The sequence below is a fragment of the Schistocerca nitens genome, chromosome 4 (assembly GCF_023898315.1).
Source record: "Schistocerca nitens isolate TAMUIC-IGC-003100 chromosome 4, iqSchNite1.1, whole genome shotgun sequence".
Taxonomy (NCBI): domain Eukaryota; kingdom Metazoa; phylum Arthropoda; class Insecta; order Orthoptera; family Acrididae; genus Schistocerca; species Schistocerca nitens.
In genome coordinates, this window is record NC_064617.1 from 220,582,439 (window position 1) to 221,619,436 (window position 1,036,998).

The window sequence follows — 1,036,998 nt, forward strand, 5'->3', positions numbered from 1 at the left end:
GGAGGAAGGTTTTGTGTAGACTGATAAAGGACAGGGCAAACAGGAGAAAATAAACAAAATTTGCTGACCTATAGAAATGACAGATACTGAGACAAAGAAATGATATACTAAAAATATGGGGGGAATACTTCTCAAAATTGCTGAATGGTAAATGCAGTGGGCTGGTAGATGAGAAGGAAGAAGAAGACAAAACCGAAGAAAAAGAACAAGAAAAGGAATCACCTTGCCATACAGAGAAAGAAGATTGGCAAAGCAGGAGGAGTGAATGAGGTTACCACACAAGTGATAAAAGTAGCAGGTATGATAGGGGTTACAGTGACTGTATAGAATATGTACCATAATTGTAAAGAAGAAAGAAATCTTAAAACAGTGAGGAAAGCGTAAAATTTTCCTCATATTTAGGAATGTTAATAAAGAAGGAATGTAAGAACTACAGAGAGTTCACCCATACTGCGCATGTAGTTATGATTTCAGGAAAGAGAGCTCAACGTTTGACATGATCTTTACTTTAAAACATTTGATGGAGAAAACATGAAAATTTGGAAAAGTCATGGTGATGTGACTTATATATTTTGTTAAAGTCCACGACAGTCTGCCTGCTCATTATTGTTAGCGGGTGCTAGTTCATTAAGATCCACAATGTCCAAATTTGAGTAAGTTCCGTCAGTTAAGACGCTTCACAATCGTTAGAACTATTCATTGTAAATTCGTTACTTGAGATGCGCAAATCAAAAATTAAAATTGCTTCTTTCATAATAGTTATACCCTATCATTCATAGTCCACTAATATAAAGTCGTCCCACGGAATTACGAAATGCCGCTGAAAATATTGAAATACGGACATTATATTTCAGTAATACCAAGAACCAGAACGACATTTATACGCACTTTCAGTAGTAAAAAAAATTTATATTTCAATAAATCAATGTTTTTAAGAGAATCATTTACCAACAGAGATGTTTATTTAAAAACATCGAAGCAACGGGATATTATTGCTTTTGTGCATGATGTTTGCCACGTACTACTAATGTTGACAGCCCTAACACTGTTTTGACTGACAGGGATATACATTTATTATCATTTCTACAGCTGGGTATTACGTGACCTGCTATGACGTCTCTGTCACGGGTAGCCAGGCAGACTCCATACGAAAGAATATATAACAATAACTACAAAAAATTAAAATAATATATGCACAGAAATAGTAGGTACGCATTGCTCAAAAGCTTCGCAAGCTATGGCAGTCGTTTTATGCACTTATAATAAAATTGTCGCCTTGTCCGCCAAGTATTTATTATATTCCTCTAATCCTTACGCGTTTCACTATTAAGTCATTCCCAACAGAACTAAATGAAAAGAAAAAGCGCTCATTTAGAAACATACGAGCAACACCAATGGAATACAATATCTACACACCAGAACTTGCACCTACGAAAATCTACGTGTAAGAAAAAACGACGCTTACAAACAGTACGTTTCGACTTCCGTAAATTTCAGTCAAATAGAGCGACATAAGGTTCGCAAATGCTAGAGGAGACACTTTTTCTCTTACGTGAGAAGTAACAAAGGGTCCGTTTCACGATATTGCCGTAGCGGACAAAAGGCACCACGCAAGTTATGTAAACAGTAAGAAGTGCTGTTTTCTGATGTGACGCTGGTGGCACAGTCACTGTTAAACAGCACCAAGTCGTTTACGTCAACTGCTCGACTAATATTGGGTTTAGTACTTACTACCTCGCCGCTATGTCGTGAAGGTTCTGACAGCTGCCAGTCTGGAAATAGTATCCAACTCTGAAAGACATGAATAAGCTCGTTGAGGCGTAGACACAGTTCTTTTCAAATGCCAAAGCGTCCGAAAGAGCATCTTCACTGATTTTATTGTTTCAGAGTGGAGGATGGTAGTTAACTAAGTGGGTACTCCTAACATCTTCTGGTATACATAAGGAGAACTACTGTCGATTGCTGGTTCTCTGGAACATTTGGGGTTGAGCGCGCGTTTTCCAGCAGGGCGCAATTACTGTTACGTTCAACGATGCCCAAGAGCTACCGGTCACGCGCCGGAATACGAGGTGGGACAAGGGATGCAAACATTATTATGACAAACATCGATATATCGATATGTCGGTGTACTTAGGAAATTATCGATGTTATAGAGAGAGCCTAGAAAACATCGATGTATTGCGAACATCGAAGTTTTTTCAAATCCTTAAACCGAGCAGAAACTATTAGTTTCTCTGTTTTTAGCGTAGTATGAAGTGTGCGTCTGAACGAAAGTAATTAAGTGCTGATAAAAATTTTGATAAAGTGACATTCGACTAGCTTTTTATTTGTATTATAAACTTTCAACTAACACAAGTCTCAACACAAGTACAGTACATAACAAGGTACATAATCGCTGAAATTCTTTTTTTTTAGTATTCTAAGTTGTATTTTACTGTTACGACCGTTTTGAAAGCCGTTTCCCGACAAACGATTATGCTGTTGAGTTATTGTCGTTCGCTTGGATGTGACGTTCCTAAAATATGTAAATATTTCAAGGTGTACTAATACAGTCCTGGGAACACAGGGTTCATGCCCTCCCTCGTTTCAGTAGGATACCGAGTAATCAGAGCAACAGCTGAACCAATGTTCATTTGAACTACAGTCTCCTTTGTAGCAGTAGATGACGACTGCTTAAACTTTACACTTCCATGTATCAGTAGTCTTCTCTTCTTTTTATGACTCGTCGGAAGAATCGGATTCCTTGCTGATTTTGTTGGCGTTTTCCGCGAATCTGTTTACGTATGTGAGCACTATACGCTTGACCAAAGGATCTTTAAAATGTAATAAATTAAACCTTGGGTCCAACGTCGTGGCCAGTGCCATAATCGAGTTGTATTCGATTCTCAAATCATCTTGCCGTTTGTTTCCATAATTCACTTTTTAACTTAAGTACTGTCGTGTCTTTTGGTAAATTACTATTAAGGGTTGCATTCACGCAACTTACTAGCGGTATTTGGTACAAAGGTATACCATAATCTATATTAACCTTTTATAGATAACTTTATTCAGTTGCTCTTGGCAATCGGAAATAATCCCAGGGAAATCCATTACCGAGATAAGGAGCAACCAATGTGTTAATCAAGCTCATAGTCTCCCTGTGTGCCAAACTTCATCCAAATACGTTCAGCATTTTTAGTAATTTTTTTAAAGACAATTCGAATATATAATTCACACATCAGTGTACCGCTTATGTGACACAATACAACAAAATATTCCATGAAGTAAATGAGGAACACACTGGGATTTAGCACATAATTGAGTAATTTCATTGACATTAAGGATCCAAACACCAACAACAACTCAGATATAATGAGCAACAGAAGAGTTATGTGCTTACCCTTCAAGAATTAACATTACACCAGGAATTCACGGTTTTTTAAAAATTTAACAGTTCAAATTATTGTTAATAAATCAATCTATCACAGCATACCTCTTTCTAATATTACTAATTTCACAACAAATCTATAAAAACAGCTAGGAGACAAGTAAACTGTGAATGGCCGCTGACGAACAAGAGCATTGTTTCAAACCTCACACATAAAGATGGTAGAAACCACCGTTCAAAATGACATGGATATATCGATGATTTGTACCTTGAAACATCGTTGGCAGACATCAATATTTTTCTGTTAAAACATTGGTTTCTAAAACATCGATATATTGTTTGTATCCCTAGATGGGGTTCGTGTAGTGTTGCCATATCTAGCTGGGACCTCGTCGGGACACTCTGAGATGGGGATGTAGAAATGAAGTAAAAAATGTATTTAATTGATTACTTTTTATTTAGAACACAGTTACATGGAACTTGTTGCGGGAGAAGTAGTTGGTACATCACATTTTCTGGAAGCTTTCACTTTTTTGGTCAGTCTTTTTTCCCTTTTACGTATTTATAAATTTACATGCAAGTCAGCTTGTAGTTACACTGGCACTGTAAGATTGATGTCCCTGGCAGCAGTCGATATCTTTCATCACTACACTGGGCCGACGTCAGTGAAAATACTTCCTACAGTGACGTTGTGTGCGGGAGAAAACAAATACTTGTATAATTTTGGCACCAGGTATCTGCTTTCAGGATTTTCGGTTTTCTTAGGAAAGTAAATCCATCTTTCTTTCACGGAGTGTTTAGACTTACATTCTTCCCAGTCATGCTTGGTTTCTAAAAAGCTCTTCAGACACATATATTCCTGAAAACAACTGTCGTTTAGTCAGGTATACAATAACGTCTTCAGCCATCGCCCATTCTGGGGATTCAGATAACGTCATCCATTTGTTAAAAGAAGTAGCCCGTTTCTCTAAGTAATCAAATGCTATGCTACAGAAAGCCATTGTCTCTTCCTCTAATTCCGAAATCAAAATAATTATTTCTTGGTTTGGCTTCTCATTCTTTAATTTGTTCAAATTCATCTTGGTCTGCATGCTTATAAAATTTCCAGTCTTCTTTGCATTCAGACGTCTTTCAGTGTCGTTTTACATATTTCTTATTTCAGTTATCGAGACTTTATTCTTCTCCACGATTTTTATATATTTTGTTTCAAACTGAGCGTAGTATGAATGCGGAAGCATGAACGCTCTTCTGAAATTATTTTACGTGGCCTGTCTTCGGCAACAAAAAATTGTTTTACTGGAATCCAAAGCTTAAGAATTCTCTTATTAGCGGGCAGTAACGACAGGCATCTTGTTTTTGAGTGAGAAAGAAGCATCAGAAGATTGACATCAACGTATAAGCAGAACTCTTTCAGCTTCTCTGTCCTTACCGTGTCTATAGAAAAATAATAAAATATTTTCACGACTATTATTTCAATATCAACAGCTAAGACTCCAGTAGCGCTTGATACGTTATTGTAGAGAATATGGGTAGGGCTTCCGAATCCTTCTACATTTTTTCCTAGTTCTTCCTTAACTTGCTGAAACGCATTCCGCTGGCCGCGTCGATGATCCCCTCCAAAGTTGTTGTTGGTATTGGCATTGTCTCCACAAAAAGCGATTAATTTATCTAATGGAATCTGCAATATCTTTAAGTGTCTAGACAACACTTCGTAACTGTTTCCGATGTTTCATTATTCAGAGAATCAAACTTCAGCAGCTTCCGTTGGATTCCGTCAGTTTCAGTAAATTTACTTTGACTCTCCGTAAAGACACGAAAAGTGGTAAAGTGTTTGAACTAGCAACTTATCTTACAGATCTGCTCCTCGCCTTTATCACTCCTATCATAAGCGTTTATTTTGGTAGATGTTAAAATAAAAATAGCAGTGGATGTGTGATTAATCGACTTCTAAGAATAATCTTACTACTTAGGGCTTCCTTTTGTTTATTCATTTAATCCTCGGGAGCATTGCACAGATCAAATCTCATGTAGCGTTGGTTTCTAATTATTAATGAATGCATTCAAACTCGCAGACAACACCCTAATAAATAATGAAAGTTAATGACATAACTCACCCGCTCAATGTGATCAGTCTAAACATTATGACAGATGTTGTAATTCACGCTTTCATTTGTGTGTCGTGCACTGGAAACGCTCTTTGGAGAGGATGGCGCAGTTAACCATCGGGGAAAAGAACAGATCTTTAGAAAGAGCCTCAAGAGACAAAGCACTAAATCCGCCCGCCTAATCTCAGCGCATTGTGAACTCAGGGTCCCCCTCCCTCTCCGCTATTGTGCCTACTTCGCCATAAATTTCTTTTCCCCGCATTTTCATGGGATAGCGCGTTCTCCTTATATTAATCAGAAGAGTGCCTTAGGCACTACGTTTCGCAGAGCAGATATCACGTTCTCTCTTTTGAGGCTAGTGGCAAAATCAAGAGTTTTCATAGTTTAAACTGCAGAAGTTTGTTGTTTTTTTTTTTTTTTTATTTCGTTTATTTAATTTATAGCCTTCGACGTGATTCATTCAGCCAACCTTTGATAATGGTATTTGCTGTAAATGCTAGCCAGTCATGAAACACGAGGTCATCAAGACAGAAAGTACGAAAATGCGTTTCATGAGAAAAACAGTTCGATACTTCAGAAGCGAAGAGAAAAAAGGAGTTACGGGGTCAGGAAATAAGTAAAGATAATAATTTGAATAGGGAAGTAGTAAAATACGATATTAACAAAAGCTTTTGAAAAAAATAAACAGTCGAAGTTTTTTTGTGAAGTGATTTGTATGTTGTTGTCGTTGCTGTCGTTGTGGTCTTCAATCCGAAAACAGGTTTGATGCATCTATCCCCCCCTACTCTGTCCTACAGAATTTGCCTCGATCCAAGAAATAAAATAGGTTAAACAAACATTTGAGGAAGCTTTGAATGATGCTTGAAATCATATACAATAACTGAGATGCTCATACATTAGTAACATAATGAGAAAACTGACAAGGGAATGGTCCAGTTCGACATGATGAAAACTATCCTGAATTTTTTTTTACATAGGAAAGAAATGCACTCTTATAATTTTAGCTTTAAGGCGCTCTAAAGTATTTTTTTTTTTAATGTTAGAGCTAAGCGTCGCCATAACTAGGGGTTTTGATTGGAACCATGTAGGTCTTCGGCCTTTATGAACGTACACAATCTGATGAAAAGTATCCGGACCCCTAGCTGAAAATGACTTACAAGTTCGTGGCGCCCTACATCGATAATGCTGGCCCCTGGCCTTGATGACAGCTTCCACTCTCGCAGGCATACGTTTAATCAGGTGCTGGAAGGTTTCTTGGGGAATGGCAACCCACTCTTCACGGAGTGCTGCACTGACGGGAGGTATCGATGTCGGTCTGTGAGGCCTGGCACGAAGTCGACGTTCCAAAAAATCCAAAAGATGTTCTATAGGATTCAAGTCAGGACTCTGTATAGGCCAGTCCGTTACAGAGATGTTATTGTCGTGTAACCACTCCTCCACAGGCCGTGCATTATGAACAGGTGCTCGAAAGTGTTGAAAGATGCAGTCGCCATCGCCGAATTGCTCTTCGACAGTGGGAAGCAATAAGTTGCTTAAAAGGTCAATGTAGGCCTGTGCTGTGATAGTGCCACGCTAAACAACAACGGATGCAAGCCCACCCCATGAAAAACACGACCACACCGTAACACCACCGCCTCCGAATTTTACCGTTGACACTACACACGCTGGCAGATGACGTTCACTCGGCATTTACCATACCCACACGCTGCCATCGGATCGTCACATTGTGTACCGTGATTGGTCGCTCCACACAACGCTTTTCCACTGTTCAATCGTCCAAGCGAGGCGTCGTTTGGCATTTACCGGCGTGGTGTGTGGATTATGAGCAGCCGCTCGACATGTAATACAAGTTTTATCACCCCCCGCCTAACTGTCGTAGTACTTGCAGTGGGTCGTGATGCAGTTTGGAATTCCTGTGTGATGGTCGGGATCGATGTCTACCTATTACACATTACGACCCTTCTCAACTGTCGGCGGTCTCTGTCAGTCAACAGACGAGGTCGACCTGTACGTTTTCGTGCTGTATGTGTCCCTTCACGTTTCTACTTCACTATCACATCGGAAACAGTGGACCTAGGGATGTTTAAGAGCGTGAAAATATTAGGTACAGACTTATGACACGAGTGACACCCCATCGCCTGACCACATTCGAAGTCCGTAGGGTTCCGCGGAGCGCCCCATTCTTCTCTCTCACGATGTCTAATGACTACTGAGGTCGCTGATATGGAGTACCTGGCAGTAGGTGGCGGCACACTGCACCTAATATGAAAAACGTATGTTTTTGGAGGTGTCCTGATACTTTTGATCGCATAGTGTATAACCGCTCATCGGCTCATGTACAGGGAAGGTGCGCATTAGGGAGCCGGTCCTAGTTTGCCCTGACTCCTGGGGCTTCAACAGTCCGGTAGCAATGCCGGTTTCAATTTACTCACTTTTTGCCGCACGAAAACCTCTTACAACAGCGGTAAGTACAGCCCTTGCTGCCTGACGCGCGAATCGGCGAATAAGCAGACACAGCTGTCACAAGAGAACGTAGCATCCTGTAGCAAATACACATACGCGAATTTTGAGCACTTAAACCATAGCATATATGCCTAAAATCGTTAATTTTTTGAATAACTTGCAGTTCGTATCGTTAGCCAAACTGTTGCAGATGTGTAACACAAGTAACTAGCAGAGGAAATAAAATCAAGGCAGCGTATGATGTTGCATCACAGACGACTTCCATCAATTAGAACACTGAGATGTTGACATGAAGTATTTTACAACAATTCCTGTAGCACAGTTATTGTGATAATTTTTGAATAATGTATATTTTACTAACAACGAATCAGTTCATTGATTATTTCCAGTAGTCATCACCAAAACTCGAAATGTCTGTTAGATGACGAAAAGAAACGTTTTCTTTACACCTGGAACACCTGATAAAAGAAAAAAATTGATGTATTTACGCATGTAAATCTCTACTTTTATTTATACAGAACTGGAATGGAGAAAGAAATGGTCGTGTCTATTGTTCTACATATTGTGTTGCGTATCAGGCATACTTGATCAGATTCGTAAAACCTGGTGATGCCAATTGAAATTCCACAAATGAGTGAAGTTTAACAATACTATACCTCTGATAAACCTGAAATAAGAAAGGACTATCAGAAATTGTACTCTTCCACAATTTTCTGGAAAATCATTTACAGTGTCGAACGAATCTTTTCGTCGTCCTCCTAAAGGCAGACGTGATGTTAAGTCCAGGCCAAGAGTGCAAAAAAAGAAGTAAATTATTTGTCGTAACTGCAAAGAAAACGTTCCAGATGTAATATTGGCTATTATTCTCTTCCATTTTTCCAAATTTTGCTACGTCCAAGACAAACAAACAGCCCTTGTTTTTAAATTTTTGGTCGCATAAAGCAGCGCAAACAGTAATTCACTGAATCTTATCACTGGCGTTGTTGTGTAGGCATGCTTCAGAACATTCATTTACTACACAATCGAATTTGTCTTCCTTTCGCTCAAAATGGTAAATTGTAGTTTGCAGTTCTTGCACGAAATCCGACTAACAAGAATCTTCGTCTTTACGTCAGCCACAAATTTCCCTGCAGTATTGCCTATTAATCACATCTCTACACGTTTCCTTGATGTAAACTCTGGTAATTTTCCGATGTATTTTCCATGTAATTTCCTGAATCTGTTTAACTAGGCCGAAGAAACATATAAATCAGTAATGTTAATTTCACTTGCAATTCAGAGGATTCTGTCACGTAGATCTCACTCGGTAACGGTGTATTGACTTTCATTCTTTCGAATAGTTTTTCTTTCACAATTTTATGATTTTCATTTGGCGTTGTTTCTTGCTTTATACAAATCTTTATTCCATTTATACAACTTATATTCAGATTTTATGAAATGGGACCAGCTTTGCACACTGCTTAACTTTCGTTTTGTTCCACCTTTGTTTAACCAAAAAATGTACAGCCTTTTCTTTCACATTGAAAGCTATTACCCTACATGTTTCTTCGGGCTAGTTTTTGTTCTGGTCTGTGATTAGCACAACAGTCATCGTTAGAACCACAATTCTGGTAATCTTCAGTTATTTCCTGTTTCTTCTCATGTTTCCAGAATTGCTAACGAAATGTCGACATCATTCGAATGAATGTCCAAAACATTAATGAATAAATGACACATCTGGAGAAGTAGATGATTTTGACTGCACACTACTTTCTTCATATTTCAACTTTGCGACGTTAACAGGCTTCCACATCACTGTGAAACTCTAGAACCACTACAGAGACAAATACTATTAGCTAACATATAAGAAGAAAACATAAAGAAAATTAATTCAGTTTTATCTATATTTCTAACAGTTAGCGATACTGCAAAAGCAACTGCTAATTATTATGAGTATTAAATGAGTTGCAAATTCAAGAGAATAGTAACTTCGAACAACGGTGTCAGAGAAATTATCAACGGAAACTGAAATTCAGTTTACAAATTACGATCGCGTTTGCCGTGTTATTTGTTTACTGATTTGGCGTGAACTAAGGCTATGCAAGCCCCCCTCCTCCCCCCCCCCCCCCACCAGCACCGCCACGTGGTGCTTGCTCTGTCTGCTGGTGTATTCTTCCCGTGTAAAAAATTTCAGGGCGAGTTTCGACATATCGGGTTGGAAAGCTCCCTCCTGAGTAAAATTCTACCAGACAGATATGCTCTAGTGCTCTTTCAAATTCATAAGATTCTAAGTTAAACATTTAACTTTAACTTCTCAATAGGCACTTCATTTGCTGTATGTGGTTTCAAGCATCATTCAAACGCGTGTCAGATCTTTCTTTAGTGCATTTGTCTGGGCATACAGCCCACAAAAATAATAAGACAGTACCACTGGTAGCCGATGCACGAGCTCGTAGGGGCAAAGGCAAAGAAAGCCGTAACAATGTGAGGTCAGTTTTTTTTTTTTTACAAAAAAGACATAATGTCTTATGGGATAACAGCAATCAGTGATCTTATAATGTTACTTAAAATCCGTCTTGATTGCAATTTTTTTTTTTTTTTTTTTTTGTTCATATGACCGGTTTCGGTTCATTCAGAACCATCTTCAGATCTGATATTTCAGTTACAGGAGTAACCCGTCCAAAACCAGCATCTTTCACATGCTACGTCACACGTGACGTAGCATGTGAAAGTTGCTGGATTTGGACGGGTTACTCCTGTAACTAAAATATCAGATCTGAAGATGGTTCTGAATGAACCGAAACCGGTCATATGAATAAAAAAAAATAAAAAATTGCAATCAAGACGGATTTTAAGTACCATTATAATGTGAGGTCATCATGACAACCACCACCACGGCTTGTTGTCAAGGGCAACTCGGAACGCGACCGCTGCGCCCCGAAGTACTCGCCGACATGCGGCAGCCGCATCCCTGCGATTTCCATCATCATTCGACTCCGCTTTAACCACGCTTCGCTTCCTGTACATCTGTTCAGAATCAGGATATACTGTTCCGTTGCATGTGAGTGTGATTCCGAGTCAGAAGCTGATGTAAAACACATCATGTTTCCGTGTTCCAAATTTAACAATGAATCATCAGGATTTCTGAAGACTTTGATGAGTATAGGTTACTTCAGCGTCTCCACTTTTGGTTTCTAAAGATATTCGCTTGTATATAAAGACATTCGCCGGCATAAAGTAATTGTCAGTTTACTTAAGAGCATAGGGAAGAATCTGTAGAACTCATATTTTCATTTGTCTGTATCACTTATTATTCAGTTTAAGAAGCAGTGTGAATTCATAACATATATATATTCAATTTACTTATTATTCTATTTGTTAAACATTTGTTGTGGAAAAACTTGACAAATTGAGCTTTCAGTTCTGTAAATATGCATTTTTGTATTTTCACTGTACAATTATGTATTCTACGTAAACTTGTGTTCTCGATGGTTAAATGAACTATAAACTCCGAACGCCAAATAAACCTCCCAATTCAGATGACACAGTTGCTGAAAGATTTAAAGAAGACTTGAGTTTGATTTCAAACACGTACCCAACTCATACGATAATAGTTGGTGGTGACTTTAATTTACCCTCGATATGTTGGCGAAAATACATGTTTAATGCCGGAGGCAGGCATAAATGTCATTCGAAATTGTGCTAAACGCATTCTCTGAAAATTATTTCGAGCAATTAGTTCATGACCCCACGCGAATAGTAAACGGTTGTGAAAACACACTTGACCTATTAGCAACAAATAATCCTGAGTTAATAAAGAGCATCAAGGATTAAAGAACACAGGGTTGTCGTAGCGAGACTGAATATTGTAATCCCCAAATCCTAGAAAAATAAGTGAAAAATATGCGTTTTCAAAAAAGTTTATAAAAATTCACTTGACGCCTTCCTGAGAGACAACTCCACACATTCCAGATTAATAATGTAAGTGTAGACCAGATGTGGCTTACATTCAAAGAAATAGTATCGGCAGCAACTGAAAGATTTATACCAAATAAATTAACAAACGACGGAGCTGATCCTCCTTGGTACATAAAACGGGTTAGAACACCGTTGCAGAAACAACGAAACAAACATGCCAAATTTAAACAGACGCAATATCCACAAGATTGGCTATCTTTTACTAAAGCTCGAAATTTAGCGCGGACTTAAATGCGAGATGTTTATAACATTTTCCATAACGAAACTTTGTCTCGAAACCTGGCAGAAAATCCAAAGAGATTCTGGTCGTATGTGAAGCATGTTAGCGGCAAGAAACAATCAATGCCTTCTCTGCGCGATAGCAATGGAGATACTATCGAAAACAATGCTGCCAAAGCAGTTACTAAACACAGCCCACCGAAATGATGAAGATGAAGTAAATATTCCAGAATTCGAATCGAGAACAGCTGGCAACATGGGTAACGTAGAAGTAAATATCCTCAGAGTAGTGAAGCAGCTTAAATCACTTAATAAAAGCAAGTCTTCTGGTCCAAACTGTATACCATTTAGGTTCCTTTCGGAGTATGCTGATGCATTAGCTCCATACTTAACAATCATATACAACCATTCGCTCGACGAAAGTTCTGTACCCAAAGACTGGAAAGTTGCACAGGTCACACCAATATTTAAGAAAGGTAGGAGGAGTAATCCACTAAATTACAGGCCCACATCGTTAACGTCGATATGCAGCAGGATTCTGGAACATATATTGTGTTCGAACATTATGAATTAACTCGAAGAAAACGGTCTACTGACACACAGTCAACATGGGTTTAGAAAACATCGTTCCTGTGAAACACAACTAGCTCTTTATTCCACGAAGTGTTGGGTGCTATTGACAAGGGATTTCAGATCGATTCCGTATTTCTGGATTTCCGGAAGGCTTTTGACACTGTACCACACAAGCGGCTCGTAGTGAAATTGCATCCTTATGGAATATCGTCTCAGTTATGTGACTGTTATTTCCCGTCAGAAAGGTAATAGTTCGTAGTATAATTGACGTAAAGTCATGGACTAAAACAGAAGTGATTGCTGGCGTTCCCCAAGGTAGTGTTATAGGCCTTAGCTGTTCCTTATCTAAATAAACGATTTGGGAGAAAATCTCAGCAGCCGTCTTCGATTGTTTGCAGATGACGCTGTCGTTTATTGACTAATAAAGTCATCAGAAGATCAAAACAAACTGCAAAACGATTTAGAAAAGATATCTGAATGGTGCGAAAAGTGGCAGTTGACCGTAAATAACGAAAAGTGTGAGGTCATCCACATGAGTGCTAAAAGGAACTCGTTAAACTTCGTTTACGCGATAAATCAGTCTAATCTAAAAGCCATAAATTCAACTAAATACCTAGGTGTTATAATTACGAACAACTTAAATTGGAAGAAACAAGCGTACTGTAACCTACTTCCTTTGTTTTCGGATTGCATTTCCTTAGGATTCTTCCAATGAATCTCAGTCTGGCATCCGCTTTACCGACGATCAACTTTATATGATCATTCCATTTTAAATCATTCCAAATGCGTACTCCCAGATAATTTATGGAATTAACTGCTTCCAGTTGCTGACCTGCTATTTTGTAGTTAAATGATAAGGGAACTATCTTTCTATGTATTCGCAGCACATTACACTTGTCTACATTGAGACTCAATTGCCACTCCCTGCACCATGCGTCTATTCGCCGCAGATCCTCCTGCATTTCAGTACAATTTTCCATTGTTACAGAGCACGCACGGATTGATATAGGTGTTCATTCTTTCCGTGCGCTATACGAGATTGGAATAATGGAGGATTGCGAAGAACTCTCTGCCAGGCACTTAAATGTGATTTTCAGAGTCTACATGTAGATATAGATGGAGATGTGTGCGGCCGGCTGGCACGTGGGAGATCGGATAGGTTTGCGCGACCTTGTTGCCAAGATCAGAGACGACTCGTCCAACGACTCACTGTGCTTTTGTTCACTGTCATACCTCTGTAGACATTCTGAAAGCGCCTATGAATATGTGCGACGCTCTGGTTTCCCGCCAAAAGAAACTCTCTGCCTGGAACCACAGACGTACATTACTAGAATGGCAATACCATAGACCAAAGATAACTCCAAAGATAACATAGACTGCACGTGGCGTCATTAGGCTGACACAAACATCAACGTCACATGACTCGGGGCAGGACGCCGATTTTCTGTTATTACGCACTGTATGGAATAGAGCTGAAGGAGATTTCCCATTTATAGTTGAAATCAAGCATTGATTTTAACAGGAAAACAACTTCCGTTATTGCTACTACAGATGTAGTAATGTAGTTAACCTGATTTAGTTAACCTGATTTCTCGGAAATTTCTAATATTAATGCGATCGTTATCGATTTTTACATATGGTCACGTGAAGCGTACTGACATTTCTTTTTACAAGCAACAAAAGTACTGTTCTTCAGTGAATATTCGTTTTTGTTGCACTGTGAGTCTTTTAGCTCACCATTTCCACAGGAGTAGAACACAAATCAGCAGTTTGGCAGGCAACACGACTTTTCTGACGATTCCTCAACGAAACGTGTGAAATGTTTTGTTATGCTTTTATAAGATATGAAATCCATTTATGATCGTAAGATCCGCATTTTAGTCAAAATAAGCGTTTATGTTTTATGTCTTTGCCACTTAGTGATGTCGGTATGTGAAGCAAGTAAAAGATTTCCAGTTTACGTCAAAAGAATCTCCTGATGGAACTTGACTGATTCACTCAACAAGAACAGATTTTGTAGGTATAATGAACAGTCTGCGTTCATCTTTCGTTGCGTATGACGCTGTCAGAGGCAAATCTGCACACGAAAGACTTTCGTACTGGCAAATTAACCAATACCTTCGGGAAGTGTTGTTTTAAATACAGTGATAAGTGGTGGAGTAGCAGAATATCAGTCCAGGAGTCTGTAGCTGCCATATTTGGCAAATTTCACCATGTTTTCAAATTTCTAGTACCAGTATCTTGAACATAAAAAACAGAGGTGGCTCGCTATTATATGCAATGATTTAGTTTATTGTGCAAAATTGGTCAGAAAGTATTAGACAAATGTCCATTTTTTACGTGAAAACCCCTTTTAGGAAATTAGTTACCTTAGTTTTGCAGGACATAAGGAATGATGTTTTCCTTCATCTGAATAAACATGATTGAAACCGCCCTCCTCTTGATAATCACATTCTTCAACTGAAAAAAAGCTTTACACGTTGTGTATTGTAAACTAAGGTTACATGATGGAGTGAAACTTCACAGGAGGAAGCTACACCATGCTCTGACTAAAAGTGTCCACAAAAAATAGTATTGTTTAATAATCAGTGCTTTTGTGTTTGTTTTTAAAACAGAATTACATACACATATGGCGGCACCTACAGCTGCAGAAGTCAAGTCACCTACTGCTGAACTATAGTTTTGTGTTTGTGTGAAATAAATTAATGAATTTGAATCCCATTCTGTAAATCTTCTCTGTGTTTTTCTTAAACTCTGTTGCTGACAAGTGTGAAATTATAGCTTTATATTTGTTTCAGTGTGTAGCTCAGAATATCAGTTTCCAAATTTCTATGCCTTAAAACTGTATTATCATTTTAATTTTTAAGATGACTGAACTACTCGTATTTTTTTTTTCATCTTCCCCTCATACAGAGTTTCCACTACAACGAAAATTGGATTAAATAACGCAGATCCTGAAAGATCATTGTTGAGTGACATAGTAATAAACTTCCACAGTGCATGGATATAAGTTTTGCATAAGTGCTGTTTTTCTGTAATAAATTAAGTATTATTACCACCAGTACTTTGATTTTTCTTTTGTGTTAGTTGCTGATTTTAGAATTCTGTTCACCTTTTGGCACGAGGTCAGGAAGAAAACGTTTCCATCAGAAATGTGCTCCCCCTGACACTTTACCAGAAAAAGCTGCAATCTTAACATACATAATATAGACTATTGCAGATACTAAAGAAGTTACGAAACTGATAATGATCCTGTTAAAAACAGGCTGCTTACCTTATTCTTCCGAGAGAGCAGTTCATCTGTAGGAAATATACAATAAAATTGAGGTAAACCACAGTGACATCAAGCTTGATTAATGTCTGTGCAAAATGGATAGGATGTACATTGTCCATGTAATATTTTTCTTGGAGGGGGGGGGGGGGGAGGGCGGGGGCATCGATGTTCGCAGATTTTCACTCTGCTTTAAATGAATCCTCAAGGGCACGCCACATTCAGTGAATAAAGTGTTTGGGCGCGTGTAGAAAATAGTATCTATTCATCAGAAGTGATCAGCAAGATTATTGTGTAAAGCAGATAACCACACATTGAGCAGAATGCTTTTTAAGCCTCTTGGAATTATTACTCCCGGTAACTGTACACCTTAACGGTTTTTCTTACTGACAACAAAAACAAGTTTCATCTGAGCTGTAATGTACTTAACACAATACAGGGCAATCAAAATCATTTTCATGTGCATTTTACATTCTTGTCCAGTGTTCCGAGACGACTGATGTATTCTGTAGCAGAGGTATGGTATTCAGCAGTCTCCCATTTAGCATAAAGCAAGAAACTGGGAATTTCTGTTAATTCAAGAGGAAACTATACATAAATTAGCCACTGTTTTTATTACTTGAAGATCTAGATTCAATAATTAAAAAGGTTCTGTTGGTTACTTGGTAGGTACGAATGCATGTTGTATAGCCATATGTTAAATAGTAAGACTCAGTTTTCGAAGATATAAGTAACTATTTTTTTTAAAAAAAAATCAAGTGTAATAAGGTTAATATTAAGCAGCCAGTGAGAGACAAATAGATAGTATTTAGTATAATTGTGGATGCAGGAGCTTTTTTCAAAGTAGTAACTTCCTTTTTACTTAAATTAATTAGCTGCTGTAGGTATAACTATGCAGTATACAGATAGGTACATTAATGTTAGTACAGATTGTTTACAATTTGTTTGTTGTTACTGTAGATCTTGACTCATTCCACATCCCTGAGGGTTCTCCATCTACAGTGTAGTTTAGTTAGAGATCAATTTTAGTATTTTGAATTAGCAGCATAATTCATATACTCCCAGAGAAGTCTTCTTTTGTCCTCACACACTTCACAGACGGATGAAAATGTCAGTTGTGAAAGGAAACTAGTTCAGAATCCTTGGAGAGGTATTTCCATGAGTTGAAAGTTAGGGTGCATGTCTGTCCTTGAATGTAAAACTTGATAAATGACTAAGATTTTGAGACAACATATCGTTAATATCTAGCTCAATACACAAATATAACCAACGTTTTGTAATATATTACGCTTCCTATCTTGACGTCGTTTCGGTATCTGTACTGGATTAAGGAAAAGTCAGAAAATAAATGACCTAGCTTTGTGTAAATACCTGACATTACGCACATAAACGAAGTTCCTTTCTTACAAAAGCATACTAAAACATTTCACACATATTCTTGTGGAATCGTCAGAAAACTAATGCTGCGAGACAGACTGTTATTTTGTCTTCCACTCCTGTGGAAGCGGTGAACTACAGGAGTTCAAAGTCCAAAAAAATGTATTCAGAAAAGAACAGTGTGTCTGTCGCTTGTTAAAAGGAACTGCCAATTAGTTTAAAGTTGACCTCACGTAACAACAATAACCATTGATTTATAATCAAGAATTTCGGATAAAGTGGGTTAACTGGACTGCTACGTGTGCAGCAGAAGCATTATAGTTCGTTGAACTGTCAAAATCAGTGCTTCATTTTAGCTGTATTTGAGGAAAACTGTAACGGTCAGCTCCACTCTACACAAAATGGTTCAAACGGCTCTGAGCACTATAGGACTTAACATCTGAGGTCATCAGTCCCCTAGAACTTAGAACTACTTAAACCTAACTAACCTAAGGACATCACACACATCCATGCCCGAGATAGGATTCGAACCTGCGACCGTAGCGGTCGCGCGGTTCCAGATTGAAGCGCCTAGAAGCGCTCGGTCACACCGGCCGGCCCACTCTACACAGCTGGTAATGATAGGAGCTTGACTTTCTGCCTTGGTTACAAGCCTTAACACGGCAGAGAGCCATACACGCACAGTCTATGTTCTATGAGGTGCATTCAAGTTCTAAGGCCTCCGATTTTTTTTTCTCTGGACTGGAAAGAGATAGAAACATGCGCATTGTTTTAAAATGAGGCCGCGTTCATTGTCAATACGTCCCAGAGATGGCAGCACCGTACGGCAGATGGAATTTTACCGCCAGCGGCGAGAATGAGAACTGTTTTAAATACTTAAAATGGCGACGTTTTCCTTACTTGAACAACGTGCAATAATTCGTTTTCTGAATTTGCGTGGTGCGAAACCAATTGAAATTCATCGACAGTTGAAGGAGACATGTGGTGATGGAGTTATGGATGTGTCGAAAGTGTGTTCGTGGGTGCGACAGTTTAATGAAGGCAGAACATCGTGTGACAACAAACCGAAACCACCTCGGGCTCGCACAAGCCAGTCTGACGACATGATCGAGAAAGTGGAGAGAATTGTTTTGAGGGATCGCCGAATGACTGTTGAACAGATCGCCTCCAGAGTTGGCATTTCTGTGGGTTCTGTGCACACAATCCTGCATGACGACCTGAAAACGCGAAAAATGTCGTCCAGGTGGGTGCCACGAATGCTGACGGACGACCACATGGCTGCCCGTGTGGCATGTTGCCAAGCAATGTTGACACGCAACGACAGCATGAATGGGACTTTGTTTTCGTCGGTTGTGACAATGGATGAGACGTGGATGCCATTTTTCAATCCAGAAACAAAGCGCCAGTCAGCTCAATGGAAGCACACAGATTCACCCCCACCAAAAAAATTTCGGGTAACCGCCAGTCCATGTTCTGGGACAGCGAGGGCGTAATCCTTACCCATTGCGTCCCAAAGGGCACTACGGTAACAGGTGCATCCTACGAAAATGTTTTGAAGAACAAATTCCTTCCTGCACTGCAACAAAAACGTCCGGGAAGGGCTGCGCGTGTGCTGTTTCACCAAGACAACGCACCCGCACATCGAGCTAACGTTACGCAACAGTTTCTTCGTGATAACAACTTTGAAGTGATTCCTCATGCTCCCTAATCACCTGACCTGGCTCCTAGTGACTTTTGGCTTTTTCCAACAATGAAAGACACTCTCCGTGGGCGCACATTCACCAGCCGTGCTGCTATTGCCTCAGCGATTTTCCAGTGGTCAAAACAGACTTCTAAAGAAGCCTTCGCCGCTGCCATGGAATCATGGCGTCAGCGTTGTGAAAAATGTGTAGTCTGCAGGGCGATTACGTCGAGAAGTAACGTCAGTTTCATCGATTTCGGGTGAGTAGTGAATTAGAAAAAAAATCGGAGGCCTTAGAACTTGAATGCACCTCGTATATGGACTATGGCAACACCGTATATAGCGTCACAGATGTCACTGAAACCAGTGTAATGTTCGTTTCGCAATAATTCCCGCAAATTTGACGTCATTTACACGTTACGCGCAATATTGACGACGGCATGATCGGCTATCGACTTTGTGAGAAGGAAGTGTATTAAAATTATTAATCCTCAAGTCAGGCAGCAATTTGGTCTGTCCTCTTAGGTTCCTGCCTACCTACACACTCGGAAGTAGCTCCATTTTCGGAAATGAAGAGACAAATATTTGTGAGAAGAAAAAATATAAATTTTATTGCAGCTTGTTTTAGCCGTAGCATTTAAAGCTGCACTCTTAGGTTCCAGCCTAACCACACATTCGGAAATCGCCACGCATTCGGAAATAAAGAGCCAAATATTAGTGGAAAGGCAGAATATGAATTTTATTGCTGCTTTTTTCTGTCGCAGGAATTGATGCTGTCCTCTTTCGTAAATAAACAGCGAAATACTTGCGACAAGGAAGAAGATGAATGTTAATGCTCCTCGTTTCACCCGCAGCAATTTAAACTGTCCTGTTAAGTTCCTGCATAACCACACATTCTAAAGGCGGCACATATTCGGAAATAAAGAACGAGGCATTTGTGAGAAGGAAGAATAGGAATTTTATTGTTGCTAGTTTCAGTTGCAGCAGTTTAAGCTGTCCTCTTAGGTTCCTGCATAACCACGTACTCGGAAATCGCTAAATATTTATTTCATCCTTCATTCTCAGATCAAACCGAATGCAAATAATGTCCAATATTACAGACGATACTTGTCTTACATTCATAATAAAGTAACAGAACGTGTTAACAACGTTCACATGAAAGAAAAATTGCCTGTAACAGGATGCGGACCAACCACTTTCGGCTCCAGAAATGACGACGTTATTCATTACGCTTGCACTTAACCGTGGAAAGTTTACCGCAGGTCTTGGTTATCACATTCTTTCTTGAAGACTTGTATCGTAGATCTGTTATTAACTGATAATTAATGATACTTGTGATATGTTTGCGATAAATTTTCAGTGCTTCTTTACACTGAAATGGCATACTGATTAATTACTGTTAAAACTGTAAATAATTGGGATAAGCTGATATAACTACGTGATCTTATAATTTAATCATAGTGAACAATATGTGCCTCGTGTTCGGCTGTAACTTTTCGTACAGCTGACGGAAGACACAAGAAAAGAACATGTCTCAAGACAAGCGTATCTAGAAACATCTTACAAAATTTTTACTTTTGCACTGTAGTAAGCGTAGAGTTTGCACTATCTGAAATACCGGTAGGGTTTAAATAGTTTATTTTTACTAAATGTAGTTTTAAGAAACGTAGCTTAATCATGTGTTATTCATCAGTTTTGATCAACTTCGGCTTTTCTTCAAATAGTACGCTTGTTATGAAAGCGTTGATACCAAGTATGTCATTATTCATTTGAGTGTGCTTACGAAAACTACAGTCTGCTTTAAACGTGTGTGTATGTAACTTAAATGTTCTTCTCTTAATACGATTCTACAATGTATGTGTTATACTCAACTAGTACCCAAATATTTGCTCAACTTCAGAACTTGTTTCCACCACTACATAAAACTTACGTCATTTCGCTTCAGAAAATCGTGGTAGTGCCATACACAAACTTCCCGACACCGCTATCTTACCTCGCCAAACGTCAGGCTGCAGTAAAAGATGAGCCTTTGCCAGTCTAGTAATGTATGTCTGTGCTTGGGGCACAACTCCGCTACAGTTACCACTTTGAAGGCTACGTATAGCGCGGCCACGTATCAGAACTTCATGAAGCTATAGGGGCTGAAACGGGAATATATATATATATATATATATATATATATATATATATATATATATATATATATATATATATATATATATATATATATATGATAATTTTTATTTGTGTGTTTAATAATAAATATATTGTTCTTTGTCTACCTGGGTGTAATTTCTTGAGTGCCAAGGGCAGTACAATTCACATCAGGCTTTATTTCTTACTTTGAGGCAAACGTTTCAAAATATTCGATGTTTTTTTTCGCAAAAATCTCTGTTGTTTTCAATTGCTGTTCAGAAAGTATGAAATATGATATATTTAAATATCGATCGGTATTTTGTTGTTATTGAGAGTATAAAGGTCAACAGAAGGCAGAGAAACTTCACTTTATGCTGTGATTTGATATTTTTCACATTTCATTTGCATAGCTGGCAGCAGCTATTCGTGAAGTACCGTAAAATGGGGTGAATGGAAACGATGGGGAGAACAGAAACGAAACTTTCAAACAAGTTCTATTCTTTCATATCGAATGACAAATGGGAATACAAAGATTTGTTCATATAGCTTGGTAATGGACCAATCTAACAGTGAAATTGGGAATTTCAATGTTGGTGATGCTATCAGTTGATGTTTTACGAGCCGGCCGCGGTGGTCTCGCGGTTCTAGGCGCGCAGTCCGGAACCGTGCGACTGCTACGGTCGCAGGTTCGAATCCTGCCTCGGGCATGGATGTGTGTGATGTCCTTAGGTTAGTTAGGTTTAAGTAGTTCTAAGTTCTAGGGGACTGATAACCACAGCAGTTGAGTCCCATAGTGCTCAGAGCCATTTTTGATGTTTTACGTATTTACTTTATGACAGCCATCGGATGCAGTGCTGAATTTCTTTACTTCGAACTTTATCTGTAAATATCAGTCTAAATTGTTTTAATTTTCGTACCTGGAAAGCAAACTTATAATTTCGTTTCATTAAACAGAAAAGTTTGGTTCTAAAGTAGAGGATTTCCATAAAAGAATGTCCTTGTTTCAATGTTATATTATAAAAGTTTAATTTAGCCTATTTACAACAAATCGTACGTCAAATTGAAGGTAAAATCACCTAGTTTTTCTTATAAATGTTCAATAGTTAGTTGTATGGCACACATCCAGCATCAAATCCAATTCTTTGCACACTTTGGTTAACAATGGAAGCAATAGCCTCTTCAGTTCTGGGTCTCAGCTCCGGTGGATCATTAGATAGTGGCGGAATGGATATATCATCTTTTATAAGGCCCAAAGTAAAAAATCATGTGGCGTGAGATCAGGTGAACGTGGAGGTCATCTGAAAATAACTCTGTCGTATCAAGCACTACAATCAATCCACTGATCAGGGACTTCGACATCCAACAACTCTGGTACAAGGATATATCTACGGGGAAAGGCTCCATCATGTCAATTAAAGGTTCACCTTCTAATTGCAGAAGAAGCCATTCTTGTAACATATCCGGCTAGGCCATCCCTGTTACGGTAACTCCAGCGAAAGTTGATGTTAGGACAAAGCGCAGGAAACATTTAATTCTGGGGAAACCCTTTGATATTCTACAAGTTCACGAGGATGTTATGACCCCCATACGAACAGTATTTACTTACTTTCCCGCTTATATGGAAAGTTGCCCCACCTCTGAACACCACACGATCAACAAAATCATTGAGCCGTGGCCGCGTTGTGCTATCTTTGGATCCTCTGGTTGACTGGCGTCCCGGTAGGAGGCCCGAGTGCCGCACGGTTTCGTTCGTCTTATCACTGCGAGTGAGGAGAAGGCGGGACCAGTGCCGTGGTTGAGGAGTTAGTGCTGGTAGAGCCGGCAGCAGGTAGGAGCCAGTCTGTCGACATGGTGGTCGTTGCGGCCTCTTGCTGTATTCGGAGCCGTATGCACGTAGTGGCTGATTTCTGGGTTTTGGAGAGAGAGAGTGAACCAGCAATTTGCTTTATGGAATGTTCTCACCGTGTGGAGTTTGGATGTTGGCGGCCGAAATAGTGCTCTGAATGATGACATATAGAGTACTAAAGAAATTATGATGCGTATTGTGTTGATTCCCTCAGTGAACCTCGCCTGTGGAGTTTGAAAGTGAGGTTTTCTTTCAGTTACTGTAGCCAATTTGAAGCCACGAGTGTCAACTTTGCTGTTTTGCTTAGTGCTTACGGGCAGGTCATCTATGAGAATATCCGAGTTAGTCTCGGGTTACATTAATGTTTCCTTAGATGAGCCATGACTGAAGTGATACGTTCGTCTTTGAACTTTTCTGCTCCGATTCAGCCGGCGGTACTTAATGTGCACTGGTGTTTACATTTGTTGTTTCTCAGCTTGAAGTCATTCCTAATCTGTTGTAACTTTTGAGCAATGATGAATCAGCTTTTGATATTTTGAACTAATGTTCTTTTAAATTTGTTTTAGATGGGTTTAAATCTTGAAGGTCTGCAACCTCGATCTTATAGTAAATGTTGACCCTAAAATCCTTGCCAGGTGGGAAAGCTTGTATCTGTTATTCTAGTATAGTAATTGAAATTTCTACTTACAATTAAAATGTTTAAGCCTTATTCACTTAACTTAAGTGTTAAGTAATTGCTTAGCGAACGTTACGTTACTTTCAGGCCTTTATTAAGTCTTGAAAGACCTGCCGGCCGAAGTGGCCGTGCGGTTAAAGGCGCTGCAGTCTGGAACCGCAAGACCGCTACGGTCGCAGGTTCGAATCCTGCTTCGGGCATGGATGTTTGTGATGTCCTTAGGTTAGTTAGGTTTAACTAGTTCTAAGTTCTAGGGGACTAATGACCTCAGCAGTTGAGTCCCATAGTGCTCAGAGCCATTTGAACCATTTCTTGAAAGACCTGAAGACCTTATTGCGCAGCTTTTGACTTTAGTGTCGTAATTTGTTGACAGCCTTGGCTTCTGAGCCGTGACATTGTAATTGACGCGGAGCTTCTCCGCGCGTACGTATTCCTGTATTTCAGCCTTTGCCTATTACTGGACTGCTTTCCTGGCGGCCGTGAGCTCTCGCTGGAGTTTTGGTTCCAGCTGTAGCTGCTAAAGTTTTCCCGATATTCTATTTAGTGGGTAGTTTTAAGTAACTGCCAGTCTTGTTTACTGCTACAGTAACGTTGTTAGAAAAATAACATTGTTTATTTGCAAAACAATAAAAAGTCACAATCAGTGCAATATTCCTAGTTCTGAATTGGATAAAACTTCTCTTGAATCAGATGATACTTATTCCCTTAACACCAAAGCAGAAGTTGACGTGTCCCTGTTCGCTAAATGCACCAATAAATAGAAATAACCAAAAAGATTAACACTATTGTATCTGTTGACCTCCCTTTTATTATTTATGTTATAAGATCGTGAGATAGATCCCAAAACTAATTGTAAGTTTACAGTTAGGCATATAACTCATACTATTGCGATATTAAGTTTCCTCCATTGAACCACGAACCTTGCCGTTGGTGGGGAAGCTTGCGTGCCTCTGCGATAAAGATAGCCGTACCGTAGAAGCAACCACAACGGAGGGGTATCTGTTGAGAGGACAGACAAACGTGTGGCTCCTGAAGAGGGGCAGCAGCCTTTTCAGTAGTTGCAGGGGCAACAGTCTGGATGATTGACTGATCTCGCCTTTTAACACTAACCAAAACGGCCTTGCTGTGCTGGTACTGCGAACGGTTGAAAGCAAGGGGAAACAACAGCCGTAATTTTTCCCGAGGGCATGCAGCTCTACTGTATGGTTAATGATGATGGCGTCCTCTTGGGTAAAATATTCCGGAGGTAAAATAGTCCCTCATTCGGATCTCCTGGCGGGGACTACTCAAGAGGATGTCGTTATCAGGAGAAAGAAACTGACGTTCTACGGATCGGAGCATGGAATGTCAGATCCCTTAATCGGGCAGGTAGGTTAAAAAATTTGAAAAGGGAAATGGAAAGGTTAAAGTTAGATATAGTGGGAATTAGTGAAGTTCGGTGGCAGGAGGAACAAGACTTTTGGTCAGGCGAATACAGGGTTATAAATACAAAGTCAAATACGGGAAATGCAGGAGTAGGTTTAATAATGAATAAAAAATAGGAATGCGGGTAAGCTACTACAAACAGCATAGTGAACGCATTATTGTGGCCAAGAGAGACACGAAGCCCACGCCGACTACAGTAGTACACGTTTATATGCCAACTAGCTCTGCAGATGAGGAAGAAATTGAAGAAATGTATTATGAAATAAAAGAAATTATTCAGATAGTGAAGGGAGACGAAAATTTAATAGTCATGGGTGACTGGAATTCGGTAGTAGGGGTAAGAAATGAAAGAGGAAGCCGCCTGGTAGAATTTTGCACAGAGCACAACTTAATCATAGCTAACACTTGGTTCAAGAATCATAAAAGAAAGTTGTATACATGGAAGAAGCTTGGAGATACTGACAGATTTCAGATAGATTATATAATGGTAAGACAGAGATTTAGGCACCAGGTTTTAAATTGTAAGACATTTCCAGGGGCAGATGTGGACTCTGACCACAATCTATTGGTTATGAACTGTAGATTAAAACTGAAGAAACTGCAAAAAGGTGGGAATTTAAGGAGATGGCAACTGGATAAACTGGCTAAACCAGAGGTTGTGCAGAGTTTCAGGGAGAGCATGAAGGAACAATTGACAGGAATGGGTGAAAGAAATACAGTAGAAGAAGAATGGGTAGCTTTCAGGGATGAAGTAGTGAAGGCAGCAGAGGATCAAGTACGTAAAAAGACGAGGGCTAGTAGAAATTCTTGGGTAACAGAAGAAATATTGAATTTAATTGATGAAAGGAGAAAATATAAAAATGCAGTAAATGAAGCAGGCAAAAAGGAATACAAACGTCTCAAAAATGAGATAGACAGGAAGTGCAAAATGGCTAAGCAGGGATGGGTAGAGGACAAATGTAAGGATGAAGAGGCTTATCTCACGATGGGTAAGATAGATACTGCCTACAGGAAAATTAAATGGAGAAAAGAGAACCACTTGTATGCATATCAAGAACTCAGATGGAAACCCAGTTCTAAGCAAAGAAGGGAAAGCAGAAAGGTGGAAGGAGTATATAGAGGGTCTATACAAGGGCGATGTTCTTGAGGACAATATTATGAAAATGGAAGAAGATGTAGGTGAAGATGAAATGGGAGATATGATACTGCGTGAAGAGTTTGACAGAGCACTGAAAGACCTGAGTCGAAACAAGGCCCCGGGAGTAGATAACATTCCATTAGAACTACTGACAACCTTGGGAGAGCCAGTCCTCTCAAAACTCTACCATCTGATGAGCAAGATGTATGAGGCAGGGGAAATATCCTCAGACTTCAAGAAGAATATAATAATTCCAATCCCAAAGAAAGCAGGCGTTGACAGATGTGAAAATTACCGAACTATCAGTTTAATAAGTCACGGCTGCAAAAATACTGCTGCGAATTCTTTACAGACGAATGGAAAAACTGGTAGAAGCTGACCTCGGGGAAGATCAGTTTGGATTCCGTAGAAATATTGGAACACGTGAGGCAATACTGACCCTACGACTTATCTTGGAAGCTAGATTAAGGAAAGGCAAACCCATGTTTCTGGCATTTGTAGACTCAGAGAAAGCTTTTGACAATGTTGACTAGAATACTCTCTTTCAGATTCTGAAAGTGGCAGGGGTAAAATACAGGGAACGAAAGGCTATTTACAATTTGTACAGAAACCAAATGGCAGTTATAAGAGTTGAGCGGCATGAAAGGGAAGCAGTGGTTGGGAAGGGAGTGAGACAGGGTTGTAGCCTCTCCCCGATGTTATTCAATCTGTATATTGAGCAAGCAGTGAAGGAAACAAAAGAAAAATTCGGAGTAGGTATTAAAATCCATGGAGAAGAAATAAAAATTTTGAGGTTCGCCGATGACATTGTAATTGTATCAGAGACAGCAAAGGACTTGGAAGAGCAGTTGAACGGAATGGATAGTGTCTTGAAAGGAGGATATAAGATGAACATCAACAAAAGCAAAACGAGGATAATGGAATGTAGTCGAATTAAGTCGGGAGTTGCTGAGGGTATTAGATTAGGAAATGAGACACTTAAAGTAGTAGATGGGTTTTGCTATTGGGGAGCAAACTAACTAATGATGCCCGAAGTGGAGAGAATATAAAATGTAGATTGGCAGTGGCAAGGGAAGCGTTTCTGAATAAGAGAAATTTGTTAACATCGAGTATAGATTTAAGTGTCAGAAAGTCATTTCTGAAAGTATTTGTGTGGAGTATAGCCATGTATGGAAGTGAAACATGGACGATAAGTAGTTTGGACAAGAAGAGAATAGAAGCTTTCGAAATGTGGTGCTACAGAAGAATGCTAAAGGTTAGATGGGTAGATCAGAATAATAATCAGGAAGTATTGAATAGGATTGGGGAGAAGAGAAGTTTGTGGCACAACTTGACTAGAAGAAGGGATCGATTGGTAGGACATGTTCTGAGGCATCAAGGGATCACCAATTTAGCATTGGAGGGCAGCGTGGAGGGTAAAAATCGTAGAGGGAGACCAAGAGATGAATACACCAAGCAGATTGAGAAGGATGTAGGTTGCAGTAGGTACTGGGAGATGAAGAAGCTTGCACAGGATAGAGTAGCATGGAGAGCTGCATCAAACCAGTCTCAGGACTGAAGACCACAACAACAACAACATGTTCTCCCTCAATCACTAAGTTTGTCTTACTTACGCTGATTACTTTCAAGCAGTTGATGCTAAACCCAACGCTGGTCAGTTTGATACCGCATTTGTCCATTTCCCACTCTTTGTTTGGCGATGAAAATTCGGACAATAATCCACTGAATAATTTGCAGAGTCTTGTTGTCGCTCCGCTTCGACATTTGACCAAAAAGGTAGAACATGAGACAATACTCAAACTGTCAAGACCACCAAAGACGCTACTCGACTACATTAACGTAGATTTCGGCCACGTCGGTGTCGACCGACCGCCAGTGGTGTCTTTGGATGCGGTATGGAGGGGCGTGGGATCAGCGCACCGCTCTCCCGGCTGATGCCGGTTTTCGTGACCTGGAGCCGCTACTACTCGGTCAAGCTGCTTCTCATTGGCATCACGAAGCGGAGTGACCTCAGAAGAAATCCCTGGCACTGTCAGGAATCGAAACTAGACCTTCCCCCATGGCAGTCGCCCGTGCTGATCACTCAGCTAAGGAAGCGAACCGTGACCCACACTGCTGGCTGTTAAAATTTCATCACCATAAAGTCGACTTCCTAAAATTGGTATGAAGTCTGGCCCTACCACATGGTAGGCTATGCGATTGATTAGCATTTTAGTGCAAGCACACAAAACAAGTAGGAGTAATGCCACCTAAATTCTGTATAGAAGGAGAGACACTTGAATTGTTCTCCTTTGTGCGAAGATCGTGATATGCCTCGTATAAGAAGTGAAAACTTCTGCCAGCATATGTCGGAATTACATATCAGCAGGATCATGGGCTATCCAGACTGGTTTATGGTTCCGCGATATTCCTGCTAGTTATGGTTGGCATCCCACGTCTGTCATACGAATATGGAATTTATGTGCTTAGGAGAGCAGCACTCAGCACCATGCAGCGTCTCAACGGTCCCATGCGCCTGAGAGGACAGACAAAGAACCTATTATTCTGTCGGTGGTGGAGGGCACTAATTTTGCAAAGAGGCTTCTTTGCAACAAGGTAAGAATCCACACAGACAGTGTGACAACGTGTGAAGGACTACGGATTGTTAGAACGGCGGATTCCCTTGACGTGGACACAGAAATGGCTCCAAGTCATCCTGAAGGGTCTTGGTTATGCGTAATGCATCACGATGGACATATCCGTTATGGATACCTGAAACAAAATTAAAGCTGCCAGACTACATTCTTCATTATAACTTTTTTTTAGTCATCAGTCTTCTGACTGGTTTGATGCGGCCCGCCACAAATTCCTCTCCTGTGCCAACCTCTTCATCTCAGAGTAGCACTTGCAAACGACGCCCTCTGTTATTTTCTGATGTATACCTATCCCTGTCTTCCTATACAGTTATTACCCTCTACAGATCCCTCTAGTAGCATGGAAGTTATTCCGTGTTGTCTTAACAGTTGTCCTACTATCCTGTCCCTTCTTCTAGTCAGTTTTTTCCACACATTCCTTTCCTCGCCGATTCTGCGGGAAAACTCATTCCTTACCACCTCAATCCACCTGATTTTCAACATTCTTCTGCAGCACTACATCTCAAATGCTTCGATTCTCTTCTGTTTTGGTTTTCCCACAGTCCATGTTTCACCACCGTAAATGTCGTGCTCCAAAAGCTCATTCTCAGATATTTCTTCATCAAATTAAGGCCTATGTTGGATACTAATAGACGTCTCTTGATCAGGAATGTCCTAATCTGCTTTCTGTGTCCTTGCTCCGTCCGTCATGTGTCATTTTGCTGCCTACGTAGCATAATTCATTAACTTCATCTGCTTCGTAATTACAATTCCTGATGTGAAGTTTCTCGCTGTTCTCAGTTCAACTACATCTCATTTCTTTCGTCTTTCTTCGTTTTACTCTCGATCCATATTCTGTCTTCATTAGACTGTTCATTCCTTTCAGCAGATCCCGTAATTCTTCTTCACTTTCATGGTGATAACAACATCAGCAAGTCTTGTCATTAATATCCTTTCACCTTGAATTTAAATTCCGATCTTGAACCTTCCTTTTATTTCAGTTCTTACTTCTTCGTTGTAAAGGTTGAACAGTACGGGCAAAAGGATACATCACTATCTTACACCCTTTTTAATCCGTGCACTTCCTTCTTGGTCCGCCAGTCTTATTTTCGCCTCTTGGTTCTTGAGGATATTGTATATTACCCGTATTCCCCTACCCTACTCCTACTTTTCTCAGAATTTCAAACAGCTTGCACTATTTTACGTTGTAGAACGCTTTTTACAGGTCGACAAATCCTGTTACTGTGTCTTGATTTTTCTTTAGTCTTGCCTCTCTGGCACGTTTTCCTTTCTTGAACCCAAACTGATCGTCATCCCCAATTTTCTTTTTCATTCTTATCAGCAATTTGGATGCAAGAGCTATTACCCTGATCGTGCGACAATTCTCGCACTTGTCGGTTCTTGCAGTCTTCATTGTCATATAGGCCCATTACCTGGCGATATGGTATGAGGTTCCACTGGGCACGCAGCAGTCACCTTTGGATTTTACAGCTGGCCTCGGATGTCATAGTAATTTGGATGTCATCCGTTACGTTTATGAAGAGTTATGGCAGGTGAGCCAACGGCCATACCAGGTTGAATACACCGGTTTTCGTCCGATCACCGAAGTTAAGAAATGTGTGAGGAGATAAAAGAAATTATTCAGATAGTGAAAGGAAACGGAAATTTAATAGTCATTGGTGACTGGAATTCGCTAGTAGGCAAAGGAAGAGAAGGAAACGTTGTTGTTGTTGTTGTGGTCTTCAGTCCTGAGACTGGTTTGATGCAGCTCTCCATGCTACTCTATCCTGTGCAAGCTTCTTCATCTCCCAGTACCTACTACAACCTACATCCTTCTGAATCTGCTTAGTGTATTCATCTCTTGGTCTCCCTCTACGATTTTTACCCTCCACGCTGCCCTCCAATACTAAATTGGTGATCCCCTGATGCCTCAGAACATGTCCTACCAACCGGTCCCGTCTTCTGGTCAAGTTGTGCCACAAACTTCTCTTCTCCCCAATCCTATTCAGTACTTCCTCATTAGTTATGTGATCTACCCATCTGATCTTCAGCATTCTTCTGTAGCACAACATTTCGAAAGCTTCTATTCTCTTCTTGTCCAAACTATTTATCATCCATGTTTCACTTCCATACATGGCTACACTCCATACAAATACTTTCAGAAAAGACTTCCTAACACTTAAATCTATATTCGACGTTAACAAATTTCTCTTCTTCAGAAACGCTTTACTTGCCATTGCCAGTCTACATTTTATATCCTCTCTACTTCGACCATCCTCAGTTATTTTGCTCCCCAAATAGCAAAACTCCTTTACTACTTTAAGTGTCTTATTTCCTAATCTAATTCCCTCAGCATCACCCGACTTAATTCGACTACATTCCATTATCCTCGTTTTGCTTTTGTTGATGTTCATCTTATATCCTCCTTTCAAGACACTTTCCATTCCATTCAACTGCTCTTCCAAGTCCTTTGCTGTCTCTGACAGAATTACAATGTCATCGGCGAACCTCAAAGTTTTTACTTGTTCTCCATGAATTTTAATACCTACTCCAAATTTTTCTTTTGTTTCCTTTACTGCTTGTTCAATATACAGATTGAATAACATCGGGGAAAGGCTACAACCCTGTCTCACACCTTTCCCAACCACTGCTTCCCTTTCATGCCCATCGACTCTTATAACTGCCATCTGGTTTCTGTACAAATTGTAAATAGCCTTTCGCTCCCTGTATTTTACCCCTGCCACCTTTAGAATTTGAAAGAGAGTATTCCAGTCAACATTGTCAAAAGCTTTCTCTAAGTCTACAAATGCTAGAAACGTAGGTTTGCCTTTCCTTAATCTTTCTTCTAAGATAAGTCGTAAGGTCAGTATTGCCTCACGTGTTCCAGTGTTTCTACGGAATCCAAACTGATCTTCCCCGAGGTTGGCTTCTATTAGTTTTTCCATTCGTCTGTAAAGAATTCGTGTTAGTATTTTGCAGCCGTGACTTATTAAACTGATAGTTCGGTAATTTTCACATCTGTCAACACCTGCTTTCTTTGGGATTGGAATTATTATATTCTTCTTGAAGTCTGAGGATATTTCGCCTGTTTCATACATCTTGCTCACCAGACGGTAGAGTTTTGTCAGGACTGGCTCTCCCAAGGCCGTCAGTAGTTCCAATGGAATGTTATCTACTCCGGGGGCCTCGTTTCGACTCAGGTCTTTCAGTGCTCTGTCAAACTCTTCACGCAGTATCGTATCTCCCATTTCATCTTCATCTACATCCTCTTCCATATCCATAATATTGTCCTCAAGTACATCGCCCTTGTATAGACCCTCTACATACTCCTTCCACCTTTCTGCTTTCCCTTCCTTGCTTAGAACTGGGTTTCCATCTGAGCTCTTGATATTCATACAAGTCGTTCTCTTATCCCCAAAGGTCTCTCTAATTTTCCTGTAGGCAGTATCTATCTTACCCCTAGTGAGATAAGCCTCTAAATCCTTACATTTGTCCTCTAGCCATCCCTGCTTAGCCATTTTGCACTTCCTGTCGATCTCATTTTTGAGACGTTTGTATTCCTTTTTGCCTGCTTCATCTACTGCATTTTTATATTTTCTCCTTTCATCAATTAAATTCAATATTTCTTCTGTTACCCAAGTATTTCTAGTAGACCTTGTCTTTTTACGTACTTGATCCTCTGCTGCCTTCACTACTCCATCCCTCAAAGCTACCCATTCTTCTTCTACTGCATTTCTTTCCCCGATTCCTGTCAATTGTTCCCTTATGCTCCCCCTGAAACTCTGTACAACCTCTGGTTCTTTCAGTTTATCCAGGTCCCATCTCATTAAATTCCCACCTTTTTGCAGTTTCTTCAGTTTTAATCTACAGGTCATAACCAATAGATTGTGGTCAGAGTCCACATCTGCTCCTGGAAATGTCTTACAATTTAAAACCTGGTTCCTAAATCTCTGTCTTACCATTATATAATCTATCTGATACCTTTTACTATCTCCAGGGTTCTTCCATGTATACAACCTTCTTTCATGATTCTTAAACCAAGTGTTAGCTATGATTAAGTTATGCTCTGTGAAAATTCTACCAGGCGGCTTCCTCTTTCATTTCTTAGCCCCAATCCATATTCACGTACTATGTTTCCTTCTCTCCCTTTTCCTACACTCGAATTCCAGTCACCCATGACTATTAAATTTTCGTCTCCCTTCACTATCTGAATAATTTCTTTTATTTCATCATACATTTCTTCAATTTCTTCCTCATCTGCAGAGCTAGTTGGCATATAAACTTGTACTGCTGTAGTAGGTGTGGGCTTCGTATCTATCTTGGCCACAATAATGCGTTCACTATGCTGTTTGTAGTAGCTTACCCGCGTTCCTATTTTCCTATTCATTATTAAACCTACTCCTGCATTACCCCTATTTGATTTTGTATTTATAACCCTGTAGCCACCTGACCAGAAGTGTTGTTCCTCCTGCCACCGAACTTCACTAATTCCCACTATATCTAACTTTAACCTATCCATTTCCCTTTTTAAATTTTCTAACCTACCTGCCCGATTAAGGGATCTGACATTCCACGCTCCGACCCGTAGAACGACAGTTTTCTTTCTCCTGATAACGACATCCTCTTGAGTAGTCCCCGCCCGGAGATCCGAATGGGGGACTATTTTACCTCCGGAATATTTTACCCAAGAGGACGCCATCATCATTTAATCATACAGTAAAGCTGCATGAACTCGGGAAAAATTACGGCCGTAGTTTCCCCTTGCTTTCAGCCGTTCGCAGTACCAGCACAGCAAGGCCGTTTTGGTTATTGTTACAAGGCCAGATCAGTCAATCATCCAGACTGTTGCCCTTGCAACTACTGGAAAGGCTGCTGCCCCTCTTCAGGAACCACACGTTTGTCAGGCCTCTGAACAGATACCCCTCCGTTGTGGTTGCACCTACGGTACGGCTATCTGTAACGCTGAGGCACGCAAGCCTCCCCACCAACAGCAAGGACCATGGTTCATTGGGGGGGGGGGGGGGGGGAAGGAAACGTAGTAGGTGAATATGGATTGGGGGGAAGAAATGAAAGAGGAAGCCGCCTGGTAGAATTCTGCAAAGAGCATAACTTAATCATAGCTAACACTTGGTTCAAGAATCATAAAAGAAGGTTTTATACATGGAAGAAGCTTGGAGATACTGACAGGTTTCAGACAGATTATATAATGGAAAGACAGTGATTCAGGAACCAGGTTTTAAATTGTAAGACATTTCCAGGGGCAGATGTGGACTCTGACCACAATCTATTGGTTATGAACTGCAGATTAAAACTGAAGAAATTGCAAAAAGGTGGGAATTTGAGGAGATGGGACCTGGATAAACTGAGAGAACCAGAGGTTGTAGAGAACTACAGGAAGAGCATTACTGAACGATCGACAAGAATGGGGGAAACAAATACAGTAGAAGAAGAATGGGTAGCTCTGAGGGATGAAGTAGTGAAGGCAGCAGAGGATCAAGTACGTAAAAAGACGAGGGCTAATAGATATCCTTGGGTAACAGAAGACATATTGAATTTAATTGGTGAAAGGAGAAAATATAAAAATGCAGTAAATGAAGCAGGTAAAGGAATACAAACGTCTCAAAAATGAGGTCGACAGGAAGTGCAAAATGGCTAAGCAGGGATGGCTAGAGGACAAATGTAAGGATGTAGAGGCTTATCTCACTAGAGGTAAGATAGATACTGCCTACAGGAAAATTAAAGAGACCTTTGGTGAAAGGAGAACCACTTGCACGAATATCAAGAGCTCAGATGGAAACCCAGTTCTAAGCAAAGAAGGGAAAGCAGAAAGGTGGAAGGAGTCTATAGAAGGTCTATACAAGGGCGATGTTCTTGAGGACAATATCATAGAAATGGAGGAGAATGTAGATGAAGATGAAATAGGAGATATAATACTTCGTGAAGAATTTGACAAAGCACTGAAAGACCTGAGTCGAAACAAGGCCCCGGGGGTAGACAACATTCCATTAGAACTACTGACAGCCTTGGGAGAGCAAGTCCTCACAAAACTACCATCTGGAGAGCAAGAGGTATGAGACCGGCGAAATACCATCAGACTTCAAGAAGAATATAATATGGTTCAAATGGCTTTGAGCACTATGGGACTTAACATCTGTGGTCATCAGTCCCCTAGAACTTAGAACTACTTAAACCTAACTAACCTAAGGACATCACACACACCCATGCCCGAGGCAAGATTCGAACCTGCGACCGTAGCAGTCGCGCGGTTCCGGACTGAGCGCCTAGAACCGCTAGACCACCGCGGCCGGCAAGAATATAATAATTCCAATCCCAAAGAAAGCAGGTGTTGACAGATGTGAAAGTTACCGAACTATCAGTGAAACTTCCCCTTAGAAAAATTATACATGACTGTGCTTAAACTGACACAATATTTTTTAGCGCAACGCAATTTGACTTTCAAATATCTCTACAAATGAATGGCCCTCACTAACATTAACCTATACCTTTCACAAGTCACTTACCTCACCAAAATCTTCGTTACTCGAACTACTGCAATACAGCGAGCGCCACTACTGCCAGCTAAATAAAAGATTCAAACTACTTAAGGCACTAACTACTGATAGGCATAGTTAGCAAATGAAAGATTTTGATAGAGAACAAACAATGTATTTACCTTAATAGTCATAATATATATAGCAGTTCATGACATCCAGTCTACAAATTTCAAAACTCCGCCATCTCTCCCCCTACATCCATCACTGCTGGCGGCTCACCTCCAACTGCGCAACGCTACGCGCTGTTAACATCCAGCTGCCGCTGCCCAACACTACAATGGCAGACAACAATGCAAACTAGCCACAGACTGCACACAGCACAGCCAGTGATTTTCATACAGAGCGCTACGTGGCGTTACCAATATAAGAACCTAAACAGCCTACTTACATCAGTTTAATAAGTCACGGCTGCAAAATATTAACACGAATTCTTTACATACGAATGGAAAACTGGTAGAAGCCGACCTCGGGGAAGATCAGTTTGGATTCCGTAGAAATGCTGGAAGGCGTGAGGCAATACTGACCTTACGACTCACCTTAGAAAAAAGATTAAGGAAAGGCAAACCTACGTTCCTAGCTTAGAGAAAGCTTTTGACTTTGTGGCACAACTTGACTAGAAGAATAGATCAGTTGGCAGATCATATTCTTAGGCATCAAGGGATCACCAATTTAGTATTGGAAGGCAGCGTGGAGGGTAAAAATCGTAGAGGGAGACCAAGAGATGATTACACTAAGCATATTCAGAAGGATATAGGTTGCAGTAGGTACTGGGAGATGAAGAAGCTTGCACAGGATAGAGTAGCATGGAGAGCTGCATCACACCAGTCTCAGGACTGAAGACCACGACAACAACAACATTGCAGGTGAGGGTGCCAGTCTTGTAATTCTTCGAGACGTCTTTCAACAACATAACGCAAGACCACATATTGGTCGTTCACTCCTCACCTACTACTAAAGAGAGGATGTTCGCTTCTTGTCATGGCCAGCACGTTATCCAGATCGCTGACGGATGCGAAGTATCTGGTCATAGCTTACCGAGAGAGTGACACACCACCACTCGCCGTCTACGACTATCGATCTTTTCTGACGCAGAGTTAGAACAAAACGGAATGACGTGTTCGTGTCTGTCATTCGAGCGTATTTCGACTCGATATCCAGTCGTGTTAAAGCCATTGCTGCCGCTACAGATGGCATCTCTACGATCTAAATTTTTCATCCCATGTACCTCTAAATTACCTACAAATTTAATCTGTATTTTTCCTACTATACTGTACATGCACAGTCAGTACGATTTCGTTATTTGCTACTTTTTATAGTGTTGCAGTATTAATGGCCAGCAGTGTACAAAGAAATAACAAAAAATAAGAAACGCTGAGCGGCTGTACGCTTGTACAGGATGTTTAAAAGAGTGTCGCATATTCGGACAGTAGGTAGTAATGGTGAAACCGAAGAAGAGTTCCTATAATGATAATCCGTAAACCAGTACCAGTCGAGGTATGGACAGTTTTACACTGCGCAGCACAGTTACCAACGTTTCTTTATCGAAACGCCGTATATGACCCCCATTGCGATGCCGAAATTTGAAATTTCGCTCAAAGGCACCTAGAACCTTCCTTTGCAACAGCGCAGAATCGTGGCTCCCTATGATGTTGCTCTCGGCGGGACTTCTATCATCATGGTGTCGACACATGCGGATAAAGGCCAGAGCTCTAAAGCTCATGCCAGCTGTAAGGTGTGTTAATGAAGTCTCATTGGCACCAAATTTCACCATAATTCTTCCCAACGCCGTCGTGGACGTTTCACTGGATGGGGAGAGGATCACACACCCTCTCTTACTCACATACCACATCTTCTTTTGACGCCTCTGCCTTGGAGGTCAGAAACGCGAAGGCCAGTTTAGAAATTACCGTTCAAAATCATTCGGAGAAATTTGGCCATCATCCGAATAAGGAAAGGGTTTTTTAAGCTTTTTCAGCTCTACTGTTTCGCACCCTGTAGTGACCTGACAATCTGGGGGATTGGGATCGGGGTTGCGAGATACGTGACTAAAAAGGTAAAGCTGCATCTAAGACTCCCCAGTTCGGCAAAACCCTTAGAGCCACACGCGCACCTTTGATAGGCACTTTAAAAATGTGCAGTCGTGCTCAGAAGTATCCGAACGACCTGAATTGCATTTCGCCTGATTCGCATGCAACCGGCATAACGCAGCTGTCTAGCAGGTCCTCTAGTTGCTCCTTGGTACAGTCGTTTGACTATTTAAAATGGTTCCAACAAGTCACCACTAGAAAACACTGCTCTGTCTCGCAATAACTCAAGATGTAAAGTTATACCACGATACTACAAATATTAGGGAACACCTTATCACAGATAAGACTGTGCTTAAGGCTTGTAAGCTCACATTTATTACAATAAATGACATACCTGAAATGTTACCACTCTCATTATTACGCCAGATACGTAATGCACGTAGTAAGTTCGTCGTATACATGATTTACTCTTGGAAGTAACATACCGAACTTATTATTTAACACCAAATGACATTATAAATTTAAGTTATTCACGAGCAGCTAGTTGAGAATATGTATGAACTTCAAATGACACGACGAACCGTCTCGTTCTGCATATGGATTCAAACCCAGGTCATGCAGACTAAGCAAAGATTTCGTGACTGACGGAAACTGTCATTCCTGATTAGGCATACAGAGAGTGATATACCCCGATTTTAGACAGTATCAGTTAACAAATATCAACTTTAAATTACATAACGCAGACAGTTTTAACGGACGCGGATACCTACCCAGCATCTACTGCCCCTGTTAACGAACTACGAGAGATGTTAAATATTGCTTCTTCACATGTAACTTACTTGAAATGCCATGAGGTAAAGCTTTGTGTTGGGCAGAGATTCGAACCCAGAACCTAATCGGATTGATATCGAAGCACAATCAACTGTGACATATCGGATTTTCTCGGCAGTAGCTAGATGTTTTAACTGAAATGACGAGACGGAACATTAATTTTTTCCTTCCCAGGACTCCAACCCGGCACCTATCGCTGTTATATTCTATAGAAAACGAACGTTAAATATGGGTTTGTTGCAACAGCAGCGACATGTGAGCATGTTTGAACTACAAATAATATGACGAAGAGTTCAGTGCTGACTGGGAATAGAGCCCCACACATATCGTTGTTGATTACACACAAAGAGACGTCAGCTACCGAATTTTTCTCCACCAGCAGCTCGGAATAACATCTTGAACTTACAGTGATCTCGCAAATAGTTCTGTGTCTCACTGGGAGTCAAAAATGTCAAATGTCGTTAGTGTTGACAACGAATGAAAATACATTAAACATCAAAATTATTATCCACCAGCAGATAAGTGTTCTCATGCTAGAGCTTCATAATACATAATGAAATCTTTAGTGCCGGACCAGGATTCGAACCCATACACGCACAATATGTGGAGATGTTGAGGAATCTGCAGTTTTGAACAAACAACAAATTGTAGCCGAGCTGTATTGTCACGTAGGGATCAAATTCCGCGTTAAGGGCGGTCTGAGTTGCATTCCCAGTTCAGAACCAATTTTATCGACATTCAGAAGCTCAAATAAAAGATGGAATAAGTGTCCTGTGACCCTACATAACGTTTGTTTTGTCACTAGAAATAAATAACTAGTATAAGAAAGGTTACTGGTGATACAGTTTCTACATGTCGCCACTCCAGACTTAATTGTGGTTCAAACTAACGTCTACTTGGTAGAGAAGGAATATCATTTTTAATGTGAATTTCAGACCACAGTGCCATTATATCTTCTTCACTTGATGTAGCCAGAAGAGAATGGAATCTGTCTCTCCCTATATAAAATCATTGACAGAAGTTGGAATCGAACCCAGACTGTAGGTATATGAACCTATCATCAGTCCAACAGACCACCAAATCCTCTTCTCTGTGACTCATTTTCCTATCGTAACGCCGTTGCGCCACACTGGATGAGAATTCTGAAACACAGGCTCCCTGTAGTAATTTGCAGCATGTTCAGTAAATTCATTTACTTGGTTGACCGAATCACCATGAACTAGCTGCCTCGGCTACCCAGTGCATACATTCGACTCTATTTTGTAATCACCGAAATAAAATCACGTAACTGCCACCTACACAGAGTAGCCAACAGTGTAGGATGCAGAAATTTAAATAGGAAGTGTTCCTTTCCACTTGAGCTACTCTATTGCGCTTTCTGTTTGTTGAAAACGTCGTGCAGTGGAAAAGAAAAGCTGTAACTGTTTGTCTCTCAGAAGTCTAGACCCGGCCATATGCATTATCTCACAGCGCAGTGGAACGCAGAAGTTCAGGAGGAATTGTTGAGTTCATGGTAAGTGTCGCGCACTGTAGATAAGATGTCGCGAGCCCGAATACATTCACTGCTACGTTTTTTAAAACGCAATTCTGTTGTCTGCTAAAGTTATAAATCTAATGGAACTTTGAACATAATTCCCTTCAGTTCTCAACCCAAAATAGTCGATGTCAAAAAAGGGCTAACTTCTGTGACATTTTGTTCTTTTCAGGTTTAATAGACAGCCAGGCAGCAGATGCATCTCGAAACTTTTGTATTATGTATGGGGAGAGCGCCTCGTGCCAAAATACGTCAGAAAAGTCGTGTCGTGTGGTAGTGGCATTTTATTCTTCTTCAAATCTTGTTTGACAGCTTTAACTCAGAAAAAGTTTTCTACATGCATGTAATCAATAAACTGCATGTGCATCGTCAGACTGTTATAGATAACATCAGAGAATTCGCATATATCCTTGATGATTAATATCTCTCTCATGTTTACTCATGTTGTTACAACACTAAAGGAAAACTTACGAAAAGTGTGCACTGTTTTATAAGAAATGGAATAAAACTACCCACGATAACCTTACGACGAAAGTCTGTTTTAATAAAACTGAGTATCTGTACACAAGCGTGCCTCTATGGACACGAATTAGTAAAATACTACTCATTTAGATTTTGATTGGGTCTGTGTTTAATTGGTATGCTGTGATATACTCAAGGGGTATACAAATATGGCATTTCATAAATACAGTTACATATCCCTAGAACCCAAAATTTGCTTGCCAGCAGCGGAAATGGGCGTTACCTGTTGTGCAGCATTGTAAGTTTTTCACCATTGCACTATGAGCCGAAAGCATTTTCTTGCGATTTCCTTATCGATGTGTGATCTGGCTGCTTGTAGCTCTTCCACAGAAGGGATAAAAACGTTACAGTTAGTGAGACTGGAACTGCGAACCATAACAGACGCTTTTTCACAGGTCAGCACGTTACCAAAGAGCTGGCGAAGAGGTATGTGTCTTACCATCGTCTTACGAGGCTAATGGTTGCTAGAACTCGTAAACCGCTATTTAAAGGACGAGATTAGTTGCGATTTCCACGGGCAAAGACTTTCCTGGGCTGAAAACCGTAAATTTTCAATCTTTTATTACACCTCAAGCGATAATAACTCAGATTATTCAATGGAAATGACAGGTAAAATGAAGTGAACTTTGAGGCTTATTTCCGTGCACACCAGGAAGTAACTCCTCGATCACAGAGTTGCCAAACATATCCTGCCTTGTTGCCAAATCTCAGTTACAGTACCAGCAGGAAGAAGACGAACAGATGTGATCCTACAGCGGGCTGGGAAGTGACCATAGCTGGCGTCTCCAAGTCGCGGCTGCTACGGCCTGGAATACGTAATGCGTCTGATTCGCATTTCTGTAACTGGGTTTAGGGACTGGAGCGTAGTTACTAATAATACTCAGAACTGACTGCAAACTAAGCATCATAAATCAGTAACTCACATAGTTGTTTTTATATTTCTTTCGTAAGTGTCCTCAAAACCAAGAACTCATTCACACATATTTTCGTGCCTCGCTGATAGTCGAGCACAACAAACAAATAAAAAAAAAGTGTGTTTGTGTGTGTGTGTGTGTGCGTGTGTGTGTGACATAGAGTGAGAGACAGAGAGATAAAAATCAAAAAGAATGAGAGAGAGAGTAAAAAATTGTTGTAAAGAAATTGAATCATGGTATGTAAAGAAATCTTTCATTAAAATAACACGTTCCACATCATTACGAAATGTCGTATTCATGATCTATGGAACAAGAATTAATCTAATGTTATCTAATCTAATCATATCATATTGAGAAATAGCAATGAAGAGTCATGAATTACCTAAACTTTTGCCAATTCCAGTAACCAAATCTAGACTTGACAATAAAAGACGACAATTTTTGTAATAAACCGGGACTCTTATCAAGACCCTTCGTTCCTGTTAACTAACCACGAAAGATGTCTGATACACCTCCATTCTGAAGTAACAAGGTGAGCATGCATTTAAAGATGAACTGCATGATGTGGAGTTCTGTGACGGAGATACGAACCCAATACATAATCGGATTGTTAACTAAGTAAAATCAAATGTTACGTATCGGTTTTTCTTACCAGCTGCTAGGTGATTGAACCTAAAATAAGGATACAAACTTTCGAGCCTAAGCGACAGTCGAACTGCACACCTTAAGTATCAGCTGCTTACTCACCAACAGTAAGATGTGTGCATGTTTGACCAGAAATAACGGCACCTAATGCGATTGTTGTCAACACATGAACAGACATTAAAAATGCACGTTAATTTTCACTAGCAGGCTGGTAAGCACGTGATAGGGCTTGAAATGATATTATGAATATTTTTGTACCAGATCAGGATTCGACCCACATGCTTACCTTTGGAGGAGACCTAAAGAAGATTGCAGTCTTGGGAAAAGGACCGAAATGATTGAACTATAGTGTTCCGAGAGATTCAGATCCTCGAAACAGGAGATACGGATTCGAATCACAGTCCAGCACCAAATTTTTCAACGTGTCTAGTTCAATCAAGTACCAGTAAAATAAGAGCCATGTTCCTTTAAATGGCTATCGGTTCATCAAATGAAATAAAATTTTCTAATGTAAGTAAGTTTACTGGCGACTGTATTTCTGTTTACCATGACTTCCGCTATGTCATTTCCCAACGTAAACCGGCTCTGCCGAGTTGGTAATGAAGGAACGTGATGTTTAATGCGGATTCTGGATTATAACGTCTTTCTCTTGAGGTTACCAGAGGTAAAGCAAATCTGTTTGTGCCTCTTAAAAGTAAATGCCTGAACCCATGCACTGCACCTGTGATAGTTCGTTCCACCAGACCATTGTGGCCACATTTCCCAGCCCCAGGAGTGTGCTGTAACGGATGATGTGCTTAGCTTACAAAATTAGTCACGGTGGAAAAACTGCGAGACTGTTCAATGGTTAAGTAGAAGCAAGCTTCTGACGCGGAGATTATGCTATTCTCATGTCAGCAGGATGTAAAGACACTTCCAGGCATCATAGGTTAGCCATTTTGAAATTTCCACAAATTCAGCAAATTTCTTAGAGAAAATCCACTGTGAAGTGTGAAGTTACCAGATAATTCGATTATTACCGTCATTATTACTATCATTTTCTTCATACCGCTGCTGGAACACATGTGCTTGAAGATCATTTAATGCCTTTTGGTCATTATAGAAGTAGTTTCCCAAGAACAGGTTCTTTCCCTGTCTGCGGAATCCTTTTCATGTTAATATCAAACATCAGCAATTACTCGAAGATTACATTAAAACTAAAATAACTGATGAAGACGTTGCTTGATAACAAAAACGCACTGCCTTTCTTCATTTACTTGCGCCTAGAAATGGCTATCTAGTACTGCCACTGTGCTGCTGATCCCGGCGGAGGTTCGAGTCCTCTCACGGGCATGGGTGTGTGTGTTTGTCCTTAGGATAATTTATGTTAAGTAGTGTGTAAGCTTAGGGACTGATGACCTTAGCAGTTAAGTCCCATAAGATTTCACACACATTTGAACGTGTGAAGTACTGCCAAACCAAAAGGCAAGAAATCTTACTGCCTTCAGATAGACGTCGCTGTCAGTTCTTCCATACGATTAGGTCGACATGACCTGTTTCAAGTTGTGTATGACAGACAATGTTTTAGAAAATCAATTGTTTTCCTTTGCAAAAAACAGAAAGATTTTCATTCTAATCCATCCAAGTACAAAATTTTAGCAATATTAGTTCAAATTTAATATTCGCTTCTATAATGTAGGAAAGTATTTCACAGTTGCAAAACTCGCATCCAACTCATTGACCTTTCACTTAGTCGCTGACCATAAATTCTAGCTCAGAGTGACTCCGGTTTAAGTAACCTAATGTAGCGAAGACTGTTTGCCAGTGCTCTCTCTCTCACTGGAAAATACGCAATTCACTCATTTGGCTCCATAAGTACACTGTAACAGTAATTTCTGTGTGTATGCAATGCATACAGGTTATAGAATTTAGTGGTGCTCTCTCTTCCACTTCTGTATACAATATGCCTGACCTAAACGGGCCCCTTATCATTACAGGCCCTGGGCAGTGCAACAGCATACTGACAATAGTAATGTGATTATACTGACAGCCTGACTTTCCGTTTTACCTGATTTTGTAATCATTTAAATAAAGCAACATGACCTTCCAGTGGGAGGCATTTCGTCCCCCTTTCCTTCTGTGAAATTTGTCAGTAAGCGTTTTGCTTTTCAACCAGCGAAATGCGGCAGAGTACGGCCGGTAAACGATTCACAAACCACGATTTAGTGCCGTTAAGACGATTTCTTTAAACATTGTCGTAGCTGAAGGAATTTAGTTTCTTCTTAAATCGTCTTAAGCAGCAACGTTCACAGATATCTCAAATAGGAAAAAGCTCATTATCCAGGTACGAAGGTTGTAAAACAAACTTCCCACTGTTTGTGTCATGTTGATGTTTTCGTCTGATAGCACTGCGTAAGTATTTTGTCTAAGAGGATTCACAAGTAGTGTTCCTGTAGCTGTGGGAATCATTGGTTGAAAACAAGTTTAACACCAGTGGGTACAGCACTGCTAAATATTCAAAATGATGATCAACTTAAGTCTGAGTTCATCCACAAACTGAGGCGTATTTACAATATTGAAGCTAGACTAGCCGGCCGAAGTGGCCGTGCGGTTAAAGGCGCTGCAGTCTGGAACCGCAGGACCGCAACGGTCGCAGGTTCGAATCCTGCCTCGGGCATGGATGTTTGTGATGTCCTTAGGTTAGTTAGGTTTAACTAGTTCTAAGTTCTAGGGGACTAATGACCTCAGCAGTTGAGTCCCATAGTGCTCAGAGCCATTTTTGAAGCTAGACTGTGTATCCTTGTCTTCCTTGAACAGTGTTTTCTAGTGGTGAATTGTTGGAACCATTTTCAATAGTCAAACGACTGTACCGAGGAGCGACTAGAGGACCTGCTAGACAGCTGCGTTATGCCGGTTGCATGCGAATCAGGCGAAATGCAATTCAGGTCGTTCGGATACTTTTGAGCACGACTGTACCTGCACAGAGAGAGTCAGTCACTGATTACTGGGCCCCAGTGTGAAATGCTACCATTCCTTCACCCCGGATCTGAGTGGCACTATGTCGCTAAAATAGCGCCTGCTGGCCGCATGCACACTCTAAGGAAAGTCGACTGGGAAGCCTGACACACCAGCGTCAGTAATCAGTGACAGGCTGTCTCTGTATAGGTACATTTTTAAAGTGCTCAACGAAGGTGTGCAGGCGGAATCGAGCATCTTAGCATGTTGGAAGGACTTTTTGCCGTTTTGTTCACGCATGTCTCATGTCTCTTTGCTGCATCGGATCACTTTCAGATTTCGTCGAATAGCTCTAAACGGTAATTTCAACGCTAACTATCGTGGTACTGACCAGGGCTGTTGACATAATATCAATATATCGACCTTTTTTCAATAAAAAAATCTATATATAACGACGATAATTTTTTCACCAGTGTTTCTGTTGTGGTCTTTGATACAGCTCTCCATACTACTCTACCCTGTGCAAGGTTCTTCATCTCCCAGTACCTGCTACAACCTACATCCTTCTGAATCTGTTTAGTGTATTCATATCTTGGTCTCCCTCTACGATTTTTACACTCCACGCTGCCTTCCATGCCTAAGAATATGCCCTGCCAACTGATCTATTCTTCTAGTCAAGTTGTGCCACAAATTTCTCTTCTCTCCAATTCTATTCAACATCTCCTCATTAGTTATGTCATCTACCCATCTAATCTTCAGCAATCTTCTGTTGCACCATATTTCGGAAGCTTCTATTCTCTTCTTGTCTAAACGATTTATCGTCCACGTTTCACTTCCATACATGGCTACACTCCATACAAATACTTTCATAAACGACTCCCTGACACTTAAATCTATACTTGATGTTAACAAATTTCTCTTCTTCAGAAACGCTTTCCTTGCCATTGCCAGTCTACATTTTATGTCATCTCCACTTCGACCATCATCAGTTATTGTGCTCCCCAAATAGCAAAACTCATTTACTACTTTAAGCGTCTCATTTCCTAATCTAATTCCCGCAGCATCACCCGATTTAATTCGACTACATTCCATTATCGTCGTTTTGCTTTTGTTGATGTTCATCTTATATCCTCCTTTCAATACACTGTCCATTCCGTTCAGCTGCTCTTCCTGGTCCTTTGCTGTCTCTGACAGAATTACAATGTCATCGGCAAACCTCAAAGTTTGTATTTCTTCTCCATGGATAATTCCAAATCCGAATTTTTCTTTTGTTTCCTTTACTGCTTGCTCAGTATACAGACTGAATAACATCGGGGATAGGCTACAACCCAGTCTCACTCCCTAACCACTGCTTCACTTTCATGTCCCTCGACTCTTATAACTGCCATCTGGTTCCAGTACAAATTGTAAATAGCCTTTCGCTCCCTGCATTTTACCCCTGCCACCTTCAGAATTTGAAAGAGAGTATTCCAGTCAACATCTCTAAGTCTATAAATGCTAGAAACGTAGGTTTGCATACCCTTAATCTATCTGCTAAGATACGTCGTAAGGTCAGTATTGCCTCATGTGTTCCAACTTTTCTACGGAATCCAAACTGATCTTTCCCGAGGTCGGATTCTACCATTTTTTCCATTCGTCTGTAAAGAATTCGTGTTAGTATTTTGCAGCCGTGACTTATTAAACTGATAGTTCGGTAATTTTCACATCTGTCAACACCTGCTTTCTTTGGGATTGGAATTATTATATTCTTCTTGAAGTCTGAGGGTATTTCGCCTGTCTCATACATCTTGCTCACCAGATGGTAGAGTTTTGTTAGGTCTGGCTCTCCAAAGGCTGTCAGTAGTTCTAATGGAATGTTGTCTACTCCCGGAGCCTTGTTCCGACTTGGATCTTTCAGTGCTCTGTCAAATTCTTCACGAAGAATTATATCTCCTATTTCATCTTCATCTACATTCTCTTCCATTTCTATGATATTGTCCTCAAGAACATCACCCTTGTATAGACCTTCTATATACTCCTTTCACCTTTCTGCTTTCCCTTCTTTGCTTAGAACTGGTTTTCCATCTGAGCTCTTGATATGCATACAAGTGGTTCTCTTTTCTCCAAAGGTCTCTATAATTTTCCTGTAGGCAGTATCTATCTTACCCGTAGTGAGATAAGCCTCTAAATCCTTACATTTGTCCTCTAGCCATCCCTGCTTAGCCATTTTGCACTTCCTGTCGATCTCATTTTTGAGACGTTTGTATTCCCGTTTCGTTTATTGCATTTTTATATTTTCTCCTTTCGTCAATTAAATTCAGTATCTCTTCTGTTACCCAAGGATATCTATTAGCCCTCGTCTTTTTACGTACTTGATCCTCTGCTACCTTCACTATTTCGTCTCTCAAGGCTACCCATTCTTCTTCTACTGTATTTGTTTCCCCCATTCTTGTCGAACGTTCCCTAATGCTCCTCCTGTAGTTCTCTACAACCTCTGGTTCTCCCAGTTTAAAACCTGGTTCATGAATCTCTGTCTTTCCATTATATAATCTATCTGATCCCTTCTAGTATCTCAAGGCTTCTTCCATGTATACAACCTTCTTTCATGATTCTTAAACCAAGTGTTAGCAATGATTAAGTTATGCTCTGTGCAAAATTCTACCAGGCGGCTTCCTCTTTCATTTCTTCCCCCCAATCCATATTCACCTACTACGTTTCCTTCTCTCTCTTGTCCTACTATCGAATTCCAGTCACCCATGACTATTAAATTTTCGTCTCCCTTCACTATCTAAATAACATCTTTTATTTCATCATACATTTCATCAATCTCTTCGTCATCTGTGGAGCTAGTTGGCGTATAAACTTGTACTAATGTGGTAGGCGTGGGCTTCGTATCTATCTTGGCCACAATAATTCGTTCACTATGCTGTTTGTAGTAGCTGGCCGGAATCCTATTATCCTATTCATTATTAAACCTAATCCTGCATTACTCCTATTTGATTTTGTATTTATAACCCTGTATTCACCTGACCAGAAATCTGGTTCCTCCTGCCACCGAACTTCACTAATTCCCACTATATCTAACTTTAAACTATCCATTTCCCTTTTTATATTTTCTAACCTGCCTGCCCGACTAAGGGATCTGACATTCCACGCTCCGATCCGTAGAACGCCAGTTTTCTTTCTTCTTATAAGAACGTCCTCCTGAGTAGTCCCCACCCGGAGATCCGAATGGGAGACTATTTTACCTCCGGAATATTTTACCTAAGAGGACGCCATCATCATTTAACCAACAGTAAAGCTGGATGCCCTCGGGAAAAATTACGGCCGTAATTGCCCCTTGTTTCAGCCGTTCGCAGTACCAGCACAGCAAGGCTGTTTTTGCCAGTGTTATACGGCCAGATCAGTCAATCATCCAGACTTTTGCCCCTGCAATTACTCAAATGTATCGATATCGAAATGGCAATATCAAGTGCCGATATTTTTATTTTATGTTATACACGACTGGCTATTAAAATTGCTACACCAAGAAGAAATGCAGATGATAAACGGGTAATCATTGGACAAATATGTTATACTAGAACTGACATGTGATTACATTTTCACACAATTTGGCTGCATAGATCCTGAGAATATGCCGGCCGAAGTGGCCGTGCGGTTAAAGGCGCTGCAGTCTGGAACCGCAAGACCGCTACGGTCGCAGGTTCGAATCCTGCCTCGGGCATGGATGTTTGTGATGTCCTTAGGTTAGTTAGGTTTAACTAGTTCTAAGTTCTAGGGGACTAATGACCTCAGCAGTTGAGTCCCATAGTGCTCAGAGCCATTTGAACCATTTGAACCTGAGAATATCAGTACCCAGAACAACCACCTCTGGCCGTAATAGCTGCCTTGATACGCCTGGGCATTGAGTCAAACAGAGCCTGGATGTACAGGTACATCTGCCCATGCAGCTTCAACACGATACCACAGTTCATCAAGAGTAGTGACTGGCGTATTGTGACGAGCCAGTTGCTCGGCCACCATTGACCGGACGTTTTCAGTCGGTGAGAGATCTGGAGAATGTCGAACATTTTCTGTGTCCAGAAAGGCCCGTACAGGACCTGCAACATGCGGTCGTGCATTATCCTGCTGAATTGTAGGGTTTCGCAGGGATCAAATGAAGGTTAGAGCCACGGGTCGTAACACATCTGAAATGTAACGTCCACTGTTCAAAGTGCCGTCAATGCGAATAAGAGGGGACGGAGACGTGTAACCAATGGGACCCCATACCATCACGCCGGGTGATACGCCAGTATGGCGATGACGAATACACGCTTCCAATGTGCGTTCACCGCGATGTCTGCAACACGGATGCGACCATCATGATGCTGTAAACAGAACCAGGATTCGTCCGAAAAGTGACGTTTAGCCATTCGTGCAGCCAGGTTCGCCGTTGAGTAAACCATCACAGGCGCTCCTGTCTGTAATGCAGGGTCAAGGGTAACAGCAACCATGGACTCCGAGCTGATTCCATGTTGCTGCAAACGTCGTCGAACTGTTCGTGCAGATGGTTTTCGTCTTGGAAACGTCCCCATCTGTTGACTCAGGGATCGAGACGTGACTGCACGATCCGTAACAGCCATGCGGATAAGATGCCTGTCATCTCGACTGCTAGTGATACGAGGCCGTTGGGATCCAGCACGGCGTTCCGTATTACCCTTCTGAACCCACCGATTCCATATTCTGCTAACAGTCATTGGATTCGACCAACGCGAGCAGCAGTGTCGCGATACGATAAACCGCAATCGCGATAGGTTACAATCCGACCTTTGTCGAAGTCGGAAAAGTGATGGTACGCATTTCTCCCTCTTACACGAGGTATCACAACAACATTTCACCAGGCAACGCCGGTCAACTGCTGTTTGTGTATGAGAAATCGGTTGGAAACTTTCCTCATGTCAGCATGTTGTAGGTGTCGCCACCGGCGCCAACCTTGTGTGAATGCTCTGAAAAGCTAATCAATTGCATATCACAGCATCGTCTTCCTGTCGGTTAAATTTCGCGTCTGTAGCACGTCATCTTCGTGGTATAGCAATTTTAATGCCAGTAGTGTATGTTTCTCGTAATTTTCGATAAATATTTGAAGTAGTAGAATGTAGCAGAACGTAATTTTACTTTCTCTGTGTAAGGGAGTCTTACTACTTTTTGAGCTTTCATGATGTCAAGTCTTTCTCTTTGACTGTGAGAACCAAGTATAGCCGGCCCAAAGAAGAAGTCCGATTGCACTGGGGTGGGGGGCGGTGTCAATGGAATGAGATATCCGATGTGAAGAAATAGCACACCAGTTGCGCTGAAAAACAATTTTTAACGCAACTAGAGTGTTATTTCGTCACATCGGCATTCTTCAAAAACAGTTGCTGAAACTGATGAACAAAAATCTAAATGACAGGATTGGTCTTTGCAGTTGGCGGAGACGTTTGAGGGCAAATGCTGACGTAACTGGCGCCCGGTGCTACCAACAGAAACTGCAACATTTAACTTCACCTCGCAATTTTGACACAAATACCACTGATGACTTTCCAGCTCTCGAAGAATGAAATTGCAATGAAATCCAGACCTTTAGCTGCTTACAGGCATTGATAAATATCAATGGGGACAGTTGAAAATGTGTTCCCCAACTGGGACCCGAACCCGGGATCTCCTGCTTACATGGGAGACGCTCTACCCGTCTGAGCCATCGAGGACACGGAGTATAGTGCGGCTGCAGGGATTTATCTCTGGTACACTCCCCGCGAGACCCACATTCCCAACTTACTGTCCATACACTACATTTGTAGTGTCCCTACCCACTATACGCATTACTCGCGGCAGTCACATTTTCAGCTCTCCCCATTGATATTTATCAATGCCTGTAAGCAGCTAAAGGTCTGAATATCATTGTAATTTTATTCGTTGATAACTGAAAGATCACATGTCCAAAAGAACAGATACCACCTTCATATACACTCCTGGAAATGGAAAAAAGAACACATTGACACCGGTGTGTCAGACCCACCATACTTGCTCCGGACACTGCGAGAGGGCTGTACAAGCAATGATCACACGCACGGCACAGCGGACACACCAGGAACCGCGGTGTTGGCCGTCGAATGGCGCTAGCTGCGCAGCATTTGTGCACTGCCGCCGTCAGTGTCAGCCAGTTTGCCGTGGCATACGGAGCTCCATCGCAGTCTTTAACACGGGTAGCATGCCGCGACAGCGTGGACGTGAACCGTATGTGCAGTTGACGGACTTTGAGCGAGGGCGTGTAGTGGGCATGCGGGAGGCCGGGTGGACGTACCGCCGAATTGCTCAACACGTGGGGCGTGGGGTCTCCACAGTACATCGATGTTGTCGCCAGTGGTCGGCGGAAGGTGCACGTGCCCGTCGACCTGGGACCGGACCGCAGCGACGCACGGATGCACGCCAAGACCGTAGGATCCTACGCAGTGCCGTAGGGGACCGCACCGCCACTTCCCAGCAAATTAGGGACACTGTTGCTCCTGGGGTATCGGCGAGGACCATTCGCAACCGCCTCCATGAAGCTGGGCTACGGTCCCGCACACCGTTAGGCCGTCTTCCGCTCACGCCCCAACATCGTGCAGCCCGCCTCCAGTGGTGTCGCGACAGGCGTGAATGGAGGGACGAATGGAGACGTGTCGTCTTCAGCGATGAGAGTCGCTTCTGCCTTGGGGCCAATGATGGTCGTATGCGTGTTTGGCGCCGTGCAGGTGAGCGCCACAATCAGGACTGCATACGACCGAGGCACACAGGGCCAACACCCGGCATCATGGTGTGGGGAGCGATCTCCTACACTGGCCGTACACCACTGGTGATCGTCGAGGGGACACTGAATAGTGCACGGTACATCCAAACCGTCATCGAACCCATCGTTCTACCATTCCTAGACCGGCAAGGGAACTTGCTGTTCCAACAGGACAATGCACGTCCGCATGTATCCCGTGCCACCCAACGTGCTCTAGAAGGTGTAAGTCAACTACCCTGGCCAGCAAGATCTCCGGATCTGTCCCCCATTGAGCATGTTTGGGACTGGATGAAGCGTCGTCTCACGCGGTCTGCACGTCCAGCACGAACGCTGGTCCAACTGAGGCGCCAGGTGGAAATGGCATGGCAAGCCGTTCCACAGGACTACATCCAGCATCTCTACGATCGTCTCCATGGGAGAATAGCAGCCTGCATTGCTGCGAAAGGTGGATATACACTGTACTAGTGCCGACATTGTGCATGCTCTGTTGCCTGTGTCTATGTGCCTGTGGTTCTGTCAGTGTGATCATGTGATGTATCTGACCCCAGGAATGTGTCAATAAAGTTTCCCCTTCCTGGGACAATGAATTCACGGTGTTCTTATTTCAATTTCCAGGAGTGTAGATAAAGCTTACCGGCCAATGATCTTCTTCAGTGCAGATGCACTCACATTGCCCGAACTCTTACGGGAATCGGTAGAATGACTGCCACGAGTAGTGAGTATAGTGGGCACGGGCACTACAAATGTACCCGCTGGACAGTAAGTTGTGAATGTAGGTCTTACGGGGAGCGTGCCAGAGATAAGTTCCTGCAGTCACACTGTCCTCTGTGTCCTGGGGGACTCAGACGGGTAGAGCGTCTGCCATGTAAGCAGGAGATCCTGGGTTCGAGTCCCGGTTGGGGCACACATTTACAACTGTCCCCGTTGATATTTATCAACGACTGTAAGCAGCTAAAGGTCTGGAAGGAAGGATGTATTTACCTGTGAGCCAAATTTCACATTTAAGCGCCAAATGGGAGACGAATACGGCGTTTCGAAAAAGTGATCCTGTTAATCGTGTTGCGCAGTGAAGTTGGTACGGGTAATGTGTAGAATTCCGTCGTGTATAACGTTCATCCTGCTTTGAGTCACCAGCTCTATTGGAGCACGTAACCCTAGCAGAAAGACAACGACTGTGGTTTGGGTACCACAGGGCACCTCCTCGTTTTCTGCGGATTGTGCCACGGTACATTATCCCAACGTTTCATGGGCGCTATATTTGTCGGATAGGTACGACAGCATGGCCACCCCGTTCATCGTACCTGAAACCGTTGGAGTTCTGGCTGTGGGGGGCATTTAAATCCATTAATGGATGCCCAACATATCGTCCATGTGTAGACGTTACAAGAACGTGTGACCAGTGCATGTGACCTAACCCGTGTGTAGCCTGGTGTATTTGGAAGAGTGCGTTTTCACTGTGGAGAAGGGCCAGCACTGCATACACTGTCTACTTCTACACAATAGACAGATGGGAATGAGAGGACAGATTGGCCCATATCTCCACAGATGTTGGTTTCTGGACTTATTAGTATAGAAACTTTTCTTCTAGTATCGACCAATACTACTTCCTGAAAGAATATGTGGTGCTTTTCTTTAAACACCATGTGTATAAATTAAGAAGTATCAGGGCGGAACACTGATGATGATTTCTCGTAATAACTTTGTATAACCACTGATGAAAAGATTATTGGAAACCAAGGAAGTGAATGACTACGATCTTTAGGTACATTCTTGAATGATATTCGTCGATAAATTTGCAGTAAGAAAGAAAAGGCCCTCATTTTTTGGAAGTCCGGAGGAAATGTTCCTGTGCTATTGCGATTTTAGCTCCTTTTGGAAGATACGGCCGGAGCGTGCTGCAGAGAACTTCCTCACTGCTATAGTGGAGAGAGAGAGAGAGAGAGAGAGAGAGAGAGAGAGAGAGAGAGTCTGAAACAGAGAGGAAGGAACGGTAAGGGGCGGGAGGGGAATGCTGAAAGGACTTCTCTTTTTAAAAACTTCTCCAACTTCGTGGCACAGCTCCAGGTTCTCGTGCACCAGAGCACAGACCCAGGCGGCACCGCTGTAAATCTTAAGGTTTAGTGCTGCTGCGAAATCTTAGACGTCGCTGATCTTACCGAACGAAGTAAGGAAAAGACGATAGATCCGTGGCAGTAAAGTGGGGATCACGAGGCTAAATCTCTTTCACCGGAAGAAAATAAGTTCTAAAATGTCGGCTCGTATTTTTCCTTAATACTTCACTAGTGAAAAATAAAATTCCTGATTTCAAAGCTCCAACAATAACAAACAGTGAGTATATCTTGCTGCAAAACTCTGTGTGGGGAGCAAACATATCCATAATTGGGCTAACCGTATGGTGCAGTGATACTTTATTCAGTTGGTCGTACAAATTTCAACGCTAAAAGGATGCAAAAGATTTAGACATCATTATTGGAACATCTCTCCAGCCTTGGTTTGGAGATTTCCAGGAAAAGTCACAGAATTGTCAGTTGTGTCAGATATCGTCTCTTCTGTGGACTCACATAGCATTTGTATTCAGCAGTGTTCAGAAAATTATTGCCGATAGACGTTCAATCCATTAACGCGCTATAGTCATTTAAATTCGGTAACCAAGTACATGTTCCATTTGGGAAACTTTCGGATGCCGTGTTGATCTATAAACGACTGGAAAGGCTGCAACAACGAAGAAAATTGTGCAGTCTAGCTACATGTGAAATAGTCCATGACAACACTGCGCAGAGAACGTCAACGTTGCGTGTGGTGGCGCGTCTTGACTACTGAGTTATTAATAGTTATGGTTTTCTTATTGAATATAATGTAAATGCGATTCTCTGTACAAGAGCGGTAACAGCAGAAATGCAGAAAAAATAACGTGCCTTCATAAAAAACGTCTGCCTACTGCAGAATCCGAGAACATAAATGGGGTGAGGCTGCTAAGATAATCCACCCCATATACGGGGTGTCCCTCAAATGTTGCGACAAACTTCAAGGGGTTGTAGAGATTGTCTTGAGGAAAAAATCTAGGATAGAAATCCGAGTCTGGAAACGCCATCCAGCGACGCTACAGAGTGTCGAACTTATAGGCGCTGGCGCCTGACACCAGACCACCCCTTCGACAGCAAACGAGACTTTGCACACTGACAGACAGTTTGTTATGTTATTCAGTTGTTATTTGTTGTTTCTTATTCGGTGATCCCGACTGATTTCCACGATTGCCAGTGGAAAAGATGGAACTAGCTGGTATGTAGATTAGTCTTGTCTCCAATAATGCATTGGTCTGTTGTCTTAGTGGATGATGGTTTCAGGTATCGATTTCTATCTGCAGTTTATTTTTCTTTTGTACGTCGAAAACCACTGGAGATTTTAGAGGATTCCAGGAGAAAAATAAAATGCAGATAGAAACCCGTATCCAACACCGTTATCTACTGAGGCAACAGGGCATTCCATTTATAGGAGACAAAGTCTTTGTACGCAGCAGCTATCTCCATCTTCTATACTGGTGATTGTGATAACCTGTTGCGATCACTCAAAAACGAAAAGACATAGAGAGACTATCCGCCTACGGTCCGACAGTATACAAAGCCACGTTTGCAGCCGATTCGGTAACCTTGTGAAAAGCGCCAGCATCCATAACTTCGACGCACTGTAGTGTCGTTGGGTGACGTTTCTGGACACAGGTTCCTATACTCAATTTATTCCTCAATGCACCCTCTACAACCCCTCGAAGTCTGCCTCAACATTTCTGGGACACCCTATATATCCAAAAGTAGTAAGTAAATCGAAGTGAGGTTTTTCCGAAGTTACAAGGACAACGTGGCGAATTTTCTAAGACAAACGATTTTTAATATTTGTAGCTGCCGAATTGCGCCACCACATTCGCTTTTTTAAAATCAAATGATATGCTTCCTTTGTGGCATTGGAAAGAGACCATAGAGGACTACAACAACGTAACACTTTTCTTCTTCTTCGTCTTCCTGTGTGTAGTAGGCATTTGGCTGTTATGCCCTCTTGGTCGAAGTTCCTGATTTTTCCGCCTTATCCACGGTCTTCCTAAAGATCTGCTGCCCACTGGGTAATAATTCGTTATTATTTCTGGTATTCCAGTCGTCCTCCATTTCTGTGACATTGTCCTTCCAATTGTTTCTGTATCCTTCGTCTGCTCATTTAGGCTCTTCATTCCCTGTTCTTCTGTGTTGTCAGCATTCCTCCTCTTTTTGGACAGTATCCACCCAACCACTCTACTGAGAAATCGCATCTCCGATTCTTGTTTTCTTTGTTCATTTCTTTTTCTTTTTGTTACGATCCACGACACAGTTTCATATGTCTTGGATGCTAATGGCATCGTTTTTAGCACTTGAGTAAATTTTCCTTTCGACTGTAGTTCTGATACCTTTTCCGCTAACGTAATTAAGTCTTTCCACTTTCTTTTGTATGTCCATTTCTATCCTAAATGCTATAGTATTTCCTATGAAATTGAACGAGTATTCTATGTTTGTTTGATTCTTGATGGTTTATTTTTATTTTGTTGGGGACTGGAGCTTAACCCCCGAAAGTCATTACTTTTGTTTTCTATGAATATACTAGTACATTATATAACTTAGCTGTTGTCGATAAAATATGAATAGCTCTTCGGAGTGAGTTTTCTCTGTCATCAGTAACAATTTGATCATCAGAAAAGCGCAGTGTCACAGAGAAATTACTTTCGTTGAAGTCACAAAAAAAATCTTAATCTACTTATCCGTTGCCTCAGTGTGTCGTCAGTATACATATTAAAAATCAGAGACAGAACTGCCTTACAACCAAATTTGTCTTTATCATAGATTTTCGATTTTCCGCAATGATCCATCGTACCTGGTTTCTATCTCGTTTATTACGTGCAGAGATGTTCCTCGTTTGCCCATTATCTCCAACAGCTTTTCTCTGTTTACTTTTTCGAAAACTTTCACATGATCTATGAATCGTAAACGTTGCATGTGAAATATCTACCTTTCCTAAAGCCCGTTTTATCTTCTAGCAGAATATATTAAACAATTACTCCTAATCTCTGTGTTACTATCTTTAGAATATATTTTATACCCCGTGTTTAGCAGAGAGATGCTGCTACGTGTTTTCGTAGTTACTTCTGTCTCCATTCATGCAAGTAGGTATTATTGTAGCTAATTCCGAGTCCTCTACAATTTCCTTATTTATCCAGCATCTTTTAACATAGTTGAAAAATCCCAGTTTCAGTATGGGAGATGCATGTTTCATCAGTTTTGTGTTAATTTTATTACTGCCCGATGATTTTTTATTTCTCAGTTTGCATCTTCTTATTTCTTAATTTCTATTCTGTGTACTGTTGTTGCTTCCTCTTCTTCCAAATTTTTATTTACCTACATCGTATCCGGTTGTCCAAAGTTTCTTACAGTAGTCTAACCACTGTGTCTTACATATCACTTCTATTCTTGCATCATGTTTTATATTTTTATTCAATTTTTTCGCCATATCGCTGTACAGGCACGTGTTATGGGACATTTTGCGTCCACGGGAGACGTGGGTGTTTCTTTGCAGAGCTGTTGTTTTAATATTCCCCACAGACAAAATTCCAGAGGTGAACTTGTAGGCAATTTTGCTCCCCGAACGACAGATCCGTCGAACCGCAAATATTCTCGGAAGAAGGTCAATAATGCTCTGCGCAGAAAGGATGGGGCATCCGTCACGTTGGTACCACATGAATTACCGCATGTCCAGTGGGATATATTTGGGCTGATGGAGGATGTACTCAATGGGAAGCCGTACGTGGATGATGTAGAGGTTACTGAAGCAGCAAGATGTTGTCTCCGACGTCGACCAATCAACTGTTACCATGTGGGCATACAGACCTTCCCAGTATGATGGCGTAAGGCCGTCGCACTGAACAGAGATTATGTTGAAAAATAGGATTTTGTAACCAAACGAGGGGAAGGGGGGAATAATATAGTGCACTGGAATCCTGAATAAAACCAACCTGTTTTCAGAAAAAATGAGTTGCATTACGTATTGAACATCCTTCGTCAATAGCTTTGAAACTGCCAGATAAGTTGAAAAACTAGTTCCCTTCTTTTACATCGATAACTTTGCCCAGGAATTATTCGTCTTTTTTGTCTTGTTATATTATCACTTTTCATTCAGGTATTTCTGTTACCTCACTTTGGGTCCTTGTAGTGCTCCGAAAGCTCTTCACAATGACTCTCGCACCTGTGTCCTAGCTAAACTCGTTTCCATGCTACAACAGTTAATAGCTTTACACAAAGCTACTTTGTAACTAAACTACCACGCTCATTAGCCTACAGTGGCACGTTGATGTAACAGGCAAAAAAAAAAAGAAAGTACTGCCCGATAAACACGTGCAGGCACGATCTATCCTGTGTGGACCCAACCACCGTTTACGCTTTATTAGTCTCGTAGTTATTAGCGATTCAAATGTGACGGTATTTCGTCACGTAATGAAGTTTGACCGACGAGCTAATACAAGTTCTCATGCGAAAAAAAGTCACTTTGCTGCATTAAAAAGTCACAGACATAATTGGGCATGAACAAACGTTAAAAATTTCGTATGTTTCTGAGGCTGCCTGTATTAACTGCTTCATACTGCGGGGGACTTTGTGGTGTGATTCCGCATTAATGGACAAAATTTCCATGCTGATCTGAAGCCATATACCAAAATGGAACACGACTCGATAGAAGAGCAACGAAATTCTGGTTCCTGGAACCGGGATGGAGGGCGACAGAAGGTGTAGGAGGCGCTTCTCGGCCAGAACAGGTATCTCGCGGCTGCAGTATCCTGAAAGCGGGCTATAATTTACTTACTCCAAATAAAAACAGTCACGGTTAGTTAAAAAGGACTACCGCAAAAACTTACAGCATTTACTGAAATGTCAAGGGTACCAACAAAAATATACTTTGAGTGGCTGACGCAAGCATTACACAGAACTTTATTTAGAATACGAAACACTGAGACCTTTCAGTGAAGTGCGAACTTCATTAAACACTAAATTATTCAAATAATGGCCACACAGATCAAATTAGGTTCAATGACAAGTCATTCAATTTAGAAATGTCATCATGTAACACCTTAAGCCGCTGTTCATTTTATTCTTAGTTGTGTGACCGGTTTCGGACAAAGACCATTATTCAGCACAGAGTTCCATTCATACACAATGTCAAAAATTTAATGCCGGGTCATTCAGAGAGAAAGAACACATATCAGTTGTTTGTTACAGACAGACTATAAAAACACTTCACATATCATAGGGTAGAGGAAGGTTCAAAGTTTTGATTCAGGTGCGTTGTTGTCTGTAGAAAATGGCGATTACACCATGACAGTCATCATTGTGTGTTGGAATTTGCGCGACATCAATCTATCGTTCTAGTGCAACGTGCACTCCACCGTCGATGCTGCAAAAAGCTGCGTCTGCACATTCAGACTAATAATTGACATACAAAATTCTTGGAAGTTGGCTGCTTATGCAAAGCGAGGAGTACTAGTGAGCCAAGCACGTCCGATGAAAACGTCGAGCGTATCCGAGATGCGTTCGCACGGGGCTCTCAGAAGTCCACAAGACGGGCTATCCAGAAACTTCAGTTTCCTCAAACATTTGTGTGGCGTGTTCTGAAGCGACGCATGCTATGAAGCCTTACAAGTTGCAGTTGTTGCACAAGTTGCGTCCTGGCGACCAGAACAGAAGGCACGAATTTTACTTTTCAGTTCTCCAGGATATGGCAGGGGACACTCTTTCCGAACGACACATTTTTTTCGGACGAATCGCCGTTTTAGTTGTTGGTTAAGTAAACCGCCATAACGTAAGAATTTGGAGATCACAAAATCCTGGTGTCGTCGTCGACGTAAAAGAAAGAACTGGTTCAAATGGCTCTGAGCACTATGGGACTTAACATATGAAGTCATCAGCCCCCTAGAACTCAGAACTACTCAAACCTAACTAACCTAAGGACACCACACAAATCCATGCCCGAGGCAGGATTCGAACCTGCGACCGTAGCAGTCACGCGGTTCGGGACAGAAGCGCCTAGAACCGCTTGCCCACCGCGGCAGGCACGTGAAAGAGACTCACCGAAACAGAACGTGTTTTGTGCCAGTTCTGTTCACAAAGTTTATGGTCTCTTCTTTTCTGTTTAGGATATGCTGCAAACTGGTTGTTTCCTTCACGAAGATTCCAATGATTTCATTTTCATGCATGACAAGAGCCCCGCTTCGCTTTCACATTGAGGTGCTGCGTAATCTCACCATCATCCCACAACGGTGGATTGCAAGAGATGAACAACAAGATCTTATCCATTGCTTCTGTCCTCCCAGGTCACCAGATCTCACAATTTGCGTTTTTTTTTTTCTGTGGTGGTTCATTAAAAGCTAGAGTCTTTGTCCCACCTATGGCAGCTACTCTTTAAGAGCTGAGAAATCCAGTTGTTAAATCTGTCTGTTCTATAATCAGGGACCTGTTGATTCGTCTGTAGAATGTAATGAACTACGGCTCCGATGTTCCTCGAGAAACTCATGATACTCTTGTTGAGTATATGGTATAGTGTCTGTGCAAACATAAAACTTTCAACCTTCTTATATCCAGAGACATGCGCAAGGTGTTTCGAGTGTAATTTGTCTGTAGTAAACAAGCGAGATCTGCTCTTTCTTTTTTAATCATCCCATACTTATAAATACTGTTTAGTCATGCATAGGAGATGAATGGAGTGTATGGAGGTCGCCGGCGCGAAATTAAGCAAGGGCGCACAAGAAAACGAAGTGTGGCAAAAAAGTCAGACGATTCTGTAATAAACAGGCAAGTAAACAACGATCAGAGTTGCAAGACGAAGACTTGCTGGGGGAGAATATCCGAATACTGCAGACATCGATGGTATTGCCTATCAAGAAACCGAACAACCAGATTATCACCTTGAATCATAAAGAGTAATCAGTCCACTCTCATGGTGCTCAAAAACTATTTGAATGAATGATAAAAAGCAGGTTACAATGGTGGCTCAGCACTAAGCTCGGATGCCGACCATTCAGTTTGGTCTGAGATATTGTATGGTCACAAGTTAGTTCAACAAACTACCAACATCTAACGATATTTCAGCATAATACCACTTGTAGCATAGTTACAGATCCGCATTTCCCCTTCCCTTCCAAGATCACTTCCAAAAGGTCAAGAACCACCCCTCCACTTTTGAGGTCACCACCTCCCCTTTCTCCAACCCCATGCAGCTTTGTCACATTTCTGGTGGGTGAAAATCTAAGATGTCGGATGAAGCGCACTTATGTTACATAAAATTCAAGATAGTGGAATAGGTGACTTTTCCTAAATTGAAACAGTGGAATATTGTTGGTGCGAAAAAATCCAAGATGTCGGAGATGGAGTTTTACATCTACTATTATGTTGGGGAGATAGCCCACTCGAGTTACTTAAAAATCCTATACAGTGGTACAACATTAATAATTTTTAATAATATCCTGATTTGGGCACTCCCTATCTCACAGTGTAAATTAAAATCTTAGTAATACCTGTGGAATCATATATCTGATGAAATACGTTTATTGTACTGAAGAGCATCAGTGAATTAGAGATAAAAAAGTCAAATATAATGCAAATAGCACATATACGCTAAGTTCAAATGGATGAAAAAGTTCAATATGTGGAACCTAAATTCCTCAGCTTGTTTGTAACAGTATTTCCAGCAGTCATAGTGCTGACTACCTCAGCAAGAAGTTTGAATAACCCTCAACAGGTTTCGACATTTTCATCGCTCCCACCACCACCACCATAACCACTTCTCAGCTGGCTGTCTTGAACAGGCTCCCTCAAGTTTTAAATTCTTCACCCACTCCCACAACTGCCATCACACCTAAACTGTCGGATTTGAACAACCTCTGTGAAAATTTCAAGTTGTTCACACCCACCTACCCACCACCACCACCACTCCTTTGTGTCAGGTTTCAGAATACGCATCTACCATAAAAGTGGGCAACTATGTGACACTTTTAGCAATTCTTGTAACATAAACTTATAAAAACATGTCATGAAACATGTTGAAGACATTATGCTTTAATTTGAACAGCAATAAAGTTCTTTTGTGCAGTGAGCTACTTAGAAAACGGGATATTAACTGTCACAAGGTTAACCCCGCCCCCCCAGCTTAGGACGATGTTGTGACATGAAGTCTAAGACAAGTAAAGTAGAGGTAAATTAATCTTTGACGAAGCTGAACTCACCTAGTATTTCTTTTCAACACACAGCTATAACTCTGTTGAAAATTTGCAGAAAAACTTTTTTCACGAAGTTTGGCAGTTTGTTGAGATTTATTTTGCACATATTCTTCAAATCCATGTAATTATAGGCCTATACTCATTGAAACAAAATAAGAATAAAAAAATAACTAACCTGAATGAAGGCAGATTATTAAACAAAACTGTCACAAACTTATTTATGTATCTGTTTAGTGGAAGTGAATGAGGAAAAAACCTGGCCACAACATCTGCATCTAACACAATATTCTGTGAGGAACGTAGTTAAATCAAACTGTTAAACAATTGCTTTCAAGTTTAGTGGTATCAGAGAAACAAAATCAAACATTTCATACGATATTCTGAGTAAATTTATGCTACATTTAAATACAAACATCCAATGCAAAGTAAAGCATAGTCTTTTTTAGTAAACTATTTATAAATGCCTCTAATTTCAGTTTCAATTTTACACATGTTTCTACAGGTTATGTGCTGTCACAAAGTTACTTCTTTAATCTATGGGAAGAAACTGTTTATAAAATTTAACCCTTTCACAGAAACTTATAACTTATTTATATCGACACCCGTTCATCAGTCAGCCCTTCAAAGTTATGGGCAGTAGAAAAAAGTTTCTAAAAAAAAATCCGCAAACATGTTTCTCCACCTACAAACAGACTAGCCTTGTGACCAGTTCAGGTGGAATGCACCTACACGGAACTTCGACCACTACTGACAGCATTATGCAAGAACACACTGAGCTATCTGTTGCATATTATCCCAGGTTAGTTTAAGAATAAAAGGCTGTTGTTTACTGTTGTCACAAATTATTACCTTAGTCACAAAGTTGCCCACATTTTCAGTATATTCTACATATATCATGGAAGTGTCATATGAGTTTTCATTTAATAACGATACTTCTTGCCGCGCGGGATTAGCCGAGCGGTCTGACGCGCTGCAGTCATGGACTGTGTGGCTGGTCCCGGCGGAGGTTCGAGTCCTCCCTCGGGCATGGGTGTGTGTGTTTGTCCTTAGGATAATTTAGGTTATGTAGTGTGTAAGCTTAGGGACTGATAACCTTAGCAGTTAAGTCCCATAAGATTTCACACACGAAACGAGAAACGAAAAACAATAGTTCTTCCTCTATAGTACCAAGACCTATAATTCACCTGAAATATTTGTTTTACCCTCATAACTGCTCCAGTACTAGTGACCAGAATACCAACGATCAATTTCAACAGTTGTGAGTCACCAATGAAGGATAACTTATACGGCGTATGTATTTTTTCACCTTTTTCGTAAATTTTAAAGATACATTTCATGTTATTCAGAGGAAAGTAGGTTTAATTCACAGAATGTATATAGCGAAAACCAGCAAATACTATATCTAAATGTTTTTCCTTTTTTTTAAAACTGAAGGAAGTGTGGTCTTCCTCCTCTGCTCTTCACTTCTTCTTGTGTTTCCTTAGCGAGAATAGGTAAGTGTAACTGCTCTGTGTAATTTGTAATTATTATTGAATAATAATTGTTAACTTCATACTTAAAAGGTGTTTGCAGACCGTCTAAAGGATCATTTAGTTGGTCACATTAATTTACTATATCAGTTTCTTTATGTTTCAGAGGAATACATGTCAGGATTACGCACTCATTACTTGCGAGAAGAACGACCGAATGCCATGTTATATCGTTTCGTTTAAATAATGCTAACATACGAAGTCGAACCTGCACATGTTTTCTTGAAGCGTGAACTGATACTTGTCACCACGTTTTTTACGCAGAAATTAATGCAGTATCCCCACGGTCACAGATTGCTCTCGAACAATGAAGAGTGCAACAGCGGCCATGGTCTGAGACACCAAGTGAAGGCAGTACTATGATACAGAGTAATGCAGTAATACAATAATTCAACTTTCGTGTGATGTATATTACACTGATAATTGCATCGTGCCATCGCACTTGTAATGTACTTTTTCTGAGGAAAATTATTCTTAAACGCATTGCTTATGTTTTTAACATGTTCAGATATTTTTTTCGAAATTTTATTCTACCAGCAACGAAAAGTTACATGACACCTTGTCTCAGGAGTGGATCGAACGTATTCATCGCAACCTTACCAACAGAAACAGTGCACGCATTCAGCCAGAGGGTGTGGAATGTCATACTGATAAGTGGGCTCTTTCTGCGACATCACACATCCTCTGAACCTGTGAAGTTTCATTTCGTTTCTTCCTTTCATTCCGAATTATTCACGTTTTTGTCATACAGTGTTATTGTAGGTCAAGTCATATGAACATGCAACCTTATACACAGCAGCAAGTGCTACATGCCATTCTCTGAGGGTTATATGTGAGATAGTGGGATTATCCCTACAGCCTGCCACAGAAACGAGAAGGCATTCGAAGTCTGCGTACACTACAAATGGTACAGGCTTCTTGCACGAAATTTTCCTAAACTTTAAAAACTTTTGCACTTCAGTTGGCATCTCTGCACGTATCAGGCCCTGCGTACAGAAATACCTCTTGTGCTCTGTTAATTGATGTTTAATATAAAATATATTGTGTGTAATTGCTTGCAATCACTTGATAGGAGACAAGGCACGACAAGTTTTTGATCCAGCATTAATGTTGCTTAGTATCATCAGAGATGACCCAACTTAATAGCACTTTTACAACATCAGCTTTATGTGTATAAAGCTTGGAGCACAATCACTACAATTCTTCTTCTTCTTCAAGTACGGTGTTGTGGAGTGTTTGTTAATATTGCACATCCACAAAGCTTTCTCATAACCTTTTATGTGTACAGTTATAACTGTGTGGTCAAAGGTTCTGAGATACACTGACATATCCACATAGGTCATCCCAGATCGTTCCAACGTTTTCTGTGATAGTTGTATGTTAACCATAAGGCTGCTTCTGTGATAGCAGAATGTTAACCATTAGACTTTTTTGCAGCTTGCTGAATTTCCCATCTCTGAACGGTTTCTGAAATGCAGCGTTTGCCATTCGTGAATGCAACGAACGCTGTTTTAAATATGAATTCTCTGGATTCATCATAGAAGCCTTAAGCAACAATAAAGATATTTCCGATTTGAGGTACCATTGCGAAATGCTTTGGAGGTGCTGCTCCCCTTTGCACAATTCCTGGGAGCTGTGTATAATTGGCTCTGAGCACTATGGGACTCAACTGCTGAGGTCATAAGTCCCCTAGAACTTAGAACTACTTAAACCTAACTAACCCAAGGACATCACAAACATCCATGCCCGAGGCAGGATTCGAACCTGCGACCGTAGCAGTCGCGCGGCTCCGGACTGAGCGCCTAGAACCGCTAGACCACCGCGGCCGAGTGTGTAATTAACCACGTCGTCATATAGTATTAATGTATACACTGCTGTATTTCATGAGAAATTTTCTGAATAATTCGGATTTCACAGGAACATAGACAGGACTCGAATTTTCAGATGCAGTCTGTTTCAAGCAGTCTATCACAGCAGTGAGTGCTAACTTCTTATATTCCCATGGATTAAGCATGCACCTAAATCATCTTCTATCAGCCCATCATAGTATGAAGAGTGAAACCCTTGTATATATACAAAACAGCAAGCTGTTAACGATATTACTTGAAGTCCTGTTGTAAATTATCATATGGGTAGAACTCTGAATTATGTTAAACATTGGTGTAAGTTTACAGGTGTCGAATTCATTCAAATTAGGTTTCAGTTCATCTTTCTGTCAGTTTGCAGTCTGAGGATAATGAATAAAGGCGTTCCTAGTTTAGTTTTAGTATAGTTTTAGTAGTCCATGTTTATTGGGAGACATTCGGTAGCATGAGGTATTCAAACAGTTCCCATGAAAGGAAATTGAACCCTTACACCCAATATCTGTAAAATCTTTAAGCATTCCTCATGAATTGCTTATATATGAGGTATCTTCCACACATGTCTACCAGTTATAATGTTGACTGTAGGAAGTGCCATCTGTCGCACATGAAACCAGAATAAGTTCTTTTTTTACATTGATGACAAGATGACAACACGTATCATATCTTTGAAATATCGATGATCCTGACATTGTTATGTCAGGTGAGGGTTTCAGGTTTCACTTAATTGTTGATCACTCTGGAGGTAAACTTCTCAGGACCAGTATATCGGTCCATATGTGTGTGTACATCGTGGCACATGGTACCTATGCCATGATTGTGGGATGGTTCTTGTGGCTGACGGCACCTCGCATTTGATCGATTTTTCTCTACAGTTTGCTTCATTTTCCAAAAGCTTCTGAGAATTTTCCCATTCGTAATTCCACCCACACGTCTGCAGTCCCTCTATATATATTGGCACGAAGTATTCAACTCAGCACCATGTTTTGGAGAAGCTATATCTGGGGTTTTCGCATCTTGCTGGCTAGTACCCAAATTGAGATGCCATGACCGTAGGTCGGATACCACTGTTGCCTGATGCAGTCGGATTTTTGTCCTTGCGCTTAATTCTGTGATAATAGAAAAGAGCATAAATTATTTAGCAATGCAAGTGACTTATTTGTGAGGCTTTCGGTATGTTTGTGGAGGAGTAGCTATTTGTCTAATTTGATACCCAAGTAAGTTGCTGTTGAGCTCCAGTGATTTCTTGTACCTTCAGTCCCAGAGTCATAGGTAAAGTTCATTGTATATAGATTGGCAGCGGACCGGATACAGAACGATTGTTGATTTTCACTACTTGCACAGACTCCATAATAGTCCAGCGCTCGCATAATGAAACATTAAATCACTCCCTGCCACCCCATTCAGACAGCTACCAAGTCCCTGAATTTTTCCTAAAAAGGAGACTGCTAGCTTTCTACTCAAGGAGATGGATATCTTCCTGGATATGGGACTGTACGCGTAGGAATTTTTCAAACTAACTATATTTTATTTCTATAACATCTTTGCGATCTTTCAAAAATTCCTACACGCACAGTTGTCGGTCTGAAGGGCCTCAAACTCGGCGCACTTTTTCAGTTAAACTAACACGCAATCTCATTAATGACACTGACACTCAACCAAAGTTTATACTAGATAATCTACAGTTATACGACTATAAAATGGAAACAAAGACGAATAACTGAAAAACCGAAAAACTTAACTAAAGCCTCATACCAAATTTGATCACAGCTTTGATCTACAGCGGGGCTCAGTTTCAATCAAACATCGGTAAAATGCTAATAACGAGCGATCTGTTTCTCACAAAAGTATGAAACTCCAGCTCTTGTAGTATTAATACATTCTGAACACAAATCCGTAAACAAAATCATCACAGAACGTAGTCTGAATAATCAAAATGTTTTTTAACAAGAGTGGGGCCGCGAGTAACTTATCGCTGCTGGGTTGCAACGGCCGGACAATCCGTACTAATGGCCAAATAGACGTCGTATTCCAACAATAGAACATGTCTTTACCTGTTAGGGAATAGCTTCTGTTGTGTCTAGACAAGACAGCCTAGACACAATGAGAGGAAGCCGAAAGGCACGCGCTTAAACTCACGCAGGCTGGCGTGAGGTCTGAAACAGGATACGTAATGAATGCTATAAAGAAAAGTACGTAGCTTCTGGAATACTTAACTTTAATCCACATTTGTAGAACATCGCTCTTGATGATACATTAATAGAATCTCAATATCAATTGAATACGGCGCCTTGCTAGGTCGTAGCAAATGTAGCTGAAGGCTATGCTAACTATCGTCTCGGCAAATGAGAGCGTATTTGTCAGTGAACCATTGCTATGAACGTCGGCTGTACAACTGGGGCGAGTGCTAGTACGTCTCTCTAGACCTGCCGTGTGGTGGCGCTCGGTCTGCAATTACTGACAGTGGCGACACGCGGGTCCGGCGTATACTAATGGACCGCGGCCGATTTAAAGGCTACCACCTAGCAAGTGTGGTGTCTGGCGGTGACACCACAGCTTCTATGGCACTAGAGGGACCGCAAAATTGTAGGGGAAAACAGAGACTGGAATATTTGCGACAGATAATACAGGACGTTAGGTGTAGGTGCTGCTCTCAGATGAAACGGGTGGTACAGGAGAGAAAATAACTTGCAAACATATTCAGCTTCCAAAAAACAATTCTAATGAACTAAATTATTTTACTCCCTAAACTGAAATTTGGTAGGAAGAAGTGTTCACAAATTGAGGAAGTAACCGCCTGTCTAACAATCTACTTGAAAAGGCACTAGATCAGTTGCTATAAATTGTTGAAAAACAGAAAAGAAAGACTGCATGCCTAAGGAAATTAAGTTGTCATATATAGAATTTAAAAATTGAAGCTATTAATTCCAAAATAGCACAGGTCATCCTTTTGTCACTACACGAATTATTGGTATTACACGATAGGCAACTCAATGTCAGTCAGAAAAGTACAAAATTCTGAACGTAGGGGTATTTTATTGAAGCAATGATATTCATAAAAGCGCACGTCTTGTTGCTTGAGGCTTTCCCGACCGACTAGCTGTAAATATTGTTGGTGGACTTGTGCTGTCTGGAATTCACAGCTTCAATTCTTTTTTTTTCAGTGTTATCCGTCTACCATCGTCTAATAGTTTCTAAACTGAATTTTTCAGCAGCGCTGAAATATTAGCACTAACAGGATCAGAAGAGGGATTAAAATTCTGGGTGAAGTATATCAACAATAAGTTTCGCCGATGACATAGCTGTTCTCAGTAAAGGTGAGGAACAATGACGGGGCATATTGAAAGGAGCGATGATGACAGGGAAACTACAGTCTGGAACCGCGCGACCACTACGGTTGCAGGTTCGAATGCTGCCTCGGACATGGATGTGTGTGGTTAGGTTTAAGTAGTTCTAAGTTCTAGGAGACTGATGACCTCAGAAGTTAAGTTCCATAGTGCTCAGAGCCATTTGAACCATTTGAACCATTGTTTTGATGACAGGGAAAGGTGTAACTCTGAAGAACGACGGAAGAGAGATTAGCGAGAAACTGAAAATCAAAATTGCGGACGAAGTAGTATATAACGTCTCAGAATTCTGCTAGTTTGTAAGTGAAGTAATGCTTGACTGATTACGAAAGGAAGAAATAAGAAGAGCACTAAGGCAAACAAGGAGGCAGTACTCTTTTTAAGAAGTCTACTAGTTTCATAGGCCTTAATTTTAGGAAGCAAATTCTACGACTCTATGGACGGAGCTGGGCACTGAACGGAAATTTATCATGGACGATGGGCAAAAGCAGAAAAAGCGTCTCAGTTGTTGTGTCACAGAAGGATGCTGAAAATTAAATAGATTGATAAGGCAAGAAAACAGAAAGTTCTTCGCATATTTAGTAAGGAATGAAATATGTGGATTAAATGGACCAAAAGAAGCGTCAAAATGACGTGTCATGTTTTAAGACGTCAGGCAGTAGCCTATACCAGTACACGCACTTAATTCGTTAAATAACTGAACTCGCCACGCATAAAACAGTTTCAAACGTCTGATTACTCTTCAAATGATTCAAAAAATGGTTCAAATGGCTCTGAGCACTATGGGACTTAACATATGTGGTCATCAGTCCCCTAGAACTTACAACTATTTAAACCTAACTAACCTAAGGACATCACACCCATCCATGCCCGAGGCAGGATTCGAACCTGCGACCGTAGCAGTCGTGCGGTTCCGGACTGAGCGCCTAGAACCGCTAGACCACCGCGGCCGGCTCAAATGATTCAATGCGTTAAAAATTTTATAATAAGCATGTAAGCAAGAAAAGTTTCTAATAGTTTTAAATTTGTGTGTAAAAGTTCTTGGAGCCCGCAAATTGTTCTCAGTCTCAAATGGTGTATGAATACAGAGTCGCTATTTTCCGTGCCGTGATTTACGCTACCTCAAGACAGATACAATTTTTCTAACTCTAATATTTGTATTACTACGTTAAATCTTTGACAGGTCCGCCCACGATGGCTGAGTGGTCAGAGCGACAGAATGTCAATCCTAAGGGCCCGGGTTCGATTCCTGTCTGGGTCGAAGACTTTCTCCAGTCAGGGACTGGGTGTTGTGTTGTCCTAATCATCATAATTTCATCCCCATCGACGCGCACGTCGCCGAAGTGGCGTTAAATCGAAAGACTTGCACACGGCGAACGGTCTACCCGACGGGAGGCCCTAGCCACACGACATTTCCATTTACACTTACCTTTCACATACACTGAGATGACAAAAGTCATGGGACAGCGATATGCACATATGTAGATGGCGGAAGTATCGCGTACACAAGGTATAAAAGGACAGTGCATTGGCAGAACTTGCCATATCGATTTTCATGAAGTTTTGGCCATAATTGTGACGGAAGTTGTGAAATTCATGAATGTTCTCAACCCCTATGGAATCGATATGATCATATTCTGTTTTTGAGACCACAATGTCTATCAGAGAGGATACTTCTGTTAAAGAGAATAGCAGCCTGTGTGGGACGGTCTGGCAATGTACTCTGTTTGAAAAGGATAGAAACTGGCCTGCCGTGTAGTAGAGGCAGCGTTAATTAACGTTTTGGTAATTATATGTTTTGAGGTAAAATATTGAGGAAATGAGGTGATATGAATGGAAGAATGACAAAAACGCAATTTTTAAGGGAACCCAGTCTTTTACAGTGTTGTACTAATGATAGAACATTGCGTATGGGTCGAGTTCACTGTAGAAATCTTATAATACAACATATGGATTTGTTTTAAACTTGTTTGGAAGGTCACTGGCCGGCCGAAGTGGCCGTGCGGTTAAAGGCGCTGCAGTCTGGAACCGCGAGACCGCTACGGTCGCAGGTTCGAATCCTGCCTCGGGCATGGATGTTTGTGATGTCCTTAGGTTAGTTAGGTTTAACTAGTTCTAAGTTCTAGGGGACTAATGACCTCAGCAGGTGAGTCCCATAGTGCTCAGAGCCATTTTGGAAGGTCACTGTCAACAGCCGTTAAGTAACGTATAAAATGCGTATTTGAATCATCAACAGTTTTTATTTTACACCCAAACATCTACCGGTTTCGGTCTTGGACCATCTTCACGGATGAAGCGCTAAAATGATGTAAGCGACCATACTGCTTTAGACATTACTTAAAATGTGTAGTGCATACCATGAATGTAAATATATGACATAGGACTTTAAAGACAAACATACGTATATTAAATGTTTACAGAGCAATACTGCTCTGTGTGCACTTAGTATTCTTTTGTTTACTTTCAAAGTACAGTGTCATACACTATGTAATCAAAAGTATGAAAATGACTTACATATTCGTGGCGCCCTCCGTCGGTAATGCTGGAATTCAATATGGTGTTGGCCCACCCTTAGCCTTGGTAGCAGTTTCCACTCCCGTGGGCATACGGTGCTGGAAAGTTTCTTGGGAAATGGCAGCCCATTCTTCACGGAGTGCTGCACTGGCGAGAGGTATCGATGTCGGTCGGTGAGGCCTGGCACGAAGTCGGCGTTCCATAACATCCCAAAGGCGTTCTATAGGATTCAGGTCAGGACTCTGTGCAGGCCAGTCCATTACAGTGTAACCACTCCGCCACAGGCTGTGCATTATGAACAGGTGCTCAATCGTGTTGAAAGATGCAATCGCCTTTCCCGAATTTCTCTTCAACAGTGGAAAGCAAGAAGGTGCTTCAAACATCAATGTAGGTCTGTGCTGTGACACTGCCCCGCAAAACAACAAGAGGTGCAAGCCCCTCCATGAAAAAAACGACCACACCATAATACTACCGCCTCCGAATTTTACTGTTGGCACTACACACTCTGGCAGACGACGTCCACTGGGCATTCGCAATACCCACATCTTGCCATCGCATCACCACATTGTACGAGTTGCGTTCAAGTTCTAAGGCCTCCGATTTTTTTTCTCCGGACTGGAAAGAGATAGAAACATGCGCATTGTTTTAAAATGAGGCCGCGTTCATAGTCAATACGTCCCAGAGATGGCAGCACTGTACGGCAGATGGAATTTTATCGCCAGCGGCGAGAATGAGAACTGTTTTAAATACTTAAAATGGCGACGTTTTCCTTACTTGAACAGTGTGCAATCATTCGTTTTCTGAATTTGCGTGGTGTGAAACCAATTGAAATTCATCGACAGTTGAAGGAGACATGTGGTGATGGAGTTATGGATGTGTCGAAAGCGCGTTCGTGGGTGCGACAGTTTAATGAAGGCAGAACATCGTGTGACAACAAACCGAAGCAACCTCGGGCTCGCACAAGCCGGTCTGACGACATGATCGAGAAAGTGGAGAGAATTGTTTTGGGGGATCGCCGAATGACTGTTGAACAGATCGCCTCCAGAGTTGGCATTTCTGTGGGTTCTGTGCACACAATCCTGCATGACGACCTGAAAATACGAAAAGTGTCATCCAGGTGGGTGCCACGAATGCTGACGGACGACCACATAGCTGCCCGTGTGGCATGTTGCCAAGCAATGTTGACGTGCAACGACAGCATGAATGGGACTTTCTTTTCGTCAGTTGTGACAATGGATGAGACGTGGATGCCACTTTTCAATCCAGAAACAAAGGGCCAGTCGGCTCAATGGAAGCACACACATTCACCGCCACCAAAAAAATTTCGGGTAACCGCCAGTGCTGAAAAAATGATGGTGTCCATGTTCTGGGACAGCGAGGGCGTAATCCTTACCCATTGCGTCCCAAAGGGCACTACGGTAACAGGTGCATCCTACGAAAATGTTTTGAAGAACAAATTCCTTCCTGCACTGCAACAAAAACGTCCGGGAAGGGCTGCGCGTGTGCTGTTTCACCAAGACAACGCACCCGCACCTCGAGCTAACGTTACGCAACAGTTTCTTCGTGATAACAACTTTGAAGTGATTCCTCATGCTCCCTACTCACCTGACCTGGCTCCTAGTGACTTTTGGCTTTTTCCAGCAATGAAAGACACTCTTCGTGGCCGCACATTCACCAGCCGTGCTGCTATTGCCTCAGCGATTTTCTAGTGGTCAAAACAGACTCCTAAAGAAGCCTTCGCCGCTGCCATGGAATCATGGCGTCAGCGTTGTGAAAAATGTGTACGTATGCAGGGCGATTACGTCGAGAAATAACGCCAGGTTCATCGATTTCGGGTGAGTAGTTAATTAGAAAAAAAATCGGAGGCCTTAGAACTTGAATGCACCTCGTATACCTGATTCGTCACTCCACACAACGTTTTTCCACTGTTTACGCTCCTTACACCAAGCGTTTGGCATTTAGCGGCGTGATGTGTGGCTTATGAGCAGCCGCTCGACCATGAAATCCAAGTTTTCTCACCTCCTGCCTAACTGTCATAGTGCTTGCAGTGGATCCTGATGCAGGCCCTCCTCAATTGTCGGCGGTCTCTGTCAGTCAACAAACGAGGTCGGCCTGTACGCTTTTGTGCTGTAACCGGCCGTGGTGGCCGTGCGGTTCTAGGCGCTGCAGTCCGGAACCGCGGAACTGCTACGGTCGCAGGTTCGAATCCTGCCTCGGGCATGGATGTGTGTGATGTCCTTAGGTTAGTTAGGTTTAAGTAGTTCTAAGTTCTAGGGGACTGATGACCTACGATGTTAAGTCCCATAATGCTCAGAGCCATTTTTTTCTTTTGTGCTGTACGTGTCCCTTCACGTTTCCACTTCACTATCACATCAGAAACAGTGGACCTAGGGATGTTTAGGAGTGTGACAATATCGCGTACAGACGTATGACACAAGTGACACCCAATCACCTGATTACGTTCGAAGTCCGTGAGTTCCGCGGGGCAGCCCAATCATCTCTCTCTCACGACGTCAAATGACTACCGAGGTCGCTGATATGGAGTACCTGGTCGTAGGTGGCAGCAAAATGCACTTGATACGAAAAACTTATGTTTCTGGTGGTGTGCGGAAACTTTTGATCATATAGTGTATATCTAAATTCATGGTAGGCACTACACATTTAAAGTAATGACTAATGCAATATGGTGGCTTAAACCAATTTTCCCCTTTATCCGTAAAGATGGTCCAACACCGAAACCGTTAGATGTTTGGGTGTAAAATGAAAACAGCTGGTGGTTCAAATATGCATTTTATAAATACGGTTTTGTCTTATTTTGGAAACAAGTATGAAGAAAAGTAATAGTACACATGAAAGTTTTTAAGAAATATTTTGCTAATTTGTTATGTGTTAGAACTTTATGAAAAGGTGTATTGTTTTCATGGTTTAATGAAGCATCATTGAATGTTGTTGTTTGTGAAATCTTATGGGACTTAACTGCTAAGGTCATCAGTCCCTAAGCTTACACACTACTTAACCTAAATTATCCTAAGGACAAATACACACACCCATGCCCGAGGGAGGACTGGAACCTCCGCCGGGACCAGCAGCACAGTCCATGACTGCAGCGCCCTAGACCGCTCGGCTAATCCCACACGGCAAGCATCATTGAACTTGAAGTCTTGTTCTCATTTGCCAGTCGTTAAGTTCAGTTCCTCATTTTTCATTCTCTACTTTCATGAATATGTTTGCATACTGGCATTGCACGTGGCAAGTTATGTACTGAGAAGCGTTTTATGAAAAGTGGTAAGATACCGTCTTGCGTTGCACATCGCAAGTACGTCAAATGTAATTTGATTTTTGACAATCTCAATATGTTCGTCATAGTGGCAGGTTGTAGGGCAGACGAGCGTGCCTTGTGCACAGGTAGGACAAAAAATTTAATTACCATCAAGGTCCATGTCCATTGTAAGACACAGTGATTGTCAGAGTGTATTTGTGAAAATAATATCATGTCATTTGAGAGGAATAATGTCATTAGATTTCAGTAAAGTGCTGTCTTGTAAATTTTCAGGCAGTTTTAACAGAAAGTAGGATGCGTTAATTTTTATGTTCATTTACTCAGTAAGTACAGTAATAGCTTTTGAACAGTGATTGTTTGCGAGACTAAAGATAAAGATTAGCTATATTCAGGGCCAACATTTTAATCTCAGTCATTTGTTTTTCAGTCTGGTGATAGATGTAAATTTATTTGAAAATGGACTTCTTTCTCGCAGGCGAATTGTTTAATTTACCGGCTAATATTGATTTCGCATCGTGGTTCATTTGGTTCTATCACCGTTAAAGGGTGTTACCACCGCCACACCTCAAATGTGAATTGCAGTGACTCAGCCACTGCCCTGTGAAAGCCTACTGATTCACCAATACAGTTAAAACGCAATAGACCGGTGATGCTGTATTGTAACATATCACAAAATAAAATAAAAATTCAGTGTAGAGCGTAAATATTTATGAAATCCCTATTAAACACAAATATTTATGAAATTCTACATAAACACTTACTGACATGAATTTAGATGTTTAAAACCATACTTTCAAGTTGTCAGTGTTGACAGACAAGCAACTTTGCGTGAACTAACACCAGAAATCAATGTGAGACGTACGACGAACGTATCCGTTACGACAGTGCGGCGAATTTGGGCGTTAATGGGCTATGGCAGGAGACGACCTAGCGAGTGCCTCTACTAAAAAGCACGACATCGCCTGCGGCGGCTCTCCTCTGCTCGCTGCTCGCAACCATATCGGGTGGAAAACCGTGGTCTGGTCAGATGGGTCCCGATTTCAGGTGGTAAGAGCTGATAGTAGGGTTCGAGTGTGGCGTGGACACCAAAAAGCATGGACCCAAGCTGTCAACATCGCACTGTGCAAGCTGGTGGTGGCTCCATAATGATGTGGGCTGTGTATACAGGAATGGATTGGATCCTATGGTCCAACTGAATCGATCGTTGAATGAAAATGGTTACGTTCGGCTACTTGGAGGCCATTTATAGCCATTCTTGGACTTCATGTACCCAAACAACGATATCATGTCACAGAGACACAGTTTTTCGCGACTGGTTTGAAAAACATTCGCCGGCCGCGGTGGCCGTGCGGTTCTAGGCACTTCAGTCCGGAACCGCGCGACTGCTACCGTCGCAGGTTCGAATCCTGCCTCGGGCATGGATGTGTGTGATGTTCTTAGGTTAGTTAGGTTTAAGTAGTTCTAAGTTCTAGGGGACTGATGATCTCAGATGTTGAGTCCCATAGTGCTCAGAGCCATTTGAACCATTTTATTTGAAAAACATTCTGACAATTCGAGCAGATGATCTGATCACTCAGATCACCCGACATGAATCCTATCGGACATTTATAGGACATAATCGAGAGATCAGTTCGTGTACAAAATTCCGCACTGGCAACACTTTCGCATTTATGGACGGCTGTAGAGGCAGCATGGCTCAATATTTCTGCGGGGGACCCCTAACGACTCGTTGACGGCTGGTCCAAATGGCTGGTTCAAATGGCTCTGAGCTCTATGCGACTTAACTTCTGAGGTCATCAGTCGCCTAGAACTTAGAACTAATTAAACCTAACTAACGTAAGGACATCACACACATCCATGCCCGAGGCAGGATTCGAACCTGCGACCGTAGTGGTCACCCGGCTCCACACTGTAGCGCCTAGAACTGCACGGCCACTCCGGCCGGCCGGCTGGTCCCGGCAGAGTTTTGAGTCCTCCCTCGGGCATGGATGTGTCTGTTTGTCCTTAGGATAATTTAGGTTAAGTAGTGTGTAGGCTTAGGGACTTATGACCTTAGCAGTTAAGCCCCATACGATTTCACACACATTTAAACATTTGAACGACTCGTTGAGTCCATGACACTTAGAGTTGCTGCACTGCGCCGGGCGAAATGATGTCCGACACAATATCAAGAGGTATCCCATGACTTTTGTCATCTCACTGTACATAAAACAATTCTCATTTATTTTCAGTTCAGTTGTACCTTTTTTTATTTCATGATATGTTTCGATCACTCTGGATTATCTTCAGATCGAAGTAGTTGTGACAGCAGCCCGTCTTGTCTATTCAGAACATCACGTCAGAGTACTGAAGACTAACACAAGCGAACGGCAGTACTCTGGCATGACGTTCTCAATAGACAAGACTCCTTGCCGACGCAACTACTTAGGGTCCGAAGACGATCTAGAATGATCGAAATATGTTTTCAACTGTGCAACTGAGACTAAAAAATTAATGGGAAGTGTTTTAAATTTCATAAAAGTTATTGATTCTGTCAGGGTAAATATGTCGGCAGTAGCTTTAACATAATATTATAGAGTGTGCCCGCGACGTTTCTCCGCAACGGCGGGCTCCACGTGTCTCGCCTTGCTTAGGCAGCAAATTCATGTCGCTGTGTAAGTTGGGGGTCTGGATTATTGCTAGTGGCTGCAGCTATGTCGGGAGATTGGATTCAACATTATTACAATCAAAACAATGAAATTAATTAATTATATTAATTACAATTGAATACACTGTACTCACCAATATCACAGTAGGTGCTGGAAATGTTTTCCTCTTTCTTGAAGACATAGTTCAACACGTTTACATTTATTTTCGATCACATTTACCAATATTTCATGTGTAATCGAATGCAGATGATCAATTGTAGCTGTCTTCAGTGCATCTATTATCTCTGAGTTACTGTGACACACAAATACTTAAGCCGCACCCTAAAGGAAATAGGCGGGCAGAGACAGATCCGGTGAGCGCGGTGGCCAGAAACTTTTCGTAATTACTCTGTCTCCAAAGATTTCATCTACAAGTCGTAGGGACTGGTGTTCCGTATGATACGAGAGACTTCAGTTGTTGGAGTCCACAACATGGTGTCTAAAATGTTGTCAAGCTTCCGTTCTGTTAAATTTGTGGGCCTACCAATTTGTGGTGCATCATGAACAGAGCCTGGTGTCTGTAATTTGTGAATAAATCACGAACAGTGTCACCATATTAACTCCTCGAAGCAGGAGAACGCAATCTTAATTGCCGTCTCATACGCTTCGTAAAGTTTTCTACTGCACAGAAAACCTCTTTCAATACTAAGCATTCTCACTATAGTCAGCTTACACAGGAACTACATAGACACTAACACAACTAACAGCTGGAAAGCACACACAATACTATGCTCCCCCTACCCCCCCCCCCACCATGCCACCCACCCCTTAACCACATTTTTAATTGAGAACAATATTATCAGGCTTATTCACATATAGGAGAGAGGTGGTCGATAATATCGGAATAATTAATAGCACTGAAAAAGTTTTAATTAAAATTATCGATATATAATCTCGTCAGAAAAACGCCCGCAGCAAATTAGAGCTTTAGGGAAAACAAAGAGGGTTCAACGCGACTATTTTTCTTTCTAAATTCTACTATATTCTACTACACACATCAAAAAAGTTTTGCATCACCTCGGCTTCGAGAGTTCCGGAACGTGTATAGAAAATTGGAATAGAGATCAACATGCTCATGAAAACCACACATTGCGTGTTGTACCACCATACAGCGAGACCTTCAGAGGTGGTGGTCCAGACTGCTGTACACACCGGTGCTTCTCATACCCAGTAGCACGTCCTCTTGCATTGCTGCATTCCTGTATTCGTCGTGGCATACTATCCACATATTCATCAACGCATTGTTGGTCCAGGTTGTCCCACTCCTCAACGGCGATTCGGCGTAGATCCCTTATAGCGATTGGTGGATCACGCTGTCCATAAAAAGCCCTTTGCAATCTACCCCAGGCATGTTCGACGGGGTTCATGTCTGGAGAACATGATGGCCACTCTAGTCGAGCAATGTCGTTATCCTGAAGGAAGTTATTCACAAGATGTGCACGATGGGGGCGTGAATTGCCGTCCATGAGGACGAATGCCTCGGCTATATGCTGCCGACATGGTTGCACTTTCGGTCGGAGGATGGCATACGTACCGTACAGCCGTTACTGCACCTTCCATGACCACCAGCGGCGTACGTCGGCACCACATAATGCCGCCCCAAAATAGCAGGGAATCTCCACCGCACTCGCTGGACAGTGTGTTTAAGGCGTTCAGCCTGACCGGGTTGCCTCCAAACACGTCTCCGACCCTGACGGGGTTGCCTCCAAACACGTCTCCGACGATTGTCTGCTTGAAGGCATATGCGACACTCATCGGTGAAGAGAACGTGATGCCAACCCTGAGCGCCCATTCGGCATCTGTACTGCGCTGCATGGTGTTGTGGCTGCAAAGATGGACCTCGCTATGGACGTCGGGAGTGAAGTTGCGCATCATGCAGCCTATTGCGCACAGTTTGAGTCGTAACACGACGTGTTGTGGCTGCATAAAAAGCATTGTTCAACGTGGTGGCGTTGCTGTTCAGGGTTCCTCCGAGCCATAATCCGTAGGTAGCGGTCATCCACTGAAGTAGTAGCTCTTGGGCGGCCTGAGCGAGGCATGTCATCGACAGTTCCTGTCTCTCTGTATCTCCTCCATGTCTGTACAACATCGCTTTGGTTCACTCCGACACGCCTGGACACTCCCCTTGTTGAGAGCCCTACGTGGCGCAAAGCAAAAATGCGAACGCGATCGAACCGCGCTATTGACCATGTGGGCATGGTTGAACTACAGACAACACGAGCCGTGTGCTTCCTTCCTGATGGAATGATTGGAACTGTTCGGCTGTCGGACCGCCTTAGTCTAATAGGCGCTGCTCATGCATGGTTGTATACATCTTTGGCGGGTTTAGTGACTTCTCTGAACAGTCAAAGGGACTGTGTCTGTGATACAACATCCACAGTCAACGTCTATCTTGAGGAGTTCTTGGAACCGGGGTGACGCAAAAATTTTTTTGGTGTGTGTATTTAAACCACGCGCGGGTATTGTCAGTTCTCTTATTTTCTGCGCTCTGCATAAGACTACGAAGCTGCGGCGTGCTATATAGCTGGCATTTCCGTGTGAAACACTAAGAAGAGATCAGGGCGCTTCTGTTAAACTACAAGAAAAATGATTATAGTTAATTTATACAGCATAGACTTACGTTGAAATTTATACTGAGGTCTAGATAGATCCTTGCCGTAAGGTCACGGACTAAGAATATCTGAGGAATTGCGTGCGCGAGAGAAAGTAACGCTCAGTATTAAACTTATTACATGTCGAATAACCGATAATAGGATCTGTGGACTATACGAAGGGACATTAAATTGAAGATAAGAACGGAACTGGACACTTAGCTTTGCGAAAGTAAAAGTGTTCGAAGTTTGAATGACTGTATCGAAGTATAGTAATGGACCATGGCCCTTGTATAATATCTTTGACTGACGAACTGTAAAAATCACGGACATTTTACTTACTTAGTTACTTTACGCGATCAGGCTCAGAGGACCGCGCACTGCTACAAGGTTCCTCCTCCACTAGGTTGTTTTGTGTCTCGTGGCGCCAATCATTCTCTATTCCAAACTGCAGCAAGTCCTCGTGGATGCCACCCCTCCATCTTTTCTTTGGTCTTCCTAGTGGGCGTCTTCCACAGGGAGTATAACCCATAGCTTTCAGAGGCCATTTTTCCGCGCGGGATTAGCCGGGCGGTCTCAGGCGCTGCAGTCATGGACTGTGCGGCTGGTCCAGGCGGAGACTCGAGTCCTCCCTCGGGCATGGGTGTGTGTGTTTGTCCCTAGGATAATTTAGGTTAAGTAGTGTGTAAGCTTAGGGACTGATGACAGCAGTTAAGTCCCATAAGATTTCACATACATTTGAACATTTTTGAACAAAGGCCATTTTAGTTGCCGTAATTGCTGAGAGTAATTGTAGGATGAACCCTCCTTTTCTCTATATACAAAACGCAATCATTCATGATAATTTAATTATTATTAAATGTTGTTAACAAAAAACAATGTGATTTCCACAATACCGTGTGTATTAGTCAACGATAATCATAGGAAAGCTGCAAACAGTATCTCTGGTTGATGGAAGTTTCAATTATGAAATATTACGAAGTGTAAATTGTGACTTAAAAGCTATTTAACATTTCACTTCCAATCTGACAGAAATAATACAAAATCAGAAACAGTCCGGATAACTAGACATCGGAAATAGGAAGTGGAAATAATAACTAACATCGAAAGGTGTTATCAACTATCTTGTCTTCGGTAACGCAGCAACACATGAAGGGTGGCCCACTGTGCAAAAAGTCAACATTAATTATTATTATGAAAAACCGAAATTCAGTCGCCGCTACAGTGAAGATGTTTGTGGCTGCTTAATCTGATGTGTAGATATAACGACAAGTCGGGTACATAGAGCAGATAACCACATCAGTATCTCATGTCAGAGAAGTCGACGACAGTAGATCGAAGGCGGGCGGTGACATCCCTCAATACCACTGCAGGTCCACAAGACAAGAACAGTCGAGACTCGAATGTAGTGCTGCTAACCTTACGCGCCCCACAAGTCGAGATACGCAAGACTTGCCGCTGCGGAGAGACTGTGCGGACGCACGGTACCTCTTAATAGGTAGACTGACAATACTTTAAATTGTTAAATTCGGTCAATAATTATATCACATATTGAAAACCAAGCGTTACAGCCCCTGGAAGCCGTTAGACAGGCAACGCATAATGACGTTTGGGTAACTGCGCCCCGGGTTAGACTCTTAGTAATGTTGATTGTATTAGAGGCAGTTGTTGCGGGCAGAAACTATAGGGAAAGGCTCAGATTGGAATATATCCATCAGAGAATTGAAGACGTCGGGTTTCAGTCCGACTCTGAAATGAAGAGCCTAGTTCAGAAGATAAAGTCGTAGCACACCGCAACAAACCGGTGTTCACAGCAGGTGCGAAAGCGTGTTTGCACATATCTCAGTGTCACGGCGTTAATGTTAGAAATAACAAGGTTGTCGCGAGTTCCGCTCCTCAGCACACTTTTGGTCTGTGCACAGGCTTGACCCAGTGGCTCACCCAACGCGAAAAGTCCTTGAGTGGGATGACGCAGCTGTAAGTGACGCGAGGAAGGTGCGAAAAGGGCACATCCTGGTCGGGTCCAGCGCTGAGGAGCATCCAGCTACAACCTAACAGCTTCAGCTGCTCCCGTAACTTAATTTTGAACTTCATAACCGGTGTTTTTAAAGTCTACTACTGTGTCAATTATGGTTTAAATAAAAAAGTTACTACACCTGTTACGTGAATTTCTTCAGTTGTTTTCTTTATCTACATCTATACTTCGCAAGACTCCTTATGGTGTGCGGTAGAGAGTACTTCTGGTGTCAGTGTCTTTCTCTATCTTTCAACTCCTCCTTTCCCCACTTCCATTCATGGGAAAAATTAGGCTCGGTAAAGCTAAGTATGACACCCAGTTTCTATGATTTTGCATCGCGGTCACCTCACGACGCCTGTTCGGAGGAATTAAGATTTTGCGAGAATCTTCTTGGAACATTCGACAACGAAATTTCGACAGTAAGTCTCTGCGTGGTACTCGACGCCTCTCTGGTAACATCTGCCGCCGGGATTTGCTGAGAATTTCCGTAACGCTTTCCAGCCGAGTAAACTATCCCGCGACGAAACTTTCCGCTCTTCGACGGATCCTCGCTATCTCTTCAATTAATCTTACTTCGTACGCGCCGCAGACTAATGAACAAATCTAAAGAATGGTTCGCTCGAGTGTTTTGTATGCCACTTCCTTCGTGAATGAATTAGATTTTCTTGTGATTCTCCGAATGAGTCTCAATCTGACATCTGCTTTTCCTATTGTTTGTTTTAGGCTGTCATTCCCCTACAGCTATCTCAGAATGGTATACTCTAAGCCAAAAACGGTGATGCACCACAAAGGAATTATCCAATTGGGAATAAAATTGGATGATAAATGATCACAGTTACAGAAAGATTGGATGATTTATTCAAGAGAAAGAGCTTCACAGAATGAAGATGTCAGTTACGCGTTGTTCCGCATCTGTCCTTATGCAAGCAATTATTCGGTTTGGCAATGATGGACAGTGTTAGTGGCAAGAAACAATCAAAGACTTCTCTGCGCGATAGCAATGGAGATACTATCGAAGACAGTGCTCCAAAAGCAGAGTAACAAAGGGCAGCCTTACGAAATCCCTTCACAAAAGAAGACGAATTAAATGTTCCAGAATTCGAATCGAGAACAGTTGCCGAGGCGAGTAACGCAGAGGTAAATGTCCTCGGGGTAGTGAAGCAACTTAAATGAATTAACAAAATCAAGTCTTCTGGTCAAGACTGTGTACCAATTAGGTACCTTACGGAATATGCTGATGCCTTTGCTCCACACTTAACAATCATATACAACCGTTCGCGCGACGAAAGATCAGTACCCAAAGATCGGAAAATTGCACAGGTCACACCATTATTAAAGCTTTTGACACCGTTCCTCACAAGCGACTTCCAATAAAGCTGCGGGCCTATGGGGTATTGTCTCAGTTGTGCGATTGGATTCGTGATTTTCTGTCTGGAAGGTCGCAGTTCGTAGTAATAGACGGCAAATCATCGAGTAAAACTGAAGTGATATCAGGTGTTCCCCAGGGAAGCGTCCTGGGACCTCTGCTGTTCCTGATCTATGTAAATGACCTGGGTGACAATCTGAGCAGTTCTCTTAGATTGTTCGCAGATGATGCTGTAATTTACCGTCTAGTAAGGTCATCCGAAGACCAGTATCAGTTGCAAAGCGATTTAGAACAGATTGCTGTATGGTATGGTAGGTGGCAGTTGACGCTAAATAACGAAAAGTGTGAGGTGATCCACATGAGTTCCAAAAGAAATCCGTTGGAATTCGATTACTCGATAAATAGTACAATTCTCAAGGCTGTCAATTCAACTAAGTACCTGGGTGTTAAAATTACGAACAACTTCAGTTGGAAAGACCACATAGATAATATTGTGGGGAAGGCGATCCAAAGGTTGCGTTTCATTGGCAGGACACTTAGAAGATGCAACAAGTCCACTAAAGAGACAGCTTACACTACACTCGTTCGTCCTCTGTTAGAATATTGCTGCGCGGTGTGGGATCCTTACCAGGTGGGATTGACGGAGGACATCGAAAGGGTGCAAAAAGAAGGGCAGCTCGTTTTGTATTATCACGTAATAAGGGAGTGTGGCAGATATGATACGCGAGTTGGGATGGAAGTCATTAAAGCAAAGACGTTTTTCGTCGCGGCGAGATCTATTTACGAAATTTCAGTCATCAACTATCTCTTCCGAATGCGAAAATATTTTGTTGAGCCCAACCTACATAGGTAGGAATGATCATCAAAAAGAAAAAGAAGAAAAAAAAAGAGAAATTAGAGCTCGAACAGAAAGGTTTAGGTGTTCGTTTTTCCCGCGCGCTGTTCGGGAGTGGAATGGTAGGGAGATAGTATGATTGTGGTTCGATGAACCCTCTGCCAAGCACTTAAATGTGAATTGCAGAGTAATCATGTAGATGTAGATGTAGATATACTCCTCAGGGATAGCGCACCAAATTCCATCCAATTCGCACATTCGATCGTCAAAATCCCGAGATGGGTGGAGGGCCTTACCTATAATGTTTCAAATGTTCTCAATCTGGGAGAGGTCCGGTGACCTTTCTGGTCAAGGTAGGCTTCAGCAAGCACGAAGACAAACAGTAGAAACTCTCGGCGTGTGTGGGCGGGCATTATCTTGCTGAAATATCAGCCCAGAATGGTTTGCCATAAACGCGACAAAACAGGGCGTAAAATATTGTCGACGTAACACCGTGCTGTAAGGGTGTTTCGCATGACAACCAAAGGGGTCTTGCTATGAAATGAAATGGCATCCCAAACGATCATCTTGGTTCTTGGACGGTATGGCATGCGACAGTCAGTTTGGTATCCCACCACTACTCGAGGGGGGACTCCGGACACGTCTTCGGACTGGAATCTTATTGACTGGAGCAGAATTGTCTTCAGTGATCAGTCCCGCTTTGACCTGAGCCCCGATGACCTGCAAAGACGTGCCTGGAGGCGCCCCAGGCAGCTGTGGGAGGCTAAATGAATGTCGCCCAACATACGTCCTGACCTGACGAACATGAGTGATAGACCAGGATGCCATTTCGTTTCGTAGCAGGATCTGTTTGGTTGTCATCCGCGGCATGCTTACACCACAGCGGTGCTTCGACTATGCTCTACGCCCCGTTTTGTTGTCCATCACGGCAAGCTATCGAGCGCTCACATTTCAGCAAGATAACGCCCACGCGCACACGGCAAGAGTTTCTGCCTTGGCCAACAAGGTCGCCAGCTCTCCCCAATTGAGAAAGTATGTAGCATTATGGGTAGGGCCTTCGAACCAGCTGACATCCCTCAGGGGGACCTCCAACAATATTAATCTATGCTCTGCCGAATAACTGCTTGTATAGGGGCCAGAGACGGAACATCACGTTACTGACTTGCTCAATCACGGAGCGAGGTGGCGCAGTGGTTATCACATGTTCCGGAGGACGACATTTCAAACCCTCGTCTGGCCATACTGATTTAAGCTTCCCGAGTTGTCCCTGAATCGCTTCAGGTAAATGCCAGGATGGTTCCTTTGAAAGGGCACAGCCAACTTCCTTCCCCATCCCTCCCTAATCCAATGGGATCGATGACCTCGCTGTCTGGCCCCTCCCCCCAAACCAACCATCTAATCAACTTGCTCAATTTATGAAACTCTTTCTGCTGAATAAATCATCAAATTGTTATGAAATTGTAGTAATTTGTTTGTTTGTACATGTACATCGCATACACCGATTTCAGTCACATTCGGATAATTCCTTAGTTGTGTGTCTTTCTTTGCCGTAGTGTGTATTTTAAGGAGGTTACTGTTTCCAGTGATTTCTTGGCAATAGTGTAATCGAACAGTGGTAGACCTCTTCATCTATTTATGCGCACTACGCTACATCTGATTATCTGAGAGTACCAATCGTCGACTGTCTCCAGGTCTTCCTGCATTTCGTTATAGTCTTCTGACGTTCCAACCTTCCTGTAGGTCAAATGAGCGAGCGCAAATAGTCTCCAACCCAATTCACTAGATGTTAAATGTAGCGGTACTGTAAAGCTACCTCTGACACTTCTGAAATTATCTTTACTCTTGTCAATTTTATTCTGTTAAGAACGACATTTAGAAATCGATTCAATCACAGATCTTGTCCGATACTCAGGTAGCACGCATTTTACTCACTGAAGTGCGGGACTGTATCGACCGCATTCCAGGCGTTGTACCCCACACGTGAGGACCTTTGTCTACGGTCTCCCTGTCTCATGAACGAAGAGTGTGAGCTGAGTTCCGATGATCTGTCTTTACGGAGTTCATGTTCATTTAAATACATGAGATTTTCGTTCTCGTAATGAATGAACATAAAACATTTTCCGTAATTGTGCGCCCTGTGTGATGGCTTGTCTTGAAAACAGGAATATCCTGCACATTTTTTTCCAATCGACGCTCCAGTGACCTACGATAAAGTAGGCCTACTGTTATAAGCGGAGCAAGTTCTTTCGCATAACCTTTGCGGAATCTACAGGTATTTCATCTAGTCCAATTGCCTTAACACTGACGAGCAGTTTCACTTAATTGTTTTCCACAACTGCTTGTCTTAGTATCTACCACTTCGGCATTAGTGCTCTGATTGAAAGGAGAAACCATATTACGACAAGCAAGTTCGGGAGAAGGAATTCAGTATTTTGGTGTTACCTATAATCAGTCACTGATCGACACAACAGATGATTCCCATCCGCTTGCTGACTTTACAAAATACCAAGAATTTTTACGATTTTTAGTCATTTGGCAATATATTACTTTGACATTCATTCTATGCGTTTCACACCACTCTCCTCAAGCTCATTTTGGTTTCAACCAACATCTGTTTATCTTCCAGGTTTTGATTTCACTTACTTCGAAGCTGAAGCTCTCTCTGCAGTAACTTTCTAACACAGCTATTGAACCACGGTGGGTCTTGCTAGGTACGTATTCGCCTAAGGAATATTGCACAATGTTTCATAGTTTTAACAAACTGTTCTCCACATCGTCCTCAAAGCTAAACGTTTGATGATGACTATTTAGATACTTTGCAATTTGTCTCCCGTCGGTTTTGCTAACCAAAAATACTTTTATACCTTAACATTCCTTATAATACCCCTAGTCATTGATACTATGACAGCCTTACGATCACTTAATCCGTCCTCGGCATTATCTTATACGATGTCTGTGAAAAACTGTAAAACGAAAATGCAAAAGCCTTTATTGTATTATTGAACATAGGGCAAATGGAAGAGTAAGAGAGAGAGAGAGAGAGAGAGAGAGAGAGAGAGAGAGAGAGAGACCAGTAATAAGAGGGATTTACGTGCGTATGATGAACCCCTTCCCTCGAAAATTTTTCTCCTTCATCCCTCCTCTGTGTTATCACAGATGACGTGTCAATGATCTCATTTATACTACGACTGCAGTACACGCAAGGTGCTTAGTTGCTTCCACCGCTCTGTGTGGAATGAATAAGTTCTAATTAATGTTCATCAACCTGCAGTCTTCTATAGTTATTGTCCCCTGCGCAGAAAACAGCACGTAGGTCGAGAATCCGTTATCTTGAGGCTGTAATAAACTCTTATCGAGGAACTGATATTGTGTAAATAATTAATTTTTCACTCAGTTTATTTATACGGGATGCCAATTACTTTTTATCAGCAGAATACGAGAAACTGCACAATTATATTCCACTTTATGAATCACAAATGATTTCCATTCTTCACACTTTCATAGAAAATAAACAAAACAATGAACTGCATATTTTCGCAATCACTATAAAACTGTTCTCAGTTACATGTTCACATAACCAGAGATTGCTGATTAAGTTCTTAACCGATACCGACCACGACAGACAAACTTTCTGCTTCCGAGAATGCCGAACCACCTCTGATCTTACAGCCGAACAGCTTCGCCCACCACCCAAATTAGGCGCGATACGAAAATCTCTGAAATGCTTCGTCTGCCTTTTTTGTTTATCTATAATTATTCTGTTCGTAACTACTATTTTTGAAATAATGGAATGACAACCTGCTGTTGCGAGATGTTTTTATATGAAATGCAAGTTAATTCGCAGTTTAGTTTGTCTAATATTAATAACAGAAATTTATCATTTACGTGTGCTACTTTAGAACGCAGCAGTCAACCGCGGAGGACCACAACTTAGGCGGTCTTTCTCACGAAATCCGTACCCAACAAACCATCTGTCATTGGTACCTCATAGCACATTACGTCATCTTCCCACTGCTTCCTTCTCAATTGATCTAAGAAGAGTTTACGTGTAGCGGAATATGGCGACTGTGAAGCCAGAAATGTTACAAACATTAAAGTTCCAGTTGAAATTTCCCTGGTTAAAGATGCCCTCTTTATGAAGTGAAAAAAGCCCAAAAGAAAATAATTTCATTGCGCGATTTAACTGCTGTGGAACATGGTTCGCCACAGATAGACATACTTAGCACAACGGACACTTTATGAGGCTGAAATGATTTACTATCGATAACCACTCGTAAGTAACTTTCCCATTTTAAACCTAAGTTTGGATCCCGTAAGCACATCTAGATTTAACTTAATGAGCAGGGTATATATCAAAATCGAGAATTCAGTCACGTATCTACAACACTCAGTTGTTGAGAGTTGGTAATGTAACGTTATCATAAAACATAGTATCAATATGTTGAGGTAGCATCTGCCCTGAAGTTAGAGACAATATTACGTTCAGCTACCTGAAAATAATTGACTAAAGTGAATGAATTCTTTGGTATGTGAATAATTCATATGAGAGAAGTGCTTCTGATTGAACTATTGATGGAATCAAAGATTCGAGATCATTTATTTCATTACTTCTGCACTTATTGCAATTAATATTCGATCCTATGAACATAAAACTTTTACACAAAACGATATAATTAAAGTTAATTGACTCATGTGGTGCCCTAGGAACAGTCATAAAGAATAGATCCTTATTGTAGATTTGAAAAACACGCAAGATACAAAATCATTTGGTGAATGTAATACCGGGTTGCTAAATCCAATTAAAAATTAAATACAACATTTAAACAGAATAGAATCTGTTCCACATTAATCGTAGCTGCGGATATCACTCTGCTATTCTTTCAACATCAGTTCCTAAGAAATCGCACTATTCCAATGCGGCTAATCAAGAATGAAGTTTTAATAAAATGTTACCTTGTATCCCAAAGTAAATGCGTGGATAACAGCTGTATATAATTGTATATAATTCCGATTATAACATCACCAATGCAGACCCACGGCTGCTTTTATGCACAGCTCTCTCTCTCCTCCTCGGTATAATGACACTCAGCCAAACCCATTAGCGTACCGCATCCCACCCAGGAAATGCACACCTTAACTCAAGAACAGTGTCGAGCAAAATAACACGAAGAAGAACGCTCTGCTTCTGTCCAAAATTTAGAAGTCATGTGGAGCGTCTCAGCACCCTTGCTTCTCATTGGCCAAGGCCTTTCTCGTCTCGTAGATCTTACGCAGACAAACTAGCATAGCAGAAGCTGCAGTGAATCTACGGAAATCGGTCGGTGAGACCAGATATGACAGCAAAGTTTGCTCGCCAGTAGGACACACGTTATAAACATAATGTATGTAAGTTGGCAAATATAACACAGAACCTTTAAACTTCGTGTTTGTTAGTTTCTAGAAGATCTACACATTGTCTCAATACTTTGGTTCTTTACCTGTCTATTCGAAGAAGTTTTCAGGCCAGACATCCACAACAATGATCACATGAATCACTTTCTGTGGCATCAGTTTTAATTGCGTTACTCTCCTATTCTATTTCATTTGTTTGAATGTGTAGCACAGCAGGTTTTCTGGAAGTTACTCTGACTTTTGAGTTCTGTGAAACTTAACACAAAATATATCCAATATCCATAAAAACATACATGACTGTGGAACAGAAAGATCCCACCTCCAAGAAAAATTAAAGAAATTAAACCTCTGTGCAGAATCAGGATTCGAAGCTGGAATTCTGATTTTCAAGGGCGACAGGCATTGCTTTCACGACTGTTCTATTTTTTATACTGTTTCGAAAAACACTGAAGTAAAACATTATACAAATTTGTGATTGATTGTAACTCCTCCTTGAAAACATTTTCTCTGTGATTGTTTATATATTTTTTGAACTGATTTTAGACGTAGATTAAATAAATTGAACAGCAGAAATGCAGAGGTATTGTCACAGAATATTATTATTTGTTATCCTAAAATCATAATTTCACGTGTAGTTTACGAAAATGGACATATGATATTTATGTTAATGAAATAAATGATTTGTTCAGATTTTTTGTAGAGGGAAGTAGTTTGTCCAAATGTTTGTTTAACTAAGTTTTATACTTACCAAAATTAAGACATGAAATATGTTATTTTCTTCGCTATCTTATAAAAATTTTTAATTTTTTACCAAATAATACTAAATATAAGACTCCAATAGAGATATATCTCTTATATTTAGTCTTAAAAAAAAAAAGACTGCAACAGAGCCTGAACTCTTATATTCAGTCTAAAAAAGACTGCATTTCTAAGTCTATTTCCTTTGTAGTTGTTTACAAGTCTTTTCTTTAATGTCTTATTCCATCAGTTGTTTATGTTACGAGTTTGAATGTCAGTCTTCAACATCATTTTAAGTTCTTAACCTGTGTCGAGAGTCACAAGCAGATAACTGTGCACTGACGTTCCATATCAGGCTCCTAATCACATTTATGACTCTAATGTTGCAATGACAAAAAAACTTGTTAATTCATGTGTGTCAGTGCCCTTGAGTTTGCAAGGAAACATTTCAAATTACCTACATGCCAGGCAAAGGCACTGTGTTTAGCATCAGGGAAAAATGCCCAATCTCACAAGGAAATTTGGTGGACGTTTATCCGGTAATCTTTTTCTTGCGTATATACATGTGTGCCGCAGACGCTTCAGTTTTAAAAACTTGTAACCTCCCAAGAAAAATGTTAAATGAAAAAGTTCCAAATGTAACCTCCCCACAAAATTTAAGGAATGATTATTGACCAAAAACCACACAATAATATTAATTAAATAATGAACCATGAACCAAATGGAACCTCTCAACAAAAATAATAATATCTGGTAAATATTATAAGGACAGCAGCGCTGACCTTCGGCCCTGTGAAATAATTAAACCTGATAAATTTTATAAGGACAGCAGCGCTGACCTTCGGCCCTGTATTCTGAATAAAAAAACAAAAGCTCTTACCTCAATAAAAAAACTGCATCTATATCTGCTCTTATGTTGCAATTTTTTTGACACAGCTTCGTGCAATGCTGGCGTATATTTTTTTTGATTCTTGGAGGAAATGCATAGGAAATATTCTTTAAATTGAAATGATTGTTTTTGTTTAAATGAGTTACTTTATGAAAGAAATTATTATTGGGGCATTTTGTGAACAAATTAATTACAATTAACATACATTATTCGATATGCGCAAGCCTGCTTCTTTACCTTCTACAAAAATACTCATCGTCCTGAATCGTGACCAGAGTCACTGGCAGAGCACACCGCGGACGCATACTGACTCGCTACACACTACTACACCAGACTGAGTACTACTACAGACAGTACAACTGTTCCTGCCGACTCGCCACACGCGACTCCTAGCGTCTCGCGCGGTCAAGTGCAGACTAGTAACGATAAATAACTTTCTGGTCAGAGATTCTGACATGCCTCGCCATCGCTGGTAATGAATACATACGTGTTTCATAACCCTCCACTGGGGGGCAAAAATTTGGCAGCGATGGTGAGTCATTTGGACTTGCCATGAGCAACAAATTTTTCATAATTAATTAACTTTACAATCACAGAATATATACAGATATATAGGTGCAGAACATGAAGTAAATATAGTGCACATGCACTGAGTACAGAACATATCAGGCAATGACGAAATATATATACAATGAGTACAAAACAAATTAACAAATGACATAAGTGCACATGCACTGTAGTTCAGAACATATCAGCAAATCACAAAAATGTATAGGTCATGAATACAAATCATGTTAGCAAAAATGATTTTCACTATGTTACGAGAATTAGGATAGGAAAGGGAAGGATTGCATCATGGTTGTAGCACTTTAGGTTGCACGCAGCTACAATGAAAGTCCATATCTTTCTACAGAAGCACAACACGAAGTGAGACAATCTGAAGTTCTTTTCCCAGAAGTATTAATCAGCGTAACCAAAACACTGAAATGTCGTAGTAATATTCCATGTTATCATTTTGGTAGTAAATTAGGTACACCAAACACTGGGACCATAATAACATCTCCATCGCTCACGGTAGTGGACAGCATGTCGTGTCAACACCACGCTCTTGCAAGGTACACCAACGTAGAATTAGTGCAAAAACCAAATATAGTGCTCCATGATCATGAGGATATACAGGACAAGCGGATATTGCAGTAATTCCAGGTAATTAGGTCAGAAGGTGAAGGACATTAAGTCACATATTAGTCTTCATTGAGAATTACACTAATATTTGGTGGCACTCATTGCCTAGTTATTGAACATTTCTGTACCATGTATGTAGTATTACAGAATAATGTTCATGAGTTGTTTTACAGAGAACATTTGCACTCAGTGCCTAATTATAAACCATCAGAAGTCATCATTGAAAACAAGAGCTAATAAATGACATTGTATTACAGAATAATGTACATAAATCGTTTTACAGAGAACATTGGCACCCATTGCCTAATTGCAAACCATCAGAAGTCATCATTAAAAACAGGAGTTAATAAGTGACATAGTATTACAGAATAATGCACGTAATTAATCTAATTACAGTAATCATTGGCAGACATTGGCCAGTTACAAAACATTATATTATTTTTTTTGCTAGCAATGCATTGCGTTGGGTAATTACTGGGAAATGAAAATATTTGCTTTTCAGTTATCGCTGCAAATGAAGATGTGTAACGTCATTTGTCATGAGTCAGCTGTAGCAAGATTATGAAACAAGTAGAGTATATGTAATCACATTCATAAATGACATAGGTTTAATGAACAACTGCTTATAGCACATTAATTTCATGAATAGCTTCTCCTGGAAAAATACAAAATGGATTATTAAGCTGAAAGAAGAAACGCATATTATGCAGAAAAGTAGTGAACTGCGAATTAACAGTTAGTGAAATGTGTATAAAAAATATGTGTGTTCCCTAGCTGTCCTTTCCAAAACCTTCAGTCATCATACTATGCAATATAACACATACTGTCAAAACGAACTGCAACAAATACTTAAATAACTACATAGCATAAATACATAAACTTCATCATCATCCTCATCTGTAAAGAAAGAACTTCATTATCCATAGTATCATAATGCCATTATCATCATCACCTGTAAAGAAAAACTTCATTATCCATAGTAGCATATTCTTCATCATTATTCATCATCATTCATTATCATCTGCAAAAAAGTCACTTCATTATTCATTATACAACTATTCCTTATTTCTAGCATATTTCATCACTAAAACTAAGATGTGTAGTTCTGTCTGACAGCCTGCATCAATCGCCTCGTATTCTGAAAGAAAAAAATTAGTTACGACTGCTATTCTTCGATGTGTATAGTATATTCTTGTTAATGCTTGTTAATTCTGATCCAGTTACTCTTCCTCACGAGGTATTGCATCTTCTTTCGTTCATTCCGAAGGTGAAATTCCCATTTCTGTTTAATTTATTTCATTTACACGTTATTTCTTTCTGAAAATGATGAACAAAGATTAATGTCTTGCATTTAAATCTTATATCCATTGAATAAAAACTGGTTTATAGTAACATAATTTGAGCATACAGCATAGCATGACAGAAAACGTAATATGTGAAAAACAGACAGTGTTCAGAGGCAAAAATGTACCCAGTGTATCACAATGTAGCAGCAAAAAAAAAAAAAAGTAAAATAGTCATGATGTTGAGATATCATAAGGCAAAAATGTCAAAGTCGACTGGTGTTTGCTATATCTTAACTATTTCATAGTGCATACAAACAAAACATGAAACAATCGTACATATATAAAAAATAATGACAAGAAATGTGACCTTCTTTGTGTTGAGCTTGTATGTTGTGTAGTTAATAGAGGCGAGAATTAAAGACTTTAATGGAGAGAGAATTTAATAAAATTAATATGTCACTAGATAGAATTGCATAATTATTCACAAGTCGTAAGTTTATCTGGAAAAATGTGCACGGTCTGATGTGTAACGACAAGAAGAGCGACCTGCTAACCTTACCTTGCCGGGCACTTGCCAAGAAAAAATACGATAATCATCAGTAAGTATTCATGTGAAAATATTGCATAAGTGGTCATAAAAATTAGGAAATGGCATTACAGTGCGATAAATCATAAAGTAAGTTCATTCAATAAAAGGTTTGACGTTCGATATGTGGTGGTTTCCTTAGGATTTTCTGGTTCTCAAGGTTTCGACGTGTACAACATTGGGGTGAGGAATGCTGCGAATCCGATATGGACCTGCGTATAGAAGTTCAAATTTACTGCACCTACCTTTTCCTTTATTCGATAAATAGTGTGTACATACTAAAATCTTCTGTCCAATGTGAAAGTCATGGCGTGTACAAACCTGTTTTTGCTGTCTTCTCCGGCGCTCTGCGGCACGTTTGATGTTGTTCAGCGCAATGTCAATTATTTCATGGTGTCGTAGTCGACGAGATGTAGGAAAGTTTACTAATTCTTTAATTTTGTTAGGTGGTTCAACATTTTTCAGTATAACAGACGGAGATAGCATAGTAGATTCATTTGGTATGGAATTAATTACATCTTGGAATGAGAGTATGTGTGTGTCCCAATCAATGTCTTTTATGGCAGTATATTCTACACAGTTTACCAATTTCTTTCATTAATCGTTCACAAGGGTTCGAAGAAGCATGGTACCTGGATATATAGATGGGAGAAATGTTTCTAGCTCGTAACATACGTGTCCATATAGCAGATCGAAACTGTGATCCATTGTCAGAAATTACTTTCAATACATACCCTACATGAAATAGAAAATGTTTCACAGATGCTTTCGAAACAGTTTTAGCAATATCTTTGCGTAACGGAGTAAAGGTAACAAATTTTGAAGTGAGTTCATCAGCGACAAAGATGTAGTTCTGGGAATCGGACCAAAAAATGTCTACAGCGGCCATATGTCTCAATTTAACAGCTACAATGGGATGTATACTAACCTTACGACTTATCTTAGAAGAAAGATTAAGGAAAGGCAAACCTACGTTTCTAGCATTTGTAGACTTAGAGAAAGCTTTTGACAACGTTAACTGGAATACTCTCTTTCAAATTCTGAAGGTGGCAGGGGTAAAATACAGGGAGCGAAAGGCTATTTACAATTTGTACAGAAACCAGATGGCAGTTATAAGAGTCGAGGGGCATGAAAGGGAAGCAGTGGTTGGGAAGGGAGTGAGACAGGGTTGTAGCCTCTCCCCGATGTTATTCAATCTGTATATTGAGCAAGCAGTAAAGGAAACAAAAGAAAAATTCGGAGTAGGTATTAAAATTCATGGAGATGAAGTAAAAACTTTGAGGTTCGCCGATGACATTGTAATTCTGTCAGAGACAGCAAAGGACTTGGAAGAGCAGTTGAACGGAATGGTCAGTGTCTTGAAAGGAGGATATAAGATGAACATCAACAAAAGCAAAACGAGGATAATGGAATGTAGTCAAATTAAATCGGGTGATGCTGAGGGGATTAGATTAGGAAATGAGACACTTAAAGTAGTAAAGGAGTTTTGCTATTTAGGGAGCAAAATAACTGATGATGGTCGAAGTAGAGAGGATATAAAATGTAGACTGGCAATGGCAAGGAAATCGTTTCTGAAGAAGAGAAATTTGTTAACATCGAGTATAGATTTAAGTGTCAGGAAGTCGTTTCTGAAAGTATTTGTATGGAGTGTAGCCATGTATGGAAGTGAAACATGGACGATAACCAGTTTGGACAAGAAGAGAATAGAAGCTTTCGAAATGTGGTGCTACAGAAGAATGCTGAAGATAAGGTGGGTAGATCACGTAACTAATGAGGAGGTATTGAATAGGATTGGGGAGAAGAGAAGTTTGTGGCTCAACTTGACTAGAAGAAGGGATCGGTTGGTAGGACATGTTTTGAGGCATCAAGGGATCACAAATTTAGCATTGGAGGGCAGCGTGGAGGGTAAAAATCGTAGAGGGAGACCAAGAGATCAATACACTAAGCAGATTCAGAAGGATGTAGGTTGCAGTAGATACTGGGAGATGAAAAAGCTTGCACAGGATAGAGTAGCATGGAGAGCTGCATCAAACCAGTCTCAGGACTGAAGACCACAACAACTACAACAACAACATGGGATGTAATGGAGGAATATGTGAAGTTGTGTCTGACTTAGTTTTCTGGCAGATTTTACATGACGCTAAAACTCGTCGTATACGTTTCTCCATGACGTTAAAATAGCAGTTCTGTCTAAGTATAAGAAAACATTTTCTGGCTCCGTAATGTGCGTAACTTAAATGAGTATACCAGATTAATTTGTTAACAAGTTCACCAGGAATGCATAATAACCAATTGTTGCTGTCAGGATGAGAGCGGCGAAACAGAATATTATTGCGTACAGTGTAATGGTTTCTAATGGTAACCTTATTCCTATCTTGCCAAAGGTGTTTAATTTCTTTCCATACGTTGTCTTTACTTTGCTCTTGTGCTATGTCCTGTAATGACGACGAAATGAAATTTTCAAATGCAACTTGTTGAATGTACATGACGCTGAAATTTGCTTTGCAGAAGTTGGTTGCGATGTCTTGCTGATTGTTGCTGAGAGAACGAGATAGTGCGTCTGCTACAACATTTTGTGTGCCGGGAATGTGAACAATTGTGAAATTAAATTCCTGCAAATAAAGTTTCCATCTACTTAATCTGTCTTGTGTGAATTTAGCCGAAAGTAAAACTGTATAGCTCTATGGTCTGTGTAAACGGTGGCATGTCTTCCATAAAGAAAATGCCGAAATCTCGTAAATTCCCAAACAACACATATTGTTTCCAGTTCTGTAACAGAATAATTTCGTTCAGCAGGTGACAGAATGAGACTTGCAAAAGCGATGTTTTTAATTACTGTACAACCATCTTCAATTTCCTGAAAAATATGAACGCCTAAAGCGGTGTTAGAACTGTCGGTGGCAATGGAAAAATTTCTGGTAAGATCTGAGTGCGATAAAAGTGGTGCATTCAACAAAGCATGTTTCAAATAACATTCTCGTGAACAAGATTCTGCGTGTCAAAATTATTGCTTACGTTACTGGAATATGCAACCTGTACTGTATCTAGTCTAATTCTTTCTGACGTGTTATTATTTTCGGGAGGATGCTGTGGCATTTCGACTATTTGAACTGTTCTGTTATTTCTTCCTGACGTATTACGCTATGGATGACACCTATTGTCTGGTTCATTTATGATAATATGTTGTTGCTGATGTTCTTGCTGCTGATGAGATCGACTATTATTAAATGTACGCTGAAAATTGTGCTCATTATTTTTACGTCTGTCATGATAGTCATTTCTATATGGTGCATTGCGATAGGAGTTGAAATAGTGTGTTTTCTGTACGTACTGATTTCCTTGTTGCTGTGCGTTACTATTTGCTGGAGCTGAGACTATACGTGCACGCGGTGAAACATTAAAGCTAGGTTGACCTTGTACATTACATTGTTGGTTAGATATGCTAACCGGCTGACTTTCATGCTGTTGCGGTGAAAAACCTGTATTGTTACCAAAATGCGTTCGCTGTTGCTTAAAATTTTGTATACTGATGATTAAAATTTTCTCTGATATTAAAATTCTCGTAGTTGTCATTTCTGGAGCGTCTAATGAAAACTGTCACTTTCGGTAAAATTTGTCATATCGGGTTTTCTTTACACTTTCTTAATCCTAGATAGAGCGATAGTTAAAGAGCTGTTTTGATAGATATAAAGGATAGTAGAAGAGAAGGCAGTAGTGCAGAAAACTAAAGACGAAACAGCACTACTACGGCTCGGGGCCCTGTGCACGCTACGGCACATATTCATTAAAGCGTAATGAACCCCCCGAGGTTAATTACACGCTGCAAACAAATTTTAGCTTTTGCGTTACAGGCAATGCCGGTGAAAATTCAAAAGCAAGTTGTTGTATCCAGGCCAATGCTAGTTTCTGCGTTACAGGTAATAGCGGTGAAAGTACAAAAATAAATGGACGTATCCAGTTCAAAGCGCGTACCTGTGTTCTCTCATTTCCAAATACCTTAGATTTTCTTACGGATAAAAATTGCTTATAATCAATGTCATCGTCTCTGAATTTGAGAACAGGTTCACGATTACATAACAATCTGTTTGTCTGTATCTTTTCGGATTTTAAGTCGCGTATCTTTTCGGATTTTAAGTCGCGTATCTTTTCGGATTTTAAGTCGCGTATCTTTTCGGATTTTAAGTCGCGTATCTTTTCGGATTTTAAGTCGCGTACTCTCTGTAAATTATCCAAATTATACTGGCTGTGTGAGTGTGAGAAATGTTCGGAATGGCGCGTATGCTGTGCTGTGTTATTGAGTGAAACATTTTTCATTTCTGTCACTTTAATACGTTCGTCAATTTTGCTGATCTGTTGTTCAAATTTCTTATCGACTTCCGTATTCAGAGTGCGTAAAAGTTCTGGTGACTTTAAATTAAACTCGTCGCGTATCTGTGCTGTGTTGTTAGGACATTGTTCAGCGACTGCACTAATTTCGTCTCTATGTGATTCTGTTGTGGCTGCATGTCTATTATCTAATTCTTGTGCAACAGATCTAGTTTTTTCACTACTATTACTAGCACAAGCCTTAATTTCGTCACGTAATTGTTCTTTAGTATCATCACGTTGCACGGTAACGGCTGTAATCTGTTCACTAAGTTGTTTGTTCTGTTCGTTAAGGTTGTCGTGTTTTTCATTCGACAGTTTGAAACTTTCATTAGGTTGTTCATTAAGTTGTTTGAAATGGTTGTCGAAATTTTCATTCCGCTGTTTGAAACTTTCATTTAATTGTTTGCACGATTCAATAAGTTTGTCGTATTTTTCATTAATTTCATTAAGTTGTTGTTTATTCTGTTCACTAAATTGTTTGAGATTGTTGTCCTGTTTTTCATACATTTGTCGTAAAAATGCCATAACTTGATCCCAGCCAAAATTATCGGCTCTATTCTCCGTGCTGTGTGATGACGTACCTGCAATCGTCACGTTTTGTGTGACCATTTGGTCATTCTGTGATTCACAAGAAAGTTTGCCCATCGGATGCGCACTGTTAGTCACTACCTCGGAATTAAATAAATCCGACGCATTCTGATTACACTGTTCGTTTTCATTAAAAATATCTGTCCGTTCGTCACGAAAATCCTGCAAACCGGGTGTGTTAAGCTGGGCAGCGCTCATTGCTACAGAACGCCCCTCGTCATCAATTGACGTCAAATTAACAGAGGACACAATTGAATTCGTTTGTTCATCATCAGGATAACAATCATTATTAGTGGTCGGTACGCACTGATTGTCCGTAAATGGAGGATTGTCATCATTACACTGCGTGTCGCAAGTACTATCGGTCAAGTTGTTTAAGTCGGCTATTTTACTCATTATACTTCGCGATGTACTGTTAACAGTTTTTCGCGGCATTTTTACACAAATCAGAATTATTCACAAATCAAACAAAGACAATACAAAATGCAACAAACACAAATACAACAGAGAGCAACGAATTGCTGATGATCTGTGAAAGAAAGTAACAAAATTAATAAATGCGTTGCGCCAAATGCTAATTATATTAAGTAAGTAAGAGCAGATATATGACTACTTCTCAGAAGATTCTAAAAAAAAAAAAAAAAAAAAGAAACACGATCCTGGCCGGATGTCACCAAGTGTAACCTCCCAAGAAAAATGTTAAATGAAAAAGTTCCAAATGTAACCTCCCCACAAAATTTAAGGAATGATTATTGGCCAAAAACCACACAATAATATTAATTAAATAATGAACCATGAACCAAATGGAACCTCTCAACAAAAATAATAATATCTGGTAAATATTATAAGCACAGCAGCGCTGACCTTCGGCCCTGTGAAATAATTAAACCTGATAAATTTTATAAGGACAGCAGCGTTGACCTTCGGCCCTGTATTCTGAATAAAAAAACAAAAGCTCTTACCTCAATAAAAAAAACTGCATCTATATCTGCTCTTATGTTGCAATTTTTTTGACACAGCTTTGTGCAATGCTGGCGTATATTTTTTTTTGATTCTTGGAGGAAATGCATAGGAAATGTCTTTAAATTGAAATGATTGTTTTTGTTTAAATGAGTTACTTTATGAAAGAAATTATTATTGGGGCATTTTGTGAACAAATTAATTACAATTAACATACATTATTCGATATGCGCAAGCCTGCTTCTTTACCTTCTACAAAAATACTCATCGTCCTGAATCGTGACCAGAGTCACTGGCAGAGCACACCGCGGACGCATGCCGACTCGCTACACACTACTACACCAGACTGAGTACTACTACAGACAGAGTACAACTGTTCCTGCCGACTCGCTACACGCGACTCCTAGCGTCTCGCGCGGTCAAGCGCAGACTACTAACGATAAATAACTCTCTGGTCAGAGATTCTGACATGCCTCGCCATCGCTGGCGATGAATACATATGTGTTTCAAACTTCAAATAAAGCGGAGTGGTGTAGTTTAATTTTTTAGTTCTTAGCCAGAGGTCGATAGTTTTTCGTAATGACGTCTAGTCAAAGAAGCTCTGTTGCTTATGAGAAAATCTTCGCTTGGATGTCTCTCCAAAGTTGCGAGCAATTTTGTGTAAGGATATTTCATTGCAATGGATTGCTTAGGAGCACATTCTTTTCGTTGTGGAGACAATTGCTGAGGCTTACCTTAGTGTGTCCTCTCCTACGCAGCTTGGTTATATGTAGCAGATGCGGACATCCACGTAAATTTTATTTAACGGCGGCCTTAAAATGAGCGCCAACACGTTCGGAAGATTTTTTTCTGTGAAGCTTCTTGGGTCTTCTCTGTGTACCTTGATAGTTTGGTTGAGGAATATTGTCCTGAAATGCTGGTACGGATTATTCGACACCAATCTCTCTTTGATACATGAAGTGACTGCGTTGAACAAAGGTAGTCTGAACAAACTGAACCTCAAGAGACGGCACGCCACCATGGGATGTATTAGACTCGCATTCATTTCAGGTGCCGGTACGACTTAACCGGCACGACTCACAACCCGCCCTCAAAGGTTTAATCCCATTATCTCTGTCCTATCTTTCAAACTTCAGAGAAGATCTCCAAAATGCAGCGGTTGGGGGCAGGTTAAAAATCTGTACTAGGAACAATTCATTATAAAATCTGTCAGTCATAACATCCCATCAGCTGTAAAATGAAAAATACACTACTGGCCATTAAAATTGCTACACCAAGAAGAAATACATATGATAAACAGGTATTCATTGGACAAATATATTACACTAGAACTGACATGTGATTACATTTTCATGCAATTTCGGTGCATAGATCCTCAGAAATCTGTACCCAGAACAACCACCTCTGGCCGTAATAACGGCCATGATATGCCTGGTCATTGAGTCAAACAGAGCTTGGATGGTGTGTACAGGTACAGCTTCCCATGCAGTTTCTACACGATACCACAGTTCATCAAGAGTAGTGACTGGCTAATTGTGACCAGCCAGTTGCTCGGCCACCATGGACCAGACTTTTCACTTGATGAGAGATCTGGAGAATGTGCTGGCCAGGGCAGCAGTCGAACATTTTCTGTATCCAGAAAGGTCCGTACAGGACCTGCAACATGCGGTCGTGCATTATCTTGCTCAAATGTAAGGCTTCGCAGGGATCGAATGAGAGGTAGAGCCATGGATCGTAACACATCTGAAATGTAACGTCCACTGTTCAAAGTGCCGTCAATGTGAACAAGAGGTGACCGAGACGTGTAACCAATGGCACCCCATACCATCACGCCTGGCGATACGCCAGTATGGCGATGACGAATACACGCTTCCAATGTGCGTTCACCGCGGTTTCGCCAAACACGGATGCGACCATCATGATGCTGTAAACAGAACCTGGATTCATCCGAAAAAATGAGGTTTTGCCATTCGTGCACCCAGGTTCGTCGTTGAGTACACCATCGCAGGCGCTCCTGTCTGTAATGCAGCGTCAGCGGTAACCGCAGCCATGGTCTCCGAGCTGATAGTCCATGCTGCTGCAAACGTCGTCGAACTGTTCGTGCAGATGGTAGTTGTCTTGCAATTGTCCCCATCTGTTGACTCAGGAATCGAGACGTGGCTGCACGATCCGTTACAGCCATGCGGATAAGATGCCTGTCATCTCGACTGCTAGTGATACGAGGCCGTTGGGATCCAGCACGGCGTTCAGTATTACCCTCCTGAACCCACCGATTCCATATTCTGCTAACAGTCATTGGATCTCGACCAACGCGACCAGCAATGTCGCGATACGATAAACCGCAATCGCGATAGGCTACAATCCGACCTTTATCAAAGTCAGGAACGTGATGGTACGAATTTCTCCTCCTTACACGAGGCATCCCAGCAACGTTTCACCAGGCAACGCCGGTCAACTGCTGTTTGTGTATGAGAAATCGGTTGGAAACTTTCCTCATGTCAGCACGTTGTAGGTGTCGACACCGGCGCCAACTTTTGTGAATGCTCTGAAAAGCTAATTATTTGCATATCACAGCATCTTCTTCCTGTCGGTTAAATTTCGCGTCTGTAGCACGTCATATTCGTGGTATAGCAATTTTAATGGCCAGTAGTGTATTTCTGCAGAGTAAAACCATTCTCGCTATAATTCCCCTGCACCAGGATTTATTGAGAAAAATATGGAACGGGACAACAAGTTCCGTTTCAGGAGTACTGGCTATTCTGCGTGTTTTACCGTCTCTGTTAACACACATCGATGAAACTAATATCAGACTAGACTAATTTAGGAGCGCCCTATCCAATGGGCACGTAAAATTCCGATAAAAAAATAGTTTTGTTTGTAATGAGAAACAAACCGATCTTTCTATTGACAATGGGCGTCGCATTAAACATGAGACGAGCAGTAATTCTTTGTGCTGTCTCCAGCTACACAGTGCAGAAACGAAATAGTAAATTTCTGCTGAAACACCAGGAGACACACCCGATGTAACAAAGGACATTTTTCTTTATCTGAATAATTTCGAAATTTGGATTAGTTTCGCTGCAAAGTTTTCTTCTTGCGCACTGCAACGGTAATATGATACTGCAAGAAGGACTCTAATATGTTCACAGTCATCGAATCTTCTGATACCTGATTATGCGTATTACAGTAACATAAAACAGGGAAAATTATCTGACTATATCCTACGTCCTCAATAAACGTAGCCTATACAGTTTTTATAATGCTGTGGAAATTATGTTTTGTGAATTCTGAACCACCGGCCTTTGTGTCCGAGCGGTTCTAGGCGCTTCAGTCCGGAACCGTACGACCGCTACGGTCTCAGGTTCGAATTCTGCCTCGGGCATGGATGTGTGTGGTGTCCTTAGGTTATTTAGGTTTAAGTAGTTCTAAGTTCTAGGGGACTGATGACCTCAGATGTTAAGTCCCGCCGGCCGGAGTGGCCGTGCGGTTCTAGGCGCTACAGTTTGGAACCAAGCAAACACTACGGTCGCAAGGTTCGAATCCTGCCTCGGGCGTGGATGTGTGTGATATCCTTAGGTTAGTTAGGTTTAATTAGTTCTAAGTTCTAGGCGACTGATGACCTCAGAAGTTAAGTCCCATAGTGCTCAGAGCCATTTGAACCATTTGAACTCTGAACTCAAGGGAAGACCTCGTTTCATTGACGCTCTTTTCGTGTCCGTTCTGATCGGCGATCTCCGAAATGTTTTTTCTCGGCCACTCATTAGAAAACAGCGCGATGTCAACCCTGGGTGTCACGGTTCTCACCTCCATTGCAGAGGTGTCAAGAGAAGTGGTTAGATTTGGCTAAGGAGGGCAATGTGACTACCTTCCCATCGTGTGACGCGTCCACAGCGGTGTTGTGCATTACTGTGGCGAAATTTGGTGACAATGTGACCTCATTAACCCACCTTACACTTCACATGAACCTCTGAGCACTGGCCTTCTTTCAGCACGTGTCGACACCTTGCTGTTTGAAGCTAAGTCAAGTCCGAGGCTGACATCGAAGGATGCCGTGCTTCTGCATCTTTGCAGGGGAAGGTTGTAGGCACCTTTTTGCCAAATTTCACATTTCTGTGTCGCAGTGGCGGAAAATCATGGGGTTTCAAAAAAGTGAAGCTTTAATTTCTTTTGCGCAGTGTATATAACTTTGTCTCCCTGCGCTCAGTTATACAGAAAGATACCAGTTCTACAGAGGAAATATGGATAGTGATGGTGCTCCTCTCGGACTGTGATTTCGAAAGATCGAGCCGTAACCAGACTTGCCCGCCCGGTTAGCCGTGCGGACCAACGCGCGGCTTTCCGGGCGGAAAGGAGCGCCTGGTCCCTGGCACGAATCCGCCCGGCGGACTTGTGTCGGGGTTCGGTGAGCCGGCCAGTTAAAATGTTCAAATGTGTGTGAAATCTTATGGTACTTAACTGCTGAGGTCATCAGTCCCTAAGCTTACACACTATGTAACCTAAATAATCCTAAGGACAAACACACACACCCATGCCCGAGGGAGGACTCTGAACTCCGCCGGGACCATCCGGCCAGAGGCGGTTTTCTACCTGCCTCGGTGAATGCGGGCTGGTTCCCCTTTTCCGCCTCAGTTACACTCTAACATTCTGCGTGGTGTCTGTTGTTCTATATCGTGTCTCCCTAACACTTTCGCGCAACGACGCTCTGAGCGTGTTTTTTAGGGAATTGTCTAGTTTGAACCTGGGACCTGTTGCTGGTAAGGAGACGTCAGACCACACATGACATGTAGAGTTCAGAAGAGTTCAGTGAGACTAGCGATGATATAACCAAATACTTAATGATTTCAGCGTCAGCTCCACCGCACTCCCCGTAAAAGAATCTTAATACTAACTAAATTCAGTGGAAGGGGTTCAAGGCTTTCCTATTTTTAGTTAGCTGGTAAAATAACGTCGAAAAAGCAATTAAGTTTACCATTGGAAATTTTATTCTACTCACAAAACATTGTTTATAAATTGCACTATTGATAAAAGGAAATGTTTTAATACAGGATGGTAAAAACCAACTGCGTTCAACAAAAATGTGAACGAATATTCCCTGAATGGGTTTCCAAGTTCTACAATGGATCGAAGGATGACCTATGCCGTATCACATCTATAATCTAGGTTTGAATTAAGTTTCACAAAAGAGAAAACTATCAAAATGGTCTACAGTGACCCTCAATTATCTTTAATTACTTATCTAACTTATCGTAAATTACAGTGGCTGATGTGGCTTCTCAATAACTATATAACAGAAAAATCATCGCGTTTCAGAATTTTACTTCAAGTGGCAAATGTGAACACCATGAGCTTTAATTGACGATCGACACTAGTATTACGCAAAAAGGGGGTGTAACAGATGAGACTTCTGCAGTTCTGAGTGAAGCTTTATGCGCTGTTATGCGGCATCGCGTGCGTTCATTACCTTGTCGGTGTTCGTCAGGGGGCGTCGGGCAGCACAGCTCCGCTCACCTCGCCGTCTCTGAAGCAACCGTCTCCTTACTACAATTTACCGAAGTTGGTATAAAAAAACTATCTGGCTATGTTTTCATCTGACCAATCAGGGTCTCAATGTTAACCTTAAGCTCCGCCTACAAAAATTCTGCCTATCCAATGAGAAACGTTATACTTTTCGTGGTCTCGTGATGGCTGGGTGTTGTGTGATGTCCTTAGGTTAGTTAGGTTTAAGTAGTTCTAAGTTCTAGGGGACTGATGACCATAGATGTTAAGTCCCATAGTGCTCAGAGCCACTTTTCGTGGTGGGGCAATGTAACAGAGACGCGAAAAAGTCTCACGCTAAAACTTGCAGCTGGTGTGGTCCTTTTAGTGTTATCGTAAGATCTATACTGTTCTTCTGGAGGGCTCTATCTTTTAACATGGGCTGGGGGGTGGTCCTGACGTAACAGAGACGCGAAAAAGTCTCCCGCTAAAACTTGCGGCTGGGATGGCCCTTTTAGTGTTATTGTAAGATCTATACTGTTCTTCTGGAGGGCTCTAGCTTTTAACATGGGCTGGGGGGTGGTCCTAGCGGTTAGCTGGCGACGTGGGTGTCCGTCCCTTATCGTAGGGCCTTCTAGCTTAACACGGTTCTGCTCTCGGCTTCTGTTCTCGTTTCTTCCCTCGGAACTGCTTCTGACTCACGGTGGAAAGGTATGACATGCACTTAGGCATTCTTGTGTTAGTCTGTGGTATTCCATTTGCTCACTCGTTACTCGTAATACTTTGGTTAATTTAATGTAACGATTTATTTGGAGCTATGTGACATACTACTGGATTTGCTTATCATGTCAGGGTTTTCATGGAAGGTGTTGGATTTGCCTGACACCTTACAACACTATATCGACGATTGCTGCGCAAAAAGGTTCTCCACGTTCGCGCACACCACCATTACTCTACCACGCAAACATAGGGGTTTACACCCGTCTGGTGTGTTACGTTCCGTGGGGGGGGGGGGGGGGGCGGGAGGGGGGATGGGGGTCCATAGGGGTCGAACCTCACAATAATGCTGAAAGAGTGGTTCGGTGTGGGGCGGCGGTGAGGTGGACTTCGGTAATCGTCGTGGGGTTGTGGACCACTGCGGCTGCGGCGGGGACGGAGCCTCTCCGTCGTTTCTTAAGCCCCCATTAACATACAGTACGATACGTACAATACAGACTTACTAAATTGAGTGCGCTGAAATCTGTGGTCTTTCTAGTTTTTCTTTATGACAGAAACTGACAGGGATCACAAAAGAATTGTGGACATACAAGAGGTTGGTGAAAATATCATAAACGATCCAATAAATCAATTCTTCAAGAACGAAGGGCAAAGAATTGATTGTGCTGTATTTATTTCCATCAAGCACATAATTGGAACGTTACGAGGGTAACATAGAAAGACGACCATCCAAGGAAAAGCTGAAGGGAAAGGGTTACAGGGGAGATCACTGACGATGAACGCACTACACAAACCAAAGATTGCGCCAACTACTCCGAGATGGAGAAGACCGGGATCAATGGAGACAGACTGTAAAAGATGCACTATTGATGATGTATTTTCTGAAAGACAAACAAGTGGTTAAGGCACGTCACACCCGAAGTGAGCGATAGAGCAGTTCTACACTGAGGTGAGAATAGTCATGGGAAACCTCCTAATATCGTGTCGGACCTCCTTTTGTCTGGCTTAGTGCATCAGCTCGACGTGCCATCGACTCAATAGGTTGTTGGAAGTCTTGTGCTGAAATATTGAGTCATTGTGCCTCTATAGTTTACCATAATCGCGAAAGTGTTACCGACGCAGAGTTTTGTGCAGGAACTGACATCTCGTTTATGTCCCAAGTTGTTCGACGGGATTCATGTGGGACGATTTGGGTGGTCAAATCATTCGCTCGAATTGTCCAGAGTGTTCTTCAAACCAATCGCGAAAAACTGTGACCCAGTGACATGGCGCATTGTTTGTCATACATAAAAATTCCATCATTGTTTGAAGACGAAGTCCACGAATGGCTGCAAATGATCACCATGTAGCGGAATATAACCGTTTCCAGTCAACGATCGGCTCATTTGTACCAGAGGACCCAGTCCATTCCATGTAAACACAGCCACCACCAGCTTGCACAGTGCCTTGTTGACAATCTGGATTCATGGCTTAGTGGGGTCTGCGCCACACTCGAACCCTACCATCAAAAAATGGTTCAAATGGCTCTGAGCACTATGGGACTTAACTTCTGAGGTCATCAGTCCCCTAGAACTTGGAACTACTTAAACCTAACTAACCTAAGGACATCACACAGATCCATACCCGAGGCAGGATTCGAACCTGCGATTGTAGCGGTCGCCCGGCTCCAGACTGTAGCGCCTAGAACTGCTCGCCACTTCGGCCAGCGAACCCTACCATCAGCACTTACGAACTGAAACTGGGAGTCGTCTGACCAGCGCACGGTTTACCAGTGCTATAGTCTCTAACCGATATGATCACGAGCCCAGGAAAGGTGCTGTAGCCGATGTCGTGCTGTTAGCAAACCCACTTGCATCGGTCGTCTGCTGGCATAGCCCACTAATGCCAAATTTCGCCACACTGTCCTACCGGATACGTTCGTCGTTCGTCCCGCACTGATTTCTGGGGTTATTTCAAGCAGTGAGAATACGGAAATGCCGCTGCTCTCGATTGTTAAGTGAAGTCCGTCGGCCACTGCGTTGTCTGTGGTGAGAGGTAATGCGTGAAATTTGGTATTCTCGGTGTACTCCTGACACTGTGGATCTCAGACTATTGAATAACGATTTCCGAAATGGAATCTCCCATGCGTCTAACTCCTACTACCATTCCGCGTTCAAAGTCTGTTACTTCCGATGTGCGGCCACAATCACGTCGAAAACCTTTTCACATGAATCACCTGAGTACAAATAACAGTTCCGCCAATTCACAACCCTTTTATACCATGTATACAACGTTGCCCGCAGCTCGTGGTCGTGCGGTAGCGTTCTCGCTTCCCACGCCCGGGTCCCTGGTTCGATTCCCGGCGGGGTCAGGGATTTTCTCTGCCTCGTGATGACTGGGTGTTGTGTGATGTCCTTAGGTTAGTTAGGTTTAAGTAGTTCTAAGTTCTAGGGGACTGATGACCATAGCTGTTAAGTCCCATAGTGCTCAGAGCCATTTGAAGCCATTTTGTACGAGGTAACACCGCCATCTGTATATATGCTTATCGCTATCACATGACTTATGTGACCTCAGCGTGTAATTCGATACGTTGGCAGAGAAACTCAGCAATTCGAATGCACGGGCCAGCTAGCGTAGCAGTTTAAGTCTTTGGAGCAGGGTGGTCAGTCGCTCAGTGTTTGTTTACTTCTGAGCGACGCGAAGTGCGCGCCCCACGGCCGCCGCAGGGTGGCGACGCTAGTGGGCGCTGCGGCCGGGGATCGATGCCCCCTCCCCCTCCGGCTCCTACTGTGCGCCGCCCCTCCCGCGGCTACCCCAGCCACCTGCGCGCCGCGACTCCGCCGCCGCCTCCGCCGCCGCCGCCGCCGGCGCCAGCTCAGTGCAGCCGGACGCTCGACACAGCCTGCCAGCCCTGTGCGATGTGGCCGCGCGGCCCACGGCCACACGCTGCGCGGGTCGCCAAGCCAGCCCGCGGGCACTCCGTCTGACTGCGCCCGCCGCAGATCTCAAGCGTTAATTGGATACGGCGATCGCGCGACGCGACTCCTGCCACGGTCGCCGCCGGCGTCGCTGTGACACGTCGCGGTCGCACTTGTCACGAGTGAAACGGACCGTGCGCGTAAACCAGTCAGCCGACTGACCCGATTACACCACGCCGGCTGCTGCGGCTTTCGACCGGCGAGTCCAGCGGATTCCCGCGCCACGTACCCTGTCCCCCCTCCTCCACGCCCCTCCCAACCCTTCGCGGCCGTACCCCCTCCTACGGCTCCCCTCCACTGCCAGAGTGGTGCTGGAGCACGTGGCGCGCGAGTTGCAGAAGCACCGCCGCTTCGCGAAGCGCAGTGTCTACACGGCTGCCGCAACACGCAGCGGCAGGTGTTAGTAAACCCCGACGCTTCCACTGCAATTCCTAAAATGCACGTTTTGGACTGCACACTGCTGACAGGAGCATCATACTTTGTTTCACTGTAAGAGAAGGCGAAGTGATCCAATTTAATTCCTGGCGATTTTGAACAAATGGGTGTGCACAGTATGTTGGCAGCAACTGAACGTTATTTTGATAAGCTGTAGATCTCTCTCTTGCTTTGTCATCGAAAACGACTGCAGACTGAAATGCCTAGGAGACAATTCTTAACACCGAGCAACTACTACGTCAGTAGCTTTTTTTGCTGGTATTACTAGCTCTGCGATACATCTCCACCTGGCAATGTGCTAGATTAACAATAGTGACGACGCTAGACGCTTGCAGCATATATTGGGTAGCAGACCTGTTTCAGTGATGCTGGAGAGATAGCTAGGAGGGAAATAGCTACAAAGAAAAGACCTCCGCACAGTTGTATTACTGTCGAATAGAAGCGAAAAAGTGCTAAGCTGTTTACAACGCACAATGCGTCGGAGTTGATCATGGGAAGGGCAGAGACAGTATACAGAGTTCTGCAGCGTAGTTTGAGATAGGTGTGAACCCCTGGAATGCTGGGAACTCGGCGAAGAGCGTGCTGAGCGGTGTGCCATGGAGGACGCCAAGCGTTCCTCCGCCAACAATGGTTTTCTGCGCGACGCGGAGAAAGAGACACTGCTGAGGGACGGTGGGTCGAGGCCTGCGGCCGGCGGAGGCGGCGCGCCTGCCCCCGCAGTCAAGTACGCTCCCGCGGGGGCGGTTGGAGCGGCAAGCGTCGTAGTGGTGACGGCGGGAGGCGGCGCCGGCGCCGGCGGAAGCGGAGGCGGCGGCCACACGGTGCTGGAGCGTTGCCTCGCGGCTGCCGTGTTAGCGCTGTTCGTCGCCTGCCTCGCCTTCTTGGCGCTCGCCGCGCTATCTTGGTCCTCCTGCCAGCGCACAGGTAGGCCTAGCATTGCCTAGCCTAATCTATGTTAGTCTAGCCTTTACACGCTGCATGCCCGCACCCGACACCTGCCCGCTGATGGTGCAGTCACCTCTGGCACTGCGAGCTCAAGGTCAAAGTCGTGTCACGTGATCTTTGGGGAGACACGTTATTTCTTGTGCAACTGGTGGAGCGAAGGAGAAGTGGTTGTAATAGAATATTCTTCTTTTATAACTGTCTTTTTGGTTTATTTAACCATACAAGCAACAGCTTTATTCGAGTTGAAAACTATTTGCAAATAATAATCAATAAAACTGTTAAATATATTACGTACTGGCTATTGCAATTACTGAGTATGGATATTCCTGGAAATTGTGTTAGGATGCATATTTCGGCTTCTCATTGCCACTTCGCCCACGTTTAAGGTGTGAAACATGAAATTATAATAAATAATATGGAATGTAGTCGAATTAAATCAGATGGTGCTGAGGGGATTAGAATAGGAAATGAGACACTTAAAGTAGTATATGAGGTTTGCTATTTGGGGAACAAAATAATTGATGATGGTCGAAGTAGAGAGGATATAAAATGTAGGCTTGCAATGGCAAGGAAAGCGTTTCTGAAGAAGAGAAATTTGTTAACATCGAGTATAGATATAAGTTCAGGAAGTCATTTCTGAAAGTATTGGTGTGGAGTGTAGTCCGTGACACCAGCGAAACATAGATCATAAATAGTTTAGATAAGAAGAGAATAGAAGCTTTCGAAAGGTAGTGCTATAGAAGAATGCTGAAGATTAGGTGGGTGGATGACGTAATTAGTGAGGAGGTACTGAATAGAATTGGGGAAAAGAGGACTCCTTGGCACAACCTGACTAAAAGAAGGTATCGGTTGGTAGGACACGTTCTGAGGCATCAGATCACCAATTTAACATTGGAACGGTTTTCTATTAAAACGGACTCTGAGAAAGAAAACAAAACATCACATTGTTGCCCATACAACTTTTTAAAAATTATACATGTACGGAAATTGTGTGTGTGTGTGTGTGTGTGTGTGTGTGTGAATTCCTAAGGGACCAGACAGCTAAGGTCATCGGTCCGTAGACTTACAATACTTAAACTAAATTACGCTAAGAACAACACACAGACACACACAGGCCCGAGGGAGGACTCGAACCTCCAGTAGGAGGGGCCGCGCAATCCGTGACATGGCGCCTCAAACCACGCGGACACACAGCGCGGTGAAACTGTTGTCTAAATGTTTGAAAGCCCAGCTATGGTAGTTAGCACCGACTGCGAGAAAGGATACGGAGACGTACATTTTCACAGCACAGCTGAGGGCAACATAACATTTTATTTCTCGCGCTCGGTTTTAACAGAAAACCTGTACGTTGGGGGATATATGATGATGATGATGATGATGATGATGATGATGATGATGTCCCATACTCTGAGGAGAGTAGGGGGACGATGCGGGAGACCCGCACCGCCGACTAGGCAAGGCCCTAGCGGAGGTGGTTTGCCATTGCCTTACTCCGACCGTAATGGGAATGAATGATGATGACGATGATGATGATGATCACACAACAACAACCAGTCATCTCGAGGCAGAGAAAATCCCTGGCCCCGCCGGGAAGCGAGAACGCTACCGCAAGACCACGAACTGCGGACTGGGGGATATTCAGCCGGACGTAGGATATATACACTACTGGCCATTAAAATTGCTACACCACGAAGATGACGAGCTACAGACGCGAAATTTAACAGACAGGAAGAAGATGCTGTGACATGCAAATGATTAGCATTTCAGAGCATTCACACAAGGTTGGCGCCGGTGGCGACACCTACAACTTGTTGACATGAGGAAAGTTTCCAACCGATTTCTCATACACAAACAGCAGTTGACCGGCGTTGCCTGGTGAAACGTTATTGTGATGCCTCGTGTAAGGAGGAGAAATGCGTTCCATCACGTTTCCGACTTTGATAAAGATCGGATTGTAGCCTATCGCGATTGCGGTTTATCGTATCGCGACATTGCTGCTCGCGTTGGTCGAGAGCCAATGACTGTTAGCAGAATATGCAATCGGTGGGTTCAGGAGGGTAATACGGAACGCCGTGCTGGATCCCAACGGCCTCGTATCACTAGCAGTCGAGATGACAGGCATCTTATCCGCATGGCTGTAACGGATCGTGCAGCCACGTCTCGATCCCTGAGTCAACAGATGGGGACGTTTGCAAGACAACAACCATCTGCACGAACAGATCGACGACGTTTGCAGCAGCATGAACTATCAGCTCGGAGACCGTGGCTGCGGTTACACTTCACGCTGCATCACAGACAGGAGCGCCTGCGATAGTGTACTGAACGACGAACCTGGGTGCACGAGTGGCAAAACGTCATTTTTTCGGATGAATCCAGGTAATGTTTACCGCATCATGATGATCGCATCCGTGTTTGGCGACATCGCGGTGAACGCACATTAAAAGCGTGTATTCGTCATCGCCATACTGGCGTATCACGCGGCGTGATGGTATGGGGTGCCATTGGTTACACGTCTCGGTCACCTCTTGTTCGCATTGACGGCACTTTGAACAGTGGACGTTACATTTCAGATGTGTTACGACCCGTGGCTCTACCTCTCATTCGATCCCTGCGAAGTCTTACATTTGAGCAAGATAATGCACGACCGCATGTTGCAGGTCCTGTACGGGCCTTTCTGGATACATAAAATGTTCGACTGCTGCCCTGGCCAGCACATTCTCCAGATCTCTCATGAACTGAAAAGTCTGGTCCATGGTGGCCGAGCAACTGGCTCGTCACAATGCGCCAGTCACTACTCTTGATGAACTGTTGTACCGTGTTGAAGATGCATGGGCAGCTATACCTGTACACACCATCCAAACTCTGTTAATGCCCAGGCGTATCAAGGCCGTTATTACGTCCAGAGGTGCGTTTTGGGTACTGATTTCTCAGGATCTATTGCCGGCCGGTGTGGCCGTGCGGTCTAGGCGCTTCAGTCCGGGGCCGCGTGACCGCTCCGGTCGCAGGTTCGAATCCTGCCTCGGGCGTGGATGTGTGTGATGTCCTTAGGTTAGTTAGGTTTAATTAGTTCTAAGTTCTAGGGGACTGATGACCACAGATGTTAAGTTCCATAGTGCTCAGAGCCATTTGAATCATTTCTCAGGATCTATGTACCCAAATTGCGTGAAAATGTAATTACATGTCAGTTCTAGTATAATATCTTTGTCCAATGAATACCGTTTATCATCTGCATTTCTTCTTGGTGTAGCAATTTTAATGGCCAGTAGTGTATATATCTCTTACGTCCGCCCGAAACTCCTTAGTAGTGTATTCTATAAAAATATGAGCAAATCGATTAAGAGCCTCTTGTGGTTTTGCTAGCAATGTTCCCAGGATGTCCGTTCCAAGTATCAGGTGTGTTTTCTCAGATATATTTGCAATGTCGTTTTGCTTTGTGTAGCTGGCTCAGCACATCTTTCATGCAACGCCCAGTGTCGATGGAAGGCGTCGGTTTGTTTCCCGTTCGATAGAGTGGCCCCACGTTAGTCTAGTGCGATATTTGTTTTATCGTTATCTATAACGGGGACAGTAGATTCCGAAGAATAAGTAGCACCGTAGCAGCGACAGGATAGCTTTGGCCAGCGCGGGCTGCTACAGCCATGCAAACAGTGCTACTGAGTTGCTACTGGATTGCTGTTTATTCTATGTGTTTTACTGTCTCTATGGTACATATCGATAAAAGAAATATCGCACTGGACTAATCTGGGATCGTAAAAGTCCTCTTTAAAAATCATTTTATTGGTAACGGAAAAGACATGGCACTTCCCGTTGACACTGAACGTCGCGTGAAAGATTTGTTGAGCGCTATTTGTTTGGCTGACGCCTGCTACACAATGTAAGAAGGAAATTGCAAATAACTGCTGAAACACCAGAGAAAAAGCGCCTGAAGACTCTTGGGGGAGACGCTCTGTATAACCTACGGCCATCTGAATTTTAATTAGAGTATCTTGTATAAATTTGAAGTAAATCGCTTGCCAAGACTACTCTGCAGAAGTTTCGCTGGGAAGCCCTTACACATCTTCCATTCGGTCCCAATCTCTCCATACACGTTTTCCATATTTTTGGATCCGTGAAGAAACACATTCGAGGCCGTCGATTTGCTACAGATGAAGAGGTGCATATCTTTGTAGAATCACGGTTCCGTAGGTAGCCGTAAACATATTTCTGTTAAGACAGTGACCGTCTTGCCATACAATAGGATAAATGTATCAACAGCTATTTCGATTACGTTTGAGGTAGTGCACAGTTTACTTTCGTTTTCTCTGTTTGTCTCGTTTTCATTTGACTGTCCGTTAATAGATGAACAAAAGATGGGAGATATGATACTGGGAGAAGAATTGAACCAAGCCCTGGAAGACCTCCATCCAAAAAACGCCCCCTCGGGTAGATGACATTCCTTCTGTGTTATTGGTATCCTTGGCGCAGACAGCCATGAGAAAACTATTCAACATGGTGTGCAAGATCTTTGACACAGATGAAGTACCCTCAGAGTTCAAGAAGAACGTAATACACTCCTGGAAATGGAAAAAAGAACACATTGACACCGGTGTGTCAGACCCACCATACTTGCTCCGGACACTGCGAGAGGGCTGTACAAGCAATGATCACACGCACGGCACAGCGGACACACCAGGAACCGCGGTGTTGGCCGTCGAATGGCGCTAGCTGCGCAGCATTTGTGCACCGCCGCCGTCAGTGTCAGTCAGTTTGCCGTGGCATACGGAGCTCCATCGCAGTCTTTAACACTGGTAGCATGCCGCGACAGCGTGGACATGAACCGTATGTGCAGTTGACGGACTTTGAGCGAGGGCGTATAGTGGGCATGCGGGAGGCCGGGTGGACGTACCGCCGAATTGCTCAACACGTGGGGCGTGAGGTCTCCACAGTACATCGATGTTGTCGCCAGTGGTCGGCGGAAGGTGCACGTGCCCGTCGACCTGGGACCGGACCGCAGCGACGCACGGATGCACGCCAAGACCGTAGGATCGTACGCAGTGCCGTAGGGGACCGCACCGCCACTTCCCAGCAAATTAGGGACACTGTTGCTCCTGGGGTATCGGCGAGGACCATTCGCAACCGTCTCCATGAAGCTGGGCTACGGTCCCGCACACCGTTAGGCCGTCTTCCGCTCACGCCCCAACATCGTGCAGCCCGCCTCCAGTGGTGTCGCGACAGGCGTGAATGGAGGGACGAATGGAGACGTGTCGTCTTCAGCGATGAGAGTCGCTTCTGCCTTGGTGCCAATGATGGTCGTATGCGTGTTTGGCGCCGTGCAGGTGAGCGCCACAATCAGGACTGCATACGACCGAGGCACACAGGGCCAACACCCGGCATCATGGTGTGGGGAGCGATCTCCTACACTGGCCGTACACCACTGGTGATCGTCGAGGGGACACTGAATAGTGCACGGTACATCCAAACCGTCATCGAACCCATCGTTCTACCATTCCTAGACCGGCAAGGGAACTTGCTGTTCCAACAGGACAATGCACGTCCGCATGTATCCCGTGCCACCCAACGTGCTGTAGAAGGTGTAAGTCAACTACCCTGGCCAGCAAGATCTCCGGATCTGTCCCCCATTGAGCATGTTTGGGACTGGATGAAGCGTCGTCTCACGCGGTCTGCACGTCCAGCACGAACGCTGGTCCAACTGAGGCGCCAGGTGGAAATGGCATGGCAAGCCGTTCCACAGGACTACATCCAGCATCTCTACGATCGTCTCCATGGGAGAATAGCAGCCTGCATTGCTGCGAAAGGTGGATATACACTGTACTAGTGCCGACATTGTGCATGCTCTGTTGCCTGTGTCTATGTGCCTGTGGTTCTGTCAGTGTGATCATGTGATGTATCTGACCCCAGGAATGTGTCAATAAAGTTTCCCCTTCCTGGGACAATGAATTCACGGTGTTCTTATTTCAATTTACAGGAGTGTAATTCCAATATCAAAGAAAGAAGATGCTGACAGATGTGAATGCTACCGAACTATAAGTTTAGTAAATATTTTTTGGAAATACTGAGTTGAAATATTTACAGAACAATTGAAAAAACAGGCAGAAGCCGACCTCGCAGAAGATCAGTTTCGGTTCCTCAGAAAAGTAGGAACACGCGAGGCCATTCTACATCTGCGACTTATTTTAGAAGATAGTGTAAAGAAACTCAAACATCCACCTTTAGCGTTTGTGAATCGAGGGAAATTGTTTGACAATATCGACTTAAATATATTCTTTGAAATTTTAAAGTGAAAGAGATAAAAGACAGGGAGCGGAACGTTATTTACAAACTGTACAGAAACCTCGCTGCAGCTATAGTAGCTGAAGGACTTGAATAGGAAGGAGTTGTTGAGAAGAGGGTGAGACAGAATTGTAGCCAATCCGCTGTATTACTCAATCTGTGTATCGAACAAGAAGTAAAGGAAACCAAAGATAAATGCAGAGAGTGAATTAAAGTTGAGGGGGAAGAAAACAAACTTTGAGGTTTGCCGACTACATCGTAATTATGTCAAAAACAGCAAAGCACTTGGAAGAACAGTTGAAGAGAATGCGTAATGTTTTGAAAAGTAGTTTTAAGACGAACATCAGCAAAAGGAAAAATGAATCAATCGATGCTGAGGGAATTAATTAGGAAATGATACATTCAGATTAGTAGATAGGTTTTGTAATGTGGACAGAAAAATAACGGATGATGCTCAAGAAGAGAGGATATAAAATGCACAGGTCCGAACAGCAGAATACAACACTCAAGTGAAAAATGAGTTGGAGAATAGCGCCAAAAAATTGCGACTATGATTAACTGTGGAAGTGGGACTTAAAAGAGATTGTCGCGTTAGAACAATATCAAAAATAAATCTGCATTTTTATGCTCACATATTTTCTGTGGTGTACGGTTTATAGCCTCTAGTCTAGCTTGCGCATGTTCAGTTATACGGGTGGTTGCTGAATGAAGTAAAGGGATATTTGGATACTCAGACAAGCAGTACTTTAGATGGAGCCTGATTCACCTATTCTGAGTATGTAAACTGTAAACTTCTGAATATTCATTGTTATACATCAGAAAATCCACATCAATGCGTTGAGCAGACTTTGCATGGTGAAAAGGTTGGTGATTTGTTCGCAATTTCAGGGGCAGTTTTATTTTGGCTGCCCTGTACTAGCAATAAATAATATGTACGAGATTCAGTGTTTCTCTGAAAGTTTTACTAAGGTTGTCTTCTTGGGTTAGCTCTCCAATAAAAACATTGGTTTGCAGCAACGTGTGGACAAGATTCCAGCTCATCATTTTGAGCTGATATTAGAGTCAGGCATCACATAAAAATGACTTGACGCTTCGTAATTCTCCACTAAGGATTAAAAGGATTACAAATATTTGTGATCATGCGGTAGCGTTCTCGCTTCCCACGCCCGGGTTCCCGGGTTCGATTCCCGGCGGGGTCAGGGATTTTCTCTGCCTCGTGATGGCTGGGTGTTGTGTGGTGTCCTTAGGTTAGTTAGGTTTAAGTAGTTCTAAGCTCTAGGGGACTGATGACCATAGATGTTAAGTCCCATAGTGCTCAGAGACATTTGATTACAAATATTTAATTTATTTGTAATTAGCAGTTCTTTCCACACATCACGTAGTTTTCTTACTCTTGACTTATAACTTACAGCCAGTGTTACTACACTGCACTTGACTAAATACATTTTCGAATTACGTGAGGTCATGGTTAGAATTAAAGGTTCTGTGTTAGAGTCCCGGTTCGGCACGCAGCTTTACTCCCCCTGGATGTTTCAAAATAGCGCACACTCTGCTTCAGAGCGAAAGATGAACTCATCTGCAGGAGCAGCCTGAGAACATAGCCTGATCTTTCCCTAATCCTCCTAAATGGATGGCAGTCGGAACTGACTAAGATGATTTCAAGGGCGAGTAATTTTCTTATTATGGCTGGTGCTTTCCAGCGCCCACTGCAGAGAAATTTTTAAAAATCCTGGCAGAAGCAACAGCTATTTATGGGCCGTCTTCAGACAGGTTTCATGTGGCCGGCGTGGACTTCCTCTCCTATGCCAGCCTCTTCATCTCAGAGTAGCACTTACATCCAACATCCTAAGTTATGTGTTGGTATATTCCAGACTCTGTCTTCCCCTATAGTTTTTACTCTCTATAACTCCCTCTAGTATCATGGTGTTATTCGCTGATGTCTTATCATCCTGTCTCTTCTTCTTCTTCTTCTTCTTCTTCTTCTTCTTCTTCTTGTCGGTTTTATACATATATTCCTCTCCCCGCCGGCTCTGCAGAGAATGTAGTCATTCCTTACTTTCAATAGTCCCGTTAATTTACAAATTCGTCGATTCTTTTCTTTTCTTGCTTTCTCACAGACCATGATTCACTCCCATACAGTGTGTAAGAAGACTTTAGATTTTATGTTAGTAACGCCACGTAGTGCTCTGTATGAAAATCGCTGACTGCGCTGTGTACAGTCTGTGGCTGGTTGGACTCATTGTTGGAATATTCGCTAGTGTAGCGTTGGGCAGTTGGATGTGAACAGCGCGTAGCGTTGGGCAGTTGGATGTGAGCCATCAGCAGTGGTGGATGTGGGGAGAGAGATGCCACAGTTTTGAGAGGTTACTATGAGCGGACGATCTGGACGTGTGGTGGGAGCAGTATTACGCCATGTGAGACATTCTCCTGCGCTTGTATGGGACCTGTGATAGTAACTGAAGACACGCCGACAGCTTCATGCTTGAGGTCTTCTCCGACGGCGATGTCATCCTTCAGCAGTATAATTGTCCGTGTCGCGGAGTCAGAAGCGTTCTACTATGGTTTGACGAGCATTCTAACACACGTTGATGTCTCGGCGATCAAATTCGCCTGATGTAAATCCTATGGAACCCAACTGGGTCACTATCGGGCACCATCACCGCATAAGCAAATCAGCGGCCCGTTATTTACGCGAATTACATGACTAGTGCGTACACGTCTAATGCCACTTGTCTCCTCAAATCTACCAACAAACTGTCGGATGCCTAATATGTAGAATCAGTGATATATTTCGTTCCAAAGACGAACAAAGAAGCTACTAAGCAGGTGGTCATAATATTTTGGCTCATCAGTGCACATTGATCTGATAGTATAGCAGAGGAGAGACTTAATCCGGGCCCGCCAATGAATGTTTCCGGTAAAATCCGCGGAGCCGTAAGAAGTGTAATTGGTCTTGCAAGACTCATAACGATACAAGTGTGCGTGAGTTCTGGCCGCGACCCCGAGAGAAATTTCGCGCGACGTCACGTAGGCTCCAGCTTACACACTAAATTAATCTCCAGGTTGCTAAAGGAATGCTTCAATGTGAGAAAAAAAAAAACACAGTAATCATTGGAACATGGACATGTCCCATACTATCCAAATCCGGATGTGAAGGCTTTCACTGATCATCGATCGAACTTAAGCGTATAACATGGGTGATCAGCAAGAGTCCGATTAAAATTACTTGACAGGTGACGTCTGTCAGTTGCCGGTACAGTGTTGCCACATCGGCTGCCACATAGGTTACACACAAATGCTGTTAATGTATAACGCGGAGCCACGTTCGAAGCGCCCGCCGCACAGTACGATGGAAATTCGAGGGCGCTGTCGATAGCTGATTTTAAGTGACCAATGACTGAACTGCGGTAGACGACGAGTATTGTAACCCCCAGTTGAAACATATGCCCTAACCTCAACACAACCTCGTGACGTGCAACACCTTCGAGAAAACGGCGATCAACAATCTGCGGCAGAAGTAAAATCGCGAACGCTTTGTTCACGGCGATTAAAGCTAATCTCCACGAGCAAACTAAAAAAAAGGAAAAAAAAACCGGTTTCAATGCTAAAGGCAGGGTGAAATTTCTCACCATCATTGGTTACTTGAAACTATCCTCACATGGTTACAAGAGTTGCCACATTACCAAACGATGAATATTCCTGGTCAGCATTTGATTGCAGGTTACAGGCGACACAGGCAGATTCCAAACGCAAACAGAATGATAGGAAGAAAAATAACAGCAAATAAAAAGGCAATATGATGATTAAGATGATGCGGAAAAGTATTAGAAATAAAGAAACGTATTTAAACCAGTTAATTGAATGAAAATAATAATCAAAGTCTTTTGATTAAATTCAGAAGTAAAAATAATTTCGCTGTATGTGACGAGATTTGAATCTACGACCTTCTACACGTCAGGGGTATATGCTAACCACTGCACTGTGCCACTACATTGAATAAAACTCTTGTATTAATACTCTGGTGCCGGCCGCTGTGGACGAGTGGTTCTAGGCGCTTCAGTCCCGAACCGCGCAGCTGCTACGCTCGCAGGTTCGAATCCTGCCTCGGGCATGGATGTGTGTGATGTCCTTAGGTTACTTAGGTTTAAGTAGTTCTAAGTCCAGGGGACTGATGACCTCAGATGTTAAGTCCCATTGTGCTTAGGGCCATTTGAACCATTTTAATACTCTGGTGATCCAGTCGCAATGATGAATTGCAGCCTTCAAAAATTCGGCCTATTGCAGCCTTCAAAAACTCGGCTTCACACAATGTCGTGCGAATCTTATCTAATTCAATCCGATCTCTGTGATTATGACTGTATATGTGACGCTGAATTGCATCTTGTGGGGAAGGACCCAGTATTTTGTAGTTAGTGCTCTGTATGAAACATGTGTATTTCGTTAGCATCGTTCAGTGTGTGTGTATGTATGTTTTTGGTGTGGTTATCATGTGTGATGAAATACGAAATAAAATATCCAGACCCACTATTCATAGTCCAAGGACGTCAAGAAAGAAAGCTGGACAAGGAATTGTAAATGTACTGACCTGTTTTTGTGGCAGTTTGGCAACGGCGAACGGTTGAAGCGCGAAGTTGAGCGCTTTAACTGGAGGAAACCAACTGCAACACGCCAAGTGTCAACTAACCAGTAGTTTTACGGACTGTAATAATATATACATGGGGTACCTTAACGTGATCTCTAATGACAATACGAAATGTAAAACAAGATTTTTTTTTATTTTTTTTTATTTTTTTTTTTTTTTTGGAAGTACAGCCCTATGCCGGCCCGGTGGCCGAGCGGTTCTAGGCGCTACAGTCTGGAACCGCACGACCGCTACGGTCGCAGGTCCGAATCCTGCCTCGGGTATGGATGTGTGTGATGTCCTAGGTTAGTTAGGTTTACGTAGTTCTGAGTTCTAGGGGACTGATGACCTCAGAAGTTAAGTACCATAGCGCTCAGAGCCATTTGCACCATTTGAACAGCCCTATGGCTACAGATTGCGCCTAATACTTACGTCTTTGATTTCATCAAACGGCTTATAAACGAGGCAGTGCTGAGTGGTACATGCAGCGAAACTGTTGATTGCTGTAGCCGCTATGTGAAATGTAAAGCTGCGATATTCCTCTATAATATGTTTCGGCGCTCCTCGCAAACAATAAGGTTATGATCGCGACTGAATTTGACGTAAGAGAGTTAGTCAATAGTGTTAGTGCGATTCCGATTCTCTTCTCTGTGTTATCACAGACGGCGCTTAACTGTCTTCACTTGTACAGGAGCAGCGGAACATGTAATGGGCGCGGTTGTGACTTGCTGTATCAAAGCAAAACACAGAATTTCTAAAAGTGTCCACTAACTTCGAACGTTACGTTATTTATCTTTTCAGAAAGTCGCCAAATAAAAGTTTTCTGTTGAATCCATTACCCTAGAAGGAAGTCACTAAATGAAACACCTTCCTTAACTTTGAAATATCTCTTTCCTTTTGTTTTACTCCCTCACGTTAGCTTTCTCGCCTGTTGCCTCAGTGGTTAGATGAAAAAACTAAACGCCAAAAGAAATGGTAATCTAATTTCGCACAACGGAATAACGACTTTCAAGCACAAAGGTGTTGAAAAGTTATTTGGTGGAGCGCATATAGTACTCGGACATATTGCGCCATATTCAATTGCACTATGTGACCTATCCTACTCTTTCTGCTAATGCAAGTTGAGATGTGGGAAAAATCTCGAGAATGTTCGGGATCCGTTTCCATAAATGGTGAAATGCGCCATTAATTTACAATAATAGTGTGTGTGTGTGTGTGTGTGTGTGTGTGTGTGTGTGTGTGTGTGTGAATCCCTAAGTGACCGAACTGCTGAGGTCATCGGTCCCTAGACTTACACACTACTTAAACTAACTTATGCTAAGAACAACACACGAGGGAGGACTCGAACCACTGGCGGGAGGGGCCGCACAGTCAGTGACATGGCGCCTCAAATCGCGCGGCTACAATGATAGTCTTCTATTTCTTTAGACAATGTCAAATCGTCCAAGCACATTTTATAATTCAATCCACATCATTTACAACTACGACGAAGATACAATCATAATTCAGTTCGAAATGTCAAAAATACACTCGTTGAAGGGTATCTCAGGTAGTCGTTTGTCATAGGGGAAATATTTTACTTCCTCGCATTCATCGCAGATACGCATGGACAATATTCCTTCCTATTAATTACTGTTCATTATGGCGAAGCAATAGTGACAGAGTAAGGAAGGAGCGATGCCTAAGACGGAATGAAAAAACCTACGACACTCTTATTTAATCCAGTATCACACAAAACAACCATAATAACCATATCCTAAGATGACGGAGATAAAGTAAATGTAATCAAAAACGATAAATCACAAAACTGACATAGTCTAACACTTTCCTCGCAAGACCAGACAAAAGCACTTGACTAACACGTCCGCACACTTACCCGGTTTGCCGGCCGGGTTGGCCGAGCGGTTCTAGGCGCTACAGTCTGGAACCGGGTGACCGCTATGGACGCAGGTTCGAATCCTGCCTCGGGCATGGATGTGTGCGATGTCCTCAGGTTAGTTAGGTTTAAGTAGTTCTAAGTTCTAGGGGACTGATGACCTCAGAAGTTAAGTTCCATAGTGCTCAAAGCCATTTGAATCATTTTGAACTTACCCGATTTAGCCAGACGTGCTTGGAAAACAGCATCGCTAGCGAAACGATTCCCTGTCTTCAAGAGTGGGGTGGAGAGATTACTTTTACATCCTCGTCCACGCCTGTCTCCTTCCCTATTGTGTCGACCACCCTGCAACACAGGGAGCTGTTCCTCTGCTCTCAAAGTAGAGCGGAGAGATTCGTTGGATTAGAAATGTCAACCAATCTGTCGCTTCAGGGTTCCCGTGTTTATATCCTTCTCATGTCCTGTTCCTTTCTCTGTCGTGTCTAAAACGACGTTGCCTAGTGAACGGTCTCTGTTTAAAAGAGTTGCCGGGAAAAAGATTCGTTGGCTCTGAAACGTCCAACAAACTCTCTCGCTGCCTGTTATGCGTCCTTTCCCTTTTCTACCTCTATGCTACGTTAATTTTCAAATACATGCACATCATTTCATGACGATCACTCGTGGGATACGGGGAAGTGAAAATAGCATCCATAGGAATAAATAAAATAAAACACTTACCAGTTGTAGAAGCGTGAAACCGGAATTTCCCTATAGACGGTGCTATCCGTCAGTGTAGGGTCCGTGAGACCACGTCTGCAGCGCCGTCTGCTTCTTGTAACGGCTGACGACGAATGACTCCCAAGTTCCATACATCGATATCTGTTTCAAACCCGTAAACATGTGGAGTTTTGTGTCTACGAACTACGATTTGAGGACAGCATTGGTTTTTTTGTTACCGTTTGAAGAAAACTGCTGCAGAATCACATCGAATGATTGTGAAGCTTTCGGCAAACATGCTCTTGAGAAAACACAGTGTTTCGAGTGGTTCAGAAAATTCAGAAGTGGGTATTTTGACGTGAGAAACGATGAGCGCGAGAAACCACGGAAAAAGTTTGAAGACAACGAATTGCAGGCCTTATTGGATGACAATGACTCTCAAACTCAACAGGAACTCGCGAGATAATTGAATGAGACGCAATAGCCGTTTCTCTTCGGTTGAAAGCTATGGGAGAAGTGCAGATAGTGGGAAAATGGGTTTTGCATGAACTGAATAAAAGAAATCGAAAGACCACTTGTGAAATGCTGCTCGCCAGATACGAAACAAAGTCGTTTCTCCATCGAATAGTGACAGGTTATGCGAAATAGAGACTCCTAAGCGTCGTAAATCATGGGTGAATCCAGGCAAACCATCGAATTCCACTGCAAGACCAAATTGCTTTGGAAAGAAGACAATGCTCTGTGTTTGCTAGGATCAGAAGGGTGTCATCTATTATGAGCTGCTAAAACTTCGTGAAACCGTTAACACTGATTACTGCCAATAGCAAATGATCGATTGAAATCGAGCGTTACGACCGGAATATGAAAAAAGGCAACACAATGTCATATTGCTCCATGATAACGCCCCATCACACGCAGCAAAACGGGTCAGGGACACGACTGAGGCATTCATTTGGGAAGTACGAGGGCATGCAGCTTATTCTCCAGACCTGGCTCCGTCCGATTATCATCCATTTGCATGACTGGGACACGCTCTCGATGAACAACGCTTCAGTTTAATTTTTTTTATTTTGCCGTGGCATTCCTAGCCTTCCGGAGAGGTGGGAGAATGGGTGAAATGTATAAATAGCAATAGAGATTATTTTTAATAAAACACTGTTTATCAGCTTCAAACAACAAACGTGTAACTATTGCAAACCAAATTCCGGTTTCATACTTCTACACCTGGTAGTTTGGTCTATCATCTCTCCAGAGGTTTATTGTCAACGGGGCGTTAAACATTAATCTCCTCCTCCCCCTCCACCAACAGAGGTTTAGTGCAGTCTTGCCAGGGTAAAATTTGGTGTGGCAGGCTCTATAACAGGGAATCAAACGTATCGCTCAGGTGACAAGTCAGGTTACACGAAACGAACCGATGGGCACGTTTCAATCTGCCGTCTTCAAGTGATATCATCTCAGCACAGACATACCACAAAGATCTTGAGTCCACTCGGTCTGATGTGAGGCTTTAGGCCTAATGGAATTACTAATGGTTCAAATGGCTCTGAGCACTATGGGACTTAACTTCTGAGGTCATCAGTCCCCTAGAACTTAGAACTACTTAAACCTAACTAACCTAAGAACATCACACGCATCCATGCCCGAGGCAGGATTCGAACCTGCGACTGTAGCGGTCGCGCGGTGCCAGACTGTAGCGCCTAGAACCGCTCGGCCACCCCGGCCGGTGGAATTACTAATAAACAGGCAAATGCTCACTTACTGAAATAATAAATTCCAAAGTTTATAGGGATGTCATCCATTTATTATTATGCACATTGCGTGAATAATATGGTATGGGTATCGCACGCCTACGAGAAACGCACGCTAAGTTACAAATCATTCTTATTATACGAAAATATAATTCATTCTCACTCGTAAACATAGTAGCAAATATTGTTAACATTTCACAAATCAGATTACACTTCCTATAATCAGTTATTCTTTGCGCTGTTTGCAGATTTTCGATCTTAAGACACATGCGGCAACACATCCAACCTAGTACTTCGGTCCCGCCTTCCACCGTTTAGCACGAATGCGAATAATAGAGAATTTTGAATGTTGTTTGATGAACCCTCTGCCAGGCACTTAAATGTGATTTGCAGAGTATCCATGTGGATGTAGATATAGAATCGCTTCGCTAGTTGGTAATTCGCAGCGAAGCCGATAATACACGAAGTCATTCGGCTTCTTTTGGTTGCTCAAATACTCCTAAAATACGTTAATATAATGATGACATGATCATGTAATTATAGGTCAACATTAACAGGTTCTCCCTTACTATTACAAACAAAACCTGAACAATAATTTAGTCATAAATTAATGAACAAAATATGAAATCTGGCGCGTAGGGTAGGGAGTATTTCCTCCATATTTTATCACAGCACCAAACCAGATCGCAAGACGGTTCAGTTTCCTCGTAGGTGTAACTGTAGTAGCATCTGTCATTCGTACCTCAGTCAACTTTACGACGTCACGCGTCAGCTACTGCATCTTTGCTCAGCTGTAGTGTAAAACGTGGTATTAAAGCTTATGCTTCCGAGAGCCTGAAATGTCACAATGTGCGTCATCTCTGCCGTATGTTGCCAGTGTTGTTACACAACACTGCTTCATGACTGACGTTTTGCTCGTACAGAAGACCACAGACGGGTCATCTGGTGACACAGCAGGTTGCTGTCAAGGTCTGGTTTCAAGGCCCCTCTTCCGGAGGACCAATCCTCAATTGTACCACGAGAGGATGAGACAAGTCTCCCAAAATGTCTCGCAGTGTGAGAGTGGTGTCACCCAGCGTCTTCGAAAGACCTTTTTCTCTGGAGCTATTTTAATGGCTTTGATATGTACAATCATATACAGGGGATAGGTAAAGTAATGTGAACACCTATACTTACTTGGGAATGGTTTATTAATAAGGGGTTGGGCCCCCATTTGCCCGTAATACAGCTGCGATTCTTCTTGGAATAGTGGCATTTAATGATTGCATAGTCTCCAGTGGAATGTTATGCCACACTTTGATCAGAACCTCTGCTAACTCCTGTAGAGACGAGGGAGGCAGAAATATGCTCCTGAGTCTGTGTTCCAATACCGCCCACAAGGGTTCGATAACGTCCAAGTCTGGGGACTGTGCTGCATTTCAGTTACATCCTCCTTATAGCGCGATTGTACCGTCCTGGCTGTGTGAATGAGTGCATTATCGTCCTGAAATATGGAATCATTGTTGGGGAGAAACATTTGAATCGTGGGGCACACCTGATCACCTAAAATGTTCACATAATCATTGGCTGTAACTCAGCCTTTGAGAGTAATGGTAGGACCAGTAGAATACCATGATATGGTTGCCCACGCCATCACACTTCCACCTCCGTGCTTAACCTTGGAATCAAGCAATCAGGATTGTAGGTTTCTTTTGGCGTTCTTCAGACGTAAATCCGGCCCGATGTTGGAAATAACGAAAACGTTGACTCGTCGGACCATATGACGTGTTTCCACAGATCAGCCGTCCAGGATTTATGCTCCTGTCGCCATGTTTTATGCTTCTTTGCGTTGGTTGTCGTCACTAATGGTTTCGGTCTAGCAGCTCGTCCATGAATATTCGCTTTATGGTGTTCTCGGCGGAGAGTATCGATAGATACGGGGTCTCGAATATTGATGTTGAGCTCTGCAGTCACTTTAGCCGCCGTAGTTTTGTGTTGCTTTGACAATTCGTGTACGACGATCTCTATCACTTAGTTTCAATTTGCGCCTACTATAACGTTTACACAATGATGTCTTCCCCTGTTTTGTATAGGCTGTCATGAGTGTTGAAACAATTTGCTCTTGAAACATTGTATAACTAGGCTGCCTTGTTACTAATGATACAGCTAATCGGGCCCTCATAAACTGCCCTCTTTGGAACTCTATGATGTCTTTCATTGCACGTCAACCTCGTGTACTACTCGTAAACAACCTGCACTGATGCCTTGTCCGTTCTGAACACACACAGTCCAGCGCGACATGTGCCTTACCTGCGTTGTTGACTGTCAAACAACCAACCCATTACTACCACTGTTCACATTATTTTGCCTATCCCCTATAGTTATCTGCAAAATATGAAACACGCTCTGGTTTACTCACACAATCACAGCATCATGTATTCATGTCATATGCATCATTCCATTCACAAATGCACTTAGTCCATTTGTGACGATGCCCTTGAATAACACTGGCTAAGATTGTGATTTCTCATACAAACACGATAGCACATACATATAATAAAACATACTATACACGCATATCATACGAGGGTTGGAACTTAAACAGTGGCAACTATTTATTCACAACCGGTACAAAAGAGTTACATGTTTGCACCTGTTACTGTCCTTCAAAGTAGTCACCATCGTTGTGTAGAATCCGTTGCCAGCGATGTGGAAGGCGTAATATACCGTTCGTTAGCGGAGACTGTTTTGTCGATGGTGTGAATGGAGCGGTGTAATGCCTGTCGAATCTCTGGAACAGTTCTGAAGCGAATGTCACGAAGTGGTTCCTTCATCTTCGGAGTCAAATCAAAGTCACGAGGACTCAAGTTCGGGGAGTATGATGGATGGTACAGTACTTCCCAGTCCCATCCACCGAACAGAGCAGCCACAGCTTGCGCTGTATGCGTCGGCGCATTGTCGTGCAAAATGATGGGTGGATTGTGCAGAAAGTGTCGCCGCTTCTTTCACAAAGCTGGTCGAAGGTGATGCTCCAAAAACGAACGGCAATACTGTGCAATGACAGTCTGCCGTGGAGGAACGTAATGCGTTAGGATATCATCATCACAGTCGTACACGAGAATCACCATCACTTCCACCATACTGGGGCTCTGACGCACTTTCGACTTTCGCGGCGACCCGTAGTGACGTCATTCGTTGTACTGGCGTTTCAGTTTTGGCTCGTACGATGAGGCTCATGGCTCGTACAATGTGGCCCATGTCTCATCCAGTGTTACGATACGGCGTAAGAAAGCCTCTCCTTCGCGCTCATAGCGCTCCAAGTGCGTCTGAGCAGCGTCGTAACGCATCCATTTCTGCATTTCCGTCGAGTCATGCGGAACCCATCGTGATGCAATTTTTCGCATGCTCAGGCGTTCCTTCAGGATGCGAAGCACAGTCATATTCGTTAATCCGGTTTCGTGGGCGACCTGACGAATCGTATGGCGTCGATCACTGTCCACTAACGCGGCAACATCATGCACGTCTTCTTCAGAGACGCTAGGACGACCTGCCCGATGCATGTCTGCCACAGTTTGGCGACCTTCGTTGAAGGCTTTTACCCAACGTGCCACTGTTCTGTACGGCAATGCCGATTCCCCGCACGCGTCTTGAAGACCTTGATGACACTGTCGTGCTGTACGACCTCTGGCACATTCAATCTTGATCCAACTCCGTTTCTCCTGTTTCGAAAAGATAGTGACACCGTTACGTTAGACCGCTCGCTCACAAGTGACTGTGTTTCCCTCGATCGTGCGCATGCCGGTGACGTGGGACGGGCGAGTCCATTTGCTCGGAGGTAAGGTAGGTATGTCAACAACGTGTGCTATCAGCGACAATAGTAGATTCCATTGCATAGTGTCTCCACAGCAGTGTTGCCACTATTTAAGTTCCAAACTACGTACATTAAAGACTCTTGCCGCGTTTTTGTTTCTATATGTGAAAGCTAATCACATGCACTACTGTTTCGGGGGCAGCGTCGACAGCGGAAGTGTTCATGTCCATGTCATTCCTTTATAGCCACTGGGCCGCAGACACCTAAGCGTGGGCCCAACAGGTGAGCCAATCGAATGGCTCTGGATGACATGTTGCGCCCGGTGGTAAGGGGGAGGGGGTAGGGAGGTGAATGGTGGGGTTTGGGCATCGAGTCGTGGTGCTGACTGTCCGTTCCGCACGCTGCCTCTGCTGCTTCCACATCAGAGCATTGTCCGCAGCTCGTGATCGTGCGGTAACGTTCTCGCTCCAGGGTTCCCGGGTTCCCGGGTTCGATTCCCGGCGGGGTCAGGGATTTTCTCTGCCTCGTGATGACTGGGTGTTGTGTGATGTCCTTAGGTTAGTTAGGTTTAAGTAGTTCTAAGTTCTAGGGGACTGATGACCATCGATGTTAAGTCCCATAGTGCTCAGAGCCATTTGAACCATTTTTTTGAACATCAGAGCATTCCTGACGAGAAGATCTGCATGGTCCTTGACAAATGCAAAATGCCGAAGACTAATGTTTTGGCGGCAGATCGCAGGTTTATATAAGCCTTCCGTAAGGTCTATGACAAGAAAATGTGTATGGACTAGGATGACTGTCCCACTCCTCAACTCAGGACTGGACAAGGATACGGACAGATGCTGCACCTCAGAGCACTGGCACCATCATCACGGATTTATGTCAATCCGATTCCTCTGCGTCCGATAGTGGGCGTTATAGATTTGCCAACATATGGCATGTCCGAATACCTAACACAGCTATTAAAACCTATCGTGGATCACTGTCCACACTAGATCAAAAGATCTACAGAGTGTGTGAAAGAGCTTCAAGAGATACATCCAGACAAGAGATATATCCAGAGGTCTCTTTTCGTGTGGGTGTCACTATAAGATTCCATGAAATTACTAGATAGTCACTTTGACAGCGATATTGTTTCGACATAGCTCCTCCAGCTACTCCCAGTGTTATGGAAAATTCTATGATCAGTCGCCATGGGATCCTCTCTAGCGCCAGGTATCAGTAGCCTGTATGTGGAACACTTCGAGGAAACAGCTCTCGAAACTGTGCGCCTGAAACCAAAAGTGTTGTACAGATATGCGGACGACATATTTGTGGTTTGTCTGTATGGTGTAAAAAATCTATTGCAATTCCTGTTTCATCTTAACAACATGAACGACAACGTCAGACTCACCATGGAGATGGAAGAAAACGGATGTATATCATCCCAAGACAGTATGATAAACGAGAACCCTGATTTCACTCTGTGACATTCCATGCACAGGAAGGAGACACACATGAACCCGCACCAAAATGCTTATAGCTGCCACCATCTAGTGTAAGGTGAATCTGTGCACAGTGCCGTGGAACACGTAGCTCGAACCGCAAGCGACAAGGAAAATCTGCCTAGCGAGCTATAGCCCCTGCACGAAATCTTTCGCAAGAACGCCTACTCGAAAAAACAAATAATAGCGAACAAGAATAAGAAGCCAAGCGTCTGGCGTTCCTTCCGTATGATAAACGGGACAGTAGTTCCAGCTGAGCTCCGGATGGGATGTGGCGTTTGCAACGAAGCGCCAGGAACGCTGTGACGTTAAAGCGGCGAAAACAGTGGGCGGAATAAACAGGTAGAACCAGGACTCGACATCTGAACCCTTCTCCACGACAACTGATCTTGAAGAATGTACATAATTATGTTTTCACTTGTAATATGTCATGTCGTGGCGCATTAACGACAATCTCAATTTAGCTGTTTCGTACCCAAAAAATCAGACAAATCATTACACATTTACTTCCGTACTAAAGTTTGAATATACACTCCTGGAAATGGAAAAAAGAACACATTGACACCGGTGTGTCAGACCCACCATACTTGCTCCGGACACTGCGAGAGGGCTGTGCAAGCAATGATCACACGCACGGCACAGCGGACACACCAGGACCCGCGGTGTTGGCCGTCGAATGGCGCTAGCTGCGCAGCATTTGTGCACCGCCGCCGTCAGTGTCAGCCAGTTTGCCGTGGCATACGGAGCTCCATCGCAGTCTTTAACACTGGTAGCATGCCGCGACAGCGTGGACGTGAACCGTATGTGCAGTTGACGGACTTTGAGCGAGGGCGTATAGTGGGCATGCGGGAGGCCGGGTGGACGTACCGCCGAATTGCTCAACACGTGGGGCGTGAGGTCTCCACAGTACATCGATGTTGTCGCCAGTGGTCGGCGGAAGGTGTACGTGCCCGTCGACCTGGGACCGGACCGCAGCGACGCACGGATGCACGCCAAGACCGTAGGATCGTACGCAGTGCCGTAGGGGACCGCACCGCCACTTCCCAGCAAATTAGGGACACTGTTGCTCCTGGGGTATCGGCGAGGACCATTCGCAACCGTCTCCATGAAGCTGGGCTACGGTCCCGCACACCGTTAGGCCGTCTTCCGCTCACGCCCCAACATCGTGCAGCCCGCCTCCAGTGGTGTCGCGACAGGCGTGAATGGAGGGACGAATGGAGACGTGTCGTCTTCAGCGATGAGAGTCGCTTCTGCCTTGGTGCCAATGATGGTCGTATGCGTGTTTGGCGCCGTGCAGGTGAGCGCCACAATCAGGACTGCATACGACCGAGGCACACAGGGCCAACACCCGGCATCATGGTGTGGGGAGCGATCTCCTACACTGGCCGTACACCACTGGTGATCGTCGAGGGGACACTGAATAGTGCACGGTACATCCAAACCGTCATCGAACCATTCCTAGACCGGCAAGGGAACTTGCTGTTCCAACAGGACAATGCACGTCCGCATGTATCCCGTGCCACCCAACGTGCTCTAGAAGGTGTAAGTCAACTACCCTGGCCAGCAAGATCTCCGGATCTGTCCCCCATTGAGAATGTTTGGGACTGGATGAAGCGTCGTCTCACGCGGTCTGCACGTCCGGCACGAACGCTGGTCCAACTGAGGCGCCAGGTGGAAATGGCATGGCAAGCCGTTCCACAGGACTACATCCAGCATCTCTACGATCGTCTCCATGGGAGAATAGCAGCCTGCATTGCTGCGAAAGGTGGATATACACTGTACTAGTGCCGACATTGTGCATGCTCTGTTGCCTGTGTCTATGTGCCTGTGGTTCTGTCAGTGTGATCATGTGATGTATCTGACCCCAGGAATGTGTCAATAAAGTTTCCCCTTCCTGGGACAATGAATTCACGGTGTTCTTATTTCAATTTCCAGGAGTGTATAACGTTTATGTGCGTGACCCTGGCCAGCTATTAGTAACTTTTATTTACTTTTCTAATCACTGTATCAAAATTAAAATGTTTTAAAACAATTAGTTTATTTTACGAAATTAACTTCTGTAAATATAAGCTGTTGTAATAAGCATATAGAAGAAACGCCTTAAAACAAAATTAGTCCCTGTCAACTTACAAAAATCATGTTCAACTACCTTAGAAGTACGTAAATTGTACGTTCGATTGTCTTTGTGTCGAGAATTTGGACGGGATTGGTTATTACAGTTTTATCACAGTCTGACATATACAGTCATTCACTGCTGTGCAATTTGTTACTCTCTGACAGCTGAAGACACACTAGCGCTCCTAGTAGCAAGAATGCCTTTCGTCACCTGACTTCATATGTACCTTAACAACGCTGTTCGTTTTGTTCTTTTTCTATCAAATTTAGGGAACAGTTGTATTTTTGCGTGGAAAGCGCTAGTAAAATTTCAAGAGATCTGATCTTTATAATCGCAAAATAATCGAAAACAGAGGCAAAACACATGAACTACTGTTTTTGTATGAATAAATTCTCTCGAAATTGAATAAAACTGTGCTTAACCCAATGAAACCGAAAGGATATAAGCAAAGAATTTCACCCACAAGAAGCGTATATTTCTGTTGTTGACTGTTTTTATGATTTCTTTAACACGCAACCACTTCGCACTAAATCTAAAGATTTGCACGTTGTTGCATTACACTCGAATTTCTAATTCACGAATATTTCTTTAGTATAATTACTTCTTCTTCTTCTTCAAAGGACGACTGTGTTGAAAAATTCTCACATCTGTGGCTTGATTTAGTGACAACTGCAGAATTGGTTTATTTTGAGTCGGGAAACAGTTTTATTGTTTTTTTCGTTTTAGAATCACGCTTGTGTGGATATAATGTAGGCACAGCATTCCAAACTAATTTCCTATTTTATGCTTTCATAAATTAGCTTAATTGGAAGTGGTGTGAATAAAACTTTACGTTATTACGTAGACGTTGTTCTGCTAATCATTGTGTCTCCTGCTATTTACCATCTACTTCTTATTCTGGGAAAGGAAATGTTATTCATCAGTAAATATCTCTAGGATACGAGAAAATCGTAGCTAAATAGTCCTGTAATGTGCTGTTTAGCATCGCTTTTCGCCCTTAGGATTTGATGGTAACAATTTGTTATTGCTACAGTTTATTACGGTACGAATTCTCCTTCTTGTACAATCAATGTTACAAATCATTATAAACATTGCCTTTCACATTCATCTGACATCGTTTTCAACCGTACGGTTTGCTGGTCGTTAGCTGGGCTGTTGTCGCAATGTATAACAAAAATGAGCAGGAGTGTTGCGACAGTACACTTTATCTGATCGAAGGTATCCGGACACCTATTAGTAGATGGTGGGTTGTTTCTATCCTTCACTTTTATTTAACAAGGAAAATCGCCAAACAGCCATGCAATTTGAGAAGTTATTTTATTTTATTTTCACACCAAGTTTCGGCTATTCAACATGCTATATTCAGGCCCTATATGCACCTCATTTATAGACACTCAAACGATCGAAATCGGCATACTGAAGCCATCAGTTTCTGGAAGTCGTGAAAATAATATAAAATAACTTCTCAAACTGCACTGTTGTTTGGTCATTTTCCTCGTTAAACTTTTGACCACCCGCTGTCCCTCGTCCAGAATGGATCAACAGAGATCTTAACTTTCATGGCTGCTTGAACTCTGCTTCTCGAAAGGCCTTGAAAATAAATAATTGTGAGGTAATGCGCGTTAATAGACGAAAACATCCTACATCATTTCACTGCGTGGTCGGTGATCACTCGTTGGAACCAGCCACAGTAATCAAGTTTCTAGTATTTAAGGTGATCCAACCACATGGAACTTTGGATTCTACATATTTTTTGGTGTGAATCTTATCTTTCGAGTTATTCTGGTTTGGCAACTTAAAATTTACACCCTGTATAATGTGGAATAGACCAGTAGGTGTGACGAGGAGCACATCCGCCGGTGTAAAAGGTGGCACGAAGAGTATTTTGTTGTCAGTAGAGAAGCAATAACAGCAGTATGGGTCGGTCAGGAGAGCTCAGTGATTCAGGATGTGCGCTAGTCATCGAATGTCACCTAGCTAAAAAATTCGTCAGGGACATTTCAACTGTTCTAAAGCTGACCGAGTCGAGTGTTGGTGATGTGATTGTGAAGCGGAAACGCAAAGGGACAACCACGGCTAAACCAAGACCAGCCAGACCTCATGTACTGTCGCACAAGGACCATCGAGCATTGCGGAGAGTAGTTGTAAAAAGTCACGTTAAGTTAGCATAATGAATGGTTCGTGAGTTCCAAGGGCTACCAGCAGTCCGTTTAAAATGAATGTGGCACAATGGTCGAACAGCTCCTCATAAGCCACATCTTTTTGTAGTCAGTGCTAAGCGAGGCTTGAGGTGATGGAAAATGTCTCTGAGCACTATGGGACTTAACATCTATGGTCATCAGTCCCCTAGAACTTAGAACTACTTAAACCTAACTAACCTAAGGACATCACACAACACCCAGTCATCACGAGCCAGAGAAAATCCCTGACCCCGCCGGGAATCGAACCCGGGAACCAGGGCGCGGGAAGCGAGAACGCTACCGCACAACCACGAGCTGCGGACCTGAGGTGATGGACAGTAGGAAACAAGAAACGAGTGTTTTGGAGTGATAAATCACTGTAGATCCTGTGGCAAACCGGAGGCAGTATTTGATTTCGGCGAAAGCATAGAGGACGTTACCTGCCATCATATGTAGTGCCAACAGTGAAGTACGGAGGAGGTAGTGTTGCGCTCTCATATAAATCTATAAGCTATACCCGTCGACCCTCGAATGTCAGAAGTGTGCTGGGAAGTATTAAAGAGTGTTTAAATTTCCTGTAAACGTGCTGCAATTTTAACGTTGAACCTGGAGATTTTGTGTAAGAAGATATATAAATGGATCTCCCTTTGACTGGATGGTCAGATCGTGCAATTACAGATTTATGGGTCTTCGGACGCGAACTTCATGGTAACGACAGGGCAGACATACACGTTTTGAAGGTTCTGGTTGATCATGTGCCTATACGTTATGGGAGAATCGTAGTAACTGCGCCAAGCGCATCGTAACCACATCTGCGCGTGCCGTCCGAGAACAAGTACTGAACTCTCAAAACATCCTGTGTCATTCTGTACCACTAGCTAGTCGGAGACTAGCAGCAGCCGGACTAGGGAGTTACCGTTCCAAGCGTAGGTTGGGATTAACACCACTATAAGGACGGCTGCGTATCGAGTGATGCCGTGAATGGGAAGGGTAGACTGTTGATGCACTGTCCTTGATGATCATCGTTGTTGAGTATGGTGACGACCTGGGGAGATGTCTCTCTTCGAAAGAGTTGGAGAGGCACTGGGGTGTTACTATTGGCGCCATAGAGTGGGGATCCATCGGGTGTGACTTCAGGTCACCGCTGGTAGTGACTGAGGGAACTGTTGACGGTCCAATGGTACGTCACGGACATCATGCGTCCTCATGTGTAGCCTCTCTTGCGACAATATGCTGGTGACATTTTTCAACAGGACAATCCTCGTCCACACATGACACTTGTCTGACTGAATTGTCTGAGTGATGCTGATGTACTCCCGTGGCCGGCAGGATCCTCAGATATGTCCCATACAAAGTAGGAGTGCGGCACGTCTCACGTCAATTCTGCCCCAGGACAGCAAGGACCAGTTAAAACAGATGTGGGCTAGCATGCGTAGGAGAGGATACAACGTCTTTGGCATATTTTCCCCCCAAAAAAATCAGTAGATATACCCAGGCCAGAGATGGTGCTACGTCATACTGATAAGTGGGCTCATACTACCAAGTTCTTGGTAAATTTGTCTCCAGTTTCCAGTCACCAAAATAACGTGACATATCCTCTCAAACCATTAAATTCATTTTCTCTTCCCTTTCTGACTGCTCCACGTTTTTATCAGGTTATATATATATACCGGGTGATCAAAAAGTCAGTATAAATTTGAAAACTTAATAAAACACGGAGTAATGTAGATAGAGAGGTAAAAATTGACACACATGCTTGGAATGATATGGGGTTTTATTAGAACAAGGAAAACACCCCATTTTGCTAGACGCGTGAAAAATTTCTTGCGCGCGTCGTTTGGTGATGATCGTGTGATCAGCCGCCACTTTCGTCATGCTTGGCCTCCCAGGTCCCCAGACCTCAGTCCGTGCGATTACTGGTTTTGGGGTTACCTGAAGTCGCATGTGTATCGTGATCGACCGACATATCTAGGGATGCTGAAAGACAACATCCGACGCCAGCGCCTCACCATAACTCCGGACATGCTTTACAGTGCTGTTCACAGTATTATTCCTCGACTACAGCTATTGTTGAGGAATGATGGTCAAAATATTGAGCATTTCCTGTAAAGAACATCTTTGCTTTGTCTTACTTTGTTATGCTAATTATTGCTATTCTGATCAGATGAAGCGCCATCTGTTGGACATTTTTTGAAGGTTTGTTTGTTTTTGGTTCTAATAAAAACCCATGTCATTCCAAGCATGTGTGTCAATTTGTACCTCTCTATCTACATTATTCCGTAATTTATTCAGTTTTCAAATTTATACTGACTTTTTGATCACCCGGTATATATATATATATATATATATATATATATATATATATATATATATGTATATATAATGTGTGTGTGTGTGTGTACGCCAGTGCAGCTGTGAGCTGTGAAATGCCTTGACCAATTTCAGACAAACTTGGTATACAGGTGAATCACCTGAAACTTGCACTGCAGATATTGCGGTACTGGAAAATGCTAATGTGTAGTTTTCGTAAAATGGATTGGTATTCAGGAGCTCGTATTGTTAGCCAATAAAAATATTGTAATAATACTTAGAAAGTGTGTTTTTTGTGTAGTTATAACCTTTTTTACATGGAACAATGTCTATTGACGCTAACAAACTAAAAGTAAGCTAGATAAGAAAGTCAGTGGTGTTTGTTGTAGGAGCCTAGTTCGAGTCGTTTACGAGCTATCGTATTTTGAAAAGTTAACACGCCGACACTGGTTCGTGCCATTAAACCTATGTAGTTGCCAGTTATGAGGTTGTTATGTTTGCTTGCAGTGTGCTTGTGTGTTCCTTGACTGCATTGCGACCTGCTAGTCAGTGTGTGACGCTCCAAGCAGTAGGTCGTGAAAAAACCGACATGCTCATGGTGTGTGGACAGTGTAGGAAGCATGCAGTCCCTTCTTGTACGGTGTATGCGGCAAGATATGCCAACAGCCGTCAACATCTCGGCAATTATTTATCAGTCTCTTAAACTAGTTACGTTAAAGTGGTAGTGTAACACCTAGACAAAATAACAGAAGGAGACAAGTGACGACAGAAGAGGAGGAAATTGCTGTTCTTCCTCTTGTTGCTGCTGGTGCGCATGTTAGCACCAGCAGAATCGCACGAGGGAGTAGCACCGGTCAGGCAAGTGTCCTATGCATTCTCCATTGGCGTGGGTTCTATCCCTATCACATCTCTCTTAATCGAGAGAGGCGTGGAAACTATTATGAGAATCGTGTTATTTTCTGTACATGGTCATTAACACAGGATACTCCAGATGTATCATATATCTTGTTTAGAAGTGAAGCCACGTTTAACAATCATGGCCAGGTAAATCGCCGATGCAAGACTTCGTCAGTTGGAACGTCAACGTCTAAGGAGTGTAAACTTGTGGTGTGAGATAGTGCACACAGTTCATAGGCCCGTTTTTCGTAGACGGAACACCGAACGTAGGTAAGAATCGTAGACTCCTAATAGGCCATCTTCCACGCATGCCTGAATATGTTCTCCTGCAGACTAGGAGGAACATGTGTTGCCAATATTATGGCTGTCCAGACCGTAGCGCACGAAGCACTACAGAAAATCTTCACGAATTATTTTCAAATCGCTGAGTTGGACGTAGGGGACCTGCACCTTGGCCGGCCTGTTCGTCGGACCTGACGCCCGTAGATTTTTTTCCTGTGGGGAAAGCTAAATAACGCTGCCTACGAGAACACAGCAACTACCGCTGATGATATGAAACGACGTATTACTGAAGCCTGCTTGCATAGAAACTCTACTGGGTTCATATGTCCTGTGGCCTCTCAGGGACACAATCAATAATAAAAAAAGATCTTGTGTTCCAGCGATGCTACGCGTCCATTATTATTAATTAACCCACGAGAGGTGACAGTACGAAGGCGCTCTGTGGCTCCGTAACGAATGTATATTGCCTATAATTTAGTCATATATTCTGCATGAAAGGGACCAGGCCGAGCAAAGTTAAAGTTCCTGATATGATCCAAAATATCTTTCTGCAGTCAGAGACTCTCGTTCTTAAGGTTTTCTTGTTGAAAATCACTATCAGTTCACTGTGGTACGTAGTATGCAGATGTTGCACACGTTATTAGTAGGCCCTGCTAATTCGGTGAAATATCGTCTTCCCAGGGCTGCAGAATTCAGCAAAATGATACCTAGCGTTGCCGGGAAGCATTAGTGACCATTTCGTCTCGAACAAAAACTATTCCCTATGATGTGGTCTATCACCCATACACATTTGAAGCGGAGTCTTTAAAGCACCCTTCATAAATACACGGTCTCCTAGGAGGAATGGTCAGTATCTAGGGATACGACACGAACGATCATTTGAAGCAAAAAACTGCAATAAACACGGACTCTGGAGTGTATATCTTAAGAGTTAGGAGCACTTCATCTCCGATAGAGTGAAATATATCCCTTCTACTGAATAAGGGTTCACTACTCTTAAAGTATGTACACTCCTGGAAATTGAAATAAGAACACCGTGAATTCATTGTCCCAGGAAGGGGAAACTTTAATTGACACATTCCTGGGGTCAGATACATCACATGATCACACTGACAGAACCACAGGCACATAGACACAGGCAACAGAGCATGCACAATGTCGGCACTAGTACAGTGTATATCCACCTTTCGCAGCAATGCAGGCTGCTATTCTCCCATGGAGACGATCGTAGAGATGCTGGATGTAGTCCTGTGGAACGGCTTGCCATGCCATTTCCACCTGGCGCCTCAGTTGGACCAGCGTTCGTGCTGGACGTGCAGACCGCATGAGACGACGCTTCATCCAGTCCCAAACATGCTCAATGGGGGACAGATCCGGAGATCTTGCTGGCCAGGGTAGTTGACTTACACCTTCTAGAGCACGTTGGGTGGCACGGGATACATGCGGACGTGCATTGTCCTGTTGGAACAGCAAGTTCCCTTGCCGGTCTAGGAATGGTAGAACGATGGGTTCGATGACGGTTTGGATGTACCGTGCACTATTCAGTGTCCCCTCGACGATCACCAGTGGTGTACGGCCAGTGTAGGAGATCGCTCCCCACACCATGATGCCGGGTGTTGGCCCTGTGTGCCTCGGTCGTATGCAGTCCTGATTGTGGCGCTCACCTGCACGGCGCCAAACACGCATACGACCATCATTGGCACCAAGGCAGAAGCGACTCTCATCGCTGAAGACGACACGTCTCCATTCGTCCCTCCATTCACGCCTGTCGCGACACCACTGGAGGCGGGCTGCACGATGTTGGGGCGTGAGCGGAAGACGGCCTAACGGTGTGCGGGACCGTAGCCCAGCTTCATGGAGACGGTTGCGAATGGTCCTCGCCGATACCCCAAGAGCAACAGTGTCCCTAATTTGCTGGGAAGTGGCGGTGCGGTCCCCTACGGCACTGCGTACGATCCTACGGTCTTGGCGTGCATCCGTGCGTCGCTGCGGTCCGGTCTCAGGTCGACGGGCACGTGCACCTTCCGCCGACCACTGGCGACAACATCGATGTACTGTGGAGACCTCACGCCCCACTTGTTGAGCAATTCGGCGGTACGTCCACCCGGCCTCCCGCATGCCCACTATACGCCCTCGCTCAAAGTCCGTCAACTGCACATACGGTTCACGTCCACGCTGTCGCGGCATGCTACCAGTGTTAAAGACTGCGATGGAGCTCCGTATGCCACGGCAAACTGACTGACACTGACGGCGGCGGTGCACAAATGCTGCGCAGCTAGCGCCATTCGACGGCCAACACCGCGGTTCCTGGTGTGTCCGCTGTGCCGTGCGTGTGATCATTGCTTGTACAGCCCTCTCGCAGTGTCCGGAGCAAGTATGGTGGGTCTGACACACCGGTGTCAATGTGTTCATTTTTCCATTTCCAGGAGTGTGTAACGCCGGAAATGCATATCCTCCTATTTCCATTTATTGTACTGTAAGTTTTTTCCTTAATTTGTTACCTGAATATATGACATTTCTGTGCCTTTATATATTGTAATTGGTTTACTATATATATATATATATATATATATATATATATATATATATATATATATATATATATGCATTTATGTCGATGTATAATTGATTTGTTTCGTAAATATTATTTGTATTTTTACGCTGGGTCTTGCCTAGGGAAAACTGCTATCGAACGATTACATCGATAGGTCGTGTGAAGAATCAAAGTGTGTAGGATCTTTGGTAGGGTTAACTCTGCCGCGTGGAGCGCGGGCAGAGCAGTTGGAGTCTGGCTGGAGTAGCGAGTGGAGCAGGTGTGTGGTGTGACGCTCCCGCGAGTTGCCGCGCTTTCGGGGTTTAGCAGCATGTAATTGCGCTCGACTTGCGATGATAGTTTCTGACATGGTGTCGCGGACGGGAAGCCTTAGCTGGCGCACATCAAGAGCCCGTTTCGTCTGGTGACCGTGTTGAGAAGAAGGCGCGCCAACATCCAACTTCTGCAACAGCGACGGCCGACAATGAGTGACTGTCGCCACCTCCTCGATCGACGGCTTCAAACCTTCAATCAACTAACAAGGAAGACTAAAAGCACGTAAAGTTTCAGAACTGTATGGCAGACCTCAGCTTTTCAAATTTTTCCATTTGCCTCGCAAAATTACAGCAACTCAGCATGAACCTTTGTTGCTCATTGTCCCAATTGCATTACCAAGCAGGGTCCCTTCCTTTTCCGAAATGAAACCGAGTGTCGTTGAAATTCAGACGCCAGCATTAAAGTACTATAATTGCATTTCATTACTTTAGTTTCCAAGTGCAGTTAAAGCATAGCTGGCTACAATAGTTAGATTACACAAGCACAAATTAAGAGTGCGAGTTTTGTTAGCATATTTTAGCTTACCTGTGACTGCAGCTCAGCTTGGTACGTACTAAATTTTATTATTGTTAATTATTCAGAATCATTTAATTCAAGTTCAAAGTTAAATCTCTTGTTTCTAAATTGCGTAGAGTTAAGTTGCTTTTGAAATGATTGTTGAGGTAGTCCAAGACTAAACGTATTCTGCTGGATTTCGATGTGCTTCAGAAAGAAAGCTCACTATTAACTTCAGTCATTAAATTAACTTTCGATTTTCCGGTTTTATTAATTCTTTTGCTAAATTAAGTCAGAGTGTAGCGAAATTTATTACTTCTGACAAACTTTCAGTTTTCACACTACACGTGTCAACCTTCAGTTGCCACGCTTCTAGTGCTAATTATATGTGTAATAACCTTTCTTTTTCAGTTACTATAGTAATTGTCCTTAGGACTGGCGACCGTGATTTCCCACAAATCTCAAATATCTAATTACCGCTAGTTAATTGTTGACGTAACGGCCGCACATTTACTTTCTTTATTAACTTTACCCCTTTTCAAAATTAATTTCCACCAGTTTCATTTGCATTTTTCCTTTCATTTAGATGTAACCCTTTCCTCCCTCTTTACCGACAGATTAACTTCGGTGACGATTGCTTTCCCAAATTTCCCATTAGGTACACGCGGTTTAATTTTTCACTGTCATTAAGGTCGATAAGTGAGGGGGAGGTTACAAGTGTATTTTAGAGCCCATGTTTACGACTTTTTTTGCTTCGAGTGATCGTTCCTGTCATGTCCCTGAATATGACCTTTCCATCTGGATGACCCTGTGTATTAATAATTGAAAGCCCCTAGTTGCTTTCTCAAGAGTTGGTTCGCCCTAGAATTTCCTTCTCGGGGGAAAACTAGAAATATTGTATATAATCAGGTTCTGTTTTAATTAATATTTACTAATTTCCGGGATTCTGCAATGTGTGACGTCAGCAATTGTGTGGTTCACCAGGTTGCTGAGAATCGTCCAAGTTGCAATATTAATTTTCTTTATTACTTGATGGCTAGTTTCGAGCCCAAGCTCATTATCAAACCACCAACTAGGCAATGCAGTAACATCCATTGCGACAGCTATGTGACTGTTCATTCCAGTTAAACACATCTCGTAAATTAGTGCAGGGCTGAACGTCATTCACCTAACTAGTCAGGGTAAATGAAGTTCAACCCTGTTTTCATTCATAAGGTGCGTTTAACTACAATGAATATTCATGTAGCTGTCGTAATGGATGTTACTGCATAGCTTGGTGGATGATTTGATGATTTGCTTAGGCTCAAATCTGATCAAGTAATAAAGAAAATTAGTACTGCAACTTGGACAGTTCTATGCAATTTATTGCACAAGATGGTTAATTAACACTTTTTATGACTTTGATACTGTGTTAAAAACTATAAAATAAACAATAGAAAGATTGTATTAAGTTTCCTAAAGAATAAACATTGGAGTAACAAGTCAAGGCCTTGGTCTCAATGTGTGTGCGTGGGCGAGTGGTTGACGGGATGATCACCCAAGTGTACGACTCTGTTTCGAACAGCTAACATGTTCTGTAGATATCAGCTTCTTTGGCTTATTACGATCAACATGAGCCTAATGAAGTTGTTTTTCACTTGGAAGCGCCTTGTGTCTTCTAATGAACTGATTGCTTAGATATTCGTTTTTGCCCACGAAAAGGCGTGTGACCAGCTTACTTGCTGACAAAAACAAGTGTGTGTGTGTGTGTGTGTGTGTGTGTGTGTGTGTGTGTGTGTGTGTGCGCGCGAGCGCGTGCGTGTGCGGTATTAGATCGCAGATCAGAGAGCGCGCAGTGGACTATCAGTCGGGTTGTCAGGCAAACCCTACGTGTCGTGCAGCCAAATGGGAATTCATTAATTCCCAGCGGCGGGGCCACCGTGAGGAAACAGACAAGAGTCATTTAGGGCGCCGTCCACACCATTTATTTGCCTAGCAGCACTTGTGAAACCGCTCCGAATTTAGTTCAACGACTCGTTTAATGAACTGGCTTTACTCCTACATTGTGTTGTGCTACCCTGATCACAACGAAATCCCTAAATATTCTTTCGAAACTGCGATAACGATCAGCTAGTCTGGAAGCAGGAGACAAAAAGCTAAGCTACGTTTTTGTTCGACTGAGGTCATAAGAGACAGAGCACAACGTCGACCAAAACACTATTACCACACACTATTGCCTCACAGATTCTGTTGATAGGGTGTTTAGTTATGCTGATAAACAATCATCGTCTGCAAACTGTTCCTCCACTGAACGCAGTGGAGAATGCAGAAACGAGATTGCGAATATCAGCTGAAATGTCAGCGAAAATGCGCCTGACCGGCCGTAGGAGAGACGCCCGATATAAGGCAATGTACGAAAACTGGTATTTGGTTTCTCAGTCAGAAAATAAAAAATTCCTACGTGTTCCATCGTTTTTGGAAATCCAACCTCTAGGGGGTAAAATAGAGGGTGAATGTTTCTTGAAAATAAATAACTACTAAAGGAATTTTGAGGGTACATCTACGACAATTGGCATTTGACTCCTCGGTTAGAAATAAAAAAAAAAAAAATGTGTTTCAGTGTTCCTGGAAATACAGTCCTAAGGGAGTGCAATAAGGGATGAAAATTTTTAAGAAACTATTTCGTTACATTAAAAACTAAAGCTAAATTTATGAAAATTGTTATTTTACTTCTCGGTGAGATATAAAGGAATTTTTGTTAGGAGGTGAAAGTTGCTATGGGAATATCTCCACAAGAACGCAAAGGCCATGATTAACAAAAAGTTTGGACTCCAGTACCACAATCGCTATTTGGTCAGAAGTGGTAGAAGCAGTTCAATAGTCCGAGATCCACAGTGTCAAGGGTGCGCCTCTCACCGTGGACAACGCAGCGGCCGACGGCCTTCGCTTAACGACCGAGAGCAACGGCATTTGTGTAGAGTTGTAAATGCTAACAGATAAGCAACACTCCGTGAAATAACCGCAGAAATCAATGTGGGGCGTACGACGAACGTATCCGTTAGGACAGTGTGACGAAATGTGGCGTTAATGGGCAATAGCAAAAGACGATCGAAGCGAGTGTCTTTGTTAACAGCAAGACATCGCCTGCAGCGCTTCTGGGCTCGTGACCATATCGGTTGCATCCTAGACGACTGAATAACCGTGGGCTGATCGGATGAGTCACTATTACAGTTGGTAACCGCTGACGGTAGGGTTGGAGTGTGGCGCAAAGCCCAAGGCGCCATGGACCCAAGTTGTAAACAAGGCATCGTGCAAGCTCATGGTGACTCCATAATGCTGTGGGCTGTTTCACATGGAATGGACACGGTCCTCACACTATGCTTGCTACTTAGAGACTCTTTGCAGCCATTCATGGGCTTCATGTTCCCAAACAACGATGGAATTTTTATGGATGACAATGGACCATGTCACTAGGCCACAGTTGTTCGTTCTGAGCAAGTCGAGCGAATGATCTGGCCACACAGATCGCCCAGTCTGAATCCAATCGAACATTTATGGAACATAATCGAGAAGTCAATTCATACACAAAATCCTGCGGGTGAAACACTTTCGCAACTGTTGACGGCTATAGAGGCAGCATGGGTCAATATTTCTGCAGGAACATCCAACGACTTGTTGAGTCCATGCCACGTCGAACTGCTGCTCTACGCCGGGCAAAAGGAGGCCTGACACGATATCCCATGATTTTTGTTGCCTCAGTGCACATCCATCTTTCAATATCTCCTAAAATTTTAAATTTAAATTGTGTGCCTTTCTCAGTTGAAATGTGTTTGTCGTTTTACCATCGACATCGAACTCTTCGAGCGTAATTCATTTATATGGTATTACCTGGCTTTATTTTTGCCGGGTTTTTGGCGCCTTCCCCCCTGCCAAATAGCGTGCACTCCAGCACTCACGACCCGTACGTCGAAGCGCCGGCGTCCGCCCCTTTTATTGGCGCGGCTGGATTGGGCCGCTTCGGAATGTAAAGCCCGAGCACAATAAGCGACCTCTGAATGGGAGTGCCGGCCGGCGCCCCTTCTGACCCCGCGCTTCGTGATCGGCAGCTAAAAGCAGTCAGCGCCTGTTTGAAGAGTGGAAGTGCTCGATGCCGCACCGCCAGAATACTGCTCTCCAATATAGAGCGCACCGCCATTTGCGCCGTCTGTTCTGCACGTGCAATTCGAGACAATCTCTAGCGCTCGAACAGTAAAAATATCTGGGATAAACGTAGAGCGAAGGAGGGATGGCTTCATGAGCGAACACACTGCAGGGAGAGAAACAACCGCCGTCGAGTGCGGCCAAATCTGTCGCCTCGACTGAAAGAGGAATATGAGGCACACTGCTTGGCACCGAAAATTGCATCAAAATGTTACTACACAAAAAATTATTCCCCCCCCCCCCCCCCCTCCGCAGCCCACTACCGAGAGAGGTGGCGCACTGGTTAGCATATTGGACTCGCTTTCGGGAGGAAGACGTTCAAAGCCGCATCCGTCAATCCAGATTTAGGTTTTCCGTGATTTCCTTAAATCGCTCCAGTCAAATGCCAGGATGGTATCTTCGAAAGGGCACGTCCGATTTCCTTCCGCGTCCTTTACACAATCCGCAATTGTTCTCCATCTCTAGTGTCCTCGATGTCGACGGGGCGTTAAACCCAATGTCCTTCTTTCCTTCCCCCGCCCACTGCTGGGAGACATCACAGCTTCCAGTCTTGACAATGGTCTCAATACGGTGGGAAAAGAGTCCACAATCTTCTTCACGTATGCCATACCCCCTTACAGCTACCCATTGGTGATTAGATGCCGTAGATTCCGTAGAGTAAGGAAAATACGAGAGAGGTAGTGATGGAAATGAAGTTGTGACTGTGGGTCGTGAGTCGTGCTTGGATAGCTCAGTCCGTAGAGGTCTTGGCCCCGAAATGCAACAGTCCGAGATAAGACTTCAGAAGAGCACACAAATCTAATCTGCCAGAAAGTTTCAAATCAGCGCTGAAGGAAAATTCAATGTGGAAACAATCTTCTAGTCTGTGGCTAAGCCATTTCTCCGCTACCAGCAACCACTCTACTCCTGATTTCTTAAAGAATAGAATTCCCGTTTACGAAGACGTGCTGAAAAGTAATGCCTCCGAATTTTTTTACGTGAAAACTCTTAAGGGTTTTCAAATAAAACAAACGTTATTAACATTATAAATTATTATTTGTCAAATCTGCATATTTGCAGTCCTCTGCCACCAGAGAGCTCCGAACCGTAGCTTGTAACCTGCCGGTGTGTAACGTAACTATGTCGGTGTGTGAGAAACAGCGTGCACCCTCTGTATCAGCATAACAATGGCAGACCACACACGGGCGCTGCAACATCTGCAACAAACCGACGCATTGGCTTCACTGTCATCGATCATCCTTCATACAGTTACGATTTGGTTCCATCCGATTTTCAAATGGTTCAAATGGCTCTGAGCACTATGGGTCTTAACATCTATGGTTATCAGTCCCCTAGAACTTAGAACTACTTAAACCTAACTAACCTAAGGACAGCACACAACACCCAGTCATCACGAGGCAGAGAAAATCCCTGACCCCGCCGGGAATCGAACTCGGGTCCGATTTTCATCTGTGTCCAAAACTTAAAGGACACCTTTGAGGACTCCACTATGATAGTGATGAACCGGTGCAAGCACTGATGTGGCATATGGCCGGGAGAGCGGTGCGCTGACCACATGCCGCTCTATATACGCATGACACGGCGGCCGATCGGTACCTTTGAGCCTTGATGGCCTGTTCGAGGGTAGTCTAGTTTAGTTTTAGAAGGTATCAATAAGCTGGTCGCTCGTTGGGAAAAATGTGTTCGTCGTCAGGGTGACTATGTTGAGAAATGAGTACGAGGGTAATCCCGAAAGTAAGGTCTCCTATTTTTTTATAACTACATAGACCTGTTTATTTCTACAATGGTTGACATCAGTTTACAGCTTGAACATTTAGCTATTTTTCGACATAATCACCATTTCTGCCGCGCGGGATTAGCCGAGCGGTCTCAGGCGCTGCAGTCATGGACTCTGCGGCTGGTCCCGGCGGAGGTTCGAGTCCGCCCTCGGGCATGGGCGCATGTGTTTGTCCTTAGGATAATTTAGGTTAAGTAGTGTGTAAGCTTAGGGACTGATGACCTTAGCAGTTAAGTCCCATAAGATTACACACACATTTGAACATTTTCACCATTTCTTTCGATGCATTTTTGTAGACGCTGTGGCAGTTTTTGTATGCCCATGCTGTTCAGAAAGTTATGAACCTCTTCTTTCACCTCGTCGTCGGAGCTGAATCGCTGGGACCACAGTTAACGCTGACAGGTACTGTGAGACTCTGAAGAAACTCATACGGACAATTCAGAACCGGAGAAGAGGAATGCTGAGCAAGGGCGTACACATTCTCCATGACAACACTCGCCCACACATCGCTCAGCAAACCGTTGCTCTCCTGCAACAATTTCAGTGGAACATAATCACCCACCCACCCTATAGTCCTGACTTGGCACCCAGTGACTATCACCTGTTCCCTAAGTTAAAAGAACATTTGGCCGGAAAGCGATTCAGCTCCGACGACGAGGTGAAAGAAGAGGTTCATAACTTTCTGAACAGCATGGCGACGAGCTGGTATGACATGGGCATACAAAAACTGCCACAGCATCTACAAAGATGCATCGACAGAAGTGATAATTATGTCGAAAAATAACTAAATGTTCAAACTGGAAACTGATGTAAACCATTGTAGAAATAAACAGGTGTATGTACTTACAAAAAAAATAGGAGACCTTACTTTTGGGGTTGCCCTCGTAGACACGAAGAATAATGATGTGGAATGTTAATAAGGTTTGTTTTATTTAAAAAATTTAAGAGTTTTCTCATAAAAATTTTCACCACACCACCGTATAACGGAACTTCAGACGTCTGGTTACTTTGATGTGTTAAATATTTGACGTTAAGTATGTTCCAGCTTTGTGGTTGAAGACGCAAAATTCTAAGTATAAAGAACTACACCAGAATATTCTCCATAATTTTCGCTCCCTTTTTAGCACAAGCTAGTTTTTCGCTCGCACCTCACAGAGTTTATGGTACCATATGGTACCATATAATCTTGCAGGTACATTCAGCGGTGTATATTAATACTGTCTGTCAAACGAGTCTGGGATAGAGTTGAAAGTAAGGAAGTAACAAATTAAACCGCTATGCCTGATGCTGGAGGTGTACTGTATAAATAGCGAAAATATAATAAGCGGTACACTTTTTTTTCCTTCCGTTATTTTGTGGGAGAGACGGGTGACGCGTCAGCGAGGAAGAGTTTCGAAAAGTTTGAAATTGTGTATGAAGTTTCTTGGAAATCGCTAAGCGTTCTCATTCCCAAATACTGGATGGATATAGCTTGGGAAATTTGGGCGCACTAAGTTAACGCATACCCAATACATACACACATACATACAAACACACACACCGGTTGTTACTTTAATACTTGAATTAATGTGCTAAGACCTTAAGCGCATTATTATATGTCTTAATGAGTAACAAAGTTCTGAATTTTTACATTCGGTAGTATGTGAAATATTGAAAATAAAATTCTCCTTGCCCCTGGGAGCCATTATATAGGCGTACTGCGACCGATTGATAGATTTAGCCCTATAGATACCGCACAGTATGTTCTACTAGTGCTAGTCCCACAAGATATGCAGGACAACTTCAGTGAAGTGTGGAAGGTGCGAGAGGCATTGGCGGCAGTAGAGCTTGAAGGCGGGTCGTGAGTCCTGCTTGGATAGCTCAGTCGGCGGGGCTCTCAACAGCGAAATGCGAAAAGTCAGAGTTTGATTTCGGGTCGTGCAAACAGTTTTAATCTGCCACGAAGTTTCACATCCCACAGATGTACCAGACCGCGAGGATGATCATTTCTACGTCTCTTACATTTTTCCAAACGGTCTAAATATATGCATACTTATTTTGATCCGCTGTGCCTTCCAGAAAGACGAGATCACAGAGCGAATGTCACGAAATATGAGATTACGAGAGGTGCTTTAGCAGGCAGTGGAGTTGGGATGGGGTGTCTGAGTGGTCGTGATACCAAGAATGTATGCGTGCAGCCCTGTGACCATGGATGTCGTTAGCTTGTAAGATACGAGTGTCCACAGCATCCTCAATATGAATGTAGAAGGAGGGGCGACACATGGCCACCGATAATGTTGGAATAAAAATCATGGTTCATGATCGCATAAAATTGAATGAGTGAGCCTAGTCATGGAACGAAATACACTTCACAGTAGCATAGAACCACCTACAGCCTGAACTAAACCCTCTACACTCTAAGGCAAAAAAAGGACGCATCACGAAGGAATTACCCGAATGAGACGGAAATCGGCAGATGTGAAATACATATAGAGACAAACAAATGATTACAATTTTAGAATAATTGGATATTCATTTAAGAGAAAGAGCTTCATAAACTGAGCAAGTCAATAATGTGTTGATCCACGTCTGGCCCTTATGAAAGCAGTTTTTCGGTTTGGTATTGGTTGATAGGTTTACTGGGTGCCCTCTTTAGGGATATCGTGCCAGATTCTGCCTAACTGGCGTATTAGATCACTAGAATCCCGAAGTGGCTGGAGGGACCTGCCCTCATGCTCCAAAAACTTTCTCAATTGAGGAGAGATCCGCCGACCTTGCTGGCCAAGGTGGCGCTTGGCAAGCACGAAGACAAGCAGCAGAAATTCTCGCCTTAGGGGCGGGCATTATCTTGCTGAAATGTGAGCCCAGGATGGCTTGCAGTGAGGGGCAGAAAAAGGGGCGTAGAACATCGAAGCACCGCTGTACTGTAAGGATGCCGCAGATGACAACCAAACGAGTCCTACTATGAAATGAAATGGCATTCCAGTCTGTCACTCCTGTTTGTCAGGCCGTATGTTGGACGACAGACACCTCTTCGCTGGTCGTCGGGGCTCAAGTCGAAACGGGACTCATCGCTGAAGACAATTCTACCTCAGTCAATGAGATTCAAGGCCGAATACGTGTCTGAAGACGCCCTAGACTATTGTGGGATACCGACCTGACCGTCGCCCGCCACACTGCCCGACAATCAGGACTGGTGGTCTGGGGTGCCATTTCTTTTCATAGCAGGATCCCTTTGGTTGCCAACTACGGCACATTTATTTACAGCACCATGGTACGCCCGTTTTGTTGCCCTTCATAGCAAGCCATTCTGGTCTTACATTTCACCAAAATAATACCCATCTACACACGGCAAATGTTTCTACACCCTGTCTTCGTGCTTGTCAAACCCTTCCTCGGTCAGCAAGGTCGCCAGTTCTGTCCCCAATTGATAACATTTGGTGCATTGTGGGAAGGCCCCTCCAACTAGCTAGGGAATTTGAAAATCTAACGCTCCAATTGGACAGAATTTGGTATAATATCCCACAGGAGGGTATTCAATAAGTCTGTCAATCACTGTCAAGCATTACTGTTTGCATGAGGGACAGTGGTGGACCAACCCGTTACTGACTTGATTAGTCTGTGAAAATCTTTCTCGTGAATAAAAAATTTTTTGTGGAATTATGTTCATTTGTTTGTCTGTACATGTACACCACATCTTTCGATTTCCATACCGTTCGGATAATTACTTTATGATGTGTTGCTTTTTTATGTCTTACAGTGTATAATTTCCATTTCATTTATAACAGTAATTTGTAAATTGCACTTGTAGAGCTGTGGTCACATGGCAGTTTTTGTTATAAAAAATGAATATTTTTTACCAATCTCAACATGTTCTTCCGGTTGATGTTCTTCATCCTTCTATATAATTTGCGAATAGTGCACTCAAGAGCAAATTTAAGACATTGTGATTCCCTTTATACTGGGTGGTCCATTGATCGTGACCGGGCCAAATATCTCACGAAATAAGCGTCAGACGAAAAAACTACAAAGAACGAAACTTGTCTCGCTTGAAGGGGGAAACCAGATGGCGCTATGGTTGGCCCGCTAGATGGCGCTTCCATAGGTCAAACGGATATCAACAGCGTTTTTTTTAAAAATAGGAACCCCCATTTTTATTACATATTCGTGTAGTACGTAAAGAAATATGAATGTTTTAGCTGGACCACTCTTTTCGCTTTGTGATAGATGGCGCTGTAATAGTCACAAACATATGGCTCACAATTTTAGACGAACAGTTGGTAACAGGTAGGTTTTTTAAATTAAAATACAGAAAGTAGGTATGTTTGAACATTTTATTTCGGTTTTACCTTTGTGAACGTATCATTTCTGAGAATGCATGCTGTTACAGCGTGATTACCTGTCAATACCACATTAATGCAAAAAATGCTCAAAATGATGTACGTCAACCTCAATGCATTTGGCAATACGTGTAACGACATTCCTCTCAACAGCGAATAATCCGCCTTCCGTAATGTTCGCACATGCATTGACAATGCGCTGACGCATGTTGTCAGGAGTTGTCGGTGGATCACGATAGCAAATATCCTTCGACATTCTTCACAGAAAGAAATCCGGGGACGTCAGATCCGGTGAACGTGCGGGCCATGGTATGGTGCTTCGACGACCAATCCACCTGTCATGAAATATGCTATTCAATACCGCTTCAACCGCACGCGAGCTATGTGCCGGACATCCATCATGTTGGAAGTATATCGCCATTCTGTCATGCAGTGAAACATCTTGTAGTAACATCGGTAGAACATTACGTAGGAAATCAGCATACATTGCACCATTTAGATTGCCATCGATAAAATGGGGGCGAATTATCCTCCCTCCCATAATGTCGCACCATACATTAACCCGCCAATATCGCTGATGTTCAACTTGTCGCAGCCATCGTGGATTTTCCGTTGCCCAATAGTGCATATTATGCCGATTTACGTTACAGCTGTTGGTGAATGACGCTTCGTAGCTAAATAGAATACGTGAAAAAAATCTGTCATCGTCCCGCAATTTCCCTTGTGCCCAGTGGCAGAACTGTACACGACCTACAAAGTCCTTGCCATGTAATTCCTGGTACATAGAAATATGGTACGGGTGCAATCGATGTTGATGTAGCATTCTCAACACCGACATTTTTGAGATTCCCAATTGTCGGGCAATTTGTCTGCTACTGATGTGCGGATTAGCCGCGAGAGCAGCTAAAACACCTACTTGGGCATCATCATTTGCTGCAGGTCGTGACTGATGTTTCACATATGGCTGAACGCTTCCTGTTTCCTTAAATAACGTAACTATCCGGCGAACGGTCCGTACACTTGGATGATGTCGTCCAGGATACCGAGCAGCATACATAGCACACGCCCGTTGGGCATTTTGATCACAATAGCCATACATCAACACGATATCGACATTTTCCTTAATTGATAAACGGTCCATTTTAACACGCGTAATGTATCACGATGCAAATACCGTCCGCACTGGCGGAATGTTACGTGATACCACGTACTTATACGTTTGTGATTATTACAGCGCCATCTATCTCAAAGCGAAAACGGTGGTCCAACTAAAACATTCATATTTCTTTACGTACTACACGAATATGTAATAAAAATGGGGGTTCCTATTTAAAAAAAAAACAATTGATATCCGTTTGACCTATGGCAGCGCCATCTAGCGGGCCAACCATAGCGCCATCTGGTTTCCCCCTTCAAGCTAGACGAGTTTCGTTCTTTGTAGTTTTTTCGTTTGATGGTTATTTCGTGAGATATTTGGCCCGGTCACTATCAATCGACCACTCTGTATAATAAGTAAACGCCGCACTCAAGTGCTGTTTAAGATACTATTATTTATTTATTTAATATGCTAATGCTACCTTAACTGCAGATTTATTTAATTGTCAAATGCCAAAAAAGTGGACCACTAGAATATTTTGTCCGATCTAATGTACTCAAGCCAATGATATATTAGGAATTCTTCGATACCAGTGGTATAGGTTCAGGGTTTAAAAAAATGATTCCATAAATATCTATTATCATAAAAATTAATTATTTCATGCTTAAATATTTATATTCCACATATTTAAAATAATGTTGATACATTTTACTTGAAATTTTGTGATTATGTTTCTATTAAGTGTGCTACACGTGTACTGGCGAAGATGTGAACTCTTTGTTTCGTATAGTATCTGTGTTCTTCTCTATTGCAGACAGATTTGGCCAGAAGTGGTTGTGAATGGAAGTTGAATCCTTTGTGAGGCTACAAAAGGCAGATGTATTACCGGTTGCCCTCGCCCAAACTGTGCCGTTATAACATGCCAAATGCTTCAGAATACAGACATTGGAAGTTCAAATGCTTTAATTCATTCATTACGTCGAGAATTACCAGATTTTCACAATCCTGTCATTGGTGAATTTTCTCCTCACTAGAAAAGGACATGCGCACATATCATACCTCCAAAGGCCGTGCTGTTCTAGGCGCTTCAGTCTGGAACCGCGTGGCCGCTACGGTCGCAGGTTCGAATCCTGCACGGACATGGATGTATGTAATGTCCTTAGGTTAGTTAGGTTTAAGTAGTTCTGTGTTCTAGGGGACTGATGACCACAGATGTCAAGTCCCATAGTGCTCAGAGCCATTTGAACCACGCCTCCAAAGAAGCCAACATCAACACAATCAGCTAAGTAAAATATCATCTTTCCATATGAGGATGTGTCTTTCGTTGCAGCTCACTTCAAAATAATGACTGGCGTCTGATTTGAAGTTTTGTTTTGTTACTTTTGGGACGCAAGAACAAATAATGTCATAAGTGCCCACACCATAGCCTTAGATCATCAAGAAGCAAAAGAACTTAAAAGCGACTATACGTTAAGCCTAATAGACGGAAGCAAAGCGAGCTAAGAACAAGGACTTCGTCGTAGAGGAAGGTCCACAAAATACACTGTAGAGGCAGTGGAGGTCCCGAACCAAAGATTAAATGTCCTACACCTTGCTGCTACGACGGTAAAAAGTAAAAAGAGGTCGGCAGTCCGCGATTCGTTCGCTAAAACGGCCGCTAACAGACGGCAAACGTACATGAGGAAGTAAGTGGTTAAAAAAAGGGCATTCCGTCTCAAAATGGCGGACCGTCAAAGGTTGACGACAACGAGCACAAAGTGACGGGGGATCACCACCTAACAATGGCAATGGCTATAACGACAATGCCCAATACACAAACTGGCTAACGATCTCCAGAGGGTCGAGATGTGTTCGACCAAGCCGCTGGGAGAAGTTCCCAGGAGCTTGTTACCGTAAAGAGAAGACCTGTGGTGACGCCAAAGTGACACCACCTATTGACAGACAGAACAACGTAGATCATCCGAAGGGACGGAAAAAGCCAGCGAACCGAGGTAGGAGGACTGCAGCCTTGGCAGCAGCGTCAGTAGCCTCATACCCCGTCAGACCGATGTGACCAGGAACCCACATGAACATCACAGTGGCTCCGTCAACAGCGAGAGAATGGGAGCTTTCTTGGACGCGTTGCACTAAGGAATAGATTCTGTACAGCACACAGAGGCTATGAAGGGCACTGAGAGAATCGGAGTTTATGACAATGAAAAAGCCTATCTCGCCGGATGTACTTGGTGGCCTGATATAGGGCAAAGAGCTCTGCTGTAAATATTGAGCAATGTTCTGAAAGCAGACACCGAAAATGGTCGGTGCCAATGAGGAAGGCACACCCGACATCACAGTCAGTCTTAGAGCCAGCAGCGTACAGTACTATCGCTAAGTTCCGTGCGGAGGTCTAGTAACTTACAGCGATGGGTGGAATCCGGTTTCCTTAGAAGTGAATGAAGTCTAAGATGAATACGGCCCGCCGAACGAAGCCAAGGTGGTGAAGGATTCACACCTATCGGTAACTTGGCAGGTAGCGTGAAGGTGCTGGAGCAACAGCCGAAAGCGGAGGTAACAGAGAGGAAGGACGCGCCTCATACTGGCGGATCTGATTTGAAGTCAGGTCATTGAATATTCAGCATTCAAGAGGCATATTGCACCGGTGAGATTAGAAAAGACTTCTACAAACACTAAGGTATCACCAAAAAGAATACACCAGTAACCCCACCGGCCGATTGTTTGAAGAATCGAACGCCCGTGTATAAAATAGCTTCAAAGATCTAAGTGCAAATGAGTTAATTTGTTAAATATATCGCTGAGTACTCTCATTACCTGCGTGAGTAAAATCTCGGTGATTTGCACTCTTTTTTAAGACAAACTCGTTTCGGACGCATCTCAATATTTATGACGTCATATCTCTCGAAGAAGGAAGATTATGGTTTAACATCCCGACGACATTGAGGTCATCAGAGATAGAGCACGAGCTCGGAATAATTCAAGGATAGGGAGGAAATCGGCAGTGTCATTTCAAAGGAAACACCTCGGCATTTGCCTGAAGCGATTTAGTGAAACAACGGAAAACCTAAATCTGGGTGATCGTACGCCGATTTAAAACATCGTCCTCCCAAATGCGAGTCCAGTGAGCTAACCACTCCACCACCTTGCTCGTTTTGAACTACGTTTCGTACAAAGATATATTTTTGTAGGTACATTCAGCGGCACATGTGCATACTGTGTGCAAAATATGTTGCCAATACAGTTAGTAGTGTATAAGTAAAAAATTTAAAACTTCACGCCTAATGCTGAAGTCTTACTGCATAAACAACAAAATTATACCAAACAATGAAGCTTTTTAACTTTGAATATTTAGTGAGCGAGAGTGGAGGAGAAAAAGTTTCGGTAAAGTCTAAAATTGTGTGTGAAGTTTATCAGGAGTCACTAAGTGCTCTATTTCTTAAATACTGAATGAGTGTAGTCTGGGCAATTTGAACGTCATTTTCATTGGCTCTGGTTTCTAACTTCAATACCTGACATGTTTTGTTAATCATCTGACGTAAGATTATAGCTCTTAAAGAGCGGATTATGACAGCATTTGAAATGTTTCATTTCAATCAATAATTTGATGAAATACTGAAAATCAAACATTTGTTGTCCCTGCAGGCCGTTAGATAGATATCCTGCACCTGGGCTGGCAATTTTACAAAGAGAATTTTCGGGGGTTATCGATGTGCTTGGGCTGACTAATACGAGTTGTGAACTTCATGTACCACACACAAAACAAATACAGTAATCCGATTGGCGTGTTTTTCCTTGTTAGCGTTTAGTAATAAATGTTACAGAGAACACAACATTCATGCCGTCATAATCAAACATCTTTTGAGATTTGTGTTGAGTACTACATTTGTAGAAAATTACGGATACCGATGAACTGAAAACCCACCAAGCGAGATGGCGCACTGGTGAGATACTGAACTCGCGCTTCGGAGGTCGACATTTCAGTCCTTCCTCAATCAGGACGAGTGCCTGGTCCCTAATTACCTGGTCATCAGCGGAATGTTAATCCGTAATCTTCCTATCTTCCTTCGTTCCAGCATCAGACACACTGCTATGCTTATAATCAGGAGCAATTTAACTACGCATGGCTGCTGTGTCGGAGAACGAAAAAACCGGAAAGGAGATTAGGGTTTAACACATCGTCGACAAGGAGGCCATTAGAATGAAACACAAGCTCGGGATAAGGGAAGTCGGGGGAGTAAATCGGCCGCAGCTTTTCAAAGCAACGATCCCGGCATTCGCTTTAAGGAGTTGGGAAAACCACGGTAAACCGAAATCTGGATGTCAGGACAGGGACTTGAACAGTCGTCGTGCCCTTTACAATTCCTATATCATAACACTATGGCATCTCGCTTGGTTTGTAAAAGGAGAGGAGGAGGGACACGGAGACAGTGTGTGAGAGAGAAAGAGAGAGAGAAAGAGAGAGAGAGAGAGAGAGAGAGAGAGAAAGAGGATGAACGCTTCTGTCGTCGTGGCAGATGGAATATTCTGGTACGTCACATCGTTATATAATTTCAAAACCAATTATCGAATGTCGATCGCGGAAACCTCAGCAAAAATCTCTTTGACCCTAATCCAAATTTATATCACGTGAGTTCTTTTTTTTTTCTTATACATAAGACATATTTATGTCAACAGAACATCATTCAACATTGACGATTGCTTGTTGATTTCACAGATACTAAAAATCGTTCTGAAACTGTATTTTAGGATCCTTATAAGAAATCTATATTTCGAATGTTGAAACTAGTTTAATTCATCACTCCATATTTTGCTAGTGTGAACTGAGGATCCGTAACAACTAAGGACCATAATAGGATGGCAGGTTTCACGGGAGACCTGCTCATTTGGCCAATTCCATAAGTGTATCATGTATTTACAAAGAAAGCTATGGTGTAGTATTAAAATTCAGTTAAACGAGTGTTTTGAAATATAACGTTCGTTCAACTGATGCTCGAGGCCAAACGATCATGTTTAAAACATACAAATGTAGCCCAAACGCATCAACCGAATTAATATTATTGAAATATGAATCATAATATTAAATTACGCTTACCTTTTAAAATGTTACAAACTTGACCATTATAAGTCTAGTTTTGAAAGCAGCACGAAAATTCCTTTAAGGTAAGGCACTACACTTTACGTATCGTTCCCCAGTTTGAGGACATGAAGATGCTGTGTAGCCTGAATGCTACTCAGCAGAGGCAGGATACAATCGTGCGAGATTTGTGCACTTTCCAGTCATCTATGTGAGTTGACCGATCTGCGTGAGTTGGGTGCTGCTGTTGAGTGATCATTAATCAGTGTGGCACCCCCCCCCCCCCCCCCCCCCCCCACGCTTTCGGCGTCTCGGGGCGCCTGTGACATCGGGGCGATAAGAAAGCTATACACGACCAGATAATGTCTCTATATGACAGCCTGTAAAAGAAGATCTCTCACAGCTGCAAGCGCTGTTGGCAGCTTCCAACTGTGAAGCGCAAACAGCCGCAGGCAAAAGCAATAGTCGTCTGTACGCTATGGCGTAGTCATAGAAACTTACAGAAAATCGCGTTGCGTGACTGGTTGAGAAACACAAACAAAGCAGCCGCACCAACCCCACTGCAACTAATATGGATCTTTCTCCGCCGACTACACTGTAGTTCAGTTGTTCATGGGTGTTTTTATGATACATCCAAAAATCACGAGATACTCAGTAATATATGGTAGAACTGTATTCTCTATTAGTAGTGTAAATAAATCACAATGCCTGTCTGATAGGTCAGTTAAGAAAGAAAATTGAATATAAAATGAATAAAATTATTTAGAAGATCATAATAGACAGGAAAACAAACTGGACTCTCTACAAGTAACAGTAGTTATAAAAGGGCTCAACAATGATTTTGTCATTTTCAGAAAAGCTACAACTGCATTAGATTACCTGCATAACTAAAAGATACAACTAAAGATATATATTCCATTGATTAAACACAGCCACAACGAAAAACTGACACTACAAAAGGGAACGACGCACAATGACACAAAGAGCTATTGATATGATGACGTCCTAGTAAAACGACAAACGAAACATTAAACAAAACAGCCAGAATAACACGACTAAACTACAACAATCTCTTTTATTTAAACCCACAAATAACATAAAAACAGTACAGAATGTGGAGGGGAGGAGTACAAATAGACCACGAAAATGTCACACGCTAAAATATGAACATATCCTCACCCACGAAGCAGGAAACATCCCCGCAACATGCGGTTTTTCTATAGCTTTCAAGACAAATACGAAATGATGAATTACACTTGCCTATCTACAGGGTCCAAAACATAAAACAAAGATAGACTTGTCATTACTTAATTGTAATAATTCTGAGAGAGTATTGTTGTGACTTGGCAAGACAGCCAAGTCACTATGAGGTGAAGCCGAAAGGCACGCGTTAAGCTCACGCAGGCTGGCGTGAGGTCTGGAAAATGACAAGGTCTTTATAGTAGCAAAAATAGTACGTAGCTTCTGGAATACTTAACTTTAATCCATAATTAGTGAACATAGGTCTGACGGTACATGCATCACAAGATAAATAGCAAATGATAATGGCGCCTTGCTAGGTCGTAGCAAATGACGTAGCTGAAGGCTATACTAACTATCGTCTCGGCAAATGAGAGCGTAATTTGTCAGTGAACCATCGCTAGCAAAGTCGGCTGTACAACTCGGGCGAGTGCTAGCACGTCTCTCTAGACTTGCCGTGTGGCGGCGCTCGATCTGCAATCACTGATAGTGGCGACACGCGGGTCCGACGTATACTACCGGACCGCGGCCGATTTAAACGCTACCACCTAGCAAGTGTGGTGTCTGGCGGTGACACCACAAGTATGCTCCGGGTGGAGTTGGGAAACATAGTACTTATATGTGAAGACATGTCCGTTCTTTCGGACATGTCCGAAAGAACAGATACCATCTTCACATATCACCGGCCATTTGACCTTCTTCTCTGCGGATGCACAAACAGTGCCCGAACTCTTACGGGAATCGGCAGTAAAGCCACGAGTAATGAGTATAATGGGCAGAGGCACTATGAATATAGTGCGGGACAGTAAGTTGCGAATGTGGATCTCACGGGAGGCGTGCCAGAGATAAGCCCTGCAATCGCCCTATCCTCTGTGTCCTCGGTGGCTCAGATGGACCTAATTGTTATTTACGCCAGCACGGTACCTCAGCGTGTTCGGTCAAGGAGCTGGTTGGCCTCTGTAGTAATAAAAAAACTGAGTGGAATGATCAACAAACGAAATTAACGGATGTCATGTGTCGTAAGCAACGACCAAACCCAACGATAAAAAAAAAAAAATAGATAAAGCGTCTGCCATATAATCAGGAGACCCCGTGTTCGAGTCCCGGTCGGGTCACACATTTTCAACTGTCCCAGTTGCCTTATATCAACGCCTGTATGCAGCTAGGGGTATTCATTTCATTGTAAGCATACTACTTTCTCACTCATATATCTCGCGAAATGACCACAACGAGACAGACCGAGAAATTTGAGCTAATACGAAGATTTACCGACTATTAATTTTTTAACGTGCCATTCGCGAATGGATCAAGGAAACGGGAACAAATAGTGGTACGTGAAGCACTGTTCGTCACACACCGTAAGATTGCTTGCGTAGTATATATGTGGAATAATAATAATACCTAATAATTACCGTTATTATTATTAATACTTATAAAGCGCCCATCAACCAGGTTTCATGACTGTGAAAAAGCATACAAGAGTGTAAAGGTCACGTAAAACAGTGTGTAAAGAAAAGTAACTACATAAAGGCAAATCAGAGCCGTAGCGTCGTTTCTAGAATAGCGATCGAATACAATTTGTTAAATGTACTATCACCTGCTTAAGTCAGACAACATCAGGGGATATATGGTGTAGATACCTCTTCTAATTACTTCTAGAAACAGAACAGTACAAAGTTGCTATTGAAATTTACAGCCAGTGATCATGCCTTAGCAACGTCAGCTGCAGAGGTATGTTCTCAGGTAAACGAAGTTAATAGGTTGTAAAATCAGCACGTGTCCTCTTAGAATTCATTGCGGTTGTAAAATCAGCACGTGTCCTCTTAGAATTCATTGCTGACGTTGCAAGGCAGCGAAGACTGACGATTGACACACCAAACGTTTTCGCATTAGCAACAACAGGCCTTGATAAAATGTATCTACTTACTTAAAAATTGCTTTCTTATTTGCCAGTATATCAGTTTCATCCGACAGTTCCATGTTCTCATACTGTTCCCTCTTTACACCCAGCACCCAGCAGTCTTAATGACGAAACCTATCTCAAGCGACTGACGTGAGCAAATGTGTCGGTATAACACAGGTTAATCCTTACAGGGACTAAGAAACAGCAACTAGGAACTAGCCACTGTCAAAAATAGTATTTATTAAAAACAAATAGCACCCTTATAGGTGTCGAACTGACACCTTCGCTGTCAGACGCCTGTTAACGTTTGTAATTTATTTAGCTCCTGCTGAACATAAGATGTCGGCTGTTTTTGGTTATGGCAAACGTGATAGTGCGCTACAGCACAAACAGATACTAGAATATGTGTATTTCATATAACAAACAACACAAATCAGAACTGAGTTAATTTCGTGCTACTTACATCGAAAAGACTGTGTTCTGTGGCACTGTCGACAGTTTTTGAAGACTTTTGCGTTTTTTCTATCACGAATGTGCAGTGTGATCGTATTTCATTCAAAGCTCATTTATACTGCGTGAAGGAGGCATCACTTTTGATAGGAATGCTCATCGGACTCAAAGTACACTGTTCAAATATTAGTTTTCACACGTAGTTAAGAAGTATAAAGTTTGTTTGCTTCACAGTAATTACTAGATGTACCTGAAAAATATGAGTGAATATCATTTAACAGTTATTACTAACAAGCAAGATAGCATTTTTTACAATTTTCATATGTAAGACAATAAAATAAAAATAGGAATCAGTTATCACAACATATTACCCGTTGACTGTTCCAGTCAACGTTTCTTCAGTCTTTTCTACAATACTCATAACTCTAAAAGTCCAGTTCTGACTATAACTAAACAACAATATATGATTTACAAAAATTTCAGGAGTCCATCTTTGATCTAAAAATCAAAAATTCGTATTACACGATTGTCTCTGGTTCCGCTGCTGCTCTCTGCTGGCAATTGTTTTTAACTTCTCGTCTGTGCTGTTTCATCACATTGTCCATAGAGCGCGACACCATCGTCTAATCAAAACATCTTTCAGCAGTCCATGACCACATACTTAGATACCGAAGAAAAAAATATACTTTTAGAATCTTATTTATAATATTTTAGAATATTCATTCGTAACTCATTTCCATTGCGCTACAGTATACACTGGATAAAAAAAAGAGAGTAATTGCGTTTTGTCCGGTTACGTCAGACGAAATATGTCCTGACAATCTCCTACAAAAATCGCGTAAAAATGTGAATCTCACTTATGATGCAGATCTGCATAGTGTCTAAGCGTGGCAAGAAAATGATCTTAATATTAATTACTCCCAAACTTATATTAAATTTTCGGAACGGGTCAATTTTTTCCGCCCGAGAAACATCTTCAAACTTAACACGTCATATCTAGTAAAATTAAGCTCATTTAAAATCTTTTTATTTCGTTGATTACCAAACTACCTATGTCACCAACGGATCATTCCAAAGTTTTCGTATCACATTGCATTTGATCTCTTTTAGCTTCGGAAAATGGCATTTTATCAATTTTAACCTTATTAAACAAGTACATAGTTTTTACAGAAATCCTATAAAAGTTATGAAATTTACTTACGGTATAGATCTCTACCAGTTACACATCACCTGCGCCTCAAATTCTTTAAAGAATCTAACTCCCAATCTATAAAACAACTTCAAACGTCTAATTAATTTACGAATCAGTCAATATGTTAAACATTTTACTCAAGTACCCTCATTATAAAACACTAGCTGAGTGTAGTTTGAATAATTTGCGATCTGTTTTTAGGAGATCTGGTGTTTCACTCATCTCGATGTTTATCTGTATGTGTATAAAAGACAATGTCCTCACTGACCGACTCATTATCGACCAACCCAAACATCTGAGAATGGAAACTTTAAATTTGGAGAGGGTGTTAACCATATTCTGCAACCGTCGTTTCAGAAGCGGATTATTCGAGATTCCAACCCTAAAGGGTTAAAATAGGGGATGAAAGGCTTTTTCAAAATATTTCGCCATTAACGCAATTATGAAGGTAAAACAATGAAAATTGGTTTCTCAGACATAAAAAAATAATGCGCTCTAGCATTTTTGGAAATTCAACTACTATGCGAGTAAAATAGTGGGTGAAACGTGTTTTGAAAATAACTCGTTATTAACGAACCACTAAGGCACTTTTAAGGCTTACGTCTATGAAAATTGGTGTTTGACTTCTTTCAGTGTTTTTGGAAATTCAGTCACTAAGGGGTGAAATAGGGGACGAAAATTTTTAAGAAAATATTTCCTTATATTAAATATTATTAAAGGTAAATCTATGAAAATTGGTATTACACTTCTCTGTTGGATATAAAAAAATATGAGTTAGTGGATGAAAGTTACTATGGGAATATCACAACAAGAAAGCAAATCCCATGATTCAATAAAACCTTGGACTCCAGTTACCAGAATCGGTTTTTGAACAGGCGTATATTCGGAAAAGTCCATGCTCTTGGCCCTTTAGAAGGTGTTGCAATTTGTAAGGAACATAAAAATTCGATTAAAGAAAAACCAAAACAATCCGTGCAGACCATACAGTGTACGCGAGCAAAGCAACTAGCGCCAAGCTAGTGACGAGATATGTGTATTACAATGACATAATTTTTCAGGTATATTCAGTGGTGTATGTAGATACTGTCAACCAAACGTGTTGAGAATATGGTGCTAAAGAAGTCCTAAATTAAAAAGTCATGCCTGATGCCGAACTTTTATTGCCTGATCAGCGAAAAGCGGAGTAAGCGATAAACTGGTTTCCTTTCATTGTTTTGTGGCGGGGATTAGCGAGAAGAAGATCCGAAAGTATTTGAAAATACGTGTAAAGTTTGTCGAAGTCGCTAAGTGCTCGCACCCTCAAATACTGTATGAGTGTAGTCTCGGTAAACTGTGCGCCGTGCATTATGCTGCCTCAAAACATATACGAGGTGTGTGAGAAAAGTAATGAGACTGACAACATGGCAGGAGATCTGGCAGCGTTGTGTTGTTCTGCTCGTATAGACCTGTGTGTTCATCCCATACAGACGCTCACTCCGAGTTTCGGCTCCGTACAGCCATGAAGTAGTTTTCGGAATGCCATCAATCAAGTTCTGTTTTTTTTTTGTGTGTGTGTTACGAAAATGGAACATTGGAATTTTGAGCAATGTAGTGCCGTCAAGTTTTATGTTAAACTTGGAGAATCTGCTAGTGTGACGTTTGAAAAGTTGAAAAAGGCCTGTGGTGAACATTCCTGATCAAGAGTACAAGTTATTCGCAGGCATAAAGACATTTCTGGAAGGCCGAAAAACACATTGAAGACGTACCTCGCTCAGGGAGATATTCAACTTCAAAAACGGACGAACTTGGGAGTTCTCTTGTGAGATCAGACTTATGTTAAACAATAAGGATGATAGGTGATCTACTACATTTAAACACTTTCACTGCACATCAAATTTAGACAGGTTTTTTTTTTCACATTGGAGACTGGGAATAACGACTCCGCCGCAGGAAACTACGTGAGAGGGATTAACATCGTTGTTTGAAAAAAATAAAAACTTTGCTAGCACATTGACTGCCTTGGTATAGTTGGATTACCGACCCCTTGCGGCCGTTTACTTTTTTTTCAATATCCTGCTTTAGTTTGCTCCAAGTAAACTTGTTAAGTGAAAATAAAGTGAAAATATGGCATTTTAGTACCTTTTTAAAAACTTTTTTGTGTAAGTTACATATGATTCACACGGCACCAGAGAAAAGGTACCAGGTGTGTCATTTGCTATGTCACTAATAATTTTAGGTTTGTACTCCTGTCAGTTTTACATTCCACAGCATTATTTGTGTACAGTTCCATTATTGCTTTTCTTCATTGTTGCTACAGTCTTTATTCAGTGTTGTTTGCTCCGTAACAAAGTGATATTGTGGCAGAAGAAAATATCTCGTAGGGGTTACGAAGATGAACAACGGCATGTACAGCAGCTTTTAGATGAAGTTACGGACATATGTGATGGAGATTCTGTGTCTTTATTTGGTGATAGCTCAGACGAATTTTTACCAGAGGAGACCAGAAGCGAAACCGGAAGTTCTGATGATGAAATCACATCAGTGAAGGTAGGAAGAAGAGTTTTATGTCCAAATTTAGTCAAATAACCAGACTTAACAGCTGTAAAAACCAGGCAACGAAGCACCTCTAACCGTGTTAGTGCAATAACTACTAAGTTGATTCAGGTTCAGTTGAACTACATGTAATATCGGAAAGTTCTGAAGAGAAGATGACACACTTAGAAAAAATTGTAATGAGATTGTCTGGGGGCCAGTTACGTATAAAAATATGAAAAACTTTACATTTATTCATTCCAGTTCTGGTGTAAATGCTTCTGTTGCACTAACTTTCAAAGGCAAGGCACCATACGATTTCTTCAAATATTTTGTAACTGATGAAATTTTAGAATATGTGACTAAACAAACTAATTTGTACATGTAATTTGTACATGGGAGCAGCCAGACGTAGGTGTACAGTGTGCTACGAAAAAATGAAGAATGAATTTGGACGAGAGCAAGCTGTCAAGAAATGCAAACAAACTGCATGGAAATGTAAGACTTGTGACTCATATTTTCGCGTAGAGTGTTTTTTCATTAAGCACAGTGCATACAGGTGTTAGAGAAACAAAGCGGAATGACCCAAATTTTTCAGTTTCATTGTTGTTGCAATTAGAGTTGAAGAATGTAAATAAAACTGTATGTGATTTGCAATGTACTGTGTAAGTAATATGTGAAACTAAATAATAAATAAATAATAAAAAGAAGAAAAGTCCAAATACGACTGAGCCCTGTGAGTTATATATAACTCACGAATTCAAATGTCAGTAACTACTCTTGAGCTCTTGAAAACCGTAGGCCACCAACATGATTTGTTACTGTGGCCATAACATATTATAACACCGAGTCACAGCACCCTCCTGTCAGTTACAACTGCACCACGGAGCTTTAAATGGAAAAAAATGTTCGTGAGTTGTATTTGCTTCACGTGGCCCGAAGAGAACCCTTCCTGTGAGTTATATTTAATTCTCGTGGCAGTCAATGTGCTGGATAAAAACAGTTTCATTACTTTCCGACTCACCGCGCACGCAGTTTCTGACGTCGATACTTGACGTATTGTGTTAAACTTTTAATGTACAGTTATAAACAGATTGTGTATGCATTTTAAATTTTTAAATTATTTCAAATATTACGCGAAATATGCAAAATCTATTTTTTGTTGCCCCTAGAAGCCGTTAGGTAGGGAACCGGATGATTGGGTTATGGGGAGACAGTTTCAGCGTTATGGTAGAGGCGATAGCGTTATGCGTCCTATGCAGAGAGGGTGGCGCCAGGCTGTTCTTTGTCTCTGTGCAACACTTTAGGCTCCAGTATATTCCTGTAACTGCCAACGCAGGAGTGAACACTACACCCAGTTTTTGATTCTGCCTAGTAGAATTTATACGCGCGAAAAACTATCGCTGGAGCTTCGTAACGCAACACTCGTCGTCATTGCTTTGTACCGCTCATGATGAACCTTATGGTCCCTCAGTAACCTCACCGTGCCTAGAGCCGCCCTCTCACTGGGCGTAAAAAACAACGTGGACGAGGAACTGATGACGTCACACCGTGGAATTCCATATTTCACCTCATAGCGAAGCGTCAAATGATGAATGTGACATATCAGATTATCATCTCATGGAGAGAAACGTGGGAGATGAGATGCAGCATTTGTTTTATGTCACAAGCAAAACGTAGCAGCCGCCATATTCTACAGAGATAAACTCTGTGGCTTTTTTAAACCGCCATCACACTGGACGAGCCGGCTAACGTTTACGTGGACGCAAGCGACACATTCTATCTCAGCCGGCCGAAGTGGCCGTGCGGTTAAAGGCGCTGCAGTCTGGAACCGCAAGACCGCTACGGTCGCAGGTTCGAATCCTGCCTCGGGCATGGATGTTTGTGATGTCCTTAGGTTAGTTAGGTTTAACTAGTTCTAAGTTCTAGGGGACTAATGACCTCAGCAGTTGAGTCCCATAGTGCTCAGAGCCATTTGAACCATTTGAGCCATTCTATCTCAGGAGAGACAGCGGAGCCGGTACACGTGACAAGCTGGTTAACGTCAACACCGATCTCCAGCGGCCGTTGTCCACTTTATTTGGCTTGCAGACTACACACCTTCTTTACGAAAATGGACGCGCGTAAAATAGCTGCGTTAACTCAGCTAGCGCTCTTCGAAGAAGAGTGGTTTGAACAGCGAATTGCTGGTAGAGGAACACTACATAATGCTGTACAACGGTCTGAGACACATACCTGTAGAAGTTACTCGCTCAGTCAGCTAAATTTTTATGTCGTTTTCTGATTTAAATTGAATATAGTTAAGGTATAGTCTCTAGTGTCACTTCACACGTGCATACTATCTATATTCTCGACGTTGCATTTACTATTAACACTATGAAGTAACTTATTCATCACATAGATTTCGATATAGAGGTTCGTTTTGTTGGTTGATTTTGGAGGAGGGGACCAAACAGCGAGGTTATCAGTCCCATCGGATTAGGGAAGGACGGGGAAGGAATTCGGCGTGCCCTTTAAAAGAAACATTTGCCTGAAGCGATTTAGGGAAATCAGGTAAAACCTAAATCAGGATGGCCGGATGCGAGTTTGAACCGTCGTCTTCCCGAATGCGAGTCTAGTGTGCTAACCTCTGCACTACCTCGTTCGGCCGATTCGTTTTACAATTTCATTCGATGGAAGAGGAGATTTTTTCTAAGCTGCTCGCCACCACTGAAGAAGAAGTAGCTAAAACGACGCGTTTTCGACAGATCCTTAATTTGCTAATGCACTGAAACAGCTTATATTCAGACCATATTTCATGCTTTCAGTGTTAGGGCGTATAACTTGTGTGCAGTGAAAGTATACCATTTCAGTGCTACGGCGCAATGATGATCTATCAAAGGCGTGTCGTTTTCGGTTAAATCTATCATAATTAAACATCAACTAATGACATTTGTAGGTACAGCCATTACACACATCTTATTACTAAGACCCTAGAAATTAAAGCTGTAGTGTAGCTTATAACGAGGTGAACTTTAAAGTGGAACGTAGCAGGTTCACTTATGGCTACTTCCAAATTCATATTTTTCCATTTTCGTTTCTTATTTTTCGCAGCTCGATGTCTAGTGGCTAGTGTTGCTGCCTATGGATCACGGGGACCCGGGTTCGATTCCCGGCCGGGCTGGGGATTGTCTCTGCCCAGGGACTGGGTGTTTGTGTTGTCCTCATCCTTTCATCATCATCATTTGTGACAGTGACTAGTTTGTATTGTGAAAAAAATGGACTGTGTAAAAATTGGGACTTAGCACGGGCGCTGATGACCGCGCAGTTGAGCGCCGCACAAACGAAACATCATCATCATCTTTCATGTTAATTCAATAGAAGTATTATCTGCAACAGTCGATACTAATTATTTAAATAATCCATTTGCTGCAATTCGTGTTGCATACGCCAACGACGGAAATGTGTTCCCAGTAGCCAGATGCCATAACGTGACTGCCGTCTGTGCCAGAAAGTAAACACGCATTGCACGCTGGAAGTTTTTGTTATTTTGAATCTTTTTGTAAATGTATATACCTTTATCTCGGTTTTATTAACTGCCTCATTTTTGTATCTTAGTTGTAAATATCTTTTTCAGTGACCGTGACCACCTTAAAAAAAAATCTTCTATTCCATTCGAATGAAATTACGAAGCGAATCCCTCTCTTGAAAGCTATATGAGTAATGGTAGTCAATACAACCTTGAAAATATGGGTAATACGTACGCGCAAACTAACATTACACACTATACTTAAATTACATTCAGTTTGAACCCGAAAATGCTACCGAGATTCACTTGAGTTAATGAGTAATTTCTATTAGCTTGTATCTCACGTCGTTTTACAGCACTACGTAATGTTTCTCTATTAGCAGTTCACTGTTAAGCCATCGAGGAGTCCAGCGCAATTTTCTTTACTCTTCTTCGACAATCGCCGATAGAGTTAACGTAGCTGCTTTATGGGTGTCCACTTTCGTAAAGAAGCTGCGTGTTTTACTCATCAGATGCTAATAAGAACAGTGATATCCATAACTACAACACACCGTCATCAGTCGTTTGGAAAAATATATTGCTTAGAAAGGTGAATACTCGATTCTATCAAAAGTATCCGGTCACCTATTAATGGAGATTAATATCTGCTGTGTTCATCCTTCACCTTTAGGACGCCTTGAAATCTGCTGGAGACACTTTCAGTGAGGCGTCTGAATGTCTGTAGGGGAATGACAGTTCCATTATTTCTCAAGATACGAAAGCTGGGAAGGCATTGATGTTGGAACAAAGAGGACGTTCCAAGCCAGTGCAAAGGTGTGCCATTGAGTTCAGATCGAGGACTTTGGGCACTTGAGTGCATTTCAAGTGTGTTGTGCTTGACACATGATGCTGTTTGCTAGGGTGCATTATCGTGCTGATAGATACAATAATCGTCTCCGAACTGTTCCTCTACTCTATGCAGCACACAGTGCTGTAAAGTGTTTTCATATCCTTCCACATTTAACGTTTTGTTAAGCGCCATGAGGGGACCACGCCCTAACCATGACAACAACCCACATACCATATCAGCACCTCCTCCGCACTTCACTGTTGGCCTACACATGATGGCATGTAACTTTCTCCAAACATTCGCCACACCCAAAGGCTTCCATAACATTGCCCCAGGCTGCAGTGTGACTCATCACTCCAATCACTTGTTCCCAACCATCACTATCAGTGGCGTCGCTCGTTGCACTACTTCAAGCACTGCTTAACAGTGATTACATAAATGTGCAGGTTATGAGGAGCTGCTCGACCAGTGTAACCCATTCTTTGCACTTTGAAAATCAAGAGTGATTCCTTCAGTTGATTTCATGAATTTTTTAAAGCCACCGTCCGTGATGCTCGACGGTCCCTCTCTGATGCCGGCCGGTGTGGCTGAGCGGTTCTAGGTGCTTCAATCCAGAACCGCGCTGCTGCTACGGTCGCAGGTTCGAATCCTGCCTCAGGCGTGGCTGTGTGTGTGATGTCCTTAGGTTAGTTAGGTTTGAGTAGTTCTAAGTTGTAGGAGACTGATGACCTCAGATGTTAAGTCCCATAGTGCTCAGAGCCATTTGAACCCTCTCTGATAGTACGTGAGGTCTGTCTGGAGTTGGTTCAGCTGTGCGTGATCGTTCGGGCTTACATTCCAAATGGTTCAAATGGCTCTGAGCACTATGGGACTGAACATCTGAGGTCATCAGTCCACTAGACTTAGAACTACTTAAACCTAACTAACCTAAGGACATCACACACATCCATGCCCGAGGAAGGATTCGAACCTGCGACCGGAGCAGCAGCGTGGTTCCGGGCTGAAGCTCCTAGAGCCGCTCGGCCACAACGGCCGGCGCTTGCATTCCAGAATCACATCAGCAACAGTTCACTTGGGCAGCAATAAAAAGGTGAAATGTTCGTGATTTATGATTTTATGTTGTATGTTAACCGGGGACCTAGAAACGACGGAGAGGCTCTGTCCCCGCCGCAGTGGTCCACAACCCCACGACGACTACCGCAGTCCACTTCACCCCTCCGCCGCCCCACACCGAACCCAGGGTTATTGTGCGGTTCAGCCTCCAGTGGACTTCCCCAGGGAACGTCTCACACGAGCCGGTGTAACCCCTATGTTTGCATGATAGAGTAATGGTGGTGTACACGTATGTGGAGTACTTGTTTGTGCAGCAATCGCCGACATAGTGTAGCTGAGACAGAACAAGGGGATCCAGCCCGCATTCGCCGAGGCAGATAGAAAACTGCTTAAAAACCATCCACAGACTGGCGGGCTCACCGGACCTCGACACAAGTCAGCTGGGCGGATTCGAGCTGGGAACCAGGTGCTCCTTCCCGCTCCGGAAAGCCGTGCGTTAGACCGCTCCGGAAATCGGGCAGGCTGATTAACGGTTACTCGGGTGATATCCAATGGCTAGACCGTGTTCTAAGTCACTGAGTTTTCTTGAATGAGCCATACAGCTCCTATTGGTTCTCTATTGACAACACAATACTCTCTGCCTGCTTTTACTCTGGCGGGTCCACCTCACGTGACATCGGCATGTTAGTTCTGCTTACATAGGGGTGTCCGGATACTTTTGATCATGTAGTGTATGTAGAGAAGGGCCAAAACCGTCACCAGTTCAGTGGTCGCAGGTTGACTTTTTTCTTAGGGATGGGACTACCCAACGTGACTGTGAAGCGTACCCCGCCCTGAGAACAGGGCGCAGTGGGAGATTTCGCGGGACGCCAGCTGGTGGTGCAGCCTGTGGGAATGCCGCAGCTGACAGCGCTGGTGACGCTGCCCGTAGCTCTACGCTACGCCCTACGCTACGCTACGCTGCATCGCATCGCATCGCTCGCGGCGGGCGGAAATCGAAATCCAGCGCCGCTGGCGGTGCGCGATGGACGGCGCGCTCGCCTCCCGCCCTGTCTGCAGCCGGTGTCGCGCTCGACCGTAAATTCCGCCCCCTGCACACAGCACTCACACACCTCCCAGTGAGAATCCCGCCACAGGGCACTCGGCAAACGTTCGCACCACCCACTGAAATGGAAGAACGCGACTGCAAACGCTGCTCTTTACGACCTCTGCTGCTGGGTATTTCGTAGAACTGCTTCGATATGGAACTCTTCATAATAAGGAAACTTCATCAAGTTCCCAATTGTCCTGTTCTCTGTTCAACTGCATAAATGTAACGATTTGAAATAAAAAAATGAAAAAGAAGCCTGAAGGATTCTGTTATAAGGACAAGGGTTGCTCAGAAAGAAATGCACCGCAAACTTTTTTCTTCCACAATTATTTATTGAACATAATGAGAATTACCATTTGCCGCGTGGGATTAGCCGAGTGGTCTAGGGCGCTGCAGTCGTGGACTGTGCAGCTGGTCCCGGCGGAGGTTCGAGTCCTCCCTCTGGCATGGGTGTGTGTGTTTGTCCTTAGGATAATTTAGGTTAAGTAGTGTGTAAGCTTAGGGACTGATGACCTAAGCAGTTAAGTCCTATAAGATTTCACACACATTTGAACATTTTTTTGAGAATTACACACAGGGAAGAATTGTATTTTATCTACATACCCTATTTTTCCACATACTCTCCATCCCGTTCTGTGGCCTTCCTCCAGCGCGAAAAAAGGACCTGTATGTCCTGTCGGTACCATTCCTAGTCCTGGTGGCGGAACGAGTGCCTCACTGTGTGAATTGCGTCCACACCTCCTTTGCCAACTGACAGATGTAGCGCCAACTGCCGAGTCGTAATGCGTTCGTCTTCGCGACTGACATCAGCTCGCTACAACACGTCAGGTGTGACAGCCGTGGATGGTCTCCCCGACCGCTGCAAATGGTGGAGCTCCGCCGTACCGCATTCTGATGACCTCACCCTCCGTGCCCAGCGACCAACGGTACTTCTGTCGACAGCAGATGCTCCGTAGACTTGCACAACCGTTTGTGAATATTCCTCACAGTTTCTTTCTCTGCAGTGAGAAATTCAATGACGACACGTTGCGTGTAACATACAGCACCTACAGACGCCATTTTGAAACTGTCCTGCAGCTACGCTATCTGTCGGAAGTGACGCAAACTTGGCGCGCTCACTCAGGAGCTTCAAATAATACATACGGAACGTTTCGCTGTCGTAGCTTTGTTTTCGGCTGAGAAAAAAATGCGGTGCACTACTTTCTGGGCAGCTCTCGTAGTACGAACACTTACGAGGGCTGTTCGGAAAGTAAGGAACGATCGGTCGCGAAATGGAAACCACAGTGAAAATCAAAACTGTTGTATTTGTAATATTTAGCTACACCTTCAAGCTACTTCTCCACATTGTACCGCTCCGTCTGGACATCTGCCTCAGCGTTGTACCAAACTCCCAATATTCTCGTCAGAGAAGGCAGCCTGCTGTGCTTTCCTGCAATTTTCTACGCTGGACTGCAACACAATGTTGTTTTCACAGCTAGCGGCTCGTTTGAGCAGAAATAAAAATCAGAGAGAGCGAAGTTCGGGCTATGTGGTGTCGTTGCCCCTGTAGTGTGTGGCCGACAACTGTCATGAAGGAGGAACTGCATGACAGTTACCTGATGTGGGACTGCATGAAATCAGATGAAATCTCACGGCAGGTACCCATTCTTGGCGGGAGACACTACTTTCTAGGCATCTTTACGCGCTCACTGTGCGCTCAGAACTGAGAACAGCGACGTGACTCTGTGTACGGGCATACTAGAGACACTGCCCAACATATTTGTGAACTGTAGATTAAAATTGAAGAAACTGCGAAAAGGTGGGAATTTAAGGAGATAGGAACTGGATAAACTGACAGAACCAAAGGTTGTAGAGAGTTTCAGGGAGACCATTAGGGAACGATTGACAAGAATGGGGGAAAGAAATACAGCAGAAGAAGAATGGGTAACTTTGGGAGATGAAATAGTGAAGGGAGCAGAGGATCAAGTAGGTAAAAAGACGATGACTAATAGAAATCCTTGTGAAACAGAAGAGATATTAAATTTAATTGATGAAAGGAGAAAATACAAAAATGCAGTTAATGAAGCAGGCAAAAAGGAATACAAACGTCTCAAAAATGAGATCGACAGGAAGTGCAAAATGGCTAAGCAGGGATGGCTAGAGGACAAATGTAATGATGTAGAGGCGTATATCACTTGAGGTGAGATAGATACTGCCTACAGGAAAATTAAAGAGAACTTTGGAGAAAAAAAACCACTTGCATGAGTATCAAGAGCTCAGATGGAAACCCAGTTCTAAGCAAAAAAGGGAAATCAGGAAGGTAGAAAGAGTGTATACAGGGTCTATACAAGGGCGATGTTCTTGAGGACAATATTATGGAAATAGAAGAGGATGTAGATGAAGATGAAATGGGAGATATGATACTGCGTGAAGAGTTTGACAGAGCACTGAAAGACCTAAGTCGAAACAAGGCCCCGGGAGTAGACAACATTCCATTAGAACTGATAGCCTTGGGACAGCCAACCCTGATAAAACTCTACCATCTGGTGAGCAAGATGTATGAGACAGGCTAAATACCATCAGACTTCAAGACGAAAATAGGTGTTGATAGATGTGAAAAGTACCAAACTATCAGTTTAATAAGTCACGGCTGCAAAATACTAACACGAATTCTTTACAGACGAATGGAAAAACTGGTAGAAGCCGACCTCGGGGAAGATCAGTTTGGATTCCGTAGAAATGTTGGAACACGTGAGGCAATACTGACCCTGCGACTTATCTTAGAAAATAGATTAAGGAAAGGCAAATCTACGTTTCTAGCATTTGTAGACTTAGAGAAAGCTTTTGACAATGTTGATTAGCATACTCTCTTTCAAATTCTGAAGGTGGCACGGATAAAATACAGGGAGCGAAAGGCTATTTACAATTTGTACAGAAACAAGATGGCAGTTATAAGAGTTGAGGGGTATGAAAGGGAAGCAGTGGTTGGGAAGGGAGTGAGACAGGGTTGTAGCCTATCGCCGATGTTATTCAATCCGTATATTGAGCAAGCAGTAAAGGAAACAAAAGAAAAATTCGGAGTAGGAATTAAAATACATGGAAAAGAAATAAAAACTTTGAGGTTCGACGATGACATTGTAATTCTGTCAGTGACGGGAAAGCAACCGGATGAGCACCTGAACGGAATGGACATAGTGTTGAAAGGAGGATATAAGATGAACATCGACTAAAGCAAAACGAGGATAATGGAATGTAATCGAATTAAATCGGGTAATGCTGAGGGAATTAGATTAGGAAATGAGATACTTAAAGTAGTAAAGGAGATTTGCTATTTGGAGAGCAAAATAACTGATGATGGTCGAAGTAGAGAGGATATAAAATGTAGACTGGCAATGGCAAGGAAAGCATTTCTGAAGTAGGGAAATTTGTTAACATCGAGTATAGATTTAAGTGTCAGGAAGTCGTTTCTGAAAGTATTTGTATGGAGTGTAGCCATGTATGGAAGTGAACCGTGGACGATAAGTAGTTTAGACAAGAAGAGAATAGAAGCTTTCGAAATTTGGTGCTACAGAAGAATGCTGAAGACTAGATGTGTAGATCACATAACTAATGAGGAGGTACTAAACAGAATTGGGGAGAAGTGGAGTTTGTGGCACAACTTGACTAGAAGAAGGCATCGCTTGGTAGGCCATTTTCTGAGGCATTAAGGGATCACAAATTTAGTATTGGAGGGCAGCGTGGAGGGTAAAAATCGTAGAGGGAGACCAAGAGATGACAACACTAAACAGATTGAGAAGGATGTAGGTTGCAGTAGGTATTGGGAGATGAAGAAGCTTGTATAAGATAGAGTAGCATGGAGAGCTGCATCAAACCAGTCTCTGGACTGAAGACCACCACCACAACAACAACAACAACAGAAGGCAGTCTGCTGTGCATTCCTGCAACTTTCTACGCTGGAATGCAACTCGTTGTCTTGGCTACAATGTTGTTTTCACAGCTAGCGGTTCATTTGAGCAGAAATAAAAGTCAGAGGGAGCCAAGTTCGGGCTATATGGTGTGTGATCGAACACTTCCCATCGAAAACACTGCAGGACGTCGTCGTTGCCCCTGCAGTGTGGGTCCGAGAACTGACATGAACAAGGAACTGCATGACAGTTACCTTATCTGGGACTGCATGAAATCAGATGAAATATCACGGCAGACATCCATACTTGGCGGGAGACACTATGTAGGTATCTGTACGCGCTGTGTGCTCAGAACTGAGAACAGTGACGTGACGCTGTGTACGGGCATACTAGAGACACTGTCCAACACATTTGTGCAAAGCTTCATTGGATTTTCACTGTGGTTTCCATATCGCGACCAATAGTTCCTTAATTTCCGAACAGCCCTCCTACGCTTAGAAGATATTGTTGCAGATCTGACTCATATTTAACCACCAGAAGTTGCTGCGGCTATCCTGAGAGTCGAAACCTTTTTTTTTTTGAATTTATTATTCATTTTTCATAGTCCAGCTTCATCATGAAAACGATGTGCCGTTACACTTTTTTGTGTACTTCATTTTCCGTGCATCTGGTCACAGTCTTTAACCTTCTTAAGTATGATTACCTACGATCTCTTTGTGAATATGAACTGCTTTATTTTTAAAGTGTTGATTATACATTCTGTAAGTTGTGTTTTAACCGATTTTTAGGTCTTACTTCCAGCTGTGTGTATTACATATTTCCATTAGCTGTCGAAGATTGTATGGGATTGAGCAGAATGATGTCGGATGAGATATTCTCGAGGGATACATTTTCCGTCTCCATTTATCCAGTCTAAACCAACCGAAACATCTTCTCTGCCACTCTGTCTTTTCATGACATAGAATTTCCTTGTCTGAGTGCTGTTTTATTTCTATATTTCTCACTACATTGATCAATTCTAATGGAAGCTGCAGCACTGAATTATTACGCTTCATTACACTAACCCTCATTAGTCTTCTTTCTCAAGGTCTATCAGTAGATATCTTGTTGAAAATGTCTCAGAAGATTTTTCAAAATCTGTTAGTGCGAGTCAGATATTTCCTATTAACTTCCCTGTTCTACGATTTCCTTCACTGCTTGCACGTCATCTTTCGTGCGCTATTAACTTCTACAGCCAGCTTGTCCAATTGCTTGGCTGAAAATTCAGTTACATTCTATGAAGATGGCGATAATTTTATTGAAATGCGGAGAGCAGCCAGCTTTATACTTTTTGTCTTATCTTCTTAAGTAAAGCAGCTACAATTTCGTTCTAATTCTGGAGAATAGTTTTCCATCTCGGACATTTTGTAACGTATTTAGCAAGTTCGTTTTATATTAGTTTGCGTCCTCCTTTAATCATCTTCAAGTGCCTTTCTTTTCTTCGTCCTCCTCCGACTTTATAAACAGAACATGATATTACTTTCACAACATCATTATTTTCATTAGCAACTATCTGTGTGAAAATGTCTACTGTGTTTTACCGTGCATAACGTCATTCCTATATTCCCACCGTATAAACTTTTAAGCATGATCTATGAAAGCTTGCACAATTTTGTGTGTCATATTGGTGTGCTTTTTATTAATTACTTCCCCAGCTCCAATCTCAAATGATAATGTATCATGTCTGCCCAAGGCAATTTCCGCTTTAAATGTTATACTATAATTGTTGTCAATTGTCTCCCCATTAGTTTTACATCATGCCATTTTCTAATAGCTTTGTTTAATGCAGTATACTCTGTTATGTTCTTATTCTCATTCACTACAAACTCTTATTTCCTCTTTTTCAGTTTGCTTGTTAAATTTGAAATTTCATTTTCTTTAGCCTTCTTTGTACCTGCGACATCTTGTGCTGCTTTCAAATTGTCTTGCTGCACTCTATAATACCTCCTATATCTTTTATAAATTATCATAATATACATTTTTACCTGATAACTGATGAGTCTGCTCCTTGGCAGCTTTCAATCTACTTTTACTCTGCATACTACGAATCTATGATTACTGGAAATTGTTAAGTGGTTTAAGACCATTACATCCTGTGCAATCACTTTATTGTTCGATAAGATATTACCAGTATCCATTTTAGTTCTGTATGTCCTTCCAGAGCTACAGTTTCTATATTTAATCTTCTAGAAGAAAATGTGAAGATAAGATACTTTGTTTCTCGCAAACTCACTGATTTCTATTATATCTTCTAACACATTCGAAGTTTTTTGCTGAAGTATCATTCTTTAGTTTTCGTCCTTCGTCCGCATAAAAATCGCACATTATCTCATTGTGGTGGATTTGTCGTCATTCAACACCTCCGTTATCTTTGTAAATGTCATCTAACTTCTCATCAGTACATGAACATGTAGGGTGGATATATCTGAACGATTTCCATGTGATATATTTTGTTTAGGTTTAAAGTAAGCATGATATACTATATGAGATTCCATAAACATCTGTAATATTGTTTTTAATTTTTTTTTGCTTTCAATATAGCTTAAAACTGAATTCCCTCTTTGCTCTTTTCCTCTCTCTGAAGACATATTTCTCAATTTAAATTCTATTTCACCTTTGCTGATGCATTAACTGTATCCCATTTCATTTAACTTCTCTACCAACGCCAGTACACCTACCTTCTGATACTAAAGGTCCACAATTTATTATTCCTAAAGAGAATTTGGTTGGTCTGTGTTATTTTCTAAGGACTGCAAAAAAATTACTCTACTAAGAGCTGGGACATGAGCACTTGATTACGACACCTTCAAAACTGGTCATCTTAGATTTTCTTAATACAGGGTTAGCCAGTGAAACGGGCAGATTGGAGATAACCTCGACAGCTGGAATGTGAGTAGTGGGGGTAATGGTGGCCGGCTCCGTTCTACCTGCATGTCCCGCCATTTAGTTGCGATGGATCGTTGGACGGGTGAACATCGCGGCTACGCGGTTAAAGCGTATTATACGAATTGTGAGAGTTTGGTGAAAACGCGACGTGCTTTTCGACGCCATTTCAACATACCGCGCAACAGGCCTGTTCCCTCGGGTAACGCAATTCGTTCGTGGGTAAACAACCTTGAACAAACTGGATCAACGTCTAAAAAACGAGGTGAGAGTGCAAAAACCGTTCGAACCCCTCAAAACATCGCCGCTGTTCAACAGACAATGCTCAGAAGTCCATGCCGATCTGCCAAACAACATGCTCTACGTCTTGGAATAAGTAACACTTCGGTGAGAAGAATTCTTCGTCAAGATTTACATTTTCATCGATACAAAATACAGATTGTGCAATCTCTCAAACCAAGTGACTATCAGAAACGATAACTATTTTGTGAGGAAATGGCCAGAAGACTTGAAGAAAATGACGACCAAGTAAACCACTTGTGGATGAGCGATGAGGCGCATTTCCACCTCTCTGGTTTTGTTAATAAACAAAACTTCAGATACTGGTCGGAGGAAGTGAAGGTTTGGTGCGCAGTGTTGGCAAGAGGAATCATAGGCCCATTTTTCTTCGAGGATATCAACAGAAGTGCTGTGACTGTTAACTCTGTGAGTTACATTGCAATGATCCAGAACTTTCTTACGCCAGAACTCGCCCATTTTCCAGTGAATGAACACACAATGTTCCAAGAAGATGGGGCAACAAGCCACACTGCAAGAGTTGCCATGAATGCTGTGAATGCTTTGTTTCCAGGTGGCGTCATTTCCCGAAATGGGGATATCCCTTGGCCCCCTCGCTCTCCAGATTTGACTGTAGCAGCAGCGCGGTTCCGAACTGAAGCGCCTAGAATCGCTCGGCCACAACGGCCGGCACACATCTTTCACCGTTAGTACATTGTGTATTTTACACCATAAGTTGCACTGTATAAGTAATAGAAATTAGTTGATCGTGTAACTTTGGCGCTTTTAAGTAACCAAAGCAATTACGTCTCACGGAAGTACAGTTTACATGCACAAACATAGGAACTATATACAACTATTTTTGTTATTTTGTACTCAACAAAACGTTCTTGATCTGGATCAAAGGAAAGAGTGTGCTGTTATTGTAGACAAATGTGAAATTACTTATCAATAACAGACACATGTTTATATAAGTTCGACGACAAACTGAAGCGATGTTTGTTTTATTGTTGTTTGGCGCTTTCTGTGTATTTTCACTTTTTACCGAGGACATTGCGTTTTCTAATGCTGTATGATTAATCTGTATTGTTTTCTTTATCTTTACTACAACCTCCGTCTTGTTTCACATTTCAAATCAACAAGTTTCGAATAAAACCTGATTTCGAAATTGAGAGTTTCGGTTTTGCTATAAATACTGTGCGTTTGTAAATAACAGACAGTGCGATAACTATGTTGAATAAAAGCTGTCCTTGGGTTAGGCGGCCCTTTATACACCGAAGAGCCAAAGAAACTTGTACACCTGTCTTAAATACCGCGTAGGGCTCCCGAGAGCACGTAGAAGTGCCTCAACACGATGTGGCTCAATCAATGTCTGAAGTAGCGCTGGAGGGAATTGATACCATGAACCCTGTAGGGCTGTCCATAAATCCATAAGAGTACGAGTTGGTGGAAATCTCGTCTGAACAACACGTTGCAAGGTATCCCAGATATGCTCAATAATGTTCAAGTCTTGGGAGCTTGGTTACCATCGGAAGTGTTTAAACACAGAACAGTGTTTCTGAAGCCACTCTGTAGCAGTTCTGGACTAATGGGGCGTGGCATTGTCCTTCTGGAATTGCCCACGTCCGTCGGAATGCACAATGGACATGAATGGATACAGGTGATCAGACTGGATGCTTACGTACGTGTCACTTGCCAGAGTCTTATCTAGACGTATCACGGGTCCCATATCACTCCAACTGCACACGCCTCACACCATTAGAGAGTTTCCACCAGCTTGAACAGTCCCCTGCTGACATGCAGGATCCATGAATTCATGAGGTTATCTCCATACCCCTACACGTCCATCCGCTCGATACAATTTGAAACGAGACTCGCCCGACCAGGCAACATGTTTCCAATCATCAACAGTCCAATATCGGTGTCAATGGGCCCAGGCGAGGCGTAAAGCTTTGTGTTGTGCAGGTGTCAAGGGTACATGAGTGGGCCTCCGGCTCCGTAAGCCCATACCGATGATGTTTTGTTGAATGGTTCGCATGGTGACACTTGTTGATGGCCCAGCATTGAAATCTGCAGCAATTTGCGGAAGGGTTGCACTTGTGTGTCGTTGAACTCTTCTCAGTCGTCGTTGGTTCCGTTCTTGCTGGATCTTTCTCCGACCGCAGCGATGTCGGAGATGCGATGTTTTACCGGATTCCTCATATTCACGGTACACTCGTGAAACGGTCGTAAGGGGAACATTCCCATTTCATCGCTACCTCGGAGGTAGCCCCATCGCTCGTGCGCCGACTGTAGCAAAATGTTCAAACTCACTTAAATCTTTATAACATGCCGTTGTAGTGATAACATGCCATTGTAGCAGCGGTAATCGATCCAACAACTGCGACAGACGCTTGTTGTCTTACACAGGCATTGCCGACCGCAGTGCCGTATTCTGCCTGTTTACATATCCCTGATTTGAATACGCATGCCTGCTTTGGCGCTTCAGTGTACTGAGACTACCTTAGTCGTTGTTTACTTACGATAGTCTACGGTAGCCTACGGTACTTTTATAACTATAGTTACCACACAGTCAGAAAATATGCTTACATGTGTGGCGTTACGTTCCGCCCACAACGGCGTCATTTCAGAGCAGCTGCATCCGCCAGCAGTTTGTTTCAGAATCTAATGGGCGCCGTCCTAGCTACCGACCGCCGACTTCTGAGAAGTTGTTGCTGGGACACGGCGTGCGTGGCCTTATTCCAGGCAGGCCAGCTGGTCAGCTGCTCGTTAAAGCCCTTCATTAGCTGGCGTCTCCGCACATATTTCCACGGCCCGCTTGCCTCATTGATTTACCGCCATGTGTGCGGTTTCTCGTCGAGAATGCCGGTTCTGCTGCATATTTCATAGCGCACGCTTCACGTGACGAAGTCTGGTAATAAGTCAATTCACCGGCCGCACACTGAGCTCGCCAGGACGATTGGCGTGTCCTTGAAATTTTGTTTGTCATGCCACGTCATTATTTGGAACTTTCTGGCCGTAGTATGTGCGACGATGGTTGCAAATAATTAGTCGCATTGAATCTTGCTGTAATTCCCAGTAGAAAAAGTACTTTATGCTTACTAATTTCCATTCTAACCAGTAATTACCAGCATACTGCCATTTCCGTCGTATATTTTCCAGTTCTATAAATATGAAAGTGTACCTCTAATTGATCTGCTACCTGTGAAATGTCGAATTGGTCCCATCCTGTCTGACGACTTTGTTCCCATTTCGGGTAGATGAAGACAACAGCGAGTATTTGCATTAAGGTGACAAAAGCCTTGGGATGCCTCCTAATATCGTGTCGAACCTCCTTTTGTCCAGCGTAGTGGAGCAACAATACGTGGCATATACTCAAAACGTCGTTGGAAATTCCCTGCAGAATTACTGAGCCACCTTGTCTCTGTAGCCATCCGTAATTGTGAAAGTGTTGCCGATGCAGGATTTTGTGCACTTAATGGCCTCTCGATTATTTCCGGTAAATGTTCGATGGGACTCTCGTCGGGCATCTGGGTGGCCAAATCATTTCCTCGAATTGTCCAGAACGTTCTTCGAACCAATCTCGAACAATCGTGGCCCAGTGACATGGTGAATAGTCATCCATAAAAATTCCATCGTTGTTTGGAAACATGAAGTCCACGAACTCAATGAGTGGTGTCCACGTGGCGAAACATAACCATTTCCAGTCAGTGGTCGGTTCATTTGGATCAGAGGACCCAATCTATTCCACGTAAACACAACCGTTCACCGTTACAGAGCCACCACTAGCTTGCGCAGTGCCTACTTGTCAATCTGGGTCCATGGCTTCGTGGGGACTGCATCACTCACGAAACATACCAAGCCAAGGCTTACCAGGTGTGTAGGGAACAACTGATATAGTCAGGAGATCAGGAGAGGCGCTGCAGGCGACGTCGCCCTGTTAGCAAAGGCACTTCCGTCGGTCGTCTGCTGCCATAGCTTATTAACGCCAAATTTCACCACACTGTCCTAACAGATATGTTCGTGGTACGCTCCACATTGATTTCTGCGTTTATTTCACACAGTGTTGCTTGTGTGTTAGCACCGACAACACTACCCAACCGCCGCTGTTCTCGGTCGTTAAGTGAAGGCCGCCGGCCACTGTGTTTTTTGTGGGGAGAGGTAATGCCTGAAATATGGTATTCACGGCACATCCTTGACACTGTAGATCTCGGAGTATTGAATTCCCTAACGATTTCCGAAATGTAGTGTCCTATGCATCTAAGTCCAACTACCATTCCTCGTTCAGTCTGTTAATTCCCGTCGTGCGGCCATAATCATGTCAGAAACATTTTCATATGAATCACCTGAGTACAAAAAGTGCATCATCTATCTGACCGTAGATGAGGAATTTTAGTAACGACACACTAAGAAACCAATAACGCTATTCACTCCCTCTGCATTTGCTGTAGAAAATATTATGAAAAGTCATAAACTGGATAAATGTTAATGACCAAAAAATTTGCATCCGATTTGTCGATTATAAAACTGACAGATTCTTGGTATCCTGGCTAAGCTAGTAGGATGGCTTCAAGTGTACTTTACTGTTCACTGGTATTTTGAGTAAACTCGCAATGTACTCGTATTGAATCGATTGTAACCAGAAAAATTCCTCCTGTGGTTTTGAAGACATAGCTGTCTAAAGAAAAAATGATAAAGCATTGTGACAGAAAACAAGGCTTAATTGTTGCAGTGAATATTGCTATGTAGAGATAGAAATGCTTTTTTATTTTATTTTACTTTTTTTTAAAAAAAAGAGCATCCTTTGCTATCACACTTCCAGTAAGTCTTGAGAAATTTATTCTTTATTTCTACATTTAGGTAATTATTTCTTAATAATTTTTGAACGCATGTCTAACTACATTTCCTATTCACAATATCTGCTTTTCTAGTTGCTCTCGAGCATTGATGGTCGGAAGTTAGTAAATAACAAAGTTGTGGGAAGTGAACAAATGTTATGACACCCGCTATCAGTTTCCCCCTAACCAGATGACATGCTTACGTCATAAATCAATTGTCGTTTCAAATTTAGTGTCTCTAAGGAGACATCCACTAATAACGTGAGTTTTACTTTTTTTAAATTTGGCCCCCCTCCTTCCTTTGTGAGATTTGCTGAGATGTTGTGGGAATACACACCTACTCACGTGAGGTTTACCCCATAGTCGTGTAAAAATAGTAAACATGAATTTTTAAAATTTGTTTTAAATATTGATTAAAAACCGCATGTTATTTAGAAAGCGTATCACACATTGTTTTAACACTGTTTTAAACATGCCAACTGTGAGTAGTATACGGACAGACAGACAGACAGACAAACAAAAAGTCTCCACGAAAATGGCATTTACCTTTTCGACAAATCTCTAAAAAAGTGACTTTTTATTGACGTATTATATACTTTAAATGTCACTGAACGTTTTGCAGATGAAATTTTACAAAATGCGTTACACTGTGCTGTCTGTGATAATGATATTTATTTTGCTACCGATTTTGGTCTTAAACCATCTTCAGCGAAAGCTGTACGACATACAAAAGTGGACAATGTGACAAAGCAAAAGGAAATAAGATCAAACCAGAAAAAACCGTTGAATCAGTGGAAATACAACATTATCGTAGATTTATCACATGTCATACATGCTTTGACATACGTTTCTACAGAAAACTATAATTGAAAATAGAATTGAAAAATCGTAGTAAGATTACAATACGATGGCCTAGTGACAAAAGACTTGTGATACATAGCAATACAAGTCAAAGAACTTCAGAGTCAAAGCTGACAGTTTGTGATGTATAGCAATATAAGTCAAGGAATTTCAAAGTCAAAGATAACAGTCTTGACCAAATCCAAAGAAGCTGCCATTGAATACTTCTGTGGTAATCAGATTACAAATTTGAAATATATACAATTGTACACTGATTAATAAAATATAAAACCATAAATAAAATACACATAAAGTAAAAGAGTAACAGTATAGATGAATGTAACAATATATAATATTTTATAATTCAGTCAAAAATCTAAGCATGTAAAACACAAGTCCATGAAATTACAATCAGTCAGGTAATATCTGACGATAATACACATTAAAGTAAATTAGTATCAATGAAATACAATTTTTAGGAGTGAAGAAAAACAAAACGTATGTACACTTTCTAAGTGTAAAACATCTAAATATTTTTTTTTTCTGTGAGGAAACATGGTTTGCATCTAAACTCTTACACATTTGTTACAAGAATATGTCATCCAATGTCCATACAATCACGAAATGTAATTGAATTTCCGTTTATCAGCCCTGCAGCCAGGCGACTAGCGCGAGTTTTGGTGTTCTCGTAAAGATAAGTCATTTTAGATTATAAAACATATAGATTAGTACTGAATACGTGGTAAATAAGTGTATTAGTGTGCCGTTTAAGTCTACCATTAAAGGTTTCATTTTTCTTTACGTAATATAGCAGAAAACACGAAAAGACCGTACAGTTGTATTTTCTGTTTACGTTCTGCTGAAGCAAATCTATAGAATTTCGTTTAGTTGTTCCTTGCTCTCTCCAGCAATTTAACTTAGCGTACCTCTTCATTATTTAACTAGCATTTCTGGAAAGTAGCGTAAAGTTTAAGTTGTTGTTTCAGAAACTTTGCACTTTTGTTTTTGTTTACACACAGTTGCGTAAACAGTTGCGTATAGGCCAAATTTGTGTAACCATATTTTCGTGTTTATCTGTAATTTAACTGACTTATTCTTAATAAACTATTACGTTTATCATGAGTGAAAAGTGCTTGACTTGCCGTAGAATTGTTAGGGCGGGGCTTTGGTGTGATGGGTGCTGTAGTTTTTTCCATGTGGGTGACTGTAGTGGCGTGGGAATAGGGGAAGTAAATGAGACTCATCAGTGGTTTTGTAGGATTTGTAGTAGAGATAGGAAGATACTAGAACAGGAGGGGAAAATTGCCGCCCTTCAGGCTGAGTTAGACAAGGCCAGGGGAGATCTTGACAGGTTAAGGAGGGAGAAGGGTAAAGAGAGGTGGGAAGTGGCAACAGGCAACAGGAGGAACAGGCCTAGAACTTTGTCTGACAGCTTTATGGTGAATGTGGAAAATAGATTTGACCTGTTGCTTCAGTTAGAAGCTGGTGAGCCTCAAGCAGTTGCAGGTGTAGACAGGGCACAACAAACTTTCAGCAGCAAATTGAAAAGTAAGAATGCAGGGAAATCAGTAAAGAGAAAGAAAGTGTTGTTGTTAGGTAGTTCCCATGGAAGAGGTGTTGGCCAACTTTTGCAGGATGAACTAGGATCAGAATACCAGGTCACCAATTTTTTTAAACCTAGTGCTGGTCTGGAGCAGGTGACAGAGGATTAAGGATCACTTTGCAAAGATTTCACTAAGGAAGACACCGTGGTTATAGTGGGTGGGGCAGGTAACAGTATTGACAGAGATCCTGGGTACAGTATAGAGTGTGACCTGGCGAAGATTGCGTCAGCATCGAAGCATACTAGTGTTGAGTTTGTATCTGTTCTTGGGCGCCATGACCGACCTCATTTGAACTCTTCTGTCAAGAGAGTTAATTTGGAGCTGGAACGGCTGCTCATGTCGGGTGCGGGGTCACACATTGGTGTGGTTCCTGTTGATTCTCTCAGTAGGTGGGATTATACTAGGCATGGCCTTCACCTCAACAGGAAGGGGAAGGGTAAATTGGCTGGGGAAATAGCAGGAAAGTTAAAGGGGGGAGGCACTATCATGAGTGGTAAAATACCAGTGGTTATAGGATTCAGAAAAGACCCTTTTTTAGGGTAGGGAGGACAGAAAGAAAGCAAATTTTAAGAGAGGTTAGAACTGAGACAAATCTTCAGTTTGAGAAAGAAATCAAAAAACATAATTCCAGCTTATTACATCAGCATAAACAGCCATTGGTTAAGAATTTTCAACTGTCAGCAGATATTTTAACTCCATGCAATCTTAACTCAGTCAATGAGAAATGTCAGCTATCTTTATTGCATCAAAATATTCGAGGACTGAGAAATAAAATTAATGAATTAACTATCTGCATAGATGAATTAGAGTCTTCAAACCCAGCTGACATAATCTGCCTCTCTGAACATCATGTGACCACTGGTATAGAACTTTTAAGTGTTACAGGGTTTATGTTAGCATCTCACTTTTGTAGATCAGAAATGGAGAAAGGAGGAGTTGCCACATTCATCAGGAACTGTCATAAATTTAAGAACATAGACATTCATAAATTTTGCCTAGAACAGCATATGGAAGCATGTGCAACAGAATTAGAATTTCACAAAAAATCCTTCATAATATTAAGTGTATATCGAGCACCTGCAGGTAACTTTAATCTGTTTGTCAACCACCTTGAAGCTGTACTGGCCCATTTAACAACCAAAAACAAAGAAATAGTGGTTGCTGGTGATTTCAATGTAGATTTCCTTAAAGACTCTCCCAATAAGAACTTGTTTGAGTTAGTAACACTATCATTCAACTTAATTCCCACAGTAAAGTTCCCCACTAGGATAGCCACTTGCTCACAAACAGCCATTGATAATATCTTTATAGAAAAGTCCAATGAACAAAATTATATTACAAAACCAATAGTCAATGGCCTCTCAGACCATGACATGCAGTTCCTTCTGTTAAATGTTAATACTGAACAGGATATAAAATCTGTTAAATCTGAGCTCAAAAGGGTAATCAGTAAGCCAAAAATTGATTATTTTAGGACACTCCTCAGAGACATTCACTGGACTGATGTTTACAGCGTTCATGGCATGAATGAAAAATATAACATTTTTGCTAATAAAGTGCTTACCTTATTCGAACACTGCTTTCCCCCAAAACTTACCAAGGTTAGAGCAAAGTCTACAAAGAAGCCATGGATTACTCGAGGAATAGGGGTATCTTGTAAAACAAAAAGAAAACTGTATCTGTCACTCCGAAACATTTCCAATGTTGATGCTATAGCACATTATAAGAAATACTGCAAAATATTAAAGACTGTAATACGGATGTCAAAGCAAATATATTACAAGGAAAAGATAGTCATATCAGATAACAAAATAAAGACAATATGGGATATAGTGAAGGAGGAGACCGGTAGAACCAGGCATGAAGAGGAACAAATAGCATTAAGAGTAAATGATACATTGGTGACAGATGTGTATAGTGTTGCAGAACTTTTTAACAAACATTTTATAACTGTTACTGACAAGATGGGGTTGTCAGGTTCGGTAGATGCTGCTATGGATTACCTTAGACCAGACATTTCAAGTAGCTTCCTTAATATGAATTTGACCCTCACTACCCCAACAGAAATAATGTCCATCATAAAATCTTTAAAATCAAAAACATCTAGTGGGTATGATGAAATATCAACAAAGTTAATTAAAGAATGTGATTCTGAGCTAAGTAACATATTAAGCTATCTGTGTAACCAGTCGTTTATTAGTGGAATATTTCCTGAATGGCTGAAATATGCTGAAGTTCAGCCACTGTTTAAGAAGGGAGATAAAGGAATAGCATCAAATTTCCGTCCAATTTCACTGTTGCCAGCATTCTCAAAAATTTTCGAAAAAGTAATGTACAGTCGTCTTTATAACCATCTTATCTCAAATAACATACTGTCAAAGTCACAGTTTGGATTTCTAAAAGGTTCTGATATTGAGAAGGCTATCTACACTTACAGTGAAAATGTGCTTAATTCATTGGACAAAAAATTGCAGGCAACTCGTATATTTTGTGATCTGTCAAAGGCATTTGACTGTGTAAATCACAATATCCTCTTAAGTAAACTAGAATATTATAGTATAACAGGAAATGCTGCAAAATGGTTCAAATCTTATATCTCTGGCAGGAAACAAAGGGTGTTATTAGGAAAGAGACATGTATCAAGCTATCAGGCCTCATCCAACTGGGAACTAATTACATGTGGGGTCCCACAAGGTTCCATTTTGGGGCCCTTACTTTTTCTTGTGTATATCAATGACCTTTCATCAGTAACATTACCAGATGCCAAGTTTGTTTTGTTTGCCGATGATACAAACATTGCAATAAATAGCAAGTCAAATGTAGTCTTAGAAAGATCAGCCAATAAAATATTTGTGGACATTAATCACTGGTTCCTAGCCAATTCTTTGTCACTAAACTTTGAAAAAACACACTACATGCAGTTCAGAACTTGTAAGGGGTGTCCCAAGAGTATATGTCTAACATATGATGACAAGAAGATAGAAGAAGTGGACAGTGTTAAACTCTTGGGATTACAGCTTGATAATAAATTCAACTGGGAGGAGCACACCACAGAACTGCTGAAGCGTCTTAACAAATCTCTGTTTGCAATGCGAATTTTGTCAGACATAGGGGATATAAAAATGAAAAAGCTGGCATACTATGCTTACTTTCATTCCATAATGTCTTATGGGATTATTTTTTGGGGTAATTCATCAAGCCAAGCTAAAGTTTTCCGGGCACAAAAACGTGCAGTGAGAGTTATATGTGGTGTGAACTCAAGAACATCCTGCAGAAGCCTGTTTAGGGAACTAGGGATACTAACTACTGCTTCCCAATATATTTATTCCTTAATGAAATTTGTCATTAAAAATATATCACTTTTTCAAACCAACAGCTCAATTCATGGAATTAATACTAAAAATAAGAATAATCTTCACAAGGATTTAAAGTCACTTAGTCTTGTACAAAAAGGTGTGCATTATTCAGGAACACACATTTTCAATAACTTGCCAGCAGCCATAAAAAGCTTAACAACCAATGAAATTCAGTTTAAGAGAAGCCTAAAGGATTTATTGGTGGCCAACTCCTTCTACTCCATTGATGAATTTCTTAGTAAAACCAACTGATTTGTATATAAGTACAACATAACTTCTGCACAATTTCAGTGCAGAAATGTGTTCATTGAAAATTTGTGTGTGTGTGTGTGTGTGTGTGTGTGTGTTAGTATAATCTAACTTCTGCACCATTTCAGTGCAGTAATGTGTTCATTGTAAATAAGTATTACAGTAGTTGTATTACCTTATAAATAAATAAAAAACTTTTTTATTTTAAATTCAGTGCATTAGTATTTGTAAAATTACTCTTAGTGTTCATTAAAAAATGACGATCATTCCACTTGGGACCTGTGGAATGGTACATTAGCTTATTTGTTTTAATTGTAAATATTTGTCATGTATTGTTGTTTTTCTGACATGTTCCACATCCTGGAGGACCTCCTCACTACGGATCAATTGGAATGAAAGTAAATCTAATCTAATAATCTAATAAAAATCTTTTGGATTTGGTCAAGACCGTTATATTTGTATTTGAAGTTCTTTGACTTATATTGCAGGACATCACAAACTGTCAGCTTTGACTATGAAGTTCTTTGCCTTTTACTGCTATGCATCATATGTTGTCCTTTTGTCAGTGGGCCATCGTATTGTGATCTTGCTACGATTTTTCATTTATACTGGCAATTATGGTTTTCTGTACAAATGTATGTGAAAGCATGTATGACATGTGATAAATCTGCAATAATTTTTGTGAGTATTTCCATGATTCAACGGTTTTCTGTGTTTTGATCTTATTTCGCTTTGTTTTGTCACATTGTCCACTTTTGTATATTGTACAGCTAGCGTTAAAGATGGTTTAAAACCGAAACTATTGGAAGAATAATTATCATTATCACAGATAGCACAATGTAACACATTTTGTAAAATTCGTGAATGGTGTTGACCAGTGCCTAAACAAGATGTTTGCAGATGAAAGACATTATTGTTTGTGCGTTCCTTCGAACTGTACGATTACCTAGCTTTCCAGTCTGTTGATGTATATGATCACTAACAGAGTTCTTATCGATGAACTTCAGCTTTGTTTCCTTCCACAAATGATTAACTTCTGATTCGCATGTGTGATTATACTTGTCGGTACGCCGCTTAACAAACATAGTGTAAAAGTTTTGATACAAATTCATGCCGAAAGTCGGCTTTATATGCGTTGTAGAGTATCACTCTTGAAACGCAGTGACGGGCGTGGGAGGGAACTCCCCGAATGAAGTCTGACACTTGTGCAGCATTGTTTTCAAAACGGGGAAACCTGGGGATGCACATGTGTAAGGTACTTCAGTTCAGAGAGGCCGTAAAGATTGATGAGTACTTTAGTACTGTCTATGCTCGTGATTAATTTTATAAAACAAAATGTTATCCGTTACAATATTCTTTGACTTAAAAAGTTGACGTGAAATTTTCGTTGTCCTACCCTTTCCCTTTTAAATGAGACTTGATCTTGGCGGACCGCTCTCCCGCGTCCCCCCTCACCGCCCCCCACCCCCTCCTAAGGAGTTGTTTTGTCTGGCAAGCATATGCAGTATATTATCGTACGACTTTGCCAAGGTAGGTTGGAGGCCTCAAAACTGAAGTTCTATCCGTGGTGGGTCGAAAGATTTCTCCTAGTTGTGATTCTCATCGTAATGGATGAAGCAACATCTACCGGTTTCAATTGTGTACATGCCTAGATACTGAAGGTCCAGTTATACTTATTACATAAAGCAAAGAGAAGAGATATTTACTTTCAATAGAAGATGCGAGTGCGCATATCAAATATCAGGGCTCCTATTGGTTTTATGCACTAAATTCAAAAATGCACCTTGTGCAGATGCTTGAGAAGACACTCAAAAAGGGTACAAAATAAATTTAATGAGCCGAATAGTGATTGGTTGCTGCGAATCCGTCCTCAATTTTTCCTAAAACTCAACATTATTTTCACCTAAGGCAAGGCTCTGTGTTTGTGGACAAGTCGCCGATGTTCGGATTCCTTGTTGCACCGTACGTCTCCGCCAAATTCGATTAGTGTGTGTGTAGCTCACATTTCAGAGGAAAGCGACACATTTTCATCTACATCTACGTCCACATAGATACTCTGCAAATCACACTTAAGTCTCTGGCAGTGTGTTTTAATCGAAACACGTGCACAATAATTCTCTATTATTCCACTCTCGAACAGCGCGCGGAAAAAACGAACACCTATATCTTCCCGTGCGAGCTCTGAATTCCCTTATTTTATTATCATGTTCGGTTTTCCCTATGCAGATCGGCGTCAACAAAATATTATCCCATTCGGAGGAGAAAGATGGTAATTGATATTTCGTGAAAAGATCCCGCCGAAACGACAAACGTCTTTGTTTTAATGATGTCCATTCCAAATCCTGTATCATGTCCGTGACACTCTCTCCTCCAGTTCTCAATAATACAAAACTTTGCTATCCTTCTTTGCACTTTCTCGATGTATTCCGTTAATCCTATCTGGTAGGGATCTCACACTGCGCAGCAGTACTCCAAAAGAGGAACAACAAACATAGTGTAGGCAGTCTCTTTAGTAGACTTGCATCTTCTAAGTGTTCTGCCAATAGATCGTAGTCTTTAGTTCGCCTCTTCCACAACATTTTCTATGTGTTCTGTCCAACTTAAGTTGTTCGTAATTGTAAATCCTAAGTATTTAGTTGCATTCATGGCTTTTGTATTTGATTGGTTTATCGTGTAACCGAAGTTTGAAGGATTTCTTTTGGCACTCATGTGGATGAACTTACACTTTTCATTATGTAGGGTTAATTGCCAATTTTTGCATTATACTGGGGTCGGCTGGTGTGGCCGAGCGTTTCTAGGCGCTTCAGTCTAGAACCACGCGACCGCTACGGTCGCAGGTTCGAATCCTGCCTCGGGCATGGATGTGTGTGATGTCCTTAGGTTAGTTAGGTTTAAGTAGTTCTAAGTTCTAGGGGACTGATGACATAAGCTGTTAAGTCCCATAGTGCTCAGAGCCATTTGGACAATTTGACATCTTTTCTGAATCGTTTTGCAGCTTGTTTTGATCTTCTCATGACTTTACTAGAATTTCATTGCAAAATCTTGGCGGGTTTCTCAAGGAGGTCTGAGAGTGGTGGAAGGAGGAGCACCGTCTGTACCCTCTCTCCTTCCCCCATCCCCCTCCCCCTCCCCCCTCCCTCAGCCCCCCTCCGACTCTCTCTCTTTCATAGGGAAAGGAGCGGTGTGCAGGCACCCAGGCTTGTGCTTTGTAACGAGCGGCAGCGAAAGTAGGAGGTGATTCAAGCCTGGTGGTCTAATGATAAAGTGCCTGGAAACCGAGAGGTCGCGATATCGAATCCCGAAGGGGCCGCGAAATATTTTAGTCAGCTTTTAACCTAGCCTCTTAAGGATGAGCAGATTCGCCAGGAACGACACATGCTTCGCTTTCTATGTTAAGCAGTAGGTCCCCTTTTCCTGGTACGATTACTGGAGTCGAAGTGGCGTACAATTGAAAGACTTCCACCAAGCCGTTGAACCATGTGGAATTATTATTGTGAGTAACAAATATTCCATGGGTAATGTTGTGAAGGACCAGTGTCACGTTTCCCGTGTCTTTTGAACGACAAATCATTCCAAAATCTTTTAATTTGTGAGTAATACGTACGTTTAGATACGAAAACAACCAAATGCGATACTGTAGCTTCACAAACATGTAATCCAACATGGTACAGCCCGATTTGCTTCACCAGCGCAATCATCAAGGGTACACGAGTGGGCCTTCGCCTCTGAAAGCCAATAGCGATGACGTTTCATTGAATGGTTCTGACACTGACACTTGTTGATGGCCCAGCATTGAAATCTGCAGCAGTTTGTGGAAGGGTTGCACTTCTGTCACGTTGAATGATTTTCTTCAGTCGTCGTTGGTCCCGTTCTTGCAGGAACTGTTTCCCTCCGCAGCGACGTCGGATATTTATTTTACCGGATTCCTGATATTCACGGTACACTCGTGAAATGGTCGCACGGGCCAATCTCCACTTCATCGCTACCCCGGAGATACTGTATCCGATCGCTGGTGTGCCGATTATAACACCATCTTCAAACTCACATTTCGATAACCTGCCATTGTAGCAGCAGTAACCGATCTAACAAGTGCGACAGACACTTGTTGTCTTATATAGGCGTTCACGACCGCAGCGCCGTATTCTGCCTGTTTACATATCTCTGTATTTGAATACGAATGCCTATATCAGTTTCTTAGGCGCTTCTGTGTATGTTACTGAAGTAATATTTCTAATACTCGAAAGTTGTTGAAAGTAACTTATCGTTTCTTCGCCTTCTCGATGCTTTACCGTTTCATCGAGGTTGTTATGACAGACGTGAGCTTCTTCCTTCGTTGACAACAGTGCTACCCTGGCGAAGCTTAAATTTAGCTAATGGAGATATGTGGTATTTGAACAAAATGCACAGTTCATTTGTGCGCATTTAACAAAGCACTTCTGTTGTAGCTACACAATGGAAATCCTTTTGGCAAGAGGTTATCGGAGAATCGGGTGTCCGTCACGCTAGTTCATATGCAGAACATCTGCGACCCTACAAAAACAGCTTTTTTGTCTGTATGGCAACGAAGAAGCGATTTCTCACATCTTACTTTAATTTTTGTGTGTCTGTTTGATATTTAGTAACAGAATATTAACGGCAGCTATAAAATATTACGTAATTCAGGTATCGAAAACACAATCAGCGAGAATTAAAGGATACGTTAGATTTAGTTCGTGAATAATGGCTTTAAATGTTTACTGAACGATTTGACCAGCTAGGACAGCACACGTAAGACATTATGCCCAATATTTGCGTATCTTGCAATATTTTGTTAGTCGTTCATTTGTTATCTTTCTTTGTTCTACGATAGTATCAGTATATCTCTTTTCCTGGCTGCCTTCATCCTCTTTCCAGAGAATTTCGAATTTAATGATGACTGCCGAGCTCTTCTTTCGTTTTATCTACAGTGATGGCAGTGTTTATTGTGCCTGAATTTTTGTAATATCACTGACGCAACGTATAACATATTTCTGAGAACAAGAAGACCATGTAACACAATATGTAAAGTGACGAGCACATGCAACTTTCAGTGGTATTCAACAATCCCTTTCGTTTCTGTAAGTACGCCTCAGTTTGCATAACAACAGATGTAATACTGTTTGATACTGCGCAACACGATGTAGAACTTGAATGTGACTCCAAAATGTCTGTGCTCGACCCTGTGCTCGACAGGACTGTAACAGGGCTAATTTTCCATCTAATGGTGAAAGCGTGACCGCTCAACCTCGTACTAATGGCATCAGTTAATAAGCGATAATTCATGGAAGATACTACAGTTTGCACCCGTGAAGAAGCTAACAGTGGAGACGAAATACTACAACTTTGGAATTATGATCTCGGAAGTAATCTAAAGGCAGTGAGAGCTATGGAATGCCAGAAACAGTCAGACACTCACTGCTCACACATCTTAAGATTAGCAAAGGTCCCAGATTCAAGTCTCGGTCTGGCACACATTTTTAATCTACTGGAAGTTTCAAGGTGATGTACTGCTTACTCAACAGTGTTGTAAATTACTTAACAAATAACACCCTCCGAACATGCTGTGAAAGCCCAACGGCACCGACCAGCCACCGTGTCATCCTCAACCCTTAGGCATCGCTGGATGCGGATACGGAATGGCACTTCACTCTCCCGACCATTGTCAGTTTTCGTGACCGGCCGCTGCTTCTGAGTCACGTAGTTTCTCTATTGGCCGCACAAGGACTGGATGCACCCTTCTTGCCAACGACACTCGGCAGACCTGGACGATGACCCATCCAAGTGGTAGCCAAGTCCGACAGCGCTTAACTTTGATGATCTGACGGGAACCGGTGTTACTGCTGCGCCAGGGCCCTTGTTTACAATAGGTCTAAAAAGTCAACCATCACACTCAGTACAGCCTTAACATCTTCTTAGGAAATTGTGACGTACTCTACCAAGCACATGAGGCACTGTACGCATCTCATCAAACGTTGTTGGCATCCTGGCGACACGTTTTCTTTCGTTGAGAACTGGTGGTACACAAGAGGCGCTACATCAGGGAAACGTGGTGGTCATGCGATTGGACCTTAACTTGAGATCCAAAGCCTGGAATACATAGCATTGAGTATGTCTGGTACTTACACAGAGAAATGAGAAGGTACTTCGTCTGGCTGCATCCACATCTGAGGACACGTGATAAGTGATACATCCTCTAACAGTTATGTAATTTTTTATGTTTATATGTCTTATGTGGGGGAGGGGAGGGGGAAGCACGAGTGGAGGGGTGCGTGAGGTGGGGGTGGGGAGAGGGTCGACACAGGCTTCTCGACCAGTCCGGTGATTGTAAACTTAGTGACTCTGGAAAGAGAGCTCTCGCAGGTGCTGTATTAGTTTAAATGAACATATAAACATCCCTATCCTTCCCCACCATAGTACAAGTGCACAGATCCAAACTTCTTAAGTAATAGAACCCAGTACGTTGTCCTCGATGGTGAGTGTTCATCGGAGGTGAGGGTATCATCAGGAGTGCCACAGGCAAGTGTGGTGGGTCCGCTGTTGTTTTCTATCTACATAAATGATCTTTTGGATAGGGTGGTAATAGAACCCAGTACGTTGTCCTCGATGGTGAGTGTTCATCGGAGGTGAGGGTATCATCAGGAGTGCCACAGGCAAGTGTGGTGGGTCCGCTGTTGTTTTCTATCTACATAAATGATCTTTTGGATAGGGTGGACAGTAATGTGCGGCTGTTTGCTGGTGATGCTGTGGTGTACGGGAAGGTGTCGTCGTTGAATGACTGTAGGAGGATACAAGATGACTTGGACAGGATTTGTGATTGGTGTACAGAATGGCAGCTAACTCTAAATATAGATAAATGTAAATTAATGTAGAAGAATAGAAAAAAAAATGGTTCAAAGGCTCTGAGCACTAGGCGACTTAACTTCTGCGGTCATGAGTCGCCTAGAACTTAGAACTAATTAAACCTAACTAACCTAAGGACATCACACACATCCATGCCCGAGGCAGGATTCGAACCTGCGATCGTAGCGGCCGCGCGGTAATAGAAAAAAGAATCCTGTAATGTTTGAATACTTGATTAGTAGTGTAGCGCTTGACACAGACACGTCGATTAACTATTTGGGCGTAACATTGCAGAGCGATATGTAGTGGGACAAGCATGTACTGGCGGTTGTGAGGAAGGAGGATAGTCGTCTTCGATCCATTGGTAGAATTTTGGGAAGATGTGGTTCATCTGTAAAGGAGACCGCTTATAAAACACTAATACGACCTATTCTTGGGTACTACTCGAGCGTTTGGGGTCCCTATCTGGTCGGATTGAGGGAGGACATAGAAGCAATTCAGAGGCGGGCTGCTAGATTTGTTACTGGTAGGTTTGATCATCACGCGAGTGTTACGGAAATGCTTCAGGAACTCGGGTGGGAGTCTCTAGAGGAAACGAGGCGTTCTTTTCGTGAATCGCTACTGAGGAAATTTAAGAACCAGCATTTGAGGCTGAGCCGGCCGCGGTGGTCTCGCGGTTCTAGGCGCGCAGTCAGGAACCGTGCGACTGCTACGGTCGCAGGTTCGAATCCTGCCTCGGGCATGGATGTGTGTGATGTCCTTAGGTTAGTTAGGTTTAAGTAGTTCTAAGTTCTAGGGGACTGATGACCACAGCAGTTGAGTCCCATAGTGCTCAGAGCCAGCCATTTGAGGCTGACTGCAGTACAATTTTACTGCCGCCAACTTACATTTCGCGGAAAGACCACAACGATAAGATAAGAGAGATTAGGGCTCCTACAGAGGCATATAGGCAGTCATTTTTCCCTCGTTCTGTTTGGGAGTGGAACAGAGAGAGAAGATGCTAGTTGTGGTACAAGGTACCTTCCGCCATGCACCGTATGGTGGATTGCGGAGTATGTATGTAGATGTAGATGTAGAAGTACATAGGGTGACGCCAGAGAAGGAACTGGACTTTAACTTAAGAGACATGGTTACATGATGTCAAGTAAAAACATAGTGGTCATCTCGACCTGACTGCTACCAATATTCACATAGATCTATGTGAATAATAGCTTGGGGTTGAAACGTCCCCTTTTAATAATTTTACAGGACTGTGCTTTAACTGACACACAGTGTTTTTTGCGCAACGCAATCTGACTTTCAAAATTCCCTACAAAAGAATGGCCCTGACTAACATTAAACTATACCTTTCACAAATCACTTACCTCACAAAAATCTTCGCTGCTCAAGCTACTGCAATACAGCGAGCGCCACTACTGCCAGCTAAATAAAAGATTCAAAGTACTGAAGGCACTAACTACTGATAGGGATAGTTAGCAAATGAAAGATATTAATAGAGAACAAAGAATGTATTTACCTTGATATCATCATATATATAGCAGTTCATGACAAATTACAAAACTCCGCCATCTCTCTCCCCACATCCACCACTGCTGGCGGCTCACCTCCAACTGCGCAATGCTACACGCTGTTCACAGCCAGCTGCCTAACACTACAATGGCGAGTATTACAACAATGCAAAGCAGCCACAGACTGCACACAGCACAGCCAGTGATTTTCATACAGAGGTGGCGTTACCAATAAAAAACCTAAACAGCCTACTTACATAGCCCCCATGCTCCCCACAAAAAATTTTACAAATTGGTTTGGGCAGCGCCCAATACAGATTTGAAAAAAATTTTCATAATTACAATAACAAAGAAATCAAATGCACACACTTATTGATACAATGTTGGTCAAAAGCTCAAATTTTCTCACAGTCCATAAAGACAGTCCTGATCGTTCATGACGTTAAAATAGCAGTGTTTTTCTCAAAGTCTGAGCAGTAAAAGAAAATGCACACGGAAGTAGTGGATTTCCATGCAGTCTTGAAGAAGTAGTGTTGTCCTTCCAACGGAAAGACAGTGCTGACTCTTGACATGCCGGCAGGTAATGGGCCACAACAGAGCAAACCCACAGCTGAGTCAGTCAAAGTTTTGAAGAATATTGGTAGGTAGGTCATCACAGAGCAGACCCACTGTAGTCCTGGTAGAGATTATGGTATTGGTGGGCCACCAGAGGCGCAGACCCACTGCATGCCTTGTAGAAATAATGGTATTGATGGATCATCAAAGATGTAGACCCACTGTAGTCCTTGTAGAGATAATGGTACTGGTGGGTCATCAAAGATGCAGACCCACTGTAGTCCTTGTAGAAATAATGGTATTGATGGATCATCAAAGATGTAGACCCACTGTAGTCCTTTTAGAGATGGCCAGCAGCCATCCGTTGTGACTGTGCAGGTGCACAATCACCATTGAAGAGTCTTGTGGATAATTTAGCAAGTCCATAACCACCACTTGTACACTCACAAAGTTTTTGGAATTGTTCTTAGAACCAGCAATGCTGTTATCCAGTCCCTTGCTGAATTATTAACACACGTGCAAACACTAACAGTCCCTACTTCTCACATACTGTCCATATACTATGACCAACAGAAATGTGTGCAGTGAAATGTAACTTACAAGTTACTTAATTTGATGACCTGGTGTCAATTACAATTTTATAACATGAGAATACAATTACAAAGATACAGAAAACATCATTAAAAACATAATAGTACAGATAACATTCGTAGTAATAGGGGCTTTACAAAAGAATAGAAATAAACATATACATCAGTGTTACAAAAATAATGACATAAGTACATACATAAAAGATCAGAATAATTATTGAAACATCGACTTCACACATGAGCATTAAAACAAAACAGAATAAATAATGTCTAAGCATCTTTACAAGTTAAATAACATATTATTAATACCAATTATATTTGAGGATAACAGTATTCCTCATCATAGTGAATAGTATTAGAAAAAAAATTCTATGAAACTACACAGAGACAGGAAGAAAACAAATACACAAGGGTACACAAACACATAGGGGGATAACACAATGGAAAGGACAGGGTTCGTTTTCAGTGTAACTTTTGGTACTGCAGTATTTTGCGAACAAAACCTTTTTTGTTCTTGGAGATCTCCCTTCGTTCATCATTATTCCCAAAAAGTCCTATCTGTACCTCTTTTCTGTATTCTAACCATATTTCTTTCAAAATAAATATGGCTCATTGTACAATACTCATTTAGGCCCAAATCGTTTTCATATACCTTGTTAATGCATTGCTTCCAATTCATCATAGTTAGTTTCTTATATAGTCTACCCCCTCTTAAGCTAACTTAAATCTACTGAGCTCAGATGCTAAACTAAGGGACGAGGCAATGCAGCAGCACAAATCAAGTAACACAAACATCAATGACAAAAATTTCAAGCTGGCAAAGCAAGCTACAGTAAATCTAAATTACCAAGCAATTCAACATTACAACTAATATGAGGCAATGCGCAGCAAACAAGAAAAATAAATCAGTAGTAAAACTGGCTTAACAGCGTAATACAAAGTCAAATTCAGTAACATTATGCCTGGCAAACAGCAGAAGCAAAAGCAATAAATTATATCTAAACATGACAACGCTCAAGCAGAAAAATATTACAGTAAAGACAACAATGCAGATAAGGGAAATGTATAATCACATCTTAATGTCTAAGTAATTAAAGTGGTGCACCACAGGAAGTTATTCTACCAAAAAAATTACCCAGTAGTTGAAAAGAAAATTCCGTATGCAATTCCTGTGAAGGGAAATATCTTTTTATGCTCCTTCGTTTTTTTGAATAGATCATAAAATTATTTACTGGATCTGTAGGCATAAAATATTTATATTAGTACATCTATAAAATTTTATTTTAACCAGTGCTGCAGTGCAGCTAGAAACTAGATATTAAACAAAATGAGTAAATAAATACATAAAGCAAGCCATATGGCATTTCTCTCAATTCTCGTAGATAGACACTTGTCCTAATCAGGTATGCAGATGTAAGAATGTTTCCAAGCTATTATTAGCGTGTCGTATTTACGATGCTTTCTACAAACGAATGTCAATAGCGAGGATAATGGTCTCCCCCTTTTTTTTTTTCTACCACCTGCGCCACACACTAATGGCTTTTTCTCAAGGCGGCTGGCACACCTGGCCGCTCACAACGCATTACGTGCAGGTGGTCACTTAACTTTCGTACGGAAATATTTACGACACCAGTTTCCGCTACAGTGACAGTTTCATATAAAAATATTTCACAGGTCAAGAATCTGGGTTACAAATCTGTAGAAACAAAATCCTATAAATATAACAGCATCCAAAAAATTTTCGCCAGCATTGTGATACATTCACGCATATACACACATTTCATAACTCTTAAAGTACGATTCTTAGTTTCCAACAACCTTTTTCACAAACCATAGTCCCTAACTTCTATTCATTATTCATATACATATAAACACGTAATCACATTCCTTATATAGCATCAGCTTATTGATCATAAACATACCGCAACAACATAATACACATAGTCGTCGTAAAAATAACATCATAACACCTCAGTCAACTCTCAAAATCGTCGTAGCTTCCTCCAATAATATCAAAACTTAAAAAAAATTCTCTGCTCATGTCAAAAGTGTCATCTACCTCAAACATACTTTAAAATCATGCTCCCTTACCAAATATATCATTCAAAGCTCTCATAGTATCACAATGGTTCTGAAAAAATATGAACAGTTCAAAAAGTACAAACAACATACAATTTCGTAAGTGTGAAGTTATCCAACTGTGTAATGGCGTAAACATCTGTCACTGACGTAGTAAAAAGAATGTTTATTTCACTGTCAAATAATCAGATAGCTGTGTAATTTATGTGTTGGAGAAATATGGTACCGATGTGTAAAGTTGTATAAGCAAATACCATATTAGCTAGGGTTCCTTGTGGTTGCCACACACATGGTACACAAAGTAAGCGTGTACCCCCCTGAGGATTAATGTAATTATACCCTCAGGTGTTACAGATTACAGCAATGGAATGAAATGTATCACGGAAAACTTTCTTTGCAATTTAAAAATCTTTAAAAATAAATGTTTTAAGTACAAAATTAATTACTCAAATGCGTGTACTGTAGCGCTAAACTGTGCGTCTTGTCGCAACATAATCTTTGTGGAAGTGTCGTAGTTATCGTCCTCCGAAAGCTAAGTTCTGCAGAAGTCAATGTACTTACCTCATGATACACAAAAGTGAAATGCTTTGCGTATAGATATCTTAGTTATTACGCTTATTCCCGTGATGAGGAAAGTACTGTGCTGTAACGTATTGTTGTGCCACGAAAAAGGCTGTCTCATTGTAGCTATACCACAAAAGTTAAATACTAAAACATGTTTCACTTTCCAGAAGAATTCAGAAAAATTGTGCAGATATAAAACAGATACACTGCAAAAGCAACATTGTTAATTGTCACTCATTAGTAGCGTCGTGATAACATCGTGTAGCTGTCACATAAACTAACCACTGTGTCCTCTGGTATTTCACAGAAAGTACTTTAAATCCAGAATTTTTTTTTTAAGTAAACCAAAATGTTGCATGAAAATCTCATTAGCGTTGCCGGTATATGTTCTAAGTATGTGATCCTTATAGTCGTTACGTGATAGTGGAACTAACAAGCAAGAATGTACACACACAATAACACTGTGTCGTCTGTTCAGTATAACAATGCATTCGTAATTTATGTTTAAATAAGTTCTCTTGGTTCTTGACTGGATAGTTCACTTTAAAACATCGTTGCATGTTAACAGTTTCTAAGATTGAAAAAGAGTACTACTAACGTGAAGTGAAAAATTTTATAGCAAAGACTAAGTTAAAAAGCAGATTATCTCTCAATGAACGGTTTTACATGTGAAGTGTGGTGCAATCCTTTACTCTTCATAGTACTCAGAGTTTGACTTGAATGCAATTATCATGCGGTATACGTCGGTACAGAATACTAAAATTTTTCTCAAGGCTAGCGTCTTATGTTATTTTTCTCGGAGCCAGCGGGCGCACGCGGCTGCCTGCTGTGCGAGTCATTGTCTGTCTCTTTGTTGGCGCGCGCCGTTATTGGGATTAGGAGACCTAACTTCTACAAATTCACTTTGACGAGAAGGCCCTGCCCTGTTTAAATCCCGCCAGTTCTGATGCAATTCAGGTCTGTCGTTATGAATATATCGTCTGTCGTCATGTCGGTAGGTTCCGTAGTTTCTTCCTTGTCCGTCACGTGGTGGAGAATTTCTCCCTGAATCGTAACTGTGCGCCGAACTGTTGCGTCTGAAGTTATTCTGTCTCCCTTGATAATAATAGTTCTGGTTACCATATTGTCTGTTTCTATGATTGTCTCTGTGATATTCATTACTACGGAAATGCGAACTTTCTCTGTAACTATTACTCTGCCAGCGGTTGTCATAAGGGTGGTGTCTGTTTTGGTCACAATTTACGTTATAAGAATAGCCTTGTCGTGTATTATTTCTGTCATCGCGGCATTGTGACAGATGTGACCTGTAATTATTGTGCTCCTGTTCTCGCGTTCCGCGATTGTCAGTGTCAATTTCCAGTTCTTGTAACAGTCCCTGAAAAGCTTCAATGTCGTCTTTGCAACGTCCTGCTAAAATAATATGCCGTAAATGTTCAGGTAATTTGATTAAGCAAATGCGGATGAGTTCTGAGGGGCTGTATGGGTTTGAAAGATACTGATTCTTATGCAACATCTCTTCAAAATATTTCATAAGACTGGAAAATTCAGATTGTTCGAAACGTTTCATCATTATGATGCTATGTTTTACTCGGTCTTGTGTTGCTTGAGACCAATATGCTGAGAGGAAGGCATGGTAAAATTCTCCTTCACTGTGGCAATCGTGAATGACCGATCGCATTCTTACAGCTGGTTCATTCTCTAAGTAGGCACACATAAATTCTAATCTGTGTTCTAACGACCAGTTGGGAGGAAAACAATGAGAGAATTGATGGAGCCATGCTTGTGGATGAATGTCGTTGGCAGAATTCTTAAACGTTTTGAATTTACGTGTAGTAATGAACAGCTTATAGTCAAAGTCATCATGTCGGCGAGTCGCATATCGGTCATTGTTACGTCGTTTCGGCGGTTCCACTTCAAAATTCGGTGCACCTTGCCAATTTCTTTCATAATTTCCGAAATGCGCTGTGTTATTATTTTGTGGCTGTTCCGTATTTCTATGTCCCTCTTCCTGTACTGGAGCGCGAGTGTCCTCTGAAATATGTAATTGATTTTCATGAACAGTAGTTTGCAGTTCTTTTATGGCTGCTTCGTGATTCTGTAGTGCATTTTCATGACGCGAAAAAATAGGTTGGAAATGCTCACAAATTTGTGTTTTTACGTCACTACAGACTTTTTGACATTTCGATTCAATGTGATGTAACTCAGTAGTTAAATCCTCGCGTGTTTGTTCAAGAGTTTGCTCCAATGAGTCTAACTTTTGAAGATTTTGTTCCATTGCGTCTAACTTTTGAAGATTTTGTCCTATTTGTTTCTGATTTTGTTCAAGTGTTGTGTCTAACTTTTTATGATTTTGTTCCACTGTGTCTAACTTTTGAAGATTTTGTTCCATTATGTCTAACTTTTGAAGCTTTTGTCCCATTTGTTGCATTAATTGTAATAACAGTGCACTGGTGTCTGAAACATGTTCCTCAGTGCTATTCGGCAGTGAAGTTGCACCGGCAACATTCACATTTTGACAAACAGAAAATGTGTCTTGACTCATTTGAGAAAACGGTGAGGACCCAAAACCTGAGTCTACAATATTTGCGAGATTGTTTCCTGTCATTTCAGATTCCTGAGGCGAGCTGTTGCCGACCGATCGATCGATAATGCTTCCCTGTTCTCTAATTGTTTCACTGTCTACACCATTGTTTGCCGCCCGCTCCATTTCCCTATGCGCAATTACCAAATTACTACTTTGAACATTAGTTAATTCATTACTCTGCGGCGCTAACACACTGCTTTCGTCTTCACTGTCATTTCTCAATTTAGTTTGGAGCCTAGTATTACGTTTTTCACACGCCATTATTGTCACAGTATTTCACACGACAACACAGAAAAGCACAATTTGAAGAGCAAAAATAAGAAAACACATTAACATAACACTGAAAATAATATCTGGTTAATTGCAGCTGCGAAATACTTGGTGCAAATCTACATGTGTGCCACACCTGTTTTACTGTACAACAATGAAAGACTGCAACTACAAAGGAGATTCTCTCTACAATTACGCGCTAGCAATAAACAAAATCTACACTAATTACACAAACTACAAGAAAAAATCAGAATATTCCAGTGAGGTATCCTAGGCTAAGGGTCGACATATGAAACGTCCCCTTTTAATAATTTTACAGGACTGTGCTTTAACTGACACACAGTATTTTTTGCGCAACGCAATCTGACTTTCAAAATTCCCTACAAAAGAATGGCCCTGACTAACATTAAACTATACCTTTCACAAATCACTTACCTCACAAAAATCTTCGCTGCTCAAGCTACTGCAATACAGCGAGCGCCACTACTGCCAGCTAAATAAAAGATTCAAAGTACTGAAGGCACTAACTACTGATAGGGATAGTTAGCAAATGAAAGATATTAATAGAGAACAAAGAATGTATTTACCTTGATATCATCATATATATAGCAGTTCATGACAAATTACAAAACTCCGCCATCTCTCTCCCCACATCCACCACTGCTGGCGGCTCACCTCCAACTGCGCAATGCTACACGCTGTTCACAGCCAGCTGCCTAACACTACAATGGCGAGTATTACAACAATGCAAAGCAGCCACAGACTGCACACAGCACAGCCAGTGATTTTCATACAGAGGTGGCGTTACCTATAAAAAAACCTAAACAGCCTACTTACAGGGTAAACATGTAAGTGGTTTTTCATGTCACTGAAAGTAGGTCAATAGGAAAGTTGAGGCTGGTTACTACGTGTAGCATGAAAAACATGTTTATATATTCTGGAAATAGTGAACTGGCTCAGACTGGAGAAACAAAAACATCTTTTGCCTGACAGGCAGGCTTGGACCTATAGGGAAAAGAAACAGCTTTTGTCCTGGCTGTGAACAGCATCCTATGTGAGTTCAGACTGGGATGAGAGCTAGGAAAAATTCAGGAAATCTGGCAACAATGCAGACAGTCCTAGTATTCCTGGTCAGCCATCTTGAATCGCCATCTTGGTTTTCGACAGAAGAATGCATCATCTTCGATTTCCTACCTTTTTGTTCTTAGGACAACAATCCTACCTCCACAATGACATCATAAGAGTGGGGGAAAAACTGGTAGCATAATTGGCCTGTTTGGTATTTCCTATCAAATTTAAGATTTCCCACCATTTTATACACGGGGCAGTTGGTCTATTAGGAGAATTGTAGGATGACATCATAGGTATAGGGTGATACCTGGCAACAGCGCACTCTATCCCAGAATCTGCACTGTCGTACTATTTACCTTTTCTCCTGCAGCTTCATGATGAGTATTCTGTGGCAGTCCCATCTTCCAAGATGAGAACACTCGTATTCACAGGGCTGGTTTGACGAACGCTGTGGAACTCTGTTGCACCTGTATTAGCCCACTAATTTACCTGACGTTAATCGAACAGAAAATGTCTGAGAATATTTGGAATAGCGAATGAAACGTAGTAATCCACATCGCTACAATTCTGGTTGCTCTACGGGCTGTAATCATCAGTGGGTTGCTTCAGTTGGATGTGACATACCAAAGATACTAGTGGACTCTCTTCCTCAGTGAACTGAGCCCATTGTAAAGCCTAGAGGCATGTTAAACGGTATTAGCTGTATGTTCATGGACCAGCGTGCTTCTTTTTACATTGACGACGTATAATATTCTTATTGCAAGGTATTATTCTATGTGCGACTTTCAGATATGGTCTTCTGGTGAAAGTCTAGCGTGGTGCTGATAACGAAAACTTACTGGTCCGCCAATGGCTGACCGTGCAGTGTTGTTTTCAAATCACTGAGAAACCACGCGTAAACGATAGTCTGATGTGGAGAAAGAGAACGATTGTTATGTAAACATGACGGGATGGAATTAAAACTACAGCACGACCTGATGCTCATGATAAGCTGTCAGTTGCAGCTGTTGACGTTAACTGTTACGACACTACATACGTTCGCGGGTTTTGTTGGTAAAACTGTGTTCTGTGTAATTACGTAAGAAACGTGACGTCAATCCAATGATATGGAAACAGACAGAGGGGTTAATTAATAGAAACGAAGCGTCTTACTTTCAGATAAAAGTTAATGTATATTACATTTCTTCATAACCCTACCAGTAAATTTATCAAAGAAAGACTGGAAGTAAGACTTTGACGCCCCGACGATAGCGAAGTCATTAGAGACGCAGTACAAGCTCGGTTTACGAAAGGAGGGAGGAAATGGGCGGTGCCCTTTTCAGAGGAACAATCCCGGCATTTAGAGAAAAATTTATCATGCTCTGCAGAAAATATCTTTGATTTTTGGATTCGTTCGATGTTATCAGCGTGTCTGTGTAAAATGACATAGAGTTGATCGTTAAGCCCTTGTTTCTGTCTCTAGCGGAGTAATTGTAACTTTGAGATCTTCAAAGAGTACCCTTTAAAGGGTACTAAAAAGTGATAAATTCAGCCCTTGACGGAATGGTTTCCAGATTTCCGCTCTTGCAATTGCCGAACTACGATGCATTTGCCACATTTATATTGCCGCATGCTGTGCTTCGTCCACAGTGGAGTGGCGGTTATTGTTCCTTCCTGGTAACGAGAGTGTCCAGTTCGATCCCGCCTCATGCAATTATTTATCACTGGGCGATATTGGGATTTACTAATTAATAGAATACTGTAATCTGCTAGAGCATTCTAGTGTGTATAAACACAAGCACTCTTTGCTGATGAGGAACTTTAACTGCCTCTGTACTTCCGTATATGTTTAATAAACGTGCTTTAAATGTGGAGTGTTAGTTCTCGTTGACGACAGTGCTACCGTGACTGGTAGTCGATTCTGGAATCTACATGATACAGTCTGGTCCAAACGCTGGGTATCTCGCCGTTGCTCCAAAAATACTTCGCGTTAAGTCGAACGGTATATACGTCTCACGGTCCACATTGTGAGGCTACCGATGAATACAAAAACATCGGATGACCAGATGCACATCAGGCAACCATTAATGGTTCGGCAAGCGCTGGCGAAAATCCATCAGAGTGGATGAAAGAATTCAACCGTGCCATTAAATGCAACATGTGGTACAACTTAATGTGTCTGTCCAACAACTATGTGTATCTCAGCGCCACAGCCCAGCAATGATTCGAGAATAACGAGAAAAAGCTCAAGAGCTACGACAAATTACACTCGGAAATTAAATAAACAATTGGTGGTAACCAGCAACGTATTCGCATAGCCGAAGAAAAACTGAAAATGTAGCCCAGGGCCAAGAGTAGAGGAGATATTCGTATGTAGAGATTATTTTGTCGCTGTGTCACACAACGAAATCGAATATGATGAAAGACGCAAAGACATAATGAAGGCTGTGGCAAAGTTCGTCTATTATTCGATTATTTTGAAGGATGTCGCCACAACAGGCGAATGCTTTAAGTGATACCAGCAATGGCAATGGCAATATAGTAGAGAAAGACTTACCGAAAGGCATCTGACAGATTTCTGAATATTATTTATTCATATTTCTGTCACAGTTGCATAAAGTTTTGTGTTGGTGACCTACTAGGCAGGGCTTTCGGGCTAGTGAACTTGCTTTTGTGAGCAGCCAGTCTTCCCATGCTTCATTATGTAGTACAAAGGGGATTTTCTTAAGCTGCAGTACTAACATATCCATTTTTACGGATATTACGTACCCTTCATCGTAATCCACTTGCCAGCGACAAACTCATCCAGCTCTGAACGTCCAGTCTCAAACCACTGGCTACATTTCGTTACTTTCGGTACTAGTCACCACCAGGACAATATATGCAAATGTGTCAGAAACCTGAAAAAATAATAATATAATCGAAGTTGCATGCTGTACCGACGTCAACCATGCACTACCAGGAGGAAGTCTTATAGTTAATACAGCAAATAGTAAGATAAGAGCCAGGACGATTTATGACTGTTGATGACAAACCCAGAGCGCAGAAGCAGCAGCGTTGATTGTTGAACCCCGTCAGGAGAAGGTAGCATCGCTAATCCAAGAAGAGTTTATCGATAATTGGCACCAGTCCGACAAGACAAAGCAGCATGGGGAATTGAGTCGGAAACCGAGGTCCAGCAGACAACATTTGACTTTCTAGACGACGCGAATACAACCGGCTCCCCAGCCAAATCAGTTGCCGCCCAGTAGAAGGGACATTTGGTTAACAGAGGAAAACACGACGGTACATTACCTTTGTGGACGCCCTGGTCATGTGGTACGCCATTGTAAAGAAAGGAGAAGAGTGATCGGCGACTATAACGGGACACAGCGTTAAATAACAGGCCACACTACTCGCCTGCAGATGACAACAGGGCGAAGCTCATCACCATACTGTGGTCGAGGTCGCTCCCCATCGGAACACAGACGTTACCGATCACAGTAGAGAAGGCCCAGCCGCCCACACACCTACCGAAAAGCAGGAAGACTAAACAAGCCGACCATCTACGGAGGCGAGACCGTCGCAAATGAAAATTCTCCACTCACGACAGTTGACTAGGTCTTGGGAAATAACATCGATAACATTATCGACGAGCCAACTGCCCAGGCACCGGTCGATTCTGCGTCTGATTGTCTGTGATATACCATGCTTATCGTCGCCAGTTAGAGCAGATTGGGTTCCAAGATTCAAAGCTCAATCTGCTGAAGCGCCAAAGAAACTAGTATAGGCATGCGTATTCAAAAACAGAGATATGTAAACAGGCAGAATACGGCGCTGCGGTCGGCAACGCCTGTATAAGACAACAAGTGTGTGGCGCAGTTGTTAGATCTGTTACTGCTAGTAAAATGGCAGGTTATCAAGATTTTAGTGAGTTTGAACATGGTGTTATAGTCGACGCACGAGCGATGGGACACATCTCCGATGTACCGGTGAAGTGGGGATTTTCCCATACGATCATTTCACGAGTGGCCATCCTGATTTAGGTTTTCCGTGATTTCCTAAATCGCTCGAGGCAAATGTCGGGATTGTTCCTTTGAAAGGACACGGCCGTCTTCCTTCGCCGTCCTTCCCTAATCCTATGAGACCGATGACCTCGCTGTCTGGTCTCATTCCACAAACAACCCAACCCATTTCACGAATGTACCGTGAATATCAGAAATCCGGTAAAATATCAAATCTCCGAAATCGCTGCGGCCGGAAAAAGATCCGGCAAGAACGGGGCTAACGACGATTGAGGAGAGTTCAACGTCACAGAGGTGCACGCAAATTGCTGCAGCTTTCAATGCTGGGCCACCAACAAGGGTCAGGGCTCGAACCATTCAACGAAACACCATCGATATGGGCTTATGGAGCCGAAGGCCCATTCATGTACCCTTGATGACTGCACGACACGAAGTTTTAAGATTCGCTTGGGCCCGTAAACACCGAAATTGGATTGTTGATGGCCGGCCGGGGTGGCCGAGCGGTTCTAGGCGCTTCAGTCTGGAATCGCGCGACCGCTACGGTCGCAGGTTCGACTCCTGCCTCGGGCATGGATGTGTGTGTTGTCATTAGGTTAGTTAGGTTTAAGTAGTTCTAAGTTCTAGGTGACTGATGACCTCAGATGTTAAGTCCCATAGTGCTCAGAGCCATTTGAATCATTTTTTTTGGAATGTTGATGATTGGAAACATGTTGCCTGGTCAGGCGAGTCTCGTTTCAAATTGTATCGAGCGGATGGACGTCTACAGGTATGGAGACAGCCTCATGAATCCATGGACCCTGCATGTCAGCAGGGGCCTGTTCAATCTGATGGAGGCTCTGTAATGGTGTGGGGCGTGTACAGTTGGAGTGATATGGGACCCCTGATACTTCTGGATACGACTCTGACAGGTGACATGTACATAAGCATCCTGTCTGATGCGTCTGTTCATGTCAAAAAATGGCTCTGAGCACTATGGGACTTAACATCTATCGTCATCTAGAACTTAGAACTTGGCTCTGAGCACCATGGAACTTAACATCTATGGTCATCAGTCCCCTAGAACTTAGAACTACTTAAACCTAACTAACCTAAGGACATCACACAACACCCAGTCATCACGAGGCAGAGAAAATCCCTGACCCCGCCGGTAACAGAACCCGGGAACCCGGGCGCGGGAAGCGAGAACGTCCATTCATGTCCATTGTGCATTCCGACGGAGTTGGGCAATTCCAGCGGGACAATTCGACAACCCCACAAGTCCAGAATCGCAAAAGAGTGGCTCCAGTAACACTCTTCTGAGTTTAAACGCTTCCGCTGGACATCGAACTCCCCAGACATGAACATTATTGAGCATATCTGGGATGCCTTGCAACGTGTTGTTCAGAATACATCTCCACCCCCTCGTACTCTTACCGATTTATAGACAGCCATTCAGGATTCATCGTGTCAATTCCCTCCAGCACTACTTAAAACATTAGTCGAGTCCATGCCACGTCGTGTTGCCGCACTTTTGCGTGCTCGAGGAGGCCCTGCACGATATTAGACAGTATACCAGTCTCTCTGGTTCTTCAGTGTATGACCACGTGCTTAATAGCGTGTTGCTCCACCTTTGGAACGCAACACAGCAGCGGTTCTTCGTGAGATGGATTCTACAAGTCCTCGGCAATTTTCCGGAGGTATGTGACACAAGATGTCTACGCAATTCCCGTGAATTACGGGCAGGTGGTTCCTGGGCGCAGAACTAGCGCCAGATAGCGTGCCACATCGGTATCACACCGGACGAATCTCGTATCCGAAACAGTTCACTATCATGCTGGTCAGACGACTGTAGCAAGACTCTGGCCTTCTGAAATGGACAGTTGTCCTGACAGAACATGCCATTGCCGGCGGGGAAAACATAAACCATGAAAAGATGCAGGTGTTCTGCAGTAATGTTCACATAGTCCAGAGCGGTTATAGTGCTTTCAGTGAGTGTCATAGGTCTCATGGAAAGCCAACTGAATGTCCCTCATAGCATAATACTAACGCCACCGGTCTGTTTGTGTGGCGTGCTACATATCTGTATTCCGAGCAGCCGTTCCCCTGGGTGGCGGCGTATCACGATACGCTAATCCGAGAACAATTTATCCATCATTGGGACAGATCTCGACAAGACAAATCAGTATGGGGAATGGAGTGGGAAACCTAGAACCAGCTGACAACTTTTAACTTTTTCGACGACGCGAATACAACCAACTCCCCAGGCAAATCAACTGCCGTCGGGGAAAACATCAACCACGGAAAGATGCAGGTGGTCCGCAGTAATGTTCACGTAGTCCAGAGCGGTTGTAGTGCCTTCAGTTAATACCATAGGTCCCATGGAAGGCCAACTGAATATCCCTCATAGCATCGCTGTTTCAGTGGCGCGGTGCATATTCCAAGCAGCCGTCTCCTCGGATGGTGGCGTATCACGATACCCAGTAAACTAACGAATGTGGTTCATCCGACCAGGCAACCCGTTTCCATCGATCCACGGTCCAATGTCGGAGATCCCGTGCCCACTGGAATCGTAATTAAAGATGCCGTTGGGTCACGAACAGCTTGCTAAGGAGCCACACTAATGAGCCACACGTTCAAAAATAAGAGCTGATTGGTGTGTCCAAACAATTGAGCCTACGGCAGCGCTGTACTCTGTTGTCAAATCTTACCCAAATCGCCTCCCACCCTGCTTTACAGAGTGGGCAAGCCTCCGTCCGCCACGTCCTGCAATGAAGCATCCACATCCATAGCCTTGTCGCCTACTCATGGTTTCAACCACTTCCAAAGATGCTCAAGACAGTAGCACGCGAACAAACGACCAGTTTTGCCGTTTCCGAGATACACGTTCCCAACTGCCGCGTCATAATAATCTGCCCTTTGCCAATGTCGCTTTTGTCAGTCCAGTCCATTTCCCCATGTGTGGCCCGCATCACATAGAATGATTCCCCACTCCAGACTACCGTTTATATACTTCCCATACCGTGTCCCTCGCCCACAACAGCACCAGGCGGCATTTAATCTGGCGTTCGGTACTGGTCATAATATTTTGACTCATGAGTCGATATGAACCTCTGTTGTGAGAAAAAAAAAGCATCAATAAAGGGAAACAACTCCCTCTACCAACTCTTTGCCTTCGACGCGAACCTCACGCATTTACAACTCTTTTCAGAAGATTCCTGTCACAAACACACTAATACTCATACAAAATACGGAAACAATGGTCGCCGTGGTGACAATCCATGGTGCTCCAGAGGTCGTCACACTGTCCGTGTGGATAGTCGTCTTGCTGTAAATAACACCATTATGTGACTCAAGGCGAAGCCCACGAGAAACCCAGGCCGTAGCACTTACGTCACAGCACGTGACACTGCAGGTCCTACGAGTGACAGCAGCCGTCTCCGGATGGGAGCGGGTAGCTATTTCAAATGAGTAGTAATTCTTGACAGGGCGTTTATATGCATGCAAGCTCTCGATAGCACACAAAAAAGGCAAGACCTTTAGTGGCTACATTTTCAATTTACATATTGATTTCCCGTGAGCCCTGCACGGGGCCGAGCTTCCGGGAACTGTTGAGAACAAGACGATTAGTGTGACGTCACCGTTGCGAGGCTCAGATTCCTCGAGGGCCCCAGACTGAAGGCATGTGACGTGGCCCTACGATTCAGCATGGTCGAGAGAACAATATGTCTCCCCTTCTTACTCGAGGCAGTACACGATCTCCTGACAAACAAACAACATTCAGATACCATTTCCGAATAAGAAACCTGGTGCACAATCTTTGTTATACAGAGTGTTTATAAAATCACTTCCGGTTTTCCATTTAAACACTTTATTATGGACTATAAACAACACGAACATGCTTTGAGACATTATTTAATACAAACTGAGTCATTTTAATCTGTTGTTGTAGTCTTCAGTCCTGAGACTGGTTTGATGCAGCTCTCCATGCTACTCTATCCTGTGCAAGCTTCTTCATCTCCCAGTACCTACTGCAACCTACATCCTTCTGAATCTGCTTAGTGTATTCATCTCTTGGTCTCCCTCTACGATTTTTACCCTCCACGCTGCCCTCCAATGCTAAATTTGTGATCCCTTGATGCCTCAAAACATGCCCTACCAACCGATCCCTTCTTCTAGTCAAGTTGTGCCACAAACTTCTCTTCTCCCCAATCCTATTCAACACCTCCTCATTAGTTATGTGATCTACTCATCTAATCTTCAGCATTCTTCTGTAGCACCACATTTCGAAAGCTTCTATTCTCTTCTTGTCCAAACTAGTTATCGTCCATGTTTCACTTCCATACATGGCTACACTCCATACAAATACTTTCAGAAACGACTTCCTGACACTTAAGTCTATACTCGACGTTAACAAATTTCTCTTCTTCAGAAACGATTTCCTTGCCATTGCCAGTCTATATTTTATATCCTCTCTACTTCGACCATCATCAGTTATTTTACTCCCTAAATAGCAAAACTCCTTTACTACTTTAAGTGTCTCATTTCCTAATCTAATTCTCTGAGCATCACCCGATTTAATTTGACTACATTCCATTATCCTCGTTTTGCTTTTGATGATGTTCATCTTATATCCTCCTTTCAAGACACTGCTCTTCCAAGTCCTTTGCTGTCTCTGACAGAATTACAATGTCATCGGCGAACCTCAAAGTTTTTACTTCTTCTGCATGAATTTTAATATCCACTCCGAATTTTTCTTTTGCATCCTTTACTGCTTGCTCAATATACAGATTGAATAACATCGGGGAGAGGTGTGGTAGGGGGCGAAAGACATTCCGGAGGGCTGAACGGAAGGCCTCTCTCGTTTGTCTGACGAACCGGTTTCAGGCTCTGTCTCAGGCTGATACTGATCTTCGGCCTGACATGGCTGCTTGTCCTGTTCCAGAGGTTGCCCCTCAGTCTGCAAGATCCGGGCGGTCGCAGAGGGTGGGCTTACTGGTAGTTGGGAGCTCCAACTTCAGGCACGTAATGGGGCCCCTTAGGGAAATGGCAGCAAGAGAGGGGAAGAAAACCAATGTGCACTCCGTGTGCATACCGGGGGGAGTCATTCCAGATGTGGAAAGGGTCCTTCCGGATGCCATGAAGGGTACAGGGTGCACCCATCTGCAGGTGGTCGCTCATGTCGGCACCAATTATGTGTGTCGCTATGGATCGGAGGAAATCCTCTCTGGCTTCCGGCGGCTATCTGATTTGGTGAAGACTGCCAGTCTCGCTAGCGGGATGAAAGCAGAGCTCACCATCTGCAGCATCGTCGACAGGACTGACTGCGGACCTTTGGTACAGAGCCGAGTGGAGGGTCTGAATCAGAGGCTGAGACGGTTCTGCGACCATGTGGGCTGCAGATTCCTCGACTTGCACCATAGGGTGGTGGGGTTTCGGGTTCCGATGGATAGGTCAGGAGTCCACTACACGCAACAAGCGGCTACGCGGGTAGCAGGGGTTGTGTGGCGTGGGCTGGACGGTTTTTTAGGTTAGATGGCCTTGGGCAAGTACAGAAAGGGCAACAGCCTCAACGGGTGCGGGGCAAAGTCAGGACATGCGGGGACCAAGCAAATCGGTATTGTAATTGTCAACTGTCGAAGCTGCGTTGGTAAAGTACCGGAACTTCAAGCGCTGATAGAAAGCACCGAAGCTGAAATCGTTATAGGTACAGAAAGCTGGCTGAAGCCAGAGATAAATTCTGCCGAAATTTTTACAAAGGTACAGACGGTGTTTAGAAAGAATAGATTGCATGCAACCGGTGGTGGCGTGTTCGTTGCTGTTAGTAGTAGTTTATCCTGTAGTGAAGTAGAAGTGGATAGTTCCTGTGAATTATTATGGGTGGAGGTTACACTCAACAACCGAGCTAGGTTCATAATTGGCTCCTTTTACCGCCCTCCCGACTCAGCAGCATTAGTGGCAGAACAACTGAGAGAAAATTTGGAATACATTTCACATAAATTTTCTCAGCATGTTATAGTCTTAGGTGGAGATTTCAATTTACCAGATATAGACTGGGACACTCAGATGTTTAGGACGGGTGGTAGGGACAGAGCATCGAGTGACATTATACTGAGTGCACTATCCGAAAATTACCTCGAGCAATTAAACAGAGAACCGACTCGTGGATATAACATCTTGGACCTACTGATAACAAACAGACCCGAACTTTTCGACTCTGTATGTGCAGAACAGGGAATCAGTGATCATAAGGCCGTTTCAGCATCCCTGAATATGGAAGTTAATAGGAATACAAAAAAGGAAGGAAGGTTTATCTGTTTAGCAAGAGTAATAGAAGGCAGATTTCAGGCTACCTAACAGATCAAAACGAAAATTTCTGTTCCGACACTGACAATGTTGAGTGTTTATGGAAAAAGTTCAAGGCAATTGTAAAATGCGTTTTAGACAGGTACGTGCCGAGTAAAACTGTGAGGGACGGGAAAAACCCACCGTGGTACAACAACAAAGTTAGGAAACTACTGCGAAAGCAAAGAGAGCTTCACTCCAAGTTTAAACGCAGCCAAAACCTCTCAGAAAAACAGAAGCTAAACGATGTCAAAGTTAGCGTAAGGAGGGCTATGCGTGAAGCGTTCAGTGAATTCGAAAGTAAAATTCTATGTACCGACTTGACAGAAAATCCTAGGAAGTTCTGGTCTTACGTTAAATCAGTAAGTGGCTCGAAACAGCATATCCAGACACTCCGGGATGATGATGGCATTGAAACAGAGGATGACACGCGTAAAGCTGAAATACTAAACACCTTTTTCCAAAGCTGTTTCACAGAGGAAGACCGCACTGCAGTTCCTTCTCTAAATCCTCGCACAAACGAAAACATGGCTGACATCGAAATAAGTGTCCAAGCAATAGAAAAGCAACTGGAATCACTCAACAGAGGAAAGTCCACTGGACCTGACGGGATACCAATTCGACTCTACACAGAGTACGCGAAAGAACTTGCCCCCCTTCTAACAGCCGTGTACCGCAAGTCTCTAGAGGAACGGAGGGTTCCAAATGATTGGAAAAGAGCACAGGTAGTCTCAGTCTTCAAGAAGGGTCGTCGAGCAGATGCGCAAAACTATAGACCTATATCTCTGACGTCGATCTGTTGTAGAATTTTAGAACATGTTTTTTGCTCGAGTATCATGTCGTTTTTGGAAACCCAGAATCTACTCTGTAGGAATCAACATGGATTCCGTAAACAGCGATCGTGTGAGACTGAACTCGCTTTATTTGTTCACGAGACCCAGAAAATATTAGATACTGGCTCCCAGGTAGATGCTATTTTTCTTGACTTCCGGAAGGCGTTCGATACAGTTCCGCACTGTCGTCTGATAAACAAAGTAAGAGCCTACGGAATATCAGACCAGCTGTGTGGCTGGATTGAAGAGTTTTTAGCAAACAGAACACAGCATGTTGTTATCAATGGAGAGACGTCTACAGACGTTAAAGTAACCTCTGGCGTGCCACAGGGGAGTGTTATGGGACCATTGCTTTTCACAATATATATAAATGACCTAGTAGATAGTGTCGGAAGTTTCATGCGGCTTTTCGCGGATGATGCTGTAGTATACAGAGAAGTTGCAGCGTTAGAAAATTGTAGCGAAATGCAGGAAGATCTGCAGCGGATAGGCACTTGGTGCAGGGAGTGGCAACTGTCCCTTAGCATAGACAAATGTAATGTATTGCGAATACACAGAAAGAAGGATCCTTTATTGTATGATTATATGATAGCGGAACAAACACTGGTAGCAGTTACTTCTGTAAAATATCTGGGAGTATGCGTGCGGAACGATTTGAAGTGGAATGATCATATAAAATTAATTGTTGGTAAGGCGGGTACCAGGTTGAGATTCATTGGGAGAGTGCTTAGAAAATGTAGTCCATCAACAAAGGAGGTGGCTTACAAAACACTCGTTCGACCTATACTTGAGTATTGCTCATCAGTGTGGGATCCGTACCAGATCGGGTTGACGGAGGAGATAGAGAAGATCCAAAGAAGAGCGGCGCGTTTCGTCACAGGGTTATTTGGTAACCGTGATAGTGTTACGGAGATGTTTAATACACTCAAGTGGCAGACTCTGCAAGAGAGGCGCTCTGCATCGCGGTGTAGCTTGCTCGCCAGGTTTCGAGAGGGTGCGTTTCTGGATGAGGTATCGAATATATTGCTTCCCCCTACTTATACCTCCCGAGGAGATCACGAATGTAAAATTAGAGAGATTAGAGCGCGCACGGAGGCTTTCAGACAGTCGTTCTTCCCGCGAACCATACGCGACTGGAACAGGAAAGGGAGGTAATGACAGTGGCACGAAAAGTGCCCTCCGCCACACACCGTTGGGTGGCTTGCGGAGTATAAACGTAGATGTAGATGTAGGTTACAACCCTGTCTCACTCCTTTCCCAACCACTGCTTCCGTTTCATGCCCCTCGACTCTTACAACTGCTATCTGGTTTCTGTATAAATTATAAATAGCCTTTCGCTCCCTTTATTTTACCCCTACCACCTTCAGAATTTGAAAGAGAGTATTCCAGTTAACATTGTCAAAAGCTTTCTCTAAGTCTACAAATGCTAGAAACGTAGGTTTGCCTTTTCTTAATCTTTCTTCTAAGATAAGTCGTAAGGTTAGTATTGCCTCACGTGTTCCAACATTTCTACGGAATCCAAACTGATCTTCCCCGAGGTCCGCTTCTACCAGTTTTTCCATTCGTCTGTAAAGAATTCGCGTTAGTATTTTGCAGCTGTTACTTATTAAACTGATAGTTCGGTAATTTTCACATCTGTCAACACCTGCTTTCTTTGGGATTGGAATTATTATATTCTTCTTGAAGTCTGAGGGTATTTCGCCTGTCTCATACATCTTGTTCACCAGATGGTAGAGTTTTGTCAGGACTGGCTCTCCCAAGGCCGTCAGTAGTTCTAATGGAATGTTGTCTATTCCCGGGGCCTTGTTTCGACTCAGGTCTTTCAGTGCTCTGTCAAACTCTTCACGCAGTATCTTATCTCCCATTTCGTCTTCATCTGCATCCCCTTCCATTTCCATAATATTGTCCTCAAGCACATCGCCCTTGTATAAACCCTCTATATACTCCTTCCACCTTTCTGCCTTCCCTTCTTTGCTTAGAACTGGGTTTCCATCTCAATTCTTGATATTCATACAAGTGGTTCTCTTCTCTCCAAAGGTCTCTTTAATTTTCCTGTAGGCAGTATCTATCTTACCCCTAGTGAGACAAGCCTCTACATCCTTACATTTGTGCTCTAGCCATCCCTGCTTAGCCATTTTGCACTTCCTGTCGATCTCATTTTTGAGACGTTTGTATTCCTTTTTGCCTGCTTCATTTACTGCATTTTTATATTTTCTCCTTTCATCAATCAAATTCAATATTTCTTCTGTTACCCAAGGATTTCTATTAGCCCTCGTCTTTTTACCTACTTGATCCTCTGCTGGCTTCACTACTTCATCCCTCAGAGCTACCCATTCTTCTTCTACTGTATTTCTTCCCCCCATTCCTGTCAATTGTTCCCTTATGCTCTCCCTGACACTCTCTACAACCTCTGGTTCTTTCAGTTTATCCAGGTCCCAACTCAAATTCCCACCTTTTTGCAGTTTCTTCAGTTTCAATCTGCAGTTCATAACCAATAGATTGTGGTCAGAATCCACATCTGCCCCTGGAAATGTCTTACAATTTAAAACCTGGTTCCTAAATCTCTGTCTTACCATTATATAATCTATCTGATACCTTTTAGTATCTCCAGGGTTCTTCCAGGTATACAACCTTCTTTTATGATTCTTGAACCAAGTGTTAGCTATGATTAAGTCATGCTCTGTGCAAAATTCTACAAGGCGGCTTCCTCTTTCATTTCTTCCCCCCAATCCATATTCTCCTACTATGTTTCCTTCTCTCCCTTTTCCTACTGACGAATTCAAGTCACCCATGACTATTAAATTTTCGTCTCCCTTCACTACCTGAATAATTTCTTTTATCTCGTTATACATTTCATCTATTTCTTCATCATCTGCAGAGCTAGTTGGCATATAAACTTGTACTACTGTAGTAGGCATGGGCTTTGTGTCTATCTTGGCCACAATAATGCGTTCACTATGCTGTTTGTGTAGCTAACCCGCACTCCTATTTTTTTATTCATTATTAAACCTACTCCTGCATTACCCCTATTTGATTTTGTATTTCTAACCCTGTAATCACCTGACCAAAAGTCTTGTTCCTCCTGCCACCGAACTTCACTAATTCCCACTATATCTAACTTTAACCTATCCATTTCCCTTTTTAAATTTTCTAACCTACCTGCCCGATTAAGGGATCTGACATTCCACGCTCCGATCCGTAGAACGCCAGTTTTCTTTCTCCTGATAACGACGTCCTCTTGAGTAGTCCCCGCCCGGAGATCCGAATGGGGGACCATTTTACCCCCGGAATATTTTACCCAAGAGGACGCCATCATCATTTAATCATACAGTAAAGCTGCATTTCCTCGGGAAAAATTACGGCTGTAGTTTCCCCTTGCTTTCAGCCGTTCGCAGTACCAGCACAGCAAGGCCGGTTTGGTTAATGTTACAAGGCCAGATTAGTCCATCATCCAGACTGTTGCCCCTGCAACTACTGAAAAGGCTGCTGCCCCTCTTCAGGAACCACATGTTTGTCTGGCCTCTCAACAGATACCCCTCCGTTGTGGTTGCACCTACGGTACGGCCATCTTTATCGCAGAGGCACGCAAGCCTCCCCACCAACGGCAAGGTCCATGGTTCATGGGGGGGGGGGGGGGGGGGGGGGAGGGGATTCGGCCTTTTAAATACAAGCACAAGTCATATCGTTCCCGTGCAGCCCGAAATACGCTTGCTAACGTTGCTGTGGGTTTTTGTTCTGCAACTTCAAAAACGCAGTTTTTCAAGTGCTGAGAATTATTCATTTTCACATGATACACCCAGGACGTCATAAATCCCCAGACAGAAAAGTTCACGGGGGTGAAATCGGGCAAGTGAGTGCTCAAAGTCTTGGCGATGCACGGCATGCCTATTACCTTAAAAGGTGGCATTCCCGCACATAGTCGGTAGTATGGACATCATTCATTACAATTCTGAGTGCAAAGATCGGTGCCTGTGCTCTGTCTTTGAGGTGATCCAACTTGTTCATAGACTACAGTACCCGAAATTTCATCCTTGGTCGACTACGGTTACAAAATTATCAGAATGTGACATAAGTCAGTAGGTGACAGAAGTCATGGAATACCTCATTATGTCATGTCGGACCTCTTATTGCTTGGCGTAGGGCAGCAACTCGACGTGGCACAGAATAAGTCGTTGTAAGTCCCCTGCAGAAATAATCAGCCGTGCTGCTTCGATAGCCGTCCATAACTGCGGAAGTTTGCCTGTGCAGGCTACTGTGCACGAACTGTCCTCTCGATTGTGTCCCAAAAAGGTTCGATGGGTTTCATGTCGGGCAATTATTTGCTCGAATTGTCCAGAATGTTCTTCAAACCAGTCACGTACAATTGTGGCCTGGTGGCGTGGTACATTGTCATACATAAAAATTTCATCGTTGTTTGGCAACATGAAGCCCATGAATTGATGCAAATGGTCTCCAACTAGCCGAACCTAATCATTTCCGATCAATGATCGCTTCAGTTGGACCAGAGGACCCAGTTCATTCCATGCAAATTCAGCCCACATCGTTATGCAGCCACCAACAGCTTGCACAGTGCCTTATTGACAATTTGCATCCATGCTTTCGTGAGGTCTGCGTCTCTGCGTCACACCCGAAGCCTACCATCAGCTCTTACCAAGTGTAATCTAGATTCATCTGACCAGCCGACGGTTTTCCAGTAGTCTAGGGTCCGAACAATATGATCACGAGCCCAAGAGAGGCATTGTAGGTGATATTGTGGTGTTAACAAAGGCAGCCGCGTCGGTCTTATGCTGCCATAGGCCATAAACGCCCGCTGCACTGTCTTAACGCATTCGTGCGCAGTATGTCCCACATTGATTTCTGCGGTTATTTCACGCTTATCATTACCCCATGACTTTTGTCACCTCACTGCATGTGTTAACCGTTACTGTTTTCTCAGCACACATGAACGTATGTATGTGAATTTCTAAGGGACCAAACTGCTGAGGTCATCGGTCCCTAGACTTACACACTACTTAAACTACTTGTGCTAAGGACAACACACACACCCATGCCCGAGGGAGGACTCGAAACTCCGGCGGGAGGGGCCGCGCAGTCAGTGACATGGCGCCTCTAACCGCGCGGTAGGAGTAATCCACTAAATTACAGGCCCATATCGTTAATGTCGATACGCAGCAGGATTTTAGAACATACATTGTGTTCGAACATTATGAATTACTTCGAAGAAAACGGTCTATTGACACACAGTTGCCCGCATCTCGTGGTCGTGCGGTAGCGTTCTCGCTTCCCACGCCCGGGTTCCCGGGTTCGATTCCCGGCGGGGTCAAGGATTTTCTCTGCCTCGTGATGGCTGGGTGTTCTGTGCTGTCCTTAGGTTAGTTAGGTTTAAGTAGTTCTAAGTTCTAGGGGACTTATGACCACAGCAGTTGAGTCCCATAGTGCTCAGAGCCATTTGAACCATTTGACACACAGTCAACATGGGTTTAGAAAACATCGTTCCTGTGAAACACAAATAGCTCTTTATTCACATGAAGTGTTGAGTGCTATTGACAAGGGATTTCAGATTGATTCCGTATTTCTGGATTTACGGAAGGCTTTTGACACTATTCCACACAAGTGGCTCGTAGTGAAATCGCGTACTTATGGAATATCATCTCAGTTATGTGACTGTATTTGTGATTTCCTGTCAGAGAGGTCACAGTTCGTAGTAATTGGCGGAAAGTCATCGAGTAAAACAGGAGTGATTTCTGGCGTTCCCCAAGGTATTGATATAGGCCCTTTGCTGTTCCTTATCTATATAAACAATTTGGGAGACAATCTGAGCAGCCGTCTTAGGTTGTTTGCAGATGACGCTGTTGTTTATCGACTAATAAAGTTATCAGAAGATCAAAACAAACCGCAAAACGATTTAGAAAAGATATCTGAATGGTGCGAAAAGTGGCAGTTGACCCTTAATAACGAAAAGTGTGAGGTCATCCACATGAGTGCTAAAAGGAACCCGTTAAACTTCGGTTACACGATAAATCAGTCTAATCTAAAACCGATAAATTCAACTAAATACCTAGGTACTACAATTACGAACTACTTAAAATGGAAGGAACACACAGAAAATGTTGTGGGGAAGGCTAACCAAAGACTGCATTTTATTGGCAGGACACTTAGAAAATGTAACAGACCTACTAAGGAGACTGCCTACACTACGCTTGTCCGTCCTCTTTTAGAATACTGCTGCGCGGTGTGGGATCCTTAGCAGATAGGACTCACGGAGTACATCGAGAAAGTTCAAAGAAGGGCAGCACGTTTTGTACTATCGCGGATTATGGGAGAGAGTGTCACAGAAATGATACAGGATTTGGGCTGGAAACCATTAAAAGAAAGGAGTTTTTCGTTGCGACGGAATCTTCTCACTAAATTCCAATCACCAACTTTCTTCTCCGAATGCGAAAATATTTTGTTAACACCGACCTACATAGGGAGGAGCGATCACCACGATAAAATAAGGGAAATCAGAGCTCTTACGGAAAGATATAGGTGTTCATTCTTTACGCGTGCTATACGAGATTGGAATAATAGAGAATTGTGAAGATGGTTCGATGAACCCTCTGCCAGGCACTTAAATGTGATTGGCAGAGTATCCATGTAGATGTAGAAATGACACGGTCGATTTTCCCCTTTCCGGTCTTGTACTCCATCTCTGATGACCCCTTCGTCGACGGAACGTTAAAACCTATTTTTTCGTCGTCCATGTGTCTGTGCAGCTTTACGAGGGAGAAACAATGTACGGTCCAATTAAAACCACCGTCGATGATATCTGTCCATACATTCATGCGGAAGTTGTGCTGAAATCCATTAGACTGTGTGGCGCTGTGGCTTGGTTCATACAAAATGTGACTGTTTGGATCGTATTAGTGTGAACGCATTTCAGCGCATCCATGTCTGCAACAGTATCATTTTTAAAGAAACTAACCTGGCATTTACCTCTAGCAGTTTATGGGAAGAAAGAACGGGAAACCTAAATTTCTATGGCTGCACCGGAATTTGAACCACCATTACCCCGAAGGTAAGTCCAGCGTCGTAACAGTCACGTGGTTCTCCTCGGATTAATTGCCACCTTGAACATTTTTAAATGTGATGTACAGACGGTAGCAGAGCCAGGATGGGGAAGGTGTAGGCACATTTATTTTTTCCAAGCCTTGTTGACACAAATTTATTATTTAACAATAATTGGTTATACATCCAAGTTAATACAATTAACAGTTTAAAAGGAAATTTTAGCAAATAAAAAAAATTGTTAAAACATTCTCTAGAAGAACATGGAGCCCCACTCTGAAACATTACATAAAGGCACTGTTAGTAAAAGATATATCGTACAATAATGCAACATGTACAAGTATTAACAATTACACCAGAAAAGTATTGAACTTGTGATTTGTACTACATGTAAATCAAACCTTAAAAAAAATCCAATTTGGCAAGAGTGCAACAAATTATCTACTGCCTGCTAAAAAAATCTTTTTACCTCCTGATTTCACTTAAGCTTACGTAAACCCAACACAAATGTCAATGTCATGTGACATCAGTTCACCTTTCGTGACAAATACACAAAATTTTTAGCCGGCCGGAGTGGCCGTGCGGTTCTAGGTGCTACAGTCTGGAACCGCGAGACCGCTACGGTCGCAGGTTCGAATCCTGCCTCGGGCATGGATGTGTGTGATGTCCTTAGGTTAGTTAGGTTTAAGTAGTTCTAAGTTCTAGGGGACTGATGACCTCAGAAGTTGAGTCCCATAGTGCTCAGAGCCATTTGAACCACAAAATTTTTAAATTATTTTATATCAATTATGTAAGCTACAAGACAGAAATAACATTAACGACTGGTGACATGAGTAAACACTTCAAGTTTTCAATTTCACGACGGTTGTGTTATCTAGCAAATCTTCATTTAAATACTCCCCCCACGTGTTCCACAATCAATTCAGTCAGTCAGTCCCGAGAAAAAACACAACTTAATACACAAATATGGCAATATCAAGAAATAGATGGGTTTATCCCAAGCAACATTAGTAGAATTAGAAAATTTTCAATTTAAACGCACCAATTTTAACAAAGTCTAATGTAATAATAATGTGGACAGAACTTACATAAAATGATCGAAGATAGTGGATACCGTGCCATACACTATGAAACAAATTAAGAATTATTCACAGTAGACACCTGGCACATGATGATATTCACTGAAGTATTTCAAATCACAAAATGTTGGCTACAAGTACCAACCCCATAATAAAGTAATGATCATGAAATATAATAAAAGTATATGAAAATTTCGGCCTTAGCCAGGTGACGAGAACCACACCAATGCAGTTTCCTGTTACACTGGCGTGCTAGGCCCACAAACAACAGCTGGTCATGGAGAACCACGCTAAGCAAGCGAGCATTCCGTCCTCCCCACACGCTCGCAAACAGCCACACTCGTCGCAGTCCTTAATCGGCAGGCACCAGTTGACTCCCCGCCGCTTCCGTCCTGTCCCATCTCCCGACCGAGCCTTCCACCAAAACGGTTGCTTCGCGCACCTGCGCCAACAGCGCTCAACGATCACGCCCCCTATCGCTGCGGCGAAAACAAGTGAAATAATCTCGCGGGTAAATAAAAATGCTGAGCCGTGACACGGCTCAGTGATGAAACCTGGCCTCAACACAACTGCGCGGCAACACATCTTGCAGTTTCCGTCCGAGACAATCTGGATGCAGAACGTGGGGATGGTTGGGTGTACTTCAAGGTGTTTCACATGCTTGGCTGACAAGGTTCCCGGACTTGAATTCCTTAGACAGTCACTTTTGGGGCAACTTGAAGTCTTTTTGGTTACGATATCTCTGGTGGACAAACCTCTTGGATTAGTATACGATCCAGTCCTGTGAGCCTCTGGAGCAATTTAATGTGTTGCTTCATCACCACTCATGACGAGATTTTTAAATAAAAGGGTGAGGTACAGTTATGACACCGGAAATGGAAGTACGGTAATTGAATCTTATCGATGATTACAAGTGCACCCGCAACTCTGTCACTCCTTCCTGCTTTTCTTTACGGACAAATTATGGTTTATCTGCTAAAACTGCCTGCCTCCATGACCTCTCTGTATCGGAGCTCGCAACCTACAGCAGTGATTCAATAGTGGCTTGTCTGAACTTCTTAGTGACAGGTGGAAGGGCTGCAGAAGAAAACAGACATATTTCAATAGAGGTCAGGCTCCATATGTTGACCTCAAACACACAGGAGATGGTGAGACAGCCACTCGAACGGCCACGCATCCTCAATTCTGGGCTACAATTGGTACAAACAAAATATCGGGAAAACAATATATTAAAAAAAAAAAAAACGTTGTTCCAGCCTTTCGTCTACATCTGCTCGACTACTCCACAATTCGCAATTAAGTGCCTGGAAGAGCGTTCATGGAACGACATTCAACCTGTTTCTTTACCGTTCCACTCTCGTACACGGGGCGGGAATAACGAATACTTAAATCTTCCCGTGCGAGATTTGACTTCTCTAATTTAATTACAATGATAATTTCTCCATAAGTAGGTGGGCGCCAATAAAATATTTTCGAATTCAGAGAAAAAAAATTGGTGACTGAAATATCATGAAAAGATCCAGCCGAAACAGAAAACGCCTTTGTTTTCATGAGTGCCACATCCACTAGCAATTCATATCCATGACATTCTCCTCCGTGTTTCATTTTCTCCACTCACATCTTGACTACTTCCCTGCAAACCTTGGTGATGTACGTGAAGAGCAGGGTGAAAGATTCTACCAAGACATCAAAGAAATGGAGAGAAGATATCAAGGAAGATGGAACGTCAACATGATAGCGGACTACTGCTGGATGATAAAAAGAGATGATCCTCAACGAGCCCACAGCCGGGAAAGCAATAAAAGAAGCTTCGACAGAAAGCGAAAGCGTTATTACAAGGACTTATGAGCTTAAAGAGAACTGGAAGTGTACTGGAAATGTAGTTTAACACATGATTTATAAATAAAACAAAGTTTTATAACGTTGTAAAAATGTGATAAATTGCTTAAATTTTGTTATTATACCCAAAAATATTCCCTTTTTTGAGAGAAAACCTGACGTGATAGAAAAAAAAGGATTGCATTTTTTAAATCAGCTCTAAAAAGTACATAAAAGTCTGTTATAAATTTTAAACAACTTTCAAAAAATATTTTTTGTAGACCTATGTTATTGGTAATCGTTATCCTTAAGTATTTAGTTCAATTGACAACCTTTTTATTTGTGTGATTTATCGTGCAACCGAAATTTAGCGGATTCCTTTTAGTACTCGTGTGGATGACTTCACACTTTTCATTGTTTAGAGTCAACTACGACTTTTCGCATGATACGGATCTCATTTAAATAATTTTAACCTTCTGATGACTTTATGAGACGGTAAATGACAGCATCATCTGCAAATAATCTAGGAGCACTGCTCAGATTGTCTCCTAGTTAGGAACAGCAGAAGGCCTATAATCCTTCATTGGGCAACAACTGATGTCACTTCTGTTCTACTCGATGTCTTCCCATTGCCTACGAACTGTGACCTTTCTCATAGGAAATCACGAAACCAGTCGCACGACTGAGACGTTACTCCGTAGGCGCCCAAGTTGATTATAAGTTGCTTCTGAGGGACTGTGTGAAAAGCGTCTGGAAATCTAGAAGTATAGAATCAATATGAGATACCATGGCGATAGCACTGTTTACCTCTTATAAATACAGAGCTAGCTGTTTTTCACAAGAACGATAATTCCTGAGTTCTTATTGACTATTTGTCAATAAATTGTTTTCTCCGAAGTAATTGGTTCAAATGGCTCTGAGCACTATGGGACTCAACTGCTGAGGTCATTAGTCCCCTAGAACTTAGAACTAGTTAAACCTAACTAACCTAAGGACATCACAAACATCCATGCTCGAGGCAGGATTCGAACCTGCGACCGTAGCGGTCTTGCGGTTCCAGACTGCAGCGCTTTTAACCGCACGGCCACTTCGGCCGGCTCCGAAGTAATTGGCTTGGCTCTGAGCACTATGGGACTCAACTGCTGTGGTCATAAGTCCCCTAGAACTTAGAACTACTTAAACCTAACTAACCTAAGGACAGCACACAACACCCAGCCATCACGAGGCAGAGAAAATCCCTGACCCCGCCGGGAATCGAACCCGGGAACCCGGGCGTGGGAAGCGAGAACGCTACCGCACGACCACGAGATGCGGGCTCCGAAGTAATTCATAATGTTCGAACACAGTATATGTTCCAAAATCCTACTCCAAAGTGACATTAGTGATGTGGGTCTGTAATTCAGCACATTATTCCTATTTCTTTTCTTGTGTACTGGAGTGACCTGTGCAACTTTCCAGCCCTTAGGTACAGATCTTTCGTCGACCGAGCGGTTGTATGTAATTGTTGCAGCATGAAGCTATTGTATCAGCATACTCTAAAAGAAACATGACTGATATGCAGTCTGGACCGGAGACTTGCGTTTAGTAAGTGATGTAAGCTTCTTTGCTACATTGAGTATACCTACTTCTAAGTTACTCGTGTTGTCAGCTGTTATCGATTCGAGCTCTGGAATATTTACTTCGTTCCCTTAGAGAAAATTAGTAGATGCATCGAGTGCTTGAACCAATCGGAAGAAAATGAGTGAGCGATTACAGGGCCAAAGGAGTGGCAGCAGTGGCGGATACATATGGGGAGCGCGTGGGGCGCCCCCCCCCCCCCCCCCCCTTGCGGGGCCGCCCACATTGCCGCCCGCGCCGCCCCCACCAGTCAGCCCCCACGCTATTCGTTCGTTTCTTTCGCAAGCGAATTCACTGAATCTAGTTATCGAGTAGTTGTACTTTCCTATCTAGCACCCGCGTCCGTGTCATCGAATTTTATACGTTTCTGTCTGGCACATAGATAGCTAACAATACCTACGAGAAAAGTCGCGGCCATTCTAGTGATCTCGATACGTTATTCTGTCTGGCATTTGTTCGAGAAAAATTACGAATATTCTACTCTTTTCTTGTACAGAGAACCTTCTATACGTAGTGTTATAAATACGGACTATCTGCTGGATAGGATGCTAGTTTACATTCAGAAGCAGAAATATTAAGACTGAAGAATGAATAAGTAAAAAGTCCTAGTGTCTTTAGCGCCCCTTCTTGAGGTTTTTCTGTATCCGCCACTGAGTGGCAGAGACAGTGCTTGAGGACGTTACTTAGCACAGAAGCTACGGTTAGCTGGCGACTGGGTGCTTGCAGAACCGGACGCGAACGGATATAGTTAAGCGTTCGCCGAAATAGCGCACATCTTCTAGAGATGTGACCGAATGTCTGTTATCAGTTGGTGGAGACGCTACGGAGTTTTTTTATTGTAGCTTATGGCTACATCACGAGAAATAATGTTACAGTTATCTAAAACTACAAACTAATATCCAGGCAATGAATATAGTCTCTTGATCCCTTCGTCATCACCAGGAACGCTGTTGAATCGCCGGGGAAAGCTGACAGTGGACATTCTTGAGTGACATGGCGAACCATCTGCTTTTCAGTGGTACAGTCACTACTTGGAGAAGTTATTTTCTTCCACTTGCAGAAAGAGTCATCACACATTCCAGCGTTGGTTCTTATTCCGTGAAGATCCGAGCAGATTTTGCGTGGCAGCTCAAAGCCAAGTGGGTTGGTCGAAAGAGTGGCATTAACTTGCCATGGGTGTCTCAACAGTCATCAGTATTAAAGCCATTTCTAACTAACATTATTGTGGTTTTCACGGCTGAGTTACTAGAGCGAAGCCCATCTGCGGTGATGCTTTAACGTCTGCATGAACAGGGGGGTCAGGATTTTTCTGCAGTTTTCTGTACTCCAGTACAGGTGCACTTTCCCGTCACTGAGATGGAGGTGGTATATGGCTACCTATGGGCAGCCAGAAAGCAGGTGTGCATCTAATAGCGCACGTAAGCATCACTCATCCCTCACTGTGGAGGAACTCCACCAGCAAAAACTAGTTTCTTGCAGCTAACTTAACCAAGACTGGCACTGGCCTTCCTGAGGTGAGGTAGTATGGTGGAAAAGACTCCCTGGCTTTTCAGTTGGTTATTCTGCATTGGCACAAGTCCAACGCCCCTGCGGGATGAAGATCTTTCGCGGAAGTGTGGCGATGAAGCAAGTATGAATGCAACGGCCACTGACTTCCTTTTCAACTAATACCCATCTTCGAACCATTTTTAATAAATTGATTTCCAGTAATCAAGCCCCTACCACACAGTAGCGAAGAAGTGAGGCAGTTGTTCCCAAATTGAAGCCGCTATTTGCAGGACGATTAGAAATAGTGGCCTAGAGATTTGAAGAGAAGAAAAGCGAGCAACAAAATTGAAGAGAATTTACTTCACAGCTCCTACAGAGTAATAAAGTCTCTTAAATGAGTAGTTACCCAGTTTTCTATGCCTACTCTACATTAAAAGACGAGAAGTTAAAGACATATATTCAAGAATGTAGGATCCGTTTCTCACAGGTAGGAGTCACGATAGTTGCATGAAACTTAAGAAGTAGCAGAGAGTGGCATTGTTTTATCATTTACTAGCTTTTTCACTTTCGATTCTTGTTTAATATTTCCTTGCATATCCATTGCGTCTACATTTTACACTTATTTTTCGGCCTGTAATTTATTTTTGGCATGGCACAATTTTATCTCCCTTTCATTCCACAATTATACCGTATTTTTCCTTCAGTTACCTTGTAACTGAATAAGTGTGAGTTCCAGTACACGAAGGCTTTTCGGAAAGTAAGATCCGGTAGGTCACAATAAAGAAACGACAGAGAAAATCCGATGGAGTTTTACACAGAGGTGTTGGGCAGTGTCTTTAGTATGCCCTCGATCGCGTCTCGTCGCGCTTTTCAATTGTGGGGGCACAGTGAGCACATATAGAAGCTTAAAACAATAATTTCTTCCGCGAAGTATGGGTTCCCGCTGCGAGGTTCCTCCTGATTTGATGCAACCCCACCTAACGTACCTGTCATTCATTTCCTTCAACTGCACATTACAATTCTCGGCCGCACATTGCAGGGACAATGAGGATGGTCCTGCAGAATTCTCGATGGGAAGTGTTTGATCATCCATCACGCAGCCCAGACTCTGTGATGTTAATCGTTGTTCACAAAAACCGCTAGCTATAAAGACAACATTTTGACACAGACAGAGAACTGCAGGCCAGCGCAGAGTAGTGGCAGAAAGCACTGGGGGGGGGGGGGTGTCTTTTATGTCGAAGGCATTGGAAAGTTGGTACAACGCTAGTACAGATGTTTAAGTCGGAGCAGCGACTATGTAGAGAAGTAGCTGGAAGGTGTAGCTAAATGTTGCAAATAAAACATTTTTGATATACACTGTGGTTTCCATTTAGAGTCCGATAAGATCTTACTTTCCGAATAGCCCTCGTAACAAGAACAAACCATTTCATTTTCACACTTTTTTCTAACAGGGATACAGATTTCTTATGAACGATATTTGTATCGGTTAAATAACTGTGTATTCAATGTTTTAGGAACTATGTGATATCATTTACTAAGAACAAACACAGCGTTGCCCTGCAAATGGCAGCTTCGTTAGGGGAACGCTGCAATAGACCCAGAGAGCGGTCTAGTTACTTTTAATAAATCTATGCCAGAAATTTAAAAAAAGATACGAGGACTTTCTCGTACGGTGTCGCTTTTCCCTGGCAACACGACTGTCAGTTCTGAACTGTCTGCAAAATTACTTTTTTCGGGGAAATTTGCCTATCAATTTTACCAACTCATTAATTATGTACACAGTCAATTTGAGGTTGCACTCGTTTAGTTCGTAATCTGTTCCGCATCTGGAGTCTGCGTTTGTATTCTGTATTACATATTTCTTAACTTTTTTATTAAGGATAGGACGCTATATAAGTCTCCTGTTCACGAAGTTCCTATTAATTTGGAGTTAGAACTAGCTGCAAGGATTATGTGTGTGGAAGAAACTATTCACCGTATCCTGGAATATTTGGTGCAATTAATCAGTATTTCTTACATAGATACAATTTCTGCATCGAGCATGGCTGTCTTAATCGATCGGGTTTTGCATTGAAGTACGTCAATTTGAGTGCGAGAATTAAAAATCTGAGTCCGTTCTGATTTTCTTCGAACGTGGAATAGATGATGTCTACATACATTTTCCTGTATTTGACTTATATCTAGTATATCTTCTCTAGGAATGTCTAACAGAAACTGCGGAATGTGCGCTGTATGTAATTTATTATGCGTGTGATCAAAAAAATATATGCGTCTTTACAGCTTTATATATCACGTTTTTAGACAAACTTGGGCATATGAACAGAATCATTTCCAAATATTCAACAGAACTTGCGTAGTTGTGGAGCGTAGATGTTTAGAAGAAGCTACGCCCGAAAACATTTCGGCATTGCTGCCCACAGCCTGGCTATAGCAGTGAATTCATTTCGATTCCAGCGTTCCAGAGTGTACGTTCTGCACCAGTGCGACGATTCTCGTGTGCCTGTGCAGCAGAATATGGCGTCAGTAACAGCAGCACGCACTAAATTCAATTTGCATACATTGAATTTGCATGCGTTTTCTACTCACATTGCACATGAAACAGCATGGAAGTGGGGCAGCTGTGTTGTACTCTACAGAAATTGCCCCAATATCGGAAAGCCATCGGATTATTAAGTAGCTTTGCCGCCTGCTGCCAACAGCTTCATTGGATAACACTTGACCAGTTAATTAAACTAGTGCGCAAAATATAGAATTGTATTAACCGAATGTCGCTTCTAACCCGTTGCGTATTCCACCAGGTTGTTGCTAATGGAATTTCTAATCTGCCAGTTGTAAGCAGCAAAGCTGTTTAAATGAGTTTTTATTTATGAGAACAGCCATCTAAGGTAGTCATTTACCGCTTCTCTGCAGTGCATTTGAGAGAAAAAAATTTGCTGAGATTACTTCTGGCAGAAGTACTAATGGTAGACACAAAATTCTAATTTTCACCTCCAAAGCGTAAGGCTATATAATTCATTTTTTAAATCTACGCACATAGTAATGTTACGCACGTAGCAGATGTTAAATAAAATATTGAATATTTGAATTACACTTTGAGCGTCTACGCTGTATGTATACTACAGATTATTTAGATATTTAATTATTAGCAGGTTCATCTGTTTTGAGATACAACAGGACGAGAAACGTTAACATTACTGGTTAAAATTTCTATATGAGGTCGTTGTAATTTAGGTGTTGATTGCCTGCGTTGCTTAGACAGCCAACGATAATACACCGACGGAAAAAAGTCGCAAGACACAAAATAATTAATGTAGAGTAATGAAATTTTACGAATAAATTAGTCTAGGTAACATACACTACTGGCAATTAAAATTGCTACACCAAGAAGTAATGCAGATGATAAACGGGTATTCATTCGACAAATGTATTATACTAGAACTGACCTGTGATTACACTTTCACGCAATTTGGGTGCATAGATCCTGAGAAATCAGTTCAAAATGGTTCAAATGGCTCTGAGCACTATGGGACTTAACTGCTGTGGTCATCAGTCCCCTAGAACTTAGAACTACTTAAACCTAACTAACCTAAGGACATCACACACATCCACGCCCGAGGCAGGATTCGAACCTGCGACCGTAGCGGTCACGCGGTACAGACTGTAGCGCCTTTAACCGCTCGGCCACTCCGGCCGGCGAGAAATCAGTACCCAGAACAACCACCTCTGGCCGTAATAACGGCCATGATATGCCTGAGCATTGAGTCGAATAGAGCTTGGATGGCATGTACAGGTACAGCTGTCCATGCAGCTTCAACGCGATACCACCGTTCATCAAAAGTAGTGACTGGCGTCTTGTGACGAGCCAGTTGCTCAGCCACTATTGACCAGACGTTTTCAATTGGTGAGAGATCTGAAGAATGTGCTGGCCAGGGCGGCAGTCTAACATTTTCTGTTTCCAGAAAGGCGCGTATAGGACCTGCAACATGCGGTCGTGCATTATCCTGTTGAAATGTAGGGTTTCGCAGGGATCGAATGAAGGGTAGAGCCACGGGTCGTAACACATCTGAAATGTAACGTCCACTGTTCAAAGTGCCGTCAATGCGAACAAGAAGTGACCGAGACGGGTAACCATTGGCACCCCATACCATCACGCCGGGTGACAGGCCAGTATGGCGATGACGAATACACGTTTCCAATGAGCTTTCACCGCGATGTTGCCAAACACGGATGATGCTCTAAAGAGAACCTGGATTCATCCGAAAAAATGATGTTGTGCCATTCGAGCACCCAGGTTCGTCGTTGAGTACACCATCGCAGGCGCTCCTGTCTGTGATGCAGCGTCAAGGGTAACCGCAGCCATGGTCTCCGAGCTGATATCCATACTGCTGCAAACGTCGTCGAACAGTTCGTGTAGATGGTTGTGGTCTTGCAAACGTCCCCATCTGTTGACTCAGGGATCGAGACGTGGCTGCACGATCCGTTACAGCCATGCGGATAAGATGCCTTTGTCATCTCGACTGCTAGTGATACGAGGCCGTTGGGATCCAGCACGGTGTTCCGTATTACCCTCCTGAACCCACCGATTCAATATTCTGCTAACAGTCATTGGGGATGTCGAACAACGCGAGCAGCAGTGTCGCGATACGATAAACCGCAATCGCGATAGGCTACAATCCGACCTTTATCAAAGTCGGAAATGTGATGGTACGCATTTCTCCTCCTTACACGAGGCATCACAACAACGTTTCATCAGGCAACGCCGGTCAACTGCTGTTTGCGTATGAGAAATCGGTTGGAAACTTTCCTCATGTAAGCACGTTGTAGGTGTCGCCACCGGCGCCAACCTTGTGTGAATGCTCTTAAAAGCTAATCATTTGCATACCACAGCATCTTCTTCCTGTCGGTTAAATTTCGCGTCTGCATCACGTCATCTTCATGGTGTAGCAATTTTAGTGGCCAGTAGTGTATTTAAGTGATTAATACAGCAAGATCACAGATTAGTGTAAGCACGAGATAAGTCATAGCAAATCTGTAGTGCTGATGTGTTAATAACCAGTGTGACCTCCAGAACGTTGAATGCAAGCATACAAATGTGCGTGCATTGTGTTGCGCAGGTGCTGGATGTCAGTTTGTGAGATGGAGTTCCATGCTTATTGCACTTGGTCGGTCAATACAGGAACGATTAATGCAGTTTGTGGATGATACTGCAGTTGTCGTCCGATGATGTCCTGCCTGTGCTCGATTCGAGACACATCTGGTGATCGAGCAGTCCCTGACAACATTTCGACACTCTGTAGTGTATGTTGAATTACAACAGCGGTATGTCGGCGAGCGTTAACCTTTTGGAAAACACCACCTGGAATACTGTTAATGAATGGCAGCACAACAGGTCGAATCTCCAGACTAACGAACAAATTTACAATCAGAGTCAGTGGGAGAGTCACGAGAGTGCTCCTGCTTTCATACGAAACCGCACCTCAGACCGTAACTCCAGGTGATCCTGTGTGATTCAAATGGCTCTGAGCACTATGGGACTTAACTTCTGAGGTCATCAGTCCCCTAGAACTTAGAACTACTTAAACCTAACTAACCTAAGGACATCACAAACATCCATGCCCGAGGCAGGATTCGAACCTACGTCCGTAGCGGTCGCGCGGTTCCAGATTGTAGCGCCTAGAACCGCTCGGCCACTCAGGCCGGCCATCCTGTATGTCTAGCACGCAGACAGGTTGGTTGCAGGCCATCAACTGGCCTCCTTCTAACCAACACACGGCCATCGCTGGAACCGAGACAGAACCAGCTTTCATCAGAAAATAGGACAGACCTCCACCCCGCCCGCCCAATGACCTCTCGCTTGAAACCACTGAAGTCGCAAATGGCGGTGGTTTGTAGTCAGTAGAACACACGCTACAAGGCGTCTTGCTCGGAGCTGTCCTTGAAGTAATCGATTTGTAACAGTTCATTGTGTCGCTGTGATGCCAACAGCTGCTCAAAGTGCTGTTGCAGATGCAGTGTGATGCGTCAGAGCCGTACGCCAAACTCGATAGTCTTCCCTCTTAGTAGTGCGACGTGGCCGTCCGGAGTCCGGTCTTCATGCGACCGCGCAGTTCCGCGACCATCGCTGCCAGCAATCATGTACAGTGGCGACATTCCTGCCAAGTCTTTTTGCAGTATCAAAAGTAACATCCAGCTTCTCGTAGGTCTATTACACGACCTCGTTCAAACCCAGTGAGGTGTGGATAATGGCGTCTTTGTCGACCTAAAGGCATTCTAGACCAGCATCAACTCACCACGTCCGCAGCTCGTGTTCTAGTTGCTGCCCTTGGCTCTCGGGGTCCCAGGTTCGAGTCCCGGCCGGGTTGGGGATTTTCTCTGCCCTGGGACTTTGTGTTGTCCTCATCATTTCATAATCGCAATTCCTGATAGTACCTAGATTGGACTGCTTAAAAAATTGAAGTGTGAAAAAATTTGGACTTTGTACAGGTGCTGATGGCCGCGCAGTTGAGCGCCCCATAAACAAAACATCATCATCATCATCAACTGATCACATCCAATCGCAAAGGTAACTAATTCGTGATGGTTCCTAGATTGGACTGCTTAAAAAATTGGAGTGTGAAAAAATTGGGACTTTGTATGGGCGCTGATGGCAGCGCAGCTGAGCGCCCCATAAACAAAACATCATCATCATCATTAACTCACCACATCCAATCGCAAAGGTAACTAATTCGTGAAAGTTCCTAGATTGGACTGCTCAAAACATTGGAGTGTGAAAAAATTAGGACTTTGTACGGGCGCTGATGGCAGCGCAATTGAGCGCCCCATAAACAAAACATCATCATCATCATCAACTCACCACATCCAGTCGCAAAGGTAACTAATTCGTGATAGTTCCAAGGTTGTACTGCTTAAAAAATTGGAGTGTGAAAAAGTTGGGACTTCGTACGTGCACTGATGACCGCGCAGTTGAGCGCCCCACAAACAGATCATCATCATCATCATCATCATCATCATCAACTCACCACGTTCAATCTCAAAGGTAACTAATGCTCACAACAGATACAGCGTGTATTCAAAGCAAACCTGATTTGCATCCTCATAGTGACGCTACTAGCGCAACTTTTATGCGACTGGTGCGAAATTTTAACGGATATCATCTTTCAGATCTAGAAACATTCCTGCCAACTATCGTTTATGTCACACAACTCCTTCTTGGTGATGCAGTTTTATTTTCCGTCAGTGTAGTTAATATGGCGGTCCCCTAATTTCACGGTCTCTCTGGTTTGCGCGCCATTCCTCAAACATGAAATCAACTATTTTTCACTTTAATCTGTTTTGTCGTTACTTTCAGTCACTCGAAGCAAAATAACGGCATTGCCATTAATAGATCACGTTAAAAACACCTGTTACTCTTCTGGAAATATATCTCGGAGATATGGGTCAAAGCAAAAATATCACATCTCATTTTTCTCATTGCTGCCATTTCAAATACATTTTTCATTCTGACCCTATGACTGAACATCTATCAAGAGACAATTAAAATAAATTTCTCCATTTATATTCAATCAAATATATAAAACTCAATTATTGCTTTTGAAATGTTGACGTCTATATTTGTCTTGCGAGGTCCTGGGGCCCGGCAGTGAAGAGTGCAATCTGCCTATCGCACTCATGTGCCCAACACGCAAACGTTACGCAAACTCGTGTAAGACTTATATCGCATTAACCAAGCAAATTGCTAAGTATAGTAATTGAAAATTCTCTGTGATCTCCAAAGTGAATGCAAATGAGAGCAATTCTCATTAATCATGTGTTATCCAAGTTAATTAAATTTCCTACCACACACATATATTCAACGTTCCATGTAGGGGCTTCTGCTTTAAAGCGCAAAGCCGCCACAGTGAAAGCACAATGCAATAGTGTGAAAGAAATCGGTCATATTTCTTATTTTATGAGGGTCACCTGAACTGTTGAGGGCGGAAAAAGGAAAACAAATCAATACTTTTGATCTTTGAGTTTATTTTCTTTAAATTTTGTCACAATCAGGTGAATGCACTAAAATTCCAGAATCTAATCGTCTAGACATAGTCTGTCAGTCAGACTGAGCACTAGCGTAGGCGCTGTGGCGCGAATGTCTGAAGTAATGAGTGCCGACGCAGCATGTATACGGAACCAACCTCTGGCCAGTAAATGGGCATGCAGTAATGCCTCCCCCCCCCATTCAGTATTCATTCTGTTTCACTGTACGGCCGTATTCACTGCAGGAGATTTGGCACGTGTTTATCATATGTCGTGCAGCAGGGCAATTCTTCAGTGATACAGCACAAAATGTGTATCACTACAAGGTCCATGACTGCAATGCTGGTACAACTGAAATTCACACGCCTTAGTACCCTTTCACGCCACTAGACTAGCTGCAACTAAAGTTCGCAGTCCATCGCCACTTTATCAATGGCTTACGCCATTTTACTTTGTCTTCTGTAGCGGCATGCTGAGGTACTGTGGCGCGGGTGTGTCTACGTGTACCAAGTCTCCAGATATGGAACTGCAAGCAAACACAGTTATCTTACAGATCACTCGATCTTTTCAGAACGACATCCTCTCCCACTGCACCAGGCAACCTCTCGTAGAAGATTCGTGTGTACAGTGCAACATTCTTCGACATTAAGGGATAGCTACTGAACAACTCTCCTGTGTTGCCATTGATTTCATGAAACATTGCTAGACACTGGAAGTCCTCGGGAAACCATCCTGAACCAAATTCACTCAACAGCTGGTCAGTACATATGTAAACATGTCCGAATTGGGTCCACATTGTATACTTGCTTGATCATGTCCCACACATACTCAAAAATATTGAGGTCACGTGACACATGGAGAAGAGAGGGAAGTAGGCGCACAAAAGCTCACCATTCTATAGCTGACCCCGGGGGTGGCATGGGGCTGTAACGTTGTCAGGAGGCTGGGTGACTGAGGGGTTGGACTGGATGGCAAACTGATAAAGCTCGGAAAGAAGTGTCTGTCAAAATAAACTCTTTATTTCCAACTTAAACATTGATTCAGTGGCGTGGTTGGGAGGCATTCCCACCCCTGCGCCACAGGAGTGGGCTGTCAGCTGGAGCCTAGGGTCCGTCCACAGGCCTGCAACCTGCTTTGGTGACATCTGCACTTGGCGCCGGGCTCACGGCTATGTTGTCCGAGACACAGCACCGATGTCAGTGGCACGTAGTAGAACCTAGCAGATGAATGACCGGCCTGGGCAGCCAATGTGAGGAGCAAGAGATACACAGAACGTATAGTCAGAAGTTGGCTGCTGTGACTGAGGTGCGCCCCACTGCCTCCTGGAAGGAGTCTGGCTGCTGTTGGTAGAGTGGACCGGCGGGCCCGCTGCTATGTAGCACCAAGTCCAGAGGGAAGACTTAGTAAAGGAAGCAGGTACCCTCACGGGGACTTTAATCCATGGCTGTCGCTTGTAGCTCAATGTCATCTCTTCATGTGGCACAGCCCTGCGTCTGAGTGGTACTGCTGGACTGAGAATGACTCTATTACGAAAATCAACGATTATCTATATCAGATAGCAGCGCAATTTTTGTGCTGCTGTGCCGCTCCTGGTCACGTACTAGGCAACACCAGAGAATCCCTAATGTTGGAGACATCACTGAGCCTGAGTTGCACATTGTCGATGTGCTGCCAAGTTATGCCCTGCGAGGCTAGCCAGTCTCTCAATAATTTTACATGCTTGTTGCCTTATCCACAGTGTTGATACACCGCGCACATCAGTCACTAGCGGCTAATGCAATGTTCCGCCGACCATTCTCACAAATTTTGCGCTTAAACTGGTAGTTGCGATACGATTCTTAGTTGGTACGAGAAAGATGGGATGATGCAATGTCTTGCTGAAAGTATACGTCGGTGCCTAGGTTCTGGAAGCAAATTAACTGATACACACGACCACACATATATACATGTACATAGTTTGCCAGTGAGCGATAACGACAGACATCCTCCAATGTTAACATTCTCCACTGAGAAAGAAAGGGTCATATGATGACCCTCAGAGATGCACTGATCAGCTTAGTTGTCCTGCCGACGATGTGCTTCAGAGGGAATATTCCAGCAACCTGGTGAGCGCTGTAAAGAGGCAACTCGCCCCGAACAAAAAGGAGAGCGCAGTTGGTAGTCGTCCGGGACGCTACCCCTGTGCCTATCGTCACCAAGCTGTGGACTTAGAATATTTACAACAGTGTCGGGAACGAGATAGTACTGAGCAGATAGTCTGAGAACCGCAAAATAGGAAGCAGCTGATTGTTAGAGGTGAATGAGCCGTATACGGATGAGTTACAGTCAGTAGAGCCAGAAGTGAACTCTCGCTGATCTTTTCTACTCGAAGTTTAATTCAAACAGAGATGCCTTGAGGTGGCTACGCGAAACTCGCACATCGATGACATCGATCGATGTAAACCCTTGCAATTAAAACGTGTCCTTCTTACTCCATCTCACGACACGACACGGTGATCCACCCGTCGAATGGGGATGTAAAGCCTGGTGACCCTCTTGTGTTATGTAGGTTATGTGCCGGCGATGAGTTTCACTGTTTCCCACTAATCATCATCGTCAGAAACAAAAATGTGACACCACACTATACGTACATCCATTACACTCAAATACACTCAACAAATCCACATAACACACAACTCTAATACACTTAAGAGCCGAAGAAACTGGTACACCAGCCTAATATCGTGTAGGGCCACCGCGAGCACACAGAAGTGCCGCAGCACGACGTGGCAAGGACTCGACTAATTTCTGAAGTAGTGCTGGATGGAATTGACACCATGAATCCTGCAGGGCTGTCCATAAGTCCGTAAGAGTACGAGGGGTGGAGATTTCTTCCCAACAGCACTTTGCAAGGTATCCAGATATGCTCAATAACGTTCATGTCGGGGGAGTCTGATGGCCAGCAGAACTGTTAGAAGAATGTTGCTTGGGCCATTCTGTAGCAGTTCTGTACGCATGGGGAGTCGCATTGTCCTGCTGGAATTACCCAAGTCCGTGGAATGCTCAATGAACAGGAATGCGTATAGTCTATGTACTGTCCGAGACCAGCCTGTCGCTGTTTGAATAACGGATTGCGCCAACGCTTCCGCCGTCTTCCCTGGGTAGCTCGTAGCTACAACTTGAGTGTAATAACGTACACTCCTGGAAATGGAAAAAAGAACACATTGACACCGGTGTGTCAGACCCACCATACTTGCTCCGGACACTGCGAGAGGGCTGTACAAGCAATGATCACACGCACGGCACAGCGGACACACCAGGAACCGCGGTGTTGGCCGTCGAATGGCGCTAGCTGCGCAGCATTTGTGCACCGCCGCCGTCAGTGTCAGCCAGTTTGCCGTGGCATACGGAGCTCCATCGCAGTCTTTAACACTGGTAGCATGCCGCGACAGCGTGGACGTGAACCGTATGTGCAGTTGACGGACTTTGAGCGAGGGCGTATAGTGGGCATGCGGGAGGCCGGGTGGACGTACCGCCGAATTGCTCAACACGTGGGGCGTGAGGTCTCCACAGTACATCGATGTTGTCGCCAGTGGTCGGCGGAAGGTGCACGTACCCGTCGACCTGGGACCGGACCGCAGCGACGCACGGATGCACGCCAAGACCGTAGGATCCTACGCAGTGCCGTAGGGGACCGCACCGCCACTTCCCAGCAAATTAGGGACACTGTTGCTCCTGGGGTATCGGCGAGGACCATTCGCAACCGTCTCCATGAAGCTGGGCTACGGTCCCGCACACCGTTAGGCCGTCTTCCGCTCACGCCCCAACATCGTGCAGCCCGCCTCCAGTGGTGTCGCGACAGGCGTGAATGGAGGGACGAATGGAGACGTGTCGTCTTCAGCGATGAGAGTCGCTTCTGCCTTGGTGCCAATGATGGTCGTATGCGTGTTTGGCGCCGTGCAGGTGAGCGCCACAATCAGGACTGCATACGACCGAGGCACACAGGGCCAACACCCGGCATCATGGTGTGGGGAGCGATCTCCTACACTGGCCGTACACCACTGGCGATCGTCGATGGGACACTGAATAGTGCACGGTACATCCAAACCGTCATCGAACCCATCGTTCTACCATTCCTAGACCGGCAAGGGAACGTGCTGTTCCAACAGGACAATGCACGTCCGCATGTATCCCGTGCCACCCAACGTGCTCTAGAAGGTGTAAGTCAACTACCCTGGCCAGCAAGATCTCCGGATCTGTCCCCCATTGAGCATGTTTGGGACTGGATGAAGCGTCGTCTCACGCGGTCTGCACGTCCAGCACGAACGCTGGTCCAACTGAGGCGCCAGGTGGAAATGGCATGGCAAGCCGTTCCACAGGACTACATCCAGCATCTCTACGATCGTCTCCATGGGAGAATAGCAGCCTGCATTGCTGCGAAAGGTGGATATACACTGTACTAGTGCCGACATTGTGCATGCTCTGTTGCCTGTGTCTATGTGCCTGTGGTTCTGTCAGTGTGATCATGTGATGTATCTGACCCCAGGAATGTGTCAATAAAGTTTCCCCTTCCTGGGACAATGAATTCACGGTGTTCTTATTTCAATTTCCAGGAGTGTATTTTCTCCCTTAATATTGGAACCAACGACAACCCTCAACAGTGTTACTCGCCCCTCATTTCATGACTGTGGAATGGTTTGGAACTTAATCAAGGACATTGGCAAAAAGTCTCCCGTTGCTGGTAAAAACTGGTAGTGAAACTTTCTTTACAGCACCTACACTGGAACACGGCTTGCCTTCGAATCGAGCGTCGCCACACAAGCATGCGTTAGCACATCGGCTACGGAGGTGCGTTCCATGTGAAAACATCTCCTTTACCTGACTGAACGGCAACCTATTCGCAAGCAATCTTACGTGGTTGTCGAAGTATTGGTACCCTGTCGCAGGCGTGTACCAATATGTACTCCAGCTTCGAGTCAACACTTCGAGTGTCCAACAACAATGTTCGTAGCTCCTTGTTAATCTCTAGACTCTGTGGCCTGCTTTAATCAGAGGTGATAGTGTACGCCCGTGGTCCTACAAGCAGTTGGTTCTGGATGACATGGCTGCTCATCGATTGCTGTTGTCCAATATTGGACTGATGAGTGATTTCTTGCACTAACAAGGGAACATTCCCAAGTGGCAATGATCGATCTTCATGAAACTTGGCGGATGTGTAGAGGAGGCAAAATAGTGCAAAACGAATTTTTTTCACTTTTAAGGGGAAAAATACGCCCCGAAAGGTAATTTGGCATTTTAGGTTTAGAGGGAATATCTTCGGAACACTGATACATAAAAAATGTGTTTCGGATAAAGGTAGTTGTGTAATTAGTGTTTTTGAAAAGTGTATAATCAGCTTTTTGAATTTGAAATTTTCCAAAATACCCCACCATCATTAATTTTGGAAAATGAAAACATTTGTTACAACCTAAAGACGCTTTCAAGCCACGTTCATCCCTGTGTAATAAAGGTGGATCATGAAATACGTTTTCTGGAAAGTAAGCTGTACACAATGTACCGTTAGAGTATTTTCAACATACCTAATTAGAATATCCAAACATGTATTGCTATTCGAATTAGTTATTTGACATATTTGTTTTATGTTTTAAGTTTTTATTTTACGTTTTACAGTCATGTTATTTTTGTTTTTTTAAGTTTACCGGTCCAGATACGTGTATTTTTTAACTAAAAATTTTCATTAGTATGACAGAATATAATTATAATAATGATAATCTGCAAATAAATATAAATACTCAAAACTTGAAGTTTTATATGCACATGAAGTGAACGAAATTTCTTCACGTAATATATATGACGGAGAAGACAACATAAAACAGAATTCAGCAGGATTTCAAATGCTCACGGGTGATTCTCTAAATACTCTGATTTCTATTAGGCATATTTCAGTACACTGGTAAGCCTAGGCGAAGAGAATTGGCTATGTACTAATGACTGCACCTTGATTATATTGTTTCTCAAGTGCAGATTGACATCACATCATTCAAAAGAACTAGATGTCAGAAAGTTCTTCCAACATCGAACGACGCATACGCTCCACAGATGTACCTTTGGGATCACCAGACGAACAAGTTCCTTGTCCTCAGGTACGATATTCTAAACGGTTCTTTTACACTGACCACCGCAAGACTCTAACAGTAATACAGATATTTCTCCATCATTGGGAAAGAAAACAACTTTCAAATACCTTCTGACCTGGTCAGTCGTTTGTTTAGTAGACTTCAATGGTGTCACTAGGATATTTGGGGCTTCAAAAAGAGATTCTCAAGTTCTCCATCCAAACTCATGATTAGCTTCTTTTAGGACTACGAAAATCCAGGTGATCAGTGCTAAAAAGCCGTTTTGAGCGTCGTTCCCAAGGACAAGAAACATGTGACGATCCCAAAGGGCTCGATGGCACAGCTTCAGCCGTGGAATATATACGGCTTACCATGCTGGAAGAACTTTGCAAGAAGGTTTTCAGATCTAGTTCTGTCGAATGGTTATGATGTCAGTCTCCACTTGAGAAACAATACGATCAAGTTACAGTCACTAGTACATAGTCAATTTTCTTCGCCAAGGCTTACCAGAGCACAGAAAGCTGAAGAAATTTCGTTTATGTGGGTGGTGTAAAGAAAAAAGGTTATGTATTAAGCATTTCCTTACAGATTATCATCACTGTAATTATTCTCCGTCATAATAATGAGTTACTTAATATTTTCAATCAACAAATTATACATACGTGAAATGGTAAACTAACAAACGAAAAGAACCATGAATACAAAACGTAAAATAACAATTTAATACATAAAACAACTATAAGTAAAACAAATTGCTAGAATAGTAATTTTGGTACCTTGAAAATACTTCGCCAGCACATTGCGTACATCTTATTTTCCAAAAATGATATTTCAGCATCCAGCTTTATTAGACAGGGATGTATGTGGCTTCAAAGCTTCTTTAATTTATGTTGTAACAAAAGTTTTCATTTTTCAAAATTAATTAATGGTGGTGGGGTATTTTGCAAAATTTCAAGTTATTAAAAATTTGATTATACAGTTTTCAAGAACATTAATTATATATCAACTTTTATATGAAAAGGTCAACGCCATGGTCGCAGTGGGTGCACCAGTTCCCGTCAGATCACTGAAGTTAAGCGCTGTCGGGCGTGGTCGGCATTTGGATGGGTGACCATCCAGGCCACCATGTGCTGTTGCCATTTTTTGGGGTGAACTCTGCCTCGTGATGGCAATTGAGGAGCTACTCGACCGAATAGTAGCTTCTCTGGTAAAAGGAAACCATCATAACGACTGGGAGAGCGGTGTGCTGACCACACGCCCCTCCTATCCGCATCCTCAGCTGAGGATAACACGGCGGTCGGATGCTCCCTATGGTCCACTTGTGGCCTGAAGACGGAATGCTTTTTATATGAAAAACATTTGTAAACATCATCATTTCAAAGATATTCTCTCTAAAGCTAAAAAGGCAAATTACCTTTCAGGGAGTGTTTTACCCTTAAAAGCAAAATCGGACAAAAAAAAAAAAACCTATTACGCTATTTAGCACCCACTACACGCCCGCAAGGGTTCATCAAGATCCTTTATTGACACTTACGAGTGTTCTGTTGTGAGGCTCGGTTATTCGTTGTACAATCCACTATGATCGACGGGGACCTCTGTCATATCTCTAGAGACCGCTTGAACAAATGTGATACATCCTTTCAAATTCCGTAAGCTCGCGAAGTTTGCTGGTATTTGCGTGAACGTCTACTGTATCTGATCCGATACGCTCAGTGCAGTTATCTGTCTTCTTTACGGCGTAAGGTCAGCGCCGGCGTGCCAGTCGGGAACGACAAGGAGAGAAGGCTGTGAGAAGAAGTCAGCAAATCGCACGCTGACCGACCTCCCTTCCAGAACGACAGCGGCCCCTAGGTGAAGAGGACGAAAGCGCGGCGCTCGACTGGTGGCGGCCCACTTGGATGGCAGCGTCAACTTTGGGCACTCCGATTACAGATCAGGAAAGAGTTTTGTCAGTTAGAGACCAGCAGTCACTACAAAGACTGATTATTTCGTATGTCGCCCTTTGCTTGCGACACTTCTGTGTATTTACCAAAGTTAGGTATGTACGAGGGTCACTCTAAAAGAAATGCACACTATTTTTGTAAAAATACAGTCTTCATCCTGCATGTGTGGAAATCTTACAGTGTGTAGATACATCCTTCGCGCTTGTTTTCAAAGTTAGTTCAACCTGTTCCCGTGAGTGGCGCCGTCACAGCATGTCTTCAAGATGGCTGCTACACTAGACGTTCGTCAGAAGCAACGTGCTGTCATAGAATTCCTAAACTGTGAAAACGAGGCAGTGGGAAACATCAACAAGAGGTTTAAAAACATGTATGGAGATGCTGCTGTCGATCGCAGTACAGTTAGTCGGTGGGCAAGCAGGTTACGTGATGAACAGGCATGGCAATATTGAGGATTGTCCTCGCAGCGGCAGGCCTCGTACTGCACACACTCCAGACAATATGCAGAGAGTTAACGAATTGGTGACTGCTGACAGACGCACCACAGTGAACGAATTGTCACGCTACCTTGGGATAGGGGAAGGAGTTTGCAGAATACTGAAAGTGTTGGCGTTAAAAAAGGTTTGTACTAGGTGGGTTCCCAGGATGTTGACAGTGGCTCACAAACAAACAAGTAAAACGGTATGCAGCGAACTTTTGGAACAGTGGTGGAATTTCTAGGAAGAATTGTGACAGGTGATGAAACATGGCTCCATCATTTTTCACCAGAGACGAAGAGGCAATCAATGGAGAGGCATCATGCAAACTCACCCAAGAAAAAAAAAATTCAGGACCACACCACCTGCTGGAATAGTTATGGCTATAGTGTTTCTCGATTCCGAAGGACTCTTGCTTGTGGACATCATGCCAAGTGGAGCCACCATAAATTATGATGCACATGTGACGACACTGAACAAACTTCAAGCTCGACTGAATCGTTTTCGACCACATCGGCAAAAGCAGGATGTTTTGCTGTTGCACGACAATGCACGGCCACATGTCACTCACAAAACCGTGGAAGCGATCACAAAACTCGGATGGACAACACTGCAACACCCGCCTTACAGTCCTGACTTGGCTCCATGTGACTATCATCTCTTTGGGAAACTGAAAGACTCTCTTCCTGGAACAAGGTTTGAAGATGATGACTCCCTTGTGCACGCTGCCAAACAGTGCCTCCAATAGGTTGGTCCAGAATTTTACCGTACGGGTATACAGGCGCTGGTTCGAAGATGGCGTAAGGCAGTTGAGAGGGATGGAAATTATGTGGAGAAATGAAAATATTGTTCCTAAATGCTCAGTTGCGGATGTTCTTCCAACAGGATTGTTTTTTATTAATACGAGTTTGATTGTTTGTCTAGCCAACCGAGTAGGCAGGATTCCTAGACACAACAATTCTCAAGACAAATAAGAGCCGTCAGCAGCAACGAATGACGATTGGTTTACGATAAATTACCAGACAGGGTCAGTAGCATTACAACAGGGTCGGCAACGGCGTACCAAAACCGCACGCGAGCGCCATGTGCGGGCCGATGTTCGGCCCTTCTGCGCATTTTTTTTACAGTAAAGTATCGTCCTTGGGCTACTCTAAGAAGTTGTAAAAGGATTTTGACGAGATTTCCACCTTGTATGGCAGCTCTCATATGAAAGATAATGCTTATAACAATGAGAAAGACCCATGTAGTATGTGATTGCAAGCCGGCCGTTGTGGCCGAGCGGTTCGAATCCTCCCTCGGGCATGGATGTGTGTGACGTCCTTAGGTTAGTTAGGTTTAAGTAGTCCTAAGTTCTCGGGGACTGATGACCTCAGATGTTGAGTCCCATAGTGCTCAGAGCCCTTTGAACCATATTTTTTGTGATTGCAAGATTAGCGGTGAATATCTTCAGCATGACTCATCGTCTAAGTAAAATGGGACGATTTAGTAAAATTAGTATTGCAGCCTCCCCCCATGAACCATAGACCTTGCCGTTGGTGGGGAGGCTTGCGTGCCTCAGCGATACAGCAACCACAACGGAGGGGTATCTGTTGAGAGGCCAGACAAACGTATGGTTCCTCAAGAGGGGCAGCAGCCTTTTCAGTAGTTGCAGGGGCAACAGTCTGGATGATTGACTGATCTGGCCTTGTAAAACCTACCAAAACGGCATTGCTGTGCTGGTACTGCGAACGGCTGAAAGCAAGGGGAAACTACGGCCGTAATTTTTCCCGAGGGCATGCAGCTTTACTGTATGGATAAATGATGATAGCGTCCTCTTGGGTAAAATATTCCGGAGGTAAAATGGTCCCCCATTCGGATCTCCGGGCGGGGACTACTCAGGAGGACGTCGTTATCAGGAGAAAGAAAACTGGCGTTCTACGGATTGGAGCGTGGAATGTCAGATCCCTTAATCGGGCAGGTAGGTTAGAAAATTTAAAAAGGGAAATGGATAGGTTAAAGTTGGATATAGTAGGAATTAGTGAAGTTCGGTGGCAGACTTTTGGTCAGGTGAATACACGGTTATAAATACAAAATCAAATAGGGGTAATACAGGAGTAGGTTTAATAATGAATAAAACAATAGGAATGCGGGTAAGCTACTACAAACAGCACAGCGAACGCATTGTTGTGGCCAAGATAGACACGAAGCCCGCGCCTTCGGCTGTAGTACAAGTCTGTATGCCAACTAGCTCTGCAGATGACGAAAAAATTGAAGAAATGTATGATAAAATAAAAGAAATTAGTCAGATAGTGAAGGGAGACGAAAATTTAATAGTCATGGGTGACTGGAATTCGGTAGTAGGAAAAGGGAGAGAAGGAAACGTAGTAGGTGAATATGGATTGGGGGTAAGAAATGAAAGAGGAAGCCGCCTGCTGCAATTTTGCACAGAGCACAACTTAATCATAGCTAACACTTGGTTCAAGAATCATAAAAGAAAGTTGTATACATGGAAGAACCCTGGAGATACTAAAAGGTATCAGATAGATTATATAATGGTAAGACAGAGACTTAGGAACCAGGTTTTAAATTGTAAGACATTTACCAGGGGCAGATGTGGACTCTGATCACAATCTATTGGTTATGAACTGTAGATTAAAACTGAAGAAACTGCAAAAAGGTGTGAATTTAAGGAGATGGGACCTGGATAAACTGACTAAACCAGAGGTTGTACAGAATTTCAGGGAGAGCATAAGGGAACAATTGACAAGAATGGAGGAAAGAATACAGTAGAAGAAGAGTGGGTAGCTTTGAGGGATGAAGTAGTGAAGGCAGCAGAGGATCAAGTAGGTAAAAAGACGAGGGCTAGTAGACATACTTGGGTGACAGAAGAAATATTGAATTTAACTGACGAAAGGAGAAAATATAAAAATGCAGTTAATGAAGCAGGCAAAAAGGAATACAAACGTCTCAAAAATGAGATCGACGGGAAGTGTAAAATGGCTAAGCAGGCATGACTAGAGCACAAATGTAAGGATGTAGAGGCTTATCTCACTAGGGGTAAGACAGATACTGCCTACAGGAAAATTAAAGAGACCTTTGGAGAAAAGAGAACCACTTGTATTAATATGAAGAGCTCAGATGGGAACCCAGTCCTAAGCAAAGAAGGGAAGGCAGAAAGGTGGAAGGAGTATATAGAGGGTTTATACAAGGGCGATGTACTTGAGGGCAATGTTATAGAAATGGAAGAGGATGTAGATGAAGATGAAATGGGAGATATGATACTGCGTGAAGAGTGTGATAGAGCACTGAAAGACCTAAGTCGAAACAAGGCCCCGGGAGTAGACAACATTCCATCATAACTACTGACAACCTCGGGAGAGCCAGTCCTGACAAAACTCTACCATCTGGTGAGCAAAATGTATGAGACAGGCGAAATACCCTCAGACTTCAAGAAGAATATAATAATTCCAATCCCAAAGAAAGCAGGCGTTGACAGATGTGAAAATTACCGAACTATCAGTTTAATAAGTCACGGCTGCAAAATACTAACGCGAATTCTTTACAGACGAATGGAAAAACTCGTAGAAGCCGACCTTGGGGAAGATCAGTTTGGATTCCGTAGAAATATGGGAACACGTGAGGCAATACTGACCCTACGACTTGTTTTAGAAGCTAGATTACGAAAAGGCAAAACTACGTTTCTAGCATTTGTAGACTTAGAGAAAGCTTTTGACAATGTTAACTGGAATACTCTCTTTCAAATTCTGAAGGGGGCAGGGGTAAAATACAGGGAGCGAAAGGCTATTTACAATTTGTACAGAAACCAGATGGCAGTTATAAAAGTCGAGGGACATGAAAGGGAAGCAGTGGTTGGGAAGGGAGTGAGACAGGGTTGTAGCCTCTCCCCGATGTTATTCAATCTGTATATTGAGCAAGCAGTAAAGGAAACAAAAGAAAAATTCGTAGTAAGTATTAAAATCCATGGAGAAGAAATAAAAACTTTGAGGTTCGCCGATGACATTGTAATTCTGTCAGAGACAGCAAAGGACTTGGAAGAGCAGTTGAACGGAATGGACAGTGTCTTGAAAGCAGGATATAAGATGAACATCAACAAAAGCAAAACGATGGTAATGGAATGTAGTCGAATTAAGTCGGGTGATGCTGAGGGAATTAGATTAGAAAATGAAACACTTGAAGTAGTAAAGGAGTTTTGCTATTTGTGGAGCAAAATAACTGATGATGGTCGAAGTAGAGAGGATATAAAATGTAGACTGGCAATGGCTAGGAAAGCGTTTCTGAAGAAGAGAAATTAGTTAACATCGAGTATAGATTTAAGTGTCAGGAAGTCGTTTCTGAAAGTATACGTATGGAGTGTAGCCATGTATGGAAGTGAAACATGGACGATAAATAGTTTGGACAAGAAGAGAATAGAAGCTTTCGAAATGTGGTGCTACAGAAGAATGCTGAAGATTAGATGGGTAGATCACATAACTAATGAGGAGGTACTGAATAGGATTGGGGAGAAGAGGAGTTTGTGGCACAACTTGACCAGAAGAAGGGTTCGGTTGGTAGGACATGTTCCGAGGCATCAGGGGATCACCAATTTAGTATCGGAGGGCAGCGTGGAGGGTAAAAATCGTAGAGGGAGTCCAAGGGATGAATACACTAAGCAGGTTCAGAGGGATGTAGGCTGCAGTACGTACTGGGGAATGAAGAAGCTTGCACAGGATAGAGTAGCGTGGAGAGCTGCATCAAACCAGTCTCAGGACTGAAGACAACAACAACAACAACAGTATTGCAGATGAAAATGGAAGACTCCAGTTTGTTCTAAGGGTTCTGGAAAAACTTCTTCAAAGGAAATCGAATACGAGATGCTAACGAGACCAATTCCAAGCATTTTTCCAGTGTTTTGAGTCTTTGTTAAGTATGCAGACAATACACATCAACCGAATTCACAGACATTCTGGTAGGACCGTAACAGGTGAATGTAGCACATACGAAAGTGTAACAGAAATGCTCAGGGAAAGTAAACGAGAATCATTGGAATAAGTTTCCACATAACACTGTTGGGTAAATTTAGAAAATTCGTATTCGAAGAAGTTTTTGCGACCATTACGCTGCAACGAATGTATTCCGTGCGTAGGGATCGTGGGAACAAAATAAGAGAGATTAGTGCTCATAGAAAAGTATACATAGTCACTTTTTCCTCGCTTAGTATGCGAATCGAGTGGGGAAGAAAACTGATAGATAGGATATATCCTTCGCTGTGCACTGTGCAGCAGCTTGTGGAGTATTTATGTAGATGTAGATGCAGAGTTCAAGCATGTCTTTACGAAGACAAGATTACTATTTCAGCGGAGATTTTCGCGACGGAAATCTAGGCTAAAAAGTTCACGGTTAACTTGCCGTGTAAAATTCGGATAAAACTCCAAGCTTTCGATGACTGCTTCCACCATCGCTGTAAAGGGTTAAGTATGTCGTGCACACTTACATACCATGACTACTGCATCTGACATGCTAGATCACGTCTCAGTGGTGGGACACCCTTAGGTGGCGCCCTCTACGTCCACAGATTGCGCTCGCTGTCCAGCGTCTCTTACAGCGCCACCCATTATATCAGATGGTAAACCACTCGAAGCCTTTCGCCTCTGCGTTTTCTTTTTTGCTAAGTGCATAGTCGGTGTCTCTGTTGAAGCTGTTTTCACAGTCTAATCAGAGTCCTAATAATTCGATGCAAAATTCTAGTATGTTCAAACATAATCTTGTGTTTATTTAATTTTCTGTGATGGACCACCATCTATTTTTAAAAATTTCTGTATTTAAGGTGACATTGACGTTCAACACAGTCACTCGCTGATCCGCCCCATTCTTTACTACGCAAATGTTGCATGTATATCTGCTCCCCAAAGTTCTATAAGTTCCTCCAAATCCTCTAATCCAATGCACTTTGCTTCTCCAACAAGAATCCTTTACCAACTCATAAAATTCCTGCCTTTTGTTACATTGAAGACCTCCAAACAATTTACGCCATCTGCAAACTTGACTCCAATAATCCTATCGTTTCCCCTCTTCTTTCCAATCCTCATATACTGCCACCATCCCTACACCTACTGTCCTAATGACGCTTCACCCATCTACCCCTCCAAGATCATGAACTCTACCCCAACATTTACCCATCCTACCTGCTGTAAGTCCATTCCACCCACTCGACCTCATCGGGGCTTCCTCCCCCCCCCCTTAGCCTCTTTTCTTCCACATATGCCTCTCTTCCCCCCCCCCCTCCTGTTTCCTCAACAACTATTAGCGTCACCAGCCCCCCCCCCCCCCCCCCCGCCTCCTGTTCCACCCATTCTTCTGTCCCAACAGCCACTTCTACCCCATCGCTGCTACGCGCCAGTCTTCATTCCTTATACTATCACATTCCTATCTTTCTCACGGACCAACATTTCCCCCTTCTACAACAGACTCCATATCCCACGGAAGGTCCTTCCGATTCTTAATGACAGGAAAGTGCTTCTTCTACATATCAGTGTTCCGGTATCTGATTATAAATGTTGTAAATGCGCGCTTATTGTGTTTCGCCTTACCTTCTATTATTACTGTTTTTAACTACCATTCCAAGAGGTCATATCTAACCGATTTAACAACTGCGCCAGACACTTGTCTTATACAGGCGTTGCCGATCGCAGTTCCGTATTCTGCCTGTTTACATATCTCTGTATTTGAATACGCATTTGGTGCTTCAGTGTGTAAACGGCATGTACCGCACTGATCCGTACTCCGCTAAGAGAAAAGTGTGGACTTCCAAACACAGTTCCTAAAATCGCTCTCGGTATGCCATCGCAAAAAAGCTTAAAAACATAAATATTAACCGTGCTCATACTACGAATTGCACTAATTTCAACTAACTTAGCATTCACCTAAAAAAGGCTGCAGTTTCCGGAAAGATTAGCGTACAGTAAGACTATCAATGCTGCGGAGCGTATTGAGCAGTTTCGTCTTTCTCATAGACTTTTGGGACAACTAGAAGCATTATTTGTCTTATTATCCGAAAACAAAACACCACATATAGTTAATAACAATATCAGTAACCCCTTACATATGATACTTTAAACAGACGAACTCTCACTATAAAACGTCATATTTCGTGAACTAAGCGTCGTACAACGATATACGAGTAATTTTGTAGGCGTTGCGAATAGCATTACTAGTAAAGAAATAGTAAACTGAAACTTCGTACCTGATGCTGAAGTTTTACTGCATGATCAGCAAAGAATGTAGTAAACGATAAATTTTTTGTGTGGGGTGCCAACGATAAAAAAAAGAAGTCCGCCGGGATGGCCGAGGACGTTAACGCGTCACTTCTGGGATTCCGGGAGGCGATCCTGCCACGTGTCGAATTTACCTGTAGGCAGTTCCCCACAACCACCGTAACTGTTCTTGTTTTTTGTTATCCTTGTATGTTGTTGTTGTAAACTGGACTGGTTGCCTATCATTAAACTTTCGTATATGTCTGTTTTGCAATGTTAACCGAAACAGTGCAGGTGGTGTGCCTACGTAAACGTTATCTGATAAGAGCCATAAAACCAATCTGAAACTGTATAACTATACTGCTATTTTCTTTTACCGAAAAACAATTAGAAAACGCAAAACTGTGTACTAAATAAGGTGTCCCGTGAAATCATATATTGTACAACGCAGAGAACATTGCTACAAAGTGTGACGTCACAGTACGTGACTTGCAGTTCCAACACACAAAACTAACAGAATAAAGATTCTACACGATATTACAAAACAAATTTTGAAATAATAACTGCCGAACACGCTTCTATTAAAATACCCTGTAAATTACTGTACGCAAACTGTATAAATAAAATTCAAAGCACTAAGTGACACTAACGCTAATGTAGCACTGCAGTGTAAAAATAAGACTGACGGCATAAGAAATAAAATCTGAACAGAACTTTATCTAAGCTGAACATGATAACATTTTCGAAATGCAAAGTTTAGCTGTAAAAGATCTTATTGTGTCCTGACTGATGTTACACAGGCCCTAACAAAATTTTAATGACTTACTTTGTGGCAAAGGTAACTTACTACCGCTCGAAAATGGTGAAAATAAGATACAGCGCAGCAGCAAACAAGCTAAAGAAAAGAAAAGGTCTTGCCCGAGAGCAATGCAAGGAAGAGCAGCTATGGTAGGCGCATCGTGCTTACTTTGGAAGAGAGTGTTCCACTCACTGCTATGCTGCGATACACAATTATAAGGCAAAATTTTCATGAGAAGACAGTGGTAGAATCTCTGCTTACCAAATGACTGAAAAGAAATATCATTCAAAAACTTTATTGTGAATAATAAAACTCATTCCATGACAATGATAACCATCTTTAGAAAAATCACTTTTATGAAAAATAAAAGAAATATTATTCTCTCAATAAAGATAAAATTACTATCTATTTGTCTTTCTCAAACACATAAATTAAGCGCGAGCAAGAAATGCAGCGACATCACACGAAAATCTTCAGATTTGTCAGTTCAGTCTTTACCAAATCGTACTCCCAAAAATCAACATCGTCTGCGTTTTTATCGCTGTGGTCTGCTAGCTTTTTTTCAGAGGGCTCAAGAGTGTAACCAAAATCCGACTCCCTCACGTACTTCTCACTGAATGCTATTGGCAGCAACAATGCTACTGAGAATCATAGATCACATTGCTTGTACTCGGAACCTTGTAATGTTGTTGCATTAATTTGTTATGAAAGCGGTGCTGATAGACAATAAAAGCGGTTTAAAAGCTGTGAGCTGTCTGGGGAAGTTAACCTTGCATTACTGCGCAACTGTTTCACCAGGTATCCAGTCTAGCTTACCAAATTCCCAACCAGACTAACATTAATTATAATCTTTTAATAGTCATACGACAACCGGTGATATATATATTTAAATAAAAAGAAATAAATCAGTTTATATTTGGAAATTTATTTTAACATTGATCATTGAAATTTCAGCATATTAAACATGATTCATAACTAAACTGGTGCCTCATTTAGGATTGTGAAAATGTGAGTTTTTAATCTTATAGAACACATCAAATATTGAAACACGTATGTTGTGCGGCGGCGATGGCGAGGCATTGTAGAATCTCTGACCAGAGCTGTTGCGCTCGAGGCGCAGTAGTGCTGTTGCAGTAGTAGCGAGCAGTAGTCTGTCGGCAGTTGTAGCCGAGTAGAGTTGCGGTCTAGTTGCGAGAGAGTTCAGTAGTGGTAGCCCAGAGCAGTCGGCGGGCGTCGGCACCGCAATTGGTCGAGATTCAGGATGAGGTATAATTTTATTAAATAAGTACTCATGCAGCTTTGCCTTCATCAGATAATCTAATGTACATTCATTGTAACTAACTTTCAAGAATCGCCCCAATAATAATCTGATTTCAAAGCAATTTTTTTAACTAAAGAATCATTCGATTTCCTTTCATTTCCTTAAACAAAAATTTCAGTTAGATTACAAAATACTTGCAATGCATTTCATCCAAGCCGCACCCAACAATAAGAGCAGAATTTTGACATGCAGTCATACTGAGGTAAGAAAATAATTCTGATTTTTGCACAGGGCCAAAGACCGACATTTCGGTTAAATTGAGTTTTGATTATCACTGTAGTTTCATTATCATGGGATTATCTTACATTTTGTGTGGAGAACTTATACTTGAGTCAGATTGCTAAATTTTGTTTAATTGTCTTTGTCATTAATATTTTTGCTCCATTTCTATTAAGTATTGTCATTCGAATATTTTTGTGGGGAGGTTACACTTGGTTCTATTCCGATTAACATTTGAGTATTGACTTTTATTTTTTGTGGGGAGGTTACACTTGGCGACCCTGCCAGGATCGTATTTCGTAGAGAATCTTTTGAAAAACAGTCAGATATCTGCTCTTATTTCTTAGATATAATTAGGATTTGGCGCAACGCTTTTACTAATCTTGTGACTTTCTTTCTACAGGTCAACGGCAATTCGTTGCTCTGTTGTATTTGTGTGTTGATTTTGCATTGTGCTTATTTGTTTTGTGATTAAATGTGACTATTGTGAAAATGCCGCGAAAGACTGTGAATAGTGTATCGCGAGGTATCATGAACGAAATGACCGAATTAAATAACTTCACCAATAGTACTAGTGACACGCAGTGCAATGATGACAATCCTGCGTTCACTAACAGTCAGTGCGTTCCAATCGCGAATGACGACTTTTACCTTAATGATGAACAAGAGAATTCAATTGTCTCCTCTGTTAATTTGACGACAATTGATGACGCGGGGCGTTCTGTTGGAATGAGCGCTGCCCAGCTTAACACACCCGGTTTGGAAAATTCAAATAACGTACAAACAAATTTCTCTAATGAGAATGAGCAGGATACACAAAGTACGCCGGATTTATTTAATTCCGAAATAATGTCTGACAGTACACATCCGACTGACAAACCTTTTTGTGAATCTCAGAATAACCAAATGGTTACGGAAAATGAGACAATTCCAGATCCAGCATTAATTAACACAGAGAGCAGAAATGCTAATTTTTTATCGGATCCAATTATGGCATTTTTGCAACAAAATTTCAGACAACTTAATGAAAAACAAGACAAACAGAGTGAAGATTTCAGACAACTTAGTGAGCAGAACAAACAGTTTAATGAAAAATTAGACAACAATTCCAGACAGTTAAATGAAAAATTAGACAACAATTCGAGACAGCTTAGTGAACAAATTAGAGCCGTTGCCGCACAGTGTCATGACACTAAGGAACAGTTACGCGAAGAAATTGAGGCTGTTGCTCAGGAATTAAGGGAATTGCAAACAGCTGCAACAGAAACACTCAGAGACGAAATTAGCGGAGTCGCTAAACAATGCTCTGAAAAAGCTACACAATTACGCGACGAATTTAAAGCAATGACAGCAGAACTTTCGCGCACAGTGGATGCAAAGATTGACGCGAAATTCGAACAACAGAACTCTCAAATTAACGAACGTCTTAGTGTTCACATACAAAACAGTGATACGCGTTTCCGCAAATTTATTGATGATCAAAATAAAGTAAAACGTCAAGTAATGGAAACAATCACTGCTCAGAGACAGGAAGACAAACGCAAAATGTTTGCGAAGGCAAAAACATATGTAGACAATAATATTGCCACAGTGTCCGACGAAATTAATACATTCAAACAGTCGAACACAGAATTACGTGACGAAATTTCGGATCTTAAATCAAAAACAGATACACACACAATAGATATTCAAACAGTGACCGACAGACTCGAACAATTAGAACTAACACAGGATTCCGATGTCGTCAAAGCTGACGTTAGAAAACTGAACGAAACTACACGTAAATTGCAAAAGCAGATTAATGCCACAGACACTAAAACCGATGATCAGGTTAAAATACTGACTGAAAAATGTGATGAATTGGCCAGTCGTATTGACGTCATCGAAAGTACTAATGACAATAAATCAGATGATACTTCACCGGTTTCGTTTAATCAAACACCTGAATTTCAAAATTTACAGCAGACAATTAATGAAATTGATTCGTCTAATAACATGTTGCGCAGAAAGTTGTCTAGTTTACAACAGGAAGTAACAGAAATGAAAAGTATTTCAGTTAATAACGCATCACAGCAGACGCCATTTTTCGAACATTTGCCAGACTCACGCAGCGCGTGTAATTTGAGTAATCTACAGAGAGTACGGGACTTAGATTCCGAACAACCACAGTTCAACAGATTTTCTTGCAATCCTGATCCCGTTCCATCACACAGAGACGATAATTTCGATTACAAACATTTTCTGTCAGTAAGAAAATTTAAAGTGTTTAAAAACGACAGAACACAGATTCACCCGCTAGATTGGATCCAACAATTTAGCTTTACTTTTCCACCGACTTGGCCTGTAACGCACAAACTGGAATTTATTTGTAGCTTTTTGGAAGGCGAACCGGCAACTCGTATGAGACCGATCGCGAGACAATGTTATTCAGTAGAGGAATTTCAGAATGCTTTTCTATCAGCGTACTGGTCGAAGACGACACAGCGCGGAATTAAAGATCAGCTAATTAGTTTACCAAATTATGAGAACTCCAATTTTCCCAGTGTTACGCAATTTTTTGAACACATGGTGCAACAAAATCAGTATTTAAATGAACCTTATAGTGAATCTGCACTTATACAATTATGCATTTCTAAATTGCCACGATCATTAAGAGTTTCACTTCTAACCGGTCAGCAAAAAGAAAACATTTCGGCATTCAGGGATCTGCTGCAGCTTTTAGAAGTGCAGCAATCTGATTATTCTTTTGTAAACAAAAACTTTTCGTATAATAACCAAGGTCAACAAACTTACAGTAATTATGATCAGTCACGTAATTTCAATAGGAAAAATAACAGACGCTTTAGGAATGAAAACTACCAGAACTTAAGTCACAGACAAAATTCTGATTATCAATATCGTCAAAATTTTCAGCAACAGGAACCACCTTTTAGTAACAATAGACGTTTTCCACCACAGCAGCGTGAAAGTCAGCCGGTTAGCATACCTAACGAACAATGGAATGCACAAGGTCAACCAGGCTTTAATGTTTCACCGCGTGCACGTATAGTCCCTGATACAACAAATAGTAACGCACGGCAGCAAGGAAATAACTACGTACAGAGAAGACAGTTTTTCAATTCCTATCGCAATGCACCGTATAGGAATGACTATTACGATAGACGTAAAAATAATGACGATAGTTTTCAGCGTACATCTAACAACAGTCGGTCATACCAACAGCAAAATTACCCACAAGAACCTATTCTCATGAATGAACCCGACAGTAGGTATCATCCAGAGCGTAATACGTCTGGAAGAAGTAATAGAACTGTTCAAATAGTAGAAATGCCACAACATCCTCCTGATAATAGTAACACGTCAGATAGAATTTGACTAGATACTGTTCAGGACGCATCTTCCAATAACACAAGCACTACTTTTGACACGCAAAATGTTGTTCACGAGAATGTAATTACTTTTGACGATATCAGAGACACTCTTTTGCAGGAAAAACCAGTTGTTCAGAAAACCATTTCACATCCTGTCATCGAAGTTAAAATAGGTTCATCGAAATTTTCAGCAGTAATTGATTCCGGATCACCTATGTCAGTCATTAATGAGGAAACTTTCAACGAGTGCAACAAAGAGAATATTTATCCTACATTTCCTTTAGGCAAAACGAAAGTGAAAGGAGCAGTATCGAGTAAAGGAGTGGATGTGAAATTACAGACGCATTTATCATTTTGTATTGGAGGTCATACTTTTCACTCAAATTTTTGGATTGTTCCCTTGTTGACAACAGACGTAATTTTAGGTACTAATTTTCTCGTACAACACGACGCAGTGGTTGACTTTCAAAATTCTTATTTAATGTTGAAGGACGAAAATGTGCAATTGGCTTTAGAATTTCAGCACTCATTATCATCAGAAGAGGAAACAATTAATTGTACAGAGGTCATTTCAGTATTGCGTAACATAGACTGTAATCCCACATTGTTCACGGATACGTACGTACACAACTATAATACTCCAGACGAAACTGACTACGACGTAATGCAGATGATTACTGACAAAGTTAAACAGAGCAGTGCAAATACAGACGACGAACGAACGCAATTACTCAAAATTCTTTTACAGCAAGCTCCAGTTTTCGATAACATTCCTGGTACTATGTCCGGCTTTATGTACGAATTTCAAGTCAAACAGCACGATACATTTAAAGCAAAGCATTATCCCATTCCATATATCCACAGAGAACAAGTTAAAAAAGAATTGCAGGATATGCTCGACCAAGGAATTATAGAACCGGCAGTTAGTCCGTACATAAACCCGCTACATATTGTTAAGAAAAAAGATGGCTCACTTCGCCTTGTACTTGATTCACGTCACATTAATGACATTATTATTAATGAAACAGATCGACCACAGACATTAGAGGAACTTCTACAGAAATTTCACGGTACAGCTATTTATTCTACACTAGATTTAAAATCGGGATTTTGGCAAATTCAACTTCATCCAAATTGCAGAAAATATACAGCTTTTCTCTGTTTTGGCAACTGTTATCAATTTTGCAAATTACCGTTCGGCTTAACTATTTCTTCTGCTGCTTTTATTCGCGGTTTGAACACAATACTTCCGACAGAACTTAAAGACAGAATTACGACGTACGTAGACGACATTCTTATTGCAGAAGCTAACTGGTCTGAACACAATATGATTTTAGAACGACTGTTGCAAACTTTCCATGCACAAGGACTTACAGTTAATCTTAGTAAATCGCACTTTGGCAAAACTTCTATAAAATTTCTTGGACACGTAATTTCAGCAGAAGGCATTGCGCCTGATCCAGAAAAACTTCAAGCTTTACGTGACATTACTGTTCCCACAACAAAGAAACAATTACGCAGTTTTTTGGGCTTAATTAACTTTTTTCGTAAATTTATTCATCACTCTGCTTTAGACACGCCTAGATTATGCCAATTAACAGGTAAAAACACTATTTGGTCATGGGATAAGCAAGCACACTCTGAATTCGTGAACCTGAAACATGCTTTGTTGAATGCTCCACTTTTATCGCACCCAGATCTTACCAGAAATTTTTCCATTGCCACCGACAGTTCCAACACAGCTTTAGGCGTACATATTTTTCAGGAAATTGAAGAAGATGGCTCAATAGTAATTAAGAACATCGCATTTGCAAGCCGCATTTTGTCACCTGCTGAACGAAATTATTCCGTTACTGAACTAGAAACATTATGTGTTGTATGGGCTTTTACGAGATTTAGACACTTTCTTTATGGCAGACATACCACCGTTTACACAGATCACAGAGCTATACAATTCTTACTTTCGGCTAAATTTACTCATGATAGATTAAGCAGATGGAAACTGTATTTACAGGAATTTAATTTTACGATTGTTTACATTCCCGGCACACAAAATGTAATAGCAGACGCATTATCCCGTTCTCTCAGCAACAATCAGCAAGACGTAGCAACCAACTTCTGCAAAGCAAATTTCAGCGTCATGTACATTCAACAAGTTGCATTTGAAAATTTTATTTCATCGTCATTACAAGACATAGCACGAGAGCAGAATAAAGACAATGTGTGGAAAGAAATTAAACACCTTTGGCAAGATAAGAATAATGTTACGATTAGGAACCACTACACTGTACGCAATGACATTCTGTTTCGCCGCTCTCATCCAGACAGCAACAATTGGTTATTATGCATTCCTGACGAACTGATTAACAAATTAATCTGGTACACTCATTTAAGCTACGCACATTACGGAGCTAGAAAATGTTTTCTTATACTGAGACAGAACTGTTATTTTACAAATATGGAAAAACGTATACGACGAGTTTTAGCGTCATGTAAAATTTGCCAGAAAGCTAAGTCTGACACCACTTCACACATTCCTCCATTATATCCCATTGTACCTGTTAAATTAAGACATATGGCCGCAGTAGACATTTTTGGTCCAATTCCGAGAACTAACAGAGGTTTTTGCTACATCTTTGTCGCTGTTGAACTCACTTCAAAATTTGTTACCTTCACTCCGTTACGCAAAGCTACTGCTAAAACTGTTTCGAAAGCATTTGTAAAGCATTTTCTATTTCATGTAGGGCATGTGAAGAGAGTAATTTCTGACAATGGATCACAATTTCGTTCTGCTATATGGACACGCATGTTACGAGCTAGAAACATTTCTCCGATTTATATATCCAAGTACCACGCTTCTTCGAACCCTTGTGAACGATTAATGAAAGAAATTGGTAAACTGTGTAGAATATACTGCCACAAAAGACATGTTAATTGGGACACCCACATACACTCATTCCAAGATGTAATTAATTCCATTCCAAATGAATCTACTATGCTATCTCCGTCTGTTATACTGAAAAACGTTGAACCACCAAACAAAATCAAAGAGTTAGTAAATTTTCCTAGATCACGTCGACTAAGACACCACGAAATAATTGACATTGCGCTGAACAACATCAAACGTGCCGCAGAGCGCCGGAGAAGACAACAAAAACAGGTTTGTAGACGCCGAGACTTTCACGTTGGACAGAAGATATTAGTACGTACACACTATTTATCCAGCAAATTAAAAGGTAAGTGCAGTAAATTTGAACTTCTATACGCAGGTCCATATCGGATTCGCAGCATTCCTCACCCCAATGTTGTACACGTCGAAACTTTGAGAACCAGAAAATCGAAAGGCAATCACCATATCTCCAATGTTTAACCGTTTATTGAGTGAACATACTTTACAATTTATCACGCTGTAATGCTAATTGCTAATTTTTATGAACATTTCTGTAACTATATTCACGTGATTACTTACTGATGATTGTATTTTTTCTTGGCAAGTGCCCGGCAAGGTAAGGTTAGCAGGTCGCTTTTCTTGTCGTTACACATCAGACCGTGCACATATTTTTCAGATGAACTTACACATTTTATGACCACTTATGCAATTATATTCACATCACTAATTATTGATGATTATCGTATTTTTTCTTGGCAAGTGCCCGGCAAGGTAAGGTTGGCAGGTCGCTTTTCTTGTCGTTACACATCAGACCGTGCACATTTTCCATTTTTTGTATGTATGATTGTTTTTACGTTTTGTTTGTATGCACTGTGAAATAATGAAGGTATAACACACCAGTTGACTTTGACATTTTTGCCCTGTGATATCTCAACATCGTGACTGTTTTACATTTTCTTCTTTTTTTTGCTGCTGCATTGTGATATTCTCTGTACATTTTTGCGTTTGAACACTGTCCATGTTTTTGACATATTACGTTTGCTGTCATGTTATGCTGTATGCTTAATTGTGTCACCATTAACCAATCATTATCTAATGGGTATATGATTTAAATACAAGACATTAATCTTTGTTCATCAGTTTCAGAAAGAATGATGCGTAAAGGAAATAAATTAAACAGAAATGGGAATTTCAACTACGGAATAGATGAAAGAAGATACAAAACCTTATGAGGACGAGTAAATGGATCAGAATTAACAAGCATTAACAAGAATATACTATACACATCGCAGAATAGCAGTCTTAACTAATTTTTTTCTTTCAGAATACAAGGCGATTGATGCAAGCTGTCAGACAGAACTACACATCTTAGTTTTAAGTGATGAAATATGATAGAAATAAGGAATAGTTATGTAATGAGTAATGAAGTGACTTTTTGCAGATGATAATGAATGCTGATGAAGAACAATGATGAAGAATATGTTACTATGAATAATGAAGTTTTTTCTTTACAGGTGATGATGATAATGATGGAGTTATGATGATATGAATAATGAAGTTTTTCTTTACAGATGAGGATAATGTTGAAGTTATGTATTTATGCTATGTAGTTATTTAAGTATTTGTTGCAGTTTGCTTTGACAGCAGGTGTTATATTGCATAGTAGGATGACTGAAGATTTTGGAAAGGACAGCTATGGAACACATTTTTTATACACATTTCACTACTTGTTAATTCGAAGTTCACTACTTTTCAGCATAGTCTACGTTTCTTCTTTCAGCTTAATAATCCATTTTGTATTTTCCAGCAGAAGCTTTTCATGATACTTACTAAACCTGTTACTTATTATACCGTTCTAATACTTGCATTTTTATTTTTTTACCCATTTGTGTCTATAATTTATAAATGTGATCACATATACTGCCTTGTTTCATAACCTTGCTACAGCTGACTCATGACGAATGACGTTACCTATCCTCATTTGCAGCAATAGGTCAAAAGCAAATATTGTTATGCCTGAGCAATTAATTATCGATCCCAACGCAATGCATTGCTAACAAAAATGTATTACCAGTCCCAAATAATGATAGCAGTTTAAGAGAATTCTGTGTAATGCTGATCAGCTATGAATAATGTCACCTGAAAAATGATTGCTACTGATTACTGTATTGAAATGAACATTAATTAATTATGCTTTGTAACTAGGAATTGAATGCTACTAATTATGCTTTGTAACTGGGAAAAGAATGCTACTGATTACTGTATTTAAATGACCAATGATTAATTACTAATGCTTGTAACTAGGAAATTAATGCTACTAATTACGCTTTGTAACAAGGAATTGAATGCTATTGATTATGCTTTGTAATTTGGAAAAGAATGCTACCGATTACTGTATTGAAATGACCAATGATTAATTAATTACGCTTTGTAATTTGGAAAAGAATGCTACCGATTACTGTATTGAAATGACCAATGATTAATTAATTACGCTTTGTAATTAGGAAATGAATGCTACTGATTACGGTATTGAAATGAGCAATGACAATGTTGTCTGTAAAACAATTAATGATCATTTTTCTGTAATACTACATAAATGGTACAGAAATGTTCAATAACTAGGCTATGGATACCGCAAACTACTAATGTAATCAAAACTAGTCTATGATATAATGTCCTTCACCCTCTGACCTAACTACCTGGAATTATTGTAACATCCATTTGTCTTGTCCATCCTCATGATCATGGAGCACTATATTTGGTTTTTGCACTAATTCTACGTTGGTGTGCCTCTTACGAGCGTGGTGTTGACACGACATGCTGTCCACCACCGTAAGCGACGAAGACGTTATTATGGTCCCACTGTTTGGTGTACCTGGCATACTGCCAAATGATAGCATGGAATATTACTACGACGTTTCAGTGTCTTGATACGCTGATAAATACTTCTGGGAACGGAACTGCAGATTGTATCACTTAGTGTTGTGATTCTGTGGAAAGAGATGGACTTTCAGTGCAGCTGTGTGCAAACTAAGTGCTACAACCATGATGCAATCCTTTCCTTTCCTATCCTAATAGTGAAAATCATTTTAGCTAACATCATTTATGTTCATGGCCTATACATTTTTTCTCGATTTGTTGAACTCCAGTGCGAGTACACTTGTGTCACTTGTCGACATGATTTTCTGCCATTGTTTATTTGTTGTGAAAATACTAAAGACATTTTCGATTTGTTCTGAAGTGCAGTATGTATGCACTCTTGTCATCTATATTGTATATACTTTTTGTGATTTGATGATTTTTCTACCCTTGCGTTTATTTGTTATAAAAATGTTCAAAAGTTTTCAGTGCATGTGCACTTATGTGAATATGTTTTCAACTGAACTCCAGTGCCTGTGCACTCTTCTCAATTTTCGATATGATTTGTGTTCATTCTGTATACTTTTTATGATTTATGTCATTTGTTACTCATTGTATATACATTTCGTCTTTTGCTGATATGTTCTCCACTGCAGTGCATGTGCACTTATGTCCCTTGCCAACATGATTTTGTTCAAAAAAAAAAAAATGCTATAGAATCTTACAGTGCGTGTGCACTTTGTTATCTGTCAAATAATTTGTATATACATTTTTCTGATTTACTAATATGTTTTGTACTTATATTTTGTCTTGTCTGAAGTGTTTTGTACTAGGTACATGTGCACAACATTTAATTCATGTACTACATCTGAATTTTTTTTTGTAAAATGTAAAAGTTAATTAATTACAGAAAAATTTTGCCGCGATTGGCAAGTCCAAATGACTCACCATCGCTGCCAAATTTTTGCCCCCCCAGTGGAGGGTTATGAAACACGTATGTTGTGCGGCGGCGATGGCGAGGCATTGTAGAATCTCTGACCAGAGCTGTTGCGCTCGAGGCGCAGTAGTGCTGTTGCAGTAGTAGCGAGCAGTAGTCTGTCGGCAGTTGTAGCCGAGTAGAGTTGCGGTCTAGTTGCGAGAGAGTTCAGTAGTGGTAGCCCAGAGCAGTCGGCGGGCGTCGGCACCGCAATTGGTCGAGATTCAGGATGAGGTATAATTTTATTAAATAAGTACTCATGCAGCTTTGCCTTCATCAGATAATCTAATGTACATTCATTGTAACTAACTTTCAAGAATCGCCCCAATAATAATCTGATTTCAAAGCAATTTTTTTAACTAAAGAATCATTCGATTTCCTTTCATTTCCTTAAACAAAAATTTCAGTTAGATTACAAAATACTTGCAATGCATTTCATCCAAGCCGCACCCAACAATAAGAGCAGAATTTTGACATGCAGTCATACTGAGGTAAGAAAATAATTCTGATTTTTGCACAGGGCCAAAGACCGACATTTCGGTTAAATTGAGTTTTGATTATCACTGTAGTTTCATTATCATGGGATTATCTTACATTTTGTGTGGAGAACTTATACTTGAGTCAGATTGCTAAATTTTGTTTAATTGTCTTTGTCATTAATATTTTTGCTCCATTTCTATTAAGTATTGTCATTCGAATATTTTTGTGGGGAGGTTACACTTGGTTCTATTCCGATTAACATTTGAGTATTGACTTTTATTTTTTGTGGGGAGGTTACAATATGGAGCCAAGATTGGGAGACTGCATACAACACTGCATTCATAAAATAACACACAAAGAACGTTGAAACATATGCAAGAGGAAATTAACCATAACCAACCAATTCAATTTTCACCCAAAGAAGTTACGTTCGTAGCACAATCCTGTCCGTCATGAAATTACCACACACTGGTATACTAAATTCATACTAACTCTCTGTGAAATCTTCCCGAAAAGAATAGCTGAGGGCTACTTTGATGCTTACACCACATGCTTCACGTGGTCAACTTGGTTTATACAAAGAGTGTAACTCCACAATAATTTTGATAATTAAAATAAATTACATCGAAACGCAATTTACTAAAGAAAAACCTCGAACTGGTTACTATCGTCTTATTATTAACATGATGGGTCAAACAACTGAATAAGCACGTGGTACTGGTCTCACAAAGTACACCCCACGTGGGCTGAACATAAAGAAAAGTTGCTATATTGAAAAATATTGTCAAGAAGAGACGTTATAATCTCACGCACATTCGCATTTAAGATTGATGATCTTAGTTAGAGTTCCTGATCAACACGTGGTTCCACTTTACTCACAAAGTAGTGACAAAGCAACTACTGGAAGATATTCTGAACTTCACACTCGAAATACACTGCGTTGCAATTTAAGATAACATTAGATATTTTAGAGCTAAACCTGAAATAAAGGTGATTAAATTTTCAGTTAGGCCGAACTTAGACTGACCTGGGCTCCTACCGAGCGTGCTTCACAAATACCAACAGACGTGACCAGAGAGGCAGCTCCCTGTACCAACATGACAAGGGACGGACAGGACCATACTAAGAATAGAAACCTCGTTGCTTCTAGAAAGCGTGCCTACCTGTTCCGACGTTGGTCCTACTGTTCTCTAGCAGACAGGCTTGTCTGCTACCATCAAGCATGCAACTAGAAATACATTTGCTCATTCATCCTCTCACACAGAAGGGAAGGGGGATGACAGTATCTTATCATATACAGTATATAAAAGAAAGCGGATGTAGGTCCCGTATGAGACTGTGTGACATGAATTACATATAAACTGTGTTTTAAAGTGTATTAGTGTGACAGATCGTTCTTGTTTATGTGTAAAAGTAACACGTTTCACTGCTCAGTCTCCTCCCAGATAGTCAGAAACACCACAGTAAATTTAGAAGAGGAATTTATGCCGTAAATGACAACAGATTTAAGAAATTAACATGAAAGGAATCCAACAGAGACCTTTCAACCTCTGTGGCGAAACATATTGTCTCCCGTTCGAAAAATATCCAGTGTAAAAATCTGAAGTATGAGACATCGAATAAAATAGCAGCTCAGATAATTTTTTTGCCGGTGGTGGGTCGAACGTATCATAAGATAAGCTTAGGCATTTGTAAACTTAACAACATCAATATATTAGTCGATTTGTGATTGCATCATACAATTAATTCTCGAATACGTCAACTTATGGGCGCAATTCTTGCCATTTGTGGTAAGCTTTAATTTTCTGCTTTAACGTGAAGAAATCTGTGGCTGATGCTCGTAAAATGCTGGGTAAGTCGTATTAGTGAAAGAACGCGCAGAGAATGGTTTCAGCGCTTCAAGGACGGTGATTTTGACGCCGAGACAGGCATGGCGGTGGAAGAGAGAAGGTTTTCGAAGATACTGCAACCGGCGAAAACAATAGCAGGAGATCGTTATCGAAAGCAGGTGATGCGTTTGAGCCAAGCACTGAAAGACAAATACAACGATAGATATGAAAATGTAATTTTGAATTATCACATTTCTCGATCTCATGTTGCACATCCAGTCAAAACATACTTGGAAACGTTGAAATGGGAAGTCCTACCCAGCGGTATTCTCAAGACATTGCTCTCTCTGACTACCACCTTTTTTGATCAATGGCTCACGGCCTGGCTGACTAGCACTCCAAGTCGCCGGCCGAAATGGCCGAGCGGTTCTAGGCGCTACAGTCTGGAACCGCGCGCCCGCTACGGTCGCAGGTTCGAATCCTGCCTCGGGCATGGATGTGTGTGATGTCCTTAGGTTAGTTAGGTTTAATTAGTTCTAAGTTCTAGGGAACTGATGACCTCAGAAGTTAAGTCCCATAATGTTCAGAGCTAGCCACTCCCAGTCACATAAACAAGTGCAATATTGGATCGATTCATGGATTTCTTCAAAAGACGCATAGTTCTTCCGTCGCGGGATTCTTATGTTGTTGGAAGGGTGGGAGAAAGTAGTGGGCAGCGATGGCCAGTACTTTGAATCGTAAATATTTTGTAAGTTGTTCACAATAAAGCCTCGAACTTCGAAGAAAAACGGCGCAAGCGATGCTTTAGAATTAATAACCATCGCAACACCGTGAAAAAAAAAAAAACGGGAAAAAAGGCAAAGGAGGAGGAGAAGGAGAAGCAGAAGAAAAAGAAGAATGATATCTAAGTGAGAAAATGTTTAGAAGGGAAGGTGAAATTACATGTAAAGTTTATTGGAAGTGTCGAAGTGCTCCCCACCTTAAATACTGGATGTATATAGTCTGCATAATTTGCGCGCCGCGAGTTACGCCGATTCAAGACACATACACAATTTTTAACGTTAATACCTGAATACCTGCCTTATTGTGTTGAACGTTTAATGTAAGATTATACGTCTTAATGAATAGATTATGACTGCATCTTAAAATTTTAACGTAGATCAATAACTTTATGAAATACTAGCTGTACCTGGCCACGCTATGCTCTAGCTCAGTCTGCTTGGATGGAAAAGAAAGAAAAGAGAAGCACGCGTTTCTAATATGTATGAGAACTGGATGTACGTCCTGATCTCCTATCTCCCCTGTCTCTGTCCACCTCCCCTCCCGCTTTCTCTGCGCATCTTCGTCTCCTTTCCCCTCCCTCAGTCTATCACCATCTCTCCCTCTCTCTGTCTTTCTTCTTCTCCCTCTCCCACCATTTCCTCCTGCCACCTCTCTCTGTCCTTTCCTCCTCCCCATTCTCTATGTCCATTTCCTCCCAACCCTCTGTTCCTCTCCTCTTCCTCCCTGCCCCTGACCTTGAATCTTGTTCATTGTTATTGCAAGTAAAAGATTCTGTAGTAGTATTCTAATCATCAACCAGTTAGCCATAAATACAACAGGGTGGTCCATTGATCATGACCGGGCCAAATATCTCACGAAATAAGCGTCAAACGAAAAAACTACGAAGAACGAATCTTGTCTAGCTTGAAGGGGGAAACCAGATGGCGCTATGGTTGGCCCGCTAGGTGGCGCTGCCATAGCTCAAACGGATATCAACTGCGATTTTTTCAATAGGAACCCGCATTTTTATTACATATTCGTGTAGTACACAAAGAAATATGAATGTTTTAGTTGGACCACCTTTTTCACTTTGTGATAGATGTGCGCTGTAATAGTCACAAACATATGGCTCACAATTTTAGACCAACAGTTGGTAACAGGTAGGTTTTTAAAAATAAAATACAGAACATGGGTACGTTTGAACATTTTATTTCGGTTGTTCCAATGTGATACATGTATCTTTGTAAACTTATCATTTCTGAGAACGCATGCTGTTACAGCGTGATTGCCTGTAAATACCACATTAATACAATAAATCCCCAAAATGATGTCCGTCAACTTCAATGCATTTGGCAATACGTGTAACGACATTCCCATCAACAGCGAGTAGTTCCCCATCCGTAATGTTCGCACATGCATTGACAATGCGCAGACGCTTGTTGTCAGGCGTTGTCGGTGGATCACGATAGCAAATATCCTTGAACTTTCCCCACAGAAAGAAATTCGGGGACGTCAGATCCGGTGAACGTGCGGGCCATGGTATTGTGCTTCGACGACCAATCAGCCTAGCATGAAATATGCTATTCAATACCGCTTCAACCAACCCGAGCTATGTGCCGGACATCCATCGCCATTCTCTCATGTAGTGAAACATCTTGTAGTATCATCGGTAGAACATTACGTACGAAATCAGTATACATTGCACCATTTAGATTGCCATCGACAAAATGGGGGCCAATTATCCTTCCTCCCATAATGCCGCACCATGCATTAACCCGCCAAGTTCGCTGATGTTCCACTTGTCGCAGCCATCGTGGATTTTCCGTTGCCCAGTAGTGCATATTATGCCGGTTTACGTTACCGCTGTTGGTGAATGACGCTTCGTCGCTAAATAGAACGCGTTCAAAAAATCTGTCATCGTCCCGTAATTTCTCTTGTGCTCAGTGACAGAACTGTACACGACGTTCGGAGTCGTCGCCATACAATTCCTGGTGCATAGGAATATGGTATGAGTGCAATCGATGTTGATGTAGCATTCTCAACACCGACGTTTTTGAGTTTCCCGATTCTCGAGCAATTTGTCTGTTACTGATGTGCGGATTAGCCGCGACAGCAGCTAAAACACCTACTTGGGCATAATCATTTGTTGCAGGTTGCAGTTGACGTTTCACAGGTGGCTGAACACTTTCTGTTTCCTTAAATAACGTAACTATCCGGCGAACGGTCCGGACACTTGGATGATGTCCAGGATACCGAGAGGCATACGTAGAACACACCAGTTGGGCGTTTTGATCACAATAGTGATACATCAATACGATATCGATTTTTCCCGCAATTGGTAAACGGTCCATTTTAACACGGGTAATGTATCACGAAGTAAATACCGTCCGCACTGGCGGAATGTTACATGATTCCACGTACGTATACGTTTTAGACTATTACAGCGTCATCTATCACAAAGGGAAAACAAGGGGTCCAAGTAAAATATTCATAGTTCTTTACGTACTATACGAATATGTAATAGAAATGGTGGTTCCTATGTAAAAAAACACAGTTGATATCCGTTTGCCTTATGCCAGCGCCATCTAGTGGGCCAACCATAGCGCCGTCTGGTTTCCCCCTTCAAGCTAGACGAGTTTCGTTCTTTGTAGTTTTTTCGTTTGATGCTCATTTCGTGAGATATTTGGTCCGGTCATTATCAGTGGATCAAGGGGTAGTCACGTGAGACCTTACACCCCATTTATTTCGTGAACGGTTTGATCTATCGAAACGCGTTTCTCGGCAAATGTTAGAATGTCCAGGGGAACGTATTGTATGGTTTGGTTAATATTTCTCAGCGCTGGTATCAACGGAGATGTTGAAATAAGTACGTTTTTTAAACAGTGCCGTGTACTTTTTATAACTGTATTCGATAGCTCTTGAGAAGACAATTAGATTGATATAGCGTCAGTTACTGTTGACTTCGAAACGTGTGGTAAAAAATAATCGAGAAATGCCCTAGAATTTGAGCGCAAAGTGGCCGGAATCGACGTTAGCGATGCGAACACTGCCAAGCATACTCTTGTGTAACGCTGTGTAAGAACGTCAACACATTTGCCTGTTTAGTTGTCTGCACTGCAGGCCGCTCATTTCTGCTTCAACATTCGTTGCGTTCAGACATATACACCGATGAGGAGCAGTTGGATATACTTATTTTATTTTGTGAATGTAAAAGAAATGCCGTAAAACCAGTACACCGGTATTGGGCTATCTATCCGCATCTCCACGTTCGACGTACCAGGCAAGTGCACGAGTTATGAAGGAGCTAGTGCGGACGGGCTGTTTGAACGTCAAAAAGATGACAATAAAGAAGACTGCAGTTGATAGAGAACACGAACAAGCTGTTCTGCTTACTGAGCTAATGAATCCTTTCAGTGGGCAAACTAACATTTACGTTTTCTTTTGTTAACCACATCTTGCACACACGGAAAATTATATCCCTCCTCTATGCCCCACCTGCTTCCCCATCCACTGTCTGGATGAAATTGTGTACACTACCATTTCTAGGTCAGGTAGCACAGATTGTAGCCAAAGCACTGAAATCCTGCAAGTATAGACTTTCCTACTATGTCAGGAACACTACAGCCCAGTGTGTTTTTAATAGCAAAGACATCCAGTTATTAGCCAACAGTGGGGTATACAAAATCACCTGTTCTGATTGTGGCAAATTTTACATTGTTCAGTCAGACAGAGACGTATCAACTAGGCTGGCTGAACATAAACGCAGCTGGAGGTTGCAGAATTCAGACTCTGCATTTGATGAGCATGTACTGAGTGAGGGTCACAACTATCAGCCAGTGTCCCATGTACTTCACTTAGCAAACAAAGGCCATAAACTCAACCTGCTGGAAGCCCTGGAAATTAACAAACATCTCGCTCACAGTCCAGATCTCATCCTAAATGACCAGACACAACTCAACACTTCCCCAATCCTAAACTTCATATAATCATCTCTTTTGTTCATTACTTCCCACACTCTCTCTTCCTACATAGTCCAATTTTCCTGCGTTCATTAAGTTGTTTTGTTGAAGTTGTCTTTGTATTCCATATAGACTGTAGTTTCAATAGTTAAGGCTTTCTTTTAACTGGTATTACTATCCATGTTTAACACCCCTTGTAGGTGTCTCATCAAATACTGTTCATATCTTACTTTGCTTATTTATTTAATGAAAACTGTTACACACCCACTGCTTTGATTATAATGTTAATGTTAAAATGCTGTACCACCACACTCTCAAACTGTAGGTTCCCTCAAACACCTCCATTTTCCTGCATTTATTTATTTCTGTTTATCTTAGTGATATTGCTTAAATTCTTTATGTACTCTGTAGTTACATTGATAATTGTCTCTTCTTTTACTTGGTTTGTGTATCACTCTCCATTTTTCATACCCCCTGATGTAGCCTTGTCTAGTACTAATTTTATTTTATTAGTTTTGTTTATTAATACAAACTGTTATGTAGCCATGCTATTCCTGTTTTGTGCTAAAGGTTTTCCTGTCTACTCCATTGTTATTTATGTACTGTTCAATTTTTACCATTTCATTGCAAAGATTTTACCTTTGGTGATAACACTCAGTAAATGTCTGAAGATGGCCTTGTAACCCCAAAACCGGTTAACAATAAAAGTAATATTGTAGAACAAAAGCAAACTGGTGCTTTTCATTTATTATAATGTTGTTCTACCAAGAACCGACAGAAGATTCTGTTAACATAACATTTACGTTTTTACATATATAGATAGAGCCGTTAGCTAGGCAACCCGTAACTTGGGCGGTGTACCAATTTAGCTGTTTAAAAATGAAGAGACTTTGAATACATTACATGTTTAATTATGCATTTTTTCCACAACTCAGGAAAAAAGATCAAGCGAAACAGGTCCAATTCAGCTAGTACTGAGTAGAAGCTAGTGCGAACTGCATCAAATTCCAGGAGCTGGCCAGCCTTCCGGGCGCTGCTACGCTCGCTCCCGGCAGACGCAGGAGCTCGGACGGCGGCCACGGCTTGTCCCGGCCGCCGGCTTATCCGGGGAAGCGGCTCCCGCCTCGTGTTATACCAAACTGGGCAGCAGCAGCGGCCGGAGGCTGGCGTCGTAAATCCGCGCCGCAACCTGTTCTGCTGCTCTCGTTTTGTTTCCCCGCTGTTATCTCACAAACTGAAGACGCTGGGGGAAGAATGCCGGTGGTCACAGACGCTGTTGCCAGCTCGCAGCCCTACGGCCGTCACCGGTCCGAAAGGACGGCACGGTCACTTTTCCCGTTCCAGCACGTCGCCTAAAAGGAAGCAACGGGGAACAGGACGTGTCAAACGATCCTTGACACCGTATCGCCGTAAATTCCGCAGCCGCAATCGTCTCACATACGCCCCAGTTTCCGAGTGTCGTTCTCACTGCCGATACGTTTATACGAGGGTCACTCCAAAAGAAATGCACAGTATTTCTTTTTAATCCATCTTTTATTCTACATGTTTGAAAGTTTTGCAGTGTGTAGATACATCCTTTAGGAACAATATTTTCATTTCTCCATATAATTTCCATCCCTCTCAACTGCCTTACGCCATCTTGGAACCAGCGCCTGTATACCCTCACGCTAAAATTCTGGACCAACCTGTTGGAGCCACTGTTTGTCAGCGTGCACAAGGGAGTCATCATCTTCAAACCCTGTTGCACGAAGAGAGTCTTTCAGTTTCCCAAAGAGATGATAGTCACATGGAACCAGGTCAGGACTGTAACACGCGTGTTGTCCATCCGAGTTTTGTGATCACTTCCATGGTTTTCTGACTGACACGTGGCATTGACGTGCAACAGCAAAACACCTGCTTTTGCCGATGTGGTCGAACACGACTCAGTCGAGATTGAAGTTTCTTCAGTGTCGTCACATATGCATTAGAATTTATTGTGGTTCCACTTGGCATGATGTCCACAAGCAAGGGTCCTTCGGAATCGAAAAACACCTTAGCCATAACTTTTCAAGCAGAAGGTGTTGTTTTGAATTTTTGTTTTCTTGGGTGAATTTGCATGATGCCACTCCATTGATTGCCTCTTCGTCTCTGGTGAAACATGATGGAGCCATGTTTCATCACCTGTCACAATTCTTCCAAGAAATTCATCTCCACCATTCTCGTACTGTTCTAAAAGTTCGCTAAATACCGTTTTACTTGTTTCTTTGTGAGCCACTGTCAACATCCAGGGAACCCACCTGGCAAACTTTTTTTAACGCCAACACTTTCAGTGTTCTGCAAACACTTCCTTCCCCTATCCCAACGTAGCGTGACAATTCGTTCACTGTGATGCGTCTGTCAGCAGTCACCATTTCGTTAATTCTCTGCACATTGTCTGGAGTGTGTGCAGTACGAGGCCTGCCGCTGCGAGAACAATCCTGAATATTGTCGTGCCCGTTTTCATCACGTAACCTGCTTGCCCACCGACTAACTGTACTGCGATTGACAGCAGCATCTCCATCACCGTTTTCAACCTCTTGTGGATGTTTCCCACTGGCTCGTTTTCACAGCACAGGAATTCTATGACAGCACGTTGCTTCTGACGAACGTCAAGTGTAGCAGCCATCTTGAAAACATGCTGTGACGGCGCCACTCACGGGAACAGGTTGAACTAACTTTGAAAACAAGCGCGAAGGATGTATCTACACACTGTAAGATTTTCACACATGCAGAATGAAAACTGTATTTTTACAAAAATAGTGTGCATTTTTTTTGGAGTGACCCTTGTATATACCGAGTGTCTCTCCTACGAGATGTCAGGCGCTTTTCATCCGGTGTTTCGGCAGATGTTTGCAATTTAGCTGTTGCAGTGTGTAGCTGGAGTCACACAAACAAACGGTGCTCATCCCATCTTTCATGACGCCCAGTGTTGGTTTGTTTCCCATACAAACAAAATGATCTTAAAGGGGAATTTGTCAGACCCATTCGATAGACTAGTCCCGAGTTACTGTAGCACAATATTCGTTTTAGCGATATGTATTATCAGGGACAGTACAACTCGAAGAATAACCAGTACTCAAGCAATGGCGGCACAGCCCTGACCTACGCCAAATGCTGCCCAGGAATGAACCGACAAGCTAGAACGCTGGCTGGCCAACTGGAAAACACAACGGAACGCTGCCAAAACGCAGCTAATCACTTTTAACCACAGAAACGCAGCACAAAACAAGAAACATGAACCTGCAGACGCAGCAGTTATATTGTGGGGACAAACCATAAAAGCAAAGGACACAGCCAAATATGCAAATACATAAAACTGCAACCAGTCACTTTTTTTAATATGTATTTATTATTCCATGAACGGGTTTTCGAACCTTTTCAGATTCATCTTCAGGTGGTTTTCTGGAAGTTACATCACTATTTCTATCATAATGCTGGATGCTGGCTCTGTGACAAGAAGATGGGACACGCCTTAATGTATCGCCATGACCACTGTTTATGTGTCAGTATCTTCTTCTCATAGAGCCAGCACCCAGAATTATGCTAGAAATGGTGATGTAACTTCCAGAAAATGATCTGAAGATGAACCTTTAAAGGTTCGAAAATCAGTTCATGGAATAATAAATAAATGGTTCTGAGCACTATGGGACTTAACATTTGTGGTCATCAGTCCCCTAGAACTTAGAACTACTGAAACCTAACTAACCTAAGGACATCACACACGTCCATGCCCGAGGCAGGATTCAAACCTGCGACCGTAGCAGTCGCGCGGTTCCGGACTGCGCGCCTAGAACCGCTAGACCACCGCGGCCGGCATAATAAATAAATATTCAAAAATACTGACGGGTTGCAGTTTTATGTATTTGCATTCAATTAACAGTAACGGATTCGTAAATATCCTTAATGGATTGGTCTAACCACAGTCAGATACTCAGGGCTCACCCTGGAGGAATATCTCAGTTGTAACAAAAACACCAAGACCGTCACAGAGGAGAAATAAAACTAAACAAGCTCCGGATACTAAAAGGAAGACACAGTGGTGCCAAAAACGACACAATAATATATACGTATAAAAATTATATGCGCCCAGCTTTGGAATACGTGGCCCGATCTGGATGGCAAGTCAAACAAACACACTAACACTCTTGGCAACAGTAAGGAAAATACTCAGGATCGCCACCAAGAACCTCAGCGCAACAAACTACGTGGTATATCGAAACACCAATATCAAACCAGTAAGCCAAAGATGCATACAAATTACGGCGAGAATGAGCGAACTGTTTCCAAAACAAAACTGCGACCACAAAACTACCGGAAGAGACATACAGAGAGCTTAGATTCTCAAAGAGAAAATAGCCCTATCTGCCCAAAGGCTACCGACACACCAGCAACAGCAGCTATATATGCAACAGAGATAGAAGAAGACACGAAAGTACACCTAACAAGAACACTCACACAAGATGAAAACAGAAGAGTGAAAACACGACGAGATAACTAGTAGAACTATTCAAATAAGGAATCCAGGAAACGCAAATATACAGACCCTTGCTCAGGTTTTAGGGGGGATTTCCCTCTAGCACTCTGGCGTATGGCAGGGTCATACCGTACTCTCCCGCGTGAGCGGGAAAGAAATTCAAATAAACAGCAAACAAGAGATGTTAGCAATGCAGAAGCAGAAAATAGAAAATTAGGGCAATCCCGTCAGAACAAATAAAACGTTCCAACAGTATAACTTAAGTTAATGTAAGGCACCAAAGAACCCTATGTTCTCCATGTGCTCGCCTTTCCCCATCTGAGGATGGAATGAAAGCAGAAAAAAAGAAAAAAATAGCACAATGCAGTAGCGCTGCTCATCCGTTGCTGGAGTACTGGCTATTCTTCGTATTTTACTGTCGGTAATGCACATCGCTAAAACGAATATGGCACTAGTCTAATTTGGGCGCATGTAAAACATCCGTTTTAAAATCGTTTTGTTTTTATCAGGAAACAAGCCGACGCATTCCGCCGACGCAGAGTACCACATGAAAGAAGTTTACAAATACGCTGCTTGACAAAACAAGCTACCCCCCTAGATGACATGATTGGATGTCAACGAAAGTTTGTACATGCCATCATCGGGTAGATAAATGATTAGAGTTCCAATTTTCTCTGACGGGTAGGATAGCCACCATACTGTATTAGTGTTGTTCGTGTTCAGTGTCGTTAACAGACCTCGTAGCGTATATAAGAGGCATGAACAAAGATGTTGAGTGATGGCTGTAAAAGACGCGGAAACGCCGCGTACACGTATGGGTCAGTGTTATCAGCACCTGACAGAGAAGCCTCATTATGGGTCTCCATTTGGACAGCTGATCGAATCTTGCAATATACAGATTTGCGGGCCATTTGGATGAGACAGTGTCGGGATGTTGGACTGCATGGGAGAGTAAAAGGCAGGGATTTACGTCGTTAAGATTCCGGTCTATCACGCCTGACCACCACATCTACTACACACCAAGCACGTCGTAACTCCTTCACAACTGCGCCTGCCGTCCGAGAACCGATAATGGACATCCTCCAATTCTCTGTCATGCCGCACCATGTTCGGATACTAGCAGAAGCCGCACTATGGAATTACCATCCAATACGCAAGCTCTCGTTAACGGAATAAAACAAACTGATGTCATTCGAGTCGTGCAGTAACCGCGAAGCATGGATTACTGGTCAAGGGCGTCGCCTTCTGTTCAGAGATTAATCGCGGCTCTCACAACCTCAGACAACCATCGCCGGCGATAATAGCGGAGACCTTAGAGAAGGTCCTACTCTTCCAATGATTTACAGAGGTACAACTGCGTTAGTCCTGGCGTCACGTTGTGGGGAGCCATCGGGAATGACTACGTGTCACGGCTGGTAGTTATTGAAGGATCTCTTAAGGGCACAACAGTATGACGCAAACATCCTGCGTCCTCAGGCCACAGCATCGTAGTGTCAAACAGGACAATGCTAGTATACACACAGCAGGTGTCTCTCTGATGCTGAAGTACTTTCGTGACCAGCAAGATCTCCAGATTTGTCCTCAGTAGAACATGTGTGGGTTTAAATTGGATGTCAACTCTGTCTCAGTGCCCGTATCCAGAATATCAAGGATCAGTTTGGGCCAGTTTGCCTCAGGAGAAGTTACAGCGGATTTGTGACACTCTCCATAACCGAATCAGTGCATGCATCCATGACAGAGCGGGTACAACGTCATACTGATATGTGGGGTCATATTGCCGAATTCTTTGTAAATTTGACTCAGTTTTGTTGATACGTCTCTGTGGAGTCGTTTCATAAGACGCTTGTCTCACTGGATTCTGTGCATCCTATTCTGTCCACCGCCTGATTGCGGTTTAATTTATTAACTCTCCCAGAAAGAAAGAGCAACCAAACTAAGGCTTATTAAATGATATTATGTTTGAATTTTTTGTGTTCCGTAGCAAATCATGACCTGTATTTATTACGTTTTTCCCTTCACCCTACCGTATGTGTCCGCGAATGTGACTGAATGAGTGTTTTTGCGTGTGGTTTCGGGTTTCTTTTGTGGGGGACGCTGAGTTGGTTGTTGTCTGCTAGGAGCAGGTGATGTTTGCTTCTCGTTTGGAGGGTAGCACAGGATGACCAACTTAGGGTCCCAGTACCTGGACAGAGAGATTTACCCCTTTTAGTCTGAGGTTGGTTTGTCTGTCAGATTGGTGGCGGAAGCCTACACCTCTGGTAGCTTCAGTTGCACCGGTAGTTGGGCGAAGCTCGGTGGAGAAACGACACTGCAGCTAGCGCTTAGTGAGTACAGTTCGTAGATGCTAGAGGAGGTTTCTGCTGATAGGAAGTAGGTCAAATTAGAACTTCCCTATGTTAAACTTATGGAATATTTAAGTACTTCAGCTTAACTGAAGCGTGTGAGTTATGTATTTTCGGAATGTGGCATAATTATTTTGTTAAAAAACATCGGCGATAATGGTAGTTGAAATTAGCGTTGCCGAATTAATTTTATTTCGTGGCGGCAAAATCATTCTGATATTGCACCATTAAAATTTCTTACAATTGTGCTTGGTTTAAAGTCTAATTTCTGAACATTTAACTCGTAATTAAGTTTACCACGTGATAAAGTTCGTCCGTTCGTACGCGGCAGGCGCGGTTTCTACAAAAACACGTCGTATATCTACTCTACAAAACCTTGCGAATCGGATAAACCTCATTCCAAGCTAGTGCATGAGCATAATGGTGATAGTTATCTCCCTGAACTATTTCTGTCGTGGGTATGTAGATGGAATGATTGAATTATCGTGTACCACTTCCCTCTTGGGTGTTTTTCCTTTTTCATTGCGCTACTCTACCATTTTGGGAAATATTTAGTTAATTTTTTTTTATTCAGGCACCAGTTATGTGTATTTATAGGATGCGCATCAAATTCAGTCATGAAATAAATGTGCTACGTAAAAGATAAATTCTGCGTCCTTTGTCTTTCTCATAGATGCCACTTTTCAAATTAACACTTTATTCCCTGATTTTTTTAAAGTTAATCTGCTTGCTTGTGATGAACAAAAAATTGGAGAAAAAGTCAAAGTGAACGGTGTTCTGTCTCAAAATTAAGGAATTCACATCTAACAAAACAAGCTCATTGATGTACGACATACAATTCTGTTCATCTTGTCGGTTTCTCTGAAAAAAAATTGCATTCTTATAATTAAATTCTTAATTGAAGTAAACTGATAATTTCCAGTTCGGTCTTTTCTTAATTGTTAGGGAGGGCTTGGGCTGGTGGTGACCCTGTAATGTTTTTAAATTTATAATTGTCCTTATGAGGTGGCTTAACCAGAAATTGCGCTCAAAGGCTACATTTCCATTACTCTTGGTACGTAACGTATGTCGAGCCTTGGGTAGGATCGGTTTACAGTTCTACATGCATACTTTACATTGTAATCACTGAAATAACCTCACATGCCCTCTCAGCCCTCTCATTTCGTTTCCGCCTCCCCTTCTGGATGATTTACTCTTTTTGTCATACACTGTGTGAAACATTTTCTTTGTGAAAATATGATTCCATGTTGGCCATTTACTTAACTGGATTTTAAAAAAATCTGCAGCAAAATTCGATGAATGCAAGCCAACCACGTTAACATAATCAGACTATTACGATCATGTTAACTGAATTCTCCGTCGGTTCTTCGTAGAACGTTATAATAAATGAAAAGCGCTGGTTTGCTATTGTTCTACTGTACTACTTCTATTATGGTAACTGGTTTTCGGCTTACATGCCATCTGCAAACATTTACTCACTGTATTCGCCAAAGAAGTTACAATGTTTGCAAACGACTCTGGAAAAGAAGTTACACATCTAGCTTGAAGCAGAAACTCATAGTAAATGACATGTTTGTCATTATGGTGCTAATTCAATGTGAAAAGTAAAAAATTTGAACAGTAAATAAATATGAATGAGTAAACAGGAAAAAGCTTTAACATAAACCTGGAACAGCGAGACTACATTAACAGTTTATATTAATAAACAAAACCAATAAAATAAAATAAAATTAGTACTTGACAAGACTACTGCATGGAGAGTAATACACAAAACAATTAAAAGTAGAAAGAATTCTCAATGTGACTACAGAATATTTAAGGAACTTAAGCAATATCAATAAGATAAACAGAAATGAATAAATGCAGGAAAATGGAGTACTGCGTTTACGCCGTCAAATTTATTTACTGTTCAAATTTTTATTTTTTACATTGTATTACCATCACAATCCGCCACGGTAGTCGAGGGGGCTAATGCGCTGCTTCCTGGACTCGAGTAGGCGCGTCGGCCCCAGATCGAATGCGCCCGCCGGATTAAGACGAGGGCTGGTGTGCAGGCCAGCCTGGATGTGGTTTTTCGGCGGTTTTACACATCCCACTAGGTGAAAACCGTGCGGGTCCCCACGTTCCGCCAGTTACACGACTCGCTGACATTTGAAAACGTTCGCACTATTTCATGGCTTACACTAGACACAGACAGCTGGGGTACACTAATTCTGACCTGGGGGGGGGGGGGGGGGGAGCAGTGGATTTGGGGTGGCGTCAGGAAGGGTGTCCGGCCACCCCCTGACACCAACATTGCCAAATCCCTAGTAACAAGGCCGACCCCGCGTTGAAGCAGGACAAAGGCCCAAAGACAATGATGATGACATTGCATTACCACCACAATGTCAAAGATGTTATTTACTGTACGTTTCTGCCTCAATCTAGATGTGTAACTCCTTTTCCAATGTCGTTTGCAAACATTAGTCAGTAAATGTCTGAAGATGACCTTATAAGCCGAAAACCGGTTAACACAATAAAAGTAACACTGTAGAACAAAAGCAAACTAGCACTTTTCACTGATTATTACAATCATGACTTCAACTCCTATAACAAATGTATGAGTCGCTACATGTGACTTCGAAGTAAATTAAGTTGCAAGGTAATATATATACACTCCTGGAAATTGAAATAAGAACACCGTGAATTCATTGTCCCAGGAAGGGGAAACTTTATTGACACATTCCTGGGGTCAGATACATCACATGATCACACTGACAGAACCACAGGCACATAGACACAGGCAACAGAGCATGCACAATGTCGGCACTAGTACAGTGTATATCCACCTTTCGCAGCAATGCAGGCTGCTATTCTCCCATGGAGACGATCGTAGAGATGCTGGATGTAGTCCTGTGGAACGGCTTGCCATGCCATTTCCACCTGGCGCCTCAGTTGGACCAGCGTTCGTGCTGGACGTGCAGACCGCGTGACACGACGCTTCATCCAGTCCCAAACATGCTCAATGGGGGACAGATCCGGAGATCTCGCTGGCCAGGGTAGTTGTCTTACACCTTCTAGAGCACGTTGGGTGGCACGGGATACATGCGGACGTGCATTGTCCTGTTGGAACAGCAAGTTCCCTTGCCGGTCTAGGAATGGTAGAACGATGGGTTCGATGACGGTTTGGATGTACCGTGCACTATTCAGTGTCCCCTCGACGATCACCAGTGGTGTACGGCCAGTGTAGGAGATCGCTCCCCACACCATGATGCCGGGTGTTGGCCTGTGTGCCTCGGTCGTATGCAGTCCTGATTGTGGCGCTCACCTGCACGGCGCCAAACACGCATACGACCATCATTGGCACCAAGGCAGAAGCGATTCTCATCGCTGAAGACGACACGTCTCCATTCGTCCCTCCATTCACGCCTGTCGCGACACCACTGGAGGCGGGCTGCACGATGTTGGGGCGTGAGCGGAAGACGGCCTAACGGTGTGCGGGACCGTAGCCCAGCTTCATGGAGACGGTTGCGAATGGTCCTCGCCGATACCCCAGGAGCAACAGTGTCCCTAATTTGCTGGGAAGTGGCGGTGCGGTCCCCTGCGGCACTGCGTAGGATCCTACGGTCTTGGCGTGCATCCGTGCGTCGCTGCGGTCCGGTCCCAGGTCGACGGGCACGTGCACCTTCCGCCGACCACTGGCGACAACATCGATGTACTGTGGAGACCTCACGCCCCACGTGTTGAGCAATTCGGCGGTACGTCCACCCGGCCTCCCGCATGCCCACTATACGCCCTCGCTCAAAGTCCGTCAACTGCACATACGGTTCACGTCCATGCTGTCGCGGCATGCTACCAGTGTTAAAGACTGCGATGGAGCTCCGTATGCCACGGCAAACTGGCTGACACTGACGGCGGCGGTGCACAAATGCTGCGCAGCTAGCGCCATTCGACGGCCAACACCGCGGTTCCTGTTGTGTCCGCTGTGCCGTGCATGTGATCATTGCTTGTACAGCCCTCTCGCAGTGTCGGGAGCAAGTATGGTGGGTCTGACACACCGGTGTCAATGTGTTCTTTTTTCCATTTCCAGGAGTATATATATATATATATATATATATATATATATATATATATTTGTTATTATCAGAAGACGAGATAGAATACACTTCAATGGAAACAGCCTGTCACAATTAAAAACTAAAAAAAAAAGTAATCTCACAATTTGATTCGGGACTGCTTGAATGCAGCAGTGAGGCTGACTGTGAAAAAGTAGCCCTAGTCAGATGTGCATGGTAGTGTGTTTCTCTTTGCTGTGAGCACATCACTAAAATCCCACAGCTGCACATGCAATCTAAATTGAGGTGCGGCTAGAAAAAAACCGGACTGATGCTGGAAAAAACATTTATTTACAATTATTTACAATTTCATGTTATCTCCTTCAATGTACTCTCCTCCTCGGTCTCTACACCGCTCCATACGAATTTTCCACTGTTCATAGCAATGCTGCAGATCATTTTCGGTAAGTCCATACATTACTTCCGTCGCTTTTTCTTTTACTGCTTCAACAGTCTCAAATCTAGTTCCTTTCAAAGCTGACTTGACTTTAGGGAAAAGAAAAAAGTCACAGGGGGCCAAATCAGGTGAGTAGGGTGGATGATCTAAGATGGGAATGTTGTGTTTTGCCAAAAACGTCTTCACTGACAACGCACTGTGAGCTGGGGCATTGTCTTGGTGAAGGATCCATGACTTTTTTCTCCACAAATCGTTCCGTTTTCTCCGTACTCGCTCTCGTAGGGTAGCCAGGACGCTAATGTAGTAATGCTGATTCACTGTTTGTCCCTCTGGTACCCAATCAATGTGCACAATCCCTTTGATGTCAAAAAAACAATCATCATTGCCTTGAATTTCGATTTTGACATTCGTGCTTTTTTTTTGTCGTGGAGAACCAGGAGTTTTCCAATGCATCGATTGGCGTTTAGTTTCGGGATCGTAAGTAAAAAACCACGATTCATCGCAAGTAATAACATTTTGTAAGAAGGTGGGATCACTTTCAATGTTTTCCAGGATGTCAGAACAAATCATTCTTCGGCGTTCCTTCTGTTCAATTGTGAGACACTTTGGAACCATTTTTGAACACACTTTGTTCATGTTGAAACTTTCATGAAGAATCTGCCTAACACTTTCCTTGTCAAGTCCTGTTAACTCAGACACTGCTCTGATTGTTAAACGGCGATCTTGTCGAACAAGTTTACCGATTTTTTCAATGTTTGCATCAGTTTTTGCTGACAATGGTCTGCCAGTGCGAGTGTCATCACTGGTGTCTTCGCGGCCCTTTTTAAATCGTTTAAACCACTCAAACACTTGTGTTCGCGATAAACAATCATCGCCGTACACTTGTTGTAACATTACAAACGTTTCACTTGCAGATTTTCCTAGTTTGAAACCAAATTTGATGTTAACACGCTGTTCTTTCTGTACACTCAACATTTTCCGACACACAGACAAAACGTCAACTACTTAAAACAGACGCCACGGGCAGACTGAGTGCAGGAGGCAGATGAAACTCGAGCAGTAGGCGGAGCGAGAGTCACGTGACAGGCCACGCGACTTTCAGCCTTATTGCATTCGTTTTATTGTTTCACCAGTACTAGTCCGGTTTTTTTTCCAGCCACACCTCGTAGATGTGCAACAGTATCAGAAGAAAATAGCTTGTTGTTCATATGGAGCAATTATTTAAAACAGAGAGAAATATAGCAATAAATCAGAACACTAAAATACTTGTGTTTCTGTTCCTATTATATCGATATTTTTGTTGTTCACGTTGCCAAAGTTCCTCTTCTAGACCTTAATTAGGTGATCATTCAAATATCTCTCGTGCTGAGAAGCACAGTTTTGCAAGTGAATGGCTCATAGCAGTATTTTCGGAATGAGCGATGTATATTCCAAGCACATTTTCGTCGTGCGGTTCTGAGCGCTGGAGATCATGTACTTTCAATGTTAGAAGGAAGTAGCGATTTTCAGCTTTTCTAACATTGTGGTCAATGAGGGGTAAGTTTTCCTTCGATTTCAAATTGAAGTTATAGGTTGGGATGTTGGCTATAATCAACAAAATTCCAGCTCTGTCTGATTATTAATTACTGAGAAATTTGCAATTTAGCACAAAGAAACTATCCAGGGTTTTAGTCCACGGAATGGCGTAAAGCCCCGCAGTGCGGGTCTTTTCCCCATTTAAAATAAACATTAATAAAAGAAAAGATGATTTCATAATGAGAATACTTGAAATCGTAACTTTGGTATTCTGTAGTCGAGTTACCCAATACAATAATGAAAAAGTCTCATAAAATTGAACAAAATACTTGTACAAAAATTATGTTTACTTCTTCATGAGGGGAGGATTACTAGGGTACCCTGGAAGTGTTCAGTGAGCGAGGCTAAGCTATTTAGGTACCTAGTAAATAGTGTACTTAGTTAGATCCTTTGAAAAATTTGTTGCGTTATGGAACTGTACTGTGTTCATGGCTGTGGGTTTTGATAGTTTCATTACCACATTGTCAGTGACACTGAATGAGTCTTCCTGTGTCACGGTTAATTTATAGGTTCCTGGAAGCTTTTCTGTAAATCGCACCTTCATAGCCAACCTCCTGGTAAATTGAAATTATACTGGTCACAAAGAGCCGAGAAAGGCGTTTGGTTTTCCCTGCTCTTTTACTACAGCTGTCAGTAACGATAAGGAAATATAATTCTCCCTTGAATTCCCAGTCTCTAGTTCCTTTTCTTCAGATGCTTCTTCACCGAATCGTAAGTCCATATCCACAAAGTAGCTGAGTTCCTGTTACAAGCTGAGGAGTCTGAATTTGAAGAATAATCAGCTGGCTGCTTGGCCTCATATTTTTTTTCACTGATATAGTAAAATGTACCTTACGTCATTCTGTTTCTGTAGCACGGTGTTTTCATTCTTTGGTACGTGTATCCTTCTCAATAACAAGCTTTGCTCGTACTTTCCCCACGGATTCGTTTTCCGTTCGTTCCTTACTGGGTGTCTACGTTTCAGTGTTTTGCCTCGAAGTTTCCTGTTAATCATCATTTTACGCAGCGCCTTGATATCCGCAGGTGAGATAATCTCACGCAGTGTGGGTTGAATCTCATCTCTTGAGAAGGTTGTCATTGAGGAATTGGGTCGTCACATTGTTGGAACTGAGGGGATTTACCATATTTCGCCATTTTCTGAAAAATGCGCCTTGTTGATTCTGGGGATCAACTGGAATAATTATTTAGACGCGCAAGTGAAGGTTAAATGCAGTAATGTCAACGAGTAATGCGTTGATTCTTCTTTTCAAACCTTACAATACACAATGTTCTAGTAAAACATTTTAAAATTTACAAGTAAGTAGTAAAAAACAGACTCACATTTTCTCATCTCTGGAGGAGCCTTCCGGCACGAACTTTCATGGGTAGTAAGTTATTGGGTTTGTTCGTAGCGTTTTTCCATAAGTTCAATAAACAAAACAGAGACACATCATAGAGTCTTCAGTCACCAGAAATATGTCCTGTTTACAATAGTATGCTAACGCTGGGGTAACTTTTCGATTCCGTTACTGTAGAAATCACGTGGTTTTGAGACGAAGAGCTCGTCGAGCCATGTTCAGAACGCATTTTTATCCGTAAAGAAGTTTTTTGGAGGTTGTTCGATAGAGAGCGGAAAAGATGAAAATCTGAGGCCGAAATATCAGATGAATAAGGCAGCTGCAACATGACTTCCCAACCCAGCTCGTGTGTCGTTAATCGTGGCGTAGCATTACTTCACGCAGTCTTTTTGGTCGTTGTTCTTGGATTGCTTCCGCGATACGTCTCGTCCCAGTTGTTGACAATAACTGCCAGATGGCTACTCCTCGGGAAAGCAATTCGCAGTGCACCACATCGTCCATGTTCCACCAGATGCGTAACATTATCTATTATGGATGCGCACAGATCTTTGTACGGAGAGTTACTGCTTTGTTTGGTCTCAACCATTCCTTTCTTTTAGCATAAAGACATCATTTCTCGGCACCAGTAACGATACAGAATAGGAAACTTTGGTGTTGTTCACAAGCCAGTTGATGACGAGCATGCAGAGATGCACACATGGCCACCCGCTGCTAATTGTGATGTTTGCTTAGAGCATGTGGTATCCATACACCCGATTCCGCATTGGATGCTAATGTCACACGATGGTGGAATGATCACAGTTGACCACATTCACCAGTTGACGAGTACACTGGCGTGTATCACTCTCGATTAATGCCTTTAAATGATCTTCATCAAACCTCGAAAGTCTTCCTGAATGTGGAGAGTCACTAACATCAAAACAATCCTCCTTAAAACTAGGAAACCATTTTCTTGGCGTGCTCTGTCCCATGCCATTATCCCTATTCACGGCATATATCTTTCTGGTTGACCCCACTGACCTCGGGCATGGATGTGTGTTATGTCCTTAGGTTTGTTAGGTTTAAGTAGTTCTAAGTCTAGGGGACAGATGACTTCAGATGTTAAGTCCCATAATGCTTAGAGCCATTTGACTCCGATGGTATCATATCTCTATTGAACTCAAACAGAGGAAATGTTCCGATTAAAAAAAAAAAAAAGATTGTTTCAAATGGCTCTGAGCACTATGGGACTTAACATCTGTGGTCATCAGTCCCCTAGAACTTAGAACTACTTAAACCTAACTAACCTAAGGAAATCACACACATCCATACCCGAGGCAGGATTCGAACCTGCGACCGTAGCGGTCACGCGGTTCCAGACTGAAGCGCCTAGAACCACACGGCCACACCGGCCGGCTGTTCCGATTTTTCCGCTTGGCATTCTATTTCCTAGCATCCACAACTCCACTCACTATTTTCAAATGACAAAATGACGATTTTGTTGTTGTTATGGTCTTCAGTCCAGAGACTGGTTTGATGCAGCTCCCCATGCTACTCTATCCTGTACAAGCTTCTTCATCTCCCAGTACCTACTGCAACCTACATCCTTCTGAATCTGTTTAGTGTATTCATCTCTTGGTCTCCCTCTATGATTTCTTCCCTCCACGCTGCCCTCCAATACAAAACTGGTGATCCCTTGATGCCTCAGAATATGCCCTACCAACCTATCTAGTCAAGTTGTGCCACAAGTTTCTCTTCAATTCTATTCAATACCTTCTCATTAGTTGTGTGATCTACCCATCTAATCTTGAGCATTCTTCTGTAGCACCACATTTCGAAAGCTTCTTTTCTTATCTAAACTATTTATCGTCCACGTTTCACTTCCATACATGTCTACACTCCGTACAAATACTTTCAGAAACTACTTCCTGACACTTAAATATATACTCGATGTTAACAAATTTCTCTTCTTCAGAAACGCTTTCCTTGCCATTGCCAGTCTACATTTTATATCCTCTCTACTTCGACCATCATCAAAAATGTTCAAATGAGTGTGAAATCTTATGGGACTTAACTGCTAAGGTCATCAGTCCCTAACCTTACACACTACTTAACCTAAATTATCCTAAGGACAAACACACACACCCATGCCCGAGGGAGGACTCGAACCTCCGCCGGGACCAGCCGCACAGTCCATGACTGCAGCGCCTGAGACCGCTTGGCTAATCCCGCGCGGCTCGACCATCATCAGTCATTTTGCTCCCCAAATAGCAAAACTCATTTACTACTTTAAGCGTCTCATTTCTTAATCTAATTCCCGCATCATCACCCGATTTAGTTCGACTGCATTCCATTATCTTCGTTTTGCTTTAGTTGATGTTCATCTTATATCCTCCTTTCAAAATACTGTCCATTCCATTCAGCTGCTCTTCCAGGTCCTTTGCTGTCTCTGACAGAATTACAGTGTCATCGGCGAACCTCAAAGTTTTTATTTCTTCTCCATGGATTTTAATTCCTATTCCGAATTTTTCTTTTGTTTCCTTCACTGATTGCTCAATATACAGATTGAATAACATCGGGGATAGGCTAGAACCCTGTCTCACTCCCATCCCAACCACTGCTTCCCTTTCATGCCCCTCAACTCTTATAACTGTCATCTGTTTTTGTACAAATTGTAAATAGCCTTTCGCTCCCTGTATTTTACCCCTGACACCTTCAGAATTTGAAAGAGAGTATTCCATTCAACGTTGTCAAAAGCTTTATCTACGTCTACAAATGCTAGAAACGTATGTAAACTCAAATAGCAACAGAGAACTACCATAAATCGATAAATAAACCCATACCAACAAAAATACCAGCATGCAAAACAAGAACTCTACCAAGTTATGCAGCAACCTGATACAATAAGAGAAACCTGCCACTTGGTGGTCAACTCCTGAATCGCAACAGTGTGCTGGTGTTTACCTTACCCGGAACTTTACTCCCACGTACCCTAACTGTTCAGCCACGATTAAAATCCGACCCGAGCTTCGCAGATTATCTTCATGTTTCTACATCAGAGGCTCATAAAAATCAGTACAGTTTTAACAATCCGCTACTCCTCTTCTTAGGACCAGCTGCACGGTGCACGTTGTTATTGCATCACTGTCGGCGACAGAATTGTTAACTGGCAGACACAGATCAATTCTCAGAACACCAACATTAGCTAAAAAGTTTTTGAAAACCAGTTAAACAGTCATTCAACCAGAACATCTACATCCTCATCCACATGGATACTCTGCAAATCACATTTAAGTGCCTGGCAGAGGGTTCATCGAACCACCTTCACAATTCTCTATTATTCCTATTTCGTATAGCGCGCGTAAAGAATGAACAGCTATATCTTTCCGTACGAGCTCTGATTTCCCTTATTTTATCTTGGTGATCGTTCCTCCCTATGTAAGTCGGTGCCAACAAAATATTTTCACACTCGGAGCAGAAAGTTGGTGACTGGAATTTCGTGAGAAGATTCCGTCGCAACGAAAAACGCCTTTCTTTTAATGATGTTCATCCCAAATTCTGTATCATTTCTGTGACACTCTCTCCCATATTTAGCGATAATACAAAACTTGCTGCCTTTCTTTCAACTTTTTTGATGACTCCGTCAGTACTATATGGTAAGGATCCCACACTGCGCAGCAGTATTCTAAAAGAGGACGGAGAAGCGTAGTGTAGGCAGTCTCCTTAGTAGGTCTGTTACATTTTCTAAGTGACCTGCCAATAAAACGCAGTCTTTGGTTAGCCTTCCCCACGACATTTTCTATTTGTTCCTTCCAATTTAAGATGTTCGTAATTGTAATACCTAGGTATTTAGTTGAATTTACGGCTTTTAGATTAGACTTATTTATCATGTAACCGAAGTTTAACGAGTTCCTTCTAGCACTCATGTGGATGACCTCACACTTTTCGTTATTTAAGATCAACTGGCACCTTTCACACCATTCCGATATTTCTTCTAAATCGTTTTGTAGTTTGTTTTGGTCTTCTGTTGACTTTATTAGTCGATAAACTACAGTGTCATCTGCAAACAACCGAAGACGGCTGCTCTGATTGTCTCCCAAATTGTTTATTTAGATAAGGAACAGCAAAGGGCCTATGACACTACCTTGGGGAACGCCAGAAATCACTTCTGTTTTACTCGATGACTTTCCGTTAATTACTACGAACTGTGAGCTCACTGACAGGGAATCACACATCCAGTCACATAACTAAGACGATATTCCATAAGTACGAAATTTCACTACGAGCCGCTTGTGTGGTACAGTGTCAAAAGCCTTCCGGAAATCCAGAAATACGGAATCAATCTGAAAGCCCTTGTCAATAGTACTCAGCACTTCATGTGGATAAAGAGGTAGTTGTGTTTCACAAGAACGATGTTTTCTAAACCCATGTTGACTGTATGTCGAAAGACCGTTTTCGTCGAGGTAATTCATTACGTTCACACAATATATGTTCTAAAATCCTGCTGCATATCGATGTTAACGATACGGGCCTGTAATTTAGTGGATTACTCTTATTACCTTTCTTGAGTATTGGTGTGACCTGTGCAACTTTACAGTCTTGGGTACGGATCTTTCTTCGAGAGAACGGTTGTATATGATGGTTAAGTATGGAGCTAATGCATCAGCATACTCCGAAAGGAACCTAATTGGTATACAGTCTGGACCAGAAGACTTGCTTTTGTTAAGTGATTTTAGTTGCTTCACTACGAGGATATTTACTTCTACGTTACTCATGTTGGCAGCTGTTCTCGACTCGAATTCTGGAATATTTACTTCGTCTTCTTTTGTGAAGGCATTTGGGAAGGCTGTGTTTAGTAACTCTGCTTTGGCAGCACTGTCTTCGATAGTATCTCCATTGCTATCGTGCAGAGAAGGTTCAAAAATGGTTTAAATGGCTCTGAGCACTATGGGACTTAACTTCTAAGGTCATCAGTCTCCTAGAACTTAGAACTACTTAAACCTAACTAACCTAAGGACGTCACACACATCCATGCCGAAGGCAGCATTCGAACCTGCGATTGCGACCGTAGCGGTCGCGCGGCTCGAGACGGAAGCGCCTGGAACCGCTCGGCCACCCCGCCCGGCTGCAGAGAAGGCATTGATTCTTTCTTGCTAACATACTTCACACACGACCAGAACCTTTTTGGATTTTCTGCCGGGTTTCGAGACAAAGTTTCGTTGTGGAAACTGTTATAGGCATCTCGCATTGGAGACCGCGCTAAATTTCGATCTTCTGTAAGAGATCGCTAATATTGGGGATTTTGCGTCTGTTTAAATTTGGCATGTTTGTTTCGTTGTTTCTGCAACAGTGTTCTAACCGTTTTGTGTACCAAGTAGGATCAGGTCCGTCGTTTGTTAATACACTCCTGGAAATTGAAATAAGAACACCGTGAATTCATTGTCCCAGGAAGGGGAAACTTTATTGACACATTCCTGGGGTCAGATACATCACATGAGCACACTGACAGAACCACAGGCACATAGACACAGGCAACAGAGCATGCACAATGTCGGCACTAGTACAGTGTATATCCACCTTTCGCAGCAATGCAGGCTGCTATTCTTCCATGGAGACGATCGTAGAGATGCTGGATGTAGTCCTGTGGAACGGCTTGCCATGCCATTTCCACCTGGCGCCTCAGTTGGACCAGCGTTCGTGCTGGACGTGCAGACCGCGTGAGACGACGCTTCATCCAGTCCCAATCCCAAACATGCTCAATGGGGGACAGATCCGGAGATCTTGCTGGCCAGGGTAGTTGACGTACACCTTCTAGAGCACGTTGGGTGGCACGGGATACATGCGGACGTGCATTGTCCTGTTGGAACAGCAACTTCCCTTGCCGGTCTAGGAATGGTAGAACGATGGGTTCGATGACGGTTTGGATGTACCGTGCACTATTCAGTGTCCCCTCGACGATCACCAGTGGTGTACGGCCAGTGTAGGAGATCGCTCCCCACACCATGATGCAGGGTGTTGGCCCTGTGTGCCTCGGTCGTATGCAGTCCTGATTGTGGCGCTCACCTGCACGGCGCCAAACACGCATACGACCATCATTGGCACCAAGGCAGAAGCGACTCTCATCGCTGAAGACGACACGTCTCCATTCGTCCCTCCATTCACGCCTGTCGCGACACCACTGGAGGCGGGCTGCACGATGTTGGGGCGTGAGCGGAAGACGGCCTAACGGTGTGCGGGACCGTAGCCCAGCTTCATGGAGACGGTTGCGAATGGTCCTCGCCGATACCCCAGGAGCAACAGTGTCCCTAATTTGCTGGGAAGTGGCGGTGCGGTCCCCTACGGCACTGCGTAGGATCCTACGGTCTTGGCGTGCATCCGTGCGTCGCTGCGGTCCGGTCCCAGGTCGACGGACACGTGCACCTTCCGCCGACCACTGGCGACAACATCGATGTACTGTGGATACCTCACGCCCCACGTGTTGAGCAATTCGGCGGTACGTCCACCCGGCCTCCCGCATGCCCACTATACGCCCTCGCTCAAAGTCCGTCAACTGCACATACGGTTCACGTCCACGCTGTCGCGGCATGCTACCAGTGTTAAAGACTGCGATGGAGCTCCGTATGCCACGGCAAACTGGCTGACACTGACGGCGGCGGTGCACAAATGCTGCGCAGCTAGCGCCATTCGACGGCCAACACCGCGGTTCCTGGTGTGTCCGCTGTGCCGTGCGTGTGATCATTGCTTGTACAGCCCTCTCGCAGTGTCCGGAGCAAGTATGGTGGGTCTGACACACCGGTGTCAATGTGTTCTTTTTTCCATTTCCAGGAGTGTATATTTGGTATAAATCTCTCAGTTGCTGCCGATACTATTTCTTTGAATTTAAGCTACATCTGGTCTACACTTATATTATTAATTTGAAATGATGGGAGATTGTCTCTCAGGAAGGCGTCAAGTGAATTTTTATCTGCTTATTTTAATAGGTATATTTTTCGCTTATTTTTCGTTTATTATTGTGGTGAGAAACAGAGACGGAAAAAAGTGGTGCGTTCCCTAAGCCCTCACGCTGTTTTCGTTTGACGACACGCCTCAGTCTCCTCTCTGCTAACAAGGATCTCGGTTGTCTTCTTCGCTAAAGGTGGAGGAGGTGGAACAGCAGGCAATTGAGGCTGCAGGCCAGGGGATAGCGAGCGGTGCAGTGGTAGCCAACTGCTGCCAATTGGGCAGGGGCCGAGGGGAGACGAACTCTAGCAGCGTGGCCTCAGCGCCGGCACGAGGTCTGGGAGGCGGCCGGTGTAACTCAGCCACTGTGTGTGGGTGTGAGCGCCGCAAGCGGCGTGTTGGGTAACAAGCCAATTAGGCGAGGCGCCGAGCCGCCGGGCCAACGTCCCTGCAGACGGAGCGCTCGCACCCCACGGGGTGGCCGTCTGTACCTCTGCACACCGCCCCCCTCACTCGTCACCCCCCCAGGGCTCTTACTGCGACACGTGCTCCCTCACTTCTCTTCCCCGCCCTTCTTTATCTTCGTGGCTCTTTATGCAGGTGGCAACAAAAACAAAACGGTACAGCAGGATCTTGCTGTCACATTTGCAAACCTGAGTTTTTTCTGTGATGTATCGCGCACACACTGGGAAATCTCAGCAGCTTGCACTCCAGTCGCATGCACAGAAATAGTGTTTAATCGGGGACGTTGATGAAATTGACCAAAAACGTCAATTTTCGATTTATTTTTTATTTGTTAGTACAACTCATGGACAATAAGTTCCCAAAGTTTCAATGTTGAAATCGCATCCGAAGTGTCTGAAAATTAATTAAAAGTGTGACGTGGCCTCCTTGCCACGCCCATGTTTTGAAGCACCACTTCAACACCAGCTCAAAAATGTTCACATATGTATGAAATCTTATGGGACTTAACTACTGAGGTCATCAGTCCCATAGATTACACACTACTTAACCTAAATCAACCTAAGGACAAACACACACACCAATGCCCGAGGGAGGACTCGAACCTCCGCCGGGACCAGCCGCACAGTCCATGACTGCAGCGCCCCTGACCGCTCGGCTAATCCCGCTCAGTGACCAACGATTCTGTGTATTACTTTCAACCAAACGTGTGCGGGATATATCTAGAAGGCCGTGATACATACTCTTTGGTTTTATAGACAATCTTTGGCCGATCCTGCCCTTCTCAAAAAGTGCGTTCATGGCAGAACCCAAAATCCAAATCAGTCTCTAAATTCTCTTATATGTAAACGATGGCCTAAAAACACATTTGCATCTGCTATAGTTGTCAGAATTGCAACTTATGAAGCAGTTATTGTATTTAATGCTGGGAACGTTGGGAGGATGAAGGTATTAGAAAGAATGGGCTTCAAGATAGGGAATTTTACTCAAGACATCCTGAGAAAAATAGATTTGCAGCGCGTCTCTGCAGCTGAAAAGTCAGTTGAAGACCTGGTAAAAGAAAGAAGATAGACAACAAGAAAACAGAAGAGAAGCCTTGAGGGGAAAGACGACCCAGAGTACAAATGTGGTGCCTTCTGAAGAAGTGACATAAGGAAAAACTTAGGTTGAACTTGCGCTTCCTGAAAAGTTTGTTTTTTAAAGTTTATGTACCTTTTCCTCAGATTCTACGAATGCCAGAAGTATGAAATTTTGTACACATATTTCTGCAAACCTCATAAACGTTGACTCAAGAGCAAATTTTGAAATTATAATTGCAAGCTGAGTTATGGGACAAAGTGCTTGGAATTTTGCATGAATTTAAAATTGTACTTGTGGAATTATAATTAAAAAATTATGGAAATTCTCGTATTTGACCTATTCCAAAAGACTCATAAGAGAAAGCATACAACATACAAAGAGATGAAATAGAGAAATTTTTGTAGAAATCTCTTGAATACTTTCTGAGGAAAAGGAACATACATTATTTTTTGAAAATAAAACTTCAAATTTCATTAAAAAAAGTTGAATATATATAATCAAAGGATTTTATATGTAAATGTGTTACTTTCATGTAAAGCGTGGTACAAAATTTCATTGCCATATCTCCAAAACTGTGGACTTTTTGCGTTTTTGAAATAGCGTTTTTCATCAACGTCCCCACTTAATTAATCACGAACTAATGCAACAGGTGAGAAGTGTACCTAGAGGGCAGTGTACCTAGGAACACATGATGCCTTTCGGTCGGTATTTTAGTGACCTATTTTAGAATCACATGAAGAAATACGCACTATACATGAACATTCGACCTGGTATCTCATTGACTGGACGAGAATCGTCTTCAGTGATGATTCCCGCTTCGAATTCAGTCCGGATGGCCGGCGAAGAAGTCTGGAAGCGCCCCGAACAGTGGTGGGGTACCAACCTGACTGTCGCCCGCCATACCGCTCCAGACCCAGGGGTGATGGTCCGGTATGCCATTTCTTTTCACAGCACGATCCCTTTAGTTGTCATCCGCTGCACCCTTACAGCACAATACGTCGACGATATTCTATACCCCGTTTTGTTGCCCTTCATGGCAAGCCATTCTGGGCTTACATTTCAGCAAGATAATGCCCGCCCACCCACAGCGAGAGTTTCTACTGCTCATTTTCGTGCTTGCCAAACCCCACGTTGGACAGCAAGGCCGCCGGATTTCTCACCAAGTGAGAACGTTTGGAGCATCATGGGCAGTCTGCTCCAACTAGCTCGAGATCTTGGTGATCTAACACGCCAATTGGACAGAATTTGGTACGATATCCCGCTGAGGACACCCACAACCCTGTCGATCTATGCCAAAGTTCCAAAGCTGGACCATCGTGTTATGGCTTGCTCAGATTGTAAAGCTCTTTCTCTTGAATGAGTCATCCAACTTTTTCTGAAATTGTAATGATTTGTTTGTCTGTACATGTGCATCACATCTACCGACTTCCGTCCCGTTCGGGTAATTCTTCGTGTGGCGTTGTCTTTTTTTTTTCTTTTTTTCCCGTAGAATACACTTCGCAGATTTGAGTGCTCCGTGATATACACTCCTGGAAATGGAAAAAAGAACACATTGACACCGGTGTGTCAGACCCACCATACTTGCTCCGGACACTGCGAGAGGGCTGTACAAGCAATGATCACACGCACGGCACAGCGGACACACCAGGAACCGCGGTGTTGGCCGTCGAATGGCGCTAGCTGCGCAGCATTTGTGCACCGCCGCCGTCAGTGTCAGCCAGTTTGCCGTGGCATACGGAGCTCCATCGCAGTCTTTAACACTGGTAGCATGCCGCGACAGCGTGGACGTGAACCGTATGTGCAGTTGACGGACTTTGAGCGAGGGCGTATAGTGGGCATGCGGGAGGCCGGGTGGACGTACCGCCGAATTGCTCAACACGTGGGGCGTGAGGTATCCACAGTACATCGATGTTGTCGCCAGTGGTCGGCGGAAGGTGCACGTGCCCGTCGACCTGGGACCGGACCGCAGCGACGCACGGATGCACGCCAAGACCGTAGGATCCTACGCAGTGCCGTAGGGGACCGCACCGCCACTTCCCAGCAAATTAGGGACACTGTTGCTCCTGGGGTATCGGCGAGGACCATTCGCAACCGTCTCCATGAAGCTGGGCTACGGTCCCGCACACCGTTAGGCCGTCTTCCGCTCACGCCCCAACATCGTGCAGCCCGCCTCCAGTGGTGTCGCGACAGGCGTGAATGGAGGGACGAATGGAGACGTGTCGTCTTCAGCGATGAGAGTCGCTTCTGCCTTGGTGCCAATGATGGTCGTATGCGTGTTTGGCGCCGTGCAGGTGAGCGCCACAATCAGGACTGCATACGACCGAGGCACACAGGGCCAACACCCGGCATCATGGTGTGGGGAGCGATCTCCTACACTGGCCGTACACCACTGGTGATCGTCGAGGGGACACTGAATAGTGCACGGTACATCCAAACCGTCATCGAACCCATCGTTCTACCATTCCTAGACCGGCAAGGGAACTTGCTGTTCCAACAGGACAATGCACGTCCGCATGTATCCCGTGCCACCCAACGTGCTCTAGAAGGTGTACGTCAACTACCCTGGCCAGCAAGATCTCCGGATCTGTCCCCCATTGAGCATGTTTGGGATTGGGACTGGATGAAGCGTCGTCTCACGCGGTCTGCACGTCCAGCACGAACGCTGGTCCAACTGAGGCGCCAGGTGGAAATGGCATGGCAAGCCGTTCCACAGGACTACATCCAGCATCTCTACGATCGTCTCCATGGGAGAATAGCAGCCTGCATTGCTGCGAAAGGTGGATATACACTGTACTAGTGCCGACATTGTGCATGCTCTGTTGCCTGTGTCTATGTGCCTGTGGTTCTGTCAGTGTGATCATGTGATGTATCTGACCCCAGGAATGTGTCAATAAAGTTTCCCCTTCCTGGGACAATGAATTCACGGTGTTCTTATTTCAATTTCCAGGAGTGTATTAAAGCTTTCGGGAATATATTATTAACTCTTCAGGTACAAATTTTATGGCGAATAAAATGCTGTGTATATTAGAGCTATTTATGTAATATGTTTAGTGTTAAGCCGTATTTCGTTGGTCGTGCGCCATATTGTACCTTTAAGCAGAAGGTCTTTTACCACAGAACACCGAGCGAGGTGGCGCAGTGGTTAGACACTGGACTCTCATTCGGGAGGACGACGGTTCAATCCCGCGTCCGGCCATCCTGATTTAGGTTTTCCGTGATTTCCCTAAATCGCTCCAGGCAAATGCCGGGATGGTTCCTTTCAAAGGGCACGGCCGACTTCCTTCCCCGTCCTTCCCTAATCCGATGAGACCGATGACCTCGCTGTCTGGTCTCCTTCCCCAAAACCAACCAACCAACCACAGAACATATGATAACGGCAAGTTATCATATGTTCAATGTGCAAACAAGTTTACCGGTCTTGAAAATGGAAATTTGTAACAGCCGTTTCAAAATGTATTCAACTTACAGTACTTCAGCTTAATTTCATTTCACTTACTGGTTATTGGTGTGTAGTAGAGTACTGACATGACTTCCTCCATTTCAATGCTTTTAAATTTCAATCGAATATATGTTCCTAGGTGCATGACCATGTTGTGCCTTGGAGCCGCACTGACCGTGACAACATGCCCTAGACCGCGCGGCTAATATACTTTCTTACATCACGCATGTTTTTTAAGACCAGTTGTTTTTTATTAGCGATATTGGCTAAAATATTCAAGTGGAAGCGCAGTCTCTTAATGTCTAGGTCATTTTAGAAAGACTCAGTTGATTTTTCCAAATTTGTTTCGCTTCTTTTTACTAAAAGCAAGCACTCCTGTTCAACTGCAATGACCTGTGTGAGTCCAGTTGAAGCAAACCGCTCAGTAATGCAAGGTTGCACCGTTTGACAAACTTCAATGTAAATCTACTCCTTTGGGGTTTTGAAAGTGTGCGGTGAAATGGCTTCGTTGTTTTCATACTTCTTTGGTATACTTCGATTCTAGGGAAGCGAAGGGTCATCAACTTGTGAAGGTTTTTAACACAATTCCCAAAAGTGTTCAAAACTATAACACCTTCCATTCAATTTACAAATCAATCCCTCATATATTTTTCCACATCAGCAACACTTAGATGAGGGCATTGAGTTTTTTCATTGCATAGCAATAAAGACGTAAAAAGAAATAAGTCTTGAATTGTAACAGCCGGTCGTTGTGGCCGAGCGGTTCTAGGCGCCTCAGTCTGGAACCACACGATTGCTACGGTCGTAGGTTTGAATCCTGCCTCGGGCATGGATGTGTGTGATGTCCTTAGGTTAGTTAGGTTTAAGTAGTTCTAAGTTCTAGGGGACTGATGACCTCAGATGTTAAGTCCCATAGTGCGCAGATCCATTTGAACCATTTGAATTGTAGCATTGACTCAAGGTAACCTGCACATTTGTAACGTGTCTCGGTGCAAGCCCCTTCCACGAAAAACACGACCACACCGTAACACCACCGCCTCCGAATTTTACTGTTGGCACTACACACGTTGGCAGATGACGTTCGTGGCCGTGTGGTTCTAGGCGCTACAGTCTGGAACTGCGCGACCGCTACGGTCGCAGGTTCGAATCCTGCCTCGGGCATGGATGTGTGTGATGTCCTTAGGTTAGTTACGTTTAAGTAGTTCTAAGTAATGCTCAGAGCCATTTGAACCAAGCCAAGATGACGTTCACCGGGCATTCGCCGTACCCACAACCTGCCACATTGTGTACCGTTATTCGTCATTCCACACAAAGTTTTTCCATTGTCAATCGTCCAATGTTTACGCTACTTATACCAAGCGAGGTGTCATTTGGCTTTTACCGTAGTGATGTGTGGCTTATGAGCAGCCGCTCGAGCATGAAATACAAGTTTTCTCACCTCCTGCTTAAGTGGCATAGTGCTTGCAGTGGATCCTGATGCGGTTTGGAATCCCTTTGTGATGTTCTGGATAGATGTCTGCCTATTACACATTACGACCCTCTTCAACTGTCGTCAGTCAACAGACGAGGTCGGCCTTTACGCTTTTGTGCTGTACGTGTCCCTTCACGTTTCCACTTCACTATCACATCGGAAACAGTGGACCTAGAGATGTTTAGGAGTATGAAAATCTCGCGTTCAGACGTATGACACAAGTGATACCAAATCACCTGACCACGTTCGAAGGCTGTGAGTTTCGCGGAGCGCCCCATTGTGCTCTCTCACGATGTCTAATGACTACTGAGGTCACTGATATGGAATACCTGGCAGTAGGTGGCAGCACAATGCACCTGATATGAAAAACGTATGTTTTAGGGGATGTCCGGATACTTTTGATCACATAGTGTATCGACAGAGTAATTATAGAACAATTGTCGACATTTCGAGATGAGATTTCGATATGATTTCGCAGCGTGTTCACTAATCATCGATCGATATGAATAGTAATCCATGGGACAGACTTTTTTATTAGTTTCCTAACCTTTTTGTGGATTTGTCAATTTCAAAAAATGGCTCTGAGCACTATGGGACTTAACATCTATGGTCATCAGTCCCCTAGAACTACTTAAACCTAACTAACCTAAGGACATCACACAACACCCAGTCTTCACGAGGCAGAGAAAATCCCTGACGCCGCCGGGAATCGAACCCGGGAACCCGGGCGCGGGAAGCGAGAACGCTACCGCACGACCACGAGCTGTGGACTGTCAATTTCATCTTGATGTGATATCCAACTTCTCCTTCCAAAATAAAATCGGATATTGCAATCTCTCATGTGGGAGATGAGTTACTGACTCGATGAACATCACCATTTCTGCGATGAAGAATTATATCACGCGATTTTTTTCGCCAAATATAACGATAACCACATTATGAATCGTTGGTGCATTGTACCGTCTTTCGTGTTGGCCGATAGGTGTTTTTTCTGTTCTAACTACGACTCTGTAATCATCAGCCGGCACTTGTTCAAGGGCAATTGTGAACAGTTGAATTAATTCGCTGTGTTAATCGAATAAAGTTTGAAATGCAGAGTCAATATCTCATTGAATGCTAGTATTAAATCGACAACGTTGATAGATGTGTTCATCAGTTTTTCCCATGAAATAAACCTGAAGAAACTTATGATCTGCGATTGGCAGTAGTAGTAGTGATCCTGTACGATGATCCGTTTGCCCTTGCACTCTGAATGTTGTCGTGTAATTCTCGCGCACGGTATTTGTTGCACCGAAAAATGTGTTTGGAGACATGAATTGTGCTTGCGAATGTTTGTCAAGGATTGGCTGCATTGCATTGTGTCACCTCATACCAACGTTTCCAAGGTTTCATTCTTAAATTTTAGGGTACCATAATACACGCGTAACTTATCCATCTTTCAAATAACTACACTTGGATGAAGACTGTAATCATAATTCGCATCGTAGCGGAATGCAGCAAGATGTAATTCACCAAACAGCGTTCGTTTGGATCGAGCATTGCGTATTCGAGCGATTTAAAATCTTCCTTCCCGTTGCTCTCTGTTTCTAGAGTTTGGGATACCGCTTTCTTTTGTGCTTAAGGTGTAGCTCAAAGAAACATAATTGATTTCATAGAGAAAGTACAGCGTTGTGACGATTATTACAAATTCATTTGTAAAAAGAAAAGAAAATACCTGTGGTAGGAGGAGGAGAGAGGAGATTAGTGTTTACCGTCCCGTCGCCAACGTGGTCATTTGAGACTGTGCACAAACTCGAATTAGGGGAGAATGGAGGAGGAAAGCGGTGGTGCCCTTTCGAAGGAAGCATCCCGGAACTCAACTTCAGCGATTTAGGAAAATCACGGGAAACCTAAATCAAGATTGCTGGACGCGGGTTTGAGCCGTCGTCCTCGGGAATGCGAGTCTAGTATGATAACCACTGCGCCACCCCAATCGTTGAAATGCCTGTGGTGTTTATTATCCGATGTCAACCGGCAATTGGAACCTCACGATCAACGCTACTTGTAGTGTCTCACACGAACTGAAATTTTGTTTTTTTATTCACTTCAGTAATGTCACGCGTGCCCACTCATACACTGAAAAAACACGAACTTCCGCATAACTAAATGAACGTAGTTGCTCAAACGACGCACACCACCTACTGTAAAATGGATGTACTAATTCAAAAAACTTGGCGAGCGTGTGCACAACTCATCAAAGTTTCATCGCTGGAACGACTCGACCGCCACCTGTTGCTGCACCTATTGCTGCACCTTGGCCATAGAGTGAGAGGATTTATATTGTAAATGGTTGTACTAATTCTGAAACCTTCGTAGACATGCTCACAGCTCAGCGAAGTTTCATAACAATCGGATAAACTCACCGGCCCTACCTCACAGATTTACTTTCGCCAGTAGCTCCCTCTCACTTTCCAAACTTCACAAAAGTTCTCCTGCATACCTTGCGGGACTACTTCTGCTCGAAGAAAAAAATTGTGGGGAAATGCCTTAGGGAATTGTTAGCTGAATGGATCGTTCACTCTGCGCAGATTAAAACTTTGTGCGATACTGGAACCAGTATACTTGAAGTATCTAGTGTTAAAGGAAATTAAAAGCGATCATATGCTATAGTCAAAAGTGTGTGGGTTATGCCACATCAGGCACAATGTTTAATATGTTTACACCAGGGCCTAGAAAGACAACAAAGACATTGTCGTTTGAAGCAGTCGATTAACTATCGTTTATGTCCTTGCTCTCGGCCTTTCAGTATGGTAACCCGTGGATCAGCGTGAATTTTATCAGATTAGAAAGCCAGCTATCAATTCTGAATTTGTGATCTTTTGTTGCTAGACTTCATATAGAATTTACGAACGTACTGCGAATGAAGTGTAGAAAATCAGTTATTACACAAGTAGGAAACAATGTACATTCGTTTAATGAATATAAAAAGAATACATAAAGGTAGCCAATGGCAAGACTGTAATGTAGCTGCCAATGTTTGGTAGTATTGGAAACACGATACCCATTAACAGATAACTCGATATCATGTACATTTTTTGGTATCTACGTTAGTTTACTACATTACTGGCCATTAAAATTGCTACACCACGAAGATGACGTGTTACAGACGCGAAATTTACCCGACAGGAAGAAGATGCTGTCATATGCAAATGATTAGCTTTTCAGAGCATTCACACAACGCTGGCGCCGGTGGCGACACCTACAACGTGCTGACATGAGGAAAGTTTCCAACCGATTTCTCATACACAAACAGCAGTTGACCGACGTTGCCTGGTGAAACGTTGTTGTGATGCCTCGTGTAAGGGGGAGAAATGCGTACCATCACGTTTCCGACTTTGATAAAGGTCGGATTGTAGCCTATCGCGATTGCGGTTTATCGTATCGCGAAAATGCTGCTCGCGTTGGTCGAGATCCAATGACTGTTAGCAGAATATTTCCGGAATCGGTGGGTTCAGGAGGGTAATACGGAACGCCGAGCTGGATCCCAACGGCCTCGTATCACTAGCAGTCGAGATGACCGGCATCTTATCCGCATGGCTGTAACGGATCGTGCAGCCACGTCTCGATCCCTGAGTCAACAGAAGGGGACGTTTGCAAGACAACAACAATCTGCATGAACAGATCGACGACGTTTGCAGCAGCATGGACTATCAGCTCGCAGACCGTGGCAGCCGTTACCCTAGTCGCTGCAACACAGACAGGAGCTCCTGCGATGGTATACTCAACGACGTACCTGGATACACGAATGGCAAAATGTCATTTTTTCGGATGAATCGTAGTTCTGTTTACAGCATCATGATGGTCGCATCCGTGTTTGGCGAAATCGCGGTGAACGCACATTGGAAGCGTGTATTCGTCATCGCCATACTGGCGTATCACCTGGCGTGATGGTATGGGGTGCCATTGGTTACACGTCTCGGTCACCTCTTGTTCACATTGACAGTACTTTGAACAGTGGACGTTACATTTCAGATGTGTTACGACCTGTGGCTCTACCCTTTATTCGATCCCTGCGAAACTCTACATTTCAGCAAGATAATGCACGACAGCATGTTGCAGGTCCTGTAAGGGCCTTTCTGGATACAGAAATTGTTCGACTGCTCCCCTGGCCAGCACATTCTCCAGACCTCTCACCAATTGAAAACGTCTGGTCAATGGTGGCCGAGCAACTGGCTCGTCACAATACGCCAGTCACTACTCTTGATGAACTGTGATATCGTGTTGAAGCTGCATGGGCAGCTGTACCTGTACACGCCATCCAAGCTCTGTTTGACTCAATGCCCAGGCGTATCAAGAGGTGGTTGTTCTGTGAACTGATTTCTCAGGATCTATGCACCCAAATTGCGTGAAAATGTAATCACATCTCAGTTCTAGTATAATATATTTGTCCAATGAATACCCGTTTATCATCTGCATTTCTTCTTGGTGTAGCAATTTTAATGGCCAGCAGTGTAACAACACATGCATCTTTTTATCACTTTGAGATATAGTTAAATATTGCCTTTGTAAGCTATACTTATTGGTTGCTTTAACGTGTTAGTTTCGTCAATAGTTGCGTGCAAATAAAAGATACGCATTGTTTTAATAGCTTCCGAGTAAATTTTCAGGAATAACAACAAAGTTATTTAAAAATCTTTTATACATATTTGTAAAGATACCAATGAATCCTTGTTTTAGAATGAATTTACATCTGAAATTATCAACACTAAAAATTATTAGTAAGTGACAAACCTTTATGAAGTTTTCTAGTTAATTTTCGATATTTACAAACTACTGTTCTTTCAAACACTGATGTTGAAATTAAATTACTCAAAAGCACTACGGGAAGTTATTAAATCTCTTTAAATTAAGAGCTGTAGGTGCATATGAACTTCTGACAATGGAGTCAACTTTTATATTATTAAAAATTTTGTAAATGGCTCAGGCATGCGTAACTTCACGACATCATTTGAGTGGCAGTATTTAATGAGCTCAGAATTGTGTTAAAATGTGGGCTGTTAAATTGGTAAGTGAGTCGGAGTTAGTGACTGGAAGAAAGTGAAATGTAGTGAAAAAGAGGGTATTAGATTATTGTTATATGGTAAGAACCCAGGCAAAGTTTATACTGCATAGAAGTTAAGTAAAATAAATTTGGGCTGCCTTGTCAGGAAAACCGAATTAATCCAATTCTACGAAATTATTTAATTTTTGGAAATGCAGAGATGAAATAGGATTACGTAGGGAAGTGCAAGCAATTGCCGTGGCAGCAGCGAGCAGCCACTAAATTTCGATGCAACGGCTGCAAATGAGCGTGCACTCGCAGAAAACGCACTTTCGTGTTTAACGGCAAATTACAAGGCCGGCCGTAACACGGGCTCGCTGCGGGTGCATGTTTTACTGCCGGCTGCGCCACAAATTACAGCGGCCGGCGGGCAGCAGGTGTGGGGATGATTTGTCGCCGGTAGGAGCGCGCGACACGCCGGGCCGGCGCGAGGAGCGAGCGGCGAGTAAATTAGTCAGCCTCGCTGCCGGCAGCCGGCAGCCCCACCGCCCCGTTAATTACACTGCGCGCCAGCGCTGCAGGCAACACATCCTGCTTCACTGCGTGGCGGGCAGTCCGCTTTTCAGGCGCTCGCTCTTTCCCTGTCGGCTGCACGAGACTAGCGCATACTGACCAGTTGCGAGTAATGCGAAACATCCAGAGTTTTGTCGTCACTTAGAAAAATATCTCACCAATCTGACCCGAGAAAGATCTCAAATAGAATACTACACCGTAGCTAAAGAGCAATAACTTGCATGTCTACTCGAAAATGACATGTGAAATAGCTAACGTTAACAATGATGAAGAGATTAGTATTGGATAGTAAAGTTAAGAATATCGTTCAACAGAAAGCCCACAAAACGCAAAACACATAATTGTGCAAAAAATTATTCCTAACTGTTCAGAAATGTTAATACAAAACTGTCTCAGAGCAAAGCTCTTATAACGAAAGCTGTTAAAAGGATTCCAGCAGTAGTTATATTGGGCCGGTGGATAATTTCGTAGCGGTTTTCCATAAGTTTGATTAACACAACAGATACACATAACAAGGCTTTAGCCATCTATAATTTATTCTGTTTCACCATTAGCGGAATACGAACACGCGAAACAAAAACCCTACGAACTTACAGACGAAGCTAATAATCAATGACTGAATTGAAATAATTTTTAATTCTATCGTAATCTACTGATTAAGAGAGAAAATCGTACTTGAAGGTTTAACACAGTAAGTGAGGTATTGAAATTAGAAAATGCGTATGTACTCGTATTTTCAGATAGTGTAACTCCAGGTGCTCAAATTACTTAGACTATATCCATCCAGTACTTAAGAATAAAAGTACTTAGCAACTTTCAACTAACTTTGCACATAATTACATACCTTTTCTAAACTTTTCCTCGCTCACAGCCTAAGAAATCTTATACATGGGAGTCCGAGTCTTTAAAAATCCGGGATGAGGTTACCGTTTATCTGTCTATCCAACTGCGTTTATATATCTTGCATGACTGTAACAAGCTGTAAGTTTTACTGAACGTTTGAGATATGAGCCTTATCTCGAAGAACATAGTCATGTTTGACCGTAGAATATACTTTATTTATTCCAAAATGTTTTACTATCCATGCATGAATCTTCGACATAAATGTATATAAAGAATGGGTAAACGGGGACGCATTTGTCTAACTCCTTCGTTTCTTTCAGCCATGTTAAGTCTGTTGTCCGATATTTTTATTTATATTTCGTTATTTATGTATAAACACTATAGAGCTCTTATGAGATAGCATCCACTCTATTTGTTTCGATTTACTTCATCACACGCCTTTTCGTAGTCAGTGAAGCCGAGAAGAGTTGGGAAATTGAGGGTGTTTTTCCGTTAGTTCTGTCATAATGAAGACATAGTCTGAGCATGATCTTCCTTTGCGAAATCCATGTTTGCTCTCTGAAAATATAGTTTCAGCGATTGGGCAAAGTCGTTTTGTTGAAATTCTAGCATAAATACGTAACATGTATTTACCAGGTTAATACCCCTGTAGGTCTGTTTCAAGTTCTGAGTGCCTGTTGCCATGTAATCAATATGGAGCTGATCCACACTGCTTTCTGTAATGCAGACAAGGTAACAGCCATCAAACTACTGTGTCCACAAACGATTATACATTTGCTTGGTCGTCAAAGCTCTGTTAATTTTTCACTTCTCATGACGCGTTTCATGTTATTCCGTAATCAGATGTGTAGCACAAAAATACGATTTAACAAGATATAGAATTGTAGTAAATGCTCTTGCTTCCTCCTTCCCGTATTTTTTAAGGGTTATCTTTTGTCGTTCAGTGCCACGCGCTGTGAAATTCGATGGCTTAATACAGTAATGTTTGCATTATTTATAAATATCTGGTGTTCAATCGTGTTTGTATAACGTATATAGAACTGCATTATGTGTTTCCAAGAATACGTTTAGTGAAAAATATACTGCTTTCGTTTGGAAAATTGTAATGTAAATATAATGGCAGTTTAGATACTACAAAAATTTTCGGCCGTTGGGCTGTATGTGGCCGAGGTCCTTCGTAATTCCAATGATATCCCCTATTACCGTCATTGAAGTGCATTAATTTATTGTAATTTGATTTACCATGTATCAGCTGCTTTTATGTAGAATAATTCCTGCACCATTTGTTATATAACTGAAATTAAATGATACATATACTTGTTCAAATGGCTCTAAGCACTATGGGACTTAACATCTGCGGTCATCAGTCCCCTAAACTTAGAACTACTTAAACCTAACCATCCATGCCCGAGGCAGGATTCGAACCTGCGACCGTAGCAGCAGCGCGGTTCCGACCTTAGGTGCCTAGAACCACTCGGCCACATGTACTTGTAATAAGCGTTGACATGTCAGAGATATGCCTATTGTCGTAGGCACTTTGATGTCTCTAACGAGCCGGCCGTGGTGGCCAAGCGGTTAAAGGCGCTACAGTCTGGAACCGCGCGACCGCTACGGTCGCAGGTTCGAATCCTGCCTCGGGCATGGATGTGTGTGATGTCCTTAGGTTAGTTAGGTTTAAGTAGTTCTAAGTTCTAGGGGACTGATGACCTTAGAAGTTAAGTCCCATAGTGCTCAGAGCCATTTGAACCATTTTTGTCTCTAACGAAACGCAGTGGCAGATATTGTTTACTGTATAACATGTTGTACTGCCTAAGTCATTTTGGGCAGTGATGTAATGGAATGAGCGATGGGATACTGTGTATCAATGTTAAGGTATGTTTCATGGTAATTTTTTTCTATTTTTTCTTACATTGTAGTCCTTCGTCAGAGATTTGATGATGGGGTAATCCGTGGGATAACTCGAAATGCGTCATAAGACGTTAAAAATATACATTCACATCTACGTAACAACTCTGCAATTCTCAATTAAGTGCCTGGCAGAGGGTCATCGGACACTTTCAAGCTATTTCTTTACCGTTTAACTCTGAAATGGCGCGTGGGAAAACCGAGCACTTAATTTTTTTTTTATCATGATGATGATTCCGCCCTCTGTAGGTGGGTGCCAGCAGAATATTTTCGCAACCGGAGGGGAAAGCTGGTGACTGAAATTTCACGAGAAGGTCCTGCAGCAACGAAAAACGGCTTTGTTTCAATGATTTCCACCCCAAATTCTGTATCATGACCGTGACACTCTCTCCCGTATTTAGCGACAGTACAAAACGAGCTGCCCTTCTTTGAACTTTTCCGATGTCCTCCGCCAGTCCTGTCTGTTGAGGATCCCACACCAACAGCAATATTGTGGAAGACGGTTGACAACGGGAGCGGTGTAAGCAGTCCCTTTAGTAGAACTGTTTCGCCATCTAAGTGTTCTGCCAATAAATCGCAATCTTTGGTTTGCTTTACCTACAGCGTTTTCTATATTTCCAATTTAAGTTATTCGTAATTTTAATCCCATAGGACTTAGTTGAATTTTCAGCTTTTAGATCAAGAAATATTTTTTGGCGACAGAGACAAGTGAATCCTCATTATTGCCAACATGGTCACAGATCCCTTCAAAGCCTTCTTGTCTAAGGTGATGAAGTACTGCGTCCGCTGTATCGTAACGTTTTACCTATTGCATGAAGGTATCACGCTTCCCAGCACTGCTCACAGAACAGGCATGTTAAATGAGGGCCGGCCGAAGTGGCCGCGCGGTTCTGGCGCTGCAGTCTGGAACCGCGAGACCGCTACGGTCGCAGGTTCGAATCCTGCCTCGGGCATGGATGTGTGTGATGTCCTTAGGTTAGTTAGGTTTAACTAGTTCTAAGTTCTAGGGGACTAATGACCTCAGCAGTTGAGTCCCATAGTGCTCAGAGCCATTTGAACCATTTTTTTGTTAAATGAGAAATTTTTATCAGGGAACAAATTAATCTACAGACTCTAGTTGTTCGGACTGAATTAAGCGTGAACGCGCTGCCTCTGCTACATTGAAGAGCCGGTGACGCAGGCTGACACTGCCTGTGCCGGTGTTGATTGTGTTATGTCGCCTCCACGAAGCATCACAGGGAGAGACGTGATGTAGTCTCGCAGGCAAGTGGCGCGTAGGATGCAGCTGGCACCGGCCGTTGCGAGGCATTGCGCAAAGAGCTGTTGCCGCTTTCACCAGCTGGCGCGATGAAATGTGGAGGGCGATCAATCACCGCGTCCCAACGGCCAGCCACTGCCCGCCGGCTGCCACTCAGCAGAGCGTGGGAGAGTGCGCCCAGGAAGGCAGCGCACACAGGAGGCTCTGCTCGCAATTGCTCTGCTCGTTCTGTTGTAATAACCATTCCGTACGTCGTTGCAGATGGCCGGCAAACACACAAACACACACACACACACACACACACACACACACACACACACACACACACATGTACACTAAAGCACCAAAGAAACTGGTATAGGTTCAAAAATGGTTCAAATGGCTCTGAGCACTATGGGACTTAACATCTATGTTCATCAGTCCCCTAGAACTTAGAACTACTTAAACCTAACTAACCTAAGGACAGCACACAACACCCAGCCATCACGAGGCAGAGAAAATCCCTGACCCCGCCGGGAATCGAACCCGGGAACCCGGGCGTGGGAAGCGAGAACGCTACCGCACGACCACGAGATGCGGGCCACTGGTATAGGTATGCGTATTCAAATCAGAAATATGTAAACAGTCAGAATACGGAGCTGCGGTCGGCAAGTATACAGGGTGGTCGATTGATGGTAACCGGGCCAAATGTCTCACGAAATAAGCATCAAACGAAAAAACTGCAAAGAACGAAACTCGTACAGCTTGGAGGGGGAAACCAGATGGCGCTATGGTTGGCCCGCTAGATGGCGCTCCCATAGGTCAAACGTATATCAACTGCGTTTTTTTTTAAAATAGGAACCCCCATTACATGTTCGTGTAGTACGTAAAGAAATTTCAGTGTTTTAGTTGGACCACTTTTTTCGCTTTGTGATAGATGGCGCTGTAATAGTCACAAACGTATAAGTACCTGGTATCACGTGACATTCCGCCACTGCGGACGGTATTTGCTTCGTGATACATTACCCGTGTTAAAATGGACCGTTTACCAATTGCGGAAAAGGTCGATATCGTGTTGATGTATGGCTATTGTGATCAAAATGCCCAACGGGCGTGTGCTATATGTGCTGCTCGGTATCCTGGACGACATCATCCAAGTGTCCGGACAGTTCGCCGGATAGTTACGTTATTTAAGGAAACAGGTAGTGGTCAGCCACATGTGAAACGTCGACCAAGACCCGCAACAAATAATGATGCCCAAGTAGGTGTTTTAGTTGCTGTCGTGGCTAATCCGCACATCAGTAGCAGACAAATTGCGCGAGAATCGGGAATCTCAAAAACGTCGGTGTTGCGAATGCTATATCAACATCGATTGCACCCGTACCATATTTCTATGCACCATGAATTGAATGGCGACGACTTTGAATGTCGTGTACAGTTCTGCCACTGAGCACAGGAGAAATTACGGAATGATGACAGATTTTTTGCACGCGTTCTATTTAGCGACGAAGCTTCATTCACCAACAGCGGTAACATAAACCGGCATAATATGCTCTATTGAGCTACGGAAAATCCACGATGGCTGCGACAAGTGGAACATCAGCGACCTTGACGGGTTAATTGTACGATGCGGCATTATGGGAGGAAGGATAATTGCCCCCATTTTATTAATGGCAATCTAAATGGTGCAACGTATGCTGATTTCCTACATAATGTTCTACCGATGCTACTACAAGCTGTTTCAGTGCATGACATAACGGCGATGTACTTCCAACATGATGGATGTCCGGCACATAGCTCGCTTGCGGTTGAAGCGGTATTGAATAGCATATTTCATGACAGGTGGTTTGGTCGTCCAAGCACCGCATCTGACGTCCCCGTATTTCTTTCTGTGGGGAAATTTGAAGGATATATGCTATCGTGATCCACCGACAACGCTTGAAAACATGCGTCTGCGCATTGTCAATGCATGTGCAAACATTACGGAAGGCTTCGCTGTTGAGAGGAATGTCGTTTCACGTATTGCCAAATGCATTGAGGTTCACGGACATCATTTTGAGCTTTTATTACGTTAATGTGGTATTTACAGGTAATCACGCTGTAACAGCATGCGTTCTCAGAAATGTTAAGTTCACAAAGGTACATGTATCACATTGGAACAACCGAACTAAAATGTTCAAACGTACCTACGTTCTGTATTTTAATTTAAAAAACATACCTGTTACCAACTGTTCGTCTAAAATTGTGAGCCACATGTTTGTGACTATTACAGCGCCATCTAGCAGAAAGGGAAAATAGTGGTACAACTAAAACATTCATATTTCTTTACGTACTACACGAATACCTAATAGCCGGCCGCAGTGGCCGTGCGGTTCTAGGCGCTACAGTCTGGAGCCGAGCGACCGCTCCGGTCGCAGGTTCGAATCCTGCCTCGGGCATGGATGTGTGTGATGTCCTTAGGTTAGTTAGGTTTAATTGGTTCTAAGTTCTAGGCGACTAATGACCTCAGAAGTTAAGTCGCATAGTGCTCAGAGCCAATTGAACCAATCGAATACCTAATAAAAATGAGGGTTCATATTTAAAAAAACCGCAGTTGATATCCGTTTGACCTACGGCAGCGCCATCTAGCGGGCCAACCATAGCGCCATCTGGTTTCCCCCTTCAAGCTAGACAAGTTTCGTTCTTTGTAGTTTTTTCGTTTGACGCTTATTTCGTGAGATATTTGGCCCGGACACGATCAATGGACCACCCTGATTATAAGACAAGTGTCTGGCACAGTTGTTAGGTCGGTTACTGGTGTTACAATGGCAGGTTATCAAGATTTAAGTGAGTTTGAACGTAGTGTTATAGTCGGCGCAAGAGCGATGGGAGACAACGATGAAGTGGCTATTATCCCGTACGACCATTTCACGACGCAGATCTGTCCTGCAATACTATTCTGATGACGTGTGATCTCTCTGGGGGTGATGTGATCTGACCCATCTTGTCGTGTTCTATGGCCTTCCATGAGCCATTTTCGCTTCCCGCGCCCGGGTTCCCGGGTTCGATTCCCGGCGGGGTCAGGGATTTTCTCTGCCTCGTGATGACTGGGTGTTGTGTGATGTCCTTAGATTAGTTAGGTTTAAGTAGTTCTAAGTTCTAGGGGACTGATGACCATAGATGTTAAGTCCCATAGTGCTCAGAGCCATTTTTTGAGCCATTCTGCACACACCCGTTGCACTGCCGAAACACTTCATCCCACACGAGCAGAAATTTCCCAGATGGATGCATTGCTCTCTCTCATGCCAATAGTGCGCCCTCTTTCAAACTCACTGGTTTGATGGAACGGTTTGTGCATACACCTGCAAGGCATCCTGCAAGTCTGCTCAAGTCACCCTGTTCGTCTACTTTCGGTTTATAGCGACGGTGACAGCCGCAGGCACATTTTACTAGTACGTAGTCTTGCATTGTTATATCGACGTTGATGTTGAACCTGCAGCCTCACATGTTTCAAATGCTAATCATTTCTGCAGAACACACTAATGTACATGCCTGTGAATAGGAACATCCTATTTAGTGGTTCAAGGTGTTTTTACGAACACGATTGGTTGCAATGGGTGTAAGTGCAGATATTTTTTATATGTGGTACTCTACTATAAACACACATCAGTATGTTTGGTAGGGTTCCTGCACTTAACTTACGATCCACTTAGCAACTAATAAATAAACGAAACCCTCCGTTGCCAATTTACCTTTATTGTAATTTTAATTAACTTGGAGGCCATAAAAACACCAAACATGGAGGCAAAATGTACGCATCTAAAGGCTACTTAAGAAAGGAATAAAATCACTTAAATATGTTTCCACAAGAGGAGAATACAACGTCCCATTTCGAACCTCGCTAACACTTACATTTTACTGACATTAAATATAACAAGATAAATAATCATACATGTGACGAGAACAAATGAATAACACTATCAATCTTTACAGATGACAATACGACTATATCCACGAAGGTTCGCGCCCTGGCAAGGGAGATACTTAACTTCAACATATAAGGTGATTACAGTAAGCCCTAACTCCACTCGACAAACGTAGTAACGATATAAGCGAGACAAATGTACTAAAGGAGGATAGCCGGATGTGCCGTAGTAAAAAGGGCCATTATCAACCCCGTCAGGACGCGACCCCGGTGAACACGTCAGTTACAGCTACCTGCAACATACACAGAGTCATTTGTAGCTTCGTAAAAATAATTAACATCAAAAGGCACAATGGGTAACACACTAATAAAATATAAACGACTACTTCACAGAACTAGCTCCTCTTTAGACAAAGCAAACAGCAGAATATTAATAACACGTAAAATACTTCTAACCTATAACAAACTAAGGTACCACGTAATAGAATATCGTCTTGAGCTCATAGAATACTGAGTCTGACTTGCCTGTTTATAGGCCTTACAATTCAACAGTGTCAGCTTAAGCAAACCCGCGAATACAAAACTCGAAATATGACAGGAATAATGATTGAAGCCACTGACAATGCTAGGCTGCCACACAGAGGAGACAATAGTAATTTATAGCGGCACACAACCGACCTTACATCTCCAATTTAGTATAATCAGAATAAACAATTTTGTGTATAATTATTACTTACAGTACCATGACAACCTCCGAATAACACTTATTACCCAAGGTAGGTGCTGGTATCGAAAGGCACCTTTAGTAATACATGACACAGATTTAAGCAGATTAAAATAGTACCTTAGTATGGCGCAAATGCCTTTATTTGCTTTACACGTAGGATATCTTCACCATTCAGTAATTCCGAAATATATGCAACAACGGGTGAGAGCAAGACGGCGCCATGGTACTAGCTATTTACTTCACATAATTTCCTGCACAGACACAAGGCAGACGAAGCGTTTTCACATGCAACAGCGGCGAGCATCACACATTTCCTCCGTCACGCCATAGACACACCTCAATTTCAATGGCCAATAACAAGAATTTATACATGCAGAAAAGCCCCAAAACACAACAGTGCACCACCGCGATACCAAACCCGAGGTCCCATCAAGTCACTGCCGGGATCTCTCGCTGACCCTGCCCATAGCGTACAGGCGTCGTACCACAGGCCTCACGGTGAACGTCAACAAGCCACCTCCGACCCTGCGAATATCCATTCCGCTCTCTCTTCTCTCCCCGTTAACTACCCGACTACCGGCCTGAATCGCGGGAGGCAAGGATGGTGACCCTAAAATCGATGGCAGCGATGCCATTCTAAGTGCGAGAACACTGGCGCCAGCGGCGCCACAGCTAAGTGTCGGTTTTATTTCTCTGCGACGAGCAGTCTTTCCACAAACACATCACACACTATAAGACCTGATGTTTGCTGCATGGCCGTAATCCACCTCAAAGTGGACTACACCTGTCACTGTAGACTACATATTTTGCGTCCATGCGTTCACACTCAACAGTTGACCTCGTACCCAGGAGAAAATAAGCATTAATGGCTTGTTCTCTGCTCATGTGCTTGGAGGTACCCAACCTAAAAATATATAATTGTAATAGCAATAATTCTTAGTCTGATAATGACTTAAATACTGATGCAATGTTGTTTAAGACACTGTCCTCAGTCACCAATAGAAATAACTTCGTTCATACCAATTACATCCTGTAGGGTGAATCACCAAAAGCATGCAACGCAAATATTGCGGCAATCGAAGGAGCTATTAAAGCGCGGTTTTCACAGAATGGATTGGTAGTCAGGGGCTCGTACTGTTAGCCAATCAACAAACTGCAATAATACCTAGAAAGCGTATTTCTGTGTATACTTACGCTTTTTAAATGGAACATTGCCTGTTGACATTAACGAACTATAAGTTGGATAAATTAGAACGACGGTAGTGTGTGCTTCAGGATTTTAGTGCGAGTCGTTTAGGAGATGTCGTATTTTGAAAATATTCCACACCTACACTGGTTTTTGCCTCTCAATCTGCGTAGTTGCGAGGTGCGATGTTGTTATAGTTGCTTACAGTGTGTTCTTTGAGTGCATTCCAGCTTCCTCGTCAGATAGTTTGTGACAGTCCAAACAGCAGGTCATGAATGGACGATGGTATTTACCAATGCATAAAAAGCCAACATGTGCATGGTGCATGGAGAGTGCAGGAAGAATGCAATTCGTTCTTGTGCAGTGTGTGGTGTAAGATATCCCAACACACATCAACAGTCTCGACAACTACTTATATACTTTTCGACCACTTACGTGAAAGTGATAGTGTAACACCTACACAACGTAACAGAAGGAAACAAGTGACGAGAGAATAGGTGGAAATTAAATGTTCTTGCTGCTATTGCAGTTGATCCGCACGTTAGCTCCCTCAGAATCGCACGAGGAAGTGGCATGAGTCAGCCAAGTGTCCCACGCATTCTCCATCGGCATAGATTCCATCCCTGTCAGGAGCTGTACGGAAACGTTTAACCTCTCTACATGGGAATCAAAACAGGATACTACAGGTGTGTCGCGTATCTTGTTTGGTGATGAAGCCACATTTACCAGTCATGTCCAGGTAAACCGCCGAAACATGCGCTATTGGTCTGTCGACAATCCCTGTTGGTTTCATCAGGTGGAATCTCAGCGTCCATGGAGAGCAAACGTGTGGTGTGGGATAGTGAACCATCGGTTCATAGGCCCTTTTTTCATATACGGGACACTGAACGAGGACAAGTATCGCGGCCTCCTCTTCCACAGATATTAGAAGATGTTCCTCTGCAGACTAGGAGGAACCTGTAATACCAACATCATGGCTTACCAGCTCATAGTACTGCAGCTTCATGAATTGTTTCCAAATCGTTGGAGAGAACTGGCTGGCCCGTTCCCCAGATTTGACGCATGTAGCCACTTTTCTGTGGGGAAAGCTGAAAGGCGCTGTCTACAAGGTCACACCAACTACACCCGATGATACGCAACGACGTATTACTGCAGCCTGCATGGACGTCTCGCTTGAAATGCTAGCACGTGTGCAGCAGTCGTTCCATACCAGCCTGGAAACGTGTACTGCCAGTAGTAATTTTGAACACAACCTGAGATGGTCAGTTGCCTCGTTACTGGTCTGAATGCACACAACTGGTGTACGCTATTGTGTTGTTCTGTAGTATGCGTTACCACAGGTGTTGTACAAGTGTCAGTTCGAGAACTTTTCAAAATGAGATGTAAACGACTCGCATTAGAATTCTGCAACAAACACCACTGACATTTAATTTGCCTTACTTTCAGTTTGTTAATGTCAGTAGTCACTGGCCCATTTAAAAAAGTGTACGCTTGCTCAAAAAATAAGACTTATAAGAAAAGAATTATTACAATCTATTGACTGGCTAACAATGCGATCCCCTGAGTACCAATCCATTCTGTGAGAACCGCACATCAATAGCACTTTTCCACTTCTGCAATATTTGTAGTACAAGTTTTAGGTGATTAACCCCGTATATAAAGTTATTATGATTCAATCTTCGAAGTTCCAAACCAGCTCTCTTCTTTTCTCCATAGATTCTTTTCCTTTCTTCAGTCCGCTTTGTCCCTGATCTAGGGGTGACTTGGCAGTACTTCCTACCACAAGCTATTTTTTTGTCTGCATAGGTTTCTGCTGGAAATGTTTAATGCAATTCTAAATCCATTTTGACATGCTGGATCCATGATATGATTCTGAGTTGTTCAGTTTTGTGAGTAAGTCTCGTTGTTGAGAATCTGTGATATGTCCATAAAATTTCAGTCTTCTTTTTCTGATGTCTATAGGTTTTCGCGATTGAGCACCTGATTTTCATATGTGTGGACATATAATTTTTGTTGCGGATTTTGTAGATTTTATCGTAAGCTCTCCTAAGTTTTTTGATCCGAATTTTCTGTTACGTTTTCTCCCTCTCTGCAGATTCAAGAATTCCGTCTAATAAGTATGGAACTCTTTCGATTTTTCCATCTTTTGTGGTCAGTTCTTGAGTACTATGTTATGAGCAGATGTATTTGGTTTTTTGGAAGCACATAGAGTTGTTTCAGCACATTCCTTGACAGTCACTTCTGATTAATTCCTCTCATTTCGTCGTCTGCCAGTATTGCCAGATTATCTGCAAAAACTAAACAAGAAATCTGGATGTCATTTTTAGGTCTTCCAAGTCGTATGGGTTTTCACTAGTTTTGGGTTTAACTTAATTTTTCCACTCTCGGATGACCTGGTCCAAAACGAAATTAAAGAGGGGTGTCTCCTGCCAGACACCGCATACAGGGTGAGTCACTAACTATTCCCACCAATAATAACTCAGAAAGTATGATAGGAGCTGAAACGTTTGTGAAACAAATGTTGCATGGGACAACGGTGGCCATAATATGACGTTGGATTTTTTGTTGCTAGTTGGGGTCGCTTCAGAGATATTAAGGTCAATTTTTTTAAATGGTATGCTATAGTTTGGTACTTATTTTCTGATAGCGGCTATCGAGACGAATCCAATGACGTGTAAGGTCTTTGAAGGTCAACGAAGGTCACAAAGGTGGCATGAACATCCATTTACAGAAGGTGTTCGAAGTGATGACCATTGGTATCAATGCAGTGCTGCAATACTCTTATCATGGACTGAGTGGTATTCCTTATCACTTCGGCACTTATCGAAGCACATGCTCTGACAATTATCTCTCGTATATCATGCAAATAGCAAATATTCGCCGAATACGGCGAATCAGTCTAACGTGCCGACATGTAAACACCTTCGGCGATTTCGCAATACAACATTAATAGGAACGGTAAGACTAGTATCATCGAATCAATCGAATCTGAATGATGTATTCCTTCGAAGAACAAATCGTTATGCTTCTCATTTACGGAGAATGCCAACGAAATTCAGTGAGAGCTAGAGACTTATACGCTGAACGTTATCCTCAAAGTACTCACCCTACACGTCGTACATTTAAATATATGTATGATAAATTGAGAACAACTGGATCTTTAACGCATCAGAAACATATCCGGCAAAGGGAAGTTACTAACGAGGGTACAGAAATTGGTCCTCTTGCCACTGTGGTTCGAGAACCTTGTGTTAGTTCGCGTCAGATCGCAAGGGAATCTGGCATGAAGCAGAGTAGTGTTGTTCGTGTTCTGCATCGCCATTAATATCATCCTTACCATATCAGTCTCCACGAAAAATTAACTGGTACGGATTGTAAGCGTCGTATTGAATTCTGCCGATGGGCTCAACTTCAGGTTGAGAGGGATAATATATGTATTAATTTGGTTTTATTTACTAACGAGGCTACATTCAGAAACTACGGAAATGTTAATTTCAATAACATGCATTATTTGGCAACTGAAAATCCATGCTAACTGCGGCAAATTGCACACCAAAAGCCGTGGTCGATGAATATATGGTGTGGGATTCTGGAGGACAGAATTATATGCCCCTATTTCATCGAAGGAAATCTTAATGGTAGGAAGTACACCACATTCCTGCAAGAAACGTTAAGTCTTTTATTGGAAGAAATACCTTTGGGAACAAGGAACAGAACGTAATATCAACACTATGAGTGTCCGGCACATTTTTCGCTGAAGGCTAGAAATGAGTTGCAGAGACAATTTCCAAATCGTTGGATTGGGCGCGGAGGAGATGTGTCGTGGTCGGCTTGTTCGCTAGACTTGTCGCCTCTGGATTTTTTCTTATGGGTATTCGTAAAAGACATTATTTATGAAGACATTCCAAATACACCTGAAGATATGCGAGAAACAATTGTCAGAGCATGTGCATGTTAAGAAGATTGCAGCACTGCATTGACACCAATGGTCATTACTTGGAACATCTTCTGTAAATGGACGTTCTATCTTGAAGGGGGAAACCAGATGACGCTATGGTTGGCCCGCTAGATGGTGCTGCCATAGGTCAAACTGATATCAACTGCGTTTTTTTAAAATAGGAACCCCTATTTTTATTACACATTCATGTTGTACGTAAAAGAAATACGAATGTTTTAGTTGATCCACTTTTTCGCTTTGTGACAGATGGCGCTGTAATAGTCACAAAGATATGGCTCACAATTTTAGACGAACAGTTGGTAACAGGTAGGTTTTTTAAATTAAAATACAGAACGTAGGTACGTTTGAACATTTTAGTTCGGTTGTTCCAATGTGATACTTGTACCTTTAAGAACTTATCATTTCTGATAACGCATGCTGTTACAGCGTGATTACCTGTAAATACCACATTAACGTAATCAAAGCTCAAAATGATGTCCGTGAACCTCAATGCATTAGGCAATACGTGAAACGACATTCCTCTCAACAGCGAGTAGTTAGCCTTCCGTAATGTTTGCACATGCATTGACAATGTGCTGACGCATGCTGTCAGGCGTTGTCGGTGGATCACGATAGCAAATATCCTTCAAATTTCCCCACAGAAAGAAATCCGGGGACGTCAGATCCGGTGAACATTTGGGCCATGGTATGGTGCTTCGACGACCAATCCACCTGTCATGAAATATGCTATTCAATACTGCTTCAACCGCACGCGAGCTATGTGCCGGACATCCATCACGTTGGAAGTACATCGCCATTCTGTCATGCTTAACCCGCCAAGGTCGCTGATGTTCCACTTGTCGCAGCCATCGTGGATTTTCCGTTGCCCAATAGTGCATATTATGCCGGTTTACGTTACCGCTGTTGGTGAATGACGCTTCGTCGCTAAATAGAACGCGTGCAAAAAATTTGTCATCGTCCCGTAATTTCTCTTGTGCCCAGTGGCAGAACTGTACACGACGTTCAAAGTCGTCGCCATGCAATTCCTGGTGCATAGAAATATGGTGCGGGTGTAATCGATGTTGATGTAGCATTCTCAACAGCAACGTTTTTGAGAGTCCCGATTCTCGGCAATTTGTCAGCTATTGATGTGCGGATTAGCCGCGACAGCAGCTAAAACACCTACTTGGGCATCATGATTTGTTGCAGGTCGTGGTTGACGTTTCACATGTGGCTGAACACTTCCTGTCTCATTAATTTATGTAACTATCCGGCGAACGGTCCGGACACTTGAATGATGTCGTCCAGTATACCGAGCAGCATACATAGCACACGCCCGTTGGGAATTTTGATCACAGTAGGCATATCGACCTTTTCCGCAATTGGTAAACGGTCCATTTTAACACGGGTAATGCATCACGAACCAAATGCCGTCCGCACTGTCGGAATGTTACGTGGTACCACGTACTTATACGTTTGTGACTATTACAGCGCCATCTATCACAAAGCGAAAAAAGTGGTCCAACGTATCCATTCATATTTCTTCACATAAAACACGAATATGTAATAAAAATGGGGGTTCCTATTTTTAAAAAACGCAGTTAATATCCGTTTGACCTATGGAAGCACCATCTAGCGGGTCAACCATAGCGCCATCTGGTTTCCCCCTTCAAAATGGTTCAAATGGCTCTGAGCACTATGGGACTTAACATCTGAGGTCATCAGTCCCCTAGAACTACTTAAACCTAACTAACCTAAGGACATCACACACATCCATGCTCGAGGCAGGATTGGAACCTGCGACCGTAGCGGTCGCGCGGTTCCAGACTGAAGCGCCAAGAACCGCTCGGCCACTCCGGCCTGCCTTTCCCCCTTCAAGCTAGACGAGTTTCGTTCTTTGTAGTTTTTTCGTTTGATGCTTATTTCGTGAGATATTTGGCCCGGTCACTATCAATGGACCACCGTGAATATATGGAAATACTCGTAAGACCGAAAAATAATTAATGCAGAGTAATGAAACTTCGGGAATGCGTTTGTCTAGGCAACATACTTAAGTGACTAATACTACAAGGTCACAGGGTAATATAAGCACGAGATAAGCCATTGAAATCCCGCCGCCTCCCCTGCTGCCCCTTGCTCTCCCCTCCTTTTCCATCCTGTCCGGCCTCTCCCACGGCAGGTCCCACCTGGCAATTTTATTCTTCATCGTGTGTGCTCCAAGTGGGGTTTTAAGTGTGCTTTTCTTGAGTGTTTTTAATACTGTGCCCGACTTTCAACCCGTGTGTGTGCCTTCAGTGTCTTCTTTGTGTTTTAAGAATCGCCAACTGTGTTTTTTAACTTTATGTCGACTTTTTTTAATTGTCCCCCCACGAACGTCTCCATGTCAGTGTATTTTTATCTCCATTATCTCCCCTTACTCTGTTTTATGCTCCCCTTTTTTATCGCCTTATGTATGTATCATTTTATTCTTGTCTTAGTTATCTTGTCACTCGGCTGAAGAGCAGCGGATTGTGCCGCTGACAGCCCTCCCCTGTCAATATGGGGCAGAGGAATGAAATCACAATAAAGAAAAAAAAAAAAAAAGTCATTGCAAATGTGATGTGTTGGAACATCAATAACCGGTGTGACCAGCAGATTGTTGACTAGAGGCATGCAGACGTACTTGTATTGTGTTGTACAGGTGGCGGATGACAGTTTGTGGGATGGAGTTCCATGCCTGTTGCACTTGGTTCGTCAATACACGGACAGTTAATGCCGGTTATAGACGACGATGGAGTGTCGTCCGATGATGTACCATATGTGGTCGATTGGAGACAGACCTATTGATCGAGCAGGCCAAAGCATGTCGACACTCTGTAGAGGATGTTGCGTTACAACAGCGGTATGTGGGTGAACGATATCCTGTTGTAAAATCCCCCTTGGAATGCTGTTCACGAGTGGCAGCTCAGCAGAAACGTACAAATTTGCAGTCAGGATAACCACAAGAGTGCTCCTGCTGTCATATGAAGTCGCATTCCAGCCCATAATCCCAGATGTGCACACTGTGAGCCTAGTATGCACACATGTTGGTTGCAGGCCCTCGACTGGCCTATTCTTAACCAACACACGGCCACCACTGGCACTGAGCAAGAACCGGCTTTCACCAGAAAACCCTACACATCTCCACACTGCCTTCCAATCAGCTCTGACTTGAAACCAGTGAAGTCGCAAATGGCAATGGTTTTGGGTCAGCGGAATACTCGCTGCATGGCATTTGGCTCGGAGCTGTCCTGGAAGAGACCGGTTCGTAACAGTTCGTTGTGTCACTTTGGTGCCAACTGCTTCTGAATTTGCTGCTGCATATGCAATACGATGCGCCAGAGCCCCATTACCGAACACGATGGTGGTCCCTCTTGGTAGAGCCACGTGCCTGTCCGGAGCCTGGTCTTCTTGCGACTGTGCATTCCAGTGGATACCGCTGTCGGCAGTCATGTACACTGGCTACATTCCTGCCAAATCTTTCCGCAGTATCGCAGAAGGAACATCCAACTTCTCGTAGCCGTATGACACTACCTCGTTCAAACTCAGTGAGGTGTTGATAATAGCGTCTTTCTCGCCTTAAAGGCATTCCTGACTAATATCGACTCACCACATCCAACCTCGAAGATAACTAACGCTCACGATCGTTGCAGCGTGTATTTAAAGGAAGCCTGATTTGTATCCTCATAGCTGCTTTACTAGTGCCACTCTTATGCGACTGACGTTAAATCTGGTTAGACGTCATCTTTCAGACGTGGAAGCACGCCTACTAACTTTCGTTTTCGTTCGTGTATGTATATCGCTTCTTTTTTCTGGCTTCTGCTGCGGGTCACAGTAACTATACATTTTTTCTTGCGTTTTAGAAAGTCTTAGATTCATTTAGTCGAAATATAACACAAACATACCGACAGACGGCACTGTCGTAACGAATGAAATCTCCAGTTATGTTCCTTATAAACTGGCATCAGACTGATTGGCTAACTTAATGCTAAATACGCCAGAAACCGCGCTACATATTTAATTTTTCTCTTAACAATTATTTCTGAGCATAAATTCCTCTGCAAGACCCTTACAAGCTATTCAGACTCTTCCTTACCTCCTTGTATTCTTTCCTCGTTGTGCTTTCACTTTTACAAGCAGGTGTTTGGGAAATGCTCACGTCAGTTTTGAGCCAGTGTAGCTAAAATCAGTGCTGTAACTTTTCAGAATAACTCGAATGGGTAATTTGTTTACCCCGACTGATAACAAAAGGGAGACAGAAGAAGAAGCAAAAATTGGCGAATGTACACCTGTTCAAGACAAGAAACATTCTGATTATCAGTGGTCCGAATGCTCGACACTGCCGCAGAAAAATGACTTTTGCGGAAGAAATGTGTGGCTGTATGTCAAGAATAAAATGTTGGACTGTAAATTCCCTCGTGATGTCGAAAGTATAGCCGTCGATGAACGAACGTGAACGAAAATTTCAGTGGATTGAACAAATGACAATATCAGTCATTTTTGAGGATCCCGAAACCAACATGCCGGCCGGTGTGGCCGTGCGGTTAAAGGCGCTTCAGTCTGGAACCGCGTGACCGCTACGGTCGCAGGTTCGAATCCTGCCTCGGGCATGGATGTGTGTGATGTCCTTAGGTTAGTTAGGTTTAATTAGTTCTACGTTCTAGGCGACTGATGACCGCAGAAGTTGAGTCGCATAGTGCTCAGAGCCATTTGAACCATTTGAACCGAAACCAACAGTTAATATCACTGGGAAAAAAGATGCGCGATCACAAGGGAGTGAGGGGTACAAAACATGCCAAAAAATAAAACATTATGCAATGTTTTATTAGATACTTCGTCTCATAACAAAGGGATAATGAAAATATTTTGCCGGTCGCGGTGGTCTAGCTGTTCTAGGCGCTCAGTCCGGAACCGCGCGACTGCCACGGTCGCAGGTTCGAATGCTGCCTCGGGCATGGATGTGTGTGATGTCCTTAGGTTAGTTAGGTTTCAGTAGTTCTAAGTTCTAGGGGACTGCTGACCACAGATGTTAAGTCAAATAGTGCTCAGAGCCATTTGAACCATTTTGAAAATATTTTCCTAATCACTTATGAAGCTGAGAAGAAAAACAAATGCATGAACAACTGCGAAGGCGAAATAAATTTACAGAAATTTAATAGCGTAGTCATGGGATACATTTTTCATTCTACTAATGCATACATTAAGATTGTGAGCCACATCGCAAATGAAATGAGAAAAACGTTAATGCGCAATATGGTGTAGCCCGAGAACAAACATTCATTATTTATTGGTGAATCGACAACTATGAATAACACTCATTGCTATTATTCGTGTAGTTCTTCCTTGACTTCCAGCTCCAGTGAGTCTTTTCCTAAATTTAATATAATTATTAGGAGTAACTGCAAACGAAATTATGAATTCTTTAATTAGTTATCTTGAGAATTTAGGGCTCTCTGAAGGCTACTTAATGGAGAGTTTATTGTTTGTAATTTGTGACGGTGCAACTGAGCTCTATGATGTGCGTGATATTGTAAGGAGGCTAATGCCAGAGACGTTTCGCAGTATCATGTTCTGGCATTGTGCTAACTGTCGCCTTGATTTGTCTGTTAGTGACGCGGTGAATAATAACGGGTGAATCGCTTCAGGAGTTCTGTGGATAAACTTAACGTAGCTTATCACACTTGCCTAAAAATACTGGGTAACTACAGGCTCGTGCAGCGACTCTAGAGCTTCAACTTCTTAAAACTGAGAAAATTATAAGCATTCGTCTGCTCCCTCTAGCTTTTGTACAGTTTCTGGAGCCGATCGCGGTGGCCGTGCGGTTCTAGGCGCTCCAGTCCGGAGCCGCGCTGCTGCTACGGTCGCAGGTTCGAATCCTGCCTCGGGCATGGATGTGTGTGATGTCCTTAGGTTAGTTAGGTTTAAGTAGTTCTAAATTCTAGGGGACTGATGACCACAGCAGTTGAGTCCCATAGTGCTCCGAGCCAGTTTCTGCATGCACGTGCATGTGATGTTATTTATATGTATTTGACGGTACTGTTGCTGATTCCGCATTTAACATTTGACGGTGCCACTATGGCTGCAGTACATTAGGACTTTGTTTTAATGAAACAGATCTGATGATGGTCATTAAAGACCGAAACCAGTAATCTGTTAACAAGAAGTTTGTGACCATAGACGTAAATCAGAGGAAACATATTACAGAGGTGAATTATTAGAAACAGCGTATTCTACTGGTACGTATCGCTAGTGAGATAAACACTGAGACGACATTACCCTATATGAACCATTTTAAAGCTTAAATTCAATCTGTTAGCGTTATTTCAGTAGTAAAAGTAACGAGTGACTTTAAATTTGGGATGTGGGTGAGCGAGAGGCCAGCACCTGAAGAGAATTAGATTTTGAAAATATGAAGTTTACGTTGAGATATAAAACGGTGTTGGCATCTAGGATTCATTTTGAGCTTCCATCTCTCTTAGTGTGGGGCTATTAGGTTTTGGGCAGTCACTCACTTACAATCGATGTTTGATCATTGTAAAAGCGCTTACATTTAAAAAGGAAAGAAAATAAAGTTCCGTTAGTTAAAAATAAATTTTAGTCCCTGAGTTACCATTTACGCACGACGATCTTTCAATCGCTGATTCTGAAAAGGAAGGAATTTAAAAGAGCAGCAAAAGTTATAGTTCTGACATCTAGCAAGTAGCGCAAACACGCTCAAGTCAGCGATCAGATCAAGACAGTTGAACTGAGAATAGTTAAATCAAAGAAGATTAGCGCCTAATCTCTTAAAACATTAAAACAATTTCATTAGCAGTTTTCACTTATACAATTAGTTAAATACGAGAGTTGGCGAGAATATTTCTATTAGGTCTACCAGAGAAATCCACTAATATTTATCTAAAGATTATGTTAAACATTCATGAGTAACGGAGCTAATAACCAGAGCTTAACAAAGTTTATTTACGTTGTCTTAATAACAGTTTGTATGTCTAGAACTGGATGTCAAAAAATATTACGAAAATACTTTAATTCTGAAACTTTCCAACACTTTAGGGATTGTTAAGTAATTGATAGTATATAAATGTTGAAGTCTAAACTGTCATGATACTGGGGTCATATTTTAATGCGAGAAAAGGTATTTTAGTTATTTAGAGGAATATTGCTTCGTGCTACCTTATGTATCCATACTATACGTATACTGAGTAACTTCTTCACGAAGGAAAAAATACAAAGAATTAGAAGCTTGAATAAATTAAATGATACAACTGAACATCAATTATTACGTTATTTACTGCTGAGTAGTAATTAAAAGTACATTAAAATATCACTGACGAGTGTTATTGTCAAGCAGTCGCTTCGTTAATACTGTGATGACTTGTTCGCTCACTCCATTATATACTAATTTTTTTTTGTCTGGCCGAGCGGTTCTAGGCGCTACAGTCTGGAGCCGCGTGACCGCTACGGTCGCAGGTTCGAATTCTGCCTCTGGCATGGATGTGTGTGATGTCCTTAGGTTAGTTAGGTTTAAGTAGTTCTAAGTTCTAGGGGACTGATGACCTCAGAAGTTAAGTCCCATAGAACTCAGAGCCATTTGAACCATTTTTTTTGTGGGTAATCTTAAACTGAATCAGATCCATACAATCGAAGGTGTTTTATAGTGCTTTGAGGCAGAATTACCAATTAGATCAAGCATACAATTACTTATTGATCACATTGTTGCTAATACAGAATTTTTATTAATCTATGTTCTTCTGAGAAGTTGTATAGAATTCTGCTGCGCCTCTCCACGAGTAATTATCAATTTTGTTTACTTTATATTTCTTGCTAGATTTTCTCGTGTACTGGGGTGGTGCCTGAATATTTTAATAGCGCTAGTTACACTCTTAGTCTCCAATTCCAGTACAGTGCAGGGTGAACCTTTGCTCTCCATGGTGATGCCAATTCACAACAGCATCAAGATGCATAGCCGAAGCCAGCACTGCCTGGAGCTGTGAGTGAAGAGTCACAAACTCAGCTCACATCTGAACACAGCAGCCACAGTCCCTAACCATACTAGAGAGGGCGCAATTAAACTCTTTAAAAAGGAAAAATACAGGTACTTGAAAGTTTGAATAATTTAAGTGCTGCAACTTAACATCAATAACTATATTATTTGCTGCTGAGTAGTAATTGAAAGTATACTCAGATATCACTAACGCATGTTATCGTCAATCAGTCGCCTCGTTAATAGTGCGTTGGCTTGTGGACTCACTCCATTAAATATTGATTTTCTTTTGGATAAGCTTAAACTAAATAAGATCCATATAATCAAAGGTGTATTATTAATGTGCATTGGTGTGCATGATAAATGGAAAAACTCACAGGAAATTCGCAATAAGTCGCTTCTTATTAGAAGTTGTGACGATTCACAAAAGGAACGGTATGCTTCGATCCGCTGCTGTAGGGACAGAAGCTACCTCTCAACTGAAGACAGTAACAATTGTAATTGGCCCTTCAACCTAAAACAACCGTCTGTTGCGATGCTTTGCGCAGCGCATACCCGCAGGTCGCTTTCCTTTCCTCATAACAAAATGAGCACTCGTCAGTCATTCACAGGACACATTTTAGGCTTCATAATAGGTCGGAAAAAGGCAATGAAAAACCATATCCGCCAGAACCTTGTCTAGAATGGCTGTGCAGGATTCCTGCATCTGCTCCACTACGCCCATTTCTTGAGTATGGGTCTGCTTTGACTTGATCATTTATACCCTTCGTAAACAGGAGCGATGTGTGTTACTTTCCAGTTTCATGGGACTATTCGCTGAGCGATGCATTCCATATAAGTTATGAGCTAGTAGAGGCTGTAATTCTGAGGCGTATTCAATGACAAACTAATAGTGCTTCCCGCAAGGCATCGTGACTTGTTCGTTTTGAGTAGTCTTAATTGTTTTTCAATACCGGTAGTGGTTATTACAACATCTTTCATTTTGTACATGTGCACAGTGGTCAAAAAATTAGTGAGGCAGTAACGTGTTGTAGCACAACTCCTCCTGAAGTCTCCTTTCTACAGGGAAATCTTATTTGTTATTCATTATGAAGTCCATAATCCGAAATGGACGGAAGCGACCATAGAGGCAAATGTCTTTCTGCTGAGACTGGACTTGAGGTGACATTGATTTTGTCGTGTGTCCTAAATGGTCTGGAGTAATGGTAATTACTCTTCAACTTTCTCCTTGAAACCACTTCGTGTGTCGTTCGACGTTTAATTTGCATATCACACTACTCAGGTCGAATTTCAGTGTGATTAACTTGCAAATGGCCTAGATATGCAAATTAATTGCCATAACGAATTTTGCATAGCCTCGAGGACCTCATTTATCTTAAGGCCCTAGAGAACTAGTTTGAACCTTCAACAATGATTTATTATAACAATGAGTTATCCTTTAAATAGTCCAGATTGCCCCCTTACTAGCCTATAGACTGACTGATAAAAAACTCATAAAGTGCAAACTCCGTGTTTAATCCTAACTAAAATTAAAGCATTTTATCTTGAGCTGGTAATGAATTGCTGCCTTCCTGATATCTGTTGTACAGATAACACAGTGTGATTCAAAAAGATATTACAAACTGCAAAAGACAGCAACACATTGTGCATGCCACTTGATAGAGGAAGGTTCAAATTTTTGACACACGTGCGCTGTTGTTTATTTGTGACAACGTGGCGAATACACCAGAAGAGAAATGATAGGAATTGGAAGAGGTGGAGAACAAGATTTTTTTCGTTGTTTCTGGCCTCCCAGGCCAACTCACACCTTGCGAGTTTTTTCTGTGGTGGTACATAAAAGACGGAGTCTTTTTCCCATCTGTGGCAGCTTCTCTTTAAGATTTGAGAAACAGAATTGTTGCAGCTATCGAGATTCAATAAACAGGTGCCTGTTGATTGTTGCGTCGAATATGATGGACTATTGTTTCGATGTTTCTCGAGCAAAGTATGATGCTCATGCTGAGTATCGAGATAATACTTTGAATCTTCCTCTATCTAGTGACAAAGACAATGTGTTTCTGTGTTTCACAGTTTGTCTATAATAAGCAACAGAAATCTGGTCTTTTTTTTTTGAAGCATCCTGTATTCTGTTTAGGATACAAATTTGTTCATTCGAAGATATTTAGCGTTGCAGGTGATTCCCATGCCCACCAGGTCCACTTGACAATGGAATAAAAACAATTCTATGACAGCTGGGTGTCTGACAACAGCGAAAAGTTTGTGTTCTTACAAGAACTTTATTTTGCATTTTGCAGGCGAAATCGTGCTTTTCTTTATTTCAATAAACTGTAATAAGCTGGACATTGTAACGCAGCGATCCGGATATTCAATGTAAGCACCTCAGTTAACGTCACAGGAAAGATGGGTAGCCTAACTGAGCCATTGTGATTGAACACCGGTGTGCTAAACTAAAGGGCGCAAGTAATCTTCTCATGATGTGTTACTGCCAAGTACCAATGCTCGGTGAACCTTCGGCCGTAGGTAGAAAATCCTGATGGATGCAACATCAAGTAATTACGACACGGTATGAAGACCCTTTCATCCAAGAGTGCCTGACGTATTTTGGCGGGGGTTCGTAACTAAACACACCGAATAAAAAATTAGTGGCACCCATGAGGCATTACACCGCCTCTAATCGTCATAATGGGCTCAGTTTGCTCAAGATGTGTGTCCACAAATTTCTTGAGGTATGCATCGTATGGCTGAAGCCTCCCTTTGATGATTAGCTCTAGTGAAGGAATCAGATTGATGGGACGATAACTTCTACATTTCATTCACTGTTCCAAATATTCTCATATATTTGATATGAGACTAAGATCGGGTTGCTTAGCGGGCCAATATAGGTGTGAGACAGTTCTGAGTGTTTGTCAAAACAGGATGTGTGCGCGCAGCATCAGGGTCAACCGCGGCGTGCCAGACTTCACGCGTGCAGCTTTTGCCGGCCAGGGGCGGAGCCACGGCCCAGCGTGTCACCCGGCTTTGCTCGTTCCTTCTCAGAAGTACAGCGGTACAAGCGTGACATTTCATTTAGCATTACGGTGAGGCATTTTTCCGTAGGCGCAACTCTCGGATTTCGGCAGAATCGCGGTGTAAGCTGTTTACGCTTCGTGATTTGTTCGTGGTATGAAGGACGTCCACAGGGCATTTTGCACAAAAAGAGGCAGTCTAGCGATCTATCGTCACATTCGTTTAAAAATGAATGGGAATGATAGACGAGAGGGATGTGAATTCTCAGTCCGCATAAGCGACAGGTACTGCATATTTGCTATGAAATGACGTCACAGTACCACACAGAGAGCATTTAACGAATCAGTTGACAATGAAAGAGCAAAAAATTATAACGATCGAAAGATAGGTTTTATTGTTCTATACATCCAGCAGCACTTTGTGCTAAATTTTCAAGCACGTGACGAAATTGTTGGTACGAGTAGTAAAATTTCTGAAGTCACACGCATTATTCGTCAGTTGCAACAGTTTTTATTTGAGCTGAACAAAGAGTAAGGAGACTTTATACGTTGGTTAAATCAAGGGGATTGCCTGGAACAATTTTTCGATTTAAAAGCCTCTATTATTTAGTTTATAAAGCGAAAAAGGAGTGCAGGAAGGAAAATTAGAACATCTGGAATGGACTGTAGACTTCGCGTTTTGAGTGGAATTGAGTGCACACTGCCCACAGTGCAAGGTAACTTGTTTCCGATTGGAGGGGTGCTATTGAAAAGAAAATCGCGTTGTAGAAGTAGCATACTCTGACACACTCCAGTTGTCTAAGCTCAGTGGGGTTAAAGAAAATGCGAGGTTTGAAGAATTCATTGCGGCCTTGAAAGAATTACAAGGATAGTTTTATAAATACAGAGGAGTCCAAAAAAATGTATCCACTGTTTAAAAGTCCATAACTTGCAAACTAATTGATGGAGTTGTCTCATTTTTGGTGAAAGTGTAGCTTAAAGTCCAACTTAAAGATATCACTGTAGGTGTTCGAAATGGTCATCATTAACATCCACACACAAAACGATGCCGCCGAACTGCAGCACGAACTACTGACTGCAACGTGTTCAGTTGGATATTTGCACATGAATGTACGATGGATTCTCGAAGTTCATCCAATGTGCGTGGCTTTTGTCGATAAACGACGTCCTGTAGTGTTTTGAAGACAGCAAAGTGGAAGTGCTACATCCAACGACTGCTACGCGAAATGAACGAGAATGACCCAGATCGTAGAAAGGAGTACTGCGAGTGGTTTACTAACATGGTGCGTAACGATGAAGAGTTTGCAGAGATGATTGTGTGGTCTGATGAGGCACAGTTCAAACTCAATTGTACAGTAAATAGCCACAATTGCATCTCCTGGGCCGCCGAAAATCCGAACGTCCATGTAGACAAAGCAGTGCATTTGCCAGGAGTAAATGCGTGGTGTGGGTTGTCTTACCGGGGCTTGATTGGGCCATTCTCCTTTGACGGCACAGTTACCGGTGAGGTATACCTTCAGAAGCTTCAGACATCTATTTTACCTGCCATTCGAGACTTATATGGAGATGCAAGAGTTTACTTTCAACAAGATGCTGCCCCAGCCAACTACCAAAATCGTGTTTGGGCGTATCTCGACGAAAATCTACAGGGAAGATGGATAGGTCGTAGAGGTGCTGTGGAGTATCCACCACGTTCCGCGGACCTAACTCCTCTGGACTTTTATCTGTGGGGAGCACTAAAGGACGTCGTTTATCGACAAAAGCCACGCACATTGGATGAACTTCGAGAATCCATCGTAGATTCATGTGCAAATATCCAACTGAACACCTACAGTGATATCTTTAAGTTGGACTTTAAGCTACACTTTCACCAAAAATGAGACAACTCCGTCAATTAGTTTGCAAGTTGTGGACTTCTATACAGTGGATACATTTTTTGGACCCCTCTGTATTTAGAGGAAACTGTCAATCTTACATCAGTTTTCGAGACCTTTTGTCGTTTCAGTTGAAAACACCCCTGCGCATGTGCAGATGTAAATGTTTGATCTGGAAGGTAATTGCAGCTTTAATGACAAATCCTTTTACATTGAAACTGTCCAGGACGTCTACGTTGCTTTCCCCAGGAGAGTTACCAGTCCTCATAATAAGGTTGCAGAAGTTCTACAATATTTGTCTCGACATATTTGTCTGAAACACCTTTTTTCGATTATATAACTAAATAAATCACGATTACGTGACAGCTTGAGTGCAAAACTCTCTGAGATTGCATGCGTCTGTCCGTACGTTGACAGTTTGGACCAGACAAATGTTGTATCTTCAGCGCGCCAGAAATAATTAATTAATGCTGAAAATTGTCTGTGTTGCTGAGAAATGTTAAATATAAACCCAAGTCTTATGCAGTGCGGTTTGCACTGCCATTTAAATGTGACGCATACGCAGATTCCCCCTGTTCCCCTCCGCGCGCTCAGACGTGGTGTGGTGGTGGGGGAAGTGTGCCAGGCAGGTTGAGTGCTTGGGCGCTCGTGTTCAGGCATGGTACGTCAGCTGAAATCTTGCCTGCCCTGGTGTAGATATTTCTTCTCATTTCCATGTATTCCTCTCTACTGGGCCATGGAATATGTTCTAATAAAAAACGCTAAATGAGGCATACAACAGACTCGGAATTTTACGCCCTATTCTTAGCGTGTATAGTGCCTAATAACTCTTACTGAAATTTTGTGTCATTCAGACGACACATTTTCATTAGGAGTTTAAAACAGCGGAGTCACTAAATAAACAGCCACTCAGTCTGTTTGTAACACTGCCAGGTCGGTGTAAAGGGATATTTTGGAGGGCGCTTCTTACAGAGTTGACAAATTGTGGGAAGAGAAGCTTGTCGACAATATCCTTATATAAAAGAAAAATGTCTAACCAATTAAAAGGTGTGCAGGAATATTAATCGGTTTGATTAGAGCTACGAAAAAGAACTCATGAACTTATATGGAAATCAAGACACCACAAACAAATGATATTTAGTGGGAGTCCTTGAGAGAAGTGGGCGTTCTTTTAGGAGAACGCTACTGACAAAATTCAGAGAACCAACATTTGTTCCAGATTGCAGAGGTTCAACTGCTTCTAACAAACATCCAGCGACAGTTGAAAGTACCTGTCACCCATTTCCAGGAAACATTCTAAAATTGCCATTTCTTATATAACTGATTCGATGAGTTTCAGAGAGTGTTGTGCCCTAAGAACTTAATTTGGAACTAAACCTACAGTTAGCATAGCCTTCAGCTAAGTCAATTGCTACGACCTAGCAAGGCGCCATTTCTCCTTTGCTATGTATCTAATGAAGCATGTACAGTAACAAGACCAATGTTCACCAATTATGGATTAAAGTTAAGTATTCCAGAAGCTACGTACTTTTCTTTATAGCATTCATTACGTATCCTGTTTCAGACCTCACGCCAGCCTGCGTGAGCTTATAGCGTGCATTCGGCTTCCTCAAACAACACGGTGTTGGCACTTCTGCCGACACTTCAATATGGGTGCCAACTTTTACATTCAACGATTTCTTATTACATCATTATACGATTAAATGCATCCTACCCAACCTGATAGCAATAAAGCTAGAAAATGTACTCATATGTTATTTTTATTCATGTACAAGCAATGTAGGGTTGACGCTGATAATTAAAAATCTGAAATATGAAAAATCTGGCCTCAGAATGGATAAACAGGGAAAAACCAAAAATCGCTTATTCAACTCTGGCGCCATCTATAACACTTTCCTTGGTTACAACACTTCTGATGTTAATGTCTTTATTTTGATTATTTTCTCGTCTTATATTTTTTATTGCTGACTGGCGTAATAAAAGCTGGACGTTTGAAGGCTACATTTTTAGGTTGTTTGGGTAAAGGGTAATCCAGAATATTTTAAAAAACATCCATAGAAACCCTGAGACTGGCCAGTAGAACCGACTCTTGACTGCTTAAGACTGCACCAAGACAGTTTCATGTGCTCAGTTTTTTACAAATTACTGTTTAATCATGCCAAAACGACTGTATAATTAGTAACTCTACTTCTGTCTGTTCGCTGTGTTGCAGTTGCACAGTACTCGAACGTCCAAAACTATAGAGAGGTGACCATTACGACCTTGATATGTCTCAAAATTTTTCTTCTCTTCTAACACACAAAGTGGTATTTCTCCTTAGTGACTGGCGTATATTGGTGGTTCAACACGCGAACAATGTGTCACGGCCGTGTACTACGATAGCGGTGCCGTCTAAAGCTGATTATAATCTCAGAAAGCCTTGGTGGATTTTCTTTGCCTGCAGACTAATAGAAAACCACTTTTGTGAATGAGATGTACAGTAGGGGAAGGAGGTGTGTCATTTTCAGAATTGGACAAGGATATTATACAGTTATCTAAGACTTTTCTTAGTTTGTTATCGGTGTTGGGACGGCCCCTTTCTGGAAATCGATAAGGGATTTACGAGAAACTTACAGAGGAAAACTTACGGACGCTATACCGGCAATATCCCGCCAAGATGCAGCGAAACAGTCACCGTGCAAGAAAACGATGTAATTTACCGTGAATAGCCTGACAGCCAAACAAACCCATATTATACAGTGTAATGCTAAACATAGTGTGCTATTAGTAGCAGCACTGACAATCATTTTCAGAAATCCCAAGGAATTTTGTAATGAATAAAAAGTCTGTATCCCAAGTGCCCACATTTGCGTACGTTTATGCCTTCGTCATGCACTGTACGATAGCTCAGAGAGCATTTATTATTAATTTAGATGTAGATTTTCGGAGATGGAACGTTGGCTTGAGCCGTCAGTTACGTCGTCACATGTGAAAAAAGATCATTTGGAGAATGATGTCCAGGCATATTTTTGGACAGAACGGAGCCAAAGTAAAACGATTACATTTATGAAATGCAGTGTGTGTGGTACGCACTTTTGGTAAACAAATACTCGTATGATTTTTCAACCATATAAAAATCGATCCGAACCACAAGTAGGAGGCCAGAGCCGACGAAATATGCCCTGATCTTCAACGCAGATTACGTTGAGATAAGTAAAACCTCAAGCTGCTGTTAAGCTCTGGTGGAAAGGCAAACAGTGAATGACGCTACCTATCGTGTGTGCGTGCGCGCACGTTTACCAGGCAGGACGTCCATTACTTATTCAGTGACACGAACGCAGCGGCAGTTGTTTTTCGAACTTCACAGGACAAAGACGCAGCGGCTCGAGTAGTCAGCAAACGACCACACGTTTTCACGCTGACGTTGATCCCAGGTGCAAACTGCCTGGCTGTAGCTTCACACTTCGGCTAATTTAAACGAGAATGGCGCTGAGACGATTATATTAGTAGCAAAGGACCAAATATAAATGAAAGAAAAAGGAAGTGTAGTTGTGGAACAGCTATTTCCACAAATATTCATTACCAGCTATAGATTCATATACGCAATTTGATTAAAAGTATCAGGCCACCTATTAGGGGACATTAATATGGAGTGTGTCCTCTTTTCGCCTTTATGACGGCTTGAATTCTGTTGGCGATACTTTCAGTCAGGTGTCTCAATGTCTGTGGAGGAATGACAGCCCATTCTTCGTCAAGAGCCGACGGCTGAGAAGGTCTGGAGAGAAGTCTGGAGCAATAGGGCATCATTAGGTTGTCAGAAAATACACTTCTGGAAATGGAAAAAAGAACACATTGACACCGGTGTGTCAGACCCACCATACTTGCTCCGGACACTGCGAGAGGGCTGTACAAGCAATGATCACACGCACGGCACAGCGGACACACCAGGAACCGCGGTGTTGGCCGTCGAATGGCGCTAGCTGCGCAGCATTTGTGCACCGCCGCCGTCAGTGTCAGCCAGTTTGCCGTGGCATACGGAGCTCCATCGCAGTCTTTAACACTGGTACCATGCCGCGACAGCGTGGACGTGAACCGTATGTGCAGTTGACGGACTTTGAGCGAGGGCGTATAGTGGGCATGCGGGAGGCCGGGTGGACGTACCGCCGAATTGCTCAACACGTGGGGCGTGAGGTCTCCACAGTACATCGATGTTGTCGCCAGTGGTCGGCGGAAGGTGCACGTGCCCGTCGACCTGGGACCGGACCGCAGCGACGCACGGATGCACGCCAAGACCGTAGGATCCTACGCAGTGCCGTAGGGGACCGCACCGCCACTTCCCAGCAAATTAGGGACACTGTTGCTCCTGGGGTATCGGCGAGGACCATTCGCAACCGTCTCCATGAAGCTGGGCTACGGTCCCGCACACCGTTAGGCCGTCTTCCGCTCACGCCCCAACATCGTGCAGCCCGCCTCCAGTGGTGTCGCGACAGGCGTGAATGGAGGGACGAATGGAGACGTGTCGTCTTCAGCGATGAGAGTCGCTTCTGCCTTGGTGCCAATGATGGTCGTATGCGTGTTTGGCGCCGTGCAGGTGAGCGCCACAATCAGGACTGCATACGACCGAGGCACACAGGGCCAACACCCGGCATCATGGTGTGGGGAGCGATCTCCTACACTGGCCGTACACCACTGGTGATCGTCGAGGGGACACTGAATAGTGCACGGTACATCCAAACCGTCATCGAACCCATCGTTCTACCATTCCTAGACCGGCAAGGGAACTTGCTGTTCCAACAGGACAATGCACGTCCGCATGTATCCCGTGCCACCCAACGTGCTCTAGAAGGTGTAAGTCAACTACCCTGGCCAGCGAGATCTCCGGATCTGTCCCCCATTGAGCATGTTTGGGCCGGATGAAGCGTCGTCTCACGCGGTCTGCACGTCCAGCACGAACGCTGGTCCAACTGAGGCGCCAGGTGGAAATGGCATGGCAAGCCGTTCCACAGGACTACATCCAGCATCTCTACGATCGTCTCCATGGGAGAATAGCAGCCTGCATTGCTGCGAAAGGTGGATATACACTGTACTAGTGCCGACATTGTGCATGCTCTGTTGCCTGTGTCTATGTGCCTGTGGTTCTGTCAGTGTGATAATGTGATGTATCTGACCCCAGGAATGTGTCAATAAAGTTTCCCCTTCCTGGGACAATGAATTCACGGTGTTCTTATTTCAATTTCCAGGAGTGTATAAGGGGAGTACAACATTACAATTATTCAGGCGTGGACCTGTCCTGGATTACTGTGAAAGCAAAATAAGCTTGAAACACCGACCGAATAGGGAAACGTAATGCAGCTCACGTCAAAACGTCAGAAATTTTCTGCCAGAAAGCATCCGTCAGAGAAGGTATGATACTGAATGAAACGTACTAAAAGGCAACCTATACGGAAAAAATTAGTAATTAAAACCACCGGTATCAGGCGTGAGTAGAAAACGAAGTAGAAACCGAGAAATGCGTATTACCTCATGAATGTGACGACAGGCATATCAGCGCAGAATAGAACCTCCAGCGCAGACTGTAAACACAGCCGTACTCTAGAATGGCGGCTGATAATCGCCCGTATTCACATAGCGCATACATATGAATGATAGGAGCTCATGCAAGGGCTTTTAAAATTAGGTTTAAGGAGAATTTGCTCACGAAGAAGAGACAGGATATGCACGACTCCGCCTTCGCTGAGCGCCTTAAATCCAGTGGCCACCAGCCACCTCCACTCGGAACCTTAAAGATTTTATACGACGCTCCCAAAGGAAGGACGGTCAGTCTGCTTGGGGAGATTGAAGTCGCTAAACATTCACACTCAAAGGAGTAAATGTTACTCAACGGCCAGATATCAGGCAAAAACCAGGTTTTCTCAGATTGTATGTTTCCCATTTTTAAACAATATATTAGTTTATTACCAGCGCCTTAGACGTTTGTTGTTTGTGTGCAGTTGTTTATTATCTTTTTAACAGTGTTACCTTTTAGCCTAACATTTATAGTAAAATGTTTATTTTATTTCTCTACGTATTTCACTTCATTATCCGTTTACACTACTTTTGAGCATGGCGGTTTTCTGTGTCTTTGTACATAGCTTTAGATCTAGCATGTCCTCCATTGTGTACATTCCCATATGGTCTATTACGTTTTTATTTATTCCTCAGATTATCCATTACTATTTGAATTTTACGCCTTTATCACACTGCACATCGATGGCAGCGCCGCATGGCGCCTGTCATTACTACTAGCCCAATGCTTTGCATGAGTTCCTACCACTCACATGTAAGCACTATGTGAATATGGACGGGCCTCTGGCACCGTTCTAGTGTACGGCTGCGATTACAGTCTGCGCGCGAGGTTCTGTTCTCCGCTCGTATACAGGGTGTTACAAAAAGGTACGGCCAAACTTTCAGGAAACATTCCTCACACACAAATAAAGAAAAGATGTTATGTGGACATGCGTCCGGAAACGCTTAATTTCCATGTTAGAGCTCATTTTAGTTTCGTCAGCATGTACTGTACTTCCTCGATTCTGATGATCAAATTGTAAATTTTCACAATCAACATGTGCGGGCTGACGAGAATCCACACGCAGTTGTGCAATCACGTCATCAACACGGATTTCCTGTGAACGTTTGGGCAGGCATTGTTGGTGATGTCTTGATTGGGCCCCATGTTCTTCCACCTACGCTCAATGGAGCACGTTATCATGATTTCATAAGGGATACTCTACCTGTGATGCTAGAACATATGCCTTTACAAGTACGACACAACATGTGGTTCATGCACGATGGAGCTCCTGCACATTTCAGTCGAAGTGTTCGTACGCTTCTCAACAGCAGATTCGGTGACGGTAGATGCGGACCAATTCCATGGCCACCACGCTCTCCTGACCTCAACCCTCTTGACTTTCATTTATGGGGGCATTTGAAAGCTCTTGTCTACGCAACCCCGGTACCAAATGTAAGAGACTCTTCGTGCTCGTATTGTGAACGGCTGTGATACAATACGCCATTCTCCAGGGCTGCATCAGCGCATCAGGGATTCCATGCGACAGAGGGTGGATGCATGTATCCTCGCTAACGGAGGACATTTTGAACATTTCCTGTAACAATGTGTTTGAAGTCACGCTGGTACGTTCTGTTGCTGTGTATTTCCATTCCATGATTAATGTGTTTTGAAGAGAAGTAATAAAATGAGCTCTAACATGGAAAGTAAGCGTTTCCGGACACATGTCCACATAACATATTTTATTTCTTTGTGTGTGAGGAATGTTTCCCGAAAGTTTGGCCGTACCTTTTTGTAACACCCTGTATTTGCCATCGCCTTCATTGGGTTATACGCCTTTTTCGGTTTCTCCCTCGTTCTCTACCCATGCCTGATCCCCGTGCTTTTATTTATTAATTTTTAATATTTTTTTCCGTATACGTTGCCTTCTAGTAGATTTTACTCGGCATCGCAACTTCTTCTAACGTGAGTTATATCACGTTTCTCTATGCAGTTTTATTCAGTCGGTGTTTGAAGCTTATTTTGATTTTATAGTAGTCTAGGACAGGACCACGACGGATTAACTGCAATTTTGTCCTCCCCTTGTATTTTCAAAGATCCTGGAGATGCCCTTTCCGGACAAACGTGTCGTTCTCGAGCTAATAAAGAACACTGTGCAATCTACGACCATTTTTAAATAGTAACAATAGAAGGGCCCTGTACCATCACGCCAAGATGGAATGGAATAGTTTTCGAAGTTCTACATCATCCCAAAGGTGTTCCATTGAGATGGGTTCGGGACTCTGTACAGTCCAGTCTATTTCAGAAATTTTTTAGTTTCATCCTTTCTTAAATACAGGGCCAGTAACCATTTTTAATATTTCATGAAATGTTTGTTAACAAATCTCTCACAGTTGCAGTACATGTTTTGTGACTAGTTTCGAGCCAGCTGGTTCATACTCAAGCCTGACCAAATGAGCCTACAAAAAATTGTGCATAATTGCCGGTGAACAGTGAATACAAATGCAGAATTACAATACAAACACATCAAATGTAACCGAAATTAATTATTTGAATTATTCAGACATACCTGCAATGACAGTGTCTGATCTTAACAGCAAACATCAAAATGCCAATCCATGCTTTACAAAGTGATCGCAGACGACTGTCACAATCAACATGTTTCTGTAACTTCCTGGCAGATTAAAATTGTGTGCCGGACCGAGGGTCGAACTCGGGACCTTTACCTTTCGCGGGCAAGTGCTCTACCATCTGAGCTACCCAGCAGAATTGAAGCTTGTGTTGCTTCAATTCTGCTGGGTAGCTCAGATGGTAGAGCACTTGCCCGCGATAGGCAAAGGTCCCGAGTTCGAGTCTCGGTGCGGCAGACAGTTTTAATCTGCCAGGAAGTTTCATATCAGCGCACACTCCGCTGCAGAGTGAAAATCTCATTCTGGAGACATGTTTCTGCTTAGCAAGTCAGAATCAAACTGGAGTACAACAGTACCAGCAAATGTTCCATGACGCTTGTGTACGAGGGGGTGGAGACCTCTTCTCAACAGCAACTTTGCAAGGCATCCCAGATATGCTCAATAATGTTCCTGTCTGGGAGACTGGTTGCCAGCGGAAGTGTTTCTGGACGTGTGGGGTGTTGGAATTGCCCAAGTCCGTCGGAATGTACAATGAACATGAATGGAAGCAGGTGAGCAGATAGGATACTTATGTACGTGTCACATGTCAGAGTCGTATGTGCCGCGCGGGATTGGCCGAGCGGTCTAAGGCGCTGCAGTCGTGGACTGTGCGGCTGGTCCCGGCGGAGGTTCGAGTCCTCCCGTGGGCATGGGTGTGTGTGTTTGTGCTTAGGATAATTTGGGTTAAGTAGTGTGTAAGCTTAGGGACTGATGACCTTAGCAGTTAAGTCCCATAAGATTTCACACACATTTGAACAGAGTCGTATCTAGACGTATCAGTTCTCCTATGTCACTCCAACTGCACACGCGTCACACCATTACAGAGATCCACCAGCTTGAACTATCTTCTGCTGGCATGCAGCGTTCATGGATTCATGAGGTTGTCTCCATTCCCGTACACGTCCATCCGCTCGATACAATTTGAAACGAAACTCGTCCGAACACGCAACATATTTCCAGTCAACTTCAGGATTGGTTTTCGCAAAGAGCAACATGAGTAGCTAAGCAGATACAAAATTATTTATGTCGAATCTTAACATAAATACACGATCCATTAGAAACTGCCTCCTTTGCCAGTTGGTCAGCGTTGTTATTGCTGGTTGTGTCACTGCGGCTGCTACTTTTCTGTCTGACTGTGGTTTCTTCGTACTATAAGTTCCTGTATTATTTTCATAATAAAGGTGTTCTCTGGACAAGTTCATTGATTTCAATGCTTTCACTACGCACAATGAGTCTGTTAATATGAACACATTTTTTACTGGAGTTCTTACAACGATTTTCAGTGCTGTTATTATCACGATGCTTTCGGCTGTAAATATAGAAGAGGCTCGAGAAACCTTCCGAAATCATTGGATACCAAAAGGCACACCATTCATGACTTTCACCTCGTATTATAGCTTCATCTGTGTAATACGAAAAATAGTCTGACCAACGTACGATTCATTGTAAGAGAGGGGTCTTGAATTACATTCCCTTCTCTTATATAAGTCGAACCGCGAAACGTTATTACAGAGTAATCACCTTCACACTCCATCTACATCTACATTACTCGGCAAATCACACTCACAGAGGCTTCATAGGACCACTTTCAAACTATTTCTTATGGTTCCACTCTCACATAAAACGTGGGAAAAATGGTCAACTGAATCTTTTTGTGGCTGTTTCGATATCACTTACTTTTGTACAATGGTCATTTCTCCCTGTGAAGGTGGCAGTAAATAACATATTTTGGAATTCTGAGGAACAAACTGGTGATAGGAATTTCGTGGAAAGATCTCGCCACAACGAAAAACGCCTTTATTTCAATAATTGCCACCCCCAGTCGCTAATGATATCCAAACTTCTTTGAACTTTTTCGATGTCTTCCGTCAATCCCATCTCCTAAGGATCGTATACCGCGCAGCAGTGTAAGGAGTCGCTTTAGTGCTTATCAGCAACGACAAAGTTTGAAAATTTTTGCTCGCCATTTGGCCGACTGGTCGAATCGTGCAGTATCCATATTTATTGGGCGTTCGGATGTGATACTGGTCTGATGTTGGTCTGCATGGAAATCAGACGGCAGGCATACTGGTCGACAATTTTCCAATCCACTACGTTTGACCACAACAAGGGAGGATCACCGTATTATGCATCGAACGCATCATAGCCCCTTCACATCTATGCCTGAAACCCGAGAACAAGTAATAGACCACCTGCAACATTCTTCGTCATCCCAAACCATTTATCAAAGCCTAGAAACAGGTAGACTAGGTAATTAATTCCGATGCGTAGCCTGCTGTTAACACCACAACACCAACGACTGTGATTGGATGAGTTCCGTGACGGAGAAGCATGGACTGACGATGAACGGAATAGTTTTGAACTCAGCGATGAATGTCGGTTCTGCTTCACACCAGATGGCTGTTGCGTGGGGAGAGGTCCTATTTTTCTGACCATTTGGCACAACGATACATCATGACCGTGCCGCGTCCTCACGTGTCACCTCTCATGAAACAATATCGTGGTGCTATTTTCCAGCAGGACAATGGTCGCTCAAACATGGCATGTGGCTGCATGAATTTTCTTGGTGATGATGAGGTACTGCCGTGGCCAGCAAGATCCCCAGATCTGTCCCTAATAGAGCACGTGTGGGACCAGCTGGGACGTCAACAGTCTCAGTGCCCTTATCCAGGCTACAAAGAACCAGTTACAACAGTTGTGGGCCAGATTACCTCAGGAGGGGATACAACGGCTTTATGACAGCCTTCCGAACCTAATCAGTGTATATATCCATAGCAGAGGGGGTGTAACGTCACACTGGTAAGTAGGGTAACACTGCCAAGGTGTTTATAAATTACAACTCGATTTTGTTATCACTGAAGTTTCTAACATATACTCTCATACCATGAAGTTTCATTTCATTTCCTCTTCCCCTTCTCGGTACTTCACATTTTTGTCAGGCAATGCGGATGGTTCAACGTGATGTAATTTTGATTCGACGCTGCCAGATTTTGCACTTGTACTTTCGATTAGTACGGACGGAAATGGCAGTATTTTTAGCTGATCCTTTAGGAAGTACACTGACGGATAAAAATCGCATCATAAAAGATAATTAATGCAGAGTACTGAAATTTAGGGGATACGTTTGTCTAGGTAACATATTTAAGTGATTAACATTGCAAATCACAGATTAATGCAAGTGCGAGATAAGCCATTGAAAATGTGAAACAATGGTACATTAAAAACCGATATAACCGCCGAAATATTGAGTGCAAGCATGCAAACGTGCATGCACTGCTTTGTACGGGTGCCAGATGTCAGTTTGTGGGATGGAGTTCTACGAGGTGCGGCTAGAAAAGAACCGGACTGATGCTGGAAAAAACATTTATTTACAATTATTTACAATTTCATGTTATCTCCTTCAATGTACTCTCCTCCTCGGTCTCTACACCGCTCCATACGAATTTTCCACTGTTCATAGCAATGCTGCAGATCATTTTCGGTAAGTCCATACATTACTTCCGTCGCTTTTTCTTTTACTGCTTCAACAGTCTCAAATCTAGTTCCTTTCAAAGCTGACTTGACTTTAGGGAAAAGAAAAAAGTCACAGGGGGCCAAATCAGGTGAGTAGGGTGGATGATCTAAGATGGGAATGTTGTGTTTTGCCAAAAACGTCTTCACTGACAACGCACTGTGAGCTGGGGCATTGTCTTGGTGAAGGATCCATGACTTTTTTTCTCCACAAATCGTTCCGTTTTCTCCGTACTCGCTCACGTAGAGTAGCCAGGACGCTAATGCAGTAATGCTGATTCACTGTTTGTCCCTCTGGTACCCAATCAATGTGCACAATCCCTTTGATGTCAAAAAACAAACAATCATCATTGCCTTGAATTTCGATTTTGACATTCGTGCTTTTCTTTGTCGTGGAGAACCAGGAGTTTTCCAATGCATCGATTGGCGTTTAGTTTCGGGATCGTAAGTAAAAAACCACGATTCATCGCAAGTAATAACACTTTGTAAGAAGGTGGGATCACTTTCAATGTTTTCCAGGATGTCAGAACAAATCATTCTTCGGCGTTCCTTCTGTTCAATTGTGAGACACTTTGGAACCATTTTTGAACACACTTTGTTCATGTTGAAACTTTCATGAAGAATCTGCCTAACACTTTCCTTGTCAACTCCTGTTAACTCAGACACTGCTCTGATTGTTAAACGGCGATCTTGTCGAACAAGTTTACCGATTTTTTCAATGTTTGTATCAGTTTTTTCTGAAAATGGTCTGCCAGTGCGAGTGTCATCACTGGTGTCTTCGCGGCCATCTTTAAATCGTTTAAACCACTCAAACACTTGTGTTCGCGATAAACAATCATCGCCGTACACTTGTTGTAACATTACAAACGTTTCACTTGCAGATTTTCCTAGTTTGAAACAAAATTTGATGTTAACACGCTGTTCTTTCTGTACACTCAACATTTTCCGACGCACGGACAAAACGTCAACTACTTAAAACAGACGCCACGGGCAGACTGAGTGCAGGAGGCAGATGAAACTCGAGCAGTAGGCGGAGCGAGAGTCACGTGACAGGCCACGCGACTTTCAGCCTTATTGCATTCGTTTTATTGTTTCACCAGTACTAGTCCGGTTTTTTTCTAGCCACACCTCGTATACCTGTTCTGCTTGGTCGGTCAATGCAGGGACGGTTAGTGTTGTCTGTGGATGTCTCTGGAGTTGTCGTTCGATGATGTTCCACGTGTGCTGGATGGAGACAGATCTGGTGATCGAGCAGGCCTAGGCAACATGTCGACACTGTAGAGCATGTTGCGTTACGACAGCTGCATCTGGCTGACCGTTATCCTGTTGGAAAACACCCCCTAGAATGCTGTTCATGAATGGCAGCTCGATACTTCGAAACGCCAGAAAGACTTACGAAGTTGTAGTCATGGTGCGCTGAACATGCACAAGAGTGCTCCTTCTATCATACGAAGTCGCACCACAGATTATAACTCCAGGTGTAGGTCCACTGTGTCTAGCACATAGCTTGGTTGCAGCTTCTCAACTGGCTCCTTCTAACGAACACTCGGGAATCACTGGCACCGAGGCAGAACCAGCTTTCATCACAGAACACAACATACCTCCACCCGGCCCTCCAGTGAGCTCTCGCTTGACACCACTGAAGTCGCACAATGGCGGTGGTTTGGGGTCAGTGGAATGCAGCTACAGGGCGTCTGGCTCGGAGCAGTGTTTGAAGTAACAGATTTGTAACAGTTGTGTCATTGTGGCGCCAACTGCTGCACAAAGTGCTGCTGCACATGCAGTATGATGCGACAAAGCCATACGCCGAACACTTTGGTCCTCCCTTTCAGGAGTGCCACGTGACTGTTCTCTCTTCTTGCGACTGTACATTCTCGTGACCAACGCTGCCTCCAATCATGTACAACGGCTACATTCCTGCCATATCTTTATGCAACATCGGAGAAGGATCATCCAGCTTCTTGTAACCCTTTACACGCCCTCATTCAAACTCATGGAGGTGTTGATAATGGCATCTCTGTCGCCTTAAAGGCATTCTTGGCCATCATCAGCTTACCACGTCTAATTCAAAAGTAACGAACATCCAAATCCATTACCGCGTGTATTTAAAGGAAACATCATTTGCATCCTCATAGTGACGCTACTAGCTCCATTCTTATGCGACTGGCGCGAAATTTTAACAGACATCTTCTTTCAGAAATATAAAGACGCCAACTTTCCTTTGCGTCGCGATTTTTTTCCGTCATTGTACGAGGGTGAGTCAAATGAAAACCTTAAGTATTTTAAAATATTATTTATTGTGCAGAAGTTGTACAAACTTGTATAACTTTTCAACATAATCTCCCCCACGCTCAATGCAAGTCCTCCAGCGCTTACAAAGTGCATAAATTCCTTTAGAAAAAAATTCTTTTAGTAGTCCGCGCAACCACTCATGCACCGCGTGCCGTACCTCTTCATCAGAGCGTCATTGAGTGGTCCAAACATATGGAAATCACTTGAGGCAAGGTCTGGTGAGTATGGTGGATGAGGAAGACACTCAGAATGCAGGTCTGTGATTGTTGCAGCTGTTGTACGGGCAGTGTGCGGCCTTGCATTGTCATGTTGCAAAAGGACACCTGCTGACAGCAATCCACGTCGCTTTGAGTTGATTGCAGTCTGCAGATGATTTTTTAGGAGATCTGTGTATGATGCAATGGTGACATTGGTCCCTCTAGGCATGTAATGCTCCAAAATAACGCCTTTTTCGTCCCAAAAGAGAGTCAGCATAACCTTCCCTCCCTGTGGTTCTGTTCGAAACTTCTTTGGTTTTGGTGATGAGGAATGGCGCCACTCCTTGCTCGCTCTCTTCGTTTCCGGTTGGTGTAAGTGAACCCAGGTTTTGTGCCCAGTAACGATTCTTGCAAGGAAGCCATCACCTTCTCGTTCAAAGCTCCGAAGAAGTTCTTCACAAGCATCAACACGTCGTTCTCGCATTTCAGGAGTCAGCTGCCGTGGCATCCATCTTGCAGACACTTTGTGAAACAGGAGCACATCATCCACAATTTGGTGTGTTGAGGCATGACTAATCTGTAAACATGCTGCAACGTCATTCAGTGTCACTCGGCGGTTTTCCTTCACTATGGCTTCAACTGCTGCAATGTTCTGTGGAGTCACAACTTGTTGTGCCTGACCTGGACGAGGAGCATCTTCCACTGAAGTCACACCATTTGCGAACTTCCTAGTCGATTCGTAGACTTGCTGCTGTGACAAACATGCATCACCGTACTGAACCTTCATTCGTCGATGAATTTCAATAGGTTTCACACCTTCACTACGCAAAAACCGAATAACAGAACGCTGTTCTTCCATGGTTCAAGTCGCAAGTGGGTCGGTCATCTTTATACTGATACTGCGACGGTATGTGTGCATCTGCACTATGCTGGCACCTACAGGCCATTCTGCACGCTCTTTGTAGCACGCTTACCAACTTACAGGATAACGGAACGAAATTTCGTTTTTTTATTACAAATCTAAGGTTTTCATTTGACTCACCCCCGTATTTATCAGGTACCGATAGTGTAATCGGTCATATGATATACGGAAAGCAGGAGAATCTTTAGTCTGGATAGCGGGACAGGAGTGTGGTCCCCAATGCAGTGCAGCGCCTGCGCCGGGTGAGTGAGCAGGCGGCGGGAGCAGTCGGGCCCGCTGGGGGTGGATGGCGGTCTGCATTCCGGCGGCTTACCTCCGGCCAGCCCTACAAAGAGCCCGCCGCCGGCTTCGCTGCCACCCCCGCCGCCTCCACCGCCGCCACCGCCGCCGCCGCCGCCACATTTCAAGCCATTGATTAGCTGCATCCAACGGCTTAAAGCGGAGATGTCCACGGCGGGCCTCCAGCAGGCGGTCATTGCCAGCAGAGGGACGGCTGGCGCCGAGGGACAGCGAGCAGATGGCTTCAGACCACTGTCTGCGCACTTGCGCTCCACGTCTGCCGAAATTCACGTAAATTACTTCACTAAAGGATGGAGAGTCTTTCTAAGTCAATTACTCATCTTCATCGGACGTTCATTCATGACAGTGTCGAGATTGGACTGAACAAAAGTTGGGACTTTGTACGGGCGCTGATAACGGCGCAGTTGAGCGCCCCACAAACCAATCATCATCATCATCATCACAGCATCATCATCACCGGACGTGACACGATGAAGCTGATCTGTTCTGAGTACAAACCGTGGCAATGAGAAAGCTCTGCCCTGTTTCGCGTTGTTATTGTAATCATCGGTCTGAAGACTTCGTTAATGCATATCTCCAGGCGAGTCTATCACAAGTCTTTTCACACACTCATATCTCCCGCAACTTTCGTCCATCCGAACCTGTTCACTGCGGTCGGGTCTTAGTCTGCCTCTACAAAATTACTACAGATCAGTTCCTCATGATGTATCTTGTTACCTGTTTATTCCTTTAGTTAGATTGTGCCATAAAACTTTTCTCTTCAGCTCTATTCAGTATCTGCTCGCAACTTTTTTCTGAAGTGTTTGTGTCTCCGCTCCATCTTATTTTTTTCCCCCTCTACTGCTAGTGTCGGGATCGCAGCGCAAATCTCAAGAGCTCCAGTACAATAATAAGTCATAAATAATGAGTATTTGGTAGGTAGATACAAATTTCGCCAGACTACATTAAATGTCGTTATACTGCCACTAATTTATGGCGCACCACGAAGAAATTGTCCGAATGGGATTTAAATCGGTAGATGTGGTGTACACCAGACAAATAAATCATTGCAGCTTCATAAAAATTGGATGATTTATTCAACAGACAGAGCTTCACAAATAGAGGATCTCAGTAACGCATTGGTACACCTCTAAGCCTTACACAAGAATTATCTTCCTGACACGTAAGCCCAGGATGGATTGCCATGAAGGACAACAACACAGAACATCCAATATGAGGTGGAATCCAAAATTTTCGGCATTGGTGCTGCCATCTGGAAAGTAGGAGTAGTAGATCTTTGCACAGCTAGATATGTCAGTGTGCGGAGTGGCATTCACCTGGGAGGACGTGTTGCGTGTTCACAGTGATATCCGTAATACTCTGTGTTTGATGTGTGGCGATTTTACGATGGATCCGCGAACAGAACAGCGCGTGTGTATCAAATTCTGTGCGAATCTCGGGAAAAGTGCTATGGAGACCCTTGCAATGATTCAACAAGTGTTTGGAGGACAGAGCATGAGCCATATGCGTGTGTTTGAATGGCATGCTCGGTTCAGGGCCGACCGTAGAGATGTCGAAGATGTTGCTCACACTGGGAGGCCCGTTAGCCGCACGTCTGAAATTGTTGCCAAACTTCAACAATTGGTTCGTGCGGATGGAGTGGGTAATTGGTTGTGGGACATGTCAACGAATGTTGACTGATGAATTGGGCGTGCGTCACGTCGCCGCAAAATTTGCGCCAAGGATCTTGACTGCCGATCAGAAGGCACAGCATGTTGAAGTGTGCACAGACCTTCGTCAGACCGCATCTGGTGTTAATAATTGGCAACCAGTGCTGTACAATCGCAATAAAGTCATGAAATGTCCCACCATTGTCTGTGACGTATCCAGATACCTCTGCTTTTGATCATCAAGACTCAGCTTGAAACGAGGGTCATCACTGAAGACAATTCTGCTCCAGTCAGTGAGAGTCCAGACCGTCCAGGTATGTCTTGTTGCCTTTTGTGGTAAGCCATCCTGGGCTTACATTTCAGCAATATGATGTCCACGCACACGTGGGGCAGTTTCTGTCGCTTGTCTTCGTGCTTACCAAATCCTACCTTGGCCAGAAAGTTCGCTGTATCTCTCCACAACTGACAACGTTGGCAGCATTATGGGCAGGGCCCTACAGCCAGCTCGAAATGATGACGATCTAGCGCGGGAGTTGGACAGAATTTGGCACGCTATCTCTCAGGAGGACATCCAACAACTCTTTCAATCAATGCCAAGGCGAATAGCTGCTTGCATAAGGGTCAGAGCGGACCAACACGTTACTGACTTGCATCAAGTGTGAAGCTCTTTCTCTTGAATAAATCATCCAGTTTTTCTGAAACTGTACATGTACATCAAGTCTACCGATTTCCGTCCCATTCGGATAATTCCTCCGTGGTGCGTCTTTCTTTTTCTTAGAGTGTAAATAATAGGACAATAATCTCTACAAAGTATAAAATGTGGTTTATGTTGCAGATAGCTACATAATCTGCTAAGCAGACAGCAATACTTCGTCATAGGAATAAAAGTTTTAATGTACCAGAAGGCTGTGAAATGACAAACGACAGAACCTATATGAAATGTATAATCAGTATATGTTGTTCAGAGTACAATTTATTCTATGAAAATACGGTGTGCATCAAAGGGAAAGTTACAAAGCGTTATGGTCGATAGATGGGTACAATGTGTGCGTACGCTGCTAGTAAACTTACGTTCGGAAACGGTTCTTATGCTTGTTAGTGACTCTGGAACGTGGAGGAGGATGTAGGCGATTTCGATCACATAGGCTACGAAAGGTGTAAAGGAGATAATATGTATCACTTCGGTAACACCAGTTTAATTCACCTGAATGTGCTCAATATGATCGCTACCAACTTTGACAGATATTTTGTATCGCTTGATGTCTTGCCAAACCTTTAAGATTCTCGGCATACCAGGATGACTCCAGCTATGGCTTGTATTCGTGCCGCAAGATCATGTGGTTACTCCACGGGTGTCTAGTGCACTAAGTTTTTCATGTACGCCCAGAAACGGAAAAATCTTGATATTAAACTCAGATACAGGATGCAGTCTATGCTATTTACAGTTGTATCAACTACATGTCCATGGGAAAAGTTCTGGGCTGAGCAACGTATGTTGTCCATACGTGTGTTCCATTTATTTCGACCGCACCAAATACCTATTTCTCCACATGCAAAACAAAACAAAAAAGTATGTAAAACAAATATTTAGCAACCGGGTGACATTAATCACCATGACTGCCTTTCTTGTATCTTTATATTTCGACCGCACCAAATACGTATTTCTCCACATGTAAAACAATACAAAAAAAGTATGTAAAACAAATATTTAACTACCGGGTGACATTAACCACCATGACTGCCTTTCTTGTATCTTTATCCAAGAGGAGCAATATTTCTTTTTTAAATAGCAACCTTTATTTTCTTATTCGGTAATTCACTTCCTCTCCTCAAGACTTGTTCAAATACGTATCGAAGTGTACAATTAACATTAACATGACGCTGCTAAAAACGTAACACAACACTGACTTTGAGTCCCGCGTATTAGCACACAGTGCTTGTACGCGTATGACGTAGCTCATCCACTTGCAGTGAACAGTATACAAATGTAAACATAAGTAAAATGCACGTGGATGGAAATGAGCACCTAAATCTGCTCGTGCGAGCTCTGATCGTTCTTCTGTTTTCACGGATGATGAAGCTGGTGATAGAAATTTCGCGAAAATATCTCGCCACAAGGAAAAACTCATTTGTTTTAGTGACCGACATCCGCACTCGCTTATAACACCTGTGACACGTGTAACGTTGAGCGCTTGTAATTGCAGTTCTGATTGCTACATAATTGATTCTGATTATTACATAATTGACGCCATGTTTTTTTTCATTACATCTTTGTGTCTTACGCTACTTTTACAACCATTGTTGACAAACTGCACTTTTCTGTGCCCCACCTGAATATCATCCGCAGTGCAGAAAGAAACCGGTAGTCGGTAATAAAAAGTTCTGAGCCAGACGGCGTTTATTTATTAATACATCACAACATTTCGAAATTGCAGCATGCAAGAAAGAAACGCATGCAGTCACACAGCTGGTTGGGTCTGACAACTCACACAGCATTCAGACGTACACATAGCAACAGTATATAGCAACAGTAAATTCTACTCAAAAAATGGTTCAAATGGTTCTGAGGTCATCAGTCGCCTAGGACTTAGAACTAATTAAACCTAAGGACATCACACACATCCATGCCCGAGGCATGATTCGAACCTGCGACCGTAGTGGTCGCTCGGTTCCAGACTGTAGCGCCTTTAACCGCACGGCCACTCCGGTCGGCAGTAAATTCTACTATCAAACAGTAAATACTGCTATCAAATAATCGCTGATCAGCCGTAAAGGTGCAATGTTTCGTATTCATTTTAAATATATTTCTCAGTGAAAAGCAGCATCAAAAATGAGAAAAAGGCTCTGAGCACTATGGGACTTAACATCTGAGGTCATCAGTCCCCTAGAACTTAGAACTACTTAAACCTAACTAACCTAAGGACATCACACACATCCATGCCCGAGGCAGGATTCGAATCTGCGACCGTAGCGGTCGCGCGGTTCCGGAATGAAGCGCCTAGAACCGCTCGGTCACACAGGCCCGCCGCATAAATCAGACTTCATTCTAACAACCAGTATCGACAGTTGTGACTGGACTTCAAAGAACTTTTCTTAAAAAAACGTGTTCCATTTTGAGTTAGTACCTCATGCAATATTGTCATTATCGTGGATAAAATACAGCACGTTATACACAGTTTTGTCGATAAAACGTTTATAGTTAAGAAGCACCTTGTGTATGTTCGCATATGCAGCACTCACAGAGGGAATTCAGTATTCTGGGATTCACAGTATCAATAGTATGCAGAGAATACCAAATTTCAGGCATAACCTCTCACCACGGGTTGCGCAGTGGCGGACGACCTTCATTTAACGACCGATAGCAGCGGCATTTGCGTTGAGCTGTGAGTGCTAACAGGCAAGCGGGAGCTCTTGAAATAATCGAAGATATCAGTGTGGGACGTACGACGAACATATCCTTTAGGACAGTGCGGCGAAATTTGGCGTCAATGGGCTATGGCAGCAGACGACCGACGTGAATGCCTTTGCTAATAACACGACACCGCCTGCAGCGCCTCTCCTGGGCTCGTGGCCGTATCGGTTGGACTCTAGACGACTGGAAACTCGTGGCCTGGTCAGACGAGTCCCGATTTCAGTTGGTAAGAGCTGATGGTAAAGCTCAAGTGGCGCAGACCCCACGAAAAAATGGACTCAAGCTGGTTAACAAGGCACTGTGCAAGCTCGTGATTGCTCCATAACGGCGTGGGCTGTGTTTACATGGACTGGGTCCTCTGGTTCAACTGAAGCGATCAGTGGCTGGAAATTGTTATATTCGGATACTTATTGGGACCATTTTCAGCCATTCATGGACTTCAAATTCCAAAAAACGGCGAAATTTTTACGGGTGACAATGAGCCATGTCACCGGGCCACAACTGTTCGCGATTGAAGAACATTCTGGACAATTCGAGCAAATGATTTGACCATTCAAATCACCCGACGTGCATCCCATCGAACACTTGTGACACAGAATCAAGAGGTCAGTTCGTGCACACACAATCGCAACAATGGACATAGGGGCAGCATGGCTCAATATTTCTGCAGGGGATTTCCGACTTCTTGTGTCCATGGCGCGTCGAGTTGGTACACTATGCCGGGCAAAAGGTGGTCCGACACATTATTAGGAGGTATTCCATGACTTTTGTCATCACGATGTATTTTTAATGCTTATTCCAGTTTCTCTGCACGGAGTAACTACAGGGTGTTTCAAAAATGACCAGTATATTTGAAACGGCAATAAAAACTAAACGAGCAGCGATAGAAATACACCGTTTGTTGCAATATGCTTGGGACAACAGTACATTTTCAGGCGGACAAACTTTCGAAATTACAGTAGTTACAATTTTCAACAACAGATGGCGCTGCAAGTGATGTGAAAGATATAGAAGACAACGCAGTCTGTGGGTGCGCCATTCTGTACGTCGTCTTTCTGCTGTAAGCGTGTGCTGTTCACAACGTGCAAGTGTGCTGTAGACAACATGGTTTATTCCTTAGAACAGAGGATTTTTCTGGTGTTGGAATTCCACCGCCTAGAACACAGTGTTGTTGCAACAAGACGAAGTTTTCAACGGAGGTTTAATGTAACCAAAGGACCGAAAAGCGATACAATAAAGGATCTGTTTGAAAAATTTCAACGGACTGGGAACGTGACGGATGAACGTGCTGGAAAGGTAGGGCGACCGCGTACGGCAACCACAGAGGGCAACGCGCAGCTAGTGCAGCCGGTGATCCAACAGCGGCCTCGGGTTTCCGTTCGCCGTGTTGCAGCTGCGGTCCAAATGACGCCAACGTCCACGTATCGTCTCATGCGCCAGAGTTTACACCTCTATCCATACAAAATTCAAACGCGGCAACCCCTCAGCGCCGCTACCATTGCTGCACGAGAGACATTCGCTAACGATATAGTGCACAGGATTGATGACGGCGATATGCATGTGGGCAGCATTTGGTTTACTGACGAAGCTTATTTTTACCTGGACGGCTTCGTCAATAAACAGAACTGGCGCATATGGGGAACCGAAAAGCCCCATGTTGCAGTCCCATCGTCCCTGCATCCTCAAAAAGTACTGGTCTGGGCCGCCATTTCTTCCAAAGGAATCATTGGCCAATTTTTCAGATCCGAAACGATTACTGCATCACGCTATCTGGACATTCTTCGTGAATTTGTGGCGGTACAAACTGCCTTAGACGACGCTGCGAACACCTCGTGGTTTATGCAAGATGGTGCCCGGCCACATCGCACGGCCGACGTCTTTAATTTCCTGAATGAATATTTCGATGATCGTGTGATTGCTTTGGGCTATCCGAAACATACAGGAGGCGGCGTGGATTGGCCTCCCTATTCGCCAGACATGAACCCCTGTGACTTCTTTCTGTGGGGACACTTGAAAGACCAGGTGTACCGCCAGAATCCAGAAACAATTAAACAGCTGAAGCAGTACATCTCATCTGCATGTGAAGCCATTCCGCCAGACACGTTGTCAAAGGTTTCGGGTAATTTCATTCAGAGACTACGCCATATTATTGCTACGCATAGTGGATATGTGGAAAATATCGTACCATAGAGTTTCCCAGACCGCAGCGCCATCTGTTGTTGAAAATTGTAACTACTGTAATTTCGAAAGTTTGTCCGCCTGAAAATGTACTGTTGTCCCAAGCATATTGCAACAAACGGTGTATTTCTATCGCTGCTCGTTTAGTTTTTATTGCCGTTTCAAATATACCGGTCATTTTTGAAACACCCTGTACTTTCAGAAGCCGGGACAAAATGGTGTAAACGAAAAGACGAATTCGCTTCGGACTTAAGTTTGAGACATTGATGAGAGACCAAACTCACAGACGCGCTAGGCTCTGTCTAAAGCAACAGAACACTGCCGCCGTATTATGGTCCGCAGGCGTTATGGTACGTGTTGATTCCGTCGCCTCCAGCCACGCAATTAAACGGCCCAGCTTCTGTACTGCATCGCACAGCCTTCATACATCAATGAGCCTTTGCCGCACGCTTATTGCACATTAGAATCAATACCATTCCACTCGTCCATCTCAATGGAAAATTAATCTGGGGCGCTGTCTGTGCTCGTAGCTCGCACAGCGCCACACGCTTCAGGCACCAACAATCGCAAATTTGAAACAACGACAAACTCATGACGCACTCGCAAAAGTAAACACGTATTACAGATTTCACCCACTGATAGTGCCTGTCTTGAAACATATTATTCTTGTTATTCATCATTTGGAATTGCAGCTCCTTGTGTTTACTGTGATTGCAGTTAAAATTGTAGGGTGTGAGGTATCGCCATGGTGTTTTGAATTAAATGGCGGACCTCACATCCTACAATATTATTCTTGTTTCATCCTTGAGGAAACAGAAACAGTAATCGAACGTATCCATTTGCCACTTCATAGGTACTAGTACAATACTTCCCGCTGTGATTGATATAAAATAAGCATAATAGTTGTTTAATGCAGACGAAATGACTCAGACTGTCACACATAAATCTTACCTGTAGGCGAATATCTTTCAGAATGTGTATACAGTCAACGGATTGACTGCCCTGGCCAGCACATTCTCCAGATCTCTCACCAACTGAAAACGTCTGGGCAATGGTGACCGAGCAACTGGCTCGTCACAATACGCCAGTCACTACTCTTGAACAATTGTGGTATCGTGTTGAAGCTGCATGGGCAGCTGTACCTGTACATGCCATCCAAGCTCTGTTTGACTCAATGCCCAGGCGTATCAAGGCCGTTATTACGGCCAGTGGTGGTTGTTATGGGTACTGATTTCTCAGGATCTATGAATCCAAATTGCGTGAAAATGTAATCACATGTCAGTTCTAGTATAATATATTTGTCCGATGAATACCCGTTTATCATCTGCATTTCTTCTTGGTGTAGCAATTTTAATGGCCTTCGTGACAAACTACGCGATCAAAAGTATCCTGATACGCCCAAAAACGTAAGTTTTTTATATTAAGTGCATTTTATTGCCACCTACTGCCAGGTACTCCATATCAGCGACCTCAGTAGTCACTAGACATCGTGAGAGAGCAGAATGAGGCGCTCCGCGGAACTCGCGGACTTCGAACGAGATCAGGTGACTGGGTCTCACTTGTGTCATACGTCTGTACGCGAGATTTCCAGACTCATAAACATCCCTAGGTCTACTGTTTCCTATGTGATAGTGGAGTAAAAACGTGAACGGACACGTACACCAAAAAAGCGTACAGGGCGATCTCGTCTGTTGACTGACATAGACCGCCGACAGTTGAAGATGGTCGTAATATGTAATAGGCAGACATCTATCCAGACCAGCACACAGGAATTGCAAACTCCATCAGGATCTACTGCAAGTACTATGAGAATTAGGCGGGAGCTGAGAAAACTTGCATTTCATAGTCGAGCGGCTGGTCATAAACCACACATCACGCCAATAAACGCCAAACGTCGTCTCGCTTGGTGTAAGGAGCGTAAACATTGGACGATTGAACAGTGGAAAAATGTTGTGTGGAGTGCCGAATCACGGTATACAATGTGGCGATCCGATGGCAGGGTGTGGGTATGGCGAATGCCCGGTGAACGTCATCTGCCAGTGTGTGTAGTGCCAACAGTAAAATTCGGAGGCGGTGGTGTTATGGTGTGATTGTGTTTTTCATGGAGGGGGCTTGCACCCCTTGTTGTTTTGCGTGGCACTATCACAGCACAGGCCTGCATTGATGTTTTAATTATCACCTTGCTTCCCAATGTCGAAAATCAATTCAGGGATGGCGATTGCATCTTTCGAGCACCTGTTCATAATGCACGGCCTGTGACGGATTGGTTACACGATAATAACATCCCTGTAATGGACTGGCCTGCACAGAGTCCTGACCTGAATCCTATAGAACACCTTTGGGATATTTTGGAATGCCGACTTCATGCCAGGTCTCACCGAGCGACATCGATACCTCTCCTCCGTGCAGCGCTCCGTGAAGAATGGGCTGCCCTTCCCCAAGAAACCTTTTAGCACCTGATTGATCGTATGCCTGCGAGAACGGAAGCTGCCATCAGGGCTAAGGGTGGGCCAACACCATACTGAATTCCAGCATTACGGATGGAGGGCGCCAAGAACTTGTAAGTCATTTTCAGCCAGGTGTCCGGACACTTTTGATCGCATAGTGTACGTATGAAAAGTAATTTTTCCTACTTTTACGAAATTCAGTTTGCATACTACAGCAGTAACAGTTCAAAATAAATGTTTGAAAACGGATAAAACACTGTTTATATTAAAATTTCTGCCTGAGCGCAAATTATAAACAAGAACGTCATAATCAGCGTCAGGCGATTCCTTCGATTTGAAGTTGGTGACATGCGCATTTCGTTACGCTGACTCCATAAACATTCCTATTCTTATATCAAGCTGTAGTGTATCACTCTGAAAAAATTGTATGTGAGGAATATTAAATTGATAAATAACAGGCATGTGAATTTGAATATGAAATAATCCCCAGTAGTGTTAACTACTTGATTTCAGCTTCGCTGGTGGTCCACGATGAAGTTACTCGACGTTATTTCATCGTAATAACATACATACCATCACAACAAACACATGCGCAAAATCATTGGTCACATCATCACTCTACTCCCAAAGACGTTCATTAAATAAGTTCTACTCAACAGATATACACTGAAGGCGCCAAAGAAACTGGTATAGCCATGCGTATTCAAATAGATATGTGAACAGGCAGAATATGGCGCTGCGGTCGGCAACGCCTATATTAGATCGGTTACTGCTGCTACAATGGCAGGTTACCAAGATTTTACTTAGTTTGAATATGTTGTTATCGTCGACGCACGTGCGACAGGACACAACATATCTTAGATAGCGATGAAGTGGGCTTTTTGCCATACGAACATTTCAAGAGTGTACCGTGAATATCAGGAATCCCATGAAACATCAAGATCCTGAAAGCACGGGACCAAGGAAGACTGAAGAAATACGTTCAAAACAGAATTGAACCCTTCCGCAAATTGCTGCAGATTTCAATGCTGGGCCATCAACAAGTGTCAGCGTGAGAACCATTCAATGAAATGTCATCGATATGGGCTTTCGGAGCCGAAGGCCCACTCGTGTACCCTTGATTGGTGCACGACATAAAGCTTTACGCCTCACCTGGGCCGGTCAACGCCGACATTGGACTGTTGATGACTGGAAATACGTTGTCATGTCGGCCGAGTCTCGTTTAAAATTGTATCGAGCGAATGGACGTGTACCGGTATGGAGACAACCTCATAAATCCATGGACACTGCATGTCAGCAGGGGAGTGTTCAAGTGGTGGAGGTTCATTGTGCACTCCGACGGACTTGGGCAGATTCAGCAGGACAATGCCACATGTCCAGAATTGCTACAGAGTGGCCCTAGGAACTCTCTTCTGAGTTTAAACACTTTCGATGGCCACCAAACACCCCAGAAATAAACATTATCAAGCATATCGGGGATGCCTTGCAACGTACTGTTCAGAAGAGATCTCCATCTCCTCGTACTCTTACGGATTTATGGACAGCCCTGCAGGATTCATGGTGTCAGTTCCCTCCAGCACTACTTCAGACATTAGTAGAGTCTATGCCACGTCGTTTTGCGGCACTTCTGCGTGCTCGCGGGGTCTACACGATATTAGTCAGGTGTACCAGTCGCTTTGGCTCTTCAGTGTACTATGCTACGAAATCAAAGTTGATTTCAAACACTTTACAATTATATTACAGATGAGGTTAATATTCGCGGGAAATGGTGTTCCAGTAGTTAATTTTACAGGAAGCAGGTGAAGATAAGATAAACATAAAAAAAAGTTATTGATAATTTCATTTATTGTGTCTTTCTTTTCATTTAGTATGTCATTTGATTGTTTTATGTTAGAACGTTTCTGTAGTTTCTAGATATTAATGTCAGAAACTGATCAGTCTTTGTGTAGCTTTCATTTCTTTAGAACATAAAATGTGCATCACTGGCAGTATGTGTAAAAAAATTGTAATTTCCTTATCAATAACCTCATTTGCTGTACACTTTTGTAATTTATAGTCTCCTTTAAGTTAAAAAATGCAATTGTACTATCTTACATTGTTTCATTTTGTACTTTTCTGAAACTGCTTGCGGTATCACAAGGATGCAAACTTACACAGAAAGACACTTCTAGACGCAGTAAAATTCAAAATATAGGAAGACTGATCCAGGGTATCCAGGATGCCATAGTGCATAATTTAAAATAGTTATTTTTACTTGTAGTTTCTTCTTTTGATTGATTTCGTAATGCATTTCTGGTTAACTGCAAGAACATGAATCAGAAATAATGATCGTGAAGTGCTTAAAGTTTACACTGAAATAAAAAAATCAGACTGTTTTCTAGTAAGTGCGATAATTACCTCGACTGATGATTTTTAAGGTATCGGTTGATAACAAATGCCGTAGTCTGCTGGAGCATAGCCCATAAGCGCCTGCTAAGGTGTTTCCAGTAGATTAAGTGCTCCATTAAAGCGGAAGTGTGCGTCTTCCAATATTTTAGCGTCGCTGGCTCACGTAAAACCCGCTCGGAGCCAATATCGACGTGTCGGCACTTTGATCGTCAGACCGCGTGCGATACTCAAGAGGAAAGGGGAATGCCCCGTAGGAGATATTCTGTGTCAGGGAAGGGGAAGACGTCTCGCAGAAAACTGCAGCCTCGAATGTTTTCCTCGTGTGACTAGAGTTGCGCACTGCAAAAACTACGGTTCGGTAGTTCTGGTACACCATGTAAATGACGCAGTACATGTTAGGATTACGGACAGTATTTGTGGCATTCGTAGAGAAAGTAACGTAAGTGAATGTAGAACCTGGGAGCCAATGACTTCTCTTTGTTTTTTCTTCGTTTGTTTGTTTTGCACATTATCAGAACTGCAGTTAGGTCAGAGTAAGTTCGTTGTGCACTTCATATCCTTACAAAATGCAAATTGCGTTTTATAAGTAATATAAATTAGTTGATCGCGCAGCTTCGGCGCTTGTATGTAACTAACGCAATTACTTTTGGCGCAAGTACAGTTTATAGCCACAAACAAAAATTTATTATTATTATCATGTGCCATTAGACCCTGTTGGATCACGCAAAGCGTCTTGATTCTTTATCGCGTTTTTCCACACTGCTCTCATTTTTTCTGCATGGGCTCTCTTCCTTTCCTCTGTTCATTTTGATCCTGCTTTCTTCGGAGGTTTGTTCTCTGACTTAACTTCCCATCTGTCAACTTTCTGCTTAAATACCTTTCTGTCCAAAATATCTGAATAATTTCTCTGAGCTTTTTGTAGGTTCTATTTTGATCTCTTGTATACAGGGTATAGTTTTAAGTCTTCGTATGTATTTAAGAATTTTGTGCCTAAGTCTTGTTTTTGGAAGCCTAGAGACGTGCACATAAAATTTTAATCGCTTTTTTCTAATGTCTGCTGTAAGGTTGGACAATTTCTCAGTTGTTTGACGAGCTTGTAGTTTATAGCCCTCTTCTGTTTTCTTTGACCCTAGTATCTTTCTGATGATTTTATGTTCTTCCTTTAATAAGTTTCTTAGGTCACCTTTTATGTGGACTGTCAGGGTTTCATTGGGATACAGGACTTCAGGTTTCACTACTGTATTATAGTGCCTAATTTTAGTGTTTTTGGACAAGTATTTTTTACTGTACAATCCATAGTTTCTTCATAGGCTCTCTTTGGTTTTTGGAGGCGAATGTTTTCTGCTATTTTCTCTCGCCCCGTAGGTTCAAGGACTTCATCTAAGTATTTAAAATATGGACTCTATTGATATGATCGTATTTTGTAGTCAAGTTTTGGGTGTTAATTTTTTGTCGCAATGAACTCAGACTTTAGGAAAGATATTTGCAGACCAACTTTCTCTGCACATTCTTTAAGGGTTTCGACCTGTTCGATTACTGTTATCTCATCATCTGCTAGTAAAACTATGTCGACAGCAAAATCTAAACATGAATTCTTGTGTCATCCTTGATTCGCCCCATCTGTATATGTTTCCAGCAGTTTTTATTCTTCAATACCTTCTCTCATTCGCGGATGACATTATTCAGCACAAGGTTGAATAGAACAAAAATTTATGTAGTTATTACTGTTAATTTGTACACTATGGTACGTTCTTTAGCATGATCAAAGGCAAAAGTTTCGTGTTATTATTTATAAGTGCGAAAGTTCTTTACGAATAACAGAAACATGTATTCTATAACTTGAAGTGTTGAAGCGATGCTCGATAGGGACATCTAGTAAGATAGTGACCACGTACGCAATTAAAGCGATCGAAAGGGGGTAACGCCGATAAGTGTGCAGCACACATAACGTACAGGCAACGTAGTTATGAGCTTAACGCACCGCGGCTATAGGAAAACTGCCATAGTCTACGCTTACTTACGATAATCTACCGTAACCTAAGGTAGTTTTAAAACTCTACGAATGGCAGTCGTTTGCCAGTTAATTTTTGTCACCACGTCATAAAAACAACTTGTAGTAAACGCATTGTACTTTATAATTATCAGTTGAGAGAAAAATATTACATGAAATGCATTTTCAGGGCTTCATCACTTGGTTATTTTGCTAATTGATCCATTTATAGAGGTTGAATATGGACAAAGTTTCGGAGGTTGTTCAGTTATTTTCAGGTGTTTTTGTTATAAGGAACCTACTGTCTAGAGTTATGGCATTTCGTTTGGACAACAGTGGTGTGGTCGTCGTGATCTTGTTCAATAGTCATTGTGATAAAAGTCTACGTATTTGGTCTGAGAGTTGTTGCATTACTCTGTATTTTAAGCTGTAGGCTTTGATGAATGATTTTTAAAAAAGTTTTTCTCTGTTTCGCAGATATTTTCACAGAAACAAAGCTATTACTTTGGCCCAACAGAGACTTTATTCATTACTATACTCATGTTCAGAATAAAACAGAACACTTTGAACGGCTATAGATAGGTTGTTCATATTCACAGGCTATGTACATTAGTGGGGCCTATGTTCTGCAGGATTGATTAGATTTTCAGTCACCGCGGTTCAGCATGTGTTCTGTTGCCTAGTAGGCACAGAGTCCGGCATCGGTTCTGATAACTTGTCCGCACGTGATGGCATCGACGCATATAAGGCGCGAATGGCGTCCTGTGGTATAGCCATCCACCCTGCACTCATCTGGTTGCAAAGTTCATCTGTGATGGTTGCCATTGGCATTGGGTCACAGTGCTGCACCCATCGTTTCACCATACTCCACACATTTTCGATTGGCGACATTCCTGATAATGTGGTAAGTCAAGGAAAAAGGCTGACATCCTGTGACACGTATAAAGCACTTGTTGGTGCAGCAACATGTGGTCGTGCATTATCTTGCTGAAAATGGAGTCTGGTGTGTTGAGCAGAAAGGGTATGGATACGGGTCACAGTGCTCTGGACACGAACCAACTGTGATTTGTGATTCTACCCAATAGCAACTCACACTACAAGGACTTCAGCTGGTGCTGTACGTCTTGTGCGAATGCAGTTACTATGATGTCGCTCTCCGTGTCTCTGGCGAACCAAAATGCTGCCATCATTTTCAAACAAACAGAACCTTAATTCCTGTCTGATGCCATTCCTGTTCCTAGTGACGTCGTTCCACACACCACTGCCGTCTAGCATATTTCTGCACGTAACGCATGCCGTAATAAACTGCGACGGACTGTCACTCCTGGTACTGCACGACGTGTTACACTGTTCCACTGTTGCACCAGAGCCGAAGAGGACGCAGATTTGTCTTGCAGTGCTATTCGGATGTGTTGATCTTTTCGGGAGGTGGTCTCGGGGCTGCCACATAGCCCATCTCGTAGTGTTCTACGGCGTTCCGTGAACCATTTGGCACACACCCGTTGCAAGGCCGAAGCATTTCGTCCCACACGAGCAGCAAATTCCCGGATGGATGCATCACATTCTCTCATGCCAATAATGTGCCCTGTTCCAAACTCACTGATTTGCCGGTACGGATAGCGCATACGTTTGCAGGACATCCAGCACGTCTGCTCAAATCACACTGATCCATTGTCTTCGATTTATAGCGACAACGGGAGCCGCAAGCGCATTTTACCGGTACGTAATGTTGCGCAGCGATATCGATGTTGATCCTGAACCCGCGGGCCAACATCGTTCAAATACTAATCATTTTCTTGAGAATATGAACGTCCTATCTCTAGTCGTCCAAGTTGTTCGTTTTTTTCTGAACATAAGTTTATATTCTCGTTCACTGTTTACAGCAGTCTGCCAATGCTGGGGTAACTTTTCGATTCCGCGACTGTAGAAATCACGTTATTTTGAGGCAAAGAACTCGTCGATCCATGTTCGGAGCGCATTTTCATCCGTAAAGGAAGTTCTTTGAAGGTTGTTGGGTAGGGAGCGGAAAAGGTGAGTAAAGTGAGGGTGGAATGACTTCCAAACCCAACTCCTGTATCGATAGTTTTTTTTTTTTTTTTTTTTTTTTTTTTTTTTTTTTTTTTTTTCGTGGAGTAGCGTCACTTTACGCAGACTTCTTGCTCATTATTCTTGGACTGTGTGTGCAAGACGCCACAATTATTGACAATAAATGTCAGCAGTGATGGTTACATTTCGGGAAAGCAAATCGTAATACACCACACCGTCTCTCTTCCACTAGATGCACAACATTACCTTTTGCCGATGGGCGCAGATCTTCCTGTGGGGAGTTGTTGCTTTGTTTGGGCTTAACCATTCCTTTCTTTTCATTATGTTAGCAGCAAAACACCATTTCTCGTCAGCAGTAGCGATAGAGGACAGGAATGGTCGGCGTTGTTCACGAGCCAATTGACGACGAGCAAGAAGAGACGCACATATGGCCACCAGTTGAGTTTTGTGATTTTGGCTTCGAGCATATGGTACCCATATACGAATCTTCTCCATTGTATGCACATGTCGCACGACGGTGGAATGATCACAGTTCATCACATTTGCCAGTTCTCAAGTACACTGGCATGCATCGTCGTGGATTAATGCGTTTAAACGATCTTCGGAAAACCCTGAAAATCTCCCTGAACGTGGAGGGTCACCAATATCAAAACGACACTCCTTGAAACGTGAAAACCATGTTGTTGCCGTGCTCTGTCAAATGGCACTACCTCCATATAGGGCGCGTATGTTTCTGGCGACCCCAGCTGCTGATATCCCTGTAGCGAAATCAAACATAAGAATATGTTCGAAACGTTCTGATTTCTCCACAGCTCCGTTCCCAATCTCCAATTGTCAAAATGAGAATATGAAAAATCACATAAATAAAAATGACATTCGATAAGTACACTACTGGCAATTAAAATTGCTACACCAGGCAGAAATGCAGATGATAAACGGGTATTCATTGGAAAAATATATTATACTAGAACTGACATGTGATTACATTTTCACGCAATTTGGATTCATAGATCCTGAGAAATCAGTACCCAGAATAACCACCTCTGGCCGTAATAACGGCCTTGATACGCCTGAGCATTGAGCCAAACAGAGCTCGGGTGGCGTGTACAGGTACAGCTGCCCATGCAGCTTCAACACGATACCACAATTCTTCAAGAGTAGTGACTGGCGTATTTTGACGAGCCAGTTGCTCGGCCACCATTGACCAGACGTTTTCAATTGGTGAGAGGTCTGGAGAAGGTGCTGGCCAGGCGAGCAGTCGAGCATTTTCTGTATCCAGAAAGGCCCTTACAGGAACTGCAACATGCTGTCGTGCATTATCTTGCTGAAATGTAGAGTTTCGCAGGGATCGAATGAAGAGTAGAGCCACGGGTCGTAACACATCTGAAATGTAACGTCCACTGTTCAAAGTGCCGTCAATGCGAACAAGAGGTGACAGAGATGTGTAACCAATGGCACCCCATACCATCACGCCGGGTGATACCCCAGTATGGCGATGACGAATACACGCTTCCAATGTGCTTTCACCGCGATGTCGCCGAACACGGATGCGACCTTCGTGATGCTGTAAACAGAACCTGGATTCATCCGAAAAAATGACGTTTTGCCACTCGTGCACCCAGGTTCGTCGTTCAGTACACCATCGCAGGCGTTCCTGTCTGGGATGCAGCGTCAAGGGTACCGCAGCCATGGTCTCCATGCTGTGCAAACGTCGTCGAACTGTTCGTGCAGATGGTTGTTGTCTTGCAAACGTCCCCATCTGTTGACTCAGGGATCGGGACATGGGTGCACGATCCGTTACAGCCATGCGGATAAGATGCCTGTCATCTCGACTGCTAGTGATGCGAGGCCGTTGCGATCCAGCACGGCGTTCCGTATTACCCTCCTGAACCCACCGATTCCATTATTCTGCTAACAGTCATTGGATCTCGACCAACGCGAGCAGCAATGGCGCGATACGATAAACTGCAATCGCGATAGGCTACAATCCGAGCTTTATCAAAGTCGGAAACGTGATGGTACGCATTTCTCCTCCTTACACGAGGCATCACAACAACGTTTCACCAGGCAACGCCGGTCAACTGCTGTTTGTGTATGAGAAATCGGTTGGAAACTTTCCTCATGTAAGCACGTTGCAGGTGTCGCCACCGGCGCCAACCTTGTGTGAATGATCTGAAAAGCTAATCATTTGCATATCACAGCATCTTCTTCCTGTCGGTTAAATTTCACGTCTGTAGCACGTCATCTTCGTGGTGTAGCAATTTTAATGGCCAGTATTGTAAACCCTTAGCAACCGGAATACTGACACGCACAACAAAAACGCTAAGAACTTACGCTGCAACCTAATAATTTGGGTAATAAACGGAATAAAAGATAATTACGTAATGACTTTAGAAAGTAATTTACACTTGCAGTCCCACGCTAACACCATTGCGCAACAAAAGTGACGAACTGTCAGAAGAGAGTCCCTGTTTTGCGTTTCGTGCAGAGACGTTTCAGCTGTTGTACGGGTGAACTGGCGCTGCAACTGGATAGATACTCCTAAGTACACGGGGGAGAACGATCGCTGTTAGCAAACCGTCTAAACTGCACACAGATTCACCGTGAAATTCTGACGGTACGTGCATCAAATGCAGTGCCTCGTCCAGCCGTAGGTGATGGTGATCGGGCAGAAAGGCCATCGACATCGACCCCGGACGACGATGTTCACGCAGTCAAGGTACTGATTCTCAGCAATCGCAGAGTAGCGATCGCGCACATTGCTCAGCAGATGCGCACCAAAACAAGCAATGCTCATTCAACTCGAAGTTGTGATCGCGCTTGGTTCCACCAGTACACAAGATTGCAAGATTTGTGGCGCCTCTGGCGCTCAATCCCTTGAGCATTTATCTGTGAAAGGCAATATACGAGGAGCAGTCAATAACACATCTATTTTCTCGACAAATTTCCTTTGAGACAATTAAATGCGAAATTTGTCGTGGGACGACATGGAATATTCCCCTTTCAGCTCCTGTAGTTTCATGAAGCTCCGATAAATGGCGGCGCTATACGTAGTCATCAAAATGGCGTCTGAAATGCAGGTGTGTTCCAAGCATAGAGCTGTCACTTATTTCCTTTGACTGAAAACCAGAGCATCGCAGATATTCATAGACACTTGCAGGATGTCTACGGAGATCTGTCAGTGAAAAAAACTACTGTGAGCAGTTGGGCGAAGCGTCTGTCATCATCGCAACAAGGTCGCGTAGACCTGAGCGATCTCCCGTGTGCCGGCCATGGCTCCTGCGATGTTGGAACGTGCGGACACTCTCATTAGAGGTGACTGACGGACGACGATCAAACACCGCGCTGCACAACTGGACGTCTCTGTTGAAAGTGCTGTCACATCGTCCACCACCTGCGGTACTCACAGGCGTGTGCCCACTCTGTTCCTCGCCGTCTAACAGAAGACCATAAAGAACAGCGAGTTGCTTGCGTGTTACGAGGCTGATCGTGACAATTTGTTCTCGAACATCGTCACAGGTGACGAAACATGGTTCATTATTTCGAACTCGAAACAAAACGGCAATCCATGGAGTGGCTTGATCTCACACCTCTGACTTCTATCTGTTTGTCCCAATGAAGAATGGCCACCATGTTAAACAGTACGTGAATGATGGGGAGGTTACAGATGCAGCAAGACGTTGTCTCCGACGCCCACAAGTAGAGTGGTACCATGTGAAATTAAGGCCCTCCCCGTAAGGTGGCATAATACCATCACACTGAACGGAGATTATGATGAGAAATAGGATTTTATAGCCAAAAGTCTGAGGAATAATATGGTGTATAGGAAATCTGAATAAAACCAACCTGTAGTCAGAAAATAAGTGTGTTGAGTTACTTATTGAACGCCTCTCATATGATAAACTGATTGGCGACTCCATGGCGTGTTATGTGCATCACGACCAAATAGTGGATAGAATTGGAAGGAAAATCAGCATTGGCCGTATTTTGTTGTTTTATTGTCAGCAAAATCGATTTTCGGTGACCATCCTCACTGCTGTAATATACAATTAAAATTGGTAGGCACTGGTATCAAGTTATAACCACAAGCTTAGAGCGATCACATAAACTCTAAGCTTGTGGTTATAGCTTGATACTAGTGCCTACAAATTTTAATTGTATATTATAGCACTGAGGACGGTCACTAAGTGACCTAAAATCGATTTTGCTGACAATAAAACAACAAAATACGGTCAATGCTGGTTTTCCTTCCAATTCTATGATAAACTGCATACAAGTTTTGGGTGATGAGGATACAAGATTTATCACATGGAGTGTTAGTGGGACGTTTACTTCACCTAAGCCACGAATATTAGTTAACAATTTCATTTAAAAATAGGAACATGAATGGCTATCTTCAATAGTGCATACGAGGGGCGTTCCATATTGATTTACACTTTACTTTTTCCCATAATTCATGGTGTACCATTTGACTCATCTTCGCAGTTGCAAGTATGTAGTACTTTGGTCCAATCGTATGTGGCAGGACAATCATTACAAGCGTAATCCACGCACAATGCAGCCAATTTTCCCAACTGCCGTCATTACGTGAACGGACAGGATGGAGTGTGATCTTCAAGTACAATGCCGGACGACTCAATTTTTGTGGGACAGGGATGTAAAAACTGCTGGTATTGACTGACGACTGATGACCATGTGTGGAGAGTGAGCACCATCGCGAAAAGTGCTTTTGCAACACGACAAAGCTCGTCTCCATACAAGTCGGAAAACCATGGCTGCCGCTGCTGAAATGGGGTTCCAGGTATTGCCAAACCCACCGTACTTTCCTCAGTTGTCCATTCCTGACTACCACTTATTTTGGGCCATGAAGAAATCTCGAGACGGACATCATTTCGCACATTTCCGGCAACTGCGAGAAACTGTTCTACGGTGGGTACGACAGACTCAAAACAGCGTTTCGAGGAGTTAAAGGGTACAAGTAGGACTGGTTCGCCACTTTAACAACGTTAACGCCATTTTCGCCACTTGATATTGCAGCAATGAGTCGAACAACACAGCCTGGAATTTCGAAAGAATTACGTTACTTGCTGTGAAATACATCGTCAAATTTGGAGCTGTTATTTTTAAATGCACTTCTGCCATGACTTTTGATGATTCATTTTGAACACGAACAAGATTATCGTAGCTCATTTCATCACGTCGTCGAATACAGCACGGTACTCGGTGGCCTGTGTTGGCCACAAGAGGGCGTGTCTTTCGCAATTAAGCTTTCACGCTGACGTGTTGCCTTATCTGCTACATGCGCAGCGTGTGTGCCAAGGGAGGAGGACCAGCCATTTATCTCCTCCCTTTTGCCCTCCACACGCACACACAAGTCACACACACGCGCGCGCAGCCCCTCTCTCCCCCCCCCCTTTCTCACACACACACACACACTCACTTGCATAGGCTCTCTGTTCTAATGAAAGGCAGATTCCACAACAACAAACCACAGTACGTTACGGCGTAATCTTCCTCTTTTTTTCTTTTTTTACTCTGATGTGTTTACATGTGACATTTCGTTTTGCATGAAACTGGTGCATAGCAACGCCGCAGTTACAGTGAAATCCCACTCATTCTGCCCTAAGAAATGGAACTGAGTGCTCTCCATGTGCAAACATATGCACTAACAACTAGACTAGCAGGCAGTTTATTTATTGTTCTTTTTAAATGATCTTTTTCTTTACACATTCAGCGTAGTGTCGAAGAGTATACTGTTCCAGAATAACCGAAGAGAGTGCAAGTATGAGATTTTTCTACACCACGTGTTGAGCAGGTAATGCGTACTCTCGGAACACAGCACCTAACGAGCACATCAGCTAGCTTGCTGTTATTAATCGTTCGCATTAAGAAGACCCTCGGCGCGCTGGCAGACGAGAGTACGTACATGTTTTGATAGAGGTCAGAAGACGGTCTATGACTTCGGACCGGTATTCACTTGTTTCTGGTCTCAACGAACCTTAGCTTTCAATACCATATGCAAAGAGTATCAGCATCGGACAATCAATAAATTTTAACCGTTTCGAACTCAGCAACATACACTGTAAGACAAAAAGAAAGACGAATCACGAAAGAATTATCGGAATTATGCCGTAATCTGACGGACTGTAGTAAAATTATCTTCTCTGATGCGTCTCGCTTCGAACTGATACCCTGTCACATCTACATCTACATCTACATCTACATGGATACTGTGCAAATCACATTCAAGTGCCTGGCAGAGGATTCATCGAACCACCTTCACAATTCTCTATTATTCCGATCTCGTATAGCGCGCGTAAAGAATGAACACCTTGTCAATAGCACTCAACACTTCATGTGAATAAAGAGCTAGTTGCGTTTCACAGGAACGATGTTTACTAAACCCATGTCGACTGTGTGTCAATAGACCGTTTTCTTCGAGGTAATTCATAATGTTCGAACGCAATACATGTTCTAAAATCCTGCTGCATATCGACGTTAACGATGTGGGCCTGTAATTTAGTGGATTACTCCTACTACCTTTCTTGAATATTGGTGTGACCTGTGCAACTTTCCAGTCTTTGGGTACTGATCTTTCGTCGACGAACGGTTGTATATGATTGTTAAGTATGGAACTAGTGCATCAGCATACTCCGTAAGGAACCTAATTGGTATACAGTCTGGACCAGAAGACTTGCTTTTATTAAGTGATGTAAGTTGCTTCAAGTGACCAGCGTAAACGTGCCTGGGGCGCCCTGGACAGCCGTGGCATACCAACCTGATACCATAGTCTTCCACCAACGGCCCGACAACCAGGAGCGATGCTACGGTTGTCATCCGCGGCATCCCTACAGTACAGCGGTACGTTGATGATATTCTACGCCCCGTTTTGTTGCCCTTCGAGGCAAGCTATCCTGGGCTTACATGTCAGAAAGATAGTACCCTTCCGCACACTGTGGGAGTTTCTACTGCTTGTGTTCGTCCTTGCCAAATCTATCTTGGCCAGCAAAGTCGCCGGATCTCTCCCCAATCGGGAATGTTTGGAGTATAATGGGAAGGGCCCTGCAACCAGTTCGGGATTTTGACGATCGAAATCGCCAGCTGGACAGAATTTGGCACGATATCCCTTTGGATCTACGGATTTCTGTGCCCCGAAAAAGCTGTCAGTAAGAACCGAGGTCATTCGACTTCGGTCGATAGAGCTGCTCCCTTCAGCCACCGAACAGTTTTGTGCAAAGAGTAGTTTGCGCTCCCCACAAAATAACGCAATTATAGTAACAGCTGCAGCACCCACATTGTCATCTACAATAAATTTTAAACGCAGCCAAAACCTCTCAGACAAACAGAAGCTAAACGATGTCAAAGTTAGCGTAAGGAGGGCTATGCGTGAAGCGATCAGTGAATTCGAAAGAAAAATTCTATGTAGCGACTTGACAGAAAATCCTACGAAGTTCTGGTCTTATGTTAAATCAGTAAGTGGATCGAAACAGCATATCCAGACACTCTGGGATGATAATGGCATTGAAACAGAAGATGACACGCGTAAAGCTGAAATACTAAACACCTTTTTCCAAAGCTGTTTCACAGAGGAAGACCGCAGTGCAGTTCCTTCTCTAATTGCTCGCATGAACGCAAAAAGGGCTGACATCGAAATAAGTGTCCAAGGAATAAAAAAGCAACTGAAATCACTCAACAGAGGAAAGTCCACTGGACCTGACGGGATACACATTCGACTCTACACAGAGTACGCGAAAGAACTTGCCCCCCTTCTAACAGCCGTGTACCGCAAGTCTCTAGAGGAACGGAGTCCGGCCCCGGTAGCTGAGTGGTCAGCGTGACGGAATGTCAATCCTAAGGTCCCGGGTTCGATTCGCGGCTGGGTCGGAGATTTTCTCCGCTCAGGGACTGGGTGTTGTGTCGTCCTAATCACCATCATTTCATCCCCATCGACGCGCAGGTCGCCGAAGTGGCACCAGGCCAACGGTCTACCCGACGGGAGGCCTTAGCCACACGACATTTCATTTCATTTCTAGAGGAACGGAAGGTTCCAAATGACTGGAAAAGAGCACAGGTAGTTCCACTTTTCAAGAAGGGTCGTCGAGCATATGTGCGAACCTATAAGCCTATATCTCTAACATCGATCTGTTGTAGAATTTTAGAACATGTTTTTTGCTCACGTATCATAATATTTCTGGAAACCCAGAATCTACTCTGTAGGAATCAACATGGATTCCGGAAACAGCGATCGTGTGAGACCCAACTCACTTTATTTGTTCATGAGACCCACAAAATATTAGATACAGGCTCCCAGGTAGATGCCATTTTCCTTTACTTCCGGAAGGCGTTCGATACAGTTCCGCACTGTCGCCTGATAAACAAAGTAAGAGCCTACGGAATATCAGACCAGCTGTGTGACTGGATTGAAGAGTTTTTGGCAAACAGAACACAGCATGTTGTTCTCAATGGTGAGACGTCTACAGACGTTAAAGTAACCTCTGGCGTGCCACAGGGGAGTGTTATGGGATCATTGCTTTTCACAATATACAGGGTGATTCAAAAAGAATACCACAACTTTAAAAATGTGTATTTAATGAAAGAAACATAATATAACCTTCTGTTATACATCATTACAAAGAGTATTTAAAAAGGTTTTTTTTCACTCAAAAACAAGTTCAGAGATGTTCAATATGGCCCCCTCCAGACACTCGAGCAATATCAACCCGATACTCCAACTCGTTCCACACTCTCTGTAGCATATCAGGCGTAACAGTTTGGATAGCTGCTGTTATTTCTCGTTTCAAATCATCAATGGTGGCTGGGAGAGGTGGCCGAAACACCATATCCTTAACATACCCCCATAAGAAAAAATCGCAGGGGGTAAGATCAGGGCTTCTTGGAGGCCAGTGATGAAGTGCTCTGTCACGGGCTGCCTGGCGGCCGATCCATCGCCTTGGGTAGTTGACGTTCAGGTAGTTACGGATAAGGTTTCATAACTAACCTTTTTCGTAGGACTCTCCATACAGTTGATTGTGGAATTTGCAGCTCTCTGCTAGCTCTGCGAGTCGATTTTCCTGGGCTGTGAACAAATGCTTGCTGGATGCGTGCTACATTTTCATCACTCGTTCTCGGCCGTCCAGAACTTTTTCCCTTTGCACAAACACCCATTCTCTGTAAACTGTTTATACCAACGTTTAATACACCACCTATCAGGAGGTTTAACACCATACTTCGTTCGAAATGCACGCTGAACAACTGTCGTCGATTCACTTCTGCCGTACTCAATAACACAAAAAGCTTTCTGTTGAGCGGTCGCCATCTTAGCATCAACTGACGCTGACGCCTAGTCAACAGCGCCTCAAGCGAACAAATGTACAACTAAATGAAACTTTATAGCTCCCTTAATTCGCCGACAGATAGTGCTTAGCTCTGCCTTTTGTCGTTGCAGAGTTTTAAATTCCTAAAGTTGTGGTATTCTTTTTGACTTACCCTGTATATAAATGGCCTACTGGATACTGTCGAAAGTTCCATGCGGCTTTTCGCGGATGATGCTGTAGTATACAGAGAAGTTGCAGCATTAGAAAATTGCAGAGAAATGCAGGAACATCGGCAGCGGATAGGCACTTGGTGCAGGGAGTGGCAACTGACCCTTAACATAGACAAATATAATGTATTGCGAGTACATTGAAAGAAGGATCCTTTATTGTATGATTATATGATAGCGGAAAAAACACTGGTAGCAGTTACGTCTGTAAAATATCTGGGAGTATGCGTACGGAACTGTTTGAAGTGGAATGATCATATAAAATTAATTGTTGGTAAGGCGGGTGCCAGGTTGAGATTCATTGGGAGAGTCCTTAGAAAATGTACTCCATCAACAAAGGAGATGGTTTACAAAACACTTGTTCGACCTATACTTGCGTATTGCTCATCAGTGCGGGATCCGTACCAGGTCGGGTTGACAGAGGAGATAGAGGAGATCCAAAGAAGAGCGGCACGTTTCGTCACAGGGTTATTTGGTAAGCCTGATAGCGTAACGGAGATGTTTAGCAAATTCGAGTAGCAGACTCTGCAAGAAAGGCGCTCTGCATCGCGGTGTAGCTTGCTGTCCAGGTTTCGAGAGAGTGCGTTTCTGGATGAGGTATCCAATATATTGCTTCCCCCTACTTATACCTGCCGAGGAGATCACGAATGTAAAATTAGAGAGATTCGAGCGCGCACGGAGGCTTTCCGGCAGTCGTTCTTCGCGCGAACCATACGCGACTGGAACAGGAAAGAGAGGTAATGACAGTGGCACGTGAAGTGCCCTTCGCTACAGACCGTTGGGTGGCTTGCGGAGTATAATGTAGATGTAGGCGAAGTGATAATTCACAACGACGTTAAAATATCTTCTTCTTCATGTCAAGGTTTTGCCTCTTTCACACCGTTAACCACTTATTTCGATTTGTTTCATCTTCTGGGCCGAGGCTAGCGATCTTTATCCTCATGACTTTAGTTGTGTCACTTCCGTTTAAGCGAGCACGGTAGCGCAGTGGTTAGCACGCTGGACCCTCTTTCGGGAGAACGACGGTTCAAGCCGCGTCCGGCCATCGAGTTTTAGGTTTTTCGTTATTTCCCTAAATCGCCCCAGGGAAATGCTGGGATGTTTACTTTGAAAATGGCACGTGCGATTTCCTTTCCCATGTTTCTGTAATCCGAGCCTGTGTATCGTTTCTAATGACCCTACTGTCGATAGGATGTTGAACTCTAATCTTCCTTCCTTCCTTCCTTCAGTCCTGTTTATCTCGGACACATTGTCGACAGTCATTATCCCATATATATTATAAATGCTAAATTTTGTATGTGAGTATATTCGTTACTCCTTCAAGATGAAACGGCTGGACAGATTTGCAAGAAATTTGGAATGGAATTAGCGTTTGCCCTGAACTAACACATAGGCCGCTTTTAAAAGTGTGTGGTACAAGAAAATGTACCGTACACTTTTAAGAGCAGCATATTGATTTGAAGAATATAATGCGAAATGTAGAACAATAATTAGTCTTAGAAAAAGCAATTTACTCTTTCACCTTTGAACTGTATCGTATTTGTCAAAATACTTTTACTGTTTAATATGTCCTACGTAATACGATTCAACGTAACGAATACAATGCTTATAGAATCCACAAAGTGTTTAATCTATAGGTTCGTACAAGCCCGTTGCATTTTAGCCGCTGAGCGTCTAGCGTATCATATAGCTTCTGAGTTGCTACTGAGGTGTTACTTCTGTACGAATCAGAGACTTCGTGCCCTTAGATGTAGAGCGTGGCAGGCTTCGATTGTGGCTGGATTTGATTATGATTTGCGATTCTGTCCGTTGATAACAGGCACACACGCGAGGGCAGATGACGTTGTTGCAGGTACAAATATTATAAAATTTTATCTGCACCGAACAAGAAACTGCTTACTTTATTTCTTCGTCGAGTTAGTATGTTTGTTACTCCTTCCCGCTGAAACGGCTGGACTGATTTGGACGAACTTTGGATTGGAGATAGGTTACCTTTTACTCCGAAAAATCACTGTTCCCTTTGGATGGTGCATGTGACTAAAATTTCATCAAAGAAAGTTAACTATCACTCCAACAAAACTTGCCTTTCAATTCAAACGATTACAGTTCTCTTTCAAAGCGGCCTTCTCGATCACCTGTATAAACAAGAATCAAGGACAAACGTTGAAAGTGGTAGGTATTCATTCTCGCACGGACAGCTGTAGGTTGGCTGCTCGCGTGTATCGAGAGTCAAAAATCTCTGCTTACACGCAGAGAACAAGAGACATTTCAGTAAATTTCTGACATTCCATACACACCAAGAGAATTGTGACATTTTCCATGCTAGCCACGTCGCAAACAGTAGTGAAACTATTTACTCCTTTTCTTGGCAAATATTGCAATTAACTAATCGGTCGAGTAATTATTTTTTTTTCCTTATGTAAACGAGCGAGTTGTGAGCCATACGTATTTGTTAACATCTCCCATTGTCTCAAAATTTGGTATTTTTTCCGACGTCACGCGGTGTGCTGGGCCGCAAGTGCTCGCACCTCAAAACCTCCAAGAGACAACTTTTGTGATGGCGCATAGTGAGTTTTGGCATTAACATATGAATTACAAATAACACAACAGTCAAAAAGACGCTAGTGCCACTAGCCTATATATGAAAATATTATAGATTAACATTGATAATGCAAGTGGCCTTGTTGCCGTGGTAACAATCGTTTCCGTTAAATCACCAAAGTTAGGCGCTGTCGGGCTGGGCTAGCGCTTAGATGGATGACCTTCCGGTCTGCCGGGTGCTATTGGCAAACGGGCTGCACTCGGCCCTTGTGAGGCACGTTGAGGGGCTACTTGATCGAGAAGTAGCGGCTCTTGTCTCGTAAACTGACAACGGCCGGGAGAGCGGTGTGTTGACCACAAAGAAATGGTTCAAATGGCTCTGAGCACTATGGGACTTAACTGCTGAGGTCATCAGTCCCCTAGAACTTAGAACTGCTTAAACCGAACTAACCTAAGGACATCACACACATCCATGCCCGAGGCAGGATTCGAACCTGCGACCGTAGCGGTCGCGCGGTTCCAGACTGTAGTACCTAGAACCGCTCGGCAATGAGGCCGGCGTGTTGACCACATGCAGCTTCATACCCGCATCTAGCGACGCCTCTATGCTGAGGATGACACAACGATTAGTGAGTACCGTTGGGCCTTCCGATGACGGAAAATAATAGTCCTATATATTAATTCATATTTCACAACATAAAATTGGAAAACGATTTTTTATAGGAAGTACAGGACGCTGAGGTTTGGTTAGAACCCAAGTCAAACCTATAAGATTAGTGACCTACAAATATCTGTTTTTGTCAAAACTTTGTATCTATGTTTTGGCCTCTTAATGTTGTCAGTGCCTCATTCGTATTCTGTACCTGAAATAAAGGCAATGAGATTTGCCTGTTATATTTTAATGTGTTTAGGTATAGGGTAAACCAGTGCCCCGTATTCTACAGTGGCCCGTTAGTGAGTAATAATACACTGAAATGCCAAAGAAACTGGTACAGCATGCGTACTCAGATACAGAGATATGTAAACAGGCAGAATAAGACGTTGCGGTCGGCAACACCTGCATAAAACAACAAATGTCTGGCGCAGTTGTTAGATCGGCTGCAGCTGCTACAATGGCAGGTTATCAACATTTAAATAGTTTGAACGTGGTGTTATAGTCGGCGCATGGACGATGGGGCACAGCATCTCCCAGGTAGTGATGAAGTGGAGATTTTCCCGTACGACCAGTTCACGGGTGTACCATGAATATCAGGAGTCCGCTAAAACATAAAATCTCCCACATCGCTGCTGCCGGAAAAGATCCTGCAAGAACGGGACCAACGACGACAGAAGCGAATAGTTCAACGTGACGGTAGTGCAACCCATTCGCAAATTGCTGCTGATTTCAGTGCTGGGCCATCAACAAGTGTCAGCGTGTGAACCATTCAAGGAATCATCATCAATATAGGCTTTCGGAGCCAAAGGCCCACTCGTGTACACTTGATGACTGCACGACACAAAGCTTCACGCCTCGCCTGGGCCCGCCGATACCGACATTAGACTGTTGATGACTGGAAACATGTTGCCTGGTCGGACGAGTCTCGTTTCAAATTGTATCGAGCGGATGGACGTGTAAGGGTATGGAGAAAACCTCGTGAATCCATGGACCCTGCATGTCAAATGGTTCAAATGGCTCTGAGCACTATGGGACTTAACATCTGTGGGCATCAGTCCCCTAGAACTTAGAACTACTTAAACCTAACTAACCTAAGGACATCACACACATCGAACCTGCGACCGTAGCGATCACGCAGTTCCAGACTGAAGCGCCTAGAACCGCACGGCCACACCGGCCGGCCCCTGCATGTCAGCAGGGGACAGTTCAAGCTGGCGGAGCCTCTGTAATGTGGGCGTGTGCAGTTGGAGTGATATGCGACCCCTGATATGTCTATATACGACTCCGACTGTAGTCACGTACGCATCCTATCTGACCACCCGTATCCATTCATGTCCATTGTACATTCCGACGGACTTGGGTCATGTGTGAATTTGTGTTGTCGAAAGAGGATACCGCCCACCCATAGTAACATCCTTTCCCTTGCCTCCCTACTGTACAAGGATACTACAGATATCACCTGAGTAACAAATGCGTCAGGGACATTTCAACCCTTATAAAGCTGCCGAACTGTCGGTGTTGTGACTGTTAGGTTCTGTATGGCATTGGAATTCGGTTTGGGCCAGATAAAATTATTTTATATTTCTTAGCCCGATGTAAAAATTTACTTTTACTTAATCATTTTCCTCTGTTTTGTGTGTGAGGCGTTAGAGCGAAGGAACAAGTACAGCTAAACCCACGCCACTCTGCGTACGGAATTAAAAAGACTGTGGCATAGTCGTCGAGCGTCTCGTCATCAGCTACACGGCTCTGTAGTCAGTGCTGAATGATACTTGAGATGATGTAATGAGTAACACCGATGGACAGTGGATGGCTGGGAACGGGTAACTTGCAGTGAATGGTTTGAGTTTGGCGAATGCATGGAGAACACTACCTGCCATCATGTGCAGTGCCAACAGTGATGTGCGGAGGAGGTGGTTTTACGAAATGTGGATGTTGTTCGTTGTGAGTTAGGACGTCGACTTCGCTCTGGATCCCAGAGAGCAACATCACTATCTTCCCTCGTTTCGGGTTGCCCTACACGATATTAGACAGGTGTACGAGTGTCTTTGGCACTTCATTGTAGATCTGAGGCACAGAGCTCTACTCAAAAACACTAGAAATTCTGTATTCCTATTGGCTAGTATGTGAAGCAGCCAAGCCGATCATCTCGGGCGCTTCTATGCTCGCGATATTTCTAATGTCACCATGTCTAATGTCTAATGTTACCACAAGTAATTCAGACTAGAAATCTCGCAATTCCGAAACTAAAGAAAATTTAGCGAAAACAAAACACGATTCCTTTCCACAAAATAAATTAGTAATAAATTTTATACTTAACTCCTCTTATGGCTGCCTTTTACAAAATCAAGTTCATTCGGACCTAAGTCAGAAATACCCCTATTGCACAACAACTTTCTCACGTACTTTTATATATCTCCCTTTACATATGTCCTCCATTCCCTCTCTGTCTGTCCAAAACACTCACACAACCAAAACACGACAAAATAATACTTTTCTAAAGTACTCTTAATTACGCCAGAAATCTGTGGCAATGAAACTAAAGAAAATTCCAGAAAATTAGATTATATGAACCTATCCTCTTGGTTGTAGCTTCAATTGATGCTTTACATGAATAAATTACAATTATCTCCGTTTTGCAATGACAGCACAATTATTATGTGTTTTAGTTAAAAATGTATATCTCCGAAAAAAAATGAAGTAACTGTACAATGAATGCTTTCATGACCGGATGTTTCAACTGCCGAGAATTTTTCCGGATTGTATGGCCCTGGTCCATGGAACTCTTCTATCCTTGACGTTTCGTCCAAAGCTACGTTGGACATCTTCGGAGGTGCTCCTGCCCTTGCAAACCATACAACCCGGAAAAATTCTCGGCAGTTGAATATATTGGCTTGCAATTTTAACAGTATGTTTGTGTTATCCACAGAATTTGGTTTACTAATTACGAAAAAGATCGATTAATATTTAATAGTACTTCTTCAGATTCGTAGAGAGTATGTGTAACGTACTGCACGAAGTGTTAGACAAATACACTCCTGGAAATGGAAAAAAGAACACATTGACACCGGTGTGTCAGACCCACCATACTTGCTCCGGACACTGCGAGAGGGCTGTACAAGCAATGATCACACGCACGGCACAGCGGACACACCAGGACCCGCGGTGTTGGCCGTCGAATGGCGCTAGCTGCGCAGAATTTGTGCACCGCCGCCGTCAGTGTCAGCCAGTTTGCCGTGGCATACGGAGCTCCATCGCAGTCTTCAACACTGGTAGCATGCCGCGACAGCGTGGACGTGAACCGTATGTGCAGTTGACGGACTTTGAGCGAGGGCGTATAGTGGGCATGCGGGAGGCCGGGTGGACGTACCGCCGAATTGCTCAACACGTGGGGCGTGAGGTCTCCACAGTACATCGATGTTGTCGCCAGTGGTCGGCGGAAGGTGCACGTGCCCGTCGACCTGGGACCGGACCGCAGCGACGCACGGATGCACGCCAAGACCGTAGGATCCTACGCAGTGCCGTAGGGGACCGCACCGCCACTTCCCAGCAAACTAGGGACACTGTTGCTCCTGGGGTATCGGCGAGGACCATTCGCAACCGTCTCCATGAAGCTGGGCTACGGTCCCGCACACCGTTAGGCCGTCTTCCGCTCACGCCCCAACATCGTGCAGCCCGCCTCCAGTGGTGTCGCGACAGGCGTGAATGGAGGGACGAATGGAGACGTGTCGTCTTCAGCGATGAGAGTCGCTTCTGCCTTGGTGCCAATGATGGTCGTATGCGTGTTTGGCGCCGTGCAGGTGAGCGCCACAATCAGGACTGCATACGACCGAGGCACACAGGGCCAACACCCGGCATCATGGTGTGGGGAGCGATCTCCTACACTGGCCGTACACCACTGGTGATCGTCGAGGGGACACTGAATAGTGCACGGTACATCCAAACCGTCATCGAACCCATCGTTCTACCATTCCTAGGCCGGCAAGGGAACTTGCTGTTCCAACAGGACAATGCACGTCCGCATGTATCCCGTGCCACCCAACGTGCTCTAGAAGGTGTAAGTCAACTACCCTGGCCAGCAAGATCTCCGGATCTGTCCCCCATTGAGCATGTTTGGGACTGGATGAAGCGTCGTCTCACGCGGTCTGCACGTCCAGCACGAACGCTGGTCCAACTGAGGCGCCAGGTGGAAATGGCATGGCAAGCCGTTCCACAGGACTACATCCAGCATCTCTACGATCGTCTCCATGGGAGAATAGCAGCCTGCATTGCTGCGAAAGGTGGATATACACTGTACTAGTGCCGACATTGTGCATGCTCTGTTGCCTGTGTCTATGTGCCTGTGGTTCTGTCAGTGTGATCATGTGATGTATCTGACCCCAGGAATGTGTCAATAAAGTTTCCCCTTCCTGGGACAATGAATTCACGGTGTTCTTATTTCAATTTCCAGGAGTGTAGACGGCTCTCTCGGCGCAGTAGCTAGCGTCAGCTGTGCCAGTGTGAGAACCAAAATCTGCTGTTCTTCCGGCTCTACGGCAAGCTAAGCTTCCAATGCAAGATGACAACTCGTAATAATTTGCTACGTTACAGGGTCTTGAGGAAGAACGAGCTGACATTCGCCCACAGTCATTCAGGAACCTCATCGAATGTGTCCCAGAAGAGTTAAAGCCGGCATAGGACTCCGGATACTTCTGATTAAATAGTGTAGTCGATAGCCTTGTTTCGCTATCTCGAATCATTTGTGATATATTGTTTCGCTATCTCGAATCATTTGTGATATATTGTGAAATGCATCGGTATCGTCAGTTAGTTGAACCGATCGGACAGCACTCGCACAACAAGTGTAGCCCCTGTACAGTAGACTGGTCAGACTCCTCATGGACGCACGAGCTTACAGTTCCGCAGTACCTTAGCAGTGAATCGGCGCCTGTCATTTCCTTTCAACCGCAACTGAACTCGTGCGAGCATTTCATTTCCTAGCCCGCTGCTTTGTTAGTCGCAGCTTTTTGTTTTGTTCTTTCGGCGACGCGTCGTCCCTTTTGAATACGCTCGTCTTTTGATTTGTCTCTGCTTCAAGCGCTTCATCAGCATTCATTGGCAGCAGCAGATAACTACGAAACGTTGTGTTAACCTTATGCATGACTTTAAATTTCAGTGCACATTTCAAGCGCAGCCGGGTTTGTATTTCCAATGAACTCCAACAGCACCATCGTGAACCCTTATCTTTTACCGCATCCCGCTGAGCCAGCAGTCACATTAGAAGGTAATTATCTAGTCATTACCGATCAACACAATTCAAGAGACGCTTCGTATAAGATATCAAACACAGCTGCAGCGTGATTATATTACTGGCAATGAAACTGTATTACCATTACTTAGGACATTATGTTATTTGACATACTAGTTTCAAGGATGATGTCTAATTTGATGTATGAAATTCTTTCTGTAGCCGAGAAGTGAAATCTTTTTGTCCAAGAGATCACTGGACGCAAAAAGTGGCGCTGATATCATAAACGTTAATTTGAAAAAAAAAAAAATTCAAATGTGTGTGAAATCTTATGGGTGTGGTGAAGAAGGTGTAGTTATCAACGCCGAAACCTAGGTTAACACTAGGTCCTTTTTTCGCAATCGAGACGGGTTTCTAGTTTTTTAATATATTAACCAACGATTGCTGACGCGCTGCGATGTTGAAGGTTCTTAAATATTATGGGACTTAACTGCTACGGTCATCAGTCCCTAAGCTTACACACTACTTAACCTAAATTATCCTAAGGACAAACACACACACCCATGCCCGAGGGAGGACTCGAACCTCCGTCGGGACTAGCCGCGTTAATTTCACTTCTCTGGTGAGTTACAAACACTTTCGTATAAGTTTTGCCGGAGAGTACGCTCAACGATTAGAGAAGGCTTGCTTATCGCCCTACCAGCAGTTTACTTCTTCGCCGCTTCATTGTAATTTCCAATGAATGTTTTGGAAGTGTAGATAATCTTCAAAGGAAAGCAGAAATTATGAATATGAGAAGTAAAATTATATGAAAATTACGCTAATGTTACAATATCGTTCTTTCGGGAATCAGGAGATGATACAAGCAGCGTTGTGAAGCGCATCAGAGGAGAAAATTAACAGGAAAAACAGTAAATGATGTTTTTATGAAAGTCACTGACCGGTTTAGAACAAATGGGCTAGCTTTGAAATGCGAAAAACCACAGCTCATCCAGTTTTGCACTGTCAAAAATATCCCCTTCCCTTCGTCCTAGAATACCGACAAGAAATAGACAGGCTAAAAGTTCTAAGTTCTTCGGTGTGCATATTGATGAAAACTTAAACTGGACGAAAGGTCATATAGAACACATGCTTAAACATCTAGTTTCGATTATTTTTGCCGTAAGAATAACTGCCAATTTTGTGAATGTAGAAATCCGTTATTTGACGTATTTTGCACATTTTCATTCACTGATGTCTTATGGGATTTTCTGGGGAAACTCCTCACTTACACAAAAATTATTCATTGCACTAAGTGAAGTAATTATAATTAAGTGTGGGATCCACACAATTATGTCTTGCAGGCATCCCTTTAAGCACCTTGGATTATTAACCAAAGCTTTTAGAGCAAGGGTGCTAAAGCTTTTAGCTTACCTACCCCGCATTGGAAGATGCGTGCACACACACACACACACACACACACACACACACACGCGCGCGCGCACACACACACACACACACACACACAAGAGAGGTGTGGAGTCATGAGAGGATGAATAATATAGTGTAACAGGAATTTCAGCTTGAAAATGTTCAATTTTTAACTTTACGTAAAAGGAATTGTATATAATTTTATTCTATCGATCGTGTCATAGATGCTAACTTCCTGGACCGCATCGATACTTGCTGTGGGCTGCAAGCGACCCGTGGGTTGGACGGCCCTGCTTTAGAGCGATATTTATAAAAATAACACTATAAGGAAAAATGATCTGCTTTCCCCTTTAATCAGTATAACTATAGCACAGAAATTTGTGAAATATGCAATTTTAAAACTCTTTGAGAATCTATCAATAGGTACAAAATGACTGACAGCAGATGTGTTTTCTAATGTAGATTAAAGATTTTTCACTTAGTAACTCCTCCTATATCATGGAGGAATTCTTGAACGGAAATAATTAGTCCTTTATACAGAAAATAAAACCTACAACTGCCCAACATGAGGTTTTCCATTAAAAAAGTGTTCTGTGTTTGTTCAGTTGACACGTCGACATAATAACGTTTATCATTAATATTGTAAGATAGCAAGAACTATGCCCCTTACATGAAGTCATTAAAGATCACCTAACTCACGTTGAGCAAACAGTAGGGCTGAACAAAAATGACGGACAAGGCACAATGCATCTTGTAGAGGGTATAGTATGGACGTATTAGAATAATTAATGTAGGGTGATGGTTTTAAAGTAATTCACACGACATGAAAAGTTTGTGGAAACACGTCGATTTACTGGAGGCTAGTTCATCTCAGGGAAGTACCCAGAAATGACCGCGGCGCGCGGCTGGGGAGCGGCGAAGGGAAACGACAATAGGTAGCTTAGGGCGGCTCAAGCTCTGAGAAAACGGTAACGGGGCATGGCGTCCAGCTGCCTTAAGATGAGTGACAGTGAGTGGGTGGTTGACCCCGACTCCATGCTGGTGTACCGGGAACTTGTATGCCTGTTGATAAATGTCCATCGTTCCGTTTTCAGTGAATCATGCGAGAAAGCTGCGCAAAGCTGTGGTGGAGCGGTCAACATAGGTCCAAATATGCGTGTTTGTGACTACAGCAACTTCACGCTGAATTCACGGTCTGCAGAGTCTGAAGTAAATCAGGTGAAGAGCGACAGAACGAAATACGCCAGCCTCCGATGGGAACGTAGGACCATGGAATTTGAAGTACTCTCCTAGGAGTCAGAATTCCGAAAAAAATTGGTGTTTGTGCAGACGCTAACCTTGATGGGTGGCCTGGGAGGAGCTAAATAGCAGAAGTTGAGAGGAAGGGAAATTTTGTGGGAATTTGTTCACTTCCCAGAGCAGGCATTGGTCGGCGCTGGGAAGCGACGCATAATTAACGCGACTTGCACTGCAACTGGCGTAAGTGATTTTGCTGGAGGGGAAACCGAGGCAAAGAGCGGACTGGGAGAAGTCCCTGTAGAAGTCTTCCGTTCCCAGTTTGCCTAGAGTGCAGACGTGGCGTTCTTTACTCAGCTTGCCTGAGAAAGAGTGAGCATCTCTGCAGTTTAGGACCTAGCAAATGGAACGATTGAGCTTAGAAAGTTTTCGTTCAGCTATGTACTGAGCAAGATAGCTAGGAGTGAATAGACGAGCGCAGCCTTGCAGCACCACGAGGTCGGCCGACGTCTGCACAACGACACCGCTCCGCCACGCTGAATTCGGTGATATTGCGCCCGCTCCGGCCACTGATTAATTTGCTGGATCACGTCGGCCAAGTTTCCACGAGGGTTTCATGGGCCGTGTATTGTAGAATTCTTCTCGCACTTCGCATTACGCCTGGGTCAGTCGATAGGAATTACTTTTAATTTATCGCGCTTTACTCCACGCAAACGCAATTTATTACCACTGCCTGTTAGGACAGTCATGTAATGTGATGATTGAAGGTCATGAGTTAAAATAAATCTGTGCTAATCGACTGCATCCGTTTTCAATCAAGTAGTTGATGCCAAGTCACTTTCTTACTTAATTTTATGTTCAACATTTGCATCTGGTGTTCAATAGCTGAATATAACATCAATGTGCACCCCTTTGTTATTAAAAGGTATCAATTCTGAACCAATTAATGTCAACACTACCACCGCAGTTCGATCAGGAGTCACAGGGCCTTATTACTTTCTTTGCGTTATCTGACATTGCGGCAGTTTTGCACTCTCTGTTGATCTGTTAGTCAATTACCTGGGGTGAACACACACCAAAACCAGATAAGTGACGGGTGGTGTGTTACAATATGATTTATGGAACACATAACCAATATCCAAGTAACTTCTCTTATCATACAATTACATAGCCTTACAAATTATTTCTCTATGATGTTGTGGTAAAGCGAAAGAGGTGATTACAATCCGAGGGAAAGTGGCGTGTACAATTACCATGAGGGCCAGCTCCAGGTAAACACAACTCATTAGCATGATCTCAATGGAGAGAAGTGATCAGATGTGAACGCGCTTCAGGTGCTATCCATCGTAAAGTATTGCTCAGTTGTGTGGGACCCCAACCAAATAAGACTAACTGAGGATGTTGACCGTATGTAGGGAACTGCAGCACAAATGGTCACATATTTGATTCACCCATAAGGAACCGCCGCGCAGATGCTGACAAAACTGTATTGGTAGACTTTTGAAGATAGACGCAAGCAATCCCGTGAATGCCTACTTACAAAATTTCGTGAATTAACTTTAAGTAAGGAATATACTACAACCCCACACGTATTGCGAAGACAAGGTTAGATTAATTGCAGTGTGTTTAGAAGAGTCTAAGCAATTATTCTTCTGTTGCTCCATAGGCGAATGGAATCTTAGTAAATTGTACAGTAGGAAGTACCCTCTGTCATCCACTTGCGGAGTATAGCTGTAGATGTAGTATGTCTGCAGAGGATCAACGACGATGGTACTCGGAGTTGACTGTCTGAACAGGTAAACGTAATGTACTGCACGTAAACTGGAGGAAGATGCATTATTGTTTGAATAAACTGGAAACAACAACCAGTGTCAAACATCTGGTTCAGATTAAACGTGGACAGAACAAAATGGTTCAAATGGCTCTGAGCACTATGGGACTTAACATCTATGGTCATCAGTCCCCTAGAAGTTAGAACTACTTAAACCTAACTAACCTAAGGACATCACACACATCCATGCCCGAGGCAGGATTCGAACCTGCGACCGTAGCGGTCACGCGGTTCCAGACTGAAGCGCCTAGAACCGCACGGCCACAACGGCCGGCTTGTGGACAGAACAAAAAAATCTAGTTCTAGGAAAGGTAGATACCAGATAGAGATTCATTGGAAGATCCCTCAGGAAGTACATCTACGGAGGAGGTACGTGACAAAACTCATTCGATAAATTCTTGGGTATTACTCACTGGTCTGGGACTTTTGCCAGGTTGGAATAATTAAAAAAAAAAAAGCAAAGATTGAAGGAAGAGCTGTGCATAGGGTCACTGTACCGTTAAATAGTCATCAAGTTGAAGTTATTCTTGATTTTCAATTCTTATTACTCCCACATAGCTTTTGAAAATATCGTAGATCGGTCTTCTGCCTCCGTATTTTGTTGCGATTCATTCTTAACACGTAAAGTTTACAAGATGCGCAGGGTCACTACCAGTCTAGAGCTTGCAAAATTTCCATGGAAGACTTTTGCTACAACTCCTGAGTGCAGCGTCCCTTCCAGCTTTTTCTGAGACCAACTTGATATTCATCGATATTCATTGAATTTCTCTTCAGTAATAACTGCAGACAAACTGAAGAGAAAGAAATATCGCCAGCAAGTGGACATGTTTCTGGACGGAGAGTCTTGACCATTGACAGTGGTGAGAGCAAAAACACTTTACTTTCAAAAAGTAATTTTGTTTGAATATACAGGGTGTTTCACAAGTCATGTTACAGACTTCTAGAGGTTGTGGAGGATACTTAGTAGACAAAGTTTTACCCAGTAACCCATGTCTGTAAACGGTTCACTTCCATGTTACAAGGAAAACAAGAGCTATTCAGTCACGCTCTAGATGTTACGCAGTTCGCCTGTTATGGAAAGATAATCACATTCATGACTTTTCCGATGACGCGATGTCACGTGACGTCCTCTGCTTCCATCTGCCTTATTCTCATGCTTCCTGGTGATGAGTCAGTTGACATGAGCTGACTGCTACTGCAATAATAGGACGTCTCAGTACACGTTTGCAGAGTTCAGTGATATGTTGTTAATTTACGGTGAAGCTCGCCCTAACGGGACTTTTATATCACAAGTATTTTCCAAGTCATGTAACTCCACCTCATTCCATGTTTGCCATAGCAGAAAAACAGCTGCGGGAAAGTGGAAAATTCACATGCGATAGAGCAAACCGTGGTGCTCCAAGAAAGTGGCTGACTGTCGTATTGGAACAGAAAGTGCTTCATCAAACTGAAGAGTACCCAACGACGAACACTCGAGCCGTTGCACGTCACTTGCACGTGCCTCACCCGCCTGTCTAGCGTATTCTGCATGAACAGCAACTCCACCCATAACACGCTCAGAAGGTACGAGCCATGCTCCCGGCGGATTTTGTGCCACATGTCAATTTTTGTACAAGGATTTTACACCGTTGTGTGAATTTTCCTGTTTCCTGTTTACCGACAAAGCATAGTTCAACAGGGAAGGTGTTCTGAACGCTCGAAGTAGCCACATTTGGGATCGAAAATCCCAAAACCAAGTGTATACGAAGATTTCAGCACACTTCGGCGTCAATGTCTGGGCAGGTATGTGCCATGGTCGTTTGACTGGGCTGTACATCCTGCCTCCCCACATAACGACTGGCAGGTACTTGACAGTCATGCAACACGTGCTGGCGGAGATTTTGGAAGATGTGCCGTTGAACTTTCGGCACGAATTGTGGTTCGAACACGATGGCGCCGCAGTACGTTTTGCAGTTCGCGTCCAAAACCATCTGAACGTAGTCTACGGAGACGGGTGGAGCGGGCGAGGTGGACCACATGCTGGGCCATGAAGATCCCCAGATTATACCTCTTTGATATTTTTCTTTTGAGGCTATATGAAAAGTCGTGTTTACGAAAGCCCTGCCCAGTCGGAGGAACATCTGGTTGTACGGATCATGGCTGCGGCAGAAGTGATAAACCATACACCACTCATGTTGGACAGAGTTTGTGCAAACTTAATGCGCAGACACAATGTATGCACCGAACTTGGTGGTCGTCATATCGAACAGTTATAATATGACGGTAAATGGGAGTAAAATTCGTACATCTTGTTTTCCTTGTAACATGGAGACGAACCGTTTCCGGACATGAGTTCCTGTGTAAAACTTGATCTACTAGGTCCTCTCTACAACCTCTAGAAGTGTGTAACATGAATTGTGAAGCATCCTGTATATTCCTCAGTTTCGGTTTATTGTTTCCATTCAGCATGAAAATACTGCACATAATATTGGAACTGTGAATTATTTGTTAATTCGGAAGTGCTGTTCTCGTAGATACCATTCTTATTCCCAGTTTCTCCCATACACAACTTATTCCTCCGAATATGCATTACATTTGTAATATAAACCATACAATAGTAAAATTTTAACCGAAAACAATTTCAGTACAATGACTGCAATTAACTGCTCTTTCTCTATGTGTATGATTAAATAACGGTGATAATGAGCTCAATTAAACGAAATGAGTTCAGCGCAATGGGACTAATAACAAACGTTATTTGCATCGGGGAGAGCTTTTAATAATTGAATTAAGTTCTGTTAGCAACAGTATTTTATGGTACTCCATCGGATTGCAATTAATTTTCAACAGAATTTCAAGTATTTAGAGAGCATATGCTTTCATGTGCAATGAACCATGTCTCTATAATTTAATAAACAAGGAGGAGAAGCAAGGGGTGTTTTCAGAAAAAGTGTACTGTCAAAAGGCGAAGTCACTCTTCCTCACAGGAGGATCACACGGCAAAGGGATTTTTGTAATTTTTTGTATTTATGGTACCTGAAGTTCAGAACGCAGATATTAATCACCCGAAATAGTTCGATGCAACTCTCAAAAATTCTCGAGAAAATCGACACTGAAGTTTGCCGACCGTCATTAATATGCTACAGCAACGTCGGAATCTCGATAGGCGGTGTTGCTTTGTGGTAGAATGTTCACCTAACACACAGGGGTTTTAGGTTCGATTCACAGCTGATGAAAATTTTTGAACAGAGTTACGGATCCAATATCAGTTCCGTGAATTTCAAACCCATGAAGTTGGAAAAGATTCAGTAGCGCTCGAGACTTGTAATCGCTGGTTCGTGTTTCGTTCCGGTCATTACTGTTTCGTAGTTTTTGTTAGTTCAGTTCGAATACTTACGTCTTGTAAATACAAAATTCATCAAATACATGCTAAAGAACAGGTATGTAATTGCTGCTTTTTGAAAAATATTTTTTTCATTGCAAATATGCAGGGTGTTACAAAAAGGTACGGCCAAACTTTCAGGAAACATTCCTCACACACAAAGAAATAAAATATGTTATGTGGACATGTGTCCGGAAACGCTTACTTTCCATGTTATAGCTCATTTTATTACTTCTCTTCAAATCACATTAATCATGGAATGGAAACACACAGCAACAGAACGTACCAGCGTGACTTCAAACACTTTGTTACAGGAAATGTTCAAAATGTCCTCCGTTAGCGAGGATACATGCATCCACCCTCCGTCGCATGGAATCCCTGATGCGCTGATGCAGCCCTGGAGAATGGCGTATTGTATCACAGCCGTCCACAATACGAGCACGAAGAGTCTCTACATTTGGTACCGGGATTGCGTAGACAAAAGCTTTCAAATGCCCCCATAAATGAAAGTCAAGAGGGTTGAGGTCAGGAGAGCGTGGAGGCCATGGAATTGGTCCGCCTCTACCAATCCATCGGTCACCGAATCTGTTGTTGAGAAGCGTACGAACACTTCGACTGAAATGTGCAGGAGCTCCATCGTGCATGAACCACATGTTGTATCGTACTTGTAAAGGCACATGCTCTAGCAGCACAAGTATAGTATCCCGTATGAAATCATGATAACGTGCTCCATTGAGCGTAGGTGGAAGAAACTAAAATGAGCTCTAACATGGAAATTAAGCGTTTCCGGACACATGTCCACATAACATCTTTTCTTTATTTGTGTGTGAGGAATGTTTCCTGAAAGTTTGGCCGTACCTTTCTGTAACACCCTGTATATTCTTAATTACTGATCTTTCATAAAATATTGTTAAAATAAAAAAAGACGTTCTTTTTCATTCTTAGGTGTTTTAAGACAAAGAAACGTTCATGAAACATGCACTTTCGTTTGGCGGGGCTGGAAACTGAACCTGTACCACACCCGCGATAGGAGAGCGTTCTAACACAAAGCCACCCGACCTCTCCAGAAAAACCTGACGATCGGAAAAATTTTAAAATCGATTTTCTTGAGAATTTTCGAGAGTTGCATTAAAATGCGTTTGATGGTTGCTATATATGTTCTGAATCTGACGTATCATGAATATGAAAAGATACAGAACTGTGTTTCCGGTGCAGAATTTTGCACACGAACTGACTTCGTGACTGTATACCATAAATGTTCGATGGAATTCATGTCGTGCGATCTGGGTGACCAAATCGTTCGCACGAATCGTCCAAAATGTTCTACAAACCAATCGCGAACGATTGTGACAGATGACAAAAAAATGGTTCAAATGGCTCTGAGCACTATGGGACTCAACTTCTGAGGTCATTAGTCGCCTAGAACTTAGAACTACACTCCTGGAAATGGAAAAAAGAACACATTGACACCGGTGTGTCAGACCCACCATACTTGCTCCGGACACTGCGAGAGGGCTGTACAAGCAATGATCACACGCACGGCACAGCGGACACACCAGGAACCGCGGTGTTGGCCGTCGAATGGCGCTAGCTGCGCAGCATTTGTGCACCGCCGCCGTCAGTGTCAGCCAGTTTGCCGTGGCATACGGAGCTCCATCGCAGTCTTTAACACTGGTAGCATGCCGCGACAGCGTGGACGTGAACCGTATGTGCAGTTGACGGACTTTGAGCGAGGGCGTATAGTGGGCATGCGGGAGGCCGGGTGGACGTACCGCCGAATTGCTCAACACGTGGGGCGTGAGGTCTCCACAGAACATCGATGTTGTCGCCAGTGGTCGGCGGAAGGTGCACGTGCCCGTCGACCTGGGACCGGACCGCAGCGACGCACGGATGCACGCCAAGACCGTAGCATCCTACGCAGTGCCGTAGGGGACCGCACCGCCACTTCCCAGCAAATTAGGGACACTGTTGCTCCTGGGGTATCGGCGAGGACCATTCGCAACCGTCTCCATGAAGCTGGGCTACGGTCCCGCACACCGTTAGGCCGTCTTCCGCTCACGCCCCAACATCGTGCAGCCCGCCTCCAGTGGTGTCGCGACAGGCGTGAATGGAGGGACGAATGGAGACGTGTCGTCTTCAGCGATGAGAGTCGCTTCTGCCTTGGTGCCAATGATGGTCGTATGCGTGTTTGGCGCCGTGCAGGTGAGCGCCACAATCAGGACTGCATACAACCGAGGCACACAGGGCCAACACCCGGCACCATGGTGTGGGGAGCGATCTCCTACACTGGCCGTACACCACTGGTGATCGTCGAGGGGACACTGAATAGTGCACGGTACATCCAAACCGTCATCGAACCCATTGTTCTACCATTCCTAGACCGGCAAGGGAACTTGCTGTTCCAACAGGCAATGCACGTCCGCATGTATCCCGTGCCACCCAACGTGCTCTAGAAGGTGTAAGTCAACTACCCTGGCCAGCAAGATCTCCGGATCTGTCCCCCATTGAGCATGTTTGGGACTGGATGAAGCGTCGTCTCACGCGGTCTGCACGTCCAGCACGAACGCTGGTCCAACTGAGGCGCCAGGTGGAAATGGCATGGCAAGCCGTTCCACAGGACTACATCCAGCATCTCTACGATCGTCTCCATGGGAGAATAGCAGCCTGCATTGCTGCGAAAGGTGGATATACACTGTACTAGTGCCGACATTGTGCATGCTCTTTTGCCTGTGTCTATGTGCCTGTGGTTCTGTCAGTGTGATCATGTGATGTATCTGACCCCAGGAATGTGTCAATAAAGTTTCCCCTTCCTGGGACAATGAATTCACGGTGTTCTTATTTCAATTTCCAGGAGTGTAGTTTAACCTAACCAACCTAAGGACATCACACACATCCATGCCCGAGGCAGGATTCGAACCTGCGACCGTAGCGGTCTCGCGGTTCCAGACTGCAGCGCCTAGAACCGCACGGCCACTTTGGCCGGGTATATGATGACATGTTTGGGAAGATGATGTCCATGAATGGCTGCAAATGGTCTCCAAGTAGCCGATCATAACCATTTCCAGTCAGTGATAAGTTCAGTTGGACCAGAAGGTCCAGTCCGTTCGTGTAGACACAGCCCATACCATTATGGAGCCACCAGCAGCTTGCACAGTGCCTGTTGACAACTTGAGTCCGTGGCTTCGTGGGGTCTGCGCCACACTCAAACCTTACCATCGGCTCTTACCAACTGAAATCGGGACTCAGGTAACGTTTTCCAGTCGTCCGTGCTGGTGGCAAAGGCACTCGCGTCGGTCGTCTCCTGCCATACATAGCCCATTGACGCCAAATTTCGCCGCACTGTCCTAATAGATACGTTCGTCGTACGTCCCACATTGGTTTCTGCAGTTATTTCACGCAGTGTTGCTGCTTTCGATCGTCAAGTGAAGGTCGTCATTACATTGTCCGTGGTCAGAGGTCATGTCTGAAATGTGGTATTCTTGACACTGTGGATCTCGGAATACTGAATTCCCTAACGATTCCCAAAATGGAATGTCCCATGCACCTAGCTGCAGCTACCATTCCGCGTTCAACGTTTGTTTATTCCCTTCGTGCAGCCACAATCGTGTCGGAAACCTTTTCACATGAATCATCTGAGTACAAATGACATCTCCGATGATGCACTGCCCTTTTATGCCTTGTGTAAGCGATTCTACTGCCGTCTGTGTATATGTGATTATCGGTATCCCATGAATTTCGTGACTTCAGTGTATAAAAGCAAATAATTTGTTGAAGAAGAACAGAGGGAAAATATTTTTTGACAGTAGACTTTTTCTGAAAACAGCCCTTGCTTCTCCTGCTTGCTTATTAAATTATAGACTCATGGTTCATAGCACAGTGAAAGCGATGCAGGAGGTCCACAATAACCTTAGCGTTGATTGGCGACTCCATGTTGTCCTGTGCACCACGACCAGATAACAGGTTTACTTGAAAAAAAGAGACAGCATTGGTCGTATAGTGACAACAGTGCATCCCAATTTAAGTTATACAATATAGCACTGAAGATGGTCACTCAGTGACAGAAAATCGATTTTGCAATAGTAAAAAAAATATACGACCAATGCTGTCTCTTTTTTTCAAGTAAACCTTAGCGTTGTTCACTACTGTCATGATGCCTTCGACTACCACCACAGATCCGTTGGAAGGCCAGTTCAGTATATCCCACAGCATAATTCTGCCCCCACTGGCCTGCATCTGTGGTGTGACGTATGTTTCGTGCAGCCATTCGTCTGGATGACGGCGTGAAATGACCCATTCATTCGACAGGTGACACGTTTCTAGTGATCCACGGTGAAAACTCAGTGAAGCTGTGCCCACTCCGGTCATAGCTGACGATGTCGTTGGGCCAACACAGGAACTTGTAGGGGTCGTGTGATGTGGAGCTCCATGTTCAACAATGGCCTTTGAATGATGTGCTCCGAAACATTTGTACCTGCACCAGCACTGCATTCTGTCATCAGATCTGCCACAGATCGCTGCCTATCCTGGATTACGCAAAAAATGGTTCAAATGGCTCTGAGCACTATGGGACTTAACTTCTGAGGTCATCAGTCCCCTAGAACTTAGAACTACTGAAACCTAACTAACCTAAGGACATCACACGCATCCATGCCCGAAGCAGGATTCGAACCTGCGATCGTAGCAGCAGCGCGGTTCCGGACTGAATCGCCTAGAACCGCTCAGCAACAGCGGCCGGCGGTACGTCAACAGGCGATCAGCTTCAGCATTTCAGAGATTATCGTTTCCAGCCGCAGCGCCACAACAGTGAGCCCTTTGTCAAAACATTATATCAGTGGATTTTCACATTTGCGACCCGTATCTTCGCTATAATTACTGCTCATTCGTCTCTCTTCCGCTCCATTCTTTCCTTACTGCATCACGTGCCCGGAACATTACCTGGAGGCATTCAACCTCGCGGTGGGCAGTGATCGTAATGTTTTGGCTCATCAGTGTACAGCTTCCACAGATTAATGTGACGAGGTGTACAAAGTCTGAATAACCACCTGCGAGACGTGCAGGAAGGGAGTCAGTGAGGCTATGGAAGGTACCGACAGGGATGTGGAGTCATGCCGATTCCAGTTCCGTGGCCAGCTACACTAGGTTCCTCGGTTGACGGTCTGTAGTCCGAAGAGCGCGATCGAGGTGGTCGCATAGAATCTCGATTGGGTTTAAGCCCGGGGAATTTGGTGGCAAGTGGAGAACTCATCCTGGTGATTTTCGAACCATGCATGTACACTGCGAGCTGTGTGACACACAGCATTGCCCTGCTCGTAGATTCCATCGTGCCGAGGAAAAACAAATCGTATTTAGGGGTAGAATGGTACCCAAAGATAGATGCGTACTTTTGTTGACCCATTGTGCCTACCACAATGTCGAGATCACCCAGGGAATAACACGAAGGGATTCCCGTGAGAACATTCCCCTGACCATATCGCTCCCTACTCCGGCCTGGACATTTCCGACGATTGTTGCAGGCTGTTTGTTTTCAGATTTTTCACGCTGATAGAGAATAAACGTGATTCATCCTAAAAGGCCACCTGTTGCTACTGAGTGAGCGTCCAGTTGCGGTATTATCGTGCAAATCCAAGCCGGTGGTGAACATCAGTCAGCATGGGTGCACGAACCAGGCACCTGCTTTGGAGGCTCATACGCAGCAACGTTCGCTGAACAGTAGTTGAGGAGAGGTTCGTAGCTCTTTGGTTCACCTGGGCGGTCAGTTGCTCAAGAGTTGCACGTCTGTTCACCCTTAAGCATTTGCGCAGCCATCATCCACCCCTATCATCTGTGGCTCGTGGTGCACCTAGTCCCTCAGCTCCGGTTTTGGATAGCGCCATTTTGACATGTAAGTTGTACTTTTACCACGACGGCAAACGAACAAATTACAAAGGAAGGATTCCACCCTTGGTCCGAAAGCCAATGACCATGTTCTTTCGGACGTCAGCTAAATCGCACTGTTTCCGCATCAAGACAACGACAACATCGTTTTCTGCGTCCCCCGGCACGCCTTATATACCCTCCACTGATAGTGCTGCTACCTGCCGTCAGTGAATGGTTACTGCGCATTGACGTCGAACGTAGGCGGTTGTTACATAAGTGAGACTGGACCGTTTAGAATGTTCCCGCATTCCTCTCTACTCTGTTAATGTACAGGGAGGTTATAATTAAAATTTCGCTATTTGAGATAGTGTACACGGAAAGCTCTTTGCCTTATTGCTACCCAAAACGACTTTCTGAACACCTCAGTACGAGCTCTAATTTCTCTTATCATTGAATGGTGACCATTGTGCGATTTGAAAGTTGTTGGTAATAATATATGCTCTAAATCCTCGTCGAAGATCGGATTTCGGAATTTAGTGAGCAACCCCTTCCGTTTAGCGCGTCGTCGATCTGCAAGTGTGTCCCACTTCAAACTTTCACTGAGATTTGTAACACTCTCGCAATGGCTAAATGTACCAGTCACGAATCTTGCCGCCCTTCTTTGGACCTTCTCAATCTCTTGAATCAGACCCAACTGGTAAGGGTCCCAAACAGTACTCTAAGACTGGACGAACTAACGTATTGTAAGCAATGTCCTTTGTTGAAGGACTGCATCGCTTCAAGATTGTAACAATAAACAGTACATTTCGCGCAAGGACCACGAAGGTAAGAGAAATTAAGGCTCATGCGGGAGCATATAGATAGTCGTTTTTCCCTCTCTCTGTTTGCCAGTGGAACAGGAAAGGCAATGACTAGTAGTGGTACAGAGTGCCTTCCGCCACGCACCGTACGGTGGCTTGCGGAGGATCTACATCTACATCTACATCCATACTCCGCAATCCACCCGACGGTGGGTGGCGGAGGGTACCTTGATTACCTCTATCGGTTCTCCCTTCTATTCCAGTCTCGTATTGTTCGTGGAAAGAAAGATTGTGTGTATGCCTCTGTGTGGGCTCTATGATTTTATTCTCGTGGTCTCATCGCGAGATATACGTAGGAGGGATCAATATACTTACTGCTTGACTCCTCAGTGATGGTATGTTCCCTAAACTTCAACCAAAGCCCGTACCGAGCTACTAAGCGTCTCTCTTGCAGAATCTTCCACTGGAGTTTATCTATCATCTCGGTAACGCTTTCGCGATTACTAAATGATCCTGTAACGAAGCGCTCTGCTTCCCGTTGGATCTTCTCTATATCTTCTATCAACCCTATCTGGTACGGATCCCACACCGGTGAGCAGTATTCAAGCAGTGGGCGAACAAATGTACTGTAACGTACTTCCTTTATTTTCGGACTGCATTTCCTCAGGATTCTTCCAATGAATCTCAGTCTGGCATCTGCTTTACCGACGATTAATTTTATATGGTCATTCCATTTTAAATGACTCCTAATGCCTACTCCCAGATAATTTATGGAATTAACTGCTTCCAGTTGCTGACCTGCTATATCGTAGCTAAATGATAAAAGATGTTTCTTTCTATGTATTCTCAGCACATTACACTTGCCTACATTGAGGTTCAATGTGGATGTGTGTGGATGTGGAAGCCAAAGTACGCGTCGTTTTATTTTCATCCATCACCGTGCCAAGTTCGACGGTGTCAGACAGAGACATATGGCGGGTTCGCGGTTCCGTCAGGGAATACAGTTCTCCTGAGCTTTTACGCATCCACATACCTTCGATTTGGCTCCTGTTTTGATTATTGTTTTGTTTTTAGTTCACAGTTATGTTTTTTAGCCTCATAAAGCATATTCCTTCCGGCACGCTTTCGCAGATATGCGGGGGGATCAAAACGTTTTGGCGCATTTTATGTGAATGATCGGACGACGCCGAGGGAGGGAACGTAATAAAGTGTGGCGCGGCTTCTGGTAACGTAATGGAAGTGGGAAGGCCACTTCTTCGCCGGCCCGTCATATTTACTGAGTGGCGGCGCCGAGGAAACGGGGTCAGCCGTAGGCAGAAGGCAGGCAGAGCGGAGAGCGGGCCCGCAGCCCCCACGGCTGCGACGCGTTGAATGGAGCCTGGGGACGGCGCGCGGCATGCATATTTCATGGCGCGCCGCCCCGCCTAGCCTCGCCTTCTGGAAACGCTGCCCGCTGCCAACCGCCGCCATCTCCACACCGCTCCCTCCCTAAGTAAATACACCCAACTACCTGCCCGCCACCACTTAACTACTGCTCCCTTGCAGCGCTTCGTTACGAGCAAACTCCCACGATATTACGTTAAGATCGATGACGGCATCTATGCTAAAAGACTGCTCTGGTGACAGTACTAATAAAGTCCAATAATTTAAGACAGAGTTATTTGCCGGCCGGAGTGGCCATGCGGTTCTAGGCGCTACAGTCTGGAGCCGAGCGACCGCTACTGTCGCAGGTTCGAATCCTGCCCCGGGCATGGATGTGAGTGATGTCCTTAGGCTAGTTAGGTTTAATTAGTTCTATGTTCTAGGCGACTGATGACCTCAGAAGTTAAGTCGCATAGTGCTCAGAGCCATTTGAGCCATTTGAACCACAGAGTTATTTGATTTAGTCAGGCAGACAAAACATTGGTGGTGTTAGCCCCCTGTTGCCCACACCGAAACTAAGAAGACAGCGATGCAGTTTCACTGCTTTAATGTTGACACTGGGAGTCCTTCGCATCGTTAACAGACAATGCCACAGCTTGCAACGTTCACTGAGCAAATTCTGTGTCGCGTATTTTTTCTACAGCGGTGTTAAACTATCGTAGGCTGCCGTAAGTAAGTGTAAAGAACTGTAGTTTCGCCCGGATAGCCGTTCGGTTTGACGCACTCCTTTCCGGGCGGGAAGGCGTGCCGGTCTCCGGCACGAATCCGTCCGGTGGATTAGTGTCGAGGTCCGGTGTGCCGGCCAGTCTGTGGATGGTTTTTAAGGCGGTTTTCCATCTGCCTTGGCGAATGCGGGCTGGTTCCCCTCATTCTGCCTCAGTTACACTGTATCGGCGATTGCTGCGCAAACACTATCTCCAAGTATGCGTACGCCATAAATAATCTGCCACGCAAACATTGAGGTTACACTCGTCTGGTGTGAGACGTTCCCGTGAGGCCGGGAGGGGGCGGCGGGGGGCGTCCACTGGGGGCCGAACCGCACGATAACCCCAGTTCCATACAATACAATACGGTTGTTTCTCTAGTAGCTTGGTCAGTTAAGATTGTAACTGCGTTACTTGAACGTTAGATGTGTTGCATACCTATCGGGCGTTTCGTCATTTCGATAGCTTTGTTTACATATACGGCCAGTGTCGTACTAGAGTTCCAAGAAACTGGAATCGGTGAACCGTCTAGTAACTGAGTGAGGCTGTATAACCTGCAGAATGGTTTTTCTCTACGTACTTACCCTCCTGTCCATTATCTGAAAATAAACTGTATTTATGGTAAAATAGAAACTGTCAATGTTTAATTCAGGTTTTATTCGAAAATTGTTGATTTGTAACGTGCAACAGAAGGATGCTGCAGTGAAAATAAAAAAAAATACAGATTTATAATGCAGAGCTGGAAAGCCCAGTTTCCTCAAAAAAGGTAAAACTTAAAAAAAGCAAATCAAAAACATATCAAACACAGTTTGAAGTATGGTTCAAATGGTTCTGAGCACTATGGGACTCAACTGATGAGGTCATAAGTCCCCTAGAACTTAGAACCACTTAAACCTAACTAACCTAAGGACAACACACACATCCATGCCCGAGGCAGGATTCGAACCTGCGACCGTAGCGGTCGCGCGGTTCCAGACTGTAGCGCCAGAACCGCTCGGCCACCAGCGGCCGGCACAGTTTGAAGTATTCGTCAAGCTTAGACAAAACATGTTTCTCTTATTCATATCTTTTGAACAATAACGATGAACTCTTGCCTTTGACCATGATGAACAACGTACTATTGAGTACAAAATATAGATTTTTTAATGTTTGTACATGTAAAGTACACTTGCATCAAAAGTATTTGGTTTGGTTACATAAGAGCACAGTAGTTACGCGGTCAGTCGATTTCTATTACCTCTAAAATTCAATTTATATTTTGTAAGGATGTAAATTACACAATGGACTAACGCCGAACGATGTGCAGTGCTAATTATGTGCAGTAAACAAACAAACAGGAAACAAAGAGAATTCGTCGATTCCCATTTTCTCTCCTCGTGCATTCTTTTACGTTTCTTTTCCTAAAAATGCTACCGGTAACAATACAATTTACTACGTTGATGTACTGCATCAAAACTACCGAACCGTGGTTTTGGTAGAGCGCAGCGCTTGTCTTCTGTCTCCTACGTGAACGCTGTAAAAGGAAACTGTTAGGATTTATCTTCCTCATCCTTTCTGCATTGGCCAAGGGCCTTGCCACAGTGGTAACACCGGTTCCTATCGCTGAAGTTAAGCGCTGTCGGCTGGGTGACCATCATTTCTGCCGAGCGCTGTTGGCAAGCGAGGATGCACTCAGCCCTTGTGAGGCAAACTGAGGAGCTGCTTGATTGGGAAGTAGCGGCTCCGGTTCCGTAAACTGACATACGGACGGGAGAGCGGTGTGCTGACCAAATGCCCCTCCATAACCGCATCCAGTGACGCCTGTGGTCTGAGGACGAAGCGGCGGCCGGTCGGTACCGTTTCGCCTATATCCCCTGTTCGGGCGGAGCTCAGTTTATCCTTACTATATTGTCAACGTTAATAACAGTGACAGAAAAAATCCTATAAAGCTCCAGACACTATGGTTTCTATTAATTTCATCTTCATCATTGTCATCATCAGTTCCACCATCTTCACATGCATCTACCTCATCGGCTTCATGTACATCTACGTCTTCTTTTTCAGTATCATCATTAACAACACAATCACTATTTATTTAAGTATTTATTTATTAGGGGCTTCAGCCCCTTTTAATACGGATCATGGTTCCCATACACACACATATTTTCATCATACCTTAACTGAATACAAAAAAGTCTATAGATTTCTCAGTTCAAATATTTCATCGAAACCATTCAAGAGACTGACGAAGAATAGAATGGCTATGTAAACCGTTGCCGCAAAAAAAGGAGTAATCATCAAACTTACAACATGGGTGGGAAAAAGGCACCTCAAAATCCAGGAAACTGGGACACTACAGCTGGCCACCAAAAACCAAAGTCCCTTCATCAGGTTGAAACTGTCGTTTTAAAATAGATACAAGAGAAAGAACGAAAAATAATCAAAAACGTTTTGGCCACAAAATACTCCGAAGAGAAAATAATTCAAAAGCATACCAAATTAAAGGTGGATACAAGAAACGCAGTCGATAACTATGCAGTGTGAAAGAGTGGAACTGCCTAGATTTTTGGAATTCTACGGTATTTTCACAAGGTAAGTGCGTGAATTCAAACGCTCAGAACAGCACGAAAATGTGTTTTAGATTATAAATCGTTCATCCCAAAAACAGTGGAATGAGACATTCGCATGGAAAACTGCGCTTCTTACCACGAGAGATATTTCAATAACCTCTTATTCAAAGTGTAAAAGGAGAACTTTGGGAAGGCGAAGGAACGAAATATCAATGTAATAGGACCAAAATACACATATTTCAATGTCATGACTTATTGCTATATTTGTCTCTGCTTTAAATAATTACACTTTACAGTGCCTGAGCAAAGAAATTTTTTTGCTGACTTCATAATGTTGCACAACTATTCATAGTACAGGTGTGTTCAAGGCAAAGTGGTTCAAATGGCTCTGAGCACTATGGGACTTAACATCTGTGTTCATCAGTCCCCTAGAACTTAGAACTACTTAAACCTAACTAACCTAAGGACATCACACACATCCATGCCCGAGGCATGATTCGAACCTGCGACCGTAGCGGTCGTGCGGTTCCAGACTGAAGCGCCTAGAACCGCACGGCCACACCGGCCGGCTGCAAAGTGGAACAGAACAATATTTACATCTGACTAAAGCCACTTTTTCACATCCAAATAACTTTTACATTCAAGTAGTGCAATATCAGACACCACGTCTGAAAATGCAAACACAGTACTTTGATGTTTGATACGGGACTGTTTGAACGCAAAAGTTATTTGAATGTGAAAAAGTCGCTTTAGTCAGATGTGGATCTTGTTCCGTTCCACTTTACTTTCGTCACATCATTAAAATCTCACATCTGCACCTTGGAGACTGAACAGCTGTGCAACACTATCACGTCGACAGAAAAAAAGAATTGTTGTTCGGACAGCGTAATCTTTTTAATCAGACGACAACACAATAGAAGACTACCACACACTTTTTTCCGCTTTCAAACGCCAGCAGAAAAGTGGCTTATTCGCCTCCAGTAAGACGCGGAGGGGCGGTGCAGATCTCGAGCTGGAGGAGTCACTTGAGAACGCTGCAGAGAACCACACCTTGGCTAGACCGCAGCGTGTACACCAGGTGTAACATAGAGCTTCCTGTGGAACGTCTAGTAGCTACGGCCCTCCTGTCAGGTGGTACACGTAGAGTCGGTAGAGACGATCGACAACACGCAAATACTCTTTTCTGACCACTCGTCTTGGCGATTCTCACCACATTTAGTTTTTTTCTCTTCAGTAATGGAGCTAAATCCACGAGGACTCACTTATTAAACTGTCGGAAAGCCCAATCCTGGCATCAGTGACAGTCTAACTGCTTTCAGGGTCAACAAAAGTTTCGATTTCATTTTGATTTCAATTTTTTGTTTAATTATTGACCAAGTTTAAAAATTTATAAACCTTTCATACTCTTACGCATTGAGAGAAATAACCTTATGTTAAAGGTATAACACAATAGGACAAATTTTAAAGTTAGAAACTATGTATAATTCTTGACACAGCGTAATTCAAAGCACGCAAATTTTCTAGAATATATTCATCCAATATTTGAAAATGAGAGCAGTTAGCGACTCCCAACAAACTTACCACATAATTTCACACTTTTTCGTAACTTTTCACGACCGACAAAATAAAGAAAGGCAGAAAGTTTGGCGCTTAATACATTTTGCTGTTCATGCAGTAAAACTTCATTATCAAGCATGACGTTTTAATTCATTACTTTGCTTTTACAACTTTTGTTCGCAAGACATTTTGATGATGACGGTTGAAGGTATCGCTATAGCAAGCAGAAATCTACTAATACCAGTATTACTGGACCCTATTTTCATCAGAACCGAGGTGGAATCTTCCTACACGTCAGTCAGGGACCTGAAGATGGCGTAGTAAATCGCTGAAACTGGTAGCCAAATAAATTTGGAAACTAGATTGGTGTAAGGTGTTTAATTTGGCATCCTTGTACCGAACAGCCGAGTAGTGCTATCTTGTAAAAGATGGACATACAGTACAGAGACCTGAATTGAATTTTCCCAGACCGGAAACGACCGACAGATTCTGCCCTTCTATGCTCGACTGTGAATCAAAATAAAATGTTTGAAATGGCTCTAAGGCCGGTGTTACACTATCAAACTTCTTTGTCAAAGATTTGATCAAAGATGTGATCAAATATTCCGTCAAATATATTTGGCAAAGATCTTTGACGTAGCGCTAGAAGGCGTATTACACTGTCACCATATTTTTCGTCAAAGTTCAAGATGGCTGACAACAACAACTTGTTATTAACCGCAGCAGTTGCATGTACCACAACTGCACTGTGTCCACATGCGGAAGAGAAGCGGGGGAGAAAAAGGAAACGTATCTGGGTGAAGACGTAGGTTTTACGAGGTTTTACGACGACACGATAAAAGCATTCAACAAAACTTGTTACGTGAGCTTATAGTGGAGGACGTCAAGTTGTACATCAATTACTTAAGAATGGATGGGCATACATTTCTGTATGTGCTCAATGAAGTATATCCTCATATCACAAAGCACAATATTCACTTAATAACTGCTACATATGCAGGAGACAGGCTCACTGTAACACTCCGATTCCTTGCTACAGGAGAGGGTTACGTTAGGTTAGATTAGGTTAGGTCATGTCAGGTCACGTCAGGTCTCCAATCTTATTAATCTATTTTTGTATTCAGTGTGCCTCACGTAAAGCGCCTCATTAGCTTCATACATCTGTACTAATTTTGTAGTTGTCAGCACACATCAATTGTATTTACCGGCAATGTTTATAAAAACAGTACAGACGACAGAACGCTGCAGCGATGCTAGCGCTCCATGTGGTAACATGTCACATTGCAGTGAACAGAAGACAAGCGACTTCTTTGATCAAATCTACAGCGAGCCCCTAGATTTGATCAAATATTGGACGACATTTGACAAAGTTCCCTACTACACCATCAAATATCTTTGACAAATATTTTTGACAAAGATATTTGACAAAGAAATTTGATAGTGTAATACCGGCCTAAGCATTATGGGACTTAACATATGAGGTCATCACTCCCCTAAACTTAGAGCTACTTAAACCTAACTAACCTAAGGACCACAGACACATAGAAGCCCAAGGCAGGATTCAAATCTGCGACCGTAGCAGCACCGCGGTTCCGGACTGAAGCGCCTAGAACCGCTCGGCGACTGTTAATCGTTTTGTTATTTTGATCAAACAATGATTTTTTATTCGCTGCGATTACGTAAATTTAGCTCTATATGTAACAATCACACACGGTCGTTACTCATCTACGGAAGCGAATTTGGACGTTGAAATGGAAACGATCAGCTGCCTTACTGCTGGTTGTGGAGGGATTGGAGGGCGGTCGCACGGTCGGTGGCGCGTCCACGGCCACGTGCGTGTCCGCGTCGCCGCGCAGGCTGGCAGCTCGCGCTCTCGTCTGGCTGCGAAGGGGCGGGGAGGTCCAGGAGGAGGTGGGGGAGGGAGAGGGGGGAGGGGCGCGTCGAGCGCCGCGTCGCCTCGGCAAGCGCACGCGCACGCGCGCCGCACGCAAGGTCGTATCGACCGCGCGGCGCGGCCGTCCTCGACACGCCGCCGTGGCCGTCGCCCCAGGGCACACACTCGCACTCCAGCGCGCCTCCGGCACCCTCCCTCCCAGCTGCTCCGCCCTGCGCAAGCAACACTGCTTTCTCTGGCCTCTTCCTCTGGAATACATCCAACCAATACGACGCTACAGCTACGGTCTCTGAGTCGGGCGTCAGGGTTTCCAAGTCGTAAAAGGTTGTACAGTCCCACTGCGGTGCCAGTAAATGTCTCCTTTCACGCGATCATTCAAGTTTAAATTCCTCCAGTCGACATTTGAAGGGAAGGAGTAACCGAAATGAAACTTCATGGCTTGAGGTGGGATCTGATGTTATTTCAGTGCTTACAATAGCGAGTCAAATATATGTAGAACTCGGCAATAATAGCCCACGTATCAGTACCACGTTCCACCCCTTGCAGGATTTCGTTGCATTAACTGGCCTCTCGATTATACCCTATTAATGTTATATCGGGTTCATGTTGGACGACCTGGGCAGCCAAATCATTCGCTCGAACTGTCGAGAATGCTCTTCAAACCGATCACGGTGAGATGACGCATTGTTATCCATAAAAATTCCATCGTAGTTTGGGAACATGAAGTCCGTAAGTGGTTGCAAATCGTCTCCTAGTAGCCGAACCCAACCATTTGCAGTCAGTGACCGGTTCAGTTGGACCGCATAAACCAGTTCATGCCATGTAAACACAGCCCATACCACTACGCAGCTACCACCAGCTTGCACAGTTGTTGACAACTTGTGCCCATGGCTTCGTGAGGTATGCGCCACACTCGAACCCTAGCATCAGCTCTTACCAACGGAAATCGGAACTTATCTGACAAGGGTCCAACCGATAGGTCACGAGGTTCTGCAGCCGATGTCGTGCTGTTAGGATAGGCAGTCTCTCGTCGATCGTCTGCTGTCATAGCCCTTTAACGCCAAATTTCGCCTTACCGTCCTAATGCATTCTTTCGTCATACGTCCCACATTCATTTCTGAGGCCGGACTGTGTGGGCGAGCGGTTCTAGGCGCTACAGTCGCAGGTTCGAATCCTGTCTCGGGCATGGATGTGTGTGATGTCCTTAGGTTAGTTAGTTTTAAGTAATTCTATGTTCTAGGGGACTGATGACCTCAGAAGTTAAGTCCCATAGTGCTCAGAGCCATTTTCATTTCTGAGGTTATTTCGCGCAGTGTTGCTTGTCTGCTAGCACTGACAGTTCTGCGCAAACGCCACTGCTCTCGGTCGTTAAGTGAAAGCCCATGCATTGTCCATGGCGAGAGGTAATGGCTCAAATTTGGTATTCTAAGGACACTCTTGACACTGTGACTCTCGGAATATTGCATTCCCTGACGATTTCGAAAATGGAATGTACCATGTGATGCGTCTAGCTCCAACTACCATTCCACTTTCAAAGTCTCTTAATTCCCATCGTGCGTTGATAATCACGTCAGAAACCTATCCACGTGAATCACTTGTGTACATATGACAACTCCGCCAATGCACTGCTCTTTTATTGCTGGTGTACGCCATAGTACCATCTGCATGTGTGCGTATCGCAACTCCATGAGTTTCATCACTTCAGTGTAAATGGTCACCGATATCCTGGATACTGTCTCTGGGACAGAGTGACATACATATCACACCCAGACGTGTTCTATTGGAGAAAAATCTAGGGACTGTGATGGCCACAGGAGTATCTGAACATCACGTAGGCGGTTCATAGAGGCGTGCCGTGGGTGGATGAGCATTGTCCTGTTGAAAAGTGGAACTACGACACTGTTGTGTGAAAGGTAACACATGAGGATGAAGGAAGTCTTTGTGACACACCGTTAAACCGTCAGAGTTCTCTCATTCTTTACCAGCCATGACCTGAAGAAATAGCCAAGGGCTTTCCACACCTCGACGTCAGGAGTGGCACCACTTTGGCGCTCCAAAGCATTGGCAGCATGGGACCTTTCCCCAGGTCTTCATACTTCTTGGTCACAGGACCACTCCGAACGCAGCTGTTCGTATTATACCAGGGCTTCACAACATACGTGCTCGCGGAGCAAGCTGTGAGCAGCAAGGCGCGAGCACGGAGCAGCGCGAGCACGCTACCCCCACTACCGGACCAGAGCGGAGAGTGGGGAGAGTCACGTGGGGTACACAAGAGCTGCCGCCAGTCGATGTAAATCCGCGGCCACCTGCAGGGATATCACTCACGAATTATTACTGCGACAAATGAAACAAATAATGGAGAATGTACACGTGCCACATAATTTTATTAGCTTAGTGTATGCCTCTACCATCTGTAGACACTGAAACTAAAGAATTCCACGACAATCCTATATTTTCAACACTTTCTTCAACACTACTTAAAATATCACTTGCGGTTGTAGTGTTCTTCGTGGCTACTACATCGAGGAGCTCCTCCCTCACCTGAAGATCTCTATTAACACCTCTAACAAATATGGCAAGCTGCGCTGTTCCAGTGATATCAACACTTTCGTCCAGAGCTAGAGAATACGTCATAAAATCTTTACAGATATTTGCAAGCTGGCTCTGGACGTCGTCTGCCATGTCCTGTATGCGACGCATAATGGTCATGTTAGATAATGGCACAATCCGAAGCTGTTCAACTGAGATGGACACAAATGTTCCGCTGCAACTACCAAACATTCTACTATTAAATCGCCATCAGTTACGGGGCGCAGGGATTTTGCTAAAAGCAAAGCAATTTTGTAACCCACTCTGAGAGCTGCCTCAGTTGATTTTTCTTCGTCGTCCAGATCTTCGGATAGCTTCCTTTTAAGTTTAATAACTTCCTGTGCACGATCTGGTCAATCACATTTTCCACGTCCGTAGTCTTTCGCCTGGTACGACATATAATGTCGCTGAAAATTAAATTTTGTAAAAGAATTCAGCGTTTTGTGACATACTAAACATTTTGCAACACCATCTTTTTCTGTGAACAGATACAATCCCTCCCAATGGGGGTTGAACTGCGAAAACATGGTTGGGGTTACACAACGGCGACTTCACATGATTCTTAACCAGCAAAGTGACTGCTAAGAGCTGATCGTAGTACTTTAAACGTTACACAGTCGGCGCGAATTCAATAGGCACGCTGCGGCCCTATTCAAACGTGCGCGCGCATTTCCCCTCCCTCCCTCCCTACTCCACGATCTTGCAGCTGCTCGCGAGCACGTGCCTGAGCAGACGCGAGTACTCGCGCTCAAAACCGGCCAGTTGTTAAGCCCTGTATTATACTGTTAACAGCAGCCTACACATGGAACAGTAATTGCCTAGTCTGGCTGCTGCTAGTCTCTGACCAGTGATGTGGGCTGGCACAGAATGTTGCACGGACTCCATTACTTGTTTTCGGATGGAGGGCGGGATGTGAAAGGGATATGATCCGCTTGGTGCACAATGCGGTGTTCCTCACTTGTGGTGGTCGGAAGTGGTCAACTGGAACCTTGACGTGTGTGCCTGTCTTCACGTTTCAGCACTGTCACATCCGCGTGCCCCACAAATCTGAGTGCTGCAGGATTCAACCTGCCCACCAAATGGAGACGTGCACCAAGGCCCTTGCCGTGTACTCTCGCACGAGTACACGGCATCTCAGTGGACTTCAAATTGATCACTCAACATCTGAAGCCGTTCACGCCTCTTACATACTTTAACAGCCCTGGTAACTGCACTAAACATGAGCAACCCTACTAGCCATCTGGTGGCCATTCTACTTGTCACATGAAAACTGCAGCTCGTATCTCAGTTATACAAGCGCTCCTGAAGCGTAAGTGTACGAAGTTATGCGATCACTTTTGGGTGGTTTGAAAGGGTACAGTACCGCCCGACATTGAAAATAGGTACAACATACTTCATTATTTTTGTCAGAACAACACATTTTTTTTGTAAAATAACTCAATTTCAATTAATACAGCGAAGCCGGATACCAGTGTGGGAAAGAATGACAATTTATTTATTTAATTGATCACATGTGCACTCCCACAAAGTAAATCCCTACATCCAGTTTGGTGAGATCTGTGAAATGAATGAATGTATGGTCGTCTGCTAACCGCAGATAGTGAATGTGAATATATGATCATCTTTGAGACGATCCTTTGGCCACCTTTGGTGGGACCAAAGAGATGAAATTTACCTGAGCTTTGAGCGCCTGAAATGTGGCTGACTAATACGGTAGCATGGTCTTCCCCCCACCTCGACAGAGGTGCGAGATGACCTACAGAACGGCCATGTTTCAGCACTCTGCCGCTGGATCTTGTGCTGTTAAGACCTGTTTTAGTTGTGCTCCGTAATGACAAAAGAGTGGAGACATGGTATGCATGTGGAATATTTAAGAGTAGTTTGCAATAATAATTTCTCTATTTCAGGAACTTTTGTGGGGAGAATTAAGTGTCAGGCAGGTAATATTAATGGGATTGTAGTAATCTTCGGAAGTGACCAACGGTCACAATGAAACCACGTGTAGCAATAAGTTGAAATACTTCCGTGTGCTTAAGCTGAATTACTAGCGTGTGTACAATAAGTTGAAATATTTAAGAAATAGTGTGTGTACCATAAGTTGAAATATTTAAGAAATGGCGTGTGCAGGACTTGAAATTAGAGACGAGTACTTCCACGTGGTGAGTACTGTGTGAGTCTCAAACTGTGTATGAGACAAAAGATAAAGAGAAGTACTCGTCCATGGTATCAGTTGAGGACTCGCGTGTGTGATGAATACGTTCTTAATATTACTTTGCGTGATATGATTCCGTGTGACGCTAGATTCAAACTCTGAGAGAGAAGCAAGGTGAGTCGGCCGTCTATCCAGCAACGCCACTTGGCTTGCATTGCACAGGAAGACGTGCATATATCTCCAGAGTTCATAGTAGGAAAGTAGAATTACGAAGTGGGGCAGTGTCGTGTGAAACTGGGATAAATATTAATTGAAGTGGGAAAGCTGAAAGTGATCATGTTGTGACTATTCTCTGTGTAGTATTTCATGTCGTAGTGTGGTGTATGTCATGTAATTTGGGTATGTGTGGTTTGCATGGGAGAGTAGCAAGGTAGTTTCAAAAGATTAGTGGGTTATGCTTGTTCCTTCGGTACTGCTCGGTCTGGAGGATAGTTTCGTGATGATGATTGTGAGAGTCGAAGTGTGAGAAATAATAAAAGATCCACCATCCTATCCAGAAAGTGCACTGTAGCGTTAAATAATTACGAGACCATAATATAGAGATTCACCAATGTAAAGCCATGCCCTCTGGGCGGAATTTCTCATGTGTTATTGTTGTAGGTTATAGAATTTGTGTGTTTAGGTTAGAGAATTTATCGGAATAAATAAGATAGTGAAAAGAAAAAGATTGGTGGACTTTTCCTTCGAATTGTATGTTGTCATGATGTCCCGAATTTATAGTGTGTGCGCCATTCATATTCAGTGCGGTGGCCACGTGTTGATAAAAGCCGTTAAATAAAAGACATAAAGAAAATGTGGTATTGCCAGTGCGTAGTGAACAGTCTGAGTTCTGTAAATCACTGATAGTCAGATGTGCGTTTCCGTTGCGTATTATTCATACAGGAGGACAATTTGTAACTTAATTGTGAGTACGAGAGTTCATGTTACTCGATAAATAAGAATGAATCCACTCGCTTGGCAGACCACTCATCTTGCAGGCCTGACTGCTTGATGCCACAGTATGAGCAAGGTATGTGGTGGGTGCCTCTCAGGTTCACCATTTTTTGTCAGGCAATGTATGAAAAACATTCCTTTCGTGATAATGTACACACACTACATTCCTAGTACCCCTGCCGATTCCACTCATTACTCAGGGCAGACAATCTTACCGAGTCCCGTAAGAGTTCGGGCAATGCGTGTGCATCCAGCAGATAAGAAGGAGGTCAATGGCTGGTTAGCCTTAACTATACGAAGATGATATCTGTTCTTTCTGACATGTGTGTGGACGTTAAGTTGGGAATGTGGGTCTCACGGGGTGGGTGCAAGGGATAAATCCATGCAGTCGCACTATCCTCTGTGCCCTCGGCGGCACAGTTGGATAGAGCAGCCGGCACGGTAGCTCAGCGTGTTCGGTCAGAGGCTTAGCTGTCCTCTGTAATAAAAAAACTGAGTTAATGGATCAACGAAGAACTGAAACGGATGTCTTGTGACATCCGCCCCGAGCAGATACAACGAACGAAAACGAACAAAATGAGATTAAAAAAAAAAAAAGATAGAGCGTCTGCCATGTAAACAGGAGATCCCGGGTTCGAGTCCCGGTCGGAGCACACATTTTTACCTTTCCCCGTTCATGTATATCAACTCCTTTCGACAGCTTAGGGTATTGATTTAATTATCATTTCATTCTAAGAGAGCTTCATGGTCACCGATGGTATGCTTTACAGTGCTGTTCACAACATTATTCCTCGACTACAGCTATTGTTGAGGAATGATGGTGGACATATTGAGCATTTCCTGTAAAGAACATCATCTTTGCTTTGTCTTACTTTGTTATGCTAATTATTGCTATTCTGATCAGATGAAGTGCCATCTGTCGGACATTTTTTGAACTTTTGTATTTTTTTGGTTCTAATAAAACCCCATGTCATTCCAAGCATGTGTATCAATTTGTACCTCTCTATCTACATTATTCCGTGATTTATTCAGTTTTCAAATTTATACTGACTTTTTGATCACCCGGTATGTGTTTCCGACTTATATGCTAGTACTGCGTACACTTGACAGCACAAATAATGACAAAAACTGAAATTTGAACTGCCCGTCATACTACGCAGCAGCAATTAACATTATAGGGCGTACAGAACCAGTCATAAAAACAAAGAGCACTTGTAATTGTGAGAATAACTGAAGGATTATCAATATGCGGTGAAGTGTTATGTTCTGTACGTGTGGATGAGTATGTAATGGAAGAAAGTGAGAAAGTGAAATCTGTTGCTGACACACAGAAATGCATCAGATTCGAGATAAACGTCGCAATTCGGAGGACACTTCATCGTCAACGCTGTCACAATCGTTATTATACTAGAAGCTACGAGGGCGTTTGGAAATTTTACTTTACAAATTGTTGCAGCCTTGAGAACAGAAATGATGCGCCACTACTTCCCTTCACTATGATGGCTAAATATTGACGATTAAAATTTCTTCCGACTTCAGAATTCCTATGGCCAAACTTCGGTGATGATAGTTACCAGAGCCGAGGTCGCCGAAGCAGGCCTGTGCAGCGGCGCACAGTTCGGAGGTGGTCTGTTGCAATCCCAGAGGAGGTATAGTATACGGCCGGCAAGGGAAGGGCAGATGGTGGCGTGAAGATCCCGTCAACAGACATGAGTTTTTGCCCCCAGTTGTAAAAACTAGCCAACGGGTACTCGATGATTCCACAGACATCGGTGCCCTCCGAGCACGTATTTTCAGACAGACGGCACGTTATAAAAGGCGCTTAATAAATTATCTGAGCGCAGGGCACTGCTAGCTGTTACGTTTAATGGTAATATATAATGAAGTTATTGTGTCGTTTTCTCTCCACTAATTTTTGAATTCCTTCAGTGGCTGTTCGTAAGAATGAGATGGTAGCTATAAGGTTTTAACTATCACCGCGAAAAATAAAGGCACGTACTTAATTTTGCGTTTGTCTGCAGATGGATTTCTGCAGACATGGTGAACATTGAACGAAAACGAAATGGTACAACCCGCTGACAAAGTGTAGTATTATGCAATAATTCGTTCTCTGCATTTGAAAGGGGACAACGCAACAACACTCCACGCTGACTTGGTGCATGTTTTCTCTCTGAAGAATCTCGAGTCACCTGACATGAGGAGGCCTATAACAATCGAGACTACAATGAAAAAAAAAAGAAAATTAGTCATGGGTCAGTTTTCAACATTTTTCACGACATTTTGAACATGAAAACCATCGCAGTGTACTCGATTCTACAACTGCTCACACACATTCAAAAAGCCCGGCGAACAGAGGCTGTAGCGGAAATGGACCATTGCTATTGTTTAACTATGACTCCGAAACAAAGAAGCAAAACAAACACAGGAGCCGGCCGCTGTGGCCGAGCGGTTCTAGGCACTTCAGTCCGGAACCCCGCTGCTGCTACGGCTGCAAGTTTGAATCCTGCCTCGGGCATGGATGTGTGTGATGTCCTTAGGTTAGTTAGGTTTAAGTAGTTCTAAGTCTAGGGGACTGATGACCTCAGATGTTAAGTCCCATAGTGCTCAGAGCCATTTGAACCAAACACAGGAAACACGTGGATTCACCATTCGCCAATGCTGAAAAGGACAAAAACTCAGCCAGCACCATCCAGGATGATGATGAGTGTTTTTTGGGACTGCTATGGTTTCGTGCTAAGTCATCTATCGTTGGGAAAAAAGTGTTTCATTGAAGGGTGTATATGTAATGTGATGGTCTCAGCTTGATTTTTTTCAAGATTGTAACTAAAACTTTATGGCTACCCTTAATGCAGTTGTAAATTTGACGATAAAGTTGCTTGCTCTTTTGCTTTGGTTTTTGTTTATTTTTCCATCCTCTGTAAACTTACTCCTCAAACTGTTGATGTTAGATAATTTGTTTATCTTATTATCAGACATACTTACTTGCGGGGAGGTAATTTACCGAAACAGTATTTCACCACCAAAAGGAAGGAAGGTTGTGAAATATAGTTTCTGTTTCCAGGGTTAAATCCCAGGTCACCCAATATTGCCTCATTGTGCGACAGCATGTCTACCTCGAGGTGACGAAAGTCAGGGGATAGCGATATGCACTTACACACGTGGAGGCAGTACCGCGAACACAAGATGTAAAAGGGCTGTGCACTGCCGAAGCAGTCATCTGTACTCAGGAGATTCATGTGAAAAGATGCCCGGTGGTATTTGGACGCACGACGGAAATTAACAGACTTTGAACGAGGAATGGTACTTGGAGCTAGACGCGTGGGACATTCCATTTCGGAAATCATTACGGAATTCAGTATTCCGCGATCCACAGTGTCAAAAATGCGCCGGGAATACCAAATTTCAACCATTATCTCTCACCTCGGACAACGCAGTGTCCGGCGGGCTTCACTTATAGCGGGCGTCGTCTGTGTAGAGATGTCAGTGCTAACAGACAAGCAACACTCCAAGAAATAACTGCAGAAATCAATGTGAGACTTACTACTAACGTATCCGTTAGGACTCTGCAGCAAAATACAGCGTTAATGGGCAGCAGAATACCGACGTGAGCGCCTTTGTTAACAGCACGACATCGCTTGCAACACCGGTCCGCTCCTGACCATGCCGGTTGGACCCTAGACGATTCGATTTCATTTGGTAAGACATGATGGTAGGGTTTGAGTGTGGCGCAGGTCGTACGGATCAAAGTTGGCCACAAGGCACTGTGGAAGCTGGTGGTAGCTGCATAATGGTGTGGACTGTGTACACATGGAATGTGTTGCGTCCTTGATCCAACTGAGCCGATCATTGACTTGAAATGGGTTGTATTCTGCTACTTGGGAAACATTTGCAGCCACTCATGGACGTGGTCCGGGCGGAGGTTAGAGTCCTCCCTCGGGCATGGGTGTGTTTGTTTGTCCTTAAGATAATTTAGGTTAGGTAGTGTGTAAGCTTAGGGACTGATGACCTTAGCAGTTAAGTCCCATAAGATTTCACACACACACACACACACACACACACACACACACATATGGACGTCTTGTTTCGAAACAACGATGTCATGTCACCAGGCCAGAATTGTTCGCCATTGATTTGAAGAACATCCTGGACAATTCGAACGAATGATTTGGCCACCCAGATCGCCCAATATGATTTGAACTGAACATTTATGGGACATAATCGAGAGATGAGTTGTTGCACAACATCCTGCACCGGCAACTCTTCCGAAATTATGGACGGTTATATAGAGAGCATGGCTAAATATTTCGGATAGCGAAGTGTCAACGACTTGTTGAGTCCATGCTGCGTCGAGTTACTGCACAACGCCGGACAGAAGGATGTCCGAAATGATATTGGGAGATATCCCGTAACTTTCGTCACCTCAACGTATACACACTTTGCAAGCCACCACACGGTGCATGATGATAGATACCTTGTATCGTCCTCTTCTGTTCCACGCGGAAATCGAGCAACAAAAAAAATGACAGTCTATGTTTTGGAGCGAATCCTAATTTGTCTTATCTTTACGGTCCTTAGACGGAGTAAACGTTGGCGGCCGTAGGATCGTTCTTCAGCCAGCCACAAATGCTGGTTCTACAAATTTTCTCAATAGTGTTTTGCGAAATGAACGTCGTCTGCCATCCAGGCATTCTCATTTGAGTTCACGCAGCATTTCCATAAAATTCGTGTTTTGATCTAACCTACAGGTAACAAATCTAGCAGAACACTTTTGAGTTGCTTCGATATCTTCCTTTAATCCGATGTGATGGGGATCCAAAACACTCGATCAGTACTGCTCCATACACGGTCTCCTTTATGGACGAACGACACTTTCCTAGAATTCTCTAAATATATCGAGGTCGACCAGTCGTATTTCCTACCATCATCCTTATCTGCGCGTTGCTTTTCATATCGCCATGCAACGTTTGTTTCAAGCAGAATACCCCTAATACTACATTCAAGCATTAGATACATGTCTTTTCTGCGGAACTCTATACTCATGATTACTGAGTTTAGAGCTCTTTAGCTTCCGGTACTGTTGCTGTTAATTCGGTCATTAACCGAAGTCTGGTTTGATACATGTCTCCATTCCTATCGCCTGACAGCTATACTCATTTCAGCATAACTGCTGCATCTTACACCATCAATGTTCTGTCTTATGTTCACTGCCTTATCAAAAATTCGGACACCTATATGTAAAGCGGATGAGATCAGTAGACGAGAGGCGCACCTGCTATTACAAAAGGGGGCTGGGAGTGTTGTGTTGTCAGTAGAGGAGCAGCAACAGCAGAAAAATGGTTCAAATGGCTCTGAGCACTATGGGACATAACTTCTGAGGTCATCAGTCCCCTACAACTTAGAACTACTGAAACCTAACTAACCTAAGGACATCACACACATCAATGCCCGTGGCAGGATTCGAACCTGCGACCGTAGCCGTCACGCGGTTCGGGACTGAAGCGTCTAGAACCGCTCGGCCACCCCGGCCAGCCTAGCAACAGCAAGATGGATCGGTAAGTAGACACCAGTCACTTCTAATGTGGATTAATCATTGGATGTCATCTAACAAATACGTCAGAGACATTTCAAGCCGGCAGCTGTGGCCGAGCGGTTCTAGGCGCTACAGTCTGGAACCGCACAACCGCTACGGTCGCAGGTTCGAATCCTGCCTCGGGCATGGATGTGTGTGATGTTCATAGGTTAGTTAGGTTTAAGTAGTTCTAAGTCTAGGGGACTGATGACCTCAGAAGTTAAGTCCCATAGTCCTCATAGCCATTTGAACCATTTTGGACATTTCAAGTTGCCCAAGTCTACTGTTGGTGATGTGATTGTGAAGTGGAAACGTGAAGGATGGACCACAGCGAAACCAAATCCAGGAAGACCTCATGTACTGACGGACAGGAACAGTTCAGGGTTGTAAAAAGTCGCATATAGTCAGCAGAAGGTATCACTCGTGAGTTCCAAAGTGCCACCTGCAGTCCAGGTAGCACCGTGACTGTGGGTAGGGGTGGGGTTACAGTGGTCAAGCAGCTCCTCATAAGCCACACATTCTCGTATTCAGTGCTGAGGGAAGCTTGAGGTGGAATAAATAGCAATGCCACTGGGCAATAAAAGACTGCAAACGAGTAGTTTGGAGTGGTGAATCACACCATACACAGTCAGCAGAGGAACAATTCGCAGACGATGATGTTTGAAACAGCACTACAACGCACCCTATCACAAATCAGCATTTGTGAAGCAATGGTTTGTGAATAATAACATTTCTGAAATGGACTGGAGAGTATGGACGTAAAAGCCCGCCCGGTTGGCCGTGCGGTCTAACGCACGGCGTTCCGGGCGGGAAGGAGCGCCGGTCTCCAGCACGAATCCGCCCGGTGGATTTGTGTCGACGTCAGTCTGTGAATGGTTTTTAGGCGGTTTTCCATCTGCCTCGGCAAATGCGGGCTGGTTCCCCTTATTCCGCCTCAGCTATACTATGTCGGCGATTGCTGCGCAAACAAGTTCTCCACGTACGCGTACACCACCATTACTGTACCACGCAAACATAGAGGTTACACTCGTCTGGTATGAGACGTTCCCCGGGGGGGGGGGGGGGGGGGAGGGGTCCACTATGGGCCGAACGAACAATAATCCTGGGTTCGGTGTGGGGCGGCGGAGGGGTGAAGTGGACTGCGGTAGTCGTCGTGGGGTTGCGGACCACTGCGGCTGCGCCGGGGACGGAGCCTCTCCGTCGTTTCTAGGTCCCCAGTTAGCATAACATAACATAACGGACGTAAACCTAATGGAACACCACTAGGATGAGTTAGAACGTTGACTTCACTCCAGACCACGACGTCGAACAACACGACCTTTTCTGGTTTCGGCTCTTGAGAAAAAATTGGCTGCTATTCCTCGACAGAGATTCAGACACAAATGGTTCAAATGGCTCTGAGCACTATGGGACTTAACATCTGAGGTCATCAGTCTCCTAGACTTAGAACTAATTAAACCTAAATAACCTAAGGACGCTCGGTAACAGCGGTCGACTCATTCAGACACACTGACGGTGTTCCCAGCAGTGCTAAGACGTCAGGAAGGTGAAGGGTGAACATATTAATGTGCAGTAATAGGTGTTCTGAGACTTTTGATCATGTAGCATACACTTACCTAGACTTGCTCCTATGATTCTTTCCTTTCACCTTTCTTGCAACTGCAGTTTCCAAGAACGACCCATTTGCCGACTCTGCACTGACGTAGAAACAAGACAAATTGTCCACAAATAATAAAAAAAGACAGCCTGTCGTTTTCTAGGAATCTAAAGCACATGAAGCCTTGAAAAATTAATTCTTGCCACTCTTATCACACCCTAAAATGCTGTTTTTGCAGAAAAACGAAACAGGTGTGCAGTGAAACCTTAGAGGTTCCGCAGGCTTCAGCTGTTTAGTAACGGCGCCGGTCTACTTCTTACAGCTCACTTTTGTCAGTGGAATCGCTACAACGTGCACGGGACAGGTTTCAGAAGTTAAGAGAAACGAGAATTTGTTGACTGACGTCTGCACCATTAATAGATTGAGGCTATCGAGAAACGTGGATCTGGTTTTTCCCTCGGACGTGTTATCCTCTAGATATTTTCGAACAAGCAGTTCTGCGCAACCGTGACAGAAGAGTGTCAAGCGCTGCTAAGCCGGATTTGCTTGCGCAAAATGAGCAAACGCGAGAAACGGCCGTAGGGTCACGGTATCGAACGATAAGTATCAATATTCTACTGATTAGTAGTATTACAAGAAAACTATTGTACTCAAAAAGTATCGAAAGAGAAGTATCGATACCTTGAGGTTTTTTCGCAAAATGGTTACAGTAGATACAGAATACTGGTTCCAGTCCCATCATCTCTGTTTGTATGATCTATCTATGACAGAGAGAGATAATCGAATTTCACAAGTTTAAAAAGACTAATAAAAGCTTTAAATGAAGAAATGTATTTATTATCATTGTAGATCACAATTTTTTTAAAATGTAGAACTAGAAATATGAAATTACATAACAGATGATAGGAGCTGAATAGTACCTAAACTTTCCATTCCTCTTCCGTATAGAGATGACTGGGTGTTTGTGTGGTCCTCATCATTTCATCATCATTCATGAAAGTGGCGAGATTGGACTGAGCAGAGGTTGGGAATTTGTACGGGCTTTGATAACCGCGCACTTGAACGCCCCACAATCCTATCATCATCAACATAATCTCTTCCGTATAGTCACTAAAAAACAATGTTCTATCCAGCCGTTTCGCAGATAATTTATTAAGCACCTTTTATAACGTGCCGTCTGTCTGAAAATACGTGCTCGGAGGGCACCGATGTCTGTGGAATCATCGAGTACCCGTTGGCTAGTTTTTACAACTGGGGGCAAAAACTCATGTCTTTACATAGTACCAAAGAATTAGGGCACAGTGGTGATACGGATTATGCGGAATAAACGCTCATTCCAAATTTTTCTTCAGCCAATGCAGGTTCAAAATGAACGAAATTTTTTTGTTTGCTGTGTGCTAAAGTCTTACGTTAACTCCAAAAGTCATGTACTGTATCAAGAAAAAGATCACTATCTGGTTCATTGCTGCTGGTGCCAGCGGCAGCAACAAAAGCTGTTGCTAATAAACGTCTTATTGTAGATATTGCCCAGGAGACTAGTAAAATTAACTCCAAAAAGGGGGTTTGCGTTCCAAACATTTGCCTAGTTCTTGAAATTTAAGCACGCAAGTAGGTGTCCCGATTTTTGAGTGGAGCTCAAGCCACGATGAAAAGAGAACCACCAAAATTTCTGACTTTTTCTGGCTTTTTTCAAATTACTTCGAAACCAAGAGTTTAATCGAAAAAGCAAACGTTACCAAAAGTGCAGAGCATCACGTTCAGCGTTGATTAAGTACCAAACCTATGTTATTAACTAAGTTTTTCTGAAGAAAAATTATTAGAAAACGGTTATCTTTCACATTTTTCGAAAAGTACTCCTTTCGTCGCTACAAAACGCCCAGCATCTGAGCATTGACCAATCTGATGCAAAATTTTGCAGGAGGAAAATAGCAGAGTATCGAATTGTATTTTCAAAGAAAGTTACAAAAAACCTGGGTAGTAAATAGATATCGCTATTTTTCAGTTATAGTTCTAAGTAAATCACATGGTTAATGACCAACATCCGCTTTCTTATTTTCTGTTCAGTGAATTATTCCAATATTCACTTTTTTATTTTTCTTTCTAGTGCATAATCTCTAACCTAAACGTTATCGAGATAATAGTTTTGAAAATTATCAAATTAGTAGAGTAATATTATATAGAGGACAAAAAATGTTTATAAAGGTATTAGTGTAAAGAAAGACGATATGTTTATTATTTTTAGGAGTAGAGCAATTTACTTCAATCAACAATAAATTGTATTACATATAAGTAAACAAAATTGCGTTAAAGTAATGTAATAATGGTTCAAAAACCGAAGGTCAGAAAATTTTTTGACAGAACTTTCGTCTGATGTGACACTCGAATAAGTCTTAATGCGTATAATGAAAAGATGTGGTGATTTAATGCATGGTAGAAAGTTAGCAGCACTCTGACCAGACGGATTGCTTCGATGCCTGCAGCAGTTATTATCATTGACCAAGCTGAGCATTTTTGTGATGTTTCATTTGCAACTACTGAGCAACATATGGCTGCAAGAAATACAAGAATACTAAGAAATGCAGCTAATGCCAAATAATTTTATGATTTTCGTCACATGACGATTTTGCTCTTCATGAGCATGTAATGCCCATTAGTATTGGGATAGAAGGTGATAACATCGATTGCCACAAATCTGATGACCTTGGTAGTTTAAGCATTCGAAAGATTATTGTTATCAGTTTTGACTGTGTGAAATTTCAATAAACGCGAGTCCGATCTCTAAAGTACACTCCTGGAAATTGAAATAAGAACACCGTGAATTCATTGTCCCAGGAAGGGGAAACTTTATTGACACATTCCTGGGGTCAGATACATCACATGATCACACTGACAGAACCACAGGCACATAGACACAGGCAACAGAGCATGCACAATGTCGGAGTACAGTGTATATCCACCTTTCGCAGCAATGCAGGCTGCTATTCTCCCATGGAGACGATCGTAGAGATGCTGGATGTAGTCCTGTGGAACGGCTTGCCATGCCATTTCCACCTGGCGCCTCAGTTGGACCAGCGTTCGTGCTGGACGTGCAGACCGCGTGAGACGACGCTTCATCCAGTCCCAAACATGCTCAATGGGGGACAGATCCGGAGATCTTGCTGGCCAGGGTAGTTGACTTACACCTTCTAGAGCACGTTGGGTGGCACGGGATACATGCGGACGTGCATTGTCCTGTTGGAACAGCAAGTTCCCTTGCCGGTCTAGGAATTGTAGAACGATGGGTTCGATGACGGTTTGGATGTACCGTGCACTATTCAGTGTCCCCTCGACGATCACCAGTGGTGTACGGCCAGTGTAGGAGATCGCTCCCCACACCATGATGCCGGGTGTTGGCCCTGTGTGCCTCGGTCGTATGCAGTCCTGATTGTGGCGCTCACCTGCACGGCGCCAAACACGCATACGACCATCATTGGCACCAAGGCAGAAGCGACTCTCATCGCTGAAGACGACACGTCTCCATTCGTCCCTCCATTCACGCCTGTCGCGACTCCACTGGAGGCGGGCTGCACGATGTTGGGGCGTGAGCGGAAGACGGCCTAACGGTGTGCGGGACCGTAGCCCAGCTTCATGGAGACGGTTGCGAATGGTCCTCGCCGACACCCCAGGAGCAACAGTGTCCCTAATTTGCTGGGAATTGGCGGTGCGGTCCCCTACAGCACTGCGTAGGATCCTACGGTCTTGGCGTGCATCCGTGCGTCGCTGCGGTCCGGTCCCATGTCGACGGGCACGTGCACCTTCCGCCGACCACTGGCGACAACATCGATGTACTGTGGAGACCTCACGCCCCACGTGTTGAGCAATTCGGCGGTACGTCCACCCGGCCTCCCGCATGCCCACTATACGCCCTCGCTGAAAGTCCGTCAACTGCACATACGGTTCACGTCCACGCTGTCGCGGCATGCTACCAGTGTTAAAGACTGCGATGGAGCTCCGTATGCCACGGCAAACTGGCTGACACTGACGGCGGCGGTGCACAAATGCTGCGCAGCTAGCGCCATTCGACGGCCAACACCGCGGTTCCTGGTGTGTCCGCTGTGCCGTGCGTGTGATCATTGCTTGTACAGCCCTGTCGCAGTGTCCGGAGTAACTATGGTGGGTCTGACACACCGGTTTCAATGTGTTCTTTTTTCCATTTCCAGGAGTGTGTATGAAGTCTAAAATCACAGTGCACAGTGGCCGAGAAGGTTATTACAATCAATACTAAAATGCTTTTTCGCAGCATCGCGCTCAAAAATAAATAAATAAATAAAAATAAAAGAAAGAGGAGCTTCAGCACTATTTTGAGTACAAGCTAACCCCATATCCTCTGTCTATGTACGACAACGTAGGTATGTAGGTACGCGGGAAACATAAAGTTGTATGATGCCTTTAATGACGCAGCTGAATTCGAAAAGGCGCCTACAGCCACGTTTAATGAAACAAAGTCAGTAACCATGGCAAAAGATTTCCTTCTGTCGAACGAACAAAATAAAAATGGACTCATTCCTTTATTGACTGCACAACTTGCAAGTGAGCAGTTTAATATTAAGCTACCTGCTGAGGAATCTGATACTCTAATTGTAGCTACTTCACGTTGCTCAGCGCTCCAACTGTACTGTTGTCACTGGACAGAACACCGATCTTGTGATTCTGATCACTTCAGCCCCATTGTCATCTAACGTTCTTCTACTGAAGCCAGGCAAAGGCAAATAAGGCGAGTTAGTCTACAGCCCCCTAAATTTCAAGTTGTCCCAAATAGCGAAAGCAATACTCTGTTCCTTCGTGTCTTCAGTGGATGTGATACGATTTCGTTGTTTTTCGGCAAAGGCAACCTGAAATTTCTCAAGGTGTTGGTAACGAAAAACAACCTACAAACAGGAGTAGAGATCTTCAGCAATTTCAGTGCCATTGCTATGAAAATTGATGAAGCTGGGCAGAAATTCATAGCAGATCTATGCTGCAAAGATGAAATTAAGTAATTAAATGTGCTTCGCTATCAAATCTTTGAAAAAAATGTATCAAAGACATTATCCAACCTCTCCTTTTTGTCTCCTTCAGAATCAGGTACTCGACAGAATTCCCTAAGAACGTATTTGCAGTTGCAAGTTTGGAAAAGCAACCCACTAGATCCACTGCAATTGGACTGGAACTCTTCAGAATTATTTGCTTTATTTTTTTACTTCAACACAATTTTATATAATCGTATGTAACTCAACTGAATGGTAACTGAATTATGTTTCTTTATGTCTAATAAAACAGTAATAAACCTACCGTATTTCTTGTCCTTCATATAATATTCTACTACCGGCAAAATTCATTAACTGGAAAGTAGTAAGATGATGTTGACAGTTAACCACGAAGTACACATATAGTTGAATAATGGCGATATGTACTTACCAGCTAGGGTTTTTGTCACTTTCTTTGACTTTTTGAAAACACAGTTTGACGCTTTACAACTTTTCACTTGTACAGTTTTGCGTAAAATTAGCCAGTTCTCAGTTTCTGCACGTTTAACAGCGAAGAAACGAATGTTTTTTTCTAAAAGTGTGAAAGATTACCGTTTTCGGACGAAGCTTTTCTGTAGAAAATTTAATCAATAAGCAAAGCTATGACACTCAACCCCTACAGAATTTAGTGATCTAGAGTTTTGGTAACCTTGACTTTTTAGATTAAACGCTTAGTTTCGGAGTAATCTGAGAAAAAAAAAACAGAACAATTCCGACATTCTGGAGGTATTCTTTTCATCATGGCTGAAGTTCCACTGAAAAATCGTGGCAAACTCAGTTTATTCGTATACAAGGCTCACATGGGGGGTTAAAATAATTTCCAGAATTCCGCTAATATTTGGAAGACGAAACTCTGACTTACTTGTCCCACTGGCACAAGCTCTGGGATCACGAAAATGTATATTTTTTAATCTTAGGTCAAGGAAGCAGGACATGAACATCTTTAGTTTGTCCAATTTGTTTGTTTAGTTCATCTTTTACTGCATCTGCTACACTGTTATCGGTACTTAGACCAGGCTTACTTACATAATTTATTTGCGGTTTCAAGCGAGTGACGTTTAAGCCACTGCTTAGCTGTTTCGTAACACGTTCTAGTAGCTTCTAAGTATTAAGTAACAGATTAATACTGATATTTAGCATCGCAATTTCATGCACGATAGGAGGTAGTTCATGTGGTCAAAAGTTTGGGTAAATAACAAAAACGTAATAAATCACTATTAGACCCATTTGATAGGATACCTGGTACAAATCACTGGTACCAGTAAAAGTATCAGTTGAAAAAAAGTATCGAGTAAAAAAGTGTTGGTATCGAGATGGAAGTACGCGATATTAAGAATTATCGATACGCTCTCCACACAGGGCGGTTTTCGGCAACCTATTTTTGCACGCGTGTGCACTTTAAAAACGTAAGTGCAAAAATAAACACACATAATAAAAGAGCGTTTTACCTCTTCTCGCGAATTGTGGGCAATGTTTCAGACACAGTAGGAGTCATCATTTTTTGCTGCTTCTAAGAAAAAGTGATGACTGTTTGATAAACACTTTGCTTGGTCAGACCATCTTTACAGAAGATAGCTTTAAGAAATTCTTCTTTCACAGAGAAAAAAGAAAATAAGTACCGAGTGAGTACTGGGGAAAGGAAAGAGAGCCATGACGCACTAATATCCGACGGGAAATAACGGAGCTCTACGTGATAACAACACAGAGGTGATGAGGTTTTACTCCACACTGTCCAAATTCTGGCAGTGGAAGACGTGTTCATCATGGAGTTTAAATGGTAAAGGAAGGAAGGGTGACAGTGTACGTTTGATGATCACTGATTCTTCTCAAGGGTTTGCCTGTAGTCGCATACGAGACCAGGTTTATATGGATGAAAAAAGTCCATAATTTTTAAACGCTAATGAACCACAACCACAAAAAGTTAAGCTTGTTTGTTAATTTAATTACGCATTTCTGAAAGTAGTTTTCATCTTCAGATTGTACATTTTCGATTGCTTCACTTGTGCTATTCTGTTACACGCCAATTCAACATAAATTCTGAAGCAATGTAAAAACAAAATTGATGTAACTTTCTCTACAACAAAGCTTTACAGTGATAGGAAAAACGGTTGGAAATAACACACAAAAATTACAGCTTTTGTCTCACTTTATGAGTACAGTCATATGCTATAACTTCATGTTTTATAACTAAATTCATTATTATCTCTGTATCGTGTGACACAGATATAACAACATCATTCTTGATTATTTGCTTGTGAAGATTAGCTAAATAAAACTAGTCGTTTTTTAAAATTTGTTTCAACGGAAATTACATAAAAAAAGTTGCACAGGACTTAATGCTGAACTAACTTGGCAGAAAACAACACACGTGAAGTAATTGAAAATATGCCTACTAAACAGAGAGGTTTCTCTCCTAAACGAATGGCGAAAACTAAAGCAAGCTTAACAAAGACTATTTATCATGTTCCATTTTTCTTTCAACTTCGTTAAGTTACAGACTCGGAGTAAATCTATAGTTCTATAATAATAATGTTCAAAGTTAATAAAAATTTTGTAAAAATAATAATTTGTTCTTAATATAAGTTCCGTTGAGCTCAGTACAACTGATCCAGCGAGATTCTCTCAGTAACCCTAAAATGTTAGAACAAAATTGCTACAAGAACAACGACAACCAACGTTCATGTCGTTTAACAGAATTCTCCAAAATTTTTGCGGAATTTACGATACGTTTCATTCCATTACCGTTAAATTCGTAGCCTCATCATGAAGTGTTCCAGTAGTGTCTTTGATGGAGACATATGGCGAATGTTAATGTTTCAGTGTCAAAGTTCTTTAAGTAGAATGCGTGAAAACATGAGTGTACTGGTTGTCAGAGCAGTTACCAGTGGAGCGTAAAAATGATTAGCTGACATGCAAGCAGAAGGCAGCGATAAGTCTAGGTCCATGCAGTAAATGCCAGAGTGAAGTTAAATTTGATGGAAAAGCATTCGCCGGAGCATGTGGGCGTGACGTGCCGCCTGTAATGCTAATGAACCTGTCTCAGATTTCAATACTTAGGGACAGCGTCGCCTTAATGGATATTTGACGGTTGCACAATCAGCCGTCTAGGTCGATGCCCGAAGATTTAGCACACCAGTCAGGTCCGTCAAGAGAACCGCTCTTACAGCTAACAGATGAAGCAGACACGGTTCGAATCAGTGTTCCGTGCTAACGACTACTTGTCTGACGGGTAGGTCCGCGAATGAATAAAAGGAAGAAGAACTAATGTTTAGCGGTTCTTCGACGACAACGACGTTATTACAGTCGAAATCAGCCATGCTCTTTCAAAAGAACCATCGCGGCATTCGCCTTATGCAACTAAAGGAAATCACTGAAAACATAAATCTGGATGGGCTATCGGGGGCTTGAACCTCCGACTTCTGAAATATGAGTACAGTGTCTTACCACCGAGCAGCACCACTAGTTCACGTGTGTATGGTTTTTAGGCAATTTACGGCATTTGGTTGCACGAAATCAGCAACGCGAATCAAAAAAATGTTCAAATGTGTGTCAAATCTTATGGGACTTAACTGCTAAGGGCATAAGTCCCTAAGCTTACACACTACTTAACCTAAATTATCCTAAGGACAAACACACACACCCATGCCCGAGGGAGGACTCGATGATCCGCCGGAATCAGCCGCACAGTCCATGACTGCAGCGCCCCAGACCGCTCGGCTAATCCCGCGAAGCTGCAAGGACAATGTGCACTAAGGTGGCACTTGTCATGGGATTTCGGTATGCACATATACAGATGGCGATAGCGTAGCGTACACAAGGTGTAAAAGGACAGCGCATTGCTGAAGCTGTCGGTTGTACTCAGGTGATTCTTGTGGAATGGTTACCTACGTGATTATGGCGGCCCGACGAGAATTAACAGACTTTAAACACGGAATGGCAATAAGAGCTTGATGCATGGGACATTCTACAGGGTTATTACAAATGATTGAAGCGATTTCACAGCTCTACAATAACTTTATTATTTGAGATATTTTCACAATGCTTTACACACACATACAAAAACTCAAAAAGTTCTTTTAGGCGTTCACAAATGTTCGATATGTACCCCTTTAGTGATTCGGCAGACATCAAGCCCATAATCAAGTTCCTCCCACACTCGGCGCAGCATGTCCCCATCAATGAGTTCGAAAGCATCGTTGATGCGAGCTCGCAGTTCTGGCACGTTTCTTGGTAGAGGAGGTTTAAACACTGAATATTTCACATAACCCCACAGAAAGAAATCGCATGGTGTTAAGTCGGGAGAGCGTGGAGGCCATGACATGAATTGCTGATCATGATCTGCACCACGACCGATCCATCGGTTTTCCAATCTCCTGTTTAAGAAATGCCGAACATCATGATGGAAGTGCGGTGGAGCACCATCCTGTTGAAAGATGAAGTCGGCGCTGTCGGTCTCCAGTTGTGGCATGAGCCAATTTTCCAGCATGTCCAGATACACGTGTCCTGTAACGTTTTTTACGCAGAAGAAAAAGGGGCCGTAAACTTTAAACCGTGAGATTGCACAAAACACGTTAACTTTTGGTGAATTGCGAATTTGCTGCACGAATGCGTGAGGATTCTCTACCGCCCAGATTCGCACATTGTGTCTGTTCACTTCACCATTAAGACAAAATGTTGCTTCATCACTGAAAACAAGTTTCGCACTGAACGCATCCTCTTCCATGAGCTGTTGCAACCGCGTCGAAAATTCAAAGCGTTTGACTTTGTCATCGGGTGTCAGGGCTTGTAGCAATTGTAAACGGTAAGGCTTCTGCTTTAGCCTTTTCCGTAAGATTTTCCAAACCGTCGGCTGTGGTACGTTTAGCTCCCTGCTTGCTTTATTCGTCGACTTCCGCGGGCTACGCGTGAAACTCGCCCGCACGCGTTCAACCGTTTCTTCGCTCACTGCAGGCCGACCCGTTGATTTCCCCTTACATAGGCATTCAGAAGCTTTAAACTGCGCATACCATCGCCGAATGGAGTTAGCAGTTGGTGGATCTTTGTTGAACTTCGTACTGAAGTGTCGTTGCACTGTTATGACTGACTGATGTGAGTGAATTTCAAGCACGACATACGCTTTCTCGGCTCCTGTCGCCATTTTGTCTCACTGCGCTCTCGAGCGCTCTGGCGGCAGAAACCTGAAGTGCGGCTTCAGCCGCACAAAACTTTATGAGTTTTTCTACGTATCCGTAGTGTGTCGTGACCATATGTCAATGAATGGAGCTACAGTGAATTTATGAAATCGCTTCAATCATTTGTAATAGCCGACAATACCAAATTTCAGGCACTACTTACCACGGACAACGCAGTGGCAGACGGTCTTTACTTAACGACCCAGAGCAGCGGCGTTTGCGCAGAGTTGGCGGCGCTAACAGACACGCAACACTGTGTGAAATAACCACAGAAATCAATGTGGAACGTACGACAGACGTATCCGTTAGGACGGTGAGGCGAAATTTGGCGTTAATAGGCTATGGCAGCAGACGACCGACGCGAGTACCTTTACTAACAGCACGACATCGCCTGCAGCGCCTCTCCTGGGCTCGTGGCCGTATCGGTTGACCGTAGACGTGGGCTGGTCAGATGAGTCTCGATTTCAATTGGTAAGTGCTGATGGTCCACTTCGAGTGTGGCGCAGACCCCATGAAGGCGTGGACCCAAGTTGTCAACAGGGCACTGTGCGAGCTGGTGGCGGTTCCTTTATAGTGTGGGCTGTGTTTACATGGAAAGAACTGGGTCCTCTAGCCCAACTGAACCTACCATTGACTGGAAATCGTTGTATTCGGCTTCTTGGAGACTATCTGCAGTCATTCAACGAATTCATGTTCCCAAACAACTACGGAATTTTTATGGATAACAATGCGCCATGTGACGGGGTCACAATTGCACGTCATTGGTTGCAAGAGCATTCTGTACAATTAGGGCGAATGGTCTGGCTACAGAGATCGCCTGTCTGAATACCACAAACATTTGTGGGACATAACTGGGAGGTCAGTTCGAGTACAACATCCTGCACCATCAACACATTCGCAGTTATGGACGGCTAAGGAGGCAGCATGGCTCCGTATTTCTGTAAGGGACTTCCAACGACTTGTTGAGTCCATGCCTCGTCGCGTTCTACATCTACATCTACATGATTACTCTGCAGTTCACATTTAAGTGCTTGGCAGAAAGTTCATCGAACCACAATCATACTATCTCTCAACCATTCCACTCCCGAACAGCGCGCGGGAAAAACGAACCTTTCTGTCCGAGCTCTGATTTCTCTTATTTTATTTTGATGATCATTCCTACTTATGTAGGTTGGGCTCAACAAAATATTTTCGCATTCGGAAGAGAAAGTTGGTGACTGAAATTTCGTAAATAGATCTCGCCGCGACGAAAAAAGTCTTTGCTTTAATGACTTCCATACCAACTCGCGAATCATATCTGCCACACTCTCTCCCCTATTACGTGATAATACAAAACGAGCTGCCCTTTTTTTTTTTGCACCCTTTCGATGTCCTCCGTCAATCCCACCTAGTAAGGATCCCACACCGCGCAGAAATACTCTAACAGAGGACGAACGAGTGTAGTGCAAGCTGTCTCTTTAGTAGACTTGTTGCATCTTCTAAGTGTCCTACCAATGAAACGCAACCTTTGGCTCGCCTTCCCCACAATATTATCTATGTGGTCTTTCCAACTGAAGTTGTTCGTAATTTTAATACCCAGGTACTTAGTTGAATTGACGGCATTGAGAATTGTACTATTTATCGAGTAATCGAATTCCAACGGATTTCTTTTGGAACTCATGTGTATCACCTCACACTTTTCGTTATTTAGCGTCAACTGCCACCTGCCACACCACACAGTAATCTTTTCTAAATCGCTTTGCAACTGATGCTGGTCTTCGGATGACCTCACTAGACGCTAAATTACAGTATCATCTGCGAACAACCTAAGAGAGCTGCTCAGATTGTCACCCAGGTCATTTATATAGATCAGGAACAGCAGAGGTCCCAGGACGCTTCCCTGGGGAACACCTGATATCACTTCAGTTTTACAGGATGATCTGCCGTCTATTACTACGAACTGCGACCTTCCTGACAGGAAATCACGAATCCAGTCGCACAACTGAGACGATACCCCATAGGCCCGCAGCTTGATTAGAAGTCGCTTGTGAGGAACGGTGTCAAAAGCTTTCCGGAAATCTAGAAATACGGAATTAACTTGAGATCCCCTGTCGATAGCGGCCATTACTTCGTGCGAATAAAGAGCTAGCTGCGTTGCACAGCCGGCCGCGGTGGTCTCGTGGTTCTAGGCGCGCAGTCCGGAACCGTGCGACTGCTACGGTCGCAGGTTCGAATCCTGCCTCGGGCATGGATGTGTGTGATGTCCTTAGGTTAGTTAGGTTTAAGTAGTTCTAAGTTCTAGGGGACTGATGACCACAGCAGTTCAGTCCCATAGTGCTCAGAGCCATTTGAAAAATGGTTTTTTTTTTTTTTTTTTTTTTTTTTTTTTTTTTTTTTTTTTGCGTTGCACAAGAACGATGTTTTCTGAAACCATGCTGATTACGTATCAATAGATGGTTCCCTTCGAGGTGATTCATAATGTTTGAATACAGTATCCAAAACCCTACTGCAAACCGACGTCAATGATATAGGTCTGTAGTTCGATGGATTACTCCTACTACTCTTCTTAAACACTGGTGCGACCTGCGCAATTTTCCAATCTGTAGGTACAGCTCTATCGGTAAGCGAGCGGTTGTATATGATTGCTAAGTAGGGAGCTATTGTATCAGCGTAATCTGAAAGGAACCTAATCGGCATACAATCTGGACCTGAAGACTTGCCCGTATCAAGCGATTTGAGTTGCTTCGCAACCCCTACGGTATCTACTTCTAAGAAACTCATGCTAGCAGCTGTTCGTGTTGCTGCATTACGTCAGGAAAAAGGAGGACCGTCATGATATTCGGCGGTATCTAATGACGTTTGTCATCCCAGCGTATATGCGCATTTTCTTAATGCCTTTGAAGCTCCTCACAGCTGAGGGAGTAAGGGCAGGTGAATTGAAAAGTCATTCTACTGGACCTCTTCGACCAACCCATCGCTCATTAATGTTTATGTTAGACATTGTCGTAAGAGGCGCAGAAAAATGGTACTCTCCCATCTGTTGTCTTTCTCCAAGGTAACGATCTGCAGCAATGTGGGTAACTGATCACAGTGGAATTGGTGATGAACAATACTTGTTAGTTTCTCCGGTAAAGTGTGTGGCGCTTTGGGTCTGTCACTGACAATTCCTGTTCACACATGAGTGCTAAAACGAAACATGCTTTGTGTCCAAGGTCATTCGAGGATTTCGACCTGACCACACTTGAGTGTTGTGATAATTTATTATCCCATTTGTATGACTCCTGCCTCATCTACAAATCAAGCGTCGGTCGTTTGCTGCCATAGCCTATTAACGCCAAATTTCGCCGCACCGTCTTAAAGGATACGTCTATCATACGTTCCACATTGATTTCTGTGGTTATTTGACACAGTGTTGCGTGTCTGTTAGCGGCGCCAACTCTGCGCAAAGGCCGCTGCTCTGGGTCGTTAAGTAAAGCCCATCTTCCACTGCGTTGTCCGTGGTAAGAAGTAGTGCCTGAAATTTGGTATTGTCGGCACACCCTTGACGCTGTGGACTTCCGAAATAGAATGTCCCATGCATCAAGCTCTTATTGCCATTCCGTGTTTAAAGTCTGTTAATTCTCGTCGGGCCGCTATAATCACGTAGGTAACCATTCCACAAGAATCACCTGAGAACAACTGACAGCTTCAACAATGCGCTGTCCTTTTACACCTTGTGTACGCTACGCTATCGCCATCTGTACATGTGCATACCGCTATCCCATGACAAGTGCCACCTTAGTGCACATTGTCCTTGCAGATTCACGTTGCTGATTTCGTGCAACCAAATGCCGTAAATTGCCTAAAAATCTTTGCATTCCATCTTAGAGTCCACTGGCAGAACTGTTATCTCATATGGTAACCTTGTAGCATGAAACCTAGTACACTTTATAAATGATGTGGCTGAAGTAACTGCTTGTGCAGAATTGGTCGTACAAGTCTTCAGCAGGTCCGTTTTTTCGTACACTTGTTCCAGGATCGTTTTTATACGCACCACAACACTCACCGCACAATATTCGGCGTGCGAACTGTTCTACACGCACTACGATCCCTTGTCATTGTTGCAAAACATCCACCAAAATCGTGGTGAACATTTGTCAGATGGAGTACGGTAACGCTGTTGAATATGTCGTCCCGGGCACGTGGCACCTGCACTTCTATTATCCCTGTTGGCCATATTGTACCAGAATACCATAGCTTCCATTTCCAATAGGACACCATCTCACTGTTTACGTTGTTCACACTCATTTGCTACTCTTGTTCTGATGCGAGCACTACCTGAAAACGATGTGTAAGATGTGGCTGAAGTAGGGGAAAGTTTTAAGTGGAATGTCTGACAACATCACAGTCACATGACTACATCTACATCTACATCTACATCTACATACACACTCTGCGATTCACCATACGGTGCATGGCGGAGGGTACCTCGTACCACAACTAGCATCTTCTCTCCCTGTTCTACTCCCAAACAGAACGAGGGAAAAATGACTGCCTATATGCCACTGTACGAGCCCTAATCTCTCTTATCTTATCTTTGGGGTCTTTCCGCGAAATGTAAGTTGGCGGCAGTAAAATTGTACTGCAGTCAGCCTCAAATGCTGGTTCTCTAAATTTCCTCAGTAGCGATTCACGAAAAGAACGCCTCATTTCCTCCAGAGACTCCCACCCGAGTTTCTGAAGCATTTCCGTAACACTCTCGTGATGATCAAACCTACCAGTAACAAATCTAGCAGCCCGCCTCTGAATTGCATCTATATCCTCATGTCCTCCCTCAATCCGACCTGATTGGGACCCCAAACGCTCGAGCAGTGATCAAGAATAGGCCGTATTAGTGTTTTATAAGCGGCCTCCTTTACAGATGAACCACATCTTCCCAAAATTCTACCAATGAACCAAAGACGACTATCCGCCTTCCCCACAACTGCCATTACATGCTTGTCCCACTTCATATCGCTCTGCAATGTTATGCCCAAATATTTAATCGACGTGACTGTGTCAAGGGCTACACTACTAATGAAGTATTCAAAAATTACGGGATTCTTTTTCCTATTCATATGCATTGATTTACATTTATCTATATTTAGAGTTAGCTGCCATTCTTTACACCAATCACAAATCCTGTCCAAGTCATCTTGTATCCTCCTACAGTCACTCAACGACGACACCTTCCCGTACACCACAGCATCCTCAGCAAACAGCCGCACATTGCTATCCACCCTATCCAAAAGATCATTTATGTAGATAGAAAACAACAGCGGACCTACCACACTTCTCTGGGGCACTCCAGATGATACCCTCACCTCCGATGAACACTCACCATCGAGGACAACGTACTGGGTTCTATTACTTAAGAAGTCTTCGAGCCACTCACATTCTTGGGAACCAATCTGTTGTGTACATAGTTCCGCGAAGTCAGCGCGTACACAACTTTCCCACTAGAGCGCGCCCCGCTAAGCAAAACAGCATAGGCGCAGTGCTCGTCCGTCTCCGCACTACGAGATGGCACTGCCTTAGAGACGGGCCAAATTCTGCTTCCGCCGATCCACGTACTAACATCTAACGCAGCCAATGAGATTGCTGCTAACGTAGAACCTTTTCTCCTCCTGGATCACACTCGCCCAGTGATACATGAACGCGCGAGGTATTAAAACTAGTGTACAGACCTCCGATCAGTCAGTCTGCATTTGTCTGCACCAGTCTGTATTAGTCTGTACCAGTCTGCATTTGTATGCACCAGTCTGTACAAGTCTGCATTAGTCGGTACCAGTCTATAGTCAAGTTTCAGTCTGCGCCTAATAAGATTACCATATTCCTGTACATAGCCATGAAGATAAATGAATAGACACTTTGTCAAGTATCAGAGATATGTGACAATAAGATTAACGTACCAAGACCAAAGGAACTTCAAATTGCCAATTGTAAACAGCATCCAGAATCAAGTTACGTAATGTGTATGCTTTTTATTATTTTAATAAATGTGTGTGAAAATTAATCAAGTTCTGTTTAAAGTTGGTCACCGTCAATCTGCTACTCTAAGCGTGCAAGTGGCATTTCTATCGTCTGACCTAACGGCAGAAGATAAACATGCCAAGATAAGAGCACGAGACATATTGCTGAACTCGCCTACTTCGTTAGAGCGACAAGTCAAATAATCTGATGGTGTGTGTACCGAAGGTCTTACAGTACGCACACCACACAATCCCATATGCTCGTACCTTAGTAAGGAGTCTGCAGTGGGGCAATGAGTCAAACGCTTTCCGGAAGTCAAGGAATATGGCATCCGTCTGATACCCTTCATCCTATACTAAGAAAGAAGGGGGTTCAATAATTAACACAATACTTTTTTTCTCGGCCAATTTCGGTTGAAAAAAGCGGCAGTTGTTATGGAACGTCATGGAATATTCATACTTCAGCCTGTATGATTTCATGAACTTATGATAGCTGTCGGCGCTAACTTAGCTTTCAAAATGGCGTCTGTAACGGACGTGCGTTCCAAGGAAAGAGCTGTCATTGAGTTTCTTATGGCGGCCAACTGGAGCATCCCAGATATCCACATGTGCTTGCGCTTCCAGAATATCTACACAGTCCTGGCAGAGAGCAAAAGCACGGTGAGTCGTTGGGCGAGGCGCCTGTCATCATTGCAACACGAGCGTGTAAACTTATCCAATCACCTGCGTGCCAGACGGTCACTCCCGCAGTGTTGGAAGATACAGACACTCTCATTCGAGGTGACTGGCGGATCACAATCTAACATCTCGCTGCTCGACTGGAATCTCTGTTGGTAGTGCTGACACACTTGTCCCCCAGTTAGGGTAGTCGAAGGCGTGTGCCAGTGGGATCACCACCACCTTACAGGAGACCATAACGAGCACGTATTTGGCCCAATGAAGGATGCACTCCACAGGATGCAGTTTGTAGGTAATGGGGAGGTTACTGGTGTAACAAGACGTTGGCTCTGACGTCGGCCAGTAGAGTGGCACCATTTAGGTATAGACGCCCACCCAGTAATGCGGCGTAAGGCCATTGCGTTGAATGGAGAATATGTTGAAAAATAGGGCTCTGTATCCGGAAGGAGAGTGGGGAATAATTTGGTGTATTGGAATTCTCAATAAAGTCAACCTGCTTTCAAAAAAAAATTAGTTGCATTACTAATTTAACGCCCCTCATTATAGAGCCCTGAATCCTGTTGAGTGAGCAGCAGTCATTCCCAATACACGCGGTTCGGCCTCACTCGCATCCAAGTAGTCAAGCACTCTGCTGGTACGATCTAACTGACGCGTGGCCTGTTTCGCGTGGCTAAGGAAACATGGCAACTACACTACTGGCCATTAAAATTGCTACAGACGCGAAATTTAACCGACAGGAAGAAGATGCTGTGATATGCAAATGATTAGCTTTTCAGAGCTGTCACACAAGGTTGGCGCCGGTGGCGACACCTACAACGTGCTGACATGAAGAAAGTTCCCAACCGATTTCTCATACACAAACAGCAGTTGACCGGCGTTGCCTGGTGAAACGTTGTTGTGATGCCTCGTGTAAGGAGGAGAAATGCGTACCATTACGTTTCCGACCTTAATAAAGGTCGGATTGTAACCTATCGCGATTGCGGTGCATCGTATCGCGACATTGCTGCTCGCGATGGTCGAGATCCAATGACTCTTAGCAGAATATGGAATCGGAGGGTTCAGGAGGGTAATACGGAACGCCGTGCTGGATCCCGACGGCCTCGAATCACTAGCAGTCGAGATGACAGGCATCTTATCCGCATGGCTGTAACGGATCGTGCAGCCACGTCTCGATCCCTGAGTCAACAGATGGGGACGTTTGCAAGACAACAACGATCTGCACGAACAGTTCGACGAAGTTAGCAGCAGCATGGACTATCAGCTCGGAGACTGTGGCTGCGGTTACCCTTGACGCTGCATCACAACAGGAGCGCCTGCGATGGTGTACTCAACGGCGGACCTGGGTGCACGAATGGCAAAACGTCATTTTTTCGGATGAATCCAGGTTCTGTTTACAGCATCATGATGGTCGCATACGTGTTTGGCGACATCTCGGTGAACGCACATTGGAAGCGTGTATTCGTCATCGCCATACTGGCGTATCACCCGGCGTGATGGTATGGGGTGCCATTGGTTACACGTCTCGGTCACCTCTTGTTCGCATTGACGGCACTTTGAGCAGTGGACGTTACATTTCAGATGTACTTTCTCAGTAACGCACAAATAATTGAAAATTCACTTATGCAACAGAAAATTAACCATTAACTGACACTAACCAAAAGCCACTTGGCGTGAGAAATTGATTTAACGAAGCCTCTGAAATGTAGAAATTCTCAAAACACATTAATAATTAACATCAACGCAATGGAAAGACTGTTAAGAAAATCACCATGCCAAACACTCAACAAATCAGTCTTAGCCAAATAATCGTACATTGCGACCAGCACTTTGAAACGCACCGCCTTCACGAATCCACAACAGGAAAATAACACGAGTGTCTCAAATACATCGGAACCTACTCAATAAGTGTACGCTAAAACAGTAACATTGCGTGTTGAAATGATTCCGTCAAATACATCGGAACCTACTCAAGAAGTGTGCACTAAAACAGTAACTTAAGGTTTAAAAGACAAAACCTATCTTAATCTCTGCGTGGTGACAAGAGGCCGTGTTCCTCTGACAGGTACAACGTGTCCGCATCAGTTGCGTCTCACGGAAGTTGCACACCTTCCGATATACGTTGCTTTTCCAACGTGACGTCCGTCTAATGCTTAGCAAATGTAAGTGAGTATCCTTTACTTGTGTGTGTGTGTTATAGTAAATACAAACCTGGGAATGTGAACTGACAACTTAAATGTGATACTGAGCTCAAGGCCACATCACATGAAATTGAAAAGAATGTGTGTGTGTGTATATAAAAAACTATAAGTCGACCTGTATAAGGATGTAACCTGAAATATACGAAAGTTTCTACACTTGCATATGGCCCTGGTAAGATAAAGGAACTGACAGAAGCTACGTTACGCAAAGCAAACGAAAAAATCACCTATTGCGAAGCTCGTCTGCAAAGTAAAGTACTAGCAGAAACAGCAACACAGCCCTACGCCGCAACAGGTAACAAGTATTGCTAAAACTAACTACAGTTGAACCAGGAAAACTGGGTCCCTAATCTTGACACAGAATGCCAATAAAACACGTGACTCAACCTATAAGTTCTAAAATTTGAGTTGGGAACGAACTTATCAAAGAAAACAAGTACGGACTCTAATATGAAATGTTGGAACACGTGAGGCAATACTAACCTTACGACTTATCTTAGAAGAAAGATTAAGAAAAGGCAAACCTACGTTTCTAGCATTTGTAGACTTAGAGAAAGCTTTTGACAATGTTAACTGGAATACTCTCTTTCAAATTCTGAAGGTGGCAGGGGTAAAATACAGGGAGCGAAAGGCTATTTACAGTTTGTACAGAAACCAGATGGCAGTTATAAGAGTCGAGGGGCATGAAAGGGAAGCAGTGGTTGGGAAGGGAGTGAGACAGGGTTGTAGCCTCTCCCCGATGTTATTCAATCTGTATATTGAGCAAGCAGTAAAGGAAACAAAAGAAAAATTTGGAGTAGGTGTTAAAATTCATGGAGAAGAAGTAAAAACTTTGAGGTTCGCCGATGACATTGTAATTCTGTCAGAGACAGCAAAGGACTTGGAAGAGCAGTTGAACGGAATGGACAGTGTCTTGAAAGGAGGATATAAGATGAACATCAACAAAAGCAAAACGAGGATAATGGAATGTAGTCAAATTAAATCGGGTGATGCTCAGGGAATTAGATTAGGAAATGAGACACTTAAAGTAGTAAAGGAGTTTTGCTACTTAGGGAGTAAAATAACTGATGATGGTCGAAGTAGAGAGGATATAAAATGTAGACTGGCAATGGCAAGGAAATCGTTTCTGAAGAAGAGAAATTTGTTAACATCGAGTATAGATTTAAGTGTCAGGAAGTCTTTTGTGAAAGTATTTGTATGGAGTGTAGCCATGCATGGAAGTGAAACATGGACGATAACCAGTTTGGACAAGAAGAGAATAGAAGCTTTCGAAATGTGGTGCTACAGAAGAATGCTGAAGATAAGGTGGGTAGATCACGTGACTAATGAGGAGGTATTGAATAGGATTGGGGAGAAGAGAAGTTTGTGGCACAACTTGACTAGAAGAAGGGATCGGTTGGTAGGACATGTTTTGAGGCATCAAGGGATCACAAATTTAGCATTGGAGGGCAGCGTGGAAGGTAAAAATCGTAGAGGGAGACCAAGAGATGAATACACTAAGCAGATTCAGAAGGATGTAGGTTGCAGTAGGTACTGGGAGATGAAGAAGCTTGCACAGGATAGAGTAGCATGGAGAGCTGCATCAAACCAGTCTCAGGACTGAAGACCACAACAACAACAACAACAATATGAAAATTCATTTAATATAATAACTTCCATGGTATAGCAAATAAAATCAGAAGAGCAATCAATAGAATAATTAACAAAAATTCAATTGTAACGAGGGTGAAGTTGGCCAACAATACAGGTCTACAAAAATAAAAATAATCTTTTTACCTTATCAAATTATAACTTGTTCTTCATTTCAAAGCCTTTTTTATTTCCGTGTGCTATACTACCATTGTTCTGAGTCATCATTCCCCTCGTAATAAATCTGCAACTCACATAGTTCCAAAAGTGCTTCCATGCAGTACACTGTACGCCCAACGAATTACCCGCCTGCTGCACACCGCAGCTATCCACTACTGAAAGTCAAAGATTGTACGACTCCACAGTGCTGCCATCGCAGACACGCATACTGTTGCCTAGCAACTGTTTCTCGACCATAATTGTTCAAATACGTCATTTTCCTTTACAAGTACACACATCAAAAAATTTTGCATCACCCCAGTTCCCAGAATTCCTGAAAACAGACGTTGACTGTGGATATTGTATCACAGACACAGTCCCTTTGACTGTTCAGAGATGTCACTAAACCCGCCCAAAGATGTAAACATTCGTGCATGAGCAGCGCCTATTACACGGAGGAGGTCTGACAGCCAATCAGTTCCAGTCATTCCATCAGGAAGGAGGCACACGGCCCGTGTTGTCTGTAGTTCAACCATGCTTAGACTGTCAATACTGCGGTTCGATCGCGTCCGCATTGTTACTTTGTGCCAGGAAGGGCTCTCAACAAGGGAAGTGTCCAAGCGTCTCGGAGTGAACCAAAGCGACGTTGTCCGGACATGGAGGAGATACAGAGAGTCAGGAACTGTCGATGACATGCCTCGCTCAGGCCGCGCAAGGGCTACTACACTACAGTGGGTGACCGCTACCTACGGATTATGGCTCGGAGGAACCCTTACAGCAGCGCCACAATGTTGAAAAATGTTTTTCGTGCAGCCACAGGACGTCGTGTTACGACTCAAACTGTGCCCAATAGGCTGCATGATGCGCAACTTCACTCCCGACGTCCATGGCGAAGTCCATCTTTGCAACCATGACACCATGCAGCGCGGTATAGTTGAGAACAACATGCCGAATGGACCGCTCAGGATTGGAATCACGTTCTCTTCACCGATGAGTGTTGCATATGCCCCGAATGCGGGATGGTTCCCCTTATTCCGCCTCAGTTACACTATGTCGGCGATTGCTGCGCAATCAAGTTCTCCACGTACGCATACACCACCATTACTCCATGCAAACATAGGGGCTACACTCATCTGGTGTGAGACGTTCCCTGGAGGGGGGGGGGGGCGGGGGGGGGGTCCACCAGGGGCCGAACCGCACAATAACCCTGGGTTCGATGTGGGGCGGCGGAGGGGGAAGTGGACTGCGGTAGTCGTCGTGGGGTTGTGGACCACTGCGGCTGCGGCGGGGACGGAGCCTCTGCGTCGTTTCTAGGTCCCCGAATATATACATACAATTCAATACATACAATGCCTCATGTTTTTATGGTATTGCGTAGTTTGCGATTGTCAACAGCAAGGAATATCACCGGAAAAGAGGACTGACTATAAAAGATGATTCCACTAATTTGAAATCCCTGGAACATACACTGCAAGCCGTTAGAGCACTGTGAATTCTAAGACTCCGATCACTACAACAACAGTCCGCATCTCGTGGTCGTGCGGTAGCGTTCTCGCTTCCCACGCCCGGGTTCCCAGGTTCGATTCCCGGCGGGGTCAGGGATTTTCTCTGCCTCGTGATGGCTGGGTGTTGTGTGATGTCCTTAGGTTAGTTAGGTTTAAGTAGTTCTAAGTTCTAGGGGACTAATGACCATAGATGTTAAGTCCCATAGTGCTCAGAGCCATTTGAACCATTTGAACAACAACAACAACAACAAAATAATTTCAATATGTATCTTGGCGTTAAGGGTAGGAGCAGTAGCTGAGAAATAATTAGCATCGAGAAGACCGGTAAATAGAAAGTATGGGCTGTGAAGAATGTAGAGAAACACTTCAGATGACGCGAAATTAATCGGCGATTGCAGCTTTGTGCTAGTAAATTATGTGAATGACGAACAATGTAAATATGAGCATTTCAACACTTATGAAATATAATGTACGTGTTAACTAAGACTGGCTGAGTACGACAAATAAAAAAGTGTTTATAAAGAGTACTATACGGCATTGCCCCTTACCTATCCTGCGTTTATAATAAATCTCTCGCCCAGAACCAAGTCCCAAACCAATATCCCTAACTTCGGTTTGCTGCAGAATTCTTGAACATATTCTCAGTTCGAATACATTAAACCTTTTCGAGGGTCGCGGTGGTCTAGCGGTTCTAGGCGCGCAGTCCGGAACCGCGCGACTGCTACGGTCGCAGGTTCAAATCCTGCCTCGGGCATGGATGTGTGTGATGTCCTTAGGTTAGTTAGGTTTAAGTAGTTCTAAGTTCTAGGGGACTGATGACCACAGATGTTAAGTCCCATAGTGCTCAGAGCCAGCCATTTTTCGAGGGTGAGAAGCTTATATCCACGAATCAGCATGGTTTTAGAAATAATCGCTCGTGAGAAACTGAGCTTGCGCTTTTCTCAGATGATATACTGCAAACTATGGATGAAGTTCAACAGGCAGATTCCATATTTCTAGATTTCCGGAAAGCATTTGTTACCATGACCCATGGATTAAGTTCACTCGAAGACTTCTTAAGTAACAGAACCCAGTTTGTTGTCCTCGATGGCGAGCGTTCATCAGAGACAAGTGTATCGTCAGGAGCGCCCCCTGGGAAGTGTGATAGGGCGACTGTTGTTTTCTGTATACATAAATGATTTGGCGGACAGGGTGGACTGCAATATGCGATTGTTTGCTGAAGATGCCGTAGTGTACAATAAGGTGGCGAAGTTGAGTGACTGTAGGAAGGTACAGAACGACTTAGACAAAATTTCTAGTTGGTGTGATGAACGGCAGCTAGCTCTAAATGTGGAAAAATGTAAGTGAATGGGGATGAGTAGGAAGAACAAACCTGTAATGTTCAGATACAGTATTACTGGTGTCCTGCTTGACGCAGTCAAGTCGTTTAAATATCTGGGCGTAACGTTGCAAAGCGATATGAAAGGGAACGAGCGTGTGAGAACTGTGATAGGGAGCGCAAATGGTCCACCTCGGATAATTGGGAGAATTTTAGAGAAGACTGGCTCACCTGTAAAGGAGACCGCATATAGGATGCTGGTGCGACCTATTCTTGAGCACTGCTCGAGTGTTTAAACCCGTACCAGGTCGGACTGAAGGAAGCCTTCGAAGCATTTCAGAGGCAGGCTGCTAGATTTGGCACCGGAAGGTTCAAACAAGACGTAAGTGTTACGGAAGTTCTTCGGGAACTGAAATGGGAATTACTGGACGGAAGGCGACGTTCCATTCGAGAAACACTATTGCGAAAATTTAGATAACCGGCATTTGAAGCTGACTGCCAAACGATTCTACTGCTGCCAACATACATTGCGCGTAAAGACCACAAAGATACGATAAAGTAGGGCACATGCGGAGGCATACAGACAGTCGGTTTTCTCTCGCTTTATTTACCAGCGGAACTGGCAAGGAAATGACTTGTAGTGGTATGAGGTACTATCCGCGACGAACCGTACGGTGGCTTGAGCAGTATCTATGCAGTTTTAGATGTAGATGTCAAAAGAAAAACTTGAAAGTACAAGACTAACTTTTGTATTAAGAGTCGTGCTATCATTTAGAACACTAACGATGTGAACAAAGTCAGGATGAATATTTTAGCAAAACAAATTATGAAATAACGGCCCGAGATAGTTGTCCGAAGTAATATTTTAGTTCCATACTCCAACGACAACTTCCGTTTAACAAGGATACATTATTCGAAGCCATTTAATATCCACCCGTTTCATCTTACTTCTCTCAGTCCGATTACAGTTTTTAATCTTACAGAAAATTGTTTGGTAGGGAAGAGTAGACCAACCATCAGAAATTCTTTACTTCAGTTTACACAGTTTTATACAGAAGTGTCAAAAATATTCTAGTCTGATGTAGGTGAGTGCACGTACATCATCATGTGCCTCGTACTTCAATAAATGAAACTAACTTTAAAGTGATTACTATTGCCTGAGGCTTAATTCCACAAACTAATTTTTCAGGCGCAGTAACCGAATTATTCTGCATTCTCTCCCTCTCTCTTTTATTTTTTTTTAGTCAGCAGATATTTCTAGAATGAAATTATAACTCTACAGCGGAGTGTGCGCTGATATGAAACTTCCTAGCAGATTAAAACTGTGTGCCGGACCACTGCAGAGTGATAAATTCATTCTAGAAACATCCGCTAGGCTGTGGCTAAGCCATGTCTCCGCAATATCCTTTCTTCTAGGTTAGGTCATCAGTCCCCTAGAACTTAGAACTACTTAAACCTAACTAACTTGCTAGTTCTGCAAGGTTCGCAGGAGAGCTTCTGTGAAGTTTGGAAGGTAGGAGACGAGGTACTGGCAGAAGTAAAGCTGTGAGGGTGGGGCGTGTGTCGTGCTTGGGTAGCTCAGTTGGTAGAGCACTTGCCCGCGAAAGGCAAAGATCCTGAGTTCGTCTCGGTCCGGCACACAGTTTTAATCTGCCAGGAAGTTTCAGCAGATATTTGTTTCTCCCTTTCCTGCCAGCTGCGGTGAGTGACAAAGAAGCTGAACCTTCAATTTGAGCAACTCGAAACACTCACTCTTGCTTTACAACTTTTGCGGCTGCTGTATCTTAGTTTTTGTTGCGAAGTCAGGCTATGTTTTATAACGTGACCTTTCTCTGTTCCAGATGAGACGAGTAACATCTGTCTCACCGAGGAATGCGTGCGGACAGGTGAGTACCTCGCAGTACGCCTTGCTAGTTGATTACACTTGTTCGTGCTGCTTAGCAATAGAGGCGTCACAGGGCAAAAAATATTTTTCTTGAAACCCATCTATCACTTCGGTACAACCTATCAACCTTGTTATTCGCCTATAAATAGCATCTTTGATTTGGCGACCTTGTTCACCAGTGCCTCACTGAGGGTTGAGAAACATTGTTTCGTTTGTTTCAGACCAGCAACTAATCCGTTGTTTCGTTTGTTTCAGACCAGCAACTAATCTAATTGAGAACTCAAACACTTGCTAAAAGACATCATATAACGTGTGAGTTTGTCACTCATCGTGCCTAAATCACATGTTTCGCCACGTTTTGTATCGTAGGTACTATATCATGTACAAACATATGCACTAATATACTTAATAAGTGGAACGCGCTTTGCTTGTTTGCGGTATTGGAAAATACCTTCCATCACTTAACGTTGGATGAAGGGTTCCATTTTATGATGTTACAGCCATGTCGAGGGTATATGAAATAATTACTATAACATTGATGTTTAACACTCCTTTAATAGGTTCCTTGGTAATTTCCCAGAGCGAATTAAAGCTAGTATACGCATTCCGCGGTTTATACTCCCACAACTCCGTAGCGCAGAGGTAGCGTTAGCACCTACCTACCCCTCAAGGGGGCCCGGGTCCGATTCCCGGCAGGGGACTGATTGTTGTGTGCTCCTCATCATCATTTTCATTATCACTGACACGCAAGTCGCCGAAGTGGCGTCAGCTAAAAAGACTTGCAATACGGCGGCCGAACCCCGACGAGGATATCCGGGCCAACAAATGCCATAAGATCATTTTATTTCACTTTTACAATTAAAGTGAAAATGGCGTTAACCCACTGCGATACGATCTGCTTCGTCTAACCCATCCTCTCCGGCAGTTGTCATCTCTTAACGCAAAATTAATTTTTTTTATGTAGCACATTTTTGACCAGACCGTTCAGTAGCTACTAGGGAATTATTAAACGTCATTCTTTAAGGCGTCACCCTTGGAGCAGCAATCGTGACAGAAGGATAGTTGTATTTTATTTGACTGCATACATCCAGCATTTTGTGACTGGCTGTAATTGCCTGACCCCTGAGGTAACAGCAGTCGGTGCTGTTGAGGATAGAACCATAGCAACAGTCACTATCGTATGGCGAATTTTATAGAACGCATGAGCCTACGGTATCGTTTTATTTCTCGCACAGTCTGACATTCCTATTTTTCTGGATTCCGTCACAGTATGTAAGAAACTGGAATTTCTCACTACGGTGGATGAATTTCGACAACTACCTTCGCGTAAATGGTAGAAATGACATTAAATACGCGAAAATAAATGCGTGATGTTTACTTTTAGAACTTTGTGAATTTTATAGTTTTCTCACATATACTACATTTGTATATTGCCCACAGCTTTGAAATATAAATACTAACTCTACGACATAAAAAATACAGCAATTGATGCAAATAATTTAGAGATGTATTTTATAGATATTTGACAATACATGTACCATCTTTAACCTTTCAATGCTCTCTCTGACGTCACAAAACCTTGTATACCACTTAAAAACGTTGTTACGACTCATTTCCTCACAACGATAAAAAGCTTATACCGTTTCAAAAGTGTTCATGGCAGTTTTCCCAATTCTAAAGAAAACTTAATTTTCACAAGTTCTCCATTGCTCCTTTCACGTCCGTGGTTGTAAACATACTGTTAAATTTCGGTTATTATAAGCAATTTATGATGCCAGAGCTATTAAATTTAAAACTGAAAGCCGGCCGGGGTGGCCGAGCAGTTCTAGGCACTACAGTCTGGAACCCCGCGACCGCTACGGTAGCAGGTTCGAATACTGCCTCGGGCATGGATGTGTGTGATGTCCTTAGGTTAGTTAGGTTTAAGTAGTTCTAGAGGACTGATGACCTCACAAGTTAAATCCCATAGTGCTCAGAGCCATTTTTTAAAAACTGAAAGTAGGCTGAACAACATGTCCATTATTTGAAGCATCCGTTGAACATGGAATCGAACAGACTGTGGACTAATCGAAAGGCTATTTACATTCAGCTTCTGCATAAGGTCGTGGAAATATGCTCTGTGCACGCTATTCCTGTGTACCTTCATTCCAGAAATTAGTTTACAGTTACAACACTAACGTATAAGTACTATATGCTGTATCCGTTGACAACAGCAGAGGAAAGTGTCCTCATTTACTTAGCTGAATTCTGTAGCTGCTTCGCAATAGCAAAGAACTTGCAATAAAAGAGATGTGTTTCACAGTAAGTACTCATGGCTCGTAAGGCATGCATTTTACTGACTTGGTCATTTTTGTCTTGTTTTGGTCCATACTACAAAAATATGCAGTACTTTTTTCTACAACCAGTATTTCAGATGTAATAAGAAAAGACGTGGCCCTTGCATGGAACCTTGAGGAATTTTGCACGTTATTGTACAGTTGGACACATTCTCACTTACTGATATGTGACCTTCCAAAGTAATTTTGTACTAGGTATTCTTTGTGAAAGAGCGAAGTTGTCATGTTTCTTTTGGGTTTTTATTAAAAGAATAAATGAAATTCATCATCCGCCACAACATCTTTTGCTGCTAATGCTACAGGCTTCTGCGTATGAATCCCCCATTTTCAGTTACGTATCAAAGTCATCGAAACAGTCTACTCACATATTATCTTAACATTATTAAATTGACATGAATGTTTTAACAGCGTAAGCTTTTCAATAAATACAAAACTTAATGGTAAGAAAGAATAAGAAACCAGCCTTCTCGTATACTTGCCCCACAGATATCAATTAAATATAATTAACGGTGTCAGTTAAACCTTTAATCCTCAAAACCTCAGTAATTCAGTGCACAATACAGCAACAGTTAATTATAAGACATTACCACGACTCAAAGCACCATGATAATGATACTTAATAAACTTGAACTGAATAACCGCAGTCATATCAAACCTACAAGTTAAACTTTACGCCTAAATATAACCTACACCCGAATCATAAGTACCTAAAGGAAACCCCAAAATGACTAAGTATATCAACGCGCAATCAAAGCTCAGTTACTCTCTTATGGAGATTTTCACACCGTAAATTTCAATTTTTTCCAAAAACCTTGTCCAGTCACAAATGCAATCCTTTAAGAACATGACAAATAAAGATTGGCTGTTGATAGAGAAAATAACAAAATAAAAATATTGAAAAAAGTTTTACTGTTAAGAAAATAATTTAATTTCCGCAAAATAGCTTCGTGTAAGTCATACCTGTAGATGGATGCCATCCTGCTGCCATTATCAGCATGGTGAATTATTCCAGACCATTGAATAACGTCAAAGAGGCTCTCTCGACCGTCTTTTAATGGACTGACGAGGAACCCCTTGAATACAAGGTCGTAGAAGGCCGATGCTGTTTACGGCATTCGACGCACCACATATTGTCTACCACGCAAACACCATACTGGTTGCTAAAGGCAAGAGGGGGCGGGATTGGAGGTATCCCATTGTGAACACAGCACGAGGCTACGGTGCGTAGTTGAAGTGTTTAGTCGACGAGTAACTCACAACAGTGCTACAGTGCTAGTGGTGTTGATACAAGCAGTGCAATGGCAACGATAAACAAAGGAAACATTGCATTGTATTTACAACAACAGTTGCCGAAGTTACAATTCGTCAAAAAGGAACCGAAGGTGTTTCACAAAGAGAGGAATAAGCGGTAGATGAAATAGGAAGCGGAGCTTCGTGATAGATTAAAACTGAATGCCGGACCGATACTCGAAATCGCGACGTTTGCCTTTCGTGGGCAAGTGCCCTACCATCTTGACCGCGAAAGACAAAGGTCCCGAGTTCGAGTCTCGGTCCGGCACATAGTTTTAATCTGGCAGGAAGTTTCATATCAGCGCACACTGCGCCGCAGTGTGAAAATTTCATACTGGAAACATCCCCAGGCTGTGGCTAAGCCATGTCTCCGTATAATCCTGTCTTCCAGAAGTGCTAGTTCTGCAAGGTCTGCAGGAGAGTTTCTGAGAAGTTTGGAAGGTAGGAGGCGAGATACCAGCGGAGTTAAAGCTGTGAGGACGGGTCGTGAGTAGTGCTTGGGTAGCTCAGATACTTTCGTTAGCGCGTAACGTGACAGTGTTATGTGATGGAGCAGAGAGGATTTTATTTTGGCGAGAACGAGTATTTCTTTTGTGCTGCTTGGATAGTAGTGCAAAAGAGGTTCAAATGGTTCAAATGGCTCTGAGCACTATGGGACTCAACTGCTGAGGTCATTAGTCCCCTAGAACTTACAACTAGTTAAACCTAACTAACCTAAGGACATCACACACATCCATGCCCGAGGCAGGATTCGAACCTGCGACCGCAGCTGTCTCGCGGTTCCAGACTGCAGCGCCAGAACCGCGCGGCCACTTCGGCCGGTGCAAAAGATGGAATGCAATGATTGAGAAGACGATGGAGCAAACATACAGTATGATACTCTTATCGGCACGTAGCTATTACAATTATTCGAAGGCAGGAGTAATATTGTCGGAATAGTGTAAGTCTCAAATGTATTGTAAACAAGCATTCAATTCCAGTTCTAGCCTGCGTGAGCTTTCGTACGAGAATCCATGAAGAATAAATTGTAAATTTGTGGTAAGACGTTATGGGACCAAACTGCTTAGGTCATCGGTCCCTAAGCTTACACACTACTTAATCTAACTGAAACTAACCTACGCTATGGACAACCACACACCCATGCCCGAGGGAGGACTCGAACCTCCGACGGGGGGACCTTGAAGAATAGCATCACCCTAGTCAAGTTTGGAAGCATTAGTGGCAATACGAGCGTCTTTTTAAGATCGAAAGGAAATCCTTTTTGATATTTCTTTAGTAAATGATGTGAGGCTGACGCCATGTTAGAGACTACAGTTGTGTTTGCAGTTCAGCCTACGTGATTTTTTGCATAAGAAGAATAGGTTATTTGTGGGCCGTTTAGCGTTAAGGGTGGAAATATCCCTTAACTACATGGTAATAAGTATTTTGTGAGGGACTAAGACTGCTTGCGAATTAGATGGGTTAAGTTGCAAACACATGTTCAGCACCCACTCTGATAAGACAAGTAAATCACCGTTTACATGCTAGATGGCTGGTTCATTGGGCTTGTACTTAGATGTTATTGAAGGTCATCAGCTTATGAGTGATATTAGCAATGAAGAGGTGCACTATCATTAACAAATAATGAGAAAAGTAGTGCGCGAATAGCGATCCTTCTAGGACCCCTGATACTACATACCTCCACTGTGACCTGTTAGTTCCCATCATTACACACTGTTGGCGGGATGTAAGGTATAAGTGAAATCGTTGCGCAGCACTTGAAAAAATATTTTGACCTGTGTTTGGAAGTAAAATTTCAAAGTCACCAGTATCGAAAGCTGTTCCAAAATACGAAAAGCGTCCAATAGTCGCCCGATGTTAGTCCATAGCTTTTTTCATTTCGTCAGTCACTTTTACAAGAACTGTCATCGTGCTGATATTTTGCCGGAAACCAGACTGATATTTATCTGAAAGGTTATCTGATGTTAAATAATTACTAAGCTGTTTGTGCACTATATATTCTAATGCCGTGGATAATGCTGGTAGAATGCATATTGCCCTATAATGCAAAGGTTGCTTGTCATATACCTTTTCTGGTAATGATTCTGTAAATCCTTGCTTCCAGGCATGTTAGGAACATGCTGACGGTCATAAACTAGTTACAAATGTCAGTTATTTTACCTCTTTCCAAAACCTCTTCATTCTTTAGCTGTGTTCCTGTTTCCTCTCCTATGCCCATATTTTGTCGGTTTTCTTCCTTTCTTTAACTTCAAATTTCGTGTTCATAATTTTGCTTCTGAATCTGTCTCTTTCATTTGTTATTTCAATACTGATTCTTGCTTGTTTTAGGTCTTTTTCTATTTCTTGAAACCAATCAGATTTTTTTCTTTCTTTTACCATCTCTGTGTGCTACTCCAAATCTTTTTCTGAGGATTTTACGTTCTATTTTTTCCTGTCTCTATACTGGCTGATGCTCCGATCGTGCTCGTTTATAATGCGCAGAATGCTTCTGGGTAGCATAACTGTACTGCATTGCCTGAGTTTAGCCTGTCTTGAAATATTTCTTTTATTGTAGTTCGTCCATGTCAGTTTGTGCGTTTTCTGAAGTTTCTCTGTTCTTTATATGTTGGATGGCTTGTTTGATCCTCCTATTTGTATATATTCCTCAATATATTTGAATTTTTCCACCCTGTTAACCTTTCCGTATTTCGTGCTCATGGACTGATAGTTATTGTTATTCTTCCTTTCTGTGTATTGCGATTTTTCATACGATGTCTGTTTTGGCAGAGACTTCATGTAGGTATTCCAGTACTTCTTGTGCTTCTTGACTGTTGTTGCTGAATCTTGCCAGGTCATCTGTAATTGCCAGGAATTTTATGATCGACTTGTTTGCACACGTTCTTCCTAACTGAATTCCTTTCATTTTTTCTTCCAATTGTTTGATAATTTCGTCCAAGGCGATGTTGAATAAAAGCGGTGAGAGACCATCTCCTTGCCTGACGTGGTAATTAACTACCTTTGTATCAGCTTGTGGCTCTAGTCTGTTGAGTAATGCCGTGGAGAGAACTTTGCAGGTGACCGGTAAAAGTGAGATACTTCTGTAATTATTAGGTGTCTGTATTGTCGTCCTTTTTGTGGGGTGGGTGAATCAACGCAACTTTTCCATTCCTGTGGAGTTTTCTCTGTATTCCATATTTCTGTAAGAATTTCATGGATCTTCTTTGCGTCGATTTGGTCTTTGAGTTTCCATATCTCGGAAATAGTGTCGTCTTCTGTTGGGGCTCTCTTGTTTTTTAGTTGATTTATAACCTCTGATATGAAAGGCCGAGACGTGTAACCAATGGCACCCCATACCATCACGCCGGGTGATACGCCAGTATGGCGATGACGAATACACGCTTCCAATGTGCGTTCACCGCGATGTCGCCAAACACGGATGCGACCATCATGATGCTGTAAACAGAACCTGGATTCATCCGAAAAAATGACGTTTTGCCATTCGTGCACCCAGGTCCGTCGCTGAGTATACCATCGCAGGCGCTCCTGTCTGTGATGCAGCGTCAAGGGTAACCGCACCCATGGTCTCCGAGCTGATAGTCCATGCTACTACAAACGTCGTCTAACTGTTCGTGCAGATGGTTGTTGTCTTGCAAACGTCCCCATCTATTGACTCAGGGATCGAGACGTGGCTGCACGATCCGTTACAGCCTTGCGAATAAGATGCCTGTCATCTCGACTGCTAGTGATACGAGGCCGTTGGGATCCAGCACGGCGTTCCGTATTACCCTCCTGAACCCATCGATTCCATATTCTGCTAACAGTCATTGGATCTCGACCAACACGAGCAGCAATGTCGCGATACGATAAACCGCAATCGCGATAGGCGACAATCCGATCTTTATCAAAGTCGGTAACGTGATGGTACGCATTTCTCCCCCTTACACGAGGCATCACAACAGCGTTTCACCAGGCAACGCCGGCCAACTGCTCAAATGGTTCAAATGGCTCTGAGCACTATGGGACTCAACTGCTGAGGTCATTAGTCCCCTAGAACTTAGAACTAGTTAAACCTAACTAACCTAAGGACATCACAAACATCCATGCCCGAGGCAGGATTCGAACCTGCGACCGTAGCGGTCTTGCGGTTCCAGACTGCAGCGCCTTTAACCGCACGGCCACTTCGGCCGGCGGCCAACTGCTGTTTGTGTATGACAAATCGGTCGGAAACTTTCCTCATGTCAGCACGCCGTAGGTGTAGTCACCGGCGCCAACCTTGTGTGAATGCTCTGAAAAGCTAACCATTTGCATGTCACAGCATCTTCTTCCTGTCGGTTAAATTTCGCGTCTGTAGCACGTCATCTTCGTGGTGTAGCAATTTTAATGGCTAGTAGAGTAATTTACTGGTAATATACGTTCTCAAGGCTACTCAAGTACTTACCATGGGACGATTTTTCTCTCCATGACACTTTTAGTCGTGCTTGATTCTCATTCTCATTGTTACGAAGTATACGTGAGTTAATCTCTTTTCCTCTGTAATATTAGCATTATTGTTTTTCGTACTATTTATAGTAAGCAAAGGAGGAGAAGATGAAAGTAAAGAATGATGTAGAGGTGATGGAAGAACACAACTAGCAGACTCTTTGAAGACAGACCTAGAGTATTCCGAGTACTACTTACAAACTTTCAAGAACAGGCTTTAAATGATGACTCTAGGAATATACTACGACCCGCTACATATCACTCGTGAGGATAAGATTATATTAATTACTGTACGTAAAGACGCGATTTGGCAATTGTTAAGATAACACTGACCGCTTTCGTAATTTTAAATAAATACAAATTTTACGAATAAACATTAATCTTTTTTTAAAAAAAGTTTTAGTTAAAAAGCAAAAAAATTAACACCGTTGCTTTGGCAAACTGATCCATCAGCTTTTACCCAGTTATCAGTGAAAATAAAAAATACCTGTTACAACCGGAACCAAATAAAGAAGAAAAAATACCGGTTTCGGTTTTAACCGATCAGTTTTTGCCATCCTGTGTATAAACTTGACCAATAAGTGTGTAGATGCCTGTATATATCAATTATGATTTTTTTTTCTTAAATGGTAATATCAAGAAATGTCCAAGATCCGTGTAAAAGTGATCTACAGCTGACTCAATCTATTACTACCACTACTACTTCTACTACCAGGTGTTCAATAACTTCGAAAAAACCGCTATTTTTCTCCTTCAATACAGCTGAACGTTTCACCGTTAGACTGATTCTTTTACTGTTGTTTGATCTGTTTAAACTCTTACTTGTGCACCGTGTAGGCTTTTTCCTTTGATGGGTATTATAAAACGTAAAACAGGTGGTTCACCTCTTTAGTCGGAGAATACTCATTTTGCGGCCTTTCAAATAAAATGGTGAAAGGATGTGAGGTGGTGGCCCTCAACTACGTACCCTCAGACTCAGAGTTGAAATATTAAATGTTTTGGCTGGTTTCGTTGTCTAGGGGCTGGGATACGTAGTTGCCACATTACAAGCCAAATACTGCTGAGTCTACAGTGTACAACATGAATATACCCTCGAATCGAATGGTCAAAGGTTCCTATCACTCGGGCATCCGCCAATGTAACGTAGAAATTTATAAATAAGTGATTGCAATTAATAAAATCTGCAGGTACTATCTTAACGATTTTAAATGATGAGTATGATAGTAGAAATACTTTCGAGAATGTGGTATTGGTGTCGATGGTCCAGCAATTAAATGAAATATAAGTTGAATAACACGGAAACAATAGATTCATACTGCGCATAATTAGTTATCAACAACATAGCTCGCGAGATATTCACTTCTAAACGCGTACTACGTCTTCACTGTAGAAACTTCAGAAATCTCACAAGTTCACAAATCCGCACTCCGAAGTATTTCCATCTCTTCGCGAACACGTGCAAACCGCTCCACACTCCAAGTCTCTTTCGCGACCGCGCGTCCCTCGCGCCGTACTGTTACAAACTATCTCGTGTCCTCTCTCCTCCTCTTCTCCCATTTCCATCCAATCTCCCCATTTACGAGCGCTGTGATTGGCTGGAGCGCTCCCACCATGTCTTCAAGCCAACGCAGATTCACAAACATAATGAAACACATTCTAATTATTGGATTTACATTTAAATAACTTGAAATTAAATAAATATTCCTACGGCTGCACCATAAACACCCTCTAACATACATTATTAAACACATGAACAAATTAAATAAACATATGTCATAGGAACAGCAAGCAAAAGTAGGCCAGTAGCCAAATCTCACTGTGCTTTCTAAAAAACTGTAGATATTTGACCAATTTCCTCGCGAATAGTATATATCTGATATGAACAAAGACATCGATGAATAAATATATTTATAAGCATGCTGCTACCGATTTTTCGTGTAACTGTGGAGTACTTATGACCTGACGCGATCGATAGTAATCGGCAACTTTGACCTCCAATAGCTCATGTATTATTCAAGTTACATGCCTGTAATTTATACCAATTTAGGTTTACACTAATAGCTTTCTAAATACACGGCGATCGACAAAATCGGATGAACCGTTTAGATGTCAGAAATTCGTTGCTGGGTGTTACCTGTATAATTTACAGTCAGTTTACTTTAAACTAATAAAGATATGGAAAATCTGATTACACCATCAGAATCATCGTGTAAATAATGGTAATGTACATGTTTCTTTTTAGGGTGTCATGATTCCTCTGGCTACTATTAATTTTTATATGAACTGTGAAACGTCTGCCATTATGGTACCACAAAGTCCGCCATCTTTGGCTCTCCCGGTGTACACGTCTCTTTCATCGACACAGCGTCACCAAGGAATTGCCAGCCACGTGCTCGGCCTGGACCACGTGCTGGGACTAGCCCTCTTGCCTGGCTAACGTTCGGCACCATGTATTTCCTGCCGGACCCCAGCTTGCCGAGCGGCCCGTGCGGCCACACCAACTCCGAAGTCAAAATATTTCCAGGGCGCCACAACTCGCCCGTTACCTCACAATTAGCAAACCAAGTTCTCAAGCAACCTTCACAATTTACAAAAAAAAAAAAAAAAAAAAAAAAAAAAAAAAAAATTCAGACTGTAAAACTAATATGAAGAAGACACAAATCCATTACTACAACATCAATAAGCGCAGAAGAGTGAATTAGTTTCAGATGTTAGCAAACGATACCACTGGCTTTCCACCTATCAACATCAACGCCACAATTTTCTTCCCAAGAAACCTTGACGGTCTACCTCAGTAAACGGAAACTAAAAGAGGTCGATCGCGGGAAAAAATAGGCTAGTCGCAGATTTTTGTGCATTGGTAAGGAGGAGTGAACAGCATACTGAATATGATATCATAGATAGATACCACCTACACCGGCGTCTCTTTATTGGTAACGAAAAAAGACGTTTCCGTCGCCGGTAGCGGCCACGCGGGGACCCGCCGTAGCCAATGATGCGGACACCGGAGCCACGCCTTGAGGCTCCGACCTTAAGCGTCCTCTGCCCCCAAGATATAGGGTGCCAGCGGCAGCTACAAGGCCGATCTCAGTCAAAGTCTTCGATAATCTTCACTCTTAGTCAGCCTTCGAAGTTCGCTAGTGCATTAGTTGCCGAAGCGTCACACTGGACGACGCTCTTTAGCCGCTGCTTTTAATAACTGGATGGTTCAAATGGCTCTGAGCACTATGGGACTCAACTGCTGAGGTCATTAGTCCCCTAGAACTTAGAACTAGTTAAACCTAACTAACCTAAGGACATCACAAACATCCATGCCCGAGGCAGGATTCGAACCTGCGACCGTAGCGGTCTTGCGGTTCCAGACTGCAGCGCCTTTAACCGCACGGCCACTTCGGCCGGCTAATAACTGGATTTTATTGCTGTATGTTCTGTTGTAGAGTTTCTTTGCAGCACCTGGAGAAAGCTATATGTTTAGTAAAATTCCTGTTTACTGTATTTACGTGTTGGCTAATCATTTCTGCTCCTCTCCACCTTCCCTACGACGACTGCTGCTGGAACACTCTGCAGCGCACGCCTCCTTACCGTTGTGTTCGAAGCAGTGGGCAGCATTAAAAACCCTGACTGGTGGGATCGTGTCCTATCAACCGATCCTTTCTTTTTGTCAGGTTGTACCGCAAATTTCTCTTCACCCCAATTCTATTCAGTACCTCCTCATTAGTTACGTGATCTACCCATATAATCTTCAGCATTCTTCTGTAGCACCACATTTCAACAGCTTCTATTCTTTTCTTGTCTAAACTGTTTATCGTCCATGTTTCACTTTCATACATGGCTACATTCCATACAAATACTTTCAGAAAGGACTCCTGACGCTTAAATCTATACTCGATGTTAAAAGACATCTCTTCTTCAGAAACGCTTTTCTTGCCATTGGCAGTCTATATTTTATATCCTTCCTACTTCGACCCTCATCGGTTATTTTGCTTTCCAAATAACAAAACTCACTACTTTAAGTGTCTCATTTACTAATCTAATTTCCTCAGCGTCACGTGATTTAATTCGACTACATTTCATTATCCAAGGTGTTTATGTAGTGGTGTTATTTTCAGTTTATTAAATGAGTACTTTTGCAGCCGTTATGTCAGCTTTTATGTAAAATATGTTAATATAAACAATGGCTAATAAGTGCTTGTCCGCAGCTCGTGGTCCTGCGGTAGCGTTTTCGCTTCCCGCTCACGTGGTCCCGGGTTGGATTCCCGGCGGGGTCAGGGATCTTCCCTACCTCAAGATGACTGGGTGTTGTTGTGTCGTCTTCATCATCATCATCATTCATCCCCATTACGGTCGGAGGAAGGCAATGGCAAACCACCTCCACTAGGACCTTGCCTAGTACGGCGGTGCGCGTCTCCCGCATCGTCCCCTACGCTCCTCGGAGTATGGGACCTCATCACCATCTATAAGTGCTTAATTCGTGAGTGTGATGTCCGTAACCTATGTAGTGCTGGTGGGAAACCGATTGCATCAAATGTGACATATTACTACTGTCAGTTGTTGACAGCGTACTGTAAAGAAATGTAACTGTATTTCAGCCACTTGGTGGTCAATTAATGAATGACCAGAAAGTTACTGCATTTCTCTTGCCACTAAATGTGTTAATGGTAGACTGCATAAACCTCATAGAAATTGCGGAACAGATAGGTTACCTACATCTGTTACACAGGGTTTAAGGCTCTGTTCGGGCGGCCGACATTGTCAACACTGTCATGACGAACACTACCCGTTCTCTCAAACTTGCGAATGAAATTCTTGATTGTTAGCACAGCTGGACTGGTTGTCTTCAGTTTGAACTCGCAGTTGGGCAGTTATTGTTCGCATAGTAGGTCTTCACAAGTGCTATACGCTCAGGCCGTGACATTTTCACGTTCAAATGGCCGACAACAACATGGCGTGTACGCATGCGCATACTAATTCCCATCATGCCCTGCGGCCAACCGTGCAGTTTGAACGTCCGACCGTAAACCGTTCAGAAGTTACGATTCTTTTATTAGAGTTCGCTCTGTAAAATATCCATTTAAGATGTGTACATTAAACTAATTGCATGGATGTTAAAGGCGGGGCCAGCTCACGCAGGACTCGTCTCCACTGTGCACTCGGGAGCGCATTAAACGTAGAGCCATCAGCACTCATTGGAAACGACACATGATTTTTGTACATTGTTACTTTTAGACTTAATTCTGATACACGTTTTTGTCTCTGAAAGAGTTAGATTCTCGAGTAGATACGGCATGGGACTGTGGCTGTTGCGCGATCGTGATGAAGGAGACGGCTTCTGTAGGAGAACACGTGGAAGCTGTGCTGGCTTCGTCGTTCCGATTCGTACCGCAACGGGAGGCAAAGGAACGTCACTACAGCGAAGGAAAATTAGCGGAAACAATCGATTGTTCGCAAATGTTCGTACAGTGGTGTCGGAGAGTATTAGAAACTAAATCAAGGCATAAACTGTGTTCTGAGGATGGAAAGACGAGGAGGGTGGAATTCACAAGGGAACCTCCCCATCGCACCCCCCTCAGATTTAGTTATAAGTTGCCACAGTGGATAGGCCTTGAAAAACTGAAAACAGATCAGTTGAGAAAACAGGAAGAAGTTGTGTGGAACTGTGAAAAAATAAGCAAAATATACAAACTGAGTAGTTCATGGGAAGATAGGCACCGTCAAGGACACTCGGAACGCAGGAGCGCCGTGGTCTCGTGGTAACGTGAGAAGCTGCGGAACGAAAGGTCCTTAGTTCGAATCTTCTATCGAGTGAAAAGTTTAATTTTTTATTTTCAGTTTATGTGACAAACTCTTTTGTTTTCATCACCTTTTTGGGAGTGATTATCACATCCACAAGAAAACCTAAATCGGGCAAGATAGAAGAATCTTTTTACCCCTTCGCCAAGTGTACAAGTTAGGTGGGTCGGCAACATATTCCTGTCATGTGACGCACATGCCGTCACCAGTGTCGTATAGAATATATCAGATGTGTTTTCCTGTGGAGGAATCGGTTGACCTATGACCTTGCGATCAAATGTTTTCGGTTCCCATTGGAGAGGCACGTCCTTTCGTCTACTAATCGCACGGTTTTGCGATGCGGTCGCAAAACACAGACACTAAACTTATTACAGTGAACAGAGACGTCAATGAACGAACGGACAGATAATAACTATGCAAAAATAAAGAAAATAAAATTTTCACTCGAGGGAAGACTTGAACCAAGGACGTCTAGTTCAGCAGTTGCTCACGCTACCACGGGACTACGACGCTCCTGAGCTCACTTTGTCCATGATGTTGCCTATACGACCCGTGGACTAATCAGTTTGTATATTTTGCTTATTTTTTCACAGTTCCACACAACTTCTTCCTGTTTTCTCAATTAATCTGCGTTCAGTTTATCAAGGCCTATCCACTGTGCCAACTTATAACTAAATCTGAGGGGGGTGCGATGGAGAGGTTCCCTTGTCACAAGCGTGAGGGAAGGTAGGTCTGCAAACTGAAGAGCGGGCAGCCAATTCCCCATTCTCTCTACCAACTACTGATTTCGAGAAGACGTGGTTCATGCAAGACTGAGCTCGACCCCATCGAAGCATGAGAGTGTTTGATGTTCTGGAGGAGCACTCTGGGGACCGCATTCTGGCTCTGGGGTACCCAGAGGCCACTGGCACGGGCCTCGATTGGTCGCCATATTCTCCGGATCTGAACATATGCGTCTCCTTTTTGTGGGGCTATATTGAAGACAAGGTGTACAGCAATAACCCCAAAACCATTGCTGATCTGAAAACAGCCGTGCAGGAGGTCATCGACAGCATCGACGTTCCGACACTTCAGCGAGTCATGCAGAATTTCGCTATTCGTCTGCGCCACATCATCGCTAATGATGACAGGCACATCGAACATCTCACTGAATCCGAATATCTGTAGAGACGTTTACATGTTGAACAAAGCGTGTGCACCGCTTAGTTTATAATTAATGTACGTTTTTTTCATATAGTGCAATAATTGTCAGCCTGTAGTAGCAATCAGTGTGCTACAAGTTTTGTCTTGTTCCAGAGAGACGGATTTTCAGTACGAAAACGATTCGAGAAGTGACTGCTAACTGTTACATAAGTGATATTTGCCACTGAATTTAAAATATAATGGGTGCCACATGTAGTCAGGCGAGTAACATCAGTGTGATCTCATAATTACCCCTACCATGGTTTGTAACGCTATATCATTTCGTCTAGAAGCTGTGCTTACACGTAGCGCTGTTAGTTTTCTGTAATATTGTTGACCTGTTAAAAGACGTGCCTTGCCAATTAAAAGGAATCGAGAATGGCAAGGCCTCCCTCTTCACCACATCACTTGGATTTTGCTCACAACTGCCCTATCAGTATGACTTTCCCTTGTCTAGACGGGAGGACTGGGGTTGAATTTCATACAGATCAGCACATACAAGAGACGTCGGCGGATCAGAAATGATTAGGGCCTGGAGCAAGGATCGTCTAACTGACTACGATCAAACAAAAACTACTCATTGGATTTACAATTAATTTTATCATCTTAAGAGGGGCATTTTCAGTAGGGGACCTTGCAGTGCTAGCATTTCCACTGATATTTCTATAAATAGGGTTAACACTTTTCAATGAAAGTCGGATTAAAGCACAACAGTTTATTATAAATCGAAATTACACTTGTACAAACTAAAGTAGGGATTCGCACATAGAATAATTAACTTGAAGGGACGATGTCAAACAGAAACATTACATCGTTTAAACACATTAATTTATCCACTGAAGCCATCAGTCATATACATAAATTATGAGAAAATTGGAATGGTTTGCAACACAAATTCTAGACAGTCTAATCAGTGACACGAATAGATAAGCAGTGTTTCTCAATTGGACGCGAAAGTATGACCTACTGACGCTGAAGTTTATCAGAAAATCAATCCAAAAGCCAGTTAATCTCGCACGAGAAACAATGAGTGTAAACCTGGTGACTAATTGCAAAGATCGCACATTCAACCCACCAAGGCTGAATCAATCGTACATAAGTCCTCAAGCGAGGACCAAGATTGCCCTTTGACGCTTCAACCGTACGAATGACTCTCGATCGAAGACGAGGGCGCATTGCCACTTCTGCAAACTCCGGTCCCTGCTTGTCAGCTAAAATGAACTGATCTCCATCCCCATGTACGCAGCTGACGTGCACAAGATGCGCACTGCGTCACGTCCCCGTAAGAAGACTACATGCTGTCCTTTATTATATCACAAAAAATAAATTTTAATTTGTCTGATATTATCTGTTACCTGGAATTTAATTACAATGTTAAAGATAATGCCCTAACTATGAACGTAAAGTTTGTTATATGTAGCAGAGCGCACTCCTTTCTGGTGCAGATTTCTGCAGCTCGTCCAGTTTAGTATTCTTCTGCCCGATGTCCTGCTGCTAAGTTCGTCGTAGGCTACAATTCAGAATTAAATTATACTATTCATAATAGACCGTTTGGAAGTTGTCGCAGCAATGACATGATTCTGGACTACAACCTAGTAAGCAGTATCTATCCTAGGAAAAAGCCAAAAGGAGAAAAACAATTTTGCTCTGATTAAAAATTCACCCAGGAAAGATCTGACTGCGCGGGCTTCAAGACTGCTACCGAAAGCTATCCGTCCCAACGTCTATTCCGATGCGCAACACGTAGGGATTTATATATGCTGTATTAAATGCTGGAAATAAAAAATAGTAGTTATCTTTTCACATTAAAAAATGACATAATCATCTACATTCTTCTGATACGGCCACAATTATCCTTTCTATCTACACTGAAGAGCCAAAGAAACTGGTACATCAACCTGATATCGTGTAGCGCCCCACGAGCACGCAGAAGTGCCGCAACACGACGTGGCATGGATTCGACTAATGTCTGAAGTAGTGCTGGAGGGAACTGACACCATGAATCCTGCAGGGCTGTCCATAACTCCGTACAGCACGAGAGGGTGGAGATCTCTTCTGAACAGCATGTTGCAAGGCATCCCAGATATGCTCAAAAATGTTCAGGTCTGGGGAGTTTGGTAGCCAACGGAAGTGTTTAAACTCAGAAGAGTGTTCTTGGAACCACTCTGTAGCAATTCTGTACGTGTGGGGTGTCGCATTGCCCTACTGGAATTGCCCAAGCCCGTCGGAGCGCACAATGGATATGAATCGATGCAGGTGATCAGACAGGATGCTTACGTACGTGTCACCTGTCACAATCGTATCTACACGTATCAGGGGCCCCACCCCATTCCAACTGCACACGATTCACGCCATTAGAGCCTTAACCAGCTTTAACAGCCCCTGCTGACATGCAGGGTCCATGGATTCATGAGTCTCCATAAGCGTACACATCCATCCGCTCGATACAATTTGAAACGAGACTCGTCCGGCCAGACAACACATTGCCAGTCACCAACAGTCCAATGTCGATGTTGACGGGCATAGGAGAGGCGCGAAGCTTTGTGTCGTGCAGTCATCAAGGGAACACCAGTTGGCCCTCGGCTCCGAAAGCCCATATCAATGATGTTTCGTTGAATGGTTCGCACACTGACACTTGTTGATGGTCCAGCACTGAAATCTGCAGCAATTTGCGGAATGGTTGCATTTATGTCACGTTGAACGGTTTTCTTCAGTCGTCGTTGGTCCCGTTCTTGCAGGATGTTTTTCCGGCCGCAGCGATGTCGGAGATTTGATGTTTTACCAGATTCCTGATATTCACGGTACACTCATGAAATGGTCTTAAGGGAAAATCCCCACTTTATCGCTACATCGAAGATACCGTGTTCCATCGTTCCTGCGCGACCATAACACCACGTTCAAACTCACTTAAATCTTGATAAGCTGCCATTGTAGCAATAGAAACCGATCTAACAAATGCACCAGACACTTGTCTTATATAGGCGTTGTAGACCGCAGCGCCGTATTTTGCCTGTATAGATATCTCTATATTTGAATTCGCACGCCTATACCAGTTTCTTTGGCGCTTCAGTGTAATTTAATACGACTATCTAATCGCCAAATTTTTTGAATTTCAGATTTTACGAGTGCGCTGACTTTCAGCAATATATTCATTTAGCTTCAGACAAATACCGAACGCACGTCTGTTCAATCAGAGAACTAACACCAGAATGTCAAATTACAGTTTATTAATTGCTTCATTACGAAGCCCAAAATTTGACCCGAGGACAAACAGCTTTACTGTATGATTAAATGATGATGGCGTCCTCTTGGGTAAAATATTCCGGAGGTAAAATAGTCCCCCATTCGGATCTCCGGGCGGGGACTACTCAGGAGGACGTCGTTATCAGGAGGAAGAAAACTGGCATTCTACGGATCGGAGCGTGGAATGTCAGATCCCTTAATCGGGCAGGTAGGTTAGAAAATTTAAAAAGGGAAATGGATACGTTAAAGTTAGATATAGTGGGAATTAGTGAAGTTCGGTGGCAGGAGGAACAAGACTTTTGGTCAGGTGATTACAGGGTTATAAATACAAAATCAAATAGGGGTAATGCAGGAGTAGGTTTAATAATGAATAAAAAAAATAGGAGTGCGGGTAAGCTACTACAAACAGCATAGTGAACGTATTATTGTGGCCAAGATATACACAAAGCCCATGCCTACTACAGTAATACAGGTTTATATGCCAACTAGCTCTGCAGATGATGAAGAAATTGATGAAATGTATGACGAGATAAAAGAAATTATTCAGGTAGTGAAGGGAGACGAAAATTTAATAGTCATGGGTGACTGGAATTCGTCAGTAGGAAAAGGGAGAGAAGGAAACAAAAAATGGCTCTGAGCACTATGGGACTCAACATCTTAGGTCATAAGTCCCCTAGAACTTAGAACTACTTAAACCTAACTAACCTAAGGACATCACACACACCCATGCCCGAGGCAGGATTCGAACCTGCGACCGTAGCAGTCCCGCGGTTCCGGACTGCAGCGCCAGAACCGCTAGACCACCGCGGCCGGCGAGAAGGAAACATAGTAGGTGAATATGGACTGGGGGAAGAAATGAAAGAGGAAGCCGCCTTGTAGAATTTTGCACAGAGCATAACTTAATCATAGCTAACACTTGGTTCAAGAATCATAAAAGAAGGTTGTATACCTGGAAGAATCCTGGAGATACTAAAAGGTATCAGATAGATTATATAATGGTAAGACAGAGATTTAGGAACCAGGTTTTAAATTGTAAGACATTTCCAGGGGCAGATGTGGATTCTGACCACAATCTATTGGTTATGAACTGCAGATTGAAACTGAACAAACTGCAAAAAGGTGGGAATTTAAGGAGATGGGACCTGGATAAACTGAAAGAACCAGAGGTTGTAGAGAGTTTCAGGGAGAGCATAAGGGAACAATTGACAGGAATGAGGGAAAGAAATACAGTAGAAGAAGAATGGGTAGCTCTGAGGGATGAAGTAGTGAAGGCAGCAGAGGATCAAGTAGGTAAAAAGACGAGGGCTAATAGAAATCCTTGGGTAACAGAAGAAATATTGAATTTAATTGATGAAAGGAGAAAATATAAAAATGCAGTAAATGAAGCAGGCAAAAAGGAATACATACGTCTCAAAAATGAGATCGACAGGAAGTGCAAAATGGCTAAGCAGGGATGGCTAGAGGAGAAATGTAAGGATGTAGAGGCTTGTCTCACTAGGGGTAAGATAGATACTGCCTACAGGAAAATTAAAGACCTTTGGAGAGAATAGAACCACTTGTATGAATATCAAGAGCTCAGATGGCAACCCAGTTCTAAGCAAAGAAGGGAAGGCAGAAAAAAAAAAAATGGTTCAAATTGCTCTGAGCACTATGGGACTCAACTGCTGAGGTCATTAGTCCCCTAGAACTTAGAACTAGTTAAACGTAACTAACCTAAGGACATCACACACATCCATGCCCGAGGCAGGATTCGAACCTGCGACCGTAGCGGTCTCGCGGTTCCAGACTGCAGCGCCAGAACCGCGCGGCCACTTCGGCCGGCGGAAGGCAGAAAGGTGGAAGGAGTATATAGAGGGTTTATACAAGGGCGATGCACTTGAGGACAATATTATGGAAATGGAAGAGGATGTAGATGAAGACGAAATGGGAGATAAGATACTGCGTGAAGAGTTTGACAGAGCACTGAAAGACCTGAGTCGAAACAAGGCCCCGGGAGGAGACAACATACCATTAGAACTACTGATGGCCTTGGGAGAGCCAGCCATGACAAAACTCTACCATCTGGTGAGCAAGATGTATGAGACAGGCGAAATACCCACAGACTTCAAGATGAATATAATAATTCCAATCCCAAAGAAAGCAGGTGTTGACAGATGTGAAAATTACCGAACTATCAGTTTAATAAGTCACAGCTGCAAAATACTAACGCGAATTCTTTACAGACGAATGGAAAAACTGGTAGAAGCGGACCTCGGGGAAGATCAGTTTGGATTCCGTAGAAATGTTGGAACACGTGAGGCAATACTAACCTTACGACTTATCTTAGAAGAAAGATTAAGAAAAGGCAAACCTACGTTTCTAGCATTTGTAGACTTAGAGAAAACTTTTGACAACGTTAACTGGAATACCCTCTTTCAAATTCTGAAGGTGGCAGGGGTAAAATACAAGGAGCGAAAGGCTATTTACAATTTGTACAGAAACCAGATGGCAGTTATAAGAGTCGAGGGGCATGAAAGGGAAGCAGTGGTTGGGAAAGGAGTGAGACAGGGTTGTAGCCTCTCCCCGATGTTACTCAATCTGTATATTGAGCAAGCAGTAAAGGAAACAAAAGAAAAATTTGGAGTAGGTATTAAAATTCATGGAGAAGAAGTAAAAACTTTGAGGTTCGCCGATGACATTGTAATTCTGTCAGAGACAGCAAAGGACTTGGAAGAGCAGTTGAACGGAATGGACAGTGTCTTGAAAGGAGGATATAAGATGAACATCAACAAAAGCAAAACGAGGATAATGGAATGTAGTCAAATTAAATCGGGTGATGCTGAGGGGATTAGATTAGGAAATGAGACACTTAAAGTAGTAAAGGAGTTTTGTTATTTAGGGAGTAAAATAACTGATGATGGTCGAAGTAGAGAGGATATAAAATGTAGACTGGCAATGGCAAGGAAATCGTTTCTGAAGAAGAGAAATTTGTTAACATCGAGTATAGATTTAAGTGTCAGGAAGTCGTTTCTGAAAGTATTTGTATGGAGTCTAGCCATGTATGGAAGTGAAACATGGACGATAAATAGTTTGGACAAGAAGAGAATAGAAGCTTTCGAAATGTGGTGCTACAGAAGAATGCTGAAGGTAAGGTGGGTAGATCACGTAACTAATGAGGAGGTATTGAATAGGATTGGGGTGAAGAGAAGTTTGTGGCACAACTTGACTAGAAGAAGGGATCGGTTGGTAGGACATGTTTTGAGGCATCAAGGGATCACAAATTTAGCATTGGAGGGCAGCATGGAGGGTAAAAATCGTAGAGGGAGACCAAGAGATGAATACACTAAGCAGATTCAGAAGGATGTATGTTGCAGTAGGTACTGGGAGATGAAGAGGCTTGCACAGGATAGAGTGGCATGGAGAGCTGCATCAAACCAGTCTCAGGACTGAAGACCACAACAACAACAACAACAACAACAACACGAAGCCCAAAGAAAAGCACTGCTCAGCACAGAGCTCATAGCTTATCTCTTGCAGCCAGAGGTTGTCTGTTAATTAGAACTTTTTAATTAAAGTTTAGGCGACCTCGACGTCACCATGTACTCATTAGATTGTTAGAAATCTCATGCGATGTCACGGGAATTTCTTTCACAAAAGTGTAAACTCTCTTTACTCACAGCAGGAAAATTATTAAGGGAATGGTTCGTTAAAGTCCACGATTCCCCAAGGACTCTCTCCTAAAAGTCCTTAACACCTGCGGATTCTAACGCCCTGCTGTCTTTTCCCGCCAAACCGTGCCTACATGTCAATAGCAGGAAATGCAAAAGACAGCTGTCCAATAGCGCGGCTCTTTCTGCATATGAAGTCCCACCAAAATCAATGTGTCGCGATCTGACACACATCACACTACAAAACGCCCTCCTACTACTTAAAAATCGGCCGCTTCAGCGGAGTCTCCGTGACATCAGTGACTTAATATACAAGGGCACATTACGTGACCAACAACTATACTCTGTTCATCATAAGAATAAAGCAAACGCGAACACGAAAGCAAACAAACACGAACGTCATGATTGGTCAGAAGCCATACGAGCGAAAACTAGATCAAATGGTTCAATTGGCTCTGAGCACTATGCGGCTTAACTTCTGAGGTCATCAGTCGCCTAGAGCTTAGAACTGATTAAACCTAACTAAACTAAGGACATCACACACATCCATGCCCGAGGCAGGATTCGAACCTGCGACCGTAGCGGTCCCTCGGTTCCAGACTGTAGCGCCTAGAACCGCACGGCCACTCCGGCCGGCGCGAAAACTGGTGTTCCTACGCTCTTAGAAGTAGGTCCTACTTACTTATTAGAAATTTTGTTACTAACTCACGGTAAATGAAAGTTTAAGACAGTCTAATGTATTAACAGCCATCAACGTTTTTCTTAAACACGCTTTAACTATGTAATTTTAATTTCAAAAATCATATACAGTCACAGTCTTTGTACTGTTGTGCTCTGACTGTCGCGCTGTTAATACGCAGTATGAAACTGGCAAACGCTGCTTCCTCCTTCGTAGTGAAACGCGCTTGTGGAACACGGCTAAAAAGTGCCGAGAAATAGGTTGTATTTGTCGTAGGCTGGAATAGTTCAACTGCAAATTTCACACACGATAGTTTGGCGCAGTCACATAACGTGTTTAAATTAACATTCCATTTGCTATAATTTGCCAATTGCGAAGTTAGACAGCCCATCTACAGTTAATATTCATGGTTCACGATAGTAGTATTCCCGCGGAAACAGTCACTTACGTAGCAACACAGTTCACAGTTTCCACATTGGCTGTTAGTGTTTTAGCATACGTCGTATATCGTAGTAAAAAAAACGAGCAATATTAAATTCACAGTTTACGTAATGCAGCTCAATTCTAAACTGACGACAATACTGTCTGTTCGCGAGTGCATTGTCACTGCCACAGGCATCACTTTGCAAAAACCAACTGCGTTTGCGCAATACCACGTCCGTTTAGAATACCCATAACATTGTTAAATTTCTAACCGTCTAACACAAAAAGTCCGGTATAAATATTGCGCTAAACGCACATCATCACTACACAGAGTAGTTGCTTTCGTACCGCCGGGCTCACGCGCCATCCGCGACTGACCGCTACACATTGTTCGACGCAACTACCGATACCGCACTCGCTCCATACTTCTTACAATACTTCTGCCTACTGCATTGCGTTTCGCACAATACATTCAATAAAACTATTCGAAAGATCACCAGAAAAAATCTAAGTCTTTACATAAGGAACTCGTATAAAAATAGCACAGTAAACATAGTCATACACACATTTCATGTTCTACACACCTGTCATCACAAGTAAAGTCAATTATAAAACTTCACGCATTAATTAAGAAATTCCAATTCTCTATTATTTGTGGCCTCAAAGGCTTTCTATAATTTTATTACCCTTCTTATTTATAAAACTCCGCCATTCGTAGACAGTGTTACATCACAGTACGATTCCCGCCCTGACAAGAAACCTAAGTGGAAGGGGCACATTCTGACTCTCCAGGCTCGCCAGTGAGGGAAGAGGAGAGGGGGTAAATGAAGAAGGAAACAGAACGCCTCACGCAGTTCACTGCAGCAGGCGCCGACATCGCTAAGCAGATCAGCGACCTGCGCCGGGACTAACGCGATTTACGGCAGCGGGAACTAAATTACAGCAGCAGGCAGCACCCCCTGCTGCCTGGCCTCGCAGAGGACCGCAGCTTCGCGCCTCCTCGTTCTGTTCAAAGGTTAAGCAAGAATGATGTCGTTTGTGGCTGTTGTTATGATACAATGAGGTGACAGGCGTGGGGTGCCTCCTAATAATCCTCTTGTCATTAGATGGTAGGTACACAAAGGACAGACACGTCCACATTATACACATCTTTTCTACAGGAAGAGTGGCACCTACACTTGCATGTTGTATTTGGAATGTTGTAGATCTTGGTTGTAATTTTGTCTTACTTTAACTTTTAGGTCCCCATATCTTCATCTACACTGATGTTCATAATTGAAGAACAACTGCAGAATGTGGTGGCACACAACGTGGCGCTACACAAAACTAGCGCTAATAGCATAGGCACATAGGGAACACACACGTCACTGATCTATAAGTCCACGGTATTGGTGATAAGTTGAGAAACCCGGCCCGAAACACATGTGTTACAAAACGCCACTGTTTCCTGCGCATGTACCCCGACATCAATATGGGACATGATCACCATGCACACGTACACAGGCCGCACAATGAGCTGGCATACTCTGGATCAGGTGGTCGAGCAGCTGCTGGGGTATAGCCTCCGATTCTTGCACCAGTACCTGTCGGAGCTCCTGAAGTGTCGTAGGGGTTTGGAGACGTGCAGCGATACGTTAACCGAGAGCATCCCAGACGTGCTCGATGGGGTTTAGGTCTGGAAAACAGGCAGGCCACTCCATTCGCCTGATATCTTCTGTTTCAAGGCACTCCTCCATAACGACAGCTCAGAGGGACCGTCCGTTATCATCCATCAGGGGGAAGGTTGGACCCACTGCACCCCTGAAAAGGCAGACATACTGGCGCAAAATGACGTCCCGATACACCTGACCTGTTAAAGTTCCTCTGTCAAAGACATGCAGGGGTGAACGTGTACCAATCATAATCCCACCCCACACCATCAAACCACGACCTCCATACAGGTCCATTTCAAGGACATTAAGGGGTTGGTACCTGGTTCCTGGTTCACGCCAGATGAAAACCCGGCGAGAATCACTGTTCAGACTATACCCAGACTCGTCCGTGAACATGAGAGGTTCCATGCCCTCTTTTGCATGTCTCATTTTTATCAATTTTATTAATGTTCTATGTCATTGCATGGTAGTAACAGACCGAATAAGGTTACTGTAATGAGAGTATTTGTACTGAGAGCTCAAAAAATACTTTTCACTTGATTCCTAAACGTGTTGTTTTACTTCCGTGGATGGCCTGGGCGAGGCGAGCATCGTAGGACGTGGCACACTGCGTTTCCGGTTGGGAGCTGCACTTCCCTGGATTCTGAGGGGTTCGTGCAATGGGCTTAAGCGCCTGGCGGAACGACTGATGTCGGTCGAGTTTCGCTTATTGTATGCAGGGCGAAACGACCTGCGAGACGTCTGAGTGTCGCTGCAGTTTATGTGTTTGCCGTTCCGGCGCGTCCGGAACGAAGATTCCTGGCACCGAAAGACTGCATTGTCCTCTTGATTCTGAGAATATTTGTGGACTGTGCCCTGCTGGGTGCGACTGTCTGGCGCCAGATGGCCGGTGGTCTAGGCAGGTTGATTTTGTAGCCGGTCAGACAGCAAGTTCAGTGCCCTGAGCTGATTAGTAGAGGCATGATTGGTTAACTTAAACTGAGGCTAGTTGACGTCATAAAACCCTGCTCGAAATTGGAGGGAACGGTCGCTATTGGCGCGAATGATGTTCTGCGACAGTGTGGCGGAATTTTGGAATCAGAACTGAATGATGATTCGCAGTTTTTCGAGGAGAGTAGGGAGTAGAGCAATGTTGGCTTCGCGCTTGCTTTGTGCGGGCAGTAAGGTTCGGGATCTAATCTTCGTCGGAGTCGGACAGTCTCCGACGTGGTCGCTCGTTTACGGTAGAACTTAGAATTTTCGAACAGCCTTCGTGGCCAGGGGTTGACACAGAGTTGCTGCACGGCAGAAGTCGGCGCCTACATCATCAGGACGCTGCCTACCGACGACGTGCTGCAGATTTCAGTACTGGTACAGTATTTTGCGGCTCCGGCATTGTAGGACCTTATCAAGTTTATACTGAATCCCTCAGCAGCACGCGCGCTCCCTTTGCTACAAGTCCACCTTGCTTGTTTCACCATGTGATCCCATTTGACCTCTTGCTACTAATTGCGATACTGTTATACAGTCGGGAGATTAATATTTGATTCATTAGGACCTCCATTCATTATCGTCAATCTATTGCCTAACCGAGTAGGAGCCCCTTGTTCTTGAACCAGCTCTTATTCTCATAATATTTCAGTATACCCTATCCTTTAACTTACTGTAAGTGTTGACAATCATGTGCATTTATGTCCTGATGTATAATAAATCTCATTGTAATATTTAATCCGCATATCATTTCGTAGATATAGGAAGAATCCCATTTCCTGTTGTTTATTATGATAAAGTTGTCTTTTTTCTCTGAGTAGATTACAATTTTTATTAAATTATTGTGACTGTGCACTCCTTATTTTAACAACTAGCAGGGTCCACCATCATTTCCTTCCGTTACCGTTGTGCTCAGAATTAATTAGCTGGTAGATAAGGAGGGGGTCGAGTGCATGTCTCGTTCTCATGCAAAATTCGTCTGAATTAAAGAGGTACAAACTCTTCTCCACCCTGGTACATCGCATACATAACCTGGGACCACATTCCAATGACCATGTACTGTGTTCTTGACACCAGGCTCTAAGGGCTCTCCTGTGAGCAGGGGTCAGTTGAATGCACCTTGAAAGTCTCCGGGCGAATAAACCATGTCTGTTCAGTTGTCTGTTGACTGTGTATCTGGAGACAACTGTGTCTGTGGCTGCGTTAAGGTCCCGAGCAAGGCTACCTGCAGTACTCCGTGGTCGTCTGCGGGCACTGTTGGTGAGATATCAATCTTCTTGTGGTGTACACTGTAGACGTCCCGTAATGTAGCACCGGACACGTTTCCTGTCTGCTGGAGTCGTTGCCATAATCTTGAGATCACACTTTGTGGCACACGGAGGACTTGTGCTACGACCTGCTGTGTTTGACCAGCCTCCAGTCGGCCTAGTATTCTACCCCTCATAACGTCATCGATATGTGTTCTTTGAGCCATTTTCAACACACAGTCACCATTAGCACATCTGAAAACGTCTGCAGACTTACTCGCTGCACCGTACTTTGACATGCACCAACACACCTCTGAGTATGTGGACTGCTGCCAGCTGCGACGACCGCAGGTCAAATGCACCGCATGGCCATGCCTCGAGGTGATTTAAACCCGCAAACCGCCCACCAGAGCGTTGTTTCACTAGGTATCAGCATCATCGTTAATGTATGAGTATGAGTGTGCGTACATACGCCGCAGCAAGCTATCGTCGGTGCGCGAAACGTATGTCGGCGGCAGTAGAATCGTTCTGCAGTCAGCTGGGAACACCGCTTCTCTAAGTTTTCTCAACAGTGTTCGTCGAAAAGAATGTCGCCTTCCCTACACAGATTCCCATTTAAGTTCCCGAAGTATCTCCGTAACACTTCAGTGTTGTTCGAACCTACCAGTAACAAATCTAGCATCTCACCTCTGAATTGGTTTGATGTCTTTCTTTAATGCGACCTGCTGCGAATCCCAAACACCCCAGCACCACTCAAGACTAGGTCGCACTAGCGTCCTATACCTGGTCTCCATTACAGACGAATCACACTTTCCCAAAATTCTCCCAATAAACCGAAGTCGACCTTTCGCCTTCCCTACCACAGTTCTCACATGTTCGTTCCGTTTCATATCGCTTTGCAACATTAAGCCTAGATTTTTAAGTGACGTGACTAAATCAAGCAGCACATTACTAATGCTGTATCCGAACGTTACAAGGTTGTTTTTCATACTCAGCCGCCGGCCGGTGCGGCCGTGCGGTTCTAGGCGCTTCAGTCTGGAACCGCGTGACCGCTACGGTCGCAGGTTCGAATCCTGCCTCGGGCATGGATGTGTGTGATGTCCTTAGGTTAGTTAGGTTTTAGTAGTTTTAAGTTCTAGGGGACTGATGACCACAGATGTTAAGTCCCATAGTGCTCAGAGCCATACTCAGCCGCATTAACTTAGATTTTTCTACATTCAGAGGTAGCTGTCATTCATCGCACCAACTAGAAAATTTGTCAAAGTCGCCTTGTATCCACCTGCAGTCACTCAACCTCCACATCTTCCCGTACACTATAGCATCATCAGCTGTAATATATTGATTATTCCTTGCTACTGTAGAGTTATGTTGAAGCTGTGAGAAAGGAGGACAGGCGTTCCATGGCGCGGAAGCAGAGACGATGCTGAGGGCAGACGAAACTAGGAGAGATATCGTTACATTAAGTAAACCGTAAGGGGAGAGCCTTGCGAAAATGCAGGCGCCCCCAGACGCGGTCACAGGACGCTAGTTAGTCTTCAAGGAATTAACATGTAACTTCATTTGTAGTCTAGACGCTGTGGTAGGTTATCACCGTAGAACTTTGTAACCAACAGGCACGTATTAGCGATAAAGCCAGCTTGATACCAGCCCTGAGAACAGCAACGTCAGTAGGCTCATAAGGGTTAGAAAGAGAGCGAAAACGACAAAAAACTGTTGACCTAGCAGCCCCTACTCCAGGGAGCCCGAGGGGCGGGACTAAATGACGTATAACAATAATGTTGCAAGCCTTATTTGGCAGAGCAGTTACGTTTAGCTTTTAGCTGAACAATGTTGATACCAAATACGGACTTAGTTAGTGCAACTGCATTAACATCCCCGCCTTAGGAGCAGTAGAGGAGAACTAACTAAACCGTGATTGGCAGGCGCCTGCAAGAGACCTGCGAGATTGGCTGGGTGGCTTTAAATGGGAAAACAGTGCCCCCACGCGACTCTTTAAAACCCCTACATTCCGCATTTTGGCGGAATTCTCAGTCAGACTATCTGGGCGCCGAATCCGCGTCCGTCGACTCCAGCTCCGCGTAAAAGTCTGGTCTCTCACTTGGAGTGCCTCAGTGAACAGTGTCACAATCAGTATGTTTTGTTTTGCAAGTAAGTTGTTGTCCTAAGATGATGCTAGTGTTTGGCCGGCCGCGGTGGTCTAGCGGTTCTAGGCGCTCAGTCCGGAACCGCGCGACTGCTACGGTCGCAGGTTCGAATCCTGCCTCGGGCATGGGTGTGTGTGATGTCCTTAGGTTAGTTAGGTTTAAGTAGTTCTAAGTTCTAGGGGACTGATTACCACAGATGTTAAGTCCCATAGTGCTCAGAGCCATTTGAACCATTTTTTTTTTTTTATGCTAGTGTTTGCTGCTGTGGTTAGCATCCACTCCTGGGACTTCTGCACTGGCTTCTGTTGTAACAGTGTTTTTCATGCTTTTTCTAACCCTAGAAGTAGCCTCCAGTGTATTAGTTAGTCCTGTCTGGAATAAACAACTATTTCAAAACCCTGTTTGTCCAGGAGTCTCCACAACGAGTTCCCTGCGAAGTCTCACAACTTGCATTTCTACTAAATGCTTGTGCCAGTGTTGGCTCAGATGAAAACAATCAAATGCCTTCACTGTGAATTGTCCTTCTACTTCTGCTCTGTATCGCTCGGGAGTGCAGACTGACCAGTAACCCCTTTTCTCCATCTCCCACCTATGTCAGAACTCGACACAGCAAACAACCGCAGTTTGTTGCCCATCCATCAAACAAATAATTTATATACATAGAAAATAATAGTGGTCCATTACACTTCCCTTGAGCACTCCTGATGATAGCCTTGTCTCTGATGAACACCCACGGTCGAGGGCAAAATATTGGGTTCTATTACTTAAGAAGTCTTCGAGCCACTCATATATATGTGAACCTCTTCCACATGCTTGCACCTTCGTTAAGAGTCTGCAGTGGAGCACCGTGTGTAATGCTTTCGGAAATCTAGACACATCAGATCTACGATATTCCAGTGCCGGTGTTGTTCAGAAGTACGATGCAAAGTTTCGTCGTATATTCATGTATGTCCGAAGGAACAGTTACTGCGGCGACTAAAGCCGTTATGAATTACTTGAAATGTATTCGCATTTGCGAATATGGACAAAATGTTTCAAATGGCTCTGAGCACTATGCGACTTAAGTTCTGAGGTCATCAGTCGCCTAGAACTTAGAACTACTTAAACCTAACTAACCTAAGGACATCACACACATCCATGCCCAACGCAGGATTCGAACCTGCGACCGTAGCGGTCGCTCGGTTCCAGACTTTAGCGCCTAGAACCACACAGCCACTTCGGCCGGCGAATATGGACAACCATCAACTGCATAATAGAATGACGACAATGAAAATCGTTGCCGGACCGGGACTCCAACCAAGATTTTCCGCTTATCGCGAGCAGTGGCCTTACTATTTTTTCTTTTGTTAACTCATTTTATTGTTCACAGTTCGTTGCAATTGTTCGTGGTAGACGTCCCCAGACGCTCGTTGTTATTCGTTCTTGATCCGTTCACTCAGTTTTTTTTTATTACAGAGGGCAGCTAATATATACGCTTTTTCACAGGTCAGCACGTTACCACAGTCCTTGCGAATAGGTATGTACCGCCGGCCAGGGTGTCCGAGCGGTTCTAGCCGCTACAGTCTGGAACCGCGCGACCGCTACGGCCGCAGGTTCGAATCCTGCATCGGACATGGATGTGTGTGATGTCCTTAGGTTAGTTAGGTTTCAGTAGTTCTAAGTTTAGGGGACTGATGACCTAAGACGTTAAGTCCCATAGTGCTCAGAGCCATTTGAACCATTTTGAATAGGTATGTACCATTAGGCTCTCCGTGCAAATCGATGTTAGGGATATTGCCCTGTAATTTGCGGCTCCGTTCTATTGCCCTTCTTACAGTATATACAGCAGTCATGTGTTCTTTTTTCCTGTCGCCTGGGACTTTCAGCTGCGCAATACATTTGCCATAGATGCATGTTAGGTAAGGAGCAAAGGTCGAAAAGTACTCTTTGTAAAATTGGAATGGGGTTTCTGTCCGGCCCTGGCGACTTATACAGTATGTCTTCAACTCTTTCAGTTGTTTCTCTATGGCAGGGATGTTTATTACTATGTCGTTCATACGAGAAACTGTTCGATGGTCAAACTGCGGCCAGTACACCATAGTGTAAGCAGTTGGCACCGGGCTCCTTATCACATGCGCTTCTGCCGCAACTTACAATTAGTGTGCTGCGGCCCGTGGCTTCCGTGGTGAAAGGTTGCATCATCGATATCAAATCGAACGTTTTCACACAGTCGTACAACGACGCTAGTTACGCTTCTGTATGACAACCATCCACGCCGTACCTTGCTGATAACCACCAACCCGATTGAGAGGGGACTTACACAGCCATATTTCGAAGGTTCATTGATAATGATACGACTATCTTTCTTTTTCAATCGGGACGGCGGCTTCCAGTTAGATGCTGCACAGAATCGTGTCATAAAAAATTTCGTGCTCTGCATAGCTGACGTAGTTCTACAGTTTTACTGATATCAATGAACCGAGCCTTCGCCACGGAGAGCGCGCAGCACAGCGCACTGAACTGCAGCAGAAGCGCAAGCGCTCAAGCAGTGCCTGCACTGGGACAACTGGGTACACCAGGGGCATGCGTCACTTGCGTCTCAAATAGAGGAGCTCTCTTTATTTTCCCCAGTATTCTCCAGAAGACGGTCATAAGGCTCTGTGCCGAAATATCGTGACACCATGTTACAAACGTCCGGCAGTTCGCCCGAATTTTCATGGAACAGTTGAAAGAATATATATGAAGACGGTATCTGTTTTTTATGACATGTCCGAAAGAACAGATACCATCTTCATATATATATATATATATATATATATATATATATATATATATATATATATATATATATATATATATATATACTAATGGCCATTGAAATTGCTACACCAAGAAGAAATGCAGATGATAAACGGGTATTCATTGGACAAATATATTATACTAGAACTGACATGTGATTACATTTTCACGCAGTTTGGGTGCATAGATCCTCAGAAATCAGTACCCAGAACCCCCACCTCTGGCCGTAATAACGGCCTTGATACGCCTGGGCATTGAGTCAAACACATCTTGGATGGCGTGTACAGGTACAGCTGCCCATGCAGCTTCAACACGATACCACAGTTCATCGAGAGTAGTGACTGACGTACTGTGACGAGCCAGTTGCTCGGCCAACATTGACCAGACGTTTTCAATTGGTGAGAGATCTGGAGATCGTGCTAGCCAGGGGAGCAGGCGAACATTTTCTGTATCCAGAAAGGCCCGTACAGGACCTGCAACATACAGTCGTGCATTATCCTGCTGAAATGTAGGGTTTCGCAGGGATCGAATGAAGGGTAAAGCCACGGATCGTAACACATCTGAAATGTAACGTCCACTGTTCAAAGTGCCGTCAATGCGAACAAGAGGTGAACCAATGGCACCCCATACCATCACGCTGGGTGATACGCCAGTATGGTGATGACGAATACACGCTTTCAATGTGCGTTCACCGCGATGTCGCCGAACACGGATGTGACCATCATGATGCTGTAAACAGAACCTGGAGTCACCCGAAAAAATGACGTTTTGCCATTCGTGCACCCAGGTTCGTCGTTGAGTACACCATCGCAGGCGCTCCTGTCTGTGATGAAGCGTCGAGGGTAACCGCAGCCATGGTCTCCGAACAGATAGTCCATGCTGCTGCAAACATCGTCGAACTATTCGTGCAGATGGTTGTTGTCTTGCAAACGTCTCCATCTGTTGACTCTGGGATCGAGACGTCGCTGCACGATCCGTTACAGCCAAGGGGGTAAGATGCCTATCATCTCGACTGCTAGTGATACGAAGCCGTTGGGATCCAGCACGGCGTTCCGTATTACCCTCGTGAACCCACCGATTCAATATTCTGCTAACAGTCATTGGATCTCGACCAACGCGAGCAGCAATATCGCGATACGATAAACCGCAAAAGCGATAGGCCACAATCCGACCTTTATCAAAGTCGGAAACGTGATGGTACGCATTTCTCCTCCTTACACAGGCATCACAACAACGTTTCACCAGGCAACGTCGGTCAACTGCTGTTTGTGTATGAGAAATCGGTTGGAAACTTTCCTCATGTCAGCACGTTGTAGGTGTCGCCACCGGCGCCAACTTTGTGTGATGCTCTGAAAAGCTAATCATTTGCATATCACAACATCTTCTTCCTGTCGGTTAAATTTCGCGTCTGTAGCACGTCATCTTCGTGGTGTAGCAATTTTAATGGCTAGTAGTGTATATAAGGTTCATCTGTCATTTGACCATCTTCTTCTGTGCGGAAGCACAAACATTGCCCGAACTCTTACGGGAATCAGCAACAAGCCGCGAGTAATAAGTATAATGGCAGGGGCACTATGAATATAGTGCGGGACATTAAGTTGCGAATGTGGGTCTCACGGGAGGCGTGCCAGAGATAAGTACCTGCAGTCGTACAATCCTCTGTATGCCCGGTGGGTCAGATGGATAGCCGGCACGGTAGCTCAGCGTGTTCGGTCAGAGAACTGATTGGCGTCTGTAATAAAAGAACTGAGTAGAAGGATCAACAAACTAACTTGACCGCATATCATGTGACGTCCGCAACGACCAAACAAAAAAAAAAGATGGAAAGAGCGTCTGCCATGTAAGCAGCAGATCCCGGGTTCGAGTCCCGGTCGGGGCACACATTTTCGACTGTCCCTGTTGACTTTTATCAACGCCTGTATGCAGCTAGGGGTATTCATTTCATTGTAGTTAAAGAATAGCCAAATCCTTCAGGGACTGGACATTCCATTCGTTGGACATTATAACGTTGACAACGCAATTTTTGACGATTTAAGCGTGTGCGTTGATCAATGGTTGGTTGGAGTCGAACTTGCCAGTAGATCGCGTTTATAGGGAAGTTCAGAGGTAGTTTGTCCATACAACACATGCAACATGTACGGGACGTATGCTGTCCGCAGTCTGTCTCATCACAGCGTATTTTTGGGTAGAAAAATAAACCAGTCGCACTTTTCAATTGAAAATAATGACTCTGTTTAATAGTAAGTGCTCATTCCAGTGCAGTATTTTTAAATTATTGCAAATAGTGAGGTTGAACAAATATATGGAAACACTGCGATAAATGCATGTTTGAAGACAAATGCAGATGCTAGCCGAGCATGCAGGCTGTGATATCGTTTTTGACCACGAACGGCACCTGTGCAATGTCCTAACACGTTTCCACTGTCGGTCGTGGTCAGAACAGTGTTTTGCGTGATTGTGACAGCATTACGTCGGAACTAAGTGAATTCGAACTTGGGGAATTGTTGGTGCTCTTTTGTTGGCTGCTTCCGTACCCAAGAGAGTCGAAGTGTTTGTTGTCTCAAGAGGCATCGTATCGATAATTTATCCCGCATACAGGGAAAGCGGTAAAACATAATTCGTTTTCTCACAACGCGAACGAAATTGTGTGTTGAGTGACAGTGAGGATTCGAATGCGGACCTCCTGCTCACAAGGCAGTTGCTCTGACCACTACACCACCCGGACACAGTGGTCATTGCAAATGCACGTACTATCCCAGCACGTCTCTAGTCCGACCAAAATTCTCAACTCATCCAAACACGACTGATATAGTGCCGCTTGCCCATTATCCCCAATACTCGCGGCATTTCGTCAGTTCCCGTTAGAGTTCGATCCTGAAGAGATCATTAGCCGTTCCCGCATTAATTAAATATTTGTCGTGTCTGTTACTTCGAACATGGCCGAAAGAACAGACGCCACATATATGTCCTCCAGAATGTTTTGAAGAGAGAAATATATTGAAAATATTTCCCACACACCTTTACTCACAAACGAATACAAAGACTGTGGACGCTTGTAGCGGCTTGATTGATTTACAAAATGCTGAGAGTATTTTTTTTTTAAATCATCGTGGGTCAAGAAACTTGTGTTATCTATACGAACCTACCACTAAAAGATAAAGTGCAGAAATTCATATGAAGGGGACACAAAACACCGTTGCAAAAACAATGAAAAAAGCATGCCAAATTTAAACGAAATCAAAATCTACAAGACTGGCGATCTTTTACAGAAGCTCCAAATTTAGCGTGTACTTTCTGCAGGATGCTTATAATAGTTCCAGAACGAACCTTATCTCGAAACATGGCAGAAAATCCAAAGATATTCTGCACGTATGTAAAATATGCTGGGCACAATATATACAAGACACAATCGGTGATTTCTCTGCGAGATAGCAATAGGAAAACTATCGACGACAGCGCTGCCAAAGCATAGTTGCTAAACGCAGCCTTCCGAAATACCTTCACCAAAGAATACAAAGTAAATATTCCACAATTCGAACCAAGAACAGCTGTCAACATGAGTAACTTAGAAGTAGATATCCTCGGAGATGCAAAGCAACTTAAATCACTTAATAAACGCCAGTCTTCCGTTCCAGACTGTATATCAATTACGTTCCTATCAGACTATGCTGATGCTATAGCTCCATACATCATATATAACCACTCGCTAGACGAAAGATCCGTACTCAAAGACGGGAAACTTGCACAGGTCACATATATATTTAAGAAAGGTAGTAGGCGTAATCCACTCAATTACAGGCCCGTATCATTAACGCCGATGTGAAACAGGATTTTGGAACATATATTGTGTTCGAACATTATGAATTACCTAGAAGAGAACGGTCTATTGACACACAGTCAACACCGATTTGTAAAACATCGTTCTTGTGAAAGACAACTACCTGTTTACTCACACGAAGTGCTGTGTACTATTGACAAACGATTTCAGATTGATTCAGCATTTCTAGAGTTCCACAAGGCTTTCGACACTGTACCACACAAGCGGCTCGTATTGAAATTGCGTGCTTATGGAATATCGTCTCAGTTATGTGACTGAATTTGTGATTTCCTGTCAGAGAGGTCACTGTTCGTAGTAACTGACGGAAGGTCATCGAGTAAAACAGAACTGATTTCTCGCGTTCCCCGAGGTAGTGTTACAAGCCCTTTGCTGTTCCTCATGTATATAAATGGTTTAGGAGACAATCTGAGCAGCCTTCTTACGATGTTTGCAGAGCATTCTGTCCTTTATCGTCTAGTAAAGTCATCAGAAGATCAAAGCAAATTGTAAAACGATTTAGAAAAAGATATTTGTATGGTGCGAAAATTGGAAGTTGATGCTAAACAGGCCCGCCGGTGTGGCCGAGCGGTTCTAGGCGCTACAGTCTGGAACCGCGTGACCGCTACGGTCGCAGGTTCGAATCCTGCCTCGGGCATGGATGTGTGTGATGTCGTTAGGTTAGTTAGGTTTAAGTAGTTCTAAGTTCTAGCAGACTTATGACCTCAGATGTTGAGTCCCATAGTGCTCAGAGCCATTTGATGCTAAACAATGAAAATTGTGAGGTCACCCACACGAGTGCTTAAAGGAATCCGTTAAACTTCGGTTACACGGTAAATCAGTCAGATCTAAAGGCCTTAAATTCAACTAAATACTTAGGAATTACAACTACGAACAGCTTAAATTGGAAAGAACAGATAGAAAATGTTGTGGAGAAGGCGAACCAAAGACTGAGTTTTATTGGCAGGACACTTAGAAAATGTAACACTTTCCTAAGGAGAGTGCCTACACTACGGTTGTCCGTCCTCTTTTAGAATACTGCTGCGCGGTGTGGGATCCTTACCATATAGAACTGACGGAGTATATCGAAAAAGTTCAAAGAAAGGCAGCACGTTTTGTATTATCGCGAAATATGGGAGAGAGTGTCACAGTAATGATACAGGATTTGGGCTGGAAATCATTAAATGAAAGGCGTTTTTCGTTGCGACGGAATCTTCTCACGAAATTCCAATCACCAACCTTCTCCTCCGAATGCGAAAATATTTTGTTGAGACTGGCCTACATAGGAAGGAACGATCACCACGATAAAATAAGGGAAATCAGAGCTCGCACTGAAAGATATAGGTGTTCATTCTTTCCGCGCGCTATACGAGGTGGGAATAATAGAGAATTGTGAAGGTGGTTCGATGAACCCTCTGCCAGGCACTTCAATGTGATTTGCAGAGTATCGATGTAGATGTAGATGTAGATGTCACAGGGTATCAGTTCGAAGCGAGACGCATCAGAGAAGATAATTCTACTACAGCCAGTCAGCTTGCTGGATAATTCCGATAATTCTTTCGTAGTTCGTCTTTCCTTTTGTCTTACAGTGTATGTTGCTGAGTTCGAAATGGTTAAAATTCATTGATATGTCCGATGCTGATACTCTTTGCATATGGTATTGAAAGCTAAGCCGGCCGGGGTGGCCGTGCGTTTCTAGGCGCTACAGTCTGGAACCGCGCGACCGCTCCGGTCGCAGGTTCGAATCCTGCCTCGGGCATGGATGTGTGTGATGTCCTTAGGTTAGTTAGGTTTAAGTAGTTCTAAGTTCTAGAAGACTTATGACCTCAGATGTTGAGTCCCATAGTGCTCAGAGCCATTTGATGCGAAACAACGAAAACTGTGATGTCACCCACACGAGTGCTTAAAGGAATCCGTTAAACTTCGGTTACACGGTAAATCAGTCAGATCTAAAGGCCTTAAATTCAACTAAATACTTAGGAATTACAACTATGAACAACTTAAATTGGGAAGAACAGATAGAAAATGTTGTGGAGAAGGCTAACCAAAGACTGCGTTTTTTTGGCAGCACACTTAGAAAATGTAACAGATCTACTAAGGAGATTGCCTACACTACGCCTGTCCGTCCTCTTTTGGAGTACTGCTGCGCGGTGTGGGATCCTTACCAGATGGAATTAACCAAGTACATCGAGAAATTTCAAAGAAGAGCAGCACGTTTTGATCGAGAAATAGGGCTGACAGTATCACGGACGCGATACAGGATTTGGGCTGGACGTCATTAAAACAAAGGCGTTTTCCGTTGCGTCGGAATCTTCACACAAAATATCAATCACCAACTTTCTCCTCCGAATGCGAAAACGTTTTGTTGATGCCGACCTACATAGGGAGAAACGATCACCATAATAAAATAAATGAAATTAGACCTCGCACGAAAAGATATAGGTGCTCGTTTTTTCCGCGTGTTGTTCAAGAGTGGAATAATAGAGAATTATTATGAAGGTGATTCGATGAAGCCTCTGCTATGCTCTTAAGTGTGATTTGCAAAGTATCCATGTAGATGTAGAACGCTTTGGCGACATAACCGACATCAAAATCTATGTGGCGCGCTATATGAACAATACCCAAAAGAAGAATTTCTCTGACAGGCAACCTGACGAAAGATACGCGTTGATGTCGGTTTCAGACGGACGAGGAAGTGCAAGAGTGGGTGCAGTTGTGGATCCATCAGCGACTGACCACATTCTACAAAACAGTAACTGACCGTCTCGTCTCTCTTTTGTGGTGAATATTTTTGGATGCAACCATTCCATGGTCTCTTTGTGGCGGGTGTTCGGTTTTCATTTGGCTGCTCCTTTATAAATTGATGAGATTGGCAACAGCCAGACACAAAACGTGAACTGGCTGAAGCAGACCGCCTTCTACTGATCTAGAACTAGGGAGCCCCCGTTCATTTCTTTGTGAACAGTCTATAGGGACATAGCTGATCGTAGCAGACCAGTGGACTAATCATAGGACAGGTAGATACCGGACTACGATTCATAGGAAAAACTCTCAGGACGTGTATTTCACCCACGTGGTAAAATACACTTCAGATAGAACTGAGAGAAGTAGAGAAGATCCAAAGAAGAGAAGCTAATCCAACTGCAGAGGCAGGCGCTACAAAAGAGGCATTGTGCATTACTGCTCGGACTCCTCTTAAAATTCTTAGAGCATTCGTTCCTAAAAGGGTCAATCAATATTTTCCCCCTCCTACAAAGTCTTACGAAAAGACCTCGAAGGTAAATCTGAGTGATTCAAGCTCTAAAGGAGGCTTATTAACAATCGTTCCTCCGCACGCTATTCGGAACCGATAAACGGTGGTGTGACAGTGGTACACGAAGCTACTCCCACCTCACACCATAAAGTATCTCGCAGAATTTAGACTTAGATAGTTCGCAGTTGCAGCTGTCTAACGACCGGTAATGGTAGCGTGAGGTAATCCACTTCAACCTGTCAGGATTTAACTGAAAAAACTGTGTCGGTGGAAACGAAAATAAATGGGTAAGATGCTTTCTACTGTGAGCTACACGAAAATAGCTGGAACTGACAGAACACAGTTCGGATTAAAAAAATCGTACTCAAAATTCATGCGAAATAAGGTCGACTTATGAACATCCTACCTGTTGTTACGCTTTAAACCGCTGGTTTGCGCAAACCAGTGTACCAGACAAGTTGACAGTTCACACTGTAACAGAATAACAAGACAGATGAACGATACTGTAGAAGTAATGCTACCTTTATCACACAGAGAAATGACAGAAATGTAGCTAGCGCGCCACATATGTTGTTTTGATGAGTAATTTAGCCTCTATTAAATCGATTAAGTTTATGTGATTTAAAAAAGTTGTTGAAGACTTTATTGATATTAACAGTTTATTTTCAGAGTGAATAACGTTGCTGCACTTTTGTACATGTAAGATTTTCTGTACTATTGCAAGTAACATTGTTTAAGTGACATCATTTTCCGGTTTTGGCTGTAACTTTTTTAGGCCTCTTGTATGTATGCAGATATCATAGATTTCTGAGTCCTGAAAAGGACTCTGGAACCGTACAGTTTCATTTGAAGAAAGGCGCTACGCCTATGTAGCAGGTAGGATCATCCGTTTCGATGCTGAGGTGCTATTCCAATACAGTTGTGGAGCCTCTGCAATACTGTTCGAATTTAGGGGCAATATCAGTGTGGGTTGAGGCGTGGATGGGAATTTGAAATGGGGAGGGAGACGTGCTGGGTTAGTTCGCGTAACTGCGTAAAGCCACTGCGTCAGGGTTGCGTAATGGTTAGCGCATCTGCCTGCAGAACAGGAGACCGGGGTACAAATTTTTATTCGTCGCTTCAGTCTGGATATGTACAGCACAGATGCTTGAGACTTGGAAAGGTCACTGGAACCATGTAGTTTCGTTTGTTTTTATTTTTTCTTATTTAAGTGTCGCCTATGTGCCGTTGTCAAGCATTAAATTCGATGTGTTATCAAGACATGGAAATAGGTTAAAAACAGTTATGTTCTGATACGACTGTGTCATCCTTGATACGAGTAATAAGAGAATTAGCAGCTGTTATCAATGACACTACTAACACGACGCGTAAACCTGTGTTATTTACATGCAATTTACAGCTTTGTACAGCAATAATTTTATTTACATAACACAAGCTTACGGGTCTTGTTACTCGCGTCATTAATAGCACTTGCTAACTCTGGTACTATCATTTATCGCACATAAAGAGAATTGCCATTCTTTAAACTAAGTGGAAATACGAGGGTCGTCCACAAAGTAAGTTCCGTTTCTATTTCTATCCGCGGCAGCGCTACGATCGCATTTCCGAGCATGCGCGGCAGTTACTGTGACTCAAGGAGAAGACATGTACGCCACTTTCAGATCGCTTCTGCCGACGTGTGCTTTGTAGTGCTTCTTTATAATGTCAGCCGTAATTGAAAATGCCGCCGCGTGTGAAATTTCTAAATGCAAAGAAAGTTAAACCAAAGGAAATTCATCGGCAAATCTGCGAGGTTTACGGACAACATGTTATGAGTGATTCAATGGTTAGAAGATGGGTCAGACTGTTCAGTGAAGGACGTGATCAAATGCACGATGAAGAACGAAGTGGATGCTCGTCTGTGGTTACTGATGAAGTTTACACAACTGAAAAGAAGATTAAGCACAACCGTAAGTTTACACTCAATGCCCTTGCTATGGAAGTTCGGCAAATCTCACGATCACTAAGTCATGAAATTGTTACTAAAAAACTGAAATTTCGAAAACTTTGCTCACGTTGGGTACCCAAAATTCTTACTGAACAACACAAAAAACAACGGATGCGCAGTGCACTTCAGTTTTTGACACGCTACAATGAAGAAGGCGATGGTTTTCTTCCTCAGATAGTAACGGGGGATGAAACTCGGGTATCGTATGACACCCTTGATACAAAACGGAAATCAATGGAATCGAGGCACACTTCATCCCTAACGAAGGTCAAGCCTAGGCAAATCTTGACACCTCGAAAAGTCAGTGCACCGTTTTTTGGGACAGAAAAGGCATTTTGCTGATTGATTTCTTACCACGAGGCCAAACAATCAATGCACAGGTGTACTGCGAGACCATTAAGAAATTGCGCCGCGCAATACAGAACAAGCGCCGAGGATTACTGTCAAAAGGTGTTTTTTTTTTCACGATAATGCCTGACCTCACACAGGGAATGTAACAAACAACTCTTACAGGAATTTCACTGGGAGGCGTTTGATCATTCTCCGTACAGCCCGGACCTCGCTCCTAGCGACTTTCTCTCTTCTTACACCTAAAATCTGTCCTTGGTGGTCAATACTTCAACGATGATGACGAGCTGAAAGAACATCTTACCACATGGTTGAAAACACAGGCGGCAACCTCCTATGAAGAAGGCATACAAAAACTTGTGCCATGTTACAAGTGCCTACAAAATTTCGGAAGCTATGTAGAAAAGTAGTTTAATAGTTGTAGATTTTTGTACAATAAATATTTTTTCTGTATCAGTGCACGTTTGTGTTATATAACCAAACGCAACTTACTTTGTGGACATACCTCGTATTGTCCAAGTCTTTTTTGCAGGTCCTTATGATCGTCCACAAACGATAGTTCCCTGTACACATCAGAGTCTTCAGTGAACAATCTCATAGTGCTTCTGTCTGATTCGGAAAACATTCGAGGTCCTATTACGCTTCCTTGGAGCATTGTCGATATTATACACCGTCATGTGCTTTAGCCAGGAGATCCGGAGACTGATTACACCGATGACATTGTGCTGGCCGTGGGACACCGAAATTTTGAAGAAACGGAAGCCGTTTTAACATTTTCTCTGGCGATAATGGGGTAATGGGGACGCACTTTCGGGGACGGAGACTGAAACCAAATCCCAAAAGACAGAGACGACTTGCTTTCATTTGTGCAGTAGAGCGGCGAGTAGACAGTTCCAGGTCAATTTTTGTGACAGACTGATTCACCACAGTCAGCACCCAAAACACGCCGGGGCTGCATTAGACCGGAAGCGTCCTACAAGATCCATCTGGAAAAGACAGCAACCGAGATACGAACTAGGAACATTATCCTAGGTACGCTGTGTGGAACAATCTGCGGCTCGGAGGATCCCTGCGCACTTCTACACTTGAACTGGTCTGCACTACTGCGGAATATAACGGTCCTGTATGGTTCAATAGCGAGCAGTTGAACGACACAGTAATTACCAGTGGTACACAAGGATCAGCCCCCGTCGAATGGCTGGCAATATTGAGCCACATACCGCCCCATGGCCTTCGACAAAAAGCTGTTCTTCTCTGTGATTTCAAACGTGTACTAGGCAAGCCGCAACTACCTATCCATCAAAACATAGTTATCCTAGAAAGAAACCGGCTTCTATCAAGAAAACGGCCATGGGATCGCACACGTCTCTGTTCAACTGTACAGTCTCTTGGGAACTACAGTAGATCGGACAGAGCCTTTCCCTCCACACTGCCGGAGCTTCCCCTGCGTAAGAAAGAAACCCCCTGCGTTAGGAAAATCGAGCAGGACATGGACAATGAGTAACACAATACGCACCAATCTACAACTACATCTACGTGCATACTCTGAAAATCACACTTAAGTGCCTGGCAGAGCGTTCATCGAACCACCTTCACAATAACTCTCTATTACGCTAATCTCGAACAGCGCTCAGAAAAACCGAACAGCTATATCTTTCCGTGCAGGCTCCGATTTCCCTTGTTTTATTATGATGATCGTTTCTCCCTATGTAGATCAGCTTCAACAAAGTATTTTGCGCATTCGGAGGTGATTGATATTTCATGAGAAGATTCCGTCGCAACGAAAAATGACGTCCACCACTAATCCTGTATCATGTCAATGACACTCTCGCTCCTATTTCTCGACAATACAAAACGTGCTGCTCTTCTTTGAACTTTCACGATGTACTCATTCATTCCATCTGATATGCATCCCACAGCGCAGCAGTACTCCAAACGAGGACGGACAAGGGTGGTGTAGGCAGTCTCTTTAGAAGGATCCGTTGCATCTTCTAAGTATTCTGCCAATAATAGTCTTTGTTTGCCATCCCCACAACACTTTCCATGCGTTTTTTTCTAATTTAAGTTGTTAGTAATTGTAATTCCTAGGTATTTTGTTGAATATGGCCTCTTGATTTGACTGATTTATCGTGTAACCGAAGGTTATTGGATTCCTTTTAGCACTCATGGGGATAACCTCACACTTTTCATTATTTAAGGTCAATTGCCGATCTTCGCACGATACAAAAAAATGGTTCAAGTGGCTCTGAGCACTATGGGACTTAACACCTATGGTCATCAGTCCCCTAGAACTTAGAACTACTTAAACCTAACTAACCTAAGGACATCACACAACACCCAGTCATCACGAGGCAGAGAAAATCCCTGACACCGCCGGGAATCGAACCCGGGAACCCGGGCGTGGGAAGCGAGAACGCTACCGCACGACCACGAGCCGCACCATACAGCTACTTTTTCTGTAGCCGTTTTTTTTTTTATGGCTTTCCTATACGATAAACGGCAGCATCATTTGCAGACAATTTAAGATGACTGCTCAGATTGTCTGTTAGATCATTTATATAGATAAGGAACGACAGAGGGCGGGCCTATAACACTACCTTGGGGAACGCCAGAAACCACTTCTGTTTTACTCGATGACTTTCCATCAGTTACTACGAACTGTGACTTCTCTGACAGGAAATCCCAACTCCAGTCACATATTCCGTAAGCACGCAATTTCACTACAAGCCGCTTGTGTGGTACTGTGTCATAAGCCTTCTGGAAAACTATAAATACGGGATCAATTTGAAATCAGTTGTCAATAGCAATCAACACTTCGTGTGTGTAAAGAGCTAGTTGTGTTTCACAAGAACGTTTTCTAAATCAGTGTTGACTGTGTATCAATAGACCGTTCTCCTCGAGGTAATTCATAATGTTCGAACACAGTATATATTCCAAAATGCTGCTGCATGTTGACGCTTATAATGTGGGCCCGTAATTTAGTGGATTACTCCTACTATTGTATCTTTCAAGAGCATTCGTGTGACCAGTCATGACAGACGCGCAGACTCTTTTCACAGATGGAGTACGATTCCATGTCCAAAATTGCATTGTGGAGCAGCCATGCAAACCGTTCGACACTCTTACATTTTGTCCCAGCAGGGCACAGCGTGGAACTGAAGACTATTTCCGGATGGCAACGAACGATGCTGCTAATCATACTATAAATTTAAATATCTCTTTGTAAATTACATGTATTGTTGTTTGTATTTTATTTAATGTTGTGCTTCAAGAACAGTACGATAAACAGTTTAATAAATATACACCGTTCGTCCAAAAGGTTTGAATGGGGACTGTCGTATTTCCCTTATCGATTTTCAAGAACTTCTGCCCACATTTGCGAAGGAAGTTGTGAATCTGATAAATGTATTCAACACCTGTTGTATCAGCCGGCCGATGTGGCCGAGCGATTCTAGGCGCTTCAGTCTGGAACCGCGCGACCGCTATGGTCGCAGGTTCGAATCCTGCCTCGGGCATGGATGTGTGTGATGTCCTTAGGTTAGTTGGGTTTAAGTAGTTCTAAGTTCTAGGGGACTAATGACGTCAGACGTTAAGTCCCATAGTGCTCAGAGCCATTTTTGAAGCTGTTGTATCGATAGAACCATATTCTTTGTAAGTCTGTTCCTGAGGCCACAGATGTTGCTCAGAGAGGTTATTTCATTTTGCAGAGTAGCAGTGAGTCAGTGTGTGTTACACAGTCTGGCTGTGTACTTGCTTTGATAAGAATGGAAGTTGGCCTGCCGTGCAGTGGAGGCGGCGTTATTTAAAAAGGATTTTGTAATAATATGATCTGAGGAAAATTTTGTGGAAATGAGATGATATGAAATCTGGAATGCCAAAAGACGAATTTTAAGGTAATTTAGTTTTTTATGTATATTTTTAAGTGAGTAATTTCTCATTGTTAGAACGGCGTTCGTCCAAAAAGTCTGAAAGGGGATTGTCATTTGTCATATCGATTTTAATAATGTTTTGGCCACAATTATGAGTAGAATATGGCAATATTATAATGCGATATATTGTTTTGTCTCATAATTCAAACAAGTGTCGACGAAAGTAATTGTGCACAGAGAAATAATTAAGAAATATTTTACTAACTTGTCTTAGTTGTGACGGTCTCGTAAACTGACATACGGCCAGGAGAGCGGTGTGCTGACCGCATGCCCCTCCAAGTCCACAGCCAATGATGCCTGTGGGCTGAAGATGCTATGGCGGCCGGTCGGTACTGTTAGGCCTTCATGGCCTGTTCGGGTGGAGTTTTTTAGTCTAGTTGTGACTACTTTATGTCATAACGTATTGTTGTTCTGGCGTAATGAAGCATAGTTTGGCCTTGTTCTCATTTACTAGTCATTAACTTTAGTTCCTCATTTTTCATTCTTTATCTTTATGAATATGTTTGTATACTCGCATTGCACATCGGGGGCTGTGTGCTGCGGAAGCATTTTTTATGAAAAGTGATAAGAGGCTGTTGTGGGACGGCGGGTGGAATTATTGTTAAAGTTCCTATTATTTATTTAATGCTGTTGTTTGCCGTTCTCAACACTGGCTCTCTAACTACAATATTGGCAACCAGAAAGTGATTAGCAAAACGTGAAGCCTGTAATTAGAAATCCTAGTGCCCACTTCATCTGAGAAATACATTTATAGCTACAGCTTATAGCTCTGAGGAAGTAGGAGATTGTCTGGGATTCATAATCAAAAACCATTCTCTCTAAAATGTTCACTATATTCTGAAAGTCACAGACTAAAAAGGATCCACACAATCCAACTACCAGAGCAGTTCAGAGTCTAATGCACTGATGCAACTATAACTGTTCAAATTAAATGTTTAAGTGAATGCTCGCCATAATTTGATGATAATGTTCATCAAACGCCACGCTAATAATGGTAGAATGTCTGTACTGCGGCGGCACGTGAAAATACGATATACGATAGATCATTAACGTCATCCCAAAATTAACATTTCACTCGAAAACGATTTCATGGTTACACCTATCTCGAGTAACTTATTACTGCATCCGAGGCTGTTTATATCAACGATACCGACGCGACGCGACTCCCGGCACACGTGGTGCGCTAATCAGCGTCTGGAGAGAACTGGGGCCTTCTTTTCTCGCGCAGCGATTGGCCGCTGAAGCTTTCAATTTAATTGTGCAATCAGCACACAAGTAAGTAATCATAATAAAAGTCTGCCGTGGCTAAGTCAAATATTTGGGGCGAGAGAATTAATTTAATTACACTACACGCAGTAGACGAGCTCTGAACTTGCTCTTTGGAGATACGCTATAGCTATAGTTTTATAGTTATTCTGTTGAAACTTCTCACATTTTTATGATTATAGCGGATCTCCCTTCTACTTAAATTTAAACATCCTAGCTTTATTTATTCGCCTACTTAATCTATCTTGCTTTCTTAATTTCTAAGACAAAAACCAGAAAAATCATGAATTTCAACTAAAATTTTAATTTGTGAGATCCAGAATACTGTTTCTACTAAACTATTATGCAAAAGGAATCTAAATATAAATATAAATTTTTAAGTTTCTAGCTCTTTTCTGTTGTGCAAATGATTTTTACAGAAAAACATCCAAATTTCGAAAATGGTTAAAGTTATTGAACTGATATCCAACACATATTGATTTTGTATTACTCCTGACATGCTAGAAACGTTTCAGGTTATTTACTTGATTTTTAAAATATTGCGCAACATTTATGACGTCAGAGCTAGTTACAGCGGACTGGCTGGCACACAATGGAAAGACTGATGTGAATTTTATAAGGCGTGAGTAGGCTCCTTCCCTACACTGTCTTGCATTGAACACTGCAAGTAAGGCAAATGAAATTTGGTTTCAGACGGTCAGACCAATATTTGTAATAATAACAGGTTGCAGAACAGACGAGCATCCAGTGTGCACATGTAGGCGAACAAATTTAATTATCATCAAAATTCACGTCCTCTGTAAGGTACAGTGATTGTCGGATGTATTTGTGAAAATATCATATTTCAGAAGTTTCAAATCAGTAAAAGATTTCAGAAAAGTGCTATCTTGTAAGTATTCAAGCAGTTTATCAGAAAGTCAGATGCATTAATTTATATGTTCATTTGCTCTGTGATTACAGTAACAGTTCTGGTACAGTGATTGTTTGCAAGACTAAAGATAAGCTATATTCAGGGCCAACCCTTGAATCTGTCACTGTCAGATAGCATACTCATATGTAAATTTCATTGAAAACGGGATTGCTTTCTGGCAGGCGAATTATTTGGTGTACTGGCTAGTCTGTATTTCGCATCGTGTAGCGTGGGCATCTGGTTAGAATTTAATTGTAACACATTTCTGTCACGCTGTACTATGGTTTACGTATTTCAGTGACAAAATAAGTTTTAAACATTTTTTTTAATTCCGACCTGAGACTTACAAACACGAATTTAGAATTTTAACAATAAACTTTGTAATTATGAAACTGATTTTATTCCAAGTGTACACGCGACGGCAGCGTATTAACTACTGTGGCAGTTTGAACTAAAAACTGTAAGCAACTGACGTGCATTCGACCATTCACCTGAGAACATGCAGCTTTAAGTAGCGGCCGTAGTGTGTCAACGTTATTGTGTCACAGATCGCAATGCAGCAGCATCTCTAAATCAAGTGGTCAAGACATTCTCCATAATGTTCTAACATGTGAAAGGCGTACACAATTTGTCCCGCACACCTTGACTCGCAAAAAAAAAAAAAAAAAAAAAAAAAAGAAAGACAACTGCACGTCGACACGCGGACAATTATTTTCTGTAAAACATCGTCACAGGGTGACTAGACTAGGTGTTATCAATACGAAACTACCACAAAACGGCAAAGCGCAGATTGGGTCTATGGTGGTTCGCCAAAACCGATGAAGGTGCGAATGTGACGCACGAGTTGAAAAACATCCCAAAGAAGGACTTTTTTCTCACGGTTTCGCATGGTTGTATGCGCGTTCTCTGCGTTATATTAAAGAGGGGGGGGGGGGTGGGGACTAAGCACAACACGTGAAGCTTTGAAGCCACAATCTTAAATTTCTCATCTTTCATCAATCCACTCTCGAAACTTTTTGGCCTTAACGCGGTATTCGTTTTTGTTGATCATTTGCGGTCCAGTACAATGTACTAGGTTCTATTAGTCAAATATTCTTTTCACCAGTTACATATCTACAAAGATACTCTATATAATTAAGCTTATCCATTACGGATATTTTAGGTTCAAATGGTTCAAATGGCTCTGACCACTATGGGACTCAACATCTGTGGTCATCAGTCCCCTAGAACTTAGAACTAATTAAACCTAACTAACCTAAGGACATCACACACATCCATGCCCGAGGCAGGATTCGAACCTGCGACCGTAGCAGTCGCGCGGTTCCGGACTGAGCGCCTAGAACCGCGAGACCACCGCGGCCGGCTGATATTTTTTGACCAGTGACTAATAAATTGAATGTAAATACATAAAACTACATCCTGTCACTTTGTCGACTAGTTATTTATTATTGAATGTAACGGATTTGGAACCATTTCAGGTTCACCTTCAGACGGTCTTCTAGAAGGTACATCACTATTTCTAGGGTAATTCTGGGTGCTGGCTCTGTGACATGAGGATGGAACACGCTTTAATGAATCGCCATGAGTATTGTTTATCTGTCGATATGGATGCAGAATTTTAGCTTTGTACTTACTGCGTTGGTGTCCATCTGTCTGCTTCCATTTTGATGACCAGTTGCTACATCACTTCACACACTTTTACACAATATGTATGCGTTTCCACTGTCATAGAAAAACTTTGCCAGCATCCAGCATGTGCTATACAACTGTTGCTTGTAACAAAGATCTTGACAAAAAGATATGGCATAGGCCTACTTTGCTCAGAGATGTAATTTGTTCTTGGTTACAGCTATTAAAGTCCCCCTGCCAAGGGGGAGGTTACCATGAGAAAAAGATCCAACCAAAGAAAGGATAACGTTCTACGAGTCGGGGTGTGGAATGTCAGAAGCTTGAACGTGGTAGGGAAACTAGAAAATCTGAAAAGGGAAATGCAAAGGCTCAATCTAGATATAGTAGGGGTCAGTGAAGTGAAGTGGAAGGAAGACAAGGATTTCTGGTCAGATCAGTATCGGGTAATATCAACAGCAGCAGAAAATGGTATAACAGGTGTAGGATTCGTTATGAATAGGAAGGTAGGGCAGAGGGTGTGTTACTGTGAACAGTTCAGTGACCGGGTTGTTCTAATCAGAATCGACAGCAGACCAACACCGACAACGATAGTTCAGATATACATGCCGACGTCGCAAGCTGAAGATGAACGGATAGAGAAAGTGTATGAGGATACTGAAAGGGCAATGAAGTATGTAAAAGGGGACGAAAATCTAATAGTCATGGGCGACTGGAATGCAGTTGTAGGGGAAGGAGTAGAAGAAAAGGTTACAGGAGAATATGGGCTTGGGACAAGGGATGAAAGAGGAGAAAGACTAATTGAGTTCTGTAACAAGTTTCAGCTAGTAATAGCGAATACCCTGTTCAAGAATCACAAGAGGAGGAGGTATACTTGGAGAAGGCCGGGAGATACGGCAAGATTTCAATTAGATTACATCATGGTCAGACAGAGATTCCGAAATCAGATACTGGACTGTAAGGCGTACCCAGGAGCAGATATAGACTCAGATCACAATATAGTAGTGATGAGGAGTAGGCTGAAGTTCAAGACATTAGTCAGGAAGAATCAATACGCAAAGAAGTGGGATACGGAAGTACTAAGGAATGACGAGATACGTTTGAAGTTCTCTAACGCTATAGATACGGCAATAAGGAATAGCGCAGTAGGCAGTACAGTTGAAGAGGAATGGACATCTCTAAAAAGGGCCATCACAGAAGTTGGGAAGGGAACATAGGTACAAAGAAGGTAGGTGCGAAGAAACCATGGGTAACAGAAGAAATACTTTAGTTGATTGATGAAAGGAGGAAGTACAAACATGTTCCGGTCTACATCAAAATAAAAATTAAATAGGATTACCTAGAAAATATAATGACATTGCTGAAAAATACTTAATACGATTACTTCCGTAAAATTTACAGTATACTTACATGTAATCACACCATAGGTGAAAAACATCTGAGCAACAATGCTCTTGTCAAATTTACATTATCACAAGAATGAAAATTAAACTATAAAGATGTAACATGTTTGTCAGTTGTAATAAAATGACAATCAGGTTTCGTGGAATAATAAATAACTATTCAACAGAGTGACTGGTTGCAGTTTTACGTATTTACTTTTTATATTCTCTGCAATCGTACGTTGGTTAGTAGTCGTCTATGTGATACAGTATCGAACACCTTTCGGGAATGCAGGAAGACAAAACCTATCCATTTACCAGCATTTATTGTTACCAAGATGTCGTCCACAATTAAAACGAAATGTGTTGCATTAACACTAACGTTGTCCAGAAGATTTCTGCGTAGAATAAACTAATTTTTAGGGAACCTTTACATTTTATTGTGTAATGACGGCCTGTAGCTTAAAAACCGAAGAAGAAATTGTATGGCCAGCTGCCTCATCAAGCGCTACGATCCGAATGACGGTAAAGCTTTATACACAAAATTGTAGATGCAGAAACGTTGCAGTTTGAATGGAGCGTGATTATTTCACAAATAATAACCGAAACAATGAGAAATAGCATAGCAGAATTTATAGTAACAAAAAAAGATACAAATAACAGTAGAATATTCCTAGGTTCGGAGAGTAAATAATGCAGTATAGACCAGCACGGAAGCGCGAGGAGAGAGCAATTGTTTGTCGATTAATACGGACAATAACGGAAACTGTATCGCTATATGAATTTCTTACCGCTATAAAACAAAACAGTGGCGTTGTTTGTAGTTCAGATGTGAAATCCATGTTGACAATTGCCGTGGCGTGCGAAGTAATCTGCATTTGATTTGCACAGTGAATTGCGCGCGCTTAATGCAGACTTTTCAGATAGCTGTGCAGCACAGCGCGCAAACAGCAGGCTGCAGCGCAAAAGCGCATTTTGTCGGGAGAGAGAAATGGACGCCGCAAAAAAGGAACCGCCGCGGGTGAAGCGAAAAAGCGGAACCGGCAGCGGCAGCGGCAGCGGCAGCGGCAGATAATAGAGAGCGCTGCTAACGATCTTGTGAAGTTTGAGCTCTCCATCCTGATGAGAAGAACCTGGCAAGCGGAATGGGCTATTGTGTTCCCCAGGGAGCTTTTATTTACTGCTACGCCGTGAAGGAGCAGCGTGCGGTTGCAGACGTGTAAGACGAGGAACGCTAACACGTGTTCCTGCTCTTTCACAGGCATGTGGGATGAAGAGTAGCGTAAAAATAAAAGTATGTTCCCAAAGAAACATGTTACATCTAGAGATATAGAATGAACTATGAAGTGCGAGGTGGACGGCTTTTTCGTCGTGTTATATTTTTTTCCTGCTCCGCTTCTAGATGGAGAGCAGCGAAGAATCGTAGTCTAGTTTCATATTAAAAACACGGCTGTGACCATAAGCGATTGTTTTCTTCAGTTCGATGCACCCTCTTTCGGATCCTAAACGATTTGAGCGGAACGTGAAATGGAAGTGACAGACGTGTTCTAATCAGTACCTTTAGCAGAGTGAACATTATTTCCTAGTATCCTGCTAATGAAATAAAAGCCAGGAATGTACTTTAGCTACAGCTGAGTCAAGTATTCGTTCTACTATACTCCATCACGTCACGCTTTATTTTTCCATTTATAAATAACCACCCTCTCTCACACATTGATTCTGTGCTCAAACGCTATTACAATTTTACGTTTCACGAGAGCAAAAGTTTATACAGTGCTGTATATTAAGAGCCGCCTCTAACAATCTTGTCGTCGACGGGACGTTGATCTCTATCTTTCTTCTCTATATCAAGAGCTATCTCACAGCCTTTGCATAATTTTGTTCAGAAGTGAATGGAGATTACTACAATTTTTATCGGATGTAGAATAATAACTGCAGCGTCACAATAGAAGATGATTTCAAATAAAACACGACTGATTTCGGGCTTCGGTCCATCTTCAGGTGGTTTACATTCATGTACATGCTTCCGCATTCAGTATTGGAGATCACTGTTTAAATCAAAAACAAATAATGTAATGATGATTAAATAGACAAAGTAAACATTTGGAAGTGGTTAAGCGACAGGTGTTGCAAAATATAAGACTTACAAATAGCTGGTGTATCCATATTGTTTTCGCATTTCATTTGTCACATTTTTTACAAAAGTGTTTCTTTTCCTACACGTTACCTGTAAATTAGTCAACGTGCTAATTGTTGTTGCTCCCATATTATTTATTTGATGAAGTAGTGGCATTTTGGATTGTAGTAACTTCAGAATCACATGCATTCACAACATTCAACGTCTTGTGGGTGCATGTGCTTCTGAAGTTGCGGTTATTATTCTACACCCTACGAAGGAACAGTCATGGAGTTGAGCTGTATCCATTATGGATAAAATACATTTAATTTTTATCGGGAAAGAGTGAGACATTATATATAAAACTATCCGCCAACTCTTTGATGTACAACGTGTACAGCAATAGTCGTACTACACTTTCCTGTGCCACACTTGTAATTAACTGTGTACGGAAGATTTAAGACAATAATAATTGTTTTAATTACTGTTGTAATCTCATATACTGGGCGAGATTTGAGACTGTATTAAAGACTTTGTTGCAGATAGAACTCACTACATCATTCTTAATGGGAAAAAATCGTCAGATGTGGAGGTACGAGGAGCGATCGGAAAAGATTTACGGTAGTAGCTTTTTGTACGTTATTTATTAATGAAGATGAGTCAATGTACATGCGATCTGTCAATAGATTCCCCAGCGACACCAACATACCGCTGAGACCTACCTGGCAACTTCATTACTGAGTCATGGAACCATTCCTGACAGCGATTCTTCGATTTTGCTTAACCTTTTACACCACAATGCGTTCTTCATGTTATCGAATGAACCATAATGAGATGGAGCGAGATCGAGTAAATAAGGCGGGTGTGGCACAGGAACCTCAATGATGTCAATTTCGCTCATTTCTTCCACTAAAACGATGCGGTCACAAACGTATAAGTACGTGGTATCACGTAACATTCCGCCAGTGCGGACGGTATTTGCTTCGTGATACATTACCCTTGTTAAAATGGACCGTTTACCAATTGCGGAAAAGGTCGATATCGTGCTGATGTATGGCTATTGTGATCAAAACGCCCAACGAGCGTGTGCTATGTATGCTGCTCGGTGACATCATCCAAGTGTCCGGACCGTTCGCCGGATAGTTACGTTATTTAAAGAAACAGGAAGTGTTCAGCCATATGTGAAACGTCAACCACGACCTGCAATATATGATGATACCCAAGTAGGTGTTTTAGCTGCTGTCGCGGCTAATCCGCACACCAGTAGCAGACAAACTGTGCGAGAATCGGGAATCTCAAAAACGTCGGTGTTGACAATGCTACATCAACATCGATTGCACCCGTACCATATTTCTATGCACCAGGAATTGCATGGCGACGACTTTGAACGTCGTGTACAGTTCTGCCACTGGGCACAAGAGAAATTACGAGACGATGACAGGTTTTTTGCACGCGTTCTATTTAGCAACGAAGCGTCATTCACCAATAGCGGTAACGTAAACCGGCATAATATGCACTATTGGGCAACGGAAAATCCACGATGGCTGCGACAAGTGGAACATCATCGACCTTGGCGGGTTAATGTATGGTGCGGCATTATGGGAGGAAGGATAATTGCCCCCCATTTCATCGATGGCAATCTAAAGGGTGTAATGTATGCTGATTTCCTACGTAATGTTGTACCGATGTTACTACAAGATGTTTCACTGCATGAAAGAATGGCGATGTACTTCCAACATGATGGATGTCCGGCACATAGCTCGCGTGCGGTTGAAGCGGTATTGAATAGCATATTTCATGACAGGTGGATTGGTCGTCAAAGCACCATACCATGGCCCGCACGTTCACCGGATTTCTGATTTCTTCCTGTGGGGAAAGTTGAAGGATATTTGCCATCGTGGTCCACCGACAACGCCTGACAACATGCGTCAGAATCCATTCTTTTAAAAGAATCCATAAAGATTCGTTTATCTGACAATCTTATTAATAGAGACAAGGGTTATCTTTTAAGTAAGACTTGGGACCCGGTGTTATCCGACATTAAAAAACAACGGTCTGTGTTTCGATCGTCGGAATAAAATTTTTTTAATTTTTGACAGCGATATCTCGATTTCGCCTATTTCCGCCACTGGCGGCGCGGTATGTTTACTGCGCTAGAGGGCAGTTACGGCACCTTCTCGCGCACGCGTTGTGTGTCTTCTGCGGCCTATATAGGGGCCGCCGCTTGCGCTAGGAAGTCAGTTCCGGTGAGATCGTGCACCAGCACTCTCACCTGAAGATGGCGGCCAGTTGGACCGCGGAAATATTGTGTCACGAAGACGTTATGAGTCGGCTGCATACCCGAGAAGAATATTATCAATGCGTGTATTGTGTGTAGCAGAGCCGCAAGACCAAATAGTTGTAACGAAATTCTGAGAGACTTGCGGGGGATCGACCTTTGGTACGGGGACTGCCGGTTGATTCTCGACATACGTAAATACGTTATATGATCAAAAGTAACCGGACACCTCTATATGCTGTCAAATTCATCACTAGACGTCACGAGAGGAAGACTCGCCAGTAAAAAAAGAAGGAGAGTCATGTTGTCAGTAGAGAAGCAGTAACAGTGGAATATTTCGGTCAGGAGAGCTCAGTAACTTCGAATGTGGACCAGTAATTGGATTTCAAAAAATGGTTCAAATGGCTCTGAGCACTATGGGACTCAACATCTTAGGTCATAAGTCCCCTAGAACTTAGAACTACTTAAACCTAACTAACCTAACGACATCACACACACCCATGCCCGAGGCAGGATTCGAACCTGCGACCGTAGCAGTCCCGCGGTTCCGGACTGCAGCGCCAGAACCGCTAGACCACCGCGGCCGGCAATTGGATTTCACCCGAGTAACAAATCCATCAATGATATTTTAACCCTTCTAAAGCTGCCTCAGTTGGTGAGGTGATTCCAAGAAGAGGCAGACCTCATGTACTGACGAACAGCGATCGTCGAGCATTGCAGAGGATTTTTGTAAAAAAATCGCATGCATTCAGCAGAATGAATCACTCGTGAGTTCTACAATAGTACCAACAGTCCTGACAAGCACAATCACTGTACGTATGGCATTAAAAAGAATGGGGTACAGTGGTCGTGAAGCACCTCGTAGGGAACACATTTTGTAGTCAATGGTAAGCAACGCTTCAGCTGGTGTAAAGAACGACGCCGCTCGTCAGTGAATGGCTGGGAACAAGCGATTTGGAGTGATACATCACTCTATATCAGCGGTCGTCGAAGTGCGGTCTACGTGCTGCAAGCACCATCAAGTACTTAAGCGGCCGGCGGTTCTCAACAGTATTTTATAATAATATGCATCTAATAACAACCAAATCCAAAAAGTCAACCAACGTTAATATCTTCTTAAGAGTGTAGTTTTCCTGGTCTGTAACGTACAAAAACGTTTACAACGACAGTAATGTTTTACGACATGCTGGAATTTAATTAACGCTGGTGAATTCGACCGTGTGCTAAGTTGGCTGCATACCTCAGAGGGGTTAGTAGGGCTGTTGATAAAATATCGATGTAAAGGTATTTTTCTAAAAATATCGATATGCGTCAGCATATCTTTCCCTGATATATTGATATCAAAAGGGTAATATCGAGTGCCGGTATTTTTATCTTATACTGCTTTTTTTTTAATTGCAAGAAATGTGCCCTCGGTCACTATTTTTAGACTTAATTAACCTGGTTTCGACACTACTGGGAGTGTCTTCATCAGAATTGAAAACAAATAAAGTGGTCTATAACATAGTCACAGAGTTATAGGGTAAGACATTTTTAATATAAAGAGTTAAGTACTGAATACCAGTAAAAGACAGAGGCATTTGAACCCTGTGGCCGTACAGGTATGAGCAGCCCATAGTGGCTCGCCTTCACTTATTCCATCTTAATATTTTGTGACTAAAGCCCTTTTGGCGTGTTAATTATTTTATATGTGACATCTAAGTAGTGCCTCTGTCTTTTACCGTTATTCAGTACTTACACACTTTATATAAAATTAGCTCTGTGACTATGTTATAGGCCACTTTATTTGTTTTCAATTCTGATGAAGGCACTCCTAGTAGTATCGAAACCAGGTTAATTAAGTCTAAAAATAGTGACCGAAGGCTCATTTCCTGCATTTGTAACCTAGACACGGTCTCTGAACGTGCAGCCATGTTTTAAAACTTTACATTTTTTTACAGTTTTCGGTAAATATTTGAAGTTGATCGTTTGACATTGTAGTAGAACATGGTTTTACTTTGACTGTGTGAAGAAGTCTTGCTAATTTCTGAGCTTTCTTTACGTCCAATCTTTCTCTTTGACTGTGTGAAGCAAGTATAGGTGGCACAAAAGAAGTAGTCCGATTATACTGCGAGGGTGGGGGGCGCTACGTATGGAATAACAACAATTTTTAACGCGATTAGTGTGCTAATTCTTCACCTTGGCGCTCTTCAAAAACAGATGACGAGCAAAAATCTGGATGACAGGACTGGTCTTTGCTCAGGGCGGAGACGTTTGAGGGGAAAAACTGAAGTAGTCGGCGCTCGGCGGTACCGACAGAAACTGCAATGTTTAGCCTCACCATTCAATGTTGACGCTGCAACTGCTAGGTCGCTTTCGTGGGCAGAAATGAAAAAAATAGGGAAGTCGACATAAACTGTTGCAGACAAATCCGATATCTGACGAAACCGAACGACGAACCCATCGGACACATTTCATTGTGCCACTTACATGCAGTTACCATTTTTAGCAAAGTGGTTATCGCCAAGCGTGAACGTGCATCGTTTTCCTTTCAATTATGGCTCTAAAGGGTATAAGCAGACCGATAGCTTGTTGATGTACAGTATTAATAATAAATCAGTACTTAAATATACAGCTCTAAAACCGGCAGTATATTTACAATGTGCAGCCGATGCTTTCATGGGCCGGTAGCTCGATATTTTTACCGTCGACTTGTCGATATTCTTCTTCGATGTATCCAGAGCCCACAACCACATTTCTTTAAATATAGATATATCAGATATCCCACTTTTTTAAAAATATTAGCACTCCTAGTAAGTAGCACGGCCACTCTGGCGCTAGAGGAAGTGTGACAGGAGGCATGTTTTATTGTTTGGCTTCCACTACTGACAACTTAGAGGCATGTGCGACTCGCGCGTAACAGATGCTACGATACAAATTTCAAACGTAAGTAACATAGGTTCGTGGTCGCGCGTTACAGAGACGGTCGTCTTCCGATGGAGGAAATGTTTACGGAAACGAGTATGAAATTAAATTAAGGCTGTCGTGATACAAAGTAATGAGAAGAACAAAAAATGAGATTAAAAACATTTAGTAAACATTTGTGATCGTGTCTCATACTGAATAATGGAATTAAAAAGTACAAAATTACAGTTAAAAAATAATTAACCATTTGCTCGCATAGACAACACAACAGCACTTCGTCAAGAAATTACGGTATCAAAACTTTCCGGTCGGTGAGGGTGGCAGTAGCCTCAACCTGAACATAGTAAAACATTTTTGGGATGATTTAGAACGTCGACTTCGCGTCAGACTCCAGCGTCCAACATCACTACTTTCTATGGTTTCGGCTCCTGAGGAAGATTGGGCTGCCACTCCTCCAGACATTCAGACACGTCATTGAATGTGTCCCCTGCAGAGTTCAGGCCGTCTCAAAGACGAACGGTGGCCACTAATAGATGTCCGGATACTTGCGATCGAATGCTGTGTACACAACGTATTGTGCACAGGTAGGCAGAAAGACTCATTATTCTTTGTTTAGATGATTGGCAGAAAGTCAAGCTGCCCATTCGAGGAGATTTAAAGTGGAACGACCAAGTAAAACTTGGAAGAACCATTGAAAATGTAATGCACCCACAAAACTGATAGGTTTAATAGAGGAGACAAAGAAGATGCAAATAAAATCGGTCCATTTTATTACAGGTTACTTTAATAACGACAAGAGCACCACGCAATTGCTCATTAAACTCCACAGGCAAACTCTGCAAAAGAGGCGTTGTACGTCACGGAAATGTTTTCTATTAAAACTAAGGCAACATATTACTTTCTCCTATAAACATCCTGCGAACTGGCCATGACGAGAACAAAGAAACTCGAACTCTTGTGACATTTTTTCCAGGCGTCATTTTCAAGTGGAACAGGACTGGGCGGAGTGAGGGGGGTGGGGGGTGATAGATACCAATCTGTTGTGCAGCACTGGTGCTGTTATGAAGAATATAGATACCAGTATCAGCTGCCTGATACATTTTGTCTCTCCGAATCTACATTACTAAACTGCTAAACGGTCATCTAGTGCCACTTGCAGGATGCCTATCTAAGTCTTCGAGGGGCAACAAAAATTATAGAAATAATCCAAAAGCCAAGTTCGCTTAAATACTGTTTACTGGATAACCAGTTTCAGCACACTAAAGGTGCCATCATCGGATCTGAATGTAGATTACCATTAAAAACCGTTTGGATATAACGATACATGAGGCAAATGGTTTATAAATGTTAATCTACATTCAGATCCGATTATGGCACCTTTAGTGTGTTAAAACCGGTTATCCAGTAAACAGTATTTAAGCGATCTTGGCTTTTGAATTATTTCTACAACAGAGTGATCGCCCCACAACGCTCTATGTGTTGACAGCAACAAAAAATTTCAGTATTTCGTATAATTACTAAATTTACAATATTTCATATAATTATCGACAAAATTTAAAAATTAAAAATTCTGTCGTAATCTGCTCACAAAGAGATATAAACTGTTCTTAACGGCTTAACACGACAATAAAAGTATTAACGTTAGTACTCTGTACATGTATTGAGCAGTTTAAGGCGCGCAATCTTGCCCTTATTATGTTCAACCAATATTTCAGAAGAATAACACTTACCGACTTACAGCAATATTTACACATCATTTTCAACCTTTTCGAAATTTTTTCTCGTCGATAACCCCAACAAAATAATTAAAGGAAATCTGTATCGGCTGCTACATTTTCGCTGTTCATGTAGTAAAACTTCAGCATCAGCGATGAAGTTTTAATTTATTATCTGTTTGCTGCTGACAATATTCACAACGCATTTTTCAGACAATCACAACCAGGATGAATCACCTAAAAATTGAATCGCAAATATTGCGGAAATGGAAGTCGCTATTGATGTGCGGTTTTCACAGAATTGACTGGTAGTGAGAGGCTCGTATTATTAGACAATCAACAGATTGTAATAATATTTAGAAAGTCTATTTTTGTGCAAACACACTTTTTTAAATGAAACAATGCCTCTTGACGTTAACAAACTAAACGTAGGGTAAATTATAATGTCATCGGATTTTTGTTGCAAGATTCTAGTGTCAGTCGTTTGCGAAATATCGTATTTTGAAAACTTTTCTCACCGATACTTGTACAATACCAGTGATGAACTCTCATACTCCTTGACAGAGCACAGAGGAATGATGTGGGAGACCCACAGCGCCGTACTAGGCAAGGTCCTAGTGCTCGTGGTTTGCCATTGCCTTCCTCCGACCATAATGAGGATGAATGATGATGATATGATGATGACACAACAACACCCCATCATCTCGAGGCAGGAGAAAATCCCTGACCCCGCCGGGAATCAAACCCGGGACCCCGTGCTCGGGAAGCGAGAACCCTACCGCGAGACCACGAGCTACGGACACAATACCAGTGGTAGCACACGTTAAAGAACAACACAAGTTTATACCCCAGTTATGTGGATTCTGACCAGTAATGAGACAACTGACCATAACAGGTTGTATTCAAAATGACCACCGGCAGCGGCAGTGCATGCTCCAGTATGGTATGGAACGGTTGTTGCACACGTTCTAGCATTTCAGCGGGGATGTCCCAGCATGCTGCAGTTATACGCCGTTGCGTGTCATCGGGTATGTCCTTGTAGACAGAGTCTTTCAAGTTTCCTTCACGCAAAAAAGTCAAATCTGCGGAACGGGCCGGCCAACGATTTGGAAACAATTCGTGGAGACATACTGTCGAATATCGTGTACAATGGTCTGGACAGTCATCATCTTGGTGCTACAGTTTCCCCCTGGTCTGCAGAAGGACCGTCTTCTTGCATCCGTGGAAGATGGTCTTTAAGAGCGCTGCGATACTTGCGCGCATTCAGTGCTTCGTCTATGAAAAACAGGCCTATTAGCTGATGTGTCACTATCTCACAGCATACGTTTACACTCCATGAACGCTGACGTTCCAAGTGATGATGGCCGAGCGGTTCTAGGCACTTCAGTCCAGAACCGCGCTGCTGCTACGATCGCAGGTTCGAATCTCGCCTCGGTCGTGGATGTGTGTGATGTCCTTAGGTTAGTTAGGTTTAAGTAGTTCTAAGTCTAGGGGACTAATGACCTCATATGTTAAGTTCCATAGTGCTCAGAGTCATTTGAACCATTTTTTTCCACGCGATGAAGCCAACGGGGATTGTCAACAGACCAATAATACGTCTTTTGCCGGTTTACCTAGCCATGATTGGTAAATGTGGCTTTATCACTGACCAATATACATGATACATCTGGAGTATCCTGTCTTATGGCCATGTACAGATATTAACGCAATTCTCAAGCAGCTCTTTATGGACAGAGATGTTATAGGGTAGAACCTATGTCGACGCGGATCTACTGCAGGAGTAGAAAGAACATAAATTTCCCCCTCTTCTGATGTCAGTTGCTTCCTTCTGTTACTTTTTCTAGGTTTGAAGAGGTTGATAAATAACTGCAAGATCGTTTGACGCGTATTGGGATATTTTGCGGCATACACCGCCCAAGAACGAACTGCATTCTTCCGACACTCTTCATACACAATGAAAATGTCGACTTTTTCTCAAGTCGCAATGCACTCACACTGTAAGCAAACATAACAACATCGCACCTAGCAACTATAGAGACCAAATGGCGCAAACAAGCGTCAGTGTGGAAACTTTTCAAAGCACGAATCTCGTAAAGGACTTGCACTAGAATTTTGCAACAAACACCACTGACAATCTAATTTACTCCACCCTTATTTTGTTAATGTCAATACGCATTGTTCCATTTAAAAAAAGTTACTGTTTGCACAAAAAATAGGAAGTATCCTTACAGTCTGTTTATTGGTTAACAATACGAGCTCCTGACTACCAATCCACTCCGTAAAAATCGCACATCTACCACTTTCCATTTCCGCAATATTTGCAATGCAGGTTTTAGGTGATTTACTCTGTACACCACTAAATGCACCTGCAAAATTATACCACTGTAAGACACAAAGTTCAGGAGGTATGACGTCATGAACATTGAGATGCGTGGAAAATTAGCTTCTCTTAAATCGGGGCTGTTTTATACGTGGGAGTTCGATTCCGAATCCGGAGTGGAGGGTTACTGGTTGTTTATAAACAATGACACTTGCGGTTACCGCAATACAACGGCATGGGTAAGCTATTTATGTCTGCGACTGATTCTGCAGTATCCTAACGTCTTTAACAGATAACTGTCAAGATCACACAAGGGCACCGCGTTTTTCTCAGCCACTACATCGTAGTGGTGTAAAGAGAAAACAGTTTCTTCTTGCCGGTGGAATCAACTTTTTATCTATTTACTAACAGCAATTATTCGCAAGATAATTAATGTTAACCGCCTCCCAGAATACCTCTACTAGTTCATTCAATGCTCTGTTAACAGTGATCATGTCTGGTAAATATTTCTGTTAACATGCTAGATTAACTAACTGTCTGATAAATATTTCTGTTAACAGGAGATATTACTTATTTTTAAATAATAAATATCTAGAATTTTCAGCTTCAAAATTAAAGTAGTTAAGAGGACATTGGCCCTTTTTAACATCATGAACTCTCTTAAATTATTTGACATTGGCTCTTTGGACATCAGGGTCAGGTACACTGAATAACCAGAAACATGTAATTTTAAGATAAATATTTCCTTTTATTCATTAATTAAATCACTTTATTCATTCCTCAAGAATTTAATAACTGATAGCAACTGTTACATGTTCCAAAAATCACATTTTATCACCGTAAATCATGAAAACACTGTTTGGTCTCGTAATGAGGGGGGAAACTGTTTATTCACATTTCCTAATATCAGGCAAATAATTTGCAAACACTATGGTTGATACTCTAAAAGGGGAGAGAAAAAATATATCACCCGTTTCCGTCATCATTACTATCCTCATACTCCCCTTCATAAGATATCTGTTCATCTCTTTCATCTGACTGTGTATTGGCTCTTAGGTGATTGATGAATTGCATGCAGAATGGACAACTGCTTACATTGATGTATGGACGGAGATCTACATCTACATCTATACTCCGCGAGCCACCTTACGGTGTGTGGCGGAGGGTACTTATTGTACCACTATCTGATCCCCCCTTCCCTGTTCCATTCACGAATTGTGCGTGGGAAGAACGATTGCTTGTAAGTCTCCGTATTTGCTCTAATTTCTCGGATCTTTTCGTTGTGATCATTACGCGAGATATATGTGGGCGGTAGTAATATGTTGCCCATCTCTTCCCGGAATGTGCTCTCTCGTAATTTCGATAATAAACCTCTCCGTATTGCGTAACGCCTTTCTTGAAGTGTCCGCCACTGGAGCTTGTTCAGCATCTCCGTAACGCTCTCGCGCTGACTAAATGTCCCCATGACGAATCGCGCTGCTTTTCGCTGGATCATGTCTATCTCTTCTATTAATCCAACCTGGTAAGGGTCCCATACTGATGAGCAATACTCAAGAATCGGACGAACAAGCGTTTTGTAAGCTACTTCTTTCGTCGATGAGTCACATTTTCTTAGAATTCTTCCTATGAATCTCAACCTGGCGCCTGCTTTTCCCACTATTTGTTTTATGTGATCATTCCACTTCAGATCGCTCCGGATAGTAACTCCTAAGTATTTTACGGTCGTTACCGCTTCCAATGATTTACCACCTATGGCATAATCGTACTGGAATGGATTTCTGCCCCTATGTATGCGCATTATATAACATTTATCTACGTTTAGGGAAAGCTGCCAGCTGTCGCACCATTCATTAATCCTCTGCAGGTCTTCCTGGAGTACGTACGAGTCTTCTGATGTTGCTACTTTCTTGTAGACAACCGTGTCATCTGCAAATAGCCTCACGGAGCTACCGATGTTGTCAACTAAGTCATTTATGTATATTGTAAACAGTAAAGGTCCTATCACGCTTCCTTGCGGTACTCCCGAAATTACCTGTACATCTGCAGATTTTGAACCGTTAAGAATGACATGTTGTATTCTTTCTTCTAGGAAATCCTGAATCCAATCACAAACCTGGTCCGATATTCCGTAAGCTCGTATTTTTTTCACTAAACGTAAGTGCGGAACCGTATCAAATGCCTTCCTGAAGTCCAGGAATACGGCATCAATCTGCTCGCCAGTGTCTACGGCACTGTGAATTTCTTGGGCAAATAGGGCGAGCTGAGTTTCACATGATCTCTGTTTGCGGAATCCATGTTGGTTATGATGAAGGAGATTTGTATTATCTAAGAACGTCATAATACGAGAACACAAAACATGTTCCATTATTCTACAACAGATTGACGTAAGCGAAATAGGCCTATAATTATTCGCATCTGATTTATGACCCTTCTTGAAAATGGGAACGACCTGCGCTTTCTTCCAGTCGCTAGGTACTTTACGTTCTTCCAGAGATCTACGATAAATTGCTGATAGAAAGGGGGCAAGTTCTTTAGCATAATCACTGTAGAATCTTAAGGGTATCTCGTCTGGTCCGGATGCTTTTCCGCTACTAAGTGATAGCAGTTGTTTTTCAATTCCGATATCGTTTATTTCAATATTTTCCATTTTGGCGTCCGTGCGACGGCTGAAGTCAGGGACCGTGTTACGATTTTCCGCAGTGAAACAGTTTCGGAACACTGAATTCAGTATTTCTGCCTTTCTTCGGTCGTCCTCTGTTTCGGTGCCATCGTGGTCAACGAGTGACTGAATAGGGGATTTAGATCCGCTTACCGATTTTACATATGACCAAAACTTTTTAGGGTTCTTGTTTAGATTGTTTGCCAATGTTTTATGTTCGAATTCGTTGAATGCTTCTCTCATTGCTCTCTTTACGCTCTTTTTCGCTTCGTTCAGCTTTTCCTTATCAGCTATGATTCGACTACTCTTAAACCTATGATGAAGTTTTCTTTGTTTCCGTAGTACCTTTCGTACATGATTGTTATACCACGGTGGATCTTTCCCCTCGCTTTGGACCTTAGTCGGTACGAACTTATCTAAGGCGTACTGGACGATGTTTCTGAATTTTTTCCATTTTTGTTCCACATCCTCTTCCTCAGAAATGAACGTTTGATGGTGGTCACTCAGATATTCTGCGATTTGTGCCCTATCACTCTTGTTAAGCAAATATATTTTCCTTCCTTTCTTGGCATTTCTTATTACACTTGTAGTCATTGATGCAACCACTGACTTATGATCACTGATACCCTCTTCTACATTCACGGAGTCGAAAAGTTCCGGTCTATTTGTTGCTATGAGGTCTAAAACGATAGCTTCACGAGTTGGTTCTCTAACTATCTGCTCGAAGTAATTCTCGGACAAGGCAGTCAGGATAATGTCACAAGAGTCTCTGTCCCTGGCTCCAGTTCTGATTGTGTGACTATCCCATTCTATACCTGGTAGATTGAAGTCTCCCCCTATTACAATAGTATGATCACGAAACTTCTTCACGACGTTCTGCAGGTTCTCTCTGAGGCGCTCAACTACTACGGTTGCTGATGCAGGTGGTCTATAGAAGCATCCGACTATCATATCTGACCCACCTTTGATACTTAACTTAACCCAGATTATTTCACATTCGCATTCGCTAATAACTTCACTGGATATTATTGAATTCTTTACTGCTATAAATACTCCTCCACCATTGGCGTTTATCCTATCCTTGCGGTATATATTCCATTCTGTGTCTAGGATTTCGTTACTGTTCACTTCCGGTTTTAACCAACTTTCCGTTCCTAATACTATATGCGCACTATTTCCTTCAATAAGAGATACTAATTCAGGAACCTTGCCCTGGATACTCCTGCAGTTTACCAATATTACGTTAACTTTTCCTGTTTTTGGTCTCTGAGGACGGACGTTCCTTATCAACGATGATAATGTTCTCTCTGGTAAGCCGTCAGGTATTTTATCGTTTCGCCCAAGGGGGGGTCCCTCTAACCTAAAAAACCCCCGTGTGCACGCCACACGTACTCTGCTACCCTAGTAGCTGCTTCCGGTGTGTAGTGCACGCCTGACCTGTCTAGGGGGGCCCTACAGTTCTCCACCCAATAACGGAGGTCGATGAATTTGCAACCATTATAGTCGCAGAGTCGTCTGAGCCTCTGGTTTAGACCCTCCACACGGCTCCAAACCAGAGGACCGCGATCGACTCTGGGCACTATGCTGCAGATATTAAGCTCAGCTTGCACTCCGCGTGCGATGCTGGTTGTCTTCACCAAATCAGCCAGCCGCCGGAAGGAACCAAGGATGGCCTCAGAACCCAAGCGGCAGGCGTCATTCGTTCCGACATGTGCTACTATCTGCAGCCGGTCACACCCAGTGCGTTCAATAGCTGCCGGAAGGGCCTCCTCCACATTACGGACGAGACCCCCCGGCAAGCACACCGAGTGCACACTGGCATTCTTCCCCGACCTACCCGCTATTTTCCTGAGGGGCTCCATAACCCGCCTAACGTTGGAGCTCCCTATAACTAATAGGCCCGCCCTCTGTGACTGTCGGGACCTTGCCGGAGAATCGGCCACTGGCCCAACAGGCGAGGCATCCTGTGGTGGCTCGGAAACGATGTCATCACCACTAGGAAGCACCCCGTACCTGTTGGAAAGGGGTAAGGCAGCTGCCACGCGGCCAGATCCCACCTTCGCCTTTCGGCCAGGCACGCGCGAGCCCACCACTGTCCGCCATTCACCCTGGAGTGATGGCTGACCGGTAAGATGCTCACTGCCGGAAGACGCAGCGACATCAGGGGTTCCATGTGATTCCAAGGCCACCGAAGTAGGCATAGGTCTCACCACAGTTGCCCCAACGCCACTACGAGCCGACGCCTGCGCCTCGAGCTCGATGAGCCTAACAGACAAAGCCTCCACCTGCCCCCGAAGAGTGGCCAATTCTCCTTGCGTCCGCTCACAACAACCACAGTCCCTACACATGACTATGTTTACCCTACTCTATACGGTGACAAATTCCCAAGATAATCTTCTGATGAGCTACTCTGATAATCAAGAAACACTCACTGAAATACGAGACGCGAAAACTACGCTAGGTTTTCCCAGAAAAACTATTTAAAGGCTAAGCGCAGCAAATAAGTACAAAAACGCTTTATACAAACAGTACTCGCTGCTGCTGGTGCTCTCGCTCTGGCTGTCACAAGACAACTGCTGATTCAAGTGACTAGTGGCTAACGGCCGCGAAACAAACAAAAGACGGTTTTAGGGCGCTTTCTGTTCTAAACGATCAAGAAAACACTAAGAAATCTAACACGAAAACTACGTAAAGTTTTATCAAGAACTGTTAGTTACTATGCAGAGCAGATAAACACAAATAGAATCCCTTCCTTAGTGGAAGGTCGTAAACAAAATGCAAAATAAACGCTTTATACAAACAGTACTCGCTGCTGCTGGTGCTCTCGCTCTGGCTGTCACAAGACAACTGCTGATTCAAGTGACTAGTGGCTAACGGCCGCGAAACAAACAAAAGACGGTTTTAGGGCGCTTTCTGTTCTAAACGATCAAGAAAACACTAAGAAATCTAACACGAAAACTACGTAAAGTTTTATCAAGAACTGTTAGTTACTATGCAGAGCAGATAAACACAAATAGAATCCCTTCCTTAGTGGAAGGTCGTAAACAAAATGCAAAATAAACGCTTTATACAAACAGTACTCGCTGCTGCTGGTGCTCTCGCTCTGGCTGTCACAAGACAACTCAAGACAACTCAAGATCCCTTAAGTCCTTTAATTTCTTTTCTGAAATAGGTATGATGGTATCAGAAACAAGTGTAAGTTTCGGCATAGACAAGCGTCGAGTTTTCTTTCTGTTCAGATCTGTCATCTTGAATGGTTCTTCTGAGGATTAACTGTGTTTGTAGGAGACATTCCTGGCGTACCTGAGTGATACTTCATCCATTTTATCTTGTTCCAAACAATAGAATTCCCTTCTGTGTTAATTTTCTTGTGCAGATAATGACTTCTCATCAAGTCTTTAAAGTTGTCGAAGGCCTTTTGTTCGAGCTCTATTGCAGTTATGGGTGGCTTTCGGGGAACCGTGCATATTAATTTGGCCCAGTCTCTTGGCAGTTATACTTCAGCAGTTTTCTTTGTCTTCTGAATGGCTGTGTGAATTGAGTCAGCTTCCAAGTGAGTATGTCCAACTTTAGTACAATTGTGGTTTGTATTCGAATCAACACATTTCAGCTTCTGGAAAGTAGGTCGCTCGAGGGAGTTGCCACCACATCTGCACACACAAGTCACCTAATTCCCATAAATTCGTCTTTGTTTCGCCATAACACTAACCACAGCACTCTTCGAACACTCGCCAGGTTGGGCAGTATCCGAAATGCTCGTGCCGAGCCTCCGGGCCATCACATTCTACCCTCGGTCAGTCTCAGATAGATCCAGCGATTTCGCCATTCTGCACACGGACAGCACACTCGCTGATATTACATGCACCGTGCGCCAGTTGACGCTGCTATCGCGTGAACGGATTAATATCGATAGTAGGTCGCTTTGTCATAACGTTCTGGCTGATCGGTGTAGGTCACAAAGAGCCACTGGTGGATGTTCTCCACAGCATACATTGTTACTACTAAGCAATCTACGTCCAGTGTTGCAGGCATTGAGAAGAAACTCTTGTCTGAGACTGTAACAATAAGGCTCTGACTTGTCTTAGCTAAACTGATGTAGCCAACACGTAAAATTTCAGTCACCAGTATTTATTGTTTATGTAATTCTGCAGTGATCAGACAACAATTTTATACGTAGAATCGGTCATTCTAGGCTCCACGTTTCCTTTATGATTTCAGCCCAGCGTAACGTATGCTGCATTAGTTGCTTTTCTTTCTTATAAGCTTCTTTCAGCAGTAGATACGCAAAACAGGAAAGCCTGCATAAGCAATGTCTCTGCCGTAACACTCGGTGCCATAGAAAAAACAAATAATTGAACAAACTGAAAGCTTTTTTATTTTATTACTTTGGTAACAGGACTTCCATTTCTGCTGGGCGCGGTATGACATTACAAGACATAGTATCTTCACACGGCTATCGGTGGGATTCAAGAGCGGATATGATCCCTCTTAACAGTCAGTTTATTTCCATGTTGCATAGTCCATTCACTATGATCCTGAACAAGCTCAGCGGCTGCAGCTGTAGAAATAGTGTGTGCACCAGTATCTGAAAGTCCTATACAGGGTGGTCCATTGATCGTAACCGGACCAAATATCTCACGAAAAAACTACAAAAAACGAAACTTGTCTAGCTTGAAGGGGGAAACCAGATGGCGCTATGGTTGGCCCGCTAGATGGCACTGCCATAGGTCAAACGGATATCAACTGCGTTTTTTGTAAATAGGGACCCACATTTCTTATTACATATTCGTGTATTACGTAAAGAAATATGAATGTTTTACTTGATTACATATTCGTGTAGTACATAAAGAAATATGAATTTTTTAGTTGGACCACTTTTTTCGCTTTGTGATAGATGGCGCTGTAATATTCACAAACATAAGGCTCACAATTTTAGACGAACGGTTGGTAACAGGTAGGTTTTTTAAATTAAAATACAGAACGTAGGTACGTTTGAACATTTTATTTCGGTTGTTCCAATGTGATACATGTACCTTTGTGAACTTATGATTTCTGAGAACACATGCTGTTACAGCGAGCTTACCTGTAAATACCACATTAATGCAATAAATGCTCAAAATGATGTCCGTCAACCTCAATGCATTTGGCAACAAGTGTAACGACATTCCTCTCAACAGCGAGTAGTTCGCCTTCCGTAATGTTCGCACATGCATTGACAATGCGCTGACGCATGTTGTCAGGTGTTGTTGGTGGATCACAATAGCAAATATCCTTCAACTTTCCCCACAGAAATGAATCCGGGGACGTCAGATCCGGTGAACGTGCGGGCCATGGGATGGTGCTTCGACGACCAATCCACCTGTCATGAAATATGCTATTCAATACCGCTTCAACCGCACGCGAGCTATGTGCCGGACATCCATATAGGAAATCAGCATAAATTGCACAATTTAGATTGCCATCGATGAAATGGGGGCCAATTGTCCTTCCTCCCATAATGCCGCACCATACATTAACCCGCCAAGGTCGCTGATGTTCCACTTGTCGCTGCCATCGTGGATTTTCCGTTGCCCAATAGTGCATATTATGCCGGTTTACGTTACCGCTATTGGTGAATGACACTTCGTTGCTAAATAGAACGCGTGCAAAAAACCTGTCATCGTCCCGTAATTTCTCTTGTGCCCAGTGGCAGAACTGTACACGACGTTCAAAGTCGTCGCCATGCAATTCCTGGTGCATAGAAATATGGTACGGGTGCAATCGATGTTGATGTAGCATTGTCAACACCGACGTTTTTGAGATTCCCGATTCTCGCACAGTTTGTCTGCTACTGGTGTGCGGATTAGCCGCGACAGCAGCTAAAACACCTACTTGGGCATCATCATATATTGCAGATCGTTGTTGACGTTTCACATGTGGCTGAACACTTCCTGTTTTCTTAAATAAAGTAACTACCCGGCGAACGGTCCGGACACTTGGATGATGTCGTCCAGGATACCGAGCAGCATACATAGCACACGCTCGTTGGGCATTTTGATCACAATAGCCATACATCAACACGATATCAACCTTTTCCGCAATTGGTAAACAGTACATTTGAACACGGTTAATGTATCACGAAGCAAATACCGTCCGCACTGACGGAATGTTACGTGATACCACGTACTTATACGTTTGTGACTATTACAGCGCCATCTATCGCAAAGCGAAAAAGTGGTCCAACTAAAACACTGAAATTTCTTTACGTACTACACGAATATGTAATAAAAATGGGGGTTCCTATTTTTAAAAAAACGCAGTTGATATACGTTTGACCTATGGCAACGCCATCTAGCGGGCCAACCATAGCGCCATCTGGTTTCCCCCTTAAAGCTAGACGAGTTTCGTTCTTCGTAGTTTTTCCGTTTGATGCTTATTTCGTGAGATGTTTGGCCCGGTCACTATCAATGGTCCACCCTGTATATATGGGCGCCTGCAGTTGTACTTTGCTCTAAGTGTATCAGTTAGTGCTATTCGAGATGTTCGTCAACGCGGCTCGTATTTGCGTGTTTCAGCATCGTCGCTGCTGGCCGCCATGGACCGCTCGGCCAACCCGTGCGTGGACTTCTTCCAGTACGCGTGCGGCACGTGGAACAAGAAGCACGTCATCCCGGAGGACCGCAGCAGCATCAGCACGTTCGAGGTGCTCGCTGATCAGCTGCAGGTCATCCTCAAAGGTCAGCCTCGTGCAAAACATCTCGCTAGCTCGTAATATTTATTTTGTACAGACGTAAATAATACAATTCACTGCTATAGATGTCGCCTTCACATCTGGGATGTCAGTCTAACTCTTGGCATCTGTTAACAATCCATGCAGCCACATACACAGCGTAGAGCGGGGTCCCAGGCGGTCGGTAGGTTGGTGCAGGTCCGTTGCAGTGATGAGTAGCTGGGAGTTAAGGGCCAGAGGTTAGCCCTGTTGCCTTGCTTCAAAACACCGCTCCTGTGTCAGCAAACGTGCGGTTGACAGGGATGGTAGTTCCCACGTCTGTTCTGTGGGTTGGTAGCGTTGAAATAAGAGTCAGAGGGCAAAAGGACCTGAGTTTTGCAGAGGTGATGCAGGCCTCCTCCAGCTACCTGATCAAGTCCCAGTGAAATTGGGGACTAGAACACAGGGTACCATGGGGCAGCCTGAGTTAATCTAGGTTCGTCATTCACATCTACATCTTCGTGATTACTCTGCTATTCACATTAAAGTGCCTGGAACAGGGTTCAATGAACCACCTTCAAGCTGTCTCTCTACCGTTCCACTCTCGAACGGCGCGCGGGAGAAACGAGCACTTAAATTTTTTTGCGCGAGCCCTGATTTCTCTTATTTTATCGTGATGATCATTTCTCCCTCTTTAGGTGGGTGCCAACAGAATGTTTTCAAAATCGGAGGAGAAAACTGGCGATTGAATTTTCATGAGAAGATCCTGTCGCAACCTAAAACGCCTTTGTTTTAATGACTGCCACTCCAATTCACGTATCATGTCTGTGGCACTATCACCCCTATTTCGCAATAGTACAAAACGAGCCGACCTTCTTTGAACTTTTTCGATGTCATCCGTCATTCGGCAGATCTCCCCACTAGCAGCTTTAGAGTCTGCACTAACTCTATGGATGTGTTTCGTTGCTAATTACCTGTGATCAACTAGACGTTAAACCATAATCATCCTTTGTCGTTCTACCCAGTGATCATTTACTAGAAGCAGTAATTACCACTCTCGAATACAACTCTCTTCAGATCCCCAAAGATAAATAATTCGTGGTTGTGCGTCTTGGGTGCTATTCAACGTGTAAAACAGCATCATTACTCCGCATAAATCGTTCGGACGTATTTTACACATTGACAGCCTTGTGTTGTACAGTCATAATGACAGGGGAGAAGCCGTCGGACGTTGGCGCGCCAGGTACATATAGTCTGCGCCTGCGAGCTCGCCTCCAGTTCACCACCGGCAATGGAGGGGTAAGATTTGACAATGCCAGCCACTCGTGCTGGCGAAACGTCAGAAAAATCATTAGATGAACGTCGGCCGAAGAACCCGAGACAGAAGCCAATAGGCAGTTTGTCATAACATTCTAACAAAAATAAGTATCGATGAGGTACGTCTGGACGATGTGCTGCTTATTAGTCTCATAACGTTCCAATGACGAAGTCTCTGATACAGTTGTTCCTGATATTGACAGTGTCGATCTTCCATCATCTAGTAGAAAATAGTTTCATAAAATGACATGCGCTACAGAGATAGACATATCAGGTGTTAAACTTGGATCAGAAACTCTTGACGAGGTGGACGAATTTGCTATCTCTTAAGTAGAAAATATAAAGGAGGACCATTCAAAAAATTATATAAAAATTACGATTGCACAGGAAAATAGGCGTTGTACACTGAAGCACCAAAGAAACAGATATAGGCATGCGTATTCAAATATAGAGATATGTAAGCAGGCAGAATACGGCGCTGCGGTCGGCAGTGCCTATGTAAGACAACAAATCTCTGGCGTAGTTGTTATATCGGTTACTGCTCCTATAATGGCAGTTTATCAAGATTTAAGTGACTTTGAATGTGGTGTTATAGTCGGCACACAAGCGATGGGACGCAGCATCTGCGGGGTTAGCGATGAAGTGGGGATTTTACTGTACAACCATTTCACGAGAGTACCGTCCAGTACAGAGTACAGTCCGGTAAAATATCAAATTTCCGACATGGCTGCGTCCGGAAAAAGATCCTGCAAGAACGGGACCAGCGACGACTGAAGAGAATCGTCCAACGTGACAGAAGAGCAATCCTTCCGTAAATTGCTGCAGATTTCAATGCTGGGCCATGAAGTAGTGTCAGTGTGCGAACCATTCAACGAAGCATCATCGATATGGGCTTTCGGAGCCGAAGGTCCACTCGTGTACCCTTGATGACTGCACGACACAGAGCTAAACGAATGTGTAAGAAAGAGACTGGGAGCCGACGATTTCTATTTGGTGTTTGTTTGGTTGCGTGTTTTGCTCATAATTAGAACCACACATCATCCAGTGTTAGTCCATTGTGTATCTTATATCCTTGTTGTTGTTGTTGTTGTTGTTGTTGTGGTCTTCAGTCCTGAGACTGGTTTGATGCAGCTCTCCATGCTACTCTATCCTGTGCAAGCTTCTTCATCTCCCAGTACCTACTGCAACCTACATCCTTCTGAATCTGCTTAGTGTATTCATCTCTTGGTCTCCCTCTACGATTTTTACCCTCCACGCTGCCCTCCAATGCTAAATTTGTGATTCCTTGATGCCTCAAAACATTTCCTACCAACCGATCCCTTCTTCTAGTCAAGTTGTGCCACAAACTTCTCTTCTCCCCAATCCTATTCAATACCTCCTCATTAGTTACGTGATCTACCCACCTTATCTTCAGCATTCTTCTGTAGCACCACATTTCGAAAGCTTCTATTCTCTTCTTGTCCAAACTGGTTATCGTCCATGTTTCACTTCCACACACGGCTACACTCCATACAAATACTTTCAGAAACGACTTCCTGACACTTAAATCTATACTCGATGTTAACAAATTTCTCTTCTTCAGAAACGATTTCCTTGCCATTGCCAGTCTACATTTTATATCCTCTCTACTTCGACCATCATCAGTTATTTTACTCCCTAACTAGCAAAACTCCTTTACTACTTTAAGTGTCTCATTTCCTAATCTAATCCCCTCAGCATCACCCGATTTAATTTGACTACATTCCATCATCCTCGTTTTTCTTTTGTTGATGTTCATCTCATATCCTCCTTTCAAGACCCTGTCCATTCCGTTCAACTGCTCTTCCAAGTCCTTTGCTGTCTCTGACAGAATTACAATGTCATCGGCGAACCTCAAAGTTTTTACTTCTTCTCCATGAATTTTAATACCTACTCCGAATTTTTCTTTTGTTTCCTTTACTGCTTGCTCAATATACAGATTGAATAACATCGGGGAGAGGCTACAACCCTGTCTCACTCCTTTCCCAATCACTGCTTCCCTTTCATGCCCCTCGACTCTTATAACTGCCATCTGGTTTCTGTACAAATTGTAAATAGCCTTTCGCTCCCTGTATTTTACCCCTGCCACCTTCAGAATTTGAAAGACAGTATTCCAGTTAACGTTGTCAAAAGCTTTCTCTAAGTCTACAAATGCTAGAAACGTAGGTTTGCCTTTTCTTAATCTTTCTTCTAAGATAAGTCGTAAGGTTAGGATTGCCTCACGTGTTCCAACATTTCTACGGAATCCAAACTGATCTTCCCCGAGGTCCGCTTATACCAGTTTTTCCATTCGTCTGTAAAGAATTCGCGTTAGTATTTTGCAGCTGTGACTTATTAAACTGATAGTTCGGTAATTTTCACATCTGTCAACACCTGCTTTCTTTGGTATTGGAATTATTATATTCTTCTTGAAGTCTGTGGGTATTTCGCCTGTCTCATACATCTTGCTCACCAGATGGTAGAGTTTTGTCATGACTGGCTCTCCCAAGGCCATCAGTAGTTCTGATGGAATGTTGTCTACTCCCGGGGCCTTGTTTCGACTCAGGTCTTTCAGTGCTCTGTCAAACTCTTCATGTTTTTCCGTTATTTTTGCTACAATATCCGTTTGGTTCATATTACAATTATCAATTTTCGAATAAAACATGGTTTACACATTGACGAGTTAAATTTTGCTTTAAATACTGTTTATTTTTAACAGACAGGAGGATAATTATGTACAACAAAAGTATTCCTTAGGTTACTCGGCCCTTTATATATTGCAACTCAGTTTCTAGAAAGTTTATCGCTTCTGGTTTTTAGGGGAATCTACGAGGGGCGTTCAGAAAGTAAGCTCCGATCGGTCGCGAAATGGAAACGACTATGAAAATCCGATAAAGCTTTGCACAGATGTGTTGGGTAGTGTCTCTAGTATAACCCCAGTTAGCATCACGTCGCTCTTCTCATTTCTGAGCTCGCAGTGAGTGCGTAAAGATGTCTAGAAAATAGTGTCTGCCGCCAAGTACGAGGGCCTGGTGAGACATTTCGCCTGAAGCTATGCAGCTAACATTACATAACTGTCGTGCTGTTTCTTCTTCAAGACAATTCTCAGCCGCATTCTGCAGGGGCAATGAAGATGCTCCTGCATCGTTTTCAAATGGAAATGTGAGATTACCCGCAATACAGTCCGCAATTGTCTCCCCCTGAGTTTCATCTCTGGTCACATGAACCGCTGTCTTTGAAGACAACATTTTGACACAGACAACGAGGTGTAGGCCAGCGTGGAGAATTGGCGGAAAGCACTGGCGGCTGCCTTCTATGATGAGGCTATTGAAAAGTTGGTACAACGCTATGACAAAAGTCTAAGTCAGAACGGCGACTACGTAGAGAAGTAGCTGAAAGGTGTAGCTAATTGTTACAAGTAAAACATTTCTGATGTTCACTGTGGTTTCAATTTGGCAATCAATCGGAGCTTACTTTCTGAACAGGCCTCGTAGTAAGACACTGATCGGATACGTACGGAAAGCGATCGTTGTGAGGTAACCGCCAATAGCTATGCTACACACCTAACATACAGGTAATGTGGGTACAGCCTTAACTGACCAAACCTACCAGGAACACTACCGTAGTTTACACTTTCTTATGGTAGTGTGAAGCAGCCTACGGTAATGTTTTACAACTCAATTTTCAACACAGTTTTGCCCCGTTGTAAACAATAAAAAATTAATGTCATCCCGGTTAATCAAAGACAATAAACAAAAAATTTTCAAATCTTCAAATTTGTGGGCGGATCAGTAGATGGACACAGACTGACTCATTTACTGTGTCACGACGTATGATGAGGTCAAAATAAAACATTTTTTTCTTTAACACTGTACAATAATAAAGGTAATAATAAAAATGTCGTACGGCGCAACTGTCTGCTGCAAGTCTTTTAATTTGACGCCACTTCGGCGCCTCGCGAAGCCAACGGCATCAGGTGTACCCAGGCAGTCGCCCGGGCCCGATGTTTCTTAACTTCGGCGGTTGGGTGACATCAGATGTACACAAAGTGGCAAGAGCATCAGCGACGCGAACGATTCAGCGGCATTTTCTGAGGACTGGCCGTCGTCTGCATCCTTGCGTTGTAACGGACCCCTTACAAAGGAAGTACACAATGCTGATATCCACTGTTCTCTCTCGGTGACTTGAAACAGAAAGTATAAACACAGTTATGAAGCTTCATTAACAATTTTGAAGCTAATATGTTGAAGGCATCAATTTAAAAAATAAGACAAATTCACGTGATGCCACTCAGCTCTCTAGGAACGTATTGCGGTGAAACGTTGTGGCATACATCACGAACACTTTCCTGAAGCCAACCTGGTGGACAGAGAGAAGGGGGAGGAGGGGGACATACAGGAGGAAGATGGAAGGTGTAGAGGCGTAGTGGGTAGGTGGAAAACGATGAGGAGGGGGGGGGGAGAGAGGAAATGAACAGAGAGAGGAGAGGAGGATATGGTCAGACGGACGGTTGAGGAAGAGAGTAGGGAGAGGGACAAGGAGAGGGGGAGAAGGAGAGGGAGAGACAGAGTGGCAAGAGGAAAAAAAATGGTGCACATGGCTCTGAGCACTATGGGACTTAACATCTGTGGTCATCAGTCCCCTAGACTTAGAACTACTTAAACCTAACTAACCTAAGGACATCACACACATCCATGCCCGAGGCAGGATTCGAACCTGCGACCGTAGCTGGCAGGAGGAGGAGAAGAGATAGACATGGGAGGATGAGGTGGACAAAGAGAGGTGGGGAGAGGAAGAGGTGGACGCTGAGAGTAGGGGTTTACTAACGAGTATTTTAATGCGTTTGGAAGCTAACCACACTTTAAAAATGCGTTAAAAAATGTAAATGTCGTGTGACTGGGGCCTCCCGTCTGGTAGACCGTTCGCCTGGTGCAAGTCCTTCGATTTGACGCCACTTCGACGACTTGCGCGTCGATGGGGATGAAATGACGATGATTAGGACAACGCAACACCCAGTCCCTGAGCGGAGAAAATCTCCGTCCCAGCCGGGAACCGATGCCGGGCCCTTAGGATTGACATTCTGTCGCGCTGACCACTCAGCTACCGGGAGCGGACAAAAATGCGTTCCACAGATGGTGAAGTATAGTGCTAATTTATGGTGGACTGATCCTCGTAAGTCTGCCTGATAAACGCTTACTATTCTGTGGTTCATTTACCTCCTCTCTTGTTACCTGTAGTTTCATGTAACAGAATTGCCTCGGAACAGTAGCTCTAAAATTCTCCATAATTATCTATAACAATGAAATTTTTATTTAACAGGCCAACTATAGACAGGAAATGCTTACAAAATATTTTGCACAGCAGAGGCTTATCATTAACGCTACCATTCTCCAACAGAAGAGCTGTGGTGTGTTGTGTACCCACATTCTACCTCATAATTCTTTAGCGATATGTTTTTTTTTTTCGTTCTTAGTACTAAGCGACGTCCTTCAGCATATTGCAGTATTGTCTGTCATGAAATTCTGTATCTCGGCTGTGACTATCCGTCAGTTTCTACGTTCATGATATTCAAATGCCATTAGTTGTCCAAATGGGGTGCTTATTGGCACTGCATTTCTTGCACCATTTTGTTAATGGGAAAGATATCTCAAAGGAGATATTGTCCATTGTCCCCAGTGTCACGTTTATACATTTTCTGATCTTTTCATCATTGTGCATCAGTGAGGAAGGCATTTTGCTACGACATCAAGACCTCGGCTATTGAGTTCGATTGTTATGATTGCGATCTGTATGTGTCTCGAATCAAAATCTTTTAAACTACAGCTTTCGTTGTATTTGAGAGTGGTTTGTAATTTAAGTTCATAGACTTACATAGCCAGTGTCAGTTTTTTTCTTAATCTTTTATTATAAGTAACAACCCACTACCTTACACAATTAGTGGGTCCTACAATTATTACAATTTTTTTTCAGATGGTTTACAATGAACTACAAGTAGGGCTAGTACTTTTATTACAATGGGCAAGATGCATTACTATTGACATTTGTCTACTTACTCTAGTGATATACTTAAAAACTTACCTCTGCACTACCTGTAGCGTTACACACGTACCAGTCAGGTATAAACTTACTTTGCAACGGCCTTTGCCTCTGAGCTAATCCCGCTGAGCGTGCCCCTGGCACTGGGCGGGCCCAAGATGTCTTGACTATCCGCTGCAGGTTCCTATTGTTTATTTTCCTATATCAAAGTCCTACTTACTAGAAAAACCTAATCTACGTCAAATCCGGTGCTTTGTCTAATTCGGAGTTGTTGTACTCCCCCTAATCCTGGACGTGGCTGATTTCGATTGTAACGGCTGTCGGCCCGTTCACGTCCAGGCGGTACAGGATTGGGGTACTGGGATACGTTTTATTATTTGTCGTTAATCACGGTTGTCCCTCACATATTCTAGAAGAACCTTTCGTGATACCTCGTTGGCCAGGTCGTTCAGTACTCGAAATATATCTTCATGTCGTAGTACGGTAAAGGTGTCGTGGTTCGGTAGGTGCTGTCTCAGCGCAGCTGCTTCGTCATTGTGTTGGGGGCACTCGTAAACCACATGGTCGGGAGTATCCTCCGGTGCACCAGACTCGCACGAAGGCAAAGCCCTTCTCCTAAACCGACACAGGTATGTCGGGTAAGGCCCATGACCAGTGAGAAAATGGAACAGTTCCCTTGTCGGCTTAAAGTATCACAAACCTAATCGTTGTCTTACATCTGGTAGGAATTGGAAAGTTCTTCGTCCGTTATCATCAGCTTCCCATGTTTCCTGCCACAGCTCTACACCCCTTCTCTTGATTGCACCCTTATACCCAGCCTGAATACCCAGAATATCCCCCGTTTTCCCGATCTCTCCCTTCTTCACCCAGAACCATGCAGCATGTTCCCCAATTATGATATCAAGGGGGCAAAGCCGCATTATTACCAACAAGGCCCCACCTGGAGATGTCCTGTAGGCGCAACTGACTTAATAACATATTTCTCTGTACCCTTCTCACTGCCATAGCAGGCACCACCTTTGTGAGCCTATATACCCACACTCTCGAGCCACAATCCACTACTGATGTTAGTATACTGTTGTGATATAACTTTATTAGTTCAGGCGGAGATGGAATCTTTTGTGTCCAATGCATATGAGGTTTTTAAGTACTTCAGAGACCTAGGTTACAGTTTCAATGTGCCTTGCTAAGTTCCACCTTTCGTCAATGATCTCCCAGGTAACGCACCTCTCCTCATCGGAGAACTGGTGAGCTCCCGATTCTAACCATTGGATTCCTAATTAGTTGTCCTTTCAGCAGAAGGTAGGGTGACTTATTTGGTGATAATTTTAGTGTTACAGCACCACTGTTGTAATACATCCATAGGCCTCTCAATCTTTGGCTCGGTGTCTTCGCAGCTACGGCTGCCCACCAACAGGAGGTCATCTGCGTAGGCTATCACCTCTAGTACTTCATCACTCTGTTGCATACTGTCCAGTAGTGGTTCCATGTGGATGTTGCAAAACAAGGGGCCCAACACAGAGCCCTGGGGTCATCCTTTTGCTATTGATTTTCTAACTCTCCCGCTAGGGGATAATAGCCAAATCTCCCGATCCTCGCAATAACTCCTCAGACGACGTTATAGTGGCCCTGCACAGTCCTTCTCCTGTAAACAGAAGAGTGAAGGCCACCACAGGTGGTCAATGGCGCCACTGATGTCCACCATGATGCCAACTATGTACTTGTATGGGGCTGAGTCACAGACCTCAGTTGCAAGGGCGATTGTGTCAGCTGCCGACCGCCCACACCTGAAGCCCAACTACCTGTCACTCATCCCACACAGCACTTGCTATACAGCCAGCAATTTCTCGAACAGTTTTCCGAAGAGATATAATAAACATATCGGTCAGTATGACTTGGTCTCAGTTGGATCTGTTTCTGGTCCCTTTTTAATTATGACCACATTTGCTGTTTTCCACATTTTGGTAAATTTTTGCAATCTGAGGCACTCGTTATGCAATTTGGTACATGCTGTTACCAACTGAGGGGTGAGGAACTGCACTACCTCCGCTACAATGCTGTCTGGCCCAGAGGTTTTCCCTCTCTTTCAAGATTTTATTTTGGCAGCCACCTCCTTTTGAGAAGAGGTATACTGCCCTGTCATTTCTATATCCTACAAGATCAGCTATTCTCATTTGGCGCTGGCCCTCCGTTTCCCTTTCCTCTCTATCGTCAGGCAACAGGGACAGGAGGAAGACCTCAGCAGTTTCCCGCCAGGATTCCGTCACCCTGTCCCCATGCCTGTGGATAACACCATTGGAGAATCTTATCCCTCACCAACTTATAGGGCACTCTCCATGGGTCACTCCCCATGGGTCACTCTCCACTTCGAAATCTAACCAGCCGAAGCTCCTTCTGGAATGTTTCCTTTAGTTCCCTATATTGTTGCAATCATTGTTGCTTTTCCCACCAGATGACACTTCGCTGGTAGTGCCTCCTTACTCTTCTGACAGACTGGCGCATATGCTCCAGTCTGGCGTACCATGGTGACGGAGAGGCCGCTATGACTATCCTCCTGGTTGGTATGGCTACCTTCACTGCTCTAGTAATCGCCCTCACCAGCTCTTCGGCGTACCTGACCACATTTATATTTTGGTATTGGTTACCTCCTGGTAAAGTAGGAATGTCGCAATGATGGCTCTGAGCACTATGCGACAACTTCTGAGGTCATCAGTCCCCTAGAACTTAGAACTAATTAAACCTAACTAACCTAAGGACATCACACACATCCATGCCCGAGGCAGGATTCGAACCTGCGACCGTAGCGGTCCCTCGGTTCCAGACTGCAGCGTCTAGAACCGCACAGTCACTCCGGCCGGCAGGAATGTCGCACTCCCTTGCTGGGCGCTCCCATTCTGTTCCGTTGTAATTCAATTGCACTTCCCACCCCGTGTCTCAGTGGCACCCTCTGTCACTTCCTGTAAATGTAGTCAGATTGTGGTCACTTGTGGTGGCCTTCTACTTTCCAATTTCTCACGATGCTAAGGGCGTTAGGTGTTGTAACTGTTAGATCGATGTTCGTGCCTTGCCCCCCTCCTGTTTGTATGGGTGGGAGGGTTACCAGGCTTGTTGGCCACCACAAATTGCAAAGCCATAATTGTTTCTTCCGCCTTGCCTCTGTTTGCGTCTCTTGTGCTACTAAACCAGCATTCATGTCAGCAGTATCACTTTTCGGCCCTCAGCGCCGTGATTACTCGAGAGATGGTTCAGATGCTGCTCGATGTCGTCTCCATACTGAAAATACAATCTGACGAGAGATAGTACTCAAGTAGGAGACTATATCTCTACGACATTGGAGTGACTGTTTGATAGCTGCGAGATAACTATTATTCGCAATGCTTTGTTCGTTACTATTATCGCTGTTCTCGGCTCATCTCCGCTGCTGACTAAGTGCAAAAGCTATTCGCCCATCTTGGGAGTACGGCTCCTGCAGGCGGAGCACATCTAGTCTCTTCTCCTCCACCACCTTGCGCAGCTCCTGCGTCAATAGTCTGCTATTATGTGTCTTTAGCTGTCCAATACTTATTGTAATCATTATGGAAAGTAGGTATGTACATGATTTTCTGACCAGTTCTTTCACCAGTCGAACGCAATGCGCCCATTTGCCAATACTCATTTACAAAAATATCATCTAAATCAAATTCTTCACCCCTTTCGAACACTTTCTTGACCAGATCTCACAGCGCTCCGAAGTTGGAGATTTATTGACTTAAGCTGTATTCTGTCATCACCGAGAAGGTGACTTTCCTGTCATATATCCACCTAGACCACATGTCGCAACGCAGTGGTCAGGGTAATCGGCTGCTCAAACCTAGCTAACTGCATGGAATGTTCGAGATTTGGGTACAATCGAACAGGGTATGCGGGTGGTATTCTAACAGGAGAGGATTCCTGCACAGGTGGAGGCACACTAGTGCTTGTTATTGTATTTTCCTGGATTGCATATTGTCCCTCTCTGCATGTTTCGCTACTCTGCATAACCAATGATTGGGCCACTACCACAGGACGCCCTTGCTGCTCTTGGTCTTCAGTCGGCCTGTGTCCCCAGCTTTGGGAGGAGGAAGCTTCAGCCAGTGTGGGCAGCTCTGTTCCTATTCCAATGTCAACCAGTGTCAGTTTGAATAAAATCATTGCCAATGTAAGTTCGCACCGTTATTAAACACTAAAGCACGTGGGCTATCCGGAAACTAGGTTCCGACCGATCACAAAATGGAAACCACTGAAAGTCAAAAATATTTTATTTGCTATAGTTAGCTACACTCTGCTGCTACTTCTTTACACAGTCGTCACTCTGTCTTAGACATTTGTCGTAGAATTGTACCAGCTTCCAGTACCTTCATCATAGAATACAGCCGCCTAAGCTTTCCGCCAATTCTCTACGCTGGTCTACAGCTTGTTGTCTGTGCCAAAATGTTGTCTTCATAGTCAGCGGTTTATGTGAGCAGAGATGAAACTACGGACGAGCCAATTACGAACACAAACGCTGCAGGAACATCTTCATTGCCCCTGCAGAGTGCGGCCGAGAATTGTCATGAAGAACGAAACGCATGACATTTATATTATGTGGGCTGCATGACATCAGGCGAAATCTCTCACCAGGCCCTCATACTTGGCGGGAGGTACTATTTTCTAGGTATCTTTACGTGCTCAACGTACACTCAGAACGGCAAAGAGCGACGTGCCGTGATCGATGGGCATACTAGAGACACTACACAACACATCCGCGCAAAACGTAATCGGATTTTGACCGTGGTTCCCATTTCGCGACCGATCGGAACTTACTTTACGAATAGCCCTTGTAGCTATACCAACAATGTCTCGACTGTCTTTGCAGCGGTCCCCTGCAGAGCGATTAAACTGCAGTTTATTGGAAACCTCCATGACGAGCCTAGGGGGGAAAAGTTAAGAGCAGTAAAAGGTTTTTTATATACACTGCCGGAAAAAAAATGTAACATCTTCGAGGGCTGTGTTCAGTGGCACCAAGGTATAAATGTGCACATGGAGGGGTTGCAGTGTTGGTGATTAATTTATCATAGTCATCGGCGATCAGATGGCGCTCGGGAGCCCAGCCTGTGCACCCTTTGTTTTGATTCTTCAGCCAGTAGCTATGCTGAGTGTAGAGGTGAGCAGCGTTTACAACATTCATTCTATGGTGCAACCATGCTCCGCCTATATGTACTGTTGTTGTACAGCTTTAGTCATTTGAACGAGATCGCATTGTGGGTGTCCAGGAAACTGGAAGAAAATATCGACAGATTGCTGCATATGTTGGGCACAGTGCATCGGCGGTGTGTCGCTGCTTTCAGCAGTGGCCTGTGTTACGTTCCAACAGCTGTATACCAGGTTCTGAACGCCTGCGTAGTACGGACGCGCATAGAGGTGTAGCAGTGAGTAGCAGTGGCCACCCAAACGTCATACAGGGACGAATTCTGTGTCATCAGGCACCATTGGGAACCGTTTACTTGCAGCAGGATTAAGATCACGCGTATCACTGGCCAGGATACCACTAATACCGCCAACTATGGCTACTCTGGTGTCGTGAATGACTTGACTGGGTAATAGAAGGGCGCATCGTTGTCTTTAGTGATGAAAGCAGGTTTTGTTTGCATTTGATTGTGTAAAGGCTTCTGATTGTGTAAATCATAGAATACTTCTAGATAAGCTCAAGTACTGTGGTATGAATGGGACAGTGCTCAAATGGTTTAAGTCATACCGAACTGGAAGAGTGCAGAAAGTTGAAATAAGCAGTTCACATGATATGCAAAAAACTGGTGATTTCTCAAACTGGGAAACAATCAAGAATGGGGTGCCGCAAGGTTCGGTCTTGGGTCCTCTGCTGTTCTTAATATATATTAATGACTTGCCATTCTACATTCACGAAGATGCAAAGCTGGTACTTTTTGCCGATGATACAAGTATAGCTATCACACCCAACAGACAAGAATTAACTGGTGAAATTGTAAATGATGTTTTTCAGAAAATCATTAAGTGGCTCTCTGCAAATGGGCTCTCATTAAACTTTGGCAAAACACAGTATATACAGTACCACACAGTAAATGGATTGACACCATTAATAAATATAGACTCCTATCATAAATCGGTAGCTAAGGTAGAATATTCAAAATTTCTAGGTGTATGCATTGATGAGGGGTTGAACTGGAAAAAACACACTGAGGATCTGCTGAAACGTTTGAGTTCAGCTACTTATGCTATTTGTGTCATTGTAAATATTGGCGATATACATCTGAGTAAATTAGCTTATCATGCCTATTTTCATTCTCTGCTTTCGTATAGCATCATTTTCTGGGGTAACTCATCATTGAGTAAAAGAGTGTTCATTGCACAAAAGCGTGTAATCAGAATAATTGCCGGAGCTCATCCAAGATCATCCTGCAGACACTTATTTAAAGAGCTAGAAATCTTCACTGCAGTCTCACAATATACATATTCACTTATGAAATTTGTTGTTAACAATCCGAACGAATTCAAAAGTAATAGCAGTGTACATGACTACAACACTAGGAGAAAGGATGATCTTCACTACTCAAGGTTAAATCTAACTTTGGCTCAGAAGGGGGTAAATTATGCTGCCACGAAAGTCTTTGGTCACTTACCTAATAGCATCAAAAGACTGACAAATAGCCATATAGCATTTAACAGGAAATTAAAAGAATTTCTTAATGGAAACTCCTTCTACTCATTAGATGAATTTTTGGATATAGTAAGTGGGTAATTTCCCTCCCCCACAAAAAAAATATTGAGTGTTATGTAATATTTTGTGTAATGTAATATCTTGTATAGACACCTTTTATTAACCTGACACGTTCCACATCATTACGAAGCGTCGTATTCATGATCTATGGAACAAGTACTAATCTAATCTCTCTGAGTGATGGGTGTACACGTGTATGGCTTAGGCCTGGTGAGTCGCCAATTGCAGAGTGCATTTGCCCACGGAACACAGGTGCCATCCCAGGGTTCATGGTGTGGTGGGGCCATCAGCTACAACTCGCGAGTACATTTGGTGTTTCTGCAGGGTAAAATAACTAGCACCCGCTACATTGCACAGACTTTTATCTCCGTGCTACGTTATTTCTTTGAGAGGAAGGTGATGTGTTTTTTAGCAGGGCAATGCACGTCCACATACGGCTGCTGCGACACGACGTGTTCGTTGTGATATAACAGCTACCCTGGCCAGAAACGTACCAGATCTCTCGCCAAGTGAAAACATATGGGACATGATGACGCAGGAAGTTACTCGTTTCCTAGGGCCTGCAAGTACTATTGCAGAACTGCAACAAAAGGTGCAAGATGAGTGGCACAATGTATGCAGGTGTAGGATGCCATTCGGCGCCTTTATGGCAGTTTGCTTACGAGAATACACGTCTGCTTTGCCGCCAGAGGGCGGGGAAGGAGGGGGGGACGGGGGGAGGGCCTTCTATGTGTATTTATATTACTATTTGCGCAACATTTACTGTGATAGGTGTGTTCCTTTTGGTCTGAATTGTTATCATATACTCCTATAATGATGAACTACCTGTCACTTCACTAGTCAATAAAATGATCTTGTACTGGAATCTCATTGATCGGGCTAGAATTGCATTCAGTGAAGAGTACCGCTTAGAATTCAACCCCGATGACTAAAGAAGACGTTTCGGACGGTGGTGGGATATGCACCTGTCACCTGCCGTACGGCCTGACAACCAAGAGTGGTGGGTTGGGATGACATTTCATTTCATAGCAGGACCCCTTTGATTACCATCCACGGTACGCTTTCTGTACAGCGGTAGGTAGACGATATTCTACGTCCCGTTTTATTGGGCTTCATGGCAAGCCAACCTGGGTTTACATTTCAACGAGATAATGCCCGATCGCACATGAAGAGAATTTCTACTGCTTGTCTCCTTCCTTGCCAAACCCTACCTTGATCAGAAAAGTCACTGGATCTCCTACCAATTGAGGATGTTTGGGGCATTATGGGCAAGGCCCTCCCACCACCTCTGGATTTTGGTGATCCAACGCGCCAGTTTGACAGAATTTGGTACGGTATTCCTCAGGAGGAAATCCAATAAGTAAGCCGAATAACTCCTTGGATGAGGACCAGAGGTGTACCAAGCCGTTATTGACTTGTCCAGTTTGTGAAGATGTTTCTCTTGAATAAATCATCCAATTTTTCTGGAATTATGATCATGTATTCGTGTGTACATGTACATCACACATACTAATCTCTGTTTCTTTTTATTTTTTTCGTCTCAGAGTATACTTTCCCGGATCACTGGAAAACCTTGCTTCGACAATGTCTCAACTCGTGACGTGTAGAATTTGGGAAAGAGTCCATAATTCAATCATCTGACAAGCAACAGTATCCAGAATGAGATTGGATGGTAAGAGACGAGGTACTGGCAAAATTAAAGCTGTGAGGGCGGGGCGTGAGTCGTGCTTGGGTAGCTCAGATGATAGAGCACTTGCCCACGAAAGGCAAAGGTCCCGAGTTCTAGTCTCGGTCCGGCACACAGTTTTAATCTGCCAGGAAGTTTCATAAGTAACAGTATTTCAGTTTTAATAACAAGCGGGTAGGAAACTGACATCTGGTGACATCAGGTGTGGTGGTAAGGTTTTCGTGCGCCTACAAAGTACACAGTTATTTTAAGAAGACTGACGTCCCCTGATTTAATATATACCGGGTGATCAAAAAGTCAGTATAAATTTGAAAACTTAATAAACCACGGAATAATGTAGATAGAGAGGTAAAAATTGACACACATGCATGGAATGACATGGGGTTTTATTAGGACAAAAAAAAAAACAAAGTTCACAAAATGTCCGACAGATCTCTTGCACGCGTCGTTTGGTGATGATCGTGTGCTCAGCCGCCACTTTCGTCATGCTTGGCCTCCCAGGTCCCCATACCTCACTCCGTGCGATTATTGGCTTTGGGGTTACCTGAAGTCGCAAGTGTATCGTGATCGACCGACATCTCTAGGGATGCTGAAAGACAACATCCGACGCTAATGCCTCACCATAACTCCGGACATGCTTTACAGTGCTGTTCATAACATTATTCCTCGACTACAGCTATTGTTGAGGAATGATGGTGGACATATTGAGCCTTTCCTGTAAAGAACATCATCTTTGCTTTGTCTTACTTTGTTATGCTAATTATTGCTATTCTGATCAGATGAAACTCCATCTGTCGGACATTTTTTGAACTTTTTTTTTTTTGTTCTAATAAAACCCCATGTCATTGCAAGCATGTGTGTCAATTTGTACAGATCTATTTACATTATTCCGTGAATTATTCAGTTTTCAAATTTATACTGACTTTTTGATCACCCGGTGATCACCCGGTATTTCATGAATATACAGTGTATACTGAGTACATTTTTTATCTGGTGCCAGAATGAGATTCCTGAAATGTTGCAGGGGTACTCGAGGAGCCCATCAACGAGCTGGACAGCGAGGCGACGCAGAAGGCTAAGCGCTTCTACAACTCCTGCATGAACATCCGTAAGTACAACACGGCTCGCTATAGTGGTAGCAGTAGCACCGTGGCACTAACCGTAGGCGGGCAAGCCCCTTCATCTGCCAGTAGCTACTTCCACTGGTGACTCTAAATACACACCGTATTATAATGTATAAAACATAGAAAAGTTTCCACTTTTACCTCTTACTGTATGCTATAACAAGACAAGGTTTAGGAATCAACGTTAGTTTTCGTGTCCAAGACGATAGCGATAACCTGAGGAGAACAGTTAAACAGAAATGGCAGTAGGCTGTGCACATTCATTAAATGTAAATACAGTGCAAGAAATAAAAAACAAAAAGATACACTGAAGCGCCAAAGAAACTGGTACAGGCATGCGTATTCAAATACAGAGACATGTAAATAGGTAGAATACGGCGATGCAGTCGGCAACGCCTATATAAGGCAACAAGTGTCTGGCACAATTGTTAGATCGGATACTGCTACTAAAATGGCAGGTTATCACGATTAAAGTGAATTTGATCGTTTGTTCCAATCGGCGCACGAGCGGTGGGACACTGCGTCTCACAGGTAGCGATGAAGTAGGGATTTTCTCGTACGACCATTTCACGAGTGTACCGTACCGGTAAAACATCAAATCTCCGACATCGCTGCGGCCGGAGAAAAGTCCTGCAAGAACGGGACCATCGACGGTTGAAAAGAATTGTTCAACGTGACAGAAGTTCAACCCTTCCGCAAATTGCTACAGATTTCAATGCTCGGCCATCAAGCGTCAGCGTGCGAACCATTCAACGAAACATCATAATTACGGGCTTTCGGAGTCGAAGGCCCACTCGTGTACCCTTGATGACTGCACGACACAAAGCTTCACGCCTCTCCTAGGCCCGTCAACACCGTTTGGACTGTTGGTGACTGGAAACATGTTGCCTGGTCGGACGAGTCTCGTTTCAAATTGTATCGAGAGGGTGGACGTTATGGTCATGGAGACAACCTCAAGACTCCATCGATACTGCATGTCAGTGGGGTACTGTTCAAGCTGGTGGAGGCCATTTAATGGTATGGAACGTGTGTAATGAAGTGATATGGGAACGCTGATACGTCTAGACACGATTCTGACGGGTGAAAAGTACGTAACCATCCTGTCTGATCACCTACATCCATTCATGTGCATTGTGCATTCCGACGGACTCGGACAATTCCGCAAGGACAATGCGACACTCCACATATCCAGAATTGCTACAGAGTGGCTCCAGGCACACGTTTCTTAATTTAAACACTTCCGCTGGCCACCAAACTCCCTAGACATGAATATTATTGAGAATATCTGGGATGCCTTGAAACATGCTGTTCAGAAGATATCTCCACCGCCTCGTACTCTTACGGATTTATGGAGAGCCCTGCAGGATTCATGGTGCAAATTCCCTCCAGCACTAGTTCAGGCATTAGTCGAGTCCATGCCACGTCGTGTTGCGGCATTTCTGTGTGCTCGCGGGGGCCGTACACAACATTAGGCATGTGTACCAGTTTCTTTGGCTCTTCAGTGTAATTTGATCTATGGGGCTAGGACATCGGAAAAATCGCATTCTAAGCGTTCTATGTTGCTTACCTTGCCACAAGTGATACACTTGAAGCAAATGTTCGCTGGACTGTACTAGCGTCGTCCACGAACAGCTTCGCGGAGCTGATAACAGAAGAAAATAAGATGTTGTCCGACTCTTCCTAGAAGAACGCTCTCGAAGTTTCGACAGTAAACTTCTCCGTGGCGAACAAGGCATCTCCTGTACTCTCTGCCATTGGAGTTTATTGAGCACCTGCCTGACGTTCACGCGCTTACTAAACGATCTTCAAACGAAACTGTTACGGCCCGTTTAGTAAGACTAGTGTCTGTAAATTAATTTAAGCACTACGTTGATGATACTGTAATCAAAGTCGACGAGTGGGAAGATTGCTGCTTCGGCTGTAAGGAGAGTGGCTGGATGGATGGCGGTGTCCGGTGATGGTGAGGGCGACTGGCCGCTCGCATTGTGACAACAGACCTGGGAACGATAGACACAGAGAATTTGTCCCACTGTCGGATATGCTTATTAGGACGCTTTGCGACCCCGCAGTCACTGGGAAGCGTGGCGGGTCTGGGAACTCCGAGGCTTTTTTGCAAACCCGGAATGGATGAGTGTCGGTGGTTTCCAAGTCTTGCTGTCGCGTAGACATCTACATCTATATCTACATGGATACTCTCCAAATCACATTTAAGTGCCTGGCAAAGGGTTCATCGTACCATCGTCACAGTTCTCTATTATTCCAATCTCATATAGCGCGCGGATAGAATGAACACCTAGCTTCCGTACGAGCTCTGATTTCCCTTATTTCATCGTGGTGGTCGTTCCTCCCTATGTAGGTCGGTGTCAACAAAATACTTTCGCATTCGGAGGAGAAAGTTGGTGACTGAAATTTCGTGACAATATTCCGCCCCTATTTCGCGATAATACAAAACTTGCTGCCTTTCTTTGAAATTTTTCGATGTACTTCGATGTACTTCGTCAGTCCTGTCTGGTAAGGGTACCACATCGCGTAGCAGTATTCTACAAGAGGACGTACAAGTGTAGTGTAGGCAGTCTCCTTAGTAGGTCTGTTACATTTTCTAAGTGTCCTGCCAATAAAACGCAGTCTTTGGTTAGCCTTCCCCACAAAATTTTCTATGTATTCCTTCCAATTTAAGTTGTTTTTAATTGTAATACCTAGGTATTTAGTTGAATTTACGGCCTTTAGATTTGACTGCTTCATCAGATAACCGAAGTTTAACGGATTCCTTTTAGCACTCACGTGGATGATCTCACACTTTTCATTATTTAGGGTGAACTGCCAATTTTTGCACCATTCAGATATCTTTTCTAAATCTTTTTTCAATTTGTGTTGATCTTCTGATGACTTTACTAGACAATAAACGATAGCGTCATCTGCAAACAACCGAAGACGGCTGCTCAGATTGTCTCCAAAATCGTTTATGTAGATAAGGAACAGCAAAGGACCTATAACACTACCTTGGGGAACGCCAGAAATCACTTCTGTTGTACTCGGCAGTAATGGATGTGGCTCTCGGGCCGCAGTTATACCGGTAAATTCGTGTGGAAGGACCAAGAGAGGTAATGGGGGTACCAGTGACCAATGACAGCTCGTCGTTGAGGTTGTTTATGAGACAGCCAATCGTAAGAGGGCAGAGGCCCAGGCTTGTGTACCGGAGTACAGGAGTGGAAAGAGTAGTGAAGGCGGTGAGGTTCGTCCGAGGTCGGTAGTGGGGCTGTGAAGTGTAGCGGTGACGGTGGCGTGAGGAGTCGGAAGCAGCTTGGAGAAGGACGGTGGCAGATCAGCAAGGACAGGTGGAGAATGGAGAGGCGCAGCACTCACCTCAGAGATAAAGCGCCGTAGTAACTTTCTATAGTATCACTTATGGGTGGGAGTAAATAGGACCGATAGTTTTTTTGGTTTTACTGTCATGAAGGACTAAAGGTGTAACAGGGTCTAGTCTAAATCTTATTCGTCATAGTGTAAACAAGTAACGTAGATACAGAGACTAGAGGAGCACTTATTCGTAAAAGTGTAAAAGGATGGAAATGGATATTAAAGCATTAAACAGCAACCCTTTTCACTTTTAATTTAAACTGTCATGTCCTTTTAACAGTTAATCTCTCCGCGTAAATGTCCTTTGTGCCGTCCTACCCTTTCCAATCCCCGCTGTAATCTTTGTTTGATGATAGGCAAGGCTTGTGTGTATTGCCTGTATTTTTACATTGGTTTTCCTACGGTTCGACGATCCTTATGAACGGACGCTGGGTCTTCGCAACTGTCACATGGGTCACTGATTTTTGTTTACAATGATTTCCCTTGTCTCACGGGATGAACCTCCAGAGGTGAGGCTGGCAACTGCAAATAATAAGAGTTTTCAGTGTTGGAAGAGTTGATATTAAAAGCTACCGAGATCAATTGCATTTGACTTGATTAAGTACCACTCGTAAAGGAGGGAACATTGAAAAATGTGCCTCTCTTCATTGGATCATCTATGTGTTTCTATTAAAGCAACATGATAAAGGCCCCAGATTGATGAATTATACTCAAGAACCGGTCGACGAGTGTTTAGTAAGCTACTTCTTTCGTGGATGAATTACATTTCCTTTAAGTTCTACCAGTGAATCTCAACATGGCATCGGCTTGTCCTACAGTTACTTTTGTGTAATCATTCCACTTTATGTGGCTCCGAATGGTACAGTAGTTAGTGATTGTACAGATTTGTAGCTGAGACGCCCTGCTAAACCCGTAGGGCAGGACAAGCAGTAGGAATTGTGGAAGGGGGCCAGAATAAGTGGCTGTCAGTTACACTCCAAACATAACACTTTATTTAGTTGCCCAAACATTACAGCGCAACTTCTAAGCTCGACTATCGACATAAAACGTCTTTAATTCTAAAACGGCTAAAGGCCCATGAATTAAATACAACTGCTATAATAATAATAATTATTATTATTATTATTTGAGACAGAAGGCTCTAGGCTTTAAATAGTATTTAAGGCCAAGCGATGTAAGTCTTGACTAGTCAGGTAGACTATGGTTTTAAAAGTGGCTGAAGGCCCATAAATTTTAAACAACATAACTACAATAACGTTTCAATAGGCAGAAGTCCCAAGCTTTGTGACCAATAAGAAACCTTACTTCAAACGGCTGAAGGCCTTTGTTTAAAGAAAACTGCAACCAATTTTCCAAGCTAGAAGGCCCAAAGCTTTTAACCTTAAATAGTATTTAAGCCTAAGTGATGTAATACTTGATAAATAAGAATCTTAAAACTTAAAGCGGCTGAAGGCCTATGCCTTTTAAAAACAATACAACGACAATAAATTTTCAACAGGCAGAAAGTCCAAGCTTTATCTTCGGACAATGTAAGACTTGCCCAATTTAGAAAAAATTACTTTTAAAACGGCTGAAGACCTTTGATTTTAAAAACACAATTACAAGCATACAAATTCCAACCATCGGCTATGAGTCATTAAAAATACACAATTAAACTCCAACAAGAAAGGCAGTATAGGCAACGGCGCTCAGAAGTTTCCAGGGGGCTCGGTCTGCCCTTGAAATCTTAACGTTCGCTTAGGTGAGACTAGAAGTCGGCCCAACTATACTCGATCCGCCAGTAACACAACCGAGGGACAGTCAGGGACCCACCGACAAGACTTCTTGCTAGCCACCGACCAGTATACGGGAATTCCAAAGCCAAAACGTTACAGACATAGCCGCCCACAACCAAAAATACGTTAAGCTGTCAAACCTACACACCATGTTGGACAGCAACAACAGGTGAGGAAAGGATGCTGCCTGAATTTACGTCAGAGACCAGGGCAGGTAACCGGAACACTAACGGCCACAAGGCAGAAAATTCCGCTGGTGCACTTGAATTTCAAACGACAAATATAGTTAATTCCACCACACGGCAGCTAAATCTTCACCAACTCGCTGTTGCTCCCAGGAATACTGTGTACAGCGAACCACCAACCAAGGGGACAACGTGAACAGACGTGGCTTCGGTAATTAAATCACCACTCAACTTTCATGTCCTGGGTCGGTGAGCCACGAACCTCGTAGCACTCGGAACAGCCCCCACACGCTCCGACACTGCATAGAGACTGCCAGCGGGTCCAGCCGACTGCGCCGCGCGGAGACATGCTTACTGATCTGCTCCAGCCGACCGACTCACTGCCAGTACGCTGACCACATTTAAAACAAGTCGTCAGTGGAAAAGACACCAACTACACACACAGTTTGACAAACACTTGCACGAAGACTTGAACGACACTCAGCAGTGGCTGTGCAATCACGAAGACAAATCGAGAGTCGATACTCACACACAGCCAACCCATAAGCGATCGGCGAGCCAATTCACGTCGTCCAGTAGGACGACCGACCAACTATCCACGAAGACCGTCCCCAGCTCAAGTGATGCGTGGTGACAACGGCTGGGCGAGCCGTGGACGTCCAGGCATCACTGCTGCTCCAACCCGACTAAACTAGTGCCGCATTCCAACTTGTAAGGTGTCAGGCAAATCCAACACCTTCCATGAAAACCCTGACATGATAAGCAAATCCAGCAGTATGTCACATAGCTCCGAATAAATCGTGACATTAAATTAACCAAAGTAATACGAGTAACGAGTGAGCAAATGGAATACCACAGACTAACACAAGAATGCCTAAATGCATGGCATACCTTCCCACCGTGAGACAGACGCAGTTCCGAGGGGAGAAACGAGAACAGAAGCCGAGAGCAGAACCGTGTTAAGCTAGAAGGCCCTACGATAAGGGACGGACACCCACGTCGCCAGCTAACCGCTAGGACCACCTCCCAGCCCATGTTAAAAGCTGGAGTCCTCCAGAAGAACAGTATAGATCTTACGATAACACTAAAAGGGCCACCCCAGCCGCAAGTTTTAGCGTGAGACTTTTTCGCGTCTCTGTTACGTAAGGACCACCCCTCAGACCATGTTAAAAGATAGAGCCCTCCAGAAGAACAGTATAGATCTTACGATAACACTAAAAGGGCCACACCAGCTGCAAGTTTTAGCGTGAGACTTTTTCGCGTCTCTGTTACGTTGCAAACGTTAAAAACATTGCCCCACCACGAAAAGTATAACGTTTCTCATAGGATAGACAGGATTTTTGTAGGCGGAGCTTAAGGTTAGCATTGAGACCCTGATTGGTCAGATGAAAACACAGCCAGATAGTTTTTTTTAAACCAACTTCGGTAAATTGTAGTAAGGAGAAGTTAGGAGAGAGTTGCTTCCGAGACGGCGAGCTGTATGGAGCTGCGCCGCCCGCCGCCCCTTGACACTGTCTAACCAACGACAAGGTAATGAACGCACGCGATGCCGCATAACAGCGCATAAATCTTCACTCAGAACTGCAGAAGTCTCATCTGTTACACCCCCTTTTTGTGTAATACTAGTGTCGATCGTCAATTAAAGCTCATGTTATTCACATTTGCTACGTAAGTTCAAATCTGAAACACGATGATTTTTCTGTTATATAATTATTGAGAAGCCACATCAGCCACTGTAATTTACGACAAGTTAGATAAGTAATTAAAGATAATTGAGGGTCACTGTAGACCATTTTGATAGTTTTCTCTTGTGAAACTTAATTTAAACCTAGATTATAGATGTGATATGACATAGGTCATCCTTCGATCCATTGTAGAACTTGGAAACCCACTCAGGAAATATTCGTTCACATTTTTGTTGAACGCAGTTGGTTTTTATCATTCTGTATTAAAATATTTCCTTTTATCAATAGTGCAATTTTATAAACAATGTTTTGTGAGTAGAATAAAATTTCCAATGGTAAACTTAACTGCTTTTTCGACGTTATTTTACCAGCTAACTAAAAATAGGAAAGCCTTGAACCCCTTCCACTAAATTTAGTTAGTATTAAGATTATAGATAACTAAAAATAGGAAAGCCTTGAACCCCTTCCACTAAATTTAGTTAGTATTAAGATTCTTTTACAGGGAGTGCAGTGGAGCTGACGCTGAAATCATTAAGTTCAAAAATGGTTCAAATGGCTCTGAGCACTATGGGACTCAACATCTGTGGTCATAAGTCCCCTAGAACTTAGAACTACTTAAACCTAACTAACCTAAGGACATCACACACATCCATGACCGAGGCAGGATTCGAACCTGCGACCGTAGCGGTCGTGCGGTTCCGGACTGAGCGCCTAGAACCGCAAGACCACCGCGGCCGGCGAAATCATTAAGTATTTGGTTATATCATCGCTAGTCTCACTGAACTCTTCTGAACTCTACATGCCATGTGTGGTCTGGCGTCTCCTTACCAGCAACAGGTCCCAGGTTCAAACTAGTCAATTCCCTAAAAAACACGCTCAGAGCGGAGTTGCGCGAAAGTGGTAGGGAGACACGACTTAGAACAGACAGACACCACGCAGAATGTTAGAAACTCCATGACTGGCAGGTCCGAACTGCCCTCCTGGCGCGTTCCATCTGACTCTACGACAGACGACAACCGGGAAGTAATAACTGTACAGTGAAGATAACACGTGAGGGCTATATCGATAGGCGCTGCTGCTGCCGCTGTCGCGCAGACAAAGCAGCAACTTAGTGACAACAGAAATTGAAACTGACATAACGAGGTGGCAACACGAAAAAAAACCAGGATGTAAATTAAGAGATAGCACGAGCGCGAGCCACGCACGGCTCAGCAGCCAATAGCTTAATCGAAAACTAATTGCTCTCTTCTCCTATGCATCCCCAATATATTAGTTTATGTTCAGAGCCAACTGCAAGTCCTTGCATCACTCATCGGTCCTCCGTTGGTCTTCGTGCATTTCGCTGTAGTGTTATAGTACTGCAGCTTTCCTAAAAACAATATAATCGCCGTTAAATAGCTCCATGGAACTTCCTACGTTATCCACTGCATCATTTATACAGGGCCTCTCTCCTAAAAGTCGCCAGGAGCATTTTCTCTGGTGTTTCAATAGATATTTTCAATTTCGTTTTTACATTGTGTAGCTGGAATCAGCCCAAGCAAATAGTTCCTATCATGTCTTTCATGCGACCCCCTATTGTCGATGGAAAACAACGAATTGTTTCCAGTTAGAAAGAAAATGATTTTTAACGCGCAATTTTACGTGCCCATTCGACAGAGTGGTCCCAGATTAGTCCAGGGCGATATTCGTTTTATCCATATGTATTAATTGGGACAATAAATCTAGAAGAATTACGAGTACTGCAGTAGCGACAGTACTGCCATGGCCTGCACTGAATGCTACCGCCGAATATCAGCGCTACTAAGTCACTGCTGGAGCTATGGTTATTCTTCGTGTTTGACTGTCACTGTCAATGATCATGACGAGTTCCCATACTCCGAGGAGCGTAGGGAACGATGTTGGAGACAAGCACCGCCGATTAGGCAAGGTCGTAGCGGAGGTGTTTGCCGTTGTCTTCCTCCGACCTTAATGGGGATGAATGATGATGATGAATACAACACAACAACACCCAGTCATCTCGAGGCAGGGAAAATCCATTACCCCGCTGGGAACTGAACCCGGGACTCCGTGCACGGGAAGCGAGAACGCTACCGCAAGACCACAAGCTGCAATATCTACCGATGAAATAAATACCGCGCTAGACTAATATGGGTCCGCGCTATCGTATGGATACGTAAAATTCCACTTTATAAGTAATTTTGTTTGTAATGGGAAAGAATCCGTCGCTTGCCGTCGATACTGGGCGTCGCATTAAAACGTGATGAGTATCATTTTTTTTGGGCCGACTCCAGCATCACAATGCAAAAACGACATTGCAAATATCTGCCGAAACACCACAAAAAATGCACCTGACGACCTTTAGGAGAGACACCCTGTTTATATCTTATACGAGTACAGGAACACTTCCTTAGGGTATTCCCACAAAGTCTTTTACATTGTCGATTTCGAACTGTTAAGAACAACGTGCTGAGTTCTATCAACAAGGACGTCCTGAATCCAGCCATTAATCCGGTTTGATGTTATTATTCAGCTTATCGCTAAAACAATTTATCTACGAACTTCCAGCACGCTGAAGTAGCCGTGGGTCAGTAACTACTGTTAATTAGCACAACAAAAAACCAGTCCAAAGTTGCAAATTCTACTTTTTTTGTTCACTCGATGACTAGTTTCGGGCCGAGATCCATTTTCAAATCATCGTAACATAGTGAAAAACGGTATTTCCGAAGATTTGAAAACCATATAAAAAATGTGCAACCAGTAGATACAGCCCATACAATTATCTGTACTTTGGACTAGTTTATCGATGTACTGACACAATTTATCATTAACAGGAATATAAAGATGTACAGGGCGATTTTTTCCACAGTGTATAAACTCTAGGGATTGATCGATGAGATGATACGAAACAAAAAAGGTCTAATGAACTTAAGTCCGGGAATTCATGGTTTCCATGGCAGAGACCATTTATTCAACCATACTTTGTTACAAAGACTGCTGTCTAATGCACGCTGTACCATGCAACCAAGTTAGTTACTTCTCGTAGAGGGTCGTACTGTTTCTCATACGTCATGCCCTAGCGCCTTTTCCTGGCACAGTAATTGGTAATGTTGTGTCCGATTCACTTCTCTTGCTGACTCCCCTCATAGTGAATGTGCTACAGCGTTGTAGAAAATGGTACCGTATTCAAATCGAGAGCTATCCGATATGGTGTTTACTTACGGAAAGGTAAAATCGCAACGGGCGGCGGGCAGCAAGGTTCAACAGGAGACCTATCCCCGCTGACAACAGCCACAGCATTCAGTGTTTGCAACAGTGTTACTCCGTTTTTCTGAGACAGAGTCGTTTCAGAAATCAGGAAATCATGAAAGACGTACTCGAAATGTTGATACACCAGACTTGGAGGAAAATGTGATTAACACTGTCGCAGACGACCGCCGTGCCAGTACCAGGCAGTTGGCCCCCCAATAAAGGGTAAGCAGAGGACTGTGTGAAACATTCTCTATGACAATTGTTACTACCCTTGTCACTTACAGCGTGTGCAGGACTTACTTGCGACAGACTTTCCACATCGGAAGCAGGTATGTCACTGGTTTGTTCACCAGGCAACCACGATTCCGGGATTTGTGTTATCCGCCCTATTCTGCGATGACGCCGCCTTTATGCGGAGTGGTATCTCAGTCATCTGTGGGGTAGTATGCAGAACCCCCACTCTTTGTGTGGCAGTGACTCATCAGTTTCGGTGCAGTTGGAATGTGTGGGTCGGGATAATTGGCGACCGTATTTTGGGACAAGTCTTCCTTTCACATCGCTTAACAGGCTGGAACTATCGGCGTTTCTTGACAGGAGACTTGACTTTGCCTCCCCTGCTAGAATAAGTGCCATTGATGATTCAAAGAGTTATGTGGCCGCTACATGATGATGCTGCAGCCCACTTTGCCCTTAACGTCCGGACAGATCTCAATCGTGTCTTCCCTGACAGGGAGTCCACTTGCATGGTCCGCTTGTTCACTGTATCTCAACCAGTGCGATTTATTGTTATTGGACCACCTCAAAAGTATCGTGTATGCAGAGCCCATTCCAGATGTAGAGACACTGGAACAGCGTATTCATGCTGCCTTTGAAATTCTGGGAATTTATGGTAAGTTCTTATGGGACCAAACTGCTGAGGTCTCCCTAGGCATACACACTACTGAATCAAACTTAAACTATCTTACGCTAAGGACAACACACATACCCATGCCCGAGGGAGGACTCGAACCTCCGACGGGAGAAGCCGCGCGAACCGTGGCAAGGCGCCCTTCACCACGCGGCTACCCCGCTTGGCTGTTGCCTTTGACACTGTTCGGATGCAACCTGGCAGATGTGAACGTGAGAGACAGAACATGCTACGACGCTTACTCGCATGAGTTGAGGCGCGTGGAAACCATTTTCAACACTTATTGTAACTATGGCTGCATGCTACAGCACGTATTAGACCGCAGTCTCTAACAGAAGTATGACTGAATGAATGGTCTCTAGCATGGAAGCCATGCATATCCGGACATAAGTACATTAACCTTTTTTTGTTCCGTATCGTCTCATCGATCAATCCCTACAGTTTGTACACGATGGAAAAAATCACCCTGTATACAAATACAGGGTGCCAAAAGAACGTTTTCCATGTTCTCAGAGGTGATAATATGGACTAAAGCAAGAAAGAAATGCTCGGTAAACACTCGTTGTAAAATGCGTACCTGAAGAGCTACTTCTTCATCTTCGCTATTGCCGGACACATTTCTACTTCCAGTTCTTTGCTATTAAGAACGACCTACAGAACGCAGTAAACAATTGAGGACACAATCCTTTGTTATTGTCTGTGGATAAAGCATGCAGCTAACATCTGTTAGTGTTGTTTATGGAAAGCGTATTCACAGCGCTGGATAGATGCAGCTAATACATTAGTTCTAATGGAACTAGTTTGTGGTTTTATAAATTTATGAAATGCTTTTACATTGTAGTTTTATCTTTTCATTTACAAACATAATGAAAGCCGTTATTCCACACAGGTAATGACAAACGTAATCATATTTCATGGTCTGGGAATTGGAAGCAACCGCCTCGCCCGTGTCTTGTATCTACGTCTACATCTGCATGCTTACTCCGCAATTCATACCTAAGTGACTGACTAGACTGTTTATCTACCGTTTCACACCCCAACAGCGCGTGGGAAAAGCAAACATTTTCATATCTCCGTGCGGTCTCTGATTTCTCATACTTTATTAAGATGATCGATTTCACTACGTAGATGGGCGTCGTACTTTTTACAAGCGTTCTGTTGTAATTTTATTTACATAGTGGTTCCCTGACGGGACGACGCTTGGATCAAAATATTACTAGTTATATTGAACTAATGGTTCAATGCATATTATTTTTTACTTTTTAGACGCCTTTTGCGTCTTTTTAAATTTTTTATTTATGTTTTATTTCATGCTGTTTAAAAGTTATAAATTACTAGTAGGCCCGATACGGTCGACACTTTCCGGGACGAAACACGAAACTGCGATGCGAGCTCTTGCCTCGCTGAAATCTGCGTAGATGTATTTTCATAAATATTATCACAGTTGTAAGATTTTGGCAATGCGATATCGCACGGGCAGTTTTGAATTTCAGTCTGTAATTATTATTCCGGCTTTTTTCTTTTCTTCGATATTTTGTTCGCTTATGCGATTTACGTACTTCTTTTTTTAATTCACACATATATCCATTTACAATGTTTTACTACATATTTTGGTAATTTAGGTAACATAAGCAATAAGCAATGGCGACAACTGTAAATCAAGTCAGAAGTATGTGGTGTGCCATTGCGCTCTCTTGCAATAGCCTTGCGCTCGCTGGTGATACACCGCATCCTGTACTCGTCCATCACAAAGTTATAACACCTATTGAAAAGGCATGTAAGAGCCAGAAGCCTTTCATGTTTAAGTACTGAAAAATAAAAAGAACTGAAGCGGTAGTTTCAGCCACTGTTCTTGCAGTAGGCTGCCTAAACTTTTAGGGAAAGTCATTTGATTTAGTAATGAATTATAGGTCTCAAGAAACTCTACAAAAAAAAGTCTGTGAGAGCATGTGTTTATGTTTTACAACTGAGTCGCAATCATCATTTTTCTGCTTTGTGGGTGCTGCAGAGAGCGGTTTCAAATGACAAAAATCATCATTGTTGGTCAACTGTAAAAGCTAAACATAAATTCTCGCCGACTTTTCTTGATCTCTACAATCTGGTAATTCGTAACTTGCTCTTATGTATTACGTAGCGTATATCAAGAGAGTCTGCTGGCGGAAAACATTTTTACTTAATTTAGCTGATGAAACCTAGACAGCTGAACAGATTATCATGGGACATCGCTAAGAACCATCCCAATTAAAACAGCTTTCAGATAAAAAAAACTGCATCTTTTAATCGGACATTTCGTTTGTGAGCTACGACGCCACAGAAAGATACATAGATATACAAGTTAAACCCATAATACCCCTCTATTTGCAGTCGGGGGTTCTACATCTACGTCTTCATAAATACTCCGCAAATCACATTCAGGTGCCTGGGAGAGGATTCATAGAACCACCTTCACAATAATTCTCTTTTATTCCAATCTCGAACAGTGCACGGAAAAGACGAACACCTATATCTTTCCGTGCGAGCTCTCATTTTCCGTTATTTTATTATGATGATGGTTTCTCTCTACGTAGCTCGGCGTCAACAAAATACACTCCTGGAAATGGAAAAAAGAACACATTGACACCGGTGTGTCAGACCCACCATACTTGCTCCGGACACTGCGAGAGGGCTGTACAAGCAATGATCACACGCACGGCACGGCGGACACACCAGGAACCGCGGTGTTGGCCGTCGAATGGCGCTAGCTGCGCAGCATTTGTGCACCGCCGCCGTCAGTGTCAGCCAGTTTGCCGTGGCATACGGAGCTCCATCGCAGTCTTTAACACTGGTAGCATGCCGCGACAGCGTGGACGTGAACCGTATGTGCAGTTGACGGACTTTGAGCGAGGGCGTATAGTGGGCATGCGGGAGGCCGGGTGGACGTACCGCCGAATTGCTCAACACGTGGGGCGTGAGGTCTCCACAGTACATCGATGTTGTCGCCAGTGGTCGGCGGAAGGTGCACGTGCCCGTCGACCTGGGACCGGACCGCAGCGACGCACTGATGCACGCCAAGACCGTAGGGTCCTATGCAGTGCCGTAGGGGACCGCACCGCCACTTCCCAGCAAATTAGGGACACTGTTGCTCCTGGGGTATCGGCGAGGACCATTCGCAACCGTCTCCATGAAGCTGGGCTACGGTCCCGCACACCGTTAGGCCGTCTTCCGCTCACGCCCCAACATCGTGCAGCCCGCCTCCAGTGGTGTCGCGACAGGCGTGAATGGAGGGACGAATGGAGACGTGTCGTCTTCAGCGATGAGAGTCGCTTCTGCCTTGGTGCCAATGATGGTCGTATGCGTGTTTGGCGCCGTGCAGGTGAGCGCCACAATCAGGACTGCATACGACCGAGGCACACAGGGCCAACACCCGGCATCATGGTGTGGGGAGCGATCTCCTACACTGGCCGTACACCACTGGTGATCGTCGAGGGGACACTGAATAGTGCACGGTACATCCAAACCGTCATCGAACCCATCGTTCTACCATTCCTAGACCGGCAAGGGAACTTGCTGTTCCAACAGGACAATGCACGTCCGCATGTATCCCGTGCCACCCAACGTGCTCTAGAAGGTGTAAGTCAACTACCCTGGCCAGCAAGATCTCCGGATCTGTCCCCCATTGAGCATGTTTGGGACTGGATGAAGCGTCGTCTCACGCGGTCTGCACGTCCAGCACGAACGCTGGTCCAACTGAGGCGCCAGGTGGAAATGGCATGGCAAGCCGTTCCACAGGACTACATCCAGCATCTCTACGATCGTCTCCATGGGAGAATAGCAGCCTGCATTGCTGCGAGAGGTGGATATACACTGTACTAGTGCCGACATTGTGCATGCTCTGTTGCCTGTGTCTATGTGCCTGTGGTTCTGTCAGTGTGATCATGTGATGTATCTGACCCCAGGAATGTGTCAATAAAGTTTCCCCTTCCTGGGACAATGAATTCACGGTGTTCTTATTTCAATTTCCAGGAGTGTATTTTCGCATTCGGAGGAGAAAGTTGGTGACTGAATTTTTTTGACAAGATTCAGCGGTAACGCAAAACGCCTTTCTTTTAATTATCAGTGACACTCTCTTCCCTATTTCGCGATAATACAAAACGCGCTGCCCTTCTTTGAACTTTCTCGATGTACTCAGTCAGTCCTATCTGGTAAGGGTCCCACACCGCGCAGCAGTATTCTAAAAGGGGACGAACAAGTGTAGTGGAAAAAGTTTCTTTAGTAGATATGTTACATTTTCTAAGTGTCCTGCCAATAAAACGCAGTCTTTGGTTAGTCTTTGTCACAACATTTTCTATGTGTTCCTTCCAGTTTAAGTTGTTCATAATGGTAATTTCTAGGTATTTAGTAGAATTTAGATTAGACTGGTATATCGTGTAACCGATGTTTAACGGAATTCTTTTAGTACTCATGTGGATGATCTCGCACTTTTCGTTATTTATGGTCAATTGCCAGTTTTTGCACCATACAGATATTTTTTCTAAATCGTTTTGCAGTTTGTTTTGATCATCTGATGACAGTATCTGACGACAGCGTCATCTGCAAACAACCTAAGACGGCTGCTCAGATTGTCTCCTAAATCGCTTATACAGGGTGGTCCATTGATAGTGACCGGGCCAAATATCTCACGAAATATGCATCAAACGAAAAAACTACAAAGAACGAAACTCGTCTAGCTTGAAGGCGGAAACCAGATGGCGCTATGGTTGGCTAGATGGCGCTACCATAGGACAAGCCGATATCAGCTGCGTTTTTTTAAATAGGAACCCCCATTTTTTTATTATATACTCGTGTAGTACATAAAGAAGTATGAATGTTTTAGTTGGATCACTTTTTTCGCTTTGTAGTAGATGGCGCTGTAATAGTCACAAACGTATAAGTACGTGGTATCACGTAACATTCCGCCAGTGCGGACGGTATTTGCTTCGTGATACTTTACCCGTGTTAAAATGGACCGTTTGCCAATTGCGGAAAAGGTCGATATCGTGTTGATGTGTGGATATTGTGATCAAAATGCCCAACGGCGTGTGCTACGTATGCTGCTCGGTATCCTGGACGACATCATCCAAGTATCCGGACCGTTCGCCGGATAGTTACGTTATTTAAGGAAACAGGAAGTGTTCAGCCACATGTGAAACGTCAACCACGACCTGCAACAAATGATGATGCCCAAGTAGGTGTTTTAGCTGCTGTCGCGGCTAATCCGCACATCAGTAGCAGACAAATTGTGCGAGAATCGGGGATCCAAAATTGTCGGTGTTGAGAATGCTACATCTACATCGACTGCACCCGTACCATATTTCAGTGCACCAGGAATTGCCTGGCGACGACTTTGAACGTCGTGTACAGTTGTCCCACTGGGCACAAGAGAAATTACGGGACGATGACAGATTTTTTGCACGCGTTCTATTTAGCAACGAAGCGTCATTCACCAATAGCGGTAACGTAAACCGGCATAATATGCACTATTGGGCAACGGAAAATCCACGATGGCTGCGACAAGTGGAACATCAGCGACCTTGGCGGGTTAATGTACGATGCGGCATCATGGGAGGAAGGATAATTAGCCCCCATTTTATTGATGGCAATCTAAATTGTGCAGTGTATGCTGATTTCCTACGTAATGTTCTACCGATGTTACTACAAGATGTTTCACTGCATGACAGAATGGCGATGTACCTGCAACATGATGGATGTCCGGCACATAGCTCGCGTGCTGTTGATGCAGTATGGAATAGCATATTTCATGACACGTGGATTGGTCGTCGAAGCATCATACCATGGCCCGCACGTTCACCGGATCTGACGTCCCCGGATTTCTTTCTGTGGGGAAAGTTGGAGGATATTTGCTATTGTGATCCACCGACAACACCTGACAACATGCGTCAGCGCATTGTCAATGCATGTGCGAACATTACGGAAGGCGAACTACTCGCTGTTGAGAGGAATGTCGTTACACTTATTGCCAAATGCATTGAGGTTGATGGACATCATTTTGAGCATTTATTGCATTAATGTGGTATTTACAGGTAATCACTCTGTAACAGCATGCGTTCTCAGAAATGATAAGTTGACAAAGGTACATGTATCACATTGGAACAAACGAAATAAAATGTTCAAACGTACCTACGTTCTGTATTTTAATTTAAAAAACCTACCAGTTACCAACTGTTCCTCTAAAATTGTGAGCCATATGTTTGTGACTATTACAGCACCATCTATCACAAAGCGAAAAAAGTCGTCCTACTAAAACATTCGTATTTCTTTACGTACTACACGAATATGTAATAAAAATGGGGGTTCCTGCTTAAAAAAAAGCGCAGTTGATATCCGTTTGACCCATGGCAGCGCCATCTAGCGGGCCAGCCATAGCGCCTTCTGGTGTGTCCCTTCAAGCTAGACAAATTTCGTTGTTTGTAGTTTTTTCGTTTGACGCTTATTTTGTGAGATATTTGACCCGATCACGATCAATCGAACACCCTGTATGGATACGGAAGAGCAAAGGGCCTATATCACTACCTTGAGGCTAAAAATGACTTTCACAAGGCTACATGTTTTTCGTAACTGAACGTCCAATTCTTCAAAGCAGTGCCCCGGCATCCTTTAAGCTACACGTGCCTCCCGGCTACTGCTACATGAATAAGAGCGATCGAGGCAGCCAGACTCGGCAGACTCCCGTTTTGTTCAGTAAACGAGCGCGCGGAACTGCATGGAATGCCTTCCGGAAGTCAAGGATCATGCAGCCAACTTGGGGACCTTTGCCTGCGGCACGCTCATTCTCTCGCGACGCCCCTGCGCTCAGAACACCTGTTGGCAGGGTCTCAGACTCGGCCGGCGTCGCGAGTCGTGACACCGCTTATCCGGCTGGCGCTGCGCCCCTGGCGTCGTCTCTATTAGTGGTGCCGCCGCAGATGGGGGCGGCGTGGGAGGTGGCGCGAGCCGTCATTGATTGGCAATCAGGCCGCTAATGACGGTCCATCAAAGCCCGCGGCCGCCTAAATTTGTTTCGCGCTAATTGAGTCACGCAGATCGCCTGCCAGTCACAGCTGCCGCGGCTTAAAACCGGCCGCGCGTACCTCGTTATCGGCCTCTCGCTGTGACGACCGCGGCACGTCCGCTCGCCATTGACGGCCAGAGTCCTCGCCGCCGTCCCGCTCTGTGAATTAGCGCCATTTGGAGCGCTACAGGGTCGACCGCAAATTCACGCACGAGCAGGAAACCGCCATCAATTCCATCTGATTGATATCGCCGAAAATCACCATTGAATGTGATTGACATCGCTAAAAATCGCCAAGTACGTGACTATAGTTCAATTCTTTTATCGTGGCGGTTCGCGCATGCCAACCCAGACGCGGGAGATTGCTGCGTTGCCAGTTGCACACTACGCACGCGCCAAGAGAAGCAGCAACTTACGTTTAGGGGGAAGCGCGCAGTTTATGAAGTAAAGCCACCACGGCCGCATTAACCCTTTCGCTGCTACAGAGACGTGCACCCCGCATTCCGCGATGTGCGCGATTTTGTCATGATTGCATTGCTCGCCTGTGCAGACACATGGTGTTTCGACTGCTTTGACACACTTTATCATTCGATTTCATAAAAACTATTTTGCCCAAAAATTTGATTTTTACACATCTTCTTGGCTGATACCTTCCCCCCATAAATGACTTAATTTTGTTTAGATGTTCAACGCAGTTATTCTGCAGCATTAGATGTAGCAAACCATTGCACGAAATTTTGAAGAGTTTGCAGAGGTACAAGTCCATAGCTTATATTTTCCATATGGTCGATTTTAGTTGCCACTAGAAATTTCGCCGGCCGCGGTGGTCTCGCGGTTCTAGGCGCGCAGTCCGGAACCGCGTGACTGCTACGGTCGCAGGTTCGAATCCTGCCTCGGGCATGGGTGTGTGTGATGTCCTTAGGTTAGTTAGGTTTAAGTAGTTCTAAGTTCTAGGGGACTTATGACCTAAGATGTTGAGTCCCATAGTGCTCAGAGCCATTTGAACTAGAAATTTCAAAAAATTACATTCAAACGAATAAAATTCATGAAGTAAGACACTTCGATATTGTTTTTAAATAAAGAAAATATTAAACAATGAACAAGGTTTGAACTCAGAACCTTTCACTTAGCAGCCATACACTTTAACCATTACGCTAACGCAGCTCGTCGTTCAATGCATCACCCGGAGGACTTCAAACTGTCACGCAAAATACCGACAAACACTACTGGTATGACTGAATTACTCACGTTTCGTCGAAGTACAACAGTAAATAACAATTACCGCTGTTCTTTATTGCGAAAAAGCGATTAGTGAGAATGATACAAACGTTTCCTTGCTATCGCCCGAATTAGGAGGCTTATTGCTTGTTTGGTGTAATTAATTAACAGAATATGAAGCAGTTGGTATAAAGAATGCTTTTTCCAAACTTTCTATAAAGGAAAGTCTGCTATCAAGACATTGCTTTTGTTCAATTACTTTATTTATGACTGAACGTTTCTAAAACTGAAGACACTCGTCCGTGCTCTGCACTGCAGTCGAGCTCTGGCAACGTCGTTCTCTGTTCATTGGCTGACTGTGTTTTGTGACGTCAGATGCGCAGAACGAATCTAAACTCGGCCCCCGTCATAAATGACGCGCACTTTAGCACACGTCTGTTTAAGCGATTATTACTATAATGCCTTATGATCTGGTGGGACCTCTCAGTCTCACTCTAAAAAGCTCTATATAAGATTGGAGCATACGTTTGCAGCCTTTTTGTTTTGCTAGCTAGTATTCCTGCTGAAATGACATTATTTATCGATTGTCATTTTCAGCAGCGGCTGGTGAGTATACACGCTTCGTGTTCACAAATTTTTTGATTCAGGTAAATTTGAGAGTGTGAAACTAATAGCATATGCTGTATAACAGTTATGTTTATCAACACGTTTATACACTGAAGCGCCAAAGAAACTCGTATAGGCATGCGTATTCAAATACGGCAGAATACGGTGCTGCGATCGGCAACGCCTTTATAATACAAGTGTCTGGCGCAGTTAGATCGCTTACTGCTGCGACAGTGGCAGTTTATCAAGATTTAAGTAAGTTTGAACGTGGTGTTACACTCGGCGCACGAGCGATGGGACACAGCACCTCCGAGGTAGCGATGAAGTGGGGACTTTCCCGTACGACCATTTCACGAGTGTACCGTGGCTACCGCGAATCCGGTAAAACATCAAATCTCCGACATCACTGCGGCTGGAAAAAGATCCTGCAAGAACTGGACCACCGACGACTGAAGAGAATCGTTCAACGAGACAGAACTGCTGCAGATTTCAGTGCTGGACCATCAACAAGTGTCATTGTGTGAACCATTCAACGAAACATCATCGATATGGACTTTTGGAGCCAAAGGCCACTCGTGTACCCTTGATGACTGCACGACACAAAGCTTTACGCCTCGCCTGGCCCCGAAATTGAACTGTTGATGACGGGAAACATGTTGCCTGGTCGGACGAGTCCCTTTTCAAATTTTATCGAGCGGATGGACGTGTATGGTTATGTAGACAAGCTCATGAATCCATGGACCCTGCATGTCAGCAGGTGACTGTCCAAGCTGTAGAGGCTCTGCAGTGGTGTGAGGCGTGTGCTGTTGGAGTGATATGGGACCCCTGATACGTCTAGAAACGACTCTGACAGGTGGCACGTACATAAGCATCCTGTCTGATCACCTTCATGCATTCGTATCCATTGTGCACTCCAAAGGACTAGGGTAATTCCAGTAGGACAACGAGGCACCCCACACGTCCAGAATTGCTACAGAGTGGCTCCAGGAACACTCTTCTGAGTTCAAACACTTCCGCTGGCCACCAAACTCAGAAGAGATGAACATTATTTAGCATATCTGGGATGCCTTGCAACGTGCTGTTCAGAAGAGATCTCCAGCCCCTCATACTCTTACGGTTTTATGGACAGCTCTGCAGGATTCATAATGTCAGTTCCCTCCAGCACTACTTCAGATATTGGTCGAGTCCATCCCATGTCGTTTTGCGACACTTCTGCGTGCTCGCGGGGGCCCTACACGATATTACGCGGGTGTACCATTTTCTTTGGCTCTTCCGTGTACAGCTGCAGCCATTGCCAATAATAGTAACAACAGTAATAATAATAATAATAATAATAATAATAAGCTTAACTTATCTGACAAAAGTAAGAATTGTTTCTGTGGAATTTTGCTCTTTTGTACATAATTAAGTACAGTGTAGGTCAGTAACTAAATAATGTGTGCGCTTCCGCAACTCTCTGTTTCGTGCTTTTGTGTAAGTAGGAGTTTTCGTGTTTCTCCATTTTTTCGGACAAATGTACAATATTCCTAACAGACGTATTAGTTCATGAATTTACTTCCAGGCTGAAAATGAGATACTCTTAAGCTGCATCCACTCAAAAACGTGTGCCAACTACACAATTCCTTGTTAAAGGTAGCTTGTGGTCACGCTTATTTGATTTCGTAACTCTCTCAGTCAAAGGATCTGTTCTCGGAGTCCCTAGTTCCTTTGCGGTTAACTTTTCCTGGTAATATACTTTTCTGTTCGCAGAATGAGGTTTTCACTCTGCAGCGCTGATATGAAACTTCATGGCAGATTAAAGCTGTGTGCCGGACCGAGACTCGAACTCGGGACCTTTGCCTTTCGCGGGCAAGTGCTCTCTAAGCCACCCAAGCTCGATTCACTACCTGTCCCTACAGCTTTACTTTTCTGTTACCATCTGAAATAGGTTCAACATAGTTCATGTCTATACTGCACACGAAAGCCGATTCCCTCACAGTAAACAACCAACTCCGAACACAAACTGCCGATTGTGGAAATGATTAAACTCAAGTAGTAATGTCTACCAACATGGTCATTTGACTAGAATAGAAATGAGGCACTGAGAACCAGAAGGGCCTAAAGCACATTGCCGTCAACCCCATATTTAAGTGAATTTTCGTATATACAATGTGAGCGTACAGCACAGATAAACCTGACTCACCATAAGGTAAACAGTTTTCAGAAGCATGAGTAAATGCTACAATCTCACAGTCGTCGGTGACGCTTAGGCCCTTATGATTCTCAGCGCGTCAAATGGCTTACTGTATGAAAAAATTCGTAACTTAATATGCAGAGTTAGCACAAAGCCTTGCCCTGATTATAATAATTTATTGCAGAATAACCGTTTGACATAATAATTTACATTTGATGCCGTTACATAGGTTAGTGTTACTAGTTTTTTTTAAGACCACTTACGTTAGTAAACCTCAATGTGTGCTCCCTTGGTGGCTCGGAGAATGTCGAGGCGGTATTCCAGTTCTCGCCAGGTGTTTCGTAACATGTGTTCTGTCGCAGTACCCACAGCAGCTTGTATCCTAGCGTTCCGTTCGTCGACGTCAGCAACTGGTGTGATGAAGACTCTGTCCTTGATATAGACCCAGAAAAAAAAGTCAAGGGGCGTAATGTCTGGAGAGGGGGGGGGGGGGGGCAGGGAGTTGGACCGTTCCTTTCAACCGAGCGAGGTGGCGCAGTGGTTAGACACTGGACTCGCATTCGGGAGGACGACGGTTCAATCCCGCGTCCGGCCATCCTGATTTAGGTTTTCCGTGATTTCCGTAAATCACTCCAGGCAAATGCCGGGATGGTTCCTCTGAAAGGGTATGGCCGAATTCCTTCCCCATCCTTCCCTAATCCGATGAGACCGATGACCTCGCTGTCTGGTCTCCTTCCCCGAAACCAACCAACCAACCGTTCCTTTCAATCCACCGATCAGGAAATGTTTCATTCAGGAAATCAGGCACTATCAATGCCCCACAGTTAGTAGAATCTCAACCTTGGATAATTTTCCATCAAGATGGTATACAACACCCCTCCCCCCCCCCCCCACACTGACCTTTGGTAGTGCTTCATTTCCTTGATGGAACATTTCCGGATCGGTGGATTGGAAGGACAGTCCCTGGCCACCCCCCTCTCCAGACATTATGCCCCTTGACTTTTTTTTCTGGGGCTATATCAAGAACAGAGTCGCCGCCACACCAGTTGCTGACGTTGACGAACTGAAGGCTAGGATACAAGCTGTTGTGGATACTGTGACAGAACACAAGCTACGAAACACCTGACGGGAATTGGAATACCGCCGCCACATTCTCCGAGCTACCAAGGGAGCAGACGTTGAGGTTTCGTAACGTAAGTGGTCTTAAAAAAAACTAGTAACACTAACCTATGTAACGGCATCAAATGTAAATTATTATGTCAAACGGTTATTCTGCAATAAATTATTATAATCGAGGCAAGACTTTGTGCTCACCCTCTAGTATAACTCATTCAGAAACCCACAAAAAACGTTTACTGTTGGCACAGCTTTAACATATACTGACGTCCGATCTAATTTTACTATGTACTGAGTGAATTAGCATATCTGAGAAGTGTGCTATCATATAGCAGAATTTATGTTCAGCGAACAGTGATAAATCTCTGCCGCAGTGTGCTAACAGCTGGTGGCGCTGACGCAAACTTCGAGTTGAGTGGTAAGGGCTAGCTGTGCACATTGTGAAATGTGCACGCTGTTTATCAAATCCGTATGTATTTGGCCAGTAAGGCAATTGCGTCACGCTAGTTCCGCTTGTGCAAAAGCTCCTTAAAACGTGCACGGCTGAAATTGTGGTCGCGGTCCTGATGCTAAGTTTCACAGAGCCTAGAGGAGCAGCAGCGCGGGATATTGAAGTGCCGTATCTTTCAGACTGCAGCGTCTATGTTACGTTTAACAGCATTCAAAGAAAAACAACCTATAAATCCACAAGGTGTCGAAAGTTGGGGTGTTCTCGTGCACTTGTGCTCTTACACAGCAGCCGCCACTGGTCATTTTTTATTTGTAGCTCGCTGTTGCCGTTTCAGTTTACATATTGTCATTTTAACATTTGTCTATATAGTGAGTAGAGCTGTGCACGCTAGAAAATGGAGTGCCAACTGGAGAAATCCGAACATTTCCGGCATATTTTTCTGTTTCAGTTCACTAGGGGCGGAGGTAGCCAGTAATATTTGTTCCGTGTAGGGGGGTAATACCACTGGACAGAGCACAGCACGAAAATGGTTTTCTCGTTTTAAGGAGAATTATTTTGATGGTGATAACCCTCTACGTTCAGAAACACATTTTGCGTTTGATGAAGATCGTTTAAACGCATTAATCAGAACAACCCACCTCACTGTACTCGAGAACTGGCAAATGTAATGAACTGTTATCATTCCACCTTCGTGCGACATTTGCGTGCAATGGGGAAGGTTCAAAAATCGGGTGTATGGACACTCCATGCTCGAAGCCAAAATCACAAAAATCAGCGGGTGGCAATATGTGCATCTCTGCTTCCTCGTCATCAATTGGCTCGTGAACAACACCGATCATTGCCATTTCGTATTGTTAATGGTGACGAGAAATGATGTCTTACGCTAGCATAACAAAAAGAAAGGAACGGTTGAGCCCAAACAGAGCAGAAACTCCCCGTATAAAGACCTGCGCGCATCAACCAAAGATAATGTTATGCATCTGGTGTAACAGCGACGGTGTGGTGTACTGCGAATTGCTTCCCCGAGGTGTAACCACCACTGCTGACATTTATTGTCAACAATTGAGACGTCTTGCAGGCACAATCCAAGAACAACGACCAGGAAGACTGCGTGAAGCGATGCTACTCCACTATATCGCCCGCCTGCATTCTGTTAGACTGGGTTGGGAAGTCATTCCGAAACCCACCTCATTCGTCTGATCTTGCGCTCCGAACATGGATCGACGAGTTCTTCGCCTCAAAACCACGTTATTTCTACAGTCGCGGAATCGAAAAGTTGACCCAGCGTTGGCAGACTGTTGAAAAATTCCGTTCTCATAAGTCCCACCTGGTCTATAGCTTCATGCTTTTGCGTGGCAGGTCTTGGCTAGAAAGTTGAAGGATAAGGACATACTGCAGTTACTCCACCAGGATTTTCCATCTAGTACTCATGAACCAAATGGGGCAGTATTGATTCTGAAACAAAGTACAGTCTTGAAGAATTAGAATTCAACAGTGTACGGGCCAAACAAACTAAAAATTTTGTCAAAGGGAGGTTTGGCGGGGGGGGGGGGGGGGGGGGGTGTCTGGTTTGTAAAGGAGGACCTTTAAAAGTCCTATGCTTTTCATTGATTCATAAAACGGTAAAGCATTTTATTCGACACTGATCTTGGAGTTTTCACCTAGCAGAGATATCTCCTTTCATAGGAATGTTGTGTTTTGGCAAATCACTAAGAAGCAGTCATGGTCCAATCACCCTTCACACTCCAAGGTCATTTTAAATCTACTTCTGGATTTGACTTGAGGAAGTGATCAGGAACGGACGAGCACAAATGTTTTGGGACATTGTGATTATTATCCAAAAGATCCGGAATTATTCAATTAAGCTTTCCCAACTTTCCTCGTTTAAGTATGCGTCTCTCACATCTTGCAATGTAAATAAGATCATTTTTTGCATTAAAAACGTCCCGGTAGACAAAAAAGCAGAATTTACGTATTATTTATTTGTTGTATGGCGTTTAGCGCTGGAAGACTCTAAAGAGACGTTCGGCTCGCCTTTGATGCAGCTCTTTTCAATTAAGCAGAGGAGCTGCATGTCTAAGGGAATCGGAATCTGTCAAGAAAGAAAGGTATTCGGAAGGAATTGTCTGTGGCCTACAACAAAGACCGAACACCGTCATTTGCGTAAACAAAAAAATGGGAAACAGAGAAAACTATTTTCAAGATTGCCGGCGGTTGGATTGAAATCACGTCGTGTCCCGAAGCCAGCGATTGCTAGCCCAGCGGCTGAACTCGCAGAACTATGCCAAGTCGGTGGAGAATTTGGAAAAACTGGTTGTTCTACATTGCTCTAAAATAAAATATAATACATAACAACAAAAGATTGAATTCTGACATTGTCTGATTTTCTGTGAATTTTGCATGTTTAGTCATTTGCTAGTGCATGAATCCATGCATATTTTAAGATTTATTTGTGCACGTAATTGCTTGCTTCATTATTACAGTACTACAAGGGCGTACATACGAATTTTGCCCAGGCATTAATGCACCGCATTTTTTTCTTCAACAATTCTTTATTGGACTCAATGAGAATTACACACACGAAAGAATGGTGTTTTATCTACCCATCCTATTTTCTGCGTAATCTCCATCCCGTTCTATGCCCTTCCTTCAGCGCGAAACAAGGGCATGTATGCGCTGTCGGTACCAATCCATGTCCTGGTGGCGGAGCCAGAGTGCTTCACTGTGTGAACCACCACCTCATCGTCCTCAAAATGTCTGCCAACTGCTGAGTCGTAATGCGTCTGTCCTTGCGAATGACATCAGCTCGCTGTAACATGTCAGGTGTGACAGCCGTGGATGGTCTCCCCCACCACCGCAAATCAATGAGCTCCGCCGAACCGCTTCTAATGACATCACCCTGCGTGCCCAGCGACAGCAGATGCTCCACAGACTTTGCCAAAGTGTTTGTGATTATTCCCCACAATTTCTTTCTCTGCAGTGACTAATTCAATGACGGTAAATTGATTGTAACGTGCATCACCTACAGATGAAATTTTGAAACGGTCTTGTAGCTCCGCTATCTGTCGGAAGTGAAGGAAACTTCGCGCGCTCACTCAGGACACTTGAAATAATACATACGTGACGTTTCGCATTCGTAGCATTGTTTCTGGCTGAGAAAAAAAATGCGGTGCATTATTTTCTGGCAACCCTCGTAGATTTTAGACAAACGGGGAAGGGAGGGATGCAGGGCGCAGTCGACTCGGTCTAATTCAAGGAGCACGCTGATAAATCTTTTAGAATCTAACAAACCACAGAATGTGTTTTCTTCCCGTGTCCCTTCTGCTCTCCACAAACCCGTCCCTATCGTTCCGTATCGGAACCGGTTTTCGTAACTGAGTACCGCCCGGGTGATCAGATAGAGCGATATTTTGCCATTTGGGCTGCTAATGATAGAATATTTAGCAAATTTTTTTAAAGAAATGCAACAATCGCCGTTCGGGCGGTATTTTTGTTGATCAACGCGATTTTTGGGCAATACAGACAAATCCGACTGTATTTTTGTACACTGATTTTAAATTAATGTTATTCGTAATGATATTTACCACTCCACTGCCTTGTGAAATACTGAAATATTGCAACCCCAAAGTTCTACCGGCCTCCAAATAACGAATTCAGTGCCATCATTAAACTGCTATAGATAGGTAATTAAGCTATTACAGTAGTGCGTACACATTTTTAACTTACCATAACGCTAGCGGGTGAATCGAAATCGATTTTCCTTTTCTATCTCGTTACAAACTAATCCCAATCGGGAACTATCGCAACTGTACACAGCACAAAACAATAAGCGATGGCACTTAAATTAAATTCAAGTGCAAGTAAGAACTGGACTGATTAACAAAGGAACATCTGAGCTCAATCAAGGCCAACAAATGGGGATGGGCGATAGCCGATAGTGCTGTGGTTGTACACATCATTTAAATCTATCGTTGGCCTTGCTGATCGCTAGTACTGATCCCTTTTCCGTCGTTTGATTGAAAACCAAAATATCTTCCAGTTTTACTGCACGGCAGCTAGGTCGTGTGTAATTTCGTTTAGCTGAAAGAGGGGGGGAGGGGGGTCTCCAGACTCCTGGACCCCCATTTGGCTACAGCCATATATCCTCGATCCATTAGAACTCTCCGTGCGAATTTTCCATTGGTGGAAACAGTGATGGAAGTCTTTCTCTGTGAGCTCCTTGACGACACGTGCCGCTTTGTTTTTCATTGCTTCAACGGACTGAAATCTTGTTGCTTTCAAAAATGGTTCAAATGGCTCTGAGCACTATGCGACTTAACTTCTGAGGTCATCAGTCGCCTAGAACTTAGAACTAATTAAACCTAACTAACCTAAGGACATCACACACATCCATGCCCGAGGCAGGATTCGAACCTGCGACCGTAGCAGTCGCGCGGTTCCGGACTGAGCGCCTAGAACCGCGAGACCACCGCGGCCGGCTGATATTTTTTGACCAGACTGTAGCGCCTAGAACCGCACGGCCACTCCAACCGGCCTCTTGTTGCTTTCAATGCAGATTTGAGCTTGGGGAATAGATACGTCACCTGGTGCGAGGTCACGCGGAAAGGTGGACGGTCTAGTAGTGGGATCGTGTACTTCGCTAGAATCCTCTTAACAGACAATCCGGTATGAGCCAGTGTACTGTCTTGATACAGAACCAGTGACTTGTTCTTCCACAATTCGGGTCGTTTTTCCCTTATTTTTCCACAGAGTTGAGCAAGAAACTCAAGGTACTAACGTTGACCTTCAGGAACCCAGTCAAGATACAAAAGTCCTTGAAAATTGCAAAAAACAATTGTCATCGCTTTGAATCTTCATTCGCTCATTCGAACTTTTTCGCTCTTCATGAAGTTGGGACCTTCCAGTACATCGACCGGGGTCTGGTTTCTGGATTATAAGTGAAAAATAAAGATTCTTCACATGTTATCAGTTTTTCTAAGAAATTACGATCATTTTCAGCTGTATTCAGATTGTCAGTACAAAGATTTTCACGAGCTTCTTTTTGTTCATCGTAAGAATTTTCGGCACCAGTTTCACACACATTTTTCTCAAGTCAAATTGGTTCTACAAAATTTGCCTTACGCATCCTTCGTCAATGCCTATACTTTCAGCACTCGTCAGAATACCCAACGACGCTTTGATCGAATCATGTTAGAGTGAAACCTCTCGAGAAGACCACTCCTTTAAGCAGACCCTTGTCTAAACGACCATATTTTTAAGAAACTTTCATAAGACCAATTCATCTATATTCCCTTCCATCCCTTTTCCCGACCAACGATCACTCTTTAAATAACAATGTCTTCCCTTTAAAACGACCACAAACAACCATAGAAGAGGGAGTTACAATTCTGTCTTACTTTAAGGTTTCTCGTCAACAATTGTTACAGAACAATCTGTAAAATTTTTTTGTCATTTGTGCTTCTAATAGCAAACAGTTGTGTTTTTCCGCTGTTGGGAACAGTCATGGCTACTTCAAATGAAAGAAAACATATTGTTCTTTTTACTAGAACTGCGAATTTCTATTATTAGAGAGAGTGGAAAATGAAAATCTCAGCGTCAGCTAGTGAGTTTAATATCAGGAAAAAGTCACGTACAGAATACAGCTGCAAATCGCGGCAGATATGTTAAGGAATGGGAAAAAATGCAAAAAAGCCATAGAAAATACGGTGGCAACCATTTGAAAGCGTTAATAATGCTGTTTTACAGTAGATAGAGCACGCGCCAAAGGGTTGCCTATACGTAGACCGATGCTACAAGAAAAATCTCTTACATTTCCTTCTGATCTTGGAATTCCTAATTTCGGTGCAAGCAACGGCTGGTTTGGACCGATTTCGTTTTCGACATAGTATTGTTTTCCGAGCAGTCTCTGGAGAAAGTGCAGAAGTTAAGAAATATGTTATATTCGACTGGAAATTGAGACTTAGTTTAATTACAAGTGGCTGTTGTGCTAGAAATATTTACAACATGGATGATACTGGTCTATTTTTGAAGCTATTCCAGACAAAGTAGCTGTGAAGGATGATTAGTGCAGAGGCAGCAGAACGGCGAAACAAAGATTAACGATCGGTCTATGTGCTAGGCTCTGCGGCGAAAAAGATCAACGACAAGTAACACATACAGCAAATCGTTCACAGAGCTTCAAAAACAATCACATGCAAATAAAAATGCATGGATCACGTGTGATATTTTTCGTTCTTGGGTGAATAAATTAAATTCAAAACTGGGCATTCAGAAACATAAAATCCTACTGTTCGTAGATAATGCACCATGTCATTGCAGCGAAAAGTTATCAGATATGGAAGTAAAATTTTTTCCTGCGAACTCAACATCGTGTGTCCAGCCTCTTGGCCAAGGAGTGATGTGGTCTTTCAAATTAAATTACTGATAGTAGCTCCTGCGCTCCCTAGTTGCGTAAATGGACAACACCACATCTGTCTGTGACCTAGCCGAGACTGTGACCGTAAATGTTGCTGTCAGCTGGACTAAAAGTGCATGGAATGAAGTGAAATCGAAACAATTAGAATAGCTTCATTCATTCAGGTTTTCAGTCTTCACTAAATGTGGGCGCTGGAGAACAAGAAGTTGGCGATGAACCGATAAATATCCGCAGTCACCTGTGCGATGTTGCCAATTTTGAATTTGACATTTATACAGTGAACGAAGAAATTGAAGATGTCGTTACAGAAATGAACCCAGTTCCTCAGCGTAGTGTCAACCAAAATAGTGATAGTGTAGATGACGCAATTCCTGTAGAGGCAATCCCATTAGGGGATGCTTTACATAATACTACTGGACACAAGTCCGCTGCTTTTGAGCTTTCCAACCAGAAACTGATGTACGTATTATGTGAGGTGGAAAAGGAATATGAGAATGTTATTGCAAACAAACGTGTGAAAAAATGTGTGCAGATGCCAATTTCCGCGCATTTCACTACGTAAATGATTAGGTACGTACTGTATTATTATTACGGTTATTAACACACAACATTTTTGATTGTGATAGTTGTTGTCATTAATTGTTATTAAAAGATGATGTTCAGGATCATATTTTACGTTATTCACTTTTTAAGAAGATCACTCCTCGAGACGACCACTTTCTCATAAAAATTCGAGTGGTCGGTTTCAAGGGGTTTCGCTGCAACTACTTTTTCGATATTTTCAACAGTTTTTGATGTTGAAGGGCGTTCCGGGCGCGAGTTATCTCCGACGTCTTCTCGGCCATCTTGGAAACTCTTGAACCACTCAAAACCACGCGTACGTAATAAACGGTCATCACCATAAAATTCTATTAGTGAAAGGTAGGTTTCGGTAGCACTTTTGCAAATTTCACGAGAAACTTCACGACAATTCGTTGCTCTGTTATTACATTTATCATGTTTCCTGCAAAACAGAATAATACCTCGTACAGGAACAAAGGCCACGGCCACAGTGATTTACCTACGGACACCAGGCAGCCGCATTCGAGCGAGAAGGCTCCACACTTCACAGCTATTGTTCGTTCGTCTTTGGCGCATGCGTACTTCCTCTGTGACAGCATCAGTCCCATTTTATAGCCACACCTCATATTAGGCATCAAGAGAATACTTCCGATTATTTTCCAGAGGGCGAAGAAATTTTTCACTTTCAAATCGAACCCAAAATCTTGGAGCTCACGTCCAGATTTTATTGCTAGTCCTCCGAGATGTGAATAGCGTGCTATTTATAACACACAATCGAAGCATCATTCAAAGCGTTCACAATGAAAGAGGTTTTTTGTGTCAGTGACAGGAAAAACTATTTATCAGTACCACTTCCCATGAAATAAAGTTATTGATAATTTACAAATCTTTAACATAATGCAGCGCTTCAGCAGCCGTGAATTGTTCAGACAATAAAACATTCAGCCTTGAGTTGCAAGGTAAATTTTTTTTTTTTAGTTTACCCAGGTTTCGATGCCAATAATGGTATCTTCTTCAGAACCTATAAATTAACCCATACGGGCATATATAAAACATTGAAATACATCATCAATCTAATGATTTCGTAATAAGGAAAATCATGATACTTACAAAAATTAAATTATTTTGAGGGCCAGACGTTGGCAATGTCACAGAATGAAACTAATACAGAATAAAGACGCGTAATCATAAGATACTAAAAATAATAAGAAAAACGTAGACGGAGCTACGCCGGGCCCGGAATAAGGGTCACACGTACTCAACAAGGAAACTAGGCGTCGAGAGCAATTCCGCGGCAGGGCTCGGCCATCGGCTAGATACATGTCTCAAAATTTCTAGCGCATCATGATTTTCTTTATTATGAAATCATTGGATTGATGATGTATTCATTGTTTAATATATGTCCGTATGGGTTAATTTATAGGTTCTGAAGAAGATACCATCATCCCCATCGAAACCTAGGTAAACTAAAAAAAAAAAATCTTACAACTGAAGGCTGAATTTTTTATTGTCTTATTGATGATTATACCATAATGACCTAATGGGACTCTCAAGCCCCTTTAAAAATGAAATAATAGTCTATAATCGTATTGTTTTGGTTTTCTTCGTACTACAGAATTTTCCAGGCCACTATAATGACACAAAAAATTGAGAATCGTCCAAAAAACAAAAATTCGGGCCATAAGGGTAGTAATATTTAAGTAAGGTTATGGTATTACACCTACGTAATGCAACATACGTTACAAACATTTACAAAACAACCCAAATGATGAACGTGGACGATGAGACGGAACGAATGAATTGTTGCATTGATCGAATATAAATGAAATAAATTGGCTTTTCGGAGGTGTGTAGTAATTCAGAATTCTTCAATACACCGGTACTCATACCGTAGCATACTAACCGTAAATTTGTTTTGTTTCCAAAAGAAGTTGTAAACTGAACATACGTAACAGTAAAACATGTGAAATGAAGTCGAATTCAGTCAGGTGAAGCTGAGGAAATACGACTGGGAAATGAGCCACCGAAAGTAGTAGACGAGGTTTGGCTCTTTGGGCAGCAAAATTACTGACCACGTCAGTCGTAAACAGCATACGCAGAGTGGCAATAACAAGACAATCTTTTCTCAGAAAGATAAATGTGCTAACATTGAATATTAAAATGCTAGAAATTCTTTTCGGAAAGTACTTCTCTGGAGTGTAGTCTTACACAGAACTGAAACGTGGACGCTAAACATCAAGGACAAGAAGAAAATGAAAATGTTTTAAATGTTGTCAGAATAATACTGAGGATTCGAGGGGTTGAGTGAGATACTAATGAAGAAGTTGTTGTTGTGGTCTTCAGTCTGAAGACTGGTTTGATGCAGCTCCTGCATCTCTGCTTAAATACTGAAACCTACCTACATTTGGACCTGCTTACGATATTAAGCATTGGTCTCTCTCTACAGTTGCCCCTCCCCTCCCCCCACATATACACACACTTCCTTCCATTACCAACTGACGATAACTTGATGATTAAGCTTGTGTCCAGTGAACCGACCCCTTGTTTTAGTCAAGTTCTGCCACACATTTCTTTTTCCTCAATTCGATTTTGTTGTGTATGACTTCATACACAACAGTAGGCAGATGTGGGCTACAGAGTGGTGCGGAAAATGGCGTCGCAGGAAAGCTGAATAGGAGCAGAAAGGATTAGTGAACAAGTAACACAGCAAACACAAGATTTACTTAACCTGTATTTCTCCAACTGCGTGAAGACTCGTTACAGGTAATGTGGCAACAAACATTCGAGCTGTGTCAACGTCCACAAGGAAAAGTCTCTCTCCACTAAAGCACAAACTATGAAGACGGAGAGGTCACAAGGCAGCATCTGTGTGGTGTCGCAGCTGTCGGCAGTCCTACGAGGGTAATCCCAAAAGTAAGGTCTCCTATTGTTTTATAAGTACCGAGATCTGTTTGTGTGGCAGTTGGTCACACTGTTATGAAGAGTGCTTCACGCGCTGTGTGTAACATGCGCACGCCGCGCTGAGGCGCTCAGTCTTGGCTTGGCAGCCGTTGAGAATGGAGCTCCCGTTGGAACATTGAACGCAAAGGGCACTGCGCCGATTGAAATCCATCGCCAATTGACGGAAGTGTACGGTGAGTCGTGCACGGATGTCAAAAATGTTCGTAAGTGGTGTAGAGAGTTTGCAGCTGGTCGGACCGAAATTCACGACGAACAAAGGAGCGGGAGATGTTGAAGGTTGAGCAAAGCATGCGTGAAGATCAACGGATCACCTTGGATGATCTCTACACGTTGGTTCCTGAGGTTTCCCGAAACACCGCACACAGAATTTTAACGGAAACATTCAACTACCGGGAGGTGTGCGCAAGATGGGTGCCACGCATGCTGACTGTGGACCACATACGGCAACGAGTTGATGCTTCCCGCGCATTTCTTCACCGCCTTGCAGCCGAAGAGGACAACTTTCTGGACTCAGTTGTCACGGGTGACGGAACCTGGGAATACCACTATACACATGAGGCCAAGCAACAATCGCGCCAGTGGCGGCATCCTTCTTCGCCAAAGCCGCGGAAATTAAAATAAACACAGTCTGCCGGTAAAGTCATGACAACCGTTTTTTGGGATTGGAAAGGAGTATTGTTGGTCGACTTTATGCCCACTGGGACCACAATTAACGCTGACAGGTACTGTGAGACGCTGAAAAAACTCAAACGGTCAATTCAGAACCGGAAAAGGGGAATGTTGAGCAAGTGCGTACACATTCTCCATGACAAGGCTCGCCCACACATCGCTCTTCGCCGGCTTGAGTGGCCGAGCGGTTCTAGGCGCTATAGTCTGGAACCGCGCGACCGCTACGGTCGCAGGTTCGAATCCTGCCTCGGGCATGGATGTGTGTGATGTCCTTAGGTTAGTTAGGTTTAAGTAGTTCTAAGCTCTAGGGGATGATGACCTCAGAAGTTAAGTCCCATAGTGCTCAGAGCCATTTGAACATCGCTCTGCAAACCGTTGTTCTCCTGCAACAGTTTCAGTGGAACATAATCACCCACCCACCATATATCCTGACTTGGCGCCCAGTGACTATCACCTGTACCCTAGGTTAAAACAACATTTGGCCGGAAAGCAATTCAGCACTGACGACGAGGTGAAAGAAGAGGTTCATAACTTTGTGAACAGCATGCGGCGAGCTGGTATGACATGGGCATACAAAAACTGCCACAGCATGTACAAAAATGCATTGACAGAAAAGGTGATTATGTCGAAAAGTAGATAAATGTTCAAGCTGTAAACTGATGTAAACCATTGTAGAAATAAACAGGTCTATGTACTTATTAAAAAAATAGGAGACCTTACTTTTGGGTTTACCTCGTATATTGTGACGGCAGAGAACGCTCGAAGTACAGAGCTGCTGGAGGTGTGACTCAGTGGGTGTGCAAAATTGAGTCCGCCTGGTTCGTAGCGACTACTATCGGCGTCAGACGGAAACTTACAACTCGGTTGCTATGACGCCAGTGGGGTCGTGTCAATGCGTGATACCACAGATTTAGTACCTCCTCATTTGTTATTCGATTCTCAACATTCTTCTGCAGCACCAATTTTCAGCCTAGTCAAGAGGTACTGAAGAGAACTGAGGAAAATACTTAATGGTTCAAATGGCTCTGAGCACTATGCTACTTAACTTCTGAGGTCATCAGTCGCCTAGAACATAGAACTAATTAAACCTAACTAACCTAAGGACATCACACACATCCATGCCCGAGGCAGGACTCGAACCTGCGACCGTAGCGGGCGCTCGGTTCCTGACTGTAGCGCCTAGAACCGCACGGCCACTCAGGCCGGCGAAAATACTTACTTTGTGGCTAAAGGAAGAGATGGGCTGATACGACTCATTATCCAGAGCCATCAAGGAATAATTAATTTGCTAATGGAGATCAGAGACGGAGGTGAAGTAAAATTGTGGAGTAACAGTAATATTTGAATATAAAAGCAGGTTTCAATGGATATGTGGTACAGTTACCATGCAGAGAGCTGAATTAAATATCTTAGAACTGATGAACAAAACAAAAAATTTAAGCCTGTCAGTTTTTCGCCCGTATTATGATATTACAGCTGCACAATTCAACGAATGTGACCGGCGTTTATAAAATTTGACGGCTGTGATGTATATAGGGTCGATAGTAATAACAGTGGTAGTTATTATATCGGCCAAACCTGCCACTCTTTTGATGGAAGGTTTAAGGAGCATTTACAGCTCTGCCTTTGTATCACACGTACCAGAAATCAGCCATATTATATGGAGCTTTGAGAAAAGTATGCGTATTCACCCCCGTGCGAAAAAAGGTCGTGCCCTCGATTTATTGGAAGAGCTTGAAATTTATAAAGCCAATAAACAGGAGCTACCAAAAATCCTCAAGGGGCAACGAGATATTGCACCCAGTGCCTATTTTGTTTTATTTAATAATGTTTTACATTGATTACTGAACGTCTCTCTGTCCTTACATAGTACAGAGGGCATCACATATTTGCTCCATTTTCTTGCGTTGTTCTTGTTCTTCTCGCATTCGATTGTCCCTTCTCTGTATACGTAATACATTTCATTACCAAGATAATCTTATTAATTGACTGCTATTTTATTTCATTATACTTTTCTTCGGAAGACGTGTTGCAGGGTACGTGAAGCCCACTGGCAGTTACGTTCTCCGGCTTCTCGCCTATGCTGCATTCTGGGGATTACGACATTCCTTACTTTAGTGCTTTGTTTTCATCCTTTTCGCTTCTTTCCCTTGTTATTCTATCAACTTTATATTATTTTATTAGTTCCACCCGCTTGTTCTTGTGTACATTATCATTTTTATCTAAAATGACCATATGACCGTCTCAGAATCACATATTATCACTTAATTATTTCCTTTTAACGACTTTAAATTTAGTTTTATTAGCGTTTTTAACTTTTGCGTTTTATCACCGTAATAACTTATACATTTTGTAAGGCCCACTGTAGACTTTACCTATTGTGCCCTTCATTTATTGTGTTTTGTACAGTTTTATAATCGACGAATATGCACAGACTTAAAGTAGCGACATCTAACGAGCTTCCGCCACAAACATATGTTATGGCTACTGTACAGCACTGTAGTTTGTTACGAACAGTAGCGCTATTGACATATAATTCCACCGGCCCTGTGGCCTAGTTTACACTATGTTTTAAATTTGATGCTAAGCCGATTTTGTGTATACGTTGTGACGATGCCACTATGGCTTTACTATGTTAGGACATGTAATAAAACAGTTATGCCTCGTCATATTTTAAGCGCTTTTTTCCACATCCATGAAAGCAACAATTTTTCTTTATGGTACAGTTTATTGTCTTAAGATGTCATTTGTCAGTTGTACTTCATTTCCCATTTTTACTGCAGATCTGAAGATAGTCGTTGCCGACCGAAACCGTTAGTCTAAGAACCAAACCTTTTGTCAACACTGACGGAAATAAAAGAAATTTATTCTAAGTTTATAAAAAAGCCTAAGAATAAACACTTTCCAAAGCTGCGTCCGGCAAGACTCCGGTTATTTCTTTTCTCAGAAAAGAAATTCTATAGACACGGCCAAATGTTTATAATAGAATGAGTCTCTGAAGAAAACTATGAGAGACTGAAAGATCTAAACATAAATGGGCCAAGAGTTCAGGTGGTTATGGAAATGTACTGAGGCAGAGCGGCATAAAGTAAAAGTGGGCCAGTAAAGTCAAAATATCAAAAAAATATCGACTCAGGTTTGTAGCGTGTCGCCCTTCTTGCTCAGTTCGTATGCGGATGCGCTTTCTGAAGAAGGAATGTTAACAGTGGAAAAATAGTTGTCCCTATGAAGGACGTTAAACTTTTTTCATTTCGTTATGCAAATGATCGTCCCTCATTCGCGCGAAATGAATAGGTCCCTCTGTCTACGGTTCGACGTTCATTTCCGGAGAATAAAAAAAATCCTGGCTACAGATACGTTTCACAAAGACTGAGAATATTACACTGAACAGTGACATTAGGTCTGATATACACGCCAGTGATGTCATTTCTTTTCTGAAAAAAAAAAAATAACCAAAACGTTGTCGGACAAAGCTTTGAAAAGTTTTTATTCTGTGGCTTGTTTTATAATCTTACAATAAATTTCTTGTATTTCCGTCAATCATGACAAAAGGTTTGGTTCTTAGACGAATAGAAAAAACAAATGCCAGCCGCGGTGGTCTCGCGGTTCTGGGCGCTCAGTCCGGAACCGCGCGACTGCTACGGTCGCAGGTTCGAATCCTGCCTCGGGTATGGATGTGTGTGATGTTCTTAGTTAGGTTTAAGAAGTTCTAAGTTCTAGGGGACTGATGACCACAGATGATAAGTCCCATAGTGCTCAGAGCCATTTGGACCATTTGAACCAAAAAACTAATAATTATATGCACATATCGATTAAAAGTGACCGGCAAATACAAAATGATCCAGAGAATACAACAAAGCAGAAGAATAATATGATGTTAACACTTTGTTTTGGAGAAATACGCTCATCTCAAATAAAAGTAAGAAACAAATGGGTAGGTTGTTGATTGAATCTACCCAACGTTGTGGATCAGAAACATAGACTTTCATGTGACGGAGTTAGTTATATGTTTCACAGATCCTTTGAACGACTTTTTTATCTAAATGATATGAAACGAGTTTTGCTATTTGGGGAGCAAAATAACTGATGATGGTCGAAGTAGAGAGGATATAAAATGTAAACTGGCAATGGCAAGGAAAGCGTTTCTGAAGAAGAGAAATTTGTTAACATCGAGTATAGATTTTTGTCAGGAAGTCGTTTCTGAAAGTATTTGTATGGAGTGTAGCCATGTATGGAAGTGAAACATGGACGATAAATAGTTTGGACAAGAAGAGAATAGAAGCTTTCGAAATGTTGTGCTGCAGAAGAATGCTGAAGATTAGATGGGTAGATCACATAACTAATGATGAAGTACTGAACAGAATTGGGGAGAAGAGGAGCTTGTGGCACAACTTGACTAGAAGAAGGGATCGGTTGGTAGGACATGTTCTGAGACATCGAGGGATCACCAATTTAGTATTGGAGGGCAGCGTGTAGGGTAAAAATCGTAGAGGGAGACCAAGAGATGGATATACTAAACAGATTCAGAAGGATGTAGGTTGCAGTAAGTACTGGGAGATGAAGAAGCTTGCACAGGATAGAGTAGCATGGAGAGCTGCATCAAACCAGACTGAAGACAACAACAACAACAATAAAACGAGTAAGTTTACAGGATATGCCTGCATAATTCGTTTTAACATCAATGAACATATTATTGTCCAGTCTTACTCATGCATTTATACTCAAAACAAGGTTTTCATCAGACTACCAGTTATTAAATAATAATACGTGTAAAAAATGGAAGGAGTTGTCCACGAAAAAACATTTTAGGTTAGATTTAAAACTTGCTTTCCTACCTGTAAGGCATTTTGTATTATTAGGCGAATGATCAAAAAAAAAATATATATATATATATATATATATATATATATATATATATATATATATATATATATATATATATGTGTGTGTGTGTGTGTGTGTGTGTGTGTGTGTGTGTGTGTGTGTGTGTGGATGAATTTGACGTGGTGATGTAAGGGATGATAGATTCATTTCATAAACAGCTCCACAATATAGCAATGCAGGGGCTCAACTGGACTCGCTACAGTGTACAAACAGGACAGGCAGTATGGTTGTAACAAAACGTCTCCTCATCAGTAGCCCTAAGCTTATCCTTGCGTTTTCCTTTGCAATATCGACAGTGACGTTTATTACAGTACACCAACTCATATCACTGATGTCTTTCCAGTCCTTTCATCCGCAGGAATGTTGTTGATTATCACACAGTGCTAGACGCCCATGCTTTGTAACACTTATGTGAGGGAGTCTGGTAGGATGCAACACCTTCCGGAAGCACTGACTGGAAAACGTAAACGTCAGATACTTTCCTAGGACTGAAGAGAATCGAGACACATAGCTGGTGTGAGTGTGTGCATACCATAATTTCTTCGGGCGTTGTACACATATATAAACTGCCCCGTTTGTCTGAAATGCTTGTATGTCGCAGTGTAAAGTTACTGTGGCTTATGTTCCGGCATGTGCAGAGAAAATGACTGTGTCCTATCATGAGGCAAGTATAGATTCAGCACATCGATAGCTGTAAGGGGAAATATATATATATATATTACGTGGAAAATTATGTGCACTATAGATATTGAGATTCGTTCCAGAACCATGGCCATGAAGATGAGACACTTCCAGTACATCGCTCAGTGTCAGACTGCAGCAGCAATCTTATTTACTTGCAGTTACACTGATAAATACGTTTCTGGTTCCCAATATTCTTGTGAGTCTGGAGGTAGTAGTAGAAAGTGTAGCAGCGAGCAAGCAGGTCGGGGCCGAAAACAGTATCTCAGCAGACGCCTTTGTTACGAGCTGGGCCTTATGCCAGTTCAGAGAATCTGAGAAAACTTCTGACTTATGACTATTTGGTTTGGGGCTCCCCCTGGACAGGTAAATAGTGAACTAGTACCCAGTTTGCGTTGAGTCGCCTTCAGGACCACGATTGTCGTGTGTATAATCTGCAGAAATTTGAGAAGACTCAATATGACGAGTACTTGTGTATTGATAGCATTCAAACTCTTATTACTCAAGTCCTCCTGGGGTGAGGGATCGTCCATGGCCGCCTGGACTCTCTCTGGCTAACACACGCTTCTGCAGCTGCAGTCATGGGCCACGTTTATGGTGGAAATTCCCTGTGTCGGCTCTGCACTGTGGCACGGTTAGTACGTGGGATGTATTTGACGATCTGTAGACCATTTTTGCTGGGTTTAACTGTCAGTGCAATATGGCGATCTGAACAAAATAGTTTTGCCGCTGAAAGTCTCGTCTGCAGAAAACAACAGTGGACGGTGCTCTCACACTGACAGCAGCAGCAGTTTGATGGGTAAATTCAATGACGGATGGGCTGCCTCGTTAGGATCATCAGGAAGAATGCACTCTGTGTTACGAGGGCAGTTCAATAAGTAATGCAACACATTTTTTTCTGAAACAGGGGTTGTTTTATTCAGCATTGAAATACACCAGGTTATTCCCCAATCTTTTAGCTACACAACACTATTTTTCAACGTAATCTCCATTCAATGCTACGGCCTTACGCCACCTTGAAATGAGGGCCTGTATGCCTGCACGGTACCATTCCACTGGTCGATGTCGGAGCCAACGTCGTACTGCATCAATAACTTCTTCATCATCCGCATAGTGCCTCCCACGGATTGCGTCCTTCATTGGGCCAAACATATGAAAATCCGACGGTGCGAGATCGGGGCTGTAGGGTGCATGAGGTAGAACAGTCCACTGAAGTTTTGTGAGCTCCTCTCGGGTGCGAAGACTTGTGTGAGGTCTTGCGTTGTCATGAAGAAGGAGAAGTTCGTTCTGATTTTTGTGCCTACAAAAACGCTGAAGTCGTTTCTTCAATTTCTGAAGAGTAGCACAATACACTTCAGAGTTGATCGTTTGACCATGGGGAAGGACATCGAACAGAATAACCCCTTCAGCGTCCCAGAAGACTGTAACCATGACTTTACCGGCTGAGGGTATGGCTTTAAACTTTTTCTTGGTAGGGGAGTGGGTGTGGCGCCACTCCATTGATTGCCGTTTTGTTTCAGGTTCGAAGTGATGAACCCATGTTTCATCGCCTGTAACAATCTTTGACAAGAAATTGTCACCGTCAGCCACATGACGAGCAAGCAATTCCGCACAGATGGTTCTCCTTTGCTCTTTATGGTGTTCGGTTAGACAACGAGGGACCCAGCGGGAACAAACCTTTGAATATCCCAACTGGTGAACAATTGTGACAGCACTACCAACAGAGATGTCAAGTTGAGCACTGAGTTGTTTGATGGTAATCCGTCGAACATCTCGAACGAGTGTGTTCGCACGCTCCGCCATTGCAGGAGTCACAGCTGTGCACGGCCGGCCCGCACGCGGGAGATCAGACAGTCTTGCTTGACCTTGCGGCGATGATGACACACGCTTTGCCCAACGACTCACCGTGCTTTTGTCCACTGCCAGATCACCGTAGACATTCTGCAAGCGCCTATGAATATCTGAGATGCCCTGGTTTTCCGCCAAAAGAAACTCGATCTGCCGTTGTTTGCAACGCACATCCGTTACAGACACCATTTTAACAGCTCCGTACAGCGCTGCCACCTGTCGGAAGTCAATGAAACTATACGAGACGAAGCGGGAATGTTTGAAAATATTCCACAAGAAATTTCCGGTTTTTTCAACCAAAATTGGCCGCGAAAAAAAATGTGTTGCATTACTTATTGAACTGCCCTCGTATTTGGGGCCATTTTCGTAAACAGGTCCTGTTAGGACAAGAATTTCCTGACAAGATGAGACATCACGAAAGCTCCTACAAAAGTGACTATTAACTATTTCTGTGACACTTTATGATTTCTGGGTAGGGACTGATATGTAATGGACAGGCTGTCCCATTGGGATCGCTGGGAACAATGCACCGTGTGCTATTCTGGGAATCATTGGAACAGATTTCTACAGTGCAACCGGTGATGTCAGTATCCACAGGTAGAAAGGGATTACACCAGTGACAGTGTCTAGGTGAACACGGATTTTGACAGGTATTTCTCAGGTGTCATGTATCAGGGGGATGCCGCCACCTCATCCTTGCGGGACCCGAATTGACACCTGCACGTGATTCGGCAGCTGACGGTCACGTCGTCACTTTGCGGGGAGCATGTGCAATAGCGTCCTGTGTGGTGCAGTGGACAGGGGACGGTGGGCAGTGCGTGCTTCGCGATCGAAAGATTTTTAACTGTGTGTAATTACATGTGATGTATGTTTCATGATGGTATTCCTTGCGCAATCGGAATAACAGAAGAAATGCGATCGATGTAATTACTTCTCACGAGACTTGCATCTTTCCAAACAACAGAGAATGATGAGCAAGAGAAATCCAAGCCCAACAAACTGATTTTTTCATATAAAAAAACAATATACGGTTGAGTTTCCCGTTCTGGGATCCTTTCTCTCTAACACAGAGCCGCCAATTTCCAGATAGAGGAGGGGAGGGGGAGAGGGAATGGGGTGAGGGGGGCAGGGATGGGGTGGCGGGAGTGGTGATCGATTTCCCGAAAAATTCTTTAGATAAATAAATAAACTATAAACTCTAAAATGCTTTGAATCCCCTAAATTGTGTAAATAAACATTGTCTAAATTGTTTAAACAGTATTCCATGCACAGCTATCGATTTCCTGACTAATTATTTAACTAAATAAATAAACTATATTACATACACTGCTATAAATAACTAAGCAATATTCAATGCATTGTCTGAATTGTTTAAACAATATTCCATACAGTGCAATCGAATTGTTTCCAAATGACCGATCAACTGAGTCTTTTTCCTGCTAATTTCTGGGAGGGGGGTTTACCAGATGGGAAGGGGTTAATTAATTGATCAATTTAATTAAGTAGTCAATCAAATTGATAAGAGTGAGGGGGCTATTCGAATAACCCAGACTTCAAAGTGCACTTGTAGCAGCGAGGTGGATTGTTTCTTGAGGGGGGGGGGGGGGGGGGAAGGATCAATAGGTGAAGGACCTGTCAATCAAAGGAGAACAACAGGTTAGTGACCTGTGAATCAAAGGAGATCAATATGTTTGCTCCTGAATGCATACCTGCCCCTGATGTAGGCAACCCACACTAACAAAATGTGCTGAAACGAACTTTGCGCTACTACTGTTGGTATGAGTCTATCTGTTGTATACAGATCTGAATATAGCGTTTTTTCTAAATATTAAGGGAGAGTCCATTTTCAGAGAACCAGTTAATAAATCTTATGAAAACATCACTATCTACTTTTTTTGTTTTCTCGCTAGTGAGATTAGTTATAACATGAATTATCGTTTGGAAAAAATATCAGTTCCATCTGACGAACACCAAATGGAAGACATTCTCATAATTATGTAAGAAATAGAAGTAGACTCAAATTTAAACCCTGTGGGATTCTGTGATTAATAATAAATAGGAACAGACTCATTAAATCCTGTGGGACTCCATCATTTATTTCCAACCACTAACATTTTCTCTTCTTCCAGCTGTGATGAATTATTCAGCACAACATTTTGCATTCTGTTTGTTAGGTATTACTCAGACTAGTTGTTTGCAAAATTATCGATTCCATAAAACATTAGTTTCTGTAACATAGTCAACCCAGACAGCTTGGAACGATGACAAAAAATACGAGCTGTCGATTTTTTATTATTTAAGGCTTGTAAAATTTGGTGAGTGGATGTATAAATAGCATTCTAAGTCGGGCATCCCTTCTGGAATCCAAAATGTGATGGGCTAAGTAAACTGTTTCTACTTAAATGTGTGAAAACTTTTGGGTATATTACTACTTGGAATATTTTAGAAAAAGATAAAAATAACGAATCTGATGACAATTATTTAAGTCTTACTTGTCACCTTTCTTATAAATAATTTAACAATAGCATACTTTAATCTGTTGGGAAAAATTCCCTGCGCCATTGATGCATACATGTGCCACTAAGGACGTTATTTATTAAGTGGGAACAACTTCCCACAAATCTGTTTGAAACTCCAGCAGCAGCACAGAAGCTTTTTTGGAGATCTTTTATAATTATATTAATTTCAGTAAAGGATGTTGTTGCTATTTTTCGTTGCTTCAAGTTTTGTGGGATGACGTTTTAACTTGCTTCTCCTACTGAACCATTTAACCGTATTTTTGTTGTTACGTCCTAAAAATGATTGTTGAAAACACTCGCAGTTTATGAATTATCAGTCACAACATCGTCATTCCGTTTAATTGTGATAATTGTCCTGTCTTCTGTTCGATAACATTTCAAACATATTCAGTCTTACTCTCTGCATAACTAATTTCTGTCGCGATGTGCATATTTATAGACATTTTAAACTTCCTTTGAATTTTTCGGTACTCTTTGTAGAATGCAACTGATATTGTGGCCTTCATATAAATTTCCCTTTTCCTCTTACATGATATTTATTCACTTTAGTTATCCACAGCTTACATGACTTTCTATATAACCTCTTAAGGAAAGCTATTTTCAGCTAAGGCAATGTCCAGAATCGACACGAAGACTAACGAGGAAATAAGTGCAAGAATGAGCATGGATGAAATGGTAATCGACTGAATTGGAAGGTGATCGTTATATTGGTATGGACATTGGTAGAGGACACCAGAGCAACGTTAGGAAGGACTTCATTCGCATACCGATTCTTCTTTGCAGGATTTCACCAGGATGCAATGACCGCGCAGGGAAAGTGCAGTGTATGAGACAATAGATTCACAGAAAGCCTTCAGGTTTAAGTTCTTGCCTAAATCGTTGCCGGCTCCTCGTTTCCATACATGCGTTTTCAAAATACACCCTGTCCGATTTTGCTGGATAAACTTTTGTCTTGAAATCTGCATAAGGAATCGCATGCCGACCTCCAAGTGCGTCATTTTTTCTTCACCATGTATAGGCCTTTATAATATATAAAAGGGCAAGCGATGTTCGCAAAAAACAAGAAGCTCTTGAGCGATTTACTTCAGATTTTTACACGATACTCTAACAAACATTTGGACGGACAGAGGCTATATTATTTTCTAATATATATGATATATAAACTTATATAATATACAATAAGGAAGAGTTGTTAGCAAAAATCAGGAAAACATATTGACCGACTTACTTCAATTTTTACACTATACTCTAATAAACATTCATATGGACATAGATGATGATGATGTTTGGTTTGTAGGGCGCTCAACTGCGCGGTTACCAGCGCCAGTACAAATTCCCAACCCTTGCTCAGTCCAGTCTCGCCACTTGCATGAATTATGATGAAATGATGAGGACAACGCAAACACCAGTCATCTCGAGGCAAGTGAAAATCCCTGACCTCGCCGGGAAACGAACCCGGCACCACGTGCTCGGGAAACGAGAACGCGACCGCGAGACCACGAGCTGTGGATATGGACATAGAATACAAGTCTTTTTCTTAACGACAATGTACAAGTTATGTGTTATGCCAACTGGAAGGAAGACAATGTGCTCATTTGCGCGTGTTGTTTTCTTCTCTTTTTCCGTTCTCGCAGTCATTTTTTACTACGATAGCAGGGCATTTAAACCATTAGACAAATTATTTCTCCCGTATATATTCACTCTTCTTATACACACAGCTATGTGCTATTTTGTTTTCTTCCCTGAAATCGGTTTTTAAAGAAAACAGGAAAGCGGTATTTATGGTTTATCGGCGTACGATTAGAACACTACTACGGAATCATAATCGTCCGAAACTTCGAAATCCTACCCGTTTGACGATTAAAACAGTGCGAAATACTGTCACTGAAACAACTATACTCACAGATCCGAACGCTGCAGAGATCTCTCATATACCGTATGGCAATCGTCACAACCAATTCACCCATTTCTTTTAAGGAACTTCAATTCCCAATCAAGGTATCGTTGGCAATAACAATAAAAAAGACTTAAGGCTTAAGGTAAGAGAAAAATGGGGAAGAGGAGATAAGCAGAGAGGGGGATGGGGGAGGAAACGGACTGAGAGAAAGGGGGGGGGGGGCGGAGGAGATTAGGATGCACAGCAAATTACGAAACAGATTTCAAATTGCGAAGCATTGTCGAGTTCACTAGTTGATTGTAAGTGCCACTATCGTCGCTCGCCTCTATAAGGAAATTCTATCCAGTATTGTGACCGAGTATTGTTTTTTGTTGGATTTATATAAGACTACCCATAATTTAGCTACAAGATGAAAAATACCCATTGAATTTCATTGAAACAGCGCCATACATTTCCTCATTTTTTATAAAGTGTCGGCTCCCAGCTTACAGTGACTTCAGTTTGGGCCGGCCGGGGTGGCAGAGCGGTTCTAGGCGCTACAGTCTGGAACGGCGCGACCGCTACGGTCGCAGGTTCGAATCCTGCCTTGGGCATGGATGTGTGTGATGTCCTTAGGTTAGTTAGGTTTAAGTACACTCCTGGAAATTGAAATAAGAACACCGTGAATTCATTGTCCCAGGAAGGGGAAACTTTATTGACACATTCCTGGGGTCAGATACATCACATGATCACACTGACAGAACCACAGGCACATAGACACAGGCAACAGAGCATGCACAATGTCGGCACTAGTACAGTGTATATCCACCTTTCGCAGCAATGCAGGCTGCTATTCTCCCATGGAGACGATCGTAGAGATGCTGGATGTAGTCCTGTGGAACGGCTTGCCATGCCATTTCCACCTGGCGCCTCAGTTGGACCAGCGTTCGTGCTGGACGTGCAGACCGCGTGAGACGACGCTTCATCCAGTCCCAAACATGCTCAATGGGGGACAGATCCGGAGATCTTGCTGGCCAGGGTAGTTGACTTACACCTTCTAGAGCACGTTGGGTGGCACGGGATACATGCGGACGCGCATTGTCCTGTTGGAACAGCAAGTTCTCTTGCCGGTCTAGGAATGGTAGAACGATGGGTTCGATGACGGTTTGGATGTACCGTGCACTATTCAGTGTCCCCTCGACGATCACCAGTGGTGTACGGCCAGTGTAGGAGATCGCTCCCCACACCATGATGCCGGGTGTTGGCCCTGTGTGCCTCGGTCGTATGCAGTCCTGATTGTGGCGCTCACCTGCACGGCGCCAAACACGCATACGACCATCATTGGCACCAAGGCAGAAGCGACTCTCATCGCTGAAGACGACACGTCTCAATTCGTCACTCCATTCACGCCTGTCGCGACACCACTGGAGGCGGGCTGCACGATGTTGGGGCGTGAGGGGAAGACGGCCTAACGGTGTGCGGGACCGTAGCCCAGCTTCATGGAGACGGTTGCGAATGGTCCTCGCCGATACCCCAGGAGCAACAGTGTCCCTAATTTGCTGGGAAGTGGCGGTGCGGTCCCCTACGGCACTGCGTAAGATCCTACGGTCTTGGCGTGCATCCGTGCGTCGCTGCGGTCCGGTCCCAGGTCGACGGGCACGTGCACCTTCCGCCGACCACTGGCGACAACATCGATGTACTGTGGAGACCTCACGCCCCACGTGCTGAGCAATTCGGCGGTACGTCCACCCGGCCTCCCGCATGCCCACTATACGCCCTCGCTCAAAGTCCGTCAACTGCACATACGGTTCACGTCCACGCTGTCGCGGCATGCTACCAGTGTTAAAGACTGCGACGGAGCTCCGTATGCCACGGCAAACTGGCTGACACTGACGGCGGCGGTGCACAAATGCTGCGCAGCTAGCGCCATTCGACGGCCAACACCGCTGTTCCTGGTGTGTCCGCTGTGCCGTGCGTGTGATCATTGCTTGTACAGCCCTCTCGCAGTGTCCGGAGCAAGTATGGTGGGTCTGACACACCGGTGTCAATGTGTTCTTTTTTCCATTTCCAGGAGTGTAGTTCTAAGTTCTAGGGGACTGATGACCTCAGAAGTTAAGTCCCATAGTGCTCAGAGCCATTTGAACCACTTCCGTTTGGAAATTTCGAACAAAGTGTTACATCGGGTGTTCTGTGAAACGCCCTCACCATCAGATATATTTCGGATACTTTTCTTTCTTTTGTAGTTTGTAAGTAAATAACAATTTCTATCGAATATTGGCCTCATATGTGTGACTAGAATATTGGCTGTTTGTATTTGTTTTACGAACCACAAGCAATAACCGACGTATTTACGAAATTTAATTTCGAGCCTATGCGCCAGACTGCGTCCACCTTTTCGCTGAACTAACAAGACTGTAAACACGGCAGCTGTCAGGAACGCTCAGTTGGTGAGATTATTGCCCACTAAAGCTAAGACTTTGGGCACGGACAGAAGCTTGTAATACACCAGTTCAGTATTGATTACACAATGAGTTGGCAATAGAATGGACGTTTGTCGTTATTCTAAATTGAAGGGTATATTCACTTTACTAAAATACAGTTCTTACGTAGCAGATTGTTTTGAAGATGACTCCGTTGTCTTCTTATAGAGATATGATAATGTCGCAGTTCTGCTTTGTATGAACAGCATCCACTGATGCTAGGTTTCTGAAAGTCCGGTGAATCTCTTGTAGGGAAGCAGCCTACTCACGCTGTAGTAAATGCATATCAGTCTTTCCATTGTGTGCCAGTCAGTCTGCTGTAACTAGCTCTGACGTCATAAATGTTGCGCAATACCTTAAAAATCAAGCAAATGAACTAAAACTTTCCTAGTATGTCAGAAGTAATGCTAAAGTAATGTGTGTTAAATATCAGTTTGATAACTTCAGCCATTTCCGAAATTTGGACGTTTTTCTATAAAAATAATTGGCGCAACAGCAAAGAGCTAGAGACTGCAAAATTTATATTTAGATTCAGCTTTCATAATGATTTAATAAAAACTGTACTTTGGATTTCACAGATTAAGATTTTAGTGTAAATTCATGATTTTCTGGTTTTCGTCTCAAAACTGAAGGAAGCAAGATAGATTAAGTAGGCTAAGAATTAAGGCTAGGATGTTTAGATTTAAATAGGTTGGAGGTCCGCTATGACAATGAATATGTGAGAAGTTTCTTTTGAATATCTATAAAATTATAGCGATAGCGGATCTCAAAAGGGACAGTTCAGAGCTCATATTCTGCGTGCAGTGCAATTAAATAAATTCTCTCGCCCAAATTATTGAACTTAGCCACGTCAAAATTTTATTATCAATACTTATCTACGTGCTGAATGCATATATAAATTAGGAGCTTCATCGGCCTTCAGCAAGAGAAGCTAGAATTTATTATGTAACTTGAAGTGGTGCGTTACTAGCCCAGCGGCTAGTCGAGGCAGCCGACTTGATCGAGCGTTCCCTCCGCCGTCCGCACCGCGGCTTTATATATAAGAGCACTGTGCGAGGAACCAAGGCCCCAGTTCTCTCCAGACGCTGAATGACACGCCATCTGTGTCGGCAGTCGCGCCGCGCCAGTATCAGTGCTACTAACAGCCTCGGGTGCCGTATTCAGTTACTAGAGATGCGCGGAAACATGAAATCATTTCAAGTGACTTTCATTATCTAGCTTCAGTTTGCGTATTGTCGTATTTTCACGTGCCGTCGCGGGACAGACATTCTACCAATTATTTAGCGTGGCGTTTGATGAAATACTCTCATCAAATTATGGCGAGCATTCATTTCAACATTTAATTCGGACATTTATAGTTGCATCAGCGCAATAGACTCTGAACTGTTCTGTTAGTTAGGTTGTAGGGATACTTATGTGTGTATTTGTGATTAGGAGAATATACCCAAATATTTTGGAATATTGTTTTTGATTAGAAATCCCGGACAATCTCCTAGTTCCTCAGAGCTATAAGCTGCAGCTATAATAATATTTCTCAAAGTGGGCACTAGGAACTCTATTTACAGGCTTCAGGTTTTGTCAAATCGCTTTCTGGGAGTCAAGAACGTTAAATGGAGAGCCAGTGTTGAGAACGGCGAAAGACAGCATTAACAGCATTTTAAAAGCTAGAAATTGACTCGACAAACAAACATTTATACAGCAATCATTATTTTTCTCCCCTAACCGCCGCCCCACATATGGTGCATCGGCCGGGAAATAAACTAAGTGAAAGTGATTTTTAACTATTCGGATTCGCGAGGGAAATGCGACACGCAGCTGAGTAATAGAACAGTGAAAGTGTTACGTGTGCATGTGAGCGACGCAATTGGATTAACAACGCATCTGAATTCACGGAGCTGGCACTGAGTCTAGCGGTGCAGCCGGCATCGCGAGAAGCCAGTTTCGCCTCACCGCAGTCGTCCGCCGCAGCAGCCGGATACGCGCCTGCAGTTACGGGCCCCGCAAACACACCACAGCCGTCGGAGTGCCATCTGCAGTTCAGCGAGTTGCGTCGCAGCAGTAATCCTGGTACGCCGCTCCGACAACGTCGTGCAGAGGGAACTAAGTTAAGTGCAAAGCTGTTAAAAATTTTACTAACCTGCACTAAAAGAATGTCGGCGATGGAACCGCCAAAAGAAACTGAGTTTAAACTTAAATTAGAACCTATGTCTGTTGAGGGAACTGTAAATTCAGACAACGATTCAATTGTAAACATGCATGAAATTAGTTATGTTAAAGTGAAATCTGAAGTATTGTCTCCTGACAGTAGTGTGCGAAGGGGCAATGATTCAGTAATAGAGACCCCTGTAGTAAAACAGAAACCAGAAATTGTTAATTTATTGGATGATAGTTTCTCTGATGCATTAATAATGAAACCATCATCAGAGATGGTAAAGTTTAAACAGGAGAAGTTAGATATAACTGATCAATCTGAAGTTTCATTTAGTTTTAATGATTCTGGTATTGGAGCTAGTTTTTCGTCACCTGAGTGTGATAAAAAGCCAGCTAGTAAGCTACTCAAAGATGCTGGGGCTGTTGATCTAAATGTCATATTACAAGCAATAGCTGCCAGTAATGCTGAATTAAAGTCTGAAATGGTGTCCAGTCAAACAAATTTTAATAAACGGTTTGAGGCAATGGACAATAAATTAGAATCCAATAATGCTGAATTAAAATCTGAAATAATTGAGGTAAATAACAGGATTGTGGCCAGTCAAACTAATTTTAATAAACGATTGGGGGTAATGGACGATACCTTCAAGGCTGGTTGCAATAAGTTGAAAGAGGATCTAGACAGTTTGAATTGTAAAATTGATTACAATCATGATGATATTAAGAAAAAGGTTGCTCAACAGTTTTCTGAGATGTATAAAACAGTTAAATCCGAAGTTGCTGAGGTTCGCAAGGACTTCCAAATGGAAGATGCGAAGCTGGAGCACAAGTTAACAGAAAAGATCGAGACGGAATCTGAACTGTGCTCAGATAGATTTAAAGATGTTAATATAAAGGTAAACATATGTCAAGCTGACATAGATGCAATCAAAACTGATACTACTCATATTGTACAAAGAGTAGATAATGTGGAAATGAAAGTAGAAAATATTAATACTAACATGGCTAACCTTGAGAGTAAAGTAGCTTCAGTAGCTTCTGGTAATGGTAGTGTACAACAAGTTGTAGCTGCAAACGCCGCTTTTATCGGGTGTCGGCAGTTCTTGCGGTTCGATCCAGATAAAAATATCCACCCGCTAGATTTCTGGAACGATTTTGAAGATGTAATTCCACCAACTTGGTCTGAACGAGAGAAAATCTCATTTATTAGAAGCCATTTAGCAGGTGACGCCATGCGTTGGTCAGCTGATGTTATGTTGAAGTGTAAAACATTAGCGGAGTTTAAAACAGCTTTTATTAATGAGTATTGGTCTAGCAATAAGCAAAATGAAGTGTTAAGAGAATTTTGGAGTGGAAAACGCTTCAATGCAGGCAAAGAATCTATTAAAGAATTTGCTAGGTCATGGATTTCACGTTTGTCACATTTGGACGAAAAGCTGAAACCTGAAATGATAATACTGGGTCTTGAAGCCAAACTGCCATGGTACTGGCAAACTAGAATTATATCTGCCCCTAGAGACAATCTTGATCGTTTCATTGAATATTTGGAACGTGTAGAACGTGTTGCTGCCAATGAGGAGCAAGCACGTAATAACAGAAATGCCAATAACAATAATAGTAATTTTAGGAACGAGCAAAATGGCAATGTAAACATCAGAACAGTAGGTGTTCGCCATCCTAAGAGAGGTAGGAATTGGGGAAATAATTATCAGAATCAACAATGGCGTCCAAGGGATAATAATTTTGTTCCAAACAGAAATATGCATGTAAACAATAGTACGGAAAGCAATGCTATGCCAGCTAACTATAATGAAAATAAAGGAAACAGCAGTAGGCCGAGGCAGGAAAACTAGTTCCCGTCTATGAGGACACTGGCGCTCACCAGGCGGCTACTTTTCCTAAGCCAGTAGTTAAGGGAATTGGTAAGACAGATCAGAATACTCAAACTGAACAGGTGGATGAAGAGTCGGTAGCACCTAAGGATACAACAGAAATATTAGATCACTCACAGTATTTGATAGATACCGTGTTAGAGACGCTTTCTAAGTGGGAAGAGAAAGAGAAGGCGCAGCAGTGTAATGGTAGGGAAGAGCTACAAAATATTGACTTGTCAGGTGAAGAAGCTGAAGAAATTCATGCTTATATTTACGATGAAGATGATGTGCTCTTATCTAAAGTGCCTGTGCAGGATGTTGATAATGTACTAATAGATTTAGGACAGGGGATAAGTGAGAATGTAGAGGGTAGGCTGTTGAGGGTCGATGAACCCAGTAGCTGTGACCAGTTGTCACTTGAGAAGGAAACCGACGATAATGGTGAAAGTGGTTTAGCTGTAACTAGAGTTATGCCCGGTCTGGAGGCGCAGAATCGCTCAGACTACAGTAATTTGGGTTATGTTCAGCAAACTAAATGTAATGAAGTCGTGCGGTGTTTCGATTTAAAATTAATAGACCGACTGGAAAAGGCAGCTGAAAATGTAATTCAGGAAACCCCTACACACTGTGACCTAAATGTAATGAAGACAGATGTTGATCACTTTAGTTGGAGACAAATCCAAAAGGAATTATTAGATGAATTTGAGAAACCACCTGTACAACCTAGAATAAGCCACCCTATAATAATAGTGAATATGTTGGGTATCAATGTACGTTGTCTCTTAGACAGTGGAAGTGAGGTGAGTGCAATATCTCAGTCCTTCTTTGATGCCTTACCGGGTAAAGACAAACTTACAGTAATGAGGGTATCAGGACTAAGAATAATTGGTGCTACTGGCAAGGTGTCAAAAACGGTAAAGCAAGAAGCTTTGCTGCCCTTTAACATTAATGGTAATTTAATTGATCATCCATGTTTAATTGTAAACAATCTTAGTATTGAGGTTTTAATTGGCATAGATTTCTTGTCAAAATATCAGAGTGTTGTTGACTTTGAAAGAAGCCAGTTAAAAATGGTCTTGCCAATAACCGGAGTAATTATAGTACCTTTTAGTGATAAACATGTAGTAACTAATGATGAAACTTGGGAGCTGCCTATACGAGTTTTGAAAAATAGGAGGTATTGGGACGAGGATGTTAATCTTAGTAACAGTAAGCTAAACACAGAAGAAGAAGAAGCAATAATTTTGGGCAAAATAAAAGCTAAATTGCAGGAAATCGATAAGATTTCCGCCAATCAGAAGGAAGAACTGAGACAGGTTCTAAAAGAGCATCATAAAGTATTTTCAGATCGACGGGGCAGATTCATAGGAAGCCAATGAATGCTGTAGGGAGGAGGTTGTTCTGTAACCTCTACACAGTGTGGCAGCTGTGCAGTCCCAGCTGTGTGAGATCTTCTTTCCCTTTTCAGGTCTCACTCACTCTTCATCTTTCCTGTCCCCAAAAATTTTCGACTTCTTCTTTCCAACAAGTTAAATTTTCCGGTATGACTATTAAGCCAGCATTCAACTAATGAATGCTGTAGGGAGGAGGTTGTTCTGTAACCTCTACACAGTGTGGCAGCTGTGCAATCCCAGCTGTGTGAGATCTTCTTTCCCATTTCAGGTCTCGCTCACTCTTCATCTTTTCTATCTACAAAAATTTCGAGTTCTTCTTTCCAACAAAGTAAAATTTCCGTCATGACTATCAAGCCAGCATTCAACTAATGAAGGCTGTAGGGAGGAGGTTGTTCTGTAACCTCTACACAGTGTGGCAGCTGTGCAGTCCCAGCTGTGTGAAATCTTCTTTCCCATTTCAGGTCTCACTCTATCTTCATCTTTCCTGTCCACAAAAATTTCGGCTTTTTCTTTTTCAAATATTAAATTTTCTGTTATGGCTATCAAGCCATGAGTTATGTAACCATTCTATCTACCGATTAGTGAAGAAAAATACCTGATATGACAAACCTAATAGTGACAAACAATAGAGAAGTATGACGTAATTAAGATACAACTGTATTTGAGTAACAATTATGTATAGTACCCTGGTAATATTGTAAGTACAAAGTGTTGTTGTATTGGAAATGGTCCCACAATAATAATTTAAAAAGATATATGAATTCGTGTACAAGCAGGATCTGAAGTGGTAGTGAAACCTAGTGTATGCATTAGAGCTAACTAAGAAATAGTAAAAGAGATTGCTTAGTGTTAGGAAAATATGCAGATAATTTGTAAGGATGAACTCACCTTGTGTAGCAAGGAAAGGCAGTGTAATAGATTTGAGCAGTGTTTGTGGTTGAGACGTGAAGGACACGTCCCTGAAGTATTTATAAGGTTGGAGCTGGCCATTATTTTGGTGTAGTGTGTGACAGGATACACCTACACATATTGAGGTTATGAGTTGGAGGCGTGAATGCGACCATAGGTACCCGTATGTTAGATGAGACAGAGCAGCTCATGGTGTCCTATAGGTTTAAGGAAATTAGCATTACGCTCGTTCATAATTATTTGATGCATTTTAGTGGTAGGTTTGAGAGAGACTACCTGTGGTTTCAGCGTCCGATTGAGTGGAAATGGATTGCCACGTGAGCAAACTAATCAGCTGCAATACACTATGAATATGAAATAAATGTGCTATCCTATGCTTTAAATATTAATAGAGTGAGTGTTAAATAAGTAATACACTAAGCAAAGTAAATTGAATAACATACTGACAGACGTAAAACATTATTTTAGCTCAGCATAAATACACTTCAAAGTAAGTAAGTACCTAATTGCAGATGTGGAACTGACAACAGCAGAGGACCAATAAGTGGAGTTAGTAGTCAACTAAACGTAGTGTGTTTTGAACACTCCCAACTGTACTATTACCAAAAGTTACTCACATGTACAAAGAAGCTGAGAAAACAACCACTAATCATACTCATACTATCTCTAAGAATAAGGTAATCAGAAATGTCAGCTAAGTGAATAAAATACAGATTTGTCAGGAATGTACCGAGCATTGGTTCAGTGTTCCGACCCAGAGAGGATAAATTCAAATTAAATATGATTTATAATTATATGCCTTGGGCATAGATTTTCTCTAATACGTGACTAACGGCGTTTTGAGCCATTTGTTTCCCGATTTTATGACAATTAAGTAACCGCGAGAGTAAAATAGAAAAAGTCTGTTAACTTTGTTCCAGCAGCATATTAAATGAAAGCTAAAATATATATATCCCCATTTCATTGTGACCCACCCTTAGATATTAAGTGAACAGAGTCTGAGGCACTCTTTTTGTTTGTTCTACAGGACAAACCAGATAATGGCAGCCTGGTAGCTGCGTGAAAGCGTGGAGTGACTTGGACACAACTCACAGTGACCCCTCCCCTTTCCCCATGCAATTTAGAGAGATCGAGAAGGACGCACACCATAGCAACTTCCCCTCCTCTACCCTTGTGAATGGAAGTGTAGGACGCCAGCCAAAGCGGCTACAACCACGTGTGTAAAAATTATTTGTGCAATTTTCTTTCAGGTTTAGAAAAGACTGCTAAGAGATAATCATCTGTTTATGTATCATGTTATTTTCTTTGAATTTGTGTATGTAAAAATGTATCTAAGTTTTTCATAATTTTTCAATTTGTATGTGTTTGTTTGTCTAAGGCAATATGTATGCCAAAATATTTCATTGACTTTGCTTAAAAATTTGAGTAATGACATTCTTTAAGTGGCAGTGAACATGCCCACAATTTAAATAATTAATGTAGGTAATCAGTTTTTTTTAATGTGTCTATATGTTTGAATTTCAATTTTCATAGGGAGTTAAACTGTACTCTTGCTTCCCTTTTTGTAATTAAATTTTTCTTTTTCATTCATTAACATTCACAAACAAAAAATTTAAGTAGAGGGTGATGTAGGGAAGCAGCCTACTCACGCTGTAGTAAATGCATATCAGTCTTTCCATTGTGTGCCAGTCAGTCTGCTGTAACTAGCTCTGACGTCATAAATGTTGCGCAATACCTTAAAAATCAAGCAAATGAACTAAAACTTTCCTAGTATGTCAGAAGTAATGCTAAAGTAATGTGTGTTAAATATCAGTTTGATAACTTCAGCCATTTCCGAAATTTGGACGTTTTTCTATAAAAATAATTGGCGCAACAGCAAAGAGCTAGAGACTGCAAAATTTATATTTAGATTCAGCTTTCATAATGATTTAATAAAAACTGTACTTTGGATTTCACAGATTAAGATTTTAGTGTAAATTCATGATTTTCTGGTTTTCGTCTCAAAACTGAAGGAAGCAAGATAGATTAAGTAGGCTAAGAATTAAGGCTAGGATGTTTAGATTTAAATAGGTTGGAGGTCCGCTATGACAATGAATATGTGAGAAGTTTCTTTTGAATATCTATAAAATTATAGCGATAGCGGATCTCAAAAGGGACAGTTCAGAGCTCATATTCTGCGTGCAGTGCAATTAAATAAATTCTCTCGCCCAAGTTATTTAACTTAGCCACGTCAAAATTTTATTATCAATACTTATCTACGTGCTGAATGCATATATAAATTAGGAGCTTCATCGGCCTTCAGCAAGAGAAGCTAGAATTTATTATGTAACTTGAAGTGGTGCGTTACTAGCCCAGCGGCTAGTCGAGGCAGCCGACTTGATCGAGCGTTCCCTCCGCCGTCCGCACCGCGGCTTTATATATAAGAGCACTGTGCGAGGAACCAAGGCCCCAGTTCTCTCCAGACGCTGAATGACACGCCATCTGTGTCGGCAGTCGCGCCGCGCCAGTATCAGTGCTACTAACAGCCTCGGGTGCCGTATTCAGTTACTAGAGATGCGCGGAAACATGAAATCATTTCAAGTGACTTTCATTATCTAGCTTCAGTTTGCGTATTGTCGTATTTTCACGTGCCGTCGCGGGACAGACATTCTACCAATTATTTAGCGTGGCGTTTGATGAAATACTCTCATCAAATTATGGCGAGCATTCATTTCAACATTTAATTCGGACATTTATAGTTGCATCAGCGCAATAGACTCTGAACTGTTCTGTTAGTTAGGTTGTAGGGATACTTATGTGTGTATTTGTGATTAGGAGAATATACCCAAATATTTTGGAATATTGTTTTTGATTAGAAATCCCGGACAATCTCCTAGTTCCTCAGAGCTATAAGCTGCAGCTATAATAATATTTCTCAAAGTGGGCACTAGGAACTCTATTTACAGGCTTCAGGTTTTGTCAAATCGCTTTCTGGGAGTCAAGAACGTTAAATGGAGAGCCAGTGTTGAGAACGGCGAAAGACAGCATTAACAGCATTTTAAAAGCTAGAAATTGACTCGACAAACAAACATTTATACAGCAATCATTATTTTTCTCCCCTAACCGCCGCCCCACACTCTGTCTGCGAAATCAAATAAATATCTACACTTTGAATATTTCTATTTTAACTGTTCAGACATCGGAATAACAAAATGTAGCATACATTCTCTTCCAAGAGTTATCAATTACAAGCACAAAGTCTGCTTTCTACCGCATTTTGAAGACATGTCTCCGTTCTCCACAACTTCCCGCCAAATGTTCACAAAGAAGTAGTACGAGGATAACTTTCAAAGCAAAGAGGTTCACATCGTTGTCAAAGATGTAACAAATAACTATGTACCAAAACTTGGTAGATTTAAATATACAGATTTATACGTTAAATCTTCAACATTTATTCTAAACATATGGAATATAAATATTTATGTATGAAATAATGAATTTATTGTTTGTAGTTTTAAACAAACATATAAATTTATGAACCGAAATTACCGATACCTGATGGTAGCTAAGAATTCTGAATATCTCAGGCTTGCGACGTGCAAGTGTACCCAACCTAAGATCGAAACTCTCAATAACATTTGGCTTATTTCGGCTTGTTATCGTTAACAACATTAGGTATAAAAAATTAATATGTTATAAAAAGGCAAAATACACTTCCGAAATTGTTCCGCTGTGAAGGTTGTCGACTCTACACGTAACATGTTATATTCTGAGTCAAACGAATTCCCACCTGCAGTGCTGTGGATAAATTACTCAGAACACACTACGCTTCAAAGCAAAGGAATTAGTAACGTTCTGACTCCAAAGTAAATATTTCAGTGGTATCTAAGTGTCTTCAGTAAACCCAGTATTGGCTGTTTGCAAATCTTGGCTGCACAAGTATGACGACATACAGAGCTGGAGTCAGTAACATTGCCAAATCGAGCCTTGGTCTGCGAAAATTCGAAATATGTTTTCACAGGAAATCCACTCGTGGGTTCCGCGAGCAAGGCAAGCAATATCATAACCGTACGTGACCTGGAGTGGAATTCCGGAAACAAGGACAGGGACGCTTATTGGAATGGCGACAGATGTCTCAGAAGAAGACTCCAATATTGCGTCCCCCAACGCACTGTAACAGAGAAGAGGAAGACTGGCCCAGTATGGATACTTCTTGGAATCGTCTGCTGCGAATCCTACCACTGTATTCCTAGTGTACCTAGTGTAACAATATTTCCCGGTGCGACATTGTTATTGTTAGAATCTTCAGTCCGATGACAGATTTGGTGCGACGTCCCATGCCAAGAAGTTTTGTACACATCTGATCAGCTCTGCATGACTGTTGTAGCCTACAACCTCAAACTGCTTTTTGCATTCAAGACTTTGTCTCTTTCTACAATTTTTTCACCCCACAATTCCCTTGACAAAGAAATTAACTATTCCATAAAGCTTTCTTCTCCTCAGTTCGATTCAGTGCGTCTTCATGGGGAGTTATCCGACGTACCCACGTACTCTTTGCCATTTTATTGTAACACTAAATCGTAAAACCTCCTGCTCTCTTCCTGTCTATACTGTACTACACCTACGTTTCGCTTCCCTGTAAGACTGCACTTCAGGCAAATACTTTCAGAAAATACTACCTGACTCACATGGGCGCCCGGAGAAAGTTTTCCAAGAGAGAGCAAATTTCCAGTCCTCATGTAAGTAATTCTGCGAGTTTGAAAACGCAACATTGCTCAAAACCTGTATTTGCAAAGAAATGCGGAAGACCTATTCTACCTCAAAAGATCAATAGTTATCTACATAATATTCTAAAGATAGAAAGGCCACTTTTGGATACCTGAAAATGAACAAGTAGAAGTGTTAGCAAAGCAACCATCTCTGGATGGAGCTATTAAATACGATAAACTCCTCCTCGCAGATATCGAGCTCAAACTGTGGTTGCCATTCGGGTGGAAAGAGGAGTGGTCGAGAACATCTAAAATAAAAGACAGCCATTACGTACTAACTCATCTCATGATTCCAGTAGTACCACGGTATAATAAGACACAAACATCGAGGAACTACACGACCGTTATAGTAAGACTGAAATTAAATCATCGGAAGTGCGAGGAACACCTCTGTCGGCTCAGCTTAAGCGCGACCTCTCCTTGTGTTTGGGGAGAGCAAGAAGATCCATATATTGCTAGTGTCCTGGAAACACATATCACATACACGTACTTACAAGTAATTTTTCGGCTCTTGGTCATCCGGTCTAAAGCAATCTACAAACATTGTTAGCATCCAACGATATAGCTACGCACAAGATACTGTACAAGTTAGTCAACAATGCCAACATCTCGATATAGCTGCCTGGCCTGCTGATCTAATGCTGTTGGTAATTAGAATGCCAATGGAAAACCAAAGCATAATTAACTGACGATATTACCATGTGCTGCTCTGCATCATATGGAAAGCTCAGCCAATGAATACATGTCACTACGAACCTCCTAGATGTATGTGTCTGAAGACTGGTGTATACGTAAGTATGGCTGTACTCCCCAAATCTGCTTCTTTCTGAATCTGTGTTCTCATGTTCTGTCTAGATAGTACTTATAGGACTGCACAGATAATTCAGTTCTCTATCCGCAGTTTTTGAAAGAATTCTTACTGGACATATAAATAAACATTTTATTTTTAATTTAGATACATAGTCGTCATTAAGGATGGAATTGGGAATATCGCTAAAGTATCCCAACGGCGATTTATTATTTCTTATTGTGTTACCAGTAGGATTTGTACCGCATACTACTTCTGCATGTGCTATGTTACATTTTCGTCTTGTTTACTTGTTTCAGTATACAGTGGATGTAAGATCTGTTTTATTTCTGTGAGTGTCCTTTGTTAAGCCTATTTAACTTCGTTCCAGGGTACGACTTAAACTAATGTATACTCTCACTGGCAAAACGAACTTTCCAGTGATGAGATAACTGCATGGGCACGTTCCGAAAGCCAATAATTTTAAAAAATATATTTTAATTGTAGATTATTTTGGCACCACAAAGATAAGTATATTTCGACAGCCTATGCAAAGTACATCTTCGTTATTAATATGAATATGGATGCCTTCTTTTTGATTCAACGATGTGGAATTACATCCTCAAATGTTTAAATCCACAGTATCCAAATATTTATGGAATACAACCAGAGAATAGTAACAAAAATTAATAACGTTCCCTTTACGAAACCGAAAATAAAATATTGGAAACAGGAAAAAAGTCAGCACGATTGAGAAAATGCCAGATTAATTCTTCTCGATGCGGACGAACAGGGAATAAACTTTGAAATAGTCTTATTCAACTTCGATGCCTGCCGCATCTTTGTTTGCTTATAAAACTTCATATCTGATCACTTTAACGTATTAATGGCATTACTTTCATCCTTTATAGTCTTTATTGTGAATGGCATAACTGTACGCAGCTTACAGTGGAATTCCGGAAAGAAGATGAGTAGGAGAAACAAAGCCATCACGTTCGAATACATCATTAGTAGTGTCCAGCTTGTCACCGTCACGTCGTTTAAAAATCTGGGCGAAACGTTGCAAAGTGATATGTTGCCTCGTCACTAAACACTAAGTGTGTAAGAAAACCGTCATCCCCCATCTTTCCAAGAACGAAGTTACAAAACGCCACACGTTGTTGTTTGCAACCTTCACGAAGAGCTTTCATTAGCTGAATTTTGTATGGTTTCATGTGGAAACGTCGACGCAACACATGCCAGACGGGTATGGGGGCATGTTGACATGTCGAGCTACAAGGCGAACGGATTTCTGCGGACTCCTTGTGAAACTATGGCGGACGCGTTCGACGAGTCAGACACTCGCGGACGGCCCGGCGATTTGCTTTTTCACAAACAACCTGTTTCTCGGAGTTTTTCATGCCATCGTCTAATGCTCTGTGCTGCAGGAGGACCCACTCCATACCTAGCACGAAAATTACGCTGAACAGTTATTGCTGACCCACACTACGCAAAACGTAGAACACAAAACGCTTTCTGTTGTCCGACACAATTTTTACTAAAACTGATGTTGACGCACACTGCTGCTACCTAGCGGGAAGCATCTAAAACTCGAGAGTCTGTTCTTTCCAACAGAGTGTTGGTCACACACGTATCTCAAATAACATAATAGTTACGATTTTTTTTTAAATTTGATGATTGTTTTTGTGGACTTGCTGCATGCACTGGAAGGGTTGTCATAAAGCCGTTGTATTCTCTCTTGCCCCACATCCGTTGTAACTGGTCCTTGATGTCGTCAATAGCGACATTGGGACAGGGCTGATGTCCGAGCTGGTCCCCTCGTATGTCCTATTGGGACCACATCTGGATATCAACACACAGACACGTGCCTTGTATGGGGGAGCAATGCCGGCCGTTGTGGCCGAGCGGTTCTAGGCGCTTCAGTCCGGAACCGCGCTGCTGCTATGGTCACAGGTTCGAATCCTGCCTCGGGCATGGATTCGTGTGGTGTCCTTATGTTGGTTAGGTTTAGGTAGGTCTAAGTCTAGGGGATTGATGACCTCAGATGTTAAGTCCCTTAGTGCTTAGAGCCATTTGAAGCATTTGAAACACTTGGAGGAGTAATGTCCTCTTGAAAAATAAAGAGACCACGAATCTGTCACATGAGGGGTGAAGCTTGAGTACACAGTGTATCTGTGACATACTGCCGTGATGTGCAATCATGTCCGATGTCTGCGCACACCACGACGTCTGGAGCAGCATAGCTGTGCGCCCCCAAACAATGGAAGAACGGAACCTCTCCGCAGGTCGCTGACATAACATGCTGATGATGGTCGTCCAGGGTAGCACAGAATTACAATTCTGCCCCAAAAACAAAGACACCATTCATCAGCAGTCCATCCTTCCTGGTCACAGCAACACTCCAAACGCACCCGTTTGCGTTGTGGTGTTAATGCCAGCCTACGCGTGGGATGGTAATTATGTAGTCCAGCTGCTGCTGGTCTCCGAGTAATGGTGAGTGGTGACACTGAATGTCGCAGGGAGTCCATTACTTGTTCTCATGTTCTCGGATGGCAGGCCGGATATGAAAGGGCATAATGTGCTTGGTGCACAATACGGCGATCCCCCCTTGTGCTAGTCAGACTTCATCAACCAGAACCTTGATGATGAGTATGCCTGCCCCCACGTTTTCATTCGGTCCAACACCCGGACACTGTCACACACGAATGTCCCACAAACTTGGATATTGCACGACAACAGCTGGCCAAATGGAGACCCACCGTGGGGCTCATCTCAAACACTGTCAGTTGCTGATAACGTTGTCTCATACGAGTACCTCTGGCACCTCGGTCTCGTTCACAGTGATTACTCAACCTCTGACGCCATTCGCGCCCCTTGTATACCCTACCAGACATGGTAACCTCGCTAAATAAAAACAGCACTGATGCAGTCTGGTGGCTGTTCTATCACAGCCAATAGCAGCTCTTAATCATTTACATACCCGTCGATAGCAAATACAAGTATGAAGTTACACCGATTTCCAACCATTTCTTCTGGGTGCTTCACATTTTTTGTCAGGCAGTGTATGTAAATCAACAGGGGCTTTACTCCTTGATTTTCCGCATTAGACATCGCTGTTGAAATGTATCTTATAGCTTTGCCACCGTAGAAGGCAAAAGCGTCGATGGCAGAGACTATCACATAGTAGATTTGACAATTCTACAGCAAGCGGCGGTAAATACTCTATGTGGCAGCCGGTCACGCAAGCCAGACACGCGAGGAACTAAGAAAACGGCGATGTAACCGGCCGCAGAGCAGTCGGAAGTTCTCTACGGGCAGCCATCCCAATCAGATCTATCTTCTCACCGCCACGACCGGTAGATTCGAAGTAAAACATCTCTCTGCACTGGTGGACCTTCCCGAATTCGTAGTCTGGTCCTGTTGTACTGCTGGGAGCCTTTGTCAGCAGTCAGCAGTGCTCGAGTAGAGGTGATAGACTCGGAAGAATTTCCTCTGGGTATCTGTGCTACCGTTGTCCATGGTGTGTGGAACGCTCCAAACTTTCTCATGATACTACGAAGTGCCTCTGATTGCATCCTGCGATAGACGCCGATCTTTAGTGGTATGGTAGAAGCTTTAGGAAGTCGTAAAGTGCCGTGCTAACATTATTTCAGACATCTTTTTAAAATAAATTTATTAACAAGAAATTCCTACTCAACATTTACAAAAAACACCTTGACCGACCTTTTTTATTCTATTTATTATTTATTTTTAAAAGGTAACCATTGCAAAAAAATGGTTCAAATGGCTCTAAGCACTATGGGACTTAACATCTGAGGTCATCAGTCCTCTAGAACTTAGAACTACTTAAACCTAACTAACCTAAGGACATCACACGTCCATGCCTGAGGCAGGATTCGCACCTGCGACCGTAGCGGTCGCGCGGTTCCAGACTGAAGCGCCTAGAACGGCTCAGCCACCCCAGCCGGCCATTGTCATATCCTTGATTAAATATTTACCCTGATGCAGTGCTGATGGCAAATAACGGTGATACAACGATGGCAAATTTAAGCTCAAGACAGTTAGAACGAAATTAATTAAAAGTTTCAGCTAAAACTGGGTAATTACTTGTCACTAAAATTTAAATCCCCAAACCTATTTTAAAAGTCCATATAGTAAACCCTTAAATAGAATTTATGACGATATACTGACATCAGTTCAAATTTCAAAACTTCAGATAAAATCAATTTAGGGACAGAATTTAAAATCCACAATATCAATTACAGGGAGAGCGTTACTCACAAGTTTTTTTTTCACACCAGTTTCACTCGTAGCACAATTTAATATTTACTCAAGTACTGTACAGAAGCAGCCGACATTTTAAAACAAGCCCAGGCGCAGAGCGCCTTCAGATCAACACCAAATAAGGAGGCCCGAATTGTTCAGTTACAAAAGATTGATCTGCAACATTAGAATTCAACCCACGGCTACGTCAGTAGGTTTACAGTACCGTAAGCCTGCAATCATACTTTATTTCACACTTTATTCCTGCGCACACTTCTTGGCAATACAGTATACACATCATTAAATTGGCATGATAAGACCTGAAACACGAATCCGTTACTTCCGGTCCCACACATACACATAACACCAATGCCGCCCACGAGGGCAGACTCAATGACGTCCTTTACAAAATGAACACATGAAGTAAACAGATCACCAGCTATTGAGTAGTAGAATTAGTCAGCTGCGCATGGAGTGAACAAGTACTCGTCCATGAATGCAACCAGGGTGCAGCGACAGTGCAGTGAACGCTGTACAGATCGTCCAGCTTTGCTTTGCCTGAAAATGTCTTCTGGACAACAGACACAGGATCCGAAAGCGTACCCGTCATTCGCTGTCAACAAGTCTACGAATACCAGTACACTGACCAGCGAACACTTGAATCCAGAAGAGGTGGTTCATTTCAAACAAATGGCCCTCAACCCCAGCGAGGCCGCGCTATGAGTCCAGGTCCATTCAAGATGTTTCCGACTCAAACACGGGTCTGTTTCCAGCACCGCCACGGCTCCCCACCCACCTCCGCTGGTCCGCACGCGCCGCTTGGTGGACCATGTACACACGGTAAATTACTCTCTGTCAAAGAGAATCTATATTACCACCGACTCCACCAGAGGAGAAACTGTCACCCAGCGCCAAGTCCCAAGCGACTGGAGAAAAGCGCAAGTGACTCCAGTATATAAGACAGGTAAAAGAATGGACCGCAGACTTACAGACCAATATCCCTAACTTCTGGTTCAAATGGCTCTAAGCATTATGGGACTTAACATCTGAGGTCATCTGTCCCCTAGACTAAGAACTACTTAAACGTAACTAACCTAAGGACGTCACATACCTCCATGCCCGAGGCAGGATTCGAACATGCGACCGTAGCAGCAGCGCGGTTCCGGACGGAAGCGCCTAGAACCGCTCGGCCACATCGACCTGCCCTAACTTCTGTTTGCTGCAGAATCCTTGAGCATATTCTCAGTTAGAATATAATAAACCTTCTTGAGATTGAGAATCTTATGTCCATGAATCAACATGGTTTTATAAAGCATCACTCGTGCGAAACTCATCACATGATGTAATGAGAACTATGGATGAACGGCAACAAGCAGATTCCATAGTTCTAGATTGCCGGGAAGCATTTCACACGGTCCCCATTGCCGGCTGTCAACGACGGTACAAGCATATGGAGTAAATTCACAGATATGTGAGTGGCTCTCAGACTTCTTAATTAATAGAACCCATTATGTTGTCCTCGAGGCGAGTGTTCATCAGAGAGAAGGGTATCGTCAGGCGTGCCCCACAGAAGTGTGATAGGACCACTGTTGTTCCCTATATACATTAATGACTTGTTTGGCACGGTGGACAGCAATTTCCGGTTGCTTGCTGATGATGCCTTGGTGTGTCAAGTTGAGTAACTGTAGGAGGATACACTATGTGATCAAAAGTATCCGGACACCCGCAAAAACATACGTTTTTCATATTAGGTGCATTGTGCTGCCACCTACTACCAAGTACTCCATATCAGCGACCTCAGTAGTCATTAGACATCGTGAGAGAGCAGAATGGGGCGCTCCGCGGAACTCACGGACTTCGAACTAGGTCGGGTGATTGGGTGTCACTTGTGTCATACGTATGTACGCGAGAATTCCACACTCCTAAACATCCCTAGGTCCACTGTTTCCGATGTGATAGTGAAGTGGAAACCTGAAGGGACACGTACAGCATCAAAGCGTACCGGCCGACCTCGTTTGTTGACTGACAGAGACCGCCAACAGTAGAAGAGGGTCGTAATGTGTAATAGGCAGACATCTATCCACACCATCACACAGGAATTCCAAACTTCATCGGGATCCACTGCAAGTACTATGACAGGTGGGAGTTTCAAAACTTGGATTTCACGGTCGAGCGGTTGCTCATAAGCCACACATCACGCAGGTAAATGCCAAACGACGCGTCATTCGGTCTAAGGAGCGTAAACATTGGACGACTGAACAGTGGAAAAACGTTGTATGGAGTGAAGTATCACGGTACACAATGTGGGGATCAGATGGCAGGGTGTGGGTACGGCGAATGCCCGGTGAACGTCATCTGCCAGCGTGTGTAGCGCCAACAGTAAAATTCGGAAGCGGTGGTGTTATGGCGTGATCGTGTTTTTCATGGAGGGAGATGGTACCCCTTGTTTCTTGTTTTTTTGCGTGGTACTAACATAGCAAAGACCGATATTGATGTTTTAAGCACCTTCTTGCTTCCCACTGTTGAAGAACAATTGGGGGATGGCCATTGCTTCTATCAACACGATCGAGCACTTGTTCGTAATGCACGGCCTGTAGCGGAGTGCTTACACGACAATAACATCCTTGTAATGGACTCGCCTGCACAGAGTCCGGACCTGAATCCAATACAACACCTTTGGGATGTTTTGGAACGCCATCTTCGTGCCAGGCCTCACAGACCGACATCGATACCCCTCCTCAGAGAAGCACTACGTGGACAATGGGCTGCTATTCCCCAATAAACCTTCCAGCACCTGATTGAACGTATACCTGCGAGAGTGGAAGCTGTCAAGGCTACTGGTGGGCCAACGCCATTTGGAATTACAGCATTACCGATGGAGGGCGCCACGAACTTGTAAATTATTTTCAGCCAGATGTCCGGATACTTTTGATCGCATAGTGTATAAGACGACTTAGACAAAATTTCCAGTTGATGTGGTGAATGGCAGCTAGCCCTAAGTGTGGAAAAATGTAAGTTAACGCCGATGAGTTGGAAGATCAAACCTGTAATGTTCGGATACAGTATTACTAGTGTCCTATTTGACACAGTCAAGCCGCTTAAGTATGTGAGAACTATGGGCCGGCCGCGGTGGCCGAGCGGTTCTAGGCGCTACAGTCTGAAACTGCGCGACCACTACGGTCGCAGGTTCGAATCCTGCCTCGGGCATGGATGTGTGTGATGTCCTTAGGTTAGTTAGATTTAAGTAGTTCTAAGTTCTAGGGGACTAATGCCCTTAGAAGTTAAGTCCCATAGTGCTCAGAGCCATTTGAACTTTTTTTTTGAGAACTATGGTAGGCAAGGCGAATTGTCTACTTCAGTTTATTGGGAGAATTTTAGGAGAGAGTGGTTGCCCTGTAAAGGAGATCGCACATTGGACGTTGGTGCGACCTATTCTTGAGTACTGCTCGAGTGTTTGGGATCCGCACCAGGTCGGATTGAAGGAAGACATCTGCGCAATTCAGAGGGGAGCTGCTAGATTTGTTACCGGTAGGTTCGAACAACACGTAAGTGTTACGGAGACGCTTCTGGAATTCAAATGGGAATCCCTGAAGGGAAGATGAAGCTATTTTCGAGAGACACTATTGACAAAATTTAAATAACCGGCATTTTAAGCTGATTGTCGAACGATGCTACCGCTGCCAACATACATTACGCGTAAGAGGCCACGAAGTTAAGATACGAGAAATTAGGGGTCATACGGAAGCGTAAAACAGTCGTTTTTCCCTCGCTCTATTTGTCAGTATAACAGGAAAGGAAATAATAAGTAGTTGTACAGGGTGGCCTCCACCCGTACAGTACGGTGGCTTGCGAAGTATCAAGGTAGATGTAGGTATAGATGTAGATGTAGGGGCACAAAGTCGGCAAAATAAGAAATAACGTCAAATGTCAGCTCATTTATACATTGTTTATTTTCTTTTAGAAAACTTTTTGTCGGATACGAGGATTTTGCGATTGATGTTGTATTAATGTACAATCATGCTCATAAATTAAGGATAATTTCAGAATGTGGTGCCACACAATGTGGCACTACACAAAACTGGCGCTAATAGCGTAAGCACATAGGGAACACACACGACACAGATCTGTAAGTCCATGCTATTGGTGATAAGTTGATAAAACAGTCTCGAAACACATGTGCTACAAATCGCCACTGCTTCCTGCGCATGTACCCCGACATCAATATGGGATATGATCACCATGCACACGTACACAGGCCGCACAACGGATTGGCATACTCTGTATCAGGTGGTCGAGCAGCTGCGGGGGTATAGCCTCCCATTCTTGTACCAGTGCCTGTCAGAGCTCCTGAAGTGTCGTAGGGGTTTGAAGACGTGCAGCGATACGTCGACTGAGAGCAACCCAGACGTGCTCGATTGGGTTTAGGTCTGGAGGACAGGCAGGCCACTCAATTCGCCTGACATCAAGGCAGCTCGGTGGGACCGTGCGTTATCATCCATCAGGAGGAACGTGGGAGCCACTGCACCCCTGAAAAGGCGGACATATGCAAAATGACGTCCCTATACACATGACCTGTTACAGTTCCTCTTTGAAAGACTCGCAGGGGTGTACGTGCACCAATCATAATTTCACCCCACACCATCAAACCACGACCTCCATACAGGTCCCTTTCAAGGACATTAAGGAGTTGGTATCTGATTCCTGGTTCACGCCAGATGAAAACCCGGCGAGAATCACTGTTCAGACTATACCTGGACTCGTCCGTGAGCATAACCTGGGACCACCGTTCCAATGACCATGTGGTGTGTTCTTGACACTAGGCTTTACGGGTCTCCTGTGACCAGGGGTCAGTGGAATACACCATCAGGCCTCCGGGCGAATAACCCATGTCTGTTCAGTCGTTTGTAGACTGTGTGTCTGGATACAACTGTTCCAGTGGCTGCGGTAAGGTCCCGGGTAAGGCTACCTGCAGTACTCCGTGGCCGTCTGCGGGCTCTGATGGTGAGACATCGGTCTTCTTGTGGTGTTGTACACTGGACGTCCCGTACTGTAGCGCCTGGACACCTTTCCTATCTGCTGGAATCGTTGCCTTAATCTTGAGATCACACTTTGTGGCACACGGAGGGCCCGTGGTACGACCTGCTGAGTTTGACCAGCCTCCAGTCGCCCTAGTATTCTACCCCTCATAACGTCATCGATATGTGTTCTTTGAGCCCGTTTTAACACACAGTCACCAGTAGAACGTCTGAAAACGTCTACACACTTACTCGCTGCACCGTACTCTGACATGCACCAACACACCTCTGCGTATGTGGACTGCGCCAGCGCCACCGTGCGACGACCGCAGGTCAAATGCACCGCATGGTCATACCCCGAGGTGATTTAAAGCCGCAAACCGGCCACCAGAGCGTTGTTTCACCATGTGTCAGCATTATCCTTAATTTATGAGCACGAGTGTATGATGTGTAGTAAACAGTGCAGCTGTCGGTGCGGGTGGCAGTGGTGTGGGACTGAAGCGCGTGGTGGCGGCGGCGGTGTTGCAGAGCAGATCCGACGTCTGGGGGACGAGCCGCTGCGCGGGGTGCTGCGCGCGCTGGGCGGCTGGCCCGTCACCGACGAGCAGTGGGCGCCGCCCGCCTTCAGCGTCGAGGTGCTGCTGGGCCGCCTGCGCGGAGAGTACAACGAGGGCGTCCTCATCGAGCAGTGGGTCGGCCCCGACGACAAGAACTCCTCCGTCAACATCCTGCAGGTACTCGCTCACTCACTGGCGGCGCTCCGACACTGAGGTGACGGAAGTCGTCAGATACCTCGTAACATCGCGTTGGACCTCCTTTTGCCCTACTTAGTGCAGGAACAGACGTGGCATGAGATCAACAAGTATCTTCAGAAATACCGAGCTATTCTGCCCCTTTTATTTTATTTTATTTTTGTGTCCATGCTTGTGATTGGAGATCTGGGAGAATTTGGCTTTCACTTATGTAAGAAAATTAAACACATCTGTCGTTATGATACCATTTATTGTACGGCTACTAGTTTCGGTACTTGTTTGCACCATCTTCAGGTCTTAGCTGATGCTAAAAGGGTTAACACCATCCGTATACACGATGCATCAGTAACCAACATCTACAAGTTGTTTTCTCAGACTACCTGTAACCGCGATGTTGTTTCTCCCACCATCAACTATCAACTCTTATACATGCTGCCTCTATAGCCGTCCATAAATGTGAAAGTGTTGCAGGTACACGATTTTGCGCACGAACTGATCTCTCGATTATGTCCCATCAACATCCGTTGGAATTCATGGCGGACGATCTGGGTGCCCAGATCAATCCCTCGAATTGTCCAGAAAGTTATTCAAACAAATCGCGAGCAGTTGTGGGCCAGTCACGTGTTCTGGAACATGAAATCCATGAATAGCTTCAGATGGTTTCGAAGTATCCAATCAATGAAATGAAATGAAATGATCGTATGGCATTGTTGGTCGGGAGGCCCCATGCGAGGAAGTTTGGCCGCCGTATTGCAAGTCCTTTTTAGTTGACGCCACTTCGACGACTCCTGCCTCGGGCATGGATGTGTGTGATGTCCTTAGGTTAGTTAGGTTTAAGTAGTTCTAAGTTCTAGGGGACTAATGACCACAGCAGTTGAGTCCCATAGTGCTCAGAGCCATTTTTGAACTTCGACGACTTGCGAGTCAATGGTGATAAAATGATGATGAGAGACACACAAAAAAAACACCCAGTCATCATGAGGCAGAGAAAATCCCTGACCCCGCCGGGAATCGAACCCGGGGCACCGTGCGCGGGAAGCGAGAACACTACCGCAAGGCCACGAGCTGCGGAGATCCAATCAATAATCAGTTCGGTTGGACCAGAGTCCCCAGTCCTTTTCATGTAAAAACAGTCCATATCATTATGGAGCCACCACCAACTTGCACAGTGCCTTATTCGCAACTTGAATCAATGGCTTCGTGGCGTCTGCGCCACACTCGAATCCTGCCTCTTACCAACTGAAATCGTAACTCATCTGACCATGCAACGGTTTTCCAGTAGTCTAGGGTCCAACCGACATGGTCACGAGCCCAGAAGAGGCGCTGTAGGCGATGTTAGCAAATGCACTCGCGTCGATCGTCCGCTCCCATAGCGCATTAACGCCAAATTTCGCCGCTCTGTCCTAACGGATACGTTCATCGTTCGTACCACATTCATTTCTGCGGTTACTTTACGCAGTTTTGCTTGTGTATTGGCACTGTCAACCCCGCGCAAACGTCGCTGCTCTCGGTCCTTAATTGAAGGCCGTCGGCTACCGCGTTGTCTATCATGAGCGGTAATTCCGGGATTTTGTTCTTTTCGGCACATTCTTGACACTGCATATCCCGTATAACTTAATTCGCTAAACATTTTCGAAATCGAATATTCCATGCGCGTAGCTCCAGCTACCACTCCGCGTCTCAGTAGCCTTAATCACGTCGGAAGCCTTTCCACATGAATCACCTGACTACAAATAACAGCTCTTTTATACCTGCCCTTTTATACCTTGTGTACCCGATACTACCGCCATCTGTAAATCTGGATATCGCTGTCCCATTACTTTTGTGAGCTCAGTGTATGACGGCATAAACTCTGCTGGGGTCCCTTTCATTGAAGTGTCTCAATCTCTGTGGAGTAATTACAGCTCGATCTTCATCAAGAGTCCAAATTAGAGAAGGTAGTGATGTTGGATTTTGGGTCTGGAACGAAGCAGATGTTCTAACTCTTCCACTAGGTTCAGATCGGGACTTTGCACAGAACAAGCCTTCGACTCAGTATGGCATAGAGGGCTACTCTACAAGTTGTACACACAAGGGTACCCTGGGAGCATAGTTAAGCAGATCAAAACCTATCTCACGGAAGAACTTTCTGTGTCAAAGTAGAAACTGCCACCTCCACCAACAGGCGTGTTCGCGCTAGGGTGCCACAGGGATCGGTCCTGAGGTCCGTTTTGTACAGTCTGTACACTGCGGACACACCAATGGCCCCCTGGTGCACACCGCACAGTACGCAGATGACACAGCCTTCTACACACGAAATGCAAACCAGGACCTGGTCATCCGTAGGCTATAAAGTGCTTTAGATGACACAGAAACTTGGGCCTGTCGCTGGCGCATCACCATCAACTGTGAAAATACGCAAGCTATCCTGATCACCCGGAGGCTCGGAAGGCACGGACCTGCTCAACATCCCCCCCTCCATCTTCACCTAAACGGAACCCAACTCCCCTCATCCCCCCTCCAACTTCACCTAAACGGAACCCAACTCCCCTGGCGCAGAACCGCCAGGTACCTTGGCGTAACCTTGGACTCTTGTCTTACGTGGAAACCCCACATAGACGAGGTCCACAGGAAGTTCTGTGCCAGAATGTCCATCCTATACCCAGTCGTCATCTCAACCAGCTTCCTTCCCTGCTCTGTAGGAGTCAATGTTTATCAGGCCCTGATACGGCCAGTAATGGAACATGCATGCACTGTCTGGGGATACGCAGCAAAGCAGCACCTGGACAAATTCCAGAGGCTGCAGAACCGCGCCCTCAGGAGAACATTGCATCTACGCATCGGATTCCCTACCGATGATCTGCACGTCGCAGCTGAAACCCCACTCTTGAAAGAGCGTTTCCAAGATCTGGCAAGGGCCTTCTATGAAAGCTCTTCCAGATCAGGAAACGTCCTCATCCACTCCCTAGGTCGGTGTCTGTCAGTAGTGGTTTATCTTGTAGTGAAGTTGAAGTAGATACTCCGTGCGAATTGGTATGGGTGGAGGTTATACTTAACAGCCGAACTAAGTTAATAATTGGCTCCTTCTACCGACCCCCAGACTCCGATGATACAGTTGCTGAACAGTTCAGAGAAAATTTGAGTCTCGTAACAAATAAATACCCCACTCATACGGTTATAGTTGGTGGGGACTACAACTTTCCCTCGATATGTTAGCAAAAATACTTGTTAAAAACCGGTGGTAGGCAGAAAACATCTGCCGAGATTGTCCTAAATGCTTTCTCCGAGCCGGCCGGTATGGCCGTGCGGTTCTAGGCACTTCAGTCTGGAACCGCGTGACCGCTACGGTCGCAGGTTCGAATCCTGCCTCGGGCATGGATGTGTGTGACGTCCTTAGGTTAGTTAGGTTTAAGTAGTTCTAAGTTCTAGGGGACTGATGACCATAGATGTTAAGTCCCATAGTGCTCAGAGCCATTTTTTTTAGCTTTCTCCGAAAATTATTTCGAGCAGTTAGTCCACGAACCCACGCGAATTGTAAATGGTTGCGAAAACACACTTGACCTCTTCGCCACAAACAATCCAGAGCTAATAGAGAGCATGCGAAGTTCAGAAGAACGCGAAATCCCGAAGATTGGCTAAAATTTACAGACGCGCGAAATTTGGCACGGACTTCAATGCGTGATGCCTTTAATAGGTTCCACAACGAAACATTGTCTCGAAATTTGGTAGAAAATCCGAAGAAATTCTGGTCGTATGTAAAGTACACAAGCGGCAAGACGTAATCAGTACCTTCGGAGTTATTGAACGAAGTTTTCCGAAATTCCTTCACCAGGGAAGACGAATGGAATATTCCAGAATTTGAAACACGAACAGCTGCTAGCATGAGTTTCTTAGAAGTAGATACCTTAGGGATTGCGAAGCAACTCAAATCGCTTGATACGGGCATGTCTTCAGGTCCAGATTGTATACCGATTAGGTTCCTTTCAGATTACGCTGATACAATAGCTCCCTACTCAGCAATCAATACAATCGCTCGCTCACCGATAGATCTGTACCTACAGATTGGAAAATTGCGCAGGTCGCACCAGTGTTTAAGAAGGGTAGTAGGAGTAATCCATCGAAATACAGACCTATATCATTGACGTCGGTTTGCAGTAGGGTTTTGGAGCATATATTGTATTCAAACATTATGAATCACCTCGAAGGGAACGATCTGTTGATACGTAATCAGCATGGTTTCAGAAAACATCGTTCTTGTGCAACGCAGCTAGCTCTTTGTTCGCACGAAGTAATGGCCGCTATCGACAGGGGATCTCAAGTTGATTCCGTGTTTCTGGATTTCCGGAAGGCTTTTGACACCGTTCCTCACAAAGGACTTCTAATCAAGCTGCGGGCCTATGGGGTATCGTCTCAGTTGTGCGACTGGATTCGTGATTTCCTGTCAAGAAGGTCGCAGTTCGTAGTAATAGACGGAAAATCATCGAGTAAAAGTGAAGTGATATCAGGTGTTCCCCAGGGAAGCGTCCTGGGACCTCTGCTGTTCCTGATCTATATAAATGACCTGGGTGACAATCTGAGCACTTCTCTTAGGTTGTTCGCAGACGATGATGTAATTTACCGTCTAGTAAGGTCATCCGAAGACCAGTATCAGTTGCAAAGCGATTTAGAAAAGATTGCTGTATGGTGTGGCAGGTGGCAGTTGACACTAAATAACGAAAAGTGTGAGGTGATCCACATGACTTCCAAAAGAAATCTGTTGATATTCGATTACTCGATAAATTCTAAAGGCTGTCAATTCACCTAAGTACCTGGGTGTTAAAATTACGAACAACTTCAGTTGGAAAGACCACATAGATAATATTGTGGGGAAGGCGAGCCAAAGGTTGCGTTTCATTGGCAGGACACTTAGAAGATGCAACAAGTCCACTAAAGAGACAGCTTACACTACACTCGTTCGTCGTCTGTTAGAATATTGCTGCGCGGTGTGGGATCCTTACCAGGTGGGATTGACGGAGGACATCGAAAGGGTGCAAAAAAAAGGGGCAGCTCGTTTTGTATTATCACGTAATATGGGAGAGAGTGTGGCAGATATGATACGCGAGTTGGGATGGAAGTCATTAAAGCAAAGACGTTTTTCGTCGCGGCGAGATCTATTTACGAAATTTCAGTCACCAACTTTCTTTTCCGAATGCGAAAATATTTTGTTGAACTCAACCTACATAGGTAGGAATGATCATCAAAATAAAATAAGAGAAATCAGAGCTCGAACAGAAAGGTTTAGGTGTTCGTTTTTCCCGCGCGCTGTTCGGGAGTGGAATGGTAGAGAGATATTATTATTGTGGTTCGATGAATCCTCTGCCAAGCACTTAAATGTGAATTGCAGAGTAGTCATGTAGATGTAGATGTAGAAGTAGATGACATGTCCCGCGACAAGCACAAACGCCCAATGACCATCTTCGACGACTAAGTGGAAGAGAAAATCCTTATATCCAATTCCTAAACCTCCTCCCTCCCCCATAATATCAATCATTTCGCCAATCTCAGGCAAGCACCAGACACACACACAACAATCATCACATCTCGCAGACACCCAGAAATTACAGAAATAACCACACACACAAGTACACAGTGGAGTAAAAGCCGAAAGGCTACAAATTCCCCTACACACTTCCCCAAAGAGGGGAAGTATTAGATGAGAGCGAGAGTTTGGACAGGACAGTCCATTTAAGCAATGCTGTTGTCCACAGACAATTGTCTCAAAGATACTGCTTTATGACAGGGTGCACTGCCATGCTGATACAATCATCGTCCCCGAACCGTTCCACAACTTTCTGCAATTCAGTCTTGTGTGATGTAATGAGATTGTAGCTGGTCGAAGACTTGAAGACAGCCGTGGATTTATTTAATAATTTTATAGGTGCCTTATTGCCACCATCTTCAGACTCCTGTACAAATCTACAACATCATCAAGCTTACGATAGAAATCTAATCCGTTGAGCAACAGCAATTGTTATTATTTAAAATAAGTTTACCGTACATATGCATTAATAGAAACTATAAAAAAAGAGCCCCACACCATTAAAGAGCCTCCACCAGCTTGAACAGTTGCCGGCCGCGGTGGTCTCGCGGTTCTAGGCGCTCAGTCCGGAACCGCGCGACTGCTACGGTCGCAGGTTCGAATCCTGCCTCGGGCATGGATGTGTGTGATGTCCTTAGGGTAGTTAGGTTTAAGTAGTTCTAAGTTCTAGGGGACTGATGACCACAGATGTTAAGTCCCATAGTGCTCAGAGCCATTTGAACCATTTTTTGAACAGTCCCCTGGTAAGACGCAGGATCCATGGATTCACGAGGTTGTCTCCATAACCGTACACGTTCATCCGCTCAGTACAATATGAAATGAGACTCGTCCTACCATGCAACATGTACCAGTCATCTACAGTCCAATGTCGGTGTTGACGGGCCTAGGCGAGGCGTAAATCTTTGCGTTGTGCAGTCATCAAGCGTACACGAGTCAGGCTTCCGCCCCGAAAGCCCATATCGATGATGTTTCGTTTAATAGTTCGCTCGCTGACACTTGCTGATGGCCCAGAATTGAAATCTGCCGCAGTTTGCGGAAGGATTGCATTTCTGTCACGTTGAACGATTCTCTTCAGTCGTCATTGTTCCCGTTCTCGCAGGATCTTTTCCCGGCCGCAGCGATGTCGGAGATTTGATGTTTTACCTGATTCCTGATATTCAAGGTACACTCGTGAAATGGTCCTACGGGAAAAATCCCCACTTCATCGCTTCTTCTGATATGGTGTGTCCCACCGCTTGAGCGCCGACTATAACACCACGTTCAGACTCACTTAAGTCTTGATAACGTGGCGTTGTAGCAGCAGTAACCGATCTAACAACTGCGCCTGACGCTAGCTGTCTTATAAAGGCGTTGCCAACTGCAGCGCCGTATTCTGCCTGTTTACGTATCTCTGTATTTGAATACGCATGCCTATACCAGTTTCTTTGGCGCTTCAATGTACATTTTGTGTATGCGATACTACCGCCATCTGTATATGTGCGTATCCCCATCCCAATTAATTTTTGCCTCAGTGTGTGTTACAAATATGGCTTTAAATAAAATGGTGAGACAATGGAAATTTATTTATTTAATCGTATGGTGATTTTATACAATACACAGTTGATATAAGGCAAATGATTTTATGCAATATACATATAAGACAAGATTAAACCTTAAAGTCCGTGTTTTTCAACCAGTTAATTAAGCTGAGTGTGAGAGTGAACAAGTCATCGGACCGAGGTGGCGCAGTGGTTAGCACACTGGACTCGCATTCGGGAGGACGACGGTTCAATCCCGTCTCCAGCCATCCTGATTTAGGTTTTCCGTGATTTCCCTAAATCGTTTCAGGCAAATGCCGGGATGGTTCCTTTGAAAGGGCACGGCCGATTTCCTTCCCCATCCTTCCCTAATCCGAGCTTGCGCTCCGTCTCTAATGACCTCGTTGTCGACAGGACGTTAAACAACACTAACCTAACCCAAGTCATCGGGACTTCCAGGGTATGAATGAAGTGGGCAGCGTTGGACTAAATGTTCAATTGTCTGCTCTTCTTGATTACACTCACACATTGGTGAACTGATCCAGCCCCATTTGTACCTGAAGTAGCTACAACAACCATGTCCAGTTCTTAACCTGTTGAGGCGGCACCGAAGTTTCCGCGGTAGGTCAAAACCTTTTGGCTTCTTTGTGGGATCAAGGTGATGGGCTCTTGTTCTCAATGTTTTTGTTGACCATTCATACTTCCAGCTTTCATTTAGATCAAAACCATCCGCGATGAGTTGTCCTGCAGTAATACTTGCTGGTCTTCTTGATCGCAATCGTTGCTGCGGCGGATGACAGAATTCCTGGTGCAGTGGTAGAGGAGGTGACGCAGAGATTTTCTTGGCCTCCCTCAGCAGAGCTTGTTTCCGCCTTAAATGAAATGGAGGGATGTGACTCAGTACAGGTAACTAGTGGCATGGAATTGATTTTATGGAACCAGTAATGCAGCGCATTGTGTCGCTAAGTTTTGTGTCTACCTTCTTCACTTGTACACTTTCCAACCAGACAGGTGCACAGTACTCGGCAGCAGAGTACACAATGATGCCAGTTAAACGCAGACAGTCAGCAGAGGTTCCCCAGATGGTACCACTGAGCTTATGTAGTATGTTGTTCCTTGCAGCAACTTTATGAGAAAGCTTGGTGATGTGCTCTTTGTAGCTTAGGGTTCTATCTAGAGTGATTCCGAGATATTTTGGGAAAGGATTGTACCTCAACGTTTGTCCATTGAGCAGAACTCTTGGTTTATAGTTCGCAGCACGATTCGCTAGATGGAAACAAGAGAATTCGGTTTTTGATGTGCTTGGGATCAGTCTCCAGGTCTTAAAGAAAGCTGACATCTTCTCCAGATCCTCCGTAAGAATTCGTTCACCATCTTAGAAATTACTGCTCTGTGCTACCAGTGCAATGCATCAGCATAGATGAATTTAGTTGATATTGTGGTTAGTAAATCATTAATGTATAAATTGAATAGTGATGGGGCTAAATCAGATCCCTGTGGTAGTCCATTATTTAGTTTCCGTTTGTGGCTTTTAGAGCTGCCTAGAAACACTTCAAATTGCCTTTCACTAAGCATCCTGGACATTAGATCCACAATTTCTCGACTTGGTACAACTTGCAGTAGCTTGTAGATCAGTCCCTGTCGCCAGACAGCGTCATACCCGGCTGTCAGGTCAATGAAGACAGCTGTTGATTTCAGATGGCCTTGAAAACCTGCTTCAGTATGGGTAGTCAGGGCAAGAACTTGATCGGTGCAGCTGCGTCCTTGCCTGAAGCCAGCTTGTTCAGGAGGGGCAGCAGCCTCGATGAATGGTGCTATTCTGGTTAGGAGGACTCGTTCCAAAAGTTTGAATGTACAACTGAGCAGTGCTATAGGGCGGTAGCTTTCTGGGCTGTCTTCAGGCGGAGGTTCGAGTCCTACCTCGGGCATGAGTGTGTGTTTGTCCTTAGGATAATTTAGATTAAGTAGTGTGTAAGCTAGGGGACTGATGACCTTAGCAGTTAAGTCCCATAAGATTTCACACACACTTTTATTTCAGGCTTGCCAGGTTTGAGAGTGGCTATAACTTTCGACAGTTTGAATTGTCTGGGAAGTTTGTTCTCTTTGAGTTACGTCCGTACGTATAACCTAAATTACCGTACACGTGACCCCTGGGTGGTGCTAAACGAGCAGCAGTGTCATAGGTGATATACAATGGAAATGAAAACGACTGAAAACTGAGAAGACTGTTGTTGTGACCAAAGTTGCATAAAAAACTAACGCTTAGTTTTCGTGAGCGTGTTTCCAGAGAAAAGTGTGGACTGTGTACGGTACGCGTTGTGTGCAGCTGGACCAGATGACGCTGGCGCTGCCGAGCCGCGACTACTACCTGAAGGCGAGCTCGGAGGGCGACCTGCGCGCCTACCACCGCTACATGACCGAGGTGGCCCTCCTGCTGGGCGCCAACGCCAGCCGCGCCGCCACCGAGCTGCAGAGCGTCATCGACTTCGAGCGCCGCCTCGCCAACGTCAGTACCAGTTTCATAAAACAAATTATCTTCTTTGGAAAGAACGTTTCAGTGTATATGTTTATGTTGTTGTTGTGGTCTTCAGTCCTGAGACTGGTTTGATGCAGCTCTCCACGCTACTCTATCCTGTGCAAGCTTCTTCATCTCCCAGTGCCTACTGCAACCTACATCCTTCTGAATCTGCTTAGTGTATTCATCTCTTGGTCTCCCTCTACGATTTTTACCCTTCACGCTGCCCTCCAATACTAAATTGGTGATCCCTAGATGACTCAGAATGTGCCCTACCAACCGATCCCTTCTTCTAGTCAAGTTGTGCCACAAACTTCTCTTCTCCCCAATCCTATTCAATACCTCCTCATTAGTTACGTGATCTACCCACCTTATCTTCAGCATTCTTCTGTAGCACCACATTTCGAAAGCTTCTATTCTCTTCTTGTCCAAACTGGTTATCGTCCATGTTTCACTTCCATACATGGCTACACTCCATACAAATACTTTCAGAAATGACTTCCTGACACTTAAATCTATACTCGATGTTAACAAATTTCTCTTCTTCAGAAACGATTTCCTTGCCATTGCCAGTTTACATTTTATATCCTCTCTACTTCGACCATCATCAGTTATTTTCCTCCCCAAATAGCAAAACTCCTTTACTACTTTAGGTGTCTCATTTCCTAATCTAATTCCCTCAGTATCATCCGACTTAATTCGACTACACTCCATTATCCTCGTTTTGCTTTTGTTGATGTTCATCTTATAAATAATAATTTTGGTTGTAGCAATTGTAATGGAAAATGACTGTTCGCTTCTGATAATTAACACTGCCATCACCCTACAAGGCCTACATTAACCTATAATACAATGTGTCCACTTGAAACGTCTCTAATTACCAAATTCAATTTTAAAAACTGTGTGACATAGATACTTGTGGTTTGTACCCTCATGTAAAGTAACTATAAAAGTTTTTTACAAAAAACACAGGCCTGCAAAAAAATATTTTTTGGAAGTTGTTTGAAATATGATAACTCACTTTTATGTACTGGGTGATCAAAAAGTCAGTATAAATTTGAAAACTGAATAAATCACGGGATAATGTAGATAGATGGGTACAAATTGAAACTCATGCTTGGAATGACATGGGGTTTTATTAGAACCAAAAAAATACGAAAGTTCAAAAAATGTCCGACAGATGGCGCTTCATCTGATCACAATAGCAATAATTAGCATAACAAAGTAAAGCAAACCAAAGATGATGTTCTTTACAGGAAATGGTCAATATGTCCACCATCATTCCTCAATGATAGTTGTAGTCGAGGTATAATGTTGTGAACAGCACTGTAAAGCATGTCCGGAGTTATAGTGAGGCATTGGCGTCGGATGTTGTCTTTCAGCATCCCTAGAGATGTCGGTCGATTACGATACGCTTGCGACTTTAGGTAACCCCAAAGCCAATAATCGCACGGACTGAGGTCTGGGGACCTGGGAGGCCAAGCATGACGAAAGTGGCGGCTGAGCACACGATCACCAAACGACGCGCGCAACTGATCTTTCACGCGTCTAGCAATACTTTGGTTTTTTTTTCTTATAAAACCCCATGTCATTCCAAGCATGTGTGTCAATTTTTACCTTCCTATCTACATTATTCCGTGGTTTATCAAGTTTTCAAATTTATATTGACTTTTTGATCACCCGGTACTTTTCAGCGCTGATTTCAGAAATGCAATTCATATTTTTCTATCACGTCAGGTTTTCTCACAAAAAGGGAGTATTTTTGGGTATAATAACAAAATTTACGCAATTTATCGCATTTTTTCCAACGTTATATAATTTTATTTATAACTCATGTTCTAAACTACATTTACAGTATACTTTCATTTATCTTTAAGCTCATAAGTCCTTATAATAACGCTTTCGCTTTCTGTCGAAGCTGTGGACTCGTTGAGGATCATCGCTTTTTATCACCCAGCAGTAGTCCGCTATCATGTTGACGTTCCATCTTCCTTGATATCTTCTTTCCATTTCTTTGATGTATTGGTGGAATCTTTCGCCCTGCTCTTCACTTACATCACCAAGGCTTGCAGGGAAGTAGTCAAGATGTGAGTGGAGAAAATGAACTTTAATGCTTCAGGTCCATTGAGGAACAGGGCGAATGGCTGATTGAGTGTTAGGGTAAGAAATATCCTTTTTGTTTTTCAAATTGAAACCTCGAACGTTGCAAGAACAAAAATAGCAGTCATCACTATGATTTTTGGGCTCACTACAAACCACTGGTATTCCAAAACGTAAGGACTGCTTTTTACGTTGAAACCATTGCCTAAGTTCTTCAACACACACTGAACAAACTTTGTGTGGGGCCCAAGGCTTATCTTGATCGCCTAATTTTATACCAAAACAGGCGAAATATACTTTTTCCATAAAATCGGAAGTGTTTCTTTGTTGCTTTTTGACGGTATAGTTACCACAAATGTAGCAGAAGCACTCTGACGAGTTTATACATCCTCTGGTAGCCATTGTCCATTGCCCATAAAACAACTTCACAACACAGGAAACCAGTCACTACTTTAAAGCAGTAGTAACAACAACACGTGAACAGCACAGAGTGAAGGAGTACTGTGAACTGAAGGACAATAGCAGAAGCTCACTGCTTGGTGATGACGGGGGAAGGGGCAGCGTGAGAGACAGGCACTGACATGAGAATACAGCTGGTTTCTCCTAATTACTCTTTATTTTACGTATGTCTAGTATAAAAACGGCTAAATAACAGTTTATGGAGATCCTAAAAACCAAAATTCAAAATCACCAGAGTGCTGAAATGTCGCAAAAAGCTAAAATTAGACAAGCAGTTGGCCGGCCGGGGTGGCCGAGCGGTTCTAGGCGCTACAGTAGTTCTAAGTTCTAGGGGACTGATGACCTCAGAAGTTAAGTCCCATAGTGCTCAGAGCCAATTGAACCATTTTGACAAGCAGTTTGTGAAATAACTGTACGTGATCGAATTTTTTCACTATTTTTCCCGAAATCAGCGCTGAAAACACTATAAAAGTCACTTAATAAATTTGAAAATTTTTATGTCGCAAACCCGTGTAAATTAATGCGCTTCTATGTGGGCTCCTTTCGTAACCTGTAAAATGTCTGGACGATGCTCTATCTCAATCCCTGTGCGTTCCAGTACGTATGGGATGATGGACGTTACTGCATCCATAATTCTTAGGCGGAGGTCACCGAGGTCACGTACAGGCGGGAGATACACAATGTCTTCCACTTAACACCAGTGGAAGGAAACTGCAGAGACAGTTATGTCTGGAGATCGCGTGGCCGCTTTGGTGGTCCATCATGTGTTCCTCATCCCCATAGAAATGTTCGGTCCAGGAACTCAAGAACATGTAAACTTCAGTGCGGTAGTGCACCATCCTGTTGGAAGATCGCTTTTGTCTGAAGGCGAAGGAATTGAAGGACAGCGAGTTGCTCAAGCATGTGCAGAGTAACTGTTACTGTTACTGTAAGCAGAGTCTTCGGCGGCCATTGTCACTGTCAATACAATTCTTCTGGGCTGTTGACCGCATTGTCAATATAAAAAATTGTGTGACGTTTCGGCCACTGTTGCAAGTGACTTTCCTTAGCGCTTTGTGCTGAGCTGAGTCGAACAATTTTATATATTGACTATGCAGTCAGTAACCCAGAAGAATTTTATTGACTGTTCCTGTTTTCTCGAGGAAGAAAAATGACCCAACTATGCCACCTTTCGTCAATGCACTTCTAACATTCTCCTATGCCCGAAAATCTTAGATGTTTTCCGAACCCCAGATGCGAATGATGTGCGAATAAACTTCCCACATGTGTGCAAGGTTCCTTCGTCAGTGAAAAACAGTATTTCGTAGACAGTTCAGGTTTTACCCAATCCAGTTTAGCATCTCAATAGCAAATTCGAGGCGAAGTCATTTCGCTTCAGTGATTGCACAATTTTACCTTTTAAGCTTCTAAGCGAAGTCTTTCATGCCGCAGCTTGTGAACTGTTGAGAGGGGGATGGTGAGCTCTTGAGAACCTTGCAGAACTGACTTTGTTGGGCGTGTTTGGAAAATCTCTCTGATCTCTACCATTTTATCAAATGTGCGTTTGCTGCCAGAACATGACAGTCTGTTCACACTCGCTATGGGTAGGAACTTACCATAGCAAGACTTAATTGTCTTAACGTCTGGTGGCTCCTTTTGAAATTTACGTCGGAAATTTCTTTGGACTGCAGTGGATGACTTCGTTTCCGCGTACCACACAACGCCTTGGGCCCTCTCTTGAGGTGCAGTCGTTTTCGGAAATCGCCTCAATCAAAACAAAAGGTACAGTTTGGAAAAAAAGTCTGTCCAAAATCTTTTAAGTTTCTTTAAATGAAGCTGCAAACACCGAAGGTCTATGTCTCATACTCCTTTTTATTTTTATTTTTTTTATTGCGTTAGTGCGGATTGCCTGTGCTACATTTCGTGCGATTCCTGTAATGTACAAATACCGAGAAACTCAGATGAGTTATAAGCAGGTCAACACTATAATAGGTTTAGGTATGTCACAATGACGGGTCTTTCAAGCGACGAGGACTCATTGACAACTATTTCATCAGTTATGAACCTCCACGAAACAATCACAAACTTAAAGTCAAAGACTAAGGGAAAATGATACAATGAAGACTTTCATGGTCGGTGTTTACTTCAGTTAAAATTTCCGGACATCCTTAGAGACAAAACGGTAGCTGCAATTTCCATTTCATCTCTGAAGATAACTCTCGCAGATAGGAACGAAACATTAGTAAATATTTTTGTTCATCGACGACGGCCTCTCACCTCGAAATTGTTAGCTGTGGTATAGCGAATTTTCTACAGCCACCCTTCTCACTGAGCTAAACGTATTTATCATTGATGTTTTTAACACCGTGGCTGAGTATTGTCTGATTTTTATTTGCATCAAAGCGGAACGAGTCGCTTAATGAAATTTTCTCACTGAACTAAACTTACACCTCATGGATTTTTTTAGCACTGTGGCTGAGTATTATTTTATTTATAGCTACATCAAAGCTGAAACAAGTTACTGAGTGAAATTTTACTTTACAACTAGTTTCAGGTCATTTCAGATTCATTTTCAGATCAGATGCAGAGGTTTACATCGTTATTGTCAATGCACCATACTGGATGGTAGAAGTTGCTTCACTACGGCAACAGATAGTAAACAGTTTTAGCTGCCTCAGGAAATGGCTGGTTCACAAACCTACCCTAGCCAATCGGCATGAAATGCCCACCTTAAAGATCAGACTTTTGGAACGCACGTGTCTGAAGCGTAACGTTCAGTGCCATGTCTGGTCGCTCTGAGATCCGTCTGTGTTCGTGTTCTCCCTACGACGCTGCTCGTTTTTCTGAACACGGCTTATATACTATCTATTCAAAAATAGCCGGGTAGATATCAGTGAACGGAGCGCGTATACCGTTCGCCATTGTGACAGCTTGAACTCTGCTGCGTATACTTTCGGTGAAGTGTGTAAATGTCTGTAGAGGAATGCCAGTTCAATGATCCCCAAGAGCCGAAACCAGAGAAGTGATGTTGGACGCTGTAGTCTGTAGAGAATTCGACGTTCTATTTCATCCCAAATATAGTCCATTCGGTTTAGGCCGGGACTCTGCGTAGGCTAGTCCATGCCGGGAACGTTATTATCCACAAACTATAGCCTCATATATACTGTTTTAGGACGGGATGCAAAGTCATGCTAATGCAGATAGACATCATCCCCAAACTATTCCTCTACTGTACGTAGTTCACAGTGCTGTAAAATAAGTTCAAACACTTCTGTAGTTTTTTCTTAAGCGCAATAACGGAACCACACTTTAACAACGAAAGAAACCATACTGTAACACTACCTCACACGTACTTCAGAGCTGCCACAACATAATTATGATGGCAGGTAACGTTCTCCAGGCTTTCGTTAAACACAAACTTTTCCATCGGATTGCGGCAGGGTATACAGGGCGTATCAAAAAGGATGGTGCAGACTTACAAGGCTGAAAGTACACGATAATACCCTACTGGCCATTAAAACTGCTACACCAAGATGAAAAGCAGGTAATAAACGGGTATTCATTGGACAAATATATTATACTAGAACTGACATGTGATTTCAGCAATTTGGGTGCATAAATCCTGAGAAATCAGTGCCCAGAACAACCATCTCTGGCCGTAATAACGGTCTTGATAGGCCTGGGCATTGAGTCAAACAGAGCTTGGATGGCGTGTACAGGTACAGCTGCCCATGCAGCTTCAACACGATACCACAGTTCATCAAGAGTGGTGACTGGCGTATTGTGACGGCCAGTTGCTCGGCCACCATTGACCAGACGTTTTCAATTGGTAAGGGATCTGGAGAATGTGCTGGCCACGGCAGCAGTCGAACATTTTCTGTATCCAGAAAGGCCCGTACAGGACCTGCAACATGCGGTCGTGCATTATCCTGCTGAAATGTAGGGTTTCGAATGAAGGGTAGAGCCACGGGTCGTAACACATATGAAATATAACGCCCACTGTTCAAAGTGCCGTCAATGCGAACAAGAGGTGGCCGAGACGTGTAACCAATGGCACCCCATACCGTCACGCCAGGTGATACGCCAGTGTGGCGATGACGAATACACGCTTCCAATGTGCGTTCACCGCGATGTCGCCGAACACGGATGCGACCATCATGATGCTGTAAACAGAACCTGGATTCGTCCGAAACAATGACGTTTTGCCATTCGTGCACCCAGGTTCATCGTTGAGTACACCATCGCAGGCGCTCCTGTCTGTGATGTAGCGTCAAGGGTAACCGCAGCCATGGTCTCCGAGCTGATAGTCCATGCTGCTGCAAACGTAGTCGAACTGTTCGTGCAGATGGTTGTTGTCTTGCAAACGTCTCCATCTGTTGACTCAGGGATCGAGACGTGGCTGCACGATCCGTTACAGCCATGCGGATAAGATGCCTGTCATCTCGACTACTAGTGATACGAGGCCGTTGGGATCCAGCACGGCGTTCCGTATTACCCTCCTCAACCCACCGATTCCATAACGTGAGGGTGAGGTTTATGGCTCAAAAAATCTACAGGGTGAACCAGAACTCCACCGCCAAGCTGTCAGAGGTTATTCAGGGATACTTTCTGAGTATTTTATTGCAAGGGACCTTCGGTCGCCGGCGACTCATTACAGAGTTATTGCATTTTGTTCCAATTAACTTTTTATCCTCATTGCTTTGAAAATAGTGCACAACAATGCAAATATCGATGGTATTCGGTGTGTGTCTTGTTTCCTTTTGCTCACGGTGCCTAGTGTTGGTTGAGAACAATAAAGCGCTACTTACCTCGTTGCCCTCAAGTCTGCATTCAGTACTGCTCCGTTCAGTGTAGGGTTTTGTTTCTCGGCCGTGTTAGTTGTGCATTAACAGTGATATATCGCAGTACTACGGATAGGTTTACTGATGAGGATTTAGCCGATATGCAGCTCGTGTGTGGGTCAACTGAATACAATGAGAGAGCAACACAACGACACTGTGCTGGACTATCCCCGAGGCGGCAACCACATCACAGTACTCTTTGTTCCCATTATGCTGTTTTGTGTTGTACGTTTTGTTTATTGCACTTTACAGGCTTCTTCACTGTTGTGAATGTATTTTCACAGAAACAAGTGTGATAGCGATAACAAACCGAGTAAACCATAATCACATTATCACTCTGTAACGCTCCGCCGGAGACAGTGAACCCTTTATACCGAAATAATCGGAAGGCATCCTTGAACAACCTCTGAAAGTTTTTCGGTGGAGTTTTCCTTCACTCAGTATAAATTAAATTTAAGGAAAGTAACAATAACCTGTGACTAGTAACTGTTACAGTAAATCTACGTATCAATTTTAACATTCAAGATTGAAAAACAACTAAAACGGAGATAGAAGCAGAATTTTTGTCTTTTTTTATTTATTTGAAATTTACATTCCCTCGCTAGGAGGAAGGCTGGATAACGGCTAGTTGATGCATTTCAATGTTTGAATAAAAACAAATATAAATACTTAAAACAACTTTTCTTAGAAGAAAAGAAATGGTTGAAGCTTGGTGACATTCTTGTTATGTGAATGTTTTTCAGTCCTGTAGAGATTATGATGTAATAGGTTCGTTCCTAGTGACTTGCTATGTCAGGGATTTAGTTTCAGATGAACAGAAAGATTTACATAAAAAGTATGTGGGATAAATGTTGGGAAGGGTCAAGACGGTGTATGTAGGTCCTATCACTACAGTCTTACTGGAAAGAGTGGATTGGAGCCTTCTTTGCGAAAATGAAGAGATGGGGCAGGCTATATTTGACAACACGGCTAGATCTCAAATTTATTTATTGATCTGGGCGATAAAGGCTGTTAAAATTACCCTGAAAAAGTATGTGGAGTGTATGGAGAAGGTTGGATGTGGCGACAGAGAGGACGACGTTCTTAATGACGCCGGGAGACAGTGTGGTCAAGGAATTCGACAAAAGACTGCCGAAGGTATTCCGAGTGTAAAGATGTTGTGGGAACTTTATTACCTGGTACAGGGGAGCGCGATCGGATATGGAAAGCGAATAGAGTGCGTGTAATACGCATGGTTCGGGACGGGATGGATGAGGGTGTTGTAGATATTTATAATGGTCGTGAGATTTAATTCCCACGTTCGGCCAGTAGCAGTTTTAGTCTGTTACGAGTTTTCTTTTTGACGGTCAGTACATGGGGGTTCCAAATTAACGTCTGATCAAGTCCAATTGTACAATTGGAGATTTTGTGGTTTTTTGTGACATTATTAGGATGTTGTTGAAGGGGTTATTGATATGAACAGAGAGTTGAATGGACAATAACGATAAGTGTGTCGTTAGCGTGTTAATTACCTATACAAGAGGGGTTTGGGTAGGAACACAAGCTGTCTGTACGAGATAAGGCGACGATGAAGGGACGAATTCTTGAGGTAAATCTGTAGTTGGGTGGACCATACGGGATAGTGCCTCGTTTACGGCTGAGTGGGTTGGTGTGTGTCCGTTGTGCGCAGGCGTCGCTGCCGGAGGCGGACCGGCACGACACGAGCGCCATCTACCGCAAGCTGACGCTGGCCGAGCTGCAGGCCGAGGTGCCGCAGCTCAACTGGCTCGAGTACCTCAACGCCTTCCTCGAGACCGACATCGACGACCAGGAGCCCGTCGTCAGCTACGCCATGCCCTACTTCATCGAGATGGGCCGCATCCTGCAGGAGACTGAGCGCAGGTCATTCCCCTCTCATTCTGCTCCTATTATTTCTGCTATATAATATCTGAGTGCTTTTTAGGACGTCGACTCCCTTACCGTCTGCTCCCGTCCTGTCCGCTTCTCCCCCACCCTCACCTACCTTGGCCCCAACATTGACCATCACCTCACCTGGGTCCCTCATCTCCGCTTTATCCAATCCAAAGCCCACAACCGCCTCTGACTCCTCAAACTCCTCTCTGGCCGGACATGGGGGTTGAACCCCTCTACCATCCTCCACACCTACAAATCCTTAATCTGTCCTATCCTCTGTTATGCCAGTCCCCCCTGGATGTCCGCCCCACCCCCAAATTCTATAAGTCCGTCCGGATCCTCGAGCGCCATGCACTCCGCTGCGCCCTCCATATTCGCCTCTCGTCTCCCACACGGATCCTCTACGACCTGATTCATTTCCCCCATCTGCTCCTATTCCTTGAACATATCCATGTACTCTACACCTCACGCTGCCTTGATCCCCCTCATCTCGTGGTTGCTCCTCTCCTCTCCAACCCCTACCCTCTGCCGTGCCTTCACCGTTGTGTCCCCCCCCCCCTACCCTCCATCTCTACAGCCTTCATCTCTTTTCCCAAGGTGGCTTCCGTCGACTTCCCCTCCCAGATGACGCCCTCTCTCCCTCCATTTACCCTTCCTGGCGCCTCTGATCTTCACCTTCCTCTCCCTTCCTCTGTCCTTTTCTCGGGATCCCCCCCCCCTTCCATCCTGTTTTTCCCCACCTACCCTCTTTCTGCCTCCCTTCTCACCCCCGAGTCCTTTTGCATTCCCCTCCTCTGCCTTTCCCTACTCACTCTCACATCTGCACTGCTTCCCCCCCCCCCCTTATGAGCCCTCTCCATCTGTCGGTTCTCCCTCCCCACTTCGTTTTTCCTGTCCTCCCCCTTTTTTCCCCCTCATCTGTCCAGGTCCCCCCCCCCCCCCCCCATCTACCCTTGACTGTGGTGTGTCATCTCCATACCAACTTTTTAGTTCAGTGTTTCCAGTGACTGTTAACTGTTGTGCGTCTTTTCCAAAGTGTTGCAAACAGAAATCATACTGTCGCTGGGTGTGATTTTTATATCTCTTGTGAACAGAAACCAGGCTGTCGCCGTGTTTTTTTAATCGTCTGTCTACTATTTTACCTGTCTGCTTCCTGTGTATTTTATTAGCCATCGCCAACCCTTTTATGTTTTAACTTTCCACAATTTTCCGCCATTTTACAATTTAAGACACCGTTTTATCGCCTGTTTTTATTGTTTATTATCTTCTTCTTGTGTTTTAAAAATTCTGTAGGCTGAAGAGCGGCGTACTAAGCTGCTGCCATCCCGCCCCCTTCGGGGGGAATCAAAAATCAATAAAAGAAAAAAAAATAGGACGTCGAACAGTCGCCGTCTGTCAGACTGCTTTCGATCGACAGCGACAGAGATACGCAACTCGAGGAAATCTTAGGGGAAGTGCCCAGAAGGGCAGGAGGAAAAGAAATGAAACTTCACAGGTTGAGAGGGTATGTGATGCTGCTTCAATAATAACGAAATAGTCAAATTTATAAAGAACTTCACAGTAAGAGCCCTCTTACCAGAATGGCACTCAGCTTCCCAGCACTTGACAGAATTTGAAAGGGGTCTCGCTGCGAGTCTGTATTTGGTCAGCTGGTCGAATCGTGCAACATCCAGATTTGTGGAACATTCCAGTGTGACAGTGGCCCTATGTTGTACTGGATGGGAACGTGAGGGTAGGCATATTCGTCGTCAAGGTTCGAGTCCACCATGTCTGATCACCACAGGGAGGATCGCTGTATTGTGCACAAAACACATTCTAACTCCTTCACAACAGCGTGTGGCATCCGAAAACAAGTAATGGACACTCTGCAACATTTTGGGTCGTCCCGCACCGTGGATCAGAGACTGGGAGCAGCTTGCCTAGGCATTTACCGGCCCTGCACGTGGAGAGGTGTCGTTACTGGAAACCATGTACTACTGGCGAATGGCTTCGTATTATGTTCAGGCATGAATCGTGGTTCTGCATAACCTTGGATGACTATCGTCGGTAGTATGGTGGCGACATAGAGAGAGGTACTATTCTTCAAGTGTTTTGGAGAGGCACAGCAGTGTTACCCCTGGCTTCATGAAGTGGAGGCCATCTGGTGTGACTATACATCATGGCTGGTAGTGATTGAGGACCTACAACAGCACAGCGGTAAGCCACGGACATCCTGCTTCATCATGTGCTGTCTTTCATGCGACAGTATCGTGGTCCATTTTTCAACAGGACAATGCTCGTCCATACAAGGCACGTATCTCTATGAATGAACTGCCTCCGTGACGATCCGTAGATCTGCCCCTATAGAATATGTGTTAGACCAGTTCGGAAGTCAACTCCATCAAAGTTCCTATATGTGGGATATCAAGGACCACTTATAACAGTTGTGGGCTATCTTGCCTCAGGAGAGGATACAATGGCTTGGTTTCACGACACCTTCCCAATTGAATCAGTGCATAAACTAAGGTTAGCGTGGGTGAAACCTCATACTGATAAATAAGCGCATTCTGCCAAGTTCTTTGTAAATTTGATCCGGTATTGTAATCATTGTCATAACATCACATAGCCTCTCAACTCATATGGTTTCACTTCTTTTCTTCCTTCTTGTCTGGGTGCTTCCCTTTTTGTCAGGCAGTATTATTCGTAAATGTTAGTACATTAAATCATTTACTTAAAATGTTAGCATTACACACTTTAATGGGTACTTTGTTTCACCACCTCTTAATTTAGTAGCATGCAGTGGAAAATAGGTAATGGCATAATTTTTTCATGGAGTGTATATCCATACAAAAAGTTGGTAGTTTTTTAACAAAATTGTATATTTAATCTTATTGATTGTGTTGCAGTGTACATATGTTTCTGAGTTGGTTTTGATAAATCACCTTACAGAATGGTAGTGAACACCGCATGTTTGTAGTTAGCTTTGATACATTAGTATTTCAACTGAGATAATACTAGAATTCGTATCTTGTTTTAACATTTATAAGAAGTTCTGACCCTGCCATTCATATCTTAGTTTCAGTTTAATGTAAAATCGACTGTTGGTTTCAGTTCATGAATGTCTTTTATAAAATATATAATAAATGTTGTGGTCTCCAGTCCAGAATCTGGATTGATGAAGCACTCTAGGCTACTCTATCTTGTCCAACGTTCTTCACCTCCAAACAGCTACTACAACCTACATCTATTTGAACGTACTTACTGTATTCATTGCTTCGTCCCCTTCTAAAATTCTTACCATCCGTAATGCCCTACAGTACTAAACTAACTTTTCCTTCATGAGTCAGGATGTATCCTATCAATTGATCTGTTCTTTTACCCAAGTTATACCTAAATTTCTTTTTCTCCAATTTGAGTCACTACCTCCTCGTTAGGTACTCCACTTGGCCATGTAATCTTCAGCATTTTTCCGTAGCACATTATTTCTCGTCTGAACTGCTTACTGACAAAGTTTATCTTAAGTGCTGGGCTACACACCAGAAAATAGCTTCAGAAATGGTTCAAATGGCTCTGAGCACTATGGGGCTTAACTTCTGAGGTCATCAGTCCCTAGAACTTAGAACTACGTAAACCTAACTAACCTAAGAACATCACAAACATCCATGCCCGAGGCAGGATCCGAACCTGCGACCGTAGCGGTCGCGCGGTTCCAGACTGTAACGCCTAGAACCGTTCGGCCACTCTGGCCGGGAATAGCTTCAGAGAAGGCATCCTAAGACTTACATTTATATTGGATGTTAACAAATTCCTCATTTTCATAAATGCTTTTCTTGCTGTTGCCAGTCCATATTCTATGCCCCTTCCACTTTAGCCATTAGCTGTTATTTTGTTCTCATTAACAAATCTCACCAACTGTTTCTATTGTCTGATTTCCTAACTTAATTCCCTCAGAATCACCTGATTTAATTCGACTACACTCCTACGACGATGTTTTAATTTTGTTGATGTTCATCTCCTAACTTCTTTTCGGGACATAATCCTTTTCGCTTAGCTTTTCTTTCAAGACCTTTGTTGTCTCTGACTGAATTATATCGACAAACCTCAGGTTTTTATTTTTTCCCGCCTGACCTTTACTCTCCTTTTCATATTTCTCTGTGGGTTCCTTGACTACTTGCTCAGTGTAGAGATTAAATAACACTGAGAATAGATTAGAATCATACCTCACTCCCTTCTCAATACTGCTTCCTTTTCACGCCCTTCGAATCGTATAAATGCAGTCTGGTTTCTGCATTAGTTGGAGATAATATTTTGCTCCCTGTATTTTATCGCTGCTACCTTCATAATTTTAGAGTGTGTGTTTCAGTCAACATCAAACACTTTCTGTAAATCTACAGATGCTATAAACGAAGGTTTGTCTTTCTTCATCATACCTTCCAATATAAGTCATATGGTCAGTATCACTTTGTATGCTCTTAACATTTTCCTGGAACGCAAACTGATTTCCTAGAGATTAGCTTCTACTAATATGTGAATAATTCGTGTCAGTATTTTGCAACCACGATCTATTACACCGATATTTCGATAGTATTAGCATCCGTCAATACCTGAATTTTTTGGAATCGGAATTATTACGTTATTCTTGAAGCGGGAGGGCATTTTGTTTGTCGCAGGTACCTTGCACACCAAATGGAGTAATACTGTCACAACTAGCTCTTCAAAGAATCTCACTAATTCTAAGGAAATTTTGTCTGTTCCAAGAGTTTCGTTACGACTTAGGTCATTCAGTGCTCTGTCAAATTCGTCTTGTAGTATCATACTGTCCATTCATCTACTACCTCATACCTTTCTATGATATTGCTTTCAAGTACGTTTCACTTGTATAGCCTCTGTATATATTGTTTCCACCGTTCAGCCTTCCTTTTTTGCTGAGTATGTGCTTACCATATCTCAATATTTATACATGTGCTCCTCTATCTTTAATTTTGCCACAGGCAGCATCAATTTTTCACTAGTTATGCCTGCTTCTGCAGCCTTGTCTGGTTAGGCATTTTTGCACATTCTGTCAATCTCATATTTGATGGTTTTTTTTTTTTTTTTTTTTTTTTTTTTTTTTTTTTTTTTTTTTTTTTTTTAAGTCTTACTCTGCCTTGTGATGACTGGGTGTTGTGTGATGTCCTTAGGTTAGTTAGGTTTAAGTAGTTCTAAGTTCTAGGGGACTGATGACCATAGATGTTAAGTCCCATAGTGCTCTGAGCCATTTGAACCATTTTTGAAATGCTTTATTTCCTGCATGTTCATATTATTTCTTTCGCCAGTTAAATTTAATACCTCCCACAACATCCAACGATTCCTATCTATGCGCTGTATTTTTACCTATTTGACCTACTGCCTTCATTATTTCAGTTTTGAAAGCTAACCATTCATCTTATATTTTATTCCTTTCTCCTGTTTCACCCAATCAGTGCGTTATGCTCCTTCTGAAATTCTCAATAGCCTCTGGTTCTGTACAGGGTGTCAGCCATTCAGGGAATATTGTAGGGAACTGGTTTAAAAATTTTTATTTCAAAGCGCCTCCCCTTCCGTTGCCCACTTCAGTTAGTTGTTCGACCTCCTAGACTGGCCTAAACCTAGTTACTTCACAAGTTTTCTCCGATAGCAACTTCCGCTGTGCCTACGTGACATAAGTTGCTTGCCTTTCAGAACCGAGGCAGTTCTGTCCAGTTAAAGCTGCTGACAAGAGACGCCCTAAGCCCTCTGCTGTAACTGCTGGCGAATTCACGCCATCGGTTTTAGCCAATAGCGTACGTGGGATACAGGTCACGTGTGTGGGTACTGGAGGATTCTGCACTGCGGAACACACTTGCTTCTCTCTCTAGTCAACCAGACCTCGAGCAGAACAGACGTCTTTCTTAGGAGGCAGAGTCTCCCGTTACCGTCATCAGTTAAAACAAGAAGCGGCTCCCCTTCCGCTGCCCACTTCGATTAGTTGTTCGACCTCCTAGACTGGCCTAAAGCTGGTTACTTCCGACGTTAGGAGCGCCCTTGTATACCGCACACTGAAATATACACTACTGGCCATTAAAATTGCTACAACAAGAAGAAATTCAGATGATAAACAGGTGTTCATTGGACAAATATATTATACTAGAACTGACATGTGATTACATTTTCACGCAATTTGAGTGCATAGAGTCTGAGAAATCAGTACCCAGAACAACCAAATCTGGCCGTAATAACGGCCCTCATACGCATGAGCATTGAGTCAAACAGAGCTTGGATGGCGTGTACAGGTGCAGCTGCCCATGCAGCTTCAACACTATACCACAGTTCATCAAGGGTAGTGACTGGCGTATTGTGACGAGCCAGTTGCTCGGCCACCATTGACCAAACGTTTTCTGTTGGTGACAGATCTGGAAAATGTGCTGGCCAGGGCAGCAGTCGAACATTTCCTGTATCCACAAAGGCTCGTTAGGACCTGCAACATGCGGTCGTGCATTATCCTGCTGAAATGTAGGGTTTCGCAGGGATCGAATGAAGGATAGAGCCACGGGTCATAACACATTTGAAATGTAACGTCCACTGTACAAAGTGCCGTCAATGCGATCAAGAGGTGACCGAGACGTGTAACCAATGGCACCCCATACCATCACGCCGAGTAATACGCCAATATGGTGATGACGAATACACGCTTCCAATGTGCGTTCACCGCGATGTCGCCAAACACGGATGCGACCATCATGATGCTGTAAACAGAACCTGGATTCATCCGAAAAAATGACGTTTTGCTATTCGTGCACCTAGGTTCGTCGTTGAGTACACCATCACAGGCGCTCCTGTCTGTGATGCAGCATCAAGGGTAACCGCAGCCATCGTCTCCGAGCTGATAGTCCATGTTGCTGCAGACGTCGTCGAACTGTTCGTGCAGATTGTTGTTGTCTAGCAAACGTCCCCATCTGTTGACTCAGGGATCGAGACGTGGCTGCACGATCCATTACAGCCATGCGGATAAGATGCCTGTCATCTCGACTGCTAGTGATACGAGGCTGTTGATATCCAGCACGGCGTTCCGTATTACCCTCCTGAACCCACCGATTCCATATTCTGCTAACAGTCATTGGATCTCGCCCAACGCGAGCAGCAATGTCGCGCAGCAATGTCGCGATCCGATAAACCGCAATCGCGACGGGCTACAATCCGACCTTTATCAAAGTCAGAAACGTGATGGTACGCATTTCTCCTCCTTACACGAGGCATCACAACAACGTTTCACCAGGCGACACCGGTCAACTGGTGTTTGTGTATGAGAAATCGGTTGGAAACTTCCCTCATGTCAACACGTTGCAGGTGTCGCCACCGGTGCGAACCTTGTGTGAATGCTCTGAAAAGCTAATCATTTGCATATCACAGCATCTTCTTCCTGTCGGTTAAATTTCGCGTCTGTAGCACGTCATCTTTGTGGTGTAGCAATTTTAATGGCCAGTAGTGTATTTGCTTATTTTACCTAATTTCCTGTCTGTCATTTAACGGCAGCCCTGGATGCCCACTTACAAGTCCTGACGTTCAATCTCCTGTACATTGTCGTAATAAGCCGGACGTCGCAGCCTCCTTAACTCTTCCCTGTCCATGTACACTTCTTTCAATTCATTCAGTTCTCATCTCCAGTTTAAAATCTATTTCGATATCTGTGTGTTGCTGTTACGTGATGAATCTGAAACTTTCCAGGCCTCTTTATACAAACATCTTACATGAATCCTAAACCAACTGTGCGTAATTATTAAATGATGCTCCGTGCAGACGTTTGCCTGGCAGTTTCCACTTTCACTGACGATGACGTGCTGTGTCCACATTCCCACCTACTATCCCTGAGTGTAGTGCACATCTGTCGTTTCAGACACTGAATACATAGTTGTGATGCGACGTGATGGAAGTTGCTATGAGGCAGAACAAACGACAATCAGAGAAAAGAAAACAAATGTCACGACCAATTGTAAACAGGAAAGTCGAGTAAACATACATAATTGTTGTAAATTTCGCAGCCACGAGTCATTTCAGGAAATTCCTTTCATACTTTCAAACGAAGGATTGTCAGACCCATATTCATAAGTACTTTTTGTAATGCTTTGACGTGAGGAGAAATTTCGGAAGCTTGTGACACATATTTTTTATACAACCTGTTTAGAGTTGAAAAGGTTAGCACAGAGTAGAATGCTGTGGAGACATACTCGTATTAAAACCTGTCTAAACACAAAACACAGCCCTTAGAAAAGTAGGAACCGAAATGCATTTTTAGAGACAGAGAGCAAGAAACGAGTGCTGTGTGCGGTGTGGTGGCGTATCCCCTGAGGGGGCGGCAGCGCCGTGGCGTGACCAGGGCAGAGGGCGGCCCCGGGGAAATCACGGTGCTTTGTCTTCCCAGCGGGCCGCTGCCGGACCCAAAGCAGAGGCACGCATCACCAGCATCACGCGGTTCTCCACACGATCCTTGTTTCCTCTCTATTTTAAATAAACTGCAAAAAAAAAGTGTTGGTGGATCAGCACAACGCCAAATGTTGTGGGCTTAGATTCAAAGGGACTAAGAAATGAGATGAGAAGCCTTTTGAAACTAAAAATTAATTTTGCTGTACAATAACCAAAGTAAAGACAACCTTGCATCGCCTGTTTTTCATTTCATTTTCATTTTTATTTTCCCAGTACTATGTCTATTCGGGAATGTAGCATACATATCAGAAACACATCATTAGAATACAAATTGAGGGCCGTTTTTCCAAAACTCGCTTTATGCAAAAAGTTGAATTTTACAGGAATCGAATTTATTTAACAAGCAAGTTTCCAAGGAAAAATTGTTTACTATTAGCAAAGTTTGTACAGTTTTGAACATGTTTTAGGACAGTATTTGCAGATACATAAAATTGTAGATAGCTTAACAACCACTGTGAGTAGAAAAACAGTTATTTTTTTTCAAAACTCGCTTTATGCTGAAACTAGATCAGTGCTATCTAAATATTAAATGGCAGTTTCAAACATTAAAGTTTTGGAGTAATATTTGGTTTTCTTTTCTAAACAAATTCAGGGGACTCTTGGTCCTCATAAATTCTCTGTGAGCTGTCATGACCTTCATGCTCCTCACCACTTGCAAATTTTATGTCGTCGTAGAAACTTGCAGCATCCTTAGGAACAGTAAAGAAACGCATTAGCTTCATTACATCCTTCTTCTTTTCTGCACTCATATAGTTTTTCTTGGGAATAATCACATCACGTTTCATGGCTTTGAACGAAGGAATGTTCTTCTTCAATACATCGCGACATACTTCTGATCCAGAGAAACGAGTACTTTTAACAGCACATTGAATATTACCACTGGTTGTCTGTATGTTATTGCTCATACATCCATCATTTTGAAAGGCACAGTAGACTTCAATATTTCCTTAGAAATCTACTTGACGTCGTAAGAAAACCAGTCTTTTCCCCCACACAAGCACCTTTCCAAACTTTGCTAGAATACTCCTGTATTCGTTAGGTGATATAATCTCTTCTTTCTTCCAATATTCCTTCTCAACTCTACCAAATACACGATCTGGTGGCATGAAACTATGTCCACAAATAGGGAAATTGTGGGTAAGTTGAGAGAACACTTTAGTGTGTTCCATAAAATGTGCCAGCATACAGAGAATTATAGAATTCTTGTTCTGGCTGGTGCACGAGTCTGAGAAAAGCTCAAGTGTCACTCTCCTCTTACCAATATTTCTAGTTCTCACTTCTAAATAATTTAAGAGGAAGTATTGTAGTGCAGAAGCGATTTCATTTGCACCTCTTCCAGCTTCTGTTTCACACCAAGTATACTGAAATACGTTGTCATTATCTTGTTTTGGTTCATGTGTCACCACAGTCAGGTTATAGAACCATACCTGTCGTGTGTAAAACACTTCTCCAATAGAGAGCTTTGGCAGAGGTTGATTTTGTTGCATGTCAAAGGCCACTTTTACAATGTCTTCAGAGTACTTGTTCATGCTACTGTGGAATATCTTTGCACGAGCCTTATGGAAATGCAAGTTAATTTTACATACTTCCTGAAATTGTTTGGTTTCTGCGACCTTTATTTTCAGTTCAAGCTCCTTGCATGTTGGAAAGGTGTCACTGTGAGGATTACCGAAGCTGAGATTAAAATTCTTATAGAACACAGTCTTAAAATTTTGACACAGAACAGATTTTATTGCATGCTTCTCTTTGTTCTTTGCAAAAACTTTCCCACATTATATTTAAATTTAATGTTGGGTGCAAATCTACTCAGTTTCCCTCTGCTATAATGACACTCTCTACACTTATATTTCAAAATGTGCTCCTTCACTTGTTGGGTCATAACTACGTCGGCTTGAGTTTCTCTTGAGCCATCTCTTCGTTCTGGTAATGCACTCCCATGTTCTTGATAGTGCCAAGCAATCCGGGCTAAGCGATCCTGCGATACACCTGTTATTTTTTGAAATGTAGCAGCACAAACTGGTACTTGGGACCTATCTCGAAGTTTTATTTTATAATTGATAGACACTGATTCAGTGGGATCCACAACATACCTACCTGGTACTGATATGTCCATGTATGACAGAAGGAATGCATCTTGCTTGCTCTTGTCTCCTGCAGAATATAACAGATTATTGAAATGTTAAGTCCGCGTAACTGAGTTTGCCTGCATGACAGTCTTTCCCTCCACTGTTGCTTCACTCACTCCTTTCAGCGTGCCGGCAGTCAATATCAGGCGCAGTATTTTGCTCTAAACATCGTGATGATTTTGCTCTGGAGATGTTAGTCTGCTTTGTTCCTCTTCTTTTCCGCCCACCAAGGGTTACACTCACAGGAGTATTATATTCACCATCACTTTCCATCGTCACTATAAACACGAGTCTAGTCGTCTACACGCAACTTCCACGAAACGGCGGTAACTGGTAACCAAAACACATAACAGCTATCGTCAACAAACGGAGAAATACTGCCTGTGCAAAGTACGTACACGCGTGCGGCAGCGGCTGACTGGGGTTCCCATCAGCATCTGCGCCAGCTGTCACCCTAGTTGGCACGGATAGTAATATGCCCTGCCATCTACCGCCAAGCACAACAATTTCTCCAGGAGTGCTATTACACAGTCGGAAAGGTACTTGGCCTGACATCTATGGCACAGCAAACAAATTATGAGAAGACGCAGCACTACCTATAACATCTTTGGCAAAAAAGTAGCATATAGCGAGTTTTGGAAAGACCCCAACATATGCACGAGGCGAGTTTTGCAAAAACGGGCTGTATTCTCTGTGCTATAAGTGCAGAATAAAGCAAGTTTTGCTTAAGCCGACTGCACAGGCCTGTAGAGCTAGCCGAACAGTATGTGTCAAGGTAAAAAAAAAAACTATTTTAAACGTTTCTTTATGGCATAAAGCGAGTTTTGAAAAAAAGGTCCTCAGTTAGAAAGTAACCATTTACTGCAGTCTGCCGAGGCCAATGGCGTTGTCGCTTTAGGAACACCGGCTCCTGCCTTATCAACAATGTTAAGCAATATTAGGCCTGGTCAGTATTTGGATGGGTGACTGTCTGGGTGCACCAGGTGCCGTTCGCGCAAGAACAACACTTGCACCATGCTCGTGGGTCATACGACATTATTTTTGTCAGTTATTATAGTCAACAGAATAAAATCAGACTAAACACAGAATAAAAATGGCACCTACAGTGTTTAACCAGTTAACTATTTATGTTTTGATTTAGTCACTTTCTTGGGCTGTCTGTTGTTGGCCTGATACATTATAAAGTAGATAAGAATTAACACTATATAAGTACAAGTAAAAATAGCAAGTATCCGATAGCTGAAAACGACATGTAATAGAATGGTTTACCACATTACCGGACTTGAAAGCTGTAGGCGTGATATTTGGCAGAGTACAAATATCAGTACACAACCAAGTCATTAGTAGTGTGGCAGTGTATGTTAGGTGCAGAAAAGTGCTGAAATCAGCAGTAGCACTTTCTTTTTCAGTGGAGTCATATTATAGCTGCTACCAATGCGTATGTCATATTCTGCTGACATCAGCAACCGTACTTACTTACCTCCAAAGTCATTCCAGGAATCATGTCATCCAGCCGCGTGCTGGGTGTGGGGGCAGGTGGCCCACCGCCGCTGCACTTCCGCAGATTTTGCACCCCCACCGTTTCACTCTCCCTCCGTGGGCTGTCCTCCTCCGTGAATCCCGTCGCCTCTATCGCTCCTTCCTGCACACTCGTCACAGGGATACATTCCAACGCCACCGGCAAATACAGCGACACGTGTGGAACCTTGTTACAGCAACGAAACGCCGAGACTGGCGCCAGACCCACACATGACTCAACGCCACCCTCCCTATCAACTCCTCCTAGTACTGGTCCATCTTCCATCGCCTTACTGGTTCCCAGCCGGCCGAAGTGGCCGTGCGGTTAAAGGCGCTGCAGTCTGGAACCGCAAGGCCGCTACGGTCGCAGGTTCGAGTCCTGCCTCGGGCATGGATGTTTGTGATGTCCTTAGGTTAGTTAGGTTTAACTAGTTCTAAGTTCTAGGGGACTAATGACCTCAGCAGTTGAGTCCCATAGTGCTCAGAGCCATTTGAACCATTTGAATACTGGTTCCCATTCTGCACCTCACTACCCCCTTCTCCATAACGACCGCCCCCTTTCAGACGACCGCAGTAAGGCCAATCACTTCGCTTCCCACCTTTCCAAGGTCTTCTCCATCCCAGATGATCCCCACTTTGATTATTCTCTTTTCCCCACCGTCATGGAACGCGCCGATACCTCGGTCGCTCCACTTGTTCCTAGTCTCCAGTACTTGGGGTAGTTGTCCCCCTCTGACATCAACACTCCAATCACAGCACAAGACATTATACTTATCCTCCGATCCAAACGCAACACAGCCCCTGGTCACGACTGTGCCACCTTAGAGAAAGCCCTTATTCTTTCCTGATGCCCTTGACCATCTCTATAACGTCATCCTCTCTACCGGCTTCTACCCTGACCTCTTATTCCTCAAACCCAACAAACCCCCTTCTGCTGCACCTCTTCCCATCGTCCCATCTGCCTCACCTCCCTCTTCAGTAAGGTCTTCGAATCCATCCTCTCCCACCATATCCATCAGCACCTTAATCAATACCACCTCCTCCCCCTTACCCAGTGTGGTTTTCGACCCTCCTTCTCCACTTAACCTCGTTCACCTTCTCTCCCTCCAGCTCAACTGCTGTCGCTCCGCCATTTTTGTTTCCCTCGACCTCCAAAATGCCTATGACCGTGTGTGGCAACCCGGTCTCCTCTTTCAACTTCAAACCTACGCCCTGCCTATCAATTTTGTCCATCTGGTCGCTTCCTTCCTCACGCTCCATCCTTCCTATGTCACCCTCCACAACACCAACTCACGTATCTTTTATCCCACTGCTGGCGTCCCCCAGGGGTCCTCTCCTCTCTCCTTTATCTCTTGTATACGGCTGATATGCCCAAGACACCCCCAACTGTCCACCTTCTCCAGTATGCTGATGACACTGCCTTCCTGGCTCTCTATCCCACACTTCAGTGGTCCCAACGCACCCTCCAAACCTACCTTAACCAGTTCACCACTAGGTGTAACCAGTGGTTCCACTGTCACAACCCCTCCAAAACCCAGGCAATCATCATAGGCCGCACCACCCGCTCCTTCCGTATCCGTGATTTCTCCCTCACCCTTTATGGTCGTCCCATCCAACTCATCCCCACCCTGAGATACCTTGGGCTCACCCTCGACCGTCACCTCACCTGGACCCCTCACCTCCAGACCATTCAGCAGAAAGCCCATTCCTGCCTCTGCCTCCTGAAACTCCTGTCTGGCCAGACATGGGGATTGCATCCTTCCATCATCCTCCACACCTACAAATCCTTCATCCGTCCTATCCTCTGTTATGAGAGTGTTGTCTGGATCTCTGCACCCACCCACTTTTACAAGGCCCTCCAAATCCTTGAATGCCATGCCTTCCATATCTGCCTTCCTTACCCCACACGGCTCCTGTATGAACTCATCCCCTTCCCCCACCTCCTCCTGTTCCTCCAACATCTCCACATCCTTTACGTTGTCTGCAGGCTTGATCCCCCCCACTCCCTGGTTTCCTCCTTCCTCTCCACCCCCCACCCGTCGTCGCGCCTTTATCGCTGTGGCCCTCCCTCTCCCCACCTCCACACCCTCCATCTCCTTCATCAGGGCAATTTCCAGCACCTCCCCTTCCCGGATGATGAACTTCGCCATGACATATACCCCGCTTCCTTCCAACCATAACCTGGCCTTGTTCCCCCCCCCCTCCACGGGGCCCCCTTTCTTCCTCTCCCCTCCTTCTCCCTAGAGCGGATTTTCCTCCCCCCCCCCCCGAGCCACTGCATCCAACTGTTGCCTATTTCCGTCCCACCTCCCTCCCTACCCGGCCCTCTCTGGCGCGCCCCCCGCCAATCTCCCCCCTCTCTTCCCCTCCCTCTCTTCTTCCCTTCTCCCTCATCTCCTTGTGCCTGGCAGATCCTCCATTTTGATCATCGTCCGTGTGGCACGTCAGTGTTGTGTTTAGTGCTGTTTCTCCTGTGCATTGAGAGGTGTGATTTTAATTGTGTGCTGGCCGTGTACTTAGTGTTACTGTCAGTGTTCGTTATGTGCTACGCCATCCATCGATACTTTTATGCCCCGGTCATACTGCACCTTGTTTTTTTTAATTGTCCCAGTGTGTGTTTTTTTTGTGTGTGCTACTTTTTTACGGTTTTTATCTCCATTTTACAGTCACTCCTTTATTGTCTATTGTCTTCCATGAATTTCCCCCTTTTCTGTATCTATGCTCACCATGTTTTCTCCTTTGTTATTGTTAAATGTCTTCTATTGTTTGTTCTATGTCTTTTGGCTGAAGAGCAGCGCATATGCTGCTGCCAGCCCGCCCCGATGGGGAATTGAAATACAATGAAGGACAAAAAAAAAGCTAGGAACATTATAAACGAAGCTATTCATTGCCAATAATTGCAGTTGTTACAGATGACACAGACCTACCAAAAGCAATGTAAATAATAGCAGTTTGTATTCAATAGACTCCGTAAAAGCTTTATAGACTGTATTCGTCCGCTGTTATTGCTCATAGTATTATAAAAAGTATGTCAGCAGCGCTGTTCACATAGTGAAATACATAAAGTGAGTATTCGAATTGTGCAGTTGCATTTCCACAAACAATGGTTCGCAGGAACACAAGCCAGTAACCAACTACACCACCCCAAAAACACACACACATAACATAGTAGTCTTATTAGGAAAGAATAAGGTGTTATCTATTACCAAATATTTTACGTAGGCAACAGAAGAACGTGTACATGTTTGAAAACACGTGAGCAAAGACGGTAACAGTGAGAGATGTGGCATTTCCGAAGACAATATCAGAATCGATATCTCAGAAAAAGCGACTACCACAATATATTGCTAGATCTCTCATACTTTTCATGCACAAATTAAGTATTGCCGCATCTAAAGTATCTGTATAATTAACTATGTGTTTATTGTAAAATAAGCTAAATCGCGGCGAAAATCCGATTTCTTGCGCCTTGCATATACAAAGAGGTATCATAATAAGCTTAATGCCTAACGCAAGACTTTGTATGGCTACCTGCCATTGCCTCGAATCCTAAACAAATTCCACAAAAATGCCACACACGTATTAAAGTGATGTTATTTTCTATATCGAATAGACATATGGAGGTGGGTATGTGAGTGGTTGTGTTCTGCAACAAATTAGTGCATCATAACCGGAAATGACAATAGAGATCCTACCAGATCATATGCTGCCCCAGTTGGAATATACGCTTAATATCAATCCCTCAACCACATCGTCCACGTTAGAACTTCCAATAAGCAAAGCTTAAACAAAATTGCTGTAAATATTACGGGGTATGGTACCTCGACATTGCAGTGTAACAGCTTCACACTGACGATTTGCAATAAACGAAGATATCGACGTCGTAATACACGAAAAACAGAGAAGACATAATTTGATTACAGCAGTAACAGCAGTATGGAATTACGAATAACTGCCGAAGAGATTTAATTATATTCCATAACAGAGTAGTTGAAAAGGATGATACAGATGGTTCAAATGGCTCTGAGCACTATGGGACTTAACTTCTCAGGTCATCAGTCCCCTAGAACTTAGAACTACTTAAACCTAACTAACCTAAGGACATCACACACATCCACGCCCGAGCAGGATTCGAGCCTGCGACCGGAGCGGTCGCGCGGTTCCAGACTGTAGCGCCTAGAACCGCTCGGCTACACCGCCCGGCTGATACAGATCATCAAGTACATACCTAATCAACCTTGTACAGGGAACTAACACAGGACCCATTCTTTAGTGGTCTCCAGCCGGATATGTTCCGTCACGTGTATGATCACTTTACCAACGATGGTGCCCGTTCGTGGACTTGCAATTTGACATACATAATAATTTATATAAATTTTACTCTATAATTGGATGTCACTCACGTTAAACGGTCAACCCTAACTGTCTTATCGTATAGCATAACCGTAGGCGTCGCTATAATGCAAGATGTCTCCTCCAACCAAACACTACGCTCCACCTGGGAATAACTTTATAGAACCACAGAAGCAGTCTCGTTCCGTTAATGTAGATTTAGAGTGTAGTTTCATGAGGTAGAATACGTGCACTGCGTATAAATCTGTAGCATCATAGCATATTTCGAAAAAAAAAATGCCAGCGCATAATAACGTCACGGGATAATTTAATGATAAATTCCCGCGATTGGTGTGATAGACTACCAGACTGCGACAGACAGTACCGCCGACGGTATGGGCGAGAGCAAAGCTTTCACTGTTTTAATATAGCACGTCTGTCGGAATCACACTAGATTATTATAGCTGTAGGCTATTTCGGTAGTTTCTACACGTGGTCTAGGGGTCAGTCGGCTCTCAGCCGTGGCAGCGTGCGGACGGCTCCGCGCGCCGGCCAGTGCTCCGCTGCAGACGTTGTTTACTTCCGCGTCGTAGCTTAAGGCTTGCGTCCGTCCACCGTGAACAACATGTCGAGCGCTTACCGCCGTGCGACCCTTAAAGTTTCCTTCCCAGCTGAACATGCGTGACCTCGTGCACATGAAGTTGAAACGTTCATACGTGAAGAAGTTCGTTTAGATCCTTACCACGTTATCGGAATCCATTTTTCGATCACGAGTAATGTCGTTCATATTAAAATGACAAACACCGAGGTGTGTGCAGATGTTATTCGCCGCCATGCCAATGGACTTAAGTTCAAATACTCTGATGGTCACGTCGGAGCTGTAACACTTGAACTCGCAGAGTACGGTCAACGCACGATTAGAGTGTTTGAACTACCTTTTGAAGTGCCGAAGGACGAAGTTGTCTCTGCGTTACAACCATGCGGTAACGTCATCGGTTACGTAGACGAAAAATGGCAAACCTTCACGACCTACCATGTCCTTAATGGTGTGCGTCAGGTCAAAATTGAACTGAAAAAACATATTCCATCATACCTGACCATTGGCGGGGTGCGAGCCATTGTCATGTACGACGGCCAACCCCGAACATGTGCGGGTTGTGGACAAGAAGGCCACGTCAGATCCGCCTGCATGCGACGCCGCCTGATCCAGACGCCGGTCGACGAGGAAGCGTCCCCAGCGGTGATGACTCAGATCCCTGTCACATACGCCAAGGTTGCCCAGGAAGGTAGCACGTCTACACAGAGTCTTCCTGCTCCGATGACGTCGTCTGATCAGGTAGATGCAACCGCTCCTGAGATTCCTTATGAGGTGCCCCAGACGCCAGATCCTAACCTGCCGAATCATCGCAGCACTGTGACTGAAAATGCTACTGAGATGGACGTTGATCCGGGAGTGGTACCTACTTCTGCTTTCCTTCAGACTGGTCTGGAGTCAGACGAAAGCCACCCGCAATCGGACTCTGAACGACCTGTTCGAAAACAAGGGTCGACACGAAAGAGAAAGAAACGTGGCCGTACACCCCCTGATGAATCCATTCTACGGATGGATACCAGGGATGCAGACCCGAAGATGGACGACAAACCGCTCTTTGATGACCAAAAGTCTGATGCGAAAGACCCGCCACAGGCGACCACTGGCAACGAACACCCTCCTTACTGACGCCGTCGGCCCCACAGGTCGACGTTGAAGAGAGCCTATCCGATGAGACGAAAACTACGTCTCCTCTCCACGTGGATGACGTGCACAGCCGATGCCCTACCGCAGTATCAGTCTCCTGGGCAGACGACGTGGAGATCGAAGGGACTGGGGTGGACGCTGCTGATGATGGGGCACCCCCGTCGGTTGCGCCCGCGCACGCAAACTCTCCACAATAGCAGCCTCTTCAGCGGACCGGCAAGATCGACGACCTCTCGCTCCTGAAGAAGAAGCCCCACCTGTGCCTGTGGGACTCCAACACCAGCATTATCGTGTCGCAACGATTAACCTCGCAACCATTCGTGCGCCCCACAAACTAGCGCTGCTCCGCGATATGATTTATGATGCGGACATAGATATTGCGCTTTTTCAGGAAGTGCATGTCGCCGATTTTTCACCACCACATGGCTTCACGGTGCATCTTTCTCCAGCTTCGGACACCGGTAGTGGTGTTGCCATCATCTTACGCGAAGGTCTTCCTGCCGAAGATGTCCTATACCTCCCCAGCGGCAGAGGTATGGCCCTTACTCTCTTTGGTGTACGCATCATCAACATTTATGCGCCGTCGGGCTCCAGCTACCGTCGTGAACGCAATGCCTTCTTCGCGAATGAAGTCACACCCCTTTTTATGGGACCACACGATGACTGGGTCATGGGTGGCGACTTCAACTGCACCCAGCGACCTCAGGATCAATTGCCGCGTCACTCACCATGCGCAGCTCTGGAAACAGTCGTCACGCGGCTACAATTTGTCGACACGTGGAGACATGTTCACGGTGATCTTTTGGGCTTTACGTACTACACTGCGCACTCCTCTAGCCGACTGGATCGCATCTACATCTCGCGATCCCTAATTCCACACACTCGACAATCTGGCCTGTAGCTTTCTCAGACCATGAGGCTTACTTCTGTGATGTTGTTCTCACAAGACAGGCAGTATGGCACGGACGTGGTTTATGGAAACTGAACACGGCACTTCTTAATTCACCTGACTGTCGACTTCTAATAGAAGACACTTGGGTCACATGTAATAGACGCCGACCCACGTATCCGTCTACCATATCCTGGTGGATCCAGTGTGCAAAACCTGCTCTTCGAAAAACTTTAATCCGGTATGGCAAAGATGTTGTCGCCTGGAGGAAGAGCACTATGGACTTTTACTACAGGATCCTACGAGAATGCTCCACGATGCCAGCCTCCCCTGAGCGCCATACAAGGATGAACCAAGCTAAGGCCCAAATCTCCAATCTCATGCGACGGCATTTGGAAGGAGCGATAGTACGATCTCGTACTGCTGATCGCATGCCTCATGAACATCCGTCGATGTACCATATCATCCAAGAACGACAAAATCGACGCCGAAAATTGATTCACGTCCTAACGGATCAAGAAGGGCGTCGCTACGTAACCCAATCTGCAATAGGGAATGTGCTTCACGCCCATTACCGGCAGCTCTACGCCGCAATTCCACATTCCCCAGAGTTGATCGGGGAAGTCTCACAGCTCAACTTCGGTGGTATCCCAGGAGATGCGGCGATTGACTTGATGTCGGAGGTGACTGATGAGGAAGTCCGCGATGCGATCCGGGCAGGAACCATCAATCGCTCCCCGGGACCCGACGGTCTTCCCCTCGAATTTTATCGCACCTTCCGTGATTTGTTAGAGTCCACCTTTACCTCCATCTGTCGGGAACTGATGTCTCCGGAAGTACCTGTGCCGGACGCTTTCATGGAAGGAATTATTATTCCTGTACATAAACCGCACGGTGGCAACAGTGATTATCGGTCCCTCACCCTCCTTAACAGTGATATGAAACTTAAAAACGTTGCCCGATATGTTGTATCGCCAGACCAAGCATCTTTGGGAGGAGATAATAATATTCGCACGGCTTTATGCCGCTACAGGGATATGATCGCCGTTACCCAGGCACAACGCCTCTCTGGGGCACTTGCGTCTTCGGACTTTAGTCAAGCTTTTGATAGGGTTGACCATTCGTTCCTTACGGCCGTTCTCCACCATATGGGTTTCCCGGTCGCCGTTATCACGGTAGTGATGCGCCTTCTGCGGGGTGCCTCATCCAGGATTATGTACAATGGCAGACTCACTCCACCGATAATAATAGGTCGATCCGTACGTCAAGGTTGCCCTCTATCAGCAATTTTGTACGCCTTTTCCTTGGAATCCTTGCTATGTGGACTATGACAACGTTTGGTAGGGTTGTCCATAGATCGCTACCGATTCTGTTGCACGGCCTATTCTCACGATGTAGTCATCTGTTTACGTAATGCCGACGAGGTTCGAGCTGTTTTGACGTGGGTAGCGACTTATGGTGAGGCGTCGGGTAGCTCTTTAAACGTACGTAAGTCACAAGTTATGTTCATTGGCACGGGACTTCCCGTGGAGTGCGTTACACCTCTCACCACCGTTGATACCATTCGTTGTTTGGGAATAGATTTTTCAGCTGATCTCCGGCGTTCAGCCACCATCAACTGCCGACGCCTCCTTTTAATGATCAGAGCAGGTCTTATGGACCATCGCCTTCGATCCCTAGATATTCTCCAACGAGCTCGATATGTCAATACATATATCGCATCCCGAGTTCCCCATGTAGCGCAAGTTCTACCTTTCCCGCTTACTGTGGCACGTCGCATGTTGGCAGCGATGGCATCTTTCGTCAGCTCTGGGATATTGTTCAAAGTTAACTATGCAACCCTTACTCTTCCCCGTGAACGAGGTGGGATAGGTCTGTTTCACGTGCCGGATAGAGCTCGCGCCCTATTTGTCAGCTCCCAGATGACGGTATGGACACGTTGCCCAACGAGCCTCACTGGTCTCCTTCTGTCGGCATATTCGCCGGTCTCACTGTCAGCCCCAGTGATGATCTCGGATGTTCCGGCCCAGTTCCATTATATACGGTACTTCTTTCTGGAACTCAGTTATCTACGCCTCACCTTACCAAGACGGCTTTTACTCACGACAAAGGCAGTATACAATGTCCTCCAATTAGGTCGTCCACCTAACCCGATTGAACAAAAGTTCCCCCAGGTTGACTGGCGTCATGTATGGCGCGCGGTGTTCGCCTGTTACCTTGACACGAATGTTCAATCTGTCTGGTACCTAACTGTCAATGGTAAGCAAATCTACCAATTTCGCCTTCATCGTATCCACCTCGCCCAATCACCTCTATGCTCCACGTGTGGAGTGCCAGACACTGATGAACATCGGTTTGTTTGCGGACCGGCGGCGGAGGTTTGGCACTTGGTTCGACGTATTGTGGCTTTTCTAACGCGGGACATTCCGGATCGGATTACTCCCCTTTCATTATTATTTCCGGAACGTGACTACACTCCTGGAAATTGAAATAAGAACACCGTGAATTCATTGTCCCAGGAAGGGGAAACTTTATTGACACATTCCTGGGGTCAGATACATCACATGATCACACTGACAGAACCACAGGCACATACACACAGGCAACAGAGCATGCACAATGTCGGCACTAGTACAGTGTATATCCACCTTTCGCAGCAATGCAGGCTGCTATTCTCCCATGGAGACGATCGTAGAGATGCTGGATGTAGTCCTGTGGAACGGCTTGCCATGCCATTTCCACCTGGCGCCTCAGTTGGACCAGCGTTCGTGCTGGACGTGCAGACCGCGTGAGACGACGCTTCATCCAGTCCCAAACATGCTCAATGGGGGACAGATCCGGAGATCTTGCTGGCCAGGGTAGTTGACTTACACCTTCTAGAGCACGTTGGGTGGCACGGGATACATGCGGACGTGCATTGTCCTGTTGGAACAGCAAGTTCCCTTGCCGGTCTAGGAATGGTAGAACGATGGGTTCGATGACGGTTTGGATGTACCGTGCACTATTCAGTGTCCCCTCGACGATCACCAGTGGTGTACGGCCAGTGTAGGAGATCGCTCCCCACATCATGATGCCGGGTGTTGGCCCTGTGTGCCTCGGTCGTATGCAGTCCTGATTGTGGCGCTCACCTGCACGGCGCCAAACACGCATACGACCATCATTGGCACCAAGGCAGAAGCGACTCTCATCGCTGAAGACGACACGTCTCCATTCGTCCCTCCATTCACGCCTGTCGCGACACCACTGGAGGCGGGCTGCACGATGTTGGGGCGTGAGCGGAAGACGGCCTAACGGTGTGCGGGACCGTAGCCCAGCTTCATGGAGACGGTTGCGAATGGTCCTCGCCGATACCCCAGGAGCAACAGTGTCCCTAATTTGCTGGGAAGTGGCGGTGCGGTCCCCTACGGCACTGCGTAGGATCCTACGGTCTTGGCGTGCATCCGTGCGTCGCTGCGGTCCGGTCCCAGGTCGACGGGCACGTGCACCTTCCGCCGACCACTGGCGACAACATCGATGTACTGTGGAGACCTCACGCCCCACGTGTTGAGCAATTCGGCGGTACGTCCACCCGGCCTCCCGCATGCCCACTATACGCCCTCGCTCAAAGTCCGTCAACTGCACATACGGTTCACGTCCACGCTGTCGCGGAATGCTACCAGTGTTAAAGACTGCGATGGAGCTCCGTATGCCACGGCAAACTGGCTGACACTGACGGCGGCTGTGCACAAATGCTGCGCAGCTAGCGCCATTCGACGGCCAACACCGCGGTTCCTGGTGTGTCCGCTGTGCCGTGCGTGTGATCATTGCTTGTACAGCCCTCTCGCAGTGTCCGGAGCAAGTATGGTGGGTCTGACACACCGGTGTCAATGTGTTCTTTTTTCCATTTCCGGGAGTGTATTTTCCTCGGACAAAGACCAATGCTGTGAATTGGATTCGCAGACATGCCATTCACTACTTATTTGGACAAACTGTAGACTCTGTACTCGATTTTTGGACATACCTCAATGACCGTCATTATGTCGTTGTCCGTCACCCAAAATACAGACAATTTTTCTCGAACTTCCTTGGGAGTGCTTTCCACGAGCCGCCTCGCAGCTGGAATGTGTTAAGCCAAGAGAGAAGAAGGTTTCCTGTTTGAACCAATGAACATTTCTGAACAATTGAACGGAACACATCAATTTCGAGAAGACGTGACTCAACATATTACCAGCGGGGCGCAGAAGGCCTATGATTAATTACACAAAAAAAATTAAATAAATATAAAAACAACAAAAATTAAAATAAATTCAGAAAAAGGAAGATTTTGTTTTGTTTGTAAGGATAGCCCTAACCTTGATTTCCCATACTTCCCCTGGTATGTAGGCAGCTCTCTGGGGTAGGTTTAGTCAGGATCCAACGCCTGAAGTGGACCAGATTTTTTTTGTTATAAGATGAAAAGTGGCGGTGGCACTTGTTTTTTTTTAGTTCCATTTTATTAAAGGGTTTTCAAAAGAAAAGAAAGTGTAAGTAAACAAAAAAAATAAAGTAAAAAAAAGGGGGTAGCGTCTTTGATTCACAATCAAAACGTCTTCGGTCCCGGGTTCGATCCCCGCCGCTGCCTAAATTTTGATAAATAATCAACATTGGCGGCCGAAGACTTCCGGCATAAGAAGTCACCCTCATTCTGCCAACGGCCTTGTCAAAAAGGGCGGAGGAGTGGATAGAGGTTCAGGGCACTCTCTTGTCCTAGGGGTGGGAAATTGCCCCTAAAGGCGGAAGAATCAGTAATGATCAACGACATGAGGATGCAGAAGGCAATGGAAACCACTGCATTAAAGACACGTAACGTGTATCCACAGGACAGTCGTGTTCCGGCACTCGGCCAGTGCACATCGCGCGGTGACGGGCGGTCGCGCGGGCCAGTGTTTACGTCGCGAGCAGTGCTGAGGTGGAGAGGTGAGCAGCGAGTGCGAGCGCTGTTAACGTTTCTTTCTGTATAACTGTTGTAAGTAAGATGTCGACAATTAACAGAGCGAACAGCGTTCAGTGTGTTTTCGATCGCGCTGCCTTGCGACCGACGGCTTTTGACATTCATGAGTGGATCTTTGAGGATCTGAAATTGCCTGAAGATATAGTCGACACGTTCCAGTTGGACTTTGTGCAGTACTCGTTATTTATCAAATTTATTTCGAGTGACACTTATGAGAAATTCGTTGAGGAGCATGCTGGTGTGAGACCATTTCGTCATAATGATGGCAGTATTAGTAATGTCCAAATCGTGCCTTCGGGATACGGAGTGAGAACCGTCAGGGTATTTAATGTGCCACCTGAGTGCCCTAATGACCTGATTGCACGTTCTCTGTCGCTGTACGGCGCTGTTTTGTCAGTTACAAACGAAAAATGGTCGAGTGCATATCGCTACCAAGTTAACAACGGGGTGTGAAGTGTACGTGTAGACTTAAAAAAGCATATACCTTCGTATGTTACCATTGGCGGCTGTCGTGCACAGGTAACTTACATTGGACAACCCCCTACCTGTTCGATCTGCCATTCAACAGAACATCTGCGGATGAACTGTACACGTCGACGTCCATTTCAACTTCCACGGGAACGTCCTGCAGACGGTAGTAAAAAGCTTGTTCCGCTATTGAGTGAGGTAGTCGCGGGGACTGTACAACCACCCCGGCAGCCGGAACGTGTTAGCGAGGCGGAGATGCCAGTTCAGGTGGAATGCAGTGCCAAAGACATTCGCGGTAGGACGGACGTCGATTCGGCACCGTCATCCTCATCGGGTCAGTTATCGCTGGATAAGCCGTGTGAGACGCAGGAGCAGGTGCAGATCAGTTTGCCTGAACCACCCCTATCGGTAGAGACTGCAGCAGAAACGAAGAAAGGCCGCCGAAGGAGAAGCAAAGGGAATAGTAGCAAAGTCGGATGATTTGAGACCCGTACACATGTCAGACAGTGGCAGCGAGACTGAACCTCAATCTTCTTGCTCCGTGCGCTGCGAGGACACCGCGAGGCAAGACCGCATCTGTGAACAAACCAAACACCTGAAGGCACTACTGAGCGCTGAGAGGGAACAGAGCACCGTAACGGCTAAGAGGAAGAGCGAACAGAGTAGCGAGCAGCTGCAGCAGCGCTCCCGCAGGAACTCGGTGACGTCAGTCGCAGCCCCGCGTGGTGGCCAGGCGGACGCGATCACGTTGACAGACTCAGCCGGCGGTGGCGGGCAGGGCGGCGCGCGCACCGCGAAGCACCCCGACAGCAGTGAGCCGTGGTGGCAGCAGGACGAGGAGATGCAGCAGTAGCTGCTCTCGCGTATAACCATCGCGCTGCGACATTTCCACTCCCTGACCCGTTATTGGTTTTGACATTTCGTTTCGTACTCCAGACGTTCCCGACGAGTTTTTGTTCAATGCCGTCACGAAGGACGATCCAACACTCAGAGCTCATTGTCCTTTGAACCATCATGTGCGATAGCCAAACCTACAACGTTACCACACTTAACGTCAATAGAATTCAAAGTGCGGTGAAACTCCGTTCGCTAACTGATTTCTTGTATGGTACCAGCGTTGACATTGCCCTCCTACAGGAGGTAGTCACAGCCTTTGAAGTGCCCGGTTACGTTCTCATTGATAACACCAATCTCCAGGATGCTGTAGGCACTGCCATACTTCTGCGCGACGGTATCCCATTTACGGATGTGCAGCGGCTGCCTAGTGGTCGTGGCATTTCTCTTCGCGTGAATGGTGTGCAGATTGTTAACGTGTACGCCCCCTCAGGTAGCACTCATAAGAAAGATCATTCAAAATTTTATAAAAACGAGATTCCCCTTCTTCTTAGCGCTTATCGTGCACATCTCATCCTCGGTGGTGACTTCAATTGTGTGCTTAACGACAGAGACCAAACTCCTAATACGACCAGATGTATCAAACTTGAACATTTAATTCATGGCATGCCTCTTCACGATACATGGCAACAACTGCACGGTGAACGGGCAGCGTACACCTTCGTAACCAGTCATTCTGCCAGTCGGCTGGATAGGATCTATGTGTCCGATGCCCTCCAGCGACACACTGTGAACTGTGACATAGCTCCTGTCAACATCTCCGACCATTGTGCGTATCAGTGTTACCTTAACCTACAGCGCCAGCAAATATACCGCGGGAAAGGCTACTGGAAATTCAATGTCAGCCTTCTGCAGGATGCCCAACTTGAAGAGGAGGTGAACATAACGTGGCAACAACTCCAGCGGAAACGACGTCGTTACGATAGCGTTCTCCAGTGGTGGATTCAGTGTGCTAAGCCTAAATTACGCCTCACCCTCATGAGCTACGCCCGACAAAAAAGCTATTGGCAGAAACAGACTACTGAGTTTTATTATCGCTGTTTGAGAGAACTGTACAGTCACACTAACAATCCTTCTCGCGATATCGACGTAAACATCAAACGATATAAAGCGAAAATCACGGCGATACAACGCCAACGAATGCAAGGCATCATCGTGCGAGCCCATCCGAAGGACGTTGCCGCCGAAGAACGGGCCTCTCTGTACCACATCCTGAGAACGACGAAACGGTGTAAAGCCATGTTGATTGAAGCCGTCGTTGATGACGCTGAGAATGCCATCACGAAGCAACGTGACATCATCTCGCACGTCTACGACTATTACAGTCAACTTTACAAGAAGCAATCCGTTGATGAACGCTCGTGCGACGATTTTCTTAGGACCTTGAGCTGTCGCTTGTCACAACAGGATAATGCAAATCTGGCATCTCTTTTCACAGAGGACGAAATCCGACTGGCGGTCCACAGTGCAAAGAAAGGGTAGTCCCCAGGACCCGACGGTCTCAGCGCTGAGTTTTACCAGCGTTACTGGAACCTCCTCGGTCCGACACTCCTCGAGATAGCGAATGAACTCTGGCACCTGGACGTTATACCCAAGGCATTTACGGAAGGTATCATCCTGCCATTACCGAAAAACGGGAACAGCAGGAAGGTCGAAAACATGCGACCCATCACACTCCTGAATGCCGATTTCAAAATCATCACCAGATCGATTAAGCTAAGGATGCAAACCGTTATGTACAAGGTTTTGGGCAGTTACCAGTACAGTGCAGTGCCAGGCCGAAGTGCAATCTCAGCTGCCTGCGATTTGAGGGACATCATCTGTTCATATGCTGAAACCAAAGGACAGGGCGCTCTGATCTTTCTAGATTTTGAGAAGGCTTATGACCATGTACGTCATGACTTCCTCTTTAAAAGCATGAAGAAACTAGGATTTGGACCTCATCTCATAGAATTAATTCGCAAACTTACTACAAACGCCTCTTCACGGATTCTCATTAATGGTCATTTTACAAAAGAAGTTTCCATTGAGCAATCCATCCGCCAAGGCTGTCCTCTGTCAATGATTTTGTACGCCATTGCAGTGGAGCCGCTACTGAACAACTTAGCGCATAGCGGGATCGGGATTAGCGTAGAGTCTGTCACTATCCCTTGCATTGCGTATGCTGACGATATATGCGTAACTGTGTCATCATCGCAACAACTTCTGTCAGCGGAAACTCTTTTACAAACATTCACATTTCTTTCAGGAGCAATACTAAATAGAACTAAAACCACAGCTTTGCAGATCGGTGGCGGTATCGGAGACATATCCCATGTTACCTGGTGCAAGGTCAAGGATTATCACACAATCCTCGGTGTTACCTTTGAGGCCAAACCAGACAAATTCCTGACGAAGAACTGGTCACACATGCTTAATAAATTACGTGCTGCTTTGATACTTCACTCCGACCGTGACTTGAACATACTACAGAAAGTTAAGACCATCGAGATCGCCATTACGAGCAAGATGAATTATTTGGCGCAAATTCTTCCAATCTCCGACCATCTAGCCAAGAGTACACAACAAGCGTTATGTTGGTTTCTTTTTAGGGGGCACATTTTCAAAGTTCAGTTCGATACCTTAACCTTACCTTTGTTCAAAGATGGCCTTAACCTCTTTAAAGTACACAAAAAATGTGTCACCCTGCTCCTAAATCGCATCAGGAAGGAGTTCCGTACCCGGAGGACCAGTATCATCGCAAACCTCATTCAGCGGTGGAAGCCTCATAGCCTTGACCCACCCGTTAATATCGCCGGCATTCCACTTTCTTACCGACATGTGCGACTGTACTACATGGAAATGAGCTACATTCGACACAACATCGTCGATAACGGAAGCCTGACGAACAGGAAGCTTTATGGCCTTCTCATGACAACAAACCACAGGAATCGTCTCGAAGAAAAACATCCACATACACATTGGAGTATAGTATGGCGGAATGTGCACAGCGACGTGTTACCGTCACGCGTCATAGCCGACTGGTATCTAACAGTCAACGATAAAGTAGCAACGAATGAAAAGCTACATAAAATTGGCCTTCATCCATCGCCCAACTGTGACGCATGCGGAAGAGTCGATACGCTTCTTCATAGGTTCACGTGCGGACTTGCAGAAGAAATTACTACATTTCTTCGTCAACGATTGTCGGTGATAGACCGTACGACGCCCTGTGGTGTAGACCTTTTAGAGATCATTCAGCCACAAAAACTGAGAAATCCACGAGCAAAAAACAACGCTGCAACGTGGATCATGGGCCACACAGCATCGTTTATTATGCAGAATAGGCATGCTACTTTCCTCGACTATTATTCTTACATAGAAATTGAACACTTTAAAATGAGACAACATTGTGACTACAGGAGGATATTTGGAAATATGCTGAAAATCATAATTAACGGTTAAATGCTTCAAATACAATATTTCGGATAGCAGAGTTTGCCAGTGACCTGTATGTATGAATCCTATTTGCTTCCTGGGACTTTAGTTCTTGTCGGAATTTTACGATACTATTCAGATGCTCACGAATGCAGAAGTCATTTTTTTCTTTTCCATTTTCGTTTTTTCACATTTCCCTTCTCTCGCAGAGCAGCGGAGCAACTTTCCTTCAACTATGAAGTGACAGTCTTTTGTGCACCATAAAAATTTCTGTTTACTACTTGGCGCAAAAAAAAAACTCAAGAAGACATTTCATTTCTTATATTGTGCAGCGGCAGCCTAAAAATGATATATACTTTGTTCATTCTATTCTCATTACAAATTGGAGCAAATGTTTACTTTCCTTTAAAAAATTTAAAAAAATACAATAAAATAGTAGTCTAGGGGTAGCGTCTTAAAAAAAAGATGGATAGAAAAAAAATATAGTTTCATACGGTGTTGGTCTCGGTTCGATTCAAACTTCTGCCGATGTTTTTTGATAGGGAGAGGCAGATTCTATTCTCTTCTGGCTACGCCAAGTGAAGAAGGTATAATGGCATTGTGGTCTGAAAATCACATTAAACATAAAAAAAAGTGGTCTAGGGGAAAAAAAACAGGACATGTGGCCTGTAATTGAAGAAGTGTCATGATGATCTCTCCATTTGCAAAAGATTTCGAAATAGTCCCCCATTCGGATCTCCGGGAGGGGACTGCCAAGGGGGAGGTTACCATGAGAAAAAGATTGAACAACCAACGAAAGGATAACGTGCTACGAGTCGGGGCGTGGAATGTCAGAAGCTTGAACGTGGTAGGGAAACTAGAAAATCTGAAAAGGGAAATGCAAATGCTCAATCTAGATATAGTAGGGGTCAGTGAAGTGAAGTGGAAGGAAGACAAGGATTTCTGGTCAGATGAGTATCGGGTAATATCAACAGCAGCAGAAAATGGTATAACAGGTGTAGGATTCGTTATGAATAGGAAGGTAGGGCAGAGGGTGTGTTACTGTGAACAGTTCAGTGACCGGGTTGTTCTAATCAGAATCGACAGCAGACCAACACCGACAACGATAGTTCAGGTATACATTCCGACGTCGCAAGCTGAAGATGAACGGATAGAGAAAGTGTATGAGGATATTGAAAGGGTAATGCAGTATGTAAAGTGGGACGAAAATCTAATAGTCATGGGCGACTGGAATGCAGTTGTTGGGGAAGGAGTAGAAGAAAAGGTTACAGGAGAATATGGGCTTGGGACAAGGAATGAAAGAGGAGAAAGACTAATTGAGTTCTGTAACAAGTTTCAGCAAGTAATAGCGAATACTCTGTTCAAGAATCACAAGAGGAGGAGGTATACTTCGAAAAGGCCGGGAGATGCGGGAAGATTTCAATTAGATTACATCATGGTCAGACAGAGATTCCGAAATCAGATACTGGATTGTAAGGCGTACCCAGGAGCAGATATAGACTCAGATCACAATATAGTAGTAATGAAGAGTAGGCTGAAGTTCAAGACATTAGTCAGGAAGAATCAATACACAAAGAAGTGGCATACGGAAGTACTAAGGAATGAGATACGTTTGAAGTTCTCTAAGGCTATAGATACAGCAATAAGGAATAGCGCAGTAGGCAGTACAGTTGAAGAGGAATGGACATCTCTAAAAAGGGCCATCACAGAAGTTGGGAAGGAAAACATAGGTACAAAGAAGGTAGCTGCGAAGAAACCATGGGTAACAGAAGAAATACTTCAGTTGATTGATGAAAGGAGGAAGTACAAACATGCTCCGGGAAAATCTGGAATACAGAAATACAAGTCGCTGAGGAATGAAACAAATAGGAAGTGCAGGGAAGCAAAGACGAAATGGCTGCAGGAAAAATGTGAAGACATCGAAAAAGATATGATTGTCGGAAGGACAGACTCAGCATACAGGAACGTCAAAACAACCTTTGGTGACATTAAAAGCAACGGTGGTAACATTAAGAGTGCAACGGGAATTCCACTGTTAAATGCAGAGGAGAGAGCAGATAGGTGGAAAGAATACATTGAAAGCCTCTATGAGGGTGAAGATTTGTCTGATGTGATAGAAGAAGAAACAGGAGTCGATTTAGAAGAGATGGGGGATCCAGTATTAGAATCGGAATTTAAAAGAGCTTTGGAGGACTTACGGTCAAATAAGGCAGAAGTGATAGATAACATTCCATCAGAATTTCTAAAATCATTGGGGGAAGTGGCAACAAAACGACTATTAACGTTGGTGTGCAGAATATATGAGTCTGGCGATATACCATCTGACTTTCGGAAAAGCATCATCCACACAATTCCGAAGACGGCAAGAGCTGACAAGTGTGAAAATTATCGCACAATCAGCTTAACAGCTCATGCATCGAAGCTGCTTACAAGAATAATATACAGAAGAATGGAAAAGAAAATTGAGAATGCGCTAGGTGACGATCAGTTTGGCTTTAGGAAAAGTAAAGGGACGAGAGAGGCAATTCTGACGTTACGGCTAATAATGGAAGCAAGGCTAAAGAAAAATCAAGACACTTTCATAGGATTTGTCGACCTGGAAAAAGCGTTCGACAATATAAAATGGTGCAAGCTGTTCGAGATTCTGAAAAAAGTAGGGGTAAGCTATAGGGAGAGACGGGTTTTATACAATATGTACAACAACCAAGAGGGAGTAATAAGAGTGGACGATCAAGAACGAAGTGCTCGTATAAAGAAGGGTTTAAGACAAGGCTGTAGCCTTTCGCCCCTACTCTTCAATCTGTACATCGAGGAAGCAATGATGGAAATAAAAGAAAGGTTCAGGAGTGGAATTAAAATACAAGGTGAAAGGATATCAATGATACGATTCGCTGATGACATTGCTATCCTGAGTGAAAGTGAAGAAGAATTAAATGATCTGCTGAATGGAATGAACAGTCTAATGAGTACACAGTATGGTTTGAGAGTAAATCGGAGAAAGACGAAGGTAATGAGAAGTAGTAGAAATGAGAACAGCGAGAAACTTAACATCAGGATTGATGGTCACGAAGTCAATGAAGTTAAGGAATTCTGCTACCTAGGCAGTAAAATAACCAATGACGGACGGAGCAAGGAGGACATCAAAAGCAGACTCGCTATGGCAAAAAAGGCATTTCTGGCCAAGAGAAGTCTACTAATATCAAATACCGGCCTTAATTTGAGGAAGAAATTTCTGAGGATGTACGTCTGGAGTACAGCATTGTATGGTAGTGAAACATGGACTGTGGGAAAACCGGAACAGAAGAGAATCGAAGCAATTGAGATGTGGTGCTACAGACGAATGTTGAAAATTAGGTGGACTGATAAGGTAAGGAATGAGGAGGTTCTACGCAGAATCGGAGAGGAAAGGAATATGTGGAAAACACTGATAAGGAGACGGGACAGGATGATAGGACATCTGCTAAGACATGAGGGAACGACTTCCATGGTACTAGAGGGAGCGGTAGAGGGCAAAAACTGTAGAGGAAGACAAAGATTGGAATACGTCAAGCAAATAATTGAGGACGTAGGTTGCAAGTGCTACTCTGAGATGAAGAGGTTAGCACAGGAAAGGAATTCGTGGCGGGCCGCATCAAACCAGTCAGTAGACTGATGACCAAAAAAAAAAAAGGCAGATAGACTACACTCATGTGAAAAAAGTCATGGGATAGCACTGTGTACATATGCAGATCGCGGCAGATCACGAACACAAGTTATGAAATCGCAGTGCGGTGGCAAAGCTGTCATTTGTATCTGGTCACTCATGTGCAAAGGTTTCCGGCTTGATTATGGTCGCACGAAGGGAATTAACAGACTTTGAGCGAAGGATGGTTGTTAGAACTAGATGCATGGGAAATTCCATTACGGAAGCCATTAGGGAATTTTGTATTCCGAGATCCAGAGAATGTGCACCGAATACCAGATTTAAGACTTTGCTTCCCACCACGGACAATGCAGTGGTCGACGGCCTTCACTTAACGAACGAGAGCAACGACGTTTGCGTAGAGTTGTCAGTGCTAACAGACAATCAACACTGCGTGAAGTAACAGCAGAAATCATTGCGGGACGTACGACGAACGTATGTGTTAGGACAGTGCGGTGAAATTTGGCGTGAATGGGCTATGTATGGCAGCAGACGACCGACGCGAGTGCCTTTGCTAAAGCACGACATCGCTTGCCGCGCCTCTCCTGAGCTCGCCACCATACCATTTGAACGCTAGACGACTGTTCACGGTTGCTTTGAAGAACATTCTGGACAATTCGGGCGAATGATTTGGCCGCCCAGATCGCCTTACATGAATCCCGTCGAACTTTTATGGGACATAATCGAAACATAAGTTCGTGCACAAAATCCTGCACCAACAACACTTCCGCAATTGTGGACGGCTGTAGTGGCAACATGGCTCACAGTACTCCTGCAAGGGAGTTCCAACGACTTTTTGAGTCCATGCCAATTCGAGTTGCTACACTATAACGAGGGAAAGGATGCCTGATACGATGTTAGGAGGTATCCCATGACTTTTGTCACCGCAGTCACCTTCTAGGCGTGCTGTCCACGAGACGTTGCTGCTAAAACCTGTCTCAGTCTTCGACCGTGGCCCTCACGTTCTCATTCAGTGTTTGAGGAGTTCAATTAGTTCCCTGCGAGATTAATCGTGTATACTCTTGTACGCTATTCGACGAGATGGCGCTCGGAATTCGTTCATGATCGTCGCGAAAGACGAAACCAAAGCCGAAATGTTGACTCTAAGGCCGGACAGTAAGTTGAAATTTCCTATCGTGATACTGTACGGCCCGCAAATTACTCCCGGTAGCCATGAGGGGCATCCGACATTTGCGCTATCGACACACCAAGGGGCGTCCGATATCTGTGCTGTTGACACATCACAGTCTATTATGTACTGTTTTTGAAGGTAGCTTCATTAACGTCGTTGCGTGAATCCAAACCGTTTGCAAACACGTGCTTCACACCCATTCATCATTCAAGACCTCTTATAGGTTGAAATGCTGATCATTGGCTCCTTATCTGAAAATTGTTTAAGATTTCCTATGGCATTTGTAATTTTGGCCCTAAGGGTCTGGGACATCGTGTGTATAGTCTCTTTCCTTTCCTTCATATATGAACGTATAGGGGCATAGAAGTGTCTAATATCTATCATTAAATTGCCACACAAAGAAAGAAAAAATAACGAAATTTTACTTATCGTGGGTATATAGTTTAGTAGGACGATTACATTATTAAATTTGTAGGTGATTTGCGGTTCTAAAGGCTGAGAAATTCAATTCATACAGCTGCCATCACTAGCAACAACAGTGGCTCTAACTTGGCTGAGCATCAATAGCAGATACGGGGACTTTATTCGACGATCCCAGGCTGCTTCAACTCTTATTGCCAGAGATCATCAACCGTAATGACTGATTGATGTCATACATATCTTTCAACAATCCAGGACCAGATGTTTTCAATAAGTGGGAGGTAAGGAAACATGATGGACAGGTCATCATCCGAACTCTCTGTGTATCGAGATGGGCGGAAAAGCACGGCCAGTATCTGGTCTTGCGTTATTTTGTTGGAACATAACGTCACAGAGATCTCGAAATTTTGGCACAGCCACCGGCTTTAACGCGTCAAAATTGTAATGGCTGCTGACACAGTTGCCACTTACGTGAACGAGAGGTGATCACGTTGTGTATCCAGAGGCATCCAATACTATCACGTCGGGTGCTGCGGTCGTATGACGATGATGAATGCACTCTGGGAAGTTCGTTTTCCTCTGTGTCATAATTTGGAAGCAACAAACGTTAAATACGACTCGCGTACATTAGAAAATTCGCCATATTGTCTGCTACAACTTAGCAAGAATCACAGCTGGACACACACACACACACACACACACACACACACACACACACACACACACACAAGTTTTAGGGACAGGTCCCTTACACCAAACCAAGAAAAAATGTCTAATAAACAAGGGCTCTAAAACGCACACCTTAAGATATATGAGCACTTGTTTATTTTGGATGCTATGAAACATCTCTTCTACTGCAAGCTCTTTGCTTTTCATATTTTGCGAGGAGGTAGTATGGATCAAAACGAGAAATAATATCTATAATCATGGGCTCTAAAAGACATATCTTAATGAGTAATTGTTCAGAAGAGATGTGTTTCACTCTCGCGAAGATGAACTAGTGCTAATAGCTCTTAAGGTACGCATTTTAGATTCTATATTTAATAGATACCTTTGTCTTGTTTTGGTCAATACTTCCTCATACCCGAAATACGGAAAGCAAAGATCTTGCAATAGAAGAGATCTGTTTCATCGTAAAGAGGTCGAATAAGTGCTCATACCTTTTAAGGTATGCATTTTATAGCCTCAATTTACTAGACATTTTTTTATTTATTGCTATAGACCTGTCCTTAAAGTTTGTTGGTGTTTTCTTGGGACACCTTGTATACATAGAGACATGGTGTAACGGGCATGAGAGTAGATATTTCTGTTGGTGGCTGAGGACGGTGTAATCAACAACACTACATCAGTATTTTCTTCATTTGCAAACTAATAATTATAGGTATTAGGGATATTATGTTTACAGCTTAATTAGTATCTCCAAATACATGAGGCAACAGCAACACATTATTGCTTATTTTCCCCTGGATGGCATGTGAGGTGTTGAATTGTGGTCACGTGGACGCTAAATGCTTAGTCTACACTAACACGCGAAGTCCACTGAGTGGTGCAGTCACAACGGCGCACAAAACAACAGGTCATAAAATTTGTGACGTGTTTGTGGAAAGATTGTTTTGTGCAAAAAAAAAAAAAAAAAAAAAAAGGCAACTCTCTGATGCGTGTACTTATTAGTTCTGTATACGCACTAGTCTGCCTCAGAACTAACGGACGAAAGTAACTTTCGCACTTTCGCATGATGTGTGACTGTTAAGTAAGATATCTCGATGAAGATCCACGGGTGGAAAGAATCGCTGTAGAACAGTGCAGTAGGGTACGGTTCGGTACGCTACGGAAGATAATTGAAATAAATACGCAATGAATCGAACATAAATGACAGTTTTGTTCAAATACATTAATTACACTGAAGTAACAGCGACTCTTGATGTTTTCCTGGACATTACAAAAGGGTGGGTGGGGTATGGTTCTCAATAGGGTGTGTGATCACCACGAACGGAAATGCATTCTTTGCAACGTGCTGCCACGCTGGCCACAAGGTTGTTACGGCGTTTTAGTAGTACGACGTCCCATTCTTCCACCAGTGCGTTTGATAATTGCTGGACGGTTGTTGGTGCATGTGGACGTGGTACAAAACGTCTCCACAACGCATCCAATAGGCACTCGATGGGATTTAATTCGGAGCGAATGGGCAGGTTAGAACAACCGCCGAATATCCTCTTGTTCCAAATTCTCCTCCACCCGCGCTGTTCGATGCGGATGCGCATATTCGGACATAAAAATGAACTCATGGCCAAATGCATCAAAGAAAAGACGTCGATGGCGAATGAGTACCTTGTCACGATACCGTTGACTGGTGAGATTTGGAGGTCAGTAAGATCATGCATCATTATGCCTCCTCGCCACACCATAACAGCTATACCACGAAAGTCTGGAACCGCGCGACCGTTATGATCGCAGGTTCGAATCCTGCCTCGGGTATGGATGTGTGTGATGTCCTTGGGTTAGTTAGGTTTAAGTAGTTCTAACTTCTAGGAAGTGAAACATGGACGATAAATAGTTTGAACAAGAAGAGAATAGAAGCTTTCGAAATGTGGTGCTACAGAAGAATGCTGAAGATTAGATGGGTAGATCACATAACTAATGAGGAGGTATTGAATAGAATTGGGGAGAAGAGGAGTTTGTGGCACAACTTGACAAGAAGAAGGGACCGGTTAGTAGGACATGTTCTGAGGCACCAAGGGATCACAAATTTAGCATCGGTGGGCAGTGTGGAGGGTAAAAATCGTAGAGCGAGACCAAGAGATGAATACACTAAGCAGATTCAGAAGGATGTAGGTTGCAGTAACTACTGGGAGATGAAGAAGCTTGCACAGGATAGAGTTGCATGGGGAGCTGCATCAAACCAATCTCAGGACTGAAGACCAGAACAACAACAACAACAAGAACAACAAGTTCTAGACCACGAAAACGATCATGTCCGACATAAATGGACGCACCCTCGCATGACGATAAGTGGAACATGTAATCCACCAAGGAACAGTGTCAAACATGAACCTTGCGGCCAGCATGGTAACACGTTGCAGAGAACGAATTGCCGTCTGTGATGATCACACACCCTGTTAAGAACCATGTCCCGACTTTTATAATGTCCATGGAACCATCACGAATCGCGGTGACTTCGGTGTGATTAATGTCTTTCAATAAAAGTGTTATTCCGTTCTTGTCATTGCTTCTTTCTTTCAGTCATCCTCTTACTTTACTGTAGCTGGTCTTTCTATGTATCGTCCAAGTTTTCTCGAGCTATATCCCTTGACAGTGATCCATAATACGAAGGTTGCCTTCGTCCCTAAATTTTGCATATCAGTATATTTGGGGCGGCATATCTTAGCTTTCTCGCCGTGTATGTAATGGCGATTAGTGTACAGGCTGATACAAAAGTCATGTCCCATAGGACAAATATAATGAGGGAAAACTCCACCGACAAACTTTCATAGATGGTTGTATGAAGCAAAACAAGAAAAAAATGTTTAGTAAAGACGGCTCTAAAATTCATAACTTACGAGTTATGAGCACTTGTTCATCTTCCCTGCTGTGAAATACATGTTATCTACTGAACAAGTGCTAATAGCTGTAAATATATGTATTTTATATCCTTTGTTTACTGAACATTTTTCCTTCTTTTGGCCCATACTAGCACCTTTCAAAATATGGCAAGCAAAGATCTTGCAATAGAAGAGATTCGTTTGACAGTATCGAAGGTGAATAAGTTCTCGTAACTCTCAAGGTTTGCATTTTAGAGTCCATGTTTACTGAGCATTTTTTCTTGTTTTGGTCTATGCTACCACCTAGGAGTTTTTCAGTGGAGTTCTAGTTCATCCTGTTTGTCCTACGGGACACGACTGTTGAATCACCCTGTATGCACTGAAGTGACAAAAATCATGGGATACCTCCTAATATCGTTTTGCCCGGCGTATTGCTGAAACTCGACGTGGCATAGGCTCAAGTCGCCTGCAGAAATATTGAGCCATGCTCTTTATAGCCATCCATAATAGCGAAAGTGTTGCCGGTGCAGGATATTGTGCACGAACTGACTTCTCCATGAAGTACCATAGATGTTAAATGGGATTCATGTCGGATGATCTGGATGGCCAAATCATTCGTTAGAATCGCAAATAACTGTGGCCCGGTTACATGGCACATTGTCACCTATAAAAATTCCATTAAGTCCGTGAATGAGTGAAAATTGTCTCCAAGTAGCAGAACATAATTATTTATAGTCAGTGATTGGTTGAGTTGAACAAGAAGAGACAGTCCGTTCCATGTAAAGAAGGCCCACACCATTATGGAGCTACCACCAACTTGCACAGTGCCTTGTTGACAAAATGGTTCAAACGGCTCTGAGCACTATGGGACTTAACTTCTGAGGTCATCAGTCCCCTAGAACTTACAAGGGAACCTCCCCATCGCACCCCCCTCAGATTTAGTTATAAGTTGGCACAGTGGATAGGCCTTGAAAAACTGAACACAGATCAATCGAGAAAACAGGAAGAAGTTGTGTGGAACTATAAAAAAATAAGCAAAATATACAAACTGATTAGTCCACGCGAAGATAGGGAACATTAAGGGTATTCCGAGCGGAGGAGCGCCGTGGTCCCGTAGTTAGCGTGAGCAGCTGCGGACCGAGAGGTCCTTGGTTCAAGTCTCCACTCAAGCGAAAAACTTTTCTTTATTTTCGCAAATTTATGATCTGTCCATTCGTTCATTGACGTCTCTGTTCACTGTAATAAGTTTAGTGTCTGTGTTTTGCGGCCGCACCGCAAAACCGTGCGATTAGTAGACGAAAGGACGTGCTTCTCCAATGGGAACCGAAAACTTTTGATCGCAAGGTCCTAGGTTAACCGATTCCTCCACAGAAAAACACGTCTGATATATTCTATACGACACTGGTGACGGCATGTGCGTCACATGACAGGAATATGTTGTCGACCCATCTAACTTGTACACTTGGCGAATGGGTTAAAAGATTCTTCTACGTTGCCCGATTTAGGTTTTCTTGTGGATGTGATAATTACTCCCAAAAAAGTGATGAAAACATAAGAGTTTGTCACATAAACAGCAACAAATGAATCCAAAAGTCTCACAGTCTCACACTTTTCCCTGTGCTCTGTCAAAACATATGTTTTTAACGTTTTCAAATTTTTCCGTGCGTAGACCGTCAAATCCTGCATATGTCCAAGCAAATCTGAACTTGTCCTGGAATTTTGGAGAGCGAAGTTGATTATGTGTGAGTGCCTGAACTTTGATACTTGTCTGAAAATAAAAAATTAAACTTTTTGCTCGAAGGAAGACTTGAGCCAAGGACCTCTCGTTCCGCAGCCGCTCACTCTAACCACGGGACCACGGCGCTCCTGAGTTCTGTCTGTCCTTGATGTTGCCTATCTTGCGCATGGACTACTCAGTTTGTATATTTTGCTTATTTTTTCATGGTTCCACACAACTTCTTCCTGTTCTCTCGATTGATCTGTGTTCAGTTTTTCAAGGTCTATCCACTGTGGTAACTTATAACTAAATCTGAGGGAGGTGCGATAGGGAGGTTCCCTTGTTAGAACTACTTAAACCTAACTAACCTAAGGACATCGCACACACCCATGCCCGATTCATGATTCGAACCTGCGACCTTAGTGGTCGCGCGGTTCCGAACTGAAGCGCCTAAAACCGCTCGGCCACACCAGCCGGCCCTTGTTGTCAAATTGGGTCCATGGCTTCGCGGCGTCTGCGCCGCACTCGAATGCTGCTGTCAGCTACCAACTGAAATCGTATCTCATCTGACCAGGCCATGGTTTTCCACTCGTCTAGAATCCAACCAATGTGGTCACGGGCCCAGGAAAGGCGGTGCAGGCGATGTCGTGTTGTTAGCAAAGGCACTCGTTTAAGCCGTCTGCTGCCATAGCGCATTCACGCCACATTTCGCCGCACTGTCGTAACGGATACGTTCGCCGTATGTCCCACATTGATTTCTGCGGTTCTTTCACGCAGTGATGCTTGTCTGTTAGCAGTGATTGCGCAATCGCCGCTTCTCTCGATCGTCAAGTTGTTCGTGGTGAGAGGTAATGCCTGAAATTAGGTATTCTCAACATATTCTTGGCACCGTTGATCTCGCAATATTGACTTCCCTAAGGATTTCCAAAATGGAATGTCCTATGCGTTTTGGTTCGACTACCATTCCGTGCTCAAAGTCTGTGAATTCCCGCCGTGCGGTTATAATCACGTCGGACACCTCTTCACATGAATCACGTGTGTACGAATGACTGCTCGTCTTTTTTTCCTTTATTGAATTTCGAAGCCCCCCGAAGGGGGCGGGCTGGCAGCAGCTTAGTATACCGCTATTCAGCCTACAGACTTTGTTAAAAAGATGAAGAGAATAAATAATAAAAACAGGCGATAAAATCGGAGAATTAAATAGTAACGTGGCGAAAGAATCGTGGAACTTAAAACATAGAACAAAGGGATGATGATGCTAATAAAATACATACGAAGCAGACAGGTAAAACAATAGACAGACAATTAAAAAACACGGCGACAGTCTGGTTTCTGTACGCAAAAGACATAAAATGCACACCCAGCGACAGCATCGTTTCTGTTCGCAACACGAGAATGGCGAACAACATTGAACAATCACTGGAACACTGCACTAAAAAGTTAGCAAATGTGACAGACCACAGCCTTGAGCAGGTGGGGGGAAACTGGGCAGATGATGGGAAAATAAAAAAAATGGGGGAAAGGAGAGACTGCTCGTCCAAAGCAGTCCCCTTTTATACCTCGTGTACGCGATGCCACCGCCGTCTGTATACGTGCATATAGCTGTCCCGTGACTTCAGTCACCTCAGTGTGTATCATGTCGCCGGCCGAAGTGGCCGTGCGGTTAAAGGCGCTGCAGTCTGGAACCGCAAGACCGCTACGGTCGCAGGTTCGAATCCTGCCTCGGGCATGGATGTTTGTGATGTCCTTAGGTTAGTTAGGTTTACCTAGTTCTAAATTCTAGGGGACTAATGACCTCAGCAGTTGAGTCCCATAGTGCTCAGAGCCATTTGAACCATTTGTTTGTATCATGTCGGAAACCTGTCTTCCGCTGCGCCGTGTGGGCGCGCGGTTTGATGCATCAAGTCACGGACTGCGCAGCCCCTCCCGCCAGAGGTTCGACTCCTCCTTCGGGCATGGGTGTGTGTGTTCGTCTTGGCATAAGTTAGTTTAAGTTAATTTAATTAGTGTGTAAGTCTAGGGACTGATGACCTAAGCAGTTTATTCCCTTAGGAATGCACATACATTTGAACATTTGTCTTCCCTCAGTAGCTTCGTCTCTCAGTCCCTCTTCGTTGCCGGTGATGAGACGTTAGGCAGTTTCGGAAAAGCGGAACCAGGAGAAATCACCGATTCTTTTTTCATTTTCAGACCGGGCGACAGTGTTTTATCTAGATAACCACACCATTACTGAAATACTGCTTCATATCGTACATATCACTTGTCACGGATGTGGTTGGGTACGACAGACAGCCGGGCGTGATACGAGGTTTGTGTTGTGCTGCGCAGGGTGATCCACAACTACGTGCTGTGGCGGCTGGTGATGGACATCATGCCGCACATGATCGACGACTACCAGCAGAAGCGCGTCGAGTTCCGCAAGATCCTGCTGGGCATCCTGAGCGAGCGCAACCGCTGGAGCCAGTGCGTCGAGTGGACCAACAAGAAGCTCGGCATGGCCGTCGGCGCGCTCTTCATCCGAGACAACTTCAACCACGAGAGCAAGGTCTGACGCTCTGTAGCGCATGTGCTTCCACACACTTTGAAAAGCTGTAAGAATGGTCTCCAGGAAATTAAGCAGTACCGTGTCGCGCATCTAGGTTCAGGGAATAACAAAATAAATCTGTCGGCTGTTATTGATAATACCTCACTTATTACATATCATTTCAACATGTTTATGGATATTAGAGCTTAACAGCGATGAAAAGTAGTCTACAAAACGTTAAATTATTCGCAGTTACGAATATAGAAAACCATCAGCTGTGTAATGGAATGACGACAATGAAAATCTGTGCCTGTCCGGGACTCGAACGCGGATTTCATCTCGTGCGCCGGCTATAACATCAGGTTCAAGCTACTCAAATCTTGATAACCAGCCATTGTAGCAGCAGTAACCGATCAAACAACTGTGCCAGACACTTGTCTTATACAGGCGTTACCGACCGCAGCCCCGTATTCTGGTTGCTTACATATCTCTCTGCATTTGAATACTGCATGCCTATACCAGTTTTTTGGGGCTTCTGTGCAGTATAAACAGGCCTTTATATGGGAGGCGCACAGCCTTAGAAGAAAGGTAAGGAAAATCGTGAAATTGTAGGGAACGTATTACTGTATGACTGTGTACATCGAAGCAGTCAAAGCAGTTAATTTATAACTGAATGACGGCTGCAGATGCATCTAATGAAATTAATAAGGGTACTTCACTATAGCCGACCGCTGTGGTGGAGCGGTTCTAGGTGCTACAGTCCGGAACCTGATCATGTGGCTATCCGTGCACTACTCTTGGCCACACCCAAACTTCCATACGTCGTCAGACATGTGTTTACAACCTGTACACGTACATCAATTATGTTCTTGTTGTTGTGGTCTTCAGTCCTGAGACTGGATTGATGCAGCTCTCCATGCTACTCTATCCTGTGCAAGCTTCTTCATCTCCCAGTACCTACTGCAACCTACATCCTTCTGAATCTGTTTAGTGTATTCATCTCTTGGTCTTCCTCTACGATTTTTACCCTCCGTGCTGTCCTCCAATACTAAATGGGTGATACCTTGATGCCTCAGAATATGTCCTACCAATAGATCCCTTCTTCTAGTCAAGTTGTGCCACAAATTTCTCTTCTCCACAATTCTATTGAATACCTCCTCATTAGTTATGTGATCTACCCATATAATCTTCAGCATTCTTCTGTAGCACCATATTTCGAAAGCTTCTATTCTCCTCTTGTCTAAACTATTAATCGTCCATGTTTCACTTCCATACATGGCTACACTCCATACAAATACTTTCAGAAAAGACTTCCTGACACTTCAATCTATACTCGATGTTAACAAAATTCTCTTCTTCAGAAGCGCATTCCTTTCCATTGCCAGTCTACATTTTATATCCTCTCTACTTCGACCATCGTCAGTTATATTGTTCCCCAAATAGCAAAACTCATTTACTACATTAAGCGTCTCATTTCCTAATCTAATACCCTCAGCATCACCCGATTTAATTCGACTGCATTCCATTATCCTCGTTTAGCTTTTGTTAATGTTCATCTTATATTCTCCTATTAAGACACTGTCCATTCCGTTCGGCTGCTCTTCCAGGTTCTTTGCTGTGTCTGACAGAATTACAATGTCATTGACGAACCTCAGAGTTTTAATTTCTTATCCATGGATTTTAATTCCTAATCCGAATTTTTCATTCTTTTCCTTTACTGCTTGCTCAACATACAGATTGAATAACATCGGGGATAGGCTGTATATTCCTGTAAAGTGGAGACATTTTACTTGAAAGTCGCTTGCCCAAAGTCGGTGGATAAATGCATTCATGCGTGTCCAAAGCAATACTGCATCTTAATTCGGGATCACACAGGCACTGCAATATCGTATTTATCCGCCACACCGGCCTCTGTATGGGAATATACATAATGGATGTATGAGTACAGATTGTAGCACATAGATGATGACATATGGAAGTTTGGGTCTGGCTGGGAGTCATGTCCAGGTAGCCAAATGGTAAGGCGACCGCTCGCTATAAGCGGGAAATGCGGGTTCGAGTCCCGGTCCGGCACATATTTTCATGGCCGCCATTCCATTATACAGCTGCTGGTTATCCATATTCCCAATTGCGAATAAATTTAACGTATTTCATAACGGCTGTAGCCGCCTCAGTACCTGTTCCTTCGTATATGCATGCATGTCCGAAGGAGCAGTGCATCGTATTTCGGAAGAACGCAGGCACTACAATACCGTAAAGCAGTGTCTTCGAATTCGCAAATGACGAAATGTAAGTAGTGTGGATATTTCGCTAGTCACCCTTATACTCTCCTGCCGATGATGCCAAAAACACGCCCAAACACTTGATTTGGTACGGCAGTGGCTTCATGGCGAAACCTGCCATTACATACGTCCACTATACTTGGTTCGTTTCCATACGTCCTAGATTTGAGGTATCACGAAAACACGAAACAAACCAAGTGTGCTTAGGTGTGAGGAATGTGCAGGCCAAACAGTTTTAACATTAACAGTTACGAGAGCAGGGAATTTAACCTTAAAAGAATTCATCTAGATATAAGCTGTCTGATCAATTCCGTTACCTTATCTTACTGGAATAACATTCCGTTGTTATTTGGGTGTCCTGTTCTTCGTTCGGGTACCATAATTTTTTCAAATATTTCCCCGAAACAGGTAACCACCAATTACGCACTTCGTCATAATTCCATCCCTTTGTATTGGATTGGATTGGATTGCATGTTAACCGGGGACCTAGAAACGATGGAGAGGCTCCGTCCCCGCCGCAGCCGCAGTGGTCCACAACCCCGCGACGATACCGCCGTCCACTTCACCCCTCCGCCGCCCCACACCGAACAACTCTTTCAGGGTTATTGTGTGGTTCGGCCCCCGGTGGACCTCCCAGGGATCGTCTCACACCAGACGAGTGTAACCCCTATGTTTGCGTGGTAGAGTAATGGTGGTGTACGCTTACTTGGAGAACTTGTTTGCGCAGCAATCGCCGACATAGTGTAGCTGAGGCGGAATAAGAGGAACCAGCCCGCATTCGCCGAGGCAGGTGGAAAACCACTTAAAAACCATCCACAGACTGGCCGGCCCACCGGACCTCGACACAAGTTCGCCGTGCGAATTCGTGCCGGGGACCAGGCGCTCCTTCCCGCCCGGAAAGCCGTGCGTTAGACCGCACGGCCAACCAGGCGGGCTTTCCATCCTATACTATCATTTTGTCAAGGAGACGTTCGTGCATGCTTTTAAGGTTTTTATCTATCTGACTGATCCAGTTCAATGGACTCATCATCACTTCAGGTGTTCGTTCTGAAAATATTACGAGTTTTGCCTAACTTTGAGGCTTTAGTTGCTGTACCACGGGAGTTTTAAATGTGAACCGTGGTTACGAGCTGGTCGGTTGTGACAAACCCGTGCGGCGTGTCTTAGTCGCTAACTGTTTTCTGGTGTTCTGATTGTCGATGGACGACCCTTTGGGTTTACAGCTGAAACTCTTTCTCTGAAATTAGACACACATAACAAAATTGTGTTAGGATGGGACACGCCCTCCTCGATTCACATTGAAATAGTGCTAGAATGGACGCTGAGCTGCAACGCAAGAATCACCACTTTAGAAAAATGCTCCCACGACAAATGCACGGTACTTCGCGGGCACAGATCCACACCTACTGAACTGCATCACATGGACAACAGTAAGGTGCTATGCAAGAACTAATATATTCTGTAATAAATAAATCTGATGCAGTGCGTGTAGAGACACGAAAAGATCATCGTTTGACGTCACTGGAATCGTTCACAGCTGCCAATTACGAGTGATTATCTTTACAGAGCGAATTAGGTAGGACGAGCACATATTTGCAGATGTGGAGAAAGGAGGTGTCAGATTGAAATATATCGGGAAAATCCTAATTTAGTGGGTTGATCAGCAATGAACGCTACAGGGGAGAGGGGGAGGGGGAGGGCGAGGCTGAAGAACCGTTCTTGTGGTTTTTCAGGTTGGCGATCGGCTCTCCAATCTGGGCCCTATGGGTTCCATGGGTTGACGAGGGCTACAGGAGCCCGTCAGATGAGTAAGGTGGCAGCACAAGACAGACGGCATACATGTAAAGTCGTTATTATTCGTTCCAAAAAGCTTGAATAGCTACAGATGCACGTCCTTATCTGGAGGCGCAGCGTGGCGTCGGTCCATGGCGACCGTCTTCCGCCGAGTGGTCAGCCGTCGATATCGCGTTCTACGGCGGCGAACGTTGTGACTGGAAAGGCAGTAGGTGCTACACTTTAGGCATCTTCCTATGTCAGCGAACTGTTTCGTTCGCGCAATCCTATCAGACACTCGTCAGCGGTTCAATCGTCCTACATGAGAGCACACACGCGCAACATCGTGCGACTCGTGAGGCGACGAAGCGGACGCGATCAGTCGGTTTGTTATTTTCGCGCGATGTGGAAGCGGTTTGTGATTTATGTTTTAAATTACAATGACTGAAATTTTGACGAATGCTGTTCAAGAACATTGTGTACATCTACTTACATCTGTACCCTGTAAACCACTGTGAAGTGTATGGCAGAGGGTATGTCCCATTGTACCAGTTATTAATTAACACTTTTTCCCGTTCCACTCACGATTTCTATGCAGGGAAGCTTTTTCTGATGGCTGCAAATATCATGCAACCATACGCACGACTATGAGAAGGGGCACTAATTTCATATGAAACTATTTTAATTATTATGTGTGTTGGGCATTTACGTTGATCAAAAGCATTATTTTGGCAATCAACTGGCGAATCTAGCGTTGTATCATAACAGATGAAGTGCACCGTGTCATCCCTCTCTTGTACCACATGCGAAGGACCACAGTTACCATCCGTGTACGAGGGCTGTCCACAAAGCCATAAAGTAACGTCGATTAGTGTATACATAAAATAACCGAACACTTAAAGCAAATTTATTAGAAAAATCTCAAAATTGCACCTTTGTGTTGCTTCTCTAGCTGATCAACTTCCAGATTTAAGCATTTACCATATCATTCCAAACTTCGCAGAAGCTCTCCTGTAGACCGAGCAGAACTAGCACTGCTGGAAGAAAGGATACTGCAGAGAAGTGCCTTAACCACAGCCTGGGGGATATTTCCAGAACGAAATTTCCCTCTCCAGCGGAGTGTGCGCTGTTGTGAAAGTTCCTAGCAGACTAAAACTGTGTGCCGGATCGAGACTCGAACTCAGGACCTTTGCCTAAACCCGCACAAGTGCTCTACCAAGAGAACTTGCTCTACCAAGAGCACTTGCCCGCGAAAGGCAAAAAGTCCCGAGTTCGAGTCTCGATCCGCCACACAGTTTTAATCTACCAAGAAGTTTCAAATCAGCGCACACTCCGCTGCGGAGTGAAATTTCATTCTGGAAACATCCCCCAGGCTGCGGCTAAGCCACGTCTCTGCAATATCCTTTGTTCCAGAAGTGCTACTTCTGCTAGGTCTACAGGAGAGCTTCTGCAAAGTTTGGAAGGTAGAAGACGAGGTACTGGCGGAATTAGAGCTGTGAGGAATTAGAGCTGTGAGGGGAGGTGGTGAATCGTGCTTGGATAGCTCAGATGCCGCCGGTACGGTAACTCAGCGTGTTCGCTCAGAGAGCCGGCTGGCCTCTGAAATACTTTACTGAGTGAAAGGACCAACAACGAACATCCACAGATGTCATGTGACGTTCGCTACGACCAACTACAGCGAACAATAACCAACAAAATGCAAAAACAAAAAAATGGTAGAGCACTTGGCCGCGAAAGGCAAAGGTCCCGATTTCGAGTCTCGGTCCGGCACACACTTTTAATCTGCCAGTAAGTTTCATATCAGTACACACTCTGCTGCAGAGTGAAATTTCATTCTGGATTTACTATAAGTTGTCAAATCTTGCACCATAAGTTTTGAAATTCATCCAAATTCCCTAATTATTCAGTCACATTCTCGTCGAAAACATTTCGTGAAATCTGTGATAAGGTGTCCGATAGCTGAGAAGTAGTGAAACGGCGGTTTCCACGATTTTTGTCGTCAGTTTTCTTTATCATTTGTTTGTTGATTACTGACGGATGGCCACTTGCTTCGTCGTCATGAACATTCTTTTTACACTTTTATGCAAGCGTCACTGGTAACGTATAATATCTTCACTCAACACATTCAGTCGCCATTGAACACAAACTTTGCAGTCAGTGTCAACACTTAGCGGTTCTTTTGCACTGAAACTCCTGTTACACAATAAATTTCAAATCTGAAGAAATTTTCAACTGCATTGCCAGTTGTGAACTCCCGGTGCAGGATAACGAGAAGCGATGAGGCTTTCTCGCTCTCTCAACAGTAAGCCCACTAGCTTGCTTGCGCCAGTGTGGCGACTGTTCCGTTTCTCGGAATTCTCTGCCTGCTACAAGAAGGAAGGAAGGAATGTTTCAGTTTGACGTCCCGTCGACAATGACATCATTAGAGACGAAGCACGGGCTCTGGTTGAGGAAGGGTGGGGAAAGAAATCGGCCGTGCCCTTTTCAAAGAAATCATCGTGGCATTTGCCTGGAGCGATTTAGAGACATCACGGAAAATCTAAATTGAATGGCAGGCGCTGCAGGAAAACGAAGTTTACTTCCCCCATACCCTCTTATACAGAGTGTCCCAAAAGTAACGATTCATTTTCATGAATCATGTGTTTAATACGGAAAACATATACCTGTACAACAAGGGCACATATGAGGCATTATAAATCCTTGAAGTTCAACTTGACCTCCCTGCATGTCAACACAAAGAGGCCACCATTATGCCGTAGCCCAGAAAAGTTGTGTAGTTGAGCAGGTGTGACGCTGTTAATTGCCTCCACAATCTGATCACGCAGCTGATGCAGGTTACTGATTTTAACACTGTGCACGTGGGGCTTGATGTAACGTCACGCGAAAGGACCACGGCCAGGAGCCCACACACACGGTGAACCTCTACTGATCCACCATCCAGTGAATGTGCGGTTGAGGCAATCTCGAAGAATGACAGCAAAATGGGGAGCAGCCCCGTCCGGCTAGTACGCAACGAAATACAGAATTCCATTAGACTCCAAACACAGCGAAAGGAATAGCTCAAGCATGTCAGGTAAATGTATCTGTTATCGTTTGCTCTGAAAAAAGTCGTTCATGAATCTTAGTCTCGATCATCCATAGCCATAAGTTCAATTTCAGGGTGATCTATCCCTTCTTAAACCTCGTAAGGGTTGTTGTCGGCCCATATCCAGCAGGTGTGACGGTTCACAAAACCGTATGTGTGAAATGTGGCCTTATCTAAGCAGAGGATGTTATGTAACACCTTTTCATTTTCCACGGTCTCCAAAAGGTCAGTCATATTTCCTTACGGGTAGCATAATCAGCCCCTTCTAGGTGATTCATTAGCTGAGTACGATACGCCGTCTTATTCTGCTTGAAACGGAGAGTACGCCAGACAGCAACCCGTGAAATGTTCAGCTCGCGGCTCAAACGGACGAAAAGAAGCACGTACCCTCCTTTCAGTGGCCTCCTCAATGCTGTGTCAGATGTTGGTGGCCGTCCAGGACGTTCCTCAGTATGCACACTTCACCTTTGTCTGAATCTGTTGATAAGAAGTCTGGTATTGGTCCTTGTTAGTGGCTCTTTCCCTTATCTTTGACGGTAAAGCTGTTCTTTATTCTACACTCATGCTCATAAATTAAGGATAATTGCAGAATGTGGTGGCACACAACGTGGCACTACACAAAACTGGCGCTAATAGCACAGGCACATAGGGAACACACACGACACAGGTCTGTAAGTCCACGGTATTGTTGATAAGTTGAGAAAACTGTCCCGAAACACATGTGCTACAAAACGCCACTGTTTCCTGCTCATGTACCCCGACATCAATATGGGATATGATCACCATGCACACGTACACAGGCCGCACAACAGGTTGGCATACTCTGGATCAGGTGGTCGAGCAGCTGCTGGGGTATAGCCTCCCATTCTTGCACCGATGCCTGTCGGAGCTCCTTAAGTGTCCTAGGGGTTTGAAGACGTGCAGCAATACATCGACCCAGAGCATCCCAGACGTGCTCGATGGGGTTTAGGTCTGGAGAACAGGCAGGCCACTCCATTCGCCTGATATCTTCTGTTTCAAGGTACTCCTCCACGATGGCAGCTCGGTGGGGCCGTGCGTTATCATGCATCAGGAGAAAGGTGGGACCCACTACACCCCTGAAAAGGCGGACATACAGGTGCAAAATGACGTCCCGATAAACCAGACCTGTTACAGTTCCTCTGTCAAAGACATGCAGGGGTGTACGTGCACCAATTATAATCCCACCTCACACCATCAAACAACGACCTCCATACAGGTCCCTTTAAAGAACATTAAGGGTTTGGTATCTGGTTCCTGGTTCACGCCAGACGAAAACCCGGCGAGGTTCATTGTTCAGACTGTACCTGGACTCGTCCGTGAACATAACCTGGGACCACTGTTCCAATGACCATGTACTGTGTTCTTGACACCAGGCTTTACGGGCTCTTCTGTGACCAGGGGTGAGTGGAATGCACCTTGCAGGTCCCCGGGGGAATAAACCGTGTCTGTTTAGTCGTCTGTAGACTGTCTGGAGACAACTGTTCCAGTGGCTGCGGTAAGGTCCTGAGCAAGGCTACCTGCAGTACTCCATGGCTGTCTGTGGGCACTGATACATCTACATCTACATTTATACTCCGCAAGCCACCCAACGGTGTGTGGCGGAGGGCACTTTACGTGCCACTGTCATTACCTCCCTTTCCTGTTCCAGTCGCGTATGGTTCGCGGGAAGAACGACTGTCTGAAAGCCTCCGTGCGCGCTCTAATCTCTCTAATTTTACATTCGTGATCTCCTCGGGAGGTATAAGTAGGGGGAAGCAATATATTCGATACCTCATCCAGAAACGCACTCTCGAAACCTGGAGAGCAAGCCACACCGCGATGCAGAGCGCCTCTCTTGCAGAGTCTGCCACTTGAGTTTGTTAAACATCTCCGTAACGCTATCACGGTTACCAAATAACCCTGTGATGAAACGCGCCGCTCTTCTTTGGATCTTCTCTATCTCCTCCGTCAACCCGATCTGGTACGGATCCCACACTGATGAGCAATACTCAAGTATAGGTCGAACGAGTGTTTTGTAAGCCACCTCCTTTGTTGATGGACTAAATTTTCTAAGGACTCTCCCAATGAATCTCAACCTGGTACCCGCCTTACCAACAATTAATTTTATATGATCATTCCACTTTAAATCATTCCGCACGCATACTCCCAGATATTTTACAGAAGTAACTGCTACCAGTGTTTGTTCCGCTATCATATAATCATACAATAAAGGATCCTTCTTTCTATGTATTCGCAATACATTACATTTGTCTATGTTAAGGGTCAGTTGCCACTCCCTGCACTAAGTGCCTATCCGCTGCAGATCTTCCTGCATTTCGCTACAATTTTCTAATGCTGCAACTTCTCTGTATACTACAGAATCATCCGCGAAAAGCCGCATGGAACTTCCGACACTATCTACTAGGTCATTTATATATATTGTGAAAAGCAATGGTACCAAACACTCCCCTGTGGCACGCCAGAGGTTACTTTAACGTCTGATAGTGAGATATTGGTCTTCTTGTGGTGTTGGTGTTGTACACTGTGGACGTCCCATACTGTAGCGCCTGGACGCGTTTCCTGTCTGCTGGAATTGTTGCCATAATCTTGAGATCACATTTTGTGGCACACAGAGGGCCCGTGCTACGACGTGATGTGTTTGCGGATCCGCGCTGCTGCTACGGTCGCAGGTTCGAATCCTGCCTCGGGCATGGATGTGTGTGATGTCATTAGGTGAGTTAGGTTTAACTAGTTCCAAATCTAGGGGACTGATGACCTCAGATGTTAAGTCCCATAGTGCTTAGAGCCATTTGAACCATTTTGAACTTACTCGCTGCACCATACTCTGACATGGTCCAAAACACCTCTGCGTATGTGGACTGCTGCCAGCGCCACCGTGCGAAGACCGCAGGTGAAATGCACCGCATGGTCATACCCCGAGCTGATTTAAACCCAAAAACCGCCCACCAGAGCATTGTTTCACCATGTATCAGCATTATCCTTAATTTATGAGCATTCAGCACCTCAAAGACCTGTGAAACGTGGACTGATTACAAATGTTTTCACGCAAATGAGTCATTGTGTTTCGGACACCCTAAATACCGAAACACGTTTGTTCAGGCAGAATGTAGAGTGGTACAGCCGCCTCCACAACAAATAAGTAAACCTGCCCTCAAGCTGAAGGTTGCTTTGAAGACTGCAGTGATTTACTAGGCATGTTACTCTTGGACGTGGTAGAGCCTTCCCATCCTCCGACGTTTGACCTGTCGAACTACGATGGAGTCTGGCATGTTCACATTAAAAAGTCACTGCGGAGTTTGAAAGAAGCGATAAATGAAACAAAAAACAAGCTTACGACTGATTGAGGATCGAACCATAACACATTGTGGCACATTTTGTGATACATCTGTACCTTATAGCAAGTTTGTTGAAATATTTAGTCTTGGTTTTGATCCTAGAATCATCACCCTCTCCTCACTCAATTGCAAGTATAAACACACACTGTGGTGTTCTCTGCCGCACGGGCCACTTACGCGGCAGCTGCCTTGCGCTGTGCGCAGGAGACGGCGCTGGAGATGATCCACACGATCCGCGAGGCGTTCAACGAGCTGCTGGCCGAGAACCACTGGATGGACGACGAGACGCGAGCCGTCGCCAAGGAGAAGGCGGACGCCATGAACGAGCGCATCGGCTACCCGGATCTGCTCACAGACCCCGACGAGCTCAGCAAGGAGTACGTCATGGTGAGTGCACGTCGACCGTCATCATAATTATAACAACCATCCTAGTGCTACTCATATCGATTCCCCATGGTCTTATTAAAATAATAACCACCACCAATTCCGCATGCACTTGTGAGGCAACGGGCGAGTTTTGGTGCCCTGAAAGTATTCTATGTTCGGAGTTGGCGTGGCCGCGGCCGCGTGGTGCTGAACATCGGCCCGAGCAAGAGGGGCAGCACCAGCGCGTGCTCCAGGCTGACCGCGTGGCTGGGAATCCCATGTTGACGCGGTGTCGAGGACTGTGCTTTGTGTCGATGAAGGAGATGTGTACGCCGGGAGTGCCAAAGATGGCGGACTTTGTGAAACCATAATGGCAGACATTTCACAGCTCATGTAGAAGTTACACTACTGGCCATTAAAATTGCTACACCGCGAAGAAATGTAGATGATAAACGGGTATTCAATGGACAAATATATTATGCCAGAACTGAAACGTGATTAGATTTTCATGCAGTTTGGGTGCATAGATCCTGAGAAATCAGGACCCAGAACAACCATCTCTGGCCGTAATAACGGCCTTGATACGCCTGGGCATTGAGTCAGACAGAGCTTGGATGGCGTGTACAGGTACAGCTGCCCCTGCAGCTTCAACACGATACCACAGTTCATCAAGAGTAGTGACTGACGTACTGTGATGAGCCAGTTGCTCGGCCAACATTGACCAGACGTTTTCTGTTGGTGACAGATCTGGAGAATGTGCTGGCCAGGGCAGCAGTCGCACACTTTCTGTATCCAGAAAGGCCCGTACAGAACCTGCAACATGCGGTCGTGCATTATCCTGCTGAAATGTAGGGTTTCGAATGAAGGGTAGAGCCACGGGTCGTAACACATCTGAAATGTAACGTCCACTGTTCAAAGTGCCGTCAATGCGAACAAGAGGTGACCGAGACGTGTAACCAATGGCACCCCATACCGTCACGCCGGGTGATACGCCACCGCGACGTCGCCAAACACGGATGCGACCATCATGATGCTATAAACAGAACCTGGATTCATCCGAAAAAATGACGTTTTGTCATTCGTGCACCCAGGTTCGTCGTTGAGTACACCATCGCAGGCGCTCCTGTCTGTGATGCAGCATCAAGGGTAACTGCAGCCATCGTCTCCGAGCTGATAGTCCATACTGCTGCAAACGTCGTCGAACTGTTCGTGCAGATGGTTGTTGTCTTGCAAATTTCCCCATCAGTTGACTCAGGGATCGAGACGTGGCTGCACGATCCGTTACAGCCATGCGGATAAGATGCCTGTCATATCGACTGCTAGAGATAGGAGGCCGTTGGGTTCCAGCACGGCGTTCCGTATTACCCTCCTGAACCCACCGATTCCATATTCTGCTAACAGTCATTCGATCTCGACCAACGGGAGCAGCAATGTTGCGATACGATAACCGCAATCGCGATAGGCTACAATCCGACCTTTATCAAAGTCAGGAACGTGGTGGTACGCATTTCTCCTCCTTACACGAGGCATCACAACAACGTTTCAGCAGGCAACGCCGGTCAACTGCTGTTTGCGTATGAGAAATCGGTTGGAAACTTTCCTCATGTCAGCACCTTGTGTGAATGCTCTGATAAACTAATCATTTACATATCACAGCATCTTCTGCCGGTCGGTTAAATTTCGCGTCTGTAGCACGTCATCTTCGTGGTGTAGCAATTTTAATGTCCAGTAGTGTAATAATAGCCAGAGTAATCCTGATACCTTAAAAAGAAACATGTACATTACATTATTTGCACGATGATTCTGGTGGTGTAATCAGATTTTCAATATCTTTATTAGTTTAAAGTTGAGTATCTGACTGTAAATTATACAAGTAACGAATTTGCGAAATCTAAACGGTTCATCCGATTTTGTCGATCGACGTGTCTTTAGAAAGCTATTAGTGTAAGCCTAAATTGGTATGAATTACAGATATGTAACTTGAATAGTACATGAGTTATTGGATGTCAAAGTGGCCGATTACTGTTGATCGCGTCAGACCATAAGTACTCCACAGTTACCAGCGTGCTTATAAATATATTTATTCGTCTATGTCTTTTTTTATATCCGATATATACCATTCATGAAGAAACTGGTTAAATATTTACTGTCTTTTAGAAAGCACAGAGATATTAGGCTACTGGCCTACCTTTTGTTTCTATTCCTTTGATACATGTTTATTTGATTTGTTTGTGTATTTAATAATGTGTGTTAGAGCGTGTTTATGGTCCATCCGTAGGATGTAAATCCAGCATTTCGTATGTTTTTCAATATGTTTGTGAGTGTGCGTTGTCTTGAAAACATGGCGGGAGCGCTATAGCCAATCACAGCGCTCGTTAATGGGAGATTCGATGGAAGTGCTGGACAAGGGATGCTGGATGGGAAGCAGCGAGGGGAGTCGCGAGAAAGACTTGGAGAGTGGAGCAGTTTGCGCGTGGTCGCGGGAGATAGAAATATTTCGTAGTGCCGACTTGTGCACTTGTGAGACTTCCACGGCTTCTGCAGTGAAGACGTAGTATGCGTTTAGAAATGAATTTCGTGCGAGCTATGTTGTTGTTCATAAATAATTACGTGAAGTAGGAATCTATTGTTTCCCTGTTATTCAACTTATATTTTATTTAATTGCTGGACCATCGACACCAATAAGTGTTTGCAGTAATAAATGACATTCTTAAAGGTACTTCTGCTATCGTACTCATCATTTAAAGTCGTTAAAAATAGTGCCTGAAGATTTTATTTAATTGCAATGTTTCATTTATAAATTTTTACGTTACATTCAAAATTCGCAATTGCCGAGTGATAGCAACCTTCGACCATTCGATTCATGTGCATATTGTATACTGTAGACTCAGCAGTATTTGGCTTGTAATGTGGCAACTACGTATCCCAGCCCCTAGACAACGAAACCAGCCAAAACTTTTAATATTTCAACTCTGAGTCTGAGCGTAAGTAGTTATTTGAAAGCTCGCACACTGCGAGATTAAAGTCATCTCTAGACTTCTCAGTTATCTATGCCGCTTCCTCATGTGTTCTAATGTCATCTATCCACCATCCATTAGGTCGCCATTTCGACCTGTTATTGGAATCAAGCAACGAACTTCCCCAGTCGACGTATCGTCCATTAAACAGGCTACAAAATTTGCACAACTGCCTGATGAAATCTTCAAGGGCTATGTGGTATTATGTTGCCGCAATGTTTCGACGAATTTGCAACTCGTCATCTTCAGGCGAAGTGTTGGGTTCGTTTCTCGATCGTTCCTTTATTGCTGCTGCTCAACAGACTCTTCTTCCGAGGACGAAACTGGTGGCTCCACTCACATGCCTACGGAAGAGATGTCGCACCCAGTGGCGGAATGGCCCTCCAGCGGGGTGGAGGTGTCTGGACTACCTGTCTGTTCTCCCCTGCTGCCTCCGCCGGTTTCACATTCCTGACGTATTACAAGTAATGCCTCATTCCATACGAAGCAAAGTAGCTGTCCCCGTTGACGAGACTGTCGTTTATTGTTATTTCTAGTGCCTCTTTGATGACCGAATCCCAAAAGAAGTATGGCGCGGCACAGCACCGGTGTCCTATCAGAAAGAAACATCTGGCCTTCGATGATGCTGTTCTGTGCCACTGTATGTGGCAAGCAAGATCATAAGAGATGGAAAAGAGCCACCGTGGTACAACAACCGAGTTATAAAACTGCTACGGAAGTAAAGGGAACTTCACAGCAAACATAAACATAGCCAAAGACTTGCAGACAAACAAAAATTACACGAAGCAAGATGTAGTGTGAGGAGGGCTACGCGAGAGGCGTTCAACGAATTCGAAAGTAAAGTTCTATGTACTGACTTGGCAGAAAATCCTAAGAAATTTTGGTCTTATGTCAAAGTGGTAAGTGAATCAAAACAAAATGTCCAGACACTCTGTGACCAAAATGGTACTGAAACAGAGAATGTTTTCATAATAAAATAGCCGTTTTCTTGCTCCAATTTCTGGCTTCAAACGCTTTCACCACAGGCATCCAAATTGTCAAGATGAAAAATTTAACACAAATTGTTGTAACTATCTTTGGTGCATCGATATTACAACTATATTTCAGGAACTTTGCATTCAGAAAGTGTTGCTACTTTCTTTGAAATCCCGGCTACCGTTCTATTTGCGTCTCACAGTAATAAATTCCGTCAGTTTTGATAACAGAGTCGTTATCAACCATGGACTGTAAGTGCTTGATGCAGGACAATGGACAGACAACTCGTGCGGCCATTACACTGGTCAATGAATGGCACCCAGTCAGTACCTTAATTTTCTACAAATTTTTTTGTCTACAAATTGCAGACAAAAAGGAATTTGTAGTATCTACACGATCTGAGCACAGCAAAATGAAACTTGATAATCAACAATGGCTACTACGGTATTACTGAAGAAAGTGTTGTTACAAGCTGTTATGACTTCCCCGAGCGGTTCTAGGCGCTTCAGTCTGGAACCGCGCGACCGCTGTGGTCGCAGGTTCGGATCCTGCCTCGGGCATGGGTGTTTGTGATGTCCTTAGGTTTAAGTAGTTCTAAGTTATAGGGGACTGATGACCACAGCAGTTAAGTCCCATAGTGCTCAGAGCCATTTGAACCAGTGTACTTCCTTGTACACTGTGTCGTTCCTTAGTGGATACAGAAGGGAGGAATAGAAGCTGTTCATGGACAGAGAATTCAGATATTGATTTATTCTAGATCTAACATCAAATACGCTGAAGCGCCAAAGAAACTGGCATAGGCATGCGTATTCAAACATAGAGATATGTAAACAGGTAGAATACGGTATTGTGGTCGACAACGCCTATATAAGACAACAAGTGCCTGGAGCAGTTGTTAGATCGGTTACTGCTACTACAGTGGCAGGTTATCAAGATTTACGTGAATTTGAACGTCATGTTGTAGTCGGCGTACGAGTGATGGGACACAGCATCTCCGAGGTAGCGATGAAGTGGGGATTTTCCCGTACGATCATTTTACGAGTGAATATCAGGAATCCTGTAAAACTTCAAATCTCCATCATCACTGCAGCCGAAAAAAATCCTGCAAGAACGGGACCAACGACGACTGATGACACTCGTTCAGCGTGACAGAAGTGCAACCCTTCCGCAAATTGCTGCAGACTTCAATGATGGGCCATCAACAACTGTCAGCATGCGAATCATTCATCGAAACATCATCGATATGGGCTTCCGGAGTCATGACTGCACGACACAAAGCTTTACGCCTCGCCTGGGGCCGTCGACACCGACATTGGACTGTTGATGACTGGAAACATGTTGCCCGGTCGGACGAGTCCCGTCACAAATTGTATCGAACGCATGAAAGTGTACGGGTATGAACACAACGTCGTGTGAATCCGTTGACCCCGCATGTCAGCAGGGGACTGTTCACGTTGGTGGAGGTTCTGTAATGGTGTGTTTCGTGTGCTGTTGGAGTGGTATGGGACGCCTGATACGTCTAGATATGATTCTGACAGGTGACACGTACGTAATCATCATGTCTCATCGCCTGCATCCATTCATGTCCATGGTGCATGCAGCAGGACAATTCGTCACCCCTCACGACCAGAATTGCTACAGAGTAGTTCCAGAAACACTCTTGTGAGTTAAAAAGTTCCGCTGGCCACGAAACTCCCCAGACATGAACATTATTGAGCATATCTGGGATGCCTTGCAACGTGCTGTTCAGAAGAGATCTCCACCCCTCGTATTGTTACGGATTTATGGACAGCCCTGCAGGATTCGTGGTGTCAGTTGCCTCCAGCACTACTTGAGACAATATTCGAGTTCATGCCACTTCGTTTTGCGGCACTTCTGCGTACTAGCGTGGGCCCTACACGACATTAGGTAGATATACAAGTTTCTTTGACTTTTCAGTGTATATTCGATAATGATGATGTTCAGTTACCGAGCACTATAGTCTGAATTTTAATCGTAAATTCAAGCTGTGGCCCATAAAGAGAATTACCGCTATGTAAGATAAGTCGCGTGGCCATAGATACTTATTGCTACCTGCGCAAAACCGTGATAGGTCTCTAGTCACACAATATCTGATCAAATGAACATCCGCAACTAACGAACATATTTATAGAATAAAAATCCGCTTCAGTTGACAATAATTTCTTAATTTATTGCACGACCGGTTTCGATGCGTAAAGCTTCGTCTTCAGGTGCCACCAAATAATTATGGGAACATAAATGGTTGGCGGTCGGACCAGTCAGTCATTGGGAGGGGGTTTCACATCCACGTCAAGCAAATGCATGGGAGCGTAGGACCAGAAACCACAGCGGCCACTTGGACAGGTTTTATTTTTACTGGAATGGATTTGCATATCGTACCGTACACAACATGAAAACACAAATCCATTCCAGTAAAACAAAACCATCAACATACACGTACCCAGGTATATATAAAATCAGTTGTAACGGCTGTGAAAAATTCTATGTGGGTGAAACAGGACCAAACAGGACCACACAGTGAAAACACTACATATAATACCTATACATATATATATATATATATATATATATATATATATATATATATATATATATATATATATATATATATATATATAAACAAAATCAACTGAGTCAGCACTACAAATACAATACGCAGAAATAATTGAAAGCTGCAACGTCAACGATGACATGCGGAAGTAAGTACTCAGAATACTGTACTCAGCATATTGTTACGAAACGAATTAGATACATAACGTAAAAATTGTATACATTAATAGCGGAAGTAAGTACTCGGCATATTCTTACGAAACGAATTAGATACATAACGTAAAAATTGTATACAGTAATAGCGGAAGTAAGTACTCGGCATACTGTTATGAAACGAATTAGATACATAACGTAAAAATTGTATACGGTAATAGCGGAAGTAAGTACTCGGCATGCTTTTACGAAACGAATTAGATACATAACATAAAAATTGTGTATGTAATTGAAGATCGCTTGAAAATGACTATGCAGCCGAAATAATCTTATCGCCTGTCAGTACAACTCTTGAATAACGCTTAAAAATGGCAGCGTCTTGGTATAAATGCATAACGTGTCTTTAATTATTTTGGACAATTAAAACAGGAAATAATGATATCCAAAACACACAATTATTTAAAAATTCTGAAAATTTTGCAAGTATATTCGCCCACTTTTAAATCGAAATGTAAAGACGTTCTCCCCTCCCTACGCTAAGTAAGAGAGACTAGAATGCGCTGATAGAGCAGGAAGTCTTCAAATCCAGAAAATGAAGAAGAGCTCGCGGTCCCTGCCTCACAAAAGCCGCTCTCGTTCTGGAGTGGCCTCATTCCGGGTCTCAGACGAGAAGAAGCCCCGCTATTCAGACCAAAGCCTCGGCCCTTCTCATTACCATCGTTTGCGCTGGAGCTCTCTCTGTATGCAGGCACACCGATGCAATTGGAAATTCTTTCTCTCGCTTCGGTTGCAGTCCTATTAATCAAGCCATTATCCCTTCGAAAGGTCAGGCAATTCCATAGAGCCTAATATTTTCATAGCTTCTAAATGGGAATGAAGACGAAATTCTAAGCCACATGTCAAAATAACTTCCTTTAACTTCTTATCATAAAACAATTTTTAGTCTTATGTTGATAAATTGCAAGTTATGTCCATGTTCGGATACAGTATTACTAGTGTCCTGCTTGACACAGTAAAATCGTATAAATATCTGGGTAAAGCGATACGAAATGGAATGACCATGTGAGAACTGTGGCAAGGAAGGCGAATCGTTGACTTCGGTTCACGGGGAGAATTTTAGGAAAGACTGCTTCACCTGTAAAGGAGACCGCATATAGGATGCTGGTGCGAAATTTTCTTGAATACTGCTCGAATGTTTGCGATCCGTATCAGATTGGATTGAAGGAAGACATCGAAGCAATTCAGAGGAAGGCTGCTAGATTTGTTACGGGTAGGGTCTAACAACACGTAAGCGTTACGGAGATTTTCGATAACACAAATGAGAATCCTGGAGGAAAGGCGACGTTCATTTCGAGAAACATATTTGAGAAAATTTAGAGAACCGGCATTTGAAGCTGACTGTCGAACGATTCTACTGCTGCCAACATACATTGCTTCTAAGGAGCAAGAAGATAAGATACGAGAAATTAGGGCTCATACGGAGGCTATAGACAGTCGTTTTTCCCTCGCTCTATTTGCGAGTGGAACAGGAAAGGAAATGACTGGTAGTGGTTAAGTGTACCCTCCGCCACGCACCGCACGGTGTCTTGCAGAGTATCTATGTAGATGTATGTGCAACTGAAAAAGCCGATTTCACCATGGCATAACGCGTTTTTTTATCTTTATTTTTTTAAAGACATCATCAGCGACTCGAAATATACTGCCCGACAAAGAAAAAGTGAAGCATCCAGAAGACATGGTCGGATGGTAATGTAGCTTCGAATACGTACACACCATCAACACGTATGTTAGTTCTGTGTAACAGGTAGTTCGGCCACTGGAGTGCATTAGTGTTGTTCTTGTTTAGTGTTGTTAGTGGACCTCGTATGGCATATAACTGTCATGAGCAGTGTCAGATGCTGAGTGATCACTGTGAAAGACACTGACATGCCAGGTAGTCTTGGAAAACAGCGTGACCAGCAGCTGACAGATTGTGGGTCTCCATTTGGTCGGCTGGTTGAATAGTGCCTCACCCAGATTTGAGGGGCATTCGGCTGTGACAGTGGCCCGATGTTGGGCTGCATGGGACATACCCGTCGTCAGGGTTACACTCATCAACTTCTGACCACCACCATGGAGGATCGGCGTATTGTGTCTCAAGCACATCGTAACGCCTTCACATGTGCACCTTTCATCACAGAAGAAGTCCCATCCGACGACGATGTGTCATTGGAGATGGTTCACAAGCTCAAATTGAAAAAGAATCGGACAGAAAATCGGCCGTATCGTTTTCTAAGGAACGAAGCAGGTATTCGTCTTACGTGTCTAAGGCTAATCCTGAGAAAACCTAAACCTGGATGGTCAGGTGGGAATTTCAACATATCCTTCCGAATGCGAGTCCATTGTATTAGAGTACATGCAGGATGCAGTGGCTGATGCGCAGTGACCAATTTGCGTCCAAAGCGCTGGGCGAGTTTGTTATTTTGTTCGGAAGGGGAGGCTGTTAGTATTTGCCACCTTTCGGCCAGTTGGCGATGACAGAATCTAGACGCACAGCCTGCCATCCGGTGAAACGAGAAATGCTATGGGTTTTGGACCAACGTAAGTGAAAACTTAGACGTTTAATTTGTATCAAGGATAAGCTTTTTCATAAGGTATTGACCTTACTTTTCCCCAATTTCTCACTTAATAAACTTAATAAACCACTGTTTCTATATTCTGTCGCAATTGCGTCTGCACAACGTGTTACTGAGGCACCACTGTGCAAACTCCTCTGTGTTATGGCAAAAGAAGCAAATTTTAACATGGCAACAAGAGAAACATGTAGGGTTTACTCAAAATTCGCCACTCGTGACGCTTCTCCAAAAGTTGCAAATGGTTAACAAGCCAGACGATAATAAATCGCTGCTTTTGTTACATTTTCAGCGGAATTCTTTTTCGATGCTAAACATAGCAGATGTGACAGTGGATCTTTTTGAATGGTGACCATGCAAGTATGGATGTGGAGGGTCTCCACTTAATACGAGGGTCGTTCAGTAAGTAATGCCCCACATTTCTTTCTCAGAACATATTTATTGGTGACAGTATACATCAACATGTCTTGTGCGTGTCCTATTTTTCTACGCAGTCTCCATTACGTTCTATGGTTGTTCACTAACGTTGTGGGAGAGAATGTATTCCCTGCTGGTAAAAGCTCTTGTCCTGTAGGCGTAGCCATGTTTTCACTGCATGACTGACGCTTTCGTCATCTTCAAGTGTGTTCCCCATAGAGAATCTTTAAGCGGCCCAAAGAGGTGGAAGTCCAAGGTCTCGACTATAGGGTGGATGAGGCAATGATGTCCAACCCAATTTGGTGATGTGTTCCGGGTTCTCGAATTGAGTGTGGGCGTGCATTATCGTGTTGGAGCAAGATTTATGCTGGAGTCTTTTCCGATTGAACACGTCGAGAACGGTTCTTGAGTTTATTCAGAATATTCACGTATGCCTCTGAATTGACGGTTGACCCTCTTGGCATCCCATCCACGAGAAAGACGCCATCACAATACCAGAAGACTGTCACCATGACTTTTGCAGCAGAGGAGGGGGGAGGGGAGCCTTAAATTTCTTCTTTTGTGGTGAATGAGGATGATGCCACTCCATGGACTGCCTTTTTGTTTCTGGTGCAAAGTGGTGCACCCAGATTGTGTCCCCCGTAACAATCCGTGACAGAGGGCCTCTCCATCACTCTCAAAACAGTCTCCAAAAATTCAGATGAAATGGCCTTTCTTTGAATCTTGTGGTCCGCTGTGACCATTCGTGGAATCCATCGTGAGCACCTATTTCAATATCCGAGAGTCTCGATCACTGCAGATGCACTTCCAATGCTGACTGACAACAGTAGAGACAATTGTCGATTTGTGATGCGCTGGTCGGCGCGAATAATGGCATCCGCACGATTCAGCATGTCTGGAGCAATGGCTGTGACAGGACGCCCGGAGCGAGGCTGATCATGGAGCTCTGTTTCTGCATTTTCTGAAGCTGGAACTTTCTTTAGCCATTGCCCAACTGTACTCCTATCAACTGCAGCATCGCCATACACTGCACACAAACGTTTATGGATTTTCACCACGGTTTCTTCTTCTGCACACAAGAATTCAATAACAGCACGCTGCTTGTAAAGTGATCGTACGTGGATGCTATTTTGACGCTGTACTATGGCTCGGGCACCTGCTAGAACAGTTCGAAACTTCACTGGCGCACAGAATAAACATCAAATGTGAATCACCAGCAAGGACGTTGGTCTATGTATATTAATGGCTCTTTAAAAAATGTGGGGCATTACTTTTTGAACCACCCTCGTATTTCCAAAAAATATGAGCGTAGGTTTCAGTTTAAAATGGCACTTCCGCTTCAGCGCTCGGAATTTTCCCTACAGCAACTACTGGTAACCCCCACTACTAATGCTGTCCTACGCATTCCCTGCCGACTACACACCTACCGGTCACGGTGCGCTGTGTGGACTCTTCCTACTACGCCACTAACTCACTCTGCAAGCCTCGCCATTGCATTGCTTGTACTGAGGCTCCTCATGGCCTGTTTTAACACGCCTAGAAAATTTTATAACTTGTCTGTCATATTGCAGCACTGTCTCTAACATCTTTGCAAATAGTTCCTAAAATCAGACACAGGTTTCGATGATTATATTTTCCTATTCTGAACACGCCTGTTGTAGTATACACAAACTCCTGTAGTTATCTGAAATATAACTCCCTTTACGAATAACCCCATTCGTACACTACATGTTGATATACTGTACATGTCATGAAAGATACCACCTTTACTCTGCTGCTCACATAGACAGATATTCTAAAATGCACTAGTGCTTCAAATGGCTCTAAGCACTATGGGACTTAACATCTCAGGTCATTAGTTCCCTAGAGTTAGAACTACTTAAACCTTACTAAGCTAAGGACATCACACACATCCATGCCCGAGGCAGGATTCGAACCTGCGACCATACCAGCAGGACTGAATTGCCTAGAACCGCTCGGTCACAGCGGCCGGCACTAGTGCTTCATCTTTTGGTGTGGAACATATTGTCTCAGTATAGTATTTGCCAAATACATCTACATCTACAGCTACATCTACATACATACTCCGCAATCCACCATACGGTGCGTGGCGGTGGGTACCTCGTACCACAACTAGCATCTTCTCTCCCTGTTCCACTCCCAAACAGAACGAGGGAAAAATGACTGCCTATTTGCCTCTGTACGAGCCCTAATCTCTCTTATCTTATCTTTGTGGTCTTTCCGGGAAATGTAAGTTGGCGGCAGTAAAATTGTACTGCAGTCAGCCTCAAATGCTGGTTCTCTAAATTTCCTCAGTAGCGATTCACGAAAAGAACGCCTCATATCCTCTAGAGACTCCCACCCGAGTTCCTGAAGCATTTCCGTAACACTCGCGTGATGATCAAACATACCAGTAACAAATCTAGCAGCCCGCCTCTGAACTGCTCTTATGTCCTGCCTCAATCCGACCTGACAGGGATCCCAAACGCTCGAGCAGTACTCAAGAATAGGTCGCACCAGCGTTCTATAAGTGGTTTCCTTTACAGATGAACCACATCTTCCCAAAATTCTACCAATGAACCGAAGACGACCATTCGCCTTCCCCACAACTGCCATTACGTGCTTGTCCCACTTCATATCGCTCTGCAATGTTACGCCCAAATATTTAATCGACGTGACTGTGTCAAGCGCTACACTACTAATGGAGTATTCAGACAAGACAGGTTTCTTTTTCCTATTCATCTGCATTAATTTACATTTATCTATATTTAGAGTTAGCTACCATTCTTTACACCAATCACAAATCCTGTCCACCTCATCTTGTATCCTCCTACAGTCACTCAACGACGACACCTTCCCGTACACCACAGCATCATCAGCAGACAGCCGCACATTGCTATCCACCCTATCCAAAAGATCATTTGTGTAGATAGAAAACAACAGCGGACCTACCACACTTCTCTGGGGCACTCCAGTTGATACCCTCACCTCCGATGAACACTCACCATCGAGGACAACGTACTGGGTTCTATTACTTAGGAGGTCTTCGAGCCAGTGACATACTTGGGAATCAATCCCATATGCTCGTACCTTAGTTAGGAGTCTGCAGTGGGGCACCGACTCAAACGCTTTCCGGAAGTCAATGAATATGGCATCCGTCTGATACCCTTCATCCATGGTTCGCAAGATATCATGCGAAAAAAGGGCGAGCTGCGTTTCGCAGGAGCGATGCTTTCTAAAGCCGTGCTGATGCATGGACAACAACTTCTCTGTCTCAAGGAAATTCATTATGTTCGAACTGAGAATATGTTCGAGAATCCTGCAACAAACCGATGTTAAGGATATTGGTCTGTAATTTTGAGGATCCGTCCTTCTACCCTTCTTATATACAGGCGTCACCTGCGCTTTTTTCCAGTCGCTCGAGACTTTACGTTGGGCAAGAGATTCGCGATAAATGCAAGCTAAGTAAGGAGCCAATGCAGTAGAGTACTCTCTGTAAAACCGAATTGGAATCCCATCAGGATCTGGCGATTTATTTATTTTCAACCCATTCAGCTGCTTCACAACCCCAGGGATGTCTATCACTTTGTCCTCCATACGGGAATCTGTACGAGACTCAAACGATGGTATGTTTGTACGATCCTCCTGCGTGAAAGATTTCTCAAATGCTAATTTTACATTTTCAGCTTTCGTTTTGCTGTCTTGCGTTGCCAGGCCAGCCTGATCAGTGAGTGACTGGATGGAAGCCTTCGACCCGCTTACTAATTTTACGTAAGACCAGAATTTCCTTGGGTTTTCAGCAAGATCTTTTGCTAAGGTATGACGGTGGTGGAGGTTGAATGCTCCGCGCATCGCTCTTTTTACTGCAGCACGAATCTCTACTAACTTTTTCCTGTCCTCATTCTCCCGATCTTTCTTGTACCGCGAATGCAACTGCCTTTGCTTCCTGAGCATTCTCCGAATTGCGCTGTTATACCACTGTGGGTCTTTTCCGTCCGTAACCCACTTTTTCGGCACATACTTGTCCAATGCGTGATTTACAATGTGTTTAAAATTTGCCCATAATTCTTCCACGTCCATCGTACCGGAAGTAAATGAAGTCGATTCATTTACTAAGTGGGATGCTAACAACTGCTTATCTACTCTTTCTAGTAAGAATACTCTCCTAGCCTTCTTGACCGACTTTTTAACTTTCGTAACCATAGTCGTAATGACAACATCATGATCGCTAATCACTATCTCAACACTGACACCGTCGATGAGGTCTGGTCTGCTCGTGGCTACCAGATCTAAAATATTTCCATTACGCGTTGGCTGCCGATTTAGTTGCTCAAGACAGTTTTCGGATAATGTGTTCAAAAGCAAGTCACACGACGGCTTGTCTGTACCACCTGTAATGAATCCATAGACATCCCAGTCTATACTAGGTAGGTTGAAGTCGCCTCCGACTAATATAGCATGATCCGGGTACTTCTGCGATACAGAATGTAGACTTCCTTTGAATTATTCGAGAACTGTCACGGTGGAACCTGGTGGCCGGTAATAACGCCCAACAATTAACTTTATTTCTCCTAGCCCTGTTAAACGTGTCCAGATAACTTCACAACCACACTCTACTTCGACCTCAGAGACCTTGGCAGCGACATAAATAGGTGGCAGGAAGAGAACCCTGTACCACAAAAAGTGGTTTCTGTTAGAAGGTGTCATGCTTGTACACAGCACCTACAGGGTGTTTCAAAAATGACCGGTATATTTGAAACGGCAATAAAAACTAAACGAGCAGCGATAGAAATACACCGTTTGTTGCAATATGCTTGGGACAACAGTACATTTTCAGGCAGACAAACTTTCGAAATTACAGTAGTTACAATTTTCAACAACAGATGGCGCTGCGGTCTGGGAAACTCTATAGTACGATATTTTCCACATATCCACCATGCGTAGCAATAATATGGCGTAGTCTCTGAATGAAATTACCCGAAACCTTTGACAACATGTCTGGCGGAATGGCTTCACATGCAGATGAGATGTACTGCTTCAGCTGTTCAATTGTTTCTGGATTCTGGCGGTACACCTGGTCTTTCAAGTGTCCCCTCAGAAAGAAGTCACAGGGGTTCATGTCTGGCGAATAGGGAGGCCAATCCACGCCGCCTCCTGTATGTTTCGGATAGCCCAAAGCAATCACACGATCATCGAAATATTCATTCAGGAAATGAAAGACGTCGGCCGTGCGATGTGGCCGGGCACCATCTTGCATAAACCACGAGGTGTTCGCAGTGTCGTCTAAGGCAGTTTGTACCGCCACAAATTCACGAAGAATGTCCAGATAGCGTGATGCAGTAATCGTTTCGGATCTGAAAAATGGGCCAATGATTCCTTTGGAAGACATGGCGGCCCCGAACAGTACTTTTTGAGGATGCAGGGACGATGGGACTGCAACATGGGGCTTTTCGGTTCCCCATATGCGCCAGTTCTGTTTATTGACGAAGCCGTCCAGGAAAAATTAGCTTCGTCAGTAAACCAAATGCTGCCCACATGCATATCGCAGTCATCAATCCTGTGCACTATATCGTTAGCGAATGTCTCTCGTGCAGCAATGGTAGCGGCGCTGAGGGGTTGCCGCGTTTGAATTTTGTATGGATAGAGGTGTAAACTCTGGCGCATGAGACGATACGTGGACGTTGGCGTCATTTGGACCGCAGCTGCAACACGGCGAACGGAAACCCGAGGCCGCTGTTGGATCACCTGCTGCACTAGCTGCGCGTTGCCCTCTGTGGTTGCCGTACGCGGTCGCCCTACCTTTCCAGCACGTTCATCCGTCACGTTCCCAGTCCGTTGAACGTTTTCAAACAGATCCTTTATTGTATCGCTTTTCGGTCCTTTGGTTACATTAAACCTCCGTTGAAAACTTCGTCTTGTTGCAACAACACTGTGTTCTAGGCGATGGAATTCCAACACCAGAAAAATCCTCTGTTCTAAGGAATAAACCATGTTGTCTACAGCACACTTGCACGTTGTGAACAGCACACGCTTACAGCAGAAAAACGACGTACAGAATGGCGCACCCACAGACTGCGTTGTCTTCTATATCTTTCACATCACTTGCAGCGCCATCTGTTGTTGAAAATTGTAACTACTGTAATTTCGAAAGTTTGTCCGCCTGAAAATGTACTGTTGTCCCAAGCATATTGCAACAAACGGTGTATTTCTATCGCTGCTCGTTTAGTTTTTATTGCCGTTTCAAGTATACCGGTCATTTTTGAAACACCCTGTATAAATGCTCGCCACAGGGTCAAATAGGGTTAGGCAACAGCTAAACGAAAATACAAGATGAGTTCAAAAGGTAAGTTAGGCATTATTATGGCCTAGGGTGTAGAAAAATTTCCGATACTAGTCACAATAAAATATTATTTATTCGTTACACGACCGGTTTCGGGCTTGTGACCATCCTCAGGTGTTTATAGATTCATGTACATGTTTATAATGGTGGAGATCATTGTTTGAATACAAAGAAAATTATTTACTGGTGATTAAACAGATACAAGTGGAAGAATTGTAAGTGGTAAGGCAGCATTTGTCGGAAATATATGTGTACTTACATAAAGATGAAGCATCATTATTATAATTACGGCGTGATGACAGTTTTTTTCACTCAGTTGCACATCTGTTACCATTTTTACGTCCATGTTTCAGTTTTTTTTTTTTTAAGTTGAAGACCATTTGCAGCTATTTATTGACTTCATATTCCCCAACGACAATGCCATATCATCGGGCCACAATTGTTCGTAATTCGTTGGAGAACATTCTGGACAATTCGAGCGAAAAATCTGACCATCCTGACATGAATCCCTTCGAACGTTTATGGGACATGATCAAGACGACAGTTCGTGCACGACGTTTTGCAGCACCAACACTCTCGCAATTATGGGCGGCTGCAGAGGCAGAATGGGTGCGTATGTCTGCAGGGGATTTTCAAAGACTTGTTGAGTCCATGCCACGTCGAGTTGCAGAACTACTCCGGGCAAAAGGAGATCCGACACGATATTAGAAATCATCCCTTGACTTTTGTCACCTCAATGTGTGTGTGTATGTGTATGCTTGACCTGCCAGAGTAGCCGAGAGCGCTAATGCGCTGCTTCCTGGACTCGGGTAGGCGCGCCGGCCTCGGATAGAATCCGCCCAGCGGATTAACGACGAGGGTCGATTTGCCGGCCAGCCTGGATGTGGTTTTTAGGTGGTTTTCCACATCCCGCTGGGTGACTGCCGGGCTGGTCCCCATATTCCGCCTCAGTTCCACGGCTCGCAGACATCTGAACACTTTCACACTATTCCATGGATTACACTTGATGCGGACAGTTGGGGTACACTAATTCCGTCCTGGGGATATGAGGTGGCAGCAGGAAGGGCATCTGGCCACCCGTTCACCATTAACATGCCACATCCGATTAACGATGGCTGACCCTGCGTAACTGCGGGACAAGGCTCAAGTGATAGATGGATAGATGAAATAGTGTGTGTGTGTGTGTATGCTTGTGAATGGTTACTCACTATGTATGTGCATGTTTTGTGGCCCACCTTGATTAATTTGGAGTTGTCTGTAGTCCGTAAGTGTAATCGCCTTTATTTATTGTGAGATTGTAGTTTGTTTCTTGAATGGAATTCTCTTTGAAAACAGGGTTTTCAAGTATGGCTTTGTTTAGTTTCATTTGGTGGAAGGAATATAGGTCCATCGGTGTGTGCGTTTTAGCTAGATAGATGTACAGGTAAAGCGAAATATTTGATTCCAGTTGTGTGATTTTGAATTTTCTTTGTCCTTTCTGGACACTTTGAGATGCGCCAATTTTCGAGTATCTTGTTTTATGGTGGAATGTCTGGTATCGATATTTTCGTTTGATTAATCGAAATATTCGATTCCAATTTTGAGTTTTCTGTATTTTTTTCTTTTGATTTATTCTAAGGGAATTATTGTGCGCGATTTTTTCGATGTTTTGATTACTTTGATATGATCTTAGTTTCACTGTCTTTTTTTTCAGTTTGCACCCACCCCAAATCCCATTTTTCACAATGTTATCACGTTAGTTTCGTTTCATTAGCTGACTGACATGTTTCAGGTGTTTCTTATGTTTGTTTTCGATCGTAATGATTTAACTTGTGTTCGCCACTTCCAAGGATGCAATCAGCCTGTCATTAAATATTGTCTGCGGCTGTCTTAGAAACTTACATAAAACTATGCTGTTTACTTGAAATATGACATCATGGTTCAAAGTAGACAGGTGGAATCGGACCGTGCTCTAATCTCGGAAATGCCCTCCCAGGTACTGGGCTCCTCTATGCCCCAGTACCTGATCGCCACTTATTTGGCTGATATTGACTGCGCTGTTTAGGGGGTCGGAAATCGAACAGCCCATTCTGCCCTCCAGAGTGAAGCCGTATTTTACTTTAAATGCACAGCAATGTCTTTCTGCAGCTGAACGTGACGGAGGACCAGTTCCTGGTGAACATCCTGAACGTGCTGCGGTACGACGCCTACCACAACCTACAGAAGCTGCGCCAGCCCGTCAACAAGGACAAGTGGTCCACTGAGCCCGCCGTCGTCAACGCCTTCTACAACCCCAACAAGAACGATATAGGTAAGTGGCACTCTTTCCTTCTTCCTGGTAATCTCGATCAGCTGGGAAGCACCTGTGACAAAGCTCTTTTTGGGATGTAGTTTGTAACGTGTAAGACATTACTGAGATGAAATAATGCACCGTGATCCCAGATCAGTCGTACGGAGAGCAGTATTACAAAAAAATGGTTCAAATGGCTCTGAGCACTATGGGACTCAACTGCTGAGGTCATTAGTCCCCTAGAACTTAGAACTAGTTAAACCTAACTAACCTAAGGACATCACACACATCCATGCCCGAGGCAGGATTCGAACCCGCGACCGTAGCGGTCTCGCGGTTCCAGACTGCAGCGCCAGAACCGCGCGGCCACTTCGGCCGGCAGCAGTATTACAACCAGACCAATATACATTGTCACAAACAAATCGACTCACTTTTCAACTCTCGCCGTAATACTGTTGTTTCTAACGTTGTTTTTCTGCACGACGTGCTAACCCCATTGAATATTTACATGATACACTCACATTGACGTCACATAACGTCCTCGATTTATAAGGAGACATCCTTGATGCTGGTTTGAGTGGAACAGACACCTTACAAGTTTCATATCAGCGCACACTCCGCTGCAGAGTTAAAATCTCATTCTGGAAATATCCCCCAGGCTGTGGCTAAGCCATGTCTCCGCAATATTCTTTCTTTCAGGAGTGCTAGTTCTGCTAGGTTCGCAGGAGAGCTTCTGTAAAGTTTGGAAGGTAGGAGACGAGATACTGGCAGAAGTGGAGCTGTGAGGACGGGGCGTGAGTCGTGCTTGGGTACCTCACATGGTAGAGCACTTGCCCGCGGAAGGCAAAGGTCCCGAGTTCGAGTCTCGGTCCGGCACACAGTTCTAATCTGCCAGGAAGTTTCACCTTACACCTCTCCTAACGTATCATACACTGAAGCACCGAAGAAACTAGTATAGGCATGCCTATTCAAATAAAAAAATATGTAAACAGGCAGAATACGGCGCTGAGGTCGGCAATGCCTCTAAAAGCCGGCCGGAGTGGCAGAGTGGTTCTAGGCGCTAAAGTCTGGAACCGCGCGACCGCTACGGTCGCACGTACGAATCCTCCCTCGGGCATGGATGTGTGTGATGTCCTTAGGTTAGTTAGGTTTAGGTAGTTCTAAGTTCCAGGGGACTGATGACCTCAGAAGTTAAGTCCCATAGTGCTCAGAGCCATTTGAATGCCTATAAAAGACAACAAGTGTCTGGCTCAGTTGTTCGATCGGCTACTGCTTCTACAATGGTAGTTTATCAAGATTTAAGTGAGTTAGTGAGTTTGAACGTGGTGTTATAGTCGGCGCAAGAAAGATGGGACACAGTATCTCCGAGGTAGCGATGAAGTGGATATCTTCCCATAGGACCATTTCACGAGTGTACCGTGAATATCAGGAATCCGGTAAAACGTCAAATCTCCGACATCGCTGCGGCAGGTAAAAGGTCCTGCAAGAATGGCACCAACGACAGCTGAAGAGAATCGTTCAACGTGACAGAAGTGCAACCCCTCCGCAATATGCTGCAGATTTCAATGCGGCGGCATCAACAAATATCAGCGTGCGAACCATTCAACGAAACATCACCGATATGGGCTTTCGGAGCCGAAGGCGCACTCGAGTACCCTTGATGACAGTATGGCACAAAGTTTTACGCCTTGCCTGACCCCGTCGACACCGACATTGGACTGCTGATGACTGGAAACATGTTGCCTGGTCGGACGAGTCTCGTTTCAAATTATATTTAGTGGATGGACATGTTTTGGTATGGAGACAACCTCATGAATCAATGGACGCTGCACATCAGCAGGAGACTGTACAATCTGGTGGAGGCTCCATAAAGGTGTGGAGCATACGCAGTCGGAGTGGTATGGGACCCCTGATGCGTTTAGATACGAGTGACTGGTGACACGTACGTAAACATCCTGTTTGATTAGCTGCATCCATTCATGTCCATTGTGCATTCCGACGGAATTGGGCAGTTCCGGCAGTACAATGCGACACCCCACGCGTCCAGAATTGCTACAGAGTTGCTCGAGGAACACTCTTCTGAGTTTTAAACAGTTCAGCTGGTCACTAAACTGGCCAGACATGAACATTATTGAGCATGTCTGGAATGCTTTGCATCGTGCTATTCAGAGGAGATCTCCATCCACTCGTACTCTTACGGATTAATGGACATCCCTGCAGGATTCATGGTGTCAGTTGTCTCCAACACTACTTCAGATATTAGTCGAGTCCAGACCACGTCGTGTTACGGTACTACTGCGTGTTCACGGGGGCCCTACACTATATTAGGCAGGTGTACCACTTTCTTTTGCTCTTCCGTGTACATACCTGATTTTTCTGCAAGAAATATATGTGCCATGAAACATTCTTGAAGTGAAGTGCTTGCAACACGATGGCGCGGCAGCCCATTTTAAGGTCTCCGTTCGACAACATCTCGACGCGTTATTCAGGTAAAGCCTGATTCCTCACTAACATTATGGGATTTGACTGCTTTAGACGATTAGTTGTGAAGCTTCATAAGGAGACTTGTTTACGAGATCCCTGTACATCCAGAGATAGACCTTGATACATGAGCTACGGATATGGAAAAAATAATTCACCATTCATAAAGTACTTTATATCTGACTGAGCAGATAAAATCTGTGGAGCGAACCTGCTGGTCGTCATATGGAAGAGCTTTTAATTACATACATAAGTAACATCAATATTGATTAGAGAGTTAAAAATATGAGTCGATTTTGTTTTCCTCCTAACACGCAAACGGACTTCTTCGGCTCATTTGTTCATACGTTAAATGATACTATCTACATCACTTGTACAACAGCTAAAAGTGTGTGGTAGGAATTCGATACAAGTTTTCCGCGATGTTTCAGATAGCGAACTGCGCTGCAATCCTAGACTGAGAGCGCTTCTCAAGGAAGTATTTTCTGTGTTTCAGTGTTCCCGGCGGGCATCTTGCAGCCGTTGTTCTACAGCCAGCACTTCCCGAAGTCGCTCAACTACGGCGGCATCGGAGTCGTCATCGGCCACGAGATCACGCACGGGTTCGACGACAAGGGTAGGTCGTCAACTGAGTAGCGCGTTTGTGGCGCAACGAACAGCGGACAAGATGTGCTAAGGCGGACTGCAATGACAGCCGAAAACACTATGACCACTGCCCGCTGCGAGGCTGAATTCTGCTTAGAGGCATGGGACACGTGACGCGGTAAGGGATGTATGCAAGTGGCGAAGGAACGAATGGGGAATCATTGTAGCGATAGTGAGAGACGCAAATGGGGAAATCCACTGGCATTAGCTTCTTTAAACAAAGGAAGGCCGAGAGCCTTGGAACGAGCATCTAGGAACGCGGAAGTTACTCGGCTGTTTGCATGCAACTATAGTGAGCCTCTATGGGAAATGGTCGAGGTACGGTGGAGCCACAAGTAGGCGACAGGGGGTGTGGGGCGCCCACGTCCGTTCACAGAATATGGAGGACGGAGCGTTGCCAGATCTGTAAAGCAAAACAGGTCTCACGACAGAGGACATCGCCGGTGCGGGCATTAGTGTTTGGAGCACACTGTTCATTGCACATGTTGGGCATGGCGATTCGTAGCAGGCAAGCTGTACGTCCTCCCATGTTCATACAGTGAAATCGTGAATTACGATTGCAGTGGGAACGTGATCATCGAAATTGGACCATGGATCAATCGAAACTTCTCACCAGGTCAGATGAATCACGATTCTCGATACACCAGGTTGATGGTCGTGTCCGGGTGCAGTCTCAGCCGAGCGAACGAGCGTTTGCGACATGCATCGCACCATGGATGTCGGCTGGTGGGGTCATTACAATGCTGTTGGAGACGTTCACCTAGACCTCCATGTGTCCTATGGTAGTTGTAGTGGACTGACAAGCCAGCCAGTCCACAGTGACGGGTAACCGAAAGGCACGCGTACACACACGCCGACTAGCGTTAAGTCTGAAACAGGATACGTGATGAAAGCTATAAAGAAAAGAACGGAGCTTCTCGTATTTAATTCCTTGTGGTACATTTCTCTTGATAATACAAGTGAGACTCTCTCCAGATATGGTTAATGGCGCCTTGCTAGGTCGTAGCCATGGACTTGGCTGAAGGCTATTCTAACTGTCTCTCGGCAAAGGAGAGAAAGGATTCGTACGTGTAGTCGCTAGCAATGTCGTCCGTACAACTGGGGCGAGTGCTAGTAAGTCTCTCGAGACCTGCCGTGTGGTGGCGCTCGATCTGCGATCCTGACAGTGGCGACACGCGGGTCCGACATGTACTAATGGACCGCGGCCGATTTAAGCTACCACCTAGCAAGTGTGGTGTCTGGCGGTGACACCACATTCCTCCCCCGCAAATCGGCGAACGGTCGTGTGATAAGGCTTCCGCCCGCCGTGGGGAGGACCCCATGTTGACGTATGCGATGAGGTGGGGAGCCTAACAACAGGCGAGGCTGTGCCACCCGCACCCGGCCATTCGGTCCGAGGGGAGCTAGGAAACGCCTGAAAACCTAGTCCAGGGTGCACGTCAACATGCGGTGTATGCGCCCATAATGAGACAGGAGGGGCCGAAGGGTCGACCTCCATGCGGTCGGGGCACCCGACGGGCGAAGACGACATCTGGTCCGGAGCGGGCAATAGTTTCATGGCGGATGACGGCTGGTCACGGGAAGCGATCGGCGGCGCGGGACCCAGGGAGGCGCCCGGCGGCAGCAGCGACGCGTCCGCTGCGGGCGGCGCCGGCGGGAGAACGGGCGGCGGCGGCGGCGGCGGCGGCGCGTCGCCATGGGGCAAAATGGAAGGCATCGTCGGTAACACCTGGGGATGAGGCGAGCCAGTAGATGGGTCCCCAGGGCGCTGACCGGACGGCACCGTTGCTGAAAACAGACGGGGAGCGGCAGAACCCGGGCGACGACAGAGGCGCAGCTGATTGAGATGCCGACGCACCTCACCGAGGCCCCCAAAACCAAATACATCGCGCAGCCGAGGCAGCGAAGAATGCGCCCTGCGAGCCAACGCCGTGAACCTCGATAGTTGCGATAAAATACAACGTCGCCAGGAGCAAAAACAGGAGTCTGCCGCGGCACAGGAACCTGATGCGGCGGATGCATCAAAGACATCAAGGTTCGATGAGGACGACCGTGGAGCAACTCAGCTGGCAAGCGACCATCGCGGGGCTGAGAGCGATATGAGGACAAAAAGAGCAATAACGCGTCCTCCCGAGAATGCGACTCTTTCAACTTCAACATCTGTGACTTGAAAGTCCGGACCAACGTTCAGCGGCACCGTTAGACTGAGGCGAAAACGGCGCGGATGTCAGATGTTGAATACCATTGGCCTTGCAGAATGACTGAAATTCTGCGGACATGAATTGTGGGCCATTGTCGTAGCAACAAAACGCAAAACAGTAGCAAGGACAGGGTCAGCAGCTGTGGCTGTAGCGACACGACGAAAATCAATCGGAAACGATTCGACCACGTTATCAGTTTCCGCAGCAATGAACATGCACGCAAGTTCGGAAGAATCGAATGCTTTATCCTCAGCAACAGGCAAACGGGACAACGCAGCAGCGTTGCCGTGCTTAGCAGCGGACCGATACAAGATATCGTAGCGATTGGCGACCTCATCACGCAATGCGTGGGGAACATTGCGCGCTCTGAAAATTTCGGTGGCGCGTTTACTTTCAGTTCCAGATGTGCTTCATAGTTCTTAGCGCAACCAAGGCCCGGTGCAAAAATGTCTGCAAATTCCTCACATAGACGAGAAACACTGAAGGCACAGTCTCGTTCACTGATAGGACCTGATTTACTATAGACATGTTAAACAACTGAAATAAATCTAAACCAAACAAGTTCACTGCAGTAGAAGAACGAAGAACGTAAAATGACACAAGTTTTGTTTGTCCCTTGTATGTTGCAAGAAGAGTGCACTGTCCTAACACAGGGATCTGCTGTCCTGAATAACTATTTAACTGAACATTTGCGGCACGCAATGGCGGTTTGCCCAGTTGTTTGTACGTGTCGTGATTGATCAATGAAACTGCAGCTCTGGTATCGAGCTGGAATGGGATCACTTTGCCTTCAAAGTCCAAGTCTACAAAAAGTTTATTGTCCTGCTGACGACAAGAGCGACTTTCACTTGCAATTTGAACTGAGACAGGTACAGAAGCACTTGCGACTTGACGGGATGTCCGGCGACGTCGACGCACACTTTTTGTGGGACGAACACAGTCACTGTTAGCGAGAGGAACACTGGGCGGAGTGGCAGTAACGACATGAATGTCCATGGGCGAAGGTTCCCGAGCCTGAGTGTCCTTGGTTCGATTCCAGCGCGAAGCAAAGGGCCTGGAATGGTTGCGATTGTCTGATCTGAGCATTTTCTGGCAAACACTTTGAACATGTCCTTTCTTATGACAGTAAAAGCAAATAGCTTGGCGGGACGGGCAATTGTCACGCGAATGTCTAGTTGCACACCGCAGGCATGATTTCACTGCATTTGCTTGCCTACGCGGCACACGTGGAGAGCTAGGCGGCTGCTGCACGGGCGAGCGCGAGGGCTGTTTAGCGTTCCGTGCAGCGGGCCCGGCGGGCCGGTTAATGTGACACACGGCCGGTGAAGTTTCAAATGATTCCTGAGCAAAGTCAAGTGTGTCTTGCCTGTCCAATATGTCTATCACTTGTTGAAGGGAGGGATTGACTAGTTTCAAAATCTGTTCCCGTATGTGAACATCAGAAACGTTCTGTGCAATTGCATCACGCACCATTGTATCTGAATAAGGAAGTCCACATTCACATTCAAAAGCACAATCCCTTGTAAGGCCTTGCAAAGTTGCAACCCACTCCCGATTAGTCTGACCTGCTGTACGTTTTGTACGAAAGAACGTATACCTTTTTGCAACGACATTTACTGTTTCTTTGAAATAGGCATCTAAAGCAGACAAAATTTCTTCGTATGACAGAGTTGCTATGTCGCGCCGGGGAAACAATTTCACTATCACACGGTAGGTGGACACACCTACACACGAAAGCAAAAACGGCTGCTGCTCATTACCTTGAATTCTGTAGGCGGCGAGATGAAATCCAAATTGTCGTGACCATTCCGTCCAAGACTCCTCGTCCGCTTTATATGGACGAAACGGTGGTGCAACTGCGTGTTGTGGATGCGGTAGCGATGAAGCGGCGGCGGCCGCATCGGTTTGCAGCGCACGTTGACCCTGGACGAGTTGTCCAAGGGCATCCAATAACACCTGCGTCTGCCGATTCTGCAAGCGATAAAATTCGGACAGTACATCTGGAGAATGTGGCGAAGCCATGACACAAGCAAATTAGTGCAAAGTAGAAAGAACACGTTTACACTCGTCGCCAATGTAGTGGATTGACAAGGCAGCCAGTCCACAGTGACGGGTAACCGAAAGGCACGCGTACACACACGCCGACTGGCGTTAAGTCTGAAACAGGATACGTGATGAGAGCTATAAAGAAAAGAACGGAGCTTCTCGTATACTTAACTTTAATTCCTTGTGGTACATTTCTCTTGATAATACAAGTGAGACTCTCTCCAGATATGGTTAATGGCGCCTTGCTAGGTCGTAGCCATGGACTTGGCTGAAGGCTATTCTAACTGTCTCTCGGCAAAGGAGAGAAAGGCTTCTTACGTGTAGTCGCTAGCAATGTCGTCCGTACAACTGGGGCGAGTGCTAGTAAGTCTCTCGAGACCTGCCGTGTGGTGGCGCTCGATCTGCGATCCTGACAGTGGCGACACGCAGGTCCGACATGTACTAATGGACTGCGGCCGATTTAAGCTACCACCTAGCAAGTGTGGTGTCTGGCGGTGACACCACAGTAGTAATCCAAGGCACCAAGACACCAGTCAGTGGACTATGTGAATACTGTTGCAGACCCTCTCCATCCTTCATGCTTACTCTCTTGCCCGAGGTGGCTGCATCCCCCAGCAAGATAATGGTTCATCTTAAAAGACCGTAATCCTGAGATAATGTTTTGACGAGGATTATAGTGAACTCACATTGATGTCCTGGCTACCGAATTCGCCTGAATGATGAACAAATGTAGGATGCTATCGGGCGACAGTTTCGTGTCCACAAACTACGGGCCCTTAATTTATGGGATTTCCAGAAACTGCGCTTAGATATCTCGTGCCACATACGCCCGGAAACCTACCATAATCTTATCGAATCCATGACACATGGAATCGCTGCAATATTTCTTTCCGAATGTGGACCAACACGTTGTGAAAGCAGATGGTCATATTGTTTAGGCTCATCAGTATATATATATATATATATATATATATATATATATATATATATATATGTGTGTGTGTGTGTGTGTGTGTGTGTGTGTGTGTGTGTGTGTGTGTGTGTGTGTGTGTTGCTACTTCTTTAACTTAGCAGTGTAAATTAAGTGAAGTCTCCAGCGTACACCAAGCATGGACCCAAATCTGTCTCCTGACATCTGTTTTGGGATCTTCGTCATTTCTCTGCTGAAGCTGGGTTGGATACCTCCTGTTACCTCCTCCCAGCTATTATACGGCTGTAACAACTATCCTCATTGCAGTATTCAATACAGAAATACGATATAATAAAAGCAACTAAAGGAACCAAATATCTTTAGAAGAAGGTTAAAATTTAGGCCGCTCTAGTGATAAGCGGAAATTAAATATATTGAAACAGTCAATGACATAGCCAAGATGGCCACTCAAAGAAGTACAATTTCATGAAACTACCACCATCAGGCCTAATGTAGAGCCTTGTACCACAAAGAAGCAAGGGAGAGGATAATGTTATGGGTGGCTGTTATCCTGGTATCCTCTCTCTGCAACACAAATGCACATGTGAATTAATACAGTTCTTTATTTACATGAACTGGAAACTTTAATTAATTTGGTCCATGTGTTGTGGTACAAGCTCATTAGAAGTGGTTCTCTTGCAGACTGATGTAAAATACAATTCCGGTTGAGGTAAACTAGTCCCACTCTAGTCACTAATCTGGTCGCTGTGTACTGCCATAGCCTGTGATGAATTAAACCCGCTCCACACGTAAACTGTCAGACGCCAAATAGTATGACTGAGTGTGTGCGAGAGTGAGTGAGTGTTTGAGGCTTTCTGGTGAGCAGCGGCGGCCTAAATACATGCTGTAGAGAGGGCGTTGGCGGTGTGTTGCTTGTGGGTGTGTCTCTGGCCTCTCTTGTGATAGGCGCGCTTGATCCAGCGCTTACTAATCGATCTTCGCTTCATCTTTGCCGACCGATGTGCTGGCGACAGCTTACACCAGCACACATAAAGGATACTTTGTAAGGAGGAGCAACACCGCCGCGCGGAATGGGCACGTGGTCTAAGGAGTCATTGCACGGATTGCACGGCCTCTCCCATCAGAGGTTCAAGTCCTCCCTCGGGCAAGGTTGTGTGTGTTGTTCTTAGCATAAATTCGTTTAAGTAGGGTGTAACTCTACGGACCAATGACCTCAGCAGTTTGGTCCCTTAGGAATTCACACATATTTGAACATTTTTTGTGCAAAACACTATCATGAAGAGTAATTTCATGAATTGAGAAATAGGAACTAGAAATACCTTTGTACATTCCTTCGAAGCTTTTGTTCAACACAATGCGGCAAATAAAAAAGTTACAAGGCAGTGTACATGGTTTATGCTTCAACGTGAAATCTTTATTAATAGACGTACTGCCGGAAGCCACAGTCAACATTTAACGTAAACATGTGGCACCAAAGAGTGTGGTGGGTCAATATAGATGTAAATCCAAAAGTTCCTCATGGAAATGTGTTGGAATCCTGCTGTTCATTTCCACAAAAGGTTAGTCAGGAGATCTCGGTGAATTCGAACGTGGACCAGTCATTGGATGTCACCTGAGTAACAGAACTATCAAGAAAATTTCAACCTTTCTAAAGCTGCACAAGTCGACTGTTGGTTATGTGACAGTGGAGTGTAAAATCGGAGGAACAACCACACCTAAACCAAGACCAGATAGCAGGTAGACGACAAGTACTGACGGACAGAAACCATTGAGCATTGCAAAGGATGGTTGTAAAAAGTGGCATGAAATCAGCCGAAGGAATATTTCGTAACTTTCAAAGCGTACCAGCAGTCCAGCTAGCACAATTACTGTCCATATGCAGTTAAAAAGTATGTTCACTGGTGGGGCAGCTCCTCATAAGCAATACATTTCTGTATTCAGTGTTAAGTGATGTTTGAGGAGGTATAAAGAGCGACGTCACTGGATAGTGAGTGATTGGGAACGAGTGATCTGGAGTCATGAATCAAGCTATACCCTGTGGCAATCCGATGGAAGGATTTGGAATCGGCTTCTTGGCGTTGGGGCTATCATTTACAACTCGATATCAGATTTGGTGTTTCTGAAGGGTAAAGTAACCGATGTCAGCTACACTGCACAGGCTGTTATCCCGTGTTACTGCTATTTCTTTTCTAGGCGCGCAGTCCGGAACCGCGCGACTGCTACGGTCGCAGGTTCGAATCCTGCCTCGGGCATGGATGTGTGTGATGTCCTTAGGTTAGTTAGGTTTAAGTAGTTCTAAGTTCTAGGGGACTGATGACCACAGTAGTTAAGTCCCATAGTGCTCAGAGCCATTTGAACCATTTTTTTGCTATTTCTTCGACATGACCGTGATGTACTTTTTAATAGGAAAATACACGTCCACATACCGATGCTGAGACTCTTCGTGCACAGTAACTGCCCAGACCAGCAAGATCACCACATCTCTCGCCACACATATGGGACACGATGAAGTGAGAACTTAATCGTTCTGCAAGGCCTGCAAGAACCATTGCGCGAATTGCTATAAAAACCGCAAGAGGTTTGGGACAGTCTATCGCCAGATGCCATTCGGCACCTTTATGACCGTTTGCATGCGAGAATATATGTCTGTGTTGCCGCCAGAGGGGGTTACATTGTGTATTGATGCAGTTGTCTGGGCAGTCTTCAATGTGACATGTGTGTTTCATTTGGTCTGAATTTATCATTCAATTTTACAATGACGAACTAATTGTCACCTCATTTGTAAATAAAATGACCTTGTCCTTGATGCTGTCGCATTTTTATTTTCTGTCATTATACTAGTGTGACGTAGAGTGGATGCCCAGCATAGCTCCTTGTGGGATCCTGCCTATTCGGCTCTTATACTGTGCCTAGGAAGCTGTTTCATCGGATAGCTAGACGACATACAAGTAAATCATATTAATGAAGTTTATTACAGTAATTAAATTCGCAATAATTAACTTTAGTTTTTACATGATGGATCGCAAGCAATTGGCGACATGCAAATAACCGATGTCCTTCGCTTTATACGAGGGTAGTCCCAAAAGTAAGGTCTCCTATTTTTTTGTAAGTACATTGACCTGTTTATTTCTACAATGGTTTACATCAGTTTACAGCTTGAACATTTACACTATTGGCCATTAAAATTGCTACACCAAGAAGAAATGCAGATGAGAAACGGGTATTCATTGGACAAATATATTTTATTAGAACTAACATGTGATTACATTTTCACGCAATTTGGGTGCATAGATCCTGAGAAATCAGTACCCAGGACCACCACCTCTGGCCGTAATAACGGCCTTGATACGCCTGGGCATTGAGCCAAACAGAGCTTGGATGCCGTGTGCAGGTACAGCTGCCCACGCAGCTTCAACACGATACCACAGTTCATCAAGGGTAGTGACTGACGTATTGTGACGAGCCACTTGCTCGGCCACCATTGACCAGACGTTTTCATTTGGAGAGAGATCTGGAGAATGTGCTGGCCAGGGCAGCACTCGAACATTTTCAGTATCCAGAAAGGCCCGTACAGAACCTGCAACATGCGGTCGTGCATTATCCTGCTGAAACGTAGGGTTTCGCAGGGATCGAATGAAGGGTGGAGCCCAGGGTCGTAACACATCTGAAATGTAACGTCCACTGCTCAAAGTGCCGTCAATGCGAACAAGACGTGACCGAGACATGTAACCAATGGCACCCCATACCATCACGCCGGGTGATACGCCAGTATGGCGATGACGAATACATGCTTCCAATGTGCATTCACCGCGATGTCGCCAAACACGGATGCGGCCATCATGATGCTGTAAACGGAACCTGGATTCATCCGAAAAAATGACGTTTCGCCATTCGTGCACCCAGGTTCGTCGTTGAGTACACCATCGCAGGCGCTCCTATCTGTGATACGACGTCAAGGGTAACCGCAGCCATGGTCTCCGAGCTGATAGTCCATGCTGCTGCAAACGTCGTCGAACTGTTCGTGCAGATGGTTGTTGTCTTGCAAACGTCCCCATCTGTTGACTCAGGGATGTGGCTGCACGATCCGTTACAGCCATGCGGATAAGATGCCTGTCATCTCGACTGCTAGTGATACGGGGCCGTTGGGATCCAGCACGGCGTTCCGTGTTACGCTCCTGAACCCATCGATTCCATATTCTGCTAACAGTCATTGGATCTCGACCAACGCGAGCAACAATGTCGCGATACGATAAACCGCAATCGCGATAGGCTACAACGTGATGGTACGCATTTCTGCTCCTTACACGAGGCATCACAACAACGTTTCACCAGGCAACGCCGGTCAACTGCTGTTTGTGTATGAGAAATCGGTTGGAAACTTTCCTCATGTCAGCACGTTGTAGGTGTCGTCACCGGCGGCAGCCTTGTGTGAATGCTCTGAAAAGCTAATCATTTGCATATCACATCATCTTCTTCCTGTCGGTTAAATTTCGCATCTGTAGCACGTCATCTTCGTGGTGTAGCAACTTTAATGGACAGTGGTGTATAATCACCATTTCTGTCGATGCTGTTTTGTAGACGCTGTGGCAGTTTTTGTATGCCCATGTCATACCAGCTCGCCGCCATGCTGTTCAGAAAGTAGTGAACCTCTTCTTTCACCTCGTCGTCGGAGTTGAATCGCTCTCCTGTCAAATGTTCTTTTAACCTACGGAACAGGTGATAGTCACTGGGCTCCAAGTCAGGACTATAGGGTGGGTAGAACTGTTGCAAGAGAGCAAGGTTTGTCGAGTGATGTGTGGGCGAGCGTTGTCATGGAGAATGTGTACGCCCTTGCTCAACATTCCTCTTCTCCCATTCTGAATTGCCCGTTTGAATTTTTTCAGTCTCACAGTACCTGTCAGCGTTAATTGTGGTCCCAGCGATTCAGCTCCGACGACGAGGTGAAAGAAGAGGTTCATAACTTTCTGAACAGCATGGCGGCGAGCTGGTATGACATGGGCATACAAAAACTGCCATAGCGTCTACAAAAATCCATCGACAGAAATGGTGATTATGTCGAAAAATAGATAAATTTTCAAGCTGTAATCTGATGTAAACCATTGTAGAAATAAACAGGTCTATGTACTTATAAAAAAAATAGGAGACCTTACTTTTGGGATTACCCTCGTACAATGTCGATGCAAGTTAGTCATACAAGTTCATTGGATCACAAGTAACAGCTCTTCTAGTGTTCTCTTCTAGTCCAGGTCCACTCGTGCGGCCGCGGCTAAGTGTCGCGTCGCTTTCATTCTCTTCGTGTAGATGCCGCTTCTGTCGTGGTGACGTCCTAGTCAGCGTGCTATTGGCTGACGTCGTCTCCCAACCCTCTCTGCCGTATCATTCTTGATCTTCGTGTCGGCGTTTGTCGTTACGGCGGAACACTCTTTGAGTCGAGTAAGCCATGTCTATAGTCCAGCCTCAGTCGTAGGCAGCTCGGCGCTCTTCCAAGTAGGCTGTGTCCCGTAACTTCTGGAGGACATTGCAATACCGAAGTATTGAGAATAAAATTACTGTACAGTAACACAGCGACTCGATTGAAAATACAGTACAATAGAACTCGAACCACACAACTGGCTGCTGACTACCTAATGCCCAGACTAATGTATAACTAAAATAATATGATACAGAAAGATATCAAAACATCCGATTGACCCTAGTGACGGAGTGCCAAAGCAACGACTATAGAGATGTCCGCAACCACTTGTGATTTAGTATCTTCTATGAGCAAACGCTGAAACCGAGATTGGCGGTCTTTTACAGGAGCTCGAAATTTACCGCGAACTTCAGTGCGAGATGCTTATAATAGTTTCCACAACGAATCATTGTCTCGAAACCTGGCAGAAAATCCAAAGACATTCTGGTCGTATGTGAAGTATGTTAGCGGCAAGATACAATCAATGCTTTCTCTGCTCGATAGCAATGGAAATATTACCGACAACAGTGCTGCCAAAGCAGAGTTACTAAGCATAGCCTTCCGAAATTTCTTCACCAAAGAAGATACAGTAAATATTCCAGAATTCGAATCAAGAACAGCTGAAACATGAGTAAAGTAGAAATAGATATCCTCGGAGTAGTGAAGCAAAATAAACCACTTAACAAAAGCAAGTCTTCCGGTCCAGACTGTATACCAGTTAGGTCCCTTTCAGAGTATGTTGGTGCAATAGCTCCATACTTAACAATCATATATAAAACCGATCGCTCGACGAAAGATCCGCACCCAAAGATTGGAAAGTTGCACAGGTCACACCAGTATTCAAGAAAGGCAGCGGGAGTAATCCACTGAATTACAGGCCCATGTCATTAACGTCGATATGAAGCAGGATTTTGAAACATATATTGTGGTGGAACATTATGAATTACCTCGAAACGAACAGTCTATTGACACACAGTCAACACGGATTTAGAAAACGTCGTTCTCGTGAAACACAACTAGCTCTTTACTCACACGCAGTGTTGAGTGCTATTGACAGAGGATTTCAGATTGATTTCGTATTTCTAGATTTCCAGAAGGCTTTTGGTATTGTAACACACAAACGGCTTGTAGTAAAATTGCGTGTTTATGGAGTATCGTATCACATTTAGTTATGTGACTGGATTCGTGATTTCCTATCAGAGAGGTCACAGTTCGTAGTAATTGACAGAAAGTCATCAAGCAAAACAGAAGTGATTTCTGGCGTTCCGCAAGGTATCTTGTAGTATTATAGGCCCTTTGCTGTTCCTTATCTGTATAAACGGTTTCGGAGATAATCTGAACAGCCGTGTTAGGTTGATTGCAGATGATGATGTCCTTTGTCGTCTAGTAAAGTCACCAGAAGACAAAAAAATTGTAAATCGGTTTAGAAAAGATAGCTGTATGGTTCGAAGATTGGCAAATGACCTTAAGTAATGAAAAGTGTGAGGTCATCCACATGAGTGCCAAAAGGAATCCTTTAAACTTCGGTTACACGATAAATCAGTCAAATCAAAAGGCCATATTCAACAAAATACCTAGGAATTACAATAACTAAGAACTTGAATAGAAAAAAAACACATAAAAATGTTGTGGGGAAGGCGAACAAAGACTAGGTTTTATTGACAGAATACTTAGAAGGTGCAACAGATCTACTAAAGAGACTGCGTACACTACGCCTGTCCGTCCTATTTTGGAGCACTGCTGCGCTGTGGGATGCATTTCAGATGGGATGAATGAGTACATCGAGAAAGTTCAAAGAAGAGCAGCACGTTTTGTACTATCGCGAAGTAGGAATGAGACCGTATCACGGACATGATACGGGATTTCGGGTGGAAACCATTAAAAGAAAAAGATGTTTTTCGTTGCGGCGGAAATTTCAATCACCAACTTTCTCCTCTGAATGTGAAAATATTTTGTTAACTCAGTTCTACATAGTGAGAAATGATCATCATAATAAAATATGCGAAATCGGAGCTCGCACGGAAAGATGTAGGTGGTGTTTTTTTCCGCGCGCTGTACGAGATTGGAATAATAGTTAATTACTGGGAAGGTGGTTCGATGAACCCTCTGCCAGGCACTTAAATGTGGTTTGCAGAGTTGTTGTTGTTGTTTTGGTCTTCAGTCCAGAGACTGGTTTGATGCAGCTCTCCATGCTACTCTATCCTGTGTGCAAGCTGCTTCATCTGCCAGTACGTACTGCAGCCTACATCCTTCTGAATCTGTTTAGTTTATTCATCTCTTGGTCTCTCTCTACGATTTTTACCCTCCACGCTACCCTGCAATACTAAACTGGTAATCCCTTGATGCCTCAGAACATGTCCTACCAACCGATCCCTTCTTCTAGTCAAGTTGTGCCACAATCTCCTCGTCTCCCCAATTCTGTTCAATACCTCCTCATTAGTTATGTGATCTACCCATCTAATCTTCAGCATTCTTCTGTAGCACCACATTTCGAAACCTACTATTCTCTTCTTGTCCAATCTATTTCTCGTCCACGTTTCACTTCCATACAAGGCTACGCTCCATACAAATACTTTCAGAAACGACTTCCTGACACTTAAAATCTATACTCGATGTTAACAAATTTCTCTTCTTCATAAACGCTTTCCTTGCCATTGCCAGTCTACATTTTATATCCTCTCTACTTCGACCATCATCAGTTATTTTGCTCCCCAAATAGTAAAACTCCTTTACTACTTTAAGTGTCTCATTTCCTAATCTAATTCCCTCAGCATCACCCGAGTTAACTCGACTACATTCCATTATCCTCGTTTTGCTTTTGTTGATGTTCATCTTATATCCTCCTTTCAAGACACTGTACATTCTGTTCAACTGCTCTTCCAAGTCCTTTGCTGTCTCTGACAGAATTACAATGTCATCGGCGAACCTTAAAGTTTTTATTTCTTCTCCACGTATTTTAATACCTACTCCGAATTTTTCTTTTGTTTCCTTTACTGCCATCTCAATATACAGATTGAATAACATCGGGGATAGGCTACAACCATGTCTCACTCCCTTCCCAACCACTGCTTCCCTTTCATGTCCCTCGACTCTTATAACTGCCATCTGGTTTCTATACAAATTGTAAATAGCCTTTCTCTCCCTGTATTTTACTCCTGCCACCTTCAGAATTTGAAGCAGAGTATTCCAGCCAACATTGTCAAAAGCTTTCTGTAAGTCTACAAATGCTAGAAACGTAGATAAGAAGATAAGATTTGCAGAGTATCCATGTAGATATAGATGCAGATGCAGGTGTAGATGAAACCTCAGAAAGTATCGGTTTCCGGACCCACTTCTATTGAATGCGAGATGCCTTTAATAGGTTCCACAACGAAACATTGTCTCGAAATTTGGTAGCAAACCCGAAGAAATTCTGGTTGTGTGTAAAGTACACAAGCGGCAAGACACAGTCAATACCTTCGCTGCGCAGTGCCGATGGTACTGTTACCGACGACTGTGCCGATAAAGTGGAGTTTTTGAACGCAGTTTTCCGAAATTCCTTCACCAGGGAAGACGAATGGAATATTCCAGAATTTGAAACACTAAAATATGCTAGCATGAGTTTCTTAGAAGTAGATACCTTAGGGATTGCGAAGCAACTCAAATCGCTTGATACGGGCAAGTCTTCAGGTCCAGATTGTATACCGATTAAGTTCCTTTCAGATTACGCTGAAATAGCTCCCTACTTAGCAATCATATACAACCGCTCGCTCACCGATAGATCTGTACCTACAGATTGGAAAATTGCGCAGGTCGCACCAGTGTTTAAGAAGGGTAGTAGGAGTAATCCATCGAACTGCAGACCTATATCATTGACGTCGGTTTGCAGTAGGGTTTTGGAGCATATACTGTATTCAAACATTATGAACCACCTCGAAGGGAACGATCTATTGATACATAATCAGCATGGATTCAGAAAACATCGTTCTTGTGCAACGAAGCTAGCTCTTTATTCGCACGAAGTAATGACCGCTATCGACAGGGGATCTCAAGTTGATTCCGTATTTCTAGATTTCCGGAAAGCTTTTGACACCGTTCCTCACAAGCGACGTCTAATCAAGCTGCGGGCCTATGGGGTATCGTCTCAGTTGTGCGACTGGATTCGTGATTTCCTGTCAGGAAGGTCACAATTCGTAGTAATAGACGGCAAATCATCGAGTAAAACTGAAGTGATATCAGGTGTTCCCCAGAGAAGCGTCCTTGGACCTCTGCTGTTCCTGATCTATATAAATGACCTGGGTTACAATCTGAGCAGTTCTCTTAGGTTGTTCGCAGATGATGCTGTAATTTACCGTCTAGTAAGGTCATCTGAAGACCAGTATCAGTTGCAAAGCGATTTAGAAAAGATTGCTGTATGGTGTGGCAGGTGGCAGTTGACGCTAAATAACGAAAAGTGTGAGGTGATCCACATAAGTTCCAAAAGAAATCCGTTGGAATTCGATTACTCGATAAATTCTCAAGGCTGTCAATTCAACTAAGTACCTGGGTGTTAAAATTACGATCAACTTCAGTTGGAAAGACCACACAGATAATATTGTGGGGGAGGCGAGCCAAACGTTGCGTTTCATTGGCAGGACACTTAGAAGATGCAACAAGTCAACTAAAGAGACAGCTTACTCTACACTCGTTCGTCCTCTGTTAGAATATTGCTGCGCGGTGTGGGATCCTTACCAGGTGTGATTGACGGAGGACATCGAAAGGGTGCAAAAAAGGGCAGCGCGTTTTGTATTATCACGTAATAGGGGAGAGAGTGTGGCAGATATGATACGCGAGTTGGGATGGAAGTCATTAAAGCAAAGACGTTTTTCGTCGCGGCGAGAGCTATTTACGAAATTTCAGTCACCAACTTTCTCTTCCGAATGCGAAAATATTTTGCTGAGCCCAATCTACATAGGTAGGAATGATCATCAAAATAAAATAAGAGAAATCAGAGCTCGAACAGAAAGGTTTAGGTGTTCGTTTTTCCCGCGCGCTGATCGGGAGTGAAATGGTAGAGAGGTAGTATGATTGTGGTTCGATGAACCCTGTGCCAAGCACTTAAATGTGAAATGCAGAGTAATCATGTAGATGTAGATGTAGGTTTCTGTTTTCTTAATCTAGCTTCTAAGATAAGATTTGCAGAGTATCCATGTAGATATAGATGCAGATGTAGATGAAACCTCAGAAAGTATCGGTTTCCGGACCCACTTCTATTGAATCTGTTTTTCTTGTCGCGCTGAGTGCTACCACCACACAAAATATTGGACACCTGTTTGACTCCCTGGATGTACTTGGCACGCGCGGCCATGGGCCTGGTACCCGGGCTGACGGCAGTAACTGTGTTGCAGGCCGGCAGTTCGACAAGGACGGCAACATGATGCAGTGGTGGAACAACGCTACGGTGCGCGCCTTCCGCGAGCGCGCGCAGTGCATCATCGACCAGTACTCGCGCTACAAGCTGGACGAGGTGGGCCTCTTCGTCAACGGCCGCATGACGCAGGGCGAGAACATCGCCGACAACGGCGGCCTCAAGCAGTCCTTCCGGGTGAGCGCCGCACACCTGTGTCAAAGCGATGTATAATGTTTTTCCAGCTTGTAGGTTCCATCACTGAAGCGCGATTGAGGAAAGGGCTGCAAATTATTCATATATTGCTGGCATAATCCCGTCATTGGTCTCAAAGCGTCTTACAGCAATTATTATTCTTAGATGTGCCAACAGGCAGAATTCTAGAATTATTTTCCCTATGAGTGATCTCTCAGAAAAGACACCAATTTTATGAATGTAAATACACTCCTGGAAATGGAAAAAAGAACACATTGACACCGGTGTGTCAGACCCACCATACTTGCTCCGGACACTGCGAGAGGGCTGTACAAGCAATGATCACACGCACGGCACAGCGGACACACCAGGAACCGCGGTGTTGGCCGTCGAATGGCGCTAGCTGCGCAGCATTTGTGCACCGCCGCCGTCAGTGTCAGTCAGTTTGCCGTGGCATACGGAGCTCCATCGTAGTCTTTAACACTGGTAGCATGCCGCGACAGCGTGGACGTGAACCGTATGTGCAGTTGACGGACTTTGTGCGAGGGCGTATAGTGGGCATGCGGGAGGCCGGGTGGACGTACCGCCGAATTGCTCAACACGTGGGGCGTGAGGTCTCCACAGTACATCGATGTTGTCGCCAGTGGTCGGCGGAAGGTGCACGTGCCCGTCGACCTGGGACCGGACCGCAGCGACGCACGGATGCACGCCAAGACCGTAGGATCCTACGCAGTGCCGTAGGGGACCGCACCGCCACTTCCCAGCAAATTAGGGACACTGTTGCTCCTGGGGTATCGGCGAGGACCATTCGCAACCGTCTCCATGAAGCTGGGCTACGGTCCCGCACACCGTTAGGCCGTCTTCCGCTCACGCCCCAACATCGTGCAGCCCGCCTCCAGTGGTGTCGCGACAGGCGTGAATGGAGGGACGAATGGAGACGTGTCGTCTTCAGCGATGAGAGTCGCTTCTGCCTTGGTGCCAATGATGGTCGTATGCGTGTTTGGCGCCGTGCAGGTGAGCGCCACAATCGGGACTGCATACGACCGAGGCACACAGGGCCAACACCCGGCATCATGGTGTGGGGAGCGATCTCCTACACTGGCCGTACACCACTGGTGATCGTCGAGGGGACACTGAATAGTGCACGGTACATCCAAACCGTCATCGAACCCATCGTTCTACCATTCTTAGACCGGCAAGGGAACTTGCTGTTCCAACAGGACAGTGCACGTCCGCATGTATCCCGTGCCACCCAACGTGCTCTAGAAGGTGTAAGTCAACTACCCTGGCCAGCAAGATCTCCGGATCTGTCCCCCATTGAGCATGTTTGGGACTGGATGAAGCGTCGTCTCACGCGGTCTGCACGTCCAGCACGAACGCTGGTCCAACTGAGGCGCCAGGTGGAAATGGCATGGCAAGCCGTTCCACAGGACTACATCCAGCATCTCTACGATCGTCTCCATGGGAGAATAGCAGCCTGCATTGCTGCAAAAGGTGGATATACACTGTACTAGTGCCGACATTGTGCATGCTCTGTTGCCTGTGTCTATGTGTCTGTGGTTCTGTCAGTGTGATCATGTGATGTATCTGACCCCAGGAATGTGTCAATAAAGTTTCCCCTTCCTGGGACAATGAATTCACGGTGTTCTTATTTCAGTTTCCAGGAGTGTAGTTACATGGATTTTACAATAACCGGACAGAGAAAAACAAGCCTACTGTTAACGATACATACATGACAAGAGATTCCACAACGTTGACGAGGTTTTAATTTATCCTTTACTTCATCGTCTCAGTTGCACATTCATTTGTTTAGATTACTACAATGGCGAGTCAAATAAAAACCTTAAATTTATAATAATAAATCGAAATTTCGCGCCGTTATCCTGTAAGTTGGTAAGCGTGCTACAAACAGTGTGCAGAATGGCCTGTAGGTGGCAGCATAGTTCAGATGCACACATGCCGTCGCAGTATCAGTATAAAGATGGCCGCCCCACTTGCGACTTGCACCAGGGAAGAACAGAGTTCTGTTATTCGGTTTTTGCGTAGCGTAGGTTTGAAACCTATTGAAATTCATGGACGAATGAAGGTTCAGTACGGTGATGCATGTTTGTCACAGCAGCAAGTCTACGAATGGAGTAGGAAGTGGAAGATGCTCCTCGTCCAGGTCAGGCACAACGAGTTGTGACTCCACAGAACATTGCAGCAGTTGAAGCCATAATGAAGAAAAACCGTCGAGTGACACTGAATGACATTACAGCATGTTTACAGATTATTCATGGGTCAGCACACCACATTGTGCATGATGTGCTCCAGTGTCACGAAGTGTCTGCAAGATGGTTGCCACGGCAGCTGACTCCTGAAATGAGAGAACGACGTGTTGATGCTTGTGAAGGAACTTCTTCGGCGCTTTGAACGAGAAGGTGATGGCTTCGTTGCAAGAATCGTTACTGGGGACGAAACCTGGGTTCACTTCCACCGACCGGAAACGAAGAGAGCGTGCAAGGAATGGCGCCATTCCTCATCACCAAAACCAAAGAAGTTTCGAACAGAACCACAGGGAGGGAAGGTTATGCTGACTCTCTTTTGGGGCGAAAAAGGCGTTATTTTGGATCATTTCATGCCTAGAGGGACCACTGTCACCAGGACATCGTACACAGATTTCCTAAAAAATCATTTGCGGCCTGCAATCAAATCAAAGCGACGTGGATTGCAGTCAGCAGGTGTCCTTTTGCAACATGACAATGCAAGGCCCCACACTGCCCGTACAACAGCTGCAACAATCACAGACCTGCATTTTGAATGTCTTCCTCATCCACCATACTCACCAGACCTTGCCCCAAGTGATTTCCATATGTTTGGACCACTCGAAGTCGCAATGGGAGGAAAGAAGTTCCGTTCTGATGAAGGAATTTATGCACTTTGTAAGCGCTGGAGGACTTGCATTGAGCGTCTGGGGAGATTGTGTTGAAAAGTGATACAGTTTTGTACCACTTCTGCACAATAAAAAATATTTTTAAAAATATTTAACGTTGTCATTTGACTCACCCTCGTAGTTACGATGATCTTCAAATCTATGTAGTCACATACGTGGCCCATCCTATCCACAATGTACTACACATCAAAATGTCACACATAAAATTTCTCAACTACATTCCATTCTTGTATTAACAATGGGTAACCCCCATGCAACGTGTTTTCCATACGTCTCTACGCCAACGTCTCGGTGTTGCCGCAGCTTCATAGTCGGCATAGTCAGCTATTGTTTTCGTCTGCAGTCGTTCGGTTCAGATGAAAGTTGACAACAGTGCTCACAGCTGTAGGAATCTTCTTTCACTGACTCTACTACAGAATACAGTATTCTAGACACAAGAGTTGATCGTGGTTAGAAACTACATACATGTGAAGACGATAAAATATTGATCGATACCAGTCATAAAAAATATACAACTGAGGCGATGAAACAAAGAATAAATTACATTCATGTTCAGAGCAAACATAACGGCTTGAACGATTAGAGACAGGACGTTCATATTCACAGGACGTATACATACATTAGTATATTGTGCAGAAACGATTAGCATTCCAGTCACCTTGGTTCAGTATCTGTCCCATTTCTAGTAGGCACGGGATCCGCCATGGATCCTGATAAATTGTTCCACGCCTGATGACATCGACGCGTATAACGCGCGAATGGCCTCCTGTGGTATAGCCATCCATGCTGCGTTCACCTGGTTCCGAAGTTCATCTGTGGTGGTTGGCACTGAGTCACAGCGCTGCACCCGTTGCACTGCCGAGACACTTCGTTCCACACGAGTAGCAATTTCCCGGGTTCTCCCAGACCAATAACGCTCCCTCTTTCCGTCGTTAATTTGACGGTACGGTTCCAGAATAAGTTTGCCAAGCATCCTGCACGTCTGCTCAATTCACACTGATAGCGTCAACGAGAACAGCAGGCACGTGTTATCGGTAAGTGTTGTTGTTCCGCGATGTCGATGTTTACATGACTCAAATGCTAATCATTTCTGCAGAACATACTAATGTACATATCCTGTGAATATGAAAGTCCTAGCCGCGCTGATTGGCCGCGCAATTAGAGGCGCCATGTCACTGAATGCGTGGCCCCTCCCGCCGAAGGTTCGAGTCCTCCCTCGGCCATGGGTGTGTGTGTTGTTCTCAGCATAAGTCAGTTTAAGTTAATTTAAATAGTGTGTAAGTCTAGGGACCGATGACCTCAGCAGTTTGGTCCCTTAGAAATTCACACACATTTGAGCATTTATGAACGTACTATCTCTAGTCGTTCAAGGTGTTCCGTTTTTTCTGAACATGAGAGTAAAAGAAAAATCCTACGTTCTTCATAAATAAAGATGTAAGTAGACTAAAATTGTTTCAATAGTGAAAAAGTCGTATCTAATGAAGGAAAGTGGAAAGAAAACAAGACACCAGGCTTAAAGTAAATAGGCTCTATATATAGCCATCTAAATATTTCTTAATGTACTTGTATGTTATGTAATTGCAGAAAGGAGCTATCGTGCTCGGAAGTGCCCCTGATCACACCGTAAATATAGTTGCCCGATTTGTTGTTGTAACAACGTGGAGTGTCGAATGTGTCGACAGGGAATGTTGTACAACTCACCGCGACGTCTCTTTGTGAGAACGGTGGTCGTGAAAAGATCCTAAGCGCCACGGATTGGAGAAGAGCGTCACACCTTCCCAATGATAACAATCAATTTCAAACTCGACTAGGATTCTTGAAATCAGAGACTGCGCGTCCATCTCAACGAATTTCCTAGCGACCGTTATGAAGCGAGCTGCATGCGATGGCAATTTGGAGTCGGATATCTCTTAAAAGGCCATTGCTTATAGCGGCACATATTTCTGCGCGCCCTGAAAGGGCCTAAACAACGTAAACCGGACAGTAGTTGTCTGGAGGTATGCAGTGTGCCCAAGGAGTTGTGATTTTGCCTCTTTTCAGATGATGCGAGGCGTTTAACCCGCAGTGCACTGAGGGTGTAGTTGAGAGGAGAGGTGGTTCTGAGATTTTTGGGTAGTTGTCTTCGTACGATTTCTTACGCCCATTCATTCAGATTGTCGCGAACGCGAATCAGGAAATTTGCTCCATCATTCCCGGTGATCAACTGCAGCTCATTCTTGTTTATTTTCGTGATGAGTACGCTGTGAATATCCCTCTCTTCCAAGACAACAGCCGTATTCATTGGGACACGCGCATGCGTTCCTCATTTGACAAACACTCGGGTACTCAATCGCCTCGCTAAGTAAGCCGAAAATCTCATAGGAAATGTCTGGGACTGTTAGGAACAGCGGGCCAAGTGTGGCAGTCAGCGCCCCCACAGTATGGTGGGTGTACAAGGTCCAATCATCAGTGGATAGCTACAGTTGGATATGACATACCTAAAGAAATTTGTGGACCCTCTTTCTCGCCTTATGTAGGGCATTATCAAGGCCAGAGGCAGTGTCATACGCTATTGGCGTCATGTCTTCTGGAGGTGATCGATTTTTCCTAAATGGCTCTGAACACTATGAGACTTAACTTCTGAGGTCATCAGTCCCCTATAACTTAGAACTACTTAAACCTAACTAACCTAAGGACATCACACACATCCATTCCAGAAGCAGGATTCGAACCTGCGACCGTAGCGGTCGCACGGTTCCAGACTGTAGGGCCTAGAACCGCTCGGCCACCCCGGCCGGCTTGATTTTTCCTATCCGGTGGGATTATGTATACAGGACACAACAAAAAGCTACATCCTAAGTTTCAGGAATCATTCCCCACACACAGAGGAAGGATATGTATTACATTATTAGTCCGCAAACACTTCCTTTCCATGATAGAGCTGATTTTCTACTTATCTTCATAGTCACATGAATTTCGGAAAACACACCGAAACAGAAAGTGTCAGCATTATATGAAACTCTGTTTTTCGTGAAATGTTCAAAATACGCTCTTGGTGACAGTATGAAACTCTGTTCTAAATGAGATGTTGAAAATGGCCTTCGTTAACAAGAATACATGCGTCAACCCCCTGTCGCATTGAATCTCTGATGCAGTGGTGCATCTATGCAGAATCATGTCATCAACGAAGATTTTTTGTCAACGTTTCGGACGGCATTGTTGGTGACACTGCGGCATCATATTCTTCCGCCCAGGCTCAACGCAGAAACTTGGCATGGTTTCTTAAAGAATGCTCGGCCTCTTCTGCTAGAACATGTGCCTTTAGCTGTGCGACAAAACATATACTTCTTGCACGGTGGCTTTTCTTATCATTTCAGTTAATGCTTATGTGCTTCTAAATAACATATCCCGTGACGGATGGATAGGTAGATGTAGACCAATTCCTCGACCTCCACGCTCTCCATAGCTAAACACACTAGCGTTTCGGAGGCATTTGAAATTTCTTGTGTACTCCGGTACAAGATGTACACTCTGTACATATTGCTGAAGGCTGCGAAATAATATGCAATTCTCGAAGGATATACCAGAGCAAAAAAAATGGTTCAAATGGGTCTGAGCACTATGGGACTTAACATCTGAGGTCATCAGTCCCCTAGAACTTAGAACTACTTAAACCTAACTAACCTAAGGACATCACGCACATCCATGCCCGAGGCAGGATTCGAACCTGCGACCGTAGCGGTCGCGCTGTTCCAGAGTGAAGCGCCTAGAACCGCTCGGCCACACCGGCCGACTATACCAGAGCAACAGAGATTCAGTGCGACGGCGGGTTGATACATGTATCATTCTAGTGGAGGGAATTGCGAAGAGTAAAATGTTCCATAATGTAAACAAGGAGGTACGCTATGCATTTCATATAAGAAAGCGTTTTCTGTAATGCTGATACGTTCTCTTTCTGGCCGTTTCTCATGTTTACTGTGATTATGAAGAGAAGTGAAATGAGATCTATAGAAACGTAACTCTAACATGGAGATGAAGGGTTTCAGGACTCATGTCCTATTAATATGATTTCTTCCTCTACGTGTGAGAAATGTTACCTGAGAGTTTGGTTATACATTTTTGTCACACTATATCGTCTAGAGAAATGACTAAAACGTAAACACCACTAGGATTTAGGCCTTAGCCGGCCGCGGTGGTCTCGCGGTTCTAGGCGCGCAGTCCGGAACTGTGCGACTGCTACGGTCGCAGGTTCGAATCCTGCCTCGGGCATGGATGTGTGTGATGTCCTTAGGTTAGTTAGGTTTAAGTAGTTCTAAGTTCTAGGGGACTGATAACCACAGCAGTTGAGTCCCATAGTGCTCAGAGCCATTTGATTTGACCCCATTCAGGCCTTAGACCTGTTCCGACTTGTCCGACTGCTATCTATAAGGCAGTACGAAGAGCGATCTGCACTGAGATGACAAAAGTCACGGGAACCCTCCTACTATCACGTCTGACCTCCCTGGCATAGTGCAGCAACTAGACGTGGAATGGACTAAAGAAGTCGTTGAAAATCCCCTGCAGAAATATTGAGCCATGCTCCCTCTCGAGTCGTCCATGATTGCGAAAGTGTTGCCGGTGCAGGACTGACCTCTCGATTATGTCCCGTAAGTGTTCAGTGCGATTCATGTCAGACGATCTGGGTGGCCAAATCATTCGCTCCAATTGTCCAGAATGTTCTACAAACCAATAGAGAACAGTTGTGGTCAGGTGACGTGGCGCACTGTCTTCTACAGTGGCTGCAAATGGTCTCCAAGTAGTTGAACATAACCATTTTCAGTCAATGATCGTTTCCATTGGACCAGAAGACCCAGTCCATTCCATGGAAACACAGCCCATACAATTACGGGGCCACCACTGGCTTGCATAGTGCATTGTTCACAACCTGAGTCCACGTCGTCGTGGGGCTGCGCCACACTCGAACCCTACATTCAGCTCTTACCAACTGAAATCGGGACTCATTGGATCAGGCCACAGTTTTCCAGTCGTCTAGAGTACAGCCGATATGGTCACGAGCCCAGGAGAGGCTCTGGAGGCGATGTCGTGCTGTTAGCAAAGGCACTTGCGTCGGTCGTCTGCTGCCAACGTCCATTAACGCCTAATTTCGCCGCACTAACCTAGAGGAAATGTTTGTCGCAATGTCGCACATTGATTTCTGCAGTTATTTCGAGCAGTGTCGCTTGTCTTCTGTTAGCACTCACAAGTGTACTCAAACACCGATGCTCTCGGTCGTCGGAAATTACGTTGCCCACGACGAGAGGCAATGCCTGAAATTTGGTATTCTCGACAAACACTTGATACTGTAGATCCCGGAATATTGAATTCCCTGACGGTCCCTGAATTTCCCACGTGCCTAGGCTCAGCTACGATTCTGCGTTACCATGCTGTTAATTACCGTCGTGTGGCCATAATCACGTAGGAAACCTTTTCACAGGAATCACCTGAGTGTATGAACTGCTCTTTTACCTTGTGTATACGGTACTACCGCCGTATGTACCGGGTGATCAAAAAGTCAGTATAAATTTGAAAACTGAATAAATCACGGAATAATGTAGATAGAGAGGTACAAATTGACACACATGCTTCGAAAGACGTGGGGTTTTATTAGAACCAAAAAAATACTAAAGTTCAAAAAATGTCTGACATATGGCGCTCCATCGATCAGAATAGCAATAATTAGCATAATAAAGTAAGACAAAGCAAAGACGATATTCTTTACAGGAAATGCTCAATATGTCCACCATCATTCCTCAACAATAGCTGTAGTCGAGGAATAATGTTGTAGACAGCACTGTAAAGCAACTCCGGAATTATGGTGAGACGTTGTCTTTCAGCATCCCTAGAGATGTCGGTCGATCACGATACACTTGCGACTTCAGGTAATCCCAAAGCCAATAATCGCACGGACTGAGGTCTGGGGACCTGGGAGGCCAAGCATGACGAAAGTGGCGGCTGAGCACACGATCATCACCAAACGACGCGCGCAAGAGATCTTTCACGCGTCTAGCAATATGGGATGGAGCGTCTAGTATGATAAAAAAATTTTAGGTTAAATATATTTGAATTTTTTTTCAATTTTAATCTGATAATTATATATATATATATATATATATATATATATATATATATATATATATATATATATATATATATACGAGGGGCGTTCAGAAAGTAAGCTCCGATCGGTCGCGAAATGGAAACGACTATGAAAATCCGATAAAGCTTTGCACAGATGTGTTGGGTAGTGTCTCTAGTATAACTCCAGTTAGCATCACGTCGCTCTTCTCATTTCTGAGCTCGCAGTGAGTGCGTAAAGATGTCTAGAAAATAGTGTCTGCCGCCAAGTACGAGGGCCTGGTGAGAAATTTCGCCTGAAGCTATGCAGCTAACATTACATAACTGTCGTGCTGTTTCGTCTTCAAGACAATTCTCAGCCGCATTCTGCAGGGGCAATGAAGATGCTCCTGCATCGTTTGCAAATGGAAATGTTAGTTTACCCACAATACAGTCCGCAATTGTCTCCCCCTGAGTTTCATCTCTGGTCACATGAACCGCTGTCTTTGACGACAACATTTTGACACAGACAACGAGGTGTAGGCCAGCGTGGAGAATTGGCGGAAAGCACTGGCGGCTGCCTTCTATGATGAGGCTATTGAAAAGTTGGTACAACGCTATGACAAAAGTCTAAGTCAGAACGGCGACTACGTAGAGAAGTAGCTGAAAGGTGTAGCTAATTGTTACAAGTAAAACATTTCTGATGTTCACTGTGGTTTCAATTTGGCAATCAATCGGAGCTTACTTTCTGAACAGGCCTCGTATATACTGTGTTTCATACTAGAATGTCGTGTTCCCAGTTTGGCACAGCTTTGCCACAGGAGACACGAAAGCGGTCGAAGACGTCCGTCTATTGGTCGGCTCCTGATCGTTGTCAGGAGGCTAGTTTTTGATTACGCAAAGACTTCTATTATTTGGAAAAGAACAACCCGGATTTCTTTACGCAATCAGTATGAATTTTATAATTACCTAAGGGACCTTTAACAATTAACAATAAAAAAATTGCATTTGCAAATGAAATCATTAATAAATGGGGCAGCTATGAGTTGTATAGAAGACAAGGAGCGGCCTTCTGTCTACGACCAGGATGCCGCAGTATTCTCTGCTGTAGTAAAGGCTGTTTGACATTTATAAAAATATTATGACATAGAGGTAAAAAAATAAAGAAAAGAATAGAATAAGAAATCTGGTAAACACTAAATATATTCAAACAATTCTCACAAGCAATTAGGGCTTATTTATAGACAGTATAACTTACATAAGTAATTTTCTAACTGTATGGTGCGATCAGATTTCAGCCTGTCCTATCCTAGCTCCTTGGTTCACGTTTTTGTCACAAATTACAGTCATTACTTTTCTCCTTCCCTCGAGACAATTCTTGCACCGTTCAACACCTTCATAACAATAACTTGCCGATTTACAGTTTCGAACATAAATTACTTGAATTTTATTAATTAATAATGTTGTCTGCACGCTGGCAAGACCGCTCACTTTTTTAGCTTAAAGTCAACCTGCTTTACGTTTCCACATTACAAGCAGAAGTACATAAAATCTGAAGATCTACAAAAGTTTTTTACTGTCATCTTTTATTTAGATCGAAGCGGAACGTCAGTTCAGCTTCTGTGAAAGTGTTTCTTTGACTGCGCAATCGATGTATTAGCGTCCGCGCTAGATGCGCATCTTTACAGTTACATAAATTATATAAAACAAATGTCTTTCAAAGAATATGTCTCATCTCATTAGTTGATCATTTAATATACAGATAGGTGAATGCCTTTCCAAGGGTACTTTCAGCTTTCACACTACGTAAATCCCAATAATATTACAAGCGCCATCGTGCAAAAACCCCATGTCATTCCAAGCATGTGTGTCAACTTGTACCTCTCTATCTACATTATTCCGTGATTTATTCAGTTTTCAAATGGATACTGACTTTTTGATCACGTGGTATATGCGCATATTGCTATCCCATGACTTTTGTCACCTCAGTGTACTTAAACGGCGAATCCCGCGAGCAGCGGCAGAAGACGAACTTCTGTAAGGCCGTCGGTGCTATACACGCCGTAATTTGTTTGGTGTATTGGCGGGGGCGGGGGGGGGGGGGGGGTAGGGGTGCCGTCAGACTGTCTAGTGGTGATCATGTCCAACCAACTGCTCGACAAGAAAAATTGGTCGGTCGGTTGGCCAAAGTGCTTACATACGCCCAATTTTGGTTGGTAGGTCGGTTGGTCCGTGAGCAGCCAGTGGTGTAACGGAGACGGTGCGATGTTTCAGGCTTATCGCAAGTGGGTGTCGCGGCACGGCGAGGAGCCGCTGCTGCCCGGCATCAACCTGACCCACGACCAGCTGTTCTTCCTCAACTACGCGCAGATCTGGTGCGGCTCGATGCGGCCCGAGGACGCGCTCACCAAGATCCGCTCGTCGGTGCACTCGCCGGGCCCGGTGCGCGTGCTGGGGCCACTGAGCAACTCGTGGGACTTCGCTCGCGCCTACCACTGCCCGCCCGGGTCTCCCATGAACCCCACCAACAAGTGCTCCGTCTGGTAGGCGCAGTTCCTGCTCACCTGCCGCATCAACTGTGTGCGCTGCTCACGCCGAACAGCTTTCAGTTCACCGGAGCCACACGTGTACCTGAAATCAGGGTGGACTAATAGGACGCCTCAACGCCCCTAACTTCCAGGAGTTCGCGCCCTACGTCTCTCTCCCCTCTCCCGCAATAGCCCTTCCCACCCACGCTCTATGAATCTGCTATGTGTGAGAGTTTCTGCGGTGACTTATCCTTCTTCACTATAAAAGTACCGTCTTTTATGAAATCACTGTATTGTCTGCAGACTGTAAGGGATATGATGTGCAACTAATTCCGCAAAAATTTCGGCATACAAGCCATCAACTTCTGAAGTGCCTTGGCACAGGTCTTAATCTAAACTCGTGCCGTAATACTACACATAACCATAGTTAATGACAGTGCACAAGATCATCAAATTTAGCATTGGTGTGACCTTGCGTAAACTTCAAACCATTTGGAAATGTCGTTTATGCAGATTGTGGAAAGAAGTGGACATTATAAACAGAATGGCGACCTCACTTACGGTGCAGTGTACGCCATAATTGAGGCTGGCTGATTTCTGACAATGTCACAGTCACCTATAATTGGGCACTATTTACCTGCCATTTTTTCAAGGCCCAACTACAGCATTTCTGCCATATTGAATGGGTCGTTACCCTATTACCAGGATTATACCCAACCTGTGATGTCATCATAATGTGGCAGTAATGCACACTATAGTATAAGTGAGATTCATGTACTCCTAGCATATCTCTTACTGACGTCTGCTGAAAATGTTCTTATTTCATGAATACAATACAACAAACCTAAGGCGCCAACTGCAGTAAACATATGGAAAAAATACTGTCTTTTAGATGAGTGTTATTAACATTATTTTACCATAGCTGAAAGAGAGAGTACATAAACAAAAGAACGCCTATCCTAATCTTGAAATGTAAGAGAAGATTCCTTTGTGGAGAAATTTCCTATTTGGGGATAAACCGGGGTTTTTGCTATAAAAATTACACCAGCAAGTTTCACAAAGGACAGGAAAGCTGCAAAAGGTGTCATGTTAACAACATACTTACTCCAATCCTATTCCACCGACAAAAGGTAACCAATACTTTTTTTAATCGACGTGGATACAGTTCAGTTCCATTTCTAGGTGTTCTTCCTACACTGTACCTGAAGTATCCAGCAATAGCTGCTAAACAGAAATTTTCGCGATAAGTGCGTATTCTCTTATAGGCCTCAGGACCACAGGCATGGGCCTGGGCATAATTATTGGCTTCACCGTTTACCTGCTGCAATGGACGACAGCCAGAGCTACTGGACAACCAGGTATGATTCTCTGAGATTATATTTGTTCCCAAATTTAATTATTACTATAGAATAATGGATAGAGGAATATAAAATATTTCCGGACGTGAAACAAAAGTACCAAGAATAGAGGAGGTCTCAAATTTTACAAGTTGTAAGTAGTAGCATTAACAAAACTAATACTGCTAACTATTTCCACATATGTGTTCAGAACGCTCTTCAACTCTACTAACAGCTGTCGGCCAGCGTTTGGATAACATCGCAATGCAGTGGCAGTTGTGCAGATACAAAGATCATTGTTCGATATGCGATCAGGAACGAGGTTTCTGGAGAAACACAGAAAACAAAAACGCAATGGATAAGGGTTGAGAAGGAAATTTGTCATTAAAAAAATCATTTCAACCTGTAGTAGTTTTGAGAAACCAAAGAGAATCTAAATTTCAGTGGCCAGGCAAAACTCACTTCCGTTAAACGTGAATCCTTTCTAACAAGTAAACAGATTAGCTATTCTGGCTATTGCGACAAGTAAACTGTTCGAAGATTTTTATTTAAGAGGCAATTAACGTCTATATCTACCTCCAAAACCTCTGATGATTTCTCCTGTTAGGTATGTAATTATGCTTAAGACTATGCCCTAAGAGCCATAAATCATACATCACCAAGGCAATGTCCATAAAACTGACAAACAAGAGAAAATATTAACATTAGAGCCACTAAATTATGGAACTTGATAAGAGAAAAAATTTACAATGTCTTTTATGTTAATAACAGTATAAAATTTGGAAGCACTCTAGTTTACTGTTTTCCCTTTAATAAACAGTTAGCATTGAGTAAAGTTTGGGATACTCCCTGACACATATTTTCACAATAATATACATAGGTGTCTTAAGTGAAAAATGGTAAAAATTGCATCACAGTGTTCAGCGAAAAATACAAAATTTGACAAAGTTAAATACATTTTTTCAACCATACTTATCAACATCAATCCTGTCTATAGAAGAAAGTTACAATAATAAACGTGTGTTTCGTCATGGATACAAGTAAATCGGAAAATTATTTGAGACACATACATCATTTAGCATTTTGCACCCTTAAAACGTGAATTATAAAATGTTTACACATTCTGACAGTGACAGAGAAGATTTTGTACATATAGATTTATTCTGTATAATAAAGGAAAAAAATAATGAGGACTGAAAACAAATTGAGATTGATGAACTTTTTCATTGCATGTCAAATCTGAATTTAATTAGGTCACTAATACATTGGGTGATGCACCAACTATTTCAGAAACGATTGTGGAGCTCTGCGTATTCAATGTGGATAAAATGATATATGCAATCCTAACTTCTACAGAGTTCAAAAAAGATAGATGTAAAACACATCATTGTTGTATGAGAAACCATCTCAAGCATGTTATGGGTGACAATAATTTCGTTATCTGTTGTGCTAAATTTCGAGCAAAAATGCTTCTCAGAAGTATACATCTCACATTTTTACTGGTAAGCTCAGCCTGATAACTGTTGGTATCTTTCTCATAAAAAATTTGTTAGCAATTCAGTTTGACACGAAGAAAAATTAAGTTGCTCTCATTCTCACATTCATTTTGTGTAATATTTTGAAAGCTCCTAAATGATTAAAATATAGATGGTGGAGAAAGGCGACAGTGAATTAAGATATCCTTCTTTGCTTAACTGAAATTATAATACGAATTATAGTGCTAACATCCATCTCATAAATTAGCCAAATGTAAACCTGTAAATGTTCTGTAGTTGTATTTTTTAAATAACAGAAAGGTATGAGCGGACCAACCAGTTTTTTCTACTCAAAAATTCGTGAAAATGGGAATTACCACATTTTGACACTCACAAGTGACACACAGATTATTCCAAATCTTCTATCTCTGCAAGCCTTTCTGATATTTTTCATTTTTAGGATGATGGATGTCCTTTAGCAGGCTCTGTCACCTGCTCATAACATTCTTATTAATCTTGGTCAGCTAACTATGTGCAATTTTCATGTTTCATTAGACTACAAGACCATAAACTCAAAATGTGTTTGAATTTATATGTAAGCTTGGGCCAGTCCTTATGTCAGTTACTAAAACTAATTCCTTCTTTTTATATAAATAATCTGATGGATTTTCTAGTTTGACTGGAATTTATTTATACAGCCTTTTTAACAAAATAACACAAAAGTGATCCTTCTCGGTGGGCAAGTTAGCTATTGTACTGCATCCATTCAGTTCAAGTGCTAAAATTCATACTTGAGCTGTTAGTAGTATTACAGTTCTGGTGTCAGTCTGCAGGAGAAAGCCTTTCATTTACAAATTATCAAGGCATGTTATACTCTGGTTCTTAGCAAATTACAAAAGAAAGCTTTTTCCAACACTGTAATGTCAATAACTTCATCATATTCTTGAAAGCCTATTCCTCCTTTAAATTTTGTTAAAATGAAGTGAGTTTATGTGCTGTCTCCAGCTGAACCTGTAGGTTGTCACATGGGACTAATTCATGCTGTACCTATGGGAATCTTCAAAGAACACTTTTGATTTAAGAGCAGTGCATATAGTACAAAGTTCTAATTCCGAAAATGTGGTGCCTTATGTTATGTGTTCAAACATAGTAATTCATTGATTTGAATCTTTTTCATTAATGTATCAAATTAACAGTCATTTTATTGAAGTGCTCCATGTTTTCAGGAAAGTGTAAGTGGGCAACATAATAATGCCCAAAAATGTTACAGAGGGTAATTCTGTCTCTCTGACAAATCAAATTTTAGGAATAATTGAAGTATTCTCATTTATTACAAGTACATGACTGAATACATACCTATAGTAATTTGTTAGATGCTTTGTTGTGACTATTACTCAGTAACCAAGTGATAAAACATAGGATTCATAGCTTGTAGCAGAGCATAACTCAGTATTAATTACACAACTAATTGTGAATGTTGATAATAAATAACTCCCCTGATGTTTGGACAAAAGACAAATAGTGAAATTACACACCAGAATTCAGTCACAGTGAAACCAATATAATTGAGAATAGATAGAGATGATTCAATAATACTAAAACATTTGAAGTATTTCACATAAATATGCACTTACTTGTCAGTTTCTAGGTACTAAATCAGTGGTTATTAGTATTACTTTGAAATCACATTTAAATGCTTATGAGATAGAAATATGTTCACAATGAATAGGACCCTGTGCTGGATCTATTGTTACACGTTCTGTATTGTTAAAATAAGTTCAGTTCTATTTTTACACAACCTCTTCCATAATTTTGTTTTATGATATATTTATTGATATTTTATTTATTGAAATACAATATGTGCCAATTTTTACAAGTTTATAAATAATCAGGCACTAAAACAACTGTTATAATCTTTTATACTCATTATTGTTGATAACACAGGTGAACAGTGAATGACATAGTTCAAATGATAGTCGAAAATTCTGCTTATAGCATGAAAAGGTTATTTTTCTCATCACTTTTGTGGGATGACCTCTAAGGTAGTCCAAACAGACACTAATGTGCATTTATGTGTACAGACAACTTAATATTTGGTCTGCAGACAGAATTCTTGAGAAACTGTAACAGTTCAACCCCCTAAGTTATGCAGATACTTGGCCTTCAAATAGTCCATATTCAGTGTTGCTTTTAGAGTTATGGTCTGCTGCAAAGGACACTACCAATCATAAATTTTCCATCTGCAATAGATATAAGATCTGTTTAAGTTGATTATACATACAGGGGATATAGTTTATTTGTAAAGAGAGTCCTTTAACATTTATGTAAATCTGATGGACATTCCATTATTACTATTGGGGAAATACACAGAGAAAAACAGATTTTTAAATACTTGAGAAAGACAATTCCATTACACATTTATGAGTAAATAAAAAAGTAAATCTTGACCTGCAAATGCGGCATCCCATTGTTGATGTGTATTGCAATAATACAAAACCAACAAAACAATTGTGATATTTAATGATTTAGATTTTTGGATGAATATCTGTATGTGTCAACACAAAACATATAAGGACTGATGAGTTAATGTAACTTAGCACTCAAAAATATTTTCAGTGATACATCATCATAATTATATATATATAAGACTTACTCCACATATCACTGGAAGACTTTTCTTAGTATTACAATTGTCTAAAGTAATTTCCATGCAGAATTTTAACATGGCAGCTTGAAATATGACATTCCTACAACAAGTGGCCAACTTCCTTTTATCACAAGTGACATTTATACAAATATATGCATCATGTACAAGTAATTTATTTATGTCATTTATCAACACTGTTAATCCTGGAGGCAGTAAAGTAACTAATTTATTCATATTTGCATACAATATTTTGTTACTGTATATCTGAATCATAAACAATCTTTGTCTTCTACCCTTCACTGCATTCCTCTAAGATATTTTCCTGTATGGTCATCAGGATTTTTGCAAATATTTATAAAGCCTAGAAGAATTTTGCATGATCATTTGTACAGCTTAGCTTCAGCAATGTTAAATAAACTGAATGCTAAAGAAATCGATGATACTTCTTGTAAATAATCTTGCAATTTATGATATTGGCAAACTGAATTTTATGTTATGATATGCCTAAGTAATGTGGTCTTTAAATTGTTCACATACTTCTGAGTTCCTCACTAGGAATAATAATAAAATAGCTGATAGAGAGAGATATAGGTAAAAATTTAAGTTTCTAAACACCAACACTGTCTTTAGGCATATAACAATTGCTAAAAACCTCTTTACAACATGGAAATAATATTTACATATTAAACCTACTTAGAAAATCTGCCTGACAGATGTATAATAAAAATAATGTATATTTTCATATACAATTTTCACAAAGATGAAATGACTAGGAAATTTAATTTACATTGCTGTATTTTGAAAATTAAAACATGTGTGAATAGCAACTTATGGAGCATATTGTGAATATAGGGAGACCATCATCTTTTGTGCTTGGTACTCCTGGCAGTGGTGTTAATGTGTTTTCAAACAGTATGTGACAATTTAGAAAAATGCCTTTGCATTTTTTCTTTGTTTGAACTAACAATTTATGCTCTGTTATTAGTAGACCAACAGTCAAACATCATTTACTGATATGGAGTAAATGTTCCCTATCTTTGGAAAGTCTACAAAGAGATGCAACAGACAGTAAAGTGATAACACAAATGTCAGACAATATGTGACTAGCCAGCAGTTACAAATGGCGATAAGATATTTACATTTCTTGCTATTATTATACATTTTGTGATATTGCAAGGAAAAAATTAATTTCATTAATTTTTTATAATTATGCAAACTAGACAATAGCAATCCCTTCTTTCATACAGAGTAACATATAACCATTTTCAGATGATTGTAGATGTAAATTTGGCATGTATTTTCCAAGAAAATCTCTTCCAGAATTGTATCTTCACAACAGAAACCTGAGATTAAAAATCAGTACTTACACTGGAATATGTTGTATTCATTTCTGCTACTGGTAGCACATACAATCACTTATATGTCCTTCTGTGTTACTTACACTCATAATTTAAATTTCCAATACCACTACAGATTTTTCAGAATTGTTTGAGCTTATTGATGAAAGAAATGAGTTACAAAGGTCCTTGACAATCTGCAAAATAAAGAACGGATTTGTACTTAGCAGCCACCAGACTATTTTTGCCCACTTTTTGTGGTTTGAAGAAGAGATAAATGCACTAATTTTGAGGATAAAAAGTTATTACAAAAATACAGAAATAATAGCATTCATTGAATAATTTCTTTTTGTTTAAGATGTTGCACAAAAGCAAAATATGTTAGCTATGTTTCACAGGACATATGTATGTACCTTACTTTCAGTCACATAAAGGATACATAGAGGATGCTGGGTAGATAATGATGAAACTATAACCTTTTGTGATTGGTACTCCCAGCACTGGTATTGATATATTATTATTAATAAGCCAACAGGTAAACATTTTAGAAACCCTACAAGAAAATGGAGCCAACAGTATTGTAGTGAGTGAGTGAATGAGTATATGTGTGTGTGTGTGTGTGTGTGTGTGTGTGTGTGTAACAGCAGTAAACTGTTAAAAGAAGAAAAGACCCTAAATGTTTAATTTTATGTGTTAATCTTCTGCGTTATTTTCTAAGTAAACTGTTAAAAGAAGAAGAGAGTCTAAGTGTTTATATGTTAATCTTCTACATTATTTTTTTTACTTTTGGACAGTTAACTGTAGTATCTAAGTACAGGATAGAGGACTTGCCATAAGAGGTAAATAAGATCAAATTGGATATTTCAGTGACATCAGATATGTGAAAATTAAGAAAAATTACAATTAAAATAAAATCACGTGTTTTACTTCATAGGAATAGACCATATGAGCAAATCAAGTGAAGGTTTTATTGTGGACAAGAAAATTAAAAATATTTTACTTATATCGAAGGTATTGCAGAATATCTAGACTATTTTAAAAAATAAACAAAGTCTTGTCCATGATAGCTGTGAAAGTACATTCATCAATAGGCTCACATTCTTATGATGAGTGAGGAGAAATAAATTAAGAGCTGACAAATGGTGTAAACCCTGTTATAAGATCATAATGAAACATTTGAATAATAAGGTACAATAAACACTGAAGACTGGTCCTCGAGTGTTAAACATCAAATGTGCTTCCAGAAATGACAGCTTCAATAGAAATTGCTGAAAAGATAAACATGTTTGCCCTTTACACATCCTCATTGAATGAGATAGAGAGAAAATGGAACTCCAAAGGAAAGAAAGACAAACCTTAATTCGTTAATTTATAATCAAATAATAATGAAACTGTAAAACATGTGATAATCTCAAATCACTTCAAAATTGGAAATTAAAATATTCTTTTAACAGTGAGAGTAAAAAGAGACATAAAGCTAAATAGAAGCAAAATGCATATTAAGAGAATTTGTCCAGAATCTGGGAGCTATAGAGAAGAGTGGGGGAATTTGGCACAACAGGTAAAATGACACATTGTTGTTGGTTGGTTGGTTTGGGGAGGGAGACCAGACAGTGTGGTCATCGGTCTCATCGGATTAGGGAAGGATGGGTAAGGAAGTCGGCCGTGCCCTTTCAGAGGAACCATCCCGGCATTTGCCTGGAGTGATTTAGGGAAATCACGGAAAACCTAAATCAGGATGGCCGGACGCGGGATTGAACCGTCGTCCTTCCGAATGCGAGTCCAGTGTGTAACCACTGCGCCACATCGCTCGGTAAAAAATGACACGTCAATATGTCTTTAAATATTAGGGTTAGTCTTCTCTGTTCGGTACTGCCATCTGGTGCTTTGCTATACAAATATGTATACAGACTGTGGGAATAATTGTTACTTGCCAGTTGTTGGCACAAGAAACAAGAATGTGTTTTATCTTTGTTTCTTCTAATATTTGATGTCTAGTTTCTAAGAGGTAACCTATTCCCGTGTTATGTTAAAATAAAAGTTTTTGTTGTTATGGCTATCTCTGCACATTCACACTCACGATTACGTAAGTATTGTTTCTCTTAAGCAAAACACAAGTGTGGAACTTGTTGGGTAATTTGATGCACAGAGGCCAAGTGCGTCATTTTACTCTACTTCAGTTTCACGCTAATGAAAGTAGGCAGCTAGATGAGATTTAATGTAAGTCAAAATAGGGTAATGCATCGCTTTTATAAAAATGGGTTCCTCTATTCAGATGCTGCAGACATACACCCACAAAACAGAGAGAGCTTATTGGACAGGTGAATTAAGAAATGCCATCAGTGCTGTTCATAATGGCGCTTCTAATAAACAGTGCGCCATCCAGCACAACATACCACAACATACACCTGTGTCTAGTATGTGGTGAATTCAGCAAAGTTGACGAGGAATGATACTGGTGTATTTATTGTGCTTTTTCGAGTCATTCTGAATGTAGTGCGTGGGACAGTCCTGAAAACTATAGCTGTGGCTCCTCTCTGAAGAGGCATTAGTAGTTTTACGAATATCCAAGAGGCCAATTACTGAATAAGCATATACTCGAGTCGTCTTCTTCATTTTTGTCGCTATTTTATTAAAAAATTATTATTGCTTTTTTCCATAGTTAATTAAATTGATAGTTTGCTATTTTCGTTTTGTAAACTATATTGTTCAGTGTTTTGTTAAATGAACATATTATTCAGTACATATATTTTGTACTATAGGATGCGTGGAATTAAATACATTATAGCATTCCTTACACTAATTACCCCAGCTACTGATTCATTTTACCTGGTACATCGGGTAAAATGACGTAATGCAATGATGTCATAATCATCAGTTTTTTTCTAAAACGTGTAGCTATATATTCACAGTTTAAAGATATGTTACAGTACGTATTTACAGCAAACACATGCAGCTAATGCTATACGAAAATATAGATATTATAGAATAAAGGTTATAGTCAAAATGCCTTAGGTACACTGGATTCCCCATTTTCCACTACTGGGCTAAATAAAGCAACAAATTCAGCATCATAAAAAATAAAAGCTACGAAAACAGAGCAAATTGGTGAATTATATGAAGAAGTTGTCATTTAAAAGAGCAAATGATGTTGCACATATGGAGGAACTAAAAGAAAACAAAATCTCTCATGAACTGAGGCAGCTATTACAATGATCAGGATTTCAAGCAAACACTAATAGGAACATGGTACCACGTGCTGTATTAACGAGAAGTGTGATATATATGTATATGTAAAGGGTCAGTCACCTAACATTACCGCTGGATATATTTCGTAAACGACATCAAATACTGACGAATCGATTCCACAGACCGAACGTGACGAGAGGGGCTAGTGTAATTGATTAATACAAACCATAAAAAAATGCACGGAAATATGTTTTTTTAACACAAACCTACGTTTTTTTTAAATGGAACCCCGTTAGTTTTGTTAGCACATCTGAACATATAAACAAATACGTAATCAGTGCCGTTTGTTGTATTGTAAAATGTTAATTACTTCCGGAGATATTGTAACCTAAAGTTGACGCTTGAGTACCACTCCTCCGCTGTTCGATCATGTGTATCGGAGAGCACCGACTTACGTAGGGCTCCAAAGGGAACGGTGATGGACCTTAGGTACAGAAGAGACTGGAACAGCACATTTCGTCCACATGCTAACACCTTTTTATTGGTCTTTTTCACTGACGCACATGTACATTACCATGAGGGGTGAGGTACACGTACACACGTGGTTTCCGTTTTCAATTACGGAGTGGAATAGAGTGTGTACCGACATGTCAGGCCAATAGATGTTCAATGTGGTGGCCATCATTTGCTGCACACAATTGCAATCTCTGGCGTAATGAATGTCGTACACGCCGCAGTACATCTGGTGTAATGTCACCGCAGGCTGCCACAATACGTTGTTTCATATCCTCTGGAGTTGTAGGCACATCACGGTACACATTCTCCTTTAACGTACCCCACAGAAAGAAGTCCAGAGGTGTAAGATCAGGAGAACGGGCTGGCCAATTTATGCGTCCTCCACGTCCTATGAAACATCCTGTCAAGGGTCAGCCTAGTGTTAATTGCGGAATGTGCAAATGCACCATCATGCTGATACCACATACGTCGACGCGTTTCCAGTGTGACATTTTCGAGCAACGTTGGCAGATCATTCTGTAGAAACGCGATGTATGTTGCAGCTGTTTGGGCCCCTGCAATGAAGTCAGGACCAATGAGGTGGTCGCCAATGGTTCCGCACCAGCACCATACATTTACAGTCCACGGTCGCTGTCGCTCTACCTGTCTGAGCCAGCGAGGATTGTCCACGCACCAGTAGTGCATGTTCCGTAGATTCACTGCCCCGTGGTTTGTGAAACCCGCTTCATCGGTAAACAGGTAGAACTGCAACGCATTCTCTGTTAATGCCCATTGACAGAATTGCACTCGATGATTAAAGTCATCACCATGTAATTGCTGATGTAGCGACACATAAAACGGGTGAAAGCGGTGACGATGCAGTATGCGCATGACACTACTTTGATTCAGTCCACCGGCTCTCGCAATGTCCCGTGTACTCATGTGTGGGTTCATGGTAACAACAGCTAACACACCAACTGCACCCGCTTCTCCTGTGACGGGCCTGTTACGGACCCGTTTGCGTGCTACGACCATACCTGTTGCATACAGTAGGCGGTAGATGTTCTGCAATGTCGGGCACGTTGGATGCTCTCTGTCCGGGTACCGTTCTGCATACACCCTGCAGGCTTCAGCTGCATTTCGTCGACACTCGCCATAGATGAGTATCATCTCCGCCTTTTCAGGGTTCGAATACACCATGGTCACAGTTCCTACAACACTACACTATCACAGACGTCTGGTAACACGGTGTACTACAGTTGGTCTGCGTGCGGAGACGAATGCAGAATAACAATAGCAGCAAGCGCTACATGCGGACACTGCGACAGCTAGATCAAACCACAACAGTGCACTACAGCCACACTCGTAAACACGGTCGTCATCGTAAACATATCCCTGCAGATGCTGCTCGCCGACCGTGGCCCGTGTTTGTTACAATACGCAACTGAACGTCGGAGGTTTCAAGCGTCAACTTTAGGTTACAATGTCTCCGGATGTAATTAACATTTTACAATGCAACAAACGGCACTGACTACGTATTTGTTTATATGTTCAGATGTGCCAACAAAACTAACGTGGTTCCATTTTAAAAACGTAGGTTTGTGTTAAAAAACATAATTCCGTGCATTTTTGTGTGGTTTGTATTAAACAATTACTCTAGCCCCTCTCCTTACGTTCGGTCTGTGGAATCGGTTCGTCAGTATTTGATGTGGTTTACGAAATATATCCAGCGGTAACGTTAGGTGACTCACCCTATATATATATATATATATATATATATATATATATATATATATATATATATATATATGTACAACTATTTTCAAGAAATGATGGAAGAGATTTTGAAAATTTTGTGTGAGGGCGTGCATTATCGTGTTAGAGCAAGATTTCTGCTGGATTCTTGTCCGATCGAACATGTCTGAAACGAATCTTGAGTTTTTTAAGAGTCTTCATGTATGGGTCTCAATTGATGGTTGATCCTCTTGGCACCACATCCACGAGAATGACGCCATCACAACCCCATAACACTGTCACCATGACTTTTCCAGCAGAGCGGGTCGTCTTTAATTTCTTCTTTTGTGGTGAATGAGGATGATGCCACTCCATGGACTGCCTTTTTGTTTCCGGTGCAGAGTGGTGCACCCAGCTTTCGTCCCCCCTAACGATCCATGACAGAAAGGCCTCTCCGTTAGTCTCAAAACGCTCCAACAACTCAGATGAAATGGTTTTCTTTGAATCTTGTGGTCTGCTCTGAGCAATCGTGGAATCCATTTTAAGCACCTCTTTGAATATCCGAGAGACTCGATCATTGCAGATGCACTTCCAATGCTGACCGACAACTGTAGAGCCAATTGTCGAGTTGTGATACGCCAGTCGGCATCCGCACGGTTCGGTATGTATGGAGCAGTGGCTGTGACAGGACTTCCCGAGCGTGACTGATCATGGAGCTCTGTTTCTGCATTTCTTGAGCCTGTAACTTTCTTTAGCCATCGCCCAAATGCACTCCTATCAACTGCAGCATCGCGATACACTGCACACAGACGTTTATGGATGCTCACCACAGTTACTTTTTCTGCTCACAACAATTCAATAACAGCACACTTGTAACGTGAGTCTTCTATAGACGCCATTTTGACGCTGTACTACGGCTCTGTCGTCTGCCAGAACGGTTCGAAATTTCACCAGCGCACAGCATAAACATCAAATGTGAAGCACCAACAAGCATATTTGTCTATATATATTAATGGCTTTTTAAAAAATGTGGGGCATTATGTATTGAACGACCCTCGTATTTCACACATATTATGTCTGATTACTCTCCCACCTGCATCACAACCCCTTGCCCTTCTCCCACCGTCTGTACTTCTTCCCCCACCCTCCTCATAGCCTACCCCTCTTCCAACTATCTCCTCACGGACTCTCCCACTTCCACCTGCCTCTTCATTCCCTCTCTGTCTGCCACTTCACACCTTTCACCCGCCACCAAGGCCTCACATCCCTCCCACTTCTCCCTGCCACTCTCCTCCTCACCCCTCTCTCTACCAGCCTCCTATTCTTTCCTCCTTTTCTGTCCAAATCCTCCTGCTTCTTTGAGTGAGGTGGTGCAGTGTTTAACCCACTGGGCTTGCATTTGAAGGGATGAAGGTTCAATACCACATCCAGCCATCCTGATGTAGATTTTCCATGATCTCCCTAAATCGCTTCAGGTAAATGCCGGGATCGTTCCTATGAAAGGGCACAGCTCACTCCTTCCCCATCCTTCCCTAATCTGATGAGACCAATCGCCTCACTGTTTGGTCCCCTACCCTGAATTATCCAACCAATCCTACTCCCTTTCTTTATCCATCTCCTCCTTCCCATCTCTCTATCCAACACATCCCCACACTCTTTGTGTTCATTTCTTCCTGCCCTCTTTCTATCTCCTCCTCCTCCTTCTCCCTGACCATCTCCTGCTACCCTCTCTCCGTTCATTACTCCTCTTCATCTCTCTTTCCATCTATTTCTCTTCCCTCTTTCTGTGAAACATCTCCCCCCTCTCTCTGACCTCTCATGCTCCCTCTCTGATAGTATCCTCCCCATCATCTCTTCCCATATGTACCTCCCACTTATCTCTGTTCATCTACTCCTTCCCCATCTCTGTCAGTCTCCTACTTTGCCCTCTCAATCTGTCTCCTCCCACTTTCGATCTCCGCCTCCCTGTTCTGTACCTATCTACACCTCCCCCTCTCCCCATCTCCTCCACCTTCCTATCCCTGTCATCCTTTACATCTCTCTGTCCATACTTCTCTGCCCTGTATTTCCACCTCTCTCTCCTCCCTCTATCAATCACCTCCTCCTGTCTGTCCATCCTCTCCTCCCTCCCTGTCCATCTCTTAGTACCCTTTCTCCCTCTCTATCTTCTCCTCCAACTCATCTCAGTATACCTCCTCCTCCTCCTCTATCTGTCCATCTCTTCTCTGCCTCTCTGTCGGTCTCCTGCTTTGTCCTCTCAATCTGTCTTCTCCCACTTTCGATCTCCTCCTCCCTGTTCTGTACCTATCTACACCCCCCCCCCTCTCCCCATCTCCTCCACCTTCCTATCCCTGTTGTCCTTTACATCTCTCTGTCCATACTTCTCTGCCCTGTATTTCCACCTCTCTCTCCTCCCTCCTTCTATCAATCACCTCCTCCTGTCTGTGCATCCTCTCCTCCCTCCCTGTCCATCTCTTAGTAACCTTTCTCCCTCTCTATCTTCTCCTCCAAGTCATCTCAGTATACCTCCTCTTTCTCCTCTATCTGTCCAGCTCTTCTCTGCCTCTCTGTCGGTCTCCTGCTTTGTCCTCTCAATCTGTCTCCTCCCACTTTCGATCTCCTTCTCCCTGTTCTGTACCTATCTACACCTCCCCCTCTCCCCATCTCCTCCACCTTCCTATCCCTGTCGTCCTTTACATCTCTCTGTCCATACTTCTCTGCCCTGTATTTCCACCTCTCTCTTCTCCCTCTATCAATCGCCTCCTCCTGTCTGTCCATCCTCTCCTCCCTCCCTGTCCATCTCTTAGTACCCTTTCTCCCTCTCTATCTTCTCCTCCAACTCATCTCAGTATACCTCCTCTTCCTCCTCTATCTGTCCATCTCTTCTCTGCCTCTCTGTCGGTCTCCTGCTTTGTCCTCTCAATCTGTCTTCTCCCACTTTCGATCTCCTCCTCCCTGTTCTGTACCTATCTACACCCCCCCCCCTCTCCCCATCTCCTCCACCTTCCTATCCCTGTCGTCCTTTACATCTCTCTGTCCATACTTCTCTGCCCTGTATTTCCATCTCTCTCTCCTCCCTCTTTCTATTAATCACCTCCTCCTGTCTGCCCACCCTCTCCATCTCTGCCCCTCCCTTCTCTGTCCTCCCCCCTCTCCCAGTTCATCTTCTCCACCTCACTCCCTATGTCCATCTCCTGTTATTCTCTCTCTCTTTGTCTCTCCATCTCATCCCTCTCTCTGTTCATCTCCTCTTTGCCTCTCTGTCCATATCCTCCTCAATCCTCTCTCTCTCTTCCCCCATATCACCCCTCTCTCTGTTCATCTCCTCTCTGCCTCTGCATCCATGTCTTGCTCAGTCCTCTCTGTAACTCTCTTCCCACTCTCTCTATCCATTTCCTCTTCCCTTCTGTCCATGTCCTTCACCAACTGTCATTTCATCTTTTCCTCCTCCCTCTCTCTGTGCATCTCTCTCTTGTGCATCTCCCCTCTCTGCTCATCTTCTTTTCCTCTCTGTTCATCTCCTCCTCCTAACTCTCATTTGTTCATTGTCTCCTCCTCTTTTCATCTCCTCCACTTCCTACTCTATGTCCACCTCCTCTTTCCCCATCTCTCCTTCCATCCCATTCTTGCCCCTCTCTGTGCCCATCTTGTCTTTGCATCTCTGTGCTTCTCCTCATCTGTCCTCTCTCTGTCCACCTCCTCTTTCCCCATCTCTCCTTCCATCCCATCCTTCCCCATCTCTCTGCCCATCTTGTCTTTGCATCTCTGTGCTTCTCCTCATCTGTCCTCTCTCTGTCCACTTCCTCCTCCCCCTCTATCTGTCTATCTCCTCCTCCTCTCTTTCTCTCCATCTCGCATTTTTATTTCTTCTTCTCCCTCTCACAGTCAATGTCACCCTCATCCCTCTCTGACTGTCTCTTCCTCCCAACGAGTCTTACCATCACACCCTCCCCTATCTCTGTACAGCTCGTCATCACCCTCACTCTCTGTGTCTGTTTCTTCCCTCCATCTCTGACCATCTCCTTCTCCTCCCTCTTGCTAATCTCCTCATCCAACCTGTCTCCTTCAGTCTTGTCCTCACTGCTCAGTTCATATCTTCCTCCCCATGTCTATGTCGATCCTTTCTGCCCTCTTTCTCTATTAATAGCCTCCTCAAGCCTCTCTGTCCATCTTCTCCTTACCCATCTCTGTGTCATCATCTCCCTCCCCTCTTTCTTTCCATCTCCTCCTTCCCAATCTAAGTGTCATCTTCTCCTCTCCTCTCTCGAGTTTCATTTTTTCCTTCCCATCTCATGGTAAATCTCCTATCCCTCCCCTCCTTGTACACTTTTCTCCCCTATTTGTAACAATTTCCTAGTCCCCCTCTCTTTCCATTCTGCCTCCCCATCTCTCTGTCCACTTCCTCCTCCTCTCTTTCTTTCCGTCTGCCCCTTCTCTTTCTGTCGAACTCTACTCCCCTCCCTTACTTTCAATTTCCTCCTCCACACCCTCCATCTCTATCTGCTCTCTCACCCCCACGCTGCCCAACTCCTCCTCCCTCTCTCTCTTTGAATCTCCTTCTCCCTCCCCTCTCTTTTAATCTCATCATCTCCCTGCCTCTCTGTCCTGGTCTTCCTTCCCATTTCTCTCTTTATCTCCTCCTCCTCCATCTCTCTGTGCATCTCCTCCTGCCCCTTTTCTCTATCTCCTGTGTCATCCTATTTTAGACTCCATCTCCACCCCCATGGTAATTCGTTCTTACTCTCATTATATTTGCTTCCACACAACTGTTTTAGGAGATGTGGAACACTGCAAACACACAAATACATCTTATTTTCTTTATCTTATTTTTGTTGTGTGATTGTCCCACATCATCTCAGCTATGGCATGATTAATAACGGATTTGGCTTGCTTAATTTATTTGATGACCATATGCGCTTCCTGTCTCAACCCGGTTACCCCCTGGGATAGAATATTTGTTCAAATGGTTCTGAGCACTATGGGACTTAACACCTGAGGTTATCAGTCACCTAGAACTTAGAACTACTTAAACCTAACTAACCTAAGGATATCACACACATCCATGCCCGGGGCAGGATTCGAACCTGCGACCATAGTGGTCGTGTGGTTCGAGACTGAAGCGCCTAGAACCGCTCGACTACTGCGGCCGGCGGAATATTTGTACCCCAACTGTCTGCATGTAGCGTTATTCATGTGAAAGTGAGCGACAGTTTTGTAAACATTTGCGAATCATGTAACAGAGGAGGGATTTGGGTACCAACCTGCTACTCAGCTTGGAAGAAGTGGGAAACCGCCCAAAAAACACATCCAGACTGGCCAGAATACCAACGCCGATTGTTAATCCACTGGGCAGGTTCGATCAGTAGAGACTGCATCTCCCCTTCGCAGAAACTGCACTTTGACATGAATATCTGGGTAGGTCTACAGAGAGATACATCAACTTTTATAAATGTACTATACCTATGGCTCCATATATGTTCACATTGTCACATATATTGCACTCATCTCCTCCTGCTCCCTCTTTCCAACCATGTACCTCTACTGTCTCTTTGTTCATTTGCTTCTCCCTCCTCTGACGATCTCTACATTTCCTCTGGCTCTGGCCATCGCCACTTCGCCTTTCACTTTGTACAGCCCCTCCTGCTCCTTCTCTCTGTCTATCTCCTCCTTCCTCTCTGTCTTCCTGTCTCCTCATGCCCTGTCTCTTTGTTCATCTCCCTCTCACTTTCTTGCCATCTGCTCCTCCACTCTCTCTGTCCATCTTATTCTTTTCTCTCTCTCTGTCCATCTCCTCCTTCCACCTCTCTGTGCATCTCTGCCTGTGACATCTATCTGTCCTTCTTCTCCTCTCCCTGTCTCTAGCCATGTCCCATGTCCTCCTTCGCCCCCCCCCCTCTCTCTCTCTGCTCAGGCATGCCCATCCAAATGCTTACCCCCCACCCCCCTACCCCTGAAATACTGGCTGATACTACCCACACAACATGCCGGCATACAGGGAACCTACATGTCAGATGTTACCAACCCTTTTACCCCCTCCCCCCCCACCCTATCCCTATAGAAGCTAGGTGATTCTTACCTCCTTCATGCTTCTTTCCAGACAATGTGCTTTTTGTGTGCCAATTTGTTGAAGCCAATCCATTGGTTTAGGAGGTGATGCAGAACATACAAATACACTCAGATGCATCCATTTTCATATTATTGTATTATCTGAGAAGGTAGTGTGGGGTAACATCTCTGCAGATGCAAATAAAATCAACTTACTGCAAGCCGTAGAAGTCAGCAGTCTTAATATTTTAGAGGATGCATCTCCTATAGTGGTTTCTGTGTCAAAACAAAATACCTCTGCTATATACATCATTGTTTTTTTCAACACATGATACATCAAAAAGATTCTGATCACTTTACAGTGGTGATAATAATAACAATTCATTTCTGCTGTCCTTAAATACTTCACCCATCTTCCACATGCAAAACTGAATAGCCCTTTAAGTTACACCATACATCAATGTTATCATAATCAGTTAATGCACTGGTGATATATTGTCACTTTGGGTGTCATATGATGGCTTGCTCTTACTTTAAGACAATGCACACACTCCCATCTCTCGGAAGATAAACTACCACACTATCATCATCATGATCATCAAGAGCCTTCCTCATGATTGATGTGATTCTAGCATCTCTAAGACAGTAGTAAAATATCATTTTCCGTTAAATGAGAGTAGGTTATCACTGGTTGTACATGTGCAAATACCGATCTTATCTGAAAGTCACAGATAAGACAAGGGGGTACATATCTGGTGTTAGGTACACATCTGGGCGACTTATTTTCAAGGTCACCACCAACCCCATCAGAGAACCACTGGGAACTGATAGAGGTCATTCAAGGGAACCCCAACCCCTCCCTTCCACCCCTTCTCCACTCACGTCCCTCCTCCCCCTCTCCCTCTCCCACCCTGCCACCCTGCCACCTGGACCAATGAAATTCAAGCACTTCTCCCCATCTTCATCTTTTATAACTGGGGCCCTTGAGTAGGTGGATTCACTGTGAAACCACAGGGAGAAAATGATGCTGTGTGTATTTGTTAATAACAGATTACTTTAAGCCATGTCACTTGAGGTTTTTTTGTTAATGACAATTTAATATTACGTCATTCAAGCCATCAGGAGAGACCACACCCACACTAATTTTACGAATTTCTCCACATTTGCTGCATCTTTCCAAATATTATGTGTTTGATCGAATTACGAGAGTTCCATCCCATTGCTCTCGAAGCTGTGGCAACATTTCGACATCATGATGCTCTAAGCCAGTCATGACATAGCATGTGATCACCACTTCATTGTTAGTGTGTGCGATATCATAGTGTATGAGTTAGAAACGAGCACATTGTTGGAAATAATGATGTCATAGTAAATTCTATGACTACTGGCATTTTACAGATTGCCAACCAAAGGTGTAGTATGTATAGGAAATATCACACGGTAGTAGATAATCCGAAATGTCATACTGTCATAGATAAACCCATGCTAAGTCACCACTACATTACTAGATTGTGAGAAATCATAGCAAAATTATATATAAGAATTAGTACAGTTTACAAAATACACATCTAGAGACATGTCATTGTTTCCAAACATGATTCTTCCGAATTATTAGATGTCTTGCAGAATGTTTGTCCATCCACACAGCTAGGTGAGCAGTGTGCATCCATCACTCAAGTGAGGTTAGCTTTGTGAGAATGCCTAGCGGAAATATCTTAGCTCAATTATAAACTCTTACAGTGTCATCCCTACAGTACACGGGTGTGTTACAATGAGTTCGTTATCATATTGGTGGAAATAATGACATCATAGAAAAATTATGATGCTTACAACCAAACATACTGTGAATATAAGAAATAGCACAGTGCTACGAAAAATACGCACTTAGAGAGATGAGAAGCATCTCAAACGATCCCCAAAGCACCTTGTAGAGTAGAGCACTCTTCGAACTATGATGTGTGGATTACAGCCGCAAGCTCCAACCCAGCAACGGCCGAGAAACTTGCATAATTATAGGTGTAATCATCCCTGACTTGGTTCTCTCTGGACCAATAACCAACAAGCTTACCCTCCTACCGTAACCATCATGCTTTTAAAACTAGCTCTTATAAGCTGGGGAGCCAGTTTCACCCAAACAGACAGACTGAAGACACATAATTATTAAATCTAGACAAAATAAAGCCGGCAATATTATTAGTATATTTGACATTTAATGGAATTTCGACTGACCTATAGAATTCCACACAGATGCTGGGCAGCTATCATACGCAGTATTTAAAATAATTACGGCTACGGGAAACTTACCTGTGCATTACAAATTGACATCACATATACATGTATGCTTTGATAGCTGTAAGTTAATGCATTACTACTAACTTGCCATCACACAGTATTAGTAGTATGTGGCTATGCTCTAAGACTCGCAAATACAATCCAACAAGCACACTATGGTGGTGAGGTCTGCCAGGGCTCCCAGGCAGAATGAAAAGAAATCTAACTCTCTCAACTGAGTGCGTAAAATCTCTATAAGAGACGTAAATAGATATGTAGTATATATACACATCGCTTTCAACCAAATGATACTGTGCAATGGCCATAGTGCAGCAAAAATAGGCTATTTCAAATTACGAAGTTAACGACTGACAGAGGTCATGACACCTCTCTAGCTACACGATAAAATGCGAACTAAGAGAGCTGTAGATTTCGAGCGGCATCTGTCGATAAAGCTATTCAACACAGACGCACCACAATCAGAAATTAACTTGCGAGCAAGACACAATGCAGTGAGTGCTGGAGTAAACGGGCTGCACATACCTAATGACAGCAGAAACAGCGCCGTCTTTTCTTGATTCCTGCAACCACTGCAAGGCTCCACGTGACTCAGACGTGTTGCAGCGTAAATGAAAAATCTAGTCCTGGAGAAGAACCACTCCAGGCTTAAAATGCGGTCATTGGCTGATGGTAATTGCCGGAAAACGTCCTACGCAAGCCGATGAATGGGGCGAATCACCGACCTAATAATTGTTCGGAATTCCTTTCAGCAGCTCGAAACACGTGCAACTGCTTTCGCCAGGTAAGTCACGCCGCCCCTGAAGATGTCCGCCAGATATACACTACTGGCCATTAAAATTGCTACACCACGAAGATGACGTGCTACAGATGCGAAATTTAAGCGACAGGAAGAAGATGCTTTTCAGAGCATTCACACAATGTTGGCACCGGTGGCGCCACCTACAACGTGCCGACATCAGGAAAGTTTCCAACCGATTTCTCATACACAAACAGCAGTTGATCGGCGTTGCCAGGTGAAACCTTGTTGTGATGCCTCGTGTAAGGAGAATGCGTACCATCACGTTTCCAACTTTGATAAGTGTCGGATTGTAGCCTATCGCGATTGCGGTTTATCGTATCGCGACATTGCTGCGAGACATTGCTGCTCGCGTTGGTCGAGATCCAATGACTGTTAGCAGAATATGGAATCGGTGGGTTCAAGAGGGTAATACGGAACGCCGTGCTGGATCCCAACGACCTCGTACCACTATCAGTCGGGTTGACAGGCATCTTATCCGCATGGCTGTAACGGATCGTGCAGCCACGTCTCGATCCCTGAGTCAACGAATGGGGACGTTTGCTAGACAACAACCATCTGCACGAACAGTTCGACGACGTTTGCAGCAGCATGGACTATCAGCTCGGAGACCATGGCTGTGGTTACCCTTGGTGCTGCATCACAGACAGGAGCGCCTGCGATGGTGTACTCAACGGCGAACCTGGGTGCACGAATGGCAAAACGCCATTTTTTTGGATGAATCCAGGTTCTGTTTACAGCATCATGATGGTCGCATCCGTGTTTGGCAACATCGCGGTGAGCGCACATTGGAAGCATGTATTCGTCATCGCCATACTGGCGTATCACCCGGCGTGATGGTATGGGGTTACACGTCTCGGTCACCTCTTGTTCGCATTGACGGCACTTTGAACAGTGGACGTTACATTTCAGATGTGTTACGATCAGTAGCTCTACCCCTCATTTGATCCCTGAAAAACCCTACATTTCAGCAGGATAATGCACGACCGCATGTTGCAGGTCCTGAACGGGCCTTTCTGGATACAGAAAATGTTCGACTGCTTCCCCGGCCAGCGCATTCTCCAGATCTTTCACCAATTGAAAACATCTGGTCAATGGTAGCCGTGCAACTGTCTCGTCACAATACGCCAGTCACTACTCTTGATGAACTGTGGTATCCTGTTGAAGCTGCATGGGCAGTTGTGCCTGTACACGCCATCCAAGCTCTGTTTGACTCAATGCCCAAGCGTATCAAGGCCGTTATTACGGACAAAGGTGGTTGTTCTGGATACTGATTTCTCAGGATCTATGCACCCAAACTGCGTGAAAATATAATCACATGTCAATTCTAGTATAATATGTTTGTCCAATGAATACCCTTTTAACATCTATATTTCTGCTTGGTGTAACAGTTTTAATGGCCAGTAGTGTAGGAGCCCACACACACAGGCAGAAATGTTTTCTGGCCCTCGAAAAGCTGTATGATGATTACCTTAAAACTTTCTAAAATTATTTTTATTAGACGGCTGATGTATGTCGTTAGACATTAAGATTCTGCCACGAATCCACCCCACTCCTGGTTCTCATGCATCATTAGAGTTCTAACAATGCCCATCTACAGCATTGTCTTTGATGACGAAGCACAAATCAGCTGTTATCAGAGTCAAGTTCAGAGCCTGATGCTGCCTAGAGGAGAAGGCTGTAGATATGTTATTACTAAGTCTCGTTTTCGTTCTCCTGGAAGTCGGTAAATGTGATAACCCGTTTGGAAAACGCACATAATCCTTGCATGAGATGTTTTCCTTTTATAGCGCTCCGCTGGTTAATTTGTCGGGGACCATACGTTTAAGATAGGGTGCTTGATAATTATATCCAACATCTATTAATCCAACCAGGTCTGGGACTCAGACTGATGTGTTAATTCCCTTATATTTGTCGTAATACACCGCGAAACCCTGAACACCTTACACATATGATAAATAATTCTAGATTCAATGAGTAATCGTAGGTATTCATTTATAAAACCACGCTGACATGAGTGTTGTGTGGTGGAACCATAACAAATACGGAAAGGCTATGTTTCTGCCAACCATAGCTTTGAGCGCATAATATAGCACGTTTCGCAGTCTTGATATTATAGACTGCAATGTCCCAGGCGAATTGATTTCGGTTATCCGGCAGAGTAATTTCGAATTCCACCATAAAACTGTCTACAAAACAACTGCCAGTATCAATGTCCACGTTTTATGTAGAATATTGTGACATGGAATTGCATCCTGCCATAACTGAGTTGTCCATTAAAACTTTAGTCAAAAATGGTTCAAATGGCTCTGAGCACTATGGGACTCAACTGCTGTGGTTATCAGTCCCCTAGAACTTAGAACTACTTAAACCTAACTAACCTAAGGACATCACACACATCCATGCCCGAGGCAGGATTCGAACCTGCGACCGTAGCAGTCGCACGGTTCCGGACTGCGCGCCTAGAACCGCGAGACCACCGCGGCCGGCTCAAAAACTTTAGTCTTCCACAACATCTAGCTAAAAATATAACACTTATGTATTCTAATTTTAGGAGCTGTAAGCTGTAAGAAGAAAAGACGTCAGGAACACATTATAAACATGACATGTGCCAGTATAATACCCCAGTAGGCAAAACTGCAGATTGACCTTTGCGTTACATATCCCAAAATTGTAATAAGTAATGGTCTAGGTCTGCTCGCCGCACATTGCCTCCTTTATGGATAAGGAAGAAATGCTTTGTTCTGTATCGTTACCAGCTAGACAGTCAGGACTCTTCCTTGCATTCTCTGATTTAACGTCGGTAGAATTTCCCATATTCTTAACACTACCAAAACAACATCTGAGAAGGTATTGTATCACAGACAGATTTGCTTACGATGGATGGACAGTCATCTGCCCAGAGATAGTCCACAGCAGAACTGTCAGCATCGCTGTTTGGTAGCTCATGTAATGTATTTCCAGATAAAATAATTAAAACTATGGACACACAGAGCATAGTTTTATAAACAATTACCTATCTTGATTACCTGAAATATATGTACATCGATACAAGTCAACAGTAGTTACTTTAACTCTCTCGAAGATGCTGGTCTAGATGCCACATCACTCAATCTTAGTCACTGGAATGCATCTTACCATAGCAATATTACCGCCAACAGCAACTGCTTTTTTTACTGTTGATGATTATTCATACTAGTAGGACAAACGTTCGGGTAAAGGTCATGATGGCAGCACTTCCAATCATGTGATCCGATCTTACCTTCTAAATGTGATTTGACTTGCAATCCAATTACACTGTTTCGAATTCGATGAGTTCGGACACACATGGAGTACCCTACCCTTTAACATTAAAATGCCAGACCTCACCCATGTGCTGCCACATCTGCAGCAATCCAATTCCTTGGCTTCGCTGTCATCGATTACCCTCCCTGCAGTCCTTACCCATCCGATCGTGTGTTTCCAAAACTTAAAAAAACATCTCTGAGGAATGCACTTTTATAGTGACGAAGGGGATGTGATCAGAGGTGTGGTTGTAGCTCAGTCTACTAAGTCAGACCTTCTGCTGTGACGGTATCAACAACCTAGTTCCTCCTTGGGTGAAATGAGTTCATTGTCACTGTAACTGTGTTGAGAAATAAATATGTAGAGGTGAAGAACAAAGATGTAGAATGCTAATAATGTTAGTTTTATTTAATAAGCTTTAAGAGTTTTCACATAAAAAATTTGTATGCATTACTTTTCAGCACGCCCTCGTAGACCTAAGACGGGTATTTTGATAAAAGAATATACACGCAGTCTAGATTTCGGTCCTCAGTCCTGCAGTTGTACACCTGCTGTAGCTGTAGTAAACGTCTCAGAATACATTATTTTATACACTAAAGAGCCAAAGAAACTGGTACATTTGCCTAATATCGTGTAGGACCCCCGCCACAACGCTGAAGTGTCGCAACACGACGTGGCAGTCAGTCGCTCGACTAATGCCAGTGTGCTAAAGGGCATTGACACCATGAATCCAGCAGGGCTGTCCATAAATCCGTAAGAGTATGAGAGGGTTGTAACGGAACTGAAATGATGGTGGGCTGACAGTAATTTGGAGCCCGCGCGTCGGGAACGGGCGCGCTGGTGTGAGACTGCCAGGGAGTGCACCCTGATGCCATCTATTGGCGAAACTGGGAATTAGCGCTACCTGTCAGACAATGCACTAAGCTCTCGGAGTCAAATGTATTCTTTTTTCTTGGTAATTATAAGTTATCACTGTATGATTTAATGTTGTAAAGCGCTAGTAGTAAATCATTATGACTGGTATGAACTCCAGGATAATAAATATAAATATTCTTAAATACTAAATGATTTCGGTAAAAAGGTGGTAGGGGAACGCCCCCACTCTTGGTGATACGAGCGTAGCTAGGGGTAGCTGGAGACACAGGGACTGAACAATGGAATGGCCTGGGGAGTGTTGACGTGATCGGACGTGCGTAACTGCGCTCACGCAAAAGTGATTGTGCAACAGCGAAGAGGCGAATATCGTCGCCGTTTGTGGAGTAGAACGCGACGAATGGTTGTCGAAGCCGCCTCTATGCCACTGGGGCCGATTGTAAGAGTTCCTGCGCCCAGATTTTATGGCGAACGTGCAGTAGCTAATACGAGTGCTACAGCTCGTAGTTCCAGCCGCCATTAAGGGCATGAGGCGTGAAGAGCTGCGTTAGCCACATGCATCTCACCACCAGCACCGACACGTCTACCTAAGGCAAGACTGCTTGCAATTGTTAAGTCGAACTTTGTATACATGTAAAAGGAGAATACCAGTTTTCTTTTATGCAAGTGCAGAGGACAGAATATAGTAATGAGTAAAATTACGACGCATGTTGTTCATTGTAAAGTGTAGTAACCTCAAACATAGTATAGTGAAATCAGACTGAGGCCACCATCGCCTCTTTCATTTACAATTCTTTTGGTTGTAGAATACTTTAGCGTATAAGAATGTTGAAAAGAGCAATGGTCACACCAGAATGAGTCGCCTATTTATAGTTACTTAAATTTTTCTGAGTAACCTTTCAAGTAAAGTCACTTAACTAATTCTATATCAATTGTCCAAAGAGTAATATCCAAAATCATTAAATAAGTTGAAGGATAGAATTTTGTTAACCCAAGTTGCATAAATTGTCTTGGTAGTAATTACCAAGCCAACTCACAGAAATTGAGAGAGTATTTGCTTTGTAGAATCACCTAGAATGATCAGAAATAGTAATATTCAGAATTAAGTTTAAATTCAACTCAAGCCGTTTCACTTTGAAACGAGCCAAAAAATTGATTTATTCTTTTGTTCCTTCAGAGCTGGCGACCGTAGTTATAAGTATTTTCAGGAGGATTCGACGGTAAGTCTGCTGCTCTCGTCGTGCTGATAGGATTATCCACTGCTGCTAGCAGTGGTGATTGGATACATAAGCTCACTACCAAGTTAAGTGGGTCAGGTAGGCAGTGTTACCGTGTGGACTGTAGGGCACTGTAGGCCGTGGATGGAACCCATTCAATCATCACAGCTCTTTGGGAAATAGTCCGGTTAGGAGTGTACTAATCATTAGGTAAATACTGGCGAGTAACGGTCAAAAATGTATACGCAAGTGAATTTAGCAAGGTCCATGTAGCACCTAGTTAATGTTTTGCAATGGCGAGGGTAGGAGTGGAGTAAAAGTGAGCTGAGCTTGTGGCAGCTGTGCTGTATTCATAGATAAACAACGTGAATTCACTACTATCTCTTACCATTAGGAGTGAGCTATTTACGGTTAAAATACGTAGCAGTAAGCGCAAAGGCGTGACAGCTACAAGTCCGTATTGGCTTTATACATACGGAATTAGGAAGCGGGTCATTCCGTCAGTGGAGGGGGTTAAAACAACCGAGTCAGTTGAGAACATACCCCATTTACTGATGGAAAGATTCGGCGGTTCGGTCCCAGGGTGAAGGTCTGTCCTGAACAACACGTTCATGTCTGCCGAGTTTGGTGGCCAGCGGAAGTGTTTAAACTCAGAAGAGTATTCGTGTAGCCACTCTGTAGCAATTCTGGGTGGGTGGTATGTCGCATTGTCCTGCTGGAATTGCCCAAGCCCGTCGGAATGCACAATGCACATATATGGATGCAGATGATCAGACAGAATGCTTTCGTACGTGTCAACTGTCAGAGCCGTATCTAGACCTATCAGGGGCCCCATATCACTCCAAACGCACACGCCCCACACCATTACAGAGCCTCCAAAAGCTTGAACAGTCCCCTGCTGACATGCAGGGTCTATGAATTCATGGTGTTGTCTCGATACAATTTGAAACGAGACTCCTCGGACTAGGCAATATGTTATCAGTCATCAACAGTCCAATGTCGGCGTTGACGGGCTCAGGCGAGTTTGGAAGCTTTGTGTCGCGCAGTCAGCACGGGTACAGGAATGAGCCTTCGGCTCCGAAATCCCATATGGATGATGTTTCGTCTAATGGTTCGCACGCTGACACTTGTCGATGGTCCAGCATTCTCTCATGTTGAACGACTCTCTTCAGTCGTCGTTGGCCCCGTTCTTGCAGGACCTTTTTCCGGCCGCAGCGATGTCAGAGGTTTGATGATTTAGCAGATTCTTGATATTCATGGTGCACTCGTGGGATGCTCGTACGGGAAAATCCCCACTTCATCGCTTCCTCGAAGATGCTGTGTCCCATCGCTCGTGCGCCGACTATAATACCACGTTCAAACTTTCTTAAATCTTGATAACCTGCCATTGTAGCAGCAGTAACCGACCCAACAACTGTGCCACACACTTGTCTAATAAAGGTGTTGCCGACCGCAGCGCCGTATTCTGCCTGTTTACATAACTCTGTATTTGAATACGCATGGCTGTACTAGTTTCTTTGACGCTTCGGTGTACGACGACAATAACAGCACGAGTTTGCGTAGTCGATTTCCAGATTAAATAATAACTGATGGACGTACATTTGTATGCTGGCTCCACATCTATTCTTGTGTCGCCTGTATCTGCGCTAGGTCTCTCTCTGTCCTGTTGCTGGGAGACCAAACGACATTTGGCCACAAGAACGTGCACGTAAGCAGCAGCAAACGGGCATTTACGCCCATGCTCCGCTAGCTATATGGAAGTGACTGAATGGCAGCAGAGGTAGCTAAAAGACCGCTTTCGTCAGGGATGTGTGAACACTCCGTTTTGGTTGAACATCGGTGGAAGGCTGGTGGCCTTGCATGTGGAGTGTTTTCGGCGCCTGGTTGGATACTTAACTGGCAGCGATACGAGCGTCGAAGGAAGCAAGTCTTCTCCGGGGAACCGTTGCCTGCCTAAATGTTTAATTATTGTGATTTCCTTTGATAGCCGGCCGTAGTGGCCGAGCGGTTCTAGGCGCTACAGTCTGGAACCGCGCGATCGCTACGGTCGCAGGTTCGAATCCTGCCTCGGGCACGGATGTGTGTGATGTCCTTAGGTTAGTTAGGTTTAATTAGTTCTAAGTCTAGGGGACTGATGACCTCAGCAATTAAGTCCCATAGTGCTCAGATCCATTTGAACCATTTCCTTTGATAACAAGCATTAACTGCGTGCTTAGTAACTACGCCCTGATTCCTGTCTTCCCTACTTGTTATTTTTGTCATTATTCGAATCTGGTGTTGTGAGCTGAGGACACTCGTCTATGTTTTTGATCTGAACACACATTTTCGCAAATCGTGACGAACGTGCACAAAGTTTGTTGTCCACTCGCCACGTTGCTAATTTAAATATGTCCATCTTCGGTCGTTTTGCTATTACAGGGTGACAGTTATGGAACTACATGAAATAAAATCGTCATAACGTATGAACGGTTAGATTTAGGACGTTCAAATTGCGCGGTTGGCCGCGGGGCCTGATGGGAATTAGTATGAGCGTGCATTGTTTCGCTTATCGACGAAGCTCACTTTCATTTGGATGGGTTCGTCAATAAGCAAAATTGGCGCATTTGTGGGACTGATAGTCGGCATTTCTCCATCGAGAAGTCTCTTCATCGTCAAGGGGTGACTGGGTGGTGTGCAATAGCCAGTCACGGAATGATCGATGCGATATACCTTGATGGCACGGTGACTACCGAACAGTAGAGGAAGATTTTGGAAGATTATTTCATCCCTATTATCCAAAGTACCCCTGATTTCACAATATGTAGTTCATGCAATACAGAGATCGACCCCATCGAAGCAGGAGAGTGTTTGATGTCCTGGAGGAGCACTCATGGGGGTGCATTCCCGCTCTGGGGTACCCAGAGGCCACTGGCATGGGCCTCGATTGGCCGCCATATTCTTCGGATCTGAACACATGCGACTCATTTTTGTGGGGCTGTATTAAAGACAAAATGTACAGCAATAACCCTAAAACCATTGCTGAGCTGAAAACAGACGTTCAGGAGGTCATCAACAGCATCGATTTTACAATACTTTCGCTATTCGTCTGCGCAACATCATCGCCAATGTTGGCAGGCACGTCGAACATGTCATACCTAAATCCAAATATCTGTAGTGATGTTTACATATTGAATAAACTGTATACATGTCGTAGTTTGTAACAAATTTACGTCTTTTTCACATAGTTTAATAATTGTCACCCTGTACATTTAAGTTTGCCGCTAAGTGCTTGGCTTTTAATTTCATTCATTGCCCTCCTGAGTTTTATTTGATAACTGTTTTATGCTTTCAGTGCTTGTCGACCTTATTTTACAAGTCGGTTTCAGATTTAACTAGAATAGTGCATAATTCTGTCTATATGTGTGTGTTACAGGACAGACTAGTCTTTATCTAAAGTGTTGTCTGTCAGGGATGTCATTGTATGCTTTACTCGGTCTTGTGCTCTATGTCAGTAAGCTGGCCAGCTGATACCACCAGGTCCGTATTACTTGTGATTTGATATTTTTCGAACAGACTGTTTCTGTGATAATTATTGTCATTTATGTATCGCTGGGACTTGCCCGTTCTGTCCGTGTATTTGATCAGTTAGTATCATTGTTTACTTACTTCTAACATTAAGTTTTCAACTCGAGTTGTTGGGTTATTTTGGGGGAGGAGACCAAACAGCGAGGTCATCGGTCTCATCGGATTAGGGAAGGACGGGGAAGGAAGTCGGCCGTGCCCTTTTCAAAGGAACCATCGCCGCATTTGCCTGAAGAGATTTAGAGAAATCACAGAAAACCTAAATCAAGATGGCCGGACGCGGCATTGAACCGGCGTCCTCCCGAATGCGTTTCCAGTCTGCTAACCACTGCGCCACTTTTCTCCATAAGTTTTCGACTCTGATATTTTAATGCCGGCCAGAGTGGCCAAACGGTTCTAGGCGCTACAGTCTGGAACCGCGCGACCGCTACGGTCTCAGGTTCGAATCCTGCCTCGGGCATGAATGTGTGTGATGTCCTTAGGTTAGTTAGGTTTAAGTAGTACTAAGTTCTAGGGGACTGATGACCTCAGAATAAGTCCCATAGTGCTCAGAGCCATTTTTTTGTGATATTTTAATTACTTCAACTGTATGTGGTTTGATGTAAATTTTTCTTTTAAATTCGCCCCTCACACTTAGGTAAATCTAAGCGGCTCCACCTAAAGGCGGCCTGTAGTAAAAGTTTAGCATACCGTTCTTTGGGCTTTCTGCTAAAAAGTTCGTCCTTCCTGCGCTTTAACCGAATTTTAGGCAAACAAATCTCCGTCACCAGTTGTAAAGCTTTCGAGTTCTAGTCTCGGTCTGCCACACAGTTTTAATCTGCCAGGAAGTTTTCGTTTGCATGGTCACAAGCTGTTGATTCAGTTAACCCCTATATGTTCTTATTTCTTTGAATACTACTAAGTCCAGAGTATGTAAAGTCTGCAGTACCCTTAAAAATTTGTTTGGCTGAATCATGATTAGTAGGTTTCATTGGGCTTTTGGTGAAACTGCCAAGTATGATCTTTGGTTTCAGCATTTATGTTCTTTCTATTGTCACTATAACTGCATATCTTACTACGGTAGGCTTTTATCATTGGGCCTTAAGCTTGGTACAGAATAGAGAGTATATAGAAAGGAAGCTCGACAGCAATCCAAGCACCAAAATTTAGTGCGCATGCACGAAGTCTGTCATATTGAAACCGGGTATGTAGCTGTCGGATACGTTCTACTTATATTATTAATTGTGTATTACCTATAAATAAACAGTTGTTTGATGTAATGTTAAAGTTAGAAATATGTTATGAGCAGTAGTAAGAGAGAAGACCACACAGGAAAGTAACTAGCGGCTGATAGCAGAATATGAGAAAAATGAGTTTTCCGATTTTCTTGATATAAACGGTTAAAGCCAGTTAAACTGTAACAAATACTGTATGTAAACGAATCGAAGCTACATGAACTCCCGGAGCTAGTTTTTCGGTACAGGTTCTCCTTTTCACTAAGAAAAATTAGAACGACTTGCTTCACATTTGCTTGTTTTCTTCACTGCTGTACATAATACCTCTCATTCGATTCTGAAGAAACTAATTGGCGCGCAAAATTTATTTCTTTCGTATCTTATAGTTTAATATCACAGCTCGATGGTGAACTGTCAACTTTTTATTGGTCACAGTCGCTGTGATATTTAATTTCCAACTACTCTGCAGCATAAAATTTGAAGGATTTGCTGTAAAAAATGTCTCTGGATACTTTACGTTTGGTTCATTTCTGGTGACACTTTACTGTGTACAATATGCAGTTAACATACCGAAACTGTTTTTAAAGTTGAAACGAAAGCCATACCTCATTACAATATGGAGAAAAGAGAAGTTAAAATATTTTATGTGAGCGTGCTCTCTGACGGTACCACATGAAAATAGCCTGCAGCTCAGTCGCGAACAGTTCGTGCAAGCAGACGCATATTTCTCAAATTACTGATCACGATTTATTGTTGTACTTACTGCTGTAAGAAAATGATGAAGAAGACATTACAACAGCTAAATAATGGAAAAGCTGAAAGACATTTCATATTTCGGACAAAGTTTGACAACACTTTCTTTGCGACGCTTATCGGTAGTCATTTATTAAACAGATATGGTTAATATTTCATAATATGTTAGAGTGAACTTAAAGGCCTGGGTCTGATTGAAAAACTTTGTATAAATTTAATTTTAATGCAGCCTACTATCTTCGTTTAAGCTGATACGTATATATTACTTTCAGACTGAAGACATGAATGGAAAATTCCAGCTCTGATAGAAATTGTGAAACTCCTGCAGAGCGTCCTATAACAGCTGTTTAAATTGGAAGTGAATTTGATTTACCAGCTGGGAGTCCCAGAAAAGGAAAATTAAGAAGTAAAATATTTGCCGTAAGCAAAAACCGTTATAAAACAAAGAACCTTATTGTCATCTGACGCAAAAAGCAGTGGCATTTTACAGTTTGCAAGTTTGAACAGTAATAAATGTAATAGCTCATGCGATAAATATTAACTAAAGATCTATCACAAGTGGTTTCATTAGCCTTTATTTTCGTAAAAGTCTTCGTTTACTCTGTTAAATTACTTCCGTTTCGTAAGAATGTCCATTTCGAGCCGTAGTAGTAAGCAACAACCGTTTCGCATTTACTTGGTTTCAATATGGCGTCGAGTGCAACTCTTTTCATACAAATCAAAAGAGCCGCCTGTGTTTTACTTTCTGTATACTATCTACCCTGTGCCGTTGGTGCAGTATCTAAGAATTATTTTAGATCTGGCTTGCGTTGTTACTTCGTTAACCGTTTGTATTGTACCTACTTGTAACTTAAATTGTTCCGACTTACCGATGAAACGTACCTTTTATTTGGCCTAATGTCTTTTTGCAGCTGCTAAGATTTTTTTAAATTTCTGCATTTAAAGCTTCTTTAGGTATTTTGACTACGATGAGCAAGTCATTTGTCATTTGGCCTTAAGCTGTTATATTTGCTTGTTTCCTGAACTCTTTACCTCCTTAACTGCTTCCGCTGCAATTTTTTAAAAATTTAAAATATTTTTTGCTCATTCTCATCCCATCATTGGTGTATTTTTCTCATTGCAGAGATTTTGATTGTTTTTAGTAAACTGCAAAAATACACCTCATTTGTGGTCCCAGTACCTTTCAACTACCCAATCAACTCCCTACCGCTTCAATACAGAGCATAGTTTTATAACCATTTATCGGTCCTGATTATCTGGAGTGCATGAACATCCACACAAGTCAACAGTATTTGCTTTACTTCTCCACAAGATACTCATTTAGGCCCCACATCAGTCTGACTTAGCATTCATAAATGGGTAGGACAAACACTGGAATGTGTCTTAGCATGGCAGCATGATGAGAATGGCCACCAAAACAAATGCTTGTCACTAATGATGATTATTCACACTAGTAGCAAAAGACCTTCAGGTAAAGGTCATGATAACAGTACTACCAGTGACGAGATCTTCTACTCATACCATCTAAATGTGACTGGACTTGCCACACAATTACGCCACTTTGTGTGTGTGTGTGTGTTTGTTTGTGTGTGTGTGTGTGTGTGTGTGTGTGTGTGTGTGTTGTGTGCTGAGACATCGATAACCCAGGGAAATGAGGTAGGGTGTGGGTCCAGAGCCACAACAAGCAGCATGGACTCCAGATGGCAACACTTTTGGTCATACCCTCCAAAAGTGGATACGAACTATTTTGTGTGTGTGTGTGTGTGTGTGTGTGTGTGTGTGTGTGTGTGTGTGTTTTATAGAAAGAGTAGAGCTCTTTAGTTTATTTAAATAATAATAATAATAATAATGTATAACATTAAAATGTTAAACAGAGGATGGCGACAGCAGCTCGCAGGCTGTCAAATGGAGCTATCGAATGACCCTGAACAATCAGCAGTGCTGGATATCACTTCCATCACAGTGATGGTGGGATAGGAGCGGTGTCTGCGTTGACTGTAAATTGAACCGTCTCTCTCTCCAACATGTGTTCATTCTCCTCAAAACACGCAGTTCTATATACATTGAAGCGCCAAAAAAACTGGTATAAGCACGCGTATTCAAATACAGAGATATGTAAACAGGCACAATAAGGCGATGCGGTAGGCAACAACTATATAAGACAACAAGTGTCTGGCGCTTGTTAGATTGGTTACTGTTGCTACAATGACAGGTCATCAACATTTAAGAGAGTTTGAACGTGGTGTTGTAGTCAGCGCATGAGCGATGGGACACAGCATCTCTGAGGTAGCGATGAAGTGGGGATTTTCCCGTACAACCATTTCACAAGCGTGCCGTGAATATCAGGAATCTGGTAAAACATCAAATCTCCGACATCGCTGCGGTCCGAAAAATCTCCTGCAAGAACGAGACCAACGACGACTGAAAAGAATCGTTCAATGTGACAAGAAGTGCAACGCTTACGCAAATTGCTGCAGATTTCAATGCTGGGCCATCAACAAGTGTCAGCGTGCGAACTATTCAACGAAACATCATCGATATGGGCTTTCGGAGCCGAAGGCCCACTCGTGTACCATTGATGACTGCAGCTTTACCCCTCGCTTGGGCCCATCAACCCTAACATTGGACTGTTCATGACTGGAAACATGTTGCCTGGTCGGACGATTCCCGTTTTAAACTGTATCGAGCGGATGGGCGTGTACGGGTATGGATACAAGCTCATGAATCCATGGACCCCGCATGTTAGCAAGGGACTGTTCAAGCTGGAGGAGGCTTTGTAATGGTGTGGAGCGTGTGCAGTTGGAGTGGTATGAGACCCCTGCCACGTCTAGATACGACTCTGACACGTGACATGTGTGTGAGCATCCTGTCTGATCACCTGCGTCCATAACATTGTTGAGCATATCTGGGATGCCTTGCAACGTGCTGTTCAGAAGAGATCTCCTCCCTCTGTACTCTTACGGATTTATGGACGGGCCCTGCAGGATTCATGGTGTCATTTCCCTCCATAATTACTTCAGACGTTAGTCGAGTCCATGCCATGTCGTGTTGCGGCATTTCTACGTGCTCGCGGGGGTCCTACGCGATATTAGGCAGTTTCTTTGGCTCTTCTGTGTAGTTGTTAAGAAAAAAGTCAATATGATGCGTCGATTCCAAGTTAATTACCACTGAAGCTACCCAATTAGACTGTTACGCTTACATATTCAAGCGTCCTCCCAGTGATGTTCTCCATTTGGTTTACTAAAACCAAACAAGAGAGCAATGCAGAAATTGGAACCTGAGCCAAAGGCTGAGAGCGACTGGCACTAATTTATGACCATTTTAACAAACTCAACAAACATCTTTTTTTTAAAATGTGTTTTTAATGGATTCTGCTACTTTAATATGAGCACACACAATGGTTAACAGAAAGTACGACAAAACTGAACATTTGCCATTGTTAAAGGAGCACGACTATAGCAAATTTTCATAGAACTCGACACCTGAGTTTTTCAAGGTTCCACAAAACTCAACTAATTTTATATATTTCTTGTTTGAAACTTAGAACATAAAATTTAAAAATTAGATGTAATAGACTCCTCGCTTGCTTTTATTTGTTGTTGGGCTATCGTCAACACGCTACAAGATTAACCAACTGTTGCTAAGCGATTGTTGGACAACAATGCATACTGTCCCACATGATACTCCTTCGTGTTTAGTAACTGCTTTACTATAAGGTTGGTAGTCGTTGTAGAGCGATAAAAGTATACAAATCTCTGTGTCAATCTGTTGCCATGTAACGGAAGAAATGCCTCAACATTCATAAAGGTGATATATAAGTCTGATTTTGCTTACAACCTAGACAAAGAGGATGCAAATAAATGTCTGAACGGGTATATTTCGTATGTATTTTCCGAGTAGTGTTCGGTGAGAAACTCTGGCGTATTGCCAAAAGTTAGATCCTGGAAGGTGTACCAACTAAGGAGAACCAAGGTGGATGAGCTCGCAAGTTGCAGGAAAGGGAAGTGAAGACACAGTACATTAAGACATATTTAAGTATAAATGCAGAACTTCTCATTATTCTAGAAATAAAATGGTCAAATCTTCCTCCAAAGTTAAATCTTAAAAAAAAAAGCGAGATAGGTACAACGATACTGGAATTACATAAGAATTGCTGGACTGCTCACTTCAAAGTAGAATACTGTATTTTACAAATGTCTGAACATTTGGAAATCATCGTACTGACAGTTTCTCAGCTTGTGCAAGCTTTGTTGTGGATCTAAAGTTGGCTCAAGATTTGGTATTAAAAAAATAACATAAGAATATATTACAGGTTGCACAAAATAAGGGCAAAAGGAATTTTCAATATTTTGAATGAAAATAAAATCAGTATTGTGACAGTTTGCTTTGACTACCAGCGGAATCAACATTTACCCAAACTGTCTACTGGAGAAGTCTTTTGCCCCAGACAGGTCTCGTTCCATAGTTGTACAATCTTAAAATATTCAGAAAATAAAAACAAAGTACTTAAATACCTACGACTTGAGACTGTCTCAGGACGGGGGATGGCGGGGGGGGGGGGGGGGGGGAGGGAGGGAGCAATAAATTGCATCTGGTGCGAAAGGCTATTTAAATTCTTTAGAGCATAATATAATGAAAAGAACGCGCAGAAAGTCTTAGTTTCAGGTTATTTTCTGATTCTGGTGGCCTCAAAACAAAGCCTCCACACTGGTTACATGAGTTACATTGAAAGTTCAAACGTATTTCAAGGAATTCAGCATTATTTTCAAACATGTGGGCATACCTTTTTGACTTCTGTCAGTGTTTGGGATTTATTGAAAAAGAACTAGGAAAGCTTGACACCGTCACTCTGTCCTCAGAACATTATGACATTAAGGGAAAGTTGGGGACATTAAAGTTTGAGGTAACTGCTGGTATAGTTACGATATGAAATCAGTCCTGAAATTCTCTTTCAAGAAAACTGAGTTAAGATTACTACATTGTGTAATAAAACGTAAGAGTGGACACAATGCCTAATTGAGCAGTAGACGTTCAGAGGCCGAAGCGTAGAAAAGGAAATGCTTCAGTAATGTCAGAAGTACCTCAACCTCCATCGGGGAATTACATGAGCTAAAATAAAGCTAATTATATGAAGAAATTGATGTGTTATTTTGAAAATTATCCAGAGGATAGTAAGGAGTTCTGTTCAAAACTTCTGTGAGGGAATGCTCAAGACACTGAGAACAAAGTTCTGCGTTATGAAGAACCTTTGCATGAAGGAGGAATCTGTTACAATATTGTTTTGGATTTCACACAGCATAACATCTAAACATTGTGATCTACATACGTTGTATTGTATTAGCCGCCATTTAAAAGTTTCTTAGTAGTTTTAAGATGAAACAGATTTTGTTGTTGTGGAAACTTTGGTTCACGTGCTAACTTAAAAGAAAAATATATTTTATTAATACATTATCAACTTCATATACTAATATTATTCACAGAATGTAATGTACTTAAGAGCCCATTGAATTTAAATTCTTAGAACGTATGTTTATAATATCTAGCTTACTAAAATAAAGAAGAAACACAAATGAAAAAGTGAATATGTTGAGTTTGTAAAAATTTGTAACATGCGTTATTTTTTTCTCAATAAAGGCCATTAATGGCGAACTTCAATTATTCCTTCATCATACCCTGCCTACATGTATCACCAGTGTATATTATTTGTTTCAACGATACTGAGTATAGCTAAAAAATACCTCTCCTGTAAAATTATGTAAATGACTTTTATTGAGTTTTGTTGAAATGGCCCTCAAATTTATATGGCTGGCCGCTTGAGCTTACGTGTGCAACGGCCTGATTGGCTAACTTCAATATTAATTAACTCAGAAACGACGCAGCCTATTGATTTTTTTCTTAACAATTATTTCTCAGCACAACGGACTTACAAGGTTTCTGGGCTGCTTCTGATCACCCTTTATATGCTTGAACATGGATCGAAATTCGTACCGGTTGGTCTCTTGGGAAATGTAAGAAAATTTTATGTGACTCTACAGTTCGAACTTGTGGCCAGGGAACACACATAGCGGTTGGAGGAATTTTTTGATGTAAGCCGAGGAGATCTCGCTTGACAAGGTGATTTATTATTTTTTACACAAATTATGCATTCATAATGATGGAGTATTGTTGTCGTAACGTGGTGGGCTTTGTTCAAAATAATTGATGATTTGGTTTTGATTTTGAGTTACATTAAATTGCTTTTGTGGAAATTGTCCGTTTAATCAAAGTTAATCTTCAGCAAAATTATTTGTCCCTTCACTAACTATAAAACACACTGATCTTAGGACATGGACATATGCGCCGAAAAATGAAATAAACTTTTACAGGTTATTGCCTCGACTAATTAGATTTTTTAATCAAGCATGAGATCTTTAATTATTATTTGCATTTTGCCCACACTCACGCGAGAGAATTATTTCTTACCACTTTTTGAGCTTGTACTTCCAAATATGAACAATACTTTTTCGTGCTTCTAGCTCTACATTATCTACGCGATTTGTTAATGTTTGGACATTATCTTCAAGCTCAGCCTGCGATATCTGTAATTTTTGCATCTCGACGGCCAAGCTTTGCACAAGATCGGGTATTTCTTTGTAAGCGTCCCCCGTCTCGACAAGTTCGCTTTGGATACTGTCTAGTTTCTCTTCACTACGCTGCTCTTGCTCACTGACCTTTTGCGTTAATTTTTTCTCCTGCTCATGTAGCATGTGAGCCAGTTTTTCGTCCCTTTCTCTGTCTCTTTCTTCGTGCTTTCGCAGAAATTCAGGAAAAGGGTCTGCAATCGGTGAGCATACTGGTGACCCACCTAATCTAGTACTCGTCTGGCCCCCTGCCCATGCAGTGGAGTCTTTGTTATTCTATTCCCATTCTGCTGTGGAGCGTCATTCACCGTCCACAGATCCTCGCCCCCCTCTCCGGAAATTATGTTATCCGAGGCGGTGGCTTAGGATTCGTTTACGTTTTGCACATGATCCTCACTTTCCATGTTAACAAAATTTTGTTCGTCTGGTACGGATGCTTTAGGTTGCCCTATCTTACCCATAATAAATTCACTTTCACACAATTACAAACCCTAACACTAACACCACACAGACAAATATCCCCTCCAAAAATAAACACATAAATACCCAAATACACACAATTTTAGTTTGCACTCTACTTACTATTTTTCACCAAAAGGTATCTCATGTGCATATGGGTTGGATATTCCGCACAAAGCTATTCATGATGCTTTCACAATAGCCTTATCTTTATGATTTCTCTTTCAAGTAATTTTGTTTCCTTTATATGCTTTTTCTCCTCCAGATCTCCCCAGGGTGTGGTTTTGTTCTACATGTAAAAGAATTCTTATAAGCATTAATATATTACAATAATTACGCACCTACGTAATTACATTCATTACAATAACATACACTTCAAATCAATAAATAATTCGAGCTCCAAGTTTGAAGCATCAGTCTCGCATTTGTACTTATTTCAGGCCCCACGTTTGGGGTGCCAATCTCGCGTGACAACGCGATTTCTTGTCTTTTTTTTTTTTTTTTTTACGCAAATTATGCATTGATAATGATGGAGTATTGTACTTAACGTGGTGGGCTTTGCTCAATTAACTGATCATTTGGTTTTGATTTTGAGTTACATTAAATTGCTTTTGTGGAAATTGTCCGTTTAATCAAAGTTAATCTTGAGCAAAATTATTTGTCACTTTACTAACTATAAGACACACTGATCTTAGAACATGGACATATACGTCAAAAAATGAAATAAACTTTTTCAGATAATATGTCTCGGCTAATTAGGTTTTCTAATTATTATTTGCATTTTGCCCACACACGCGCGAGAGAATTATTTCTTACCACTTTTAGAGTTTGCATTGTAGTCTGAGTCGCGGCTCTGGATCTCGGCTATTGAACTGAAAATAGAAATCTTAAAACTACGTGACGAGCTGTGCTGCAACGTCTGGAGGCTGTGAAAAAAAATTTTATTATAATTGTAGAGGGGGAGTTTTTCGCTTCCGCTAATTTTATAAGTAAAGATTGCCACGTAATGGCGTCGTTGCCTGCAACGGCCGCCGCAATTGTTGCGCTGTAAATTACTTAAAATGCAGGTTATTTCAAGGAAGCAGACATGAGATAGGGCTCACCTCTTACAAATTAAAAGCGATTAACAACATGAAATTAATATATTATCTGATTAAAGATACAGTATTGCTTACATTCAACGGCATTCGCCAAGATGACCGTCTAGAAGAAATGAAAACGGCTAAAATAAGACAAATGATAGCTCCTTTTTTCAGCTATCTGGTTCATTCTTGTTTCGAGTGCATCTTTTTATTCTCTGCACTTGAAAATGATTCACAGAATTTTATATAATAATAATGCGCATTAGAGAAAAATATCTCGCCTGAGGTGTTAGTGTTCACTTATAATCTAATATTAATTTTTTTTTTCTTTCATTGTCATTTCCAAGTTATTTGTAATGTTTCACTGTGGACGGTACAAAATTATTTCTCAGCACAACGCACTTACTAGGTTTCCATACTGTTTATGATCACCCTTTATATGCTTGAACATGGATCGAAATTCGTACCGGTTGGTCTCTTGGGAAATATAAAAAAAATTTATGTGAATCTACAGTTCGAATTTGTGGCCATGGAACATACATAGCGGTTGGGAGAACTTTTGGTTGGGAGCCGAGGACACCAAGCGGAATTCATAACTGCTCGCTTTCGATGGATTTGCACGCACGAACAGCAGCGTAATTTAATTCCGCATTCTCTATTTGTTATTTCGCTTATCGCTACGAGATTGATGCGTAATCGTATCATGTATTATGAAGCCCGCTGTTTCATTAGGTGGCGGTTGATGAGGTTTTCAATAATCCCGAAGCCCGTCAAATTAACTCCGCTGAGAGAATTATACTGCTTACGCGAAGCTCTTCATTATTATCCAGCATATAACGCTTGATCTTTCATTAACATTTCTGTTTGCATTACCTTGGAATACATTGTTATTGGACATCTTTCGTTCTTTTTAAAATAAATTATTTGTTCTACTTAACATTGTCGTTTAAACAAGTAACTAAAGAAAAGCTTGTTCTTGTTGGTAGCCGCAATAATTGAACCTTCCTGGCAGATTAAAACTGTGTGCCACGCCGAGACTCGAACTCAGAACTTTTGTCTTTCGCGGGCAAATGCTCTACCAACTGAGCTACCCAACTAGGACTCACAACCCGCACTTTGGTGTGACACTTGGTAGAGCACTTGCCCGCGAAAGGCATAGGTCCTGAGTTCGAGTCTCGGTCCGGCACACAGTTTTAATCTGCCAGGAAGGTTCAAATCAGCACACACTCCGCTGCAGAGTGAAAATCTCATCCTGGAAGCCGCAATAATTCCTTAAACAATTTTATTTCCAGTCAGAATCGCGAACAACATTTACAGTTTTCGATGATTACGTCTTCAGATATCTAGAAACGCGCGCACACACACACACACACACACACACAGAGAGAGAGAGAGAGAGAGAGAGAGATAAATAGTTCACTACTAAACACTACAATACTAAGGAAACAACGAACTTAAAAACAACCTTGCTAAAATCCTTAGCTTATCAGTAATGAAGAAATATGTCAGTCACGTTAAATTCTCTTGATGTGGCCCTTGATATGTTTGGGGGTCAGTGTTCACTGACCTCCTGCAGCTGAACACGCAGGAAAAGAGTCAGTAGCGTGGACATGTGTTTTCAATTACAAAAAGAAAAAACGAAAAAAAAACAGCAGAAACAAAATTCTTAATGGATGTTATAAAATATTCCGGTACTCTCTTAGACTGTATCACTGCGATGACGAGTGAAGTAGGTAGATATTAGTGTCAGTGGAGATGAGAAAAAGTTGAAATCGCTGAAATTGAACAAAGCTCCAGGACTCGAGGCTGAGATAGCTCCTGTTTTAACTGTAGTCTACTATAGACCACTCAAACAGAAAATCTTGTCCGGTAGGCCTACTTGGGGCAAGTGCAGATCACGCCTGTTCACACGAAGCGAAGCACAAGTGATCCACAAGCCAACACGGTATTCGTTCGTTTCTTTCGTCAGTCGACTCGAATTAATCGAGTTCTTGTACGCGCGTCCACGTCACCGTATTTTATACGTTTCTGTGTGACACATGGATAGTTCTACCTGCGAGAAAAGTCGTGGCCATTCTGGTGATCTCGATTCATTATTCTGTCTGGCATTTGTTCTTTATTCTGTATTTCTCCGCGAATCATTTCTTACAACGGTATAGGACACTTCATGTTTACATAAATCTCGCATATACATAGCTAGTTACAAAAAGATAGTACATATACATATATTTTATAGAATTTTCACAGATAATGTCATTAAAGTACATTATAAAAAATGTGTACTGGCACACTATTTAATTTTTTATTTCAAGATATTCTTTAACACCGTAAGGGCAAAAGATGTCTTTTTAAATTTCTTTTCAAAATAGACATGCTTTCTATCATCTTTCCACATTGTGGTAAACTGTTGTACAGCATGCGCCCAGCATTTACAAGTTTTTGGCTATTACGTGTCGTAGGGCGGTAATAACACACTTTAGACGTCGAATATACATTTATTTAGCGCAGGAGTAAGCGAATACAACATGGCAGTACAAACGTAGCGCACCGAGAGAACATATACAAAGATAAACCAAAGATGATAGAGTCCAAAGATATGGCGCTTTACGCCAGAGGCGCCTCAGGGACCCCCCCTCCCCCGCTTCGAATTCAGTGCGGAGCACGGCGGAGGGAAGCTTTCTCACTCGAACACAAAATCTTTGTGCTAGCGCGGCAGTTGAAGGCAGTGCCCAGTGCAAGAAGTGAGCCCTTCGGAAACCGCGCCGACAGAGTCACATGCGTCGACTGCTGCGTAGGTGGCGGAACTTTGCTCGAGGACACGTCGGAGGCGTCAGCAGGCGTGGCGGTAAAAGCAGGCAGATCGGGAGCGTCGGAATGCGGTTTGGAGAGGGACCACGCCAGTTTTAAGTGGTTAACGGGAACTGTTTGAGGTCGTCCATTGAGATGTATTACGAAGTATTCACTCCATGAAATGAGATGTGGTGCAGACCTTAAAAAGGTAGTTGCAATGCCACATGAACAGCATCACGAATTCACACAGTTCCAGGTCCTTGTGAATTAACACTGGTGGCATGGTATGAGGGCAAGATGGGGCGAGACGTAGGCAAGCGACGTACGCATGCACCCATTCCACAAGGGCCACAAGACTGATGGCATCAGCCGGCAGTGCGTCCTCCACGAATTCTGCTGGCAGGAGGAGGGGTTCTCCATATAGGATCTCCACCAGCGATGCATTCAGGTCCTCCTTATGTGCGGAACGGATGCCGAGTAAGACCTTGGACAATAAACCACCATGGCAGATGAGCGCGGCTTTTAGAGTTCGGTGCCACTGTTCAACCAGGCCATTCACCTGTGGGTGATAGGCCATGGTGCGGAAGTTTGCGACACAGCACAGCTTGCACAGACGAGCAAAAAGCGTGGACTCGAATTATTGTCCCTGATCAGTAGTGCGTGAAAGAGGGCAGCCAAACCTCACGACCCACGTGGATAAGAAAATGCAAGCTATGGACCCTGCTGTTATGTCAACGAGAGGGACTGCCTCGTCCCAGCGGGTTATGCACTCGATTATAGATAATATGTATTTGTACCTCTCAGAAGGCGGGAGTGGACCGACCAGATCGATGTGTACATGCCAAAGGCGACCCCTTGGGACAGCGAACTTGCCTAAAGGAGGCTGCACGTGTCTGCTGACTTTACTACATTAGCATGGGACACACGTGTGGGTTCAAGTGCGTCAATCATGCTACACGCTGGACCAGACAAAGCGTTCAGTGACTAGTCTCGTCGTTGCCTGCATTCTGGGATGGACCAAGTTGTGTAAAGCATTGAAGATCCCACGCCAAAGAGTGGGCGGTACCAAGGGGTGGGGGGAGCCCATAGATTTGTCGCAAGGGACCAGGGTCTACAACCTGTGCAAGCCAAGAGGTTGGATAGCGAGCGACTCAGCCAAAACTAATCGCTGTGTATCGATGTCTTCGGTCTGGAGTTAGGCAAGGTCATCTAACTTCAAGAGTGCGGTAAGCACCGAGATACGAGACAGTTAGTCAGCTACAACATTTTCCATACTGCAGCTGTAGCAAGCATCCGAGGAATGTTGGCAAATATAGTCCATAAGCCAGAAATGCGGCAGAAGGTCCTTCGCTGGGTTGCTATCGCAACCTTCAGAGGCTTGTGATCTTAGTAGATAGTGAAAGGGCGCCCCTCGAGGTCACTTCAGAAGTGTTTGATTACCTCATAAACTGTGAGAAGCTTGCGATCGAAAACTGACCACTTGCACTGGCTCCTGGTTAGTTTTTTTTTAAATGAAGCAGAGCAGCTGGATGGAGTCAGCGGTTGCTGTTGTAAAACAGCACCCACAGCTGACTTGCTTGCATCATTTGTAATAGAAACACGGGCCTCAGGATCAGGGTGGGCAAGAGTGATGGCTTTTGCCATTGCAGTTTTGAGATTACCAAATGCATCAAGCATGGGTTTGGTCCAGTCCAACTTTCGTTTCCCTGTGGTATTTTTACCGGAGAGAGCGTAGGTAAGGGCCGGTTGGACGGAGGCAGTCTGAGGGATATGGCGTCGATAAAAGTTTACCACACCCAGAAAATGATGGAGTTGAGCATAATCTTCAGGAAGAGGCAGTGTGAGAACGGTTTCGACATGAGAATCCGTTGGCTGAAGGCCACCGTCCGAGACAGTATGAAGAAAAAAATCAGAATGTCATCCAAATAAGCAAAAGCGAATGGAAGAGGTAGCAAAATGGAATCAATGAACCTTTGCCATGTCTGCACAGCATTTTTCAAGCCACAAGGCATGTAACAGTATTCAAGTAGGCCGAAGGGTGTGATGATGACCATCTTCAGAATATATGACGGGTGCATTGGAATTTGGTGAGACAAATTCGAATGATCTAAGACAGAGAAGAACTTCGAGCCATGCAGTAATTGTGTGGATATGAGAAATGAGATAGTTATCGATAACTGTCCAAGCATTAAGGGACCTGTAGTCCCCACACATGCATAATGAGCTGTCCGTCTTAGGAACATGGTGGATAGGTGAAGATCAGGTGCTATCCGATGGTCGGAGCACCCCAGAAGCCAATAATTCCTGAACAATTTCTTTCACACACAGAAGTTTGGAAGTGTTAAGATGCCTACCTTTATAACGTACAGGTGGCCCATCCGTGGTGCAGATTCTGCAACAAGTGCCATTGCTGATGTCCAATACCCATGAAGGGAGACAGGCAGGGAGGGACGAGAGGTGGGCTCTTGCCGGGCCAAACGACAACAGAGGGCATGGTGTGGCAGCTATGCAATGTGAGGAATCCCATGAAGCGAGAACATGAGAGTCCTGTAGATTTGACTGCAACAATGTTGACATGGCAGCAGGTGGAGGGAAATTCGACACAGGAATGATGTAGTGTGAAGGCACAGTAGATGTGAGTGATGGCTCTGTGTGTAGCAGTTCTGTAGACAGGCTGCAAATCGTACTCCATTCGTGTGATAATTCAGCAGAGGTGCTGACAATGCGAGTGGGTAATGCCTCGTTATGTGTGTGGAGCTCGTCGATTTGTGTACGCATGTCCCATAAATCAGAGGTGTGCAGTAATATGCTTGAGCAGAAATGCAAATGTGGAAGGCATAGCCAAGGAGACAGAGAGCGGAGTTGTGCTTAACTTGTTCGAGCACGGAATGGTAGAACCAGACACATGGCAGAGTGTGGTGGCCTGCATGTCTGGCGAAAGTTCGTAATGGTGTAGGAAGGCCAACCCAATTACAGGTTCATCCATGTCGGTAATGTGGAACGTCCAAGGGAAGCTGGAGACTGATGATAGGCAAAGGAACATCTTGATGGAGCCAGGCACTGGAATAGGAGAGTGATTTGCAATGATCAAAGCAAGGTTAGCAGGAGAAAGCATGTTGTCCATGTGCTTGTCGGTGTCGACAAGAAAGCAAATGCCCGATGACAAGTCCGTGATGTAGTGCATCGTGCTGCTGGAGCAAGTGGTGTGGCATCAGATAGTAGGCACCGTGAAGGATCGTGGCAAGACATGGCGCATAAATGTGGCCACCGGAATTGTTTGGGTATGCGTAAGGCACGCGGCAATTGCGAGCAGCGTCCCCATAAGTGGCATGCTACCAGCATAGTGGATAAGCTTGGAGGTGAGGCAGTGTGAAGTGGGAGGGGGACGCTAAGATCATTCCATACTTTGCCTAAGTCTTTCACTTGAAATTGCTTAGCTAGCAAAATCTTGATTTTTTTGTATTTTACTTTTGCTTTTACAACAAACACAATTATGTTGTTGTAGTCTTCAATCTGAAGACTCATTTGATGCAGGTCTCCATGCTACTCTATCCTATGAAAACCTCTTCATCTCCAAATAACAATATATAGATCATATAATTTGCAGTCATCAATACGTATAAGATATAATCATATTTACTCGAAACCTCCTGACAGATTAAAACTGTGTGCCAGATTGGGACTCAAAATCAGTACCTATGCCTTTCGCAGGCAAGTGCTTTACCACCTGAGCTATCCAAGCGCAATGCAAGACCCATTCTCACAACTTTACTTCCCCCAGTACCTCATCTCCTACCCTGTACAGGGTGTGGATAAACCATTTCTCCACTATATCCTTTTTTCCTGGAGTGCTAGTCTTGCAAGTTTCGCAGGAGATTCTCTATAAAGTTTGGAAGGCAGGAGACAGGATACTGGAGGAAGTAAAGCTGAGTCATGCTCAGGTAGCTCAGTTGGTAGAGCACTTGCCTGCAAAATGCAAAGGTCCTGAGTTCAAGTCTTGGACCAGTGCACAGTTTTAATCTGTCAGAAGTTTCATATCAGCGCATACTCCATTGCAGAATGAAAATTAATTCTGGAATTATTTTTACTTCTTTTAAAACCTTGTCTTTTAAAAAATTCATCCAAAAAGTCATATACCATGGTCAGCAACTTTCTGTGATACCATGTTATGCTTTAAATAACTTCCAAAAATTTATTTATTTAGTGCCCATATTATCACATGCATGATGCTGGATTTGTCAAAGTACAGAACAGTATAAAATATTACATATTTACGTCATGTACAAAATCTTATCATTGGTATCAACACATCTTTATAGCGATAACATTATTCTACTTAATTGGATTATAAAATTGTATATGTACATTCAGATAGAATAAAAGCTAGTGTAATCCCTTGGTTGATTTTACTAAAACTATTAAATGCCAGTACTTTAGTTAACTAGGCATAGTAACATATGGCACAAAAGCTAGGTGCATAATTAGATACATACATGGATGAAAGAAGTTCGGTTTTATCTAGGAATGGTTGATAATTATGAATTTTTATTTAGAGAGTTATGAAGCAGACCTACAGATTTGAGCAAAATTCCAGGTATTCATTAATGCTGTAGAAGCTTTGTTTATTAGTAGATTTTTAGTTCTTTTTTGAATGTATTAATGTTTGGCATTTTTTGATGCTATCTAGGATTGCACTGCACAGAATTTTTGGTTTGTAAACAGCACTGTCCTGGTATATTGATTTTCTGTGCACATCCCTATGAGAGTCACCCTGTTCCTTGTTTGATAATTGTGGATCTCACTATTCAAAGCTGAAACTTGATGGTTTTAATGAAGCAGATGCTTTCAAGTATAAATATAGATGGTAAGGTCATGATTTTTAATTCCTTTAAGATACCTCTACATGGTGCTCTGTAAGCAACAGCACTTATTAATCTTACAGCTTTCTTTTGGAGCTTAAAAGACTGCTTTGCAAAAGAGGTGTTTCCCCAAAACACAATACCATACTTCAGGAGACTGTGCATGTATGCGTAATAAGCACTTAACACTGTTTTGGTATTGCAGCAATCTTTAAGCACTCTTAATATGTAACAGTACTTGCTTAATTTTTTGATAGGCATTTATACATGTTTTTCCCATCTTAGGTGCTCATCCACCAGTATTCCTAAAACTTTTATGTGATTCATTTGCTGAATTTGGCTATTTGACAATGTGAAGTTTACATTGTTCCTATTTTTGTTCCTTACATGGTTGAAGTTCATCCATACAGTTTTCTTGTCATTGACAACTAGACAGTTATCTTTAAACCATTTTTCTGCTACTTTTGTTGTTTTGTTGATTTTTTGCTCCATCTCATAATCATTCTTCCCTTTTATAATGAAGCTGCTATCATCAGCAAATAATATGGTATCAGCTGTTGAAAACTGTTGCGGTAGGTCATTAATAAAAATCAAGAGTAACAATGGTCACAATACCAAGACCTGGGGCACCCCATAATTAACTCTTCTATATTCAAAATGGTACACATTTCCATCCTGAGAAATTTGTACTCTTTGTTTCCTATCAGTTAAATATGACTTGAACCACTCATAGGAAATACCTCAGACACCATAATTATACTGTTTTAACAGCAGTAGATTATGATTTATAAGATCAAATGCTTTAGAAATGTCCAAAAACAACCCACAGATCAGTTCCTTGTCTTCAATAGCTTCATAAACAAGTTTTAGGAAACTGAAGAGAACAGTTTGTGTAGATTTGCGTTTTCTGAAACCATTCTGTGCATTTACAAGAAATTTATTTTTGTTTAGGATGTCTAGCAAACAAAAATAGAGATAATAATGATAGTGGTCTGAAATTTTTAATGTCAAACTTATCACTACTTTTATAAGCTGGTGTTACTGTTGTCTGCTTAAGTTTACTTGGAAACACACCAGTTTTAAAGGAGTCATTGATTATGTTCACAAGTTGAGAGATGTCATTATTGGTACTATATTTAATAATTTTTTCAGAGATACCATCAAATCCACAGGTCATTTTACTATTTGTTTTGCTGATAGCCGTTTGTAATTCTTGGGTGTTACAGGATGCAGGTACATTATCCTTTCATTTATTGGAGTTAATACCTTTGTCTTTGGATTATCTTTAGTGGTGATCAGATTTTGGGCTACATTAATGTAATGACCATTAAATATATTAGCTATTAGAATGGATCATTAACCATTTCATTTCTGTGTTTTATGGTGATTTTATTACTTGCATTTTCATGTTTACCTGTATGATTATTAATAACTTTCCACATAGATTTCATTTTGTTGTTACCCTTTCTGATATATGAATCATTGTGCTTCTTTTTGCAGCAACTATACCTTCCCTATGCTTTTTCCTATAAAACTTTACATATGGTTTCAAGATAGTATTTTGCTTTGCACACTTATAGCATTCCAAGACTTTCCGATGACTTTTTGATTTCACTTGTTATCCATGAATTTGATTTTTTGTTTATTTTCATTCTCTTCAGAGGGAATGAAATATCATAGCAGTAATTATAATTTAGCAAGAACTTGTTGAATTTTATATCCACAGAACTATTGCTTTCCATGTCCCAGTTTACCTTTTTTAACATTAGCTTAAAGACCTTAATGCTGTCATCATTAATTAATCTTCTCTCAATATATCTCCTCTTGTTACTCTTCTCACGAGATTTCTCTAGAGTCAGTTTAACTGCCTGATGATAAGAGAAACCTGTATCTAATACCTCAGATTTAAAGCCACATTTTGATTTGTCAATGACTATTTGGTCTACAGTACTTTCTCCCAGCTAGCACTGAAGCTTATTTCAAGGTGGATATTGAGTTTAGGTTCAGTTGAAAATTCAATATTGAAAAATCAACCTGTTACACAGCTTATTTCAAGGTGGATATTGAGTTTAGGTTCAGTTGAAAATTCAAGATTGAAAAATCAACCTGTTACACAGTTTGCATCAAGCTGTAAAAATTTAGCTTGAATTAAAATAATTTTCCCAAGCTTGAAATAAACTGTAATTTCCCTGGAAAGCTGTACAGCAGATGCGCGCACAGCATAGCTTCCATAGACATCCACGGGAAGCGCCACAAGCGTTTATAAGCCTTGCACTGACTCTGCTAGGTTTACGGCCATTTTATCTTTGTGACGCGCGTTAATGATTGTTGACTGTTGTGAAGTTTGTTTTATACTGGAAAATAGTTCAGTGTGTGGCGTCTCCTACCTTACTGCTACACTGGGTCTGAAGAGGATATGTAGTGTATTACAGGTACGTTGGTGCATTTTTCTCTAGTGGTACGTTAATATTACAAATGTTAAATATTATTACGTAACATAAAGAAACATCATATTCTTTTACGTAGAAAAATTGAGCCTGCATGAAAGTGAAATGGATTACCAGCTAAGAATACATATTACAAGTTGTTCAGCAAAAAGAGGTCATTTTAAACTAGCTCTCTAGTACGTGGCACCAATAAATTAAAACTTAATGTTATTTTACCTTTTTAAAATCTCGCCTTTTTTTTGTTCTTTTACATTTCAGTCCCACTGAACTGGTAATTTCTTAAATTCATTTTGATTTCATCTTTTATTTCATTTTGATTCAGTTTTACTCACCAAAAAAAAAATTGTGGATAGAATAAAACGTCTACATTTTTCTAAACAGTAGTTTCCTTATGAGCTTACAGTATGAGGTGTATATGATTTCAAGTAAATGTTTCTTTATAATTGAGATTAAATGGCCTTGAAACTGTTAGAAATAGTGATGTGTGGCTTCTTCATGAAGTCATCGCAAAATTACCCAAATGTCATCTTTACTTTAAAAATTTCAAACACAAAGTTATTTCAAATTTCTTTAAAATTCTTTGGAATGAAGTCACTAGAAGCAGCTGCTTACTCAGTGACGTATATACTAGTTAATGATTCTTACTACATCAGTGAGTTTGAAGTTATTTTGCTAATCTGGGGCATAAATTATATTTATGTTCATCAGTTTCAACTTTTTACATTTTTTATGTTTAGGTATGGCTAACATTTTCTTTTACCTGTTACAGGATCATTATACTGGCAGAAGCCAGCGATATTTGATCCTGCTCTGGTCTGTGTGCTGGGGCCGGAGGGGCTTCAGAATAATTAAATTTTAAAATAAAACAATGTTAAACACTTCGAAAACAAAAAAATTTAAACATACATGTCCTGATAATTTTTTCACACCATTTCCATTCTGATATTTATTTAATTAATTAGGTTCAATAAATTCAGATTAATAATTATATAGCTTAAAACAAGCTGTAAATACCAGGCTGTATTCCTTGTGTGTAGATACAGCTGGAGCCAAACTTGATAAGTCAAGCTTGAAATACAGCTTGAACTCTGCCAACTTTGATGTTTGTTTCAAGCTTGAATCCAACTAACAGGCCTGAATATTCCAGCTTTGATCAAGCTTATATACTTGAACTTTACATCTGGAAACAAGTCTGAAACCAGCTTACTGTGCTATCTGGGAGCTCTTTCTCTGCTGTATCTGGTGGTATCTTCTACTATTTCATGACATCCTTTGTCAAACCAAATGTTCAATTGAAATATGTTGTTAATAACATTGAAGAAAAGGTAAAGGACTTCAGTGAATTTGACTGTGTTATTGTTCTTGCTGGAACAAATGATGTAGAATCAGATATCAAGAATTACCCACTCACTGTGAACTTGCTACTCACAAAAACTATGAACAGTAAAGTAATTCTGTGTACAGTACCATACAGATTTGACAGAGCAGACTGGAATGACAAAATATACAAAATGAACACATTCTTAATGGAATATGTTGCCCAGTACATTCACACTAAGGTACTGGATGTTAATCTGTTTTTAAGGAGGACTGATTATATGAAGTATTCACTACATTCGGTGCTGAAAGGGAAAGTAAAACTATGCAGGAACCTTCATTTTTCAGTCATGATTCAGCCCACCACACTGTCACTTATCTCTGTTAATTGTTTGCAACAGGCAGATCAGTCACTCACCGAAATTGTATGCTTACAATATGAGAAAATAACAGAAGACGAAACCAAATATTAACAGTAAATATGCATACTGTGGAACGAACAAGTGACAAGGAAGCCACACAGAAGACAATATCACCACAGTATACTAAAGTAACAGAAGAAGGAACCATAAACTTAACAGTGAATAAGACTTCAGTGGAATGAACAAATTGCAGGGAACCAGCATGGAGGACAATATCACCATGTAAAAGGACTGAGGAGGAAGCCATACCAGAGTGGACAGAAGTTAAAAACAACAGATCATGATGAAGCACCAGGCAGAAGTTAGCATCCAAACAACATATGAACAATTCTTTATGGCCCAATCCACTGCAGAAGAAAACAACTAAGAAGAAGTCCAAGACTCCTGGGAAGTAAAAATCAAGTTAGAGGTGAAAATAAGACTAGGGCCTACTCTTCAAAGAACAAACCACGCAAGAAATATACCTCTCATCGAATTGAATAATTCTTTAACTCTCCTATATCATAATGTACAGGGCTTAACCAGTAAGCAATATGTGCTAGAGATCCTTTTGAGTGGTTCATTGAAGAAGATTTCTATCTTGTGTGTAATTGAAGACTGGGTGCAAGAAATATAAAAATGTGCACTTGAGATTTCAGACTTCCAGTTGGTTAGCAGCTTTTGCAGGGAAACATACAGAGGGAGTGGAACATGTACATATGTAACAACAGATATTAACTCAAAGGAAATTATGTTTAAAAATGTTTGCTGTATTGAAAAAGATTTTGAATATTGTTTATGTGAACTAACAGCCAGTAAAATAATAACTGCATATGTATATAGGTCCCCATCTGGCAATTTTGAATTGTTCTCTGAAAATTTGAAAAATCTTCTGAATTATCTAAATAGTCAGTCAAAATACATAATTGTGCTTCGGGATTTCAATGTTAATGACGAAATATGTATCCATCATTACAAGCCAGAGATAAGTGGCACAGTAAGGAATGGAAACATACAAATTTGCCATGCAAGAAAAAGTTCAAGACCCAACCGTCCGTAGGAAAACTGATGCTTACTTTTTTTGGGACGCACAAGGTCCAGTACTGGAACTTTATGGGGAAAGGGGCACAACATTAAACAGTGTGTGTTACAGCGAGATGCTCACTGCCAGGCTCCAGAAACTCAAATTTGAAGTACTGGATCATCTTCCAAATAGTCCCGATCGTGTCGCTTCTGACTATCACTTGTTTGGTCCACTCAAACAGGCATTAAGGGGCTGTTGATTTGAATCAGATGAAGCAGTGAAAGAAGCGGTGCATTCCTGGCTTGCAGCACAACCAAGAACTTTCTTTTATGAGGGCATCAGGAAACTTGTACAACAATGGACCAAGTGTGTTGAAATGCAAGGAGACTATGTCGAAAAATGGTGTTCTTTTAAGTTTCCTATTTGATTACAATACAATTTTATAACTACTTTGCGGATAATAATTCCAGCACAATTATGCTACACTATTCTCTAAAGACAAGAATTCTCTAAAGACAAGAATTAGCTGAAATTCATTCATTTCCTTGGTAGGAATCCAGGAGAAATCTTTGTAATTAGTGAAGGTCTATTAAAAGACTGAAGTATGTGGTGGTAACACCCATTTATAAAAGTGTCGATAATCAAAAGAGCTCTAGCTACAGAACCATCACTCTCCAACTTGCAGTCACAAAATATTTTGGAATATTGTAATACTGAACTACGTTTCTGAGAGTAACCTCTTGACAAACATCTCAATTGGCTACTGTAAAGGTTTCCCTGCACAGGAAGGAAAATATCATATCAAATGGTACCATAGGTACAAGACTAAATTAGGAATGGGAAAACATCAAATACGATATCACATAGGGTTCAGTGTTTGGTCCTATTGTGGTCATGATCTACATAAATACCTCGTAAGGAATAGAGAGGACTCTTCAAAACTGTGACATTTATTGTTGACACAGTTATATTGATAAAGGATCCAAATACATCAATACCAGACACAGCCAGAATAATAATGGAATGGGCTTGAAACATAGGAAGTTGTAGAACTACCTGTATCTGTTATATTTTGTGCTCCAAAGAGGAGTTAAAATTCTTTCTGTCTCTTATCCTAAATCTAACATAGCCGTACATGTAACAAGTAATATGTACAGACATATTTTAAATTGTTATTTATGTGAAATTCCATTTAAATCTAGAGTCCAGTTGTTTATGCTTATCTCCTTGATTACAACTGGTTTTACTAGAAGTCGTAAGAGTTATGGCTAACTGAAGTTACAAGATCATCACATGATGAGAAAAATTTTGAGCTAATGGATAGCATAGGATGTATTGTTATCACTCATTCGAAAGCAGACATTCCCAACTTTTTAAGAACATATTTTGAATTATCTGAAATTAATTAACTTGTGAAATAATGGAGATTAAAAGTTCAGACCCTAAAAATTTCAATTGCTTATTTTGTTTTAATGCCTTCAATGTTCTGAACTCTGACAATATATTTTTATTAATAATTTTTTTTAGTTTGATAACACATTTCTTTAATTAATTCAGTTAGTAATCAAGATTTTGACTAGCTTAGGATCATAACAGATTTGTTTCGATATTGATGTCACACCTGTAAATAATGGGTTTCAGAGTAGGGACGAATAATAATGTTCCCTGTTCTTTTATGATTCACTAACCTGAAACATTTTTCTTAAGCCAGATAATGGTAATGCCTTAATAGTTCATGCAGAATAGTAAAATCTAACCTAGCCAAATGTCAAAACATTAAGTAGTTTCAGAAATCACATCATATTCTTATGCCTGTCTTTAAATAATAACATCTTCCCCAAAGTTTCCAGTCTACAACCAGTGAGTAAACAGATGGATATCTGTATGTCAGTTCATGTTAGTGTTTTGGTTGAGTAAGTGAACACACAAAAACTATGTCAGTTAAAATGTCAGTCTGAGCACCCACCTCATAGGTACAACGAATATGTATTGTAAAGAGTATGAAACCTTGCAATATCTTCATGTCTTAAAATTTTGGGCAAGTGAGTAAATATGTAATCCAAATGTGCTAATGAACCATAAAACATGTGTAATGAACAGTGTAATTTATTTTGGTGATTACATTTCAAGTAATTTGTATTATTTTCATGTGTTTACCACTGTGTATTATGCCACTGTGAAGGTCAACAGGTACTGTGTCTCTGACTAATAATTGACTTAGTTCTCCTCTGAATATGTACACAAAGGAAGAGATGTGTGTCTCTTTACAAATGGGATCTGAAAAACTGGAAATGGCCATCAACAATGTTATAGAGCTAATCAAGTATGATGAGCCACTTTTAAAATTCACCTGTTGTCCAGTTACATCATTTGGCACTTCCTTCAGAGTTAGCAGTTCACACAACGTCTTTTCAATACATCACAATCTGATACTTCAAGATTCATGAAAATGAGCTCAACAGCAGCAGCAACAGGTAACAGGGTACCAAAAATTGCAAGCTCACAAATAGTTCACAGAGTAGCAGCCAAGATCTCTGCTCCTCAGTGTAGTGTAGTGTTGTGTTGGGCTGTGAATGCTTATTTACATTGCACTGTCAAAATATCTTTGTGCCAGCCACCAGAGGCATTTTGTTCCTATGAAGAAACAAGCAACCTTTTACCTTCCTTTTAATAAATAATTATTAGTAACAGGCTAATGTATTGTCAGTTCTTTTTAGGGTTAATTCTACCATAAACTAAAACTTCTCAAAGCTGTATTCTCTGTCAACAAGATTTGCCTTCCTGTACACAGATGAACAAAATATTAAGAGTGTCACAATTCGTATGCCAGTTGACTATATTGAAACATGCATGGTAAATTGATCAGACAGTCTCTCATTCACAGCCACTCCAAAACAGGTGATCTCAACATGATAAGAACTAGAAGGACAAGTTCATAACATGACAGAACCACTGACTGAGCCTGTACCTGTGGTCTCTACGTTCACTGCATGCTTACCATCCTTCTGGCCACATAATCCAGCATTGTGGTTCATGCAAGTGGAAGCCAGTTTTCTCTATGTAAGCATTACAGTGGATTCCACCAAATTTGTGATCATGGTAAGTCATCTGGACCATAAATATGCCACAGAGATGGAAGATGTGATCACTGCACCACCTATTATAGACACTTACAAAAAAACTGAAGATGGAACTGTTCCTTGCGGTGTCTGTGTTGCAAGAAGAATGCATCCAACAAGTTTCGATGCAAGAAGACATTGGTGACTGGAGACCAACGCAGTACTTGAGACACTTATGAAATAAGGTTGACACTGGCACCATGCAGGATAGTCTTCTGTGTAAATTCTGTAGTAGGCATCTGCTGCATTTAATGAAAGTTATTATAGCATCTCAGTTCAACATGTCCTTGCATGCAGTGGCTGAATTGGGCGATAAAATATTTGATGCGATAAGGCCCACGCTGGTAAACTGCAGTGATGGCATCATGAAACAATTTGTTGATACCTATGGTTACATGTGCCAATTATGACATTCTGGCTGCCAAAGTTGATTTGTTGACTAAACAGAATGGTAAATTTTAATTCATTGGGATCATAGCAAAGACAGAGACTGTTGCTGAAATAGACTGAGAAGCTACTCATCAACTATCTCCTCAATGTCTGGGACAGGCCTACATTGTCCATTAGTACCACAAAAGATTTCGAGACTCCTCAATGTCTGGGACAGGCCTACATTGTCCATTAGTACCACAAAAGATTTGGAGACCAGGCTTTTAAATGTGTGGGGTGGTTATAATTAAAGTACAGCTAGTCATGGGGATCCAGTGTGTGCTGTAATTATCATATGGCAGTGAAAATTGGAAGATATGCTAATCTGTCAATGCAGAACTGATTTACAATGGAAAACAAATTCCTTCCAACTGCGACCACCGGGTGCAAAACTGGCACTGCACACTATTTGTATAGCAGTACGACAGTCACACTGTCATTTGACAAGCTATACTGTGTGTGAACACTATGTTATTGGGAAGGGAGATGGTGCACTGATAGTAAAACTGTTTTATGGAAACGGCAACAATTACAATGTTGCAATGAGAGAGCACCACCAATTAAAAGGTCTGAGGAGAGGCTGAACATAATTAAATGGTATAAAGAAGGTCATAATGAAATTTGAAAACGTGGGTGAGTTTGGTGTAGCACCAGGAAGAGCAAATTAAAGACAAGTTGCTGTTGCTGTAAATAACCATGCAGCATGTGCCCCAGGTAATGTTAGTGTTCATACAGTGTCACGAAAATTGTCCATCTCATGGTCAGCAATACAGAAAGTTTTTTGGTGTATTTTACACTGGTGTCTGTACAAGATCCAGACAATGCAGCAACTGAAACCTTGTAATCTGCAGCAGCATTCTGAATTTGCTCTTCAGTTTCTAGCACAGATCAAAGTTAATGATTTGTGTTCAGGCAATATTCTATGTGATGATGAGTCACATTTTACACTATAGGGTGCATCAAATACACAGAACTGCTGAATTTGGGCTACTGTTAAACTACATGTTGTGCACAAAGAGCCATTGCACTCGCCTTATGAAACTGTCTGGTGCGGATCCACTAGAACTTTTATTCTTGATCTGTTCTTCTTTGAAGAAAATACACCCAGAGGGCATGTCATGTGTACTTTGATGACTGCATGTTAAGAAGATAATGAAATTCAAAAACATGGATGGACTTGGTGTGGCTCCTAGAAGATGGAGGTATCCTATCCCAATGCAAGTTATTGATAAGGTTGCTGTGTACAATATATGATTCCTGCTTTGGAAGAGCACAGCTATGTAGAAACCTCTGTTTTCATGCAAGAAGGGAAACACCTCATTTCTGTCACCCAGTGACAGATCTGCTTAATGCAACCTTTCACAAACATATTGTCTCCAAAGGTTTTCCAGATACGTGGTCTACAAGGTCAGATGATCTGAATCCATGTGACTTTTGGCTGAAGGGATATCTAAAGAACATGTTAGCTGCAACACTTTCAGTCTCTACCTGAGCTGAAGGCCAATATACAGAGACACATTGCTCAGATTCCAATGGAATTGCTGCGAGCAACTGTTGATCATGTTGTTTTAGAGGTGCAGCATCCCATCAACATATCTGGTGCTTTTATTGTAAGGGGCAGTTGATAATAAAATCTACATTATGCCTTTTTCACTTTTTGGACCTTTTCCACCCATGTCCTGCTGCTAACCCATTCCATATGGAAACATATCTATATATCTTTCTTGCATTCACAATTATACATTTGCACCAGGTGGCCAAACCCTCCAGGGTAGGGGCTGCGCAATTCATGACATGGCACCTGACTGAGATATCTGAATGGTTAGAACAGTACAGCATAGTTTTGAACACTGTCAAATGCATCTTTAGTCAGATGCAGATTAACTTCCTTGGCCATAAGATCTCACTGTCTGGATCTCTACCTATACCTGAGAGAGTTGAAGGCATCTTGCAAATCACACAACCAAGAACCGTTAAGGAATTGTTTTGCTACCTCAGTGTGCTTAATTTCTATCACTGACACTTGTCACGTGTGGCAAAATTCCAAGAATCATTAACAGCTACACTAACTGCCCCAAAGAACAAAGGCAACTTGACAGTTTCTTGGACAGACAACATGATCTCCCCTTTTTAGGTAACCAAGCAGAGTGCCCCAAGCTGAATGCACACTTGGTGTTAGTGGTCCATGTGAGCCAAACAGTGACTGGCATGATCTTACAACAACTGTGGGATGGCACGTGGTGGTTGCTAACTTTCTTCTCCCAGAAGCAACTGCAGTCACATCGTAAATAGAGTGCTCATGACAGACAGCTTCTGACTACCTATGAGGCTATTAAATACTTTTGGCCACAAGCAAAAGCCTGAGACGTCACCATTTAGACTAACAATAAGCCACTTACATATGCTTCCTGCCAAAAAAATATCAATTGCTCACCTCAGCGGCACAGTAAACTTCTACAGAAAGCCAAGTTCATCATGGGTGTTTGACACATTTCTGAGATAGAGAACATAGTAGCCAACTGCCTTTCCTATGTTAGCATCATCTCACATTCAATTGACATTGCTCAACTTGCCAAACCACAACAGACTAAGCAAGAGCTACAAAATTGGACTTTCAATTAGTTGATGTTCCTGGGGTGACATCAAGTTATATTGTGACATATCAAACATTAAAACTTGTCCTTTCCTGTCAACCACATTCCGAAGATGTGCATTCAATAGGGTATGTAATCCTGGAGCCTAGCCTAGTCTCAACCTGCTTTTTGTGATCGGGCATCCAAAAACGCTGCCATGAATGGACACAAACATGAATCAAATGTCAACACAGCAAGTTAACCACCATGTGTATACACCAGTGGGAGCCTTTTTGGACGTACCCATATTGACGTTGTAGGCCCTTTACCTCCATTCAATGGCCAACAATACCTATTGACAATGATCAATTGCTTCATTCACTGGCCAGAAGCAGCACCGGTGGATAACATTTCAGGAGAGACTTTAGCTTCCACCTCCGTTTCCACTGGATGTTGCATTTTGCCTGTCCTCTGCACATCACAATGGACCTTGGATGCTATTTCAAGTCCTACCTGTTCACCCAATTTACTAAATTCTGTGGCACAGTACACCATAAGATCACAAATAACCACTCAGCCAGTAATGGGATGATATTTTACTTGGCATGAGGAATACCAACAAACCAGTTTCAGATTCTTCAGCAGCTCAATTAGTAAATGGCAGAGCATTACACCTAAAAGAGTTTCTGGATGCAAATTCCCTACAGCTGCCCAACCATAACAAGTGCAACTTTATTAATCAACTGATGGAGCACATTTCTCGCATTTGCCCTCAACAAGCATCAAGACACAACATGATTTCCAGGATCTAGGTAAGTGCATGCCCATCGTGCTTCATATCAATGGTGTTAAGGCTACACTACAACCACCATTGCGGGCCCACACAAAGTCACAAGACGGGGAGCATGCACGATGTACTTGTTAACAACAAGCCTCCTGCTGTTTCTCTTGACCAGATGTTTTTCAAGAAGAGCTACCTACTGCTGTACCACGATGCACATTGCAACACCAACACCAACACGAAAACCTTCACAAGCCAGTGCAGACAGACCTCAAGCACATACAACAAGATTGGGTTGACATGCCCACTTCTCTGAGGGCCTGATGTGGCAGCAGAGATCACCACTCCTTAGCATAGTGCAGCATTGTGTGGTGCCACAAGTGCTTATTTCTATTGGGTTGTCAAAATATTTTCATGCAACCCACCAGAGGGACTGCACACAATAACATCACACTTATTCTAATCTGAGCCTTTTACCTTTCTTGATAATAAATAATTGTTAGTAACTGGTCAATTGTCTTGTCAGTCTTTTTAGGGACAATTCTACTGTAAAGTAAAACTTATCAATGTTGTATTCTTTGTCAACAAGATTTGCCTTCCAATGTATGTGTGAACAAAGTATTAAGAATTGTTCTTGTATGAGAGTGTCACATTTTGTACACCAGCCAAAAGATTTTGCAGAAGCCTCTTCTGAAGCCTTTAGGTACTTACACTAATATGACAAAACATTTACTCTCTAATGGTATTTGGATTAACAATAAGTTTTATATTGTGATATGGTAGTCTATGACAGGTTGCCAGTAGACAACACACAGGATATCGACAGTCCAAAATATTAAGAGACAAAGTAAGGAGGAATTCATTAGCCTGTCCTTCTATAATTTTTCGGAATATTTGGATTCAGTTATAAGCATACCCTGGATGATGTTCCAAACTTTGAGGATGCTGGACATCCATATGGGTAATGAGCTCGGGAGACAGCAGCGTGTTGATACAAGGGGCATTCAATAAGTAATGTAACATTTTTTTCTGAAAGCGAGTTTTTTTTATACAGCATTATTCCCCACTCTTTTGGCTACAAAACCCTATTTTTTCCAACATAATCCCCATTCAATATGATGGCCTTATGCCACTTTATTGTGAGGGCCTGCACATCTACATGATACTGCTCTACTGGTTGACAGTGGAGCCAATGTATTGCTGCATCAATAACATCTGCAACATCCCATTGAGTGCTTACTTGATTGGGTGAAACGGGTGGACGTCTGAAGGTGTGAGATCTGGGCTGTGAGGTGGATCAGGCAGAACAGACAAACGAAGTTTTGTGAGTTCCTCTCAGGTGCACAGACTTTGTGTGAGGCCTTGTATTGTCATGTAGAAGGAGAAGTTCATTTGCATTCTTGTGGTGGCAAACATACTAGTCATTTCTTCAATTTCCTGAATGTAGCAGAATACACCTCAAAGTTGATGAATGCACCATGAGGGAGAACATCAAACAGAGTCCTGGAACACTGTTGCCATGACTTTACTGGCTGAGGGTGTAGTTTTGAACTTTTTCTTTCGAGGAGAAGTGGTGTGGCACTACTTCATGGATTACCGTTTTCTTTCTAGTTTGAAATGATGAACCCAGGTTTCATCCCCTGTGACAATGTTTGACAAAAAACTGTACTGAACAGCCTTGTAATGCACAAGAAATTCTGCACAGATAGTCCTCTGTAGCTATTTATGGTCTTCTGTTAGGCAAATGAGAGTGTGCAAAAGCTCCAACACAAATATCCACAGCCATGTGCAGCCAGCCAGCATGCAGGAGATCAGACAGGTTTGAAAGACCTCATTGCAATGATGACAGATGGATCCCCTAATGTCTCATCATGCCGGCCGCGGTGGTCTAGCGGTTCTAGGCGCGCAGTCCGGAACTGCGCGACTGCTACAGTCGCAGGTTCGAATCCTGCCTCGGGCATGGATGTGTGTGATGTCCTTAGGTTTGTTAGGTTTAAGTAGTTCTAAGTTCTAGGGGACTGATGACCACAGATGTTAAGTCCCATAGTGCTCAGAACCATTTGAACCATTTTGGATGTCTCATCATGCATTTGTTCACTGCCACATCTCCACAGACCTTCTGCAAGTGGTTATGAATATCTACAGTGCTCTGGTTTTCTACCAAAAGAAACTCAATGACACCATTTTGCTTGGAATGCACCTCCGTTACAGATGCCATTTTGAAGGTGATGTATAGCGCCACCACCAACCGCAGCTTAATAAAACTACAGGAGCTGGTGGGAATATACCACCATGTTCCACAACAAATTCCGCGTTTTTTCAACCAAAACTGGATGAGAAAAAAATTGTGTTGCATTACTTATTGAACACCCCTTGTAAATTACTCAAAAGACTTATTTCTGCCTGCTTTGCATTCAGCAATCTCTCACTGTGTTGAGCTGCAGAGAAGATTACTAGTATGCTTCCAGTCAATTCTGTCACATTGTGTGATGTTCTGGGGCATTGCAGCGAAGTTAAAAAAGTATTTATGCTTCAGAAGTGTGCAATAAGAACATTGTGTAAGCTGATACTGAACATCTTGCTGAAGCCTCTATAAGGACCTAGAGATTCTTAGACTTGCATGCTAATAACAGGAGTGTATTTGGGATGAACTCAGCAATTCACAACCACAGTACTAGAAGAGGAAGAAATTTTCATATAGACTAGATATCCCTATCTAGGGTCAGAATGGAAGTTTATACCCCCATGCAAGTGTCTGTAACAGGTGTTGGGACTGATGACCTTGCTGTTTGGTCCCTTCCCCAAATCAACCAAGCAACAAACAGGTGCCAATGGACATCAGGTGAGAAACTGAAAAGCCACAAATATTTAAAAATAAAGTAAAATAATATGGTACTTCATTAACCATAACTCTAATATTTATATTAGAGAAATCCTGATTTTGCCAGTATACAGACAGCTGATAGTTATCAGCGTAAAATTAGACAACAGATTTGCTTGAGTATTGAATAAAATTGTCAGCTGAGTAGTATAGGAAGAGAAGCAGTGGCTTTCTTTCAAAGTAGCTATTTTTCTCCTAACATATGTGTATAAAGTAACATAGAAGTAATAAGAACAATTACCACCTTAAGTAAAATAGAACTAGTTATAATTTGCTGTTATTGTAGTTTACAGAAGTATCCAGCTGTGGTAGCTTCTGTTTGTTAATTTACAGCTAGATTCATGCCATACTCCTTAATGCTCTCCTTCATGATGGCATTTACAGCAAAACAACGTGTGATGAATGAATGAAGTTCCACTGAACTCTAACGTCTGTATAATAAACAGGTTTTAGCTTTTTCAGTGCACAGACAGCTCATGTTATGTGTAAACCAATCAGCAAAAACATTACGAATGCTGCCCACCATGACGTATGCCTCCTCATTATGTTGCAGGCAGGTAAGGTAATGAGGAAAGGAAGTAAGTGGAAGAGGGATGAAAGGACAGTCATTACAGCAAAGATCTGGGACGTAAATATGGAAATCCACTGATATAAGTGGCTTTGACAAAGAGCACATTGTTGTTGTGATGTGGCTGGAAATGAGAATGTATGAAATGACGAAGCTGGTCACCTGTTGGTTTGCTACTGTCGTGAGCACCTATGGAAAGTGGCTAAAGGATGTGAAATATGGAGTGGGCTGTATGGTATTGGGTGACAATGACTCATCACAAAACGAAGAGGTTGAAGGATCCCTCTCTCTGTAATCCAAGATAGGTAGTGATCTGTATCAGGTACAACAACAGGGTGCAATGCTCATGCAGGCTCAAGTGTTTTGGAGTGCACCGTCAAAGGCCACTATTGAACATGGAGCTCCACATTACATGACCCCTACAAATTCTTGTGTTGACCCATGGGCATCATCAGTGATGATTCCAGCAGGCACAGCATCACCGAGTTTTCAGCACAAATGTGTCACCTCTTGAATTAATTGCATTTCTTGTCACAGCAGGTTGATGGCTGGGTCCTTACACACCACCATCCAGGCAAATGGCTGCATGAAACATGCACCACTCCACAGGTGCTGACTGGTGAGGACACAATTATGCTATGGGGCCCTTTGAGTTGGGCTTCCACAGGATCTGCTGTAGTAATCAAAAGCATCATGATGGCAGTGAACTATGTGAACATTATTGTGGACCACTTGAATCGCTTCATGCTTTAAGTGTCCCCCTACTGCAATGACACCTTCCAGCAGGATAACTGTCCATGCTGCAAGGTAAAAATTGTGCTACAGTGGTCTCAGGGGCATTCTAGTCAATTCACGTTGATGTCCTTGCCAGCAAATGTAGCTGAACTGTAACCATTGGTACACACATTGAACACCACAATCCTTTAATTTGCAGGAATTGTTTGACCTGTGCATAGACATCTTGTGCCCTGGAATCCTTTCAAGGACTTGTAGAATCCATGCCAAGCAGAACCTCTGTTCTACTGTGTTTGAAAAGTGGAACAACATGCTATTAAACAGATGGTCATAATGTTTTAGCTCATCTGTGTAAGTGCTTAGTATAAAGCAATACATTTATTTATTTACATATTTATTCATTTACTCAGTCATTAACAGACAAATATCTCTGTGTGGATGCCATCATTATACATACATATACGCATGTTTTTCTAGCAAAGGTGCAAAAGATAATGTATAATAGACTACCATGATATAAGAAATTTGTGATACAGACATATATACACTGTTTATCATTGAATTATCTATGAGAAATACACCTTGTTTTTAGAGTATATGGAATAATTCACAAACTAAACATGTAGGCCTATTGTGTTGCTTACATATTCCATCCTATTTGGCTATTTTGTTATGTTCAACCTGACTATTTATTTGTGATAAAATTTTATTGCATGAACTCTTTAACTGATGAGGAAAATATGGCAAGCACCATAACCCAGTTTCTGAAAAACTTCCCTCACATGTCTCGGCTCATCCGTAGATGCTTGATTGTTTCTCAGAATATGACAGTTCAAGTTTACAAGTTATTTCATATCCCATTCAGCATGCAACCATGTAAATCAAAGTGCTGGCACAACAGATAGCATCTTGGTTTCCCTTTGTTGCACCCCATGTTTGAAACGCAATTATTGCTTTCATTGTATTTATTTTTTTCATCTGTCTACCCATGTCCATAGATTACTACATGAATGTGTAAAACAATAAATGAATGAGAAAATTTTGAAACTGTTTTCAGTCAAATTTCTGTTGTGTGTAGTGTTAATAATACTGGTGATGTTTCATACTTGTTCTTAACAAGTGGAGTCAAATGAACCAGTTAATGTATTTCGGATTTAAAATATTGAAATATATTATTAATTGGATAAAAAATATGAATTTATTTGTTAAATCCACTGATTCAATTTAACTTAACAGAGGGTGGGTACAATGCCATCACTAGCAGCAAAAGAGAATGAATTAGTGAAATTTAAATATTAGTGTTGATAACATTCTATTTTCCATATTAATTTCAGGTGAGACAACATCAAAAGAATGAGGAAGGAATCATAAGCATGACAAATCATCCTTGCTCAAGAACAGGCAAGCAATGAATTTTAGAGAAGGAAAGAAGTACATCAAGTACAATTAAGATATGTTGTTAAAGTTAAAGAAGGTAAAGCATGCAACTGCTTGAAGAAATACTTCCAGGAAATTCAAGAGCATGTGAGGTCCAAAATGCAATCTCAATATTACTCCCTTCTCGGTGCCATTGTTCAGAGATTATTTCTCTCCAAATACATTATTCTTTTGCCACCAAAAAAGCATTATTCAACTTGTCCACACAAAAAAAAACAGGAGTATTAGTGTACATAATAATTTGTAAACAAGCACTAGCCAGTGATCTTGTAATTAAAATAGCAGAAATTAATTATGTAATCAATGTGATGAAAATGAATGGAACAATGACAAAACATCAATCAAGACTAAACAAGAATACCCAGGTACAAGAGTCATTTCACAAGGAGACATAACCCTAATAGACAATACCTATCTCCAGAACTCTGTGAAAGAAAGCTATATTACTTACATATTGAGTGTGACACACAAGGAACCAACAACATGCACTTTCTTCACACAAATTTTCAGAACAGAATTTAATTTACATTTTGACCAAACAAGTTTGGACACATGTAAGCTGTGTGACATTCTAGAAATGACTGAAGGAAGTACTAAATCAGAAACAGAGGAAAGGAGGATCCTAAGAAACAAAGAGTTGCACATTTGAAAAGTTGAAAAGCCCAGACACAAATGAAAACAGATTTTCAGAATGCTGCTGGGAGTAAAACACCTTTCACAAAATATTGCAGCAAAGGTTACCAACTCCACACATACAAACCAATGTCACATTTTATTCCAGGTAATTGTGGACACAAAATCTGGGAGTCCATAACTCTAAAGGAGAATCTCACATCCATATGTGGTCAGAGGATATACCTGGTCAGAGATCACAAGAAGTACTATCATTTTTATATGCACACCTAAAATAACTAGAAGGGTCAACAGAAGCCAAACACTTGATTGCTTGGTTGGACACATATGGAGGTCAAAACAAAAATGTGAATTTGCTATCTTTTTGGTACTATGTTGTTCATGTATAGAAATTATTTCATACAGTGGAACACAAATTTCCTATACCTGGGAATACATTTTTATCTTGTGACTGTGACTTTGGTATTATAGAAAACAAGAAAAGGAAAATGCCTGCCATATATACATTGAAAGGTTGGTACAGATTAGCAGAAACATGCAAGAAGAAACAGGCTTTTCATGTGAAACAAGTGACCTAGCAAGACTTTGTGTCAGTTGAAAATTTGAAGAACTGTCTAATATTTAGGAAGAAACACACTGATAAAAACATTGTGAGAATACAAAAGGCTGCACATACCATGATTACCCCATTCTTATCTGGAAAATACTGCATTGCATATGCAAACATTCCAGAAATGGAAAAATACAAAGAAGTAAACTTTGCAAAGAAAGGCAAGATACTCAAAACATGTTTAACACCTCTCCATCAATACTGCCTACCAATCAATGAAGCATCAATGAAGTTTTTTTCCAAGCTGATTTACATTTTACCTCTAAAATAAATTAATAAATGTATTGTTTACACCAACAGCCTATCAACTGTATTTGACTTCCTGGCAGATTAAAAGTGTGTGAAATACTGAAACACAAGCCTGGAATCTTGCCTTACATGAGCAATATTCAGTGGCTGAGCCGGTCCCTGCATGGCTGGCTACCACAAGCAATATTGTTGTCAATCAACCACGTGGATCGGTCTGAAACCAGAGCATCTATCCATTTCCTGGAAGTGGGCACTTTAATGCTCTTAACTATCCAGGCTACTATCATAGCTCATTTCTACTAGATTTTTTGTGAGTTCCACCCCGCCCCCTCCCCCTCCCAAATACATGACATATAACTTTATTGTCTTAAGTTAAACACATCAGTATAAAATTAGATAATATTTTTTAGTATTTCTGTCATGTTTTTTCTGATGGAAAGTGAAATAATTTATAAATTATAGAATTAAAAATTCCATTATTAAAATAAAAAATAACAGGAATTTTATGTTTTCATTCTTTTCTCTCACTTTAATAGACAGCACTTTCTCATTGAATCTAGACCAATACAGTATGGTGACTAAAAAACCATGCAGTATTTGAATCAGTCATTTATTTCATCACTCATCTTGATACATTGTCATAATAGAAGGGAAATAAGTAACATCAAAATGAATGGGCCAAGAGCAGGATTATTAGATGACATCAAAAGATACTGGCCACATTGTCCAATAAAATGACCATCTCAGGAAAAACTGTTATAATACAATCATGTTATCCAAAGACTGAGGAGGAGGAGGAAGAGGAGGAGGAAGGGAGAATGAGAGCATTGATGACTGAGTATTAGTAACTGTCAAAAGTAATAGATATTGAAAAACGACTGCAAATGTGGTAACTACATCCCAATATGAATGAGAAAGGGAAATTGGTTGGGTTAATAGCAGAATCTTTAAGGACGGGCACTGACACTCAAGGACATTTCACAGTAATCACTGGGGTAAGAACAGCACCTTTTTTTAAGCAAAATGTGGATTTCAAGCTACTATAATTAATTAATGTAAATACGAGGTTTGTTCAAAAAGTTACGGAATATCCATAATTTTGTGCCAATGATGTGTTGGAGCAAAATGCAGTTGGAATTCCTGCACATGACTCTGTTTAATTTCTAACTGCTCTAAGTTTCATTAGTGTACATCTGTTAGTTATTGTTCAGTGCTGTATTGAGTAGAACATTGTGTCACACAATTTGCAAATTTCGAGTTTGCAGAGTTAGAGGAGCAGAACACATGCATTAAACACCTTTACAGGGACACACCAAATGATGCAGGAAGCCTACAGTGATAAGTACTTGAATCATACTGTGTTATGAATTGTTAACATGGTTTTAAAATGGCAGGACAGAAGTGAAAGATGATCCTCATTCAGTACACCCTTCAACGTCTACCGACAATGCTCATGTCAGGAATGTCAACAAAATTGTGTGTGCCGATCAGAGACTGACTGTCTGAGAAAATGCAGAAGAATGTAACATTCCAGTTGGATCGTGTCATGAAATCCTGACACAGTATCTTGGAATGCATAGGTTTGCTGCCAAGTTTGTCGCACGGCTGACGAGTCAAGACCAAAAGATCTTTGCCTCGCAATCTGTGAAGAGTTTCTGAATCATGCAAAAAATGAGAATGAGATGTTCCTTAAGAGAATCATAACTAGTAATGAGATGTGGGTCTACTGTTATGATGTTGATACCAAGGTTCAATATTCACAATGGGTTGGGAAAGGATCTCCAAGACCAAAAAAACTTGCCAAGTCAGGCCAAATGTCAAAGCCTTGCTGATAGTTTTCTTTGACTTTGAAGGATTAGTCTTCATGAATTTGTGCCACAGGGACAAACTGTTAAACAATCGTAATGTCAGGATGTGTTGCGACATTTGTGAGAAAATGTGCAAAAGAAATGGCCTGAAATGTGGTGCAACAATTCATGGCTCTTGCATCATGACAATGTACGCACACATTCATCCCTGCTGGTGCATGACTAAAGTTGAAAACCCCATTGAAAGAATGAAGATTTGCAACAACAGATGAGATAAAAGAAAATTTGCAAATGGTGCTTTGCACAATCCAGCAAGAGGCATACCAGGACTGCTTCCAGAAGTGGAAAGAATGCTGGGATCAATATATCAATTGTGGAGGAGAATATTTTGAAGGAGACCAAGCACAATACAGAAAAGGTAGGCATAGAAAAATTTTATTGACAAAGTTACAGAACATAAAATGAACATACTGCATGAAACAATTAGACAGTTAAAAAGTAAAATCAATGAACTTCTGATATGTTTGAACGAACCATAGTCTGCAATAATGTAGATGCTGCAGGTGTTCTCAGCTTAGCGTCAAGTTACTGAAGATTAATGATGGAGAAAGGAGTTGTGCCTTCATAAAAAAGGGATACAAAAATAAAAACATTGATACCCATAGATTTTGTAATGATCAGCATTTTAAAGCTTGTGCTGTAGAAACAATTTTTTATGGAAAGTTATTAATAATTGTCACAATCCACAGGGCTCCATCAGGTAATTGAATTATTTATGAAATAATTTGTTACATTATTAAACTACTCAACTACTAAACTAAAACTAAAGTCCATGCAAATGGGCCTTGGAAGACACAATGGTACTGACTGACCATCGTGTCATCCTCATGGAGGGGCATGTGATCAGCACACCACTTTTTTGGGCCTTGTCAGCTTTCATGATGGAAGCCGCAACATCTCAATCAAGTATCTCCTGAATTGGCCTCACTCAGGCTGAGTGCACCCCACTTGGCAACAAGCTGACAGACCCAGACAGTCTCCTGTCCAAGTGCTACCCAAGCCCGACAGTGCTTAATTTCGGTTATCTGATGGGAACTGGTGTACTACTATTGGCCAAATTTCTGGACCACCAAGCAAAAATGAGGTAATATCAACTCAAGGTTTTAATTTAAATATGTTTCATCAGGCCTATTCCACAACCATACTTGAGCTTCTTTCCATTTCATATAATCCAGGTCCCCTCATACAATCTGCAATGGTTACACAATAAATCAAACAGAGCTAAAGATTGTCAGTCCAGCAAAACATCTGGCAATTACAATTATGTGCAACTTAAACTGGAATAATCACATAGAAAATATTGTGAAAAAGGCAAATCAAAGACAGGTGTTTCAACAGAACATTTAGAAGATGCAACAAGTATACTCAAGAGACTGCCTGCATATACTTGTTCATCCTCTTCTGGAGTATTTCTGTGCAGCATGGGATCTTTACCAGATATATTTGATGGAGGACATCAAAACAGGTCAAAGAAGGACAGCTCATTATTTTGAAGTAGGAGAGAGAGTATCGCAGATATGATAGTCAAGTTGAGGTGGAAATCTTTAAAAGAAAGGCAGTTTTTGTTGTCGTAAGATTTTTTCACAAAATTTCAGTCACCAACTTTCTCCTCTGAATGCAAAAATATTTTGTTGATGTCCACCTACATAGGTAGAACTGATTATCATAATAAAATAAAATAAATCAGAGCATTCGCAGAAAGATTTGTGTTCATTTTTCCCATGCACTGTTCAGGAATGGAACAGCAAAGAATTAGTCTGTAGGTGGTTTGATGAACCAGTCACATTACAAACTGCACTACAGAATTTTATTCCAAAGGCATCAGATCATCAAAATGTATATACTCACAACAAAAGGTGAGTTCCTCCAGCAACAAGATTAGAAATATTTGGAAAGCATAAAAAAGAAATCAAGAAAATGAGGGAATTCCTTTATAGATAGACAATGACCTAATCAAAGATAGCCCTAAAATTGCAAATGGTTTTAAAAATGTTTTTGCTGTCAGTAGCACATAATTTAGGTTTGGGCAATTACCTAGCAGTTAGCCTACAGTTTCTAAGAAGAGCTCCCCAAAAAAAGTTTCAATATATAACTCAATTTAATCCAAAGTTTTCAATGTTATCAACTCTCTTAAAAATAAATATTCAAATGGTTGTCATGAAATCAGTAATAAAATATTGAAATATTGTTCAGCTGAAGTTACAGTACAATGAATTACTTGTGTAACAAATCCTTTCACAGTGGTACTTCCCCAGGGAGTATTTAACAAACCCCTTCAAAAAACGAGACAGGCATCAGTGAAGAACTGCCAACTCATCTTATTTTTGCCAGCATTTTCAAACATTTTTGGACATGATAATGTACACACGAGAGATCTTATACACACTTAGTACTGGAAAACATAGTAGCAAACACTCTGGATCTTGAGAAGGACTGTCTACAGAACAGGATACATATACCTTGACGGATTATATACTACAATAAATAAATCAAGAATTACTACCATGAGAAATACTTTGTGACTTGGTTAAGGTTTGTGATTTTGTGAGCTATGCCTTCCTTATGCAGAAGTTAAATTACTATAGAGTAGAGGACACAATAGGTCATGGTTTTTACCTTACCTGAATGACAGAAAGTAATGTGTATCAGTTCCACGTGAAGCATTTGAAGTAATCATACATGGTGTACCACAAGGTTTATTTTGAGTCATTTGTTGTTTTTAATGCACATAAACAATCTGTTGATAGCAGTTTTAGAAGGTCAAAGTTTTATACTTTTTGCAAATGATGCAAGTATAGGAACTGAAAATACTGCCAGTCCCATTACTGAAAAGACATCTATTATTCTTATCAAAACTGTACATATTCATCACTGGGAGTCTCATGAGTTCCTACATTTCTTCAGAATCCAAACTGATCTTCTCTGAGTTTGGATTAAAGTAATTTGCATCATTACTTTATAACAATGATTCGTTAATGATGAGGAAATATTGGGAAGAGAGAAAAAAGATCAAAAAGCCGGGCAAGTGAATTGTTGAACGAGGTCCACAGATGGCCGAAATCGAAAGAAGAAGAAGAAGAATGATTTGTTAAACTGATAGTTCAGTAATATTTATACCCGTCAGAATTTGCCTTTTTGCATCTGGAATTTTTACAGCTTCTTGAAGTCAGAGGGTATTTAACCTGTCTCAAACAACTTGACATTAGCTGGAACTGTTTTGTAACAGATAATGAAGTCAATAATATCTTTCTTTGATTTGGGTCTTTCAGCACTCCATCGAATCCTCTTCACAAGCTCATTTATCTCATCTCACCTTCATTTACTTCCTTTTCCCTTTCTATAGTATTGCCTTCCGCTTCATTCCCTTGTATAGCCCTTCTATGTATTTCTTCTACCTTCCAACTTTCAGCTTTTCCTTCTTTATTTTGTACCAGCTTACCATCTAAGCTCTTGATATTTATATAGCTGCTTCTCTTTTCTGCAAATATCTTTTTAATTTTCTTATAGACAGCATCTATCTTTCCTTTATTTACACACAGCCTTGCACATGCTGTCTAGCCATACCTGCTTAAGCCTTATGCAGTTTAAAATCTGGTTTCAAAAACCCTCTGTTACCATTCAATAATTTACCTGAAGCTTTATGGTGTTCCCAGATCTCTCTAATATATACATCTTCCTTTCATAACTCTTAAATCTAGTTTTCACAATAAATAAATTGTTCTCTGTGTCAAAATTCTACCAGATGGCTTCCCCATTCATTTCTTTCCCTTGTTCTGCTAATATTTTTTTCTTTTATTCTTTTCCTTCTATCAATTTCCATTCTCCTAGCACAATTAAACTTTCATCTCTCTTAACTATCTCAATAATTTCATATGTCTGATAGCAAAACTATGTTGGCCAACTTTACAAGGCCATAATAGTCAGTCACCCCACCAACTATTGAAAAAATTGCTGTACTCCTTCAGGAATCACAGGTTTGTCTGGTCTCTTCCATTGTGGCTGCATTGTGGCACGCAAATCAAACTGCACCTCAACAAGGTCCATGGTTCGCGATTCATGGGAATGGGGGCAGTGGGAGCTAGGGCGTGGGGCAGGGGGCATTCGAAATATTGGTCGACTTTGCATGGAAAATCATTCCTTGTAGCTGATTGTTGGCGATAATATCTCCCAAAATTCTCAGTGTTACAGTGCTCATACTACCTACATGAAAATTAAAGAGGCCTTTGGAGAAAAGAGAACCACTTGTATGAATACAAGAGCTCAGATGGTAACCCAGTTCTAAGCAAAGAAGGGAAAGCAGTAAGGTGGAAGGAGTATATAGAGGGTCTATACAAGGGCGATGTACTTGAGGACAATATTATGGGAATGTAAGAGGATGTAGATGGTGATGAAATGGGAGATATGATACTGAGTGAAGAGTTTGACAGAGCACTGAAAGACCTGAGTCGAAACAAGGCTCCAGGAGTAGTCAACATTCCAGAAGAACTATTCATAGCCTTGGGAGAGCCTGTCGTGACAAAACTCTACCATCTGGTGAGCAAGATGTATGAGACAGGAGAAATACCCTCAGACTTCAAGAAAAATATAATAATTCCAATCCCAAAGAAAGCAGGTGTTGACAGATGTGAAAATTACCAAACTATCAGTTTAATAAGTCACAGCTGCAAAGAACTAACGCGAATTCTTTACAGATGAATGGAAAAAAAGGCTATTTACAATTTGTACAGAAACCAGATGGCAGTTATAAGAGTCAAGGGACATGAAATGGAAGCAGGGGTTGGGAAGGGAGTGAGACAGGGTTGTAGCCTCTCCCCGATGTTATTCAATCTGTATATTGAGCAAGCAATAAAGGAAACAAAAGAAAAATTCGGAGTAGGTATTAAAATCCATGGAGAAGAAATAAAAACTTTGAGGTTCGCCGATGACATTGTAATTCTGTCAGAGACAGCAAAGGACTAGGAAGAGCAGTTGAACGGAATGGTCAGTGTCTTGAAAGGAGGATATAAGATGAACCTGAACAAAAGCAAAACTGGGATAATGGAATGTAGTCGAATTAAGTCAGGTGATGCTGAGGGAATTAGATTAGGAAATGAGATACTTAAAGTAGTAAAGGAGTTTTGATATCTGGGGAGCAAAATAAGTGATGATGGTCGAAGTAGAGAGGATTTAAAATGTAGACTGGCAATGGCAAGGAAAGCGTTTCTGATGAAGAGAAATTTATTAACATCGAGTTTAGATTTAAGTGTCAGGAAGTCATTTCTGAAAGTATTTGTATGGAGTGTAGCCATGTATGGTAGTGAAACATGGACGATAAATAGTTTGGACAAGAAGAGAATAGAAGCTTTCCAAATGTGGTGCGGTAGAAGAATGCTGAAGATTAGATGGGTAGATCACACAACCAATGAGGAGGTATTGAATAGAACTGGGGAGAAGAGAAATTTGTGGCACAACTTAACTAGAATAAGGGATCGCTTGGTAGGGCATATTCTGAGGCATCAAGGAATCACCAATTTAGTATTGGAGGGCAGCGTGGAGGGTAAAAATCGTAGAGGGAGACCAAGAGATGAATACACTAAGCAGATTCAGAAGGATGTAGGTTGCAGAAGGTACTGGGAGATAAAGAGGCTTGCATAGGATAGAGTAGCATGGAGAGCTGAATCAAACCAGTCTCAGGACTGAAGACCACAACAACAACAGTGCTCGTGTGTGGGGCTCTTAGGCTGCAGTCATAGTGGCCCCAATATCGGTGGATTCCGCCGATGACCGAAATAGTCCGAAGACGCCGACCTTTCCAGATCAGTAAGCCTCTACATGCGCGGTTCCAATGTAGCAGATCGCATCACCCGAACGTACTGATTTCGGACGACAATCGGTGAAATTAAAATCAGTTTTTTTATCATAATGGCCGACACGACACGAAACATGGATTGTGGGAAACTGATGAGTTAGAGGAGTAGTTTATGGCATCCTGAGGATGAAAAGTACCGTGATTTGGATATAGCTCGGAATCTATGGACTGAAATCACAGGTTTATTGGAAACCACAAGTAGGCAATATCTTTACCAGAAATTTTAGGTCTAGTTACGACCTCGGAAAATAATTTATTCAAGTGGCAAGGATGGTGTATTTTGTGATTAAAGTTACTGTAGGGGATCTTTTTGGGTTGTGATAGGTGGACATTAGCTGTGCACTGGCGTTTTTATGCCAGCGGGCTGATTATTCTGTTACATGAAGTGGTTTGTAAATATGAAGCAAATATGTTTTTCCACTTTACAGTGCTTTAAGTGTTTAGAGTATCTTATTCCAGACTTCACGTTTTTCTTTCACACGTACCTATGCTGAATGTCAGTAAGTTAATTGAAGGTTAATTGGCATGTGTGCACATCAAATAAATTCAGCAAAACGTATTTCTAGTGTTTGCCTAGAAGTGTGATTTGGGTTCTATTAAAGAATCCGATACCGACGTTTAAAATGTAATTCTGACTCAAGTATTTGACGTCTGGCGATTATATCTTTCCAATAATCAGGCATATACCGCGTTCTGGAAAGCCAAGTTTCAAAGTTTGTGTGTGATATGTTGGATGTTATTTACCATGTCATAAATACTAATTTAAATGCTTATATTTTCACTTCGTACCCCAAGTACTACGAAGTTTATTTATTCCATATTGAATTTAGGAGCTACGCTTCGTGCAAGCGCCCTAAAATATATTGTAATATAGTTGATTTTCTTTTTTAAAAGATACATTGGATCTGAAACAATACTGCCACCAAATTCTTGTTACGTCCTTTCTCAAATCCACTGGGCTAGTGTTCAAAGAGCAGTGAAGTTTCCACTACTAGAATATGATCATCCGAATACACCAACTGCATTAATATACACCGTTTTAGGAATAAAGCGAGCTTCTGTGAAACCGCAAATCCTCTTCTCATTAATTAAATAATATTTGATTTATCACACACAAATTATATCCATTCATCACGTAATAGAAAAATCAACTTTCACCACGTATATTAACCATCGTGTGCTCATAACCTCATTGGCAAAACCTTTATACAGCGAAGTCGGCACTGTGGCATAACAAACCATACTCTGAACAGCGGGTCTTGGAGAGATCCTTAGTGTGGTGTATCATTGAAACTACATATTTTCGTAATACATGGGTACTTCGTAAAACTTGTCTGGTGATTCCAGTAACTGGAGACGGAATGTACAGTCCTCGAAACGTTCTTTTCGAGACAGATACAGCTCATTCGGCATCTTTTTAATAGCAAACGCTGCATTGCAGTACTCATCTCCACACCCAGAGGCGTTGTGGTATCCATCCCACCTATGGAGGTTAAAATCTAAACTGCGGTACTTCATACATAGTTGTATGCTCGACCTCGCCAAAACCTGACGAATGAGATCGGACACGTCATGACAAAGTTGTCGTGCGATGTTATCAGGCGACTTCTGGCGATGGCGTCTGACGACCGTTGTCGGTGCCACTGTGAACGCAACCTTAATTTGGTGGTTGGCAGCCGAGGTACTTGTTGTGTCTGATCAGGGCAGCGCAATGACTTAGGACGGCGCAATGACTTAGGACGTCACGTACACATGACAGATTACTTATTAATGAAATTAAGCACGGCATGAAACAATGACGACTACATCTCAGGCCTTTGGCACTGATCCCCAAAGTCTTAAGGGATCAACATGAATACCGTACCTCGAATTCCAACGACCTGGACCGATTCAGTACCGTACTTGGAAAACGAGAAGCCAAGAGAGTGTGAACGCACTGTTCTGTGACTGAGGATACGAACTGCTCTGATACAAAGAAGAAAGCTGAGTCATCTTAATTAAGTGTAAACAGAAACTATGATTTCCAACAATATTTTCTTCCAGTAGTACGTAAGTCACCTGTGGTTTAAAAAGCAAATTAGTTTTCTGCAAAAATACAGCTTACTGCATGAAATCCATATTTAGTGCGATACAAATTCTTGTAAAAATATGGTATTTCTTGCGATATTTCCGTAGAAAAGCGTATGTTTGGAAACACCCTTGTGATATACTCAACTTGTCGAACATGATATCTTACGGCTGAATACAGAAAGCACTTGGCATGGTAACTTAGTAGGAGAATGTATAAGTTGTAGTACTCCGATTTTCCCGTAATTATGTAACTTATAATATTAATGGCTCTGCATCACAGTTTCTTTAAAACGACGACCAACGACGAAACGCGTACACAGTTTCATTCTTTTAATGCTACAGTCATTTATAATTTACGATTTGACGCTTCGCTGTCCAACATAACAAATTTATTATCCATGGGTCGGAAATAAATTATGATGTATACTTAAATATAACGTCATTGGTCAAAGCCGACGAGTTGTATCCCATTCTTCAGTTGACCCCATTAAAGATACATGTCTGCGAAAATTTAGGTTGCGCTTTCGTAGAAAGGTGCTATGGATTGGACACCATTGTTCTAGTGATAAGGAGTGGCCGAACGTAGATGCTTGTTTCTGGCTTACCTTCTGACTGCTGTCGCTGCTCTGCGCTCTTACTGTGTTTCTCGATATTCTTAGGATTTTGCTGAATGGAGGCAGAAGCATTCGTGTTGCTCGCTGTCGACTCGTCTCGAACTGTTGCTAAGAAACGGCGTGGGCCCGCCGTAGAGACGCCTTTATTGTTGAAAACCAGCCTCACGTCCATAGTCTTCCGAAAGGGATGGGACGGGTGGGGCCACCTCCTGGCCACCTGGTCGTAGGTTGTGTTTCAAAAATGAACAGCGTAGAGACAGAAGTGATGATACTTTCTGCAGGACCTGACCATTATTTTGCAGGACAACGCTCAAGCACGTACAGTGCAAGCTGTTACTGATTTGTTTGACTGATGGGGCTGCTAAGTGCTATACCATCTACTGCATTCCCCTGACTTAAGCCCCCATGAGTCCAACTCGATTTCTAAACTGAAGGAAACACTTCACGGCATTCGCTTCAGAACTGCTACAAATTCGGCGGGCAACTGATCGCGCCTCTCGAACTGTCAACACAACTGGCACTGCTAAGAGTATCCTACGACTTTCACATCGCTGGCAACTGGTTATACACAACATTGGTGACTACTTTGAAGATCAGTAAAACTTGGAAACACGTATCTATTTTGCACGAACTGTAAATAAATAGTTGCCACTATTAAAGTTCCAGCCCTCGTAGCAATTCCTTGGTGGGGTGGCGGTTTCGGCGCTTTTCTGCAGTAAAGATGGATGCGAACCTTTACATAACCGTATCGAAACAATGTCTTCATTCAGTTTCAATCAGTTTGAATTCTGCCAGTCGACACTAAAAAAATAGAAACAATGAAAGTAATGCAACAAATCTAATAAAGTGAACAGCTGTGAGGTTTTATAATCAAACCAAGTGTTATATATGGCATCAAGCTGAATAGTTCTTTTTAAAACTTTATTCTCCACGTTGAGGGATATTAATATGCCACTTTTGTTAATGTGTAGTAGGCTTTTTCTCAATAATATTGATTTTTTCCCAATTTCAGATTTTTAATTTTCAGTTTCAATCTAACATATGAAAATATTATTTTTGTGAATATTTTCTGAATTTATTAAGTAACTCATTGGATACCGTAACGTTAAATGTAATTACAGATGGTTTAATAAGAAATGTGGTATCTATATCCATATTAATAACGCAAGAATATGTACTTTGCACATTCTTCTGAAATATGCATACCCTTTAGGCAGCAAAGTATCCTATTTAAAAAATACAAAGCTGATAACCACCGATTTTTCGAGACACAATAAGTTTTGTGTATTTGTGTCAAATGTACTGCTTGGAGCACAACACTTTTCCAGACTAACCGAATCAGTTGGAAATTTTGTAAAGTCAATCAGTCAGGACAAATCCGTAACTATGTGAAAATAATCGAACACTGTTTTGAAAATCACTGCGTGAAGTTAACAAATGAGTATCCTTTACCACCTACACCCAGGTCAAAGATCAAATTCGATCTGTAGCAATTTCAGTCTATAGCATAAAAGGGGCGAAGAATGAGCAGGTGTTTCGCTCGAGGCTATATTGGAGCGTCCATCTTGAGTGGCATATACAGCACTGTGCATAAAATACGTAACTCACAATTTTAGTATAGTCCTTTAAGACGCTGTAGAGGCTAAGATGATAATCAAGAAACAGCCCTGTATTTCGAAAGACATGAGAAAACCTGAACTTTTTTGGTCTCGGCATGCTACAGCGGTGAGAAACCATGTGTGGGCGACGTTTTGTTAAGTCACTGCTGACGGGTCTCCTATAGCCGTAACAGATTTCGTCCAAATTTATGGTATATTCACGGCTCATCCAAAAATGAAAAGGACAGAAGAAAAAACAGCATTTTTGGCGAGGGTTTGGCGAGGCATCAGACATTTATGTTAGCGAAGTTTCAAGACTGCGGTTGGTGCAGGGAAAAGCGTACAGCACGGTAATCCGAGGGTAAACTGTCCACTGCCTATGCAGATATTGTCTTTTTTATTTTAACTTTCAAGTTACTTACAGTGCAAATAAACTGAAGTTTGAACAAAGCAAACCAATCGTATAAAGGGCAATATGCTCGTAACAGTATCTGGAAAATTATTGCCAACAATCTACGTATGCCTGCAAGATATGACAGGTCTGCTGACGGAAGATCACTAAAATTGTGATAAGTTGACTTTAAATAGAAATTGAAACTAATCACTAGAAAGAAAACTGTTAAAATTAACTGGAACAGACGGCCATTGTTGATGGCGGGTGCACCTTAGTTAGTGACCAAACTGACTTCTACAAGAATGCTATAAAATTTAGAAAAGATACACCTTTCAATACCACATCGGTTTTGCGAGGCCAATATCTGTTATTTACGGGCGAAACGGAATCATAACTTGGAGACTGTAGCCAGATCATTTAAGGTTCCACGCTTGCATTCACGTTTGCATAACGCTTCGTGATGATCGGCGATTAATCTCAGGAACGCTGTAGCAAGTTGTCAATGAATAAGTGGCAGAATACTAATTGTATTCGGACATTGCGTCTTCACGCCACGATTCGCTAAGCTCGTCGTTGTCGTTGGCTGTAACAATAAAATGTTAAAACATTTCATGTACCGTATATCTATTAGGAGAACTGTTAAAATGAGAACTCATGAGGTTTAACTATACTGAAGAGCCAAAGCGACTGGTACACCTGCCTAATATCGTGCAGGGCCCCCGCGAGCACGCAGAAGTGCACAACACGACGTGGCATGAACTCGACTAATGTCTGAAGTAGTGCAGCAGGGAATTACACCACGAATCTTGCAGGGCTGTCCATAAATCCATAAGATTGCGAGGGGGTAGAGATCTCTCCTGAATGGCATGTCGCAAGGCATCCCAGATGTGCTCAATAATGTTCATGTCTGGAGAGTGTGGTGGCCAGCGGAAGTGTTTAAACTCAGAAGAGTATTCCTGGAGCCACTCTGAAGCAATTATAGACGTGTAGGGTGTCGCATTATCCTGATGGAATTGCCCAAGTCAATCGGCATGCACAATTGACATGAACGGATGCGTGTGATCAGATAGGAGAGCCGGTCTGTGTGGCCAAGCGGTTCTAGGCGCTTCAGTCTGGAACCGCGCGACCGCTACGTCGCAGGTTCGAATCCTGCCTCGGGCATGGATGTGTGTGATGTCCTCAGGTTAGTTAGGTTTAAGTAGTTCTAGGGGACTGATGACCTCAGATGTTAAGTCCCATAGTGCTCAGAGCCATTTGAACCATTTGAAGAGAGGAGGCTCACATACTTGTCGCCTGACGGAGTCGTATCTAGACGTATCAGGGGCACCATATCACTCCAACTGCACACGCCCCACACCATTACAGAGCCTCCACCAGGTTGAACAGTCCCCTGATGACATCCTCGTACACGTCCATCCTCTCGATACAACTTGAAACGAGACTCGTCCGACCAGGCAAATTGTTTACAGTCATCAACAGTCCAGCGTCAGTGTTGACGGGCCCAGGCGAGGCGTAAAGCTTTGTGTCGTGCAGTCATCATTGGTACGCAAGTGGGCCCTCGGCTCCGAAAGCCCATATTAATGATGTTTCATTGAATGGTTCACAACCTGACCCTTGTTGATGGCCCAGCACTGAAACCTGCGGCAATTTGCAGAAGGAAATTGGAAATTTGTGGTAAGGTCTTATGCGGCCAAACTGCTGAGGTCCTCGGTCCCTAAGCCTACACACTACTTAATCTAACTTAAACTAACTTACGCTATGGACAACACACAAACTCATGCACGAGGAAGGACTCGAACCTACGACGGGAGGAGCCGCACGGGCCGTGACAAGGCGTCCTAGACCGAGCGGCTACCCCGCTCAGGCTTGCGGAAGTGTTGCACTTCTGTCGCGTTGAACCATTCTCTTCAGTCGTCGTAGGTCCCGTTCTTGCAGAACCCTTTCCCGGCCGTTGCGTTCTCGGGGATTTGATATTCCTCATATTGACGGTACACTCGCGAAATGGTCGTACGGGAAAATCCCCACTGCGATGTCTATTTTTATCCCCAGGTATAGATTGATCAAAAAGCTTCAAAACTGCCCTTTGCTCATCGAGAGAGAAAAATAAATCCCATCCGAGGAGACTACACCGAAATAAATTCAGTTGTACATCACTGAAATGATGTGTTTGCGTGGTTTGTTGCCAAGCTGTGCGATAAGAGCGAACCTTTCATGGACGTAAACCAAGTTTATTTTTCTCTAGAAACTTTGAAGCGACCATTTAATTGTATGAATATGGCTTTTATAACTTGTTCAATCAATCTGCACTCATGCCCACTACGTCAACCATTGGCTGGAAACTGCGCTAACATACATGGTTCATGCTTCGTCCGATCATCGACAAAAATGCAATTTTTTTTTCTAAACGCTTGGTCGTCTGGAGTTCCCACTTCTGTCACTTTCGTCCATAAAACTGGACGAAATCAGGATGACAAGTAGGCGCGGAGTCCTTGTAAGCCTACGCTTGAGATTCTTTCCTTCCACTGTCTCCTCAAATACAGTTTTCGGACACGACTAACGTCGTAAGTGCCCAACCATTCTATCTTTTCATTATGCTCGTTGTCAAATTTTTTTCTTGTTGATACAATTGAGAACTTCTTTTTTTATTTCTTGGTTAATCCATTTAATCTTCAACAATCCCCTGTACCACCACATTTCGTAAGATTCTAATTCTTTCCTATGTGCGTTCTCCATTGTGCGTGTTTCCCACCAACCTTGATCTACGCTCCATGTACAGATTTTCATAATTTTTTCACTGGTTTCACAGTTTACATTTTTTAGGTATTAGCACCAGTTTCTTTTTGTGGAAAGTCCATTTATTCTTTTGCAGTGTCTGCTACTACGTCTCCCTTGCATTTTTACGTATTTACACTATGTGATCAAAAGTATCCGGACATCCACAAAAAATAGTTGCATTGTGCTGCCACCTACTGCCAAGTATTCCATATCAGCGACCTCAGTAGTCATTAGATTTCGTGAGAGAGTAGAATGGGGCGCTCTGCGGAACTCATGGAATTCGAACGTAGTCAGGTGATTGGGTGTCATACGTCTGTACGCGAGATTTCCACACTCCTAAACATCCCTCGGTCTACTGTTTCCGATGTGATAGCGAAATGGAAACGTGAAGGGACACGTACACCACAAAAGCGTACAGGCCGACCTCGTCTGTTGACTGGCAGAGACTGCCGACAGTTGAAGAGGATCATAATGTGTAATAGGTAGACATTTATCCAGACCATCACACAGGAATTCCAGGCTGCATCAGGACCCACTGCAAGTACTATGACAGTTAGGTGAGAGGTGAGAAAACTTGGATTTCATGGTCGAGCGGCTGCTCATAAGCCACACATCACGTCGGTAAATGCCAAACGACTCCTTGCTTAGTGTAAGGAGCGTAAACATTGGACGATTGAATAGTGAAAAAACGTTGTGTGGAGTGACGAATCACGGTACATAATGTGGGGATCCGATGGCTGGGTGTGGGTATGGCGAATGCCCGGTGAACGCCATCTGCCAGAGTGTGTCATGCCAACAGTAAAATTCGGAGGCTGTGGTGTTATGGTGTGGTGGTGTTATTCATGGAAGGGACCTTGCACCCCTTGTTATTTTGCGTGGCACTATCACAGCACAGGCCTACATTGATGTTTTAAGCACGTTGTTGCTTCCCACTGTTGAAGAGCAATTCAGGGATGGCGACTGCATCTTTCAACACGATCGAGCACCTGTTCATAATGCACTGCCTGTGGCGGTGTGGTTACACGACAATAACATCCCTGTAATGGACTGACCTGCACACAGTCCTGACCTGGATCCTATAGAACAACTTTGGGACGTTTTGGAACGCCGACTTCGTGCCATGCTTCACCAAGCGACATCGATACCTCTCCTCAGTGCAGCACTCCGTGAAGAATGGGCCGCCATTCCCCAAGAAACCTTCCAGCACCTGATTGAACGTATGCTGCAGAGAGTGGAAGCTGTCATCAAGGCTAAGGGTGGGCCAACACCATATTGAATGCGAGCATTACCGATGGAGGGCGCCTAGAACTTGTAAGTCATTTTCAGCCAGGTGTCCGGACACTTTTGATCACTTAATGTGACTCAGCCGTCTCTTCGAGAGCTTCTCTGTCAAATATTAACGTTAAACAATCCTGCACAGGATATTCTATCACTGCTATACGGATAGCCTGGTCTAGCGTATCCATCTAGTCTAGGACATTAAAATACACCCCTGGAAATGGAAAAAAGAACACATTGACACCGGTGTCTCAGACCCACCATACTTGCTCCGGACACTGCGAGAGGGCTGTACAAGCAATGATCACACGCACGGCACAGAGGACACACCAGGAACCGCGGTGTTGGCCGTCGAATGGCGCTAGCTGCGCAGCATTTGTGCACCGCCGCCATCAGTGTCAGCCAGTTTGCCGTGGCATACGGAGCTCCATGGCAGTCTTTAACACTGGTAGCATGCCGCGACAGCGTGGACGTGAACCGTATGTGCAGTTGACGGACTTTGAGCGAGGGTGTATAGTGGGCATGCGGGAGGCCGGGTGGACGTACCGCCGAATTGCTCAACACGTGGGGCGTGAGGTCTCCACAGTACATCGATGTTGTCGCCAGTGGTCGGCGGAAGGTGCACGTGCCCGTCGACCTGGGACCGGACCGCAGCGACGCACGGATGCACGCCAAGACCGTAGGATCCTACGCAGTGCCGTAGGGGACCGCACCGCCACTTCCCAGCAAATTAGGGACACTGTTGCTCCTGGGGTATCGGCGAGGACCATTCGCAACCGTCTCCATGAAGCTGGGCTACGGTCCCGCACACCGTTAGGCCGTCTTCCGCTCACGCCCCAACATCGTGCAGCCCGCCTCCAGTGGTGTCGCGACAGGCGTGAATGGAGGGACGAATGGAGACGTGTCGTCTTCAGCGATGAGAGTCGCTTCTGCCTTGGTGCCAATGATGGTCGTATGCGTGTTTGGCGCCGTGCAGGTGAGCGCCACAATCAGGACTGCATACGACCGAGGCACACAGGGCCAACACCCGGCATCATGGTGTGGGGAGCGATCTCCTACACTGGCCGTACACCACTGGTGATCGTCGAGGGGACACTGAATAGTGCACGGTACATCCAAACCGTCATCGAACCCATCGTTCTACCATTCCTAGACCGGCAAGGGAACTTGCTGTTCCAACAGGACAATGCACGTCCGCATGTATCCCGTGCCACCCAACGTGCTCTAGAAGGTGTAAGTCAACTACCCAACTACCCTGGCCAGCAAGATCTCCGGATCTGTCCCCCATTGAGCATGTTTGGGACTGGATGAAGCGTCGTCTCACGCGGTCTGCACGTCCAGCATGAACGCTGGTCCAACTGAGGCGCCAGGTGGAAATGGCATGGCAAGCCGTTCCACAGGACTACATCCAGCATCTCTACGATCGTCTCCATGGGAGAATAGCAGCCTGCATTGCTGCGAAAGGTGGATATACACTGTACTAGTGCCGACATTGTGCATGCTCTGTTGCTTGTGTCTATGTGCCTGTGGTTCTGTCAGTGTGATCATGTGATGTATCTGACCCCAGGAATGTGTCAATAAAGTTTCCCCTTCCTGGGACAATGAATTCACGGTGTTCTTATTTCAATTTCCAGGAGTGTATAAATCATGCTTTTTACTGTAGTACCGTTTAATATTAAAAAAAAACACAAGTGAATTTTAAAGTAATATTATTATTACATGAAAGCGTACTTCTTAATCTACATTCCAGCACAACTTCAGTCAATTTGAAGGCATCCATCGCCCCTGCTGTTCAATCTATACACCGAAGAAGCAGTGGCTGAAGTAAAAGAAAGGTTAAAGAATGATATTAAAAGTCATGGTGGAAGGATGTCACTGCGAAGATTCGCTGATGACATTGCTATCTCAGAATTACAGGATCTTTTGAATGGAATGCACAGACTAACGAGTACAGAACATGGAATTAGAGCAAACCGAAGTAGACGAAAGTAATGAGGAGAGGCAGAAATGAGATTAGCGACAAAGTTAACATCAAAATTGGTGCCCATGCAGAAGACGAAGTTAAAGAACTCTGCTACTTTGGAAGGAAAATGACACATCACGGACGAAACAAGGACATAAAAAGCAGACTAGCACAGACAAAGAAGGGATTCCTGGCTAAAAGAAGTCTGGTGGTATCAAACATAGGCCTTAATTCGAGGAAGAAATTGCTGAGTGCATTCGGCTCACACTTCATTTTAATGGATGCCAATGCACGACCGCATCAAACAACGCAGGCGGAGGAGGTGTTGGAACGGGGAGATATTCGGCGAATGGAGTGGCCTGCCTGTTCCCTCGCCTCATATCGCATCGACCACGTATTGGTGCGTTAGATGACGTGGTGCAACACGTCCGCAGGCACCAGTAACCATCCAGCAGTTTGCAATTGCGCTGGTGGAGCAATGGAACGCCATAGCACAAGAATTCCTTAGCGACGTTGCGACAAGCATGGGAGCACGTTGCAGAGCATGTATTGCCGCCCGTGTTTCATACACCTCAGTACCGGTGTAGAAGAATGAAACCGGAATTTACCTGTAGATGGTGTTAGCCGTCAGTGTAGGGCGCGTGAGACCGCGTCAGCAGCGCCATCTGCTTCCTGTAACGGCTGACGACGAATGCCAACACGCAGTAACCCAAGTTCTATACATCGGTATCTGTTTCAAACCCGTAAACATGTCGTGTTTTGTGTCTACGAACTACGATTCGCGGACAGTATTGGTTTTATGTTGTCATTTGAAGAAAATTGCTGCAGAATCGCATCGAATGCTTCTCGAAGCTTCTGGCGAACATGCTCTTTGGAAAACATAGTGCTTCAAGTGCTTCAAAAATTCAAAAGTAGTGATTTTGACGTGAAACGACGAGCTTGGGAAACTACCGAAAAAGTTCGAAGACAGCGAATTGTACGCCTTATTAGATGAAGATGAAACTCAGACTCAAAAGGAACTCGCGGAACAGTTGAATGTGACACAAAGCCGTTTCTCTTCGGTTGAAAACTATGAGAAAGGTGGCAGAAGTGGGAAGAAGGGTTCCGCGTGAACTGAATGAAAGACAGCAAACAAATCGAAAGACCACTTGTGAAATGCTGCTCGCAAGATACAAACGAAAGACGTTTTTCCATCGGATAGTGACATATGATGAAAAACGGATATATTTTGAGAATCCTAAGCGTCGTAAACCGTGAGTTAATCCAGGCAAACCATCGATATCCAGTGCAAGACCAAATCGCTTAGGAAAGAAGACAACGCTCTGTGTTTGGTGGGATCGGAAGTGTGTGATCTAATATGAGCTGCTAAAATCTGGTGAAACCGTTAACACTGATCGCTAGCAACAGCAAATGATCGATTTGAACCGAGTATTACGTGGAAAACGACCATAATATGGAAAAAAGCAACACGAAGTCATATTGCTCCATGATAACTCCCCATCACACACAGCAAAAGGTGTCAGGGAAACGATTGAGGGGCTCAGTTGGGAAATATTGGGGCATGTGGCTTTTTCTCCAGACTTGGCTCTGTCCAATTATCATCTATTTGTATCAATGGAACACGCTTTCACTGAACAACGTGAAATGTTATGTGAGCCTCACTGCCCCTTCCTTTAACTAATTTGTGCCTGATTTTATTCTGAGAAGCTCAGTAATGTATGTAAATACCGTAAATGTAAATTTGATTCAAAAAGTGCTTGAAGTGAAGTGAAGCGCAGCTGGACAGCAACAAACTCTTTAGCGCGCAATTCCCGAAACGATAGTAGTAGTGAATCTTTGAGTATGGACTCTAAAAAAGACAATTGATTTATTAAGAAAAAGAGGATTGTTAATCTGTATCTTGTGGAAAGAGGACGTGTTGCTAGAGAGTCACTGAGAACGTATTGTTACATTTAATGAAAATTGCTGTTTCAGTGATAAAACCGAGTAAAGTACATGTAATAGTTGCCAAACATTTATGTATACACATTTTCTGGAAGTGAAGAATAGAAATATCTTGCTTTTGAAAAAGGAGGTGAACTTCATTGTCGTCGCCGGCTATCATCCGACAGAACTGCAACTGTACAAAGTTCGCTAAAATACAGGAAAGGAAATGCATTCTCTATAGTTTTCATTCAATACATACCAACCTCTCATAATTTCTTAATTGCAGCAATTGGATTATGTTCCTGTATAATAGTATGGTGCTGAACTCCAATGACCGGCCGGCCGGAGCGGCCGAGCGGTTCTAGGCGCCACAGTCTGGAACCGCGCGACCGCTACTGTCGCAGGTTCGAATCCTGCTTCGGGCATGGATCTGTGTGATGTCCTTAGGTTAGTTAGGTTTAAGTAGTTCTAAGTTCTAGGGGACTGATGACCCGAGAAGTTAAGTCCCATAGTGCTCAGAGCCATTTGAACCATTTTTCCACGGACCAATTTTGATGCAGCAGGACGTGTAGTTTGAAGGAAGTTTTTCTGCTAAGCAATCTCCTTTTCCAAAAGCAAGATATTTCTATTCTCCGCTTCCAGAAAATTTGTACACATAAACGCTTGGCACTATTACACATACTTTACTCGGTTTTATCACTGAAACAGCAATTTTCATTAAAGTAACAATACGTTCTGAGCGACGCTCTAGCAACACGTCCTCTTTCCACAAGATACAGATTAACAGTCCTCTTTTTTTTTTAATAAAACAATTGTTTTTTTTTTTCTAGAGTTCATACTCAAAGATTCACAACTACTGTCGTTGCGGGGATTGCGCGCTAAAGAGGTTTTGTTTCTGTCCAGCTGCGCTTCACTTCAAGTACTTTTTGAATCAAATTTACATTTACGGTATTTACATACATTACTGAGCTTCTCAGAATAAAATCAGGCACAAATTAGTTAAAAAAAAGGGGGGACAGTGAGGCTCACATAACATCAGAAACGCTTCAATTAGTATGGAAATGTACGAAAATGGCTCGCTGTCTGATTCGCTTCCAAAGAAGAACCATTTTTTATAGGGTGACGCAGAAGCAGCAGAAATGCATAAGCAGCAATGCAGATTATTGCGAATACAATATTATTTATCAGTTTCAGACAACAGACGTACCTGGTAAGAATCATGTCGTGCCTTTGGTACTGTCCAGGGGACCGTCATCAATCACGGTGACCTCTGTCATTGTTGTCTCTGAATGTGTCATTTCTGTTAGGCTCATTGCGTATTTCTTTCAGTTATCTTCTGTACCATACTGTAGCAATTTCTTCTGTGTACAGGTCAAGTTTCATCGCGCTGTGTTACTTAGCATGGGAAAGCAAAGAGAGCTTCACTGCAAATTTAAACGCAGCCAAAACCTCTGAGACCAACAGAAGTTAAAGCATGTCAAAGTTAGCGTAAGGTGGGCTATGCGTGAAGCGTTCAGTGAATTCGAAAGTAAAATTCTATGTACCGACTTGACAGAAAATCCTAGGAAGTTCTGGTCTTACGTTAAATCAGTAAGTGGATCGAAACAGCATATCCATTGCATTGCATTGCATTGAAGCAGAGGATGACACGCGTAAAGCTGAAATACTAAACACCTTTTTCCAAAGCTGTTTCACAAAGGAAGACCGCACTGTAGTTCCTTCTCTAAATCCTCGCACGAATGAAAAAATAGCTGACATTGAAATATGTGTCCAAGGAATAGAAAAGCAACTGAAATCACTCAACAGAGGAAAGTCCACTGGACCTGACGGGATACCAATTCGATTCTACACAGAGTACGCGAAAGAACTTGCGCCTTCTAACAGCCGTGTACCGCATGTTTCTAGAGGAGCGGAAGGTTCCAAATCATCGGAAAAGAGCACAGGTGGTTCAAGTTTCCAAGAGGGGTCTTCGAGCAGATGAGCAAAACTATAGCCTCATATCTCTGACATCGATCTGTTGTAGAATTCTAGAACATGTTTCTTGCTCGCGTATCATGTAATTTCTGGAAACCCAGAATCTACTCTGTAGGAATCAACATGGATTCCGGAAACAGCGATCGTGTGAGACCCAACTCGCTTTATTTGTTCATGAGACCCAGAAAATATTAGATACAGGCTCCCAGGCACATGTCGCCTGATAAACAAAGTAAGAGCCTACGGAATATCAGACCAGCTGTGTGGCTGGATTGAAGAGCTTTTAGAAACAGAACACAGCATGATTTTCTGAATGGAGAGACGTCTACAGACGTTAAAGTAACATCTGGCGTGCCACAGTGGAGTGTTATAGGACCATTGCTTTTTACAATATATATAAATGACCTAGTAGATAGTGTCGGAAGTTCCTTGCGGCTTTTTGCGGATGATGCTGTAGTATACAGAGAAGTTGCAGCATTAGAAAATTGCAGCGAAATGCAGGAAAATCTGCAGCGGATAGGCACTTGGTGCGGAACAAACACTGGTAGCAGTTACTTCTGTAAAATATCTGGGAGTATGCGAACGGAACGATTTGAAGTGGAATGATCACATAAAATTAATTGTTGGTAAGGCGGGTACCAGGTTGAGATTCATTGGGAGAGTCCTTAGAAAATGTAGTCCATCAACAAAGGAGGTGACTTACAAAACACTCTTTCGACATATACTTGAGTATTGCTATTCAGTGTGGGGTCCGTACCAGGTCGGGTTGACAGAGGAGATAGAGAAGACCCAAAGAAGAGCGGCGCATTTCGTCACAGGATTATTTGGTAAGCGAGATAGCGTTACGGAGATGTTTAGCAAACTCAAGTGGCAGACTCTGCAAGACAGGCGCTCTGCATCGCGGTGTAGCTTGCTGTCCAGGTTTCGAGAGGGTGCGTTTCTGGATGAGGTATCGAATATATTGCTTCCCCCTACTTATACCTCCCGAGGAGATCACGAATGTAAAATTAGAGAGATTCGAGCGCTCACGGAGGCTTTCCGGCAGTCGTTCTTCCCACGAACCATACGCGACTGGAACAGGAAAGGGAGGTAATGACAGTGGCACGTAAAGTGCCCTCCGCCACACACCGTTGGGTGGCTTGCGGAGTATAAATGTAGATGTCGATGTAGCTACTTTTGTCTTCAAGTTTTGCACACCAGTGTAACAAAACGCCTCTCTGGAGAGGGATTGGAACAAAGTGGACACGATGGAAGGAAAAGGAAAGTGACTGTAACATCTCCTCGTAAGATTCCCTTGTGGAGCGCAGCTTACGCAGTTTATCATCTTGAATGCACTGCATTGTAACAGAGGACGCCGCACGCGATCCTCGCACACAGCCACCAGCACCGGCGCCAGACTCACGGCCGGCCGTGGTGCGGCTTTCGGCACAACAGGTGTCGCGGCAGTAGGTATTAGCAGGCAGCGCTGAGCCTGTGATAACAGTCACCTGGGCCCGTAACGCAGTGTTCGGCGATAACGTAGTCCCGGCCGTGTCGCGCACCCAGTGCTCAGTGTGTGTGTGAATGTGTTTGTGCTCGGACTAGCCAGACGCGCTTTCAGGAGGGCGCGTGGGAGTCGGAGCAAAGGTAAGGGACCAGTGCGAACCCCGGGGAAGGGTGTAAACCGACTCACAACACAGGCAACAGTGCAGTTCCAACAGCAAACCTCTTTAACGCAGCTGCTGGCTCTCACTGAATATTACACCACTCTTCAGAAAGTATTCGTACTCCTAGTAGAAATAACCTTGAAGCTTTGATGCGCTATGTGTGTTTTGAATGAAATCGAACGTTTAGGAAACTACAAAGACGCTCATTTTATGCGAAAGCTCTGGGGGAGACAAAGTAAATAGCTCGTCACTGTTATTGTCTGTTGTGCAATTAAACCCAGTGTTATGTATTTACGCCATACACGCAGATGGTGTTTATGCATGTAGCAGATGCTAAGAGCCCCGCGCTTTTACGGGTGTCACACATTTTTTGGAGAAATTAACCATTATCTATTTATTTATATGTGCCTTTATTTCACCTAGCAAGATTAGGGACTTCGTGTCAACTCTTACATCTAATTAAACATCCTAATAAGTCATCAATAAAATTTTTAAAGTACATGAACAACATATAGCCTAATAGTGATGATAATAATAGTAATAATGATATGTGTAGTGACGAATACATGAAAGTTAAGAAATACCACTCTCATTAACATTGCCTTTAAGAATTTCCTAATTACTTTCTTGTCGAATGTGAGTAATGACATATAACACAAAATGGTGTTAGCAGCACAAAAGGAACCAGTGTGGACAAGAATTCGTCTGAACAGAGCAAGAACGAGAAATAATAGGGTAAGATTATTACATGAAATAGAGGAAAACTACAGAAATAGAAAGGGATGAGAAAAGCTTCGACAGTTTACAGTGTGACAAAGAAAACAGCTGGAACATGCCGAGAGGAAGCCGTGTCAGCGATAACAGATAAAGCTTCCAGTTGCTGCTGAATTCAGAGTGGTTTTGGATAAGACACAACTGTTAGCAGCGCTGCTGCTACGGTCGCCGGTTCGAATCCTGCATCGGGCATGGATATGTGTGATGTCCTTAGGTTAGTTCGGTTTAAGTAGTTCTAAGTCTAGGGGACTGATGACCTCAGATGGTTAAGTCCCACAGTGCTTAGAGCCATTTGAACCATTTGAGTAGGAGAAAGACAAAGATTTACTGTTATGAATGGGTACAACCAAGATGACGGACCTATCAGACCTTGTAATGCAGTTGTGAAACAATAGATATTTGTTATGTGAGAGAGGTGTTGAGGACACCAGTAACTAAAAAACCGAAAATCAAGTCGCAGTTTTGAGATGAAAATAATGACACTGTTTAGGATTACAGGGGTTGCACAAAAATGTGGAAACACCTCGAGAAATCCATGCTTGAACATAAACACAGATATTAGCCAAGACTCCTGGTTGCGCTGTTGTATTTGACCACGAAGAGCACCTGTGAAAAGTCCTCAATACGTTGCAAGCGTCGTCGAGATCAGAACAGTGTTCGGTGTAGTTGAAGGTGCGTTATGTAGGAGCTAAGTGAATTCGAACCTCGGCACATTGTTGGTGTTCGTATGGTGGGTGCTTCTAACCGAGGGAACGAAGTGTTGGTGTTTCAAGAACCACCATTTTGAAGATTCATGCAGCATAGAGGGAAGGCGGAAAAACATCATCTGCTATGCCACAACGCGGATGCAATATGTGTTTAGTGACCGTGGCACTCAATCATTGAAGAAGACCGTGAAGGAAGATATGAGAACTTTTGTATCCCGCCTGGAAGGCGACGCGTGGGTCTGCTCCTGTAAACGGAAGGGTAGGCCGAATGTAGGAAGTGAGTAGGAGCAGGAAAAGGTAGAACACGTCGGTACTGCTTGTCAAATTATAGATGTTTACTATAGGCAAAAACAAGTTAATAAATGGTTACATAACTTTGCACTGAGGTACGAAGCCTTAGACCCGTCGTAAGTAGTACATAGTCTTAATAGCAATCCAACACCCTCGGAAGCTGAAGTGATGTTTTTAGGCCGTCTGCTCTTGATCAACTGGGGAGGATCTCTATCGGAGCTCGCAGATCTCAACAGCACCGGCTGGAGGGCGCTGTCGTCGGTGTCTGTCGTAGTGCCAGCTTAAGAACTTGCACCTATGCCGTGTCATCGTAGCTATCGATACCACAAGAACGACATCTGAGAAGTCACTGCAGAACTGAATGTCGCACTCGCGAACAATGTCAGCACCAAAACAACACGAAGGGAGTTCCGTAAGCAGGGAGTTGAGGGGCGAACTAGAATTCCAGAGATGCAGATGCCGAAACAGGAAAATGTGGTGTCGAAGCCCTAAAATCTGGCCTATGGAGCAATGGAAAGTGTCATTGGTCGGAAGAGTCTACTTCCACACTGTTTACAGTTACCAGCCGAATGCACGTCCCAAGAGTGAAACTTGGCGGGGGTTCGGTGATGGTTTGGGCAGCCGTGTCGTGGTATTCCATGGACCCTTTGGTTACTGTGCATGGTAGTGTGACTGCCAAGGATTTTGTGACCATTTTGGCTGATCTGGTCCGTCCCAAGGTACAGTGTTTGATGCACGATAGCAATGATGTATTCCTGGACGATAGAAGGCCCCCTGTTCATTCAGCGCGTATCGGACGATACTGGTTTAGTGAGCACGAGGATGCGTTGTTGGATCTTCCTTGACGACAGCAGTCACAAAATCTCAATATTATTGAGCTTTGAGGTCTACTTTGGTGAGAAGGGTGCTTGATGGCTATTCACCTCCATTGTCTTCACCTGAACTCGTCACTATTTTGCAAGAAGAAAGGTATAAGATTGTTTTGAAACCTGTATTTACCCATACCATAACGACTTGAAGCTTTTTTGAATGCCAACGAGTTTCCTACACCAAATTATACGTGGTAATGTGCTGTGTTTTGGTGTTTCCATATTTTTGTCACCCCCTCCGCCGTATGTGCAGTTGGCTGTGCAGCATCTTAAAGCACTGGAAATAATAAATCGGTGACATAAAATTATGTGCCGTTTCGAATGTTTTAAGAATACATTCGACGTGATTCTGTTTTTATTAAGCCAAATTTTATGTATTACAAATTAGCATATGACTTTCATTTACATGTTATGTTGCACTATGGTCTGCTGCGCATGCTCTACACCGTAATAATGTCGACAGATATTGTTTGCATTATAGTGTCACCAACGCTCGCCTAAAAATCGTCTGTTGATATGCCTCTCACACTAAACGACGCAGGACGGTCGGACAGCCAGAATACTTCCAAATTCCGACAGCCATTCGTTAGAGTTACAATTACTGAGACTCCAGCTCACTTCTGTTTTGTGTATCTTTCACCAATTTTGAATTTGAGCACAAAGTGTCTTTACACAATGTTTGTTTACCATGTTCCAAGACATTTCTGTAAACCTTTCATACACACTTTTATGGTAACGCCACTCGGATACATCAGTATTACACAAGCACAACGTGGGTTAGACTGTCTTAGTTGGTGTGTCACGTTTTTCTGTACACTATTGTCTTATTGTGCCGTTAAATTTTGTTCAGTCACGTTGTAATGTACGCAATTGTCTTATTGTGCCTTGAAATTTTGGTCTGTCTAGAATTGTTTGTAATGTTATAATACTACCCATTTATCATTTTAATGTGACCTGTCACCATGTAATCAATTTCAAGACAGTCTGCAGCAGTCAGTGCCTGCTCTGCTTGTCGGTAATTATGGGGATGGTAAAAATCTGGAACAGTGGTTGCCTTGCACTCTCCACGAAGTGAAACAAGAGATGAGCGCCCTGTGCAGTATCATTGTACGCAAACCTCAAGTAGGTAGGCGTCTAAAAGTTTCATTTCAAGTTGTAAGACTTAGTAAACAATGGTTTTCTTCCTTCGTGTATGTACCGAGCTAGTAAACTGTGACGTGTAGGTTTAATAACTTGAGGAATGTTGATTACGTTGCTGAGATAATGGTTCAAAAATTAAGCTATACGGAAAAACAGGGATTTATTAACCTCTAATATAAATTTAAGTGCTAGGAAGTTTTTCTTGAAGGTACACACAACAAAAAAAGTTTTTCATCACCTCGGTTCCGGCAGTTCCAGAACCTATACAGAAAATTGGAATAGAGATCAACATAAACATCACTTCCGCCCTTGTTATTGCTCATGAAAACCACACACTGCATGTTGTACCGCCATACAGACCTTCAGAGGTGGTGGTCCAGATTTCTGTACACACCGGTACTTCTAATACCCAGTATCACGCCCTCTTGCACTGATTAATGCCTGTATTCGTCGTGGCATACTATCCACAAGTTCATCAAGGCACTGTTGGTCCAGATTGTCCCACTCCTCAACGGCGATTCGGCTTAGACCCCTCAGAGTGGTTGATGAGTCACTTCGTCCTTTTCAGTCTATCCCAGGCATGTTCGACAGGGTTCATGTCTGGAGAACATGCTGGCCATTCTAGTCGAGCGATGTCGTCATCCTGAAGGAAGTCATTCACAAGATGTGCACGATGGGAGCCCGAATTGTCGTCCATGAAGACGAATGCCTCGGCCATATGCTGCCGATACGGTTGCGCTATCGGTCGGAGGATGGCATTCACGTATCGTACAGCAGTTACGGCGCCTTCCATGACCACCAGCAGCGTACGCCGGCCCCACATAAAGCCACCCCAAAACAGCAGGGATCCTCCACCTTGCTGCACTCGCTGGACAGTGCGTCTAAGGCGTTCAGCCTGACCGGGTTGCCTCCAAACATGTCTCCGACGATTGCTGGTTGAAGGCATATGCGACACTCATTGGTGAAGAGAACGTGATGCCAATCCTGAGCGGTCCATTCGGCATGCTGTTGGGCCCATCCGTACGGCGCTGCATGGTGTCGTGGTTGCAAAGATGGGCCTTGCCATGGACGACGGGAGTTAAGTTGCGCATCATGCAGCCTATTGCGCACAGTTTGAGTTGTAACACGACGTCCTGTGGTTGCACGAAAAGCTTTATTCAACATGGTGGCATTGCTGTCAGGGTTCTTCCGAGCCATAATCCGTAGGTAGCTGTCATCCACTGCAGTAGTAGCCCTTGGGCGGCCTGAGCGAGGCATATCATCGACAGTTCCTGTCTCTTCTGTATCTCCTCCACGTCCGAACAACATCATTTTGGTTCACCCTGAGACGCCTGGACATTTCCCTTGTTGAGAGCCCTTCCTGGCACAAAGTAACAATGCGGACGCGATCGAACCGCGGTATTGACCGTCAAGCCATGATTGAACTAAAGACAACACGAGCCGTGTACCTCCTTGCGGAACGACTGGAACTGATCGGCTGTCTGACCCCCTCCGTCTAATAGGCGCTGCTCATGCATGGTTGTTTACATCTTTGGGCGGGTTTAGTGACATCTCCGAACAGTCAAAGGGACTGTGTCTGTGATACAACATCCACAGTCAACGTCTATCTTCAGGAGTTCTGGCAACCGGGGTGATGCAAAACTTTGTTTGATGTGTGTATTTATTGAAATGTAGCCTTTTATGGAAGAGAAAAGTGGATCATAGGCAGTTCAGACAAGAAGAAGATAGAAGCTTTTTAAATGTGATGCTATAGAAAAGCGCTGTAAATTAGATGGATAGGTCGGATAACACATAAGAAGGTACTGAAACGAATTGGAGGAAAAAGAAATTTATGACATAGTGTGACTAAAGGAAGTGACTGGTTGATAGGACGCATACTGGGGCAGCAAGAAATGTTCAATTCGGTAATTGAAGGATTTGTGGGAGTAAAAATTGTAGGAGGAGACCAAATACAGTAAGGTGGTTCAGATGGATGAAGGCTGCAGCAGTTACGTAAAGAGGCTTGCACAGGATGGAGTAGCGTGGAGAGCTGCATGAAACCAGATTTCGGACTGAAGACCACAACAGCAGCAGCATCTGCTAGTGCTTAAATTGCGCACGTGGAAACATTTAATCAGACGTTACCTTCACACATTATATGGAAGTGAAATATAAAATCTAAAAAATATGAGTACATATAGCGACTTTAAGTCGTTCCTAAATATACGATCCGCTTGCATTTCTAAAATCTTCAACATTTATCTGAAATAGTTACCGCATCCACTGTGTCAACGTTCGTTTTTGCACGTACAAAATTTCTGTGAAATTTCTTATCACGACAGTGAAATAAAACTGCATCGATGTGTTGCGAGTATTGCGCCTGTGTGCGTTGGAAGAATACACTAGAAGAATATTCCGTCTTTCCTTTGAGAAAATATCGCCGCCTACCGTTTTCGCGTTTGCTCTCAAGCCCTGAAACGTTCGCGCAAGTTCGCAACATAACGGAAACTAGAGACAGATTTTTCAGGCAACTAATTGTAATTCCTCCCACTGATAATACTTTTCGAAATAACTCAAACAATCTGGCAACCTCGCAACTTCCGTTGTATAAACAGATTATAAAATGAACCTACTTCTTAGAGGACTAATTAAATCAATAACACATGAAAATATTTTCAGCGGCCGTTATTTTAGTCCAAGCAAAATTTATTTTCGATTGTTACTATGCAGACGTACCCCAAAATCGCTGTTTCACGTTTTCCCACATAGAATTGTCGGCGGAGGAAGGAGAATTTATTTATCTTTACGCTCGGTTTCTTTGTTAAGGAGTTGAGGACTTTGTTATTAAAGAAAACAGCCAAATAATAAGTGATAACAGCCAGGTATCAATGTATTTAATTATTAGTTCCTTGAAGTAGATCAGAAGAATGGCACGGACGGTGAAGGGATGAAGCAGTAAAATTCTCTCGTGTGCAAGGAGCAATGCTTCATACATAAGACAAATTACAATTACTCGATGCTCTGCCAAAGATATAAGAATGTAGTTAACTCCAAAACCAACAATTCCGAACATGGTAATATCTTGGGTAAAGTACCAACATATTCTTCACATTTATACAATGTTTTTAATCACATAAGCAGAACACATCATTATCAATGGGGATATTTCGAGACAGACTGAAATATGCAATTGTAAGACCCCTTCACAAGAAAGGTAGTAAAACAGATACAAAAAATTACCGACCAGTCCTACTATTTACCTCCATCTCGAAGATAATCCTAAGAATTGTGTATGCAACAACACGTGACACACCCCTCTCAAAAGAAGGTACTGAATCTGCCTCAGTGAAACTGCGAATTCAGAATGGGAACAATCACTACAGGTGTACCATAAGGATTGATATTTGATCCGTTCTTGTTAACGTACTTGATCTTCCATCATACACCCATGATGAAATAGTTCTCTTTGCTGACGATACATGTATTATAATCAAGCCTAATTGAGTAACTTCCACACTTGTAAATGTAAATAACGTTTTCTTGAAAATTAATAACTCGTTCTCTGCAAATGGGCAGTCACTAAATTGAGATAAAACATAATGCATGTAATTCAGTATTGCTCGAGACATGACCATATCATTAGATATAGTGCAAGAGGAACAATCAGTTCAGGAAACAGAACGTTCTAAATCATTAAATGTTCGTATTACTAATAACCTGAACTTGAAATAACATTTTACAGATAATGTTTAACGTCTTATCTCTGAAACTTTTGCATTACGGATATCAGATTTTGGAGATGAAAACTTAGAAAAGTTGACTTACTTTTCTATTTTTATTCACTAATGAGTTGTAGCATCACAAGCAGAGATAAGTCGTCATTGACGATAATAGTATTTGTTGTACAGAAGCATGTAGTTAGGATAAAGTATAGTGCACACTCTACATGGACCTGACCAAAGTCGTGGGATACCTCCATAACATCGTATCGGACCTCCATCTGCGTGCACCGACTAGACGTGACATGGACTCAACAAGTGATTGGAAGTCCCCTGCAGAAATGTTGAGCCATGCTTCCTCTATAGTCGTCTGTAATTGTGAAATTGTTGGCAGTACAGGATTTTGTGCACGAACTGACTTCTCGATTACATGCCTTAAATGTTCGATGGGATTCATTTCGGGTGATCTGGGTGGCCAAATCATTCGCTCGAATTGTTCAGAATGTTCTTCAAACCAACCGCGAACAACTGTGGCCCGTTGAGATGGCCCATTGTCATCCACAACAATTGCGCCATTGTTTGGAGACAAAAAACCAATGAATGGCTGTAGATGGTCTCCCAGTAGCCGAACACAACCATTTCCACTCAATGATCGGTTCAGCTGGACCAGAGACCCAGTCCCCTCCATGTAAACACAACCCTTTACCATTTGGGAAATAACAACAGTGCCTTGGTGACAACCAAGGTCCACGACTTCGTGGGGTCTCCACCACATTCGAGCCCTATCATCAGCTCTTACCAACTGAAATCGGGACCCATCTGACCAGGCCACGGTGTTCCACTCGTCTAGGGTCCAACCGACATGGTTACGAGATCAAGAGAGAGGCTGCAGGTGTGTCGTACTGTTACTAACGAATACGTTCATTGTAAGTTCTACATTAATTTCTGCGATTATTTCACACAATCGTGCGTAAAGGCATTGGTAGAAACCTGGAGAAGTGCAGTCAGTCTACAAAAGAGGTTGCTTAAAAATCACTCGTGCGGCCGGTTCTAGAATATTGCTCAACTGTCTGGGACCCGTACCAGATAGGACTAACAGGGGATATTGAACGTATACAGAGAATGGCAGCACGAATGGTCACAGATTTGGTTAATCCGTGGGAGAGTGTCACAGAGGCACTGAAGAAACTGAACTGGCAGACTCGTGAAGACAGACGTAAACTACCCGGAAAAAGTCTATTAACAAAGTTTTAAGAACTGGCTGTAAATGATTACGTATATGCTACAACCACTTGAGGCAATACTGATCCTACGACTTATCTTAGAAGCTAGATTAAGGAAAGGCAAACCTACGTTTCTAGCATTTGTAGTCTTAGAGAAAGCTTTTGACAATGTTGACTGGAATACTCTCTTTCAAATTCTGAAGGTGGCAGGGGTGAAATACAGAGAGCGAAAGGCTATTTACAATTTGTACAGAAACCAGATGGCAGTTATAAGAGTCGAGGGACATGAAAGGGAAGCATTGGTTGGGAAGGGAGTGAGACAGGGTTGTAGCCTATCCACGATGTTATTCAATCTGTATATTGAGCAAGCAGTAAAGGAAACAAAAGAAAAATTCGGAGTAGGTATTAAAATCCATGGAGAAGAAATAAAAACTTTGAGGTTCGCCGATGACATTGTAATTCTGTCAGAGACAGCAAAGGACTTGGAAAATCAGTAGAACGGAATGGACAGTGTCCTGAAAGGAGGATATAAGATGAACAACAACAAAAGCAAAACGAGGATAATGGAATGTAGTCGAATTAAGTCGGGTGATGCTGAGGGAATTAGATTAGGAAATGAGACACTTAAGGTAGTAAAGGAGTTTTGCTATTTGGGGAGCAAAATAACTAATGATGGTCGAAGTAGAGAGGATATAAAATGTAGACTGGCAATGGCAAGGAAAGCGTTTCTGAAGAAGGGAAATTTGTTAACATCGAGTGTAGATTTAAGTGTCAGGAAGCCGTTTCTGAAAGTATTTGAATGGAGTGTAGCCATGTATAGAAGTGAAACATGGACGATAAATAGTTTGGAGAAGAAGAGAATAGAAGCTTTTGAAATGTGGTGCTACAGAAAAATGCTGAAGATTAGATGGGCAAATCACATAATTAATGAGGAGGTATTGAATAGGATTGGGGAGAAGAGAAGTTTGTGGCACAACTTGACTAGAAGAAGGGATCGGTTGGTAGGACATATTCTGAGGCATCCAGGGATCACCAATTTAGTATTGGAGGGCAGCGTAGAGGATAAAAATCGTAGAGGGAGACCAAGAGATGAATACACTAAGCAGATTCAGAAGGATGTAGGTTGCAGTAGGTACTGGGAGATGAAGAAGCTTGCACAGGATAGAGTAGCATGGAGAGCTGCATCAAACCAGTCTCAGGACTGAAGACCACAACAACAACATGCTACAGCCGCCTAAATATTGCTCACATAGGGTTCGTGAGGGCAGATTAGAATAATTACTGCACGCACAGAGGCATTGAAACAATCATTCATCCCGGGCTCCATATGTGAATGGAGCAGGAAGAAACCCTTATAAGTGGTACTATGGGACGTACTCTCTGCCATGCACCTCACGGTGGTTTGCTGGGTATAGATATAGACCTAGATGTAGATAATACTGTCAACTGATACATCAAACACGAGACCCTAATTTGATTCACACGATATTGAAACATAAGTTATTTAACGCATTGTAACAACTCTACGCAAATGCTGCTTCTGTCGGGCGTTAAGCAAAGGCCGTCAGTGCGTTGTCCGTGGTGAGTGGTAATGACTGAACTCTGGTATTCTTCGTACACTCTTGACATTGTGGATCGCGGAATATTGAATTCCGTAACGATTTCCGAAATGTGATGGTCCATGCGTCTATCTCCAACCACCACTCCGCGCTCAGAGTCTGTTAATTCCCGTCGAGCGGCCGTAATCGCGTCCGAAATCTTTTCACATGTATCACCTGAGAACAAAAGACAGCTCTGTTAATGCATGCCCGTTTATACCTTGTGAACGCGACACTACCGCCATCTGTACATGTGCATATAGCTATCTCATGACTTTTGTCATCTCCCAAGGGAACCTCCCCATCGCACCCCCCTCAGATTTAGTTATAAATTGACACAGTGGATAGGCCTTGAAAAACTGAACACAGATCAATCGAGAAAACAGGAAGAAGTTGTGTGGAACTATGAAAAAAATAAGCAAAATATACAAACTGAGTAGTCCATGTGCAAGATAGGCAACATAAAGGAGAATATTAGCTGATGAGCGCCATGGTCTCGTGGTTAGAGTGAGCAACTGCGGAACGAAAGGTCTTTGGTTCGAGTGAAAATTTTACGTTCTTTATTTTCGCAAAGTTACGATCTGTCCGTTCATTCATTGACGTCTCTGTTCACTGTAATAAGTTTAGTGTCTGTGTTTTGCGACCGCACCGCAAAACCGTGAGATTAGTAGACGAAAGGACGTTCCTCTCCAATAGGAACCGAAAACATTTGATCGCGAGGTCATAGGTCAACCGATTCCTCCACAGGAAAACACGTCTGATATATTCTTTACGACACTGGTGACGGCATGTGCGTCACATGACAGGAATATGTTGTCGACCCACCTAACTTGCACACTTGGCGAATGGGTAAAAAGATTCTTCTACCTTGCCCGATTTAGGTTTTCTTGTGGATGTGATAATCACTCCAAAAAAAGTGATGAAAACATAAGAGTTTGTCACATAAACTGCATCAAATGAATGCAACAGTTTCAGAGTCGCACAGTTTTCCCTGTGCTCTGTCAAAACATATGTTTTTTACGTTTTCAAATGTTTCCGTGCGTAGACCGTCAAATTCTGTATATGTACAAGCAAATCTGAACATGTCCTGGAATTTTGGAGAGCGAAGCTGATTATGTGTGAGTGCCTGAACTTTGATAATTATCTGAAAATAAAAAATTAAAATTTCACCCGAGAGAAGATTTGAACCAAGGACCTGTCGTTCCACAGCTGCTCACGCTAACCACGGGACCACGGCGCTCATAAGCCAACTCTCTCCTAGATGTTACCTACCTTGCGCATGGACTACTCAGTTTGTATATTTTGCTTATTTTTTTCATAGTTCCACACAACTTCTTCCTGTTTTCTCGATTGATCTGTGTTCAGTTTTTCAAGGCCTATCCCTGTGCCAACTTATAACTAAATCTGAGGGGGGTGCGATGGGGAGGTTCCCTTGTCAGTATAGGAACTCTTGTAGAGTTCGATTTACTGACATCAGCCTCACCGGTGCATTTACTTCCTAATCACGTTTGTCGTTAACAATCAATCATCGTTCAACAATAACATTCGTAAATACAGTACTATACTCTGTTCATCATAAGAATACACCTGTTGTAAACATTCTACGTCTACATCTACATCTACATCCATACTCCGCAAGCCACCTGACGGTGTGTGGCGGAGGGTACCTTGAGTACCTCTATCGGTTCTCCCTTCTGTTCCAGTCTCGTATTGTTCGTGGAAAGGGAGGTTGTCGGTATGCCTCTGTGTGGGCTCTGATCTCTCTGATTTTATCCTCATAGTCTCTTCGCGAGATATACATAGTAGGGAGCAATATACTACTTGACTCCTCGGTCAAGGTATGTTCTCGAAACTTCAACAAAAGCCCATACCTAGCTACTAAGCGTCTCTGTTGCAGTCTTCCGCTGGAGTTTATCTATCATCTCCGTAACGCTTTCGCGATTACTAAATGATCCTGTAACGAAGCGCGCTGCTCTCCATTGGATCTTCTGTATCTCTTCTATCAACCCTATCTGGTACGGATCCCACACCAGTGAGCAGTATTCAAGCAGTGGGTGAACAAGTGTATTGTAACCTACATCCTTTGTTTTCGGACGGCTTTTCCTTAGGATTCTTCCAATGAATCACAGTCTGGCATCTGCTTTACCGATGATTAATTTTATATGGTCATTCCATCTTAAATCACTCCTAATGCCTACTCCCAGATAATTTATGGAATTAACTGCTTCCAGTTGCTGACCTGCTATATTGTAGCTAAATGATAAAGGATCTTTCTTTCTATGTATTCGCAGCACATTACTCTTGTCAACATTGAGATTCAATTGCCATTCCCTGCACCATGCGTCAATTCGTTGCAGATCCTCCTGCATTTCAGTACAATTTTCCATTGTTACAACCTCTCGATATCCTACAGCATCATCCGCAAAAACCTTCAGTGAACTTACCGATGTTATCCACAAGGTCATTTATATGTGTTGTTAATAGCAACGGTCCTACGACACTCCCCAAGTATTCTTCCGCGTTTCCTTGAATCTCATTGGATTTCGTTTCACGTGGAGCGTAAACCAAGCTGCGTCCAGTACAGTCAAGTACGATTATAAGGATATATTTTATACTGTGCTACACGCACATAGACTGAGTGATAATATGGGACAGCAGCTTTAACCGCGCATTAAACTAGGACTGCGCTGGACAGCCAGCTGATCCAACTTACCTGCAATGATGTGAGCAGTTGTAGTTCAGGCGTAAAAAGAGACCATCAAAGAAATAGTATAGCTTCGAATGCCATTTAATTTTTAAAGGGAATGAAATAATATTCGGCAAAACTCCAGCACTAACGAACGCTACGTATCGTAGGTAGCCAGACAGAAAACATAAAATGTTCTCGTTCTCACCTAACGTAGTATTCTAATTACAAACAAGAGTGATGAAATTCTTGACTTCGCCACAGGGTAATTTTTCTGAGCGAGCTATGCGTGATGCAAAAGCATGCTGCAGGGATTTCACCGTTCTGTTGAATATGGAAGCCACTGAAGGTAATAAATACAGCCAGTCTCTGGTAATCCTTTAGCTCCTTCCTTATCCGAATCCGAGAAATACATTTCAGTTCTGGAACTGTCACCTACTACGCTGATAACGAGTAGATCAACAACAGAATCCACGAAGCCACCCAAGCGCCGCATTTTTGCTCTTCTTTTATGACGTGCCGTTCTATATGCCGCCAGCGTTCGGCAGTGACGCGTGAAAAAGCTGCGTGCGTTAGTTCCAGTACGTCGGGCAGCTTAACAGTCTTGTTATTTCTCGGGCCAAATCCCTTAACTTGGCTCCAGATCGGTTCTATTGGGTTCATATTGCAATGGTACAGTGGCAAATGTAAAAATGCAGCATTTGTGTGGTATGCTTGATGCTGTGAAAATTATTGTTTTCATGTTTCTACGGGACTTACTACTGTGGTTCGTGTGAGACTACATCTGTGGTATGAAACAATGGACATAGTCGAAATAAAGAGTATTTCGTTTTTCATTTTTGCCCTAAAAATTAAATTGTTATGTTTTCTTAAATTGAGCAACCTTTGTTAACAACGCCATCTGCTTAAAGCGAACGCCACTTCTGACATTTACTGATCCGAGCACATGTCGAACGCCGGGCAGAAGGTTCTGATTTTATTAATCTTTCATAAAATATCGATTATTAAGAATTTATATTTGAAACGAAAATCGGAATTTCGCGTGCAATATGTAATTACAAACAATAAGATGTGCATTATTCATAAAAAAATGACGATGAATTTTACAATTACGAGATGTAGGTATTTCAAATTGAACGAAAAAAATGTGACAAACGCAAGACTCACCAGCGATCCATGAATTGCACTTAGTTATCTATCTACTGTGCTACTGAGTCCGCTACGCATCCAATGCCTATCTGTATCTCAACTGTATGAAATACAGTCCCACGAAAACTTCAAATCCGATTTTTCTGTAAATTTATGGAAAACATTAAGTACAACCTATTTGTAGCACTTTTCAACCGTGTTCCACACGTGTTTTTCACTCCGGAACGGGAAGTAGCGCAAGCCATTTTCATACTGCGTATTAACAGCGCGACAATCAGTGTCCGAAAGTACAGAGTGTGAGACTGTACACTACTTTTGAAATAAAAACTACGTAGCTAAAGCGTGATTAAGAAAATGTCTGTTAATACATTAGAATATCTTATAGCTCCACTTAACGTAACTTAGTAATAATACATAAGTAGGACCTACTTTCAAGAGTGTGCAACACCAGTGTACGCGTGCTACGGCTCCTGATCACTCATCGCATTTGTGTTTCTTTAAATCAGATTTATTCTTGTAATGAACAGAGTACAGAAGGAGAAATGACATAACACCTACCACTAGGCAGTAGTGTTGCTCATAATGAACTGATGTATTCAGCTGTTCAAATCTTGGATAACCTGCCGAGTGAAGTAAAAATTTTAGCGGACAATAAAATTAACACCAAACAAACCCTCCTACTTCGTAGACGACTTTCTTAATGTGTAGTAATATGATTTTGTGTGTGTATGTGTGTGTGTGTGTGGTGTGTGTGTGTGTGTGTGTGTGTGTGTGTGTGTGTGTGTGTGTGTGTGTAAAAGAGAGAGAGAGAGAGAGAGAGATATTGCATTCCTTAATCACTAACTAATAATACGTACTAACTAATCACGGTTCAAAACTAATTCATTGTCATTAAACTTTGAAAATAGCCTCTATATGCAATTCAGAACCTGTAGAGAATTCCTACCAACATATGTGTAAAATATGAAGACACGCAGATAAAAAATGCTGACAATGTTAAATTGCTGGGATTACTACTTGACAATAAATTCAGTTGGGAAGGGCATATCACAGAATTGCTGAAGGGCCTAAACAATACTTTGCTTATTTTCATTCTATTGTGTCTTATGGAATCATATTTACGGGTAACTCGTCAAACCGAGCAAAAGTTTTTAGAGGGCTAAAGAGTGTAATAAGACTCATTTGTGGTGGAAATTCAAGAACATCATGTAGAAACTTTTTCAAGAAATTGCGTATTCCAACCATTGCTTCTCAATATATTTATTCCTTAATGAAATTTGTTGCAAATAATATACCTCTATTTCCAGTCAATAGCTCAGTATATGGTCTCAATGCCAGGAATAAGAACAATCCACTTGAAATCCTAAAATCACTTATCTTCGTCGAAAAAGGGGTCCAATAATCAGGAACAAACGTTTTCGTTAATTGCCAGCAACTATTATAACAGTTTAAACTGAGTTTGAAAGACTTTTTGATAGGCAACTCCTACTCTTTAGATGAAAATATTAACAGGGACTGTTAAACCAGCGTAAACAAAAATATCTGTTAGATATCAGTTTTGACAGCTCGTATATTGTGTATGATAAATTTATTAAAAGTGTATTAGTATGTAGTGTATTAATTCTAAATATTAGTATCTCCAGTTTATTTTAATATATTAACATATCTTGACGATACCAGAGAAGTGAGTATTATATTCAAATCTTCTATATTTTTTATGTTATACTTTCTGACATGTTCAATATCCACGAGAATGATCTCATTTCTGGGTGTATGGAACGAAAACTGAGTCTAATCTATCCTAATCTAATCTAACTGCACCCCGGTTAAAAAGAAATTAAAAATGACTTAAGGATTAATGTAAATTCTCAGTAGTTTGCCAAATTTTTCGCATGAAGATGTATTATTATCTTAAAGCTAAATCGTTCCATATCATAGAGGTCGTAACTATGATCAACGGAATGTAGAAATAACTAACACACTAACTTTTAAAGTAGTTTTTCTTGCCGCGCTTCGTACGCTAATGGAATGGGCAGAAACCGTAATCTCTGTTGAAGGTAGAAACACCGTCTGTCGTGCACATCACAGTGCTTTGCATTGTATGAATGCAGATGTAGAAAAACATGTCACATTTCCAAAACCTTGTAGGTATAGTGCGTGCAAATTATTACTCAACCCCTCACCGATTCTACCATTTCTGTTCTTCTTCTCTCTCTCTCTCTCTCTCTCTCTCTCTCTCTCTCTCTCTCTTTCTTCACGAAATGATTCGAACCTCGACTTTCTCGCAGAATTTTTAGTTAAAATATTAGAGGAGGAAAAAAAGCCGGCCGGTGTGGCCGTGCGGTTAAAGGCGCTTCAGTATGGAACCGCGTGACCGCTACGGTCGCAGGTTCGAATCCTGCCTCGGGCATGGATGTGTGTGATGTCCTTAGGTTAGTTAGGTTTAAGTAGTTCTAAGTTCTAGGGGACTGATGACCTCAGCAGCTAAGTCCCATAGTGCTCAGAGCCATTTGAAACATTTGAACCATAATATTCCAAGTAAAAGTTAATCTCACCCTAGAAACCGTCGTAAGATATTTCCTTGTCGATTATTTTGTCTTGGTCAGGTTTTTGATAGCTTCAGTTATAAAATGGATGCACTAGACCACAACTGCGTTACAATTACGAGTATATAGCAAGCGCAGGTATCTCGTTCAAAAAAATTCGAAAACACACTCTGTGAACTGTATACTTTTACTTTTGAATAATAAGAGTTGGTGGAGCCTCCATACTCTTGGAAGAGGCCTCAGAATGCAAACAAAAACTTCAACAAACCTATAGCATATACAAAGAAAAAATTAAACACAGATTGCTGGCGCCTCTGGAAAATACGCCTGTGTTTACTTCGCCCACTTTCAGACACTTGAGTCAAAGTCAGACTTGACTAATTAAATTATGAACATTAATTTCAATTATCTGTCGTACACGTAAAATTTTTTACTTATGCTCAGGTCTTATGGGTCAAAATATCCAGCGCTACATTAGAAACGGTGTATAAAGAAAGTGCCCCATATTCTTCCAATGGATAGTACTGGTCAAAACGAAAAGAAAGCCCTGCAAATATACACTGGTAGGCAAAACTTAATGACGAAAGGAACTATCGCATGATGTCATTGGCAAGTAATATAGCTCAACGAAACATGGACTAAAACTGCTACAGTCTAGCACAGAAAGTTGCTGAAAGAAATACGTAATGAGACGGACAGAAATGACACTATTATTCAGACAATATCACACTGACGTCATCGCGATTAAAGATGGTCACTTTGACATTACGAAAGGAGGGACATCGTACTTAATACCTTTGTGTGATTGCCACAGATGGCAGTATGTGCCCCACAATGTTCTCCCAAGGTGGACACAGGGTTGGTAAGGAATTCTTGCAGTAGGAAGTTCCATTCCTCCAACACCCACAGCTGATGAATGGTCTTCGGTGCGCGAGGATGTCTTGCAATACGTCTCTTCAACTCAAAAATGGCTCTGAGCACTGTGGGACTTAACTTCTGAGGTCATCAGTCCCTCTTCAACTCATCCCACAACGGTTCCATCAAGTGTAAGTCAGCGGAACGGCAGGCTAGTTAATCCGCCGAAATTTTTTCGTTCAAAGTGCTTTTCCATCTTAGCAGTTCGATGCGGTCGCACACCGTCATCCATAAAAATGACAAAAGGGCGAAATGGACGCCAGAAGTGCAGGGATATAGTGTCACATAATGTTGACCGTTGAATGTACCGTGTTCAAAGATTTGGAGTTCGCTACGCCCATGTAACATTATATCGCCCCACACCATACCTGGACCACGAAAACGTTCATGTTCGATGCTGTGCGCACCCTCACACGACGAGGGATGAGAACACGTAATGCACTCAGGAACATTGTCGAACATGATCATTCTGGTGGTTCAGGTGTTATGGTCTGGAAAGCATAATGTATGGGTGTACTGACCTCCAAATCTTCAAACGTAGTTCATTCATCGATCAACGTTATTGTCACACTATACCTCTTCCCCACGTGCGTCTTTTCAGGGGCGAATTCGGCCCTGACTTCATTTTTATAGATGAAAATGTGCTACCGCGCCGAACAGCGCAGGTGGAGGATCTGTTGGAACGTGAGGGTATTCGGCGAACAGACTGGCCGGCCCGTTCCCCCGACTTAAATCCCATGGAGCACGTATGGTTTGCGTTGAAATGGTTCAAATGGCTCTGAGCACTATGGGACTTAACATCTGAGGTCATCAGTCGCGTAGAACTTAGAACTACTTTAACCTAACTAACCTAAGGACATCACACACATCCATGCCCGAGGCAGGATTAGAACCTGCGACCGTAGCAGTCGCGGGTTTCCAGACTAAATCGCCTAGAACCGCTCGGCCACCACGGCCGGCTTTGCGTTGAAGATAAGCACGCCCCCACGTGCACCAACGACCATCCACCATCAGGTTACCTTCCATTCAGAAGGCTGTTGTACTCAGCGACTGTTATATTGACTTGTAAGTAATAGATTTCAGCTATCAGTCGTCCTTTTTAAATTTTATTGGCAGATCTAGATTCTAGCTGAAATCTAGATCTGCCAATAAAATGTAAAAAGGATGACTGATAGCTGAAATTTATTATTTACAAGACCATCCATCAGCTGACAGAGAAAAGGAGCGCCCTACCACGAGAACTCCGTGCCAACCTTTTGGTCAGCATGGGAACGAACTCCGTCGTTATTAGAACTGTTGATATTTTGAAAAATGTCAGAAAACCGATACATCTATATATAAAAATATATCATTATCAGCCCAACACATAACAAAATTTAGTCGATATATCGAATATGTTATCGATATACCGACAGAAAAGCTATCGACGTCAGGCCTATAAAAATATTTAAATATGCTGCCGGTTTTTGAGCTGTATATTTAAGTACTGATTTATAGATATTCTGTACATTAACAAGCTAGCATCCTGCTTATCCCCCACAGAGCAAGAATTGAAAGGAAAACGATGCACGTTTACTCTTGACGATAACGACTTTGCGAGCAATGGTAGCCGCATGTAAGTGGTACAACAAAAGGTGTCCGATGGTTTCGTCGTTCGATTTCGTTCAAAAATCAAATGTTAAAATGTGTGTGAAATCTTATGGGACTTAACTGCTAAGGTCATCAGTCCCTAAGCTTACACACTACCGAACCTAAATTATCCTAAGGGCAAACACACACACACCCATGCCCAAGGGAGGACTCGAACCTCAGCCGGGACCAGCCGCACAGTCCATGACTGCAGCGCCTCAGACCTCTCGGCTAATCCCGCGCGGCCGTTTGATTTCGTCACATATCAGATTTGTCCGGAACACTTCAAGTCGACTTCCCTGTTTTTCTTTTTTTTTCATTTCTGCAAACGCCAGCGACCTAGCAGCTGTAGTATCAAAATTATTTGGTGAAGCGAAACGTTACAGTTTCTGTTGGTAGAGCCGAACGCCGATTGCGTCCGTATTTCCCCTCACACGTCTCCCCCCCCCCCCCCTCCCCCACCACAGAGACCAATTTTGTCATTTAGATTTTTGTTCATCACTTTCAGCAACTGCTTTTGAAGAATGCCGAAGTCAAGAAATAACACACTAGTTGCGTTGGAAATTGTTTTTTAATGCAACTCTGCGCTATTTCTTCACATCGGAAATCTTGTTATTCCGTTCACGCCCCCCCTCCCCATTCTTTGTACTACCTGTACTTGCATCATACACTCAGAGAGAAAGACTGGACGTGATGAAAGCTCAAAACGTAGTAACACTCCTTCACACAGTGAAAGTAAAATTGTGTCCTACTACAACTTCAAAAGAACAACTTCAAATATTTATCGAAAATTGCGAAAAAATATCGGCATTCGATATTGCCATTTCGAAATAGACATTTGTATATCAGTGGCAGAGTATTGCCGATGTATATCGATTACTTCTGGAAGAAAATATCGATACAGCAATAGATTTCCAACAGCCCTAGTAGTGATCACAATCTCTATTAATAACCTTCTCCCTCCGTTTATGCCCGGGAGTCCATTGCCAATCGCGGACACTTCCCTGTAGTTACTGTTCTTACATAAAAGTGTCATTTCTGTTCGTCTCATTGCGTATATCTTTCAGTTACCTTCTGTACTATACTGTAGCAGTCCTTTCTATGTATGGTCCAAGTTTGATCGAGCTATATTACTTGGCACTGATAGACCATGCGAAAATTATTTCATCCTTAACTTCCACATACCAGTGTACACCTAGAGATTAATGCATGTTGAGATACGGGCCATTTTACCTTTATGAGGACAGTATGATTGTATCAACGCAGAAGTGTAATACGGTATAGGGTGGCTTGGTTGGGAAGGTCCAGTAACATGGCCTCCTCGTTTAGCTGACCTTTCTCCCTCAAGTTTCTGTCTATGAGGAAATTTAAAGGTATTGATATATCGCACATTCATCGACAAAGTACAGACTGAGGGATGTGCCAGAACAAGTATATAGTAAACTTTTGTAGTGTCAACACACATATGGCAATTATAAGACAAAATAGCCCCTATCTCGGCAAGCATTGTTTATGGACATACGTTTGTAGCACTTTTTTCTATTTTTAACAAGTACAATATCTGCGAGAATATGGGACACATTTTTTGAACATCATGAATAATTTTCAGGTCCTTCGCGGTATATGTTTTTGCGCCATTGAATGAAGTGAGAATGCCCACATGCGTCACTAACGTAAGAAGTGTGTCCGCTTTTCAGTAGAGGAATTTCGTTTTAGTAACGGGAGAAAATAACAAAACGCATATTAATCTATGAAATCAGTTTATAAAACCTAGAAAAAATACATTGAGTGTGCGTACGTCCCAACGGAAGGTTCACTTGGTGAAACTATCATTTTAGTTTTGTTACTTAGGAATCATTTCATGAAAACCGCTTTCTCTTATCCAAAGAATGAGCTTGAAAACACCGACAGCTTGTGAGCTGTATCATTTTATTTCGTTTCTTTCTGTAGCGGACACCGTAGCTTTAGCAGCCCTACGTCTACACAATCTTTACCTTGGGAATGATCAGTCGGTATACAGTTAGTTACTATAATCTCAAATCTGCTTCCTAAATTTCTACACTGACGGGAAAAAAATTACAGTGCCAAGAAGGAGCTGTGGGACATAAACGAAAGTTGGTAGGCATGTTTCTACGTGTGAAAGATGATGTCTGTTCACATTTCGCGCCATTCGCATCAGAGTGGCGCTGGTAGCGTCATTACGAGGATGCAAAGCAGGTTTGCTTTAGATATACACTGTTTGTTCGGTCGTGAGTGTTAATTATCTTTGAGATTGTACATGTTGAGTTGATGATGGTCAAGAATCCCTTTAAGGCGACAAAGACGCCATTATTAAAACCTTACTTAGTTTGAACGAAGTCGTGTAAAAGGGCTACGAGAAACTGGATGTTCCTTCTGCGATATTACAAAAAGACTTGGCGTATGGCTCTGGCGCGTAGTACTGCATATGCAGCAGCAATTTGAGCAGCAACTGGCACAACGACCTTTTACAAATCGGTTACTTCAAGGGCATCTCCGAGCCAGACGCCCTGTACGCGTGCATTCCACTGACCACAAACCACCGCTATTTGCGACTTCAGTGGTGTCAGGTGAGAGCTCATTGGAGGGCAGAGTGGACGTCCGTTGTGTTTTCTGATGAAAGCTGGTCCTGCCTCTGTGCCAGTGAGGCCGTGTGTTAGCTTGAACGAGGCCAGCTGAAGACCTGCAACCAACCTGTCTGCGTGCTAGACACACTGCAGCTACACCTGGGGTGCGATTTCGTATGACAGCGGGAGCACGCTCGTGCTTATCCCACGCACCCTGGCTGCAAAACTGTACGTCAGTCTGGTCATTTGACATGCTGTGCAGTCATTCATGATAGCATTCCAGAGCGCCTTTTCCAACAGGATAACGCTCGTCTTATCGACATGTTGCCTTGGCCTGCCCGATCACCAGATCTGTCTCCAATCGAGCACATATGGGTCATCATTGCTCGACACTTCCAGTATCATTCACTAACAGCATTAACCGTCTCTGTATTGGTCGACCAAGTGCAACAGGCATGGAACTCCATCCCACAAACTGAGTTCCAGCACCTGTGCAACACAAGTATGCACGTCTGAATGCTTGCATTCAACATTTCTCTGGTTACACCAGTTATTAATGTACCAGCATTTCACATTTGCAATGGCTTTTTCGCACTTACATTAATCCGTGTCATTGAAATGTTAATCACTTACATACGTTACCTAGACAAATGGATTCCCGAAATATCATTATTCTACATTAATTATTTTTTGGTGGTGCGATTTTTCTCCGTCAGTGTATTCTCAGTAATAACATTTGTAGTCAAGCTGGCAGTATGTCATGGATGTAATTTCTTTGGCAGTTTTTTATGGAGAATTTTTCAGCCTACGTATGTTGGATAAGATACACTGTCATTGGATCGATTTTTTCTTTTAGCAGCGAGATATTGTAAGGATAATGTGTCTGCTGCACTAGTACCCTTTGATTAGCATGCGCCGGCTGTGGTGGCCGAGCGGTTCTAGGCGCTACAGTCTGGAACCGCGCGACCGCTACGGTCGCAGGTTCGAATCCTGCCTCGGGCATGGATCTGTGTGATGTCCTTAGGTTAGTTAGGTTTAAGTAGTTCTAATTTCTAGGGGACTGATGACCTCAGAAGTTAAGTCCCATAGTGCTCAGAGCCATTTCAACCACTTGATTACCATGTACTAGCCGGAGAGTCTGACACTCGGGATCTTTCGGTACGCTAGCGACCTTTCTCGGCGATAGGATGGTTGTCGAGTGGCACATCTATTGTTCCAGTATGTAAGGTGCAGGCATGCTAGAAGGTTGGCGTATGGAGTTAGAAGTATTGGTCGGCTAGTAAAGACGTGGCTTGGTTGCAGTAAAAGATAAAAATAGTGTTGAGAAGAAGGTTTTAAGAAATCGAATAGTGATTAATTAATAATCAAAGTTAAGTAGAAGGAGAGAGTGTTAGCCTTTCTAGCGTGACTAAAATTGAAGTAACTGGTGAGAATTTACGTGAAAATTAACTCTCTATAGGCGACTCAAAGTTGAAACCAGTTGTCGATGAAAGAATTATATTGTTGAGTTCTCCGGAATGAAACATTATCAGCATGTATTACACACGTGTGAGTGTGGAAAGTATTAATTACAGATATGTCATGAATAAAACAAGTAGACGCTTTATGTGTAGGGCCTGATATGCTGAAAGCCGGTTCCCTCAAAAATTCGATCGCTGATATGCTGAAAGCCGGTTCCCTCAAAAATTCGATCGCCGAACAGCTGAATAAACAGTAACATACTTAAATTTCCAACGGGAAAGCACATAACATGTTTACGATGACCCATTCATTCCAATATTTCTCTGTCTGCTGCTCTATAAATTGGGTGCTTGTGTTACAGTCCATTAGTAAGCGATTTATGCCAACCTGAACAGTTGAAAAAACAATTGAGGCGCTCAGAACAATAAGGCCTGAAGCATAATGTCGTCGATTTTGAGACTGTATCACGCATGCGTGCTGCTTACATGTGTTGGATCTTGTGGTGAACGAGTTCTATGAGTGCTATTAACCCTATAAACATTTGTGAAAAGCTCTCTCACCATCTTCTCTGATATTCACTTTCATAAAGGCCCAAAGCACAAATTTTCATTGCTTTAAGAAAGCTCACTGGCTACACTGCGACCGATTTCTTCGTAAAAGCTATAAGCTCTTAAAAGAATGCCCCACCATAATCTCACATTAGATGGTTACATGGTTACAGTATTCCAGTCTGTAAATGGACGCAGAGGATTTCAGAACTTTAAACAGTGTTGTCGACCGTCATACCCAACCAGAAGTTGATGTTCGCGGCAAGAATGCACATTTTCGAAAGTTTACAAAGACGAAGTTTTCAACAGGTTGCCATAAACTGCGGTGTAAACTAACGTATTCTTCATTGGAGTCACCATACGAGATGGTGCAATGGTTAGCACACTGGACTCGCATTCGGGAGGACGACTGTTCAAATCCGCGTCCGGCCATCCAGATTTAGGACCTCGATGTCGACGGGAAGTTAAACTTAATCACTCCCTTCTTCATTGGAGTCGTGGGAGGCCGCCATCTTCTTCCAGTCATATCGAGGGAGACCGCAATTTGTCGTTTGCCCACAGTCTGTATATGCCTTGCAAAATCTAGTGTCCGAATACTTACGTGGAGGGCAAATATCAGCCACAAAACGACTAGATCCGACTTGAAACACAAAGGCTAGATTTAATGCCTGTAGTGGACAGACATTTTTATCTGAACCTGAAACCACAGACTGAGCTCCATGAAAATTATGACAATGATGACCATGAAGTGTTGGTATAGGTCTTAATAGTGTGGGTGGTGCATTTAATATCTGTTATTTATGTTCTAATTATAGTTTCACATTAACTGCAAACTACACTAAAGTCAAAAAGACACTACTGCCACTAGCTTATGTATAAAAATTTTACGGATTAACGTTAATAATAATTATAATCCTAAATATTAACTAAAATGTCTTAATATAAAATTGGTAAACAATTTTTTCATAGAAAATATAGGATGCTGAGACTTGGTTAATAAACCAGACAAATCTAGAAGAATGGTGGTTCGCTTCAAATTTGATTTTTCAAAAATATCAATTTTTTCTCAGAAATTTGTTTTTGTGCTTTGGTCCCTTATTATCGCCAGTGCCTCAATTTTTTTCAGTTAAGGAACTGTCATGTCTTCTTCGGATTCAAGCACACGTTAGACCGGTCTGTTTTGGAAACCATGCGATGGTAACATAGCGTCTGGTGAAAAGAGATGTACGGCAGACAGTGCTCCTAGTATGGTAGGAAGTAGCGCAAACAGTGTGCTGCAGCTGTTTTTTATTGCTCGAGAGGCGATAACGCAGTCCGCCACTCCCATCGATTTACTGATAACGGCCTTTCGTCCCGAGAGCTTCTGCACGTGATACTGCAGTGACTGGCGAGACAATCGCACTCCCCAAGAGCAGGCAGCACGCACGAAACGCGCGGCCCACACGTGAGTCATCTGAAATATGGCATTCCCGCCGTGACTCGATAGGGAGAAAGAAGACAACAGAGTATTTGTTGCGGCGCGAAGCACACGTCCTTACATGCGCCTACTCACTCACTAGAGCGAACACCAACACCTGCACTTCATCACATTTTGTAGACTCCTCCGCCTCGCCTCTGCAGATGGGGTCACCAAACCACGCTACTGCGGCGGGTAGCTCGATCCGGAAGCAGCTCTTTCCAGTCGTGGCCTCGAAAAAACTCTCGTTACGAATAATCTTCTATAATACAGCCCCAGTGTCCTACTTGCACTTGTCCGCAGCTCGTCGTCTCTTGGCTAGCGTTGCTGCCTCTGGATCACGGGATTCGATTCCCGGCCAAGTTGGCGATTTTCTCTACCCGGGGAATGGGTGTTTGTGTTGTCATCATCATCATCATCATCGTCATCATCATCATTCGTAACAGTGGCCAGATTGTACTGTGTTAAAAATGGGACTGTAAAAATTGGGACTTTGTACGGACGCTGGTGACCGCGCAGTTGAGCACCCCATAAACCAAATATCATCATCACCTTTTCACTTCCTAAGGAAAGGGAAAGACATGTATCAATAACTAGAGCAACTTACTGAACGATACTGGCCATTACGTTGCATCTAGACACATGCCTCTAAATCAGGAGAGGGAATGGGGTACGCCTTATTCAGTCTCTCCAATGGCACCAATGAAATGATTGCACCACCTGAAACTTCTATCTATACAGCAGAGCTATTGGCCATAACGAAGGCCTTTTATTATGGACCTAGCTGAGCATCAGGCATTGCCTGGATACGTATTTATTCCAATCTTCTACTAGTCCATCTCCTCCTTCCCCCTTTCTCTGTCCATCTTCTCCTCCCCTTCTGTCTGCCCATCTCCTCATCCTCCTCCTCTCCCCATTTCGTGCTTTTTCCTTTCTCTGTCCTTCTCCTCCTCTGTCTATTTCCTCCTACCCCTCTCTCTGTCCATCTACTCCTTCAAATTCTCCCTTTCCATCTTCTTCTCCTCCTCTCTCTGTCCACTGCCTCCCACTTCCTTTCTGTCAGTCTGTCTACTCCTTTCCCCCCTCTCTCTCCATCTCTTCCCTTTCTCTCTCCATTTCCTTCTTCCGCTCTCTGTCCTGCTTTTTCCTTTCTCCATCCTTCTTTCTCTCTGTTCAGCCCCTCCTCCCCTGTCCATTTCTCCTCTTCCCTTTCTCTGCCCATTTCCATCTCACCTTTCTCTATCTCTTCCTGCCCCCCCCCCCCCCACTCCCTGCCCATCTCTGTCCATCTCCTTCTCTGGGCTTTCTCTGTCCATCTCTTTCCCTCCCCTCTCTCTGTCCATTACCACCCCTTCCCTTTCTCTGTATATTTCCTCCTGCTCTCTCTCTCTCTCTCTCTCTCTCTATGTCACCTCCTCCTTTCCTCTCTCTCTCTCTCTCTCTCTCTCTCTCTCTCTCTCTCTCTCTCTGTCACCTCCTCCTTTCCTCTCTCTCTCTCTCTCTCTCTCTCTCTCTTCCCATCTACTCCTTCGCCTGTCCACCTCCTCATCTTTCCTTTTTCCATCCTTCTCCTCCTCTTTCCTTCCTCTGTCCATCTGCTCCATCTGCTCCTATCCCTTGTAAGTCTCTCCTCCTCCCCAGCTCGTCCTCTTACATCTCTCTGTCCAGCTCCTCCCCTTTCTCTGACCACCTCCTCCTTCCCCTTTATGTTCCACCTCCTCCTCTCTCCTATTTGTTCCATCTCCTCATTCCCCCTCTCTCTGTCCATTTCTTCCTCCCCCCTTTCTCTCACCACCTTATCATCCCTGCTCCAAGAGGAGGTTGTTGCACTTCTCTAGTATGTATACCAAATTAGGCTGAAATCGATTCAGAGGCTTAGGAGGAGCTCTTTACCCGTCGCCTTGCCCACGTCCGCACAGTTCACACATATTTCATGTATGTTTACCATATTTCACATATATTTGTATTCACAGTTCACCTGTAAATAGCGGATTTCGCACTGTTGTTTCGTTTTCACGCAGCTTAATGTTTGTGACATCACATACCCAGAAATATGCGTTGCATAATGACATAATTTTGTAGGTACATTCAGCGGCACACTTGGACAGCGTCTGCGAAATTTGTTGCGAATAAAATTTGTAGCACAGAAGTAAAAAATTTAAACATCACGCATGATGCGGCAGTTTTCCACGCATCTCAATGTTTACCTCCTGAATTATGTGTCGTACAGTGATATAATTTTGCAGGTGCGTTTAGTGGTTGTACGTGAACATTGTCTGCAAAATGTGTTACGAATACAGTTTTTACTAAACGTCGTGCCTGATTCGGCGGTTTTAGTGCATGAACAGCGAAAATGTAGTAAGCGATAAGCTGTTTCCCTTCAACAGTTTGTGGGGGTTGTCAGTGAGAAAAAGTCTCGTAAAGGTTTGAAATTATGTGTCAAGTTTGTTGCAAATACTAAGTGCTGTCATTCTGAAATAATGGACGAATGAAGTCTGGGTATTCGCGCGTCCTGGGATACAATACTTTTTCAATATCATCCCCACGCCTTTCATAGGTAGGTGGTCATTACCTCCACAGCGATTCTCTTCAGACAGCAAGCGATATGTGTACCGTGTTTGATTGAAATCGGTTCAGTGGTTTACAAAATTATGTGGAACATACATACATACACACATACATGCATACGTACATTCATTATTGTAATATGTGTGGATAAAGACATTGAAGCAAATATTGATACTCACAGGCTCCGAAAGGTTTATACAGAAATTACAGAACCCAAAATTCGACAGGCAGACTAACAGATATATTTTTGATATATTGGAGACCCTCAAAGAAGCAAGGAAAAACTACATAAATTTAACTTGCCATGTAGAAAAGGACGTCATGGAATTTTTAATAACGATGTAGTCGACCACATACTAGGGGACAGTTCCATCTAACTCCAATACCTCTAACTGATTTCACACCTACGATCAAGAAAGCTGCTTACCATGGCTGGAACCGCGAATGGCGTGCATCTCAGCAACATAAGGACAGACACCTAGCGGTCATACAAGTGGACATCAAACCTCGACTACCGTTCCACTGTGTGAAGCTAAGTAAACATCAAGTGACGTCTATGTGGCTGGGACACGGATGTTAGCCCACACATTTATACCGAATAGAAATTCTCCGTTCTGGACGCTGTGATCTGGGTCAAGCTGGCGTGGCCGATCTGAATCGTGAAATACTGGCGTTCAATAAGTACATGGAAGCACAAGAAGGACTGTTCAGGAAAGTGGTTGTAACACGTCTTCCCCTAGCTGCATGTGTTATCTCATTACTCTACATATTTGATAAGTATAATTTAAGAGCGCAGTACCGAAAAGAAGCTGATATACAGATTACTACAGTAAGTCCATTTGGCTCATGTAAGCTTATGGAGGCAGCCCAGTTAGACTCACGCGTTGTACTTTGTATCGTATTCTGTATAAATTTGAAGCGATGGTACTGTTCAAGATGTGTGTAAGGAAAGGTCTGGCCGACCAGAAACATCAACAAGTCGAGATTCCAGCTTTGCTGTGATGCAACATTTTACTAGGTCACCTCAAAAATCTGTGAAGCAAGGTGCACATGAAAGTGGAGTAAGCCGACCAAGCGTACGACGAATTCTGAAGACAGCAAAGTGTACATATCAAGATCGCTGCACGCAATGAACATGGACGACAGGCAGCGAAGGGTAAAGTACTGCGACTGGTTTGGAAGTAAGTATTGCGAGAATGAACGGTTTGCAGAGATGATTATCTGGTGTGACGAGCCGCAATTCAAACAGAACGATACTATAAACCACCAGAAATGCGTGTACTGGCTCCTGAAAATCCTCACGTTCACGTGGACAAACAAGTTAATCTACCTGATGTTACTGCGTGATGTGGTCTTTCATTGCATGGTTTGATTGACCCATTGTTCTTTGAAGGTACCGTAACTGGTGATCTTTATATGCTGCAAGCATCGATTTTAACTTGCATCCGAGAGGTGTATGGAAATGAAAGATTTTACCAACAACAAGATGGCGCTCCGCCTCACTGTCATAGAACCTACTTGGATGAAAATCTACCTGGACGACGAATAGATCGAAGAGGAACTGTTGAGTACCCAGCAGTGTTCACGTCTTACACCTCTTGACTTCTACCTATGGGGGACCTAGACAAATATAGTTTATCAACAGCAGCCAGCTACTCTGAACGAGTTACGAGAATTCGTCGAGGCGTCCTGAGCGGCTATCACGCCGGCAACAGTGACAACGGTAGTTCGTTCAACAGTTCAGCGGTATAAAAGTTCTTTGTCTGCTAATGGGTATCATTTTGAACACATAAAATAACCTTCCCCGGTGCAAGATTTGTAACGGTATGTCATTTTGTTCTATTTGTATTGACTATCAAAGATTGTCTACTTTTTTCTGGACACTTTGTATATAGGGTGCCTCTCCTAAGAGTCGTCAAGTGCATTTTCTTTGGTATTTGGGCAGATATCTGCAATTCCGTTTTTGCAACGTGCAGCTGGAGTCAGCTGCTCGTCACAACTTCCAGAGCCGGCGAAAAGCTCCGGTTTGTTTCACTTTGCAAACAAAATGATTTTTAAAGTGTAATTCTACGTTCTCATTCCATACAGCGGTCACAAATACTTTTGGTGTGACATTAGTTTTATCGGTTTGTATTAAAAGGGCAGTTAAAACTCGAAGAATAGCCAGTACTCCAGCAGCGACTGGGCAGCGCTCCTGTATGGCGGTAGCAGTCAGCGCAAGCAAGGGCGGCGCTGTCGCTGTTGTGGCACTGGGGCACTAGGATAATTTGAGACCGAAAGAACACGTAAAATTTCGCTTTAAAATCATTTTGTTTGTAAGGGGGAACAAACCAATGCTACCCGACGACACCGAATGACGTACGAAAGATGTGATAAGCAGCATTTGTTTGGGCTGTAGAATTTTTGTATATCGATGTCGCACTTTCCGGCACCGTAGCACAACGAACCGAGAAAAAGGACATCTCTCGTATATGTCTTTAATGTGCTGTGGCACTGAAACTACATATTTGCGGAAAAAGCATGTATAAATACGAAATCACCATATATGGCACCATAGTTTCGGAACCCGTAAATCGAGATTGCGCTCTACCATGTGCTTTTCTTACACAACCTCGGCACATGATACGTGATCTCCTCTCGCTTAGAACACAAAATGAGAGCACATTGCACATTATGTATTCAGCTAATCGTATCTTCACATTTTTAATGCATGAATACAAAAACGACGAAAAAATTGTAAGAATGAATCACGAATAAAGTAGATATTCCATTGCAATCTACAAAATGTGCAATACCAAGCAAAATAATGTTGTTACGTACAGTACCAGTAATGTTGAGGAAATTGAAGGCGCCGGTCTCCCCGCAAGACACGGTACAGTAGTCGTTAGTCATACTTACAATATTTTTCGAAAGAACTATTGCATTACAATTCCGCAGGGCGGGTAAAGTTTACCCGCTTCAACAAAAATGTTATGTAACATTTCTTTCTGGCGCTGTTCTCGACGGAACATATACTAAGTTAGGTAACCTGCAAAATGTTCGGTCTTTCTGCCATATCGCGGGATGGCGCCTCTAACGTCCCGCCACATACTGTCCGTGTTCTGTGCGTGAACGGAACGATCTTCTGTATCAACGAAGTTCAGACTATGGTTCACTTTAAAGTGCAGAAAACCTTCAGCTCCTTGAATGTTGTATGAACTGAAACAGTCATTAACGATCATCGTCCCAGGGAGGCTCTTTTCTTTCATTATTCTGAACAACACTTCGTTGGTCCGAAATTCAAAGGGCTCAAGGAAGCATTTTTCGGCCATCGCTGACTTGCTCCCAACACCCACTGTCCTATAATTCTACGACCTTTGTTGTGTTTCCTTTTCCCAAATTTCGCTTCGCCAACTGAAAAACAAACTGTTGCATTCCAACCTAACCTAGACTTTTGGCTACGCTACAGATCGATCTGTCAACACAACCAGATTTTTTACTTTCACATTCGTTGGCTTCACCAACTCACAACCAAACTGCTGCATCCCAATCTAATCTGGACATCTCGCTACGCTACAAATCAGTCTGCCACCATAACCAGATTTTTTTTCTCCCAATTCAACCTGCCTCTTATATCCTAGCCTAACAACAGGAAATCACAAGATATTCGCAAAATTCAGCCTAAACCAGCTTAACCACACTCCTGGACATCGCCACCAGGTCGTAGAATAACAGCCAAGTATTTGTAACAACAAAGAATATAAAAATCACTGCTTCGCTCCGAACAATTTAACCCCAAATCGCTAAACGCCTATAAAATTAACGATTGCAAACTGGTACCAATCCGTGGTTCAAAAAATGGCTCCAAGCACTGTGGGACTTAACATCTGAGGTCATCAGTCCCCTAGACTTAGAACTACTTAAACCTAACTAACCTAAAGACATCACACACATCCATGCCCGAGGCAGGATTCGAACCTGCGACCGCAGCGGCCGCGTGGTTCTGGACTGAAGCACCTAAAACTGCTCGGTCACAGCAGCCGGCAATTCGTGGTTCCCGCTAATATTTTGAGCAGTACAATTGTCAGTGTAAGGTGTTCAAAAATGGTTCAAATGGCTCTGAGCACTATGGGACTTAACTTCTTTGGTCATCAGTCCCCTAGAACTTAGAACTACTTAAACCTAACTAACCTAATGACATCACACACAGCCATGCCCGAGGCAGGATTCGAACCTGCGGCCGTAGCGGTCGCGCAGTTCCAGACTGTAGCGCCCAGAACCGCTCGGCCACTCTGGCCGGCGTGTAGGGTGTAAAACAGGACATTTTGTGCTTATTTCCTACCATTGGAAACCTTATAATTGTAATTTACTAGTGCATAAACTATAAATTATGACTTTCTTTGAATAAAATATGGTTTAGTAAAACTTACGATGGTGTAATAACAATGTCACAATGTCTACCCCTTTAATGTTCTAGGATTAAGTCCTGTTGTTATGTCCAAACCATACTATAGACATCTACATCTACATCTACATCCATACTCCGCAAGCCACATGACGGTGTGTGGCGGAGGGTACCGTGAGTACCTCTATCGGTTCTCCCTTCTATTCCAGTCTCGTATTGTTCGTGGAAAGAAGGATAGTCGGTATGCTTCTGTGTGGGCTGTAATCTCTCTGATTTTATCCTCATGGACGTGTTGAAATTATTAGACTAAACGATTATCTTTGACACTCTTGTTTTTTGGTGTAAAAATAGGAGAGAAAAGTGTAATAATTGCTTTGTTTTAATGGTTTGATTGATGCCACGAAATTTCCCGTCCAAGTAACTCACAGATCACTGAATTTTTCACAGTTGGTATCATTCGTCATTTTCCCTCCAAATCGTGTTGGTGTTAGTTGTTTGTGTAAATGCTTTGAAACTGTATTTACTGTAATGTTTTATGCTTTGGGGGACGGAATGGCATAACAGTACGCACAACAAACTGCGTGTCATTAAGGAGACTACGAATGTGTGGAAGTCTTCCATGCGGGCCTCTCGCAGGAAATCAGTTGTCCTCTGCCGCCTCCGCATTGGCCACGCTTGGGCGACCCACGGTTACCTCCTGCACCGTGAAGACCCGTCTCAGTCCCGCGCCCAGGTTCCCGGGTTCGATTCCCGGCGGGGTCAGGGATTTTCTCTGCCTCGTGATGACTGCGTGTTGTGTGATGTCCTTAGGTTCTAAGTTTTAGGGGACTGATGACCATAGCTGTTAAGTCCCATAGTTCTCAGAGCCATTTGAACCTGTCTCAGTGCCGGTGCGGTGCCCGGTTGACAGTGGCCCATATTGTGGTGCACTGTCCCACTTTGATTGCCCAGCGACGAAATCTTTGGTTACCGGACTCGTAGCCCCTCATTTTATCTGACAATGCCTCATTGGCTGATTTAGTTTGACGTTTTATCATTGGATCTAAGTTTTGGCACATGTCCTTTATCCCTCTGTGTCCTCCACCCTAGTGCTTTTAGGGTGGAGGTTTTAATGTGTTGCAGAGTGGCTGACTTTTCCTTTTTATTCTCGTAGTCGGCCAGCCACTGTAATCTGCTTTCTTGTTTTACTCTCTTCTGTTTCTAGCGTCTCTCTGTTGTTTTCTTGTCCTCTTCTGTTCCTTTTAGTGTTTGTTGCCTTTTCTTTGTTCTTGTGGTTTTCCTTTTTCTCCATTTTGTGTTTTCAGTCCTGCTTGTTTTATTCTCACACTTCTGGCATTGTTTTATTAGGAACAAGGGACCGATGACCTCGTAGTTTGGTCCCTTCCCCCACTTTTAAACCAACCAACCAAAGTCATTAAACCAACCAACCAAAGTCAAACACTTTCTGGAAATCTAGAAATATGGAATTTACCTGTTGCCCTTCGTCCATAGTTCGCAGTATATCGTGCGAGAAAAGGGCAATCTGAGTTTCACGAGAGCGATGCTTTCTAAAGCCATGCTGATTTGTGGACATAAGCTTTTCAGTCTCAAAAAAGTATGATATATTTGGAGAATATATTCAAGGATTCTGCAGGTAACCAAAGTTACGAATATTGGTCTGTAATTTTGCGGGTCCGTTCTTTTATCTTTCTTATATATTGGAGTCACCTGTGCTTTTTTACCAATCACTTGGTACTTTGTACTGGGCGAGAGATTCACGAAAAATGCAGGCTAGGTAAAGGGTCAATACCGTAGAGTTATCTTTGTAAAACTGAACAGGAATTCCATCCAGACCTTCTTTCAGTTGTTTCTCTACGCCAGGGATGGTTACCACTATGTCGTCTATACGGGAGTCTGTCCGATGGTCGAATGACGGAATGTTTGCACTTTTCTCCTGTGTGGACGATTTCTTGAACGTGAAACTTAAAGCAAGGAAGATTTTCTTAAAAGTCTGAAATTAAGTGCGAAGTTTGTTGCAAGTCACTAAGTCCTCTCATTCTCAAAAACTGGATGAATGTAGTCTGGCTACTTCCGCATCATGACGTAAGCTTCTTTTTCACCCCACCCCCACCCTTTACATACGTAGGTAAGTGATTCCTACCCCCACATTTTTCTACAGCGAATAGACCAACATGGAAGCCACAGTCTCAGGACACACCTGTTTACGAAAAGGATGAAAGAACAGGTATATAACATTAGAGATTTACATGTACATCCATACTCTGCGAACTACTGTGAAGTGCATGTCGAAGGGTGCTACTCCATTAATACAGCTCTTAGCGCCTCATCCCATTGCATTCACATATGGAGCTCGGGAAGAATTATTCCTTATATGCCGGCCGCTGTGGCCGAGCGGTTATAGGCGCTTCAGTCCGGAACCGCGCTGCTGCTACGGTCGCAGGTTCGAATCCTGTCTGGGGCATGGATGTGTGTGATGTCCTTAGGTTAATTAGATTTGAGTAGTTCTAAGTCTAGGGGACTGATGACCTCAGATGTTAAGTTCCATAGTGCTTAGAGCCATTTGAACCATTCCTTATGTGTCTCTGTGCGCGCTGTAATAAGTTAGTCTACTCTCGTCGTAGTTGCTGCCGGCGCTATACGTAGGGTGTTGTATACCAGAAAACCACGATTCTTTAAAAAATCGAACTCCCACGTATAAATAGCTGCAAACTTCGGATTACTTTACAAAAGAGTTAGTGTGTTAAATATTTAACGTTAAGAATGTAAGCGAAATGCAGTTTCGAAAAGATCTGAAATACTGTTTAAAGTTTGTTGGAAATCACTAAGTTCTCTCATTTTCAATCACTGCATGAGTACAGTGTAATATGATCTCCGTTTTAATCAAAAGCGATAGTGGTTGATCAAAAATATGAATACTCCGCGATAAATGCATATGCTAGACAAGCTTGCGGGTTGCGCTGTTGTATATGACCGTGATCAGCACCTGTGAAATCTAGTCAGTGTGTTGCAAGTATTAGTCGTGACCAGAACAGTGTTCTGAGTTGTGAGTGCATTGTGACAGAGCTAAATCATCGAATGTGAGCAAACTGTTGGTTCTCGTACGGCGGGAGTTTCCATAACTAAGGTAGCCGAAACGTTTGGTGTTTCAAGAGGCACCGTATCAGAAGTTTATACTGCATACAGGGAAAGCGGGAAACCGAGTCGTAATACGGGCAAAAACATGTGCTGAGTTATCGTGACGGACGGTCATTGAAGAGGATTGTGACGATAAATAAGGGGACGACAGATGCAAAGATTACCGCAGAAATGAACGCGAACCCCGTGAGCACCAATACAAAAGAAGATAACTCTATAAGCTGGAATTCCAGAGCTACTCATCAGTGGTGCAAATGCCCGTAAACGTGATGCTCATGCCGTGAAACCTGGACTATGGAGCAACACAAGAAAGTCACTTGGTCGGATAAGTCTTGTTGCTCACTATTTCCGACTTCTGGACAAGTGTGTATCGCCGTCCGCAGCTCGTGGTCGTGCGGTAGCGTTCTCGCTTCCCGCGCCCGGGTTCCCGGGTTCGATTCCGGGCGGGGTCAGGGATTTTCTCTGCCTCGTGATGACTGGGTGTTGTGTGCTGTCCTTAGGTTAGTTAGGTTTAAGTAGTTTAAGTTCTAGGGGACTGATGTCCGTAGATGTTAAGTCCCATAGTGCTCAGAGCCATTTGAACCATTTGAACCATTTGTATATCGCAAGAGAGAACCATGGTGGGCGTTCGGTGATGATTTGGGCATCCGTATCTTGGTATTCCAGGGGCCACATGATAACTCATCAAGGACATTTCACTTCATTGCCAAGAATTGTGAGACCATTTTGGCTGAGTAGGTCCCTCCCGTGGTTCAACGTTTGTTTCCCAATGACTGTCGCTGTGTTCCGAGACGAGACAGCGTCTGTTCACGCAGCTCGCATAGTCCAGGACTGATTTCGTGAGCATAAGGATGAATTTCACATCTCCTCAATAGTATTGAATCTTTGTGGTGTACTTTGGAGAGAAGGGTACGTGATCGCTGTCCACCTCCGACATCAACTTGCCACTATTTTACTGTTGTTGTTGTTGTGGTGGTCTTCAGTCCTGAGACTGGTTTGATGCAGCTCTCCATGCTACTCTATCCTGTGCAAGCTTCTTCATCTCCCAGTACCTACTACAACCTACATCCTTCTCAATCTGCTTAGTGTATTCATCTCTTGGTCTCCCTCCACCCTGCCCTCCGACACTAAATTGGTGATCCCTTGATGCCTCAGAACATGTCCTGCCAACCGACCCCTTCTTCTAGTCAAGTTGTGCCACAGACATCTTCCCAATTCTATTCAATACCTCCTCACTAGTTATATGATCTACCCAGCTAATCTTCGGCATTCTTCTGTACTACCACATGTCGATAGATTCTATTCTCTTCTTGTCCAAACTATTTATCATCCATGTTTCATTTCCATTATGGCTACACTCCATACAAATACATTCAGAAACGGCTTCCTGACAAATCTATACTCGATGTTAACAAATTCCTCTTCTTCAGAAACGCTTTCCTTGCCATTGCCAGTCTAAATTTTATATCCTCTCTACTTCAACCCTCATCAGTTATTTTGCTCCCAAATCGCAAAACTCCTTTACTACTTTAAGTGTCTCATTTCCTAATCTAATTCCCTCAGCATCACCCGACTTAATTCGAGTACATTCCATTATCCTCGTTTTGATTTTGTTGATGTTCATCTTATATTCTCCTTTCAGGACACTGTCCATTCCGTTCAACTGCTCTTCCAAGTAAGAAAGGTATAAGGCTCCCTCGAAAAACATGTGGTAATAAGTTGTCTTTTGATGTTTCCACATTTTTGTGCATCCTCTGTAGCTTTTCACGTATCTCAATGTTTATGGCGTCGTATCTCCTGAACAGTCTGTCACAGAATTATATAATTTTTTCGGACCATTCAGTGTTATATACGGATACAATCTGCAGAATGTGTTAGTAGTAGAGAAGTAATACAGTATGATTCAAAAAGAACACTACCACTCTGAAAGATCGAAAACTCTGCAAAGAAGAAAAGGAGAGCTACGCTCTTTAAGTCGTCGATTGAAGGATGCTCTGAAGTTTCATTTGGTTGCTCATTTCCCAACAATGAGTTTCCAGCAATGAGGACATTCACACAGCGGTTCTGGAATGGAGCCATAACCAAGGAGCGGATTACTGTCGTCGTGGAATTGAACGAACGATTTGGTAGAACCTCGCGACCGTTGTTCACAGAGACTTGGTGGCTATGTTGAAAAATAGTGCCATGCTTCTGCGTCACTCTCAAGTTACTCGGCATGCCATAATAACGACTAACGCACTTTTTGAAGTTCACTCGTTGATCTTGAAAATTTTAAAGTGGGCATTCAAGGGATTGTTTGATTCTATCTTCAAGCGTCCGAGGTCCGCCAGTTCAGTTTTGTCAGTACCTCCGGAAAAAAAACACCACGCGTGTGAAACACTGCTTACTTTATTCACACAGTGTTGGCCTTCCAGCTCATGCGCCGGCATAAAGAAACCTGCCTTCCTGAGCGGTTTGCATCCAGTTTTATTCAACCTATAGTTTCCACGGTCTGCTAAGCGGACGTGTTCTTTCCGGTCTCCCCACGACCACTGCTTTGGCGCTACGGTGAACAGGAATACAAACTGTACGTTTTGCATACAGAACTCTTCATACTCTTCTTTCATGGACAAAGACTGGTTCCCACGTCATTAGTTTCTTATTCTTTCTTCTTCTCACCGAGTGAGGTGGCACAGTGGTTACTGCACTCGCATTCCGGAAGACGACGGTTCAAATCCGATTCTGGCCATCCTGATTTAATTTTTCCGTGATTTCCGTAAATCGACTCAGGTAAATGCCGGAATGGTTCCTTTGAAAGGGCATGACCGATTTCCTTCCCCATCCTTCCCTAATCCGAGCGTGTGCTCCGTCTCTAATGACCTCGTTGTCGACGTGACGTTAAACACTAATCTCCTCCTCCTCGTTGCAGATGTGTGACTGGGTAAACAACATTTTTATTACTAGCACCTAGTACATCTTACTTGACGTAGAAAGTTCAACAGAAACGAAATTAACATTCTTTGTGCTACAAGGAAAAGTAAGAGAACAGCTTATGTACTCAGTATATCTGAACGCTTTATCAGATAGCATCAGCAGCGCTATCAGGTGGTCGCTGACAGGCTGTTGTCTGCAGGACATTATCGTCGCTGAGCGATTGCAAAGAAATGCAGGAATACTTAGACAGTATCTCCACTTGGTGTAATGCAAGACAGCTCTCTATTAAGGCGGACAAATGGAAGATAATTCGTTACAGGATCATTTAGTAATCGCGAAAGCGTTACGGGGATGATGGATAAACTTCAGTGGAAGACTCTGCAGGAGAGACGCTCAGTAGCTCGGTACGGTCTTTTGTTGAAGTTTCGAGAACATACCTTCACCGAGGAGTCAAGCAGTATATTGCTCCCTCCTACGTATATCTCGCGAAGAGACCATGAGGATAAAATCAGAGAGATTAGAGCCCACACAGAGGCATACCGACAATCCTTCTTTCTACGAACAATACGAGACTTGAATAGAAGGGAGAACCGATATACTCAAGGTACCCTCCGCCATACACCGTCAGGTGGCTTGCGGAGTGTGGATGTAGATGTAGATCCGGCGACCTTGCTGGCCAAGGCAGATTTTGGCAAGTGCGAAGAAGGGCAGTAGAAATTTGCTGTGTGAGGGTGGGTATTATCTTGTTGAAATGGAAGCCCAGGGCGTTTTTCCAGCAAGGGCAGCAAAACGTAGGATATCGTCGACGTACCGCTGTGCTGTAAGGTCGCCGCGGATGACAACCACTGACCATCACTTCTGTTCGTCGGGCCATATGGCGGGTGAGAGGCAGATTGGTATCCCACCGGTGTCCGGGGTGCCTCCAGATACATCTTTGCTGGTCGTCGGGGCTCAGTTCGAAGCGGGATTCATAACTGAAGACAACTCTACTCCAGTCAATGAGATTCCAGCCAGGTCTGTATGACCAGCGAAGACGTGTCTGGAGACGCCACGGACAGTGATTTCATTTCACAGCAGGACCCCTTTGGTTGTATTCTGCAGCACCCTTACAGCACAGCGGTACGTCGACGATATTTTACGACCTGTGTTGTTGCCCTTCATGGAAAGCTGTCCTGGGCTTGCATATCAGCAACATAATGCCCGCCCGCATACGGCGAGAGTTTCTCCTGTTTCTTTTAGTGGTTGCCAAACCCTGAATTGGCCAGTAAGGTCGTCAGATCTGTCTCTAACTGAGAACGTTAGAGCAGTATGGGGAGGCCCCTCCAACCACCACGGAAGTTTGACCACCAAACGCGCCAGTTGGCCAGAATTCGGCACGATATCCCTCAGGAGGACATCGAACAACTTCGTCAGTCAATGCCAAGCCGACCGAATAACTGCTTTCGTAAAGGCCGGAAGTGGACCAACATGTTACTGACTTGTCCAGTTTTTTGAAGCTCTTTCTCCTGAATAAGTCATCTAATTTTTCTGAAATTGTAATCATTTGTTTGTCTGTATGTATACGTCATATCTCCCGATTTCCGTCCCATTTTGATAATTCCTCCGTGGTCCGTCGTTGATTCTTTCTTCTAAGAGTTTAATTCAGTAAATTAGTGCATGATTAACATGTATGGAAAGAAATTGGTACAACTTCATCAGGGACCTAGTTAAGGAGATAGAAGGAACTTGTAAATTTGAATTTTAATTTACACGAAATAATATAGTAACTACAGGAGACTCAACTAGGTCTTATGTATTATATATATTGGTTGTTCTGCTATCTTTAATGTAATTATCTAGATATAGACACCTGTGTCGAAAATTAAAGCAAGAAACGGAAATTTTGCAAGGTTGCGTTTGCCACAAAACAGTATAAACAGCTTATAGTACAATAGAAACAATGTAAAGAATGCAGAATCTAAACGACTGCAACTGTATAACAGTAAACAAACATGTTTTTCGTTTTTTCTAGTTTAACGGATTTACACACACATTCCGACAACTGGTTAACGTACTCAGTATGGGGTTTAACCACCTCTGGCAGCAATATAGGCCTGAGAATGACGGGGCATGCTGTGAATGATGTCATGATGTCATCAGTCACACGTTGAGGCAATAATGCCCATTCTTCCTGTAAAGCTGTTCGCAAGTCTTGGAGAGTGATTGGAGGATGCTGACGTGATGCAACCCGTCTCCCTAATGTATCCCAGACATGCTTATATGGGACTCAAATCGGGAGAGCGAGCAGGCCACGCCGTGCGTGTAGTATCTTCCGTTTCCAAGAACACATCAATAACCCGTGCTCTATGGAGTCAAGCATTATCGTCCATCAGTATGAAGTCTGGGCACACAGCGTCTCGCAGCAACCACACATGACGCCCCAAGATCTTGTCACGATACCTGACACCAGTTAAATCTTGTCCATTCACTAGTACAATTTCACGAAGAGCTGTTCAAGTGATCAGCGTAATCCTTGCCCACACCATTATGGGTCCTCCTCCATATCGGTCTTTTTCCCGAAATCGTATTCCGCGTTCCCTCCAGATGCGGTTCCCTTGAGACTCATTCTCCAGACCAAATCGGGACGTTTCTGTGAAAAGAACATTGGCTCACTGTTCGACCGTCCAGGTGGCATTTGACGACTACACTCTAGACGTTCCTTCTGTGGAGACGCGTCAGAGGTACACGTACAGCAGGTCTCCAACAATAACAGCCACTCTGACGAAGCCTTCTATACACCGTTTGCCTCGATACTACACGTCCGGTGGGTGCTGCGAGATCGGATACCAGTTGCCGTGCAGTACTAAGGCAGCACCGTCGTGTTCTTACAGTCCTCTCTTTCTGATGCCTTGCCCTGGTCTCTCTAAACTGTCGCCACTTCCGATAAACAAAAGAACGGTTCACATTAAGCCTTAAAGCCACACAGGGGCTGTGGCAAGGGGGAAGGAGGGGGGGGCTATGGGGACTATAGCCCCGCCCCCCCCCCCCTCACCCCCATGGAGTATCATATTACACTGGATAAAATGACTTCATAAATTAGCGAATATATTACTCCAACAGATTCATTTTTTTATAATTATGTAGCAGTATAGGTTGCAATGTATTCCAAACAAATTTTAACAAAAGAGCGGTAAATAGCTTACTACCTAAACCAATAAATATAATTTAACTTAAAATAGGCGTCTTATTATTTATTACTACACATTTTTTTTACCCTGAACTCCAAAGCAGTTACCAAAAACTACTTTAAGTGACACCAAATTTTACCAATTTTCGTCAGCGCACCCGAACTCTCCTTTTGTTAAGCCGTATTCCATTCCCCCAACCCCCCCCCCCCCCCCCCCCCATCTTGACCAACTTCTAGAATCGCCCCTGAGGCCACATCAGCTGGCGACTGTGCTGCTTCCATTCTTCCTTTGGGTCCGCAGCTCGTGGTCGTACGGTAGCGTTCTCGCTTCCCGCGCCCGGGTTCCCGGGTTCGATTCCCGGCGGGGTCAGGGATTTTCTCTGCCTCGTGATGACTGGGTGTTGTGTGATGTCCTTAGGTTAGTTAGGTTTAAGTAGTTCTAAGTTCTAGGGGACTGATTACCATAGATGTTAAGTCACATAGTGCTCAGAGCCATTTGAACCATTTTCTTCCTTCGGCCCTCTACCGCAGGGACTATGGCAGGCGTCTTCACTGTGCCATACTGCACCCTCTATGACTGTGTAAATACCGTCTATGACTGTGTACGCAGTGATTGTTGATGTGGGACTATCCGGCAAACGCTACCCCGTTTGGTAGCTGCCCTGACGTCATCGTTAGCGTGGTTGTTCGTTGACAGGAATGCCATCTTCCCGGTAGAACACGATCATACGGACATCTGTTGATAGTTTGTATGATTATATCGTGAATTAGACACAGGACGGGGAAATAACGGTTTGTTGCTTTAATTTTGGACAGCAGTGTGGCTTGTATCCTACATCACGATTTTATCTCTCTATCTTATTCTCTCTTTTTTTGAATTGATCGAATACAATACCAAATACTGATTAATTCTGAACCTTCGTTTAACTAGTTACATCTCTTACTTATACTTTAGCAAAAATCTTGTATCCGACCTACCTAAACGAGCTAAAAGACGTGCTAAGAAATCTGAAGAATTAAATGCTAAAGATAAGAAATCGTATGTGGATGGCTATAAGGGTAGAGACCTAAAACCCAATACACACATAAAAAAGTTGGTCAGTTTCTTGCATTCAGAGCAGCTGGAGACAATGACTGGATGGGCGGAAAAAGAAACAAACAGAAGAAAAATGTCCCTGGAGCGCTTTTGGTATCCTAAATATTTTCCAAAACTAACATTTCGATGTGTTCCAAACAGAAAGTTTCCAAATATTGTATGTCACTAGTTCAATTCAAAAACTGTTTAAAAATTTGAGGAGTGCTCAGCGTCCAATGCGAAGGTACGATTAAAAATACTACAATAGATAAGAAATCAAATGAATGGATCAAGCAAGTAAATGGAATGGAAGATGTAATTATGACTACGGAAGAGAAGAGACGAACAATATTAAAAAAAACTGACATTGTCAACTGGAAGCAAGCGACCTTTGTGAATGTTGGTATGATAATTTATTAGGTCACAATAGCTTAAATACTTAACCGATATTCACATTGCCGGTTTCGGCAAACAGCTGACATCTATAGACTTAATAAAATCCAATGCAAAACTTCGTACTGATGTAGAACAGCTAGGCACTTAGAACATCATGAAGTCAACTAAAATACTTCAGTGAATTTACATCATACCGTCACATGGTAAAAAAGACTCACGTGACAAGCCACGCCATGACACAAAGTCCGTACGTGATGTTGCGTTTGGCTACACACTACGTCACTTGGATTTCTCCAATATTCCTGTTTTTTCGCATTCCCCTATTACTCCTTCATAAAGAGAAACTAGGTTCATCGTTGAGCGTCTGTCAAGTGTTACAGTTGCTGACAAGTTGGGTGGTGATCGAGAGTAACCAAAAATACGAGCGTAAGCGTCATCAATTGTTTTGAAGATATATGTAATTGGTTTGGCTGGCCGTGTTCTACTATTCTCTTGGTGTGTGAAAGCCTGGTATCCTAGAAGCATGATCTCGTACAGGCGTCGAGATACTTCTCAGTATACCAGTTTGCGCCCTCTCTCATCCACCCACACAGCGAGATGATGAAGTGGTTAGCACACTGGACTCGCATTCGGGAGGACGACAGTTCAAGCTCGCGTCCATCACTTCCCTAATTCCTTTAAAACGGCGAAGCCGATTTCCTTCCTCATACTTGAAACTACCTGAGCTTGTGCTCCGTCTCTAATAATCTCGATGTCGACTGGATATTCAGCCATGATCTTCCTTCCTTCCTTATTCTGATCCACTCCTTTAAGCACGGCTCTGATATAAAAGAGCGTCCACGCGATGAATTTGCTCGCTGTACTTTGCGGATGCACTTGACGATTTCTACATCGCGTGTAAGGAATGCACTTAGCTCATGCATGCTATGTACAATACATATTTGCGCGCGTCAAAGTGCATAGTATCCCTTCTCTGGAGAGAATTTTGCGCGCCTGGTTGTCACAAGTGATAAGCTTGTTTACGAAGTGTGTTTCTGCCCGAAGCGTCTATCGACAGTAAAGTAAGGACATCCACCTATCAGAGACAAGTGTAATCTGGAATCTCAGCTAAGATTTCACTAAACATATGAGCGACCCTACCCCCATGAACCATGGACCTTGCCGTTGGTGGGGAGGCTTGCGTGCCTCAGCGATACAGATGGTCGTACCGTAGGTGCAACCACAACGGAGGGGTATCTGTTGAGAGGCCAGACAAACGTGTGGTTCCTCAAGAGGGGCAGCAGCCTTTTCAGTAGTTGCAGGGGCAACAGTCTGGATGATTGACTGATCTGGCCTTGCAACACTAACCAAAACGGCCTTGCTGTGCTGGTACTGCGAACGGCTGAACGTAAGGGGAAACTACAGCCGTAATTTTTCTCGAGGGCATGCAGCTTTACTGTATGGTTAAATGATGATGGCGTCCTCTTGGGTAAAATATTCCAGAGGTAAAATAGTCCCCCATTCGGATCTACGAGCGGAGACTACTCAAGAGGACGTCGTTATCAGGAAAAAGAAAACTGGCGTTCTACGGATCGGAGCGTGGAATGTCAGATGCCTTAATCGGGCAGGTAGGTTAGAAAATTTAAAAAGGGAAATGGATAGGTTGAAGTTAGATATAGTGGGAATTAGTGAAGTTCGGTGGCAGGAGGAACAAGACTTTTGGTCAGGTGAGTACAGGGTTATAAATACAAAATCAAATAGGGGTAATGCAGGAGTAGGTTTAATAATGAATAAAAAAAATAGGAGTGCGGGTAAGCTACTACCAACAGCATAGTGAACGCATTATTGTGTCCAAGCTAGACACGAAGCCCACACCTACTACAGTAGTACAAGTTTACATGCCAACTAGCTCTGCAGATGATGAAGAAATTGATTAAATGTATGATGAGATAAAAGAAATTATTCAGGTAGTGAAGGGAGACGAAAATTTAATAGTCATGGGTGACTGGAATTCGTGAGTAGGAAAAGGGAGAGAAGGAAACATAGTGGGTGAATATCTATTGGGGGAGAGAAATGAAAGAGGAAGCCGTCTGGTAGAATTTTGCACAGAAAGTAACTTAATCATAGCTAACACTTGGTTCAAGAATCATAAAAGAAGGTTGTATACATGGAAGAATCCTGGAGATACTAGAAGGTATCAGATAGATTATATAATGGTAAGACAGAGATTTAGGAACCAGGTTTTAAATTGTAAGACATTTCCAGGGGCAGATGTGGACTCTGACCACAATCTATTGGTTATGAACTGTAGATTAAAACTGAAGAAACTGCAAAAAGGTGTGAATTTAAGGAGATGGGACCTGGATAAACTGACTAAACCAGAGGTTGTACAGAGTTTCAGGGAGAGCAAAAGGGAACAATTGACAGGAATGGGGGAAAGAAATACAGTAGAAGAAGAATGGGTAGCTCTGAGGGATAAAGTAGTGAAGACAGCAGAGGATCAAGTAGGTAAAAAGACGAGGGCTAGTAGAAATACTTGGGTAACAGAAGAAATATTGAATGTAATTGATGAAAGGAGAAAATATAAAAACGCAGTAAATGAAGCAGGCAAAAAGAAATACAAACGTCTCAAAAATGAGATCGACAGGAAGTGCAAAATGGCTAAGCAGGATGTAGAGGCTTATCTCACGAGGGGTAAGATAGATACAGCCTACAGGAAAATTAAAGAGGCCTTTGGAGAAAAGAGAGCCACTTGTATGAATATCAAGAGCTCAGATGGAAACCCAGTTCTAAGCAAAGAAGGGAAAGCAGAAAGGTGGAAGGAGTATATAGAGGGTCTATACAATGGCGATGTACTTGAGGACAATATTATGGAAATGGAAGAGGATGTAGATGAAGATGAAGATGAAATGGGAGATACGATACTGCGTGAAGAGTTTGACAGAGCACTGAAAGACCTGAGTCGAAACAAGGCCCCGGGAAGACAACATTGCATTTTGAACTACTGACAGCTTTGGGAGAGCCAGTCCTGACAAAACTCTACCATCTGGTGAGCAAGATGTATGAGACAGGCGAAATACCCTCAGACTTCAAGAAGAATATAATAATTCCAATCCCAAAGAAAGCAGGTGTTGACAGATGTGAAAATTACCGAACTATCAGCTTAATAAGTCACAACTGCAAAATACTAACGCGAATTCTTTACAGACGAATGGAAAAACTGGTAGAAGCCGACCTCGGGGAAGATCAGTTTGGATTCCGCAGAAAGGTTGGAACACGTGAGGCAATACTGACCCTACGACTTATCTTAGAAGCTGGATTAAGGAAAGGCAAACCTACAGTTCTAGCATTTGTAGACTTAGGGAAAGCTTTTGACAATGTTGACTGGAATACTCTCTTTCAAATTCTAATGGTGGCAGGGGTAAAATACAGGGAACGAAAGGCTATTTACAATTTGTACAGAAACCAGATGGCAGTTATAAGAGTCGAGGGGCATGAAAGGGAAGCATCGGTTGGGAAGGAAGTGAGACAGGGTTGTAGCCTCTCCCCGATGTTATACAATCTGTATACTGAGCAAGCAGTAAAGGAAACAAAAGAAAAATTCGGAGTAGGTATTAAAGTCCATGGAGAAGAAATAAAAACGTTGAGGTTCGCCGATGACATTGTAATTCTGTCAGAGACAGCAAAGGACTTGGAAGAGCAGCTGAACGGAATGGACAGTGTCTTGAAAGGAGGATATAAGATGAACATCAACAAAAGCAAAACGAGGATAATGGAATGTAGTCGAATTAAGTCGGGTGCTGCTGAGGGAAGTAGATTAGGAAATGAGACACGTGCCACAGCAATGCCTTTGCGACGTGGTTACCGTCGTCGCTGGCGGCGCAGTGTACCTGTGTATCGCAGTTTGAAGGCGATTGATATTGACTTCGCTGGACAGTTTAATAAACAGCAATTGATTGGAGGACCAAATGTTTTTCGTGGTGTGCACCCGAACTTTATCAAAACTAGACATAATTGTCTGAATGGGAATTCATATTTTATTTGCACCTGTACTTTACCTGTGATGTACAGGCTGTGTTTGGTGGTTCGACATGGCTGACCTTGGCTGATGTTTGGGGGAGCCACGCGGATTATGGTGGCCTTGAAGCTTTTCCAGATGCTAATATTTTGGCATGGAAAACTTGGAGTATTGCCGAGACTACAGGACTGTTGGCTAAACAGCCTTACGTTACTCTTGGTCGAAGTAGGGAGGATATAAAATGTAGACTGGCAATGGCAAGGAAAGCGTTTCTGAAGAAGAGAAATTTGTTAACATCCAGTATAGATGTAAGTGTCAGGAAGTCGTTTCTGAAAGTATTTGTATGGAGTGTAGCCATGTATGGAAGTGAAACATGGACGGTAAATAGTTTGGACAAGAAGAGAATAGAAGCTTTCGAAATGTGGTGCTACAGAAGAATGCTGAAGATTAGATTGGTAGATCACATAACTAATGAGGAGGTATTGAATAGAATTGGGGAGAAGAGGGGTTTTGTGGCACAACTTGACAAGAAGAAGAGACCGGTTGGTAGGACATGTTCTGAGGCATCAAGGGATCACAAATTTAGCATTGGAGGGAAGCGTGGAGGGTAAAAATCGTAGAGGGAGACCAAGAGATGAAAACACTAAACAGATTCAGAAGGATGTAGGTTGCAGTAGGTACTGGGAGATGAAGAAGCTTGCACAGGATAGGGTAGCACGGAGAGCTGCATCAAATCAGTCTCAGGACTGATGACGACAACAACAACAACAACAACAACAACAACAACATGAGCGACCAGAAACTAAGTAATTGAAATGCTAAGAAACTAAAATATATTGCTTAAATTGTAGTTTGAATGAAATTTTCGTATAGAAATGCATGAAAATGTCAAAATATTTCATTATTCATTTGTAGATAGCCAATTGTGGATGAAATATAAGATTATTTACAATTTTACTATCTGATTTTAGTGATTTTATTCATCTGAAATGACTGCCTTGAAACAATTTCATTATTAGGGAGATGTAATAAAATGCAATTACACTTAGCAATCGCCAATAGCCTGCATTATACCAGGAACAATGAGAGAAACGTTTTGGTTTCAGACATAAAGTTATCCATAAACATAATTTTTTTCCAGGTAACGAAGCGTCAGTTTCCATATTTCGTCTTTGTAGAAATTGCAATAGGCACAACTGTTCCTAAAGATATATGTTAACAATTTTCTAGGCAGAAAACTAAAGCATTGTAGTGACATTTGACGTGGATTGTAATCGCACTGAGACAACGTGTGGTCGCTATGGCGCATATGGGTTCATTGCATACGTTCAGCCGACTTCGCAACGTATGCGCTTTTATTTCCTTGTGTCTACACTAATGCTCCAGAAAAGGCATTGTGCAGGCGTATCTGAATATGAACAGCGAAAAATAGTACCGAAACTCATTAGCAGTACTTTGCACGTTTCTCACAGCAGCGAATTCGGGCAACCAACGCTGCTTTTCTCACTGTTTTGCTTTACTGTGCATACTATGGTCTCGGTAAGCTGAGTAGGACAAAGAACCGCAGGTTCATCGCCAGACAGACTCCAACATAATCGTGGCAGTTTCAGGAATACTTACTCGTATTCTCTCCATATCTTTTTGTGAGAGTTTCCGTTCCACTTTACACTTGTCCACATCTATAGCTGAGTGGTATCGCCCTTAAGGTTTGGCGCTCGAACGACTGGCCCTTTGAGCTCTCCTAGTTTATTTTCCTTAGGTAGAGGGGGAAGAGGGGTGTAGTTAGGATAGCAAAGCCTTAAGACGGGTCACTTTGTTTTTGTTTGGTAGGGTCACAAGAGCAGTGGCCCCTACGGTTAACACTGCTTTTTTGCCTTCTTTTGCTAGACACCCTCAACGCGCCAATTAAAAATAAGCGAAAAGAAATAATAATAATAATGATATATTTTTAAAAGCGGTCATTGCGGCTGTCTGACATATGAGGGACCCTGGTTCGATTCCCTACTGGATTGGAGCTTTTATTCACTTAGGAACTAGGTGTTGTGTTCTCCTTATCCTTTCATCACCATCGATGTAGATTTTACTAAAGTGATGTGACATAAACAGACCTCCACCAGGTGACCGAATAACTCCAGAAGGGGTCTCATGGCTAGTAACGCCATATGATCATTTTAGTACTTTACATTTTGCAATAAAAATAATCCAGTACTGTATCCAGAGGACAGACTACAGGTCTCTCTCTCTCTCTCTCTCTCTCTCTCTCTCTCTCTCTCTCTCTCTCTGTGTGTGTGTGTGTGTTGACATAGGGTACGCTGCCCAGGAACTGTAAGCCAACAATGAAGAGTGGAGGTGGCAGAGAACTCGCCTGGAGAGCCTTGCCCAGGCTCATCTGTGTTAGGCCTCCGCCTGGCTGCCCACTTCCCCCACCGCCACACCACGCTCTCTGAGTGGCTGGAGAGGGAAGAGGGGAAAACTGTATTTAGATGGCAATGCAGTCACACTGTAATAGTTTGGTTTCATATTTCATATGTCACAACAACATAGGTCACAAACAAAACAAATTTTCAGTACTATTTAATTACTTTTGGAGCCCCTAAGATATAGTGTTATTTTTATCTGGTACAAATTGTTGGTGTATGGCCAGAGACAGAGAATTTCACAATTTTCACACTCAAGTTGCCATGTAATTTAGTTTTATAATCGAAAGAATATTTTTCACGTACATTTTAATTGTATTGAACCACTTTTGCAGCTTCATTATGGAGAAGTAGAAATTCTAGTCGAGGACGACGATGTAGATGTCCTCGACAGCTTTAAAATAGAAGGATTTGTCTTTGAAAGGGGAAGAACACTGCAGAGCAATCAGTTACATCTGCACATGCACAGGGGCTCTTTCAGCTGAAACGGCAAAAGGCCTCAGAAACAGCTCTAAAACAGGTGTACAATTGACAGTGTCCTCACAACGTTCAGAAAACAATCCCTAAAATTCTTTCAAGATCACTACGAATTCTTCAAATCTCAAATTTTCTTTAATGCCAGTGGGCTTATGGAACTGGACTGTGTTTGTCGTAGTTTGTCCCTTCTACTATGCCATTTTCTTTTTAAATGCGTCCCCATCAAATTAGAAGTGAGCTACCAGAATGAGATCTTCTCTCTGCAGCGGAGTGTGCGCTGTTATGAAACTTTCGTGGCAGATTAAAACTGTGTGCCGGACCGAGACTCGAACTCGGGGCATTGCCTTTCGCGGGCAACTCCTCTACCAACTGAGCTACTTAAGAACGACTCATGCCCCATGCTCACAGGGTACGAGATGAGGTACTGGCGGAAGTAAAGCTGTGAGGACGGGGCGTGAGTCGTGCTTGGGTAGCTCAGATGGTGGAGCACTTGTCCGCTAAAGGCAGTGGCCCCGAGTTCGAGTCTCGGTGCGGCACACAGTTTTAATCTGCCAGGAAAGTTTTAGAAGTGAGTTGTTTCTCACCCAGCGATGTCTTACGGTGTGCAGCATGGAGTGAAGTCCACTTAAAATGTCAGGTCTGCAATCCATTCTGGATATTATAATTTTCGTTCCTGCACTCCTTTTTCCTTCATAAATTCAAAAGTAGCCGGTTTTAAATCGAAAAATCGTTCCAGGCATGCTCCTTGACTTAACCAACGTACTTGGCAGTGGTACATATAGTCTCCGTACTCGTTCAATTTCATCGAAAACCGTCGCAACCGACTGTGGAATAATGCCTATGAGAACAGAAATTTTTCTACTTGTGCGGCCAATTTCTTCACGGGCTCAGTGCCTGTAAGTTCAGCACGAAGTGCTTCTTGATGTACAGAGAAGTGAATCCGATCTGTCGATCTTTGTAATTTTTCGCTCTTTCATTTTGAACTAAATTTTTAAATTGTTTCTGCATGGTATTGTAATGCCGTTTCATACCAAATATGCAGTACCCGTCGATTATGAGACTCCAATGTAGATACTGAGAATTCACATCCTTCTCTCCTGTCATTCCCGTATAGTTTTATAGGCTTGTGACAACAGATCGCTAGACTGCCTCTTTTTGTGCAGGCAGACACTGGAACTGTGAACGTTCACTCCCAGAACAAATAGTGAAGGGTAAAACATCACCGACTCCACGATTCAGCCGAACTGAAGAGAACTGTGCCGTACGAAAAATGCTACAACGGAATACTAAATGGGATGTCGCCGAGTTCTTCCGAGAAGGACCGAGGAAAGCAGACACAGGCCAAGGCTCAGCCCACATGTTGCCCGCACATCTGGCTCGCATGCGGTTTCACACGCCGTGGCCGACCCTGGCGAAGAGGAGGTCCGACGTACCTTTCAACTCATCCCTTACAGAAACCGCCTGGGCAAGGTTTCATCGCTGCCTCGATGCTCAAGGAACTGCACCCAGTGGCGTCAAATTCATCACTCGCACGATCATCAGAATACTGACGCATAAGACATTTCCCGCGATGTGGAAGAAGGCAATGGTCATTACGGTGTCGAAGCCAGGGAAGAATCGTGCTGATCCTGCAAGTTACAGGCCCATCAGGCTACTTGGTACTCTAAACAAGACCTTCAAGAGGATTTTGCTGTCTTGGCTCACTGTACAGCTGACCATTGAAGTGTTATATCATGATGAGCAATTTAGGTTTAGGGAGAGTCCAGCTGCTGCAGCTGGTTGAATACGTTATCCAAGGCTTCAGTGATAGAAAGATCTTTGACACGATACTCCTTGATGTTTCCCGTGTTTCAGACAACGTACTGCATCAGGACCTGATTTATAAACATTTCGCGCAAAATATGCCGAATTTCTTCGTATTCCCCCTCCTCCTCCGTCGTGTGGCTCGACGATTTCACGTCATCGAGCAGAGGTGTTGTAGCTGCAGACCCTCAAGGCTCGGTGTCGGGGCCCGTACTGTACAGCGACTACACTGCAGAACCCCTTCGTTGTCTCTTGTCAGCAAGTACATCTATTTTATGAATAATTGGTGTCTGTTCTTTCGGACATGTCCACAAGAGCAGAGACCACGTGGAATCCGCAGATGTGAAACATATGATTTAATTGAAGGAGGAGGGAGGAGAAAGGAACGGAAAGGGAAGGGACTAATGATATCAGCTGCATCGGGATTTTGTGTGGCATCAGCAGCAACGAGTAAAAATGAGTTCCGGACCAGGATTCGAACCCGGGATCTCCTGCGTATCAGGAACCTGCATTGACCACTGCGCCATCTGGGACACAGTGTTTATGGCAACTGCACGGACTATCTCAGTGCGCCTGACGGCCGACCCACACTCCCACCGAGCGCCACCTATCCTCAGTCCATTTCCCCCATGCTCGCTACTCTGAGATTACCGCAGGACATCGGACTTACTTGCGCATCAGCACTGAAGAAGGTGGATCCATTGCCTCTCTAAGGAAATCAGTTATATGAATGGGTGGAATCTGTTCCTTCAGACATGGGCAATGGATCCGCCTTCTTCAGTGGGGATGCACAAATACGTCAGATATTCTGCGATAATCTCACAGTAGCGAGCATGGGGGAAATGCACAAGGACTGAGGATAGGTGTCGCTCGGTGGGAGTGTGGGTCGGCCGTGAGGCGTAGCGAAGTAGTCCGTGCTGCCATACACACTGTCTCCCATGTGACGTGTTAGTGAACTCAACTGCCTCATAAGTAGGGGATCCTGGGTTCGAATCCTGGTCCGGTACACATTTTCACTTCTCGCCGCTGATGCCGCACAAAGTCCTGATGCAGCTGATGATCATTAATCCCTCCCCTTTCCGCTCCTTTCTGCTTCCACCTCCTGCAATTGCATCACAAATACATCTGTGCGGATGACACTGCATTGTTGTGCAGGAACCGGAGACCACAAGCAATTCAAGGCCGCCATCAGGATGCTGTAGGAACACTGAAATGTTGGTATCGAACTGGTGGATGAAGTTCAACGCCGCCAAAGACCAGGCGCACCACCTCACGAAAAGATATCACTCTCTTTGACACCCCGCTACACCGGTGACGATGGCGAAGTATTTGGGAGTCACCTTCGATCACCAGCCCACGTGGAAGCAGCACGCCGATGACACGCAGAGGAAATCTTCTGCTGTTCCGGGTGCTCTTTACCGCCAGTCGCCGAACGCTCTCATACAGCGCTTGAGCCGGCACAATAGTGATTCAGTCCGATTTAGGCGACTCAATGTTTCAAATGGGTCTAAGAACTATGGGACTTAACGTCTGAATCATCAGTCCCCTAGTCTTAGAACTACTTAAACCTAACTAACCTAAGGACATGCCCGAGGCAGGATTGGAACCTGCGACCGTAGCAGCAGCGCGGTCCCAGACTGAAGCGCCTCGAACCCCTCGGTTACTGCGGTCGGCCTTTAAGCGGCCCGTGGCCCTGCTGGAAAGGTAGCAGGCCCACGATACACTATAGATGTTACTGCGTGGCACAAGTTACTGAGTAACAAATCCGTCAGGAACATAGTCCGTCACCGTAGCTGAGTGGACAGCGCGCCGGTTTGTCATGCTGGGAGGGCCCGGGTTCGATTCCCGGCCGGGTTGGAGATTTTCTCCGCTCAGCGACTGGGTGTTTGTGTCGTCTTCATCTTCCTCATTTCATCCTCATCGACGCGCAGTTCGCCGAAGTGGCTTCACCGCAAAAGACTTGCATCAGGCGATCGCTTCCACCCGCCAGGAGAACCTGAAGTGGAAATGCGAAGGAACAATCTCAGCCAAACCAGGACCAGCCAGACCTCATGTAATGATGGATAGGGTCCGTCGAAAATTGCGATGTGTGGTTGCAAAAAATCGCATGATATCAGCGGAAGCAATCATTCGCGTGTTCCATAGTGCTAGCAGCAGTCCACCTCTAGCACAGTGACATTGCGTTAGCCGTTAAAAAGAGTGGGGTACAGTGGTCGAATAGCTCCTTACACGCCACACATTTCTGTAGTTGATGCTAAACGACGCTTGAGGTAATGTAAATACTGGACGGTGGATGACTGGAAACGAGTAATTTGGAGTGATCACTCATGCTATACACTGTGGCGATCCGATGGACTTGGCTGAAGCATGGGAAACTGTAGCTGTAGCTGTCAGAATAAATAGTCCCAACAGTGAAGTACGGAGGAAGTGAAGTTACGGTATGGGCTTGTTTTTTGTGGTGGACGCTTATTGCGCTTAAGAAAAGGCTAAATGCAGAAGTATGTGAACACATTTTACAGCATTGTGTACTGACTACGACAGAAAAACAGTTCAGATATGATGGTTGTATCAGAATGACAATGCAGCCTGTCATTGAGCAGCATCGGTGAGGCAATGGCTTGTAGACAATAACATTACTGGACTGGTGTGCTCAGAGTCCCTGCCTGAACACAGTGGAACACTTTGGGATGAGTTAGAACGTGGACTTTGCTCAGCGTCCATCATTACTTACTTTGGTTTCTGGTCTTGAGGAAGCATTGACTGCCAGTCGTCTACTGACTTTCAGGCAAAATGGTTCAAATGGTTCTAAGCACTATGGGACTTGACATCTGAGGTCATCAGTCCCCTAGTCTTAGAACTACTTAAACCTAACTAACCTAAGGACAGCACACACATCCATGCCCGAGGCAGGATCCGAACCTGCGACCGTAGCAGCAGCGCGGTCCCGGACTGAAGGGCCTCGAACCGCTCGGCCATAGCGGCCGGCGACTTTCAGATAACTCACAGAAAATGTCCACAGCAGGTTTCAAGGTGTCAGGAAGGTGAAGGCTGGACACACTCCATATTAATGTTGACTGACAATGGTCTGCATAGCTTGCTTTCTTTCTTCCTCCATTAATTTTACAATTTTGTTGTTTGTAATTTGGCAGCAAGAACTGTACACAACAAAAAGGAAATCAGATTATCAGCCATCCTCCAGTAGAACACACCCTAGGTGGTGTGATGGCGTGTGTAGGAGAACATATGTGAGAGATCTTGTAGCGAAAGCTGTGCTGAAAGTTTGCCACAACAGCTTCCCAGTCAAGTGAATTACAGACCGCAGCAGCAACAACAACAGCAGCAGCAGTAGGAAAAAACGTTTTTTGAATACTTTCTAGAAAAATAACTAAAACATGTTTCGAGATAAAAGAGACTAGTATTCAGTTGCTAATATTGGCTCTTATTATTTAACAACAAATGTGGAGGAAGAAGATGTCTGCATCTGCAGCAGTGTGCACTCTGAAAGGGATCTTCCAGGCTAGATAACAACTGTATGGCAGGCAGCCTTGAAGCCGACATTCGTCTGTAGCTACGGAAAAAAGGTACGGATTTATAATCTGTTGAAAAAACTCAAAAGATACTGTAAGTCCCTTTTCTCGGTAACAGCATGTCTCAACCAGAATAAGGCATCAACTCTCACCGTCTTAGAGGAAGAAACTAGGGACGTCCAAAAAGTAATGCAATACATTTTTTTCTTGGCCAGTTTCGGTTGAAAAATGCGGAATTTGTTGTGGAACTTCGAGAAATGTTCCCGCTTCAGCCCCCATAGTAGGTTACGGCGCTATACGTAGCCTTCAAAATGTCCTCTGTAACGGAGGTATGTTCCAAGCAGAGAGTTGTCACTGAGTTTCTTTTGGCGGAAAACCAGAGCACCACAGATATTCATGGGCGCTTTCAGAATGTCTGGCAGTGAACAGGAGCGGTGAACAGGAATACCGTGAGTCGTTGGGCGAGGAGCCTTTCTTCCTCGCAACAAGGTCACGTGCGGATGCTTTCCTTCTAAGTGATCGACGGATTAGAATCAAACACGTCGCTGCGCAACTGGAAGTCTCGGATACTGACACACTCGTCCACTAGTAGGGGTACTCCAAAGTGTGCGCCGCCCGGTGGGTTCCTCGCCACCTAACAGAAGACCATAAAGAGCAACGAAGAATTGCTAATTGTGTAGAATTTCTTGCGCGTTGCTATGCTGAACGTGACAATTTTTTGCCCAACATCGTCACAGGTGAAGAAGTATGAGTTTAGCGCTCCAGACTGGAAACAAAACGGCAATCCATAAGAGTGGCGCCACACCATCTCTCCTCCGAAGAAAAACTTCAAAGCTGCGCCCTGAGTCGGTAAAGTCCTGGCGATGGTCTTCTGGCACTCTCAGGGGGTTGTTCTGTTTGATGTCCTCCGTCATGGTGCTCTGAAGTGTGTTATGCTACCCTCAGAAAAATTAAAGAAACAACTTCAGCGTGTTCATCACCACAAAAATGCGAACGAACTTCTTCTCCATGGCAACGGAAGGCCTCACCTTGCGGGCATACATCTCCTCCCAGTAAAGTGGAGTAAAGCCGTCGCATTGAACGAATATTACACTGAAATATAGGGTTCTGCAGCCAAAAGAATATGGTGTACTGAAATCCGGAATAAAACGAACCTTCTTTCAGGAAAGGAAAGTGTTGCATTAGTTATTTAATGACCTTAGTATTCTAATTCATGACGTCATTTGTCGAATCATTCGTGCTTCATAGTGACTGTGTGACTGCAGTGTTCCTAGTAGCGAGTGACAGGTGCGGAATCAGTTACTTGGCTGCCACTTATACTCATGGCGACGTTCGAGCGCGGCTCGCATCCAGCCGCTGAGAAGTTCTAATTCCTCTAATGAGTCTCTGATGACTCGTTCCGTCTTGCAGCACGAGGTTGTAAGCCTGCTGGCTATTCTCGCTACCTACACCTTCCATTCACCATAAATAATTACGTACGACGCTTTGTACTTCGTTATTAAAAAAACAAATCACGCTCTTTCTATCTTGGGGAGTAACTGGTGAAAACTCTTATTACGTACTTTTGCACAGATAAAAAAGTTAATCATTTACCTCGTCGGTTTCACAATTAATCAATTATTGATAATTTTAGGTGGTGCGATGTAACTATTTCCTGGCTTTTTAGCAGCAGAATCACATATAATTACAACTACTAGATTGGTTCAGAGGCTCGTAGGGTTGTTTGTTTTGCATGTTGGTATACCGGTTGCTGTAGGTTTGTTTATCGATTGTCATTTTTGTTTGTAGTACACTGTTGCTGTTTGAGTTCAGATTTTGTCTTTTGGACATAGCAAGTGGAGCTATGGACGCTATAAAATGGAGTGCCGAGTGGAGAAATCGGAATATTTCCGACATATTCTTCCGTTTGAGATCAGTTGAAGGGTGACAGCAGCGGAGGCAGCCAGAAACGTTAGCACCATGTACGGGGAGAATGTCACTAGACACAGCACGGCAAGGAAAATGGCTTCCTCGTTTCAAGGAGAATCGTTTTGACATTAGTGAATTAGTGACTCTCCACATCCAGGAAGACCTTCGGGGTTTGATGAAGATCGTTCAAAAGCATTAATCCACAATCATCCACTTCAGTGTACTCGAGAAAAAGCAGATGTGGTGAAATGTGATCATTCAACCATTGTGCGACATTTGCATGCAATGGGGAAAGTTCAAAAATCGGGTGTATGGCTACCGCGTGCTCTAGGCCAAAATCAAAAAAATCAGCTGGCCACATGTGCATCTGTGATTGCTCTTCATTAATTGGCTAGTGAACAACACCGACATGTATCGTTATTGATGACGAGAAATGGTGTCTTTATGCTAACATAAGGAAAATGGAGGAATGGTTTCGTCTAGACAAACCAGCAACTCGCCGTATAAAAACCTGCGCGCATCTGGTGGAACAGAGACCGTGTCGCGTACTACGAATTGGTTCCCCGTAGTATAACCATCACTGTTGACATTTACTGTCAAGTTTGGAAGTCATTTCGAACCCATTAGTCACCTGATCTTGCGCCCTCAGATTTTCACCTTTTCCGCTCCCTTCAAGGAGCTTCCTTTCCGGATGAAAAAGCCCTCCGGAAATGGCTGGACGAGTTCTTCGCCTCAAAATCACGCGATTTCTACTGTCTTGGAATCGGAAAGTTACCCCTGCGTTGCCAGACTGTTGTAAATAGTGAAGAGGAATATATTATTAATGATTGAAGTCCCTGTTATGTGTATCTGTTGTTTGTTAAACTTAAGGAAAAACGCTTCGAACTTATGCACCAATCCAATACATAGAAGTTCCGTTTCTAATGTCCGACTTCGTGAGCAAAGAGCTTGCAGTGGGTAAGATTTGTTTCACAGGAGTGAAGATGAACAAGTGTTCATACCTCATAAGATATGGATTTTAGACCCCATGTTTACTTGACGTTTTTTTCTTGTTTTAGTCCATTCTACCACCTCTAAAAATATGGAATACTTTCTTTTAAGATAATGGTGTTTTAATAACTTTCACGGTCAAGCCTAACCGAAAATGTTCGGAGCCGTTTATTGTATGACTGGCTGATGGGGAGGCACAAGTGTTTCATATTGCACCTTTCGCAAATCCTTTCGAAAGAACCGCATTGCAGACAATCCGTACCTGTGTCGACATCACCATCGACGTCTTTAGTCAGTTAGACAGGTAGTTTCATGTTCAATGGATCCTTCTGCACGATAAATCATAAGGATGTCGAACGAGTCATTACATAAACCTCGCAAATGTATTTGTAAATATAGCTACACGCTGAAATTTACAGATTTTTTAACTTTATTTTTATTTTATTATTTTTATTTTTTTAAATATACAAATGTGAGTCAGTGATTTCTACTCACCACCTTTTACACATAACAATAATAGAATTAGTTACGAATGCAGTGGGTACGGAACTTTACGGCATGTCTCCTTCGACGTCGTTAGCCGTGACGAAATAAATTATATTCTTCTAAAATTGCTCGATATAAGTATCTCGGGTCGCCGGCACGCCCTCGGTGCCAGAACATGCACTCGCCTACAGCTGTTTGAGAAAGCACTGCGAATTGATGAGCCCACAGTGGCTGGCGTCTTCCTTATCGGAAGTGGCGTTCTCAAGCAAGAAAATGGGCTGAGTCGCATGCCCATAATAATGCCACAGCGATATCGAGAAGCCCGACGATGAATTGCGTGTAATGTTCTGCCATCAAATTTTTGAAGATATGAACCGTATCGAACACGTCACCTGTCACAGAGTGCAACGTTAGAGCTCACAGAGCACTTCTCTGTAATGTATATGAATTGCATGACTCATGCAGGGACATCTGGCGTCATCTACCTTTGTTCGCGTATCAAGGACCGGAGCACGAAGAAATGAAGCTACTTTGCTCTACAGACCTCGTCTTTGTGCTGTTCACGGATGAGGCTTCGTTTCAATGCGATCCGATTGTAAATATTAGCAATCAGCACGTATGAGCTCTCGAGAATTACCACGAAGTTGTGTAGTCACGTCATCGACAAAGATTTTCTGTCAACTTTTGGATCGGTGTTGTTGGTGACAAATATTGTACACATGTTCCGCATACACACACAACACAGGTGTGCTTGTTATGTGACGTCAGTCACAAGCAGGGAACAGAGGACCTCATTAAAAAAAATGCCATTTACTGAAATCAAGCAACCTAATTGACCTAATACAGGGTGTAACGAAAATGTACGGTCAAACTTCCAGGAAACATTTCTCACACACAGAGGAATAAAATGTGTTATATGGACTTGGGTCCGCAAACGCTTTATTTCCATGTTATCGCTCATTTTTCGCTTCCCTTCGTAATCACATTAATCAAGGTTCTGAGCACTAAGGGACTTAACATCTGTGGTCATCAGTTCCCTAGAACTTAGAACTACTTAAACCTAACTAACCTAAGGACACCACACACATCCATGCCCGAGGCAGGATTCGAACCTGCGACCGTCGCCGTTACGCGGTTCCACACTGAAGAGCCTAGAACCGCACGGCCACACCGGCTGGCTTACATTAATCAAGGGAAACGTACACTGAGCTGACAGAAGTCATGGGATAGCTATATGCACTTATGTAGATAGCGGTAGTGTCACGTTCACAACGTATAAAATGGCAGTGCATTGGCGGAACTGTCATTTCTACTACGGTAATTCACGTGAAAAGGTCTCCGACCTGATTGTGGCGGCATGGCCGAATAACAAACTTTGAACGCGGAATGGTAGGTGGAGCTAGACGCATAGGTCATTCAGTTTCGAAAATCGTTAAGGAATTCAATATTCCGTGATCCACCGTGTTAAGAGTGCGCCGAGAATACCAAATTTCAGACATTACCTCTCACCACGAACAACTCAGCGGCAGATGACCGTCACTTACCGACCGAAAGCAGCGGCGTTTGCGTAGAGTTGACAGTGCTAACAGACAAGCAACAATGCGTGAAGTGACCGCAGAAATCAATGTGGGACATACGATGAACGTATCCGTTAAGACAGTACGGCGAAAGTCTGCGTTAATGGGCTGTGGTAGACGACCGAGGCGAGTGCCTTTGCTAACAGCACGATATCGCCTGCAGCGCTTCTCGTCGGCTCGTGACCATCTCGGCTAAACTTTAGACGACTGGAAAAGCATGGCGTTGTAAGATCAGTCCCGATTTCAGCTAGTAAGAGCTGATGGTAGGTTTCGAGTGTGTCGCAGACCCCACAAAGCCATCGAACCAGGTTGTCACTAAGGCACTGTGCAAGCTGATAATCGCTCTATAGTGGTATGGGCTCTGTTTACATGGAAAGGGCTGGATCCTCTGGATGTTCGGCTACTATAGTTCAATTCTATCTTGGCGGCTCGCGCATGCCCGCTCAGACGCGGGAGACTGCTGCGTTGCCAGTTGCACACGCCAAGAGAAGCAGCGCCATAGTATAGTATAGTTCGCAAACTTACGTTTAGGGGGGAGCGCGCAGTTTATGAAGTAAAGCCACCGCAGCCGCATTAACCCTTGCTTCAGAGACGTGCTTCCCGCATTCCACGCTGTGCGCGATTTTGTCATCACTGCACTGCTCGCCTGTGCAGACACATGGTGTTTCGACTGCTTTGACACACTTATCATTCGATTTCACAAAAACTATTAGGCCCAAAAATTTGATTTTTACACATCTTCTTGACTGATACCTCCTCCCCCCCCCCCCCCCCCATAAATGACTTAATTTTGTTTCGATGGTCAACGTAGTTATTGTCCAGCATTAAATGTAGTAAACCATTGCACGAAATTTTGAAGAGTTTGCAGAGGTAAAAGTCCACAGCGTATACGTTCCGTATGGTCGATTTTAGTTGCCACTAGAAATTTCAAAAAATTACATTCAAACGAATAAAATTCATGAAGTAAGACACTTCGATATTGTTTTTAAACAAAGAAAATATAATACAACAAACAAGATTTCAACCCGGAACCTTTTGGTTAGCATCCAAACACTTTAACCGTTACGCTAATGCAGCTCGTCGTTCTACAGAATTCCTGGAGAACTTTAAAAAGTCACGCAAAATACCGACAAACACTATTGGTATGACTATGAATTACTCACGTTTCGTCGAAGTACAATAGGAAATAAACAATTATCGCTGTTCTTTATTGCGAAAAAGCGGTTGGTGAGAATGAATTTCCTTGCTATCCCTTGAATTAGGAGCCTTATTGCTTGTTTGGTTTAATTAATTAATAGAATATGAAGCAGTTGGTATAAAGAATGCTTTTTCCAAACTTTCTTTTATAGAAAGCCTGCTATCAAGACACTGCTTTTTTTCAATTACTTTATTTATGACTGAACGTTTCTAAAACTGAAGACACTCGTCCGTGCTCTGCACTGCAGTCGAGCTCTGGCAACGTCGTTCTCTGTTCATTAGCTGACTGTGTTTTGTGACGTCAAATGCGCAGAACGAACCCAAACTCGGCCGCCGTCGTAAATGACGCGCACTTTAGGAGGCCATTTGCAACTATTCCTGGATCGTCAAATGAAATATTTGTTGAAGACAATACGCCATGTCACTGGGATTCAGTTGTTCGCGATTGGTTTGAAGTACGTTCCGGACAGTTCGAGAGAATGATTTGGGCACTCAGATTGCCCGATATGAATCCCATCGAAAATTTATGGGACATAATCGAGAAAGTTCGTCCACAAAGTCTTGCACCGGCAACACTTCCACAATTTATGGACGGCTATAGAGGCAGCATGGCTCAATATTTCTGCAGGGGACTTCCAGCGAATTGTCGAGTACGTACCACGCCGCGCCGAGTTGCTGCAGTACGCCGGGCAAAAGGAGGTCCGACACGATAATAGGAGGTATCCCATGGCTTTTGTCCCCCTAGTGTACATAAACAAAACGTACCAGCATTACATGAAACGTTTTCTACATCTACATCTACATGGATACTCTTCATACGACATTTAAGTGCCTGGTAGAGGGTTCATCGAACCACCTTCACGATTCTCTATTATTCCAATCTAATATAGCGCGCGGAAAGAATGAACACGTATATCTTTCCGTACGAGCTCTGATTTCCCTGATTTTGTCGTGGTGATCGTTTCTCCCTATGTAGGTCGGTGTCAACAAAATATTTTCGCACTCGGAAGAGAAAGTTGGTGATGAGAATTTCGTGAGAAGATTCCGTCGCAACGAAAAAGCCTTTCTTTTAATGATGTCGAGCGCAAATCCTGTATCATTTCTGTGACACTCTCCCATATTTCGCGATAATACAAGACGTGCTGCCCTTCTTTCAACTTTTTCGATGTACCCCGTCAGTCCTATCTGGTAAGGATCCCACACCCCGCAGCAGTATTCTAAAAGAGGACGGACAAGCAGGCAGTCTCCTTAGTAGAGCTTTTAGATTTCCTAAGTGTCCTGTCAATAAAACGTAGTCTTTGGTTAGCCTTCCTCACAACCTTTTCTATGTGTTCCTTCCAATTTAAGTTGTTCGTAATTGTAATACCTAGGTATTTAGTTGAATTTACTGCTTTTAGATTAGACTGATTTATTGTGTAGCCGAAGTTTAACGAATTCCTTTAAGCACTCATGTGGATGACCAGACACTTTTATTATTTAGGGTCAACTGCCAATTTTCGCGCCATTCAGATATCTTTTCTAAATCGTTTTGCAATTTATTTTGATCTTCTGATGGCTTTATTAGTCGATAAACGACAGCGACATCTGCAAACAACCTAAGACGTCTGCTCATATTGTCTCCCAAATCGTTTATATAGATAAGTAACAGCAAAGGGCCTATTACACTACCTTTGGGAACGCCAGAAATCACTTCTGTTTTACTCGATGACTTTCCGCCAATTACTACGAACTGTGATCTCTCTGACAGAAAATCACAGATCCAGTCACATAACTGAGACGATGTCCCATAAGCACGCAATTTCAAAATATCCTGTTGGTTACGTTTGCTTGTTTATTTATTTAATCGCATGGCTAGGGCCCCCCGTCGGGCAGACCGTTCGCCGGGTGACAGTCTTTGAATTTGACGCCACTTCGGCAACCTGCAGTCGACCCGTTTGCTTCTAACTCCTAAGTTCACCACCAGTGTTTGTTGCTCCAACTCAACGTAGGTAATACTGACATGGCCGCCCGTGGTGGCCGAGCGGTTCTAGGCGCTTCAGTCTGGAACTGCGGGACCGCTACGGTCACAGGTTCGAATCCTGCCTCGGGCATGGATGTGTGTGATGTCCTTAAGTTAGTTAGGTTTAAGTAGGTCCAATTTCTAGGGGACTGGTGACCTCAGAAGTTAAGTCCCATAGTGCTCAGAGCCATTTGAAACAATACTGACATGTGAATCACGTCATTGGTTGTGTTGGCATTCGACTAACTTCATTGCTCTACCAAGCCCAAGCGCGTGGCGTCGACTGTTCAGTATTCATCACGGACTTTCTTTCCGGTATAGCGCAAAAGAAGTGTACCCAGATGCGGAGATGGGAGATGCCCCTTTTGCTGCACCGATTAACAGATGGTAACTGTCATGGCGCTCAACGTTCATATCGCGAGAGATTTCCAGAACGACGGTGCGCCGACGGAGGGCGTTTGAAACAAGTGATCGTCTTCTTAGGGAGCATGAGAGTTTAAACTTACTACTCACGACTGTGGGGGGAAAGGGGGCGGCCTAGAAAGATGAAATCGTGTAACGACAATATAATATAGCTACTTATTAGTTCATTCCAGTTTGGAGACTGTACGAATGATGATGTGTAATTGTATTAGACGTTATTTAAAACCTTTGAGTAAGTAAGATAGCATCTTTGAGTGAACTATGTAAAAGACCTAACATTTAAACCAATATGAAGAAAACTTCACAATGGTTCAAATGGCTCTGAGCACTATGGGACTCAACATCTGAGGTCATCAGTCCCCTAGAACTTAGAACTAATTAAACCTAACTAACCTAAGGACATCACACACATCCATGCCCGAGGCAGGATTCGAACCTGCAACCGTAGCGGTCACGCGGTTCCAAACTGAAGCGCCTAGAACCGCACGGCCACACCGGCCGGCTACTTCACAATGAGAAACGCTTACCGTGTGATGAAAGTAAAGTAGGTAGGTATCTTCTCTGTATGTCGATGTGTTGTTCTGATGTTCCAATACCTACGTTAATAAAACGAAATCACAAAGTATAATTGTCCGCAGCTCGTGGTCTTGCGGTAGTGTTCTCGCTTCCCACGCACGGGGTCCTGGGTTCCATTCACGGCGGGTTCAGGGATTTTTCCTGCCTCGAGATGACTGGGTGTTGTAGTGTCGTCATCTTCGTCATCATCATCATCATCATCATCATCATCATCATCACCACCACCACCCTCATTACGGTCGGAGGAAGGCGATGGTAAACCACCTCCGCTAGGACCATGCCTAGTACGGCGGTGCGGGTCTCCCGCATTGTCCCCTACGTTCCTCGGAATATGGGACCTCACGAAATGTAACTGTTGTTCCGGATATAGTTAAGGCACACCGACCGCTTGACCATCTTCTTCTTCTGTTTTTTTTTGTTTTTTTGTTTTTTTTTTTTTTTGTTTTAGGGCGCAAAACTGCTATGGTCATTAGCGCCCGGTCCGTGACTTAGGAAACAGTAAAAAACGAAAATGGAAACCAGCAGCAATGGAAACGAAACTCAAAAAATTGGAGAAACTAAAAGCAGAAGGAAGGCTTAAAAATTCACTACAGAAAGGGGTTGGTTGTCCCCAAAAAAAGGCTTCAAATGACTGACGTCATCTCACTGGCACTAATAAACTCGAGAACGCGATCGGCCGAGCGCGTGTCATATGCTAAAATGGACGATATATCAGGAGACAGCTGTAGACGGGCGCGTAACGGAGTAAAATAGGGGCACTCAATTAAAAGGTGTCTTATCGTCCACAGCTGAGAGCAGTGGGGACAGAGTGGGGGAGGGTCGCCGCTTAAAACATGTCGATGGCTAAAAAGACAGTGCCCTATCCGGAGTCTAGTTAAAATTACCTCCTCCCGACGACGCGTTCGGGAGGAAGAGGTCCAAGCACAGGGAAGAGCTTTCACGTCCCGCAATTTATTATGGGGAAGTGTCGACCAATGTGCGTGCCATAAAAGAACAACATGACGACATAAAACGCTCCGTAGATCAGCGAAGGGAATCGATCGAATAGCTGGCCGAAGAAGAGAGACTGCAGCCTTGGCCGCTATATCGGCCGCCTCATTTCCACAGATACCAACGTGTCCTGGGAGCCAGAGGAACGCCACCGAGACGCCCCCCAGGTGGAGCAAGCGCAGACAGTCCTGAATCCGGTGGACCAGAGGGTGGACAGGGTAGAGAGCTTGGAGACTGAGGAGAGAGCTGCGAGAATCTGAACAGATAACATACTGTATCCGCTGATGGCGGCGGATGTATTGGACAGTCTGGAGAACAGCGTAAAGCTCCGCAGTATAAACCGAACACAGGTCGGGAAGCCGAAATCGATTTGGGGTGTCGCCAACAATATAGGCACTCCCTACACCTAACGATGTTTTTGAGCCATCAGTGTAAATAAATGTGGCTTCCTTCATTTGTGCACATAGAGCAGCAGATGCCCGACGATAAACAAGTGAAGGGGTACCATCCTTGGGAAATTGACAAAGGTCAAGGAGCAGGCAGATCCGGGGACGGAGCCAAGGCGGTGCTGTACCCCAAGTTGTCAAGAAGGTTTTAGGAAAGCGGAAGGAAAGAGAATGGAGCAGTTGACGGAAGCGGACTCCCGGTGGTAGTAGGGAGGAAGGGCGGCCTGCATACCCTACATCGAAGGAGGCGTCGAAAAAAATGTCATGGGCTGGATTAGCAGGCATGGAAGACAGATGGCTAGCATATATAAATGATATGCCTTCTAGTATTACCGGTGATTCAAAAATATTTCTGTTTGCTGATGACACCAGCTTGGTAGTGAAGGATCTTGTGTGTAATATTGAAACATTATCAAATAATGTAGTTCATGAAATAAGTTCGTGGCTTGTGGAAAATAATTTGATGCTAAATCACAGTAAGACTCAGTTTTTACAGTTTCTAACTCACAATTCAACAAGAACTGATACTTTAATCAGACAGAATGGGCATGTTATAAGCGAGACGGAAGAGTTCAAGTTCCTAGGCGTACGGATAGATAGTAAGCTGTTGTGGAAAGCCCATGTTCAGGATCTTGTTCAAAAACTAAATGCCGCTTTATTTACCATAAGAACAGTATCTGAAATAAGTGACATTTCAACACGAAAAGTAGTCTACTTCGCATATTTTCATACGCTTATGTCATATGGTATTATTTTTTGGGGTAATTCTACTGATTCAAAAAGGGTATTTCTGGTTCAAAAACGGGCTGTTCGAGCTATGTGTGGTGTAAGTTTGAAAACCTCTTGTCGACCCCTATTCAATAGTCTGGGAATTTTGACATTGCCCTCACAGTATGTATTTTCTTTAATGTCGTTTGTTGTTAGCAATATTAGCCTATTCCCAAGAGTTAGCAGCTTTCACTCAGTTAATACTAGGCAGAAATCAAATCTGCATGTGGAATGCACTTCCTTGACTCTTGTGCAGAAAGGAGTGCAGTATTCTGCTGCATCCATTTTCAATAAGCTACCAGAAGAACTCAAAAATCTTAGCAGTAGCCCAAACACTTTTAAGTCTAAACTGAAGAGTTTCCTCGTGGCTCACTCCTTCTATTCTGTCGAGGAGCTCCTGGAAGAGCTAAAAAATTAAGCAAATTCCAGTGTTACATTATTGATTTTCTTTATTTAAACTAACGACTTGTCGCCCGAATATGTTTCTTACATTTCATTTTATCTGTTTCTACAATCGTGTTATAATTTCATGTATTGACTCGTTCCATGACCATGGAGACTTCTCCTTAATGTGGTCCCACGGAACAATAAATAAATAAATAAATAAATAAATAACGACTCAGAAGGATTGCTCGCCGATTGGACAGCGGAGGTTCAGCAGTCTCAGCATAAAGGCTTTCCACAGGGCTGGTGTAAAAAGCTCCAGACACTAAACGTAATCCACAGTGGTGGATAGAGTCGAGACGCCGAAGAATAGACGGCCGAGCAGAGGAGTAGACTATGCTTCCATAGTCCAATTTCGAGCGCACTAAGGCGCGATAGAGGCGGAGAAGGACCACTCGGTCCGCTCCCCAGGAGGTACCATTCAGGACACGGAGGGTGTTGAGGGATCGCAGACAGCGAGCCGAAAGATAGGAAACGTGGGAGGACCAGCACAGTTTTCTGTCAAACATAAGACCCAAGAATTTAGCGACGTCCAAAAACGGAAGGTTGACAGGTCCAAGATGTAAGGAGGGTGTAAGAAACTCCTTACGTCGCCAAAAATTAACACAAACGGTCTTACTGGGAGAAAAACGGAAGCCGGTTTCGATGCTCCAAGAGTGGAGGCGATCGAGACATCCTTGAAGACGTCGTTCAAGAAGGCTGGTCCGTTGAGAGCTGTAGTAGATCGCAAAATCGTCCACAAAGAGGGAGCCCGAGACATCCGGAAGGAGACAATCCATAATTGGATTTATGGCAATGGCAAACAGTACAACACTTAGCACGGAGCCCTGGGGTACCCCGTTTTCTTGGGAGAAAGTACGGGAGAGAGTAGTGTTCACCCGCACACTAAATGTGCGCTCTGCCATAAATTCGCGAAGAAAAAGGGGCAGCCGACCTCGAAAGCCCCAAGAGAACAGTGTGCGGAGGATGCCTGTCCTCCAACAGGTATCGTATGCTCTCTCCAGATCAAAAAATATTGCTACTCTTTGGCGTTTCCGGAGAAAATTGTTCATGATGTAAGTAAAGAGAGCAACAAGATGGTCAACTGCAGAACGATGCTTTCGGAAACCGCATTGGGCAGGTGTTAAAAGACTGCGGGACTCCAGCCACCAAGCTAAACGGCAATTCACCATACGCTCCAAAACCTTACATACACTACTCGTGAGAGAAATGGGGCGATAGCTAGAGGGGAGATGTTTGTCCTTTCCAGGTTTCGGAACAGGAACGACGATAGCTTCCCGCCATCGTCTGGGAAAAGTACTGTCGGTCCGAATTCGATTATAAAGGCGAAGGAGGTAACGCAGACTATGGATTGATAAATGCAGCAACATTTGGATGTGGATACCATCCGGACCTGGGGCGGAGGAGCGAGAAGAAGAGAGTGCATGTTGGAGTTCCCGAATGGAGAAAACAGTATTATAGCTTTCGCGATTTTGAGAGAAGAAAGCAAGAGGTTGCACTTCCGCTGCACGTTTCTTCAGGAGAAACGCTGGCGGGTAATTCGAAGAGCTCGAAATCCCAGCAAAGTGTTGACCCAATGAGAAATTGCGACGGGGTCCACTAACGTATCACGCGCGACAGTGAGCCCAGAGACCGGGGAGAAACTAGGCGCACCTGATAACCGTCGAATCCGACTCCAAACTTCCGAGGAGGGAGTGAAGGTGTTAAATGAGCTAGTAAAGAATTTCCAGCTTGCCTTCTTGCTATCGCGGATGACGCGACGGCATCGCGCACGGAACTGCTTATAGCGGATACAGTTGGCCAAAGTAGGATGGTGGCGGAAAACGCGAAGAGCACGTCGCCGCTCACGTATTGCGTCACGGCATGTCTCGTTCCACCAAGGAACTGGGGGGCGCCGGGGCAATTCGGAGGTGCGTGGTATTGAACGTTCCGGAGCTGTAAGAATAAGGTCGGTAATATGTGTGACCTCATCGTCGACGCTAGGAAAGTGACGGTCATCGAATGTCGCTAGAGACGAAAAAAGTGTCCAATCGGCTTGGGCAAACTTCCAGCGTCTCGGGCGCATAGATGACAGTTGAGGCTGCAGTCTAAGGACACATGGAAAGTGGTCACTCGAGTGTGTATCATCAAGGGCGAACCATTCGAAGCGCCGAGCTAGCGGAACAGTACCGACCGAAAGGTCCAAATGAGAGAAAGCTGTCGTGGAGGCAGACAAAACTGTGGGGACCCCAGTGTTGAGGCAAACTAGATCCGCTTGGTGGAAGACGTCGAGCAATAGTGAGCCACGTGGACAAGGATGTGGAGATCCCCAAAGCGGGTGGTGGGCATTGAAGTCCCCAACCAGCAAATAGGGGGGTGGAAGCTGACCAAGAAGATGAAGGAGATCAGCTCGCGCCATTGGTGTGGACGATGGAATGTATACAGTACAAAGAGAGAACGTGTATCCCGAAAGGGAAAGACGGACAGCGACAGCTTGGAAGGAAGTGTTTAAGGGGATTGGGTGATAATGGAGAGTATCATGGAGAAGAACATGTCCTCCATGGGCTGGAGTGCCTTCAACAGAGGGGAGATCAAATCGGACAGACTGAAAATAGGGGAGAACAAAACGGTCATGGGGACGCAGCTTTTTTTCCTGAAGACAGAAGATGACCGGCGAGTAGGATCGTAAGAGGATCGACAATTCATCCTGATTGGCTCGAATGCCGCGGATATTCCAGTGGATAATGGACATAGGGTGGACAGAAAATGGAGGAATGTGACCAAGGTTGCCGTCAACTCAACGACTGCTCAGAGCTTGCGACCGACAGCATGGAGTGGCATTCAGCCGAAGGCTCTGATCCATAGGTTGTTCAGGAGCAGCTCCTGCCACCAGCGGTCGGCCGGTTGATCGGCCGCCAGCAGTGCGCCTCGGCGACACAGAAGACGGCCGAGGGCGATTTCCGCCAGGTGGTGCTGTAGATGAGACACGCCTTGGCGGAGAAGGAGATGAACTGGGTTTTTTATTAGCCTTCTTGGAAACATGATGTTTAGATGGTTGTGAAGTTGGGGTACGTAAAAAATATTCACGAGTATGCTCTTTTTTCGAAGTCTTGGTGTCTGACTTTTGGGCTCGAGATTTAGCAGAACCCGATGAAGGGTGAGCCATAGAGTGGGCAGACGAAAGTGGTGAGGTTGAACGGGAGATCTTTGCGCTGGCCGATCTGACGACCGTGACACTAAAGGTGAGGTCACAAGTCTGCGTGGCCGCATCGTTTGTTGACCGAGGAGAAGCAAGGACAGTGCTGTATTTTCCTGTCTGAGGCACGGTGGGCTGTCGACTGGCGAATAATTTTCGAGCAGCAAAGGTCGACACCTTTTCCTTCACTCTGATTTCCTGAATGAGCTTTTCGTCTTCAAAAATGGGTCAATCTCGAGAGGAAGCAGCGTGGTCACCCATACAGTTGATGCAACGAGGGGATGGAGGTGGACAAGCACCCTCATGGGCATCCTTGCCACACGTAACACATTTGGCCGGATTGGAACAGGACTGGCTGGTGTGATTGAACCGCTGACACCGATAGCAATGCGTAGGGTTTGGGACGTAAGGGCGAATGGAAATTATCTCATAGCCTGCTTTGATTTTCGATGGGAGTTGAACTTTGTCAAATGTCAAGAAGACAGTGCGGGTAGGAATGATGTTCGTGTCAACCCTTTTCATAACTTTATGAACAGCCGTTACGCCCTGGTCAGACAGGTAGTGCTGAATTTCTTCGTCAGACAATCCGTCGAGGGAGCGTGTATAAACGACTCAACGTGAGGAATTTAAAGTGCGGTGCGCTTCAACCCGGACAGGGAAGGTGTGGAGCAGTGAAGTACGCAGCAATTTTTGTGCCTGGAGGGCACTGACTGTTTCTAACAACAAGGTGCCATTCCGTAATCTGGAACAAGACTTTACAGGACCTGCAGTTGCGTCGACACCTTTCTGAATAATGAAAGGGTTGACCGTGGAGAAGTCGTGACCTTCGTCAGACCGAGAAACAACAAGGAACTGTGGCAACGATGGAAGAACTGTCTGTGGCTGAGACTCAGTGAACTTACGCATGTGAGCAGACATAGTGGAAGATGAGGAAACCATTGCGGAAGAATCCCCCATGATTACCGGCGTCTCCGATGGAGCACTCCTCCCTTGTGGGGGCCCTCTCTGAGGACACTCCCGCCTTAGGTGATTGTTCACACCTCAGGTCACACCTCCCGACAAATGGATGGAGGGACCAATCGCCACTTTCGGAAGGTATCAGCTCGGGTAATCACCCCTCCCTGGACCTGGCCGTTACCAGGGGGTACGTACGTGTCCTACCTGTCTACCCGGGGCGGGGAATTACGCGTTACCCCGTCACCAGCTACGCACGAAATTGCGTGGGTCGGCTTTCAGACACACACAGGGAGGAAGAAAGAGAAAGGGAAAAACAAAGAAAGGGAAAGGAAAGAAGAGAGGTCTCAAACGCCACAGCGGAGAAAAGGGTAAAGAGAAGAGGTAAGGAAAAGAGAAGGACAAAGGAAGGATGAAAACATACAAGCAGAGAAGGCGAAGAATGCGTTACATTTACGAGCGTCCGTCTCCGGACGTAGGCACAAACCATACTCCCAGAGGGGGAGAAAGGGAAGGAAAGAGCCACAGGTGAGGAGAGGGTGGCGAAGATGGGGGATAGGGAAGGATGCGGAAAAGGAAGGTATGCAGCCCGGAAAGGAAGGAGGGCCACATTAGCTCAGGGTCCCATGCTCGCTACGCACGTATCCACAAAAGAGTTTTGGACCCCCTGTGGGGTTCTTCTTCTGTGCGAATGCAAAAACAGTGCCCGAACCCTTACGGGAATCGGCAAACCGCCGCGAGTAATGAGTATAATGGGCGGGGGCACAACGAATGTAGTGCGGGACAATACGTTGAGAATGTGGGTTTCGCGGGAGGCGTGCCAGAGATAAATCCCTGCAGTCGTGCTATCCTCTGTGTCCTCGGTGGCCCAGATGGATAGCCGGCTCTGTAGCTCAGCGTGTTCGGTCAGAGGGTTACCTGCCCTCTGTAATAAAAAAAAATGAGTTAATTGATCAACAACGAACTTAAACGGATGTTTTACGACGTCCGCCCCGAGCAGATGAAGCGAACAAAATGAGATTTAACAAAAAAACAAAAAAAAGATGGATAGAGCGTCTGCCATGTAAGCAGGAGATCCCGGGTTCGAGTGCCGGTCGGGGCACACATTTTCATCTGTGCCCATTGACGTATGTCAATGCCTGTAAGCAGCTAAGGGTGTTCATTTCATTGTAATGCTGTTCCGAAATTATCATACACAATAATTTAACAAAAGATTATGGCTACTGCATGATAAATGCCAGTTATGTCGAAGCACTCTGACTCATTACACTAAAGACCGTTTTTCTGTTGGGCTTTCAACACAACTGGCTCGAGTAAACCCACCCCCCCTCACCCTTCCCCCCGGGACCTAGCTTTAATCTGCCAGGATCTTTCGAATCTGCTGCAGAGAGAAGTGAATTGTGGAAACTACCCACTAAGCTGTGGCTGGGCAATTCCTGCGCTTTCTAGATTGCAAGTCCCGCAGGGTTGTGGGATAACTTCAGTGAAGTTTGGCGGGTGGGAAGGAGCTACTCGCGGAAGTACAGCTGTGAGGGCAGGTCCTGAATCGTGCATGGATTGCTCAGTCGGTAGCACACTTGCCCGCATAAAGCAGAAATCTCATATTCGAGACCAGTCCGGCACACAGTTTTAATCTACCTGTAAGTCTGATATCAACACACACTTTGCTGCTGAATGAAAATTCATTCTGGAAAGACATTCAACATGTCACCCAAAACCCTCAAACAGGAAATGGTCTGCTTTTTAATGTTCTTTCGGACAAGTGGGAGTAATGTCCACGTTGTCCACGATGCTTACTGACGATACTCAAATGTCACTCCATTCTCGTTTCAATTAACTCTAAAAAAAATTAGGATTTAACGTCCCGTCGCCGAAGAGCTTATTGGAGTCAGAGAACAACGTGGCTAGAAAAAGAAATCAGAAACGCCCTTTTCAGAGGAACCGCCACGGCATTCGTCGTAAGTGATTTATGGAAACGACGGAAAACCTAAATGTGGATGGCGTCAAAGACATTCGAACTGCGTTCATTCCGAGTCCTACTCCAGCGCCATAACAATTGCGCCACGTTGCTTAAGTAATACTCTTTCCTCATCGCCCGTATTACGCAATGACAAACGATCTTTGTACCTTTTTTTTTTTTTTTTTTTTTTTTTTTTTTTTTTTTTTTTTTTTTTTGTAGACTTACAAGGAGAGATCTCCAGCGGTGGGGTCGATATTTTGAAACCATCTATACGGTGATGTAGGTTAAGGTCCCGGGTATCACACCCTGCAGCGATTCACCAAGGTGCGCCGTCGTTAGCAAGTAACCGACGAGAAGAAATTTCAAAATTTCGCTTGATTTTCTACGACTTTAAAAAAGAAATGTTATGCAGACCGCTTCTGTAGCGTAATGGCTATAGCACAAGCCTCTTATGCCAAGAGGTTGTGGGTTCGAATATCATCAAGTGCTTTGAAATTTCTGATTTTTAAATGTTTATCGAAATGACTTTCACTATCATTTTTACTTCTATTCCTTTATCACATCGTTTCAATCATCGTATTAACCTTTTAATTGCTTTCAATTACTGCAAATGCCGATCTATTGGTTAAAAAGCAAAAGACGCAATAATCTACTAACATTGACTGTATAATGGTGTCATAAATGTAATTTTCGTTACAAGATGTAGATTTTGTTAGATGGTAATCGTTATACAGACATTTAAAACACAAATTCTTATTGCATTACGGACAAGAAAAAAGGAGACGAAGTTTTAAAAGAAAGAAGAGAGTACAAGTGAAACGAAATTCAAGCAAAATGAAGAATACAAATAATGAATGCAGTTACATGGACGAAAATATAAAATGTGGAATGAAAGAAATTAAATCGATGTTAATACTTGGAACTAATTAAAGTCACATATACAGAGATTCCAAGTGGAAAAAGAATTATGGGAATAACGAATGAGAGCAACTGAAAAAGTTAATACGGTAAATAAAATGATGTGACAAAGGAAAAATAAAAAAAATCAATTTAAACCAATGATCTGAATAAATATAATGATCAAAGTCATTTCGTGAAAGATTTTAAAATAAAAAAAAATTTGATGAAATTCGAAACCACAACGTCTTTTATATGAGGCCTGTACTATAACCGTTACGCTATGCAACCAATTTTTATAATAACGCGTTTTTAGAGCTGTAGAGCATCACGCGAAATTGCGAAACTTTTTTCGTCGATTATTCGTAAACGAGAAAAAATGGTTCAAATGGCTCTGAGCACTATGGGACTCAACTGCTGTGGTTATCAGTCCCCTAGAACTTAGAACTACTTAAACCTAACTAACCTAAGGACATCACACACATCCATGCCCGAGGCAGGATTCGAACCTGCGACCGTAGCAGTCGCACGGTTCCGGACTGCGCGCCTAGAACCGCGAGACCACCGCGGCCGGCTCGTAAACGAGAGCTGAGGGCGCAACAGGGTGAATGGCAGCAGGGTGTGATACCTCGGATAATAACCTCCACCCCCGTATTGATGGTTTCAAAAAGTCGATCCCACTTCTGGGGGCCTCTCCTTATTAATCAAGATTGTGATAGTGAATGATAAGGCAATCAGTCTGTTCATGCATACCGTTGGTCGACTTTTTTTTTACGGCGTGTCAGATAATAAATCATGTTTCTCTGGATAAGGAAAAAGCAGCGCAATTTAGTTTTCAGAAGGCACTGGGAAAATTTTCGTCGATAAAAAGATATATTTTATCACCGCGGCTATTTTTAAATGTGAGTCAAAGCGGATTTGTGCCAACAAATGTATAGAGCATCACCCCTCAAACGATTTTCATGATGTGCTGTGCAGCACATGTGCACTGACAAACACTGAAACTCCGAATACAAGGATAGGGATGGAAATGGACCATTTACTTCGCAAAATTGAAAACATATCACAACTACACTCAAGCGAATGAGATTTTCACTCTGCCTCGGAGTGTGCGCTGATATGAAACTTCCTGGCAGATTAAAACTGTGTGCCGGACCGAGACTCGAACTCTGGAACTTTGCCTTTCGCGGGAAAGTGCTCTACCATCTTTTTTTTTTTTAATCTCATTTTGTTCGTTTTCGTTCGTTTCATCTGCTCGGTGCGGACGTCGCAAGACGCCCGTTTCAGTGCGTTGTTTGATCCATTAACTCAGTTTTTTTTATTACAGAGGGCAGCTAACCCTCTGACCGAACACGCTGAGTTACCGTGCCGGCATGACCATCTGAGCTACCCAAGCACGACTCACGCCCCGTCCTCACAGCCTTACTTCTGCCAGTACTTCGCCTCCTACCTTCCAAACTTTACAGAAGCTATCCTTGGAAGGAAATAATCGTCATGAAAATATTTAATGATTTTTCAATATACATGGTAAGAACAGAGAAGCTGAAAGAGCTCTGCTTAAACGTTGATGTCAGTCATCAGACTCTTCTATCTCACCCCAAAACAAGGTGGCTGCCGTCAATGCCCGCAGTTGAGAGAATTCTTAGCATTGGATTCCATGACAACAATTTTTTGACGCCGAAGAGAGGCCACCTAAAATAATTTCAGATTTTTTTCAGTAGTCCGATCAGTGAAATTTACTTCATGTTTCTGCAGTCAAACCTGGCTCTGCTTGAAAAAAATATAAAAAGCATGGAGAAGAATAAAGACTCGATAATTTAAATAAGAAATATATTAATCGATACTCAAAGACGTCTGAGTGAAAGGAAGATTGCCAATTTTATTGGCCTGAAAACCAAGATGAATTTCAACAAATTAAAGAATGAGAACTCTAACCATGAAATAATTAATTTGGTTTCGAAAATCGAGAAAGAGACAACGGCTTTCTATACCATATCAATTGATTACTTAGAGAAATGGGCTATTTCTTTTAATAAAAATCTGGTATTTGGTTGGATCACGCTATTTGAAACCCCAGATTGGGTTACACTATGTGACTAAAAATGGTGAGAAGATTTCAAGCGACAGTTGTTTTCAGCAATATGCTGTATGTATCTGAAGAGCTCTCTGGAAATACGCGTGACTCGGAAGAATGGAAGTCGAAATACCCCGTGGAAGCAAGGTGGATTTACTTTCTTAACGAAACCGAAAATCTTGAACGCAAATGCCAACTGCTAAAATTATGCGAGTATTTGCATTTTATTGTCGTACACAACGCCACTGTGGAAAGAGTATTTTCGCTTATGTCGACCCAGTGGATTGATGGAAGAAATCGACTGCTGCCAGTGAATGTAGAATCAAACTTACAGTGCCAGTTTAACAACAGGGTGACTTGCATGGTGTTTTATAAATATATAAAACGAAAAAAAGACTTCCAGAAAAAGGTCAAATCATCCGAAAAATTTTGTGTACCAACTACTTCTGCAGCAACAAGTTCCATCTAATTGCGTTCTAAATAAAAAGTAATTATATTTAATAAATTTTTTACTTCAGTTCTACACCTCCATTTCAGAGTTAGGTATAGCAACCCTACCGTACACAGTCAAACAGTAGTTCAAACTTTTATATGGTTGCCAACTATTTCGTCGTGTTTTTGCCAAACATAAAACGTGTTGACGTGTTTGAGAGAAATTTTTATTGACAGGAAATTTGAAAAGATGGCGGACGTTGTTTTTGCTGATATTTCGCCGCACACGCTTAGTGAAAAAGAGTTTTATTACAATTTATCTCAGTGATTGTGAAATCCCACAACTACGAAAACTACGATCAAGGACAGAAACAAAATAGTACTGGTAATTACAAAATGATAGAAGTGTCAAGTCTTTCTCAACCACACATTACGCGGGAAGAGGCTAAGGAGAAAATCAATATTCTACGCACAACATATTAGAGGGAGCGCAATAAAACAAAAAAAAATCGAAGTTATCCACTTCTTCCATGCACAGTGTAAGCTACTTGTCTCCACGATGTAGTATTTTAATGAATTGTCATTAGAGCACCAAGCAGAAGAAAATAAATTTTCACATAGCCTTTGTGTGCCTTCTTTTTCAATGTGAGGGCTAAGTAACTGAACAGCTGAGTAAAAGTTTTACTGTCCATTCGTAGAAAGTTATTGTCATCACCAGGTTCCGGGTGCAACAATTCATTTAACAGGTTTTAATGCGTATATTTCTTATTTTCTTCTTCTCATTTAAACACGGGGCCAGTGTCAATTTTAGAATTGCGTTATTTATACTTGTAACCATTACCACTAGCGTCAAAGTACAGCATCCACGAACAGCGTCTGCTTCAAAAGTGAGGTTAAATGATAGAAGTGTCAAGTCTTTCTCAACTTGATGGATCGTGTATGGGCTATTTAAGTGATTCCGCAGATAGAAATGTGCGAATTTGACAAATGAGTTTGATCGTGTACTGGGGTTTTAGTGAAGACGACCAGCAGCTGGGACAGAGGGATATTGTGAGATGCTCAAGTGATTAAACAGTAATAAATATAAAAAATAAACGAGCTTAGTGTATCTCACAGTATTTGCTAATTTAAGTACCTCCTATAGCTTAAAACATTCATTTACCTCGGAATATTCAGATTAGGAACCTCTGTCTCCTGTACAATTTCGATCCTTACTGTTTGAGCACCTTGTATAAAGTTTATTGTACAGATCTATCGTCAGACAGTCTTGTTAATAGTACATCAACAGTAAGGATACAATGCATATAACTATAATTTTTGAGTCGAGCCTATGGAACTGCTATTTAATGTCCTGCACCGAAGAAACAAATTAATTTTGCATGTGGTTGCCATTCAAAGATGAACAAATAAGGTCCTCACATACGCTTCTGCAGAAAGAAAACGTATAGATTGGTTCTCTTCAGCAGATTGGCTGATTTCAGAAGCCTGAGAAAAGATGCATGCAATAAGCGTGATATGTTTACTATTAAGGTCCAAAATGCCACTACTTGTGCAGAAAAACAAAACTCACATAGTCAGGAAAAACCTAAAAGGTTATGGAAGACAGCTTGAAGAATTCTAGATAGCAAGTTTCTCTTAGATGCGCAATATTTAACATCAAGAAAACCTTACCACTACTCCGGATACTCAAGAACACTTCTTTTCCCAAACGTATGTCTCGTCTAGTATTTGTTCCGCTTTTCCAGGACTTGGCAGATTTTATTTTAGAATTTAACTTTGTGACGGGAAACCTTTGGTGACGTCACACAGGTGTCAAGGCAAAGTCTGTCTGCGAATCGTGTAAGCCTCGTGCTGTGTTGTCGTATTTTAACTGCTTATGTATCGTATTCTGAGGTGGAATATGGGGACCTTCCCAGAATTTTCCTAGAATAGTGTGGGAAACAGCCTTAAAACCAAATCCACGCCGACCGGTGTACTAGACAAGAGTAAATTTACACTTAGCCTACGTTCGTTAATCCTGCACGAAGATTCGATCTGGTTCTAGCTCTCAGTTCCCTCAGTTCCCTCTCTTCGAAGCTAGCGATATCCATGACAGCTTTCTTAAAATTGATACCGTATAGATACGACTTTCTGTTTCTGTTTCTGTTTCGAAAGATAGGTTTTTCGAAAGATCACTAACAAAATCTAAAGAAATTCTGTTCATATTTAAGGCTATTAGTGGTACCAAACTTAGGGTTCAGACTGTCTTGACGAGTCAGGGACTAAAAATTGAAGATACGGGCTAGAAAGCAAAAACAGAAACGATGAACTCCGTTTTCAAATGCTTCTTTATAAATGAAAATCCCAGTTTAACTCTCTCACACCTGTAAAGATGAGTGGTGTAGATATCAGTGTCAGTGGTGGTGAGAGACAACTGCTGCAATCACTAAAACTTGACTAAGCCCTTTTAAACATCATATACTATGGATACGTAAAAAAACAAAATCCTGGGTCCTGGCGAAATGGAATTATCACATATACTCCACTTTACCAATGACCTGCGCCAAGTCTATGTAGACCTTGCGTTGTACCGTCTTATTTCTACTCTTTTAGTGGTATGCAGCAGTACTGTGGCATAGGGATTGCATTGTGTCCCAGGACTGCAAACGTGTACCTGAAAACAATGAATTACGTAATTTTATTATTTCGAGGTGATGATTCAAACTCTTGCAATAATTTATGTCGTTATTTTTAAAAAGTTCCTTTTCGTACCATGCATTTCTGCAAATACTGCATGTATCTCTTGGCAATAATTTTTGAAACTGTTGATGTTTCATTTGCGTAACCTTGCTCCAGTCGATACAAGTAGTACAATAAAGAACGAAAATTGCTGATGTCATATACTTTTTCTCTCTCATGTTTGACAGCCACCAGGTGGTTGTAATTAAAGTGCAACTACTCACAGAGCCCCCCATGAACCATGGACCTTGCCGTTGGTGGGGAGGCTTGCGTCCCTCTGCGATACAGATAGCCGTACCGTAGGTGCAACCACAACGGAGGGTTATCTGTTGAGAGGCCAGACAAACGTGTGTCTCCTGAAGAGGGGCAGCAGCCTTTTCAGTAGTTGCAGGGGCAACAGTCTGGATGATTGACTGATCTGGCCTTGTAACTCTAACCAAAACGGCCTTGCTATGCTGGTACTGCGAACGGCTGAAAGCAAGGGGAAACTACAGCCGTAATTTTTCCGAGGGCATGCAGCTTTACTGTATGGTTAAATGATGATGACGTCCTCTTAGGTAAAATATTCCGGAAGTAAAATAGTCCCCCAATCGGATCTGCGGGCGGGAACTACTCAGGAGGACGTCGTTATCAGGAGAAGGAAAACTGGCGTTCTACGGATCGGAGCGTGGAATGTCAGGTGTCTTAATCGGGCAGGTAGGTTAGAAAATTTAAAAAGGGAAATGGATAGGTTAAAGTTAGATATAGTGGGAATTAGTGAAGTTCGGTGGCAGGAGGAACAAGACTTCTGGTCAGGTGACTACAGGGTTATAAATACAAAATCAAATAGGGGTAATGCAGGAGTAGGTTTAATAATGAATAAAAAATAGGAGTGCGGGTAAGCTACTACAAACAGCATAGTGAACGCATTATTGTGGCCAAGATAGACATGAAGCCCACGCCTACTACGGTAGTGCAAGTTTATATGCCAACTAGCTCTGCAGATGATGAAGAAATTGATGAAATGTATGATCAGATAAAAGAAATTACTCAGGTAGTGAAGGGAGACGAAAATTTAATAATCATGGGTGACTGGAATTCGAGAGTAGGAAAAGGGAGAGAAGGAAACATAGTAGATGAATATGGATTGGGGGAAAGAAATGAAAGAGGAACCCGTCTGGTAGAATTTTGCACAGAGCATAACTTAATCATAGCTAACACTTGGTTCAAGAATCATAAAAGAAGGATGTCTACATGGAAGAGGCCTGGAGATACTTGAGGGTTTCAGATAGATTATATAATGGTAAGACAGAGATTTAGGAACCAGGTTTTAAATTTTAAGACATTTCCAGGTGCAGATGTGGACTCTGACCACAATCTATTGGTTATGAACTGTAGATTAAAACTGAAGAAACTGCAAAAAGGTGGGAATTTAAGGAGATGAGACCTGGATAAACTGAAAGAACCAGAGGTTGTAGAGAGTTTCAGGGAGAGCATAAGGGAACAATTGACAAGAATGGGGGAAAGAAATACAGTAGAAGAAGAATAGGTAGCTTTGATGGATGAAGTAGTGAAGGCAGCAGAGGATCAAGTAGGTAAAAAGACGAGGGCTAGTAGAAATCCTTGGGTAACAGAAGAAACATTGAATGTAATTGATGAAAGGAGAAAATATAAAAACGCAGTAAATGAAGCAGGCAAAAAGGAATACAAACGTCTCAAAAATGAGATCGACAGGAAGTGCAAAAAGGCTAAGCAGGGATGGCTAGAGGACAAATGTAAGGATGTAGAGGCTTATCTCACTAGGGGTAAGATAGATACTGCCTACAGGAAAATTAAAGAGACCTTTGGAGAAAAGAGAACCACTTGTATGAATATCAAGAGCTCAGATGGAAACCCAGTTCTAAGCAAAGAAGGGAAAGCAGAGAGGTGGAAGGAGTATACAGAGGGTCTATACAAGGGCGATGTACTCGAGGACAATATTATGGAAATGGAAGAGGATGTAGATGAAGATGAAATGGGAGATACGATACTGTGTGTAGAGTTCGACAGAGCACTGAAAGACCTGAGTCGAAACAAGGCCCCAGGAGTAGACAACATTCCATTAGAACTACTGACGGCTTGGGAGAGCCAGTCCTCACAAAACTCTACTATCTGGTGAGCAAGATGTATGAGACAGGCGAAATACCCTCAGACTTCAAGAAGAATATAATAATTCCAATCCCAAAGAAAGCAGGTGTTGACAGATGTGAAAATTACCGAACTATCGGTTTAATAAGTCACAGCTGAAAATAGTAACGCGAATTCTTTACGGACGAATGGAAAAACTGGTAGAAACTGACCTCGGGGAAGATCAGTTTGGATTCCGTAGAAATATTGGAACACGTGAGGCAATACTGACCTTGCGACTTATCTTAGAAGAACGATTAAGAAAAGGCAAACCTACGTTTCTAGCATTTGTAGACTTAAGAGGAAGCTTTTGGCAATGTTGACTGAAATACTCGCTTTTAAATTCTAAAGGTGGCAGGGGTAAAATACAGGGAGCGAAAGGCTATTTACAATTTGTACAGAAACCAGATGGCAGTTATAAGAGTCGGTGGTATGAAAGGGAAGCAGTGGTTGGGAAGGGAGTGAGAGAGGGTTGTAGCCTCTCCCCGATGTTATTCAATCTGTATATTCAGCAAGCAGTGGAGGAAACAAAAGAAAAATCGGAGTAGGTATTAAAATCCATGGAGAAGAAATAAAAACTTTGAGGTTCGCCGATGACATTGTAATTCTGTCAGAGACAGCAAAGGACTTGAAAGAGCAGTTGAATGGAATGGATAGTGTCTTGAAAGAAGGATATAAGATGAACATCAACAAAAGCAAAACGAGGATAATGGAATGTAGTCGAATTAAGTCGGTTGATGCTGAGGGAATTAGATTGGGAAATGAGACAGAGTAGTAAAGGAGTTTTGCTATGTGGGGTGAAAAATAACTGATGATGGTCGAAGTAGAGAAGATATAAAATGTAGACTGGCAGTGGCAAGGAAAGCGTTTCTGAAGAAGAGAAATTTGTTAACATCGAGTATAGATTTAGGCGTAAGGAAGTCGTTTCTGAAAGTATTTGTATGGAGTGTAGCCATATGTGGAAGTGAAACATGGACGATAAATAGTTTGGACAAGAAGAGAATAGAAGCTTTCGAAATGTGGTGCTACAGAAGAATGCTGAAGGTTAGATGGGTAGATCACATAACTAATGAGGAGGTATTGAATAGAATTGGGGAGAAGCGGAGTTTGTGGCACAACTTAACAAGAAGAAGGGACCGGTTGGTAGGACATGTTCTGAGGTATCAAGGGATCACAAATTTAGCATTGGAGGGCAGCGTGGAGGGTAAAAATCGTAGAGGGAGACCAAGAGATGAATACACTAAGCAGATTCAGAAGGATGTAGGTTGCAGTAGGTACTGGGAGATGAAGAAGCTTGCACAGGATAGAGTAGCATGGAGAGCTGCATCAAACCAGTCTCAGGACTGAAGACAACAACAAGTACTCCTCACAGAGGCCCAGTGTGTCCTGTAATTATCGTATGGCTGCGAAACTTGGTAGATATGCTAATAAAGTAATGCGGAACCAATTTACACTGGAAAAAAATTAGTTCCGATTGTGGCCACCAGGTGCAAATCTGTCGCTGTTTGTATGACGGTATGACTCTACACTGTCATTTGACAACCCATAGCGTGAGGGAACAGTATAGCTGTCGAGGAGAGAGACCATGCACTTTTATTGAAACTGTTTTATGTGAATGGCAGCAATTATAGTGCAGCATTGAGAGAGTATCGCCAACTAAAAGGTCTGAGGAGAGACCTGACATCATTAAATCGTTTAAAGAAGATGATAATGAAATTCGAAAACACGGATGAGTGTGGTGTTACACCTGGAAGAGGAAGGTATCCTATCCTTGTGAAAGTTACTGTCGAAACTACTGTTGTTGTAACGTGCCCCAGGTAGTGCTAGTGTTTGTGCAGTGTCACCAGAACTGTCCATTCCATGGAAGGTTTTGCGGTCTCTTTTACACAAATCCAGACAGTGCAGCGACTGAAACCTCATTTTCTGCAGCAACATTCTGAATTTGAGCTACGGTTTCTGACACGGATCGAAGTAGATGACATGTGGATAGGCGATATTCTATAGAATGATGAGGCACATTGTACCCTACATGGTCCTGCGAATACCACAACTGCCTGTTGTGCACGACGTTCCATTACATTCGCCGTATGTGACTGTATGCCGTATGCACCTTTATTGTTGGTCCTTTCTTCTTTGAAGAGACGGCCTGTCAGGTGTACAGTGACGTCTGCACGTTACCGAGCCCTCCTTGTACAGCCTATGATTCCTGCTTTGAAAGAATGCAGTTATGTGGAACCCGTTGTTTTCATGCAAGAAAGGGCAATGTTTATCGCCCAGTGAAAAATCTGCTTAATGTAACCTTCCACGAACGGGTCATCTCCAGGTGCATTGCCTGCAAGATCATCTGATCTCAATCCGTATGACTTTCGGCTCTGATGATATGTGAAAGAACGCGTTTACCAGGGACATATTCTGTCTCTACTGGATCTGAAGGCCAATGTACAGGAACACGTTGCTCAGCTTCCACCGGATCTGCTGCGAGCAACTGTTGATCAGGTCATATTACGGATGCAGCAAATGAGCTCTGAGCACTATGGGACTCAACTGCTGAGGTTATTAGTCACGGATGCAGCATCTCGTCTATGTTACCGGTGCTCATATTGAACAAATTGTGTTAGCGACGGTTAATACACTCCTGGAAATGGAAAAAAGAACACATTGACACCGGTGTGTCAGACCCACCATACTTGCTCCGGACACTGCGAGAGGACTGTACAAGCAATGATCACACGCACGACACAGCGGACACACCAGGAACCGCGGTGTTGGCCGTCGAATGGCGCTAGCTGCTCAGCATTTGTGCACCGCCGCCGTCAGTGTCAGCCAGTTTGCCGTGGCATACGGAGCTCCATCGCAGTCTTTAACACTGGTAGCATGCCGCGACAGCGTGGACATGAACCGTATGTGCAGTTGACGGACTTTGAGCGAGGGCGTATAGTAGGCATGCGGGAGGCCGGGTGGACGTACCGCCGAATTGCTCAACACATGGGGCGTGAGGTCTCCACGGTACATCGATGTTGTCGCCAGTGGTCGGCGGAAGGTGCACGTGCCCGTCGACCTGGGACCGGACCGCAGCGACGCACGAATGCACGCCAAGACCGTAGGATCCTACGCAGTGCCGTAGGGGACCGCACCGCCACTTCCCAGCAAATTAGGGACACTGTTGCTCCTGGGGTATCGGCGAGGACCATTCGCAACCGTCTCCATGAAGCTGGACTACGGTCCCGCACACCGTTAGGCCGTCTTCCGCTCACGCCCCAACATCGTGCAGCCCGCCTCCAGTGGTGTCGCGACAGGCGTGAATGGAGGGACGAATGGAGACGTGTCGTCTTCAGCGATGAGAGTCGCTTCTGCCTTGGTGCCAATGATGGTCGTATGCGTGTTTGGCGCCGTGCAGGTGAGCGCTACAATCAGGACTGCATACGACCGAGGCACACAGGGCCAACACCCGGCATCATGGTGTGAGGAGCGATCTCCTACACTGGCCGTACACCACTGGTAATCGTCGAGGGGACACTGAATAGTGCACGGTACATCCAAACCGTCATCGAACCCATCGTTCTACCATTCCTAGACCGGCAAGGGAACTTGCTGTTCCAACAGGACAATGCACGTCCGCATGTATCCCGTGCCACCCAACGTGCTCTAGAAGGTGTAAGTCAACTACCCTGGCCAGCAAGATCTCCGGATCTGTCCCCCATTGAGCATGTTTGGGACTGGATGAAGCGTCGTCTCACGCGGTCTGCACGTCCAGCACGAACGCTGGTCCAACTGAGGCACCAGGTGGAAATGGCATGGCAAGCCGTTCCACAGGACTACATCCAGCATCTCTACGATCGTCTCCATGGGAGAATAGCAGCCTGCATTGCTGCGAAAGGTGGATATACACTGTACTAGTGCCGACATTGTGCATGCTCTGTTGCCTGTGTCTATGTGCCTGTGGTTCTGTCAGTGTGATCGTGTGATGTATCTGACCTCAGGAATGTGTCAATAAAGTTTCCCTTCCTGGGACAATGAATTCACGGTGTTCGTATTTCAATTTCCAGGAGTGTAATAAAATCTACGTTATGCTTTTCTTACTTGTCTTACCTTTTCTGCCCACATCCTGTTCCTAATCCATTACGTATGGAAACATTTTTATATGCGTGTCTTGTATTCACAGCGCGAAATTTTGGAACTAATTTTCGTTCCACCGTAAATCGGCTCCGCATTACGGCATCAGAATATCTTCCAAGTTCGCTGCCATATGATAAATACAGCCCACACTGGACCTCTGTAGGTCCATTTTAATTATAACCATCCGGTACAACTTTGTCCTCAAGACGCTTTTATAAGCGGCTATATTTGAATAGGAGGCATGCTGATAAGTAACCACACTCATTTATTAGCATAAAATTCATTTAGAGGCATTAAACAAATAGAAATAAAATTCCTTCTACTGTATTTTTTCTGAGGGTACTGGACAAAAATTTTCTTTACATTCAAACAAATTAGTAATGGTAGCAGTCTATGTTTTCTTTCTATCTGAGTATACCCTCTTTTCATATTCAAACTTTTGATTTTTTTGTTCTTTTGGAATTATTAACAATCTTTAATTTTTTGTTTCAGCGAATGGAGGAAGTTTCGTAGAGGGATACTAACAGAACATACAGACAGAATGTGAATTGCTAAGGGGAAAACAAAGAAGCATAATGATGGAAATCGGATAACTATAACAAGTTGGCAGTGTAAAGACTTCAAGTGCCAATGATGGATTCCGCGCAGTGTTCAAGCCACGCGGATGAAGACGGGGAATCAGATAAAAGACGTGGCAAAAGTACATTTTACGATGAAGATTATGAAGACAAAAGAGCTTCTATCCCCTCGGAAAACTGGCGAATGGCAAGATCATCATCTGTTTTTTTAAAAACGAAGAGTTTTCCCAATGTCAGTAACACGTATTACAACTCTTTGAACCTTAGGAAAAAGAGACAGATCACGTACACCAGGCACTTAAGTTCAGAACAGAACTTGAGAGACCTCATTAAGAAATCTGTCCTGGAAGGTAAATGGTTGTGCTGGCATGATTTGCTGAACCCAGAAGATGGCCATTGTGGTATGTAGCAAATACAGGATTAATTTAACTTACTGAATTGGGTTCTATCTTTTCACGTATAATATATGGGGGACAGTCAATAATAAAAAGAGACAGACTGATGTGGAAAAAAATTGTGTATTTTAAAAAAATGAGATTTTTACTACTTCTCAAAATAATCCCCATCAATATTAATTGACTTGTCCCACATATGAATTAGCTTTTTTTTAATGACTGATGCAAAGAAGTCTTCGTCTTGTAGTTTGAGCCACCTTCCCATTAACGCTTTGACCTCCTAGTTGTTGCTGAACTTCTTGATTGGACAAAACAAATGAAAATCAGAGAGAGCCACATCTGGACTGTACAGAATGAGGCAGTACCTCCCAATCCATTTTTCAATGATTTCTTGGGTCCGAAAGCGGTGTTAAGGCGAGCGTTCTCGTGTAGCAATTCGAACCTTTCCTTTGAGATTCGCGACTTTTTCCCCCTCATTGCTGTCTTTACTTTGTTCATCACTATGTCTAAGTAGTAAGCAATGTTTATTGTGCACTGATTTTCGAAACAAGCACAAAAGACGATACCTGGGCATCCCAGAAGACGGTCAACATGGCTTTTCCCGCTGATGCTAGCCTTCTGAATTTCTTTCGGACAGAGCTGGTGTACTTCCATTCCACGTTTTGCCTTTTGGACTCCGGTTCACAGTGGTAACCCGAGTTTCATTACACGCTAAAATCTTGTTTAGAACAGGGCAATCTTCACTTTCATACTGATCTTTCTAGTCTGAGCGTAACTTCAATGTAATTTTCTTGTGTTGTTGCATTAACTCTTTCGGGATTCATTTTGCTGAAGTTGAGCTTGTTATTGATAACGCTGTGAACTGGGCCAAAACTTATTACAACTGATTTTTGCTATATATCGAACTGTAACACGTCGGTCTTCGCGAATAATGTAGTCAGTGTGCGTTTCAAGCTAAGGTGGTTACATTTCAATTGTCCGGTCAGAACGTGGTTCGTCAGTTTTTGAGGTTTGGCCGTTTTTTCACTGTTATACCCACTTATAAAAATTTCCACAGTTCATACAATGTTCATCATAATGTAAAATCATTCGATAAAAGATTTAAGACGGCTTTTCAACTTCAGAACGTAAAAATACACCGGATCACTGAACATTGTTCAACTAATGTGGTGATTTCAAGCAGACACTCATCTTTAAATGTAATATTGTGGTTATAATCAAACCAATTTTTATCCGTCAGCTGTTCTCAGTTCATCTCGGTGATGTCAACCTAAAGTCGTGAAACTAGGAAACTCTTCCGGCAAATTGTTTCACTTCTACATCAATTTGTCTCTTTAATTATTGTATGTCTCTTGTATAAAATGAAATAAAATTTTAATTGTCATCTAAAAATATCAAGCTGCGACGGTGAAACTTGTTTATGGTGTTACTCCTCCTCTGTATACTCATCCTTCAATGCAACACATTTTTACCAATGATGGACGACTTGGAGACATTGCTTGTATAAGTCTACATTTTGGCTCTTCAGGAACCATCTCGAAAATCACCTGTTGGTTATTCTGGAGATCTTCTCCCACCGCGCAATGGAAGAAGTCAAGGAGTGATATGTCAGGAGAACACGGAGATTGGGGGGAGGGTTGAGGTGGGAAAGGTGAAAAATGATACTTCAAAAAAGCAACTCCTCTGACCGTATCCTGAGTAAAGTGAGCTGGGACAGTGTCGTGGATCAAAATCGTCCCGTTGGACACCACTGCACGACGCTTCGTCTTCGCAGCCTATTGTAAACTCATCAGTAGATTTCCGTAGTATGTTCCCGTGACGTTTTGCCTCTTGCGAGCTAGCCGCAAGAAACGCAGCGTCAGCTTGCCCTGTGATGATTGGATCTTCGATTTTTACGAAAATTCACATTTCTCAACTGTTTGCTACACTCTTTTGTCTTGGCGTCATAATGACACACGCAACAATCATCGATAGTGATTAAGCAGCTGCAAAAGTCGTCCGGATTTGCTTGACACCGTTGCATCATAACCACTGGCACCTCGGTTTACGGACTTTTTGAATATAAGTGAGCAGTCGCTTAACCCAGCGAAGAGGTGACCTTTGTCACGTTGAAAAGGTCGTACAAGACGCTGAAAATTGATTCAAGAGATGGGTTCATTTTTTACGTTATCTCTTCGAATTTAATGCGCTGATCTTCGAGCACCAGGCCCCACACTTCTCTTACGACTGCCAATTCTTCACAGGCAGATTGTCGGCCACTTCGTTCTTTAATATTCAGACTTGTCTGGCCACACTCGAAGAGTTGGCGCTGACTAACCAGTGTGTCAAACACTCAGGTGACAAAAGGCATGGGATATCTCATAATACCGTGTCGAACCTTATTTTGCCCAGCGTAGTGCAGCAACTCGATGTGGCATGGATACAACAGGTCGTTGAATGGCTACAAATGGTCTGCAAGTAGGCCTGCAGAATTATTGAGCCAAAATGGCTCTATAGCCGTCCATAAATGCGAAAGAGTTGCTGGGTCAGGATTTTCTGCATGAACTGAACTCTCGATTATGTCTCATGAGTATTCGATGGGAGTCATGTCGGGACGTCTGGGCGGTCAAATAATTCGTTCGAATTATCCAGAATTCCTCAAACCAGTCGCGAACAGTTGTGGGCTGGTGACATGGCTCATCCATGAAATTTCTATTGTTGTTTGGAAACATTACGCCCATGAATGGCTGCAAATGGTCTGCAAGTAGCCTAACATCCAGAGGACCCAGCCCATTCCTTGTAAACACAACGCATACCATTATGAAGCAACCACCAGCTTGCACAGTGCTTTGTTGACAACTGGGTCAGCCGGCCGGGGTGGCCGAACGGTTCTAGGCGCTTCAGTCTGGAGCCGCGCGACCTCTACGGTCGCAGGTTAGAATCTTGCCTCGGGCATGGATGTGTGTGATGTCCTTAGGTTAGTTGGGTTTAAGTAGTTCTAAGTTCTAGGGGACTGATGACCTCAGAAGTTGTCCCATAGTGCTCAGAGCCATTTGAACAACTTGGGTCCACGGCTTCGTGAGGTCTGCACCACACTCGAACCCTACCATCAGCTCTTACCAGCTGAAATCGGGACTCATGTGACAACGCCACGATTTTCCAGTCGTCTTGTGACCAACTGATATGGTCACGAGCACAGGAGAGGCGCTGCAGGCTATGTTGCACTGGTGGCAAAGGCATTCGCGTCGGTCATCTGCTCCTATAGCGCATTAACGCCTAACGGATAGACTACGTTCGTCGTACGTCGCACATTAATTTCTGCGGTTATTTCATGTAGTGTTGCTTGTTAGCGCTGTTAACTCTACACAAAAGTCGCAGCCCTCGGCCGTTAAGTGAAGGCCGTCGGCCACTGCGTCGTCCGTGCTGAGAGGCGATAATAGGAATTTGGTATTCTCGCCACTCTTGAAACAGTGGATCTCGGTCTCAACCTACCACTCTGCGTTCAAAGTCTTTTAATTCCCGTCGTGAGGCCATAATCGCGTCGGAAATCTTTTCACATGACTCAACTGAGTACAAATGACAGTTTCGCTAATGCTCTGCCCTTTTACATCTTGCGTAAGCGATATTATCGCCATATGTATATGTGCATATCGCTATCCCATGACTTACTGTCACTTCAGTGTATGATGGTGCACTGTTGTACAGTTCTGCCAGATCAGCATGAGTGATTCAACGTTTCTCCACTTCAAATACACAAAACCACATTACTGCACGATAGACCTCTTGTTCGTCCGCCTCCGTAGCTGTGTGGTCAGCGTGGCTGACTGCCATGCGAGGGACTCCGGTTCGATTCCTGGTACTGTCAGGGATATTTTGTTGGTGGGAGAACTGACACGGGATTTACTCACCCTCTTGAGGCCAACTGAGGAGCTACTTGATCGATTAATGGAGGTTCCAAAGTTAAGAAACTCGACAACGTCGGGGAGAGCGGTGCGTTGACGACATGTCCCGCGTAGCGCATTATATGACGTCATTGTCAGAGGATGGCATGGCGGTCGATCGGGCCCAATTGGGGCCAGAGCGTGGAACATTTTCTTTACTCCACTTTTGCAATAGTCTGTGGCATTTTGTTTTGCTTCCTCATGCGGCGTGCCATGGGCCTATGGTGCAGGGATTTCAGTATATACCTGCACTGCTGACACATACTTGGAAAAATACGCAAAATTAATTACGTAACATTATGTTTTCGAGGCCATAATTAAAACTTTGACTGCTCTTTGTGGTAGCTTGACTCAAAAGAACCAGTCCAGTTCGCTTTGCTACGGTACTGTCTGTCGGAGTTTAGTGGCATGCGGCTTCTTAGACCTTGAACTACATTCATGAGCCAAAACATTACGACCTCCTTAATACCACGTTTGTCCTCGTTAGGAAGGCAGTACAACAGCGATTGTGCTTAGTAGAAATGGCGCTTATCGCTGAAAAAACCTGTTTTCGGCTACATCGTTTTTATTCCACCTCCAGTTTAATCTGTCTGTTAAAACCGCCCAAAATAACCGATTTATGAAATAACCGATTTTCAATTTGTTATTACCATTATTTACAACAATAAACGTAGACATCGCACAAAGATGGAAAAAATGCTACGAATTGCGCACACTTTCGCATTATACCTTTCACGGTACGTAGAATCAAAATTTCAAATAAAGGAGGCAAGGAAAAGAAAACGCAGTCCATCCAGCGTCGCTGCTTTCCTCGAAAAGTAATGAGGCTTCAATACTACAAAGAACTCACCAGCATTCCCTACTCTTTCTAGTTTTAAATGTGTGTTACAAAAATTACATTGCAATCGAAGATCACACCAGTATTTGGCATTATAAATAGTTAATGCTAAAGGGTGACAACTGAGTTAGGGGAGTTCCGTTTTTTGTGTTGTCCTTTTCCGAGGGCTACAAGCAGATAAAGGCATATTGTGTAGACACAGGCTGCAGATCAGCTATTTTCTTTTTGTATTATAAACTACAAATGGATTGTTAAATTTTTGTTTATTACTGTTACCATAACTTCCTTTCTCTTTTATTATTTCATAGAAGTGTCAAACCGACATTCATTCAGAGTAGTTGAAGTCTTGTCAGATGTATATCTTTACTTTTTTACGAGAATTTGAATATAACTGATTTTCTCTTGAAAAAATAAAAAAACAAACAAACAAACAAAAATTCGCTTTCAAAAAATCGAAATAAACCACTCAGATCGTGGACAAAATAGAACATTTGCCAAGAAAAATTACGTGATACGCCGATGCACGAACGATGGCGGTTTCCCCTTGTCGAGGAACGGATGGGGATTGCATTGTTGACGATTCCAAGCGACGACATCGTTTCCGCTTGAAGAAAGCGCATGACCTGCAAATTATGCCTCTCGCTTGCTTATGCAGAATTTTTACTCACCATTGCAATCAGCGAAATAGAAACGAAATTCACTAAACAACTCGCTACGATCACGTTTAATTATCGCATTAGCTACTGCATTCACAGCAGAGGACTCAGAACACTGCTTAACGCCCTTTGATTGTCGCAAAATACGTGACGTAGATGTGCGGAACAAGCGTAAACTCGACCGTCATCGTTAGTGGATCCAACTATAGTCTGTTCTTAAATATTCGTTCTGTAATGTTTTGATCTTTAATTTGTTTCCTTTCATTAGAAACAACATCATTTAAAGACGATACCAGTTTCTCAGAGGAAACAAAACGTACTACGAAACTAGTTTTTTAAAAAGGTTTTATCTAAAACGAAAAGTTTTTAGCACCACTGCTAGGGCAAATTGGTACATCGATTTTATATCCAGTTATCAGTAAAAAAGAAAAATGTCTATCATAACCGAGACCAAGCCACTGCCGAAAAATATCGGTTATTCAGAACTAAAATGAGGGTATCGGTTTTAACCGGTCGGTTCTTCCCATCCCTACTGCTTAGCATGTTTCATTAAGTCTTTGGGAGGGGGTGGGGAGGCGGTTCCGGAGGTATGTGGCATCAGGTGTCCGCACACAGATCACATAATTTACGGGCTGGTGGATAGCTGAAGCAAAGATGGCGCCTGGTAGCTTCTCAGATGTGTTCCATCGGGCTCAGACCAGGTGAATTTCTTGGCGGAGACATCAACATGAGGTCGCTATCAGGCTTCTCAAACATCTATAGAACGATTTCGACCTTGTGACACGGACAGCTATAAAGCTGGACGACGTCATCGCTATCGGGAAAGGCACCAAGCATTGAGGGAGGCAAGTAAACTGCAATAGTGTACACGTAGGTCGCAGCCGTCATGGTGTGTTCCAGTACTATCAGAGGTCCCGTAGGACAAAGGGTAAATGTTCAATATGGCGCAATACTGCACCCACCGCCTTGCTCTGTGACGCGGTGCGTGTTTCGAGTAGCCGTTCGTCTTGGCGTATGCAGACGCTACCTTCGACCTAGTGTTGTTACAAGATATGTGATTCGTCCGAGCAGGCGACACGTCTCCACTGATCCACGATCCAATCTCGATGATCCTGAGCTCACAGACCGCCACCTACTGTGCCCTACAGAACGGCCACGCGTCTGACCTCCTCGTTCTGTGATGAGGAGCGGAAATCCCACACTATGTTGCCTTCTCGTGGTTCCACCGTCCACCAACCACTTTCCATAAACGCTCACGACACCAGCTTACGAGATGTTCCCAGGCGACAGGACATAACACCTGGCCTTTTAGTAATACAGCTTATGGCTGTGAATTTCCCCGTTTCCGGTCCGCAATGAATGATTTCCTATTCGCCTCTGCTGTCCTTATACAGTGTCCGTCCAAAAAGTTCCGACACTGCTGAATAAGCGACGTCAGCGCAGTGACAGCTTGAATGAACAACTGTAAACCAAAGATGTGCGTTTGACCACTCAGTTGTGAGCAGGTAGTGTTAATCAGTTTACCTGCGACGGTAATGTGCCAACGTATTTGTGTCAAAAATCGCGATGGAGCAACATCTGTAAGTCAAGTGTGCAAGACATTCCAATGTTTTGAAGACGCGAGAACCGTGTGCAAGGTTTATGCCGGAAACTTTGATTCCCAATCAAGAACGAAGAGCCGTGGACGCTCGCCGTGACTTGATTGAAAAGCAAACCGCGGACAATTCTTTTCTGGAAAAAATAATCACGGGAGACGAGATTTCGTGCTGTCATACGAACCTGCCTTAAAACGACACGGTACAGAAATTCTCAAGAAGGGTCAACTCTTTGACGTCTTAACCGACATTCAAGACAATGTGACGAGTAAGTTGAACAACATCTCAAAGAGCGACTGTTATGAGAGTTTCACATGATTGTACACTGCTGGGAAAGAAACACAACACCGTCAAGGACAAGCTCATTTTACTTGAAAGTTAGGTGACAGGTTATTCATCATTGTAGGAGTATCTGATAGTAAATTCAGACCACACGAAACACACATGTCACAGTAAAGGATACCCAAACCGTCCCATCAAGCTGGCCGCTGTGGCCGAGGTTCTACGCGCATCAGTCTGGAACCGTGAGACCACTACGGTCGCAGGTTCGAATCCTGCCTCAGGTATGGTTGTGTGTGATGTCCTTAGGTTGGCTAGGTTTAAGTAGTTTTAAGTCTAGGGGACTGACGACCTCAGATGAAAAGTCCCGTAGTGCTTAGAGCTATTTTGAACGTATCATCAATACACAGTGCATCCCCCTCTGGAGACCAAGAGGGTGTGTATTCTCACATACAAATGATCATAGAGGTGCAAAATGGCATCTTGTGATGGACTGTCCCAAGCGTTTTGCGCCATTTGTTGCGATTCAGCAATGGTTTTTTCAGCTCCCCTCCCCCTCCCTCCGGAGAACGAATAAGTTCACGTATCATCATGCCCTATACGTGTTGAAATGGCGAGAGATCTGGTGATCTTCCTGGCCAGGGTAGTTGTACATCACGGAGAGCACATTCTGTACTGTGAACGTGTATTGTTCTGCTGAAAAAGCGTACCACCTTCCTGTTGAAAAAATGGCAGTAGCACGAGGAAAACAGCCTGTGCAATGTAGCGGCCACTGGTTGCTGTATCCTGCGGAAACGCCAAATGTGACGCGAGTCGAAACTGATGGCCCCCCACACCCTTAAGCGCGGGAAAGACCTGTGTGTAGTGGGGGAATGGAAGCTGCAATAGCTCACCAAGTCTACGCTTTACACGTATACGTTCATCACTTTACATACAGACAGAACCTACTCTCATCACCGAAGACAGCGTTATTCTACGCTGCAGTCAATTCTTTCGCGACACCAGAGTGGTCATGCTTGGCGGTGTCATGGTGACAGTTGTGGTCTGACCAAGAGCACAGGTGTTCTTAGTACCGCTGTGAGTAGACGGTTCCCAGTGGCCCCTGCAGCAGCAGGTGCTACATGTTCCCGGATTCAGTCCCTGGATGATGTTCTGTCGGTCACTGCTTCTCGCATAGTGCGTCGATTTTAGCATGCGCCTGTATTACGCAGACGTCCAGAACCTGGTCTACCGGTGTGGGAATGTTCCACAGAGCACTGTCGAAAACAGCGGCAGGAGACTCATACATTGTACCAAACATGTGTAACAGTCCGTCGATACATCCATCCGCAGGTTCACAATTCGACCCGTTGAAATTGCGAAGCTGTTCAAAATGAGTACGTAGTCGATGGCGCATGTTTGTACCCTAAAAGAGTGTCGTAAACACTATTCATCTCTAAACTCAGCCTACCTACTGCCTGCAGAATCAAAACAGAGGATGCACAGATAGGCCTCCTGATGGGCGTGTCAAATGAATCACTAAAACTACAACACCTGAAAGTGCACATGTTATACCCTGGTGTCACTGAACACAGTCCTTGAGGGGGCTGCATTTTTTTCCTGCAGTCTATTAAGGTTCTGTGCATTGCACTCAAATGAGGGGAGGCTATACAGAACACATGCAACTTTAACACCCTCTTGACATTTCTCTGTTTACTATTGATCCATTCTAGACACTGTTTGGACCGTGGCATGTACTATCCTTACCCCGACACGTGCTTACATAGCCACACGTCGGCTTTCTGTCTCATGGGTGGGCAGTGGTCATAATACTTTGGCTCTCACCAGAATATGCTATGGACCTAATTGCACTCCGTCTTCAGGCCACAAGTGGCCCATCGGGTCATCCGACCGCCGTGTCATCCTCAGTTGAAGATGCGGATAGGAGGGGCGTGTGGTCAGCACACCGCACTCCTGGTCGTTATGATGGTTTTCCTTGACCGGAGCTGCTACTATTCGGTTGAGTAGCTCCTCAATTGGCGTCACGAGGCTGAGTGCACCCCGAAAAATGGCAACAGCACATGGCGGCCTGGATGGTCACCCATCCAAGTGCCGGCCACGCCCGACAGCGCTTAACTTCGGTGATCTCGCGGGAACCGGTGTATCCACTGCGGCAATGCCGTTGCCCCCTATGGATCAAATTGCTAAGTACGAAATTAAAAAACATCAAGCTGTACAGACATTACCCTGCACTTTCTATTATGTGTATAACACTTCCTCTGGGCCCAAATACTTGCTTTTTGGTAACTTTATAAAAATATACTCATACAAACATTTCTGCAGTAAACAATTCTTCCACTACAACTGAACTGACCAAGCAAGATGAAAATAGTTACAGTTTAAGTGTCACGCTGGTATGTTGCGATCAGTGGTTCTTAGAGACGTGAGTCGCCTACTTTTTGTTGGTCATCTTTCATACAAGTATGTCAGGTGAGTAGTTATGTAACATTTGCTTCTAGTGCTTAGCATGGCATACCACCTCTGCTAACAAAGCTACCCAAAGATATAATGTATTTATTATTGTGACACATCAGCGATCGATAAAATGAAAAAGGCCTGTTACATTATACAGGGTGGTCCATCGATCGTGACCGGGCTAAATATCTCACGAAATAAGCATCAAACGAAAAAAACTACAAAGAACGAAACTTCTCTAACTTCAAGGGGGAAACCAGATGGCACTATGGTTGGCCCACTAGATGGCGCTGTCATAGGTCAAACGGATATCAATTGCGTTTTTTAAAAATAGGAACCCCCATTTTTATTACATATTCGTGTAGTACGTAAAGAAATATGAATGTTTTAGTTGGACCACTTTTTTCGCTTTGTGATAGATGGCGCTGTAATAGTCACAAACATATGGCTCACGATTTTAGACGAACAGTTGGTAACAGGTAGTTTTTTAAATTAAAATACAGAACGTAGGTACGTTTGAACATTTTATTTCGGTTGTTTAAATGAGATACATGTACCTTTGTGAACTTATCATTTCTGAGAATGCATGCTTTTACAGCGTGATTACCTGTAAATACCACATTAATGCATAAATGATCAAAATGATGTCCGTCAACCTCAGTGCATTTGGCAATACGTGTAACGACATTCCTCTCAACAGCGAGTAGTTCGCCTTCCGTAACGTTCGCACCTGCATTGACAACGCGCTGACGCATGAAGTCAGGCGTTGTCGGTGGATCACGATAGCAAATATCCTTCAACTTTCCCCACAGAAAGAAATCCAGGGACGTCAGGTCCGGTGAACGTGCGGGCCATGGTATGGCGCTTCGACGACCAATCCACCTGTCATTAAATATACTATTTAATACCGATTCAACCGCACGCGAGTTATGTGCCGGACATCCATCATGTTGGAAGTACATCCCCATTCTGTCATGCAGTGAGACATCTTGTAGTAACATCGGTAGAACATTACGTAGGAAATCAGCATACACTGCACCATTTAGATTGCCATCGATAAAATGGGGGCCAATTATCCTTCCTCCCATAATGCCGCACCATACATTAACCCGCCAAGGTCGCTGATGTTCCACTTGTCGCAGCCATCGTCGATTTTCCATTGCCCAATAGTGCATATTATGCCGGTTTACGTTACCGCTGTTGGTGAATGACGCTTCGTCGCTAAATAGAACGCGTGCAAAAAATCTATCATCGTCCCGTAATTTCTCTTGTGCCCAGTGGCAGAACTGTAAACGACGTTCAAAGTCGTCGCCATGCAATTCCTGGTGCATAGAAATATGGTACGGGTGCAATCGATGTTGATGTAGCATTCTCAACACCGACGTTTTTAAGATTCCCGATTCTCGCGCAATTTGTCTGCTACTGATGTGCGGATTAGCCGCGACAGCAGCTAAAACACCTACTTGGGCATCATCATTTGTTGCAGGTCGTGGTTGACGTTTCACATGTGGCTGAACACTCCCCGTTTCCTTAAATAACGTAACTATGCGGCGAACGGTCAGGACACTTGGATGATGTCGTCCAGGATACCGAGCAGCATACATAACACACGCCCGTTGGGCATTTTGATCACAATAGCCAAACATCAACACGATATCGACCTTTTCCGCAATTGGTAAACGGTCCATTTTAACACGGGTAATGTATCACGAAGCAAATACCGTCCGCACTGGCGGAATGTAACGTGATACCACGTACTTATACGTTTGTGACTATTACAGCGCCATCTATCAGAAAGCAAAAAAGTGGTCCAACTAAAACATTCATATTTCTTTACGTACTACACGAATATGTAATAAAAATGGGGCTTCCTATTTAAAAAAAACGCAGTTGATATCCGTTTGACCTATGGCAGCGCCATCTAGCGGGCCAACCATAGCGCCATCTGGTTTCCCCCTTCAAGCTAGACGAGTTTCGTTCTTTGTAGTTTTGTCGTTTGATGCTTATTTCGTGAGATATTTGGCCCGCTCACTATCAATGGACCACCCTGTATACTGCCCGACAGAAGAGTGGAGCTCCCAGGAGGAGAGGAGGAAACCAAGCGAAACTTCACGGATTGAAGGGTTATGTGCTGTTATTTCAGTTATTATCAAAATCGAGTCAGATTCACAAGGAACTTGGTAGCATGCTCCCACATATCAGCATGACCTGCTCTCATCTGGATGCGTGCACTAATTCGATTGGTAACGGTGTCACAAATCCGTTGTATCCTCTCCTGAGGCAAGCTGGTCCACAAGTGTTGTAACTGGCCCTTGATAGCATGGACGCAGTTGACGTCCAAGCTGGTGCCACACATATTCTGTCGGAGATGTATTTGTGGCTTTTAGCTGGACACGGGAATACCTCAACATTACACAGATAGCTCATAAAGACTTGTGCCATGCGCGGACGCGCATTGTCCTGTTGAAAAATGGGATAACGGCACTGTCACATGAGAGGTTACTCACGAGGATCTAGGATGTCCGTGGCGCACCGCTGTACTGCCAGAGTCGCTCAATCACTACCAGTAGTAACCTAAAGTTATACCTGATGGCTGCGCACACCATGACTTCTGGAGTAGCACCGCTGCACCTCTACAAAACATTAATTGAAGGAAACCTTTTCCCAAGTCGCCTCCAGACTCGCATACGATGGTCATCCGGAGTAGTTCAAGACCGCGATTCATCGCCGAACACACTGCGACACCGTTCATCAGCAGTCCATGTTTCCAGTCACGGTGCCGCTCCATACACACCCGTTTCTTTTTGGATAAAATAATTTTGGGTTTTGGGCCCTGAAGAGGACCGTAGTAAGTCGGTCGAAACGTTGGCAATTTAGTTGTTTTAGTAGTTTACAGTGAGGCGGAGCAATACCCAAAATTATGTTATTCAACTATCCACCGGCCGTGGAAGCCTACGAACGTAGGCGTTTCTGTTTTGTTGACAGCAGCCTACACATGCGAAGGTAATCATTACTGCGACTGCTACTAGTGTCCGAATTATGGAGCAGGATGACACAGCGCGCTGGGAGAGTTTATTACTTGTTGTCGGATGGCAGATGCAGATGTTAAGATGTTACGATGCACTTCATGAACAATATAGCGTTCTTCCCTTGTGGTGGTCAGACGTGGTGGATAGGAACCTTGAGGACGACAATGTCTGTTCCGGACGTTCTCATGGAGTCCAACGTCTGGCCACAGTCACATCCGAATACCCCACAAATATTGCTCGATTCGACCTACAGGCCAAATGGTGACCCACAATAAGGCCCCTTTCAAATCCTGTCAGGTGCTGGTAACGCTGTCTCACACGAGTACGCAGAATCCCAATGCTCTTCGCAGCAGCCTCTCAGCATGGGACGCTGTTCACGACATTCCCTATCACACTTGATGACAACACGAAACACCGCCAACACTAATGTACTATGGTGGCCATTCTACTCATCACAGAGAACTGCAACTCCAAGAACACACTTGCAACTCTTCTCATATACATACCCGCTGATGGTGTGTACAAGTACAAAAATATACTAACATCCGACCTCGTCTTATGGGTGCCCCACCTTTTTGTCAGGCAGTGCAAATGCGATATGTTAATTTGTTTACCTAAGAGGCTAAAATACACATTTCAATGTCTCTTTAGGTGACGCAGTGAGAAAAATCAGAAGAAAGGAGATTCTGCAGTTTCAGCTGGTACAATTTGAAGTGGCCTTCAACATGGAGATAGCTGACCTCGTTAACATAGCGAAGCGATCAGTCAGCTGGAATAACGTTGACATGCCTAAGTACCTGAAAAGAAATATTGCTTCTACAGTTGACAGCAGTAAGTAATTTTTGCATTACATAACACCTCATTATCTGTTTCAAATTCTGTAAAGTTAAAACGCACAACAGTGTTGTGATGGTTTAGAACCACATGATAACGTTGATTCCTGTCTAAATTAACTTTGAAAATTTGATTTACTTATCTTTTAATACAATGTCAGTCAAATTAGTGTCCCGCGTTTGATGCATCAGTTGACAGTATTATCTACATCTACATCCATATCCGTAATCTGCAAACCATCACCAAGTGCGTGGCAGGAGGTGCGTCTCTTTGTATCAATTATCAGGGTTTCTTCCTGTTCCATTCACGTATGGAGCGCGGAAGAATGACCGTCTGAGTGCCTTTGTGTGTGCTATAATTATTCTAATCTAGTCCTCACAATTCCTATGTGAACGATACGTAGAGGGTTGTAGTATATTCCTAGAGTCACCATTTCAAGCCGATTCGTGAAACTTTGTTAGTAGACTTTATCGGAATAGTTGCGTCTATCTTCAAGAGCCTGCCAGTTCAGTTTCTTCAGCATCTCTGTAACGCTCTTCTTTCGGACAGTACTTCATTATAGATGCCTGCATCACCTGCAGAAAGTCTTAGGTTAGTATTAATATTGTCTGCAACATGAACAGCAAGGGTCCCACACACTTCCATGGGGCACACTCAAAGTTACTTCTGTATCTGACGATGACTCTCCATCCAAGATAACATGCTGCGTCCTCCCTACCTAGAAGTCCAGTCCAATCACAAATTTCACTCGATACCCCATATGATCGAATTTTGGCAATAACCGTAGGTGTGATGTTGATTCAAATGCTTTTCGGAAATCAAGAAATATTGCATCTTCCTGACTTAGTATGTCATGCGAGGAAAGTAATAGTTCGATTTCACATGATCGATGTTTTCGGATCCATGCTGGTTGGCATGGAGAGGTCGTTCTCAAAAATGGACGTTGACGCGCCGGCCACATATAATCTGCGGCCGAGAGGTCTACTCCAGTCCACCAACACCAGTCGGGTGTGAAGCTTTGACAATGACGACCGCTCGGGATGGTGAAACGTCATAAAAAATCATTAAAAAAACGTCGGCCGGAAAAACCGAGAGAGAAGCCAATAGGCAATTCGTCAACAAGAGGCCACGAAAGCCATAACAATTTGGTACTTATCGAATACCTCTGTGCCATAATACGAGGGTGAGTCAAATGAAAACCTTAAATATTTCTTTAAATATTATTTATTGTGCAGAAGTGGTACAAAGCTGTATCACTTTTCAACATAATCTCCCCCATGCTCAATGCAAGTCCTCCAGCGCTTTCGAAGTGCATAAATTCCTTTAGAAAAAAATTATTTTGGTAGTCCGCGCAACCACTCATGCACCGCGTGGCGTACCTCTTCATCAAAACGGAACTTCTTTCCTCCCATTGCGTCCTTGAGTGGTCCAAATCACTTGGGGCAAGGTCTGGTGAGTATGGTGGATGAGGAAGACGCTCGTTTCCGGTTGGTGGAAGTGAACCCAGGTTTCGTCCCCAGTAACGATTCTTGCAAGGAAGCCATCACCTTCTCGTTTAAAGCCCCGAAGTAGTTCTTCACGCTACGGTCGCAGGTTCGAATCCTGCCTCGGGCATGGATGTGTGTGATGTCCTTAGGTTAGTTAGGTTTAAGTAGTTCTACGTTCTAGGGGACTGATGACCTCGGAAGTTAAGTCCCATATTGCTCAGAGCCAAGCCAAGTTCTTCACAAGCATCAACACGTAGTTCTCTCATTTAAGGAGTCAGCTGCTGTGGCACCCATCTTGCAGACCCTTTGTGAAACTGGAGCACATCATGCACAATGTGGTGTGCTGATCCATGACTAATCTGTAGACATGTTGCAATGTCATTCAGTGTCACTCATCGGTTTTCCTTCACTATGGCTTCAACTGCTGCAGTGTTCTGTGGAGTCACAACTCGTTGTGCCTGACCTGGACGAGGACCATCTTCCACTGAAGTCACACCATTTGCGAACTTCCTACTCCATTCGTAGACTTGCTGCTGTGACAAACATGCATCACTATACAGAACTTTCATTCGTCGATGAATTTCAATAGGTTTCACACCTTCACTACGCAAAAACCGAATAACAGAACGTTGTTCTTCCCTGGTGTAAGTCGCAAGTGGGGTGGCCATCTTTATACTGATACTGCGACGGCATGTGCGCATCTGCACTATGCTGCCACCTACAGGCCATTCTGCAAGCTGTTTGTAGTACGCTTACCAACTTACAGGATAACGGCGTGAAATTTCGATTTTTTATTGCAAATTTAAGATTTTCATTTGACTCACCCTCGTACGTAACTCCAGTTTGACCCATAGACAGGAAGGCAACACCGACCAGAGAACTGTTATTCTGCCTTGTATTCCAACTTTGGGAATCGCGGTCGACAACATAAAACATTAAGAGGTTAATATACTGAGAAGTGAGCGTGATAAAACCAGATTCTTCTTGAAAGATCTCTGCAAGATACACTGTTATCTGCTCTACATGTTGTTCATATTGCTTGATTCTACTATGTAACTGTTTTATTAACTTCAGGTGTATTGCCCCAGAAGATGATTCCGTTACACAACAGGAAGCGAAAATGTGCCAAATTGGGGTTTCAACTTCTTCTTTAGTATACAGTGTGATGGATGTACTTCTGGGACCATAAAATTCCTCTGCATTCCGCCTAAAGACCACACAGACCACTATTCTGTGAAACTGTAAGATTCCGATAATGAATGCGGATAACTGTTAGTTTCACCACAGCGAATTACAAACCTGCGTGGTCTGATCATACGAAATGTGCTCTAAAACTAACGGGAAACTTTTTAATTTCTCGGGCCTTATGCATCCAATTTTCAATTTTTTTGTCTTGTTGGTACACATCTTCTTGATGCATGTTTGCATTTTCAGCTGTTACGGATATTTAGTTTATTGTTGTCAGTCCGCAAGGTTATATGTATTTTCGAGTGGTCGGCGAAGATAGATCAAATAATTTCCATTAAATTTTGTTTGGAAATGGAATAAAGTGCAACACCGCACTCAAAATGTTGATTGTGGCTTTTGGCGAAACTACTATGAATAAGACAAGAATTTATGAGTGGTGTAAACGTTTCAAAGAGGGTTCGGAAGACGTTGAAACAGATGACCACCCTAGCAAACAATTGCTAAAAAGCATTGTGGAAGACGTAGAGAAAATGGTTCTGAAAAATTGCTGAATCGCCACCAGAGAGGTTGCTCATGACGGCGGCATGTCCTTTGGCTCTTGTCAAGCATTTTTTCCGATGTATAGGGTCGAAACGTGTAGCAGCAAAGTTTGTTCCGGAATTTTTGAATTTCGACCAAAACGACGTCGAGTAGAAATCGCACAGGAATTGCTGAATGAGGTCGACAACAATCCAGAACTTCATCATAACAGGTGACGAAATATGGTTAATACAGGTGTGACGACGAAGCAAAGGCACGACTGTCCCAATGAAAACTACTTGAAGAGCCAAGACCGAAGACCGATGCATTCGATCACTGTAAAGGTTCCCACTGTTTCCTGCGTTTAAAATGGCATCATGATTTCCTTCCTTATGGTCGTGCGGCGAATAAGGAATATACCTGGAAGTTATGCACCATTTCCGTGAGTCCATCCGAAGAAAACGACCAGAATTGTGGCAAAACCACCATTGCATCACGATAATGCCCTCGCTCACGCCTCAATGCTTGTTCGTGATTTTTTGGCAAAAACACACCTATTATTGGTTATCACATTTAGTATTCAACCGCGATTTTTATATATATTTTAACAACGCGTTTCGAGAGACAATGCTCTCATCATCAGGTTGTAAAATCTATGTCGCGAAATTAAACGTACTAAAAAGACAAAATACCATCACCAATAGTTGGTGGGTCCATAGAGTAAAAAAGAATTAAAAGTATATTGGACTGTGGGTCCTCGTCTTACATTAAAGTTGTTGACGCAGGTCGATGGCCGTCCCATAGCTACCAAATATGCTGTCGACTGCGCCGGCTCGGGTGCTGTTGTGAGTCCACAACAGCACCCGAGCCGGCGCAGTCGACAGCATATTTGGTAGCTATGGGACGGCCATCGACCTGCGTCAACAACTTTAATGTAAGACGAGGACCCACAGTCCAATATACTTTTAATTCTTTTTTACTCTATGGACCCACCAACTATTGGTGATGGTATTTTGTCTTTTTAGTACGTTTAATTTCGCGACATAGATTTTACAACCTGATGATGAGAGCATTGTCTCTCGAAACGCGTTGTTAAAATATATATAAAAATCGCGGTTGAATGCTAAATGTGATAACCAGTATAACGACAACTGCTACCTCGACTCCATAATGGATTATATCAAAAAACACCTATTATTGTTGCCTCAGTCATCGCGTTCGCCGGACATGGCCCCCTATGACTTCTTTCTATACCCGAGGCTGAAGAGCATCATGAAAGGATGTCGTTTAGCCACCATTGATGACATAGAAACAGAAATGCTGAAGGAGCTGAACACGATAACAAAAGGTGAGTTCCAGAAGTGCTACCAAGGTTGTAAAAAGTGCTGGCACCAGTGTGTTATATCTGAGCGGGTTTATTTTGAAGGGGACAAAGTTGATGTTGATGGATAAATAAAGATTCTTTAAGAAAAACAAAAATTCCCGTTACTTTTTGATCACTGTTCGTATATTTCACATTAACAATAAAACGGAAAGCAATATTAACGTAATGAGAACTGTCGTTAGAACTTTGTGGGGTGCGGCGCTTTACATTCCTCAGGGCCCAGTCCGGTCATTCGTAGATTACGGATGCGTCATACGTCACAAAGGTGCTAAACATGCGCAGCAGAAACTTGGCGGCACAGTTCTGCTGCCTGCCTGCGTGTGTTGGGACAATGTAGTCGGCACCCGTGAACGCCTCACTACTGAAATTGCATCGTACGTCCGACATCACTTTTTTTTCTGTGCTTGGCAAAAATATTTATTTGTCACTGAATTCACAGCTTACGTTACTCTTTGTTGTATACTGATAGTTCTCGATAAAATAATCTCGTTAGTAATAGGGTGTGCATTCTTAGCCCCCAAGCAGAAGGGCAAATTTGATCCCCCTAGATTGTTCTGTTTTTACTGCGGAGATGGTAGTGATACGAAAGGCTCTCAAATTTGGCTGTCATTATCGCTTCCATAATCTTTTTATGTCATCGGATTCAAAATCTTTATCACACTCCTTAAAATACGCGAGGTAGCTTAATAAAATGAACTCGAAATTTCTGCAGATTTCACGAAAACCGCTACGTAACGCAAATATCTCCTTTCTGTAGACTTCCGTTCATGTCGACCTAGTTTACTAAAATGTGGTCCAGTTGGCGAAGACGAGGATTGGTGCGTTTCAGTCTGCCATAAAGGACACTGCGCTGCAGTCAAACCATAATTAGAAAATCCCTGGTCGCAAACGTTTCAGGCGGGCAAGAAGCTGATAACTACTTACCTAGTTCACGCTTGATGGTTTCTCCGATGACGAGAGCTTCTTCCAACAGCATATAACTTCGCATGTCACAAGGCCAGAATGGTGCCACAGTGATTTGAGCAGCATGGTACTGAATTCACTTTAATGTCTTCGCCACAAATCCGATGGAACACATCTGGGACGCTATCAAGCGCCAACACTGTGCCGTGGAACCACCAACCGGTAAGTTAACAGAAATTGGGTGATCCGTGCTGAGACATCTGACCACATACCTCCATAAACCTACCAAGGACTTATCGCTTCCATGCTGCGCAGAATCGCTGCTGTATTAAATTCCAAAGGTGGATCAACACTCTATTAAACAGACGATCATAATGCTTAGGCAAATCGGGGTATGGTTACCGTTGCATCATATTATAATCCTTGTGTGTTGTGTTGTGGCCTTCAGTCCAGAGACCGGTTTAATGCAGCTCTCCATGCCATACAGTAAAGCAGCATGGCCTTGGGAAAAATTACGGCTGTAGTTTCCCCTTGCTTTCAGCCGTTCGCAGTACCAGCTCAGCAAGGCCGTTTTGGTTATTGTTACAAGGCCAGATCAGTCAATCATCCAGACTGTTGCCCCTGCAACTACTGAAAAGGCTGCTGCCCCTCTTCAGGAACCACACGTTTGTCTGGCCTCTCAACAGATACCCCTCCGTTGTGGTTGCACCTACGGTACGGCTATCTGTATCGCTGAGGCACGCAAGCCTCCCCACCAACGACGAGGTCCATGGTTCATGGGGGGGAGGGGGGAGGGGGAATATATGTAAGTATATGTAAGGAACAGAATTACATGTGGAAGGAAAACGAGCAGAATGATCTTTTGCGAAACATAAATAATGTGTTACGATACTGCAGTGCCTGTGTTCATAATTTCGATGTAATGCTCCTTCGGACGTGCATGCTTGTCCGTAGGGACGGGGACTGCGGCGACTACAGCTGTTATGAAATGTATTCGCAGTTGCGAAAACGAACAACCATCAGCTGTACAAACAAGGGAATGACGACAGCGGAAATCTGTGCCGGTACGGGACTCGAACCCAAATGTCCCGATGTCCCGCTTTACGTGAGCGGTCCCCTTAACAGCTTCGGCTATCAGAGCACGAATCGCGGCCAGACCCAGATTTCTCGTCGTCCATGTGGCACAACCTGCACTTGTACTTTAAGTATATTTCGGTCCAGGAAGGAGTCGAGGGCCTGCATGTCCAAACGAACATTCCATCGTTCTTCTTAAAAACGCAGGCAACGTAATATCGTTTTCATCCGTCGATGCCGGGCAGCGACTCAATTAAAATGTCTCGCCTGTACAGGAATTACACAATGTGTGCACGAGTACAGGTTGTTACGCAGAACAACGACATACTGAAGTTTGGGTCCGACCGTGGGTCGTGCACGGATAGCCTAATGGTGCCAGCACGGTAGCTCAGCGTGTTCGGTCAGAGGGTTAGCTGCCCTTTGTAATAAAAAAAAAACTGAATTCATCGATCAACAACGAACTAAAACGGGTGTCTTACGACGTCCGCCCCGAGCAGATACAACGAACGAAAGCGAACAAAATGAGATTAAAAAAACAAAATGCGGTTAAGGCGATCGCGTAAAGCGGGAAATCCGGGTTCGAGTCCCGGGCCGGCACAAATTTTCACTGTCGTCATTCCCTTGTACAACTGATGGTTGTGGGTACTCGCAACTCCAAATGCATTTCGTGTAAGTGATGTCTTGTTTTATTTTTCGTAGAGTAAATAATAAACATGTCTTCGATAAAAAAAATATGATCATATGCTCGCCCAGATATGAGACTACCACGTTATACACAGAGCTTCCAGCACAGACGTTTCATCATTAATAAACAACAAAGACTACTAGTTTCAGACAAGCAAGGTCAGGCTTAAAAAACTGAAAATGTTGCTATAAAATCAGTACTAAATTAGCCCCATATATCTTGCACACATTTAATATCGTTCTTATTATTTAGAGCTACTTTATTTATAACAAGTTGCTGCTTCTATGTAATCAACACAAAGCGCTTTTTTTGCAGTCAAGAAGAACTCTGATGTCCTGTTGCACGAGCTGAATTATCTTTGGAAGGAAAAGAAAAATTTCAGCGGCATATATATCACCTATCAGAAATATATGGATAAATATGAAGTTTACATTACATACTGCAGAGATCTCCAGAAACTTAGAGAAATGATTTTCCAGAGAAATGTGTAAGTGACTTTACCTTTATTACATAACCATAAATTTTTATAAACACATGAAAATCAACCTACATCTGTTAAACATTTGGGTAACATCGAAAAACTGAGCAAGGTACTTAAGAATATTGACATGTTTCCAACAGTAAACAGTATTAAGGATTAATACGGACTTTTATTCTTGCCACGTTCAGGTCCATTACAATCCGTTAGCGCCTTACGTCACCAGGGCTAGCAACGTGACTTGACTTAGTTCCAGTCGTTCCCTCTGGAATATAGCGCCGTGATTAAATTCCTCCACCTGGTACGGTTTCTAGCAAGTATCTTCACTTCACTTGAGGTTTTCCCATCCTCTGCAGCTTCTCTCTCGATCATAATTTTCCAGGTCTGTTTGGGACGACCAGCTTTTCTCCTTGAGGGTTCCAATCCAACGCCATCCTTTCAACAGATCCATCTAGTTTCAATGTATGCCAAATCCAGTTCCATTTTCTTTCATTGATTTGTATATTGATTGGTTGCTGATTTGTCTCCCTCCAAAGATCTTCATTTGTCATTATATCTGGCCATCTCACATTTAAGATACGCCGGAGCAACGTGCTTTGCAAATAATTTCGATGGGACGATTCTGGGCGGGTACACAAAAACAGGTTGGGAATCTAGTAGTAGCAGGGGCACGAAGCAATTTGCGTCCAAGATATGCAAAAGTGTTCTTTAAAAGTTGACAAATGAAAGTGATTATACTTCCATTTCTGTGTTCGTAGTACGTAACTGCAAATGTTTTGTAGAAGACCCACTGTAATCACTGTATGTCGATTAAGATGCCAGATACCGTACCACGCAGACTACTTTTAGCAAATAAAAACAAATATGTCTCGACTCAGAATCGAAACCTCGACCTCCTGCATACCAACATGAAACACTGCCCACTGCACCAATCGCACAGTACTGCTCTGTTTGCTGACGGAGGGCTGTACATGTGGTTACAGTGTTGCCAGATTGCGAACCTTTAACGTCCATTTACTGCCCGAAATACGCGCAGGACGAAATTTTGTGAGACATTTTTGTATCGCCAATATGTGAGCAAGGTCGAGTGCGCGAATTTTTCTTCGCCCTCTACGCATATATAAACCGGTACCCGACCCGTGGTGCACAATAGTATGTGCAGGCACTGGGATTTCCATGCACTGCCGTCTCAAGTGAAGAACGAGGAACCGGAAAAACACAGTGTCAGGTTCCATTGGCAAACACATTTTGCCAACAGACGTCGCAATCGCCTACCTCGGAATGCAACAACGGACAGATGGGACAGAGTGCAGCTATTACTTTCAGATCCACTTCTCTGTTGCGTACAGAAATAATTTTTGTTACTCCTCATGGTATCCACTTCAAAGGGGACAATTAATAGCTTGGGTTCAGCAACGCCACCACTGAACCAAACCATGGAAAAAGGTCGCCTCGTCTGATGAGATATAAGTCGGTGCACACCAGTGGCAGAGAAAGTTTATGTTGAAAAGCGCATGAGGCTATGTTTCTCATTAGTTAACTGGGCAACGACAAGGATGTGTTAGCGATGCTCTGTCGTGGTGGATGTTTACATGGGCTTCGAATGAATAGCTCTAAGCACTATGGGACTTAACATCTGAGGTCATCAGTCCCCTAGACTTAGAACTACTTAAACCTAACTAACCTAAGGACATCACACACATCCATGCCCGAGGCAGGAATCGAACCTGCGACCGCAGCAGCAGTGCGGTTCCGGACTGAAGCACCTAGATCCGCTCGGCCACAGCGGCCGGCCATGGGATTGAATAAGCCTCAGAAACAGTACCGTTCTAATCATATTCACGAGTACGGTGTCGTCTTAATTGCAAAAAATATGTATTGACGAAGTTCATGACGATTTACTTATCATTTGGAAATGGCACAAACGTCGAAATAGCGATTGTGAGGTAAATGAAACCATTGACAGTCCAGACAGAACATGTAAGTTTTGAAATACTGTAAGATTCTGGATCTGAGTGAACAGAAAAAGACTCTGTAGTGTCTGACATCGACTCTCGCGCCCGTATACACAGTAACATGCTTTGTTCTTCTAAAGCACCTGTAACATTCCGCTCTTTCCCATTGCACTCACCAGATATGTCAGTGGGTATCCACAGAAACGGTCAACATGCTTCGTAAGATATCAGAGGGAGTCAGAGTAAATTATCCCTATTGCATGCCAACTTTCACTATAAATCAGCGACAACGATACAGGCATTGGTCAGCTTTTAAATAACACTTTTGCACGTGTTGGAAGCGAATTGTTTCGCGCCCCTGCAACTACTAGATTCCAAACCTGTTTTCTGTGTACCCTCCCCCAATCATCCCATCGAAATTATTTGCAAAGCAGGTTGCTCCGGCGTATCTTTTAAATGTGAGACACTTACACACACACACACACACACTATATATATATATATATATATATATATATATATATATATATATATAATCTTTTAATTGTCAAGATCATATTTAGGTATCAGAAATTAGATACGTAATTTCAATTTATTTCAGTTTAAAAAGTCAACCATCTTCAGACCCAATTTTGTGAGAAGTTAGTGCTAAGTGTATGTGACACGGATAAAATACAGCATCCTAAAAGCAGGAAGCACTACCATCACAAATATATAAAATAAACATTTGTATGTCACAGTAGAATCTCATGTACTATACAGCGTGTTCCAGAAATGTTGCGACGAACTTCAGTAGGTTGTAGAGGGCGTCTCGAGGAGCAAATCGATTATAGGTACTCATGTCCGGAATGTCATACAGCGACACTACGGAGCGTCAAAGATACAGGCGTCGGCGCCTTCCAATAGATCACCCTTTCGGCTGCAAACATGACTTTGTACGCCGACGGAACGTAGGCGTAACGTCTCGCAATGTCGTTTAGTGTTCAGAGATCACTACTGATCGCCACGATCGCCAGTGGAGAAGATAGTGATAGCTGCTGTATAGACAGGCCTTGCCTCCTATGAATGCGATAACTCTGTCGCCTGTGTGGATGACAATTTCAGACACAGGTTCCAAGCGTAGTTTATTTTTCTCCTGGAACCATTGCCCACAGAGGCAACTAAACATTCATAGGAGACACGACGTGGCTACGCAGCAGCTAGCTCCATATTCTCCACTGACGATCTCTCGCGATCACTGAGTAACAAACATTGTGAATCATTCCGCCTGCGGTCCGTCAACGTACAAAGTCACGTTTTCTCTCTAAGTGGTGGCATAGTGGCAGATGCTGGTGGCTAAAATTTCGACGCTCTGTAGTGTCGATGGATGACGTTTCCGGGCACGTGTTCCTATTCTCGATTTATTCCTCAAGATACGATCTACAACGCCTCTAAGTTTGTTGCAACATTTGTGGGATACCCTGCATATGTATACAGTGAGCTCGTAAATTCCCGTTACAAACTTCTAGGTCTTGTAGGCGCGGGTGAGTACATAATATTTTGATTAAGAACCCATGTCCGGAAACTTACCGTTTACTTTCTACGACGGTTTCAATTCAGATTTTTAACTCATACACTGTTGTTTGAGGAATTGAATTAGGCGTGACGCAGTACAATTACGAGTATTAGGCAACAGTTCGGAAGGAAACATAGCGAAACATCTATTTATCACAATTTATGCGAAGTTTAAATTACGAGACTCCTATAGAGACAGAATAAGGTCTGCTGGCACGAGTTCTGGTCGCTGCAGTAGAAGTTGAGAAGACACCAGGTGGGATGTAGAGTGTGTACCAGAACATGCTTCGTAGCTGTGGCGGATACAGAAAAACCTCAAGGAGGTGGCACTAAAGATATCTTGAGCTACCTGTACTTTTACCGTAATAAAAAATAATCAACTCACATGCAAAGTTTAAGAAAGTTTTATTTCAACTGATTATACACGTATACAAGACAATGCCATCGTATGATACAAAAAAGTTAGAATTGTGGTACTCTTCCGTAAATGATGAATTCTGTGCGCCTATTCTTCCTGGCAAATTGGTTAATTACAGCGTCAATAGGACAATCAGTGCCAGGTTGAGTGTTCAACAGAGCTAAGTCGTTCCCTTCTAGTTCATTCGATATAGGACCTATATAGTAACAAGGCGTTTATAGGAATCTTCTCGAAAGTCACTATGATCGGAGATATACGCATCAATAGTATTACGAGTTAGGTATGGGAAACTATTGTTAAGTGGTGGTGGTGGTGGTGGTGGTTAGTGTTTAACGTCCCGTCGACAACGAGGTCATTAGAGACGGAGCGCAAGCTCAGGTTAGGGAAGGATTGGGAAGGAAATCGGCCGTGCCCTTTCAAAGGAACCATCCCGGCATTTGCCTGAAACGATTTAGGGAAATCACGGAAAACCTAAATCAGGATGGCGGGAGACGGGATTGAACCGTCGTCCTCCCGAATGCGAGTCCAGTGTGCTAACCACTGCGCCACCTCGCTCGGTAACTATTGTTAAGCTGACATCTGGGGTTGTCGGGTGTTCTGCCGGATATCAGGTCGTACTTGCACGATATTTCGGTCACGTAGCTCGTAACCTTCATCAGGTGCGACCTGAGACTCAGGTCGCACCTGATGAAGGTTACGAGCTACGTGACAGAAATATCGTGCAAGTACGACGCTGATATCCGGCAGAACACCCGACAACCCCAGATGTCATTAGATCGCCGGGAAAGCCTGAAGAGTATTGTTAAGCTATTAGTAAAAATATTGTCACGAGTCTCGTAACAATATTTTTTCTGAGAAATTACTATGAATTACTATTATTAATATTTCATAATCAACTGATCACTCGTCACTCTTGACTAATCTTCACGCTTGCACTTGCTGCAACTAGGACTTTTTACTTATTCATTCATCTGTCTTAATATTTCTGCTTGTGAATGTAAAATAACTTCCTATTCGGCGAATAGTCCGTATTTATAACGCTACGTATCGACGGCACTCTGTACAAGAAAGCAGTAGAATATTCGTGATTTTGCTCGAACAAATGCCAGACAGAATAACGTATCGAGATCACTAGAATGGCTGCGACTTTTCTCTTAGGTATGTGTTAGCTATCTATGTGCCAAACAGAAACGTATAAAATACGATGGTGCAGACGTGCGTGCTTCATAGGAAAGTACAACTATTCGATTCAGTCGAGTCGACTGACGAAACTACGGAACAGCATGCGGGCTGACTGAGGGGGGAGCGGGTGGCAATGCGAGCGGCCCCACATGGGGGGGGCCTCCCCCCCCCCGACCCCGACCCATATGTATCCGCCACTGCTTTGTAGGTACACTAACAAAATTGGTGGTCGCCACATCGAGCCGCTGTTGTAATGCATCAGTACTGTTCTGTACGTACAGTATGCTGGATTCTTTTTTTGTTTTTTTTTTTGTTTTGGAATAACGTAAACACGTAATGAAACGCCCTGCTTAAGTCCGCAGGACAGAACAGGTAGTTGGAATTGTGGAAAGGGGCAAAAAAGGGGCTGTCAGTTACACTCAAACATGTACCTTCATTTGGTTGCCAAAATAACACAGCAAAAGTTATCGGCTGAATATGCCACACTATCTTGTGCCTTCAGGGAACAACCACTTAAATTTAAAAACGGCTGAAAGCCATTAACTTAAAATTCAGACTCAAAACAGATTATTTAGAAGGCAGAAGGCCTCACGTAAGTAAGTTCTGTAACTTGGCTGAAGGCTCAACAAATCTAACACTTCAAAAGCAAACAAGTTTCATTTAAAGACGGCTGAAGACCCATGATTTAAGACTGCTGGTAAAATTAATTTAAAAGAAATACAAGGCAGAAGGCCTTATCTTCAATTAGGCTGAAGGCTCCACACAGTCTGATACTTGAAGGACAAGAACTTTAATTTATGAACGGCTGAAGGCAGATTACTTGAAACAACTAAAATAATTTTTAGTTGGTAGAAGGCCCAAAGCTTGATCTAAACAATATTTTACACAGGCTGAAGACCCAAACAATCTAAGATTTAACAAGTAAGGAATTTAAATTTTAAAGCAGCTATAGGCCCATTATTTAAAACCCAACTAAAAGCATACAAATTCAAACCATCGGCTATAAGCCATTAAAATACACAATCCAACACCAATAAGGAAAGGCAGTACAGCCAGCAGGGCTCAGAAGTTTCCGGGGGTCGGTCTGCAATTGAAATATTAACGTTCGCTTAGGGGAGACAGGTAGTCGGCGCAACTGTATCCGATCCGCCGGCAACCCAACCAAGAGACAGTCAACGGACCCACCGAAAAGACGATTTGCCTTCCACCCGACCAGTGCACAAGGAACTCCAAAGCCAAAACGTAAAAGGCGTAGCCGCCCACAACCAAGTGTGCATAAGCTGTTAAAACTACATACACGTGTTGGACAGCGACTACACGGTGAGTAAAGGACTTTGCCCGAATTTTACGTCGGCGGCCAGGGCAGGTAACCGGAACGCTAACGGCCACAAGGCAGAAAATTCCGCTAGTGCACTTTGACTTCAAATAACCAAATATACAGTTAAACTCCACCGGATGGTGGTCAAACTTTCACCAACTCAAACACTCGCTGTTGCTCACCGGAATAATCCCAACAGCCAACCATGAAAATCAATGGCACAATGTGAACAGTCTGGCTTCGGTAATTAAATCACCACTCAACTTTGATGTCCTGGGCCGGTGAGCCACGAATCTCGTAGCAATCGGAACAGCTCCCACACACTCCGACACTGAGTGGAGACCCCCAGCGGGCCCGGCCCACTGTGCCGCGCGCAGATTTCCTGGCTGATCCACACCAACCGACCGACTGCCACACATCATCACGGAAACAGCACTAAAATAACTGAGCATTCGACATCACAAGCTACACACAGTTTCACGCACACTTGCACGAATGACTTAGACAATACTAACGGCAGCAACTGTGCAATAACGAGGACGAATCACGAGACGGCACACGCAGGCAACCCATAAGCGATCGCCGGCCAACATACACGTCGTCCGACAAGACGACCGACCGCCGACCAACCAAGGTGGTCCGCACTCAAGTAATATGTCTCTGCAACCGTCGTGCAAGGCATGGCAGTCCGGACCTCACTGCAGCCGCGCCCCGACTGAACTTCTGCCAGGTCCCAACTGCACTGCTAGCGCCTCCCAACTCACTGGCAGATCCGAACTAACTCTGAACACACAACAACTCGGAAGTAATAGCAGTCAGCAAAGATTTTTTTTCCTTTATTGTAATTTTAATCACGTCATACAAGGCGGGCTGGCAGCAGCATAATACGCTGCTCTTCAGCCTTGAGGGGTACAATAATACGATATATAGGTGACACAGACAATACAAAAAATGGCGGGCAAAGAAAGTAGATACAAAAAACAATAAACAAGAAGCCGTTCACGTTGGACGATAAAAACACTAACACTTGTTGACACGGCGCACAAAACACGGAGAACGGCGACAGCACATGTGAACAGTTGAGTTGTAATTGCACGAAACACAAAACGAAGCACACACACTAGACACTGATGGCAATGATCTCCGGCGCGCGAATGTTCACTATGCGTGTGCGAGTCCGGGGACCTGCCAAGAGAGGAGGAGGAGAAAGGGGAGTGGGAGAGGGAGAGGGGAGAGCAGAGATGCCACGGGCAGGGGAGAAAGGGGGAAGGGAGGAAGGGGAAGCCTGGGGGAAGAGGGGTGGAGGGTGGGGACAGGGGAAAAGGAAAGAGAAGGGAAGGGAAGGGAAGAGAAGGGAGGGAGGGAGGGTGCCTAAAGGAAAGGACACCGGAAGTGGGGGGTGGGGCAGGGTCAAAGTTGAAAGGAGGGGTAGATGGAGGGGAGGACATCATCAGGGAGGGGGAGCTGGCGGAAGCCACCTTGGGAGAGGGTAAGGAGGGTGGAGAGATGGAGACCAGGTGGGACGTGGGCATACAGGCGCGGCAGCGGGCGGGGGTGGGAGAGGATTGGGGAGACGAGCGGGTGAGGAGGATCGAGTTTGCGGGAGGTGTACAGGATCCGTATCCTTTCAAGGAAAAGGAGGAGGTGGGGGAAGGGGATGAGATCGTACAGGATCCGCGTAGGGGAGGGGAGACGGATGCGATAGGCGAGGCGGAGAGCATGGCGTTCAAGGATTTGGAGGGATTTATAAAAGGAAGGGGGGGCGGAGATCCAAGCTGGATGGGCATAACAAAGGATAGGGCGGATGAGGGATTTATAAGTGTGGAGGATGGTGGAGGGGTCCAGACCCCACGTGCGGCCGGAGAGAAGCTTGAGGAGACTGAGTCGGGAGTGTGCCTTGGCTTGGATTGTCCGGAGGTGGGGAGTCCAGGAGAGGCGACGGTCGAGGGTGACGCCAAGGTACTTAAGGGTGGGAGTGAGGGTGATAGGACGGCCATAGATGGTGATGTAGAAATCAAGGAGGCGGAAGGAAGGGGTGGTTTTGCCTACAATGATCGCCTGGGTTTTGGAGGGATTGACCTTGAGCAACCACTGGTTGCACCAAGCGGTGAACCGGTCAAGATGCGATTGGAAAAGGTGTTGGGAGCGCTGCAGGGTGGGGGCAAGGGCAAGGAAAGCGGTGTCATCGGCAAACTGGAGAAGGTGGACGGGGGGTGATGGCGGCGGCATGTCCGCCGTGTACAAAAGGTACAGAAGGGGGGAGAGGACGGAGCCTTGGGGCACACCGGCGGAGGGAAAAAGGTGTAGGAATCTGCGTTATGAATGGTGACATAGGAAGGACGGCGGGAGAGAAAGGAGCCGATCAGACGGACGTAGTTAATGGGAAGGGCGAACGTTTGGAGCTTGAAGAGGAGACCGGAATGCCATACTCTGTCATAGGCACGTTCGAGGTCCAGGGAGAGGAAGATTGCGGAGCGACGGGAATTAAGCTGTTTGGAAAGGGGATGAGTGAGGTAAAGGAGAAGGTCATCGGAAGAGAAGGACGGCCGAAAGCCACACTGGGTAATGGGAAGGAGGCGGTGCTGGCGGAGATGCTGGTGGATGCGGCGGGTGAGGATAGATTCCAGGACTTTGCTGAAGACCGAGGTAAGGCTGATGGGGCAGTAGGAGGAGACGGCGGACGGCGGTTTGCCGGGTTTAAGGAACATGAGGATACGGGAGGTTTTCCACAGGCCGGGGTAGTAACCGGTGGACAGGACTACATTGTAGAGCCTGGCCAGGGTGGAGAGGAAAGAGACAGGAGCTTCACGAAGGTGACGGTAGGTGACACGATCGTGACCAGGAGCGGTGTTGCGTTTTGTGCGGAGTGTAGCAATGAGATCCTGTGTAGTGATAGGGGCATTGAGTTCCGTGTGTGCAATGTTGTCCAAGTACTGGAAACCAGGAGCGAGGGGAGGGACAGAGGTGTCAGTTCGATTGCAGATATCCGGAAAGAGGGAGTAATCGAACTGGGGATCATCGGGGATGGAAAATACATCGGAGAGGTAGGAGGCAAAGTGATTGGCCTTACTAAGGGAGTCAGGGAAAGGGTGATCATCATGGAGAAGAGGATAATAGGGGGAGGGTTTAGTTCCGGTAAGGCGACGGAAGGCCGACCAGAACTTGGACGAGTTGATTGGTAGGGTAGCATTTAAACGGGTGCATGTCTGTCGCCAGTCCCGGCGTTTCTTAGCCGCGAGCAAATTACGAATGTGTCGCTGGAGGTGCCGGTGGCGTCGTAGTGTGTCCGGGTCACGCGTGCGGAGGAAGGCACGGTAGAGACGACAGGATTCACGGAGGAGGAGGACGGCCTGTGGGGGTAAGGTAGGACGGTGAGAGTGGACGGCGACAGTAGGGACGTGGGCCTCCACGGCCTCAGACAAGGTCTGCTGGAGAAAGGAGGCGGCATGGGTGACATCGTCAGGGTGGTGGTAGGTGAAGGGGTGGCTATCGACCTGGGCGGAGAGGGTATCCCGGTAGGCATTCCAGTTGGCACGGGAATAATCATGGACGTACTTGGGGGGAGGGTCATGACAGGGGTCGGGGCGGGGGCGACGACCGTCTGAAATGGTGAGGAGGACAGGGAGATGGTCGCTACCAATAGGCTCCAGGACATCCACCGTTATGCGGCCAAGGAGGTTGGGGGAGGAGAGGATAACATCGGGAGTGGAGTCGGATTCAGGACGGGTGTGCTGGGGGAGGAGAATGAGGTCGCCTTGAAGGGAGGAGAGGAACCGATGCCACCGCCGTAACTGGGCAGCGGAACGACTATGGATGTTGAGGTCGGCGGCGATCATGTAGGAGGAGAAGGTATGGTCGACGTGGGAGAGGAAGTCGAAGGGAATAGGGGCGTTTGGGCGGACATAGATGGTGGCGCAGGTAACAGTAAGGCCGGGGAAGAAGAGACTAAGGATCAGGTGTTCGGTGGGGTCGGGAAGGAGAGGTTGGAGCCGAACGGGGATCTGGCGATGGTGCCCAATGGCAACTCCGCCACGCGCAATTGGGAGGGGATTATCGGAGCGGTGGAGGAGGTATGGCGAAGTGTGGACGGTGTGGTGGGGTTGGAGGAAGGTTTCATTAAGGAGAAAGGCGTCCACGCGGTGGGTGGCAAGGGTGTGTAGGAAGAGGTTCTTGTTAGCGGGAAGGGAGCAGATGTTGTTGAAAAGGATACGGTGCTGCCGTGCCATGACAGGGATTTAAACGAGGGTGTCAAGACGGGAGAAGGTGAAATGGGCCTAGTTGTTCGAGTTGGTGGCGTACATTTTGAGGTGGAAAACGGAACGGGCGGTGAGGGAGATCTGTTGGAGGGTGTGTGGGCGCTGAAAAGGATGAACATTCTGCAGGACAATGGTGAGGAATCTGATGATGTCCTCAGCGGTAGGGGGTGGGCAAAGGGAGTTGCCGGGAGGGGTGGGGGCATCCAGAGGGTGGACAGGAATGGTGAGTTCAGGAGTGGTAGGAGGGGGTCGGGCGTTACACTTCTGGGAGTAGGTGGGATGAGGGAGGTTACAGGTATTACAGGAGGGGGGGGGCCTGGAGATTGGGGCACTGCCGTAAAAAGTGGGCTTGCCTACAGTGCGGGCAGGTGAGGGCCTCGCGGCACTCAGATGTTGGGTGCACATTATACCGCAAGCACTTTTGGCAGCGGAAGAATTGAGGAGGGGAACGGGTCAACTTTATAACGCTGGTTAAAAAGGAGGGCACCCTCCTTCAGGAGACGGTCTATGGAGGGGGCGTGCTCAGAAAAAACCCGCATAAGGCGGGTGGGGCCGGCAGCGTTATGGATGCGGCGAACCGCACGCACCTCCAGATGGGGATGGGCCTGAAGCTCCGCCAACACCTCCTCCTCCGTGATCACTGGACTGAGCCGAGTGATCACGGCGGTGAGGGATGGCGGGCAACGCTGAGGTTGGGGTTGGCGGGAGGGAGGTGGCGAGGGAGCAGGGGTGAGAGAGGCATGAGGGCCAAAGCGGGTGACAGTGATGCGGGAAAGGAGGTCTGTGTGGAGGGTAGGGCTGGGGGAGGAGATGAGTACCGAATCACGGCGAGGAGTGAGGAGGGAGATGGGAGCACCAGGACAATTCTGGCGAAGGAAGAGGGTGAGGTTCCGGGCTTCAAGGAGGGAGGGATCCGGACGGGAGAGGAGGTAGCGGTAGGAGGAGGGGGTAAAGGAGGAGGAGGAGGGGGCAGGGACGGGCGGGGAGACATCCATGGCATCAGGGGTGGGGGAAGGGGGACGAAGCGGAGCCTTTTTCGGAGCAGACGAGGCAGGGGTGCCACTGGGGCGCTTGACGGCGGCGGAGGAGGTGTGGGGGATGGGAACAACTGGAATGTGGCGGGGAGTGGCAGGTCCTGGGACAGGAGTCGGCGCCGGAGATGGTGACGGTGACGGTGAAGGCGAAGGCGAAGGCGACGATGACGGTGGCGGTGGCGGCGGTGATGGCGAAGGTGACGGGGAGAGCTGGGCATGGACAGTGGCCCGACGGGCCACCACCCTAGCCGGAGCTGCAGTGACAGGCTGGGGGAGTGGGGGGAAAGGATCAGAGCGAGAGGAGCGGGAGGAAGAAGCTGGAGAGGGGGCGACAAAGAGCGAGGGCGAAGGGAGAGTGAGAAGAGGTGGGATGGAAGGACGGGGGTGGGACTGGGCACTCCACGTTATAGTGGTGGAGGCGGCGGAAGGGGAAGTGTAAATTATGGCGGTGTTGGTAGTGGTGGCGGTGGTGGTGGGGGCGGACATGATGACAGGGAGAAAAAACGCACAGCACGAAAAGGAAAGGACACAAACTGGGAACAGACGAAGACGCAGACGGACGAAGACCAGGGTCGGACGGCGGCGGCGTCCAGGCGGCGGCGGCGGCGAGGACCGGCTGGCGGCGGCGAACAGACGGACGGACGGACGGATGGACGGACAGACAGCAGGTAGCAGCGCAGACGAACAGCGAGCAGGCAGGCAGGCAGGCGAACGGACGGACGGACGGACGGACGGACGGACGGACGGACGAACGAACGAACAGCTACAGCAGTAAGCGGCGGGCAGACGGGCAGACAGACAGACACACAGACGGACACAATCTTCGAAAGCGGAGATTCCAACCTGAGAGTAGCCCAGGCTTTGCAATCAGGCGCCTTCGAATGAGGGGATCCAACCCTCTGATGTCAGCAAAGATAATAAGCCAGGGCTTATATCATAAGCGCCGCTGCAGCCGCTCACGGGCAGGCAAGGCGGCAACTCAGTGACACCAGTAATTGAAATTAACATAACGAGGTGGTAGTACAGTGAAAACAGGATGCCAAATGAGATATGGCACAAACACATACCACAAACGACTCAGGTAATGTTTAAGTGTTAATACAAATGTTGTGTACATAGTTCCGCGTAGTCAGCGTGTACACAACTTTCCCACTAGAGCGCGCCCCGCTAAGCACAACAGCGTAGGCACAGCGCTCGTCCATCTCCGCACTACGAGATGGCGCTGTCTTAGAGACAGACCAAATTCTGCTTCCGCCGATCTGCGTATTAATATGTAACGCAGCCAATGAGATTGCTGCTAACGTAGAACCTTTTCTCCTCGCGGATCGCACTTGCACAGTGATACCTGAACGCTCGAGGAATTATAACGAGTGTACGGACCTCCGATTAGTCAGTCTGCACCAGTCTATAGTAAAGTTTCAGTCTGCGCCTAATAATATTATCATATTCCTGTACATAGCCATGAAGAGAAATGTATAGACACCTTGTCAAGTATCAGATATATGTGAGAATAAGATTAACGTACCAAGACCAAAGGAATTTCAGATTGTCAATTGTAAACAGCATCCAGAATCAAGTTACGTAATATCTATGCTTTTTATTATTTTAATAAGTGTGTGTGAGAATTAATCAAGTTCTGTTTAAAGTTGGTCACCGTCAATCTGCTACTCCAAGCGTGCAAGTGGCATTTCTATCGTCTGACCTAACGGCAGAAGATAAACACGCCACGATAAGACCAAGAGACATATTGCTGACACTCGCCTACTTTGTTAGAGCGACAAGTCAAATAATCTGATGGTGTGTGTACCGAAGGTCTTACAGTACGCACACCACAACAAAAAAATGTGCTTAAGTGATAAATGGATATTCCGTTACGTTTCCCTTCGAATTGTTACTTGATTACTATACTGCGTTACGCCTAATGTAACTCCTCAAGCAGAAGTGGATGAGTTAAACATCTTAGAATGGAAACGGTATGTTTCTGGACATGGGTTCCTATTCAGGATATTATATACTCACTCCCTCTACAAGTTCTAGATCGTTTGTAACGGGAATTTCCGAACACCCTGTATAACACTAACTAGCTTAGGACCCGCTGTTTTGCTCGTTTAGACTGTACGGTCTGAACAAATTTTTGTTTGTTTTTCTTTAATCGAATTTCTGCATCGTTACGCCCATTGTTCATGTGTAAATCTACGTTGTGAAAGAAGTAGTAACTCTTTATGTGGCTGCCAGTCTTTGCATAAATAAAGTGTTCCAATGAGTTTGATTTAATTTCTTATAGCGAATTAGAAAAAGGAGACAAACCGGATAAGTTGTTTTACAGTTATTAGCGCCAGTCTTACAACTGCTATTGAATTCTCTCATCGCAAACAGATATTATTGTGCATGGAACCCTATTGAAACGTGATATCTATTTTTCATCGATAATGATAAGTTTGCATAGTAATTACAGCAACAATAATTTTATAAACAAATATAATGCTTACTGAAAAATTACTGTATTAATGATCTGTACTTTTTTTCTTTTGAAATATTAAAGGCGCTTGGGGAAGTTCAAAGTCGACTCTTTCGAGAATTTTTCAGTGTTGCCTAGAACTGCTTGGGATATTGATATTTGACTTCTTAACTTCACATACCATAAATATAAAAAATACAAAAATCCGATTGCTGTGTGGTCTCCTTGAATAATCTTTCCTTGTACACAAACTGTAGATGTCGTTACTCGTGTCTACTTTGTGCACTCGCACTGAAATGTTAAAACATTTGCATATCCAGTCTTGCCACTTTCAGGTTCATTACATGTCGCCTACAGTCTGCTGCTATTTACATGGCCAGCAATGTACACTACCTTCCATAAGTTTGGAAACACCGAGCGGTTATAGACAATGGAATGGAAATACGTTATAAAATTGCATTTTATTGCTTTCTAAATGTTTATTAAGCTCAAACAATACATGAGTAAACGCAACTATTGAATTTCAGATTCCTCAAAATAACCAGCCTTTGCTTTAAACAATGCTTTGCATAACTCGGCATGCGATGGGTCAGTTTTGCCAAGGGTTTCAGTTGGAATTTAGTGTCCATTCTTGCTGCAGGTCCTCCCACAAGTGTGTCCCACTCACGATTCCCCGTTTTCGGATCCTCCCATCCAACTCATCCCATAGTTGCTCGACTGGGTTGCAATCAGGGTGCCGGGGATGTCATTCCAAGGTTTTCAAGATTTTCTGAACCTCCAAAGACTCTGTATAGTTCTGACACAAGCGGAATGTATGTTTCGGGCTGTTGTCTTGTTGTTGTTTCCCAATCAGCCGCAAACCAGTCTTGACAAGTAGCTGGAGAATGGCATAATAATCCTTTCGGTTCATTTTTCCAACTTCTTTCACCTAATCTGACTTTATTCCCTCCAAATGATCCCCATACCATCACAGAACCCGCTCCATTCTTCACAGTAGGAATTATGAACTGAGGTTTCAAGCGTTCCTGGAGTAAACGGCGTATGAATTGACGGCGTTTACTTCTAGATATTTAGAGCCTGGATCCTTCAGCGAATAAGACTTTTTCCCAATCCCCTGCCGTCCACTGTTAACGTGATGTAGCCCACTGAAACCTTTTCCTCTTGTTAACAGGGCGCAACAACAGTTTCTTTGATGCTATACAGGATGATTCACGAAGATATACAAATATTTTAATACGTTATTCTACAAGTAAAACTAAAAAAAAGTTCATATAAATATAGGTCCGCAAATTTTTAGTTACTGAGTTACGGCTAATAAAAGATTTTGCCTGAAATTTAGCAACTTCTCTAATATGAAGCCATTGCAAAACTGTACGAGGTTAAAGTAAAGCACGATTTCCATGTATTTTGTTGTTGTTCATCTGATGAATCTAATACAACATGTCCCAGACGTGTATTTGCAGTAATTTTCCAGAATATCCAGAGAAGCAAAGAAGTAATTCCGTAAAAGTCTTAATTTATTAACTACTTGGCCCAATCTGTTTTTTAAATTCCAGACAATTGCACAAAGTTTTTAACAGAAGTTGTAGAGAATTTAATTTTGAAAAAAATGATGGTAATAACGTTAACTGAAACTGTATGAACGTGTCAGATAATCTGCTTTTGTTAATACCATAGCACAGACGAATTCATCTTAAACCGGAAAAAACAAAGCTCAGTGCTAAGGAAGTTGTACAGTGTACATACAATTTCACAATACATTTGCCATAAATAAACACCACATCGGCGTATTCCTCTGTCGTAAATTTGAAAGGCATTCCTATTTCATAAATAATCTACAAACTGCAACAGTTACTATGTGGTTTCACTTAAGTACACTGTTGTCATTATGTTCTTTCACTTAACAATACAGAAAACTAACTCGTTTCAAGGTTAGGAAACGACTAAAACAACTCACTAACGATTGCCAGCAATGACAAAAACGTTTCTACATTCTTAATGGAAAGGAAACACATTTACTTGTATAATAATCTTTGCTTCTCTGGATTTTCTGGGAAACTACTGCAGATACAGGTCTGGGATATATTTTATTAGATTCACTGGACCACTAACAAGAAAATAAATGGAAGTTGTGCTTTATTGTAACCTCGTACAGTTTTGCGATGGCTTCATATTAGCGAAGTTGCTAAATTTCAGGCAAAATCTTTTATTAGCAGTAACTAAACATTTGCAGACCTATGTTTATATGAACTTTTATTTTTAGTTTTACTTGTAGAATAACATATTAAAATATTTGCATATATTCGTGAATCAGCCTGTATAATCCTGGAGGTTTTTTTTTTTCAGGTGCGGTGTCACTGGTGTATTCCCAGCTGTGCATAGTTCGATAGCCAATTCGCGTTTCAGTTAGCGGACAGTTTTGAATCTTTTAGGATTACTAGTCACTACCAAACACTTTTCCTGGCGTTCTGACATTTTCTTGGGTGCTCCTGAGTGAGGACGGTGATGATACTGTAGGAACTTGTATCTCGATGCCGGTGAGGTCCTGACAACTCTGTTGATGGAAATCTTCAATTTCTTTCGTATTTGTCGGACACTGTTGCCTTCTTGGTGCAAAATGATTATCTTTACCCGTGAATCATAAGAATCTGGCACTTTGGGGCCATTTTCGATTACTTTCACGGCATGTCCTACCTTCATACAAACGGAACTACCACCTTATCTTTACACAGTCGCACCGTCTACTGGTGCCACCTTGCGGATTTAGTAGAACTCCTTGAACAGGTAAAGTCATTTCACATAAAACTGAGCAATACGAATATGTACCAAAATGTACAATAATTATCTGTACAATTCCGTGTCATTATTCACCGTTATTTGAGCATACTATTCTGACTTCCAACCGATATCTCACAACTATCACTCCCATACGCAACATGGTGTTTCCAAACTTACGGAGGATAGTGTATAAACATACATTTCTGCGTACATGACTGTTCACATTTTGCACTCCAGCCTCATGTCTTAGCGAAAGCTGTGTTTGTATCTGCGCTCGCAGCAGGGTAACTCGTTACAAATAGGTTCCCTCTGGTTTCCGCAAACTTCACCGGCGAGCGTTTCTCGTAACCTGGTGTCTTACAGAGGCACTTATTGAAAGACAATAATTAGGTAAGGCATTCTCATAGGACTCTTAGATAGAAGATAAACTTCATCGATTTGTAGTAACAGTATGCTGCTCGCCACGCAAGAAATATCTCATACAGTGACATAAGCAGAACTTATTTTCTTGCTTAGATATCAACATGCTTTTCAAACCTCAATTTGCTGGCCACTGTTTACTTCATTATATTTTGTTTTACTTTTGCAGAAGTCGGCCACAAGTTTCTGAAGTGAAAATGAGCGAAATATTTAAAATTGAGAGAGATTTACTGCCTGTGTTTCACATTGGTTTACTGTGCTGTGTGCTGGAAGAAATAAAGAAAGAATCAACGCTCAAACAACTTGATCAATACCATTGTTGCCGCACTCTGACGCAGTTGAAGAAGGTAAGTTAATTTAGATCTCGTGATGAGCTGAACGATAGCCTAAAAATTTTCGATCGCAATTCGTTCCCGATATAGTCGAAAACTCATGCCGAATACTCGTAATGTAATTTTTAGTAATCATCGATAGCCGGTGAAACGAGAAACGCTCTGGGTTAGGGAACAACAAAACTGGAGACATTAAACGTTTATTTTGTACTGAGAATGCGCTTTATCATAAACTACTGACGTTACATTTCCTCAGTTCCTCACTTAATCAACTTAATAAATCACTGTTCCAGAATGCTTTCGCAATTGCGTCTGCACAACATGTTAGTGAAGTGGCATAGTGTAAACTCTACTGTGTTTTGGCAAAAAAAGCAAATTTTAACATATCAACAAGAGAAATGTGTAGGTTTTACTCAAAATTCGCCACTCGTGGCGCTCCTCTGAAAGTTACAACAGGTTAACAACTCAAGTGATAATAAATCCCTGCGCTGGCCGCGGTGGCCGAGCGGTTCTGGGCGCTTCAGTCCGGAACCGCGCGACTGCTACGGTCGCAGGTTCGAATCCTGCGTCAGGCATGGATGTGTGTGATGTCCTTAGGTTAGTTAGGTTTAAGTAGTTCTAAGTTCTAGGGGACTGATAACCTCAGATGTTAAGTCCCATAGTCTTCAGAACCATTTAAACCAATAAATCCCTGCATATTCAGCGGAATTTTTGTTTTAGATACTAACCAAAGCAGACGTGACAAGAGATCTATTTGAATCGTCACCATGCACGTGTGGGCATGAGTGAGCTCCACTTAATATCTGCAAAAATGTGGGTGTGGGCTTCAATGTAGCATGGCACTTCCCCTCCATCGCTCGGCATTTCCCCTACACCTTTCACTATTGCTCTCCCCACTCATGCTCAGCCGATAGCGCATCTACTGGCCACGGTATTCTGTGCAGACTCCACCAGCACCGTTGGTCGGCAGTCGTTTCAAATCTCCACCAGTCATCTTTCTGGCGTTCTGCCCGATGCTCAGGAGTTCGCTCAGAGTGGCGTCGGAATGTACAGTGCTGTGCTGATAGCTTCAAGTTCAGACGCGCCATTTGGTCTTATAACTGTTCCACTCTTCGCTCCTGCATTGACGCATCTAGACTCGTCATACGCTTTGATACTGATGGCGGCGCTTGCTGCTAAACACTCGTTCCGTGACGTCATTTTATCGCCTACTGGCGCTTCAGACACATCGAAACTCTGCCAGCCTTCCTTGCTAACGCCTGCAACGATACGTCGTGATGTGTTACCTTACCACAATTGGGCAAATACCAACTGGTAACTTATCAAGCATAGTTGAGTGTTCAGGCAGCAGATCAAGGCCAGCTAAAGCACGTAAAACTCGCAGTTTTTGAGATGGGGATCCGATGCCTAGTTGCTCGGCGTTAAAAGCTCTGTGCAGCCGAGGCTCTGGCGACAATGTATAGCGACATTATCGCTGCACTTTCTAAATGTGCAGTCGCGATTACGCACTTATCATCACTGGTGCACTCTCCATATTGTTGAAAGGTGCACTTATGCGTGTGAACCAAATTAGTGGGCCATTAGATCAGAACGGCGTAAGTTAGACATGACCAAAACGGGTCGTGAGATTAATATCGTATATGACCTCCTGTTGCTCGGCGTAGTGCAGCCGTTTGACGTTGCTTGGACTCAACAAGTCGTTGGATATTCCCTGCAGAAATATTGAGCCGTCTGTTGTTGCGAAAGTGTTGTCAGTGCAGGATTTTGTGGACTAACTGACCTCTCGATTATGTCCCATCGATGGAATTCATGTCAGGCGATCTTGGTGACCAAATCATTCCTTCGAATTGTCCAGAATGTTCTTCAAACCACAATTATGGCCCAGTGACAGCGCATTGTCATCCATAAAAATTCCACCACTGAGCGGCTGCAAATGGTCTCCCAGTAACTGATCATAGCCATTTCCAGTCAGTGATCGGTTCAATTAGACCAGAGGACCCAGTCCATTCCATGAAAACACAGTCCACACCATTACGAAGCCACCACCAACTTGCACAGTTCCTTATTGATAACTCCAGTCCATGGCTTTGTGGTGTCTGCGAACCCTACCGTCACATCTTACCACAAAATCGGAACTCATTCGACCAGACCATGGTTTTCCAGTCGTCTAGGATCCAACCGATATGCTAAAGAACTCAGGAGACGAGCTGCAGGCGATGTCGTGCTGTTAGCGAAGGTACTCGCGTCAGTCGTCTGCTGCCATAGCCCATTAACGCCCAAGTTCGTTTCACTGTCCTAAAGGATACGTTCGTCGTACGTCCCACATTGATTTCTGTGGTTATTTCACGCAGTGTTGCTTCTCTCTTAGCACTGCCAACTCTACGCGAACGCTGGTGCTCTCTCGGTCGTTGCATGAAGGACATTGGCCACAGCGTTGTCCACTGTGAGAGGTGATGCCTGAAATGAGGGATTCTCGGCACATTCTTTACACTGTGGATCTCGGAATATTGAAATCCTTAACGATTTCCGAAATGGACTGTCCCATGCTTCTATCTCCAACTATCATTCTGCGTTCAAAGTCCGTTACTTCCCGTCGTGCAGCCACAATCACGCCGAAGACATGAATCACCTGAGTACAAATGTTAGCTCCAGCAGTGCACTGCCCTTTTATGCCTTGTGTACGCGATACTACGGGCTTCTGTATTTGTGCATTTCGCTATACCATGTCTTTCGTCACCTCGGTGTATGTTGGTGGCTGCAAGTTGCGGCGTATTTGGAGACATGGTCTGCTCCACTTTAACCTCAATCTCTGGCGATTGTGGTATTGCCTCTGTAATTTTCAAAAAAGAAAAAAAAAATCAGTTTCGAATCTCCTCACCAAGGCATCAAGTGAGGATCACAGCTATGGATATTTCAATGACAAGAAATAATTCCCATATAAATTGCGGATACAGTGACTACTTAGTACGTAACTTTATTGCACACTCATGCACTAACATTAAATTATGTGCAATTAAAGTATTGGGAAGAAAATAGTATAAATAAATAATAAAGTCACAGAAGTCATTGCGTTCATGTATTTAGGACAGCTGAAGAGAACGATTGGGTGAGCAGCAAAACTGATGACTAGAAGGGTAACCATGATCTGAAGCGTTTTTGGCAATCCAAGTAGTCGCTAAAAGAAAGACTCTGATGTCCCTGAAATGGAAGGTGAATTCAGTGTGATTTACCACTTTTCACTTATGGCAATGAAAAATTCTGTCTGAAAGTCGAAACAAGTCTGTAACTGAAAGTTGCTAAGTGACCAGAGGAGAAATGCTTGATGGCAATTACTAGGAGAGGAATGTAAATGAACTAGAAAACAATGTGGACTGAAAGACATTAAGGCTTTGCAATGAAAATGGAACTGAAAGAGACAGGATATGTTTATTTATTATTTATTTTATTGCGAGTTACGTTGATCATGATAGCAATGGAATTGCGAGGCTATGGAATGAGTCAGTATTTTTACAACGTTAACAATACAGCAGCACACAATATGGTTAATTCATGACAAGACTTATACTAACAACATGGAACACTAGAAGAAATATAAACATGTCACATACATCAGAATTAACACATGTGTACAAATTCAAAGTAACAAAGTAAAGTATTGGAGAAACAATATAACACTACAGTAACAAGTAGTTTACATTTATGCTTACATTGAAAGGCTAACTCAGTTGTATAATAAAAAATTGCTCCTATGCACTCAAAAATTCACTAATTGAATAGAATGGCTTTTGCATTAGGTATCCTTTCAGTTTGCTTTTGAACTTTGGTGTTTCAGGAGAAAGACTTTCGATGACACTGGGTAGAGCATTGTAAATTTTGATGCCTGTATAATTTACTCCTTTCTGTGCAAGGCTACAGTTTGACTGGTTACTATGAAAGTCCTCTTTTGACCTTGTGTTGTGAACATGATATTCGCTATTGGTTTTGAAGAGAGGGTGGTTTTTATCAATAAAACATACAAGGGAGTATATGTACTGAGATATCATTGTAACTGTAGCTTGTATGATACTTCTACATGTCCATACTCTGCAAGCCACCATACGGTGCATGGACGAGGGGTTCCTTGTACCACTGCTATTCATGTTCCACACACAAATGGAGTGTAGGAAATACGACTCTCTCTATGTCACCATACGAGACTTAATTTCTCTTATCTTCTCTTCGCGGCCCTTACACGAAGTCTACTTTGGCGTCAGTAGAATTGTTCTGCAGTCAGCTCCAAATGCCTTTTCTCTAAATTTTGTCAAAAGTGTTTTGCGAAAAGAACGCCATCTTCCCTCGAGGGATTGCCATTAGAGTTCACCGAGCATTTCCATAATACTCGCATGTTGACTGAACCTACCACTACCAAATCTAGCAGAATGCTCCTGAACTGCTTCAATTTCTTCCTTTAATCCGATATGATGGGAATCCCAAACACTTGAGCAGTACTCAAGGTTGGGTCTTACCAATATTCTTTACACGGTCTGCTTTATAGATGAGCTATACTTTCCTAGAATTCTCCCAATTAACTGAAGTCAACCATTCGCCTCCCCTACAACCGACCTTACATGCTCTTTCCATTTCATGTTGCTTTGCAAGTTATGCTTAGATATTTAATAGGCATGACTGTGTCAAGTAGCACATCACTTACACTGTATTCGAACATCAGAGGATTGTTTTTCCTACTCATCTTCATTAATTTATATTTCTCAATATTCAGAGGAAGATGTCAATCATCACACCAAATAAAAATTCTATCCAATTCATCTTTTATCCCCCTACAATCACTCAATGATAACTTTAGCATACATTATAGCGTCATTAGCAAACAGTTGCAGATTGCTGCTGATCATATCCATCTGGTCGTTTATGTACATGGGGAACAAGATTGATCCTATCACACTTACGAAGGGCCTTCCTAACAATATCCCCGCATCTGATGAATTTTGGCAGTCGAGGACAACGCCTAGGTTCTATTGCTTACTCGTAGAAATGTTTCCAGCCATTCGCAAATCTAAGAGCCTACTCCATATGTTTAGACAGTCCGTGGTGGGGCACTGTGTCAAACGCAGAAAACTAGGAATAAGGAAACTGCCTGTTCCTCTTCATCAATGATTCGCACAATGTTGTGTGAGGAAAGGGCAAGCTGAAATTTGCTCAAGCAAAGCTTGCTAAGTCCGTGTTGATTTGTAGACAGAAGCTTTTTCGATGTCTTCCCTCCTCAAAACAGTTACTTGGCACACACTTTTCCAGATTTGCTTTCAGTTTAAATTTTGTTGCTCATAATTTCTCTACGTCCATAATATTGGAACTAAATGATGTCAATTCATTGTCTGAGTAGGATGCTAACAACTGCTTGCCTGCGCTGCCCAGCATAGAAACCCTCCTAGCCTTCTTGATGGATTTATTAAGTTACCATCCGCACTATCATGACCTCATGATAACTAATGCCTACCTCTGTACTGACACTGTCAATAAGCTCAGGTCTGTTTGTAGCTCCAAGGTCTAAAACATTTCCATTGCGTGTGGATTGTCGAACTAGCTGCTCAAGACAGTTTTCGACAAATGTGTTCAGAACTACTTCACAAGATTTTGTCCATAGCTGTCCCAATCTATATTTGTAGGTTAAAGTCACCACCAACCAATAGTGCATAATTGGGGAACTTCCGCACTACTGAGTGTTGACTTTCTTTGATTGCTTCTACAATTCTTATGGCAGATTATGGTGGCTGGCAAAAACATCTGATGAATAAATTGTGTTCACCTAAGCCGATTACTCGCATCTAGATCACTACGCAGTCAGGCTCAATTTCGACCTTGATGTAAATAATACACACATCAAAAAAAGTTTTGCATCACCCCAATTCCCAGAACCCCTGAAGATAGACGTTGACTGTGGATATTGTATCAGACAAAATCCCTTTGACTGTTCAGAGATGTCATTAAATCTGCCCAAAGATGTAAACAACCATGCAAGAGCAGCGCCTATTAGACGGAGGGGATCGGACAGCCGATCAGTTCCAGTCATTCCACCAGGAGGGAGTCCAACCATGCCCAGACGGTCAATACCACGGTTCGATCGCTTCCGCATTGTTACTTTGTGCCAGGAAGGGCTCTCAACAAGGGAAGTGTCCAGGTGTTTCGGAGTGAACCGAAGCGATGTTGTTCGGACATGGACGGGATACAGACAGTCAGGAACTGTCGATGACATGCCTCGCTCAGGCCGCCCAAGGGCTACTACTGCAATGGATGACCGCTACCTATGGATTATGGCTCGGAGGAACACTGACAGCAACGCCACCATGTTGAATAATGCTTTTCGTGCAGCCACAGGACGTCATGTGCAATAGGCTGCATGATGAGCAACTTCACTCCCAACATCCATGGCGAGGTCCATCTTTGCAACCACAGCTCCTTGCAGCGTGGTACAGATCAACAACACGCCGAATGGACCACACAGGATTGGCATCAAGTTCTCTTCACCAATGAGGCTGCATGTGCCTTCAAACAGACAATCATCAGAGACGTGTTTGAAGGCAACCCAGTCAAGCTGAACACCTTAGACACACTGTCCAGCGAGTGCAGCAAGGTGAAGGTTCCCTGCTGTTTTGGGGTGGCATTATGTGGGGCCGACGTACGCCGCTGGTGATCATGGAAGGTGCCGTAGCGACTGTATGATACGTGAATGCCATCCTCCAACCAATAGTGCAACCATATCGGCAGCATATTGGTATGGCATTGGTCTTCATGGACGACAATTCGCGACCCCACCGTGTACATCTTGTGAATGACTTCCTTCAGGATGACTAGAGTGGCCAGCATGTTCTCCAGACATGAACCCTGTCGAACATGCATTAGATTGAAAAGGGCTGTTTATGGACGATGTGACCCACCAACTAACCTGAGGGATCTACACCAAATCGCCATTGAGGAGTGGGACAATCTGGACCAACAGTTCCTTGATGACCTTGTGGATAGTACGCCATGATGAATACAGGCATGCATGAGTGCGAGAGGGCATGCTACTGGGTATTAGAGACACTGGTGTGTACAGCAATGTGGACCACCACTTCTGAAGGTCTTGCTGTTTGGTGGTACAGTATGCAATGTTTGGTTCTCATGAGCAATAAAAAGGGCGGAATTGATGTTTATGTTGATCTCTATTCCAATTTTCTGTACAGGTTGCATGTGCCTTCAAACAGACAATCATCGGAGACGTGTTTGAAGGCAACCCAGTCAAGCTGAACACCTTAGCAGAACCGAGCTGATGCAAAACTTTTTTTTATGTATGTATTTTCATCAGTTTTAATGAACATTCCCTCTCCTTGAGACGTCTAACCAGTGTTTCCGTTATGTGTTCCATGCCTCCTTAAATGTTTGGAAGAATTTTACCTCAGATTTCATTCGTCTCTCAGTTCCAGGTATAATTCCTGGAGGGCGGTAAATTCAGGGACTTCATTACAAATGCTTTGACAATTTACTGTTAAATCTCTACAGTGAAACTGTCTTTATATGTGATGCGATTTACGCTCTCTGTGTATCGACTAGTGAGCATGCGTCAGAGAACCTCCAAACCATGGAGGTAAGAATAAGGGGAGATGGCGCTACGTATCCCAGCCGTACTACGTTTTGAAGCCATGGCGGCGTGGCTCGCTGCCATGACACTCTGACCAAAACATTGCCAGTGTGCTATAGCGCTGCGTGTATTACAGTCGCTAATTGCACCATATACGCATGTAACGTCATCAGATTGGTTGTTTCAAAGATTTTGTTTAAAATAAAATCTCGTAAAGGCGAAATTCCGCGTTTCTTCTGATTAAAAATAGTTTTTAATGTAATATTACGAATAGCTAGTCTTCAATGTAAACGATACAATTTTGTTAATTCAATAATAAACGTGTATCACAAACTAAATAATAGAAACTGAAAACTAAGTTAGCTATATCCTCCCTCCAAAGCTCCATAAATACATCTTGTTTGTAATACATACTGGGACATTTCAATTACGTTACACTACTGGGAAACACTGTTCATTACCACCAATATTTACTGAAATACGGTACATAGAATGGCAAATCTACACAGTGTCCTGCTTAGGCCTATACTTTACGCCAGTTAATGTAGTGTTAGCTTTTAATTTGGTACATGATGAAGACAAAGTGAGTTACTCAACACTTCGATTATCGACGATACGTACGTATTATACAGAAACGTGAACTTGAAAACTAAGAATTTAATTCTTTGAATTAACATACCTTTTGCAAATGTTTTGGGTGCGTAGGGAAAACTGATGGTACGGCATTTTCTCGGAGCCTTACTGTTGAAAGGGAAGTTCGGTCAATGTCCTCTTCTCGGAAATGCTGAGAACATATAGTGCTCCATTTAGACGCACGCCAATTCTTCCTCCTCACGGCATTCTCCCACAGAGCTTTCCGACTTTCATTTTTAGGAAACCTAAAATCATACAGGAGAAAAACACGCTATAGTACAAGTACCGGTGTAGCACATGTTCATTCACAATGAAGTTGTAAAATCACACTTAACGAGACAACTTACACATGATATGTTATTCCCTTCGATTTCACATCACAATCAGAACGATTCGTACATCCGAACACCACACAAGTCACCATAATAGCGCAAAATCCTTCCAAAAGCGAGCGACAAGCCTATGCACACAAGCTTACAGCAGCAATGTTTTGGTCAGATTGAGATGGCTACCCTCGGCTTCACATATCTTCGCAGCTGTGACGTCACGGCGTCTCCCTCTATTCTTACCTCCATGCTCCAAACTATCGCCTAGCCTGAAAGAGAATCGGTATATGCACTCAACAAATACTGTACTCAACCCGAGTAGCTGCTAGCTCTGTGTGGCGCACTCCTGGTGTACCGGTATCAAGGAGACTACCAAAATTTTACGAGGGTCATTCAGTAATTAAAAGAGACAAATTGGTCTGGTGGAAAAAACTATTAGTAGGGCAAGTTTGGTACTTTTATGGCTTTAAGTTGGCATTACTGAGATGAGACCTGATCAGCTGATGTATCAACACTGTTTTGTTTGTAATCTCAAAAATACGTTTCAAGATCGTGAGTCCACTTGAAAAGTTCACATTATTTGAACAATGTTTTATTCTTTTTTTAATTGGTGAAGGCAAGAAACCAGTGAATATATACTCTACAATGTCTAAAGTTTATCATGAAGGTTGTATGAATCGTGCAAATTTTTCAAGTGGGTAGAGCAGTTCAAAAATGGGCGCGACCCAGTGACTGCCATACACCATTCTTGCCAACCAGTTGTAGTTTCAACTCCCCCACTTTAAAGTCGAATTGATGACTTCTTCGTGCCAGCCGCCGTGTGACTGTGAAAACGATAGTTGATAAGGTTCAAGTCAGTACTGGTACAGTTCATAACATTATCTGTAACAAGCTGAAGTACCGCAAAACATATACAAGTTGATCCCAAAGGAGTTGACGTGGCTTCCAACGAAACAAGGTTGAGAGTGTGCACGAAGCTAAAAGAACGTTATGAAAGAGAAAGTGAGCACTTCCTCAACAAAATTTTAACTTGTGATGAAGCTTGGGTTCACTATCATGAGCCAGAATCAAAAAGACAAAGCATGGAGTGGAAGCACACCAACTCACCTGTCAAGAAAAAATTCAAAACCCAAGCATCAGCAGGAAAAGTCATGTTGACAGTGTTTTGGGATGCTGAAGGTCCAGCTTTTTGTGATTATATCGAAGAGCAGTGTACAATGAACAACCAATACTATTCAGATTTGCTTTTAAACAATCTGAAGCCAGCCTGAGAGAGGAATGTCGTGGATCTCAGGAGAGAGGTGTGATTCTCCAGCAAGACTATGCACGTCCTCATATTGCTCAAGTAGCCCATGAAACCATCGACAAAATGGGCTGGGAAGTACTGTCTCAGCCTCCTTACAGTCCTGATTTAGCACCTCGTGATTTCCATTTGGTGCACTGAAGGAGGCATTACATGGGAAGAGGTTCCAGAACAATGAGGGCATGAAAAAGTTTGTTAGATATTGGTTCACACATCAAGATAAATAGTTCTGTAGCCCAGTGGAACAAGTTCATAAATGTTCAGGTGGATTACGTTGAAAAGTAGAAATATTTTGGTTTTGTAAAAATAAACAATTTTTTCTTCAGACCAGTTTGCCTCTGTTCATCTCCAGACCCATGGATGCCAGTCAATACTGGCTTGATGTTGAAAATTTGTAAGCTCTGCTTGTGCCCCAAAAGCAAGACCATCTGTCTTCATCACTTCTACCAGCTACCAGTATGAAATGAGGATGGCCTCAGAACCCAGCAACAGGTGTCATTGGTGCTGGCATGAGTCAAAACTTACAGATGGCTGCACACTGTATGCTCAATAGCTGCCCCCCCCCCTCTCTAACCCAGCAGAAATATAAAGTGATAAAGTGCACATTGGACTTCTGTCCAGTACTGGATGATATTTCCTTAAGGGACACCATAATGCACTGAACATTGGAGCCCCCAATTCCTAGTAAACTCATTCCCCCATATGCCTGCTCAGATGGTGTTGAAGGAGCTGCCATCTGTCCACATGTAGGGTGAATGGAAGAGGTGGGATACCCTGTCCTCAGTCCACCTCAAGTGTTGCAAACAGATTATAACCTAACACTTACCCTGTGGAGAGTGCGGATTTCCTGCTGGAAAGAGCCCCAGCAGCGGAGCCCATGTGCGAACTTCAGATGTCCTATAAAACTCACTTGTTTCCCTACCACTATTGCACCTCAAAGTGGCAGCCTACATATGGATGACTGTGGCCAACAGCATCTTGTTCTCAAAGTGCAGCTCCTCCTACATCCGCACACAACAATCCATTGCTCCAGCAAAATTAGAATGGAAAAAATAGATAAAAATAAAGAAAATGAGCTCTGTTGTGTTTTAGGCAAGGATTTGTGCTACACAACTTTTTAAAAAGACAAACACAAGCTACTATACTGAGACTATTACTGCCACCACTCCACTGCCCTCTGGCAGAGAAGGTACTGTGAGTATGCGAACTTAGTTACAATTTTCAAAACTATGTGACTGTAGTTCGTAAGAACTGATGAAAAGTCATAGAGTATAAGAGAAGTGATAGCTGGCATTTGCCAAGGAAATGTTAGAGGCCCTCAGTTGTTTCTAATCTATGTAAACAATTTAAGAGAAAATTATTGGCAGATGCTGCTGTCGTTTACCATCTAGCAAAGCCATCAGTAGATCAAGAACAGAGCAAGGTGGCACAGCGATTAGCACACTGGACATGCATTCAGGAGGACAACAGTTGAAACCCGCATCTGGCCATCCTGATTTAGGTTTTCTGTGATTTCCCTAAAGCGCTTCAGGCAAATGCCGGGATGGTTCCTTTGAAAGGAAAGATGACCCCCACTGTTTTATTCCCTCTCCCAAGTCTTCGAAGCAACCAACCAGAAGATCAAAACCAAATGCAAAATGATTTAGATAAGATTTCTGTATGGTGTGAAAATTGGGAATTGAGGCTGAACAATAAAAAGTGTGAGAGCATCCACATGAGTACTAAAAGGAATCCGTAAAATTTCAGTTTCAATAGAAATAACTCAAATCTAAATGCTCTCAATTCAGCTAAGTACCTAGGAATTACAATTACAAACAACTAAAATTGCAACAATTACACAGATAATGTTGTGAGGAATGTAAAATGGAGACTGTGTTTCATTGGCAATACACTTAGAAATTTCAAAAGGTCTACTAAACAGATTGCCTACACTATCCTTGTCTGTCATCATCAGTATTTGCACTGGCATTTGTCATCAATCAAAGTTCTGGAGATAAATATTAATGAAAATTCAGCTCAATAACAGATATTTCAGTCTATACCCGTTAGAAACTTATTCGTAAAATGGAGTTATTAGTTATAATTACTCGTTTTCTTTTCTTCCTTCTTCTCCTCCCCCCTCCCCCTCTCTCTCATGTTTGTGTTTTTTATTGGAATTAGCTGGCATGAACTTGTTGGATGTACTTTCTTGCTTTACTTTGGTTAGTTTTAGGAGGTCACCTACAGCTTAATATAGAGTCTGAACTAAAGGAAAACATTGCTTATTTTTCACATAAACAAAACCATTTTAGAGGTAAAGCCAACGTTATGTGCCAGAAAAAATTCTAATATCATCCAGGCTTTAGATATAAGGCCTTTTTATTGCTACCAATAATGTTTTAGTTAACTATCTCTGCAAGCAAGAAACATCATAATCAATAAGTATACATAAAATGTCATGTGCACTGTATTAATGATCTTATTATAGTGTGAATGTGTACTCATATTAATTACTTACCAATAAATGTTACAAACAGAAGTATCTTTTGAGCATAATATAATATTGCTTGCATAAACATTGAAACTCATAATAATGAAGGAAACCTTTCATATGAAATACATAACATAAATCTTAAAACTCTTGAATTAAGCTGAAAATACGTCTTGTATTACAGGTGGAAGAAGAGTGTTGCAAGCTAGTTTCAAAAATAACAGCAATGCATTCTACAGCATACGGTTTCAACAAAGAACTGATAAAAAAGTGCAAGTTGTATGCTGACAGAGTATTTCAAGAAAATAAATGTCTTTCTGACAAATTAATGGATGATGAAAATGGAAATCCATATTTATCTTCTGGTAAAAGGTATGTGAAGATAGTTTTCTACATGTGCACAATGATGCCCATACAATTTTGTGTTATGTTTACTTTGAAACTGATGAGTGACTTACTCATCTTTCTGTCTCACTATGCTAGTCCACTCCTAACAGCCATATGGATGAATGAAAAAGTAGCAAATGATTGCAACAGAGGCATGCTCATCAAGCTCCCCAAGAAAGGTGTTAATTGGAGAGACATCACGCTGCTGTCAGTCTCAAGCAAGATCCTCTCATGAATAATCCTAAATAGGATAAAAACACATGTAGACAAGAAAATAAGAAGAGAACAACCAGGATTCAGGGAAGCTCACTCCTGCATTGATCAGATAAACAACTTGAGAATACAGTCACTGCTTTACATGCTGTTTGTAAACTCTGAAAAGGCCTTTGACAGTATAATTAGAACAAAAATATGGAACTCACTGCAAACTTTTGGAATTCATAAGAAAATAATTGCTCTTGTCAAATGTATGTATGAAAATATGTGCCGGCCGCGGTGGTCTCGCGGTTCTCGGCACGCAGTCAGGAACCATGCGACTGCTACGGTCGCAGGTTCGAATCCTGCCTCGGGCATGGATGTGTGTGATGTCCTTAGGTTAGTTAGGTTTAAGTAGTTCTAAGTTCTAGGGGACTGATGACCACAGCAGTTGAGTCCCATAGTGCTCAGAGCCATTTGAACCATTTTTTTGGAAAATATGTGCCAGCTTTAACATCAATTCCTGCTTTCAGATCTAATAGCAGTGAAAGCAGGAGTTAAGTAAGGGTGCATGCTTTCATCGATACTATTTAATCTGAATCTTGTAATGATTCAAACAATGGATAATGTGAAGGGAATAAAATGGAGCAATGGAACACATCTAGAAGACCTAGATTTTGCAGATGACCTTTGCTGTTAGCCCATAGCCTCAACAACATGAAAGAGAAACTAAAAGATCTGAAAGGTGTAATAAAGAACGTCAGTTTGAAAATTAATGCCCAAAAAACAAAAGACATGTGGCTAAATGATAGCAACACTGCAGAGCTTAAACTTGGTAGCCAGTTAATCGAAAGGGTGGGTAGGTTTTGCTACCATGGAAACATGATTACACTATGTGGTGGGGCTACAGAGGACATTAACAGCCACATCAGCAAAGCCAAAGGTGCTTTTGCAAACCTCCACTCTACCTGACGATTGAAGGAAATAACAACGAAGACCAACTTGCAGATATTTGAAAGTAATGTAAAATCTGCACTTCTATATGAATGTGAGACATGGAAAGTGACAAACCAGCTAATCTATAAGCTGAGGACATTCAGTAACAGATGTCTGAGGAACATCCTTTTGGTATGATGGCCAAACCAAATACTATGGGAGAGAACTGACCAGAAGCCAACTGAGCTGCAAATAAGAAGCAGGAAATGAAGATGATTAGGACATACACTTAGGAGACCAAATGAACATATCGTGAAAGAAGCACCTTATTGGATCTCGCAAGAACAACGGAGACTAGGCAGGCCCAAAATGATGTGGAGATTTGATTTGATTTATTATTGGTCCTGTAGATCATACAATTTGTACAGCAAAGCACATCATAATATAGGACAAGTCAATTTGAGAAATTATGTTATGATGGTATATGATGAGAAATGACAGTAGTGGCACATAGCTCACATAGCAGAATACATATAGAATATATAGACAAAATATAAAAAAGGTGGTGTGTGATGAGAGATGACAGTGGTGCATACTGCACATAGCAGAATACATATAAGAGATACAGACAGAATGTGAGTAACAAACAATAATTAAATTATCTTACTAAGTAGAAATATCTACAAGTGAATATACAGCTTATAACAAGTAATTAAAATACTGTGGTACATAGTTCACATAGTACAACACATATATGAGATACAGACAGAATATAGATAAGATACAATAATTAAATTATCTTACTAAGTAGAAACATCTACAACTGAATAAACAGCTTATTGCAAGTAATTAAAATTTTGTTTCAAGAAATTCATGTACGGACTAGAAACAGTGATTTAGTAGCAATTCCTTTAATTTAATTCTCATTATTTTTGGGTTTTTGCTTGTTTTTATGTCTGTTGGGAGGTGGTTATATATTTTAATGCCCATACATTTAACCCCATTCACATATAATTTTGTGTTGTGGGCTATAATTTGTAACTGTGTTTTGTTTCTGGTGTCATGTGTGTGGCGGTCTGCATTTCTGTTGAGGGTGTCCAAGTGCTGTACTGTAAAGCAAGCTAGTTCCAATATATAGAGGCATGGCAGTGGCAGGATTTTTAGCTGAAGCAGAAGGCCAACAGCAAGGAATAGGCTGGGAGAAAGTGAAAATACTAGCAGGAGACAGAACAAGATGACAATCCTTTGTTGGAGCCCTATGCTCCACATAAGGAGTTAAAGGACTTAATAATAAATAAATAATGCAGATATGTGCCTGAGAGTTTGCTGCTAGTTGAGGGAACTGCATATATCTTGGAAATATTGCACATTGTCTTGAACATTGTATTAGTTGACCTTCATGTGTTATTCACAGCTTACTGTTTCACATCTACAGGTGGTTTATGGTATCTGTTACTGAGCTTCCAGGAAGTGAGCCTTACATTCACTGATGATGTTATTACATCTCTGTGGCTTTGTCTCCTAACATTAAGAACTTTTGTTTTGAAATTTTGCTTGTCATTAGAATACTCTCTTTGAATATGTGCAATCTGAATCATCTTCACAGCTGAAAAAAGTTTTGAACATTCCATCTGTGACTATGTTGGCTGGTAGCTTTAATCTGACATTTTTGAAAACTTTGCGTTTCAGATTTGACAGTCAAATATTTGACTGTGTTTATTAATAAACATGAATTTATTGATGTTTATTTGATTTTGGCATTAAGCCATTTTGAAATTAAAATTTTCGTAATGTGTATGAAGTGTTGTACTTATGATATACTTTCATAGATCCTGACCAAATATGAGTACAACTTATATTTACCAGGTAATCAAATTCAGTGAAATTACAGACTGAGAACAAAGTTTTGTGTCCACTAAAATTTCAAATAAATGAACCTTATGACACTACCAGTCACAAAACACATAATCTCACAAAATCCTATGCACTAACTACTCCATCATGTTGATTTTACACTGACCACATCTAATGGCTTTACACCTTAATGAGGATATACTTCAAAGTATTATTGTGTAGGCTATCAGTCAACAAAAATATACATAACATACTATGTTACTCATTTCAGTGTCCTCATTGTTGGCAAGTAACTGAGTCTAAATGTTTTAGAAGAAACTGGTTAGTTACGGATCTCATATAATCATATTCACAATACACATATTTCTGTGGAATAAATAAATTGAACATAAGTTCACATATTTATTCAGAAACATTTTTATGTTGTTGCAAGTTAGTCATTGACAGGTTTAGGCAACTGACTACTGATACTCCTTTCCAATCAATAATTTTGCTATGATACAAAATTGGTCACCACTGACACACAACATGTTACGCTCAATCAATCACTTAGGGAACATGTAAAGAACTTACACCTTCACTGCTGTTATTGTGGTCTCCTAGTCATATTAATTGTCATGCAGTTTTTATAAAATATTAGGATGCAATGCAAGACAAGAGAAAAAGGAATACTATAACAATATGATCAGAGAAGCAGCGGATGATTTCCAACATCACAGGACAAGGCAGATGTATCAAAATATAAAAAAATCCTTTGGTAAATTCAATAAAAGGGAACAGTTTGTAAAGGATCAGTATGGCAGAATATTGACCAACAAAAGTGACATACAAAAAAGATGGAACACATACTTTTCACAATTTCTCAACTGCAATGACCCACACTCTTACTTTAAATTGGAAGAACCTGATACAATTGATAAAGCTGATACAGTTACTACCCCATCAGTAAATGAAATACAGCAAGCAATAAAGAAATTAAAGAATAACAAGGCTTGTGGTGAGGACAAGATGCTGAGTTATTAAAGAATGGAGGCCCACAACTGGAATTAGAAATACAGGCGTTAATAGAAACAATTTGGGAGACAGAAACCATTCCTGCAGATTGGAAAACTGGAATTGTGTGCCCCGTATTTAAGAAGAATGATCCACTTCTACAGAGGAATTGTCTTACTGGATGTCACCTACAAAATCTTATCGAGCTGCCTATTAAACAAGCTGATACCAATAACAGAAGAACTGATTGGGGACTACCAATGCAGTTTCCGCAGAAACAGATCCACAATGTATCATTTATTCACCCTAAGACAAGTAACTGAGAAGGCATGGGAATTCATTGTAGATGTCCACATATTATACGTAGATTTTAAAAAGGCCTATGATAGCATACACCAACAGACACTTCTAAATATAATGAAGGAATTTAAAATACCATCAAAATTAATCAGATTAGTTAAAATGTGTATAGATGAAACTTTATGTCACATAAAGACACCAGTAGGAGAAACGGAAGATTTTAGGGTGTACACTGGACTGAGACAAGGGGATGCCATTTCACCTATTTTATTTAACCTTGTCCTAGAGAAGATCGATAGACAATTTTCTAAAACCAGTCCACAAGGGATCCAGATACAGGATGTGAACATTACAAGACTTGCCTATGCAGATGATGTAGCACTAATTAGTAGTTCCAAAAGAGAATTAATCAGAATGATGCAAAATTACCACAAAATTGCTGAGGAAATAGGATTACATGTTAATGAATAAAAGACAGAAAACCTGCCCATAAGTAAGATAACCAGAAAAGATGCACCTCTGACTGTAGATGGATTCAATTTCAAGACTGTTGACCACTTCAAGTACCTAGGAAGTCTTTTTAGTAATAACAACAGAACAGTTATAGAAAAGGTGCCTGTTTATCAACAGCAAACAAGACACTTTTTAGTTTCATCAAAATTCTAAGAAAAATATCACTTAGCAGTAACTTCAAAATCCGCTTATATCAATCAACTATTATACCTGTGATGTTATATGGATGTGAAACATTAATATTTAGAAAGAAAGATGAAGAAAAACTGTTAATATTCAAAAGAAAAGTGCTAAGGAAAATTTTTGGACTACGAAAATAACATGGAATGGAGAATAAGAAGAAATAAAGAATTAAGAGGTCTGTACAAACACCTTAACATCGTCGAAGTGCTCAAGAGGAGAAGGTTGAATTGGACAGACTATATAGCAAGAATGACAGAGAACAGACTACCTAGAATGGCATTCAGCAGAACAATAAATGGAACGAGAGGAGAAGGGAGACCCAGAATCAGATGGTGGGATAACATTCGGGAGGACACAACTAGGATGAACAGCAACAGCAACTGGACAAACAGTGCATTGGACACGCGGAAACGGAAGAGGCTCATAGAGCAGGCATATGGTTGATAAGGCCCTCGCCATATGTAAAGTAAAGTAAGTAATTATTATACTTCCGGCATACAAGGACCATAAAAACAGTAGGACTACAGCACCAACTTAAATGTAAAAAACATTATACATTGTGGCAGTGTCCATAATGTGTAGAACAAATAACCGGATTAACAACATGTTTTCACTGTGTCATTGTTGAAGCACTACTTCGAATAACAAAAATGTCATTTTTTTGTTCCAGAAATCTGCAAGAGCCACCACAGGAATCTGTAGCACCTGATGCAAACTCTGTTACACAGGAACATCCCCGTATGAGTGAACGTGATACTCAAGGGTATTCTGAAAATAGCAGCACCATTGCTGTGCCTAAAACTCCAACAAAAAGTTTCCACAATGGTAACTTTACCTCAAATAATTCCAGGAACAACTTCAGACTTAAGGAACTATCCACACCATCCAAGATCTCTGGTGATATACAATTAAATGTGAAAAATTTGAGTAACCCTGGAATGTCTGAAAAATCTAGAGTAAATATATTTACTTCTCTGTCAAATAGAAGTGCAACGTTAAGCCAATATGAAAATCAACATGTTATAACAAACAGACAGTGTGCTCACACCATGTTACAAACTCATGCAGATAATCATAGGCATGTAAAAATTTTTGGAGATTTCTTAGATACCTCTCAGTTCTATCCACGATATAGTGAAGTATACAAAAAACAAGAAAATTTTGACCAAAACACTGAAAGAGTGGTACACACAAAAAAAGGTTTTAGAGAAGTTTCAAATATGAGTTTTCTTAGCACATATCATTTGTCGGATTGTGTGCTTGAACTTTCCAAGCATCACAATGAAGATCTGCAGCTAGCCATAAATAGAAATAAAGAAGATGAAACAGGCAGTAATCATGAGCAACAGAAATCTGTAGCCACACAAACTAAAGAGAGCAGTATAGCCATTAGCTCACATGATAGTGAAGAACAGTGTGATGTCAAAACCACAGTACAACAGCAAACTCCAGTGATCTCTAATGACACTGGCAGTGGGTCTGAAACTGGGGAATCTGACTCATTTAAACTGATTCAGGCACTAAATATTATCCTTATTAAAGACAGAGATTGCAATAGTAAATATGGTATTAAAAAACAATATCTTGAAACTGATTTTGATTGTGATATGTTTGACTTGGTGCAAGCAATAAACATGCCTGTCATTAGAGCAGCAGTTATTGAAACAACTTTCATAAATCCTCATGAAATTTGTGAAGCAATCAATGATTTAACTGTGGATTCTTTTAATGGTGAAGAAGCTGTTCTCCAGGAATATGATGATAATTCTGAAAATGATTCAGAAATGTGTGAAGATTCAATGTCTCATGATTATGAAAATATGTCAGAAACATCTAACTGCAGACAATATACTTACAGTGGAGGAACTGTTGAAATGTCAAGTGATAATGAATGCATAGATTCAGAGGAACATTATTATGAAAATATGCCTGCAGAAAATCATGAGATACTCCCAAATGATGATTATTCATTTTCTGTAGCAGATGCGTATAAAAACACTTTGGAAAATGGTGATATACACAATGAATTTGCACTGAGAGGACAAAGCTACAAATCTAGCCTCAGCCTAAGAAAACTTCAGAAACTCAGAGAATCATTCAGAAGCAATAAACAAAGAAATTTAGAAGAAGAGAGATATAGTAATGATGAGTTTGAGCAATTGTCCCAGATTTCGCTTTATCAGAACTTCAGTTTCTCCAGCTTACCAGTCTTTGTAAGTAATTACAACTTACTTTATAATATAACTATTCTTACTATGCATTCAAACATATCATTAGTTTTACTACATTGTATAGGCCTACTTCTTTGCTTGCATATGACAGTACACATATACCTCTAGCACATGTTGCTGTTACGGAAATTCTGTTTTTGTCCTTTCCTATGCTACTTATTCTATGAACAACAATAGTTTAGGATGCATACTAGTCAAAGTTCAACAAATAGATTGCAGTCCATAAGTTGTCATTGTTTTCCCAGAACACTGTCGTGCCGTCTTGATGAGTTGATATTGTGTATTCCTTCACAACCTAAGTATTTGTATATACAAGCTGATAATGATTTGTTTCTAATAAAAATTTTATTAGTTCATGGAGGTGATTTCTATCTAAAGCACTCCACTGCTACTGCTTGGTTATAGTCATTTAATTTCACTTTATACTTGGTTAATGTCCATAGCTGTTTAGTGTTGACATTGATGAATTATTTGCACTGCATTACTAACAAATGAAGAAGAAAATTGTATATATCTCTATAGATTTAAAAAAGTATGTGTCTATGGACTTTCTATTTCATGCCCATCTATAGTATTTCTCAGTGATCCTGAAACAGCCTTGGTAATATCCTATGTCTCTTCTAATTATAATTTGAACCAAACAGTGGATGTAGTTTGCTTTCTCCTGAACAATAGCCCACTCACACAATTATATTCTTATCATTAGTTATTAACCTGTAAATCTGGTAAAATATGATTCTGTATATGATTCTTACAGACAGTATAGAACAAATCAAGAATAATAAATTTATATATAGTAGCAGCAACTGTGTAAGAAAATAAGGTCATTTAAAAGAAACAACGAAACATATTTTTAATATGGCAACAGAGCAGCTACCACAACTTTGTGAATAACCACATTGTTTTGTAACATTGATACCTGATTTTTAGCAGTCAAAGCCTTGGTGGACTACCTCTCGTTGTGCCTTGAAACAAGAAATGACCTGCCCACTATTCTTCCCACCCCTCCCACAGTGGTATTCCGCTGACCCCCGAACCTACACAGTATACTTGTTCACCCTACACAACCCCTGCCCCCAACCCCTTACCTCATGGCTCATGCCCCTGTAATAGACCTAGATGCAAGGCCTGCCCCATACATCCTCCCACCACCACCTACTCCAGCCCAGTCACAAACATCAACCATCCCATCAAAGGCAGGGCTACCTGTGAAACCAGTCATGTGATGTACAAGTTAAGCTGCAACCATGGTGCTGCATTCTATTTGGTTATTCATGAAGCAGTGGGGTTTGTTCAAGAAAATTTACATATTTAAAAAAAAAAAAAAAAAAAAAAGAAATCCACTATCATTCGACCAATCATTCTAATGACGTATCTATAATTAGTCATTGCCTTTGTTAAGGACACAGCAGTGGAAGTTCTATGCAATTAGCTACATGAAAGCTTAAAGTGAAATACTGAAGGACTCAGAAGAAAAGTAAAAATGTTACTTTAGAAAAACTGATTTTATACAGCAGAACAATTTATAAATGACAGACTAAAATAATCAAACTGAATATTTGTTTACCATAAATTTATAGCTGATTAGCTCATTCTATAGATATTACAGCTATTTTCTGTATTACAAGTCTAATATAACCAAGTGAAATGGTTTCTTAAATACCATTAGTTTTATTTGATTAATTTCCGAGATGTAACTCTTTTTTTCCTGTTATGAGATTATTATAATGTAACTGTAATTGTGACTTGTCCCAAGCCCGTTTTTTTTTTTTTTCTTTTTTTTTTTTTTTTTTTTTTCCCCCCCCCCTTCCTTTCTGGTGTCCTTTATCTAGCCAACATCATGTCAGGACTAGTATAGTGATATTGATTTCACCAATCAATCTACAGATAACTAATAATACTCTCATATATGCTATTGCCTCATTTAAACCACAATCAAGTACAAGTCCAAAGGCAGGGTCACCTACAAAGTTCAACACTCAATACTGAAAGCAGGTTTATTACTAACTCCAACATACAGCCAAAACAGATCTCTTGTACAGAGATTTCAGTTATTTAGACAAAAACTGAATATTCCAGAATGACAGTATTTGCACAGCCATTGCATATTTCAGATTCACAAACATTAGAAACATAAGATATTTCAACAAACTTCCAGAAATGAAAAATATTAAATAACAAATAATTGCTGATTGCCAGGCTGAAACCAGCAACCTGCAGCACACAGGAAATGATGCTATCCATTTCACCACACTGGTGGCACCAGAGCTCTTGGCATTGCTCCCTCGAGAAACAGCAACTGGTGCTTCAGAAGCTCTCATTGTAGCTGACTACAGCACCCTGGATCTAGATCTTGTCACTGGACCTCTGTACAGCAGCACAGGTGGATCCTCACATTCTGGTCATGTTGTTACATCCTCTTCACTATGAAGAGCATCAGAGGTAGCTTCTCCTGTCGAAACTTGAGTCACCTATTGTTAATGTGTGCCTGTGGATTACAGTAGAGCTTCATAAGAAGGGCATGGATAATGCCTCTGCCCTTTTGTTTTCTGTGTGAAGTGTCATCAAGGATACAATATAGCACAAAGTACAAGGTGTACAACTTTGCTTCCGCCGTTTGCTGATAAGTGGCGACAACGATAAGTAGTGGTCGAAAGAAACAGATTGCAGATGCTAAAGTTGGTCCCTCGATAAGTTCTGTGGCGGATATGTTCTTCAGGGTGTTCTTTCTCTTGTCAGCGGCAGATGTTGTCATTTCAATGTTCTCGATTGTCTTGTAGACAGTTTGACGAGAACGTCGACGGTACCTTCTGTAAGGCATCGTGGCAGCGTTCAATGCAGTTGCCTGTGCAGCAGCAGCAGCGTGAATGAGCAGGCTGTGGCCTGTTCGCTCGCTTTCATACGCGCAGAGCGCGTGACCTTGATTCGGACTTAGCGTATTTCACAGTGCCAGCCGCGCGTTATCCCGGACGCGAGCACTAGGAAAACTAGAGTGCTCGCGTCTGCTTAGAGCGTTGGGTCTGCGGCTGGCGCGCTGCCACGATTGCGTAAGACAGCCTCGCGCGATGGGGTCAAAGGTCAAACTGATAAGAACTTTAACATGGAACATGCTGTTGCCTCCTTGAGCCCCCCGGTTCGTGATGTACGCTTACAGGTTCTCAGCTACGCTACAGATCAATTTATTTATGAAAATACACAGATTTTCCAAAGTCTTTATTTGCCAGTTCACCAATATGATATGTCCGATATGCAATAATGTCTCTATCGACGAAGCTCTCCAGGCCACCGACAGCAGGAACACCACTACCTCCACGTACAATAGCTACGGTTAACCATCCGTTGCCATGCGTAAAGGAATCGTTGATATCGATGCTAAAGTTTAGTCTGCATCCATGGAACACACATGGTCCCTCGATAAGTTCTGTGGCGGATATGTTCTTCAGGGTGTTCTTTCTCTTGTCAGCGGCAAATGTTGTCATTTCAATGTTCTCGATTGTCTTGTAGACAGTTTGACGAGAACGTCGACGCTAAGTCCGAATCAAGGTCACGCGCTCTGCGCGTATGAAAGCGAGCGAACAGGCCACAGCCTGCTCATTCGCGCTGCTGCTGCTGCACAGGCAACTGCATTGAACGCTGCCACGATGCCTTACAGAAGGTACCGTCGACGTTCTCGTCAAACTGTCTACAAGACAATCGAGAACATTGAAATGACAACATCTGCCGCTGACAAGAGAAAGAACACCCTGAAGAACATATCCGCCACAGAACTTATCGAGGGACCATGTGTGTTCCATGGATGCAGACTAAACTTTAGCATCGACAGCAGGAACACCACTACCTCCACGTACAATAGCTACGGTTAACCATCCGTTGCCATGCGTAAAGGAATCGTTGATATCGATGCTAAAGTTTAGTCTGCATCCATGGAACACACATGGTCCCTCGATAAGTTCTGTGGCGGATATGTTCTTCAGGGTGTTCTTTCTCTTGTCAGCGGCAGATGTTGTCATTTCAATGTTCTCGATTGTCTTGTAGACAGTTTGACGTATGGGCAGTTAGCTTGTACCTCAGTCAACATAACCTCATTCAAACATTAGTCAATTTTTGTCTGCATCATAAAGTTGTTCTTGATTGAAAATGTCAGTTTACAAGCCTAATTCTCGTCATTTGCGGGAGATGTTTCTGTTTTGTTTCACTATGAAGAAAACAGTGGCTGAGTCTCATGAAATGCTCTCAAGTACATATGGTAAGGATGCTGTTAGTGAAGGAACATGTTGTGAGTGGTTTCAATGCTTCAAGAATGGTGATTTTAATGTCGTAGACCAGCATAGTGGTGGAAGAGAGAATGTTTTTGAAGATGCAGAATTGGAAACATTGCCGAGTGAAGACTTGCGTCAAACTCAATAAGAATTGGCATGATTAGTGGGAATGACACAGAAAGCCATTTCAAAACGTCTCAAGTCTATGGGCATGATTCAGAAAGAAGGAACTTGGGTCCCATGTGAGCTGAAACCAAGAGACGTTGAATGGAGTTTGTGTGTTTGTGAACAGTTGCTTCAGAGGCAAAAATGGAAGGGATTTCTGCAGTGCATTGTGGCTGGAGACGAAAAATGGGTTCATTACGATAACCCTAAACGCAAAAAATCATGGGGATATCCCCGCCATGCTTCCACGTCGACGGCCAAACCGAATATTCACGGCTCCAATTTCATGCTCTGCATTTGGTAGGACCAGCTCGGCGTTGTGTACTATAAGGTGTTAAAATCCAAGTGAAACAATCACAAGTGCTAATTATCAAACACAATTAATGCATTTGAGCAGAGCATTAAAAGACAAACGGCAGCAACACAGCGAGAGTCACAATAAAGTGATTTTGCAGCACGACAATTCTTGACCCCAAGCTGCAAAAAGAGGTCGAAATGTGCTTGGATATGTTAAAATTGGAAGTTCTACCTCACCCACCATATTCTCCAGACATTGCTCCCTCTAACTATTACCTGTTTAGATCAATGGTGCATGGCCTGGCTGACCAACACTTCCGATCTCATGAAGAAGTCACAAATTGGATCGATTCATGGATCGCTTCAAAAGATGAACAATTTTTTCAATTCAGGATTCATACACTGACTGAAAGATGGGAGAAAGTAGCGGCCAGTGATGAAAAATACTTTGAATGGTACATGTGTAACCAATTTGTTTCATTAAAGCCTCAAATGTTGGGGAAAAAACGGTGGAAGCAAAGTTGTACACCTTGTAGCACTTTCGTAACTTTCCTGATAGTTCCACGTTCTGCATGGTATAAAAATCCATACGAAGTCTCCAAGGCTGTATCTTACTGGCCAGTGGTTGATGTTAAAGCATTCTCAGTCTTAATCCTGAGTGTCCAGGCTCCATATATAAGCCAGTTGCCTTGCTTCTTCAGTCCTGGTGATGAGTGTTTTACATAACCATCCTAATTATAATCTGCTTCAACAGGACAGAGTGTGTATTCATTGTCATTTCAGCCTCATGACAGTGGAGGAGAAAGAACAATGTGAAGCCTGTAGTATCTTGCTCCACTGTGTTGTATGCAAATATCGTGACAGCAATTTTGTAGCCCAGTGTCTCTGTTTGACATCAGCATACACTGAGGGCATATCTGTCAACATCTTATTAAAAAACTGTGTGAGGCCATTGTCTGTGGAAGGGAGGCAATTATCATCCTGTGGGTAATGTCACAATGTGAAATTATCTCTGATCTTTATTGGAAACTTTTTGACAATCAGAGATCATCATATGGGGTGTTCTGTGCTTCAAAATGATATCTTCTACAAAGAATATGCAGTCTCCAGAATTTAAGAAGTTGGCATAGCTTTGGTGACAGCATAGCAAGTGAAGTAGTCAGTGCAGACTGTTATCAATTATTTCTTGTTCGTCGATTTTGAGAACCTCCACAAGAGGTCAATTCCAATTTGGTGGAATGGTGCTGCTGCAGATGGGATGGTATCAGATGTCCTGGAGGTAATTTTAACATGTGGAGCTTTATGAAAATAATTCAGGATTGCTGGCCACAGATAAGCTGAGGTGACAAGCAATATTTCCTGCCCCATCAGATCATAGTTTCTCTTATACAATGTTCCATTTATTAATTGGAATCTTTTTCTGGTTGGTTCCCCATCTGACAAGGTTTCTAAACTGCATCTTCATTCTGTTCAGCAGCAATGTTGTGTTTGCATCCATTTTTATATATGATTGTGACATTGTACTCCTGCAGCCTCAGTGTCCATCTTGGCAGTTGAGCTAATGGATCCTTCAGACTAGTCAGTCAGCAAAGAGAATAGCGATCCATCAGAATAGCAAAAGTATGGCTGGAACATGTTGATGACCCAAATGACAGCAAGACACTCTTTCTTGATTGTAGAGTAGTTCTTCTTTGACTTGGAGACACACTGTAAATATAAGTTGTCACCTTTCAGCACCTTCCTGAACTTGTACTAGAACTGCTCCTATCACAGAACAGCATCAGTGAAAGGTTCTGACTTGGCATTCACATCATGCAGTGATAGATCTGGGGAAGATGTTAGCACTTCCTCAAGGAGAAGAAAAGATCTTTCTTGTGCCTAGTTGCAGTAAAATTTGGCATCTTTTTGCAGTATTTCCTGCAAGAGATGTACAGAAGTCCTCTATGAATTTCCAGTAGTACAAGCAAATTTTGAGAAAACTTCTCATGAATGTGCCAAGGAGTTGGAAAATCTGTGACTGCTCTTATAATGGACTCCATCACCATTCAATAAGTGCCACATGATTCTTATTTATTGTGTGCAAAGAGGTGCTTTTTGGATTTAGATGGACACCTGCCATCTGAACACATTCCAGCACAGTTGTCAGTGAGCTTAGATGTTCTTGAAACGTCTTTGTAAAATGACAGTGTCATCCAGATAGCAAAGGCAAATCGTCTATTCAAAGTGTCAAAGCAGGTTGTCCACCATAAATTTGAAGGTGCCTGGAGCTTTACATAATCCAAACTATATCACTGTGAACTCATACAGCCCATCAAGAATTTTGAAGGCAGTCTTTTCTCAGTCAGCCTCATCAACCTCAATTTGCTAGTAACCTATCGGAATCTCAGAAGTAGAGAAATAATTTGCTTCTTTCAAGTGGTCCATGGTGTCATAAACTTGTGTCAATGCATAGACATTTTTCTTCATGATTTCGTTTGGCCATCAGTAGTCAACACAGAAACACAATGTGGTAACCTCTTCCTTCAACAGAACCACAGGAGAGAGCCAAGGACTCTCTGAAAAGTCAACAATGTCATCTTGCAGCATCTTCTCCACTTCCTCCACAATTACCCATCATTCAGCTAGTGATACTCTACATTACTGCTGGGTAATTAGTGTATGATCCCAGTGTTGATGTGGTATTTTATCATGGGCTGCTTAGTCTGTCATTTCTCCACTCTGGATATGAAAGCATCTAAAAATTGACTCAGAATGACTATTACTTGACTATGTTGTTCCTCAGTCACATTAGATAATATTTTCAGTTCAGTACTAGCTTCCTCCCTGCATTGTCTGTGGTAGTAGTAGTGCAAGATTCTTTGTTGATGACACTAAGCTGCCCTTTCTGGAATGGTTTAGCTGTACCTATGCACAAATATGTAGGTCTGAGTTGTGGCTGCTCTAGAAAGATAGTGATCCAAAGTTCCCCTTAATCACCCACAATGTTTATGATCATTGCTGACACAGGCATTATAGTGTGTATGCAGCACTGTATCAAACACAGTGCTCAGCTAACTTTGTGCAGATTCATGTTTAGCATGCCCTTAAGCCCAGACCTTTGTCCTGCTCTGCTGGAGACTTTCTGGCAGGCCTAGGAACAGAGAGGGTCTCCTGTTTCATGCTATGTATCAGTGGTGCTTTATTTTAAACTAATTTAACCTCTGTTATTTACTTTATATAGACTCAAATTTTATATGCACCAGAAATGGGACACACATCCTGAAACTTGTTTTGTGCGTTCCTTTTAGGCTTTTACATCATCTAATTGGAGCCATGGCAATATAGATGTTTTGAAGTATCCGTTGCATCCACATTTAAACCACAATCAAGTCCAAATGTGTAGGTAGAGTCATCAGTGAAGTTCAACACTTTGGACTGAAAGCACATTTATTACTGACACCAACATACAGCCAGAACAGAACTGATCTCCTGCATGGAGAGTCCAGTACAAACATCAAATATTCCAGGATGCTAATATTTATACAGCCATTGAATATCCCACAAATATTAAAAACACAAGATATTTCAAGAACCTTCCAGAAAGTATAAGTATGAAATAACAAGTAATGATTGCTGGTGGCCGGCCGAAGTGGCCGTGCGGTTAAAGGCGCTGCAGTCTGGAACCGCAAGACCGCTACGGTCGCAGGTTCGAATCCTGCCTTGGGCATGGATGTTTGTGATGTCCTTAGGTTAGTTAGGTTTAACTAGTTCTAAGTTCTAGGGGACTAATGACCTCAGAAGTTGAGTCCCATAGTGCTCAGAGCCATTTGAACCATTTTGATTGCAGGTGGTCGGGTTTGAACCAGCTACCCACAGCACATCAGGCAGCGATGCTAACCACTGTACATCACCAAATGTATAAGAGCTTGTGGCACTATTGTTATGATGGGGTTGTCACTTTCGAAGGCATTTTGCAACTATTGCCAGTTTCCCCTCCTCTCCCCTGCCCCCTTTCCCTTATGGAGGAATCTGTGTTGTCCCCCTTTTGTCTGTATTCAGTGTAATCATCTGGTCAAATGTAACATCATTCATCATTTTCCAAAGTGCTTGCACATCATCTGTCTAAGGCAGAAAATGGAGGTGGAAAACTGTCTACAAACCATATCCAAACTGGGAAGCGTACTGGCCCTCATCATTAATGTGTGAGGTGGAGCTGTCATGGGGACAGTACACCTCCTTGTGGTCTGGAACCAAGTAATTATTATAATGCAACTGTAATTGTGAGTTGTCCCATAATCATAATTTTTCTTATTATGAGCTAATTATAATATTTATACAAATTGTAATTGTCTTTTTTCCCATATCTACAGTAGGTGTAAGAACACACGACAGGATTTCTGGGATCAATAAAAATCAGATCAAATCAAATGAAATTCGTAGAGGATACTATAATTATAGAGATTGAGATCTCAAAAACTTAATGTTTTTTTAACTTTTTGTTCACATGCAGACAGATATGTATAGAAAAACTTTCATTATTCCATGTTTTTTAAACATAAGGCTTACACACATATAATGTTGGCTCATAAGAATAAATAAGTTCTGAAATATAAAGTCAGAAAATAACTGAAGTCATCTTTTAATACTTCAGATATATAATAACTTCAAACTAACTTGTCTTTTTTCCAGTTGTGAAACTTGCAAGCTATTTTTCATACTACATTTGTAAAATCTGAGGTGGTCTTATTTAGATATATATTTGTATTACCAACTCAAAAATTAAAAAGAAAAGTTCAGTATATCTTCCTTTTACCACATAGTACTGCACTTTTGTGGGCAAACAAATAACATTTTATCAGTAACATGGGCCATACATGTTTAAACAGATATTCATTGTCAGTCAAGATCACAATTACAGTTCTTTTGTGATTACTGGTTTTGATTTATTTAACACACCATCTCCTGATCACTCAGTATGACAGCAGTAGGTCTGGTTGATAAATGTACCGTATGGGACATAAAAGATAACATTCTGTGTGGTATGCTTATTCATTAGACCTATTACTATTGTAGTTTGCAACAAGAAGTGATCATGGTGCACATGTAGACACAATGTCTTTTTGCATAAAATTACGCATCTTTTTAGTACTGTTAAATCAAACAACGGAAAATCCAGGATGTAATGTGAAACCAATCATGTGGTGTACAAGCTGCAACCACTGTGCTGAATTCTATGCAGGCATGACAACCAACAAGCTGTCTGTCTGCATGAATGGCCACCGACAACCTGTGGCCAAGAAACAAGTGGACCACCCTGTTACTGAACACGCTGCCAACCATGATACTCTTCATTTCAATGACTGCTTCACAGCCTGTGCTGTATGGATCCTTCCCACCAACACCAGCTTTTCTGAATTTGCACAGTGGAGAAATTTCTCTGCAATACATCCTACATTCCCGTAACCCTCCTCGCCTCAGCCTTTGTTAGTCGCTGTCCTCACCCATCCAGCCCCTTCCCTGCTCCCATTCCGGCACTACACAGACATCATTCCACCACCACACCCAGTCTCTTTTTTTAATTTATTTTATTTTTTATTTGTTTCTCTCTATTTCTCTCCTTTTCCGCTACTCCCCCCCCCCCCCTCCCCACCTCTTGCCTGCCCGCCGCCCAATCTGCAGCACTTCACTGTCCACCATCCCCACCATGCTATTTCTCCCCCTCCCCGCCCCAGCCTCCTCCTTTCCTCCACCCAGTCACCACTCTCAACATGTACTGGTGCTGCAGTTGTGTGTGTGAGTTGTGGTTTTTTTTTTTTTTTATTAGTACTGTGAAATGATACACATATTACAGAAGACATTACAATTTTTAATGATTTTCAGGCACTTGTATGCAAATTATATATCATCTGTAAATCACATAAATCACATATGAACACAATATTGATTTTGTTTCATAGGTGGATGATGGACACCAGTTCATAGTGGATGAAGCAGAACCATGTGACACTGTTCAAAAAGAGGTGGATGAAATTCCTTATGAAAGTATGACATTCACAATGCGTTGGAAGACAAGACTTCAACCAGGCAATAAACTGCCAACCAAAAAGCGGCATCATGGTTTTCGAACCAAATGGCAAGATACTGAAGAAGTAATAAATAGTGGTCTTCTTGGTAGGTATAACAACATATTTCATGTAAGTATTCAATATTTGAAATCAGATGACATGTTACTGAGCTACATTAGTGTAGTATGATGTTGCCAGTTTACTTTTCTTCTGGTGAAAAACAATTTTGCTTTAGTTAATGCAATAACCTTTTTTAAGCAAACTGTGTCTGCTCCCTTAACAAATTAGGAAGTAACTAGTCAACAGATATTGATACTCTTGTAGAAATATTCATTTGATTCATAAGCCACTTTGTAATTCTGGCATAGGGTTTGTCTGACGCCATATGAATGGTGTCATGAGCCACCATAACAAAAGAAGCCATCTAAGTTGAAGGTGGACGGTTGTGGACAGTTCTAAGGAGTGTTCAGTTGGTTAAGCCAGTTACTAGTAGGGTGATTGGTATGATTCAGTTTGTCAAATACACTGACAGGAAAAAAAAATCACAACACGAAGAAGAAGTTGTGTTACAAAAACAAAGGTTGGTTGGCATGTTTTTACTTCTCTTTTAGATTTTGCCCCAGATGCATAAGAGTGGCCCTACTAGCACCACTATGAGGATGCAAATCATGTTTGCTTTAAATACATGCTGTAATGGTCATGAGCATTAGTTACCTTTGAGGCTGGATGTGGTGAGTTGATGAGGGTCAAGATTGCCTTCAGGGTGACAAAGATGCCATTATCAACATCTCACTGAGTTTGAGCAAAGTCATGTAATAAGGTTACAAGAAGCTGGATGTTCCTTCCGTGATACTTCAGAAAAACTTGGTAGGAATATAGCCACTGTACGTAGCTGCTGGCATCAGAGGTCATGCGAATGTACAGTCACAAGACCAGGCTCTGGACAGCCACTTAGCACTACCAAAAGGGATGACCATTGTGTTTGGCATATGTTTCTGGTGCATTGTATTACATCTGCAGCAGCAATACGGGCAGCAGTTGGCACCAAAATTACACAACAGTCTTTTACAATTCGGTTACTCCATGGACAGCTCCAAGCCAGATGCCCTGTAGCATGCATTCCGATGACCCCCAAACCACCACAATTTGCGACATCAGTGGTATCAAGCAGGAGCTCATTGGAGGGCAGGGTGGAGGTCTGTTGTGTTTTCTGGTGAAAGCTGGTTCTGCCTCAGTGCCAGTGATGGCTGTGTGTTGGTTAGTAGGAGGACAGTTCAAGCCTGCAATCAACCTGTTTGTGTGCTAGACACACTGAACCTACACCTCGAGATACACCCTGGGGTGCAATTTTGTATTACAGCAAGAGTACTCTTGTGGTTATCCCACACACCCTGATTGCAAATTTGTAGGTCAGTCTGGCAGTTCGACCTGTTGTGCTGCCATTAATGAACAGCATTCCAAAGGGTGTTTCCAACAGGATAACAGTCACCCACATACTGCTATCATAAACCAACATGCTCTACAAGATGTTGACGTGTTGCCTTGGCCTGCTTAATCACCAGATGTGTCTCTAGTCAAGCACATATGGGAGGTCATGGACGCCAACTGCAGCATTATCTACAACGGTTGCCCAGAAAGTAATACACTGCATTTTTTTCTTCAACAATTCTTTATTGAACATAATGAGAATTACACATATGATGTAATGGTGTTTTATCTACACACCCTATTTTTCCACATAATATGCATCCTGTTCTATGGTCTTCCTCCAGCACTAAACAAAAGTGTGTATGCCCTATCGGTACCAATCCTTGTCCTGGTGGCGGAGCCAGTGCTTCACTGTGTGAATCACCTCCTCCTCATCCTCAAAATGTCTCCCATGAATGGATCCTTTAATGGCCTGAGCACGTAGAAGCTCACTGCAACATGTCAGGTGTGACAGCCATGGATGGTCTCCCCAACAGCTGCAAATCATGGAGCTCCTCTGAACTGCCTTCTGATGACCTCACCCTCTGTGCCCAGTGACTAACTGTACTTCTGTCAACAGCAGCAAGCGGTTGTAAATATTCCTGACAGTTTCTTTCTCTGCAGTCAGAAATTCAATGACAGCATGTTGCTTGTAATGTACATCACCTATACATGCCATTTTGAAACTGTCCTGCTGATACAATATCTGTCATACGAGATGCACTCACTCAGGAGACTTCAAACAATACATATGTAACGTTTTGCATTTGTATAATTGTTTTTGGCAGAGAAAAAAATGTGATGCATCACTTTCTGGGCAACCCTCATACAGCCAGCATTAACCGTTCCTTTATTGACCAACCAGATGCAACAGGCATAGAACTTCATCCCAGAAACTGACATTTGGCACCTGCACAACACAATGCATGCACATATGATGCATGCATTGAACATTCTGGTGATTACACCTGTTATTGAAGTACCAGCATTTGACATTTACTTACATTAACCTGTGATCTTGCAGTGTTAATCACTTAAATATATTACCTAGGCAAACGTATTCCTGAAATTTCATTACTTTACATTAATTATTATTTGTTATTGTGATTTCTTTTCTGTCAGTGTAGTATGATGGCAACAGTGACTACATCATGCTCAGTGGAGTTAATGTCTTTTTTGTGCTGAATAATAATAGACAAACTTTACAGAAAATTTTTGTTTGTTTTTCAATTATTTAAAATCACCTCAAATATTACATGACAAATTAATGACCACATGATAAGCATAAATAAATCCAAGTGAGTTGGGAATTAAAAGATCTGACAGGTTCCAGGCTTTTGCAAAGAAAAAGCAATGAGGTGTGGTACATATTGCTTTTACTGCAATGCCATTATATTTACTTCACTGAAGTGACATCTGGAAATCAGATAACAACAATCCATCAATTTCTAGAAAATCTATACTACTATATAAAGACAAGATGCTGTCCATCATTGTTTACAAAAATCTCAAAAAGTTCTTGACTGATTTACTTTTTTTCATACATTACTCTAACAAACATTTGGATGACTTACCAAAGGATAAAGCACTGGTAGATGGACACAATAAAAACACACAAACACACAGACAGATTTCAAGCTTTTGCAACCCAAAGTTGCTTCATCGGGAAAGAGGGGAGGAGAGGGAAAGATAAAAGGATGTGGGTTTTAAGGGAGAGGGTAAGGAGTCATTCCAATCCCGGGAGCGGAAAGACTTACCTTAGGGGGAAAAAAGGACAGGTATACACTCGTGCGCACACACACACATATCCATCCGCACATATACAGACATATACAAAGATGAAACATTGTTTAATATTATTTCCAAAAATCTTGAAAATTTCTGGACCGATTTACTTTGGATTTTTACATGATGCTCTAATAAACATTCTGACAGACATAGCCTATCTCTCTCTCTCTCTCTCTCTCTCTCTCTCTCTCTCTCTCTCTCTCTCTCTCTCTCTCTCCTTTCTTTCTCTTTTCAGTCCCACCTTACAGTTTTGTGATTAAATAATTATTTATCAGATCATCACAGAGATGCTCATATAACTCTAGTGGATAACACTGCAAGAGGACCGTACTTCATGGAAAGGTGTACTGTAAAAATTCCATGAGTGTATTTCCAAGAAAGGTCAAACTGTATGTTACTTCATCTCACATACATCTCAAAGAATCTCATTGTGATTCATGATTTAAAATCACCTCAAATATAACATGACACACAGACCTGTAATCTTGGATAAATTAATGACCACATGATAAGCATAAATAAATCCAAGTGAGTTGGGAATTAAAAAATCTGACAGGTTCCAGGCTTTTGCAAAGAAAAAGCAATGAGGTGTGGTACATATTGCTTTTACTGCAATGCCATTATATTTACTTCACTGAAGTGACATCTGGAAATCAGATAACAACAATCCATCAATTTCTAGAAAATATATACTACTATACAAAGACAAGATGCTGTCCATCATTGTTTACAAAAATCTCAAAAGTTCTTGACTGATTTACTTTTTTTCATACATTACTCTAACAAACATTTGGATGACTTACCAAACGATAAAGCACTGGTAGATAGATACAATAAAAAACACACAAACACACACACAGATTTCATCTCACATACATCTCAAAGAAGCTCATTATGATTCATTTGCAAAAGACTGACCTAACACTGAGGTTTACTGGCTTTCATTCTTCCTGTGAACCATTCACAAATGAAACAGAAAGAAGTAGAAATGAATTTAGTGTTGGAATGTAAAACAAGACCATTCACAAACTTCAAGGAAATGAATGAAGGTAATCCAGTATACATTTTAAAGAAAAACAAGCTCCTTCCACATTTAACAAATGTAACTCAGTCATGGCTTCAACTTGAACCAAAGCACATAAAATTTAAAAAATATATATATTTCAGCTTACACTTACTTAAAAACTTCATGTCACTGATGTTTGTAATCAACAGCTTTCAGAAAACAACTGTGCATCAAAGAGGGATGAAATTTTTGTCAGTACCTTATTACACAGGCACAAACAAGTTCCCCAATTTTTTTGACAGGTGCTGCTATCTTGATGTTGAGGTTGTAAACTTTTCATACTAACCTCATTGTGTTATGTTCCCATATTTTTTGTTTACTAGAAAAATTCAGTTATACTTTGTTTGAAGTATTATAATTTCCAACTTACTTAACCCACCAACAATTGTAAGGGAGTAAATTTGTGTTCATTGGCTTCAGAACAACAATTAGTTGCAAGTGCTGTTTTGTAATCACATTACAGAAGAACAAAACAATAAAATAAAAAGGAGAGTGTCAGGATCTTGTAACTCTATCATGAAGGTAACTAAAGTTCTGTTGAGAATTGTTTTATATTCGATTTCTGCAGGAAAAAAATGGAATGCAGTGAATAACTTTTCTGAAAACCCAAAAAGCAATTACAGCTTAAAGATACATACTGGTATATCATATATCAGAAATACCTTAAAAACTGTAAAGCAAAGTTAGAGAAACAAAGGTGCTGTGTACGGGGATAAACTATTTGTTGGAATGACAGTTTTTGTAAAAATTAGTTTGATTAAGCAAATTGTGAAACAAGAGCTTTTTGTTTTAAACTGTTTGTTTCTAAGGAATATATTATATCATTGATATTATTCTCTCCATTTTGCTTTTAACAGTTAATGCGTGCATTTCTTGCAGATTCTATGACACCACAACAAGTAAAGCTACAGGAAGCAAAATTTGAAATTATTACTTCAGAGCTTTCGTACTATAAGTCTTTGTGTATACTTGAGCGCATGTTTGCAGAAAATCCCACTCTGAATAAGATAGAAATTCTGCCTCATAAGGACAGAGAAATTCTATTCTCACAAGTAAAACCAGGTAAGGGAGAATTTCATGCTATTTTTACTATATTAAATACAATAAATTGTAGTTATAGCCCATAAGCTGATGTAGCATTCAGTGAAGAGTACCTTGCACTCATTTTTATCGAAACACCATATAGTACATTCACTTTTTTGTGTTTTGTGATGTGCCTTAATTTATTTAATTTTACCATTGTATGTGGCGTGTATAGGTTAACAACATTATTATTGATCCTTTTTGGTTCTCAGTAGTGTTTTTTTTCTTTGGTCATTTTAAATTTTACATTTTTCGTGTTCAGGGATCTCCTCACTGCCATAGTGTCATCATAATCAGAAGTGAGAAGAACATAAATACATTATGTGATCAAAAGTATCCAGACACCCCGAAAACATATGTTTTTCATATTAGGTGCATTGTGCTGCCACCTACTGCTAGGTACCCCATAACAGCAACCTCAGTAGTCATTAGACGTCGTGAGTGAGCAGAATGGGGCACTCCGCGGAACTCACAGACTTCGAACATGTGTCATACGTATGCACATGAGATTTCCACACTCCTAAACATCCCTAGGTTCACTGTTTCCAATGTTAAAGTGAAGTCAAAATGTGAAGGGACACATACAGCACAAAAGCGTAAAGGCTGACCTTGTCTGTTGACTCCCAGAGACCGCCGACAGTTGAAGAGGGTCATAATGTGTAATAGGCAGACATCTATCCAGACCATCACACAGAAATTCCTAACTGCATCAGGATCCACTGCAAGTACTATAACAGTTAGGCAGGAGGTGAGAAAACTTGCGTTTCATGAATGAGATTTTCACTCTGCAGCGGAGTGTGCGCTGATATGAAACTTCCTGGCAGATTAAAACTGTGTGCCTGACCGAGACTCGAACTCGGGACCTTTGCCTTTTGCGGGCAAGTGCTCTACCAACTGAGCTACCGAAGCACGACTCACTCCCAGTACTCACAGCTTTACTTCTGCCAGTATCTCATCTCCTACCTTCCAAACTTTACAGAAGCTCTTCTGCGAACCAGCAGAACTAGCACTCCTGAAAGAAAGGATATAGCGGAGACATGGCTTAGCCACAGCCTGGGAGATGTTTCCAGAATGAGATTTTCACTCTGCAGTGGAGTGTGCGCTGATATGAAACTTCCTGGCAGATTAAAACTGGTTCGCAGAAGAGCTTCTGTAAAGTTTGGAAGGTAGGAGACGAGATACTGGCAGAATTAAAGCTGTGAGTACCGGGCGTGAGTCGTGCTTCGGTAGCTCAGTTGGTAGAGCACTTGCCCGCGAAAGGCAAAGGTCCTGAGTTCGAGTCTCGGTCGGGCACGCAGTTTTAATCTGCCAGGAAGTTGCGTTTCATGGTCGAGCGGCTGCTCATAAGCCACACATCACGCCGGTAAATGCCAAACAATGCCTCACTTGGTATAAGAAGCGTTAACATTGGACAATTGAACAGTGGAAAAATGTTGTGTGAAGTGACAATGTGGCAATCCGATGGCAGGGTGTGGGTATGGTAAATGCCCAGTGAACATCTTCTGCCAGTGTGTGTAGTGCCAACAGTAAAATTCCGAGGCGGTGGTGTTACGGTGTGGTCATGTTTTTCATGGAGGGGGCTTGCACCCCTTGTTGTTTTGCATGGCACTATCACAGCATGGGCCTATATATCGATGTTTTAAGCACCTTCTTGCTTCCCACTGTTGAAGAGCAGTTCAGGGATGGTGATTGCACCTTTCAACACGATCGAGCTTCTGTTCATAATGCACGGCCTGTGGCAGAGTGGTTACACGACAATAACATCCCTGTAATGGACTGGTCTGCACAGAGTCCTGACCTGAATCCTATAGAACACTTTAGGGTTCTTTTGGAATGCCAACTTCGTGCCAGGCCTTACCGACCAACATCGATACCTCTCTTCAGTGCAGCATTCCGTGAAGAAAGGGCTGTAATTCCACAAGAAACCTTCCAGCATCTGATTGAATGTATGCCTGCAAGAGTGGAAGCTGTCATCAAGGCTAAGGTTGGACCAACACTATATTGAATTCCAGCATTACCTATGGAGGGTGCCACGAAGTTGTAAGTTATTTCCAGCCAGGTGTCCGGATAGTTTTGATCACATACTGTAGATCAAGCACCCATGAATACTTTTAATTTTGTTCCACATGTTTTCATATTTTATCTGCTTGCATTTTAGATATCTGAAGTGTAAATGAGAATAAGGCTGCAATTGACCTTGACTGGCCTGTTTCAGTATTCATACTAAATGGTTCATTAAATAGATGTTTGACACTCTGCCATGTGAGACAAAACCAAACCTGACTCATGAACTCACCTCATCAGCAAATCTCCTGAATGACTCACTCTTCAAATAAGGGAAGGGTGAGATTAAAGAGAATTGGAGCAGTTTGTTGTTAGAATCCTTTGTAAATTTTAAATGTGGTTGGCTCTCGAATCATTTCTCTCACAGTATTTTGTTTGGCTTCTCTACTGTTCTCAAGTTCTGACAATAAGATATATCAAAGATCATGCAGCTCATTATAAAATATTTTAAACTTCATAAATTATTCAGCAAGTAAGGTTTGTCCACTTTACTTATATACCAACATTGATTACATCAGTATTTCATTTTTATTTCCTTGTTCAGTCTGTAATAATTTCTCAGAGTTCTGTAAATAAACTATAATTTGACATTTGCCTTCTGCACCATAGGCTCATGTACTAGTCCTACATATACTGCTGTGAACTATGAGGTCAAGGAAATAGATCAGTTCAGTGTTATTAAAAATGTTAAAACAATACAGGACAATGTTCTGCTGGGTTAATGATTCCTTTTTTCCACATATTTTGATAGCAGACCTTGGTAGTGCTAGTGCCAATAATAAAATTTTAATATAGCTTGTGCTACAGCTATTTGTTTTATTTTATTGTCATTTCTAGAACAATATAAATGAAAAGATTTTTCCACAGCCACATAATTGTTTTTCTAATTATGGGAACAAGTGAATGAAAACAAATGATTCAGCTAATTGTAGTTTTATGTATCAGTTAGATTATTATTCATTCATTTCTTTTGAAAGAAACCATTCTGTGGGAGCATCTGCATGAAAACAATTGACAGTCCATTGAAGTATTGCATACTGACTGAGTTATTCATTCTTTCTTTTTGAGTGAAACAGGTCTAGTTTTCTGTCAGTTGAACCATGTATTCATTCTTTCAACTGAAACCCCTGGAGGGGAGAGAGGAAAGAAACTATTGATTTCAGCTGCATTGGGACTTTATGCATTATCAGGTGCAATGTGTGAAAATGTGTGCCAGACTGGGATTTGAACCTGGGATCTCCTACTTACTAGGCCACTGCATTAACCACTGCACCATCTGGACACAGTGTTTATCACAGTTGCATAGACTCTCAGCACATGTTCCTGCTGGCCCACATTCCCATGCAGCCCCTCCTGTCTGCAGTCCTCGTCCGTGTCTTCCATGCTTGCTGCTTCCACTATGAAGACATTCAAGACATACATATTCATTCAGATGCAGACTCATTACAGAAACAGACCACCATTCTTATCTGAGCCTACACTGGACATAAGTACTCCACCAGCTTAGTTCAAAAGCAGGTCTCCCAGGCCATCATATCCAACCCTGGTACTGTTGATACAACCAAAAAACAGTTTCGGAGTACAGCGCTTGTCACTCAGTATTATCCTGGTCTTGTGTGTGTCAGTAAGCTACTTTGACAAGGCCATGGCATCCTACAATCATACCCTGAAATGAGAACCATTCAGTCTGCGATTTTGTCCACCACCTCTAGAATAACTTTTCGTCATCCTCCCAATCTCTGCAATATCCTTGTTAGACCCTATGCTCCTTCTGCACCCATCTCCCTGCCCTATGGCTCCTACCCCTGTGACTCACCCTGCTGCAAGACTTGCCCTATGCACCCTCCTACCACACCACCCATACCAGCCTTGTAACTGGCAAACCATACATTATTAAAGGTAAAGTCACTTGTGAAATGGCACATATCGTATACCATCTGTTAAGTAAACACTGTTCCACCTTTTAGATTGGCATGACTAGCACCAAGTTATCAGTTATGATGAATGGGCACAGGCAGAGGGTGTGTACCAGCAACATACAATATCCTATGGCAGAGCATGCTCTACACATGACAGTCATGACCTTGGCTCCTGTTTCACCACACATGCCATCTAGATTCTTCCCCCAGAGACCAGTATCTCAGAACTATGCAGGTGGGAACTAGAGCTACAACATGTCCTTGGTTCTTGCTACCCATCTAGCCTTAATTTACATTAATTTCTTTTTTCTCAGTAACTTTTCCTTCACAGTAACTACTCCTTTCTTCACTCCGTTTTAGTTTTCTACAGCTTCCATTTTCTGACCTGTCTATTTTTTGCTGTCTCCCTCCCTCCTCTGTTACATACAATGCACTTGGTTTTTTTACTTGTATTAACTCATGCATGATGTTTTAGCAGTAATCTCCATCTTGCATATTACCTTGTTTTCCACCTCTAAGCTCTCAGGTTTTCAAATCTCATCCAGTGCAGTCCCCAACAATCAGTCTATCCTTCTCATTCCGTCCAGTAAGTCTCCCCTGACCCAGGGTTCTGGGTGATTTTTCTGAACTTTACCCCTTTTCTGAAATCTGTCCAGTTCCTTTCCCTTCACCCTTCTTCCTTCCTCTTCAACCCTTCTGCCAGAAGAAGGAGCTACTGGCTTTGAAAGCTTCCATGAGCGAAACATTTTTTTTCATATTTGCATTCTTCTGCCACTGCTTGGCAAGTAGATTTTTTATCAATCCAGTTACATTATGCTGGACACTTTGAGATCCCCGCAGTACATTGAATGTAATTGTACATCTGCAGTGGATTCATTGCCCATCAAGATGAATCAGTTATATGGATGCATGATGTCTATTCCTTTGGACATGTCTGAAAGAACAGACATCATGCAGTATCCGCAGCTGTGATATATATTGTATAAGTGGAAGGTGGTGGGGAGAAACTAAAGGAAAAATAAGGAACTTTTGATGTCATCTGCATTGGGACTTTATGCAGAATCAGCAGCAGTGATTGAAAATGTCTGCCAAACCAGGTTTCAAACCCAGGATCTACCGCTTGCTAGGCAGTTGTGTTAACCATTGTGTGATCCAGGCACAGTATTTATCGCAATTGCACACACTATCTTGGCATGCTTCCTTGCCAACCTACAGCTGTGGATTCCATGTTCGTCATGGTGTCTGTTCTTTTGGAAATGTATGAAAGAACAGGCGCCATGCATTCATGTAATTGATTTGCCCTCATAGTCAATGAAACCACCACCTTCAGTGTAGATGCACAATTACTTTCGACCTCCTGAGGGAATCTCAAAGTAGCAAACATGGAGAACATGGACAGGGACTGTGGATAGGTGGTGTTGAGTGGGAATGTGGATTGGCAGGGAGTGCGCTGAGACAGCCTGAGCAATTGCGGTAAACACTGTGTCAGGATGGCATAGTGGTTAATGCCACTGCCCAGTATGTAGGAGATCCCAGTCCAGCACACATTTTCAATCTTCGCCACTGATTTCTACATCTACATCTACATCTATACTCTGCAAATCATTGTGATGTGCATGACAAAATGCATACTAGTTATTAGGGTTTCTTCCCATTCCATTCAGGATGGAGCACAGGAAGAATGATTTTTCTGAAGGCCTTTTTGCATGCAGTAATTATAACTAATCTTATCCTCACAATTTCTATGTGAGTGATACTTTGGGAATTGTATTTTATTTCTAGAATCATCATTCAAACCCAGTTCTGGAAACTTCGTTAATAGACTTTCTTGGGTTAGTTTACATCTATCTTCAAGAGTCTACCAGTTCAGTTCCTCCAGTATCTGTGTGACACTCTCCCACAGATCAAACAGATCTGTGACTATTCATTCTGCCCTGCTCTGTATATGTTCAACAGCTTGTATTAGTCCTATCTGGTATGGGTCCCACACACTTGAGCAATATTCCAGAGCAGGTCACAGAAGTGATTTTTAAGCAATCTCCTGGTAGACTGATTGCTGTTCCCTAGTATTTTACCAGTTAACTTAAGCCTGCCGCCTGCTTTATTCATAACTGCGCCTGTGTGATCATTCCATTTCATATCCCTGCATCTCACATGCAGCTTCAGTTTACATCTCGGTGCTCTAACATCTGGTCACTCTTCTGCATTGTTAACAATTAATGTTGGTTTAATTTTGTCAGACAACAATTGGTATGATTTTCATCATTATTGTCCCAAAAGTGGTTTCCCATTTAGCTTCTTTTTGTATTTGTCTTTTGTTTCCCTATACTATTAAACTTGTATGTATTGTGCCACATAGTGGCCCCTTCATACAGCCTCCTTGTACCTCTGGTTACAATTCTCAGGTGAACCAGTTCTAGTGACAAGATAGTATTTTGGCATTTTGTAATATTTTGATGGGGATGACCGTTTGTGGTAATGTTGCGTGTACTCTTATAGAGTTTGTGTGTTACAGGATATGTTGTCAGGAAACTGATACAATGGGAAAGTAGACACAACGTGTCTCCACTTACACATGAGATTTTGTTGTTGTTTTATTTTGCTTTTAATTCTCTTGCTCTGATAGTACAATGAACAAAGGGTAGAATGGTTTTGTGGTCCATTACAGTAAGAAAATGTAGGATGAGGTTTTCTTTTTAGAGAGAGTAACATCTATATTCCTTTGAGCACCAGTTACTTTTTGAAAAGAGGAGACTGCTCCTGTTTGTTTAGTGCTATGAGGTCTATTTCTCCCCCCTGCGGGTCCGGGGTAAGAATAGGCCCGAGGTATTCCTGCCTGTCGTAAGAGGCGACTAACAGGAGTTTCAACCGTTTCGGCCTTCCATGTGATGGTCCCCCTTGGGGTTTGACCTCCATTTTTCAAAATTCTACAGAAGTACGAGCCTTACGTGGTGTACCACTGGTCCTAAGTGCACTAAGACCTTGACACTCAGCATTGCACCGGTGTTGTAACCATACCCACTATTCCTCAAATTGGGCCTAAACGCCTGATGGGTTGTCCAAGTTACGCCCATAGTGCATCTCCATCTGCACCAGCGATCATGATGGACTTTCCATGGCACCAGAAATCCAGCACGGTAGCCAGCCCGTTGTGGTGGGGTCGTCATGTACCCTCTAGGTTGTAGCCCCCTGACAACACAGGGATCGTACTGCCGATACCTGAGCTGCACCCTCCCCACGTCGGCCAAGGAGTAGATGCCCATCTCCTTGGGGCATCAGAACTCCCGGCAATGGTCATCCTGCCAGGTGGCCCTTGCTGCGGCTGGGTGGCGCCCATGGGGGGAGCCCCTGGTTGGAGTGGGTGGTATCGGGGCGGACGTTTCGCAGATGAAACATCAACATGTATCGGGTCGCTCTGCGGCCGAGTCTTTCAAAAGAAAAGGTACCGTTTCTAGTTCTGGTTCTCCTGCCCTTTCCCCCTTGGCCACTCCATGGGAGGAGGGACAGGCCAGCCGGCTTGGGGCGAAGTACTTCCCCGCTATTTGGTCTGTTCTCGAACCGATGGGGGGACATTCGCCACCTCCAAGCCCATGTTCTTTGTTCGGCACATTGAGGACATCTTCGGGGAAATCGAGGCTCTCAGCAAGATGCGTTCAGGGTCCGTTCTTATCAAGACCACCTCCGCCACACAGTCGGCGGCGCTTCAGGCGTGCGACCGCCTAGGGGACATCCCAGTATCCATTGTCCCACATCTGGCACTAAATAGAACGCAGGGGGTTATTTTTCATCGTGACCTCCTGCTACAATCTGATGAGGAGCTCAGGGCCAACCTGGAGCGCCGAGGCGTGCATTTCGTCTGGTGAGTCCAGCGCGGCCCCAAAGACCGTCGCATCGACACCGGGGCCTTTATCCTCGCCTTCGAGGGGGACGTTCTCCCGGAGAAGGTAAAGGTGATGTGCTACCGGTGTGACGTGCAACCTTACGTCCCGCCTCCTATGCGCTGTTTTAGGTGTTTGCGCTTTGGGCACATGTCGTCACGGTGTGAGGCTGAGCCCCTTTGTGGTGATTGTGGACGTCCTCTTCGTGAGGAACATACATGCACCCCACCACCTCGGTGCATTAATTGTCCTGGCGTCCACTCGCCTAGATCCTCAGACTGCCCCGCATATCAGAAGGAGAAGAAGATACAAGAAATCAAAACTTTGGATCGGCTCTCTTATTCTGAGGCCAGGAAGAAGTATGACCGCCTCCATCCCGTGCCATTGCCCACTTTGTTTGCCTCAGTTGTGTCCACTCCTTCCGCGGTATCCTCACCCCTATCCTGTCCCCCCTCCGCCTCCTCCGCCCATCAGGGGGCTCTGCCTCCGCCTCCCAAATCCCTCCCTTCCAAATCCTCCTCCCCCATGGCCCCCACCCCCTCTGCCCCAGGGGCCACCCTTCCTCCTCCTCCTCCTGCCCCCACGCCACCTGAGAAGCGATCCTCTTCTCAGGCGTCCATCGGGGAAACGTTCCGGACCCCAGCTTCCGAGGTCCGGCGTTCCAAAACGGACCCCGCACGTGAGGACCTTCTTCGGGTCCAGCCCACCATCCCTGTGCCTCCCCGGCCTTCCAAGAAGGCCTCCAAGAAGAAGTCTCTATCCCCCTCTCCACCCCGGCGCGTTTCGTCTGATGCTCCATCCGTGAGTCGCTGCTCCCGGCCGTCCTCAGTTTCGCCGGGACGCTCTGCTGCCAGGCGCTCAGCTGGCCTTTCGTCGGCAAACGATGCTGCCCCTCCTACACAACCAGGGACAGCGGCCGCAGCTGGCGACGAGTCGATGGAACCGGATCCGCCTCCCATCGGTTGTAGCGTTGTTCCCTCGCAACCTGGCCCTCCGCGGCCGTCGAGGTGACCAGCTCTTCCCCCGTCTCGTTCCCCCGACTAGCGATGGCGTTGTTTCATTGGAACATAAGAGGTATTCGATCTAATCGGGAGGAATTACAACTGCTCCTCCGCCTGCACTGTCCGCTCGTCCTTGGTCTCCAGGAAACCAAGTTGCGCCCGACTGACCGAATTGCCTTTACCCACTATACCTCGGAGCGGTATGACCTCACCCCTATGGATGGTGTCCCAGCTCATGGTGGGGTCATGTTGCTCGTTCGGGACGATGTCTATTACCATCCCATCCCATTGACCACCCCACTCCAAGCAATAGCTGTCCGCATTACTCTTTCCGCTTTTACTTTTTCAGTTTGTACCATCTACACTCCACCATCATCTGCTGTTAGTCGGGCTGACATGATGCACCTGATCGTTCAGCTTCCCCCGCCGTTTTTATTGTTTGGCGACTTCAATGCCCATCATCCCCTTTGGGGCTCTCCTGCATCCTGTCAAAGAGGCTCACTCTTGGCGGATGTCTTCAACCATCTCAATCTTGTCTGCCTCAATACTGGCGCCCCGACTTTCCTCTCGGACTCTACTCATACCTACTCCCACTTGGACCTCTCGATCTGTTCTACCACTCTTGCCTGTCGGTTCGAGTGGTATGTCCTTTCTGACACCTATTCGAGCGACCACTTCCCCTGTGTCGATCGTCTCCTGCACCACACCCCCTCCCCACGTCCTTCGAGCTGGAACATACTGAAAGCTGACTGGGGACTTTACTCCTCCCTGGCGACCTTTCCGGACCACGATTTTCCCAGTTGTGACAGTCAGGTCGAATACCTCACGGCTGTTATCATCAATGCTGCCGAACGTTCCATTCCTCGTACTACTTCTTCTTCACGTCGCGTTTCCGTCCCCTGGTGGAACGAGGCTTGTAGGGACGCTATCCGTGCTCGACGACATGCTTTACGCACCTTTCGCCGCCATCCTACGTTGGCGAATTGTATTGAATACAAACGACTCCGAGCGCAATGCCGTAGAGTCATCAAAGACAGCAAAAAAGCTTGTTGGGCCTCTTTCACCAGCTCCTTTAACAGTTTTACTCCCTCTTCCGTCGTTTGGGGTAGCCTGTGCCGGCTGTCGGGCATTAAGGCCCACTCCTCGGTACCTGGCCTGACCTCAGGTAATGAGGTCCTTGTTGATCCTGTGGCTGTCTCCAACGCCTTTGGCCGCTTTTTCGCGGAGGTTTCAAGCTCCGCCCATTACCGTCCTGCCTTCCTTCCCAGGAAAGAGGCAGAAGGGGCTCGGCGACCTTCCTTCCACTCGCTGAATCTGGAAACTTATAATGCCCCCTTTACTATGCGGGAACTCGAACGTGTGCTTGCACTGTCCCGGTCCTCTGCTCCGGGGCCAGATGCCATTCACGTTCAGATGCTGGCACACCTTTCTCCGGCGGGCAAAAGCTTCCTTCTTCGTACCTACAATCGCGTCTGGACCGAAGGTCAAGTCCCCATGCGTTGGCATGACGCCGTTGTTGTTCCTATACGCAAACCCGGGAAGGATAGACACCTTCCTTCTAGTTACCGCCCCATTTCTCTTACAAGCTGTGTCTGTAAGGTGATGGAGCGCATGATTAATGCTCGGTTAGTCTGGATTCTTGAATCTCGACGGCTACTTACTAATGTCCAATGCGGCTTTCGTCGCCGCCGCTCCGCTGTTGACCACCTTGTGACCTTGTCGACATTCATCATGAACAACTTTTTGCGAAGGCGCCAAACGGTAGCCGTGTTCTTCGACTTGGAGAAGGCTTATGATACCTGTTGGAGAGGAGGTATCCTCCGCACTATGCACAGGTGGGGCCTACGGGTCGCCTGCCCCTTTTTATTGATTCCTTTTTAACGGATCGAAAGTTTAGGGTACGTGTGGGTTCCGTATTGTCCGACGTCTTCCTCCAGGAGAACGGAGTGCCTCAGGGCTCCGTCTTGAGCGTAGCCCTTTTTGCCATCGCGATCAATCCAATTATGGATTGCATTCCACCTAATGTCTCAGGCTCTCTCTTTGTCGATGACTTCGCGATCTACTGCAGTGCCCAGAGAACATGCCTCCTGGAGCGCTGCCTTCAGCGTTGTCTAGACAGCCTCTACTCATGGAGCGTGGCAAATGGCTTCCGGTTCTCTGAAGAGAAGACGGTTTGTATCAACTTTTGGCGATATAAAGCGTTCCTTCCGCCATCCTTACATCTTGGTCCCGTTGTTCTCCCATTCGTGGACACGACTAAGTTTCTAGGGCTCACGTTGGACAGGAAACTGTGTTGGTCTCCGCATGTCTCTTCTTTGGCGGCCCGTTGTACACGTTCCCTTAATGTCCTCAGAGTTCTTAGCGGTTCATCTTGGGGAGCGGATCGCACTGTCCTGCTTCGCTTGTATCGGTCCATAGTCCGATCGAAGCTGGATTATGGGAGCTTCGTCTACTCGTCCGCTCGGCCATCCCTCTTACGCCGGCTCAACTCCATCCACCATCGGGGGATACGTCTTGCGACCGGAGCCTTCTACACTAGTCCTGTCGAGAGTCTTTATGCTGAAGCTGCCGAGTTACCATTGACCTACCGGCGCGATGTACTGCTGTGTCGGTATGCCTGCCGGCTGTTGTCTATGCCCGACCACCCCTCTTACAAGTCCTTCTTCGCCGATTCTCTCGACCGTCAGTACGGGTTGTATGTGTCTGCCCTGCTGCCCCCTGGAGTCCGCTTCCGTCGCCTGCTTCGACAATTGGATTTTGCCCTCCCTACCACCTTCAGAGAGGGTGAGAGCCCGACACCACCTTGGCTCCAGGCTCTGGTTCATATTTATCTCGACCTCAGCTCACTCCCGAAGGAGGGTACTCCGGCTGCAGTGTATTGCTCACGGTTTGTCGAACTTCGTGCTCGACTTGCCGGTCACACCTTTATTTACACCGATGGCTCCAAAACTGACGATGGTGTCGGCTGTGCCTTTGTCGTCGGGGACGCCACCTTTAAATACCGGCTCCTCGACCAATGTTCCAGCTTTACGGCCGAGCTTTTTGCTCTCCATCAGGCTGTTCAGTATGCCCGCCGCCACCGCCATTCATCGTATGTACTCTGCTCTGACTCACTCAGTGCTCTTCAGAGCCTTGGAGCTCCCTATCCGGTCCATCCCTTGATTCAACGGATACAGCAGTCCCTCCATTCTTTCGCTGATAATGGTGGTTCTGTCAGCTTTCTGTGGGTTCCCGGACATGTAGGAGTGCCTGGGAATGAGGCTGCAGATGCTGCAGCCAAGGCTGCAGTCCTCCTGCCTCGGCCAGCCTCCCATTGTGTCCCGTCATCTGACGTTCGTGGGGATGTATGTAAGAGGCTTGTGTCGTTGTGGTGGGATGCTTGGTCATCCCTCCAAGGAAACAAGCTCCGGGCAGTAAAACCGCTCCCAACTGCTTGGACAACATCCTCCCGACCATCTCGGCGCGAGGAGGTCCTTCTGACCAGGTTGCGGATTGGGCATTGCCGGTTTAGCCACCGCTACCTGCTCTCCGGTGACCCAGCCCCGCAGTGCCCTTGTGGTCAGGCATTAACAGTGCGCCATGTTTTATTGTCATGTCCCTGTTTTAGTCAATTTCGTGTTGTCCTGTCCCTGCCATCTACTTTACCGGATCTTTTAGCTGATGACGCTCGAGCAGCTGCTCGTATTCTGCGTTTTATAACTTTAACTGGCTTGTCCAAAGACATTTAACCTTTTTACTTATTTTATCTGCATCTTTGTCAGGGCCTTCTGGTGTCCCCCCCATCCCCTTGAGTTTTACCAGATTCCATGTGCTCTCACAACAGTGACTGGGCGCTAATGACCTCAGCAGTTGAGCGCCCTTAAACCCAAACCAAAAAAAAAAAAAGGTCTATTTCTACTTTTGTCTTTCAAGAAATGAAGAAATGAATATGACTTACTAAATACAACATACAATGAATGCAGCCTTTTGTGAAGCATCATCTGAAACTGAACAAGTTAATGCAACTTACAAAACCTAAGTTGTTAGCCACTGTGTGTGTATTAAATTGGGGACCTAGACACAATGGAGAGGCTTCGTCCCGCCGTAGCCTTCAGTGGTTCGCAACCCCACAACAGGCCAGCCACAGTGGTCCACCCACCCTGCTGCCACCCCATACTAAATCCAGGGTTATTGTACGGTTCGGCCCCCAGTGGACCCCCCCCCCCCCCTCTCCCCTGGGAATGTCTCATACCAGACAAGTGTACTTTCCTAAGTGGATTCTTGCCTCAGTTGAAACCAAGTGTGCATCACAGAGTTATAACACTTTTTTGTGATTTAACTACAATGCACCTGAAATGTGAACCAGTTAAATAATTTTCACTTCAACCCGTGAATAGCTCCAAAGTGCATTGATTCAAATCAATGTACAGCTGGACCTAGAAAATACTTTTTGATAACCTGGCTGTGCTGCTATTCTGATGGTATTGCTACCTCCTAAGGTTTCTGTTGTGTTCTCAGTGACTTATGTAATCACACAATGCCAGTTTCTGACAGTCAATTTGAGCAATTTATATTTCGCTGTATGCATGCATAGCTCACTACTGCAATTTATTGTTGAATTTTGATAGCTATTTCCCCCCCCCCCCCTCTAGTTCCAGTCTTGCTTTTATCAGTTGATACAATGTGGATATGTTCATCATCTCCTGAATCAGCTTTTAATTTTTGTATTTTAGGAATTCAGTTTTACTCAGCAGGCAAGGAGAACTTAGTTTTGCTATTTCATTTTGTAAATGGATATTCTCCTTTTATCTCATTATCCTTGCTTATAGTAGTGCACAGTTGTTTAATTTTTACATAAAATTTTGCATAACAGCTTTTCATTGTAGTTGAAGTCCAATATATTGCCTGATTTCATCAAGATATTAATTTATTCATATCAAGTGTATCGTATTACACCGTTCTCATTTTTTGATTCCTGCAACATGATGACTGCAGACATTATTGTAATTTGTCGCCTGGGCTCTCATTTAAATGACTAGTACAGATGTACAAAAGTTCAGTAATGTCATTGCTAGCATAACAGGACTCCTTTTATAGTTGTCTCATCATTAAGGTTTCACTGAATGTGTAACATACCAGCTGTTGTAGGACTGTCATCTATGCAACTGCATCCAGAGGTAATGTTACTGCGTCACTGTGCAGCTGGTGCACAATTTGTGTTGTCAAAAATACATCACTAACAAAAATGGCTCTGAGCACTATGGGACTTAACTACTGAGGTCATTAGTCCCCTAGAACTTAGAACTAATTAAACCTAACGACCCTAAGGACATCACACACATCCATGCCCGAGGCAGGATTCGAACCTGCGACCGTAGCAGGCACGTGGTTCCAGACTGTAGCACCTAGAACTGCTCAGCCACTTCGGCCGGCTTACATCACTGACAGGGAGCACTGGTAACATTGGCCAAGTGAGATGAGGTTCCAAGATGGAGTGAATTGTCAGCAACATTAGTGCTATTCTTCTTTACTGTTGTTACCCAACACTAGCTGCATGACCTACCATGTGCAATAAGTTGTAGGGAAGTGAAACCATAACTACAATATTTCAGTCTACATTCACATGGCTTGCAGCATTTCTATTTATTTCTCAGTTTCTTTGGAACTGTTATTCAACTGTTCATTAGCCACAAAGGATCAGTAACAAAGGTTTTTCCACTCAATATTATCTTATATGGACAAACACCTCTCAATACTTTTCTCTTACATTGACAAAAATATTTTGAATTAATGTTTTCGCAGTAATTCTGCAATGAAACAGATTTCAGTACACTTACAATATAGATTTCATGCATAAAGAACCAGAATGACCAGACATGCATAGCAGCACTTCTGAAAGGAGCATTACAGAGATACACAATCTGCTTTGGGTCAAGACAGTGAGCACTTTTTAAGTATATCATGAAGAGTACTGGTGTTATCTGTGCAGTCTGGAGGCTGGTTTAATGTAACACTCCACGCTTGTCTATCCTGTGCAAGACTTCATTTCTGCATCAGTGTTGCAACTGCTTGAACCTGCTTACTGTAGTTTTGCACTCAAGGTGCCATGTAATTGTGACTTATTTAGTTTCATAATTGAAAAAAAAGATCTTTTACACAAATATGCCAATCAAAATATTGTAGCAGTTTTGCAACCTCATTATAGAGACATGGAAAATCTATCTGAGAAAAGCAGTGTAAATGTCGTGGACAATTATAACATACAAAAATTTGTAATGAAAATTGGAATTACCTTGTAGGTCAGTCAGTTACATCTGCACATGCACAGGGGTGCTTTCCACTGAAATGTCAAACTGTCTCAAAAACAGCTTGAAAACAGATGTAAGATGGACAGTGTTCTCAAAACCTTTATGAAACAATCATTGTAATTCTTGCAAGGCCACAGTGAATTCTTCAGACCTCATGCTTTCTTTAATGCCAGTGAGATTAGTGAACCGCATTGTGTTTGTCAGAATGTGTCTCTTCTGCAATGTGGTTTTTTTCTTAAATGCAACCCCAACAAATCAGAAAGAAATGAACTTGCAGTGTCTTACTGTGGGCTGGGTGCAGTCAAGCCCACTTGAAATGCAAAGTCTGCAATTCATTCCAGATGTTCTAATTTACATTCTGGTACTTCTTTTGCCTTCATAAATTCAACAATAGTGAGATTTAAATTTTAAAAAAATGTGTAGGCATGCTCCTTGACTTAACGAATGCACTTTGCAGTAATATATGAGACCTCCATACTCTTTGTTCATTTCCACTGAAAATGGAATAATGGGTGCAACTTTAGAAATTTTACTATTTGTACCAGCAATTTCTTGAAGTTTTCCTTGCCTGCAAATTTATGACAAAGTGCTTCTTGATGTACAGAACAGTGAATCCCATATTTTGATCATTGTAATTTTTTGCTCTTTCATTGTCATCCAAAAGTTTAAATTTTTTCTACACGGTACTATAATGTTGGTTTGTAGAAAATAAGTAGTACATGTTGCTTAGGCAAATTGAGAATTGTCATCCTTCTCTTCTGTCATTTACATTCATTTTAAAGGACTGCGATGATAGATCACTAGAGTGCCTCATTTCCTGCAAACAGCCATTGGACCTGTGAATGTCCTCCATACCACGAACTAATAGCTAAGGGTAAAGAGTGCTGACACCATGATTCTGCTGAACTCAGAGAGTTGTGCCAACTGCAAAATGCTGCACCGCAGTGTTAAATGAAATGTCCCTCTGTTCTGGAAGGAGTGAGTAAAGCCTTGGTCCGCAAATGCTGCACACATGAAGCTTGGCATGCCATGCCCAGTGCTGCTTTACAGCTTGCTCAGTGTACAGACTGAATGAACTTTGGGAATAGGCTACAGCTCTGTCTCACTACTTTCATAACTACTACCTTTCTTTCACATCTTTTGACTCTGTAAACTTGCAGCCACATTTCTATATGAGTTATATACAACATTTTGCTATTTCTGACAATAGAAAATCCCAGATGGAATAACAGTATGAACTAGAATAGATTACCACTCTCCAAATACAGAAAACACTACTCAACACTGCTCAATACTTCCTCTATGTGGTGAGTAGCAATCCATCCTAATTCATATTGCTATTCCATCCTATATTTTCCATTGTTTGATTTAAGTGGATTCTCTTTGATACTAAACATACTACAACCCAGTGCTATTTCCCTTTATTACTGTTATCTATCACATTACCTTACTTAGTTTCCGTTCTGTCCTTTTTCTATTTTGCTGTGTTTCAATTTTGCCTACCGCCCCACACACTTTGCACTGCTGCTAAAAGCGTCCCCTATGTGGTGATTAGCAATCCATCCTAATGCATACTGTTATTTCATTCCAGATCCTCCACTGTTTGATTTTGCCTTCCATCCTACAGTCCAGTGCTGATTTATTTTGTTAGTGTCCTCTTTCCTATAACATTATTTAGAGTCCATCCTTTTCTTTGTCTACTTTCACGTGTTTCCTTTTTACTTCCACATGTTTTCCACCTGCCTGTCATGCACCCTCACTGCTTATTGTTTCCTCCATGTTGCCAGTAGCAAGATATCTTAATTAATATAATTTTTTGCTCCATGTATTTTATCCCTGATAAATTCAGCATTTTGAAGACTGTATTCCAGTTAATGTTACTGGAAATTTTCTCTAAATCTTCAAATTATATAAATCTTCAATCTGTCTTCTAGATAGGTCATAATGTCAGTACTGTCTCACACCTACATTTCTTCAGACCCCAAGCTGCTCTTTTCCAGATCAGCTTCTACCAGTCTTCTGTAGATGACGCATGTTGATATTATATATGAGAAATAGTCATAGAGTTTTAACTGTCACCTCAAAAAAATCAAGCTGCTATAGTGATGGCATTAGTCAGTCTCTTCACATTAACCCTTCAATGCAATGCATTTTCCTCAGGGATGGATGACTTGGTGGAAACGTTGGTTGTAAAAGGTTACGTTTTGGCTGTTCAAGAAAGTTTTGCAAGTGACTAAAAAAACTGCATTACCCAGCCTTTTCCAGAGATATTCTGTGCACATGTTAATGTGAAGTCACATTATGTTGTTGCTCTTCAACAATGTAGACAATGGCATATTATTAGGCCTCCTACTCCCTTGACTTTTGTTCTCATAGTAAATTCATTTGGTTAGTACCACATCCCTAAAACTTCTTCCCCATGAAGAAATGTATGAAATACAATGTGTGTGTGTGTGTGTGTGTGTGTGTGTGAAAGAGAGAGAGGGGGGGAGGGGGGGGGGACTTATAAAGTGTATTTATGACTGCCTCCTTGAAATACCAGGTATGAATATGAGATGTATGTAAACTCTGAAGTACGTTGAATTTATTGTATATTTTGCTATTCATTTGCCTGAACATGAAACTGAAGTCTTCAGAAATTCTCTTCTCACAGAATCTTTAAAAGGCAACAGTGGTTGCACCTTTCTCCACCTTTTGCATCAATGAATTGGTGTAAGGATCCAGAAAATGGTGTATGTGAGGAACACCAAATGGTAAGATTATGAACAACTTATTGCTGAAATACTGCATGTATACAGATTGTTCTTTGCTAACACATTACCCTTAAAATATCTGTGAGATGGAATTTCTAATAACAACATGGCTTAATCAGTTTGTTCCCTACACATATCACTGTGCTTACTGTGGTGTGTCAATGAATGCAGTTCTTGTTGATCATGCAATTGTCTCACTAACCAGAAGACAACAGTAGTTGGCTGATATTCCAACCAGACCTTCCAAATTCAGAAGGGCTGTTTAAGGGTTGTATTTTATTTCCTACTCTGTTTTCAGTGTGCATCTTATGCATATGAATGTAACTCACCTCAGTGTAAGACATTAAGTGGCTTTATTACAGTTCATAAATCCCTTTATTTCTGAGGCTTGTGGGATTATGTCATTTATGGCTTCTGAGCAATGTCATTCGTCTTGAATTTTCTCACACTTTCCCATCTATTTATTTTTCTGTCTACTTTTGAAATAAGCACTCTGTAGTAACAAAATATTATTATCTGGTACTAATTTTCATATGTGCCTTTTGGTGTTACTGTGACACATATTACTGTGTTTCCTTCTTCTCCAGGGAGCATCTTTCTATATGGGAAAAGCCATAACTGCATGGATATGTACTTTGAAACTGATATGACGATGTTCTAATCATTATAATTTGAAAATAGTACTTAATTCTTGTGTCAAAACTACAGTACCGTCATCTCTGGTATTTACTCAAACAGAAAAAAATTGCAACACCAAAGAGTAGTTATGCACCATAAATGAAAGCTGGTATGTGTGTTTCTACATCTAAAAGATGGTGTCCATTCAAATTTTGTGCTAGTCACGTAATAGTTGCACTAGTAGCTAGGGATGTGACAAACTGACCAGATGAAACTGATACCAGTATCTTTGTTCTGAATAACTGGTACTTTTCAGTATTTGCTTGGTCTTGATTATAACAGGCATTTTTTTTTACTGATAACAGAGAGAGGGGAGAGGGTACAAAATATCTAGCCATAGTAGCAGTTTTTAAAATTGTCATTTTTAAATAAATCTTTTGTAGAAAGAAAGAGTAATTCTTATTACAAAAAGTGCGTTGGTGTGAAATATTGCATTATCATAGAAAATTGGAAAAGAAATGAGTGCTGTTTTAATAACAATGTCAACAGAAATGAGCAAACAACACATGGGATAAGAACTGGTACAACATTGCTGAAACTGTTATGTCCAGTGCCATGTTTCATGGCTTAAGGTATGCCTATATGGACAGTGTGCAAGACTTGCCCCCACCTGGTCTGTACAGTAGTTTCTTGCTGTCACCACTGGACAATTGTTGTGTGACAGAATGGCACTAACCCTAATCTGGAAAGGTTTTTATGAAGTGACATAACAATGAAATACAATACTTCATTTACTTTAAAAGATAAAAGATTTTTTTGCCATTTCTATGAAACAATAGAAGAGGAAGGAAATTATGGTAACAGTAATAAATTAAAAACTTAACAACAATTTATTCACAATATACTATGAAAATAGAAAGTAGCTGATCTGCTGTCTGCATCTACGTAATATACCTTTACCTGCTTTTAGCCCTTGAATATGGACAAATTAACCTGGAAAACACAATTCTTTAACCTCAGTTTTTAACCTCATATGACACCCCCATTACAACATGATTTTGAGCAGAGTTTCAAAAAATTAGAATCAGCAGCAGAGTACTGATGATTTTTTTGTAATATTCCATGACTTACCACTTCTCAAGTAAAGCAGCAAATGGTGAAGGGGATAAGTTTTATTTATTTGCCTACTTAATTTAATACATTGATTCTATGTCTCTCGAAACCAACACGGTCAAAGTTTTTCAATCTTAGTACAATTTCTACATTTATTACAGAAAATAACAGAAATAAACACAAAAAATTGGTTATTTCAGAAATTGGTTATTTTGAGTGGTTTTCAGAGCCAGGTTAAACTGGCACGGAAGCAAACTGATACAACCAAAAACTGGATGTTTTAGCGACAACCACTATGAGAGTGTGAATCAGGTTTGCTTTTAATACACACTGTAATGGTCATGAGCATTAGTTACTTTGAGATTGTTCGTGGTAAGTTGATGTTAATCAAGAATGCCTTCAAGGCAACAAAGATGCCGTTATCAATACGTCACTGAGTTTGAGCAAGATCGTGTAAAAGAGCTACAAGAATGACTGGATGTTGCTTCTGTGGTGCTACAGGAAGACTTGGCAGGAATGTAGCCACTGTAGATGACTGCTGGCAGCAGATGTCATGAGAATGTATGGTCCCAAGACCAGGCTCTGGACAGCCATATGGCACTACTGAGAGGGATGACCCTAGTGTTCGGTATATGGTTCTGGTGCATTGTACTGCATCTGCAGTAGCAATTTGAGCAGTAGTTGGCATCTCAGTGGCTTTATTATTTTATGTTATTTACATGATTAGTTCCATAGTACCAAATTTAGGAGCAAATCTCCAAGGTCATGGAATGTGTCAGTACATGAAATTACAACATAAAAGTAGTAACAAATAAAATATGATGTTTATGAACCAAGGCAAGTCAAGCCATAAGTTTAAGTAATGGTATAGTTACAAATCAGTTACTTCAAGGACTCCAAGCCAGACACCCTGTTGCATGCATTCCACTCATCCCAAACCACCGCCATTCGTGACTTCATTGGTGTCAAGTGGGAGCTCATTGGAGAGTAGGCTGGAGGACTGTTGTATTTTCTTATGAAAACTGGCTCTGTCTCAGTACCAGTGATGGCCATGGGTTGGTTAGAAGGCAGTTGGTTGAGGACCTGCACCTAACTTGGAAGCATGCTAGACACAATGGACCTACACCTGAAGCTACGGTCTGGGGTGCAGTTTTGTATGACTGCAGGAGCACCCTGACTGCAGATTTGTGTGTCAGTCTGGTGATTTAACCTGTTGTGCTGCCATTCACTAACAGCATTCCAGGGAGTTTCTTCCAATAGCGTAATGGTTGCCCACATACTGCTGTTGTAATGCAACATGCTCTACAGAGTGTCAACATGTTGTCTTGGCCTGCTGACCTGTCTCCAATTGAGCACATATGGGACATCATCAGAAAACTCCAGCATCATCCACAAACAGCATTAACAGTCCCTTTATTGACTGACCAAGTGCAGCAGGCATGGAACTCCATCCCACATACTGACATCTGGCACCTGCACAACACAATGCGTGTACCTTTACATACTTGCATTCAACACTTTGGCGGTTACACTGGTTATTAATGTACCAGCATTTCCCATTTGCAATGGATTATCTAATGCTTACATTAACCTGTGTTCTTGCAATAATAATCATTTACAAATGTTACCTACAAATGTATTCCAAAAATTTTATTACTCTACATTATTTATTTTTTGGTGTTGCAATTTTTTACCATCAGTGTATTTACTTCCCTGAAATATAGTGATCAGCAATGAAAATACCAGAACAACATAATTCTATTTGAAGACCAAAAACTGCGTTCACTGCGTCAACATTTTGGAACTATTCCTTTACTTACAGGGTGGATGCAATCTTTCAAACAGCATTTATATATCTCTTTTATTACAGTGAGAGACTTAAACCATAGAATTTATTTTGTAATTTTAGCATAGTAAATAGTGTGTCCCATATGTTGAAACTCAGTTTGTAAGTTGTTAGAGAAATAGATCTGCTTCTGATTTCACCCACCTCATATCCTGAAGAGAGTCATGATAGAAATATTCAGGACATTTTCAAAAAATTTTCAGAATTCCAGATAATATGATATTTGTTTAAGCTACTTTTAAGTAATTGAAAGGCAGCTCAACAAATCTCAGCAATATGTCTAAAATTATATCAACAAAAATAATCAATTTTTGAAAATGTAATACAATTGGATGGATAAAAAAATCAATTCAGCAGTAGAAAACACAAATAGGCTAAAGGAATGTATGCACTTTTGAAGCCAGTGACTCCTTTTTCTGGCAGAAGGATTGAAGGGACAGTTGAGAGATGAAGGAAAAGAAGTGGCTAGGTTTAGGAAATGAGGAGAGTTGGGAAAAACGTTTAGAACTGCAGGTCCAGGGAGACTTATTGGATCATACGAGAAGGAAAGTAAATGGATTTTCCTCCTCTCCATCAAATAACATTTAGGATTCCCACTTTTGGTTTGTAATTTTGTTAATGTTCAGATCACGAACTGTCTCTTTTACTAATATTTCTTCTTGCAACCTCCAGATTTCCATTAAACTCCAGAAGATCTTTGTTCATTCTCAGAGCACAATAAGATGGGATCTTTTTCCATCCAAGACTCATTCTATGGTTGAAAACAATATATCTTCAGCTGCTTGCTAAGTGTAATGATTTTGAGATTTTTCTGATAGCCTTTGAAGATCCCTCCTGATGAAAAGTCATGGTTTCTTTCTATAGTAACTTCCAAAAGAGAGAGTGCTCCATCTGCCAATTTCACCACACCAACAGTCTCCATCTCTGCTGCAAGTGTCATTGGAGTCCTCACTTGTAACCATGAGTTTGAGCCCGCTATAATTATGATCTTAGAGCTATGGTGTCTCAGTAGTTTAAAGCTCCCAGGAAATGGGCATATGTTGGGCTACAGATTGTATTGAGCATTCAAACAATTCCATCCATTACCTGGTACAGATCTTTTATTTCCAAACAATTCTACTGAATGGTAGTGTCTCCCTATATGTCACCTGTGGACATGTCCCCTAGGGGTTAACAGGTCCCCCTGAGGAAACTGATGTTAGAAACACTTTTATCTTGACCCCTTAAAATATTTGTGTTCTCTACAGTGACCAATATTTAAAATCAGGTTCAACTCACCTTTTCATAAGGCTGCTATGCATCTTCCACTGTAAATAAATACATCTAGTCTCCTCAGATGTAGTACAGGACTCAAATAAAAAGTTAAAAGTTTCACCAAAGCTTAATTTTTAGAGCTTCTGACATGACTAATTGGCTCTTGACTGAATAAAATCTCTGAATGGGCTTCTGCCAAATTTTTTGTTTCAACCTGTATGGCCACCTGCTACTTTTAAATAACAGAAAACCCATTCCCACACATACACCTTCCCTAGAGGACGAGTCCAGAAACCCTCCACCAGAAGCTATTAGTCTGACTAGGCTTGATTTCAGTTTAAATCTACTTCTACATCTACAGCATGCAAACTACTGTCAGGTACATGGCAGAGGATATATCCCATTGCACCAGTTATCAGGTTTTCTTCCTGTTCCATTCACATATGAAGTGCAGGAAGAATGATTGACTGAATGCCTCTATGCATGCAGTAACTATTCTGATCTTATCCTCATGATCCCTTTTTGAGCAATATGTAGGGGGTTGTAGTATATCCCCAGAGTAATCATTTAAAGCCAGTTCTTGAAACTTCCTTAACAGGCTTTCTTGGAATAGTTTACATCTGTCTTCAAGATTCTGTCAGTTCAGTTCCTTCAGTATTTCTGTGACATTGTCCCATGTATTAAACAAACCTGTGACCATTCATGCTGCCCTTCACTGAATACATTTAATATCCCCTCTTACTCATATCTGGTATGGATCCCACACACTTCAGCAATATTCTAGAACTGGCCATCCGAGTGACTTGTAAGCAACCTCTTTCGTAGCCGCTCGATACCAACAGTGACTTGTTGACATCATAGTCATAGGATGCTACACTTTTTTGTTCTGTAATGTACACAGTTTTACATTTCTGAACATTTAGAGCAAGTTGCCAATCTCTGCACCACGTTGAAATCCTATCAAGATCTGATTGAATATTTATGCAGCTTCTCTCAGGTAGTACTTCATTATAGATAACTGCATCATCTGCAACAAGCCTGATTTTACTATTAATATTGTCTGCAATGTCATTAATATACAACATGAACATCAAGGGTCCCAACACACAACCCTGGGGCGCACCTGAAGTTACTTCTACATCTGACGATGATTCTCCATCCTTACCAAAAAGTCATCAATCCAGTCACAAATTTCACTTGATACCCCATATGATCATGCTTTTGACAATAAGCTTAGGTGTGGTACTGATTCAAATCTTTTTTTGAAGTCAAGAAACACTGCATCTACCTGGTTGCCTTGATCCAAAGCTTTAAGTATGTAATGTGAGAAATGTGCTAGCTGGGTTTCATATGAGGGTGGTTTGAAAAGTTCTCAGAATTACCACAAGAGGTCAGTGCTAGTGCAACAAGTTTCCATGTGATATTCATTGGACTGTTGCCTGTAAACATGTGCCACATCAGTGCTTTTGGGAGAGAGCTGTGGCAGTGATTTGGCTCTATTGTTGTTCCCGTGTAATGAATTTGCGAAGGTGGAAAAAATCGAGATTCAAGCAGTGATTAATACTTCGTAAAGAAAGGTATGAAAGCAAAGGACATTCATGCCTATTTCCAGAATACATTGGAGTACTCTGGTTCTTCATATTCAACTGTTGCCGTGTGGACAAATGCATCTGAATTTGGTCAGGAGAGCTTAGATGTGGTTGGCCAAGATGTGTCACTACTCCAGAAGTCATTGCAAAAGTGCACACAATGCTCATGGAGGATTGCCGATTGAAAGTGCATGAAATTTCTGATGCTTGCCAAATGTCATCTGAAAGAGTATATCACATTTTAAGTGAAGAATTAAAAATGAAAAAAATATCTGCAAGATGGGTGCCGTGACTCTAGACGCTGGATCAAAAACGCATGCTGTCGCTATGGCAAAATTACGCGGACTAAGGTATGAATTGTTGCCACACCTGCCTTATTCACCTGATATGGCTCCATCAGACTTCCATCTCTTCCAAAAACTGAAAATTTTTCTTGGTGGACAATGATTCACTTCAAATGAAGAATTGATAGCCAGAGTTGACAACTATTTTGCAGGCCTAGAGGAAACCCATGTTCGAGATGGGATCAAGGCACTGGAACATCGTTGGACCAAGCGCATTAATCTACAAGGGGACTACATTGAAAAGTAAAAAAAAGTTTCAGTGCTGCAAGTATTTCTTTGCTATTCTATTCTGAGAACTTTTCAAACCACCCTTGTACGATTGATGTTTTCGAAATCTATGCTGACGGACATTGAGGAGGTCATACTGTTCAAAATACTTCATTATGTTTGAGCTCAGTATATGCTCTAAGATTCTACAACAAACTGATGTTAAGGATATTGGATGGTAGTTTTGTGGATCACTTCTACTACAATTCTTGTAGATACGTGTGACCTGTGCTCTTTTCCAAGAACTGGGCACAGCTTTTTGTTTGAGGGATCTACAATAGATTATAGTTAGATGTCAGGCTAACTCAGCCACAAATTCAGTATAGAATCTGACAGGGATTCCACCGGAGCCTGGAGCTTTGTTCAGTTTTAATGCTTTCAACTGTTTCTCAACAACACTGACACTCACACTTATTTCATTTATCTTTTCAGTGGTACAAGTATTTAATTGGGGCAGCTCTCCTGGGTTTTCCTCTGCAAAGGAACATTTGAAAATAGAGTTCAGCATTGCAACTTTTGCTTTGCTATCCTCAATTTCATTCCCTGTCTTATTCCCTAGGGACTCCACACTAACTTTGATGTGACTAACAACCTTCACATACGAGGTGTGGCTAGAAAAAAACCGGGCTAGTACTGGTGAAACAATAAAACGAATGCAATAAGGCTGAAAGTCGCGTGGCCTGTCACGTGACTCTCGCTCCACCTACTGCTCGAGTTTCATCTGCCTCCTGCACTCAGTCTGCCCGTGGCATCTGTTTTAAGTAGTTGACGTTTTGTCTGTGCGTCGGAAAATGTTGAGTGTACAGAAAGAACAGCGTGTTAACATCAAATTTTGTTTCAAACTAGGAAAATCTGCAAGTGAAACATTTGTAATGTTACAACAAGTGTACGGCGATGATTGTTTATCGCGAACACAAGTGTTTGAGTGGTTTAAACGATTTAAAGATGGCCGCGAAGACACCAGTGATGACACTCGCACTGGCAGACCATTGTCAGCAAAAACTGATGCAAACATTGAAAAAATCGGTAGACTTGTTTGACAAGATCGCCGTTTAACAATCAGAGCAGTGTCTGAGTTAACAGGAGTTTCGGCGTTCCTTCTGTTCAATTGTGAGACACTTTGGAACCATTTTTGAACACACTTCGTTCATGTTGAAACTTTCATGAAGAATCTGCCTAACACTTTCCTTGTCAACTCCTGTTAACTCAGACACTGCTCTGATTGTTAAACGGCGATCTTGTCAAACAAGTCTACCGATTTTTTCAATGTTTGCATCAGTTTTTGCTGACAATGGTCTGCCAGTGCGAGTGTCATCACTGGTGTCTTCGCGGCCATCTTTAAATCGTTTAAACCACTCAAACACTTGTGTTCGCGATAAACAATCATCGCCGTACACTTGTTGTAACATTACAAACATTTCACTTGCAGATTTTCCTAGTTTGAAACAAAATTTGATGTTAACACGCTGTTCTTTCTGTACACTCAACATTTTCCGACGCACAGACAAAACATCAACTACTTAAAACAGACGCCACGGGCAGACTGAGTGCAGGAGGCAGATGAAACTCGAGCAGTAGGTTGAGCGAGAGTCACGTGACAGGCCACGCGACTTTCAGCCTTATTGCATTCGTTTTATTGTTTCACCAGTACTAGTCCGGTTTTTTTCTAGCCACACCTCGTATGACCAGAATTTCTTTGGATTTTGTGAAACACCATTTGACAATATTCTGCTACGGTAGTCACTGAAGATGTCATGCATTGCTCTCTTGACAGCCAAAAGCTTTTCATTCAGCATCTATCTATCTATAGCCCTATGTTTTGTTTCATGCCTCTTATGCAGTAATCTCTGTTTCTTTAGAAGTTTCTTTACAGTGACTGTATACAACTGTGGTTCCCTCCCATTATGAACTGTTGTAATGGGTACATATCTAACCAATTCCTCTGCATTCTCCTGAACTGAGCTAAAAGTTTAAAGTTTCTCATTGAGATGTGACACTACTGATTTTTTATCTAGTTTATTGAACATATATATCTTTCTGGTTGTTTTTAGTTGTCCTATGTTTTTTGGTAATCGTTGTTGCCACAACTGCGTAATTGTCAGTGATACCAGTTTCAATACGACCATCCTCAAAGATGTCAGGTCCATTTGTTGGCATTAGATCCAGGATATTCCCAACATGAGTGGGGTTCCTAACTATCTGTTCTAGGTAGTATTCAGAGAAGGCATTTAGTAAAGTTTCACAGGATGTTTTATCATACCCACCACTAACAAAACTGTAAATTTCCCAATTAATTGTTGGGTGATTAAAGTCTCCTCCAATAATTACAGTATGACGGGAGGACTTATGAACAAGTGAACTCAAGTTTTCTCTAAAGTTTTTGGTTACATCAGGAGATGAGTCTGGTGGGCAATAGAAGGACCCAATTATCATTTTATGCCTACCTGTGATACTGAGTTTTGCCCAAAGAACCTCACATGTAGCTTCAATCTCTATCTCATTGAATTTGGGTTTCTTGTTTACTGCAACAAATACACAGCCTTCATTTTCCATTTGCCTATCCTTTTGATATGCAGTTAAATTTTCCCCAAAAATCTCACTGCTATCAGTTTCAGGCTTCAACCAGCTTTCTATACCTAGTATTATGTGAGCTTCACTACTTTTCATGAGAGCTTCAAACTCTAGCAGTTAGTTGTGAACGCTATGGCAGCTTACCACTTGAATTTTAATAATCTCACCTGTTGGAGGCATTTCTTTCAATCTTACAGTGATACTTCTGGGTTTCCTTACAACTATCATTATCTGGATTGGATAGAGAGTCACCTAATCTAAAAAACCTTTGAGAGCACCCCACACACAGTCAGCTACCTTAGTAGCAGCTTCTGATGTGTGGTGCACACCTGACCTATTTAGGAGGACCCTACAGTTCTCAACCCTATGGCGCAAATCTAGGAAGTCACAGCCTAGCTTGTCACAAAACCTTTGAAGCCTCTGGTTCAGTCCTTCCACTTGACTCACAACCAAAGGGCCATGATCTGTTCTGGGGACAGTGGCACAAATTGTGAGCTTTGTTGAAAGTCCATGTACAAGGCTAGTCTTCTCAACCTCCTCTGCCAGTTGCCAGAATGACCAAAGAATGACCTCGGAGCCCAGATGTCAGGCATCATTTTTTTCAACATGCACCACAATCTGCATTTGGTTGCACCCTGTTCCCTCAATGGCTACCAGAATAACCTCTTCAATATGTCGAATGAGGCCCCCACGCATACACACCGAGTGCACCTGGTGTCCTTTCCTGTCCCTTGCTGCCAGTTCCCTAAGGGGTACCATTATTCGCCGTTCATTTGAACTGCCAATGATTAATAGACCCGTACTATTTTACATTTGCCTCCTCCTGACACCAGACAAAACAGGTTTTCCTAAAATAGGTGAAGTGAGTCCCACTGGCTCAGTTTCAGTTTCAGTGGAAGACAGCACCTCAAACTTTTTGGTTAGGGGAGTTGGTACAACACCCTGAGCCCTCCCTGGTCTCTGTCCACCCTGTACCGGATGCCTAGATCTACCACTGACGTGCCACTCTCAGTCAAGTTGACGGGTAATGACAGATTCTGTACTCTCTGCAGAGGAGACAGGATCCACAGGAAAGGATAATAGTTGAGATACATCTGGTACATGTATCACAGCTACACGACTCTCGGGAGCTTTTCCAATACACCGATTCGTAGCAGCTGCCAATTGTTTGTCAGTAGTCAGGGCGGCTTCCAGCTGCTTATGAACATCAACCAACTTATCCCGTGTTTGAGAACATCATTCACTATGGGGCTGCATTTTGGCTGGTGCAGTGTGTTACAAGGCAGTGAACAAATAACTTTTAATTAAGCCTGCTGATTATCTTTTGATTGGTTGAGCTAAGAAGATGCTAATTGTGCTATGGCTTTGCTTTGAAGGTCTGCAGTGTTATAACTCTTTTTAGCCACCTTTCTCATTTACCCATTCCATATTCTGCATTATTTTGACATAGAAACTTTGTTTTAGCTGTTTGGATTCAGCTCACGTCATTGTTTCTCATGGTAGTTTTTGTCACACTCATAATTCAGTGATAGCATGTAGTATATTTTCTGGATAACTAGTCTACATTTCAGTGGTATTTTTCTATTGACTACAAGGTCTCTCTAACAATTATGTACAGCTATTGTGCAACTGGAATATGTCCAACAAGTTCCCTAGTAATGAAACCATTTGATAATATAGTAGTTCCCGAGTATTTAAATCTATCAGTTAATCTCAATTAGCCACCGTAAATTTCAGTATGACTATGAGCAAACTGTTTCTGTTAAAAATAATCAATACACCTTTTTTGTTGCCTAGACATAAGCACATACTTTTTTGCTGTTCCTTTTCTGGTGTTAATTTAGCAATGAAACCTTATCATTAAAGTTAAGCTATACAATAATGCCTACAGAAAACATTACAGGCATATCTAGCTCGTCATTGGTAGTACACTTGCTGAATGTTACAAACTACTGTGTGAAAAAAGCACTGGAGTCCACTTTGTTTTCATCCTGCTTCTGATCCAAATCTCTCTGCTATTACTACTGGTATTTTGATGTGGTCAGTGATTTTATACTTCCATTCTGTATTGTAGGGCAATTTTGAAGCTCTTGTATTTGCTGATACTTTAGTCCTCTAAAGGTGATGTTAAGAAGAGAAAAATACAAGTAGTTTCAAAAAGGACTTTACAGTTTAAAAATTCATTTAAATTTATTGAAAGAAGATATAGAGCTGGGTTTAGTGTTGTTTTGTGGGGAAACACATCAAGTTTTTTTTTACAATAAACTAAAGATGTTGCATGTGCTTCTGCTGGTTATCCTGTACACATCCCATCGGAAGTCAATTTCTTCCCAAACTCGCTGTTAGCATTGGAGGTGTAACTTTCTCAAGTAGAGAAGCCAGCACAAGAGGTACAAACATGATATCCTTGATGAATCCCCACAAAGAAAGAAAAAAATCGAGTGATGTCAGGTCTGGGGAATGTGGGGCCATGCAATTGGTTCATCATGGACAATCCATTGACCTGGAAAGCTGTCACTGAGAAAATCCTGGATGTCAGCCAGGCAGTGGGGTGGTGTTCCATCTTGAATGAAGTAAACATTTCGTTCTCCATCATCCTCCTCGATCTGTGGTATCAAAAATAGTTGTAACATATCCAGGTACACTATCCTGTTGATTGTTCTCTCACAGAAAAAAGGGGTTTACACTTCATTCTTGCTCAATGCACAAAAAACTTTCAGTTTAGAGTTATCACAAACATGTTGCAATGTTTGATGTGGATTTTCACTGCCCCAAATCCTACAGTTATGTGCGTTAACCTTGCCATTTAAGTGAAAAGTCGACTCATCAGAAAAGATGATTTTGTCCAAAAAATGTTCATCCTCGTGTAATTGATTCAGTATATCAACAAAGAAGTTCTTGTGAGCAATTTTATCAGTGTCTCTTATTACTTGTACGATCATCAGTCTGCACAGTTTCAAATGCAAACAGTTTCTCAACATGTAAAAAACAGTCGTAAGTGGGATTTGTAGTTCACAATATGCATGCCAGGTTGATTTCATTTGGCTGTTGACAAAATGTTGTCTCACTCACTCAGTGACATCATCAGATGCGCTCGGATGACCTGTTGATTTCCCATGTCTTACCAAGCACCCTGTTTCTACAAAGCATATATTGTAGGCCTATTAGGAGGACCTTTAGCATACTTGGTACAGAAATTACATTGAACTGTTGTTGCCGACTTTGATTCTTCAAACCAAAACACACAGCTAGCACGCTCGGGTCCAATGAAGGCAGCCATCTTTAACGCAACTGCTGCTAGCAGTCCTTACATTGTGATTCAGCACTAGTGGACTATGCGAGACATAACTTGATGTATTTCCCTACAAATTGACATTTCAATCACACCTGTAGGTACAATGAATTAATTTATATGAATTTTATGAGTTGTAAAGTCCTTTTTGAAACACTCTGTACTAAGAATCTAGAGTGACTTTATTGATTTAAAACACCTTCTAGCATAATTTCAATGAGTTAGGTATCACAGTAGTAGAATATATTGAAAGTAACCCACCTGGCCAGCCGCGTTGTCTAACGCGCTGCTTCCTGAGCGGAAAGGCGTGCCGGTCCCTGGCATGAATCAGCTCGGTGGATTAGTGTCGAGGTCTGGTGTGCCGGCCAGCCTGTGCGTGGTTTATAAGGTGGTTTTCCATCTACCTCAGTGAATGTGGGCTGGTTCCCCGTATTCCGCCTCAGTTACACTATGTCAGCGATTGCTGCACACTGTCTCCACGTATGCGTACACCATACTTACTCTACCTTGCAAACATTTGGGGTACACTCGTCTGGTATGACACATTCCGAGGGGGGTCCACTGGGGGCCGAATCACACAATAACCCTGGGTTTGGTGTGGGGCAGTGGTGTGGTGGGTGGACTACTGTGGCCTATTGTGGGGTTGTGAACCACTGAGGGCTATGGTGGGACGAAGCCTCTCTATCGTTTCTAGGTCCCCAGTTTAATGCACAATACACAATATGTTGAACATAATCACCTCTTTGATAGCTCAATCCCTAGCAGTGGTCTTACGCTAATTGTATGGACAGCATGTGTGAACTTGAAATATATGATGATCTCAAAACTGGAAATTAATCATGGATGCTGTTACACATTTGTTCTAAATAAGAATGGTGGGTATACAAACTGCTCCTACAAAAGTTATAAATTAAGTCTTATTTGGGTATAACAAATTGTCAACAGAAGTCAGCAAACTAATAAATATAATTATGAGCTTGACGTGTGAACTACCAGCTTGCATGACAACATTGTTGATTTTCATACGCACATGTCTTGCACTAAACGTGTTTTAAACAAAGTACTTAATGTGGCTGAAACCTACAAGAAAATAATTTACATTGTGATGTAGTGAACAACTTAATTCTATCAAAAGGAAAATTCACTCCTAATCTGAGTGAATGTATGGGCTTGGTTTCCAATGTCCAATACTCTAAAAAAATAATCATTGTATGATTGATGCAAGGAGGAGTGAAGAAAAGGGAAGGTTGGCTTAGAAAACCACCACCTTGATTCATATTTCTTTGTCATTACCATGAATTACTCCAAATTAGCAGTAGAACAGATCTTGAAAAGTTTCTATAGTCATTTTCTTCCATTCTCATCCAGTTCTACTGAATTTATTGTTGACACTAAATTAATTCCTTACACAGAGAAAGGAGAATGGAACATCAAGTGATGAGAAGAAAAATTAAAACTAATCCTGAAGGTAAATTTGGTCAAACTCTGAACTGATGTTTGTCACACACTGCTATTTGTGCAAGTTCAACTAAGCTATATACTGAGCTTATTACGGATGTTACTGCATCTTATATGATATGGTGGCAGGTAACATACTACATTCCTCACACTCACTGATAGGGATGGAATGAACTTAGCTAGAATGAACTTAGGTGGAATGAACTTAAAGACTGCTAATCTAGTTTTATATACCTTTCTTCTGGAAATGGAATTTGCTTCTGTGTTGCCCAAGATTAATATCTCAGTGGCATTAAGACGTAGTGTATGCCAGTTTGGTTCTACCAGGCATGCATTGCATGCATGCACACAGGCACTCAAATTCAGTAAGTGGCCTGAAGAGATTAGAATACAAACAGTACAGCAGCCTTTTAGGATGCGTAAAAGTCATGAAAGGTTTATGATTTAATTGGTATAATATATGACAGTTCAAAAACTTAACATATAATTTGGCTCAGTGTTTTGGAGGTCATATAGTAAATTTTATTTTGTGCATTTGTTCTGTCATTACATTAAATGATATTCCATCAAAAACTCATTTTGTATGAAATAATATTCTCTTAAAAATTGGCACTCAAAGTTAAATATTAGTGCCCACAGTGCACTATAAATGTATATTCAAACATTTTGAGTGAGCTCATTTTACAATCATGTTCAGTATCCACTGGCGCAACTCAAAATAGGATTTAAGTACACTATAATGATTAAGAAATCTTGACGAACGTACTACCAATTTAAAAAAAAATTCTTATTCAGAATGAGTTGTATATAACAACTGTTGATATATCATTAAATTCTATTCAGAAAAATGGTTTGGACTGTTATATTGTACACTGCCTGACAAAAAATGTCAAGCACCCAGAAGGGGATGGGAAAATGAAATGAAACTTTGCAGGTTGAAGGAGTATGTGATGTTATGTCATTGATGACAGAATCAAGTCAAATTTACAAGGAACTTGGCAGTATGAGCACACTTATCTGTATGATGTTGAACATATTCTATCAGGGGTAGATCTGAGGTGTTGTTGACTACAGGAGTAGCTCAACATCATTAAAATTGTAGACTTGTTTCATGTCTGAATGAGCACTGCCCTTTTGAAAAAAAATTGTACCTGAATACTGTTGCATGAGATGTAACACACGAAGATTCAGGATGTCCGTGCCACACTGTTGTGCTGTCAGACTTCATCACTACCAGTTGTGACCTGAGACATAGCCGACTGCTCCACACAACATGGCTTCAGAAGGAACACTGCTGTGCCTCTCTAAAACAATGGAAGATCCAGGGTAGTGCAGAACCTTGATTCACGGTGAGACTTCATTCACCAGCAGTCTATGCTTCCCGGTCATGGCACTACCCCAAAAACAGGCATTTGTGTTGTAATGTTAACAGAAGCCTACACGTATGACAGTAATTTCCCTAGTCAGGCTGCTGTTAGCCTCCAAACAATTGTGCTGGGTGACACAGACTGTTGCATTGAGTCCATTACTTGTTCTTGGATGTTAAGCACAGATGTGAAGGGGTTACGATTTGCTGGATAAACAATATGGTGATCCAAGCATGTGGTGGTCAGATAGGGTTGAGAAGAATCTTGACCATGAGTATGCCTGTCATCACACTCTCATGCTGTTCAACATTCAGCCTCTGTCACATCTGAATAGCCCACAAATCAAGATACTGCATGATTTGACAAGCTAGCTAAATGAAGATTTTCAATGATGCCTCTTTCAAATTGTGTTAGGTGTTGATTCTGCTGTTTCACAGAAGTGTATGGCTTCATCATGTCCTTCATGGTAATCATTCAACATCTGATGCTATCATCATCCTTACGTGCTATAACAAGTCTGGTAACAACACTAAACATGAACAATATTACTGTATTCTGGTAGATGTTCTAGCTGTCTAATCTGTCTAATGGCTCTAAATAACTTACATACCCACATTTGACAATGTCTTCTGGGCACTTCACTTTTTTTGCTAAGCAGTGTATTTCAATTTCTATCTAAATCCCCAAATATGGGAATATTTTTAAAAAATCATTTGAATTTAGATATTTCCAGTTTAACTGAGAAAAGAAGGAAATTTTTATGGACGCTTCCTACCTTGACCTCTCTAATGAGCTGAAAATGTAGAAAGATTTTAGTAATTGAATTACAGACTGTTAAATCCATTGAGAATCTTATCCTACATGAAAGAAAATAAGTTGACATAATATTTTTAATTCGCTTATTGCATTGAGAATTATTCTACTATTTCCAGTAAGCAGCAGAAGGCAATTTACTCAGGCTCTTGATCAAAAGTATCCAGACACCTGGCTGAAAATGACATACAAGTTCGTGGCGCTCTCCATCGGTAATGCTGGAAATCCACTCTTGCAGGCATATGTTCCATCACATGCTGGAAGGTTTCTTGGGGAATGGCAGCCCATTCTTCTTGGAGTGCTGCACTGAGGAGAGGTATCAATGTCAGTCGGTGAGGCCGGGTACAAAGTCGGCATTCCAAAACATCTCAAAAGAGTTCTATTAGGATTCAGGTCAGACTCTGTGCAGGCCAGTCCCTTACAGGGATGTTATTGTCGTGTAAACACTCTGCCACAGGCTGTGCACTATGAACAGGTGCTCAATCATGTTGAAAGATGCAATCGCCATCCCCGAATTGTTCTTCAACAGTGGGAAGCAAGAAGGTGCTTAAAACATCAATATAGGCCTGTGTTGTGATAGTGCCACGCAAAACAACAAGAGGTGCAAGTTTCCTCCACGAAAAATACAACACCATAACACCACTGCCTCCGAATTTCACTGTTGGCACTACACACGCTGGCAGAACATGTTCACCGGGCATTTGCCATATCCACACCCTGCCATCAGATCGCCACATTGTTTATCATGATTTGTCACTCCACATAACATTTTTCCACTGTTCAATCATCCAATGTTTACACTCCTTTCACCAAGCAAGGTGTCATTTTCCATTTACTGGCATGATGTGTAGCTTATGAGCAGCCTCTCGACCATGAAATCTCACTTCCCATCTAATTGTCATAGTACTTCCAGCGGATCCTGATGCAGTTTGGACTTCCTTTGTGATGGTCTGGATAGATATCTGCCTATTACACATTACGACCCTCTTCAACTGTCGGCGGTCTCTGTCAGTCAACAGTCGAGGTCGTCCTGTACACTTTTGTGCTGTACATGTCCCTTCATGTTCCCACTTCACTATCACATCAGAAATAGTGGACGTAGGGATGTTTTGGAGTGTAGAAATCTCACATACAGACATAAGACACAAGTGACACCCAATCATCTGACCATGTTTGAAGTCCGTCAGTTCCACAGAGTGCCCCATTTGCTTTCTCACGATGTCTAATGACTACTGAAGTTGCTGATACGGAGTTCCTGGCAGTAGGTGGCAGCACAATGCACCTAATATCAAAAACGTATGTTTTTGGGGATGTATGGGTACTTTTGATCACATACTGTAAATGTCCATGCATCAAAAGACATTCTAGGGGTGTTGATCACAGAGAGCAACCATTGAGTGCATTTGAAATTGTCAAATGTAATTGAAAAGCAAGAAAATATGTTAGCAAGAGTGATGAATTTTTAATTTTTTGGTTCGTCTGTACATATTATCAGGTTACAGTGCTGTATGTCTTCTTTTGGTTTGAAAACAGATGAAAAGATATAATATGTAAATGGGAGGACTCCACCAATGACAGTGGCTGCTGCAGAGAACAAACTGTCTGGCTACTGACAGTGACCTGGTGTGAAATATCTGAAAACCTATGATTCAGTGTGGTTTATTCCTGCTGTGAACTTAGATGTGTATTTGTCCTGTGTCGGTTATGAAATAAAGTGCATGTTATACGTAACTGTGTCATTGCTACAAGTTACATTTATCCCATCCTGGGGTAAAATCCACATTGTTGAACTGCAACAACTGCATATGGCTCATTGGAATGCTTCTACATTCCCATTTTGGGTACTGTGCTTTGAAAATAGAGCCATTTTGTAACGTTTGAGCAGTGAAATTACTATGACAAGACAGTGATTTTCATACAGAGGGTATTTAATGCTTCACAGAGAAATACTCAGCAACCAATGCTGTTCAAGCAGGAAAACAATCACCCTCAATGCAGTGTCACAAGTGCTAACAATGCTACGTATAGTATCGAACAGTGTATCCCTACAGACAATATATTGAGTGGTTTCATTACAGACTTCACTTTCCATGCATATCATTCCAGTATTGTGCACTAGTCTCTTGGACTTGAAAATTCTTGAATGTTTGCCAATGATTAAGTCCCTACTGTGTCATGTCCAACTTCATTCGACCCATTTGCACCAGATCATGTGGTCCAACCAGTTGGGCTGTTTCCAGACAATCCTACCAAACTTACACCTGCACTGTATATGTATACTGTGAACTCTTCTGTTGTGTCTCTTGACATTGCTACGGTAATTAGTGCACCGAGCACCAACAACTTTACCACTCATTTTTGTTCACAACTTCAGCTGCCTCCATTTTACCCAGACCAACTTGCAATGTGGTTTCTGATGCTGAGTGCATGCTGCCCACCCATGGCCTCTCAGACGACAAAGTACAGTCCGTCATTTTGCTCAGCCATTTCGGTGAACATGCTGATATAATCAGTAATATTATTATGGCTCTCCTGGATAGCAATAAATACAACACCACAATTGCTGCACTACTCCAACACCTTTCACAGAAAACCAGAACAGCAGTTAAAACAAGTCACCAATGAGAACACCTGAGGAACAGGATTACTTCACAACTTTGACACTGAGTGCATACACTGGTGGACATTAACCTCGTCCATGATCACACAATTTGGAGTCTCTGGATCACCAAGCTCTCACCTCAAGTACATCTTGTGATGATTTCACAAGAATGAGGATCGCTGTAAAGGATGTTGATATTATATTTTACTGTTTTGCAACAGTGACACTGTATGAACAACACAGATAACAATGCCTCTGACCACAGCTCACAGCAGCTATGCCGTACCAACCATCAAGACATAGCTGAACCAGACTGACCACACCTGACCAGCACTGAGCATTATGTCAACTTCACTACAGGGAACGGTGACTTTCAGCCAACCACAACAGACATTCATGCAACTAGCAATCGTACCTTGCATGGTGACATTCCTGTACAGCGACAACTCTTCTGGTTCCACAAGCAGTTTGGTGACGTGGCACACAATTGCCAACCACAATGTTATTACCGAAAAGTATTGCGTGATCTGCTACATGCAAACAGGATCACAGATGTAAATAAAATCACCTCACCTTGCAACATATCAATGAAATGTCATATGCTGGACCTTCTGCAGAGTGGAAGCCTATGTCATTGACCATATACATAGACAATATTTTTTTTACATGGGTTTGGACATTAGTATCTCGCCCCCTGGACTTCTGGCCATTGTTGAATTTAGCACACAGCACATTACAACCTAAGACAGTGGGTCACTCCATTCCTGGTGTTGTCAGTTGCATGCCCTTGTTGTCAGGGCAGGCTTCTGTTACTTTTCTATGAAAGGCATTGGTATGAGTGATGAATGTCAATGACACTGCACAGCTGCATCACATCACTGGCCCAACAGCAATAATCCAACAATGTTACTTTGACACAAGGTCATGCCTACAGTATGAAAATGAATCATGATGAACCAGTTGTAAGTTGTCAGATGAGATCACTACCACACGACACCATCTGGCTTCTGATGCAAATTCTCATCTATCTGTTCCCACCAACTCCACTGCAGCTTCTCAGCTGAAATGCCATACAGCAGGGACACCTACCACCACACCACACATGACAATGCTGCCTCCACATAAACCAATGTTAGTAACATGTATCCTGTTAATATGCCTTCCATGTTGACTCAGGTTTTTACCTTGCTCACCACACAGCCATGATTACAATTTATACAAAATGCTATGTGCAACAGGATTGTCCACAAGGTTACCACCACCCCACACTCTCCTGTCCACTGCAGACCATGGCAGTTACCACCAGACAAGCTCCACATGGCCAAAACAGCTGCTGAACTACTACAAGCCAGAATCATGCAACTTCTGGTAGTTCATGAGCTTCGCCTATCAAATTAGTGGCACAGTTAGGCTATGTGAAGGCTGCAGGTCTCAACTGCTTGCACCATCATTAATAGCTACCTGATCCCCAGTGTTAAAGACTTCACCCACTACAACAAGGACACCTTGGTTTTCAGTGTTTTACACTGCAATAAGGTACACTTGCAGATAGGACATTAAAAAAACTGGCATCATCATGCCCTTTGGTTTATATGAATCCCTGTACATGCCTTGTGGCCTCAAAAACATGGCCCAGACCTGGCAACAATTTATTGATAGTATCCTGTTTAAGCTCCATTTTTGCTATGTGTATTTGGGTGACATTATAATTTTCTCCCCTTCACAAGATGACCATGAACTGCATCTCAAACAAATTCTCAGTGCACTTACTGACAATGGTGTCATCATTAACAATGCAAGAGTCAGCTTCATCAAACTGAAGTAGTCTTCCTTGGCTACCTGGACAATGCTGCTAGTATCCATCCTATTCCACAATGAACAGTGTCCATTAAGCAACTACTTCAACCACAAGATTACCATGAAGTATGCCACTTTATTGGCACAATTAACTTGCATCATTGACACCTCCTTAATGTTGCTGCCATACGGGCATTGCTCACAAAAGTTCTAGCTGACAAGAACTTGAGTGGTAAGTGCATGGTCGAGTGGACTCCATATATGAAGTACGACTTTGACAAAATTAAAGACCCTCGCCTACATGCCTTGAGTTTAGTGCACCCACCACATAATGACCAATTAAGGATTATATTAGACATGAGCAACTATGCCATTGGGATGGGTCTCTTTTGCCCCTTGTAAACTGACAGATTCTCGGTGCAAGTGGTCCACCTATGATTGTGAATATTGGTGGCATAGGAAGTGGCTCATCAGTTTAAATATGATGTAGAGGACAGACTACCTGTCTTTAGTGGCCTTGATATGCAACCCTTTGAAAGGTTCCTACCCTCAGTTCTGTCACCTCATCAATATAGTGCAATTTGCATCTGATGTCAGAAATCCCCAAGGAGTGTACATCATCATCACAGAATATCTGTAAAGAATAGAAGTCTTCTTCACCTGTGTTAGCTGCAATAAATTAACAGAGTTTCAGTTGCAAGACCAACAAATTATGGACCTACCTCAAGATTCTACAGTGAATTTACATACAGAACTTTGTTCCATCCCTGGATCTATCAAGCAAGTACTGTCTTATGTTTCACAAAATCGACCAACTCCACAATCCTTTGCTCCTTGACATATGCCTGTCAACATGACTTTTCATGAACCTGTTTGTATGGCCCAATGTCGAAAAGGATTGCCAAGGCTGGACATGTATGTGAACAGCTTGTCAGCACAGCAAAAATGTGTCATCACACACAGCCAACATTCGCTTATTTTGAGATTCCAAAAGGTCAATTTCAGCATGTCCAGCTTGACATGGTAGGGTCTCTTCTGAGTCTGAGAGCTATCGTTATATATTCTCTGTCCTCGGTTGCGTGATGTGCTGGGTGGAAGCCATTCTCCTCTGGATATTATAGCAGAGATAACAGCAAGAGCATTTGTCGACACATGGATATGATGTTTCTGCTGCCTGATCTCTGTAACAACTGACTAAGGACAACAGTTTGAAGCAGTCATATTTAATGAACTATGCAACCTCTGTGGTGTATGACGTTACCACACAACAGCCTACCATCCACAAAGCAATGGCCTCATGGAACAGTGGCACTGTACATTTAAAATCACCGTTGTGTGTCATGACAGTTGCTGGACGGGAGCATTACCTTGGGTGCTATTAGGTGAACACGTGTGTGTATTGCTTTACAGTAAGCCTAACACTGGTGGTCATCCCTTCACAGCCCAATGATACGTCACCCGGCTCGAACACTGACAACAAAAGTACTGTAAGTATTATTACCTCTAACAGATATATATAACAATAAAAAGAATGACAACACCCTTGACCATACAGATATGTAATAGCACTCTCACTTGTACTCAGACATCATTGTTAAGAACATTGAAATGTGTAATCAACAGGCAACAAACAATCCAGAACTGATGATGTGAGTAATAAGCACTGATTTGCCTAACTTGTCATTGTCAAACTTAATATCTTATTGCACCTGACATGACCAATCTAAAAATGTTATCACACTGTAAAATATCACTGAAAAATACGTAGGTCAGGCTTAAATTCAGTTTCTGTTTGGATTTTTCTTTCTTTTTCATAGTTTCAAAATTCAAGCAATTAAATGTATTTTTTTCAGTAAAAAACTGTTCCCAAAACTTCCTAAAGGACTTGGTAACTGTTTGGGAAAGAGATCTCCAGCTCACAAAAATGGCAGATACAATAATACATCATGCAAATCAATATTTTGGAGTATACGTGAAGTACTGTGAGAATCTGCAGATCATTGAAAAACGCTTACGGCAACTGTAAGTACAGGAAGTCCAGATACAATTGTTAACCAAACACTAGATAAAATTCAAAATAAAAAGGTAGTCATAAATTTATAGATTTACCTATGTTTGAAATCCAAATTAATTTTCTTTACAAGAGATTCTTTATTGTTTAAGGATGAAAAACAAGAGATTCGCTACAGCGCTGAAAAAAATTGAGGATGATGAGAAATGTGAAAAATTTCCTTTATATTCATTTTTAATGTTGCCCATGCAAAGAGCAACTCGTTTCAATCTACTTGCCGAAGCAGTGTTAAAATATATGCAAGCACCAAATGAAGAGTATGAAAAATGGTGCAATGCATGTGAAGCATTGCAGTCAGTAAGTTAATTAAAGCAAATAATTTTACAGTTTTCTAATTATCTGAATTCTGTGATTGATTATCTGTATTTCTTTACTATTACAACTTACATACCTTATTTGTGACTCTTACTGTCACTTCAGTTTGAGGACAATAATGTATTTTTGTCTACATGATCATTCATACTTTGTCAAGTGAATCAAAATGTTTATTTTTAATTTGAAGCATTAGTCAACCATGATATTATTGCAATTGGGAGGATGGCATTTTGATCTCCTTATCATGGGGCAGCGTGTAATTGGCATTGATAGTATATGCACAACTGACCTGCAAGCATTAACAGTTACCGCTGTATTTGTTTAACACAATGTCTTCGCATGTTATTTGTAATGGCCAAGTGCAATAATATCGTGTTTGAGTAGGCAGTTATTTAATCAGGGTCATCTACGTAAACTTCAAACAATCTGTCTTCTTGTTTTAGCTTGCTCAAGACTGTAACAGCAGCGTAAAAACTGATGATAACATTAAAATGAAGAAATCTGAAGAAACATCTCTTAAGAACTTTTTCAGGAACAAGTAAGGACATTTGAGTATACTAATTTAGTTACAATGAAATCAGTGCTGAAAATGCCCAAACAGTAAGTCTCGACAAAGGCTTTGATAACTAAATCAGATAGACTGGGTTTCTCATTGCAATACCCACATGTGATTGTCATCTACCTCAGGCAACTTTATGTGTTTTAATCTATAAAAAAATAGAAATTTTATTATTATAACTGTCAAATATGGAATGCACACCTTCACCATTACTGGCAGAATCTTCTTCAGTGCAAGTAAGTGTGCAGAAATGAATAATGGTGTATATGGGGCATAATTAATATCAAGCTAATTATGTTACTCTGTGAACCGAGGAAAGTGTTTTGCATTCTAGGTATTGCTGAAAGACAATATCATAAAAAATACCTATTTATGGAGATGTTTCTAAACACAAAATTTTAGTGATACTGACAATGAATTATGCCTATGCCTATGACACTAAACTAATGAGTTGTAACATTATTATGAAAAGGATAGTTGCTAGTCATCACACGGCACAAATGCTGAGTACAGATAGGCACAACAAAAAGACTGTCACAAAATAAGCTTTCAGTCAACAAGACCTTTATCAAAACTAGACCCCCCCCCCACACACACACACACAAAAACAACTCTCTCTCCTCTCTCTCTCTCTCTCTCTCTCTCTCTCTCTCCCTCACACATACACATACACACACAAACAAACAACTCACACACACATAAACACAGTCTCTGGCAACTGAAGCCAGAATACAAGCAGCAGTGCATGATGCACGAGGCAACTAAGTGGGGGTAACGAGGCGGCTGGGATGGGGAGGGATAGCAGGGTAGGGGTGGCAGACAGTGCAGTGATGCTGGGGAGTCTACAGGGCAATGTGAAGAGATGGTAGGATAGCTAGGTGCAGTAGGGAAATTAGAAGGAGGGCAGTGGAGAAAGGGGGGGGGGGGGTAGCAGAAAAGGGGAGATGTAAAAAGATTGGGTGCATTGGTGGAATAGAGGGCTGTGTAGTGCTGGAATGAGAACAGGGAAGGGGTTAGATGGGTGAGGCTAATGACTAATGAAGGTTGAACCAGGGGGATTACAGGAGTGTAGGATATATTACAGAGAGAGTTCCCACCTGTACAATTCAGAAAAGCTGGTGTCAGTGGGAAGGATCCATATGGCAAAGGCTGAGAAGTAGTCATTGAAATGAAGAATGTTGCGTCAGGTGGCATGCTCAGCAACACAGTGGTCCAGTTGTTTCTTGTCTACAGTTTGTCGGTAGCCATTCATGGCAGACAGACAGTTGTCAGTTGTCTTGGTCACATAGAATGCAGCAGAGTGGTTACAGCTTAGCTTGAAAATCACTTGACTGGTTTCACAGGTAGCCCTGCCTCTGATGAGGTAGGTGATGTTTGTGACCGGACTGGAGTATGTGGTGGTGGGAGGATGTATAGGACAGGTCTTGCCTCTAGGTTTATTGCAGGAATATGAGCCGAGAGGTAAGGGGGTTGAGGGCAGAGGTTGTGTAGGGATGGATGAGTATATTGTATAGATATGGTGGATGGCAGAATACAACTATGGGAGGGGTGGGAAGGATAGTGGGCAGGACATTTCTGATTTCATGGCATGATGAGAGGCAGTTGAAACCCTGGTGCTGAATGTAATTCATTTGCTCCAGTCCTGAATGGTACTGAGTTACAAAGGGAATGCTCCTCTGCGGCTGGACGGTGAGTGATTGAAAAGATAAGGCATGGGAAATTTGATTTTCTACAAGTTTGGGAGGATAATTATGGTTACCAAAGGCCTCAGAGACACCCTCAGTTTATTTTGAGAGCAACTGCTCATCACTGCAGATGTGACGGCCATGGCTGGCTAGGTTGGAAGAAGCTTTTGGTATGGAATGGGTGGCAGCTGTCGAAGTGGAGGTATTGTTGGTGGTTAGTAGGTCTAATGTGGACAGAGGTACTGATGTAGCCATGTTTGAGGTGGAGGTCAACATCAAGAACTGTGGCTTTTGGGTTGAGTAGGGCCAGGTGAAGCGAATGAGGGAGAAGGTGTTCAGGTTCTGCAGGAATGTGGATAGGGTGTTCTCACCCTCAACCCAGATCCCAATGATGTCATCAGTGATTCTGACCCAGGTGAGGTGTTTCGGATTTTGGGTGTTTAGGAAGGATTCCTCTAGTTGGCACATGAATAGGTTGGTGTAGGATGGTGCCATGTGATTGCCCATCGCTGAAACCCGGATTTGTTTGTAGGTAATACCTTCAAAGGAGGAGTAATTGTGGGTGAGGATATAGTTGGCCATGGTGACTAGGAAGGAGGTTGTTGGTTTGGAACCTGTCAGGCACTGGTAAAGCTAGTGTTCAATAGCAGAAAGGCCATGGGTGTTAGTGTAAAGGGAGGTGGCATCAGTAGTGAAAAGGAGGGCACTGTGAGGCAAAGGAACAGGAATTGTGGAGAGTTGGTGGCGGAAATGAGTGGTATCTTTTATATAGAAGGGTATGTTCTGGTAATAAGCTGAAAGTGTTGGTCTACAAGAGCAGATATTCTCTCAGTGGGGGCACAGTAACTGGCCACAATGGGGTGTCATGGGTGGTTAGGTTTATGGACTTTAGGAAGCATGTGGATGGTAGGAGTGCGGGGAGTGGTAGGGGTGAGGAGAGAGATGGACTGCGGGGGAGAGGTTCTGGGTTTGGTCTACGGATTTGAGGAGAGAATGGAGATGCTGCAGGATTTCTGGAATGGAGTCACTGTGGTAAGGTTTGTAGGTGGACATATCCGACAGCTGGCAGAGTCCTTCTGTCAGGTAATCGTTGCAGTTCAAAACAACAGTGATGGAGCCTTTGTCAGCAGGTAGGATTACGAGGTCGGGATCAGTTTTTAGATGGCAGACTGTGGTTCTTTCTGCAGCTGTAAGGTTAGTTTGCATGTTGAGGGATTTGGGGAATGATTTTGAGGCAAGGTTTGAGATTGAGAAATTCTGGAAAATTAAGAGGGGGTGATTTGAGGGCTGTGGGTGTGGATCACAGTTGGATAGAGGAGTCAACTGATCCAGGCAGGGTTCAACATAGGTCTTTGATTGAGTGTGATTGGTAGGGTTGGTGGTGAAAAAGTCCTGCATGACTGAATTTGGCAATGGGGCAAAAGGTGAGGCCTTTGGAAAGGACTGATATTTCTGTGGGGGCTAAGCCTTTTGGAGAAAAGGTTTATGACTGTGTTTTGAGTCTGTTCAGGTTCTGGATTCTGTCTGGAGGTGGGAGAGAGTTTTGGAAGGTGGGGTAAATGTAGTAGGTCTGTGAGACAGAGTTTGTCAGCTATGAGGAGATGTGGCACAGGTTTTGAGGTTGTTTTACAGTTGTCGGACAATTGTACTCCAAGGCGGGATTAGGAAGTGAGCAGGGTGGAGAGTTTATTGAGGTGGCATGCATGTTGCTCTAGTTCCTGGAGGGCAAGAGTTTCAATGTGTTTTATGAGTTCCAGGAATTTGGGACTGCACAGCAGCAGAATTTTACAGATGGAGAGAAGGTATTGCAAGGAGGTTTGGGCTTGATTGATATGGGTTTGCAGGATTATGTTGGTGAGGACTAAGGATTGGTGAAATCTTGACAGATGGTGGTCATTGTGGAAGAAAGGGTGGTAGTTGGAGCCACACTGTGTCAACCATCTCAGATGCACACAGCAGACAGCTACATGACCATGCTGACTGTTGATGCAGCATCTGATGTCCCACTTTACTCCCACCTATATCATTAATCCTATACCTTCAAAATGATCACTCTCCTGAATTTGTGCGTGTTATTTCCTGCACCTTTCCAGTGCCACAGGATCTTGTATCTCATCCTACCAACCCCTCCACACCTCACCCTCTTCTTCTCTGTTCTATCCCAGTTCGCACCTACTAATTTCATCTTATCCAATCACATCTCCTGTCCCCATTCATCACTCTTATCCACCCTCTGACCTGCAAACCACAGTAAGATATTTTTTATTTATATCTTTTCTTTGATCTCATTGTGACTTCACACCAATTATAGTGAGATGCCAATTCTAGTAGGTTTTTGCCTTTCGCTATCATTGTACTCACTCAGATTTCATCTAGTTTCCCCCTATTTCGCCTGTTTTGCCATTTTCATGATTTTTCCATATATTTGGGTGTATTTCTGAGAATTTTTTCAGATGTAATTCTACATTACTTATGTATTTTTTTGCATTTTTTCCCACCTCCGTGAATACTTGTTCCTTCCATCTATGTCAATACAGAAAAATTTTCCTTTTCCCTAGCCAGAATCCAGTGCTACATATTGTTCCGGCATTGTTGCTTCGCTCATGAAATCCCCCCAAATGGTCTTATTATCAAATTACTCATCTCTGGCTACCATTCTTCCTTCCACAATGACCTCCATCTGTTCAGATTCTGCCAATCCCTCACAACATAGTCCTGCAAAACCATATCAATGAAGCCCAAACATCCTTGCAGTACCTTCTCTCCATCCGTAAAATTCTCCTGCTATGCAGTTCCAAATTCGTGGAACATATAAAACACATTGAAAATCTTGTCCTTCAGGAACTAGAGCAACATGCATGCCACCTTAAAAAACTCTCTACCCTGCTCACTTCCTACTCCCACCTTGGAGTACAATTGTCAAACAACTGTAAAACAACCTCCAAACCTGTGCCACATCTCCTCACAGCTGATCAACTCTGTCTCACAGACCTACTACATTTACGCCACCCTCCAAAACTCCCTCTCACCACCACACAGAATCCAGAACCTGAACAGATCTAAAACACAGTCATAAACCTTTTCTCCAAAGGAAAGAAATATCACTCCTTTCCAAAGGCCTCACCTTTTGCCCCACTGCCAAATTCAGTCATGTAGGACTTGTTAAAGACCTTGTCTCTTCCTCCCAGTCCCTACAGTGAAAACGGTTTTTCACCACCAACCTTACCAATCACACTCAATCAAAGACCTATGTTGAACCCTGCCTGACTCAGTTCACTCCACCATCCAACCGTGATCCACACCCACTGCCCTCAAATCACCCCCTGTTATCTTTCCAGAATTTCTCAACCTAAAACCTTGCCTCCCCATCATTCCCCAAATCCCTCATCATGCAAATTAACCTTAATCCACAGAAAGAACCACAGTCCATCACCTAAAAACTGATCCCGACCTTGTAATCCTAGCTGCAGACAAAGGCTCCACCACTGTTGTTTTGAACTGCAAGGATTACCTGACAGAAGCACTCCATCAGCTGTCAGAAACTTCCACCTACAAACCTTGTCACAGTGACTCCATTCCAGAAATTCAGCAGCATCTCCATTCTCTCCTCAAATCCATAGACCAAACCCAGAACCTCTCCCCCGCAGACCATCTCTCTCCTCACCCCTACCACTCCCCGCACTCCTACCATCCACATGCTTCCTAAAGTCCATAAACCCAACCACCCAGGACACCCCATTGTGGCATTACTGAGCCCCCACTGAGAGAATATCTGCTCTCATAGACCAACACCTTCAGTCTATTACCCGGCACATACCCTTCTATAGAAAAAAATACCAACCACTTCCTCCACCGACTCCCCCCAGTTCCCGGTCCATTAGCACATGATGCTCCGGTTTTCACTATTGATGCCACTTCCCTTTACACTAACATCCCTAACACCCATAGCCTTTCTGCTATTGAACACTATCTTTCCCAACGCCCGATGGATTCGAAACCAACTCCTTCCTAGTCCCTACAGCCAACTATATTCTCACCCACAATTACTTCTCCTTTGAAGGTATTACCTACAAACAAATCTGGGTTTCAGCTATGGGCAATCACATGGCACTATCCTATGCTGAACTATTCATGGACCATTTAGAGGAATCCTTCCTAAACACCCAAAATCCTGAACACTTCACCTGGTTCAGAATCACTGATGACATCATTGGGATCTGGGTCAAGGGTGAGAACACCCTAGCCACATTCCTCCAGAACCTGAACACCTCCCCCATTCGCTTCACCTGGTCCTACTCAACCCAACACACCACCTTCCTAGATGTTGACCTCCACCTCAAACATGACTACATCAGTACCTCTGTCCATATCAAACCTACTAACCACCAGCATTGCCTCCACTTCAATAGCTGTCACCCATTCCATACCTAAAGGCTCTTCCATAAAACCTAGCCAGCCATGGCCGTCACAATTGCAATGATGAGCAGTTGCTCTCAAAATAAATTGAGGGTCTCACTGAGGCTTTACTGACCCACCACAGAGAAGCATTCCCCTTGTAACTCAGTACCATCCAGGAATGGTGCCCTAAAATCAGATATGTCCTACCCATTATCCTTCCCACCCCTCCCACAGTGGCATTCTGCCGTCCACTGCATCTATACAACATACTCATACCTCCCTACACAACCTCTGCTCCAAACCCCTTAACTCTTGGCTCATACACCTGTCATAGATCTAGATGCAAGGCCTGTCCTATGCATCCTCCCACCACCACATATTCCAGTCCGATCACAGACATCACCTAGCCCATGAAAGGCAGGGCTACCTGTGAAACCAGTCATGTGATCTACAAGCTACGTCAAAACCACACTGCTGCATTCTACGTGGGCTTGACAATCAACAACTTTCTGTCCACATGAATTGCCACCAATAAACTGTAGACAAGAAACATCTGGACCACCCTGTTGCTGAACATGCCACCCAACACAACATTCTTCATTTCAATGACTGCTTCACAGCCTGTACCATATGGATCCTTCCCATTAACACAAGCCCTTCTGAATTGCATAGTTGAGAACTCTCACTGCAATATATCCTACACACCTGTAATCCTCCTGACTCAACCTTCATTAGTCATTAGTCTCACCCATCTAGCCCCTTCTCTGTTCCCATTCCACCCCTCTATTCCACCAATGCACCTAGTCTTTTTATTTCTCTCCTTTTCTGCTAACCCCCCCCCCCTCCCCTACTCTCCCCAGCCATCCATATAACCTCCCAACTGCACCTAACTGTTCTACCCTCTCTCCACCTTCTCCCTGCACACTCCCCAGCAGCACTTCACCGACCTGTTGCCCATCCCTACCCTGCTACCCCTCTCCCTCCTCGCTCCAGCCACCTCCTTACCCCCCACCCCCCACCCCCCCCCAAAAACCCAGTTGTCACACCCATCATGCACTGCTGCTGCTGCTGCTGCTCATAGTCTGGCTTTGGCTGCCAGACTGTGGTAATATGTCATCTATTTTTGACAAAGGCCTTGTTGACCAAACTCTTATTTTGTGACAGTCTTTTTGTTGTACCTACATTACAGGCCATTAAAATTGCTACACCAAGAAGAAATGCGTATGATAAACGGGTATTCATTGGACAAATATATTATACTAGAACTGACATGTGATTACATTTTCATGCAATTTGGGTGCATAGATCCTGGGAAATCAGTACCCAGAACAACCACCTCTGGCCGTAATAACAGCCTTGATACGCCTGGGCATTGAGTCAAAAGAGCTTGGATGACATGTACAGGTACAGCTGCCCATGCAGCTTCAACACGATACCACAGTTCATCAAGATTGGCGTATTGTGACGAGCCAGTTGCTCGGCCACCATTGACCAGATGTTTTCAATTGGTGAGAGATCTGGAGAATGTGCTGGCCAGGGCAGCAGTCGAACATTTTCTGAATCCAGAAAGGCCCGTACAGGACCTGCAACATGCGGTAGTGCATTATCCTGCTGAAATGTAGGGTTTTGCAGAGATTGAATGAAGGGTAGAGCCACGGGTCGTAACACATCTGAAATGTAACATCCACTGTTCAAAGTGTCGTAAATGCGAACAAGAGGTGACCGAGACATGTAACCCATACTATCACGCCGGGTGATACGCCAGTATGGTGATGACAAATACACAATTCCAATGTGCGTTCACCGCGATGTCGCCACACACGGATGCGACCATCATGATGCTGTAAACAGAACCTGGATTCATCCGAAAAAATGACGTTTGGCCATTCGTGCACCCAGGTTCGTCGTTGAGTACACCATCGCGGGCGCTCCTGTCTGTGATGCAGCGTCAAGGGTAACCGCAGCCATGGTCTCCGAGCTGTTAGTCCATGCTGCTGCAAACGTCGTCGAAGTGTTCGTGCAGATGGTTGTTGTCTTGCAAACGTCCCCATCTGTCGACTTAGGGATCGAGACGTGGCTGCACAATACATTACAGCCATGTGGATAAGATGCCTGTCATCTTGACTGCTAGTGATGCGAGGCCATTGGGATCCAGCACGGCATTCCGTATGAACCTCCTGAACCCACCGATTCCATATTCTGCTAACAGTCATTGGATTTCAACCAGTGCAAGCAGCAATGTCGCGATACAATAAACCGCAATCATGCTAGGCCAGTCAACTGCTGTTTGTGTATGAGAAATCAGTTGCAAACTTTCCTCATGTCAGCACGTTGTAGGTGTCGCCACCAGTGCCAACCTTGTGTGAAAGCTCTGAAAAGCTAATCATTTGCGTATCACAGCATCTTCTTCCTGTCGGTTAAATTTCGCATCTGTAGCACATCATCTTTGTGGTGTAGCAATTTTAATGGCCAGTAGTGTATATGCAACTCGGCATCTCTGCTATATGGTGAGTACCAACTATCTACTTCATAATATTGTTACATTCCCTCCCGGAATCTTCCAGTGTTTAAACTAATTAGTTTCTTGATAATTACTGAAAATTATTTGTCCTAATATGTTTCGTGGCACCATATGAAGACACATCTGCAAGGGTAAAACATCCGAACCACAATGGGCCAGTAGATTTTCATAGAGAACTAGGCATGATTCAGCATACCGAAATAAAATCAAGGCATGTTTCCACAACTTTAGCACTCATTCATTCACATTTCATGACTTTAACCAACAGCGATCTTACTTATGAAGAAACGGTCACAATTGCAAAATATCATTATTTTAAAATGACCAGTTTTAGCACATACAGGAGGCCTTCTTCAGATTGATTGCACCATTTTCTGGAGCTGGTGACAAGCTGAGCAAAAACGTGTCACCTAGGTCAAGTTATTATCTTGACAATACACAGCTGATCAGCACATTCCCAGCTCCTTCAAATGGTGCAATCAACCAGAAGATGGCCTCCTGTATGTGCCAAAACTGGTCATTTTAAATACAGGATATTTTGTGATTGTGACTGGTTCTTCATGAGCAATATTCACATATCATGTTTCATAAACTTCTCACATGTGTGAAATGATTCAAGTTACACATTACTGAAGGACTGTTCTCAATCATAACCTGCTTTACTTTGTGTGTAAAAAAAAAAGTTGTAAATACTAATGAACATATTAACATAACCACCAGAAAACTTTTATAGAGCTTAACTGTATGGCTCTTGTGCTGACCAAACAAAACCATTACAAAAACACAGCTTTTCTCACAACTTCTTCAAAGCTTTGTCATTTTGGCTTGAGAAATATAAGAGATCCTCCCGGTAGAGTATTTTTGATAACAAGCTGTGCATATCCAGTATCAAAAGTGACCTTGTGACCTCACTAAAGCAATTGACCTAGTAAACCACAAGTTGTTGCTTTACAAAATTGCAGTAGCTTGTGGTCTCCACGGAAAATCTTCATGCTGGTTCTCATCCTATCTCTAAAATAGGAAACAGAGGATGTATACCCAACAAAAACATGAGAGAGCGTGTTCTAGCTGGAAGGAGAGACAAGCAAGTGTATTCCAGGGATCCATACTGTTCCTGTGTTACATAAACAATATACCTTGTAGGATTACCTTGTAACATTTCTGTATGCAGATGGCTCCATAGTAGTAGTTTCTACAAAAACAATGAAGAACTAGCAAATAATACTAAACAAACTCTTCAAGGACTTGAAAATTGGATAAATAATAATGCTATATGAAACTGCACATCACAAAAACACAAATGACCTAACAAACTGCTGAACATAAATCACAGTTAAATATGAGGGCAAAGAACTAATCACTACAGACCATTAAATTTCTTGGCATTAATCTAAATAAAAACTGGTCATGGATTGATCACGTAGATTACTTAGTGAACTGATTAAAGAGTTTTGTGTATGCAATGAAAATTCTTTGTAATCAAGTTAGATACAGCATGATGTCTGGATTGTCAAAAAAGCAAACCACCATAGTGTGTTCAAGTTACACAAAAAAGTCGTCAAACCTATGATGGAAACAAACAATAGGCAATTGCGCAAACTATTATTCGAAAGCCTTGACTTAATGAAAATTCCTTGTATTTTTATGTTCGAAATACTCCTTTTTGAGCTAAGAAGAGACACAACTTTTTGAAGGAAATTCTTTTATGCAGTGTTATAAAATAAGGCACAGATCAGACTACATTTTACCCTGGTGCAGACTTAGTTGTGTGCAGTATATAACGGTTACTGCTAGTGTAATTGCTCTTCTAAACAGCATTCTACACAAGCAAACCAGCTGCATCTTTACCTGTGGACTATGCATGGCTCTGTTTAAAAAGAATAGCTCAGTGTAGTCATAGGGTCAAGCCACACATGTCTGCTTTTACGCCAAACAGCTAATTTGCTGCAAACAATAACCTGTAGCTGTAATCCTGGAGTCAAATAGTCTGTGGACTGGCTACAGCTGTGAGTTAATAAAATACACAGAAATATAAAATAAAAGCTAAATGAATAATTTAATAAACAGAATTATAATCTAATGTCTATATATGATGTAGAAAACAAAGAATTATGTTCAATAATAATTATTCAAGAAAGGACCTTTCAAGTAAACGCGAAATGATCATATGATATTCAGTTAAAACACAGTAAAAAATACCCTTATCAAATGCAGTTATGTTAAGAGCATTACAAGAATGGTATGAGAATGGTAGTAAAATCCCCAAACTAAATAGTCATCAAAGATATGTGATATCTAAGTCCATTTCATAACCATAATACACAAAATATTCACCCAGCTCAAAACAGTTCAGAATTCAACATGATGATTTACAAATTGACACATACAATACAAAGAATAGTAACCCATACTCTGTGTAGCCTCAGTTCCATAAAACAAGTCGTAATAGTTACTCCAGAGAACATTTAGACCTCTCAAAATATAAAGTCCCTTCAAAAGTTAAAAGTATCATAGCACTGTAGGAGCCATTCACCACCCAAAATCAATCACCTGTAAAACTGAATCATAGTGTTCCTCCACTGTCTGCTTTTCCATTAGCTGAAGGCCGTCCCCACCAAAATTTCATTGTTCTTCATCTCTACAGACATGATTTGATACAACGTGATCACTTCGGGGATTAAACTAATATGTTACCACAATATTTAAATAAAGAAATGCCATGAACATTCAGTTACACTCAGATCATTTACATTCAACATAAGTATTAGCTGGTTCATAAATAAATAAGACACCATTCTTGCACAAGTGTGTGCATGATAAATGATCACAGAGTGTTGTTAAACATGGCTTGAGCAATTATTTAGGCCTGCTTGTCAGAGGCAGCTTTTGGTACTGATTTACAAAGGTGGAGTCAGCTAACACACGTAACTGACCACTTCTGAAATTACCATGATTTTGTATTATCAGTTGTAATTAACATTTAAATAAAGTTACTGGCAAAAAAATTAAACTGTTCATTAAATAAACACACATGTGACACAATATGAGATACTCATATTGTATTCATTTGCTGTGTAAACGTGGAGGGTACAACATTCTGACAAACATTGGGGCAATAAATTATAAAATATGTCGTAAGTCAATAAATAAATAAGATACAGGTGAGTTGCTCTCTGAGACGATAGCTATCGTGCAGTGCTCGCATCCGAGATACTAATTGTTAAAAGTGTACAAAGTGTTTAAAAGTTGTTAATTCAGAGGTTCATCGTGAAAATGTTTATTCACTGTGAAATATGAACTTCTGTAGTTTTAAAGATACTGAAAATAGTGTTGTGTCATTGTAAGCACCTACTTTTTATGAGATCACATACATATTCACATTTCCTTCAATACTTGACACTGAATTATTGTAGATTCTTGTGGAGCTGTAAAAAGACATCTTGTCTGACACTCCGCCATTTCTTGGGACATTGTCTGTCCTACATAAAGGCCACACAATTAACAGCTGTCCATATTCCGAGTTTTGGGATTTACTCATTTCCAGTGATGTGTTCCATGTCTCTGCACCTTAGCTTCGCTGGGGCGGCTGTGTGACATCCTTGTCCTGCCGACTTGCACACAACCAAGCAAGCAAATTCAGCTCTCCTCAATATCAGCCCTAAGTAGACGAATAACTCGCCCACATATGTGTAACGATGCACTTGTTTGAAAAAAAAAATAAATAAAACCTTTTTTTCCTGGCTTTGAAGCTTAGCAATAAAATATGGTCCAAGTTCACGGACTATAACAAAATCTACATATGCAAACACTGATGGCAAAGATTCTGTTCTATAATTTACTTCTTCAGTGAGATGCTAAACAGTTGCCAGATCAAAAATGGTTCAAATGGCTCTGAGCACTATGGGACTCAACTGCTGTGGTCATAAGTCCCCTAGAACTTAGAACTACTTAAACCTAACTAACCTAAGGACATCACATACATCCATGCCCAAGGCAGGATTCGAACCTGCGACCGTAGCGGTCGTGCGGTTCCAGACTGTAGCGCTTTTAACCGCTCGGCCACTCTGGCCAGCTTTTGCCAGATCCTTCCTTGGAACTGTTATTTTGTAATTGTGTTCACCATTGCAAATTCTTAGTGCTGTGTTACTATATTCAGTTTTAATTGCTGATCCCAGACCATTTAACTGCTGAAACTTACATAGTTGTTTATTACTGATTTTACACTAAATTTTATGCATTAGCAGTCAGGGAGAATTCAGAACATTTTTTGTTATCTTTCTAAAATTGACAAAAGGTGTCTGAAGATACTACATTCCCATGAATGAAATTATCTGTAAGCAGATTGTGCAGTTGTATTATAAAAGACTAATTTATTTTTCAGGTTCAAAATGAAGAAGTGAAAGCCAGTGGCCAACATTACTATCAAAAGTAATGATGTACAACGTTGGTTTTAACAGGAACAGATGGAAACAGTTACTATTGTATACTTGCTGAAGCGTACATAACTATTGAAGCTCTCTATTTTGAATTGTTTTATTATATGGGAGTTGCCTCAGATGAATCATTTACTAATCTTAGACTAAATTCATCACATTCACTCCAATCACTGTTTTATGTGAAAAACTAACAGTCCAAGTACTGCTGCTATGCTGTTCACAAGCAAACTATGGTCAGCAAGATTCCAAGATTCTGTGATGTCATCAACATCTTGAATGAACTAGTAAAATGTAGGAGATATCATTTCAGACCATCAACAGTGGAAAAGGTCTGGAGAGGTGCTGAGAGCTGGATATTTGTTCTTCCATCACAGTCTGATGTGCTGACCGACAACACATTTCAAAATTTTCCAGTCAAATTTTGAGATATACATTACATTAATTTATGAACATCTGCAAGTGTTAATGTTATACTGAAAAATATTTTAAAACAATTTCATTATGTACAACAGGACAATTTAATTATGTCTTCAATACCCTGGAATAGCTCCCAAACTTTTAAGCATAAATTGGCAACCGGCATTTCAAACTGTGGAGTGAAGCCTATATGTATATGTGCAGGTATATTTAAAAAATATCTAGTCATGTAAGTATTTTAATGTTATTTAAGGGAAGAATGTTTCATAAATAAATTATATTAACTGAATTAGTACTATAAATAAGTTTTATAGTGTCACTGTGTGTGGCACAGCAAATATTGTACATGATGTGGAAGTGTTACTTAGCAAGCTGTGAGCTCAGAAAATTCTGAAGATTGTTTATGAATGAAACTGCATCAGTGGAATAAAGCAGACCACATTGTGTTGCTTCATGAGTAACTGACATTAACTGCAACTGTAAATAACAAAAAAGTGTATGAATTTTACATGAATACTGACATATGTTTTAGATTATTCTCTACCTAGAGACACAAGCACTACTAAGAAATTCAAAACTAAGTGTTACAAAACTAACTATTTGAATGGTGTGCATTCCTGGAGACACAGTGCTGTATCTCTCCCTAAGTACCAACAGTGCATTAGATATGTTTGCCCACAACAGCTTGTTCACACCTGGGTGCTATGGACATTTTAATACATGTTGCCAGTCAGCCACCTGTGTACTGCGCTTGTACAGTCTTATTTCTGGTCTTGATCTCCCCGTAACTGCTCAAAGTTAGGGTTGACAAGTTGCAATATTTGTCTAGATTTGCTGTGGTCTCATTTTGATGTTTATTGCTTTATGTTTTGAACTATTTTTTAGTACTGACACTAGATGATGATTGTCAGTTCTATTCTGTATACGTGAGGTGCATTCCAGTTTTGCTAAGGAAATGATATACCATCACAGCCGCATACAGAAATATTTCCTAGTGATAGCAAAACGGACACTAAATTTTTTAACGCTGATAACTGTGACTGTTGTACAGAAACTCTATCAGTCATGAACTGTGGACATCATCAGATTTAATGAACCAGTTTAATCTTCCTAAAATAAATTTAATTATTAGTTCTTTAAAATGTGAAGAATCAGTGGTGTTAATAGTCTCACATTTAGAGAACACTTAAGTAATATGTTTGATGGAGGAACTAAGTGATTTCCATTTACTTATGCATGTGTTTGGTAACTCAGCTTTGGTGTATAAGTATCAGTCAGGTAATGATGCAATGATTTTGTCATCTCATGATATTTTAACAGAATATCGGATTACATTACATCGGTTGTATTATACACAAAGGCAAAAAACAAAAAATTAAAAATTTCTTGGTTGTTAAAGATGAAAGATATAGCATTTGACAAGCTTTGCTGGTATTTTTCTTCTCTAACTAAGGAACACTTATTTCATGATATATATGGAATTCAACAAAAATGAAATGAAAAGTTATTACTGTAGCACAGTGTGTTAAAGCAATGTCACAAATTGTCACGGTATCTCATTCATCATGCGTGTGACATACATTGCTTTGCACTACAGGAACACCCTAAAGGAAACCATGATATGGATGGTTCCCACTGCTTACAGGTAAAATTGAAGTATAATTTGCATTTATCAAACAGTAGCCTAATGAGCAAACATGTCCACTTAATTCTTATTGGATTTCTAAACTTATAGTGGTGAAGAAAACATGCGTTGCAGTGGATAATATGGTGAAGCTGCAAGGAAGGGACAGTGGACAATTGAAGCGAACTAGAAAAAACATGTCATTTTAGCCACGGACTGTTAAAATCATGCCATAACTATGGGAAAGAAGTAATCTTTGGTCAAGAAGGCAATTTCGAAAGTTCTTTGGGTTTTCCAGCATAGCGACCCTTTGCAGAGAAGCCTTGAAGTCAGTAATCAGTCACCTCAGTCTTATATCCACAGTATTAATTCTGTTTTGTTAGTGAAGAAATAAGAGCACAAGACTCATCACTGCTAGCTTTCTGGAAATAATTCACCACAGAGCAATACTGGCTGTTCAGACAATTCAAAACCAGGCACTGGCTCAAATGCAAGGCACTTAATGCATGTAGCCCAACTAGGCAGTAACTCAGCATACAACACAGTCTACAGCAAATACAGCTGCAGAAGCCATACTTTGTGAATTTAATGTTGAGTTTCACATATCAAAAGCTACCTTTCCAGAACTGCAAACATTCACATCAGCAGCACATTGTTGGATGTAAATTACAAAATACTTCTCCCAAACAATGGAAAGTCCAGGCTGGAATATCAAAAATACTATAAGAAAGATAGATTGCTACTCACTGTAAAGATGACAACTTGAGTTGCAGGTACAATGAAAAGAGCTTTTGGGCAAAGCCTTCTCCTTCTTTGTTTTCTGAAAAAGCTTTGGCTGAAAATTCAGTGTGTAACAGTCTTTTTGTTGTGCCTGTCTGCAACTCCAAGAGTTATCTTGCCACTGAGTAGCAATCCGTCCTTTTCATAGTATTGTAAATATGTCTGGAGTTGCCCTACTCTTTTCACGTTAGCTTCATCAACACAGTAAATAAATTTGTCCATCCAACCAAGATAAGAGCTATGTAAAAGAATGGATCATTAGCCATTCCTACCACATATTTGAATACTTGGACACAGGAATGTAAATTCTGCTCAACTATCTTTGTAACAGTTCCCAATTTTGCCGATCTACAGACAGCTCTGTGTAAAGTTAAAATACTTTGTTTGAAGTAGGAGATAATAACAGCAGCCAACCAAGAAGTAATTATCACAATTTGAGTAGATTAGTGCTCGTCATAATTGTCATCAGTATACTTCGCAGAAGTAGCCTGTTATTGTATAGCGTGACCCATTCCACATTCCTTGAGGCTACCCTTCGTTGTGGGATCGATGAAAAACAATGTGCAAATGAATGGATGGATGAAAGAGTTTCTTTGACCATGCATCAAATGCGATAAACCCTACAATTTTGCTTTGATGAAACCAACCATGAATTAAAAAAGCATTTCAATATTTACCACACAGTCTGTTCAGAACTGGCAGAAGCTCCACTGATAGGCAGACAGCTGTTGTACAAAAAATGTCAATGTTTTTTCCTCTACCCAACATCTCTTTAATCGGTAATTAAATTAAAAAGGTGGAGATTCTTATGCCTATAATGTTCCTCTATCTGTGAAACTTTGCAGAGTTTCTACCTGAACTCTCTGTATATTTTGTGTATTAACTTGGCGCTAACTACACAAATCACTGGTGTGGATCATGTAATGAGTGAAAACCAAAATCAATGGCCAAAATTTTGTAAATAGCAAACATTATGACTGCAGGTAACTTGAGCCCAAATCAATACCAAAGATCAACACATAGTCATGGTTCGAAATCACAGTCCTGGACCTGACAACCAAGGTAACAGTTGTATATAAGAATCAGCTTAACAAAGACTGCAATGAAAAAAATACAACAAACTGCTGAACCGGCTAGTATTTCCTGTAGAGAAGCTAACAGCTATCCCCATGTGATGTGTTTGCCACAAGTGTTGTGGGCCCTCCACAGCTGGGGGCATTGGTTAGGTGTCCATAGGATCGTCAAGTCCAGTGCCTGTGGTCTTTCCCTAGTGGGCCTACAGTGCAGGCAGTGCTTGTACCCAAGATTTGGCAGGAGCAAAGATGAGGAGTTTCAGCAGGTAGAGACTGGGAGACAGAGAGGCAGCTGTCTAGACTGAGCAGGCTTGGGGGCAGAGAGAATGTTCGTGGCAGTCTCAGGTTGTTATCTGAGTCCTCACAATGTCTTATCAAGGGTGTAAAATCACTCAGATAAGTGATGATGTTTGAGGTTCTATTGTCTGGCCAATACATCAACATTTGATGCTTCCTATGACCAGTGATGAGTCATTTGATCTGTACTGAGAATGATGATCACACTAAAATTATACAGAAGTCAGGATCACAACTGAACTCTGATAACAACCAACATACCTTAAAGTACAGCCATCTTCCACTGATGTCTGCATTCCTTTAAACTGACCTTATCTTAAGAGAGGAACATTTGTGACAGGTTGTTCTCTGTTTGAACCAAGTGTAATATGTCCAATGTTCATAAAAAGATACCAGGAAAGTAATTTATTTAAGCCTACAAGCAAATACAGAACCAAATCTGCTATAAAGACAATTTATTGTTGAGAAGCTCTGGCTCCTAAAAATCTTTCTGGACAGATTGCCATTTTGACATTTTGCTTGGTGCACTATCACAAAGGGCTGTCACAGATACCTATAAAGTTGGAAGATGCCTTTCTTTCAGGCTGTAAGCAATATTATGACAGCTGTGAAATACATAAACTTCAAGAGCATCAAAACTCTCATGAAAATACAACACTTTAAAGACCTTTTCTGCAATGCAGGTCTTTAAACAAACTGTACAAGATTCAGAATAGTGCGCCTACAAAAGCAAAATTCGTTGCGCCAACAAAAGCAAAATTCATTTCACAAAGTTGCAACAGTATCACACATTCTGAACCCCTGGTGTACCATGAACATCTGGTCACTAGTGGTATAACTATCACCCCGAGAATCAGAAGCGTAACAGGCAAGTGAATAGCATAGCTGTATTGACTTGGTTTGAGGAGAAGCAAAATCTTGCATGAGCAATCCATCGTTCGCTGTTGGCAGTTCACCTAAAAACAACTTAACTTCAGAAAGCTATTTAAATCCTACAGGTTATTCATACAGGGAATTTACAGTGACTGGCAAACATGATACCTGATAGGGCTGGCTGCGTCCTCTGCACACCACTATTCTCTGTCTGTCAGGTGAGTCCCAATGTCATCCACAAGCCAAGTAGTGCTGAGTCTTAATGCCCCACATAAGAGAATCTTACCCCTACTTTGTATCTTGGGCCAGCCACTGTGATATTTTTCATCACATACACACTGTGATTGACAAATTCTAGCACTGCTAATGCCTGTGTTAGACATTTTGCATAAAGTTATCCAGAAATTTATTCTCGCCTTCTTTTTCTATCAAAACTATTACTTTGTATCACACTATCTCCCATTCTCACTTAACTCCAATGGATGAATCCTTACTCTGAGCGATGTCTTCACACATATCTTGCATATTGCAATTTCTGGAAAGCAGATATCCACCTATGCCAACATTCTCAGTATCCTGCACGTGTGGACATATTCCTGTCCTGCTCCATTTTTGTCCTCTTATGTAATCCCTTGACATGACTATGAATACTGTTCCATGTTAAGAGTAAAAACAAAATGATATGCCACACATACGTCTGTGTAACTACATCTGATGTATTTTCCGTATTTGATATACAATTATTTACTTCTTTTCTTACAAAAGTAAATACGAGTACATATTCCAGAGCATAAATGTGTTGCCTTTCACCTGGATCTATTGAAATTGCATTTATTGCTTAAAAAATTTTTTAAAAATGTTCTTCTGTAAGGAATGGAACTGGGACTCAAAGATTCCACATTAGAACAACTATTAATTACAATCAAGTTGCCACACTTCACACCCCCTTTACTACACTGAATTGTGAGAAAAGGGTGGGTAGATTTCTAACCAAGCACTGAACTGCAGAACGTAATGGACCTAACGATAACATTAACTGAATAGATATTATGAATTATTATCAAGTGTTAGTTT

At 43.0% G+C, this 1,036,998-nt stretch overlaps 2 protein-coding genes, 1 non-coding gene and 1 pseudogene across 3 annotated transcripts; 2 read left to right on the plus strand and 2 right to left on the minus strand.

The window, feature by feature from the left end:
• The first annotated feature begins 109,139 nt into the window (after positions 1-109,139).
• LOC126253174 (neprilysin-1-like) lies at positions 109,140-724,496 on the plus strand. Its single transcript, XM_049954333.1, has 13 exons — positions 109,140-110,370; positions 444,036-444,080; positions 514,979-515,140; positions 531,925-532,008; positions 602,337-602,542; positions 611,961-612,140; positions 621,198-621,409; positions 663,048-663,264; positions 673,944-674,126; positions 692,318-692,480; positions 695,437-695,556; positions 711,582-711,778; positions 723,054-724,496. The coding sequence occupies exons 1-13, from the start codon at positions 110,043-110,045 to the stop codon at positions 723,324-723,326; spliced, it is 2,370 nt and encodes a 789-aa protein (XP_049810290.1). The 5' UTR covers positions 109,140-110,042; the 3' UTR covers positions 723,327-724,496.
• Positions 724,497-814,390: 89,894 nt separating this feature from the next.
• Positions 814,391-1,031,566, plus strand: LOC126252955 (uncharacterized). Its single transcript, XM_049953968.1, has 13 exons — positions 814,391-814,505; positions 900,426-900,912; positions 914,329-914,508; positions 922,067-922,238; positions 939,772-939,949; positions 952,466-952,653; positions 958,313-959,855; positions 970,531-970,744; positions 975,839-976,021; positions 1,016,729-1,016,897; positions 1,017,039-1,017,243; positions 1,017,705-1,017,799; positions 1,030,806-1,031,566. The coding sequence occupies exons 2-13, from the start codon at positions 900,564-900,566 to the stop codon at positions 1,030,822-1,030,824; spliced, it is 3,495 nt and encodes a 1,164-aa protein (XP_049809925.1). The 5' UTR covers positions 814,391-814,505; positions 900,426-900,563; the 3' UTR covers positions 1,030,825-1,031,566.
• Positions 910,243-910,360, minus strand: LOC126254293 (5S ribosomal RNA; annotated as a pseudogene).
• Positions 926,639-926,711, minus strand: Trnaa-cgc (transfer RNA alanine (anticodon CGC)). Its single transcript has one exon. It is a non-coding gene; the product is annotated as a tRNA-Ala (tRNA).
• Positions 1,031,567-1,036,998: the final 5,432 nt, after the last annotated feature.

What these genes read in the sequence shown, in the direction of transcription:
- LOC126253174 (XM_049954333.1), top strand. Translation starts at nt 110,043, where the DNA reads ATGGAGGACGCCAAGCGTTCCTCCGCCAACAATGGTTTTCTGCGCGAC. An exon ending in CCCCAACAAGAACGATATAG is followed by an intron (nt 692,481 to 695,436) that starts GTAAGTGGCACT and finishes TCTGTGTTTCAG; the next exon opens with TGTTCCCGGCGGGCATCTTG. An exon ending in GCACGGGTTCGACGACAAGG is followed by an intron (nt 695,557 to 711,581) that starts GTAGGTCGTCAA and finishes ACTGTGTTGCAG; the next exon opens with GCCGGCAGTTCGACAAGGAC.
- LOC126252955 (XM_049953968.1), top strand. Translation starts at nt 900,564, where the DNA reads ATGATGGATTCCGCGCAGTGTTCAAGCCACGCGGATGAAGACGGGGAA. An exon ending in CCCAGAAGATGGCCATTGTG is followed by an intron (nt 900,913 to 914,328) that starts GTATGTAGCAAA and finishes ATGTCTCTTTAG; the next exon opens with GTGACGCAGTGAGAAAAATC. An exon ending in CTCTGACGCAGTTGAAGAAG is followed by an intron (nt 939,950 to 952,465) that starts GTAAGTTAATTT and finishes CTTGTATTACAG; the next exon opens with GTGGAAGAAGAGTGTTGCAA.